General features: G+C 43.5%; 2 protein-coding genes and 5 pseudogenes across 10 annotated transcripts; 2 read left to right on the top strand and 5 right to left on the bottom strand.

Annotated features, from left to right (window-relative positions):
* Nucleotides 1-4,299: 4,299 nt before the first annotated feature.
* Nucleotides 4,300-4,917, bottom strand: LOC119038177 (60S ribosomal protein L11-like; annotated as a pseudogene).
* A 41,209-nt stretch (nt 4,918-46,126) lies between these two features.
* On the bottom strand, nt 46,127-100,765 carry LOC119038178 (acidic leucine-rich nuclear phosphoprotein 32 family member B-like; annotated as a pseudogene).
* Nucleotides 100,766-106,107: 5,342 nt separating this feature from the next.
* Nucleotides 106,108-107,514, bottom strand: LOC119038179 (keratin, type I cytoskeletal 19-like; annotated as a pseudogene).
* Nucleotides 107,515-127,814: 20,300 nt separating this feature from the next.
* On the top strand, nt 127,815-862,844 carry KCNMA1 (potassium calcium-activated channel subfamily M alpha 1). 9 transcript variants are annotated; one of them, XM_053663955.1, is made up of 32 exons: nt 127,815-128,324; nt 344,017-344,178; nt 509,185-509,246; nt 567,926-568,019; nt 568,849-568,960; nt 624,717-624,792; nt 635,483-635,558; nt 637,638-637,808; nt 639,334-639,425; nt 656,672-656,782; nt 659,358-659,463; nt 661,163-661,245; nt 665,856-665,925; nt 671,549-671,704; nt 705,525-705,634; nt 717,502-717,570; nt 727,012-727,098; nt 733,216-733,292; nt 736,647-736,655; nt 743,310-743,483; nt 772,835-772,928; nt 786,210-786,333; nt 790,989-791,213; nt 794,605-794,797; nt 826,427-826,540; nt 827,327-827,407; nt 831,366-831,496; nt 849,431-849,625; nt 851,463-851,581; nt 853,129-853,353; nt 855,634-855,662; nt 862,459-862,844. In XM_053663955.1, exons 1-32 carry the CDS (start codon nt 127,953-127,955, stop codon nt 862,611-862,613), a joined length of 3,954 nt encoding a protein of 1,317 aa, XP_053519930.1. In that variant the 5' UTR covers nt 127,815-127,952; the 3' UTR covers nt 862,614-862,844. The 9 variants fall into 9 exon arrangements, with proteins under 9 accessions (XP_053519930.1, XP_053519931.1, XP_053519932.1 ...); XM_053663956.1 differs by lacking the exons at nt 736,647-736,655; nt 743,310-743,483 and having other exon boundaries at nt 862,462-862,844; XM_053663957.1 differs by lacking the exons at nt 736,647-736,655; nt 743,310-743,483; nt 827,327-827,407 and having other exon boundaries at nt 862,462-862,844.
* On the top strand, nt 252,280-254,172 carry LOC119038125 (peptidylprolyl isomerase domain and WD repeat-containing protein 1-like; annotated as a pseudogene).
* Nucleotides 549,192-549,467, bottom strand: LOC128627187 (small EDRK-rich factor 2-like). The gene has a single exon (XM_053663960.1). It carries the CDS (start codon nt 549,452-549,454, stop codon nt 549,275-549,277), a length of 180 nt encoding a protein of 59 aa, XP_053519935.1. The 5' UTR covers nt 549,455-549,467; the 3' UTR covers nt 549,192-549,274.
* Nucleotides 862,845-903,260: 40,416 nt separating the features above from the next.
* LOC119038180 (60S ribosomal protein L4-like) lies at nt 903,261-904,551 on the bottom strand (annotated as a pseudogene).
* Between the last annotated feature and the right edge of the window lie 176,789 nt (nt 904,552-1,081,340).

The raw sequence follows: 1,081,340 nt of genomic DNA, 5'->3' as shown, positions 1-1,081,340 counted from the left end.
GAATCGAACCACGACCCTTTAGTTCGCAGCCCACGCTCAAGCCACTGAGCTACACCAGCCAGGGAGATGCTGTGTATCTTTTTAAAAATTGAAGTGAAAATCCTATAAGACTCAGTATTTTAGTGTTAGAATTCAGCAGCATTTATTATAGTCATAATGTGAGTGATCATCCCCCTCTGTCTAGTTCCCAAACATCCTCATGACCCTTCAGTAGCCACTTCCTATTCCCCCTCCAACGAATCCGGTTTTTATCTCTTATGTATTTACCCATTCTGGATATTTCATATGGCATTTCGTGTGCTACTTCTTTTTTTAAAAATTAATTTATTTATCTTTAGAGGCTAAGGGAAGGAGAGAGGGAGAGAAATATCAATGTATGGTTGCCTCTTGTTCACCCCTTGCTGGGAACTGGCCTGCAACCCAGGAATGTGCCCTGACTGGGAATCGAACCACGATCCTCTGGTTCGCAGCCCTGCGCTCAGTCCACTGAGCTACACCAGCCAGGGCACGTGTGCTACTTCTTTAAGTTAGCATGATGTCTTTAGGGTTTATCCACGTTGTAACATCTGTTGTCTTTCATTCCTTTTATGGCCAAATAATATTCCATGAATACGCTGGGTATTATGTTTTTTCGCTCTTTTCTCTTTGTATTTTAATTTAGATCATTTCTATTGACCTGTTCTTTGAGCACATTCTTTCCTCAGCTCTCAAAGTAATTTTTCATCTCTGATACCATGTTTGTTGTAGCTAGCATTTCCATTTGACTCTTTTACAGTTTCCCTATCCTTGTTGAAGTTTCCCATCTGTTCAGGAAGGTCATCTACCTTTGATATGGGATCATTTAACATAATCAGAGCTATTTTAAGATCTCTGAGAGTTCTAAGATCTGGATTATCTCTGAGTATGGCTCTGATGATTACTTCATTTTTTGAAAATAGGTTGCTTTATCTTGCTTTTTAAATATCTTGACATTTTAAACAATGCTGGTCTCCATTTTAGGAGAATAGAAGAGATTAGATTTATAGTATTTATGCCCCAAAATGGGCATGCCTCCCCTTGTCCCGGTATTGGTATTGAGGATGGAGTCCAACTATTCATTTAGATGAGCTGGGTTTTGATTTCTTTGGTGATGTTGTTAACCCAGTGACTCAGACTTCAGATTCCTTTAGCAGTGGGCTGCTGTTACCTTTTGAGTGGGGTCGTGGTGCCAATGGGGCCTGAGGTTATTAGATGGTTCAGCGCACCATCAGCTTTCAGAAGTCCTTGAGTAACCTTGCCTCAGAGAGGGTATCTCTCCATTCCCTTGCCTGTCCTCCAGCAGGGGATGGCTGCTGCTTATTCCTTGATGCCAGGCCCACTCCCTGCATTTAGAATGTCTTTTTTCCCCCTTTTCTCTGCTGAACATAAGGGATTGTTCCAACTTATGGATTTTCCTGCTATCCTGTTTATCCTGGACATGAGACAAGGACCCAAGGACCAGGTGGCTGATACAGTCAGATCCCTGAGTGGTTCTGGGCTGAGGGTCTGCTGCAAGATGAGCTCACAATCAGAAGATGGGGTGGGAAGCTCCCAGAACAAAGTGTCAACATGAGCAAGTGTGGCCACCCATCTCACAAAGCAAGCCCCTCTTTGCCAGCAACATTTGCAGTGGTGGGTGCTATGGAAGTGGGGAGAATGCAGGAATGGGATAAGATGGTGAGCTCCTTGGCTGGGGAAAGAGATGGCTGTGAGTTGGGCAAGTCTTGGGTCAAAAGATAATCACCCGTCCTTAACATGAATCACCTTCAAAAACATATTTAATGTAGCATCTTCATTGTAAAATAACTCAGGAGGCTAAGAGCCCAAAGGCCCAGCCCATCCAGATTCTCTGCAAAAAGCTGATGTCAAATTCTTGACTCTAAATGTACCCTTGCACTTCAGAAGACATCAGCTGTAGGGTTTGAAAACTACCTACACCTTCACACCACCCTACAAAAGAGAAAAAGAGTTTAGGAGTCAGCCTTTGGTGTTGTCTTGGGGTATTTTAGTTGGCAAACAATATTTTAAGGACAAAGAAGTGGATTTATTGTAAGGAAAGATTTTCTAATGGAAATGTTTAAAAATGGAGCAGGATTCCTTAAGAGGTACTGAGTTTCTATCCCTGTAGATTTAGATGGGGGTTCAAACACTGCATGGGAAGAGTAGGGCAATTAATGATTTTCTATGAGCTTTCCTGACCTTAGCTCTCAAATTAAAGTACAGTATACAGCCTCCAGAGGGCACTCTAATTCTCCCACTATTAGAAAGGATTTCTTTTCAGGATTGTGCTTTGGGAGTAAACACATAAATTGAGGAAAGGAAGAATTCTCTACCTGACACACAGGAGAGTTCTTTTTCCCCTCATATTAAAATATACTAACTTATTTTTAAAAAGAAGTATCTTACAGACAATGCTGAGAAACCAATATTACAAAATAAAATTTGCAGGTGGTCTCAGGCAGGATGATAGTTCTTATTTTTAGAGTTACTTCCTAAAATAACTAGTGGGGAGTATTTGCTCACCTAGTAAAGTGATATCCTTATCAACTAATATTTATGAATGAGAAGTGCCATGCTTGCTGTTACACAGAAAGGAATACCTGCTTTCTAGAAACTTGTGTTGTAAAACAGACTCTTTCCAAAATGAAAAAGCTTCAAATATTTTTTAAATTCAGAAGTTTACTAGAGAATCAGCAAGTCCCAACCAAGATGTCCAAGTCTTCACAGAGCTGCACAGGCAGATCACCATCAATCACAAAGTCAAGATCAACAGACCCCCATCAGAGGGGTCCACTGAATGATCCAGCATACAGAGATCCACATGCATTCTTGGAGGATATAACACAAGGAGAGTTGACCCAAACTCTATCCCTGGATGTTGCAGAGACAGAAACAAGGATGGAGGCACTGTCAACTGATGAGCTGACTACACATAGCAAGAGTGAAAAGAAAGACGTGTAGAGCTGGCTGGAAGCAAGGCAAGTGAAGAGACCAATGATGCATTAACTGAAACACAAGAAATTGGAGGTGAGATAATGAAGATTGACTCCATTCTAGAAGCAATCAGCAATGTGGCCAAGTCAACAGAGGCCAAATTTAGATTACTGGAAGCAGAAATGGATAAACTGGAGACTGACGTGTCCTTTCAATGCAAAGTATCCCTCCAACTGGGACATACTCAAGTATTCTTCTAGATGAAGCCAATCCTCCATCAGCCATCACCATTTCTTTGGCTCCCTCTTCTCATGCACAAAGCAAGACCCTTGAGAGATGAGATTGCTGGTAATTATTCAACAAGTGTGGTAAACTAAAATGTTCTACAAGCAAGATGCAGAGCGTTTTTACCTCAACCAGGCAGAGCTGTGCCCTGAGAGCACATTGCTATTGCACATCATGTGCAATGCCACTGTCATGATCTATAATAAATTTTAAAAGTGTACTAGAGAGCTACTTTTGGACTTAGGCTACCGAAAGATTGAGCTTGCCTTCACAGATGTGGGTGAAGTGTTCAGAGCCTCCCATTTTTTTTTTCTGGCTACTTCCTGCCTTGAGTATGGACTCACAGAGAAGGGGATTTGCAGATTATACTGGGGTGGGGAAGCGGGTGTCACTCATTGCCTCTGAACTGACCCTGCTGAGTGGCCCAGGTAACACATCATCCAATAGATTTTTGATGGAGCATTGACAGTGTGCCAGATTCTTTTCTGAGTGCTCAGGATACAAGGGCATTGAATCAGAAGTGGATCCTGATCTAGAGATGCTGACAGCTGTCTACTGATGCCGACACTAGGAGGGTCCATCTCCTTCACACATAGTCATGGGGAACATTTAGCCTCTGTTGACATTAGAATGTGCGTTTTGTAAAGTGCACATAACACTCTTTTATTTATGCTATTCTCTTCACCCCAGTCCTCCCACTACCCCTGGAAACCCTGGGGTTTTTAGCTTTGGGGTGATTTAGAGTTCCACATGTGCCTTTCCTCCCCATGAATGTAATTCTCCACAATTCTCTACAGAAACCATGGCTCTAGTGGACAGTCAAGTGATAGTTATCCATTTAGAGATTATCTGTCTTTGGAATTAGTCATAGTTTTAAAAATACACTGACTTCTCAGGTGCTTCCTCTCAAATATTGTTGGTGTATTCTCAGAGAAGTGAGACTAATTATAATATTGAAAATATTGGCAGTAAGAAAGCAGCAAAAGCAGTGAAATGTAAGAAGAAGGCACCCAGGAGTCAGTGAACCTGTATTCTAGTCTTCATTCTGTTATCATCTGGCATTCAGGCCTTTGTACAGAGCGTCATCTTTTTTTCTTTCACTTCAATCATTTTATAGGCCTTTCGGATAGAAACGGGAATTTTTTTGCCAGGGGAGATGATCCCATCATACTTTTGCTAAGACCAGTGCATGGCCTTCTCTTTGCTGATTCTGCATTTGGCCTCAGTGCATTTTGTCCGGCACTTCTTGTCTGTGATGCTGAAACCTAGCCCGCCCAGCACCACGTAGAAGTCCATTCTATATACACCAATGCTTGGGTCGAAATTGATACCCAGATAGATGTGTTTCTGGGTCCCCAAACTGAAGCTTTCAGTGTCTGACAAGTTATCTTTTCATGACTCATACTCTCACAGCTTCAGACCTTCCTTCAGCGTATCTTCTGCCTTGGCTCCATGACTGTGCAGTGACGGCCATCTGTTCATTTCTCTTAATGCTCAAGGATCTGATGGTGTATCTGGCTTTGGAGAACATGGGAGTCTGGCCAGACCTGTGAGCCACTCCAGGACTTTGGCTGCTGGTGTCAGTCTATCTCTACTCTCCCCGACACAGATGTCGAGGCACAGCTTGCAGATGCAGAGCTCCTGCATGGGGTTCTCCTTTTCACCTCCATCCTGCACCATGGTGACAAACAGGAATAGAAGCTGAGCATCATGTTACCATCAATAAGCTTCAGGTGACAAACAAATGTAGATGTTATTTATGGAATCACTCAGTGTAGTTTAAATATAAAGTGATGCATTAGAATTATCGAGAATTTCATGGTTACTCTCCAGGAGGGAAGGAATAGAGTAGGGGAGGGGTCCAGCTGTTTCATGCATGGGAGGAGCAGTTGGTATTATACAGCAGGGGTATCTTCTACTTGAAAAGAGTAGGTGGATTATTTTTTTTTACAGTATTTCATGGGAACAGTTTATTTTACCAATATCCTTGGGAAAACTATGGGTAAAGAGCAAGAACTTTAGAAAGATATTTGTTCCATTGGGCATACTCACGGCACAATAGTCTTGCCATGAGGGTGGTGCAGACGGCTGCTGTAGCACACTGACCAGGGCCTTTTTCAGCACAGGAATGCTGCTCTCACTGAGGAAGCCTCTAGAACGAACACTTCCTCCTTCCGTATTCTATCCCATAGGATACCTCGATTCCAAACTGGTAAATTAAAATCACAATAAATAACGAGTTGTCCATCTCCCTTGAACTCCCTCTGGCAGATTCTGCTAGAGATACACACAGCCTCATTGGATAACCCATCTCAATTTGCAAGACCGCACGAGCAGAGATCTGCCTCTGAAAGGTGGACAGAGAGAAGGAAATCTCTGGGACGAAAAATTCTTCAACCAAGTCCAAAAAAGAATCAGTATGAAGAACGGAAAACAACAATTGTGCTCTGGAAACATGCTTCCGTAAAATAGAAGGTAGGATCTTAGAAAATCTTTATTCTCAGCAAGACACAAGATGATGCTAGAGGACACCAAGCACAAAAAGGGAATTTATGACATCAGGAAAAATGCGTCAAAAGGGAAAACGTGATTGTAAAATTTTTAAAAATTTTTATTTAGTTATTTTTCAAGTACAGTTTTTTGTCTATTTCTCCCATCCCAGCCCCCCCCTACCCCGTGCTCCCCACCTCCCTCCCATTTCCTCCCCCCCCAGTCCTCATCCCTGTGTCTTTCATACTTGTTCCTTAAAATCCCTCCCCTTTTTTTTCCCTTAAATTCCCTTCCCTCTCCCCTCTGGTCACTGCCCACTTGTTCTCTATTTCAGTGTCTTTGTTTTTATTTTCTGTTTTCTTGTTTGTTTTGTTGTTTAGCTTCCTGTTAAAGGTGAGATCATATGGTATTTGTCTTTCAATGCCTGGCCTATTTCACTCAGCATAATGCTTTGCAGTTCCATCCATGTTGTTGCAAAGGGTAGGAGCTCCTTCTTTCTCTCTGCTGCATAGAATTACATTGTGTATGTGTACCACAATTTTTTGATCCATTCATTTACTGACGGGCACCTAGGTTGCTTCCAACTCTTGGCTATTGTAAATTGTGCTGCTATGAACATTGTGGTACATAGGTTCTTCGAAATTGATGTTTTAGGATTCTTGGGATATAATCCTAGCAGTGGAATTGCTGGGTCAAAAGGCAGGTTGATTTTTGTTTTTCTGAGAAAATTCCATACTGTTTTCCATAATGGTTGTACCAGTCTGCAATTGTAGGTGGATTATTTTTATTATGTCCTGGACTTCATGAGTTTATCTTCAGCGGGATTGTTTTTTTTGGTCTGTGGGATGCCTGTAAAGCATGGCTTATGGTTTGGTCCTAATACAGAAGAGAGGCATGACAATTATATAAGTGAAATGAAGTCAAAGTCAAGTCAGGGGCCTTCCACAATGCTGCCTGACATGGAACTCAGTTGACCCGAGATGCAAGCAGACCATGAAGAGCCATTGGACAAAGAAAATTTCTGCAGAGATTGATTAATAGCTACTCACTCATACCTTATCATTTACCCATACCATGAATGGAAAACACAAGGCCACAAAATATACCTTGTAAAGGTTAAAGTTAATCTCAATTTTTCTACTGTTTATTTCCTCGTGCCAGCAATATTTCATAGAAACTACAAACAGATATAAGTTCAACTTCTAGAAATGGTTGAGGTCTCTCTTCTCTCATCAGGAGAGTTCACTCATCTGTCTGTAAAGTGCCTTCTCTTGCTTGTCCTTTCTGCTCAATTAAACCTGCTTTTCCACTTTAATCCCTTGTATGGTTTGGCCTTGAATTCGTTCCTGCACTGAGCCAAGAACCCTCATGACTCAGGGCTCGAGTGCCCAATGAGGACTTGTTCCTCTGGTGTCAGTCCTGTATAGAGGTCCTTCATTTGTTTATGCCAGGTAATCTAGGGAGATCATTGGCACAGTGGCAATTTTTTTTTAGTTCCTGAAATATGTGGATAGTGTATATTTAAACTCAAAATCCTGAGTCCTAGACCTTAGTTAAGAATTCTCTAAGGATGTTACTGTAGGTAGTTAGCTAATTATTAATTAGAAAGACACCAAAAGGGATTAGACATTAAGCTTAATAAACTGGAGGGGCATAAGCCTGCTTGCTTAGCCAGAAACCTATAGCATTTACAAACTCACTCACATACTCCAGAGAACTGCTGTGAAGGAGACCTAATCCTAGGAGTACAGGAAATCTCCCCCATAGCACTGTTCACCCTGTGGTACTAGATTGTTGTGGGAGGGTACGGGGGGCGGTGCTTGGCCATAGAGGCCTGTCAGTCTAACTAGAGGCTTGACCCACCAGAAGCCTGTGAAATCTTAGGAAGCTGATTAGTTATTTTGAGAAAGATCCTGGCTATACTGCCAGGGGAAGAAAGAAACTCTATGAAACTCTCTCTCTCTCTCTGACCAGCATTCACCTCTTTGTTTGTGTAGGAACATGTGACCATGAGGGGCTAGCAGCCACCTGGGGCCTGCAGCAGACCATGTGGGCTTTAAGGGGCTAAACTTTAATATGTAACAAACTCTGGACACTGGCCTTTAAAACAAAGGCCATGTTCTTCAAAGCCGGATACACAATCAGTTCCTTGAGCATCTGGAGAAATGACCTTGCTGAAGACACAGTTGGACTTTTCCTTAATGGGATAGATAGAGATGGAACATTGGGAACACAAGGGTAGCCTTCCACCCAAATAAACCCTGCCAAACCACAATCTTTCATGCTCTGGTCCATGAAATATTTTCTTTGCAATCCCATAGAATAACCTGATTTCTACTGGCAACATTTGGTGAGCCGAGCAGGAGAGGGAGGTGTGATTCATGTTGAGAACTGGAATCCCAGCTTCCTAGGCTGGAGTTCTAGTCTTCATTTCTCTCTCTCTCTCTCTGCTACTACTGCCTATGTGGGCTTTTTGCTTCCTTTAGTCTGTCCTCCATCACTGCTGGTTCAGACTCAGATCCAGAATTCCTCAGCCCCAACTTCATGGGTGTGGGCCCAGCAGCTATCCATGACCTGGTGTACAGTAAGGGTAGGGCCCACTTTTTGTCAGCCAGTTCAGGGGTTCCATTTAATAGCTATGGTCCAGCCTAAGAGAAGCAAAGCAGCCACCTTTTGTTCTTACCACTACTGCCACAAATGGCCCCAGCATTTTAGATCCCTGTGAGGGACAAGAGGCTAATTGGCACCGGAGAAAACAGAATGTGGAAAATGTGCATGTGCCCATTGACACTGTTGTGGGAACACAGCTTCAACTCCCTTTCACTCCTCACCTCCATCCTAGCTTGCTTGCTTCCAGGAGCAGCAGCTGGTAGTCATATGCTGCTAACCACAGAGGTTTAGGGTGTGGCTACAGCCCAGAAGCTGCAGAGTGCATCTTGAAGATTCATCCACCACTTCATCTCTACTACCTCCCTTGCTCTCCTCTACCCTCCACCCTCACCCTGGTGGCACCCTTGCCTCTGTGCAGCCCAGGGCCTGGCACCATGGGGTGGTGAGCAGCAGAGTAAGCCACTGACCAAAGCTGCTTTCCTTCTGCAAGCATAGGTTGGCCACCTCGGGCCCCTCACCTTTGGCCTGTGTTCCCTTAGCAACCATGCATTGCTCTTTGGCCAGAGTGCCCACCTGGGGCTCACAGCCACTGCTATACTTTTGTCTGATGCAAACACAGCTGCTTGTTTGTTTTTCTAGGGCATCAAATTTTTAGTCCTCACTAATGCTTCTGTAGGCAACAATAAACAAAAGCCTAGGATATAAATGCTCCCCAAAATCGAAGGTTTATATTGACTAATCTGGAGAGTAGTTGAATGCTTCTTACTCCCTAGAGAAGGCCAACAGGATTCACCCAAGGGTCCGGTATTATGGTGATCAGTGATGTGGCTTGTGAAAGAATTTACAAGGAGAAAGGGAAATACGAAGAGTAAAGTTTACTCAGTTTTCAAGGGAGGAAAGGGGCTAGGCATGGAGAGATGCACCTGCCCTAAGAGGTGAGAGCTTTGAGTTTTTATTAGGTTATAAAGGGAAAGAGTGTTGTAGCTAATCAGGGCAGGTAATCGGGGCAGCTGTAGAGCAAGAGGTCTCAGTTGGTCTTGCATGGCTGCACCCTGTTTTGATGTTCTCTTTGGGTGCAAGGTCTGGGCTTTGTGGCCTGGAATGTCCTGTTTTGTAAGATCTTGAAACCTCTGTGCCTTTAGGGCACTTCCAGTAATTTTCTAGTCCTGAGGTTAGAGGCTCATAAAATAAGAGTCAGTCATGCTTTATGGGTGCCTGACTAATTTGCAAGCTAGCTCAGGCAAAGAGGGCCTAAAAAGGGGGTTTTATCCGTTTACCCAAGGTGTTCATCTCTGTCTGGCCAGCTTCACTAATTCTCAGGATGGTTTGACAGGGACATTTTCTCCCCTAGTGAGGGAACGCTGCCTGACTTTACTAAGTCTATTTAAGGACCGAGGCTATTGGGAATATGAAAGACAGGAAAACAGGTCACTTGCCCAACTACTAAGGACAGCTATAGAATGAGTTTTTCTATCCAAGGCAGCAAAGGTACTAGATTCCCTCCCTACAAGCACACACGAGGGTGGGAACCTCTGATAAAGCTAGTTAAGGCCAGAGGTCATCAGAATTGTTTGTGTGCCTGATTAGCACTGACTGTTGCTAAAACTTCACACCTGAACAGATTGTATTAACATGTTCACAATGGTCTCTGCCCCAGTGTGGGAGATGCAGCCCTCATGCTATGGAAGCTGGCAGTAGGTGTTGGGTGCCAATCCCAGGCTCTAGTAACACAACAGTGGAACTAGGAAAATTTGAGGACACCCGTATTTTCCCTCAGCTACCCAATATCTTCTCTTTTATGAGGATGAAAGATTATTTTATCCCTCTATTATGGATGAAGGATTTTTCTCCTTCTTAAATGAGGATGAAGTGCTTTCTCTCCTCAAAGATAATAGGCAATACAATCTCCATTCACAATGCCTCAAAAAGTCCTTTTGGGGTGTATACTTGCTAACTGGTAGGAATTTAACTTGATTTCTCAAGGACAGTGCTTTTATACATAGTTGCCATTATGAAAGCAAAGTCTGCCTTTGAAAATGCAAATATCTGGTCTCTAAGAACTCTCATCTGAGCCATCTTTTAAAATGCAAACTTCTGGAAGGAAGATCTTATCAAGGAAGAAAAAAAAAACTTGGCTGAGCAAATCAATTTAACTAACTTCAGCTGTTCCAGATCAGTAAGTTTTACTACACAATACCTGTTCTAGCTCATGGATATCTGTCTGTCAAAAGTGCGTGTTTGGCAATCAAGGATCCTATGTGTCTAAAGTTATGGAATGTGTTTGCCAATCTCAGGAATGCTAATTGCTTACCTTTTAGCTGTCTAATGAAGAGTTGGAGTTTGGTCTTTTTTACTCTCTTAAAGGAACAAAGATTTTCTTTTTGCTTTATATGCTTCTCCCTACTTGACCCTCCAGAATTAGGTAATTCTTAGAATCATGGCGATATGGGTTTTTTTGCATGAATTCAATATGACCAGTACCTTATTGGGGTTTTATTAACCAAGACTTTGACTGGAATGTCATACCTGAGAGAAATGTGCTTGTGTTAGGGGCCTCAAGAATTGGAAAATTTTAGTTTAAGATAAATAGTTAATAAGCCTAGTAGGCAACCCATTTGTTAAAACTATTGTTTCAGAAATTGCAGATAAGACCCATTCTGGCTCCCGGTAGAGACAGCCGACCTCTTGGGGTACCATTAAAGGTTACCGTCTGGGGACAAGTGGAGGCAATTGGACTGTTGTGTTCCAGGGAGACACAGGCCACCTGCTGCTGGGAACAGCTAACTTCCCTTGAATATAGGCAATAAACATCTACTGTTTCAGATCAGGGTGAGGGAGTTTTAGCAAGAACAAACCATAACAGTCTGTATGCATTTTCTACAACCGATTCCCACGAGAAAACCCAGTTTGAAGATCTGGCTCCTGCCCACCACTTTGCTTCTGTAGGTTTTCCATATAGAGCTAAGTCACATTTGTCAGACTGAAACAAATTGGTTCCCTACAATACTGCTTTCCTGGACATTTAGTAGAGCCAGTCATGAAGCATTTGCATGAGGCCATACACTATGGAAGAGACTCATTAACCACCTATGTCAAACTGTGGCGCACAGGCCCTGGAATTTCTAAAGCCATATGAAAAGCAATTGCTGGATGTGTTGTGTGCCAGAAGAATAACCCCCAGACAGATCCCCATCAAAGGAGAGAAAGAAAGCAATACCAGGGACGGTGCCCACTTAAGGCCTGGCAAATAGACTTTATTCAGATGCCAGGTGTCTAAGTGGAAGTATTTGTTAGTCTTTGTTAACATCTTTTTCAGAATGGGTAGAAGCTTATCTTACTACAATGGAGAAATGCTTGAGGCATTAAAAGCCTTACTGAAAGAAATAATCCCTCACTTTGGCCTCCCTGGCAGCATCCAGAGTGCTGGAATGCACTTTTGTTTCAGAAATTACACAGGAGGTTTGTAAATTTAGGAATCAAGAGAAGACCTCACACGACATGGAGACCTCGGGCTTCAGGAAAGATAGAGAAGATGAATCACACCTTGAAGAAAAATATAGCCAAGCTGTGTCAAGAAACTCATCTTCCTTGGCATTCAAGCTTTGCCTGTTGCTCTGCTGAGGATGAGGGTGGCTCCTTGAAGTGGGATTCAATTGGGTCCTTATGAAATTGTATACAGGTGACCATTTCAGGCTATGATTAGGGTGGGAGATATGTATATAGATCAAGAAGTGAAGGCAAAAAATATGTACAACATTTAACTCAAACCTGTAATTAATGACCTTGCCTATATTAGAGACCTCTTCCCCACAGGTTTGCTTCATTCCTTTGAGCCTGCAGATAAGGTGCTACTCAAGACATGGATGACAGCATCTCCAGAAAGCCAACTAGAAGAAAGTGGACTGGACCTTGAGACATACTCCTCACCACCATCACCATGGTGAAGCTGGCAGGACTAAAACCTTGGATTCATCACACCAGAATAAAGCAAGCACTTGGAGGAGTAATGGACCACTGAACCTCAAGAAGACCTGAAAGTCATCTTTCAAAAACAATATTTATGTTCTTTTCATTAGCTCTTGTTTAACCCCTTGTTATATACAACTTATTCCTTTCAAATGGGATGAAAGTATTTGGGTATATTTACCAAAAATGTTCTGAATATTTCTGACTTTTGTGTTGCAGGAGGAACTTATGATGGACAAACTTTCACTTCATGTCTTGTAGGTGTTTGTACTCCCTTAGAAAGCCTTAGAAATTATACTGTGTTTGACCTACTCTGATGTTTATAATTGGGGACCAGTGGTAACTATAAAAGACAGGGAAATGTTTCCCTTGAAGGTCGCTAATGTAGCCCCAGCTAGAGAGTGTGCAACTTTCGTCAACTGCATCGAAAACTGTTTTGTGCTCTCAGCAGGTGGAAAGATGAATTGCACCACCACCACTGATGTATCTTAAGCTTATGCTCACGTTAGATTGCCCACAGGATGGTTTCTAATGTGTGGAAGGGCTCTGCTGTTTCAAACTAACTGATTTTATAGAAATAAGATATTTTATGCCAACAGTGAGGGAATGATAGAAGACTCAAGAACTGGAAAATTTTAGTTTGAGGTAAATAGTTAATAAGCCTAGTAGGTAATGCATATGTTAAAGCTATTGTTTCAGAAACTGCAGATAAGACCCATTCTGGCTTCCGGTAAAGACAGACGACCTCTTGGGGCACCACTAAAGGTTACCACCTGGGGACAAGTGGAGGCATCTGGGCCATTGTGTTCCTGAGAGAGACAGACCACTGCCCGACTCTGGAAACAGCTAACTTCCCAGGAAATACTGCAGTTTTTTTGTTTTGTTCTATTTTTTAAATCTAATTTTCCCTGAATGTCAAAACCCCTCACTGCACTTTGTTCTCTGTTATAAAAAAGCTGGCTTGGAAGGAAATATAAGGTGGTCCATCAGGGTATGGACCTGCCATCTTCTCAGATCACCAGCCATCTGAATAAAGCACCCATAAAGATTCAATCCTTGTCTCTGCTTATTGGGTTCAGTATGTGACAGGCAGCATGAATGCCTGTTCTTTTCTGGTTCCATCTGGACTCTGGATGTCACCAGAAAGCCTTGAGAAATTGAGATTGACTTTCAAAGCAAATAGGAGCCCACTAAAGAAATAGCCTGGTATACCTTGTTTGGCTACATGGTACATGGCAGTCCTTCCAGATAAGGAATGAAAGTTGCTTTCCTGAGAGATGGTGACAAAGGAACCTCAAGACACTTTGAAGGACCTCAGTAACTTGAGAAATTTACCCAAACCAATAGGCACTGTAGTCAAAGCCTGATGGCAACTGTGTGGCTTGGCTTTTGTGCCCTGAGGGGTGACTAAAGCTCAATCTGAAAATTCCTTGCGAAATTCCAACAAAGCAGATTTTAAAAGCACATGTAATTGCTATTCTTGTTGTGCTGATGCAGATAATCAGGCCAAATTAAACCTGGACTTAATGCAGTCTCTTTGACAAAAATGAGGGTGACTTAGGGAGAGAAATTGTGTTTCCATGAAATCACAATGCTCAGTTGTGGATACTGACTCAAGTACAGTTAATGCTCTTCAAAGTTTTGTTTTCACTTGTAAGCTGAACTGGTTCCTGAATTGTTCTAGTTTTCTTTAACCCTTTAAGCTAACATTTCATTTTTCCTCCCATCCCTGGACTGGGAATTATTGGGAACTAATTTTTTTTTAAGGCTTGATATACACTTTCTCTAAGTGTCGATATACTCCATATGGAATTTACCTCAGCATCTGATGAAGTCACCAGGGACATTCAAACTGTAGACGAGGAGGATCTGTCCAACTGTTTAGGAGGTGCATCACCACCTCCTGAAATGAGACTCAAGGTTTGGCTGGATTGACTTGTTGTTAGGACTGCACGGTTGAGTTGTGAAGTACAGCGTGGTCTATTGCTTTCCCTTAAAATTCATTTCTCTTTCCTGACCAAATGGTTCAGACAGAAAAGGCCCAAAGGTCTTCAGGGGGAAATCTTAGAATGTTGCTTTCGGCCTAATTTGAGTTAAGTATGGTAAACAAGAGGGTTTCAGACAGGTGTAACACCTTCCTGAGACAGTATAGTGAGAAGCTGGAAGAATTCGTTGGCAAGTCGACTAAGCAAACTGAGACAGACAGCTGAACACAATGGCAAAACAATTTACAGCCAGGTGCAGATGGTCCCCAGAGTGCCTGGCAGGGGGCAACACTGGGAAAGGAAGGACCTCTCCCCCAGGGTAACTTCTTCTCTGGCCTTTCCTCCCCGGAGATAACATCTAGGCCTCAGTTACATTTCAGCTCCAGGTCCAGAAAAACAGCAAAACCGGGTAGATAACAACAAGACCAACTGTAATGACTAAAGACTCCCTACACACACTGTCCTGTCGTGGAACAATCAGTGGAGACCACAACCCTAAAGGAGCACACTCGGGAAACTGATAAATGTTCTGCTAAAACCCTACCCCAAGATGGACCCTAAGATCCCTGCCTGTAAGAGAGGGATAAAAGCCTCAGGACCAAGGACCCACTGTACACACTCCCCCTGAGGAGCTATGCACTATTTCCTTATCTCCCCCCACATCTTTCCCCACGGGCATACGTCTCCTAAACTCTAAGGCAATAGGCAGATGGCAGTTTGTCCCAGGATAATCCCCTCAACCGGTCCCCAAATCCCCCTTTTCTCTGACTTCCCAGTGAGCTAAGGGCAGCCCAGCCAAGGCTCTCATGTTGCTTCTTCTATGGTAAGCCCTTCCTTGTTTCACTGTCCCCAGCTTTAATAAATGTATCCTCATAGTCACCTGGACTCGCACTGTGAAATCCTTCCTACATAAAGTCAGGAGCTCACACAGTACAGCTGGCCCTCAGAGACCAGCTCAGAGCCAGACCCTTGTCCGGTAACCTCCAGGGAAGCCATTCCTCCAACCTAATCTGCGACTCCATAAAGTTAGTACCTCCCCGTCACCTGGTTTTTACCTCTCACCAGACCTTTACTTGTTATTTAATTCTCATTTTTTTTTACAAATCCTTGTCAAATCTGTCACCTCTAGAATAAAACAAGGATGCCAGCTTGTCCAACATTGTCATCCTCTAGACATTGCCTATGCTGTTTTCCAGAGACAGCCAACTGACTTGGACCTTGCAAAATCTCTCTTCCCTGCTTTAAGACTCCCCTTCCCTTTTGATCTTTTCTTCTTTTAAGATAGAAAGACCCTCTGGGCCTGGGGATAGGCAGGAATATGCCTTTTGACAGCAAGAAGCAGTTACAGAAGATGAGACCTTCATCCATTTACCTTCATAAGATTACAAAGATGAAGGTAGTTAGGGGTGAATGTCACCATAGTTAGGTGATTACTGTATGAATAAGAAAGGGAGAAAAGGGAATTAGACACTGAGCTTAATAAACTTGGGAGCATAAGCCTGCTTGCTTAGCCAGGAAACTATAGCAATACAGTCATGCACACTCTCTGGGGACTGCAACTCCGAAGGAGACTTAACTCTAGGGGCACACAAATCTTTCAAGCAGCACTGTCTGCCCTATGGTACTGGGTCGTTGGTGGGACATGGGGGAGCTGCTTGACCATAGAGTCCTGTCAGTTTAACTAAGCAGTTGACCCATCAAAAGCCTGTGAAAGCTTGGGAAGTTGATTGGTTATTTTTGAAAAAGCTCCTGGTTATAACCCCAGGGAAACAAAGAAGCTCTTTGAAGCCCCCCGCCCCTCTCTCTCTCCACCCCTCTCTCCCAATAACCCACACTTGCCCTGTTCATTCATGCAGGAACATATGAGCATGAGGGTGTGGCAACCAACTAGGGCCTGCAGCAGACTGCATAGGCTCCAAAGGACTAAGCTTTAATATGAAACAGAACCTCTGGACACTGGCCTATGTTTTGACCTTGCTGAAGACAAGGTTGTACACCACAATGGGAGCATGTGTGGGTTCATGAAGTGCTTTTCTCATGATCCCATGGAAGATCCTGATTTCCACCAGCAAGAGGGATACTTTTCTACTCAGCACCTAGACTAAGAGACAGATTCTTTTCTTCCTGTGTGAACTTTCCTAATTTTCCCTTTCACAATATTGCTTTTGGAGAGTCTCAGCTTTATGTGCCTTAGTTGAAACACCCTCTGGTGGGTCAAAGTCTTCTGTCTCCCTGTGTGGTCACTGAAGGCCACGCTTCGTAAAGCAAGCCCCATCATTCCAAACCCTTCTACCTTAGGGCAGCTATAGCAGCTGCTTATGCTTGCTTAATGCTCTGGAGTTCCATTCCCTTTGTGTTCTGGCCCCTGGGAGTTTCCCTTACTTTCTTGTAAGCCCAGCTAGGCATTAAACATATGATTTATCAATTGTACTCAATATTTTCTAGACATTTTATTTCAGGACACTCTCAGGTTATCCTATCTGCCCTAATGTCAGAACAGAAGCCTCACAGGCACCAGCAGCATTTGAATTTTTTTTAAAGATCTGAACAGGAAGAGTAAAATAGTAGAGTTTGATAGAGCTAGGTAAGGAGTACATGCATATTCATCCTCAGTATTTTTCAGTTTGTTGAAATATTTTATAATCAATAAAATTCAGAAACTAAGGGGTCCTACTTCATATCTAAGGTCCCTTTCTGTTTCCAACTTGGAGTAGCTCTACTTGTTTGAGCAAGTTTCTCTTGGTAGCAGAGAGGGTAGGGTTCTTTGGTGTATATTTTTCAGGGATTAGCACAAACAATTTAGCTCTGTGTACAGTGGGTAATAGAAGTTCCAGGCAAAGCCCCTGAGGCTTTGGAACCTTATCTCAGGCCTTGTGAGCTTATTCAGCACTTAGCTAGTCAGTCTCAGTGATCAAGAAGTGACCAGGTCTCCTTGCCAGGCAGGCTATCTGTCCACTAATATAAGCTGTGACTATTTATAGAAAAGGCCAAAAACCCTTGTCCTACCACAGCCCCAGCATCATATTGTACCCCGATGACTGAGTGGGAATCAGCGGCAAAATTAGATTGCTACTTCTTCCTTCTCAAAATTAAAAAAATGACACTTGACATACAATAATATTTTTCTTTCTTCTCCTGATTCTTTGTCTTCACTTTATTTGTGGTAGGTAATGAAAACTCCTAAAGAGTCAAAAGGCAGCCAAAGAGACACAAAGCCAGGACAGTTCAGAAATAGCATCTCTGAGAGTACCATCGTTTCTCAAGTATGTTTTGAAGGAGTATGCAGTGAATAGTTTTTTCTTAAGAGTGTGAGGACACACTTGTTGGTGGGCAATTAAGAGGAAAATCAAGCCCTATGCATTTCAGATTGCCCTCAATGACTGCTGTTTTGATTTGAAATGCTTACATTCTGTATATGTATTACCGGTATACATATTCACATAAAAAGTTCAAGAAAGGATATTTTGAAGCAAGGAAATTGAAACACACACTTCAGTTTCTAAAAACCCACCATGCATGAGATTACCTCTGTACATTTTAAGGTACCAAAAAACTGTAAGTTAGTTCGCTACCAAGAAAAGCTCTTCAAGTTAGAAGTTGGTGGTTTAGAATTACTTGGGTGTCTTGGGTTACTTCACTTGGGTGAAGAACTGTGGTTTATCTTCCCTGGACCCTGTAGCCCCTTCTGTCTGCCCACCCCATTCCCATCTCCTCATTTCCCCTTCTTGCACTTCTAATGCTTGCTTCTTGGTGAACCCATTCCAGGTGGAAGGAGCAGCACAAGAAAAGTGCCGCACAGAGGAACTTCCCCTTGGGGTTACATTTTAGGGCACATGTCCCTGTTTTAATGCAGCTGCTATTGGGAAGGCTGCTTCTCTTAGTAGCTGAGGTTTCATGGGTGGGAGGATTTGCCCAATGTCATGTGGTTTCTAGTGGATGAAGTTTGGCTGTTCTATCTTCGGGCCAGGTCTGCCTTCCCCTCTCACTCTTCTTATGCAGGCCCCTCAATCATTTTAGGTCCAGATGCAGTCCCATCTCCTCCAAGATCCAGGAGCTTTGCCTCCTGTCCCTCCTCTCATGGGGATGGCTCCATTCTGTGAGCTGGCACCACTTCTTCTATGTCCTTCATTTCACTCCAAGGCCCTTCATCACAGCACAGTTGTGGTCTCTGGGAGGATCATCTTCCTCAGACAAGCCTGCTGTCCTGAGAAGGACACGAGTGGAGTGAGAAGTAAAGGGACCACCACATGGTGGCAGGTTGAGACAAATACTTTCTGGGAAACAACAGGGTGACAGATATCACAGCCAACTCTCCCACTTCTGAACTGCTCATTCTACATCCAACAGACCCTGCCTAACTCATCCAGTCACACCTCTCTCTCTCTCTTCTTCTGATAAAGTTAATTTTTCCAAGGGAGGGGACACTAATTTTTTTACATCCATTGGACAACTAACACAGGCTGTGTGAGCCAGAGGTTACCAATAAGTGCACGCTGAATGAATGAATGAACGAATGAGTGAGTGAGTGAGTGCTCTGATTACTAGATAAGACTGCTCAGGATCCACAGTTCTCCACCAGCTCAAGTTCAAAAGGTCTAAAATCCTCATTTTTCCTTCATATCTACCCTTTTTGACCTTCCCATTTCTTTTAATGGTACAGTCCTTCAGTACTCAGCAGAAACCAGAATCATCCTGACATGTTTGTCCTCTCAGTCTGTGACTCACTAAAGCCCACTGAATTGAGTATTCCCTTCCTCCTCACAACACAGCTAGAACCTAGGTTCAGGTCCTTATTACTCAGGCCAGGACTTGTGTAAAAAGCCTCCTGCTCCATTGCCTTGTACAATAATACCAGGCTAATCTTTGTACAGCATTTCTCTATTCAAGTCACTCGATGCCATTTAAAAAAATGGTTTCTGCAAGCAGTGAAATACCATGCAGACACCTTAGGCTGCACTAGGGACTCCCCAGTCCCTAGCTGATTCCTCACCTTCCTCTCTCTGCCTGTACTTTGCAAAGTTCCTGTCCAGGTGGACTGGTTTGCTCACTGGCTCCCCAGCAAGGCTCTGGCATTCTTAAATCCAATCCTCCTACCACACAGTCCTTCTTGTTTTGTCTTTCCAAATCTTGCCTGTTCTTCAAGGCTCACCAAGCTCAAATCACTCTGACACCTTCTGCACAGTTACTTGCAAAGACCACAGGCTATTTACTCTTGAAGGTCTTGAAGCTTAACTTTCAGAACCTCACACTCCCAAGCTCTGGGCCTTGATTTGTATTTATAATTTCAAATTAATTTTCTTAGATCTCCCAATTTTATAACTTCCAGCCCACGTAAAACCTGCACCCCGCTCTGCTTTTGACCATTGGTAACTCATTAAGCTATTTAACTTATCAGTCTGTGGGGGTGAGTTTGCCTACAAGTGTCTTGTTATAATATAACTGGAAACATGCTCAGAGCTCACACTCAGTCTACTTCCTTTACTTCTGTTTGAATCAAATCCCCAAGAGTATGTTGATGTGTATATGTGCACAACATAAGAGCTTCTGGATGGAGCAGAGTCAGGGAAGATATTTCCTGGCATAAAGGAACATAGTGTTGAGAGGATTAAGCATAAATAGCTGTGAAAGGAGGTGGCCAAAGTAAGTACAGTAAGGGAAGTACAAAGTGCTCCTGGGCCTGGCATTTACCCACAGTGTCCCCACACCCCAGCAGAGCATCCTGGCTGTGCTGGGAGGGAGAGAACAGCAGCTGGGCCTCAAGACAGTAAGTTGGCTGGGGCAGGGGAGGCTGAGCTTCTCCGTGGTGCCTGGCATGCAGCTGATGAGGTGGTCATTCCCTGTGTTCCCAATGCCCCCAGCCAGGTCCTTCCTTTCCAGCAACCTGTGGCCTGAACAAAGGCGCAAGCGCTTCCCAGGCTGACTTCCCAGCATGCAGCTCTTTAAAAGCACTCACCAGTTTTGCTTTTGTTTCTAAATCTCTAACTGTATTCATAAGTTGATTTGAATTTGTAAGCATCGATGAAAGCGAAAAACCCAAATCTATACTGTTTGCCCTGGATGGACAGAAAAAGGGGAAAGAAGTCAAGGAGAGGCTTTTTGAGGGTGGGGTCCTGAAGTTAGGTTTTATTAGCTTCAAGGCAATAGTTTCTGGTCAACCTCTCTCTTCTTTTTGGGCCAAACTGTTCCTCATTCTTTGTTTCAGAATCTCTTACTATCATCTCTTTGAGGTCAGAGTTCCCCTTTCTATGGATGCTGAAAAATAAGCGGTGGCTTGCTGCCGTGCTCCTGAACTACTGGTAGTGATACCTTGTCTCCTAAGCAGAGTCTAAAGTCACCCATCTCTTCCCTCGCTGCCAAGAAGCTCAGAGCTACACTTTTTGCCATTAGTTACTCCAGCCTCCTGAGGTTTGGGGGGATTTTATTTCTCTACTCCCTCTTCACTACCTGACTCCCACCTCCTTTTTTGTTAACAAGCTTTAGTTCTATTATATTTTAATATATTTACACAGGTCAGTTTCGAGCTTTTGCTGAATCCGCATCTCACCATTCCCCATCTTTTCTTTCTATGGAAAACCTGTGCCCGTCCCCAACCATGGGGACCCAGGGTGGTATAGCTTTCTTCCCTCAGGACTGAGCAGAATTTCTCTTTGCTCCCAGGTCTGGCAGCAGCTCTGAGGCCTCCTTCGACCCAGTTTCTGAAAGACAGCTTCAGGAGGCTCCTGCGTTTATGGGACCCTGGCTCTGGAAACCCTTGAAGAAACTGCCCATTTCCATTTTTGCCCGTTTCCAAGCCCCTTTCCTGCCTCAGGAAAGGGAACAGTACTCCTGAGGGCTTCTTTATGAGGTCTTCTCCTCTGCCGTCCTATCTTGACAGGACCGGGCAGCAACTGTCCCGTAAGCCTCAGCAAGCCTGTTGCCCTAGCGACGTGGGTGGGGCTTAGCCTATCAGCTGCGTGACTGTTATTCAAGAACTTTCAGTTGAATTTCACCAACTAGAAAGGTGGACCAGGCAGCTACAGTTTAACTGAATTCCCTGAAGGTTGACCAGTGTGGCTTGATCAGTGACATTTAAACTGGCATTGAAACCTCAATATCCTTTCTGTGAACCCACATCACACTACCTGCCACTAAGAGCGGCAATTCCACTTCCAGCCATCTCAGACTTTTTACCAGATAGACAAACATGGCCTGATTCTGGTCCAGCAGAAAAAATCTTATAGGGCACATATCCCAAAGTGTAGTCTAGGGGTGTCTGAGTCAGAATCGTCTAAGAGGATTCTTTCAAACGCCGAGTGCCAGGCACCTACCTACAACGGAGGACAGGTCTGGGAAGATGAGTTTTGTTTCGTTTTTTTAATCTTTATATGGGTGCTTCTTTCCGATAGCCTGCGATGTGAGAAGACAACAGGTTTGCACCCTAACAGACCGTCTTACATTTCCTTTCAAGCCAGCCTTTTTATAACCAAGGACAAACTTTTGAAGTTCGGGGAAAATTAGATTTAAAGAAAACTGCAGCGTTCTTGCCCCGGGGTGGTCAGCTGCTCCCTGCATCTCCTGTCTCTCCCTGGACCACAATGGCTCTGATGTCTCTAGCTGTGCCCCAGGAGGTCATCTGCCTCTTGGGGGAGTCAGGGTGGGCTCTACCTGCCGTTCCTGAAACAATAGCTTTTCACATGCGTTAACACTCTTGAGTTCCCCATCACTCCCCACTGTTAATTTCAAACTATCTTATTTCTATGAGCTCAATTCCACATGGAAGTATTCACTTTGCTGTTGAGCTTGTAACAGCATTGGACTATCTGCTAAGGGGTTTAGGGATATACAGACCTGCTCTCTGTACAACCAGTTAGCTTTGCCTTCCTTAGAGCTTCACATCAATAGATTACACAGTATGTCCTCTTTTGTGTCTGGCTTCTTTTCCCAGCACAACATTTTTGATATTCATTCATGTTGTTGCATTTATCAGTAATTCTTTCCCTTTTATTGCTGAACAATATTCCATCATTTGGACATATAAAACTATGTTTTTCCTTGTTTCTGAATAAAATGTTCACTTGTTTTGGTTTGAGATACTTCCAGATTTGTAGTACTATGAATAAAGTTGTTATAAGCATTCTACCATCCATCCAAAGTTGGCTTCTGTGTATGCTGTGAGTTAAGAGTTGAGATTCATTTTTTGAACCTAACTAGATGTGGATATTTAGTTATTCCAGCACCATTTATTGAAAAGAGTCTCCTTTTCCCCATTGAATTATTTGGCACCTTTGCTGGAAGTCAACCAGTCATATATGGAGTCCATTTCTGGACTTCATATTCCATCAGTCTTTGTGGTTATTCTTAAGCCAATTCCACACTCTGCTAATAACTACAGTTTTATGGGAAAACTTAAAATCAGGTAGTTAGTATAAGTCCTCCAAATTTTATTATAGGTTCTTTGCATTTCCATATAAATTTTAGAGTAAGCTTATCAATTTCTACAAAAGGCTTGCTGAGATTTTGATGGCGATTACATTGATTCTATAGATAATTCTGGAAATATTGACATCTTAAAAATATTGAATCTTTTAGTCCAGTTCTAACCAAACAATGGGTTTGGCTGGCTGCTGCAACAAAAGCCAAACTCATGAGACAGGTGCTTGTGCAAAAGGAAGGAGGTTTGTTCAGGTTCTGTGCCCTGGACGAATGGCGGACTCCTGTCTCAAAGACCTTCTCAGTCTTCCTGCTCACTCCATGACAGGGATGAGGAGGGGAGGGCTTTGTTTCCCTATCTAATTATCTTACTAATTTTTTTAAATAAAGATTTTATGTATTATTTTTAGAGAAGGGAAGGAAGGGAGAAAAAGAGAAAGAGAGAGGAATATCCATGTATGGTTGCCTCTCACATGGCCTGCTGGGGACCTGGCCTGCAACCCCAGTCATGTGCCCTGACTGGGAATTGAACCAGCGACCCATTGCTTTGCAGTCTGCGCTCTATCCACTGAGCTACACCAGCCAGGGCTCTTACTCGGTTTTGACATGCTTGGGCCCTAGCCCTTTATCTTTCTAGCCTTTGCATGTCTCTAATGGCCAGTGATGTTGAGCATTTTTTCATATGTCTGTGGGCCATCTGTATATCCTCCTTGGAGAAGGGTCTATTCAGGCACTTTGCCCATTTTTTAATTAGATTGCTTGTCTCCTGGTGTTGAGTCATATGAGTTCTTTATATATTTTGGACATCAAACCCTTGTCTGATGTATCATTGGCAAATATATTCTCCCAAACAGTGGTTTTTCTTTTCATTTTGGTGATGGTTTCTTTAGCTGTGCAGAGCTTTTTAATTTCATGTAGTCCCATTTGTTTATTCTGTCCTTTGTTTCTGTTGCCAAGGGAGATGTATCAGCAAAAATGTTGCTACACAAAATATCTGAAATTTTGCTGCCTATGTTTTCCTCGAGGATTTTTATGGTATTGTGACTTATATTAGTCTTTTTATCCATTTTGAGTTTATTCTGGTGGTATGGTGTAAGATGGTGGTCTAGTTTCATTTTTTACACCATTTATCGAATAGAGTATCTTTACTCCATTGTATATTTTTGCTCCTCTTCCAAACATTAATTGACCTTAGAGACATGGGTTTGTTTCTGGGCTCTCTATGTCGTTTCATTGATCTATGGGCCTGTTCTTATGCCAATGCCAGACTGTTTGATTATAGTGGACTTGTAGTATAATTCGATGTCAGATATTGGGATTCCTCCAAATTTGCTCATCTTTTTCAAGATTGCTATTCAGGGTCTTTTTTGGTTCCATATAATTTTTTGGAATATTTGTTCTAGATCTGTGAACTATACCATTGGTGTTATAATAGACATGACATTGAATCTATAGCTTGCTTTGGCTAGTATGGACATTTTAATGGTGTTAATTCTTGTGTTATGGGAGAAACTCCTAGAAATTTGGTTCTTCTCACTGATGCAGTAAAGAATTACACATCCGTGAGCCTACTAGCATTTAAGCAAAGTTTATTAGTGCTAACAATGAATAAACTTTATTTAAAAATAAAAGCAAAAGCAAGGGTGGCTAGAGCAGGGGTGGCAAAAGCAGGGTGGCCAGGGGCCAGGTGGTCAGGGAACCCCCATGAGGCAAAAAGAGCCAAGAGGGCCGAGAGCCATGAGAGAGACCTTTGTTCTGAGGACTTACACAGTTGGCAGGATGGAGGTGAAGAAGTTACGTATTGATTGACAGGTAAAGGCGGTGCCAGCTTTTCTGGGGAGACGTGACTACCCAAATGTAGGTATGGGTGGGGGTCTGTTAGCCCAAATCCTTATTTTGCTCCAGACTCTATTTGTTAATTTTGGATACGTTTCGGCAGGCAGGTGGTTAATCAAAGTTGTTTTATGGACTTTTCTTTACTGTAGTCCCCCTCCTGATCCAGGCCTTGGGGTGAATACAGTCTCAAGGGTTTCCTTTTCCCAGCTAGTAGAGATGACACACACAGACTTTCAAGGACTACCCCCTGGTACACCATCATAGTTTACTTCTGTTGTTTGGAATGCCTGGTAGCCTTATCAGACCAGGCGCAGAATTACTGGGTCTTTGTTAGATTGTAATCATGAGGGCCCTGCCTTTATTTCCTCTCTGGCTACTCATTCTACTATAACATTCCCCTTCAATAGGAACCCAAATCTTTGGGGACTTTGGGCTCAGGAACGAATGGGTGAGACATGTCTCCCTCCTCCTCCCTGCCTTGGTTTGCTGCCTATCCTACCTAACATTCCCTCCTCAAGCATTCAGAACCCAAATTTGGGGAGCTTTGGGGTGACAACCGCTCTACCTGCATCCCCTGCTGTAAAAGGGATGTTGAGCCTTCAGGTTCCGTCGGCTCGCTAACTTACCAGTCCAAGGAGGTGGAGTGGTGTCCTTCCATCAACTTGTGTTATATGTCTGGAGCCTGAAGTCCCAGAGATTGATAGTTGTTCGTCACAATCATCTGTAGCCTTATAACCTCTATTGTAGAAGAGCTACATTTAGTAAGTTGCTAAATAGGAACATCACTATTATAATTAATAACTGCTGTGCTGTGGATCCAGGGCTTGATTCCTATCAGCTCTAGGGAAGAATGCATTGTCAACAGGATGTCATAAGGACCAATCTATTGTTCAGCCAGCTGCTGTTCAAGGGCCTTGAGTCTTCCAGGTCTTTATGACTCCGTCCCTTTGCCAGAATGGGTGTAGGGGTTCATCAGGTGGATAAACAAACCTGCAATGAGCAAACTTGTGCAAAATAGTTAATTCACACAATAATCCACAAACTGGTCTCTGGGTCTGTGAGACTGTCTTTTGGGAAGACATCTTGTTGCAAGGCCTTTGCTGGAATGACATTTAACAGTGGCAATTCGTCAAGATTCATGCCTGCAAAGTGAGCATCTTTGATGGTGTTATAAACTCAGTTTTAACTTCCAAATGAAAACAAACTTTGAAGACAGCTAGCTGCACTAGTCTCATGTCCACCACTGAGCACTGTGATTTTCTTTCAATCATGATTTTTCTCCCTAAGAGCACCTTCATTGTCATTAAAGGGACTGTATTAAGTCTAGTTTTAATATTGAATGTTTGTTTGCATAAACCCAACGAAAGCAGAAATTGATCTCTGAGTCTGCTTTGCTGGAACTCACACAAACAACCTTTAGATTGAGTCTTTAGTCCACTGAGACACACATCTGTCATCTGACCTTGCCTGTAGCACCCACTTCTCTCAACTCCTTAAGGTTTCTACTGTGCCTTGAGTTTCCTGTCAGTACAGCTGGTGACCTGTTATGAGGCTCCCAGTGCCAGGACATGGGGCACTGGCTATAGCACCAATTCAGTTATTCTTTAAAGTCCTATAAATCCTTGTCATGTTTAAAGGCATGATTTGAAAATTTATTCTTAGAAACAAATTTTGGAGGAAAGGGATTAAAATTGTACATTGTGGAAGAATTTGGCATTCAACTGACAAGATGGGGGGTGTGTCCTAAAATTTTCTTCAACCCCCCCATAGTATTACTTGATTTAGAGGCAAGAATATACAGCATGAAAGTTGAGGACAGAGTAAGTGGCCTCAGTATCAACAAGAAAATTAATTTTTTTACCTGCCACATCAAGCATCACCCAGGGTTCTTAAGTAGAGATTGAGAGGCTGGTCCCCAGGCACCCTCCATCCTCAAGTGCTGCCATGGTCTTTGGTGATGACCCCTTTCTGCTCTGGGAATGAAGGCAGTCTGTCTTCCACCAGGGATCAGAGCTTGTACCTTTGCACATGGGACATGGCCCTGGGGGGGCCTAGTGCCTTCCCTTGCCCAATGCCCAGGGAGTTTGCACCTAAAGTAGGTTTGATTCTTGTGCCTTTCATGCCTTGAGCTACCTCAAGGTGGCTGGCTATAGCCAACATTGCCACTAATAGCTAGTGCAGGTGGCTTGCTCTGTCCCCCCTTTAAATCGCGATTGATAAAGACTGAGAAGGTGACATCCATCAGTTGTGCCAAAGGAGCTTGGTGTCCCCTTTGTAATTTTTAAAGCTTTTTATGGATATCAGGGGCTGACTGAGTGATAAAGTGTTGCCCTATTAACACTTGGCCTTCTGGAGAGGATGAGTCTATATCAGTGTATTTCTGAAAGGCCTCCACCAGTCTGTTGTAGAAGAGCACAGTATTCTCCTTCTCTCCTTATGTTATTTCCTTACTTCATTATAATTCACTTTGGTAGACCCTGAGATGGATGTTTCTTCACTCAGATCAAAGAGATGGAGCATGAGATAATACAAAAAAGATTGCACATAGAGAAGCTCTAACCACTCGCCTGGCCTCTGACGGAATGGATGTAATTGGAGTACAATGCTGTAACTGATACTCCCATGTTCAGGACATATTTTCTTATTTTCTAACTTATACTGAGGCCAGGCTCTATTACATAAGAAAATTAGCCTCTTTTTCTTGAGACTTGCAGGGTCAAACTTATCCCAGTTCCTAAGAATGCATCCCAGTGGAGATCCTGGGGCATAGAGGGTATATTTGCTATCTGGTCCATGGTGCACCTAGGAAATCCTGGGCTCCTAATAGGGGTCCTCCTTGACTGGCCAAGAAACCTAGTGAGTTGTAGGGTGTACCCTGTCTTCCCATCACAAAGCTACCAGATGTCTCTTGTGACACAAGCTAAGCTTGCCACAGACTATTCCCCTTTGCTACTGGTGAAGTTGACAGCTTTGATTAAACTGGACCCTTTCTGCAGATCTCATAGCCTTTTATAAGTTTGGCTCCTTGCCCATGAAGAGTTGGAGAGAAGGGATGGCACTAGTCATTTGGTATAGTTCCTGAAGGACTAGAGGCCAATGTAATATTGTTCAACACAATAAGAGAGGTGCCTGTTGTGGTGAAGTATTTGCCACCTATGTGGCCCTGGGTCACTCTAGTCATAGGGGTCTATTGTATTAAAACACAGGAGGTGTCTAAGGGAGAGAGGCAAGGCTATCTCTGTAAAATACTGGGTGGGAGAAGTGAGCTGGGAGCATAGAGTGCCTTCCCCACCCTGCTCTGAGGCTAAAGAAAGAGGAAAAAAATTCTTAGTGATTACTGCATTTTTTTAGTGTGCTCAGAAGTGGGCTGTTTCATTGTCTAGTGACCTTGACAACTTTTACAGAAGCTAGAGAAGAGGCAGGGGAGATATCCAGCTTGTCACAGCTCGTTCCTGGGACCACAGCTCCTGGGCCTCCGGAAGGAGAATTCAGAGCATTTAAAAGATTTATTTTGTCCTCCTGAGTTTTACTGTCTACCTAATGGGCTCTCTGATGGAATCAAAACTGAGCCACTCCTTTTTGTAACAGAAACACAAATGACAAAGGCAGAGTTTCAAGGAGGGTCTGGGATACCAGCCTTCAAATCTTATACCGACTAGTATTGACAGGCTGTAGAGAGAGTGTCAGAAATATGGCAAAGACAATTATATTCAGGACTGATTGTTGTGTTACTTATCTGTAACAAGTTTTTGTTTTTTTGAAGAGAAGCTGGAGGTCCTTGAAGGATTCATAAGCATATGTCTCAGGCTGTGCTTCCTGTGGGGACTTATAAGAAACAGGTTTGATCTGAGATAGATGGACCCAACTGGCTCTCCCTGTGAGCTTCAGTGTAGTTGGGGGTATAGTAGGACCTGAAGTGAACCCTTCTAGGTTTTTTGATAGACCATGTCCCCTGATTTGACTTGTTTATGTTGGTGGTCTTAAGTTTGTTTCTATGCCCCTGTAATGCTTGTCCAAATAAATGAGGACTGCCCCTAAATTCCTGGGGGTGGACAGTTCTCGGTTGTAGGTTTTCCTATTACTCCTAGGACTGTGAGGAGAGGGATCTGAAGAAGAAAGTAAAGACAGAGTAGGTGGCCCCTGTGTAAAGGTTATTGTCCCACCTGCCACATTCATGTGTACCCTAGGCTCCAGCCCAGTGATGGTGACCTCGTGAGGCTGGACTGACTGGATCGGGCAGCTTTAGTGGGATATTCCTTTGTCTAATGCCTCTTCTTGCAGCACATATGACACAGTCTCTTTGGAGCAGGCTGTACAGGGCCTGTGGGATGTGACTGTGAATGTCCCGCAAGCACGGCTAGAACTTGGGCATTTCTAGTCTCCTTCCATTCCTTTTCCTGAGCCGAGGCCTCCCTCTCCTTATTGTAGAGCAGGAGTGTGAATGGGAAGATGCCTATTAGATAGCATTGTGGTAGGATATAGCTTACATCTGTAGCATAGGTCTCCCCTGCCCTTTAAATGAAAGAATGTCTATATGGGATTTCTTACTACCTGCCCAGGCATTTGTAAAAGTTATTAAGATGGAATATGGTATATGGTATTGTGATTTAAGCTCCCATATATTGGCCAAGTTTCCCCATTAGCTAACTGATGGCCAAGCAGTGTTGCAAAAAAAAATATTAGTCTTTCCTTCTTTAGAGTTTTGGGGTCAAATGCAACCATTTGGAAAGGGTACAGCTTAATGAGGTTCTGTCTGAGTTAAACTCCTGATTTCCCATCTGGAAGGAAGAAATATCTTCCTTCAAACCAATGGGAGGAGTAACCAGACACAGCTCTTACCTGCTTAAAACTGTAACTGACAGGTGAGCCTTTGTTTCTGTTCTGTTGTGGTTTTGCTCTTCCTTTGCCCTATCTTGATTGTTAAAAATACTGATGTCTATTTCTATCAGTTGCTTTGTGGGCGAATGTATTTTTAGAAGTGCTTGACCCTTAGTAGACTTAGGATTAATGTTTATATTTTGTAAAGCTACAGTTAGTTGCCCCTGAAAATGTAGGATTTTATTCTTCCCTTGTCCTTCATTTGTCCTAGTTCAATAGAGTTAGTTGGTGTCCTAATGTAGGATTGTAATTCCCCCTGGTTGATGTGTACCGTTAAATATGATGGCTAAAAATGCCTGTATGTAGGAGATTTTTGACTTCTTTTTCCCCCCAGTCTGGGCATTTGCAAAAAGACTTGAGTTGTAGAATTGTATTATAATTTAGGGTTCTTTATGGTGGCCAAACCTCCTCGTCCCCTAGTTGATATGGGGGCTAGGCGTGTTACAAAAAAGATTAGGTGGTCTTTCTTTAAGTTTTGAGTATCAAACTGTGAACAGTTAGAAAGGATAAATGTTGAGAGGGTACCAGCAGGAACGGACTCTTGATTCCCCATCTAGAAGAGGGAAAAACACCATACCACACACAGGCAGTGGCAAGACTGTGTGGCCTTTCTTCTAGGGTGTGCAGAGAGTCTTAGTAGTTCCTATGTCCTTCTAAGAACAAAAAACTTAGTGGGGAGTTGAGGGTTAAACAGTGGCAGCTATTACCTGGGTGTAAGCTGGAAAGCAGTTTGTCCCATCCTTAGAGTGGCCTTTCCCCAATTCTGCTGTGGTTGGGAATCCAGAGAAAAAACAGCTGAGATATCAGGCTAGGCTGAAAAAATGGCTTGAGTTTTAGAGTGTTACATTTTCCCCTGTGTTGGAAAGACAAGCACCCTGCCATTTCTGCAACCTGTAATGAGTTTGAGTAATTTTCAGTGTTTCAAAGACTTACACATCCATTTTACTTCTTTAAGACACAGCATTCTAAAATAATAATAGTAAGTCCCTAAAACTTGAGCCTGATTAGCTTGCTTCCTTTGAATTACCCTATTGTTCTCAGGACCTCATAGCTCCTAGGCTTAGAATTTTAGTGTTTCAAAAACTTCTGCATTTGCTCTTCCTTATTTTTTTAAAGATTTTATTTACTTATTTTTTAGAGAGAGGAGGAGGGAAGGAGAAAGAGAGGGAGAGAAACATCAATGTGTGGTTGCCTCTCACATGCCCAGTGGGTTGCCTCCCACTGGGGACCAGGCCTGCAACCCAGGCAAGTGTCCTGACGGGGAATCAAAACAGTGATCCTTTGGTTCGCAGCTCAGGCTCAATCCACTGAACTACAACAGCCAGGCTTACTTTTCCTTATTTCTTTTCTACTTTCAATGTCCATCCTTCCCATGCTACCCACGGATGTGGCATATATCTCTTTCCTTTATTCCTTCTTACTTTGTTCCTTCACAATTCTTCACTTTCTTAACTCCTTCTTTTCCCCTATTCAATCTCCCTTCAACTTGCACAGACAATCTATGACTTACTTGAATCTTCTGCAATATACGTATCCAATATTCTACAGTAAGCAAACAAGTCTTTCAAAAAGATGGAGGCATAGGTAGATACACTTTGTCTCCTCACACAACTAAAAGAAGAATGACAACAAATTTAAAAACAAGAAATAATCAGAACTATCAGAAAATCAAACTGTATGGAAGTCCAACATCCAAGAAATTGAAGAAGAAACATTAATGAAGACCCCACAGGAGGGGCAGAGACAGGCAGCTGGGGCAGAGAAGCTGCATGGTAAGGCCTCAGCTGGTGGACTGGGTGAGGTGGCAGCTGGTAGAGTGGCAGGTCCCACATATGCCAGCAGATAAACCTGGAGGAACAACTGGGGAGTGAGACAGACTGTACAACCCAAGGTTCCAGTGTGGGGAAATAAATCCTCAAAATCTCTGACTGAAAACACCTGTGGGGGTTGAGGTGGCAGTGAGAGAAACTCCCAGACTCACAGGAGAGTTGTTGTGAAGACCCAAGGGTCCTAGAAGGTACACAAAACCACTCACCCAGGAGTTAGTACCAGAAGGGTCGAATTTGCTTGTGGGTAGTGAGGGAAGTGACTCAAAGCCAGTGTAAAGCCAAGCAAGTGGCATTGTTCTCTCTGGGTCCCCGCCCCCCACCACACAGCACCACAATGCAGCCAAGTGGGCTGCCCTGCCCTGGTGAACACCTAAGACTCCACCCCTTACTACATTACAGGTGCACTGAGACAAAAAATATGGTCCAAAAGAAAGAACAGTTCAAAGCTCAAGAAAAAAGACAACTAAGTGATAAAAGAGGTAGCCAACCTATCAGATGCACAGTACAAAACACTGGTAATCAAGATGCTCACAGAATTGGTTGAATATGGTTGCAAAATAGAGGAAGAAGTGAAAGCTATGAAAATTAAAATAATAGAAGATGTAGAACAGGCATGTGGAACTCATCTTCACCACGGTCAGCATCAGCCTCAAGGTTGCCTTCAAAGGACCGAATGTAATTTCAACTCATTAGCAGTTAAGGAGTAGTTACATTTATTCAGACCCAAAATTATTTTGGCCCTTTGAAGGCAACCGTGAGGCTGATGGGGCCCCTGGTGAAAATCAGTTTGACATTCCCTCTGATGTAGAGGGAATCAGCAGTAAATGGAAAAAAACCAGGACTCAATTAAACAATTTGGACCAGAAGGAAGAAATAAACATTCAACCAGAACAAAATGAAGAAACAAGAATTCAAAAAAATTGAGAAGAGGCTTAGGAACCTCTGGGACAGCTATAAATGACCCAACATCTGAATCATGGGGGTGCCAGAAGGAGAATAGAAAGAGCAAGAAATTAAAAACTTATTTGAAAAAACAATGGTGGAAAAATTCTCCAATCTGGCAAAGGAAATAGACTTCCAGAAAGCCCAGGAAGCTCAGAGAGTCCCAAAGAAGTTGGACCCAAGGAAGAACACACCAAAGTACATCACAATTAAATTGCACAAGATTAAAGATAAGAGAATCTGCCCTGGCTGGTGTAGCTCAGTGGATTGAGCACAGGCCTGTGAACTAAACAATCACAGTTTGATTCCCAGTCAGGGCACATGCCTGGGTTGCAGGCCAGTTCCCAGCAGGGGACGCACCAGAGGCAACCATACATTGATATTTCTCTCCCTCTCTCCTTCCCTTCCCCTCTAAAAAGATAAATAAAGAAAGATCTTAAAATTAAAAAAATAATAATAAAGGTAAGAGAATCTTAGAAGCAGCAAGAAAAAAGAAGACAGTGACCTACAAAGGAGTTCCCATAAGACTATCAGTTGTAGTCAAAAGGGGCTAGAAAGAAGTATTCCAAGTCATGAAATTCAAGGACCTACATCCAAGATTGCTCTATCCAGCAAAGCTATCGTTTAGAATGGAAGGGCAGACAAAGTGCTTCCCAGATGAGGTCAAGTTAATGGAGTTCATCATCACCAAGCCCTTATTATAGGAAATGTCAAAAGGACTTATCTAAGAAAAAGAAGAAGATCAAAACTATGAATAGTAAGATGACAACAAACTTACAACTATCAACAACTGAACCTAAAAAAAGTAGGGTAATAATATAGATTTAATAATTTATGGTTTTAATCTGAATATTTTGCCCAAAGTGTTGTATGGTATGCTTCAGTGTGATATTGTCCTATTACAGAATTGCATACTTATAATTGTGCAATAAAAGATTTTATTAAAAAAAGGGGCATTATTTGTGCTGTACCCTGTGTATATTCTTCTTTTTATTTTGTGCCTTTGCTGTGCAGAAGCTTCTAAGTTGGATGTAGTCTCAATTGTTTATTTTTGTGTTTGTTGCCATTGGTTTTGGTTCCATATCAAACCAAGACCAATGTGTTTGTGTATGTTTAAGAGTTTTATTTTAGATCTTACATTGAGGTTTTAATCTATGTTGAGTTAAATTTTATATATGATTTGAGATAAGAGCGCAGTTTAATTCTCTTATATATGGATATTCAGTTCTTCCACCATCACTTATTGAAGGGATTATCCTTTCCTCATTCTGTGTGTTTGGCACTTTGTCAGAAGTTACTTGATCATAAGTGATTGTATTTATATCTGGGTACTTACTCTGTTCCATAGGATTGTTTTTTCTATACCTAAAAAAATGCCAGTGGAATGTTGGTATGTATTGCACTGAATCAGTAGGTTGCATTGGGTATTATGCAATTTTAACAATATTAATTTTTCCAATCCATGAACATGGGATACCTTTTCATTTACTTGTGTCTTTCTCAGTTTCTTGCATTATTACCTCATTATTTTTAGTGTACAGAGCTTTCATTTCTTTGGTTAAATGTGTTCATCTGCACTTTATTTTTTAATGCTATTGTAAACAGGATTAGTTTTTTATTTTTATATTTTTATTTAAATATTTTTTTATTGATTATGCCATTACATTTGTTCTATTTCCCCCTTCATTCCCCTCCACCCTGCACACCCCTCCCCCACCAGTCCCCCCTTTAGTTCATGAACACGTGTCTCAAGTTCTTTAGATTCTGTATTTCCTCTACTATTCTTACCGTCCCTCCTATCTATTTTTTTTAATTTATTTTTTATTGATTATGCCATTACATTTGCTCTATTCCCCCCTCCCTTCCCCTCCACCCTGCATACCCCTCCCCCACCATTTCCCCCTTTAGTTCATGAACATGTGTCTCAAATTCTTTAGATTCTGTATTTCCCCTACTATTCTTACCCTCCCCCCTATCTATTTTCTATCTACTGTCTATACTACTTATTTTCTGTACCTTCTCCCCCCTTCCCCTCCTCCCACTCCCCTGTTGCTAACCCTCCCTGTGATCTTCATTTCTATGGTTCTGCTCCTGATCTAGCTATCCTCTTAGTTTGCTTTTGTTTTAGGTGTGGTTCTTAATAACTGTGAGTTTGCTGTCCTTTCACTGTTCATCTTTTTTATCTTCTTTTTCTTAGGTAAGTCCCTTTAACATTTCATATAGTAAGGGCTTGGTGCTGATGAACTCCTTGAATTTGACCTTATCTGAGAAGCACTTTATCTGTCCTTCCATTCTAAATGAAAGTTTTGCTGGGTAGAGCAATCTTGGTTGTAGATCTTTGGTTTTCATGACTTGGAATACCTCTGTCCAGCCCCTTCTTGCCTGTAAGGTCTCTTTTGAGAAATCAGCTGACAGTCTGATGGGAACTCCTTTGTAGGTGACTGTCCCCTTAGCTCTTGCTGCTTCTAGGATTCTCTCCTTCATTTTAATCTTGGCTAATGTAATTATGATGTGCCTTGGTGTGTTCCTTCCCGGGTCCAACTTCCTCGGGACTCTCCGAGCTTCCTGGATCTCTCGGAAGTCTATTTCCTTTGCCATCTTGGGGAAATTCTCCTTTATTATTTGTTCAAATAATTTTTCAACTGGTGGTTGTGCCTTTCCCCCTTCTGGTACCCCTATAATTCGGATGTTGGAACGTTAAAGATGTCCTGGAGTTTCCCAAGCCTCTCCTCATTTTTCTGAATTCTTATTTCTTCATTGCTTTCTGCTTGATCATCTTTTTCTTCTGTCTGGTCCTCTCCCTTGATTTGAGTCCCAATTTTCCTTCCATCACTATTGGTATCTTTTGTATCAGCATTCATTTCAATTAATTTAGCTTCCATATGTTTCTCTAATTTGTGACTAAAATCCACCAGTTCTGTAAGGATCTTTATAACCAGTGTTTTGAACTGTGCATCTGAAAGACTGGCTATTTCTTCATCACTTAGGTCTATCGGTTCTGGGGCTCTGAGTTGTTCTAGAGCCATTTTTGGTTTATTCGTGCTGTTTAGTGAGCGGAGCGAAGCCTTAGTTGTTTACCAGGACGGGGCGACCCAGGTCGCTGGTTTGTGACGCTGTGTGTGGGGGCGGGGTCAGAGAGGGAGTGATGGCATTCCTCTCCGGTAGTCCAGCAGCATCCAGTCACTCAAACGCCTCGGGCTTGCTTATCCGATCCTAATTTTGCGAGCCTGCTGCACCGCGCGGGTTTCCCTTCTCACTGGTTTCTCCGCACGTAAATGCGCGTGACTGAGCGACCCACCACGCCTATTCCCTGTGCGCTCCGGCAGCCAGCTCGCTGGCGATCAGCCCTCGGTTTCCTGCGCGCCCTGCGCACCGCCCCGGGAATTTTTTCTTGCTAACCTGCTCTGCTTCTGGCCTCGCTCCTCGTACCGGTCCAGCCGAGTATCTAGTTGTCCTTTGGACTCCGTATTGTCGATTTTCCGTGTGGCTTGGTTGTGACTGCTGTTAAAAATAGTTGTTCTTAGATTTGGTTGTGCACAGAGGCGAGGTGGACCCTCCACCTACTTCTCCATCTTGGCGGAAGTCCCCTCCTATCTATTTTCTATCTACTGTCTATGCTACTTATTTTCTGTACCTTCTCCCCCCTTCTCCTTCTCCAACTCCCCTGTTGCTAATCCTCCACGTGATCTTAATTTCTATGGTTCTGCTCCTGATCTAGCTGTCCTCTTAATTTGCTTTTGTTTTAGGTGTGATTGTTGATAACTGTGAATTTGCTGTCCTTTCACTGTTCATCTTTTTTATCTTCTTTTTCTTAGGTAAGTCCCTTTAACATTTCATATAATAAGGGCTTGGTGATGATGAACTCCTTGAACTTGACCTTATCTGAGAAGCATTTTATCTGCCCTTTCATTCTAAATAAAAGCTTTGCTGGGTAGAGCAATCTTGGATGTAGGTCTTTGGATATCATAACTTGGAATACTTCTCTCCAGCCCCTTCTTGCCTGTAAGGTCTCTTTTGAGAAATCCACTGACAGTCTGATGGGAACTCCTTTGTAGGTGACCATCCCCTTATCTCTTGCTGCTTCTAGGATTCTCTCCTTCATTTTAATCTTGGCTAATGTAATAATGATGTGCCTTGGTGTGTTCCTTCTTGGGTCCAACTTCTTTTGGACTCTCTGAGCTTCCTGGATTTCCTGGAAGTCTATTTCCTTTTCCAGAATGAGGAAGTTCTCTTTTATTATTTGTTCATTCATTTAAATTAGTTTAGCTTTCATATGTTTCTCTAATTTGTGACTAAAATCAACCAGTTCTGTGAGCATTCTGATCACCAGTGTTTTGAACTGTGCATCTGAAAGTTTGGCTATTTCTTCATCACTTAGATTTATTGGCTCTGGGGCTCTGAGTTGTTCTTGAGCCATTTTTGGTCTGTTCGCATCCATTAAGTATGAGGAGCGGAGCCTTAGTTGTTTACGAGGGTCGGGCCACCCAGGTCTCTGGTTTGTGATGCTGTATGTGGGGGTGGGGTCAGAGAGGGAGCAATGATGATCCTCTCTACTTGCCCAGTCTGTCCCACCACTCGCCCTGCCCTGTTTATCCGAGGGGAAATGTGCAAGCCCGCCGCCCTGCACCATGCGGTCTCAATGCTCGCCTCTTCACTGGTTTATCTGCACACAAATGCTCGACCGACTGCAGACAGCCAGCTGCGCCTCTTCCCTGTGTCCGCCCGTAGCTAGCCCGCACCTGGGATCCACACCTTCAGCTGCTTGCGCACCACCTAGTCGGGGATCTTTTTGGCCAACCTACTCCGCTACTGGCTTTGCCCCTCTTACCAGTTTAGCTGAGCATTTCGTTGTTTTCAGACTCCATATTGTCGATTTTCTGTGTGGTTTGGTTGCGTTTATTATTGTTAAAACTTTGTTGTTTTTAGATTTGGTTGTGCGCGGATGCAAGGTATTTCCACCTATGCCTCCATCTTGGCGGAAGTCCTTAGTTTTTTTTTTTATAATAGTTCATTGTTAGTTTGTAGAAATGCAACTGATCTTCTATATTGATTTTGTGAATTTGTTTTACTGTGAATTAGGCAATTTTACTGAATTTGTTTATTCTAACAGTTTTTGGTGGCTTCTTTAGGTTTTTTTATGAGGTCATTTTATCTGCAAACAGAGATGATTCTAATTCTTTCTTTCTGATTTGAAAAATTTTTACTTCTTTTCCTTGCCTAATTGCTCTGGCTAGGAGTTCCAGTACTGTGTTGAATAGGGGTGGTGAGAGTGAGCATCCTTATCATGTTCCTGGTCTTAGAGGAAAAGCTTTAAGATTTTTCATTGTTGAGTATGATGTTAGTTGTAGGCTTGTCAGATATAACCTTTATTACGTTGAGGTACATTCCTTCTATACCTAATTCACTGAGGGTTTTTATCAGGAAATGATGTTGAGTTTTGTCAAAATGCTCAATTTTGTTTGAGCAGTTGTCAAATGCTCTTCCTGCATCTATTGAGATTATCATGATTGTTATCCTTTATTCTGCTAGTGTGGTGTAGCACATTTATTTTATTTTTTAAGGATTTTATTTATTCATTTTTGGACAGAGGGGAAGGAAGGGAGGGAGAAAAACATCGATGTGTGGTTGTGTCTTGCACTCCCCTCACTGGGGACGTGGCCTGTCCAGCAACCCAGGCATGTGCCCGGACTGGGAATCGAACCAGCCACCATTTGGTTCGCAGGCCTGTGCTCAATCTACTGAGCCACACCAGCCAGAACCACATTCATTGATTTGCATATGTTAAGCCATCCTGGCATTTCAGGAATAAATTCAGCTTGATCATGGTGTATAATTTTTTTTAATGTGCTGTTGAATTCTATTTGCTAGTATTTTGTTGAGGGTTTTTGATCTATATTCATCAGGGACTCTGGCCTGTAATTTTCTTTTCTTATTGTGCCAATGTCTGGTTTTGGTATGAGGGTAGTACTGGCTTCATAAAGTGAGTCAGGAAGTGTTCCCAGTAGATATTCTTCATTAAGTTAAGAAAGTTCTACTCTATTCTTAGACTTATGAGAGTTTTTATTATTAATAAGTAATGAATATTGTCAAAAGCTTTTTTACATCAGATGATATGATCATGTGATTTTTATTCTTTAGCCTGTCAATATGGTAGATAACATTGACTGATTTTTAAATATTGGACCAGCTTTTCATCTCTGGAATAAACCCTACTTATTTATGTTGCATAATACTTTTAATATATTATTGAATTCTCTTGGCTAGTTTTTGTTAATGGATTTTTGAGAGATAATGAGCTGCAGTATTTTGGAATGTAATTATCTGGTTTTGGCATCATGGTAATACTGGTTTTATAAAATGAGTTGTACCTCAAAGAGATATTTGCTTGTCTCTGTTTGCAGCAGCATTATGCACAATAGCCAAGATATGGAAACAACCTACAAGTCTAATGATAAATGAATAGATAAACAAAATATGATCTATACACATACATACAAGCCATATTATTAAGCCATAAAAATGGAGGATATCCTGTCATTTCCAACAATATGGATGAAGCTAGAGGGTGTTATAAGTGAAATAATTCAGAAACAAAAAGGTGAATACTACATGATCTCACTTACATGTTGCATCTAAAAGATAAAAAAACTCATAGAAGCAGAGAGTTGAACAGTGTTTCCCAGGAGCTGGGGGTTGGGAGAAATAGGGAAGTGTTGGTCAAGGGCACAGACTTCCACTTATGAGTGAATTTGGGGCTGTAATGTGTGGCACAGTGACTGCCGTTAACACTGCATGGTATATTGAAATTTGCTGAAAGAGTACATATTAAATATTCTCATCACACACACAAAATGGGAACCATGTGAACTGATGGACATGTTAATTAACTTGATTGTGGTCATCATTTCATAATGTATCATATATCAAATTACCATGTTGTATACTTTAAAATAGAAAGTATTTTATATTTTAGATATATAAAGTTATATATAATTAGTACACCTTAAATATATATTCATGTATAATTTACATATATATTTGTTAATTATATACCTCAATAAAACTAGAAAAAAGAATTGACAGGTGTTTCCTCATCTTCCATTTTTTGCAAAAAAAGAGATTGTATAAAACTTGTGTTAATTCTCCTTTAGGGGTTTGGTAGAATTCAGTGGTGAGGACATCTGTGCCTCCATATTTTGGGGGAGAATGTCAAAATAATGAGTTCAATTTCCTTAATAGTTATAGAGCTATTCAAATTGTCTGTACTATATTGGGTGACACATAGTTTGTGCTTTTCAAAGAAGTGGTTCATTTCATCTAAGTTGTAAAATTTTACGTGTGTAGAGTTGTTTTTAGTATTCCTTATTATTCTTGGCTGCAAGGTATGTAGTTACATGTCTGTTTCATTTCTGATATTGTAATTTGTGCTTTTTCTTTTTTTTTAATTTATCAGTATTGCTAGAAGTTTGTCAATTTTACCAACTTTTCAAAGAGCCAGTTTTTGTTTCATTGATTTTCTTCTGTACTGCTTTTTTGTTTGTTTTCAATTTCATTTGTTTCTGCTATTGACATGGTTGTTTCCTTCCTCCTGCTGTGTTTGGTTTCTTTTACTCTTCGATTTCTAGTTTTTAGTATGGGACATTAGACTATTGACATGAGGCTTTCTTTTTTTTTCCTTCCCAGCACTGCTTTAGCTGTCTCACACAAATTTGATTATGTTGTGTTTTCACCGTTATTCACTCTAGATGTCCATCTTCTGGACCAGAGATCAGGAAGCCTTCTCAGTATAGGGTAGGCTTTGTGGGACACATAAGGCCTGTATCATTCCTCCTCTTCCTTATAAAATTTTAAAAACATTTTATTTTTTAGAGCAGTTTAGCTTCACAGCAAAGTTGAGAAGAAAGAAGACATTTTCTCGTGCTCCTTGCACACCCACACATGCATAGCTTTCCCCATTATCAACATTCTTTACCAGAGTGGTGCATTTGTTACAACTGATGCACTTACATTGACACATCATAATTACCCAAAATCCGTAGTGTACATTGCGGTTCACTCTAGGCATTGTACAATCCATATCCACCATTATGTTACTGAACAGAGTACTTTCCTGCCCTAAAAATCCTCTGTGCTTTACCTGTTTATCCTGCCTCCCCTCTAACTCCTAGCAACCACAGATCTTTTTCACTGTGTCTGAAGTTTGCCTACCTTCATATAGTTGGAATTGTACAGTATGTACCCTTTTCAGATTGGCTTATTTCACTTAATAGTATATATTTAAGATTCTTTCAAATTGGTTCTTGGTTTGATAGCTCATTTCTGCTTAGGGCTGTGTAATATTCTGTTCCCTGGATGTACCGCAGTTTATTCATACATTCACCTACTGAAAGACATCTTCATTGTTTTCAAGATCTGGCAATTATGCACAGTTCCTGTAAATATCTGTTTGCAGGTTTTTGTGTGGACATAAGTTTTCAACTCCCTTGGCATAGGAGTGCAACTGCTGAATCCTATATTAAAAGTGTGTTCAGCTTTGTTAGAAACCAACAAATTGTGTTCCAAAGCGACTCTACCATTTTGCATTTCTATTAGCAATGGGTGAGTGTCCCTGTTGCTCTACATTCTTTTCAGCATTTAGCATTGTCAGTATTCTTGATTTTAGCCATTCTAATAGGCAAAGAGCATTTTAAAAGTGTTAAACCAGCCTTAGCTTGCATGCTATAGGACAACTGGCTTGTTAGGTCTGTGTTTGCCAACTGCTGCTTTCAACCCATTTCTCATCTTCTAAATTCTGAGTGTGTGTCTCTAACCTGACATGGCACATGTCCTGGGTGAGCTTTTCTATTGAGCAGACACACACACACACACACACACACACACACACACACACACACACACCCTTTCTTTTTTTTTCAATTTCTCCACAACCTTCTCTTTTTCCAGGACACATTTCAATTTTTCCCACCACTTCCGTGAAATTTGTTCTACCTGATTCACTCTAAACCCATCTCTCATTTAGAAAACTCACGGCATGTAATTGTGTAACATTGCTTTGTGTTGAGCTCACACTGCCACAATTTCCTATGTGGGTAACTGTTTTATGTATTTTAATTTATTTATGCAACCGATTGTAAGTTCCTGGATAGCTGGGATTTATCTTAACAACTACAATGATAACAAAGCTTTGCCTAAAAAAACACTCATTCTGTGTTACACAGTGTTTCCTGGGCTTTTTTCTTTTTCTTTCATCATGACAACCATCTGAAGCATCCTGGGCAAGGAATTTTCCTCTAGTTGACAAATGAAGAAAATGAGGCTCAGAGAGTTAACATGGACCAAGGCTCCATGACTAGTAAATGACCAAATCAGGCCTAGACTCCCAGTGCTGGCCCAGTGCTTCAGCACCTTGTGACTCATTGGCAGACAAGCACGCTGAGTGGCCTTGGTCCAGCCTTTTGAATGAATGAACGATGCTGAGAGTGTGAGTGTGGACTTCTCTGGCCATGTCATCCAGTCCCCCACATCCATACCTCCACTTCCTCCCCACCTTTTGGAGTGTCTGCTGCTGTGCACTATTATCTTAGTCAGAATGATTAGCAAGGTCTTGGGTTGCCACCTTTTAAGAAGAGATACCCCGGCTAGCATAGCTCAGTGGATTGAGCGCGGGCCTGCGAACCAGAGTGTCGCGGTTCGATTCCCAGTCAGGGCACATGCCTGGGTTGCAGGCCAGTTCCCAGCAGGGGACTCACGAGAGGCAACCACACATTGATGTTTCTCTCCCACTCTTTCTCCTTCCCTTCCCCTCTCTCTAAAAATAAATAAATAAAATATTTAAAAAAAAAGAAGAGATACCCCAACTAGGAACCTCAATCCTTTTACATTCAGAAAATCTCCAGAGAAAGGTGACTGAGCCTGAAAACATGCTCATTTCCTGTCTTGGCAGGTAGGGCCACATTCAGGGGAGGTATTAGTATACAGGGACTTGACAACTGTCCTAAGGAAGGACCATGCCCCACCACTACCAGGTCCTCCATGGGAGTACACAGGGGCGGAGCCCAGTCCTGCTGGGTTCTGGTGCAGGAAACTGCCTCTTTTGTAGTGTGGTCTCTGCCTTAAGATACATGATGTTGGTGGAGAAACTTTCCACAGCTGCAGCAGGTAACTTGGCAAACATGGGAGCAAATGCAGGCCCGCTCATTTCTGCTGTGCAGCAAACCCGCTGTACCTGTACCATAGTGAGGCCAGTGCCCTCAGACTTTGAGGAAGGTCTTCAGTCTGCACCTAGAATGTCCTCTCTAGACAGCCCAAGCCCAAGCCTGGACCCTGATTGGCATGTGTTGGCTGGTAGCATTGCTCTCTCCACAAGGGCAAGGCTCCCCCAGGCTCACCCACCTATACCCCAACCCAGAGCTGGAAGACTTCCAAAGGTGTGACTTTAAAGAGGAGAAGCTTGGCTGGACTCAGGCAAGGAGGCTTCCTGGAGCACGTCACAGGGAAACCCAAGTCCCCAGAGGGTCCTTTCTGTGGAGCTCAACACTCACTAATTCAAAGATAACAGCCATCTTGCTTGGGGGGAACTTGTTTTCCTTTAAGGTCCCACCCCTTGTCCAATCCTCTACAGTCATTAGTTTTTTTCACCCATGGAAGTCTTTGGGAGTATTTCCTCCCAGGAAGTCCAAGGCTTGGATACTTCTGGGAGGATAAATAATTGATTAGATTATTTCAGCACCAAGTACAGAGCAGGCTCTGTTGTAGATGTTCCTCTTTGTAGGTAACTGTCTCCTTTTCTCTTTCTGCTTTTAAGATTCTCTCCTTGTCTTTAATCTTGGGTAGTGTAATTATGATGTATTTTGGTGTGTTTCTCCTTGGGTCCAACTTCTTTGGGACTTTCTGAGCTTCCTGAACTTCCTAGAAGTCTATTTCCTTTGCCAGATTGGGGAAGTTCTCCTTTATTATTTGTTTGAAGAAGTTTTCAATTTCTTGCTCTTTCTCTTCTCCTTCTGGCATCCCTATGATTTGGATGTTGGAACATTTAAAGTTGTCCTGGAGGTTCCTAAGCCTCTCCTCATTTTCTTGAATTCTTGTTTCTTCATTCTGTTCTTGTTGAATGTTTATTTCTTCCTTCTGGTTCATACATTTTTCTTTAATTCACTTTTCATAGCCTTCACTGTTTTTTTTTATTTTGCCACCATTTTCAGCCATTTCTGTGAGCATCTGATTACCAGTGTTTTGAACTGTGCATCTGGTAGGTTGGGTATCTCTTCATTGCTTAGTTGTGTTTTTTTCTGGAGCTTTGATCTGTTCTTTCATTTGGGCCATTTTTTTTTTGTCTTGGCATGGCTGTTGCATATTAGGAGTGGAGCCTTAGGTATTTGCCAGTGTGAGGCAACCCAGGTCACTGTGTTGTGATGCTGTATGTGGGAGAAGTGTCTTGGAGGGATAATGTCACTTACTGGGTTCTTGGCAGGCTTTCAGTTACTTCCTCCACTCCCCACAAGCAAATTGGGCTCTTCTGGTGCTGCTACCCAGGTGCGTGGGTTTGCATACATTCTATGACCCTATGGATCTCTCCAACAAACTCCTGTGAGGCTGGGAGTTTCTCCCACAGAAGTTCCCACAGGTTTTTCAGTTAGAGGTTTTTAGGGTTTATTTCCCCCACACTGGAACCCTGGGTTTCTTGGTCTCTCTTGTCCCCCAGTTGTTCCTCCTGGTTTATCCACATGCCAATGTGGGAGTGCCTAGTTTGCTAGCTACCACCTCGCCTGGTCTGCAAGCTGCCTTGACCACCCAGGCTCTCCAGCCACAGTCTGGCCATACATTCTCTCCACCCCAGCTGCCCATCTCCATTCCTCCTACCGTCTGGCTGAATGTTTTTTCTTTAATTCCTTGGTTGTCAGATTTCCATACAGTTAGATTTTCTGTACATTCTGGTTGTTTTTTGTTTGTTTGTTTTTAAATTCGTCATTGTCCTTCTTTTGGTTTTTCGAGGAGGCACAGTGTATCTACCTATGCCTCCATGTTGGCCAGAAGTCCCATTTCTAGGGTTTTTTTTTTTTCTCAAAAGGTTTAAATTGGCTTTTATCTACTTGAACATAGTAAACCTATTTACTTTATAACTTCAGTGGACAATACCACTGTTTGAAGTCTCTGTGGGTCTGCGGGTCTCTTTTTTTCCTGTATATTCTCATTCATAGTATCTTATTTTCACATCTGCCTCATTTTCTTACACTTTGTATTAGGCAATGCGTTGGGAAAACTAATTTAAAGCCCAGGATGTGCCCTCATCTTCTGGAAGTGGGGTTTTTACTGCTTCTACCAGGCCACTGGGAGTACTACTAATCCAGGATCCCCTAGTTCAGGCCTTGTTATTTCCTTAGTCACACAAATAATCTAAAGCCAGGTTTTTACCTGTGTGAGGGACTAGTTTATTTCTGGTTACCCTTATTTCTAGTGTGAAGCCTTTGGGGTGAGAGCCCAGAGTCAGAGGTCATTATTAGGACCCACATTTGGAGGGCCCTTGACTTTAACATTTTTCCCTATAGTCCTTTGAGGCCCCCCAAAACCCAAGGGTACCTCAGTTTAGGGCAATTGAGACAAAAGTATCTCATTAATTTCCTCAGATTCCAGGCCTCTCTGGGATCTTGGTTACACAATTTTTTGGAGATTGACACCCAAACAACTCAGCAATACTTGTGAGGGCTCCCATTTTTTAAATTGGATTGTTTGTTGTTTGGTATTGAGTTTCTTAAGTTCTTCATAAATTTCAGATATTAACCCCTTAGATGTGTTGGTGAATATGGTCTCCCATTCTGTGGGTAGTCTTTTCATTTTGTTGATGATTTCTTTTGCTGTGTGAAAACTTAGTTTGATGTAGTCCCATTTGTTTATTTTTGCTGTTTCTCTTGCCCAAGGAGATATATTAGAAAAGATATTGCTATGAAAAGTGTCCAAGATTTTAATGACTATGTTTTCTTCCAGAATTTTTATGGTTTTGAATCTAACATTTAAATCTTTAATCAATTTTGAGTTTATTCTTGTGTGTGGCCTAAGAAGATGGTCTGGTTTCCTTTCTTACACTTACCTGTCCAATTTTTCCAACACCATTTATTGAATAAACTATCTGTATGTAGCCCACTGTATGTTTCTGCCTCTTCTGTCAAATATTAGTTGACTATAAATGTGTGGGTTTATTTATGGGCTCTTTGTTACATCCCATTGTTCTATACATCTGTTTTTATGCCAATACCATACTGTTTTAATTACTGTGGGCTTATAGTATAGTTTAATATTAGGCAGCATGATTCCTCCAATTTCATTTTTCCTTCTCAAAATCACTGTTCCTCTTCAGGGTCTTTTGTGGTTCCATATAAATTTTTGAAATATTTGTTCTAGTTCTGTGAAATATGTCATTAGTATCTTCATAGGAATTGTATTGAATCTCTAGATTGCTTTGGGTAGTATGGGCATTTTAATAATGTTAATTTTTCCTATCCACAAACGCAGTATGTGCTTTCACTTATTTGTATCTTCTTCAATTTCTTTCTTCTGTATCTTATAATTTTCTTTCCTTTTAAAAAAATTTTTAAAACTTATTTTATTTATTTATTTTTACAGAGGGGAAAAGAAGGGAGAAAGAGAGGGAGAGAAACATCAATGTATAGTTGCCTCTTATACATCTTCAGCTGGGGACCTGCCTTGCATCCCAGGCCTGTGCCCTGACTGGGAATCAAACTGGGAACACTTTGGTTTGCAGGCCTGCATTCAATCTACTGAGACACACCAGCCAGGGCTGTGTCTCATAATTTTCTGAGTACAAGTCTTTTACATTCTTGGTTAAATTTATTCCTCAGTATCTTATTCTTTTTGAAGCATGTGAATAGCATTGTTTTCTTAATTTCTGTTTCTAATGGTTCATTATTGGCATGTAAAAATACAAAAACCAAGCTACCAAATCTGAAAAAGCAGTCCAAATGAAAAAGCAGCAGTATGGTTGAACAGTTCTTTACTTGCAGATTATTTGGGGTCTTACTCATCTTCTTCTTTATCATGTTTCTCTTCCTCTTTTTACCTTTCTCAGTCTCTTCCTCTTCATCCTCATCCTTACCATCTTCAACTTCATCAGCTTCTCCATCACGTCCAAATTCTTCTTTCTCCCCGCTGACTTCATCTGTATCCTTTGTCTTCTATATCTTTGTCATCATCTTCATCTTTTTCATCATCAAACTCTTCCTTCCCACCATCCTCAGCCTCCTCATTCTCTTCGTCTTCTCCTTTTTCACCCTTCTCTTCTTTGCCCTCAACATGTGTTCAGCCTCTGAGTCAGGGGCTCTCACTGCTCTCAGGTACAGCGCCCAGGTAGGCCCGCTGGGGCAGGAGCTGGAAGACTCTCTGGGTGGTTATTCAGGTTAGTAACCTCACAGGTAAACAGATCTGGGCTTTTCAGAAATTTCAGCTTTTTGAATGGTTCGAAGGTGCTAATATCTTAAGCTTATTTCCACTTAAGTTTAGATTTGAAAGTGTTTCTTTTTTTTTTCCTACATGTCCAGACCTCCATAGAGTAATAGACAATAGGTCACTGAGCTAAAGTTTTTCAATTTAGGTAGTTTGGGGAGATTTGAAACTGAAATCAAGCCTACACTTATTAAACTGAATAACTTTAAGTTCACACATTCAGCTGTTAAGTCCTCAATTTCCCCCTCATTTCTTTTTGCAATTGTCCAGGACAAGTTGTTGAACCTGAGAAGAGGGTCTGGCAGAGGCATGGCCCGCCCACACGGGAATGGGGGACTGTGGCTCCCACCCTGTCGGGGGGAAGCCATTCTCGTTCTGCCATGTGCCTGCATTTTTAATTCCTCAGCTAGTCCCAGTGTGTAGTCTGGTTTAAGAACCACTGTTTCAGAGAAAAGAAAGTTTGGTTAGTGTTAGTAGCCAATTGAATTTTAACTGAAGTTAAATACCTCGACTTTGCCTTCTTAGGAATTTGATTTGCTTCTGATTGTGATTATACTTTATATGGATAAAATATAGGATTCTCAGTTAAATTTGAATTTTAGATAAATAATCAATAAATAAGTCATTACATTTAAAAACAATTTATTATTTATATAAATAATCTAAATAATAATAGATATTAAAATAATAATTATTATTTATCTTAATATTATTTAGCTAAATAATTTATCTGATAATCAATATAAATAATTGGTTGATTGATTATCAATTTGATAATTAATAATTAGATAAAGTTTTGTCCTAAATATTGCAGGTGACATGCTTATCCTAAACATTATTGGTGGTTTTTCTGAAATTCAAATTTAGTTGAGTATCTTATGTTTTCTTCGTTAAACCTGGCTGACTTATTTTGTTATAGTGTAGGATATTCTGATTTTCTGAAGCATTCCCCTGCTGTTGCTGTCGGTTAATCTTGTATTTATAGTAGATTTCAGCCTCAGATTCTCTCTGCCCAGGAGAGAAAACTGCAGTCATCAGCCTTCTGAAATGAGTGCACAAAGGAAATTTTACAACACTCCATCAGGTCTTGGCGGCCCTTTGGCCTGCCCTAACTGTAACAGGGTGTAGCCAAAAGGGGGCCCCAAATAGGTATTTTAATGGGGTGCAGAACTCAAGGTGTCCAGAGCATATTAGAAAAATATACAGGATGTTCTCACCCACCCCCACTCCACAAGGCTAGGCTGGGGGATGGGACAGATGGAGCAGGGCCTTTGGGAGCTGTGTTGTCTGGCAACAGCCTGCAGCTAACATCTGGCATGGTCATTTAACGTATCTGTAACCTTTAACCGGTTTCATAGATATGTTAAATAGCTGTGGCCATGCTTTGAGCCAGGGGATGGAAGTGACTTCCACCCAAAATGTAACTGGGAAGCAGCTCCCCCTGGTTACAGTGCCTGCATGAGAGCTTGGAGAAGATTGGCTCCACACCTGTCCAGACTTACGGTGGCAGCCCAGTAAAGCTGGAAGAATACAGGAATGCTGGCAGGTGTAACTGATTGTAGGAGGAGTCAGAAACGGGGCTGCAGAGGAAGATTGGCGCAGGGATTTAAACCCAGGCACAGCAGTCCTTAGAGAGAGTACCACATGGCTTTGCCAGAGTGGGGACCCCACAGCTTTAGTGAGAGTGAGGACCATATGGTTTTGGTGTGCTCCCTTTTGCCACATGGCTTAGGAAGCAGGAGAGACTTTACAGGGAAGAAAAGGGGTGAAAGGACTCCTACTGGTGGGCCACATGGCTTTGGATTGACTGGAGATCGTGGTGGTAACACAGCTCATGGTGCCAGGAATCCGAATCATGGACGTCTACTTTTTTTCCTGAGAAACAGTCCCCAGATTAGGGCAGAGGGAGAAGGAAGGACTGTGTGCATCTGTGGGTATCCTAAAGGGCTTTAATAGTTTAATGAAGTCATTAGGTCACTACTTTAAGTCTGTATAGCTTTAAATAAATAATTCCTTTTCTTTTCACAAAACTGTAGCATTGAGAGACATCTTTCCTCTGGAGGCGGGTATAGTGAACCTAGTGGGGGGTCCTTTCGGTAATAGTATATCATACAACCCCCTCTTGGGTCTGTTCTGTAACATAACTTCTGTTGTGGGAAGCTTTTAGTTCTGGCCACAAAGTATGTAATAGCCTCTTTAGGCACAGAGAGAGAAGCTTCTAGCACTTTGATATGTCAGGGAACTGAACCGCACGCTCTGCAGTAGACTTTTGTTCAGACAGTAGTCACTTGTGCCCCGTTAGCTGTGCATAGGCAGGGGAGATTAACACTCATTATCCTGAAGGAAAAAAAGATACAACAGGGCATCTTGTTGGGGGTTTTTCGTGTGCATGTGTGTGTTTAGAAAATGCCATTTCTCCCTTTAGTTGTCAGACTCAGTGAGGGTGAGCCAATTTGTACAAGTTGCCCGGTGAGGGTTACTTGTATGTAAACACATTTTGACCACAGGTTCAGTTGCTCCTTGAAACTTGCTTAGGTGCAACTAGTGAGATCAATTGGCATAGCTCTGCCCATGGCATTATGGGAGGAAAGAACCCCCAGGAATCCAAAAAAGGCCTACCAGGAAAAAAACAGTTTGGTTGCTCAGAACCAATAAGGCCAGAGAGGAAACAGTTTGGTTGTTCAGGACCAATAAGGTGTTAGAATCCCCATTAGATTGAAAGACCCCCCTTCTAATCCCTCCCACCCCCCACACACACTCCCAGCGTGCTCTGAGGAATAATATCAAAGCACATGGGTGAGAATCTGGAAGAAATGAAGCCTTAGGGCCCCAGTGTGGGACCCCACTGTAACTTGGACAGGAATCTGAACCAGTAAGGGCTTCCCAACAGACCACCTGAACCAACCTTGTAGGATTGGCTTTCAATACTGACATCTTGTGGCAGCATCTGGCAATGACAGCAGAGAGCTGAGATTGTTCTTTGTCCACCTGGTGCTAGGAAGCAGGACTGAAAGAGTAAGATTCTTGGACAGCACAGGGGAGGATGGAGAACTCAGGAGGGAGAGCCTGGACATCCTGTACATAAGGGTAGGAGGATGCTGAGGCAGTTATGAGGTGGCTCTCCTGACTTCACATCATTGTTCTGCCCCTTTCTGTGAGAAGTTGGCAAATTACATCTTTTTTTGCCTCTGTTTCTTTATTGGCAGAATGATAATAACGATAGTATTTATCCCCTAAGGTTGTTGTGAGGATTAAGTGAGTTAATGCTTGTTAGAATGGTGCCTGGCACAAAGTAAGTGCTCAGTAAGTGGTGGGGGCTGATGTTCTAGAAAAGATAAAGTGTGATGAGGCTATACTGGCACTCAGGTGAGTGGATGCCACAACAAGCTCCGAGGCAGGTACCATGATTCTCACTTTGCAAACGATGTGACTGAGTTTCAGAGAATGGAAATGACTTGCTCCATGCAGACAGACGTGATTTGAAATCTGGTCTTCAGATCTGACTTGCGTTTCCTGGAAGCTTGGAATTACTTAACCTAAACCAGGGACTCTGCGACACTTCAGCCATGATCATAGACAGATGCAAAGTTATTTTTATGGCAAATAAATCTGAAGCTGCATGTTACCCCATGGGAGAAAAAGGGCCCTGCCCTGGCTGGCTGGCTCTGTTAGCTAGAGCATCAGCCCATACACTAAACAGTTGTGGGTTTGGTCCCCGGGCGGGGCATGTATGGGAGACAACCGATCCGTTTCTCTCTCACATCGATGTTTCTCTCTCTCTTTCTCTCCCCCACCATCTCTCTCTCTCTCATCAATAAAACATAGCCTCTCAGGTGGGGATTTAAAAAAAGCCCTATTTATGTCACCTCTGATTTTTTTCCCCCTTGAATCCATTGTTTCTTTTCCATCTTCAGTGCCTCTGCCTTGGTTTAACTCTCAACACTTGCCTGGACTCTAACCGACCCTATTCACTGCTGACCTCCCCTCCATGCATCTAGAAGGGTGATCTTTCTAAGCTGTACCCAAACCTTGAGCCTTCAGTGTCTCCCCATCTCCTATGAGACTATCCAGGCTGTTTAGCTGTGTATAGTCAGTCCTCAGTCCCTGCTGAGCTGTTTTTCCTGCTACTGTGCCAAGAGAGAGCTAGGTTCTCTTTCTTTCTGTTCCCAAAGCATTTGGACACTTCTATGGCACCCCTCACTGTGTTGTAGTGTAACTGTTGTTAACACTCAGTCATTTCAGGAGACTTAATTCACTGGGGGCAGAGACTGTATCTAATCTACTGGGGTTCCCTTAGTGACTAGCATGGCAGCAGGCTAGGAAGCATTGATGAAAGGGGCAGATCACCTTTGGGGCTCATTTAGGACACAAAGGGGGATACTCCTTGAGTTTAGGGTTAAATGCAATTTCTCGTTGGATCATAGGTAGTATGAAACAGATGAGGAGAAAATAAATGGCCCAGTACACACTATACTGATATGCCAATTCTTTATCTTTTAAGAAACCTAAACATTGCAAAAGAATATTATTGCCAGAATTTATTGAGGTGCTTAGTGGTGATATGGGTGAGCAACAACTCAAGCCAGAAAGTTTATGCAGGTTCCAAGTGGCTGGTCAGAAGCCAGAACACTGGGGTACTCTGAAGATTTATATGGGCATGTTGGGGGCATCAGCAGCAACGCACAAATTCTTCTGCTCAATGGTGGTACAATAGAGAGGTTAGACGCTGCTAACCAGATTATCTCAGTACAGTCCTAGCTTAGTTGCATTACCTGGGTGACCTTGGCCAACCTCTGCAGCCTCTCTGTGACAGAGTTTACTCATAACTAAATTGGGGTAGCAATGGAATGACTCACAGTGTTGTTGTACAGGCTTAACACCTACAATGTGCAGAGAGCAGTGTCCGGCAAGCCATGAGTGCTATGCATGTGTTAGCTCTTGTTATCACCAAGCAGAAAGCTCAGTTCTATTCTGGAAACTTGCCACCATTAAATCAGGTGCTCCAGAGGACAAGGGTCTTCCTTTAATTCACCCACGCAGATGCCCCGCACCTTTGTACACCATCCCTACAGTTCTTTCACACACATCAGGAGTGGCCCTGGCTCTGAAAAGAGGCAGTCCTCCTTTCCTTTTCCTGTAGAGCAGGTAACCAAGCCGTATTTTCTGTCAGAGTAATTGAATCTGGACCATCTGACCAATAGATCATCGTAATGCATTCGGCCCCAGTACCCTGTCTCCCCTGTTTCACCCCTCGGCACAGCAAGTTTAAAAACAAAGCTTTCTGAGCTTTGAGTTATGTCGACTTGCTATTTCTGTTGCTCAGCCGCACTGAAGAATGTTTCTTCTTAGGCTCTTTCATTGTAGGCACTGAAGGCTTTTTTCCTGATATATTGCTTAAATTGCATCAATTGCTTAATGATATATAGAGTGCATTTCCTAGCACTTTTCCATTAATGTCTCCTGAGAGGACTAGCTCAGGAGCAGAATGTGTTCTATTTTCTCTTTCTATGCCTTGCCTTACCCACCTCTGATTCTGATGGTAAATAGAGAGAGCACTGGGTTTCATGGCAGGAGGGGACTGGGGCTCTGGATTCTCATTCTATTTTCTTTCTTTCTATTTTTTAAAAAAGATTTACTTATTTGCTTATTTTTAGAAAGAGGGGAAAGAGAGAGGGAGGGAAACACCAATATGTGAGGGAAAACACCAATTGATTGCCTTTAGCCAGCCCCAGACGAGGGACCTGGCCTGCAACCCAGGCATGCGCCCTGGCTGTAAATCAAACCAGTGACCTCTCAGTTAGTGGAGAGATGCCCAACCCACTGAGCCACACCAGTCGTGAATGGATCCCAATTTTCTTTAAAAAAATTTTAGTAGTACATTTTCCCTGACTTTTTAACCCCCTATACACCCCTTCTCCCTTGCAATCACCACACTGTTGTCCACGTTCATGAGTCCTTTTACCTTTTTGCTCAATCCCTCACCCCTTAACCTCCCCCCAAACAATAGTTGTCAGCCTGCTCTTTATCTATGAGTCTGTCTCTATTTTGCTTATCGGTTCAGTTTGTTCACTAGATTCCACATATGTGTGAAATCATGTGGTATTTGTCTTTTCCTGGCTGGCTTATTTCACTTAATATAAGGTTCTCCATGTCCATCCAGGCTGCTGCAAAGGGTAAAATTTTCTTCTTTTTTATGGCCAAGTAGTATTCCAATGTGTAAATGTACCATAATTGTTTTATCTACTCATCTCCTGATGGACACTTGGGCTGCTTCCATATCTTGGTGATTGTAAATAATGCTGCATTGAACATAGGGGTGTATATGTTCTAAAAAGTTTTTGCATGGCAAAGAAGAGCATCAACAAAATAAAAAGACAGCCCACCGAATGGGAGAACATATTTGCCAATGCATCTGGTAAGGGGTTAATTCATATCCAAATTATAAAACTCAATACCAAAAAACAAACAACCCAGTTAAAAAATGAGCAAAGGACCTGAATAGACACTTCTACAAAGAGGACATACAGATGGCCAGTAGACAAGATGCTCGACATCAGTAATCATCAGGGAAGCAAATTAAAAGCACAATGAGATATCACCTCATACTGGTCAGAATGGCCATCATCAATAAATTAATAATTTCTGGTAAGGTTGTAGAGAAAAAGGAGCTCTTTTGCACTGTCAGTGGGAATACATACTGGTGCAACCACTGTGGAAAGCAGTATGGAGATACCTCAAAAAATTAAAAATGCATGTGCAGGACTTCCCCCAAGATGGAGGCGTATGTGGAAACACTTTGCTTCCTCAACAACCAAATCTAAAAACAACAAAGTTTTAACAACAACAAACGCAATCAAAGCACAGAAAATTGAACAATACGGAGACTGAAAACAACAAGCCTCTCAGCTAAACCTGTGAGAGGGGCGAAGCAAGCAGCAGAGAGGGTTGGGCAAAAAAGATCCCCCAACCCCGGCGGTGTGCAGGCAGCCCAGGCAGCCGAGGGAGTGGATCCCAGGTGCAGGGTAGCTATGGGCCGACTCAGGGAAGGTGCCGCTGGCTGTCTGCAGTCATAGATTTGCGCACAGATAAACAGGCGGGGGCGAGCGGTGAAGCAGACCAGGTGAGCAGAGAGGACTGCCATTGCTCCCTCTCTGACCCTGCCCCCATATACAGTGTCACAAACCAGCGACCTGGGTGGCCCTGCCATAATGAACACCTAAGGCGCCTCTCCTCATATGTAACAGGCACGAACAGATCAAAACATGGCTCAAGAACAACTCAGAGCCCCAGAGCCGATGAATCTAACTGATTAAAAAACAGCCAAACTTTCAGATGCACAGTTCAAAACACTGATGATCAGGATGCTCACAGAACTGGTTGGTTTTTGTCACAAATTAGAGGAACATATGAAGGCTAAACTAATTGAAATGAAGGGAAATGCACAGGAAACCAATAGTGATGGAAAGGAAAATGGGACTCAAATCAAGGGAGTGGACCAGAAGGAAGAAAAAAATGAACAAACAGAAAAATATGAAGAAACAAGAATTCAAAAAAATGAGGAGAGGCTTAGGAACCTCCAGGACATCTTTAAATGCTCCAATATCCAAATTACAGGGGTACCAGAAGGGGAAAAGAAAGAACAAGTGGAAAACTTATTTTAATAAATAATAAAGAAGAACTTCCCCAATCTGGCAAAGGAAATAGACTTCCAGGAAATCCAGGAAGCTCAGAGAGTCCAAAAGAAGTTGGACCCAAGAAGGAACACACCAAGACACATCATCATTACATTACCCAAGATAAAAATGAAGGAGAGAATCCTAGAAGCAGCAAGAGATAAGGGGACGGTCACCTACAAAGGAGTTCCCATCAGACTGTCAGCGGATTTCTCAAAAGACACCTTACAGGCAAGAAGGGGCTGGAAAGAAGTATTCCAAGTCATGAAATCTAAAGACCTATATCCAAGATTACTCTATCCAGCAAAGCTTTCATTTAGAATGGAAGGACAGATAAAGTGCTTCTCAGATAAGATCAAATTCAAGGAGTTCATCATCACCAAGTCCTTATTATATGAAATGTTAAAGGGACTTACCTAAGAAAAAGAAGATAAAAAAGATGAACAGTGAAAGGACAGCAAACTCACAGTTATTAACAACCACACCTAAAACAAAAGCAAATTAAGAGGACAGCTAGATCAGGAGTGAACCATAGAAATGAAGGTCACATGGAGGGTTAGCAACAGGGGAGTGGGAAGAGGAGGAGGGGGGAGAAGGTACAGAAAATAAGTAGCATAGATGGTAGGTAGAAAATTGATAGGGGGGAGGGTAAGAATAGTAGAGGAAATATAGAATCTAAAGAATTTGAGACACGTGTTCATGAACTAAAGGGGGGAATGGTGGGGGAGGGGTGTGCAGGGTGGAGGGGAATGAAGGGGGGAAATAGAACAAATGTAGTGCATAATCAATAAAATAAAAATATATTTAAAAAATGCATGTGCCTTTTGATCCAGTGATCCCACTTCTGGGAATATATCTGAAGGAACCCAAAACACTAATCTGATTCTCATCTATCAACTGCATGAACATTTCTTTTATCTTTGGGGGCCCAAGGTCTTTCATTAAAGCTGATGTCTTATTGCTAAGGATACTTCCAGCTCAAGATTCTTTGATGCATCAGCTCTTCTCCCCACTCTTGACTCAGAGCTGACTATTCATAAGCCTCTTAAAGAGGGTGGCAGGGAGAGCCCTCCATCTGCTGCAGTAGAGGGAGACTCAAGAGTGCCAGGTAGAGATATGATGCCAGATTGCTCAGTCTGTTGGTCTTCCTTCCCCAAGATGGACTCTGCTGATGCAAAGGATCTAAGTGTTCCTAATGGGATAGAGAATGATTACTTCTTGTATAAACAGTTTGGGATCCAGAGATCTTAGCTGGTTGGCAGTTAATCAGTATTTCAGTGAGACTAATGGTAGCTCGTGCACCACTGTGATGTGCAGCGTAGGGTTGGGTGCACTGCAAATGTTTACTAAATATTTTTTAATAATGTGATAAATCAGTGGTATGATATGGCTCTGAGAAACCTAGTGCCACTTCGTTAGGCTGCTTTAACAGAAGCATGTTACTAGAATGAGGGAGGTGATGGCCTCACTGTTGCATACTCTAGAAACTGCATCTAGAAGTAAGTTTCACATTGATTAGCCACTAAAGCTCCATGAGACTTGGGATAGTGCCTTTTTTTTTTTTTTTTTTGGCTACTGTATGACCAGTAAAAGCATTGTCAGATACCAGGCTTGCAATAAACATGTTGCCTGCCTGAAATCTTTTTCTCCTCCAGAATTGCAAGAAGGGCCATCAGTGCACCTCGTGAAGAGTAGCAGATGTAACTGGGGGATATTTATTGCACCAACCCAGTGAAGCCTGAGAGTCTTCCCCAAATATCTGAATAATACTGTTTAAAAAAATGTAAGTCAACAAAGTAAATTTTAAAGACCTTATTAATTTATGCAATGATTCATATATCAGACAGCATCCTATCTAACTAATAGAAAGGAGCTCCCAAGAGCTGTATGAAATAACAAGACTTTTATAGGCAGAAGAGGGCAGGGTGAGGAAGTTACTAGCAAAGACTGGATTGTTTCAGGCAAGGTTACCTTCTTGTGCAGAACAGCAATGGTCTACCCAGCAGACTACCTCTCTAGTGGAGACAAGGTAATTCCAGACTGGTTAAAATTCCCCTCGTCGGCGAGGTTGAAACTGTAGTTAAGTGAAGTTTTTAGTCTTGGTTTGGTGACATGGGCTAAGCACAGAGACTCCATATGGGCCTGTTGTCACTTTTTAAAATAGTGTCTGTGTTTTCTCCTGCCTGACTGCCATCCATCCCCACTCTTAGTCACAGTATCCTGGTTTGTTTTGGAAGCCCCATGAAGTACAGTTCTGTGGGACTTGCTGATCCCATTTAGTGCAGCCTTGGTGGGACTATTTCTCAAGGTGCTTCAGGCTTCCTGGCTAAGAGAGGGACATGAACCAAGCTAGCTTTCTCTAGAGTGGTGGCCCTCGAAGTATGGACACCACCATACTTTGCGCAGGCAACACCAGCATTGCCCGGGAACTTGTCAGAAATGTGAAAGTCTGTAGTCCTACTTCAGAATGAGGAATTTGGGTGTGGGTCCCAGAAATCTGTGTTTTAGAAAGCCTTCCAGGGCATTCTGATGTTAAATGGTATCTCGGCATTATCTGAGAGTTTCACTTTTGATTTTACCAAAATACTGAGAGCATTTGACACCTAACTGTCTGCTGGCAGAGGTAGGGGTGTGAAGAATGCAGGGATGGGGGGCGTGACCCTTCAAGAGACTACCCAGGGGTTCTTGGAACCAAGATCCCTGGATCTAAGTCTTCAATTTTTCTTCAATTCGATGAGCTTCTCCATCTTCTCCAAATAAATTAACAGGACCGAGATGGAAGCTACACTAACCTCCTCTCAAAACCAATCTGTAATTAAAACTAAATTGTGGAGAAATCATCCTGAATAACCAACTGAACACTAGCTGGAGAGAAGCTCTATAAAGCTCTATGAAGTACATACAGGAGAAACCACTTCACCACAACAAGACTGGAAGGGAGTGTGGAGGAGGCTGGAGATGACTAGCAGGACACCCACAGGTGGCAGCTGAAATATTCTGGAGGGATATTTCAGTGACTGGGTCTTCCTCCTGAGAAGTGTGAGGTCTAAACCCTAAGATGGGCTCCCCACCTACAGAGCCAAAGCCAGAAAGGAGCCCAGATAACACTCAGCTGTGAAAAGCAGTGTGGTTTCTGTCTGCCAGGGAGAGATGGGTAGAGACACAGTGAGCCTCTTAAAGGGCCAAACACACAAAATTTCATTTGCAGCCACTCACTTTGGGCTCCAGCCAAGGGGAGGGCACAGTGCACCAGAAATGCTTGAGGAGAGTCTGGGGTTGGTAGCTCTGGAGAGAGCTGAAGGAACAGCCACCAGAATCCCTGTGCCACATCATTCCCCACACTGCAGGAAGCATCTTTCTCAGGCAGAGCTCCTGTCTCCAAGTGGCATCAGCTTGAGGGGAAGCAATAGCTCCACCTACAGGAATCACTGTACTCCACCTTGTGGAGCTTAAGCTGTGGGCTGCTGATTACAGCTTAAGGCTATATCATTTATTACTTTAATAACTAAGGTGGAAAATACAAAGAAGCAGCCAAAATGTGAAGACAAAGAAACAGACCCCAACAAGAATGAAATTAGGGAAGAAATCAAAAAGTTTCTGGAAACAAATGAAAACAAACTCACAACAACCCCAAACTTATGGGACACAGTGAAGGCTGTCCTGAGAGGGATGTTCATAGCAATACAGGCCTACCTAAAGAAGATAGAAACATTTCACACAAACAACCTAACCCTACGGCTGCAAGAACTCAAGGAACAACAACAAAGACAGCCCAGAGCAAGCAGAAGGAAGGAAATAACCAAGATCGAAGCAGAACTAAATGACATAGAGACTAAAAGCACAATCCTAAGGATCAATGAATCCAGGAGTTGGTTCTTTGAAAAGATAAACAAAATAGACAAGCCTTTAAGTAGGGTCATCAAGAAAAGAAGAGAGAGGACTCAAATAAACACAATCAGAAATGAAAGAGGAGAGATTACAACTGGTACCACAGAAATAGAAAGGATTGTAAGAAATTACTATGAAGAACTATATGCCAAGAAATTTGAAAACCTAGGGGAAATGGACGCATTTCTAGAAGAATATAATCTTCAAAAACTCAATGAAAAAGAAGCAGGAAATCTTAACACATCAATAACAGCAAAAGAAATTGAAGCAGTAATAATAAAAAAAAAACTCCCATCACACAAAAGCTCTGGACCAGATGGTTTTACAGGAGAATTCCACAAAGCATTTAAGGAAGAGCTAACCCCTATTCTTCACAGACTATTCCAAAAAATCCAGAAGGATGAAAAACTCCCAAATTCTTTTTATGAAGCCAGCATCATCCTAATTCCAAAACCAGATAGGGACACAACAAAGAAAGAGAGCTTCAGGCCAATATCGCTGATGAACATAGATGCTAAAATTTTCAACAAAATATTGGCAAATTGCATCCAACAATATATCAAAAAAAAGGTCATACACCATTACCAAGTGGGATTCATCCCAGGGAGGCAAGGATGGTTCAATATTTGCAAATCAGTAAATGTAATACATCACATAAACAAAAGCAAAGACAAAAATCACATGATATCAATAGATGCAGAAGAGGCTTTGATAAGGTACAACACCCATGTATGATAAAAACACTTAGCAAAGTGCAAATACAGGGAGCATTCCTCAACATAATAAAGTCCATATATAAGAGACCTACAGCCAACATCATACTCAATGGGAAAAAACTAAAAGTTTTTCCACTAAGATCAGGAACAAGACAAGGTTGTCCACTTTCACCACTTCTATTCAACATAATATTGGAAGGTGTAGCCACAGTGATCAGACAAGAAAAGGAAATAATGAACTTCTGCCAAGATGGAGGCGTAGGTGGAAGCACTGCGCCTTCTCACACAACCAAATTTAAAGACAACAAAGTTTTAGTAACAAAAACACAGCCAAACCACAGATAATTGAACCACACAGAAGTCTGACAACAATGAACCTTTCAGCCAAACTGGTAAGAGGGGCAGAGCCAGCAGCAGAGCGGGGTCAGGCAGGAAAGATCCATCAGACCAACCTGGGCACATGACCCAGGAGCGCCAGCAGCCGTGGGCGGATCCCAGGTGTGGAGAAGCAGGCGGACCCACTGAGGGTGCATGGTGGTGGACCCACTGAGGGTGGAACATGGTCACACATTCACGTGCAAATAAACTGGTGAAGGAGCTAGCAGTGGTAAGTCAGACCATGAAGGCCCTAGCGGCAGAGGGAACCACCATTGTCCCTCTCTGAACCCGCTCCCACAGACAGCATCACAAAACTGGCAACCTGGGTAGTCCTGCCCTGGTGAACACCTAAGCCTCTGCTCCTCATACCTAACAGGCATGAACAGATCAAAACATGGCTCAAGAACAACTCAGAGCCCTAGAGCCGATAAATCTAACTGATGAAGAAATAGCCAAACTTTCAGATGCACAGTTCAAAACACTGGTGATCAGGATGCTCACAGAACTGGTTGGTTTTTGTCACAAATTAGAGGAACATATGAAGGCTAAAATAATTGAAATGGATGGAAATACACAGGAAACCAATAGTAATGGAAAAGAAACTGGGACTCAAATCAAAGGAGTGGACCAGAAGAAAGAAAAAAATGAACAAACAGAAAAATATAAAGAAACAAGAATTCAAAAAATGAGAAGAGGCTTAGGAACCTTCAGGACATCTTTAAATGCTCCAATATCTGAATTATAGGGGTACCAGAATGGGAAGAGGAAGAGCAACAAGTGGAAATCTTATTTGAACAAATAATAAAGAAGAACTTCCCCAATCTGGCAAAGGAAATAGACTTCCAGGAAATCCAGGAAGCTCAGAGAGTCCAAAAGAAGTTGGACCCGAGAAGGAACACACCAAGGCACATCATCATTACATTAGCCAAAATTAAAATGAAGGAGAGAATCCTAGAAGCAGCAAGAGATAAGGGAACAGTCGCCTACAAAGGAGTTCCCATCAGACCGTCAGCGGATTTCTCAAAAGACACCTTACAGGCAAGAAGGGGCTGGAAAGAAATATTCCAAGTCATGAAATCTAAAGACCTGTATCCAAGATTGCTCTATCCACCAAAGCTTTCATTTAGAATGGAAGGACAGATAAAGTGCTTCTCAGATAAGATCAAATTCAAGGAGTTCATCATCACCAAGCCCTTATTATATGAAATGTTAAAGGGACTTATCTAAGAAAAAGAAGATAAAAAAGATGAACAGTGAAAGGACAGCAAACTCACAGTTATTAACAATCACACCTAAAACAAAAGCAAATTAAGAGGACAGCTAGATCAGGAGTAGAACCATAGAAATGAAGATCACATGGAGGGTTAGCAACAGGGGAGTGGGAGGAGGAGAAGGGAGGAAAAGGTACAGAAAATAAGTAGCATAGATGGTAGGTAGAAAATAGATAGGGGGGAGGGTAAGAATAGTAGGGGAAATATAGAATCTAAAGAACTTGGGACGCGTGGTGATAAACTAAAGGGGGAATGGTGGGGGAGGGGTGTACAGGGTGGAGGGGAATGAAGGGGGGAAAAAGAACAAATATAATGGCATAATCAATGAAATATATATTTTTAAAAAGTGGACATCCCTGGCTTGTTTCCAATCTCAAGGGGAACGCTTGTAGTTTTTGCCCATTGAGTATGATGCTAGCAGTGGGTTTGTCATGTAGGGCTTTTATTATGTTTAGGCATGCTACATCAAACACCGCTTTGCTGAGAGTTTTATAAGAGGGTGCTGGATGTTATCAAATGCTTTTTCTGCATCTATTGATATGATCATGTGGTTTTTATCCTTCATTTTATGTGGTGGATCACATTTATTGATTTGTGAATGTTGTACAAACCTTGCCTTCCTGAAACAAATCCCACTTGGTCATGGTGTATGATCTTTTAAATGCATTGCTGTATTCAGTTTGCTAATATTTTGTTGAGAATTTTAGTATCTATGTTCATCAGGGATATTGGCCTATAATTTTCTTTCTTTGTAGTGTCTTTATCTGCTTTTGGAATTAGGATAATGCTGGTCTCATAAAATAAGTTTAGGAGCCTTCCCTTCTCTTGAATTTTATAAAATAGTTTGAGAAAGAGGGGCATTAATTCTTCTTGGAATATTTAGTAAATTCACCTTTGAAGCCATCTGGCTCACAGCTTTTGTTTGTTGGGAGTTTTTAATTACTACTTCAATTTCACTAGGTGTAATCTGTCTATTTTGATTCTCTAATTCTTGATTTAGTTGTGGAAGATTGTATATTCCTAGGACTTTATTCATTCGTCCAGGTAGTCCAGTTTATTGGCATATAGTTGTCCATAATATTTTTCTTACAATCCTTTTTATTTCTTTGGTGTCAGTTGTTATTTCTCCTCTTTCATTTCTGATTTATTTATTTGGGTCCTTTTTTCCTTGATGAGGCTGGTTAAAGGTTTGTTAACCTTGTTTATCTTTTCAGAGAATCAGCTCTTGGATTCATTGATCTTAACGTATTGCTTTTTCAGACTCTATTTCATTTATTTCTGCTCTGATCTTTATTATTTCCTTCCTTCTACTCACTTTGGGCTTTGTTGTTCTTTTTCATGTTCCTTTAAGAGTAAAGTTAGATTGCTTATTTGTGCTTTTTCTTATTTTCTGTGATAGGAGTATAATGCTATAAATTTCCCTCTTAGGATTGCTTTCTCTGTGTCCCACAGATTTGAGATTGTTGTGTCCTCATTTTCATTTGTTTCAAAGTATCTTTTTATTTCTTCCTCAATCTTGTTTTTTACCTATTCTTTGGTTAATAACATGTTATTTAGCTTCCATATCATTGTATGTTTTTATGTTCTTCTTGTGATTGATTTCTAGTTTCATAACATTATTGTCAGAGAAGATGCTTGATATGATTTCAATCTTCTTTTTTAAAACTGATTGAAACCTTATTTTATTTTATTTTAATTGTTGTTCAAGTACAGTTTTCTGTTTTTTACTCCCATCCCAGCTCCCCTCCAGCCCTCCCCACCTCCTTCCCATTTCCACCCCCTGCCCCTAGGTTTTGTCCGTGTGTCCTTTATACTTGTTCCTGTAAACCCCTCACCTTTTCCTCTAAAATCTCCTCCCCTCTCCCCTCTGGTCACTGCCAGCCTGTTCTCTATTTCAGTGGCTTTGGTTATATTTTGCTTGTTTGTTTGTTTTGTTATTTAGGTTCCTGTTAAAGGTGAGATCATATGGTATTTGTCTTTCACCACCTGGCTTATTTCACTTAGCATATTGCTTTCCAGTTCCATCCATGCTGTTGCAAAGGGTAGGAGCTCCTTCTTTCTTTCTGCTGCATAGAATTCCATTGTGTAAATGTACCACAGTTTTTGGATCCACTCATTTACTGATGGGCACCTAGGTTGCTTCCAACTCTTGGCTATTGTAAAATGTGCTGCTATGAACATTGGGGTGCATATGTTCTTTTGGATTGGTGTTTCAGGGTTCTTAGGATATAATCCTAGCAGTGGAATTGCTGGGTAAAAGGGCAGGTCGATTTTAATTTTTCTGAGGAAATTCCATACTGTTTTCCATAGTGGTTGTACCAGTAAGTAATCCCACCAACGGTGAAGTAGAGTCTCCTTTTCTCCACAACCTCTCCAACACTTGTTGTTTGTTCCTTTGTTTATGATGGCCATTTTGACTGGTATGAAGTGGTAACTCACTGTGGTTTTAATTTGCATCTCTCTGATAGCTAGTGATACTGAGCATCTTTTCATGTGCCTCTGGATCCTCTGTATGTCGTCCTTGGAGAAGTGTCTGTTCAAGTCCTTTTCCCATTTTTTAATTGGGTTGCTTGTCTTGGAGTGGAGTGGTGTGAGTTATTTATATACTTTGGAGATTAAACCCTTGTCTGAGGTATCATTGGAAAATATGTTTTCCCATATGTTTGGTTATCTTTTTATATTAATACTGTTTTCTTTAGCCATGCAGAGGCTTTTAATTTTGATGAGATCCCATTTGTTTATTCTTTCCTTTATATTCCTTGCTCTAGGGGACATATCAGTAAAAATGTTGCTGCATGAAATATCTGAAATTTTCCTGCCAATGTTCTCCTCTAGGACTTTAATGGTATGATGGCTTATATTTAAGTCTTTTATCCACCTTGAATTTATTTTGGTGTATGGTGTAAGTTGGTGCTTGAGTTTCATTTTTTTGCATGTAGCTGTCCAGTTCTCCCAACACCATTTGTTGAAGAGGCTATATTTGCTCCATTTTATGTTGCTGCCCCCTTTATTGAATATTAATTGACCATAGAGACTTGGGTTTATTTCTGGGCTCTCTGTTCTGTTCCATTGGTCTATGTGCCTGTTTTTATGCCAGTACCAGGCTGTTTTGATTACTATGGCCTTGTAATACAGTTTGGTATAAGGTATTGTGATCCATCCTACTTTGTTCCTCTTTCTCAAAATTGCAGCTGCTATTCGGGGTCATTTATGGTTCCATATACATTTTTGAAGTGTTTGTTCTATGTCTGTGAAATATGCCACTGGTACTTTAATAGGTATTGCAGTAAATTGCTTTGGGTAGTATGAACATTTTGATGATGTTAATTCTTCCAATCCATGAACACGGTTTTATGTTTCCATTTGTTTGTATCTTCCTTGATTTATTTCTTCAGTGTTGTGTAGTTTTCTGTATAGGGGTCTTTTACCTCCTTGGTTAGGTTTATTCCTAGGTACCTTATTTTTCTTTTTGCTATATCAAATGGGATTTTTTAAAATTTCTGCTTCTGCTGTTTCATTGTTGCTATACAAAAATGCCTTTGATTCCTGGATATTGATTTTGTATTCTGCTGTTTTGCCAAATTCATTTATTAGGTCAAGCAGTACTTTGGCTGAGTCTATAGGATTTTCTAGGTATACTATCATGTCATCTGCAAATAATGACGGTTTTGTTTCCTCCTTTCAGATTTGGATGCCTTTTATTTCCTTTTCTTTTTTAAATACATTTTATTAATTATTCCATTACAGTTCTTCTATTTCCCCCCTTCATTCCCCTCCACCCTGTACACCCCTCCCCCACCATTCTCCTCCCATTACTTTATGACCATCTGTCTCAAGTTCTTTAGGTTCTATATTTCCCCTACTATTCTTGCCCTCCCCCCATCTATTTTCTACCTACCATCTATGCTACTTATTTTCTGTACCTTCTCCCCCCTTCTCCTCCTCCCACTCCCCTGTTGCTAACCCTCCATGTGATCTTCATTTCTATGGTTCTACTCCTGATCTAGCTGTCCTCTTAGTTTGCTTTTGTTTTAGGTGTGGTTCTTAATAACTGTGAGTTTGCTGTCCTTTCACTGTTCATCTTTTTTATCTTCTTTTTCTTAGGTAAGTCCCTTTAACATTTCATATAATAAGGACTTGGTGATGATGAACTCCTTGAATTTGATCTTATCTGAGAAGCACCTTATCTGTCCTTCCATTCTAAATGAAAGCTTTGGTGGATAGAGCAATCTTGGATATAGGTCTTTAGATTTCATGACTTGGAATACTTCTTTCCAGCCCCTTCTTGCCTGTAAGGTGTCTTTTGAGAAATCTGCTGACAGTCTGATGGGAACTCCTTTGTAGGTGACTCTCCCCTTATCTCTTGCTGCTTCTAGAATTCTCTCCTTCATTTTAATCTTGGCTAATGTAATGATGATGTGCCTTGGTGTGTTTCTTCTTGAGTCCAACTTCTTTTGGACTCTCTGAGCTTCCTGGATTTCCTGGAAGTCTATTTCCTTTGCCAGATTGGGGAAGTTCTTCTTTATTATTTATTAAAATAAGTTTTCCACTTGTTCTTTCTTTTCCCCTTCTGGTACCCCTGTAATTCGGATATTGGAGCATTTAAAGATGTCCTGGAGGTTCCTAAGCCTCTCATCATTTTTTTAAAATTCTTGTTTCTTCATATTTTTCTGTTTGGTCATTTTTTTCCTCCTTCTGGTCCACTCCTTTGGTTTGAGTCCCAGTTTCCTTTCCATTACTATTGGTTTCCTGTGTATTTCCATTCATTTCAATTATTTTAGCCTTCATATGTTCCTCTCATTTGTGACTAAAACCAACCAGTTCTGTGAGCATCCTGATCACCAGTGTTTTGAACTGTGCATCTGATAGGTTGGCTATTTCTTGATTGCTTAGAGTTATTGGCTCTAGGGCTTTGAGTTCTTCTTGAGCCATGTTTTGGTCTGTTCATGCCTGTTAGGTATGCGGAGCGGAGGCTTAGGTGTTCACCAAGGCGGGGCCACCCAGGTTGCTGGTTTTGTGATGCTGTATGTGGGGGAGGGGTCAAAGAGTGACAATAGCGGGCCCTTGTGTTGCTTCCCACCACTGGGGCCTGCGCGGTCTGTCTCACTGCTCCCTCCTTCACTGGTTTATCTGCACGCAAATGTGTGACCGTGGTCAGCCTGCCACCTTGCACCCTCACTGGGTTCACCTGTTGCTACCCCATGCCTGGTATCCACCCACAGCTGCCTGTGCACCTGGGTCGGTCCGGGGGATCTTTCCTGCCCGACCCTGCTCCGCTGCTGGCTCTGACCCTCTTATTGGTCTGGCTGAACGGTTCATTGTTGTCGGACTTCTGTTATAGTTCAATTTTCTGTGTTTTGGCTGTGTTTTTGTTACTGAAACTTTGTTGTCTTTAAATTTGGTTGTGTGAGAAGGCACAGTGTTTCCACCTACGCCTCCAACTTGGTGGAAGTCCTGGATGTCTAGGGATGTCCACTTTTACCTTATTCAACATAGTACTGGATGTCCTAGCCACAGCAATCAGAAAAGAAGCAGAAATAAAAGGCATCCAAACTGGAAAGGAAAAAGTAAAACCATTATTATTTGCAGATGACATGATACTGTACGTAGAAAATCCCAAAGATCCTACCAAGAAACTACTAGCACTGATAAATGAATTCAGCAGAGTAGGAAGACATAAAATATTCAGAAATCAGTTGCATTTGTATATGCCAATAACAAACAGAAAGGGAAATTAAGAAAACAATCACATTCACAATTGCTTCAAAAAGAACAAAATAACTAGGAAACCTAACCAAGGTTATAAAAGACCTGTACATGGAAAATTAGAAGACACTGAACTAGGAATTAAAGAACATACCAATAAGTGGAGGCACATAATGTGTTCATGGATAGGAAGAATTAATATAATTAAAATGTCTATACTACCCAAAGCAAATAGATAGGTTCAATGCAATTCCTATCAAGATTCCAGCAATGTATTTCACAGAACTAGAACAAATATTTAAAAAATTTATATGGAACCACGAAAGGCCCTGCATAGCAACTATGATGCTGTGCAAGAAGAACAAGGTTGGAGGAATCATGCAAGCTGATATCAAAAATATACTATAAGATTGTTGTAATCAAAACAGCAAGGTGCCAGCATAAAAACAGACTCATAGATCACTGGAACAGAATAGCCCAGAAATAAACCCACACATTTATAGTCAATATTCAACAGAGGAAGCAAGTACATACAATGGGCTAAAGATAGTTTATTCAATAAATGGCGTTGGAAAATTAGATAGATACATGCAGTAAAATGAAAGTAGTCCACTTTCTTACACCACAAACAAGAATAAATACAAAATGGATCAAAGACTTAAATATTAGACCTAAAACCATAAAAATCATAGAAGAAAACAGGCAGCAAAATCTTAGACATTGCTCACAGCAATATTATCCAATGTATCTTCTCAGGCAAGGGAAATAAAAGAAGAAAAATAAACAAATGTGACTACATCAAACTAAAAAGGTTTAGCACAGGAAGTGAAATTATTAATAAAATAAAAAGACAACCCACAGAATGGGAGAACATATTTGCTGATAGATCTAATAAGGGGTTAATATCCAAAATTTATAAAGAACTTACAAAACTCAACACCAACACATCAAATGATCCAATTAAAAATGGGCAAAGGACCTGAATAGACACTTCTACAAAGAGGACAAAGAGGCAAACAGACACATGAAAAGATGCTTGATGTCACTAAGCATCAGATAAATGCACAATGAGATAGATGTGCATCAGATAGATGCACCATCTCACACCTGTCAGAATGACTATCATCAATAAATCAACAAACAACAAGGGCTGATGAAGGTGTGGAGAAAGAGGAACATTTTGTACCATTGGTGGGGATGCAGACTGGTGCAGTCACTGTGGAAAGCAGTGTGGAGATACCTCAAAAGATAAAAAATGGATCTTCCTTTTGATCCAGTGATCCCACTTCTGGGAATATGTCTGAAAGAACCCAAAACACTAATTTGAAAGAACATAAGTACCCCTTTGTTTGTTGCAGTGTTATTTATAATCACTAAGACATGGAAGCAGCCCGGTGTCCATCAGTACATGAGTGGGTAAAACAACAAAGGGACATTTACACAATGGAATACTACTTGCCTGTAAAAAACAGAAAATTTTACCCTTTGTGACAGCATGGATGGACCTGGAGAACATTATGCTCATTGTAATAAGCCAGTCAGAGAAAGACAAACACCATATAATTTCACTCATATGTGGAATCTAATGAACGAATTGAAGTAACAGTGAAAATGGGGACGGACTCAGAGAGCAGAAAGACAGCTAGTGATGGAGGGAGGTGAGGGGGTGGATGGATTGAGCAAAAAAGGAACTCATGGACCTGAGGGGACTAAATGATAATGGGAAAATACAATAAACATTAAATAAAAACCAAACATATTAAAACCTTTTTTTTTGCTTCACTTAGGTAGAGTCAATTTTTTTTCTGGGAATCAAAGAGCCTAATGGACAGTGCATGGGAAGGGTTTGGTGAATGAATGAGTCAATAAATGCCTGATTGACAGAGTTAAATCCGATCTCTTCTAGTTTGAGCTCTGAGAGAAAGTCAAATTCGGGCAGGGGAGAAGAAGAAGGTGAGGAATGTGAATGATACTGATTCCAGGGTGACTAGAGTTCTGCCTGGACCAAGATTAGAATGAGCACTAGGAAACCTGTTCCCAGAGAGACCTCTGTTGACTGGCAGGGTGACCTTAGGGACATCATGTAACCTCCCTGGATCCCATTTTCCTCTCGGGAGAGGAGGATTATTCTGTATTCTTTTCTCATTCCTCTCCTGTAGTTAAATTAAAATGCACTCATGACTAACAGCAGCCTTTAGGTGGCTTGCACAGAGTGCTGCCTATTGGCTTCAGAGCAATTTGATGAAGAAGTCTTCATCTGAGTAATTTGGACCAGATGCTTCAGCACAGACCCTGCTGACTCACACCAGCCCTGCCTTCCTGAGGGCTGGGCTGGGGGTCAGCTCTGAGCTAATACCATCTGCCTTCCCAGAAGTACCCTACTGGGGTGATGTGGTGGAGTGGGGGTGCGGAGGAACAGACATTTAGGATGGGGAGTTTGTGCAGCTGGTATGAGGATATACTGGAAGCGAATCTTTTCTAAGGAAGAATTGGTATAAATGAGTGTCTGCACATGAAATTCGGAAGGCTGTGAAACTCACATGCATTTGGAAGAGGAAATGTTCCACAGCACCAGTTCACTGTTTCTTGACTGTTGGGGTCAGTCTGGGAGCAGGAGAACCAAGCCCAGGAATTAGACAGTGCTGGGGGTCTGGGAGGTTGGGACAAAGTATCTCTCTAGCTCTGAGTCCCTGGTGCTCTGTCGTCCTCCCTCACCTCCTCTTTGCCTTTCTCTGAGCCTTCCTGGTCCTCTAGGCTTCTGGGCTTCAGCTTGCTGTTTCTGCATGCTGCCTTCTTTGCAAGAACTCACTGTGATCGCGAGTGACTGATACGCAGCTCATAACAACTAGAGGACACATGGAGACCTTATTGGCTTATGGATCAAATCCCGAATTTAAACAAGATCTTTGAAAAGGAAGAGTGAGAGACTTTAGGAACGATCTGAACCAGGGCTTGAATCTGCTCACAGAATTTCATCTTTGCTTTTCTCTGTGTGGAGTTTCACTGTCTATCACCGTAGACCACACTCGGCCACGGGGTGGAAAATCTGGCTGCCAGCAGGGCCCTCTGGTCACCTTTTGCAATTCCCACTACAGGAGAGTGCTGGATTTTACTTTCTGGGTCCCAAGCTGAATTAAAGAGAAAACTCAAGTGACTAAAAATCACAGCCCCAAATCACAACTATTCTAGCTCTGCCAATGTCTTGCAACATGACCTTGCACAATCATTTTCTCCCTGAACAGTCATTTTCTCTTCTGAGGAATGGCCATGAACAAACAGGTGGTTCCCAGATCGGAGAGGCAGGTATTGTCTGCAGGTTGGGAGCAGAGGCTCTGGGAGCAGTTGACCCTGGGCTGGTCCCCCAATCTTTGACTGTTCCAGCTTCCTCATCTCTGAACTACGGCTAATAATAGCACTGCTCATAAGGTGTTGTGAGGATTAAATGAGTTGGTAGGCCTGTCGAACACAGAACGATGAATGCATCTCCCAGGCCATCAGCGCTAGCATTTATTCCTGCTATCCCCACAGCTCTACTGGGTCTCTCTCTCTCTCTCCATCGCTGATGCTTAGGTAAAACAGACAGTGAACTGTGGGCCATCCCTTCGGCTGGTGGCCACTCCTTTCTCTGAGTAAGAACTGAGAGGGATGTTCATATAGGAATAAACCTTAATCAGTTTTAATTTATATTGTTAAAGAGTTATTATTCTAGAGCCTGGGATCCCCATTATTAATGGATTTATTTTAAGAATGTCCTATCCTGAGCACTATGTCAAGTGCTTCACACCTATTGTTTAATTTAATCATCACAACAGCGCAGCAGCGCAAGTGTTTCCAGAGATGACACACCTGGCTTACCCAGCAGCTGAGCCTCAGAACCAGCTTGTCCAGCTCTAAAGCCCATGTGCCGAATTCCTGCCTTCCAGGCACCTTGTGCTAGAAGCTGAGCCTGGGTTGAGCCCTGGGTACCCTGGAGACTTCAGCCAGGCCTTCCCTCCAGTTTCTCTCTCCCTTCCTCCCTGAAGCAGGTAGGCCGGTTTGCATATAAGTTTATCCACTACTGGCTGGTGTTTTGGCTTGTTTACCTTTGCGCTCCTTTGCGCTGATGCATTTCCCCAAATAGATGATAAACTCTGTGTGGTGTCCCCTTCACATCCCTCCCGGAGGCCAGGAAACACAGCCAGTGCTCTGGAAAGGCCCCATGACTGGAGATTTGGGTGGAGAAGACGGGTGAAAAGGAGAGCGTCAGTCCCGCTCACCACCAGGCGATGGCGCCAGTCCGCAGGTCAGGCCTGGCTGCTGCAGTGGTTGTATGTAATTTGGAGCCCGCAGCACAGCCTCATCTTTTTAGAACAGGAGAAGCACCAGTTATGGGCATTATCTGTGGTGCGAGTGATAAGGAGAGAGGGCCAGGGGAGCAATAAGGTTGTAGCAGACAGTATTGTCATTCACAAGCCCACCACGTAGCCCACGGAGCCCTCAGGGTTTCTGCCTTCTTGGGGACAGCCACGATGGCCCTGCAGAACTTACAGAGCTGGGCCACCACCGTCATGACTTTTCTGAGCCTGAGAGACTCTGAGCCAAGCCTGTACCCTGACTGTGGATGGTAAGAAATAATAGCTGAGGCCTGTCACGGCCTGGGGCTGGGGACAAGATCTGACTCCCCAAGGGACCGAAATCCCACTGATCCTCTTCGACAATGGTTCTCAGCCCCAAGAAGAGTGTGGAGCTCAGTGGTGGTGACTCAGAAGCAGAGGAGCACACTGCCCCCATTAGTGGAGGGGATGATCTACCTCCGGGAGTCAGCCATAGTATCAGGGGCAATAAAAGTAAACTTGGCCTCAAGCTCTGTGAAAGCCCCAGAAGGACTCTCAGATTCAATAAAAAAGCCTCATTAAATACCTCGGCAGCCCAAGCCTTGGTCTGGTGGCCATTTACCCAGTGTTTGCAATGTTATTATTAATGTTCACGAAATGCCCATGTAATTCTCCCTACTCACAATTCACTTTCCTTCTCTTCGCAATATTTCCCACCTCCCGCCCTTCTCCCTGACCCAAGACAGGTGAAAATAAGCCACTTAAAGAGCACCCACTATGCTCCAGGTTCTGTGTTAAGTCCTCTTTGTGTATCTTCTCATAGCCAAGAGGTGTCCCTATTGTCATCTTCTTTGCATAAAGGAAGAATCTGAAACACAGGGAGTTTAAGTACTTGTCTGAGGTCACACTCAGGGAGTGACAGAGCCCAGATGCAAAACCAGGGCTGTTAGTTAGACCGCATTGCAGGGATACTTTGGCCTTTTATTGTCCCTTGTATTGATCCAACATGACCAGTGCTGTTCACCTGACTTCGGGTTGCTGGTGATGTCCTCCCTGGGAGACTGGACAGCTCACATTTTGTTTCTCCTGCTCCTGCCCTTCTCCTAATGAAACTTGGAAAACCTTAGTGTCCCCAAGAGAGCCATTAACAAATGGCTCGTGGCCTACACCTTTGGCAGAAGGCCAGCCCCTCCTGATCACAGCAAGATTCAGCTCACCCAGCCCCAGACCCTGACACCAAAGCAGACACTGGGATGAAAGAGACTCAGAGAACAATGAGTGGAAATGGAAATGTTTCTTCCTGTTGGCATTTTCTTTTCTGGGTGGTGGAGAGGAACAAGGAGGGGACGGAGTAATTCCTTGTAGCATCGGACTAGTTTAGTGAGCTTGTTTGCCACGTCTCCAGGACAGTGGTAATGGCCTGTACCTGGTCAGGGAAGCGGGTGGCCCAGAATAGCCAGACAGCAGGGTTCCCAATGCTGTGGAGACATGACCCTTCCATTTGGGGAGCCTTCCTATCTTGCTCAAGTCTCTCAGGAAAAGAGTAATAACCCAGTCATCACAATAAAGAATAACTGACTATTCGGTGCTTAATCTAGTTCACTGCTCCCCAGGGGTGGTGAGTTGCATTTCCACTGCAGTTAGTGGGATGGCCTGTACTGGTAGAATATCAAATATCAGTGAGTGTCTGTGGGGATGGTGTCCTGAGGCTGCACGCTGCTGCTGCTGGTGTTCTCATACATTTTTTATTATATATTTTTATTTTTTAGCTTTTAAGCTTAATTTACAAATGTCTCTCTTCAGGCCCATACTCAGTGGATTCTTACTAGATTCATTGCCAATTTTCTTGATCCCTGTCCTCTGGGACCCCTGTGCTCTAGAAACACTTCCTTGGCTCCTTCAGGAGCCTCTCCATTAGAAGCAGGATCCCCATTCAAATCCCCATTGTTGGGGGCCACCCCACCTTAGATCACAAGCTTGATAGGGACAGAGGGGGTTGCCTTGGGGAGACCATGGTCACCCTCTTTGATGTGATCCCCAAAGCCTTGGTTGCGTCTCGCATAGAACATCTACAGTGTGGACAACTGCTGTGAGTTGACGGAACACCTTCTGTGTGGAGATCCACCCAAGTAGCGTGGTCCAGGGGCAAGAGCAAGGGTCTCGGAGCAGGGAAATCTAGGTTTGAGTCCCATCACTGTCTGTCGTTTTTCTATCCTGTGACCTTGAGAGACTCATTTTACATTTCTAGCTCTCAATTTCCTCATCTACTACAGCAGGTCCTTGAATAAAGTTTTGTTCAATGTCGTTTTGTTACAACATTGATTAGATGCTGTAGGAACCTAACTATTTTTTTAGCTTAAAAAATTTTTTATTTATTTATTCATTTTTGGAGAGAGGTGAAGAGGAGGAGAATGAGAGGGAGAGGATTATCAATGCGTGATTGCCTCTTGAGCACCCTGTACCAGGGACCTGGCCCATAACCCAGGCATTGCCCTGACTGGGAATTGAACTGGCAATCCTTTGGCTCCTAGCCCATACTCAATCCACTGAGCTACACCAGCCAGGGTGGAACCTATTTTTTATATCAATTAGTTTATGGCAAAATTAGTTTCATTATACATCATTTTTCCCAAAGTTGTCACACTTATTGACAACATTAAGTGAGGACTCACTGTTTAACTCTTGACTACTTTGAGAGGATAAAATGAGATAGTATAAGTAAGAGTACTTTTAAATTGTATAGAAATTGTGTCTACTAGAATGTTTTTAGTAAACAAGTAGAAGAAAACAAAGCCCAAACTGGCTTAATTAATAAAGGAGACATATCAGTCCCTATCACTGGAAAATCCGAAGATGGGGCAAGCATAGGCAACCCGGTTTGTCGGCTTCTCCCAGCTCTGTCCTCCCCCAGTGCCAGCTTCCCATCCTGAGACTTGTGCTGATGTGGCTGCAGGAGTCACATGCTCTGGTTACATCCACAGGAGAGGAGATTCTTGAGAAAGAGGGAAAAATTTCTCCAAATCGTCCACCAAATCTTCCCTTGTATCCCATAGGTCTGAATTGGGCTGTAGATCTATTTTGGCCCCCCAAAGTCTCACTCCTTGTTTCTATCTGAGTTATAAGAGTCAAATATCACATGTGGGATATTCCTGATACTGTGGGAGGCTGTGACCTAGGGTAAGAACACAGAACTGTAAGTCAGGACACCCCACTCATCCAGTGGAGCTGTCCCACTACAGGAAACCTGCCATGTCAGTAAATCTCCCAGCATGAGGGGCAAACAAGACTGTGTGACCGCTGCGGGTAGCTTCCTCCTAAGAAGAATCAGGTGGGCTGCACTGAGGATGCTGGTTTCTTCTTCCCTGATTTCCGTTTAGATGGATTACTTTGCCTCTCCCGGGGTGAGGTGAGTAAAGGGTAGAAAGAGTTCAGAAAACACATTAACCCGTGAAATCCCCACTCTATAACCATCCACATGATCAGGAGAATAGCATGCACCAGTCAGCTGAGGTCTGGTTTAGCTGAACTAATCAGTATGGCAAAGGAAGTGGAATCCCCTCAGCTGGACTAGAACAATATAGGGTCAGTCAGAAGCCGTAATTGCACTAACTTCTTCCCTCTTTGTAATTCTGTGGCTACTAGATAATGGAAGAATAGGAGAAGAGATATTGAAAAGATAACTACACTGTCCACTTCAATAATATATAAAAATAATATATAAAAAGTGAATTCAGTTACAACTATGATTTGTTTAATGTTTGTTATAGTCAAGCACCATGATGAGCTGCTTTAATCTCAAAAATCAAATAAACTGAGACTTCTACTTCTGGCCATGATGGAGTGATTATGCTAGATTAACCCTCTGCCACAAATAACTACAAAACCAGGAAAAAATATATGAAATAACTGTCTTCAGATATTGGACAACAGGCAGTGGGGGACTATGATCCCTGAGAGAGAAGCCCAAGGGGTGCCTTGGCTGTCTGTGCAGAGGGACTCCCCAGATCCCAGCAGAGAGGGTGGGCAGTATCTAAGCAGAAAGCAGCAATCTCACTGAGTTGGGGAAAGAGGGTCTCAAGTTCAGGAAGGTTAACGTTCCTGGAATTTGTGGGGCAGAATATCAGAAAGGAGAGAACTGTGTTGATACAGTGCTTCAGAAATCTGCAAAAGGATTCCCTTGCAGTGATGAAAATAATCTCAAATTAGATTTGCTGATAGTTGCACAGCTGTGTGCAGGGCATACTTCAGTGGACACAAGAATGCATTGAATTATACCCTTCAAAAGGGTAGATTATGTGATATGTGGATTGATCTCAATAAAAAACAAAGTGGGGAGGGGGCAAAAGGATCCTCTCAAGTCTCTGGCTGGACACAAAGCAGCCCATATATAGGGTGAGACCCCAGAAGGCCAGACAAAGAACAAGTACTGGAAAATCAACAACAACCAGGGAGCTGAATAAAGACCAGAATGGAGGAGCAGGTGGAAACACTGTGCCTCCTCCAAAAACCAAGTTTAAAGACAACAAAGTTTTAGTAACAAAAAAGCAGCCAAAACACAGAAAATTGAACTATACGGAAGTCCGACAATAATGAACCTTTCAGCCAGACCAGTAAGAGGGGAGGTGCCAGCAGCAGAACAGGGTTGGGAAGAAAAGAGCCCCCGGACCGACCCAGGTGCACAGGCAGCCGTGGGTGGATCCCAGGTGTTGGGTAGCAACGGGCAGACCCAGTGAGGGCTGACTGAGGTCACACATTCCCGCGCAGATAAACCAGGCGAAGGCAAGCAGTGAGACAGACCATGCAGGCCCCAGTGGTGGGAAGCAGCAGAGGGGACCACTATTGCCCCTCTTTGACCCTGCCCCCACATACGGCATCACAACCCAGTGATTGAGTTGCCCCGCCTTGGTGAATACCTAGGGCTCCGCTCCTCATATGTAACAGGTGTGAACAGACCAAAACATGGCTCAAGAAAAACTCAAAGCCCCAGACCCAATAACTCTAAGTGATCAAGAAATAGCCAACCTGTCAGATGCTCAGTTCAAAACACTGGTGATCAGGATGCTCACAGAACTGGTTGATTTTAGTCACAAATTAGAGGAACATATGAAGGCTAAAATAAGTGAAATGAAGGAAATGCACAGGAAACCAATAATAGTGGAAAGGAAACTGGAACTCAAATCAAGGGAGTAGACCAGAAGAAAGAAAAAAAACGACCAAACAGAAAAGGATGAAGAAACAAGAATTCAAAAAAAGGAGGAGAGGCTTAGGAACCTCCAGGACATCTTTAAACGTTCCAACATCCGAATTATAGGGGTACCAGAAGGGGAAGAGGAAGAGTGACAAGTGGAAATCTTATTTGAACAAGTAATAAAGAAGAACTTCCCCAATCTGGCAAAGGAAATAGACTTCCAGAAAATCCAAGAAGCTCAGAGAGTCCCAAAGAAGTTGGACCCAAGAAGGAACACACCAAGGCACATCATAATTATATTAACCAAAATTAAAATGAAGGAGAGAATCCTAGAAGCAGCAAGAGAGAAGGGGACAGCCACCTACAAAGGAGTTCCCATCAGACCGTCAGCTGATTTCTAAAAAGACACCTTACAGGCAAGAAGGGGCTGGAAAGAGGTATTCCAAGTCATGAAAGACAAGGACCTACATCCAAGATTGATCTATCCAGCAAAGCTTTCATTTAGAATGGAAGGACAGATAAAGTGCTTCTCAGATAAGACCAAATGCAAGGAGTTCATCATCACCAAGCCCTTATTATATGAAATGTTAAAGGGACTTATCTAAGAAAAAGAAGATAAAAAAGATAAACAGTGAAAGGACAGCAAACTCACAGTTATTAAGAACCACACCTAAAACGAAAGCAAACTAAGAGGACAGCTAGATCAGGAGTGGAACCATAGAAATGAAGATCACAGGGAGGGTTAGCAACAGGGGAATGGGAGGAGAAGAAGGGGGAGAAGGTACAGAGAATAAGTAGCATAGACAGTAGGTAGAAAATAGACAGGGAGGAGGGCAAGAATAGTGTGGGAAATGTAGAATCTAAAGAACTTGAGACACATGGACATAAACTAAAGGGGGGGGAATGATGGGGGAGGGGTGTGCAGGGTGGAGGGGAATGAAGGGGGGCAATGGGACAACTATAATGGCATGATCAATAAAATATATTAAAAAAGAACTTAATGGGAAATGTGAACTTAATAAAGAAGGTGGAAACTATAAAAATAACAAAATGGAACTTTTACAGTGAAAAATAAAATATTTGAAATTAAAATTTTCCTGGGTAGACATAACAACAGTTTAGATACTGCAGAAGTGAGGATCAGTGAATTTCAAAACAAGGAATATAAACTATATCAATGGGAGCATAGAGAGAAGAAAAACATTGAAAAACTGAGCAGAACCTCAGTGACCCATGGGACAATATTAGCTGATCTATCATATATGCAATTGGTTCACTAGAAAAATGATGGGGGAAGAAAAAATACTTAAAGAAATAAGAACTGAAATTTTTACAAAAGAATGAAAAAAATAAATATACAAATGTGAGAATTTCAACCAAATACATACAGAATAAACATGAAGAAAAACACACCAATGACATCAGAGAATTATTGAAAATTAGTGATAAAAAGAAATATTTTAAAAGCAGCTAGGGGAAAAATTACATATAATAGAATGAAGATAAGAATGACTGGACTTCCCATCAGCAACAATGCAAGCTAGAAGATAAGGGAAGGATCTAACCAATCTTCCTTTTGTAGGCAAGGAAATTGTGGCTCATAGCGATGAAGATGTACGAAGTCTGTCCAGAAGATATTCAGCTATGCAATATGAGAAATAGAGACATTTATTGAAGAAGATGCAAGATACAAGAAACATTGGACATAAGACATTGATGCCTCAGTCTCCTTCAAAGTAGGCACTTTGGGACCTCACACAGTTCTCCCAATTGTCATCAGCTGCCCTGTCTTTTTTTCCGAATCTCACTGATGATCTGAAATCTCTTCTCTAAAATCACAAAGGTGATTTTAGTTTTGGGAAAAGCCAGAAGTTGCAGGGCACCAAATCTGGTCTGTAGAAGGGCTACAGGGCCACTAGTTGAGTCACCTGGGTGATTTGATGTTTTTCCAAAAAACTCTGCATGAGATGTGATGCTGGAACAGGCACATTATTGTGATGAAGCTGCCAGTCACCAGCTGTCCATAGCTGTGGCCTTCTGAATCATCCCAACAGTTTCCACGGAGGAATTTTCAAGCTTAACACAAAATCTGATGCAGATTCATTCCTCTACTTGCTCAGTCATTTTGAATGAGACAGCCACGAAGTACATGTGCTCACTCAATGGCATCTACCACCCCCCACTGACTGGGACAGTGAAGTTGTCATTGTTCACACGTACAAATTCCTGTCCACTCTCCTTGGCTGCCAGGTTATGTGGATGTTGTGCAAATCATCCTCATTATACTAACAATGGCTGGACTTCACCTGTACAGACCTCATAGACCCCCAGTCATGCTGCAGAGTGGAATTTAAACCCAGATCTGTTGACTCTAAAGTCTTGGAGTTTTTTTTTCTGGTTCCCAATTTGACCCTTTTAAATTAATGAGAATATCATCTTTTTGTAAGAATTGCAATGTTTATTGCAAAAAAATTCAATATATGGAAGTGCTAAGAAGTAAGTAAAAATAACCTGATACTCCCCTACCAGTGATCAATCATTAATATACTGATAAATAACCTTCCAGGCAAAATAAGGCATAAATTTACATGTATGTATACAGTTTAATGGGCATGGGGTCATACTCTAGGTAACTAAGACTACTGATTGTATACCAGATATATATTCTCATCTTTTCCCTTGGTAACAGGACTCTGGGCAATATGCCCAGTTGAAAAACTCCCTTTTCCAGGCCATCTTCCTATCTCTGGAAGATAGGCATGGTCAGCAAATGTGGCTGGGTAGGGCTCCTGGGGAAGCTGTTGTGGCCCTTCCCTGAGATTCCTAGATCCTGGGAAATGATGTCTGATCTCCAATAGTTGTACTGTGGCTTTGAGGGCAGAAGGTGCCTTTCAAGGATGGCAGGATCCTGAGCCTCTGACAATTTCAAGGAACTGCCTCATCAACTACGACAACCTCTGACTTCTTTTCTGTAGGAGCATAAACCACTAGTTAGTTTAAGCTGTTGGGCTTAAAAATCTTTGTATCCCTGTGTGCATTTTTAAGCTGACATTCAAAATTTTTTATAACTTTAAATAGTTGCGGAGTGTAGTTCAGACTCATTGAAGCTGCTAACATTCTAAAACTGTCATATCACTTTAAAATATATTTAAGGAAATATGAAGTTCATAGTAATTTGATAGTTACCATCATCTATTTAAAAATACATGAACAAAATCTTTAACAGTCAAATTTTAGGTCACTCATTTTTAATTTTGAGTTCTTATTTCCATTCCAAGTATCTTACAGAATTTCATCCTAACATCTTTTTGTGGTTCAAGGTGTTTTACAGATTCCTTTATCTGGTGTCTCTGGAGTAAAATCACATGCATATGTGTACATATACATACACTGAAAAATTTTCATTTCTTGTGACCATATATGTCTCCAAAGATTGAAAATTTATCTGGGATTGAGCTATATTACAACCTTAATGAATATACAATTGAAGAAAACAATGTAAGTAAATTAAGTTTTTATAAACATGAAACATAAAAGTAAAAAAAAGATTGGATATCTGTTTTTAATAACATGGATTCAGCAGTTTATATTTTTATTAAATTTAAAATTTTTAGAAATAATAACTGAAAATTTTTCAGTCTTTTTTGTTTTAGAGTTTACCTATTTTTAGAGAAAGAGGAAGGGAAGGGGAAAGAAACTGATGTGAGAGGGGAACATCGATCAACTGCCTTTCCTGCACGCCCTGTCCAGAGGTGGAACCTGCAACCTAGCATGTGCCCTGACCGGGAATCAAAACAGCCACAGCGGTCAGGTCTGAATTGAGCAATTTAAAAAAATTAATTAGCTTGTTTAGCCATGGTGCACTATTACTTATTGCAGGCATGAGACACAGTACAGCTCATTTCTCTTCTTATCGATTATTTTCATGGAGGTAAGCACAAGGAGACCTTGCTCACATAGATGAATAAAGAGGAATGGAACATGTTTTGTTATAGCATTATCACATAATTCTTTGAACATTTCATGAGTTACATGCTACAAAAATCACACGACAATATATCTCTAAAGCCATTTTTAACATTCTATCAGTTAGCAGTTTGGGTAAATCCCTTTTAGTTTTGTTGAAAGGAAAGAATGAGAAACCAGTGATTTGCAAAGGATTTGCTACCCAACCATTAGAGCAATTCACATTCTCAATTTCTGGGAAGTTTATCAAAAAAGCTATGTACCAAGACCTATCAAATGACTTAATTATCCTCTCAATCCTATACAGAGAGACATTTTTTAAACTGATAGGCACAAAAAGAGTTGGGAAAAATCCAAACACAAATTTCAATGGACACTTACCAATATAATATTTTTTTATGAAATTCTTTTGTCTCAGTGCAAGCTTTAAACATATTTTCATAGAAAATGTCCACCGTTATTCTAGATGGCAAAGCTTGTTCTCAGTGCCAAATCAGTTAGCCAAGTCAAGATGACTTATTTTGAAATATGACACACATTCAGAAAAGTTTACTACACAAACCCTTGGGGGGGGTCAATAAAAACTAAAAGAGTGAACACACATGTAACTGTCCCTTTGTGCTGGCCTCCCAGGAACCCCAGTAACACCCCTTCTTCTCTTCCCTCTCCCTCCCTTTTCCTGGAGGATGCTGGTCTTTTGACATTTATGGTAATCATGCTTCCCTCTTTATAATTTTGCATTGTATCTTCTCATCCCTAAACAATACAATTTGCCTTAATTTTGAATTGTTATAGATTCTTACTGTGTATGTCATTTTGAAATGTGTGTCTTGTTTGAAATCATGCGTGTGCTTGTAAGTAGAGGTAGTAAGCTACATTTTCCTTTTGGCATAGTTGTTCATTTTATGAAATTACCACAATGTATTTAGCCAGTTCGGAACTATAAGAATCATGTTGCTATGAATATGCATTTTGTTACAACCTGAAGTAGAATTGCTAAATTCTAGGGTATGCCTCTCTTCCATTATAGTAGAGTGCCAATAATGTGTTTTCCAAAGTAGTCCAACCAAGGTTACATTCCTACACTCAACATGAGGTCCTGTAGCTTCCGTCCTCACCCACACTTGCATTCATCAGCCAAGCAGTACATATTTGTATGTTTTTGTAACTCCTGTATATTTGTCAGTCTTTGTCCTTTTGTACTTCTTGTACTTTCTGTGGGTATATAGGAATATCTGACTGTGATTTTAATGTGCATTTCCCTGATAATGAATGGGGCTGAGTTCCTCCTGTGAGTTGTTTGTTCAAAGCTTTTGCTTCTTTTCTATTGAAATGTTTGTTCCTTGCTGTTTTGTAGGAGTTTTTCATACTTGGAAGTGATCCCATCATCAGTTGCAAAGATCTCCCAGTTTGTGGTTTGTCTTCCCAACCCTTACGTGGTTGTTTTTAATTATCAGAAAGTTCTTAATTTAATGGGGTCCTTACTGGTTAGTGTTTCTTGTGTCCAGATTAGGAGGCATTCTTTTTCTAAATTGGAGCCATCAAGATAGTTTCCCACATTATCTTCAAGGAGCTTATTGTTTTCTTTTACATTCAGGTTTATAATATGCCAGGAATTGATTTTGCTGCAAAGTATGAAGTAGATGTTGCTTCATTTCCCCCTCAAACAGATATCCTTTCAGCTTTGTTTGTTAAAATATTATCTCTTTCCCACTCTCTTTTACTAATAGTATATAAATGTATTAATAATAAATTAGCAATATATTAATTATTGAATGCAGTTGGTGATATACTTGAATTTAAATTTGCAATTTCTACTAGGCTCTTTCTATCTGTCCTGCCCATTCTAGTTCCCTTTCCTCTTTTCTTGCTCTTTGGATTTATTATGTTATTATTAATTTCATACTCTCCATTATCTATGGTCTTGGAAGTTATACATATTGTAATAACCTTTGGCTGTTCACCCTAGACATTACCACCTTCATTCTTGATTAGGAAAATGATCATCTTTATGGACAATGGAAGACTGTTAGAAAACTTTAATTCTATTTATCCCCTTCTTGACTTATATTGTTGACATACATTTAAATTTTAAAAAATATTTTAAATTCAATGATATATTATTATTATTCTTGTTGACACAGTTTGTGGTCACTTACAGTTACCCACATTTTTATAATTTTTGTTGTTCTTTATTCCTTCCTGTATCTCCAACCTTCAATTCAGAATCACTGTTCTTCTGTTAGAGAAATGCACTTTTGTGGTTTGCTGGTGAAAAATTACCTCAGATTATCTGAAAATGTCCTTATTTTGTCTTCATTTTGAAGGATATTTTTTGCTGTGCACTGAAGCCCAGTTCTTTTCTCCAGTTCTTTAAATGTATCATTCCATTGACTTGCAGTTTTGTTTCTTTTGAGAAGTCAGTTGTTTGTCTAATTGCTGTTTCTTCTAAGGTAATCTTTTTGGTTCTTTTCCACTTACCTGCTTTTGAGATTTTCTCTTTGTTCTTCATTCTCTGCACTTTTACTGTGATGTGCCAATACAGCCGGCTTGCTGTGGGATTACAGGGATTCTTAGATCTGTGACCTGATGTCTTTCATCAATATGGCAGCTTCTCAGTCATTGTGAGTTTAAATATTTCTGTTGTTCTATTCCCTTACTTCACTGTTCTTGGGGCTCTACTTGCAAAAATGTTGGAACTTCTTGGTGTTTCATCTGTCTCTAAACTTTTTTTTTGTATTTTCTGTATATTTTTTCTCTGTTTCATTCTGGGCAATTTTTTCTAACAAAATTTTCCAATTCACTAGTTCTCTGTTTAGGCATATTGATTCTTCCTTTGAGTTATTACTTTTAGTCACTGTATTTTTCAGTTGTAGAATTTCTATTTGTTTACTTTTCAAATATATGTCTTTTTTGTACAGTTTCTAGTTCTTTGCCCTTGTTGGTGTTGTTTTCTTTCATTGCCTAAATGGAGTAAACATAGATTTTTTTTAGAGCAGGGCCTTGTATAAGATGAACATGAATATACACTTTATTAGCTGCCTAACCCTCACAAGTCATTTGTCTCTCTGAACCTCAGCTTCCTCATGTGTAAAATTCAGAGTGTAATAGAACCTGTCTTCTAAAGTTGTTGCGTGGACCAAATTAGATAAGGCAGGAATGGTGCCTGCCACTTAGCTGGTGATAGAGTTACCTGTGGTGTCAGCTCTGTGGCGCTGGGCATGCAGGGGTTCTAGATCTTATTTGACAGATGGAACTACGCTGCAAGGAGCTGAAGTGACTACTCCAGGTCACACAACTGCTAAAGGACACAGTCCTGTTTCCCAGTGCCTTCCACTCTAGGTAATACTTCCTGGGCACAGGCTGATGTCCAGCCTCGGAGCTCTCTGAACTGGTCATAAAATGGACAAATGGAGTTCAGTACTTGGAGGGCAGCCTGGGACTCCTATGGACATGGATAGAGAAGGATTCGGTTTATTTGATTTGCATCACCACTGTGGACAAAAACGTGGTCAAAATCTTTTGTTGGGGGTAGACAGGGGATTAGTAAACTTAAGGAAGAGAAATTTTATTTACACCTTTGTGGCTAAAGCTAATCCTATGATTTGCCTATTGATTTGCTTTTAATGAGATGTTCCACTTGTGTACTGCCTCTGAAAATGCACTGAAGTCTTCATGTATGTGTCAGATGTGCACAGGCTCAGGAAAAGGTCTTTTACAGTGTGAGACCCACACTAACAGTTCAGCATAAGGCTCTGGAATCAAACTGCCTGGGTTCAAATCCCAGCTCCACTACTTAGGAGATGAGCTGGGTGGTGATGATGATAACCATATTTATTTCATGAGGTATCTGTCAATTAAAATGAAACTTAGTGAAGGTTGTGCTATATGAGAGCGTTAGCACAGGGCATGGCAAACAAGAGTTGTTCCATAATAATAGCTATTGCTACTGTAATTAAGATGCAGAATCTCACACTTACAAAGCATTATGTTTGCAACCAAAATATCAGCGAATTGTTCTCCCTGCTGTGGACATGAATGATAGCTCAGTCTGGAGCCCTGGTGTCTGAGCTCCTAGGTGTCTGTTACTTTGGCACTGCCAGCCTCTGCGTCTCGGGCATCTCTATAGCCCCCAGCAATGCTTAGCACAATGAGGCTCTCCATAATGGTCTGCCCACTAGAATTGAATAGGCCATTCATCAACCGGGGAAGTTGTCCCAGCGGCGTGGCACAGTGGCGATGCCTGGCTATGGAGCTGAGGAAAATGAAGTCAGGAGGACCCTGTTGGGAAGACTCCCATCTGTGACTTCAGTGACGCTATTTCTGACTGAAGGTGGTGCTTTCAGGGAAATTTCCAGACATGTACTGACTGATGGGAGGCTGGTAACACACACCAAGATTTAACACAGTTGATCCTGGGTAAGTCATTTCATCCCTCTCTAACTCGATTCTCATCTCAAAGAATAGGAACAAAAAATATCTGTCCTCCCAGAATTTTACAAGGATCAAATTAGTTCATAAGTGTGATGTTCTATAAATGTAAGATCTTCCTCTCTCTCTCTCTCTCTCTCTCTCTCTCTCTCTCTCGCACACACATATACACACATATACTAGTTGTGTTGACTAGTGATTAGTTTTTCTATCTTCCCACCCTGATAGCTGGTGGGGAGCTGGGAGAGCCCAGAAGTCCCTTTCCCAACATGAATTTTAACCTGTGAAGTTCTCCTCTTGGCCGCAACCTCCAGAGAGAAGGGGCCAGCATGCTCCTTGCTGGACAGCAGATGAATCATGAAGAAATATGGTGGTGATGAGCCTAGTGATTCATCACTTAGTCAGCACAGGAGGGGAACATTTTTCAGGTGGGGGATTCAGGAACAAAGAGTCATCCCTCCCTAAGGGCAAACACCTGAGAGCCGAGTGCAGCAAGAAGCTCAGGCGTTTGCCCTGGGTGAGGAGAGCTCGCTGATAACGTCTTCCTCCCTTCCTGTGAGCCTGCACTACTCCAGCCAGCCTTCACTGTCAGGGCTCTGAGCCTCTCTGGCCTTCTCAACTGGCCCCTGGCCTCAGCTCATCTGGTCTCCCATTGTCATTGATGATGCTCAATACATATTAATAATAATAAGCTTTACAGAAATTATTTCACTTAATTCTCATGACTTGCCAGCTAGGTAAATACTATTATTATTCCTGTCTTACAAGCTGGGAAACTGAGCCATAGAGAGGTTAAAATGTACCATTTTACTAAGTCATATACCTGGTGGATGGGAATGCAAACCCAGTTTGACTACAGAGTTCATATTTTTACCACCACTTGGATAGCAGGGATGGTAGGAAAGAAAAAACAGAGGGGATGGGAGGAAGGGTAGAGGAAGGAAGGGAGGAAGGAGGATAGTTTCAAAGTTGGGAGGGGGGATGAGACACTGCATGTGTGAAAGTTCTGTGTAACATTTAAGGAGTAAAGATGGACTAGTATTGTCATAGTCAGACCGAGGTTGTCCTTCAGGAAGGACAACTTCAGGAAGTTGTCCAAGACAGACCAAGGTTGTCACTTCAGGAAGAAGTGTGTCCTCTGTAAGCTGGGACTCTGGGCTTTTCCATAAGGGTGCTCTCCCTACCCCCAGCCCCAAGGCGAGTCTCTCTCTGGACCTGGAGGGGAACAAGGGACAACAGTAGAACCCAGAGCCTCAGAACCCCAGAGACATGGTACTTTCTGCCCTTGGCTGTCTGTGGCCTTGGGTAAGGCCCCTTCACCATAAGCTGTACCCTGGAGTCCACCTTTGTCTCCATGGAGACAACGCCCTGCCCTGTGGACCTGTGAGGGCCTGTGTGTCACAGCCCCAGCTTCAGCAGTCAGATTTCAAGCGTTGCACAGCCACAGTGACCAGAGGGGACTGTACTGGGCAACACTGACACAGAAAATGTCCATCCCCACCGAATGCTCTGTGGGTGAGCACTGTTCCATATTCATTTACGGGCCTTTTTCTTTTGCAGTAAAGCTTACATACAATAAATCTTATTACCCCAGAAAGTTCCCCCATGCCATCCCAGTCAGTCTCTGCCCTTGCTCCAGAAGTAATTGCTGTTTGGATCATTTTTAAAACCATTAAGTTAATCCTGCCTGTCTATGAAAGAATCTGATTGGTTTTGCCAAGGGTCCCCTGAAAGCGTGCATCATTTTCCACTTCTCTCAAAAAAAATGAGAGGGTTTTGCAAGTAGTTCTTTCCCTCTTCTCTCCTCCTCACACCGCCGGCTCCTATGTGCCTGACAAGCAGTGTGGACTGAAGCTGGTCCTTGGGGCTGTGGCCTGCTTCAGGGAGCCTGTGCCATTCCAGCTGCCCCTGCTGAGATTTGACCCCTGGGGACTGGGTGGACATAGTTCCCACTGTGTCCCTTTCTAGGAATGTCTGATCAGTGTTCCCAATGCAGGCTTTGTGCCAGGTGGATGGGAGAGTGGCCAAGGAGAGCAGAGGCTGCCACCTTCTAAGGATCATCAGGGCAGGGGTGGGTCCAGAGGTCTGATCCAGGCCATACTGCCTGGACTGGTTGGTCACTGGTGGCTCTGATCCTGTATGGGGCACTACGGGACAATTGAGTCAAGTCTGAACTGGAAAGTAGGAGCTATAAATCACTTTTGGGTAAAAATTCTGGGGAAGGTGTAAAGAACACATGTTACCTTATTGCTTTAGGTCAGTTAAAAAAGGCTCAAGAAAGAAAAACCAAATTCAACACTTGGCATGGACTTCCTCACCAAGGCCTGGAAGGCTCCCAGGAGCTCACAGCTGCCCCCAGGCTGGCTTCTCCCTGTGCCTGCGTCCCCAGGGGGTGACCAAAGGCATCTTGGTGCTGAGGGCCAGCAAGAAGGATAGAAACTGTGATTTCATGGACCCCTGAGCTGGCATAGAATGACCTTCACAGAAGGAAAAGGCCTGCTGGGGTGAGATAGGAGGAGGGTGCAGCATGATCCATCACAACTGGGCCATCAACGGGTCTGGGGGCTGGCTCCAGTGCCCAGCAGGAGGGACCTCCATACAAGGCCTGGAGACTATCACCTCCTGCGGTCTGTTGGTTGTGATCATTTCAATATGTATGAATGGCAGCTAGATCAGAAAGGGGCCTGGTGGCCTGAACCACACTAGGAGGGAAGAGAGGGCAGCAGAGGACTCTGAGGCTGGGGAGGAAAGAAGTCAGGAAGGATGTGGCTGGGAGCTGCCCCGAGGAGTTGCTGGAGGTGGCATATCTCTGAAGCTGATGGGAAGGGAGCAGGCCTAGAATGGCGAGGTGCTTAGGGACTCGCTCAGTAGCAGGAAGGCCACAGGTAACCCTGAAACTGCATGGTGGCCAGGCCAGAAAATGATGAGCCAAGAGTCATATGTGGAAGGGGAGACCTTTTTGTACGTTGGGCAGGGCCCGATAGGTCAGTGACTGTGTATGTGTGTGGCTGGTTGGAGGGTGGCAGTGCCAACTGCGGAGGCTGATCCAGGGGTTTCATGGGGGCCCTGTATCAGAAGCTTCCACAGACTTTTAGGAAGTCCTGGAGATCAATGTTCAGGGGGGCCCCAGTCTCTCATTCCTGCCCCCTCTGTACCCCAGAATTCACAGCATACAGGCAGGTTGCTGCCTGCAATTCCTGTCCATACAGAAGGCCAGGTGGCCTGCCTTGCCCTTTCCTGTCCCTCCACCCAAATACATACTTAGAGAGGGAGAAAAACCTCTTTGCCTCCAGCTGGCACCTCAGTGTTATCAATGACCTGTCACCAAAGTCAGCTTTGAAACCTGTATTGTGTACCGATGACCCACAGAACTTGGCCCGAGATAGGCCTGGCAAGGAGACCAGATCCTACTCATTCAACAAGGGGCAGGAGCAGGGCCAGAGGTGGGGGATGAGGGTTGTTGTTGCTGAGAAACATTAAATAAACACTTTGTTATCTTGAGTAGTTGGAGCTGTCCAGCCACAGCTTGGCAGAAACTCACTTGAAATATAGTAAGCTCTCCATCACTGGTGGTATCCAAGACGATTCTGGATAAACACTTGGCAGGGATTGTGTGTGTGTGTGTGCATGTGTGTATGTTTTAGACTATGGGCATATCTGTGACCCATTTCTTCTTTAGATAATTCATTCTCTTGGACATACACCAATATGTGTTAAAAGAAAACTTGAAATTGATACCATACAGGAAAGACAGAATCACATGTTATAAATAGAGGATAACCCTTAAAGTCACTTCCACCACCACTGCCACCATCACAGGCTAATCAGATCCTCGCAGGACACTGTTGCCTGCCTTGTTGTCTGGGCCAAAATGGAGGCAGCAGGTGTCAGAGGGATGTTGAAGGGAGATTCGCTCCCACTCCCTATGAGGCTCTCTCCTCGTGCTCAACAGGAGCATTGGAAAGGAGACAGGTCCTGCCAGGTCATTCCTCCAGTGCTGCTCAGCACCACTCCTAGCTGCCCCTTGGGGTAGCTTCTCCCTGCAGCCACACTCCCCTGTCCTCTCTTCTGTAAAATGAGGCGTTTGGAGAGTAAGTTTGACGCTCTAGCAATTCTTCCAGCTTCAGACTTACAGTATTCTTCCGGTCCAGTATGATCTTTCAGGGTGGGCTTTCATGGGGTCAGGGCTGTGTTGACCCCTTCCCTGGCTCCCCCATGAGTCCCTGCTAGCCCAGCAGGAAGGGCATGCTCTGCTGGTAGGCTTCTGTCTCCTCAGAGACAAAACCTGTCCTCAGAACCTCTCTGTTCCCCCACCCCAATCCCCTCTGCTTCAAGTCTGGCCACACTGAGAGCTTCACATGAGCTGAATATTGGTTTAAAAACTAAGATCCTGTTAAAAAGATTATTGTCTGCCTTCTTCTGCAAGCCTCTGAGATGGAGCCTATCCTTATTTGATTTGAGTTCAGGGGCACTTTCAAAAGAAGTGGTGGGGTGGGGGTTGGGGGAGCCTGTTTCTCCCTGAGAGCGAGACAGAGAAGCATGCTTCATTTATGGCTTTGTTCAGAACTTGGAAAAGAGTTTTGAAATATTCCCACCGGCAGGTGGTCAGGGTTTAACAGGGTAGTGCCCTGTTAAACATAGTACTTATGCAAGAAGACAGCAACACCTAGCTTGGAGCAAGTCCACGATGTGAAAATTAATGAGTAATTATGCACTTTACCCAGGAAGGGTTGCTCTAAGGAACCCTTTAAATAGACAATCCCTGGTAACCTTTACGTAAAATTCTATTTCTTCCCAGAGTGTGGTAAGGACTTAATAAGATGACCATGTTTCAATGAGATGCATTTTGGGATGGATTTCCTCCCAGAAACCACTAATCTCCTTTATTTCTGTATTGATTTTCTTATTCTGAGCATTTCACGAAGATGGAATCATATACTATGTGGCCTTTAGTGTCTGGCCCTTTCACTTAGCATAATGTTTTCAAGGTCCACCCATGTGTGAGAACCTCATTCCTTGGGGAAGTGCTATCTCCCTGTGGTTTTGATGTATATTACCCTGATGCACACCTGGGATTTGAGCCCAAGTTTCTCAGTTTCCAAATCACTGCTTAGTCTACTGCAGCAAAGGACAAAGACAAGGAGAAATGTTTGTGGGGAAGGAAATACTTTTCTTCCACCATTTTTTCCTATGGTGTCTAGAGGACATGGATTAGTCCAGGCCCCCGTATGAAAACTATATTGAACACAAGAGGATGGGATAGTATGTTTTAGATGATGCAAAAAGCTCAAACCACAATAGCCTTAAGAAGCCAAGAGCAGAGAGGACTCCATGGATGAAGAACCGGCTTATTTAAGATGTAATAGCAAAAAACAAGACAAAAACAGCAATTTTTTGTCTTGAAAAGAGACATTCATATTACCAACAGAGTGAGCATGGCGCCTGCCTCGCACCCCCTCCCTCCACCCTCCCTGGAGGCTCCCCAACCACCTCTGCCTGGGCTGGGTCTGGTTCCTCCAGATGCTAGGCTCGTGGCTGACCTTTCATGGAGTAATGCGCTTCATCACTCTACAAGTGCATACCAGTCAGTTTAAGCCTTTTTCAAAGGTCAATTACCATAGTTTTTAACCTTTGAATCCTCAGTGCCTGGTATATAATAGGTTTTCGATAAATGTTTGTTGAATTCATCCATTTAGCTATTCAACAAATGTTTGTTCAGCATCTACTTTGTGCCAGATGCTGTTCTTGGCTTCAAGGATAAAGTAATGAATACAACAATTAAAAATTCTCTGCTCTCATGAAGCATACTTTCTAGTGGATAAATGAATATAGTTTACAAATATGTGTTTGAGATAATAAATATGATGGGAATTTGTAAGCTTACATGCTCCATAAAATAAAAAATTGTATTCCCCCCAAATAAAAATAATACTAGCATCACGAGTTAAGTGGAGCATTGACTAAATGGAGTTTTATGCATTTATACACACACACACACACACACACACACACACACACACACACACACACAGTTCTGTCCAGAAAGTATCCAGCCACATACTATGGAAAAAACATTTATTGAAGAAAATACAAGATATAAGAAGAATTGTACATAAAATAATTAAAAAATAAAGTACAATACAGAAGAAAAAAGAAACATTGTACATAGGACAATGGCACCTCAGTCCCCTTCAAAGTGGGCACCTTGGGACCTCACACAGTTCTTCCAATCATCATCGGCTGCCCCGTTGTATTTTCCCATATCTCAACGGTATGAAGTCTCTTTCCTTTCAAAGTTGATTTTAGTTTTGGAAAAAGCCAGGAGTAACAGGGCACCAAATCTGGACTGTTAGGGGGGCTGAGTCACCTGGGTGATTTGATGGTTCACCAAAAAGCTCTGCACAAGATGTGATGATGCACAAGTAGGTGTGTTGTTGTGATAAATATGCCAATCACCCGTTGCCCATAGCTGCAGCCTTCTAAATAATCTGAATAGTTAATGCGGAGGAATGTTCAAGCCTAACACAAAATTTGGTGTAGATTTGTTGCTCTACTCACTCAGTCATTTTAGTGTGATAGCCACCAGTACACACACTAACTCAATGGTGTCTACCGCCCCCACTGACTAGTACAGTGAAGTCATCATTGTTCAAGCATGTGCATTCCAGTCCACTGTCCTTGGCTGCCAGGTTACATCGATGTTGTACACACTGTTCTTGTTGTTTTAACAATGGCCAGACTTTTTCTGGACAGACCTCATATATACACACATATATGTAAAATCCTTTCATTTATTTATTTAATTATTTGTTATTGTTATTCTTTCACAGTTGTCCCAGTTTCTTCCCCTTTGTCCTTCTTCACCCAGCCCACCCCTGCTCCCACAGTCAGTCCCACACTGTTGTCTGTGTCTGCAGGTCTTCCATACATGTTCTTTTTCTAGTCCCTTCCCCACAACAACCCCATGTAGAAGATACAAGATATTATCATCATTTCCACTTTATAGGCAAGGAAACTGAAGCACACAGCGATTAAATAACTTGCCCAGGATCCCATGGTGATTAGGCAAGAAAGCCAGAATGGGAACCTGGGACTATGGCCCCAGCACTTGTGTGCTTCACCACTATGCTGTGGCCCTTCCCAAGACAGAAAGCAGACATGAACTTGGCCTGAGCTGTGTTCTGAGTCCTGGCTGTCACAGCTTTTATTTATTAGGTCCACTCTGCTTGGCGTGGGCCTGGGATATTTGGGTTGGCTGACAGGCCCTCAGAGCAAAGGCAAGAATGTCCTTCAGGATCCATTTTATCACTCTGTCTGTCCCCACAGGGCTATGCTCAGCCTTAATCGCCCATGGCCTTGAACCTGACCCTCCCAGAGTATATTCCTTCCAGCCCTCTTGCTGCCCTTCTCCTAAGTGATTTTGTGGGAACCTGCACCTATTGCTGGAAGCTACTGAGTGACCTCATGGCTGTGGCAAGTGCTCCTGAGTCAGGAGCCTTCCTTCTTGTGCCTGCCAGGCCAGTGCCCCCCAGGTGAGGCAGAGAGCCCCCGAGGAGCTCCAGGAGGGAGAGGGGAAGAGCCAGGCAACTCACTGGGTTTGGTCACATTTGCTCCCTGATCTGGGTGTGGACAAAAATGGGGCCATATCCTAACCCTGGCAAGCTCAGGGGAGGCCTAGAGGGCAGACTTTACAAACTCAGAGAAGTGACAACAAAGGATTGTCTGCACCTGAAACTTCTAACTAAAAATGAATCATAGTGGATAGTCTTGTCCTCAGCCTGTAGCTTCCTTGGCAAAGGTTAGTTTTTACCTTAACTGAGCCTATCTATTGTCTTTGTGTATCTAAGATAACATACCTTTGGAATGTCAGAGTAATCTCTTTCCAGACCCTTCAAGGCACAGCCTTCCACCAGAGCACAAGACCACTGAACCCCTCACTGTTATCTTGTTCCCCAGATACTATCTCTGTGCTGTAGACGTTAACTACCCTGTACCCACCAATGTAAAAGTATGTGTCTTCTTGTTTTACTTTTTATCCAATCCCAGAGCTTTTCCCACCTTGCTTTCTACCACCTCTCTGTAATCTACCACCAATAGATTTTATGTAACCCTCCCTTTAGTCTCTCATCCTTTGATTATAAGGTATAAAATAAGTTGTAAAACTGTCATTCTCCGGAGCATTTTCTCAATCCACTGAGATTTTGTTTCCCAGCACTTGTCATCAATTTGGCTCAGATAAACACTTACAAGACTCTTTCTTAGGCTGGATGTTCTTTTGTCAACATAGGTGAGCTGTGAATGTCCTCTGGTTTCTCCCCGTAGAGGGTGGGTGGTCCATCAAAGGCTGATCTCAACATCTTGGTTCTGTCTGTGCTTAACAGACACTGGAAGTGCCTCTGAGCAGGAGTTGGAGGGTAGAAAAACACGCCATGAACCTTCAGATTCCAAGAAGCTAGGCTGCCGAGCTTTCTGATTTGCAGCAGGTGAATAGGACCTGCCCAGTCTCATTCATGGCTGTACTCCAATGCCTAGGCCAGGTGGGCACACAGTAGGCACTTGGGGAGTATCTGTTGAATGACAAGCCTATAAAGGAAAGTTAAATCCTATCTAGTTCAACCCTCTCATTGAACTGGCAGGAAACTGAGGCCCAATAAGGGGAAGTGGCTCAGCTAAGCCATTATTTATAGCCAACAGATGGGAGAACCAGAAAACAAGGCCAGGTCTCCGGCTGTGTACTTTAGAAGAGATGTTCTTTCCAACACACCAGGTGGTCAAGATCTGCAGGATGCCTCTCCTAGAGGGAGCCCAAGCACAGAGTCCCTGCTTCTCTTCTCCCACTCCCTCTGATCTCCAGGAACATCTGCTCATTAGCAGCCCAAATCGAATAGACAGGAGGCCTGGAGGAACAAGTTAACCTTTGCAGTTTAAAGTGCTTTCACCAGAGGAGGGGAGGGAAGAGAAGGAATAGGAAAAGGGAATAATGACAATAATAGTGGTGGCTATGACTTATTGAAGACCTACTGGGGGCCAGGCACTGGGGATGGCCCTCTTTACATGCATTATTTTTAATTCTTTAACATTCCTAAAACATATTGTCTGTCCATGGTCAAAGAATCCTGGTTACTGCTTAAAACAAAGCAAATAATGGAAACTTTATAAACAGAATGGAAAAAAATATGGGTGGGCCCAGGTACCCGGACAAGTGTTCAGGGGTCTAGTGCTCAGCCCAGCAGAGGGGTTGTAACAGATTGCAGCCAACAGGGGAGCCCCAAATAAGGATTTGTAATGGGGTCCAGGAAATATTAGGAAAAAATATATAGGATGTTCTCACCCCCACAAGTCTGAGCTGGGGGATGGGACTCATATAGCAGGGTCATTGAGAGTTGTTTTGAATAGCAATGGTTTTGCAGATAACCTCTAGAACAGTCATTTAACATATCCATAACCTTTAACTGGTTTCATAGATATGTTAACTAGCTGTGGCCTTGCTTTGAGCCAGCGGGATGGGAGTGACTTCAACCCATGATATACCTGGGAGGCAATGCTCCCTGGTTACAGAGCTTGTACAAGAGCTTGGAGGTGATTAGCTCTGCACCACAGGGCCACACCTGCCTGGACTTACTATGGCAGCCCAGTAAAGCTGGAAAAATACAGGAATGCTGACAGCTGTGGCCGATTCTGTAACAGGGTCAGCAAAGCTCTCCCTGCCTTGATTGTGGGCTGCTGTGGTCCTGGAGTTTGCAGCCACAGAATGAGCTATGCAGCCACAAGGTATGGGGTTCTAATGCCAGCCCCACCAAATGCAACCAAGTAGTCCCCTTGCTCATTCTTCAAGTAAATGGCTAAGAATATCTACCTCTTAGCATTGTAGAGAGGATGAAATATATGTGACAAGAAGGATTTTGAGTCCATAGTAGGTACATAGTAGGCATTTGGCAATTGTTAGTTCTCTCTTCTACCTGTAAACCAGTGTCTACTTCCAAGAAAGATGAGCCTTGCATCCTCTGTCCCCAAGGAATCAGTATTTTAATCAATGATTCTTAGAAATCACAGAATGGAGGATCAAAAAATGCATTTCAAAAGGTAATTGGGGACATAATAAAAACCACTGACATGCCAACTCAAGAGAAATTGAAATGTCCTGACATTTTCTACCTGATACATGAACAAAATTTGAGAGGGTTTTCCCAAATTTGGTAAAAATTCTGAAGATATACATGATGTTACCAATAATAAGATGTAAACCTGAAAATAACTTTTGTAAACAATCAATGGTAAAAATGTAAAATTTAAAAAAAAAAGTAATTGAGAGACATGTAGCGGCAGAGGGACTTCCTTTTCCCTAATGCTCTCACTGCTGGTTAAATAGTAGGTTAAGAGACAATTATAAAATTTATATATACATTCTTTAAACACTTTATTGTAATTTAAAATACACAAGCATATATTAATTTGGCATTTTAAAAACTTTTATATTATGGAAAATTTTAAACATATATAAAACAGGTAGACCAATGTTTCATGTGTGGCATGACATCACCCAGCTTCAGAAATTATCGAATTGTGGCAAGTTTGTTTCATATGTATCTGCCCCCGCAAAACGCTATGACTTTGAAGACAATTCTAAATGTTATTTTATTTAATTTCTACTATTTCAGTCTGTATCTGCTATGGACAAAACTGTGTCCCTCCAGAATTCCTATGTTGAAGCCCTTGTCCCCATTAGGATGGTATTTGGAGATGGGGACTTTGGAGGGTAGTTAGGTTGGGGGAGGCCATGACAGGATTAATGCCCTTCCAAGAAGAGACAGCACAGAGCTGTGTCTCTCCACCCACATGTACACAGGAAAGGCTGTGTGAGGACAGAGGAGGAAGGCATCCATCCATCTGTAACCCAAGGAGAGAGCTCTCACCCAGGCACTGATATTTCAGGCACCTTGATCTTGGACTTCCAGTTTCCCAAACCGTAAGAAGTAAATTCCTGTTGTTTAAGTCACCCAATCTATGATATTTTGTTATGGCAGCCCACACTTACTAATGTAGCATCTCCAAAAGATAAAGATTCTTCAAAACAAACAAACATAACAGCAATAACATTACCACACCTACAAAATAGATCATCGGATATCAGAGGTGAACTTATGATGTGAGGCTAAGGCTCTTCTCCTGAGTGTGCCCCAACTAACTGGGTCCTATATTGCTTTAAAGCAAAAGCCACAACTGTCAAGCACGGTTTCAGATTTTTAATGTGGAATGAGAATTTAAAGATATTGGATATGAGAACAGAACTCTCACCCACCATCTTTCACAGTTATCTCACTCACATTTTTGACATTGTTTTGTTTTTAGAAACTCACTTTTATTGAGCATTTTCAAAGCATTCACCTTAGCTTCCACAGAAACGACTCTCATTTCTATACTCATATTTAGGTTTTTTGTATTTAGTTATGAATTAGCAATAATAAGTACAACTGGCACAAATAGGTTTGGAAACAAACATAGTTGATTCTTTCTAAGCATCCCACTCAGCTTGTAGGAGAAGGACCTGGGAATGCTGAAGCGTGGTCCATGGTCTTTGCACAGTGCTTTACAGAGGAACTAAGAGCACCAAATGATTTGGTAAGCCTGTTAGGTAAAGACTGAATACATGTGCTTCTTCTGCATATTTTGGAGATTTTTTTATGTTACCACAAATGGTTTCATACCAGTCTTCTTGTATATTGGATAGTATCCATTATACCACATGCCTTAACCCATGCATTTCTTATTGGTGGACACAGAAACAGTTTATTTTTTGTCTCTTCATTTTGCTTCTTTGCTAATATATAAACTGCTTCAATGAGCCTCCTTATTCACATAACTTGCTTGATGTACTTTAACCCCTATATCTACAAGATACATTTCATAGTGTGAAATTGCTGACAAATTAAAATATATATATTTAAATTTTTCATTGATATTGCCAACTTGTTCTCCAAAAATGTTATATTAATTTATACTCCCACCAACAGTATTTAGAAATGTGTATTGCACACCCATTCAGCAACTATTACTCAACTTTTTTATTTTGTACCTGTTCAATAAATAAAAAGTGGTATCTTACTGTTTTTATTTTAATTTATTTAATTTTGAGCGATCTAGAGCATTTTTCATGTGTTTTATGGGTATTCATGCTAAGTTTTCTATGAACCATGAGTTCATATTCTTTGTTCTCCTTGTCTTGTTAAATACTTTTGTGAAACGCAATTTAATTTGATAATATATTTTTTAAATTTTTATTTTATTGATTATGCCATTACAGTTGTTCTATTCCCCCCTTCATTCCCCTACACCCTGCACCCCCACCCTTAACATTCCCTCCCTTTAGTTTATGACCATGTGTCTCAAGTTCTTTGGATTCTATATTTCCCCTACTATTCTTGCCCTCCCCCTATCTATTTTCTACCTACCGTCTATACTACTTATTTTCTGTACCTTCCCCCCCTTCTCCTCCCACTCCCCTGTTGCTAACCCTCCATGAGATTTTCATTTCTATGGTTCTGCTCCTGATCTAGCTGTCCTTTTAGCTTGCTTTTGTTTTAGGTGTGGTTGTTAATAACTGTGAGTTTGCTGTCCTTTCACTGTTCATCTTTTTTATCTTCTTTTTCTTAGATAAGTCCCTTAAACATTTCATATAATAAAGGCTTGGTAATGATGAATTCCTTGAATTTGATCTTATCTGAGGAGCACTTTATCTGTCCTTCCATTCTAAATGAAAGCTTTGCTGGATACAGCAGTCTTGGTTGTAGGTCTTTGGATTTCATGACTTGGAATACCTCTTTCCAGCCCCTTCTTGCCTGTAAGGTCTCTTTTGAGAAATCTGCTGACAGTGTGATGGGAACTCCTTTGTAGGTGACTGTCCCCTTATCTCTTGCTGCTTCTAGGATTCTCTCCTTCATTTTAATCTTGGCTAATGTAATTATGATGTGCCTTGGTGTGTTTCTTCTTGGGTCCAACTTCTTTGGGACTTTCTGAGTTCCTGGATTTCCTGGAAGTCTATTTCCTTTGCCAGATTGGGGAAATTCTCCTTTATTATTTGTTCAAATAAGTTTTCCCCTGGTGGCTATTCCTTTCCCCCTTCTGGTACCCCTATAATTCGGATGTTGGAGCGTTTAAAGATGTCCTGGAGGTTCCTAAGCCTCTCCTCATTTTTTAAAATTCTTGTTTCTTCATATTTTTCTGTTTGGTCATTTTTTCCTTCCTTCTGGTCTGCTCCCTTGATTTGAGTCCCAGTTTCCTTTCCATTACTATTGGTTTCCTGTGCATTTCCCTTCATTTCAATTAGTTTAGCCTTCATATGTTCCTCTAATTTGTGACTAAAATCAACCAGTTCTGTGAGCATCCTGATCACCAGTGTTTTGAACTGTGCATCTGAAAGTTTTGCTATTTCTTCGTCACTTAGATTTATGGGCTCTGGGGCTTTGAGATCTTCTTGAGCCATTTTTGGTCTGTTTTCACCCATTAAGTATGAGAAGTGGAGCCTTAGGGGCGGGGCAGGGCCTCCAGGGGGTAGTCGCTGGGTTGTGACAGTGCATGTGGGGGTGGGGTCAGAGCCGGGAAATGGTGGCCATCTCTGCTTCCTCCTGTCTCTGGGACCAGCTATGTCTTGTCTCACTGCCCACTCCCTCGCCGGTCTATCCGTGCAGGAATGCGCCAGCACAGTCAACCCACCGCCCTCCACCCTCACCGGATCCGCTGGTCGCTCACTGGGTCACGCTCACTAGGTCACTCACTGGGTGGGCCCTTTGCAACCCCATGCCTGGGATCCACATGCCTGAGTCCGTCTGAGTTTTTCTGTGCAACCCCGCTCCGCCAGCTGCTGGTTTCACCCCTCTTACCGGTCAGGCTGAAGAATTCGTTGTTATCAGACTTCCGAAAAGTTCAATTTTCTGTGTTCTGGCTGTTTTCTGTTGCTAATATTTTGTTGTCTCTAAACTTGGTTGTGTGAGAAAGCACGATGTCTCCACCTATGCCTCCATCTAGGCGGAAGTCCTTAATTTGGTAATATTTTTCCAACGACTTTCTATGTGTTACAAAAATTCACAGTGAGGCCAACAGAGCTGAATGTTCATCAGAAATGAGTGCTTTCCCTTCCCTTGTGCGGCCTTTCCCCTGGGAGGAGTTTGCCTCTAGGGGCTCCATTTCCCTGACACTCACTTTAAAGTAGGTGAGACCATGTGACAGAGTTCTAGCCAGTGGGCTACAAGCATGGATGATTTGTTTTAAGATAATTTCCATGTTACTTACTTTTAACCATATAGATTAAAATGTTTTAATGGTCATTTAAAAAATGAATTTTGGGTTTTGTGTTATGCTTGGAGAGACTCTCCCTATCCCAAGATTATTTTAAAAAGCATATTCATATATATATAAAGTTTATGTTTCTATTAATTTTTTATCTGTGATTTATTTCAGTGTGAGGTGAAAAAATGGGTTTCCATCTTTGTTGTTACTTCCCCTGTAAATGGTTAGGCAGTCATTTCCATTCCATTTATTGAACGATCTATTTTTTAATCACTGACTTCAACTACATCTATATCATCTACCAAATTTCAACTTGCATTTGGGTTTTATATGCAGACTCTCTCCTGTTTTGTGAATTTGTCTATCTATTAATGCATCGTACCAAAGTGTTTTAATTATTGTAGATTTACAATAAATACTTTAAAAACATCTGGTGAGGAAGTCTATCTCCCCTTTCCCCCATTATTTTCCTGGCTATTCTCATACATTTGTTTTTCCAGATAAACTTTAGAATAAATTTGTCTGGTCAAAAGAAATTATATCAGTACTTTAACTGGGATTGCTTTAAATGAAGAAAACAAATTTTTACAACACTGAAATTTTTTTAATTTAATAATATCGTTTAATTTATTCAAATGTTATTAAAATATCTCATTGGAGGTTTAAAACTTTTTTCATATAGATCCTGCACAGTTATAATTAAATATATTCTTAGGTATTTTATCTTTTTTCTTCTTATTAAAAAAGGGGTCATTTCCTACACTGTATTTTTAGATATGCTTTATTGATATGCTATTAGAGTTGTCTCAATTTTCCCTCCTCCACTCAATACCACCCATTCCTTCTGGCATTCCCCCTGCTTAGTCTGTGTCCATGGGTCATGCATATAGGTTCTTTGGCTTCTCTATTTTCTATATTGTTCTTAACAAACCCCTATCTATTCTGCACTTATCAGTTTGTACTTCTTAATCCCTGAGGCTTCTTCTCCATTCTCCCCTTCCCCCTCCCAATCAATACCCTTCCAAATGACCTCCATATTTATGATTCTGATTATTTTCTGCTTGTTTGCTTAGTTTATTTTTTAGATTCAAATTGTCGACAGTTGTGAATTTATTGCCATTTTAATGTTCATAGTTTTGATCTTTATATAATAACAGCTTGTATAATATATACAAGCTGTTAATATATGGTCTGTCCCTGGTGATGATGAACTGCTTTAGCTTTACCTTGTCTGGTAAGCACTTTATCTGCCCTTCAATTTCAAATTATAGCTTTGCTGGATAGAGTAACCTAGGTTGTAGGTCCTTGCTTTTCATCATTTTAATAACTCATGCCAGTCCCTTCTAGCCTGCAAAGTTTATTTTGCAGCTGACAGTCTTATAAGAACTTCTTTGTAGGAAACTATCTACTTTTCTCTTGCACCTTTTAAGATTCTCTCTTTATCTTTAACCTTTGTCATTTTGATTATCATGTGTCCTAGAGTGAATATCTTTGCATCCATCTTGTTAGGGACTCTCTGCACTTCCTGGACTTGTATGTCTATTTCTTTCACCAAATTAGGCAAGATTTCTTTCATTATTTTTTTTGAATAAGTTTTCAATTTCTTGTTCTTCCTCTTCTCCTTCCAGTACCCCTATGGTTCCAATGTTGATTCGTTAGAAGTTGTCCCAGAGGCTCCACTTATCCTCATTTTTTAAAATTCTTTTTCCTTCTTGCTGTTCTGATTGAAAGTGTTTTTATTCCTTATGTTCCAGATCACTGATTTGATTCTCTGCTTCATCCACTCTACTCTTTATTCCCTTTAATTTTTTTTTTTATTTCACTTAGTGCAACTTACATTTCTGCCTGGGTCTTTTTTATGCTCAAGTACCTAATGAGTTCCTTGAGCATACTAATAACCAGTGTTTTGAACTCGGTATTAAACAGACTGCTTATCTCTATTTTGTTTAGTTCTTTTTCTGGAATTTTGTTCTGTTCTTTTCTTTGGATCATATTTGTTTTCTCCTCATTTCTCCCTCTATTTGTTTCTATGTATTAGGTTAAAATGCTTTGACTCTATGTCTTAGTAGTGTGGCTTATTGTAGACAAGTGCACCAGTAAGTTGGATAGGGCACAGCCTTAGGTAATTACCAGGGCAGGGCAACCCATGTGAACCAAGTTGATGAAGCCTCAGATATGGTGTTGCTGCTCTGTGGCTCTGTGTTGGGGAGGGCTCAGAAAAGGTACAATGACCTCTGCCTGGCCTCCAGAGTTTTGTCTGGGAGAAGGCTGCCCATCTGCACTCACCCTGATGCCAGACACTTCAGATGCTCCCCCCATGCCACTAGTGCACTTTCAGCAACTGCCCCAGTGCTGGAGCCCAGAGAGAGTGAATCCTAAGTCTGTTGCAGGCCATTTAAGAGGAGATGCCTGAGAATCCCAGTTTCTTCTACCCCAACCTCCCAGTGGTTTTTTAGCCAGAAGTTATGGGGTCATATCTTCTTGGCACTGGGACCCTAGGCTAGGTGGTCTGGTGTGGGGCTGGAATCCCTCACTCCTGAGGTATCCCTCCAGATTTTTATCTATCACACATGGCTGTGGGACCACTCATTCAATGTCTGCCCCTTCTACCCTTCTGAATAAATGTGACTTCTTTATTTCCTTGGTTGTCAGACTTCCATACAGCTTGATTCTCTGACAATTCTGGGTGATCGTTGTTTTGTAGTTTAGTTGTAATTTTTGCTGTGGTTGTGTTACATATACCTCCGTCTTGACCAAAAGCCTCTCAATAATATTGAATGAACAACTGGTGTTCTACCCTTCATGTTCACTCATGCTGCAGTGTATTTTCTAACTGGCTGTTGTTTGTATAAGAAGAGACCACCCAGCTCAATTCTGGTTTTTTTCTTAAAGTTTTTCAGTTGACTTGGATGCACTGTATAATCATATTATCTGAATATCATGGTAAATCTGCTTCTTCTTTGGTAATATATTTATCTATATTTTTCCTTATTCAATTGTATTGGCTTGCACTTCTAGAACAATGTTTAACAACGATGGTGGCAGAGTCCTACTCCTGAAGATCCTATGAAGGGGTCCTCTGCCATCTATCTGTTGGCTACTATCAACCTCTTTCAGAGGAAGGAGGGGGAATTGGTTATGGGAGGCCTCTGAGAATGTGTAGCCCTTGCTTGAAAGGCCACCTGAGCACCCCGACCTGTTCCACCCCTGTAACACTGACCACACAGCTCAGGATACCTTCACTGTCTGTCCCTCCCCTCCCCCATGAGAATGGGAGCTCTTCCATGGCAGAAACAGGTTCTTTGGTTCACTGCTGTTTCCCTCCAGCCTAGTGACCTGCCTGTCATATAAGAAATATACAATCAATATATGGTCAATGGAATGACATAATCAGATGGACTTTTGCTGTCTTCTATTAAAAATGCCTTTCCTAATAACTGCCACTCACATTTTTACAACCTTTATGGTAAAAAGCCCTTTCATATACATCATCTTGCTTTACTCTCTCATTGAAAACTCTGCAAAATTTTCTGTCTTAATTCTTCTTTTTCAGGTAAGGAAAAAGGTTCAGAGAAGTTAAGTGACCAATTTAAGATGGATCAGCTAATAAATGGCAGAGTGAGATTCAGTCATGCTTTCTGGTTCTGTCCATTGGACTGTGGCTGCTCTGTTGACCATCTCTTGGAAAGCAGCTCTGAAGACTTTCCATCTTGGTAATAAAATGTGACTTTCTAAAAAGATGTCAGCTGAGGGGAAGAAGGGAGTGAGTGAGGAAAATTGTGCCCCTCAGAAGTTGCCACTGATTTTGTCCCTGTGAGCAAAGGGTAGGTCTGAGTGAGAGTCTGGGTAGGTGGTGTATGGCTCCAGGTGGTGGGGGTGAGGATGGCAATGTGGATGTTCCTCTACTCACTATTCAGATGAAAAGGCTTAACCTCTTCTGTCTTGGAGCCTTAGGAACAGAGATGTAATGTTGGGCCCTTGGAGCTGAGTCTGGTGGTCCTATGAAAGGTAATGCAGGGTACCTCTGGGCACTGGACACTGGGTACTGGGAACCCTTCCTGTACACACAGTTCTATTCCAGCCACTTTGGGATGTCTCAGAGGAGAGAACAAGAGCACTCAGTCTTTCCCCTCAGGGTCCTGTGTTCCAAAGGGAGAGAAGTAATTTGTCATCTAGTACATGCCAGGCCAGATGCTGGCCAACTCATATGCACATTTCACTTCCTTCTCACAACAACTCAATGATGTAATGATGTCCATGAACAGGTCTCTTCCTGTCCATTTCACTTCCTTCTCACAACAACTCAATGATGTAATGATGTCCATGAACAGGTCTCATAGATTGAGAGTCACAAGGTCCCTGCAGTCATCAGTATCTGAGCTGGAATTTCAACCTGGGGGCCTGTGGCACTCTCCCATAGTAATGAGTGGTCTAATGCATATGAAGTGCAGGTTGGCCATGCTGGGTGCTGGGTCCCATCAGGGTATAAAATCAGGGAGGCTGCCTGGAAGGTGAGTTGGAGGAGACGGTATAAATGGCCCCAGGGGAAGTTGGCAGGAGGACACAACAGCTCTGAGAGGGATGGGTAAGCAGTTTAGTCTGGCAGTAAGGAGAGATGAGAGGGATTAAACCTAGGCCCTGTGTTAAAAGGGTAACTTCTCAGTCAGCAATACTGAAGGCCATGCTCCCTGAATGGACAACCTTGGTGAAATGGTAATAAAGTTTATCTCCTTTTTCACCGCCCCCACCCCCCCAGCCCAGACTGATTTCTGATCCTAAGAGGTCTTTCAATCAGTCAAGGGTCAACTCTCTGCACCTCACCTACATCCCACCTTCCCCCAAGGCATCTCCTGTGCCTCTCTGGATATTTGTACCACTTAAGGGGCTCTCAGGGACTGGAAAGCCTCTCTGTGGAGAAGGAATTGGTACTGTAGGCATGTGGGTGGTATACAGGCTGGTAGGAAGGCCTCCCAGAACCCCTGACTGTCTGGGGGTCACCTTCTATCTGCTCCCAAATCTGCAAGGTGATCTGCAGGTTCAGGAAGTTGGGGAGTTCAGTGGATGTCCTTTTCCACCTTGATGGTGACTCAGAGAGAGCACTGCGGGTGGCTTTTCCCATCTCTGGCCCTGGGACAAGTCCTTCCAGTGTCACTGACTCCCCCCTCAACAAGCAAAGTGGAGCAGTAACCCCAAGTGGCTGCCTGCCATGGGGCGACTCGATTTCACTATCAGGGTGGAAAATCTTCAGGGGTTATTATTTTCCAAAGAGCTGGCCACCTCCCACCCATCTCCATTAGTGCCTCCATAAGAGGCAATCCAATATCCTAGTGAATATCCCTTTGAAACCAAATCTGGTGTCTCCTGACTTGTCTTAATCCCTGTAAACCTCCTGCCCGTGGCTCGAGGCTGACCCAGCACAGGCCCCCTGCAGCTAGATCCTAAAATGACTTGGCTTGGGAGGCGGGATGGAATGAAAGTGGTAGCTCTTACTTATGGATGGACAGTGAGGAACTAAATCTGAAGCCACAGCTCATAGGCATTTGCGCCCCCTTCTCTCCTCAGAATGACGGGTACATTCAGAATGTGAGTATACCCTCCTTGCTTCCTGCTGAGGAGTAAACCCTCCTTAGCTCCTTGTTCTGGGGGCACTGAACCTTCCTTCCTAACTGGATTACAAACTCCATAAGGACAAATGTTCTCTTGCTCTGTTACACCCTGTGCCTACCTACTGTGGGCCTGGCACATACTAGGCCTTCAGGAAATATTAAATAATTGAGAATTTTGGTTTCTCATCTTGAAGAGTAATTCTTACTTGCTTAAAAAATGCTGAAGTAAGCAAACTAGGAGAACTATAATTAGGAAATAGGATATTTTTCACAAGATGGTCTACAAGTGCTCGCTTGTATGTGCATGTGTGTGTGCATGGGCGTGCCTGCCCTTAGAGATAAACACGTGGTACTTTGGATCCAAGGCAAAGTTAGGTTCGTTATAAGAAGATACTTGCTGACTACCTGTACATGGGTGCATCCCCACTGTCCTAAAATTTAAGATGCTTTTTCCTTCTCACATTGTGACAAGCCAACAGTAATGACGGGGAGCTCAGGCTGGAATGCCTAACGACCTGTGCATTAAGAAATGATGTGATAGCATCTTGCAGATTATAAGTAACACATGGCCTCTATTATGCTCTATCAGAGTTGTATCTTCTTGCTGATAACTAATTCCCCAAAATAATCATTTGTTTTTCAACATTTTCTTGTGATGACTAATTGTGAAGAGTCCCTGTCTAGAAAGGCCACACAGAGCATTTTGGGGACAATTACATGGAACCGACAGCTGCTGGGCACAATTACCTGGACTTGAATATGTGGTCAGTGAGACCAAGTGAGGGGAATGAGGCTTTGGCCAAGCATTCAGATAGCATCTGCTTATGGCTGCTGGTTTTTTATAATGGGTTTTATAAAGAACTAACACGTTGCCCTAGAGTAGAAGAATAAATCACCCAACAGGAGTATTTGAAAGGACTTGAATAATTTTTCCTAAATATTGCTTGCTAGTCATGATTATCTGTAGGAAAATTAGAAAATATAGATACACAACAAAACTATTACCGGTATCTTGTTATAATGTTAGTCCATCATTATCACCACCATGACCATGACCATCATCAGCATCATCAATATCACTATCACTGTCATCAACAACATTATCACCAATACCACCATCACCACCACCACCAGTATCATCATCAAAATTTCTACCATTTAGGAGCTTATACTCATTCCACATACTTGCTAGGTACTTTAAATTTGTTACCTCTACATCTAACAAAAATCTTAACAGGTGGGTAACTATAGTTCCCTTTTATAGATGAGAACACTGAGACTCACACCTGCCTCAGTTCACCCAAAGCAATAGCTATCAAAGGTGGAATTTCAGTTTGGGTCTGTGTATCCGAAATCTGCACATATGCTGCCCTGCCTGTTTCTCTCCTCATCTTTAAGATGGGGTGATGATCCTTTCTCTCCTGGCTGCCATAAAAGTCTGCAGTGAGACTTGAATAAGATATTAGAGGTGAAAGCTTTGCAAACAGTAAAGTCCAGTATAGAGTGAGGGCTTGTTAGGCAGTGCTTGGCATCCACCCAGATAACATGCTCAGCTGCCAAGTAAGTGAGCAATAGTCACTGAATGGTGTTTAATTGGGTTTCATTGAGAAGCTGAGCTTGGGAGGATGTGTGCCATTTTCTCCCAGGCAAGAGGAAGGAAGGGAGAGGCACAAAGCTAGGAGTGTAGGCATGGCCATGAATTGATGGGAAAGAGAATACCTTGACATATTAGAACAGATTTTGTTCTGAGGTATGGGAATACCCTGATTCTTCCCATCAGTTACTCCAATTAAATCTTTTTTTAAAAAAAGATTTTATTTATTTATCTTTAGAGGGGAAGGGAAGGAGAGAGGGAGAGAAATATCTATGTATGGTTGCCTCTCGTGAGTCCCTCGCTGGGAACTGGCCTGCAACCCAGGCATGTGCCCTGACTGGAAATCGAACTGTGATCCTTTGGTTAGCAGGCCCATGCTCGATCCACTGAGCTACACCAGCCAGGGCCAATTAAATCTTTAGTCAAAATCAAAATGGTGTGCTTAATATGCAACTACCATGTCAAAAGAAGTTCCGTAGCCCCTCTTCCAACCAGATTGTCAGCTTCTTTTTTTCCCCCTTGGGCTATAAAATTTTATTGACAGATCAGAGGAGAGCCAGAGGTAAAGGTCCCACCCCTCCCATTTGCCTACCCAGAAGCATCCATCCCTTTGCTGGAAGCAGGAAGCCAGGGAGGCTGCTGGACTCAGGTCTGAGCAGTGGGGAAGGTTATTGTAATAGGCATCCTGGCCCTCATGCAGGCTGCAGTAGGTGGTGATCTCCTGCTCCAGCATCATGACACCAGCAGCTCATGGACACCAGCATCTTGGTGTCCATGAGCTGCTGGTACTACAGGTTCTGCCACTTGATGTCAGCATAAACATCACTCAGCTGGGCTTCAATACTGCTGATCAGCATCTGGATCTGTGCCAGCTGGGTTCCAAAGTGGGACTCTGTTTCCACCAGTCTTCCAGGTCAGCTTTCATGCTGAACTGAGACTGCAGCTGGATCTCCAGACCCTGGAGAGTAAGGTGCAGGTCAGTGACCTCTGTCTTGCTGGTCTGCAGTTACTTCATGTGGCCAGCAACCTCCTGGTTCATCACCTCAGTCTGGATGATGAACTGGGCTTCAGCATCCTTCCAGTTCTTCTCAGCCATGACCTCATACTGGCTTCTCATATCACTCAGGATCTTGGCTACGTCAATGCCAGGAGCGGAATCTACCTCCACACTGACTTGGTCACTCATCTGGCTCCTTAGGATACTGATTTCCTCCTTGTGGTTCTTCTTCAGGTAGGCCAGCTCTTCCTTCAGGCCTTCAGTCTGCACCTCCAGCTCAGCTCTGGCCAGGGTCTGCTCGTCCAGCACCTTGCACAGGCCATTGATGTCAGCCTCCACTTTCATGTGCAGGGCCTGCTCCATCTCAAACTTGGTTTGGAAGTCATCTACAGCCAGATGGGCATCGTCAATCTGCAGGACAATCTTAGAGATCTCAATGGTGGCACAGAGAATCTTGTCCCACAGCCCCCCGATGGTCTGGTAGTAGTGACTATAGTCGCAGGTGGGCTGGGCCCTTGCTTCTGGTACCGGTCATGGATCTTCACCTCCAGGTCTCTGTTGGCTGCCTCCAGGGCACGCACCTTCTCCAGAAAGGAGGCCAGGCAGTTGTTAAGGTTCTGCATGCTCAACTTCTTGTTGTCCACCAGAAGCCCTTTGGACCAACCACGGTGCCCACATAGCTGCTGTGGTAGCCCCCAGAGCAGGACGAGGACCCAAAGCAAGCAGATGACACCAACACATCATGATCGCCTGAGTCTCCATGGATGCTGAGCGTGCAGTAGGAGACTCCCCCTCCAAAGCGCATGTTGCTGCCGCCCATGCCCATGAAGGACTAGGAGGCAGGTGACTGGCAATAGCTGTAGGAAGTCATGGTGAAAGAGAAAGCAGAGACACTAGTCAATGGAGCTGTGGTCAGAGGGAGGAGAATTTTATATAAAAATTCTAGAGCCATTGTGGATGCTGGAGAAGAGGATAGTGTGAGTTTGAAGTTGTGGGGTGAGCTCAGTTAAGGGTCTGAGTGTGAGAGAAGGACCAAGCCATATGTGAAACAGTGTTCTCTCAGATTCTGCACTTTGCCTCTCAGCTTTCAATCTGCTTCTGCATCTGCCTGCCTCACTGCCTTTTTTGCCTGCTTTTCATTCTGACTCTTGGCTTTAGGGAACACATAGAAGTCAAATGCTCTGTCCCTCCCATGTGTGTGTGAGTGTTGAAATCAGGAACCGGTTTTCATGTTGAAAGGCAGAGGTAAAGAGGCCCCAACATCCTGAATGTCCACATAGGGCACCAGCCAAATGCTCAGCCAGCCTTGGACGCTGAGCTCCTCTCCCATGTTGGAAGTCCTGATGGAAACCTGAGAAATTAATTGAAGTTCTGTTGGGCAGCTTTCCATGAGGGCACCTCTCCAGCCCCCTGTGGCTTCTGCATTTGTCATTTGTCTTGGAAGATCACCAAGCCAGGGGTAGAGTTTAACCAAAAGTAGGTGGAATTGACTCATAAGAGCCAACTCAGACAGTTGCTACCATCCAAAAAAGAAAAGAAAAGGTGGATTAGGGCAGAATGAATGAAGATGGTATTTTGCTGGGAGGGGACAAGGTTGGCTGTGTGCAGTCACACATGTCCTCTAGCTGGGGTCAAGGCAAGAAATAGAGCCCGAACTTGACTTTCACATCCACACACTGTGTTGAATTCTTCCAGGCCCCAACTGCCCTGGCATGCAGAAATAACCAAGCTGATGATATAATGGGGGACTATTTGCACTGATCAGGTATCTTGCCTCTGGCTGCCTGGCCTTGTGATCAGTGGACTGGGAGAAGTAGAGAGCCAGTGACTACTATTCTTTTCATAGTTGTGTGGTGACAGCCTTAGAGGGGGACACTTGTGGCCATGAACTTTCTTGGTGTTTTGTTCAGTGTATCAAAGGCTGCTTCTGCCTTCATTCTTGAGATTGCTGCTGAGCTCAGTGGAGAAGAGTATATTGATGTGCTCTGGGGAGGTTTTTTGAAGTAAAGAGTGATATGGGGAGCATAGGTAATGGATGGAGGAGATATTTTTGGTGGAAAAGAATGAAGGTTTAGGAAATAAAGCAAGTTGCAACAGTGAGCAAGTAGTTGGATAATTTGAGCTGAAAAATCACATAGGTAAAAAAAATGTGCACATTATCTAATTTGAGTTCAACATTAGCCTACGAACCACTATCTATTAGTAGGTCTTGATGCTGAAGTCGTTGCTCCCTCACAGGCTCCGGAGTTCACAGAGATTTCCAGGGGAAGTGAGTACCACTGCTCTCAGTGCATCCTCCCTATTCTTTGGCAGGCTGACTCTCCACTCTGTCCTGTACTGTGGCCACATGATCATGGGGGTGTGAGAGACAGCTCTGGTGGGATGTGGCCCCTGGAATGTGTTGTTCAAAGTCTTCATATCACATCTAAACTCTGCCCCTACAAATAGCACAGGTGACTTTGAAAGGGCATTGTGAGCTTCGTTACTTGGATGGGCTCACATGGTGAATCTCAGAAATACTGATCAAAGAGCAGACTCCCCAGAGATTCAGCTGTGGAGCCCTATCAAGTTCTGGCATCCTTTGGCCCAGGGCTAACCCAGCTGATAGTTCCGTATTTGTGCCCTCATGGATCTCCACCCTGGAGTGAGAACTGGGAAATCCTTTCCTTTAGCCTGTGACCCCAGGAATCACTTCTTTTTCACCCTATTCTCTGTCTGTGTGTCCATCAAATTCAATCTGCCCTCGGCTGAGTTCCTTCTCCTTTCATTGCACAGGAAATGCTCTCTCCTTGCCTCCCTTGTTTTAGACTGTACATGCTTGTTGAAGTTCTAGAAACCAAGTTTTATGAAGAATATCTGAGGAGTGGTGGTACTGGGTGAGAGGAGATCCTGGGAAGAAACATTATTGCTCTCTTCAACATACGATGTATGTCTACATCTGGAAGAGCAATCAGATAAGGGCAGCTCAAGAGATAGCATTAAGATCCATGAATGAGAGCCGGAGGGTGACAGACTCAGATCCATTGAAAGAAATTTGAAGCTCTATACTTAGAAGCTGAACACCCATTCAAGCAGCTGATCCTGCAGAAAATTTATCCATTATCATCTTTTCTTTATCCTTACCTGAGGATATGTTTATTGGTTTGAGAGAGAGAGAGAGAAACATCAATTGGTTGCCTCTTATACATGTCCTGACCAGGGATCAAACCCTCAACCTAGGTATGTGCCCTGAATGGCAATCAAACCTGCAATGCTTTGGTGTGTGGGACAATGCTCCAACCAACTAAGCCACCTGGCCAGGGCTCCATTATCATCATCTTCATCATTAGCACCACCATCACCATTTACTAAGAATTACTGGGAGCCAGGTCCTCTGCTCAGCACCTTACCTGCATGATCAGTCAATACCCCTTCTACTTATTTCCACTTTCTTTTCTCTTGCAGGCTTATTATCCCTATCTCCCAACCCCCCCCCCCCCAAGCTTTTGGTTCTCATGAGGTTTGGATTTGGAACATGGGACAAGGCTGGAGAGTCTGGGGAGAGGGCAGTCCTTATAAGAAGGTGCCTACAGAACTTCAGGGCTTAGAAAAGAAAGTACTTCCTTGATGCAAAAATAAATTTACTCTTGTGTATCTGACAACTAGGCCTCATCCTTAGATAAGTAGGCAGATAAAGATGTCACTTGGCCCACCCTTTCCTTTCTGTACCCCTGAACCCCATACACCATAACGTAGATCATCGCCCTCACCTCCCTCCCCACATGGAAAGCTGGATAGAGAAATGAGTTATTCACAAGTTTATGTGAAATTTAAGGATTTTGGTTTACTTTTCCAGAGCATTTTTTAAGTAGAAGGCTGATCTCTCATAATGTAATGAAAGTCTTTCCCCCTTATTATATTAAAAGACTATTGTGGTCTGAAAGCAAGTGGAGGTATTTCAGGCAACTTGGCAGGAATCTTGATTCCTTCAACCCATGCTAAATGGATGGAGAAGGATGGCTAGACAGGGCAGGGGAGCTATTTTTTAATGGATGCAGAGCTTCTGTTCACGATGATGAAAGTGTTCTGGAGCTGGATAGTGGTAGTGGTTGCACAACATTGTAAATGTAACCAGTTCCATTAAATTGCACACAAAAATGGTTTCCATGGTCAAAGAACAGAAAAGAAACAGTGGCTAGGCATCACAGTGGGAGATATGGTGAGGAACCAGCAGAAGGAATGACAAAAAGAGCTCCGAGGGGTTGCTCTCTCTGTATGGTGCTTGAGGGGGTGCACCAGGGCACAGCCCTGATGGGGAGCAATTGGCAATATGGGTCAGGATCACAGATGCTCATGCCCTGAGTCAGTGATCTCACTCCAGGAGTTCATCCCAGGGGTGTGCCTGCTTCTGCACAAAATTATGACGGACCACAGGAGGCTGGCCTTGGAAACAGCCCATGTGTGCCCCAGAGGGGGCTGGTTAAAGAAACTAAGATAGAGCTACCTCGTGTGTGTGTGTGTGTGTGTGTGTGTGTGTGTGTGTGTGTGTGTGACAGAAAGAGAGAGAGAGAGAGAGAGAGAGAGAGAGAGAGAGAGAGAGATACTATTGTGAAAGACTCCATGGGATCTGTCCACAGTGAAAACTTAGAGGAAGGTAAAAGCATCAAAGAGCAGAATGGTGTAAACAGAATGCTACCTTTGTGTAAGAAAAGAGGGAAAATCTGAATATACATGTACTGTATATGCATAAAAGAACACTGGAGGATACATAAGAAACTAAATGGCTGCCTGTAGGGGCAGCTGTGAGAAAGGGGGCCAGTGGACAGACACAGGCTGGGAGCTAGACTTCCATTGTATATTTGTATATTGTTTTGTTTTGATATTTGTATCCACATGAATAATTTACCTAGTCATATTTTCTTTAAAAAATGGCTATGAATGCCCTTTGCAAACTCTAATGCACTATATAGCTATGAAGAATCAATAATGAGAAAACAACTATTCTCTAATACCTACCATTTATCAAGTGTTTACTTGGTGCTGTATGCTCACTAAATACTTTATATCTATGATCTTCTTTGGACATACTACACAACTTTATGGGCATGATGATCTTCATATTTCATAGACGGGTAAACTAGCAATCAGAGGAGTTAAGTAGGTTGTGCAAGGCCACAATTCTAGAAAGGCACAGAGCTGAGATTTGAACCCAGCACTGTCTGCTTTCATGCTTCCCTCCAGGCCATTGCCCTGTGGTAGATGTGATAGATGGGAGCTTTCTTTATTTTCCACACTGCCAGCGTGACTCTGGCTGGCATCAATGCGGATGTTTTCCAAGGAAAGCACAACATGTTAGTCATCTTTTTTTTTTTGGTGCCATTCTTGGGAAAAACCAACTCTCCTTGACACTATCACTCTGCCTCAGGCCTTCTGGTCATTCCATTTTCAGAGGCATTTTGGGTTGCCATTTTCCTGCCCTACCCAGACCAGTGCCATGATTAGACATAATGCTTCCTTGTGGTTGCTCCTAGCTTTCCTGAAATGTCCATCCAGGACCTCCAAGGTGGTGGAAGTCCTGGATGGATATTTATGAAACACAACTTTAAACTGGTTGATGAGTTAGGAATAACTTGGCAATGGCAGCAATATGTATGCACATACATAGCACATGTAAGCACAAGAGAACCTTTTCCTGTTGTTCAGACCATATCAGAGCTCAAATGAAAATTTGGTTGTAAAAATAATTAGATCACAGGATATTTAAAAACAGGGTCCAGAGGTAGAGCTGCAGGCTCCATCCTCATTTTACTTCAAAGAAGGGACCCCAAGTTGAGAGTAAGTTGAGAAGGAAAAGTGCTGGCATTTGGCAGATTGAAATTTCAGGCTACATTTCCTAGGGCACATGTCTGCTGCCAGGATCCCCAGATGGGAGGAGAAGCCTTTTCAAAAGATTCCATTGAGGAAGTTCATAGCTTGCAAGTGCCCACTGTAAGTGGAGCCCAAACCACCCTTGCCCAGCCCCGATATTATTTGTCTCTCCCACAACAGTTTAGGTTTTTAAGTTAATGGTGCTCTGTGTCCAGAGAGCAAGGCAACTGACGTGCAAGTTCTTCCCAGGAGGGGTGAGTTGTAGGATGTGTTGCGGAAACTGAAGGACCAGTTTGTTTCGGGATAAATGACCTTATTGTGTTCTGTTTTATTTATTTATTTTTTAATCTCAGATGAGTTCCCACAGTCAGCCTAATGTGTCTGGATGGAGCATTGGAGTGAGAAGAAGAAAAAGTTGTGATTTTTTTTTTGGCATGACCAGTAGCTAAGGTATCTCAGAATATCGTCTCCCCTCAGGCCAACTCTTTACCCAGGCTCTGAGCACGAGGCCACACTTCGAGTCTCCCTGGCTAAATCAAGTCCCCTCTCAGAGTTTGATAAGGACATGGCTTTTCCTCCCAGCAGTGGATATGTTGAAAACCGATGATGCTTTCTACAGTAACGTCAAGAGCAACACGTCATGATGGATGAAGAGGACTCTGGTAATCCAGCCCCTGGAACTAGAAATGCTGTCTGACCATCTCAACAGGGGTTTCCACCAGAAGCCTCAGGAGCACTGTCTCCTGTGCAGGTCTCAGAGGCTGCTCAGCTGTGGGGTGGCAGCAAGGCCTGAGGTCTCCCTGGTTAGCGACACATTCGTAGTGGTTCTCCCATTGGCCTATGCTGCGCCTGGAGCAACCTTCAGGAAACCTGCCAGTGAGAAGCTGCTCCTGTGGATTTTGTGGATCTTGCATATAGAGTTTGCAGCCTGCTTCCTGGCAGCTCTTTGAAGGAATTTCTTTCATGTTCCTAGAGTTGAGAGGTCACTCTAGAGGCACAGCTACATACAAATGTTCTTACTCTCCCCGCAAATGTTTCCAGGATCATGGAAAGAATTCCCCTGTCTGGAGGGTTGTGTTTGACCTCAGGTGGCCCTTGATAACAGCCACAGGTTCTCCTTCCTCTGCCCCACTGTGGGCTAACCAGGCAAGCCGAAGCCCATGGATCACCTGCTGCTCCCTGGGATGGGCTGCAAATCACCCCCAACAGGACCCCAGGTTACTGTCACTTGGGGTCAGACACAGAAGAGTCCTATTCAACATGCACAGCTGACATACGAGCAGAGATGTTGAACTGGCTCTAAGGATTTATTCATGTTTCACTGAACAGAGGGTAGAGCTTTCCCACTCTTTTCTTCCACTGAAGCAGCGCAGGTCTGTGCCTCTGCTTTAGGAAAGGCGTGTCTGATGGCAGCAGCTCCACAGAATCAGGAATATTGGCTTCCCACAAAGGCAAGCACTCCCTCATACCCACTGATCCTCTAATGCAGGCTTCCCCAACACTATTGGCACTTTGGACCAGACAATTCTTTGTTGTCAGAGGTTGTTCTGCGCATTCAATATGATTATCAGCAGTCCTAGCTTCTATCCACTAGATGCCAGTAGCATTGCCCACCAATGTAACAATAACAAATGTGTCTAGGCATTGCCAGAAATCCCTGGCAAAGTCGCCCTGGTTGAAAACCACTGCTCTACCAACCTGTGTAGCGTTCTCTGCACCTGTCACTCCATACACATTTGGGTCTTTGTTCATGTTCCACCATCAGGGATGCTTTCCTCCTCCCTAGTTCTTTGTTAGAAAACATCAAATCTTTCTACTGAGACTGTCTCTCTTGGGAAACCTCCCCTTACTTCCCTGTCTTGCTGGTGCTCCCACAAGAACTCTGCATGGCTCTGCTGTGGCTTTGGCCATGTTGGAGTGGTCATTGCTTGTGCATCTCTCTTATAGAAATCCAAGAAATCTAAGACAGAGTGTTACTTTAGCTTGCCTCCCCTGTGACCAGCAGAGTACCTGGTATATAGCAGGCACTGAACTAAGCAGGGTCCCTGTAGCCATTAGCAGACTATGGGGTATATCCTCTCCTGAGGGTTGATACATTGTGGCCACTTAGGATGGTCACACATGAGCTGGCCCGAATGTTTTCAAGTTGATTGAATAGCATGCCAGTACTATCTCTTGGGGGTAAGAAGTTCTCCTCTACTCTCACTGAGGCTGTTCTTAAACCCCAGAGATTCATGGATGCACTTCAGGGGGTCTGCAGAGTTACTGAAAGTTTTGTGTACACATAAAAACAGGCATTGATGTCTCCCACCTCCCCACCACACCCCAGTGGTGAAACTCCACAGGTTTCATCAGTTTTCCAAATGGCTCCATGATTCAAAAACTATTAAAGTTAAAAAGCTTCTACATGGGTAAAGAAACCATATGGGAAAATATATTTGCCAATGATACCTTGGACAAGGATTTGATCTCCAAGATATAAAAAGAACTCACATGACTCTACACCAAGAAGACAAACAATCCAATTGAAAAATGGGCAAAGGACCTGAACAGACAGTTCTCCAAGGAGGACATACAGAGGGCCCAGAGACATATGAAAACATGTTCAACATCACTAGCCATCAGCGAGATGCAAATTAAAACCACAATGAGACACCACTTCACACTGGCCAGAATGGCCATCATGAATAAAACAACAACAAAACAAGTTCTGGTGAGGATACAGAGGAAAAGGAACCCTAGTGCACTGTTGGTGGGAATGTAGATTGGTGTAGCCACTGTGGAAAACACTATGGAATTTCCTCGAAAAGCTAAAATTAGAATTGCATTTTGATCCAGCAATTCCACTTCTGGGATTATACCCATAGAATCCTGAAACACCAATTCAAAAGAACCTATGCACCCCAGTGTTCATAGCAGCACAATTTACAATAGTCAAGTGCTGGAAACAGCCTTCAGTAAAGTTTAAGTGCCCATCAATAAACAAGTGGATCAAAGGCCTGTGGTACATTTACACGATGGAGTGCTATGCAGCAGAAAGAAAGAAGGAGCTCCTACCTTTCATGACTGCAAGGATGGAACCAGAGAGTATTATGCTAAATGAAATACTCCAGGAGGTGAAAGACAAATACCATATGGTATCACCTATAAGAGGGACCTAATAAAACAAACAAATGAGCAAAATAGAACCAGAGACGTGGAAACAAGGAAGAAACTGACAGCAACCACATGGGGGGGAATAAGTGGAGGAAAGAAGGGAAAGGGTCTAGTCAAGGAACAGGTATAAAACAACTAAACTGCTTTCTCTTGATTAGAATTTTTCTGGTGCATCTTTCCCCAGTCCTTTACTTTGAACTTTTCTGGATTCTTAAATTGTAGATGTGCTTCTGAGAGATAGCACATTCCTAAACAATTTAAAATCAACAATATAATTGTTTTTTTAATAGATGGGCTGAATCTATTTTTTACTGTATTTTTAGATATATTTGAATACAATCTACCATTTTTTATTATTTCTGTTTACCCTATTTTTCTGTGCCCCTTTTCTGCCTTCTTTATGTCTCTTTTCATTCTTCTTTAACTTGGGAGCTATCAGTTTCATTTTTGTTATTTCACTGGTTACTCCTAAGATTTTACCATGTTTCTTGACTTAACCTTAAGATAATTTATAACTCTGCCCTCTTACAAACAGTCCAAGAATCTTGATATGCTTTACCCTGCCATACTGTCTTTGTCTAACATGTCATGGTATCTAGTATTTTAGTTACATCTTGTTTGGTAACACCCAAATTTATCATTACTGTTACCGTTGTTTTAGGAATCAATGCTTGTTCGGTATTACCTATGTGGTAATCAGTATCTTCATCCATCAAAGTTGCTTCTTCATTGTTCCCTTCTGAGTTCAGTGTCTTGCCCCCTGAAGTTTATCCTTGAGACATTCTTTCAGGAAGAGTTTGTTGGTGATGGATTCTTTCAGTATCCACTCATCTAAAAGCATTTCATTTCATCCCCATAACTGAGTCACAGTGTAGTTCAGCATAGGACTCTAGGTTGACAGTTCTTGTCATTTGAAAATATTGTTCTGTCCCTGGTTTCAGTTTTATTGTTGAGAAGGGTGTTGATTGACATTCCTCTGTAGGTTTTGCCTTTAGTATTTTACTCTTCGAGTTTGGTGAATTATACTTTCTCTACGAGGCATCTTAGGAGGGTTTTTATTTACCTTGCTTAGAACTTGTGCGTCCTGAATTCTTGTTTTCCATCATTCTCAGCCACTACCTCTTTGAGTATCACCTCTCCCCATTCTCCGTCATTTTTTCTGGAACTCTCCTTAGAAATACTGTATGATACACGGTCTCATCTATCTGTTGTGCCTGCCATGCTGGTACTCTTATTTCTATCTCTTTATTTTTGTGTAGTGCATTCTGTGTATATTGCTCACGTCTGTTTTTATTTGCCTAATTCTTATAGTCTAACTGATCTACTATTAATACTACTCATTTTGAGTTAAAAATTTTTTTTACTGTAAGTTTTTTTAGGTTCTTTCCTAAATCTGCCTGTTTTTTTGTTCCATCATGTCCCTTAGCTATTTTTCTATTTCCTTCCTTTATACCTTTAATAATTTAAAGTTACTAATTTTATGTTTTTTTCATATTATTCATTTACCTGAAGTTCTTGGCAGTCTTTTTTTTAGCATAATCAATAAAATATATTAAAATTTTTTATTTTATTTTTTTTATAATTAATTTTATTTAGTTATTTTTCAAGTACAGTTTTTTGTCTATTTTTCCCATCCCTTGGCAGTCTTATCTGAGCTGGCTTTCCTTCCATCTACTGATGTACGCTCACGATGTCATTCTTTTTTCACGGGTTTTGAAATTTTGGATTGTGAGTTTGTGTTCAGTGAAGTTTCATCTTTGGGAATCCTTCCCATTTGAGTTGAAGGCCTGTATCTACATCTCAGTCTCTCATGTGTATCATCTTTAACAATTGTTTGTGTTCTCAGTAATCACCACACTTCCATGTGCAGGTTAGATGCCCACCAGACTTGTGTCTTTGCTGATGATATTAACAACCTGTAAAAATAGTTAAATCTCCTTATTCCTGTTTTGGGAAGGGGACCTATTTCTCTATCACATTCCCTCTAAGCATTTTTTGCTTATGAGTCTGTGAGGTTTTCTTGTTGAGACAAGAAACATTCTTGGGACAAGAGACTGTATGGCCTCAGGGGAAGAAATGAATAAAAATTCTGGAAAGTGGGAAGAAGGGATGTAACATCCCCAGTCACAGGAGGAAGAGGAGAAGGAGAAGAAGGAAGAGGAGGAGGAGGAGGAGAGACAACACTGAGCAGCAAGCAAAGATGAGTGAACAAGATATAAAAAACACATGGACAAAAAACGAGGGGGAGTGGAATTGGGAGGAAGGTGGGGAGGGCTGGAGAGTGGGCGGGGGGGGAGTAAAAGACAGAAAACTGTCCTTGAACAACAATTAAAATTAAAAAAAAGATGAGTGTACAAGAGTGTGGGTTGAGATAGGGAAGCAAAGACAAGGATAACATGATGATGGACCACAGGGGAGGAGGGAGGCATCTTACACGCTGCAGGGGACGGAGACTCTGATAGGGTGGGAATAGGTTTATATAATCACTTTTCTGCTCTTATCAATAATAATAAAGGACAGTAGCAGGCCAAGACTTACCATGTACAGATACTGTGTTAAGAGTTTTATCTGGGTTCCTTTGTTCTATTCTCCTAAAACCTCGTTGAGGAGGTACTTTTATTCTCCCTAATATTCAGATCAGGAAATTGAAATTCAAGAAGCTAAGAAACTTAACCCACACCAGGGGCCAGAGAGGAGCAGAGCTGAAACCTTAACCCAGTGTGCTGCACTCCAGAGCAGGGACATGTAGTCGCTTCAGGCTGAACTAGCACTTGCATGGGTTAGGGTGTCAACTCCTTTCACATGCATGGCAGCTCCAGGGACCCCTCACCTGGAGGTGGGGTGGGAGAGCTGCTGTGGGTGGGGACACCCTGCTTATTAAAACTGTCAATAGCACTGAGCACCTGGCAACCGGCAGGTGCTTAACAAATATTGGCCTAATAAATAAATAATGTTTTTTCCTTTGTAGGGTTGAGAAGCTGGTCCCTGGAGAAGGGAATAGGGCATGTTAGATTGAAATGTCTTCTCTTTAGCTTCTCCCTTGGCTTTAATGTCCTGTGTAGTCGGCTGGAGAGACCAGCATCCCAGTCACTGTCCAGGCAAGGAGGCTGGGCTGGGTGGGGTTCTTGACCAGCAGGTCATACTGCGGGCTGATAACGGTGTTGAGGAGGCACCACTTGCCTCTCTGGGCTCTCTCCTGGCTGGGTGGCAGTTTCTAGAGATTGCTCCTCCTGAGTTCTATTAATATCAGTCCTCATCTTGGTCATAAGCATAGAACACACAGTGAAGGGATTCCTCCCCGTCCCACCTCTTGCACATGCAGCCCAGGCTCACCCCCGACAGTGCAAACACCGAGGCTTTATAGGACTGGAATGTCCCTGCTGTGGGGTGACCTGGGCCGTGTTGTGCAGGCAGACCCGGGTCTCAAGCAGCTATTCTCCCGGGAAAGGAGGCAGCCTGCAGTGACAGGAGGTTGCAGAATGGAGCGGGTGGAAGGTTGGCCTGCCAGGAACTTGCCTCCAGGAGTCTGTGTCTTTCCTTCTGAAGCACCAGAAGCCCTTCGTGTGGTAGCTGCAGCCTGTCTGCTTCGCCAGGGATGGGCAGCTCCCGGAGGAGACCCCCACCTGGGGCTGCCCTGTGTCCTGTGTCTTCCTGTCTCTCTGGTCTCCTTGCCTCTCTCTGTCACTCCCCCACTCCTACTTCTTTCCTTGACTTTTCATCTTGTTCCTTCCCTGTGCTTCCTCGCTCACCCAGTTTCTCTCCAGTGCCTCACACTTGTTTCCTCGAACCTTCCCATAGCTCTGCCCACCTCCCAACACCTTCCTGCTCTCAAAGGCACAGCATGGCACCCAGTCCTGCCATTCTTCCTTACCCCACCAGGCCTTGAAAAGGTCCTGGCTTGTTCACAACCCCCAGGGCTCACCTCACAGAGGTTCTTCAAAGCTCCCATGTGGGCCTCAGGCTGGGCGCAGGTTCCGGGGAAAGGTTGGGAGCTGGGCTGCCAGAAGCCTGCTGAGTTTAAAGCCCTCCACTGGTGAGGCACTCCCTGACCAGCTGGGACACCGGTCCACGCAGGGTGCACAGGAACCCAGATGCTATGGAGGTGAGACCCCTGGTGCTTGCCGTCAACTGGGGAACTTCTGAGATCACCCAGTGGTAGGGTCACAATGGGGGCCCCATGGGGCTCAGAGACCTAGATGAACACTTTAAAGAAAGGTCAACAAGAAAGGGTTTCTGAGACCTGCCAGGAGCAGAAGGCATGCCAGTGAGAAAAGTCCACCACCCCTGAGCCCGTGATGGGCCCATCTGCTGACCAGGTGGCATCTGAGAGAAGAAAAGCCACCAGACAAGGAAGGGGGAGAGTTGGATTCTAACTTCAGCTTAGACAGTGGGGACAGTTTGGTCATGTTACTTAATATCTCTACAGCCTCACTTGTCTGCCCCCTCAAAAGAAAGCGTTAGACAAAATGATCCTTAAAGTCCTTCCAGCTCTAGAGTTATAATGGCCCAGGGACAGGGGCAGAGGCTGGGTGACCAGAGAGGGTGCTTTTGCCCCTGAATGCGTGAAAAGGCCTCGGAACAAACACCAGCTCTTTTGTAACGTTTGCCAATGTCTCCAGTGAGCAAAGGGAGTCCAGCCCTCAGGCTCTGAGTGGACAGCCCCAGCTCTGATTTGTTACATCGTTTTTACTCATTATGTCTATTTCTACACTTGCCTTCTACTCATTGTTTATTTATATACACTTAATCATATTTATCCATTTTAATTTGGTTTATTATCATCTATTTACCTTCTATTTATGGCCCTGCTGGTTCCATAATTTCTCTTTGAAATAAATTTAAGTAAATAAGTCAATAGGAGACTAATATTGCACAAGTAATGCTGAAGGCATTGTGAGGATGATAAAAATGGTGAGGGCGGTCTAAGAACTGGGGAAGTGCTTGCATTCAACTTGGGGCCACGTACAGTGCCCCCGGAGGTCCCAGACTTCGTCAGCAGGTACCCATGACTGTTACTGCACTCATGCTGCTCCTCTGCCTGTCACTTCAGCTCCTCACCAGCGCTGAGGACACCGGCCTCCCTGGAATTCCCACGGGTGGGCCAGCAGAGTGCGCCCTCGGGCCAGCAGACCTGGGCATGCGTTCTGCTCAGTCTTTAGATTTGCTCTTACTCCAACGGTCTTCCCCATTGCATTTATCGAGAAGTCATTTGAATGGGCCACCAGACTATGAACCATGGAATTTCTGCGCTAATGATAAAGGGGCTGGAATTCCCATCTGAGCCATTGTGCTTTGGACAGATTATATGTTACCTTCTGAAATAAAAGCCACTTATGCGTATCAACTAATCTGTCTCAGTATAGGGTCACCAAGACAGATGTTGATTGAAGGGCAAGAACAAATCAAATAAAAAGCTTTATTTGATCATCCAGGGAGTTCCCAGGGATGCTAGGGAAGCTTGTGGGTGACTTTGTTCAACTTACACCTTTCAATTTTGTTATGAGGAGGGAGGAACAGAATGAGATTTACAGGTAACCGAAATGAGGTTTTGTGCACGCCTCCGATCCAGCATAGCACCTTGCAGAAAATGCATTTAGCGTGATGTTCTGGGGCTCCCGGAGACTTTCTGAAAGCAAAGACTCAGCCATGTGCCTGAGTGTGTCTGTCTCCAACAGTCTGCTCTGGCCAGCTGTGCATGCCAGGTATATTTCTCAAAGTTTCTAAAGCTTGTGCTCACAGAAGCTCATGGAAGAGGTGCCCAGGGTGGGAGAGAGGATGAGGCACTCATTGTATGCTCCCAAACATCAGTGGCTTCAGCACCTGGAGGAAGCAGAGATCATTTCTCTATGCGTTTGAACCTGCTAGAATAGCCAGGCGATTGTCACAACTCTCCCCTGGACTTGGATGGCCACGCAAAGTCCACTGGGAAAAATCCCTTTGGCAGCAGACTCAGGGACTCAGGTCCTGCCCAGGGGTAGGGAGCTACCTGTCTTTGTCATCAGGTGGTATTCCCAGGTGGTATTTGTACATTCTGGAACTTTATCAGTGTTCTTCTGGCGAAACATGGCAAGCCCTTTCTGTAAAGACTTTGAATAAACTTTCTTTTTGAACTCTACAGCCAGATTACTGGACTGTGTTTCCTTTACAGCTTATTCTTCTGCAACTCCAAGGGCATTGCTAGATTGGGTTTTCATCTTGTTTTGAAAAAATATTGCAAAAGCAGGATTTCTTGGTTTCACACAGATAACTTTACCTCTCATAATTTTTTAAACCACTTGTCTTTTAAACCAACTTAATTTTTTAAATTATCTTGTCTTTGGGAAGCATAAGGGCTGGGAATTGTGGAAAGGCAGTAAAACTGAAGGTCTGCAACTTCAAGGGAGGCCAGCTGTCCGTGGGAAGGGAAGGCGCCCTGCGTTGGAGGACATAATGCCGAAGCAGCCATCAAGGGAGCAAGTCGGAATTAGGAGCCAAAGAAACCCCCCAGAGATGTCTGATTTTGGACTTGTCTCCTCTTATTATCGAGAGGGTTTATAAGTGGGGAAAGATGGTCTCAGCATTGTCCTTATTTGCAAATGTGGCAAAAGCTACTAGGCAGAGGCAGGCTTAAGCGCCTTAACTCATCTGCACAGGTGCCTTTGTGTAGTCATTGAGTGCTCTGCTGCCCAGCTCTCAAACCAGAGTTTTTGCAAAAATGAAGTCAGGGACCCTCTAAGAAAAGAATTAGGAAGTCTGTTGGCCTGGAAATCAGACCAAGTTGTATAGTACTGAGGAAGAGCTCCTTCCTCTTTGGTTTCTTCTTTGCCCCAGGGAGAATGGGTGGCTAAGTTTTGCCCTGCCTGCCTCCCGGAGGCGAGGCCTGCAGTACTGGTGTTCTGGTCAGGTGACACTGATCACAGAGATGAGAGGGAGGAGTTATTCTGGAAGTCCTGTGGGATGCCCGTGGAATTGAACTCCACCCCGGGGATGTCGTCGAGGAGCATAAAGACCATGCTCTTGCAAGTTCATCAGCCCTGGGGATAAGGACCGAGGAAGGTCGGTGGGGCCACAGACACCATTTTCCCCAAAGGCACTGGCTTCCATGGGTTAGAAAAAGGGAGAATTTTCTGGTGGTGCCGCGTCCTGGTCCTGGCCAGCGTGTCTTCGCTAGGAGCTGGTGGACGCCAGGCCGGCGTTTTGCAGCAGGACTCGGAGGTGTCCCAGGGCCAGGCTGGCTCTCACATGTACCCTCTGTGGAAAACAGGCCCGGGACTAGTGCGTCAGGGCACCAGTGCCAACCTTCTGCAGGACATGCTCTCCACTGTTAATCACTTACACAGACGTTTAGGATTGATTTAAAAGGACGTTAAATTTCGGAATAACCTAGATGTCAGCAGTACGCTATCTAATGGAATACTCACGTATTTTTAAACAAGTGTTCTCCATGATATTTAATGACACGGAGAAACATGTTTACCATTTAACGTTAAAGGAAAATAGGATAAAAATTTTGCAAAGATGCACACCCAAGACGAAAGTGTGAAAGAAATACATAAAAATATCAGTGATTATTATCTGTGGGTGATGGGATTCTACAGAATTTTTACATTATTTTATGAAACTTTTACTTTCCAAATTCATTATGAGTCTGTATTATTCTCATGGGCAGAAATAATATGAAGTAAATATTTATAAGTCCCTCAAAGCTTGCTCTGTGAGTCCCTCTCTCCATCCTAGGAACCAAGCATCCCCGCAGCATTTGCAGGCTTTGAGCTTGGTTTGAGGGGCCGGCCACTGCACTGTTCCCTCGTCACTGTGAATCACAGAGTAACAAGCTGCTCCAAATTGCAGGCACTGTTGTCACGCCAAGAAGCTAGACAGACCCGAGCCTCAGGTTCTCGACACATAAAACGGAAGAATAGCGACTGCTCTTTCTCATATCCCAGAGAGGTTATAAAGACAAAAGAAAGTAAAAAAGCGAAGAGATCTCTTAGCCATTTAGAAGATAACACAATGGTAATTGAAGGAGTGCGAGGTTATCAACGGTAGTTACAGCTCAGGAGATGGGACAGTAAATCGTGGTAACAACATTAGCTGTTAGCTGCCTTGATCACAACAGTTTATATGCTGGTGGGACTGAAAAATGGATAATTAATATTATTGTGGGTTCAGTTTTTACAGCAGGAGTTTCCTCTTTGGAATTTTCATATCAAATTTCCAATTTAACTCCTTTTTCATTCACATATTAATGTGCCAGAGAGAGTCACCAGAGGGCGCTACATGACTTAGAGTCCATTTGGCTCTTCAACAGCAAAATCACCAAGATTTATGTCAGGAGAGTCAGAACTGGGTCCAGGCCCCAGATAAATGAAATCCGGTGTACATTAATTATGATGCTGCACTGACATTTAATTAAATAAGCTTATTTGTTCCCTTGGCTATTACTTTAATGACTCTGCTTTTTTAGTTTGTATGTTTATAGACTTTTATTTCTTTCTTTTAAATGGGTAGAGATTGTTCAGGTTAGAATTCTTCAGAAACCGAAAGCCCTGGTTTGTTCTGAAAGCTGCCACAGGCACATGTTCACATGATAAAGAGGCTGACCTCCTCTCCGAGACATTTATAAATGTAGCTAGAAATAAATAAGTGGCCTGTATTGTTTTCAGAACAGAGGGGGTTGAAATCTCTGCTTTAGTTTAGGCCTTCATTTTCGTGTGCCATGACCCTTAATTCCCAGTCTGCAGACACACTTACAAGGTTGAAATGCACTGGGCTGTTCACAGGTGCTTCTCCATACTTTTCACATGTCCAAGGCTGTCCCAGGCAGTGGGAAGGCAACGGGTGTGCTAGTGAGTCTGGGTTCGGAGGGCCCATTCAGCTGGGGTGGCTGCGGGCCACCGCGGAGGCTGTCCATGCTTGGCTGTGTGTGGGGCCTTGTGTTATGGCTGCAGCAGAGGGCAGAGTGACTGACCTCAGTTCTCCCTGCAGTGGGGGCCTCTGGGGGATGCAGAACAGCAGGTGGGGACAGGGAGTGACAACTCTGCCTGCATGCATTCCCCCCCACGCCCCAGGGTGTAATGTACACACACACAAGGGCTGGCTTGTGGATGGGAAGATCTGGTCCGAGTTTGCCTCTCTGTGCTTGGGTCGCAGTAGTTACAAACAAAATCTGTGTTTTCCTTTTTAACCCTTACAAATGACCCTTGAGGTCCGTGGGGGAGTGCCTGTTTTTATTCTGATGTACAAACGTGGAAACACACAGAATAGAAGGTACTTAGGTTCCTTCTAAGTCTGAAGTTCTATCTTGCCTGTGCAGAAACTCTTCCTCAGCTGGTGAGGCCAGAGGCCGGGTTTCCTGAACCTGGTGCAGAAGTTTGTGGATGAGAAGCAAGTAGCAGGAGAGAGCTGGGCAAAGGCCCGATGAAGTCTATTCTCTGGTGGGTGGTGGTAGATTGTGAGCGTCTCATTTGATGCCTACCAGTGAGGCCATGTGGGAGGTGGTGAAGGACTGGGGATCATAGGACCCGTAGGACATTGATTTTGATGGCGAGGGTCTCTGATGAATATGAGCTAAGCTTAGGCTTTCATAACACAGAAGTTGCTAACAGCTTTAGTCAGCCCAGGCAGGGGTGATAAAGAGAGCAGTGTGTCTAGAGGCCTCCCAGCACTCTCTGGAAGGATGAGGAGATGGAGGTGGTGGCAGAGGAGGAAACACAGCTGGGGATTCAGCATTTAGGTGGTGGAATCACGGCAATCAATGGCCTGTTGCTCACAGCCCCAGATGGGAATGTGAAGGGAGCCTGGGCTGTGGGGGCAGTCCAGGAAAGCCTAGAAGGAATTTTTTGGTTTGTAAAGCTCAATTTTTGGGGGGAGAGAATCCATTATGGGGGTTTTACAACACCCTAGGCAAACTGTCCTGTCTTTCGCTGCTCTCTTTATGTTACTGGTGTTTTGTTTTTAAATTTCAAACCTTGGACTTGATTTAAGGGAAGTCCTCAATTTTTCTGACATATATGGAGTCCCAAAGGCAGCAAAATACAGACATTTAGCAGGCTAATAAATCAAGGAACATCAAGGCCACAGTTATCTTCTTGCACAACCCACAGCGCTTCTAGATATGACCCCCGCCCCCACCCAGTGCTGGACAGACCCAGGGCCTTTGCACACACGGTCTGATTTGGCAGGGATGCCTCCAAGAGGTGCTGCTTAGCATGGAAGACAAGGACGGAGGTGCCAAGCGAATGATAATTTTACTTTCTGGAAAATACTGTCTGTGGCTCTGTTTTACATACCGCTTTAGAGTAATGCTCGAGAACTCTCTCTCATTCCGTTTTGTCCTTTGACGTTGACTCTTTTCTGATGGATGTGTGTCCCGAACCCAATATGTTAATGAAGTAGAAGAGGCTGCAAAACTCCCCTTCAGCTTCTCTGTCCAGCTCAGCTTTCCTCCCGGGTGGTCTCCTGCATCCCAGGGCCTCCAAGGGCGAGGGGAGGGGCTGAGCTCTGGCTCAGGCAAACAGCAGTGAGTGAAGGATGCTACCTTGGCCCTCATCACTGGAAGGGCTGAAGGGAACTTGAGAATTCCAATTGGGCTTAAACTAATGAGCTGGAATTTTGGGGGGGGGACCACTGTGGGCAATGAGGGGACAGTGTGATCATCTTCCTTTTACTTAGGACTGGAAAAGCCTGTGGCTCACCACTTCCGAGAATACTAGAAAGGGGATTCCTTTGGTGGTAGAGGGATAAAGGCTGGTGAACAAACCCAGACTCCTTTAAGGGGGAAAGGTGGGCTTGAATGGAGCCTGGAGCCAACTCTTTCGCTAGCTGCCCTCCTCACACAGTGGAATCTGAAGCTGGATAAAAGAAAGCGACTTTAGGGAACTCTACTGCCTATCAGACCTGCACCACCCGTGAGGCCAGGTCCCCCACTGCCCCTCTCAGTCTACTTTCTTAAGCAGCCTCCGTCGTTTCAGGAGGAAAAGGCAGAAAAACCACCTGCTGGTATCAAGGCCAAAGACCACTCGTCAGAGCACAGGAAGAAGGAAAGGAGGAGCGAACGCAGGATCGGTAGGGGATGAACTAGGGTGCATATCTTGAAGTGTCTTGAAGTGTCCTTCGCTCCAGAGGCTCAAGGATCTTGAGGTGTCAGGCCTGTGGAATCGAGTCCACAGCTGGTCACTCTTCCCTTCCCCGAGGGGTCACCTTTGGGAAAAATGGCCTGCCATGAAGGTCCTGCCATCCTCTTCGGGACCCTCAGGGAGCTCTGCTGGGGGCGCGGCACATTGGAGAGTTGAGAGGTTCTGTGCCTATGTTTAGGGCGCTCTGCCTCACCCTCAGGGGGGTCAGGGCGTGCCAGGCCGCCGCGGAAGGGTCTGCCTCCCTCCTGCCCAGCCCTGAGTCTAGGCGAGCCAGCGCTGTGAGCCTCCTTCCCTCCCGCCTGGGGTGGCCTGAGCCCGCGCCCGCTCCAGTTGCTGCAGCTGCTGCTGTTGGCGACCGCGGGGAGCGCGGGGCGCGCGCCGAAGAGGACCGGGCGGCGAGAACGGGGACGAGGAGGAGCCCGAGAAGGCGAGGAGGAATACCGCGCGGAGGCCGAGGAGGCTCACCGGCGTGGCGACGCGCTCAGGCAGCGGGGGTAGCGGCTGCGGAGCTCGGGGACTGGACGTGGTGAACCTGCCGCGGCCCAGCGCGCACAGGGGCGGGAGACAGACAGGTCGAGCGCATCCAGGGGAGAAGGGCTGGCGCGGGGGCTTCCGGGCGGAGGGTACTGATTATACATTATTAACGAGTTGCCTCCTAATAAGCCAAAAGCGGCTCGTCAGCAGCGCGAGCTGCGCGTGGGGAGGAGGTCCCGGGCCAGAGCGCAGCGCACAAGCGTGTCGCACGGCGGGCGGCGCCTCGCCGAGCGGAGGGCACCCGGGCCCGCGGACAGAGCCAAGGCGGGCCCGGGGGCGGTGCAGACCCCGGGCGCGGGTGGCCCGCGGCGCCCCCTGACTCTCCGTGTTCCGGGCCAGCGCGGCTCCGGGCGAGCGGCGGGTGGAGTAGAGGGAGCTGCCCCCGCGCTCCATCCCCCTCCCCCCCGGGCGGGCGGGCGGGCCGGCGGCCGGGGGGAGGGCGGACGGCGCGGCGCGGTTGGCTGTATATATCTCCGCGCACCCCGCCAGGTCGCGCACAGCGCCCCGAGCCCAGGAAGCCTCCCCGCCCCCTCCCCGCGCCCCGCGGCGGCGGCGGCAGCAGGAGCAGCAACATGGCTGTGGATGGGTGCTCGGGGCGGCGCTGGCGGCGGGAGGAGCTCCCCCGAGCCCCTGCGCTGGCTGCCCGTTGCTAGCTATGGCAAATGGTGGCGGCAGCGGCGGTGGCAGCACCAGCGGCGGCGGCGGAGGCGGAGGCAGCAGTCTTAGAATGAGTAGCAATATCCACGCGAACCATCTCAGCCTAGACGCGTCCTCCTCCTCCTCTTCCTCCTCCTCCTCTTCATCCTCCTCCTCTTCCTCCTCGTCCTCGGTCCACGAGCCCAAGATGGATGCGCTCATCATCCCGGTGACCATGGAGGTGCCGTGCGACAGCCGGGGCCAACGCATGTGGTGGGCTTTCCTGGCCTCCTCCATGGTGACTTTCTTCGGGGGCCTCTTCATCATCCTGCTCTGGCGGACGCTCAAGTACCTGTGGACCGTTTGCTGCCACTGCGGGGGCAAGACGAAGGTAAGGTGCGCCCTGGACGCCCGCCCCCTGCGCCAGCCCCTTCGCTTCTCCGTGGCTTCCCCAGCAGCCCACCTCCTCCCTTCATCCCCGCCCGCCTTCCCCTCGCCTCTTTCCTTTCCCTTCGCTCTCCCAGCGCCCTCGGATTGGGGCAGCGGGCGACCCGCCGGAGGTGAGGAGTTGCCCCCGACCGGTGCGCTCCGGGACGCGGCCGCCCAATCCCGTTCCGTTGTTTATTATAGGGTTGTTTTCGGTTGCGGCCGGAGTGGGGGACGCGCGCCGCTCGGGCGCTGTGGTGCGGGGTAGGGAGAGCCAACCCCGCGGGCATCGAGGAAGCTGGGGGCCGCCGGGTGCGCGTTCCGCGCGGCCCACCTGCCGAGGCTCGGTTCCTCTCGGTGGGCGACTGGGAGCACAGCGGCCCGCACTTTAGAAACCTGTTGGGGAGACGAGTTCGTGGAGTCAGAAAAAAGGGAAAATCCTTTGGGCAAAGGAGGAAACCTTTCAGACTAGGGACTCCCTTGGGGAGGAACATGGCCAGAGGAAGTGGGGGCACGAGAGAAAGTTGGGGAGATGCACCCCAGTTTTGGAGGTAACCCGGGGAGGTTGCCACTTCAGGTGTGTGGCGAGGTGATGTGATGTCACCTCCCTCTTCATCCTTCAGCTATTCTTGTGTAACAAACACCCTCCCCCCAAGTTATGGGGCATCTGTATTTTCGCCCCCAGGCCACCCCATGTAGGTCCCCGGAAATGCCACCCGCAGCAGCGTGGAGGCCGAAGCGGCAGGTCCGCCTGAGAACCGGCCGAGGCCGCGGTTTCTCGCCGAGCCTCCTCTCCGACGCTTTTGAGGCGGCTGGATGCTGGGTTGAGCTATTCCTGGCGCAGAGACGCCCACCAGCACCCAGGCTCACTACACTTTATGTATGGTTGCTAGGCTAACTTCCTGGTCTGTCGCTGAGTCGCCACAGATGTCCTCCTTGTCCCCCCATTGGCTGAAGGCGGGGGGGGGGCATAGAAAACTGCACAATATAAAAGAAAGGACTAAAAAAAAAGGAGAGCGACCCAATATGCCTTCCGTTTGAATAGTTCCCATACGAGGGGACTTCCTAGTGCCAACATTTTCAGGTGGAGGGGAGATCATGGAGGGGAGGGGAACAGTGCAAGGTAGAGGCAGACTCCTTTGGAATGTACACGCCTTTTCTGGGAAAGCTAGTCTGAGGTCCCCTCAAACTTCCACAGGGCGCTGCAACTTGTCGCAGGCTCCTCAGCTGCTATAGGAAGAAGTAGGGACACCAGGGGCTGTGGGCGGCACACAGGGGAGAACTGCACCTCGCTCTCCTGGCCATTAATTATGCATCCTGCTGGGTGCTGGAGCTCAGCTGTGTTTGGGGCAGCAGGTTTGTGTTTTGGAAAATGCTGGTGTGTTGGAAAACGGGGGAGAAAAATAAAAGCCGCCACTCTGGCCCTCTCCTCCCACTTCTCCAGAAGCCTCCAGATGTTGGGCCAGCCTGGTTTGTTTGGAGTTTCCTTCTCAGGAGAAGTTTCTCCTTACTTGTCAAGGTGGGCAGCCTTCCCTGGTCCAGAGCAGCCATCAGATGAAGCAGAATCCTGAGCATGGAGCCCCTGAGACCATGTCCCCAGCATTTAACAACCACCTACTCATAGTGCGTCCTTATCCACCCATTTCCTTTCCTCCACCTCCACGGAGCCTTCAGCCCTGAAGTTTATTTTTCCTTGCTGAGGTTCAGTGTCTGGGGCCGAGAGAGCTAACGGTTGTGCACATCTCAGATGTCCTCTAGATGGAATGGTTTTGGTGAACTTTTTAACAGTTTATCCATAAGGAACTGGACAATCCTGATTATAACGATAACTTTCTTTTTGCAACGAATCAAAATAAGTTTTGATGTTTTTGTGATCCTGATGTTTTTAAACAGTCTCTAAGGTCGTTTGACTCCAGGGGCTTACCTCAAAGCCACTGCAGTGCCCGTGATGAAATGCTGATTCCATCATTCCCAGAAAGAATCTCTTTCTTGAATGATGAGCAAGCATAACTTCTGACTTTTTCCTTCAAGAAAATAGGTTTTTGGCAATGATCACTAGAAAAATAAAACAATCCCTGTATTAGGCTGTATTTTGTAGCTTCAAGAGCTAAGTTGACATAACTGGAAGTTTCGACAAAAAAAAATCAGAGATGCTTCCAGTTGGTGGGGGAGATGGGAGGTGATACAGGACAAGATCAGGTCACTTTGGTACCATTAGAGTTCATTTTAAATCATGCCCAGATCTCTTAGTATCTGCCCCTTGATTTGCTCAATGAAGCCTAGTGTAGCCAGCCAGCTCTTTATGACCAATGGTAATGACTTAGGTCTTTTACAAGCTATTCTTTCTGCCCTTGATGTCTGTTGCAGTCATGCTTTTTCTGCCCTTCACTCTTTCTGATTTCCACCTACTGGTAGTTGTCGAGATGCTGTGCAAAAGAATGCATTCAGCTTGAACTTGGGTTATTGCTGGGTTATTTTACTGCTGGGTTTCCCAAGCAAACCCTGGCTGCTTTTCCGCAGAACTCTGCCGGCCCTCAGGTGTGTTCACCGTCACTTTCGTTCAGACCCGAGACAGTTTGATCAGGAGCCGGGGGCCAGTGGGAGGCTGGTCTCTTCAGCATCAGAAATTCCATGGGAGATGAGTTTCAGCAGGGAGTTCTGGAATCACAAGCGCTGGGCCTCCGGGACTGCACCATCCTCTCTGATCAAAGGAACCTGGGATCGTGGGTGCATCTTTAGAACCTTTGGCCTCTGAATCCCAAACGGTGAATGACTCTATTATTTGGCAAAGAATCGTATGTGGGATTTTCTTTTTAGGAAATAAAGAAGAAAACGAATCACATTTCCCCCCTGTTGAGGACTTGGACACGGTCACTCAGGACTGTGTTCTCTGCTGCACTCTGTCACATTGTTTTGTGTCTGCTGAGTTTCATCAGAGCTCTCTTCACGAGGCTGTGACAGTTTGAGGTCCAACCTGGTAGCAGACTGTAGTGAACAGGGAGCTGCTCTGGCCTCCCGAATAAGGCCGTGACCTTGAAGAAGTCATTTAACCTCTCTGGTCTCTCTTCTTGTGTTTAAAATGTGGAGGTTGAATTCTGTGTGTTCTCCTGGCCCTTCTGCTGTCTGATTCCAGGTCAGGGAGTGGAAGGAGTTGAGAGACTGGGTAAACTTTCTAGCTCAGAATGTATTTTGCAATGGTGCAGCGATTCCTTTAGGAATTCAGCTTCTGAGGGCTTATGTGTCTTTTTTTCCATCTCCTGCTCCTCATTCAGCACAACAGTTTTCTTTTTTTCCATTAGTCCTGGGAAGCTGAGGCTGACTCCCTGTGGGGCTGTGGTTTGCCGAGGGGCCTGCACGGGCGGGCACAGACTCAGGCCTGCTCTGAGTTAGAGCTGTCCTCCCTGTAGAAGTTTGGGCTTGACCGAGGCTGGTCTGCATGTAATGAATTATTGAGGTGTGATCTCCATGGCTGTGTCTGAAAAAACAACATGTTTTCTCTGCCAGGCTCGTGACTAATATAAATATCAGATCCCATTACAGCTTGGTAATTACCCAGGGTCTGGCCTGATGCATCCAGTCAGGGCTGGAGCTTCAGGGCCTCTGAATTCTTGGTGCCACATTGGCCCTTGTGCCTCATCTCGTCCTGGGGATCAGCCACACTGCATGACCTTCAGATACTGCTTTTTGGTGAGATTGCTTCGGCCTCGGAGAAGGTCTCAGGTCCCACTCCAGCTGACCTTCCCTGATCCAGACAGCTTTTGCTTCTCATGCCTCACTCTCTTTATGGAAATATACACACACGGAGACTCTGCAATGAGACCCAAGTGCAGATCGTGACCTCACATTTATTAGCTGGGCATCTTTGTCTGGCAACTATGTCAAGCCTTGATTTCTTCTTCTGTAAAAAGAGCCTAATGGTGCTTACTTTGTAAGACTCTTATAAGGAGTGGCAGTAATGGGCACCTAGCACCTAGCAGATGCCCGGCATTCAGCAGGTCTTTTGTAAATGGGAGCTACTCTGTAGCTCCACAAGGTGGTGAGTTTATTTTCTCTTGATTCCTTAACTTTTGGCCCTTGTAGGGCACACACTGCAACGAATAGAACTTTCGGAGAGCCTGAAGTTGACTGGCCAACAATCAGAGCCAGACTGAGATCTGGGCTCACGGCTTTCTGCTGCTGCGGGGCTGCAAGAGTGGGGAGAGACAGCCGGGAAGGGCTCTGTGGATGAGAGTCTGGGAGGATGGCTGGTGCTTTATGGTGCGGATGTCCTTGGACGAGCATTGACATTGTGGGGCTCCCCGGGCTGTCGGTCTCTCAGAAGTGAAAGCTTTGTTGCTCAGATGTGGCTGTCCCCCATTCCTTGAGAAGGAACAGATTCCATCCCTGTATCCCTAGTCTGGAGCTCACAGATCTGTTTCCCCAGTAAAGTAACAGTGTCTTAAAGAGGATGTTCTCTTTCTGTATCAGTTTTAGTGTTCTGTGGAGCACTTGCCCTTGAAGTTACCTTGTGAGGGATTGAGAGGCGTGGCATCCTGGGTGGCCCTTTGGGGAGCCCCCGGCTCTGGGGAATCCCGCGGCAGGGAAATGGGTTAGATGGCTGTGGACTGTGCTGACTTAGCCTGGATGTCCAGCCTGCTGTGCAGCACTCAGCTGTCAGCTCGTGACCTTGCTGTCAGCTTGTGACCTTGGGCAAAGACTCCACTGCTTTGTGCCTCGGTTTCCTCATCTGCACACTGGGGATTATAATAGAGCACAGCCCTAGTAGGTAGGTGCTCTCCATAACCCCATTTTGTAGCACTTCCTAGGAGGACATAGTGACTGCAAGCCATGGCCTGACCCTGCTTCCAGGTGCCCAAGGGCCTTGTCCAAATGTACATCAGGAGGAAAGGAAGAGCTTCTCTAGCATCTGGCCTAGGGGAGTAGGGATTCCAAGGGCCAAGCCAGGTGGGTCCCTTCCTTGCCTTACCACTGTCTTCTTTCCTGAACGGGGCATTCACTGGGTGCCTGGTAGCAGGAGTAAATGTTTGCTTTGTTGCTTTCTTTCTGTCCCCTCCCCCCTCACCAGGGCAAGAGAAGCCTCTGCTGAGACAGTTAGGTTGGCATTGGGTGGCAGTGCCAAGACCCTCCTTCCCAACCTGGGCAGCAGGGGTGTCCCAGCTCGCAGTGGCAGTGGCTGTGCTAGCCTGTGAATTACAGCAGGCAGCAGCACCTTCCTGGGACGCCAGAGCTCCGGAGCCCCTGGAGGGCCGCCCCTGCGGTTCCCGTGGAAAGAGCTGTGTGTGTGCTGTGCGGCCACAGCTCCTGGGGCCCAGCTGAGAACTCTGGTCTTCGTGGAGTCGTGCCTGAGGGTAGGCGAGACCAAGCCTCCTCCTGCGGGACCCCTGCAGTCCCACAGCCATTCTATATGCAGTAGGGAACAAAGTGTGTCTCCTTTGTTGAAATGCACCTTGAGTGGGTGGAATTCTGGCCTTGGGCAGGTGGAGAAAGAAGCTCAGGGGCCCCACCCTTAGAGGCAGGGGTCCCAGCATTCTGGATAGAAGGCCTAAGGAATACACTGGCGTATCAGATCTCTGCCTGCAGGGCTGGATAGAGCATCTAGTCCACCTGACCCTGGGGCCTCTCACACCCTAATGTGCACAGGAGTCACCTGAGGAGTATTAAAATTCAGATTCAGACTCAGAAAGTCCAGAGTGGGCCCTGAGGCTCTGCCTTCCCGACAAGGCCTGGCCCTGCAGACGACTGCAGGGGCAGCGAGGATCTGGTCCATTTCTCAGTCTCCAGGGGGTTCCTCCCAAAACACAGGCCTATTTTTAAATATGGAAATTCCCCACTCTTCAGAGTGGGAAGTGATGAGAAGAGGAAGGTCCACTGTGACAAGATAGTCAGGTCTCAGAACCACTGCTCGGGTTCTCTGAGTGGCTGTAGACCGGCCTGGGCCCCTACTGCTCAAGCTGATTGCCCGGCGCCTGTTCCCAGGGAACCTGCAGTGCTGTTGGCCTGGGGCTGGGTTGTGTTGGCCACCGCAGCATCCTACAGATGTGCAGGGTGTGGTCCGTATGTCACCTGTGGTCTCTCTCTCATGCCAGTTGGTCACACTGCAAAGGGAGAGGCTTTCTGAAGTTCAGAATGGCAACCTAACCAAACCACCTTCTTGCAAAATTAAAGGCTGGTGGTGTAGCCAGGGCCGTGCTGTGGTGATGCTCTGGGAAGTCAGGGGCCAGCCACCCCCTCTGGTGTGTTTGAAGTCAGCCTGATTTTCTGTAGGGACCTGGGTGGGCCTTCCCAACAAAGGTGTAGCGTGAAAGGTTGGGCCTCCAGCCCTGGTCCCTGGGGGCGGGGGGCTGCACTATGCTCTGCAGGCCTCCAGAGGCTCTGCTCCAGGGTTCCAGCCGATGGAACTGAAATTGGCCCTTTCTCTCCCCGCAGCAAAGTTTGTCACAGCTCATGGCGTTAAGGACTTTTTCCCTGAGATGTGCTTTTTGTGTTGTTCCATTGTCCAAGGGGAGAACCTGGGGTAAACTTGAACCACGAGCATCTCCAGGTGTCCAAATAAAGAAGGCCTTAGTTTGACACCCAACACAGAATAGGTTCTCAAATCTTACGGTCATTATGGTTGCTATTTTTACTTTTATGGCATAGTAGGTGCACACTGTGTACTGAGCTGCATGCTCAGGGAAATGGAGGGCCCCGTTCTGAGTTCTCGTTGACAGGGTGGGAGGGAAAAAAAGCAGTTATCTTCTCATGGGGCATGCATGTGCCTGGTGTGTAAGTTGCCTGCAGACCCCCCGAGGGCAGGAAGTGAGTCATAGAAATGCAGGCTTGTATGTGTGTTGGGAGGGCCCTTTCCACAGTGGTTAGCTGGTGTAGTAGGTAAAAACATGTTGTGCTGTGTGTGTGCGTGTGTCTGTGTGTTGGGGGGTGATTTGATACATGCCATGGAGAAGCTTTGTGTGAATGGGGTGGGTTGATTTGGTGACAGAATGATGTCGGAGTCATTCCTGGATTCGAATGATTCATTCTGCCCGGTGGGTCTTGACCAGTGGGTAATAAGGGTGCAGTTTATGATGAGCAGTTGTCTACAAGGCTCATGAGTCAGGCAGGGGATGGAAGGGCAGCTTCAGAAGAATGGCTGCTTCCAGATGGAATTTGCTTTGCTTTTGGAGTGATTAGGTGATTGTTTTAGGGACATTATGTCTAATTGCCAATTTGGAAATGTGATTGGCACTCTAGGTCCAGACCGGGCCCACCTAACGTCTCAAGCCGAGCCTCCAACTCCTCTCTGTGCGAGATCTCATTACCTGTATGACTAACGGTTCTTTCCATGGCCCAAAGCCAAGTTACTATAAACATCTCAGTTGCTTTGTATCCTTTCTTCTGTTTCCCTGCCCCCCTGCCAGGTTTCCTCAGGGGCCCGGCTCCACCTCACTGTGGGTACTTCAAAGGTAATCAACAGGAAAGCCTGCACGTCTTCCTTCTGCTCTTCATCCTTTCCTTTCTTCTCCTGCTTCCCTGGTGATTCCCCCCACGCCCAGGAGCAGAGGGACTGAAGTTCGGAAGCTGGTGGAATTATGAAGTCATAGTGGTGGCAGGGGGCTTTGGGACCCAGGCCCTGCATCTTCCCCTGTACCCGGGCCGGAAGCCCTCTGCTCCTTCGCCAGAGCAGACGAGGATCTCCTGAAGCCACTATTCCCTGGGGCACGCCCCCAAATGAATGGAAAGATCTTTATCCTCGCATTAGCCCCTCTTTGCTTTGGTTCATTTCCAGGACATGAGGAAAAAGGCTTTGTGGGTGCTAGATTTCCGATTCTAAATCCAGCCCAGGAAAGCCCAGCGCCGGGAGATGTTCAGGCTTCAGCGGTGGTGGTGAGACATGGGACACCCTTAACTCGTGCTGCTCCTGTGCTGGGCACTTCCTTTTTCTCTCTCACAACTCCCAGTGTCCTTTTTCTCTGAGGTATCCATTTGCTTCATTCTTTAAGGTTTGCAGAAATGGTCCATTCTGGCTGTTGGCTTCTGTAGTTTGCCTTTTGAAATCTTTCTGGTCTTGTCAGAAGCTGTGGGTGGAGGTTTTGGCTGCCCCATGGCCATGAAATTGCCTCTTTATACCTGGCACATGCCCTGTGTTTCCCAAGTTTATCTTCCTTTACAGTTTAGTGCTGGGCTTGGCGGAGAGCAGATACAATCTTGGAGCCATGCCAAGAATCCAGATGGAGCTTGTGGATCCTTTGTTAAGAAGCCCGAGTTGGGCTCTGCTGTTCGGGTGTTGTCTCTTCCTAAAGGAGATGGAACGGACAGCAGACTCGAGTCTGTGCTGCATCGTTTAAACATAGGTGCCACCTGGAACTGGAGATGTTACTGCCCAGCTGCTGGTGGTGAGGAGGGCACCAGGTGCGAGAACGGCACCAGGTGTCAGACCCTGGAGTCAGGCTGGCCCTTGGCTCAGCAGCCTCGGTCCTGGCTGAGAAAGAATTCAGACCCAAGACTTGAACTATAGGAGAAAGTTTATTTAGAAAGTTGTGGAGGTAGAAGAAAAGAGCCGTAGAAGAAATGGGCTCAGGAAACTAGTCGTAGAGACAAACAAAGGAGCTTGGGAGAAAGAAGGGGAAAGGTAATGGCCGGGGAGTGGGGAGGAGGGGAAGGTCCCAGGGGAGGCTCTCACTAGGACATTCATCGGCTTTTCAGGTGTGTCCTTTCAGGGTCATGGTCTCCACTGATTGGTCGGCATCAGGGCGGGGAGTTATTAGTCAATGCAGCTGGGCCTGAGGTCAACCCACGCAGTCAGTTGTCTGGTTTTGCTGCTTTTCTCGGCCTGGAGCTGAAACACAGCTGAGGCCTAGATGTTATCCCTGGGGGTTAGTGCTGAAGGGAGTGGTCGTGCAAGGGCCTGCATGGGACTCACACGATGCCACTCTTCAGCCCTTTGTCGCTCCAGTAAGAAGTCTACCACGTGACTAGGGACATGCAAGGAGAGGAAAGGTCAGGGGAGGGTCCTGACGTCATGACCAGTGATATGAAAGGTCAGGGGGTCTAAACCACATGGCCAGTGACATGCCAGGGGAGGAAAGGTTACCCTGGGGATAAGCTCCTCGTTTTCCCAGTTTTGCCTGTTGCTAGGCACCCAGGGCTCTCCCTGCTGACCTTCTGCTCTTGATCCATGGCTTTAGTCTGCTGATGTCCGTCTAACTGCCTACCACACAACTGCTCATCTTATCTCTTCTCTTGGGCTTCTAGATGCTACTGCTGCCATTTCCCCTGTTGTGCTGAACAGAACAAAACCCGGAAGGAAAGAGGACGTACGAGAGGAGAAGGCGAGGGAAGGCAGGGGTCGAGGGAGATGCTCACACAAAGAAAACTAGAACTTCTCTTCTAGTTTTTTTTTTACACATTTACTGAACTTCTCTTCCAGAGGTTGGGTAAGTGTAGAATTGGATAGATTTTGTTTTTAGTCGCCAAGGAGTGAAGCGTTACATAAAGACCAGTGGAAAGAGTGTTTCACTTTTGGGAGACCGTTAGCTTTTTTAGAGAGAAGTTCCATCCAGGCACTTGTTCCTGTGGGGCCTGCTGCCCTGTGGCCCTGACACGAGGGGTCTAAGGCTCCTGGGATATTCTTTGTGGGCTTGTTATAGGAGAGCAGAATTTCACTCCCCTTTGCGAGAAGTTGCAGCTTGAACTCGTGACTTTGGAAAGTGGACCCCCTGTGGCCCTGGAAGGTGAAACAGTGGACATCTGGCAATAATCTAATGGAGAACTCAGATAAGGGCTCTAAAGCTTGGAGGAAAGATTTGGAAGAAGAGAGGGTTTGTCCAAATGCTGGCGATGTTCATTATCAACTTATACATTGTAACAACTGGCAAGGACTTGATGCATGATACATTGTTTTTCTTCTTTGTGCACGTGAGAGCACTTTCCTCACAGTACTTGCAGGAATTCTCTTAGTTGCCCATGAATTATGGCCATTTCTCCAGTGGATTGTGGCAGCCACCACTTATCAAGTGGGAGGATTCTACAAGAGTATGGTGCTGGTGTCGCTAGCTGAACCCACAAGAGAAGTCACTGGTTTGCCTCAGTCTTAAAAAAAGAAATCCTTTTCTTAAGTTTGTATGCAGCCCTATTTCCCCCATAAGGTTTCTTTTTCAACTTCAGTGTTCTACACATTCATCCTCAATCCTAAATGCACAGTATACTCATTGTAGAAAATGTAGGCAGTGCAGAGAGGCCTTTTTATTTTTAAAGGACACCTCATACCCACTAGCATGGCTACTGTATCAAATCCCAGAAAATAACAAGTGTTGGGGAGGATGTGGAGGTTTGGACACATTGTGCACTGTTGGTGGAAATGTAAAATGATGCAGCGACTCTGGAAAACAGTATGGTAGTTCCTCAAAAAAAAATTAAAAATAGAATTACCACCCAGAAGTTCCACTCTGGGCACATATCCCAAAGAAGATATTTGTACACCTACGTTCACAGCAGCGTTATTCACGATAGCTCAAGGGTGGACGCAACCCAAGTGTCCATTGGTGGATGTGGCGTGTACGTGCAATGGAATATTATTCAGGTTGCAAAAGGAAGAAGATACTGGCACAACATGGATGGACCTGGGAAACATTAAACTCAGTGAAAATAAACCAGCCACAAAGGGACAGATACTGTATGATTCCAGCTGGGTGAGGAATCCAGGGTAGTCACATTCATAGAGACAGAAAGTAGAATGCCGATGGCCAGGGCTGTGGGGGCGGGGGGGGGAGTTGTTGTTTAAAGGGTGGAGAGTATCCGTGTTGAAAATGAAAAAATTCTGCATAGCATTGCAGATAGTCTTAATACTGCTGAACTGCACCCACACTTAAAACTGGTTAAGATGGTAAACTTTATGTCTATTTTACCACAATTTAAAAAAAAAGGAAAAAAAACCCATCCCTTGAAGGCCCACCTCCTAGCGATGACCATCTTTTTCACTGGGCACATTTCCCTCCCACATACATTTTCCACCACGGGGGTCCCATTTGTCGGTGGGGCAGATAATACTCCTCTAGCAGGGCTGTCAAACTCATGTTCACCGGGGGCCACATCAGCCTCGTGGTTGCCTTCAAAGGGAAAAATGTGATTTTAGGATCATAAATGTCACTGCTCCGTAACTGCTGCCGAGTCGAAACAAGGTGCCAGGCCGGGTAAATTCGGCCCCCGGGCCTTGCGTTCCCCACCTGTGCTCTAAGGGTTGGCGAGTGGCAGTGCCGGGAGAAGTGCCCAGGTCGGCCTTGCTTGACTTTGATGGTGAACATGCTGGAAGAAGAGCAGGGGAGCCCTCTCTCTGCCCATAGACTCTGGTTTGATGGTGTTTATTCTCCGAGTGCAGGGAAAGGACTTTTATTTTGGTGTATGGGCAGCTCTCGTGTCCCGGGCGGTCACTGTCCTTGGGCCCAGCCTTCTCACATGTAATATGCTCTGTGACTCAGTGATTGTCACACCCAGCCATTTCTTAGATCAGACTTCAAAGTTATCGTTTTTACCGAATAAGGAGCCCAAGAGTAAATTACGCAAGGCAGTGGGCTCAGGGAGCAGTTCTGGGTCCACTATAAATCACAAGTGTGACGTTTGATGGACGTGTTCCCCAGAACTTCATTGCTGACTTTGACGAGGTGGCGTATTTAAGAATTGCCATCTGGGGATGCAGACCATTGGAAATACCACTGGACTTGTCATTACGGAGCGTCTCGGAACTAGGTTTCTGTGACTATGCTATTACTTCTAAGGATATAGCCACACTGTCACTGAGGTTTAAATTTAAATTTTTGGTGTGGAGGAAAAGTTGAAAACGCCTTCAATTATAGACTGTAAAGAGTATGCTGGGGTTGGCTGGCTTCGTTGGGTTTGGGCATGAAAAGGAACATCTGATTAAAGAGCAGGTCATGTAAATGAACTTACTTTGATGCTCTTCCCTTGCCCGCCCTGGAAGCAGCCCAGAATGAGCACAGTCCTCAGGCCCTGGTGTGCAGAGCGTTCCAGCTGCAGGGGCGATCTCCACGTGTTCAGTAACTTCTGAAACGGTCCTGCCATGGAATCACGGGAACTCACCGAATAGTCTCCTGGGTTACATAACAACAATCAGGTTATGCTGCTGGGCCCCTGTACTAAGTTTGAGCTGGTCACAGATACATCACAGGGACCCTTCCCAGATCCGCAGAGTACCAGGAAGCTTTGGGGCGCGATTGAGTGAGCTGGTGATTGTGTAGGACTTGAGGAAGCTCAGCCATGTACACTCCTTGGCTTTTTCTATCTTGGAGTTTAACTCTTCTGGAGGGAGCAGACATCCTACAAGAATTTCCAGGAAACCACCTAAAAATTCAGACAGTAGTAAATGCATCTGAGGTGCTGAATGGTTGGTTCATTTATGGCCATGAACCAGATATGCCAGAGAGTTTGAAAACTCTGGGAACCTTTTCATTTTCCAGTGACAAGCACGCAAGCTTGCTGTTTTTAATTGGCCTCTTCTTTAACTCAGGAGCTCGAATGTTATCGTGCAGATCTCTCCTGAGTTGCATGGAAACTAATAAAATCACGAAGGCTTCTATTTGTACGCTATGAACACAGACTGTAATGAAACTGAAACAGCTATCTCCAGGGATGGTGCTATTTAAATGCTAGGCAGGGCTTTGCAACGGTTTTAATGGTGAAGAGAGAGGCTGGCAAATGAGACGTTGCCGTTCTTCCCTCCCTACCTCACCAGCGCCTTGCTCACTGTGCTCCTCTGTACTTCCTGACCTCAGAGAGAATTAACTGAAAACAGAGAGCTCTTGTCTAATATCTCCTGTCACCCGCTTTAGGAAACAGCAGTTGATTCGCAAACATTCTCTCTTAGCTTTCTTGTCTTCCTCCTTAGACATTACTGGTGTTTTATTTTGGTAAGTCTTTCTATGTGGACTGGAGTTTTTTCTTTGGAAAAAACGATAAAATTTTCCAGTAGTCGTAATGCATCAAGCATTGTATTAAGTTCCTATGTTTATTATGTTATTTAAACCCCAGGATGTGAGATTCCATGGGCGAACACTTGTGTAATCCCCATTTCACAGATTGGAAGACTGAGGCATAGAGAATACAAGTATTTTATTTTATTTTTGCATAACAAGTGTTGAATGTTTGCTATGTGTCTGGTGGTTTCTGAGCGCTTTATATGTATTATTTAGTCCTCCCAACAGCCCAGGAAGTAGATGATGTTACCATTCTCACTTTACAGATTGGGAAACTGAGGCATGGTCAGGGCGAGTAGTTTCTGTGCCTTGGGTCACACACTAGAGAGGGGCAGAGCCAGCTTGAAATCCGGGCAGGCGGGGAGTGGAGCCCATGCGTCCAGCCCCTGCACTGGTACCAGAATTCTGCCCCCTGCAGTGGTAGGTTGGCTCTGCTCAGCTCGGCCTGCGCGGAGTGAGAGGCACGGAGGACACAGGACTGAGGAGTCGGGCACCACCCACAGATGACATGTGAGATTCCATGGGCGGAAGTCAGAGAAGTCTGTGCTGTCAGGATAAGAACAGACCTTAAAGGTTATCTGGTCCTTTTACTCTAAGTCTTGGTTTCCTTGCTGGGAAATGGGAATTCCCTCTTCCCTACCTGATAGGCGGGTGTGGTGGGTGCAGCTGTGCAGGTTGCTCACCGCACGGCCCTGGGGCTGCTATGAGATTCCCATCAGATGATCCATAATTACACCTTGTGAACTCTGTGCCCTATCCCTGGGGAGTACGTGGAGGCACAGAATAAATATTGGGGCATTTCTCTGAGTGTTGGCCTTCCTTGATAAAAACACCATTTTTAATATTAACACATACGTGGAAGGTATGAAGAATAGGATGCAGAATTCGGGCATATTTTTGAAAGCTCGAGAGAAGAGTGTGTGTGGGCGCACACGCCGCGGAGCCTGGAGAACGGGAAGAGTTTGACGCCCGCCAGCTGATACCCCGTGACCCTCACTGTCCTGACGGAGACTGATGCCTTAGTTTTTCCACATGCCGTTTGCCCATATCCCAAACTCTGTTATTAAAAGAATGGGGATTCTGTGAAAAGCAAATAAATCTATCTGAATTACCTGATTTTGTTATAAAGTGCATTTTAGATGTTGGTGGGGCAGAGAATTTAATCTCACACACTCAGACAAAGGTAGTGGTGGTGGTAACTCATTCAGTGGTTGTGAATCTTCCCTTGCCTTAGAAAGATTGATTTTTTGCCCTTCTCCACCTCCGTGGCCTGGAAATACATTATTGCATCACAATATGGATTTCTTTCTAGACCACTGGGCACTGGGGCCTTATGCCTGCCAAACCCAATGCATAGCATATTTGGAGGCAGGAGATGAATTGATCAGTCCACGAGCCCTTGTTAGCATAGCTGTCCTCTTCCCAGGGCGATAGGCTGTGTGAGATGTGGTTTCTTCTCTGGCGACGGCAGTGGCCACATTGCCCGGTTCCAGGTGCACCGTTCACGCCGTGGTCCTGAACGAGTCCCCTGGAATTGTGCAGTGCACTGCGCACGTCCGCACGCGTGGCTTTTCTAGGTGTCTGGCTGGGTTGATACACTCACACGAGAAATTAAAAGTAGTGTGAGGCCCATAATTCTTTATGGCCAAACAAGTAAGAGAAACATCAGTAACTTGAGATTCAGAGAAGTTAGAAAACACAGAGAAGTGGTTGGTGAGGGGATGGCCAGAGAGAGCCTGTTGGGAATATGGGGGTGCGAAGGGGCACCCAGCTTGCCCACTCTTAAGCCCAGCCCCTGAGACAAGCTGTTTCTGACTTCTGACTTCATGTAGGAGGCCTCCCGCCCTCCCCCCCAGGCCTGTTCTTAGTGTGAGTCTTTGAGAAGGAAGGCTGCCCGGGTGCCAACACGCATGTGTCTCCAGGGCCCATGGATGAACAATAACAGGACCCGAGGATTTAGGAAAGTCCTCTTTGCTGCCAGTTGTGCCATTTTTAGCTCCCTCCCATGGCCCCCGCTGTCCCCAGGACTTTGTCAGCAGGGCGTCTTGCGTCCGAATGGAAAATGGCAGTCGGGCCACGGCAGCCTCACTACCAGGCCTGGCAGGCTGCTGCGAGGGTGGTTGCGTAACTGGCCTTTCTGCCTGTCATGGTCCCTGCTGGTTCTGGGTGAGGAGGTCGCGCCAGAGCAAACAGACCCACAATCCACTGCTCCTTCCCAAGCTCTGGGGTGTTGGACTGGCTCACGGGCCGGTGACGGCCTGGCACAGTCAGGAGCTGTTTTTCCTCTGGACCTGCCTGATCGTCACCGCAGGGTGCCCAGGCCTGAGTGCCAGGTCTGGCCCCCCCACCTGAGTTAGGTCTTGCTCTCTCTCTGATACTCCCCACTCTGTCCTCTCTGTCCCACGTGAGCACCATTCGTCTGATGCTCCTTGTAGATGGGGCTGGTCGTTTTCCTTCTTTGGTCTCAGTTGCCTCCTCCAGGTGATGCTAGAGACTGGGTAGTAGGGGATCAATAGCAGCATGGTCGCGAGTGTTCAGAGATGCTCTCAGTGAACCATGATGCCTGGTATTTATGCTCTTGGGCAGTTCCCCCTTGGAGTCAGGGCCATGACTTGCTCATAACCAGTAGAATGTGGTTAAGGATGCGGTGATTTCTGAGCCTAGGTCAGAAGAGCCCTTGCAGCTTCCCGCTTGGTCTCTTGGAACATTGGCTTTTGAGAAGCCAACCACCATATATAAGAAGTCTGGCCACATGGAGAATGAGATGCCACGTGGAGAGAGAGAGTGCTGTGTGCAGTTGCTTAGAGGCCTTGGCTTTTTACACCTGTGGACCCGCCTTCTTCTAGGGGGCCCTGAAGGTCTCTGCTACATCCTCTGCTTCCCGCTGACACACTGGGAATGCCAGGTAAGGATCATGAGGTGTGGTTTTGTAGAGGTAATCCTGGAAGTCATTCATATCACTTCTGCCCACATAGTCCTTTGACTGGAACTCAGTGATGTGGTACTTGAGCTGCAAAGGATCCTGGGGAGTGTAGCAGGGCACGCAGGAGGAGGAGTAGGAAATGGATTCGGAGAGCGCCCCGAGTGCAGAAAGGGCTCCACGCTAGGGGAGACTCGGCTGAGGGCTTCTGCTGTCCGCTGCTGTCCGTGTTATCATTACCACGACCGCGTGATAACACGGTGTTTACTGGGTGCTGGTAGGTGTCACACGTGGTGTCAAGCTCTCTCCATGCTTTGTCTCACTTAATTCCCTCAAAGAGCCTGGGCGGTAGATCCTCCTCCTGTTATCTCTGTTTTCAGTGAGCTGAAGCTGAGGACAAGGCTTGCAGTGGCTATGGCGTTTGCCCGCATTAATAAGTGGCGGAGCTGCAGTCGAACCCAGGATTTTCGGGCTCCAGGTGTTACCACTTAGCCACTTCTATGCCGCTCTGGGCTTCAACTCTTCCCCTCTCTTGTCCCTGCCTTCAGCTTGACTCTGCTTCTTAAACAGCTTCAGGAACAAAGGGACTAAGGAGCTTAATTGCTTCCCTTTTCCACATTCCAAAGAGAAAAGGCACCTTGGTTATTGCCAGATAACATGGTCTGTTTTTCTCCGCCATGGTAACGAGGAGTGGTGAATGGACCGGGGTCCCTGTGCCCCTCGGGGGCTCTCTCCTGCTTTGAATGTTACCTGCGGTGGCTCTTGGCCCAGTACGTTCAGAGCACAAGGCGGAGGGACGGTGGAGGGGGTCCCAGCTCCCTCGTCTTCTTCCCTGTGGTGCAGCGCCTCGCCCTTCGAAATGCCACGTTCGCCCATTCTTCCCAGTTCGGAGACCGTGTTTTAGCGGGCTGAGTTCGAGAGGTCACTGCTGAGACAACAGGGGACTGAACCTAAGTCACAACATGAGTGATGTGGCTGCCTTTCCAAAGCCCAGTGGACCGGAACCCACACGTCCAAATGAGTAGCGTCCCTCCAGTTAGTGCAGTGCAGTCGTCAAGAGCATGTCCTCTGGAGCCAGACTGCTTGGGTTCAAGTCATAGTTCTGCGACTTGTAGACTTTGCAAGTTGCTTAACCTCTCTGTGCCTCAGTTTACTCACCTGGAGGGTGGGCCTAATAAGAGTAACCACTTCATGGTGGTGTTGGGAGGATGATGTGTATTATTGCTTAGGGTAGCACCTGATACTTACAAAGTGCGATATAAGTGTTTGTTGTTTGTTATTTCACTTTGGTCACCTTTGGGAGATGGCCTCTCTTGCTGACATGGACCGTAGACCATGATTCTCCCTAACACGAAGGGCCATCTCCAGGGTAGTCACTCTGTTTTCCAGAGCTCTTCACGCTAGTCCTCCCAGCTTCCAGAGGGGTGGCTGGGATGCCTGCCCCCTGCTGGAACGTGGTGTTCCTGCAGCCTGGGGCTGTCCATTTTTTGCATCTGTTGTGCTGGGGGCAGTTGAGGTCCTCTGCAGAATTGCCTGAAATGTTGTCCCTGTGTTGAGGGCTCCAAGAGGACAGGGACCTTTGTATGTTTATCTCTGTCAACCTACACAGCAGTGTCCGGCATCACAAAATGTCTTTTGAATAAATGCAGATTGAAAGCATGAATCGTTTCATCCTTACTTGGAAAGTGAGGGTCTGTCTTGGGAACAGGCTTGTGACAGCATCAGTGTGTTCTTCTGAATGTCGCTGGGGTGACATCTCTCGGCGTTTGGAAGTTAGTTTGGTTTTAGGAAACGTCCTGAGGTAGTTTGCAGGCAAGTGCAATGAATAAGAGAGGAAGCCAGTGAGAATCAGGCATTTCTGGTCCCCTAAATGTGTAATTATGATTGATGCACATAAACCGAATTCTGGGTGACGTGTAAATTACCTTTGCGGGCGATTTCCAAAGAAACTTCCAGAAATGCTTTGAGTTTTGGCGGTCTTGGAGTGGACGTGTAATTCCCCTCCCCAGCCCCACCTCGGAGGGGCAGCACTCATTGAAATGCTGGCTTTGGTCTCTCCAGTTCAGGCTTGTGAACTTTATAACCTACCTTGGAGTTGGATACAGGCAAGCTTGAATCCCAGCTCTACCTGGCACTAGCTCAGTGGCTTTGGACAATTCACTTCACTTCACCATGCTCACTATCTTCATGGGTAAAATGTGCCTACAGAAACATACCTGCACAGTAGGTCGATGTGTGGGTTAAATGCGGTGATCTCTCTGAGCACTCAGAGCCTCTTAGGGGCTCCGTAGATGGCTCCTGTTATGTGAGGTTGACTGTTATTTTAGACGCCTCTCTCCATCAGCAGCTGTGGCAAGGATGCCCTGAGATGAGGGGGATGCAGCACGGTAGCCTGGGGTGCCACGAAGGGGCCATACCGGGGCGGTGACTCCTCCCTGGGACACTACATAAGGAGGCATGGCTTAGGGTAAAAGAAATGTGGGGTCAGAAGTGCCCCCTCTTCTGTACCTCCATACACCCTCCTCCTCCTGCGGGAAGGAGGATGGGGGGAGAAAACAGAGGGGAAGGGAGGAGAAAGGGAGAATTTTGTAGTACCAGTGACCTCACTCTATTTAAAATGGTTCATTCTGAAGGGCCTGAGTTTGTCCACTGAAAAATGAGGTTTGGATGAATTGATTCTGAGGGTCTTTGGCTCCAACGATCCTGTTTTTGTAAGAGCTTGGATTTTGCCCCTGAATGGTCTGCCCTGCATCACCCCCCTTCCACAACCTCAGGCAGAGGGAGACAATAGCAGAGCAAACAAAAGATATGGGGAGAGATGGGAGGCCTGGACAGTGCTTCTCCCAGAAGGCCGAGAGTGTCTGTGAAGAGGCTTTTGAGTCTGGTGGGCCCTTCTGTCTTCTGTCCCAGCCAGCCCTCCTGCCCTGGGAATTGTCCGCTGGGGCCTGCTGAGCTGTGACTAGACCAGAGGACCTTTTGAGCTGGAAAAGCCAGAACAAGGGCCTTCTCAAACCTCAGCCCCGCTATGTGGGTTGGCTTGTTTCTTATTGACAGTTTCTGCCATTTAGGGTTACGTGCTGCTCTGGTACTCTGAGGCGGACCAGGTGCCTGTTTTAAGGTTTACATAACACCTGGTGTTTGTCCCCAGATGTTTTCCTCCAGTGGGGATTATGTGTTGTCAGGCAGCAGAAACATCTGCTCACTGAACTCTTCCAGGAGACTTCTGGATCATCTTTCTTTCCCACTTCTGACCTCTTCTTATCTCGGGTTTATTCTGCCACATTTACTCAGTTAAGCAAATCTTTTGCTCATAGGCAACTCATGGCCCACTGTGCCAGGCTGTGAAGGGTACCCTGGGGTCACCGGTCATGGGGGTGTGTCCTGGGGGGAGCTCATGGTTGAGTTGGGGCTGAGTGAGGGAGAGATGTGAGTGCTCCTTCCTCTCTTTGCATGGCGATTTGGGAGGAGGGTAGGACTTGGGGCCCAAGGACCCGAACTTCGCTCTTGCCTGCTCCACGGATGGGCTGTGTGGTCTTGGGAAAGGTGTCTGTCCTCCCCAAGCCTCACCTTCCCTTGCCTGGAGGATGCAGAACATAGAGATCTAGTGTCTGAGAGGCACTCAGCAGATAGTGGCCACCATTTGTATTGTGAATCCAGGTGGAATGATGCCATTTGCTTCAAGTCCACTGTTGAGCTCACTTTACCCTAAGTTCTGTGTTACATGGGGGTAGGAACAAGCTCTGGAGAATTCCACGTCGCCTCACTTGCCCCCCTCTCTGGCTAGATTGTAAGCTCCTGACCCTAGATCCTCCAGGATTCGGCACACTCTGGACTGCGGGCTTCATTTACCTTTGTGTCCCCAGAGCCACAGCATGTGGTGTGACCCAGGGTGAGCACGTTGTGGACACTGGGCAAATAAATGAATGGACAAATGGGCATTTGACAAACTCTTCCTGATGAACTGAGTAATACCCTGCACTGGTTAGATTTATATTTTGGACACTGAATCTTTCTTGTCTGCAGCTGAGGTTGAGCCTGGCAAGCCATCTTCACCAATTCCCAGGCTCTCAGCAAATGAGACACACCCGTCCAGGCCTGGGCAGTGGTGGGGTGTGCATGCCTGGGGGTGGCCTGCAAAGGCAGCCTCGCCCCACTGCGTTTCCCAGTGGGTTGGCATGGAGTCCTGAAGCATCTCATGCCCAGCTTCTCCAGAAGAGAGAGTGTTTTGTCTGCTCTGTGTAAGTGTTGGACAGCAGCTCCCCATCTTCAGACAGTCTTCACCGCGGTTTGATGAAATGACAGACTCGCTCTTTTTCTCTCTACCCCACCCATATCCTTCTTTCATTCCTGTGTGAAGGTGCCTTTGTCAGGCTAGCCAGCAGCCGTCATGAGAGGAGTCAAGTTCCTTATCATACCATGCTGAACCGAATCGCTGCAAATGGGACAGAAGAGGCAGTTTTAGCTCAAATGCATGCATCTGGTCAAAGAACACAGGGTTTACAGTTTTTGCTGCACACAGAGATAGGCACAGAGGTGGATCGTAGCATCTGCTCACTACTAATTAACCCCTTGGTGTGCACTCACACTGTGTTTGGGCCGGCCTGCGGCCTGAATCGCCTCCTCTCAGGGAGAGGTGGCTTTGAGTTCTTTAACGGAGTGCAGAGTGTATTGGAGAGAGGCACAGAGAACCCAGGGGTGGGGCAGGTTAGTTCTAGTCAACCAAGGCTTATTGGGCTCCTGGGAAGCTTTTTAAAAATTACATTTTATTGATTATGCTATTACAGTTGTCCCATTCCCCCCCCCCCCTTTATTCTCCTCTGCCCTGCACACCCCCTCCCACCCACATCCCGCCCCCTTTAGTTCATGTCCATGGGTCATACATGTAAGTTTTTTGGCTTCTACATTTCCTACACTATTCTTACTCTCCCCCTTTCTATTTTCTACCTACCATCTATGCTACTTAGTCTCTGTACCTTTTCTCCCTCTCTCCTACTCCTCTGTTGCTAACCCTCCATGTGATCTCCATGTCATGGTTCTGTTCCTGTTCTAGTTGTTTGCTTTTGTTTTTATTTTATTTTAGGGGTGGTGGTTAATAACTGTGACTTTGCTGTCATTTTACTATTCATATTTTTGATTTTCTTTTTCTAGGTAAATTCCTTTAACATTTCATATAATAAGGGCTTGGTGATAATGAACTCCTTTGACTTAACCTTATCTGAGAAGCACTTTATCTGTCCTTCCATTCTAAATGAAAGCTCTGCTGAATAGAGTAATTTTGGATGTAGGTCCTTGCCTTTCATAACTTGGAATACTTCTTTCCAGCCCCTTCTTGCCTGTAAGGTCTCTTTTGAGACATCAGCGGACAGTCTTATGGGAACTCCTTTATAGATAACTGTCTCCTTATCTCTTTCCTTATCTCTTGCTACTTCTAAGATTCTCTCCTTATGTTTAATCTTGGGTAATGTAATTATGATGTGCTATAGTGGGTTCCTTCTTGGGTCCAACTTCTTTGGGACTCTCTGAGCTTCCTGGACTTCCTGAAAGTATTTCCTTCAGATTGGAAAAGTTCTCCTTCATTATTTGTTTTAAAAAGTTTTCAATTTATTGCTCTTCCTCTTCTCCTTCTGGTACCCCTATAATTCGGATGTTGGAATGCTCAAAGATGTCCTGGAGATTCCTAAGCCTCTCCTCATTTTTTTGAATTCTTGTTTCTTATTCTTTTCTGGTTGAATGTTTCTTCCTTCTGGTCCACAGCATTGATTAGAGTCCCAGTTTCCTTCCCATAACTATTGGTTCCCTGTGCATTTTCCTTTGTACAGGCATAGCCTTCATTTTTCATCTAATTTGTGACCAAATTTAACCAATTCTGTGAGCATGCTGATCACCAGTGCTTTGAACTGTGCATCTGATAGGTTGACTTTCTTCATCGCTTAATTGTATTTTTTATGGAGCTTTCATCTGTTCTTTCATTTGGGCCTCTTTTTTTTTTTTGGTCTTCGTGTGCCTCCTAGTATAAGGGGCAGAGCCTTAGGTGTTCACCGGGGTGGGGCAACCCATGTCACTGCTTTGTGATGCTGTATGTGGGCAAGGGGTCCAGAGAGAGCAATGGCACTTGCTCTACTCTCTGCCAGATTTCAGTCACTTCCCCTGCTACCTGCACGCACAGTGGGCCCTTCTGGTGCTGGTTCTCAGGTGGGTTGGCTTGTGTATGTCCTAGGACTCTGTGGGTCTCTCCAGTGAAGTCTCCTGTGAGGCTGGGAGTTTCTCCCACTGGCTCCTCAACCCCCACAGGTGTTTTCAATTGGTGGTTTGGGGCTTTATTTCCCTGAGCTGGGACTTCGGGTTGTGAGGTCTGTCTCGCTCCCCAGGTGTTCCTCCCAGTTTATCCGCACATGAATGTGGGAGCGCCCGTTCCACCAGCCGCTGCCTTGCTGGTCTGCCAGGTGCTGCCTTGCCTGCCCCCGTCCTCCATCACCACTTTTCTGTGAGTCCTCTCTGCCTGGCTGCCCATCTCTGCCCCTCCTCCTGGTCTGGATGGATGTTTCTTCTTTAACTCCTTGGTTGTCGGACTTCCATACAGTTAGATTTTCTGTCAGTTCTGGTTGTTTTTAATTGTTGTTGTCCTTCTTTTGGTTGTGCGAGGAGGCACAGTGTGTCTACCTACACCTCCATCTTGGCTGGAAATTTTATACCCTGTGCTGTGACTAGAGGAAGGTTGGGGCAGGCAGGGGAGCTGTCATTTACTGAGAGCTTACAATGTGTCGTAGTCGAGCTGGCCACTTTGCATCTATGCTGGTAAAATTCTCACAGCAATCCTGAAGGGCAGCTGGTGTCCAGGAGCTAAGACTCAGAGAGGTTAAGTAATCACCTCAGGGTCACAGAGACATGCCAGGAGTTGGAAGGCACAGACTTACTGTGTGGTTAGGAGTTTCAAACCATTTGTAATTTATTCTCACATTAAACAATTAGTTGAGCACCTATTGTGTGCCTCTGCACAGTGCAGAGGATCCAGGCTGAATGAGTGCCAGCTTTGTCTTCCTGGGAGCAAATGACCTCAGTGAGAGGGTCTCTTCATGCATATTGTTTTCTTTTGGGGCCGGGAGGGTGTCAGGGATGTGTGGGTGGCAAGAGTGTCACATTTGAAACACGCCTTGAAGGATGAGAAGGAACCTGCCAGTCTTTTGACTTTTATTTATTTTGTTATTCTTACCCAAGGATATGCTTATTGTTTTAGGCAAGAGAGAGAGAGGGAGAGACAGACAGACATTGATGTGAGAGAGAAACATCAATTGGCTGCCTCCTGTACACACCCTGACCAGGAATCAAACCTGAAACCTATGTGTGTGCCCTGACTGGCCCTGACCCATGACCTGTTTTTGTGTAGGGAACGTTGCTCCAACCAACTGAGCCACCTGGCCAGGGCGTGGCTTTCAGTTTTTTAAGTTGAGGTCTAAACAGAGCATGCACAGATCTTCAGTGTATAGGCTGGTGAATTGTTGTTACCTATGTACCAAGAACTGACAGTTCTTGGAGGCAAGAGCCCACGAGGGTGTTCTGTGCTCAGGCAGAATGAAGAGATGCGGACCATGAGCCCTCGGAGGAACTCAGAGGAAATGGAGCTCAATGAACTCTCCACAAATCTGGTTCCATCACAAGGGAATGAAAAGATGAATATTTATGTATCTCGATCTCTTTTTGCATCATTTACATTTAGCTTTCTCTGGATTGGAGAAATCCTCACCTGCCCCTGGGTTCTGAAGAGTAATCGTTTCATGCATCACATCCCTAGTGCACAAAAGAGGGGAGAAGGAAAGAAACTGGGGAAAGAGAAATTGGCTGGATTCCTTGAGTAATTGAGCCATCTCCATGTGCAGGACTAGATTACGTCTGGGTCTCTGGCCACATAGCTGGAGCGTGTATGCTGTCTCTGGGGTTGGTGGGAGGAGGCCTGGTGCTGGGCTCCAGAATGCTTTCCCTCAACGCAGTCTTGGATGTGTGGATCTGGATAGGCCCCCGGGTGGGAACAGAGGGAGCCTGGAGAAACCAGAAGGCCACCAGGATTCCCATGTTTTTCTTCCTTGAACTCTTTCAGCTTTGGCTGTTGAGTTGCTTAAATCATGTAACGAGGCAAATACATGCCTTACTGTTTGTGGACCTTGAGCTTGGCTTCCAGATTAGATTATAAACTCCTCTGTTGGTTTGTAAATCACAGTGTCTTTTTCTTGTCCGATGCTCTTTCCCCTCCCTCCCTAGTCTTGTCTGAGCACACAGTACATCTCCCCAGGCGTGCTTGTCGTGTGCACTGATTGTAGGGCCTTTGATGAAGTTGGCGCAGGTACAGGGGTTTGGGTTATAAGGTTATAAGCCAGTAGAGTTCATCTCTAGACATCTCGGGGAACACTGACCCCGGTGAATAGCATAGAAGTTGGAAAAGAAATCTCAATAGCTCACATTTTGAGAACTCACTGTGTGCCAGGGAGGACTCCATAGAGCTCAATCAGTTGTGATACTTTGGGTTGTAAGTAGTAGAAAAATGCTGATGATAGTAATTGGCTTAAACATTAAAGAGCCGTCATTGGCTCAGATGATTGAAAAGGTGGGTACCTTCAGCTGAGACTTACTACCGTACTGGCTCAGTGATGTCTCTTAAGGACTCAAGTTTCTTTCTGTCCCTCCAATCTACTTTCCTTACAGGTGGCATCGTCCTGAGGTTGCTCAGCCTCGGAGGTCCAAGGTGGCTGCCACAGTTCTAGATGGCACCTACTGTTAGTTCATGCTTGGAGGAAATAAAGCACCTTTGTTCAAGCATTCCTTGTCTAGGTCTTGAGAATCTAACTGGACACATTGAAGCCATGATCAGTGTACTCAGAACCTCAAAGATCCCCAAATGAAAACAGGGTCTGCAAGGAAGGGGAACGGTGGAAGTTTCCAAAGTGGTCAGCCCCCTGGTGAGGTTGGCACAGTTATGACCCCCATTTACAGGTAGGAACATGGGGATATAGAGGGGCCAAGTAATGTGCCTGAGTTTACACGGAGAGTCTGCCTCAAGAGCCTGAAAATCTGACTATTCCATGGCATTTTTCAATGATCTTTCCTCTTATTAATTGACATAAAATTTATTCTTTTAAGCTGTACAATCTAGTGGTTTTCAGTATATTCACAAAGTTGCGCAACCATCACCACTGCCTAAATCCAGAACATTTTCGTCACTCCCGAAGGAAGCCTTATACCCATTAAGTGGTCCCCACTTCCCCTCCTCCCAGCCTCTGAACAATCTGCTTTCTATCTCTGTGGATGTTTCATATCAGTGGAATCATGCAGTTTGGCCTTTTGTGTCTGGTGGCTTCCACTCAGCCAGAGAGCTATTTTTTACTGGGATCTGCTGTACTTGACCTTAAGGATTCTGCATTCTCATCTCTCTCATCTTGAAATGGACAGTGCTGCTGGTGGGCTGGGGAAGAAAAAGACTGTGTGTGTGTGCAGGGGGCAGGCACACATGCTACAGATGAGCTCTGTGAGGGCAGGGCTGGGCCTTTGTCTCCGTACCCCAGTGTCTTCCAGATATGCACAGTGAGGGTTCATTCTGCATTCTTGGGCATCCCATGTGCCAGGCACTGTTTGAAGCTCTGGAGGAACAGCAGGGAGAAGGGCAGGATCGCGATCAGGGGTGTGGGTGCAGTAGATAATCAGCAATTAAAAAATTTTTTTTATTGTTGTTCAAGTATAGTTGTCTGCATTTACCACCCTCCTACACACGCCTCTCCCCCTGCACCACAGCCATCCCTAACTCTCTCCCCTGATTTCACCCCCACCCCTTGGTTTTGTCCATGAGTCCTTTATAGTTGTTCCTGAAAACCCTCCCCACCTTCCCCCCATTATTCAGATTATTCTTAATTTCAACATCCCTGGTTATATTTTGCATGCTTATTTGTTTTGTTGATTAGGTTCCACTTACAGGTGAGATCATATGGTATTTGTCTTTCACCACCCGACTTATTTCACTTAGCACAATGCTCTCCAGTTTCATCCATGTTGTTGCAAAGGGTAGGAGCTCCTTTAGTTTTTTCTGATCCATTCATTTGCTGATGGGCCCTTAGGTTGCTTCCAGCACTTGGCTATTGTAAATTGTGCTACTATGAACATTGGGGTGCATAGGTTCTTACAAATTGGTGTTTGAGGGTTCTTAGGATATTATCCCAGCAGTGGAATTGCTGGGTCAAAAGGCAGTTCCATTTTTAGTTTTCTGAGGAAATCCCATACTGTTTTCCACAGTGGCTGCACTAGGCTGTATTCCTACCAACAGTGCACTAGGGTTCCCTTTTCTCCACATCCTCTCCAGCACTTGTTTTTTGTTGATTTGTTTATGATGGCTATTCTCACCAGTGTGAAGTGGTGTCTCATTGTGGTTTTAATCGGCATCTCTGATGGCTAGTGATGAATAATCAACAATTGATCAATACATGAATGAGATAATTTCTGGTGGTACAATGAAGAAACTGAAGAGGTGGTGAGATCAGGGGTGTTTGAGGGGCAACCTTGGTGGGTGGGTGGCCAGGAAAGACCTTTCTGAGGAGGTGCTCAGGCAGGTTTGGGGGCAGCGTGTGGGGCTTCAGGATGGAAACTGGGTGGTGTTTGGGCTCATTGGAGCTGATGGGGATTGCCACTGTGTTTCTGCTTTCCCCAAATGGTTCTTTGCTCATCTGGCTGTTCTCTTACCTTCAGCCTCTACCCTGGAAGGGTTTGGATGTGGCCTAATGGTTGTGGGGAGATTCATCCTTGGAGGCTTTGGAATGTGTTTGGGGCTTTATCTTCTTCTGTGTTTTGGAAATTTGAGCTCAGACTTCCCCTTGGTTCTGACTCAGGCCTGAAGTTGCCGATCAGCTGTCTTTTTTTTTTTTTTAAGAGAAATTTGATTATTCAGAGATCTTCATGCTTTTTCTCTTTAAACGTTGTCAGCCAGACTCCAGGGACGGAGGCCTAGTCCACACGAACACCTGACGTCGCTGGTGTTTGCTGAGTCCGCTCCATTGGGGAGTGCAGGTGAATGGGGGGCGCGGTTCTTGCTTCCAGGGAGTTTCTGTAGTTGAAAGACCTAGCACACACCATGCAACCAACACCACAGCAGCAATGGAATGGCGTGGCTTGTTTTGGGAGAGATGCTGAATCCAGCCGTACCAGGCAGAGGGGATCAAAGAAGTATCTACCATGGGGTGGGCATGAATTCAGAGTGAACAGACATTTGCCACCCCTGCCTTCAGGGCCAACTGATCCCACTGTCAGGGCCTAGACTGAGCAGATGATCTCATTCTTACGCACACAAGGACGTCTAGAGTGTGGTGAAAGACTATGGAATGTGGAAGGGGTCTGTCTTCATCTGCTGGAGGGCTTAGGAAAGGCCTGGGTAGGAGGAGAATGTGCAGTGGGATCAGTGTGTTTGAAGTCTCGGACAGCACAGCGAAGCTTCTTGGAGGGAGTGGGCTGAATACTGAAGGATGCTCAGGACCTAGAGAGGCAGATGGCAGTACGTTCTGGGTCACAGGGACCCTCGAAGAGAAGACAGAGGAGGAGGGAGAGTAACTGTGAGCTCTAGCAGGGCAGGAATGGGTTTCTTTGGTTCATCATGTAACCCCTAGTGGCTAGCAGGTAGCAGGGTGCTGAGCTTGGAGAAAGCACCTCGACTGCTCCTTTGGACTGAGTGTATTAGTTTTCTGTCACTGCTGTGACAAATTACCACAAACTTAGTAGCTCAAGACCCTGCAAATTATTCTCCTAAAGCCCGAAGGTCGGAGGTCTGTGCCGTGTTTTGCCACATGCCCATGTTTTCGTGTGCATTGTACATGGGATTACTATGCCCATTGTTATACCCATTGTGTATAATCATTATACCCATGTATAATGTACATCCTTATTTTTCCCTCAAAAATTTGGGCAGAAGTGCACATTATGAATAGCACAATATGGGTTGTTAGTTTCACCGGGCTGAAGTCAAGGCATCTGCAGGGCTGGTTTCTTCTGGAGGCTCTGAGCAGAGAATCCTTGCCTTGTCTTTGGCAGCTTTTAGTGCTGCCTGTGTTCCTCATCTGTTGTCCTTCCTTCGTCTTGAGAGCACATCGCTGCAGTCTGCTTTCCCACCGTCACATCTCATACGTATTCATTCCTCTGTAGTCACATCTACTCTGCCTTCCCAGTGAAGACTGTTGGGATCACGTTTGGGGGAATCCAGGAGACTTCCCATCTTAAGATCCTTCACTTAATCACGTGTGCAGAGCCCCTTTGCCATTTAGGAGACTCTCAGGGGTTCTGGGGATCAGGATGTAAACACTGTAAGGGGCCATGCTTCAGCTGACCACTGTGTGTCAGTGAGTGACATTTTTAAGGGGGAGTGAGGGTAGGAGAGTCAAAGGAGCACGCTCAGCAGGGGAACAGCACCTTGCAAACAGAAGAAAGGAAGACCAGTCCTTCACGTGGTGCTGGCCCCACTCCTCAGCTCTGCCTCTAACCTCCCCCTTCTCACTGCTGAGGGACACAAGGCCATTTCCCCAGAGTCTCTGAAGCACCCTCTCACTCCGTTTCCTGACAGGCAGCTCCTTCTTTGCTGTCTTGCTTTCCTTTTTTTCTGATAAATCCCGGTATTGGCCAAAAGGTCGCCTGAAGATCATGCCTAAAGGCATCCCAAGTCCAGTATCACACAACCTCATTCCTGCCTGGTCAGGTTAGTGAGTCAGAATTCTCTGGAATTCTGGTTACAGCTGCTGCCGTTGTCTAGGGCTGCAGTGGGTGGGGCCAGGGTCTTTGATGATCAGCTTCTCCAGAGGACATGTAGGGTCTTCCCCATGGTCAAGGTGCCCAAGGAGGCATGGAATGACCAAGAAGTCAGGCTGCCTGCTGGTTTCCCTCAGCTCAGGAAGGTGTTAGGGGGTGGGTGGCGAGCAGAAAGGGAATTGCCAGGTGCAGACATGTCTTTCTTGACTCTAAGGAGTTGCTCTTTCAGTGATTGTTGGGTCTGGGTGTTTCTCTGGAGGAGGTGCTTATATTGTGCTTAATTGTCCCATCCCCTCCTTCTAGACAAGTGGGGGAGGGCTGGGTGACCTTAAACTTAGGGCCAGCCTGGCCTTTCAGCAGCTTTATCAACAAAGGGCATGGGGCAGAGGGGGCCAGGGGAGGCCAGGGGGTCTTGAGTGAATGATAGAAGGTGGAGCCTGAGTGTACCCAGGCCACAGCCATTACAGTGTGGCTGGGGGTGTCTCTGAGACTTGGGGTGGTGTTCAGTCCCAGCTTTGCCATTACAACTGCTTGACCTTGGACAAGTTGTGTATCTTCCATAACTCTTAGTTCTCTGTAAAATGGGCACATTCCTCATAGAGTGTTTGTGCCAGTGCGGTGAGCTAATGTGGGTAAATACCTGGCATTTAGAAAGCACCTACTGAGCATGAGCCACTTCCGTTATCATTACAATGGGCTGGGGCATGGAAAAGGGTTCCAGAAAGAGCAGTAGGAGATGGTGGCCACCCCTCCCCCAGCCACGGCTTGGCATGTGGGGAGGCTGCTCTGGTCCACTCCCTTGAGATGACACTGAGGACTGTCCCAGCAGATGGGGGAGGCTGTCCTGGAAGCTGCCATGCCCTGTGTTGGGGAGGCACTTTGCAGAGGGCTGAGAGCCTGCCAAGTTCCATCTAGCACCCCTGATGGCCTGTCTCTCAAGGAGCAAGTGAGAAAGAGGGAGACAGGCAAAGCCCATGTCTGGAGACAGATCTGCTGTGAAGCCCAGTGCAGTCACTTTCTAGTAGTGCTACTTCTCAGAGACTCAGTTTCCCCACCTGAAAGATAGGAATCACGCCCAACTTGCTGGGGCACTTTTCGGCTTAGGAGAGAGAAATGAAGGGTGATATTCACGGAACCCTTCCCTGCGGCAGGCAGGGTGCCAGCTCTTTCCTGTGGTGTGCACTTGACCTCCTTTGAGAAGGGCATGGTGCAGTCCGTGCCAGCTGGTGCGCGCTCAGTGAGGCACCTCTTCTTCCACGTGACCTCTGAGGACACTGCGGCCCTGTGTCTCTGGGCTGCAGCTGGGTGGGCGTCTGGGGAGGATACACCCTCTGTGGTTCACAGGAGCCAGCAAGCTGCAGGATTTTATGGCTGTTCCGTCATGCTCAGCCTGCAAGCTGTTTTATGGCCACTGTATTCTTGGAGCCACACCTCAGATGGGGCTAGGCCTTTGAGATACCCAGAGCCTCTATGGTCACAGTGGCATGTGGCGGGCACCCTGAGCTGCCAGTGGAAGGGAGGGGGTGGGCAAAAGCTGGGTTGTGAGGCCAGTACCTAGAGTTTCCTGGGATCTGGACGCCCTCAGAGAAAGGGGTTGGTTTTCCAGTTGCCACTTGTGATGAACACAGTGTGCCAGCCATTAGGAAGGGAACGATAGCCAGGTGTCTGTCCATGCCTGGAATTTGGTGACTTCAAGGCTAATAAACGCCACTGCTCTGACACAGGCTCATCTCAAGGGACCTAAAGAGGAATTTGGTGACTTCCAGGCTAATAAACGCCACGCCTGCTGATTGCTACCTTTCAGTTCCTGTCTCCCCATCCTGAATGTGAAAGGCTCTCTTGTGCCCACTGGCTTTACATCAGGCAGTTTGGTGGTTCAAAGCACATGCTTAGGGTCATGCAAATCTTCAGATTCTGTCCTCACCACGAAACCATTTTGACCGTCCCCTGGACTGGAGGAGCTGAGAGCGCCCGCTTCCCTGAGGTCAGAAAGAGTCCCATCCTGTCACGGGTGGGGCTGCCCGGCCCCCAGTGCCGGTAGCTTCCCTGGAGAGACATTGTTACTGGGTCCCCAGTGATATCTGGTACCCACTGCACACCTTTGGGTGTCAGGCCCTGTTGTAAAAGCTTTGCATTAAGCTGGGGGGGGGGGTAGGAAAGGTTATTACTGTTTATTTTGGAGATGGAGAAATGAGGTGAAGTAACCTGCCCAAGGTCAGTGTTAGTCAGTGGTAGAGCCGGGATTGGAATGCAGGGAGCTGATGCAGGGTATGCACTTGTGATCACCATATATTGCTCCTGAGTCTCTTCTCCTGGCACGACTATGGTTCTGCACAAGTACTGGGCTGCCCTGGGGGTGGGAGTCTGTGGAAGGAGCCAGGTGTTGCTTCCTGCTGTGGAATGGGGGTGGGTGGGTGTGAGCGCAGGCTGACAGATTGCCCCAGCAGTTCCCCCTGCCCTCACCTTTGACTCTTTCCCCTAAACACCCACCAGGAAACCCAGAGGGTGGAAGGTGGGGTGTCCCATTATTGAATGGATCCATACCCCCACCCCACACTCACATAGAGGCTCACACCCTGTTCTCCCGAATGGACGCACATGTTTGGTTCTCAAGCCCTGGATTACATCCTCGAAGTGGAACATCTGAAGGAAATCGGCCCCAGCTTCACAGTCTGTGGAAACACTTCTCTCAGTCCTGGACTCCTTGCTGCCCCCTCAGGCTATGGAAATCCGTGCTGAGGTGGTGGAGAAAGGGGAGGAAGGAAACTCGCAGGAAGCCCAGAGCAAGGCTGGCCTTGCAGGACTCCTGAGAACGCTGGCATCACAAATACCAGGGCCTGGCTTTATTTTTAGCGGTATGAGGGGCCCTGAGGGCAGCTGGGGGATGTGGGAATCCTATTTTTTGCTCTGTCTTGCTGATGGAACCTCTAGCAGTTTTTAAGCCCGATTTGTCTTCCTTTGAAGTCGGTCATGCCTGTGGTCCCAAACTGTACTTTTTCCCTTTGAACAAGAAGGAAGGTGGCCGCCTGGTTTCACGTCCTCGCCCATCCTGGACGTGGGGAAAGGCAGCCAGCTTTCGTCCCAGACGAGTGAGTACTCCCAGAGGTGTTTCCTGGGAATACTCTGAGAATGTTCCCAGGCCTGCCTTGGTCACTTAGAGCCCCCGAGTCCATGGGAGCCAGGCGGGCAGTCGCTGGCAGGAGGGGCCTGCCGAGGTCTGGGCAATTGAAAGACAGCCCGTGAGGTGCTGGCTCACCTCTGTAGGACCACCAGGAGCGCCGAGGGTACGAGGACCCAGTGCAGGGATGACAAACGGTCAGGTGGGGGCAGGGAAGCTCCTTCTCACGTGGTACAGTCGTATTCTCTCTCTACCATCAAAATATAAACAAAACCCAGATTTATTGAGATGTCACTCACATACCATAAAGCTTGCCCCCTTTAAAATAGTTTTTAGTGTAGTCACTGAGTTGTGCAGCATGATCACCTAATTACAGAACAGTTCAGCACCCCCAAAAGAAACCCTTGACCCCTCTGAGTGGTTACTCGCAGCCCTGACAACCACTAGACTGCTCTTGGTCGCTGCGATTTGCCTGTTCTGGCCATTTCCTATAAATGGCATCATACCGTGTGTGGCCTCCGTGTCATGTTTGAAGGGTGAGCCTCTGTACTTTTTGTCTGAGCCCCTTTGTGTAAAATAGACGCAACCGTCATCAGAACCCGAAAAGTTGCCACCATGAAGGCATCTCTCGGTCTTCCAACCGAGGCTTCAGTGCCAAGGTGGAGATGGGAGACCTGGGATGTCTGCTGTCAAATTTTTGCTGTCAAAAATTGGTGAGTTTCACGTGCTTTGCGATTTGGAATAAATCCAGAGGTCTCCTGCCAGCAATGGGGATGGTGAAATGTATGCAGGATGACCTCATTCTCGGTGCCCTTTGGTGTAGCACACTTTTGGTAAGAAGCAGGGTTCGTTTCTTAGGTGGCATGTATCTTCTCATAAACAAAGGAGCGAGGGCTAAGCATCTGCTTACATCGCTTGCTGGAGCCCAGCACTGCCTGGACCTAAACATTAGCATCGTCGGTGCTTCCTGCTTTGGCTCTTGGTCCAAATAATTTGCTACAGCCCTTGACCAGGTTGACTTCAGGTATGTCCTTGAGGTCCACATGGTTTCTGGTTGATTCCCTGGTAAATAAGTTGGCCTTGCTGCTTATCAGGACCTGGGGGGAGAGGAGACACCATGGTGAGGACCTCTGATGATAACCAGACCATTAGAAGCAGACTGTGAGCCCCAGAGGTCTGCTGCTTTCTGTGTTGCAACCAAGTGCAGAAGCTGCTTCATCCTGGGATGGTGGGAGTGAGCTGCCAGAAGATATTTTGGTTCCTAGATTATGAAAGGAGAGCAAAGGTGTGCTCCAAGGGTATAAAGGTCATATGGCCCAAATCTGAGGCGATGGCATTGTTTGTGCTGCAGTGGCCAAGTCATGGGCTCACTGCTTCCTCATTCATGTCACCAAACAGTGACGGAGTGCATGCCAGGCACTAATGCACATCACAAATTTGGATTTGAACATAGGTTTAATTGTAGCTCTGCCTTTGAATGAAATTTTTGAGATTGTCCTTTCTTTTCAGCTGTGAGGCTTTGGTTGAGACGAAAATAATACTGATGGTCCCTGGTAAGCCTGGACACGAGTGTGCTAGTCCAGCCCTGGGACCTCGGGCAGACCCTTCGCAGGCGAGCCCCCGGGACCCTGTCTGTCAAGTCCTTGCCTGTCAGGTGCGTGCAGCTGAGATGAGATCATGTTTCTGAACGTGCAGTGGGCTCTCTGTGTCCTCCTTCCACGCCTGGGGATTCAACTCATCACAAATCAGAAACATTCCAAAAAAGTTGCCTTCTTTGTATGTATTATGTACTACAGACTTTTCTTGTCATTATTCCTTAAGCAATGCAGTATAGCAACTATTTACATAGCAGTATTATAAGTAATCTAGAGATGACTTAAAGTATGTATACAGGAGGATGGGCCTAGGTTAGATGCACGTACTATGCTATTTTACATACGGGGACTTGAACATCCTTGAATTTCGGTGGGGAGGGGGTCCTGGAACGAACCCCTGGGGAAGCCCGGGGACAGCTGTGTTTGGAAAGGTGGAGAGGGCGGTAAAGCCATGCAGTCAGACCTTCCTGTGCACGAAAGGCCAGAATGAAGTCTCCTTTATTTCACAGATGAGAAAATGGCTTTTGCTCAGCGGGAGAGACCTTCAACCATCTCAGTCTGGGGAGATTCATTAAGTGCCTATTACGTGGCCGTTGCTGTGTTAGGCAGTTTAATGAGCAGTTAATGCCCTGTGGCAGAGGGCAGAGTGGTGTAGTGGGGGCAGGGTGGACACAGGCCTGGAGCAGAGGCCCTGGGTACATTCCTGGGCTCTGTCGTCTGCTGACTCTGTTACCTTGAACAATGTGTGTGTTTGCTGTGTGTGAGTTTGTGTGTGTGTGTGTGTGTGTATATTTCACAGTAACTTCTCGATGGGCCCTAATACCTAAAGGGGCTGTTGTGAGGACTAAGTGAGCAAATGTGTATAAAGTGCTTGGGAAAGCTCATAATCCTGCTTCCTGCTTGTCCCTCTGAGCTGCCCCTCTGCCTTCTCCTGTGGTCCGTCTGTCCCCTTCATTCTGCTGATGAGGCGATGGGGCCACTCACTCTTCCTCTCACGCAGAGACACCCTCTGTAACAGCATCAGAGTGGCGTTCCCGCTTCTGTTTAAATACCCTGGCGGTGGGGAGCTCACTGTCTCAGGAGTATCCAGTTCCATTTTGGAATCGCTTCACGTGAGCCTTTGACTCTGCGGAGGTGGATGGTGAAGTATGTGCATTACAATGATGAGCTATTTGTCTTGAGAAAGTGATACGTTCAGCCCACATCCCACAGTGCAGACTTGGGATGATTTCTTATGCTGCGGACATGGGTTGGCCGTGAACTTTCTCATGACGTGATGTCCCCTTCATATGGGTGAAGGCCCATGACATTTAAGGGACTTGTGAATGTTTGGGATGGGGTGGCAATTAGCCCAGGGAGATGTAGGGTTGAAGGAGAGGTGTGACCATCAGGAGAGCTCTGGCGACTGAGGTAGGAAGACATCACTATGCCCAGGGTCACGGACCTTGCTGTGCCTGACCTTGAAAGCCAGTACTGGGCCAGGGGCGTCCAGTGCTGTGCAGTCGTCTATGAGAACAGATTCGGGGGCAACCGTGGTGTTGTGATCTCTCTAATTGTGGCAAAAGCATTCCATATAATCCACTTGGCACCTGATGAAAAACACCGCACACTTGGCACAGAAGGGGACTTTAATTTGGTGATAGATAGCTGCTAGAATCTATAGCAAACACTGTTCTTAATAGCTAAACGTGAGACATTCCTTTCAAGTTCGGAATGAGACAGGAATGCCCACTGTCACCTTTTACTCTGCGTTGAACTGTGGGCTGGAGGCAGCACAGTAAGACGAGAGAAAGGTAAGAGAGATGTAGCAATGGCCAGAAGAGATAAAAATGGCATTTTATTTTTTTTGCTGATGATCTGATCATCTGGCTAGAGGAAATCCTAGATTCTAAATCTATAAATATTAGAAACAATGGAGTTCAGCCAGGTGGTCAAAGGTCAAGTACAAAAAAATCTATGGTTTTCAGTAAGAAAAGATACATCTTTTTAAGTTGGAAACACACATGCACCCCCTGTGATCACTGCAGCATTACTCACAACAGCATTATTTACAAGTTGTGGAAACAACCTAAGCGTCCATTGACAGACAGACGATGGATAGAGAAGATGTGGTATTTACATACAATGCAACACTATTCAGCCATAAGAAAAGGCCTCGGCCAGCTGGCTCAGTTGGTTGGAACGTCGTCCCACGCACCAAAAGGTTTCGGTTTGATTCCAGGTCAGGGCACATCCGAGAAGTGACTGATTGATGTTTCTGTCTCACGTTGATGTTTCTCTCTGTCTGTCTCTTTCTCTAAAAATCGGTAAAAACATATCCTCTGGTGAGGATTAGAAACAAAGAAGGAAATCTTGCCGTTTGCAACATTCTGGATGGACCACGCTAAGTGAAATGAATCAAGAGGGAGAAGGACAAGTACTGTGTTCTTTCACTCCTAGGTGCAAGCTAAAAACACGAAACAAAAAAGAATAAATAAAACAAACCAAAAACAGACTTACAGATAGAGAGAGCACGTCAGAGGTACAAGTGGGGAAGGGAGTTGGGGCGGGTGAAATGTGTGAGGGGGAGCAGCTGTGCACAGGTGTCCAATTATAATGCTCTATAGTAATTCTACCTCAATTTAAAAAAATATGGCTTCTGATAGGCCAACAGCGACTGACTAGCAGTTGAAGTCAAGGCTCTTCACAGTACGGAGTTTTGACCTTGTCCCCTGTAGTCCACGGTGGCTCTTGTGTCCTAACTTGTGTTTGTGTAGTGAGATCAAGGGCTGTCACATACGTCCGGCCCACTAGGACAAGGCATATTTTTTAAAAGAACTTTACATTCTATTTTTCAATTACAGTTTACACTCAGTGTTATTTTGTCTCAGTTTCAGGTGCATGCTGTAGTGCTTAGACAGTTATGTAATTTGCAAAGTGACCCTCCGACATTTCCGGTGCCCACCTGGCACAGCACATCGTCACTGCAGTGTTACCGATTGTATTCCCTGTGCCGTATGTACTTTCCATCCCCACGACTGTACTTTTTCGTAACTACCAATCTGTACTGCTTATTCCCTTCAACTTTTTCACCCAGTCTCCCAAACCCCTCCCCTCTGGCAACCACCAGTCCACTCTGTGTCTGTGAGTGAGACAGATATTGTCTAATGTTGAATTTTACAGAGGAGGAACCTGTGGCTCAGAGAGGTTAGAGTCCCCTTGCCCAGGGTCACTACATGAAAAGGAGGCAAGAGCTGGGACCTGGCCTCTCAGGTCAATGCCCCCTCCTCTCTGCTACTCCCCACTGCTCTTCTTCAGACCTTACTATCCCCAGCAATTCGTGTTGCCCACCCTTTGTTATCCATGTCCAACAGAGCAGTGGCAGAGCTCGGCGGGACAGATGGTGCAGAAGCATTCACATTTGGGTTAGAATGGACTCTGACTTCTTTTATAAGCAACAGCTTATCCGGTCTGATATGCTTGTGTGTGTTGCCTGGGAGGGGTTGTTTTCTTCTGCAGAGGCCATCCTGAGGTACGAGGTGGGAGGAGAGGATCCTGTGGTTGGTGGACACAGTCTGGATTCTCTCGCTCGGCATTTGGCTTGCGTGCCCTCCACTCTGCCTCCTCTAAGTCCCAATTGAAAAATCTTTGCTTTTCAATTCTATTAAATGCCTCTTCAACAATTACAACAGTAACATGTTCACAGCAGTTGGTAGAACAATAATACATTTGACCCTTGAACAACACAGGTTTGAGCTGTGTGGGTCCAATTATAGGTGGATCTAAAACATAGATAGAAGGAAAGAATGCATAGGAGAAAACATAGCCTTCTTTAGCAGCTCTCTGCTGCCGTACTTCTCTCCTGGGGCTTCACCAGCCTGTGCTAAGGGTCCAGTGTACATTCTTTCACCCACTTCTCCGGCCTGTGCCAAGAGGTGCAAACAGGTTGTCTATTCACTTGGTGGGGATTTATAGGCACTGTGCTAACTGTTGGGGCACCACAGTGAACAAGAGACAGAAATTCCTCATGGAGCTTACAGTCTAGGAAGGGTGTCCAACCTTTTGGCGTGTCTGGGCCACGCTGGAAGAAGAGTTGTTGGGGGCCACACATTAAATACACAAGCGGTAACAAAAGCTGATGAGCAAAAAGGAGTTTTTAAGTAAATTTATGATTTTGTGTTGGGCCACATTCATAGCCATCTTGGGCTTTGTGTGGCCTGTGGGCTGCAGGTTGGAATATGGAATCATGGAGTGTCAGGCCATGACAGTTCTGTGGAGAAAAACCAAGCAGGAAAAGCCTTCCCCTCTCTTTGTGGTTTTGAATGAGGAGATTGGGGTAGAATTTACTGAGAAGGAGAATTTTGTACAGAGACCACCTAAAGGACCTGTGAGAGAAAGCAATGAAAGTGTCTGGGGAGGAGTACTGAGGCTGATGGTAAGTGCAAAGGCCCTGGGGCCAGGTGGTGTCTGGTAATGAGCTTCGTCACATAGGGCAGAGCCAGTGACAGGAAAAGAGGTAGGAAATGGCTTCACAGAGGGAATGGGAGGAAGGAGAGGAGGAGGAAAGGTTGTATAGGGCCTTGTGAACAGTGTATAGAACTTCCTGGTCATTTAATGAAAGTGGGATCTTTGCTTTTTTTCCTCGCAGCTTCCAGTTCTTACTGAATTATATCTTATGAGCACCCCTCCAGGCCCATGGGTAGAAATCTCTTTTCCTGTATATTTATGTGCCATAATGGATTCAGCCCTTCTCTTTTGGAGGACTTTTACGTTGTGGTCAGGTTGTTCCTTTCCCCTGCCGTTCTGATGCCTTTATTCCGTGTGTTGGAGTGTGGGATGTCTAGGTCAAGGGTTGTGTGTGTACTTAATGTTAATAGATACTGTTGGATTTTCTCACGAAAGGTAGCTGCTTTTTAGCATAGATTATTCTTACGTCTCACGTGGTTTGTTTTGTCCCAAGTTGCTAAATAGCTTGTCTGCAAAAGAGCAAAATCACACCTGCACACAAGGCTAGCTCTGGAATCCTTCAGTGGGTGGGAAGGTACGTGGCTTTCTGGAGTGTGCTTCTGGGAACAACATCATTTGCTCTTTTTTGGAGCTTGTTTGATGGTTGTGATGTTGAGAGAGGCACAAGGTAAAAAAAAAAAGAAAACAGCTGTTGCTGTGTTGTTTGCATTATGGCTAATTTTGCATATGTCTAAAATAAGCACAGCAGCGAGGAGTTATAGGAACACAGATTCACACCTTGTCAAATATTGACTCGTGTTCCTGTAGCATCTTAAGGGCAGCACTCCCTCTGAGTAGCCTGCTCCGTGAGCTCGGGAATGCTGGTAGAACAGCGATGGGTGTGTACTTGCTTGTCCTTCCTCTCCCCGTGATGTTCCCGGGTGGAGCAGGATCTTGTAAACTTAGAAGCAGATGCCTCATCTATTTAATAGCCTCATGCACTTGTGTGATTTGTGCTGTTTCCCATCTGTCACAATTCAAACAATGAATAATCTTGTGTCCGAGTCTTTTCGCACATGTGTATAAGGATATCTGTTGGGTAGATTTCTAGAATTAGAACTGCTGAATCGAAAGGGATTTGCTGTCCACATCTTGAGAGATATTACTTGAATTGACCTCCCTCAGGAAGAAACTGTCCCGTCCATGGGCCATGAAAGAAAGTGTCTTCTTCCCAAACCCTGTGCAACACAGGGTCTTGTCACCTTTGATTTTTGCCACCTGATGGGTGAGATGTTGTATCTCATTTCTATTTTATTTTGTGTTTATTTCTCCTGAGCAAGGACAAACACCTCTTCAGATGTTCAAGAGTTGTTTCTGGTTTATGTTGGTGGACTGTCTTCCTGATCCTTTGCTTGTTTTCATTTCCCTGGTGGATTAGCAGTTCCTTTCCTGGCCCCTTCGAGCATGGTCTGTGCACATTATGAGGACATTTGACCCTGTGATCAGATAACTTAACCTGTCTCACTAGTTACAAGTCAAGCCACAGCATCTTGATCGTCAGCAGTGAACATCGAGGTGTTGGAGTAAGAAGTACAACCCAACACAAGACTAGATCATGGTGGCATTTTGACAAGGGTGCTGATGCTCGGCTCTCGGACCCTGGAGTCCATCAGCCTAGCGTCAGATTTTGTGGGGTCTCACTTTTAGCCCATCCCTGGTTTGAGGAAACATGAGGAAACTTGGCTGTTTGCTACTGTAAGTTCTGTTACAACCTGTTGTGAGAGTTTTGGAAGCAGTGGCTCCGCTGGTCATCATGCTAGTCCAGGTCGCCTAACCGCTGTCTCCAACAGTCCCCAACCTTGGCAACTTAACATGATAAAAGGGTATTTCTCACAGCCATGGCATTTATGATCAACATCAACATGGGTATACCCAGTGGAGCAGCTCCCCGAGTGTCTGGTCAAGAATTCGGGTTCCTTCTGTTTGTGGCTCTGCCTTCCTAGGTCCCCGGAGGCCTCCCTTGGGTTCTCTGCTGGCAGAGGGCAAAGGAGAGAAGAGGGTGATGTGTGTGGTGGGGGGTGGGGGTTTCATGGGCCTGCCACTCTGCCCTCACTCCACTGGCCAGAGCTTAGTCTTGCGCCCAGTCTGACTGGAGGGAGGCTGACACTTTTGATCCTAGGTACGTGGCGTGCCGTGGTCTCTGAGTGCTGTGTAGGACTTCTAACTTTTCAAAGTGTCTTCTCAAGTGTGATCTCTTGCTGCCTTCAACGGTTCTGTGAAGGGGAGGTAAGATGAAGGCTTTTAACCCCCATTTGGAGCCAAGTACGCTGAGGCCCAGGGAGGTATGCATCCTACACAAGGCGAGACTCTATGTCACGGACACAAGGTGTGTGTGAAGCAGGCTGGAGAACAGGTTCTCACTTGGCTGGCCCATTCTAACGACACACAAACACAGTCACCCACCCTGGGCGTGCCTAGGCCCACCTCTGCACGTGGAGAATGGGGCTGTGTGCTGAGGGGACCATGGAGGTTGGCTTGGTGTGTATCCTCTACCCTGGCGAGCGGTGAGAAGTGACAGTGTCTCTTGCCTGTTGTAAATAGCAGCCAAATGGCCATGGGTGACGGCACTGCTAAGGGTAGGAAGGCTCAGCAAGGTGTCCCATGTGAGACAGAACTACTATAAAGTGGGTGCCTCCGGGAATGGTCCTTTACCTTGACTTTGGCCATTGTCTTTTTTGTCATTTGCATGGACACTAGCATTGAGATTGGGGCTTTTCTTCTTTATGCTCCCATGCCCTGTATCTAATTACTCTGAAACATCTGATGCTGCAGTGAGATCAACACGTGAGCTGTGATAACTCCTCTGCTCTCTTTTGAGCATCAGGGAAGAAAGGTGGGATGCTGTTGCCACCCTTCTGGGTAAGGACTGTGCCTCCAAAAGCCCATTGGATGCACGGAGCCAAGGCTGTGCTGGGCACACGTTGGATGCTTTCCCCTCTGTTTCCTTAAATGTGATTGAATGCCTTGAACTAACCTGGTCAGAGCTTATCGAGACAGGATCATAGGTGGTTGCATGGAGTGTGGTGGTCACAGTGATGGTATCAAGCAACAGACAAGACATCAAAAGGCCGGTGTGCAGGGCTTAGCACTCTCGCTCTTCATTGAATGGCCACCGGACTTGGTTTTCTCATCTGTGCAAAAGATGTAACATCTTTCCTACCTCTCTCACTGGGTCATTATGAGGATCACACAAGATAATGCATATAGGACTGCTTTATAAATGGAAATGTACTCTGCAGTATAAGGTATTATTTTATTAATAGTAACAAGTGCCATTTGCAGTCCTTGTGATTCATTTGGGGTAGAGCCGATCACTGCTACCATTACTACACACATTCTCCTCCAAAGCTGCAATTACTGTGTGCAATTTCGCTTGCTATTTTATGATCATGGAATATTAGTACTGGAAAGAATCTTGGAGATTAACTAATTCAAATGCACCACTTTAAAGATGGTGAAACTAATGCCTGGAGGGGAGAGGCTTGTCTGAGGCCCCTGGAACCTGGGACTTCAGACTCTCAGAATGGGCTGCTTTGCTTTTTGAGTTGTGATGCCCTGTCCTTTGTGGAGAGGCTGGAAACCAGGAAGTTTGGTCCTTAGTCATGAGGTGGAGGCGCAGCTGTGACTCATGTCTGCCTGATCACACTGACCCCACTCTGAGCTCCTGTGCTTGAGGTTCCGGTCAAATTTGGACAGGGCCCAGGGGAGAAGCTTCAGTGCTTGGGTACAGGGTCTGAGAGAAGGGAGTAGGAACTGAAGTATTTGTGACAAGAGAAGGAGAACAGGACAATTCCAGACAAGGAAGGTGGAGGTACCCTTGCTCTGACCTTGGTCCTTGCCTGGTTCCACTCCCCCTATTCCCTCTCTCTGACTGCCTTCTCCATGGCTGCTGGCTTCCAGGACACACTCAGGAGGCACAGCTGCAGGACTGCGGGGCTCCCTCTGGAGAGAAGGCTAAGGGGACCCAGCGATGCTTTCAGTATTCAGAGGGCAGTCAGGCTTAGTCTGGATAGAAGATAAGGACTAGTGGGTAAAAGTGCTGGAAAGACGGATTTTTGCCTCCTTTTCATTCACAAGCCTCCTTGGTTGGCTCCTTCATGCCTCCAGGTCTTGCTCACCTGTCACCTAGATGAGGCCTGCAGGAACCCCTGGATAACCTTGTGGTTGGCACCCTCTTTCTGGACTGGATTCTCCATCCAAAATAGACAGCAAAGTTGCAAATTAGTGGGGTGCTCCCCTCTGCCCCTCACCCAGCCTCCCCTCGTGTTCACACTTAGATGACCACGTCACAGAGCACTGCCGGCGCCCAGGAACCTAGCACTGATTTACTGCCCTTCCCTAAACTGCAGACCTTCACAGGTCACCAGTTTTCCCACTAATCCCTGTTTCTTTTGCAGGATCCAATCCAGCATCCCACATTGTGTTTATCTGTCACGTCTCCTTAGTCTCTTTTAATCTGTGACATGACTTGACCTTTCCTGACTTTGACATTTGAGAAGAGCACAGTTTTGTTATTGGTGTAGCATGTCCTCTAATTGGGGTTTGCCTGATCTCTTTTTACGGTTGGTATGTATTGATTTCATTTACTGTTCATTGGGTCTCTCCCCGACCTGAACCGCCGGCTCCCTCAGAGCAAGCGTCATCCCGTGTCTGGTTTGCTCGTGTACCCTCGTCCCCACCAGAGTGCCTGGCACCTGTGCTCGGTCATTATTTGCCCAGTGACCAGGTGAGGCGTTGAACGTCCCAACGTTGGCAGAGCATGTGACCAGAAGGGAGGGAAATCCGGAGCAGAGCAGCCGGGTACTGGCAGAGCCTTGGTGGGCAGCTGGGCTGGATGGGCTCTGAAGCCCCTTTGAGCATTCAGATTCTGCGATTTTATAACATGATGGTGGTAAGTGAGCTCAAGTTCATTAAATTCCACAGATATTAGCTGAACACATTAACTTGCTATGGAACCCTATGCTGGGCAAGGTGGGGCCACTGATGGACACCCGAGATCCAGGCTCTGAAAAATTGACATTCCCTGTGGACCAAAAGCCCAGGGAAATACATGGGGAAGGCCAGTGTCCATGCTACAGACACTTAGTGGTCTAGAACCTGTCCTCTAGGTCGTCGGTTCCTGGAGTCCAGCCTGCTTCAGAATCACCCAGCAGACTTGCTTATAACGCAGACTGCTGGGTCTCACCTGCACAATTTCTGATTCACCTGGTCTACGGGTGAGGCATGAGAATTTGTATTTTCAACAAGTTCCCAGGTGATGCTGCTGGTCCAGGGATCCCATCTTGAGAACCACTGCTCTAGATGGTCAGGAGAAACAGGCCACTGCCAATTGGCAAAAGCCCGGAAAGCTTCATGGAGGAGGAGGTCAGGCTTGAGTGGGGTCAGATTTACGCAGGTGGGAGTGGGGCTTGAATCACACACAGCCATTTTGCCGCCTCTGAATGTAATCTGTGGGTGACTTTTGTCTGCCTTTGCCCAGTCGGCCTCTGGCCTCGCTGTGGCCTTGTCCCTCCTTCTCAGTGCCATGACCGGTCCTGGCCAGAGGAGTCTGAGACCCCAGAAGAGGAGGCTGAGTAAGACTTTTACAGGAGTTGACCTTGGCTGGCTCGGACGAAGTCACTCTGAGTCCTGGACGCGTCCCGTATTGCGCAGGCTGTCTAAATGTGTTTATTTGCCTGGGCCTCGCCTGCTGCCTGTTGGCACCGTTCGAGGTGTTGCTGTTGGGCTCCGTGGCTCTATTTCTGTTTTCCCGTCTGGCACCAGCTCAGCGGGGGCAGGTGAGGTGTGTGGCCACCCTTGCTGTCTTCCTGGCTCCATGTTCTTCTTGAGGCCAGCACTTGGTCAGATAGAACATTTGAGTCTCACTAGAGTCTGTGCTGTGGAAGCAGATGGGTTCTTTTCAAGGGGGAGGAAGTATGTGGAGGAAGGAGAAGGCCTTCAGGGAGATGAATTATTAACTTATGTTTGGACTTAACACACAGTGATGGTAAGACTGTTTACACATGTACATGTGTGTTTACACTTCCAGAATCGTTTAGGAATTTTTATTTCTTTAAGTGGCATTCAAAAACTGATGTTAGAGGTTGGGGGCAGGCATCAGAGAGCTTGAGAAAGACCATGTTGTTTGTGCAGCTGGGAGAGTCTGAGCAGGAGGACAATGTGTCATCAAAATCATACAATGTCGGAACGAGAGGGCTGTCTTTGTGCTTCTGCTTTCCCCTGTCATTTCAACTGAGACCTAGCATGGCTAAGTGACTCACCCTGCTTAAATGGCACCGCCTCACCTCTCCCTGGCCAGAGCAGATCGGTCTGTCTTCCCTCTGCTCCAAAGTTGTTTTATTAATAATATACCTCTCTTGTTTTGTATGTAGTCATGTACAGGTTTATTTCACCTACTTAGATCAGGGGCCAGCAAATTAGCCCTGAGGTCCAGTCCTCCATTGCCTGTTTTTGTAAATAAAGTTTTATTGGAACACAGCTGCACCGTTTATGTACTGTCCATGCTGCCTGTGCGTTAGCACGGCAGAGGTCATTAGTTGCTAGAGACCCAATGGCCTGCACAGCCTAAAGTGTTGACTGTCTATCTGGTCCTTTACAGAAAAAGTTTGCCAGTCCCTGCATGAGAAAGCGAGTTCCTTGGAGGCAAGAATGGAATTTTCATTTTACTTTGCGACTTGGGGGTCCTTGCTCATGGTAAATGCTCTGAAGTGTATTTTGCTACCCAATCCCTGGATCATGAAGAAAGCAGACAACTTTTGTAGTGGAAGATCTTCTATAATGAGAAGTAGCGTACTTTATAAGGAATTAAAAATTGTCCTTGTTAAAAATGTGTATTGACAGGGCTTGAGATGCCGTGGGTGGATTTGTTGAAGATTGAGCGTGCAGGGCTGGAGTTACTAGCCAGCTATCCTGGCCTTTTCTTCCCACTGCTGGACAATTCTGTGCCCCAGTTTTCTCTCTGTAGAAAGAAGATAATATTGCCTGCCTTGCTGAGTTCATTGATCTTCAATGAGGAGAGAACAGAATATTAAAATATCTTACTACCACTGAAGGCCTACCGACTGGTTTTCCTGATGATTCTGACCCACCAGAGCACGGCACTTATCTCTCTGAGACTCTCTTGCTCCCCTGCCCCCACCCTCTGACAGGCTCCCTTTTTTCTACAGGCTAAAGAACACACTGGGCCTGTGGTTCCTGACCTTCCTCACTGTGATCCCACCCTACCTGCCTGTCTTGGCCTTTCACTGCTCCAGTGCAACCGTCTGTCGTGTCCAGAATCTTCTGCGTGATGTTGCCTACGTATTTATCACACCTTTGCCTGGGATGCTACCCCCAACCCAGCTTGCCCTCTTCCTGCTTCTCTGCTGTCCACTCTCATAGGTCTCCCTTGTGCTGACCCTGCTGGAGTACTCTGACCTTGGACAGCATGAATGAATGTCTTCTTTGCCACCCACTCTACTGTTTTGTTGTTATTTTTTAATCCTTGTGAATGCTTGTTAAATAAACTAAGGACAAGACCTCAGAACCATGGAAGTAGAATCTCCAAGGGCCTCTTTGTTTTTTAACCAGCTCTTCAGGTCTAGTTACGACTCTGACCACAGTTTGAGGAACACAAAGTTAAACTAGAGTGCTTTGCAGTAGTATTTCTTTTTTTATGGGACACTTTCTTGTCTATTTAAATGAACTGGAAACATCCTAAGGGCAGATCAGGGTCTCATTATTTTTTTTTCAGAGTAACACACACATCGATGAAGATTAGGGCTGTGAGATGATTTGTTGGTGAGATTACCTCCTGCAGCCGGCCCTGCATCAGGTAGACACTCAGTAAATGTTTGCTTATTGATCGATACAGATATCAAAGTGCTGGGGAAGGCAGAACAGGTTCTGCAAAGCAGGGGATTACTGTTGGGAACGGGCTGGTGTGTGCCTTCCACTGATTCTGCTGAAGAAGTCCTCAGATTTCTGGAACCCAGGCAGCCCAGACACAGAGAGTCAGCCCCCGGAGGAAACTCACCTGGCCCAGTCCTGGGGGCTTCTCTAGCTCTGTCCTTTTTACTTTCATCTCCGTGTGCTTATGTGAAATGCCTCCCTTTGTCTCCCCCTTTGGCTCATCCCAATAGTGCAAAGCCATAGAAGTGTGTGCTGCTGGGAAGGTTTGTTTGGACACTGAAGGGTGTAGAAGAGGGTGTAGCTTGTAGAATGAGTTTTGCTTCCCATTTAAAATGCTTGGAGAGATGTGCAAATGCTTCATCTCTGCCTGACGAGCTGTAGGGCTTGTTTACACGAGCTCGGGCTCTGTGGCTCCGGAGAGAGAGGGGCTTCTCGCCTTCCCCAGGGTGTGATGGCCAACCTTGGTGTTGCATCTCCAAGCTGACACGGTGCTCAGGCCTCGTGTCTTCCTTCCAGTTAGGGGGCAGGAAGTTTATATTTCAGAAACACCAGTTTCAAACAGGGCTTTGTTTAGAACCATGTGCAAAGTTACCGAGAACACGAGGATGCTGCAGTCTTTTTATTGTGTGAGTTCCGGAGAGTGGTGTGTAGACTGCCCATCAAAGTTGTGAGTCTGGGTGCTGGTCAGGGCTCCCTCGAACTGGAGTAGAAAATTCTGAGTCTGTCAGGAAAGAGATAAAACAATAAAAACCGATAAAATAAAACAAGATCTGGGGGTCGGTCAGTGGTGAGGGCTGATTTAGGGGAACTTCATTTCCAGGCTTTGTCATTTGCGGTCATCTGAACGTCTGGGTGAACCTCAGCTTTGACAGATCAGTGCTCCGATGTTACGTGGATAAAAACTTCTTTTAACGATGGTTTCATTATTATTAGCACATTCTATATGGGGAAAAACGTAGGTTCTAAAACTCCTTCCTCACAGTTTTACTCATTAATATGAAGCTTAACTATTCAATTCATTATATTGGAGGTTTATTGCTTAATTTAAAAATTGAATGGATTATTAGCTTTTTAATAAACAATAACGTTGACTATGTATTGATGAGGACTCGAGTCATTTAACTTATTACTGTGTCTCCCTGTGTTTTGTTCGTGAAATGGAACAAAAACTATTACTTATCAGAAAGTGGACTTGTTCACTGTGCTCCTAGGAGTGTGGACGGTGGGGGGTGGCCCGTGGGATGTGTTTCAGATGAAGCATGAAAAGGGCCGCCAAACATGAGGTGATGCATCTGTGTCTGATGCTAGAGTCAGTTTTCCTCCATCACCCCCAGAACCGAGAGCATAGGTGGGTAAGCTCAGTACAGTGCCCATGTGGGTCCATGTCACAAATGAAGGCAAAATCTGGTGTAGAGTCTCTCAGTGCTGCCTGTGGCACTGACTGGTTTCACCTTGAAGGGGTGAGTGTTATATACTGATTTCAGGAAAATCAGTATATGGTGAACAAAAATCGGGGCCCTTTGTTCTATGGAAGAGATAGAAAACATGTGCTGATAAACACATTGTTTGGTGTGGATATTGGATTTCAGTGCTATATAATGTGTGCTTTGTCAACTTGGCTTCTACTTTTGATAAAGAATGAGGTTCCGGATGTCCCTTCTGGCTCATGTGCTTATGACAAAGCAGTTTCAGGAAGGATTCTGCTGTGTCCCCCCTTGGAAATAGCACAGCTGTCGTCATTCTGCCATTAGAGACTTGGCACTGAAGAAGAAAAGCCTGAATGAACTCAGTCTCTGTCCTCGAGGAGCCTGTAGTCTGTTGGGGGCTCACAGCACACCTGCACAGGAGGGGTTACTGAAGGTGGGGTGCACCTGTGTTCTTGGATGCCGAACAGACGCCAAAACGGCAGGATAGCCGCTCATCTGGGAACTCATGAAGCACTGAAGCCCACCTCACAGGTGGCATCCGAACCCACTTTTGATCATGTATTTATAAATAAACAGAGATGCAAGAGATAAAGGGAACAGAGCAAGATGCTAATGTACAGAGCGTGTTCAAGCCAGGTTAGCGAATATTTGTTGAGAGTCTGCTATCTGCATAGTGCTCCATTCTGTGAAAGGAATCAGAGAAGAGCTTGGTACAAAACCACACTATATTCCTTGTATGTATCTTCTTCACTTCTTACAGAAATGATGGAGTGTAATAAATGTTGTCTTTAATTGATTGCATTGATGGATTTAACCATTGACAGCAATCTGAGAAGTAAGAACCATGATCGTTCTCAGATTCTAGAAAAGGAAACCAAGATGCTAGCAGTGAAGTGACTTGCTTAAGTTCACGCAGCTAGTTTGTCATGGAGACAAGAGCCCGCCTGTCTGGCCCAAGCATGGGCTCTTGGCTGACTGTGGTCCCAGCTCGCTCTGGTGCAGTGATTCATGTCCCTGCTCATCTCCTGCAGTGGGATGTGAGCTGCTTGAGAGCGGGAATGTGTTTCTCTTCTCTGAGTCCCCTGTCATTCACCAAACTGCCTGTTGTGAGGTCTGAGCTCACTGCAATGACTTTGAGTTCAAAAGATTTGCTATGGAGATTGAAGGAGGGAGCAGTCATATCTTCTGGGTTTTGGGGGGCAGCTTAGAGAAGGTTATGGAGGGCATTTCAGGGTGAAATGGCACAGGGCTGGAGTGCGTAAGTGAGGGGACTGGGCAGGGAATGAAGGATCCTGGGGTCCCTTGGGCAGGAGTGTGGGGTCCATATAGGGAACTGGAGGTGATACTAGGAGGGGAGGTAGAGGCCATGCTGTGGTGGGCTTCTCTGTGGAACTTCTCAGGGTCTGAAGGATTGGGTTTGACCTCTGACCTCTCAGGCAATGTCAGATGACCATTCCCTCTACCAACTGCACTTTTGGTATCTCTGTGCAGGATGGAGTCTGGGGTTGAATGAGTGAGGGAGCATTTCCTTGGTGAAACAAATTTATTGAACAACTTCACTGTGCCAGCTCTGGGCTTGAGAGGCATATAAGGGTCACTCACAGGCTCATGCACTTATTTGCATGTTGGATTGTTGGTGTTTGTTACTGGGGAAGAATAGGTGGGTGGTGGGCACCAAAGCCTGGCCCCAGGTGGTCAGGGGTTATAGAAGAACAGCTCTGTGGGCAAACAGCGTTTCACTGACCCCGTGTTGCTGCCTGGCAGGGTACCCAAGTCTTGCTCTCTGGGGTTTTTTAACTGAGCTAAACAAGTGAACAAATCAGCAAATTGTCACCAAATGATATCCTTGATAAAGTATGATAAAGCATTACATATAAAAGAGGAAACAAAGTTTAATCATCCTACCTCATTAATCAAGTCCCCCACAATGCATGTCATTTATGAATGAAAATACTTTTCAGAAATGGAAAAATGTTTTAAAATGTACATGGGGTTATGCCTGCTCAGTGTCTCCTGCCTGGGCGTGGTCAGGACTCTGCGCTGAAGACCAGGGCCTTTGGAAGTGGGGTTGGATGTGTCGGCCCCTCCTGTGGGGCCAGTACTGTGGCTGAGCTGGGAAGATGGGGTTCTTGGGAGAAGTCCAAAGAATAAAGTGTCAGCACCCATCCCCTTCCCCTTTGTTCTGCCACAAAACCAAGAAGGTGACCACCAAACCCAGGACTAACCTTGATCTTGTTCTGTCTGTGTGGAAAGTTAAGTCATTCATCAAAGAAGGATGGACCAGTTTCCCTCTAGCATGGACTTTTGGTCATGCAGCTGATTATTGTATTACTTAGATTTCAGATCTTAGAAACTCGTATCAGCGTAGGCTCCAAAGGTCAAACACTTTACAGTGATTTATTCTTGGGATTAGACTCTCTAGGTGTTAGACTGGCCCTGGGGATACTGTCTTCTGGACTGGCGTTCCTGTGTGAGGAGCGATACCCACCCAGGCTCCGTCACGCTGGTGTTGGCCAGGACGTGAATTCCAGTGGCCAGTTGTGTCCCCATTCATCCTTCTGTGAAACTGGGCCACTGATATGTTGACTTGATTTCTGATGATCTGCTACTGCTCAGAGTGGAATCAGCTGTGGTCAGGCCAGGATTGGGGCTGACCAGGAAGAAGCCCAGCCTGGGAACTCAGGGAGCGGAAGTGAAGGGTCAGGACCCAGGAGGAACATTCAGAACCACGAGGCCAGGCTCTGAGTAGTCAGAGTCAGCAAGAAGAGCCATGGTTGTGTGTTTGGCATCCCGGTGCTGAGTGCCATGATAATCCTGGACCCACGAATGATAGAGATTTGTAGCCAAAAATGGTTGGAGACCCACTGTGCTGCTGACTGAAGCAGGAGGGGATGGAAATGCTGGGATTATCTCACCTCTCCAGACTCAACTTTGCTGTGCAAACTTGACAAATCACACAGGAAGTGGGGCTTCCCTGGCTGACTGCTTGTCCCATGCTTTGGGGCCTTGCCCATAGTGAAGCAGTCACATGTCTATTAAATAAAGTTGGCGAATGTTTCATCTGAAAGCTAATATGGAACCAAACACGTGGGTGTCTGCCAAGGCCTTAACAGCTCAGGTCAGGAGGGCCCCCAAAGGGGCATGGCTCTGTGAGCTGCTCTTGCAAGTGTCTTGGCGGAGGCAGGTGCTTCCTTGCAGTTTAGTTAAGAGAGGACAACACCGCTTGCTTGTCTTGGGAGTGAGTACCAGAGAGCAGAGATTTAGGGCATGGCAAAGCAGAGGCTGCTTCCTGGTAAGTAAGCTTTTCTTCAGGTTTTTAAATTCCAGCTTGAAATTGATGCTATTAATACTAATTGTGAGCAATTGTTAAGCTCTTCTTCCACTTACATTAACACAGCAATGCCTCAAAACAAAGGTGTATTGCAGGCATTGTTATTTTGTTTCACGGAGGAAGAAGCTGAGAGACTAGGACCTTAAGTAACTTGCCAAGGCCAGTAAGCCAGTGAAGTCAGGGCCGAGGATCCAACCCCGGGCCAACCAGCTCAGAGCTCAGAGCTGCGCAATGGGCTTGGAGATGGATTTGCTTTTGCCCTGGTGGGGCTGGGTACAGATGTGTTTGATCTTGCTGGAGAAATTGCCAGTCTTTTCAACCCTTGGAAAATTTGCAAAGTGGAACCTCAGAGCTGTATCCTGAGGGCATCTCACCTGGTTTGCTAAATTTAAAACAAGAAGTTTTACTTTCTTTTTGTATGGCCAGCTTTTGTGCCTAGATATGGAAGATTTATGATAGCTTGTGGGGACAGCTTTTGTCCTGCCCTTTTCTCAACCTTCTGTACCTGAGATGCTCTGTAAAGTCCTTCCTTTCCCTGTCCAGGGACGTGTGCATCTGGAGTCAGAGCCAGAGAGCAGGGCCAGGCTCTGGGCAGCCCTCAGGTACCCTGTGTGGCATCCCAGTCATCGGCCCACGTTGCTAGGGAGTAAATGAGGACGGCCGTGTGAGGATGAACACCTGTTCCTAAGGGAGGTAGAAGGTGGTGGGAGGAGACACACTGGGCTCAGGGGCTGATTGGCCCAGGCCACTGAGTCTTTGTTCTGCCTGGGTTAGAAGTCCAGACTTGAGTGTCAAACAGGTCCTGGTGTCTGTCCTGGCGTTGCCTTTTAGGAGGCTAGAATCAAGTAGGCACTTCACAAATGTGATTTCTAGCTGTGCTGTAGTTGGGCTGGCAGGCGCCTGGGTCTGATGGCCTGGTTTCACTGGCAAACGGACTGACCTGAGCCACTGTACTCTAAGCAGGACTGGCCGAGCCGGTGCCAACTGAAAATGCAAGGTTCCTTGTTCAAAAAATATTAGGAATTTTAGGATGGTGACAAAGAGCACTAAACCAAGCCTGGGGCCGTTCTAAGTGCGGGGACCGGTGTGACTGCACACATTGTACTCTAAGCCTCAGTTTCCTCACCTGCAGACTGGGTGTAGTAGTAGTATATCTGTCACTGGCTTGTTGTGAGGTTTGAAGAAGATGATAGCGCGCGCACAACATTAGGTACCTGGCGAGGGCTTGGTAAATGCTAGCTTTGATGAGTGCAATGTCAGAGATCCACAGCCTCTTTCTGGGCCATTGGCAAAGAGTGGGGCGAGTGAAGGGACCCTCAGTCTTTCTCAGTTTAAAGAACAGTTCTGGGCCTTGTTCTCTGCCCGTACCTGCTTGGGGCTTGGGACTCGCGCCTCCTTTGCAAAGCACCGATGCCTCCTCTGAGGGAGCAGGGGGCTTCTTGCATGCTTGCCTGGGCCCAGGCTGGGTCCTGCATTTCTCAAGCCGTGGACTGGAAGAGGGCCTGGAGAGATGCATGCCGGTTTTGCTGCCTTCGTTTTTTATTTGCCAAAATATTTCAAGTCACTTACTAACATCACAGAATTTCACCCCTAAGGATTTTACTCTGCCTCTCTAAAAAAAGACTTTTCTGTAAGTGCAGTAACATTATGGACTTTTTTTCATTTTTAAAATAGTACTTTGTGAAAAGTTTGGGTAGGTGTAGGTGGGGAAGTTATGAGTGATTAGTGCGAATTGGCTTTACTAGGATGAAGGGCTATAGTTGTCCAATCCAGACGGTGTAAGCTTGTTTGCTTTTAGTTTAATTGCCATTCACAGAAGGCGGTGCCTCATAATTGGTCAGAAAGACCCCGGGACACCTGCCTCCTTGTCCCAATGGGTTACAGTGGAAACCCATTTCCAGGACGAGCCTGTCTGTCTCATCTACTTTGCTGAGGTCTCTGTTATCTTTCACCTAAAATATCCCAAGAGTATCCTGAAGGGGCTTCTGTTCTGCCCTTTGGAATAACACCCAGAATGGTCCATCCTCCGTCAACCACCAGAGAGGAGGTTGAGAAAGTCACCTGGGCCTGGTTATTCCCTTAATTAAAACCTTTCAATGGCTTATAGCAGAGGTTGGCCGGCCACCTCTATCCGCATGGCCCATTAGCCAAGGATGGCTTATACACCTTACAGTGGTTGGAAAAACACCAAAAGAATAATATTTTTTGACACGTGAAAATTATGAGAAACTCAAATTTCAATGTCCATAAAGCGGGTTCACGTATGTGCCTTCTGTGGCTGCTTTCATGTTGCAGTGGCCGAGTTGTGCAGTTGCAGGGATCATGATGGAACAGTTCACCCACACCCGAGCTGTGGGGGAAAATTCATGCTTCTCGGCAAGACATCTAATGCCCTTTGCCACTGTCACCTGCCTGCCTCGCCAACCCCACCAGCTTCTTTTGCCCCTTATGCTCGTAGGAACTCCCAACTGCATTGGTCTGCATGGGCCATTTTCACCTCTGTACTTTCTCTTCTTTCCAACCTTGGCTAGACATCACTGACCCATCCTCGCAGAAATCACCTCCTCCAGGAGGCTCTCCCAACTTGCCTATCTGATTTGGTGGCTCCGTACTTTGCATGGAGACTAAATGTTTAGGCAGGAAAGATAAGGAGAAGCCCTGAGGCTCTGAGAGCTCAGGAGCAAGGAGCTCAGTGAGGAGGAAGCAGAGTCTGCGTGGAAATGGCTGACTCGGGCAGCAGGTGCGGGTGGAGTAGCTGGCACGCACCGTGCACTCTCGAGGTGGCAATGGCAGGCCTGGGCCCTGTCCCTGTGGGGCCGGCTTCCTAGTGTGGGAGACATTTAGGCACATGTTAATACACACGTGAGAGTTTCTTAGTGCTCTGCAGAGGGATGGGAGTGATGGAGGGCTGGGTTGTCTACATAGGGTGGCCTCCAAGGAAGTGATGTTGAAAGTCCTGAGTGAGGCAGGGCAGCAGGCAGCCGACCACTGTGGAGAGGGAAAGATGAGACGCCTTCCCATCTCCTCCTCAGCCCGGAGGAGACGGTGAGAGGAGTGCTTCTTCTCCTCTCAGGCCCACAGGCCAGCAGCAGCCCGAGAAGTTACACCGGGCTCTCCAGTCAGAGCCCTCCCTTGTGGTGGGTGTGGGGGGTGCTGCACTGTCCCTGAGGCCCCTCTCTAGAGCCAGCAGCCCCTTTGTGAGGTCTGTGAAGTGGTTGGGAGGCACTTCAGCAATGGACCTGGCTGACCTCTTCATTTCAAGAGGCAAGACTGAAACCCAGGGAAGTTCAGACCCTTTGTTACTGGGCTAATCAGAGGCAGAGCCAGGACCGGAATCTTGGCCTCTTAATCCTTGTAGTGAAGGGGATCATTCCTATTTTTTTACTTTTACTGGGGGATGCTAGGAGAAGTCGGTTCCCAGAATTGAGAGAAGGCCAGTAGAAGCCACTGGGAAACGCTTTGGCTCAACGTGCCACCCAAGAGAAAGGCCCCTGGCTGGGACTCCTGTGTGTCACCGGTGCTCTTTGCTGGGGGTGTCCAGAAGCACACGGTCCCAAGCTGCTGGCCTCTAATCCTGCCGGTTTAGTTTAGCTCCAGTCCTGAGGGAGGCTATGCTAATTATAGCCAGCCAGCCATTCTGGGAGCTATAAATAGGGTTAGAGGCACCTGTTTGGTCATTAGTAGGCATTTATTAAGGTACCCACAAAGGATTCGGCCACTGGGCTGGGCATGGGGTGGGCACAGAGAGCGCCTAGATGCCTTGAACTGTGCTCTTAAGTTATAGTTGAGTCAGAGGAAGCCAGTGTGAACAGCGGAGCGGGGTCAAGAGCATGACTTGGGAACTTGGCTGTCTCTTCCACCTGTGAGACCTGAGACAGTTACTCAAAGTCCCTGTCCTTCAGTTTTCTTACCTGTAAAAGTCTTAATGACATCTACGTAAAAGGGTGTTAGATTAAATGAGTGCTTATATCATGTTTTTTTGCACATAGATTTATGTATTGTAATTAATGATCATATATAATTATTTATAGATAATACATCATTATGGATATTATAATCATAAGATTATGGGTGATCATATACAAATAATTTATATGTATGTATCATTTAGAATAGCCTGATATCTAAAGTGTAATGAAATTCCTGTATGAAATGGCATGTGGACAGCTCCAGACACAGCCAGCCCGGGAATGACCCTTTGGTACGGGAGCCTTGATCTTGGAAGAGTGCTGAGCCGGGGCTCCTCCCAGCCTTTGATGAGACAGTGCTGTCTGGCAGGAAACTGTGTAGGTTTTTCTATCTGGGGTGAAATTTCAGCTCTGTTATATCCTGTTACTTCATATTCTTTTCCATCTGTAAGCCTCCATTCTATTCAATAAAATGGGGCACGACAGTAATGAGCATTTCTTGGGGTTCTGATAGAATTCAATAAGTCAATACCTGTATGGCACTTAACATGACACCTGGCACCTAGTAACTGCTGAACAGTGAAAGTCGTTATCATGAATGCCTTTTCACCTGATTCTGGCAGGTCATGCAGCATCTCTGGGCTGACTCAGTTATGTCATCTGGAGAATGGGACCATTGCTTTACCCGGTGCCTCAGAGCAAGGACATGGGAATGGAAATGTCCAGGAGGCAGATCTCTGTTAGGGGAGGGACGAGTTGCCTGGTCCCAGGCCTGCTCGAAGTGGGAAGTGAGGGAAGAACGCGGACCTGGGAGTTAGGCATGTGGGCCGAGGCCTTGCTACTGAGAGCAGGGTTAGAGGACCGGCAGGACGGGTCCCACCCCAGATCTACGGTGCCCTCGTTTGAATACTAAGGTCCCCAGAGGTGCACGTGGAAGTCTGAGGTGAGGAGCACTGCGCTAGACCAGAGCTTCTAAAGCCAGGACTTATTCTTCCCAGTTCACCGCTGAGAAAACAGAGGCTGTTCCATGGGCCTTGAGCACTGGTTCTGAGTTCTGCTTTTCTCCCTGGAACCCCAGGGAGCACTAGTCCTTCCCCTGGACCAGCAGCGTCAGCCTCACCTGCAGAGTTGGTTAGAAATGGAAATTCTCAGGCCCCAGCCCAGAGCCAGTGAATCAGAATGTTGGGGGGGGGGTAGGGAGGTGGGGCTGGGGCAGGGCTCTGTTTGAACCCACCTTTCAGATTGCTCTGCAGCACTGGCCAGGCTGATAACCGTGAGCCAGAGCACTGGTCCTCAAGCCCCAGCTGCATGTTGGGATCACTGGGGAAGATCAACAGAGGAAATGCCTGCGTCACCAAAGAGCATCTGGGTGTGGCAGGGACACTGTGAATGTCAGAAGCTTCCCAGGTGATTCCAGTGTGCAGCCAGGATTGAGAACCAGTGCTTTAGGCTTATGAAATAAACCTCAGTTTTCTCAGCTGCAAATTGGGTAGCATAACCTGTTTGCCTGCTAACGATGTGAGAGTGCCCTGGGGAACCTAAGGACCTGGAGAAGTGTGCAGGGAGGCAGGCTGACATCCGGTTAGGAAAGGTGTAGCTGGGATTCCTCTTTAGGGGCAGGTGGGATTGGATACCCACCATGGCCTCAGGGGTGGAATTGTAACATGGTTGCTAGCTGATCCAAGTATTAGGTGTTGCAGAGACACGTAATCTCGTTCTTTGAGAGCCCAGAGCAGGCGTTCTCTTCCTTCTGGGCTGCCCACCCTTGCCACTAGCGTCTAATTCTCAGGTTTGCCTTTAGTGGGGTTCTCTGCTCTCTGCTGGGGAGATGACGAAGTCTGCTTCATCCTAGAATCTCTTGAATTAGAATGGTGGGGCTGTTGGGGAGCTGGGCCCCCTCTCTCTGAGTACTGGTGGTGGCAAGAATGAGGTTTAAAGAAATATTTACTCAGAGTAATCCCTCTGCTATGCCACTGCCTGTCTCCCAGGTAGCTGGGTAACAAACACAGAGTTCTGGTTGTAATTTATTGAGTGATCAGCTGAGCCTTCCAAGGGTGAGGACAGGGCAGGAGAACGGGTGGCGGTTAAGGTCTCCAGTCCCAGGTCCTCCTGCAGTGACCAGAGCCTAGGAGCTCTTGAAAGGAGCCATGAATTCTCACTGTAGAGGAACAAGTGCATATGCATCATAAATGTGGATTCGGAATTGTCATGAAACACCAGATGTGGAAATTAATCATAATCTAATCTTCAAAATGAAATTACATGGTGCTTACCAGGGTGCCCAGAAGCACTATTCTGCGTATTACATATGTGATCCTCGTGCCCACCCCATGAGCCACATGTCATCATTTCTCCCATTCGACATGAGCAGTTGCTCTGGGGTCCGGTGGTCAACCTCTGCATTTCACAAATGGGGAAACTGAGGACCAAGGGGTCATAGTGATTGAGCAGTAGAGACAAAATTAGAAGTCAGGGTCCAGTCATTAAGGGTTTAATGAGGACTCTTCTTGATTTTCAGTCTGGGATGACTTTAATACAGGGTGCCTGGGTTATTTAACACCAGCCAAAGGAATTCACAGGATATTTGTTCTGAAAAGAAAATCAGCTTAGCACAGTAAACTTAAAAATTTTTAGATCATGTTCCACAATAAGAAACAGCTGTCCATTGTATACATTTGTATATATCTGTGTATTATATATACACACACCCATATATACAAGGTCTGTCTGGAAAAAGTCCAGTCATTGTTAACGTGTATAATGAGGATGATGTCACAACATCATTGTAACCTGACAGCCAAGGACAGTGGACTGGAGTGCGCATGCGTGAATGATGATGACTTTGCTGTACTGGTCACTGTGGGGGGGGCGCATGGTAGATGCCGTTAAGTGAGAGTGTGTACTGTGTGGCCATTGCATTCACAATGACTAAGCAGTAGAGCAATGAATCTGCATCAGATCTTGTGTTAAGCTTGAACATCCCTCCATGGATGATTCAGAAGGCCACAGCTGTGGGCAGCTGGAGATTGGCAGCTTCATCAGGACAATGTGCTCGCTCATGAATCATGTGTTGCACAGAACTTTTTGGCAAAACGTCAGATCTCCCAGGTGACTCAGCCCAGGTTTAGCGCCCTGTGACTTCTGGCTTTTCCCAAAACTAAAATCACTTTGGAAAGGGAAGGGATTTCACACCATCAATGAGATTCAGGAAAATATGACGGGGAAGCTTACAGCGATTGGGAGAACTGTGTGAGGTCCCATGGTGCCTGCTTTGAAGGGGACTGAGAGCTCAGTGTCCTGTGTACAATGTTTCTTGTATCTTCTTCAATGAATGTCTCTATTTTTCATATTACATAGCTGGATACCTTCTGGACGGACCTCATCTATACATGTGTACATATATGTACTGTATTAGGTATATATGTGTGTGTGTATATGTATCTGTATACCTGTTACCTGTTTATATATATATAAATATATGTATATCTCTCTCTATATATACATAAGGCACAGTAACAAAAGTTAACGAAATAATGGCTGTTCTTGGCACGTGAGCCAACTTGGTATTTTCTGTTCTATTCTATTTTAAAATGTTGCTCATAGTCCATAAAGTAGATCTGGTGATCAACCAGTGGGCTAAATGCCGCCATTTGCCAATACCGGTGCTGTCTGTCTTTTGCACATGACGACAGCAGGGAAGCTGAAGCTTTGCCGCAGGTTACATCTGTCTCAGCGCCAAGTCTGAGACTAGAATCCGGCCTCACTGATTGCCACCCCCATCCTGCGCTGACCCTGCCATTGCCCCTGAAACTTGGCTAGGAACCTTTCAGTGCCATTCGCCAACACGTCCTGGGGTTTTATGTCCACATTTCCCTGCTCTCATGAATATACTGCAAACCCCAGGCTCTCTGGGCCCCGCCCATCCCAGTGCATCACTCCGCTCCTGGTCACTGTTCTCTCCCTCCTGTGGTTATCTTCTGAAAAGCAGAGCATGGATTCTGAGACCTAGTCCCAACAGTTTGGGGTTGGTGGATGCCAGTGTGAGGTGCTTTGAGAGCAGGCTCATTTATCCTGGCCTACAACCTTTTGCTCACAATTCTGAAATCCCGAATGTTCTGAAAATTGAGGGTTTTTACACAGTTTATGGGGGGTGGGGGACAAACCTGCCCTAAACTGCTGGAAGGCTGTGGGTCGTCTTTACTCACCCAGCGGAGTCCCAGCAGTCATGTGTGTGGCTGTAGCAGGTTAATTTTCTGAAGTCTAGAACACGTGGAATTCTGAAACGCACCTGGCGCCAGGTTTGGGGTAAGGGACTGTGGAGCCGTGGATTTATTTGACGTGTGTGTGAGTGTGTTACCGATTGATCGGAGAATGTTGTTTTTGAGAGAAAAGAGTGGTAGATGGTGGCTAATGCGCAGGGCCTGTTATCGGAAGGTTGACTGTCAGCAGCTGTGATAGGAACCTTGGAGGAATTTTGAGAGGTTGAAGTGAGCAATGGCTATGCAGACACTTTGGAAACTGTAGTGAGCTGTACCTGTATAAAGTGTTTAACGTGGTCTGGTTTCTTCAGAAAACGGAATTTTGGTGCCCTCACTCCAACTTTAACAGAGGCTCACATTGCGTGTGTGCGCACCTGTGTGTGTGCTGGAAAGGTGCCGCTTCTATTTCACAGGTGAGGAGTAACCCAGCAAAGAAAAAGGCAGAGGCGTGTCTCTGCATTTTTTGTAGATTCCTTTTTTTCACATCTGCTGTGTTCTTCTAATTTCCTCTCTTCCTTCTTTATAATGTTTCAGGTTCCCCTCAGTCGAGACCACTGACTGCTCACTGGCACACACTTTTCTTCATTACATTATCCTTGTAGGTCATTAAACCTTGAGACAGCTGCTGCTTTGTTTCTTTTTCAGTAAAGACCCCGACATTTCCAAGTTCTAAAAGCTTCTGCCTTACAGGCCCTGGAAACTCTGGGCTCCTGAGACTAGAGGACGGCATATCCAGCGTCCAGTGTGGGGACAGGAAAGGACACAGACCCAGGCCCAGAGAGGTGCTGTGATGTGTCTCAAAGAAATCCGGCCAGCGGAGCTTCAGATTTTAAACCAGGATGGAGAGTGTGGTCTTTATGAAGGCCCAGGGGACCAGACCTTGGGCCCTTGCTGGGAAGCTGGAAATGAGATTTCTGCATAAATCCAGCCCCTTCAGGGGGTCTGCCTCCCCAGGAGCAGGTGGTCCACCAAACATCTGCCAGAAGACAAAGGGAGCAGACAAGGAGACAGACCCTGTTTGGACTTCGCCTTGGTGCTGGCAGGATGTAACAGTGCCTTCTGTGAGAATCTGTAATCACAGATGCCTTCATGCAGGATCAGGTTTGAATTTATACTGCCTGCGTGACCCAGGAAACCCCAAGCTGAGAAATTAATCTGATGCAGTTTTGAGTTGGGAGCACCGTATAGTGTCTGTTAGAATCAAATGAAAATTTGATTCTAGCATTGGAAGATCTCTGTAGGTAAAACCCAGTCAGTCAAACATGAGCTTTTACCTCGATGTGACGAAACAGAGGAGGAGACAGTCACCATCAGTGGAAGTCAGCGGAAACAATTCATACAAGGGTCAGACCCCCTCCCCCTGAAGTTTCTGATGTAAGGCCTATTGGATATACAGTGTATTTAAAATGTTATAAAATAAAAAAAGTTGTGGAAAAAATGAACAAGAAGCACTATTAATTTAAAATAATTTATGGATATTTGAAGAAAAACAAATAGAACGTCCAGAAATGAAAAACATAACTGAAGTTGAACATATGATCTTTAGCGCTAGGCATGTATGTGTATAGGTTTTTTTTTATTAGAAACATTAAAATAGCAATTCTGAATAAGGATGCATCAAAGGTAACATTAAAAAACTAACTTGCACATTTTGTGGCATTGAAGGCATGGTAACATATTAGAAAGAGGTGGTGCCCAGGCAGGGTTTTATTTGGCTGTGTGACCTTGGGTTACTTCTTAACCTCTCGGATTCTCAGTTTCCTCTTGTGCAATCTGACCCCACAGGCTTGCTCTATCAGTTAACTTCGAAAGGGTCTTGATTTTCCTTTTCCCTTCGCTTCTCTTGATTCTGGAGATTACTTAGTCTTCCCCAGCTCCTCCCCCCACCCCCGCCCAGGGAGGGGTTGTGCAATTTCTCATTACATTAAATCGAATTCGCTCCTCAGATGAGTAAGGGGACTGTATATAATTGCTGATAGCTGCTCTGGGGACTTGTATATTACTCAAGAGTTACACATACTCATCCGGAAGCTAATGGGGGGAGACTGGCAAGCCATCGGGACAAGGCCAGTGTGGCAGAAAGGCAGGGTGCCAGCCAGAGGGGTCAGTCCCAGCTAGCGAGGCTTCGGCCTGGTCTCCTATCCTAGGGTGGTGATGGATGGCGGGGTTCTGAATTTGAGAGGGGCCTGGGTGTGTTTCCTATGGTGACAGATGCGGATCTTGGTCAAGCACAGCCTGCAAATCCTGTCCCCAATTAATCTAATCCCAACCCTTAGGAAATCTGAACTTTGCTTGAACACTGCTTTAGGGCTCAGGCCCAGCCTGTTACATTGCCCTGCAGGCGTCTTGCGTCCTGTATTCTTGGTCGGCTCTTCTGGAGGACAGGACCTGCCAGGACAGTCCCAGGGCTGGCAGCGGCCGGGTAGGGGTGGTCAGCTGGCAAGCCCAGCCTCAGGCCCAGACCTTCCTCCCTTCATTCACTCTCCTTTCTCCCCCCTTCCCTTCTTTCTTCTCTTTTCTCTTTCTTCCCACCCAGTCTTCTTTTTTACATTTTCTTCCTTTTTTATTGCCCCTTTTATCTCCCTTACTTTCTTTCCCTCTTTTGTGGAGGAATGAAAGAGCATTCTTTGTCATTCTGGGAAATGAATACAGCGAGAATTTGGGGGTAGGTGTCATCTGGGCTTGCCTGGACACTGGACAATGCTCGGCACATAGTAAGATTTTAGAAGCTATCAGATGGGGTTGTCCTGGACCTTGGAACAGCTTCTAGATCTTTCCTGGTGCGTGCCCAAGTCATGACAATGGAATTCTACCCAGGAGGGGAAGCAGGGAACCTGAGCAGTGCTGGCTCTGGGAGGAAATGGCTGGTCCCCCCTCCCCAGTGACATGGGCCCAGCCCAGCCTTGGAAGTCAGCAGGGTCAGGCCTGCGGGTGACGTCACTGGCCTTCCGTGGGACAGCTGCAGCCAGCAGCAGGACACTCCAGAGATGCCAGCGGTAATTGGAAACTTTATTTTCAAATGTTTCCCACAGCATTCATGCATGGTGAGAAGTGCTCCTGGTGGGGGCTTTTCAGGTGGCTGCCCGGAGCGGGACCTGTGGGGACCAGGGAGACCTGAAGTCAACCTCCACCTTCCCTGGAGCTGGGTTTCGGGGGGAGGTGGGATGTGGGGACAGTCCCCAGGGGACTGCAGCCCCCAGTCAATGGGGCTCCATGTGACTAGGCCTCCTGAGCCCACAGTCTCTATTCTCAGCAATAATTTTCAAGGTCCTTTTTGCTATTTCCTTTAAAAAATATTTTCTTCTTATTTATCTATCTCTGCTGCCTAATCTCTGTGGGGAGAGAAACACAAAGGTTTTAGAGAGAGAATATTTTGTGGAGATGCAGCAGCTGCCTTCCCCTCTCAATGTCTGTAATGGCAAAGGGGCATCAGCTTGTGCTGTGTGTCTCCTGGTAAGAGAATTAGGGCTGTGGGAGGCCCCTTTCATCTTGGGGTGCCAGTGGGGGTGGGGGGCTCCCACCTGCACACCTGCCGTGGGGCAGCTGTGGGCAGGGCACTGGCTCAGTAGCCTCAGGAGACAACCTCAAGCACAGGGCCCTTAACAGCTACTGGTTGCCACTTATCAGTCATAGGCTGGGTGCTGAGTGCTGTACTGACGAAGTTAGAAACTTCCTCAGGGCTGCCCTGCTGGGTGGGAGCTCTCATCAACTCACAGTGAGTCCAGTTGCCCAGGATCACAGGCTAGTAAGTGGCAGGGGCCCACCTGGAATCAAGTCCGACATCAGAGCTTCCCTCCCCACATCTCAGGACCACCAGGGTTTGCTTCCCAACATGCTTTCAATGCGGGTCGAACCTACCAGGCTTTCCTTTCACACTTTTTTCTCTGCCTTGGTTCTGTCATAATTTTAACTGTCATATTTGTGTATTACCTTATAAAATTGTTGAGAAGATCCCACTTTGGGAAAATGTGCTCAGCCCTGACAGCTCTCTCCCCGCCCCCTGCCCCACCATTGTTTATCTCCTGTAAGGGCGAGCGGGCTAAGGAGCTGCCATCTAAAAGTGGACGGGCTCTGCTCCGGAGGGATTCAGGAGGGGAAACTGGTGCTGGGTGTAGGGCAGGAGGACGCGAGGACACTTGAGGTCCACTCTGATGAGGACAGTCGCCAGGGTGGCCCTCGATGAGCCCCCGTGGAGGCAGAGGTGGGCGCTGCCAGAGCGCGCTTGGGCGGCCGGGGAGGCAGTGACGCCCCGGCGCTCGCACCAGTGGCCCGGGCTGTGCAGTTGCCTCCTGCCCCTCTGCCAGGTTCGCTTTGCTCCCTTCTGCACGCAGCTGCCAGACTAATCTCCCCAAATGCTGACTTCATGATGTCACTCTGAGCTCCCTTTGCTCTCTGCGCTCGGATGCCTGAACTGCTGGCCCCCAAACTCAGGGCCTGCCCTGCCTTGTTTTTCCAGCCCCCCTTTCTTGTCCGCCCTCCATGAATCCCACTCCACCTGGACTGGACAGGTCTGCAGTGTGGCCCGAATCAACCCTCATGACATACTTGTTTTTATCCGGGATTCCCTCCTCCTCCCTTGAGCATTCAGATTTCTGTTAATTCAGGGCTTTCTTCATTCCCTTAACACTCACCTACTGTGAGGCAGCAGCTCGGTGCCAGGAGGAGGTTAGGAGAACTGAGCATACGAGACAGGCCCCTGCCTTGAAGAGCTCTCAGTCTGGGATAGGGGCGTGTAGGAAAGCACCTTTGGTCAATATAGTGAGAGCCACTCCAGGCCAGGCACAAAGCCTCCTCTTCCAGGAAGCCTTCGCCGATTGCTCTGTCACCGTGAAACGCCCTTGGCTGGAGCCCTGTAGATCCCAGTCTCTTTCTTCTCTTAGTGCCTTGTTTTCTGCCTGGTGCTGTTCACTTTCTTTTACTGCCTGTACCTCTTGGACTTTATCCTAAAGGAACGTACCTCACTGTGCTGCACCATGTGCCTGTTACTAGGAACATGTGTTTGTGCTGAGGTCTGGATACAAAGCACGTTCACACCATGATTCTCCGGATGATTGTGACAACACAAGGGCAGAGCTGGGACAGACGTGACCAGCCCTAGTTTACAGGGTGGTCAGCCGCTTGTGCCCAGGCACACAGTGAATAAGCTGCAGAGCCACGACTGGGGCCTGGGTTGTGCCACGTGTCTGCCACACAGCCCCGTGGAAGGGCGGGTGGACGCGGTCCCATCACTGGGCTCTCCCCTGGGCCTGCCGTGTGGGCCAGGGTGCACGCTCAGGGAGGACGAGAGGGTGCGGAGGAGAATCCTGGGGCTGAAGTCCAGGGGATTCTTTAAGGACCCGGGAGGCGCGGGGGTGACCAGGGCTGGTTATATAAAGGGGGATTTGTATTCTTTTTTAAAATACTTTTATTGTTTAAAAGATTTTATTTATTTTATTTTTAGAGAGAGGGGGGAAGGGAGGGAGAAAGAGGGAGAGAAACATCACTGTGTGGTTGCCTCTCATGCGCCCCCTGCCAGGGACCCAGCAGACAACTCAGGCATGTGCCCCAACTGGGAATCAAACCAGCGACCCTTGGGTTTGCAGGCCTGAGCTCAATCCACTGGGCTACACCAGCTGGGTTTTTCTTCTTTATTAATGTTTATTTAAATGATTTTTCTTTTCCAGTTACATTTTTTCTTTTTTTTTATTGTTCAAGTATGTTGTCTCCATTTTCCCTCCACCACTCCCCCCAACCCCAGCCATCTCCACCCCCACCCTCGACCCTACCCGCCTTTGGCTTTCTCCATCTGTCCTTTATGCATGTTCCTTGAGGACCCTTACCCTTTCCCCCCTTGTTATCCCCTCCCCTCCGTAATTTATATTCTTAGTGCTTCTTATTCAGGCACTTCGCTCTTCTTTGTTCCTGTTGGGCTTGGGACTAGTGAGATGAAGGGGGAATAGAAGGAACAGATGTGGGCGGTGGGGCCAGAGGTGGGTAGGATGAATGAGTGAAGAGCAGGTGAATAGAGGTCGGGGCAGTCAGCTGGCCTATCACTTCTCCCTGTAGGATGAGCCCCCCAGTTTCCTTATCACCTAGAGATGAGGAGACGTATCAGGCCCCACGACGCAGCTTAAAAATGTCAGAATTGTATGCATTTAAAAAAGTATTTAGTAGACCTTGGGACAAAGTTTACAGAAAGTGGAATCCCAGCTCCTTCTCATCCTGGCTGTTGACTTTTTTGGTCTTGCACTTACGGCAAAGGTGTTGGGACTGTGAACAGGAGCTAGTGAGAATGCTTGGGTTTTTGAAGCTCAGTGGTCGGAGCTATGTACGTGTTAAAAAAAAATGGTACCTTTTTAACAAGAACAAAGTGTGTTTCTTTAGCCCAGGCCTGAATCAAAAATAGTTGAACTTCTTTTTTTCTCTTGCTCAAGTTTAAAAATAAAAAAGTTACCTTTGGGCTGAGATCAAGAATGGAAAATTTCAGGGCATAAGAGTAATTTTTTTCATCTGTTCTGGCAGCGGACGAGAGGGTGTGTTGGTGGAAGGTTGTGTGTAAGCATCGATTGTGGGTCCCAGTACATTACTGCTTTGCGGTGTCTACTTGCTTAATATGTCTCGGTCAGAGGCCCCCTCCACCTCCTGGCACAGCTGCGTACGCAGAGCACAGGAAAGACGTGGAATTGACTACAGTAGGCAGAGGAGAAGGTGGTGAAAATTCATAGCAACTTTAGCTTCTACAAGGGGGTGCTATCACCTAAAGTACAGGTTAGAAGCCCAAATCATCAATTGCTAAAGCTCTAGTTTGGGTGGCGAAAGGGTCTGAGTTAACTGTCAGGCTCAGGGAATTGCTTTGGAGCGTGAGGATAAGGATGGGGACACTTTTGAATTTTCATCAAAGGAAAATCTGGACAGGAAAAATCTGGACAACCCTAGACCATTGTAGTTAATGTGGAAGTTGTTATGGTTAAAGCTTAGTTTGAGACACTCTGTTTTTACAGTTCAGTATTATTAAGGTATGAAGATACTCTTTTATGTATGTCAATTTCACTGTTTCTGACAACATCTTCCGAGGAAGTATACATTTGTGCAACAGACAGCCTCGGATGTTAATGGTAAATTTAGAAGCCGCCTCCACGGATGCTGAAATCAGCCACAAAATTCAGGGGCTTACTCAAAAAATCTGAATACCCACGAGGCTGGCACATTTTCTGGTGGAAATTTGGGCAGCAGCAGATCCTCTGTTAGGGTCCCAGGACTGTCAGGGTGTGGCGTCCCAGCTGTGGCCTGGGCTCTAGACGTGTGCATCTACAGATACTCACTGAGCAGCATCAGCATGGGTGGAGAAAAGACAAACCGCTGTGGACAAACCTTCAAAGCATCATCCAGGCCCCTGGGTTTCATCTTGGCTCTGTTATTCACCAGCTGTGTGGCCTTGGGCCTGAGGCTTCACATAGCAACCTAGGTTTCCTCACTGGTAAAACAAGGTTATTGAATCAGATATGCTCCGGGATCCTTTCCAGATCCCCAGCCCTGTAATTAACAAACCACATTCAAAGATTCAAGGAGGGGCTTTAGCTCTCTTTTATCTGGGCTGTTTTTAGTGCTCAGAATTGATCACATATTGAAAACCTTCCCTTCTGGTTACAATAGCCATGGTCTGAACCTCTCTGAGTGTCTCTATCCCTCTGGCTCCTTCCCTGAAAGCCTCTGGACCTCTGCACAAGGCAGCTACTAAAGGCTCAAGGTCAAGGACTGCAGGGGGTCTTCAGCCTCAGCCCATGTTCATCCTGATGGTTGTTCAATATAGTGACCATTCCCCTGGCTTACGAGTGCAGTCTGGGTGGAGTCGACTCAAACGATATAACCTTTCCGGGTCTCTGTTTCTGCACCTGAAAATAGAACTAAGCACAGGGTGGGTTCTGAAGCTGGACTGCTTGTGTTCAGGTCTGGGCTCTGCTGCATGGTTTTGGGCAGGTCATGTAGACTTTCTTACCTTAGTTCATTCTTTCAAAATGGGGATGAGCACCTGCTTTATTGAACTGTTGGTGAGATTGGATAATATGTACAAAATGCTTAGAATTGAAAAACATGGTAGAAGTGGTAGCTCTTGGTATGGGTGATGTTAATATATGTGCCTGTGCCACCGGGCTTTATATGTCCAGTGAGATAATGTTATCAGGAGGAGCCTTTCACCTGTGCCAGCTCTCACGAAGCACAAAGTCTCCTCGTTTTCCCAGGGGCCCCAGCTGGGCCACCTGTGGGAGTCAAAGCACTCTAGTTCCTTACTGGAGACTGAGCTCAAGGAAGCCCCCCCCTTGGGCCAGGGGTCCCCAGAGATTTCTGGTGGGTCTTTGGAGGTGGCAGAAGAGGGTACTGGAGGTGGAGGCTGGGCCCAAACTGCGCCACACTAAGCTTCACTGTGGACGGGGGCCCCACACAAGTGGGTCTCTCTCAGGCCCTCCTGGCCAGGGTCAGGAGGTCAGGTGCTAAGGTCAGTCTTCTGGTAGAAGTCACAGCCACTGCAGAGACCACTTAAGTGCAGCACTTGGAGGATGAAGAACCAGCTACTTAGTATTCAGGAAACCGGATACCTGTGTCCAGAGCTAGAGCTTCTAGAAGAGAAATGAGGGTGGCAGGTCACATGGACTGCAAACCACCTCCAGGCTCCATGCTCTCTGGGGGCCTTGCCCAGATCTCACGGCTTTTCTTGCCTCCGTGTTGTCATCAGTGATAGGGTGGAATTAGCTGGATCGGGGCTTTCAAACTGTATAGCTTTCCTGGAGGCCCACAGTAAGAGGCCCATTTTCCCTTTGAACCCAGTACGCACATCCATGTATACGATTAAGGCATTCATGCAGCAGCACCTTCCTGTATGCAATGCTCCCCATTTTCTAGGCTCTGTTGCTCCCTATTTCGACTGAAATATTTGTGAACTATTGAACCGGTGCAGTGAGCTGTGCCTGGGTCACTCCGAGCCTGCATTTTGAATGCTCCAGGCTGTGTGACAGTTGAGAGTCCTGAGTGCTATTTGCTGGTTCTCGTGGGACAGTGGTGGATGGAGCCGTGGCTGGCTTCTCTGTGTTCGGGCATAGAATTTTTGAAATACTTAATTGTTAACACCAACCAGATTTTTAACTCTAGCATTGTGGCCAGGAGCTGCTGCTTCTGTTACTGCTTTTCCTTGAAGACAAGTGGATATTTCCAGAGGCTCAAAGGTATGGAGACAGCATATGTAGGAATGTGGTTCCTTTTCCAGTGTTCCCTAGTCCCAGAGGAGTCCCTTCAGAATGAAGGAGGGTCCCTCGATGAAGAGGAGAGCTGGGGGAGGAGAGCTGGGGGTGACCCCCTCTTGCCCTGTGGAGAACAGTACATGGTGTGGTCCCAGCGCATTCTGAGAAAAGCTGGGTCTGTTCACCTTTCTGCCAGTGGGGTGCTGTGGCTCAGGCTGCAACACCATGGACTGGGTGCTCTCAGGAAAGGTGTGCACACCATTTCACAGTACATGGCTTGGACACCAATGCAGTCCCCAGGAGCGTCCAACTACTGCACCAGGCGCTGACTCTTTAGCTGCTGGATCATGGGGGAAATCAGGGGTCACAGGAGAGGGGTCAGGGTGATGGTGGGCACCCAGGAGTTTGTGGGAAGCAGCTACTTACTAACATGTAAAGAGCATTTTAATACTTTAACACTGGTGGAGCTGCACTGGTGCATCTGTCTCAATTTCAGCCCTAGGCATATGCCCTGCTGCCTAGGTTGTCCCTAAGAGACCACCAGTAGACCCCACTTCTGTGGACCAGCTGGGGGTAGTCTGAACTCCTGCTGAGTGTTGACGGGCTGGGCTCACCAAGGGCCCGGAGAGTGACTAGCCTCCTGGGGCTGAAGCCTCCAGGCAACAATAACCCATCAGGCCGTTTTACGCAGGTGGCCAGAGGTCATTCGCTCCCATTTCCAGTGCGGCATCGGCGCCTAAATGTACATGGCTGTGTTTTGGTGAAGTTGTATCAGTGGCTTGCCCCTTAAGGCTCATGGGTGGCTTATGACCAATTTAAAGCAAGAAAGACTCATTGGCAAATGTATTTCTTGGGGAGGCCCTGAAGCCCAGCAAACGGGAACTGTGTCAGGGGTTTTATCAGGACACCTGGCTTGACGCTTACTTCCAAGCCTCCACTTGGGTCTATTTTGTGCCTTCTTCTGTGTGGATGGGCAGAGATCTTTTTTGGAATTTCAGAACTGCCACTGAGGCCTCTTTGGAGATGCAGCAGTGTTCCTGACTGGCAGGGACATGCCTGTGGGCAAAAGGGTGCACATCGATACCTTTTTCGTAGGAACTTATCTCCTTGGAACCAGCCGGAAGCCTGGCCCCTTCTCCCTTAGGACACCAGTCATTTAAAGCCCTTCTTGGCACTGCATTTATGCTGGGGAACCATGGGTCAGAGTTCTCAGTTGCTCCCCTCTGGAGTCTTCATTGTCCCCAGTATCTGCTGCCACAGTATCATGGTGAGCAAATGGAGCTGGTGAAATAGCTGCCTGCTCACAGTTGGAGGAGCGTGGTGGTTCTCACATCCCTCTGCAAGGCTGCACTCCGACGGAGCTGCTGCTTGGCATTGCCTGCCTCATGAGGCATGTCCACCATTTGTGTTCTAATTTTGTAAAACTAGAAATACGAACCTTCCAGGAGTCAACTGTAGTCTGGAGAGGTGAGAACCCACTTTCTGAGTCCTTTTCTTGTCCTTACAAGGTGGGTAAGGGTACCCATTCCACATGTTGTGAAAACCAAATGAGAGAGAGAACTTGAGAAAGCCTTGCAAGTTACTCATGTTAGGGTGAAAGAAAAGAGTTTATTGTTATTAATTAGTATTGCTATTATTGAGCATTTCTTATAATTTGTACACCCAAATATCTTACTTGACTAGTGCAATCTTTATATAGTTTCATGCTGGGACGTTAACTTACTCTTTTAGAGAATGGTGTAAAGACAAAATTCATTCTCAGGCAGTCTGAAGTTCTTAACCTGGGCAAACAGCTTAAATTTTTTTGAAAACGTGGGGGAGGGGATCTGGAATCCCTCATCCCCTCCTCTAATAGCACGTTATTACTGTGCTCCCCACGTCTCCTATTCATCTCTGGAAAGCCTAAAGAGGATGAGAATTGTATTCTTTGTCACTGCCCGAGTCTCCCCTGAACCACATAAACAGTATTGAATTGCACACTTGTTTCTCATAAACTCAATTGGGCTAATATTATAGATGTGTTTCTGTCACCTCTGGCTGGCTGAGTATTTGTGTTTGTCCACACATCCTTCATGCTCAGGGTGCTTGCTGTGTAGGAGGAGCTTGTGCCCTCCCAGCTGGAGAACGCCCGTAACTCATGGACTCAGCATTGAAGGGCTGACTGTGGGCCTTGATTCATAGGGCTCCTGAAAGCTTTGGGGCAGGATTGAAGTGCCTTTTGGCGGTGATTGACAGCTGCCATGATTGAAATAATGAGCCCAGAGCCCCTGATTCCCTGCGAACCTCTCTGGAGTTAATTTCCTTGCGTAGCTCTCCCTACCTTTCAAATACCTGCCTTTTGAGCTGCTCTCCACTCAGAATGTCACATCCATCTTCTGCTCTTTTGCCGGACTTAATTGCCAGAATTATCTGAGTGAGTTATTTATATTAGTCTCCAACCAACCAGCTATCGCAGTGAGAAGACCCTCACGTAGAACACATGCTTTATTGTCTGGGTGGCTTCCAGACTTGGCCTCGTCCGTGAAAGATGAGCTCAAGATACTGTGGTGTGATTGTGCCTGTGATCGATGGGCTGGAGGCTGGAGCTGGGGAAATGGCCAGTGACTGTGTTTTCTGAGGGGTTTTTGACTCGCAAGTGTGCATCGTTGCAGCGTGATGATTGGGAGTTGATGGAAGATGGTGCCTTGGTGTTCGGCATGAGGCACTGGGCTGAGTGTGTTCATGACCTGGGGCTCAGCTGGATCCTCAGCTCTGGATGCGTCTAGTCCATATCTCTAGGATGCTGGGTTCTGCCTGGTGCAGCAGGGTCATGGCTTTGCTGGGTGAGGAGTGACCTTATTGTATCACTGTCTTCATTAGCAGCAGCAGCAACATGGACACTTCTGAGGAGCACTTTAGAGGTGACAGAGGTCTGTCACCTGAATTACGACTTTCAGTTCCTCCCAGTCCGTTTGAGAACTACAGCTCCATTTTAAGTGTGAGAACACAGGCACTGTGAGGTGGGGGGACTTGCCCAAAGCCCCCCAGGTGGTAGGTTGTAGAAAGTGGCTTAGAACCTTGAGTAGAAAAGCCCAGGCTCTTTCTCTTTGATCATGCTACGCATCCACTCTGGACCCTTGTCCAGTCCTTTCTGAGAGGAGTTCAGGATGCTTTTGAAAACCTGCATTAAAAAAATAAACGTACACTTAAAGATGAAACAAGCAACAACAAAAAGAAAACCTGCATTTTGGTATCGCTCCTCAATGGAATGCCAGTGTTTGTCTAACTTAGTTCTTTGGAATGGTGATCAAGACTGTACTAGTTCCTTGGGATTTGCCTAGCTGATTCCAGCATGGAACCAGAGGCCCCCAAATCCAACCAAGGATTCCTGGCTCTGGCGTGAATTTCATGTCCAGATGCATCATCCCCGTGAGGCATATGTGTGTGCAAGGGGCGTGGGGAAGCTAGTTTGGACCTCTGTACTGTTCCCTTTTCATCTCTTTAGTGTAACCTCCAAAGGCTTGTGTCACATTCTCCGCACCAAATGGGAAATGATGTTTTTATGTTGCCTCATACATCATTCTTAACTCCAGTGTGGGGGTTGGGATCTTGGGACACTTCAAGACACTCGGCACAGGGCTCTGCCGAAAGCTGCAAAGTGCTCTTAGGGTTGGTTGTTGTGAAGTTGGCTGAATGTACAGTTTTATAGCTTTTTTTTATGTTTGGTTCAGAAAGACAATCTTAAAAAAACAGGTGACTGTGAAGTGTCATTTTGGTAAGCATATTAGTTTTTTTTTTCCATTAAAAGGGAGATAGGTGATTCCTTGATTCTAATTTCCAGGTTGTTTCTTCAAGATCTCCATTTCTGAGATTTTTTTCCTGGCCCGTGGGGTCTTCACTCCTGGTTACTCACTTTTTATAATCATCAGAAATGACCTTTGTCCCACAGAGTTTTATTTGGGCTCAAATCAAGCCCTAAGGAGCACCAAAGGCCTTGTGACTTTGTCATATAGTCACCTGGCCTGTGTGGAAGTCTCCAAGGTGCATCAACCTCACCTCACCGTCTCTGTTCTCCCAGCCACCAGCTCTCTTCCATAGAATGAAAGCCCCTTCTTCTCAATCTGGAGATTTTTTTTTATCTGATAGGTGTACCTGTGGTACGCCCCGTGTGTATCTGTGAATGTTTGTATGTGTGTGCAAATGTGTGTGTCCGAGGGAAGAGATGGTGAGGGGAGGGGAGGAGTATTGTAGGTAGACTTCTCACTAGGGAATGGCTGTTCTCAGAGGAGAAATCACTTTTGCAGGCTGGGAGAAGCTAGTGCTGGGAGACATCAGTGCTGCCCCACCCTACCCGCTTTGTGATGGACTGCACCTGCCTCTTCCTTGCTTTCCACCTTCCCCAAGTTGCCCAGGACCTGTCTGGTCCAGGAGTAAGCTCAGAGGTGGCAGACTCTATGGGCTTGGGACCATGACCACGATGTCAGAGCCTTTCAAGTGCAAGGTGCCTTTGTGGATCGCAACACTTCCAGGAATAGGAGGGCTTTGGAAAAATATGTGGGCTCATTAGTTGGAGGCAAAGGTTCTTTTGGATGCTTTCTTGGTCTTTGTTTCCAAATTGCAAAAATGATTTCTGTGGAGTCTTTCTCATCTCATCAGAGAGGACTTTGTTTCGTGGGAACATCTTGAGCGAGCCTTGGACAGTCTCTCTGCTGGACCCTGTTATAGTCTGGGCTTTCAAAGGGTTCAAGAAATGGCAGACTTGCCCCCAGATGTGGAAAAGCTGACTTTGACCTGGCTCAAGGAAATTGTTCGTCTGGCTTTGAAGAGCTTATGTTAACCCTTTTAGTCCTCCCTCCACCCCTGTGAGGGATGTACACAGTGGTTGTCCCTGCTTTTGGAAGAGGAAACAGACCCAGAGAATGAGGAAACCTGATTAAGGTCACACAGCTGGCAAACAGAGGAGTCAGGGTTCCCACCTGGGCAGATGTTCTCTGGAGGTTTGGGGTTTAGCCAGTGCACGTGCTGCCTTTTCCCGAAGCGAAGGGGCGGCTCGCTGGGCTCAGAGCTGCCCCACTCCGCGGGATACCCTGTGCTCTCCTGCCCCTCCGCACTGCCAGGGCTCTCCCACGCAGGGCGTGGCCCACTTCCTTCTTTGCATCAGTCTTCCCAACCTGTATTCAAACCCTGTCCTTTCATCTCCATGTTTCAGAAACACCTGAAAATTGCCAATTTGTCCAGGGAGGGTTTTCCCACTGTGGCTCCGGGAGGCCTGAGCCTCTAGCACTGACATTCTACCTCCTCTTGCCACAGCCAGCCTTTCAGAGGGGCTGGGATATGTAGGCATCTGTCGCCTGAGATCCATAGTGTCCCCTTTGTGGAATCAGCTATACAGCTGTCCTCTTAGTGACGGCTGGAGTAGATTTGCCGGCCAGGGTCCCAGTCCTCTCGGTGCTCCACACACAGGTGCTTGGGAGGGAGGGCTTTCCTTGGAGGATACAGTCTGCAGCATCCGCTGACCCCTGGCTAGGATCTCCAAGCATCACTGTACGCAGGATTATTTAATTAAGGGTGTATGCAGTAGTGTGCTATCCAGGCATGGGGCAGGACGAATTAAATTGGAAATAGTTCCCGGCCTCTTGGGGGACCCCCTGAGGTTGGAGGATACTTTTCTGGGAAGAATATTGATCATGAGGCTCAGGGGCTGACGATCCAGTTTGCTTCTGCTCTTCTCTTCCTCTGCGTCTCAGTTTTCTTGTCTGTAAAATGAAGCCATTGGGAACTTGGTGCACAGGGTGACGCTGTTAACTTGCACAATGTCCTCTATCGATTACGTTGCAGCAAAGCTGGAAAGCAAAGAAATTTAGCGCTGAACTTTTGTGCTAAATTTTCTACTGAAGTTCTTGAAGGGCAGAGAAGCGTGCAGGTGAATGAGCTCTTCCTCTGTCCCTCTGGAGCATGACCCAAAGTCACTCGCACAGGTTCTTCCTGCCGCTTCATGATGTGCGTTTCATTTAGTATGAACATGGTGTTTTCTCTACACCTTTAAATCAAGTTTCTAGTCTGTGAGGGTGTTCCCCGAGGGGCTTTGTATGCCTCTGACCCCGGAACCTTGACTGGGGCCTCAGTTTTGGGAGGCTGAGCTTGGGGAGCGGGACCTGTGCCAGGCTTGGGTTGGGAGGCGCTGTGTGAAGCTGGTGCCCCACGAGGACTGCCCTTTCTGCTGGTCGCAGGGCCTTCTTCTCACGGTGCTTTAGCATCTTTCCTCCACAGACTAATGGCCATATCAAGATCCACCTTTAGAAATCTTCACTTCTGAAAATGTGCTCAGAAGGAGCACGTGCAGCCCTTGCCTCTCCCTAGCCTTGCTTGCTTCTGCCCGGCTACAGCCCCGTTCCCTAGAGGAGAAGTTTGCCTGAATCCGAGATGCTTTCTGGGCACTGCTTTCCAAGGCTTCTTCCAGCCCTTCGGTTCCGTGGGTCTACATGACGTCACAAAGCCAAGACAGGCATGCTGACAAATGTGTAGACTTAGTAATATGTGAATCCCAGAGACAGAAAGGAAGGTGAGGCAGGAGAGAACAGTGGGAAGTCCCAGAGGGACCTTGCATTGCTTCCAGCTGCGGAATGAAGAGAGCCCTGGGTGCCGTGGCACCTCTCGGGGCCAAACACGCACAACTCTACCCTGCAGGCACTGAGAGGGAGGCGGCCCTGCCAGAACCGGTATCAGATAGGAGCCTCTGGGGAGAGATGGCCGATCTGGCTGGCGCAGGGGAAGTCTCCTGCCTTCCTCCACACCCCACCCTCCTAAACAGTAGTGCCGGGGCTTCTCCAAAAGGCCTTCTTTTCCTTTCTCCTTTGCTCAGCCCCGGCTCTGGTGCTGAGCAGACCAGACACCAACATCTGCCCGGTTGTGAGAGTCTCTTTCATGGCTTGCATGGGGGTCCCTGCACGACCCCCGAATCTTCATCCTTTGCTCCACACTCCATTTCCTCTCCGCTCTCAGCGTTCTCCTCTTCGGTAAGGGAAGCCGTTCCATTCCCCTATAAAGTAGCACTTCCGTCCTTCAACAGTGGCAAGGGCACAACATACTCCATGTGGCCCAGAGGTGGCTGTATGTCCCCGACTCTCTGCAGTTTTACCTTTCTGTTGGGGATTTCTCGCTTGTTAATACTACTGTCAAGATACTAGTATTTTGGGGGGTGGGGGCGTGCCCTTCTCCTTGAACCATGGTGATTCAAGCTTGTATGTGTGGCTTCCCAGCCTTTTCCTTAATTTCTTATGTTGTGTTGGGCACCGGGCCTGCCATTTACATATACTTTACTGAAAACTTGGGGATAGCAAGAGGGAAGTAAAAGGAGGGTAACGTGGCCACATAACTGCCTTAGAGGGCATAACATCCCTCTTAGCTCACAAGTTTCCTGCCAGAGACAGAGCTTTGGCCCGCCTCCATGGGTCAGGGTCCCTGCTCACTGCCCACAACTACACATGTGCCCTTCTGGAGATCCCTAGCTAGGAGTGTGTGACCCCGAGAGGGAGCTGCAGGGGCCCCTGGTTGGTTTAAGGCCTGGGGTCCAGCTCTCCTGTTAGAAGCCGTTTTCTTCTCCGGTAACTGAAATAGTGAAGGAGAGCTTCCTTTCCCCTTCCTGGGACACTTTTTCCTAGCGCGGAGGGTCGTGGCCTTCCACCTCAAGGTCATGATGGAAGAATTCACAGTAAGCTCGGCACCTCCAGCCAGCAGAGGAGGTACCAGAAGGGGCAGGACACTTACATTTCCTTCTCCATAGAGGCAGAATTGGGGCCTGGTTAAATGTGTGTCCAAGCATCAGAATGCTTGTTTTTTTAAAATTGTATTTATTGAAAGAGAGAGACAGAGACAGGAAAGAAAGAAACATTGATTTGCTGTTCCACTTATTTATATATTCCTTAGTTGATCTTGTATGCAGCCTGACTGGGAATTGAACCTGCAACCTTGGCGTAAGCAGGACGACACTCTAGCCAATTGAGCTACCTGGCCAGGGCCCAGAATGTCTGTGTTTTAATCCTCTCTTTCCCTTTAGTAGTTGCATCAGCCTGGGAAAGCAGCTCGACTGCTCTGGGCCCCAGCTTACTTGTTTGTAGAGTGTGTGTTTTTATGGTGCCTTCCTCAGAGCTGGGTGCCGCTGGTGATTGTAGGTTAATACATACAAGGCGTCCAGAACTGTTGCACGTCTATGACTGTTGTCAGCAATGTATTCCTAGTAGGCCTGTTCTGTGTGTGAATCCTGTCTATAAATGGCCTGGCGTGGGAAGAAAGTATTACCGTCCGTGATGCGAGTGTAGCACATTATGGTTTTTCAAAGTGTTCCTGCAGGCACTCCTTATTAGGTCCCATTCCAGCCTTGGAGTGTAAGCTCCATGAGGCAAGACTTTTGCCAGTCTTGTTTTTTGCTCTACCTCAAGTGCTGGAACAATGTCTGGCTCAGAGTAGATGCTCAACAATTGTTGAATGGCCGAGTTTTGTGAGTTAGGTGAAGCAGGTAGTATTAACCAATTTGATAGAAGGAAAAGGCTGAGGCCCAAAGACGTGAAGTGAATCTCCTAAGGTTGGGTGAGCAGTCAGCAGCAGAGCTGGGATGAGACCCCAGTCCATCCTGAGTCCTGGTCCAGTGCCTCTGCCCCAACACGTTCTTGACACTCTCAAGAATCATGCCATAGGGAGGCTGGAGCAGAGGCTACATAAAAGGTGGCAGCTATCCGGTCAGCATCCAGACCCCATGCACCCTGCTGCCCTGTGCCGATCTGTTTGTGTGCTGGGAGTTGGAGACTGCAGAGCTGTGGACCGGTGGTATCAGTGGCGTGAGATCCTGCCAGGGCACAGCTTCAGGGCACGCTTCTTCTGCTCCTGAGCCAAGTGGGTGGTGTAGATGACCGCTGGGCCTCCTGAAGCAGACACTTTCCACATTAAGCTTCCAGGTACTACAAGTGGGTGCAGGATCAGGCTGCATGGTTGCACCAGGGGTGTTGGTTTGGTCTCCCAAAGACGGTGCACAGATTGCCCTTCCGTAAATGTGTTGTCATCTGAAGCTCTGGGTGCCAGGTATCCTGCCCATTTTAATTGGCTTCCTGCGGGGCTAAAAATGGACCTCCTGGGCCATTTTTTCCTATCCTTTTCCTTCCAAACAAGACTGTGCCAGATATATGCTGGAAATATTATTTACCCTTTAAAAAAGCTCAAGAAACCCACCCAACCACTTCTGAAAGTTTTGCTAAATGGAAGGCAGCATTTTTTAAAAATGAAGACCAGAGAGTGCGTATTTTATGCTGGCGGGCCATGCTGTTGTAGCAGCTCGGCCATACGGTTGCAGCACGGACTCAGCTGTAGACAATACAGTACAGATGAGCATGGCTGCGTGCCAATAAAACTTTATTTACAAAAACAAATGGGCCACATTTGATCCAGGGACCATTGGTTTGCCCACCTTTGTTGTAAATGATCATCTTTGGGGTCAGTCCATTTCCTTTGGTCTTTTTGGTTCTGGGTACTACCCGAGTCAGATAATCCAAGAGAAAGACAATTTCAGGTCAACTTCTCAGCCTCTGCTGTAAAACCGTTCCTGCTGTAAAACCGTTCTCAGAGAATTCCGAGGGCCTGGGAGGCAAGAAGTCTTACTGTGTGTGGAAAGGCTGGCTTTCACCCCAAATTCTGGGTGATCTGGAAAAGCCATACAGAGGTGGTCCTAAAGGGGGCAGCCCTGTTTGGGGTTAGGCTGGATTACTGTAAATGCTCACATACTTGGGTTCTTAGCTTGAGTTCCTCTCCCTGCCTTCCTAAAGCCAAGACAAATGAAAGGCAGGGGCTGTTGGAGCCTGGGCATACTATTTAAGGTTTAGTGGGTAGAATAAAATATAATTGACCTGTTCTGTTCTTTCAGCCAGGCCCACATGATTTCTTAATAACTCATGGTGGGATTGCAGGGTGGTGGGGAAGCAGTGGGGCTCTTGAGCAGGCTTGGGAGAGATGTCTGGATTCCAGGAGGTACCAGCTTCTAGGGCAGATTCGGTCTGATTTTTTTTCAGCTCCTCTTCACACAAGGAGATTTTTTATGGAAATTTGAACACTCCCAGCTAAACACCCTTGCTGTTAGCATCTTTCGTTTTGACAGAGGAGCTTTCTTCCTCTGCTCTGATGGATGGGCCAGGCTGGGCTGGGTTCCTACATGGAGTCATAGGCACTCTTTAGGGAAACCATGTGTGTGGTGGAAGATCATGGTTTCCGGGGCTACACGTATGTCTGGCTGTGCATCATGACTTGTGATGACCTCAGGCAAGTTCCTCAACGTTTTTGAGCTCCAGACCTCGCTGTGCAAGGGGGTGATGATACCATCTCCACAGTTGTTGGAGGACCTTGAGAAGGCTGGTGAGCAAGGCACTGAGAGAGTACCTGGCACATAGTAGGTGCTCAACAAAGGAAAACAAAATTTCAGTTGTAACATTCAGGATCAGTTCAGCATCTTTTTTTTACATTTTAAATCCTTACTTGAGGACATATCTATTGATTTTAGAAAGAGAGGAAGGGAGAGAGAAATTGATGTGAGACAGACATGTCATTGGGTTGCCTTCCATATGCAGTCCGACCAGAGATCAAACCCACAACCTTTTGGTGTATGCAGCAATGCTCCAGGCGCCTGAGCCACCCTGCCTGGGCTCTGGTTCAACATCTCTGAGGTTGTCAGTGTGCTTACCTGAGCAGTAACCACCCAGCAGTAATGTTTTAAAATGTGAAGAAGCCTGAAAGGACAGGCTACTGAACAGGTATTTCTGAGAGTCAGCTGGTCCCGTCTTGCCCCGTTGGAAACATTAGCCAGTACAGGGCCAGGCAGTGCCAGGGAGAAGGGGCACATGTCTGAGGGTCTTCGGGGATACCTTCTTGTGCAAGCCTTTTCAGAAGAAGCCTGGGACTCTGGATATTTCCAGTTACCTGCTTTGAAGAGCTTGTCTTGCCTCTCTGCTTGGACTGGGGTTTTGGTAGATTCTTGGAGTCTGAAATGTTACCTTATTGTTCCCCTACATAAAATGTTCCTTTATGGTTCTTTTCTTCTGCTGCTTCCTGAGTCCTGCACAGCTGTTCAGGGTAGTGGCAATGTTTACCTTTTCCTGGCAGGCTGGCAGACCAGAGCTCTTTGCAGGTTCTTCATGAAGCTAGGAGCCAGTGGGAGGCCCTAAGCTGGGGATGCATGGGGGAGGTGGCCTTGACAGCACGGAGAGGGGGCAGGATGAGGAGAAGGAAGAGGAAGAGAAGGAGGCAGTTGAGAGCTCGCTCCCTTAAGGCGGAGGGTGTGTGATCACAGCCAGCCCCACACAGACTTCCCTCCAAATGAGAAGGGAGTGAGAAATGTAATTTTAGTGTCTGGCTTTTGACTGATTCTGTGCCGAGGTTTCTTCTGGGCTGTGGTGTTGGGTGTCTCCCCTCTGTTGCAAGGGACAGACCTGCCAGGATAAGTGAGTTCAGATATCGTCTGGGGAATGGCCCTGGGGAGGAAGTGGAGAGCGACACGTGTGCCCTGGAGCTTTTGTTCTGGGACTTGGAGGTGACCTGAAGGACACTGTAGAGGATTTAGGGACAAGGTAGTGGGGTCATCAGCCCAACTGGGCTGAGCTATATCGGGTCTCTGTTCCTGTGCCGAGAAATGAAGCCATGTTTTCCAGGCCCCATTCCATGGCCTCGCTGCCAACACAGGTTTGCATTTTGGTGGAGGCCTGCCTGGCTCTGTGCAACACCAAGCCAGTGGAATCTTTCCTCGGAATAAGACCCTGCTGAGAAGTGCTCAGTCCTGGGAAAATGTGTTCCAGGCAAGGCCTGTGGCTCCAGTGCCCAGCTGCCTGGGGCTCCTGGCACGGGGATGCCAGCCACTAGACTCTGCGGGCCGGACAGGCTATTGCGTCTGTATGTGAAAATCAGACGTGGGGAGGTTATAAAGCAAAGAGAGCCCCCACCACCACCCTAAGTCCCCCACCCAGCCAGAGAGCTGTCAGTGATGGTGCAGGGAAGATTCACACTGAGTGGGCAATATGCATAATGTTTTCATCCTATTTTCCCTCTCCTCACTACCAGTCAGTGTGTTAGGGGAGTAGAAACTCATTTAAATATGAGTCTCTGAAAAACTATAACTAGGAGGATAAATGGGAAAATACATGTGATACACCTCTGTGCCAGATATCCATGATTTTATCCATGCCAGTACACCCATCCATTAACCCGGGGGGCTAGCAGTTGTCCGTGGCATGACACACTCTTGGGAGATTTTTCCAGGGAATGCAACTGTGAGGAACTCCTTAAAAGCAGAGGATACATGTATAGACAGCCTCGTGGAAAATGTGCAATTTCATTTAAATTCATCAGTCAGTGACTTTGTCGCAGGGCAGGGAAAATGCAATCTCTTTGTCCGTTTCTTTCGCGCCTGGTGTGGGATGACTGGGAGGAAGGAGGTTGGGCAGGTGAGCGGCATCTGATCTCTGTCTCCCTGTGTCACCAGGCCAGGACACGTGGAAAGCAGTTCAACTGTCCAGCGTTTCCTGACAGCAGAGCCCGTGCCACAGGCTAGAAGTTATACAAAGGAGGATCTTGGATCACTGCAGGGAATCACTTTCTGGCAAAGCATTTTTAGTGGAAAGCATGGACTTTAGAATCCATCAGAATGTGGGTTGAAGCTTAGATCTGCTACCCACTAGCTGTGGCCCTCGGGGAATCCACTTCTCTGGGTGTCAGTCTCTCCAACAGGAAAATGGGGGAATGATGTGACGAAGCCTTGTAACCTGGTAGAGTTGTTCTGAGGATTAAAGGATTAGTCATGGTTAGGGCAATTCCATAAAAAAGTATTAGTGCTAGAAGATACAACAGCAAGGAAAGCAGCAGTGAGAGAATTAGCTGCCCTGCAGTGGGATGGGCCACTTGGGTTACAGTGGGTGCCTCATCTTCCCCGGGTGGGCAGCTTCTTCTCAGAGGTGCTGCGTGGGATTTCCAGGTGAGGTTGAGGGGTCCTCCAGCTTGCCTGTGAGCATCTCAGTCCCTGGCGAGTTTTTCCTCTTAAAAACAGTAATCGCTTTTGAAATATTTGTTACATATAATCCAGGCAACAGCAATGTTCAGAGAGAAGTTTGAAAAATAATTCAAAATTTCCCTATCCCAAAATAACCGTCTTGAACAGTAGGAGAGAATCATGAACGAATCTTTCTGTGGATATGTGCAGTCGGAAGGATGTAGAGGCCATAGGTTGATAGGGGTACTCTCAAAATGATAGGATCCCACTCTACGTCGAATTGTAACAAAGAATATGAGCCCGCTTTGCTTAATTTCTAAGAAGACACATCTGCTGAGCTGTGGATAAATATTTCTTCATTGAAACGGATATTTTCTAAAAGATCTCATTAAGGTTATAAAAAATATGAGGTTGAAGTCATTCCTTTTTGTTAACAAGTACTTTTAATATTGGACTTTGAGTCCATGCTATGAAAGATGAAGAGGTTAGCGTTCACATTCTTCTTCCTACCCCCTTCCTGCCTCATTGTAGTAATAGCATTGTTTTCTACATTGCTAAGGTTGGCAATATTTAATAAGTTCCAGGGCTGTTTAGTCTCAAGCCTTTCCCCAATGCGGGAATTCAGTTTGCACATGTAGTTTTTCTGTTTTCAAATTATTCAGCAATCTGAAATGGTTGCTATTTTCACCTTCAGTTTGTTTTCTTTGCTCCAGCTTTCTTGTATTACTGAACATATACAAAGGGGACACAAGAAAACCCAGGATTTATTTATAAAAAGTTGTGTACTTATTTTTATAGGGGTAAACTTCGGTTACCTTCAAAGTACTGTCCATTTGATGCAATACATCTGTTGAGACTTTTTTCCCCACTTCTTGAAACGGTTTTTGAACTCGTTGATTTTGATGCCTTTTAGTGCCATTTTTTGTTTCACCTTTTCCATTGTTGGCAAAATGTTTCCCTTTGAGGGCTTTTCTTTATCTGGAGAAACAAACAAACAAAATGGATATATGGGAAGGATGGGGTGTGGGAGTCATGTTGTTTTTGGTCAAAAACTGCTGAACACTCCACACTGTGTGGGCAGGTGCACTTGTTAATCACCCGTCATGAAATGGGCAAATGTATTAAAGAATCCTCAGAAAAATTCACTGAAGCTGAATGCAGCCTCTCACAACAGCACCAGCTGGTACTGGTACAAATGGGTCCCTAGAACACTGACCTAGTGGGGAAGCCTGTACTACAAGGTGCTTGCCCTCCAGAAGATAATTCTGTTTTTTTGGGGGGGTCCTCTCTCATCTTCTGCTTAATTCTTCCTATAGCTTTAAAGTACTTGTAGGAAATTTCCTCTGTTTCTCTGGTTTTGTTTTCTTCCAGACGGGGGCTCTTCATTCTGCGTGCTGTGTTCTTTTTTTCTCCCCTGTAGTATCTGTCACGTGCCATAATCTTGTTATCTCGCATATGCTGAACATGGTAGCTTTGTCCGGTCCTTCTAAATTCTCTAATACCGTGGGAAAGTGCTTTGTGACTCTCTTCATAACTTACCTAAAACCTGTGTCTTGGTATCTGAGCAGCAGTTTGAGAGGATTTCTGATGCCTGGAGTGTTACAGGGAATGTGGGGGATGAAGGAGGGTGAGAGCTCAGAGCTGTGTGTTCTCTGCTCAGAGCAGGGACACAGTGCATGTTGTTAAATGTCCTGTTCCAAGGTTCATCTTACTTATGGGGGACACACTGTCCTTCATGAGGGATGCCCTTGATCACCTCAGTTAAGCATTGAGCTCTGGACCCTCTGCTTCTATGACAGAGATTTGTTCATACCACCGTTTTACAGCCCACGTCCCAGTAGTTTCTAATTTGTTCCTATCAAGTCAGAAAAGGGGGAAAATAACAACAGAAGCACCGTTTGCTTCTCTCCTAATGTGCAGTAATTAGTGAAAAGTCTCAGGATTTTGGCATCGCTGGTAATGCTTCCGGGAAGTGGGGGTGGACTAGGGACAGGAACATCCCGAGTCTTGACACACCCTGTTCCCCCGTCCCCACCCCAGGTCTCCACATTTAGATGTTGATGGCCTTCCTTCTGTGATCACTTTCTTCTTCTTATTTTTTAAAATAATTTTGTTTTTGCCTCATTATGTATTGCAACATGGAGTTGCTGTGATCTGGCTCCACTCTGCTATCTCCCTTCAAAGGCCTGTTTTGAGTATGTTCTAAAAAATGTTTTCCAGGCTCGAGTCAGATATGTATCAGATTTCCCTGGGGATAGGACACAGTATTTTTACAGCATTCTGAGGTGTTTGTAACAGTCAGCCGGGTCTAGGATGCATTCTAAGTTTCCTGTAACAGTCTCCCCGCCCCAAGATTCTGTGATTCTATTCTCTTCAGGAACCGGGGAGGGGGTCTTACCTCAGGGTCTCCATCAGCCCCTTTCTCAGGTATGATGTGGTTTCCCCTCACTCAGTGGTGCAAGAGGTCCCATATCTCTCTTTATTCTAATTATTTCTTTTTGAATTGCAGGTAGAAGGGCTGATGTTGGAAGGTCATCTAACTTATGCTTTCACAATGACCTAAAAGTACCCTCTATCTTTTAGCAGACTTGCCCTCGATAATCGGCTACTCTCCATGCTGCCTGTCTGCTAGAGTCACTTTGGAAGCTTTTAAAATACTGATGTCTGGGCCTCCCCGCTGGAGGTGCTGTGTTCGTTGGTCCGGGACTGGCCCTTTCTCAGAGCGCTCCTTAAGTGTTTTCACTAATCTTCCTTCAGGATTAAGAACTGGCAGATTTCTCCTTCTTCTTCAGTGACTCATGACTCTCTCTCCCATTTCCCTTATTCATACTCCAACCCTTGATTATGGAACATGTATTTTCCACCCTCTAAATATTTCCCCAAGTAATATAATTTGGAACAATGGAGTGTTTGGGTTGGAAGCATGGGGTATGGAGTAATAGGAGTCTGAGCACTCATCTCCTTTCTGCCCCAGCTGCCGGCGGGGCCTTTGGCAAGTAACCTGAGCTCTTTTTTTCTCAGTCTCCTTAGACAAAATTGGAATTTCAGATGTACCTTTCACTGTTTTAAGGGTTGTTTTGAGGACCCAAATTAGTTTAGAATGATGTTAGTTACTCCGGTTTTATTTTGGTTAGTCTTGGCCCACCATGTTCTTTTCTTTCTCTTTATTTTCAGCCTTTCAGTAAGTTTCTTTTAGCCACATTTCTTGTGACCATCACGTAATTGAATTTTGTTCAAATTTTTAATCGAGTCTGATAATCTCTGTCTTTTAATAGGTAAATTTAACCCATTTATACTTATTGTAGTCACTGACAGAGTTCCTGAGTTTTTCCCTAGTGATTTATTTTGGGTTTCTGTCTACAGTCCTTTTCGTTGCTTCTCTCTTCTTTTTCCTGTTTCATGTTGATGAATAGTTTCACATCCCCTTCCTCATTCCTTTGCTGGTTCACAAGCTATAGATCATATTCTCTTCTCTTTGTGATTACACTGGAATTTTTAACATATGTCCTTAACCAAAGTTTTCTAGGAACCTTGAAAGTGATACAGGATTATTAATAAAATACTGTAAGTCAAGTGTCCAGCATAGTGCTTGATAGTCATTAAAATGTGTAATAATTTCCATTTGTTAGTAGTGCTCTCACTACTACCAAAAATGCAATTAATATAATCAGTTTACTCAAAGAACCGCTATTTTTACCCATGAGTACATTATCAAGGAGGTGAACATTATGAAAGCTATGGAGGAGAAATTCTGGTCAGAATAGTGACAGTTTTTCCCAAAGGAGGGCCTGTTGGGAAAGATAGCACAGTGTCCTGGTTCACTTTGTCCCTGGGCTTTGACAACATCCTTTGACATGAGTTTTCTCATTTGTAAAATGTTGCCCTGAGTATTCAATGAGGTAAATCTTGCAAAGCCCTTAGCACATACTTGGTAGCTGTTATATGGATACCAAGCTGAACTTCCCTTTTCAAACATCCCAGCCTTGACCCATTACTTTGCCCCATGCCCCCCCAAAAGCCAGTTCTTGGAGTCTGTCCCTCTGGCTCTGACCCCCTGCCCCAAAGCTTCCGCGGGCTGACTGTGGATGTGACTGCTTAGCTTCCCCTGGCTGGGGCATTAGCTGCTGGCCGGGAGGCAACCCAGCATGTAAAATCAATGATGATGATTTTGGGAGGAATTGCTGATGAATTAGTGAAACGCTAGGAGGGACAGTCCAGATGGAGGTAGGTGTAAAGTAGAGCTTTGCTGGATGGTGTTGTTTTTACACAACATATTGACATCCTTGGGGTGAGAGAAAAAAGAAACAGCAGCTCCTTGCCACTCTCCGGAGTGGTGGGTGGGAGAGGACAGGTGGGAGTCTGTGGGCCCCTCAGCTGGCTTTTTTTAGATGTACCATCAGCTACTGCAGCTGTATTCCCACCGCTCCCCCGGCAATGCAAAGGGCAGATTACTAAGCAGGGCTGGGCTGGCAGCGAACACTGCTCTGTTTTCCCTCAGCAGGCACGGCATTCCTGGATGGAGGTGGTGCAGATACTCTGAGAGGGGGCGATGCCCATGCCCAGTGCCCACAGACTGCGTACAGAACAGAGACGTCTGGCTGGGCACCCATCCCTTGGCTCCCCAGTGCCCAGGCTGCCCACCTCTTCAAAGGCTGGGCTGCTCTATAAGAAGGTCCCTCCTCTCACTGAACTGCAACGTGTTTCCGTTGTGCCCCCCAGTCAGAGTCCTGTAGTAGGGTGAGAGAGGATGTCTGGGGATGAGGGACCCTGCCAGAGCGGGGTCCCACTTAGGTGTGTAGAGTTAGAATTCCAGGTATTGTAGTGGATTAGGGGTCAGGAGATGAAGCCTAGGTTTTAATTTCAGTTTCTTCACTGTGTGATCTCAGACAAGCCTCTGACTTGGGTGCTTCACCATCTGTAAATGGAAAAAAACCAGGCCTGCCCTGCAGGGAGGTTGAGAAGGGTAAATGAGAGAATCAGCTTGCAGGCTCTGGACGGGGAGAGAGTCAAAGAGAAGAGGGTTCCTTGGGGACATCTGCTTTTTACCTAGGGTTGGGGGAGTAGGTATATGCATGGTATAATCTCAGAGTCCCCAGCCTCTTCCCAGGGGTATTCCTGGCCCAACCACCCTGTGTGGGAATCTGTTCAGTCCCTTAGATAAATGTAGGACCATGGCTGGTGGCACCATGGAGACAGGTCACTGTTCAGTGGGAGGAGGGACCGACTTTCTTGTAGCGCAGTCCGGCCTTTCCGATAACTTGTACCAAGCAGGGACTGCGAGCAGGGCCTGTGATAACCACTTCCCGTGCAGTATCCCACTTAATCAGTGTCTTAACAACCATCCCCCACACAGGCAGGGACCAACTGGATTACATGCTTTTGTGGAGCTAGAACAAGATCCTAGAGGCCACCTGTTTGGTCAGGTTTTAACCCTTTAGTCATTAGCTTGTGGGAAGATCTAAGGGGATTCATGGAGGAGGGAGAGGGTGGGGGGCACTTGTGAGTTCATAGATATGGGACTCGTGATCAAGCTGCTGAGCAACTGGCTTCGCGTTACCTAGGGAGGCTGGTACTGGCGGTCTCCAAGATGCACATGAGGAAATGAAGGTTCAGGAAGGTTAAGTGATGTTCTGAGGCCACACAGCTAGTAAGCTGGGATCTGGGCTCAAATCGGGCTAAGAAGTCCAGGGATGACGGCTGTAGAGTTGGAAGGGGCCGTAGGAAAGGGTGCACAAGAGTGTGTAGAGTATGTGAGTGTGTGTAGCATGAGGAGTGTGTGTATGTATAGTATGTGAGTATATGAGTGTGTGTATAAAGTGCCTCCCCAGAGCCCCACTCTGCGAGCCGCGTGCACGTCTGTTGTAACAGAAGCCCGTTCCACTCCAGCTGGGCCCCACCGACAAGTGAGAATGAGGGGAAGCCACAAAGAGTGTGCAGCTCAGGTGGAGCGGGCAGTGCTGTTCGGCCTGAGTGGCTCCTGGCGACGATGTGGCCAGAGTCCCAGGGCCAGAGTTGCCGCTGAGACTCTCACTGGCTCTGTCGGAGCTGTTACAGTCTTTGTAACAGGTTTGTCCCCAGTCTCTCAGTGCTAGGTGAGGTTTAAAGAAAATTTATTTCTTTTAAAAGCAGAATAAGAGAAAGAAGGGGAGATGGAGAGCAAGAGAGATGGAGAGATTTTAGGTATTATCAAGTGAATTCTGAAATTCTAAGTCAAAAGCAAGCTAATTCTGAGTGAGTTATATTTTATTTTTATCCTTACCTAAGGACAGTTTTTCCATTGCTTTCAGAGAGAGAGGAAGGGTGAGAAAGAGAAGCATTGATGTGAGAAACAAGCACTGATTGGTTGCCCTCTTGTACACGCCCCAACTGGGGATCAAACCTGAAACCTGGGTATGTGCCTTGACTGGGAATTGAACCCATGACACTTTGGTCTATGGGATGACACTTCAACCAACTGAGCCACACCACCCAAGGCTGGAAGATACTTTCTAAACGAGCTCAGACTATGGAAAATTTCTTCTCAGGCACCAGTCTGGTGCTTGGGTGTGGTTTGGGGAAGGTGGGCCAGTGGGAATCTAGAGAGGATAAGATTTCTCCCATAGTCTGGGTGGGGCCCGGAAGACAACTGGATTCTGCTTGTGGCAGAAGAGTATGTCCCTTGAGTTGCCGTCTGGTGAGGCATGGCGTAAGGCGGACCAAAAGGAGGGAATTTCTTGCCGCTGAAATGAAAAGTGAAGGGGGAAGGTGATAGAGAAGCTTGTTTTTTTTTAAAGGGGAATTTAAAGATCTTGCATGTGTTGGAGTTAGGTGACATGGTTCTGTGTATTCCACTGGAGATTTCAGAATTGGTGATACAAGTGTGACTGGGAAGTAAACATGAACATAAAATAACAAGGGGCATCTTTGAAGGGAATTAATGAGTTTAAGTTTTTTTTAAATTTTATTTTCTGCTCTCTGCTAGGCATTATAGTAGGTTATGCAAATTACTCAGAAATGACTCAGACACAGCCTTTGCCACTAATACCTCAGCTGTGAGTTTTATTTTGTGTTTCCCGGTCAGTGGCTTGTGCACCCTCCCTGTTTCCAACAAGAAACATTGTCAAGACGGCTATTGAGAGAAAGGTGCAGGGCTTGGCTGTGTTGCCAGGAAACTGGTAATACTGCCATTTACTGAGGTTTTATCATGGTGTTTTACATAGCTGACTTTTAAAGTCCAGGTAGTGACCCTGTCAAATGGGCATTTCCCTCCCCCACCAACTGACGGATGTATCTGAGTGTGATGGTAACAGCACGGAGGTAGAGTGCCGGGTTTCAGTGCAGCCTGAGCGCCAGCTAGCTGTCGGACTGTGAGCAAGCCACCCATGTCTCTGTGCACTCACCACATCACGTCTAAAACGGGAGCGGTGGGAGTAGTACGCACTGCTACCCTCGTAACAGGGCCATTGCAAGGAATAGATTGCAAGGAATAGATGAGTTATTAGATGTAAGGCCCTTAGCTTTGGTATCTAGCACATTCTAAAGGCTAAAATATTATTGTACTGTTAGGAATGAGGAGATCGAAGCCTGGTGTGATGAGGTAACTTGCTTTTGGTCACCAGTAGCTGGTGGAGCTGAAATTCAAATCCAGCTTCAGAGGGAGGTGGAGAGTCAAGGTTGCACCCCAGCCGTGGCCTCAACCTCTTCTGCTCTTACCACCTAGGTAGGAGAGGAGAGCTCTTGGCTTTGGAGGTGGCCTCTTGCAGAGAGAGGGGAGGCCCTTTGTCGTAGGGGACTCTCAGTCTCGGGAGCAGTATCTTCAGTGCATTCTGATCAACACTGGGAAGAAAGACCACAGCAGGATGTGAGCCTTTGGGAAAGCCGTGCCCTCTGATTTTAGTAAGAAAGGGCACTGTCTTCCTTCTGCTTCTAGATGCCATCTACTCTGCTCTGGCCCTAGGGGCAGTTCCTTTTATTACATTTATTTGTCATGTACAGTTGCCATAGAACATTATGTTAGTTTCAGGTGTACAACACAGTGATTAGACATTTGCATACCTATGAAGTGTAGCACCCTCCTGACCCTGTGCATGGTTATTACGGTGCTACTGACCGCACTCCCCGAGCCGCACTTCACACGGGGAACAGCGCTGAATCGCTATCTCCAGACAAAGAGGAGTGGCCAGGCCACGTAACTGCCCAAAATGCGCTTGCCAGTATGTTTTCCTTTGTCTTTTTTAGTAAAAAAAAATATACCGAATTAAATTTCTTCTATCTGTATTTTCCAAAGGAAGGTTATGAGCTTCTGGAAACAAACCTGATAGGGCATGAGAAGGGAGAGGCAGATAAACAGGAGTCACGTGGTGACTATTTTGACTTTTGAACCCTGAAAGGAATGTTCTGGTAAATTAGTGTTTTCTTCTAGAATCAAGACCCATCTAGTGAATGGATGCGCTCTTGATATTGCGGTGTGCACGTGTGTGCAGACCTCTAGAGATCGTAAGAACTCAATGCCTCGCCTTTATGTACCATCTTCATATGAAGATGCCACTTGGTGATCCCCACCACCCTATGGCACCCCTGTGGGTTGTAGGAATAGGTGTAGTTTGTCGCTGTAAGTTATAGGTGTGGGTGTAGTTTGTAAGTATAGTTCTTAGTTACAGGTGGTAGCTCTAGGTTGGAGGTGTAGATTATAGTTATAGGGTTATAGGTTATATAAGAGATGTAGGTTGTAGGTCTCGGTTGCAGTTTTGAGTGTGGGTTTAGTTTGTAGTTGTAGGTATAGGTTATAAGTTGTTGATGTGGGTTGTAGGTATAGGTGGCAGTTTGTAGGCATAGGTTATGGGGGGAAATAGAAACAAAGGACTTTTCACTTTTCAAGGTCACATGCCTTTATGAACGGACAGATCTGAACCTAGAACCCAGAACTTTTGATTCCAAGATTCCTGATCTTTCTGAGATTGTTCCTCTATGAAAAGGAAATGCTCATAGTTTCCTCTTATAAATATATGTAAATGTAGATAGAGGAGGGATCTCCTCTCTGGTCTCTCTACCTAGAGACACTGTTGGCTACCTTTTGATGCATTTTCTTTAAGCCTCTTTGTACAGCTTTTCATACTATTGGAATTTCCTTAGCTGTGATTGTACTCTTTATCCAATCTTGTATGCTGCCTCCCTACCCCCGTTACTATATAACACATATCTTCTGTGCTGTTAGAAGTCTGTAAACATTTTTTATGACTGGATGCTATTCATGAGGGCTGTTGAACCCCGAAAGGAATGCCCCGCCCTGGTGAACAGCTAAAGGGTTAGGCCCACTAGTTTTGGGACTTCCTCTAGTATGGGATGTCTAGGCTGTTGTAGCATTTGGCTTTATAACTAAGATAACAAGGATCATCTTTGAGGTAAGTTTTCTTGCATATGCTATCTTTAGGTTTCCAGGGGAACTGTGAGGCTGGGGATAAGCTACACCCAGGAGAGTCTGGGGAAGGCCTGGTACCTTCCTGATGGGAAATCTGGCCTGAGGTTACATAGTCACCTGGCTCAAGTGTGCCCTTGTCAGGGGCTGCTGGCCCAGAGGCCAGTGTGCAGCAGCCTAGTGGCCCATCCCTGGGATAGATGGAGCAGTAGAGGGTTCTGCCTCCTTTAGACAGAAGTAGGGCATTCAGAAATAGAGGTAGGGAAGAAATATGGGTGCCTTTCAGAGATTTGGATCTGTAGAGCCAGTAGAGGAAGGAGTGGGGTGGAAAGAAACGGTCATGCATTTATAACCGCCCCACAATTTGACCCTCTGGCATTTCTGTTCTGAGTTGTCAAAAAAGCAACAGGCAGTTCTCTCCCACAACCAAAGCCTAAGCTGGGACAGTCCACCCTCCTTTGTAGGGCTTGGAAAACCCTAGTTGGTGCTCATCAAGAGGGTTTTTGAAGGTCAGTGGCTGGTGGAGTGACCCCTTCATAGGGTTGAGTGAATCAGGGAGCATGGAGGAGAGGAGAATGGGTGGCAGACCCTGGCACAGAGAGGGGCGAGGGGTGCAGTATGCAACAAAGACTGGTCCCTGCACTCAAGGAAGTTATTGATGCTCAGGAGCCCTTCCAGCCCTGGATGTTCCCGCTCTGGGGATGCTCTTTCTCCTTTTGTTTGGCTTATGTTTGCAAATGAAACAGTCAATTCCTGCAGAAGTTATTTGTTCCAAGTCATGCAGCCATTGAATGGGGATGGGGAACTAGACCAGAGAGCTCCAGTGTCCCCAGTGCCCTTTGTGTTGTGTCATAGAGCCTCTGACATGTGTTGGCTTATCTCCTTCTAGGCTGTCTGCTCCTTGGGGGTCAGGGTTGTGACTTACCTGGTTGAATCCCCCACATACATGACATGACCCTGTTAGGACATGATGGGCATAGTAGCAGCCCTGGGCAGTTTCCCTGGGTGAGGGAGGCAAGGGCCTGTCATGGTGTGGATGTTCAGTTTGTGTTTGGTGAGTGCAGGAGTGTTCATTCAGCAGAAACACACATGCATTCATTCTAAAAATATTTTTAAGCACTTGCTATGTCTGTCCTGAGCTTGACAGTAGAGCTTCTATCTTTGCCGAGGAGAAAGCCATCAACAAAAGTTATAGAATTAATTATTACAGACTTCTGGCCCAGATGGAGGTGTAGGTAGACACACTGTGCCTCCTCAAACAACCAAAATAAGGACAACAACAATTCAGAAACAAAGTAACAACCAAAACTGAAAGAAAATTGAACTGTATGGAAGTTCAACAACCAGGGAGTTAAAATAGACACATTTCATCCAGACCAGCTGGCGGGCCCCAGTCTGGGGGGGTGAGTGGAGAGGGGTCGCAGCACAGGAAGCGGTGACACCAGGCACGCAAGGCACCTCAGGTGTGCAAGGTGGCACCGGGCAGACCCTGGGCACCCAGGCAGCAGCTGGCAGACCCTGGGTGTGGGGTGGCAATGGGCAGACCCAGTGAGGTGGCAATTGAGAAGCAGGGCACCGTGCACAAGGTGGCTGGCTGACTGGGCAGTGGTCCCACATTTGCACGCAGATAACTGGGGAGTGAGACAGATCACGCAACCCAGGGTCCTAGCGCCAAGAGATATAGCCTCAAAACACGGATTAAAAACACTTGTGGGGGTTGAGGCGCAGGGAGAGACTCCCACCCTCACAGGAAAGTTCGTCGGAGAAACCCACAGGGTCCTAGAATGCACACAAGCCCACCCACACAGGAATCAGCACCAGAAAGGCCCAGTTTGCTTGGGGAAAGCGGCAGAAGGGACCAAGGTGCAACAGAGAGCAGAGCAAAGCGCCATATTTTTCCTTCTCTGACCCCACCCCCATATATAGCGTCACACCCAGTGACTTAAGTTGCCTCACCCTGGTGAACACCTAAGGCCCCGCCCCTCATACACAATAGGTGCGAACTGACCAAAACATTATGGCTCAAGCAGAAAAACAGCTCAAAGCCCCAGAGCCAATACTTCTAAGTGACAAAGAGATAGCCAACCTATCAGATGCATAGTTCGAAACACTGGTAATGAGGATGCTCACAGAACTGGTCGAGTTTAGTCACAAACTAGATGAACAAATGAAGGCTAAACTAAGTGAAATAAAGGGAAATGCACAGGGAACCAATAGTGATGGAAAGAAAACTGGGACTCAAATCAATAGAGTGGACTAGAAGGAAGAAAGAAACAACCAAACAGAAAAGAATGAAGAAACAAGAATTCAAAAAAATGAGGAGAGGCTTAGGAACCTCCAGGACATCTTTAAATGTTCCAACATCCGAATTATAGGGGTACCAGAAGGGGAAGAGGAACAGCCATGAGCTGAAAACTTATTTGAACAAATAATAAAGGAGAACTTTCCCAGTGTGGCAAAGGAAATAGACTTCCAGGAAGTCCAGGAAACTCAGAGAGTCCCAAAGAAGTTGGACCCAAGGAGGAACACACCAAGGCACATCATCACTACATTAGCCAAGATTAAAATGAAGGAGAGAATCCTAGAAGCAGCAAGAGCTAAGGGGACAGTCACCTACAAAGGAGTTCCCATCAGACTGTCAGCAGATTTCTCAAAAGAGACCTTACAGGCAAGAAGGGGCTGGAAAGAAGTATTCCAAGTCATGAAAGACAAGGACTACATCCAAGATTGCTCTATCTAGCAAAGCTTTAATTTAGAATGGAAGGGCAGATAAAATGCTTCTCAGGTAACGTCAAGTTGAAGGAGTTCATCATCACCAAGCCCTTATTTTATGAAATGTTAAAGGGACTTATCTAAGAAAAAGAAGATAAAAAACATGTATACTAAAATGACAGCAAACTCACAATTACTAACAACCACACCTAAAATAAAAACAAGTAAGCAAAACAACTAGAACAGGAACAGAACCACAGAAATAGAGATCACATGGAGGGTTAGCAACAGGGGAGTGGGAGGAGGAGAAGGGGGGAGAAGGTACAGAGAATAAGTAGCATAGATGGTAGGTAGAAAATAGGGGGGAGGGTAAGAATAGTATGAGAAATGTAAAAGCTAAAGAACTTAAGACATATGGACATGAACTAAAGGGGGGAATGGTGGGGGAGGGGTGTGCAAGGTGGAGGGGAATGAAGGGGGGAAATGGGACAACTATAATAACATAATAAAATATATTTAAAAAATAATTACAGATAGTGGAGGAGCCAAGAAGAGAGTGATTTCAGGTTGCCTAGGGAGTGTATGCAGAGGGGCACGGCAGAGTTTGGTGGCACCTTTCAGGATCTTCTAGATGTCCTGGGCCTAAAAGTCAGGGTCTCATACTGCCACAGGGAGGCTTTCATTAAGATAAGTAGATTTTCTATGTGGACTGTGGTTTTGGCTTTACTATTGACCTGCTGGGATACTGCTAAAATGTTTGCTTCTTTGTGTCATCTTTGCTTTAGCTGTAAGCAAGAGATTGCATAAATGAAGAAATTGTAAAATCCTGTTATAAATAATTTACCCCATCACCTCACATCCCACCAGCGCCATGGTGGAAACACGCTGAGGAAATTCTAATCCTGCCTTTAAAATGACTGTACATGCAATATTTTAGTGTTTGGGTTTTCTCTTTTGATTGGGAGTTTGGTCATTTGCTGGATTCTCATGGTTAAGATTTGGACAGAGGTATTTTCCAGGCTTAAATGAGAAAGAAAAGACCTAGGAAGAAATAGAGCGACCCTGGCTCCTTCCCAGCCAGTAAGCGTGCGTTTGCATGGGCATACCTCTCTTTCCGCTTGCTGGTCAGCCTCTCATCTGCTCCCAGCCTCTTGTCCTACTCATTTGGTCAGATGGTCCAGAGAGCCAGTGCCCTGCAGGGGAGAATCTGCCCCTTTTGCACATGTCGTGGGAAGGTCCAAAGGCATCTTGTTGGAGTCAAATGACTTGTTAGCACATGCCTGCTTTGGGATCCTTCTGCAGTTGACATATTGCGTGACACACGGGGTTTTGCCTCGTGCTGAAAGGCATGGCAAGCCTCTTCTCTCTCTGAGCACCAGTTCAGTGCATTTCCCCCCAATTGCTCCTTCTTGAAGGAGGTTATTTCTGATGCATATTGACTTGTTACAGAAAAATGGTTCAGAGGGATAACGAGTAGTTATAATGGGTAGTTTTCCCATTCCTTTTCGTGTTCTTGTTGTTGTTGAATTTGTATGGGTAACTGGGCTCTCCACTTCCACTTTATTGGTTCCTGAATTTAGGGAATGGCTCTGTAATAGAAAACTTCCTCCACCAGAAAGGACTGTACCTGTGGTTGCTGTTGTTGTTGGAAGCTGTATGATTCCAGGGCCAAGGTTTTTGCCTGAGATGGGCACTCTGTCTGGCCCTGGCCTGACACATCTGAGCGCCCTTCAGCGAGTCCCTTGCTACCCTTCTCCTGGCTGTGTTTTTCCCTTGCTGTCCTACCAGGAGTCAGACCACATGACATTGGGTGCTGGACCTCCCAGTTTTCACATTTTCCAGGCTGGATGGAAGCCCTTTCTTTTGCTGGCTTGGTGTGTGAAAGTCTGGGGCATTCCTACATTTATGGATGACACCGCCGATCCCACATGCATTCACCATTGTTTTCCCAGGAGGCCTGACCATGTTTGCTGAGTCACACATATGCACAGCCAGAGTCCCTTGTGACTAAGCTGTGTGCTTTTGAGAGGGTTGACAGGGCAGTGGTGCAGCCTGTGGGACAGCTTGAACCCAGCATTACTTGATGGGAAATAAACCGTTACCTTGCCAATGTGGGTGAAGGGTCTCGTCCATGGAGCTAACCCATCTGGGGTCATGAAGTGCTCGCCTCTCCATTCTGGTATTCTGCCTGTCATCTTTGCTTATGCATAAGATGGATTACTCTTGCTTCAGATAATCATGGAAAATCTTACTGTCAAGTTCTTAGGACAGGATTAAGTAGAATAGGTGATAAAGGTCGTCAGCACTATTTTCAATCTCAACTTTTATTTACCCCTGTAGCCTGTAGACAAGCCGGATGCTTACTCAAGTGGCAAAGACTGGGGATTCGGAGTCAGGCACACTCAGATTTGAAGTCTGGCCACAGTGCTCCTTGGCCGCATCACCTTAAACACTAAACTCCCTGAGCCTCAGTTCTCCTTCTCTAAAATGGTAGAAAACGGCATTGACCTAAGAAGTTTGCTGGTGGAGACTAAGTGAGTGAACACTGTGTTTTGCAGCATCCCAATACTTGTAGGATGCTTATAGGTGGGACACAGATGAGTTTCTTATTATAGTTGTGTATTTGAATGCGCTCGTGCAAAAATAGAACTAGTACATCAGAGCTCGTGATTTCACAGATATTATTGCTCAGGACAATGCTAATTTAAAATAAAGTGAGATAACGTGGATGTAAAGAATGATGTGCAGTGAATTTCAGTGCAGGGTATGCAGACGTGGCAGGAATCAAGAAGGTGGGTGAGCAGGACAGAATTATCTCATATAGGATACGTGGTAGGAGGAGAGTTCGTGTGCCTTTGCTTTCTTGTCTGCTCCCGGTGCAGAGAAGGTGTAGGGCGCTCCTGTAAGAAGCTCAAAGAGAAAAGTTGCTGCTGGCTCAGCCTCGCGCCTTGCATCAGCCTGGCACGACGCTGTGCGCTCCCAGCTGTGAGTTCTGTTAAGTGATTTTGAACAAATGGCCTCTTTTCCTCATCCTTCCAGGGCAAGTGTTAATCATTATAGAATTAGCCCTGGAGCTAGGAGAGGACTTGGAGACAGTCTATTCCATTTTGTATTATTTATATGACTTAAAAATTATTTTATATGAAGAATGGACCCAGAGAGATAGAGACGTACTCCAAGACACACAAACAGTGGAGTGGCTGGCACAAACTTTCACATGTCTTTCCCTGAAGATCTTTCTTCCTTCTGTCCTGCTTGCCATCACAGGCAGTGGCTTCACTGTGTGCAGTGTGTTCCTAAACAGGACCCACCTGGACTGGGGTCTGTAAGCCCCACACCACGGAGATCTCTTCTGCGGTGTTGCCTGGGTTTCTCCTGTTGGTGAGAGGAGTGGAGAGCCAACTGTTTAGACTCTATGGGAAGAAGAGGAAATGAATTTTAAAATCACAAGTTTTAGCTGTGTGACCTGCCGCTGGCCTCCCAGAGCCTGCACTTCCCCCTCTGTAAGATGGTTTGACCTCTGCACGTTTGAGTCACATGAAAGGTGGGGCAGGCCGAGTGCCTGGCTCCCTTGGTCAGTGTGGAGACTGAGCTGGGTCCTGGGGCATGAAGGGAGTTAGGCAGGGGGCACTCCTGGTGGAGGAAAAACACAAGGCAGGCTCAGAGAGGACAGGCACATGGCATCTGTGAGAATCTGTGGTGCGGTGCGGGGAGCGAGGGGACAGGAGCGCAGGAGTGGAACTCAGCAGGTAGCAGCTGCCACCCTGCCCCGCAAACCCCCATCAGGTAAAAGGTCTCAGGGGAGAAGGGTTTGTGTGCTGCACCTTTCCTGGGTTATTATTATTTTTTTTGGTGTGTGGTGAAGTATATAACACACAATGTACCATTTAAACCATTACGAAATATACAAGCCCAGTGTTGTGTGACCGTCACTGTGAACTAGTTGCAGAACGTTTCGTCGCCCCAGGTGGAAGCCCCATGCCCATTCCCAGTCATTCCCATTCCCCCTCTGCCTCCCCCTCCCCCTGGAACCACAGGTCTGCCTGCTGCTTCTGTGGACTGGCCTATTTTGGATATTTCATATAAATGGAATTACACAACAGGCGGTCATTAGTATCTGGCTACTTTCATGTAGCAAATGCTTCCAGGGTGTTGTAGCGTGTTAGTACTTCATTCTTTCGCTCATACTTCACTGGATGGATGTACCACATTTTGGTGTGTTCATCTGTTGATGGACATTTGGCTACTGTGAACGGTGCTACTGTGAACATTTGTGCGCAAGTTTTTGTTTAAACACCTGTTTTTAGTTCTTCTGTGTATTCTTTTTGGGCCTTGGAATGAGATTGCGGGTTATAATGGCAGTTCTGTGTTTAACGTATTGAGGGAATTGCTGGATTCTTGAGTGTACATTTCAGCTCCACCATCTGCTCAGAGCTGTTCCCCATTAGGTACCAAGCTCTGAGAAATGGACTGAGTAATTATCATGTGCGAGGCATGATTTTGCATCTTCTCTAGCAACCCCAGGGTGTGGGTGCTGTATTTGTCCCCAGTTTCCAGGTGAGGAAACTGAGGCACAGAGTGGTTAAATATCATCCCCAAGGTCATGCAGCTTGCGAGTAGTGGATCTGGGATTTGGACCCGGATAGATTGTCCCCAGAGCCTTTCCTGACACAGCACACGATGCCTCAGAGATGGGTGTGTCGAGGTGTACGGCTGAGGTCACGAGATGAACCTGGGAGGACTGTTGACTTGCAGTGGGAGGCTGTGTGTGTAGCATGAGTGAGCCCCTGGGTTTGACGGCTGCCTTGGGACCCACTCAGCTGTACCCTCACCCTTCTACCCTTTTCTTCCTTTTTTACCTTGACTCCTCCTCCCCAACACCCCCTCCCTGTGTCCCCTCTTCCCCTGCAGCCGCCCTCACATCTCTTTCTTTTCATACATGAAAATGGGTTACGGTCTCTCCTAGAAATAATACCAAAGAAAGACCCTCCAGTTAATGGGGGTGGGAGGGAGACAGAGAGCAAGTGCTTTCAGCAAGTCTGCGGAGGACCCATGGGACCCCAGCTCTGGATATTTGTGGCTCTTTCAGGCCCACTGGAGAGGTGACCCAGAGTTGGGCTTGGGCTCTGGTGTCTGAGGGCACCACTCCCGCACCCGACCTGACCTTGTGGCTGTTCACAGGACACTCTGCTTCATCTGCTGCACCCAAGGAAGACACTCCACACTGGGGCCATTAATTGCTCATTGAAGAGCCCCTGTGGCTTCCTGTGGCTGAGGCTGAGGTTGGGGAGCCCAGGGGAAGGGGTGGCCTGGCCTCGGGGAGCTAGGGGGAAGGCCCTTCTGGAACCTGAAGAGGAACCCCAAATCAGTTTGTCCTGTGGGAGCTGGCCCATATTATGGTTTACAATGCAAATTTGGGAGCTTGCCAGGACCATATTAATACTGCATGAAGCAGTAAGGGGACCGCAGGCTTGAAACTGGAGCTGTGGCCTAGAATGGAACTGAATAGTGGACCTTGTCTTAAAGGGATGTGACGTGCTCCTTGGAGTTATGTGCGGCATTATTTCCCTCTAATGCTGTTTACTAGATCTGCACACAATGCCCCTAGGGGTATAAAAAGGAAACCCCTTTTCGACAGTGTAAGATGAGACTCATTTTTATTGCACATGGTAGCACAATTTTACTGTTCATTGACTTAATTACTGTTTTTTTTTTGTTACCTTGGTGAGAGGAGAGGGGGAACAGAGGAGGAAACCTGTGTCTCTCCCTGATATTTTGCTGACATGTGTCTTAGCTAGTAAGCAGACCGAGAGATGTGGGACTCATTCACAGGTAGAACAAAATGAGTAACGAGAGCTCGGAACCACAACACAGACTTAGAATTCTGCCTTCTGATTCTTCTGCTCTTGTAATTGAGTTCATGGCCAGGGCCTTTGTTTCCATGGAGGAGGCAAGTCGGTGCTGTTCCTTGTTGGAATTTTCAGGTCACTCTTCATTTGTCTAGAAACTAGGCAGCCACTCAAAGTGTAAATTAATAAAAGAAATATAAATAAGTGCTATTGGCTTATGAGAAAGGAAGGGAAGGATGGCAGGGATTTGTTTGAAAGAGTAACCTCCGTCCAGATTGCATCCTAGAACATTTTCCAGCGTTGAAGGGAAATCTGGCTGCGTATGTATAGCGTAGTTCTAGTGTTAAGCATGTTTCAGAATGCTTTCACTCTTTCCACATTGGTGATACACTATAGCAGTTAGGATGTTTTTGGCCTCAAGTAATGGGAAACACTGACTCAAATTGGCTTAAACAGTAAGGAAGTGTATCTTCCGTAAGTAGAACTGAGGTTGCTGGAGTTGTGGGAGGGGCACTCTCTGCTGTGAGTTGCTCGGTGGCTAAGTCATGTGTGAAGTTCTAGATGCTTCTGTTTCTCTACTCTGCTCCTTGGTGACGACTTCATTCTAAATCTGGTTCCTCTCATGGCTGAAAAACGGCTGCAGTGGTTCCAGGCATCACATCCCAACATGGCAGTGTCCAGAGGCTGGGTGGAGACCATCTCTGCTGGTGAGGGCTCTATAGAGAGAAGAAATCTTTCCTGGAACCTTCACCCTCCATCAAGTTCTCCATCTGTCTCATTGACCAGAACTAGGCCAATTGCTCATTCCTAACTTTGTCAGTGACAAGTGGAATGGGAATGCTTACTGATAGAGACTAGACAGGGCCCAGCAGCTGACAAGGGAATGGGCTCAGCTTACCTGAGGCCCAGAGCAGTGTAGGGAAGGGGTGGGAACCTGACCAAAATGGGGCCATGCTAGGAAAGGGGAGGGGGCTGATGTCTAGCCGTCTCTTAACATTCATGAGTAGCAAAAGGCAGCACGTATTTACCTGGATGCACAAGGCATCACTGAATACTAGAACTTGGAAGGGAAATTTGAGATGATCTATTCCCATTCCTTCATTTTACAGTGGAAGAAACTGGGCTCCAGGAGTGGGGGTGACTTGCCCAAGGTCACTTGATCTACTCTGGAACCCAGGCTCCAACTGTGCAGGTACGGTGGGCATCGGGGCTATTCTGGCCGATGTTACACAGCTTGAGGGGGAGTACCAGAATGCAGCGTGGGAGAATGTTGGGAGGGCTTCCAGAAACTATTTGTAGGGCCTGTCATTTTCATTAGTAAATTTATTGATTAGCCGCTGAGTCTTTTACCCCGCACTCTCTGGGTGTTATGAGAAGTGCAATAAAGAAGCCTCAAGAGAACTAATCCCGACCCATAAGGGCATGGTCAGAGCTGGATATATCTTCTCTTCTTGGGAGAATTCTCATTTTCCATATTCCCATTACCTGATTCCGAGGGTTTTCAACAGTGCCCGGAACACCACTGGTACTCTATAAATGCATGTCAAATTGCATCAGATAAAATTGCAGGAGGCCCAGAAAATGTTGATTTCATCTTATTTTAACCTGTACAATGTAGTTATAAAATTTAGTCATGATAATGATTATGTAGACAAGATTATTCAACAGCAACAAAAAATTAGCTACCCACCCCACCCCGCCTTCCTGAGGGCAAATCTGTCTGGCCCACTGGGGACTGTGGTCTTGGTGGCTGGGCATTGACTTGGTGAGGGAGTCCAGTAGTGATGGAGACACAGCCCGCTGGTGCTGAGGGAGGCTGGAGCTCCTGTCCATGCAGCTCTTCCATGACTGCCCTTGACCCCTGTGTCTGGAGAGAGTGTGCCCTCCTCTTGCCTCCTGCATAACCCTCAGAGCACTGGTCAGAGCCTCCTCTCACTGTCAGGGGGGTCTCTGGTGTCCACTGTGGTCTGATGTGAACTGCAGAAAATGTGGGTGGGGAGTGGTTCATGGATAGCTAGCGCCAGATCCCTCAGTTCCTGGGGGCCACCCTAAATAAGGCAAAACAGCAACTCACAGCTGCATCAGTGTGCCTGACATTTTTTTTTCTCCTCTAGCACTGAGTCACCGGGGCTGTAAATCATTCAGAACTCAGAGCACTGCACACCATGCCATGCTGAGGTTCCGTATGCTCTGTAATCTTGAGAGTGTCAGAAACTCCAAAACATTTGAAGATTCCCAGAGGAGAATCTTCTGAGGGAGTGTAGTTTGCACATCTTTGGCTGCCTCAGCAGTTGGGTGCTTGAGCTGGGTCGGTCTGGGGATGAAGAACAAAGTCCATCCAAGTGTCTCCTCTTGTCGGGCTGATGGAAAGTTCTCAGTGTCTGTTTTATTACTCAAGCGTTCCACATTCCCTCTGGACATCTCACATCCTCCTGCTACTTGCCTTCCCGTGCTGGAGACTTAGCTCACTTTGTAGGTGGTAGCATCTGAGTTCTATGTAGAGCAAATTTGTGTAAAACAAATCCTACTCTCACTGACTTCGTTTGGACAGTGAAGATAAGTGTCCGTGGAGGAAATATTGTTTAATCATTTCCTTTTTCTCTTTAAATTGAACTACCATTTCAGACTGAAAGGTGAGCATACCATAAAGTCTCTGCATCTGTGAAACTGAACAAACCATTGTAACCTCCGCCTAAATCAAGAAAGAGAACCTACATAATTTCTTGAAGTAAACACTCAACCAGAGATACGAGGCCCAGGTTTGCTCTTACAGTAGCATTTCCGTGCTCTGGCATCTCCCATCTCACCTGCCCATCATCCAACAGTGGGAATTTCTCTCTCACACGGGGGCTGTCTGGCTTGCATTTCCTGTCTTAGCTTCTGCCTTCCATATACCTCCACGTTAGGCAAATTCAACAGGTGAAAAGCCATACTTACCAATGAGACTAATTGGGGGCCGTGTTGTTTCCTTCTTTACTGTTCCTTCAACTGGACGAGCTCCTCTCTTGCTTTTAGATGGTCATTCACCTTAACAATCCATAACTATTAAGCACCGACTGTGTGCCGAACATTCTGGCAGATACTGCATGTGTGCTTATCTGTGGTGTGAGTACAGTTGGAGGCAAGATCCAAATTTGAGTGAGACATGGTTTCCCTCCTCAAGGAGGCCAGGTGGAGACAAGGTGTGCACTAGCTTGACCGTGATCATGCTACATAAGTGAGATACGGGAGATGAGATGTGACAGAGGTGGGAGAGGAACCCCCCTTCTGGTCTGAGGGAGGGGGTTTCAGGAAGACCGTGTGAAGGAGGGGGTGTTGGAGATTGTGACTCACCCCTTACATGTATGATGTGAACGACAGAGAAAGGAGTCTTACACGCTGAAAGCATGTGCTGCTATTTAATGCATGCAGCTTACTCAAAGGGCAGATTTGGGGTTTATTAAAGGAAGCGAGAGCGCTCTGTGTTAGCCGTTCTGTAAGTTCACAATGTGATCCACCGGGTCTGCTTACACACTTGTTTTCCCTGAGACCCGTCTCTTGTGCATTTGGCAGCTTGGCGGAGTGTGAATCTTTGGAGGTCACCCTCCGGAGGCAGAGGCCAGAAGCAGGCTCTAAGCGAGGCCCCCAAACTCTACTCCCTACATATTCCACTCCCTGCCAGCTTGCTCAAGCCCTGCTCCTGGGCCGCGACAGCTGTGAGGTGTGGGTGAGGGGCCGTTGCTAAGAAAACGGTCCCAGATTGCCTTGTCTGACGTGTATGTTTAAATTAGCATCTTTAAATGCAATTCCCAGCAGTTATTTCGATTTTGAAACTACCGAGGATTTGGGGGCAGGTGGGGGGGTTGAGGGGGAGGGAAGGCGATTTTAAAAGGCACAACATTTGGGGGTGGTTTTTAAAAAGTTAAATAAAGGAAAGCCTGTCAGATGGGGGAATGCAAATCTCAGGCAAGACTGCAGAACCGCCCCTCCCCGTGGGCTCCCAGAGCCCTTACTCTGCACCAGCACGCTGTAGGCAGCCCCGCGGAGCCAGCTGAATGCAGCACATGGAACGTATGGGAAGCCCCGAGCCCTCTTAGGGTCACCCCAAATCACTGTATTGAGTGAGGACTCGGAATGGGCACATCTGACTGATAAGTTGACTGATAACTAGCCCACAGTAGGAGGGGCCTGGTGTTTTGGACTGTGGATGAGGTGCCTGGGTGGGTGTCATTCATCTGCCAATCATCACCCCTCGGGCTGGGTGGAGATGGGGAATCTAATGACAAAAGTGATGGTGCTTAACATAGAAATGATAATGCTCTCGTCTATTGGGTACCTTCTGTGTGTCAGGGACTGAGCTAAGAGGTGCATGTCCTTAACTTGTCTACTCCTGGCAGTAGCTCACAGAATTGCTCCTGTTATCCATGATTGACAGATGAGTGAGCTGAAGCCCAGAGAGGGTAAGTAACCTCCTTCAATCACTGAAGCAGTGAGTGGCGGAGCTGGGGTTGAAATCCCTGCTTCTTCACACTGTGTGCCTGCATCTAACCTTGCACTTCGCTGCCACCAGGAATTAGGACAGAAACTGAAGAAATCAGATGAGAGTGAAAAATCAGATGTGGAAGTGGAAGACAGGAGATGGGGCCCAGGGAGATTTGCTGAGTTGCCGATGGTGCCTCCTGCGGCCTTTGAAAGGTTGCCGTTGGATGAGGGTGACACAAAGGTGTCAGTCTGTCTTGGACATTATCTGCCCCTAGAATCCCATCCACAGAGAACATGCCAAGCTGTTGCATACCTCAGGGCCTTTACACATGCTGTTTGGGTGGCTGGAATCGTTGTTCTGCCTGCTTTGTATATGCTGGCTCCTGCTCATCTGTCATGTCTTAGCTTAAAGCCACTGGAGCAGAAAAACCTTTCTGATCGTCCAGCAACACACCTTCAACAAACATTTATTATGCATCCATACACATTATTCTACGTACATGGCATATAGTAGTGAACAGATGCAAATCTGTGTCCTTATAGAGCTAAATTCTAAGGTGAAGACAGAAAGTACCCAAGAAACACAACCTGTAAGTAGAATTTTGTAGTGTGCGATTCTGTTATTTACTTCAGCACCCCATTTGCTTCTCTCAAAGCTCTGACCACGGCTTGTAATTATTTCTTGTTCACTTGATCCCCGCCCGGCAACCTTCCATGGTAAGCCCCATCGTGTGTGCAGGAGTCTTAGCTGTCTCGGTCACTGTGGAATCCCAAATGCCCAGCGTGGAGCCTGGCACACAGTAGATGCTCAGTAACTGTTTGTTGAATGATGAGTGAGAAGTAAAGCTCTTGGACTTTTGGGGAATAACCATACTGAGAAGTTTGGAAGGATTTTCTGCACCTGAGTCTTCTGGGAGTTCGATGCTTTCCAAAGCAGAGTTGTTGAGGAAACGTTGCCCACGCCGGCACTGGCCCTCATCTGGGCTCTTTCTTGGTCGCGTCACAGGCTGTTTCTTTGTAATGGGGCTGGCGGTGCCCTCTTCTTGGGGACAGGAGGGAGGGAGAGGCAGCAGGCTTGGGTGCGCTGGCCCCCAGAGCAAGTGGTGCTGGAGGGTGAGTGGCCTCCGTGGGGGGGGGTGTGTACCTGGGGCAGGCCGAGGGATCTGGTCCCCACCCCAGGGTGGGCGCAGGGACCAAAGAGGTCACATCTTTGTCCTGAGGTTTATCCTGACAACTATTGTAATGGAAGCACATTCAGGGGGTGCTGCTTCGTACCATCACGTCGCCAAGCCCTTTAAGCGCGTGCTGGCGTTGAGTCCCCACTTGTCCCTGTGTGACGTGGGAACCTGCCAGGTAAAGTGACCTGCCCGAGGTCACACAGCTGTGGAGCCGGGGCCCCAACCCCCGCCAGCCGGGCCCTCACACTCGCTCCCTCGAGCAAAGCCCTCTTCCCCTTTTTAGTGTCATCCAGCAACAGGCACCTACATGGTCAGGTCACTGGCCTGAAACAGAAATAAACCTTCCATTTTGTATTTCACCGAGGAAGGACTTCTCTGTTGAGGTAAGGGCAGAATTCACTTTATAAACACTCACGTTATTCGTTCTTCTTGCTATTATTAATAAAAGCCACAATGACTCAGTGTTTGGGTCAGGGAGGCAGTGGAAGGGAGCTGAGTGACCTTGGTTAGGATGTTAATACTCGTTTTCAGTCTCCTCTCAATTATCCAGGCTAATGGCATGGGAACCAGTGCCCACAAACAACCAAGAAGCCCCCAAACCAATTCTCTGCTCACTGGGGTGCTGGCCGACAAGGAGGTACCACGCCATCCATGAGGCTGGCCTTCCAACGCGACTTCCCCCTCTGGTGATCTTTAAGAAGGTGTGAGGTGGGGGTAACCCGTGCCCTTTGAGTCAGCAAGGAGGAGCAGCAGCGTCTGCCCGGCCTCTCATCTTGGGACAGGGAGGGCGTGTGGGTCATGTCAGCAGCCAAGGTGGCGCTGGTGCTGCTTTTTCCTTCCCTGAAGCAGCTTGGGTGATGGAGCAAGTTGTCTTACTCCCCCGTGAGCATTTTGCTGGCTGGTGTGGCCGCATGGAAAATGTTAGTGTGCTGGTCCCAGCCAGGTGTGGCTCAGGGCCCTGTGGGGCTGACGTGGCCTGGGGCCTGAAGGGAATGGAAAGGTCAGAAAGGCCTGGGACAAGGGAGTAGATGGAGCCAAAGGCACTGCCCGGTAATGTTATATGGAAGATGAAATTGTAGCGTGGAGCTGAGAGATGCCGGGCTGGGGAAAGAGACCTCAGCATTTTCCATGATTAACTTTCTAATAGTGACCGTGTGTGTACTGCCGGTGCTTAGCAACCAGGAGACGATCTTCACTGAGTGAAGCTGTATTACAAGTGCCTGTGGCCTCCCACCAGGGTTGGGTTCTCCCTGTTTTGTTTCTGTCACCATCCCACCCGTGGTCACTGGGAGATTGGACCGCAAGCCTGTCGTCCTTGATGGCAAAGTGGGAGACAGTTAAATTTGCCTCCTCTCCCGATTGATCCCCAGCCCCCACCCTCCAAGCCTTATTTGTCCACCAAATCCCTTTCAGCAGTGTCACCAAGAAACGGAAGATTAGCCAGGTTACCCGGAATTTGAGGACAGAATTGGGACCACCATGCAGGTCTCCTCCCCTCCAGTCCTGTGCTGGGGACAACAGTCCTGTGCTTTCTTTCTTCGTCACACAGGGGGAGGAGAAGAGGCTGAGAACACCTCTTAGGTATTTGTCTCCTTGTCTCGTGCCCTGCCGGGAGGTCCTGGCAGGGATCAGGCCTCCACGCCCTGCGAGCCCCAGCTCAGCAGAAAGACCGGCAGGTGGTCACACCTCTGAGCCTTGCCGCTCCCCCAGGCTGGGATGTTCATTAGATACGTAGCTAACAATGAAGTGTCCACTTCCGCACTAATAATGCCTTTTGCTTTGTGGAATCTCCGGGGAATCCAGACCTCTGTGTTCATCGGGTGCAGAATCAGTGGGAGCCCGGGCCCCTCCTGAGGGACGGTGGTGACCCAGCCCAGGGAGCCCGAGGCTCCCGTGCCGTCAGCGTTGGCCTGTGTACTCTGGGGGCTGCTCTGACTGCCTGCTTGTGGCTGTGTAATTATGGCCTTCTGGTCCTTTGATGGAGGAGGCCTGGCTTCCCCTGACACAGTTTCCTTCCCGTATAAGTTGACTTAGGTCAGGGAGCAGGAGAGAGGGAGTTCTTCCTGAGGACCCCAGGGCAGCGCCCTCCGGTCCCCACTTCTGTCTCTCTACCTGGAGTCCGCACCAGGGAGAGGACGCGCCAGCACCTTCTCCCAGCAACACAGCTTCCCCGCATTCACACATGTGTGCACACTGGCCACATGCTTGTCTTCTTCCCCTTCCTCTCACCTTTTTAACGCACGGGCTATGTCCACAGGTGCCCTGCCCTCACCCACTCACTGGTGCCCACTCACATCAATTCCCTGATCAGGCACATTGGCTCCCACACCTGTAGCTCCCTAGACACACCTCTGTGGACAAAGGGCCTCTTCACCCTTCACCCCTTTGTCCACCCCTACAATGTGGACACCCCATACCTGCGCCCTTCACATGGACACCCCCATCATACCCTCTTACACAGAGGGGTTCCTGACCGGCTGTGTAGCACCAGAGCCGAGGCATGACAGGTGGAAAGTTCTGCGGTGTCCTGCTCCCTGATAGCAAAGGAGGAAGAGAAGGAGGCAGAGTTAAGGGGTCCCAGTTGCTTCTTGGGAATGCAGGGGGTTCAGAGGCTTTGGCTTCCTGCAGTGATTTTTGTAAGGATCTTAGTTTGTCCTCAAATTCATTCATTTATGTGTGAGGCCCTGGGGAGATGGGACGTGGACGCAGGCCCTGCTCTCACAGGTTTCTGTGTCAGTGGAGGCACAGACTATAAACCGGATAACTAAAGAAATAGGGTGAGTCAGACACTGATAGGTGCAAACGGGCAGATAAGGAGGGAAGGGAACACAGTGCTGTGGAGGGCACCGTTTTATCCACGGTGCTGAGGGAAGCAATGGTGAGGTGAGCTCAGAGCACTGGGACTTAGAGCAGGTGGGGGAAGGAACAGCAGGTGCAGTAGTGTGGGGACACCTGGGAGGGCGGAGCAGAGAGAGGCCAGGGGAGTCTCTTTGATGGGGGATTCTTAAACATCTGTCATCCCCAAAGGATTCTGGTCCCTTGAAGCCCTTGGGTACTTGGGACTCATCTCAGTGGCCTGCGTATGCCTCACATGTCACCTGGTATGAATTGATGCTCAGAACTTTTGCTCCTTGACACTTTGCCTAGTTCAGCTCCACACAGACCCTCTTCTCTGCCCGGGGCTATCTGGGCTGGCTGCCAGGGATAGCGGCTGGAAAGACCCAGGCCTTCCGTTGACGAGATCCTGGCTAGGGGGACGGCCAGCTGGAAGTGTGAGTATTGTGAATGTCCTGGGAGGGGTGGGCAGGGCTGCTGGGCCCAGGGGCTGGCTGGAGGGCGCGATGCTAGTGACTGATCTTTGGAGGAGCTGCTGTTGGAGCACAGTCTTCAGGAAGGAGAAGCATTAGCCTTGAGGGAGATGGAGGAAGAGGAAAGAGGCAGAGGGGTGGTCCACAGGGATTTGAGAAATGACACCTGCATGGTGGGCAGTAGAGGTCCCAGCAGCTGGGGGCTCCGGGGTGCTGTCTACTCTTGGTTCCAGCTCTGTTTGTGCTGGGCAAAGAAAAGAGCAAGGTAGGTCCCAAATACTTCACCTGTCGTGGGGACAGGCCCTGTGGTTCCCTGCCCCCACCCGGCCCCCAATCCCTGTTGCTGGGAACACCTGAGCCATGTCATCCCTGTCCCTCCTGGTCATCATCCTCGTTCCCTCCTCCAAGTGGAGGAAGCCACATTTCCTGACTCCTGGGTCAGGCCTTGCCCTCTGGCCTCTGCTTCAGTTTGAGAGGTGGGCCAGGAAGGCTTCCCTGGGGAGAAGCAGAGAAGGATGGGGGCTTCCGAACAGCACGTGCTCTGCTCCCCAGAATCCAGTCACCCATCCTCGCTTTCAGAGGGAACAGGCTGGTGGTCTGCAGGTGTGTTTGATTGGGCCCCCACAGTTGCATAGTGTTTTGTTTTATTCATTTTTTGCATTATTTTTTTACATTTATGAAGTAGGAGGTTTTGAATTAAAAACTGGGTTTCTAGCTTTTCTCGGGGAAAAAAAAGATAGAAGATGGACATTTGTGGGCCAGGCAGAACAGTCGAGGCCCCTCCCGTGCAGGGTTCCTTATTCGCCATTGCACTGCTGCCTGGCTCCCATGGGCATGTAAACTTGCACCCCCTCTTTTTTTTTTATTAGGGAAACAAACAGGTAGGATCATACTGCTGCAGTTTCTCGGGGATGGCTCTTGAACCCTTTAACACTTCCAGGTCATTCTAATTTCTCAACTGGAAGCCAGCGGGAACCCCCTCTCTGTTTTTATTTGCTCCAGAGTAGTTGGGTTTTGCTGTATATCAGAGATAATGGGCAGAGGGAGTGGGTGTGGGCTGGGCACTACAGACTTGTGTAAAAATGACATCTAGACAGAAGTGCCGAGGTAGGGGGTCAAAGGTCTTGGAAACCTCAAGGGTTGGGCCCAGGGCTCATGCGTGCAGTGGGCAGGGGCAGAGCCAGGACCTCCTTTTCTCCTTTCTTGTGCCTCAGGCCCTCAGTGAATCTTCACAGAAAGGGGGAAGACATGATTGGTAGGGTAAGGGGTTATTGAGATGGTAACGCCTTCCTCACACCCCGTAGCAGGGGCTCCTTTTAGCTACTGGAGTTCTTGCGTGGACATCTCCAGGAAGTGGGGAGCCTGGGGGCCGGCTGGGAGGAGGAGGCACCGCACCGGGAACCTGCCTCTGGAGTCTGTACTGAAGGCCGGAGCTGTGCTCTGGCCTCTCAGCTCTGGTTCGGCTCTGAGCAGGAGACCGAACTCACACCTGCTGGGCAAGCTGCTTTGATGTGACCACACGTGGATTAGGTGTCAGATGGCCACCTGGGGAACATGCCAGTTGGGCAGCCAGGACACAGCGATTTGCTTCTCTCTTGCCAGTACTTTCCAAGGTCTGGTGTTTGCCTGCAGCTTCTGGTGAGGCCTGGCCAAACTGAGTGAGGGCAGACCACCTGTGGGTGCAGAAGGCTATGAGGTGGCTCTGCCAGGCCCTCTGGACCCTGAGCAAAGCTTGATGCACCAGGGCCGGTGGGGGAAGGCCAGCAGTGATGTTAGTGGGGAGGCGCCAGGCTCGGGGCAAATTGCTTTTTCAGCCTGCAGAACTTCTAAAGATAGGCTCGAGTGGCGCTCTGCTGGCACTGGGCATGACCGGCCATCTGTGACTCAGAGCCCCACCCGATTCGGGCGGGCAGGCCCCAGGCGGGCAGTGCTGCAGTGAGAAGGGCCCAGATGAGGGAGGGGACGGGTGAGTCAGCCCTGCCCCGAGGCTAGGATCCCCGCCCAGGCCACCCCTAAGGAGGGGGTTCTGTAGCCGGCTCTGGGAGGACTGTGGCCACCTGTAATTTGTGTGGTTCCTATAGCCGGGTGGAGCAGATGAAGCCTGGATAGAGTAGAGGGATCATCAGTGTCGTTTGTGCTTCTCAGGCCTGTAAGCTTCACATATTAAAAAAAATATATAAGTTGCTTGGTTTATTTCTTATATCACTATTTGAAGACCCTCCACATCCATCCTGAATTGTCCATCCTCCTTTTTTCTTTTTCTCCCATTTTCTCCTGAATTACTTGGTTGGCTCTTTTGGGTACTTGTGACACTCACATTTATGCAGCACTTTGTAGTTTTCAGAGCACTTGCAGGCAACACGTGCTTACTGAGCTCTTCTAGGCACTGGACCAATGCTGGGGAAGCAGCAGTGGATAGGCAGACACGGTGCTTGCTCTCAGTGAGGGGATAATGAGCATTGCTAATGATCAGGAACACAATAGCCTGAAATGATAGTGAGTGTCTCTTTATCATGGGTGGGGGAGGCCTCTCTGAGGAGCAGACATTTGATCTAAGATGAAGCCAGGCAGGTTGAAATTTTGGGGAAAGCATTTCAGGTAGTAGGAAAAGCTTGTGCAAAGGTCCTGGGGTAGGAATAAGCTGGCTTGTTTCAGAAACAGCAAAAAGCAACTCTGAAGAGTTTAGGGTCAGGGGGAAGTGCTACAGAAGGGGGTTGGTGGGAGACGTTTCTCAGGGCATTGTGGGCAATGGTTCGGGATCTGGATTTCCTTCTCAGTGTGGAGGGGCATTGCTGGAGGGGTTTATGTAGCCATGCATGTGATCTGATTAGCATTTTTATTTATTTTATTTTATTTTTATTTTTAAGATTTTATTTATTCATCTTTAGAGGGGAAGGGAAGGAGAGAGGGAGAGAAACATCAATGTATGGTTGCCTTTCATGCGTCCCCTGCTGGGAATTGGCCTGCAGGGAACTGGCCTGCAACCCAGGCATGTGCCCTGACTGGGAATCGAACTGCGATTGTCTGGTTCGCAAGCCCGCGCTCAATCCACTGAGCTACACCAGCCAGGGCTTGATTAGCATTTTTAAAGGCTTGCTCTTGCAGCAGGGAGGCCAGGGAGTAAGGGCAGGAGCAGAAGCAGAAGGACCTGCTTAGAGGCTACTGTACCTACCCTGGTGAGAGTTAATGGTGCAACTGTGGCTTGGACTCTGAGGCTCAATTCCAATATACTGTCTCAATCCTTATAGCAGCCCCATTAGAGAAAGAGGAAGAAACAGAGGTTCAAAGAGTACCAATGACTTGTCGCTTTGCCAGTAAACAGCAGGGCCAAAAATTGCAACCAGAGCCCCAGCTGTGGTGTTTCTCGATGTGATGTTGGGTCATGAGCTGAGGGTGATCCTTGTGAGCCCTGTATTAGGGTGTTAGAGCTGCCATGATAAATACCGCTGACTGGGTGGCTGTTAGTTCGCAGGCTGGCACCTGGGCAAGGAGGGCAAGGAGAGATTGGAGAAAGAGGCAGGCCACTCCAGCTTGGTAGGTGGTGGGTTTAATAAGCAAGAGAACTTACTTACTAGGCTTGTCTTGGCAGGATGAGTAGATCTCAGCACTTGCTCACCAGAATCTTAAAGTTCATAGAGGGGCCTTCACTGGGTTCACTCATGTACATCATCCAGATGGTCTCCACAGCATCTTCCTCGGTCCAGCCCATGCATTGAAGACGGCTCCCACTGTGCGAACGGTGGGCAGAATGTACAGTCCAAGGACGGGGAGGGGTAAGGAGCCTCTGATGGCGCGGGTCCAGTTCACAGGTCAACCAGCGGTCACATCCTCTTAATTACCTCCTGCAACACTGGCTTAAACAACAGATTTTTTTTTCTCATGATTCTGGAGGCTGGAAGTCTGAGGTCAAGGTGTCATCAGGGTTGGTTCCTTCCGAAGCCTGTCTCCTTGGCTTGTGGATGGCTGCTTTTCCTCCTGTGTGTTCACAGGGTCTTCCCCCTGTACGAGTCTGTGTTCTCATCTCTTCTTCTGAGGACGCCAGTCAGATTGCATCAGGGCTCATTGTCTTGACCTCGTTTTAACCTAATTACTTCTTTAAAAACCTTGTCTCCACAGATAGTCCTGTTCTGAAGTACTATGTTGAATTCCTATTCAACATAGGAGTTTGGGGGGACACAGCTTAGCCCTCAGCTCCTTTTCTCATTGATCGGGCTGGGCTGACAGCACGGAGACCACATGTGATTCTGCTGTCTTTTGAGCACTCTGGGCCCACACTGGTTTTCCCCAGGATGCTGACCAGCCAGCACTACCAGATCCTTTGTGGGCATCCACGTGCAAGAATCCAGCCCCGATGCCACAGGTGTGGGAGGGTGGGTGGGTTCTGCGACGAGAGCAGGTTTGCTTTGTGTGAGGCAGTGGGTGGGAGGAGTGAACCACGTCTCTCTTGGCCACTGGCTTTATAAAGGATCACCACCTGACAGCACGCAGATCCGTTTGCCGTATCAGGCAGTTAGATAACAAAGTTTTCGAGAAGAATAACCAGTATTTGTGGGGCATTTAGTAAGTGCCGGGCACTTTTCCCAGCATCCTGCATGCTTTATTTTGACATCATAGAAATTCCATGAGCTGCATGTTGTTACTGTTATCATCCCTGCTTTAGAGAGGAGGAAACTGTGGCTTGGAAAGCTTTACTTAGCAGCTTCTCTGTGCTCCCCCGGACAGGCAGTGGTGGAGTTGGGTTTTGCACGTGTGTTCTTTTTTGATTCAGAGTCCACTTCTCAAACTATTATGAAATGCTTCCTTTAAGAACTTAATGACAAGTCCCAGGAGAGGAAGGATGCGTCAGGTTCTGGAATAGAGTTGATTTCTCTGGTGTTGCGGAAAGTAGATTGCGTCTGTGTTGTGTGTTGAACTTGTATGCGAGGAGTTTTTACTGTCTGCATCGGTGGTTCTCAAACCGGGGTCGCCCGAGAATTTGTCAGAAACGCAGATTACGAGGCCCTGTTCCAGATCTACTGGATCAGAAACTGAGGCTAGGATCGACCCAGCACTTGGTGGTTCAACATCCCCCTCCCCAGCCCAGTGATTCTCATGCTTGCTAGGTTTCGAGGTCCACATCAAGCCCAGCAGACTGCGGGAGTTTGCATTTGGACAGCCAAGGCGTCAATGGGTTGGGCACCAGAGCCGCGTCCATTAAGCAGTAACTAGTGGGTGTGCCGCCTTCCTTCCTGTCACAGAAGCCATGACCGGTTCCAGAATTGAACAGGGGTCAGTATTTATCAGACCTCTACAGTAGGCAGAGTGCAAGGCCCTGCAATCTTAAGGGGTTGATATCACCTGCCTCACGTAGCGGATGAGAAAGCTGAGGCTCAGAAAGATGACACTGCTGTCTTACAGCTGGTAGGTGGTGGAGCTGGGCTTATACTCCAGGACGGTATGAACCCTAAATCTTTCCTCCTCCTCTTTCTGTATCACCTCATGGAAAAGGGCAGGGAGACGGGAGCCACACTCGTGGAACGGGGAACCACAGCCCCGGGGGCAGCTGCGCGATGGGGCTGTGCAGTGCCGGGGGCAGGAGGAGGCTCCAGGTAGCCTGGCTGCGCTGACAGAGGAGGGGGCATTCGATGAGTCCCCTCTGCACAGGTTTTAGATTCTCTTATTTTTCAGTTACAGTTGACACATAATATTCTGTTAATTTCAGGTTTACAACACAGTGATTAGACATCTTTATAACTTGAAAAGTGATCACCCCATAAGTCTAGTAGCCATCTGACAGCATACACAGTTATTAAAATATTATCGCCTACATTCCCAATGCCCAGCACAGTTTTAAAAACAACATGAATTATCTTTCTGATTATAAACATAACACATGTTCCTGGTAAGAAATTCTGAAAATACATAAAAGTTTAAAAAAATGTCTAGCCACTTAGATGGCTGTTATGAACCCCCCCATCCCCCGAAAATAACAAGTGTTGTCAAGGATGTAGAGAAAGTGGAACCTTTGAGCATCGCTGGTGGGAATGTAACGTGGTGTCGCTGCTGTGGAAAACAGTGTGGCAGCTGGTCCAGCATTAAACAGAATTGTCATACCATGCCACAGTTCGGTATATACCCCAAAGAAACGCATGAGCAAGGACTTCACCACACATTTGTGCGCCCACGTTCATAATAGCATTTATTCAGGACAGCCGAAAGGTGGAAGCAACCCAAGTGTCCACTGACAGAAGAATGGATAAACACGGTGTGATATATACATACACTGGAATATTATTCAACTTAAAAAAAGGAAGTTGTGACACATGCTATCCCATGGCAGGACCTGGAAGATACTACGCCAAGTGAAATAAGGCAGTTATAAAAGCAGGAATATTGTGATTCCACTTACAAGGGACAGCTGGAGTAGTCAGAGGGATAGAGACGGACAGTAGCAAGGCCGTGGCCTGGGCTGGGGGTCAGGGGAAGTTGTTGTTTAGTGTGCACAGGGCACAGTTGGGGAAGATGGGCAAGTCCCGGAGGTGGGTGGTGGCGATGGCCGCACGCCAGTGTGAGTGAGTGTACCTACTCACAGTGCTGCACACGTCCAAACAGCGCAACGGGTAAGTTTTATGTTGTGCATATTTTAATACCATTTTTAGAAAGTATGAAAATGAAAGTAACTACTACAGTGCAGAGATGATCGCTATTAACTTTTAGATATATTTTATGACAATCTTATTTTAAGGTATTTAGATACATATACTCTATTACTACTGCATCAACAATTTTTTGAAATACAGTTTTTAATGATGCATATTAGTTTCTCAAGGGGTTGCACTGTAATTTAATGAAATGCTACATGGTGTTCATCGCTTTAACCATCTCACTGTTGTTAGTCTCATAAACTAGCTTCAGTTTTCTGCTGTTTTAGGCTGTGTGCTGTAGTTAAGGTCTGTGTGTGTCCATTTTTATTCACATTGTTTCCTTGTAGCAGACTCTTAGAAGTGGATTGCTGGGTCTGAATGTGCGTGTGGGCTTTGAAGATGCTCTATCCAGATTCTCTATCCAGTTGCCCAGTCGCTTTCCAGAAAGGTCACGTAGCTTTCACGCGGTCTCACCAGAACTGTGTGAGAAAGGGCGTGTCTTTTCCCATTAGCTTCCCCACTTCCGGAAAGAGAACCAGAGGATGCAGAGGGAGAGAGAGAAAGGCGTCCCGGGCCCCTCAGGTCTCAGAGCTGGGTCTCGGCCTGTGCAGTTTTCTCCTGGGCAGGGAGTGGGTGCCTGCTTATCGAGCCAGCACAGGGATGGTTCGCTGTCTGAATGGCCAGCGGTCTGGAGCCTGCCTTTGGAAAGAACAGCCAGTTCAGGGATAATCCCTTGATATCGACGCCATGGCTTTACTCTAGAGATTTTAATCAGGGCCGCCTGCCAGTCCAGCCCTGGGCTGCTGCAGGGCTGGGTGTGCGGAGCTGGTCAGGCAGGGTTCACTGAGCCTCCAGATTTGGCCTTTACTGTTGGGAACCACTCTGCCTGGTTTCAGGAGTTGTAACTGCCCCCCGTGGCTAAGACTGAGTGAGTGACCTCCAGTCTGTGAGCCACTAAGGAGACAAAGCTTGTCTCTGGTAGCAAACGCTGCTTCTGCTTCATCCTCCTGCCCCCAGTACATAGTTCGTTAGTCAGAGATGGGTAAGACTCGTCAAAGGAGGGACAACTTAAGCCAGACACAAGCACTTTGGAGGCCATCATGGAAGGACTGGGGGGCTGTAACAAAGAGGGAGTGATGGACCCTCGCCCCACCCCACCCCTGGCTATTCTGACATAGCCTGAGTCCCCATGTCCTCTGGGAGAAGTGCTTCCTGGCCCTAATCCACTTAAGCCTGAAAACCTGTGGTGGGGGAGGCAGCGCAGCCCCTTGACAGCTAGAGCAGGATCCAGGGTGATCGGGCATAAGAAAGAATTCCTAAATGTCCTGTGAAGCCTGCTTTGCTAAGAATGCTTTCATTCATATGTTAAGGGTCCGAGCAGGAAATAAGTATGTCTCCCAAAGTTTCTGCAACCCCCTTTCCTGACAGACACTGACTCAGACTAAGCCCTCAGATTTCTTTGAAATGTTATCTACTGTTTGATCCTTTCCGCCCTGTATTCCTGTGTATTACAACCCAATAAAAGCCGTTGAGGAAGGGGCTCTTGGCCTTTCTTGAGAGATTGGCCACCTCTCCTCCCCAAGCAGATCATGTCTTGGTAGTTTCACTTTCATCCATGGTGGATGTGGGGACTTGCGGGCAAAGGTGCCCCCACACCTTACATCTCATTTTGGGGGACAGGGAACATTGGAAAGCTGTGTTCATGATGCTCTTCTCTAATATACCCTGCTGTAGCATTCAAAGGAGTGAGAAAGCAGTGCCTGCGTTCTTTCCGATGGACATGCTTCTATTCAACAGGGAACTAAGTTTCAGGAATATATATCTTCCTATGATATTTCATGTAGCCAGTTACCTTTTCAATGAAAAATAATTAATTTAGAGGCTGCAAAGCATTTTCTGTTTTTTAACTTAAAAGTTTCTTTTTGTGGATTACAGAAACAAATGTTTGCCTGCCCCGGCCCATTGGGGAAGTGGCACACTGCTCTTTATTCTGGGCCGGCAGCATAAACATAGGTCTGGAACGAATGGCCTGTTCCTCTGGAATTAAGCTCTGTGATGGACGGTGGGAGGGGCCTAGGCGCTGAGCCTGGGAGATGGCTGGGAGCCGAAGGCTTCAGAGGAAAAGCTTGTTCCCTCTTTCTCTTTCCCTTTTTCTCTCCATATTTAAAAGCCACCCCCGGCCCCCGATCACACACACATTTGGCTATTGGGAGCATCAGCTCTGACTATGCCCTTGATTTCTCTCTGGGTACAGGAATCCTTAACAGAGCTCCCTGAAAATCCCCTTTGATTTCGGATTGCTCTTGAAGGACACATTTCCTGGCAGTGACCAGACACAGACAGTAGGGCTCCCTTGAGCTGCACCTCTTGGATGTGGAGATGGTGTGAGGAAGCAGGATGAGCCAACCGAGCCACGGGCCAGATGATCAGGGTCTGTTCAACCTTGGTGGTTTCAGAACTTGCAGAAGAAAAGTCGAATTAGCTTTTTAACTCCACACAAGCCAGTGGGATTCAGTTCACCAAAGAGGGACAGGGGAGTCACACTGTATTTCCCTGTGAGACCAGGGGAAAAAGAGTTTCTCTCTCCTGAGCAGCATGGTTTTCCGGGACCGAATTTCCCTTGTACTTTTTCTAGTCTGTTGCCAAATTCTAGTGGGTGTCCCTCAGTCATTCCTTGAGTGCATTTCTCCTGTCTCTTGCTGCTTGCTGGGACTGGTGCAGTAGTCTTCCAGCCCCATGACTCTTGTTTTTGATCATTCACACCCAATTATACTTTCTAAGTGTTAGCCGATTCATCAAACAGTCTTTCAAGGCCCCTCATTAGCCAAAGGAAAACAAAAAGTACAAACATCTTTTCTTGGTGTTCAAAGATCTCCATGATTCTTCCATTTGTCCCTCCTATTTATGTTCCTGGCTGCCAGCCTACATCACTCCTTCCTGTCCTCGAATCTCTCTTTTCTGCCTTGTGTGGTAGTTTATTCTGTCCTTCCTGCTACTTTGTCTGTCCTCTCTAAGTCCCACTAACTTTTCTTAGCCTGGGGCCAAAACCAGCTCTTCCAGGATGCTTGTGTTTTGGGTGCTTAAGTTGGAAGTAATCTCTCCCTCCCCTGACCAGCACTCTCCTCCCCCATTCCCTTTCTTACAGCACTAAACTTCTGTGCATTCTCGTAGAGTTATCCGAATAGTAGGCTTACTTCCTCGAGCTTTGTAGAGCTCTGACTCATCGTGGCCAGGGTACAGTGCCTAGTACGTGTCAAGGACGCAGTACTGTTTGATGAATAAATGAACAAATGGCTGAGGGTGTCCAGTGGTGATCAACCTTTCTTTTCACTCTGCACTGTTTGCACTATTTTCCAAATTTCACTATTTGCCCTGCCCTCACTTGGACTGGTTCCTGCTGGTGGCAACTTGCTGCAAGGTACCACTTCACTTAAGCAGGCTTGTGTATTTCCAGGCACACAGCAAGGGGCAGCGAGTTAGTGATTCATGAGTAGGTGGAGGAGGCGATTGCCTTGAGCACTGCTGACTCAGCTGCCAGCCACTAGCCTGGGGCTCCTCTGGGCTATGAATCAATGAGCGGATGGTATGAATGAACAGATGGTCGTGGAATCTCAGGGGACCTGGGTCTCCTGGATCTGTACTTCCTAGTTTTAGAAATATACAGCCCAGGGCCTCACGGGGAATGCTACAAGCCTCAGTATAAACTGGGCACATTTTCCTGGACACGCAGTTCCTGAAGGTTTGGGAATATATATTCTTTAGCATTCAGTCATATTTATCATGAGGAGGAATGCAAACATGCATACGTTTCAACAGATAAAATGTAACACTTTATAGAAGCTAACTACCTGTGGGAGGCTTCTTTCGGCTTCCAACCCAGGCTTCCCAAGGGAGGGGTTCAGTGTTCTTGCCTTCAGAACTGTGACAAAAAAGTTTGCAAGGACTGGATAAGTTCTGCCCTGCCTGCCTGCCCTGCCCCTCAGGTGCTAGTGCCCATATCACCGCCTCCGCACCCCATGGCCAGTCTCCTGCAGTGAGTGGACGGTGCAGTCACTGACTGTAGAGGAGAGGTTAGACTTGCAGACTGTGTAAAGCTGGCTCCGAATCCCTCCTGATGCACCAGCACCATATCTGGAAGACAGCGGGGGAGGGGGCACTCGTGCTGTCTTTCTAGAGGAGAAACATGCATGCTGGGAATATGAGAACACTATGAAAAGTACACCCAGAATATATTATATAGTCAGTGAAGGGTAAGCCCTTGCAGATTGGTGTGAGAAGCACACAGCTGGGAGTACTTCAGCTGGTGATGCTGCTCTGCAGTACCCCTTGGGAGGAAGCCTTCCAGGGGCATATCCCAGAGGCCTGTGCTCCTGCCCCTCCCCGCACCCTTTCCTCCTTTCATTTATGCTGACCATCACCTAGCTGTCTCCCTCAGTGCCTGATTTATTAAATGAGAAAATAGATGCTACTTGATACCTTGTAACTAATTTGCATGGGCCCCTCCCTGCACTAGAGAATCCCACAACACCTTCAGCATTTCACACATGCGAATGGACCCCATCGGCTCTCTTGGGTTTCTGGAGAAACGGTTCAATGCCAGCTCCATGGGGGCAGGGACTTTTCTAATTCAACGTCATATCCCTACCTGCCTGGCGCATAGTAGGTGCTGGACTAGTATTAAATGGCTGGATGCAGGAAGTAGTTCTGCTAACACAGGTGCGTAGCCAGACACAGAGGACGTGCTCAGATTTTCTGAGAAAGTTATTTGCTAAAATGTTGGGAAGTTAGTGACCTCTTCAATTTGAAATAAGCTACCAGGCTTTTCTGGATCTTTCTAGGAGCTTAGAACTAGGCTCTGGCTATCATGGCATGCCCCCTCTGAGTGGATGGGTAGGAGTGCCCATGTATGGTTGTGTCTAGAATATAAGTAGACTGACCTTTCTCTCCAAGCCCCTGGTACTTGGGGGAGCGGTGAGAGCCTGATCTCTCTTCAAGGGATTGAACTAACTCTCTGAGCCTTGCAAGAAAGAAAAAAACCCTTGACATGTATTAAAACAGCGTTTGAAGGGATCAAGAAATCCGTCTTTGGGAAGGCTGCCATGATTCTTCTCCAGGTAGACTGCTGTAGCTGGGCTAGTGTTTTCTCTTAGGTACGAGGTCAGCTATTTACAGTGGTCCCTCCTGATCCCTGGTTTCACTTTCTGTGGCTTCGGTTACGTGTGGTCAGCTGTAGTCTGAAGATATTAAATGGAAAATTCCAGAAAGAAGCAACTCACAAGTTTTAAACTGCATGTTGTCCTGAGTAGGGTGGTGACGTCTTGCTGCCCTGCTCCTGCTACCTTGGCTGGGACTCACCCCTTTGTCCGGTGTCTCCATGCTGCCTGTGTTCCCGCCCTTAGTCACAGTAGCCATCTCAACGGTCAGATCTCTGTCCCAGTATTTCAGTGCTTGTGTTCAAGTAACCCTTATTTTACCTAATGATGGTGCAAGAGTAGTGATGCTGGCAATTCAGATATGCCACAGGGAGGCCATAATGTGTTTCCTTTAAGTGAAAAGGTATGTTTGGATATATAGGAAAAAGCAGTATATACACTGTACGCTTCAGTGTATAAAGAGTTCAGTGCTATCTGCGGCATTTACTGGGGGTCTCGGCACACATCCCCTGCGGATAAGGGGGAACTAGTAGATTGCTGCCGCAGTCAGTTATATACTGATGTGATTTTCTTGTGTAGGTTGGGCCTCCTTCTCCAACAGACGTAACAGACCTGGGTGGAATGAGGCTCTTCTCCCTTTGCGTTCTCCGTGTATTCATCAATAACCCCGCCCCCCGGAACAGAGACCTCCAGGATTGAAGAGGTCCATAATTTCACCCGTGAACTACCCCTTCCGTACTTCCCCAAGATTCTTGAGGTGGCTAAATTCATTTCTGTTAGGAAGATGGATTTTATTATCACATTTTAAAGCCAAGAAGTCTGTTACTGTACCATCTCCTTCCCTGACATAGAGGGTTTGGAATTGATGTATTTGCAACCAAAAAAGGTTGCAGCCAAAAATTGGCTGCAAAAATTGTAGCCAAAAAAAGGTCTTACCTGTCTATATTTCTTTGATAGAGGTGCCAAGTGGTCTTGGACAGATCAAACAAAATCGAAAAGTATGTATCATACACCAATGCTATTTACTATTACCATTGTCATTTTTATTATAGTGACTTCAGTATCTGTTAGAGTGCTTGGAGCTTTACAGTACAATCTCATTTAATCCTCACAGCAACCTAGAAGGAAGGTACCATTGCCATTTTCTAGGTGGGAGAACTGAGGCTTAGAGCGTTTAAGTGGCTTGCTCAGTCACAAAGGGTGGGTAAGTGATAGAGGTGACATTTGAACTTGGGGAGCTGAGAGTTCAGGCTTTGCCATCAGACAGACCAAGTCCTTTTCTTGATGTCCATGGGGTGTCAGAGATGTAGAGGGTCTGCTCTCTCCCTTCAAAGCAGACACAGCCTGAAGTCTGGGGACAAGCCGGATGGTAGATGGTCCACTCTAAGCTCTGATTCCTCTGGGCCGTCTGGGCAAGATGGAGCTTGCCCAGAGGGCTTCCTGGAGGAGAGGCTCTGTAAGGATCTGAAATATGGAAGATTTGGGACAGGTAGGAGGAGTGGCAGGCATTTTGAATGGAGGAATTAAGCTGAGGAAGGATTCAGAGATAGCTGCTCAAGTGTTCTGGCCATAGTCTCCCCATCTTCCTAGGCATGTTTAACTCTTGAGTGAAGCACTACAGGAGACGTTTTGTCCATGTCAGGAAAGCACTGCAAAGAAAAGGCATTTCCTGTGTCAGGAGCACGACTGTCGTCGGTGGGTGACTTCTGTCTCCCCAGGTGCTGCAGCTGTTGCCTTGCACGGCAACCTGGTGTGGAGGAAAGAAGCTTCTTTTGGATTTCTCAGATGTGTGTGTTAGTCCTCGCTGTTAGATGTTCCTGCTGTGTGGCCTTGGGGCTGCCCGGGAGCTTCTCTGTGCTTCATATGTCTCACCTGCCAGAGGGTTGATTTCCTTGGGCAGTTGTAGCTCTAAAATGCATAAGCATATGATCTAATCATGATGACACACAGCAGCAGTGAAATCCCTGCCACGTCTCAAATTTGAATTACATTTTTATGAGTAGAAAAAAATGTCTCGTTTCTCCCGGGACATTTTCATTTAACTAGGACACACCTGACTCTGGTCTGCTTAAGGACCCTGAATTTGCATCATAATGAGGCCTTTGCCTGCCCCTGCTCCCTCCCCTCACTGGTAGCATGACCTGCAGCGTCATGGGACATGCCTGGGGCTCCCCTAGGTGCTGCAGATACCAGGGCCGGGGTCTGGGTTTGCCTATTCCCAGCTCTGCGGACTTGACAGAAGGAGGAGGAGTGGGGCTAGGAGGCAGGGATAGAAGGCAGTGTGGGTGGGCAGGGGAAGGAGTCCTGAAATGACAAGCCCGATGAGTCACTCAGCAGCACTCCAGCTGGAGAGAGTCAGAGAGGGGTCTGTGACACTACCTCATGCAGCAGGCGAGGAACCAAGCATGAGCTGGCATCCATTCATTGTCGGGGGCGGCACTTCCTCCCTGGGCCCAGGCATGGAGGAGTGGGAGCAGAAAAAGTTCACTGAACTGGGAGGCGGGAGAGCAGTGGGTTGGAGGCAGGCTCTGCTCTGCATCCCTGAAATGGAGTTAAAGCTGTCAGTGAGTGCTCACTCTGCAGGTACCATGAATGCCTCACAGAAGTGATCTCATGCCATGCCCACAGCCATACCAAGAGGGAGGCACCGTTACTCTTCTCAGCTGGTGGATTATGGACCTGAGACTCAGAGAGGTTAAGCATCTTGTCTGAAGTCACCCAGCAATGACTAAACAGGGGGTCGGGGGCTGGATTGCTCTTGGCCTCGGGAGCCTGTGGGCTAAATCACTCCATCAGTGATTCTCACTCAGCCTTGAACCTGCATCAGAACTACCTGAAGGGCTTTCTGTAATAAGTTTTCAGGTGATGCTGATGCTGTGGACCAGGGACAACACTCTGAGAACCACTCTTGTCCATTCTACTCATCTTCCCTGTCACAGTCTCCTCACTTGTGACACGCATGAGAGGGTCGGAGTCTCCTGCCACAAATGCCATCTTTCTGCTCCACAAAATTGTGTTCTATTTTGGCCAATTTAATTTATGAAAGAGCAATAGCAGTTTGATAGACTGTAGTGCGGCTACTGTGTTTCTGTCACTTGTTTCCTTTTATTTTCGACAATTTGCTGTTTTACGTTTTGGTGCTTTCTTAGCGCATAAATTCCTTGACTTTTAGATATTCACTTTGGATTATAGTCTTCATTAGTAGAAAGCCTCTTGCACTGTCTAATTTAATGTTTTTTTATTTTTTGTCTTGAAAATGTTCTCATTTGGATGTCAGTGCCTCCCTCCCGGCACCACTGCTTTTACTTGATTTTTACTGACATATTTTCATCTGTTTCTTTAATTTACCACTTTGTTTAGGGTATATTTCTTACAAAAACATGTAATTGTATATATTTATTCACCTTATGTTATATATATATTTGATATACATGGGTATGTAAATATTTTTAAATTTTTTATTCTAAATGTGAATATATTTTGGCTTTCTGATTTTCTTCTGTTTTTAACGTCTTATTGTAACAAACCATTTAAAATTTTATTTTATATTTTTCTCCAGTAAATTGAAATGTTAGCTTTACCTTTGTTGCCTCTCAGATATTTACATTTTTCTTCAACCGTAGTTTGTTAATGGTTCATGTACAGAATGAAACAGCATCTTTTGACTTCGTACTATGTAAGGTAATAACAGTTTTTCCTTTTTTTCATTCCCCTACCCTTATAAGGTTACATTCATGCTTTTATTGTATATTTGGAGATTTTAAATATCTGTTGTATTATTATTACATTTTACTTTTTCACGTTTTTTCTCTTCTCTTGAAAAAAGTTCTATTTTACTTCTTATTTTGTTTTGCGATATATCACAGCTATGACAATTCTTTAGACCTAATGGATCTCAGCGCTCATTGCTAGATCTTTATTACCGTTGGCGTCCCTATTATTGACTTCCTTATTTTGATTACTTTCTTTGTCATAAATATGAAAAGCTTAACATCCAAACAACCTTCCTGAAAAATTCATTCTGATTTATTGCACTTTGTTTCTTCCAGCATAAATGACAAGTTGAGCCCGTTGTTGAGTTTTGCAGGGCAGAAGTCACATACTGGCCTGAGTTTTCCCCCTATTTTAGGTAACCTGCCACCCTCTGTGTGGCTGCTTCTACTTCATTGTGACATAAATAAACGAACTATGGGAAAATGGAACTCAAAGACGAGAGCTGCCAGTGGCAGCAGCCGTGGCCCAAGAGGACCACTGGGTTGGTTGAAAAATGAAAAGCACTGGGTTGGGCCTTTACCTGTCCAGGCAGCGTTGGCCAAGAAGAGGAAAGTTCTAGCGTTTGAGAGTCCATCTCAATAATCTCCCCAGTGCACCCATGTATGAGCACAGTTACATGCATAGAGGTGTTATCATCCGTGTGGTCTGCACCAAGACAGACTTTATTATTCCTGCCAGTTGTGATGGACATACCAAGTTGTGGAGAAAAAATAGAAGGGGGAATTGAATTTGTTAAACATTTTTGCAGTCACCCGGAAGTTAGAGTATTGCAGTTAGCTCTGAAGGAGCATTGTTCTGTTCTGTGGGTGACGATAAAGCAATGAAGGTGTTTGATGTAGTGAACTTGGACATGATCAATATGCTGAAGCTTGGCTATTTTCCTGAATAATGTGAGTGGATCTCTTGGCCAGAAGATGCTATATCATCAGTTGCTGCTTCTGATGAGAAGAACACAGGAAAATTTTTTATTTATGATCGTCGAAGAGATAACCAGCTACTTCATGTTTTTCAACAAACTCCATACGTTACCTCTTACTCAGATATGGCTACACTCAGTTTACAAAGCAGTAGTGTCTTCTGACAAATCTGGAGTGATTGAATATTGGACTGGGCCTCCTCATGAACATAAATTCCTCAAAAATGTGAACTGGGAATATAAAACTGACACAGATTTATATGAATCTGTGCAAGGCTTATTCAACCAACATATGTTTTTCAGCTGACAGGAAGAAAATAGCTACAATTGGTTCTGATAGAAAAGTTAGAATTTTCAGATTTTTAACTGGAAAACTCTTGAGAGTCTTTGATGAATCACTAAGTAGTAGATGAGGCAACAGCTACCAGACATGGATTTGGCCAACGAGTGGCTGTAGAATGTGAGCTGGAGAAGGTGCATGCAGTGAGATTAATATCGTTTTCTGAAAGATTTTTATTTATTTTAATTTTTAGAGAGGGGGAAGGAGAGAGAGGGAGAGAAACCTCAATGTGTGGTTGTCTCTCGCACGCCCCCTACTGGGGACCTGGCCTGCAACTCAGCCATATGCCCTGACTGGGAATCAAACCAGCAACCCTTTAATTCACAGGTTGGCGCTCAACCACTGAGCCACACCAGCCAGGGCTAATTAATTTAGTTTTTCACAAAACTGGACACTTTGTGCTGTATGAAACAATGCTGGGCATTAAAAGTCTACATTATAAGTGTAGAAACAAACCGGTGTGTGCGGACCTTAGGCAAAAAAGAAAATATTAGGGTGATGCAGCTGGCTTTGTTCCAGGGAACAGCCAAAGAACATCATGCTGCAACTACTTGAGAAATGAAAGCTTCTGAAAACCCTGTTCTTCAAAATGTTCAAGTTGACCCAACAATAGTCTGTACGTCTTTCAAAAAGAATAGGTTTTAGTATATGTTCACCACACGAGAACCAGAAGATACAAAAGTGCAGATTCTGACCAAGATGTTTTTAATGAGAAACCTTCCAAAGAAGAAGTCATGCAGCTACTCAGGCTCAAGGACCCAGACGTGTCTCAGATGGCGCCGTTACCCCACAGGCGTGGGAGACGTTCACACCAGACTTGCTCTGCTGAACAAGTGCCCTAAGATAGTGGGAAACGTCTGTGTTCACAGCAGGAATGGTTATTATAATGGACATACATTTCACTGTATGATTAAGGGCTTTGTGATTCAGACAGGAGATCCAACAGGTACTGGTATGGGAGGAGAAAGTGTATGGGCAGGGGAATTTGAACATGAATTTCATTCAGCATTATGACAGGACAGACCATATACACTGAGCCTGGCTAATGATGGATTGAATATGAATGGGTCTCAGTTTTTCATAACAGTTCCAATGCCTTGGCTTGATAATAAGCACGTGGTATTCGGACGAGTGACGAAAGGAATGGAAGTTGTACAAAGGATCTTCAATGTCAAAGTCAATTCCAGAACAGATAAGTCCTACGAGGATGTCAGCATCATAAATATTACTGTCAAGTGATATTTGGGAATACCTTAAGACTTCCTGAATGTACAACTCATGTTTTAGGGATTGCCATATTGTATTTTTCTATTTTTCATTAAAGGGCATTTAAAAAAATATACCTAGTAATCAGTGTGCCTTTTAACCTTCAGACCCAGGTCTGGCTTAAGAGTTGGAAAATTTTCTTGTATTTTCATAGTTTTTCAATTCAGTTCATTCTGAATTGGCTGCCTGTCCTCTATCTCTATCATCTTTTTGTATAACCTGCCACCTTAGACCTCACACTATTTCTGCTTATCTCTTTCTTTGTCTTCATTTTGGGGGTGCTTTTAAAATTTGTCCTTCATAACACATCTTTTTTCAAGGGTAAGTCCTCTTGATTTTTATTGCAGACATAGAATAGATTGTTTATTGATGCTTCCATTGTTATAAAATTATCATTCACTGAGCACTTAATATGCTCTAGGCACTGTGCTAAGCAATTTGCTTGCATTACCCCATTATAATCCTTAGAACAAGTGTGAGAGGCATGTGCATTGAGTTTCCTCACTCTATAGACTGCAAACAGATGCTTACAGAGGTCGAACTTTCTCAGCCTCACCTAGGTGGTGCTTGCTGGGGCCAGGGTTCAGGGCTAGCCAGTGTAACCACAGAGCCTGTGCTCTTGGCCATGATGACATAATGCCTTTCTAACCAGTGATTCTTTTCGAGTGCTATGCTGTCTGCTTTTTGTGTTTAAGAAAGGCTTTGACAGGTCTGGTGGGAGGTTTTTGTGTTTTTCATTATTGAATGCAGACGGTGTTTGCCTGTAAGAGCTTCTCGGCTCTTACAGTGGAGCACTGGTTGATGAAATGAAGGCTTACATGATCCAGCAAACTGGAAGGCGGGGCGGGCGAGCTTGAGCCATGAGAAGTTCCAGAAGGGAAACTTAATCCCCGTGATATTTCTTCCTTGCATTTGGTGAACCCATTATACTGTGAGCCAACTGTTTGCATCTGGCTTGCTGTTTGACCTGGCCATCGTGCCAGGTACAAACTGTGCTTGAACTTGTCCTCTTACTGGATCTACCACCTGCCCCCAGCTAGTTGTCTCCTTGGTGTGCCTGTCATGTGATTCCTGGGCTTTCCAGGGCTGCCAATGATCCATGTTGCTGTGGATCCTCACCAACAAGAGGGGGACTGGTGAATGCAGCCTCCCTGCCCCATGCTTGGCTCTCCATCCTGCTTAGTGCCCCCCATCCCATCTCGGCAGCTCAGATGTACTTCAGTGACCTCTACTCTCGTTGCATAACCATTCTGCCACTTCTCACAAAGCAAGGCTTGCCAAGGGGCCTCACTATCTTTTCCCTTTCTTTATCTTGTTTTTTGTTTTTTTTTTAAGAGATTCTCTTAGGTTCTGGCACAGAGATAGCACTATTCCTAGGTTTTACTTGAGCTGTGGCACGTTTTCCAGGCTTGCTGTGCTCGTTTGGTTATGTCAATAGAAATCTGGGCAGGGAGGCATTGCAAACCTGTGCTCATGTTGCCATGGTGATTCATAAATGGACAGTTCCCTCCAAAGCCTTTTTCCCCCAACTGCCCGTGCTCATGAGCATGGGGATGGGAGACAAGTTCCTGCTTCCTCCTGACTTCTCCTCTGCTCACCTACTACTTGCATCTTCCTCTCTCCCTTTCTCCCTACCTCAGATCTCAGGCCTTGCCAGGAGGAGACTATAGTCTCTGGACTGGACACTGAGTGGGACAAGGCTCTCGACACCTCAGATTTGGTAGCTGTGTGGTAGTGGTCCTGGTAGTCTAGGTCAGGGTAAATTATGCCGTCTTTTAGGAGATCAAGAGACTTTATGATAAAGAGGCATTCTTCTGAAAGCTCTCTTGTACAGTCCCATGCTGAGAACTTAGGTTTTAGAAGCCTGTCCAGGGTTTTCTGGAACCCAGGTAGGGATGGGTGCAGTCATCGATTCCTGTGGCTTTGATTCATTGTCAGGAGGTGAGAGAAGCAGTGTCAGGAATACACTGAGTGTGTCTCATTCATCCTCAAGGGTCACGAACTTGGTGTATTGCTTCCATCTGTCTGTGTCTGGCACTAGACACAGCCACATCCTTGAGGTTTAGTTGATGGACAGTCATTTCTTCCACTCCAGAGCCTGACACTCCAGAGCCATCAAATGTGATATGCAAATGGCCTTCATTCTCAGGCTAGGAAAGGATGATCTTTCTCTGTTGGACTCGATTATTCATAAATGACACTTGATAATAAAGCACTTGCTGCTTCAGAAAATTCGCTGAACGAGGTTGCAGGATTTCCCCAACTGAGAGGACAGAAAACCAAGAGGAGACCCGTACAGATCAGTAATTGACTCCCCAGGTGAATTTGAGGTTTTCTCTCTGAGATGTCGCTCGCTGCCATGCTTTGGCCTCTGCAAAGACCTTTTGTTCTCCTTGCCAGCAGAGTAGCTGGTAATGGCCTCATGAGGAGAAAGAATATAGGAAGGGCAAGGGCAGGGAGTGGGGGCTGGTGAGGAGGAGAGCAGGAAACCTAAGGCGGGGAAGGCAGTGAGTTTAACTTAGGAGTCACTGGCTTCGAGGTACCCGTGGGACACCGGGTGAGACAGCCAATAGACAGCAGGAATAGGGGAAAGATGTCCGTGGTGGTGCAGAGGGTGGCTTTGGGCTCCTGTTTGCCTTTGTGTTTTGTGAGACTCCCTTAATGGTTTTGAACTTCAGTTACCTTGCCTGTAAAATGGGAGAGTTCACAGCACCTCACAGTGCTGTCGTGAAATTATGTCAGTCAGTAGACAGGGTGTTGTGTTGGGTGCCTCCTGGCCTGACATAGTGTCCCAAATCTTTTCCTTGAGGGGTGCTTTCTTCTGGAATATTCTTTATAACAGCCATGAGGCACTTACATATGTGGAATGCCTGTCCCTTGGTGAGGAGGATTGGTAAGGCTTTGTTGGCACTGAGGTGGTAGAGAAGAGTCTGGGGTCCAAGTGGTGCTGAGGTCTGGCCAGGCCGTGGGGTCAGGGGATGATCCCGGGGCCCTGGGCCAGGGGATGATCCTGGGGCCCTGGGCCAGGGGAGAAGAGGTAGGTGAGACTAAGTGCCATCCAAGACTGTGTACATCCAGGTGAGCCCTCTACCTCTTTCTGAGGCTGGGCTTCCAAGGCAGGATCTACTTCTTCATCAAACTGACGCTTGCTGAAAGCCTCGGCAGATGGTCTCAACCAGCCCTCCTGCCAGCAGCTTCCCAGACAGGAAGATTTCCAGAGACCGGCAGCCTTCTGCGGGAACCCACAGGGGACGAGGCAGAGGAGACTCAGGAGCCCTCGGCTTTTTCTCCAGGGAAAGGGGATGTCTGTCTCTAGTACGAGGGCCTCTTCTCCCCTTCTGCATACCGTGGGGTCACTTTCCTCATTTGTTTACCCCGTGGGCTGGGGCCAGTGCACAAGCACATGAGTCTGCCTGTGTCTGCCTGACCTGGGCTGCTAGTGTGCTTCCTCGCTGCTGTCTCAGGGAACAACCTGGGAATGGACCCACGGAGAGCTAGCTCCTTCTCCCTTTCATAAATAAGGAAACAGGGCCTGAGAAATCAAGGACACTTGTTGGTTAATGTTCTTGTTGGTGCATATCATCAGAGGTAGAGAAGGTAATGTGAAGGCCACATTCTGTCCTCTAGGCAATGGGCAGCCATCTGGGGGCTGTAGAACAGGACAGTAGAATGACTAAGGTGGGACTTGATGGTAAGAGTCAAGGTCAAGAATAAGAGTCGAGGTCAAGAGTCAAGAGTCTAGCAGCGTGATGCTAGAGGGCATCAAAGGGAGACAGACCAAAAGTCAGGGCATCTGGCATGGAATCCATCACAGCGGTGCAGACGTGAAGCCAGAGAGGCCAGTCTGGGCTAGAGCCAGGGAGTCCTTCCATATGTCTGGCCCGCTTCTCAGCATTCTGCCCCAGTGTATGAGTAATGTTTGGAGTTCCACGTGCCTTTTTTTAAAACTGTTTTTCTTTGGGAAACCAAATATTACAGGTCGAAATATGTCCCCCCGCAAAAAAATGTTGGGGTCCTAGCCCCCAGTATCTGTCAATGTGGCCTTATTTGGAAGTGATCGAGTTAATATGTCATCATCGGGGTGGGCCCTGATTCAGTATGACTGGTGTCCTTCTGGAAAAGGGAAATTTGGACACAGACATGCTTTGGGGAGGCTGTGTGAAGATGAGAGAGGAGATCTGGTGATTGCTGTATAAGTCAAGGAAGGCTCAAAACTGCCAGCTCTCCACCAGGAGCCGGGGGAGGCAGAGACGGATTGTCCCTCCCAGCCTGCAGCAGCGTCCGGCCCCGCAGACACCTTGATCTGAGACTTGTGGCCCCCAGAACTATGGGACAGTACATTTCTGTTGTGCATGCCGCCCAGTTAGGAGCATTTTGTTATGGTAACCCTTGACAGTGGCGTACACCAAACTTTGCAGATTCCATTTTTCTACTTCCTGAAAATGCTTCTACTGATGTCGAAGGATCACATGTGACCTCCTGACCCCGAGGAGTTCACTGGTGGTAAGTCTTCTGCATCTGGGTGGCAGAAGCTGCTCTCTGGGCTGCGGAGAATCCAGGTAGCTCCTGTGGGCAGCGGCTGCCAGGTCACGACCATTTTCCGGGGACTTTGCTTCCCATTTCCTGCCCGTGTACCTGCCTGACCAGCGGAAGCCTGGGGAAACCGCTGTGGGGTCCGGTGAAGAGTGGAGCAGCGGCCTCTGCGAAGGAATGTGTGTGCAGACCTGGTCAGGCAGCCGGGCCAGCCTCCTTCTGCAGGGCCCTTCTGAGTCACTCCCTCAGCACCTAACCTGCCCTGACCCCAAGCTCAACAGGGGCTAGGTAATGAAGACTGGGACCTTGTTGGCGGTGAGCTCACAGTCGGGTTGGTGACATACCAAAACTGAGCAGAGGTTGCCTTTGAAAGTCAGATGCAGTGTGGTGAGTTTCTTTGGAATTCCAAATCCTCCCATTCTGTCAGTTGGGTATTTAATCCACCAGCCCTTTGTTGTGCTTATTGTCTTTTCAACATTTGATTTCATCCCCTTTATATACTCACAAGCTCCCAGAGGGCAGACACCTTCTGCCTTGTTCTCCCTCGCGTGGGGTAAGGCACCATTTGCGCGGGGCTTATCTTCTGCTTCATTCAGCAGGCCTGTAGGATGTTGTATCAATATCCTCATCATGTGAGAGGGAAACCTAGACTCTGGGCAGAGTGATTTGCTCAATGTTTCACAAGCAGAGCTAGACACAGGGATCCCTGGGTACATAGTAGGTTCACAAAAAATGTAGTGCCTCAGTTGGCACCATATCAGAATTCTGTGTTTGATGGTGCCTTCAGCGTTTCATGGTTGTCAACCTTGTGTCCTTGGCTAAGACCATGCGCCACTGGGAACAGGGATAACCTCTTCAATGCCCCCCCCCCCCCCCCCGGCTCCCGGCCCCTACTTGGTGCACATTCCCCTTCTGCACTGATGACCGACGTGGTGTTAAACATGTGACCTTTCACTGGCAACTCTAGGAGGGTGATGAGCTTTATAAATCTTCCTGGTGCCTGAAATCAAACCACACACATAATTCACTCACATGTGCTTGCTCAGTTGGGCTTGCATTCTCTCCGTCATCCTGTCTCCAGCTCACACTGGACGCCTTACAGTTCTGGACTTCTCCAGCCCACGGCGGCATGTTTGGTCTATCCCAAATTCCTGACCTTTAGGCTTTGGGTCCCCATGGGCAGCTTGTTGCCATTCAGACACCAGGTCCTGGCCCTCAGTGAGGCTGCATCAAGTGTTCTGCCTCCTTCCTTCTGCTTTCGAAGCACTGTGCCCGCCTGGGTGTGGGTGGAGAAGGGGGTGATAAGCCAGGAGCACCCTGGGAGGTGGCAGGGCTCTGGATCTGCAGCCAGCCCCTTACCCCCATTTGCAAAGCCTTGCCAAAAACCTAGAGTTGTTATTGAGTTTGTTTAAAGGGCCTGACCCCATGCCAGGAACTGAGGGGAATGTGGAGAAAAAGAATCATTGTCTTCAGAGATACAAGTCAGCCAACAGAGGTTCTAGTTAAAACTAAACTTGTGTTTAACTAAGGTTCAAATCCCCATCCACTAGCTTTGACCTTAGGTGAAAGATTCCACTTCTCTTAACTGAGTTTCTTGGTAAACTTTTATAAAGTTTTTTTGTGAGCATTAATGTAGCACATAGTAATACATTGTTGGCACCTGGTGAGTATTAGGTTGAGACACTCTGGCCCCTCACCTCCACTGCATGCTAAGAACTGACCCATAGACAATACCTGCTGGGTACCAGGCATCTTAAAGGGGCTTTGCAGATATTCACCCCTTTCATCCCATGGGCACCCAGGGAAAGATTGAGGCACAGAGTGATATAAGGAATTGTCCAAGGTTCCAAGGTGTGGAGCTGGGTTTTGGCACAGACAGTCTGGCCCCCAAGTACCTTTAAACGTCACACCGCGGGGCCTTGCTTAGACCAGCCTATGTGATCTTGGACAATGTCCCTATGCCTTAGTTTCCTCATTTTTAAAGTCGGGATGAGGGTGCCAACTAGGACCCTTAGGAGAATTTCTTGAGCTCTGCAAAGGGCACGGTAGGATGCCTGGCTCATCTTAAGCACGCAGTGAATGGCGGCAGCTCTTCCCACGAGGGACACGTGCACAAGGGACCACACGTGGAAGCTGTCAGTGTGGCATTGCTCCAACCAAAGTATCCCAGCTTTTATTGTAGGTGTTTGCAGACTAAGCTCATTGTGGGCTGCGTTAGGGGATATGGGAGGGGGCACTCGGGTAAGGGGGTGAGGGCATCATCTTGGTCAGTGGGGAGAGCGAGGAGGCCAGGGTGCCAGGAGCAGAGTCTCGGTAGGGATGCTGGGTTTGGGGAGTTAGGTCGGAAGCTTCGGGTGTGGATCGTGACCTGTGGGCTGTGAGGAGATACTGAGGAGGGTAATGCCCACAGGGATCATTTCAGAGTCTTCTGGCCCGTGGGCAGTTTGGCTGTTACAGACTTCTCATTCATTCAGTTCCTGGCGTCCTTCCCTGGTGAACTGAGCACTTGTCACAAAGCAGGGCACAGGATGCTTGCCTGTCCCTCCGTCTGCTTTCCCAAGGGGCCGCCCCTGGGCCCTGGATACATCCAAGGCTTTGAGTTTACTGCCTTTCAGCTGCTGTTTGTGTCACAAATGCCTGTCCCACAAGGGGCATTAAAAATAACCCAGTGGGTAATAGCATTTCTCAAAATAACTGCTTGTAAAGTGCTTTGCTGGGGTGATTGGCTACTAAAATTAGACTCCCTGGAGTGTGTGTGGGGGGGTGTGTGTATGAGAGTTTTATACCCACTTCCCCCAGGACGAGACCCACAGCTGGTGTCTTTTTGTTCTGTGGTTCCTTCTGTCGTTGCTGCGTGTCCCAGAGACGTGATTACCCACTCACCCCACGATGCCCTCTTCTGTCCTCCATTCCTTGATAAACTGGAGCGCTTGCTGCCCTACATTGCCTGGTTGTCCTACCCCAAGGAGCAGAATTTTGAAGACTCTTTGGGGGCGGGGTGGCCTCATTGTAGCAGTGGCCTCATTCCTCGGTGTGCCAGGTAATAATATCACACCATGGGGGCGTCTCACTCAGCCTGCTGTCCAAGGGGGAAACTGGGCCACAGAACAGCAAGGCAGCCCCACTCAAGGTGCCCTAGTAACTGAGGGCACGGACATGCCTGTGCAGGGCTCTCGCTCAGGGCCGAGGCTCTGGAATTCTTCAGTGGTCTCCTGGGCCAGTTCTTTGGGCCACCAGGCAGCTCAAACCCAGTCATTTCTTCATTCGCTAATAATACAAAAGGGAAAGTGGGGGTACCCTTAGAGGAAGTTACAAAACAAAGGGAATCAGCACTGGGGGAAGTTTTGGTGCAGGACAAGCAGAATCTGGGGGCCAGAGGCTGGCTCGTTTCCTTTTAGATAATGACTAGCCTTGAAGGAAGTGAGCGGCCTCAGTATCCCTGTGTTTGAAACACAGGAACATTTGGTAATTCATTTAGCAAGCACACACACACACACACACACACACACACATACACACATACCTATATATGTATATATGTATATTATGGGCAGGCACTGGAGTTACAGAGTGGCTCACAGTGAAAACAAGGTCAGGAACACATTTACAAGCCAGTGCGCTATACGTATGCACCTCCGTAAGGCCTGGGTTTCTGCATGGTCCAGGGAGAGAAATGCATCCTTGACGCCCAGGCTGCATCGCTATGTCTGCTGGCCTGGGATGGCCCCTAGAGATCTGAGTCCTGGAGAGGAAAGCCTGTGAGGGTTTTACCCTAAATGGAAGCCCAGGGAGCAGTGAATTTCCAGTTCCCCGTGGGAATTTCTACAGTGGAAAGAGCATAGACTATGGAGTCAGGTGGACTCTGCGACCATAGGTATATTGTTTAACCTCTTTGAACCTGTGTTTTCAACTGCTAAATGTGAGTAAGCATAGCATTGACCTCCAAGGGCTCCTGTGAGGATTAAATCACACAATGTATCCAAGTGTTCCACGTGGTCCTGATATATAGTAGGCACTCCACATTTATAGAGATTTGTAGTGGTTGTATTAGTGTTAAACTAATAAAAACTGTCTGCCTGAGAAGTCCCAGTAATCCTCGCTTTTAACCAGTGTGATGATAATTTCATTTTGGGGTATTATCAAGTCCTTGCTGTCTGTAAGACCATCAGAAAGCTGGGGTCACTTACTGGAAACTGGTCCATTTCTGAATGCTGGAGTTGGGGTGAGGTGGGTACATTTACAAAAATTTAGATCACATCCTATATTAGATGCATTATGGGAGCTGGATATTTAAGAGGAATCTTCCCTACAAATCCACATGTACAGCCAAAAAATGTTGATTGCTAAAGTGAGTAGGGACCTTAGACATCAAGACATATGGTCCTTTAACCCAGTAATTGTTGATCGGGCGTATTGCCCCCCCCCCCCCCCAACTCCCACTATGGGACATTTGGTGTAACTGGGCTGGCAAGTTACTGGTATCTAGTGGACAGAGGCCAGAATGCTGCCAAGCATCCTACGATGATAGGACAACCCCTGAAGGACAGTCAGCTGGCCATGCCTCAGCATGGTGGCCTTTCTTCATGTTGACTGAGGACAACATTGGAAGGTCTTCTAGGGTAACTGCTTAGGGGATTTACCACCTTGCTTGCTATCTTGTGGACACCCTTGGGCCACCTGAGGACCAATGGATACACTGGCCTTTGCTGTGTTGGTGCTTGATCAGTGCGTGTTGAGCACATACATGAAAGAGAGCACAGCACCTGCGTATGGCACAAGGTGGCTGATGATAAAGGCTGAGGTTACTGCCTCTTAGACTTGAGCAGCATCAGCATCACCTGGCAGCTTACTGCTAACACAGACCAGCTCCATCCTCAGGATTCCTGGCCCTGTAGGGCTGGGGTGGGAACCAAGACTGCGTTTCTCACAGGTTTCTGGGTGATGTTGCTGGTGAGGGCTTAAATTATTGTCCTTGTCAAATAACTTGCATTTTAACTTTACTTTTACTGTGTTTTAGTCCTGGGGATGTAGTAGGCAATAACAACAACAAACAACATATTGCTCAAGAAAATATGTTAGAATCAAAGAAGTAAATTCCTAATGGTGGAATTTCAGGCCCAGGTGTTACTGATTTAGATGACTGATTTAGATTCTGTTATATATGCCTACTTTTAGGGCTGACCTGAATGGAGACCAGCTCAAGCAGTAAGGCGCCCTCCCTAATGCTGCTGACATTTCACCTGCAGGGATTCTTGAAACCTGCCATGCTCTTAGGAAGCTCATTTCTAAGAACCTCAAGAGGCCCTGAGCACAGGCTTGGACTTGTCATGGCCTGAGGGAACACACCCTCCCAGCAGGGGGCAGAGGCCTGAATACTCTTCTTCAGAACCAGAGGAGGGAGACTGCTCAGGGCTATCTGTGAGTTCCAACTTGAAATCAAAGGAAGGGTGCTGTTTTGTTTGAACAGGGCCAGGAGAAGCCCTCCAGCTTTGCCCGGGGCCAAGGCTGGCTTCCCTGCGACTTCTCCACACACCCCTGCTCCCGTCTTCTTGAGCTTCAGGAGAGGCAGACAGGAGCAGACCTAGGCCTGCTAGCCCGGCGTTTACAACAGCAGAATTTACAATAGTTCATACTTGCAGAGCACTTACTATGTGTGGAGCACTGTTGGTAAACATGCCTGAGATTCACATCAGGCCAAAAAGGGTCAGGAAAGATTAGGAATAGTCAATATTGGTGGAATACGTGTCCTGAAACAATTCCCAGGCACTCTGTGTACATTACTTTATTCAGTCTTTAAAACATCCCTCAGAAGTGGGGGTATGATTGAACCCATTTAAAAGAAAAGAATATGGAGGCTGTGGAAATTTGAGTAACTATCTCAAGATCTCTCAAAAAATAAAAGGGTAGCGTGAGGTTTGGATTCAGTAATATTCCAGAGCCTGGTTTTTCTCTGTTGTCTTGTGCCAGAGTGTGGTGGTGAGGGGAGGGGGGGAGATGCAGGTGAGGGAGAGGAAAGGGCGTGTTTGATTTGTGCTCAATCTGCCAGCTCCTAGACCTTGGTTTCCTCCATAGAGTCTGTCCTGGCTACTGCAGCCTACATTAGCTCCTCTTTCCAACCTCTATTCTGACCTGATCCGGGTATTTAATTTGGTTTGGCTGATGATGATGATGATGATGATGATGATTAACTCCATCTTGTAGAACTGCAAGGCCCTTGACAACAGAGATTATCCTCAGGCTCCCTCCTGCTCTCCTGGGATGCCTTATAGAAGAGGTCAGGGTGGCGGTGATAAACACCCAGGCTCACCCAGAATTAGTACCTGGCTCACACCTGGGGTGACAAACCACTGCAGTTTGTGTGGGACTGATTTTAGCACTGCAAGTCTGAATTCTGGGAAACCCCTTAGTAAAACCAGAAAACCAGGTCGCAGTGGGTTACTCTGTACCTCATTTTCTAGGTAAGGACATCGTTGTCTGCAGACATACAGTGAGCTCTAGGCCTCATCCATGGTTATTGGTGGAGGCTGACCCCTGGGCCTGCTTCCTAACGCCTGATCCAGTCCTCTCTCCTTCCAGTGCCCCTGCAAGTGAGGCTCAGTGGTCTCCTGCTCTCTGCCTTTAAGATACTGACTTTATAGGCAGCTGCTGTCTTGTCTCAAGGCTCCTTGCTGCTTTCATCTTCTTTCAGAGAAATGACCCCCAAATTGAGAAGCTGTGGCTGAAACATGCTTACAGGACACTTGTGATGGGCTGGGGGCTCATCGGGGTTACTCTCTGAGGGGCAGTGTGCACCCTAACAGCTTGTTGTTAGCAACACGGAACTCACTTGTCCTGAACCACAGAGCGTAACAGTTCTTTAGCAGGGACCAGGGGCCATCAACTGTTCCCACGGTGGATCCTGGAGCTGAGAACTGACTTAATGTGAAGATAGAACACCAAGTTCTAGACCAGCAGTTTCCAAAGTGACATGCACAAAACTGTCCTTTGGAAAATGGGAAGAAAATATTAAAACATCAATTTCTGTTGACTTTCATTATCCTTAAAAATGACTGTTTCTCTGTGTTAATAATGTATGTAACTTTGGGCATCTGGTGAGCATACAGACGCACGCATGTTGGGGTGTGACTGCGGGGGGCTGCTCACACCCCCCAGCAGTGCTCTCTGTGCTGCTGAAGAAGGGCGTATTTTAACAGTCATGAGAGCTCTTGGCTGGAGAATAGATGTTAGGACTCCTTTCAGCCAGGGGAGGTCCAGATGAGGAACAGAGTGAGTTTGAGTGTAAATTGGCTTAGAACATCTCTCAGTTGATGTTTAACTGATGCAGATGGTGCTTAAGCGTCTCTGTGGCTGATGTGTGCTCTATTTATGGTAACAAGTCTCAGGAGAGCGGTTCTGTGCACAGGGAAGTAGCTTCCCGCAGTCATGCTCTGCACACCTTGTTTCATCACATCTCCGACAGGAAGACTTGTTAGCTGATGGGTGACGGGAGGCAGCGTTCCATAGATCAGTGGTTTTCTCAGTGGAGTCCCTAGGCCAGCTGCATGAGGATCACCTGGGAACTTTTGGAAATGCAAATTCTCAGGCCCTGTCCTTGACCCCAGAACCACAGATTGGGGGTGGTGCCCAACATGTCTTGTCACCAGCCCCTCAGGTGATTGTGATGACAGGCAAAATGGTGAACCCCTGAGATACACTGGCGGGATTTGGGTTTGAGTCCTGGTTCTTCTCCTGTTGGTCCTGTGGCCTTGGGTAAGTGAGTAGTGGCCCAGGGTCTTGGTTTTCTCATCCGACTAATGAGGGCTGTAACGCTTCTCCCAACTTACGTATGAGGATTAAATTGAAGATAATTGATGTGAAGTGCTTAGCACTGTGCAGAGCACATAGAAGGTGCTCCGTGTCTGGAGGGTGGTGATGACTGTCCAGCATGTCCTTTTTGTCATCATGATAATGGCTTGCGTGGCCGTGCCAAGACATCAGATAAATTGCCTATTCCCCTTAAATGTCACAGCGCTATTTTTGCAAACGAGTTGTCCCTGTGCAGAGATAAGCTTTGCTCATAATTTCACCAGATTCTTAAATGAAGAAAATGGGCAAACAGTTTTCCCTTTCCCACATACTCCCATTTTTTTGTGTGACAGAGTCCAATGACAACACATCCATCACCAGACAGGCCTGGAGCTGGCCAGTACAGGTTGCCGGAAGGTTCCTGTCTTCCCCAGAGAGTACGGTGGGACCGTGAGGGTGTCTGCAGAGCAGAGATAGAGCCTGAGATCCCTGGGACAGAGAGCCCCGCGCCCTCGTGCTTACCATCAGGAGGCCATCGCTCTTCTCTCTGGGAGGAGTGGCACCTCACTTTCCTCCTTGTCGCCTGCCTCAATGAGCCACATGGTGACAAAGTGAGAACTGTGTCACCGCCATGACTCCTCATTAGGCTGATGGTGGATAGGGACAGCAGGAAAATGAGTTGAACTCTGCTGTGGCATTTCTCTACTTTTCCAGCAAACTGCCAAGATATCCTTCTCCCGTAGGGGTGGAAGGGAATGGTGGAGAGGAGGAGGGCTGGAATGGAGAGATTTCTGATATGCTGTTAGTGGCACAGCCAATTAAAAGAGATTAAAACAGAAATCTCTGCTGGCTGCTGGAATGTCACAGTTTCTTCTCCTGGCCACCCCTCTACACCACTGAAGAAATTAATTGCATGGATGTTGACCAGGTAGCAGCTGAATGCTTAGATAGCAGCTCTTTCTCTGGTGGGTAGAAAGGAAGAGAGGGGTGGGGGGGGGTTGTAGAGGAGGGAGGGAAGGGGGGTGAGAAGACTGGGGGGCATGAGAGTGATTAGGGGGCAGTTCAGGGATCGAAAGGGGGCTGCATGAGATCTGAGCATTTTCAGGTGGATAAGACAAGATCTGCTGGAGTTTCATCTTGAAGATAATCAAAGGACTGGGAGAGAGACTTTCTATCCCTGTTTGAGGCTGTGAGGCACTCTTGCCTTCAAATTCTTCTTTCTCCATAGACCCTGAAGCCTCATGAGGGCCAAGATGAGCTGTAAGGAGGACGTTGGGACTGTGGAAGGTCAAGAACGGTCCCATGGTGCTATTAAATAGTTGGCAGGAAGATGAACAGGGTGCCTTTGCCCTTATGCTTTGTCATACATTTGTCCAGAAGCTTCGGCCAATGTGTGGTCAGGTGACCTGCAAAAGAGACAGAAGGAGGAGACTGTCTCCCCTTTCTGAGACCTAAACATTTGGGTTCCTCCATGACCTTGTGAGGCCCTCAGCTTGCCTTCCCCACGACCTCTCGTTTTGATTAGCTTCTCTTGAAGGACTTGGAGAACAGCAGCTGTGGGTCTTTGGCCCAGGGATCCAGAAGGAGTGTCTCATTGTGGTCAGGGCAGGGGAGCGGGCGTGGAGTAGTGCCCCATCATGCCTCTGCCTCTGCCGCGTCGGCCAGCTGCTGCTCGGGTCAGCTGCTCCGCCATCCCAGGGACAGTGGTGACCTCCCCGGGAGCAGTTCCTGGCACACACTGAGCCATAAAAAATTAAACTGCAGGGTTATCAAATATTTAATCTGCCTGATGAGTGAATGTTTGCAGGTTCTTATGAATTCTTTGCTTTGATTAAATAAAATTGAAGGATGGGAACTGTCTTCTCAGCACTTGAGCAAAAGGCAAGTCAGGGCAGTTACTTTCTGCCTGGGATCTGGTCCTGGGGACAGCTTGAGTCCTGCAGAACCTGCCTGCTTCATGTGTGAGCCCCAACTCTCTGTGCCTTAGGGTTCTGGATTTTGCCCAGGGTGTGGTCAGCAAGGGCAGTTCTAAGACCAGCAGCCCTTTACAGTTTATGAGGCATTATCCCAACAGATCCCAAGTCCAATATTCTCACCCTTGGGTGGCCTCTGATCTTCATTGTCCTAACCTGTAAAATGGGAATAATATCTTCTGTATACAGTTACTGTGTGAGATATATATCAAATGCTCCTTACCGAGTGACTAGTAGAAATGACTATTTTCTAAGTAGAAATTACTAAGTAAGTAATTCTAAAAAATTACTACTTTCAATATTATTACTTCACTTCTATAACGTGATTGAGTTGAGTATGTCCTTGGATTTGGAAAGGTGTGATTTGAAGGAGGATGTTCCTATATTGGCTGTTGCCCATAGTTCCTTAGAGTTGTCAGCTGACCAGTCCATTAATAAGCCTGTGTGTTCATTTATTTATTAGTTCAAGACTTTTGGGTTCATTCTTCAGCTGGATGCAGAAGGTGTGACTGGACCCCTGCACCTCAGGAAAATATGCTTTCATTGGGAAAGTAACATGTATACACTATGTATGTATGTATGTATGTGTGTGTCTTGGTATGTTCATCATACTGGGAGAAGAGAGGTTCATGAAATGTGGGGTTACTGTGTGTAGGTTGACCAGGGAGGGCGTCAGTGAAGGGCAGCGTGTGCAGGCCAGGGTGCGGGGCCAGCAGTCCCTGTGCTTTCAAAAGAATTCAGAGCAGGAGCTGTAGCCCATGTCTCTGCCTGTGGAGCATCTCTGGGACAAGTTTAGGCTTTAAAGGATGCAATTGTAAGTTAGAGTCTTCCCCCTTAGGCCTTCCTTTGCTGAATGTCCTGCTCCCAGACAGGGGGGACTGCTTCTGTATTTGTCTGGGTGCTCTAATAGTGCAGTGAGAGTAAACATGCCCATCTGAGTGCCTTCAGCTCAGCTGGAAGGAGATCCACTCTGCTGCAGTTTAGGAGGGGGCCTGGTGGGTCGGATCGAATCAGACCAGAGTTTTATGACTGGGATTTGCCGGCTGGAGGCCTGGGTCACTGTGCCAGACCCAGCTGCAGGTCGGAAACTGGAATTGGATCCTTCTGGCCAGATGGAAGGCGGGCAGGGCCAGCCCTTCCCTGTCACTGGCTTGTAGCCAACCCAGGTCTTGTGAGAAGTGAGGGACACATCCTGATGTCTGAGTGCCTTGTGATTTATTGGCTGGTAGCTCGGCCCTGCTGGGGACAAATGCCAGTATCACAGTTGACATACATTGGCATCCTGGTTGGCGAGGACTGTGGTTCCTGAAGGAGTACATCTGGCTTCTGGGTTGGACAAAGGCCAAGATTCTCCGGGGGCCATTCTCCTCTTTAACCTATTCAATCAGTCAATCGATGGGCAAGTGTTTTCTGAGATCTGAGGTGTCAATTATTGAAAAAATCTCTAGGCTTAGCTCTATAGGTACAAGGACTTATAAGGCAGGACCTTCTCCTCTGCCCAAGGAGCCCTAGTTCATTTGAGGGAAGCAAGAGGGAGGTACACAGGAAAGGTTAAACAATTTGTATAGCCTCAAAGACAAGACACGTGGGCACCAGTTTTTAAGGCAGCATGTGCTCAGCACTACAAACGTCCAGAGCGGGAATGGCCAGCTGGGCACAGGAGGAGTGTCTGCCTCCTTGCTCAGCATCTGTGTCTTTTTGTTTCATCAACTTCTCTACATGAAAAGAGATATATTCTGTCTCTTTTCAACTCCCAACAAGGACGAATCACATCTGTGGACATTCTTTTCCACTTCTCAGTCCCCTCCCACTGTGTATGAAAGTCCTACAGGCACACTGCAAAATATTTACAAAGAACAGAAGTGTGCAAAGAAACAGAAATAAAATCACCTGTAATCACATCGGAAACATCTACTATTCACATTTTGCTTTATCTTTTCTTAACAATATTACTGTGCTTTAGGCTTTATCATGTCAAGATCATAGAGTATGCAATTTAGTGTTCTGCTTTTTTCCTTAACATCATCTTATTACCAGCATTTCCACACGTCGTTGAGACTCTATAAACACAATTTAAAATGACTAATATCATGTGTTATAGATACACACCACTTTTCCTCATATTTCCCCTTTACTTCTTTTTTTGCTATTATAAATAGAATTGCATTGAACATCTTTCTGCAGAATTATATACATCACTTCATTTGCTCTTTTATTTAAACACCTTTTAGTATCAGCAGTGTTTAAGACAGCATGCCTTTAGTCCTGAGAGAGAGGGGATTTTCAGATGTAGAGTGGGCAGTGAGAACATTACAGGAAGACTTGGGAGGAAACCCGCTGGAGCAGCAAAAAGGCACCTGTATAAAATGCTTTAGAACATGCACTTTTGTGATCCTGTTATCTCTAGTCATTATCCCTGGATTGTACTAGGACTATGGGCAGATTAATTTTGGGGGGCCCCAGTTTCCACATATGCAGCCCCTAGACAGGTTCTAAGCTGCCCCCCATGTCAGCAGTCTGTGTTCCAACAGCAAATACAAGATTGTCCAAGGGCCCGTCTTCCATGGTGACTGACTCACTGAGGCTCTTTGTGTTTGGAGTATTCCTGGTGCACAGATGCTACTGCTGCTGGGCCTGGACCAGCCTGTTCTCTTCTGGTCTCAGTCATGATCACAGTGCTCATTTGCTCGACTCTCCTTTGCCTAAGTAGTCAGGCCTTGACTGCAGCCCAGCTCTGTGTGAAGTCAGCACAGACACATAGAGGTTTATAAAATGTGAGCAGAGCAACCAAGAGAGAAAGACTTCACCAAAAGTAGACATGCCAAGAGAGAGGTCCCCTTTAAAATTTGAGCAGGGTAAATTTTTGACAAATGGGAGGAATTCTCATGACATTAAGCCCATGATAGTGTATTTATTTTCCTGGGAAGTGTTGAAGGCAGAGCGTTGCAAAGACTTTTACAACATGCTATAGCATTAAAGGCCAGAGGTGCCTGGTCTCTGCAGGGTATTGCAGCTGGGTGATTTTGATGTGGCAGTGCCCAAGTTTCACAGATCCCAGGTATGGCACCCAGACATGTGAGACAGTGCTCTCATTTATAAAAACACGATCAAGACATGCTAGCACTGAGAGAATAGCTCATTTGTTAAGGGTAACAGTTTCTCCCTGAGATCGTGCCTTTGGCTTTGCTGGCTGAGAGAGCTTAATTTCAACAATTCACAGAGAAGAATTAGAGTCATAAGAATTAGATAAAAATTCAGCTAACTCTTGAATGACTGGAGGATACAACTATACATGCATACAATGAGTGTGGTTGAGTGGGAATATCTTCTGCCTAAGTCATAAATGACAAAGTGCTACCTCCTATCCCTTATTCTTAACAGACATTATTAATCTATCAGGATACTTATTCCAGCTAAGCTGAGATGCAGGCTCAGCATCCTTCTTAACACAGTGCTCCAAGCAGCTGATACCAAACAAATGGAGTTCACATACTCCTGGAGCAAAACCTTCTTATCGTTTCTATGCATGAATGCATTCTTTCTTCTATGGGCAACAGTATATGGGAAAATACATCAATGTCTAGGAGATTCCTTAGTAAGCACAGACATATGGTGATGGCCCAATAAAGTGTTTGTCCAAGGAATGTGGTGCCATCTTGAATAAGACCAGGGAATGTGGAAAAACAAAGATATTCTTTTTATTATCAGGTGTCAGAGTGAAGATTGGTTCATGCCATGATAACGAGTTACTATGTTATAGGCATTTCCCAAAGGACTTGTCACTATGTTTTGTCATGTGTTCTCCAAGGCAATGCCTGTGGGGTAAGCAAGGTAGGGAATATCGCCCTAGAGGGATGGAGGCCTCTATTCCATCCTCTATTCCAAATGACCTGCATGAGGCAAGTTACACAGCTGGGGGCTTTTCCTGGAAGCCAGGTGTCCCTGTGTACAGGTGCCAGTTCTCTTGGTATTCCTTTAAAATTTCTATTTTAACTTGTCAAATTTGCACTAATGTGAATTCCTCAGGGTTGTGTATTATTATTTCTGTATGTTTGATTGCTTTCCCCTCGCAATCTCGAATACTGTGAGGAAAACCCAGGAAGTGCTCAAGAAAATATTTATGGCATGTAAGTCAGCAGCCAATTCAGCATTCATTCATTCATGCACGTAAGAAACAAGGAGGTGCCCCTTGCCTTTCATGCTGGTTTTGCCCAGTCCCGTTTCGGGGGGAGGGTAGCGCCCAGAATTTAATTGCAAGAGCAGCTCTGGCTGTGAGAAGCCACACGGGCATGTGTACCTGTGCAGCAGATAAGTGACATTATCAGTCCATTGGAGGCTTTCTTCCCCACTAAGAGGCTGGTCCTTCAACCTTTATTTGCAGCTCCTGGAAGCAGGAGTGACAGGCCTCTAATCAGCTCAAGACTTGGGGTTAGGGTTGCTTGGGTCCTGAATAGAGGGATCCCTGTGCAGAATGACTTCCAGGAGAGTGGCAGCGCCTCTGGTACAAAGGGCGGAGGGCTCTTGGGAGAGAGGCCCCATGCCAGGTAGGCGCTAGGGCAAGACAGCAGGGGAGAGGACAGCACTTCCCAGGAGCAACTGGGGATTCGGGGCTGATGGGAGGGGTGGGAGGCCAAGCAGCCCAGCTCCTCAGTCCCTCCCTGGACTGTCTTTGTTTCCTAATTTATAATCCATCTCCTTTGGGGATGACCTTTTGACATGTGCTAATTATAAATTGTCCTTCCGTGCATTCGGAGAGTTCTAATAATTAGAATTTCTAATTCCAGTCCTCTGAGCTTCTCCCAGCAGCTTTATTCTGCCAGAGGAGCACTCGAGAAATTTGTTTTTCAGCTCAAAGTCACTGTAGGAGGCCGGCAGGGCGCAGGCTGGCGGAAGGACCCAGGCTTGGGGAGTAGGAGTAGAAACTTCTCTTCAGTACCACAACACACGTGTCCTGGAGAACCTGCTCTTTGTGGTTTGCTCATTTGTACAGAGGAATATTTTCAGGGCAAATGGCCAGGGCAGGGTGGCTTAAGGAATAGATCCTGGGCTCTGCTTCTAGCCTGGCCAGAGCCTCACTATGAGACCCTGGCCAAGGGACTCTTCTCACCTCAGTTTTCTTGCCTGTAGACCAAGGGAGTCAGATCTGTGGTGCCCCAGGGCCCTTCCAGATCTGAAATGATTTGAATCTATGAAGTGTGGTAATAGAGCATTCCGAGTTGAAGGCTTTAGATCACATAGTGACTCTGCTAGAGCTAGCTATGTGACTTCCTTTGCATGCAGTTGGATAAGATGTTAAATGACTTGTTCAAGGTCAAGGTATGATGCCAAGCCTTGTGGTTTTGTTTTTTTTTCCCCATCCTCCCCTCTGTCTGGCTTCACTTCTCCTAGCCTCAGTTTATACATCCAAAAAGTGGGAAGGATGATGTTGGGGGATAGTCTCAGTGAGGCACACACACATAAAGGATCTTCGTACTGTCCATCTCGTCTTGTACGACCCTTCGGAGGGGGCCTGTTACTGTTTCTTCACTGCCTTGTCTCACCCAGGGCCACGTGCACAAAGCATTGTTAGGGCCCTGCAGCAGTTTGGTGTCCAGGATCATGGTGGAGAGAGGGGCATTCCAGCTCCACCCCTGACGGAAGACTTATGCTGCCTTGCTGGGGGGTCGCCTTGTGGGGGCACTGATAGATGTGGACGTCAGTCCTAGAAATTGCTAGGTGCCCACCCTTCCTTCTTGTCAGTGAGTAAGGGTGAGCCTGCCTGATGTGTTTGGCTGTTTTACTGGTACACTCACGGACACTCCTACTGTCTCCTTTGTGGGTGTCACCTGTGGCTGTGGGTGTCAGTGGGGGGAGTGACCAAGGCTGTGCAGCCTGTAAACCCAGGAACAAAGCAGGGCAGATATAAACTGAAGCCTCCAGCTCCAAGAAACTGCCCACCAGCTTTACTCCTTAACTGCCTACTCTGCCCTGACGTCTGTGTGCTTCAGAGGTTGCCCTGCTCTGTCCTCCAGGGCCTCTCCCACTTGGGCTTGCGCCCCAAAGCTGCCCCTTGCCAGCTGTGATCCTCAGGTCTTAGAACTTGAAGGACTGTCAGTGCTAGAAGGACCTTTAGATGTTATTTGGTCCAACAGTTTTAGTTAACTGATGATGGAATGGGGACTAAGATGATTCATGACCGCAGAGCTGGTTAAAACAGCCTGCGACGAGCAGCCCTCCTGACCGGGGGACCGGGGCCCTTTCTCCTACCCTCCCACACACCCTGTTGCCCTTCTTTCCTTTAAGTTCCTTTTGGGAGTCATACACTGGTGAAAGCGAGGTCCGGCTCTCTGTTTTCTTTGGCTGGGCTAGTCTTAAAAAAAGAGGGAAAAATAAGAATTTAAAGCCTCCAGATAGGACATGCACCGAACTCCCTGTGCAGGCTGCTGTAACAAAACCCAAGACTGGGTGGCTAGACAAGACATCCTTGTTTCAGTTCTAGGGGCTGGAAGTCTGAGATGAAGGTGTCAGTAGGGTTGGTTTCTTCTGAGCCCTACCTCCTTGGCTTATAGGTGGCCATCTTCTCCCTGTGTCCTCACATGGTCCTTCCTCTGTACTAATCTTCTTTTTTTATCAGGATGCCTGCTGTCTTGGCTGAAGGCCTACCCACCCTAAGGACCTCCTTGTATTAATCACCTATTTAAAGACCCTGTCTCCAAATCTAGTCACATTCTCAGGTGCTACAGGTTAGAGTTCTAAAATATGAACTTGGGGTGGACAGTGCAGCCTCTAACACTCCCTCTCATGTTACTTTGTGTGCGATTTACACTTTTGCTGTTTGGCTGCTGTGAGCACTTGTGTTTTCAAACCTGTCCTCTGTTGGGGGAGAGGGTTGGGAGGCTTGGTGAATGATCAGGAGAGATCCCCAGAGTGCAATGAGTGCCCCAGGGATGCCAGAGAGGGGCAAGCAGAAGGGGCTGCCTGTGGCTGCCTTCACCTTCATCTCGCTTGGAGGCGAAGGTGGACCTGCTTGGAGTGAGGATGGAGGTCGAGCCTGCTTAGATCACAGTCAGGGCTGAGGAGGGAGCTGGCAGTCCTTGTAGGGAGTGCAGCTGATTAAAATAATCATATTAACTAGCCCTCAATGAGACATATTTATAGCCATAGTGACATGTTATTAAGGATCTAATTTGGATCAGGACTCTGGGAATTCTAATTTTAGGCCCAGAGGAGAGCCCTGCAGGTAGGTGACCAGGAGGTCTCCAGTGACTTCATGTTCAGCTTGCTGAATTATGGACTCTAAAAGTTCCAAAAAATTACAGAAGTTCTATCAACCCATTTTCCCACCTGCGGCTTGTATCACTGCTCCAGTGTCCCCAACTGAGGGACCACCCAACCTCCTCTTCAATGCCTCCAGTGCCAGGGAGCGCTTTTCACTCAAGGAAGTCCGTCCTGTCCTCAGAAGGTCAAAAGGAACTACTGGTTCTGGCTGCACCCTCGGTGTAGAGAGAGGACTCTACAAATCAGGGATCTTGAAGACGGAGCTAATGGTCTTCTTGGTCTTCACGGCCCTAGGCCACGAGCCCCTGTGTGTCCTGCAGCTCCTCCTCTTCGGATGGAGTTCCATCCTGTTTTCTGCGGGATGTGAATGTTCTTTTCCAGTGTCCAGGACCTCCTTCCATGCCTGCCTCATGGGGACTGCTGCAGTTCTGTGTGCAAATGAAATGTTGCCTGCTGTAGTAAACTGACCTTTGCTGAGGAATGTTGGGGAAGACAGGCTACTTCCAAAAAAGAAATCTCTCCTGCCCTGACTGTTGTGGGTCCGTGGATTGAGTGCCAGCCTTCGAACCAAAGGGTCACTGGTTTGATTCCCAGTCTGGGTTGTGGGCCAGGTCCCCAGTAGGGAGCACTCAAGAGGCAACCAAACATTAATGTTTCTTGCCCTCTCTTCCTCCCATCCCCTCTCTCTAAAAATAAATAAAATCTTTAGAAAAAAAGAAATCACTCCTTAGGCACCTGTGCTATAGGTACAGCAAGGAGAAAGGTAGAGGTTGAGAATTGGTAGGGGGGGTGCTACCCCATGTGAAGGGCAACAGCATACCCCCGGGGGACCCAGGCCAGGCTGTGACTGGGGAAAATAAGCTAGAGCACCATGATGGGGGCTCCCTCTGGGAACTGAGCTTTTGGGCAGCTTTGGGTTGCTCTCCATCTCCCACACCCCACCCCACACACAGCCTGAAAATGGTGGAGTCCTTTTAGCCCCACCCACAGGGGCTCCTGACAGGGGGAGCCCGAGGTGCATCTTGTGCAAGGCAGTGTCCCAGGGCTCAGGGTGGGCACGCCCTCAGTGTCTCTGAATGGATCATGTGCATTTAGGACCCAGCTTTGAGCCTGAACTGGTCCTTGTGAGACCTTGAATGAGTGCCCCCTCTTGTTCTAAGGATGAAGTGGGCTGATGCCTGTGAACACACCCAAGAGCCTAAATTCTCTACCGATGTCACAAGTGAAAGATTTGGAAGCTGCCTTTCTATGCTCAGATATTTATACTTTAGTGCCTAACAACAACAGAACAAAAAGAAATGAGTTAGTTTTCAGATGTTGGAAAAATTCGATTTTAGATGGTATTTCGTAGGAGACCATAGTTAGGATTGGGCTAATTGTCCAAGCATCATTTTTTTCTGTTTACTTTTTAAATTCTCTATTTTGTATGAAAAGCAAGAAATCAAACTGTGTGTATGTATATGTAGTGTGTGGATATGTGTGTGTGTGATGTGTCTGTAGGTATGAAATATATATATGTAGTGCATGCCTGTGTGCATATAAGATGTGTGAAGTGTATTTATTTTTTGGACACTCCAGGGCTGTTCCTTTGTGGGCAGGAAAGCCCTTTATCCCCTCCCCATCCCCACCCAATCTCACCCTCTCACCTCCTCAGCTGGCAAGGCAGTGCTCACCTCACCTAAAGGAACACAACAGGGCAATCCAAGTTTCAGGAAAAACAAATGCCTAGAAATTTTACTTCTTGGGAAATAGCTTTTAGTGGCTCTTTAGGAGAAGTCCTTGTTGCTTGAAATAAGATGAGAATTTTCCAAGTTGGATCCCAGCAGATCCTGTGGGCAAGCTTTAAAAATGATTCAATTACTTGTTCAGTATGTTCAAGATTATAGTCAAGTGGCTTATTTCTACTCTTCTGCTTGTCTTGAAGATAAAGATACAATCCAGACATTAGATTTTCCTTTCTTTGTCCTCACCAAAGAGCATCCTCTGTGAGCACTGACACTTTTCAAAGGGCAGTCCCCGCTCAGAGGCCTTGTGTGTTGCTGAGTCTCAGGGGCTCTGGATGCTCAGGATGAGGTGTGTGGCCTCTGGTTTGTGTTTCTGTGGTGAAGTTCTTCTTCTGATAGTCCCTTCTTCCAGGTGGGAACTTCATCTGGGTTACTGTTATGCAATTCTGACACCAATCCTAATTTTTTAAGAGATTCTATCTATCTATCTATCTAGGGAAGGGAGGGAAAAAGAGAGGAACAGAAACATTGATGTGTGAGAGAAACATTGATCGGTTGCCTCTAGCACATGCCCAACAGAGGACTGGTCCCAAAACCCAGGCGTGTGCCCAGACCAGGAATTGAACTGGTGACCTTTCACTTTGTGGGATGATGCCCAACACACTGAGCCACACTGGTCAGAGCCTAATGCTAGTTCTAATCACCCATCAGCTGGGTGTCCTACAATTCAACTAAATTTTTACACTCTTTACTTGGAGACAGCATCAGGTCCTACAGGTTAAGGGCTTAGTCCCAGAAGACTCCTCCGTGACCTTAGACACCAGTTGTAAGTACAAGTCATCTTACCCTGTGCTTCTGACCCACAGGTAATAGATTGGAGGTTTCACTGACCCCTCCTTGGGTTCTATTAATTTGCTAGAATGGCTTGTAGAACCAACAAACATTTCACTTACTAGATTACTTCTTTCTTATAAAAAGGTACGATTTAGGAACAGCCAGATGCATACGGCCGGGCATGGGGAAAGGGCGCAGAGCTCCCATGCTGTATAGAGCAAGAGCAGAGTGGATGCTTTGGACAGCCTTTGACAATCTAATATGGAGTCACCTTAGGCCGTGACAGTTATGTCAAGTAGCATGAAGCCCAGAAATGAGGTAATGGGGTGTAATGGGAATGCCCTTGGGAGGGGCCTGAGACATTCAAAACCATGTCTGGACAGTTGGATAAGGACTCCATCTGGATACCAATATGAGTGGGACCACTGCCCTATATTGAGTTTTAAGAACTAAGAGCTCCGACCCTTTGATGCTCGGGCTTGGCTGTACCACAGGTCGCGATGCTCGGAGACCTGTGGGACCATGCCACAAGATGCATGCAGCCACTGTAGCCATTGGCTTGAGATCGACACCCACCTCTCTACCTGCAGATGCCACCAGTGACCAGGACTTTGCACCACATGCTTGCCCTGATGGCTTCTATTGCTTGAGATTCCCCTCCATGTGTGTAAATTTAATGTGACTCTTTTGCTCATTGGGGAGGTCTCCCCGAATAAGCCTGGCATTGTGGAATGACACAAATGTGTGTGAGGGACTCCTTTCAGGGATGCTCCCTTGCTCACAACATACACTCTCTCCCAGTGTACCACTCTTCTCCAATTTCCACATGTTTAACAACCTGGATGCTCTTGGATCCTGTCCTTTTGGGTTTTATGGAGACTTCATTACACAGGCAGGATTATTAAATCATTGGCCACTGGCGATTAAACTTAATTTCCATCCCCAGTCCTGAGGTGGGGGATGGGGGGACTGAAATTTCTAATCCTCTAATTAGAAGGGTTGGTTTCCTCTGGCAGCCAGCCCCATCCTTAGGTGACATAGGCAGTCCAAAGGTCATCTCACTGACATAACCAAAGAAAACTTGATCTGGTGCTCAGCATTTAGGAACTTCCAAGTGTCTAGGACGCCTGTGCCAGGGCTCAAGGGCCAAATATATATTTCTTGTTATAAATCACAATATAAAACATCCTAAATCTTTCCTTTGCAGCAACCAGTGTGGAACTTGAATGACAGATTTGTGTTATCACCTCTTTGGCTTGCAGAACCAGGGTCATTCCTAGACTGTAAACTTGATAAGGGCAGAGACTGGGTCCTTCATAGTCTTCTCTGTAGCCGTGGCAATGTAGGCAGTCCATTATCATTTGTGGCATAAATGAATATATTTCCATTTTTAATGCCCTCCGCAGAATTGGCACAGGGAATAGAGAATTCCATCTGCTACTCTTTCTCAGATCCCTCTAAACAGTTGGTGGCCAGAGGAGAAGATGGCCCTGGGGTTTCTGCCCCAGGTCCCAACTCCCGTGTCCCTCCTAAAGAGGCTCAGAGGGCCAGAGGCATAAGGGGGCATCTGACCTTTGCCTCCTTGCTCACTGTGACCGATGGAATTAATATAATCTTGGCAGCATCCTTAGGTCTTCATCTGCTGATTAATATTCAGAAAAAAAATCTGTACCCCCAGAAGCCTATTGTTGATGCAGTTGAAGAAAGAGAATATATCAACTACTTCCTGGCTTATGTGGCCCCTATATTTGACCACAAACCCATTCTGAATTGTTCTCTCTTCCCCAACCATCAGCAGGAAAATCCATTAACAAATGGAAGTCCCCTCCAGAGTCAGAGGGCTTTAAGTTTTTGAGTTTCCAGATGGCCTTAATTGTCATCACCAACACCATACAGGTTTGGAAGCAGCTGCAGTCACCGAATCCCTTGTTACCTGCTGAGGCAGCAAAAGGCTGTGGGCTTTGGCCAGGAGCTTTCTTGGGTTCATGGTGATCCCTCCCGAAGCCTTGTTGGTTTTTTCCGAGGATCTTTGTGCCCCTGTCTTCATTGGCCTGGTCTAAGCAGTTCTCAGTTAGCTTTTGAAAAGTTCACATACCCTTTGAAAGTTTTCTGTCACCTCCAGTTATTTTGTTCTAGGCTCTGTGGATGAAAAAGGTGCCACATACTAAACCTGACAAGCTCAGGGGAGGTGGGCCCCATAAATCCAGAGACCAAAGTAACCAACTGCACAGGGCGGTCTGAACCTAAAAATCACTAAACGTGGGTTATGGTACATAACTGTATCTTAGGCCTGTAGCTTTCTTGACAAAGGTCAGTCTTTAACTTTGAAATTATCTATTGTCTTTTTGCATCTAAGATAACATACCTTTGGAATGTCAGAATAATCTCCTTCTCTAGACCCTTCAGGGCACAGCCTCCCACCAGAGCATGAGACTACTGCACCCCTCGTTGTTATCTTGTTCCCCAAATACCGTCTCTCTGTGCTGTAGACGTTAACTGCCCTGTACCCACCAATGTAAAACTATGTGTCTCCTCGTTCTACTTTTTATCCAGTCCCAGAGATTTGCCTGCCTTGCTTTCTCCCACCTCTTTAGTCCACCACCAGTGCAGTTCATGTAACCCCCTCATATCCCATCTTTTGGTTCTAATGTATAAAACAAGCAGCAAAACTGCTATTCTCCAGAACACTATCTCAGACTGTTGAGATTTTGCTTCCCAGCAATTATCGTCAGTTTAGCTGAAATAAATTCTTAAAAGACTTTTTCTTAGGCTGGATGTTCTGTTGTTAACAACCTCCATGAGTCCCCTCTGGTGACTCTTTTGTTCAGGGGCCTTTTGCAAGACAAACTGAAACAGATGCAATTGTCAAGCTGCCACCAACAGGCTACCTTGTGCTTGGGTGGTCAGGAGCACTGTCCAGAGCTGTGTCACTTGCCATCACTCGCCAGCCCAGTTCATGTGTCTTGACCAGAAATCTCCCCTCCCCACGAGCTTTAAGAGGAGGCTTCTGATTTCCGTGATTTGGGGATACAGTGGGCCTGGAGCTGCAGCCTGTGTTGTCTGACTTCGATAAACTGGAGGGGAGTCAGGCTTCCTGTCTGGGCCTGGCACAGTGCTGGGTGGGGAGGAGGTGGGGGGTGGCAGGCGGGCCCTAAAGCAGGGGTCAGTGGGAGAGACAGCTGGACAGGTGGGAGGGCAGGTCTGGGAAGTCACACTGTTTTTCTCTGAGGTACTTGGGGTGAAGGGGTCCTTGGGAGGGAAGAAGGGTGAGGGGTTTGGGCTTGCCTGAAACATTTACTGTCCTCCGTTTTATTTGTAAGCCTCTTTGTTCACACCAGAAAAGTGAGATAAAAGTTTGCCAAGACCAGGTTGGCTTAAGGTGGCTTGCTAATGATAAGTGTGAGAAACATTCGCTGGGCACTTACTAAACGCCAGGAACTGGGCCAGGACTCTGTGAGGAAGGGACTATTACTGTCTGTGTTTTCCCGAGGAGGAGCGCGAGGCTCTGTATCAGTTTACTAGGTTGTCATAACAAATACCACACACTGTGGGGCTTAAACCACAGAATTGGTTTTCTCACAATTCTGGGGGCCAGAACTCTGAGACTGAGGTGTTGGCAGGGTTGGCTCTGCTTCAGGCCCCTCTCCTTGGCTTGTAGATGCCGACTTCTCCCGGGGTCTTCATTGCATCGTCCCTACTGTGTGCGTCCAGATTCCCTCTTCTGAGAAGGTCGTCCGTCATTTTGCTGAGAGCCCACTCTAATGGCCTCATTTTAATAGAATCATCTCCTTAAAGACCTTCTCTCCAAACACGGGTCACATTCTGACATACTGAATGGAGGTTAGGACTTCAACATGAAATGTTTTGAGGGAGACACAATTTCTCCCAGAATAAGCACAGAGAGGCCAGATAACTTCCTGAGGTCGCACAGTTATAGGGCTGTAAGTCAGGCATTGCTAATGCCTGACTCCAGAACCCCCAGGTTCTGTACATATTCAAAGAAATAAAAATGAAGAAATGCCAAAAGAGGGCTATGCAAATGGTAGTCTATTTTAAATGTTTAAATGAATTAAACATTTAGAAGGTCTTTAAAAAAATCAATCAATTGCAATTTATGTTATTCAAAGGACAATTGCTTAATATGTAAACGAATTAGTAGATCCTGTTGCAATGCCAGGGATGAGGCCCAGCTTGCTGAGCAGTGGTGCCTTCCCCCACTCCATGAGCTCGTCTCCTTGGGATAGCTTTGAGGGCTAAATTTGAGGCCTCTGTGATTGTACAGTGAGCTAGTGGTCTCTTGTACCTTCCTGTCCCCTTGGGGCAGCCTTTCCGAGACTTCAGACTTTCAGTCTCTGGTCTTGGACCATTGTGCTCTACTTCCTCCCATGTCTGGAAACTTGGTTACTGGCCTCAACTCTTCCAGGAGGCAGTGATGACCTTGGGAAGGTCAAATGCTTTCAGCTTACCTTTCCTTTCTGCAAATGGAGGCGTTAGAGTAAAAGGTGACTTTTATGGTCTCCAGCAGCTCTAAATGTCCTTACAACTTCGCTGCTGTGACCTAGAGCACTGCTATCCAATTCTATGGCTGAATATTAAGCCAAACTAAACTGTAATGTCTGAAGCTCTATTGGATTGTCCCCAATGGCACCCAGAACCCCTTGCAGTCTTCTAATTGCCTAGCATTACATCTGCTGCTCAGCCAGAGTGCGGCATGGTGACAGACTCTCCATCATGAAAAAGATGCAGTCACTAAAGAGGGGTTGATTAAAGTGTTGTTGTTTGGTGTGAAGCCTGCCCTGTCCTATCAACAACGTAGCGGTGGCCTCTGCCATGTAAAATTTGTTTCAGCGGATGGGTATGTAGGGCCACAGGCTGCGGGAGGGGAGGATACACGTCAGATGGAAGTGGCGATAGCTTTGTACCACGGTGTCCTCTGCAGGCAGGCCCAGAGGTCATCCTGAGGCCTTGGGAGAGGCTCTGTGTTCTTCCAGCTGGGTTTTTCCTGGCATGGGTTTCCATCTTTTATATTTTCTCTCCTCTTTTTACTTGTTTTCTTTCATCTTCTCATCCTTTTCTTTTTGTTTCCTCCTTCTCTTTCTCCCTTCTTCCTCTTTTTTTCTTTTAAGTTCTGTTTATGTGATTCAGGCTTTGTTTTTTTCCAGGGCTTTCAGATCAAAGGTAATACCTTGCTTCCCTGTGGGCACACCATTCCATATGACTTAACATGCATGGCCTCAGTTCTGTGTGTGGACATCAAAGTGTACACGAGCCTCTTGCACAGAAGGGTTGTCTGCTCATATTCTCCTGGCTCTCTTACCTTTCTGGCCCTTTACTATTTTGCTAGAGCTGTCTTCAGCCTGTCTTCAAGCATGACTCTTTCTGGGATGATTCAAGCCTTCTTGAAGGTTGTCACAGTTTAAGACATAATGATATGTCTAATAAGTTTGTGTGCTTGACTGGTCTTTGTCTCTCACCACACTATAAGCCCTTCGAGGACAGGGATCCTGTCTGCCTTCCTCACTATTGCCCTCCCAGAGTTTTCCACGACCTGTGGCTCACAGTAGGTTTTCGATGCACACTGGTTGACCCAGTAGATACAGAGTGGGCTCATGGGGCTTTTTAACCACCCTGGGAGGTGGGTGAGTAGGTGAAGGTAAGTCAGTCTTCCTTTGGAAGCTGCAGAGACAGGTTCAGGTGGTTAAAAACAGCTAGGTGGCTCACCCAAAGCAGAGGATGCAGACCTCGGCTTTCTCATTTCACTTGGTTTAAGGGGCCACAGTGACCCTGGTCACTTCCTTGCTCACGGGGAACTTACTATCTAGTGGGGAGACCAGGGGGAGGCGGGGAGAGCTGTGAGAGGAGCCTGTGCTAGGTAGGCAGTGCGAGGTCTGGACAGCCAGGCGTCAGAGGGGCAGGGAATTGTGGGCTGAGGCCGGGCGGGTCAGCCCTGGGCCACACAGCCCGTCTTTGCCCCTGCTTTTAGCAGCTGTGGTTGGTCCCTGATGCTCCTGCCAAGGGTGTGCCTTTCCTGGGCTTCCCACCTCCTGCCCTGAGCCCCTGCTTGGAGTACATTCTGGGGTGATTCCATTCCCTGTCAGGATAGATTTGGGTCTGTCCTTTCTCTCCCAGCATCACGGACATCTCCATAGGCTGAGGCAGGGTGTGGACTGCTCAGCCTGTGGGAGTGGGGGCGGGGGGATGTGTATAAAGACCAGGATGTGGGCAGCGCGCTCTGCAGTTGTACAGTGGAGCAAGCTTGGCCTGAGCAATGGAACAAGGAATGTGGCAGGGACTGGCCCCCTTTCTTAATATAACGTATGAGGGAAGAGATTGATTCCAGGAGGGGCCTACTTTGAACGGTTTTTGTTTGTTTTACGTGGGAGGAGGGAGCCAACACTCATGAGATGCCTACTGCTTGCCAGGCTCCAGTGAGGTGCTTTGTGTATGGTATCTTATTTAATCCTTTATATAGCCCTCTGAGGCTGATCCTATCCCCTAGTCAGTATTCCCATTTTACAGGTGAGGAGGCTGAGGATCATTGTGTTTACATGGCTCATCCAAGGTGGGCACAGCTAGTAGGTAGCACGGTCCAGGTTGAAACTCAGGCTTCTCCAGCTCTACCTTTTTAAGTGTTTTCATGATACCACAGTGCCTTCTCAGGTATGGGGAAATCCAGGCAGCTCCAGAGATGAGGAGAAGCCTCTGGAGATAGGAGGTACTGTCCTGGAGCTGCTAGGATGGGCCCATCACAGATGCCTTTCCATGTGCAGTCAAGTGGTCTGAAGCTGCAGATGGCCTGGTGCTCCTGGGTCAGCACTGCCAGCTCTGCACTTACTGGAATCTTCAGCCGGAAGAGCCCTTCCAAGAGCCTGCAAAGGCTAAGCAGATTGCCGTTAGCACTCTTGGAAACCAGCTGTGGGTGAGGAGCACTGCTTCTGCTGAGGTCTCCTTGCTATCCTCAGCATCATTTAGAGACTGTGTTTGGTGCCCAGGCTGGGGCCCAGAGGGACTCAGGCCTGGCCTTTTCAGAGCTTAACGTCTGAATTATGAATGTGTGTGTTCCATTGTGGGTGTGCCCAAGTCTCTGGTCTGTTTTTGGTTTGGCATTCGGACCGTATTCCTTTGTTCCTTACCCAGGTACATTTATACCCAACTACACAGTCTTGTGTCAAAGACAGGTACTCAGTCCTTTCAGCACCTAGAGCTAATGGAGGGAGGCGATGAATTTGATGAAACAAGATAAGCAATAATTTAGAAACGTTCTATCTAAGCTCTGTGGTGTAATTTCCTCCCATGGCAGATTTATCTTCTCAATTCTGTTTAACTCAGAACAAATTTAGAACGGCTTTTTCTTTCCCATCCACACACTAGTCTGGGTTGGCTGACAAGACCATGGCTACCCCGAAGTCTGTAAGAGTGTTTGCTTTAGAAGGCAGGGAGCCCAGATTCTCATGCTTGCCCTTCCTCTCACTGGCTGGGTGACCTTGACCCTCTCACTTAACCTCTCTAAGCCTTGAAAGCCTATTTGTTAAATGGGAATTTAGCATCGATACCTGAACTTCTTGAAAGCAAAGGACGGTGCCAGACCTGGGATTTCCAGATGGAATACTCTGCCTTACTTAGCATGTCTCAGATGCTGCTGCCCCATTAACAATGCTGTCTCTCCTCCTCTTCCTCCTTCTCCTTCTCTTCTTCCTTTTTCTCCTCCCTCTCCTCCCCGTCCCTCTCTTCTCTCTCTTCCCTCTCATCCTCCTCCTCTTCTTTCTTCTCCTTTTTTGTATTTAACTGAGAGCCATTAAGGTTTAAAATGAAATCAGAAGGCCATCTTCCTGGCCTCTGTGTGGCTTTCAAGGATTATCTCCCTGCCCTCCTCTCAGGGCATTAATGACATAAGAAGTGGGAAGGGAGCACCTGGTGGGAATGGAGTCATTTCATTGCAAGGGCCTTCCCACTTCTCCAGGGGCTTGCAGGTGGAGGATCTGACTTGAGCCCCCTGGGACCCGGGAGAGAGAAACAAGGCTCACTTGCACCATAGCCCCGATGAGGAGACTCCGGCACCCAGAGAGGTCACGGGATTCACACACAATCACACAGCAATTTGAAGGAGACAGCTGGGCCTTTGAGACAGAAATCAGGGACTTTGAGTCCTCATCCAGTGCCTCTCGAACTTGAACGTGCACAGGAATGTCCTGGGGATCTTGTGAAAATGTGAATTTGGGGTCTACCTACAGTGGGTTGCTTGCAGTTCTTTATTCCAGACAAGGGCCTGGGTGATGCTGATGCTGCTGGCCATGGGAACTTCATTTGGAGTAGCAAGGGGGCTCGCTAAAGCTCAGAGACTGGGTCTTTCTTGCAGCCCGATCAAGTGGGAGTGAGAACCCTGCCTTGTGGGGGACCTCCCCCACCTCCTTAATGATTGGCGTACCCCCACTCTTTCTGGAGCTTTCTTTCCTTTGTGCTGCGAAGGCCAGGTCTGTGGCCCCTGTGCTTCCCTGGCCCGTTTTCTTCGGTTCCATCTTGCTCGAGGGTTGAAGTAAACGTCACATCTCACCCACTTTCTGCAAGGTCCCCTGACTCATGAGCTTGCTGCTTTAGGCACGCGGTCCCCATCCCATGGAGATCCGAGTGCCTGAATTAACTTTCTCTTGGAGCAATAAACCACCCTGAGTGCCAACCTAGTTTGTATTTTTAGACCGAGCTCCATCAATTACTTAACTTGCAGAGCGGCTCCTCTCTGCTCGTGGGGGTGGGGTGGCAGTAAGGATCATTCCTCCTTAGACTTTGTTTGGTGAGGTGCCCCCACCTTGCTCCCATCTCTCACGAGCTGAGTCCTTTCTCCTTGGCACTGTATCCTCAGCATTCAGAGTGGAGCGATTACTCACCCCATTTGGTAGATGAAGCAGAAACACTGAGGCCCAGAGCGGGTGACAGGACAGGCTCTGGCAGTGCAGTGTGACAGTGCCCAGGAGCAGGAGCCCTTCACCTCCCTACTGGGGAGAGGTCATGAAAAGAGGACATTTTTCTGGGCCAAGGAGGGCCCAGGACTCTGTCTCTGAGCCACTGGTTTGCATGATGGTGGTCTGAATGGAAACCAGGTGGGAGCCATGTTCCCTGACACCCTTAGGGGGACTGAGCTCCTGGCCCTGGTTGTTATTTGTAGAGTTCACCTGGAAAACCCACATTCTGGGAACAGGTTGCCAGGACCACTTTAGCCAGAGGTTTCTGCCACGCCCTCCCCACCCCAGGGAGACCTTTGACTGTAGCCCTAGACGAGTCTTGCCAAATGGCTTGATTTGGGTTTCATCAGGGTTTCTCCCACCTCTGGCAGAGGTGTGAATGGGCAATGCTCCACCTGGAGGCTGGCAAGTGGGAGACTGGCTTCCAAGCTGGGCTGAGCTAGGTTGGTGAGGGCTCCTCTGGGTGGCAGGGAGAGAGTGGCTTTCAAACTCAGGTGTGGTATGTGGTCAGGGGCCAGCACTTCTTAACCATGCACGTGAGAACTTCATTCACTGTCCCAGCAATGAAGCATGAGTACCAGCTGTGTTCCAGGCACCAGGCAGGATACTATGGGTGTTAACGGCTCTTCAGTGGAGAGAGGAGTGAAGAGGATGCAGTTGCTTTCTCAGGGACATTAGACATCTTTCTAATGGGAAAGCACTCTATGTCTGTCTGTAAAAGTCAAAGCTAAAAACATTGGGCACTGTGTGCATGTGTGTGCTCATGAACATGTGTGCATATGGGTCTCTGAGTATGTAGGCTTGCTTAGGTGTATGTGTGAGCACACACAGGCTCATGTGTTACCATGCATGTGTACATGTGTTTATATCTGTGGATGCACATGTTTGTGTATGCTTACATACCTGCACGTGTTCATTATGTTTGCGTACCTGTGTGCTCACATGTTATGTGTCAGTGTCAGCGTGTGTTTCAATGCACATGCTTGTGTGTTTGTGCCAATGTGTGCACATGTCTTTCTAGTGCATACATGTGTAGGCATGTACATATGTGTGAGTGTGTATGTGACCATGCATGCACATGTTTGTGTGTCTGTGGCTGTGCTTTGGACTGGGACTCTTTGAAGTCCACCCTCAGCGGTGGGCGCCCCAACAGTTCCCGGTCCAGGCTCCTCTGGAGTCTGTCTCTGATGCTCTGGATAGTGGATGGGACAGGGACAGTTTTTCCATGGACTGTCTCTAGGTCTGTCCTGTACATCTGTCTCCTCTACATGAATGATAGAAGGTAGTACTCTCAAGTGAAAGCAAAGGAAGAAAAAGCAAACAGGATCAACTCCACTCCATTCAGCATGTGCCTGGTTCCACACTGGATGCGTGATAGACTCAAAAGTGAGCCTGACTTGCTTAGTACAGGGGACAAGCCTCATACATGCTGTGCCCAGAGAGAAACTGAGGCAGCAAGTAAGGAGGCTCTGAGAAGGGGGGGGCATAGCCCAGCCAAGCCCTAGATCCAGGCTAGAATGGCCCCTGGAAATGGATAGTATGTAGTTGTCAGTGAAGTGTCCACTGCTGGGCAGTCTGTAACTCCTCCCTTCCAGTACTGTAGCCTCATTAAGTCAAAGACTACACTGAATTGAGACTCAGGACACCCAGCGTTTGGTCCGGACCCTCACTGTACATCATCTCTTCATCTACTGGAACCATTAAATTCTACAGCTGAATAAATCATTCCACAAATGGCAGTTTGGGACAAGTGTCATGATAGAAGAGCAAGCATAGTGCTCAGGGGATGTTCCTGAGAAAAGAGGGAGGGTCTGGGAAGGCTTCTTGAGTTTGGCCTTGAAAAATAGGTGGAGAGAGAAGCAGAGGAAACAATGCAAGAAGAATCAGAGAGGCAGTGGGGCACAACATATTTTCATTATTCATTTAACAAACATTCCTATAGCACTTACTATAGAGCAGATATGGTTCTGAGACGGAGGTTGGCATTATTGTAAGATATGGCCTGCAGGGAGATCTGGCCCACCCCTTGACTTTATAAATAAAGTTTTATTGGAATGTCCACATCTATTCATTTACATATTGCCTGTGGCACTTTGGGCTCCAGGGCACGGTTGAGAAATTGTTACAGAGACCATATGGCCCACAAAGCCTAAACTATTTACTACCTGGCTCTTCACTAAACAAATTTATTACTCTGTTTTAAGTTTAAGTTCTTTGCAAATATGGACTCATTTAATCCTAATAACAGCCCTATTGAGAAGTTATTATTATTGTGTTCACTTTACAGATGAGGAAACTCAAATTGTGTCCTAGCTGTGTTCTGTAAATCATCAACACCTGGAAGGCCTGGGTTGTATCTTTCCCGGTATATTTATTGTCCAGGGCAGAATGGCTTCTCATCCAGCCAGAGGATTTCAGGACCATAGTCCTATGGGGAAGGAGCTGTAAAAATGCCCGAACCAGAGGGGGCTTCGGCAGGAGTGGAGAGTTATGCGGGGGGCACTGGTGGCTGTAGTGGACACTGTGAGTGCCCTGCCCATGTCCCTAGCACTCTCCATTCCCACCCCACCCAGCTGTTCCTTCTGCCAGCAGCCTCCCCCACTCCCTTGCTTCCTGGATAGCTGGGATACCCAGACTCAGCACCCCCAGTGACATCCCCAGTAACAGGCCCCGGTGAGAGTACGAGTAGCCCGGATTGCAGCCCCTCCGGGGGCACCATTCTGAGACATGTTCTATACTAGCACTGCCCTCGCAGAATTTTCTGTGCGGACAGAAATGGTCTGCATCTATGCTGCGCAATATGGTAGCCACCAGCCACATGTGGCTGTTGAGCACTTAAAATGTGGCTGGTAAGTAAGACTGAGGCATTGCATTTTTTCTTTTGGGCGATGACGTGGCTGGCACCTGCCAGGCTGACCAGGGCACTTTGCCCTGCCTTTCAGTGGTCCCCCACTGGGCTGAGCCTCAGTTGTCTGTAGCAGTGTCCTGATGGTCAACCACCATTCCCTGTTGATTTTTCCCCAGAATCACCACCCAAACTACTCATTCAAGCTACATAAAATGGCTGGTTTTTTTTTAAGTCAAAAAATGGTTGAATATCATTACTTCCATATGATTCAGTTTACACTGAAATGTCCACCTAGGGTCTGCCTCCGGGGAAACCCGAACTCACAGGGTGTTTAGGAGTGTGTGTGCAAGTCATAGTTGGGTGGGGAAGTCATTCCCTGCCTGGCCAGCTTCTGATCCTGGCTCTTCCTCAAAGTGGCTGTGTGGCCTGGGGCAAGCCACCGAACCTCTCTGTGCCTCAGTTTTTGCTGAGGATGATTGTTTCCACTCCCCGCTGAGTGCCTACCTTACTTGCCTTGCAGAATGGTTGGAAGAAATAAGGGAGCATAGGGAGGTCTAGTCATTAAAAAAAAAGTGAGCACAGTGAGAAGGTGCCATTGCAGGGTTCAGTGGCCCAGCTGCATGCTGTTCCTGGGTGGAAGGGTACCTCCTGCCTCACTGCTGACCGAATCCAGACCGCATGTGTCCTTGGCGCTGCACGACGAGTTTCCGGCTGCCCCGGGCTCCTGGAGGTGAATACCCTGGAGCAGTCTTGCATACTTCTGTCTTTTTGGCAGGACACACTTAGCCCCTAGCATGAGCTCCTGAGCAGGAACGGTGGGAAAACTCACCCTGGCTGCCATTTGATCAGAGCATGATTTATCAGATGGCTGCTCAGGGCTGTACCTTTGCTGCCCTCATCCAGGAAAGGCAGTGAACAGTTTTAACTAGGTGGTGTTGTGAAGGTTTCCATTTTTAGCTTTATCTTGGAATGGAACTTGGACAGGATAGGGGCATTGCCCTGGAAGGCAAAGTGGGTTTTCCTAGTCACCTCCATCTTGTTGACCTTCTTAGGGGTTTGCTTCTTCAGGTCAGACTGGCCTTTCTTAGAAGCTCGGGACCTCCCAGAATGTCCATGCTGGAAGGAGACTGATCTGCCCAAGACCATACAGGAAACCAGAATGCAGTAGGAGTTCATGGCGGGGAGATAGGTATAGAGGTGTTGGAGAATGTCAAAAGCAAGCAGGAAACAGAGAAGCAGCCCTGAGAGTAGCAGTAGCAGGAAGTTGCTAGCATCCCTAAGGCTGGAGGAACAGAGGGAGCTGGGACAGCAGAATTTGGGGATACTAGAACTTTAGAAGACCTGCTGGGTGGGGCAAGACCACAGCAGAAGGGCCTCTTTGGGGAGAGCTGGAGACCCAAAGGTAGAAGAGGCACTGTGGAGACATCACCTAGAGTAGAAATTGGTGGGAGATGTACCCTGGTTTCTTTCCTTCTCTTGCCCTCTAGTCTTCTCCTGTATCCTCCTAGTCTGACCTGTGAGAAGGCAGACAAAGGGAGCGGGGGAGTGTAGTCTGTAGAGGAGGGGTCAGGACTGGGTCTGAGGCAAATGATCAACTTGGGGGCCAGGCCTAAGAGAGCCTTTAGGGGTGACATTCTCATCCTGGGGCCCGTGGATGAGCTTTAGGGAGGCCACACAACGCTAGGTAATGTAGGCACTATTTTGTCTGTTTGTATGTATGTGCATTTCACTAGAAAAAGGATCAGTATCTTTCTTCAGATTCTTAAGTTGCTCTGGACTCACCAAAAAATTCAATGTAATAAGTAATGTAACCACCAATCCCAGGGCTCAAAGAAACACCTAGAGGGGGCTATACTATGGGTCCTGGGTCCTTCCTGCAAACTGGCCATTGTCATTCAATAGTCCTGGCTGAGCAAGCCTCTTGGGAAAGTTCCCTTGATGTTCTCCACCTTTCCAGGACCAGCTGTGTGTTTCATTCTTCTGGGCAACCTTCCTGATCTCAAGCACCTGCTCCCTCCAGTGGGATCTTGTACCTGTGGCAGCCAAGCCACTGAACTGGGTCCTCACACAGTGTGCAAGGCAGGCAGAGCTGGCACCAGACATAGGGCCCTGTTCTCCATGTGGTTTCTTTCCTTTACTGAATGTTGACCTTGCACCTACCAGGTGCCAGGCATTTTTGCTAACTGCTGGGGAAACAGTGCTGATCAAGATAAACAATACTGCTGCTGTCATGGAGGTAGAGGTAGAATCAGAAAATAAACAAAAGAACAGATACACAAACAACATTGTTTCTGATTGTGCCAAGAAGATAACAGAACAAGGTAATGGGATAGACTGATGAGGGTGGAGTATGGGAGCTACTTTTGATGGGGAAGCTCTCTTCTGAGAGGTCATGTTTAAGCTGCAATGTAAGGGATGAGGAGTTAGCTTTCCAATATTCAGAGAGAGAGCATTTTAGATGGGGATCAGAGCCTGTGCAAAGGCCCTGGGGTGGAAATGAGGACAAATCCCCCACAAAATGGGCCTATGTGGCCAAAGCAAGTGAGAGCTCCTGCTTCACAGTGTCCGACTCTTCTGACTGACCTTGTAGTGCCTCATACAGGCTCCTCTTGCTTTAGTGGCTGGATGGGTGGCAAGCTCTTTCTCCTTAGCCATGCTCCATTCTTAGCAGAGTGTCTGGCAGGTGGCAAGCTGGCTTTCTGCCTCCCAAAGCAGTAGCTGAATTTTTTTTGCATGCATGTTTCCGAGATTCTAGGAGGATGGCAGATTATTTCTGTTCTGTCCATCAGTTGCACAAAAGCCCTGAGATCAAAGGGCATGGGCTTAATTTATTTTGTTTATTTTGTAGAGGAAATAGCATTTCCTTGGACTGGAGGCTCTGAAGACTAAAAGCTGAATGGAGAGGGGGAGTTTGGATTAAATGAATGGGTTGGCCAGCTCTGACCCAGTTTCTACCCAGCACAGCAGTGATGGGGGAGGAAATTGCATTCCGCCTCTCTGCACTGGCCCAGGGGCCAGTCACTTCTTCAGCCTGCCCTCCCATGGGGGCCGGGCCTTCTGTGCAAGTCAGGCCTGATGGAAATGTCCTTGAAGGTAGCTCATGAGGAGGGGAGGAGGGTCACAGCATGCAGTGGCCTTGTGCCCTGCCTGAGTTTTTCTTGGATACTTGAGGGCTGTCTGATGTTACCCCATCATCTTAGCAGAGAAGGCAGGTAGAGATCAGGTGAAGGTCACTTTAATTTTTGTGTGACCTCATCTACTGTGAATGAACTGGGAGAAAAAATTACTGCTCCTCTGAATTGCAAAGGAACACTCAAAATGGGGAGGTCTAGTACAGGCTGGAGCGGGGAGGGGCGGGAGACGTTGCAACTGATCGCTGTAGCCAGTTCAGTGCTGTGATTGCAGTGAACAGGATGTGTCCGTGGGAGGGTTGGTGTAGGGGTCCTTGGGTTCACCTTCCTGGCTGCATGTTTCATTCAATGTGTGACCTTGAGCAGGTTACTTTAGTCTCTTCTAGCGGCCTCAGCTTTCTCATCTCTAAAATGGGGGTAATGATTTCTGTCTGCCCTGTAGCTCAGGATTGATGTGAGGGCCCAGTAGGATGCAGGGTTTAAGAGTGTTGCAAGGCATGTAGTAGGGACTCAATAAATACTTGTTTGCTTAAATGAAGGAACGCATGAATAACTGGATGAGACCAATGCTGATGTATTATTCCAGAACTTTAGGACAATAAGGAACAAGGGTTAATATGGCAGTGAGAGAGTGACGCTTGGCCAACTCTTCCAGGTGCCCTCATTACAGAAAGCTCAGTCTCTGGACAAGTTGCCAATTGTCCTGCTCACAGAGGGTGGGTAACTGTGAAGCACGACCCTGGGGTGCTTGGGTCTGTTTGTGGATTTCTTGTTCCTCTAGTTTGCTTTGGACAGCGGTTGATGGGAGGACCTTAAAGGGGAACAGAGATTGAAGTCTCTAAGCGTGACATTTTATGTATGTGCCACTCATTAGACAGCTGCATCATTGACCCCCAAGTGAAGGAGGAATGGGCAAAAGCATCAAAGAGAGCAAACCCATTCAAATGCAGTGAGTACTGACAAACTCTGATTTTAATAGACCCTTCTAAAGGAGGAATGAAGGATTATCAAATTTACGGCCAATCGAAAGGTTCAGGGAGGCTGAAACACAGGATGAACTAAAACTGGTAAAAACAGCTAAAGATAGCCACAGACCTTTGTGAGATAACAGGCCCAGAGTTAGAAGAATGCTACCGGGAAGGTGACACTGTTAGCAGACCGAGAAACAGGACAAAATAGTGTTTTCTCTCTGTCGTTTTCACCAAAAATGACCATCTTCAGAATGAAAAAGATAGAGCAAGTCTCAAGCAGACACACAGAGAACCATTTTAAAATGCATTTCTGGGCCCAGGCGGGTTCTGTGTCAGGGCGGATATGATCGCAGAATTGCGTGGGGCGTCTTTTGATTTTTCTCTTTGTTACGGGTTGTATTTTTCCTGCTTCTTTGCCTTCATGCCTGATATTTGTGACTGGATGTCGCGGACACAGTCAGTTTTGCCTTGTTGGGTGCTGGATATTTTAGTACTCTGTAAATATTCTTGAACTTTGTTCTGGGGCACAGTTAAGTTACATGGAAACTTTGATCCTTATGGGCCTTGCTTTTTCAGCTTTTTTAGGTGGGACTTGCTGCCTTAATCTAGGGCTGATTTCTCCCCACTGCAGAGGCAGGGCCATTCCGATTGTCCGCGTTAGTCTATGAGGGCTGCCATAACAAAATGCCACAGACTGGGTGGCTTAACAGCAGGTGTTTATTCCTCACAGTTCCGGAGGCCGGAAGTTGAAGGCAGGTGCTGTTAGGGGTATTTCTTCTGAGGCCTGTCTCCTTAGCTCCTTTGTGTCCTCACATGGTCATTCTCTGCCTGTGTTGTCTGATCCTTACATCCTCTTACAAGGACATCAGTCCTATTGGAATAGGGCCCACCCCAATGATCCCATTTTGATTTAATTATCTTGTTAAAGACTCCATCTCCAAATACAGTCACATTCAGAGGCACTGGGGGTTAGGACTTCAACACAGGGATTTTGCGGAGACACAGTTCAGCCCATAACAGTTCTCTACCTAGTGGCCCATGAATTTTGAGGTTTTATGCTCTGGCTGGCAGGCACGACCTATTCCTAGCCCATTGTGAGCTCCAAGGGTATTCTCTGTGCTCCTTCTCCCACCTTGGGCAGTTTCCTGACAGGTGAAGGCCCAAGGGGCCCCTCCGCTGGTTCCTGCAGTGCTCTCCGGGCAGCTGCCCTGCCCTGGGAACTTAACTGCCTTGGCCTCTCTGGAATTCTAGCTCCATCTCCCAAGTCAGAGAGACTGCTGGGCTCTGCTTGGTTTCCCCTTCTCTGTGCTGTGGTCTGTACACTTTTTAGGCTAGAGACTGGCTCGGTGGTGGGCCCCCCTCACTTGTTTCTCAGGGGCATTGTCTTGCTCTGCCTGAGCTCCAGTGGCTGCACACCCTTGCTTCAGATGTCCTGTCTGACATTTTAGTTGTTTCAGAAGGAGGAGTAAATCCAGTCCCTGCTGCTTCCTTCAGAGAGTCTTTGGGTAGTGGGGAACAGCCTGGTGTTCTGGAACTTCTCATTCTTGCTAGCATTTCTCAGTGGGTGTTAGAAGATGGATTTGGAATCTCCATTCTGGCGATGCTGTGGCTTGTCCCTGGGAATAAGTTTTTTTTTTTTTTAAGATGGGAATAAGGATTTTTAAAAAAGATTTATTTATTTTTTTTTAGATAATTTTTTTTTTTGAGAGAAGGGAAGGGAAGGAGAAAGAGAGGGAGGGAAACGTCCACATGTGGTTGCCTCTCACATGGCCCCCACTGGGGACCTGGCCCACAACCCAGGCAATGTTCCCTGACTTGGAATCGAAGTGGCAACCCATTGGTTTGCAGGCTGACACTTGTGGGGGCGACTACTTTCTCGAGGTCCCCCCGGTGCCACAGACACGCGTGAGTGAATAAATATGGCTGAGACAAGATGAGATCTGTTTGGGGATGGAGGAGTGGGCTGTGGCCAGTTTCTCAGGGGAGACAGAGGCCAGCAGTGGCCAGTTTGTCTGAGGAGTAAAAGGCCTCGAGCGCCTTTCTCCATAGCCTTTTATTGGGTTGTAATACACAGGAATACAGGGTGGCAAGGATCAAACAGTAGATAACATTACAAAGAGGTCTGAGGGCTTAGTCTGAGTCAGTGTCTGTCAGGCAGAGAGTTGCAGAAACTTTGGGAGACATACTCATTTCCTCTTGGACCCTTATCATATGAATGAAAGCACTCTTAGCAGAGCAGACTTCACAGGTTTATCAGCAAGTCTTTGTGGTGCCAGATTTTTCCCCAGGGCACCCTCTGGCCAGGCAAGGAGCTGCACCTCTCCCCAACAGATATCAGGCTTAAGGGGATTAGAGCCAGGAAGCGCTTCTCCCAGAGAACATGGGGACTCTGGCTATGTTAAAGCCAGAAGGCAAGAGTCCATTGCTCTCTGTTGCAGGTCCCCCCCCCCCCAAGTCCTTCCATGAAGGCCTCCCAAGTGATCCAGTCTGGCTTAGGTTGCCCCCCACTGTGAGGGGTCTTACCCATCATTGACTTCCGACCAAGCTCTGGGGGCAGGGAGAGGAACTGAGGCAGCGTTTGCTACCAGAGACAGGCTTTGTCTCCTGCGGCTGGCATTCCAGAGGTCGCCTCTCGCCCTTGGCTACAAGGGGTAGAGATACAATTCCTAAAACTAGGCAGAGCGGTCTACTATAAACACTCAATCCACTGAGCTACACCAGCCAGGGCTCTGGGAATAAGTTTTGACTGGATTGTTAAGGTGAGTGCTGTGAGCCCTTGGAGAGTCAAGTGGTGGTCACAGGAGCCAACCTGGACCTGATATAAACAGATCAAGTTGGAACCACCAGTCACTGAGGAACTGATGTCAACCTACAAGGCTTCCTTTACCATGACTTAGCCTAAAGTCGTGGGAGTAAGTTTTTACTACGTACCAGGGTTTCCTCTGTTCCGGCTTTTGTCCACACAGCGAGCCTGTTAGGTGGGTGCCATCACCCAAGATTTCCAGGTAAGGAAACTACAGAGAGATTACAGAAATTCCCCAAATCTAGGGGTGGAGCTCAGGCCTGCTGGCCCTTAACTGAGATGCCACATTGTCCCATATCTTTATCAGCATCTTGACTGGGGAGGGTCCAAGAGCTGGAACTTCAACTCAAACCAGCAAAACAAAAACAGATCGGATGTAAGACAGAGGATCCTTCTTTGTCCCTGTATTGAGAAAAGAAGCCATGCTCAAAAACTAAGGGAGGGGAAATACTTATTCCTGGAAAAGAACTCATTTTTAGAAGGGAACTCAGATTATGCAGTCCCCAGTTTACAGGTGGGGTAGGTGGCGGTCAAGGGCCAATAACTCTGCGGCAGTGTCACACCTGAGGGCAGACTGGAAGCTTCCCCGGCAGAATTTTCCCTCAGTGGACCCGGTCTCCATTGTGTGAATGTGCTTTTTGTTGCACATTTTTAGTGGATAGTTATCCCACTAGCTGGGTGGATACCACTTGTTTGATTACAAATAAATCATCATCTTGCCTCCTCATCACCATCAAAATGTCTTTCACACTCTAGTCACATCAGCCCACCTACTTCATTCTCTGATAAACTTTTACAAAACTTATCCCTCATCCCCCACTCGACTTCCTCTAGAGACGAACCCTGGTTAGGTGTCAACCATGCTGTGCTCTCCTGGGTGCCCACCTTACTCTCCCCTCTGAGTGTAGCTCCCTACATGTGATCATCACCTTTGATTTGCGGTCCCTGGTGTGGTCTGGGTGACCACATGAGGCATGACCAGCCTTGCTCCACTGTGCAGGTGACCCTCCCAAATGGGGGCAGGGGCAGGAGGGGAAGAGATCAGAGTCTGGGCACTTCCTTCTTCTAGTGGCCAGGCAGAGGGGGTGGGGAGAGAGCGAGAGTCTTGCTGTCTTTTATTAAGAGAGCACTTTGTTGTCTTGGAATACCAGCTCTTGTCCCAGAGCAGCGAACAAGTACAGGAGCTGTGCTTTCATTTTCGCTGCTGTTAGCAAAGTTTTGGTGAATGGGAGTCATGGAGTGGGAATTTAGCCAGAGCCAGGGTGTTTCACAGAAAATACTCATTAAGTCTAGTGTCCTGTGTTGAAAAGACTATGAACTTCAAACACATTTTGTGGATATCCATAAACTTGTTTATAGTAGATTTGTGATTAAGCTATATGCCCTAGAGCACAGGTGGCAAACACAAGGCCCGAGGGCCGAATCCGGGCCTCCACCTTGTTTTATCTGGCCTGGCACCTTGATTCTACCCAGTGGCAGGGCTCCTTTCCCCTGGTTAAGGAGTAGTTACATGTATACAGTCCTAAAATTACATTTGGCCCTTTGAAGGCAACCTCCAGGCTGATGTGGCCCCTGGTGAAAATGAGTTTGACACTCTTGCCCTAGGGTGATAAAAAAGGCACACAGGTCTTTGGACATGTAGGTGCCTCGACATGGTGATGGCTGGCAGCCTTGCCCATATGTAGGAAGGGCAGTCACTAGAACATGTGGTCCACACACTGCAGACGGCCCTCACCTGGGTACGTGAACACCTGGCCTATATTTGAGTAGGCCCAGACTTCTTTTTCTTCTTCTTTTAAAAAAAAATATTTTATTTATATATTTTTAGAGAGAGGGGAGGAGGGAGAAAGAGAGGGAGAGATACTTCGATGTGTGGTCGCCTCTTGCGTGTCCCCTGCTGGAGGCCTGGTTCGCAACCCAGGCTTGTGCCTTGATTGGAAATCAAACCAGCGACGGTTTGGTTCACAGACTGGCACTCAGTCCACTGAGCCGTACCAGCCAGGGATGAATATGCCCAGACTTCTAACCCAGAGTCCATACCACCGCTTTTGGAAGCGATTCTTGTGCCCCAGACTGCAAGTGAACTTCCTTCTCCTGAGCCCAGTTGCCCTGTGTCCATATCTGGGCTGTTAGGGTTCTGGTTTCTTTCTGCCTAGGGTTTGAATTGGTTCCACACCTTCTCACCTCCTTCCCTGGACTGTACCCTCCTCTGAGGGCTGGGTCCAAGTCAGGGCCATCTTTTGATCCCTTCAGTGCTTTGCACAGAGATGATGTGACTTCTCATTGGTGGACAGTTCACCTTCAGGTTGGAGAGGTTCCTTTTTGAAATCTGGTTAATGTCCTCCAGCCACTGTATTGCTCAGGGTGAAAATAGGAGAAAGATTCTTTACTGTTTAATTCTGGGGTACCTCTGTAACAGGTGCCCTGGGCTGATGAGGACTGGCTTCAGCTGGGATTTGAGGCTAAGCCTGCATGAGTTTGGGCCTATTGTGTTAGCTGGCTTTTTGTAAGGGGTCTCACAGGGCCCCTTTTCTTCCCCTGGACTCAGGACAGTGCAGCCCTTTGGGTGGGTCTGAGACTTGTCAGACGGGTGCAAACCTAAAAATTTTAAGGTTTTTAGTAGTAGTCTATCCTCTTTAACTAATAGGATATTTTAAAGTTTAAAGAAGAGCCGTCTTATGATAAAGTTTGTGTTTATGGTAGAAAGTACAAAAATTATAAAAAAGCAATCAGCAATAATTCTGCAGTGCAACGGTCATATTTTGATGTATTATAACAAAATGTTATCTGGAAACATGATTGGATCATAATATATGTAAAGCTTTAAAATAAAAGTAACATGCGGTAAAGATATACAATAAAACGGAAAAGTTGTCTGCCCACCCACCCACCTTAATCCCTGAAAACCTCTCTTTAAAGTTATCTGCTCTTCAAAGGTATCTGCTCTTCAAAGGTTCTTTTGTATCCCTTCATGGTGTGTGGGAGGGATGCATTATATTAGCTTTTAAGAGCATTAGTAGTGTCGGGGGAAGCCCCAGAAGTCTAAATGTAGGGTCAATTCTTAAGAACTGACACTTGGCCTTATTCAAATTCAGGAGTAGTAGAAACTTACACACCTGGTCCAAGCAGCTGCTCCCAGTGCTGGCCGGAGGGAAGAATCCACTCCCCTCCCAGGACAGGGCCCTTTTTAAAAAATAGGTGGTTAACAATAAAATCCTAGGGTGGGTAGTCCTGTAGACCACCAGAGAGAACAATGTATTCCTAAATTAACAGATAACTCAGGTGGTTATCACACTCTGTGCATTCATTGACCTCCTTCCTGGGGGCACGGTGTGTATCTTTGGGCTGCATTCTGCTTTCCTGGGTAGTCAGCCAAGCCTGAGGCTACAGAGTTAAAGGGAGTCAACATTTCCCTGAGGCCTTTGCTGCTGGAGCCACATTGCATCTCTAAGCGACTCCCCTACAAGTTGTCTTTGTTACTCGCAAACCTAGAAATATGTAATGAGCATTTCTTTCTGTTGCGGCTGCTATTTCAGGGATATTTTTAATGGCACCACCGCAGTCCATCACGAGGGTGACCAGTCCTCTCTGTTGTTGGACGTTTAGTTTCTTTCTGGTTATTAAAAGTAACACTTAATAATAATAACATTTTAAACATATAATTTTGTCTGCCTCTGCCTAATTTTTCAGGATAGATTTCCAGAAATGGAATTATTGTCGCGAAGGACAGAAACGTTTATGGCCGTTGGTAGACACTGTCAAATTGTGATACATTTTTTCTATAGAAGTAGGACTATTTCTCTTGGCTGCAAATTCTTTTTATTTTTTTTGGCCCTTGCATGAGGATATGTTTATTGATTTTAGAGAGAAAGGAACAGAAAGAGAGAGAGAGAGAGAGGGAGGGAGGGAGGAAGGGAGGGAGAGGTAGATGTGAGAATCAGTTGCCTCCCTTATGTACCCCAACCAGGGATTGAACCTGAAACCTAGGTATGTGCCCTGACCGGGATTGAATCCTCCACCTTTTGATGTATAGGATATCATTCCCACCAACTGGGCCACCTGGCCAGGGATGCCCATAAATTCTTTTTGATGTTTGGAATATTTAAAAAGTAATAGAAGACTTGCTATTTATAACAAATTTAAACAGTACAGAAGTACATGGAATGAAAAATAAAAGGTGCCCCTCCTCAACCTGCCTCCTCTGCCCAGAGATCAGGCCTGTGTGAGCCAAACCATTCGTTGCTGCCAATTAGCTGGGTGGTGGTGGATTAGTTATGTGTCAGTGGGCCTTGGTTTCTTTATCTGTAAAATGGGTATGCTAGCAATCACTTTGTTGGATTGTGTGAGGATGAAATGGGTGTGTGCCAAGCACCTGGCCCATGGAAGGCACTATTACAATGATCGTCTTTGTTGAATGACTGGTTTCTAGTTTCTGTGTGGTGTGTAATCTACAGACTCAGGCTGAAATCCTGAGCATCCCCTCATTCTGATGAATGCTGGCGCTTCTCTGCAAGCTTGCTTGCAATGTCAGCTGATAGAATCACAATGCTTTGAGCTTCCCAAGCAGGAAATAGTGTTTCCAGCAGCTTGGGGAGCAGCAGCTGCCCCCCACCCTACCCCGGCTTTGTTCTGGTGTGGTCGTCCAGTCCTTTGAGTAGTAGGATACCACTGCCCCTTTCTTAGGATGGACACACCCTGGATTACTATTCCTGAGAGTGTTGACATTAAAATGAGGCAAGAGAAGTCCTAGCTTGGATGGGCAGTCACTGAATGTCCCCTTGGTATGTCATCCTGCTCAAAATTGTAGGCATGACACTATAAACCCTGCTATTTATATTGCATTAAACTCGGTGAATATCTTTAGTAACATGAAGCCCTGGGTTGTTCGAACAGCATCTCTGGCTGTAACCTTTTAAACACTTACAGCACTGTCAGGCCATTCTGACTCAAGTGCCTGGTGGGCTAGGCTGTGCCTAGTGGCGGCATTGCTGATGAGAAGGTGCCACCTTCCAGGAGAAGGTGAACCGTCAGTTAGAATGCTGAGGACCCCATGAGCCACTGGTCTGGATTCCAGGATCCAAACATCCCGCATGTGCTGTGTGATTGCGAGGGGGCCAGAGGAGGGTGTGTCCCTGCAGTGGCGCTCCCTTCCTGGGCCCGTCGTCATTTAGTCTCCCTGACGGACAGCTGCTCTGAGTGTGCCTGGAAGAGGGGCAGGCTCCGTGAGAGCTTGGTCCACAAGAGGAAATATTCAATTATTCCAACTGACTGTCAGACATTTATTGAGCAACTTCTGTGGGAGAAGCCCAGATTGCAATAATAATGGCCAACCATTGGCCACGGAATGGGATGGGCAGTGGTGCAACTTGGGTTCTCCGGAAATGGGCACTGTGTTTGGGCACAGGATGTTTAATAAGGATCAATGCCAGTGAAAGGAGGGACGGAGGCAGGAGGGGCAGAGAGGCAGGTGGAGGGGTGATGCAGACCCCACCCCATCCTGGGCTTCAGCCAGCCCAGCAGGAGCCCCAGGTGAACATTGCCCAACAGTATTGATCTCTTTGGTCCGGAAGGGCTGGGCTTCTCTACCTTCACCTGGATTAGTCACCAGGACCGTCCCAGGAAGGGTGTAAGCTTGGGTGAAACCCTTTTCTGTAGCCAGGGCTGACCTGATGGAGCCGCAGGGGGGAGCGTGTCTGCAGCAGCTGGACAACATGGTCCTCCTTGAAAGGGGCAGGCCCTGGCATCTCTGCAGGCGGGGTTAGCTTGATGAAGGAGCTGGAGGATACTTCAGAGGAGCAGGCAGAGCTCCCAGGAGAGCGGAACAGCGTGAGTGAAGGTACGGAGGCAGGAAAATAGCATACCGCAGCCAGAGCCAGTATGAAAGGCTCTGCAGTGTGGATATACAGGCACAGGCCCTGCCACCACTGAGAAACAGCGCAGGGGCCTGTGTGTGTGACCTTCCCAGTTCTTTACTTTGTAGCCATCTTCAGAAACCTGTTTTCCCCGTCACCTTAAAGGAAGCCAAGCCAACCCGGTGGTGTGTCTTCCCAAGTGACCTGGAGTGAACTGCACTCTGTGTCCTCCAGCCAGTTTGCCTTGGGCAGCTGGGGAGATTATCTGCTTCTTCCTGCTCAGAGCCTGGATTTTCTAGGCTCATCCTTGACGAAGGTGGAGGTGACTTCTCAGGCAGCTGTCCAGGGCCTTGAGAACCCTCTGGAGCCCGGTCACCTGTTTCAGTTCACAGGCTCTTCTGAGTGGGGGCAGGGCATCCGCTAGAGCTCCCAACTCCCACCGTGGGGGGGCCAGCCTCCTGCTGCCACTGGCATTTCGGGGAGGCTGGGCATCTTTTTTTTTTTTTTTTGTATGACACAAAGGAAAGATTGTTTTATTTTTTAAGGTTTTAAAAATAGAATTAGCTTTTTTTTAAAATAATAGTGTATTTATTTTTTTTAGAATAAAGTAAACTAAGAATAAGAAAACCCAATTCCCCCCACATAATATTTGCTAAATTAAATACTAGTAATAGCAGTAATAACAACAATAGTACACATAAATACCTGTGAGTATGTATGTGCATATGTTCAAATTGTACTTGATATTATAGAATTAAAAGTTGAGTATTTCTTCCCAATTTCTTTCTTTTTTAAAAATTTTGTTTAGTTATTGTTCAAGTAGTTTTCTGTGTTTTACTCCCATCCCAGCCCCCCCCCCCCCCGCCCCATGCTCCCCACCTCCCTCCCATTTCCACCCCCCTTAGTTCTCTCCCTGTGTCCTTCCTATTTGTTCCTCCAAATCCCTGGGGGAGGCTGGGCATCTTGAAGCCCCCCAGATGAAGACAGGCTGCTCTCTAGCCTGACAGCCTGTTTTGATTCTTCACATAGCCCTGAGCAAAGAAAGATTTTCACAGGCAGTTACTCTGTTTAGCTTCACTGGTGGTCCGGGGTCTCCTTAGCAGGCGCCTGGTGCAGTGGGGCTCCGTGAGAGGAACGTGGAAGTGGAAGTGTCATCCTGGCACCTGCCTTCCCACTTAGCATCTTCCTCTCACATGCTCCTGTTTTTCTCCCAGCCTCCTGCCATCCTCTGGCTCATTAGCCAGTTTCTGTCGCTTGGCTTCGAGGGCCATACCTCGAGTCCCTGTTCCATGAAGTTAGATTTCCTCTCAAGTGTTCTCAGAAGCCCTGGCTTGGGTGTCATGGTATTTTGGGATTTGATGAAGGAGCAGAGATGGAGTGGCCTTGTGGGCTCTTTGTGGCTAACCTCCCTTGGCCTTGACTAATGACTATGGTGACATCTGTGGACAGTAAGCAGGTCCCTGGTGCAATCCCGTGTGATTAAGTTTCCTGAGTTATTCCATATCAGATCGCTGGCTGCTAATTGTAAACCTTGAACCTGGTGTGGACTTGGGCTTTCAAGTCTTCCCTTTCTCCCTGTCTCCCTCCCTCCGAACTCAATGCTGAGTTCTGTTAGGAAATACTGCGCAGTTCAAGTAACAATTATGCTACAGGTGTAGTAATAGAAGTATCTGAAGGTAATGTTGAAATTGGTCATTCAATGCTATTTTTCTGATCTACCGATGTACCATAGGGACCTGGAAATATTTTTATTTTCCCATTTGTGTTTGCATTATGTGAGCATGAAAGAGAGAGGCAGACAAGAGACAGAGAGGAGTGAAGAATCTTTTTACAAAAGATTGAGGGGTGGGTTGTTTTCCTTTAAAATCCCAGCAAAGCTCAGCTAATCCTGGGACCTTCATCAGTTCAGTACACAGGATATTCTTGGAGCTTGCCTAAAGCTGATATAGTAGCCACATTTTTTTTTCCTCCTGTGGCCTCCCTGGGCTTTTCTGAAACTGAGTTTAAAAAAGCTTGTTTTCCATCTCTAGGTACTGCTGGTGGTCTCTGCTGTTGGGAATTCCAGTACTCTGGGCCTGTCTGGTACAGGCCTTGGGCATCTGATAGCTGCTTGTGCAGCTGCAGTTGGGTTACTATGGAAACCAAATCTCACCGTGTGGCCTGGGGCCTGTTTATAGTGCGTCATGTCTTGCTCCTGACCTGGCAAGTAATGGTGATGGTGACACTTTTGCTCATGACCCAAGTTGGGAATTCCCTGCACCATCCAGTAAGGCTTTTCAAGGCCCTGACCATGGCACCCACAGCAGGGAGTCGGTAACTCTTGGGAGGGATGTATTTCCCTTTGCTCAGAGGAAGCCTTCACCTTTGGATTGGTGCCCAGCTATTGTTCCTGCAGGCTCAGCAGTGCTCACCAGGGCAGGGAGTCCTTGGCCCATTAGAACTACCTGGGAAGCCACCCAGGATCGCCTCTGGAGTGGTTGGGAATACTGGGGTGGACATGCACCCAGGGACAGCCTCCACCTCTTAGCATGGAGACAGCAGAGGCATTCTGCATGGCATTGTACATCTGATGAACCAGCTGATAGGAGAGAAAATATAACTGCCATGTGGCAAATTAAGGTGGCTCCAAATCAGCTCACAGAGGCCATTTCACTGTTAATTCCAGTCAAAGACATTAGTTGCTATTTAAGGATCTAGCAGCTAGATTCTAGCTGCGTGGCCACCTATACCACTCGTTATCCAGCTACCTGCAGCTTTTGAAGGAAAGAGAAAAAAGGTCTCTTTCTTCTCCCTGCTGCTCATTCTTAGAAAATTTACTTTGGTGAAACATTGGGTGATTTTCAGGACTAAGTGTCTTCACAGAGTAGAGGAGTCTGGATAAGCCACCACAATAATTCTGCATCCTGGCTAATCTCAGCCTGGTTAAGCAAGCTCCTACTATGTGCTTGTCACCTTTCTAAATTATATCCTTGTATTCTCCAAACAGCCCCTTGTGGAAGGCATTTTTTTCATTCCCATTTCTCAGCTGGGGAGATGGAGACTCCGAGAGGTTAAAGGGATTAGCAGCATTCACCTAGCTAGGAAGTGGCACAGCTAAGATTTGACCCTGACCTCTGATTGCAAAGCCTGATTTATTCATGTTCCACTTGGGAGCCAATGCAGGGCCAGGCAGTCCTGATTCCTCATGTACTAAGGTCTGTGCACTTGACAAGGGCTGTCAGCCTCACCGAGGGCAGACATCTCACCCCATTCTCTGGCCCTCATGAAGTCCAGCCTAGATAAACTCCCCTGAGAAGAATTTTCAGCCATAACAACAACCCATATATGGCACTAAAAATGCCTGAAAGGGAACTTAGTGCTGGATCCGAAGGAGGTAGGTGATTGTGACAGACTCCATGAACACAAGGGCTTCATGACCAAGAGAAGATGAGCCTCTGTAGGCAAGAGTGACCCAGAAGCCTACTGTGACCACTGAGAAGACCTATTCTTTTGGAAAACATGCATGTGGCAATAGTCTGACCTCAGTGGGGGACTGGGGCACCTGGGGTGTCTCCCTCTTTCCTGGTTGCCTATCTCTGTGTGTGTACCCAACCACTCCTGGATCCGAGAGATCCCTGGCTGCTACCATGGCATCTGTGTCACTGCGTAAACACATTATCTGAAAAGCAGACGCATGCTAGGAAGGAGGGCTCTCCCTGCACTTTGGCTACCCATTTGATCGCAGAGTGTGATCTGTGAGCCAGGACAGGAGGAAGGACAGTGACAAAGGGTATACAGCAGGCATTGATATCAGGTTCAGATTCACACTTGACTCAGGAGTCCCAGGGACAGAACTCCATTGTGCCACCTGGCTTCCACTGGGGTGTGAAGGGGGAGAGGAGAGGGGTAAGTAAACCAGCCATCATAGAACGTGCGCTGAGTCCTGTGTGTTCATGGGGTGGGGACCGGATATCGAGGAAAGCTGCCAGTGACACTCCTTAGGGCCATTGCCCCATGCCAGGCTCCAGGAGAAACCCTTATGTGCTCTCTCTGTCTGGTCCTCATAAGCATCCTGGGAGGTCAGAACCATTATTGGGCCCAAGATACAGTTGAGGGAACTGAGGCGCTGACAAGCAAGCCATGTGCCCAAGGTCTTACAACTAGTAAAGCAGCAGATCCAGAAGGCAAGGCCAGGCTCATCTGCCTGCAAACCTGGGTCCACTCTGGGGTTTCAGGGGCTGGAAGGAGAACCTTGGAGCTGGGGCAACAGAGGGCTAAGGAGCACTGTGCAGAGAGCCCATCTCGGAGGGTGAGGAGACGAGTGCGGCAAGAGGGATGGCTGGTGATGGAGTTGGAGGAATGGCACAGGTCCAGGTGGCGCGGGAAAAGGAGGTCCTGGGTGCCAGGCTTCCCCTTGTGGGCACCAGGAGCCTAGGACAGGTGTTTCTGCCCTTGAATGTTTACTCAGCTCACTTCCAGGTGAGGAATCGGCAGCTCAGGGCTGTGTTATAGCCTGGGAGTGAGGCGGGGCTGGAGTGATGCAGTGATGGCTGGACATGGGCACAGTGGATGGTGAGGTGGGAAAGGCCTTGGGTGACCAGAGCCAGAGCTTAACCCTATGGGTGAGGAGACACCTCAGAGCAAATGGACCTTTCCAGTCTCCTGGGTGATCTATTTCTGACCCCCAGCCCCCCTTTGAGAACTATGAATGGCCAAGCAGTCTCCACTGCAGGCTCAGCTGGGAGAGCAGAGGCCCCAGCCGACCTAGGGCATTTCTGAAGCTGCCTTAGGCTTTGTAGCTCCCCTGGGGGGAAAATGACCTGGATGGGCTGAACAGAACCCCCCATGCTCCTCATTCTGCCAATTGGGACCCTGTCTTTGTTTGCAAGACAGAAGAAAGAATCGGAGCCTATTGTTCAGCCTTGCTATTTACAGCCGTCAAATAATTAAGCAGATGAACCTGTCCAGGATCAGAAGGGGCTGCCCGGCTGGTGGGCCATATGGTGAGTCTGCAGGGTCTCTGGGTGGCTAATAGGAAGAGAGGAAAGTTTGGAGAGCCTTTTATTAATGTTCACACTTCATTTCTTCCCAGTGTGTTTTTGGTCAGGAGGATAAAATGAGCATTTAAGAAAGTTGTATTCACTAGATGTGACCCTAGAGGATGGTTTTATTTTATTTGTTTTTAGAGAGAAGGGAAGGAAGGAAGAAAGAGAGGGAGGGAAGCATTGAAGTGAGAGAAAAACATTGATTGGTTGCCTGTCACACAACACTTTACCAGGGACTGAACGTACCACCCAGGCATGTGTCCTCACCAGGAATTGAAAGGGTGACTTTTTCGCTTTGCAGGACGACGCCCAGCCAACTGAGCCCTAGCAGTCAGGGTGCTGGGGGCTCTCTGGATCAAATTTTTGTTTACTTTTCTGATGACATAGAATGCTAAATTCTAAACTGCCCTAGGAAGAAGCCCAGTGGAAGATTTCAGGTCTCCGCCTCCCTAGTTGGTCTCGGAGGCATATCATAACCTTAATGTCCTGCTTCCCTTTGGCAAGACCCAAGGGCTCCTTGACCACCACCTCTAATAATTCATCAGGTTCCCCCCTTGCCACCCTTAATGTATCCAGTATATCACCTTCAGACGTGGTCACGATACTTCTCTACCCTCACTCCAACTCCTCTGTGGCTCCCTACTACCTGCAGGGTAAAGTTCAGGCACTTTGGCCTGGCTTAGTCCAAGTTACCCTGAGGCCTGCCTTCAGCCCACCTTTTCAGCTCTATACCTTGCTCTCCTAAGCACCTTCAGTCATTCGGGGTCTCCCACTTCTTCAAATATGGGGTTCCATCTTTGAATTTGGCTTCTTATTAGAATGCTATCTCACTTCTTTGCCTGTTCAAGTCCTGCTCACCCTGCAAAAGCCAGTTCCTATGCAGTCTGCTGAACTTCCTACAATCTCAGAAAGATCTCACATCTCTTTCCCCAGACCTTTAGAGAAAGTCTGCCTTGTTGGTCTCATTTGGCAATTAATCATGTTCTGCCAGGTGGTTATCTTCCCCACTATTATCTCAAAGAGTTATTTAAATATTTCATCAACATTTAAGTGTTCACATTCATCCTGCCACCTCAGTTGGGCTGTCTTGTTGGAGGGCACAGAGGTCCTAGGCTTCACCGCCTGGTAGCACTGTGTGGTGGTGGCCATGTGGACTCTGGAGGCTTCTGCTGCATGTCAGCCTCACTCTGCCGTTTACTAACCGTGGAACCGTAGGAAAGTTCGAGCTTCTCTGTGCCTCGTTTCCTCATCTATAAAATATGGATAACAATTGCACCCACCTCGCAGAGTTGCTGTAAGGATTCAACGAGTTAACATGTGCGAAGGGCAGGGCTTAGGACAGGGCTGCATGCGGTAAGCTAAGATCCTTAGTGTGCCTGCTTCCCCTTTTCCCAGCCCCCGGCTGCTGCCTCGGCACAGTGCACAGGCCAGATGTGCTCGTTCTTTTCATTTGGTGTTGTGTCATTGGTACAGATAAGAAAGCTAGGATACACAGTAGCCAGGAGGGTTTCTGAAGGCCATGCAGCAGCCAGCAGTACAGAGCCTAAGGTGGTGACTCCTGCAACCTGGCCCCAGGGCCTTTCTTTTTATACACAGCCCCACTGAGGGTCTTCCCTTTGCAAGAGGCATGGAGAGAACACTGGTTTTTTTAGTGGTTGGACACCTTTTCCGTGGAGCACATGGGCTGGGGTTGGCCAGGATGCCACCAGTCTGCAGGATTCCAGGGGACCCATTCCTGTAGTCTTCTGTGGAAATGATATCCCCTTGAGGCACATCATGAGGTCTTGGGATGAGAAATATTCCTGACAGTCCTCCCATCTCATTCATGGGCCTGGTGATTGACCCCAAGGCCTCCTGCACCTGAACAACATGAAAGCATTGGAGCCGAGCGGTGCCGAGAAAATCCCACTTGACCGGGTTGAGGGCCTCTGAAGGTGGGCACAGCTGCCTTTGCCCATGTGCTGTCCCACCTGCTGTCCCCTGGCCACTTGCTGAGAGACCCCATGTGTTTGGAAATGGCAAGCTATTCCCAAGTACCTTCCCTCCCTGCCTTGTGCCAGGGGAAATCAGAGTTCGGTTGGGACAAGTGGTGTGATGATGCACACAGGTGTTCCAAGGTCAACTATCCCCTTCTCGCCTGCCCTGCCTCCACCCCCAGCCATGGAGGGAATGGCAGGGGTGGGTATCAGAAGATGCCAGATGACTTCTAATTCAGAAATGTAGTGTCTGAGATAAGCCTTGAAATTGTTTACCAGGCTGCCTTTCAAACAGAACCAAAGGGGACAACCTTTGGATAGATTTGTCATGAAGCGGTACAGTCAAATGTAATAATGTTCATGGTAGACTCTAGGTGGTAACTATTTAGTTGTTCTCTGTGGAATTCTTTCAACCTTGTTGTATGTTTGAAATTTTTCATAATAAAATGTTAGCTGGAGGAGTGAGGACTTCATAGCTGACTGCTTCGGTAGTCAGTCTCGGCTTTGTCCAGCTGTGTGACTTTGGACAAGTTACTTAACTTTTCTGAACCTCACAGTTTTCTCATTTGTAAAAGTGGAGCTTATTTTGGAACATCATAGGAACATAGCACAGAAGTACATTCAAATGCATTTGGTGTGTTTCTTGGGCAAGGACTTGAGACAGAGTCTGGTGTACTCAATATCCAGTTGAGAAATATCAGTCATTATTATTATTAGTCAGAGAGCTTTGTTTGGATAAGATATTAGAAGAAGACATTGAATCAGTCAATTAGAATGTTATTAGTAACTTGAAAGCATAATTCCCGGACTGTGGTTTGGTAGGAAGGAAAAGCCACATGAAGCGGTTTAGACAGAGTTGGTGGGTGGAGAAGTCAGGGCAGCAAGCATGGACTCCACTTTCAGAGGCCTTGTTAGAAATAGGGAAGAAAACTGGCTGAAGACCTTGAGATGGAAAGGAATTTGGGGGATAGAGAAGACTCGTGTGGGGGGCAAGGTCCTCTGATCGCAGGCTTGGAAAGGCCTTGCCAGGCTCCAGCAGGAAGCTCAGATGTCCGTCTCACAGGCCGAGTCAGGAGGCAGAGTCAAATGGGCCCGGCAGGCACGTTGCCACCTTCCCCTGGGGCCCCTTTTGGACCTTTGCAGAAGCTCTTTCTTGTTCTAGCAATAGATAGGGTTAGTTCCACGCAGAACTTTTTTGTTGCTCTTTCTCCGGTGAGTGTCCTCCGACACAACTGGTACCTTGGGGGAGCCCTGGGGCCAGCGGTCCTGCACTGTGTGTAATAAAGCAGGAGGCAGCTGGCAGGCCGGCTTGATACCTTACACTCTTAGGGGATTTCTGGAATGTCTGATCCAGAGAACACATCCTGAGTCTATCTCACCTCTGGGAGCTTACATTTAGAAAAAATATTAGATGGCTACGGAAAAATGAAGAGAGCCCACATGAAGGTATAGTTATAGTTTATGTAAAGTTTCTCTTGACAAAATATCTGATTGGGCAGCCTGGGACCCAGCAGTTACCTGGGTTTGAGTGGCAGCTGCCTTCGTGACCTTGGTATCCTAGGTCACCAGAGGCTCTGGTCGCCCCTTTAGTCCCGTGTCCGGGGCCTAACTCTTCAAAGCATTTGAGTTTGTCACCCTTGTCCTAATATAACCTCTTACTTTAAGGGGTGGACACTGGCCAGCCAGGTTAGGGGACTTGCCTGAGGCCTTCCATTTTGGAAGACCCCCTTCTCCATACTCCATGGCCCCTCTGCCTGTGGGTATCTAGATGCTGTCATTAGAAACCCATCAAGCTCTACGAAGTCCTTCAAGCCTGTGGGCCCTGGTTCTGGCTCCCAGGGGGTGCCAGGAGGGTATGCAAGGAGCTGTGTGTAATACTGCTTTCTACAATTATCACAAACCAAATTCCCCTTGGTGAGTTGCTCTGAATTTTCTACCCATGAATGCTCTTACACCTTTTCAGTCTAGAATTTTACCTATTGTAAAAACGATATAATAGTAACTTTGAAAGGCATTTAAAAAACGAATCATAATCTCACTAGCATAGCACAGCAGCTGTCTCTATCTTTTATTTATAAAAATGCTTTAAATTACTGAAAAAACTCTTCTTATTTTTTTCTTGTGTTTTGGGAAGTATATTTTTACTGCATTTCTGCCTTCCATGATCCCTCTCTCCCTCCCCTCCCAGTCTTTTCCTTTCCCTTGCCTTCCATCTTTGCTGCACCTGATAACCACTGACTGGGTAACCAATGACTCCACCCTACATCCAGTGTTCATCTCTGGCGGGAGGGTGCAGTCACGGTCCTGCTCAGGAAGCAGCCCGGCTTATTCCTGGTAATGGAGCTCTCTGCTCTGCCCACAGGCTTGCCAGATAAGTTCCAGATCCCAGGAGGCAGAGCGGGCAAGCTGGGCATCAGAGGAAAGCCGGAAATACCTCCCTTGTCCTCGCTTTTCAATCTACTCACATAGGACACGTGGGCTGAATGATTGTGTGTGCGAATGTATGTAAAGAACTAGGACTGGAATGATAGGGTGTTAGGCATCAGGAATCCCTTCCCTTTTTAGCCTGGTATAGTCAGATAATATTCTTTTGATGCCTTGGACCCATAAAAGTTTTTAATGAGTTTTAAGCTCCACCTCGTCATCTTTACTGTGTATGGCATGCTTAGCATTTATTTATGCTCATTCCAAACAGCTATGGAATTGTGCGCCAGCAGGGCCTGTTTCTCTGCATTGTGATGACGGAATGCAATGGGCACTTCCCTGGGAAGGCCATGGTGTGCGCTGCTGGAAATAGTGTGCTTTTTATGTTGGTAGCTGTGTGACCTTGGGTAAGGCACTGTGCTTCTCTGTGCTCAGTTTCCTTTTTCATAAAGTGGAGATGATCACTCCTGACCTGGCTGGGAGGATTAACTACCTGAGGTACTGTATGTAAAGCACTTCGCGGAAAGCCTGGCACACGGACCAGCAGGATTCCAGTTCCCTCCCCCTTCCTTTCCCTGCAAGTTTTCTTTGGAGCTTGAGAACCTGCCAGGGAGTTAATAATCTGTTAACAAACACTTAAATGTTGGGGACGTTTTTTGTGATGTAAACAGTCAACTCCAATTTTGGTAAGCCTACTTTCACCTGGTAAGTTTCTTCTACCCAGTTCTGCCTGGGATTGAGGAACTCTGTCCCGGTTGGGTCTGGATTGAGAAGCAGGGCCCAAGCGTGTGGGCTGTGAGACCCCTCCTGGCTGCCGTCTTCCTGATTTCCGTAGGAACCAATGGGCTTTGGTGTTTTGGGTCGGGCCTGTGAACAGCCTTGTCCCTCCAATAGTGCTTAAGGACACCTGGGGACCTGGTTCAGTCTTCCCTTCCAGATTCAGACACATTCTGCACCTGCCAACACTGATTCCCTGCCTTCATGTCTTGGGGGGGTCACTTGGCTGAATTCTACTGAGCCAGGTGGTCTAAGACTTGGAATGAAAGTGTTTGAAAATCCCTCCCCTACTCAGGATTCTGGGTTCCATGGTGAAATTGAAGAGCGAGAATTCTTCACCCTGTCCCTGCCAGCTGGGTGAACTGGGCACATTCTCTCCCCTCTCTGGTCTTTTTTGTCCTCATTGTAACCCGAAGGTTGTAGGATGTGTTTACGGGAGGTAGCAGGGAGGGAAGACAGAAACTTTAGAAACCTAGTTCAGCCAGCAGCCCAGTGTCGTTTGGATATTTTCTGCCTTCCTTGTGCCTGATTTCGTCAACATTAAGTCTTATACTCAGGTGTTACAGGATCTTGACATTGACATAAACTTGAGAGTTTGCTTAGGCCTTGGAGTTTCCCCAAGTTCAGCAAGCACAGGACGGCTAGTGAACGTGCCAGAGACAAGGACAAGCCCTTGAGTCACCGGGGGGTGGGGAGAGAGACAAGCCCTTTGCACTTTTTTTTCATTTCTGATCATCTCTAGGAGAAAGCCTCAGTTGGATGTGTTGGACGCCACAGTGCTTGCCCAGGTCCCTTTTGAACAAAGACACAGCTGCTGAGGCCGAGAGCTTTTGCCAGTGGTGGCATCTGCTGGAATGTCATGTTCTGCTTTTGTTTTGCATTGTGCCTACTTTGAAGGTTATCCTCTCTTTTTTTTTTCACAAGTAAGCTCACTGTTTCATATATGGTAGTCTTACAAAGTTTCATTGAAATTTATTTATGTAATTGAAAAATATGAGTTCACTTAAAGAAGGTTCAGCATAGTCTGTAGTTCGGGCCACATGCAGCTGGGGCAGGAGTTGTAACAGGGCTGTGTGACTAGACAGGGAGAACTGACTCATTCTGGGGTCGTCTCAACTCCAGTGACTCTGACTCCATGTGTGACCTCACCTTTGACAAAAAACATTGGGGCCACTTCCACCAGCCAAAAAGTTCCTCAAAGGCAAGGTGGCACCTTTTTCCTTCTGCACAAGACCCATGTCCATTATTATTCATCTACTAAACACGAACATTCATGGGCTCCAGGCTTTTCAGCAGCCTTTTGTCGGACCTAGGGGTCCAGGAGTCAGAGCCACCATGCCCAGGCTCTGGGGGCTCTGAGGATACTGGTGGGTGCTGAGGACTGTGGTAGGTTCTGATGCCCCAAACACATTGCACACAGACAGGCGGCCTCACGCTGAGTGGGCGGTTGAGCTGGCATCTCGAGGCTGCCTTGGAGGTATGCATGGGGAAGGCAGTTCTTGGTACTGCTTGTTTCTCCGGAGCCCAGTATCTCCCAGTTTCGGTTGCCTCCAACTCTGTTCCACACTGTCCAGAACCAGAATCCTTGCCCAGGAGCCCACCATTCTTCCCTGGAGTGGCAGGAAGGCTAATTGTCCTGGTGCGTCTGACTTCCTGGCAGTAGGATTTTCCATGGGGAACATATCCTGGAAGGTGGGAGACAGACCCTGCCCAGGTGTCAGAGAATGTGCTTAGGGCACCCCATCCCAGGGCTCCCACGGCTCTGAGGCTGCTAGTCTTTTGTGTTACTTCCAAGGGGCAGGTAGGTCGTAGGCTGGGTGAGGGAGGTCACCTGTGAGGTGGTGGCATGGTGGTGCCATAAACTATTTAGCTGAGCTTCCCAAGGGGAAGGCTTTCTGTGGCCAGATGCAGCTCGGACTGTATCACAGTTACCTTTGTAGCCTAGATCCTGGCTTGGGACAATCAGGACATTGTGCTCCACTCAGGTTTGATGCCACTGTGTGGATTAAGGATATCAAAATAATTTGTCACAAACTGAAATCAGCCCTGGCCGGCGTGGCTCGGTGGATTGAGTCCCGGCCTGCAAACCAGAAGGTCGCCAGTTCAATTCCAGGTCAGGGCACATGCCTGAGTTGTGGGACAGGTCCCCAGTTTCTCTTGCACGTTAATATTTCTCTCCCTTTCTTTCCCTCTCTCTAAAAATAAACAAATAAATAAAATCTTTTAAAAAAAACCTCTGAAATCACTTTTTTAGAAAAGTTAAAGCAGACGTTATGATCATAGCCTGATTCTTGAGCCCCTGACCTTCCTCAGTTTTGAAATATTAGGTTGGTGCTTCTTTCTTATTACAGACAGACCTCATGGATCTTACCCCCAATTCCAGTCTATCCCTGACCTTGACCTCTCCCTGACCCTCACTCAATCCCTTACCTCACACCATTCTTGACCCCCACTCTCATCCCCATTGCACCTGTGGCCCTTCTAGAAGTCTTTCCTACCCAAGTATAGGATGAAAAGTCTGTTTCGCAACTTGCCTGATCATTGAAAACAATGTTGAAAGTTTGATAGTTTGTTTTTTAAGTTATACTGAAAGGTCCAGCTTTAAAATGACAGTGTAGACAAAAAGTTGGGTTGCAGGTGGGGGGTCTTATGGGTTCTCTTGTCTTCTGGGCCTGACTTGGCCACCACCTCTCCACGTGATGCTACCTGGGCCTGTCAGTTTCCCAGGAATGTGTTTTCTCATTGGTCATTGGAGGGATTTGGGTCAGATGAATGGGTTCCTTTATTTCTGGATGTCAGTCTGCTCCTTGGAGTGACGGTGACACCAAAGCCCCTTCCCATTTTAAAATTCCCCGAGTCTGACAGTAGATGTCTATACTTGGGGTCCACAGTTGTGAAATGAGGAAGTAAAATCAGGACGGCCACTGTTTTAGATGGGTTTTATGAAGAAGGCACCATAATAGAAGAAGATCAGCAAGTGAGAAGGCCTTCTCTGTCTTGTTTGGCACCATATGCTTAGCACCTAGAATAGTGCCAATAAAAACAGGATGATCAAGTGAAAGAACACTAGGTGTTTGTGGCAGTTTTGTGCAAAGCAATAAAGAAGCTTACAGAGGCAGTCTCTTTGGCTTATCTTTAAGCATGACCTTATCCCAGTAACTTAAAGGTGCCAGCAAAGGGAAAGGGAAGGAGAAAGGGAGAGTGAAACTGGGGGTCTGAGTCTGGAATCCTGCGAGTGTGAGAGGCGTGTGGTGTGCTTTTCCCGGGCAGAAGGGCCCAGCCTCCAAGTCTTTTGCTGTCAGTTGTCTAATGGCACAGACTCCAGGGGGAAGCTGCAAATGTCCAGCAGTTGCTGCTGGATTTCACATTGCAGCTGTTGAGACACCCGCTGGCTGCAGCTGCCCTGGGGCTGAGCCCTCAGCCTCCCCTGCAGTCACCTCTGTATCCTTCATACTAGCTGGAGCCTTGATAAACTAGGCTGGGAGCCCCAGGCCTGCCTTCCACTTAGACCCTTCCCCATTCCCTGTCTCTATACCCTTCTGTTTGACAAATCACAACTGGCCAAAGCAGCTCCTGGGATCCCCTTAGGCTCCCTGGAGCTGAAAGAATATTGGCACCAGAGGCTCTGAGGTATGATTATATTTCAGTCCCCATGCAGAATTGTAGAATGTCACACCATCAACAGTTTTCCCCTCTACATTATTTTTGTTTGTTTTACAATCTGGAATGGGGATACCCCCATCTGTGGCCCCTGTAGTGCTTGGTCTTGGCAACCGAGACCATTGGGAGAATGATCAGTCATTACATGTGGCCTGGCTCAGTCACAGGAAACTGGGACCTTGACATGCTGCCTTCAGAAGGGTCACTGGGCCAGCTGATCTGAGCTGGAAATTAACTTGTTGTCACTTGGAACCCGTGAAAATGAGGAAGATGGACAGTGGGCACTTCAGTGGAGGAACAGCTACCATCCCCCAAAAGTGCAATCATTTGCAACATGGAAAAGCCGTGGTAGAATATGACCCGTGAAAATCAGGAAGAGACAGAGAAGGGAGGGGAGACTTTATTGCGTTATTGATGATCTATGAATTTTAGTCAAGGCCTCGGTGGCCAAGGCCTTGGCTGTCTTTGGCTAACATTTCTTCCAGCAAACTTAATAGAGGCCCACTCTGTACCAGCCAGAATACAAAGGTGCATTGCATCAGTACAAAGATGAGTTAGGTTGATTGACTGTGGTGGGAACTGCACTTTGCATGCATGGATGGGACATTGAGTGGATGGCACCTCCCTGCATCCTCCCGCAGTTTCAGTGATCACCACTGTGAGGCCCCCCTCGGCTCTTTCCTGACCAATAGCCATACTGATGTTTCATCAGCGCTAGCTTCCCAGGTGCATGCTCTGGATGGTGTTGGTAGAACCAGATTGTAACATGGCCAAGGAAGGATAGATCCCTGTGTCTTGTGGATAATATCCAAGTCACTTGTGCAGGTGGAGGTGAGCTGGGAATCAGGGCTCCAGGCTTGCAGACGTGGCACTGCCACTCATCTGTTAATAAGACTTGGGAACACACGGCCGGCTTATTGCTTTAGTTTCTCTGGTCAGTGGGGGGATTGGGTGCCTGGTGTACTGCACACACACACACATGCCCATACACATGTAAAAATCTCACAGTATGTTCTTTGGAACATTAGCTCTGAAAGATGTAAGTAGATAATAAAGGGGTTTGGTTTGAGAACGGTTGAAAAATACTAAGTTAAAATATAAGCTTAAACAGTATTAAATTAGCTTCTTCTCGCAGAACTTTTAGGGTCTTTTTTTTTTTTTTTTAGCTCTCAGAAAATGTAGCTGTTTTATTGTAGTTGCAGTCTTTTTTTTTAACTTTTTTTTATTGATTATGCCATTACATTTGCTCTATTCCCCCCTCCATTCCCCTCCACCCTGCATACCCCTCCCCCACCATTTCCCCCTTTAGTTCATGAACACGTGTCTCAAATTCCTTAGATTCTGTATCCCCTACTATTCTTACCCTCCCCCCATCTATTTTCTATCTACTGTCTATGCTACTTATTTTCTGTACCTTCTCCCCCCTTCCCCTCCTCCCACTCCCCTGTTGCTAACCCTCCATGAGATCTTCATTTCTATGGTTCTGCTCCTGATCTAGCTGTCCTCTTAGTTTGCTTTTGTTTTAGGTGTGGTTCTTAATAACTGTGAGTTTGCTGTCATTTCACTGTTCATCTTTTTTATCTTCTTTTTCTTAGGTAAGTCCCTTTAACATTTCATATAATAAGGACTTGGTGATGATGAACTCCTTGAATTTGGTCTTATCTGAGAAGCACTTTATCTGTCCTTCCATTCTAAATGAAAGTTTTGCTGGGTAGAGCAATCTTGGTTGTAGATCTTTGGTTTTCATGACTTGGAATACCTCTTTCCAGCCCCTTCTTGCCTGTAAGGTCTCTTTTGAGAAATCAGCTGACAGTCTGATGGGGACTCCTTTGTAGGTGACTGTCCCCTTAGCTCTTGCTGCTTCTAGGATTCTCTCCTTCATTTTAATCTTGGCTAAGGTAATTATGATGTGCCTTGGTGTGTTCCTTCTTGAGTCCAACTTCTTTGGGACTCTCTGAGCTTCCTGGATTTCTTGGAAGTCTATTTCCTTTGCCATCTTGGGGAAATTCTCCTTTATTATTTGTTCAAATGAGTTTTCCACTCGTGGCTGTTCCTCTTCCCCTTCTGGTACCCCTATAATTCGGATATTGGAACGTTTAAAGATGTCCTGGAGGTTCCTAAGCTTCTCCTCATTTTTCTGAATTCTTATTTCTACATTCCTTTCTGTTTGATCATTTTTTTTCTTCCTTCTGGTCCACTCCCTTGATTTGAGTCCCAATTTTCTTTCCATTACTATTGGCATCCTTTGTATCACCATTTATTTCAATTAGTTTAGCTTCCATATGTTTCTCTAATTTGTGACTAAAATCAACCAGTTCTGTAAGAATCCTGATAACCAGTGTTTTGAACTGTGCATCTGAAAGACTGGCTATTTCTTCATCACTTAGCTCTATCGGTTCTGGGGCTCTGAGTTGTCCTAGAGCCATTTTTGGTCTATTCGTGCTGTTAAGTCAGCGGAGCGAAGCCTTAGTTGTTTACCAGGACGGGGAGACCCAGGTCGCTGGTTTGTGACGCTGTGTGTGGGGGCGTGGTCAGAGAGGGAGCAATGGCGGTCCTCTCCGCTAGCCCAGCGCATGGGGCTTGTTTATCCGATTGGAATTGTGCGAGCCTGCTGCTCCGTGCCGGCTTCCCTTCTCACGGTTTCTCCGCACGTAGATGTGCGCGCCCGACGGACCGACCCGCTGTGCGCTCCGGCAGCCAGCTCGCTCGCGATCAACACCCTCGGTTGCCTGCGCGCACCACCCCAGGAATTTTTTCTTGCTAACCTGCTCCGCTGCTGGCCTCGCTCCTCGTAGCGGTCCAGCTGAGTATCTAGTTGTCCTTTGGACTCCGTATTGTCGATTTTCCGTGTGGCTTGGTTGTGACTGCCCCTCCAGGTCCTGGTGTGGCCACCTGTTTGGGGTCTTTAATATACTAATATGGGGAATAGCTAAAGGGGGTGCAGTAATTAACGATTCCCAAACTTAGTTGACCATGGCATACTTGTGTTATAGAGGAGCTTACTGAGCTTGTGTTCCTTGGAACCTACTTTGGGAATCACTAGTCTAGATCAGTGGTTCTCAGCGGGTGGTGATGTTGTCCTTTAGGGGACATTGGCAGTGTCTGATGACATTTTGTTGTCTAAACTGGGGACAACTGGGAAGAGGAGCAGTGCTACTGGAATCCAGTGGATAGAGGTGGGGAATGCTGCTAAACATCCTACAACCCAGGGCAGATACCCATGACAAAGGTTTATCTGGCCAGAATGTCAGTAGTGCCAGGGTCGAAAAACCCTGTACTGTGTGGTCCCTAAAGCCCCCACCCGCTCCCAGCTCAAACACTTGGCGGGGTAGGTAAACACCAATTTACCCTGAAGGCTCTCTGGCCCTTACATGTCATTACTCTCTGGAAGGCAGGAGAGGTGAGGCCATCCATTCTGCCTCCTCCTTGTGGATGCTTGCATACTCCTGGCTCAAGGCTCCCTATGTTCACATATCCATATATTCAGTAAGCATGGTCTAGCATTCATGGCAGCTCATGGACTGGTGTCTAGGTGAGAAGAACATGAAGTCTCCCTTTTCTGGGTATTGTTTCCAGCCTCAGTGGTCAAGCTGGGGCAGCTTACTTTGCTCTGTGACCTGAGAAGTTTGGATTTCAAAGCCTATGGTCTGCCAGACACTGTTCCCGCAGATGGAGCCAAAGGTCCAAGAAGAATCTCCAGCTCACAGACATTCATCATCCTTTTGAAGTTTTAAAGTCACATGTGGTTTTTATGGATACTCAAGGTATTCCAGCTTTTCATGCTTTCCTTTAACTCAATTCTCCCAACACACATTTTTCTTCAGTAACCAATCACAGATTCCATCCTGGGCTGACCCAGAAGCTCAGATGGGACTGGCACAACAATAGTCGAAGCAAGGCACTGTCATGACTAAATCGCTTCTCACAAAGACACGTTTTCCTGCAGACAGCTTCAGGGAAATCAGCTGGCTGTGTCTTGGGGTACACTTAGGGAGCTTCCCTTCCTTCTCCAGGCTTCAGAAGTATGCTTTGTCTAAGGATGCTCTGCCACCACTGAGCCACACGAAGTGTCACACCCAAGGTGGAAATGTACTTCCTGCCTGTCCTCCACCCCATCAGTCATGTGGTTATTCTCATCACAGGGGCCTTGCTATCCTCAGGCCCATGAGCCATTCACTGAGAAGCTTGCTTCTCCCTTGAAAGGCAGCACAGGCACTGATGAGCGGGCTGGTAGTCCAGCTGTCACGGACAGAGACTTTAGGAGGGCCCTAGGGAAACCATGCTGGGAGTTGTCACCTCCATCCTCCCCATGTAGAAGAGGCAGCATCCTGTGTCCAGAGATACCAGATGAGACTGAATGAGTGAAATTTGTGTAACAAAGTTTATTGGCCACTGGCTGGCCAATGAACATTGACACTCAGTGATGGATGACTTAATGGGTGAAGCCCTGGGCCCTTGCTTAGTTGGTTCAGCCACTTGAGTGTTAGCCATGTGCTAGGGAGTGCTGCTGTTTCTTCTGAATGTTGCAGGGTCTGTAAATATGGAGACACAGAGAAGGGTGGGAAGTCCCTTGTAAGGTATTGGTCAGACTTAAGAGGGGCTACAAAGACCTCCCAGCACCACCAGTCAGCACCAATTCAGTATTACGAGCCCTGGCATTTTTCTGGGTGCTTTCTGCCCCTCAGCTAATCCACACAGCCACCCTCAAGGGTGGATATGAAGAACCTCATTTCCAGGAGAGGGAACTGAAGCTCAGGGGAGGTTAAGAACCCACCCAAGTTAGTAACTAGCAGAGCCAGGATTGGAAGTCATTTTCAGCAGACTCTGAGGCCATGCTCTTAATTCTGTGTTGGCTTGAATACAGTTGTTAGCTCCCAGTTTACATCCAGTCTCCATGGCCTCAGGACTCCAGCCAGGTTCAGCAGGGCTCTGGGGGAGGGACCTGGGGACCATCCAGGCTGCGGCAGCACCATGGTGCTCTCACACAGTAGGCAGGGCTGTCTAGCTCTTCTTTTGGGAAGAAGTGCTGTGCACTGCAGTAAGAAATTGCATGTGCCTCAAGTTAGAAATGAACTTCCCTAAGAAGAATTTTTTAAGTCATGGCCACAGCCCATAAGTGGATTATAAAACAATTTAGTGGGTTGCAACCAATGCTACAAAAAAAAAAGAAGAAGGTATGAAAGTACAGGTCTTGTAATTAGGTTAGGTATTACTTCATGGGTCCTCTGTTGGCAATGACTCATATACTAGATGTGTATGGATCACGACGTAAAACCTATTTCTTACTTTGGGTAGAGGTCACAGTTTGAAAGCACTGGGCCTGCAGCAAATGCTCCAGTGAGAGGTTGCAGGATTTCCTCTTTGTTTCTCTGCTAGGGGATGGGTGGAAGGAGGCAAGGGGCACAGCAAGTCTTGGCAGGTCGGTTGGCAAGGGTTGGCTATGCATCTGCTATGAACTGGGCTCTGTTAGATACTTTGGGGGCTTCAGAAATATTAGAGAGAAGGCTCTTATTGGTCCTCAAGGTTCTTCCTTTTCAGTCAGAGAACCCAGGTCTGCCCAACAAGACAAGAGGATATAACAACATCTGTAGAATAATAATGGAAGCAGAGCAATGTAGCCATGATTAAGAGAGTGGATTCCAGAGCAACCTAAGTTTAAATCTCAATTCCATTCTCCTTCTTAAACTTTTGTGCCTTGGGTAGATCACCTAACCTCTCCGCACCTCAGTTTCTTCATCTGTATAATGGGCACAATAATGGTATACACCACATGAAGTGGTTATGAGGATTAAGTTAGTGTTTACAGAATGGTGAGGACAATGCCTGGCACAGGGCCACCATAGACACTTGTTTGCTCTAGAAAAATGAGTCATTTGAACTTTATTTGAATGCCTAACAGAAAGGTTTACCAAGGCAAGACTAGAAGCAGGCCTTGAAAATTACTCCATTTAATATTCTTCTTCTCCTCTTGATTGTTAACAACTACTATTTTTCTTAATATATTCCAGCCATGATGGGGTCTTCTGTATATGTCCTACAATGCAGTGAAGTGGGAAACATGCCCATTTTATAGATGGGGAAATAAATATGAAAGGAGGGGTCCAGCCAGGCCCCAGGCCCAGGCTGGTCTGGCTAAAGCCTATGCTCTTGAACCAGAGGACACATTCTGTCCTTGGCCTGTTGCCACTGATTATGTCGAAGATATGGCTGTGTAGGTCCTTTTCTGGTCCTGAGGAAGGGCCTGTTCTCCCCACGGGGCAGAGGGAGGGTTTTAAAGCATACTGTCTCTGTGGAGCAGGCCCCCCAGGGCATGACTGAGATGTCCACTCTGAGGACCTGGTTTCCTAATGGCTCCTGCAGGCCTGGACTGTCGAGCTGAGGTCTGAGATGTGTCAGCAGCCTGCTCTGCCCCATATCTGGCTCATCTTCTCTCAGGTTCAGAAGCCAAGGCCCTGCCTGGACAGGGAGCCCGTGACAAATGCAGGCCCCTCTTTGAAATGCTGTGTGAAAGAGGCTCCTGAGAGGGCTTCATGGCTTAGCAGAGACCCATGCATTTTTAAATGCTCTTCTGCCTTTGGTGGAAGTTTCTTGAAAATGGTAGGAATCACTAGGGCTCTCAGTCATCCAGCTTCACTCAGGGAAATTAAGGATTTCAGCTTTGTTCACCACAGGAGAAGTCCTGGGTGTGGGCAAGCCTTGGGGGCAGCCCTCGCTGCTGTGCCAGGGGACCCACGCTAGACCCATGCTTCTGAGGGGTGGGGGTTGTGGGCTGATTAGCAGTTGACCAAGGGGAGCAGTTGAGGGCAGTGAGAAGGCAGGCCTCTCCATAGACTTGCACTCAGTGTCCCCTGGATGCCCATGTCTCTCTCCTACAAGCACTGCGGACAAACATGATGGAGGAGCCTGGCTGGGGAGATACCCATACACAGGAACCTGGACACAAGTAACATAGGAATCGGGAGGAAGGGTTAGGGGGAGTGGTCGTAAAAGGCTTCCCACAGGGGAGAAATCTCAGGTGAGTGTACCAAGGATTTGGAATTACTACAGTGGTAGACCTGGGCATTATCTCTGCATTAACAGTTACTCCTTCAGGAAGCAACTGCCAAGCCTCCAACATTGCCTGCCTGCCTTCCTTCCTTCCACACATACTTGCCATGTATGCACTTGGACTCAGGCCCAGTTCGAGGCCCTAGGTGTGTACAGTAACGTGAACACGGTAGCATGCTGCCTGTCCTCCTGTGCTCATGGTCTAGTGAGGAACACCAGAATGAAACAAATAAATCCCCCAGTATCTGTGAGATGAAAACTGCGTGAGTCCGGTAAAGGAAACAAGTGGGTTATGGTGAGAAAGAAGAACAAAGGGGCCGTAATTTAGATTGAGCCATGCTGTGTGCATCTGTTGAAACTGTGCCCATCCTTCAGAGCTCAGTAGAAATCCTGCCTCCTCTATGAAATCAGCCTGTTCCACAATGACTGTCTCCTGCATTTTAATAGCTTCCACCATGCTCTGTCTTCCTGTACCAGGTCTTATCCTACCTTTATTTAGTTTTGGGCACTTGTCTTATTCGCCCTGATAGATTTTCAGCTCCTGGAAGGAGAGGTTGTATTTTATTGTCTGAGAGCCTACTGTGAGCACTCCCTTTCTGAGAAGCACAGAGGGACATTGTTGAATGAATGAATGAATGCATGCATCAGTGAATGAATGTGAGCCTTGATTCCTAACTCCAGAGACCCCTCTACAGGGATGGAGCCAACTTCTTTGAGAGCACAGGTTCCATGACCAATCTGCCTAGGCTCAGCTTGTCAGCTTTCAAGCTCTGTGACCAGGGGCAGGTGCCTTGACTTCTCAGTGCCTCTGAGTCCTCATCTGCAGAATCGGAGATGTTAGGTAATAGCTATTACAAGGATGAAAAGGGTCATGTATTACTAATTAGTGCATTAGTGCATGTGCATTACTGAGATTTGTACTTGGCCACCATAAATGATTTATGAGTTAGTAGTAATGTATCAGTCACATCCAACATCTCACAAAATCCTCACAAAATCCTGAAAAGGGTTTACTAACATGCCACAGTTTGCACAGCAAATTTGATTTCAATACAAAAGAAAACAAACATAAAATGAGACAAATCTGCAAACCCAGGACCGTCTGTCTCCCATGACATTCCTCTGGCCAGATTAATTCTCTCAACTCCATAGTCAAGGCTGAGATGTCCATTTGGAAGTCTACTCTCCTGGGCAAAGGCTAACATTCTATTCATGGGTCAAATAGACATTTGAAATCAGATGCTGTCCTGGAAGGGATGAGGGAGGCAATTTTTAAGTTCCGGGGGGTTGGTGGGATCTGGTCTGTCCATCTCAAAAAATGAGACACCCCTTATTTTTTGAGGACTTTGGAGTGGGAGATGGCATCCTGAAAAATCTCATGATCTGCTGCAGCAGAAAACATGGCCTTGGCCCACCTACAAGTCATCTGAAGGATTCCAAGTTCACACCAACTTTGCGTGAGCAGCCGGCCCTGGGTTGGCAAAGATTGGAGAGGCAAGGAAGGTGTTGGTTGGTTCTGATTTTTCCTTCTGTGGCTTCTGAGCTTGGGAATACAGAATCCCCCCTTCCTGGTGTCTCCTTTCCCTCCCTGAACAATGACAAGCTGTGTCCACACTCCCTTCCTGGCTCCTCCTTGAGGTATCGGGCGTGTAACTATGTGTGTCTGTTTTGAGAGTAAAAATTATGTCCTTTATATTTACAAAAGGAGAGGGGTATAATTTTTGTGGCTAAAACCAGGGTACTCAGACTGTGAAAATATTTACTGCTAAGCTGTTTTCATATCAGTGAGAGAAGGCATTTTTAGCTCAGACCAGAGAAGTAGAAACTCTTTTCATGTGACTGAGAAACCCCTTGCAAGTGTCCTCTTGTGAGAAATAGGACCACTGGAGCCAGGATGGGGAAAAGCAAAGTCTCTTTAATTTATTCATTGACTCCTTTTTTAGACTAAAAAGTAATCGCATGCTTTCTGCCAAAACCAGCCCCTGGGCAGGAGTCCAGCAGAACATCATCCTAGTTAGGTAATCTAATTTCCAAAGGGAGACCCCAGCTCCGACACCCACCAGCTGGCTGAGACCCAGAGATGACACAAAGAGCAGAGACACGCACCAAAGTTAAGGCTGGCCCTCTGTGTGTGTGACTGTGACGATGACGGAAACCCTGTCTGGGGGAAAGGGTGCTACAAACTGGGTGGCTTAAAACTCCAGAAATTTATTCTTCCACAGCCTGGAGGCCAGAAGTCAAAAATCAAGAACTTGCGAGGCCCTGCTGCCTCTGCAGCCTGTGTGGGAGAATCCCTTTGGGCCTCTTCCTAGCTTCTGGTGGGGGCAGTCGATCCTTGGCATTCCTTAGCTTGCAGCTGCGTCACATTAGTCCCTTTCTCTGCTGTCACTTGGCCCTCTTCCTTTGTCTCTGTCTCCGCGTGGTGTTCTCCTCCCCATGCACCTCTCCTCCTCTTGTGAGGACATCAGTGATGTTGGATTAAAGACTCACTTGAGTGTGTCTGCAAAGATTCTGTGTCCAATTAAAGGCACCTTCACAGATACGGGGGATTAAAACTGAAATGTAATTTTGGGGGGGACACGTTGCATCCTATCACCTTGCCTTGCCCTAGTGCTGCAGAGATGGGTCAGGGTGTCTTCTGCTGGTGTGAGGAAGCGGATAGTTGGGGTTCTCCCGGGAATCAAGTCCTTGGAAGGAGGAGGAATCCTCAGGTGGAGGGCTTAGGCCTTGAAGGTCCTTTTTCCAGATCAAAGTGGGGTCCCCAGACTATCTGCCTAGGCTTGTGAGAAATGTCATTTCTTCGGCCACACCCTGGGCCTACTGAATCAGCACCTGTGGGGCGGGGCCCAGCAATCTGTTCTGACAGGTCTTCCGGGTCATTCTGATGTGCACTAGAGTTTGAGAACTGTTTTAAGTTCTTGGCTTTTGTCCTCATAGCAACACATTCTAATGGGGCTGCCTGTAGGTACTGGTAGAAATTTTGGGTTAAAGTAGAAGTTGTTTTATCAAATGAGTTTGAGAAGCATGTGTTGGTCTAAATCAAATGAGTTCCTGACTGAAGGATAGTTCTGAGCTTTCAGTATACTTTATGTACCAAGTGTTGAGAATTTCCAGGAAGGAAACAGTAACATTTCCAAATTTCATTGATGAAAGAGCTGTTCTGTTTCTGTGGAGTATCCCTTTGGACTGGCGTTCTGCAGAGAGCACACTGGGAAATACTGCTCCTGTCCACATATTAAGGCATCCAGTAAATTTTTATGAATCACCCTCTGGTAGTAGGGGAATACATCAGTGAACAAGACACGGTTTCTCTCTCCGTGGAACTCAGAGCCTCGTGCAGGAGCCGGCAAACTCCAGGCCGCAGGCCAAGTCTGGCCCTGCCATCTGTTTTTGTATAGCCTGTGAGCTAAAATTGGTTTTTACGTTTTTTAAATAGTTGAAAACAATTTAAAGGAAAGATATTTCATGAAATGTGAAACTCACATAAAATTCAAATTTCAGCATCCATAAATAAAATTTTAGTGGAACACAACCACTCTCATTTGTTTACATATTGTCTCTGGCCACTTTTGCTTTACGACCAAATTGAGTTGTTGCGATAGAGACCATCTGGCCTGTAGGCCACAGAGCCTAAAATATTTTTTTTCTCTGACCCTTTACAGAAACAGTTTGCCAGGTGTAGTGAAGTGAAGAGGGGCTGAACAAATATTTGCAGGTGCCTTGAGTGTTATGAAGGAGGAGTGCAAGGACCCCAGGACCGAGGCCTTTACTCACCCATGGTAGTGGTAGTGGCAGAGGGGGAGAGGTGGGGGCATTAGGGCCTTCTGGAGAAGGATGTCCAGGATGACTAAAAAGTCTGGAATATGGCTGGGTAGAGAAGGTTGTTACAGGTGAAGGAGATAGTACATGTAATCCTTGGGTCAGGAAGAAGACCACTCATGGAAGGGACGGAACAAAGTCCAGTATGGCTGGAGCATAAGGAAGGTGAGGCCTGGAGTTGTCGCACATGTGGCCAGATGCCAAGCAGAGGGCGGGTATGCAGGAGCACCTGGCCATGCAGGTATGCAGGAGCACGAGGAAGGCCATGAGGAGGATTTCGAACTTGACCCTAAGAGCAATGGGCAGTCATGGAAGAATTTAGGCACAGGAATGATATGAGTGATCTGAATTTTGTGAGGCTGTGCTGTCAGTGGAGAATGGGTTGGGGCTGGAGCCAGAGTGGATACAATAAAAAAATTGGGAGAGTCAGGTGTGGCTTTGAGATGTAAAGGCTCTCTGTGACACTCATCCTCCCTCCATGCAGGCCCTCTGTGTGCCTTGGCAACCCAGGTGCTAAGCCTGCATCCTACTGGACTCTGATTCATTAATAAATGTTGATTGCTTATTGCACACCTACTGCATGTCCACTGAGCAAAGTGTTAGATGTAGATATTAGAATATGTATACATATATATATTCTAATATATATGTATACATATATATACATGTATATGAGGTCTGTCCACAAGTTATCCAGGCATGTAATATGAAAAATAGAGACATTTATTGAAGAAGATAAACGATACAGGAAACATTGTACATAGGACAGTGACACCTCAGTTCCCTTCAAAGTAGGCATCTTGGGACCTCATACAGTTCTCCCAATCACCATCAGCTGTCCTGTCATATTTTCCTGAATCTCATCCATGGTCTGAAATTTATTCCCTTTCAAAGGTGATTTTAGTTTTTGGAAAAGCCAGAAGTCTCAGGCACTAAATCTGGGCTGTAGGGGGGCTGAGTCCCCTGGGTGATTTGATGTTTTGCCAAAAAACTAAATGAGATGTGATGCATGAACAGGCACATTGTCATGATGAAGCCACCAATCACTAGTTGCCCACAGCTGCAACCTTCTGAAATCATCTGATTAGTTTTGTGGAGGAATGGTCAAGCTTAAGGCAAAATTTGATGCAGATTTGCTGCTCTGCTAGCTCAGTCATTTTGAATGTGACAGCCACACAGTACACACACTCACTCAATGGTGTCTGCTGCCCTCACTGACTAGTACAGTGAAGTCGTCATTGTTCACACACACACACATTCCAGTCCACTCTCCTTGGTTGCCAAGTTACATTGATGTTGTGCAAACCATTGTCGTTATTTTAACAATGGTTGGACTTTTTCCAGACAGATCTCATATTCTATAGATACGAAAACTACTAAGATCTAGTTTTTGAGCTCAAGATGATTAGCTGGGGAAGAGATGAATGTATCCACAGTGCTAAGGGCTGATAACTAGAGGAACAAATAATACTCTGAGGGACAGAGGAAGTGCTGAGTGAACACCATTGGGAAATATTTGTCCTCATTAAGAAATCTTTAGCGGCTTCTTGGTGGAGGTGGCTTTTAAACTGCATCTTGAAGGACATGTAGCATTTGGAAAGGAGGGGAGAGGGAACTGATCCAGTCTGAAGAAAGGAGGGACTTGCGGCAGTGTGAGTGTGTGAAGGAGGGGTGAAGGGGGGGCGGTGTGGTTGGAATGAATGGTAAGTGGAGCTTTTGGAGGCTGAAGAGGTGGTCCCAGGCTCCTGAGCTGGTTTGGAAACCTGACTTGGACTCCTGATTGCTTAATGAGCCTGACACCTTAACCCAGGCTGCGTCGAGACCATGAGTAGCTCCTCAGCAGTGGAAGGCTCACTGTTTCTCTGATGGCCAGGGCTCTGCCTACCTCATTTCATGATTGCTCAATGAACAAGTACTCTTTGGTTTTCTAGCCCATTGATCCTTTGACTATTTTTAATTGCTTGTAAGTTCTGCTTCAACTTCTGGCTGGTGCCTGCTCCTGGTTTATGCCTGGAGACTAATAACTTACAATGAGTTTTTTTCTGGTTCTTGGTCCTGTTGTTCAGGGCTGCGACAGAGGGTTATTTTGGTTGTCCTGTGTCAGAAGATACTTAATAAATGTGAGCAGTGATGATGGATTCCTTAAGAACGGTTTGGCGGATTCATTTTTTAAAGTTTTTTTAATAAAATAGTGAAATAAAACAAATATACTGAAAAGCATATACATATAAAAGTACAAAATAGTGACTAATCATAAGGAAATTCATGCAACTACCCATTGGGTCAAGAAACAGAACATGCCAGGACCCCCTGGAGCTTCCCATCTGTCCCTTCTTCGTGGCCTGTTCCTCACACTGATGGTCGCTAAGAAATCTTAGTAAAGACTATCTCTGTCCAGCTTCTGGTCACTGGTTAGAAAAGCAGCTGCAGAAGATGAAGAAATACAAAAACCGGGGAATCAGGCAACAATCTGACCTTTTTTAGTCTAGAGCTGCTCGCACAAAGGAGACTCCATCTCTATGAGTGCTTGGGGGCAGACTGATAGGTGTTGGGGAGGCGAGGTGCGTACCGGCGACTGGCTCAGGTGACGGCCGCAGTGTGCAGACAGGGGCCCTTGTCCTGCCGGGTTCTTCTCTCACTGCGGTTATTAGATGCTCATAACCAGAGACTTCTGAGATTTAAAAGTTTCCTTCCTCCCGGTCCCCACCTGGTGTGGCACCCCTCCTCAGCCCAAGAGAGGGAGCACTAATGAAGGGAGAAAATCTTTATTTTGGTCCAGGGGAGATTGTGTGTCCTCAGGCAAGGATGTGGCCGAGTTGTTACAACACATCAGTGATAATTCATTAGTAATCTTGACATTCAACTTGTAGACATTTTTGAAAACTGCGTTTTCTAACAACGATCTCTGGTTAGAAGTGTGTATTTGTGGAAAGAGGCTAGTCTGAACAGGCATAAGGGGAGAAATAATCTGCTTCGGAAGAGAAGGCTGAAAGGCTTTGCCTTCTCCTGCAGAGGGGTGTGTGCCTTCCAACATTTCCACTGTTGCTTTTCCATTATTGGTGCATCGTAACGATTTGAAAATTCAGAAAACCGGGGGTGCAGAGAGGCATGCTGTAGGGAGGGAAGCCCCTGTAATGCAAGTGTGTGCACCTTTGACGTCCTGTTGGCTTGTTTTTCTCTACGTGACTTCATCTTTGGGCTGGACCAGCCACTTTGTCAAGGGGGCCCTCCTGACCAAGGTCTGGAGACGGGGAAAGGGTGTGGGTGCCCCAGAGGTAGCGAGCCAACGTGTCCAGACACTCGGTGTGCTCTGTCTGGGTGGAAAACCTCACTGGAAGCCAGACTGAATCACACCAGTTTCTAAGACATTCCTCAACCATGTTAGGCAAAAGAGTCCCCTGCTGACGAGCTGGGGTAGAAGGAAACCTGATATAATTTTGGAAAAACCTTCTTTGAGAAAGAAGTTTCTCACAGCTGCTTAGATTCTCCCCAACATCCAGCGTTGGAGGGGTCCCAGGCCACGTGGAGGAGATTGATGGGTTCAGGGGTTGAGGCTTTGCAGTACTGGGGGGCTCGCCATTCCTAACTCCCCTCAGGGATCTAGAAGAAGTAGAAGCAGTCATCTGAACTGGATAGAAATAGAAGTCCCTTCCTCTCTCCCCAGGCTATTTGTTGAATTAGTTATTATTTCACATTAACAGTCAGCCCAGACTCTCTTGTATTTGGCTGCTGTGTTGGAAACTGAAATACAGACTAGAGTGGTAGGAACTCAGGCGCGCAGGAAACTGCTGAGGTTTCCGAGCTGAGCCTGGCCTCCAAGGGGGCAAGTGCAGAATCTGAGCACAGGGAGTTAGGCAGTCCTGTGGAGCCCCTGAAATCGGAGCCTGGGCCCCCACATTGGGCAGCCCAGCCACTGACACTGCTCCTTCTGAGTGCATCAGAATGCCTGGTAACCTGGCCATCTTTCTACCTCCCGAGGTCTCTCTGACTTGCTAGGCATTGCTTTCCTGAATGGGGGTTGCTGGGAAAGGCAGGGGGCGAGATCTAGTTTCAACAGCTCTTTTGACCTGAAGCCAAACTCATCTAAGTTCAATTGGTGAGGTTTATAGGTGCTCACTGGATTAGGTCCTAAATTATGGTGGAAATTTTCTTGGAATGGGACAAATCCTTTTGTAAACAAGAACATTCGTCTTTTTTGGACTGATGTGCCTGGTGAAGCATGTGCCCCTCAGAAGCCCCAGGACATCTGATCTTGTTTGGGATTTGGTGTTTGCATTTGAACATGTGCACTGAGAAACCGGTTTGGGAGCCAGAGCTCAGTTCAAGCTTCAAGTCATGAAAACCTGCCAGGTTTAGCCGGGATATCAGCAGCACTCAGGAAAGGGTTATTTTTCCAGTGCCTAGTGAACAGAAGTTCGATTTAATCAGTCACTACATATCTATTAGTCACTTGCTGGATGCCAAACATTCTGGGTATCAAAAAAATGGGCCATTGTCTTTAAGGGGCTTTCGGGCTAATTGGGGCAATATGACCGCATGGATAAAGACAATGAAGGCTGCCTGCCGGTGCCTGTCCAGTACTGAGTGAGGGGAACAGATTGAGGGCGCTGGAGTCAGGGCAGGGAGAGCACTTCAGTGGCCCCCTGGGATTTGATTAAGGAGACGAAGATGGGTGGAGAACAATGGAGAGGGCGTCCCAGGAATAATAGGGAAAGCTGGCACCAAGGTGTGGAGTACCAGTCACATCAGAGGACTCTGGTGGGAGAGCAGGCTCTGAGGGAAGGGGCAGGGGAGACTGAAGGCCTGAAGATCAGGTCTGGAGGAGTTTGAGTTCTGTGCTGTGGACGATGGGGAATGGGGAACATTCTGATTCCAGAAAATAGGAACAGAGTGAAAGAAAGCACCCCACCCCAAACCCAGCAACCATTCTTTAACGCCCTCTGAAGTCCCCACTATGTGCTGGGCCCTGTTCTAAGCTCTGAGGGTATGCAGCGAACAAATGGGCCAAATGCCTCTGCTGGAGCTTACATGATGCTCCAGGGGAGACTGGTGAATAAGCACACCCAGGTGTAAGGCCGGGGAGTGGTAAGCATGATGAGGAAATCACAACCATGAGAGATGAAAGTGACCTGTTTCATTTGGGGCATTGGGCTGTACCTTATATTGTTCACAAGTCACCTTTTTACTCCATGTTGCTTCTGTCTTTTGACTTGGAGGACAATGTTCAACCACAAGCAATTCATCCCATCTGTTGTCTGCCGGTAAATTCTCTCTCCTCACTTGCCCCTGAATGATGGTTTGGGGCTATGGCAACAATTTCACTATTTCCAGGGAGAGGGTGCAGGTTCTGTGCATTTCCTGCTCTGGTGGCAGTGAGGGCTTCAGGACCCAAAGCGAGGCTGAGTTGGACCCTTTGGGATGGGCTTCAGGGTTTCGAGCCCTGAAAACTGATGCATTCCTTTCCTCCTGCTCTCTGGGGCAGTGCTTGCTGAGCTGCTGGAGTCCTGGGGGCCTTGTCTTTGTCGCTCTAACCTTCCTGGCCCCGAGGCTGTCTGTGATTGGTGTGACAGACACACCCTGGAGTCCATGTAGAGGGGCCTGGCCACTACGAACATGGCCTCTCTGGGCCTTAATTTCCCTTCTGTGGAGAGAGGACTAGGTGAGTGGTTCCTAGACTTTCTATGAAATACTCAATTAAACTTTTAAAAACCTAGAGACTAACACAGGATTGCCAGCTTTTTATTTTGACAAGCATGGGCATAAAGAAGAAGCTGTCAAATGCCAGCTCTATCATCATTGTCATTTCATTAAAAGGGCATATTCTTACCCAACAAAGGAGTGATGACATAATGTCAAAGAAAAGGACAGTTTTTCCCCAGAGAGGCATGCTGGCCATCTTTCACTGACACACATACATTATGTTGCGCTGCTGCTTTTCTTTCCAAACTCCATTCTGGAGCAGTGCCGCTCCAAGGCCCCAAACTCAGGGGACCACAGGACCAGAGGGCTGGTGAGCCATCCTCCCAGCATCCTTTGCTATGGAGAGTGAGACACCACTTGGACCAGATCCTCTTCCCAATTTTCCCAGGTAGCAAATGGGCTTCCTTCCTTCTTCTGCTCCTTCCCTCTTGACCCTTCCACGGTTTCTCTCTTAGCAATTGCTTTCTGGAAGTGAGGACACTCCCAAATTATCCTGGGCTGTTTTTCAGGAGCTGGGAGAAGGGGGGAAAGAGGAAGAGTCCATCATCTTTGACCAGCTGAGCTCCTCCTTCAAGCATCTCAACTCCTCATCTTTAGGTAGCATTCAGTTGTTCCTCAACCATTTTACATTCTTGTTTTGATTCAGTTTGCCCTTTTCTCTACTAACTTGAACCATAAAAGTTAACTTGGCCGTGGCATGGCCAAGTTTCTGCTTTCTCTTATGAAAAGGAGGGTTTGGGATTTCCTGTAGGTCTTAGTTATCCATGTCTAGTCTGTCTTGACCAGAAAGCAGATTAGGCCTCCACTTTGGTGAAGTGAACAGAGATCAAATTTGCTGTTTGGAAAATATGGATTTGCCTCCTGATCAGTTCTTTATCAGCTGGGGACCTTGGGCAGGTCGTTGTTCAAGGCCGTGTAAGTGCATAGTCTGGCACTTGGCTCAAAGTAGTTGCTATTTACTGGGCCCTCACCAAAGGGCTTTGCATTCATCATCATGGTTGATTCTCACAAATATTCTTGGAGGAAGGTGTTTGTAAGCCTACTTTTCCAATGAGAAAACTGAGTTTAGGATACAATGGAGTGGCTTCCTTCCCACTCTCCTCATGCCATCTCCCAGCCTCATGGGGCTCTACAGTCCCTTGTATGAACAAGCCGTGTTTCTACCCTCCTGTGACCCTACACCCTTCCTTTCTGGAGGAAGGGAGTTCAATCACACAAGTTCCAAGGTCACTTGCAGATCTCACCTCAACAGCTCTGTGACTCAGATTCTAAAAGACAACATTATTTGAAGGGGTTTGAGTGTTCTCCTTGAGACCAAAAAAATGATGGTAAATTACCTTTCCATAAAACGTAAGATTCCTCCTAAAGCAAAGGGGCTGATATTGAGCTCATGGGCCCTCAGTGAAACTTGTTAAGGCCTCTGTGCTGACCTCAGATCTTCAGCCAGCTCAGTGCCTCAGTTGTTCATCTTCAAAATGGTGACGGTAGTGCCTCACTGGCAGTATTGTTAACAGGATGAACCAAGATAACATAAGGCATTCAGAAAATTACATCCATTATTAATCCATCTGAATTTCTGGCCCTGCCCTAGACTTGCCTGGTATGATTACAAGTGATTCCTTAACTGGGAAACAAATGTTAACTTTTTGTCTTCTGCCTGGGCCACTGCGCTGGTGTTCTCATGTGGATGGGTCCGGAGCTGTTCTCTGCGAGCCAGTCAGACCAGCAGCAAAGCCACTGGGTGAGCAGGCTGACAAGGACCTGGCCCAGGTCGCTCTGGCTGCGGAAGGAGAGCTGAGATCTCTGCCACTTTTAGGTTTCCATTTTATTAAGCTCATCGAGGGCAAAGGAAGTGGTTATTTTGCAGATGTGATGTATTGACCAAGATGTGTGCATTAGTCCTGAAAGTGCGGGGGATTGATTTATTAATTTTAAGCAGCAGATGTGGCCATTTGAAAACACATCTCACTGCACTTCCATGCATAATGCTCACCCACGTTTTTGGCCCAAACTTTCAGGAAAGAAAATCTTTTGTTTTAATTTTTTAATTTAATTTTTATTTATATTTAAATACTTGTTTTCTGTATTATAAAGAAATTTTAGCATTTATTTTTGAACATATTATATTGTTGTTGCTTCTAGAGTTACATTTTTAACACACATATAAACAAAAGAATTAAAAACGTTTATATAGATATGGAATTAGTACTACCCATGTATAATATGCAACCTTATTTTCCCTAAAAAATTTGGGCAAAATAGTGCACATTATACACAGCAAAATACGGTATGTCTGGTGGGTCATTCAGTTCCCAGGTGAAACCCCCTGCATTTCTCCAACTCCCTGTCCATTCCTGGTTAACCAGATTAGATGTCTATACTACAAAGTTCTGTTATTTAAAAGCCCATAGGGTGTATGATGATTGTTTCAGTGGTAGTCAAGCAGCATTTCATAAGGAGACTCCATCTCTTTGTACTTTCTGTCTATCCCAAGGCAGTAAGGGATAGAAGAAAAACATGGCCTTTGGTCTTAGAATAGATTGGATTTAAATTTCAGCTCTGCTGCTTACAAGATGAGTGATGTTGGAAATTGCCCAACCTCTGTGGGCCTCATAATGTTGCTACGTTGCAGACTTGTGAGGATTAAGCAAGATGGTGTAAAACCACCAAGAAAAGGTCATGGCCCTTGGTGCACTGTCCTCCCCAAGCATTTCACGCCACCAGACATTTGTTAGTGAGGGACTCACAATCCAGACCTCAGGGTCAGGCAGGACAGAACCTGGGTGGGGGGGTTGTTTGCATAGCTCCTTTGCAGTAGAGACAAGGAAACCTGAGCCACCATGATGGTAGGCGACTTGTTAAAGGTCAGCTGGCCTGCTTCTGCTGTCACCTTTTTCCTCCCACCAAAGACTGATGAAAAGCAATTGTTCTCACACAGGCCAGGGAGCTCCTAGCAGTAGGAACCTCATGCAGCCTGTGGTGGTGAAGTATCTTATGAGGCCCAATAAACTCAGATGGTGTCCAGCATCCCAGAGTAAATGGCTTTGTCTGAGTTCCTTTTTAAGATCTTGTGGCCTGAATCTGTGAACATTGTGCCCCTTTCCTGGGGGCGCAGCCTGTGGTTAGCAGACAGGGTAGCTGCTGGGTGAGTTCATCTGGCACAAATGTAGTGGTGTGCCCTCCGAACATGGACTCCTGGGAGATTGATGGGGGGGCGCTGTAAGGTGTGGGGGAGGCTCTGCCCTGCCCAGGCTGGATGACCAAAACTTTCCAAGGGCGGAGGCCAACTCTGCCACTCCCTCCCACCAGCTGTGTGTGGGGCCTGCCTCTGCTGCCCCTTTCCCCTGCCCCCAGTGTACCACCTCCTCTCTCCTCTCTCTTTGCAGAACTCGCACATGAAAATCCCCACTGGTGGTGCCCACATTATGCTTTATTTGCTTGAGCCGCTTAAGGTAATCGGCCTAATCCCTAATACACAGGATTATCAGTACCTGGGAGGATCCTATGACTGGGCCACTGGTCCAGGACGTGCAACGGGCTGCCAGGGGGGTTTCCTCTTGGCCTGTTTGGCAGGAGTGGGGGTGGCTGGAAGACCGTTCCTCAGCAGTTAGGTCCAGTGAAGACCCAGGGCAGAGGGACCAGGACAGTGGCCCTGCATGGAAGCACTGGAAGCTCAATGGGTTTGTAGGTATTGAAATTCAGGCATTTCTAGGTCTTAGGCCAAATTGTGCCAAAGAATGTCATAATCACTGCCATGAAATAAAGCATCTTCTAAAAGCTGAAATGGGCCTATAGGCTCTTACTCAGTGGATTTCAAACTATTTTTTCCCCACAAGAAACCCCTTCAAGCAGAAGCAGTCTCACACAAAACCTATAATAGGTGGAGACTGTACAATGTAGAGATGCTTTGATTTCATGGGGATTAGGAACCTTGTCTCCTCTGCCCTCTCTTGGTAACCTCTAAGACATAGAACACACACTAGGCTCCTAGGGGAAAAAAACGTGGGTTTAACCCACCATGCCCTCTCATTTTCCAGATGAGGACTTGGCTCAGAGAGGTTCAGTAACTGGCCAAGGCCACACAGCCTGTTTGTTCCTGGCAGAGCCAGGGCTAGAGTGCAGGCCCTGCCTTTCGTCCCAGAGTTCTTCCCCCTGTCACCATTCCTCTAATAGGAGGGAAAGGTTCCTTCTGCTCTGCAGTGGAGCAGCCACATGCAGGGCTGCTGGGTCAATTTTGACAGATGCAAGGGGTCAGGGAGAGGAGGTGGGGGCTGTTGGGGGATGGAGTGGGGGGTGATAGGCAGATAGAAGGAAGAACTGAGAAGCAGAATCCGTCAATGTAGGCTCAGAGGAAATGGCCTTCTGATGCTGACCAGGGAAATTTGAGGACAAAGTGGGCCTGTGAGACACAAGGACAGGACAGATGGAGATTTGCTGGGTCCTTTCTTCTCCCACAGCCTTCTGGCTGTCAGGAAGTATTCCATGATGCCAGTGCTCTGGGCAGAGGGTTCAGGCATGGACTTCCAAAGATGAAAGTGTTCCTGGTCCCTGCTCTATTCCAGAGGGATTAGGGGAGGTCATTCCTTTCAGACCCTCAGGGTTGCTGGGCAGAGAGGGCAGGCCTCACAGCCGCCTGAGGATGTGGCCAGCACCCAGGGAGGCTGGGTCTTCTTCACTGGCAACTGCATGGAGAGCCTCGGTGCTCAGCAGTTCTTCACAGCCACGCTCATGTCCATTTGGATGCTCTGCTCCATGAATGATGATTATGGTTCTGAGTTTGTTCTTGGCTGAGAAAGGAACTGTGTTCCTCTGTCCTTCACTTAACCACCCTCTCAAGGCACGGTGACCTTGAAGAGGGGCCTTTGTGGTACATGCAGTACCCAGATCGTATGGAGTGAATGGAGTGCTTAAGATGGTAATAAACCTTTCACGGGCACTTTAGAGCCACCCATCATCCTTCCACACACATTATCCCATTTGGTCCTCATGCTGTCCCTGAGAGAACGTCAGGTCAGATACTTGTCTCTCTTTGGTGTCAGACAGCTGGGTTTAAATTCTCACTGAGTTTTCCTGGGCCAGCTACTTACCTCCTCCTCTGTAGATGAGCATGCTCGTATCTGCCTTATAGAGGTACTATGATGATGCTCGAAATGGTAGCCAATGCTATTGTCATTATTGTTTATTAATAATCATATCTAGGTGTTGTGCATGCCAAGAATTGACTTCCCATTTGCTGCAGCTGCCCTTCTTCTCCCTCTTGCTCCCTCCTTTCCTACCTGCCTTTTCACTAAGGTGTTTCAAGTGCTTACTCTGTGCTCATAATGTGCCAATGTTGAGGATACAGCAGTGAGCAAGAAATGACAGTTTTTCTCTCATGGAGCCTGCAGGCATTAAATGATGGTTGAAGTATGCAGGCTTCCAGGTGGTGGTATGAATGCTCTAAGGAGGCACAGAGCGTAGATGGGGAGTGATCAGGGTGGGGTGGCTGGCATTTCCAGTGGGGTGGGCAGGGAAGCGCTCACTAATAAGGCATCGATGACCTGAGCAAGGCTAGGGAGCAGCCATGTGGCCATCTGGACAGGAGGAACAGCCAGTGCAATCAGCCCTGAGGCGTTCTGGCAGCATGAGGCGGCTGATGTGGCTGGAGTGAGTGGGAGAGTGGGAGACTCAGGATAATGGCAGGCGTGGGACAGATTGGGTGGGTTGCACTGTGTGAAGTCTGTGACGTCCTGTGAGTGGGATGAGAAGCCACAGGGGGTGAGGACATGGTAGTCACATGATCTGATTTACATTTTTAATCGTAGTTTTCCTCCCAGATGCTCACTGTGTAAGCAGCTTCCCAGATCTGGGATGAGGAGACAGTGTTCAGAGGACTGAGACATAATTAAACCAGAGACAGCCTTGTTATCTGAGGGCAGCCTCTACTGGGAGCAGCGAGGGGACTCTGCGATCCTCCCGGTGGCTGGCCCCCACCCCCGCCGCAGTCACACAACAGGTGTGCTGTTCTGGGTGGCCTTGGCTCCTGGCGTGGCCTGGCAGGTGTCGATGGGAGCCTGCTTAGGCTGAGTGAGCCTAGCTGGGCAGGAGCAGGTGTGGTGGCTGCTCACAGGGAGGGCATGGGCTGCACGGCGGGCCACCTGGCAGGACTTGGCAATCTCAACATCTTGCTGGGGCACAGGGAGGTAACCGGAGCCCTGCTCTGCAAAGGTATGGCAGGGTGAGGCTCTGAGAGTTGAACCACATGTTCTGTGAGGCCTGCCTCTGGGGTTCTGGAGCCCTTTCTTCAGAGCAGCACTGCTTCTTGCTCACAACCAGAGGGCAGCCACGCCATTGTTGCCCACCTTCCTTAGGCAGTGGGTACGTTCAGCAAGTGCTGGGTTCCACCTTACCAGATCACAAGGTCGCACTCATCACTGTCTGCAGAAGAGGCTTGGGGAAGTGAAGTGACTTGTCCAAGGACATTCAGAAAAGTTGGACCTGGATTTGGGTATCCTTCCATCCTCACAGATCTGCCTCAAACACCACAAACTTGAAGTTTCCCTCATAATGGGTCTAATTTGGGAAGGATGGAGACAGACACAGACCATACGTGAAGGTTGGGGGCTGTGGGGTTCTGGATTAGAATGGACTTGCTCTTCAGGGCTGGGTCAGGGCTGCTTGTACTGCTAGGAGAAGCTAACCCTTTGAAGACGAGAAAGGCTGCTCCCCACCGTGGCCCCCACACCCAACTCTGGGAGCGGGCCAGGTGGCTTCTGCCAGTTTTGGGAATCCCCAGATGCTGGGTTGCCGCAGAGGGAACTGCTTGGGAGTGGTGGGTTCTCTTGTCTAGGTTTGGAGGAGTCGTCCCATTGGGGAAGGAAAAAGAGATGTGGGAAGTAGAGTGAGCTGGCAGTTTATGTCTTGGCTTGGGGTTGCCTGGCTGGGCAGGGGTAGCTTTAGCCCACCCCCCCAGCCCTGATTCACTTGGGACCAGTGTCCCTCTCAGGGCCAGCAGTCAATGCAGTGGTGCAGCTTTAAGTTTAGAGGCAACCAGTTCCATCAACGTGCACTCTGTCACAGCAGCTGTTATTGCTCGTGCACCACGACAAATGCTGGGCATTGCTTGTCTCACGTAAGCTTCATCACCACCTTGATGGGTCCACATGCCTGTCCTCGTTCTTCATGGAGGATGTCAAGGCTCTGGAGCCAGTGTGCTCACAGTAGTCAGCGTGTCAGGGGTAGGGGGGGTCTGCGGAGCAGACCTATGCCTAGGTGGGCTCTCTGCCTCCATGCTGAGCTCACAGGCTCTGTGCCTTCCCCTGAAATACCTGCCCTCAGTTGCCCTGTATGTAGAATGGGGATAATTCCACCTGCCTGTTGGATTTATTATAAGCTGGAATTGAAATCACGTATAGGAAGCACCTAATTTGTAGTTGCTGATATCCAGTTCTTGCTTGATAAGTGGTGGCCAATCACTGTTACAGTGGGCCTTGCCCCTTACCGTTGGTCCCCTGGGTATCCCAGCAAGGCCACTTCCCCTCTCTGGGCCTCTGCTGCCTGGTCCCTGTTCCAGATAAAGGATGCTTCAGCTCCAGTGAGGTCAGAAGTGGCAAGGGCCTTTCCCTCCAGTCAGAAGGGCCCCCCTGGCCTGTGGTATCAGGCTGCGTAGAGCTCCAGCCCCCTCCTCTCCCTACCACCTCCCCAGTTCTGCCTCCCACATGTGTAATTAAGCTCAAAAACATCCAGTGTAAGCAAATAATAACAAGGGCATTATCTCCCTTTTGTCTGTGTTTTTCTTTGCCTATCATAAAGTAATTAAAATAATGAATGCCTTGTAAAACAATAGGTAAGAGTGCTGGCAAGAGAGCATTATCTGCCGTATACTGCTTGTGCTGTGAATTATTAATGCATTGAAACCACTGTGACTGGAGAGGATTCCTGCCTCCAGCCCTGTCATGCCCATTCCCTCCGCCTGGGTCTGCCAGGTGGCTGCAACCCTGAGCTCCAGGAGTGGGGGAGCAGAGAGCTGGCCCTTCACACACCCCTGGTCATGGCCCTGGACCAGTTCAGAAATGTCCCAGGGACACGCTGCTCAAGAGGAAACATTAAAGCCTCTGATTCGAGGGCCTTTTCCCTGCCCCATCTCTTCCCTGTCCACTCCACGTCCTTTAGTTCTGGAAGAAGCAGGCAGTTCTGGACCTGGATGAAGGGAGGGGCTAGGAAAGGGCTGGGTGTTAAGATCTATGTCCCATTTCAGATAATAGCCTGGATGATCAAGCCATGACAGGATCATTAGGAGCAGTGGTTCTAAAAGTGGGGTTGCCAGACCAGCAGCTTCAGTATCACCTGGGAACTTGTTAGAAATACACGTGGTGGGGGTGGGGGCAGCACCCTGGGTTAACAAGCCCTACAGGTGGTTCTGATGGCCCTTCAAGTTTGAGGTCCACTGCTGGAGTGTCGGTGGCTGGAGGAGAAGTGGGAGACTATGGGGCTTATTATATTGGACATGTATTAAGTGTTCTGGGATGGTTTTAATCCGCACCATGGTTGTGGGCAGGCAGTGCTGCTCCATCTGGCAGGGCAGGTCCCATGGAGGCAGGAGAGCTGGCTCTACACCTTCAGATACTAAGGTTGACCCTGGATCAGGGTCTTCTCTTCCAAGACATGCAACTATGCAGAGTCTTTACCTGGCTGAGGCATGGGGTCCTACCAGGACACTGAGACTGGCCTTAGGTGTCTCAGGCAGCTGGCTCCACAGATGTCAGCAGGTCGCCCTCAAATATACCCACCCTGGGCCAAGCCCTCACCCCACCCCCACTCCCTGCTTCCTCTTGGACTGCACTAGCTCTGTGGGGCCCAACACCCTTGGAAATAAAACATGAGCACCCCGTGTTGCTGGTACTGCTTCTCTCTTCCCAGCTCCCCTGAGCCTGGGGTGGCTGGAGGGAGAGAACCAGGCATCAGGAGCAGCTTCCTGCCAGCCTGCACGTTCCCTAGAGCAGCAGTCCCCAACCGTTCTGGCACCAGGGACCAGTTTTGGGGAAGACAGTTTTCCAGGGACTGGGGTGGGGGCATGGTTTCAAGATGATTCAAGTGCATTACATTCAAACTCACCTCCTGCCGTGCGGAGGTGAGTTTCCTAACAGGTCCGGACTGGTACTGGTCTGGTCCCAGGCCCAGAGGCTGGGGACCCTAGCCTGGAGGATGACTTACCCAGACTCCGAGCCCTCTTTTCCTCATTCTGCCCCTCCCTCCTTCACTGCAAAGATTTTTACCTCTGCCCTTGGTTTTTCCCCCTTACTCCAAGTCACAATGATCCACAGCGTCAGTTTGCTTTGGAAATTAATTCTAGTGTTTTAAATGATGAACGTAATTGTGCTGGCATCTTTTAAGACATCTATAGATCTGCAAAAAAAACAAAAACAAAAAACCCCCTCAGTGCGTATTTGAGTAAAGGGCTCAGTTAAACTTAAATTTTAGATAAATAATGGATACATTTTTAGTATAAGTATGTTCCATGTCATATTTGGGGGCATACATATGCTAAAAATTTATTTGTTGTTTATCTGAAGTTTAAATTTCCCTGGCTGTCTCGTATTTTATTTGACAACCTTAAGCTCAGGTTCCATAGTCAGTGAGGGGCTGATACTCATACTTATATTTGTTCGTTCTTCATTCATTTATTCATGTTTATTGAGCCAACTGTATTCCAGGTACTCATTTAGGCACTTAGGATACAGCAGTTGGGGTGGGGACAGAGAGTAAATGAAATAAGTGAATTTTAGAGTATATGAGAGATTTTAAATGCTTTGGAGAAAAATAAAGCAGAAAGGCTATTTTGTCAGAAGGCAGGGTTGCAATTTAAAAAGGGTAGCCAGAGAAGACTTCATTGAAATAGTAATATTTAAGCAAAGACTCGAGGGTAGTGAGGGACCAAGCCGTGAGACCCTTTGTGGGAGAAAAGTATTTGTGGGAAGCGAGGGTACATTGTATGCAGATAAGTTCAGGTTAAGGCCCAATGTGGGGCTCAGTTATCTGATGATGTCAGCCTTGTTTCTTCATGCACATTTGAGGCCATGATAGGTAATTTATTATCTCCTATAACTGAAAAGGGCCAGGTTGGATTTCAGGCATAGCTGGATTCAGATATTCAAATGATGACATCAGCATTTCATCACTTCTCCTACTTTTCTCTGTGCTGCCTTCATTCTCAGGGAAGGGTTACCTTCCCTACGCTTTCCAGCAAAAGTTTCGAGCTTAAGTTGTATTGCATTGGTTGTATATCTTGTGATCACCGGTGGCACAGTCACAATTGCCAGGGGGATGGAATGACATGATTTAGCAGTCCCCATTCCTGGAGCCAGCGTGGGCCTGCCAGTCCCTTTGGAACCACACGGAGGAGTGAGGAGGTGGGGATTTCCTTATGGAGACTCCCATGAGAAGGCAATGAAGGCTGGGGAGGGAAGACCCCAGGCAAGACACTTTTCCTCCTGAGCTTTGTGATTTCTTCTTAAAAATGGGAAGAGGAGAATCTCATTAAAGGTATTTTAAGAAGAAATAAAGAAAAGATTCTTTTTTTTATAAGATTTTAAAAACTGATCAAAGCCATAACCCATTCAGTCTTTCCTAACTCTTCAAGCCAGTTCCTACCTTAGCTGAGGACTCCTTGATTTTGTGGGGTAGGTTGTATTTTTAAAATGCACTTGGTCCCTATGTCTCAATCCTTATTCTCTCTGTTGCCAGGAGGCCCAGAAGATTAACAATGGCTCAAGCCAGGCTGATGGCACTCTCAAGCCAGTGGATGAAAAAGAGGAGGCGGTGGCAGCTGAGGTCGGCTGGATGACCTCTGTGAAGGACTGGGCGGGGGTGATGATATCTGCCCAGACACTGACCGGCAGAGTCCTGGTGAGTCCTCAACTTCCTCCTCACATCAGGAGGCCTGCTTCTGGTCCACCGTTGCTTTGTTTATGGAGATGCGATGTTTCACAGGGTCTTCGACAGGCCACTGGCTGTTGGGAAGTGCAGCTAACAGGGAGCGCTTGTGTATGGTCATGGACAGGCTGGGTTCATGAACATCTAAGCTAAGGTTTGCAGAGTGGGCTATTGTTTGGGGCACAGAGGGACCAGGGAGTTCTAAGAGAGAGAGAGAGAGAGAGAGAGAGAGAGTGTGTGTGTGTGTGTGTGTGTGTGTGTATGTTTGCTGGCCTTCTAGGGATGCTACTGTTGTCCTCTGACTGCTAAGCAGAGAGCCCCTTTGGTAAATTTCCTAACCTCCTGCCCTGTGTGATCTGGATCCTGCCCACAGTGGACATCCTTAGTTATGTTGGGTGAAACTCATTGGCAGCCCACCCAAGGCTATCTGGGCCTTGCTTGGAGCCACATTATTTCTGATGAGGCTGTTTCCTGCTCCATCTGCAGCCAGGGCTCATCCTGTCTCTTCTCTGGCATTGCCTGCTTTCTCTCTGATCTGCTTGTATGGAGCTTGGCTTCACTGACTGGTCTCATGGTCTTCTGGTTCTTGGCAAGGATCATAGATGAATCAAGCCTGTAGTGACCAATCATGCCAGCTTGCCTGGGACTGAGGGGTACCTTGGACATGGGTCTTTCAGTGAGAAGAGAGAAGTCCTTAGACAAACAAGCACAAATTGGTCACTGGCCAGGGCATGCTCCTGTGGATCCTTTCTTTGGGGTAGCCCCGCCCCCTGGCTTTCTTGGGTCTATTCTAGGTCAGGAATATTCCTGAGGAGGGTTTGCATTCCAAATAATTTCTTCTTATAATTCTGGAAGCTGTTTTGTATGGGCTACCCTTCCTGGGCCTGAAGCTGGGGCTTGGTCAAAAGTCATTTGGCTCATAGATAGTAAATGGGGATGTCCTGATGGCTGAGTGGATCAAAAATGAGGCAGGGATACTGGAAAGTAGATATTATCACCCTTGACATTCCATGGCAAAAATTCAGTGAGGTGGTGACTGCAAATACAGGGAGGCGGTGAAAATTTTATCCATCACAGTCCTTCTTGGGGAGAACTGTACCTCGTGTTTGGGAAAAACATCTTACAAAACAGCTTAAAGGAAGAAGTAAGACACTGAATGCCATGCTTTGGTTATAAAGTTGGTGACCAAAGAGCATTCAAGAAGGACAGAGTTCTATTATCTGAAGGACTCATCATGAGCTGAGCCTTCTGAGAGTCTGGTTATAAAGCCGTGGCTGATGTTAATTGATAGCAAAATAGAAAGGGGAGAGATTTAAAGTTGAGATTTTGGAGGAGGAAAGAGGGGAGGGGATGATCCAGGTTGGTAGGATCCAGGTTGCTGCCCAGGAAAAACTGGGCAGCACTGGGGATCAGATGAGGTAGGGAAGGCAGCATTGCTGTGGGCTGTGCTGTGTAACCACCATCCTTGTCTCTCCTGCCTCCTGCCCGCCCAGGTGTCCAGTAGAATCTGCATTGTTCTTCTGTGCTTGTTTCCGAGTGGATTCCACATGTGAAACTTAAAGGGGTTGAATTCTGGGTCTGGGCATTCATGTAGGATAAATGGAGGCAGTGCCTTCTGTATGTATGGTGGTGGTGGTGGATGAGGAGCAGCAGATAGTTTGGTTACACAGATGTGCAGTCCCCACAGCTTCTATGTGTCCCCTACAGACAGTTCTGATTATTCTCAGCAGCATCAGACAAGAGTTACTGAGCACCAACTCTAGGCCAGGTGTTCTTTTCAGCCCCATGATTCCATTGCACCATGGAAGTCATTGAAGGATTGTCTGGAGAAATGCTATTAGTATAAGCATTGTGTGGCTGTGTGTTTGGGTGGGGGAGCTGAATATGGAGAATTTGGGTGGGGGATCAAGAAAGCCATCATAGGGACAGAAGCTTTTGAACTGAAACTTCCATTTCAAGGTGGACCGAGCATACACTTGTGATATAAAAAACGAAAATGTACTTGAGCTTGAAAACAAGAGAGGGACCACTTAATGGCCCAGATGCTGAATACCTAATAAGACAGACAGCATTTGAATTGAGCTTTGAAATGTGAGTTAGGATCTTGAGCATCAAAGCAGAGGAAATCCTTTCAGAGTGAGGAGCAGTAGGAGCAGGGAATGGCCACGACACTGATGAACCAAGGCCCTGGCTGTGAACACAGTGGCGCCCAAGGAGAAGTGAGCCTGGGAAGGTGGGCTGGAGACAGCTGATCCCCTCTTCAGATGCCAAGCAAAAGAACTTGGGTGGAATTTTGAGGGAAAGGGGATTTTGAGGGAAGGGTATGATGATTGGTGGTTGTGCAGAGAGAGCTGGTGGACAAATGGAGACCAAAGTGGTGAGGTGGGGAGCTTGGCGGTACTAGGATCAGTTAGGATAGCGAGCTCCTAGCACCTGCGACAGGACTTGGGGGACTGCAGCAGTGGACCTGGTGAGGCAAGGCCTGAACTAACACCAAGCTGTGGAAGCAGGTAGGTGGATGTGGGTAACATTATGTAAGTGGAATCAATCACAGGCCAAGTGCATCCAGCATCCACCTTGATACTACTGCTGGCAATAATACTATTGAAAGCCTCCTGTGGGCCGGGCACTATGCTAGACCCTGCATGTTAGGATTAGATCAAAGGGTAAGGACCATGTGGAATTTTTTTGTATCTTCCATTTTGCTGTGGTGTTGTAGGGATTCATTACAAGGAAACAAGCAAGGCAGTTGTATCAATGAATGTGTTTCCATTTTATAGTAAAAAAAAACAAAACCCCAAAGCATAAGAAGGGGAGTGACTTGCATAAGAATATGCTGCCTCCAGGTTAGTCCCTGCAGGCTCTGGACTCCCCATCTAGTGCTCTTTCTGTGTCATTACTTCCAAGTGGAAGATAACGCCTCTTCTTTTCTAAGCCACTGCCAGCTGTCACTTTGGCTGTGAGACTTTGACTTTATTGTCTCTGAGCCATTAGGTCCTAAGGCTTCTTGGCTGGATTCTTTTAACATTTGCGTGGAGAAGCAGTCTGCCCAGGCCTGTTTGCCGAAGCAGCCAGCTGCTCTCTGAAGTCTCCTTGGAGAAAATCCTGCCCGCACTGCTCTGGTACCCTCCGAGCAGAGCAGGTCCCACAGCACAGAGAGCAGGCTTCCCTGAGTTCCAGAACAGGCCTCTGCTCTAGGAGAAGGCACGTCCTTGCTCTGAGCAAGGAACAGATTTCACATTGAAGTCTCAGTGTCTGCTCAGAACCCAGAGCTGTGTTTGTCTTGAGCTGTCCCCATGTTTAGCCTTCCAACAGTGGGACTAAAAGCAAGACTAGACACCTGGCTGTTCAGAGTTTCCCTTTTCAGTTTTTAATTTGTCCTCCTTGATCCATGGCTCAGGAGCTTAGCCTCCACATCTGGGTACTCCCTTCACCTGTCTCATTGTCACAGGCGAGAGAGTCTCAAAGCTGGGGCGTTGTGGATAAGGCTCAGCTGGGGCAGGATGCGCCAGGACAGCCCAGGCATAGCTGTGGACTCCCCTTCTGTCCGGGCTCTCTCAGAGGGGCCCATCGTTCATTTGTACTTGTTTCTCACCTGCACCAGACACTATTCTAGGCACTGGGCATAAAGCAGGGAGCAACAGAGATCCGGGGTGTGAATTATTTATAATGATAAATTAGATACAGTGTTGTAGAGCTCAGTGTAAAAATGACTAATGATTGTCACTACTGATCAGTGCTTTTTATAGTGAACACCTGGAGCTTTATCATCACAGTGATAATTCCTTGACCAGGTCTCCAGACAGCCGGTCCTTGCCTTGTGTCTCACCTTGGCACTCATGCTTTAGCCTCACAAAAACAGCAAGGCTGGGCAGAGCCTTCTCTTGGAGCACATGGCCGAGGGAGTCCACCTCCAAGTGAACACCAAGCTGTCAAGGGTTACTGCTTCCTTTAATTAAAAATATTTATTTAAAAATGTTTTCTGATTATAAAATTTTGGAACACAGTGGAAGTATTGCTGATAAACTCCACTTTGGGAATACCTCCCAGCTGCTGTTTGGGCATCGTCGGGGACGTTGTTCACTGCGTGTCGCCCTATCTGCTCTGTGCACAGACTCAGGGGATTAGCGGTTCTCTGTGCCAGGGTTTGCTGTGGCCCTCCTGGCGAACCGCTAGTCAACACCATAAATTGGGAGAGGGAGCATGGCTCTCTTTGTGTTGTGGCTGCTTGGAGCCACGTTGGTGGCCTATATAAAATACAGTTTTGGGATTTGCATTCTGTGTGTTCACATACCTGTGGCTTCATCTCTGTGTCTCTCCTCACTTTTTCTCTTTGTCCTTATTTCCTCACTCTTCTCTTGAACTTTCCGTTGTATGGGTTATGTGCTCCACACAGTTTCTCGAGCAAATTAAAGTCCTTCTAAGAGTAAGGCAATGCATATAGATAAAGAAGGCAAGATACACACTGAGCCAGCTTTCGTGTTGTTTGGTTGTACTTTATGGAAACATAAGCCAAAATCAATATTGGTGATAGTCTAGTTCAGGGGTGGTAACTTTTTCTGTAAAGAGCGAGCCAGGTAGTAAGTGTTTTAGGCTTTGCAGACCATAGGCACTCACACAGCTATTCAACTCTGCCTTTATAGTTTGAAAGCAGCTACCAATAATACATGGGCATGGCTGTGTTCCATTTAAAATTTATTTACAAAAACAGGTGGTGAGCCAGAGTTATTTCATGTGTCATAGTTTACTGACTTTTGGTCTGGCTCATCTCCTTATTTTATAAATAAAGAAATTGAAAGTCAACAATTGAAAGCAATCCCTTAGGAAAGCATTCTCTGAGATAATATGGCATAAGAGTGACAGCATCAGAGAACCCATTCATAATGGGGGATGTTGCAGACACAGACACACACACTCACACCACCTACGTCAGGACCTTATTTCTGAGTACTCACATTAATTTCCCCCTTGATCTCAGAGTGTCTGTGTCCCTAGGGAAACCATGGCTTGTGACCCAGCATGACTTCAGCTCCAAGTGTAAGCAGTGTCTACACTGCCTGGGCTGTACCCGAACCCCGTTCATTACGAGTCAGTTGCTTCCCCTTGAAGACTGGTCTTGCTAATACAGCTGTCAGCTACTTAAGCAAAGATAGAGTCTTTAGAATTACTCTTTTGATTATTTTCCCCATATTCTCATGGTCCTATACTACATTTAAATATTGCTCCAGGATACATCCATCTTTAACCCATGAACTGAAAATATATGCTATTTGCTTGAATGTCTGGGGGATGATCAGTCAAAGTAAAGAGAAAGGAAAATGTTGGTCTTTTCCTTATTGTCCTAAATATATTGCATGTGTGGCATTCTACCTTCACATTATATACATAGTCTGCCCATTCTATCCTTATCTCCCGGGGCCCAAGAGAAAGTATGTGTCAAATGCAACTTTCAGATAGAAATAATCCTGTTGGTTTCACAGAGTTGAATAGATGTGCTCACTGCTGGACTATTTGCCCATGAAATTGGAGCAGTTGAACAAAATGGAGGCGCACGCGGGCATATGCTCAATCAAATGCGTGGCATTCGTTGCCATCCTTTCTCCCTTCCCTCATGAGCCATGAGGTGGCTCATGGTGCTGGCGACATTTCTCATGGTGCCTGGTGGCAAATTCACACACTGCTCACATTTTCATCTTTCTTTACCTCTCATCTGTGCTCCACTCATTGTTTTTTTTTACATTTTAGGCAAATCTACATGACATTTTTATGTCACCTACAAATGCCCTATGTAGCAGAAAGACCAGAGGTTTCACAGGCATGTATTTTTACTAAGAATGTCCCCATATCGAACATGTAAATCCTGCTCTCTATGAATTGGGAGTAAATTGAGATTTTATTTGAGGTTTTTTTTAAATCCCCCTGAGACTTCTTTTAATGGAAACACTAATTCTCCTTTAGTACTTAATAGTAGTTCCTCATTTTGTCCTGTGCATAATTAGAGTTTATATTTTGGGTATGAATCAGTAAGTCAAAGAAGGTATGCTTTCTTTTTTTAAAATATATTTTATTGATTATGCTGTTATAGTCCCATTTTCCCCCCTTCATTCCCCTCCCCCCTGCACACCCCTCCCCCCACCTTCCCCCCTTTAATTCATGTCCATGTGTCACAAGTTCTTTAGCTTCTACATTTCCCACACTACTCTTGCCCTCCCCCTGTTTATTTTCTCCCCACTGTCTATGCTACTTACTCTCCGCACCTTTTTTCCCCTTCTCCTCCCATTTCCCTGTTGCTAACCCTCCATGTGATCTCCATTTCTATGGTTCTGCTCCTGATCTAGCTGTCTGCTTAGTTTGCTCTTGTTTTAGGTGTGGTTGTTAATAACTGTGAGTTTGCTGTTCTTTTACTGTTCATATTTTTTAACTCCTTTTTCTTAGATAAGTCCCTTTAACATTTCATATAAGAAGGGCTTGGTGATGATGAACTCCTTGAACTTGACCTTATCTGAGAAGCACTTTATCTGCCCTTCCATTCTAAATGAAAGCTTAGCTGGATAGAGCAATCTTGGATGTAGGTCCTCACATTTCATGACTTGGAATACTTCTTTCCAGCCCCTTCTCGCCTGTAAGGTCTCTTTTGAGAACTCAGTTGACAGTCTGATGGGAACTCCTTTGTAGGTGACTGTCCCCTTATCTCTTGTTGCTTCTAGGATTCTCTCCTTCATTTTAATCTTGGCTAATGTAATTGTGATGTGCCTTAGTGTGTTCCTCCTTGGGTCCAACTTCTTTGGGACTCTCTGAGCTTCCTGAACTTCCTGGAAGTCTATTTTCCTTTGCCACATTGGGGAAGTTCTCCTTTATTATTTGTTCAAATAAGTTTTCCATTTGTTGCTCTTCCTCTTCCCCTTCTGATACCCCTATAATTTAGATGTTGGAGTGTTTAAAGATGTCCTGGAGGTTCCTAAGCCTCTCCTCATTTTTTAAAATTCTTGTTTCTTCCTTCTTTTCTGTTTGGTTGTTTCTTTCTTCCTTCTGGTCTACTCTACTGATTTGAGTCCCTGTTTCCTTTTCATCACTATTGGTTCCCTGTGTGGTTTCCTTCATTTCACTTAGTGTAGCCTTCATTCTTTCATCTAATTTGTGACCAAAATCCACCAGTTCTGTGAGCATCCTGATCACCAGTGTTTCGAACTGTGCATCTGATAGGTTAGCTGTCTCTTGGTTGCTTAGAAGTATTGACTCTGGGGCTTTGATCTGTTTTTGTTTGAGCCATAATGTTTTGGTCTTGTCACACCTGTGACATATGAGGGGCAGAGCCTTAGGTGTTCACCAGGGTGGGGGCAACCCAGTCACTGGGTGGGGTCGGAGAGGGAGCAATGGTGGTTGTTCTGCTCTCTCTCGGATTTTGGTCCCCTCTGCTGCTTCCCATGAGCAAATTGGGCCTTTCTGGTGCTGGTTCCTGGATGGGTGGGCTTGTGTGTGTTCTAGGACCCTGTGGGTCTCTCCAATGAACTCTCCTGTGAGGCTGGGAGCCTCTCCCAGCACCTCAATCCCCAAAAGTTTTTCCAGTTGGTGCTTTTTTAGGCTTTATTTCCCATCCCTGGGGCCCTAGGTTGCACAGTCTGACTCACTGCCCCCCCCCCCTTTTTTTTGCCTGGTTTATCTGCATGGAAATGTGTGTCGTTGGTCAGCCAATTGCCTTGTGTGCCTTGTTTTTTCCCTGAACCTGATTCTGCTCACTACCGCCTTTTCCTGCCAGGACTCCTCTCTTCTGTCTGCGGACTCCGCCCCTCTTACTGGTCTGGATGAATGGTTCATTGTTGTCGGACTTTGGTACAGTTCTGTTTTCTGTTTGTTCTGGTTGTGTTTTTGTTTCTAAATCTTCGTTGTCCTTAAATTTTGTTGTGTGAGGAGGTACAGTGTTTCCACCTACACCTCCATCTTGGTTAGAAGTCCTGGTTTCTTTATAAAATTATTAAATATGAGATTTTTTTGTCTTCATCTGATGAATGATTCACTAAATTTATTACTCGTGAGCCAGCATCTCTGGGTGAAAAAACATGAGTTGGAGAAGTCCCTGCATCCAGCAGGCAGACAGATAGGTGAGGAGCTGCCTGTTCCTGGAGCTGCCTGTCCCTGGAGCTGCCTGTGCGTGTCATAGAGAGGCATGATCACCTGGGTGGCACTGTTGTTGACCGTTGGCCAGACTTCCTCCTTAGTGCTCCATGAGGTTCCACAGAAAACGAGACCCAGGAGATGTTCCCGGATAAAAGTGGTTCCCTGGAATGTGGATAGCCTCTTTCTCATCCCCTTTTTGAGATTGCCAGTGTGCATCAGCATGTAAGAATCAAAGAAACCTACAGTAAGAAAGCAAAAAGACTTTTTTCTAGCATTTCCCATGCCTGTCACACCATGGAACTCTTTTCTCATGAAGCACCATGGGTATCACCGAGAACACAGTTCGGGAAACACTGAACTTAACCCAGGGATCGGCAAACTGTGGCCCATGGGCCAAATCTGGCTGACTGCCTGTTTGGTATGGCCTGAAAGCAAGGATGATTTTTACATTTTTAAAAAATTTATTTTAATTGTTGTTCAGATACAGTTTCCTGTTTTTTACTCCCATCTCAGCCCACCTCCCCAGTGCTCCCCACCTTCCTCCCATTTCCACCCCCCCTTACTTTTTGTCCATGTGTGGTTTTTAGATTTTTAAATCATCTTAAAAGAAGCAAAAGAAGAATATTTTGTGACATGTGAAAATTATATGAAATTCAAATTTCAGTGTTCATAAACAGAGTTTTATTGGGATGCAGCCATGCTCACTCATTTACATATTTTTATGGCTGTTTTTTTGCAATGCACCACAACAGCAGAATTGAGTAGCATCCACAGAGTCTGAAATATCCACCAGCCTGAAACAGTTATTGTCTGGCCCTGGACAGAAGAAGCTTGCCAACCCCCGAACTAAGTCACCAAGTTCTCCTGCTCTGTGACTGCCACTGTCCCTCTCTAAGTGGTCAATGGGACTGCTCTGCACAAGGTAATGGCCACGATGTGCCATCTGTTCCCTTTTTGTAGAGACATTCTTCATTTACCTCCATAAGCTCAACTAAATGATGTGAAGAGATGGGGAGACAGAGGCCAGAGCTGGGAGCTTCCAAGTTCCATGGTAGGTTCTCTGCTGGCTCAGCATGAGATTTCACCTTCCCACGTGAGTGGAACGTATGTGAAAATTCTGTAACAGGGTCTCTCCCTAAGTCACCCCCTCTACTGCCTGCATGCTCTGCTGTCACTGCACCCCAAACCCCACCTGGCAGCCCAGAGTCTGGTCCCTATGACAGACAGCTCCCCTGGTTCTGGCCTGTAGGCTGGTACCTCAGCTGCACTGGCTGCTGGTCTGCGTTGCTGGCCTGCAGGTCACATGCTCTGTGTGCAGCCTCTCCAGAGTATTTTGTAAGGAGCAGCTGTTAAGGTTCCTAGCGGGTGTGTTGGCTTCTCTGACTTACCCCGTGAAAATGAAGGAGAGCTCCAAAAATCAATCCTCAGTAGCTCTGGAAAAAGGAAGAGCCTCTGTTGCCTTCCTTCTCTGAGGTTTCGGTGTGGGGGAGAGGGGGGTGGGGAGTGATGCCTGCTTTGTTCTTCCACCTCATCCTCCTGTCTGTGCATCCATTTATATCTATTCACCCGTCTAGCCAATCCTCATACTTTTGTTGGTGTTCCCCATGCATAGAATTGAATGTAGCACCCAGTCAGTGGTCGCCTAATAAATAAGGCAGGGCACTTTGGTATCTGCAGCAAGCAGGCTGAGCCAGCCTTCCCTTGCCAGTCATCTTGCCTCTGTTCTCTCTATTTTAGCTTCTCTGCTGGGGCTGGGAGATAGGAGCCCTGCCCCTCTGCTGATCCAGCCCTATCTGAATGGGGGCTCCTATTCTCTTTTGATCTCCATCTGCTTTTTATGTCTCTTTCTTGTTTTATTGGAACCCCAAGAAGGATGGATAGAGTACTTAGCATCCCCAAATCTCCAGCTTCTGCCTTTCCTCTCTCCCTGGGACACGCTGTGGCCTTGAAATGTGGAGGGCCACTATGTGTGGAGCAGTAGGGCAGTTTGAATCCAGCTCTATAGTCATCCTGTTCTACCACTGACTTGGGCTTTTACCGTGGGTTAGTTGCTTCCTATTTTGGTGCCTCACTTCCCTTATCTGTTCAATGGACATAATGATAGTCCTTGCCGCTTGGTGTTGTTTTGAGGATTTGATGCATCAATGAATATAAAATGTTTAGAATAGCGCCTCTTTCATGGTTGGTGCTGAGTAAGCATTAGCTATTATTATTTTGTTATTGTGTGACCTAAGTGACCATGTTATGGAGGAGATGGGTGGTCTAAAGATACAGAATCAAGTGGAGAATAAATCCTTCTCTGTGACAGACATGGAGTAGCCCTCGGACCACACCACACTCGGACATCCTCACGGAGTGCTGAGCTAGCTCTGGGCACAGCCGTTTGAAAGGGGTCTGAGTACTCCAGGCAGAGTTTGGTTTGGGTCCAACCAGCTGATGCTCTTTGCTCCATACACACGATTCAGGACCTATCATTTCTGAAGCTGGCTCTTACCAGCCAGCCTCACCATTATCAAGTCAGCTGGGAAATCCTCACTTCATATGGCCTCCCAAGCTGACGGGTGTGTGGTGCAGAGGGAGGGCTGGCTCTCCCTGGGAGCTGTGCATTGTAGGCAAGTGTCACAGGAAATGCCTTGGCAGAATGACAGATGAGTGTTGTGGAAAGAGGGTCAAGTGTGCTCACTGTGGTCCCCATGTCCTGCCCTTCCTGGAAGGGGGGCGGGGCCGACAGATACAGGGCTGATTTCAGAGCGCTTGTCATCCTGGCATGTGGAGAGGTGTCTTTAACATTCATTTTGGCTGGCAGCAACCTCAAATCCATTGGATGGATACAGGAAAATGTGTCAAGTCACCAAAAGATAAGGGTACAGATTCTACTGTACGTGCAAGGTGTCTCCTCTGAGCTGTTCATTCATTCCTTCAGACATTCCTGAGCTGCCTACTAGGTGTCAGACACTATTCAAGGTATTGGACACATGTTAGTCCTTCCAGTGAATCTGCAAAGTGAAATCATTCAAAGAGTTGACAGCCAGAATGTTATGCCTGTGTTTTGTTACAATGCTTTTGGGTGGCAACAGTTTTGATAAATCAGAACCCGTGCCCTATCCCTCAGTCCTTGGATGGGGCTGGGAGCCGACTTTTCCAATCCTGATCTCACATTCTGGACCCAAGGGATCTAGGCAAATGTGTTTATATGACTAATGTTAAAATCCGTCCTCCCTCTCTCCTTCCCTCCCTGCCTTCCCAACTAGTAAAAGCTTGCTCCCCCTGGAGGCTCTGTAGAAAATGGAACCTGCCATATTGGGCCGGGAGAGATTTCCCCCACAGCCTTGCATGGATGCCAGTGGTTTAGCAGCCCCTATTTGCCAGAATAATAGCCTAGGTGGACTGCAACTCTCCTCAGAGCCACCATTTCAGCTGCAAGAAAGTTTAGCAGGGAGACTCAAACATAGAGCTGATGATGATGATGATGATGCGACCCCGACAATGACGATGAAGTCACTAGCCATTGTCTTTATTGTGGAGCACGTGTTTGGAAAGTTATGCTTGGGAACACATGCAAGCTGATGCTTCCAAGTTTAGTTTCGTAGGCTATGTTTAGGAGCAGGCAGGCTGGTGCCTGGAGCCCCAAACCTCTGAGTTTGGTGCACTAGGAGCCCCACTGAAAAATGTGGGTCCGGAAAGAGGCTCCTTTTTTCCTTCTTCAGAAGAACAACTACTTCAGGGGAACGACAACAATGGAGATCCACCGTTGGCCCTAAACATTTTATTGAAAATAAAAATGTTCTCTAGCATTCGAGCAGTGAGGAAACTAGGACAGGACTGTTGCTTCTCTGCCTCTCTTAAGGAATTAGGGCACTTGAAAACTCAATTAAATGCACTCGGGCCTCTTAAGCACCAGGGCTATCTCTTCGTTCATCTAGTTAATTTTAGTGCAGAAATTGGCCTGGTGCTAACATGGAAGCACGACAAAACTGGGAAGGCAGGGACCTAAGTGGAAGCTTGGTACCCAGTAGACAAGCCTGCGGGGACATGGATCCTTCTCTAGGGCACCAGTTACCCTTACACTGCATGTGCCTTCTCCTTGGGCAAGCAGACATCCGGGCCTTCCCTGCTTACTGGAGGTGGGTTAACCCAGAAAGTACATGGGCTGGGCATACTGGTTCCTTGCACCTGGGAAGAATCCAGGATCCAGCAGATTAATCCGAAGGGCTGAGAACCCATCACCTTCCTAGAACTGTTCTAGGGAGAATTCTGACCTTTTCTCCATTTCTCTTTGCAATCTTCCCCCCCACCCCCAATTTTCTTTTTGTGGCTGTTGGTGAAGTGACTGTCCTAAGGGAAATGGGGAATAACTCACTGAAAAGGAGAGAGGAAGAAAAGACCCTGTTTTCAAACCACCCTCCCTCAAATTTGAGCTTTGCTTACACTAAAAATAGCTTGAGACAGAGGCTGAATCACAAAAGGGCAGCCTTTCAGAGGGCACAGGCTGCTGGCTCCCTGGCTGCTGCACGAGCCCGTTGGGCTGGTTCGCCTCTGGGCCCCCAATTCGCATGGGAAGGCGTGGGGTTTGGAATCGTGTCAGGAGGCGTCCAGACCATTTTACTTGTGTGGCATGCTGGATCTTTCTGGAGTTAATTATATCAGCTGGGCACTCACAGAGCTGGCTGCCTGGGTTTATGCCCCAGGGATGAAAAATAACTTCCTGCAAAGGAAAGCTGTTGTTTTCAGGAGCTGCCTAATCTCACAGGCACCTGTGTGGGCCCCTGGGGCAGCTGCCATGAGGTTATTGTCTCCCTCTGAGCCATGAGGTGGGCACCTTGGTTTAGACCTCTCCGGGATGAAAGCTTAGATCACCAGAAAGAAGGTAAACAAACAGTTTACTCAGCCAGGTCCACGTCATGTGTCTCTCTGGGCCTTGGGGATTGGTGACGGCATTTGGGACCAACTGGGGTATGAGAATGGAGATGACAGTCACTGTCATCTGAGGAATGGTGGCCATCAGAAAACTGAGTTCTAATCATGGTTCTGCCATAACCTCTCTGGTGACCTTGGACAAGTCAATTTCCTTTCAAGGACCTTGTGCCACCACGGATAAAATGAGGAGCTAGCAGTAGTCTCACAGTCGTTTGTTTCTTTGCAGCCCCAAATGTTTCCATGTTTTCTTATTCATTGTACTGACCTTCTGTCAGCAAAAGCAGCAAGGGGTTACCTTGGACCTACTGTGCACTTAGCACTGTGCTAGACACTAAAAGAGCTGCAAAAGGAGAAAGAACAATAGTCTTTTTTTCAGCTGAGGGAGAAGCTGGAGATAAGCAGGATAGAGTCCAGGGCTGTCCATGCGTTGGCCTCCCATAGCTTAGCATTCTATTTGGAATATAGTCTCAAACTTTTCCTGCTTGGTTGGGCCCCTGCCTTTCACTCACCTCCTATGATTCTTTTCTCTCCAGACTCATTCCCAGGTAGATCTGAGTCTGTGGAGAAGGGAGGCATTGGGTAATTGGAGCAGGGTCTGTGACTGTGGAGTTGGGAGGGAGGAAGGATGCCTGGGGCGGAAGGGTCACATACCGAGGGGTCACATCCCAATGGGCCAGGTCCTCCCTGGAGGAGATGGTTTCTTGTAAATCATGTCAGTCTTGAGTTTCCCTCCTCTAGCCATCTTCAAACATTTGGGACCCACTGAAGGGGTCACTTTCCAACTTGGCAACCACAGTAGCGCCAATATTAATCTTAAGAGTTAACCTTTATGGTCCAGCAGCCTCTACTTGGTGCCACTCTGGGTGAGATATACCCCACCCTTTGCTATTTGCATTGATTTGTCAGAACAGCTACAGAAGCAAGTTGTTTTCTTCCTAAAAGCCCATGTTCTTATGGAGGCAGAAGCATCTTCTTCTCCTTGTACCTGTAAACATTTCATAAGAGGCACATTTATTTAAAATAATGACTGGCAGAAGCACCTAGGAGGGTCTGAGGAGAAGGAAACACTCCTGTGATGAAAGCTATTTTTTGTTTCTGGAGCATGGTACCCAGGAAGGGTGGTAGGAGCTGCAAAGAGAACCCCAAATTTACAGCAAAGGTGTGAACACTGTGGGTGACGAGTGGGTTTGGCACTGCAGAAGTTCCTCCTGTTCTTGCTTGTGGAAACCATGTACTTTCATGGAGTCCCAAGGAAAGCATTCCAAGACTCTCGAGCATTGGAGGTCGTGCTGTGGTAAGGCAGAAGGTTGTCCCCAGGTTTTCAATGTCCCATCTCCACTCATCCCACCATGAAAAAGTACAATTTTGTCTTCATGAGGATCTGAAATAGGGCCAATGTCCACAAATTCTGTACCATATTAAAGTTTAGTCTTGTGGAGCCTGTGCAGTTTGCTGTAGGGCTCAGGTGGCTGCTAGATCCACGTGGCTGGTACAGAATGCATAAGCATGTAGGTGAGTACGTGTTGCAGAGAGAGGGGGAAAGGGAGGGAGAGGCCGAATGGGAGGGGGGAGAGAGAGAGAGAGAAGCTGTTTATTAGCTTGGGACAGACTGGGCAATTCTTCAAACTAACCAATCAACAGTCTTTCACAATCTCCTTATGGGTCCTCCCCATATTTAATCTATTTCTTAGATCATCTGAAGTTGTGTCTCTTACCCAATCCAATCCTTTCCCCAGGCTAGATGGACAGGCCTCTGTGGTAGCCATTGGCTCCTATTGAGCATGTGCTCACCTCCCCACTTAGTCTAGGCAGGTGGACCAGGGAGATTGAAGATCCAGTCCTTCCTCCCTGTGTGGAGGAGGGAGGGCTGTTAATCTCCTTTGCTGCCCAGTGCTGTGATCCCCAGGGGTTTGCGGAGCTGTAGCTTCCTGGTTAAGCAGGCTTATGCTCCCTAGTTGATTATGCTTAATAATGTCTGATCTCCTTTGCTCCTTTCCTTTCTTTATTAATATTTAGCTACCTGGGCTAACAAAACGACATTTCATTTTAGGTGAACTTATATGAACTTTAAAAAACAACCACAACAGACCTTCACCTGGCTGACTATTTCAAGTATTTTCAATTTAATTAACATTATTTAAGGAAAGACTGTCCAAACCATTGAGAGTAAGGATTGAGCCTTTCCCTGGACACTAAATTGCAAAACATCACTGTTCATCTGAACTGTACCCACTTTGCAAACAAATGGAGTTATCTGGTAGTTTTTCCCAGAAAGTTTCAGCATTGAAGTATGTGTCCATATAGTGCCCTGGCCCAGGGCATTTGATGTGTTGGGGGCTCAGGGTCACCTCCAGCAAACAGGCCAGAAGCGGTTCCAGTCTTTCAGTCTTTCCTGAAAGACAACCTTCTGCTTCCCCTGTAGTGATGGACAGATCTAGATAGAACAGAATAAATAAGTAGCCAGATTCTCTTTCATTTTACTCTCTTCCAGACATAGCCTCTGGTGCTAATTATTTCTGCTGTAGATTTTGTCAGACCTTGATTCCCAATCCTTTTGCCATAGGTATATTTTAGAGGTGCAAAATGACATGAAAAACCATCCACCTTCCTGAAAGATAATTTTGTGTACATTAAACAGACACATAAAGCCATTTACAAGCGAGCTGTTTGTTCTCAGAGATCTAGAGGAAATCTGAATTTCTAATTTTGGGCTCTTTAATAATTTTCAAAAGAACTGAGGGTCAAATTAAATGTCTTTGAAATTCCTCAGGCTGTCTTTTATTCCCTGGTCTTAAAACATTTGAAAAGGAATAAAATTCTCTACCGTGATGAATTCCTTAGGAGGTTAGAGGGGACATCCACCCCAGAAGGAACTTTTTGGCAGGATGGGGGAACCTAAGATAAAGAGGCTCAGGGAAAGTGTACAAAGTCACTTGCAAAGCTTCAGACTCAGTTGAATGAAGGGTCTTCAAATTGGTTTTTTGTTTTGTTTTGTTTTGTTTTGTTTTTATACCCCCAGCTGATAAGACTTGGAAAAAAGGCCGAAGAGAAGAGAGGTGGAGTGTTGTTAAGGGTATTTGTAATGAGAATACATGTCACACGTAGCACTTGATAGCTTTGGTGTTCAAGGATTAGCAGGGATCTAGTCCAGGGATAGTGAACAAGTTTCATCTTCTGGGCCCATTCTGATGAATTAGTCAGTCGTGCTTACCCAGAATGCTTTGCTGAAGATTCAAGGCTTAGCAACAAAGACTAACTGTGGCTCTGCTCTCCAGAATGCTCTGAGTGATTAGTGATTTTGTCCATAAGTGATGGATTGGAGGGTGGCAGGGCCGGTGTTATTTATGCCTTATTATGCCTTAGTTAGCTCCGTGGTAGATCATTTCCCCTAAAGTTTATGTGTGATTAAAACAAGGATTGTCCAAGGTCACCCAGTCAGTCCCAAGCAGCATATGGACAAGAACCCATGTTTCCTGACTCTGTCTGATATTTGATACGCCAGCACCACAGGTTAGATCTCAGAGGAGTAGGAAGTTGTCAACTTCCTGTATGAACCTTTTTTTCCTCTGCTTTTTCTTTTCTCATCTTGTAGCCTGATTTCAGATTTCTCCACTTGGAGATTTTCTTCAGTGTTTGGAGAAGCAGAGGGGGTGGATTTCGGATCTGCAGAGATTCTAGACAAACAGAAACACAAGCACATTTCTTATTTGTTAGGTCTGCTCTCATACCTCTTGACCCAGAGCACACACTGTTCACTGTCCCCCCCACTGCACAGCTCTCTCATCAGCCCACTCCCAGTTCCACTCTCCCAATCTCTGCAGATGCCTTTCCCTGCACACTACTCCCCCCTCCGCCCCCCGCACTGTAAAAAGCTTTCAGTGGGGGTTGATGCGTCAGCATTTTCTCTCTTGCTTCAGAAGCCTCACCTTGTATTTCTTCCTGTTTTCTCTCTTAATGTTTTATCTCTTCAGGTATTCATGCTCACATCTTAATGGTTGTGCTTACACAGATAAATACATTTTGCCCCTGACCAAAAGCAGTTTCTTCCCTGACTTGAATTTAAAAGTCTGCAAGGGTTGCAGGGCGGGAGCCGGGAAGAGTCCTCAGCTTCATCCCGGGAGCCATAAAAGTTGCGAAGACTTTATTGCCTCCATCAAGATGAAAGTGGAATTCTAAGACTTCAAATATGATAAGTAAGAAAAACTTTAGTTTTGGTCAAGGGAAAGTTTTTTCTCTTTCATTTTATGTGTTTGCCTAATGTGTCCACATCCTAGTGTCTATTTCATTCTGATGTCAGACAGAACCTTCTCAGGAATTTATGCAAAAGGGGGGCTGGGTAAGGATTTCAAACAATCAGTAGGGCTTGGAAGAAGGCTGACAAATCATGTTCTTGGGCCATAACTCACTCCCAAACTCATTGTCCACTCCTCAATTCTTTCTCCTCCCCTTCTAGTGCAATGGGAATCAGAATAGAAAGTGCCATTATCTGTAAGACCCAGGCTGGATGTGGATTCTGGGGCTGTGATTCATAGGGCAATAGAACTGACAGTACTGTAGTTTGCTGTGTACCAGGCTGTCTTTCACGTTTGAGGTGGCCTGATTCGTTGTCCGGGTTGAACTTGCCATCTCTGCTTCACTAACCAGCCACCCATAACAGGGAAAGGCTCAGTCTGCATTTCCATGCACAGCTCAAGAGAGCCCCTTGTTTTACCTTCTTAGGAAACCAGTGCTGTAGGGAGCCTATGTGTCACACTGGGTGGCCAAGAAAGTACCCAGGGGGTGACTCTGGAGCTTGTTTCTGATTTGAATGATTTGGTGGGAAACTGATGCAGACATCTGATATCCTGGCATTAGCCTGTGGATGCCAGCCTTGTTATCCCCCTTGGCTCCGTTGTGCTGGTTTCGATCCTGTGACCTCTTCCTTCATCCGTTATAGCAGCTGCTATCCCACTCCCCACATTTGTCCCATCTTCTTCCTTTAGTCCACTTTGCATGCCACTGCCAGGTGGACTGTCCCCCAAATCAGCTTTGCTTAAGTTCTTCCATGGCTCAGGGCCCTTGAGTAGCTTCCAGTGGCCTAAACCCAAACTCATGCAGATGGTCAGGGCACATCCTCATCTGGCCCCACCCTCTCTCCAGGCAGCCTTTCCTCTCTTCTCTCCCATACTCTCTGCGTGTTCAAATTCTACTCAACTTGGAGATGCAGTGTGGGGTCGGGCCCTCCTCTATAAGTCGTCACTCTTGTACACTGTTCACATACACTTGTGCAGGCGATGTATGTGCCCTATTGAAGGCAGTGGCTGAGTGGTTAGGAGCACTGGCTGTAGAGCCAGCCTGGCTAAATTGAACGTTTGCTCTGCCATGTACTAGTATGACCTTGGGACAGTGACAGCAGACAACAACAGTGCCTCCCCGGTAGGGTTATTATGGGGATTAAATAAGCTGATATTTATAAAGTGCTTACAACAGTAGCTGGCACAGACTAAATATTATGTAAATCATTTCTAAAAAACAAACTGTTCATTAAATGAATATAGTAAACTGTAAACTTCTTGAAAAATAGGAATTATACACTTTAATGTTATAATCCCTTTGTCTGGTACTGGGTTAAAATAATCCTGAGCCTGATTGCTACGAGAGTGAAATTTAAAAAGAAATAAGGAGCAAGAGAGGGAGAGGGAGGATGGGAATACATGTGAAAGCACTTTGTTATTTCTTCGTTCAACTGATGTTATTCAGTTGAATGAATATCTGGAAATACCAGACTTTCTGCTCGGTAGTTGTGAATGATCAAAATGGAAGGAGTTATGGTTCTGGTGTTCAAAGAACTCATAGTCTAGGGGAAAAGACAGAAACGTATGTCAGTATCTAAATATATTGAGTATAACTGTTTGGAAGACAAACATCATTCTGTTCTCAAGTCCATGTTACAGATGATAAAACCAAGGCTCAGAGATTTTTTAATAACCTAGGTAAGACTGTATATCCAGTAGACAGCAGGACTGGGGTTGAAACCTGGCTTCTTGTCACTTGATGGCTCAAGCTCTTTCTGCTGTGCTGTGGTGCTTCTCGTTCAAGATGGAGTGAAGGAATGAATGAAGGTGTGAAAGACTGAATTGAAAGATCCCAAAGACACGTAGCTCCAGGAAGAAAAGATCAAACCAGGGATCTGTTGTAGAGGAAATAGCACTTCTAAGTCAGGTTGGGCAGGTAGTAAACCTTGGAAGGCATAACCATTTGTCCAGTCAGACATTTACTATGGTGGACATTTGGGGCAGTGTCTTTCCTGTCCTTTTAGGGGCCACCTCACCGCTGTTGTCATACCTTGATGCCCTCTAGTCATTTCTCTCTGAAGCAAGGGTGGTTTTATTTTCTTCTCATTTGGGTAATAGCAAGGACAAAAAGTGGAAGTGAGGATGGATGGAAAAGGTATGTAACTGTTTCCTCTTTGATCTACTTTTATCATAATGGGCCCATTTGGAAGGTTTCCATAGGTACAGGGACAATGCCTCTCCACTGGGCTTCATCAGCTACCAAATGATCAAGGCAGCTGGGAAAAGTCTGGAGTGAGGTTGGTTAGTTTCCATGGCAACCATTACTTGTCTCGACCCTGTGCATATACTTCTCTCTTTCCATGTAGGCATGTGTTTTGTTTATTATTGTCTCGACCTGAGTATGGCTGAGAAGCTACGTAGGTACTGCCTCTGCCTCTACCTGCTGAGTTCACTCTTTCATTTTGGAGATGGACCCACAGAAGGGTAGCCAGAGGCACAAGATTTGCCCCACCAGGAAACGCTCTCTTTAGAGTCAGATACTGTGTGGGGATCTGCAGTGAATCACAGACTGCCCGGGAGAGCTGATGGTGACGCACATACCTTTCATAAACAGATTGCCTGCCGCTCTCTCCTGGGAATCTCCAGGATCTAGGTGGGTGTGCCTGGGCCTGGGCAGCTCTCGACCTGGGCTGTCCAATGGGAGCCACTAACCCCAGGTGGCTATTGAGCATTGGAAATATGGCCTGTCCAAATTAGGATGTCCGGTAAGTGTAAAATGTAGTACAGAGGCTCCAAAATATTATTAATGCTCATGAACAACTGTTCTATTTATTCTATCTCAAAATGATAATTTTTGGGGAAAACCTATCCAGAATCCAATCTAGGTTTAATGATTATTTCAAAATTAATTTCACCTGTTTCTTCTTAAAATTGTGCCTCCTAGATGGATAGTGGTGGTAGTTGTACAACAATGTGATGTACTTAATGTCACAGAACTGTTCCTTTCGAATGGTTAAATGATCGATCTTTTTATTATGTGTATTTTACAACAATTGAAAGAAAGTGAAAAGAAAAATAAGGGGCGATGAGAAAGGAACCATCTCTTCTAGGCCTCCTTCTGAGATAGGAGTCTAGACCACTTTCCCAGAAGCCCCCAGGATACCTTTCCGGCCCAGACTACCTAGGTCTACCCAGGAATGAGGCCAGGGTCCCTGAGTAAAACTGGGCTCTCTGAAGAAGGAAGGGGGTGGGGTGGCTGTTAGGGAGGTAGCCAACACTCAAACTTAAAGGAAAACATGCAAGAAAGTCAATGCATATGAGTTTCAGGTGAAAGCAATTTGAAAACTTCTTTCTCTCACTTGGAATATTACTTGTCTTTAAATCTTTCTGTAGAGTTGTTAAATAAAGCAATTAAGTGTCCAGAAAAATGTGTCTCCTAGAAAATTCAAAATTATATATGTGGCTTGTATTATATAGTTTACCCTTGAACAACACAGGCTTGAACTGCATGGGCCTATATATGCAGATTTTTAAAAAAAATTATGGTATCTACATATGGTACAGTACTGTCAGTGTATTTTCTTTTCCTTGCAAGAATACAGTACATAGTACATATAACACAGAAACTATGTGTTAATCAACTGCCTGTGTCATCGGTAAGGCTTCTGGTCAGGGGTATAGGCTATCAGTAGTTAGGTTTGGGGGAGTCAGAAGTTGTATGTGGATTTTGGACTGTGCAGGGGGTTGGGGCCCCTGACTCCCGAGTTAGTTGTTCAAAGGTCAACTGTATTTTCTTTGACCTTTCTGCCTTCTAGCATTCATGGTTAAACACAAGGCTATTCTGGGCCATTCTTTCTTGTTTACAAACTCTGTAACCTTGGACAGCCTGCTTTACCCGTTTGCCTCCTTTGTAAGATGGGAATAATTGTGACACCTACTTTCCTCAGGTGGTAAGTTCATTCATGTAGAGAACTCAGAAGTGTGTTTGGCACACTGAGTGAACAGAACAAAGCCCAGCTCTCACCAGGGACTGTGAAGGGGCCAGCGGCTGTTCCCAGAGTCTCCAGGCCCTAACGCTGACTCCCAGATGCAGAAAATCACCCCAAGGGGAGCTTTTAATCAGATGAGGATGAGTGCTTGATGGATGGCTTGCCTTTGCTGGATGGTCCCAAGATGACTATTCCTAGATGAAGGGCCTCCTTCTGAGCATTGTATCAGCTTCCTCGGAAGTAAAGAGGGGAACAAAAGATCCACAGAGAAGATCTGCTGGGTGCCACCTCATCAGGGCAGGTGTGAGTTAACTGAACTCCAGCCTGCCGTGCCTGCTTGCATGGCTCTAGGACAAGTGGGTGTTTGAAGCCTGGTTACCCAGTGTCCTTGCTTTCAGAGTCCCACTTTATGACCTTTTTAGGGGTCTAGCCTATCAGGAGGGTTTGTTGAGGTGCCTGAGGGGAAAAAGGGCCTGTGTTTAAAGTTGTCTAAGTCAACAATTAAGAAAATAACAAGTGTTTTTTATTATATTGTCCACATGATTACTTGAGACCAGTGGCAGATAGAGGATTTGTTGGGACCTCCATGGAATGTGGGGATGTTCTTTAGGAACCTTAGACCACAGTCGTTAGATGTGGACAAGTTCTAGTCTCAACTCAGATTGCTATCTGTTGCTTAGAGAAATAGAGTTACAGTGCAAGGAGGTACTGTAGAGAGTACTGCAGGGAAGGAAACCAAGGCCTGGCGGGAGCAAGGGGCGTGCTCATGTTTACACAACAAATGAGTGTCAGGTGTCACATTGTGCTGAGGTTTCCTTATATTTTCTCTAACATTCAGTTACTTTTATTTCCCATCCTTCATATTTTTCATTTTTTCTTGATAACACTTATAAGTCTACAATATAGTAGATAATCTGCTCACTTATTTGTCATCTATTGTCTCTTGCTGCCACTAGAATCCATACTAGCCTCATAAAAGGAGGGATTTTTGTCTGTTGGGGTCACTGCTATATCATTAGCATCTAGTTCCTGGGATATATGGGTGAATGCGTCTGCTGAATGAATGGAGGAGAGCCTAAGGGGTCTTGTGGACCCCTTTAATTCAGGGCCCCTGGAAAGAAATAGGAAAGCCTTTTCCACCCTAATGGCACTCTAAGGTCAGAAGACAAACAATTAGTTGCCCGTGATTAAGCTATAAATATTGACCTTCTAAGCCAGGGATGTCAAGCTCATTTTTACTGGGGGCCACATCAACTTTGAGGTTTCCACCAAAGGGCTGAATGTAATTTTAGGACTGTCTAAATGTAAACTACTCCTTAACAATTAAGTGAGAGCTTGGTGCTGCCACTGGGTAGAAATAAGGTGCGAGGCCGGATTCGGCCCACAGGCCTTGTGTTTGCCACCTGTGTTCTAAGAGGTCGTAAGTTTTGGGACGTTTACTTTCTCTTTGAAGTAAAAGTCATTTCACATCATTGTGCCCACCATGCTGCTTGAAGTCAACAGCAGATAGTGTGGGCACTCGGGCGTCATTTCTTCAAATGGACGGCATCTTTCCCATGAAGTACCAGCTGGGTTTGAGTAGGTTAGGGGGAGGGGAGCAGGGGTTCCAAAGGAAGGAACGGCCAGGAACAAAGGGGTGAAAGCAGATATGAGCCTTCAGTGAGCAGACATTCATCTGAGCACCTACTGTGTGCCGGCCTCTGAGCTGGATGTGGGTCTGTGGTTTGTTGATAGGTGCATTTGAGGGAATAAGGATTCATGGCTAGAACAGAGGGAGGGAAGGATTAACGTGGAGGAGAGCCTATGTTCCTGAAATGTGCCTTCCTTCTTCTCTAAGGCAGGCTGAGCAAGAAAGCAATGCAGGAAGAGAGTCTCTTCAAAGAGCTTTGCTAGGGACTCTAGATTAAAGGATTCGTTTGTGAGGAAGATGAAGGAAGGAAACCAAAGTGCCTCAAGTGTGGTTGAACTACAGTGAAGGAAGACCCGAAATAAAGGAGATGCCTCTCAAACCTCAAGCCCGGGCTGGGATTCTTAAAGAATACTCGTGGGCCGGGGGACCCACCAAGCTGAGCTGGAGGGCTCAGGGCAGAAACCCAGGAACAATAAAGAGATGCAGTGTGTCTTTGGTTGAAACTGAAGAATGTTCTTCCTGCTGGGGGTGGGAGGAGTATGATGCCTTCAGCCTAATAAAGCAAACACTTTCAGCTGATGATAGAAGAGTGCCAAAATATTTTGTGTTTAATCTGTGCACACACGTTCATTCTTTTCCCCCTTTGAGATGAACTATAACCCCAGCTAAAAACAAACGCTGGTATTTGTTAAGGATTTACTAAATGCCACAGGTGATGCCAGGTGCTTTGTCTATGTTATCTGTTTAATCTTCAATCCCTGTTACGAGGTGGGTACGATGTTCATCCCCATCCTGTGGTCCCTGTAGTTGAGAAAACCGTGGCATGCGGCGGCTAAGTTAAGTGCCTTGCCTTAGTCAGCGGCAGCCCTGAAGGAAATGTGGGCCCATGGAGACATTCCGTGTTTTATACTGAAAGATAATATAGCTTGGCGTTATGGGGCGGGGGTGAGGAGCTGCTGGCCCGAGATGTAGTCTTGATGTGATCTTATCTCATTATGGAAGCAGCGAAAGGTTACATACTCTTTAACTCCTGTAACTATACGTCTATAACATAGCTTTCAAAGCTTTTAGTGGTAATCTTCCAAAATTAGAGGCTGCCTTGTGAAAGTTTCTCTTTACTTCTTATTTTATTCTTGTTGTTGGGTTGGCTGATGCTTTTCTTTTCTCTCACGTGTGTCCAATTTACTCCTTCCGCCTGCTTCCCTGAGGCCTTTCTCAATCAATTCTGTTTGTTTTCTATCACTCTTGTTTTCTCTTCCTAGATATTTATCCAACTGTTTATTTTTCCTTTTCCTCTGTTTACCTCTTAGTATTCCTTAAATGCCTGTCAAAAAGAATTCAAATATGTTCTTATTGCTTGTTGAGTAGAAGAGAGTTTTATGCTTTAAGTAAAAAAACTGTTGATGATTTAAATGCCTCTCTTTTTAAAATATAATAACATTCTGTTGCTTTCTATTCAAATAGTATCAGAAAAATATTTTGATTCCCTGTTGGACAGTGGTCTTTGATGGGGCGAGTGCTTCCGATTCTCTGTTAGTAAGTTATGTCCAGAAGTTTTAGTTTGGTCTATTGTTTTTTGTGGTTATTTATTGCTCAATTTAACATCAAAATCTTTAAACAGACACCATTTCCTACACTGTCAGGGGAATGCCTGGTTATTCCTGAAACATCAAACAAAACAATGCTCATGAACCAAGAACTTCTGAATAGAAACCAGACAATTACTAAGAGTGTTATCAGCATCTCACCTTGGTGTCTGTAATTGAACAATGAAAACCAGTGTACATGGAGGGGCTATGGAACAAAGCTTTTAATTTGTATCAGAGAATGGGGCAAAGAGCTGTCGCTTACAGCGTTACACAAATAGTCCTCCAATGAATAATTCTGTGTGGCAATTACTTCCTTACATTCTTCCTGCCAAGTGATCACCATAGATTAGTTGGCTTGTGAAGATAATAGTGTTTTGTATTTGCACACAGTGCTTTTCACTTGTCAAGGTGCTGTCTCCTACGCTGTCTTATTTGACATTTGAACAACTCGAATGTCCTGAAAGGAATGAGACCTGGAATTAAGATCTCTCTTTACGAAGTGGAAGCTGGGGATCAAAGAACTTTATGTCACTTGTCTTATGATGTACATCAAGCCAGTAATGACAGTTGACCTAATCCAGGTTTCCAGACTCCAGAGCCAGGATTTTTACCTGGATATATGTGGAGGGAGAGAGACATCATACTCCCCATTGCACTGTGAAGCTGGAGAGAAAGGAGACTTTGGCAGAGGCAGTGCACCAGCTTAGAAAGATAGATTCTCCTTCCTCTCCCTGGCTGGGTAGCTCATCCTGATATACCCAGGTTGCCCCATTTGGGACATAGGCAGGGGTCGACTAGTGAATGCATAGATGGGCGGAGCAATGGATCCACTCTCTCCCTTACTCCCCCTCACTTGTGAGATGGTATGGGCAATAAGGAGGTGCACGCAAACACAGGCTCCGCAGTAAAGTGGCATTCTCACCACTTTGCTTGGTTTCTACAAAACCCTTTGACCTGGAGGGGTGGGTCAAAGGCTTTTATTTTCACAACCCATTGACTCTAGGGGCACCCTGTGGCTGGGGCTGGGGCTTGTGATGACCAGTATAGCTGCAGGTGGATGAAGGCAGAGGATTTTCAGAACTACGCCTTATTTTTTCAGGTTTTAAGCAATTTAAATGCTGGGGCATTTAAATGCCTAAAACCTGAAATTTAAAAGGCCCCATTTAAATGCTGGGGCCTTTTTTGAACTCAGTAAAAGAAATGAAGCCCTGTGACTAGAGTTAGAAGCTCATTTTTGACTCCAGGCACTGAAAAGGGCCAATGCTCACTTAAAGAAAATATCATGTGCCCCACTGGCTTCTCGTATTTATAGGGGACTCACTATGAGCCGGGCACAGAATGGAGCACTTACTGGGACTTACCTCGTTTAATCATCACACCCAGAGCAGGATGTGGGCATGTTATACTCACTGTTACATGAGAGGGGCCTTGGGCTCGGAGTACTTGAGGGACTTGCTGAGGGTGGCACCGCCACTAACTGGTCTGACATATGGCCTTTGCCCCCCGGGATCTCCTGGGAGCTCTTCTAAGGCAGTGGCTTTCACACTCTTAAAAAGCCCAGGACACTCAGTAAACTGACAACAATCTAGCTTCTTTGGTTATGGGGTTGGGAGGAGACTGGAGCTCCACCCATGTCCCCCACAGGCCTTGCAGGAGTTCTGTGAAACCCTCAGGGTGTCCCACTGAGTAGTGTGTTCATGATCTGATGCATACCTACCTTCTCCTCAAACCCATTGAAGATGAGGTCAGTTCCACCACGCCCCGGAGGGACCGTCTCATGAAGCTGCCTGTCAGACCTCCATGTCCTCCTGTAAAATCTGAGCTGCTTTCCCGTAGGCAGGGAAGACTCAGCAGGTGTTTTTCCTTGGCCTGCCTCTTTCTTTTGTGAACCCACCAGCAGGAATGACAGAGGGACATCTTTTTCTTGGGAGTGAGAAAGGGAGCAGGCCCCCTTTGTGAGGACTTAGATGTGAGTCCTGGAGAGGGGGTCCTTCTCAGCAAGCCCCTTGCTTCAGGAGAAAGCATAGGTGGGGAGGGCTGACGTCGAACATGCTATTCACTCGTGGTGGCTGCAGGGTAGTGACAGGTGAGCTGGGACTTGTAAGGCCAGCTGGTTCCAACAGGAGATGAGCCCAGGAGGCTGGTCTGGTGTGTGCTGGAGCCCAGCTCTCACTAGTGCCCCCTTTGTTTTCAGCTGCCCCATCTGTGCCAGGTGACTCTGACCAGGCCCCTCTTCCTCACCTCTCCATTGGTATTTTGTATCTAAATGCTCCAATTGTTCTTTTAAGAAGTGAACTGTTTCACATTTCTTTGAATTAAAAACTTACATGGCAGTCGATAAAAGAATTATTTTGCAATTAGCCATTTGTGTTATAGGAAAAAAATGTTTTTGGTTCTTCCGATGTTGCTTCTCCCTCAGGGTAACTTTTCCCGCAGTGGCCTCAGATAACCATTATTCACATGTATGTTTTCCTGAGTCATCCTGGGATAAGGAAGTGGGCGCCGTTCCATTGCAGAGTTCTCTCAGTGCGTCCCATGCTTCATTTATCTCTCGCCCGGACTGGCGCACCCAGCTATGTGGGGAAATGGAACCTCGCAGCTTCTGTGGCTGAGAATGTCTGCAGAGCCCAGACTCTACCTGAAACTTTTCAGCCCCTGTTGTAAAGCAACCTGTGTGCCTGATTTTCCTGGAGGGGGTGGTGGGGGAAGGATTACCTGTGGGGAAGGGTGGCCCTTGCGGTTGTCACAGCACCGCCACATGCCATTTTCCTTACCCTGGACTCTTGGCAATGCCAGTGGCAAGAACACCTATGATCTAGAGGGGTCAGTTATAAGGCAGACCACAGTGTGGCTGGGCACGTGGGGTCTGGATTTAGTAGGCAAGGTGTCTTGTTTCTGACACTTATTCAATCAACAAGTGCAGGGCTTGTCACAGACAAGAGTTGCATATGCAGGATGTTTACCTGGGAGCGTCAGTGGGACCAATGCCTGTGGGAGGAGGGGAAAGAGGACACAGTGCCGTGAGGTTAGGTGTGCTGTGGGCCTGCTATAGCTTCAGCCAACCCCATGGAGAGAGCTGGAGCCAAGATGACTGGCCAGCATTGTCCTGGGCTGACGTGGGCCTCTATTCCCTCACCCCAGTCAGTCATAGGAGGGAGGCTGTCCTGAAGGGCGTGACCTTGGGCCCGGTAGCCCTGTGCAACTGAGCAAGCCCCAAAGAGGCTGCCAACAGCCCTCTAGCACCTGGGCGGCAAGTCCTCCCTGGGAGGGGATCTGTGCCCATTGTGGTTTTCTCATGGCTGAGGCACTGGGTTAAGGTACCGCAGCTCGAGTTGAAAGGGTTGGTCTGTGTTTAAAGTGCTGGGAGTCATGTGGCCCAGACCCCAACATGGTAGATGCTGGCACAGAGTGCTGGACCAGGTGCTGCTCAGTAACCCCAGCCTGGCCCTCCCATCTGCAGCCCTGTAGATGCCGTTTTACTGATGAGGACAGTGAGGCCCTAAGGTGTTAACTTGCAGGGGTCACCCAGCCAGTAGGAGAAGGCACCAGGATTTAAACTCAGGTCCAGCTCCAAAGGCTGTATGTTTTCCTTTATTCAAAATTGCCTCTGAAATCAGAGGCAGGGCCAACGGAAAAGCTGTGACTGTGGGAGATCAGTGGCCTCCTCTTTGCTGGCCCTGCCCAGCCCGGGCTCACTGCTGTGCCTTTGTGCCACTTGTGCCCTTGCCTGTGACGCCATTTCTCCACGCTTCCTCCACGAAGCCTTCCCATCTCTTCAGCCCATGTGGCTCCCTCCTCACCTAGGCTTTTCTCAGCAGGTCACAGTTATGTTCTCTAGCAGCTGCACTGGAAAAGCCCCACTAGTCCTAGGAGACGGAACACTTGTAAAGGGCAGGAGTATTTGTGTGCGCTGATTTAGGCTTTGTGTGAGAGTCATGTGTCACAGTCTAGGAAGTTTGGTATGGCAGCTTCCTTCCTAATAGAGATACTTCTTTAACTGACCTCTCTGGGAATCAGGGTGCCGTGAAGTGCTGGCACCCACTCAGCCCTAGGGGTCATGAGGAAACCCACTGGCTTGTCCACGAGAGGCCCAGCTGATAAAATGTCCTCATGTCTGTGCCTTCCTCAGAGGTCCGCACTTCCCTCCCTCATGTACCTATGGGAAGAGGTGTAGGGCAGATCAAGGCACCAGCACGTCAGTGACCCTGTGTTTATTGAAGGTGAGGCTGGCATGGATGCCATTAGAAAGCAGGTTTGGACAAAACCCAAAGGTTCCAAGGCCTTGACGTCCATCCCCTGTGACCTACCACTTAATCAAGTGGCCAAGGACGTGTTAGAAAGGAGAAGTATGTAAATGTTTAAGGATAGTGAGTTGAGAGCTGTAAATGGCACTGGGATGTTTATAAGAAATGTGCAGACCAGAACAGAACCCCCGATAGCTCTTCTTTTTTTCTTGGATAGAATTACCAAACTGATGGATGGAGGGAGTGTCCTGGTTGTTAAATATTTGGGCCTCGGGAGTCTTTTGATGTAGTGCCTTGTGACAAGTGCTTGCAAAGTGAGCTCAGACTAGCTTAAATTAGCTCAGGACCACGTGTTGGGAAAGGGAGGCTAGATGTTGGAGTAGATTCCTTCCATGATTGTTGTTACTCTACTGTGTAAGAGTTCAGGACATTGGTAGTTGAGTGCCCAGACTTAGCCTGATCATGACCCAGGAAAGGGTTGGTGTCTGCTAATTTACCAATACATGTGGTACTCAAGGTCAGGGTGAGTGTGGAGAAGTATCAGATCAAGGAAACTGATCATGATTCTCAGTGAGGTATTGACATACATAACGAGCAGTCAATCTCTCCCCATCTTTATCGGCCTCCATCCGCCCTTCACACACCCTTCTCAGTGGCCTACCACAGCTGCTCACTGGTCATTGCGCATGTCCCCTTCTCCTGCCTCCAGTCCTTTCTGCCACCTGCAGCCTTTGGCTGAGGATGCTTCTGTAACCTCTCTCTAAACCTGCTTGAACCTTTAGGGGCAAGCAGATGGAGTCTCTTTCTGGACCCACCAGCTAGAAGTAGTCACTACAACTCTTTCAAATGCCATTTCAGTCAAGTTGATACATCAGAAGGGAAAGTGACAACCATCTCTGTTTTGTATTAGCTGGATGGATGGATGGAAAGACAGATGAGTAGACAAGTGAAGAAATAAATGGAAAACAAAACGTTTGTGGAAGGATAAATGTAGTTTTCCCTGGTTGAAGAACACTGTTTCGGCTTTTGTAACCTCATCTGAAAATGGGACTAGTAATGGTAGTATCTACCTCATTATGGGAGAATTAAATGGGATAGAACTTGATACCTGGGGCTGGATAAGTGTCAGCTATTGTTACTGTTATTGTTACTTTGGCACTAACTCCATAAGATGTTCAACTCTATGAAGCAATTATTGTTTTTAAGATTCTATATTAAAATCAGCAATTCCTAAAACTCTTACTACCCCATGTAGACCCATCCTCTCCTGTTATGCTGAGGAAACAGTCCAGAAGAGTTGGTGCTAGACACTCTCAGAGTTGGTGGCAGGTTTGGTGTCAAAGTACAATTTTCAAAAAGCTAAAAACATGACTCATATAAACATAGAATGTGCACATGTAAAAAATTGCTTTCAGCTCCTTAATAAGGGATAAGCAAGATAGCAAAATGGAGTTACGTCGGTGCTAGAAAAAGAACATTGGAATAAGACTGCTAGACTCGATACAAAACTAGTTAATGTCTTACAAGGCAGTAAAATGATAAACTTTGGGATTATCTTTTCCACTGAACAGAAATCACTTGTATTTCTACAGGGTAAAGCCCTACACATGAACATGCAAGCTCACAGACTCTGAGCCTTTAATTGATAGTAAACAGCAAGTCAAACATAGGTGTCTTTCCCTAGATAAGGAAATATTCCTTGGCTGGGTGGTTACACCTGCTACCCTTCCTGTGCCTCACTCCTGGTAAAAGAATCAAGTCTTCTCACTGAAGCCTTGCCTTCCTCTTTCTGCTCTCCCCATTCATGCATGGAGCCTGGATTCTTGCTTCCATTTCCTCATTGGGAAAATGAGGATTATAGTACCTCCCTGGTGGGCTGGTTATGGTCATTTATGGCTCAGCACTGGACAGGAACATGGAAGGAGTGTACACAGTCCTGGCACTGGAAGAACTTGACATCCATGGAAGAGGCAAGACTGAACAAACAACCACCCTATCATTTGGTGATGGCTATGACAGGTAACAGCCAAGTACACAGGAGCCTAAAGTGAGGGGCACTTGGCACAGTAAGGGAATAGAAAAGGACCAAGACAGGAACATTAGATACTAGATTTCCAAGCCTCACAGATGTGGGTGGTTGCTGAGAAGGAAGGACATGCTTGGCCAGGTAAATAGCACATGCAAATGTATATGGAATAAAAAGTAAGGTGCTTTTTATTTCAAATGTATTTGTTGAGCTTCTGTAATGTGCGAAGTTCTGTGTTTGACCCTGAGGTGTGGGTAGGGGGAGGAGGAGGGAGGGACACTCAGTGGTGAAACAGAGAACAAGTCCTAGTCCTTTTGGAGTGCTTTCAGGAGATTGGGGTTCTAAGTGCATGTGGAGGAGTAAATAGAGACAGTGTGGAGTGGAGACACATGAGGCTGGAGCAGGGTGGAGGGCCCGGCCTGCACCTGAGCAATGATATGGGTGGTAACAGTCAACTAAACAGTTCATCTGGAGGAGACCCAAGGTGGTTGAGGGGTAGGTGGAAGTATACTCACCTCCTCCCGGGACCAAACTAGAATTAAAACTAAATTATAGAAAAATCATCCTGCGTAACCATCTGAATACTGGCTGGAGAGAAGCCTCATAAACAAGGACTTACAGAAGAAACCACATCACCACATGGAGACTGTGTACAATTCAGTGGGTTTTAGTACATTTACAAAGTTGTGTAGCCATCACCACAATCTAACTTTAGATCATTTTTGTCATCCCCAAAAGAAACTTGTACTGCTGTTTTAATAACAAGCCTTGTAGAACTATTTTACTCATTAAACCATAATAAAATAATAAAATAAAATAAAATAAAATAAATAAAATAAATTCATGTTTGTCCAGAACCTTCTTATGCAAAGCTTGTAGCTGCCCTCTGGCCTGGCCAGCTGCTCAGGAAGTTTTCAGTTTAGCCAGGGAAACAGGATACACTTGTAGGAAGAGCTGATAGTGTGCCATGATGGGTAAGGTAACTTCTCAAAGCTTTGGAGGAAGGAGAGCTCTTTGTGGCTTGGGCAGTCGGGAAGAATTTCTGGAGAGGAGATAGTACTGATTGGGTTGAATAAACAATAGAACAGAGGGCATTCTAAGCAGGGGGATAGCTCCCAGTGGAGGCCTGGAAGCAGGGAGATTTTCTAGGGATTCTGGGAGAAGAGTTTGAATTGGTGCAGTGTGCCAGGTGGTGAAGCTGAGTGTCCAGCTGAGGAACTGGAAGTCCATATTGTGTCAGGTATTAGAAACTTGGATGCTCAGAAGGTCATGTACCGAGGGAAGAGGGCCTGGTGGGGGCCTTGATCAGTAGAGCGAGAGTCTTCCCAGCTGAGGGAGCAGCTGCCTCAGAGCCCTGGCCAACTGTGCCCATTTGGCCAGTTCGTGATATTTCAAGGGAAGTCAAAAATCTACATGTTTATGAAATCTTTTTTTAAATATTTTTTTCAACTAAGTAAAAAAATTAATATCACTCCATGGGTCAAGAAATAGGTAAGTGACCTGTGAGGCCCTGGTCTGTGACTTCTCTGTAGACAGTGGTTGTTGAAGGTCCTTCCAGGTTTAGGTGACAAGTTGCAGAGATGGGGATGCTAACCTGGAGAACTGATCTAGGAGCTGGCAGCATCAGAGTCAGGGCCATGTGCAGTTATGGCTAGGGGTCACAATTAATACTGAGTGGGACTCACCCTACCCAAGAATCACAGACTCAGAATAGAAGGGTAAGTAAAGGAAAGGGAGTAAGTGTCTGGTTCAGGGTAGGGTGGACAGTGTGAATCCAGTTTTTTTCCCTGGTTGTTTTAAGGAAGCCTGGTAGTGCTGGCCTGTACTTGTGAGGGTGGCAGAGGGTTTAACCCTTAACCCAAGCAGGCTTTTTGGAAGGTCTCAGGGTATTCATATGGTGGGATTGTGGAAAGATCACTGGATTTGGAGTTGGAAGTTCAGGGTTGTAGAAGTTACTGCTGTCCAGTAAGTAGCCACTGTGTGTCAGGTCTTTCATGCATATTCTCACTCTAATTCTTCTAATTTTCCAAGGTACAATGTGAAGTAGAGAGCATTATAATTCTACTCGTTTGAGGTCGAGGTCAGGGTCACAGAGGTGATCAATGGCAAGTCTGGTATTGGAACCCAAGTTGGTAGGACGCCAAAGGCCATGTGCTTTCTTATGGACCCCACTACTGTTTGGTTCATACTGAATCCCTCCTTGTGCTGTATATCCAACTCACTGTGTGACCTTGGACAGGGCACTTCTACCTTCTCACAGAACAGTGAGGGAGGACACCTCAAGGCTTGCTTGGTGCAAATGCAGCATGTCATGGTTCTGCAATTGAGGCACTTATTTGAATGTTGGGATTTTATGACTCTAAAGCTCTTTGAATGTTTAGCTTCAAACAAAGAACTAGAAATCAGAGATATGTCATCCTCAGGCAGTGGCAGCAGTTTTGAGAATGAACTTGGCAGCCCTGCAGGAAAGGATGTGTTCTCCTCATTCTTGGAAGAGCTTTTAATAGGAAATAGGTGCATGGATGTCTAAAAAGTAGGCATGCCAGCTTGGCTGTCACAGAGGCCCCACTCTGGAGGCCTAGGATGTAGCTTTTGCATTTTCATATCTTTCTGTCCTTCTGTCCTCTATGAGTGTTTACAAACCCCCCAAAGGACCTGCAGCTTCAGAAAGAAATATTGTTGATGTGTCGGTCTATTTTTGGCTGGCTGGGGTTGGTGCATATCCGAAAGGAAGCATTAAGTCTTACATCCATTTTTATCTGCATCGGCTCTCTCTCCCAAATTTATTAAAGGATAACTGAAGCAAAGCTCATTTCAGACAACAATCAATGGGTTTATATTTTGGGGGGCAGTATATCATGCCCTCCATCTTGCCACAGCTGAGATGTGCATTTAACATTTCTAAGGAGCCACAGGAAAAAAACACAAGAAAACTTCCCTTTGTCCTTAGAGATTAGAGAAGGATTTTTCTCTTAAATATGGAGTTGTTTCTCTGACTCAGCATAAGAAGGAGGTGGATTTGAAAGCCAGAGATGTTCCCTTGCTATGAAGAAAGTCACAGATTTTAGGTCACAGATCTTATTGATTAGACTTTGTAGTTGGACACTTCTCTTGCATATGCACACTTCCTCTCTCTCTCTTCTGTCTCCTGTGGCCTCATTAACTTCCAGGGAGACATCTGAAGACAGGAGGCAGCCAGAAGATGGGATTCTGGAATGTTACTCCATTTCCTGGGTTGGGTGGGGAAAGGTAGTCCTCAGGTATAGGAGATGTGTTAGACCAACAGAGGGAGTTTGTCAGTCTACCAACTGTAATTCTTCCTTAAAAATTCTCAATGAATTAACATCACTGTCCCCGGGTTACCATGGCAATTGGATTGAGAGAAAATGAATTGATGGCCTTAATCAGACTGGTTTAATAAACATGGGGCCAGAACCATAGGAGCCCAGGTTCTCCTAAGTCCTTGTCTGAGTCTAGAGTGGGAGTTCAAACCTGGCTGCTGCTTGGAATCACCAGGAGAACTTAGGAAAATTCCAGTGCCTAAGCCCACTTTCAGAGATTCCTATTCTGTTGGTCTGGGTAGGACCCAGGCATCCATATGTAGTCTCTCTTCCCAGATGACTTCATTGTGATTCCAACTCTAGAGCAATGTGCTTCTTAAACTCTGACGTGCAGAGGAGTTACCTGGGGACCTTGTTAGAATGAAGATTCTGAATCCCTAAATAAATGGCAAGATATACCATGTTCATGGACCAGAAGCCTCATCAGTAAAGATGTCACTTCTTCCCTAAATTCTATAGAGATTTAACACAATTGCAATAAAAATCTAAGCAAGAACTTCAGTAGATATAAATAAGCCAATTCTAATTTTTTTATACTCACCTCAGGACATACTTACTGATTTTAGAGATAGAGGATGGAAGAAAGGGAGGCAGGGATGGAGAAAGAAAGAAAAAGAGAGAGAGAGAGAGAAAAAGACAGAAACATCAAATTGAGAGAGTTACCTCTTGTATGTGCCCGACCAGGGACCAAACCTGCAATCTAGTCATATGCCCCTACTGGGAATTGAACCTACAACCTTTCTTCAATTTCTGCAACAATGTTCCAACCAATCGAGCCACACTGGCCAGGGCCAATTTCTAAAATTTATGTGGAAAGGCAAAATAACTAGAATAGCTAAATCATTTTGAAAAAGAATATGTTTAGAGGACTCACACATAAAATCTTACCTCATTTTAAGACTGATTATAAATCTACAGTAATCAAGACAATGTGGTCTTAGCAAAGGGAAAGACTCATAGGTCAGTGGAACGACAGAGAGTCCAGAAATAGACCCACAACAAATATGGCCAAATTGTTTTTGACAGAGGTGGGAATACAATCCAATGGGGAAAGTCTTTTCTAGAAATGGAATTGAAACAGTTGGATATCCAAAGGTGAAAAAACAAAACTTGACCTAAGCTCTACACTCATACAAAAATTTCCTAAAATGTATAGCAGATATAAGTATAAAACTGAACTTTTAGGAGAAAATCTTTGTGATCTGTAGTTGGGCAAAAGGTTCCAAAAGTGATGACAAAAAGATGATCAATCAAAGAAAAATTAATTAATTGGACTTCATTAGAATTGACACCTTTTGTTTTGTGAAAGACACTGTTTTGAGAATGAAAAAGACAAGCTACATTGTGTGAGATCACACAGCTCATAGAGGACTTGGTATAGCATGGATATATAAAGAACTCTCAAAATTTAACAGCAAGAAAGCTGTCCCATGGAAAAATGGGCAAAAGACTTGATGGAACGCTTCATCAGTTGTCACTGACAACTTGCAACTGCTTGCTTGGAACTAATCCCTACAAGTTAGGAGGTCCTAAGGAAGATACGTTGACTTCTTTGTCTCTGCACAATCTGTCAGAGTTTTATTCTTTTCCCAAAGCACTTACATATTATTTTCTTTAGATATTCTATATTTATGTGAGATCTTAGGCAGGGATTCTTCTCTCCATCTTGCAGGTGAGATCACTGAGACCCTGGGGGTTAAGGTTATAGAGTTTGTTAGTGAAAAAGCAAGGAAGCTGGCTTCTTATGCACCAGAGTTCCAAGATCGACATGAGAGGCGCATTGAGTGGCCTGAGCTGTCATGAAGCCCAAAGCTCAGGAAGATGCTCAGGCTACTTCTGGGGAGTTGACTGCAAGCTCACATACTAGGGTGAAGATAGCACTCTGAAAGGCAGGGTGGAGGTAAAGAGCAAGGGGAGGGGGAGGAAGAGAGGAAACAAAATGTGGCTGTCAAGTGCATGTTCGAACACATTGTGAAGGACTGAAAGGTGCATCCTTGAGAAGTGGTGAGTCTGCGGGAAGCCATTCTGTCGCCTACTTCTAGTTACCTTTGCTCCGTCCCCAGACAGAGGAGGTTGCGTAGGGAAGTTCTGCTGAGTGAGAGGCTCTTTAGAGTCAGAACATCCAGGCTTCAGCCCTGCTTCAGCTGCCTTTTTGAGGGATCTTGAATGAGCCAGTTAAAGCCTCATCTCTGGAAGGTCCATGAAAAGGGTATCTGGGTTGTTCAAGGATTGGGAGTGGAAAATATTCATGAATTTCTGTTGCCTGCCCTGGGTGAATTGAGGGAGGCAGCGAGAGGAGCCAGGAGGCCTCTAGGACAAGGTGCATCTATTTCCTACGTTGGGTGTGAAGTTGTGATGCCTCTGTCATTTGCTCCAAGTGCCCCTGCCCTCAGTTTGCTTCGGTTAATAACCTTAGTTGATCCTTCTACGCTGATGGCTCTCACACCTCAAATTTCCGGGCACAGTACCTCCTCGATAATACCTTTCGTGCAGTATACAACCTCAATTAATCCTTAGTTAAAATGCCTCGGAGACAGAAAGGCTTTTTTTCCTTTGTTCCCTTTTTTCTCTGGAGCAGATTGGATTTTGTGCAGCTTCACTGGAAAAGGAGTCAGCTTTGAAAGCAGGTTCAGATTCTAGCCCAGTTCCTGTTTATTTATAGTGCAAGTTATTTCAGCAACTGCTGTCAAGTAAAAACTCTATTTAATCAGAGGCAGGTAAATATGCCGATTCCGTTTCGTTGCTGCCCCAGCAGCCTCCCTGCTGTGGTGCAGGGTGATGCCACTTGGGGTCTTCTGCTGCTGGTGGGGTGGGGACCAACACAGTAAGACTTGCTCGCCATTCAGACTTGGACATTCACATTACTGTCTCTTATGTCATTGAGTGGGAAAAACAAGATGTCATGAGCCAGAGCTTCTGATTCTGGTTTGGCCACTTGCTGGCTCCATGACTTACAAAGGTTACTTAGTTTCAGGAGTCAGTATTTATTCATTAAAAAAATGGCAGCATTACTAACTACAAGTATAAATGAGCTAATGTCAACCTCCAGGACAAATGATCAGTAGACAGTGGTTTCATAATTCATGGTTTTTGGACACTCTTTGAATGAGTGAAGTCAGACTTTGCAGTAATGAGTGAATAAATCTTCAGCAAAGACTTGTTGAGAATCTGCTGGGTATTAGGCATTCTGCAGGCACTGAAACTCAGATATTGTTCTTAGTCTCACAGCACTTATGACGTGTTGGGGAAGGAGAAGACAATGAACAAGAAGTATGTAATCATGCATATTGATAGGTCTGTGTTTAAAAGACTCAAAGGAAAGAGGAAGTTGGTCTTGCTTTGGGGAGTAGTCAGGGAAGTTGTCTTTGAGGCATTTGAACTGAGACCAGAGAGGGGGACAGGAATTAGCTGGACAGAGGAGGAGGAACACACATCTAGTCCTGAGATAAGAAATGGCTGTATACTACTGGGGGACCCCCCCCAAAATTCAGAATTATCTTCTGGAGGGTGGACCCCTTGTAATTCATGCTTCCCCTGCTAGGTGAGTGTTCTAAGAACCCATCTGTATCAGTGTGCCAGCCGGCATTGTGGTCAGAGGCTGAATTTGATTTCAGTGAATTTTGTCTGAAGACTCAACATGTTTGCCCATTTCATGACGGGTGATTTACGAGCTCACCTGCCCATACTGTGCTGAGTGTTCAGCAGTTTTTGACCACAAACAGCATGACCCCCCATACCACACCCTCCCTATTTACCCCATCTTGCCCTGAGGATCTGTTTTTCTTCCCGGACGAAAAAAGTTCTCAAAGGGAAATGTTTTGCCGATGTGGAAGATGTGAAACAAAAAATAGCAGAAGCACTAAGAGGCATTAAAATCAGTGAGTTCAAAACTGTTTTGAGCAGTGGAAAAAACATGTTGGTAAGTGTATTGCATCAAACGGACAGTACTTTGAAGGTGACTGAAGTTTAAACATGTAAGAATAAATAAACAATTTTTAAAAAGTTTTTATTTATTTATTTTTAGAGAGAGGGGGTGGAAGGGAGAAAGAGAGGGAGAGAAACATCACTGTGTGGTTGTGTCTTACGCTTCCCACGCTAGGGACCTGGCCTGCAACCCAGGCATGTGCCCTGACTGAGAATTTAACCAGCAGCCTTTCGGTTCCCAGGCTGGTGCTCAGTCTACTGAGCCACACCAGTCAAGGCTTTTCTTTCTTTCTATTTAAAAAAAAAAATTAAATTAATTTATTTTTAAAGCCAGGGGGAAGGGAGGGAGAAAGAGAGGGAGGAAATAAATGCAGTTTTTTTACAAATAAATTTTTGGCCCCCCCCCCCATATATGTATATTTGAGGAAGGAGGAATCAGGCCAGGGAGACTGAGTATGGTGAGCAAGGAGGAGCCTGGCTGAAAGGAGCTGGAGAGAAGGACAAGAGCACATGTTGACCTTAAAGTCCATGGGAAGTGTTTTGCATTTATCCTGGGCACCACTGGAAGCCATAGAAATGTTTTGAGCAAGGAAGTAATTAATTCTATTTATTAGGACCAGATAAAGTTGAATAAAAGCTTACTAAGAATACAGATGCTGTTTTTATGGGATGAGCTTGTGCACCCAGCCCAGCAAACTGGCATAAAAGGTAAGGGTGGCCTTGCTGATCATCTTGGTTCTTCCTGACTCTGGTCCCTGCTAGGGCGCTGAGGACAGGTTCATAGATGCTGCAGCCTTGATCTGAGGGGTCATACTGGTGTGAAGCCATCGACTTTCCCATCATGCCTTTGGGTATGAAAAACCCTAGGAGTGGGAATTGGAAAAGTATCGGCTGAGAGGCCTGGACTGGAATCCCAAACTGATGATTTGATTCTACTATTGACTGGAAGAGGAACAGTGAGGCTGTGCTGTCAGCTGGAACAAACTGGACTGAGGAAGCCTCACAGTGTATTGTTTAGAAAACAAATCCTAAGAAACTCATATGACTCTCAATATCATGAGTCACCTTGACTCATGATAAGGATTAGAACTGTCTGCCTTTCAGCCTCGTGATCCTGATGCTTCTCGGTCCCATCCGTACCTAGAGATCCTTCATGCTAAGCCAGCTGTGCATCTCTCTCACCTGCAGGAAGGACCTAATCACTTTGAAAGGGGACATCTGCCTCCCATCCCCACTCCAGCCCCGACTGTAAAATGGCTTAGCCTAGAGAGCAGCAGCACTCTTTGCAGTGGTCCTCGTCTTTAATAACGAGTAGCCCTGGAGAGATTTGTCAGGTGCCCATCTTCTTATAGGCTAACTATCCAGCTGAAGAAGAGGGGTGGTGGCAGAGAAAGATGAGGGATGCTTAGGGAGTCTGGCTGCAGCTCTGGTGTCTGGCAAGGCAGAGGCTGCCCTGTGAGTTGGGTGGCCAGGTCTGAGGTGGCATGTCAGGCAAGGTCCATCCACAGACTGTCCTGAGAGTCTGCTGTCTTTGGGGCTCTGCCCTTTTCTCATGCTGCCCCCATTTATCCTTCACAGTGATGCTCCATGGTAAAGGGGAGCAAATGAGGCTCCAAGTGGTTACATGCAGTGCCAAAAGGCACGTGGGCAATAAGGGATTGATAGAGACCAAATGTGTATGTCCCTCCTAAATTTCGTATGTTGCAACCTAATGCCTGAGTTGATGCTATTAGTATTAGGAGGTGATACCTTTGGGAGGTGGTTGGGTCATGAGGACAGAACACTCATGGGATTAGTGCCCTCAGAAAAGAGGCCCCAGAAAGCCTCCTTGTCCTTTCCACCATGTGAAGACACAGAGAGAAGATGGCTATCTGTGAACTAGGCATGAAATGTGTTTGTGCCTTGACCTTGGACTTCTCAGCCTCCAGAAATGGGAGAAATAAATGTGCATTGTTTAAGCCACCCAGTCTGTGGTGTTTTGTTATTGCTCCCTGAAGGAACTAAGACATGGGTAGGACTGGATTTGAACACAAAGCTTTCTAGATCTTCTCATGTTGTCTCACAGCCTGTCCCAACTTCCTGTGCATGTGGGGTAGAGGGTTGGCCATGCCCTCCTCCCAAGCATGTGTCCTGGTGCTAAGTAATTGTCCTGGGAGGCACCGGGAGGGTCCTGCTGCTGCCTCTAGCTTGTCAGTGGGCCATCATTTTCTTCTGTGATGCAGGGTCAGTGTGCCTTCCTCACTGGCCTGCCCTCTGCCAGCCTGCTGGGAGCCGGTGTGATATAATGGATGTAAAAAGTGTCTGGGGCGGAGAGAGCACAGGGGAGGAGGCTGAGGTGCTAATGGGCAGCCAGGACTGCCAGAAGCCTGCTGACAGAGACCCAGGGCCTTGCTCAGTATGAGTGGGCTCAACTCCAGGGGCATGAAGAATTGGGCCGGCCCGGGCTGGGCCAGAAACAGCATTTCCTGAGCCCGTATTACCATTTAACATTTGTACAGTGGAAGAAGTGCCTGGGAGTCCTGCCTGGTTGTACGTGCAGGCTCTCTCATCCCTGCTGCGGAGAGCCCAGTGTTAGCCAGAGACAGCTCTCGGCCCACAGGATGGACTATGCAGGCTAGCCATGGGAAGTGGCTACCCTGTTCTGCCCGGCCACAGAAAGTCCCTTGAGCCATGCCCAGCTGGCTAGTGTTTTTGTTGACTGCCAGTGACTGACCACCAGCCCCTCCCGCCCTCCTCTGACTGTTCTCACTTCCTCCCTGCAATTCCCGTGCAGTTGCAGTGTGAGGTGGTGGAGCAATTAGGTGGAGACACCCCTCCTGCTGCCTCTCATCACTGAGCGCTCGGAATCTCATCTGTCCTTGTGCTCCCCTGTCACCCTTCCTGGCCTGTGCTGCAAGTAAACCTGGGGGCTGGCAGGTCACCCAGCTTCTGGGCGAGATGGACCCCCGACAGGTGGTGCAGGGCCTCCCTGGGAGGCAGGTCTCATGTTTGGGAGGACACACTGGGGCTCCTTGAGGCCTGTTCTACCTTTTCATTCTTGTTCTACAGACCAAAGGACTCTGGATTCAGAGTCAGGAGGCCTAGGGTTCAGTCTGATGATGATGATGATATGATGGTAGTAACACTAAGAACAGTTAAAATACTGCCGTTTACCAATGACACTTAATCTTAATGACATCCGTGCAACACAGGCATTATCATCACTTTATAGATGAGAGATTTAATGCTCAGAGAGGGTGAGTGAGTTGCTCAGAGTCAAACAGCTGGAAGGTTACTGAGCTGAGATTTGTGCCCACATCTCTGTGACTCTGACCCCAGCTGTGTTCACCAAGATGCCCAGACACATGACTTCAGAGAGCTCCAGGGCCACTCAGAGGTCCCCCAAGCTGGTGGGCCCAATGTCATTCCAGCTCCTTCACCCTGGCAGTCAGGAGGCTTAGGCCCCTGCTGCTCCCAGACTCTGTGTGCCTTCAGAGAGGGGACTCTTTGAGGTTGCCCTTGCTGGGCTGGGTGTTTTGCAAAAGGGAAGACTGAAGGCCTCAGGTGTACAGAGGGTGCTCGTCTCCCCAGGTACTCAGGGAAATGTCTATCTTCAGAGTGACCTGGAGGGAGAGTGCCCACCCTAGCACTGTACAAGTCAAGGTGTAGTGAGACGCTGCTAGCCTTAACTCTTTACTTTCCTGAGACAACAACCACAGGCCACAATGAGGAGGGCTTCTACAGCCTGGATATATCCTTACGCTCCACAGGGGCTGGGCCACCACCTCTCTGGGAGGGCCCACAGAGGGGCCAGTTCTTGGAAGCTGTCCTCTCTGTCTGCATGGCCCATCCTGCTTCTCCTCAATCTCCTACCCTCCTTCCAAGGCCCATTCACTGTCACCTCCTCTGGGAAACCTTCCATGGCTGCCCCAGAGTCATGGCTTCAGACCTTATTCTAGAATATCTATCACGTTATACTTTTCTTACTATTTTATATAAGTTTCTTCCTTTTCTCTAAGACAAGACCTGAATTCTTTTAAGCCTGGCATGGTTTCTTCTATGTATAGTCAGTTCCAAGACATATTTAAAATATCACTGGCATAATTTATACATTCACTGTGAGTTTATGCTCTTGTGTATTTTAGAGCATTTTCCCTTTCTTTGTAGTTGATATTATTAATCATTCTTATTTTCACATTGCCCTGCCTCATTGTTTCCGTTTTACAGCTTTGCTTCCCACTGTCTTTCCCTGTTTATTTGTTTAAACAAAGAAGTCAGCAAATAGCTGTTGAGCACCTACTATGTGTCAGACACTGTTTTCAGGGCTAGGAGTGCAGAAGTGAACAAAAGATGTATTGGCTTATGTAACTGAAAAGCACAGAATTAGGGTTGACTTAGGATGAGGCTCTAGCCGTTGGCCCAACACTACCCCTGCTGGAGCTGATAGCCCCAGGGGAGCTCACTTTGTGGGCTGAGTATTTAGGGGACTTCCTGAAAGCCCCTGAAGTCTTTCTTGAATGAGTAGCTTATCTGGTAATGAATTGAGGCTAGCCAGGCTCACACACACTTATTCCTGGAGTGAAGCTACCTAAGGTTTTATCGTGAGAACATACTTCTTTTAGGGGAGCAGGTATGTGGTAGAGCTGGACTCCTACGCAGCTGTCTTCTGATTATTCCCGAGAGCTATCTCTTTGATCTGGTTTGGCTAAGCCTGTTTCTGTCACCCCCATGGGGTGGTGGTGTTTGTTCCTGGAGCGGAGAGACATCGATATTCCTCGCTGAGCCTTGACAGATACCACATTCAAATAAGCAGCACCCGTTTAAACACACACAGCAGCAGCAGCTCGACACTGCACCCTCATTTTCTGGTCCTGTGACCCGCCCTTCCTCCAACTGGGTGCTCCTTCCCATACCTCCCTGCCAGCCTGCTCTCCCACACTGCAGGTACAGTACCTGTGTGCGCTCTCATACCCAGCAGACCTGAGCAAGTCAGTCGGAGAGCAGGGTCTCACTGCAGAATTGCAGCTTGTAAGCACCTGCTGGGCGATGAGGCCATCTCAGCCTCTCTGGGCTGGAACGGGATTTGGATGGTTGATCGTGAACACAATGGAGAAGCAGACAGGACATCACCTCCTCTGGGTTATGGACGAGAATTCCTGTAGGAATGCTTCACTTAGTCCCATTATCATCAGCAGTGACAGCTCAGAGATATGGTGTGGCACATACAAAAAATGGGGCTGACTTTTAGTATTCAGGGGAAACTGAAAATGCTGCACCCGTATTCTAAGAGAGTGAAGGCTTGACTGAGGATGGCTCCTAAAACAAGACATAGAGGGATGAACAGAAGGCTGGAGATGGCGCAATGAGAAGAGAAAGAGCCAGGCCCAGCCCATGTCTAGTTGTATGAAGACCTTGCAACTAACAACTTTACTTGGATGTAGAACGTTTCCTCTTGCTTTATACAATCATCATAGTATTTGACACTTTATCATTTCTTCCCTGTGGGTCCTACTGTCACAATCCTGCAGATTGTTTGTGGCCTTGTTTTGGAGAAGGCTGGGTTGAGTGTAGGGGTCTTTGGGAATACCCTCCTCCTTGGTGGGCTCCTGGCAGGAGAGGGTGGCCTGGGGGAAGGTGCTGGAAGCACAGGTTCCTGGGATTTCTTGGGGAGAAAGGAAGTGGTGAGGCCAGCAGTGTCCTAAGAGCTAGGAGGACAGTCAGTTGTTAGGTTCTAGGCAATAGCTTAGGTGCTATGTCTCAGAGAGGAGGGTAGGGAGATACTGGCTTGTAGATAGCATCCCTCTGTGGCGGTTGGGCATGGAGAGTGGGGAGGGAGACTGGTAAATATGTTCAACCAGATCTACTGCAGACAGGCCAATAGGATAGGTCCTACTTTTTACCGAGTGTGCTCACAAAGGACCATGAGTTAAAAAAGACTGGTCTAATCCTGAAAGCTTCCTGGAAGGATTTCTGATTAGTGTAGCCACAGCTAAGCTAGTTGCACAGCTCCGGATGATGGGGAACAGCACGGAGGGAGGGCCAGTTCCATTGCTGCCAGCTGGGCTGCGGGGAGTCCTGGGGTGGGGGGTTTCCAGTGATCCTCAAGCCTCCTCCTTAAACAACCCCTTCTTTGAAAGAGCCCTTCTATTTATATATTTTTTCTATATTGTGCTTGTGCTTAAATATTTCATTTCGAAAAAGGCATCAGAACTAAAACATTTCTTACTATTCTGAACCTAATCGGCTGCAAGCTCCCTCTGACCCCATGCTGATTGTGAGGCTTGGTGTTCCAGACCCCCAGCCTGCCTACCTCTTCATGCTTTTAACTTTTAAGCTACTCTTTCTTACACTGACATTTCAGTTCCTAGGCTGCTCTTTCTGCATTTCCGCAGACCATTTTTGTGACTAATCCTTCTCATGTTGTTTTAAGTAACAAAGAGAATATGAACCTAAAGCTGAATGCCTACTTCCCAACTGTTCCTGGAATCTATAAAATACCAGTCTGTTTACAGGAAACTGAAGTTTAAGAAATACTAGCTTTTTCCTTAATTTAAAGGATTGCATCTCATGGGAAATTTAATTTTTAAAATAAATCACATATCGCAATAAAGAAGAAGCCTGCTACATAAACAATGAAGATATTTGCTAAAAAAAAAAATGCTTCTTTATTCAGCCAGAGAAGAACCAGGGGAATCGAGTACTGGATGGAATGTATCAGACCAGATTTTGAAAACAAGCTGAAATTTATCATCTCTCCTTTTCAGTGGGCTCTGTGTGAGCAGAGCTAAGCAGAACCCCTCCTGAGGATACCTGTTCTGGTTCTAGCATCACCAGAGGATGGGGCGAGAATGACTATCTCCAAGTCCAAGGTGTCAGGGGGTAGAGCCAGGATCTGTTAGAAGCCTCCCCAGGGTGACTGCATGTATCCTCCAGGATTTTTTCCATGCAAGTGAGAGAAATCAAGTTCAAGTGCTTAAGCAAAAATAAAATGTGTGTGTGTGTGTGTGTGTTTCCAGTAACTTGAAAGCCCAGAGGTTGGGTTTGGTTTCAGAGTTAGCCGATGTCAGACACTCACATGATGTCCTTAGGTCTCTTGCTCTCACTCTTTCCCTCCATTTCTGCTTCATCTCACGCCTCTGCTTTCTTCTCTGTTGGTTTTATACTCAGGGCAGGCTTCTTCCTTCATGGATTCACAGGATTCACCATGGATTCACCATGGATCCTGGAGCCACAGAATCCAATGCATGTAACATTCATTTCTTACCTTTAGCTCTCAGTGGAAAGACAACTTCTCTTTTTCATACAGAAGTTCCACTGAAAGTTCCAGAACTGACTCTCATTGGAACAAGTTGGTTCACACGGCCAGGAAGGTCAGTGAGCTGCTCTTCCTGGGCCAGCCTGGTGCATACCCACTCCTGGAGCTGGAGGGTGGAGGTGGGGCCCTTCCTGAACCCCGAGGACTGAGTCAAGGAGAATGTCATTAGCAGGAAGGGCAATAGGTGAGGGGCAGGTAAAGACAGCAACTGGTTACTATGATATGGTTTGGTGAGGCGGATTTGAGGGACCCGTCCTGGGGTACCCTATGTTTGTAAGCTGATCTTCTCAGGTGATTTCTTCTTGTTTGTTTCCTGTGAAGTACTTCAGCTGTTGGCATGGTCCTCCTGCCATCTTGCTCCTGTACATTGGAAGGGTATGCAGAGCCTGGTTTACCAACTTGGACCTGATCTGGGAGGCAGGGCAAGCCTGGTGCCCACACTTCTGCAGCTCAGTCACTTCTACTCTCTTGCCTCCATCTTCTTTTTTAATTTTTTATTTTATTGATTATGCCATTACAGTTGTTCTATTCCCCCCTTCATTCTCCTCCACCTTGCACCCTCCACCCCCACCATTCCCCCCCTTTAGTTTATGACCATGTGTCTCAAGTTCTTTAGGTTCTATATTTCCCCTACAATTCTTGCCCTGCCCCTATCTATTTTCTACCTATGGTCTATGCTACTTATTTTCTGTACCTTCTTCCCCCTTCTCCTCCTCCCTCTCCCCTGTTGCTAACACTCCATGAGATCTTCATTTCTATGTTTCCGCTCCTGATCTAGCTGTCCTCTTAGTTTGCTTTTGTTTTAGGTGTGGTTGTTAATATCTGTGAGTTTGCTGTCCTTTCACTGTTCATCTTTTTTATCTTCTTTTTCTTAGGTAAGTCCCTTTAACATTTCATATAATAAGGGCTTGGTGATGATGAACTCCTTGAATTTGATCTTATCTGAGAAGCACTTTATCTGTCCTTCCATTCTAAATGAAAGTTTTGCTGGATAGAGTAATCTTGATTGTAGGTCTTTGGATTTCATGACTTGGAATACCTCTTTCCAGCCCCTTCTTGCTTGTAAGGTCTCTTGAGAAATCCACTGACAGTCTGATGGGAACTCCTTTGTAGGTGACTGTCCCCTTATCTCTTGCTGCTTCTAGGATTCTGTCCTTCATTTTAATCTTGGCTAATGTAATGATGATGTGCCTTGGTGTGTTCCTTCTTGGGCCCAACTTCTTTGGGACTCTCTGAGCTTCCTGGATTTCCTGGAAGTCCATTGCCTTTGCCAGATTGGGGAAGTTCTCCTTTATTATTTGTTCAAATAAGTTTTCCACTGGTGGCTGTTCCTTTCCCCCTTCTGGTATCCCTATAATTTGGATGTTGGAATGTTTAAAGATGTCCTGGAGGTTCCTAAGTCTCTCCTCATTTTTTGAATTCTTGTTTCTTTCCTATTTGGTCATTTTTTCCTTCCTTCTGGTTCACTCCCTTGATTTGAGCCCCAGTTTCCTTTTCATTGCTATTGGTTTCCTGTGCAATTCCCTTCATTTCAATTAGTTTAGCCTCCATATGTTCCTCTAATTTGTGACTAAAATCTACCAGTTCTGTGAGCATCCTGATCACCAGTGTTTTGAACTGTGCATCTGAAAGTTTTGCTATTTTTTCATCGCTTAGAGTTATGGTCTCTGGGGCTTTGAGATCTTCCTGAGCCATTTTTGGTCTGTCCACGCCCATTAAGTATGAGGAGCAGAGCCTTAGGTGTTCACCAGGGCAGGGCTACCCAGGTCCCTAGGTTGTGATACTGTATGTGGGGGCGGGGTCAGAATGGGGAAATAGCAGCCCCCTCTCCTGCTTCCCGCTGCTGGGTGAGGAGCAGAGCCTTAGATGTTCACCAGGGTAGGGTGGCTCAGGTCGCTGGGTTGTGATGCTGTATGTGGCGGCGGAGTCAGAGCCAGGAAATGGAGGCCTCCTCTGCTGCCTCCCACCACTGGGGCCTGCTCAGTCCCATCTCACAGCCCACTCCCTCGCCAGTCTATCTGCGCAGGAATGACCCGCCACCCTGCGCCCTCGCTGGGTCGCCAGTTGCTCACTGGGTCGCTCACTGGGTCCACCCGTTGCAACCCCATGTGTGGGATCCGAGAGCCTGAGTCCGTCTGACCAAGTTTTCCTGTGCAACCCCACTCCGCCAGCTGCTGAGTTCACCCCTCTTACCGGTCAGGCTGAAGAATTCATTGTTATTAGACTTCCAAAAAGTTCAATTCTCTGTGTTCTGGCTGTGTTTTCTGTTGCTAATATTTTGTTGTCTTTAAACTTGGTTGTGTGAGAAAGCACAGCGTCTCCACCTATGACTCCATCTTGGCGGAAGTTCTCTTGCCTTCATCTTAACTATTGGCCAGCAATTGAGAGCTGATAGCTATGGAAAATTTTTAAAAGTATCCATCATCTACCTATCTAATTTTACTGTATGAACTATTTACTTTATTAATTAAACAAGTTTTATGAAATACCACATACCAAGCAGTTACATCTTTATAAATATTAATTCATATGTTGATAACCCTGTAAGATATATGATTAGCCTTATTTTACATGAGAAAACAGCATCAGTGTTATGTGACCTGTCAGAGGTCAGACAGCCTACAGCTTCCAGCATGTTACGTAGGTGCTTAGGCTGAGTTTGATGCATATAGGAATGCAGAAGTCAAGTTCTCTGCCTTTGAGCACTATGTAGTTGATGTGTGCTTAACAATTACATAAAAGAATGAGCAGTGTGCTTGTATAGGAATAAAAAATAAAGCAGAAGGAAGTGATTAATTTTGTCTGAGTGTAGTCTAGGAGGCAGGGAGGGGCATTTGAGCTAGGCCTTGACGAGTGAGTAGGAGTTTCCTATGTGGGTATGGTACAGAGGGACTTTGTTCTTTTAACTGAATAATAACATGAGTTTTGTAAGAGATGGAGCTGGCAGTTTCAGGGGATCTGATATCACCTTGGAATCCACCTTCTCACATTACGGGATGGCCAAAGTGATACATTTGTATTGTTTGGGATGCTTTCATTGCAAAGACCAGAAACCACAATACAAATTGGCTTAAACAATAAAGGGGATTTATTGCTTCATTTGATTGAAAAGCACAGAATTAGGGCTGGTTTAGGGTGAGGCTTAATCCATTGGCTCAATAGTATCATCGAGGGTCTGGTTTCTTTCCCTCTCTTTTTCTTCTCTCTTATGCAATGGTGTTTACAGCAAAAGCCTGATGTTGTCTGACAAAGCTCCCAGAGCTATATGCTTTCTTTATTATGCCCATTTGGGAGCAAAGGTGGCTTTATTTGAACATTCCCAGCCAAAAACCCGAGAGTCGCTCTGATTAGGTCCCATTGTTGCCAAGGGACCAAGTACATGGATGGAGTCAGTTCCCCTGCAACCACCTGGATCCCCAGTCACCTGGACAGTGGATGCTGGGAAGGCATCAAAGAAATGTTCACTACAGCATTTAAGCTTGTGCTCTCTCTCTCTTTTGATCTGTAAAGGTGGCACATACCTATTGTACCACACGTAATGGCACCTCAAACTCTAGGCTTGATCTTGGGCACCCTGCCATTAAACTACCATTTTTGTCTGTGTTGTCTCTTCCTAACTTATCCTCTGGACAACTTACTTTGACTTTGCCTGAGGAAACCCACTCTTCATTAGTATGTAGTGAGTTTTGCTGACAAACCAGGCTGCTCTGGCCATGATGGCATAAGAACCACACAAGGTAGTCTAGACAGGGATGTCCAACCTTTTGGTGTCTCTGGGCCACACTGGAAGAAGAAGAGTTGCCTTGGGCCACACAGTAAATACACAAACAATAATGAAAACTGATGAGCAAAAAAAGTTTTAAATACATTTACGATTTTGTGTTGGGCCACATTCCTAGTCATCCTGGGCTGCATGCGGCCCAGGGACCACAGGTTGGATGCCCTGAACTTTATAGCAATGACTCTCTTAGGTCTTTTACAGAGCTGCCTTTTTCAAAGAGAGTAAAAATCTGACAGCATTTTCTAAAACTCTTAATGAACTCCAAGGCCACCCCTTCCTCCTTCCTACTGAAGTAGCTGAGTTTCTTCTCAGTCATGGAATGGCAAAACAAAAAAAAAGGTGACTTTCATTTCTTTTTCATTCCTTCTTTTTCTTTTTAACACGGATGAGAGGAAGAAGTATTCAAGGCCATTAGCCAGAGCTGGCAAATCGTGTGTGGGTATCCCAGAGGTAGGCTGGCTGTAGGAAGGAGTCGTTGGAGGTGGGTAGGCCTGGGGTTCAAGTCCTGCTGGTGTCACTTGATAAAAGGCCGTGTGCCTGGGGAAGAACACAGGTTGTAGTCAGGCTGCCTATGGCTAAATCCCGGCTCTACTGTCTGCAGGCTGTGCCTGGGTTCACAACCCAGATCTATCATGTACTAGCTACAGACGAGAAAATAACCACGTCATTCTAACCTGCCTCTCAGGGGGCTGTTTCCTGACATTTCCTCTTGTCATTGGCCTTCCCATTGGTTGGGAGGGTGATTACTGTTACTCAACTTCTTTGGCCTCCTTTGTTTCATCTGTGAAATACAGGTAGGAATAATGTCCACACTGTAGGGTTGTTGTGAGGATGAAGAGAGTTAATGTTATAGCAGACACTTAACACAGTCTCTAGTAAGCACTAACAGTATGAATGACTAGATATGTCTTGTAGGGTTGCTGTCCCTTTAAGACATTGCATATATATATATATATATATATATATATATATATATATATATATATATATTTTCTGGCATGTAGCAGACACTTGATAAATGTTGGCCATTATTAATAATAATTATGCTGATTGAATTACTTACTAATAATGCGAGTCATTTGAGTAGAGCTCTATCATTTCTGGGGTGCTGGCAGCCAGTAGTGTCTCTCCTGGACCTCACAGCTACTCAGTGATGGGGCTCCTTCCCCTGTCCAGATTATCTCAGAGGAGGGTTGAATGCCTTCCCAGGGGGTCCTGGCCAGGTGGTCACTATCAGGACCAGGGCAGGACCCATGGCAGAGGTTCGCAGTCCAGGGCTCATTCCACACTCACTCGCCTTCCCATCCTGGAGGCTTCCCAGTCATTCCTCACAGCCTTGTTTTAAATGTACGTGTTTCTCATCCGTAATATCCTGATTGTCTCATTAATCTCTTTTAAGCTTCATGAAAAATACAAAGGGCTAGATCAGGAAATAGTTACCAAGTTCTAATTTTGCATTCAGGGGATTGTTTTCCATGGACGTGAAGAGACTGATGTTTCCCATTTGACATTTGGTTTCCCAGCTAAGTCGGGGAGAGCTGTTGCCTTCTGAATTACCAACCAGTTTGTTTACAAGGTTGCACCTACATTTTGCCTCTAATGTTTCTGTACCTTTTGTCGCTGCTTTATCTGCATGTGCTTTTCTTCCTAGTGGATGTTGAACTGCCTAAAGGGAGTATGAAGACATTTCTTTTGATAAGACCTTAGAGCAACAAGAAGTCTAGAGCTTCTAGTAACCCCTTTGTGCATATTCCTTAGCCCCTGACCACAGAACAGTTTCTACTATGGAAAGAGCAGTGTCTGTTTCCTCTCTACCTCTCTGTAATACGGTAGCCACCAGCCAGGTGTAGCTATTGGCATTTAATTGAAATTACAAATTCAGCTCCTTAGTCACTTAGGCTGCCTTTCAAGTGCTCAGTAGCCACGTATAGCTAGTGACTCCCGTATTAGACAGCACAGATTGAGAATATTTCTGTTAGCGTAGAAGGTTGTGCTGGATAGCATTTAGCATATAGAAATAGAGGGAATGGGATATGAGTATTAGCATTAGCTACATAGTGCCACAGACAAACAAATAATAAATATTTTTGTTTCTTAACTCTCTGCATGTATTTTGCCTGCAATTTCCAAGTCCCTGTACACCAGGGGAAATGAGAGACCATTGTTCCCTGATCTAACATGAGTATTCAATGAAAAATTTTCAATCATATAAAGAAATATGAATGCCTATTTCATTATCTAATATAAACAATGAACTTGGACAGCACGTTATATGTGGTTCCTTCCACTGGTGATCGGTATGGGTGTGGCCAGGAAGCCAGTGTAGAACTTTGTTTATCTTAGAGAGAGAAGGTTCAGGAAGACTATCCATGGACGTTACCTGGCAGGCCAAGCGTCACACACTTTTAAATATTCTTGTCCAATCTGAGCTTTAGCATTTCTGGCTGTGGACCACTCTGGTGGGCAAATCTACATCTGAACAACCTGGTCTACTAATTTATCTCCCCAAAGCAGGCATCAGAAATGCTGGAGAAACAGATTTGCTTTCGATAGTATGAGGATGGTGTTTGCTGTTTGTTTTGTTGCTAAGTATCAATAGATTACTCAGTTGTACCAGATGCAAAGAGATGAACATTGTTGCACAAATTTTGCCAAAGTATTTGTGGACCTTCTGGGGACCCTCTAGAACTAGTTTTGAGAATACCTAATTTTAATCAGTTTGCAGAGTTTCATTCACATGCTTGAACAAGGGTTCTGAGTCCTTCTGCCCTTGGGAGGAAGGAAAAGTCAAGGGTGGCATTGGATGTCTGGAAAAGCCAAGGGTGGCATTTGCTAATAGGAAAGCAGCGGAGGGAGGGTCTATGGCTGCCTCTGAGTTCTGAGATCTGAGTGCTAGAGCCGGTGCAGATCTGAGATCAGTGCTAGAGCCGATCTAGAGAGAGCTGATGTGCCTTGTGAGATGGGCTTATTCAGCAGTGCTCAGAGCCTCTGGTGAGTACTGGGGTCTTTGTGTTCCAGATTGTTCCAATTAGTTCCAAATTGTCTATGGCCAGCTTACTAAATAGGTGAGAGTCTGGTGGAGAATATCTGCAGGATTTTCCAGAGACCAGAAGTCTCAAGACAAGAGGATAATCTCCAAATAGCCCTGTAGTCTTCAGTTAACTGTGATTTACTAGGAATTTCAGCCCATGTTAGGGCTCATCTTTTTGGTGCTCCTTGACCTTTAGGTCCCTTAGAGATGACTGGTGATATTAAGATGAACATTTTTCGACTCTTGTCACTGACAAAATTCTTGAAAAACTTGCAATACTTTAAATATATCACATTAATGAATATAGTATCTCTGTACATTTTCAGCCTTTTGAATAAAACCCCTAGAACATGATCCTAGTGGGTTGCAAACTTTTCTTTTTATCTTTCAAAATCTTTGTTCAAGTGACACCTTGAATAGGACCCAAAATACAGTAGAGATAAAAGTGGAGTTGTGACTGAAAGGAACAGGTGGAGTCCAGATCACTGAACCTCTGCCGCCTGCAACCCTCCCCTAACCTTTGAGTCAGCCCCTGAGTCTCTGCTTAGTGACTCAGAACGTCACCCACTGTGCCTCACAGGTGCCAGGGAGGGTATCGAGTGCCCTGGGCATCATGGTGACTCGGGACTGCTCCTGGAATTAAGGAGGCACCTTAAGTAGAGAGCGTGGCCCTCACACAGCTTGGCTCCGTTCGAGGATTCAAGGAAGGTTTGTAGTGACAGGAGTGCAGAGGAAGGGACTTGTCTACGGTCCCAGGTGGATTCTTCATAGGCTCTCTTCTAGAGTAGAGCATGTCCTACTAGAACTGGTCTCATGGATTTTGAAACAAAATTAGAGTTTTTGAGCATTGGCCTCCATGTCACCTGTTCTCGAAGTGGCTGTGTGCTCCACTTGGGATTCTGCTGTGAAGACCTCTAGGAGACTTTTCAGCTGACCTTGAACTCAAGGTTAACACAGTTCCTCTTGCTTTGCAAACTCAGGTATGAGCAGCTGGAAGCTCCTCCTGTGGTCTTCACTTAAGGTTCATGAGACTCTTCATGCTCATTCGACCTCTCACGCTGTTACTTAAAATAAAACACCGCATGTACAGTGTCAGCAGATACATTTGGTTCTTGCACAAGGATGAACAAAAGGCTGTCCTCCAGGAACTTCTGACTCTGTAGCATGTCATGTGCCCAGTGCCTCAGTATCCTTGCCTGTGAAATGGGCATGTAAATAAATCTACGTAAGACTCACTGGAAGATTAAAGCTCTTTAAAGTTTTTGGTTAACAGTGAATTTTTCCAAGTAAAGGTTGATTTTAGGCCCAGAGAGTTGAAATGGCTGGCCTCCAGCTCAGGGAACATCACCACCATGCACACACACAAAAAATGTCACTGCCGTTCTTGTTCTGAACCTGAAATCAAAGAGCCCAAAGCTGTGGCTTCTTGTCTAACCTTTGCGAACAATTTTCAGATTGATTCTATATGCAAGAGAACTGCCGATCTATTTCTTATAGGGGAAAGCAGATGACAGGGAGGAAAGGAACTGAACTAATTTTCTGAACTCAGTTCCTCTACTAACTCACCTACAGGGTTGGGAGCAACTTTCTGAGTCTCCATATGCAGCCCGGACATGGAACCCACTGAGGGCGTAGGGGAGAATTCCAAGGGTGGCATTAAGAAAGTGAGTCGCAGAGCAAAGGAACTCCTCCTCAAAGGCCAATGCAATCTTAGTAATCTTATGAAAAAGCCTTCCTGGTTTTAAAATTAGCTCCAAGGAATTTGGCACCAGATTTTAGATTTGTATAGAGAGCAAGCATGAGGGAAGGAGAGGCTGCTTTTGTCTGGAATTTCAGCGCCTTCCTTTGCAGGGCTAGCAATGCAGAGATACACACTCTGAAAAACAGTGGCAGCCTATCCTTGGAACAGAAGCACTTAATTTGGTTTAATTGTGGCAATTTCTAGGAGTCACTGGGAAATCCAGCAGCTAATGAATGAGCTCTTGCTCTGTCAGATCCCTATAGAAATAATCAATGTTCTTTTTTTGTACTTGTAAGCTATATGGAAATATATTTTCAGAACCTGCTGGGGATAAGAGCAGGGATATAAAAACCTCCCTCCATCTCACCAGATGGGTCCCAACAGCCCAGGTGAATGTCACACCTGTGTTAAAAAGGCCACTGATTCTGAGCAGGCTCTGACAACAGCGTCTGCTTCCCAGGTCTGTGCCAGGCTGACCTCCTTTCCCAGTCCCACCTCTTGCTGGGGCCTCCGTGGGCCTTTCATTCATTCAGACTGTGGCTTCCGAGTGTCCAGGTCTCAGACAGACACACTTCTGTGGATCTAGACCAGAGGACAAGACCAGAGGATGAAGGACATTGGGCTGTTTACTCTTCTCTTCTCTGTCCTTTCGTCTGTACCTAATTTTCCAACAGCCAAAGCGAGGCTGTTCTATGTAGAGGAAATGACTCAGATGTGGTATTTCTGGAAAGATATTTCAGGACAGGCCGGTGCTCCTCAGGGTCTGGGGAAGGCTGCATACTATCTCCCTTTTGATGTTTCCATGCACATTTACACATTAAAGACCACAGAGGTCCTGTAGTCAAGTGACCTGACCAGCTTGCCTCTGTTTATCCCCGTGGTTCCCAGTGAGACCAGGACTCTGGTGATGTGCAGGGCACAGTGTAGACTCACCTGGGCCAACTCACCCTTTGAGTAAAGTTTAAATGCAAGTTCAATAGCAAGCCTGTAAGTTTTTAGCGTCTGGTTTGGTGCCGTTGAACAAGTTACGTGTTACATGCCTCAGTTTCCTCATCTGTAAAAAGGGATAATAAAAAGTACCTATTTCATAGCTCTGAGTGCAACTCCTGAAATATAATATGTCCTATACGTGTTAGCGATGATTATTATTATCATTCATTGTTATTTACTGAAAGCTTTTGCCACAGTGCTAAGTGTTGTTAATGCCTTCTCTTGGTGTCGCAGAACATGGGAAGGTACAAGAATCCTGCCTCGGGTAAAAGATTGCAAAGCACCCTTGTTTTATTTTATTTTATTTTAATTTTTTTATTGATTATGCTGTTACAGTTGTTCTATTCCCCCTTTCATTCCCCTCCACCATACCCCCCCATCCGCACCATTACCCCCCCTTTAGTTTACGGCCATGTGTCTCAAGTCCTTCAGATTCTATATTTCCCATGCTATTCTTGCCCCCCCCATCTATTTTCTATCTACTGTCTATGCTACTTATTTTCTGTACCTTCTCCCCCCTTCTCCTCCTCCCACTCCCCTGTTGCTAACCCTCCTTGAGATCTTCATTTCTATGTTTCCACTCCTGATCTAGCTGTCCTTTTAGTTTGCTTTTGTTTTAGGTGTGGTTGTTAATGCACCCTTGTTTTATTTAAGCCTCACAACAGACTTATAAGGAAGTTGCAGTTGTTCCAGTTTTATGGTAGAGGAAGGTAAGCTTACTTATGTGGTAAAGAGACTAACTAGTTCCAGGTCACACAACACAAAGAGGACTCAGAGTCAGGCCTGCTGTCACCAAGCCCAGGATCTCCATAGAGCTGCTTGCCAACCAGCTTCTGATGGGGACCCGGAGACATGGGCCTGCTGTCAGCTCTGGTAGGAGCCACCTTCTACTCGGATGCTGGGTTCAAATCCTAATTCTGCCCATCCCTAGCTACTTGTCTTTATGCAGGTTGCTTGACTTCTCTGGTCTTCATTTTTCTCTGGTATAAATAGAAATGGCAGTACCCATGTCTCGTGGGTGCAGTGAGGCTAATGGCAGTGTATGTGAGGGTCAAGCACAGGTGCTCAGTAAGTCTTAGCTCACAATGATACTCTGTATTGGGATTTGTGCTAGGCTGCTTTACATGGGTGTGCTCATGTAATCCTTACAATACCACCAGGAGACCTATACTCTTCATTTTTTAGATTGGGAAACAGAAGCTCTGTGCAATTCGGGGACTCGCCCAAGGCATAAAGCCACAGACTTTGAAGTTCAGGTTTAGACCCTGGCAGCCTGACTCCATGGAAATACCATTCCCATTCCTCTAATACAGAGCCATGTGCTGGGATGCAGGCAGGGTTTGTGCTTGACCATGTTCTTTGTTCAACAGGGCAGTTCAGCAGTGGACATTTTAATCATTTTTGCATGGGACAGTACTGTCATTTGGGCTTGAGAATACAGTTTATGAGCCAGGAGATTAAGGCAGAAATTTAGTGCTGTTTTGGCAGGAGGGACACACCAGCATCATTCTTGGGTCCAGCAGTTCTGTCAGAGATGATGGGCCATTTGTACATGCCTATGTGGCTGGGGCGAGAGATTGTGCCAAGGACGGGACCCAGAAACCAATGAGTCTGTCTACCTATGGAGCAGTGCAGGTGCCCAGAAGAGACACACGTTCCTGCAAGATGAACTGAAGAAGTGCTGGGCCAGTCTTGCAGCTGACTGGGGCAAGCAACCCCATGCACTGCAGGATGAGGAATGCGTTCCTAATCTGAATTCTCCAGATAAAGTCCAGTTAACAATTTGAAAACTGTAGATGCCCTTCAGCCTGAGGGACAACAGCAAAACAAGTGACCCAAGGCTCCAGATGCAAAGATACGGATAGTGGGGAGGGAAGGAAAGCCAGGGAGAGCCAAGTTTACTGCCAGGCCTCTTGTACTCTGCTGGCTTTCAGAGTCAGAGTCAGAGTCAGAAACAAGGTGAGTTATTAGAGGAGCATTGATTTGGGTGTGCTGAGCAGTTAGAATGTGTTTGCTTCCCAGACATGAAAGCTCACTTAGTTTGCTTGATTGGGTTTTGAATTGTGCAACAGCGCCTCCCTTGGTGCTGCCCTGAGTCTGTGAAGTCCCCAGTTCTGGGAGTAGCTGCAGCATTTTTGCATTTCAGGGTGGGTCATGGGGAATAGCAAGTTTTACTGCATAATTAAAACACCTTTCTCCAGGATAGCCCTATTTTATCTTCCTTGGCTCAGGGTCCTGCAAGCACCCTGCTGGGGAGGGGAGTACATATCCAAGGTTGCTCAGTACGTGACTGTGTCTAAGACTTAGGTCCAAGGGGTAGTGGGGGTGGGGGATGAGGCAGGGCTGAGGCCGGACAGGGGTGGACCCTTCATTCACTCATCCAGTCAGCATTTACTGTGTGCCAGGCGTTATTCAGGGCATGGACATACAGTATGAGGTCCGGCAGAGCCACGCAGTCACGTCACAGACAGAGAGAGCCATGGGAGCAGCGTAGGGGAGGGGGCAGTGCTTGGGAGAATGTCAGAGACCCGTGTTATAGAATGACTCTTCCTTATAATGCATTTGGTTCTTCTCCCCTCTCCGAGACCATTTAGTAGAAAAAGCAGTTCACTTTTGACCTCCCCTCCCTTCCATCTTAGCGTCTAATAATTGGCTCTCCAGGCTGTTTATTATGTATTTGTTCCTTTGGTTGGAAGGTTGGGCACAGGCATGAAACCCATAGCTTCTCCCTGGAATTCAGTTTCTGGACAGAGGCAGGGGGTCTTCTGGATCCATGAGGTCAGCCACTTGCTTCTCAGGGGATGTGCCCCGCCTTGAATTTTTTTTTTCCCTGAAGGAACTGAGTCCATGATTTCAGACCGAGCTAGCACCACCTGGCAAAGAGGAGCTGGGAGACTCGAGCTGGACAGTGAGGTGCGGTTCTGAGTACCAGACGTGGGAGGAGCCAGGGAGAGCAGGCTGGATGTGGGTTTCAACTGAATAATGTGTGTAGAGAATTTGGGACCATGCCTGACACCTAGAAGGTTCAGCAAAAGCTGAAAACAAATAACTCTGGGAAGGCAGGCAGGAAGGCAGCTATTCATTCAATGGCCATTTGTCCAACCTACAAATATTTCTGAAATACCTAAGTAAAAATAGAATAGATTCTAGAGCAGACTGCCTAGGTTCAAATCCTGGCTATTTTACTTAATTATCTTTGTAAGTTTGAGAAACTTAATGATTCTTTGTGCCTTAGTTTCTTTATTTGTAACTGGGAATAATTGGTAACAATAAATGGATGTTCTTATGAGAACTAGAAAAGATTAAGATGTGTTCATAAGTATCTTTTGTTAATTTATTCAATGACAATTCATTGGTCAGGTGTTAGGATCTAGCCAGTGGATACAGGCAAAGGTCCCTGCTTTACCCAACTTACATTTCATTGGAAAAACCAGATTATCAGAAAAAAAGCCAATAAACCCATAAATAATACATTTTAAGACAGTGATAAGTGCTGCGAAGGGAACAAAAGAGAATCCTGGGAAGTGGGTGATTACATGAGGATCAGTCATACATAAAGGAACATGGGAGGGGGAAATAGGCAGTCCACACAACGATGATTCTGAAATAAGCAAGTCTTTGGAATTTGCCCAAAAAAAAAAAAAAAAGGCGGGGGAGAGAGAGAGAGAGAGAACTCTGAGTTTCTGAGAGAGGCAAGCAGGATGAGCAGCCAAAAATAAATAGTTGAATAAAGATTGACTCTGGGGCCAAACAAGTTTCAAGATAATTATTTTTCCCGGTAGTGAATTATTATGGCTCACAAATGAATTCATCTTTTGATGTTTTCAGTACCAAAGGTCCTTGATAGATGGATTAATCCTCCCTTTCACCTGACTTCTTTCACCTGATCCCCTCACATCGTTGAATTGAAATTAAAGGGCCATTCATTTGGAAAACTTATTAACTCCCTGCTCCTAGAGGCTCCTTTTCCACTCAGCCTGGCTGGGCTCTATCTCTCTGGGGCTTGAGCCTTCTTGCACCTCTGCTCTCTCCACCAGTGTCCCCAGGCTGGGGTAGGAAGGCTCACCAAATATTCCAGTTGCACCTGTACATTTCCTGGCTCCTATGTTTAGGTAGGATATGGAATGTAGGAGACAGGCCTCACTTCTGGGCTGAGGCAGATGGTCCCCATGTGGGGTGCTCCAGTAGCTGCCTTTCCCTAGAATGGCACCCAGGAAGGTTGGGTGCTGCTGAGGGAGCTATGCAGGAGAGCAGAGCTTCCCTCAGTCTGAGCGTGGAGTGGGTGGGTGGAGCCGAGGCCCGCTCCCTTTGTCTTCCTGGGTTTCTACCTTCCGGTTTCTTTTTTTTTCACAAGTCAATAAATTTATTTTTTTAATTTATTTTTTTATTGATTATGCCATTACAGTTGTTCTATTCCCCCCCTTCATTCCCCTCCACCCTATCCCCCCATCCCCACCATTACCCCCCCTTTAGTTTATGACCATGTGTCTCAAGTCCTTTGGATTCTATATTTCCCACACTATTCTTGCCCCCCCCATCTATTTTCTATCTACTGTCTTTGCTACTTATTTTCTGTACCTTCTCCCCCTTTCTCTTCCTCCCACTCCCCTGTTGCTAACCCTCCTTGAGATCTTCATTTCTGTGTTTCCACTCCTGATCTAGCTGTCCTTTTAGTTTGCTTTTGTTTTAGGTGTGGTTGCTAATAACTGTGAGTTTGTTGTCCTTTCACTGTTCATGTTTTTTTTTAACTTCTTTTTCTTAGATAAGTCCCTTTAACATTTCATATAATAAGGTCTTGGTGATGATGAACTCCTTGAATTTGATCTGATCTGAGAAGCACTTTATCTGTCCTTTCATTCTAAATGAAAGTTTTGCTAGATAGAGCAATCTTGGTTGTAGGTCTTTCAAAGCCCCAGAGCCTATAAATCTAAGCAATGAAGAAATAGCAAAACTCTCAGACGCACAGTTTAAAACACTGGTGATCAGGATCCTCACAGAACTGGTTGATTATAGCCACAAATTAGACAAACATATGAAGGTGAAACTAATTGAAGTGAATGGAATTGCACAGGAAACCAATAGTGATGAAAAGGAAACTGGGACTCAAATCAATGGAGTGGACCAGAAGAAAGCAAATAATGGCCAAACAGAAAAGAGTGAAGAAGCAAGAATTCAAAAAAATGAGGAGAGTCTTAGGAACCTCCAGGACATCTTTAAATGCTCCAACATCCGAATTATAGGGGTACCAGAAGGGGAAGAGGAACAGCCACCAATGGAAAACTTATTTGAACAAATAATAAAGGAGAATTTCCCCAATCTGGCAAAGGAAATAGACTACCTTCTGGTTTCTTAAGGACCTTGAGGACTGCTTACTCCCTTTATTATGTAGGCATTTGAAAGCTTCTGCCAAGTGAATTCTTCAGCCTTGGCTGGGCCTGCTTCTATTAAAGTTAACATTCTCCCTCTCTAGAATAACTTCTGTACCTTCTCCTGTTTTAGTCACTTTGGCTTTCCTGTTTTGTTTTCTTTATTCTATTTGCCATTCTATGATGTTATTTATTATCTGTGTCCTCTTACTGGGCTATAGTCTCTCGTCTGTTTATACTCCACCGAATCTCAGTGCCTAGAACAGTACCTGGTACAAAGAAGGTGCCTGATGACAATGTGAGTGAATGAATGAAAGCCAGTTGCCAGGGAGGCACCTCCCCTCTGACCCAGTCACTTCTCCCATCCCCTCTCCCCTGCTTCAGGGCTTGGCTGAGAGTCCACTTGTTGAGGCACCAAGATGCATGGAGGCTACATGGGCTTAAAGACCATATACTACCTGTGAGAACTTGGACAGGGTTATCTGTGCCTTAGTTTTCTCATCTGTAAAATCCAGATGGTAGCAGTTCTAGTGTGTTGGATTGTTGTTCAGATTAAATGAGCTGTTAGATGGAAAACACTCAGAGAAGTGCCTAGTTCACGGTGAAGGGAATGTAAGATTACTGTTGGTATCAATTGTAAGGGGAGGAGAAGGGCCTGTGCCCTATCTGGCTCCTAGGTACCCTTTTCAGTAACCTGGGGACCTGTGCTCAATGCTCACCTGGGGTCCCTCTGGGGTCCACTTAGTAAGTAGGTACAGCCACATCAAACTTCAGTCCTTATGTATAGGAGGCATAAACCTACCCAGCCTAGAGGAGGTGTCCCTGAGAAAAAGGGAGGACAGATGGTCCTTTCCTCAAGGTTGAAGCTCGCCAAGGCTCGGGAAGGCCCCTCCCTGAAGGCTCTGTCCTCTCCTCAGTCCTTCAGCACATTTCCATAATGTTATTAACACCCGGTGTTGCTGGCCCCATGAGTGACACTTCCCTGTGATGGGGCTTTGCTTTGCTCCTCTGGGCACGGAGAACTTGTTCAATTATGTGCCACCCCTGTGATGGGCCCAATCACAGCCACACACGCTAGCTTTTGATTACACCCTTGTTGAGTTTCTCTTGACAGGAAGAAAATGAATTTACCTCATGTCACCTCTGTAGTTTGCAAGCAGCCTTGACTTCTGTGATAATAGCGCCTTTCACATTCTGTGAGACCAAGGAGGAAAGGTTCGTTGGGTGGTCAGTCCCTAACGGTCCATCTGTTTAAGCCTGGAGAGGCTGGAGCTGACTCCTCAAGGGTATGTTATCTCTGGGGCTTGTCCCCACCAAGGCTTGCAGGGAGGTGGTGCTGCAGGCAGCAGAGTCCTGAATTCACAGTCTTCAGATCTGGGACCCTCCAGACCTGAATCAAATCACCACTGATGAAATCACCGACTCTCCATGGGCCTCCACTTCCATTTGTAAAACAGGGGTAGAAATAACAGAAGTTATCTCATGCCATTGATGTGAGGTGAAATGACCTAGTCTATGTAAAGCACTTACTGTAGTGCTCGGCATACAGTAAATATTACATATGGTTTTTTAAAAATTTTATTTAGTTATTTTTCAAGTACAGTTTTTTGTCTATTTCTCCCATCCCAGGCCCCCCTGCCCCGTGCTCCCCACCTCCCTCCCATTTCCTCCCCGCCCCAGTCCTCATTACTGTGTCTTTCATACTTGTTCCTCAAAATCCCTCCCCATTTTCCCCCTTAAATTCCCTTCCCTCTCCCCTCTGGTCGCTGCCCACTTGTTCTCTATTTCAGTGCCTTTGTTTTTATTCTGTTTGCTTGTTTGTTTTGTTGTTAACTTCCTGTTAAATGTGAGATCATATGGTATTTGTCTTTCAATGCATAGGGGTTTTTTAAATCAAAAATTTATTTTCAATATATGTTTGCTATGTTATTATTGACGTTGTTATGAAAGAGGCAGACCCTAGGTTTCAAACATGTCTCTGCCATTTTGTAGCTGTGTGACTTTGGGCATATCACTTATCCCATGGGCCTTTGTCTCCCTGTTTGTAAAGTGAAGAAAGAGGAGTGGTCTGTCAGTGTTGCTGGGAGGATTTCAGTGGTTAGTACACGAGAAGCATTCTGAACAAGTAGCCTGTGCTTAGTGAATGTTAGCTATTGCTCATTATTATTGGTGAGTTGCCTCCTTCACCAAAGGGAGAATTTGGTGTGCTGTGGAAGCTGAGAGAAGGGAGGGGAGATAGGAGTGCCTGCATGGGGGGGAGGGATGTATTATGTACACACACAGATATTGCTTTCCATTGGGCAGTAAGGTTTTTGAAAGAAAGAATTGTCCCCAGCCATGCTGGGGGAGTTCTGCTGAGGAGCCTGGGGCAGCCAGAGAAACAAGTGCGAATGGAGTCTGTGGGTCCTGTGATTCCTCCCAAAGCCCTCCCTCCGGCTGGTAAATGTAGCTTTGGAGGCAAAGTGATTCCTGTGAGGGGCAGCATTGCCCTTTCTCTCTGACCCGTCCCCTCTCCACTGAAACCTCTGACTCATCAGCAACCTGTCCCTGCAGGAAGCCACCCCTCCCCACCAGTCTCCCTCACAGTCACTAAGGAACATCTTTTCGAAGGAACTATGACTGCGAGCCTGGAAAGGGCTTTCCTTTGACCTGAGAGAGGACAGGATTCCATGAACATGTCTTCTGAAAAATCAGCAAACCCACCTTTCCTGGACCATTTCTTTGGAGATGTTTGCTGCTTGATCTTTAAAGTCTATGCATTTCCTGTCCCCAGTGAGTCCCCAGTGATAGTGGCAAGTTGTCTGGGAGAGCCCCTGAGTGGATAGGCTGTGCTGTCAAAGAAGGCACTGGCATTTTGATCTGATCGGAGGTTCAGAGGCTGAGCAGGGCCCATTCTGGACCTTCAGGGCTGCCCTTTATTGGGCCTCTCAGGACATGAGGCATATCTGGAAAGCTCGATTTTCAAGGGAGGCCATGTGAAGGTTTGGAGCTCAAGGTTCATGGATTCCACTAGTCCCCTGAGCCCACAGCCTTAGCAGACCCAGTAGCTGCAATAAGAACCCCTGTTTTCAGAGAAACCAGGCTTGTTGTGTACAGTCCCTGGTGCTGGGCCTGCAAGGGAGCTCTTTAGAAATTTGGGAAAACTAGACAAATTTCTATGTCCCTCCATAGTGAAAATGAGGGGGAATGGGGGGAAAGGGAGAAAAACCTGTAGAGAGATGGAGAGGAGAGAATTAGAGCGAGACCAGAAATGAGAAAACTCATAGGAAAAAAAGTTAAGAAATGAGACAGAAATTCACAATAATGCAGACTCACAAAGGGAGGAGAGAAGATCATCAGGATAGCTATCAAGTGCAGACAAATAGTATGTACCAGGCACTGAGGTAGCACTGTGCACATTATATTTCATTTAGTCTTTGAAATGTTTCTATGATGTAGGTATTAGTCCCAGCCTCACTTTATAGTAAAAACAATGGACATTCAGGAAGGTCAGGTATCTGATCTTGGGTCACCCAGTCTTTTTTGGGGAGTCAGGTCCTAGAACCCAGGTCCGCTTGACTATAGAAACCCTGTGAACTCAGGAGTGTGGGTCAGTGTGGCAGAGTCTCCCTGACCCCTCCTGCGTGGCTGGGACATTGAGAGGCATTGGCATTCTGTTGTATAGTAGATATGTTTGTAAGGAGGGAAGGCAGGTTGGTGAGTATTATGCATTTTATCCTTGACCCCTGTGTTATTTAGAATGCTTTTAGGTAACAACAGAGAAAAGCATTTTTCTACACAAAAGGAATCCTAGACATAGACAGCTGCTGGTATTGGTGCAGCTGCTGTGTCATGTCAGGGTCAACCTCTCTAGGATATTAAGATTCTTTTGGCTTTGCCCTCAAGGTTGCAAGACAAATGGACAGCTTTAGCATTTGTGTTTTAAGCTAGGAAGAAAAGGGGAAGATATCATCAGATTAAGCTGTTCCCACCTCCTTTTTATGAGACAGACTTCCACCTATGCAGAGTATTTGAGATGACCATCCATAGCTGCAAGAGAGGCAAGAAGGGGGTTATTTAGCTGTCTAGCTCCTCAGACAGATTTGAGTATCCACCTTGGGAAAGCCAAAAGACACAGTGGCTATTATGTTCCAACAAGCCAGACAAAACCCAAACCCACCAGTAACCCTCCCCCACCCCATGGGGGAGGGCTCATTTTGTTTCCCTGAAATTGCAGGCAATCCTTGACTTGCACTGTTCTGAGTGGAGCTGGGTGGTGGGAATGGAGAGTGGGTGGGAAGGGTGGGGGTTTGGGGCAGGGGCTGGGCACTCAGCTCAGCTCCTTCCTGCCTTGCTGCTGCTGGAGGTGACTGGGCACAATCACGTCTGTTGTGTCTGGAAAACCAAGACTGGAGTCTCTCAGCTCTCCCGTGCCTGCTTTCTCTGCAGCCAGCTGCAAAGCTCACATCCCGGGAGAGGCAGCAGATTAGATCAGTGAAGTTGCAGAGGGTGGGAAAGGGGTTTAGGAGGAATGAATGTAGATTTGACAGAATTTTTAAAAATATCTTCTTATTGATTTGGAAGAGACATGAGAGAGGAAATGTAAGAGACAGTTGATAAGAGGCTCAGCTGAGACGGGCATCAGAGAGGCTGCCTGTGTTCTGATAGGCGGTAGCATCAGACCAGTGTTTCCCAACTGATTTATTACTGCCTGTTTATGGAGCCTTGTAAAACCCTTTTTCCACCTAATCATCCACCCAATTAAATTTTAATATTGTGGATGTACTGTATTATCTGCTTAGGTTCTGTATGTGTACCTGTGCTTGCTTATACATAAAAGGAGTAGGATTTCTTATACCCCCCCCCAAATATTAATTTTTGCCCCCTTGGAGGAGATGTGGCCCTCATTGAGAATACATGCATTAGACATGTCTCGGGGGGCACATCTGGGTTTCCCTGGGGAGAGGAAGAACTGGCTCTACCCTCTAAACTCAGACCTCCTTGTACTGAAGGGGAGCTGATGAGAGTCTCATAATTCTCGAGCACCTGGTGTACCCCAAGGACCAAGACAGGTGCTTTAGATACATTGTCTCACCTGATGGGCAGTCAGACTTGTGACCCCATTTTACGAGTGAAGGCATCAAGGTTCAGAAGTTCACTCCTCCTTTGAAGAGACTAAACTTGCCCGGATGGATAAGGTAACACTATTCCTAGGACAGGATAGAGATATATAGCTCTGTCAAATGTGGTTGGAGCTGGTGGAGTGAGGAGAATGGAATGGACTGGAGTCTGTGGTGGCACCTTCTGGAGGAGATGGATGGGAACAGCCTTTGAAGCCCCAGAAGTGATGAGGCAGCAGTTTGGGCAGTGGGAACAGCAAGAGCTTAGGAGGCTGAGAGTCTGTGTGAGAGACCCTGACTGAAGCTCTGGGGAGCTGAGGGAGACTACGGGGGAGCCATCCAGAAAACAAGAAGCCACGGGGAGATTGGCTTCCCTTACAGGCTCTAGTTAGGATGGTATTGAGCCAGGGATCTAGCCCCAGTACTCAATGGCACAATTGCCATTAAGCCCAAGGGCATATTCTTCAGCAGGTAGGGCAGGAGATGAAGGCATACCAGGCAGAAATCTAGGGTTCCTAGCTCAGAGGCTTTTGGAAATTGAGTGGTCTTTTCAGAATGTCTTGGTGCTGAAAATTTCTGAAGGAAAGGAGCTGACTATGTGACTGAAGAGATACTAGAGTCTCATTTCCTTTTCACTCCAAAGACCATAACAGCTCATCCACCTGCCCCATTCAGGCCCTTTTGCAGAGCTCTTATGGCCTTGACTGTATCAGTGAGATAGGTTTCTGGAACAAAATACCCCAGATCTCAGTAGGGCAGTGTGACAAAGGGGTGTTTCCCACTCATGCTTCATGCTTTGCATGGGTTATACTGGAGCTAAGGCTCTAGAGCCTATGTTTCCCCCCAGAACATTCCTCTGTCACTGTAGTGGAGGCAGAGAACATGGAAAATTGTGCTCAGCTCCTAAAGGTTCTTCCAGGATGTGACTCATGCCACCTCCATGGACATTTCATTGGCCACTGGAGGTTACATATGGCCTAACTTCAAAGGGAGCAGGGAAATGTCATTCTGCCATGTGCCCCGATGTGAAAAGTGGGAGAGATTTGTGAACAGCACTAAATATGATCACAATGATAGTAATGAAGTATGAAGATACTCAATTGATTTTCAAGGTCAAGTAGAAGAGTTTATTTTTTCCCTGTTCTCTGTGTAGCACTCTGATTATCTTTTCATTAGTACTTGCATTATGCTGTTTGGTAAATATGTATTTGTTGCTCCAACTAAAGTAAAAATGCCTAAGAGCGAGGAGTATGTTGAGTGAGAGTCTTATAGATACTTGAGGACTCATATACTACATGTGTGGCACAGTGCTGGTCCACAGGATAAAATCCGTGTCTCAGCGTGGTAGGTCTACTGAAGGTGACAGGTGAGTTGCCTCAGACTTCACTAACACCCTGGGCATGCCTCTGTCCTAGCACTGACTCGTTCCATGGCTTATTGATTGACTAAGTTAGAAATAGGATGTGTGGTGGAGGAAATTTCCAGAAGGAGATGACCTCTGAACCAGTGACCTAGCACAGGTCCCACACAAGGCATTCTTGGTCCTCATCGTACTTTGCTTTTGACAGTGGTTCTTTCATCCTCTTATTCCACTTGATCCTTTTGGTGGGACAGTACTAATCCCATTTGAATGATGGGTAAATAGTCTCCGAGGTGGATCATTAGCCTGGTCAGCTTGTGCCTTGAGGATGAGAGCTCCTCTCCTCTGGCTGTGTCACTTGAGCGGAGCCTGCCAATTTCAGGTTTCCCATCACTCAGCTCCCAACACCATCAATCAAATGTTCTTAAATTGGTGGAGCTTAAAAATGACAGCCATTTGAAATTGAGTAGAATTCAGTATTATTAAAATAGCATTCTAAATTTTAATCTTGTGCATTGACTTTTTAATAGCTTCTACTTTCACTGAAAATTATGAACCATGCTCACAGACATTCAATTTAAATACTGTCAGGCAAGACTGATTTCTCTTCCATTATTACCAGATCCTCTCTCTCCGTCACTGTCTCTCACTTCCTCTCTCTCTCACTTTCTGCCCCCCCTTTTAAGTATTGAATTAATTTTTTACTACATGGTCATTTTATAGGGTAAGAGCTCTAAGAAAGAGGGCATATCTTTATTTGCATCCCTTTTATTTTTTTGGCCTGTTCTTTGGCCTTCTTTCCAGTCTATCCATGGATGAGTGAGTACAGGTTTCCCTGTGGAAGCTGGATGGTGGCTATTTTTTTCTGGGGCATCTTTTCTCATTACCACCTCATTCTCATCACTCCCAAACAAGTTTTGTGACCAATATTGGTGCCTTTCCCCATGTGCTCTTACAATGCCTATTCTCTTCAGTGCTTTCAAAAGTCTCCCAGCAAATGCTGGTCCTTTATGAAGCCTCTTCCTTCCTGATGCATCCACTATTATTCTTTTTCCCAACTCTCCCCTGAACCCCTACCTGCCTGGTTATCACCTTCTTCTCATTCCCATCCTAGTTTCTCACCTTGAACCAAGATTGGGGTGGGCAAGCTGGGGGGTAGGATTGACAATGAGGGACAAGGGCTCTGATAAGGAGGAATGAGTATGGGTTTCAGAGTCAGACCTGGTTTGAATTGCTTTGCTAGTTGCTAACTGTGTGACCCTGAAAAAGTCACTTTGTCTCAAGAGTCTCAGTTTTGTTACCTGTTAAATGGGGTTGGTGACAGATCTCTCACAGGGTTATAGTGAAAAAAACGAAAGTGCAAAAATGTACATATAGCACAATGCTTGGCACCATGGATAATGGCATCCATAGTTAACAGGCCAATCTTTCCCCTCCTCCACATGGCAGCTCCCACCGCCCAGCCCAGCAGTTCTCAGTTCTAGACACACATTAGCATCACCTGGGTGCCTTTAAAAGGTGCCAGATTCCCCAGGCTTTAGTCCAGCCCCATGAAATCAGAATCTGGGGGTGTATGCTATCTCTCCTTTATGAACTCTTTCCAGGTAATTCTGATGCAAGCAAGGGTTGAGAACAACTCTGTCTCTAGTGTTGCCTAAGGCCTGAATATACTTTTATTTTGAGATCAGAGGAGTCTTATTTTAGTGCTCTGGGCAAGGACCCAGATCTCTCATTAGCACTGGAGTGGGATTTTACCTCATCTGACTGCACCTTAGAAGGTGAAGAGAAGAGAGGGGTGGAGCAGGAGGTCTCAGATGGGACCTCTTTGTCAGAGTGAGGCACCTTTTTGTTTTATTCTTGGGATAGCTATGCTTCTCTGTGACCATCACACTTGCTTCTAGAGGGCAGACGGGGGTGGGGAGGGGAAGGAAAGAGGAAGAGGAAAGGACAGAGGAGTAGTGACTCTCATGGGGCCTTTTCCAGACTCCCCTGCCCACCAACATGTTCCTCTCCTCTACACTCTGAAAACCCTTTGGTTTGACCTTGAGCTGTCCAGGATGGTGGCTACTAGTCACAGATGGTTATTAGACACTTGAAATCTGGCTGCTCTGAATTGAGATGTGCTGTGTCATGTACATAGGCAAAGATTAAGCGTAAAAAAATACATGTAAAATATTTCATTGGCAAATTTTTTAAAATGTGCACATGTTGAAATGATAATATTTTGGATATATTAGGTTGTGTAAAACATTACTAAAATTTATTTCATCTGTTTCTTTTTACTTTTTACTATATCTAGGAGAAATATTCAATTACCTACGTAGCTTGCATTATTATATTTCCATTAGCACTGATTTAACTTTGCATTGGACGCTCAGTGTATGTTTCTTATGTAAGTATATCTTAATGCTTCCATCAAACAGGCAGTTTGAGGACAGGTACCTCAGCGTCCTATTCATTTTTTGTCCCCCAAATACCTATTATCAACACATTGTATTCCACAGGTAGTGGTCAGTGTTTTCTATAATTGTTGTTGATGGTGGTGATGAAGAAAATGATGAAGATGTAATGAAGCTCAAATGGTATATTGAAGAAAAGTTGCAAAGATTTTTGAAAAACCATGGAAGATGAAATGGTAACAATCTTAGGATAAGAGTCGTCCAGTACATCTTAATTGCTTGAGTAGTTTACACTGTAAACATCCTTGGTACATGGAACAGAAATATTTTTAGTCACTTGTATTTAGAGATACGACATTTTTTAAAAAGACTTATGATTAAGACTCTCCTAAAATGTTTAGTGAGCTTTAACTAAGGGCCAGTCCTTGGTAATGGGGATATAGCAGTGAAAGAGCTAAATATCACTACAATTTGAATCTGACACAGTGAGTGGACATAAGCACATTTTCAAGTACAGTGTTTACAGGTCAGATGGTCAATAAGCAGTCTGAAAAAGAGAAAACAAGGGAAAGGAAAAGGGGTGTGTTGGGGTCAGGGAGTGACGTGGGGCCAGGGAGTGACATGGGGCTTGGGGCCTCGAGGAAATGACAGTTGACCACATATCTGCAGGTGAGTCAATCTCTGGGGGCTCATTTTCTCTTACTGGTTCTGGAACTCACCTACTATTAGGTTTCTCTCATTCATTTATTCCTTCAACAAACACACGTATTGAAATCCTTTTATGTGTTTCCGGCAGTGGTGAGACCAGGAAGTGGGCTTTACCTCCCAAGGAGCTCACCGCTTAGTCTCAGAAGCATGAAAAATGCACCAATTATACAGCACACTCACATCCTCTGTAAAGTAGATCCTCAATTAGGCAACACTTCAGCAGCTGCAGAGTCAGTTAGTCTCCGCTAACACAAGTGCATCTCATCGGAAATATTCTCCAGTACAAGCTCTACTGGAGTGGTTGCCTGGAGGGAGACCTCTCAAGGAGCTTGGGTCCTGAAAGCAAATGCCAGGAGATGCTCGTTATGGTTTTGAGCCCAAAATGAGTTGAGGGCTAACAATGCTGCACTTTCGTATTAGTGTGGTAGTTTGAATTTAGGCACAAACATTATCTTAAATTGTAAGAATGGGACTGATTTGTAGTGCTGTGGTTTGACAGGACTGTGAGTTATTTTCCAGGCTGTTGTTGATACAAGCTCTGTCTCACTCATGTAGTCCATCAAGACAGGAGCCAGCAGCCCTCCTGTCCAGGGCAGTCTAGACTCACATCCTGTTTTATACTGTCTATGCCATTGCAGCTTTATCTTCTGGAATTGGCTGGCAGAATCAGGGGCAGAATCAAGACCCACCTTGACCATCTGAGGCCATCCTAGAGCTAGCTCCCAGGCAGGAAGCTGAATGAGAACTTGTGTTTTTACTCACAGCTAATGAGTCTGCGTTCTCTGTGTAAGGGCCCACTTGGCTAAAGAGGGAAGAATCTCCTTTTTTGTTAATTTCAGCTTTGAAACTAGGAAAGCTGCCTTTAACCAGGCTCACTGCTAAGTGAGTGCAGTATCTTTCAAGTTTGTCTGAAATTCGGAAGTGGGATGGGGCTGATTAAATGGCTTTCTTTTGAGAGCCTTGTGCTTCTGTGGTTCCCATTTCTTGTTCTGTCCTTAACCTGTCTTTTCCCACCTTCCTTGCAGCTGTCTCTCAGGTGTGTTCACAGTTTGCTGTTGCTCGAAAACTCTCCTGGCTCTGCCTGGTGACCCCGCAAATCCCCAGTGTCCCGTATCTGGTGTTCTGGAGAGGCAAGCAGATGGCAGGGCTGGCCATTCTGCCCCCCAGGGAGGCAGGTGGAGGGGCGGTTAGGGTTATAGTAGTAGGTGGGGAGGTGGGGTTCAGGGCTGAGCCTGAAGGAGATGCCCAATCACCTGCAACCCCTGGGCAGAACAGTTCACCTGGAACCCACACTTTGGGCAGAAAGTGGCAGCAGCTGGGGGCTGTTTCAGGCCTTGAGCAAGCAAATGTTGGGTGGGTGACTGAGAGTTGCCACCTTTGTGGGCTACCGCTTGCTGCTTACCACTTCACAGCTTTGCATTGGCTGCCCCGGGGCCCCAAATTCTGTGACAAAATGTTTTTTGCCCAAGTATTTCCTTGACACAGGGCAACTTCCTCTCATATCTCCCATCTCCTCCCCTGGCCAACTTCTCCGTACTTTTTAGGTCTCAGCTGTGAGCTAAATGTCCCGAGTTCAGGGAGGGTACTCCTCCTCCATGCTCCCCAGCTGGGAGCACTTGGACCACCACACTGCTTTGTAATTGCCTCTCTAACCCTTCTCCCACACTGGGTGGTGACTTCCTTGGTGGCTGGGGCTATGCCATGTCTCTCATTGTATTTTTAGGGCCCTGAAAAGTATACCTGTGGCTGTGAATATTTGTAGCCTGTAGTGGATCCCATGTATGTACATTGAATCATTTGATTAATTACATATATCTCCTGATTATCCACTAAATGAAAGGAAGCAGCAGCCTGGAAAACCCAGAAGAACAGATAATCCAAAATTTTATTCTTTAAGGCTCTGCAATGCTCCATAGGGTAGTTTTGTGGAAGGGGGCAGATTATCTTCTTGATCATTGTCATATTTATTAAGTAAAAATGAGGGTTTTGATGGTGTTTGAATATCAATAATTATAAAATGCCTTTCACTGCCTACCTCTTCAGCATTGTTTCATCCTTATTGGTTTTTCCTAGTCAAAACAAGAAGGAATGTTTATGGAAATGGATTGTTTCATTGATCCATTGTTGCCACAGTGACATATATTATAAAGTGCTATTGTATAAATTGAACCTAAGGATGAACAGAGTTTTCTAGGATATTAGCTACTACACTCCTCATGGTCAGACCTGCTGCCAGTCAGTCAGGAGCCTGGGAGTATGCCACCTGGGTTGAGCCAAGCCAGTATGGGATTTTAAAAGTTTCCCAGATAAGCCACATTGGATAACTGAGCTCTCTGTAGATTTGACATATGACTGACAGGTACATCAGAGTGGGTGGAGGGGAAGGAGATAGTAGGACAGTGGCATTTGTTTGAAGAGAGTGTATGCTATTGCCTCCCTTAATATAGAGTCTGTGTGGCTTTACACATTGGAAAGAGGGCTGGGCTGTAGTAACAATGACAATGATGACAATAGTATCTTCTTGTGCAGTCCCACCTCTGTGCCAGACAATAGGTTTAGTTCTCTGTCCACATTATTGTTCACTCTCCAACATCTTGAATGGAAGATACTGTTTCCACTTTATAAATGAGAAACTGACTCCTCATAGGTTAAGTCACTTTCCCAAAGTCGTGCAGCCAGTAACAGCAAGTATCAGAACTGGGATTCAGACAGAGTTCTCCCTGGCTGCTATTCCATGCTTTTTTCCACTAAATCTTGCTGCCTGATGAGCCAGCCTGGGCTTTCCTGAATTTGGCATTCACTGGTAGCCTTGTGACTTTAGCAAGTCACATCAATCTCTGGGCTTCAGCTACCTTTTCTGAATGATGGGGATGGCACTAACTGCCTGCCTTGGAGGGATGCTAAGAAGATTGGGGGACTATGATGCATGGCAGTGTTTAGGAAAGTACTGTGGGCTCTAGATCAGATGGGGTCATTATCATCGCTTGTTTGCCATCCTGACTGCTGGAGTTTCTGGGTCATGGGCTGGAAACATTGAGCTACATTGGAACGTTCTTCAAAGGAGCCAATCACTTGGAACCTTGGCTTTGGTGACCTGCATGACCTAGGCCAGCCTTGCGAGCCTGCTGGGCTCTGCTAGAGGCTGACAGAGTGATGGGGAAGCAAGTGGGGGGGGGGTGGCCTCAAGCGTGGCTGAGCAGAGTGAAGAATGGCTCTGTTGTGATGTGGCCTGAGGGCACTTAGGTTCTTCACAGCTTCCAGGGGAACTATAGCCTTTGAGTTTTTACTCTCTCTCATGTGAAGAAATTTCTGAATTTACTTTCTGTTAGGTTTAGTGGGTGGGTGAGTAAATAAACCTTTCTCATTTCTTACTAGACAGACCTGTATCCACATCATGCTCAGGAGGGCGATAGAAGAGAGCATGCAGTAAAAGCAGAGAGAAGGAATGCATCTGTAAAGACAATTATAATGTTAATGAGGGTATATTTGTACTTACTGTGTTCTTACTATGATGCATGCTCTTTCTAAGTGAGGTAGGCTCATTATCTTATTTAATTTTTAAAATAACACGAGCTGAGTACTGTTTTTATGATCATTTTTGTAGATGAATGAACTGAGAGATGATGGAACTTGACCAAAGTTTTGTCTTGATAAGTGAGGAGTTAGCATGGAATCCAAGCAGTTTGACTCCAGAGCCTCACTCTTAATAAGTATTCTCCGCCACTTCTTTGCAGTAGGTCAATTAGAGAATAGGAGAATTAACTTATTTCAGGATAGGAGATTCATGTTTTTCAATTTCTTATTATCCAGGCCAACAGAGGGGAGCCAATGATTCTCGAAGTAAATTATGTTAGTTCTGGTATGCATTATGAGGTTTTATTTTTGGTGACAAGTTTAGAATCAGGAGCACAATAGAAGGGGATGCCAATTTACTAAGCCAAACACATTTATTCTCAATAATTGTGTTTATTTGAACATGATTTTAAAGAGTCTCTCTCTTTTGTATTTAGCAGTCTCTCAGGCATTGTGACTTCCTATCGGCCTTTGTCCATATCTCTTTTCAGGACCACGGACAGGGTCCTGGGTGCTAGAGTGGTTGAACATTGTACTTAGGCTATGCCTGAGGTTTTTTCCTAAGCCTTGCAGACAATCACATTAGCATTGCCTGGGCACACACATGGTGATAGCAGAGTGTATAATGCTTTAAACATTTTCCAAGAATAAGCTGCAGAGTTGGCAAATGATCCTTTTCTACCTTCTCTGAACTTGACAGGTTTGACCTTTTGCCTTACAGTATAACTTGCTTCCCTGAGATTTTGGTACCTTAGTGTGGTTGTTGTCAAAATAAGAAAAGGAATAAGCATTTATCTTTTATTCAGTATCATTATATGATGTTGATGACAATATATATTGAGGATGTATTGTGAGCCAGACACTGCTCTGACTGCTTTGCATGTATTATTTTATTTAATCAGCACAACCACAACAATACTAGGGGATGTGGATAATCGTTGCAGTTTTATAGATGCAGAAAATGAGACAGAGAGAGAGATAAAGTAAATTGTGCAAGGTAACCCAGTTTGGTCAAAGTAGTAGAAGAGAGCTCACACTCTGAACCTCAAGGTCATCCTGTGTCCACTCTCAGGGTCCTCAGGGTGGAAAGGGGGAGAAAATATTTTTTAATCAGAGATGTCAGAGATGTGGTTGGTGTTTTATAGGATTTTACATTCAGTACCATGTTCTGTTTGTGATCCAGTCTTGTCCAGATAAGAGCTACGGTAGTGATACTCTAGAAGCCAAGGATGGCAGGTGAAGTGGCCTCAAGAATCATACAGCATGGGTCCAGAAGCAGAAATGGGTGTGCAAGGCAGAAGGGTGAATAGAACCTCCGGTGTGGATCATTTTGCTCAGTATTTGCTTTGTACCCACTGTTCAGAGAGGTAATGTCAACCATGATGCTGCCTGGAGTAACCTTTAAAATGGGAAACACTTGCAGTGAGAACCGATGTCCTGGGCTGACATATATCTCAGTTCCTGCCACTTCTTCAATGGCATGCTTGCACTTGTGTGCCCAGGCTTATTCAGTAGGAATTGGCCCATCAGGATGGAGTATAGGCTCACTTTGGTGTCAACTAGTCTCATTAATAACCACAGAACTGCAATGTCATCACTGGATGGAACCTCAGGGCCTTCTAGAAAACTCACTCATTTGCAGCACAGGGATCTAAGGCCCACAGTGGGAAAGTCAACATTGGACCCCCACCTCCATTCTTTTCATGACTCTAAGCTGTCAAACCTGCAGGCGTCATTAATATCAATAACATAAAGTATCATCAGTGTTATTAATATTATCAATAATGTTTCTACTGGGAGTAAAGCATTGTGCTATATGGTTTGAAGCTTGCTAAGACAAACTAAGCAGTGGTTGTTTCCCTCAAAAAGGGAATTGTAATTTGGGGTTTGAAATATTAAATAAAGGGGTATCATTGTCATCCTATCATCCCTGTCTTTGTCATCATTATTAAAGATCACTCTATTGAGCCCTTACTATGTGCCAGGCACTGTGCTATGTACTTTATTTTGCTATATCTTAATTTAAAACTTGTGGCAAACATGCTGTGCTATGTACTTTATTTTATTGTGTCTTTATTTACAACTTATGGCAAACCTGTTATTAACCATGAGTACAGATTAGTTTCAGAGGCATTAAGTAACTACTACAAAGCCCTCCATTATGAAACTCTACATGGTGGGTGAAAGTTAATCAGGTGCAATAGCAGCTTAGGAAAAAAAAACAGAACAGTGTAGAGGCTTTGTGGAGAACGTGAGACTTGCAGGGGGTCTTGAACTAAACTGTGACAATGAAAACAAACAGGATGGGGAGGACACTCTAGAGGGGAGTGAGTACCCGAATGGTTTTTGGAATGAAGAGAACAGAAGGTTAGACCAGGGAACAATGTGGACAGTGGTCTGAGATATGAATGAATTACCTTCCAAATGATACTGAGTATATTCCGTTCCAGGCCCTGTGCAAGGTGGCACTGGGCATGCAGAGGTCAGAGATACAGACCCTGCACTAAGGAGTGGGGGAAAGACTCAAATAAAGAACAAGCAACCTGGGTGGTAAGAGGTGGGCAGTGGTCAAACTCAAGGGACTATATAAGTTCAGAGGAATAGGATTCAACCTCATTTCTCAATGGCTGGCTAAGTTGGATTTTGTATTGAAAACTAGCAGGAGTGATCTGGGCAAGTCATGCATTTTGGGAGACACTGCTGATATGGTGGCCAGGATGACCTCAAGACAGGGAGACCTGTCAGTGTAGTGTAGGTGAGCACAAGGTCCCCGTTGGTAACTGGCCTTGAAGGTTGGTAGTTCTCTCTCCTTGCCTGCCTGTCCCCTGCCTGTGTACAGCCCGGGGAGAACTTCTGTTAGTACCACTCTGGCTTGGTCAGCTGCCTGAGCTTGGGGCTATCAAAGGATATCACTCCACACAAAGGCTGTTCCCTCTGAGGCTGGACTCAGTGTGTTTGTGCTTCCGGTGCCAGCCACTCCTCCTCTCCTCAATTCCCAGGGTTCAGACTGGGCAGCTGTCCAGGGGGAGGCTTCTGGGAGGCCAGGCTCACCATGGGGGAAGGAGGGGAGGGACACAGCTGGTGCCAAGAGAAATATTAACTTGACATTTAGCAAAAGGGTGAATTCATTTATTGCACTGCAAAAATGAGGTGTTTGCATCCTGAGTTACCTTCTGTTTTTCTATTGTCTTTCCTCACCAATGGTTTGACCAGGCTGCAGTCTTGGCAGTTTCAATCAGCATGGTAATGAAGGGAAGGCTCCGATTCAGTTCACAGTCAATTTCTCTGTCTTTCTTTCTCAATTCTCTCTCTGTCTCCATCTTTTACACATACACATGTACAGAGTCCCCTGAGCTATACTGACTTTGAGAGGCCTGCTTCTCCCTGGTTCCTTCCTTGGTAACCCTGTAGTTGCAGCTTCAGAGCCCAGGCAACCTGGATGCTCTGAAATGCCTCCATCTTGGCCTAGCTTTCCAGCTACTAACAAACACCCTTTCCAGGTGGGATGGAACATGGATTGGACTTCTGCAGTATACATCAGGACTGCTGAGGACATGACAGAAATTACTAACGATGCCACCCAAGGACTTTTATAGTCTCAGGGCTTTTGCCTTTTATCATATCCCAGTGGCTCAGTGAGATGGGCAGGGCAGGTGCTGTTCTAGGTGAGGAAGCTAAGGCCCAGGGCTCTTGGATTCTTATGATGTTCCAGGCTTGGGACTGTGTATTGGGTTTATTCATTGCATTGTATTATATCATTTAGTTCTCACCAGAACCTGGTGGTATTGGTCTAGTTGTCCCATTTTATAGATGAGGAAACTGGAAGAGTTTGAGAATTTTCTCAGCCAAGAAATGGCAGACAGGGAAAATGCCACACCTAGCTGACCCTAAGGCCACTGCAGTGCTGGAGAGTGGACAGTGTCCAGAGGGTGCAATACTGTCTTCATCTACTCCAGTAGTCTGCTGTGGCCCACGGTGGAGCTGTGGCTGTTCTCCCTCCTGGAGAAGGAGGAAATGTTTCTTTTGCTTCAATGCCTACTTTGTCATCAGAATCCTCAGAAAAGACATTGCTCCTTACCCTGTTGCCTTGCCAAGACTGGATCTGGTAACTCAACATCTGAATGTCAACCTCAGTACAACTCAGAAGCTTATAGAATTTTCTCCCCAGAAAATGGTTCCAGGCCTCACCCATGACAGTCCTAGGCCAACTAGTGGATCTACAGCTTCGAGCCCAGTCTCAACTCTGACAAACACCTACCTTGAGTCCCCATGCCACAGGCCTTTTAATCTACAGCAAGAGGGAGCCCTATAGGTCTGACATGATACCTGACCTCTAACGTTTAACAGTGATATACGAGGCATGAGAGAGAAGTGGAAAACATATAAATATATGTACTATACATTATGCAGCTTTTCTTCAATTACTAAATAGTACTCTCAGCTCTCCCAAGATATCTACATATTCATGTTATCTCTCTCACAACTCAGGTATCTCTCTTGCCACAAAATTATGCTCATGTGAAATGATAGGCCTGATCATAATTAAGGAGGGCAAACCTACAAATTCAGACCAAAGTCTTACTTTTCTAGACCAATCCATGTGCCTATGTCCTGGTGGGTTCCTGAACTGGCAAGAGATGCAAAGGCCAGTGCTTACCATTGACAGTGGCTTTGCTTATTAGAATTCATCTCCTCTTCAAACCCATTCATGCAAGCCTTCAAACATCTTTCTAGAGAGTTTCACATGTCACTAAAAAGAAAAACCCAACTCTGGAAGCTTGGTTTTCAAGTGTTGGAGTCAGTAATTTCTTTGATTTGCCAATATTTTCTCAATATGAAGACCTGCCTGAGCCCCTTTGACCTTCATCAGATGTTGGTGGAATCCCAGTAATCTGCTGCTCTTGGTTTGGTCCACATTAATTACTTGGTCTTGGCTCTCATTTTAAGACTGAGTCAGTCCTAGTACTAGTGGGGACCTTGTATTTTCCTCCAGTGCAATGGCTGCCAACTATAGATGTTTACCAGGATTACCTGGGTTGCTTATTAATATGTAGATTTCTGGTCATCACACTGGATAGACTGAATTAGAATTCCTAAAGTCTGTGTATGTTTTTAACAATCAGTCCTCCTTCCAGTGTTTGGAGACACTGATCTTATTTATCTTCCAGCTCCCAGGCAGAGAAAAATTTGCAATGAAATCCTCCCAGTGTGGGTGATCTTGGCCAATTCTTACTCCCTCCTCTACCCTAACAACTTCTATTCTGCTTTTGAGGATCAGGGCTCTTGTCAAAACCTCAAGGTGACCCTCCTTGGGTCCATTATTCTCTTCTCAAAACACAGGAAGTAGTTCCATCTGGCACTCCCAAGAGTTCAGAGGACAAAGAGAAGAAACATTTGGGTTCTAATAAACACACCTCTGCCACATTGCTGATGAGCTATGTGCAGTATTCTTGATTTGCTTGTTACCTTGTGATGATTTATGATGAATTTGGAGCATAAACTTCCAGGGCTGGAATTCAAGAGTTGCTAAGTAGATAACATCATAAAATGTTCCAACACATTTTATGATGTGTTGGGGACCGGTGTGGACAGTCATTTAACCATGACCAAATAACCAAGGGCTTTCCACTCTTCCAAGGCCCCTTGCAGTTGGGTGCACTATGAACATAAATGACATGTGTCTCTTGTAGCCTGAGTCAGTGAAAAGCCCCTGCATGCTTCCCCATGCTCCTCCTTGCCCTCCTATGGTGATCATAGAGGTTGTGTGTTATGATGGTAGAACTATGAGATAAAACCAGCCTGGACCCTGGGTCATCTCTTTAAAAGAAGTGACCTTGGAGAACTACCAGACCCGGAGTGCGTAAGAGGGAAATGAATGATGAAATGTTAAGTCTTTGAAGTTCTAGGGGTCCTTTGTTACCATAGTGTGACCTTGCCTGTCCTTATCTGTGTGGTGGCTGTTGTCCTGAGGCAGTCTTCCTTCTGTATACAGCTTCTGTCACAGTTCTTGGCATTTGTAGGTTGCTTCTCCTCCTAAAGACTGAATGCAACTAGAACTTTCTAGGAGTTCTTTCAAGCTTAAGTAATGATTTAGTGAAGCAGAAAGAACATGGTTATATCAAGCCACAGAAGAAAACAAAACAAAACGAAACAAAATGAAACAAAATGAAACAAACTTAGGACTGTCGTCTTCCTCCCAGGAAGGAATTGAAAAATAGTGGCATATGGAGAGGGTCTAAAATAACAGCACTGCCTGATCTGGCATGGATGTGTTCTTGAGTATTAACTACACACTCATGCCATTTAAAAATACTAATTTAAATGCATGTGGCTTGTCAGTCTCTTCTTGTTACTTTTGCTGGATGACTTGGGATAAAGCTAGCTGAGAATTAATTGATTAATAACAAGCTATGGCTTGTGTGTTCTCACTGACAATGTCCTCAAGACTTGGGCTTCTTAGAGCCGCTTTTCTGTCTGTGGGAGTAGTTCTGTCTTTAGGGCAGCTTTACCACTCAGCAGAGTTAACTAAATTTGATCCTTTCTCCTCTGGCAATGGCAAAGTCACACATTTGAGAGTGGATGCTAATGTGGTATTTTGGGGGTTGTGTGAAAGAGGCTTGCTTGGCGTATGTGACATACAGAATGACATATAAGGTGAGGTTCTCAGGAAAGGTCTTTTGTCCTTCTTGACATCAAAGGGCCTTCTGTCTATCGTTATCCATTGCATACCCAAAAAGTCCTCCGTGAGCTCTGGCTGGTGTGGCTCAGTGGATTGAGCACTGGCCTGTGAACCAAAGGGTTGCTGGTTCGATTCCCAGTCAGGGCACATGCCTGGGTTGTGGGCTGTGGTCCCCAGTATGGGGTACGTCAGAGACAACCACATATTGTTTCTCTCCCTGCATTCCCCTCTCTCTAAAAATAAATAAATGAAATATTTTAAAAAAATTTCTCTGAGAGTAACACATGTCTTTATGCTCCCAGAAGTGGTTTGATGAAATATAAATACCTTCCTGGGGAGGGTAAAATAGTAGGTCATTAGCAGCAAAAATTTGAAATTTCCTTAGGAAATCCCTAAAGAAATGGGGCATAAGTCAGATGTGAAATGAGGAGATGGGCCACCGAAGACAGATGAGCAGGGTGCTGTAGTGGAGGGCTCGGGTGGTGCGAGAGTGCCAGCTCTTGGTGTGGACAACCGAGAGGGTTTGGGTGCTGAAAGGCCCAGATTTATTCAGGGCAGGCTGTGAGAAGCCTGCCTGGATGGGTCATAAAGGGCCCATGGGGTTGACTTCTTTCATGTTAAACACAGACTTCCTGAACATTTCTGAACTCTGTTCAGGTTTTTTCTGTAACTCTTGGGTGGGAGTCATGTCATTATCAAGAGTAGATCAAGTTATCTGTCTGCTGTTCTCAGATGTGGTGGGGTTGGTGGGTAAGAAGTAGGGGCAGGGTCCAAGTCAGGAAGTACCTACTTTTGTCTGTCCTGGCCTGTGTGGTTGGCTGGGAGGTAGGCTGGCATGGGCGGGTCGAGCAGGGCTTTGGCACTCTTATGGCAAGAAGGGTTTGGCCTGGTGATACAGAGTGCTGAAAGCCACTTCATCCTTCTTCATGTTTGCTTTGGGGCCCCAACCTCAGCTTTGGAATATTCAGAGCCACAGTCAAATTTTATTCTTAGGGAATGGTTGCCTTCCTTTCTTACAGAAAAGCCTTCGTGAAGGTTTGGGGGTTATCACCTCTCTTTTGAAGCCATCCAAATTAATAGCCAAATTAATTCTACTACTTCTTATGTCTGCATTGTGTTGGCAGTCACCTGTCTCATGGCACTTACAAGAGCATATTTCTTTTGTGTCAGTTAGAAGTTTCTTCTACAGAATTTCTCTTAAAGTCTTTAAAATTTTGTTTAGAAAAAAAATACGCTAATTAGTCTCTTGAGGCCAACAGGTGAGACTTCAAGGAGAATGTTCAACTATCACAATATTCTGGCTTTTGCAGAATGTGGATTCTGTGATCTAGAGGATTTTTGTTTGTTTGGTGAGTGCCAGAATTAGCTGAATGTTGCAGTTTGCCTGCAGATTGGGGCAGAATTGAATTGTTCTACATCAGAGAGGCTGTATCTGTCAGGGTAGGCCGTGCTCTGCTCCAGTAACAAACAGCCCCAATAGTGGTATAACATAAGAAAGGTTTATTCTATGCTCCATACAAGTACATCAGCCATAGAAGGAAGGGGGAGGGAAGGGGGAAGCTCCTCGGTAAAGTCACTCAGTGAACCAAACTGATGGAAGTTCCATTTTGACATTTGCTTCCAACATCGTCCTGGCCCAAGACAGTGGTGTACCACTTGGCTGAAAGCTTCCATCCAAAAATGGCGCCGATCAATTTGCTTAGGATTCACTGGCCAGAGCAAACCACTTGGCTGTACTTAACTTCAGAGGAGACTGGAAAGGACCTTACCAATTACTCAGAAAGAGGAAAGAATTGGAATATTTTGAATATCCCTAATGACATCCATAGGAGTGAAGCCTGCTGTAGTGGGAGGGTGAGGGTCAAGGGGCTTTAGAGGGGGAGTAAGGGACTTAGGCTTCTCAGGGCCACATTTCTACCTGGAAGGGTAGGTTTCTATCTGTGTGGGGAAGGGTCAGGGAAGGAATCCTTGGTTGTGTTTTGGCCTAGAAGGAACTGGAGTGAACACATAATCTCCTGTTAGATCCACTTGCCATGAGGTGTGAGATTTAAATTCCTCTCTACCCTATTTGTGACATTCTCAGCTGTAGGTGTTTTTCCTGATGGCCTGTTTGGGAGCATAGGGTGGGGGTGGGAGGCAGGAGGGAGGGTCTCAGATGAGTGCCACATTCAGGCCAGAAATGATTTAGGGTGAAACCAGAGCCTGTACACATGGGCGCAGCCACTGGAGAAGCCAGAGATGGTTGACACCAGAATTATGGGCCTCCTGTTTGTTTGCTTGTTTATAAAAATTGTTTTGGTCCTTATCTGAGGCTATGTTTACTGATTTTAGAGAGACAGAGGAAGGGGTAGAGGAGATATGAGAGAGAAACAGTGATTGATTGCCTCTTACACGTCTGTACATGCCCTAAATAGGGAGTGAACCTGCAGCCTATGCATCTGCCCTGACCAGGAATTGGACCTGCAATCTTTTGGTGTACAGGATGATGTTTCAAACAACAGAGCCACCTGGCTAGGGTGGTACCTGTTATTTTGGGCCCCGAGTCATAAGTTTCTTGAGGTCAAGGACTGTTTCTTATTTATCTGTATGTCCCCTGCAAAGCACAGAACTGCTGCAGGCACAGTAGGTGCTCAGTTACTGGAAGCACATCTGTGGGTGAATGAATAAATGAGTGACTGCACTTCTGCCTTTTTCCCTTGGGCTGTGGACTGGCAGCCAGGGAAGGACCAGAGCTCTCCTGGCTCAGAAAAGTAACTGTCCTCAGTTCTCATCCAGCCTTGACTTTTAAACCTGTAAAGGAACAAAGCCTCTCTGTTCTTGAAGTGGGATATACAAAGCTTCCTCGAAGGTCTTGACTGGGCTTCTGATGTGCTGAGAGGTGGGCGGCAGCATTTGAGCCCTGGAGCAGGACATAGTAGGGGAGTGAAACACCCGTGAAGAGTGGGGAGTGGGTATTGTGGGTAGTGAACGGGAGCATTTGTTTATGATTGCATTCATCCCCTCTACCATCCACAATGATAAAGTTGGATAGTGCATACAGAGCTCTGGTACGATGCCTGGCACAGTGAGTGTCAAGGAAATGTGTTTGCTCATTCACTCATCAGCAATATATTTCAAGTGCCTGTTTTGTACCAGGCTCTTCACCAGACCCTGGGGCAAGGCAGAGAATGAACAGGCAGATAAAGGTCTCTGCTGTCTTGGAACTTACATTCATGTGCATGGGTGGGTGTTGTTATTACTTTGAAGTATTTACGATGTTCTGGGAATCCATAGAAGTTGGCAATATGGTTTCACTCCTCAGGAAGATTAAAAACTAGTGAGAGACAAGACTGCACATGTGGAACATCAAACACAATGAGGCAGCCTACGTGGGGCCCACGGGCACACCTGGAGTGAGGGAATGCTCAGCCGGGGCTTTCCGCTCTGGCAGGACAGAGAGGTCTGGGAAGGCTCTGGGGGGTGATGGGTGGACGGGGATGGGTTGTGACTGCCGACTGCTCTACCTCTTACCAGCTTTGTGACTGTGGGCAAGTTCCCTGACCCTTCCGTGCTCCTTTTCCTCCTCTGTAAAACCTCATAAGGCTGGCATGAATAAATATTTTGTGAAGCTCTTGGAGCATTACCAGGACCAAATAACCACTACACACGAGTCTGGTATGTCAGTACATGATACATGAATCAAAGAGGGGGATTGGAGAAGGAAGGGGTGATTGGCCATATACAGGAGGTCCCTGAATTGCTCCAAAAAATCATGGGCAGACAGGAGCCCACTTGGTGCCCTTCTCCAAGGAGACATTTAGTTTCCTCCATTCATTCCTGTCCTTCTTCCTCTTCCCTCTGCCTTCTTTTTTACTTTCTCCCTGGCTCTGTGCAGTATCTGATTCACCACCACAGTCCTAGAGCCTAGCACAGAACCAGGGAGACAGATGGTGTGTAAATACTGTTCAACGAACCAATGAATATTCTTTCCTCGGTGGCACTGGACTTAATGCAGTTCTCTTCCAGAACAGAGCTCTAACTTCTGGGTCCCACGTGGGGATGTAAGGAGGCCAACAGCCTAGAAATCCTTATGTTCCCCTAGGTTTCTCACTGACTACATGCCATCCCATTCCTGACCAGACACCTGGGAGGCAGGTCTGTCCTCAGCAGGATACCCTTGGACTCATTGCAGACGGTGGCAGGAGGCTGAGCTGCTGGGAGAGGAGGGACATTGCCTTCACTGTCCTGGATGGTCCAGCCTCTCTTTTCTCCCTCCTGAGGTTAGTAGTAGTAACAGTGATCATCGTCATCATTGTTGTGAGAGTAAGCAGCACTGAATTTATTTACTTATTTAACATTTTTAAAATTTTTGTTCAAGTAGTTTTCTGCCTTTATAATGTGTCCTTTATAATTGTTCCTACAAACCCTTCACCCTTTCCCCCAGTAATCCCCTCCCCTCTACCCTCTGGTCACTGTCAGCCTGATCTCAATTTCAGTGTCTTTGGTTATATTTTGCTTGCTTGTTCATTTTGACGATTAGGTTCCTGTTAAAGGTGAGATCATATGGTATTTGGAATTGTATGCAGCAGAAAATAAAAGAAAGCGCCTCCTGCCCTTTGTGACAGCATGGATGAAAGTGGAGAACATTATGCTAAGTGAAATAGGCTAGGTGGTGAAAGCAATTAGTGCTTCAGATGGGCTGTTTTCAGTTACCAGGCACTGTTCTAACCAAGCACTTTATCTGTACTGAAGCAGTGTTGCTAGGGCCCCGCCCATATTCCCATTGCCAATCCCAGCAGTCTCTTTAAGGTGAACTTGAAGATGGACCTCCTCCACACATGGCTTCCTACATTTCTTGCCCAAGGATGTTCTCTCTCTGTGAGGGGCATGTCTGAAGTGCCAGGGCGTTAACACCTTAGCAGTGACCTCTAGCAATGATGGGTAGGTCAGTGGAATAGATAAACCACTTCCTCTGCTTCAGTGGGCCACCTGCTCAATGGGACACCCCTCTCAGTGGGACACCCCTCTTAGTGAGACACCTTCTTGGAGAGCCCATTGGGGTTGCCCACTGCAGGAACACACCCTTGCCAGTGTGTTTGGTATTATTCCTCCTCCTGTTGTCTCACTTCCTCACCCCTCATGGTGTTTCCCTGGTCCATCTTCAAAACAAATGACTGGCACCCAGTCTTGGGCTTCGGGGCTGCTTTTAGGAAGAACTCAGCTGAAGACCCATATTATCATCCCCCTGTCATATGTGCAGAGGAGAAAGTAACTGGCCAGGGTGACACGGTTGGTAATAGTGCTGCCAGGACTGAATCTGGTCTGGGTCTGGAGCCCCTTTCTAATGACTGTCCCTCTGACTGTGACTTTCCAGTCAGGTGCTGCAGGCTCTTCTCTCCAAGTTTGGGGTCCTGAAAGCAGCCCTGAATTGTCCCCATGTCCCTACCTGCATATCCTTGGGAACAGTTTGGGCAGTAACACTGGGCCTGGTCCAGGCAGAAGCTTCACTTCCTCCTTCTTTGTTAAGGAGCTGCCAGCCCCCTCCCCCCACTCAGTGTTTGTTGGCAAGACACAGTAAAAGTGTTCCTGAATTATAGGCACAGTGAAATGACACTTGAATTCTCAGGGGAACAATTCCTCAATGATGGATAAACATGTTAATTACTGAGAATTTAACCTCCAGCTGCTGCCTTGCGCAGCTTTCTCCTCTCAGCCTGAGCTTGAGACCTGGTGTCGTGGACTCTCGAGGAGCTCTGACCCCAGAGAACCTCTGGTCCCTGTGCACAGCCAGTGCCTGGGAGGCAGTGAGCTGAGAGACCTGTGCTAGATGGCTTGGGTTCAAATACAGCTCTACCACCTATAACTCACAGTCCTCATTGCTTTGCCTATTTTTTTTTACCTGTAAAATGGGTTGCTGTGAAGATTAAATGAGTTAATGTTTGTGAAGGACTTAAGGACTTAGACCTGTCCCCGCTGTGTAAGGAAGTATTTGCTGTTATCATTATATGTTGCACGCTGATGCCAGCCTGAGTGCCTAGCTGTTCCCTTTGCAGAATTTACTGGGATCTTTTTTCTTTAGTGACCCCACTGCTTTGCTCCAAACTCTCAGGGATATCTGAACTCACTTTTTGATGTGCCAATTTTAGCTTTCCCAAAGGAACGTGGAGTGAGACATATTTGTAAAGTCTTCCAGGATGTGAGTGGGGCCTTCCTGTCACTTCATTTATGTATCAAGCATTTAAAGAGCTCTATACGGAAAGCTGGGGCTTCTACCTCCAGTGAGACATGGCCCATGACTAAATGCATGCCGCTTTCTTATGGGGAGGTGGAACCACAGGTGAACCCTGTGTCATAGCATGGGGAGGGGCCCCTTCAGTACTATCCCCTACAACACCCTGGGAGTGAGGGCAGCACCTCACAGCATGGGCTGTGGAACCCAACAGACACTGATTTTAATGTGGGCTAAGCATCATTGCTGTGTAACCTCCAGCAACGGATTTAACCTCTCTAAGCCTCAAGTTCCAACCCCCAAATGGGGATGGTATTAGTGCTTAACTGAAGGGATTGTTGTGAAAATGCAGGTAAAATCCTAAGCTCCATCACCCAGAAAGTACTCAGTAAGTGATAGCCAATGTGATGATGCCATTATTGCTGATGGATAACTTTTCCAATGTGGAGTATCCTTGCCTAAAAATAGTGCCTCCCTCCCTGAGCTTGTAATAATTAAATGAGGTGATTGGTACAAAACACTTAACACTGTCTGGTTACAAAACAGTGATGGGTGATTTACTCAGGGCTCCTCTTGTCAGTGCCCCTCCTCCCTCAGCACCTGGCTCCTCAGAGGCCTGAGGGAGCTCCCGCACTGTTGGAGCCTCAGTTGGAATCCAGATTCCCCAAGGAGTTTCCAGCCTTCAGGTCGTCTTCCACAGAATCGTCAACTCTGGGCTCCCCTGGCTGGGAATGGCCTGCTGCTGATGGGATCACTGAGAGTGCCAGCCAGATCTGATCTCCGCGTTTGCAGGTTTACTAATATCACCTCAAATGTATCCTCCTTGATGGGGAAATTTTGCCAACATCTGATGAAAGCAAAACACACAGCAGCCTTGTGCCAGCCAGAGCCCTTTCCCTGTCATCAGCTGTTAGCAGAAAGCTACGCAGGGGACTGCAGTGGAGCTGATGAATATACGGGGGAGGCCATGAGTTTTGTGTTTTTAGTGCGGAATTTTGACTTCAGACCTCCTCCAAAGGCCCCCCACCCCCAAACTGGCTCTGAGAGTCTGTATCCCAGTACCCATCCAGCACAACACTGCCAAGAAGCCATACCTGTGCCTCCAAACACTTCCATGAATTCCGCTTATCTTCCAGTCTAGAGTGTGACTGCAGAAGAATATAAATGAGTGGCATGAGTGGAGCTGGTTACAAATGAGATAAAAAATATTGTGGCAGCATCTGTAGGGCTTCAGCAAGAAGGATCCAGTTTGACCTGCTAAGGAAGTGCATTTTGCAGCCTATGTTAGCTAAATCAGGTGGGATTAGCCAAAGGGGAGGACTCCCTGGGGCAAAGGAATCAGGCCATGATTTCAAGGCAGTCTTAAGTTGTTTTGCTGTAGACCTGGCAGTGGGAAGTCTAAGGTGATAGGGAATGTTTGGGAGGCTGAACTAATGTATGGTGCTGAATGATAGGTGAAGGAGCAAAGGACTCTGGAAGCTTCTGGCTCAAAGTCACCCTCAGCCCATTATAAAATGTCCAGTCCCGTATTTTACTAATAAGGGAGGACATGAAGCAGAGAGAGGGCTTGCCCAGGATCACACAGCAATGGTGGCAGGGCTAGAACTAGAATGGATGTGTGGCTTTCCTGTCCAGCGGTCTTTCCACCAGCGCATATTCCTACCTTTCTTCCTTATGTGGTTAACTTTGAGTGCTTTCTACCTGCCAAGTACCTTGCTAAGCAATGGATGTTCTCTCTTGACCTTCACAACAACTTTGGGAAAAATTCGCCTTGGTGCCTTCATTTGACACGTGGCATCATGGCGCTGGGAGAGTGCAAAGGACTTGCCTAAAATTACAGACCAGTAAGTGGTGGGTTCAGGGCTCCAACCTAGACAGCTGGATTCAGTCTTGCCTGTAATCAGCAGTCGAAACTAGTGCTTCTCAAAGTGAGGTGCCTGGAGGAGCAGCATCAACCTGGGAACTTGTGAGAGATGCAAATTCCTGAGTCAGAAGCTCTGGGGGTGGGGCTAGCCATGCCCTCTTTGTTTGGATAAATGTAGTTGGTCTAAACATTTAAGCCATAAATCTGCCAGTTTTATAATGTCTTCCTGCCCATGCTTTGTAAACCAAATGACTGACTTCTCATGTCTCAGGAAGTGTACAAGGTCATTGCTACCTCTCAGCAGCCCAGCTTCTGGTGGCCTCTTTTTTTAACAGTGGCATTCTTCAGGAAGTCTGAGATTGGCACAGGTCACCTACCACCCAGAGGGGTTAAGTGTGCCTCTGAGCTTGAAGACGGCAAAATTGGCATTGCTGAACCTTCTGTTGGCCAGTGGGGATTTTGAGAGTCCTGTCTGCTTTCTGGCAAACTTGGACAATTTGGTTCAGTCAAGTGGAAAATGAACAAACTGGAAGAGTAGGGGGCACAATTTGAGAGCAAATGTTCATTGCGAGCAGGGTGCTGTGAGATGTTTCCTCACGAAGCCCTTAAGAATCCCATACTGGAGATGTTTTCCTCTGGATTCCATGGACTTTTATTTTATGCCCACCAAATGCCAGGTGCTTTGCTCAGGACTGGAAAGAAAACGATGTAGCGTGTGGTCCGTGTCCACAGGGAGCCTGCAGTCTTGTGTGATTACATAGTGATGGGATTCTCCATTGGGGAAAATGCAAAGGCTTTTAGTAGATGCAATTGATGATGTCTAGTTAATGGAGTGTCATAAAAATAAATCCCCTGATGACTACAGTGGTGCCCAGTGGCACTGCATGCTAATGAAGGCAGCACTTCTTCAATGGTGCAGGCTGAAAGAATCGCAGCCCAGTGAAGGAGAGTGATGAAGACTTCATTATTTAATGAACCATGTCGTTGTGAACAGCTGTGGTGTAAACCAGCCAGGACAATTATGCAAGTTGGATTATTTCTCTAGTAAATTGATTCTACTTTATTTGATTAGGTTGGCTCTCCAAAGACACCTTCCATGTTGGGTTGAGGATTAAAAAAATCACCATTTAAACTTTGCTTCTCACTTTTAATCTTCAAAGTGCTTTTGCTTTCAAACCTTAAGAGGAAACACATGATGGTGACTATGTTCTCAGCAAGAGAAGCAAGAGTAATCCTGTATTTGTAGTAGCTATTAGTGTGCTCTATGCAAGACTCCCCATCTTCTCTCAATGAGCTGGCCCAGGGTGGCAATACAGACAGGCAGGAGACTGTGACCACTCCTTTTTGAATCCAAATCCAGCTCAGCAGGTGGTTGTCTTCCTTTGCACACAGCCAAATGTAGACATGCAGCTGAACATAATGAAAAGAAATGGATTGCTATGCAATTCTTCCCAGAACCTCCCCCTGCCATTGTTAGAGTACCATCTAGTCCAGTGCATTAGACACCATCTGAAGCTCTTTCATAGGTCATCACCACATCCTTAAAAATGAAATAGAGTAAAATATTATAATGTATGTCCTTATACATAGTAAATATTGCTTCATGAAGCCATATTTTGCTTCGTGTGTGTGTGTGTATGTGTATGTGTGTGTCTTTGTGACACGGCATATTCAGAACCATGTAATGCCCGCAGTCTGTCAGTTGAGCAGGTTGCTTCTGGATGAAAATTCATTTTCTATAACAATAGGAGCCCCCCAAAAGCTGGAAAATCACTGTTCCAGATGTGGGCTTTGGAGTAGTGAAATCAATGGCTTTTGGACTTACTAAGACAGGGTACACCTGGTACACACACCCAGTACCCCACAAATACAGGCCTGGCTTATTTACGCTTACCATTACTACATGTGATACATTCTGATTCCCTCCCCTCCCCTCCTGTTCATTCTCCATTTCATTTATAAAATGATGGTCAGGAGTCATTAGATAGATCAGTGTCATGATCTATTAATAGGTTGCAGTAAAAAAAATAGATTAGGTTAATTCAAATGTCCTATCTACCCCCAAATTTTATGAATCCAATATAAATCACCACTGTAGTATTAGGGGTACAAAACTCTATGTGTAGCTATCTCCCAGATAAAGTTTGTTGGCTGACTGAAAATGATGTTATTAATCACTCATTGATTAACTAGACTGTTTGTTCCATTCCTTACTTTTGATGTAGTAGGTACTGCACCAGGCTGTGGTTATGTAATGTGTATAAACTAAATAAAATGCAGCCCCTATCCTCAAGGAGTTTGTAGATAGAGGGATATAGATTAGATCTTTCCTTGAGTTGTAAGGGTCCCAGCAGCTGCTTGCCCTGGGTTCCCCTTGGAAGGAAGGAGGACCCTTGAACTTCATCTCCAGCATGTTCTCCGTGATGTTCTTGGGTATTTGGCCCTAAAGTCTTGGTCCAATCACAGAGAGTTTAACGTGCTAATAAAAACCAGACTCAAAAATGTGCATGTGGCAGAACACAAAGGCTCTCAGAACTGTGGAGGCCTTGCCCCGCCTTGGGTCCTCACACAGGCATCAGGAGCCCTCGTTAGTTCCCTACATAGAGCACTCATCCTGTGGGCTGACTTACAGGGACTAAAAAATGAGGTTACTCAGTGTTGAGAACTAATCATATTTCTTATGTTTAGACCAGCTTTTTGCTAAGGGTTAAGGAAGCTCCTGACTTATAGCCTGAAAATGCCCTGTTTAACCATTCCTCAGATGCATTAGAGGTGTACTGGGCCTAGGGGCCTGGATTGGGGCTGGATGTTCCTTAAGGCTCCCCTACAGCGAGAATCATTTCCTCAGATGTCCCATTCCTCGTTGACCCTTTCAGAGCTTCTGGACTCCTGAGAGCAGTTGGGAGGGCAGAATCACGTGTTAATTTTTACACCATTCATTATTTTATTGCCCAGTGAGATTATGTACTCCTGGAAAGAAGCAACTGGCTGACTAGGTACAGTCACTCTTTGGCCCCCAGTTGCTCCTTCTTTGTGTGTATAAAATGGGAACAGTATGCCCTCAGCAGGCTCATGGGGAAGACTAAGTGACTACTTGCCCTCAATAAGGGCCATTACCCTCTCCCCCCAGTGCCTGTACCATTTCCCAGAAAGCCAACACTGGGAACATAGCTTGTGCTTCCAATTCACAAACTACCTTTTCTCTCTCAAAGCAGCCCTGGAAATACCATCATGTCAGTAAACCTCTCGATAGTCTTGAATCACATTTCTGCCTTTCCTCTCTACCGTCGTCTCATGCTGCATCTCTCATTCCACTTTAGACCAATCAGCCACAATGACAAATACTTTCCCCAACCTGAGGGACTGTTGGCATCCACAGCTCCTGCTTTTGCTCAGGATTTACCCTTTGCCTGGGGAGCATCTCTCACAATCCCCACAGCTGTCTCACCCAGCACTTTCCACATGGAGTAGAATAGCCTCTTTTGGTGTTTCTCTCTTGGGTTTTTTCAGTTGAGCAGTCACAATAAGGGCCAGTTTTTGGAAGGCTGTGAACACTGGAATTTGAGTGTTGAACCCAAATGACTTCATCGAGGTAGAAGGTACAGTGCTGTGGGGTAGCATGGCATTTCAGCTCACTTGCCATACTGTAGCTTAGCTTGAGTGAACCCCAGGAGACCTGGACACTCTAGGAATGTGTGTGATACGCCTACTGAGATGATCTCCTCAAGAACAGACCATTGTAGGGCTCGGGGGATGAATCAGGCTCAGGCCTCTGAGTGAGGCCAATAGACCAGTGCTGTGGAGTTCTGTGCTTATTGACATCTTTTATACTGAGGGCTGCAGGACAAGGCAAGGCCATTCCTAGTCATTGGTCTGGTTAGGCAAGCTGTGGGATCCTGGGACTTTGGAGCTGGAAGGGTTTTGCTGGATCAACTCTAGTCTAGCTCTCTCCTTTTACACACAAACAAGTGAAGGTCCAGAGCTGGGGCCTGACTTACCCAAGGTCAGTGAAAGCTGTCACTGGCAACCTGTGGGAGGCAGCTGTCTGGGCTGCAAGGGGAGGGAGCTTGTTGCAACTTTTCCTCCCATCATTGCCACTGTCTTCTCTTGGGTGTCCTTGTTTTCTCCTGGAGCCATGAGACAGGGAGGAAGGAGCTCTATTGCCATGGAAACCAGAGACCTGGCTCCTCTCCCCACCCACTATCTCCTCCAGTGGGGTGCTGTTGGTTCTGAGGCTGGGCCCTGATGGGGGTGCTGGGACCAGTCGCCACATTTCCAGAAGGGGAAGCTGGAGCGGTAACCGACTTCTCCAGAAATTACACAGGCTCAGCAAAGTGGTCCTGAGTGTGCACGGTGGCCGTTCTTTTTGCTTTCTTACACCAGTTCCTCCTCTGGAACCCCCAGCAGGACTTAAGAACCTTTTTTAGAAAGAGATCTGCCTTGAGACGACTCTGGTTTTTAGATGCCAGCGCTAAAGTTTTGAACTGACAGTGACTCTGGCTGAAAAGATTCTGTTTGTCAAACCTACCAGAAGGAAATCTGAAATGAGGAGCTAGAATTGAAGGAATGAGGAAATTTATTTTGCCTTCAGACATATTTAAGTCTCTTAAGTCTTCCAGGAGTTAAATTTGGCCTTAGAAATCAACTTGCCCTGACTGGTATGGGTCAGTGGATTGGACATCATCCCATAAACCGAAAGGTTGCCAGTTGGGTTCCTGGTCAGGGCACATGCCTGGGTTGCAGGCTAGATCCCTGACCGGGGTGTGTGAGAGGCAACCACACATTGATGTTTCTCTCCCTCTTTTTCTCCCTCCCTTCCCCTTTCTCTAAAATAAATAAATTCCTTAAATCTTTTTAAAAAACCTCAACAGGCTTTCTGTTTATATAGGACCAAAGAGTTCGGGGGTTGGGAAAGGTCTTATTGTTAGGCATCTCATCTGTCCCTCTGCCTCAGGACCCATTCCAGATTCTGTTGTTTATAAAACTCTCTGGTGAAGGCGATTTCATAAACTCCCACAATAATTTGTTCCAGTGTCTCACAAGTCTTGATCTTAAAACCATCTTCCTTGTAGCAGGGCCAAAATCCTCCTGCTGCCTCCAAGTCTTGTCTGTGTATGGGCCAGAACTGCTTAGAGGCAGCTAGAATTTTATGAAAAGAGCATGCACTTAAGCCATAATCAGGGTTCAAGTCTTCCTATTTCCACTCATAAGCAAATTCACCTTGGACAAGTCACTTAATGATTCCAAAATCCAGTCTCTTAATCTGAAGAGGTTAGTGTGAAGTTTATAGGAAGTAGCACATGTAAATATGTCTAATAGGGTACTTGACATTTGGTAATGCTCCACAGATGGTCCATGTTGTGCTCTGGGTTGGCCTGGGGGCACCGTGGTATGGGCAGCCTTTGGACCTGGACCTCAGGGATTAACCTTTTGGTTGTTGGGTCTTGGGGTTGATGGGGCAGGTGGGGGACTGGAGCAGCAGGGGCAGGTGAGGGAGCACTCATGGGGCCTGGCCATTGGCTGTCTGCCAAACAGATGAAAAAGTTTCTCTATTTTGGGGACCAGTTTGGCTGCAGCAGTGCATACTATCTGAAGTATCAGCCCTGGTAGTTCCTTCAGAAGTGTCAGGCACATGCCTACCTTCACATCTTTGCTCATGCCACCCATGCCACCATGCCCTTAGTGACTCTTTGAATCCACCCATCATTGAAGAACCAGCTCAAATCCAATGTCATACATGAGTGTGACTCAGCTCCAAACCCATAAACCTCATGTCTTGTGTCCTTTCTCTAGTAAGGAAGAAAGAGGGGGAAAGGTTGTTTCTGTATGGCCAGTTGAGCTATTGTTTGAATTGACCTGTCAGAGAACATTCAGACAAGAAATGTAGGTGCAGAAACTGAGGCTAAAGAGGGACAGGGTCTCACCCCAGGCCATCCCAGTGATCAGCAATGGGTCAAGAACCTCAGACTCTTAACTCACTGCCTGGGATTCTTGTCTGGTACCATGACTAAGGCTGCTCCTTAAGCCTGGAAATAGAGCAGCTCCAACCCTGCACAGCACCCCTCCTACCCTCCCTGTATAGGCTGGCTGAGTCACTTAGAGGAGAGGCAGGTAGGGGGGAAACACACCTGTTTTTGGAGGCTGCATGCACTTGTTGGGAAAACTGAAGCTGGGCAGTCAGTGCAGATGAGGTCTGCCATCCAGGCACCCACTCCAGCCTCACACCAGGGCTGTGTACTGGGGAAATGGAAAGCATTGGTGTATTTCTTACCCACCTGGAAAGCGGGTCTGACTTTAAGCCTCATGCCAGGAGGCTGGCAGTTTTATTGTTGATTGGATATCTTGACTTGGTTTAGCTTTTGTAGAACTTGCCTTTAAATGGAAAGTCCTTAGATGTGTCAGGAAGGTACTGCCAGCTGCTGAAGCACCTGGGTTATAGGAACATCTGGAGGGTGTTACTCAGGCCAAGAGGCTGTAAGATAGAAGTTTGGGAGAGCGGGTGTGTCTGTGATCCCCTTTGTTGGCTGCACATTTTGTCATTGCATCATGGAAAAATCCTTCCTTAGGAAGGTAGCAGATGCAAAGGTGCTGATGTTAGAGCTACTGAGGAAACACAATTTTGGTCATAAAAAAGATATTTATGCACTGGGTTGGTATGTGGTTGGCCCAGATGGGGAAATACTATTGAAATGGTCAGGCTCCTTGGCATAAGGGACAGAGAGTGGCTGCCAGAGCAGCAGGGACACTGCAGGATAGGGAAGCATGGTGCTTTGGAGCTCACAGGGCCAGAGTTCAAATCCTGCTTCCCTGCCTTCTAGATGAGAGGCCTTAAGCAGCACTCCAACATGTGAGGCTGCTTTGTGGGTAGGAGCTCAGTGTAAATTCTTGGTTCCTTCCCATGACCTTTAAGGATAAAAACGGCCGGGAATTTTAGGGGGAAATGGCCCATAGTTTTGAGCCTTCCAGCCTTAGACAGGAGAATGGATTCAGGGCAGGAAAAAAGTATGTATGGTGGTGGAGAGCCCCATGTAGGAAGTAACCCGTTGGGCTGCCGTTTTAGCCCAGGTCAGTGTTTGGACCCTGCCAGCTGGCTCACTTCATCTTTGAATTCTGCCCAGGCAGCAGCTGCAGTTGTCTTCCTTGCTGGTGTCTGGAACAGCTGCTGGATTTAATAGTGCACTTAAAGGAATTACCTGGAATCACAGCAGGCACTAAGAAATGAGAATGCATTTCTGTAAGCCAAGCTAATGTCTAGGAGTAAGAGAGCAGGGTATTTTATTCCATAGTGGATGAGACACAGAAAGGACTGGCCAGCGATTGTGCTGTAAATACAAGTGGTGATGTCATCTGGGTTGTACTCAGCATGGAACTCAAGTTACATAGCGTATGGAAATGAATGGCAGGGTCTGACTGGGGGACTTCCTTTTAGATCAAATGCTCAAAGAAGCCACCATCCCTAGGTTCTTGGGGAGGGGCAAACATCTTGGCTAATGCTTGAGGACAGCTGTGGACAGCACAGGGCCCTGAATCCATCCATCCCCCCACTCACTTTTCCCTGTTTATCTGGCAGCACCATAGTCCCATTGGTATCTCCCTCTCTTCCAAGTTCAGATGTTCTCTCAAGTCAGCCAACTCCATTTTCTGATATTTAATTTGCACTCCCCTGTGGCACCACACTGCGAAGTATGCTGTGCTGTGCTTCTAGTGAGTTAAAGTCTTCTTGGGAAATGTGATTAATGAACATGCAATTCTTAGACAACAATGAAGATAGTACAGATTATGGTTACAAATTGGATCTAAGCAGGATAAGGCAGATAGGAAAATGTCCTAGGAGTGTAAAAGGAAAAACTTCTGAAGGCTGGCAGAGATTAGCTGATGAGCCATATGAAAGTAGAGCCCTACGCAGTCTTTTGGGGAATGCACTAGTTGCAGGGGCCCTGCCTCCTCTGCTGACCCTGCATTAGATGAACTTGGAGCCTGAAGCAATAGCAGGGCCTGGGGTAAATAGAAGGGAGGAGGTTCTGCCTCCTGCATCCTTTGCAAGCTGAGAGTTCATCTGGCTTGGGGACTGTGTGGGGTTGCCATAGATGTTGTACAGTGGCCTAGCTAGGTGGTCACTTGACTTAGTACCAACACTGGCTGCTTCTTGGCTTCCAACTGTGAACCTGGCTAATGAGATTTGATTCAGTGCTGAGTCAGTGAGTAACCACCTTTTAGTTCTTGCATCTCTCAGTGCCCTGCTCTTAGTTGTGCTGTTTACCAACAAAACCCATAGGTGTCATTGTGGCCCGTGCATTTCTCACCTAGTTCAGGCCACCATCATTTTGTTGAGTAGGCAACTGATATTGCACCTGAAAAATCTGCTCACCTTCCCTCCTAGGTGCCCCCATTCCTATCAAATCCATTGTTCCAACAGTGGCCAGGGAGTCTTTTAAAAAATGCTTTTCTGGTTATGTTCTCTTCTAAAAACTCTTGTCTCCATTGTACTTAGAAGATAATCCAATTTCATGGGTTGTCTGCTCCTGAACTTTTCTTATTCTCTATGCGCTTCTCATAAAGTAACTTAAACACAAAAAAACAACTGTTTTTTACCCATGTGGATCCCTCTGGTGGGAATGTGCTTCTGCCCCACTTCATGTCCCCCACTTTTTGCCTTATTCCCTCCTATTCTTCCTTCCTGGGATCATCATCTCTTAGCAGACCAGAATTGCTGCTCCCATTCCACACCTTAGCTGTCTGTTTTTCCTTATGAATTACCACATGCTATCTGTTTAGGTTTTGTGGTGGTTGCTTGATGTTTAATGTCTATCTTTCCTTTTCTCTGCTCCTTCCAACCACTCACCATGTCCATAGGAGGAACCATCTCAATCTTGTCGGCTACTGCTCAAGACCTACCACTGAGCCTACAGCTCAGCAGCAATCAGAACATGTTGGTAGAAGTTGTGGGCCCCCCAGTTTTCCAGAGCTTCCTCACAGATTTCTGCTGTGTCCCACTGACTGCTGGGGAAGAAATGAGCTGCAGGCAACTCAGCCAGATGTTTCCAGCTTTAGATGGGCTCTATGCCCAGGCACATAGCAGCAGAAGAAAGTATTTTGACTTATAAACTGAGCAAATTTATAGTGGAAATCAGTGGGAGAGAATAAATATCAATCCCCATGATGTCATTTTATAGGCTATAATCATTTTATAGCCTATAGATTTAGCCTATAGACTATATTTTTATAGATTATAATCATCCATTTAGAGTTTACAGGCTATTAATTTGGTTTTCAGAAAGCCAGGACTCTTGGGGACAGAATTTACAGACAGGGCTGCGGTGTCTAACACACGGATCTGGGCTTTCACACCCTAAAAGGTTTGGGGAAGAGAAGCTTTGCTGCTAGCTATCCTCCTGAACATAATTTTGAAAATATTTTAAAAAATATTTGTTCACTGTTCTGTTATTGTAATTCTACCCTAGACTTCAGGCCTTGCCTTCCTGAAAGCTAAACAATGTGTGAGCTTTGCATTTAAGAGTTGGTAAAGAGAGTTCCCTTCTGAGAGCTGAAGGGGCCTAAGTTGGACAAAACTGTGAACTCCAAGTCTACCTTGTGGTCTTGAGCCAATTGTTGCTATTGTTAATTATTTGACTTTCCCTTCCTTCTTCTATAAATCATGACCACTGCCCCCAACCTCAAAGGGCAAATATAAAGATAAAGGAGATGAAATAGGAAAGGCACTTGGCACTCAGAAAGAGTTGTGGGTAATGAAGTGATTGTGATTGCTGTTTTAAAGCAAGCCTGGTATAGTGGGAACAAAGTAAAAATTAGGAGTCATGACACATGTCCCAAGTCTGTAACTGACATGCTGGGGCACCTTGGCAAATTAATCAGCCTCTATGGTCAGAGATGCTGGATTAGCAAAATGAGGGTTTGGCTCAAAAGATCTCAAAGATGGTACTACTCAGAGTGTGGTCTGTGGAGCAATATCACCTAGGGAATTTATTAGAAATTCAGATTCCCAGGCTTGTCCCCAGTTTCTTTTGCTCAGAAGTCCTCTGTGTTTTAACTGGTTCTCCAGCTGGCTGGTGGACACGGAGAAGTCAGGGAAGCATTACTCTGTGATAACTTCCAGTGCTAACACATCATGTCCAATGAGGGCTCCCCTAGCAGCAGTCATCCCTGGAGCCTTCCTTTGTGGGGTCTTGGACCACAGTGGCCTTTGGAGAGAGGGGAACAGTTGAGGATGAGAAATAGCATGGGATCCTAAATCAAGACCCTGGGAGGATTTGAACCCAGGTAGCTTGAGGCAGCATCTGTGTGATTGGCCACTTCTTGATTCCCTCTCACTGGTAAGGGCTTTGTGTCTTCCTTGTCTTGTTACTCAAACACTTTTCCTCATCTGGAATATGGGGAGGAGTCCAGTACCGATATGGTAGGGTTATTGTGGGGATTACATGAGTTATATGAGAACAGTGCCCACAGGGCCCACACATAAGCAGTGCTGAATGTGTTAGCTGCTAATTATCACCATGAATGTCTTTCTCCTCTCATTCATCATGGCTCCAAGAATATAACTTCATAGAATCAAGTTTCCTGATTTGCTCTGTTTCCATTTAATGGGTTAACATTTTCCTCATTTCTAAATGGGAATGTTTACTTTTTAACTAGTATTTATTGAGTAACATGGGCGAGGCCCCACAGGTGCTGTCTGAAGAAGGCAGCTGCAGTCCCTCACTCTGCCCACTTTCTCACAGCCCTGGGTCCTTGTGGGAATTGAGAGATAATAAATGAGAAAGCCTATTGTGGCTTTCATTTGACCACCATAGATGCAAAGTATGTCATGGAGTTACTCATCATTTGACCACCATAGATGCAAAGTATGTCATGGAGTTAAACGCCCTTGATTGTTCTTGCGCTGAATGGTTCAGAGATTTATTCCTGGAGTCATGCTCTGATAGGCCCATTAGAGAGATGAGGAAGAAAAGGCCTTGCCTGGACACTAGGTGCCCAAGGGTAGATATCCCTGCTTCCTGCTAGCCCAACAGACTGCTGTGCTCCCCAATTAGATGGCTTTCCCTCTGAGTTTGTGGAAGTCATTAAAGGTATCCCTGAAAACGCTGATTTGGAGGTGACCTCTTGCTTTCCCAGCTCTGTTTTGAAGTCTTCATCCTCTGCCTGCATATTTTCTACTTGGAGGTTTCTTTGGAGCCTCGATTAGGTGCATCTGTAGTCTTTGCATCAGGCCCAAGGTTGGAACTGCAGAGGGGGAAGGGAAGGGCGGGCAGGTCTTTCAGGGTGGTGGTGGTCAGATTTGTCTTTGAGAAGCTGCATTAAGGATCTACTGTGGGAATTGCACTTGCCCTTGCCCTCAACCTGACTAGATGCAGATGGTGGCTGTGGTTTAGCACCCTGGGCAGTCAGAGAAGGCTACACCACTTTCCCTAATGCCATATTTGAGTTGCAGCAACACTACCAGTCTCTGGATCCCCAGGCCCAGGGAAAGAAAAGTGACCGTCAGAGCTGCCCTGCCCCAGCTCACTTCCAAAGAGCATGTTCTGAGTTTGAGTCTGGGCTCTGAGCAGTGGTCTGTTCCTTCTGTCGGCCTAAAGCTCAGTGAGCACCTGCTGTGGGCCCAACCCTCTGTGAGGCAAAGGGGTGATACAGTGATGTCATGGGCTCTGCCTTTCATGACTTCGATATCTAATTGGTGAGGCAAATCTAAGTCAGAAGAAAAAAATGCCACAAGATGGAATGTAATTTAGGATTTGAGTGGCATAGGTGGAAGTGAGAGGAAGAGAGAGCCTTGCAATCTGGGGGGATAAGGGAGAGCTTTGTGGAACACTTGTCACTGTAGCTGGACCTGAAGGATGGAAAGACAAAGAGGTGGGCTTTTTGCATGAAAACAGCACCCCATGAAAGAGCCAGGCAGATGTGGGGTGGTTGGTGGGTTCTTAACCAGAGCACCTGTGGTGGTTGGCTCACTTCACAAACATGTGTGCAAACAGTATCACCTCTGTTTTTTAATCTTCTTATCAACTGTACTCTGACTACAAATTCTCCTCTACATGTTTATTGGGGATATTTCCCCTGCTCAGAGCTATGCATAGCTGTTGGGTCTAAGAAAGCCCCCAGTGACAGGTTTTTGGCCACTAATGATATGGGCACCTGGTCCCTGCTGAGGTGCTGGTCATGGCTTCCGAGTCCATTTGGTTTGGGGCGCTCCTATATGTATGATGCACACAGAGCCTGGGAGCCCCTGGGCAGGCAGGAACCTGGACTAGTGGTGTGTTCTCCCCAGGGCACTGTGCAGCCACCCCCTCTGAGGTCTTGCTCTCTCACTGCCCCCAGGAAGATGTGAATCTCTTGTTCCCCCCAGTCTGCCTACTTCTCTTCAGTCTGGAGAAGGTTTCTCTCTCTCTCCTCTACTTGGCTCCAGGGTCCCTCCCTAGCACCCGACTCTTCCATGAACCCCTTTGCATGAACCAGAAGAGGAGCACTTGTCATCAAGCCACCTGTTTCCCAGCTGCAAAAATCTGCTCAGTAAGACTACCTGCTGCTTATGAACAGCCTACATGGAGCACAAATGTCAGTTGGTATTTCTGGAAATTATCTTGCCATACATTTTGGAGACAGAAGAGCAGGAGTAGTATCTTTAAGTAGCAAAAGTTAATCCTACCCTTGGGGCAAATACTGTCTAGTTGAATTCAAGTACTGAGTTACTCAGGAGCCAGGTTACATAGGAAGGACCAAGATCAGTTAGTTGACAACCATGAGCCACCTCTGTGTGATTTAAGATAAAAATAAATATTTCTCTGATGATTTACTTCAAAATGCTCTCCCCAAGTCATTTTACTATCTTGGCCCGTGTTGGCCCCGCCTGGAAGACCCATTCTCCAGAACCAAGCGAACAAGAAACGAGTCCTTCTCTAGTTGGCTGTCAAAGTTCCCTGCTGCTGGCCTGAAGGACCAGGGCAGAGGGCATGGAGATCTGGTACACAGGGCCTCTCCTCTGTGGAGGTGAATGTAGGAAGTGTCACTCACAGAGGATGGGGGACTTGAGTGGGATCATCTCTGGAGACCTCAGAGTGATGCTGATGGGCTATTGCTAAGCAATCACAGATGGCAAGATAATATTATTTTTCCAATCCCATGTTAGTAACATTTTATCTTTCTTAAATACTTCCCTAGTTGAGGAAGATACGTGCATGGTGAAGACAGGGGCCTCGTTCTTTCTTTTTCCCAGTTTCCTTTCTTCCCTTTTTCTTTGTATGTTTCTGGAGAGTGAGGTAGTCCAGCTCCGTGAGCAGGAAAGTTGGGCAGCAGAGATGTGATTTTAGGGGCTTGTATGGCCCCATGGCCCATCAGCGTGTCCCATTGATTCCTTAGCATTGGTCTGATATGTCCATGTTTATTACTCCTTTGAGTCAAGGAATGAAGACATCTGTCCCACTGCCAGTCTTTTCTGATATCAGGATGATAAACTAATTTAATATGAAAAGCTAACAATGTTTTAAAGCCAATAGATGGGTATATTGCAATGAATGTAACCCTCAATTTTATTGCTGATAAAGAGAAACAGTATAGTAATGGTTAGAAGCACAGACCCTGGCACAAGATTTTATGGGTTCAGCACATAGAATTTACTAGATTGGACAAGTTGCTTAGCTTCTTTTTCTTTAGTGATTTTAGATATAAAATGTGACCAATGATAGTACTTACATCTTAGGGTTGTTAATAGATAAAACTTGTAGGTTGACATGTACTTAGAATGGTTCCTGGAATAGGGTAGGTACTTCGTAAGTGTTTGCTAAAATCCTTACTACCTGAGATTACACTGCTTGTCTCTGAAGACCGAAAACTGGAACTGTGCTTTTCCCTGGACCCAGTGGATTTTGAGAAGCCAGTCACTTAGATGTAGGGGAGTGTGACCAAGACTTTTTGACATGGTGCTAAGGACCAACGAGAAAGGTCTTTATCAGTGCATATTAGAACACTTGGAACTTTTAAAAATTCCTATGTGTGGGTTATCTTCCCTGCTCTATCCATTAAATCAGAATCTTTGGGAATGGGGTCTGTTTCTTAGCATTTTTTAAATCTCCCTGGGATGATTCTAATGTGCAGTTAGGGTGTCGAACTAGTAGTCTACAGCCTTGCAGGTCTTACAAAAGTTACCTTGTAATCATGTTAAAGTCGCTTCTTTATCTCAGCCCCAGCTATTGTGATGCCCTAGGTTGGGGCCCAAGATTGGCATTTCTAGTTAGCTCCTACGGGGTGCTGATGCTGCTGGTCTGCAGGCCACACTGAGGGGCAGGGTTAGAGCATGGCGTGGAGGCATTGTGCTACCTTTGGGCCATGCTACAAGGGTGGGAGGCTCAGGGGCAACATGGGATTTAGCCTTAACCTCACTTAGGGATTTTTCTAGAATGGAGGTTACAGGTGGGGAAGTAGATGTCAAGGTTAAGTGGTAGAAGTTTGTCAGAAGTCCTTTTGGTTTAGGAAAGGGCCCTCAGTAGTCTTCAGAATCCATTATGTCACTGTGATCGTTAAGTACCTGCAGTGGGCCAAGTTCAGAGCAGGTAAAAGAAGGACAAGATTTTTCCTGAAGGGCATTATAAGACACACATCCTTGAAACTGTGAAACTGGAGAGAATATTAGTAATGGTGAGAATGAAAAGTCAACTCTTGTTCACTCTTCTTTTTTTATTTTTATTTTTTATTTTATTGATTATGCCATTACAGTTGTTCTATTCCCCCCTTCATTCCCCTCCACCCTGTACCCCCCACCCCCACCATTCCCCCCCTTTAGTTTATGACCATGTGTCTCAAGTTCTTTAGATTCTATATTTCCCATACTATTCTTGCCCCCCCATCTATTTTCTACCTACCGTCTATGCTACTTATTTTCTGTACCTTCTCCCCCCTTCTCCTCCTCCCACTCCCCTGTTGCTAACCCTCCATGTGATCTTCATTTCTATGTTTCTGCTCCTGATCTAGCTGTCTGCTTAGTTTGCTTTTGTTTTAGGTGTGGGTATTAATATCTGTGAGTTTGCAGTCCTTTCACTGTTCATCTTTTTTATCTTCTTTTTCTTAGATAAGTCCCTTTAACATTTCATATAATAAGGGCTTGATGATGATGAATTCCTTGAATTTGATCTTATCTGAGGAGCACTTTATCTGTCCTTCCATTCTAAATGAAAGCTTAGCTGGATAGAGCAATCTTGGATGTAGGTCCTCACATTTCATGACTTGGAATACTTCTTTCCAGCCCCTTCTTGCCTGTAATGTCTCTTTTGAGAACTCAGCTGACAGTCTGATGGGACCTCCTTTGTAGGTGACTATCCCCTTAGCTCTTACTGCTTCTAGGATTCTCTCTTTCATTTTAATCTTGGCTAATGTAATGATGATGTGCCTTGGTGTGTTCCTCCTTGGGTCCAACTTCTTTGGGACTCTCTGAGCTTCCTGGATTTCCTGGAAGTCTATTTCCTTTGCCAGATTGGGGAAATTCTCCTTTATTATTTGTTCAAATAAGTTTTCCACTGGTGGCTGTTCCTTTCCCCCTTCTGGTACCCCTATAATTTGGATGTTAGAGCATTTAAAGATGTCCTGGAGGTTCCTAAGTCTCTCCTCACTTTTTTGAATTCTTATTTCTTCATATTTTCCTATTTGGTCATTTTTTTCCTTCCTTCTGGTTCACTCCCTTGATTTGAGTCCCAGTTTCCTTTTCATCACTATTGGTTTCCTGTGCAATTCCCTTCATTTCAATTAGTTTCGCCTTCATATGTTCCTCTAATTTGTGAGTAAAATCTGCCAGTTCTGTGAGCATCCTGATCACCAGCGTTTTGAACTGTGCATCTGAAAGTTTTGCTATTTCTTCATCACTTAGAGTTATGGTCTCTGGGGCTTTGAGGTCTTCTTGAGCCATTTTTGGTCTGTTCAGGCCCGTTAAGTATGAGGAGCGGAGCCTTAGATCTTCACCAGGGCAGGGCCGCCCAGGTTGTTGGGTTGTGACGCTGTATGTGGGGGCAGGGTCAGAGTGGGGAAAAGGCGGCCCCCTCTGCTGCCTCCTGCCCCTGGGGCCTGCTTGGTCCCGTCTCACTGCCCACTCCCTTGCTGGTCTATCTGTGCACGAATGCGCGACCACAGTCAACCTGCCACCCTTCGCCCTCGCTGGGTCTGCCGGTCACTCACTGGGTCCGCCCGTTGCAACCCCACGCCTGGGATCCGTGTGCCTGAGTCCATCTGACCGAATTTTCCTGTGTAACCCTGCTCCGCCAGCTGCTGCCTTTGCCCCTCTTACCAGTCAGGCTGAAGAATTTGTTGTTATCAGACTTCCGAAAAGTTCAATTTTCTGTGCTCTGGCTGTGTTTTCTGTTGCTAATATTTTGTTGTCTCTCAACTTGGTTGTGTGAGAAAGCACGGCGTCTCCACCTATGCCTCCATCTTGGCGGAAGTCCCCTTGTTCACTCTTCTGTACACCATCACAAGTGAACTCATGTCATGTTCATGACATAGTGGGTATTATTCCGTCTGAAATGTGAAAAAACTGAGGCCAGATAGGGTAGGTAGCCTGCCCAAGTCTACATAGCTCACAGGTAGTGCAATGGGGATTTAAAAGCAGGGTTGGTCCCGGGACAGCATTAAGGAAGTGCTTCAGGAGCAGTGGAGGGGGGAGCAACACAAAGATGCCAAAAATGAGAATTCTTGACTAAGAGCATGTGGAATTCAGAGAAGCACCTCATTCCTCTGGTTGGGAGCAAGTTGCTCTGCCTTTTGTTGTGAATTGGCTAGGAAATCAGGGGGACCCAGGCCTGTTGTTTATTTTCTCCGTTACCTTTTGAAAGCCTGAATACAATCCTGTCTCCTGGTGACTGTGGGAAGGAATGAGAGGGCACATGTAGAGGGCCTGGCCCAACTCCTGGCATACCGGGTGCCCTCAGCACTTGGTAGCCTCTTTCTACTTGGCTCATTGCCACTATGCTCCCACCCTGGAGTCTGGGACCAGAGGTCATGGAGTAGGGGAGCTTTAATTGGCTTGAATTTGCCACCATGCTCCCCAGATTCTCAGGGACTCTGTGGTCAGATGGCTTAAACACATTAACCCTTTCTAAGATGTTCCCCTTACTATGATTTAATAACATCTTGGATGCCTAGTATAGCTTTTGCCAATTTCTCAGAGAATTAAACATTTAGTGCCCAATCAGATGGTTTTGATTGCTAAATACATGTGGAAATATATGCGCATCCCCTCTAGGGGGTCAATTAAAGTACAGTTGAAGCCAACTCACACTAATTCTCCAATGCGGGGTAGTGTCCGTGTGGTTGGTGAAATGAGTAATGTTTGTAATTTGCCGGAGTGTAGCTCTGAAAGGAGAAGATGGAGGGGAAACAAGGTCTGCAATAAAGAGAAAAGCTCGGCATGGATGCAAGAGGAAAATGAAGGGAGAAGAAATTCCTCAAAAGTGAATCTGTTTCACCTATAAGCAGATTTTTCTACTGTGGTAGAAGAAATTTGCTCCTGATGATGCCCTTTACTGTTCTCCATGTCTTAGGGAATCAAGCCAGCATAAAAGTTATCTCACGTTCTCAGCGTGGTGGGCTCAGAGAATTACATCATTTGTAAGTCAAAAGATGTCTGCAAAATTCAAAATAGGTTACTGTCCAGGTATCTGAGCTTAGCTGGCTAGGAAGAAGGGGTCATTTTTAAGGTAGGTTTCTTCATTTTCCAGCTTAAAATCACCTTCGAGGTCTTATCCCCATCTCAAAACAACGAAGGCCCTGCCTGAGGAAGAACCTCTCTTTTTTATGGTGTTTGTGACCTAAGTTACTGACATCTGCAATTTCCCTGGAATTTAAGAGGAGGCTGCCAGCCACTTGTTAGCTGCGGGTCTTGAGGGGAATTCAGACAGGAGGAGGAGAGGGCATGAGGGCATGCTACAGTCCCTCTGGAAAGCTTTTAAAAATCCCACCCAGGCACTGCTCCTACTAATTAAATCAGAACTTGGGATGGCTCAGCTGCCTGGGATCGCAGGGGGTAGTCACGGCTGCGAAGCACTGGGCTGCATGCTCCCTCGGGGTCCCAGCAGGGATCCTTAGAGCCTGGGTTTGAGAGCACCAGGATGGGTCCAAAGGTGCTGGGGAGAGGAGATGCTGGCTTGGGTGGCACCTCCGCTCCCCTCCCCCCAGGGGTGTTAGTAGAAACCACACTGCAGAATTCCCAAGAAGAAGGAAGACTCTGGCACTGCATCTGTTGGTATGCATGAAATAGTGATTAAAAGATTATATCTCCTCAGTTCTAAAATCCATCAGTTAGTAAGATGCACCATTGAATTTAATAACTGCCTTTTTGGAAGGTAGGGGTAGGAGAAAACTCTATATTGTATGTATTAAAATGTGCATTGATATTATAAACTATATCTTAGTCTCACAGTCATTATGTGGTAAAGAATGTGACTCTTGGAATGGATTTAATAACATTATGACATAGTGCTTTGCAAAAATGTGCTCATTTAATCCTTACAACCACATTATCAAACAAGTGCTGTTATCATCCCTGTTTTATGAGGTGTAGGGGATTATGGCACAGAGAAATTAAATAATTTGCCCAAAGTCACAGAGCTGGTCAGTGATGGAAATGGTATTTGGTATAAAAAGTTTGGTTTTCAGAGGTAGCCTAGAAAATATAATGAGAGCTAAGGCTTCAGTTCCTCAGCTTCCTCCCTCCCCCAGAGCCTGTGGAGATGGCTTTCCCCTAAACCGGGCCCTGAGTCCCCCCTAAGCCAGGATGTCCCAGACAGTTGCTCCTCTTGTGCCCTGTACAAGGGTGCCTGGCCGAGGAAATGAGTGGAGCTGGAATCCTACTCGAGCTCCCTCACTAGGTCCTGCACTCAAGTGAGAGGAGTCAACACGGCTGGGCCAGAGAGCATGCGTGCACTGAGCAGTGGGCGGGCCTTCCCACCACCTTCTGGTGAAGCACCTTCTGGTGCTTCTTTCACGTGTGGTCCACAGGGTCATGAATAATCATTGTCACAGACTTGTTTGATGGCAGAGAACTAGGGAGATGAAATCTGAGGTCCTTCTAGCTCTGGGGCCTTTGGTGCTGTGCTTTCAAAAGTCTCTGCTTGCCAGGGCACATTGCTCCAACATCCTGGCGGGAGTGGAAGAGGGGCTGATAGGCTGACTGGGAGCTGCAGGAGCCCACAGTGCAGAGTTCCTGCCCCCTGTCCTTCTTGTGCAGGTTTCGCTTCCTTTGTTTCCCCTTTTCTCAAGCTCCTTGATGGGAAGGGGAAGGCGAGCTGCGCCTCTTAGGAGCTGCATTCCAGAGCAACCTGAGTAATGGAAAGTACAAATAACAATTTAAGTTTGTTTCCAAAGCTTGATGGCTTACACTGACTTCTCAGAAAGAGGCCATTTGGACCCAGATTCTGAAATAACATTTCACAGGTCGTTGGAGATCCAGGCATGGGCCAGATGTGAAATCCAGATCACTGGCTTGGTTGGTGAGGTCCTTTTTGCTGCTCTTTTGGACTGTCAAAGCAACAGCTTTCGTAGGACCCTTACCACATGCTTAAGATGTTTCATGGGGAAATTTTTAGGTTGGAGGGAATGTTTAATCAATATATGCAGCATTTAGCTTGCATTAGACTGATGGTTGTTTAAAAGAGGGACATGGGGTAGCAGCAGTAAGTCAGGGGTGGGGTGTGGCGGCTCCATCTCAGCATTCTCAATTGACATAGTTTGCTGGCTCTGCAAATATATGTCGAGAAAGTCCCCAAGCTCCCTTCTGCAGTAAGACTTCGTGACTGTGGAGCCAGAGCTGGAGAACATTAATACAACAGAAATAACACCGACAAAGTGAGTTGTTCCAGTTTGGCTTACAGTTCCTTAAATTGGGAGGCCCTTCTGACAGTCTGGATGCAGATTCCTCGGGTGCTGCAGTGGGGGTATCCAGGATCAGCCCTACCCCAGCTGTCCACTGTGAAGACTTCCCTTCCACCCTGCTTGCTGTGGGAGCCCAGTCAGGCGGTATGTTCAGTGGCCATCACTCCAGTGGGCACTGTGAGGACCACTGCATATGGAGGGCCATTCCTCTCCACCCTTGCTCGCTATTGGGCAGGAGTGGCAGGGAGCCTTAAATGAGGAGACCTTTGGGAGGTCACTTGACATGGTAGGGCCCAAACTCATCTGCATATTAGAATCAGCTGGGGATTTTTAAATTCAGTAAACTACTACCTCTTTCCTCTGTCCGTTAGAGCAGAGATGTCAAACTCGTTTTCACTTGGGGCCACGTCAGCCTCCTGATTGCCTTCAAAATGTGGAAATAATTTTAGGACTGTATAAATGTAACTACTCCTTAACTGTTAAGGAGTTGAAATTACATTTGGCCCTTTGAAGGCAACCGTGAGGCTGATGTGGCCCCCAGTGAAAATGAGTTTGATACTCCTGCCTTAGAGGGACATTTGTGGGCACTCAGTTGTCTTTAGCAAGCTTTCTCTGGTTTAGCAAGGCATACTAGGTTACAATTGTTGTTGAGTTTTTGATACAATTCATGAAGCTGGTTTGGATATATAGATAGAAGTTGCTTGTTTCTTGACAAGTTCAAGGGTCTGCCGCAGGAGCAGATGGTGAGCTGAAGGCCTTTGGGATAAACAGCATTTGCTTCCCTGAGCATTACTCAGCACTGTTTGGTGTCACTGGTGTCACTACTGGGACTCCTTTGGGCACCCATTTGGGGGCCAGTTAATGCACAGATCTCTTCATGTGATTTCCCTCTTGGAATCCAGGCAGGCGAAATTGAGCAGAGAGGAAGAGCATCTTCCTTTCTTCGCGCCTGTGATCTTCAGATCTTGGGAATAAAGAGGCTGAGGTTTGGGAGAGCAGGTAAACCTGGCTGAAGAAGGAAGTATATTTTATTCCCCCCCCCCACTCTTCCTCTCATAGGTAAAGACTGCCTATTATGTACCATCTGTCTTAGAGCCCAGCCAAATTGTGTGTATATTTAGAGCTTCACTGGCCTTGCCACCAGACACGTGCCTTGTAGTTTACAAAGTAGGTACACACACCAATCTCCTATAACTTAATGAAATGATGATTCAATGGGTTATAAATCACCAAAGCAGCACCATGCACCATGCATGACAACCAGGGATCTTGGGTGAAGCTGTCACCTGAGTGAAAGGACACGATAAAGGCTGCGTTCCCAAGCCGAAGAAGAATATAGCTGTAAAGTTGCCACTGAGGTTCTCACTATTATATTTTTAACTCTTTAATAATTTCATGTTTAAGAAACCTAAGACTTTTGGCAAGAACATCCTGTAGGTGAAATGTGGGTTGCGACAATTGATTGGGCTTCACTTTGTATGATGTTGGGTGGGATAGGGCCACCCGGTTTGGCTCTGTTCTTGGGACAAGAGACAATGGGACTCTGTCTTGGTTATGTAGTCCTCTGGAAGCTGGAGGAAGGCTATGACTACCAAGCTTGCCTCTCACAGTTTCCTCAGTAGCTCAGCAAATTCCTCTTCACAGAAATTAAGCCCTCAGTCTTCACAGTGGGGGTGGTCTTAACTTCTGGAGCAATGAGCCTTGTCTATGTTTTCATTAGATGTCTTGTGTATAATTAGGTGCATGGCTCAAAGACAGAGAGAGATATTCAGGGTCATGATGGGCTTTTCTAAATCACCAGGAACAACTTTATTTCTCTCCACATTAGCCCCCAGACATTCCTCTGACGTTTCATAATCCCCATTAAGCATGTTGGCAGGTAGGACCTCTCATCTGTTCCTTCCTATTGCCGTGTCACCTGCCTGACAAATGGGACCAACACATGCAAGAATAGAGGTGCCATTCTGTAGAGAGACTAGCAGTTAAGCTAGATGTGATGTGGACTCCAGCCCTCAAAGCCAGTGTGTTGTGGCTGCGAGAGACAAATTCACACGGACTACAGAAGCCCTGTGGAGAAAAAGGGACAGCATGGCCGCTGTCTAAGTGAGAGAGAGGGCCCCGACCCCTGCCTGGACAGGCTTTTATTGCTTTTCTAGGTACATTATATTGAGGATGGTCCTCATTTACTATGCACAGGTTCCCTTTAGGTGGTTACCTTTTACAGAGATAGCAAAGGAAAGAATGTTGCTAATTGCTTCAAAGAGAAGGATATTACAGCTCAAGGGGAAAAGTGGTTGAACCGGTTACACTCCATACTTGCGAGGTTTAGCACAGACTTTAGGAAGTTACTTTAGAGATATGCAGTAAACATTTTCTGCCTCGATTTAGGGTGAGGGAGTTTTAGCAAAAGCAAATCTCATAGCAGCCTAGGCACAATGCAGGCCTGATTCCTCACGGGAAAACCTATCCTTGGGCATGGATCCTGTGTGCCAGACCTTGTTCTCCACTGGTCTTTCTGAGTGGGGGCTGGGCTACATTTCCCGTGCCATGTGGAATGGTCCCCTCTGCAGATGTATACTGAGTTCCCCCCAGTGTGGGTTTGGGGATGGCAGCTGCATCATGCTAAGGAAGGGGTTTGTCATTCACCAGACGTTAGTTTAGCTGATAGCATTGTGGATAACTTATTGTGTCTCCAGCAGAAGGATCGGTCAGTGCTGATGAGCCAGTGGTTTGGGGCAAGCCTGTCTGTTTGCCCCCCTTCTGATGCATGAATTAGACTGTTTAAAGGTATTCCTATATTAGTTTCCAATTGTTGCTATAACGAATTATCACACATTAAGTTTTGTAAAACAGTACAAATTTATTATCTTACTGTTCTGGAAGTCTCACTGGGTTAAAGTCAAGGTATCAGCAGGACTAGGAGCTCTAGGGGAGGATCTGCTTCCTGGACTTTTCCAGCTTCTAGAGGCTGCCTGCATTTCTGGACTCAGCCCCTGCCTTACATCACTCCAACCTCTGCCTCCACTGCCACATCCACTCTGACTCTGACCCTCCTGCCTCCCTCTTATAAGGGCCATGGGATTACATTTATCATCCAGCTGGATAATCCAAGGTAATCTCCCCATCAGGAGATCCTCAACATAATCATACCAGCAAAGTTCCTTTTGCCAGGTAAGGTAACATTCATAGGTTCTGGGGATTAAGATGTGCACATCTTCAGGGGACCATTATTCTGTCTACGACAACCCTCAGTCTGGTTTCTCTGTTTTATCCACCAGAGCCTTAGGGAACACTATATTTGCTCTTTTAAAAGATGAAATATGTACTTGTGAAAGAAAAAGAAAGGAAGGGAGGGAAGGAGGGAGGAAGGAAAATAAACCATACAAAAACAGATATACTTAAAATATCTTTATTCATCCCTGGTTTCTTCCACTCCATTTCTGCTTCTCAGAGGTGAGAGCTGGGCTCATTAACAATTTCTGTTGTATCCTTCCAGTAAGAATACATGCATATACAAGCATTTATACTCACATCCATGTGGGTATATGTGTAACTGTCCCATGTTTTAAAAACACTGATAGCTCATTTTCACACTACTATATTTCTTAGAGATGAGGATTTATATACCTGCTCTTTTTAACAGGTACATAGTTTTCCATTACATCTGTGTATCAGAATATATGTGATGAGCCCTTTGTTCAGAGACCTCATGGTTGTTTCTAATTTTTGTAATAAAAAACAATGTAACAGCAAATGCCTTCTTTTATTTGTCTTTGCACATGTGTGCCAGTATACCTGTGGGCTAAACTCCTATGAGTGGTATTGTTGGGTGCCAGGTTACACACATCTTCAACTTTGATAGTTACTGCCTCATCGCCTCCCAAGAGAACCTGGTGCCTGGTGTAGACAAATACCATGCTCAGCAGGGCCCTGACGTGTCACTCACTGATCACCCTGGGGCACCTCATCATAGCTCTTCTCTGACCATGTCTGCCTTTACTACATGGGGGTTAAGCCCAGGATTTATAAGGCCCTACACTGGTGAACCACTGCTGACCTGGACCTGAAGCTGCAACCAGGACGGACATGCGCATTCCATGAGATAATGTCAACTGCTGGGTGCACAGCCCTGTGTCTCCTTGAAAGCCAGTTCCTTTAGTCTCTCCAATTGCTGGAGCCAAACAGTGTTGAGACTCCGACTTGGGCAGGCTGCTTTAGGAGGAACAGACCTGAAAGCGCTCTGCATTTGCCCAAGATTGCAGCCGTGCTGGCTGCAGCCAGAGTGCTTGGTTGTGACACAGCTATTGTTTGTTCAAGAGATTTGATGCTTCATTAGAGAAAAACTGTGTACAGAAACCCGGCAGAGTTTTCTTAATGGCATTCTGATGAAAGGAGCAAACAACCTAAATGCCAGATTAGTAGCATTTCAGGGAAAAATGGGTAGTGGGGACTGTAGTTCTGTCCTCCTCTTTTGTTCAGCCTTGTTTGGCAGTGGACATTTGTCAGTTTGAGAAAATGAGAAAGAATCTGGCTAATGTAACAGAGAAAGACTGGAAGTGAAGCGAAATATGGAAACTTGAAGCTGTCTGGTAGCCCATAGAGGCAGGCGAGAGATTCTGAGCTCAGGAGTCCTGAAGTCTGGACGGCCCACTGGACCACCTTACAGTGAGAAGCTGTGCTGGTGTGCACCAGGAACCTTTCAGGATGGTGGAGGAGGGGACCACTCATGTCTTTGAGTCTGTCCTGCACACAAGTAGTTACCTCTCTTCTTTGGCCTCAGAGTATGATGGAGCACCCCAAACCATGCTTCAAGAGCTGTGGTTGTCCCTTTTGTCCCTCTTCGTGCAAGTTGATTAGGGGGATGGTCAGATGTCTCTTAGATGGGGTAATATACCTGGATAGGCAAGCAATTTGGGGGAGGGGGATTAAAAATCTCTTTCTCTCTCTCTCTCTCTCTCTCTCTCTCTCTCTCTCTTTCTCTCTCTCTCAGATTGGTAAATGTATCCTTGGGTGAGGATTAAAAAAGAACCTTTCTCTCTCTATGCACAATAAGGAAAGTCGCCTGTACCTTGGCCAAAGCGACTCTGGCACTTTCAGCACACCAAGCTAGTTTCTGCACCATGACCATTCTCCTGCTGTTTTCTCTGTCTGCATGCTTTTCAGCCTTGCATGGATGAGGGAGCTGTCCCCTTGCCACCTGATGCAGCCTGTGTCCCTGGCTCCTGCTACCCTGCTCCTAATTTCCTTCATAATCCTTAACACAACCAAGAACTATCAGTTTTTGGTTTATTTGATTGTTTTCTTGCTCTTTTGATTTCTCCCCACTAGAGTGTAAATTCTAAGAGGGCAGGGATCTGGTTGGTCATCTTTAACTTCTGTAGGAGTCAGAGTCCACTCAGGAAAACAGGGTGGCTCAAGAGAGGGGATATAGTGTGGGGAACTGGGGCCAAGCAGAGGTTAGAAGGAGAGGGGACCTTGGGCCTGGAGGACAATGGGAGGGGGTGGTGATATGCAGGAGGACCCAGCACTGCTGGAGGCTCCTCCTGAGGAAGACAGGGAGGAAGAAGAAGACAAAGGAGTAGGTCCACTCCAGCCTCTCCCTTCCTTCCATCCACCAGGCTCCCCAGTCCTCCACTGTCTGAACTCAGCATTGACCCTGTTGTCAAGTGTGCCCCCAAGGAAGCGTGCTCTTTGGGGGTAGGGGTTAGCCTCTGCAACCTGGAACAGAGCAGAGAAAGTTGGGGAGTTGGGGTGAGAATAGCAAATGACTGGTGCCTTGCTCTATGCCTAGCATCCTGGAGGTTCTTGGCACACTAAGGGCCTCAATAAGTCATTGTTGAGCCCATGAATAAATGGAATTCACCATTCCATACGAATCAGTTCTAATGGCACCAATTCCTGTTAAAACGCCAGAGCCTCACAGGGAGGAGCTCTGAGGCTTAGCCATGACAGTCATTCTCTGTGGCCCTGACACGTCCTGAGCCTGGCGTGTCTTCTGTCAGCTGCTCTAGCCTGGGGAAGAGAGAAAGATTATTCCCAGAAACAACACTCTTTCATGAGCCCTTTAGTCTGAGCCCACTCACACTTTCGTACATGTCCTACTATCTTACTTGAGGAATTCCCTTGAAGACCATTTAAATGTTCATTCCTTTGTTCAGTTTTAAAATTTGTAACTCTTCCAGACCCCTGGGTTTGTTCATGGCCTCAGGGTGTTCAGGGACTGGAGCTGAATTCCACCTCTATCTGGTGACTCTGGGGAACTGATTCTTGTATTGGAACCTCTGTCCACCTTGGAGTCCCTATTTGCCCATGAGGTGGAATGAAGAACACCTTGGACGGAATGTGAACTAGTGAACTACTGTACAGCCTAAGTACAGTACTGGCACATATGAAGCGCCTGATGTCTTGATTCCTGTCCCATTCCCCTTCTCAAACATTGACAGGTGGCTTAGGTGTGTGTCCTATTCCAGGTCCCACCCATGGCTCATCCCAGCCTCTGCGTTGGTGGCCACTGATTAATATACCTCCTCGTTGTGACATTTTTGCCCTGCTTAAAGAGTAATTGTGGGTTTTCCCATGAATTTTGTTTAAGGGTTTTCTGCATTACAAAGGAGACCTGTAGTCTGCCTAAATTGATTTATGTGGGTAATTTACAGAGTGCATGCTCTTTTTCCTCCTTTCCTCTTTCTTTGTGCTGATGGGGCCTTTGCTGCCTGATCCCTGGAGTTTTGCACGAGGGTTGAATTTTGAGTTGCAACAGTTATTCCCGTTCAAACGTGAAGGTGGACCGGTGCTTTATCAAAGCTCTGTAAGTACTTTTTAGTATGGAAATCTCAGCAGGTTCGAATGCAGGGGCTTTTATTTAAACCTCTAATGTAGCAAGGACACTGACCTGTGATTAAGGCATTTCTGGAAGTTACTTTAATTGAGTTGCAGCAGAGAAGGTAACAGCCCATGGGGGCTGGTGCTGAATTCATGGGAAAGAAAGGCATAGGGGGCTGTGGTGCAGGAGGGCTGTGGTATGGAGTGTTTGTGCCTGCGACTTGCCCAGGTTTCTGTCTGCGTGATGATTGTGACAGTAGGTGAAGGGCCCCCTTTAGAGAGCACCGTGCACTGGTGAACATCCTGCACACTGAACCTCCCGGTCTCCTCTCCACTGCCACTCAGAGTCAGCCCCCCAGGACCCCGATGAAAAGCAGGCTGCTAAAAAAAAAAAAAAAGAAAAGAAAAGAAAAGAAAAGCAGGCTGCTGCTTTCCAAACAGTTAACCTCTCCCCTGACCCTCCACAGAACTGGGTTTAGACAACCTTGTGGTGACACAAAATTTTACTTGCTTTGAAAAGTGCTAGTTAAGTCTTTTCGTCCCCTGCTCTGCAAAAGTAGGCACTGGGTTTTTCCTTTTCAGAGGCATGCGTCAGGGATGTCAGAAAGTGGAATTTCCCACAAGACCAGAATTTCATCAGCCTTCATTCTTGACCTTAGGTTTCAGTGTTGAAGGACAAACTTGCCCTATTTTTGAGTGTTGAAGGAAAACATCCAACTCCCAGTGACGGCTATGTGCACTTAAGTAATTGGGTGGTAGAATTTAAGTGCATGAAGGAACAGTCCCCCTCAGGTGCCCTTTTTTCCCCACACAAGGAAAGTGAAGTTCTAAGGGGCAGTGGCCAAGGGCAACAGGGGTAGGGGGACACAGGCCCTGGTACCCTCAGCTAGTGGGACGTCCTAAGGCCTAATCTGACTTCTTTCTCCAAGCGCTACCACTCTGTGACTTAATCCCTGTCCTTTTAATTTTAAAAGCACTTTAATATGTGTGTCACTTAATCTCCACTGCCAGCTATGCCCATTAAAGGTTTTTATTAGATAATCAGTAGTATTTTAAATATGATTCAGTTTTTTAAAATAGGAGGAAAACTTATTTTCTGGGAAAAACTATTCATTGGCCTTTTTAAACACTTTTATTTCATTAATTATCATACAGCGAAATGGATTTTTTTTATTGTGTACAGTTCTGTAAGGTTTAGTAGGTACATTAGCCACCATCATAACCAGGATACAGACCGTCCCTTTACTCCACAAAGCTCCTGTCCACCACCCATAACCCTTGGCAACTGCTGGTCTGCTTCCCATCGCTGTCATTTTGTCCTTCCGAGAACGTCAGATCAGGAGAACGCGCAGCAGGTGGCCTCTGCGACTGCCTTCTCTTCTGGGCCTCTTTTGATTGAAACAGATACCGTTTGGGTCCTCTGTATCATTTCATTATTTACTCCTTTTGTGCAAGCTTGGGAGAGTTTGATGGTTGCTTAAAACAGAACTTAGTGGGGAAATTGGCGACAGGGACGAAGGGCGGCTTTGAGACCTTTATTTCTGTCCCAGACACTGACACCTAGTGGAGCCTTGGGAATTTCTGGCTGCTGTGCGTTTCTCTTACATAAGTACAGGTGTAGGCTGTGTGTCTGAAGGGAGCCGGCTAGGATTCCAGATGCCTGCTGGTGATTAGAGTATTATCCATTTAGCCAAATGTGCTGGCGCCGTGAGGCGGCTCAAACGTGGATGGCACACGGTTGCGGTGGTGGCAGGCATTACATGAATGCCCTAGGGAGCCCTGTGCCTCTGGGGGTGGGCTCTGCCAGGAAAATGGGGATGTCTGCGTGGGGGCAGGAGGATGCTGGGTTGGAGGTGGAAAAGGAGCTGCTCTAGTGTGGTGGCCTGCCAAGGAGGTAATTGGGAAAATTAGTTTGGTGATTTTGGTCTGACAACCAGTAAGAGGCTTCCCCGGGAGCTGGAGGAGAGAAGCCTGTCAGGGTCCTCCCTGCTGGTTTAGGCTCAGGGTTGTCGCAGCTGAAAGGCAGGACTTTGCCTTCCCAGGAAGGGAGTGAGTCGTCGCAGCTCAAAGCACCGAGCATCACAGACCCTCGTGACTAAGCTGGAGGGAGCTCACCATGTCATCTGCTTAGCAGATAGATGCCTGTCAGCCTTTCTTCTGGTTTAGACAATGGGTTCACTTTTGAGAGACAAACTTCAGGTTATGCTATGTAATTCCATCTTTCTGTCTCTTTCAAAAAGAGCAAAAATCATATTGAAATGGGGTCAGAAGAGCCTCTTATTTTGAGTCTCATATCTCCTGCAATTGACAGTATGTCAATCAATTGACTATAATTGATGGCTGCTCTTAACCTTAAAAAAATACATTATTTATTTATCTTTAGAGGGGAAGGGAAGGAGAGAGGGAGAGAAATATTGATGTATGGTTGCTTCTAGTGCGCCCCCTGTTGGGAACTGGCCTGCAACCCAGGCATGTGCCCTGACTGGGAATTGAACCACAGTCCTCTGGTTTGCAGGCCCACCCTCTATCCACTGAGCTACACCAGCCAGGGCTGCTCTTAACCTTTATTGAGAGAGATAATGATGGAGTAATTAAGAGCAGGGCTCTGGAGCCAGACCACATGGTTTCCAAGTCCCATCTTGGCCTTGCTGGCTGGGCGACCCTTGGGCAAGTTGTCAATCTTTGTGAACTGTGATTTCCTCATCTGTAAAATGGGGATAAGAAGATTCACAAGAGGACTGGTATAAAGATTGCATTAATCAATACATCCTTGTGTAAAGCAACTACCAAATAACAGCCTTTCGTTATAAGTCAATTCTGAGGACTCCTTATCTGGACTACTCCACTAGTGTGTTTCCACGTTCAAGTTGAGAACTGCCGGTCAGTGTAATAGTCTCACTTCACAAAGAAGAAAGCTCAGGTTTATGAAAGCTTGGTGATGTGTCCAGTGGCAGAAGCAGGATTGGACATGTTCCTTGGTTCTTAATAATTTTTGTCGCACTACAAAGCAGAAACCCAATACTCTGAATGTACTTTCGCTAATGGCCATGTTATTAACTGGAAGTCTCTAATAACTCAGACTCTCACACCTTTTCAAGACAGTAGTGAGTAACTTTTAGATCAACAAACCCAAGTTGCTGGGGGAAGATGTTACTAACTTCTGCAGAGGTTTAGTGTTAAGCATATTTTTATGGTGCTTATTTATCTGCATAATGATCACCATATATGGTACACGGAGTAGTTCATAGTGAACTGGAATGTTTGCTTAGCAAGAACTTTTCATTTGCTGAGTAGCAGAGATAACAGTTAATTGCCACTTGATCCCCTCAGCCAGCCCATCTGGGTCAGCTTGTTTGTCTCTGGTGTTCTCTCTTTCCATCAAATTGTTCCAGTGACTAACAACCGGGTTTAGTGATGACAAGTTTGTTAATAGTAGAGCTCAAGATAAGGCAGCATTAACTCCCTTTGCCCTGAGAGTGTGCTGCCTGCCTGTTGAGTGATCCAGGGACTTGTCAGCCCTTTGAGTTGCCGCGGGAGGTGCTGGGAGTAGGGAAGAGCATTGGGTGTGCTTTCAGCCTGTGCAGTCTCTGGCTCAGCTCTCAGCCTGCCAGGACTCCACCCCCTTCCAGGAAACCTCACTCTTCCCTTGCAGACCATATTCGTGCCAACTCCCATCTAAAAAAATAAATGCCTTTGACTTAGAAATACATTTTCTTAGACACACAGGTGTTCAGAGTGTTAGCTTTTGCTCAGTCAGTCCACAAATCGGATAACTTCTCCATCCACGTGAATGATCTGTATTGAAGTTTAGGACCCCAGATTGGGATTTCCTGTCACTGATCAAGTTTCCAAAGCAGACACATCATCTAACACTGCTAAAGCGGATGTGACAGGCAGGAGAGGAGGAGCAAACATCCATTCAGAGCCTCTCTGTGCAGGTGTGTAGTCTCTGCTTTCGTGAGTGTGAGGACTGTTTGAGGGGTGCCTCTGGATGATCTGTGTAATATGTTTGCCCCTTTGAGTGTGGAGAAGCAGAAGCTGATTGTACATACAAGGAAGGACCTCCATCCACGTGCATGTCTTTGCCTTTCCATTCATCTTTTTAGAGTGGTGCAAACCCCCAAGTGTGAATTAACTGGGTCTGTGGCTGAAGGAGTTTGGATTTGCTGAGTAGGCTGATTCAGGACACCATCCTCAATTCCCCTGCTGTTTACACTGTGCAGACACCCTTCCTAAGTGAACGTGGCATTTGTATTAGATGAAGGCCGTAGTTCAGTATGAAACGTGATTACATGTCGACTCTAATCCTCAACAGGCAATGCTTTCCACTTAGGGCCTTTTAAAGGACATGTGTACGGTAGACTCACATGATATTTAGGTCAAAGGCATTTATAGACAGAGATGACAGGTATGAACCATCAGCTTAGAAACCTAACCTCAGGAGAGATGAGGGTCTGCCTGAGGGTGCATAGTTTAAGTAGCCCCCCTCATACATAGACACACACAGCACCCCCAGTCCGATTTGCAAAAATTTACTGATAAGCCAGTAACATCACTGCTCTCCAGGGGAGTGTACGGCTCTACATTTTATGAATTCTAATGCCTCACTCTGCAATTTTAGAAATGAATGGGCTAGAATTAATTGGGATCATTCCTTCCAAGGGGTATTGGAAGTATTCTTTGCTGCCACGGAGCGCTGTTTGTTTATCCACAAACCCCTGCACACTGCGATGGAGGTCACGCTAGGTGACGTTGTGAGAGGTGGACATTACCAGGATTTTAGATGATGTGCTGACCCAGAGCCAGATGACACAGGCTCATGTGTTCCATTTACCACAGGGAGAAGGTTTTTGCAGTCTGTCGACTGCAGAGAGAAGGCCTCCCCTTGGCCCTGTTGTGTCATTCAGGGCTCTCTACACTTTGGTGGTCCACCTCAGGCCTCAGGCTCTGAGTCTTCATTGGGGTAATAGTATCATGGTACAGTCTACATTACCTGGGGTCTCTTTTTGCTATATATTAAAGGCTTCTTTTTAGTTATGGCAAGTGAGATGAGCTTTCCATTTCTGGTAGTCACATGAAGTTCAATTTAAGAAGTAAATTTAGAAGAATGCAGGTTAAAGAAAAACCTTCTTTAGAATTCATTGTACAGGTGGAACCCAGTTGTAACATGCTGTCTGTCAGGACAGGACGTGAGTGACCGAGGTTAGGAGACCCTGGCTTTGGGGACGACGAGCACTCTGTTTATGAGGGGGTGGTGGGAATGGGCTTCCGCTCCTCGCAGGCACCGCCATCATTTCCAGCAGAGGAACGGTGGTGGCTGACCTGTACAGAAGCTACGCAGGGGCCTTTCAGACGTTTCACTTAATCATCCAAACAGCTCTGTGAGATGTTGTCTGGGGGCTCTGGATGATTACAGTCCCATTGTTTTAAAGACGTAGAAGCTGGGGCTTAGAGGTGGTGAGGGACGTTTACAAGGACACATGGCCAGTGAGGGGCAGAAGCAGCCTTTGAACACGGGCGATTGCACTCCAAAGCCTGGCCTCCACTCTCCTGCTGCATCCATTTCTCACTTAAATAACACTCCCAGGCAAGTGACCAGGGAAAGAGAAGGCAGAACTGTAGTCATTTGAGTTTACTGCCTATCGGCAAGTTTAATCTGTAGTGAGCAAAACGAAACACCCATTGAGAAAGAGAGAGAAAACACCCTAAATTTAGAGGGTTGAGACCCATATGTAATCTCCATGTGACATCTTCCTTTTCATGTCTATTCTACTGTCTGTTCCTTGTTTTATGCCAGTGGATGTTCAAAGATCCATGGATTTTCTTGAACCTCTACTTTAGTTATTAATGATTAGATTTCATGGTTTTTTTCTCTCACAGTGATATGAAGGGTTCGTTAAACTTTAAAGGAGGGATCCTTTTGCAACTAGACGTGATTTAGAGTTTGTCAGTAGTGTTTTTCCATATTCAGTATGACCATTGTAGAAGAATGTATGCTGTCTATAAATATATATTATGTTTGGCTCAGCTGAAAGCATTTACTCCTTAAGTCTTCCGGATTAATTTTAAGACCATCAGGATATTACTTAAATTGGTAGATGTTATTAAACCTCCGAGAAAATAATTAACTCATTTTACAAATTGTTAATGCTTATTAAAACTCATGATAAATAAGACCACTTAAAACTATTTTTTGAGAAAACACAAAGAGGCATTTTGTTAATGCCGGCCCCATTCTCTGATATTGTGAGAAATAATGAATGTTTATCATTAGCTGTTACATCCTTAATTTGAGAGTCTTTAAAAGGCAATTACATACATTTACAGAGAAATAATGCTGCCATTTAGTTCAGTGTTTTCAGTTTAACAGAGTCTTCCCTGAAAGACTGCAAAGCAGAGCCATGTTAGAGTTGGTTCTGCTCTAACATTTTACTCTGCCTATATTTCAGAAATATATATATATATATATGTATATGTATATATGTGTGTATATACATATACACACTAAGCCTGCTTGTCAGAAGCAGGGCTTAGTTAGCATGTTTTATGTTCGAGTTAACAAATTTAGGTTGTGACAAGATAGAGGATAAAATTATAGATATTTTCTAATTTATGGGTTTGTTCCCATAAGAAAACATGCTCCTGCTTTGCATTCAGAGATTTACAGCTCTACCATGAGCCATGAGGGAAATTCTCAACCTCCAGCCTCTCCGCCTCTCCACTAGCTTTCTTCTGAGTTCTAACATCTCTTGCTGTTTCCATCTGTTTCTGACTTTTGGGTAGAGCATTTATTTCTAAGGTTGGATTGGTGTTAAGCAATAATTTTCACAAAAAAAGGGTGAAATCCTGACTGTCAGACATCAAAATAAATCTGTGTTAAAGTTTTTATTTTATTTCTTCATCAATGAGGGAACCAGGCAGATATTGTCACCAGTTGAAAAGAGCAGACGCATTTCCAGATCAGGAACATTAGAATGTATGTGCCCGTGGAGGCAAAGCTGTTTTTTCCACCGGGGAAGAGAGAAGTCATATGAGCCTCTCTTGGAAAGGACAGAATTTACATGTCCATAGATAAGACTTATTTGCATTGCTATCATTTATCTACAATTTACAGAATTGTAAAATAGCTTCCACCTAATCAGACAGTGAAGACCCAAAGGGGTATGTATTCTCTTGTCTGACAATGCATCTTTTTCCGCGAAACCAAACATTTTCCCCTGCGCTGGTGATATGTGGTGTATCTAGCACATTGACTGAATTTAGATAAGCTTTTGTTGTTCCAGTTGAGACTGGAAGATGAGGACAAGACTTCCTACAGTTTCCAAATGGTCTGTGGTATTCGATGTTCTGTGTTGGAGGAGCAAGGATCTGGATGTTTGCAAAGATACCCCTGTAGGTGGTTGAAGGAGCCAGAGTGTTATACACTGGGGAGCTTGGAGGGAGGAACCCATTGGACCAGAGACTGGGGAATGAGGTTTGATTTTATTCTTAAAATCATTACACACTTCCTCTGTGACCTTTGGGCTTGCCATTTATCTCCCTGCCTATTTGTGACAGGAAAATAAGTATTATTTGTAAAGTGCATTGAAGTTCCTTGATGAAAGGTACCAGTTAACTGCAAAGTGGTATTATTAATTTGTACATCCTTGCCCTTTGTATTCCTGCTCTGGGTAGATTTGTCTTCCATCTCCTGTCTCTTCCCACCATTAATTTCCATGGCAGCAGGTGGGGGCCCAAACACAGGATAAAGTATTTCCAATAGCTGCTTTGGAATTTGCTCTTGAAAAATTTGTTATAAAAAAAGCCTAAAACAGCCATCCCAGTTTCTTTCCTTTCCTTGAAAATGTTTAAGTAAATAGTTGATGGAATAATTATTCTAAGTGTAGTAGAGTATCACGTTGCCTTAAAGCTTGCTATACATTCAAAATTAGTCTTGTCAGAGCTTAATGGAATTCTTCTGCTCTGCCAGGCACAGTTCTGTTGGCTCGGTGCTGAAGGTGGTACAAAGAAAATGCTGGAACTCCAAAGAAAAAAGTGTAGAAATGTTTTCGAGATCTGTGTCTAGCAATCGCTTCCTTCTCGTTAATCACCAGGGGTCTTCAGGTGTATCTTCCTCTATGCAAAAAGGCCATTTATATAGGAGTGTCTATAATATCTGCAGTGTAGTAAGTTATGGGGTAACTCAGCTTCACTTCACAACACTGACTAGCAGTGAGATGCCAAATAGTGTCTGGAAAGTGTATTTGTTTTAAGCTGTGACACTTCAATGACTTTACTCTCCCTCGGTTTTTGCCCTGGGCTGAGGTAGTGTTCTTCTATAAATTAAGTCATGTGATTATTAACGTTTGCCCTACCAAATCCTGTATATCTCACTTCAGTTGTTAAGTTGCTTTGAGTGACCCAGTATGGCAGAGAAAACTATTTTTGTCTTCACTGTCATGACCAGTTTCCATGATGCATGGGTGCGTCTGAATTTTGGAGACTGCTTTATTGTTTCCGGACAAATGCTGGAGTGAGTGTTCTTTCCAGACAAATGCAGGAGTGAGGGGCAGCTGCAGCATTTCAATCTAGTGCACTAAACATTGTTGCTTTTTGGGAAGTTGGGCTAGCACTCAATTATTCCACACATTTACCAATTTACCTACTTTGAATAGATTATTTCCACAGTCACTTCAGCCACATTGATTATCTGCTTCTCAATTTCTAAGATTTTTTAATTCTCTCTCCTACTGATGGTTCCATGTAACTATACATAGTCTGATGCAATTGCCAGTGTATTTGTTGGGTAGTCATTTTGTCTCTCCATGGAACATGTATATTTGATAAGAGAGAGAATATTTTATATTTCTCTGTTGTTCTGTAAAGCACCCAGAGGTAGCTAGAGTCACCATAATTGTTGAGCACATTAGTTCCAGTTTCCTAAATGCAAGTGCCATTGGCTAGACTTGCATGAAGTTATGTACCGTGCCACAAAGGTCTACAACAGAGCACACTGATTATATACATGCGATCAGCAGGACTGACTTGAGAAATAAGCCTGGCTCATTTTTTAATGGCATGGGCATGTTACGGTTTAGCTGAATGGGCAGCTCCTGACATTGATGACTGGAAGGGTATAATAACCCTTTAATTGTTTGGGTGGAAAGGAAATATCTCTATCATTTTTTCCCTTGGATGAACTATTAGAAACTGAAATATTTCAATAACACATATCCATGGGTATAACTGTAAATGTCTCAGGCAGCTTTGCAAATTGGCACCCTCCCATTGATCTCTGGTGCTTGGGGTCAAGTGTAGAAGCAGGGAAACCAGTTAGGAGAATAGTGTAAGAATCTGGTAAAAGATGATGGTGCCTTGGAGTTGGTTTGGTTTGCTGGGACTGGTGAGACCTGTGATCTGCTAAACTATTTAGAAGGTAGAGCCAGTTAAATGGATAAATTACCATGGCACTTTCAATGACTCCAGGGAATCAAATCCTGGGAATGAGGCCCAGAAGGGATGCCACTCTCAGTTTGGAGACACTCCCTGCCCCTGGAGTGAGTCATCAGGGGAAGATCTTGGGTGCTGGTGTCTGTGCTGTGGGCAGTCCCAGCTTCTCTGATGGGTTGGCATGTGGATCATGCAATCCTCTCAGCCAATTCCTCTCCCTCGGGAGTCAACATCAATCATTCAGAAGCTTTAAAAAATGCATCAGCTCACTGGACAGTTCCCATATCCTGGGCCCAGCCACATCATGGAAAAGCTCTCAGGGTACAGCCTCTGCATTTTGCATTAGTTGACCTCTTTATTGAGAGAGGCCTGGAATCTGAGCTCGGAGAGGTGGTGGTTTAGAGGGTGTTACCTCTTGTTAGGATCTGGCCTGCAGCATGCTGAGCAAATGCTGCCAGTGGGTGGGATGGGCCAAATTACCAGCAATTCAGTTCTGCCTCTTCTCCACAGAGGGGAGAGGGCTTTTCCCAGGGGAAGGCAAAGCTCTCTGTAAGGCAAGGACAACTTTTTGGAGCACAACTCAGCAGTACCCAGAGCAGAGACTACCAAGAGAAGGGATGAAACTTACAGCTGGCAGACATCTCAGAAAGGAGTGGTGGTTATAAGAATCCCAGCTCTGTACCATTTGCTACTGCAGGATGTTGGGCAAATGACCCTATGGCCCCAGGCCTCAGTTTACCTAGCTATAAATGAGGATGATGATAATAATAGTACCTATCTCCTAGAATGTTTTGTGGGGGTTAAATGAGTTAATATAGGTAAAACATTTAGAATAGTGCCTGGCAGAAAATACGTACCACGTACATTTGCTGCCGTTAATATGATATTATTAATTTATTATATGTGATACATTATTGTTACTGTGTTATTAGTATACTCCCAAGCCAGGCCCAGTCACTTGCCTTTTGATACCTACTCTCTATGGATTTGATTCAGGTTAGTTACTGGATCAATCTGTGTGAATCCAGCATAGACTTAACTTGTTTTTTAAAAAAATTATTGATGAGAGAGAAAGACTTCGATTTGTTATTCTACTTATTTATGCATTCATTGGTTGATTCTAATATGTGCCCTGACTGGAGATTAAATCTGCAACGTGGCTTATGGGGACAATGTTCTAACCAACTGAACTGCCCAACCAGGGCCAGATCCCACTCTTAATACAAACACTTCGAATTGAGTACCTACTAAGCCTGGATTTGCATGGGAAACTTCACACCTATGAGCCACAAACCTGTACTGTCTGTTTTAGAGGTTAACAAACCAAAGCCCAAAAGGTTAAGAAATTTCCACAGGGCCACACAGATAGGGTTAAACTCAGGTCCCCTGCTTCCACACCCAGTCCCCTTTCCATGAACAGTGTTTACAGTGCCTGGTCAACAAGTGTCCCTCCCTACCCACCCTCTCTGCCCGGTGCTGTGCAGTTATTCATGACCTGGATCAAGATTCTGAGGTTGCAAGTCTGGGGTTAGGCCTAGTTCTCTGCATGTTCACAGGGGCCTCTGGGAGCTTCCAGTGCAGGTGGCCTCAGGAATACTCCAGGGACATTAGTGGAAGGTACACAAAGGATGGCCTCAGCTCTTTAGGCCTATTATGGAGGCTTCAGCTCCATAAGACCTATTATGGAGGTGATCATCAAGTTAAACAAAAGTGCCTGTCAGGCACAAATGCTATGTATGTCTGCTGTGCCTGGTCTGGGATGCAGCCGGTTCGCTGGTGAGGTCCGTGATACATGCACGCGTCCATGTTCAGAGAAGGACGGTGTGGGTGGGGGGGTCAAGAGTGGCAGCAGAAACTTCATGGATGGAGCTTCATAGACTGGTAGGATTTGTGAATGTAGAGAAGAAGGGTGAGGGGAAAGCGCACAGGGCACCACTGGAAGACTCAGAGGTGAAAGGAATATGGCTTGTGACAGGCATAGCAAGGACTCCCACAGGCACAGTTCCTCACTTTCTCTAGTGAACTGAAGACCTTTCTGCAACATCAGTGGCTATTTCACATTGCCTCCTCTCTTTGCACCAAGGAGACCCTTGGAGGAGAGAAGGAAGGTGGCATAAGCTCACCATTGGGTAAGACAAATGGAAGAAAGGGGGTTGCATAGATGGTAGGACTCGGCCAGTGCTGAGCTCCCTTTGCCGTTGTCTTCTTCCTGGCCATAGGGCTGCACGCTCCTTGTATCCTTCTGCTGAATGTTGAGGTAGACCAGGGTAGCCTGCTCAGGACTTCCTGCAGAAGCGAACGATGTCCATCTGTGTTGTGGGTTGTGATGTGCTTTTGTAAGTCTGGTGTTTGTGAGTGGCTTGGCCAAGCATGCCCTCTCTGGGGGAACAAAACACTAGGACTACGGAAAATTGAAAGAAGACCCACTGGGCTTTTCCCTTTTCATCCACCTAATTTTGCTTTTGCCTCTGGCTCACAGTGGACCTTGGACAAGTCAATTCCTCACTGGGTCTCAGTTTTATCTGTTAAAATGCTGGCCCAAGGCAGGATGACCTTGACAATTCCTTTTCAGTGTTACTTTTCAAAGTAACACTTAATGACTCTTTTGAATCCTCAGAACCATTCTTGGTGTTCAGGTCTCCTTGACAAAACTTCCTCCTTCACTATTTGGTAGCTGAGCTAGTCAAGAAGTCAAGAAGGGAATCCCATCACCCCTCAAACCTTTGCTTGTGAACTTTCCATTGGTAAAAGCTCTTGGAGGTCAAAGCCATTCAAATAGGAAGAATCTGCTATCCATGACCTCCAGTGACCATCCATGAAAGAGATTCTTAGGCAATAAGCCCCTCCATGCACAAGATAATCATCGCCAAGGTTCTTCACTGAAGCACAAATCTGAGTGGGCACATACTTATTAATTGGATGTGAACTGCAAGGGAAGTAACAAGCATCAGTCTCCATTAGATGGAGAAAATATCCTGGGATGGCAGACACCATGGGAAGCTGAGCCGTGCCCCATTTCCATCTTCATCAGTTCCTGTCTCAGCTTTTCTTCCTCCAAAGCCCATCAGGAGATCACCCATGGCAGTGAGGTTTATCATCCAATACAAAGGAAACCCAAGGGCAGTTAGCTAACAGACCAGACTTACTCCATTTCCTCTGACTGTCCCTTGCATTCCCCCCAAAAGCCATACACCTGCCTCCTTCCGTGTCTCTGGGACAGCAAATGGAGCCATGATTAGCCAGCCAAGGTTGTGCTGCCTGGTGTGCTCATGTTTGTTTTTTTTGGCTCAGGCTGCCTTTGCTAGGATGAAATAGTGAGCTTTCCACTAGGCATGGCTGAGCAGCTCTGCTTGTGTCTGTGCTTTATTGGGCAATAAATTAATACAGAGCACTGCCAAGGAAAGAGATAAATGGAGAGGATGGCAAATACATTTTTAACAAGGAAAATGGCTTTGTTTCTCAGTAGCATCATTTAAATGATTAGCTCAGTAATTGTGTAGGTTCCTTGATTGGGGTGGGGGAGGGGATCCTGATTAAACACATCTCTGGGAGGAACTGTGTGGGCATACTCTCTGCCTCTGTGGATTTGGGGAAGAAGAGCTTGGTTTAGGATCCTGGGTTTTGGGAGAAGCTTATATTTTTGTCATGGATGATACAAATTCTGACTGGGTTTTAAGCCTATAAACAGCATGAGGTTCACAGCTAGCTGTACCTGCAGGCTACAAGGAGGATAGTCACACTTGAAGGAGTTAGGAGGAATCTTTGATGATGTGTCATGGCCATTAACAGTATCACATGGTTAATCATGGTGAGAGAGAAGGAGAAAGGAAAAGAGAGACTCTCTAAGAGAAAGCCCTTATTTGCAAACACACATGCCACAAAGCCCAGAGAAATTCTAGATATCATCATAAAGGAACACCTTCAAAACTCAGGAGAAAGGTGACAGAAAAAAATCAACCCCTCCCTTTCCTGCACATGTAAACTTCAGGTTGTACATGTCTTGTCACAGCTAATTTCTAGAAAGGGTCCTCTCCCCACTAGAATATCAGCTACATAAGGGGCTTTCGTCCCTTGGTGTCTGCAATATTCCTTGTGCTGGGAATGTTGCCCAGCGTATAGTAGGAGATGGTGTGTGAGTCACTGAGATTATAAGCAGACTGTGTTCCACCCTTCACATTCTACCCACTATTTCTTTACAGCCTAACTACACTTCCTCCAGTCCCTCCCCGACTGCTCCCACCTGAATGACTATTCTCTCTCTGCTCACCTGATCAACTCTTTTTTTTTTTTAAATTAGCAATTAAGTTCTTTCTTTGGATCATCTTCTCTATTGTCTCCATTTGCCATTTAAATCTTAGAGTATTGATCTTTATTCTTTTATTCCTTCCACAAACTGTTTCAGGTTGTTATAAAATTTTTATCTGCATTTCCTTAGGAATAGATGAGTTGCATAAATGTAAATACATCTTGTAAGTATGGCAGTTTTCATAATAGACCCTTCATGTAATAAGTACATCAGAAAATAATTTAGCCTTTATGCATTCTCCTCCTCACTATCCCCCCCACACATATCCTGCTAAGAACTTAGCTTCTATAGAAATTGAATTTATTTTTGCATGTGACCAATCTCCTGATTTTTGTTTTAGAAAGACAGAAAAGAAGAATGGGCAGACAGAAGGAGGAGAATAAAAGAAAGTAAGAAAATATGGATGGATATTCATGTACATAGCTTACTATATTATAAGCTATGAGGACTTATTTACAGTTCTTTTTTAGAAAATATTTACAAAAAGTTAAGTGTCATAGGATTTGAAATGGCAGATCAGGGTAGACAAATTGATGCTGATGTCTTAAGGAATGTTTCTTGGTGACTTCTGCTAACAGGGACTTTTCAAGCCTTCTCATCTCTGGTGCTCATGGCTCCAGGTATTTCTTCTTGGTAAGGGGTTTAGAAGAAATGGCAGGTTTTATACAAGGAACAGGTTTTATACAAGGAATAACTTTATTGGAACAAATCATTTGTAATAGAAATGTGTTTACTGAGATAAGTGCCATTTTAAATGTAGTGTCCTGTACCCCTGGCAAAGAATCTTAAAGATGACTCAAAGCTTTTTAAAGCACTTGCCATAATTAAAGAAAACTGATTTCAGGATCTAACATTAACATTATTCTTTACAGTTTTACTCTTGGACTGGAACATTGTTTCAAAAAATGGCTTCGTTCAATTAGAATGATAAATATAACATATATATATGTTTTATATATGTAACATGTATTTCATTTAAAAATTATTATTTGTGGAAAGAGTCCTCTATGTGTGACCAAGAAAATTAATTTAGGGAGGCTGCCTCATACTTCCCATTTATTCACCAACAAGTGTTTGTTTGTTGAGGATGTGCCTTGTGCTGGGTATTTAAGGCCACACGAGGAATGAATGTAACATTCAGGACACAACCTCAAGGGACTTGTAGTCTTGTTGGGGAGATAAGACATGTGAGTATACACAAAAGTAGTTAACCATGTACATGAAATAGCATGGAATGGTTTCTTCTCAAAATGTGAAAAATGAGATGTGCTTTGGAGTATCAAGCAACGAGAAGCTGAGGAATCTATATAGGAGGGGATTTGTTCATTCATTCATTTACTCATTCCATAATTCTATATAAACCACCTATTCTGGTGCAGCCTCTGATCTGGGTGTTGGGGTTACAGTGAGGACAAAACAGACCAGGTCTCTGTCCTTACAGAGTTTCTCTCTCTTGAGGTTAAATAAGAATTGAACAAGATGATTTCAGGGAGTGATAAGCTAAGAGGAAATGAAATAGTGTTGGGGAACAGGCCAGTGCAGTGTGCCCCTGTTATGTGCCTGTGTGCATGCGTGTGATCGCTCACACTCATGATGAATCTTTAGAAAGCATAGTAAGGAAAGGCCTCTTTGGGCAGGTGGCCTGAGCTCAGGCCTGATAAGAGAAAGAACCTGCAGGAGGGGTAGTGTTATAGCCTTGTCTTCGTGGACCAGGAAGGTATGGTTTGGAGAATGGGAAAGGGAGAGAAATTCTGGAACATCTCAGACAACCTGAGCTTCTTTTCCCCCAAGGCTTGAGGTCACAGTACATTGCATAAGGTAATAAGTCAGTAAATATTTCTTGAGTCAATGACACTGGCAACCAGAAGGTTGGTAGCTGTTTTCGGGTAAGAGATTGTTTTGCATCTTCCAATAAGATCATTCTGGGATGAAAGATACTGGTATGCTCAGTGCTCAAGTGGTAGCCATTGTCCTGGAAGTTTACCTATTCAACATTTTCCTGTAGAGCACTTAAGGTATGGTAGACACTGTCTTGAGTGCCTCACAAATAGTAACTCATTTAATCTTTATAACTCTTTGAGGTAGATTGTATTCCTTTCCTCTGACAGACGTGGGAACCAAGGCACAGAGAACCACCTATTCCAGGTTTCATGGCTGGTCAGTGTCTGGGTGCTTCCTTTCCATGAGAGGAGTGAGCACCCACGTCACTCAGGACATTTCTGAGTGTCCTCATCCTGGACTGGTGGAAAGAGAATAGGGATCTTTTCAACTGCTTAAGGGGTCCAGGGCTGTGTTCCCCAAAAGAACTTTGTGCAAGGATAGGAAACTTCTCTCTCTGTTGTCCAATAAAAATGCACTAATGTGTCTGTCAAGCACTTGAAGTGTGGCTGCTGGGGCTGAGGAAGTGAGTTTTCAAATATTATTCCATTTTAATTTCTGTATAACTTCAAAATGGAAGCAATACGTTTTTCTGTTAAGCACAACTTTGTTGTTCCACAGGACTGATTTTTATTAAATGCAACAGCAGCTGCATCACACTGCTGTGTTGTGGTAGGTGTGTTGGGTGTGTAATGATGTTTATGATATCATTGATAATTTTCAATATTAACTACATGTTGAAGTAAAAACATGTTGTATGTATTGGGTTAAATATAAAATCTTTTTAATATTGCTCTTTTAAAGTATTTTTTATTGATTATGCTATTACAGTTTTCCCAGTTTTTCCCCTTTATCCCCCCTCTGCCCTGCACCCCCAACCCTTCAGCATTCCCCTTCCCTTAGTTCATGTCCATGGGTTGTACATATAAGTTCTTTGAGTCCTCTGTTTCCTATCCCATTTTTATCTCTCCCCATCTATTTTATGGCTACTAATTATGCTGCTTCTTTCCTGTACCTTTCCCCAGTATTCCTCCCTTCCTCCTCCCCACTGAACTCCCTGTGTGTGATGTCCATTTCTCTGGTTTTGTTCCTGGTCTGGTTGTTTGCTTAGTTTTTGTTTTCATTGTTTTTCTTTTCTTTTAGGTTCCTTTGTTAAGAGTTGTGACTTTGTTGTCATTTTACTGTTCATATTTTTTATCTTCTTTTTCTTAGGTAAGTCCCTTTAATGTTTCATATAATAAGGGCTTGGTGATGATGAACTCCTTGAACTTGACCTTATCTGGGAAGCACTTTATCTGCCCTTCCATTCTAAATGAAAGCTTTGCTGGATAAAGTAATCTTGGATGTAGTTCTTTGCCTTTCATGACTTCAGATACTTCTTTCCAGCCCAAGAAGGGGCAGGAAACCTTCTTGCCTTCAATGTTTCATTTGAGAAATCAGCAGATAGCCTTATGGGAACTCCTTTGTAAATAACTGTCTTCTTATCTCTTGCTGATTTTAGGATTTCCTCGTTGTTATTAATCTTGGGTAACTTAATGATGATGTGCCTTGGTGTGTTCCTCTTTGGGTCCAACTTCTTTGGGACTCTCTGGGCTTCCTAGAAGTCTGTTTTCTTCATCAGATTGGGGAAGTTTTCCTTCATTATTTGTTCAAATAAGTTTTCAATTTCTTGCTGTTGTTCTTCTCCTTCTGGCACCCCTATAATTCATATATTGGAATGTTTCACGTTGTCCCAGAGATTCCTCAGCCTCTTTTCATTGTTTTGGATTCTTGTTTCTTCATTCTGATCCAGTTGGATGTTTATTTCTTCCTTATGTTCCAAATTGTTGCTTTGAATCCTGGTTTCCTTCTTGTCACTGTTGGTTCCCTGAATATTTTGTTTTATTTCATTTTGGGTATCTTTCATTTGTTCTTTCATTTTTCAGCCAAGCTCAATCAATTCTGTGAGCATTTTGATGACCAGGGTTCTAAATTCTCCATCAGATAGGTTGGCGATCTCCTCATCACTTAGTTGTCTTTCTGAGGTTATGCTCTATTCTTTCATTTGGGCCCGATTTCTTTGTCTTGGTGCAGCTGATAGGTTGTAAGGGGGCAGGGCCTTAGGTATTCACCCAGACAGGGCAGCCCTCTTTGCTGTGCTGCCTGTGTGTAGGGGTCCAGAGAGGAAACAATGCAGCTTGCCTGCTGTCTGTAGTGCACTTTCCAACAGACTCTCATGTTGGACTGGAAGTATTTCTCATCGGGCCAACCTCAGCCTTAGCCCACAGTCAGCTCTGAGTCTCAGTTTTCCATTAAGTCAGTCCCTCCAGCACAGCTCTACTGAGCTTGACAGTCAGCCCTGACCCCACCCCCCCCGCCCCGCCACACTGCCTCCCCAGAGTTTTTCTGAGTTGGCCTACATGGTCCATCTTACCGGTCTGGTTGTTCTGGTTGATTTTTTCTTTAATTCTTTGGTTGTCAAAGTTCCATGCAGTTTGATTTTCTAGCAATTTTGGTTGTTTATTAATTTTAGATTGGTTGTTATCCTCCTTTTGGTCGTGCGAGGAAGTGAAGGGTTGCTACCTATGCCTCCATCTTGGCTGGAACTCTTGATGAATATTGCTTTTAAACTTTCACTTTTTAAAACATGCCTACCAGAAAATTTAAAATGACAAGTGTGGCTTGAATTCTATTACTGTTGGACAGTGCTGGCCTCAAGGTCATGCTCACCCACTGGAAAGGAAGCTTGAACAAACAGAAAATGCCTGTTGGGTTTTGGTGGATATCATGCTGTCATCCTGATGACCAGTGCTCCATGGTCCTCACCATTCCCATTCCAGTGCCCAGTTCCCAGGGGCCAACATGTGCTGTTGTTACTTAGGTTTTGCAGATATAGTGCCACGAGATAGAGGTTTACAGAAACTCACACATGTACATGACCCCCACCCCAGCTTTTGCTTGAAAAGATGTGGATTTGGTTGGAGTTGGGGGATCTTGAACCAGATCCTACTTAGTCCTCTGTCCTTACTTGTTTCTTGGCAAGGACTGAGGCCTGCATTGCTACTGGCAGGAGGCAGCTGTCCACTCATTCCCTGCTTTAGGGCCAAGCCCTGCACCTGGACTCAGAGGTGCCAAGGAACAGGGGGTGAGATGCCTGAGCTTGCTGGAGGGACCCCACAGAGCCAGGGAACAACCTGCCAAACAACGCAGGCTACTGAAATTCATGAGGCAGCAAACAGCCCAGTCAATTCCAAGCTCTGGCTCAGTCCTTAACCTTCACATGTCATCTGTTTCCCCCCCAGAGCTCCAGCATGCTGCATTCTCCCTGTGGACCTTGGTTTCAAAGAGTGGTGTGGGTACACATGGAGAGGCAAGGCTCCTCCATGACTGAGTTAACTGGGGACCACTCTTCCAGGGCCACTCCAATGGAGATATGGGAGAACCATGGAGTCCCTGCTTTGCCAGTGCAGAGCCCTGACTCTGTATTGGGATTTCTTTTACACAAGCCTTTGACTGTCACTGCAAATTCCACTTCTCTCTGCCTTAAGGTTCCTACCAATCACTGCTCAGGTGAGCACGGTTTTCAGAGCCATGTAATTTGTAATTCTTAGCCCAGGTTGCACATTGGAATTATATGGAAGCTTTAATTCTAATACATCAGAAAAATACCAATGCCTGCTCTTCCCCCCAGAGATGCTGTCACTGCTCTGGGGTGTGACTTAGTGATCTGGATTTTAAAAACTCTCAAGGTCTCATTCCCATAGAGGAACTGATATGTTAAATAGTCCTTTCTGAGATCTGTGTCACAATTCCAGGGAATGGGGGTATGTTGTGCCTGTTGGACATTCAAATTTCTGAGTTCTTTCTCAGAAGCCTGGCACCTTTGGAATTACAAAATTTGGACATGCATTTTTAACAAACAGCCTCAGAAGATCATAGACACACTATGGTTTCAGCATTACTGTAGTGAATCATTTAGAACGTATATGGGTTCTTTTGTCATCCCTTGTGCCCATGAAGAAAGTCAAAAAAGACAGTTAATGTAAGACTCAAAGTAAGTAATCTCTAGTAAAATTTCAGAGTCTTAAATAGAGAGTATTTGGGGGACGATGGGGAGGGGTATTTCAGAAGACCCTGAAGTGATGATGTGGAGGTGACTGCCATTCCTCAAGTCAAAACTGAGGCAGGTTTCAGCTAGTCATTCAGGGACCCTGCCTCTGCCCACTGGTAAAGCAGTCATGTTGCTGAGTGACCAAGCCTCCTTAGGTCATTCTCTTCTTCCAAGGCTGAGGATTGCTGGGAGCTTCAGCCATGAAGTGCTTGGGTTGTGTTTTTCTGCATTGGCGCAGTGTCTCCTGGGGATCGCTGTATGTTATTACTGCGGCTTGTGTTCCGTGAATCACTTTGTATACATGGCGGCAAACCAGAGCCACTCTCTCTGCCAAAACTGAGTCAGCCATGTGTAGCCTTATGTTCTAGCCCATCCTATACAATCTAGTGTTTTCCTTAGAAATAGTACCCATAGGTTAATATGCTTTGCTAGTATTTTGTTGAGGATTTCTGCATCTGTGTTCCTTAGGGAGACTGCCCTGTAGTTTTCTTTTCTTGAAGTGTCTTTTAAAATTTATTTATTTATTTATTTATTTATTTATTTATTTATTTATTTGAGAGAGAGGGGAAGGGAGAAAGAAAGAAAAGGAGAAAAAGATCGATGTGAGAGAGAAACATTGATTGGTTGCCTCTTGTATATGCCCCAATCAGGGACTGAACCTGCAACCCAGGCATGTGCCCTGCCCAAGAATTGAACTGGTGACCTTTTGGGTTGTGGGACAATACCCAACCAACTGAGCCACACCAATCAGGGCCTCTTGTAGTGTCCTTATCTCAATTTGCTACAAGGGCAATGCCAGCCTCATAAAATTAATTTGGAAGTATTCCCTCCTTTTCAAGTTTTTGGAAGAGTTTTAGAAGATGAGTGTTAATTGTTCTTTAAATATTTGATAGAATTCACCCATGAAGCCATCTGGTCCTGGGCTTTTTGGGGGGAGAGATTTTTTATTTTGATTGAGTCTCCTTACTTGTTTGTTATGTGTCTTTTGAGATTTTCTATCTCTGTATGATTCAGTCTTGGGAAATTGTATGTTTCTAGGAATTTATCCATTTCTTCTAGGTTATCCACTTTGTTAGTGTGTAATTGTTCATAGTAGTCTCTTCTGATCCTGTGTATTTTTGCATTATTTGTAATGTTTCCTATTTTATTTATAAATTTATTTGCGTTTTCCCTCTTTTTTTCTGGGTTAGTCTACTATGGTTTGTCAATTTTGTTTATTTAAAAAGGAACTCAGTTTCTTTTTTAATCATCATTAACATGTAATACTATATTAGTTTCAGGGTACAACATGGTGATTAGACATTTATATAGCTCACAAAGTGGTCTCCCCTGTAAGTCTAGTTCCCATCTGATGTCATACACTATTATTACAATATTGTAATACAATATTATTGACTATATTTTCTCTTCTGTATTTTACATCCCCATGACTTTTTTATAACTGGCAATTTGTACATCTTAATCCATCTCTTTTTTACCCATCCCTTCATGTCCCTCATATCTGGTAACCTTCAAAATGTTCTCTGTATCTGTGAGTTTGTTTCTGGTTTGCTTGTTTGTTTATTTTGTTTTTTAGATTCCCCATATAAGAGAAATCATATGGTATTTGTCTTTCTCTGTTTGAGATATTTCACTTAGTATAATACCCCCTAGGTCCTTCCATGTTGTTGTAAATGGTAAGATTTCATTCTTTTTTAATTTCACGCAGCAACTTTTTTACTGATATGTCCCCTAGAGCAAGGAATGTAAAGGAAAGAATAAACAAATGGGATCTCATCAAAATAAAAAGCTTCTGCGTGGCTAAAGAAAGCAGTATTAAATTAGCAAGACAACCAACTGTATGGGAAAACATATTTGCCAATGATACCTCAGACAAAGGTTTAATCTCCAAAATATACAAAGAACTTACACAACTCCACTCTAAGAAGACACCAAACCCAATTAAAAAATGGGAAAAGGACTTGAACAAACACTTCTCCAAGGAGGACATACAGAACATTCAGAGACACATGAAGAGATGCTCAATATCGTTAGCTATCAGAAAGATGCAAATTAAAACCACAATGAGATACCACTTTACACCAGTCAGGATGGCTATCATAAACAAAGCAACAAACAACAAATGTTGGAGAGGTTGTGGGGAAAAGGGGTCCTTAGTCCACTGTTGGTGGGATTGTAGAGTGGTACAACCATTATGGAAAAAAGTATGGAATTTTCTCAGAAAAATAAAAATCGACCTGCCTTTTGACCTAGCAATTCCACTGCTGGGAGTATATCCTAAGAATCCTAAAACATCACTTTTTTTTCCAAAATAAATAAAAAAAAAAAAAAAAAAAAAATATCAAAGAACCTATGCACCACGATGTTCATAGCAGCACAATTTACAATAGCCAAGAGTTGGAAGCAACCTAGGTGCCCATCAGTAAATGAATGGATCAAAAAATTGTGGTACATATACACAATGGAATTCTATGCTGCAGAGAGAAAGAAGGAGCTACTACCTTTTGCAACAACATGGATGGAACTGGAAAGCATTATGCTGAGTGAAATAGGCCAGGTGCTGAAAGACAAATACCATATGATCTCACCTTTAACAGGAAGCTAAACAACAAAACAAATAAGCAAGCAGAAAAAAAAAAAAAGCAAAGACACTGAAATAGAGAACAAGGGGACAGTGACCAGAGGGGAGGAGGAAGGGAAGTTAAGGGGAAAAAGGGGGAGGGATTTGGAGGAACAAATAGGAAGGACACAGGGACGAGAACTAAGGGGGGTGGAAATGGGAGGGAGGTGGGGAGCAAGGGGCGGGGGAGGCTGGGATGGGAAAAATAGACAAAAAACTGTACTTGAAAAATAACTAAATAAAATTAATTAAAAATTTTCATTCTTTTTTATGGCCTAGTAATATCCCATTGTATACAAGCACCACATCTTCTTTATCCATTCGTCTATCAATGGACACTTAGTTGGTTTTATACTGTGGCCATTGTAAATAATGTTGCAATTAACATAGGGGTGCATATGTTTTCTCAAATTAGTGTTTTGAGGTTTTTTGAATAAATACACAGAAGTGGAATTGCTGGGCCATGTGTTATTTCTAGTTTTATTATTATTATTTTTTGAGAAACCTCTGTACTGTTTTTTATGTGGCTACACCAATTTACAATCTCATCAACAGGACATGAGGGTCCCCTTTGCTCCATATCTTTGTCAACACTTGCTGTTTGCTGATTTATTGATGACAGCCATTCCGACAGGTGTGAGGTGATATCTCACTGGAATTAATTTTCATTTTCCTGATGATTAGTGCTGTTAAGCATCATTTCATATGTCTATTGGTGATCTGTATATTCTCTTTGGAGAAATATTTATTGAGTCTCTGCCCATTTTTAAATTGGATTTTTTATTGGTGTTAAGTTGTATGAGTTCCTTATGTATTTTGGGTATTATCCCTTGATCAGATGGATTATTTGAGGACATTTTCTCTCATTCATTGGGTTGTCTTTTTGTTTTGTTGATGGTTTTATTCACTGTGCAAAACTTTTAGTTTGATGTAGTTTTGTTTGTATTTTCTTTTTCTTCCCATGCCCAAGAAGACATATCCAAAAAAATATTGCTAAGAGCAATGTCACAGAGTTCACTGCTTGTTTTCCTCAATGAGTTTATGGTTTTAGGTCTTACATTTAAATCTTTAATCTATTTTGAATTTATTGTTGTACTTGGCGTAAGAAAGTGATAAGTCTCTCCAGTTTTCCCAATATTATTTATTATTTATTTAATTTTTTAATTGATTATGCCATTCCAGTTGTTCTATTCCCCCCTTCATTCCCCTCCACCCTACCCCCCATCCCCACCATTACCCCCCTTTAGTTTATGACCATGTGTCTCAAGTTCTTTAGATTCTATATTTCCCATACTATTCTTGCCCCCCCATCTATTTTCTATGTACTGTCTATGCTACTTATTTTCTGTACCGTCTCCCTCCTTCTCCTCCTTCCACTCCCTTGTTGCTAACCCTTCTCGTGATCTTTGTTTCTATTTTTCCACTCCTGATCTAGCTGTCCTTTTAGTTTGCTTTTGTTTTAGGTGTGGTTGTTAATAACTGTGAGTTTGCTGTCCTTTCACTGTTCATGTTTTTTTAACTTCTTTTTCTTAGATAAGTCCCTCTAACATTTCATATAATAAGGGCTTGGTGATGATGAACTCCTTGAATTTGACCTTATCTGAGTAGCACTTTATCTGTCCTTCCATTCTAAATAAAAGTTTTGCTGGATAGAGCAATCTTGGTTGTAGGTCTTTGGATTTCATGACTTGGAATACCTCTTTCCAGCCCCTTCTTGCCTGGAAGGTCTCTTTTGAGAAATCAGTTTACTGTCTGATGGGAACTCCTTTGTAGGTGACTGTCCCCTTATCTCTTGCTGCTTCTAGGATTCTCTCCTTCATTTTAATCTTGACTAATGTAATGATGGTGTGCCTTGGTGTGTTTCTTCTTGGGTCCAACTTCTTTGGGACTCTCTGAGCTTCCTGTATTTCCTTGAAGTCTATTGCCTTTGCCAGATTGGGAAAATTCTTCTTTATTATTTGTTCAAATAAGTTTTCCAGTGGTGGCTGTTCCTTTCCCCCTTCTGGTACCCCTATAATTCGGATGTTGAAGCGTTTAAAGATGTCCTGGAGGTCCTAAGCCTCTCCTCATTTTTTTGAATTCTTGCTTCTTCACTCTTTTCTGTTTGGCCATTATTTGCTTTCTTCTGGTACACTCCATTGATTTGAGTCCCAGTTTCCTTTTCATCGCTGTTGGTTTCCTGTGCAATTCCATTCATTTCAATTAGTTTCGCCTTCATATGTTTGTCTAATTTGTGGCTATAATCAACCAGTTCTGTGAGGATCCTGATCACAAGTGTTTTAAACTGTGCGCCTGAGAGTTTTGCTATTTCTTCATCACTTAGATTTATAGGCTCTGGGGCTTTGAGATCTCCTTGAGCCATTTTTGGTCTGTTCACACCCGTTAAGTATGAGGAGCGGAGCCTTGGACTCCCAGGTTGCTGGGTTGTGATGCTGTATGTGGGGGCAGGGTCAGATGGTGGCCCCGTCTGCTGTTTCTGGCTGCTGGGTGAGGAGCAGAGCCTTAGGTGGTTCACCAAGGCTGGGCCACTCAGAGTCGCTGGGTTATGACGCTGTATGTGGAGGCGGGGTCAGACTGGGGAAATGGCAGCGCCCTCTGCCGCTGCTCGCGTGGGGACCCACTGGGTCTCGTCCAATCGCCCACTTCCTCACTTGTCTATCCGCGCACGAATGCGCCACCACAGTCAACCCGCAGCCCTGCTCTCTTGCTGTTTCCCCGCGGTCGCTGGCTGGGTCTCTCACTAGGTCCAACCCTGCGTCTGGATTCCGTGCACCTGAGTCCATCTGACCGAGTTTTCCTGTGGTATCCTGCTCCACCAGCTGCTGGTTTCGCCTCTCTTACTGGTCAGGCTGAAGAATTTGTTGTTAACAGACTTCCAAAAAGTTCAATTTTCTGTGTTCTGGCTGTGTTTTCTGTTGCTAATATTTAGTTGTCTCTAAACTTGGTTGTGTGAGAAAGCACAGCGTCTCCACCTATGCCTCCATCTTGGCGGAAGTCCCCAATATTATTTATTGATGAGCCTGTCTTTACTCCATTGTATATTCTTGCCTTCTTCGTCATAGATTAATTGACTGTATGGACATGGGCTTATTTTTGGATTCTTTGTTCTGTGAATCTGTGTGACCTGTGTGTCTGTTTTTATGTCAGTCACTTTCTGTTTTAATAGTCTGTTATCAGGTAGCATGATACCTCCAAGTTTGTTCTGCTTTCTCAAGACTGTTTTGGCTATTCAGGGTCTTTTGTGGTTCTATATAAGTTTCAGGTTTATTTGTGTTAGTTCTGTGAGAAATGTCACTGTTATTTTGATAGAGATTACATCAAATCTACAGATTGCTTTGAGGAGTATGCACACTTAACAATGTTAATTCTTTCTATCTATGAGCACAATATATTTGTATCTTTTATAATTTCTTGCTTCAGTGTCATAGTTTTTCAAGTAGAGGTATTTTACCTCTTTGGTTAAATTTATTTCCAGATATTTATTCTTTTCTGAGGCCATTGTGAGATTGTTTTCTTAATTTTTTTCTGATAGCTTGTTATTGGTGTATAATAATGCAATCAATTTCTGAATATTAATTTTGTATCCTGCTACTTTACTGAGTTTATTTATTAGTTGTTATATTTTTTGATGGAATCTTTAGGGTTCTCTCTATATAAGTGTGTCATCTGCAAAAATGTCAGTTTCACTTTTTTCTTTCCAATTTGGATGCCTTTTATTTCTTTTTCTTATCTGATTGCTGTGGCTAGCACTTTCAAAACTCTATTCAATAAAAGTGGTGAAAGTGACATCCTTGTCATGTTCCTGGTCTTAAGGTGAATGCTTTTAGCTCTTCATCATTAAGTTAGCTGTGGTCTTCATTATGTTGATGTATGTCCTCTCTATTCCCTCTCTGTTCAGAGTTTTTTTTTATCACAAATCAGTGCTGGATTTTGTAAAATGCTGTTAATGCATTTACTGATACAGCCTCATAATTTTCATCCTTCAATTTGTTTATGTGGTGTGTCATGTTAATTGATCTGTGTACATTGAACTTTGCATACGAGGAGTAGATTTCACCTGATCATGGCATATGGTCTTTTTACTATATTGCTGGGCTTGGTTTGCTAATATTTTGTTGAAATGCTTGCATGTATGTTCATCAGGGGTATATTGGTCTATAATTTTTTGTAATATTTTTGTTTGGTTTTGGCAGAAGTGTAATGTTGGCTTCATAAAATGAACTTGGGAGCCTTCTCTTCTTTTCTGTTTTTTGGAATAATTTGAGAAGGATAAGTGATAATTATTTGAATGTGTGGTAATTTGCAAAGTCATCTGGTACAGGAGTTTTGTTTGTTGGAAGTTTTTTTTAATATATATACTGATTTGATTTTATTAGTACTTAATGGTCTGTTCAAATTTTTGGTTTCTCTTTCATTCAGCCTTGGGAGATTGTATATTTCCAGAAGTTTATCCATTCATTCCAGATTGTCTAATTTTTTGACATATGATTATTAATAGTATTTTCTTATAATCTGTTGTGTTTCTGTGGTGTCAGTTGTCACTTCTCATGTTTCATTTCTGATTTTACTTTTTTGGATTCACTTTTTTTCTTGATGAGTCTGGTTGAAGGTTTATCAATTTTGTTTACCTTTTTGGAGAACCAGCTCTTAATGTTATTGGTTTTTAAAGATGAGTTTATTTTTGCTCTGATATTTATTTCTCTTGTCTGTTGTTTTGTTTGTTTTGCTTTTTTTGTTTGTTTTTCTCTAGTTCCTTTAGATGTAAAACTAAATTGTTTTATTTGAGATTTTTCTTATTTCTTGTGGTAGACCTGAATTGCTATGAGTTTCCCTCTCATAAGTGATCTGGCTGTGTCCAATAATTTTTGACTCATGTTTTCATTTTATTTGTCTCCAGATACCTTTTAATGTCCTCCTTACTCTCATATATAACCCATTCATTGTTTATCATCATGTTAGATAACTTCTACCTGCATCTGTGGTTTTCATTTTTTTCTCATAGTTGATTTTTAGTTTCGTACCATTATGATCAGAGAAGATGCTTGATATGATTTTAATCACCTTAAATTTGTTGAGACTTCTTTTGTGACCTAACATGTGGTCTATACTGGAAAATATTCTATGTCTGCTCAAAAAGAATGTACATTCTGCTTCTTTGAGGTAAAATATCAGTTAAATCCTTCTGGACTAATGTGTCATTTAAGGCCACTGTCTCCTATTCAGTTTCTCTCTGGATCATCTACTGATTGATGTCAATGGGGTATTAAGTGAACTACTGTGACTATATTACTGTCCATCTTTCCCTTTATGTCTGTCAACATTTTATTTTTATATTTAGGTGCTGCTATCTTGGGTGCAAAAATGTTCACAAGCGTTGTATTCTCTGATTAGCTTGATCTCTTTATTATTAAGAAATGTTCTCCTTTATCTTTTGTTATAGCTTGTTTTAAAGTCTTTTTTGGTTGATGTAAGTATTACTACGTTATCTTTTGCTGTTTCCATTTAAATGAAATATCTTTTTTTTATTCATTTGCTTTCAGTCTGTGTGTCTCTTGATCTTAGGTTGGTTTCTTGCAGACAGTTTATGTGCAGGTCATGTTTTCTTATCCTTTCAGCCACCCTAAGTCTGTTGGTTGGAGCATTTAATCCATTTACATTTAAAGTAATTATTGATAGGTATGTAATTATTGCCATTTTATTATTCATATTTTTTGTTTTCCTTCTTAAAGAAGTCCCTTTAACATTTTTATAACACTGGTTTTGTGGTTATGAACTCCTTTAGCTTTTTCTTGTTCTGGAAGCTCTTTATCTCTTCGTCAATTCTAAATGATAGCCTTGTTGGGTAAAATAATCTTGGTTGTAGGTCCTTGCTTTTTATCACTTCAAATTATTTCATGCCAATTCCTTTTGGCCTGCTAAGTTTCAGTTAAGAAATCAGTTGACATTCTTATGTGAACTTTCTTGTAGGTAAAGGTAACTAACTGCTTTTTTCTTGCTTCTTTTAAGATTGTCTCTTTAACCTTTGGTATTTTAGTTGTAATATGTCTTGCTGTGAGCCTCTGGGTTTATCTTGCTTGGGACTCTCTGCACTTCCTGGATTTCTATTTCCTGTGCCAGGTTAGGAAAGTTTTTCATTGTTATGAAACACTATTTCTTTACATAGGTTTTCAGTCTTTTGCTCTCTTCTCTTTCTGGTCCTGCTGTGATGCAAATGTTGGTATACTTAATGTTGTCTTAAAGATCCCTTAAACTGTCCTCTTTGTTAAAAAAATTTTTTTCTCTTCTGATTTGGGTGTTTCCATTACCTTGTCCTTCTAATCACTGATTTGATTCTCTGCTTTTTTTTTTAATATATATTTTTTAAATTTTATTTAGTTATTTTTCAAGTACAGTTTTTTTTTTTTTCCCATCCCAGCCTCCCCTGCCCCTTGCCCTTTCTCCCCGCCGTTCTCGTCCCTGTGTCTTTATTTGTTCCTCCAAATCCCTCCCCCTTTTTCCCCTTCTTCCCTTCCTTCTCCCCTCTGGTTCCTTGTTCTCTTTCATGTCTTTGTTTTTTGGGGTTTTTTTTTTCTTGTTTGTTTTGTTTGCTTCTGTTAGGTGAGATATATGGTATTTGTCTTTAGGTTAATTCTCATGTTGTTGCAAAGGGTAGTAGCTCCTTCTTTCTCTCTGCAGCATAGAATTCCATTGTGTATATGTACCACAAAATGATTCTCTGCTTTAACTAATCTATTGATTCCCTCTAATGTATTCTTCATTTCAGTTATTGTATTCTGCATATGTGACTGGTTCTTTTTTATGATTTTTGTTCCCATTTTCATGTTTTTTAAATTTCTTTGTTAGAGTTCTCACTGAGTTCATGTACTTTTCCTCTAAGTTCATTGGGTATCCATATTACCATTGTTTTAAACTCTGCATCTGGCAGATCACTCATCTTCATTTTATTTAGTTTTTTTTCTGGAGTTTTCCCCTATGCTTTCATTTGGGACATGTTCCTTTGTCCCCTCATTTTGGCTGACTCCTTCTGTGTTACATAGATCTCCTATGCCTCCCCTTGTTGGCAGAGTGGCCTTATGTAATAGGTATCCGATGGAATAATCTTTCTGGTCACCTGAGCTGGATGCTTCATGGATGTTCCTGTGTGGTTGATGTATGCTTTACTGTTGGCACATCAGTGTGGAGGGATTGACCCTCAGGTTGACTCTCTGTGAGGAATGGCCATGACTGCAGTGGATGAAGTGTTGTGCTAGAGCAGACTTTACAATGTGGGATTTGCTTTCAGGGCTCTGGTTCCTGCTGAGTCTGTCCTTTGGGTCTATTGCTTGTAGACCTTGTTCCCTGGTCTTCTGCTGTGTTGTGAAGCCAGCCACTAGATGTCTTGGTTCTGGGCCTCTTGGGAGAGGCATTCATGCAGGCTGAGGTCAGCCACTCTCTGTTCTCGGCCTAGAGCCACTTGGTAGGAATACAAAACAATCTGCAGATGATTGCTGCCTCTGTTGGGGTTGGAGGTGACTGGGAGAGGCTGTGAACTAAGATTAGTTGCCAGTAGTGCTGGGTTTGGGGTTGTTTAGCAAGAGGTATGGGCACATCAAGGCCAGATGCTGCTCATTTGGGGTTTGTGAACCATTGAGAGATTTTAAGAAAGTTTGTTCCATGAGTCAAGACAGGGAATGTGTGAGGAACAGCCACTGGAAGACGTTCAGGCTGGGTGCTCGACTTGGGTCAGGTGGGATGTCAGGGAATCACCAGGACAGTGATAGTCATATTAATGGAGACTCAGATTTGGGGCCTGGCTGTGCCTGTCAGCTGGATTTGTGGAGGGCTCAACCAAGGAACACTGGTGTCTGCTAGCACTTTGGTCCCACGAGTGAACTGCTGTAAATTGTGCCCCTCCAGCTTTTGCTCTGAAGCTAGTCAGTTCAGCTTCTTCTCCTATGTCCCTGGTGCCTTTCAAGCTGCTGCCCCAGCTCTGGAGCTTAGAGTGAGTAAGTCTATCAATGAGTAAATTCATGCCTGAGCTCTTTAAGAGGAATGCCTGGAATCCAGAAGGCTGCATCTTACTGAGCCCTAATCCCTGCTGGTTTTCACAGCTAGAAGTTATGATGGCTTCTCTTTATGACCCTAGGACCCCAGCCTGGGTGTCCTACTGTGGGTCTGGGACCTTTTGCTCCTCATGGGGGGCCTTCACCAATGACATTTTCTTCTCATTTCTTAACCACCTCACCATGGGTGTGGAGCCTGCCCATTCTGCGACTCTGTCTCTTCACCAGTCTTCATGTGGCTTCTTTTTTTTATATTCTTAGTTGTAAGAGTTCTGTCCAGCTGGCCTTCAGGTGGTTCCCTAGGGGGGTGGTTCTCTAATTTAGTTGTAATTTTGATGTGATACTGTGAGGAGGGGAACATAGCATTTACCGTCTCCGTCACTTTGAGCAGAAGTCCTCAAAGAAACTCAGTTTCATTCATCTGTTGTATTTTCTTTATAGACTCTATATCATTTATTTTTCACTCTAATCTTTATTATTTTTCTTCCTTCTTCTAACTTGGGTCTTAGTTTGTTTTTCTTTTTCCAGTTTCACTTTGTGGGTTGATGCCCAGCGAACTGAGCCACACCAGTCAGAGCTGTCTCAAGATATTCTTTTTTTATTTTTTTGACCCATTAGTTGTTCATGAGGTGTTGTTGAATTTACATACATTTATGAGCTTTTCAATTGTTCCTCATGGATTTTTAGTAGGAAAAGATACTTGATATGATTTCAATCTTCTTAAATTTGATAAGACTTCTTTGTGGCTCAGTATATGAAACCCTAGTGTACTGTTGGTGGGATTATAAATTGGTATAGCCACAGTAGAAAACAATATGGAGAGTTCTCAAAAAATTAAAAATAGTACTACCGTATGTTCCAGAAATACCACTTCTGGGTATATATCCAAAGGAAATGTAATAGTATTTCAAAGACATATCTGCACTTCAATATTCATTGCAGAATTGTTCATGACCAAAACATGGAAACAATTTAAGTGTCCATGTATGGAGGAATGGATAAAGAAAACGTAATATGTATGTGATTCAGCCATAAAGACAAGGGGAGTTTTTTCACTTATGACTACATGATGAACCTGGAAAACATTGTGATGAATGAAATAAACCAGACACATAAAGACATACTGTTTATCTCACTGATACATGGAACCTAAAAATGTTGAACTAAGAAAAACAAAGAGTAAAACAGTGGTTGCCAGAGGCTGAGAGGAGGAAGAAGTGGAAAGCTCTTGGTCAAAGGGCACTAACTTGCAGTTATATAACGAATAGGTTCTGGAAACCCAATGTACAGTGTGGTGACTATAGTTGATAATACTGTATTGTAGCCCTGTCCAGGTGGCTCAGTTGGTTGGAGCATCATTACGTACACTGAAAATGTTGCAGGTTTGGTCCCTGGTCAGGGCACATACCTAGGCTGTGGTTTTGATCCCTGGTTGGAGCATGTGTGGAAGGCAACTGATCAATGTTTCTCTTTCACATTGGTTGCATTCTCTGTATCTCTAAAACCAATAAAAACATATCCTTGAGTGAAGGTCTAAAAAGTAGTACATTTTGTACTTGAAATTTGCTGAGAAAAGTCCTGTGTTCTCACAGTCCATGGAAATGGTAAGTATGTGAAGTGATGATTGTGTTAATTAGTTTGATTAAGGTAATCATTTGAGTGTGTATACACACACACATACATACATACATACAGGGGTGGGTAAAACTGTTTACAGTTGTTTGTATGGAGAAAGACATGCTGGTTATGATTATTACAACAGCTTTACTAACTCAAAAGAATGTCACAGTGACACAGTGCACTTAGGTACAGTCTCCTAAGTGCTCCCTTTGCAGTCTTCATTATTTACACATTCTTGTAGTCTATTTGCTATATACAAGCATGCTTCAGCATAGAGTTTTTTATTGTCATCAACTTCTTGACATGCTTCTCTTACTCAGTGAATCATACCAGTCTGGAGGTACATGTTTTTCATGAAACGATTTTATCTTTGACAATACTCCAAAAGAAGAAGTCAGTTGGGGTGAGGTCTGGTGATCATGGTGGCCATTTCACTGGCTCTTGTCAACCTACTTATCCACCTGTTGAGTAATTGTCATCAAGAAACTCACACACTGTTATGGCACAATGTGGAGGAGCTCTGTCTTGCTGAAAGAAGTCATCATTATCATGTTGTCTCTAACTGTGGTAAAATGGTGTCCCTCCGCATGTTAAGATACAAGTCATGTATAACAGTTGTATGGAAAACATAGGTCCAAGTACCCCATTATATGAAAGACCCACCCAGACTCTAATCCCTGGCTGATTCAACTGTCCTTCCATTGTTATATGGGGATTTTCTCTTGAAAAGTAGACACAGTTGTACCAATTCACAACACCTGAAAGTTTAAAATGAGCTTCGTTAGAGCATGTAATTTTATCAGTGATGCCATTGAATTATTTTTCTTCATTCAGAACTGCTTACCAGAATTGTAAATGGTGATCCATGTCATCTTCTAATAACCCGGGAAGCAATCTTGACTGATACATATTCAAACCTAAACATTGTATTAGATGACTCAAAGATCTACAGGAAATGCCTAACTCTATGGAAGCCCTTTGTTTTGATTTGGGGGGGGCTCTTTGTAAATGTCTGACTCACTGTTTCATTTTCCTGCTTGGCGATATCCACTGGCCAACCACTTTATGGAGCACCGCAGATGGATCCAATTTCATCAGATTTATTGTGTATTCTGTAAATTGTTTGCTTGCTGATGGTGTATCAAATTCTTCAGCCCATTGCCACTGAGCCTTTTTAGCAGTCTCTGTCGTCTGGTATTGTTTAAGTATCCACTTTTTTTGGTCACTGGTTAAATTACCAGCCATCATTACCTCAAAGATAAATCATAAGTAAGGTTATGAAATAATAACAAGGCAAATAATATAAATAATACAATAATGAATAAATAATAATACAAGAATAAACTCTGTGTTTCACATATCACAACTGTAGATTTACTTTTGCCAAACCCTATATATATGAAATCATCATGTTGTACACCTTAAATATGGACACTTTTTATTTGTCAAATAAGCCTTAGCAAAGCTTAAGAAACAAATAAACAAAATAGTAGCCATGAGGAATTCATTTCCACCATTCCCTACTTAATTATTTTAGGTACAGAAAGTATATGACCCAGCTCAAACCACCCATGATAGGAGTTCAGTGTGGGATCAGAAGCTGGATTGTTCTTTTCACTAAGAACCAATTTTGAGAGCTTGTTGTTTTGGACACCCCTGCCCATGGCCTCAAGAACTAATGGGCCGCTTTGGGTCTGAAATCTCAAGATTTATCTCCCCCCTTCTCAGGATCTAATGATTCAATTGCATGAGTCCCCATCATCTTCAACAGTTTATTAGTCATGTTCATCTCTGACCAAGACCTTAAACAACAACACTCATTCATTAAGGTACCACCAGAGTCATGGAAAAGCTAACCAGCTCCTGTCAGAGAATCTTCTAATCTATGTAAACTATGTGTGTGTGTGTGGGGGGGGGAGGGCAGGAGAGAGAGAGAGAGAGAGAATATTTGTAAGAAATTATAGAATTTTAAGCATTGTCATTCATATCCTGGTATGTCAGGTACATGGGTTATTAAGCACAGAACAGGAAGTTCTCCTGAGGTTGCTATAGGAACACTATACATTTTAAACCATTCTTTGTTATCATCATCTGGATTTTTAGCAGCCTCTGGTTCAGGATGTATTAGGCCTCTCCAAGGGTCCAAGTATGTCTTATATTGGATGGCCAAATTTTTCATCATGTACACAGAACATGTCTGAGGGTGAAAAGTGGTGCTTTTAATAATTGTTCCAGGACATTAGGAAAACTGGGAAATACAGTCGCCATAAGCATATAGGCATACCACAGTCCATTGTCAAGAAGCTTCCAATTTTGGCTTATTAAGGTGCATCAGAAGCTGATATAATAAATGAATTCCTTCTATGGTATTCCTGGTTGGTGATATCCTGAATCTATTTGAATATCCCTGGGACAGAGAGCTTAGTACCACCTGTAGTAGGCCATTCTGCTGTTGGATGGTCCTCCCTATTAGATTGGGATTTTGTAGAAGAATTTTTTAATATAGGGTACAAGACTGAAAAATACACACATACAATAAAGCAGCAGGCATATGGGAGAGAGGATTGCTTGTAGTTTGCAGGGGAACTGGGGTTCAGTGCCTACCCTTTGTGTCTTCATTTGGGTCATGCCATGATGACCATTCCAGAAAACCTTCCAGCCTTGATGCTTCTTCACTAGGGAACTCAGAGAAAGCTGGTGGAAGGCCACAGAGTTTTAAAAGGGGAACATGATGGGAATGGTTTCCTGGGACACTGGAGGCCTTATAACCCCAAATTTAGGGAATAGCTTTGGAGTCACAAATGAAAAGAACAGAGAGTCAAACCTGGATTTGAGGCCCAATCTGCCTATTGCACAGACATTTAAGCTCCCCCTGCCTCAGTTTCTTCACTTTCAGAATGGGGATATCCCTTTCTTCTTGGGCACAGTGAGTCCTCATTCAATTCAGTTTAGTCAGTTTCACCCTGTCCTGTTATGATGAGAGCACGGTGCCATCTTGGTCCCTTTGTTCACTTAGCACATATGAATGGGACAGTGGTAAGAAACTTTGGAGGTGCTGTGCTGTTTTCTGTGTAAAATGCTTGCCTTACACTAGTTAACTCCTTCTCATCCTCTTCCTCAGTGAAGTCTCCTTGGACCCCAAAGTCCACTAAGCTCTCCTCTCCTCCCATTCAGAGTCCTCCTACCATATGTAATTTTTACTCATATGTGTGACCTTTGGTTGTGTGTCCGTCTTTCCTCTATGACTATAAGGTTCATGAGGGCAGGGGCCCTCTTTGGTTCTTTATTGTACATGTAGGCCTAGCACAAAGCTTGGTATCCAGTAGTCACTCAATAAATGTTAGCAGAAAGAATAGTGAACAGACATGAATGACATACTTTCTACCTCCAAGGAAATCACAGGCAAGAGACTAAGAAAACTGGGGACTACAGTAGAGAAGGTGCCAAGTACTTTGATTAAAGTCTGCTATGGGTCTTTCTGGAGGCCCCTCAGCAGAGGAGCACATGAGTGGTAAACGAGGGAAGGTGAAGCGTTGTCACCCCGTCTGTGTCTGAATGGCTTGATTTTTCAATAGAAGCAACAACAACAACAAAAAAAGATAAGACTTACATCCAGCGACCCTGTGTAGTTGAAATAGCATTTAAAACAAATTTTAGGACGGCAACTTGATATGATAGACGTGGCTGCTACTGGAGAGAACATGCCGAGCAGACCTGCGTTCCTTCTGAAGGTCTGAGAGCACAGAGCTCACCTGCATTTGGAAGCCAAGTGACCACTAGAGGTTCTCGCAGGGGTGGAGCCTGAACCCAGGGTCTCTGCCTTCCTTCTGTCCTAGACACATGGGGGAAAACCCACAGAGGCTTTACTTTTGGTTCTTTGTTTTTGGAAATCACGTGGGCAACTATTCTTTTTTAACAACGTTTCTTTGCAAAAATAAAGGAAATAGTTTATTTATTTATTTAGAAATATTTTATTGATTATGCTATTATAGTTGTCCCATTTTCCCTCCTTCACTCCCCTCTACCCTGCACACCCCCTCCCACCTACATTTCCCTGCTTTAGTTCATGTCCATGGGTCGTACATATAATTTCTCTGGCTTCTACATTTCCTATACTATTCTTACCCTCCCCATTTCTATTTTCTACCTACTTATTCTCTGTACCTTTTCCCCCTCTCTCTCCCTCCCACTCCCCTGTTGATAACCCTCCATGTGATCTCCATTTCTATGGTTCTGTTCCTGTTCTAGTTGTTTGCTTAGTTTGCTTTTGTTTTTGTTTTTGTTTTAGGTGTGGATGTTAATGATTATGAGTTTGCTGTTATTTTACTGCTCATATTTTTTATCTTCTTTTTCTTAGATAAATCCCTTTAACATTTCATATAATACGGGCTTGGTGATGATGAACTCCTTGAACTTGACCTTATCTGAGAAGCACTTTATCTGCCCTTTCATTCTAAATGAAAGCTTTGCTGGATAGAGCAATCTTGGATATAGGTCCTTGCCTTTCATGACTTGGAATACTTCTTTCCAGCCCCTTCTTGCCTGGAAGGTCTCTTTTGAGAAATCAGCTGACAGTCTTATGGGAACTCCTTTGTAGGTAACTGTCTTCTTTTCTCTTGCTGCTTCTAAGATTCTCTCCTTATCTTTAATCTTGGCTAAGGTAATTATGATGTGCCTTGGTGTGTTCCTTCTTGTGTCCAACTTCTTTGGGACTTTCTGAGCTTCTTAGACTTCCTAGAAATCTATTTCCTTTGCCAAATTGTGGAAGTTCTCCTTGATTATTTGTTCCAATAACTTTTCCTCTTTCTGTTCTTCCTCTTCTTCATCTGGTACCCCTATAATTTGGATGTTGGAATGTTTAAAGATGTCCTGGATGTTCCTAAGCCTCTCCTCATTATTTTGAATTCTTTTTTCTTCATTCTTTTTTGGTTGGATGTTTCTTTCTTCCTTCTGGTCCACACCATTGATTTGAGTTCAGTTTTCTTCCCATCACTTTTGGTTCCCTGTGCATTTTTTTAATTTCATTTAGTGTAGCCTTCATTTTTTCATCTAATTTGCAACCAAATTCAACCAATTCTGTGAGCATCTTGATTACCAATGCTTTGAACTGTGCATGTGATAGGTTGGCTACCTCTTCGTTGCCTAGTTGTATTTTTTCTGGAGCTTTGATCTGTTCTTTCATTTGGGCCATTTTTTGTCTTGACATGCCTGTTACATAGTGAGGGGCAGAGTATTAGGTATTCACCCCATTGGGGTAACCCACATTGCTGCGTTGTGATGCTGTATGTGGGGGAGGGGTCTGAGAGGGAACAGTGCACTTGCTCTGATCTCTGCCGGATTTCTGTCACTTTCTCCACTTCCCCCAAGCAAATTGAGCCCTTCTGGTGCTGATTTCCAGGTGGGTGGGTTTGTGTACGTTCTAGGACCCCGTGTGTTTTTCTAACGAACTCTCTTGTGAGACTGGGAGTTTCTCCCCTTGCTGCCTCAACCCCCATTGGTGTTTTCGGTCAGTGGTTTGAACAGCTTTATTTCCCTGTACTGGAGCCCTGGGTTGTGTGATCTGTCTCACTCCCAAGGTATTCATTCCGGTTTATCTGCATGCAGATGTGGGATCACCCAGTCAAAATCCACTGCCTCACTGGCCCTATCCACTGCTGCCTTGCTGGCCAGCTGTAGCCTTGTGCATCCTGCTCCACAGTCTGCCTCACTGGGTCCGCCAGTAGCCGCCTTGCCATGAGTTCTCTCTGCCCATCCTACCTGTCTGAATGAATATGTCTTCTTTAATTCCTTGGTTGTCAGACTTACGTACAGTTTGATTTTCTGACATTTCTGGTTGTTTTTTGTTTTTAAATTGTTGTTGTCCTTCTTTTGGTTGTGCAAGGAGGCACAGTGTGTCTACTTATATCTTCATCTTGGTTGGAATCTTCAGGAAGTAGCTCATTGATGAGATCCCATTCTCCATTTGTGATACTTTCTGATTACTTTCTTTGGAAACCAAGTCTCCTCAGTTACACACCTTTATAAGTCTTATAATCCTAGGTAGAGGCATGGCTTCCAAAATCTAGGCCTATTGGAAGTAGTGGTTCAAATAGTTTTATTAGTATCAGTGACATCATATTTATATTTACAGTTTGGAAGCTTTCTATGGGGAAAATCTATCAACTTAATTAAAAACAAAAAGTTTCTGGGATTGTCTAGCCCAGTGATTTTCAGTGTGCCACAGAATTTTAGTAACTAGTTTATGTGTGCCATGAGATAGAAAAGGTTGAAAATCAGTAGTCTAGCCCATTGAACTAGAGTATGAAACTGATTTGGAATAACATTTCAAGATAAAGAATTCTAGACAATTTTCTTCTATCAGATGCCTTTGAAGTATCTTCTTATAAACATTTAGAGGGAATTTTGTCCAAATAGTACATATCTTAAATAACTACTTTAAACTGATTTTACATCCATATTCAAAAAAGTAATATCTGGAAAGGATAAATTTTCATTTTATGATGGTGTAAAGCATTGGTTCTCATAATATGGTCTCTGAACCTTCAGTATCACCCTCACCTGAGATACAAATTTGAAGGCTCCCCCGATTTCTGGAATTGGAATCTCTGGGATGGGTTCAGCATCATGTTTTAACACACCCTAGAGATAATTCTGATGCAAACTAAAACCACTGTTAGGCTAGGGCATAAATGTCTTGAAAGCTTTTTGATGCTAGGGACCTCATTTTGGACTCCATTATCCTGGTTTACGCAAGGATGAAAACAAGAGTTTAAGTTCTGTAAAGCAGGGGCATTCTTCTATAATTTGTTTTCCTTGCCAGCTAACCCTGAGTCCATAGTGGACGCTCAGCAGTGGCATGGAATGAATGACTGTGGAATGATGTGGGGAGTTCATAGGAGTGAATTGTTGTGCATAAAGGTCTTTTAATGGCGTGGATGTGGAGACGAGTGGGTGACCAGGCTGAGCTGTGATGAAATGCATGGATGGATTATGATAACACAGCCCCCAAACTTTGAAAAGGTGATGGTTGTCTCCCACCTAGAAATTAAAAATCTGGAAAATTTATACAAAAATTTTAAGGACATCTGCCCTATTTCTGATTTCTCTTTGATTACTATGTTGGAGCTCTTAAAAATAATAAATATGAAGTTCTTCCTACATTTCCTGGCCCTTTCCCTGCTGCAGTGCTAACCATGTGCCTGGTCTGCCTGTCAGAGATGCTAAAGTATGAAGCTGACCTGAACATCAGACACACACTCTTCATCTTTGTGAATGACTTTGAAAGGACAAGTAGTATTCCACAGACAGTCCTCTTTTCTCCTCTCATGTTTCCAAAGTAAGGCTTGCAGAGGCAGGAAACTTGTGTGCCCCGATCATGCTCACCCCCTTCTCTCAACATGTACCCATGAAAATGGAGCTGTGGTTTTCTAACTGGAGGTCTCCACTTGTCAGAACTCCTGTTACCCTGTCTGGCATCATCAGCATCTGATCCTCACTGGGCCACAGGGAAATCTGTGACGTGGCACAGACATCTCAAGAGTAGGTGACAGCTGCGGTTGTTGTCCAGCCTTTCCAAATTAGCAGTGATACGTTACTTGGTCGGGCATCGTAGCTCTTGTTTAGGGAAATGTTTTGAGGTTTGTGCTGCTGATCAACCCTGCCTTCTGCTTGTCCAGGCTGTGGGAGTGGGAATTTGTGAACACAATGAATGGTATCTCTTAAAGCTTTCTCCTTCCTTCAGGAAGGGCAGCTTATCTGTGAGGATTCCGAAGTATATACTAATAAACAAACCTATTATTTCCTGGGGTGAGGGAAGAGAGAGAGATGTCACCTAGCTTTTTCTACTTGGAGACCTGGATTTCAATCCACTGTAAACCTTAACAAAAAGGGCCTGCTAGTTTTATTCTTTTCCCAGCTGGTGTTTGCCAAGACCGACCCCCTTGTTGTGGTCATTGATTGGTTCTACAAAGGAGAAAGTGGAGTGTGATGCTTTGGGAACAGAGCATGTGAGCAAGCACATCCACTGTCAAGCCCAACATGGGGCAGATGCCTGGGTCCGAAGCCTGGTCAGTGGTGGTGTCAATGTTGTGTTGTCAGGTGATTGGCTTTATCATCTTTGCCAGTTTCCTTGCTGCTCAGGGGCTCTGGTGGCACTGCTTTCTTGGGTTCATTGATGATCCTTTCTAAAAGCAACATCTTTGGAAGCAAAATCATTAATGTAGAAGATGGAAATTTTAAGTTGTTTCTAGGGGTGACTTTAAGGTCCCACCAACCCACTGAGGGGCTATAGCAAAGTCATTACTGCAGCTTGGCCTTGATGTTTAGACTTGGAGGCCAAATGCCCTGTGTCTCTTTTATTACCTTCTGCAGGAAATTGTTCTGTTTACAGTGGTCATAAGCAAGGGCATACTCTTTAAATTTTTTTTTTACTTTTTATTTTATTGTGGTAAAGAATACTCTCTTTTAAAACCCCCAGTCATATCTGGGACTTGAGCCACAGTTGCCAAAAGATAAAGTAGTTTCTGGCTGCAGTTAGAATCCCTGATCCCTCAGAAATATATAGCTCACTTTCTGCATCAGTAATAGATGAGGATGGGAGCGGGAGGGGAAGGTGGGGACCCATGTAAAGTCTCTGGCTAAATGGAGGTAGATTCTGGAAACTAAAAAAAAGAAATTCTAGCTAAGTAAGGGTATAAGATCTAATATCTAAGGGACAAGAGGCACTTATATGTGACACAGCCTTTGGGGAGGTACCCACTGCCTTTGAAAGGAGAGGCACCAGTATCCCTCTGGGAAGGTGATTATGTTTGAGTTTTGAAATGTTAATATCTGGCTGGATTCTACCTGCAGGTTTCAATTTTTTTTCAGTTTTTATTGTGATAAAATACACATAAGATTTACTGTTTTAGCATTTTTAAGTGTACAATTCAGTGGCTTAAGTACATTCACAGTGTTGTACAACTGTCACCACGATGCCTTTCCAGACCTTTTTCATTAACTCCAACAGAAACTCTGCACATTGAACAACAACTCCCCCTCTCCCCCAGTGACCACTATTCTGCTTTCTACGTTTATGAGTTTGTCTAATCCAGGTGCCTCATATAAGTGGAATCATATAATACCTGTTTTTTCATCTGGCCTATTTCACTTAGCGTACTATCGTCAAGGTTCATCCATGTTAGAGCAAGTGTAAGAATTCCCTTTCTTTTTAAGGCTGAATAATATTTCATTGGATATATATGCACCACATTTTGTTTATTCTTCTGTGAATGGATCTTTGTGCTTCTTCTACTTTTTGGCCGTTGTGAACAAAGCTGTTATGAATTTGGGTGCACAAGTATCTATTTGCATCTCTGTTTTCAATTCCATCTTTCCCTTTAATATACTATAAAAACTGTCAGAGTTTGAGAAGCAGGACAAAGAGAGCCATAAATTTAGTCCTTGGTGACAGTAAGTGGCAGCTGGCAGCCTGACAGTGCTGTAGAAGTTTCTCATCCCACAAACCTAATTAAATTAAACACCCAGTTGGCCAACCCTATTGCATTTCAGCCAGACAATTTTTCCAAAAGCTCATTAGCTGCAAACTGGGGAGCTTTACCAGCAGATGGAACTTTTTCCCTTAGATTTTTAGTAATTAGACAAGAAAGGCCTTTCAAACTTTAGACCTCAAATGGAAGATTTTATCTTACTTACCAATGCGTCGGTTTTATTGCCCTTGGTGAAAATATACAGAAATCAACATTTTCAATTTTATGATGCAATGATGTAAGATTTCAGTGTCATTAAACTGTGACTCTCAGGAGGGACACTGGGTTTAGGGAAACTAGCTTTTCTTTTTTCCTGTTTCTTATTTCAGATATAAAAAGTTGAGGCATTGGAGGAGCACATTTGATTCCCCTATATTTTGTAGGTTGTACAAAACGAGATGAGCATGGTCAGTAATGTCTAGGATATAAGATAGGTGACACGCCTGTGACAATTAGGAAACACTGTCCTGCAGAAGTACACACAGCCTGTGCCCTAGAGTTATGTCATCATGGGCCTGGAAGAGCCTGTGACTTATGCTGCAGATTCTTCTATGGGGGAACACATTACAAATAAGACTTCAGACCCCTATAGCTGTCTTTATTAGTTACAGTCTCCTCTTCCCTTTCCAAAAAGGCCATTATTGCACTTCATTTTGTCTGTATTCCAGCAGATGTGTGATTTATAATAATCTTGTTCTTTGTAGCTTACACTCAGAAGGAGCTCTATTATTTTCCAGGACTTCCTTTTTATCTATAGTCATTTTGAAATTACCTAGTTTGATAATGGACAGCGATACATTGCTGGGAATGTAGTTGGTTAATAAATATGAACAGAGAGACCAATTTGTGATTGATCAGTGTTGTATTATTTTATTATGTCTGTGTGCAGCCTGTGTGTATGTATATATATTATGCGTGCATATATGTTCATGTGTTATTTTACATTTTTCCACCTTTTCAGGACATGTGTTTTGCTGTGTTTCCACAGATTCCTCGTCCTGATCCCAATCTAAATTCTCTACATCTTCACCTAACACTCCTGATGTTTATTACCTTCATTGAACCCATTTCTTCTAGAGAGGAAGTTTCCCTCAGTTTTCTCAGTGGAGACTATTTGTTTCTTCATAGTCCAGGGACCGTTGGCCACTCTGGCCCTCCAACCCCCCTGCTGTCCTGGTGTGAGACCTTTATGCTTGAGGCTCCTGCCATCCACTGAATCCTCATTCTGCCTACTCTCCTGATGCTGCCATCTGTCTACCTGCTCCCGCCCCACTATTCAGGATGACTTCCATCCTTGACTCTTTCTGCTCTCCGCCTCAGCTCCTGCCATCGCCTTGAGTCTGCACCCTCAACTATCTCAGATCCTTGACCTTTTCAACTGCAATGCACTGCAGCTGGGAGTGTCTTGGATTGCACCTTCACATGGAACTTCTCACCTCTGTCAGGTTTTACATTCCAAACTTTCCCTCCCTGAGGGCCCATATCCTTCCAGTTCTCTTCTGCCTTCACTTCAACTAGTCTCTAAATTCACTCTTCAGCCTTTTCTCCAAATATTCATTTAACAAATACAGACACTGCTAACTCTGGGAATTTAGTGGTGAGTGAAAAAGGACATGTACTCTGTGTTCATAGAACTTTCAGTCCAGCAGAGGATAGAGGAATTAATCAAATGACTGCACAATGAAATACTATAAAATGTCTGCTGTACTAAGTGCTACAAAAGTACTGACTGTGCTCACAGGGGACCTTTCTGAATTAGGTGGGTGGGGAAGTGACAATAGAGCCGAAGTCTGAAGAATGAACAGTTCATGAGAGGAGGCAAGTCTTCCAGGAGGAAGGACTTGCTCATGCAAAGGCCCTATGGTAGGATTTTTTTTTTTTTTTTTTTTTTTTTGGTGCAGGGCACATGGTGAGTTAGAACTGAAAGATCCATTCACTGGAGTCTAGATAGGGAGGGTGTAAGATAAAGCCAGAAGGGAAGAAAAGGGCCAGCTTTTCAGGGTTTTGTAAAACATGTCAAGGATTTATTTTTTCATACCAGAAGACATGGAAGTCATTTGAAGTCATTGAAGGGAGCTGCCTCCAGTTTATGTCCGGTGCCCTAAAACTTAAGTTCAGTCTACACTAACTAGTATTGCATTTCATACTATTGCACTTTTAGAAGGACCAGATTTAAATGCCCATAAATTCATAGGCATTTACCTAGGCTTCCTTACATATTTTCACTCTTATTTGGAAGTCTCATATATTTTATTTTAGTGCTGTAATTCTAAATATTGATGACTGGAAACATTCTTTATTTTTCCTTTATTTCATCTTGAGTACATCTGTACTTACAATGTTGTTTGGAGTCTTGGTTCCCAGTGAATCCATTTATAGCATTTTTGTGTAAGCACTTGCACAAGTCAAATGAAGTGCGCCAGAATGTTAGGTTGGAAACTTAGGGCACTTTTAGATGTTTAAATGGCACTGTCAAAATATTGGTTTTATACTTTACAAATCTTTTGTTATTTACGATGGAAAAATACCCTTTTTTGGTAGCAATATTATATCTGCTGTTGAGAACCACTAAGGGTTCAGGGATGAGAAAAACACATTACTATACTTGCCAGTTTGTGAAGAAGAAAATCCTTCCCTTTTTCCCTTAAGAAACCACTGAGACTGGGAGTATGAGCTTTTGGGGTAAAACCTACAGAAATGTGGGCTTTTCAGAGAATCACAGAGGCAGGAGGTGAGGGGGCTGGGTCACACCCTCCACTCATTTTTCTGTAGCCGTGGCCAAGCTGAGGCACAGCCCTGGGAGAGAGCTGCTTGTGTGGAATGACAACCTGCGTGAGTAGTTGACTGCCTACTGGACACATAGATGAGTCTGAGTGTCCATGGAGTTCTCACTTGTGGTTTTGTGAGAGAAACAAGCCTCTCCAACATAGATTAGTGACACTTTGTTTCAAGATGAAGTAAATTCATACTGAATTATAATTATGCACAAATGGCATACAGTTGGCATAAAGGAAGACTATCTTTATAAGCCAAAATTTTTTAGTTCTTTTACAGTATGCAAGGTCCCCACTGAGGGATTGGAACAGATAACCAGATGGAATCCAGATGGTTATCTTTCCTAATCCCACCATTTCAGAATGGGAGACAGAGCCTTAGAGACATTAAGTGATGTGCTCAAGAGCATACTGCTTATTGGGGCAGAGTTGAGACTCAAACCCAGGCAGGCCTCCTGATGGGAGTCCTGTGCTCCCTCTGCCACATGTCAGCCCTCAGATGCACCTGGTGTCTTTTCCTCCCTGGAACATCCCAGCGGACCTGGATGGTCAGGAACTCTTCTGTCCTCTTTCTTGGTTTTCCCTTCTCCCTTTCCTTTTCTACTTTGGGAGTCTGCAGTGGTGGCAGGGTTACTTTTCTGTCCCCTTCTTCCTTACACATCCCAGAGGTATCTGTTTATGTGTGTGCATAGCATTTGCTAAATTGACAAGGGACTTCTGAATAATTTAAACTTCTCTGCTTCCATGCTTGCTGAAGGCAAAGATTAAGCCTGAGTTAGCTATTTTTAGCTATTTCAGTTTTATGTTTCCCTCTCTGTTCGTACATAGAAGGTCAATAAATGTTCGCTGGGGTTGTTAAATTCACCAGACCGAACATTATAATTTGTATGTTGGAATGATGTTGTCTCCCCAAAACAAAACGTTGCCAGATTATTTTGCCTTGGGAGCTCTCTCTCATGTCTATTTTTTTTAAAACAATGAATTTTATCGTATGTAAATCACCCCTCAATAAAAAGGTCATGTGCCTTCAGGATTATATATAGAAAGTTGTCCACATTCTAAGGGGTTGTGGCTGCCAGTAGCTGGCTAGGCAGCCCCAGTCAAACATGCAGAATCATTAATTAGGGTCATTTGTTCCGCTGGGAGCTCAGCAGAATGTGTAAAACCTGCTCAGGAGAGAATTAATTCATCTTCCTCTCTGTACTTTTTCGAGTACCCCTAGCATGATTCTCAAAGCCTGCAGGCCTCATGCATATGTTCTAATGGGCTAATTGCTAAGGAGACATTTGTGAATTAATCTCTGACTTGAGCTAAGTGGTTTCCATTAATGGCTTTAATTCAGTGACTCCCATTCTTGGCCACACATCAGATTCACCAGAGGAGCTTGTTAAAAATAAGAGATGTTCGACTTCGCCCTCTCCCCAAGCTCAAGATTTTCTGGTCTCAGGGCAGACGAGGGTGTCTCTGTTTTTCAAGGAAAGCTCTCGAGGTGATTGTATCTGGTGGTAGTCACCTTTGTGAGCCCCTGCTTTAAATTCATGTCTGAAGGCCCACATAGCCTCATGTTTATTGAAAACATTTGAGCCCAGACCTGACGACCTGAAACCCAGTTCTAGACAGACAGCATCTCTGCAGTCAACTTTCCTGGTTCATTCATTTCCACATTCTCATTTCTGAACCTGTCCTTTCCTTGAACAGCCACAGTGGCCCAAGGGTGGGCGTTCTGTGCTTTGCCATGCTGTTTCCCACTTTTACGAACTTTCTGAGACATTTGGAAAATCCTCAGAGCCTATTGAATTTCCATCGTGAAGATGACTGTGAATATTCTCTCTCTACCCTCCAGTTATCAACAGTCTCCCGGCAGCAGGTGTTAGGGGACAGGCATTCTTTCAGTACACTGTGTGAGTGTGTGTTCTTGGCATTCTTCTGTGCAAACACATCATGTTTGCTCTTGGAGTTTTGAAAATAGATGAGTCATAAGCATCATTGTTTCAATGACATTTATCAATTAATTTTGTTTTTAGGAATCTGTAACTCTGTAAACATCACTCAGTACTGACTATTACCACACAGCCTGTGTGTGTTTTCAATAAACAGAAGAATATGACAGTCAGTGCCATGCAAAGTAGCCAAGGTAACTGAGACTATGAAAAGTTAGAAAGGCTGGACAGGCTCTAGTGAAGGTCAGTGCAAGATGTACCCTGAGAGGGCATACTCACATTATCCCCTTGGTCAGACTACATTCACAAGCTCTTGTTTCAGAGAGTACTTTATAAGGTGCTTTGTCATTGTAAGGGGTACTCTGTGACTCAGCTGCTAAAGGGTGTTTTCCTGTCTCAGATTTTCCGCTTTTCTTGGCCTCATCTTATTGTGTCCCTGGGGTCTCAGTGTTCCTTATCCTTTGGACCATGGAAACACTTGGATGGACTCCCCATGGCCATCCTCCTGCTGAAGGGTTATGAGAGGAGACACAACATATAGGAAGAAGGGACACTGTGAGGAGGATATTGGGACAAGAGCCCCTGCCCCTACCATTCCTAGCTTCTCCATTCAGGTATGTTACACTGAATCAATAGCTTATATATTGATTAGACCAATATCACACAACTGAGCACTGATTAGATACTAGCATAGGATTCATCTATGTAAGGATTACTCTAGAAAGGATTATATTTCATGACTCCAAGTGAACATTTTTGTTTTGTTTTTTCCTAGGGCTTGATGCATTGCAGATGTGGAATAAATACTTAGATGATTATTTAGGGGTGCTGTATAGCATTACTATTACCATGTTTGATTAAAGTAAAAAATCATTTTGTAGAGTAAAACTGACTTTTTTTTTGAAGATGAGAGAAAGAGAGAACACATCCTTTGCTAGGACTCGTAGAAGATGAATCTCTGTTGGATTCCTGTTTTCATGGCCAAACCCAAAGGACTGATTTATTTTCCGTAGCACTTGGATCCAGGCTGACAGTGTAATCAAGCCTGACATGATAAAGAGGCATTTAGCAAGTTTAAAAATCACATGCACAGTTGTTTCAGTATGGAGAAACGTATCTTCTGCCCATTGATCATTTCATGCCTGGAGGCAGGTGGGTAGGTGGGAGAAGTCTGAGCAACCTGTACCTCCTTGAGAGAAGGCCTTCCAGCTGAAGATTAGGACCCAAGCAGAGGCCCACTTAGCAGAATCTCCAGTTGCTGGGGATTTGGAGGTATCTGCCTCCTGCATGTCTTGCCTCCTTGGCCTTACCAGAGAGATGCTGATAGTTGAGTTTGCATCTTAAGAGGATAGCGAGATTCCTTCCCTCCTGTCACTGGCTGATTTGTTTAAGTAAGCTGCACGCTATTTTCTATCACAGGGACCAGTGGGAGGCACTGGGAGAAACTCGTGTTAGCTTCTTTGGCCGTTCCCAAGGCTGGAAAGTCATTACCACTGCAGGAGAGCATGGATTTTGAACTCATTTCAGAATGATGTGGATGCCATTTGCAAGGACTTCTTTCCTTCTTCTCCTCTCCTCTCGCCATGCATTTCCCCCTCCCCCTTGCCTTTCTCCTCCTTTCCACTCCAGCCTTTAATGGAATAATAAGCCTGTGTCTGCAGTTTGACCGAGGCCCAGCATTCATATACACACATGAACACATGCACGCAGCCAAATTGACAGAGATTAGTTTTGAATCATCTGTTTATGAATGAAGAGGAAGTCTTTCCCCTCTGTTCTGGCCAAACCCCTTCGCAACATTTTGAGAATGAGATCAGGGCCAGAATCTAACTGCTTGTCTCAGAAATAGCAAAGATCAGAATTAATCTTAAGCTATGTGTTTTACTGCCTCATTCAGATAATAAAGGGAAAAGCAGAGGACTGTTTGTGTTTTTTTTTGTTGGGGGGGGTTCATGCATAACTTTGCAAGGAATGAATGAATGGATGAGTGTGTGTGCAGTGAGAGGCTGAGATGAGCTGCCCGTGGTTTTGGTCTCGATTCATGGTAATTACTGACAGAAAGCAGGAGTTTCCTTGGATTCAAGTGGGGCACATTTTAGAATTGAATAAAATTAAAGAATAAAATAGGCCTGAGTGGTGTCCTAACACTTCCTCTCATACGGATGATTTACCAGGTGCTGTGGAACTACATAATCCTTTCACAGTGTCCAGTTGCTTTACCTGTCAGCTTTTAATGTGCAGCTCACCATCCCTCCCTTGTAGCTCCACAGAGTTTTGCATTGTTCAAAATGAATGTGCAGATTTCATTCTCTGGTAGCCACTGTGGTGCAGACACAAGTACAGGTATGTGAGAGTGACCCACCCACATGCACGCACGCAGCTAATTTTACCTGATCTGGAATTTATCCACTAACCAGTGCCAGAGAGGTATTAACAGATACTCTGAGGAGACTGACACTTCTGACCCCTTTCAACCTCCAGTCTCTTTTGGAAATTAGCAGGTCTGACAGGTATTTGTGGCCCTCTGGCACTGTGTGTGGTGGTGGTGTTTACTTTTTGTTCTCAAGGTTAATAATCATCAACTCTTAGCGTCTCTTTTATATTTGAACATCCTATGAGCTGGACCACTAGTCTCCTCTGTGAAAGATTAAATAAACAAATTAGAATGTTGAGCAAGCAGAGCGGTGTCAGGATCAGCCCGGTCTGCTATGTATTCATTTGATGGACTTCGTGGGACAGGTGTTCTCTGAAGGAGATGCCCACCTGTCCTTTCTCTCAAAGGTGATTACGTTTGAGTGAAGAGTGTGAAGGAGAATGAGGATTGCCATATAGCTGGCCTCATGTATTTCCTTGTTTGGTGTTCTTCACCTTAGTGGTTTCGAAAATACTTAGAACTGTCCCCCACGCCAGCACATGGATGTTTGTAGAAGCACCAGATTTGTGCTTTTCTTTTCCCCCCTATATTTTACTATAAGTCTATTGAAACAAATACAACTTGAGATCAACATTATAAGACCATCTCTATCTAAAGGACTTACTCATTTGCCTGGATGAACTGTTAGGTGCTGAATGAACAAAATTGTAGCCAGATGTTCCTGGCTTCCAGAAATCAGTGGGAAAGAGGAGATGTGCTTGGTCCTAGAAATCATAGGACCTTTTAAAAGAATCTTTATTAAAATTTGGGGGTGACATTGTTTCATAGAATTATACAGGTTTGAGGTATACAGCTCTCTAATACATCATCTGTACACTGTGTGTTCAGCATGCAAAGTCCAGTCTAAAGTTGCGCTTTTCGACGGATATTTTTCACATAGAAACAAAGTGAATTAGTGGCTGTCTGGGGCAGGGGTGGGAATGGGGATTACCTGTTGATGGGCACACGGGATGTTTCTGACAGGATGAAAATGTTCCGAAGTGCCAGCACGGTGGTGGCTGCACAACTCAGTAAAGTCATTCAAAGTCATTGATTGGACTGCACATTTAAAATGGGTGAATTTTATGGTATGTAAATTACACCTCGTTAAGGCTGTTAAAAATCGGTATTCCTGTATTTGAGTGCCCTTGGGGCCTAGATTGCATACAATATGAAAAATGGTATCACTCCAAAATTCTATCTGCTCTTTACCAACTAAAGTGTGTTAACTTTAGTTGTGGAGAAGCTTCACCCCGAGGTGACAGGGCCAGATGAAGAGCTGCAGCCAGGATGTAGGGGGCTGCCCCAACCCCTGTGGGCCAGCAGGGAGGTTGCTGCCTACCGCAGGGCAAGGAGCCCACACCAGGGGACAAGGGCGTGAGATTTCCAGGCAGGCCCTGGGAGGCAGTTGGCACCAGGTTTCCGAGCTGTGGCTACATGTGTCATAAAGTTAAAAAGATAAACATCCCAGTGTTGTTCAGCCCTTAAGTGATGGCATTTTTCTCTTGTTTTGCAGGTTGTCTTAGTCTTTGCTCTCAGCATTGGTGCACTTGTAATATACTTCATAGATTCGTCAAAGTGAGTATTCAAATCCATTGTCATGCCCTCTGTTTCTAACACAGTCGTGAACCTTTACATCGATCAATGGTTTACTTTAACACTGAGCTTCGTGAGAACCTGCTGAGTGTGGAAGACCTTTAGAGGAAGGCAGGGCTGTTTGTGCCGATTTTCTGAATGGGAAAGCAAGGTCTCAGAAGGAAGGATTCTGCTATGAGAGGGAGGGAAGGGTATCTGAGTTCAAGCCGTTTTGCTGGGTACTATTCATTTTTAAATAGCTATTTCCTGTTGAAGCATTTGCACTGAAGATGTCAAGAGGTTTGGATGTGCATTTGCAACCTCTGAAAAGTTATAGTGTCCAACAGGTGAGGGGCTGAGCCATTCTTGCCAAGGTGTGAGGGTTCTTCTCTTTTTAAGAGTTTCCAATGCTTTAATCTTATTTGAGGTCAGTTAGAAAGTGCTATACTATCCTACCAACCAAATATTTAGCTGAAGCATTGCCTGCTGGTGCGTCTTGGCTTGGGAAGGTAAGAAGATGGGGCAGAGGAGTTCATGATGACTCCCAGAGGTGGAGGATCATGGCCATCTGAGAATTTCTGGAGTGGACACTCATGAAGATCTTTGGGTGCCAGCAGGGTGAACTGCTCCTTTAGGGTGGGCTTGCGATGGGGTCCGTGTGACAGATGGTAAAGGGCGTGTAGGAGGCAGAAGTCACTGAGCAGAGCCGCTAGGTGTGGCCAGTCCTGCCCTTGTTCCTGCAGGCATCACCGCTGGGGGCATCATTCCTTCCAATTATTCTATAGCAATTTTGAAGCTGACAGCACTTGGGAAACTGGAACTGTGATGGCCCCACTGGCCTTTCTGTGGTGACGTGAACTTGACACTGGACAGTGGTCTTGAGCTCTTTGTCTTCACTGTTCACTATGAGAGTGTTTCTTACTCCTTGAGCTCTGTCCCTGGTATGGCTGGATGCTAGAGTCAGACCCCAGGAAACCCCCTGATGTTCCTATTGGCACAGGCCCTGATGCGTCTACATTCTGAGCTTGCGTTCTTTTTCTGTGGCTCAGGATGGTAATACTTTCATACACACCTAAACTCTGAATTTCTCAGAGGCATCTCATCAGCAGCCAAAGGATTTTGTGCACACGGATGCCAAGGCCAAAATGTCATGTTAGGGAAGATAAAGAAAATATCAGCACCAATTACTTGTCTCTGGGAATCAGCCACGTCCCAGACTCTCGGGTCCTTCAGTCTGTCCCCACACGCAAGGCTGGGCTGCCCTCACCCATCTCAGGTGGAGGGGCCTTTAAAAGTTCTCCAGGAGATGAGATGCCTCACACTTCTCCATCAGCTCTTCCTGGCCAAGAAAGAGAAGAAGAGCTTTTTCAATTTGGAAAACTCAACAAGTGGGATATCATTGAAGGTAAGCCCCTTTTAATTATCTACGCTTAATAATTTCGATCCTACTTGAATAGAAGCAAAGATCTTTTAAAGCCCCCCAGTCTTATTTCTCCATTCTCTCTCCAGGCGTGAGCGGTGTTCTCATATTTCTTGGGGTGCAGCCCTGCCAACTTCTGTGCCAGGGCTCAGGACATGGGTTTGGGCATGTGGTCTGTATGCCCCAGATTGAGCAGACCTTAAGTGGAGGTGAGTGTGTCTCTTGTTTAGGACAGATGCCTCAGCACCTTCTTTTCTTTGCCCTTCTTCCCGCTCCTCTGTATTTCTCAGTTAAAATAAAATACTCTTGTTGGATGGGTCTGAGTTGTGTCCTTCTTTATAGCGTCTACTGTGAGGCAGCGGTGCACTTCGATCCTGGCGGACTTCCACGGGCAAAACCCTTTTCCTCGGATGCCCTGCACTTCTGCAGTGCCTTTTGGATTTTGTTCTGATTGAGCCTTGGGAAGCCGGCATTGTGGGTCCTCTCTGGTTCAGGTTCTTGTATGGACTTGCAGCAAGTTTACTCCAAGGATGCACCTTCCATTCTGTTCTCAGCTTTTCCCAGCAAAAGTGCGAGTAGTCTTAGAACCAAGACTGTCCTCACTCCCCCTGGGGACTGGCCTAGCCTCATCCTAAACTTGGCCTTTCTTCTTTGTCACAAGATTGTGTGGTTTGGCATAAAGAGACTTCGTACATAAGAAAAACTTATGTGTTTTTCTGTAGCCCCTTCTGCTTTTCATTTGCATTACTTTTGGTTCTGAAATCATACACCACAGTGCTGTCCTGTAGGTGACCTGATGGGCAGAGTCAATACCAAGAAGTCTGCTGTCTTTCTGGGGACAACCAGCAAGTGTGTTTAAGTAAGGGGAAGAATTAAAGTGGAATCTATAAAGTGACCTTTATGATAAGTCTACAGAGTCCCAGTAATAAAAAAGTAAAAATAATCTTTTAGGCAAACTATAGGCAAAGCGAACAAGATAAAATGAAGTTCTATCCACACATAAAATGCAAATGAAAATCAGGGAAGAAAGCAGGCTGTTAATTCTTAAAAATCATCTTTTTTAATTCAAAACTGTTATGGTTTTACACACGACTGGTTTTGCTGGCCACTTGGAAAGAAATGGGCATCTTGGAAAGAAAGCTTTAAACTTCTTGGAATTTATATGAAATCATCATTCTGGAAAAAAGTACCCCCCCCCCATTCTTCCATTGAAGTTTAATTAGTATTTATACCCTTCAAATTAATAAGTAACTTAAAACACAATCCATAGACTTTCCCTTGTGTGGGCCTCATTGGGCAGACATTGCCTATGAAATGGCTTGTTTCGATAACTTTTAACCAGAGCTGGCTGCCCCTAGATGGTGGGGAATGATACCCCAGCAGCAGAAGTTCAAGGTGTGATACTCTGCAGGTTCAGTGTCAAAACAGGCCAGTTCAGGTTGTGCAAGAGGACAGGTGGTCTGGGTGGTCATTCTCCTTGTGTGGGGCAGCAGATGAGGAAGGCACTTCAGATAAGTGTCGTAAGTAGTGGGTGTACAGTCTTTTTAACCCTTCCTGCTTGCTTTACTATCGAGAGTCTGTGGCTAGGTTATTTCCAAATATGTTCTCAGCTCCACGTGTTCTCCTGTCTGTTGTCAGGCCGAGGTGGTCCCTGGGCAGTATTGGTCTGACAGGGCCTTCTTTGGGTCTTCATTTTCCCAGAGTGATCCCCACAGAAGAACCACTTGTGCAGCATCGAGTGATTACTGTCTAGCTGAGATGGATTGTTCTCACAATTTCTGGAGTTGAAAGCCAAAGAGAAGTACATTAAATTGTCTTAAAATTGTGCTTCATCATCGCAGTGGTAGACTCTCTAAAAACACCCAAGCAGAGGAAAGCTGTTCCACCAAGTCGTTGGCTGGACGTCAATGCCAATTCCTTAACAGACGCAGAGATGCATTAAGCCTGCCACACACAGTAATCCCAGCCCCCAGGAGGGCCCCTTAAGTTAGCCTCATGAGATAGTTATTGTCCAAAAGAAAAGAACTCCATTTCTTTTTCATTCATTTTAAAGGCTCTGTGCCCAATTTAAGGCATACCTCACTCCAACTCCTAATTCCTGTGTCTCCCAGTGCTTACTTATACCAACCAACCCTTTCTTTTCACTCTGATAACTCTGAGAAGCAAAGATTTTAAAAAAATGTACAACTAAGTCAAAAGTTATTTAGATGTTTTGTGGGTGATGATGTCCCTGTGACTGGTTCCCTTCCTTCCTGTCTTCTCTCTTTGACAAAGGAGCAATAATTCTTCTCTAATAGATGAGAAAAAAAGCCCCAAGATGTCAGTGTGAGGGCAGCCTTCATGGATTGCATTATGCAGCAGTTCCTGCTGCTTCTAGAACTTCAAGAGAAAGTTGGGAAAGAGAGAAGCTCAGGACCCTGGGTATTTCCACTTTTTCCAGGGGCATTCTGGGAAAGGATGACTCACCTGTGTGAAGATACTCATTCCTTTGATTCATGTTTACAGTCTGCTACTTCTTAGGCTATAGTTACATGAATGATGAATATTTAATCCTGCATATACTGAAAATGAAGGTCAAGTCCTGTATTGAAGTCACTAGTGATAGTGACTTCAATACAGATTCCTGTCTCTGAAGGGCAAGCTACCTGCTGTTAGCAGAGTAAAGCTGAAAGGTGATACATTGTTGAAATTTTCCTTAATGAGTTTATTTGCTCCAAAATGGCTGGGACGCAGTTGGGGGTGCCTGCTGCTTTCTCTTGGCTCCTGGTATCAGCAGTGCTTTGGGGCATGTGCACATTAAGAAGGAGGGGGAAACAGCAGCACACGTTTTGGAGAGACATCCAATTTGAGGGCTGGATTCCAGGGTAACAGTGTGGTTTCACTAGGAAAACGGCCTTGCCCTAGTCTTTAAAATTTGAACTTTGCATTGAGTAATTCATTCATTTTGTGTCTCTTCATTCATTTGAAACATCTTCGGTGCGATAATGCTGAGTGAGTGTTTTTCACATGGTAAAATTGCTATGGTTAGTTATGGTCAAGGAAAACTGTTTTTAAGATTGCAATAGAAATTGACCAGACTGTTATCGTGGTCTCTGATAAAGAAACTGGCGGAAGGGATACCCAGGGCTTTAGCAGAAATGGCCACTCAACTAATTTACCTGCCCCTGTCTTCTCACGCCAGGCCTCTCTCTCTTCCCCAGCCTAGACATTCTCCTCAAAAAGAGAGGGGCAGGGGGTTGGAGGGAACTAGTATTCACCGATCATGTGCTTTTTGTGAAGTGTAGTGCTAAGCACTTTAAAATAAATAACATATACAGTCCCACAGAAGTCTTCTAACAACTTGATGGAGTAGACATGACAACATTCCCACTTTACAGAACAGGAAGCCAGAGCTGCAACAGTGGCCCCAAACCACGTAGCTGATAAACTGTGAAACCAGGATTTGAATCCAGCATATCTCAAGGCGTCATCTCCCTTCCAGATGTCAAGGACTGAGATCCCAGACTGAGGAAGTGATTAAATGGGTTTGACGAGAAGTTGCAAGACTGAGAGGTCCCTCTGCCTCCTCCTGCCGACTCTCTTGTCTTGGTTTCCCTTTTGTTCTCCATCTCCTCATTTCTCACCTGGGGGACCAAGTTTGAAAGTCAGCAGTGCTTATAAGGGTCCTGTCACAGTTTTCTCCCTATGACATGGGACATATGCCATCTGACATATCTTTGGACTTTGATTCATTTCTCCTGAATTTGCCTTAATAATACTGTATTTTTTTTTTATCTCAGGGGAGAAGCAGTATTTTGTGACAGGGTCAAATTATTAAAGACAATGGGGAGATGCTTGTTTCTCAAGGGCTCTTCCCACTGAAGGGATTCTTTCCAGATGGAAAGGCCCTTTTCGCTCCCATCTTTACCTAGCTCTCTGTACTTGTTATCTGGCACATTAACATATTGGGTTGGCCAAAAAGTCCGTTACGCTATTTTCCATGAGATAAAAGCCACATTTTTCATTTTTACTGGTAACTTTATTGGTGTGGATATTTTGAGTATGTCTGCTGTCTCCTGCTATTGGGTTCTAGTGGGAAGAGGCAAGGAATACTGCTAAACATCTCCCAGTGCATATGGGAGCCCCACAGCAAAAAATCACTTGGCTAAAGTGTCAATAGTGCCAAAAACTTAACAAACCACTTTGACATGTTGGATCAGTCATAACACCTTCTCCATATGCTGCACAGATCTTTTTTTTTTTTGCATTTCAGTTGTTTTTACCTTTCTTGAAAATAATAAAGCATAATACACTAAATATGTTGCTTGTTTTCTTCCATCTTCAATATTAAAATGGCTGCCCCCAAATTCACCAATTTTAAGAGGTTTTTTTTAAAATGCATGCTGATAGGACAGTGGTCACAATACAAGCTAACAAAATTGTTTTGAGGGAAGTTGAAGACAGCTAAGTACTACTAGAGCCATGTATGGAAAAAATGTAACGTACTTTTTGGCCAACACACTAGCTAATGACAAGAGTCCCTGCCTCCCTTTAGAAGGAGTCTTTCATGTCTTTGGAGAGTTGCAGAATTAAATTGTGGTTCTTCATTGTGTGCCTAGGAAGTTAGTATTACCAAAGCAATGGGCTCCAGGAAAATTTGGTCCCAAAGACATTTCAGTGGAGGCCTTTAAAATGATTTTAATATATCCGGCTTCCTCCTCTGGTCTTGTCTGTAGTAACTGTGCACACAGGTGTTGACACAGTGTCTCCCACAAGCCCAGCCTCCTGGCAGGCACCTGGCAGAGCTGTGAGGTCAGCAGAGATCACCTCCGTGACAATACACTGTAAACTGTAAAATACAGTGAGTGCTACTGTAACTACCACGATTACCATACGCCTGGCCATGCATCATGAACAGTGAGGCAGCTCAAGGCAGAAAAAAGGAGGCTGTCTCATTCTGTGCCCTGTTTCTTTAGGGAACAGTGTCTTTCGAGGTAGGATTCTGAGAATTTGCTCCCACTCTCTGCTTTTGGGTCTTTTTTGAGAAGTCATGCCATGTACTTAACCTGTGTTGAGGAAGTCAACACAAATCACTGTGTGTGTAAAGCATCTCCCTATTCTTTTCTTTCCCTCTTAAATACTCCCCCCAGTTTTCTTCATCCCTCTCTGACACTTTTATTGCCAGGCTTGGTTTGGAAAATTATGGGTAGGGAAAGTTCAAGGGCAGGATGTTTAGAGCAGCTCTGCACATCTGTGAAGGGAATACAACAGGAGAGCCAGCAGCTGTTGAAAGAATGGAAGGTCAGGTGGTGGAGTTGCTGAGCCCACTGGAGGTGGGGGAGCGGGAGCCCCTCAGGGGCTAAGGGGCTGTAAATAACTCCCAGTGGGAGGTCCTTGTTTCCTTTCAGAATCTAACCTTTCATGGTAACACTTGGTCCTCTGATTTGGAAGAGACCCTAACTCAAACATTTCACCTCATCTAGTTTTCTGAATTGCCATTCTCTCATCAATTAGGTATAAACCTGAAGAGAAGAAGGGTGGAGAATATGCCAAGTCAGTGGGCGCCCTCCCCCCACCCCCACCCCCTTGAGGGGGGGGGTCTCTGCTTCCTTGCTTATTTCTCATTGTGCAGGTGATACATAGGTAGCACATACAGCAGCATCTAGAAGGAAACTGCTTATCTTTGACATTTCCTTGAAAAAATCAGGGACTATGTTAGGAATGGGAGGGAAAATGGTGCTAGACCTTCCAGGTTGGCTGCAAAAGACTAGGATAAAATGTTAGAATTTGAAGAGGTGCCAGAGTTCAATTGGTGCCACTGTTCCCTGCGCCTCAGCATCCTGTCCTGCAGAATGAGGGCTAAGTGACCTGCTCAAGGTCACCCAAGCAGCCAGGTGCAGAACTAGAGCCGGAAGCCAGAGAGCCCTTGCCTCTCAGTCCAGGCCCTTGTCTACTTGATCTCATGGTTTTTTTCTAAGAAATAAATCATGATAAAAAATGTGATCGTGAGTATTATTTGTTGAATGCTGAAGCAAATCATGACTTTTTATGCTAGTTCTAGAGTTTTAGGTTGTCATCATGGGAGGAACTTTAGGACAGAGATGATCTCAGGTGGAGAGAATCAAACCCAGCCAGGTGGCTTCTTGGGCTAGCTTCAGTTCATCCTCCTTGGCAAGTGGCCTTACATTTCTAGGTTTCGTGATCCTGCTACTCTTTTATTTCCATGTACTATTTCAGAAATGGAAGTAAGAGTTCATCTGTGTTGTAGAAGGTTAACAAGACTGAACTCATTTGTTTGGTCTGTTTGGAATTTATTTACTGTAGAGGACGTTTGCCCAATTGCTCAGTTGTGTCTCTTGTAAAAACACTATCTGATAACTGTCTATAAGTCATATTTGCTCTGTCTTCGAAAATCAGAATGAATTATTTCTTGTCTTCTCATCATCCCCAGAATTTAAAAAGAAAACTAAATTATCCGAGACCATCTTAGCCTTCTTGCTTCTTAAAAAAAATGATTATTTCAGGGCAAATGAAGAAAGTGCAGCCCCTTCTGGGCCCAGTCAGTGAGTTATGTCTTCTGAAAGAGCATGTGCTTATACCACGAGACGGCTGGGTCTCCTCCCCCTTGCACAGCACCAGTCCTTCACCTGAAGTCACCACTGGCGTGCCATCAGCATCTGCTGGGAGAGCAGGGTGAGAGCCAACTGGAGGGACAGGTTAGAGCACAGAACAGTTTAGTGAAAACACAAGGGTAGAGCTCATGCTGAACACAGCCATGGTTGTGCTGAGGTATGGGTCAACTATTAGGGCTTCAGCACTGGATTTATGGGCTGCAGACAGGAATGGAGATGTGACCCCTGTCTTTGCTTTCATTCCCTTCCTTCTTCTTGACAGCTTGACAAGTTACAGCTTTGGGGAGACCCTAGTCGGTTATGAGTCATTTGTGGTTTAAAAATAGAGTTTCTTGCAGTAAGGATCACAGTAAAAAGCACTTGGGACTTTTTAATGCATATGTTACTGTTTCCAGAATTTGGGAGAAGGAAATGTAAGTGTATGTGTGTATAGGGGGAAATCATGTCTCACCTATACACCAGTGGGACAGATAGCATGAGGAGATTAGCAAGCAATCTCATCGTAATAACAAGGATGACACTGAGAACCATGGATCTCTATGAAGTACTGACCGTGTCCAAGACATTTTGCTAGGTATTGGGGAATATCATATACTATGTCTAAAAATGTGTCTTTTCCATTAAGATTATCTCTATCTATAGCTCTATCTCTTCCTGATATCTATGTATCAGGAAGTCCAGCCAAAAATATAGGGAAGATAAGGTAACAAAACAAGGTAAGAAGTGAAATATCACTGGGTAGTATCTCATCAGGTACTAATATGAGCATTGCTGATGGTTAAGCTGAAGGGTGAGAAGGTGAAAAGATGTTGATGGAGTGTTTTGGCTGTGGGTAGGCTTTGAACTGAGGAGACAGAAAACTTTGTCTCCCCTCTGACTCCAGGACCCCACAGAGGGGCTGTTGGGATGGCCTGCACTTTGGTCTGTTAGCTTTATTTCCAGTGTCCGCTGAGCCCAGTGAAGCCCCACCTTGAAATCAACTACTGGGATTCAGGATTGAGAATGCTTCAAGAATAGCATAATAGAATCAGACAGGCAAACTGTCTTGGGTGACGAAATACCTGTTCTCCCTATGCACATGATCAAAACCTTTGGAAACTTTGATTTGGAAATTTCCAGAAGTGGCTGAGTGAATCAAATCTATTCCATCTTTTTGAAACCTAGGTCAGAGGCAATATGCCTTTAAGAGGACTTGCTTATGAACTTGACACATGCAGAATATCCAGGGATGTGGTGGGGAGGAAAGTCATGGCTGGGTGAGGCCGTGCTGTCGGCCTGGTGGCTGCAGCCCACCCACAGATGTTGTCTGGAGACCGGCATTTGCCTGGAGGGCCAGGCTGGGATTTTCATGACCTCTACTGCTTGTTCCTTTCCCCATAAAGAATATTAATAGTTATATCTTATGACTGTGTTTGTATAAAGATGAATATTATCCAGGCTGGAGTCATTATTACATATTCATTATATTGTAGTTACTTTTTTTTCTTCTGAATTTAAACAAAGTAAAAGTAAGACATCTTCATTGGTCCCTAGAAGTCTGGTGGGCCCCGGGCAGGGTGTCTGCCTTGCCTGACGGAGGAGTTGGCCCTGTTTCCTCCCGTCCTGTCGGCCCCACTCGTCTGGGAGTTCTTGCAGACGAGAAAGCATGCCAGAGACAGACCCCTTGGGCCACACCCCTCTCAGTGCCGTCTCATGAAAATAAAAATAAAGATAAAGATAAACATTTCATTTTAAACCATGTCTTATGCCTTGGCTTTAGGAAATAGTCACTTCAGCAACCCAGCATTTTAAATGATGGGTATATGGATATGTAAACAATTTTAAAAAACTAAAAATATTGCTTTTCTGCTGAGTTTTGGAAAAACATGTGTTTTGTTCATCTTTTTTAAAAAAATCCTCAACTGAGGATATGTTTATTGATTTGGGCGAGGGAGAGAAACATCGATGTGAGAGAGAAACATTGATTGGCTGCCTCTTGTATACACTCCAACTGGGGATTGAACCTGCAACCTAGGTACGTGCCCTGATTGGGAATCAAACCCACAACCCTTTGGTGTATAGTACACCCCAACCAACTGAGAGCTACGGGCCAGGACTGTTTTGTCCATTCTGATATATGAAAATTCATCTTGTTCTAGGAGCTCGGTTTCCTGAGAGTACCACGGTAAAGATAACGTCTCCTGTTTCTGAGGTTTGCAAGCTCAAGTAAGCAGGAGCAGGCAGATGTGGAGGCAGATCTGGGGAGAACTGGGGTGAGCTGAGAGCTCAAGTGTCCCCTGAAATGGCTTCCCAGCCCCAGCTTATTGTCGCCAAGCAGTAATGCAGACTCTTGGAGCTAGATCTTCCCATGTTCCGAAGAGAAGAAAGGAAGCTGAGCTTTTATGTCAAATCTCCAGTTTAAAAATATTACCCAGGACGCCAAAACTTTGAAAGTACTCTGCAGGCCAAACACAACACCTCTGCAGTCCAGATTTGGGCCTCCCCTTGCCATCTCTGTTCTAAATTGTGTTGCTTCCTGGTCTCGAATTAGCACTGCTCCCTGGGTGCCAAAAAAGGTACTTAACTCTTGGTCTTCTGTCTCCCCCAAAAGGGCCCCTTCTTTCCCCAGGATGAGGAGACCTGGCCTCAAGTTGCTCTGGCTTGCTTCCCATCTAACCATTTTCAAATGCGGCTTAAGCCAGTGTCCACTTTTCTCTGGGCAAATACTGTATGTCACAGCAATAAATCACCCGCAACTTACTGTAAAACCCCAAAGCTACATATCACTAGGTTTATGTCATCCCTGAAAATAACGTCGTTAGGACCTCATAAACATACACTCTGTTTGTTTAAGAACTGCAAGAGCTTTTCAAACATGGTTGCTAAGTCACAAGAGTGTATTTTCCAGGACATAAATGGAAGCGAACATAACCCCCTAAAGTTGTCCGATTCTTTATAAGAAAAGAGGCCCAAATCTGTGTGTTCTGCCGGTGTGTTAACTTGACCACAACAGAGTTGATTACACTAAGCGTGCAAGTGCTGATAATTGCTCACGACTGTCTTAGGACTTACTTGGCTGTATGGCACATTATATGAAACTTGGTTTAATTTCTAGCTTGTGTGTCTGTGAAAGCATGGGTTAACGTAGATAAATCCTGGCTGGTAGTTTTCATCAACCTTCAAGTTTGCAATGTGCTGAGCATTAGGGTCAGCTTTACTGATTACATTTTCATGCTGTGGCCCCTTCAGAAATAAAATCGGAAGCATCTATGTACCTCTCTTCCCAGATGTGGTCCGAAGTCTGCACCCCACCTCCTCCTCCTCCTGACCTTTCCCTTTCTATGTGGAAAGCTGGTAGTTAATGTTTGGGTAGCAGTAAGCTCTACTTGAATACGGAGTCTACAGCTCAGGTATTTTCAGAGTTGGGGAAAAGCTGATCACTTCATTATCATAACCCAGATTCCAGCTGTTCATCTTCTGATTTCCAAATGGAAAACACTCCCGCCACCCACCTTTCACCTGTCAAGATTCTCTCAGGAAGGAATTGTAGGTATGGCTCTAGGGCCTGCCTGTTAGTTGTTGGAATCAACTGGAAGACACATGTCCTCTGTCCCATGTTCCTATTTATACTCGGACAGAAAGCCCCCATCACTTCCCTAGAGAGGGGGTGTTTCCACCTCTCCTCCCCACCCTCACTGAAGATTCAGAAAATGAACCTGTGGCCCTGTTTGAGATCCACTGGATGTTGATGCCCTAGAGGGAATAGGGGAGACAGGATGTAGAGAAAGGTGAAGAATGTGTAGGCTCTCAGATGACTCTACCTAACACATGCTTTTTCCTTTAGCAGCAGGAGGGAGTGGGTGAGGCATGCAATAAGGATTTTTCCCTCTTCATAATAGTATGAACAGGAGTAATAAGGCAGGTCTGAAGGAGCCATATGGGTAACTGAGATGTGGTCTGGGCAGCCATGCAGCTTGTCAGTGCCTTGGACCACAGTCTGTTTTCAAGTATGTGGTGAGGCTGGGGAGCAGAAAAGGAGGGGCTCTTGCTGGCTGTGTGTGCATGGACACTTGGAGAAGGCAGGGATGAGTCAGAATTAGAAGGTGCAGAAAATCATTGAAGGTGGTGTATGTAGATTACTACAGTTAGTGGTGCTGCTTCTTTTGTGGGACAAGCACCCTTTTGGGAATTTGATAAAGGCTATAGGAATTTTGCTTGCCAGGCAGCCTAATACCAGTCTGTGGATCCCATGCTAAGGCTTCCTGCTCTATTCATTTGGTTTATCTGCTCACTCCTGTTTCTTCTGCCACGAAGATGACGTGGCCGACAGAGGGCATCCTCATGTGATCCGGAGCCGTCTCCCTCCTGGCACACAAAACACTCAAAGCAGGAGTCTGTCTGCAGTGTTCTCTCTTGAGCAGGTCTTGAGCATGTGGGGGCAATGCTGATGAACTAGGGAAGGAACTAGGGAGCTGTTCCTTTTTTACCAGGCGGCACTGAAAGTAGCCTTTGAGGTGAGATGGGTGTGTAGGGCAGAGCTGGAACACTCTTTGTTTGCTGCTGTTTCTATACATGATGGGTTAGCACCTGTTTTTCAGGGAAGGTTTCCTCCTTAGGCTGCAGATCAGGGATGCACATAATCTCCCTGCAATTCCATCTGAGACCCAGTTCTGGGGCACCAGCCTGGTGCTGCCCTAACAGATGCGAGCAGCTGCCACTTCCCCAGAAGGCTGGTCTCTTCCCCACAGCTGCAGAGTCTCTGGGGGCTGCTGTGGGCTGGTTCTACCCATCTTCAGACCAGTTTGACAGACTACAAAAGAGTGGCTTCAAAAGAAGCCCCAATTCCTCTGAAAGGCATTTTTTCCTTCAGATTTTCTCGTCCCCACCTGTCTCTAAGCCAGTCAACTGTGACAGTTTAATTGGTGTGTGGAAGGCAGGGTGGGGAGAAGCAGGCCGGGGTGACTGGCCTTCTGGAAGAAGCAGACTCCCCTGAGATGAGTGAGGAGGACCATGACAGACAGGCCCGAGAGGCTCTCCCAGGCAGAAGGTCATGGGCCCTGGCTTGGAAAGAGCTCTGGCTGAGGAGAAACCGTTTTCCAGGTGCCTCCTCCCCAGGCCGCCCAGGCCAGTGTGTGCATTTCTGTGTGTTGTCAGCCCCGTGCACTGAGGGCCTGAGAGGCAGGCTGCAGGCCAAGAAGGCCTGGACTGAGGGTGGATGCAAAGGAAAGGTGGTGCCACCCGGCATTGAGCAGGAGCGTTTGGAATCTGACCGTCACCAAACACTTTACAGCTGGGTGCCCTTGGGCAAGCTACTTAGCCTTTCCAAATCGTAGTGTCTTTGTGACAAGGGATGCAAATGGTGATGAGGGTCAAGGATAAACCCTCCTAGTGTGTGGAAAGGAGTAGATAATGTATGCGAAAACTCCTAGTGCAGTGCCCGGCACGGAAGTGGCCAAGATGTTGTTGTCCTTTGGGGGTTTGATGTGAAGCTTTTAAATGGGTCTTTAGAGACACAATATGTAAACATACTAAAGTTAAGAAATAAAACAAGATGAATTGCAAGGCAGTGATTAATTATCGAGGTAGTGGACAAGACCTGAGATTCTTAAAACTGCAAATCTTAACTCATTAGTGGTTTGTGAAAGTAATAGAGTGTGGGTCGCAGCAAGCATTTGATTTATTTTTTTGGCACCTGATCAGTGTATTTGCTTGTCTTTATATAATTAAATTTTTTCAATTAGTTTACATTCAGTGTTATTTTGTATTAGTTTCAGGTGTATAGCATAGTGGTTAGACAGTCATACTTCACAAAATGTTCACCCTGACAGTTCCAGTACCCACCTGGCACCATATATAGTTATTACAGTATTATCGACTGTAGTTCCTATGCTGTACAGAAAGCATACTAAAAAGATGAGATCAAACAGCCTTAGATAACTATATTGCTCCAGAAGGTCAATGTGATTATGTGAAACTTTTACTTCCATTAATATATACAGATCTGTATATTCTGTATAGACATATGTGTGTGCTGGTTTATGATATAAAATATACAAGGTGGGGCAAGGGTAGGTTTCTAGTGAATACATGAAATGCAGAGTTTATCATATTATTTTCCCTAGGAACAAATGTCAACCTAAACCTACTTTTGCCCCACCTGTATTTCTTACTGTGGGTTTTGCTAAAAAGTAGTTCGAGCCCAGGAGGGAGTGTGCTCTCTGGGCCACAGCAGCTTAGGGCTGCATTGGAGAGGAAGAGGCACTGGAGCTGGGTCCCCAGGCACGGGCAGGATTTAGGTAATACGGAAGGAGGGGGTGAGCCGTCCACAAGACCACCCTCACTGCTATCACCAAGTGCACGTGCAGGGATTCCCTGAACCACCCTCAGCTTTGACGATTTGCTGAAGGGACCACAGAGCTCACTGAAAGCTGTCATGTTCACCGAGGATCTGGGACAGGGAAAGGAAGCAGATGAAAATCAGCCCAGGGAAGAGGCACAGAGGGCAGATCTGGGAGGGTAGCGAGCCGGAGTTTCCATGTCCTCTCCTTGGGGAGTCCTGGGCAGTGCTGCTTCTCCAGCAGGGCCATGTGACAACGTGCAAGCAGTGCTGCCAAGCAGGGAAGCCCACTGAGCCCCAGTGTTGAGTTCTTCCTGGGGCTCAGTCACATAAACTTGAGTGATTGACCTCAGTTTCTAGTCGTTTTGGAGGTTGACTGATACTACGTGACCCCACACCCCTCACTGTGTGTCTATCACGTTGGTAGACTTTCTGGTGTGGTTCACCACCACCCTCCCCCATTCACATTATTACTACTTCCCTGACCCAAGATACCCAGGCAAAAACTTTTATCAGGCACGACATCCCAAGCTTGCTTTCCAGAAGCTGAGGGCCAAGGTCAGACCTCTCTCTGGGCCAGATTGACATCTTTACAGCAGGGGCAGCAAGGGGACTGGGCTGGCTGGAGGAGGGTCTTTTCTGGAGAGGACTTGGTGTGGGTCCTCTGAGCCCATGCATGAATAGCAGAGGTTGGAAATGTTCCTTCACAAAGGCCAGTGTTTCTAGGGTCTGTCCACGTCAGCAGAATCACCATTGAAAACAACACGATTTATCCATCTCCTCAGCCACTGCGTATGCCCAAAATGAATAGCTTGTTGGGTGAGCCAGCAGTTGGCAAAATGAAACCGAGCACCAGATACAGGGAAAAGGCCACCTGGATGCCTGCTCCCCATGTGGTAAGCCGCCCTGGGCGCATCGGCCTTTGATGTGATCCCATTTACTTCCATCTCCAGGTGACCTGGACTCTTCCTGGGCTCTGTTCCTTTGCAGACCAGATAGATCAGCCTACAGGTGCCCTTGGCAGCTTTGAGAAGGAGAACATCTGTCTCCCTGCCCCAATTTAGCTTCCCTACTGGAAGGTTTGATGAGGTCAAACCCAGAAAACACTGAGAACTCAAGCTGGGGACAAAATGTAGATCCGGCATGTCGTCAGGCCATGCTGCCCCCAAGCCACCTGACAAATGAGGCAAACCCCAGCCAGGGACAGTTTGTAATTGTGCAATCAAATTAACTTAGATTTCAGCTTAATGAAGTGCTTAATGTCCTGAATGAGGCTGAGCCCTAATATTTAGAGAAACAAGCTGGACCCCAGGAAAGATGAGAACAGGCTTCAGTTAATGCCTGTTAGTATTAACTGTGCTTGCAAATTAAACCTTTTCAGAAATCCATCCTTTATGTGAAGCAATATGTTAGCACCCAGTCCTGCTGTGTCTTTGCTGTGGGGTTTTCCTGCTGGGGCTCAGAAACAGAAGAGTGGAAAGAACATTTTTCTGGAAATTTCTGCTGATCTCCACATCGTAGGAGGTATTTTGTAACTTCACAGCATCTTTTCTCAGTTAAGAGTAAGACACATCTTCCTCGTTTTCTTTGAAATTTCTCTTTTCTTCCCTAGATGGGACTATTTATTTTTATTTTTTAGTGGAAATTGGTATCTGGAGGCAGGTTGACCTGGTTGCAAATCTTCCATCTGTTACTTACTAGCTGTGTGAACTTGGGAAGAAATCAGCCTCTCTGAGCCTTAGTTCCCACAAATGTAAATATGGAGAATAATAATTCCTGCTCCTTAGTATTGAGAACAGTCATTGAGATATTGTATATAAAGCACTTAGTACAGGACATAGGACATATTAGTACTTATTAAATCTGATTGATGATATAAATGTGAAATTATTTTCAGTATGAATTATACATCACTAAGTTCATATCACTAGTTTTTATTTTCATTAAGTTGATGATTTAGTTCCTCCTGTTTAGAAAATGACTGATGATTCAGCAATTAACTCAATAAGTAAATATTTATCAAATGGCTGTTACGTGCCTGGTACTATGTTAAGCACTAGGCACTTCCAATGGCAGTGTCAGAGGGAGACACATTGACAAATAAATAAGATAATTTCAGTTGATGATCAGTACTGGGAAGAAAACTAAAACAGTAATGGAAAAAGCAGGGTTTTTTAACCTTTTAGTGCTGAGAATACTTTTGGTAGTCTAGTGAAGACCACAACTCTTTTTTCAGAATATTTATAAATGCATAATATAAAAACATCAAATTACAAGAAAACCAGTTATAGGGGAATGCAGTTATGAGAATATATAAAACAAATTTATGGTAGAGTATGTATACTAATTTACTAATTCATTATCATCAAGATCAAGTACAACAGCTGTAATACAACCCCAAAATAGGGTTAGTATATATAATATTTTGAGATATCTACATTGATGATACTCTTATATGTACATATTTGGGATTTTTGTTACTGACAAAGTCAGAGGTATCATTAATACTATTCTAGTTTCTTGCCCACATTTACAAAGATTTTATTTATTTTTAGAGAGAGGAGAAGGGAGGGAGAAGGAGAAGGAGGGAAACACTGATGTGAGAGACAAACCTTGATTGGTCGCCTCTCCTATGCACCCTCACTGGGGATCAAACCTGCAACCCAGTCATGTGCCCTGACCTAGAATCAAACTAGCAACATTTCGTTTTTGCAGGATGATGCCCAGCCAAATGAGCCACACCGGTCAGGGTATTTTTTGTGCACATTATAATTAAAGAAAATGCTAAATTCGAGTTAGAGGTTAACGAAAATAAAGATGTGATTTTTCTTATACCAGTTCATTGACTCTTTGAATGTTATCCAAGGACCTCTTGGGAGTCTGTGGTCCCCAGGTGGGAACTCTTGGAAAAGACAATGACTTTTGATGGGGGTTGAGCTGTTTTTCAGAGACATGAATAATATGGTTTCTGCTTTTAAAAAGCCATTCTGAATATAGAGATTGGTAGAATGGAATTGAAAGTCCAGAAATAAGCCCATACATCTATAGTTGACTGATTTTTGACAAGGGTGCCAAAATCATTCAACTGGGGAAAGAATAGTGTTTTCAAACAATGGTGCTGAGACAAAAGAATAGCCACAAGCAAGGGAATGAGGTTGGACCCCTTACCTCAACCACATAGAAATTAACTCAAAATGGATCAAAGACCTAAATGTAAAAGCAGAAACTTATAAACTTGTAGGGAAAAAAACATAGGCAGAAACCTGTGTGATGCTGGATTTGGCAATTACTTCTTAGTGTGATACAAAAGCACGAGCAACAAAAGAAACAGCAGATAAATTGAACCTCATTAAAATTTAAAACTGTGTGTTTCAGAGAACACTACCAAAGAAGTGAAGAGAAAACCTACAGAATGGGAGAAAATGTTTGCACATGATAAGAGACATATCTAGAATATATAAATAACTCTTACAACTCAGTATAAAAAGATAACCAAGTAAAAATGAGCAAAGGATAAATATTCATCAACACTTTGGCTATGAGGAGAGCCCAAATAAAAACTACAATGAAATACCATTTCACACCGACTAGTATGGCTATAATAAAAATGACAGCTCATAATTGTTGGTGGGGATGAAGAAGTGGACTAATGGTAACCCTTGTACGTTGCTAGTGGGAATGTAAAAATAATGCAACAGCCTTAGGAGGCTGTCTGACAACTCAGAAAGTTAAACACAGAGTCACCATGGACACAGCTATTCCACTCCTAAGTATATACCTAAGAGAAAGGAAAGCATACATCCACTTAAAACTTGTATTCAAATGTTCATAGCAGCATCATTCACAATAGCCAAAAAGTAGAAAGAGTGGACAGTTGGATTAACAAAATGTGATATATTCACACAGTGGAATATTATTTGGTTAAGAGAAGGAATGAAAAACTAATACATGCCACAACATTTAGGAACCTTGAACATTTTTTCTAAGTTAAAGTAGCAAATCGCACCAAAATACATTACTTTATTGGCCCTGGCTGGCGTAGCGCAGTGGATTGAGCAGGGGCCTGTGAACCAGAGTATCGTGGTTTGATTCCCAGTCAGGGCACATGCCTGGGTTGTAGGCCAGTTCCCAGCAGGGCACGCATAAGAGGCAATCATACATTGATGTTTCTCTCCCACTCTTTCTCCTTCCCTTCCCTTGTCTTGAAAAATAAATAAATAAAATATTTTAAAATTAAAAAAATACATTACTTTATTTATATGAAATGTCCAGAATAGGCAAATAGACACAGAATAGATTAGGGTGGGAAGATTGGGGATTGAGAGCTACAGGGTTTAGGGTTGCTTTTTGAGGTGATAAAAATGTTCTAAAATTGATTAACATGATGGTTGCACAATCCTGTGAATGTACTAAAAACCATTGAATTGTACACTTTCAGTGGCTAGATTGAATGGTATATGAAGTATACTTCAATAAAGATGTTACCCAAAAAGTCATTCTGACTGTGATGTGGAGAATCTAGTGTGGGTTGCAAGATAAAAGCCAGGATAATATTTAGGAGGCTGTTTCTTTAGTCTCCATTTAGAGGGTGATGCCTCGGGCTAGGATGGAGGCGGTGAGCACACGTGGGAGGTAAAATGGACAGAATGTGCTGTTTAGCTGAAAATAGAGGGACTTCTAGGTTGTTGACCTTAATAATAGGTCTTTTCCTCTTAGAAGACCTGAATTTCAGTTACAATATGTAAAAATGTTGAGAGGATTAGCAGTAGACCCAAACACTACAGACTTTTTGGAGAATTGGAGTGCCAGGTGGTGTCAGTTTCATTGTGCCTTTTAAGGAGGAAAAACATTATACACACACTCATCACACCTTCACATGTATCCTCATGCATGCAAAGCAACAACCCCAAACCACACCCTTCAGAAAACCAAGCCAGGGAAGAAACAATGAACACTTAGCTTCATGACTTCTCCTGTTGACGCTGAATTTGTTCGGTGAAAATAGATCAGTGATCAGAGTAAGTAGGAAAGGATCTGTTCAAGAATTTGTGTATCTTAAACATGTCCATCAAGCCTAATTTTCTTCCAGTCACATGTATGAATAGTGAAGGAGGGGAAAATGTCATTTAAGAGAGTTAGTTATTACCGGGTTTTGATTAAGTCAGCAAAATAATGGCTACAGTGATCATTATTTCTGTAGTCACTTGGTCCCAGCTAAAGCCCTGGCTAAGAAAATTGTCGGTCCAGGCGTGTTAAAATCTGAGTTACTTCTCTGGAAATAGCATGGCTCTCCTGATGACCAATGTGTTGATGAATCTTTATCCTTTTCTCATTTTTAATTAGTTGTGTTTTATACTGAGTTGTAAGAGTTATTTACATATTCTAGATGTGTCTATTATCAGGGACTCTATATGATATGTAACTTTATGTGATATGTAAACATTTTCTCCCATTCTGTATGAGGTCTTCTTTTCACTTCTTTGGTAGTGTTCTTTGAAACACAAAAAAAGGTTTTAAATTTTGGTGAGGTCTAATTTATCTATTGTTTTTTTTGTTGCGTGTGCTTTTGTATCACACTAAGAAATAATTGCCAAATCCATCAATTTACTTCTATGTTTTCTCCTAAAAGTTTGTTTCTTCTCTTACATTTAGGTCTTTAATCCCACTGTAGTTCAACTAAGGGGGGTTGTTCCACTTACCATAACAGCTCTAGGGGTGGGTTAACAGAGCAGTGTTGGAAGACCACAGACCTTGGGCTCAGAGTTGGGATTCACACGCTGGTCTGTCTCTTTCTAGGAGTGTAACCTTGGGCAAGTTATAATCTCTATAGTTTTGGTCATTTCATCTGTATAATGGCCATGCTACCACCTACCTTCACCTTGGAGTAGAGATCTGTATAACTTTATAGCACATGCCTGGCAGATAGTAGGCTGCATAAATGCTTTCCCTTCTCAGTGATGAATACCAGGAGGGGAAAGAGATGGATTTTAAACAATGTGCCTGAAAATTTTGCATATTATTTTTTGACCTTATCATAGACTGTTTTCTTTGCAGTGGATTTTCTGCCAAATCATGCTTGATTGAATTAATATGGAAAATTTAATATATTTATTCTGCTTGTGTATACCAGGGGTGAGGGAGATGAAGTGTATGACAAAATTGGGAGGATAACCTGGGCTTACTCATGATCTTGAGATTCCTCAGGTGCATGACCCACCTTTGTTTACTTTCCATTATGTCCGTGGTCTGGGTGGACTTGGAGTTGTTATTGATCTCCCTGTTCCTTCCAGAACATGGCCTTCTTATCATTCTTTAAAAAAATACATAAAAAGGAAAAGTTGCTGATCACAAACTGTTTCATTAACTTTGGAAGAGTCAACAACTATTTATATTGCTATGATATAAACATGTATTCCTACCTAAAAATTTCAACCACCTCTCCCAAATAACACTCACTGATAAGTCCCAGTGAATCAGTGCATATGGTGGATTGGTCTCAAGCACTGTAGGTCCCGATGCAGTGAGCGCTCAGGGCTACTCCTCCCTTTGAGCTTGGCTGTGGTGGTGGTAAGGGTTTCAGATTGGTGCCTCCTGAGGAGGGAGGCAGCACATGACTGCAGGTGGCTTGAGCTGGAGTTTCTGATCCCTGGAGGTGGTTGAATAATGGGAGAGAATGAGAAGATCAGTGAGAGTGTTTAGGTCCAGTGCTCAGTTAGCTCAGAGTGTGGTAGACCAAGGAGATGCCTGCACTGATAATTTTGCATGCCTTCACATTGTTACCCTTTACATATTTGTTAAACATTCATTTAGTAGAGAGACTGAGCTTTGTGAGGGGGAAGAGAAGGAGGAGGAAGAAAACTATTACAAAGGTGTATCAGAGGTCTTAGCCAGCCGCCTTAGCTAGTCAGAGATCCTCTGTTGGTCTTTGAATTTTTCCCTATGGAGTCTTACCTCCTCACAAGTGGCTTTCTAAGTACATAGTCTTCCTAATCATGTATAGTTGGTACTCTTGCTGAAAATCCCATTCTTTCATCTTGTTATCTTTCCAGTAATTTCTTGGGAACCTTATACATTGCCTCCCCCTAACCCCCAATGAAATTGACCAGTTGACCCATCCCCTAATTCATCTCTGGCTGAGAGTTTTCTAAAAAATATTTAATTTAATGCTTATTTTGTCCCAGGCAATGTGCTCAGCCTATTGTAAGTATTACCTCACTTCATCCTCCCAACAGCCTATAAGGTAGGTAGCAATATTATCCTTATTTTATGGTTAAGGAAACCAAGGCTCAGAGAGGTCAGAGTGGCTTGCTTAAAGTGACAGCTAGAAAGTGGCACAAAGAGGGTTTGAGTCCAATCTTTAACTTCAGTTCCTACATTTGTCTTGGGCAAAATCATGTGTTATTTCTTTCAAAGTCAGGATTTTGGACCCATTGACAGCAAATGAAAGTAGCTTGTGGATAATTTGATTCTAAAATGTCATATGTACCACACTTAGTAATTTATTATAGAATCAAAATTATTAAAATCATGAAGTATAATTAGCCATCATGTAAATCTTTTTGAGAACTGGTGGGAGCTACCTTACGGTAAATGTGGTTCTGTTTTAATTTGATTCCTAGGAGATAGAGTATTTATGTCATAATTTGCCTTTGGCAGTAACTTCCAAGCCATTGCCTGACCAAAGCTTTAGAATGATGGGACTCTGCAGTTCACAGGCACCTTCTGAGGCCTGGCGAACCTCAGAACCAGAACCTGGGTTTAGTCAGATGCTCTATAAAGAAAATGATGTATTGTTCTTTCTATCCCTACCTAGTTGCAAAATTTTAAAAAATGAAGTGAAATAAAGGCCAGGAACTTAGGGAAAATTTTTCACCTTCTGCTCTTCTCTGTGGACCTCAAATTGCTTGATATTCTGGCTGTTTCCAGGGCATTGACGTCAGTGGAAACAGCACATGCAGAACGATCATCTATTATGCTATAAACTTCATGCTGTGGTCTGGCAAAGGAAAAGTGCCCCAGGCAAAGAGGGGGCTGCATTATATGAAAAAACAATAAGGCTTTTCCTTAATTACTCCCAAGAAGAGTTCTGGCTTTTCAGGTGAACTAAAGGTATGAAAGAGCAGATTGTATAATGAGGGAGGTCCACCTGTCTCTTAGAATACTGAAATTATCCTTCTGGACATTGACCGTGAGTAAAATGGAGACCATAAGGAGTGTCCAGTTACACACCCAGGAGTGTGTGGCCATCCAGATAGCCCCTCTGTTTTCTCTGCAGCCCTTCCTTACGGGGGTGAACAGGTTTCCTCAGAGCCGTTATGATTTATTCCTCTTCTTTTCCCAAAGCATCCAGTCCTGGGCTGGGCAAGGGAAAGATAAATGAGTCCCAGTGGCCAAGTCGTAGATTACTTAGTGCCAGTTGTCAGTTCTTTTCTCTCTGGGAAGGGTTTGAAATGAGATTGCGTTCGACAGACTGTCCATGATAAATGATTTTCTGGGTAAGAAACTGCTATCCTGCTGATCTTCACCAAATCACCCTGACAAATGTTTGTGGTCGCAGGGGGCCTTCCCAGTGCTGTCTCCTGCTGGGGAGTGTGGCCAGCCTGGAGCTCACGCCAGGGTGGGTGAAACTGGGTGCTTCTTGGATGAAGACAAAGAGGGACAGGGATCTTTGTTCCTGGACTGTACGTTTCTGCTGTTACAAAAAAACCTTTAAGCAGTGACCGAAAATCCAGAATGTTCCAGATCTGAGAGAGGAAGGTAGGTTAAAGAGAAGTATACATCTGTTAGTTCTGGATTATGATGTTGTTTCCATGTAAACTGTTAGGAGTGAGGTGACTAATGTCAGTTATAAATAGAACAGTGATGTGTACACACAGCAGGGCAAAAGCCTCTAGGCAGTGTTCTCAACCTCTTATTAGTCCTTGACCCTTCCTGAAAATTCATAAAAATAGCATGCTCTTCTTCAGTGTTATTTAGCATTTGAAAAAGACTAAACACCATGTCTAAAAACACAAAGGACAGTTAGAGCATGACTTTGCTAGCTGTGCAGAGCCCCCTTTTCCTCTCCTAGATCTGGAAGAATAGAGGTCTGCATGACAATAATATTGATTGGTGAGAGGCCCCCAGGGCATTGGCAGGAAGCTACCTCCTGACAAGAATCTGGGGTCTCAGCCTGTGGTGTTCTGGGGTTGTTTAGTCAGGGCCCAGGTGAGATAACTTTGCTAGGGTGGCCCACAGCACTCTCCATGCTGTAAATGGGACCTCGGCAGATGAAACCTCAGCAGTTTCCGTTCAAAGGGTGTTGTCTCTGTCCTCCATTTGGTCCTGTTGCCTCCATGACCCCTTAGCTGCCTGCCAGGTCTCAGCCCTTTCCTTCTCCTGATGCCACAGGGAGAAGGCCACAAATGTCTCTCCAATGAGAGTTACACAGTGGCCAATGTCCCAGGCCAGCTCTGGGAGCTTTCTGTGGCTGGCTACATGGGTCCAGAGAGGCATGGGGAGATGCGGCACCCCCAGATCTATGCTAATGGGGGCCTGGCTCCCAGGTGGGTGGCAAGCACCAGTGCACCCTGTACAATTGCTGGGAATATCAACTGGCTTCTGCTGACACTTCAGAAGCAGAGCTTATTGAGAGCTTGCTGGTTTTTCTAGTCATGGTGGAGTGTCTCGGGTGGAGAAGGTTGGGTCATGCTCCCTCTCCCCACCTTGTTCTTCCTGAAGTGATCCTCCATCTTCCCACCAGTTTCAGCCTCTGCTGAGATGTACAAATGGATGGACTGGGGCCCGAGAGGAAATGTAGGTGCCCGGGAACAGCCAATTGGTCAACTTCAATGCCAGTCTGTTTTGCTGCAACATCTATTTCCCTTTGTCAATCTTTGCTCCGATCCTCTCTGTCTGGTTTGCCCAGTTATCCAGATATTCTGTCTGGTTTGCCCAGCATACTGCAGGGAAGGACTCAGTAAGGCAATCACTGCTTAGTAAAGCCAGTTGTTAATGGCCTAGCACTGTTCATGTGATTGGCATTATTCATTCATCCATCAGACATTTATGGAGCCTTATTTTGCATCATGTTTTGTGCTGGGTGCTGGGGTCACAGAAGGGAATAGAAAACGGTTCCTACCCTTCAGGGGCTCATACACTGATATGGAATCCGACAACCAGTGGTACTGGCAACAACAACAGCGAAAGTGTATTGAGTACTTACTATGTTCTAAGCATTTTCTTTTTATTAACTCATCTGAGCCTTACCAGAAGCTCATGAGGTGGGTGCCATCATCACTCTCATTTTATAGATAAGAAAACAGGGGTTCAGAGAAGCAAAGGAGCTCCCTAGCATCACATAGGTAATGGGCAGCACCACCAAAATCTGAATCCCAAGAACTCCAGCTCTAGGTTTCGATGTTCTTCAGTAGCCTACAGTGGAGGTGGGTCTAGGGCAGGGTGGACATGAGGGAAGGGAGTAGTCAGCACTTCACCAGGGTTTGAGGAAGCAGTGCCAGGGAGCTCATGCTTGAGCTGGGTTCTGCCTCTTCCCACGGTGTTGTGGTCTTCAGTGTTGATGGGAAGCAGCCCTGTGTTCCTGATTTTCTGGACTAGGGCTGTAGGTACTGCGATTACCCCACAGCCCTTTCCTATAGTACGAGGACCTTCCCAAAGGAGATGGGTTCAATGTTCTCCATTTGGATTCAAGGATTCCAAAATGGGAGCTGTGTGCAAAGGAAGATATGTCTGTCTATGGGCTCAGATCCATCTTCAGAACATGACTTTCAAAATCACAGTCGCGTGGGGTTGAAAGCCGTTCAGGACCTGCTAAAAAGGAAGGTATCTTCTCTCCCAGTCTGGGGTTATGTGCCATGGGCCTATGCCATGCCTTGTTGGTTAGAGCAGAAATTCTGTTTTGGGAACAGACACATCTATGGCTAATTAGATCAGCTGAACCCCAGGTGTGTCTGGGTCCGTGGAACGGTAACATCCCAGATAGTCAGTAAATATGGCCAAAGGAGAGAGACAGGCAGAGACAGAGACTGACTGAGTCATGGGAAGCACCCCTGTCCCCGTGCCCTAGCTTCAACAGCAGGTCAGTAGCAGAGGCATGGGCGGAAATCAGTCTAAACCCCTCTGTAGCCAGCAGTTCATGCTGGGAGTGGCACAGTTGGCTTGTTCCTGCTCTCATCTATTCTGGAACTTCTCTGATGTCAGGCGAATCTCCAAGGAGTAAGGACTCCCACTCACTTGCTTACTGACCTAGATCTCTGTCTCATTGGGCTGTTAAGTTCTGCACACGAGCCAGCACCACCAAGACTTCCTCCCTCCTTCTTCACTTTGCCCCGGACCTCTGCCAGGTGACCACGACTATGGCCTAAGAGTGCTCATGGAGACTGTGCTTTCTGAAACTGTACTGCCTAGAGGAGTGATTCTGTTAAGAGATCACCGCCCATAACTGAGGGAAACAGGCATGGCAACCAGTCAGAGCACAGAGAGGGCAGAACACCTGCATTTGAGAAAGGCGCTGATGGCCTAGTGAGCTTTGTTAGCCCTGCCGTGGCTGTTAGAGCCTTTGGCCCGATTCTCTTGCCTTCTGGGTTTTCTGCCACCATGTCTGCATGGTGAATTAAAAAGATATCCAAAGAGGCCACCACTCTTGTGCAGTTCTCATTTTTGGTTCATCCTTGACACATTCTAACTTACCTGTACCTTCTTTTAAGTTTCTGAGGACAGACAGCTTCTCCAGCTGGAGAGTGAGGCTGATAATAAGGATTCTAAAGATGATGGATGATACAGATGGGCAAGGATCACCTGAGTCATGCCAAGATGAGCAAATGGCTGGGTCAATGTCATCTGAAAAACCAACACATACTTTGCTATGCATGGTCTGATGGGAACGACCATGACCACTATGTCTTCCAAATTATAGTTTTTTACAGCCAAAGAAAAAGGGTGTAATTATTTAAGTACAGTTTAACTCTGTATTAGCATACCCTACAATCCGATTCATAAAGTAAACTCAGATATCCAGAGAATGGTAATCAGCTCTAATCCCCACCTTAATCTTAGCTAATTAGGCTAAAGTTTTTGTTTGTGCCTTTGTTTGTTTTTCTGAGTGGCAGGGCAACCTTGCCTTGGGGGAGCAGAAATGCTGAGGTTGGAATTCTTTTGTGTCTTGTTTTCTTGTCCCTGTCCCCCTGGAATCTGGAATCTGGCCAATAAAACAGGAGCTGGCTAATCAGGATGTTCCTGGAATCATTGCTGCTGTTCTGGAAGCTTCAGCAGCCAAAGGATCTAGACTCTTTCCACTGGTGTTTATCCTGGAGCGGCCAACCAGCTCAGTAGAACTAGGCTGTCCCCGGGATGGGGAAGATGTGGACCTCAAAGCAGGACCCCTGGTGGCTGGTTGTGTGGGCTCCCTCAGGTCATTTTAGAATCCTCATAGGGATGCGAGTTCACATTTTACTTGACTGAAATATTTAGACCTTTCTTAAATTATGTTGAGGGAAGGGGTTAGTGGGTAGAGAGGTAGCAGAAGATTGGAGTTTAGTGTAATTCAGGTTGGGAATTTCACTATGACAGCCATAAAAAGCATCATAATCTAATATGATGCTCAAAAAAGAGTGCTCCCACTATTTCCCAGGGACCATGGGAACCCAATTGCCTTTGTGGAACAGTGACATTCATCTGTAGCAAAGCCTGAGATTCACTCCCAAAGGCAGGAGAGCAAGTTCACTGCTAACAGCCTAGATCTACCTTCTTCTCTTTACTGCAGAGAGGGTTTTCATTTTGCCCCTTCTGTATATGAATGCTACATGCTTTCATGTATTATTTTGTTTAATCACCCGATAATTCTGTAATGAAGTTATTAGTGATCATTATTTTATGAATGAGGACTTGGGGGCTCAGAGACGTCAGGACATTTTTTACTGCTTGTAAGTGACAGAGCTGGGACTTGAACCTGAGTTTATTTGACTTCAAAATCCAAGCTTTCCTACTCTGCATCATACATGTCCTATGTTGCAGTGGTTAGGTAGTTCTTTAATGCTTTTTTTTTTAGGGGAGGTTAGCAGGAGATAATCTTTCTTAAGAATTTCATGAAAACTGTGGGCCTCTGGGCGTCCAGGGAGTCAGGAAACACCCAACCCCACAATTCCAAACACAATTTCTGGGAGTCCACTGGGCCCTTGACCTTGTCTGTGGATTATTTAGGCCTAGGAAGTTCCTGGGATCTCAGGTTAAGCTAATTAGGATCGTGAGAAAATTTGTTAAAATTAAAAGATTTATGAACATTTTTTAAGGAAAAAGATTGGATGAATGGAAGGCCATTTCTAGAAATTTCCTTTTGGCTCCTCAGGAATAAAGAGCAGGGGTGTGGAGAGAAGAAGATGGAGAGGAAATGAGTGAAGGGCAGAGGAAGCAGAATGGACGGTATTAAGGAATTATCCAGCAAGCAGTGAAAGCAATTTGCATTGTGAATAATGAGGGCTGTTCAGACCCTACGGACTTGGCTGAAGCACCATTCACAAGCACTTTCTTTTCAGGTTAAAATTAATTAGAGTGTTGGTTTATTTATCTTTTCCCATGGTGAACCCAATGGCTCATCCTGGTTTATAAACCTCCTACCTATCCAGTCTCTGTTACGATCAGTCCAGTCAGTCCAGTTGGGGTGAACAATAGGTGACTTTTCATTCCCCAGGGCCATTGTTTGTAGAGCCCAGATGCTGGTGGCCCAGTCAGTGACTGCTAGAAACTCCTCAGAGTCCCAGAATCTCTAGTTTTTATGGAAAGAGGAAACCCCTTGAGTTTGAGTGTCATTTGTGTCTTCAGGCAGACTTTTCAGCAGAAACCGAAATATGTGACTAAGGGGTAAGGAGGATGAGATTCCAGAGCTTGCTTGGGAATTTTTAGATTTCAAACCCAGCTGGAGTTTCCAACCCACCAGGAGGGGTATCTGGTGCCAGCTCCTGTTCCTTGTGTTTAGAGAAGACCCCTCAAAAACGCTGTTAACAGTGGTTTCTTGACATACATCATACTTACCCAGGATTTCTTCATATGGCTTCTCACCTCTGCTCTAAGTTTCCAGTCTCCTGAGATTTCAGAAATAAATAAGATATCATTTTTTTCCAGCCTAGCTCTGGGGAAGGTAAACATTTCAACCTAGGCCCTGTGGGCCAGTCTTTGGAGATGCTGCAGAGGAGACCTGTCTCTTCTGATCTAGAGACTGCAGACCATGTGGCTGCTCCCATGGCTGTAGATTCTGACCACGTGGGACAGACTTTTAGCTCAGGCCCTGACCACTGGTATGACCTTCATAAGTCAGCCTAGAGGTTAAAGCACATCTTTGGTGTCAAACTGCCTGAAATTAAATTCTACATGATTGCTTGCTGTCTAGGTGAACTTGGGCATGTTACTTGACCTCCTCTCTGTGCCTCAGTTTCTGCTTCTGTAATATGAGTATAATAACATAAATCATAACACAAATAAGGTTGTTATGAGGAGTAATCGAATCAGCATATGAAAACACGTAGAACAGTGGGTGACAGGTTTAGAAGGTTAGAACAGCGCTCTTAAGGAATTTTAGTTATTGTTATTATTTAAACTTTCTAAGTTTTTGAAGTAGCTGATGATAATGGAGTTGTCATGAGGATAATGAGAAAATGTAGTGAATGTGCTCAGAACAGTGCTGGGCAGAGCACTTATGCTCAATCAGTGTTTGGCAGCAGTGGGCCATAACTCTAGTGACAAGAGACAGATGAAGAGGATCTTGACAGTTTCCTTACAAATTAAGAGATGAGGATGCCGAGAAACCTTGTCGGGGGTCAGAGCCCTTACTATATCTAACTTTAGTCAGTGAAGCCAGTGCAGCATACTCCTTGGCACCCAAGAAGCCAGGCCTGCCTGGGTATGGGATTTGCACCTTTATCCCCCACTCCCCAGTTTGAGCCCAGTGATCCTGAGTGCTTGTGCCCTTGTGTATTAAGTTTCTGGTGCCGACTTGGAAGAAATGACTGTGTTAATGTTCTTAGAATGACTTGGAGATTGTTTTATGTGGGTGGAAAGCAGAAAAAACGATCAGTGCTCCTCTCTGGGCCCTGTGGTCTACAAGAGTAAAATTAATTTGTTACTCACGTCTGCGAGGCATTAGGTCTGGAGGCGTAACTCCAGTGCTGACTCTGGTGACAGCAGGGACACTGACTAATGATGCTACTAGATGCAGAAGCCCAGGTAGGCACTTGAAGAGCAAAGGAGCTGAAAGATTTGGGGATGGATTTAAAAAAAAGAAATGCATTAAAAAAAAGAAAAGAAAAAGGGGTCTCATAAAGGTTGAAATCTGAGCTACAGTAGGGTTAGGACATTGTTAGGATTACGGGTGTCTGTGGGCTGTTGATGGACATGGTAAGCTGCACTGCCTGTCATGGAAGTGGTAGAAGCACATGGTTTAGCTCTGAAGGGCCTTCTTCTGGGGTTAAAGAGAAAATGCCCACAGGAGTCAATTGAACGTCATGTACGAAGGAGTTGTGGGGCCTGGGGAGACCTGTCTACAGGGGTCACCTACTCAACTCTAGTGGACTATTCCCCACAGAGCAGGACTTTCAGGTCTCCTGTGTATTCACGTGTTTCTGGACATCCAGTAGCTGTTGTTTTTAATGTAACACTTCTGATTTTAAAAAACTGTGTGAGCAGCCCTTTTATGACTTCTGACTACAGAAGAAGACCAGAGAGCTGGTTCCTTTGTAAGTGCAAGGAGGCCACAGGGGTCATCTGGGAATAGGGAGCTGGACTCCTTCAACTCTGGCCACCCTCTCAGCTATCAAGAGAGAGGGGCTCACAGCTTTTGGGGACCAGGGAGATACTCTTCTCTTCCTTCATCCCCTACCTCCAGAGGTGGTCCTGGGATTCATTTTCAGGGTTTACATTCCTCATCTTCTTCCAATAAACATCCTTTCTGCCTTCCCATTTTGGGGAGAAGATTTGAATTGCCTGGGTCCATTTGTACTTCGATTTTTTCTATAAATGCTATAAATATGTTTTCTCTTCTTTATGATTTTCTTAATAATACTTTCTTTTCTCTAGCTTACTTTGTTGTAAAAATACAGTATATGACACATATAACATACAAAATATGTGTTAATTGGCTGTTTATGTTATCAGTAAGGCTCTGGTCAACAATAGACTATTAAAAGTTACATTTGGGACAGTCAAAAGTTATACATAGATTTTTGACTGTGCAGGAGGTTGGTGCCTCTAACCCCCATGTTGTTCAAGAACCAACTGTGTATTTAAAACATTATGGAAATGACTGTTATAAATAGAGTAGGTAGCTACATTTAAAGTATTTCAAAAATCTATGGGTCTCATGACAGTCCTTCCCACCCACCAAGAGCCCAAGGGAGTTATGGAATGTTCATAGATAGGTAGGCACCACTTGAAAAGAAAAAAAAAAGAAAAGAAGAATTCAAAACTGAGATTGAGAATGAACTATTCTGAGCACAAATGAATTTTTCTCATTATTAAATTTTCTATCACAAGGTTTCATCACAGTGTTCTTGTTGAATTTACAATAGGATTAGTTTATAAATCAGTTTGATCTACACATAACTTTCAGTAAAACATTTCCAGCATAAATTGAGGTGCACCTGTACTTCATACCACATTTTTTCTCATTTAGTTTTTTTTTTTTTTAATTATTGTTCAAGTACAGTTGTCTCCATTTTCCCGCCACCACTTTCCCCCACTCCACCCATCCCCCCTCCCACCCTCAGTCCTTTCCCTCTTTGGCTTTGTCCTTGTGTCCTTTATATATGTTCCTTGACAACTCTTCTCCCTTCTTTCCCTCATTACTTCCTCCTCCCCCTCTGGTTACTGTCAGTTTGTTCTTTATTTCAATGCCTGTGGTTATATTTTGCTTCCTTGTTTGTTTTGTTGATTAGGTTCCACTTATAGGGGAGATCATATGATATTTGTCCTTCACCACCTGGCTTACTTTACTTAGCATAACGCTCTCCAGTTCCATCCATGCTGTTGCATAAAATTCTGAAACACCAATTCGAAGGAAGCTATGCACCCCAGTGTTCATAGCAGCACAATTTACAACAATCATTTTGTTTTTCTTTTTCCATTTTGTTCTGTCCATGTCATATTTCAGTGCCTCCATATGTTCATTGTTGCAGCTCTTGGAGACTTCATAGCAAACCCACATCCAGAAGGCAGGGAGCTCAAGGATGGCCAAAACCACTCTTGATGTTTTTGGATGATAAACCCATTTTTTTTAATGTAGATGAGTTGATGTTGGGAGGAGGTGACCAAGGAGAAAGAGGGATAAGTGGTGGGGGCTGACCTGGCTTCTACAGCTCTGTGGCTAATACAAGAACAGGTAGTGTTTATTAGAAAAGCTAATGAAGGCCCTCTGCCCACAAGGCTTACTCGTTTGAACTTTTCATTCATAATGTTGTGACACAGTGCAGACTAAGAGACATGGCTTCAAAGCCTGGCTCTGCCATGCACTGACTATTCACCTTTGAGCGGCCTAGTTCCTTGTCTATAAAACAGGAACATAACACTTACCTTGAAGGATTGTTGGTGAGGATTCAAAGAGTGATGTACTCAAAGTTAAAGTCACATGCAAAGCTAATGTTCAACTGATAGTGCTCTTTTGATAAATGTTAGTTCCTTTTTTCATGAGTTAGTGGTTAATGAATGCATGAGTTAGTGGTTAATGAATTCCCCCTAAAGAAGTTATTTCTATTTAGGAAACTTTAGGAGCTGATGCCTAGAATTGAAGAGAGATACCACATTTTATTAATTTTAATGTACAGTTTTTCATACTTTAACATGTTCAAAACAAGAAATGGTTTTACAGTTAATGGCTTCTTAAGGCTACAATTGGCAGACATTTTTCTTCTTAGTGGTACACAAAATAGTGACCCATCTTCTTGATGGCAACTTAGAGTCAATGAAATCAAGTATTGATATTTTAAAGGTGAACATATAGTTATACATGTACTATGTATAGCCTTGTCCTCCTATTCCTCCTTCTGCTTTTTCTTTTTTTTTTTTAAATGATCAGTATTTATTACATACCAGAACAGTTTAAGGACATAAAATTTTTGTGAAATTTCTTTTTTTTTCTCCATGTGCTAAATCTTTTTATTTATTTATTAATTAATTTTATTTAGTTATTTTTCAAGTACAGTTTTTTGTCTATTTTTCCCATCCCAGCCTCCCCCGCCCCTTGCACCCCACCTCCCTCCCATTTCCACCCCCCTTAGTTCTTGTCCTTGTGTCCTTCATACTTGTTCCTCCAAATCCCTCTCCTTTTTTCCCCCTTAACTTTCCTTCCTTCTCCCCTCTGGTCACTGTCCCCTTGTTCTCTATTTCAGTGTCTTTGGTTTTTTTTTTTTCTGCTTGCTTGTTTTGCTTTTTCTTTTTTTAACTACTTTTTTGAGGTATATCTCATATATTGTAAAATGTACCCATTTAAAACAGTTTATTGATTTTCAGTATATTCACAGAGTTGTACAACTATCACCGCAATCTAATTCTAGAACATTTTCAATACCCCCAAAAGACAGCCTGTATCCTTCATTAGTCACTCTCCTCATTCCCTGCCCCTAATCTTTCCTACCCCTGGGAACCACAGGCCTATGTTCTGACTGTATGGATCTACCCGTTCTGGACATTTCACACAAGTGGAATCTTTAATACATGGCCTTTTGTGACTGGTTTCTTTCACGTAACATTATGTTTTTAATGTTCATCCACATTATAGGAGGTATTAGTACCTCATCCAAACAATATTCCATTGTGTAGATATACTAAATTTTGCTTCTCTCTCAACTGATGAACACTTAGGTTGATTTCACTTTTTGTCTATTACAAACAATGCTAGTATGAACATTTATGTACAGGTTTTTGCATAGATATATATTTTCATTTCTTTTGAATATATGCCTAAGAGTAGAATTACTAGTCACATGGTATCTTAGCTTGACATATCATAACAAAACACCTCATACTGTACTGGGTGGCTTAACAAGAGAGCTTTATTATTTATAGTTCTGGAGTCTTGGTGTCAGCATGATGGGTTTCTGGCAAGAGACCTCTTCTTGGCTTGCAGATTGCCACCTTGTCCCTGTGTCCACACACAGCACAGAGAGGAAAGAACAAGAGGGAGGAAGGGATGCAGGGACAGAGAGAGCTCTGCGCAGCCAGCCTCCTCTGGTGTCTTTTCTTCCAAGAGCACCGGTCCATCATAATGGTCCCACCCTCATGGTCTCATCTAAACCTAGTTATCTCCCAAAGGCCCTCTCTGCAAATACCATCACATTGGGGTTTAGGGCTTCAATGTATACATTTTGGGGAGACACATTTTGTATGGTATCTCTTAGCAGGTGGTATCTCTGTGTTTAACTTTTTGAAGAACTTTAGCTTTTCTTTATCTCTGTTCTGTCCCCAGCTTTTGTAGTGACCCTTATAAGTTCACTACGAGGCTCATATGCTACAGCTTACCAATGTCAGCACCATGGTCCTTCATTTATTCATTCAGTGGAAGTCTGATCTGATCTGTGCTGGATGTTGTGAACCAGCAAACCAGTAGACATAATCGAGGACCATTTATAATCTAGTGGGAGACAGGCGGGAGAAAAAAACAATAAAATAGACAAATATAAAAAAATTACAATCTGTAATCATGTTCTGGAGATTAAACAGGAGACCAGTCAACAGAAGATGGCTGTGGAGGTGATAAAGTAAGGACGTTAAAGAGGAGGAAGACATTTTGGAGAGAATATACTGGGTTGGGTATGGAGTGAATGAAAGGAGGGATCAGTGGTCCTTCTTGGTGTTTGGTTTGAATAACAAGTGAAAGTGGTGCCATTTACTGAGGAGGGAAGAGCTGCGTTGTGGGGGGGTAAATTGTTTGGGGACAAATTAGGACTTCTATGATGACTATGTTGAGTTTGAGAACTCTGAAACATGGAGGAGGTAATGTCAAGTAGGAAGTTAAAATGAGAGTCCAGAGCTTGGAAGAAAGCCTGGGCTGGAGTTGAACTTTGAGGAATGTAGAGAAGATTTTGAATAGATGGGATCATCTAGGGAAAGAAGTGAAAGTGGCCCAGGGTGGAGAAAGGAGTGCCCCCAGCATTTAGAGTCTGGGTAAAACACAGCAGCCTTCCTGGGAAACTGAAAAATATCCAAAACTGGAAGGGTAGGATCGCGGAGGCCCGTGGAAGGGAGTGTTTCAAGGAGGAGGAAGTGGTCTACTGCCAAATGTGGCTGAGACATCAGGGAGGACAAGAGCCCTGAGTCATCTGTAAATTTGCTACGTGGGCACTGTTGGTGTTCTTGACAAGTGCTGACAGCAAGTGGTGGTGATGGGGCCAGGGTAGGGTAGACTGAGTCATGGAGCTTTTGGAAATTTGGCTGGTGGTAAAGACAATGAGAGTCTGATATGTAAGTGACTGTAAGATCACTGACTGTAAGATCAAGAAAGGTTTTGTTTCATGCAATGGGAGGTAGCCGAGCAAGTTTCTATTTTGGTGTTAGCACTCCAGTAGTGAGGGAGAGGTGGCTAGAGCATCACAGACTTCCATCACAAAGCTGAAACAATGGCCTTTATGGGGGCTGGTCTTCTGCAGGGCGAAGGAAACTCGCTCCACTCAACAGGGAGGCAAACAGGAGGGACTGGGTATGTGGAAGCACAGGCTTGGAGGGCTGAGAGTGGGAAGAACAGTGAAACTTGATCTGATTTTGCTTATTATTTTTAATGACACTATGCAGTGAGGCCATCAGCTGAGCATGATGGTGCAGAAAGGGACATGATGGGAGGTTGGAGGAGAAAAGAGAAACTATAAAATAGTGGTCTTGGGAAATTGGAAAGCAAACCAATTCAGAATAATAGCAGTTTGGAGTCAGTGTAGGGTGTCAATTGTAGTGTGAGAGCTTGAGTTTAGAGGGAAAGCAGTTATTTCAGCTGCGCGATTTCATCCAGGGATTTGCAGATGCTCAGGCATATGTGTGGAGCAGAGGATAAGTTAAGTCCATTGTCGGAAAGGACTTTTGTTAGGGATGGAGAATGGCTACATAGCTGTGGTGGTAATGCAGGACTACAGAAATTAGGCTGGACAAGGAGGGCCATGAGGTGTGGCAGGGAGCAAATGATTGGCCTGGGGGTTGGGGATTTGGAGATTTCTCTAAGGTTGAAGAAAAACACCAGTGTGTAATTCCTGAGCCTAAGGGTTAAGCAGCTGTGGTGGAAGAGTGGGGTGTTTTGGGGTCAAGAGTTCAGCTATGTTGCCATTGTTCCTAATGGCCAGGTCCAGATAATGACCATGGGAGTGGGTGGGGCATACAGGGAAGGGAAAGTTCACAGACCAGAGGCCAGCATTTCCATGGTCACAGTCATCAAAAGATGACAGGAAGTGGGGTTGATGGAAAGACTGTGAGCCAGGAGCTGTGTCCCCAGTCTTAAGCATCAGGCCAATGTGTAATCGTGTACGTGGTTTTGAAGCATTTGCCACCCTGTTTCTTGTGCCGATTACAATTTTGAATTAAAAATTAACAAGCAGGAATGCAAGTTTCAGAAATTCAGGTTCATCCCTTGCAGATCCTGCTTTATATTTTAAGGATGGTTGTGGTGGTGACCTGGCCCATAGACATGTGGGTGTTTGTGCCCTCACCAGTACCTTCTTCAGGCTTCCTCTGCTGTTGCCTTAGATTTACGCAGAGCCTAGACATTGAAGATTAGATTAATGAGACAAAGATAGGATAAGGAAGTCCAGGTCTGGATGCTGAGAGCTACTTTTCAGGTCTTTGACCTTAGCTGCACTCTACCCATGAGGGACTAACACTGTTTTCGTTCTTTGCAGGGTTCCTTGTAAATTATACCACATTGTTACACATCATAATTGTATCATTGCACGTCATGACAATGGGATTTCAACAGTTATTATTGCACATTCTAATTATGTGATTACTCAGTCTTTCACCAATTATGTGATTAGATTTAATTACACCAATCGCACAAATAAATGATAGTCAACTACAAATTACTTAAAATAAAATTCAGAACTGCATACGTTGGCAGTTGCCTGGAAAAACCAGAATAGGCAACAGGAAAAGGCAAAAGGCTCATGAAACCAGTAAGCAAGTGGTGGGGATGATTTGATCTGGGCAGATCTGTAACGGTCGTGGCGGGGAATCACCTTGTCTAGAAGTTCTTGTCATTTTTTCTGCCACAGAGTGTGGCATTAAGAATTGTGGATGTTGAAGTCAAGAATACGCTCTGGCTCTGCCATGCCTTGGAGAGCATGTTGCTGTTATTTCCGTAAAAGAAAGGGGGAAGGAGAGAGAGCAAGAGCGAGGAGTGAGATTGATGAGAAGGAGGGAGGGGAAGAGAGGAGGAGGTCGGGGAGAGGGAGGAGAGAGGAAGACTATGACAAGTTTGACACTTAGTCATTGAAAACAGTACAGTATGATTTAATGTGGAGCACAGAATCAGTGCTAAGACCATACAAATTTAGTATCTGAACTTCAATCCTCACCTAGTCTACTGCAGTCTTTTTTACTTTCTTTTTTCTCTTTTAGTTCACAAAACTCCTTCTGAGGTTGTTCTCTGAAGCTAGGATTTTAAGGCCAGGAGCCTGTCATGTTTTATAGCAAGACTACATTTGTGAGACCAAAAATTAATAGGAGAGAAACCCTGTATTTGGTACACAAAATAATTGTAGTACTCATTATCATTTTTCATTTCAATGGTCTCTGTTGTTGGATAGTTTTAAACTAGAAACCTGTGAAAAACTTGAAAATTTCGGGCTATATCATAGGTGACCATGCTGTTTCTGTGGAGAGATCTCAGTGGGGTGGTCTTGTCTTGAGAGTAGGTTTTCTCTGGCTGGAGTCTCAGAGCTGGAACGGAGGACAGTAGTAACTGCCCTTGTCAGCCTTCTCAGCTTCTTCCGTGCCAGGAAGGACCAAAGAACCTGGAGAAGGGCTGCCCCAGTGCTCCTCAGGGGAGGGGCAGAGCGTGCTCTGTGGAGGTGGGAACGGGAGCACATCTGGAGAGTGGGCCTGCCACAGTTGCACTCTCAAAGAGATATAATTGGTAGGTGCCGTTTAAGCACATATATACTTAGGGAAAATTACCTACTGGGGTTAACCGAGTACTGCATAACCACTGAGCACCAGGGTTGCTCAGCATCTGCCCTGGGCTCTTAACAGCAGTTGACAGGATGAGAATTACTTCAAAGTATACATAATGGCTAGTGCGTTAGTATAAAAATACGTCTTGATGCTATTGAGGGTCAGATTGGGGTTTCAGTGTACTTGGTTAGCTCTTGCCTCTATGTTAAAACTGAACAAGCTGCATAGCTACAATAATACAAATGAGAGGAGAGAATGATTTCAAATCTGAAACAAAGGCTTATTAATGCAGTGGGTTTATCTATGGAAGCCCTTGTTATCTGCAGCAGAAGCTAAGGGACCTCGATTGAGACTTATTCATCTGTCCTGAGATTTTTCCAAAGCCCTGGGATTGTGTTCCAGTTACTGCTCTGCTGTGGACAGGCGTTCCTGTTGAGGTCAACCTGCAGCTCATGAAGGTGGCTTCCAGGAGAGGGAACTACAGTTGTGGTGGAAATTTGAGCAAGCCAGTCCAGTGACATTGGAACTAAGAGAGGGGAGTTGAGCTGGACTTTTGAAGCCCCTATATCTTTCCTTATTTCCAAAAAGCTACCAGATCAAATAAGGTTAAGATAATGCTTGTCAGCAAGTTTGCAAAAGTGTGGCAGTCCACTTTTCGATTTCCTTGTCAGAAATGAGGAGCGTGTAAAACAGATGTGCTGATATTAAGCAGCCAAAGCTCTTTCCTAAATGAGAGCAGAAGAAGCATAAGCAGTTTATACAAACAAGTCAACTTGCTGAGCTGTTATAAGCTGCATTCTAGATTCTCAGCCCAGAGCTGGTCACTTCTGGTTGGCTCTTCTAAACAGCAATGCCAGTGCCAATATAAAAGTGCAGTATATTGGAGCATGAAGGCATGCGCAGGGACTAGCATCAGAGTTTCATGGAGGCACTTCCCTCATTAAACATCTATGGGATGCTTAATAGGCTCCAATAGGCTCAAGGAAAGAGATTCCACAAAATACTTCACATAAGTGTAGGTACCACCACACAACCTGAACAGATAGCACCAAAGAAGGGAGGGGAGGGCTACTTCCTGGCCAGTTGCCCGGAACCAGCCATTCATCCAGCCACTGTTTACTGAGCGTTCATGAGGTCACACACTGGCTTAGCTAACTGTCATCAGGCATTGTGACTTTAGTTCCAATTTGCTTTCTCCAGGCCTATAAGCAGTTTCCATATTTATTGAGAACTTACTATATGCAAAGATAAGCCCTATACAAACATACCCTATTACTCTGCTCAGTAGTACTACCATGATTTTCTCCATTGGATTGATGGAGAAAGGGAGGTTCAGAAAGGCTAAATATCTTCCATGGGGTCACGTGGTTACTAACTGGGGCTAGAATTTGAGTCCCTCGTCTGAATCCAGAGTCCTTTTTCATAACTCTACTTTTATACACCCTGTTGCATGCCAAAATCTGATGATCCCTGGACAATTTCCTCATTGTAAGCACACTTTAAAAGTGGGAGAATTGCATAGGTGGGCTCACTTTTATTTAGGAACACACCTTTATTAATGCACACGAGAAGAAGAGCTTTGGATTAACATGGGGAAGGCTGTCAGTTTCTGTTTTACATAGTCTAGAAAGGCAATTGACAAGGTCATGTTCTGTTTTGTCTTCAAGTGAGATTCAAAGTATGTGTAAGTGTAAGTCAAAAAATTAGATGTTAAACATCTTTCCAGGTGCATGTGTTATAGAATATTAAATTCTCAAGCAACTCTTTATGTGGGAATAAGAGAGATGAAAATCCTTCGATGTGGAGACAGTCCTGTGTACATAGGAACTGAGGTGGGTGCAACCTCATGCTGATAATCATAGTTTGGCAGGGGAAACACTAGCACAAACTATTATTGACCATAGACTTAATCTTAGCAAGGTTCAGCTAGGACTTAAAAAAAATTATTTATTCTTAGAGAGAGGGGAAGGGAGGGAGAAAGAGAGAGAAACATCAATGTGTGGTTGCATCTCACATACCCCCTACTGGGGACCTAGCCCTCAACCCAGGCATGTGCCCTGACTGGGAATCGAACCAGCAACCCTGTGGTTCACAGGCCAGCACTCAATCCAGTGAGCCACACCAGCCAGGGTGACATTAAATTATTTTTTGTTTCAGTTTCAAACACTGATGGTGCTGTTCTAACTTGTCTTAGTACTAGCGGATAGTTTTTTTTTTAACTGAAGAAAACTATTTTATTTTATTTTATTTATTTATTTATTTATTTATTTATTTATTTATTTATTTATTTACAAAGCTACTTTTAATACTTTGGGGTGAGCCCCACAGGAATAAAAACACTGGGAAGGGGTAACCTGCTCACCCCCAGGAGTGGCCCAGGGGGAGAGAGGCCACCTGAGGGGAAGAAAGCATAAAAGGGACCCGCTGCAGACTCAGGGCAATGGGAATGCCATCAGTGCTGGGACCTGTGAGCACTACAGGAGGAAACGCGAGCATGGTGGGACTGGCTCCAGGCACACAGGCGAAGGGCAAGAGGGTTGGACACGAAGCCACAAAGCTACTTGGGTTCCTCCTTCTTCTTGTTTGCCTTTTTCTGCTTCTGCTGCATGATCTCCGAGTCCCTCTGCTTGCGGGCGGCAGCAGAAAGCCCATCATCTCGGCGCTTTCCCTTAACCGAGTCGCTCTGCTTTTTCATATTCTTCTGGCGGGCGAGCTCGCGCTGGTTACCACCGGTCATGGCGACGGCAGCGACTACCCTATTTTATATTTAATGGCATCGTTTTTAAGCTATAAGTGGAACAAGAGTTCTTTCTTCTCATGGTAGAACTGGCTCCTTTGCCAATGGGTCCATCAAATGGCTTTATTTTGCTTTGTTCACACTATGATACCGTGTCGTTCATAGATTCAGCTGAGCAAGAGGAGTGTTTTGATTAACACAGTTTTGTTATTGCTTATACTAGATGGATACTACTACATCTTTGCTTCTCTGCTATTAGCTCACACCTAATATGGATAGTCTTTAGAACTGCTTATACAGAACATGGTGTTTCAGGAGCTAGTGACTTTAAACATTTTTACAGTTAACTACTGTTTAAGAAAATAATCCTTATTTTTTAATCCATTTAATATTTAGGGAGAGTGACAAATTAAAGGAAAAGTCACTATTAAATGATTTGAATGCTTGATTCAGAATTGGCTCTTCCTGGATATTCATTTGCTGAGGATTTGGTTCAGGAGATTTCACTCTTTGCTTATTTCTTCATTTTTCTTTTGTTTCTGTTAAAGGAAGTTTCTCAAAAATAAATAAATAAATAAAATGGCCAACATGTTTCTTGCCATTCTAAGTCTCCATCTTTACTTCTTCTTTTTGGCCTTGACTTTGCTTCCAATGGAATTGCCTAGGACAAGCATTATTTTAGTAGGTACAGTGGATGGCCACCCTTGGGTGATTGGGGGATTGTTTCAAAGACTACCCTGTACTCCAAAATATCTCTCCTTCTAACTTGCAATTAACTTAAAATTCTGTAATTGTACATTCATTCTTGAAGTCATTTTGGTTGTTTTTTAAAAAATTAAGTACTTCTTATCAGCTCATACCTTAATTAAGCCAGCATCAGTAATTGGCTTTTTAGTATGACAAGTATTGAGCTCTGGGAAGGGCAAGAAAGAGGCTGAAAAAACAAGCTGAAGGATAGCTTAGCCTAGAACCAGCTTTATGCTCAGTAAGGAGGTCATTATAGCATCATTCAACAACACATCTTGTGACCTGGCCACTGCTCACCTGAGGAGATTACTGTGGTTCATTCTACAAGCTTACCTGTCACCTAAATGACCTGTATTTATTGACACTTGATTCTGTCTTGAGAGACTATGAGAATTTGCATATTAGATAAGTCGACACCTTTGCCTCTATTAGTATTCCCCTGAGAGAGGGAGTAAGATAGTTATTATTGATTGGTATTGCCAGTCTAACTTATACCTCTTTTGTATCTTTTTGAATTGACCATGTTGCTATAAAAGGTGCCGAATGAATGCCTTTTAAAGAAATCAGTTTGTAAAACTTTTGAGGCTTATATCTAAGCAGGCAGAATAATTGACTGTTTTGTTATAACTTTATTTAGTAGTGTAAGAATCACAAGAAGGTGCAAAAAAAGTTTCTGTGTACCCTTCCTTCAGTGTTAGCACCGTATGTCACGAAGCCATAGTATGTTGTCAAAACCGGGAAAGTGACATTGGCACGAAACTGTAGGTACAGACCTTTTTTGGGTTTTTGCCAGTTTTTAAGCACCTTTTTTGGTATAGTTTGAGGGCATTTTATCATTTGTAGATTTGGGTTTTTTCTGCTCTCCAGAGTATAGAACTCCTCCATTAGCATAAAAGAAACTCCCTTGTGAGACACTAAATTTTTAAAAGAAACAACTATATTGAAAAATAGACACCAACATTTTTATAAGGTCACATTAATGAATTTTAGAATAGTATTGATTACAAAATGACTTTGGGGTTTAAAAATCAACTAAAAAACGATTTTTATTCAGTCGATTACCTGCAAATGCAGTGTCGGTTTAAAAGGAATTACCAGTTTCCTTTCTTTTTGGCTGGTTCTGTTGATCAAACTGCAGACCTTCTACCTGCTCTCTGCAGTCACACACAGATGCGTGCATGTGAAGGCACACTGTCACTGCTGCTTCCTGGCAGGAGCACAGGTTCTGGCAGGAGCAGGTGAACCTACTTACGGAGTTGCTGGGGAAGATGGGCAGGAGCTCTTAGCCCTTGTTATTTCCCAGTTGGTTTCCATCCAAAAGTACCAGCAGAGTGACCTGGGGAGGGTCAGGAGGCCCTGGTGCTACTTCATAGTGTTACCCCTTGGACTTCTGTGAGTCGTGTTTATTCACCAACCGGGGGCAGCAGTTGGGAGACAAGTGCTCTTGTTGGGTGTCCATCTTTCTACCCAGGTGGGAGAGAAAGAGGGAGGCATTACATTTTTCCCCAGCAGGAGAGAATTACCCCTTCCTCCATTCTTTGGAGATAACAGCCGCCTGGACTGGATCTTTTTTATTCAGCGTTAGTTAAGATCTTTTATACTCTCCTTTGAAATGAGGCCACAAGCCAGCGGCTGCCCCACAAAGATGCTGTCCTGCTGAGCCTGACCATTTCCTTGAGTGCCTGCTAGCAGTCACCTTAGAGCATCCCCCCAGCCTGTGTTCCTACTATGAGTTCAGTTCATCATGTGTTCTTCTTCACAACCCCGAGTGCAGAGTGATCATTATTCCCCCGGTCAGCATTTGTACTCTTGCCCTGGCTCCACGGAAACTCCAAATTAGAGTGGACTTGGAACAAATGAAACTGTCATCAAACATTGTGAAACTGCTCACAATAATACGTCAACAAAACTTTCCTGTTTCTGCTTCATCAGCTGAGGGATCAGAGTTCCTGCCACACTTCTACTTGGAAATTGAGCTAAGTGAGCATTGAACACACTTGGAACTTTTAAAATGAAAACACATGATCAAAAATGGCATTTGCCCTCTTGCTGTTCTGACTCTAACCAAAAGAACACTACAGCCCCCAGGATTCATGTTTTCAGGTACCCTCTGGGATCTGAGGATGCCTGAACCCCTAAAGTACAAGACTCTGAAAGATTGCCAGTTCATTATGTCCACAGAAGGGTAGATGGACGTAGGATTTGATAAGCAGTTCAAAGGCAGCTTAGTTCGATGGCTTGGTGGCATTCCTAACCAAGTCCCTTAGCAAATGAACAGAGAAAGTAGAGGCAGAGAAGAAAGTATCAGCTATCACTCTTCTACCTGACTATATGTGTTCATATGTAATTTCTCTATAATCGTTGCCATGTGTCTGTACATATGTACAGTGCCCTCCATTTGAGGTATTGAAATTTGTTCCTAATATGTAGATTCTAACTATAATTTAGACTCTGCTCTCTAAATAATGGAGAGAAAGGCTTTGTAACAGGCTGGGTCCTTTCAAAAGTGAGGGAAGATACTTCTGGACACAAAGATAATGGATATGGAGGGCTGCAGTAGGAGAAATAACCATGAGGTTTCGGTAGCTGCTTCAGTGATGAAGTGGGTCTAATCCATCTCCCTAAAGAAGCCCTGGCAGCATCCTGCTGTGAAGGAGGGCCATGTTCCAGGAGATTAGGATACTTCGCACTGCAATAACACGTTTCATCTTAGTATTTGCAGAGGTGACTTTTTCCCTTTGGAAGTTAATTTGACTAATTGACCTCTTTGCCTCCACGTTCTCCTGCTTCCGGTTCCCTCTCCATAGCATCACCAGAGTTAACTTTCTACAAAATGAAGATAATGGCATCATTGTCTTTCATATAAACTTGTATCAATTCCTTGTTTCCTATAGGATAGAGACTAGACAGGCTACCAGGGTACACAGAGGCTCCACAGTCTCCTGTGTGGTTATATTTCTTGCCAGTCCACTGGTTCTCTTAGGCTCCAGGCCTGTGGTACCTCCTTCACTCCCAGAATGCACTGTGTCTTCTGTGCCTCTAAGTCTCTGCCCACACTTCTCCCTCTGCTTTGGTACCTTGTCCTTCCTTCCTCCCTTCCCTGACAGATTTCCACTCATCACTCAAGACCTCAGCAGTTGGGCAGAGCCCATCTTCTGCTTCCGGAACCCTGTGTTTCTTATGTGTATTTGAGTGCTAATGACTATTATGGCTAAAGTTACATGTATTTACCATTTGCCAGCCCCTAATGAAACAACAGTTAATAACTCATTTATTCTTCTCAACAACCTGAGGAGGTAGGTATTTGCATTTTATATATGAGGAGACTGAGGTACAGGGAGATTAAGTAACATGCCCAAGGTCATACAGGGTAGCTAGTAGAATTTTGAAGCAGGGCACTCTCGCATTATGCCTTCAAAAATTAAAATCCAGGCAGGCTTCTCTACTCGATGGAAAACTACTGAAGAGCAGGGAACCATATTTGATTGAATGTTATGCCCTGGAAACCAGTATCGTGCCTGTCACAGAAGAAGAACCTTGGAGATATTCGTTGAATGAATGTACAGACTATTATATTTTCATTTGAAACTATAATTGTTTTGAAAATGTGTCATTCATCTTACACCTCTAAGTTTTTAATCGATAAGAGGGAATAAATTGTGGTCAAGTGAAAACAGCTGCGTGTGGAGGCATGTGGAGGCGGTGCTGGGAGGAATCCTGTGTGTCAGTCCTGCCTGCATTCATCCACACATCCTTGTGGTGCTGGAGTCTGGTGGTGTTCAGCTCCTGCTGGGCATGTAAGGTAGCGTCCTGCTGATGCACACTGGCCTGAGCTCCCTCTCAAAACTGTAATCGCACGTACAGGGGATAAGAAGGCTGGGCTCTAGGAGAACAGAGAATGCCCACTTTCCTCTCACTATTGTCCGTCAGAGCCAGGAGGGGAAAATTGTGAGTTAGGGCTAGACTACACCATCTTTGAGTCGGGCTCAATGTGTCAGGGATCACAAAAGGCGGAGAGGGGACGTGGAACGTGGGAGGAAACAATTGCTGTGTAAGTGGGCAGTTCGCAGGCAAGCAGTTCTCAGATATTACATGTGGCCTTGATAGCAGAGGGCAGATTGATGGCCCCCTACTCAATCAGTATTTTTTATCCCATTAAGAACATCAGAGCTCTATTTTTTCTGATTAATCGATTTTGATGAAAATACCTTTGGGGAATCTCAGCTGTAACTAAGCTTCCATGAAATGCTCAGGGTATACATGGCAAATTCAATGGCGACGTGTCTTTCGTGCTGAGATGAAGAAAAGATGGCTTCCTCGGGAGTGAGTTTAACTTCAGTGTCGTATGTGGCTTTCGGGGGTTTTAGTTGCTTAGCATTACCTACCCTTGTACCACCCCAAGCTTCTGTGACCGTTGGGTTCCTTCAATGCCATGTGGTGCTTCGGGAGTCACCATGAACTCTGTAACCAAAGTGTTCAGGATGTTGGCACCTAACTGTCTCTCATTTATTTGACCAGCTCAGCTCTGCTTCTCTAATGAACGGTAACCACAGGAAATCATGGTGTGTATGTTTATGTAACCGATGCCTTAGAAATTGCAGTTGATATTAAAGACTCTGATGAGGTTACTGGTTGAAGCTGTGTACATTATAAAAACGTGTGTATTTAAGGATGGCCAGGGAAACCATCTCATCGGACAACGGCCAGTTCTGTCCTCACCTTGCCTCTTGCGTCTCTCCCTCCTTGTCCCTGAGCTGCCTCTTCCCATGTGTAATGCCAGCACTCTGTACAGTGTTCTGTTTATAGTGGTTTGAACGTTTTTCTGCCCGTGTCTTTCATTGCTGAAGTAACTCACCTCTCTCATATCGACTCTTACCCAGGAGCCGCACTGCAGACTCTTTGATGTAGGTCTTTTCTGCATGGCAGCGAGGCCCAGCTGTGGTTCTCATTGCATGATGCAACCTCACCCCTGCGGTTGTCGCCTCCAGGTTCACCGGAGCCTTTTCCTGCACTGCCCATGCATGTCGCGTGCTTTCCTCCAGGGCCCGGACCTGAACGTCGTGAGCACCGGGCGCATGCATGGAACTGACGTGGCGAGCATTCTGATACGCTGAGACTGAGGGTTCTATTTGGACATCCTTGCGGGGCCCCCCATTTTGCTGTGATACCACAAAGGCCGCCTTTGAGTTTCCCCTTGAAAACTCAAGACTAGAATGTTGGGAAGGAGAGACACACATCTCCTGTTTTTAGGCGTGTGCTGAGCAGAGGCTAACACTAAGGGATTTAGAAGTGAAGGGCGGTTTTCCAAGTAACCAGGGACCTGATGATCAGTCCTACAAATTCCCAGTGCTGCGTGGATGTGCCCAAAGTCACCGGTGTTACGGTACTTTTCACATCTTTCTGAACAGTGTTACCTAGTTTGGTTTTGTTTAGATCTAATACATGTTCTAACGTTTAACTTTAAAAAGCACCTCTTAAGGTAATGCCCTGGGAAATAATAAGCATTGGGCCTTGTCTTAGTGTATTGTGTAAACAGAAGTGTCATCGATTCAACTTTAAAATACATCAAACGGTGGTGCTGCAGCGAGATGCCATAGTCCCGTCGAAGCATGTTGGTATTGCATTCAACATTATTGATTAGGAATTGTGACCATTTTCTCTCATTAAAATGTATTTTTGCCATAGGGCTGTGTAATGACTTCGTTTAAAGCTGCTTTTTAAAAAACATGTGTTTTATTCCTTCTTTTATTGGCAGAATGTACTTTTATAAACAGGATGACCAGGGTCTGTTTTCTTCATTTTTTGTTATTTCGCATGATGAGATGCTTTACATTTTGGACATGCCTTGGCTGTAAACGGAACCCTGATCACCCCAGGGCAGGAATCAGAGTTCCTGGAGAATTCCTGGTGGTGCTGGCTTGCCGGCACCCCTCAGATTGAAGCTATGCAGTAAGCAGTCTTCATGACACAAAATTGAAGGCTTCCTACCTTGTTTTGATTTTTTTTCCCATGAATCATGTTTTTCTTATATTAGGAGGATTTAGTAGATTGAAGCTTTTTCCAGATACCCCTTTTCCCTGTTCTATTAAACATACCCTGTTAGCCCTATAGAAACAATTTGCTTAGAGTTCCTTAGCATGCTCTTTGGCAAGCATCATGGTCCTTTGAATGGAAGCATTTCTCTTTTGAGAGGAGCTTGGATGAATTATGGTGCAGAGTGGGTGATCCCGACCAGCATGCTGAAATGCTCTCACTGGGAAGGAGCTTTCAGCTGGGGGTTTGCTGAGGAAAACAACTGATTCTCCTTTGTGAGATTCTTCAGTAAAGAGGACCCATTCCTCTTTCTCAAAAGAACACACTGCTTCCAGATAGAGTGAGAGAATTTCTGAAATCCAACCTAGAGTGGGGGTAAGTGGATCCATACATAGAGACAAAGGAAAAAATCGTAAGAAATCAGCCTCCTAGGGACATCCCTCATCCCTCACAGAGATGTTTTCGCAGTGATGGGGAAAATAAACTCTAGAGAAAATCAAAGATATGGCACCAGAATTGAAAAGGGGAGCTGCAGGAGGAAGGAAGGAAAAAGAAACTTCACCCCAATGAGTATTAATTATTGATGTTTCTTTCTAAATTTGGACCCAGAAGTTAAGTGGATACCACTGACAGGGTGGGAAGAGCTCACATTGCTACAGAAGGAGCAGGACAATTTTCGCGAATAAGTGATTTCCAATGCTAATCAGAAGTAAGTGGGAAAGAAAAAAAATGCAGGAAGAGAAATGTTCCAGGAGATAAGAAGTTATTTTCATGAAGTAGTTGAGAAGGAAATTAAGAGTGTATACTTGAAGACATGATTGTATAATCATAGGATTTAAGAAGCCCTTACCATTTTCCCTGTTACCGATGACAGTTTGTTTGTAAGAGAACTCTCCACATCTGATTGCTGCGGGGCTGCTGGTCTCCACTGCCAGGGCCTTTGCTGGCGTTGCCTAAGAGTGACGCCTGCTTTGTACTCGGCAGACTCAGGACTTCCAGTCAGCACCATCAGGGGCTCTCTGTTTTTGGCTGAGAGGCTGCTGGGCTCTCGACAGAACTCCTAAATAGGAATACTTACACAGATTTCATGCCTCAGCTGTCAGCCAGAGACAGAGCTAAGAAACAGCGATTTTATTCCCTTGGGTAGGGAAGGTTTAGTTGTTTTCTATGCCAGTTGTCAGAAGGACTTGTACCAGGTCTTTCTCTGTGTCTTCATAAAACAAAACAAAACACAAAAACACCTCAGGATGTCAGAAACAAAGCTATCTTAATTATCCTTTAGCATCAGATTTAAATTCATGTGTAAGTTTTAACTAATGGCAGTGTCCTCATGGTGAGTATATACGTATGTTTTGTGACCATGTTTTCTATTCTTCAAAGTGAAGCAGCAGATGAATGGCACAACTGTTTCTTTACATAGTTATTGTTTCCCACATGCTCTTGGGCCTCCTAGAATCAATACCAGGCAGGTCTTCAGTGTTACCATTGTTTGTAAGTGTAGCTATTTGAATTCGACCACTGATGGGACCATGTGCCATTCCAGTTGGGTCCAGCTATGGCTGGGAGAGCAAAGTTGAAACTGTGTAGGTCTTGTAGGCTGCTGGCCGAATTTTGGAGTCCATTGGAGAGGATAAGAAAGGGATCTGTCTCAGGCACCTTCTTTACTCCCCATCCAATTAGCCTGCCAGTCTGGGACCCAGAACATGCTGGGCCTGATAGTGGAGTCAGTAGTTTTGGCCTCTCCACTGTAAGTCCTTGCAGGTTGACCCATAGCAAAAAAGGCATGGTTAAGGCCAGGTTGTCAAGGTGTGTATAGATTACGTCAAAGTCAAGGAGGATGATAGGAATGGAAGTGTAGGGAGACTAATGAGTGAGCAGGGAATGCCTAAGAGAGGCCAAGGCAAACTTTTGAAGAAGGCTCAGAGAGAAGAATTTTGAAGTCTATACCCAGTAAGAGCCCAAAGAGGTCCTGCAATGATTTGAACCTGTTAGGCTGTGGGAATCGCAATACACATACTCACATGCTCAACCTTGCTCTGATTGTAATCCATTGGGGATAGATGGCTCATGCTTCTTAGGAGCCTCTGCCATTCTCTGTGCCACTAAGAGAGCTTCTCACAGGGGAAGGCTCAACGTAGAGGTGCCTTGAAACGTCACCCCAGGCTGCTTCCTCAAGGTTGCTCTCTCCTTAGGATATGAGGACAGCAGACAGTTGCTCCCCAGTGTCTGGGAGCTGACTGTTGGTTATTGCTGGTGAGAGACTATTGTTCATGGGCTTCTTAACACATGCGTGATAACATTTACTGTCCAGAAGAAAGGCACTGGAAGCAGAAGGCAGCAGCAGGCTGAGTCTGCCACACTGTTTCTCCAGGTGTGAGTTTTTGTAGGCGTGAGACGAGGGTGGCTCCAGGGCCCAGAGGTCTTCTCCCCAGGCTGGGCACCATGTCTGGCTTCCTTGCTTTCCCTTCAGACCTGGGACTTCTCTTTTCCCATGCTCCCTTCCATTCTAATCACCTCGCCCAGGCTGTCCCATTTTGTGGGTGGTCCCTGAGGAAGGTTGGGGTTTGGCAGAGAGCACATATTTGAGCAAGAGGGCTATGGATTGTGCACGTGTACATGTGTGTGTGTGCCCACCCACACGTACCACCCCATGCCTGTACATGGCTGTTTGACCCTGCACTTGAAGAACTGTCAGTCTGTTTTGTAGTCTGTGTTTGAGTGTGTGTACATTCGTAATTATTTGGACCATCTACTTTGTCATGTCTTAGTCAACAAGCATTACTAGAGAAGAGATGGCTAGCATCAGTGGAAGCAGGGAAATGAGGGAGTAAGAGTCAGTCAGTCATGACTCTTCACACAGTTTAGTCTGCAAACCAAAGCAGCACTCATGTGGCAACACTCTGTTTTATGTAGTAGCTTAACTCTGATTTATCACATAAAAGTTACTGGCAAATGTGAACACTAATTCTGCTCTGGTAACAACTGTGATTGAAGTAATTGTAGTCTGTAGACAAGCTGGAGAAAACAAGCATTAGTGGGAAGGTTGTTTTGGACATCATTCTAAGAGTCCAACAGAGAAGAAATACATAATCTTATGGACGTAGAATTAAAAGAGATGTTTAGAAGACATGTGACTGGGTCTTCCCCCTGCCTCCTCTGCAGATCCATGCTAAGCCAACCAGGCAAGTGCAACTCTCCTCTGCTAAAAATCAGGGAAAAGGAGAATAGACAACCTCCTGCGGCTTCTCATTAAAGTGACTCATGGCTTTTTCTGTCAGGAAATTTTGGTTAATTACTTAATATTTATGAGACAGTGTGGCTGCCCTCATGAGAGATAATTTTCCTGTTTTTTCTTCTTTAATATTACCCAAAGTTAGTGCTCTAATGCACATAAGCACACCAGATGTTAGCTCACTGCACATCCAATTGGGCATTTGAATTATATTGCAGTGCCCAGTAAGGAGGTGATAAAGCAAATACAAAGGGAAAAAGAAAATGTGAAATGACTGGTTCCTCTATCAGGTTTTGTTCACTTGTAGATTGTGTTTTTTTGGCATTTTTCTGCAAACAGTTATAATCACTATCACTGTTAACTTAGTTTTGTAAAAATAACTATCATTTGTTCAGTGTTTGGTTTTTCACTCATAATCTGATTTCATCCTCACAACAGCCGTTAAGGTTTTATCTTTACTTCCAATTTACAGATAGGAAAACCAAGGCTTGGAGAAGTCAAATTATTTATAACCAATGAGTTGGGTTTTTAACTCTTCCATCGACATCCCAAACCACCTAACTGCTAATTACTCTTGACGTCAGCTTATAACACCCGCATTTTGCTTTTGATTTACTTATTTGGGTGCATCAATGGATGAAAAGATGTGGAATAAAGATGAGAAGTCTTGTGACAAAATTTAGAAGAGCTCTATGAGAAAGTGGCAGAAGATTTCACCATCTGAGTTTCAAAAAAGAAATGGTCTGTGTGTTTCATTGAGAAATCCAGAGCATAAGGAACTGACATCTTTGTTCTCTCCATCGGTCATCTGTGTAATTTTCTTTGTTCTCTTAGAAGAATACTTAATTGTTAGGACTAAGTATTCAGGTAGACACCCTGAGCCATACATACAGCTGCTCAGAAGCCTATTGCTGCTGTTGTTCCAGGAGTCTCCGTATCACTCAAAGCCCAAGAAGACAGAGTAAGTGTATAGGATTTAGAAGAGTGGTGAGGGTCTATATACCAGCTATTCTTTTTTTCCAATTAATGTCAACATGACCCTAATGAGGCATATATTGTAGCTATTAGATCACATCAGTTGAGCAGAGGCATAATTAGAAGCCTGGTGTTGTCAGAAGGATTAACAGAACTACTGATACAAACCCATAGGTGAAAATTTCCCAACAGAGCCACTTCAACCTTCTGGGTTGGGATGATGATAAGTCAATACTGCAAGTGACACAAAGTATTTTCTACTCATGGTAGAATCATTAAAAGATCTAATGAAAGTGTTTCAAGATAAAACCAAGGGCTCACTTTGCTGTTGTTATTATTAGCATTGATTAATGATCGAATACAAACTGAACCACCGATGACAACATCTTAGACAATAACTATTCCAAGATGTTCTGAGACAAAGTCACAATGGTGATCAACAGAAGACGCTTCTTCTGTTTGGTAAATTTAGTAAAACCTACACAACTTACTGAGCACTGGCCTCATCCAGTGTGAACACCAGAAGCACCAACGCCAAAAAGACATGCCTTGAAGTACACAGCTCTGTCGAGGTAATTTAAATGGGGGCACTGACAGAAGCAAAAAGACAAAGCTTTCAACTTTGGTCCATTCAAGACCTGGACAGTCCTTGGGTACTGTCTAGTTTAGAAGACAATGTTTTATAGGAGATGATTGCCTTCTCAGTGACTAATTAATGTCCTGTCATTCACACTGAATTCACTATTGTTGCTAGCTTGTAAGATTTCTCTGGGACTTAAAATTATATGAATAAAAATTGATTTCTAATTTGGAGTACAGTTGACTCTTGAACAAAAGAGAGGTTAAGGGCACTGACCCCCATACACTCCAAAATCTGCATATAACTTTTGACTCCCCAAACCTTAGCAACTAAGAGCCTGCTATAAACTGGAAGCCTGACTGATAACATAAACACTCAGTTAACACACGTATTGTATGTTACATGTATTATATATTTCATGCTTGCAATAAAGTAAGCTAGAGAAGAGAAAATGTTATTGAGACAAGCTTAAGGAAGAGAACACACATTTGCAGTACTGTGTGTATTTATTGAAAAAGATCCACACATAAGTGGGCCCATGCAGTTCAAAGTCTTGTTGTTCAAGGGTCAGCTGTACATTGCAAAGACTTGCTTCCATTTTAAAATTTCTTGGTCTCACAGTATTCTGATTAGTTAGATGCCCTTATTCCTATTTTGTAGGTAGCAAAACTGAAGCACTTTATTTATTCAATAAATCCAGATATTATTAAACCTCAAAATTACTAACACCTCCAGTTACTGCAATTTCATCTCTTTGTTGCATAGATTTCATAGTATTCATGACTAAATGATATCACTTTTAAAATTTGGATGGAATGGAGTGGTATACAAAGCTTATTGATTGTCTAGTCAATAATTAGAAATGTTCAAAGTATCTAAATATTACCATTCATTGCTATGTTTTTTCTCATTCTTCTAGGATAAGAGAGGGTGAGAGAAATTTGGGGCATCTCGAGGGTCATCTGTCTTTAAGCAGATGGATGACTGGGAATTATTTCTCTTTAAGCAGAGGAGCTTGCCCTCAGCTGATGGGGTCAGGCTCCATGATGCTATGATAGGATCCTGCCACTCAGGGTCCCAGCATGGACTTCTGAGGATTAGCGATGTCCCACGTGACAGTCTTAACAGAGCAGCAGGGTTAGGTGTAAATTGGATAGGTCAGCTTCCTCTGAATATTCCCAGACCATTCATCAAATGCATGACTTTTTCTAGGACAATTTGACCACCTCCTTAAATCAGAACATCCCCACTGTTTTTGTATAAGCTCAATACCAAGCTCTGTGGATAGTAGATACTATGTCTTATGTTCTTTTTTCTTCCCAAGGATGTTGCATCTCCTCTGCAGAAGTAAAGGGGTATGGCAGAAAGGAAATTGGGTCTCTGTCCCAACTCCACCACTCAGCTACATGATCTTGGGTAGGATTCTGAGCCTCTGCTTCTCTCTGGTTGTAAAATGGAGATTATAAAACAATAATGTACCTTATTTTGCCAAGTTATGAGGACCAAATACAATGGTATATGTAAACTGTATGTAATTGCCAGGTATTATTATATTGAGTTGAATAATAATCAATAGTATAAGACTGTTTAGAATTTCTTGCTCCTAATGCTATAGGAATTCAGCGATGGGAGAGGTCAGTGAGGGCATGAGTAACATGCCAAGCCACGCTTTCAGATGGCCTTGAAAGCTGCCTAAGGTTTGAACACAAGAGGGAGGAACATCTGAAGAGGCCATCGCAAAAGCATGGCTTTGGAATTAGGAATATGCAGGTCATATTCATGAAATAATGAAGGTAACAGCTCATGGTAGCAAAGGGTTTGGCTGGAGCATAGCAGAATAAAACATTTTTTAAAAAGGATATAAACTGGGGGATGTACAGAGAGGCTGGGTTTTCACAGCCAGGCTTAGAGTAGATGTGTGAGGCAGGAGGGAGCCATGATGGTGGATGAATGGCATATTTTAATTAAATTAATCTGGCAATATTGCAGAGGTGAGACTAGCAGAAGAATCTGGAATCACTGGGCTTTTTTTTTATTGATTCATGTCTGTGGTGCTGTGGACCTGAACTCTGGTGGTCCATTATCCTGGTGGGAATTGAACAGGCTCCATCCAATTTTAAAAGGGACTAGCTGCAAGAGTGAGGAGAATTTAAATTTGGGAAATTATTTCTAAAAGTGCTGTTTTGTTTCTCAGCTAGTGGTTATTCCCTCTCATGGTTATATCCTTCCCTCTCATGTGGTTATTTCTTAAATCATCTTGGTTGTTTGCTGCTGTTGTTGTGCCTAACTGAATTAACATTTCATTTTTGTGTAAGTGATGGTCTTTATAACCTCCCTCCATCTATACTTGATCATTTTTCCTTTAAATATTAAACTAAAAATGTGCTGCTTGGGCACTGTCCAGTTGTTAATTGGAATGTCATTGGTGAAGCTTGCATAGCTGTATTGTAATTACTTCCCTGTATTGTCTTAATTTGTTCCCCTATGTTCACATCTGAAACCGAAAATACCTGTTCAGCCTCTTGATCTCAGCAATTAGTTAAGTGGGATGCGTGCAGCTGGTTCCCCAGGGGCTGTCTCAGATGCCTACTCGCCTCCGTTCAGGTCCGAATGGAGATCTCCTCAAGCAGCAATGCCAGTAGTTAGTGTGTAGTTGTAAGAAAGTTCTTTTGGAGCGGTGGTTCTCCAAGTGTGGCCCCTGGATGAGCAGCAGCATCTTGGGAAGTCATTAGAAATGCAAACTCTCAGGGCCTTACCCCAGTATTATTAAATCAGAAACTCTGGGGGGTAGGCCCCACCAAAGTTTCCAAAACCCTTCCACGTAAATGCCAAAGCTGGAGAACTACGGTCCCGAAGAAATCTTCACAGTGCTGGACAGCCAGACTCAGGCAGGGAAAACAGGCTTCAGAAAACCACAGGGAAGTTCAGAGGCTGAGTACAGGGGGCAACTATGACCTTCTTGGAGATGATGCAGACATGCAGAGGAATAGCTGCTAGAAGTGAGATTTTTGTCTTTAGCCCTTTGCCATTTGAAAGGAAACCTGGGTAGCTACAGCTTCCCTTATGCTTTAGAAAGACGTGTTCTTAATCAGTCTTCAGGAAGGACTGTTGAATTTTCCTACTCATGGGTCTTCACTGGATACTATGTTGTTAAATTGATGAAGAAAGATATGTTTCCCACTTTGCTTGGATCTTATTTGCCTCTAGAGAGAGAGCTAAATAGAGGTATGCTTACTTTGAGGGTTAAGAGGGAATAAGAGTTTATATTTCAACTCTTTCTAATACTGAATGTTTATCCCATTAGAAGCAGAAGTGAAGTCCTTATGAAGGTGCCCGATTACAGAGTGCTGGCCAAAACACTAAATGTGTCTAAGGTTTTAGTATTAATCTTGATCCATGGACTTTGGAGCAGGGGAATGAATAGTTCATCAGTTTGCCTTATCTAGTGTCCTCTGATTACTAAGTCATTAATTAACCAAGAACAATGTAGGGAAAGTAAGTTTTCTGCTATAGGATTAGTACTAGTGACCTTATTTCTGTTCTTAAAACGCCATTCTTTTTTTTTGCCACATATGTCCATAAAAAAGCCTATTCTGATGTGGGTATGTTTCATCAGGATGACAATTTAAACTTAAGTGTGTAATCCAGAGTCAGTTTTCTTTATAGTTAAAAAAAAGTGATTGTTTTTTTCTTGCTCTTGACATTTCTGTGTACCTAGACAAGAAATTCTCCTACTTCGCCCAAGAAGGAAGAGGAGTCTGTGTTCCATTTTCCCATCCATCCTACCATGAGCACTAATCATTAAGATAAAGTCTCTGTGGGAAGAAAATAAATCCTGAATGATATGGCCAACCTTTTTGTTTGTTAAATTATGTATTTCCTTTCTATAAGATGAGTGAACTTCTCCATGGGTCATTTCCACATGAGGAATGAAAGGATGGGGCTTTAGAATTTCCACTCCATGGGCTCTAATTGTGTGAGTCCATGGACTACAAGACTTAGAGGATTTATCTCAAAGGGGGTCCTGATAAATAGTCTATTGCCACTTGAGAAAATTAGGTAGGATGTTTCTCCTTGGGCTGGCAAGGCAAGTTAAAGAGCTAACAGGGTTGGAAAACAGACTCTGATTACTCTGGTCCTACCTGGGCCCCAGGGGCTGGCCCTCCTTGGTGGCTGAATTTCCTCTCCTCCCTCTTCATCTCCGCAGTTCCTCCTGTCGGTTGTGAGCTCCAGCCAGAGGAAAAGCTGCCAGTACCAGCAGCATAATTTACTCCCTCGATTATTTCACCTCAAAGTCTAGGGTTCAAGGAATGATATGAAACAAAGATGAAATCTGCTGTAAATTTAATTTTTTAAAAAAGGTCTATTATGGTTTCAACATTGTCCTCTGTAAATCAGGGGTGCTGCTGAGATGTATTTTTCAGCACTGTGCCTTTTAGCACCTGGCTTTCCCACTGTTGCCCTTAGGAGTGGGCAATATAGGAGGGAGCCGCAGAGATGACAAGGAAGGCCAGGAACAATGGAAAGAAGTTGCTACAGCCTGATTCCTTATACTTCATTGAACATCTGCTTCCATTTATGTTGAACCCAAAAGTCCTCAGCGGCATCGAGCTAACATCTCTTTCCCACACTATTCTAACCTCTTCCACAGCATAACAAGTGTGTTCTCTACAGGATGTATTTCAAGGTAACTACCAAACTAACCACAGAGGCCATGGAATTAATAGGTGCTAGGGAACTCACGGGGTCCCAAATATGCCATCGGTAACTTCACCAGTGAGAGCAATAGTAAGGTTATCATTTGGCCCGGTGACGTGACAGTGGGTTTTTCATAGTAGACTTGGGAACCAAGATTTTCTCTCTGTTCTGTTGTCTGAATACACATCCATCTTGATGACTGTGAATTTATAATGCACAGCTAAGTCACTGGTGGCGCACATGAGGATGTGAGTGCAGTGTCTGCTAACAGAGCTCCCAGTCCTCACTCTCTCTCTCACACACAACGCCCCTTTAACTTTTAGTAGCACATCGTACCAGTGGCTCATATAGCACAGAGATGCATGGTCTTTCTCTGAATCCCTTGGGATCTCTAGTGGAATACTGGTCAACCTAGTTCAGGTACTTTTTTTTCAGTATAGCTAGAGTAGCTAAGAACTCTGGCAACTATGAACCATGAGGGTCTTGTTCTTGAATTAAAACAAAATGCCATCATGGCTTGGGAATTGCAGAAATGTCACTTATTCACTCTAGGTCTGGATTTTCCTTTTCTCACTTAAATGAATACCTGTATAGGAGAGCCTGCAAGGAGCAGTGGTAGGCTGTGATGTTTAGCTTTTTCTCCTGTCTCCTTTCAGCACTGGACTAAGCAAATTCATGCTGGTTTTCCTCCAATTTCCCTACCTTATTGAAAACCTAGGAGTTGCCATTTCCTTTATAAAAGAACTGTTTTTCAGTGTTTGTTTTTTGTACACTTCGCTGAATTTGTAAATGCAAATGTAGATTACTGTTAATGATTTTCTGGAAGATTTTCCTCCTATTTGTGATTTGGGAGATGACAAAGGGCATGTTTGACTTGTAATAGAGACAAAGAATGGTTAAATCCAGTGCATGTTATGTGATTGGAGAGTGCCACGGACTAACCCACCATGGCTCTGGGTGGGCCCTGCATTCCCATGCTGCACAGATTCCTGCCTGTTGAGCAACTTAGCCTTGTCCTTACAGAAGTACAACTATACTAACTGGTATTGCACACAGTGATTTTCAAAGTGGCAAAGCTCTGAAATCCAAAATCCCGTGTCCCGCACTTCTCACGCTAACCCTCTCCTGGCCTGGAGGTCCATGTATGTGGCTTTCTATCTGGGGAAAATTTTTTGCTTTTCCCCATACTCCCCTTTTTTCCTCTTCACCTTCTGTATGTTCCTGGCCTGAGTGTTACCATTTGCTTACTGATAACAATACACTATGAATTTTCTTTCACAGCTTTGAGATGCTTATGAGGCTTTCCTGCTTCCCACCCAGCCCCAAACTTGGGACTTGTCACACACTGATCCTCTGATCGGTTTGACGTGGGAAAGCGCCAGGAAGCCATGTACCAGTTTGTATAGTAGTACCCTTTAGAACTGCCTACTCTTGAACAAAGTAGAGTGTGCTGGGGTTCGCACTGGCTGCTTGACACACACGAAACCAATTAATCTGCATGCCAAAGAATAATAATAAAATTAACCCTTAGAGTACTGCTTCAACATTTTAGTTTAATGGCCTTGAATTTTACCAGTTGGGCAATGCTTCTTTCCCTCGATCTGAATGTTGCACGTGAAGTCCATACGTAGTCTAGCCAGAACATCCACCAGGATCCTCTCCTTCATGGCTTTCCTGAGATGCTCCTGGGTCCTTTATTGTTCATCAACTGATGGCTTTTAAAAGGTTCAAAACATGCCTCTGTGTTTAATTGAAAATGGGCTCCGCTTCCAATAAGCTGGAGTGTGTGAGGAACTGTTTTTTAGCCTTGTGATGTGTCCTCTACAAGGAAGAAGTCAGTTCTTTAAGGGTTAATGTGAAATTAAGGAATTTGGTAGTGTCTCTTGCTTGTCCTTCCTCCAAGGTGTGTGCATGATCTTTCAATTTTTTTTAGCTCAACTGGTGAATGATGATAAAAATTATATATATACACATATATATGTATTTAAAATGACAGAAAGAAATAAAAGAACAAAAGACTGAATGGTTGAATGGAAAGACCCCTTGGCAATGCTTGCTTGATTATCACAGGGGTAAAAAGACCAAATGTTTTATTTCATGAGTATTCATTATGACCTCTCCTCCGAGCACCACCGCTGCACAGCATGTGGGAGACTTGGTGATGCTTTTCATTTACCCTTTGCTTTTTCTTCTTCCTGTCTAATAGCCCAATAGAATCCTGCCAGAATTTCTACAAAGATTTCACATTACAGATCGACATGGCTTTCAACGTGTTCTTCCTCCTCTACTTTGGCTTGCGGGTGAGTTGGAGCAACACTGCTCAGTGTGACGATGGGGGTGCAAGTCTTGTTCCCAGGGGCCTTGCTCCACCAGTGCCTGCCCTCGCAGGCAGACAATGCCCAGTGTTCCCAGGGAGGACAGCAGACCTGCGTTCTGATTTCCAGGCTGTGAGAGAGCCCTGTCCTCAGCCCACAGTTTTCTGAAGTACCTGTTAATTGTGTTCACAGGGGGAGACATAGGGATTCAAATAGCTATTATACCTCCTCCAGCCAACTTCCTCTTCCCTCTATTCAAACAGGAGGACATTGTTCCCTTAACAGAACTGAAAAAAAGTTTTTTGACCTTAAATTTATGTTTATCCATGCTCATTTTGCTGAATCCAGGGAGAATAGTAGAATCAGGGGATAGAGCAGCAGATTTGGGGGTAGGAGGGTGTTCTACTACACCCTGTTAATGACAGGAGCTGTACAGAGGTGAGTTACAGAGATATGTGTGTGTGTGCACGTGTGTGTGTGTGTGAATGAATGCATCCATATGTGCTTTATTTGCAGTTATGTTTACATTAGACAGTCTAGTAAAGGTGAGATTGCTTAACTTTACCTCTGATGCAGTTGAAAACCATAGAAAGATACACTTCCTGAGCTTTCTCCAAAGCTAACATAGTCATTCTTTAGAAAACACTATCTGAATTCTAAGACAAAAATAGCGTGTAATTGGTATAGATATGAAAAGAAAAGAACATCTCATTCCAGACCCCCAACAAAAACTCAAATGTAACCTTTGGCAAGAGTATATTTTGAATGCTGGCACCATGCTTCTCATTCTTTTTCTCTCTTTTCTTTCCCCCAGTTTATTGCAGCCAACGATAAGCTGTGGTTCTGGCTGGAAGTGAACTCTGTAGTGGATTTCTTCACGGTCCCCCCAGTGTTTGTGTCTGTGTACTTAAACAGAAGTTGGCTTGGTAAGTCAGTCTCTCTGCCTTTCTTCTTGCTGGTTCCTGAGCCGTGGCTGGAATATAGACTCTGGGGCTGGGCTGTTTCAGACTGTTGTGTATTAATATAAACAGTTCTTGGAGTTTTAGAAGTTGATGTTGACAGTTGTCTTTGGAGCACTAGACCACCAGGATTTGCACAGTTACTGCTTCCGGTAATGCAGTTTCATCATTGTGGAAGCCTAGTGGTCATCACTGTCACAGCCAGGACCTCTGCATTCACTGGCCTGCCACTTTTCATTCAACCTGGAGTCAGCTCATTCAACAAATGAGCCTATGAAGTCAGGGCCAGCTTTCCAGGTAGCTGGTTCAGGTGTCCCAGAAGGCTGTCTGCTAAAGTTGGCTTCTAGATGCTTCTTAGTTTTATAAAGACTAGATCCTGCATGGATATTTATAGTTACGAGTTCTTTTGTGGAGCAGGATAAGGTAAAGTATATTGCGTCACCCCTCACCTTGAAGAAGATTGAGCTCCCTTCCTGTGATAAAGGAAGAGCTTTGGCAGCTGCTGGGTTCACGTCTCACTTCCCATCTCTGCTCAACACATCGCTTCCTGTATCAGGACGAGGACAGTTTGGTGGGAAACGTAACGAGCTCAGAGGATGACTGTGGCAGGGCGTAGAGAAAAAGCTTCGAGGTTCTCTTTGCTGCACTTCACAATTTTCTCAGAGTATTTCTGCTGCCCCGGGTCCACAGGGGAAGGAGGGGCCTGAAGCAGGACTCAGAGGAATATTCGTGGGTTCCAGCTGTCTTTATCTTCAGAATTTTTTGTCTTAACATGATTTTAAAATATATATATATATGTATATATATGTATATATATGTATATATATATGTATATAATAGTCTATATAAACCTTCAAAGATGTATATGTAAAGAAAACAGTAATCATCTCTTCGCCCTGCATCCATTGCTGCCTGCTCTCTGGGATGCTCAGTGTTCATACACTTCCACAACTTTCCTTCATACTCATTTCCCAACAAAAAGTATGTCACATATAATAGTGTTTCAGAGATGGTGGTTTCTGTACAACATAATTGTATCAAGCACATTGTACTGCAATTTGGTTTTCCTACTAATGAATGACGGACATCCCTTCAGCACCAAGTTCCATAAGTCGTTGTACCGCAGTTTATTCAGCCATGACCCTCCCTGATGATGAACCACCTGATTGTTTTCTTTTCCTGCTATAAATAGTGGCCTAATCCACATACTTGTACAATTCTATTTCTATAGATAGTTTCAGGTTCCTGGAGGACTTGCTGGATCAAAGAACATGTATATTTTAGTTTGTATAGATATTGATGGATAACATTTCAAAAGTATTGTGTCAAGCAATGTGTTATGATGTTCTTGCTAGCACTGTTAATTTTTTTACATACACAGTAGCAGATATTTAAGAAATAAGCATCTTTTATATATAGTGTATGTAATAATCACGTACACACGTGTGTGTATGTGCTATGGCTCTATTTCCCCAATTTCCACAGTAGAATCGTATTCACTTCCTTGAAGGAAGAATCTTCATCATTGATTTGAGACATGTTTGCTTAGGTTGGGTTTTCGAGTCGGTACGATGAGACCATTTGGGCTGCACACAAATCTGAGAAGTGTCCTCAGTTCGGTCAAGGTGTGCTCTGTGGCCAAGGGTCCCGGGTGCCTCAGCTTTGCTGTTAGGTGGCTTTGGGACCCGGGACTCACTTTTTATTACTTTCCTGTTGTTTCTTTTTTTTTTTTTCAAAGTTTTTTTAAAAGATTTATTTATTTATTTATCTTTTAGAGGGGAAGGAGAGAGGGAGAGAAACATCAGTGTATGGTTGCCTTTCATGCATCCCCTGCTGGGAACTGGCCTGCAGGGAACCGGCCTGCAACCCTGGCATGTGCCCTGACTGGGAATCGAACCGCCATCCTCTGGTTCGCAGGCCTGTGCTCAATCCACTGAGCTACACCAGTCAGGGCCAACTTGCCTGTTGCTTCTTATCTGTAAAATAAAGGTTGGCCTAAGTGATCTCCAGGGTTTTTTTGCTTTTGTTTTTGTTTATCTCAGGAAGTCTCTAAGATGCTTGTATTATTAACGGCAGTTGAGGAAAAATGGAAAGTTAGTGAAATTAAATCACCAACATTGCCGAGTCGAAATTATGCGTGGGCTGCTAACCAGGGCTTTTTCTAAACCATCCCCTTGTGAAGAGTATACACACACACACACACACACACACACACACACCCCTTAAACAAAGAGGTGAGGCGCGAAGGACGAGAGAGAAGGAAGAAGGTATGAAGGGGAGAAAGAGGGAGAAAGGAAGGAGGAAGGAGAGGAAGCGGGTCAGAAGGGACAAAGCAGTGCGCCTTCTGTTCCTGGCTGCGCTCTAAGGACTGTGCGGTTGAACAGCCACTTTCCTTTCCTGGACTCTCAGTTTTCCCATCTAAACAATGGGAGATTTGGATTGAATGACCTTTCGGGCCTCATACTTCATGAACCCTAATTTTGCGTGAGGGTCCATTGTGCCCCGGTCCCTGTGGTCCTAGATGATTGAGGCCCCTCGTGACGGTGATGGAGACGTTCCCCCTCTGTCTCACCCCACGTTAAGAGTGTGAGGCTGAGTCTCCTCCTGTGGTCACCCAGGAGGACACTCACATTTCACAATGTGCCTGGGAAGGTCTTAGTGTAAGGGCAACTTGGGTATTCTACGAATCCATGCCTTCCTGTGGATCGTTTAATCCTGATTTTTGGAGTTGTGTTCCAGTATGGTGAAAATCAAACAGAAAAAGGGAGAGAAAAAGGAAAAGGAAGAAAATGAGATACATTTCCATCCGTTGTGGCTGTTCCTTAAAAAATGCTCTAAAATGTGCTTCAATTTGTTCGTTAATTGAACAGTATTTACTAAGCACCTCCTGCGTGTCTGGTACTTTTTCAAATCATTGGGAAACAATAGTGAATAAAATAGACGGCATCCTGCCCTTTAACCTGCAGTGGGGCGAGAACAGGAAAATAGAAGCCTAATAAATAAGTATATTATATAGGGTGTTAGGAAGCAAAAATGCTATTGAAATTGAAAAAACATAGACCCATGACCTTTTGAGCTCTGTAGAAGAAAACACTTTAAATAGCATACTTTTTGTTCTTTGGTAACTAAGCCCTTTGGGTGAGATTCAAAACTGGTCTGGCTGTTAGGAAAGGGAATTCAGTATAATAATATTTCAAGGAGGTTCCGTGTCTGATTTAATACATGGGTTATTACACCGTGAAACAATTATTGAACCAGCAAGCTGCCAGAGACAAAATGAACATTCCCACGAGGTATGGAATATAAAGTAGAAGGAATAATCTCATTAAATAAGGCAATTCAGGAAGTGCTGCTGTCCTCTCTGAGGTTTAGGGGAAGTTGCAGGAAACTGAAGGCTCCCCTCGTTCTCCTGCACTCGCTGCGCGAGGCCCGCCCTGCCGAGGACAGAGGGCTGGGCTGTCCTGGCACTTTGGTGGGTAAAAAACGGTGAAGGCCATGACCCCTGCCCTTACCTTTCCCACAGCATAACCCACACCATGTTTGATTATTTATTATTACTGTATGGTTGCATATTATATAGTTCAGTATTTACTTAACTTTTTGTGGATATTAATTATCTTAGTGCATTTGATAGTGTCTTACTAATAACAGCTAGTACTTATTCTGGTTCTGCTGTGTTCTGGGCACTCTGATGAGCTCCTTACATACATGAACTCAATCCTCAGCAAACCTATGAGCTAGGAATTATTTCCCCCGTTTTTCAGATAAGAAAACGGGCTCGGAGAGATTGTCTTATCCAAGGTCCCATTGCCTGGAAGTGGCAAAAGGGGTGATTTGTCCCAGATGTGGTCTGACTTTATGTCCACACCCCGGCTGCGCTCCTCTCTCTCTGTCCTTACCCTTGAAAGATTTGGGGTTCTGAGGACTAGGTGGGGGTGACTGAGCTGATTTTGCTGCTTATGTCGGCACTGCTCCATCTCTACTTACTCACAGAGGGCTTCACTTCAGGCTGGCAAGCAGGGAAGAGATCTTAGTGAAGAACACCCCCATGTCTTCTTCCCACTCCTCCTTTCCCACGTCCACTTTCTGGAGTTGCCACTAGGACCAGGGAAACACAGGCGTATCCTGAGCCCCAGGTGCCTTAGCCCCTTGAGGAGGAAATCTGCTTCACCTGAGAGAGAGGGAGAGCGAGAGCGGGAGGAAGGGAGGGAGAGAGAGAGAGAGAGGGCTGCCATCCATCCTTGGTCAATAGGGCAGAGTGGATCAAAGCCAGTGGATCTGGGCTCCACCCCCTTAGTTCACGTCTTGACCCAGCTGTTTTCTGATGGGTCACTTTGGGCAAGGTCATTCACGTGTCTGAAACTCAGTTTTCTTACTGCACAATAGGGATATTAATAGTACTCACCTCATAAAGTTGGCGTGGAGATTCAATGAGGTAATGTGAGTACAGTACCAGATACACAGGACGAGTTTAGTGATCACCATGGGCCCCTCTTTCTGACCTACCTATCGTACTTTAAAGTGCTAGGGAAGAAAACAAACCAGATGGAGCCAAAAATAAGCGGCGGGACGTGAGGACCTCCATGTGGGCAGGCGGCTGGTCGCTTGCTTATTTTAATTCCTCGTCCCACACACCAGCTTATTCATTTTTGTTTCACAAAATTTTTATCCTACCTCACTAAAATAAATGTACCTTGAAATGAGAGATGTATCTTATTTTAAGACTTGAATAACATGCTCTGGGGAGAACTCTTTTTTCTGTGTGTCTCATTCTTTTGGGAACTGTATCCCCAAGGTAGGTCAGTGGGCTGTGTCTCCTTTGTGCGTTTACATAGTTTTGTTGACCGTCATCTTGTGTGAGAAAAAATACTAATGCACTCACTGGCCAGCCATTGAACCTGTTTTCATGAGCACCTACTACGTGCTCAGTGCTGGGATGAGAGGAACATGCTTGGCCACACTCTTTCCTTGTTTTGTTGTGACTCTTAAATTAACATCCTCCGTCCAGTCCTCTCTGACTGATGAAATCAGGGGCAGGTAAGGAGCCACCAGCATTGAACTGTGGTCAAAAAACTGAGCCTGGTTCTCTAGCTCATATTAGACCTGGCCTTGGACCTTAGACTTCAGAACCTTCCACAAACTCTGCTAGAAAATAGAAAACTCTGCTAAAAATAATAGAAAAATGAGTTAATACCCAGTCACAGGGCAATTTAAATGATTTAGGCTATCTACTTATAAATATATGCCTGGGCAGTCCTTTTTTTATGTCAAAAGGTGATAAAAACAGGCTCATAAAAAAAAAAGCACAGGTTCTTAAAAACAACAACAACAACAACAGGATAAAACATAGTTCCTGCTTGAGACCAAGGTTTTAATCTAGTTTTGGAACCAAAATAAACTCATGCAGCAACAGGAGGTAACACTACCCGCTATGTAATTAAGTCCCGCGTTGCGAGGTGCAGACTGCAGGGCCTGGGAGTTCAGAGGAGAAAGAGCTTACGTGGGTGGAGGGATGCAAGGAGCCTTCTGGGAGGAGCAGGGTCCCGCTGAGGCTGTGGCCGTGGGTGGGCGGGCAGAGTGGGAAACAGCACGACTTTTCCATGGGGAGGATAGCAAGTGCCCCTGGATGGTAGTACCATCCTAGATGAGAAGTGTCCTCGCCGTGTGCCAGCCATCAGCCTCACAGCCCTGCAGAGAGATGTGTTGGTTTCTTCTCGTTGCAGTAACAACTGGCTACAAACTTAGGGTCTTAAAACAACACAAATTTATTACCTGGTAATTCTGTAGGTTAGAAGTTAACATAGGTCTCTCTGGGCTAAGATAAAAATATCTTCAGGGCCGTGCTCCCTTATGGGTGCTCTAAGGAATATTCCACTTCCTTTTCCAGCTTCCGGAAGCCGTCCACACTCCTTGGCTCACAGCCACTTCCTCCATCTTCAAAGCCGGCAACGGCGGGCTGAGTCCTTTGCACATGGCGTCTCTCTATTTTGCTCTCTGCCACCTCCCTCTGACTGTCTTTTATGCCTTCCTCTTCTACTCTTAAGGACCCTTGTGATTACACTGGGAGATAACCTAGGGTAGTCTCATTTTAAGGTCAGCTGATAGCAATCTTAATTGATCTGCTACTTTGATTGCCTTTCTCCATGTACTGGTAAGTTACTATATTCATAGGTTCCAAGGATTAACATGAAACATTTTGGGGAGCCATTATTCTGCCTACCAAAAGGGGTATTATTATTCTTCCCACTTTGCCAAAGAGGAAACTGAAATTCAGAGGGGTTAAGTAACTTGCCTGAAGTCGTGGCGCCAGGAAGGCTTAGAGCTGCGACCCATCCTGCGGTTCACCTGCCAGTGGTCTGCACAGTCCTTGGCGTCCAGATGCTCTGCAGGCGCCCGGGGCCCCCTGCACCCTCACCTCATTGTACTTTCTCCGCCTTTTCTGTGAGGAGACCCTCAGGGAGATTCTGTTTGGAGCCTGAGACCTTCCCGATATACTCACTTACATGTAGTGGGTTTTTGTTCATTTGATTGATTTTTAATTTTCTTGGGAACAGGCAAATTACTTTACAAGCTGCAACGAGGTCTGGGTGCCCCTCCCTGTACGACTGCAAAAACTGAGGGCAGCGTGTTAGATCTACATACCCCTGCTTAAAACCCCTCTCTCTTTAGAACTCATGCTTTCTTATCTTTTTGAGTTTAGTTAAAAGAGTAGCAAGAAACCAGCATTTTAGAGTGCCAAACGAGGTTTAGTGGCATGTCACCATTTTCCCAAGGAAGGCAACGTGTGGGGTCAGAACACCACTTCCCCTTCAGTGGCCATTTTTCAGGGGCTCATCGCGGTCTCAGGAGTCCCACTGCTGGTCGTCCCCTTCAGAAGGCTGTCACTCCAGGGCCCCTTCCGTGCTTCATGAGCCCCATCCCAGGTGAAGTGAGCTTAGTGTCTGGACCTGACATTGACCAGCTCTGCATTTGGTAAGAATAATCAAGAGGGAAAGTGTTGACTGGCTGTTTTCTGACGCCAGTTACTGTCAGTGTGTTGAGATTTAGAAAACAGAACAGAATCAGAGAGTGGAGGCAGCCCCTTTGGGGTGCCCCAGACACGCACACCTGACCGCCCGCCGCCCTTCGCCCTCAATTTCCTGGCCCGGCTGTATCCGGCTGCTGAGCCAGGAGGGAGGTTCTGCCCGCCTCTCTGGTTGCAGCCCCTTTCTAACGCCACCTCCTGTGTGAAGCTCTCCTGTTCTCCCACTTGGAATGAATTCCTCCCTGACCTTTGTTTCCTCTGCTTTTACGATCAGTGCTCCAGCGCAGTGCAGTCAGTCTGTTGCTGTTGTCCACTAGGATGGGGGCCATGACTGCAGGGTGGCAGGGCCTTGACCGCCTTGTTCTTTGCTGCGTCTCCGGTGTCTTGTACAGTGCCTGACATGTAATTTGTGCTTGTTGAGTGCATCAAGGAATGAATAAGTGTTGTTACAACAGTGACAATAGTGAACAATTGTTGATTGCTTATTAAGAGCAGACACTGGGACCCTGGTTGGGTGGGTAGTTCACTTAGTTAGACATCATCCTGATATGCCAAGAGAGCAGGTTCAATTCCCGGTCAGGACACATAAAGAATCAACCAATAAGTAAATGAAACAACAAATCGATATTTCTTTCTCTCTGTCCCTTCCGCTCAAAATCAATCAATAAAAAACTTTTTTTAAAAAAGAGCAGACACTGGCCTGAGCATTTCCTAGCCATTATCTGTTAACATTCACAGCAACCCTGTGAGTAAATACTGGGTTGGCCAAAAAATCCATACGGTTTTCTTACCTTAAAATAAAATGCACATTTTTCATTTTCACCAGTAACTACTGGTGATTTGGATATTTTGAGTATGTCTCCTGTCTCCTGCATGGTATAACTTGAGTGTTCTCAGTTAATGTCTCAATTTGATCACTATCAACTTCAGCTGGTCCACCCGACGGTGGAGCATCGTCCAGCGAGAAATCTCCAGCGCAAAACTTGGCAAACCACTGTTGACACGTTCGATCAGTCACAGCACCTTCTCCATACACTGTACAAATCTTTTATTTTTGCATTTCATTTGCATTTTTACCTTTCTTGAAATAATAAAGCATAATATGCTGAAAATGTTGCATATTTTCTTCCATCTTTGATACTAAAATGGCTGCACAAAACTTCACCAATTTTGATAAGTTTTTATAAATGCATGCTGATATGACAGCTGTCACACTACAACCTAACAAAATTGTTTTAAATGAAGTTAAAGACACCTAAGTCTTTAACTACAAGAGCCATCTTATGGAAAAATGAAATAAAGTAACTTTTTTGGCCAACTCGATACTGTCAGTCTGAGTTTACAGTTTAGGGAACTAGGTTTGGGGGTAGGCAGCTTTCCCAGGTAGTAAATGGATCCAGGACTCAGCCCAGATCAGCCTCATTCTGCAGCCCATACTTTAAAAACCACAGGCCAGTGGTTCTCGAAGTAATTGCCAGACCAGCAGCACCGGCTTCACTGGAACACTTGTTAGAAATGCAGATTCTTAGCACCCAGCCCAGACCTAGTTAATCAGGGGCCGTCTGTGTCTGACCACACAGTTTGCCTTTTACAGCCTCCCTGGTGACCCTGGTGCTCGCCAGTTTTCAGCACCACCGCCCTGCACTGGGCTGGGATGGTTCCAAATTTGGCTGTCTGTGAAAATCCCCTAGGGAGCTTTGAACACTCATGGTGTTTAGGCCAAACCTCCACCAGTTAAACTGAAGTCTCTGGGTTGGGGGGCAGTGACCTTGACTCAGCATTTTTTAATGCTCCCCAGTTGCATTTGAAGTGCAGTAAGGGTGAGAAGGGCTCCTACCCGTGAACGCTGAATTAATTTCTCCCTAGCAGAGTACTTCCAGACTTCAGTGGGCATATGAAGCACCAGGAGGTCTTGTTAGAACGCGATTTCTGATTTAGGAGGTGTGCGATGGGGGCGGAGATTCTGCATTTCTGTAAGCTCCCCGGTGATGCCAGTACGTTTGGTCTGGGGACCGTACTTTAAGCAGCAAGGCTTTTCATTGTGGACTGTGCTGTGCAACGTGGTAAACACTAGCCACATTTAGCTATTCGAATGTAGATTAATTAAAAGTAAATAAAAGCTCAGTCTCTCAGTCATACTATCCACCTTTCAAGAACTGGATGATCTCACCTTTAACAGGAAGCTAAACAACAAAACAAACAAGCAAGCAGAATAAAAACAAAAGACACTAAAATAGAGAACAGGGGGACAGTGACCAGAGGGGAGAGGGGAGGGAATTTAAGGGGAAAAAAGGGGAGGGATTTGGAGGAACAAATAGGAAGGACACAGCGATGAGAACTAAGGAGGGTGGAAATGGGAGGGAGGTGGGGAGCACGGGGGGGGGGGGGGGAGGCGGGGAGGGAGAAATAGACAAAAAAACTGTACTTGAAAAATAACTAAATAAAAAAAAAAAGAACTGGATAGCACCATGTGGCTAATGGCTGTGTTTCATAGATCATTTCATTATTATGGAAAGGTCTGCTGGACCACACTGCTCTGGAATGTGAGTCTTGTGATAGAAGTCACCATGAATTTTTACTTTTTGTACGTCCAGGACAGTCTTTCAACACTGGTAACTTAACACGTTTCCTGAAGTGATTTTTATTGAAAAGGCCAATGGTAAATGTCTATACCCGAAAGAAGTAAATACCTTTCTGGAGCGGATGTAGAGAAATCCTTAGCACACCATCAAAATGAAACTCCCCCAACCCTAGCCAAGTTAAATTGCTGATGGCCTCTGTAGGGACGGGGTTGGGGTGGGCAGTGAAGAAGCTTTAATAGAAGCCAGGGCCCCTTCCAGTCCCAGTTTCTTCCTCAGAACGTACTGCTGCTGAGGTGGCCTTTTGGGCTCTGAAAGCAAAGGCCTCTGGTTCCCCCTACAGGACTGTCCTGGAGTTTGCTGGATCACCGTGAGATCAGGAAGGTCGGAGGAGGGACACAAACTGGCTCAAACTCACATGGCAGTTGGTGCTTGGCAGAGGTCACATGTCAGCCTGCTTTGCACGCCCATGGGGTATGGGGCATCTGATGACTTGGCCCAACCACGGCAACCACGAGTGTCCCAATTCCTCCCCTCAAGGGGGTTCCTGGTCCCAGGGCCCAGGGTCTGCAAGGAAGGGCCTTTGAGAGCCCCCAGAGGTCATGTGCTCCATAACTTCAGGCACGTGGACATCAAGATTCTGTGAAGTCCCTGAGTAAGCCCCTCCCTATAGTCAGTGGTTTTATTTAAAATAATAAATGGAATTTTTTTTGTAAGTATGGCTTTTCTTTTGGGAGTCAGATATCTTTGGGGGTAGTGAGAGGGAGAGAGCAAACACAGTAAAAGAGAGGAAAGTGCTTCTGTAACCAGAGCAGTGTTGCATGTGTTCATATTATATGTATATGTGTACGTGGTATATATGTATATGTGTGCGTCCACATATACAATCTATAATTGTCCTAGGTAATGTTCCAAACAATACTATGAAATCGGGGTCATTTTTAATTTGTTTCTTTCTTTTTAGAGAGAGGGGAAGGGAGGGAGCGAGGGAAAGAAACATCCATCAGTTGCCTCTGCTATGCTTCCTGACTGGGGACCAAATCCGCAACCTAGGTATATGCCCTGATGGGGAATTGAACATGCCCTCTTGCTTTGTGGGACAATGCCCAGCCAACTGGGTCACGCCAGTCAGGGTGAAATTGGGGTCATTTTAAAATCCATTTTAGAGATGGGGAAACTGAGGTTCAGATGGTGGTTCAGGCACTTGCTGAGAGTCATATAGTAAGTAAGCGGCAGAAGGCTTGGGACCCAGGAGGTCTGCCTCCAAGGTCTCTGCTTCTCAGTCCTTTATGATGCTGACGCTCAGGCTACAAAATTAACTGGCCCTAAGAGTTACACTTAAAAAAATTGTCTAACAGTCTTGTTCAGTCAGATCAGATGCTGAGGGCAGCTTCCTCCTTGTCCTGACAGAAAACAGACTTCCTAACAGAATTTCTTTGGCACTCCCAGGTGATAAAGGAAATCGAGAAGAAAAGGAATTCAGTCCATTTTTTAAAAATTGTGTTAATACAGTTTTTGTAATTCACCAGCCTCCAAACTACTTTTTTTAACCTTCCCCTTTTACCAGTCTCCTCTTCTGAACTTCTTAGTTTATTGTATACAAGCAGCAAAATAAATAAAAACAATCCATGTCACTACAGTTAGTGCATCTTGAAGCAGCATATCAGAGATCACATTACTCTTTGCCTGGGCTTGCTTGCTTGTTTGTCTGTTTTGGAGGAAGGAAACTCAATAGCACCACGCATCTTGGGAATCACATTAAGATGGATTGCCATAGGGTGACCAGAGAAACTAATTCATTTGGTTCTGTCCTATGACTGGCCTCTGAGTGAAGACAGCCCCTGCAAAGCTGCATGCTCAAAGTTCAGTTATTTTCTAGGGAGGTGATTGCTGTCTGGTTGCTGCTGTAGCTGAAACTGCTTCTAGAGAAATTATTTCCCGGTAAGAGATTTCCAGTTCTGTTCTCTCGATGTTGCTTTCTCAGGGACATGCTTTAAATAAGATGCCCGCTGTAGGCAGCAGAGCCTCTAAATCCTCACTGAGCGGCACAGCTCTGCTATGTGCTAAATTGGAAATAGCATTCTAAAAGGAATGTCTTCAAGGAACAAATTCAGCGGTAGGTTTTCGTAAATGCCAGAACCTCTCCAGATGGCTGTGCTTCATCTGGGACGTGACTGGAACAGCTTCCTTGAGCAATCTAAGTCTCTAGGACCGGAAGACTGTTTACCTTCACATCATGTCCAAAAACAGTGCCTTGGTTCTTCTCGGTGAACTCAGGGCCACCGTGGAGTGACCTGGGTGGCCCATCAGCTGGGAAGAAAATGAACACTGGGAAGCAGCTCTGAGACACTACTGCCCTGTTCAACTGAATGCCTACTGTGTGCAAGCCAGTGACTCCTGGGAGGGGCTCACAGGTGGGGAAAACAAAAGTCCTGCCCTTCAGATGTTGATAATTTAACTGAATGGGTCATTTATAAGGAACAATAATGAATGGATAGGAATTCACAGGAGGAACAGAGGGAGGCAAGTTGCCCATCCCAACCCAAAGAAGATTTCAATTATCTGAAATCTGAAAAGTAAGCGTATTCCTCCAAGAGCAAAGCCACTAAGGTGCGCTGTGCGGGCCAGCACAATCAATGAAAATTCTTGGGTCCAGGCCCGGACCTATAAACTCCTTGGGAGTTGGTTCAGTAAATAATCTGTGTGTTTCTTGCTCACACTCCAGTGTATGTTAGATACACGAATATCTTACAGTCGCCTGGGGAGCTTTGGAACTCCCCCTTCTCCCAGCCAGATTAACTCCTCAGAATCGCTGGGGTGGAACTCAGCCCTCAGAAGGTTTTAAAGTTCCCTGGGTACTTCTGACGTGCAGCTAGGGTTGAGAAGCTCTCTGCACAGGGACGGCTCTTAAATCAGGAACACGCCTGAATACCTGAGGAAAAAGAAACAACCCAGAAAACATGTGAACTCTTTTCCAGGTCTGTTGAGCCAGACTCTCTGTTCATGATCAAGGAGAGTCCATGGTCACTACATGTTTGAGATAGATCAGGGGTTCTCAAACTTTAGCCTACCTCGGGAAATCGCCTGGAGGCTGGTGGAAGCACAGGTTGCTGGACCCCATCCCCAGAGTTTCCGATTCAGAAGTTGTGGGGTGCGGCCCGAGCATTCGCATTGCTATCAAGTTCCCAACTGGTAGCTGCTGCCTGGTCTGGGGCCACACGTTGAGAACCAGTGGTCTAACCCTGGCCTGAGCCTGAACCTCCTCTCTCCCCCAGGACTGAGTCCTCGGCCTCCTCCCCCAGGGAAGGATTCGCATAAGGCCTGACCCCTCTCAACTCCCAGGATAATTTATTTTAACAAACATTCTTTTCTAGCATCTTACTTGGAGACACTGGACTCGCTTGCAAAAGTAAGGGCAGGTCATGGGTGATGAGAACAGCCCCATTTCTGATGAAACACATCATCAGATTACTCAGAGTAAATACTGAACACCATTATGGAGCCACTTCACTCCCACATCACTAAATGCATCTTCTCTCTTTGAGGCTAAGTAAGAATTTAGCAGCCCACCTCACAAAGGGATTCACCTGGGTGGATCACCAAACTTCCCTCGACCCGATTTGGGGCCCTAGGAAACTCCTGTTTGGGGAAATCTCCGTCTCACATTCTGTGTCCTTCATAGTCTCCCTCAGCCTTCCTTTCTTCTACTTCTGTTGTCTGCCTGTCTGTGAAGTTCTCCCCTTTTTCCTCCAACCAGCCTGCTTACCAGCTACTTCGCCGCCAGCACAAATATATTCCATCTCCATGACTTTGGTGGGTCCCTGGTCTCACCCATTCTCTCTCCTCACCTCAACTCAGCCAGTTATGAGTTTGCGTCTTTGAAAACCATTATCATCTCAGTCACGTGGGTGGTCTTCTGATGTTGGCTATTTTTTTCAAAATCAGTAATGTATACATGTTCTGGCTCATCAGTCAGAGCAGGAATGGGCACATCTGGCCCACTGCCTGTTTTCGTGAGTGATATTTTACTAGAACACAGCTACAACCCAGTCATTGAGGTGTGGTCTGTCACAGTGAGACAGAGCCGTGGCCTGTAAATCCTAATATCGTCATACCGGGCTGTTCACAGGAGTTTGTGATCTGATCCCTGCTCTAGGTTGGCGGCTACATTTTAGTACATTCCTTGAACTTCCTCTCAATATCTGGCAGTGTTTTACACATAATAGCCATTAATCAGTTTTGATAAACTGGGCATGAATGGACTTTCCTCGGAAAGCAGTTACAAACTAAGGGTGATAAAGTAAAATCTCCTTTTTGCTGTTACGTCATCGTTTCTGCATGTTTCGTGGCCGGTTTTAAATTAAGCCCTTTGTATGCCTGTCTCGTTTGATCCTCTTAACAGCTGCGTAAGATAGAAAACCCTGGAGAGAGAGGAAGGATCTCATTGGCCCTGTGACTGCAGCCAGTGACACAGTGAGGTTTTGAACTCAAGTCTTCGGGATCTCAGAGCCTGAGCTTTCAATGACTGCTAGGCACTTACTCTTCAGTACCAGCTCTTTTATGTGATGAGAGACAGAAATCTTCAAAAACCTGACAGTGAGGCAAGGCCCATAAACAAAACAGGCAGACGGTACCCAGGGACCTGGGAGGAGGCCGTGTCCTGAGAGCAAGTGGCGCCCCCTTCAGTGCGGCTGCTCCTCGTGCACCTCCCTCACCTTGCCCTGATTGCAGAAGCTCTGTTCAATATTGCCCGTGTTATTGTGATTGTCTTCATTTATTCATTCACTCAGCAAACCTTAAAATAAGTGTAATGTGTTGGTTGCCGCGCTGGGCTGGGAGTTGGAGCTGTAAATGAGATCTCTCTCTCCAACTGTGGGAAAGACAAGTGTGTAAACCCCAGACTGCAAACCCAGACATGTACGTGAACGGGAAGACAGCAGCTGAATGAAGCCTGTCAGGTGAAGGCTGGCCGTAGCTGGACGTGAATGCCCCTCTTAAAGGGCAACTGTTGATGACAACCTTTGGCTATTCTTGCCATATTGACTCCTCATTTTCTTGTGGTGCCTTCTTCCCTCCTTTCTCTGCCCCTCCTTCCCCTCCTCTTCTTCCTCCCCTGACTGCCAGCCACAGTGACTTGCCCTTTGGAGACCGGTGTAGGTTGCAGCATTATTTCTGTTTAGGACACAGGAAGTTCTGGTCTCTTCTCTATGGGAAACAGTCACCTTAGACTGTTTTCATTCCTACCACCTCTGTGTATCATTACAAGTCCTATAACTTGGTGTCTGTGGATAACACTAAACAGGTAACAGAACACAAACAAAAATTCTCAACATGGTAGGTGAATATCTTAGGAAACTTAAAACATTATATCTTGGATTTGCAAATTGGGTCAGGAATCTTTTTTCAAATATTAAGGCATGTGGAGCAAAATGTACATTGAAGATTTTGTTCTTTCAATTTTTAAAAATTGAGGCAGTGTAGGCAGTAGGCTTTGGGTGCCTCCCACCAGTAAAAATACTTCTAGTCTGGGGAAGAGGAAGGACGCAGAACTCATTTTAAGCACAAAGGGGACCTTGGGAAGTGCTGGCCTTCCCTTGGGATGATCTGCCCCCAGTGTCTGTCTTTTTCCCAGAGCCCTCAGGGTCTCTTCAGCACACTCTCTGGTCCATGCCACTGTCCTGAACGATTTGTTGTGCAGTTCTGCCACCTAGTGGGGAAAGTAGGCATGAAAACCATGGAAGCTGTTCTCAGGATTCTCCCTGAATCCTGGCTACTTAGCGTCCTATGAAATAGGCCCTAAGTTTTTACTCTTAGAAGATAACCTGTCCCTCAAAAGGCCGCCAGGCTTTGTATAACATCTGGGAGAAGTTGAATGTCAGGCCATTACCTAGGATTCTGCAAAGTGGACTTCCAGGTTCGCTCTCAGAGAAGAGGAAGGTTAGTCTGCTCCCAGAGTGAAACCTTACCGGCTTCACTCAAAGGAAGGGCTGTCTTCGATGGTTACCTAATCTTTTTAAGCCCAGTAGATACTTTCCTTCTGTCTTTGGACTAAATTGACTTTAGATTTGAAAGAAATATTGAAGGGTCTGTCACTTGCTTTTTTGCATATCAAACTGTTTGTTAGCTTTTAAAAATGAAAAACTATACAGATTCTGAATAGATGTTTGTCAAACCTAAACAGAAACAGCAACCTTTTTATTTATTTATGTTATTTTTTTTTGTCCTTAACCAAGGACATTTTTAAATAGCTTTTAGAGAGAGAAGTGGAGAGAAGGATGGGAAGGAGGGACAGAGAGAGAGGGAGAGATTGAGAGAGAGAGAAATATTGATGTGAGAGACAAACATTGATCTGTTGCCTCTTGTACACACCCCACCCCCAACCAGTAGTCCAGCCTGCAACCTGGATATGTGCCCTGACCAGGAATCGAACTGCGACCCTTCAGTCTATGGGGTGATGCTCTAACCAACTGAGCCACACTGGCCAGGGTGAGAAACTTTTTTAATCCACTTGAGTGTGGTCCTATTATGAGTACCCCAATAAAGCAGCCCTGGTATAAGAACCAGAACGACAGTTTTAAATGAGGACTGCACTGTGTTAATGCTATTATCTCATTCTTTCCTTCTGGGAGGTGAGTTAGCATAATGTAGCCATCGACTACCACCGGGTGGGTCCCAAAGGTCATTTCTGTGGCAGTAACAGCAGTTTTCAATTGATACACTTTCAGCCGCATAGTAGATGCAGAAGAATATGAAAAGAGGCCCCCAAAAGCAGTGAATATTTTTATCTTCAGTTGTCTTTCCTTATATCAATTCATTTTTAGGAAAGAGAGAGCCTATTTTTTACTTTTTATGACATTTCTGTCATTTTCTTTGATTTTTTGGCTGGACTTCATCTCAGCAAATTTAAAAATACATATTCCAGATGAAAAAAAAAAAGAGACTGGAAGAGAGGGGAGAGCCATGACAGGGAGAAAGAGAACTCCGGATGCCCTGTTGCCCTGTGGGCAGTTTAGGGCTTTTCAGGAGGAAATACGTTCGTCCGAAGGTTCTGTTTTCCTAGGGCTAACAGGAATCCTGGAAGTGTCTGTGGTTGGTCCAGGAGCGCTCCGACCGTCTGGCTGCCGGAGCTGTAGAACCAGGCAGTTAACAGAGCAAAATTAACAAATGACTATGGGTGCAAATTACTGTTGTCCAAGCTATATGCATCGATCTAGACACCAGAGGAAAGCAACTGCTTCCAGGGCAGACAAGAACTATGAGATAATCAAGGATTCGGGTTTTCAGAGCTGCCCATGTCCCAGGATCTTTAGAAAACTACCAGTAACTTGTATATGGGGCGGAGGCAACCAAGGGGTGACTTGGGTGCTGTTTGACCTTGCCCTCCATCTGGAAGTTGCTATTTAAAAATGGGTGTGCAAAGAAAACCTCTATGACCCTGAGCTCTAATGGGCTAGTTTATGAAGTCACTGTCATCTCTTTTCTCCACTGTTGTGTGTTCAGACCTTGAGCAGACCTTGACTGAAACCCCAAGGTATACTTCCTGTCCGCTGTCAGCAGTGATCTGCAGAATGGATTGGTGTTGGCTGTGTGGCCTTGGGCAGGGTTCATGTGTCATTCGGGAGTGACGCGCTGCAGAAGCAGAGAGAGGCTGCCTTATGTCCACAGAAATGAGTGAATCAGAAAGCCAGATGGGGGCCAGCTCTGAGGACGTGAAGAACTGCAGAGTGCAGAACTGGAAGGACTTGGGAACAGATTGTCCCTCATTTCACTTGTGAGAAAACTGAGTCTCGGGGATGCCAAGGAATTTGCCCACATATCTTCTGCTGATGAATTCTTTCATATATTCGACAGTGATACCCAAGTGTCTCCTGTATGCCTGGCTTTGGTCTAGGTGCTGGGGTTATAAAGAGAGTGAGTGTCACACAGGGAGCAAGGGCTTGTCACAGTCAATCTAAAGGAGGGACCCAATTGAGAGTCAAGGGTCTCAGGGTAGAAAAAGAGGGAAAGGGGAAGAGAGCCACTTTAGCGTCATACAGTTTGGGCAGTGATTTGACCATCTTTAGCCACTGTAGTAACTCTCAGTGTATCATGGAAGATTACGCTACCATTTCTTTGCACCCATCAGAGCGGTAATTGCAAAGGTACTTACTTGTAAGACTGTCTCATTAGTCTCTTTCTCCTACTGCAGACCCCCACTGTGAATTTGTCATGCAGGTTCCTTTCCTAGCTCTGCGTTTTAGCCCCACAAGGGGCAGAACACGTGACATGTGGCAGATACTTAGTAAATATCCACTTTGTGAACAGTGGCATGAGTGACAAAATGATAGCAGTGCTCACATTCCACTCGATAGGGTAGGCACCTGAAAACTTCAGTAGAGGGCCAGACCCTGAATGATTTAGGCTTTGGGGACCATCCAGACTCTCTGGCAACTATTCAGCTTTGCCTTTGTAGCAGGAAGGCACCCACAGACAATACGTGAAAGAATGGGTATGGCTATTTCAGTAAGACTTTATTCACGGACTCTGACATTTTACTTTCGTAAGTTTTCATTTTCCATGAAATATTATATTTTTCATCTATTTAAAATTGTAATAAAAACATTTTCAGCTTGCAGGCTTTACGGAAAGAGGTACTGGGCCAGGTTAGGCCCACAGGCTGTAGTTTACCAATCCTCGCTATAGGAGTAGGTTAATGGTTAGAGTAAAGGCTTTATGGAAATGTTAATTGATTGATTCATTCATCAGTGCAAGTATTTATTGAGTACCTGCTCTGTGCCGGGATTTCTACCAGGCACTGGACATACAATAGAAACCAGACACAGTGTCTGTCCTTAGATGGTTTAGTGTTTAATTCAAGAAGACACTTGTGAAAAAATAAGTGTAATAAAAATATAGTGAAGTGACGTGAACTTGGTGGAGGGAGGGAGTAGTCGGTTGTATTCTAGGACAGCAGAGCCTCTTAGAGATGCGTTGCCTGCGTCAAAGTCTGAATGGTGAATGAGCAATGGACTGGAGTGGACGGAGAGGGAGCCACGTTAGGAAAGGCTCAGAAGCAGTCACAGGGGACCTGAATGTGGCGGGACAAGGCTCTGGAAAGGCAGCCCCAGAGACCTGGGGCCGTATTTGCCAGAAATTGATTATGTGAAGGAGTTTGAATTGTGTAAGTCTGATTATAAAAGTATCTCCCTGGAAATCCTCTAGGGTCCTGTGGTCCACGGTAGCAGTCCCCAACCTTTTTGGCACCAGGGACCGGTGTCATGGAAGACACAGTTTTTCCATGGACTGGGAAGCGGGGAGGGAGACAGGAGGTGGAGCTGTGGTGGTAATTGGAGCTGTACCCAGGGATGGGGAGGAGGGCGGTTGAGGATCCCTGGTCTATAGGAAGGAGTGTGGAGACCACCCTGTGGGAAAGAACGGAGAGGGGATTAGGCTGGAGGCAGTGGGCTACTTGAGACCAATTTAGAACCTAGGGAAGAAGTGCTCAGGGCTTCATTAGAGCAGGAGCAGGAATCATGGAGAGGAGAGGAAAATCAAGAGAAATATTAGGCAGGAAGAACCTGAAAGACCATGGCTAATGGCTATGTGGAGTATGAGGGAGAAGGAAAAATCTAGAATGACTGGTTTTTGGCTTGGAATCTCCCCATTAACGGAACCATGATTCACACAGAAAATAGTGAAGGAGAGCCCGTTTTAAGCGAGGGTATTAGGATACTTGGTATTTCTCCCTTTGGTGATTTTTAAAGATTTCTTTGCATGAGGCTTAATTACTATGTTTGTAAAACAGGAATCATTAATTCTGTATTTCTTTTGGGAGATAGAACTGGTGTGGCCAGACTCTCTTGGCAGTCACAGTGATAATTAGTCACTGGTATAAAGACACAATCATTGTCCTCAGCAGGTCAGGTCTTTGAAAGATGAGTCATGACTGTGTAGTAAATAAGAACCCCACAGTCCATTTAATCAATGTATACCAAGCACTCTAACGCTCCCTGGTGGTCTAGCAGTTAGGATCCGGCAGTCACACCAAGCACTCTAAAATTAATTGGAGATTTCTAGGCTACACCCTCCAAACATCACCAGCATCTTTCGAATGTTCCATATTTACAGATTGGAAAGTACATGTAGGTAGTGTGAGCTTCCCACTATCTCTAAGTCCGTTTGCTTGTCTATTGCTCAGAAATTTTCTGCTGGCTCTCTCGCTCATTCTTTGCCCATTGTAGAGTGCTGGTGGATCCTTTGATAACTTGCCTAGAAATTACAGAGAAAGATTTAGAAAGAAAAAAAAGTCCCCAGCTCCTCTCACTTAGCTGGTATCTTCCCAGTCTTCATCTTGATCAAAACCAGAGGCAAGGATGTTATCTCTACATTGTAGTCAGAAAATAATAAAACTCCCTCTCTGTTTTATTTCCTGACGATGGAAAGTGGTCCAGGAAAATAGTAGCAAAAATAGAAGTGAGGCAGGATTGATGGTTTAGTTTTGTATACTTTTCTTATTTGTCTGTTTCTGGCTCGTATTAATGCAGCAATCTATTATACTCCAGCTAGTAGTTTATTCCTTCACCACCAACAATTTTGCAATCTTTCAGAATACTTTTGGGGATTTTAGAGCAAATGTCCTTGAAGAACAACTTAATTGTCTGAGGAAGTTTATTTGCTTATTAGAAGTGTTGAGTCCACAGCATTATCTGCATGAAGAAATAATTCCCTTAGCTGCAGTCAGTCTCACAGTTCCATGCTCCTCGGGTAGTTCTTTTTACATAAAAGGATACCTGGAACAGGGCCACCCAGACTGCCAATTTTGGGTGCTTTTAACTGGGCCCAAAGTAATAACAATTTGAGTCAGTGTGCGTATTGAGGCCTGGAAAAAAAGGCAAGAGAGAGAAAAGCACAGGATTTGGGGATAAAGTTTAAGATGAATAAATGAGTCATTAACAGATTGATCACAGCACTGTTCTTGTCATGGGGGGCATACTGTGAAGTATAAGACACTGTTTCAGCCTAGAGGAGCTTAATCAACAATAGTTATAGATATGGGAACTCAAAATATCTGGTCTACCATGGGAGTTTAAAGTCTTTCATGAGTAAACGTAACAGGAATGAATAAACAGTTAAATAATACTACAAAAGTGAACATGAGAAGATATACATTGAAATGCACACTAGTGCAGTTGTTACTGGATATAATTCACACTTAATCTATGTGTTGATCACATGAGATACACGCATATCTGTATGCACACATAATTGAGTTCAATGTAGTAGGATAGTAATTGAATGATAGAATCTAGTGTTCTTGACTTTCTCAGATAAGTACCTTATTGGCACAATGCAGTAACTAATATTAAAACCAGTGGACTATGCTCTTGAGTCCAAATGGAAAATCCTTCCTGTCCTGCTCCCTTTGCCCTGAATGAATGAATACAGGCATCAGCAAAAAAAAACAAACAAACATCTGTTTATTTCCTTGCCGCACATCTGTCCTTGAAGGCTGTTACATGAGCAAGGACCATAGGGTGTGCAGACAGTGTTTCCATCAACAGGCAAGTTCAGGCCAAGCCAGGGGTTGACTACACTGAGCAGATAAACGCACCTGGGAGGGACTGGGCCTCCTAAAAAAATAGGCTTCAAAGTCCAGAGTGGGGTTTCATTCCCCATGTGTATCTCATGGTGAGAGTGAAAGTAGACCTAATTTAGGTGTTGTTGAATCTTCTTCTGTTTGAAAGTTCAATTCTTGGATTGAAAGGAAGCTCAGTGCCAAGGGAGTTTGACATAGGAAGGGAATGGCCTCGGGGACTAACAGAAGCTGGGGTCTGTAGGAACTGCATGAGTTTATGTACATACGAGACATAGGACGTTTCAATAGCTACTAGTTTTGTAAAAGCATTTTGTGAACAATGTTTTATTTAATCGACTAGTGGGTAGGTGTTGGTTCCCCCAGCTTGGCAGATGTGGACAGCAGTGTTCCAAGAGGCCAGTGGCTGGCCCAGCGTCCTACAACTAGTAAGTGGCTGGGCCAGGGCCAGAGTTAGGGGCCTCTCGCCGGCCTCATTCCTACTGTGATAGGAGAGCCATAGCATACCACTGCCTCCTCGGTGCTGACCAGTTCGGTGTATGTTCAGATGGGGGCAAATGCCCTGTAGTTATGAGCCACAAGTGTGGTTCACACAGTGCAGTGAGTAGAGAGCAGGGAGGTGTTGTCTGTTCATTGGACCCTGGCTGGGGGAATGGGACTAGAGTGGAGACTTAAAAGCTTGGGTAGAGTTTGACTAAATGCAGTGGAAGGGAAAGGGCATTTCAGACAAGATAGAAAGATAAGCAGGGGGAGGAATCTGCCTTCTGCCTTGGGAGCCAGTGAGTAGACTAGCCTGGATATTTCAGAGTGTGTGTTTGTGTGGTGGGGGCAGGGGTAGGCGATGAATCAGCAATCGTGGTAAAAGTAAGGAGTGGATTTGCTCCTAGCGAGGCAGGGGTGGAAGCCCTGTGAGGAAGATTGGGGAACTGGTGGAGAGCCTTCTCTGTTAGCTGATCAGGATCCTTCTGTTTGACTGCCTCCTACAGGTCCATAGTAGGTGGAATTCATCCACCTACCCATCTACCCATTTCTTCATTTCCCTTCATTTTGTTTCATTCAACAGACAGTTAGTATGCATTTACTTTGTGTTGAGTCTTTGTGAAGGTACAGTGTTTGGTGAATTAATGCATAAATGAATGGATAAAAGAAGTGGAGTGCAGGCTGGTGAGTGCATTTGTGGGGAGAGAGGAGGAAATAAAGAACTCCAGTGCGTTGACTGGACTGAGTATAGCCCTGTAGTGCTCTGGGAACTGACAGAAGAGGTAACTCAAAGTGCCAGGGAAAGTCTTCCATAAGAAGTGGCATTTTGTTTGACTCTTGGAGTCTGAAGTTAGACTTTGCTAGCTAGAGAAGGGGAAGATAGGCAAGTCAGAGTGAAGGTTAGTGTTTGCAAATGAACATAGGCTTGAAGCTGGGTGGGGAGAGGCATGGAAGTAGGTATAATTCAAGCTGAAGAAGAAGGAAAGTAATAGTAGAAGATTCAGGAAAAACGTTTTGATGTCAGGTCTAACAGGACTACCTAGTTCAAGGTCATGTCTACATCTCCTTCCCAGGCACAAATGTTACTTCTTTGGAGAGTTTTCCAATTCAAAGCCCAACACTAAGCTCATCTTTCTCTTAAGAAGGCTGAGTGAGCATCTCTCTAAGGCTAGATGCCCAATAATTTAAGAAGAGATGAGACAGTGATATAGCATAGAAAAGAAAGGAGGGGGTGATGATACTGGACATTTACCCCCCTAAAACAAAAGTAAGCAATGAAGTATCTTTTTAAAAAATAATTTGTCTTATTTTTAATTACAGTTGACATACAATATTACATTAGTTTCAGGTATACCACATAGTGATTAGACATTTATTTAATTTATGAGTGATCACCCAATAAACCAAGTATGCATTTGACACCATACCTAGTTATTACAATATTATAGACTATATTCCCTATGGTGTGGTTTAAATCCTGATGACTATTTTGTAACTACTAATTTTTACTTCTTAATTTTTTTTACCTTTTGTACCTGTCCTCCACCCCTTCTCATCTGGAAGCCATCAAAATGTTCTCTGTATCTCTGAGTCTGTTTCTGGTCCGCTTGTTTACTTATTTTGATGTTTAGTTTATACATAGAGGTGAAACCATATGGTGTTTGTCTTTCTCTGACTTATTTCACTCAGTGCAATACCCTCTTGGTCCATCCATGTTGTCACAAATGATAAGATTTTATTCTTTTTTTTTACAGTCCAGTAATATGCCATTGTATATGTGCACCACTTTTTTATCCATTGATCTACTCCTGGGTCCTTCTTTGTCTTTTATTAGAAGTCTTTGCTTTAAAGTCTATTTTGTCTGGTATAATTATTGCTATCCCAGGTTTTTCTTGTTTCCATTTTTTCTTCTCTTTACTTTTATTGTATGTGTGTGTTTTGATCTGAGGTCTCTAGTAGGCAGCATATGTAAAGGTTTTGTTTTCTTATCCCTTCAGCCACCCTGTGTCTTTTGATTGGAGCATTTAGTCCATTAACATTTAAAGTAAGTGTTGATAGAGATTTATTTATTGCCATTTTATTTTTATATTTTGATCTTTTTATTTCTTCTTAAAGAAGTCACTTTAACCTCTCCTGTAATACTGGCTTGGTGGTAAGGAACTCCTTTAGTTTTTTTGGGGGGGGATTAGAATAATCTTATTTGTAAGTTATTATTTTTCATCACTTTGAATATTTCTGACCTATAAAGTTTCTGTTGAGAAATCAGCTGACAGTCTTATGGGAGTGCCCTTGTAGGTAACTAACTCTTTTTGTCTTGTTGCTTTTAAGATTCTCTCTTTAACCTTTGGCGTTTTAGTTGTGATGTGTCTTGATGCAGGCCTCTTTGGGTTTATCTTGCTTGGGTCTCTCTGTGCTTCCTGAGCATAAATGTCTATTTTCTTCACCAGGTTAGGTAAGTTTTCCATTGTTATTTCTTCAAACAGGTTTTTAATTCCTTTCTCTCTCTTCTAATTCTGGTATCCCTATGATGGAAATAAATGTTGGTATGCTTGGTTTTGTCCTAGAGGCTCCTTACACTGTCCTCATTTTTTTATTTATTCTTTTTTCTTTTTGCTGCTCTGATTGGGTGTTTTCTAATACCTAGCTTCCAAACTGCTGTTTCAAGCCTCTGCTTCATCTAGTCTACTGTTGATTCCCTGTCAAATAGTATCCATTTCAGCTATGGTATTTTTCATTTCAAACTGATTCTTTTTTATGTTTTTATCTCCATTTTTGTGTTTTCTATCTCTTTAGTTGAAGTTCTCAATGAGCATCCTGATAACCAATGTTTTGAACTCTGCATCTGGTAGATTGCCTGTCTACATTTTGTTTAGATTTTTTTCTCGAGTTTTATTCTGTGCTTTCATTTGGGATGTGTTTCTTTGTCTCCTTGTTTTGACTGCTTCCCTGTGTTTGTTTCTATGTATTAGGTAGAGCTGCTGTGTCTCACAGTTTTGGTAGAGTAATGAAATATCTTTTAATAGCTGGCCTAGGATGCCATTCTGGAGGCTTAGAAAAAACTCAAAATATATTAGAGTTCTTTTCAGACCTTGGATGGTTTATGGCAGCATCTGCAATTGCTGGTAAAATTACAACCTTGTAATTCACAGCTGTGTCATATACTCACCAGCACACATTGTGATTTATATACAAGCCAGTTGCCTTGAAAAAGAATGCGAGGAAAAACTCGCACAACAGAAAGTTTACAAAGTGTGGTTATTTTTAATACATAATGTTTTTTCCCAAAGCTATACTCATAGGATAGGTGGTATGCTGTTCATCAAGGTTATTAGCACAGTACTTTCAGGGCAGGGTGGGGTATGAGGATCGCTTATACTTACGCATTGGCTGGCCAGGCTGTAATGTTCAGAATATACAATCTCCCTATTTCCCTTACCCAAAAAAGAGCTGTCACCGTGAACCAATTTTTCCCTTGAAATTATACCTGGGCATCTATGACCTTGACCTGCATTAAACCTGAGCGAAAAATCTAACCTCCCCTGAGACTCCTTCCTTCCTAGGAAATGATGAGGGTATGCAGGACAGCTTGTTAGAAAGCCATACATGGGATTTCACTGAATTTTTCCAGTAAGCTTGGCTTTGACTCCTGTTATGGAGCCAGAGAGAGAAGGAGCTGGGAGCAGGGTAGGACCTGAGGAAGACGGGCTGTGGAGAATATCAGATTCATACAGAGTTTACTTCCATGAGAAGTGGTGGGAGAGAGAGAGGAGACCGCACAGCTCAGTGATCTGGTAACAAAAGTCACAGATGTGAATCTAGAGACTTGGGCTGTGGTCCAGGCTGAAGCCCTGCCAGTTCAGTTGACCTTGAGCAACTCATCTATAAAAAAGAGGTGAGTTCCTGCCTTTGGCTACCAAGGGAGTTATTATGAAGATCGAAGGAAATATATCTTTTAATTCTAAACCAATATCTAGGGTCACTATTTTCCTCTTGTCTGCCTGTTTCATTTTTATTATTTCCCCATTACATCCAGCCTTTTCACCTCAAAGAAGATTCTTGAGGTACCAACTTCCTTCTCTGTCAATGATATTCTTTTGTTTGGTCTTATGACAGTTATTCCTGATTATTTTCTCTGAGCCTGTTAGAAATCGGATCACTTCCCCACATAGGACCTGTATATACTTTTTCTTGACATGACCACATGCTTCTCTAGATCAGACCTTACTTTCTCTGGCTCGTTTCCTGCCTGCCCCTGACCCACAGAGTACTGGAAGCAACAAGAACAGAGGCAGCTCATAGCTGAGCAGAAGGCCCTTTGCTGGAGTATTTGTGATGCAGGTGACCAGAGCCCAGAGTTCACTGCATTGGTCCCAGAGAAAGTGCCAGGATTCTGTTCCCATTAAAGGCACTGGGGCTTAGAGGACACTGCAGCTTTGTGCTCAGAACCTCCCAGACTTTGCCCTTACTGAAGAACTTGGCTTAGCTGACGGCAGAACAAGGGGCTTTATTTTTTATTTGGTACCTGGTATCCCAGAAACCATAAAACTGTTTCTAATCCTTCCAAGATAAAGAAGCTCTTATTTTATTCCAACATGAAGATTTTATTTTATGGGATTGATTCAAAGAAGTCTGGACATCTTAATGATATATTTTCAAAGTAATTCTTTTATAATTTTTTTAGAGTATTTTACTATTTTCTTATTTTATTTTATTTATTTATCTTTAGAGGGGAAGGGAAGGAGAGAGGGAGAGAAACATCAGTGTATGGTTGCCTTTTGTGTGTCCCCTGCTGGGAACTGGCCTGCAACCCAGGCATGTGCCCTGACTGGGAATCAAACCGCAATTGTCTGGTTCACAGGCCCACGCTCAATCCACTGAGCTACGCCAGCCAGGGCTCAAAGTAATTCTTTCATAATTTTTATAAAAATGATACATTATCATTTAGAAGAAATGGAAGCAACACAGAAAATACGAGGAAGAATATGTCAACTAAATTAAAACAACATAAAATTTTTTATCATAGCAGGCAAAAATAATTTTAGATGTCTTTCTATACAGTAGAGAAATAAATGTTAGACAAATTTATATAAAATGAGTTCAAATTATACATGCTGTTTTAAAAATTAGAATGTTAAATTTAAGCTTATTTGAACATAGGAAAAAGGGAAGGAAAATAGAAGAATTGTTAAACTTTGGTAACTTTTGGTTCCAAAGACATGCTAGTATTACAAGAAAGCAATTTGGAAAAATAATGAAGGTGGAGTCATGTTTTCTTCTAACTCTGTTTTTAATTTGATGTAATAGGGATGAGCTTTCTGCTATGAAAGGGGAGAAAATTACCACATTTACATTTCCTTCCACATCCTTTCAGCTCACTAATTAGTTACATTATTTTCATTTTGTCAAGGTTTTATAACATTCTCCTCTGGAACTAGAGTTCCCATTTTTATTCAGTCTTAGTTAAGCCTTTAGGAGTGTGAAGTCCTCACCCCAGAGCCTTCCTTTGCACAGCTTCCTCACACAGCTTCAGTTCAGAGACTGCCTCCCTGCAGCTGGGAAGCCCTGCTCATTGCCTGATTGCCGGGTGAGTTCGGACAAGCCCCTTGACCTCTCCGCGCCTCAGTTGCTGCATTTGTAGAATGGGGACAACTACAGCCAGCTCTTAGTGGGTTTCGTGGGGATGAAATGAGTTATTTCAAAGTAACTCATTAGAAAGGTTGCCCTTTCTGGGCAACCTGGAATGGCTCAGGTGGTTGGGCATCATCCCCCAAACCAAAAGGTCACAGATTTGATTCCTGTTCAGGGCACATGCCTAGCTTGTGAGTTCGGTTCCTGGTCAGGGTGTGCAGGAAAGGCAACCGACAGATGTTTCTCTCCCTCATTGCTGTTTCTCTCCTTCTCTTTCTCCCTCCTTCCCCCTCTAAATAAATGCATACATAGATACATACGTCCCTGGTCCACTGTGTTTGCTATTATGAGATCACGCATTTTGGACAGCAGGAAGTCAAGTGTGCTCCGAGAATCTCACCCCTGTCCAATAATTGTTGGCAGGGACATTTTCAATCCCATCAAGCCATTCACCTGCTGTAAGCTCTTTCATGCCTTTCCTTGTTCTTAGTCTAAATCCCAGTCTCCTCCTTAAGGCCTACAAGGCCTACCTCAGGGGGTGCCTGCCTTGTCCCGCAGCTTCCCGCAGGCCTCCCCCGTGCCCGGTTGCAGCCGACTCCATCCTCACCCTTCCCCGAAGGCCACACGTGCTGCCCCTGTGTTGGATGGCACTTGCTCCCCCTTCAGTGTGGATCGCAGTTCTCACCTTCAGTTTTTAGCTGGTCTGACACCTCAGTAGAAGGGCCTGGCCTGGCCACACCCTCTGAAGTGTACCCCAGGGAAGTCTGTTTACTTTGGGATTACTGCTAACAGTTTGTAACTGTTTGTTTGATTATTTATTTGCCTGGCTGCCCTTCTAGCCTATACCTCCTTGAAACCTGGGATCATGTCTGCCTCATTCAGGACTGTATTCTCAGTACAAAGTACTATGTTTGGCACTGTAAATATTTATAATTATCTATCGATGGATCTGTATACTGGTAGCTATACAGGGCTGCCTCCCTCTCTGTCTCCCTTCCTCTCTCCCTTCCTCTTCCTCTCTCTCCACCTCTCTGTACAGCTACCTATCTCTAGATACACAGATAGGTAAAAACATACACACACAGGTTGTGGAGATCAGACAGTAGCAGACAGACTTTACACAGATATAGGTATAGACATGCACTGAGTATCTGGAACTATTCAGGCAACATTCCTACCCTCTCATCCTTCCATTTTCTCTTCACAGAACAATTATCTAAGACGACAGTGATGGGAATTAGGATTCTTGTGGGAGTGGATAGAGGAGGAGACTTGAAAGTTTGACCGGCAGGTGACATTCACTGACTGTCAGCCGAGTGCCGCACAGTGCTGGGTGCTTTGTGCTGGGTTTTACTCAGTCTTTACAGCAAGCTGCGAACTAGGCTTGTGTTCCCATTTTACAATACAAATGATGCTAGGGAAGTTATTTAATTCCTTAAAGGTGATAAGTGGCATAGCTGGGACTGGAGACCCCCCCCATCCACTAGGTAAAGCCACCGGTTAAAGGGGTGTGGCATGAGCACTGCCAACGCACTTCACGCAGATTGCGGGGAGCATCTTCTTCGGAGGTATGAGCAGTGCACATGGGTCTCAGAAGGAGTCATCTCAAATTACAAGGTAATGCCAGCATGAGCCTGAGAAGTGAAAAGTAAGGGAATCATCAGTGTGCGTTGGAGTTCATCAAAACAGGAGGTGAAATCAGAAGATTCCAGTAGCAACAGAAATATATTTGTCAACCGCACTTGGGGATGAGTTGAAAATAATAGAATACTGTCCTGGGTAGAATGCACCAGTCTTAGATCTTCTTTTCTTGAAATGTCCTTCACGGAATTTTGGATTAGTGAGAAAGTTGGTAGGCATTATGGGAAGAAAGTTCTGTGGTCAAGTAAGTTCAGGAAATCCAACTTTAATTAGAGAGTCCCTTAACTGCAAGAATTCTCAGAGCCTTTATATGCTGGCGCACACTGTCAGTTCCCAAGGCAGGGCTGTGGCATGTCTCTGGACCTATCGTGACTTCAGACACACCTGGGACAGTGTTTTTCTCCCTGACATGGCCTCCCAGCAGTGAGCCCTCAGTAAAGAGTCACAATGCAGTGGACAGTAATGATAAGTCCTTCCCAGATACTGTTTCATTTAAGCCTCACAACAACCTAAGAGATAGGTTTTCTCATTCCCATGAGGCAGGCCCTGCCCGATGCTCCACCCACGTGCCTTTGTCCTTCCCTCTGTGCAGGTGGCTGGGTTTTGCCTCAGCATTTCTTTGCCTGGGGGTTTTCTCTGGTCTCTGAGGACACATACTTGGCCTGTGTCCAAGTCACAAGCACTTGGGAATTACTTCTCCCTCCAACCAGTGTGGACGATGGGGAGATGGACCAGTGCTTCCGGTCCTCACCACTCAGTGAGAGAATTCTGCTCGAACCTTCCACACGGGCTGCCCAGGCCCCCCCAGTGGGCTTCTACTGCAGTTTTCCAGCAAAACGTGCTTGATAAACTTTTTACTGTGGACTTCTTTCCCATCCCTTTCTCATATCTGCACTCCCCATTGGAAATCTCACTCCCTGAGATTTCCCAAATAAACGATTCACAATTGAATTCTCCACTCAGGTTCTGCTGCTGGGGAGCCCAAGCTGAAATATCTCATTTTTTTAAAAAAGCAAAACACTAAAAAAGCCCCAGAGTCTCCAAGAGGTTACAGAATGTACCCTATATCACAGTTTATCAGTGGTAAAGCCAGTATTTAAATTTAATCGACACATTTACTGAGCACCCACTGTGCGCCTGGCACTGTCCTACGTGCTGATATGACAAGAGGAAAAAGCACTCTCTCTTTTTGAACAATCGCCAGAAATAAATTAGCCCAGGCTGTCTTCAAAGTCGCTGCCCTTTACCACAGTGTTCCACGAATTCTCTGAGGGTGGACTCCTAACCCCTTCGAAACCGGGAGATCCTTTCCTTTCCAGACCCGTCATGACCTCTGAGTCAGCAGTGGTGACATTCAGCTCCCATACTGCCCTCTAGGTCACACAGAAGTGCACCACCTCCAGGATTTGGGTTTGTGAAAAGTGCTTCGCAGCAAGATTTGCCAACTCAGTGATTTTCCTGCCCAGTCTAACATCTCTCTTAATTAATGAGTTGCAATTAGCATTAATAAAAAGAGATCATTCCACAAGGTGAGGCCACTGAGATAACATTTTGTTCCAAAGCTGTCCTCCCGGTGCGCGTGGGATCATTCAGAAGATGGGCGTCTGATGAGCCTTGTGCTGCATCACTCACGCGCGCCTGGCCCCCTGGGCAGCGGGGCCTGAAGCAGCACAGGCCTTCACGGAGCGAGGCGCTGCTCCGCAACAGTAGCACTCGTTTGTGGTTACAGAGCAGCTGTCGAAGTTGCAGGTTCGTAAGAATGATTTTTATTCTTCTTTGGGCTACCTTTTTAAAAAATTACTTACTGATTTTGGAGAGAGAGACGCTGATTTCTCTCTCTTTTGGAGAGAGAGAAACACATACAGGCCTCTTGTACGTGCCCTGACTGAGGACCAAAACTGTCATCTAGCTATGTGCCCTGACAGGGAGTCGAGCCCACGAAGTTTTCAGTGCGGGACAATGCTCCACCCAAACAACCCACCCAGCCAAGGCTCCCTGGGCTATTTTCAAAATATTATTATTATTTTTTGTTTATAAGTGATCTCTAGAAGCATAGAGAAACAATTATAGATTTGATTTAAAAGGGAAATTAGAAATGATCTATTATTAATACCGCCCTTGCTCACCCTTCCTCCCTTCCCTCCTTTCCGTGAGAAACCTAAATCACTAAGAGGGAAAATGATGTGTTAAAGCAAATGCGGAGCACTCCTGAAACTGGAACCCACTTGGTTCTTCAGACTATTATTATACGGATGTTCTTTCCTTGTCCACAAGAAACCTTTTTGTTACTATGTTCTGTCTCTCTCAGCAGTTCTGACATAAGAATTATCATAGAAGGAAGTCTAATTTGCTAGCCAATGTAAAGCTTGGCATTGACCATGGATTTGTGTCTCCTGGGCCTTGCTTGCTCTCCTCACTCTCAGGATAGTCATAGTCTGTTCCAGTAAGTGATTATGATAATTTATTTGCTGTTTTTCACTTTTGCCTTTATTTGTTTATTTATTTTTTGGTTATCGTTTCTGCTTGTTTAGAGTCGAGATCATGTTTTATAGTGTCTCTGGCCCTAACAGCTCCCCCAAAAGGACCGCACATGCAGCGGGGGCATAGTCACTTACTGCCGATGAACTCATTCCTTTTACCCATATTTTTCCTCTCTATTTACTGGGCTTGCAACTGGTGCCCATTCAGTTCTTCTCTTGTGCCCTCATGCAGTCAGTGAAATGGCCACAAGGAAGGTGTTTGATGGAAGAAGAGGAAAAGGGTGGTCTCCCTAACCCCTGAGCACTCCATCTAGAGTAACGAGGGCTTGATTTTACCTGCAGACCATGCCTCAGGCAGTGGTAGAGAGAACAATGTAAGCAGCCACAAGAGTGTGTTGATCATTTACATGTTTGGTTAGTCTGTGGCAGCAAGAAAGAATCCACTTATTGCTAATGATAAAGCAGTGACTGACCTTGTTTATTTTCACATAAATCATGTCTCAGCAGGCATTTTCAGCGTCTGAGGCCAACTTGCTGTGGTTTGTCTGATCTATGAGAGTGTTCCTGTTGCGTATGAGCTATTTCATAGAGATCAAGAATCACTGCTTAAGTGTAATCCATCTTCATCAGTGAAGGGATATGCTGTAAGGACTTTCTAGACGTTATCTGTCACTGCGTGGCCATCAAGTAGATGGTTTGTGTGCCTCCCACACGGGTTCTGTGATAGGATGGAGATTTCCGTCCACATCCCCTGTCACTCAGAGTCAATAAGTAGAATCCAGTGAGACCGGTGGAACCGGCAGCTCAGTGAGGCCTGCCATTCAAACTCAGATTTAGTGACCTCCTTGTACTCAGGGACAAACTGGAGTGAGGGGTGCAGGCTGAGATTGGAGACAGATGATTTCACTAGGTGGTGCTAGATGTGGGTCGGAACTAGGTGGCCACACAGCACAAATTCTTGCCTAACAGAGCATTGTAACTGCCTGGACCAGTTGGCAAAGGCCATTAGTACAACAAAAGGTTGATGAGATAATCCCAGCTTATACTCATTTCCTCATTCCTTCAACACATATTTATTGAATGCTACATATGCTGGACGTTCGGGATGTGAACAAAAGGAAACTGAAGTTACATAGCCATTTATTTATAGGAAAATGCTGAAATGAGCACATGAGCCAGGGACTTTGGTGTCACAAAGAGGGACTTGCTGACTTGTGTTTGATCAGAACAAGGTTTATGACTTAGTGTAGCTTTGTTCAGGAGTTCCTAGAAGCACATGTGCAGGGGCGGTGGAGGGTGACAGTGCAACCTTCTGAAGAGACTTTCTGTCCTCTTAGGCTAAAAAAATCTCCACATCCTCCCATGTTAAAACCAAAGCTGTGACTCGCTGGCAGTCAGTAAGGGAAAACCATGATTTTAATGGCTTAAGGGCGGTGTCAGGCTTTCCAGAATATAGACGAAGACGGACGAAGACCCTGACGTCAAGGAGTTCATTGTCAGAAATGATTTAGAAATACCTGCATTAAGCTAGGAAAATACAAAAGTGCTGTAAGATCAGGTGCTACAAGGAGTGTTACAGGGATCAGAACCAACCACTGATTGTTGCTACCTTGCAAAAGCACCTGTTGGCAAATTAACCTTTCCTTTCTCACTCCAAAATGTCAGTAAATCTGAGGTAATTAAGCAATAGCCAGCAGGTTGAATCTGGTATACTATTTTTGGAAATAAAGTTATATTGACACAAAAAAGCAAATGACACAGCCAGGGTCATTTGCTTAGATATTGTCTATTGCTGTTTTTTTAAGATTTTTTTTAATTTAAGATTTTAAAAAATTTATTTATTTTTAGAGGGGAAGGGAAGGAGAAAGGGAGAGAAACATCAATGTATGGTTGCCTCTCGTGAGTCCCCTGCTGGGAACTGGCCTGCAACCCAGGCATGTGCCCTGACTGGGAATCGAACTGTGATCCTCTGATTCGCAGAGGATCTCAATCTGCTGAGCTCGTAGCTCAATCTGCTCAGCTACACCAGCCAGGGCTCTATTGCCAGTTTTAATACTGTGATGGCCAAAGTGAAGAATTTCAACATACTGTATGGCTTGCAAAGCCTTTGGCCCTTTTACAGAAAAAAATTGCTGATCCCTGATTTTGATTATCCAAGTTTATGCTGGTATTAATATAGAGCATCAGAACAAAACATAGCAGAGAAAACCCACACTTTGTTTTCATCCTCTGAGTTGACCTTAAATTAATTTTGGGCATCCGAATTAAACAGAGCTAAATCCTGTGGCACCTGAGGCCCTTGTGAAAATCTTCACTGACATAAGATGCAGCGCTCTGCTTTCTGCCTTTATAGAGAGCTAAATCAAGAGGGCCCATTTGGGAAGGATGGCCTTTATTCTTTGTAAACTATAATTGAAGATATAATTCACTGTGTTCCTCAGTCTCTATTCAAAGCTGCTGGCACAAAAATTCTGCTTGAATTTAATTTTAGTATAATGTTGGACTCTGAATTGACTTTATAGATTTTTCCCTGTTTACAACAATCATAACCTAGTGTGTTTGTCTCTTGCCATAGGTGACAGAAAATGCAGAGGCAATTTCAGAGGTGAACTTAATAGTAGACCTATTGCAGGTGCCAGGGCTGGCACTAGTGAAGGCAAGAGAAAGGTATAGGGCACACCATTTAAGGAGGAACTCAGTCTGGGGGTATTGCAAATGTAAGGTTGGCCTTGAGTGGATGCCTCCTTGAATTTGGTGCCTCAGCAGGTGCCCCTCTCTTGTCCTGATGCTAACAGATGCCTCATAATACCCACTGGCTCTACTTCCAGATGGTGGGGGCCCTCTCCTAGTTTATTCCAGTGTAATATATGGGGTTTTGTTTTTCTTTTTCCTTTGGACATTGTAAACTGATTCAGTTCCTCCCTGCAGTAGATCAGGATACAAATCTCAGACTAAAACCTGTGGGCACTTGAGTGACCAGAGACTGCCATCTGTCCCCTTTGGGTCCAAATGTCAGGCAGGAGGGAAGCTCAGGGCCATGTGTCAGCTTCCCAGCGGGGGCTCAGCATGGGAAGGAGGATTAGGGAGGATTAGGCCAGTGCTCTTCATTGAGCTCAGGTTTTCTTTTTGTGGAAGAGGAGGGAATACTGGACAAAGTTGGATTCGTTGGTCTCCAGTATCACATGTGCTGTTGCCAGAACAGATGGAGGCTATTACTCTGGAAATGAGAGGAAACTGCAGGGACCAAGAAGTTGGTGGCATTCAGTGCAGTGCTAGCTGCTGATGATGGGGAGGTTGGGAAGGGAGGGTGGGCTGAATTACAGACTGCTCTGCTTTTCCCATGGTTAGTGCTTAGGAGGAAGGGAGGAAAAAAAGGACAGAAGGAAGGCTAATGGGAGGGAGGAAGGAGGATGGGGTGGGTGAGGAGAGGGTAGATTAATTTAGAGATGAGGCAAAATTTTCTTGAATAGTCAAACCAGGGACCAAAGCAAAACATGCATTTCCCTTGTAATCTGAGGCAGGATGATCAAACACCACAGGCTTTTCTGGTCTCCAGTTTCCAGAAGAGTAAGAATATGTGTGGAGAAGCACTTGATTCAAATGGTCTAGGATGTGGGGAATAAATAGTAGTACAGTTTTATGGGCCTGGTCATAGATTCACCTTGACTTTGTTTTCCCGGTTACAAATAACATACGTGGGATGACTTCTTTGTCAGCTAAAAATAGGGCCATCACTTGCCAACAAGTGATGTTGGTTTTAGTTCACAATTCACTTCACAATTTGCCCCTTCCTACTCCATTGTTAACTCCTTGAGGACAGATTTATAGCTAATCGTGTTTGTATTCCTAGTGCGCCTAACTTAGTATATTAGTAATAATAAGAGCGATCCCTCATTAACACTTCAGATGTGCCAAGGACAGTGTTAACTGTCGTAGGTCATTGATTTATCCCTTAAAATCACCACTGTTACTGTTGATGAGGCAGGCCACTGTTACGGTTCCCATTTCATAGTTGGAGAAATTGCCAATGTTTATTTCCAGGTAATGGGAGAGTTGGGATTTGAATCCCATCATTCTGGGTCCAGAATCCTGCCTGTCTTCTAAGTACATGCGTAATTAAAGTTTATAGTTGAATAAATGTGCCATCAATTTGTACAGGATCTAGGGAATTGGGTGTTGATTTCACTGAAGGGGCAGTGTGTCGGTTATTTGCTTGGTCTGTATCTTTAAAAGAATGGATTAATAGTCACTTGTTCTTCTGTCCTGACCAACCCCGACTGAGCAGCAAGCCTGATGGGAGGAGAAGGAGCAGGGCGTTGCCACACAGTGACCACAGGTGGAGGCAACACTGGCCTTCGGAGCATGTAAAACCCTCATTGGGTTCCCGAGGGCGGAGCAGAGGGCAGCCGTTGTGGGGTGCGCTGAGGGAGGTGGGGTGTGAGGACACAGTTCGGGACAGTTTTTGTAATGCACAGATGTCCAGAGAGATGAGCCCCAGATCATTTGAAGTGTGCATATTTTTATAGACTTCTCTTTACATTTAAAAAGTGATTATAAATGCCCCTTTTTTGGGTGACATGTTTACCTTGCTAAGTTTTTCCCATTTTAAGAGTCAGGGACTTGAGGCAGGTTTGAAACACCTTCCCGAGAGCATGGGCCTTATCGGTGGGGAGCCTGGGATCCCAGTCTCAGCAGTCTGGCTCCAGGGGCCCTGTCCCTCATGATCACACTTACCGGGTCCGATGGAGAAGCTGGTGGGCCTGCTCTGTGGACACAGGAAGGGTTGTGGTTATTGATGCTAGGAGTCCAGGTTACCGGTTAACGATGGGACAGTCCATGAGCAGAAGGTAAATCGCTCTGGCTGGGTCCCAGAACTCTGGTCGATTGATAAGGAGAGAATTTGCTGAGGATAATCTTGTGTTAGCCCCTGTTGTAGGATTTCGCAAGCATTATTTAATCTGGATAGTCATCTATGAAATAGTTATTAAAATCTCTGTGACTTTTCATGTTCTTAATTGTTTTTTGATGAATGTTTAATTTTAATGATATTGATCTGTTTTTTGGAGGAGAGGTCAATGCCTTTGTGTCAGAAGAAATTTTTACCCACCCCAATGTCCCTGATGTTTCTTTTCAGAGGCTTTATATTTACCTTTTACATTTCAGGCTGTGATCCATCTCAAACTAATTCTGCACATAGTGTTAGTCTGGAGTGTAATTCTGTATATAGTGTTAGGTAAGAGTTGCGATGACTTCCCTTCCCTTTATAAACATCCAGTTCTTCTAGAATCACTCATTGGGAGAGTTTCCTTTCCACATGGAATTGTATTGGTGCTTTTGCTGTAAATCAACTGACTGTATATTTGTGGGTTTGTTTCTGAACTCCAGTTTCATTATTCAACTTGTCTTTGTCTAGGCCATAATACACTGTATTACCATACTTAACACATGAAGCTTTATCATTTTTTTTTATAAAATGGGTGTTATATTTTGTCAGATTTTTTCTGACATCTCTTAAAATGGTCATATGATTTTTCTCTTGATTTGTTAATGTGGTGAATCACATTGGTTTTCATTTGTTAAACTGATCTTGTTGTCTTGGTGAGATAAACTCCACTTGTCTAGGATGTGTATCATCCTTTTAATGCACTTTGGATTTATTTTATTGGTATGTATTTAAGGATCATTTTGCCCATGTTAATGAAGTGCATTGATCTGTCATTTCTACCTCCTCCTCTTCCCCCTCCTCCTTTTCCTCCTCCTTTTCTTCTCCTTCTAGTGACCGTCTCAGGTTTTGGTGTTATGATTATTCTGACATCATAAAACAAATTGGGAAATGTTTCCTCTTCCTCTATTCTCTAGAAGAATTTGTGTAATATTAATATTATTTACTTTTGAAATGTTTAAATGTTTGTTAGAATTCTCCATTTCCAGTGCAAATCATATAGACCTCAAATTTTCTTTGTAAAGATGCTTTTAATGGAAGTTTAAATATCTTTAATGGATATATGACTGCCTAGATTTTCTACTTCTTCTTGTGTCATTTTGAAAAAGTATTTTTAAATACTTTTATTTAACTAGTTTATTCAGTTTTCAAATTTGTAAGCATTGCATTATTCATAATATTATTTAATTATCCTCTCAATGTCTGTAGGACCTGTAGTTATATCTATTATATCCAAGAACTGTAGGTGTTAAAAAGTCAGTGTCCCATCTATTTCATTTTAGACACATTGAGTTCCTTTATAATTAGGAATAGGCCCTTTCCTTCCCTCTTTAAAATATTTGTCATGCTTTCTCTTAGCCTAAAAAAATCCCCCTAACCAAAACCTGTATTTTCACCTGGATGTCTGCTACTCAACTGTTAGGATTCAGAATAAATGTGAAATCTGTACCGATAGCCACATCACAGCATTTTCCATGCATATTCAAATCCAGGTACACATGTAGGTACTATACACATATACACATACAGAGCTATTTAATGTTCTTATTTTGTAGCACTTTACCAAATTATTAATTCATTGAAATTATTATAGAACATTTATATTGCTTCTCTCTTTTATTGGACTATAAAATCCATCAAGGCTGGTCTTGTATTGTTCCTGTTGATTGCTGAATACCCAGTGCTTGGCACATCAGAGATGCTCAATGCACCATGGTTGGGCAAATGAACTTATCTACATTATTCTTTACAAGGAGAAATAATGTGTTGTCTGTGGAAAGTCTCTTAATTAATTTTAGCCTTGCTAGAAGGCAGTGTGAAGGCTGGAAAAATTGGTAGGGGCTAGATTAGGAAGAGTCTTGACTAACAATTGACAGAACCCAGGCATTTTTCTGTTTATATTTTAATATTTTTCTCTCTCTGTTCCTGGTATGTTTTTGTTCACACTCAGTGCCTGGGGGGCAGAGGGCACTGGCATTGGTAATGAGAGGAGATGCTGAGAACTACGGGGCAGGGGAGTGTGTGGGGAGAGGAGCTCTAACCGAAGTCCCTCCTTCACTTCAGTCCTTCATAGGATTAGCAGAGGATTTGTGTACTGGGGTTATGTTGGTGGTGGGAGGGGGAACAGGAGGAGTGGAGCCATTCACTTTTTTTTCTCTAGTTGGGTATCACTTCCTATAAAAGAGTCCTTCCTACGAATCTTCGCTCTTTAGACAGATCACTACAATAAAAGAAATGGTCTAATGGGCCCTAAACTTCAGCCTTCTCTACACTCTATTCTGTGCCCCCTGATTTGTGGAATTATAGCCTTTTCTCTTTCCATCCCTTAAACCATGTTCAAAGGAGCTTATGTGGTAAATTCCAGAGTGAAGCTGATTGATCAGCTTGTAGGACATAATGGATCAGAGGGCTGCCCCCTCCCTTTCCAGCTGCTTTCCTGATGTGCTTCCTGCAGCTGACGCCCAGAGCATGCAGGGGCTCTTGCACATGGGCTGGTGGGTGCAGGAGGAGAGAGTCTCTGTTTGCTCCACCAGGATATAGATGCTGGTGAGTCTCACTGTGCCAGAGAGGAGGCCCTGTCTGCAGCACGGATCAGAGGAAGACAGGCTCCTCCAAGTCCTTGCAGAGCATCCACTTGTGCAAGAGGTGAATTGAAGGAACTGGGAGCCTAGCCAGCTCTCTGCCTCTGCCATGATCCCCAGTAAGATTCTGGTCTACCATCACCCACCCGACAGCACCAGCGCAGAGCTTTACAGGCCCACCAGACGTCGCAAAAAGTCTCTGGGCGATTTGTTCCATAAAGGCTACCGGGTGAGGTCTGGGCCCGCCACCCCTGAGAAGGAGGAACCACAGAACTTTTGGCAGTCGTTGGTGTCTTGCTGCAGGGTTTGCGCTTCTTGGGGTAAGGTCCCTCCAAACCTCAGCACTTATCTCCCCCAAGTGTCCCATGTTTCTGGAGGCCGCCCTAGAAAGACATGGGGTCCCTACCGGCTGGAGGTAGGGTAATGTCCAGGGGACAGGTGATAGCCTTCTCTGTTGCCTTTGTTTAGCATGCACCCTGAACTCAGAGGTACTGGGCCAGGCAGAAATCCTCTCCTTCCTTTTTGGATGAGTGTGACTACTCTCTAGGGTTCCTAAATGTTTTTGAGATATTAAAGAATATATTTCAGAAATGTTGGAGAAAGCTAGACAAATGATGGAAACAGCTTCCGTATTTATTAAGTGGTAACAATTTCCAGTGAGTCAGTGTTTTCAGAAGAGGCATTTAGAACTAGCACAGCGCGCGCACACACACACACACACACACACACACACACACACACACACACACAATGTCAGAGACAGCATCCCTTTTCGGTTTGCTTTCTTCTGTCTTCACGTTGGGCCATGAAAATGTTGCCCAGCCTGTCCTGTGTGGTGCTTCATTAGTCTCACCCAACAAGGATTATGAGACATCCTCAAGGAAGCTTCTCTTGTCTCAGCTGCTTTGTGGTAGGTGTTTGTTTTTATTTGGACACCCGTAATTTATAGGAATTTGAGATAATTGACTTACATGTACATTTCTGGACCCAAATCCCCAGTCTTAGGAAGTTTTATTTCCAGAAAGGGTAATGGCAGCCCTGGCTTCTTTCAGATGAAGTGGAATTGTGTTAGAAGGCAGTTTAGGACTTTGGTGTGGACAGGCTCCGCTGCCACAGTGCCTGCGCATTCTCTGCTCCTGTACAGCAAGGTGGTGTGTAACAACTAGTGGGTGAATCCTAGTCGATCTTTTCCATTAGGACTGACATGAAAGGCTTCCTTGGGCTGAAATGTCTTCAAGGACTTCGTCTGGAATTTGAATATTCACGCCCCATGTCTGTGACCTTAGATCTGTTGATCATATTGTAATATTTCCTCTTTCTTCACTTCAACAAGGAGCTGCTTTGTGCTTTATGACATCCAGCATTGCCTGGGGTGGGCGGGGGTGGGGGGGCAGCTGTTAAAGCAGTGGGAGAGAGGAGCACAAACAATGGGATTGCTAAGCTAAGAGAAAGACCATTTTTGGAGAAAGAGCTGAGCAACGGACTAAAACCACAAGTTTAACTTATTGTACAGTTTTTCTTCCTTACATTTCCTTTGAGAGGGTTTTTCTCCTACATCCATTTATCACCTGCCGTAGCGAGTGCCAGCGTCACTGGTCTAGAGCATGATGGACACAGTGGTGAGTGGGGGGAAGTGCTTGCTGCAGTGGAGCTGACCTGCCGAGGGAGACAGGCAGCAGTCATCTGAACAAGCACAGAAGACCACTGTAGGTGTAATAAAGTGTAATAAATAGTGTAAAGGAGAACAGGGGCACGGGTGGCCTGAGGACATCTGTCCGAGCTCATGTCAGTTGAGACAGCCTTGCAAGAATCCAGGGGAAGACCATTCCAGAAAGGAGTGGAAGGGAAAGGCCTGAGCTGGAAAGGAATTGGGGAGTGTTTGAGGTGCAGGGGCACAGTGCAGAGGGCGGGAGGCCCAGGAGAGGAGAAGTAAAGTGAATAGACAATAAATCATGTAAAGTCTCCAGAGCAAGGCGAGGAATATGAACTTTTTTTCAGTGTGATGGCAGCAACCTGAGGGCTTTTAAGATTTTATTTATTTTTAGAGACAGGGTAATGGAGGGAAAGAAACATTGATCGATCACCTCTTGCTCGCCCCCAGTTGGGGAGCTGGCCCACAGTCCAGGTGTGTGCCTTGACTGGGAATTGAACCAGTGACCTTGGTTTGTAGGATGACACCCAATCCACTGAGTGGAGAGGGAAAAGATGAGTTATTGCATATATATTTAAGAGATAAAAATCAATAAAAATTTATTTCCCTACTTCATGGTTCTCTTATTCATCTCACTGCACCAGCGTGTCACATGTATGAATGAATGAATGAACGAATGAGTCACAATCCTACTTTGAATATCCACTGATGTTCAGTGTCTATCAGACAGAAAGCGGATTGGAATAAAGTGGGGGAGAAATGGGGAGGCCCCAGTGCACTCTGTGCTGGGTCTGAGAAGCCTGTCAGTGGCTGGGCTGGGCACAGGAGGTGGGGTCCTGTGATGGCAGCTGGGTGCAGGGCACAGTCTGGAGATGCCCCCCTGTGCAGTGTCTGTCTCCTGTCTTCGGTTTGGGCTCAGGCTGTAAGGCCAGATGACCATGACCTTGTCAGCCATCACAACAATAATTGCTCCTCAGGATTTGTGTAGGCATGGAAAGATTGGAAATGACAGAGGTTTATTTGAACCTTTCAGCTTTTTGGATTTAAAGATTAAGGAGTTAGAGAAAATGAAAAACAGCAAATTGGAAAATCCTGGCAGGCTTCCCACCATGGACGGGGATATGTTAGCTTTTGTGTTTTCTCGGTCTTCACTGGGACTCCGCTGCTCTCAGGTGTCTGCTGAGTCCTTTCTGTGCTGGGATAAGGGGACCCCGAGTAGTGAATGATTTACCATTTACCTGTGCATCTCTCTGTGTCCGTCAGTAGGACAATTCTGCTTCTATCTGAGGAGTTCCCAAGTCCCTTAGCCTGTCCAGTGCCACAGCTACGATTTCATGATATTAGTTCGCAGAGTGACCCTAACCTGATTACTCAGGTCCCAGGTGCCAAGTTTGACCCTCTGAAGGGACAGAAGTGGCTGGGACCCTCCCTGCCTGGAGCTGCTGGCTTCAGGTTACTGAATCTTTGCTGTGGGCACAGGATATGCACTCAGTCCTGACTTTATAACAACAGCAACCGAAAATTATAAACATAAGTAGAAGTTTTGATGTAAATATGATGGAAAAAAATTAAAACTGGAGAAAATTAAAGAAATCCAGCCTTCACAACACAACCACTTTTAACATTTTATCCTCTTCTTGTAGTTTTATTTTTTCATATACCTACTTTTTAATAGTTTAATCAGGGAGAGCATGAACTTTATATCCAACTTGTTTTTTTCAGTGTTTCAATTTGAGTGTTTTTTTTGTGATTTAAAAAACATAACATAAACTTTTTCATGTTAACCACTTGTAAGTGCTCAGTTCGTCAGCGTGCAGTGCGTTCAGAGTCAGGAGGCAGCTCCAGAGCGCGCAGTCCCAAGGGTCCGAAGCTCTGTGCCCACTGAGTAACCTCCTTTGCCCCCGCTTCTCAGCCTCTGATAAACATAGTTCTACTTTGTATCTTTTCTTTAACTTAACTTTTGATCCTAAGCATTTCTCATTGTTACATCATTTTTCAAACTTGTATAATATCCCATAAAGAAGATGGACTGTATATAAGAGACATTTTTTTTTAGATTATGAAGCTGTTTTTTATTTTTCTTGTTTAATGAATAATTTTGCAATAAACATCTTTGTTCCTGTAGCATTTTAAAAAATATTTTGTCATATTTTCTTAGGCTACATTCCCAGAAATGGGATTAATTTGATTTATAATGTGGAATTACTTTTTGAAAATACTGTAGAAACTCACAATTCCACTATCAGATTATAAGACCGTTGCATTGCAGAGTCAGCTCTAGTAAGAAGAAGTCAAATACATTGCTAGTTAAGTAGAATAAATATATCGTTACTGTGATTTTGTTTAATATGCATTTATTTATTTCATTCAAGTATAATACTTTTTAATGGCCGTTCACTAGTTACTTTTCCTATTTCATGATGTGTCTGTTTGTGATTTTTGTGACTATTTATGAACTAGGGATGTGATATTGTATATACATGTTTTTGACATTACAAATAATTTATCCTAATTATATATTTAATTAAATTATTCTCTATTATCTTCATTACTTTTTTGATATGTAGAGTTTAAAGATTTTTATGATGTCTGATCTGATATTTAAAGTTTTTATGATTCCTTTCACCTCTGAGTTTAGAAATTCTTCTCTTCAACCCTGGCTAGTATAGCTCAGTGGATTGAGCACTGGCCTGTGAACCAAAGGGTCACCAGTTCGAGTCCCAGTCAGGGCACATGCCTGGATTGCAGGCCAGGTCCCCAGTAGGAGGCACATGAGAGGCAACCACACGTTGATGTTTCTCTCCCTCTTTTTCTCCCTCCCTTCCCCCTCAAGAAATAAATAAAATCTTTAAAAAAATTCTCTTCAGAAGGCAAATAAATATATAATTACATTTTCTTCAGTTTGTCTCTGGTATATTATTTATATTTAATTTTAGTTCATCTCAATTTAATTTCAATTATGGTATGAAGTGACTGTTTAAATTGATACCATTGTTAATCATCCACTCCATCATTACATAATGCTTGTTTCCCTTTTAATTTAGATGACTTCTTTTATTGTGTATTAAAGTCTTCCCCACATAATAACAATTGATTTTGTAACTTTCTTATTCTATTGTCTTGTGGTAAATGTGGCCTATATGACTTGTACATTTTGGAATTTGATGAAGTATTTTTATGGCCTACTACATAGTTTTTGTGACTGTTCAATAGTTGTTATTAAAATTATTAAAGACTAATATTAAACTAGTGTTCCTAGTTTACTAATATATGTGTTTATCTGTCCATTCAGATAGATATCTATAAATTTATCCTAGGGAATTAAATGCTATGCAAATATTCTATATATGTGCTTATATTTTGCCTAGTTTCTGGAAAATGAACATTAGAGTCTCTCACTATGTGTGACATTATCAAGTTTTTGTTTCCCTGCATTCTTGTCAGATTTTGTTTTATATATATCTCAAAGGTATATTCTTAGGTATATAGAATTTTTTCACTGTTGCATTTTCTTGGTGGATTGTTTCTTTATCAATATGAAGTATGACATTTTTGTGATAAATTTTTGTTGGAGCTGCTACTTTATTTGATACTGTTATTGCCTTGTTTGCCTTTTATGCTAAACATTTTTCTGGCATGTATTTTCCAGTCTTGCATTTGTAACTTTCCTTTGTGTTTTGCTTTCATTGTATGTCTCCAACAGCAGGCATCTGAAGCGTGTCATTGCTGTTTATATCCTATCTGAGAGTCTTTGTCTCTTAGTAGATGAATTTAGCCCATTCAGTGTTGTTGTGTTTACTAGTGTATTGGGGCTCTTTTAGCAGTTGCAATAATGTTTTCTAATTAATATGCTTTTGGCTATTTCTTGCCACAAGTCTTTTCCTTTAGTTGGTTGATAATTTTTTAATCACTTTTCCCCTTCTTCAATTTGGAATTTGTATTTCCAAATATATTCTTGAGTTTTTATACACATACTTAAACTTTTCTGTTAATATGTATAATTAATAGTATCTTTCCCTGAAGCAAGACAAGAACTTTAGCACATTTTTCAGACCTCCAATGCCTTCTCCCCTTCATACCTTTATTTTCTCTCTAGTATCATCTAGAGATTTTTAGATCATTCTTATTATTTATTTTTATAATATTTTGCTAACACATAAACTAATCAGTTACTTTTACTCTTTTCCTACTTTGCTTCTTCTATCTTACCATTTAGGTATTTATTTTTCTTCCACCTGGCAAAGTATGTATTTCCTCATTCAAAATAATTTCCCCCGGGGATGATGGAGCTGTCCTTCCTTTGTTTTCTTGCATTCAGTGCATCTAAGAGAATTTTGACAGTAATTTGATTCTCATTGCTTTGAGTGTTTTATATCATCACACTGATTTCCTGAGACGTCATCAGTTAAATTTTAAAAGACCTATATTTCATCTAGGCATATCTGAGAATGCAGGTTACCCTTTTGTTCTAGGAAACTTTCTTCTAATGTTACTGAAAAATTTTCAGGCTTTCTATTGCATTTATTTCCTTCTCCTGGAAACTCAATTACATAAACGTTGAAAATTCTACTCCTCTCTTTCATGTCTCTTAATTTTACTCTTATACTTTTTTTTGTGGTTCCAGTATTTTATTTAGTTTCTTTTTTTAATACATTTTTTATTTTATTGATTATGCCATTACATTTGTTCTATTCCCCCCTTCATTCCCCTCCACCCTACACACCCCTCCCTACCATTCCCCCCCTTTAGTTCATGAATGCATGTCTCAAGTTCTTTAGATTCTATATTTCCCCTACTATTCTTACCCTCCCTCCTATCTGTTTTCTATCTACTGTCTATGCTACTTATTTTCTGTACCTTCTCCCCCCTTCTCCTTCTCCCACTCCCCTGTTGCTAACCCTTCTTGAGATCTTCATTTCTATGGTTCACTCCTGATCTAGCTGTCCTCTTAATTTGCTTTTGTTTTAGGTGTGGTTGTTAATAACTGTGAGTTTGCTGTCCTTTCACTGTTCATCTTTTTTTATCTTCTTTTTCTTAGGTAAGTCCCTTTAACATTTCATATAATAAGGGCCTGGTGATGACGAACTCCTTGAATTTGATCTTATCTGAGAAGCACTTTATCTGTCCTTCCATTCTAAATGAAAACTTTGCTGGATAAAGCAATCTTGGATGTAGGTCTTTGGATTTCATGACTCAGAATACCTCTTTCCAGCCCCTTCTTGCCTGTAAGGTCTCTTTTGAGAACTCAGCTGACAGTCTGATGGGAACTCCTTTGTAGGTGACTGTCCCCTTATTTCTTGCTGCTTCTAGGATTCTCTCCTTCATTTGAATCTTGGCTGATGTAATGATGATGTGCCTTGGTGTGTTCCTTGTTGGGTCCAACTTCTTTGGGACTCTCTGAGCTTCCTGGATTTCCTGGAAGTCTACTGCCTTTGCCAGAATGGGGAAGTTCTCTTTTATTATTTGTTCTAATAAGGTTTCCACTCGTGACTGTTCTTCTTCCTCTTCTGGTACTCCTATAATTTGGATTTTGGAGCATTTAAAGATGTCCTGGAGGTTCCTAAGCCTCTCCTCATTTTTTTGAATTCTTGTTTCTTCATATTTTTCTCTTTGGTCATTTTTTCCTTCCTTCTGGTCTACTCCCTTGATTTGAGTCCCAGTTTCCTTTCCATCACTATTGGTTTCCTGTGCATTTGCATTCATTTCAATTAGTTTAGTCTTCATATGTTCCTCTAATTTGTGACTAAAATCAACCAGTTCTGTGAGCATCCTGATCACCAGTGTTTTGAACTGTGCATCTGAAAGTTTGGCTGTTTCTTGATTGCTTAGATTTATCAGCTCTGGGGCTCTGAGTTGTTCTTGAGCCATATTTTGATCTGTTTGTGCCTGTTACATATGAGGAGAGGTGCCTTAGGTGTTCACCAGGGCGGGGCCACCAAGGTTGCTGGTTTGTGAAGCTGTATGTGGGGGCGGGGTCAAAGAGGGAGCAATGGTGGTCCTCTCCACTCGCCCAGTCCGCTTCACTGCTCGCCTCAGCCTGTTTATCTGAGTGCAAATGTGTGAGTCCGCCCTCCTGAGCCAGGGCCTGCGTGATCTGTCTCAATGCTGGTCTTTTCACTGGTTTATCAGCGCACAAATTTGATACCACAGCCAGCCAGCCACACTGTGCCTTCCCTGCATCCACCCGTAGCTACCCCGCACTTGGTATCCGCCCCTCAGCCGCCTGCGCGCTACCCAAGTGGGGGGATCTTTTTTGCCGGACCCACTCCGCTGCTGGCTTCACCCCTCTCACCGGTTTAGCTGAGCGGTTCGTTGTTTTTGGAATCCATATAGTTCAATTTTCTGTGGTTTGGTTGCATGTATTGTTGTTAAAACTTTGTTATTTTTAGATTTGGTTGTGCGAGGAAGCAAAGTGTTTCCACCTACGCCTCCATCTCGGCAGAAGTCTTATTCTTATACTTTTTAATTCCTCTGTTTCTTTGTGAAGGGATCTCTGTGAACCCAACCTTCTAGTTTGTTTGTAGCTATGTCCATTCTTCTTTTAGTTGGTCTTTTAAGATTTTGATGTTTAGAGTTTTACATTCTAAAATATTTCATTGAGTTTTGTTGAGTTGACCTCTTTTCTCACAAATGCTTTATCAATTAAACTTTTTCTAAAATCATTGCTTTGTTAATGTCGTATCCTCAACTGTCAGTTTGGTAGAATATGTATCTGCCTTCAAAGAAAGTTTGACTTTCCTCAGATGTGTGGTGATTTTTGATATTGTGCTTTTCTTTGAATTTGGGATTTTCTGTTAGGTTATATGCAGGTGCCACCTTTGCTTATCTGGGGAGTTCCTGGGGGTGTGTAGAGCATTTTGGTCCAATAGCTGGTCTTGTGGCTGTGGACACAGGACTTCCAGTTCACTCAGGGTGTTGCTTTACCCACTAAAATGCCCACACTTACTGTGTCACACCGAGTGATCTTGTTTGGCACCCCAGTGGGTCAGTCAGAGTCCCAGCCTCCCACTTTCCCATGCCAGTCACCTTTCATCTTTTGGACATTTGTTTTCTTCTTCATTAGATCTCCTGACCACACTACCCCCACCAACCTCAATCTTTGTGGAATTTCTCATCGGAATTTATTGACTGAGGACATTTCTGATATTCTGTTGTTATTATCATGGAAATATAGATATATTTAGATATGTATATAAATACACATGTATTTATATGTATTCTTACTCTGTGTGTTGTACAAATGCAAAGTTAGGTTTCTCTGCTCTGCCAAGTTCATTTCTGACAGGATATTCACTTTTTATCTACAACATGTGGTTTTCTCTTATGTGCTGTAGCTTCCTCCTCCATTTTTTTTGTCCTCATGGGGTTTTATTGATTTTCCCCCCCTTTAGTATTACTTTAGAAAGGTTTTGAGAGGTGGCAGAGATAAACCATTCTGTTCAATCTGCTATGCTTAATCAGAATGCTCCAAATAATTACTTTAATTAACTGGTGAATTATAAATGTTGGTATTTTACGTAGAATTTTAGCATCTCTAATCCTGTGAGATTATTTTTCCTTTGCGTGTTGAGAGTCAGTTTTTGGTGCCAGGTTTATGTTTATTTTGTAATACAAGTATAGCATCTTTCCATCTTTTTTGCATCATGATGGTTTGACATTTCAAAAATATGTATGTGTTTTAAAAAATTTAATAATAAATCATATGGGTGCAAAGTCTTTGAGGGGAAGCTACTGATAAATTTTTCAATTTATATTTCAGTTATTATTCTGTAATGGTTTTATGTGTGTATTAACTTTCAGAGTTTACATTTTTCAGAAAGTTGTTCCTACTCACTGTGTTTTTCAGGTCTTATTGCTATGTATTTTGCCTGACTTTTTTTCTATTTTTTTTAATGGGATCTGCCCATTCTTCATCTTATTTTGTTTGTTTTCTGTATTGTTGTTGTTTTTACCTCCACAAAGTGATTTGGAACTTTTTATCAATTATAAACTCTGATATAGCAATCATATTTTCCCTAGTGTTGTTAAAAGTACTTTTTCACTAAAATCTTAAGGTGACTGCATTATTTCATAAGCAGTTTCTCAATATACCTTTGATTTCTTCTTATAGTTAGGTAGCATGTTTTTAAAAATTAATTTAATCATAGTAAAGAGCCAGTTTCAGGTTACTCAGGTAATTATACTCAGGTAGAGAGAAATTTGCTATCTGGGGAAAATATTTAAACTTGGTCTCTTTGGCACACTACTAGCCATAATAAACAAATATATCAAGACAAATTAACAAGTTAGATGTTAAAAAAAGAAAAGACACCCCAAACCAGTAGTTCCGAAATGTGGCTGCCCAATGGCATCATTTGGGAAGCTATGAAAAATTCCCACACCCAGGCTGCATCATAGACCAGTTAAATCAGAGTGTCTGGGGGTGGGACACATCAGTCTTACAATGCTCCGGTAGGTGTCTGCAGTGGCCTCAAAGGCTGGGACCACTGTCCTGCAGCCTTGTGATTTCAGTGTGGTCTCTGTACAAGAGCGACACCTAGAGGTGTTTGGAAATCAGAGTATCAGGCCCCATCTCAGAACCACAGTCGTCATCTGAATGGTAACACATCCCAGTGATTCCTGTGCACATGCACTTTGAAAGTGGGTTTCTACAGCGGGTGGAGAAAACTAGGCCCCACACTCTGTTGGTCTGAATAAAATTTTACCGGACTACATCCATACACATTTGTTCACATATCTTTTCCAGCGGAGTGGTAGTTGTGACGCAACCTAAAATATGTGCTGTCTGCTCACTTACAGAAAACCTCTGCAATGCTTTTCACCCTCGATGGCTCATTACATCATACCACAGCTCTCACACCCTCTGCCTGCCAGGAGCCCAGGCCCATTAAGTCAGAATGGGGGAGGCTAAAGTGAGGCCCAGGCATTAGTAATTCTTAGAGCATCCCAGGTGATTTAAATGTAAAGCCAAGGTTTAGAACCACTACCCTCAATGTACATAGAGAAGATGTAGATGCATTTTCTTAAAAATCTATTTTTTTGTTGGCAGCAGCCATTTTTGAATATTGAAAATAATAAAACAGTGATGGAAAGACATACATTTGACCATATAACAAAATTTAAAAATCAAAAAGGAAGACTCACATTAAGCAAAATTTTAGACTTAGAAAAAAACTAAGCAAAATTAAAAGGAGAATGACAAACTGTGGGAGTTAATATATAACATAAAATATCCTTGTTATAAAAGAGATCAAACATATGAATAAGAAAAGATGAACACACAGAAGCCAGTTTATTTAAAGCAGAAAATAAAATGACTTAATAATTATATGAAAAAATAATTAACTTTATTAACATAGAAAAGCAAAATGAAGTAGTGATAAGCCACTGTTTGGAGTTGGAGCTTGTCAGACTGGGACTCTTCATCCCCCCTCCCCCCCAGTCCTTCCTTTTTTTAAAACCACAATACTTAATACAGCGGGAATATTGGTAAAAGAGCGTTTTTATATTGACAGAAATGCAGATTGTTAGAATTTGGCAATGTGGTCACAGTGTCCAAAGTGCTTACTTGAGTTGAAAGTGCTTGGTGTTTAAAATTTGGCCAAGGTCTGTGCCAGGGCAGTGGTTATGAGCTGGGGTTTTGTAGAGCTAGACAAATTTGGGCTGAAATATGGCTCTGTTGCTTACAAATTGTGTGCTGGACATTCTATCCGTTCATCCTTAACTATTTTCTTCTGTTTAACAGATTAAATAAGATATCGTTAAAGGTTTTGGAATGTGGGTAGTAATTAAAAATAGTAGACTTGGGCAGTAATTGATTTACAACATTGTCAACATCATCATTTCACCAGTAATTTAAAATAATGGTAACACTATATACCGTGTGTGTGAGTGTGTTTCTGTTTGTCTTGTTTGCTTTTCTGTGGGGTTGTATACCACCCTGTGTAATTGTTGTAATTGTGTAGCTTCACACAATGAAATGACCATTTATTTACTGAGAGCACAGTGCACCTAATGCACTGTCAGACTACCTAGTCTTCTAGTGCGCCCAGGCAGGTTCGAATGGCGCCTGTGTCTGTGAGAGAAGGGAAGTTCTCCGTGTAGAACTCCAGCTGCACCAGTGGCCTCCATCCATCCCATGGGGAACTCTGCAGCTGGGTGGCCCTTCAGAGCTGTCCTAAAAGTTGAGACAAGGCAGCAGGACTTTGTCCCCACGTTACGAGTTTTGTGAGCCAACTCCGGCCGGGGTGCACCCTTGGGCTAGACCACTCTTTAAGAGCTGGGACAGGTAAAGATACCTGCAGAAGGGATCTGGATTGCTCTCCACACCCTCCACCACAGTTCCTGAGTGTTACTCATCTAATATGTTCTTGCGTGTGATCTGATATGCTGGTATTTTATTTGGGATTCTTATATTTAGTCATTAGTGTACTGAGCATGCCTTTTTCTTTGAATGTGTGGACAACCTGTGTTCAGCCAATGCCAGCTTTCTAAACCAATACGGAGTATGGAAAAAAAGAAAGGTTTTTATTACTCTGTCATAAAAATTGACTATAGAATCAAAGACTGGGGAAATTTACTATTTCTTGATAGTTTGGAAGAACTCACTTATAAAACCATCTGGACCTGGTACCTTTTGGGGAAGGGCATAATTCATGTTTTTCTGGTACGTACACATTTTGTTGACAAATCTGTTATGGCCATTTTCTATTTCCCTAGAAGGTCATTTTATTACAGCTATGTTGAATTATATGGGGTAAGTAATAAGAATATAGGATTATAAAGCAGAGAAGATGAATACTTTGTTACTTAGGCACTGACCATCCTACCGCTCTCTTGTCTTGGCCTCCTTTACTTAATCTGAGTTGCTGTCTGTACTCCTCTGGGCCCTCTCTGGGGACAGCAGAGTGAGCAGTGGTTAAGGCAGCTCTCCGGTGGGGCTGCTTTGTATTTCCTAAGAGCGTTGGCCCTGACCTCAGAGCTCTTGGCTTTTCCCTTCAGTAAGTACTATGTAGTTCCCAGTGCACAGTATCTGACCTTTAGTTCTCTGTTATCTAATTCATTCTCAAGTCTGATGTATTCCTTCAGTTCGAGCAGGTGTTTATTGGGCATCCACCTTATGCCAGGCACTAACTTAGGTCTATCAAATACGGCCATGAGCAAAACAAATGTGAGTCCTTCCCCTCACAGAACTGATGGGGTAGCTAAGTAGAAAGAAAGCAAATTACATAAATAAGATGCATGTGCTTTATACTGAGGAGAAAAGAAAAGCAGGCAAGGGAAATAAAAAAACGGGGGTGTTATCGGAGGAAATGGACTCTTGTGGTGTCGTGGAAAAAGAATTTCAGGGACACTCACGCAGGAGGAGGGTTTATTTAGAGTGAAGGGTGACAAGTGACAGTACATTCTCAGAGAGGGACAGAGAGCAGGCAGGCTATGTCCCCATATATTTCCGTGGGTTTGCGAAAGAGCAGGCCTACTTTCAAACTAGGCAGTCTCTTTCCTGGATTGTCCAGGGCCTCTCCAGTCTGATCCTTTCCCCAGACTTTCCCAGGCTAGTGCCTCCCCCTTTCACAGTCTCCATTGTGCCTTCTACTGCATAGGCGCTTAGTAAAATGGAATTTCCCTTCGGGGCGCTCATCCCTCCCCCGTTAACCCAGCTGGCTGACACCAGCTCCCCCTCAGGGTGGATGTAAAGCAGGATGTTGTACAGAAAGATGCTGGGGTGACTGTGAGGCTGCTGTTTCCTAAGTTAATGAGGCTTAGTTTGCTCCCTTCTCTTTCATTAATAACTAGCCGCCTACTCTGACAGGGGCAGAGTGAAGGCAGACTTTCAGTTTTGGATAGAATAACCAGGGAACGTCTCACTGAGACAGTGACACTGCGTAAATACCTGAAGGAGGTGAGGCTAGGGAAGCATGTGGACATCTGGGCCAGAGTGTGCAGGCAGAGAGAATGGCGTGTGCAAAGGCCCTGAGGCAGGAGCATGCCTTCCCAGTCCAGATCACTGAAGAAAGACAGATCCAAGGGAAAGTAGTACGAGGAGGAGGAGGAGGCCGAAAGGACACGAGGGTGGCCTTGCTTTCGGTCCTTGAAGGACTTTGACTTTGAATGAAATGGGAGCATTAGAGGACTCTGAGCAGAAGAGTGACAGGATCCGTTTTACCTTTTAACAGGCCCACTCTAGCCGCTGTGCTGAAAATAGACCATAATGGGTCCAGGGCAGAAAGCAGTTAGGGAGCTGTTGTGAACTCTGGCCTGAAGGATGTATGCTTCAGACCACCATTTCTCTAGATAGTCTGGCATGATCCCCAGATAAACGTAGACTGATTTTTTAACCCATGTCGAACTTTGTTAACTCATCGTGTTCGTGAAACCCAAAGCCACGAGAAGGACCAGCACAAGGCTGTCAGATAAACGGAGCTCGCCATTGTTCCACCCATGAGAATGCTGCTTCTGCATCACTGGGTCCCTGTTGCAGGGGCATTTCCCTCGGTTTCCACCCTGGGATGACTGTTCTCCTGAGAGCCAGCTTGTTTTTCTCTGTCGTACATTATTAACTTACTGTGTCTTCCTGCCTTCTTTTGTCAGAAAGCTGCTCAGAGATAGACTGTGGTTTACCTCTAGCAAGAGTGCAGGACCTGTGGCTGCTGCATCCATTTTTTTCCTACCCTTATTTTCATATACCTCGATTATAAGAGAAGCTTTTGTTCTGTGTTAAGTTTATGAGTCACTTTAAAGAGTGGTGAGCTACAAACAAATGATATAAGGATGCAAGCAACATTACTTAAAGATAAAAAGAAGGAAATACAGCTTGAAGTTTAGGTCATTTGCATTCTGCTTTTTGTTTCCATAAGTGAAAAAGAAATATACATACCTATGTGTATACACACACACACATACACACACACACACACGCACACACTGGATTTTCAGGATGAAGCCATTACTAGAGAATCCTCGTGTCCCTGACGGCTGGCTTCAGTGTTGCCAGTCTGTCTCTGCCCGGGTTCCTATGTGTGCTGCTCTGTCTCCCACAGCGTGTGACAGTGGCGCTGGAGTGAGGTCAGCCCTCTCCGTCAATGCTTAGGACCAACAGTAGAATTTGTTCAGCATATACTTTCCAGCCCCTGCCACTCATTCGGATTGAATAAGACCTGCAAAGGTCTTTGAAAACACTTTTGCACAAACAGTGTATTTTCTGCGACCTTGGATATTGGAAGATATTTTTTGCCTTCTTTGCTGTGGAACAACCACCTGGCTGGGCACACAGATCTGGGCCTGACTCTCCTTGTCCTAACATTCCAAGTGTTGCTGCTCAGCTGTCCTGCAGAACTCACTGTTACACTGACTGGCATGTGATGTTAGTTGCATTAGTGGTAACTCTCTCCCTACCCTGACACTTTATTTTTATTTTTAAGTTTAATACTTGATGCTTACAGGAAGAAAAGCCGTATGCTTCATGGCATTGGTTTCTAAGCGCTGGCCGTCCATTTTACCTTTTACTCTCGAGTCACTTTTTCGTATCTAGCAAGTTCATTCCTAGTATGTCCTGGCTGTACTTGTGGTCTCATCGGTACCTCCCTTTGCAACACATTTTATTCATAGGCTGGAGCTTTGTGATTTTCTCTCCTTTTACATTTTCTTAAGCGTCCTCTTTTTTTCTGTCCCTTTTCTGTACTTTCTGTTTTCTGAGATGATGTCTCAGTTTCGTCCCCTCCATCAAGGCTGGTTTTCAGCGGTGTAAGTCAGCCTTTCATCATTTGGGCTAGGACTCTGTTTTGGACTCTCGGATCTTTTCATTTCATCAACATCCTTTCTCATCGCTACACTTTCTATTTTAATAAAAGTAACATAAACATCATTTAAAATAGAAGGCACATGTTTTCTGAAGAGCACTTTTGGTTCATGAAGGTAAATCCTGTTCAGAGAGAAATTTCCCTTTTGAGCCATTATCCTTCCTTCCCTCCCTGTGCAGTGCCATCCCTCCCTGCCCTGCGGGCTTTAAATGAGCTCTCCCTGTACCTTAGGCTTGAACAAGGAGTAACCTGACGGGGCCTGATGTGGAGCTGTTTAGGGAAACATCTGGTCTGCCTGCTTCCCTCGATTCATCCTGGGATGTCTAGCAAATTGCCACCACTGCTTCCCACCATTATGCATTAGATGACCCCTCACATACGGGGTCAGAATAGTCTGGCTACTGTCAACAGCTTAGCCCACTGGGGCTCAGCAGCCCACAGCACATGGGACACTGAGCAAAATGCTTTAGGAAAATCTGCAAAAGGAAATCCCTTTGAGAGCGGACATGATATCCAAAGTGTCTTGAAGCTGCAGTCATTGGTGAGCAAGTCTGTGGCACAGCAGCCCAGCGTTAAGTCCCATGAGTGACTCAGGGTGTTTTACCACTCACAGATTTGCTATCGACAGAAACAGATTTTGGCTATTAAAGCACAGCAGTCATCTGAATTATCTTTGATCCTTGCTTGTGTGTTTTTTGTCTCCGTCTTACTCTCTCTTCTGCCACCTAGAGACACTGGCTCTTGTTCTCCATTCAAGAGAGGTTGCTGATTTAGAAAAGAGAAACATTTATGTGGACACTTTGTGAAAGTGGGATTATGCAAATTTTGAGTCCTGAAGTTATGGGTGTGAGAATTTAGAAAATAAATAATGCTGTCGGGCTGTGGGCCCTGCTCTTCATTTAATCAGGACTGAAGATAAGATTTTATAAATCCATCCAAGACCTCAGATTATCCGACTTGTTCCTAATCTTCTCTTAGCATAAAGGTTACCCTGAGCTATTCCCAGTAATTTTCAGAGACAAATCCTCTCAGAACAGGAGGTAACTTTTTAGTGGGTTAGATTGGAGATAGACACAGGAGAGGCCTCGTTCAAGAGGGCTGTCCCCACCAGACCTTCCTTCACTGTGGCTCCAGACAGGCTTCCTCTGATGAGATTCAGCTTAGCAGCTGAGCTTAAACCAGTGGAGAATCAGGATGAAGGACTATGTGCCAGGTACTGATGGTTTCATCTTCTACGAGAACTCCATCTTCCTTCAACCCCGGCAGCTGTAAATCACACACCAGAGTGCAGACATTAACACCACACACTGAAAATAATGCGTCTCTTTTTCATTTTTCTTTCCAGGTTTGAGATTTTTAAGAGCCCTCAGACTGATCCAGTTTTCAGAGATTTTGCAGTTTCTGAATATCCTTAAAACAAGGTAGGATGTTCTTTCTCTCTCTTTTTCTTTCTCTCATTCCGGTCCCAGTGCCAATTTGTAAATATTAGGTGTGTTTCACTTTCATCACAATAAAGTTAAAGTTCCATTATTCACAGAAAGAGTGATGCACCCCAGAGATCTGAAAAAAAAAAAAAAAAATCCAGAGCAGGATTGGGGCTCTCTCTTTGGCAGGGCTGGGGACTCTGTGGTAAAGAGAGATAACAGCTGTGCCCGTGTCCCCAGTTTGGGGGACTATGCGCGTTGCCTGGAAATCAGGAAATGAGCTCAGCGTCCTGGGGAGAGGTGCACAGCAGATGAGGGATACATCTGCTCATTGATTCGGAAGTCCTTGCTCTCAGTTCTAAATCACTCCTTTATTACATCACTAAATAAGAAATTGAACCTGGCTGTAAAAGCAATAGAAGCAATGCTTTTTGAGAGGCAATCACAAACCTCATATGGCAAACAGAAAATCATTTCATTTCGAAGTACATTTTAGATGTTCACTTTATAGCCAGTGTAGCCCCTGGGGCTTGCTCTGTGAATTGCCTTTTGGGGAATACCGAAAAGCCTCCTGCCGAACGCACCATGACTGCTTCTGTCGACTGTGTTATGATCTGGAAAACTCTACTGGACCAGCGGGAAAAATCCCCTGGAGATCCCTGTTTTGATGACCCGTGGGTGTGTGGAGCTGGCCTGAACCTAGGGCTGCCTTGATGAATAAACTAATAAAAGAAGTGAGATGTACTCTAATGGAGATCAAGTTCAGGCCATAAATTTCTCTTATAGGAAATTACACTTTAAGAAGCTCACTGCTAACGTTCCATTTCCTCTTAACGTGTTTGATAAATGATTAAAAACAGGGCACCTCTGTTTTGTGATGTATAATTAACACGCCTGCATTTGGGGGGCCTTGGATTCAGCCCTGTTTTCCCAGAAACCGAGGCTGGGACCCAGCTTCCTGAATCTGTCACATCCAAAAAATGTCCCAGGCTACTGGCTCTTTTTTGGGGGGGTCTTCTCTGGGGCTTTCGTTTGTTTATTTTGATTTGTTTAAGTCCAGATGGATGTCCCCTCCCTACCTACTCATCTGTGTGAACTCGAGGTAAATTCATTTTCTAGTAACCTAGTTGAAGAGAGTGAGCGTCTCATGCCAGAGAAGTCTGCTGGGTGCGTCCCTCCACCCCCCACTCTCACGTCCTGGGGTCGGCATGTACCAGCCCTCTACTTAATAGTATCTGATATTACTGATTTACAGTGGATATTGCTAATCTTCGTAATTCCTCTGAGCGACAGTTACCTGGATTTCCACCTCCTTATGGCTGCTCTTCTATGCAAGGGACTCCTTTGACTCTTGAAGTTAAAAGGATTAACAAATCTAGCGGTTCCCACTGTTTACTGATACCATATTTGCTCCACTAGACTGAATTTTTTAGGGTGGAACCTGTATTTTTTCATGCTGATCCCAGGGGCTGCATACCTGTGACAGTTGTTTAGACAGCTGTTCATTGTGGCAGGGACGGTGTTGTATGGAGCCATCCACACGGTCTATGCAGCCTGGGGCCCTTCTCTCCTTGTTTTGTGATTACCTTGTAGGTTTCAGTGATTTCAATCCTCTGACATCAGCATTTTAAGAAGGTGCCATTACTCCAAGGAATAACGTAGAGAGAACAGTGTTCTTACCTTTCTGTATTCCACGTGATTTCTTTATTGGACTTGGGCGAATGATGAGCCATTTGGATAAAATACCTCTTTCTGGACTTTTGCCAAGAGCCTCCCACCCCCCAGTTTCCCATTCCTTAGAGAAGATTCCATTCCTTTGGCTATGGGCAATAGGATTAGCATCCTTGGGGAACAGTCAGCCCGATAACTCTGCACGTATGAGTGGTTTGTTGTCTTCCTTCATACGGGAGAGAGTGAAAGAGCCAGCGAGGGAGAGAGGAGACTATAAATCTGGACAGAACGGCTCCAGGGGGGCATCCTAAGGTGGCAGGCTGCTGGGGTGTGCCGTGCTGAGCACAAAGCCGCGTCTCCCCACAACCCCACTCCCCGCTGAACTACACTTCTACTGTCAGGGCCGCCTGTCGTCCCAGCTCCTGCTGCTTCTGGTGACAACGAGGTGACTGAGTCATTTCCGTAAACCCCAGTCGAGCACCGTTTGTACTAAGGAAGTGTGCAAGGCAAAGGGGTGTCTACAGAAGCCTTGTGGAAAGCTAGGTGTCATCCTGGTGGGGCTGGAGATTAGGTGCGGGAGAGGTGGGGAGGGTGGGGCTGGCTTCCAATCCAGGAAGCTGCAGGAAGTGCGCAGGTGGGAGATCGTGGTCCATGGAGGAACCTTGCGGAACTCTGTGCTCCTGGAGACTTTCAGGGGGTTCTGTGGTGGAAAAAAAAGAAAGCGGAGATTAGGAGGGCAGGCCGAGATCAGGTCACCAGGCACAGATAAAAGCTTCATTTAATTGTAAGAACTCTAGGGACTTTAGAGCAACCCTCTGAGCCTCTTCTCCCTCCAGGTGCCTGGCTTATCCCAGCTCCTTGGATCTGTGTACTCCAGGCACAGATGTCACAGAGAAGTGGAAGCCTTGGTTTTTTTAGGGCTTTGGACTTTGAGCCATTTTTCTGGTGACACCTCTGTCCTCTGCTGCTGTCATGGGAACCTGGGGACCTTCCAGGAGGGGGGAGCTGGGGGCCCATAATCATCTTTAGGGAGATTTTGTCTGGCTTTCTCTGGTGGCAAATCCCTGCCAATCTGTGGCATTAGGTGGGATTGGGCACATTGCAGATGTGATTTGGAACAATGATTTGAAGTTGCCATTTCATTTTCTGTTTGAGTGCCTTGTTAGGCCAAGAACGGGAAGAAACAGGGAAGAGGGAATTAATGTGGGACAAGGTGGGGCAGGAAGAGAGGGAGGGATGGAGAGAGACAGAGTAGGGGAGAGACAGAGAGAGAGATAGGGAATTAAGAGGGCAGCAAAGGAAACCAGAGTGAACAGGATGACAGAGAGAGAAGCACAGGTGAAAGAAGCAAATCAGTTATGTGACAGCATCAGGGCCACTCCCCAAACTGCTGGCCAGTAGAAGAAGCCGAAATGCTCCCCGCACTGAAAATGAGCTGTGGAAGGGGACAGTGGGAGTCCCCACGTCATTGCCTGACCTTCTGGCCATTGCCCAGTTGCCCTGCAAACCCTCGAGCAGATGCAGGCGAGAGGACACTTGCTCAGCAGTCTGAGCCGACTTGGCAGCTCTGTTTGAGGCTGTCATTCTGCACCTCATCTAATGCAGTAGATATTGATGACTTACACATGGGTCACACTGCAAATAATGACTTTCTGCAGAGAAAGCCCAAGAGAACATAAACACAAAGTGTTAGACTTCACAGATTTAGCAGGGTTCAAAGTCCAAAAATCAATTGCATCCTATACATTGACAACAAACATTTATACAATGTAATTTTAAAGGTTATATTTAAAATCAGAACAAAACTATGTAAATATCAGAAATTCATCACTACTCCTGCAGCCTTTGTAAAGAAAATTATATATTAAAAGAAACAAGAAGTCTCATGTGTTATTTGTTGCTCAGTGATGAGTGACCCTAAAACTCAGTGGCCCAAAGTAACTATCACTTTTTAAAATTTCTCCCAGCTGGTGTGACTCAGTGGATTGAGTGCCAGCCTGCAAGCCAAAAGGTTACTGGTTTAATCCCTGGTCAGGACACACGCCTAGGTTGTGGGCCAAGTCCTGGGTTGCGGGCTTGAGCAAAGCAACTGATCCATGTTTCTCTTGCACATCAATGTTTCCCTCCCTCTCTTCCCTTCTCTCTAAAAATGCACAACTAAAAATATTTTTAAAATAAATAAAATAAAATTTCTGAGGATTCTCTGGGTCAGCTGGGCAGCTCTATGCTAGCCTGACCTGACAGATTGGTCTCTGTAGTCAGCGGATGCATGCAGGACAGAAAAACACTTCTCCCTCCTGGGCCTCGCCTTGCAAGTGAAAGTCAGAATTTCAGGGCCTCGATCATACACTCAAAGTCGGGCCAGTCTTTGTTCTGGGGGCTGTGTCCTCTCACCGGCCCTGCCTGCCCGTCTCCCACAGCCCAGAGCAGCCCACAGAAAGCCGACTGAGGGTGAGGGAAAGGCAGCAGAGAGAAGAAAGTATGGCAGGGCAGCAATGATTTAACATTTAAAAATATCCCATTAAATTTGTGACGTAACCCGAGTTATGTGATATTCACACACTCACCAAAAGAACTCCATGACCCTGTAGTAAAGATACAGACAGATGAGGGAAGTTCAACTCAGTGGACTTCAGGAACTTGCCATGGGACAGCGTGCAGATGGTGGGGCTGGAGACGGAACCTTGTCTATTGCCTTTAAGGACGGGACACACGCACAAAAACACAGTCGCCTAGCAATTTTTAAAAGAAGGAGAACTGCTCATTCCCTCTAAGTAATGTATGCTTATTGTAAATATCTTGACAACACAGAAAAGCATAAAGGATAAAGTTAACTTTCCCCAGCACCACCAATGGTTGAGGTAGTGTTGCTGCTATTCTACCAGATCACTTTTATTTCCTACATGGCATTCCATGTTATGGATGTACCATCATTTACCTAAAAACACAATTTCCAGGGATAGTTTGGGAATTGAAATCACTGTACTACATACAGGACCTCAGAAATAAGCTCCAAGGTTAAGTTAAAAAAAAAAAAAGAATTTGCTAGGGAGAGCCTGAGGAGCTGTACAGGTGGGGCCACATCGTGGATGTCAGGGGTCTCACTCGGGGAGTGTCAGAGAGCTACTGCGTGGTCTGAAGCAGAAGAACGGCCTGATTTCTGTTTTAGAAACATCTGCTGTTCCACCAGTTGTATGAAGAGAGGGTTTGAAGCATCTAAGACCATAGAGAATGAGGCCAGTGTGGAGCACTTGTCCAGCAAGCATGTCAGGCAGTGGCCCTAGCAAGTCAGGTGGAGCAGAGGAGGGGAATCTAGAGATATTGGAGGGGTAGAATTGATGTAGCTTGATTTCGCTTCATTCCTTGTTCAGAGCACGCATCTCAGAGTGGTACGGTCCAGTTGGTGTTTCAGGGGTGGGTGTTATACCTCTGTCCGCCAGAGGAAACAATAAAACAAAGGAAGGGTCCTGGCACCTGGCTGTACCCTCAGCCAGAAATGGAGAGGAAGATAATGGACAGGCAGAACACGGACAAATTTGGGCTTTTGTATGGAAATGGGATGGCACTTTCAGTGTTAACCCAAAACACATCTTCTTACATACACTGATGGCAAAGATGGCCCCAGACAGCTCTGGGTTTACAGTGATAATCTCGAAGAAACAGACTGCCACTTTAGCATCTGTGGAGACAGACTCTCCCTCCTAGTGTCTGTAGAGTCCTGGAGAAGGTCTCCTAGTGTCTGTGACATCCTGAAGAAGGTCTCTGGTCTACAAGAGCAGAAAGGTCTCTTCCGCATGCTCTTGGTTTGCTGTAGCTGCCAATGGAATTTCTTTAATGGCTAGTGAGAACTTGTGAGATCCAGAAATGGTAATGGAAAACCCAGAAAAATATTTTTTTCTTTTTTAAAAAGAGAATTTATTTATTTATTTTTAGAGAGGGGAAAGAAGGGATAAAGAGAGGGAGAGAAACATCAGTGTATGGTTGCGTCTCATGTGCCCCCTACTGGGAACTGGGCTCACAAACCAGGCATGTGCCCTGACTGGGGGGGTCAAACCGGTGGTGACCCTTTGGTTTATAGGCTGGCACTCAATCCACTGAGCCATACCAACCAGGGCCCAGAAAAAGATTTTCTTTAGATGAGTTAGGTTGTCATAATAAGGTCACCATCCATCCTTCCCTCAAGGCATGGAAAGTGGTCTAGAATCACTCTAACCTCTGGGCTTGGCTGTGAAGTCTGTGACTCACCAGTGGCCTCTTTTGCCATGCAGAGCACACAGCCCCGCCTCCCAAGGAGCCCTGGGCTACCTGGTGAGACCCCGATTACAGAGTATGAAGAACACCCACCAAGAGTTAACCTTGTATCTTTTGCACAGAGCTTGTAGATGATTGCCTGGTTGTAGAGTTCAATTTGGAAAGCAAATGCCGGAGACCAGGAATCTGTAATGATGCTGACACCATAAACATAATCAGATTTCAGTGCTGAATGTGGCCTCTTTCAGCAACAATGATTAAATGTTCCACACACAGCAAGAGCTCCCTTAAGCACTATTAATATTACTGTGACTAATCATTTAAAGATTAATAATCACCACATTTAGGTCATTTTTTCCCCAAAGCACCAGGAAGCTGAGAGACTCCAATAGCTTTAATATCTCAAGAGGTTCCACATGGTTATTGGTGGGACACTGCTTTGTTCAGGCCCTAAGGATCTGGGAGTCTGTAAGTGAATCAACTTGGTACTTAATTATCCTCTGAGAAAATGAATAATATGTGCTTCCCTGCGATCTCTCCCTTTGCCTCATCTGCTTCTTGGTCTCCGCTGTCAGAGTGACCCGAGAGGGCCTGGGAGGCAGAGGCAGAGGCAGAGGCAGGGGAGGGTTCTCCGCTGTCTTGGCTTCCCTTGGAGAAACTGGCCGGGGACAGGTTGCGGGGGGACCCAGCTGCAGCAGTGCTCAGCTCCGTGAGTGCCAGGGTCCCTTCACTTGACATGATTGTCCAGTAGATGCCTTAGGTCTGTTTGCCTCCTTTCCACTCTGTAGGTGTCTGGGGCGGGGCTGAGGGACTGTTCTTCCGGAGGGAGAGGACTCTGCAGGGCCCACGAGTGAGGCTCCGGGGCTGGCTGGCTGCTCTGGGGAACAGAGAGGCAAGGGAGTGACGGATCTCTCAGCTCGAAGAAGAGGCTTAGGTGGGAGATTTTAAACATTGTAATGGCCAGCTGGTGATCTTCATTCACAGCTATAGCAACTACTTAGAGGGGAGGCATGACCCATAGTCGTCAGAGTCTGGGAAAAACAACAGAGGCCAGGATTTGGCAGATCTGTGATAGATTCACACCAGAACTTCCAGGCCACAGAACTAACTGGCGAGCAGACTCGTGAGTGGTACAGGATCCGCCCTCTTTCCTCAGGCCTACTTTACAGATCTGATCAATTCGGGGTCCTCCGAGAACGTTTTGGATATTGCCCCCTTCTGTTGTACACAGAAGGCTTTTAATTGCCAGCGACAGAGCCCACCTTGAACTAGCCTTGTGATGACTGTGAGTCCAAGAGGGAACTGGGCCTGTCTGACTGAGGGGTTCAGGTTGCTTTATCAGGGTCCTGCCCCTCTCTCCGCCTCCTTTGGACTTCCCTCTCAGACAGTGGCAGTGGTCTTCTAGAGCTCCGGGCTTACGTTTTTTAAACCCAAATCTCAGAAGGAAAATGATTCTCTCCCCTTTATTTCCTGAAAAACGCCTCTACTCGTCTACCTCATATCTCTTTAGAGCTAGGAGTCCCCTCCATTGGTCAGCCTGGCTTGGGCCACTCAGGTGGAGGGACAGGTAGGGCCTTTGCTAGGTCTACCTAACCATCCACAGGACTGCCACAGAAGAAGAGATGTAGGGCAAAGCAAAGTGTCATGGAAACAGAGGTCCGCTCGGCTTCTTTGTGCTGCCTGTCCAGGTTATTGAGGTCGGCAAGCTTCGGGTCAGACAGTCAGCTTCAGGTCTGAATACTGACCCAGCACTTACTAACCACGTTTCTTCAGACAAACTGCTGCTGAAGCTCACTGAGCCTCAGCTTCCTTCTGTGGTTCGTGGGAACAACAATGGTGCCTGTATCAAAGGGTCAGTGGGACACTACAGAGAAAATGAAGAACTCAACACAGTGCCTAGCACATAACAAAGGTTCTGTACACGTTGGCCATTATTGTAGGCCACTGTTGTAATCTGGCACTCTAGAAATGACCAACAAAGACAGAGTGGACTTCTTTGTTGGCTTTCTCGTCTGTTTTTGAACCATAAGGAAGTCGTTGCACACATTCCAAAGGATTCATCTTACCCCCAAAGTGGGACTATCTGCTTATGCTTTCCTGAACCGTCAGAACCAACTCTAGAAAGCCAAGACCATGGGTTCCTCTGCTCAGTTGTGTAAGAGGAAAGAGACCAAAGGAAGGGGAAAGCTGGGCTCTGGCAATCATGCCTGTCCTGGCACCACTGACCCCGCCCTCCACTGGGGGCTGCCCCTTTAACCCTGGCTACCCCCTGGACTGCCACCTCACACTGCCCTCCTTCCCGCGGTGGTTCCAGCAGAGATGTAGTCATCAGAATTTTTCCTTTCCATCCTTTTCTGTGGCAGTTCTAGGGGTTCATCCATATGTCAATAATGTCTCTCTCCTCCTCGGGGTGGCAGGACTCTCTGACCCTTTCTCATATGCTGTGCACAGAGTGTCAGGAAGGCATAGCTTTGTTTAGCAATCAGGGAAGACTTTCTGATGATCTCCTGTCCGTGACCGCTGTTCTGTAGTGTGGTGTCCAGGAGGGCAGGCCCTGGGGCCAACCTGCCTGGGCTCAGATTCCAACTCTGCTGCTTACTCTGTGAACCCGGGTCAGCTTCTTAACTTCTGGATGACCTCCTAGAATCACTAGGGAGAGTAGATGAGTTAATATTATGTGAAGCACTTAGAATGATGGGTCGCATAACAAAAATGTTAGCCATTACTATTTCTATGATCTTAAAATCTTAGAATTAAAATCATTGGTTCCCCTTGAGAGAGAGGCAGGAGAAGGCAGAGACCAATGCGTGGAGAATGATGGGCTGAACCACCCCTGTGGGAGGTGTTGGATCACCACGGGGAGACTGGAAGAGAAAATAGAGTTGTTCTCTGCAGATGCAGTTAGGTATAGGAGTCAAGTAGCCATCTGAAGTGACATTACAAAAGATGTCTTAAGGCAGTGGGATCAATTACCAGTGAGTAGTTGGAGGTATGGGCCAGGAGGAGGAGTCTCCTTCTGTTGCAGAGGGGGTTGTGGCTTGGACCAGGCTTTGAAGAGAACAAAAAACTTGGATAGATGGGAAGCGCTTCCCCCCTGGGTAGTAAACACAGACGTGGTAAGGAGGTTGGGCTGTGATGAGCATTCCAAGAGTTTATGTAGAAGAAGAGCAGGAGGAGAGCCAAACTTCAGACAGTGTTGGAAATGGAAGGAGAGTTTGGACGTAACATTTGACTGCACAGGGAGCCTTTGGACAGGGAAGTGACCCGCCGACAACAGCGTTGGAGGAACTCTGCCCCCCTGGGAGCGAGCAAGGGGAAGCTTAGTGGGGAGATTGCAGAGGAAGGGACCAGTGCACTCAGCACATACTCACAGAAGCCCTACTGTGCACCAGGGACACACTGCTTCCAAGATCTGGACAGCCAAGGCCTCTTCTTCCAGGGAACTTAAAATTTAGGGAGTTCCAGCCGATGCTCTCAAAGAATACTGGTGGTGCTGAAATGATTAGGTCTGAGGTTTCTGGGAAACAGGATTTTCTTATGGTCTTAGAGTCTCACCACATAGAAGGCAGGTAGATGAATTACCGAAGAGATATGGGTGCCTTTCGGGAGGTCTGGCATTTCCATGGTAACCAAGTGACTACCCCGGTGTGACTGAGGTGGGATTTCCTGAGATGCCATACTTACTGTGAAACCAGCAGATATTCTTAAGAGAACTTAAATATGACTAAATCATGGGGAACCAATCAGACAAATCCACAATATGGGACATTCTACAAGACAGCTGATCTGGGTGCACAGAAAATTAAATATTAAAAACAAACCAAAGGGGGTAGATTGTAGGTTGAAGGAGAATTAAGCAGGGATTGGCAAACTACAAAGCCCATGGCCACCCACTGCCCACTTCGTAAATAAAGTCTTACTGGTGCACAGCCACATCCATTCCTTTACATGTCGTGTGAGGCTGTTTCATCCTGCAGTGGCAGCTCTGAGGAGTCGTGACAGGGACTCCATGGCCCACAGCACCTCACATGTTCACTGACGGGCCCTTTACAGATGGGTTTCTGACCCCTGGATTACAGCAACGTTATAACCGAACTCGTGCATGAGCGTGGGTCAGCTCCTGGATCAGGGCGAAGAAAATGAAAACGTCAGTAAACATAATTTGTGGGCAACTGGAGAAATTTGAATATGGAGTGCATGCTCAGGGCGTTGCTGACTTCCGGTCAGCTCCCTGAGGCACGGCAATTGTGCTGTGACTGTGTTGCAGTGTCCTTCTGCAGTGCTGAATGCTGAAGCATTTAGGGGTGTGTGTCATGGTATCTGCAGTCTGTTGTGAATGGTTCAACCAACAAATAGATACATACATAAGTAGAAAGAAAGAAAAAGAGTAGAGATAAAGCCAACGAGGTGATAAACTGTTGATTGGTCAATCTTGGTGAAGGGCATACAAGAGTTCATCACACTGTTCTTTGATTATTTCTGTAGATTTAAAGACTTTCAAAATAAAGTTAAATTTCAGAAAAACTTGAACACAACTGGGGACGTGAATTTAGGGACTGTTTAAGTAGCCATTATGTCACCTTCCCATGTGCCCTGGCTGGGCTGACTTCCGCCCCTTCTGGGGGGTTGGGTGCCCTTCACAGTCAGAGATGCACTGGGGTGTCAGAGGTGAGCTTCCTGTCACTCTGGCAGGTGGCTCAGGAGCCCCCCAGACAGGGGCTTCTTTTGTAACTTGGGGATTTTGCTTGTTGTCTCTTTTGTGCAGTAATTCCATCAAGCTGGTGAATCTGCTCTCCATATTTATCAGCACGTGGCTGACAGCAGCTGGGTTCATCCACTTGGTAAGTGTCCTTGAAGATGCTTTAGCTCTGGCTTTCCTGGAGCGAGGCTGAGTCATTTTAGCACCTGAACTTTTTCTTACTGGTGAGAAACTTAAGCCCAGCTGTAGAACGTAGGAAAAGAAACAGCAGCTGTACCATTGTCAGGGTTTCCAACCCTTTACCTCAAACTGGTTCCAAATGGTTAGTAATGTTCTCACTGCTATTCTGCGTTTTTCAGCTCCCCAGTAGTGCTCTGAAGCTTTGGTACGTTTTTTTTCATTCTGTGTGCAATACCCTCAACGAGCCACAAGATGGCAATGCTTCCTCAGCAACTGCACAAAAACGTCTTGCGGGCAAAGTTGGAAGTTTGACCCACATCTCTTCTAAACAACAAATTCAGATCTCTGGACTTCTTTTTTACTTCCCCCTTCCAAAGAACCACCTTGATTCTCTTGCCTGATGACTTGTCAAGTTATTTCGTATCTCAAAAATGTTAATTCATTTAAATTAATGACTCTTTGAAAGGCTTATATTATGAAGTCAAGCTGTCCTCACCTCTTCCCGGCAGACTTTTTCTCCTGCTTTTAGGGAACACAGCTATTGTGGGGAGCCTGTTTGATACAAATACAAACTGTCACACCTGGAAAGAACCTCACGTGACTCTGAAGCTTTGAGTAAAGGTGCCCTTCCCCGATGGGCTCTCTGCAGAAGGGTGGAAGCGTGCATTTAGCCACCCACTGTTTGGATTTACATCATTTTCATCCAGTGGAGCTCAACCTGATTGGAAGCCCAGGCCCTCATTCAGTCACTAGACCTGATGGGTTCCCCACCCACCTCTTTATGCTGATGGGATTCCTGGCTGAAATGGACCTTAGATAATCACCCTAATTCTGCCAGCTGCCTACATCACAGATATATATATGGTGGTTCGTCATTTTCAGTAGGCCAGTGACCTCACTTTTCTAGTACATCAAGTACTTTCTGGTTCACCGGGAAACCTCCATAGAAATGGTATGTTGAGGACAGGTGTGGATGTGTGGAAGAGGTCAGCTTGTGGCAGCCTTCCGTGGCGGCTGAGTTGGAGGTCTGGGGGCCTGCCCCCGCATCGGCCTTGCTGACAGGTCACAGGCACTGGTCACAGAGACCCAGCCCCATCTCTCCCAGTCTCCTGAGGGAATCTAAAGTACCTCTCTCTCCTCCCTCACTGTTTTGTTGGCAGATCAAATTTGATAAAAGGACTGAAAGTGCTTTGTTAAATTTAAAGCAGAGACCTGGGGCCACAGGTCTCCAAATGTGACCATGCTTCCTCAGTTTCGGTGTCGCCTCTGGCTGATCTTGCCTACAAGTGCAGAGTTGAGTCGTTCCTACAGAGATCAGACATTGCATAGCCTGCAAAGTGGAAAACCTTTGCTATCTGGCCCTCTACAGAAAAAGCTTGCTAGCCTTGGGTCTAGAGTGTTGTGCAAAAGCAAATTGTTCTCATGAGCTCACTTTCTGTGCTCCCGGGGAACTTCCTGCAGTTTGCAGGGCAGAGCCTTCGCTGACATTCTGCAAAGCAGAGAGATCAGAGGCAGACTCCAAGAGATGCTGTTTGGGATTTGGACATAAGATCTGGAGGAGCAAGGCCCCTGGCCAAATAATGAAAGGAGGAGGCCCCCTGTGGGAGGGTCTAGAATTTCTCTGGGAGCGTGTGAGTTGGGCCCTCTGGGGCTGAGCAGGAGCTCACTGAGAAGAGGTCAGGCCAGGGCTCTCTGGCTTTTCCCTTGATGGGAACGCCGTAAAATGCGGCCAGAGCGATGCCCGAAAATTCAGCTGACTTCAAATCTTTAACAATGAGAAGGAAGGTAGACTAGGGATATCGGTTTCTGTTCCTCCCCCTCTTAGCCCCAGTCGGTAAGGAAGGCATGGCTGTGTTCTTACCATTCTGCTTCTCTGGTCCCTGCTCAGCCGTCACTTACAGAAGTTGGCCGAGGGCAGAACACACCTTGTGTGGAGGGGGCTGCGCCTCCAGAATCGTCCTGCTGGAGCTTTCGTGTTCCTGGTTCGTCATGTGTGTACAGCATAACGTTTTCCTTTTTCTCCCCTGTCCCCTTGTTCTAGGTGGAGAATTCAGGGGACCCATGGGAAAATTTCCAAAACAACCAGGCTCTTACATACTGGGAATGTGTCTATTTACTCATGGTTACCATGTCCACGGTTGGCTATGGGGATGTTTATGCAAAAACCACACTTGGACGCCTCTTCATGGTCTTCTTCATCCTCGGGGGATTGGTAAAAACTCTTTATTATGGTGTTGATTTTTATGGTTATTAATATTTCCTGTTATCCATTTCCTTAAAGCTTTGTATTTTGATGCTGTGTTTCTGCATTAGAAGCAAGTGGCTGCCTTAGTGTTACCATCAGGCTGAGTCCCAGCGTGAGGGTGACTTCTCTGCATATTTCTTTGGTGTATTACATTTGTTTCCCAGACACCCGAGCGTGTTGCCCTTGTCAGGGTCAGCCATTTAGCCGGGAGCAAACCTAATTGTCTTAAGAAAGTGATGCTCACTTATTAAGTGAGAGTGTCTGTCCCTTTGTAATGTAATTCAGCATCTGACATTCTGCAAGGACAGTTGCTGTCACCTGGCCCTGGTAGATGCTGTCGATACTCTAAAGACAGTTTGCGGTTTCAAGAGCTCCCCCACCCCTTTAGGGTCCTCCCCAAACCTCCAACAAACACTGTGGCTGGGGCCTGCCCTAAAGAGTAGGGTGCTGCCCGGGTGGACGTCACCCTGTGAGTTGTGCGTTGGTTTTATAAATGGCCAACTAACTCTATTACGTGCGACACCTGGGATATTTTTCCTCCTTCTTTGTAAGTCAGAGGGTTTTCCTGTTTGCTTTTCTGGTCCATGCAGATCATCACAGTCAGTGGTGATGTCAGTTTCAAGGGGCACTTCTGGCGACCCATAGGCGGTGGCTGCATTTTGTCTTTCAAAGCAGCTCACTTTAAGTTTAGATTTTTACTTTGTATGAGGTAAGTGATTAAAACCCTGCTTCACACACAGCTTTCACACATGTACACAGCACACACATTTACATGATGCATACACATCTGTCTGTTTGTATGCATATGACATATGCATTTTAAAATGTATATGAATGTACATGTGCGTGTCCTCACAGCACCTGCAAGGCCCCTGCAGACAGGGAGACGCGGAGCTGGCCCCAAGCACAGTGTTTGCTGGACAAAACATGGCAGATTTGTGTTTCCCCTTGCTGTCCTTTCCTCCCGTGTCATTCCCTAAATTTGTCTTGTGTGTGTTTTAGTGATAGCTGTTAAATGGAAACATTCATATTTTTTAATCTTCCTTTAGTATTCGTTGTCTTCAGTCACTCAGAAAGGCATCGACTCCCCTTAGAATTTTAACTGGAGAGAAAGGTCTCCTCTCGCAGTCGTTTGCGGGTGTGAGCCTGTGAGTGTGTAGCTTCCCCAGCTCGCGCCCCCTTTACTTAATTTCTCTTCAGGAAGAAGAGCTAGATGTCAATTTATTTATTCCTGTCTCCTTTGTATTTTTCTCAACTGTGATTTTTTTTTTTTTAATTTGTCTGGGTTGCCTAATGTTTGTTTTGTCCTGTGTATTTTCAGGAGCTTGCCCTTTTTGTGCCTTTTAAGAAATAACCCAAAATATCAGTATATACCTCCACAGGTCTAACCCTTTTGTGTTTTCAGATCTTAGTGTCCCCCTTTCTGAAAAGGTTACCCCCTTTCTTTGGCCTGTCTTTTTAGTCTCTCTTCTGTCTCCTATCTTTTCCTCAGGCCATGTTTGCCAGCTACGTCCCTGAAATCATAGAGTTAATAGGAAACCGCAAGAAATACGGGGGCTCCTATAGTGCGGTTAGTGGAAGAAAGTAAGTATGCCCAGAGGTTTTGCTGCCTCCGCTGCGGTAGTATCCTCTCTGCATGCCATTTTTTTTTTGGCTCTTGTTTCTTTGTTTCATGCATGTAGGCAATGTTTGCCCGCTACGTGCCCGAAATTGCTGCTCTCATCCTGAATCGGAATAAATTCGGCGGGACTTTTAACAAACATGGAGGCAGAAAGTAAGTCAGTTGCATCAGATAAGATGTGGTTGAGTGACTTCTGAGAGTCCCCATGGCGGTGGCCCCTGAATCCTGCCCCTCTCCTACCCCACCCGGGTGCCTCTGTGAGGGAAGGGCCACCTTCTGTGTGGGGTGCGACATCAGAGGTCACCCAGGTTGTCACACTGGGACTGACCACCTAGCTCCGTTCTTATTCACAACTTTCTTCCCTGCACTTTTTCCCAAGAGACATGGATTTATCCTGGAAGGGGTCCACCTGTAACTGGGCCCATGTTTTCTGTCCCGATCCCTAACAAGTGAACCAAGATCATTCATTCTCTAGGCCAGCTGGCTTGGTGCTTACACTCTGGTCCCTCACACTAAGGTGATGCTGTCCTGTGGGGGGTTTTTTGCAGCAAGAACATGAGAGCATACTCCAGCTAGGAACTCTTAGGGAGGACAAGATCAAGGTCACCTTGCCTACCGTAAGGTGTGTGGCCACCAGGCAACCAGTTCTGTTTAGCCAGAGACACGGGGCTCATCCTCAGGGGGGTCCGTTACTCGGCTGAAATTTCTTTTGGGCAACAGATATGTTCACGGCATGTCAGGGCACTGTGTGCTGTGGCTGATGAGCCTTTTGTTTGGCTTCCCAGGCACAGATGCTTTCCACATGGGGTCTCTTTCGATTTGTGCTCGGATCCCTTTATCAGTGTCAGTATCAGGGTGCGGGGCCACCGTCAACCAGAGGCTTTTCTCCGGAGCGCAGGGCGGGACCTCGCCACCCTGTCCCCTGCTGGCCACCGTCTCTCACGGAGAATGTCGGGCTGGCAGCAACCTTTCTTCACTATTTAAATATTTTTTCTTGGGCACACAGCTTTGTTTCTGAGGTTTTGTTTTTGAGTTTTTGTTCTTATTTTAACTTCTCTAGGGTAAGACGCACACTTCTTTATTGTGCAGCTCAGCAAATATGTACCTCTGTGCATGCCCAGCCCTGGATGCAGAATATTTTCCTCACTCTTGCCCCTTCCCTGTTGTAGAAGCTCCTGCATCCGAACGAGTTTTGTTTTCTGCTCTTTTTTTTAATCCTTGTTCAGGTCAGCTCTGAAAAAGCCTGTTTTGTTTTTTAAGAGAAAATTGCCCCGTTGGCACGGCACCCCTTCCATCATCGCTCCTCCTGGCCCGGCTGCCATGTGCGGGAGCCAGTCCCTCTCCTGCGGTGACTCCGGCCCATCCTGAGCTCAGGTGTCCGGTCCTCCCTCCAGAAAAGGAGGAGGTGGGGAGAGGGCTCATTTTCTTGAACGACCCACAGGACACCCGTTCCCTTGCTGAGGAACAGAGGACAGTGGGGGAGAGGAAGCCAGTTGGCGCCGTTTCGGTGGAGGCAGCACATTGCTGCGCCTTCCCGCTGATGGGACCCTCCCCTTCCTATTATTGTAACTGCCCTGGATGAGATGAGAACCAAGCTGTTCTGGTTTCTGGGCCACTGGTTGGATCCAAAAGGCCAAATACCTCTAAAGATTCCCACTGGTCGTTTGTCCCACGCCAAGAGGAAAACAGCTTCTCTTCTCGTTTTGCCTCGAAGGTGTGCACAGGTTGCCATAAAACAGAACGCATTCCAAGGCCCCATCTCTCTGTAGCCTCCCCACCCACTGTCCCAGCCAGCTTTTCCAACCGCCACCCCCAAAGGGGTCAATAAAATCAACTGCCCCAAAGTCTTTGTTGAACTTACTTCTGGACTCTCACTCCAGGTAAATTTCACCCTCCCCCCCCCCCCAATATAGCTCCCCAAGTCCAATGTGGGTGGGCCTGGCAGGCAGCTTTGGTTGACAAGTGACCCAGACCAGGCGCTCAGACCAGTGCTCGCTCACCGGCCTGGTCAGATGGGTCATTTGTTGTCGTGGCAACAAGTGGCATTTCCACTCAGACCCCTGCGTGGTGACGACTTCAGATCACAGACTCCCCGTAGCCTTTGTTCTGCCTCCATCGCCATAATCTTTTATCACTGCTGTTAGCCTGTCTCCCCCTCCTCTCTTTTTCCTATGCCCTTTATGAAAATGAGCACTTTGCTTTTAATGTTCTCTCTGGGTCTCCAGTGTTCCCCAGCCCGGCGGACAAAGAGCAGGTCTGTCATCAACACTGGGACTGTTCACTTTACTTTGCGCATTGTTTCCTGGTTCAAAAGCTAATTACTAAGTAGTTTAAAGAAGCCCTTTGGTCACTTAGATCTTTCATCAGAAAATATAAGCTTGGGAAAGGAGTGGTAATAAAGGGCCATTAGCACCCTTTGTTTGATGTTGTTTTTCCAGTCAGTAGAACAAGATTGATGAAATGTTATGTTTGGCCAAAATTTGAGTTTTCATTTGGAATTCAGCGTTGAGAGAATGGGCTGTCAGAATCAATAAGTTTTCTTGCGCTGGGGATATGGGCATGTGGTAGTAATTAGCAATATAAGGTCTTTAGTTGAGCAACCAAGCATGGGTTCTGGCAGCAAACATAATGAGAAACTACAGTTGTTCTATTTCTAACGTCAAAAAGTTTCCAGATAAAATTAAATGCATTTGCAAGAGGAAAGCAGCTAAACTTTGTTGAAAGACAGAGTTCAGACTCTTAAAACAGTGCGCTCGGCCCCATGTTTTGTGTGTGCACAAGGAAATGTACGTGCTGCATTCATGGACTACACACTTGCACACACACTGCTCCCGAGGACTTGACCAAGTGAGTGCCTGGAAAGTGATTCAAACATGGACACAGTTAAGGGATTGGTTTATGTTTGCGTATTTTACTCAGGAGTAACCTCCCTAAAAATGCATGGACTTCTCAGAGAACTCGAGGTAACTCGCAACCCAAAGCTATGGAGACACACAACTTTGAAATCCAAAGATTATTCGGAGTAAAAGAAAATTAGACAGAGGAGCTCAGGGGTTTGTTTATGTAGCACCCACTTTTAGGATATAGGAGAATATGCAGATTTCGTTGGCACCTCATTTCCAGGGCATGTTTGGCATCACATAAACACTTCACATGGTGTCCCCAGAAGGTCTTCACCACCAGCACGGTGTCAAGGGTGTCTGTGGCTTACTGCAACGTTCTCTTCAATATTCCACACCTGACCTCCCACGGGACGTCAGAGCCAGCATGGGTGTGGGGCAGCATGGGTCTGTGTGTTCTTTTCTCTAATTTATCTTGTTATGATGTACTGGGCCTCCTAAGAACAGGGACTTGTGTATCAACAACCAAGGGCTCCAGGAGTGGCTGAGGAAGGAAGTCTTTCCAGGTTGGAGGTCTTGGGGACAGTTAGCCCCTTGGGCTGAGTCCCCAAATTTTATTCAGAAGAGCAGCCTGCCTACAGCCCGGCCTTCCTCCTGAGGCCGCTGCCTCCTCCTTTTTGCTTCCGTGTAATGGCAAAGCTGCTCGGAGGTGGGGGAGCGCAGGGGTGAGGCTCCCATGGCCTTCGGGACCCCAGCTCGCTCCCCTTCCTCCCACAGCTCCCGCCATTTCCCCCAGAGGTTTCCTCTCTGTGTGTGACTCAGCCCACTCCTGGTTAATTTATGAGAACTGACAGATCATGGTCCGAGGTCACATGGCCAAGGGCCATGGAAAATAATCGGCCACAGAGAAGAATCTGTCTGCTCAAACCTGCTTATTAGAGGAGGCCTTCTATTTCCCATGCTGGGCTTCTGGGGCCGAAACTGGGGCAGCCTCAGGCCAGGTGTTTGGGACAGAGGAGAAAGGGACGGGTTTGTATTATTCTACTGGTTCCTGGGAGCCAAATACTGAGAAGACACATGGAAAGAGGAATGAATAACAGGACAAGGAGTAGACAAAAGGGAACAGGAAAGCAAATGTAATTTACTTGGAGGAAATATTCCAGTTGGATGAGGAAGCTAAGTCTCCGTTCTGGTTGGGGGGAATAGTTGTCACAGACTAACCAGGTCTAGCTCCAATTCATGAAGACTGTCTGTGAAACTTAAATGCTAATGGTTTCTCTTAGAACATTTGCTTATATCCTTCCGGAAGTGAGAATGTGAATCAATGTAGTGCAAAGCCCTAGGACCGCCTTCTATAACAGTAATAAGAACCACGAATACTTGTATCTTTCCTTATTTTCACAGCAACCTGTGAGGAAGGTATTATTATCTTCTCTATTTGCAATGGGTGAGGAAACTGAGGAACAGAAAGGTTACATGACTCGCCTAACGTCACACAGCTAGTGGGGGGGCAGGTCTGGCATTTGATGGGGGCAGCGTGTTCCACTGGGACATGTTAATTCTCCAGATCATCTCCTGAGACCCTGGTCTGCTCTCAGTGATCTTGTCATAGTCTATTTTCTCCACCTCTGTCCTCCGGTGAGGCCAGGACACTTCATGTGATGGAGAGGAAGAAATGCATGAGTATCACTGGGTCTGTCACCTCTTTCTGATCATTTATTACCTCTAAGGGTCTTGGCCCCACAGTCCAGGATGAAAAGTTGGAGAGGGGATGAAACAGTTTTTATTTTGGGATTTTGTTCATTTTGTTAGACAAGAAATGTATTCAGCTCTTGAACACTTCTAACAATGAGGGGCTTTCAAGGATGGACAGACAGATCATTGATCAAATTGAGATCAGTGTGTTATTTGTGGGTTTCAACACTTTCAGCCCCTTCACTGGCTCCATCCTTCCTGGGGAGTTCATTTTCTAGGTTAGGCCATGGTAGATTGCAGTGACCTGCCAGGTTTGGGTGCCCTCCTGGGTCAGGCCCACCTGCTTTTTGTCTTAAGGAGAGCCTTCTCTGCCCTGGTGGTCATATCTACCTGTTGCCTTCAGTTCCTTGGTGGTTCTGCAGCACAGCTTAGAGCGCATCCCTGGTTCTGGTTTTTTAACTCTCCGTGAGAATTAGAGTAGCAGGAGCTCCTCCCAGAACATCCTCTGCAAGGCACATTTTCTGGGTTTATTTCCGAGCTTTGAGCGGGGATAGCTGCATCCTTCTGGAGAAAGTGAGGGCAGTCCACCTTCAACCTCAGGTGTGTCCTCAGGGTTGGAAAGACCCCCAGAGCCATAGAGGTGGGCAGACTCTATCGTGCTTGTCCATTTAAAAATGAAAACAGAGTGCTTTTAAATGTTCTTTCATGTACGTGCTTATATTTTGAAGAATATTCAGTAATTTGGAACAAAATGTCAAGAACTGAGAACTGTTCGAGCATAGTTAGTTTCCTGCCTCACTGTCCAGTCCCAGTATTATCTCTGCTGGTTCATTCATTCAGTGCAAGATGCTCTCCGGGTACCTCTGTGCCTAGCACAAGGCTGGGTTGCATTGGCACCATCGGCTGCCAGGGATGCAGCAGTTCCCAGGGATGAGCAGGCTGCCCCTGGACCCTGTCCTCGTGGAGGTTGCAGTCTCCAGGAGGTTATAGGCCATGAGCCAAGGGGGATGAAAGAAGTTACCAGGCATAAATTTTAATATTTGCAGCAAAGAACAGAGACAAAACCAAAGATTCTGTTATAGAGCAAAACAGGGATTATTTATCTTCAGTAAAGGGGTCCAGGGAATTGACACCTCGGAGATGTTACAGCATGTTCAGTGACTACTTAACCCAGCTTTCATTACCCCTGAAAGAAGTTAACACTCTAGGTTTTAAAATTCATGTTTTGTGAACCCCTCTTGCCACCATGAGTCTTGTCTTCTACTCCGTGGGACTGAATCCTAAAGTCTTTCTCTCTGGGGCTCTGGATTGCTCTTCCACCAACCCACCAGGTGAGGCATCCACATACCTTCCCTGGTTCTTTATTTGACTCTTTCTTTCCTCTTATCAAAAATACGTTCGTATCTCCTTCTGCGTCCTTTGATCACTTCTAATTACACTTCCTAGTCCCTCCTTCGTGGCTGCCTTGTGTCAACATGAAATTGAAATTTTACTTTACTTTCTTCACCACACTCAGGTTTTGCTCCACAGTGCTTCTAGACCTTTTTTTTTTTTAAGAATTAGAATTTTAAATGATCTGCTGTGGAAGAACAGGGATTATTTCTTTACAAACAGTCATTTAACTTACTCCTGATAGGGCCCCCACCTAACAGAGAACCACCATGAGTTATGCCTTCATCCTCATTCATCCCACATGTGTCTGTTGAGTGCTCACTACATGCCAGGCACTGGGGCAATGGGTTTCTACCTACCCATAAAACTCTCTAAATGTGCCACGTCGACCGTGAGCAGCACATTATGTATTGTTTGACCACCACTGTGGTTGGGGAGTTCAAACTCAGAGCCTATGTAAGCTTCCCCTATCGGTTCCTGGAGGTGGCACTGACTCCACAACATTTCCACTGCTGCTGTTCCTGAGAACGCCTGGCCCTAGCCCTTGGGACCAGGATGCAGGTTACTTCACGTGGTGTTGTCTCGGGCCCAGTAACTCGGGCCTTCCCTTCCTTTCCTGTCTATGTGGAACACGGGCAACACTCACTCTTGCTTCTCCACAGTCTGCATCGGGGGCTGCTCCTGGGAGTGGTGCTCCCTCTGAGATGTCATTTGTGATTTCGTTTCTCAGGCATCATTCTGGTTGAAATGTGACTGAAGCTTTGCATTGTACACGAACTCCCATCCCTTGACAAGTAAGCCATTCAGCCCTCTCCTCGCAACGCCCACGCGAGCCCCAGCCTGAACTCCCCGGCAATGTCTTCAGATTCCTAGTTTTTAAAACCGTAAATTAGCAAATCATCAGCATATCACTGAGAAGGATCATCTGGTAGCCATTCGAGTCAAAAGGAGACACAGGCCCCAATAACCGATCTTCACAAAGATATGAAGAACTGTAGACAGACAGATACAGTAAATAGGAAGACAAACAGATAATTCAAGTTGACAGGCCATCTTGGACTGATTAGGCATTCTGCTTTGATTAACATTAAACTTTTAGGGGAGGTAAAAAATGAGATTGCCCTAATACTTTGGAACAATGACCCCTTGACTACTTCTGAAATTCAGTACCGAGGGACAGATACCAAAAGCAAGTGTCAATTAGATGCTGGGTCGTATAATGTAATATGCCAGATATTTCTTTCCGATGAGAGGGGTCTTAGTGGGTGTGGATGTGGGCGCTTCTTTCTTTGCATCTGCTTTGGATTCTTATAAGCCACATCTTCAGTCCCTTTCAAACTTGATGCTCTATTTAAAGAGACTTGGTTGCATATTAAATCAATTTCCTGATAATACTAATGGAATGAAAGCTCCCCCCTCCCTGACACTTTCCTGCTGTCTCTCTTCTCTTCCACACACTTATCAAAATGTTCCAGCTATTGTTCTGCAAACAAGAATAGAAATGTAGGTGGGAGATGAACTATGTGCCTAAAAGAATAAAAAATCACATTCAAGCCTAGATTTTGCTCTCCAATGTTCTTTCGTCCATTAAAAAAAGAATTCTGAATATGACTTTTCTAATTATGATCCTCGAAGATTCTTTCTCTTCAACCTCACGTTTGATTGGATGAATCCTTCCTGGGTCAATTTCAAATCCAGAGAAGGAATGAAACCCTCCGGGACTGAGTTGCAGTGTTTTCGGTCCCTGGCTGTGCCATTTATTCTGATGGACGTCATTCCAGAGCTGCACAAAGCAGTTCTTAGTACAATGGGTTTGGGGTTCATCCCACAGCCGCTGCCATCATACACTGAAAATAAACCAGGAAACTTTCTAACTGGCCAAGCCCAGTGTCTCTGTTTATGAAAGATCTATGGGGGCTAATACAATGTGAAACTCATGGAAACCTGCTTGTGTGACTCTCAGGACCCAGCCTCCTCATCTAGCACTAGTGTCACATAACGGTGATGGCTGGTTCCTGTCCCCAGAACCACAGGGGCTGCTCCAAATGTGGGTACCAACTGTCAGTAAAAGCAATCTGATATCCCCTCCCTGTACCTTCCCAATAAGGGGATGTGGAGGCGATTCAGGGATACATGCACGCCATCTCTGTGAGAGGCGTTATGACCTTGGCTGCTGATGACAAAGGCCAGTGTCAGCTAGCATACAGAGCAGATTTAGGAAAGCTCTCATTCAACATATTTGCTCGACTAGAAGTTATTTGAGTCCCTGCCATGTTCCAGGCACTGTGCTATCTATGTGCTGTGTTTAAAAGCATGAGCTAGAAGCTGTGGTTCTTGCTACCCTGGAGTGTACCTGAGACATTGACCAACCAGAATCATTCAAGAAGTCAGTGGCAGCTAAATAGAAGCTTGATTATGTAGGAGCATTATCACAGTGAAATGCTTTTTTGGTAAGAATTTTATTCGATAAAATTATGAAGATATAAAGCAACATGAAGGCTGCTAGCATTTTAGAAGGGTGCTCCTAAAAGCATTTGATAATCTCCATTGTTAAATGCACCCATTGGAGTAGTTGAGGGAAAAGGTAACAGCTGGTGATTTGTGCCTCCAAAACCTGTGGGTCTAATGACAGACCCAGTGAAAGAGGGGTGCAGAGAAATTTGGGAGGGTGGGGAGCTGCCAATGCTACCCTGAGTTCCACTCCATTGCAGACCTTCCCCCCTGGGGAGCACTAAGTCTCGCCCAGCTCTGGCAGCTGTGGACAGCTCCCAGTTCTTCTGTGTGCAATAGAGGCTAGAGGCTCTGGGGCCTATGCCAGTGTGTTGCCTCTACTCAGCCTGGTGAGCTAGCAGAGTGTGCTACCTGGGGTCACACCCACACTGGGGAAGCAGGCCAGGATGTGTCAACTTGATTGTTATTATGAGAGGGTCAATTCCAAGGGCATATGCTCTAGGGCCATGAGGCATGGTTTAGCAGGGGTGTTAGGGAGGGCTTGATTTGCAAATCCAAGCTGGCATGTTTCCCCCTCCATGGCAAAATTGAGAACCATTTCTTTGCTTGGACCCATTCTCTCTTCATTTCACCTTCATTCCCAAAGGGGTAGCTGACTTTTGCCTTAATCTTCTCTTTTCTTGGTCCCTTCTGTTCAGAAACAGCATTAGCGAATGAAGAGAGGCAAATCTGCTTTGACCTGAATGGAGGAAAGTGCCCTTCAGTGCCCTGCAGTGCCCTGATCCCTCTATGAGAGCAGAGAACTGTCTAGGATTGGAAGGGAAAACTGGCTTACTTAAACATGGCCAGAGGCCATTAAGTCTGCAGCAATGGGATAAATAAAATGCAAAATGAGTGAGGGGATGAGGAGAGAGACAAGAAAGAACCCATGCAATTTGTGCGAGTTGGGCGGTTACAGCATTGCTTACTTAAGAAGGCTCCGTAATTCCTCTTGTAGGAAGGAAGGAAAGGAGCAGAAAGAAACCAAAACAGTGGTGATAATATTTGCATCCTGTGTTATTGTGAGAATTGAATGAAAACTAAAGGCAAAAAAGTTTACCAGTTATAATAGTTTGGTTACAGGCAACAGAAACTGAGTCTTGCTGACTTAAGCAAAACAAGATTTAAAAATTTTTTTGTAAAGGTTGGAGTACTTCATGAAATAAGAGAAAGATGAAGAAAGGACAGAAAGGACAGATCCAAGAAAGGACAGAAATGACCCTGAGAAGCAGCTCTGGGATCTGGCAGGAGGAACACAGGCTGTCACTGCAGGGTCTTTCCATCAGGATGACTCAGCCCCCAGGGTGCACTCAAGGTCATCCCATTCAAGATCGAAAGCACCACTGATTGGCTGAGCTTGGGCAGGGAACCTTGATTACAGGGCCCAGAACTGCACCTGGCTGGGGAGGAGTGATTCTCCAAACTAAAAATGAGGGGTTGTTGACAAGAGGGAGGGTACATGCTAAATAGCCAATGTTTCCTATGTTGAAGTTCCCAGAATTTAGTTTTGAGACTTAAACTGAAATGCCCTTTGGGCAACCAGCTACAGAAGATGCGGGATCATTCCTTGTGCACAGTCTGATCATGGAGGTGCAGACACCGATCCTGCTAGGGGCCGATCCTTCAGGTCCTGGCCATCTATCTGCATGTGGTAAGATGCACCCCCTTCATGCAGAAGGTTCTGGTCTGGTCAGGACACCTTAGTGTTTTCCACTGGGGCTACCAGTAGTCTATCCTCTGACCTTGGGGCTGTTTTCCAGGGGTGCCTTTGCCTCACTCATGGGGTCTATTTGTTCAACCTTCTGCCCCCCAGTTAGCAAAACAGCCTGTCTCTTCCAGAACAACTCTGTTGACAGCTGGATCAGATGATTACCTCATCTCCTCCTCACTAGGAGGGAGAAGACATTTCCTCCCTTTGTGATTAGCAAGTACTGCAGTAGAAGTACCCTTAGGTAGGAAATGATCTTCCAACTTCCTTGGGGTTTTTTGTTTTTGTTTTTGTTGTTGTTTGTGTGCTTCTTTTAAAATTTGTTTCAACAGGAAATAGTTAAAACAGGGTTTGGGATGATGTGCTCTCAGAGTTGTTTTGATTTCATTTTGGTCCTTTTTACGTGTACTTTTCTCTCATACACTTGAAATGTGGTGGTGGATCTGAGGTGGCAAGTCAGTCAGTGCTCTGACAGGCTTACAGTTAACTGTTAAGTTTCTTCTGTGCTGACTGTGGCACGGGGTCACCTAGCTACGTCCGCTCAAGCAACCAGTCCATCGGTCAACAGATAGATCTGGAAAGCCCAGCCAGTTTCGGAGTCCAGGATGGGGCCCACCCGCCTGGATTTCCCTTTGTTTACAGAAGATGATTCCCATGTGGAAATCCTTTGGGGCAGTCCTTCGGGATGGGCCATTGGCACAGCAGGAAGTGGGAAGGCAGGAGTTGGTGTAGCCTTCCTCCTTTTGGGCAGTGCTTTGAGTACTGACCACTGTGTGATGTGATGTGGGTTGTGGGCTCTCTTGCTGCCCCACCCTGCTATCTATATGATAAAACACTGCTGAATTTTTTTGACAAGTCTTTAAAATGCATTCCCATCAAGTCAGCAGCTACCAGTGGTGGGAGGCATTGGGGGAGGTGAGACGAGGAAAACATGATTAGAAGGCTCAGCAGAAAGACAAGAGATTCTAGCATATGTATTTGATATAAATATTATAGTTTTACAGAGACATCGAGATCAATATATGCCACATTTCATCTACCTCCTTGACAAAGTGAGCACAATGTATTCAGGAAAAGCTGTATAGGATTTTCAATTTACTCTGTATGATTTATTGTGACAGGATAGCTATGGGTTTTTCAAGTTCTTTATACTTGTTCCAGTAAAAATGGATATAGTATCTTTAAAAATAAACAGCCCAGAGCTGTGCATTTTACATTGTCTTCCTACAGCGAGGCCCTGCTAAAGAGAGATGTAAGACCCCTTGTGAGACCTGATGCAGTCGGATTAGCCTCTTTCCTCACTCTTTAGCATTGGGTGGGGAGCATAACCAGGTAACTGAATTAGGAAGCTGTTGCACAGGTCTAGACAAGATAGGCTGATGGCATGAACTGAGGTGGGGCCAGAGACCTGGAGCCCTGTGGGAGGATTCATCAGTGTCGGCGGCACAGCCCAGTCAGTCTGGGCCTCTTCGTTTTATAGTGACTTGTCCTTGGTTGCACCGGACTGGAGCTCCTTGAGCACACCAATTGCTTCCTCTGTTTAGAAGGCATCAAACCACAGTGGTAGGTCTGCCGTTGCTCTGGCATTCACTTGGCACTGAATCTCTGGACCTCAGTTTCCACATCAGAATGATGCAGGCACTAGACTCTATTAACTTGGCAAGGGCAATTCTGACACAGAGATTCATGTGAGAACATGCAAGGGAGCCCATCAGTGTCACAGTCCCTTTTTCAAAGGCCGCCGGCTCTCTGCAACACTACCTGAGTGTTTTTAAAAAGTATGTAGACTTTTGGTCTCATTAAACTAAGCTCAGTCTCAGGGGCTATGGATGATCCATTCCCTGTAGCTTTGATAAGCTTTGTCTGGGGCCCCCCCCCCCCCATGTTCCTCTAATGCCTCCAGCCCTAAGTCAGTGCCCCTAAGCTGCCCATTCTGAAAGGCACCAGTGGCACTGAGTTCTAAAACTGGGGTTCCAACGCCACAGGGGCCTTCCCACTTCCTGACCCATTTCCAAGAAGGGAGTGGAGTGATTGTAGAGAATGTGCAGGATTTTGTTCTGGAGATAAAGATGCTTAATAACACCGATATGTATTTAGTGAAGAGGCACCCATGAAATAAGCAGTTGGTCGTTTTCTGGTGAGCCCTGACAGCTTCCATAATAGTCAAGCATGGTTCTTGTTCTGAGTAAGTCACACTCAACCCCTTGATGCCATGCTTGTGCCCTGATCTGCCAGTGTTTCCCACCTCTAATTCAGCCCTGCCCAGGATTATGGCACCCTTACCCCAAACCAGGTATGCTTGCTTCCACTGGATGAGTAAATCCCTTCCACAAAATCCATCTGCTACCATTTTTCCATTACATGCTTCCTTGTGCATCTGAGATGGATCTTTTAATCCTAGACATTAACATTAGTTTGTCCTGAGAAAGATTTTTTTCACAGAACTAAACAAAGCTTTAAAAACCAAAAAGTACATCTGATGACAAATGGTTATTGATTTAGGTTTGTTGGCCACCTTCACAGACCAGGTGGCCAGGCCCACTGGAAATCAGTCGTGATCACCAGTGGTCTAAAAATGTTCAAACCTGGAGCTCCAGATGGCGGCAGCATTTGCTACCTTTAAGTGTAACTTTCCTAAATGTTCTCCATTGTCAACAAAGCATCTAGATTTCGGTTACCCTTGGATTCTTGGGCTGGTGAGGAAGTCCTAAGCTGGACATGGCCGATAATATCTAAAACGAATACTTGCACCACTTTGCCGCCCTGGGTTTGCCCATTGTGGCTTAATTTGAAAGTTGGTTTAGAGTTTCTGCTGCAATTCAGCCTTCTCCGCCTTGAGCCTCCTGTCCTGACTGACCAGGTGCCACCAGAATCTAGTGATACTGTGTCTCTGTGATGCTTTAAGTGAGGTTTATCTCCGTCCACTCTAGCCCCTACACTAAGCCTCTCCCCTGGCCTAGGAGGAATGCTCACATACCCCTCCACCGTGTGCTCAGGAGGATCTCCTGTTGGTCCAGAGGGAGCAGAAGCTGAAATACTGAAGCCTGTGTCCTTTCTACATCATATCTTTCTTAGTGAGAGTGAAAGTCAGAGACCTGGGTCACGACCTGGGAGAGTCACTTTTACTTGCTGTGGGATCCCAGGTATATCACCTAAGGAAATCGAGGTTCAGAGAGGTTGTCTGAAAAGATGCAGGTAACAGACAGGGTTGTCTGAGGACTAGGTGAGATTAAATGGGACACAGAGTATTATTTTGTATCTGCTACATATTGATTTACAGGTGTTACGTGAATCCTAGCATTTAATGCTAACCATGAGCCAGACCCTTTACTAGGCCATCACATGTATTACCTATTCAATTAAATCCTCCAGCCCCTCAGAGATTCTGACTTTAAAATTATAAAATGCAGAATTGGTACCTTGCCCAAGACTGTTTAGTGGTTTAGTCTCTGAGTCACCACGGGGCTATCAGAGTAGCAGTCTCACACGGTAGATTTGTAGGTGTCACAGAACCTGGCGGAGATCATTTTGGATGAGGATCTTTTTGGCATTCTTCAGATCCCACACTGCTAACAACCATCACTCTGCTCCTGAGGACAGCGCACCCTGCTCTCAATCTTAGAGCATTTTCAATTGTTGAAGATTCAAGAAACTCTGTTTCTCTTCTCCCCTCAGTAACATCCTTCCCAAAACTACTGCCTCTAGAATGTTCCACTCCTGAAAATATTTCTGAGAAATAAACATTTCCTCTTTCACCGTCCATCCCTTGCACTCCTTGCACGGCCCTTGGGGTGTCCTCAGATGAGGGCTAGTGGGAGCAGACCTTCTAATGCAGATGCTGAGTTAGAAGGGCAGCCTTTCCCCATCCATCAATTCTAACTGCATTCAAACATTTTCAATATGTGGGTTCCTTGATAACTTTCACTGTATGGAAAACAAAATAGAGGGAAATGATTATTGGCACAAAAGGGGGAAGCCGTAAATCTCCAAATCAGATATAGGACAGATTGGAACAATATGGGTTCCCCAAGGTTGCCATGATAATGCGTCTAATAACTCTCCTTGGGCAAAGAGGCAATCTGCTTTCAATCAATCTCTCTTTCTCTGAGCAGAAATACCAATTATGTTGACGGAAGATTTCTTTACCTCCCTTTTTGATAAAGACTGATCTCTACCCCAGAAATCATGCTGTAGCTAAAAGATATATATTTTTAAATTGTCTAGAATGGTATTGGACAGCTAACACCAAATGAGAAAAGTCAATTTTTTTTCTCCTTTCTTCTGCCAGCATTTGTCTACTTCTTGAGAGAAGTGAAAGCTAATTAAAGGCTTAAGGGATAATATTGATTGCATTGGAATATATTTTATATGTACCCAGCACATTTTCAACTAAGAGAACCCTGACTCTTTCTAAGGCTACATAAATCAGCGGGCTGGGTCTTTGATTCAAGGGTGAGAGGGCGAACTTGTCTCCTTCCCCTCCGCGTCTCACACATCTGTCCTCGAGATGAACGATTTTAAAAGAGGAAGAGGGACTGCTGGCAGATAGTCATTCAGCTCTTTGCATACAGGAGAGGAAGGATGAATGTCGAGGCATTTCTCTGGCTCTCTCATTGATTTGAGTCCAGCTTTGAATAATAGCTGGGCTTATGCTGGTGTAGAATTATGAGCTTTGTAGTGCCTGGGGCAGGAGGCTGGCTGGGGGTTTCAACATTTCAGTTCCCTCATGCATTGAATGACGGAAGAAGCTTGCCCAGGATCACACACATCCTTGGTGGCAGAGCGTGAAATCAAATACAACATACTTTCACATCCAGGTGGAACCAAGGTCAGTCCTGTGGAGGTACCCTTACCTTGGATCATAGCTGGTCTGTTCATTCATTCACTCGTTTTTAGTCCTTACCCTAGGATATGTTGATTGATTTTAGAGAAAGAGGAAGGGAGAGAGAGAGAGAGAGAAACATCAATGTGAGAGAGAAACATCCACTGGTTGTCCCCCGTACATGCCCCTACTGGGAATTGAACCCACAATCTAGGTGTGTGCCTTGACCAGAAATCGAGCCTGCAACCTTTTGGTGTATGGGGCGATGTTCCAACCACCTGAGCCACCTGGCAAGGGTGCTGGTCTTCCAAATCATGGAAATTAGTGGGCAGAAAGTATTAGAATTGCCCTGAGCAACCCCACCGTCATTTGTGAAGTGGTCAGGAGGAAGGTCCTGTTTCTTAGTCAATTTCTGAACAAACTTGGCAAATTCAAAACCAGAAATCTTGCTCAGATCATGCAAATTCATGCGCAGCCTGTTTTGTCTATACAAATACACATGTGCCACAAGCAACATTTTAAGGTATGATTCGATAAAAATGTATATAATCCAGGTGTTTAATTTACATCATGTATTCTATTCACCATGTATTTTAGGAAGGTGTCAGTCATACGGATTTTGAGCATAAAATTTGAATGGGTGGCCAAGGGATCTCTCTTAACCTAGCAGCTACCAGCTAGAGAGCACAGCGATCATGTTCAAGTGTCTCGTCTGAGGGAGCTGTGGACACTCTCCCCTCCCTGTGACGCCCTCCGCTTGCCCGATCACTAAGTACAGCTCCGTAACAATAACAGTTCATAATGGTGATGTTATTAACTGCAATGTGCGTATTATTGATTTACTCTTTGTTCTGCATCATTATCCTTTCACCAGTGAGTTTACTGCATTATTCTCACATACTTAGTCAAGCACCAAATTACAACGAAAGGGCAGGCTCTTGTAATGGCATCTAATGGAACATTGCATAAGTGATCATCACTGCCTCCTATTATGAGCTGCCTCCAGCCATGCGCTTTCTGCCTTATTGGAATGTGCACCAAGCAATTACCAAGTGCAAGGGACCTGGCCATTTTGAAATTTCCCACAGAATTACTGGGCTTCATGTTTGCCACCTGCCCATGCCTCACAGTCCAGCCAGGTATTCAGCCTTTGTCACTCTCAGCCCGAGGGGCACAGGGACCTGGGCTGCACCCCTTGCTACAACCTCTTTACTGTAAGCCAGCAGGTTTCATGTGCAGTCAGTCCCTGACTTTTGGTCCTGGGGCTAACTCTTACACCAAAGTACTTAGTCCTGAACAAGCATCATGTAATGAATGTAAGTGGCCACAGTATAGCCTGGTGTTAAAGTCAGATTCACCCAGAAGCCCACGGATGTAGGGGGGATGCTTGTTCCAATAGTTCTGGCAGAGGGGCTCCTTTCCTCAGGGGGCGCCACCATCTCCAAAATTGGAAGTCCAGTCTACCCTGGAACAATGGCAATAATGCCAGCCTCATCTCCTCCTAGTGTCTCCCCATCTTGAGGTCAGTTCCTTCGGCTCTCAGAGAAATCTCTGCCACCCTAAGGAAGCAGCTGTCTGGGGACACACAGATCTGCGGCCTGATCTACGATTCCACAGCCGTCCTGTCCCCATTTAGCCCTGAGTGATGCTCACTTACTGTAAAGTGTTACATGCCCCCATTGTCGGAGGAGTTATGGCAGAAAAATGCAAAATTTTCCTTTTTACTGCTTATGGCCAGCAGAGCCCATAACGTGTCAAGCTGCACATTAGCCACCCTGATAAAAGTTCGCTTTCTTACACACAAAATCATCGTTTCAGCAAGATTTGTTATCTCATTACCTGATAAGCTCTATGTCATAAACCAAGACTCATTCAGTAAATCTCCCGGGAGGACGCTTTGTGGGCAGAAAGGGAGAGATATGAATCTGCAAGGGACTTGATAATGCAGCATTTAAGCGCAGGTATAATGTCACTTATTGTTAAATGCATAAAACCACTTGGCCAAACGGTTGGGCTTTTAATAGGATTTTGTGCAGCATCAGGTGAGAAGCCATATGCCTTTTCTGTCGAGGAGTCACTGAGCACCTGCCAGCACCGCTGCTTTGCCTCACAGGCCTCTGGGGACAGGAGCTGGGCTTTTGTTGAGGCCGGGGAGGGGGTGATGAACGCTTTCCTGCAGCTGCGCGCTTCCTCTGTCCTGCTGGGAGTGGGTGCCTGGGTCATTGCCCGGCCGGCCTCTTCTAACTGGCCTCTCCCATTCAGGCACATTGTGGTCTGTGGACACATCACTCTGGAGAGTGTTTCCAATTTCCTGAAGGACTTTCTGCACAAGGACCGGGATGATGTCAACGTGGAGATCGTCTTTCTTCACAAGTAAGAGGCCCCCATTTTTTCAAGACCCTCCACCCAACAAGACACCACGAGGGGGACACCCTGAGTGTCTGCAGGAGTGAAGGTCTGGGGGTGGCACTGGGGGAGCAGAGCAGAGGTGAGTGAGTCACAGTCCCTTCTGGCTTCACTGGAGAGGACAGTGTAAACCAGTGGATGTGGAAACAGCACACTAAGTCGGTGGTGAGAGCAGCACATGCCTCTGTGAAGGCAATTCTGAAGTTTAGTATGGGTCACACACATCATCACTGTCCCCTCAGCTGTCTGGATCTCTGTGATCCAGATGTGCCTGCAGTGTGTGGTGTGGGATGATTAACGGTATGCTGTGGATGCTTTATGAGTGCTGGAGTGACACAGTGACCAAAGAAGGCACAGGCCTAACAGGAAGCAGGGTGTAAGGTGATGATAATAGCAACGACAACTGTGGGTCCTAGAAACCTTCAGTGGGGGACCCTAGTGTTGATCACGGCATATACAGTCTCTCCTGTGATCAACAGGAGTTAAGTAGGTGCTCTGGACTCAGAACATCTGATCTGAATCTTGACTCAACCAATTACTTGTTGAACAAGTTAACTTACCTTCTCTGGGCCTCAGTTTCCACATCCATAAGACCAGGAGATCATCATGGTTCCTACCAGCCTCCTTGGGCTATTGTGAGAATGAAAAGAAGTAACTCTTGTAAAATATGCAGAGCAGAGTCAGGCGTGAAGTAACTGCTCAATCAATGTGAGCCTGTACTGTGAAAGATAAGATATATTAGGTCACATAATCAATTTAGAAGTTGGGTCTTATATGTTTGTTTTATAGATGAGGAAGGCAAAATAGCTCCCCTCTGCTCAGTGCCGTTGACTTTTTAAGCTTTGTCATATTCTCTTTTACGTAAAAAGTAGTCTGCTCCAAGGATGAAAGGTTTGGGGGGGCACGGCTACAGTCTGCTGACATGGGTTGCACTGACTTCTTTTATGGACGTGTGGCTGTGAAGGGGCCAGCCCTAGCCTTCAGTTGCTGGAGGGACAAAGCTTACATGTTGGTGTTGGCTTGATACAGCGTTGACCACCCGGGACTCAGTCCTCCTCCGGGATTTCCCTGCAAGCTCCCATTGTGTTCATCCCCTTCCTGTGGGCATTTCACCAAACTGGCCACCATGTTTGAGCACTGGCATTTTTCTCCTCAGCACTGACTTCTTCAAGTTCTGAAAAGCCTGGCCAGGTCATGGGCCTCAGAGCAGAACCCACAGATGGATTTGGTGCTTAGCCGCTGACTATCAGCTGTGGGGCCTGACTTCTGCTGAGCATTTTAGAAGGTGCAAGAGAAGCGTAGTATGTAGGTTCTGCCCTCATGTTGGTTGAACATTTGAAGCGTAACACATGTGTGACATTAGATAGAGCACAACATTGACACTGAATTAACTTACTGAAGTCAGTTTAATCAAGCGGCAGAATGGCCAGGGGCCCGTGTACCAGGGAGGGACCTCCACTTCTTTATTACTAAGGCAGGAGTCAGGAAAGAAGCACAGTTTGTGTAAGATCTGGAAGACTGGTCAGATATATACAGGCAGCTACTCTTCTCTCACCCATGGCTTTGGTCTGAATCAACAAGTCGGCTTCTTGTGCTTCCGTTGCTAGGACTCACCCTGTCTCCTCTGCATCTATTAGTGTCAGCATGACAGTCGGTGGCCCAAGTTAGTTCATCTCTTGAAGCTTTGCGTTAATACCATACCTTCCTCTAGGGTTGTTTTGAGATTGAAGTGAGTTCCTACTGGTCAAGTGTTTAGAATCATATTTGCTATGTAGTAAATGCTGAAAACACTAAAATTTATTTTTACTAGGTACTTAATAAATGTTAGCCAAGTGTTGATTAATACAGTTCTTGGCGCCTAGTAGGTTTTAACTATCTCCCAGTGCCTAGTATCATACCACGTGGTAAGCAGGTATTTTTCATCCCTCCAGAACTGATAAATGAATAAATAGTTATCATAACGATTGTTATCACTGATTTAATTTTTATCCCCCAGTGGGAAAGATGTCTTTATAGCTCAGCCGTAAGAACGATGGATACTGTACACAGGTGGGAACCAAGAACAGCACTGAGAGTAAATGAACTCTGTGTGCGGCTGGTCAGAGGTGACATTTTTTGATTCAGTCCCTGTGGGATGAGAAGTCGAGGGACTGGAGAAACAGGGAAAAGGCTTCTGATAGAAGCAGGGAGTCTTGCCAGGGGGCCTTTGGCTAATCACTGATCTGACAGCCTCAGTTTCTCTACTCATCAAATAGGGACTCGACTCCTAATGAAGCCGAAGACATTTTGCCCCATGCTCATTAGGCTTTGCAGAAAGCCGTGAGCCTGTTGCTTTCACCTTGGTATTGGTTTTGCTTTGCAGTTGGGCTGGGGTTTTGACTCTCTTGAATGTGAACCTTTTATTTATGATAAGCACAGGGGCTGCTTTGGAGGTGAAAGCCTTTACTCAAGTCTTCCTCTGTGGAAGTCAAGAGAGGAGGCTGTGGAGGCTGAAATTCCTGAGTCTGTCATGCTAATGGCTGTGTTTTCTCCCCCTGCACAGCATTTCTCCTAATCTGGAGCTCGAAGCTCTATTCAAACGACATTTTACTCAGGTGGAATTTTATCAGGGTTCAGTCCTCAATCCACATGATCTTGCAAGAGTCAAGGTAAGGAGAAAGAAGTGACTTCTGCTTTTACTCCATCTCAAGAGGGGGGTGATGCCTGACTCTGGTGAGGGACATACGCCTCAGGATGGCTAAGAGTCACCTCTCAACCCCTAATAGGTCAGAAACCACCAATCTTGACATCACCCTGCCTTTGGCCTCAGGACTTCGTTCTGCTGGCACCTGGTAGCTCACCTGTAAACAGTCTACACTTGAACTAGTCCTAACATGAAATTTATTTTGCTAGTCCCCTCAGTGTCAGCACTGCTAGAGGAAGTAGACTAGTCTCATTCACAACATAATAATCAAGTTTTTCCCATCTTGAATACTTAAATTGGTCTCACCATAGCTCTGAAATTCATTATTTTTATCAGAAAGGAGCATTAACTATAAAATGTAAAATAAAATTTTAGCGAGCCGTGAAACATTTTTAGCTTCCTTTTTATCTCCACCAAAGATTAAGGTGCAAAGCTAGACATACAGGTAGCCAGTACCAGTTGGTAATGGGCTCGTTCTTCTTTCCAGAATGTGCTAACGTGGATCCCTCTTATAAGGGAATGGGGTACAGCAAAGTGGCATCTGCTACTTTACTCATTTTGTATCAGTTTTGTAAGCACACTCGATATTTGCATGGCAGTGAGTGTAGATTAAAATTTACATGTCAATGAATCCAAGAGACAGTAAATTATGTGGCCACCACATAATTAAGTACATAATGTCATTGGCAAACATGAATAAACCAATAGGATTTGGTAAATGATTTGGATTATTAAGGAAAACTAGAGGCACTTGGGTCACATACCAAAGAGAAAGCCATGCCTTCCCACCAAATGCAGGACTGACATGTTACGTAGAGCGTACCAAGCAGGACAGATTGCAGGGTTGAGCCGGCACGAGAAATCTTATACTTATAGGTCCAGTTAATCTTAGTATCACCCAGACTCGATCCAAGTCAGGGCTAATGCAAAAGCTTATGAAAACTTAGAGAAAACAGTTATTGTCCTTAGACCTAATTTAGATGTAAGTAATTATTGGCGCAGCTCACAGTAATAAATTATTTTTGGCTCATGTGCAGATAAGTCAGTAGTTTATAGTTGGAGATAGCCTGTAAACATTATTTTACTCATACAGATTTGTTGTCTTTTGAATATCTGAATGCCAACTGAATACTGAGCTAGTATTGGATTCAGGGCTCTCATTTCCTCTTACTCCCCAGTTAAGGTTTAAGAAAGGTTAAAGGAAGCATTTTGGAGTCTAAATTACTGAATCCCCAACTACTCAGTCAACTTGGTAACCTGAGAGGAGGGGGTAGTCCACCTAACTCCATTTCTCACCTAGAAAAGTTTGGGTGATGGTGCAGACAGTGGAGCTAGGGGTTGGGGGGTGGGTGGACCGAAAAACTTAGTTAACAGTTATTTAAAGAAATCTGGAAAGTTCACATGTAAGAGACTATTAGAAAGGAACAGTGTAATTGCCAAGGTACATGTTGTGCCCTTCGAGAGAAATAAGATGAATTGTTTGTATCATAACAAGAACTTGCAACCTACACTTTTGACAAAAAGTATAATCTCTCAGGACTCTTTTTTAAAAAATTTCCTTGCAAAGTGTCAGGGTTCCCCAAGAGCTGCTAAAAGAGAGAGTCTTCCACCAAGCATGGCTATTTATATGTTTGTGTTCTGTGATTTTCCTTTTGGTGTCTTAGATAGAGTCAGCAGATGCGTGCCTCATCCTTGCCAATAAGTACTGCGCTGACCCCGATGCTGAAGATGCCTCCAACATCATGAGGTAAACTCGGGGAGCCTGGAGTAGGCTCTGGGCTTGGTGCTCTTTTGGGTCCGCTGCAGAACACCGTCTCCCCCATAAGCAACCCACAACTTGCATGTGCCTGGGGGGGAGCTGAAGCTGTGGCAGGTGTGGAGGGCAGTGCCACAGGCATTGTCAACAGGAAGTTCATTCTTAGAAGATGAAAGCTCTGGGGTCTTGAGTTTGAGATCCTTTAGACAGGACTAGGAAAGGAGAGATAAATTTCGGTGGGCATAGGCCTGAAATAAAGTACCATGTTTCCCAAGGGAGAATGGATCTGAGATACCTTAACTGGGAGTGCTTTTGTCTCTTGGGACATTTTGAAACACCTGGAGATGTTCTTGGTTGTCATAACTAGGGGAGAGTCTTGCTCTTGTCTGGTGTGTAGAGACCAGTAAAGCTGCTCATCATCTTACAATGCAAAAGACAGCTCCCCACAGCAGAGAATCATCTGGCCAGAATGTGAATAGGGCCCAGGGTGAGAAGCCCCATGTTAGAGCTTTCCAAGTGTGTCTATAGCACAGTGATTAATGTCACCCACAAAGAGGAGTTCATTTACCAGAGTTTGTTTCAACCAGTTTCCCCAAGTCAAATAATTTTGTTCACTGAATATTTTCTCATTGCTTTTAGTACTAATATGAATTTTTAAGACAATGTGCTATAGAGAGTTTTCAAAACTATTTGACTCTAAGCCCCACCCCCATTTTTAAAGAACATCCACTGGGGGTGGGGAGCTGTCTTTGGAGAACCCTTCCCAGTAACTTCCTGCAAATGGGCAGAGCCTGTCTAAGGCCGCTCCCTGCCCAGCTCCTACTCTTTAGTATTTCAGAAAAAAAAAACAACTGCTCCATGTTTGTTCTTTCACAGACCCAAATTCCAGACATCTTGTGTCTATGAAATATCTCAAAAGTTAAGCGATTTTGCTCCAGATAGTTAAAGCCCTTTTGAATTCTTCTTTCCTACAGCAGAGTGGTTAAGAGAGCTGGGAGGGAATAATAAGGAGAACCTTCTGGAGAAGAGATGAACTAAGAGAAAACATTTCACTCCGACTATATTCCCAGGGACTCTTGCCTAATTGCAAACAGCCATCTTTGGGGTCTAGACAAAGATTCCGTTCTCCCTGCAGCTTGGTTTACTGTGTCTTGGGATTTCACCGAGGTACAGGGTTGGGAAGTTGTCTTTGCATCGTCACAGTGCTCCCATCTCCTTTGTTTGCCTTTAATCAGTGGCCCCAAGTGACATGAGCCTCCCCATCAGTGAGGTGGGGGAATTCCTTTCTGCGTTTCGGGTGAGCAAGTCCTCCCCTCAGCATCTGGTCCTTGTGTCTGGCAAGCGACATCTGGCGCGATGTTCCCTTTGCACTCACTTTTCTTTGGCAATACGATTAGTGCAGTCGTTCTGAGAAAGTCAATGCCTGAAGTCTTGTAAGCACTGGACTTGCCGGGCTGCAGGGAGATGGGTCCACCCCTTAACTAGTCACAGCTGGAAAGTGACTACATCAGCCTCAGCTGAAGGTGGGTCAGTCTGCCCTTTCCTTGAACTAGGATTTCCATTCTTCACTATGTTTTTGTATCATTGGAAGTGATAAAAATGTGGTCTTTAAGGAACCAGGCCTCATTATCTTCAAAATTTCATCCAAAAAAAAAAATCAAAAGAAGATGAAGCTTAATGTGTTGACCCCACAAAAAAGTTTGAGGCTGGTACTGCCTCCTCCCCCACCCCATTCAAAAGTGACTAATTGAAATGATAATAGCTTTGAAATGGGCATTTCTCTTAATCACAATATTTTATATAAGCCCTAACTGTGATAGGGTTAATGTGAAGACATCTAGGTTACCAGGGTGAGAGGCATGATGCCAAGGTATAAAGATTCCTGAACAAAGTACTGTAGTATCAGAAATGTAACTAAGCCCTCTATTAACCAGAATGAGAACTAAGGCCTGGGCAGCAAAAGGAAATGGGAGATCCAGGGTTAAAAATGGGCTTTGTCTTTCCCTTATTTGTATAAGCCTCCTTCCTCCTTAATATAATGAGACCAATCTGCCCCTTTTGAAATTAAAATGTCAAAGATCCATTTGAAATGAGCTAATGCAGAAAACTGGCTGATGCTGTGAACTGAATTCAGAGGCCTGACAAAGGCTCAAAGTCCTTGAGTTATAAGCGTGGGCCAAAGCAACACTTTTTCAAAAATAAAATGAAATCCTTCAAGTGCAAAAGCCCAGGGTGAATTTGTGCACGAGGGACTTATGTGTGATCTGTTGCCTAAATTCACAAGTTGTAGCTTTTCAGACAAAGCTGTTTCCTGGCTGCCTTTTCCCCATCTTTGCACACACACAAAAAAGAGCAGAGACTTTCTTGGTGGGAAGTTTGTGGGGTGGTCATAATAAATGCACTTGCATTTCTGAGTAGGCTTAGGAGGTGGCCTTTCTGCGGATTCCATTCATTAGCCTTCCTTGTCACAGAAGGAAATGTACAATGTCACCTCTGACAGAGTCGGTAATGACAAAAACCATAACTTACACGTGGAGAGAGCTTTTAATGATTTCAAAGCATTTTCACATCTGGTCTCTCATTTTGCTTTTCATACCAACCCTGTGAAATAAATAAAGCAGGTACTGTTGCCCCCAGTGTCCAGATGAGGGAACAGTCACAGAGGACCAGGATTTCCGGAAGGTCACCCGGTTCGTTAGTACAATAGCGGGGACTGGAGTCCAGGTGTTTCAGTTTCTCTGCTCCTGGCCCCTCCCCTTTCCGCACAGGGATTGTCAAACAAATCAAAGGGGAGGGGTGGGCAGTGGTTAATCCTGAGTTGGCCTGAGGGCATTTTGGAGAGATTTTCCGCCAAATCAGGATTTCTGGAAGGCCTTGCCTTCCATCTCTAACTGTTACCGAACAAGAGGTCCGAGGGAGGGGCAATACAATATTTGCCCCACCTAGGGATGCCCAAAACTGCTATACAACAGGGGCCCCTCCCAAGGACAAAATACTAATATCTACTGGGCTCTTCTGTCCGCCGCTAATTGGAAAGACATCTCTTAATGCCAGAGATTTGTGAAAAGGAAACAAAATGTTTATTTAATGCTATTCAGGCCTAATGCCACCACTAAAATATCAAAGTCCTTTAGGGTATACACCTACACCCACACAGCGCTCCCTTCTCCCACTGTCCCAACTCCGGATACCGTAAATCAGGAAAAGAGCACACGTCTGTATTGCAGGCTGCTGGCACTGTCAGCTGTGTCACTGTGCAGGATCTTGAGTTAATCCAAAGTACTGTGCTACCTCTCACGGTCCACTGGCAAGAGTCCTTTGTACCCAGTTCCAGTCAAAGTCTCTCTTGCTTTCCAGGCCACGTGGCCAAATGGGCACCCCAAAGCCTCATGGGCCTCTTCTACCAGCTGCAGGGGTTCGCACTCCACCAAAAGCATGTGGCTTTCTTCTTCACCTGGCTGCAGGGATCTCCATTCTGTCCCGGAGCCAGTCTTTTCCAAGCTCCCACACACCGGCCCTTCCACTCAGGGGCGCAGCCCTTAGTTACATCCTGAGTCCAAGCCCTTCTCACTCAGGAGAGCAGCCCCTAGTTCCCATCTTGAGTCCCCGAACCCTTCTCACTCAGGAGTACAGACCTTAGTTACCATTCTGAGTCCAAGCCCTTCTCACTCCGGAGAGCAGCCCCTCATTACATCCTCCTGAGTCCAAGCCCTTCTCACTCAGGAGTGCAGCCCCTTGTTACATCCTCCTGAGTCCCAGCTCACTACCTTCTCCTTGACTCCAAACTTGGCCACTCCTATTTAACATATCTATGAAACCAGTTAAAGGTTATAGATATGTTAAATAACCATTCCAGAGGTTAGCTGCAAAACTGTTGCTATGCAAAATTCTTCCCCCTGGGGGGAGGTGTGAGGACATCTTATATGTCTCTCTAATATTCTTATACACTTTGAATTCTGGACACCATTCCAAATCTTTTTTTGGGGGCCCCCCTGGCTGCACCCTGTATCATAACCACCACTGAAGTCATCATTCAGGTAGTTATTAGTTATGGAAACCTGAGCCATCGATCTTATCTTAAGGGCCCTGCTTAGAGATCATTTTTGTGAGTGGCCACGTGTACAACAATTAGAATCATTTGGTTTGTCATTGTTGTCTCAAATTATTAACTCAGGGAATTGGACTCCTAGCAAATTGTTTCTAGGCTCTCTTCCCCAGGGCATGAGATTGCAAACCTCCCTTGGCCCCATGAATTGGGCTTGCTTTCTTTAGTTGCCTATGTAGGCAACGAACCCTGACCCTTGTTCTGGAACCCCCACCCCCAGTACACATACACTCACCATCCATCGCCAAGATACCACAAGGCCTCTCTCCTCTTTTGTGCCCAGGACACAGTCTGTGACAGTTGTGTGGTTTCTTTGTCACACTACCACAGGGTATGGTGGTGGAAACAGCTTAACTTGGCCCAGTGCCTGCAACCCCTCAGGATGGCTCTGGCTGCTGGCATCACACTCAATGCATTTAATTATAATCAAATTAATTTTATCCGACTCCGAGGGTGAGGCAAACCCTGCTTCAGCTTTGGTTTTTTTCTTTTTCAGAGTAATCTCCATAAAGAACTACCATCCGAAGATAAGAATCATCACTCAGATGCTGCAGTATCACAACAAGGTAGGACAGTGAGAGCCCCTCCCAGGCTGAGAGATGCACACGTGGGTCCAGCCTCTCCTCCCTCACCATACAGCCCAACACGTGTGCGTGCACACACAGCAAAGGCCTGGGTAGAGAGCGTGGTGGGGAAAAACCTCCCTGGGACATTTCTTCAGTCCTTGTTTGTAGTTGATCACGGGAAGCAAGTACCTTCAGTACTGATTCTTTCATTTAGGAAGCCTTGGTTGTTGGTCCTCTAGGTTCAGAAATACTGATGCATTCTTAGATCTCCTTCCAACAACTTCCATGTTTATGTGTTGCACTAATTTCTTTAGCTGGTAATTACAGATCACCTACTAGGCGGTCCACATTCTTAGCCTGGGCTCCTAACCCCACATAGATATAATGAAGAAGTCCTGTTTTGTGCCCTCAAGGATTCAGCACTCCATGTGTGAGAGTGTCTCCAATCGGACTTTCCTACCTGAGACCAGGTGAATGTGGGGGAAGGAAATATGGTTGGGTGGAGAATGCGGAGCATGGCATGCTCAAATTCAAGATGAATTGCATGGTTGAATTCAGGAAAACAGTTGGCTAGCTAGAGATTAAGCAAGAAGGAATTGTCCTAGTGTTACTGCTGACAAGGGGGTTGGAAAGTCTGTGCTGTTTCCTGGAGCCCAGTCGCATTCAGAGGCAGCGCTCCTTCACCCAGACGGTCATTACACTCCGAGGAAAACAGCTTTGGGGGAGGGAAGGTGGCACTTTTTTCTGCTTGCTACGGAACCAGTCACTCCCTTAATGAGGCTTAGAAACCAGAGGCTTCTCAGTACCTGGAACCAGGTGTCCTGTCTGAACAGAATAACTCCCTGCTGGGTTTTGACTGAGCTCGTGTCCCATCTTATAGGCCACATTCCCTATGAAATAGGCCGTCAGGTGACCCAGAGAAGACCTACTCTGCCAAATGCGCCAATGCCACGCCATTATTTCTTAATTGTTGGCAAGTGCTGCCCCATTTTGCAGAGTGGAGGGCCATCAGCGGCTGTTGTTGAGTGGAGCCTGCTGTCAGTGACTGGCCTGCCACGCAGGTCTGTTGCCCAGTGCCGACTGTTGCCCAGCCCTGGGCAGGTGGTTCCATGGCAGACAGTGTTGCTCCGCAGCCAGTGGGCTTGGTGATGGGCACCCAAGGTCACGTTGTCCTATGTGTCTCTGGAAAACCCAAGGACACTAAAGAGAGAAAGTGAGGACATTGGTAACTCACCAGCACTGATTTGGAGAGGTTTTTTTGATAGCAGCCCCTGCAGGTGGAGGAGGAGCTGTGGTGGGTGACAGCTCCTGAAGCAACTAACTTTTCTTCTTTCATTTGTGATTTGAAATTTTCTTTCACGTGGGAGTGCTTTAAGCCGTTGTTTAGATTTTTGGCTGAATTTAGATTGAATAGGAAAACTAATATGGTATGTTTACAAAGGGATTTCAGTTTCTTCCTTTCTGCTTCCAATGAGTGCTGATGTAGCATCTTCAAGAAATTAAGGAGGATTTCAGCTACGGGATTCTCGTCAAACTCAATGTAGCTTGGCGGGCCTAGGATCCAGATGGCACCTGGTCAGTGTTCACATGCTCGCAGCAGGCTGAATGTCTTCCACAAACCTCCGTGTCATAACTATTCAGAAACAATAATGAAGACACCAACTGTTCCATGATTATTTGCTTAAAGACACATTTTATTTTAAACCACTCCAAGCTACATGGGTTTTAGAATTGGGCAAAAATCACCTATGAGACTTTCCCCCTGGGAGTTTAATGTGGGTGCAAGGGACAAAGTGACTTTGACACAGGGCCTTTTTCTCTCCCATTTCATTTCTATCTTCTAGAGAAAGAACAGAAAGTCCACTGGTCATTATTTGTTATCTTATTTCTTGTATAGTTGCAACTAGACATTCTACACCTTGCTTTACAGTTTTGCTCTGCTCCCTAAGGTCTTCCTGTACCTACCTTTTCATTGTGTTTTTCTTCACCTTCCATGCAATATTATTATTTTTCTTCCTTTCTTGGCACTTTCTCTTCACCAGACATCTTCACCCATTAAAACTTGCTTTCAGGAAAGAACCTGGTATGTGTGTGTAAACTTACGTCACTGTCAACATAGTCCAAGGGATAGTTAATCCCATCATTGGATACCATATATGAAATACAGAGAATTTCAGTCCCCTGTGACCATTATTTAGGGCCTCGAGACATGTATGGAAGCTGCCGGCTTGCTTTCCATAAACTCTCATAAAACTGGTCCTGGTTTGTCAGCATAATAATCTCAGACATTTGTGTCATATTTTATGGTTTCAAAAGAGCTTTGACATCCATTATCTCATTTAGTCCTCTTCTGACCATCTGTGCACTTTAGCATCCCACTGTGTCTTCGGGGCTCTAAGCTCTGTCTCAGACAGAGCAGCTCTGGTCAGCACAAGTCATGATCATCGGCAGCCAGTGAGCTAAGAGAACTGCCAACTACCACCTTCTCTTTGAACAGAGCCATAGTCCACTGAACCAAACTGTGGTTCCTCGGAGTTAGGCCTCATAGAAAGATTGGTATTCTCTAAAGTGGATGTGTTTAACATCACTAGAGTCTGTGGAAATGTTCGCAGCCTACTCAATTTCAAACAAGGAAAGAATATAGCCTAGGGAGTTTTCCGATTTGATTGCAGATGACTTGAATCTCTTCAAGAGAATGGAAAGAATGGTTTGTGATATCTTGGAAAAGTGTTGGTTCTGATGATTTAGCTATTACTGGACTTTTTCCTTCAAGCAGATTGTAGTGAAAGAGGCCTTTTTCTCTGACCTGGAAGCCAAGTCCTAATGGCCCAGTCTTTTTGACTTGCTACTACAAACTTACACTTGGGTGTTGAAAGTATTTTCTGTAACGCAACCTTCTTTGTTCTTCATGGGGGCCTCCCCACAGTTTTGTGCATGGTGAGAAGTGGAGCTGGGGCTGGAATTCATCTCTCCTGGTTTCCCAGGACAAACTGTCTCACATTCCTCCTTCCTGAGATGAGCAGTGACTCAGCAGCAGAAACCGGGCACCCTTGCCTGCTCCACCCTGCTCAGCAGGTCTGCTTCTTCAGGTTACTCCCATGCAGTAATGCTGGCATTTTCACTGGACCTACACTTCTGTCAGTGAAAAAGGACAGAGTTGCCAGAAACAAAGAATTTCAGTTCCTGGGTCACCTTCCTCATTTTGTTTCATGCACACAGACGTCCCTAGTCCTGGGCTTGGGCGCATCCCTCGCGGCTCCCTCCCTGTGATTGCAGAAGCTTTGGGGGCCAAGAAAGGAAGCCTGAGAAACAAAAACAAGTGCCTTTCTTGTGTACTAACACATAGAATATGTCTAAGGAACTCAAACCAGATGAGCACAGGAGGGACCCAAGGCCTAAAAGCCTGGACTTCATACCCTGGATGGCACATGCAGACATGAGAGTCCTCTTGAAAATGTTTTGTTTGTTTGTTTGAAGATGCCTGTCTGGGGCTTGGACCACCCATATCTTTCACACTTGATGGTTTTATTTTTCATTACTTAGATTCAGTGTCTCCTGATTCTTCTCAGATGGTGTTAATGCAAATGAACATTTCTTCACTGAGACTGATTGATATATTATTCTCTATGGTGCCAAGGAACTGGAGGGGAAAGTGGCCTCCATAAGCCAGTGGAGAGTAAGGAGAGAAATGGGACAAAGGGCAGGGCTCCTTGCTGCACTGAGGATTCAAAGTGTGGAAGGTCTCTGGTACTCAGCCGGACAGACACTGCCATCAGCTACGGCCCACACACGGGACTATTTGAACAGTGCTGTCATCAGGAAGGATAGAGTCACCTCTCCCAGGAGTAGACTCCGTTGGGTCAGGACGCACGAGATTGTCACAGAACTGGATTTTGCAAGAAGGAGTTTCTCAAGAGTGGTTATTTCTGAAAGCAGAGCGGGGATCTTTGGACCTGCCCTTTGTTTCCCCAAGGAGTCTTGTATCTCCTAGTACAACTGTGTAAATGGGAGCCTCCGTGGTGCCCCTCGGGTTTGGAAAGACATAGTAACCTCAGGGCTGTAGAGACTTGGCACTGGCAGGCCCCAGAGGGTTCTCTTCTCTACAGAGCCAGGGGTCTTTGTGCTGCGACCTGGATACTTGCTGAGTTTTAGGAGCAAAGACTTTGCATTTTTGGATGCGGCCTTCTCGACTTATTAGACAAATGGCATCCTTAGGGAGTTCCTTTATAAGATAAGCCAAAAATAACTCCCTTCTTGTAGTATACCCTAGTCAATCTCAGTTCTGGCCCCTGGAACACAGCAAGATGAGACTAGCCTCATCTCTCTTCACCACTGCAGCACCTGGGTATTCAGAGGTTGCCCTTCTGTCTCCGTGAAGGCATGGCCCTACTTCAGGCCAAACACTGCTGGCTCTCTTAATTGTTGTTCTAAAGGCGTTTTCCAGAACTCACGCCTCTCTTTGTGCTTATCATTTTTTCTCTGTAAGTGATTCAAACAGCCGGTTTCCCTTCCAACATCTGACTGGTAAAACTGGATCAGGAACTCTGGAACTAGCCTGACCAGTTCACATGAGAATGGAACATTCATTGACATTCATTTCCCTTGATCTGGAGACCATTTCTAACTAGCAAACATTGGCTTGCTCTGTAATTTGTCACACGGTTGGCCTCTCATGGGTTTTAGTTACGCACACATTTAAGGTTTTTGTTTTTTTTTTCTTTTTTCTCCTGTCTGCTGCCAAGTTAGGTCTCCTCATTTTAAATTTATATAATTGTTTTTTCTTAGTCTAAATGCTGTACTTGACACTAAGACCTTTTAAATCTTTTCTGGTTGTTTTTTTTTCTGCCCATTTTTTCAACTCTGGAGAACTTTTTGAATTTTGATTCTTTCATCCAGTGTATCATCTGTGACTTAGCTTCATGCCACTTGAAAGTAATTGGCTGAGCATGGCTCTGGGCCCTGATCTTAGCGTCTGACCTAACTGTTGAATAGGATCAGTCCATCTGCAACAGATTGTAACATGTATACACTGTGATTTGCCTGATGATTTAGGGCAGTGCTTCTTAAAGTGTGGTCCCCAGCCCAGCAGCTCAGCATGGCCTTGACCTTCTTAGAAATGCAAATTGTCCAGGCTCACCCCACACTCAATGAATCAGCAACTGTGGAGGAAGGGCAAGCAATGTTGTTGTTCAGACCCTCCAGGTGACTCTAATACTAGCTCAAGCCTGGAGTAGTGGGAAGGTAGGTAAAAAAGAAATCTCAAGTACCCAGGCACCTGGCAGCATTAGAGTCTGTTCGAGGGGCCAGTTTATGGACAACCTAGCTAGACATACTAGTAGCATGGGCCAATGTCACAAGAAGAATTTCCATTGGACTTTACTTGGCTAAGGTCAAACCTGAGGGGAGGTCTTGGGCTTGGTAGGTACAAAAAGCAATATTCTGGAGAAACTGAAGTCTGATGAAGAGAAGGATTGAGTAAAACCCCAAGCAGCAGACACGGGCATGGGCAAGAAAGGACAAGTCTGACCCAGAGCAATTGAGCAATGCTGCACTGCCCAGAGGAGATTTTAAACAATCAAACATTTAACAAAGTAAGGTCTCATAACTGTTTTTCTTTCCACAGGCCCATCTGCTAAACATCCCAAGCTGGAATTGGAAAGAAGGTGATGATGCAATCTGCCTTGCAGAGCTGAAGCTGGGGTTCATAGCCCAGAGCTGCCTGGCCCAGGGCCTCTCCACCATGCTCGCCAACCTCTTCTCCATGAGGTCATTCATAAAGGTAACGTCGTGTCCTATTAGAGCACATTAGCCCCCGATTCAATTTGTCGTGGGGTTGAGTAGAGAGCACAGCTTAAACTCAAAACAGATCGACGGGCTTTAACCACTCTGGTTGAGGAGAAATTCCTTGTTACAGATTTGGGCAAGAGGCCAACTTCTTTCAAAATTATGTTTTTATTTTTATTTGGCACATCCACGGCCATTAAATGATTGTTCAAAGCACAATCCACTCTTTTTTTTTAGATAAACCACATGTTTATCTATCAACAAAGCCTCCGCTGTTAAAACAAAAATATGATTTATATACATTCCATATGGCACCAGAGCGCCTAAAGAAAAGAATTATCATTTTGCTCTTTTACATCAAGTGGCTGGTGGACCTCTCACTGTGCGGATAAATGCAGACCATGTGTTTGTGCTGAAGCCCAAACCCCAACAACATAATTCATTTATTTATTTCTGCACAATCAAGGAGGCCAGCAGGGTTGACATGCCACGGGTATTTGAATGGAGAGTGAAACGATGAACTGAGTCCTCGTCAGTGGCGCCCTTTACACCATGAGGCGCATGGTCTGGATTTGCTCATCGCCTTGTCAGCCGGCTCACCCCAGCGGGGCCCTGCCTGCTGGACCAGCTCAGGCAAAGAAAGACCCAAATCTGTCCTCACAGGCCAGGCCAGGCGTGTTCCCAGGACGTTGGGTTGAGGGTCCAGGCTCCTACTGAGAGGGCCCTTGGAGCTCAGGAGAATGATAAACCAGTCCTTATCCTTGGATTGTTCTCAGCCTCAGCGGTCAAGGTGGCAAATCAGTGTAATAAAAACTGTCTAGGTTGGGTCTCTCTGATTAGGCACTGGTGGCCATTAATTCAAGATCTGGGCTTACATTCCCCTCCCAGTTATTCATTTATTCACCTTCCCCTTCCTGACTTAGTTGTGGTTGAAGTGAAAAGTCAGTGAGTCACCAGGGGGTTCTGCAAAGGGGGTCCATACCTTTGAAATCAAAGGTGTGAGGTCTCCAGGCTTTTGCTGTCATTGCTGCTATATCTACTGCCAGGGGTGAGGCCTTTGGTGAGTTGAGGACATGGCCCTGGTTGCGATGAGAGGGATGGGCTGGAGGATGGAGATGCAGGTGATGTAATAACTTTATGTCAGTGCTGATCCTGGGCCTCCGGAACTTGTCTGACTTAGAATAGGATATTTTTCTAGGTCCTTACTTACTGTACCCACCTAATTTACACTATGTAGTCAATTTATACTTAACATTCCTCTGTAAAAGAACAAATTGTTTTGGAGTCCCTTCAATCATCACTTTAGCAATGGATGCTTGGATGAAAAAATTCTTCTAGTCACTGTGTGCCTACAGACCTTGACTTCACTGAACCCGTGCCTCAGACCCAGCTCACAGAGAGGGACATTGCTTTCCTTTAAGTGGCTTCTTCAGTCCAGGCTGCAAGTGCCCTGACTGGCTGAAACAGAGTGCAGGCAAAGGGGAGGTGGCAGGATGATCCGTGTGGCCAGGTGTAGAGACAAGCCCAAAAGCCGGATGGAAGCTTGTGTCTCCTCGACCCAGGATAAAGAGCTGTCACCAGGAGGGCTCCTTGGGCTCGTTCAGCCAAGCTCTGGTGGTTCTGTCCACTGGGGAATTGTCTGCAGGACCAGGCACATGGTCTGGGACCCTGGACTCTGCTTTCTTGTGTTGATGTAACAGGGCCTTGGCAGGGTCCCACTGCCTATGGGGCACTTGACATGCGTATGTTTTGATTTTGTGGTGCCTGCATGGAAACTAGAGCCACCTGTCAGGAAAACTAATAAAATGGATATGACACTGATTCTTCAGTGTTATTACCAGCAGGGAGAGAGAACTTCTGTCCAATCTCCCTCAAGACCTCTGCAGCCAAGGCCGTTCCCTCCAGCCCAACGAATCCCACTGCCAAGTTCCTATTTAGGAAGAGCCTGTGGGAGAGGCCTGGCCAGGCCCTGGTGTAACTAAAAACACATTTCCGTCCCAGGGTTATGTTACTGTGTTGTTTTTGTCCAGGCCAGCTCCTTGGTGTTTGGGGCTAGTTCTCTGCATGTGGCCATATGACACTCAGGCGGTCTTTGCGTTGGGATTCACTAGGCGTGTGACCTGACCTGGAAATAACAACACTTCCCTTCACTGATTTTTTTTCAATTTAAAATAGGGACAGTCTTAAGCATATGTTCCCCATTCTTTAATGTCATCTCTGTGCACTTACCCTCCAAATCCCAGGTCCTTGTCTGTTTTAAACACCACAGTGATGCTTTCCTTGGAAAGTTTTATATATTTTCTCCCATTCCAAGGATCACAAAGCCTTCACTCATTTTTATTTGGGGGCAGATGGAGAAGGAAATCTATAAATGGATTGTTGTTTACAGAAATTGCTTCCTTCCCCAGTGTCCCCTGTGTCCTATGCAGAGAATTCATCAGCACTTAGTCCTATCAGGATGGAGGGAGACTAGATGGGCCTTTGGCAACCTTTGATCCTTTGAGAACACATATCATTTCTGGAAGCCAGAGGTGGAGTGTGAGCTCCTCCTCCCCCTCGCCCTGGGCAGGTACCCTGTGTGTTTCTTGGTTTGGTAGAATACACTGTACTCGGTCCCTCCTGAAAGAAGAAGAAAGAGGAACAACACTGAAACTGTGATGATATATCACAGGCAGAAGCACAGTGATTAGCTCCCGGGCTTTTAGAGCCAAGACTGAAAGTGAGGCTAAGAAAGCTCAACAAAAGAGAGAGGGGCTACTGGTATGTAGCTGGTACCAGATACATACAAAAGAGTCCTAGCCCAGAGGCACCAGGAAATATGGGGAAGTACTTACTGACCTTCTCCTAGGTTACTTTCAAAGATCCTCACCCTAGAGCCCCAAGTCATTGCCCCTGAAACTCTAGCTCCCATATTGGACACATTATCTCAGATGGATCTAAATTTTGGGACTCTATTTATATTTTTAGCTGACATCTTTTGGGTAATGAAATTTTAAAGTTTGCCTTTAATTTGTTCCACTTAACCTTCAAAGCATGAGTTCTACTGTTTCTGGTGTGCTGGGATTTAACAAGCCATGCTAACTTTATGAAAGAGGCTCAGGTTGGCCATTGTGGGGGGGTCCTCTGGCCCAGGCCTTTTGCCAATGTCAGGTTAAGCATTTTGTCCAGCAGTACCCAGTTTTGACCCACAGTCCCTCTAACGAGTGAAGGTGAATGTTCTGGTTACTGTGACTTACCAACATCCATATTATCAAACAGGCCTGGAACATCTTGTTCATTTACTGCTATCTGATCTCCTACCATCTGCCTGGTTCAAGTGAGCATCTTCCTAATGTCTTCTGTAAAGACCAAGACAATGAACTTATTTAGCCTATCTGCCATCTGCCTCATCCCTGAATAAGTGGCCACACTTATATCCTCTACTTGGATTCCTCACTTGGATGTAATTTAAGATTCATTGATTTTTTAATTATTATTTTAGAGTCTTACTATGTAATACTTAACTTTCTCTCCAACAAATCTGGTTTTCAGTTGGGGCTTGACCTGCTATTTTTGTAAATTGTTCTGTTAGTCTTGCCAGGATTGGCTGTTCTTAGACATGGTAAATTGTATGCATGGGTATTGTGCATGTTTAGAGGGTGATCAATTCTTAAAATTTATTTTCATTCTACAGTAAGTCTTCAAACTGAGCACATTTAAATTGTCCTCAGCATCGCCAACTATTTTAACTCTACTAGCCTACCTTTTTGTACACACACGTGCACACTCTCACACAGCCTAGAATACGGTATGCATTATGAGTTTATGAAAATACGTGATACACTTTAAAAGTTTTCCCCTATTTTATAAGATTTGGAATTGTAGGTGAAATTTACATAATATTGATCAGAGCACAGTCTCCTCCATCACATTTTCTATTTGTGAAGAGGAAGCACTAGGGAGATCAGACCCATGTTATTCAGACTGTATCTTGGCTGAGTGGACTTTTCTGGATAGAAAAACCATTTGTTCATTATTGTTACTACCGTGTTGAGATAAACTCTCAGCAATACGTAACCTTAGCAACAATTGTGGCCAAGGGAATAATTTTTAATACTTTTGTTTTGGGTTATGTTTATATGCATATGTGTGTTCGAGTATATGTGTATATAACAACATGGTTTAGAATCCGGAAACATAAATCAAGAATCTATAATAATACCTGAAATATACTAGTTACTAACTATATGCCAAGCCTTATGCTGTGCTTTATACAAATTACGTCATTTAATTCTCACAAAGACACTACCCAAACTTGGCACTATTACTAACCCCACTTTACAGTGGAAGGCACTGTGGATTAAGACAAGTTCAGCAACCTGCATGAGGACATAAAGTTGGAATGACAAACTCAGTTGTTTAAACCCAGACAAATTGATTCCAGGTCCATCCTTGGATATACCAAGAGAAAATAGGATCAGCAATAAGAGGAATCCTTAGCCAGTGTGCCATCATCTTAGCACAAATCTTAGCTTTCTGTAGCTTATTTTATGGAAACTATTGATTCAATAGGGATTCCCTGGTCACCTACCATGTTCTAGGCAGTGTGCTAATGAGACTGTCATCTTTATGGCTAGCAGGCACTGATCAGCTTCTGTTCAGATGGGCATGGAGGAGCATGTGTTTGCACAGCTCCATTCTGTGGGTCTTGTTGGCCTTTCTCTGTGGCCATCTCTGCAAGGGCAGAGGCCACTGTATCAAGTCAGATGAGGGGTTAGGCTAGTCTGGGATGAGTCAGGGAGGGAAATGAGTTAGAGTCCCAAGAAGGAGCTGACCTCCTGCACTGCTGTATTTGGAATGGGGGAGGGGTAAAGCTAATTGGCTTAGGTAGATGCTTTTGGGAGATAACAAGCAATTTTTATTGGCTGGTAGATACAAGCTCTGTGGGCCAGAGGTGTTTATCCAGGTGAGGGAGGCATACTAGAGGCAGGGTTGGACTCTCTCTGGAGTGGGGGAGCTGGTGAAAGGATCTCTGAAATGGAATCAGGGATCCAACTGATAAGACTGGGATCAAAGTGGTTTTCTACATCTGATGCCAAAATAGAGGGTTTGTCTGGCAAAGTAAATGCACGTGGCATGAGTTAGATAGTGAGATGCAAGCTGTAGCTTATTTCATACACACGGACGGTGTTCCCCTATCAGCACACAGATGGTGCCCTGACCGTGGACCTCTGCAGATATCCCTGATCAGTGGAGAGTGGCTCCTGACACAAGTATTCCCCCTTCCTTCATAATCTTATTCATTCTCATCGCTTCTAGATAAATAGATGCCCACGTTTATATCTCTACCCAGAACCTCTCCCTTGAACCCAGTGTCATCCATTTACCTGCTACTCAACATCTCTATTTAAAAGTCTCGTCTCATCTCAGACTTAACATATCCACAGTAGAATTCCTGTATTTTTCATTTGTTTGTTTTTTACTATAAATCTGTTTTTTTTCCCATGACACTGTTGGCTATGCCATCCTTCCTATTACTCAGACTAAAAACTTTGGAATCATCCTTGACTCCTTTCTTTTTCTTGTGTACACATTCAAATCAGCAGGAAATCCTCTTGATTTAACTTTTAAAATATGCCCAGAATATGAGCACTTCTCACCACCTCCATTCTTTCTGTCAGCTCCAAACCACCATTCTCTGTCTCCTAGAATGTTAACCAGCCTTCTAACTGGTCTCCACAGGCTGACCTTATCCTTCCCTGCCCTTCAGTCTCTCTCCAATATGGCACTGAGAATAAGCGTTTGAAAGCATGAATAAAATCCTGCCACCCCCTGTATACATCTCTTCACAGCATCCCATATTACTAGATAAAATCCTTACAGAGGTCTGTAGGTGCTAAGCTGTCAGGTTTCTGAGACCTCACTGGCCTCATGCAGCAAGTTCCCTCCTGTTCCCTACATTAGCCACACTCCCTTTGGCTGGTCTAGGGGTTTTGTGTTGGCTCTTTCCTCTGGCTGGAGAGCTCTTCCCCTAGGTAGCTGCGTGGCTTCTCTCCATCAAATGGTCATGTCTTTTTGTTCAGTGTAAAGTCCTTGGTGAGACCTCTCTCTAAAACAGAATTGCATTTTTTAAAGGAATTAAAAACAAATTTTAATTGACATATAAATACAAATAAAAAGTGTGCATCTAGTAAGTGGAGAGCTCGTTAAACAGTCACAAAGCCGGCACTCTCTCTGAACCGGGATGCAGATGAAGTTACAGTATGTCGCCCAGACCCCAGAAGCTTCATTTTTATGTAGGGTGCCAATGTATGTGTGGGTCTGTGTCTGGGCTCTCTTGGAGAGAACCAACATCTCCACAATGTTGAGTTTATGAAGCTGGTGGATCTCTAATAATGGTGTGCTGTGGGTGATCCAACAGTTTCCCTGGCAAGTGCAAAAAATTCAAGAAGAATGTCATTTAGCTCATCAATTTCTCCACGGCTTCTGAGGGCCCCTACAAGGAGTAAATGTACTAATCCACATTTTCTGGGAAGGATCTAGATGTTCTTCTGTTTCATGGGATGAGTGAAGTTTCCATGTGAAAACATATCAGACCAGTTTCTTAAAAATTTGCATTACTCACCCCTTCACACCACATATATCCACATCTATTCTCCCAGAGGCTATTATATCTTTCTTGGCATTTGTTGTCATTGCTTCTTTTCCCTGAGGCAGTGTAAACACCGTGAAGCCTTGGGCTGTTTGCAGAATCCCCAGTGCCTAGAACGTCACCTGACTTCTAACAGGGCCTCCTAAAATGCATGTTGAATAAAGGAGTAAGTTGGTCTCAGCCTAGCTTGGCCTGTCTTTCATACCGACAGCTGGGTGGGGCCAGAACCAGCAACTTACAATTTCGGGTGACTTAGGTACTGAAAACACCTTTTGCTACTAGACGTGGTTCCCTTGGCAAGTGAAGAACTCTGACTCTGCTTAGAAACTTGAAATTCGAAGTTCGGTAATCCTTGGTGAGGATGCACGGGGAACAGTTAGATTTGGTTATACGCCATTCTGACCCACAGAAAATTCAGTCGGTGTGTTGTTTAAATTCACAAATAATAAAAGCCCATATGTTGCAACGAATTCGCTAAACCTCAGCATCCCATTCCGGTCAACATCACTGTGTATCATGTTTTTCTTCCTACTTGAATCTCCTTTGCTCAGCGGCTCTGCCTGCCTCCCCCAGTGCTGCCTGCTCCGCCTGAGACGACTAATGTTCACCTGAAGGGCAAGCAACTTTCCTGACAGTTTCAAATGAAGAGAGAATTAATCCATGAACTATTAACAGGGATTCCATTCCCTTCTCGCCCTGGTAATTTCTAGAACATTGAATTAAAGAGTTCTCAGACCTTTACAAATTCTCAAGGCAAACATTATTAGCAAAGAGAAGCCCATACCCCGTGTTAGAAGGTTGCCAGAAAATGTCAATGGAATTTCGGAATAAAATGCTAAAGGTTGAAATGCCTCTTCCGCATCTTTTCCCCTTCTCCCTCCCCATCTCTGTCTAACATGATTAGAAAGTCATTTCATGTGTCTTATGTGTTTGGTCAATCAAAGGCAAACGTACATGATCGATGGTGACAGGGAACACATTTAACTCATTATTCTTTACTTTGCAGCAAAATGATTTGTGTAAACTGTCTGCCTAGCATTAAAGGTAAAACAAACTTAGAAACCCCAAAATGTTATATATTTGTCTAATATTTTCCTTTTGGTTTTAGAGTTGTAATCACATATGGATTCTTTTATTTGGCACTTGGCATGGACTGAACAAAGGGAAAGGCAGCCCAGAAAGATTACATAACACACACACACACACACACACACACACACACACACACACACAGCCTGTTCCCGGTGAGACAGAGACGTTGCAATGACCAGGACTCACTGTGAAATCTGCAGAAGCTGCCCTGTACCCTCCCCTTATCACCTGGCAGGATGTTGTCACTGGTGTGAAGTGAAGCCCTCTTGACCAAGCCTCTGGTCAAACATGAAAATGAGCTCTTTCAGAGATTATTGGCCTTTAACTAGTTGTGTGCATTTCCGAGTACACCTGGACATCCATGGGCTGAGCTCTCCTGGCCTCCCCTACTTCCAATTTTCTAACTTAGATTTTATGGGCCCCACCCACTGCCTGTGATTTTTCAAGCACAAAATTTCAAAATGCTATTAAACCATTAGGAATAAAATATGAGAATCCCTTATGTTATCTACTGCTGGTTATCATAGCTCTAAAGGATGCCTAGTGTGAGCCTGAACCCACGAAAATGATGAGGGACCTTTGAGTTCTTTTGAGGTGATTATTCTACATTTATCTAGTGAAGGCAGAGCAAATAACCACCACTGATTTAACCCAGTGGGTATTTTGTCAAGAACTTTAAAATTATGATAGTACCCTAAGTTTGCTTATCACTTTATAGTTTATACCATACCCTTTTTTTTTTTTTACTTAAATGACTTTTATTTGACCCCCTACACAATCATTTTATTGAATATCATCTGGGAAATGTACCTAATGCAAAGTAGCTGGTGTTTCTACCTTCCTCACCTGTAGATGAGAAGAAATAGGAGAAGGGGAAGCAGGAAGATGACCGACTTCTGGTTGCACAGCTGCGTGGGAAAAGGGAGCGTGGGGCCAGAACTCCACCAGGTCACTGGGTTCTCAGCTCAGTGCTTTCCCCACTATTACAGATTGCTTCCCCTAGAGAAATGTCTCAAATAGAAATACTGCTTGGTTTTGTATTTAAATCAGTAGCTTCTAAGAATAGCAATCACTTTGCAATACCTGTAAATGTGATATCCTAGGTTTACCCAACCAGAGCAAACTACATGCTATAAAAATTAAGATAAATTGCATGGTAGAAGATACATATGTTTAGCCCATTCCCTTCATGGTGCCTTAGTTTGAAAAGCACCGAGGCAGTGCCATCTTCCCTAGACCATAAAGTCCTGCATGTGGAAGAATTTGCTTTTCCAGTCAATGCTTCAGCTGAGCAGGGAGGGAGATGATGACCTGTTTGTTGAAGGTGAATGTAAGAAAGCTAAAAACAAACAAAACTTAGTTTCAACCATCTGAAAAAAAGGAATGAGTGGGTCAGAAGGCAGGTTGGTGGGTTTCCAACAGAGGGAGGTATCAGTAAAGAAGGCGTGAGATCCAGAAGGGTGAAACTGCTGTAGAGAAGAAGAAAGGAACGCTTCTGAGGGGGAAAGTGTAGCTAGCCTTTATCCTTGTAGGCCCCTTCTGATCCTCATAAAGTGTTATAGTAACTCAAACTACTTGGGCGCAGGTTACGGTAGGCCTTTGAATTGTTGTCCTCGAGATTAGTAGAAAAATCCAGTTCTATTCACATAGCATTTCTTCTGGCCATTTTCCTTTGTAGGAAAATGCTTCAAGTATATGGTCCCATGGAGATTCAGAAGTAATTTTGGTTGTCCAGGTAGTTCCTTTTTTTACTTTAAAAAATTAACCTATAGTACAGTTGATTTGTGTGTGTAGAAAGTTTTATACATTTTAACACATATGTAGGGTCATTCAACCAATATTAGAATCAGGGCACAGGACAGTTTCAATACCCCCCAAATTCTCTCACATTCTCACTTTGCAGTCATACTTTCACTTCCCATGCCCTGACAATCACTGATTTGTTCTATCTCAATAGAGTTTTGTCTTTTTGAGATTGTCTTGCAAATGGAATCCACAATATGTGATCTTTAAGACTGGCTTTTTTCATTCTGTATTTTGCCTTGAGATCCCTCCAGGTCATTGTGTGTATCACTATTTCACTCCATTCTATTGTGGAAAATTATGGCACTTTATGTGTATGTCTTGGTTTGTTTTCCATTCATACATTTAATGGCATTTAGGTTGCTTTCAGTTTGAGGTGATTATGAATAGAGCTGATAAAAACATTTGAATAGAAGTTTATATGGATATAAGTTTTCTCTGGGTCAGATACCTAGAAGTGGTGTTGTTGCACTGTAGGGTAATTGTATGTTTCACTTTAAAAGAAACATAGGCTTTGTGCCTGTTTCAGAAGCGTCTTTCAGAATGGTACCATTTATCATTCTCACCAGCAATGTTTGAGAGTTCTTGTTGCTCTGCATCCTTGTCAACATTTAGCATTGTCGGTATTTTTAATTTTAGTCATTCTAATGGGTGTGTAGTGGTATCAGATTTTGGTTTTAATTTGTATTTCCATGATAACTAACAATGTTGAAATCCCATCTTATGCAAATTTGTCATCTGTGTATCCTTTTGGGAAGTGTATGGCCCAAAGCACTTTTAGGTCCTCAGGAAAGCTGAATGGAGGTACAGAGATTTCCCATATAGCCCCTGCCCCCACACCTGCATAGCTTCCCCCACTATCAACATCTTCCACCAGAGTTCATTTCTTACAATTGATGAACCCTCTTCCCTCCAATCCATCTTACTGTCTCCTTAAGTTATGTCTTTTTCAAAGTGTCATATAGTTGGATTGTCTATTATATACAGCCTTTTTAGATTGGTTTCTTTCACTTAGTAATATGTTTCTCGTGTTCTTCTGTGTCTTTTCATGCTTGATAGTTCATTTCTTTTTTACACTCAATAATATTCCATTGCCTGGGTGTACCCTAAATTTTTAAATCTCTTCACCTATTGAAGAACATAGAGAATCTGAGTTGCTTCCACATTTGAGCAATTATTAATAAAGCTGCTACAAACCTCCACCTGTAGGTTTTTGTGTGGGCACAAAGTTTCGGATATTTGGGGTAAATAACAGGGAGTTTGATTGTGGGACCATATGGTAAAAGTATGTTTAGTTTTTTAAGAAATCACCAAACTGTCTTCCTAAGTGTCTGTACTGACTTGCAGTTCCATCAACAATGAATGAGTTCCTCTTGCTCCTCATCCTCACCAGCACTTAGTGTGATCAGTGTTGGCCCATTTTTTAATGGACTGTTTGGTTTTTAATTTTGAGTTTAGAAGTTTCTTATACATTCTGGATATTTTATTGGATGTGGGATTTGTACATACCTTCTCCCAGTCTGTAGCCTGTGTTTTTATTTCCTTGATACTGTCTTTCCTGAATCAAAATTCTTAATTTTGAAAATTTTGGAGGTTTTCTCAAAATATTAAATATAAAGTATCTGTAGGACCCAACAATTCCACTCATAGGTATCTGCCCAAGAGAAATGAAAGCATATGTATAAGTGTCCCATGGCTGCCGTAACATATTACTAAACTCAGTTGCTTGAAACAACACACTTTTTTTCTCTTCCTTTCCTGGAAATTAAATGTCTGAAATCAGTTTCACTGGACTAAAGCGAAGGTGTTGGCAGGGCTGATTCCTTCTGGAGGTTCTGTTTTCTTGCATTTTCTAGCTTCTGGAGGCTTCCTGCATTCCTTGCTCATGACTCCCTCCTCACATCACTCTGACTTCTGCTTCCAGTGTCCCATCTCTCATTTCCTCTTAGTTTGTCCCATCTCTACCTGCCTCCTTGTAAGAATACTTGAGATTACAGTTAGGGCCTTCTTGGATAGTACTGGCTGACCTCAGAGATGTTTTGCAGGTTTGGTTCCAGACCACCATAATCAAACGAGTGCTACAGTAAAGTGAGCCCTTCTCTTCTTGCTGGTGGATGATCTTGCCTTCCACTTGTAAAAAATGCAACACCTGTGAAAAGCGATAAAGCAAAGCACAATAAAACAATATATGCTGTACATAATAATCTCACACCCCGAAATCCTTAAATTAAACCACACCTGCAAAAAATATCTTTTGTCATGCCAGGTAACATTCATGGGTTCCAGGGATTAGGGTGTGGTTATCTTTGGGGTCATTATTTAGTCTACCATAGGCTGTTTTTTCCCCCTCAAAGATCTATATTGATCCCACATGCAAAATGCATTCATCCTATCCTCATGACCTCAAAGGTCTGAATCCTACAGCACCAATTCAAGTTAAAAATCTCATCTAAATATCAACTCAAAACCCCAAATTTCATCATCTAAATCACATATGGATGAGACTCTGGGCATAATGTATGGTGGGGCAAAATTCCTTCCATCTGTGGATGTGTAAAAGCAGAAAACGTGTTCAGCCTCCAAAACATCATGGTAGGACAGCCGTGGGTTAACAGTGATAAGTATTCCTATTCCAAAGGGAAAAAAACGGGAAGCAAGAAAGGAGCTACAGGCACCAAGAACCTTCAAAATTTAATCAGACAAATTTTATTAGGTTTCAAGATCTTGAAATAACCCTTTGTGACTTAAAATTGACATTAGGTAATGTGATTCTTCCAAATGTACTCTTTCTCAAATTGCTTTGGATAGTTTAGTGTGTTTTTGCACTTTCATATAAATTTTAGGATCAGCTTGTTAATATGTGCAAAAAATCCTACTGGTATTTTGATTTGAATTCTGTTAAATGTATAGACTAATCTGGGGGAGCATTGTATCCAATGGATTCCAATCTATGAACATGGTCTATTTATTTAGATAATCTTTTTTTTTTACAGAATAGTTCTTATTTATTTACATATAATGGACAAAAATAACAAGCAAGAAAATGTGTTACCTATAATAGATAATCTTGAACTTCTTTCATCAGTGTTTCATAGTTTTCAGGAAACAGATTCTGCGTATTTTTGCTATATTTATACATAAGTATTACTTTCAGGGGTGAGCTACTGTTGGTGACATCTTTTAAAAATTCAGTTTCCAATAGTTCATGGGTGGTATGTAGAAATAAATTTTTCATTATTGACTTTGTATACTGCAATCACATTGCACTGGCTTGCACTTCTTGCAGGATGTTGAATAGAAGGAGAGAAGGAGTATGTCTTTAATTTGTCTTCACTCTTAAAAGGGGGCAAATTCAGTGTCTCACCATTAAGTATAATGTTAGCTATAGGCATATAAAGTTAGCCCTTCTTTTGAGGTTGAGGAAGTTCTTTCCTATTAATTGGACAAGAGTTTTATCATGAATGGATCTCGAATTTTACTAAATGCTTTTTGTGCATCAGTTGATATATTCACATTTTTATTCTTTAGACTGTTAATGTAGTAAATTGCATTGTCTGATTTGAAAGTATTGAAGCAGTCACTGTGCATTCCAGGATAAACCCCTGTTGCTTACAGCATGATACACACATATAAATTAATATATATGTATATATATGGATGGATTTTATTTGCTAATATTTTATTAAGATTTTTTTTGTATATCTTTGTGAGTAGATATTTTTCTATAGATTTCTTATACCATTAGGGAAGTCTTTTCCCTTCTGTTCTCTGGAAGGGATTGTGCAGAAGTGGTCTTATTTTTTTTTAAGTGTTTAATATAATTCAGTAATGAAACCATCTGGACCTAAATTTATTTTTTAAAGGATTTTAAAGACTAATTCAGTTTCTTTAATAGTTACGGGTTTATGTGTGTTATTTATGTAATCTTGGTGAGTTGTGGCAGTTTAAGGTTTGAAGAATTATTTTATTTTAACCAAGTGGCTTAATTTATGTACATAAAATTGTTCACAATTTTCCATTATTGTCCATTTAATGTCTGCATGGTGTGTAGTGATAACCTCTCTCTCATTCCCAATTTTGTAATTTGTTTCTTCTTGTGTCTTTTCTCTTTTATTTGTCAGTCTTATTACATGTACATTTTGCTGATTTATTCAGATGAAGTTTAGGTTATTGATTTGAGTCTTCCTTTTTAGTATAAGCATTTAATGCTATAATTTTATTCTAAGAACTGCTTTAGCTGCATCCCACAAGTTTTGGTATGTTGTACTTTCATTCAGAACAAATCTTTTGAGACTTCTTCTTTGACCTATGGATTATTTAGATGTGTATTGCTTAATTCCCAAGTATTTGGAGATACTCTTCTTTTTATTATTGACTTGTAGTCTGATTTTATTATTGTTAAAGAACCTACTTTGTATTATTTCAGTTCTTTTAACAGTTGAAGTGTGTTTTATATGATTTCTCTTGGTGAATGTTCCATGTGAGCTTAAAAAGAATTTTTATTCTGCTATTGTTGGGTTGAATGCTTTATAAATGCCAATTACATCTAGTTGGCGATGGTGTTGTTCAGTTCTTCTAGACCCTTGCCAACATTTATGTCTACTAGTTGTACTCATGAAAACGAGAAGAGTGCTGAAGTTTGCAAGTATAATTTGGGTTTGTTATTTTAGTTGTCAGGTTTTTCTTTGCGTATTTTGAAATTGTGTTAAGTATATATACATTTGGATTATTGCACTTTCTTGGTGAATTGACCTTTTTATTTTATTCTTAAATTAAATGTATTGGTGTGACATTGGTTAATAAGCTTATATAGGCTTCAAATGTACATAATTATGATACATAATGTGTATATTGCATTGTATGCCCACCACCCAAAGGCAAATCATTTTGACACCATATATTTGGTCCCCTTTACCTTCTCCTACTACCCCTCATTCCCCTTCACTCTGGTAACCACCATGCTGTTGTCTGTGTCTATGAGTGTCTGTTTTATATGCTACATATGAGTGAGTTCATGTGGTTTCTTAGGTTTTTCTGACTGACTTTGTTTAGTATGATGTTGTCATGTTTTCGCAAGTGGCCATGTTTTATCTTTTCTGATGGCTGAGTAGTATTACCAATTTGAACACGCTAATTTCATCTTATCTTGGAAGCCCTTTCTATTATTATGTTATTCTTAATGTCCTTCATAATTTTCTTTGTTCTGAAGTCCTGTAGACCTGAGGTCTAATGTAAATAGACCCATTCAAGATTTTTTTATTAATGCTTTCATAGAAAAATATTTAAAAAAATTTTTTTGGAAGATTTTATTTATTTATCTTTTAGAGGGGAAAGGAAGGGGAGAGGGAGAGAAATATCATTGTATGGTTGCCTCTCACGCATCCCCTGCAGGGAACTGGCCTGCAACCCAGGTATGTGCCCTGACTGGGAATCGAACCGCAATTGTCTGGTTCACAGGCCACGCTCAATCCACTGAGCTACACCACCCAGGGCTCATAGAAAAATATTTATATTTTCTTATTATTTTTTGTTTGAGCCACTCTATATCTTTTAAATTTTAAGTGATTTTCTTATAGACAACTTATAATAGGATTATTTTTATTTTTTATTTTCAAAGTTTTCTTATTTGATTTTTATCACATTTTATTGATTATGCCATTACAGTTGCTTCCATTTTCCCAAACTCTTAGCCCCCCTCTATCCAGAATCTTCCACTCCCTCAGACAATTCCTCTACCATTGTTCGTGTCCATGGGTCATGTGTATAAGTTCTTTGGCTACCCCATTTCCTATAATGTGCTTTACATCCCCATGGCTCCTCTGTAGTTATCTATTTGTTTGTCTTAATCACCTCACTTCTTTACCCATTTCCTCACAACCCCTCCAATCTGGCAACCATCAAAACACTGTCATATCCATGATTCTGTGTACATTCTTCTTCTTTGCTTAGTTTGTTTTTTAGGCTCAATTGTTGATGTATTTGTATTTTTTGCTATCTTATTGTTCATAGTTTTGACTTCTTTTCCTAAGTCCCTTTAATATTTCATATAATAATGGTTTGGTGATGATAAACTCCTTTAGTTTTTTTCTTGTCTGGGAAGCTCTTTATCTGCCCTTTGATTCTAAATGATAGCTTTGCTGGGTAGAGCAATCTTGGCTGTAGGTCCCTGCTTTTCATGACTTTCAGTATTTCTTGCCAATCCCTTGTAGCCTACAAAGTTTCTTTTGAGAAATCAGCTGACAGTCTTAATGGGAACTCTCCTGTAGGTAACTACTTTTCTCTTGCTGTTTTTAATATTCTTTCTATCCCTTTAACCTTTGGCATTTTAATTATGATGTATCTTGAAGTGGGCCTCTTTGCATGCATCCTGTTTGGGACTCTGTGCTTCCTGGACTTGCATGTCTATTTCCTTCATCAAATTAGGGAAGTTTTCTTTCATTATTTTTTCAAATAGATTTCCAATTTTTTTCTCTTTCTCTTCTTTTTCTGGCACCCCTACGATGCAAATGTTGGACTTCTTGAAGTTATCTCAGGGATTGCTTATACTATCCTCATTTTTTTGTGTTCTTTTTTTTTCTTGTTGTTCTGATTGGTTGTTTTTATTTTATTTTATTTTATTTATTTATCTTTAGAGGGAAAGGGAAGGAGAGAGGGAGAGAAACATCAATGTACGGTTGCCTTTCATGCATCCCCTGCTGGGAACTGGCCTGCAGGGAACCAGCCTGCAACCCAGGAATGTGCCCTGACTGGGAATCGAACCGCGATTGTCTGGTTCACAGGCCCGCGCTCTGATTGGTTGTTTTTTGATGCCTTATGCTCCATATCATTGATTTAATTCTCAGCTTCATCTACTCTATTGTTGTAACCCTGTACATCGTTCCTTATTTCAATTAGTGTGTCCTTCGTCTCTGACTGGATGTTTTTTATGCTGTTGAGGTCCTCACTAGGTTCCTTCAGCAACCTTATTACCCATGTTTTGAACTCTGCATCTGATAGATTATCTCCATTTCATTTAGCACTTTTTCTGGAGTTCTGATATATTCTTTCATTTGGGCCATGTTTCTTTGTCTCCTCATTTTAACAGCCTCCCTGTGTTTGTTTCTATGTATTAGGTAGAGCTGCCTTGACTTTGTGTCTTCGTAGTGTGATCTAATGCAGTAGGTGTCCTGTAGGGTCCAGGGGCACAGCCTCCCCTATCACCCAAGCTGGATATTTGAGGTGTGCCCTTCCTGTGTGCTGACTACACCCTCCTCTTGTAGTTGAACCTTGGTTGCTGTTGACAGATCAATGGGAGTGATTTATCCAGGCTTATTAGCTCCAAGGATTGTCTGTGATCATTTCCACTAACTTCCACTGTCTGTGAAAGATCAGCTATGCAGGGGCAGGGTGGTGTTACTCCTATGTGGTTCATAGCTACCCACTGTGTGCTGGCCCTGAGGTTTCCCAGGTGGTGCAGGCCAAGGTCACCTTGTACCTGTGTTTTTCCTAGGGCCACCGGCCTGGCTTAAAAGCAATCTGAAATGGCTGCTACTTGTGCTTGGCTTGGAGATTCCCAGGTGAAGCCAAGCTGTGAATCTAGGCTGGCTGCTAATAGTGCCGGACCTGGGGCTCACTGAGGCCAGCTGTTGCTCCTTTGAGAGGATTGAGGAAATTGTGAAGCTTGAGCCAAGACCAGCCATTCATACGGAAAAGCAGTGGTAGTTCTGTAAGTTGGGTGGGGCAGAGCCTCTGGGGCTCTCCAAGGCAGCTTAAAATAAACAGTGTTAGCCAGGTCTTGCCAGCTCTGTGGGAGGAGGGTTTAAAAAAATGACAGTTGCCTCTGCTCACCTTGATGCCAGACACTTTTGTTTCTCCCTGTGTACCACTGATACCTTTCAAGCTGCTACCCCAGCGCTGGAGCTCAGAGGGAGTGAGTCTGAATACATGAGTCTGTGTGTGGGTTCTTTAAGAGGAACTGGTTGGGGCTCCAGAAGTTTCTTCCATGAACTCAATCCCTGCTGATTTTTGTAGCCAGAAGTCATGGGGTCTTATCTTCCTGGCACTGGAACCCTGGGCTATGGTGTCTGGTGTGGGGCTGGGACTCCTTGCTCCCAAGATCTCCCTTCCAAATTTGAATCCACCTAACGAGGGTGAGGGACCATCCCATTCCACACCTGTCCCTCTCCTACCAGTCTGGATGGATGTGGTTTCTTTAATTGCGTAGTTGTTAGACTTCCATTCAACTTGATTTCTGATGGTTCTGGGTGATGGTTGTTCTATATTTCAGTTGTAATTTTAATGTAGTTGTGCAAAGAGGTGAGCCATGTCTGTCTCTGCCTCCATCTGGACCAGAAGTCCCTGGTTTACTTTTTAAAAATTTATTCTATGTACCTCTATTAAAGGGTGTATTAAATTATCTATAATGTAATTATTGGTATATTTGGATTTAGGTGTAATATTTTGTTAATTTGTTTTCTGTCTATTTCATCTGTTTTAGTTCTCTCCTTTCTTCTGTTTGGTTATTTTGAACATTTTTAGTATTTAATTTTTTTCATTGTGTTTATTATATGTCTTCATATAGTTTTTTAACTGACTGCCTTTGGCATTGTAATGTACATATTTAATTTTTCAAGTCTATTTAGATAAAAAATTTACCCCTTTTGAAGTAGCATAAAGAGACCTTACCAACCTACATGTCTCTTTACTCTTCCCATTTTTCTGTTGGTTTTCCATTTTTTTATGCATTATTACATCTGTATACACTGAAAACCCCATCAGACAATATTATAACTTTTGCTTTCAACCATCAAACATATTTTTAAAGAACTCAACCAAAGTGTAGTATTTTATATCTATCCTGATATTTCCTATTTCTGTTGTTCTGTCTTCATTCCTGATGTTCCAACTTCCCCTTTGGTATCATTTCTCCTCTTGTCTAAACAATTTTTTTTAGTGATTCCTTGAGAGCAGTCTTCTGGTAACAAATACTATTTTCCTTCATCTGAGAATGTCTTTATTTCACCATTTTTCCTGAAGGACATTTCTGGTAGTTTGACAAATCTTTTTGTTTCAGTGTTTTAAAATTGTTGACTTCCTTCTTGCTTTCATTGTTTCTGATGAGAAATCCATAGTCATTTGAATTGTTGTTAACCTAATGAGTCACTTTTCTCTCATTGCTTTCAATATTTTCTTCTTGTCTTTAGTTTTCTTTCATCTGATTATTCGAGCATTATTTCTTTGGGTTTATTCTGTTAGGGCTAAGTGAGTTTCTTGAATGTCTAGATGTGTCTTTTATGGAATTTGGGAAATGGTCATTCTTTATTTCTTCAAATGTTTATTCTATGCCATCCTCTTTCTGCTTTCTCTCTGGTTTTTCTATAACACAAATACTGGGCCTTTAAAAAAATACCACAGGACCTTAAGGCTCTATTTATTTCTTGAACCTTCTTTCTGTTGTTCAAATTGCACAATTTATGTTGACCTGAATTGATTTTTTTCTCTGTTATCTCCATTCTATTATTGATCCCATCTAGATTATGTGTTAGTTATTGTACTCTTCAATTCTAGAATTTTTATATGGTTCTTCTTTTTATCTTGTTTCTGTCTTTCAATTCTTTATAAAAAGTGTCCTTGCTAAATTATTGGAACATTTTGGTAATAGCAGCTTTAAAGTCCTTATCAGATCATTCTAATACCTGTGCCATCTAAGCATGGGAGGCAAGTTGAGATTTTTCTGGTTATTCATGGGCCAAGTAATTTTTTATTGTATCCTGGACATCTTGATTATTTTATGATGCAACTCTGAATCTTGTAGAAATATTACAAAAATGTTGATACTTTTATTTTGGCACAAAATTTACCTGCTTGATTTTAGGCTGCAAGTTCTGACTAGGGCGTCTATTGCCTCTAAAGCACTGCCATTACTGTCATGTCCTGTTAGCGTTTTAACAATTATTCTCTTTGGGATGAGATTGAGGTAATCCACCTTTACGTCAGAGGCTAGTAATGTGGCAAGCTGCTTTACAGTGGAACCCAGCACATCTCCTGGTAGAACAAAGCGAGGTGGTTGTGTCAACTTCAGACTCATTTGGCTAATTTAGAGAAACTTTGGGACACCAGTAAAGTGACACTGAGATCAATGTAGGCATCCATCTTCCATCTTGAAAAATGGCATGAAATAAAACCTTTCAACTGGGTATAACTCTTAAAATTTTTATCATTAACTGCCACATGTACTCCATGGTAACAAGAGTGATGCAGTCCCACTGAAAAGGGTTTCAAGTTCAAAGAAATACAGGTGCCCTGCCTTGACACTGTGCTTTGTATACATGAGGGGATGGGGAGTAGGGTGGAGGTGGATGGTATTAATTGACATGTGAGTGAGAGATATCATTACTTCCTCCCTTACTCCATGCTGTGTCAGTAGGTAGGGTCTGCCCACTGAGAAGTAACATATATCTCTGACCTTGGTTTGCAAAAGCTCTTTTGCTGTCTGACAATAGAAGTCTGTATTTAATCCGAGGCTTCATGTTTATGGCATTGCTTTTAGGATGATAGATTTATTCAGGTTCTCCTTTTTATAGAATGAAAAAATAAGTATAATTTCTTAAGGCAATTCTGTTGATTTCTTGTTTTAGCTAAAGTTTGGTAGTGGGATGGCCATTTCTTTCAGTGGTTCACTATTTTTTCTTCTTGAATTGTCTAGTGAGGAAAGAACAAGTGAAGGAAGACTATTTGGTGTTCTTTTCAGAATGCAGATTAGTTATTAGACCTGATCATCCAAAGATCTCAAAAGGTATTTCCATATCCATACCCTAGACCACTGTGTTACCCAAATTTGCCCACACAGCCCACACCCTCCCTGTCCTCCCTTCTTTGTAAAGTGTGAGGACAACTATGTAGCTGTGCAGTGGGGAAAGGAGTGGGGAAAGAGAAGAGTTGTAAGACTCTGATTTAGGACATGATTTGTTGTAAGACCTTGGACTGATCACTCAACCTTTCTGAGTTTTGTATTCATCCACTATAAAAAGTGGAAGAACCTAGAGGACTGTTAGAGACATTATCAGTGTGTGAATACACCTAACCCCCTTCTTCCTTCTTCGAAGTGACTGGTACTGTTTGGGTTTCTATTTGTTATGAGACTTGGAACTGGGTTTGAATTGGGTCATTAATGAGAAAAGAAAGAGGGGTGAACCTAATATAATACTATGCTTTAGGGCAGTATAAAAGCATCCCTCCCTATATTGCTTAAAATTTTGTGTTGCCAACATGTTTGTAAATGACTAATGTGGGGGAAGGTCCCTGGAACCCTTTTATGGTGAGGTAGAGTTAGCAGAATTTTCTGCTTGAATCCATTTTCTAGGGCAGCAGCATTTGTTTATCAGCTTTAATGACACTGGTTTCTTCAACTCCTTCAACATTCTGTCAAAAACCCAGCCACCACCTCGTAGGCTAGAAGGTTTTATCTACATGTACAAGTGAAAGCTGGGTGCATCGATCTGTTTTTTCCCAGGCCTCTGCAGTGAATGGAGATGCTCTGACTATTCTTTCTGATATGTAAGGAAAGCCCACCTAGCAGTGCAGTCTTGCCCAGGAGAGCCCTGCGGTGCAGGGATTGGAAGGAGGAGGGCTATGTGCTGGGGTGAGTTACCTGTGGGGAGCTCAGAGAGGTAGAAATCTCCTGGGTCCTGCCTGGAGGATGAGACTTGCTTATGGGACCAGTGAACATGGGCCAGAGAGGCCTCTTCCTGACCAAACAAGATCATTATAAATTCTTTTTTCTCTTCATCTTATACCAACTGCAAGATGAGGGCCAGCCTGGCAGTTTTCTGGGGATATTGAACTTTTATGAGTGCTAAACTGTTCCGAGAAATGCAACAAGAAGGAGAAAAGTGTGCCCTCAGAACTCTTCTCAGGAGACATAAAGTGTGGTTGGAAGGGAGGCTTTGGTGAACTCTTTGGGGGAGGAGGGATGGGACCCCTTCTCCTACAAAGCATGCCCAGGGAACCATAGATATTTTCTAACCTGCCTTTTAAAAAGGATGACCCCTGTTAACCACAGGCTTTTCTTTGGGTGTGGCAGTATGTAAAATTGGGGCCCGGTCTGAACTGTTGAGGGCAGTAGAAGCTGAGAGCTGTTACCAGTGGTCATTCTTTCTTAGCTCCCCACCTAGTACTCCGCCTCTCCTCCAAATACAAGTTGAACAAGTATTTTTTAAAAATATGTTTGAACAGCCCTGGCTGGTGTAGCTCAGTGGATTGAGCATGGGTCTGTGAAGCAAAGGATCACTGGTTCGATTCCCAGTCAGGACACATGCCTGGGTTGCAGGCCAGGTTCCCCATAGGGGACACATGAGAGGCAACCACACATTGATGTTTCTCTTCCACTCTTTCTCCTTTCCCTCCCCTATCTCTAAAACAAACAAATAAATAAATAAAATATTAAAAAATATGTTTGAACAAACTCTAATTTATTATCATGTCTATCATGTGGACTCAGGATGTTCCAGGTATAAAAATCAGTCTGGGAGGTGAGGCAGGAAACAAGGAGCAAAGCTATTTGCTAGGAAGGAGGATGAGAGATAAGAGTATAGAGAGTCCCCAGTTGAAGGATGTGGGCCAGAGTCAAGTGCAAGACCCAGAAGGAGCTAATCCAGTCTACCCATCAGGACCGTGCTGGCCTGGGACCACTTTCAGAAAGCCAGGCTGAATCTCCCTACGTCATCTTCAAGTTGCTGTCCACACATGACCCTTCTTCTATTTTGAGAGACCATTGTTTCTTCCAAATGCCTAACCCATCTCTTCTCATCATATGTGCTCTGAGTGAGCTTGCTGGCCACAGAAAAGGCAGAGGGCAGGGAGGACCTCCAAAGAACACTGCTTTCCTTTGGGGACAAACTCAAGTTACTTTGTTTTTCCCTTCAGTCCAGAGGATCATTTGATGATCAGTGATATTTCAGGCTTTTATAGCAACAGCTAAACACTAACTGATGATGGGTCACAAGCCCAACATCTAACTGGCCTGTGTTCCTTTATGTGAGCAGTGGAGATGTCTTCATCATCGCCATCACCATCCTCACCACTTTTACCATCATCATCATCATCATCACCAGCATTATCGCTCGTTACTTAAAATGATAACTGACGTATTTAGAACATCTACAGAGTGCACACTCAATGAGTGCCATCTTTTAGAATGATTAAACATCGAGAGCACTTGGCATCTGACACTGTTTTACGCACTTCACATGCTTTACATCATTTCACCTGCCTTCCTTGGAGGTAGGTACTACTGGTGCTCTCATTTTGAAGGTGAGGGGATGGAGGCTTAATACAGTTTGGCCCAGGAATGGTCAGTGAGGGTTGGGTTTGAAGCCCAAATCTGAATGTGCTGTGGTACTTCCCACATTACTAGTGCACTAAGGATCCGGGTCCCCCTTAAAAGGAAACTGCTAGGCCCAGCTAAATACCTTAGCAATTTATAGGCTGCCCACTTTCAGTTTCTGAACCAAATGTCTTTTTGATGAGGCTTCCAATCTACTCTAGGATGCAGCAGAGGGGAATTTCTGAAGTCATTTCTAACTTCCTGTGAAAATATTCTCTGACTGGCAAGAGATCTCCCAGATAACAATGAATACACAATAAAGCGGGTGCCTCTGCCTTGGACATCTGGCTCACAAATAACCCATTTGGCTTCCCAATCACCCTGATACCTAAAGCTAGCAGAATTTATGCCCGCGGCTGGAATGCCTCTGTTCAGCCAGAAAGTGAAAGTTTACGGCCGAACCCCTTGCTCTGAAATGAAATCTAGTCTCTTTGGCTCGCCTTTATTAGGCCGTATTGTACCGCGATAGGAGACATAAGTATTCAGAATCTGCTGTCACTAAAACAGGACTGAGTTGGTGAGCACTCTTGTCCTCACACTCAACACTGTGTCCTAAAATGGGAAAGTTGAATAGAAATTAGGGCTACAAACCAGGGCCATTTTCTGAAACTTCATTTTTAATTGAATTAAATATAGCCACACTGTTGTTCTCTCTTTGCACAGCCCACAGTGCAATGTGGGACTAAGCTACCATAGGGGTCATTGGATCAATGGAGAGAGACTAAGCAGATAAATCTGGATCCTTGAAATATTGTTTTGACCAATTACCACAGCAACCCAAATACTTGGATACCCATCTTGTACTTAATTAGCTACAAGCTCTCTCTGTAACTGCTCCAGCATTTAGTGATGCTCATGGAAAACTTTCTTTTTGATCTCTAACTCAAATCTTTTGGCTCCAATTGATTCTCCTTAATCTTTGGTCCATAAAGGCATGATGGAGAAAACTTGTTCTCTGTTCTTCACTGTCTTTGGGATTAGGTCCTTGTTACTCACTGTGTTTGGGGAGATCAGTGTTGTCTGGGAGCTTGTCAGAAATGCAGTTTTGGACCCCACCCCAGGCCCACAGCATCAGAAACTGCACTTTTCTGAGACCCATGGGGGATTCACATGCATAAGCTCAGGACTCAGAGCCTCAGAAGACTTCGTTACATAAGCCCTCAGATGTGCCCACTGGGGAGAAATTATCTGGGGAGTTAACATCATTGGATGCAGTGGGGTTCTCACCAAATGTCTAAAGTACTGAAGATTCTACAAAAGCATAGCTCTTGTAGTGGCTTGTCTCATCAAAAGTGAGCTTATCATTCTTGTGCTGATTCAAATGCTTTTCTAACCACATTGATCTTCTTCCAGTTCTAAATATGTAAGTAAATAACTAACCAACCATTGTTTTGGGCCTCAACTTTAGACTTTAGAAGTAATGAAATTGCCAAATATAGTCTTTGATGGGCTCGGTCATGTTGCTGTTGCATTGTTGTTTGATTCCAATGCTGATGCATTGGAACCATTGGACTCTAAAAAGTGAGACCAAGGAGAAGACAGAGGGTGAAGTCCCACTAGGAAGTTGTGAGAAAAGGGGGCTTGTTTCTGCAGGGATGGTGGTGGGCTGCTGGCTCGCGGGAGGAAGGACTTCAGTTAGATTGTTAGTGATGCACCAGTTCTTGTGAGTCTCTTCTTTCCAACCCAAGTCTTCATATCATTGGGTTTTGAATTAAGAAAATCATCAGCAACTTCTGAGTAGCCCAAGATGTTCTGGGATGACAAAATTTCCCAGAAAAATATTGCTCATAGGGAGATGTTTTCCGGGAAGTGTGAAAAGGGCCCAATTATGCATGCTCTCTATTTGGTCCCAAGAAGGAAGAATTTTTCAGCATTTGGAGGTAAAATGGGTTCATCTCATGGTCCAGCACTAAATACTATGAAGCTGTCAGTGCTTACCTGTGATTAGATGCCTGGGAAAATGGTGGTTGTTACTTTGTGTTTTTTTCCAGTTTTGTCTTCCTTAGTTCAGTTCAACAGATACTAATTAAGCACCTCTTATCATGTGTGGATCATCTCTTTCAGTCCTGCCAGCATCGCTGGAGGTGGGCACAGCACGCTGGGAAAATGCAGAAAGGCCTCACCAATGAGGTGCACACAATGTGAATTTTTAAAAAGTTGGATTTTGACAACTGAAAATGGCCGCAGAGATCTAATTCTAGCCCTGCCCATCTCTGCCAGCTGCTCCTTAAAATTGAGGAGGTTCTGGTACTAAATACCATGTTCCCCCCTTAGAGATTTACAATTCATATTAATGTGTTAAATATTCTAATTGCCCCCCAAAATCTCATCTGACTTTGTTAAGTCCCTTGCTTTCCAAATTTGTTTCACCCATTTATCAAGTATTATTGAGCTACCACTATGGTCTGTGCACTGTTCCAGGTACTGGGGATTCAGGTAAAATTTTCTGCCTTCGAATGGCCACCAATTTCATGGGGGAGACCCTGGAGCCCCCCGCTTCACTCCCTTATGTTCAAGGTGATGTCTATGAGTAACTTCCATTGAGCTTACTTTGGAGAATGTTATTTGAGGGTGACTCTCCTTTACTGACACTTGGGGGTAATGTGGGAAGGAAGGTTTGTGAGACAGACAGAGTGTGAGCAGTGCAACCAACCGCAGGAGTGGCTCACGGCTGTGTCCTGCGGCCTGCATGCCGCTGGCCCACCAAGGGAGAAGTAAGAGAAGGGAAGTGACTGCTTTGAAACTTTTAACGCAATTGGCAGATCGATTTTATATCTGTTGAATCGCATGTACTTTGCACGTTCTCGTCTTTTCGTTTCTTTCTCCTTTTTTCCTGTTTTGGAATTCATTATTTCTGTTAGAGTTTGCTGAAATTTGAGTTGGCAAAAGAGTGGATATTAGAAATAAAACTAAAACCCTGGGCTCTCACCTCAAGTGGGTTGAGAGGCTCTGTTCTGGAAAGTCCTGTGTGCGGGGGGCCAAGCTGCCCTCCTGAGGACTGCCCGGCTGCTGGCTGGAGAACACTGGGCACTTCTTGCTCATTCTGCCCTGATTAGAGTTATTCTAGGGATGTTTTAAGAACCTTATTATTTGATGCGCAAATGAAGATGTTTTTAACTATTAGCAAGATTGCAAAACCAAAGTCCTATTTGAATAGATAGAAAACAGGCCAATATTTGAAAAGATCTGATATCTCTTAAGTATAAATACCTTTGCTACATTGGAGATAAAAATAAGGAGAGAGTAGAAAAACCCTCTATTTGAAAAAAATTGAAAAAAACTACCAGTTTCCTATCTAATGGAAAAAAGTGTTACCTATGTAACACATGATTTCTAAATAATTCTTTTTAAAAGTCCTCATGTCTCTCTTTCTGCTAACCCTCCTTTTTCCCAGTCCCTCTATGACACTCTTTCTGTCTTCAGAATCAATCTGGGCTGCGGTAACACATTGGGAAAATGCCATACACTCTGATGCTTTGGTGGAGTGGTCTGTTAATTTTTCTCTAAATATCTCATATAGGCTGATTTTTAAAAACATTTTTATTCATTTTTAGAGAGAAGGAAAGGGAGAGAGAAAGGAAGGGAAGCATCTATGTGAGAGAGAAACATTGGCTGCCTCTCTCACGATCCCAAATAGGGATCTGGCTCACATCCGAGGCATGTGCCCTGACTGGGAATCGAACTGGCAACATTTTGGCTTACAGGCCAGCACTCCATCTGCCAGCCAGGACTGATTTTTTTTTCATGCGGTCTGAGGGAAGAAATCTTATTTGATAGTTTGCAGCCCGCTAGTCGGGAAATAAGAGATCTGGCTCAAGTCCACCTTGAAATTTATCTCTAGAGTTGTTTATTTATTCATTTAGTGCTGAAGCAACCAGTTATCTGGCATTCCATCAAATTCCAAATAATTTTTTAAAAATTGACATTGTCCTGAAGCCTTTGGAAAAAGCAGAGATCCTTTCATCCTATCCTCACTGGATAACGCAGTCTGAAATAGGCTATGATTGTGCAATGCCAAATGGTTCCGGAGTCCCTGAAGTGCAATGCTGCTCTCAGAAGGGCAGCTGACCTGAGTCCACATCCTAGAAGTACAGCATCGATGGGCAACTTGGCACAAGAAAGAATTGTATTCTGAAAAGGTGCAAAGTACCATTCGTTCCCCATCTCTTGTATATCTTGCCTTTGGTTTCAACTGTTTCACCCATTTCCTCCACCCCAGAAGGCTATGGAGTGAGGCATTCTCCCTCCATATGGAGTGAGGACCTAAGCTAGCAAGATTTAGGCATTCTGTTCTGTAATTCTGTTCTGTAATTCTGTGACTTGATTTTAGGTTCTGTGATCATACTGAAGAATGTCGAGGCTAGGAAGGGAGAAAGAAAGGAGATAGCCACATGCCTGTGGATAAAAACTGGGGCACAATTGTTAACATGGGAACTTAGAAGGAAACAAAGGAGAAGAGAACCCAGGGCGCCCGATGATAAAGTCTTCTCAACACTCAGTTGTCCTAACATCATTCTCTCCAGCAAGGGATCCTTGGGTGCACTCGAGCTCAGATGTTCCCCAGTGACAGAGCCTGCAGCTGGAGGCTGGCACGAGTGACTCCAGTCTGCTCAGGCACCAGCCCGCAGCCCATGGATGTTGATTCCAGATTGTAATTGTTGACAAAGGCCTGACACATCCTGTGGGCTCGCTTTTTTGTAAGAATAAGTACAGTTTTATGGGATCAGAGATGCTTCGGCCAGTTCATGTCACTGCAGTGTTTTAGACCGTCTCATTGTGAATAACAGTGAGACATGTATAATTTATATGTACAAATATTCGTTCACAAGTGGCTAATGAGTTCTTATTAAGTACTTTTATGATTTAAAACTGTGAATGATTTAGAGGAAGAATATTAACTGAGAATTCAGATAGATTTTTAAAAAAATAATAAATGTAAAAATGACCTATTAGACTAGCCTCCTACTCCCTATTTTGGGCAATGCTAGTGTGTATGTTACGACTCACCTCTTCTTACTGCAGCTATTAAAATAATGGTCATTGGCTTTTATAATTTCCTTTCAGTTCATTGTTTTTCGTGTGCACAATGTAAGATATATTTGGATTAAAACAGTGTACTCGTTTTCAATTAAATAAGGATTGGTACATGATAATCTTTGGAATTATTTACATGACTCTGGAGGTGGGGATAGACTTTTGCAAAATTATTTGGCTGCAATCAACATGATTATTCTGACTCACTGTTGGGAACAGAAACCATGGCGGTTGTAACGAAGCCCAGCCAGGATGGTTGATTTTTTACATTCACTGGGCTGTTAGCATTAGGGAAACATAGTTTCGCTCTAATCAGAGAAAGCATAAAATATAAAAGGTGTCATTATCAACCAGTCATTAGTAACACATGCAGAATTGGAATCAAGAGGGTGTTACTTCCCCCAGAGCCAAGGCTGAATGGTTCCAGTTGGAAGGTCCCTTTGATGATGGAGCCATTGGCCCATAGCGGGGTATACAACATTTACTTGGGGGGCTTGAACTAGACTGGGTGAAAAATTAGATAGTGAAGGGGAGTAAATAAGCCCATGAGAAGCGCAGACGAGCTGGCCCAGTGGCACAGTTCCTTTTTCTCCCTGAGGATTCTGTGAGTGGTCCATGCCCATCACCTGTACATCTGTGCGAGGTGCTTCTCTGAAGCAGCGGGAGTTTGATGTGACAGTCAACGGAGAAATTGCTGCCTCAGGAAATACTCTGCCTTTGACTGATTGCTGAATGGCTGGCAAATTAATTTTGGCACCTTTCCCTAAGTCATTTTCATCCCGTTCCTTCATTTTTCTGCTGGGAAGTGTGTATTCACATTACAGTTAAAAATACGTTGACAACACAAATGTGGAGAACAGCATGTACTATTTTAAGAAAGAAGCTGTAGGCTGAGATGGTTCCACTTTATAGAATAGAAAGGATGTCGTCATGCTCTGAGAGGAGGCCTGAAGTCTCTTTCAGCTTGACTCAAAGTCAGGGTTACTCCTCCTGACCTCTCCCCGAGTCATGGGCTCTAGGGTTTAAGGTTTTGAGTCTCTGAGGATCTTCTGATCCGATATTTCACACTTAGGTGCTCATATAGAGCAAACCTTTCCTGTCCATGCCCCCTGAATTTTATCATCACTACTTCCATATGTCTACCCTGTCATCTTTAGCAAGAGCTAGTCTGTAGGTGATTAAGAACACGAACTCTGAATCTTGTTTGTACCACCTATTGGCTTTGTGACCATCAGTGGGTTCCTTAACCTCTCTGTGCCTCAGTTTTGTCATCTGTTAAGGTCGCGAATCACAGTGACCATAACTCGCTCCACCCTCTGTAGGTCTCTTTGTACACTGTCGTTTTCTCTGTGTCAAGCACAGTGTTTTAAGCTGAATGTATTTTACACTTAATTTTTCCTTTTCTAAGAATACATTTCATTCCTGCTGACAAAGATAAAAGGAATGTGCACTTTTGATTTTGATTTTCCAAAATGGGTCAAAGATACCATGCTTGAGACAGAAAGGGAAGCCTGCCTAAGAAATTATCATTTAGACAAACCCATGCTTCTGACTGAAGACTGAGGTTCTGTTGCCTGAGCTGTGACACACCGCAGTGCCGTCAGGCTGGGTGCTCGCTCCCTGACTCTGCTGACAGGACTGTCCTGGTTCTGTCACAGCTGGTCATTCCTGCCCTTCAGGATTAAAGCATCTCTGCAGAAATCAATTACTGATTCTTATGCTCTTATATTGCATATGTTTTTTTAATGAAATGTAATTGTGATAAGTATACAGAACATAAAGTTTACCATCTTATCATTTTGAAGTATTTTTTGGTTGTTTCTTTGGTGTGTGTGGAACATTTATCAGAAACTGAAAAACATGTTGACTTATCTTTATGGAAACAGTGTTAAAGATGCAGGCATCTTAAAGGGTTATGAGAGCAAATTTGAACTCCTCAGCACTTCTACAGTCCATTCAGTGCTCCCACATACAGCATTGTAGACACGGTCTGAGGGTCTGCATATGTGTGTGGAAGAGGCATTTTGCTTTCCAGGAAAGTTCCATACATTTTTCCCCCAGCATTTGACTTTTGATTCTCAAGCATTTCAAATCAGCCACAAAGGCAAACTTGCAGGAAAAGCCATGTTGGAAAAATCAGTAAAAGTCAGATGTATCTGGTCAGATAAATCATAACCAGGTATACCTCGTACTTTTTCCAGCAAAGAGAAAAGTATGTGGAAATAAATACCAGCTCAAGTAGGATTTGATAAGTAACTAGAACAGGTCCTAAGGTACGCAATGTGCTCCCTAAGTATTTACTGAATGACTAAATCAGCAAAACAACTTTTGCTAAGTTCAGAACAAACACAGATAATACAGTTATTCTATAAAGAATCTATTTTATAAGTTTAGTGATTAACTTACAATCAAATTTGGTCTAAAGAGTAGCCCTCATAGAGGCATGAAAACACTGACTGTAACTAAAAGAGTCATTTTAAAGCCACATTAATTGAGAAATACCACCAATAGTAAAAACAAATTGAAATAAAGGTTAGTACTTTCATTGTTCTTGAAAATGAAGTGTAATATTTAAATTAGCAACATAAGGAACACATTGTAAAATGAATATCTCTGCTCAAAGAACCGGGTGAAATCTTACACTTCAAGAATACAATTTGTTCACAAAGCTTTACTATGAGGACTTACAATTAGTGATCCCTCATATAGCATCCTATTTACCAATAAAATAAATTATGATCATATAATGCCCAAATATTCCATATTTCAAATTTTTGCTAATGCAGACTAGGCTTTCAATATATTAGTTGGAATTAATGACCTCTGCTTATAGAGTCCAGCATGTCTTTTATTTGGAAAAAGAAAAGTTGAAATTGTATGATGTGAGGAAGTGAAGAAGTTCATGCTTAGGCTGAACACAGTGCGGTTCATTTTTTGAATCAGACCATTTAGCAGTGGAAATGTTTGAGTGCCTTTTTCTTTAAAGACCTCACTCTGGGGAAGCCCAATTTGTAGGTAAACAACCCATACCCAGCAGCATTGCGTAGCTAATGTGGAGTGTGGGGGGCAGGCTAGAAGCAGCCCAAGGTAATGAGGTTAGCCAACGTGATCTAATCAACCCAGCCTGAGCACAAAGCAGGCAAATAGCATAGAATCGGGGAGTATTCAGTTTATTTCTGAATTATTTTTGGTTTTTGTATTTTAGAGTGTCACCAAGTAGAGAGTAGATGTGTATATTCCACTGCGTCAAAGTCTCTTTCAATTTCCAGAATTGTAATTCCCCTGCCAAATTACTGTTGAGCCATAGGCAAGATGTCTTTTAATTCAACATCAGCCCAGGGAATGACTAAGACCCTTTTCCTGTTGGCTACGAAGCTCGCCCCCATCCTTCCCCCTTCCCAAACCTCTTGTGGAAATGAACCTGAGGCAGAGCTCACAGGCATCCAGGCACTGCACAGGCCGGCCTGCCTGCCTGCCATGGGACTCAGTCCCCAAGCTCCCAGATGGGCTAGGCGTTCTTGTTGTTACTCACTTTATAATTTTTAAAGATTGATTCCATTTTTTTACCAGAGACATGGAAATGAAGAACAAACTGACAGTGACTAGAGGGGAGGGGGAAGGTGGACAACAAAGGAAAGAAGGGGAGGGGTCAAGTCAAGGACAAAGTATAAAGGACCCATGGATGCGGACAGTGGAGGGGAAGGATTGAATGTGGGAAAGAGAGCGGGAGGGCAGGGGAGAGGAATGGGGGGAATGGGGACAACTTTAATTGAGCAGCAATAAAAAATTTAAAAAATAAAGATTGATTCCAAGGTAAAAACCTTTTCAGAAATTCCTAGCATGAAGAAGATTGTTGAGAAAGTCTGTCAAACTCGATTAATTAGGGAAAACCCCTACATTTTAATGAAAATTGGGGTAAGACTGCTCTGGAACTACATTTTACTTCTTGTGATATTCAAGATGGGGTTGGAAAAATCTTTTTTTTTAAGTAGAAATAGATGTATTGTTTCATTGTAATATGAGGACTGCCTGGAAAAAGTCCGCCCATTGTTATAACAAAAACATTTTGCACAACATCGATGTAACGTGGCAGCCAAGGAGAGTGGACTGGAATGCACATGTGTGAACAGTGATGACTTCACTGTACTAGTCCGTGGGGGACGTAGATGCTGTGGAGTGAGCATGTGTACTATGTGGTCATCATATTAAAAATTACTGAGTGAGTAGAGCAACGAATCTGCATCCAATTTTGTGTTAAGCTTGAACATGCTTCTGCAGAAACTGTTTGAATGATTCCGAAGGCTGCAGCTACGGGCAACTGGGGATTGGCAGCTTCATTATGACAATGCAACCACTTACGTGTCACATCTCATGCAGATTTTGGTGAAACATCAAATTATCCAGGTGGTTCGGGCTCACTTCATCCAAGATTTGGCACCATGAGACTTCTGCCTTTCCCAAAACTAAAATCACCTTCGAAAGGGAAGACATTTTAGACCATTGATGAGATTCAGAAAAATATCCCTGGGCAGCTGATGGTGATTGGGAGAAGTGTATGAAGACGTCCCTTCATACACTTCATAGGCAGCAAAGAAGGTGCCTACTTTGAAAGAGACTGAGGCATCATTGTCCTTTGTACAATGTTTCTTGTATCTTCTTCAATAAATGTCTGTTTTTCGTCTTCCATGGCCAGATACCTTCTAGATAGAACATACATATTTTCTCTGTAAAAGCCTTCAGACAATAGAGAAATCTATAGAGAAGAAGTGTTATTTTACATCTCAGACATAACAACTGTTAGTGTTTTGCTATAAAGCTTTCTAGATTTTTCCATGGCTTTACAAACATTCAGATAATTATAGGGTATGTAATAAAACAGGATCAGACTATACACACTATTTAGTAATATGCGTTTTTACATAATTTCTATATTAACATATTTTCGCATAATTTTTCATTGCTTCTTTGTATTCTATTGCATAAATGGATAAGCTGTGCTTTTCCCCTCAGTGTTTCATGAATAGGAAGGATGTTCTTATACATATGTCTTTACATACCTGTATTTTAGGACTATAAGATGCAATTGAACATAAGATGCACCTTAGGTTTTAGAGGAGGAAAAAAAGGGAAAAAATTGAAGCAAAAAATGTGGTAAAATACTTAATAATATAAATAACATACCCCCCCCCCCGTGAGCCAGGTAAGCTACATTCGGACTATAAGACACACACCCCCTTCCCTTCCAAATTTGCGGGGGGAGCGTGTCTTATATTCAGAAAAATATGGTACTTGTCTACTTGTTTCTTTGCTATCAGTACTTAAAAATGGAATTGTGTAAAAGAGTATGGATTTCTATAAATTTTTGTAACAATTATAAAATTGCTCTCCAAGAAAACTACGTCGATTTACCTGCTTACCAATATTGCAGTGAGTGTCCATGCCCCCACATCCTTGGAAGTCATACAGATTTAAATAGAAGTAGCCCTGGCTGGGTGGCTCAGCTAGCTGGCTGGAGTGCTGACCCATACACCAAAGAGCTGTGGGTTCGATCCCCGGTCTGGGCGTGTATTGGGTGGGACAACAGGTCGACATTTCTGTTTCTCACACCGGTGTTTCTCTCTTGCTCTCTCCTCTCCCACGTCGATAAACACATCCTCGGGTGAGGCTTAATTAAAAAGAAGTGGTGCTTTAGAGGGGTCGTACTCCTAGCCGGTGGATTTAGGGTGGGGGAAAGCTTTAAGCGGATGATACACTCATGTTCCTGGTTTCCGGTGCAGGTCACCATCACACACAGCCAGTGCGTTCATTGGTCTGCAAGATGGTAGAACTCAAGTTTTCCTTACATAGCCTAGTCTCGTTATCTTAAACCTTCTTCTTGTTCTTCTCCTTTAGATTGAGGAAGACACATGGCAGAAATACTACTTGGAAGGAGTCTCGAATGAAATGTACACAGAATATCTTTCCAGTGCCTTCGTGGGTCTGTCCTTCCCTACTGTTTGTGAGTAAGTGACCACCGACCATACGGTCCCTGGCTGCCAGGGGTATTTAATGTGCCCCTCACAGAGGAGATCCCTCACCTCTGCCCAGCACAGTTGGGACACGTGAGGGTTACAGACTGTGCCCCGTGTGCTCAGCCTTTGTGTGATGAACTCGAGGTGGGTGCTGGCGTGGTCTCTGCCTTGGTCATTTCTGCTGGCCCTACTTTTCCTCCAGACCTGAGAATCCCAGGCGTGGATCCATCATTTGTACTAAATCAGGAACTCACTTCAGCTGCAGGTCTTCAGTTATGCTCCTGGGATGTCGATGCAGTTGTAGACGGGGCTGTGAACCCATGTCTTTCTGATTTTACTAGCAAATCTCACTAGCCCCTTGATGAAAGGAACTTTAATTTCTCTTTCAATAAGTCATAACATGGAGTTATCAGAGAAGCCACTGTTCAAAGTGTGTTTATGATTTGCTGAGGAAATGCAGAATCACATGATCCAGAAGGAGACCTGGGAAAAGTCCCTGACATGGGCAACCGTGATGTAACAATAAGGACTCAGCTTCTTCTGACACTGGCTTAGCAAGGTGGATTTGAGCAAGGGCAGCCCCAGGCGGCTGTAGACCCTCAAGGCAGAATAGGTGATCACATCAGGGGTATGACCTAAGGAGTGTCAGGTGTCCTTGACCCTCAGAAACTTCCACCAGGACAGTGCCTCAGCTTCCCCACTTAGAATCTCTGGTGTTGGTTTAAGTCAAAGAGGGGCTTTGTTTTCTATGAAAACACAAGCTCGGGCTGAAACGTTCAGCCTGACCTGTCGACACCTTAGAAAGGATCTGAGAAACTCAGTCTCTCACTGATACCAACCGGGAAGAAGTGGAGGAATCTGGGAAACCACTGGGTTGAGGAAGAAGAGCTGTTCCCTTGTGCTATCTGTCCGCCTAGAAACAGAACTGAACTTTTGGAAAGGAACGTCCAAGGAGGACGATCCTGGGGACTGTCGGGTTCCCCTCACTCACAGTTTTCTGTTCTGTGCGCGCTGTGGAGAGGGGCTGGAGCGCCTGGTAGCTTGGGGTTTACCTGGAGGTGCCTGCCAGTGAACACAGCAGGTGCACTCAGCCCGTCCCTGCGTCCAGACCACAAGTGATACAAAACAGAACGGTTTGGCTGTTTACTGAAATTTCTCACTCTGTCTCTAAGTGAAACTTTAAATGCTAAATGGATTGGAAAAGTGAATAGGTAATTGATTCGGAAGAAGTTATTTTCTGAAAACGGATGGCCAGTTGTAACTCCCATGTGTTCCTGTCTCTGAAAGCGATTTCTCCTTCTGCCAAGAGAGGAGTTAACTATCCATAGGCACTGGGTCCTGGAACACAGAGGCTGCGCCTGGGGATTTTTTCCACTTTGGAGGTTGGCCAGCCCTAGGATAGAAAGCTTGGGAGAATTCAGGTCTTACATTAAAAAACTGATTCTATAAAAAGGCGACTGTGGTCTCCTCTACCTAATGAAGAGGTGGTGAGAGCCCTGAGGGCTTCCATGCTAATGCAGGGAGTGTGTGAGGCCACCTCCCTTGGTTGTTGGTTTCCTCCGGCTTGACCAGTGTTTACATATCATGGGTGCTCTCCCGGAAGCCTGCTTTCCCACTGCTTCTCTTCTGCTCCTGGGAACCAAATCAATGCATAGGAGTGGTAACCTGTAAGGTTAGGATGGCTGTCCCTGAAAGTCGCAACTGGGCAAATTTACCACAGGGTAAATTTAACTCACAAATTTGCCCTCCACGGTATTTCATTTCTTAAAAGTTAGTTGCCAGTATTTCAAAATAGCAGTATTTCACATCAAGAATGGATTTCTGGCCTCTCCTGAAAATCTGAGGAGCCAGCACGGTACTTGCATTTCTGGTGAATGCTAACTGGCTCCAGTGTGCTGTAAGGGAGGGCTTCGTGCAGCTCTCTCCTCCCTTAAACCAGGCCAGATCAGCATGTCCGGCCCAGGCCCAGCTCTGTGGACACGTGAGCTTGCCAACTCCGACACATAGGTTAATGTGACACTCCACTGCCCTACAGAGCCAGCTCAAGAGCTGGTCACTAGTGACTGCTGTAAATATTTCCTTTGATTGATTTTCAAGTTCAGAACATGTCCCAAGCAGGACCAGATCCCTCAGACACACCTCGTTGTGAGAATTTAGTATTGGTTCAGCACAGCTTCCGGCATGCAATAAAACAAAACAACCTTCTGATGTGAATGAGAATGTGTGCAACTTAGTGCTATTATTCGTTTAACACAATGATACAGCAGAGGTAGAAATAATCAATAAAGAAAGGACATTTAATGAGATTTAGGAACATCCCAAAACATTGAAGCTCTCCTCAAGCATTTGATTATCTGGAGGCTTAATTATCTGTGTTTTCTACTTTAAATTAAAGAAAAGCCATAATTCAAAGTTACCAGCAGTTTAATGATAACACTCTTCAATTCAGGTTAATTAAAGCACAGCCGTAATTAGAGTGTAGTGTTGTATATCACTGGGCTGGCACATAAGTATTTTCATTACAGTAAGAATTGGCTATTTAATTTCAGAGTGACATAAAAGATGCCAAAATATATTTTAAGCTGCTTCATGTAGACAAGAAAGAATTGGGGGATATTCTGGGTGTAATAAAGCACAGATAAAATATACAGATTTTCAGAGCAGTTTCTATAATTATGCACTGCATTAAAACAGTGTGCAGCACCTAACATCTTAAAGCATAAAAGAAAGAAATTTGCTCTTCCCCTAGGCTGGCAGAAAGCCCCTCTGCAGGGTAGGGTCAAAATACAGGAGAGTTTGGTGTTATCTTAGAAGCTGAGAGACTCCTTCTGTGAAGATGAGGGGGAAGGATGGATTGGTGAAATTTGAGGTCTTTTTCCAGAACAGAATGAGGGAGGGCCAGAGGCAGGAGAGGCAGAAGCCGTTCCCCACCCCCAACCCAGTGCAAGTTTTTAAAAAATTTCAAGTAGTGAGATGCTCTCTCTCTTGTCCTAGTGAGGTGCCCATCAGCTATATACTTTGATTTCTTTGCATCAACTTTTTTGCTTCACTACATTTCTTGCTGGAAGGATCAGCTTTGTTCCAAAAATAGTAGCTCATTTAGATAAAATGCAATATCCTTTCTAAATATTTTGTTTACGTTTTATTATTTAATTGTAAGAATTCTGTGATGTTTAGATTAGTGTCACTGTCCCTGGTTTACCAACGGGGACACAGAGCTTGGGGCCACTTCCCCAGCTGCCCAGCAGACAAATTAGAGAACCAGCATTCCGACGCTGGGCCTTGTGCAGTTGGGAGCAGCTTGGAGTCACTGCTTGGTGAAGGCTGGCTAATTAACAATCGCCTGGGGAGCTTATTAAATGGAGAGGCTACATCTTCAGATTTTAGTATCTGGGGTTAAGGCCCCCAAATTTGCATTTTTTACAAACAAGTCAGGTGATTCTGATTCAGAGTTTGAGGACTGAGAATCCTCATGGACCACATCCCTCTATACCATAGACCGGAATAACCTGTCTCATTCTTCACTTTGGACTCAGACACTGGAATTTGTTTCTCTCTGATTTTAGCCAAATCATAGATGTGTAGGTTGGCCACATCTTGCAAACTAAGATTTGGGCCTCTGTGTGAGCTTCCTGGTCATTATCCCTTCTCCACGTGGGTATTCTGCAATGTCCAGGGACACAGGAAGTGGTTACCACACCAGGCGAATCACTGACTGCTCCCCCCACTCCCCACACCTAATCCAGAACAGTACAGGAAAAAGATGTGGGGTAAGGAACTCGTTAATACTCTTGGTTATGTTTCCACCAGGGATCATAAAAGTAGCTTCAGGCTGGGAAGAAGAGATACATACTAAATGTGGAGAAGTCCAGAGGAAACAAGGAAGTTCAGGGTACAACACTTAATGCCACCTGTTGGTCTTGTTGGAGGTCCTAGTGGGCGTGTTTTCTCCTTCCCTGGGATGCTCTCTGGAATGGGTGTTCCTTTTAAGGGCCAGCAGCTCCTGAGTACTTCTCCTTGGTTCTGCAAAGCTGGTGTGCCCCTGGGCCTGTGTGGCAGTGAGGTCAAGGAAAAGGAGCATTGGGATCTGTAGGAGAGGGTGCCATCTGTGGTTCTCCGAGCACCAGAAAACCGCCTGCTCCCTTGCCCTCCCACTCCCCACCTTCCTCAGCAGGTAACTCTGGAGGGTGCAGACAGCCAGCACCAAGCCAGCAGGAAGCAAGGGGTGGTTATGCTTCCCACTGAAGTGTGTTGCTCTTGAGCAGTTTATATACTAAGATGCTATGTGATGTCATGGAGTGTGAGCTGTGGAGTCTCAAAGGCCAGAGGCCATACGTCCAGATGGGCCACTTGCTGGATATGTGGTTTGGGACAAAATATTTGATTTCCGAATACCGAAACCTTGGACTTGGTACTTAAGGTTCCTTATCTCTGAAATAGGAATGACATTACTTATCTCTCAGAGCAGGCTGATGTCCTGTTCCTCTTTTCCACCTCTCTGTGTCCTCCCACTGCTCCATCCTGCCCAATAAATATGATGTAAGCACATGGGAAGAAAGAAATCCACTGTGGCATTTCAGGTTATAGTTACTTTTACCTTTTAGAAAATTCTGCCAACACTCACCAGTGGGTCCGTTGAATAGATAGTTCATGAATGTGGGATGTTAGTGCCAGGGTGCCAGGCATGGTGTCATCTCTGGAGGAACCTGCAATTAGATTCGATCACAGATATGCACAGTAAAAGATTAATAATAATACTTACAAATGTCAAGTAAAAGATTCTGTTTCCCTCCAGCAGCTGCCTCCTAAGAGTTTGCAATCTGGCTAAGGAAAGTAATCCGTGTTGTCAGGGAGAGCGGAGCACCTATCTGTAAGTGTTTGTTCGATGGGTATACACAACGGAGGACAGATGCTGAGCGTTACAGGAAGACGGAGCTTCCTGTAGGCTGGGGAGTGACCAGGAGACTCTTCCTGGAAGAGATGGCACTTGCTGTGGGCCTTATGAGGAGGTCGGACTCAGAGAGAGAATAAAGAGAGAAAAGGGGTTGTTGCTAAGAGGCAAGGAATCAGGAGCCACACAGAACCACACAGAACTCTCTCAATGCGCCGGTCTCTGAGAGACTTGGCAATGAGAGCAAATTGGTCTCTACTTTAGATGGCAGGAGGAGACAAAGCAGGTATCTTTTGACAAGTGATATTTTCAGGGGGAATCCTCGATAATGTTTTTATCACGAGAACTAGCAAATGAGGATACACACCCCTGCCTCCAGGTAGGAGAGTGAAGGCCCAGCGGAGAGGAGGGAGGTGGGGAAGGAAGGAGGGGCCAGAGGGAGCCATGGGTTCACAGGTTCGGCCACAAGAACACCACGTTCTCGGTTCTGAACTGGGAGCCTATTAGTCATTCATGACTTACAAAATATAAAACCTTAATTATATCAGATTTTATAGCTCAGAGGGGATTAGGACAAAAGACTTATTTAAAATATAGTGTGTCCCTCTCTGTCCCACTGCAGCTGGCAGAGCTGTTAAAATTCAGATTTGATGTGGAGAATTTAATGCCCGGGCAACTTGGGGAACCGTGACAGATCTTTGCGGTGCTAATGGGCAGGAGTTCTGCCCTCCAGCCCAGGCTCTGGCGTGGATGCTTCTTTGCAGGTTTAAGACAGTTTCGGGGCTAGGGAGGATTCTTCATTTCCTCACCCACCTGCATTCAGGGTCCTAAGCATTCAGAAAATCATGCTGTTTTCCTATGTTGTTTTGTGTGGGTAGATCTTTCCGGTGAGGCTACTTGAGGAAACTTAAAATTGAAAGCTGCCCAGAGAAAGCTGCGTCTCCTGCCCAGTGAAAACTACAGCTAGTTCAGCTTGAGCTCTGTGACATCATCAGTCTTTCGAGACAGACATCCAAATTTGAACATGGAGCAGAAAGAAGCTGGCAGACCTGATTGTTTTGTGATAGATTTATTTAGCCAGATTGTGGAAACGAACATTTTATGAGAGTTTATGGAAAGGCTCAAGTCTCAGCTTTCAAAATTATTTTCCTCAAAGAACTGGTCCTATTCATCTAATTATCTGGACTAAACATATATGAACATAGATAGGAATACAGTATTTATGAGTTTTTCCACTACAGGGGCCCAGAAGCTGTGCAGTGACCCGTGTGCATGCTAGTGAACAAACCAGCAAAGGCCACCCAGGCAGTGGCAGGTCGAGGGTTCTCTGCAGGCAGGGTCAGGGGTGCAGTCCCGCTGGGAATGGGATGGGTGCCACATGGTTGCCTCCATGCTGGTACTCACAGCAAACACGCAGTCTACATTTTGTTTCTGATTAACAATAATAGCAAAGCTTTCTAAAATTCATGTATTCACCTTTTAGACAAAGGCTAATTGTCCGTATCAAAGACGTGATTATGTTTATGTTTAAGGGTCCCAGGTATGCTAGTGGGGGGATAGTGAGTGTGTGCAGTTGTGAGGGCTGGCTGTTCTAAAGCCCCCGTACTCCACCCCATTAAAGCTGTTGGGAAACGGAATCTGGATAACAGCTCATGAGCATTTTAAAATCACAAATCACTTCCATTTTCTTGATGCTGAGTCTTATGAATCCTGCCGTTTCAATTTTTTTCAAACTAGCTGTTTCCATTTTGAGAGTCTATTATTTAAAATCAAAGCTCGTAAGTAAGAATCTTTGTCATTCTAGCCCCTGGATCCCGAAGATCTGGTTTCCCAAAGCCCAGTATTGACATCCACATCTACTCCGAGTGCATGTGTCAGCCTGGCATTCCCCGGGTCCCTCCGAATAAAGGAGGAGGAGCTGGCGCTGTGGGCGGAGCGGGTTTGGAGGGCACACTGAGAACTGCGTCTTTGGGGGCTTCGCCCAACTCACTCCTGGCCCCAAGCTGCGTATTCTTCTGAGCACATTAGAAGGTGCATATTCTATGACAGGTTTCTATGCTTAATTCACACTAGCAAGCAATCTTTCTAGTCAAGGGAGCTGATTTAATGGCAAGAATAATTTATGTCCCTCTGGGTAGGTAGAAACAGTTAGACTCTAATTCTTAAGAGCCTTTACTCAGGAACATCTGGGTTGAAACTACTATAGTTAACAGATGATGCTGGCCATAAAACAAAGGCTTTGTATAATGTCATTGTCAAATTGAGTAGACCTCTACTTAATAATTATCAAGAAAGCAATCTAACTTGTTATTACAACAGTTTTATTGCAGATTGCTGGTTTAAGACCTTTTTGTGACAGTAGCATTTTTTTTCCTTGGAAAAAAAAAAAGAAGTCATTTCTATTCCCCTGTAATTATTTTTGCAGCTAGCGACAACTTCCTGCATTGGGCATATTGGGACATTTTATTTTAGAAACCAAGAATTAAATTCTTGCTAATATATGACTGATTTCATTCTGTTTATCACATTGTGAAATTTCTTTCTTCTTTATTATACCTTGTCTCACCCCAGGCCTCCCTTCTTCCCCCACCCAGCCCTGTATACATTTAAATGCAGTAGCCTGAGTCAAGCCACAGAATGACTATACGGACTGGATGAGCAAAGCCCATTTTGCTTAAAAAAGAAAAAAAAAAGGTGTTGAATGATGCAAGTAAATGTTCAATCTCAGGACATCAATTTTGGGTAATCTGAAGGCACATTCTTGGGGGCATGCTTCTTGTAACAAGATTTGTAGACGGTCTCAAGGAGAAATTAATGTCTGTATCTTAGATTTGTGCTTACATTGTGGCATAGTGGATTGAAGGCACAAATTAAATTCCCAGAGCACATCACTGCTATTATTTCCTTCTACACCTTTCCTATCCCCCCAATCTGTGTGCTTTTACAGAACAAGAGACATTCTGTTTCATGATTCTATATGCACTTCCAAGCCTTCTCTGTCTAAACTAGATACTCCCAGTTACCACTTTATCTCTTCTGTATATTTCCAGCAACTTCTGAGGTTCCGCTCCCCATTCTTTCATACATTTATTTAATCAGTATTTATTGAAATCTTATGCTTTGCACTTTCCAAAATGCCAGGGAGAGAAAGAATGCGTATTGCATGAAGAGGCTCAGTCTAGAGGGCAGAGAGATGAATAAATAAAGGATTGCCACACAAAACCATACCCCCTCCCTTGTCTACTCGCCTGGATCTGTTTTTCCCCACTGGATCCCCAACAGGAACTGCACCTGTGCTTCAGCCTTAAGCTTAGTACCCTAACATTGGCCAACTGTCTGTGACAGGATCTAATGAAAACCTACTTATGAGGAGAGACAAAGTTCTGCTACCAGTGTAAATAGTAAACTACTAAAGATTGATATTTTGCAAACATCCAGATGATGCTCTTAGAGTAGAGATTAAAAACATAGATACCTGTAGGAGATAGTTAATAACAAAGAGTGAAGAGTGAGGTCTGAGACAACAGGGAGTGGTGGGGACTGTGGCATATTGGAGAGCACATGCCTCATCTAAAGGGGCAAATGCTTTGAAGCCCCAATCTCTGTTAGCTTCAGTGTGGCCATATCTGATCTGTCCAGGAAATCTGGAAAACTAGTTTTTATATGACACCACCTATTGTTATCTGATGTCAGTTTTAAAAAAAAAGGACAAAACACTGACCAGACAGAACCTGTCTGCACATTGGGCTTCTGGCCACCATGCTTTTATGAGAAACATCTGTGTAGCACTGCATTGAGACTTGATTTCCACTTTTGACATTTCTGTAAAAATGGAAATCTTGCTTACCCTTGAACAAGTTGCCTAATTTCCACTTCTGGCTTTTCTATGGAAAGGCCCTTTGACCTTGAGCAAGTTGCTTCCCCATCTTTGGAACTCAGTTTGGCATCTGCCTGAGAAGAGCAGGGTCAGCCAGGCTTGAAGGGCCTGAGCGAAAAATCTGTGGTTGTGGCACCGTTGGTATATAATCCCTTTGTTTGCATCACCCTGTCCCGCTCTTGTTTGTCTCTTTGGCCAGTGATCAAAGGCATGGTTTGGGTCAAACAGCTTCTTAGAAAGAAGTTTCTATAGAGTAGTGTAGCATTATCTTAGAAAGAGACTTGAAAGGCATGAAAGAGGACTCAGAGATCTGCTGGTGTACTTCCTGCTAGGTTATGAATGTGCATAGGCTATGTAGATTTTATCGACTTTCCTGCATTAGAAAGCTGCTTTCTTTTTCTGTCCAGTTGGAAAACAGTTTTGAAGTAGCCTAGGAGGACATTATTATTACTGTGAACTGTTTCTTCCCTTCTCACCTGTAGGATCAGGTTGTTAAAGCAATTAAGAGCCTGGATCCCATGAACTACGAGAGTCCCAAATCAGAGTGGTCATTGCTCATAGAATCAGCAACTTGGCCTCTTCATGATCCTTGCTAAGTTAAGATCACACTTTTTGAGTTTTTGGCATTTAGTTGCTAGTTACTTTAAAAAGTGGTTACTTAATCTTAGTCATTTGGTTCAACAAATATTGCATAAGCCATCTGATATTTTAAACATTTTAAGCTCCAGAAGTAACAGCCCCATAAAAGGTGTGTGTTAGCGGTGCTCTATGGGACGTAAATTAAGAAGAACATTTTTCCAGCTGTAGTTGGATTGGTGTTTCAGCAAACTGTGTAATCAGCATAAAGCCCAGGTCATTAGAGTTTGCTGGCAGAAATCAGAAAACCTGCAAATCACCCAAGAGCCCCAATACACTTGCATGGAAATGGTCCTTTGGAATCTGACTGTTTGTTGAAAGCAATATGGAGGACCATGACCTCAGAGGCATGAATGAGCAATTGGTCTTATTCCCAACAAGTACTTTACCTGTAAGTAACACATCCTCAAGCCCAGCACATCTGATTATGGTGCTTTGCTATTTAAAGCAAACCAAAGTTTCCCATTCTGCTAAGAATAAGCAGCAGACACCTTGCTGTGGCCAGCAAAATCTTCTGATCTGCCTCCCACCCAGCTCCCCAACCCAGTCATTATCACAGTTGTTATTGCTGGTCCTGAAATACCCAACATTCCTTCCAGCCTCAGGGCCCTTGCACTTGCTGTTTCTGTTCCCTGGGATGCTCTTTCCCCACATCCTCTCATTGCCTGCTTCTCCATCATCCTCCGTTGCTTGGTGCTCTATGTCACTTCTTCAGAATGGTCCTCCTGGACCATTGCAGATAACACGGTTTTTCAGTTACTCTTTATTCTCTTAGGGGTTTTAGTTTCTACATAGTCTTGTGTTCTTATTACTTATTCTTTGTATAGTCACTTATTACCTATCTCTACCAATACAAAATAGACTTCACCGGGGATGAAGATGTTGTATATCTCGCTAAATAGTAGCTGGGACCTTGGCAAGTCACACAAGCTTTCTGAGCCTAAGTTTCATCACCTGAAAAATTGAGATAGTAGCAGAAGTCTGAATAACTAGGATAACATTTTACCTCTCAGGGATATGGTGGGGATTAAATCAAAGCACCAAGAAAGGCCTTGACCTGTGACCTAAAATATCCTCCCCCTTACAATGCTGGAGCTAAATAACCATCAACTCACTTCTCTGTCTATTAATAAACCATTGCTTTGTTATCCAAGAGACTTTGGGCCATAAGTGATAATGCCCATTATAGAAACACAATTATAAGTTATTATATATATATTATTTATATGAGCTTTTATTTCTATGAGTATATAAATATATTTTTTACATAATTGTATCATTATTTATATATTTTATCTATATAATGTTTTTTGTTGATCTTATACCTTAAAACAGTCTTCAAAATGTCATTTGTGAATGCTAATACATACCATATAGAACCATACTTCAACTGCGTTGCCTTATTACTGAACATTTAGGTTGTTTCCTTTTTTTTAACTCTGTATAAATATTACTACCTTGAATACCTTTATGCAGAAAGTATTTTCCAGAACCTGTTATGATTTTTTTAGAATCGAACGTCAGTAGTGGAAATGATTTCTTGAGTTTGTCTGTATCAGTGGTTCCATGCACAGTACTATGGGGAATTTCAAACCAGTCTAAAGCTCTTAAGGAAGTTACACTGGTTGAGGAGACAGAATTCAGACACATGAAACCACAGCCAATGTTAGACTGACTAAAGGCTAGAAGATGTGGTTGCAGACAAGGTGCTGGAGGAGTTCTGAGAGTGGAAAGGAAATCCGAGGGCAGCGGTTGCTGCAGAAGACCCACACAGAAGGTTAAGTTTGATATGGGCCTGGGGAGGGTGTCAGGAAGAAAGGAGATGTTCCGGGGGCAGGGTGTGTGTCAGTGAAGGAATGGAGGCAGGACCCAGTCTGCCTCGAAGCAGCCTGGGCTGTGGGCAAGAGTGGCAGGCAGATAAGGTGAGGCAGCTTGGCTGGAGCCAGGAATGACAGCTCTGCAGTCAAGTGCTGGGCAGTTACATGGAGGCTAAGGATTATTACCATCATTCTGAGCACACAGGGGTCTGCTCGGAACAACAATATGAGCCATTTGTACAAAAGACCAAAGCGGAATCCAAATAACAGGTCCAGCTGCTCCAAAAACCTCCCTCCCCCTGCAGTTAACATTTTACTACCCAACGGAGAAACTAATGAATCTGGCCCAGTATAAATCCCCAGGCACCAATTCCTGCTTGGGGTCTGTGTCTAGACATCTAGACCTGAGTGCAATTTGCACTTTGAACATTCAGCGCCTTATCGCTTGTGAGAAATCAGCCTTAATGGGGATGCTGGGAGGTGTCGCTCGCAGCCCCATCCGTTTGGCACAGCCACTGTAGAATGAGGGTCCCTTGGATAACTGCTGGATTAGGAGATGAAAAGGTCATAATAGTGTTTGCTAAGTGGCTCTGGTCCTCAGAAGCACTGACTGGGAGTTTTCTCCATCTCTTTGCAGGCTGTGTTTTGTGAAGCTCAAGCTCCTAATGATAGCCATTGAGTACAAGTCTGCCAACCGCGAGAGCCGGTAAGTCTGCTGTGTCTCAGCAGCCAGCTGACGTTTATGATGGTGAGAGTGCACTCTGGGAATGTTCGGTCCACTTTTTCTTTATTAGGCATTGTTTATGTGCTTGGAACCCTGATGCAACACCTCTCTGATCCTGGGACCCATTTTGAGGCATGTTCAGCCAGACACGGGTGTTCCTCTCCTGGACCCACCTGGCATCTCCAGCCCCACTGGGCGTTGAGAGTGTCTCTCCAGGGAATGGGACACTCAGCTCTCCATTTGGTCATGCCAACTTTCACTTTCCACCCTTTCAGCATAAAAGCAGGGGCAGACACTGTCCTCTTACCCCTTTTTACTGTTGTGAGCACAAAGCAGGTGGACCCTGGCCCCCATCCCAGCAGGCAGGGCAGAGCCGTGATGGGAGATACGAGCTCTCTTGATAGCCAAATTACAAGCAGCCTATTGTGGACCATATGTGCTTCTCCCGATGCAGCTGAAATCCAGGTGGCAGAATAACAGCTTCATGTAAATTAGCCAGGAGATCAAGGCTCAGAGGCAGGAGCCCTCTTTATTTATTTATTTTGTACTTAATTATGTGCAAATCAGGCTGATGAGGGACTGGGTCTGGTTGAAACAGATAACACCCCCGTCGATATACGAGTTCACATTGGAAGAAGGAAGTATCACATTAAAGAGGAATTTTGTTGAGGAAATACTGTACGTATTACAAATAAAATAGAGATGATTTTTGCCACCCCTACCCCCATTCTTATCCATAGTTTTGAAAGAAAGATAAGTCATTGAGAAATGTTCAGGCTTTTGTCCTCTGGAACGACAGCGTGGGTTGTTCCCGACTCTGGTCGGTTAGTCCTCTGTAGCGGGCAGGTGCTCTCTGACGAGAGTGCAGGGCGAGACTAGAGGTTCCTGCTATCATCGTTTAAGGAGTTTTCATTGTTTGGATGAATGACTCAATAAAGCTAGACTTCCAAATGTGCAGTCTGTGTCTCTATATCAAAACAACAACAACAACACTGGATTATCAGCAAATTAATCCAATGTTCTCTGTTACCTTAACCCCTGGATCAGATTGCTCATAAAGTCAATCTGATCAAACTTTCGTCTCTTATGAAAATCCAAATCAACCAAGAGGAAGAAAAAATGGTAGATTTGGTAGACACATGTAGAACATGGATGTAGCAGTTAACAAATATGTATGTAGATACACATTTTTCTTTTCTGTGTTGGCAAAGTGAAGAATATTATTTGCAAAAAAAAACCCAAAGCACTAAGAGTCCTGGCTATTTGCTGTTCAGCAGATAACATGGGTGTTTCTGGGACTACTGCTTGCCCATGTCACCAATACTCACCAGCACCTGTGTAGGGGGCTTTGCAAATGATATCTTCTATGTTGCCAAGTCAGTAAATCTTTGTGCAATTCAGTGTTCTCTCTTTATTTTTTGTGCATCTCTCAAAAAAGTGTCATGATGTGGGTGATGCCAAATAGTGTTTCTCAACCATTCTGGAAAAATTTTTATAGCTGGAGACTGTACTCTGAACCTTGACCAGTCATCTCTCACCTGCCACTTTTTGGTCACAAGGAGGGACAGAAGAAGTGTGTTGATGGTTCAGTGTGAATACATTGACCGCACTCTGAGGAAAAGAAATCAGAGGTTTTCCTGAACAGAGAGAGTCTTTTCTTTGATGGACTCTCCAAGTAATTCACATATCAGAGGTGTTTTCAACAAAGCCAAATGTACAGATAGAGTTCTTTAGATTTTTCTTTTTCTTTTTTTTTAAGAAAAGGGAGAAGAGATTTGTTTGGCTTTGTTTTGGCTTTCTGTGTGCCTTTGCCAGCTTTAACCCTCACATGTGGCTTGGTCTCAATGTGGAAGCTCATTGGTTCTTGTGGAAAAAGGTGTATCTGAGGGAATGTGGATCATATCTCTGAGAAAACACAGGACTTAATAAACACAGTATCTATGTTTCAAAGAATCAAGTGTTTGACCCTCCCTGAGATAATAATCTTAGGTTTTTTCCAGCATTCAGAATGTCCCATTTCCTTCCCTCTCACCTGCTCTAAGTGCCCTGGTGTCAAAACTCGGAGAACCCTCCTTCTCCCTCCCACCCCTTGCCTCCAGCCTATGTTGAGCGACCTCCTCTGTTGTTTCATACCGTGATACTGTGCCCATGCTTTGCTGAGAAACCTTGTTTTCACATGCATCCTTCAAATAATTTGAAACAAAGGTTTTATTCCTTCTTTTCCTTTTGGTGTCAGTCAATTTATTATCACGTTGTTTGATTTAAATTCTTTTCTTGTCGTTTTGCAGAAGCCGAAAGCGGTATGCACTCTTCGTTAACTTTCCTCCCAACCTCCACCCTCTATCTTCACTTCTCACTACAGGACTATTTGCCAAGAATTCAGGAAGATAGGGAATATATATATATATATATTTGTGTACATGTATATATAATCTCATTCCCTTGTCTGTTGTATATGTATATATTTATAAATGTATATTTATACATAAATCCCTCTCAAACTAGTGTACATAAAAACTTTAAGTAGCCTATTGCTTTTCTTGTTTGATTTGTTGATTCTTTTGGATGATGCACTAACTTCTTTGCAGGAAACCAAAACAAACAAAAACTACTATGAAAGACACAATTCTGTTCTCAGTTATGACACCAATGATGGGAACAAATGCTGTTCAAGTTGCAAAGGAGGACGCTTCTGTCCAGCCCGCGGTGTCTGTTTCTGTCCCGTCCTGGTGTGTCTTGGTGTCCACCAGACTCTGTGGTGCCATTTGTCTACATAACACATCCACATTCCCCGTGACCTCCCCCCCCCATGTCTACTTCCAGCGTGTGTCCTTTTATCCACAAAACAGAGACCAAGCCCTTGCATTTACCTCTTTCCTTATGCCTAGTTGGGTGATAATGTTTTGCTCATTTTGTTTCTCGTGCAGTACTCAGTGCAGAGTTAGGACACTGCTACTAAATTGCCAGATTATCACGTTTGATTTACTGGATGAGTTACTGTTTCTTGAGGTCGCCTTACAGCTTTCTGTTCTTCCTCGTGTCTTTGGACATATTTCTTAACATGAAGTATTGTAGCTTTCACCATGTGACCTCCCCTTGTTTGCTGCTCTTACATGTTGCATGAAGCATGACCAAATTTTTATATAGCTTTTTTCATTTAACTTTTTGGGTTAATAGTTCCAGTGTAGCTTTTCAGATGTTTTCTCTGTGTAAAGAAGTATTGTGGAAGACATTCCATTGAGATGCCTACTTGTTCATCTTCTCAAGCTGTTTTTCTCAGTGGCTGTGATCACTGTCCCATCTTTGTGTTTGTGATTCCGTGTGTGTGCGTGCATTTGTCTAGAACTCTTTCCAAAGTCAGACTGTGCTGTGAGTTTTTGAGTAGATGTGTGAAAATGGACGTGGCTTCCTGTCAGTTTGGTATTGTTGATATGATCCAACTGCGAGAAGTTACTGCAACACTTTGCCTCCTCCAAGGCCCACGGCGGTTGCACCTCTGCCGTGGGCTTTTGGCTTTTGAGTCTCTTTACCGTGTGGTGAAGGCATGTTGTGATGTAGGCATGATGTGTCTAAAGTGCACCAAAAAGTGACTCAGCTTGTTCCCAGAACCAAATTCCCAGCATTGTCCTTTCCAAATGAATTACCTCTTTTCCTTCCCATGTGGCTACTGTTTTTCTTGCGTGCAAAATCTATTTAAAAATGCTACTTCTAAAATGACTGAGATGGAATCAGGATGAACATATCATTGGTTGACCACAGTGGTGGCCATTTGGGTCTGACCAACTGGGAGCAATCTTTATCATGCTGTCTCTGTGTAAGTGACCTGGGTTCAAGTATACTAAAGCATGGAATACATACTGTGAAAAAGTGTATGTGTCTAGTTGTGTGGGACTCCAGCTGCATATATTTGAATGCCCGGAAGAAATGAAAAGTTCCAGAAAGGCAGTAAGATTTGAGATTTGCGGTTTCTGTAGGCTGTGTGCTAACACAGCCCCTAAACTGCAAGGCAGTTGTAGTTGTATTTCCTGAAATGGGAACCAGTTGGTTCAAAGAAAGTCCCACCCAATAGTAATCACATTTGACCTCGTATCATCAGAGAGGCCACTTTCAGTGGCCTGATCCCCCTGGGCACAGCATGAATGGAAGCCCTAGATTGTTCTTATTCTTTTGCTCTAGGTAATGAAGTCCCATTAGCTTTCTAGACATTGATATAATTACCATGTTATCGAATACAAACTATGTTCTCATGCAAGTGATATTTTTGTAATTGCTCAGGGAATGGTACATCACACCTACCAGAAATTGAGCGGGAAGAAAAGAGATATACACCTGTCATATTTATCCATAGTGGATAAAAGTTTCCATTAAAAAAATTATTTCAGTTGAATTACTAATCACTGTTTTTTTCTAAAAGCAGCAAACAAATAAAGTTTATGATAATTGGAGGAGAAGGAGCTAGATGTTTCCCAGTTAATGCATAAGTGGTAAAGAAAGGGAATACCTCGTTTTGCCCCAATTGTCTACCCTGACCAAAATTCAGCAAGAGATACACAGTGAAAATACACAGATAACTCACTGCAGCCTGAGACCTGGAGCTCCCCTCCCAGAGGGACCTGGCAGGGATGTTTCCCTGGGGGACTGAGCCCTGCTAGCCAGTTTCATGTGATGTGTTTTGGGATCAGGAACACATATATCAGTTCTCAGTGAGTGGTGTTTTCAGTATTGAAATCAGTTGCTTCAGCTCTCCACATGGGTGGCTATTCCACTGCACCCTAGAAGAGGTGTGATTGCTCCCCTGGTCGGCCTGACTGATAAGAACTGCAGCTTGGTCTCGGAAGAACAGCTCTGACTCCCTTTCTCCTTAGCAGACAGAGAAGGAGCGGTTTTGGAACTGAGACCCATGACTTTTGTTTTTCACTCATTCAACCAATAGTTGCAAAGTGCCTCTTCCATGCCGCTGGCTACATGAGAAAGGAATTTATAAAAGTAAATAAAATATGGTCATGCTTTCCACTCCTTTACTCAACTATAAGTTCCCCACAAATATATATATATATTTGCTCCTATAGTGCGTGAGGAGCCGAAGAATAAGTCTAGATACAAAACTAGTCTGAGAGCAAAAGAAAGAGAGAACGAGAATGCTTGGCGAAGAGACAATGGCAGGCCTTTGCCTCCGGTTATCTCTGAATGTTTTCAGTTGGAATTAACAAGGTCATAGTGGAAAGAGGATAATTTATAGGTTTCTTGAACCGAGGGAAGGCCCACCCCTGCCAAGAAGATGTCCTTATTGGAATTCTGCTAATTGATGTATGGACTTTTTTTAAAATAGATTTTCTTGATTCTTCACATGACATCTTGAAGTTTATCTTTGTCTGATAAGCTAGTGAATTAGACAGAATTGGGAGACAGAGACTGATTTAAAGTGCTACACATGGCAGGAGGCTTTTGGCAGTCATGAAAACAAACAAACTAAACATAGGGTATTTTAAGAGATGAAAGATCTTTGGAGAAGTTTACATATTTCCATTAGGAGGACAGTAACAGATTTTAAGGATAGTTGATACTTTGTGGGAACAAAAAAGTTACTTCTGTCCAGGATCTTTACCATTTTACGTTTTCAAAAAATGAGGATCAAAACTTTAAACTTCATAGATTTGAAGTACGTATAAAAGACTTAATGTCTAAAATATCAAAAAGGGTAACATATTTCCTCCAAGAGTCTTTGAGACCGTGTGCCCACACAGGGAGTGTTGTGTGCAGGGCTCCCTGGAGTCTGGCATGTGTGTTTGTATACCGAACCCTCAGATACACGAGGGTAGTCCAGCCCAGTGAGCATCTTTATATATCTAGATGTGTTTCCTTCACTATTCTCCAGAGCTGGGCTCATCCTTCTCATTCCCACCCAGAAGGCTGCCTTAGTCCGATCTGGACCCCGGCAAGTGATACAGCCTCACACAGCATGCAGAAGTGATTTAAAGCCTCTGAGCCTTGTCCAGAAGACAACAAGAGGACATTCTGGGATTACATGGTCGCTGACGTTCTTGTAGGTTCTTAGTGCCTTTTACACTCAGCCATAAAGCTTAAGGAACAGAGTTACTCCACTGTGCAGCCAAAAGCCCGTCCAGATTAGCCCATCCCCTGATACTGTGCAAGAATCAAGTTACCAACCACAGATACTGTGGTCAGTAAAAAGGTCTTTCAAGTGCCACTAGGGTACCTCCTGGGTAGTTTCTCAGCACCAAGGACAAAATGGGGAGTGTGATGCTATGAGAGATTATTTACTTCTCATGTACTTGTTACAATTACCATGTATACTATTTATAGCAGCCATGTATTGAAGACCTACTATGTTTCAGTTGCTTGGCACATAGTATGTACTTTAATTCAGCAACACTATAAGCTAGTGATTATTCACCCCATTTCACTGACAAGGAGTGAGAGGCTCAGCAGCCCCACGTGCTCCAGTCCAGGACCTGAAGCTGCGGGCCCGACACATGCACCTGTGTGCTTAACCAAGCGCAGCAGCAGAGCGGAGACTGGGGCAAAAGATCTGCCTTACATCCCTGCCCAGATCTTTTCCTCTGCACCCTCAAACTTGGCTGAAGCAAGCTTGAGGGCTGTAATAAATTATCTCAACCTGCAGTCTCTGGAGTGACAATCCCAAATTCTTACGGTAGGCCAGTTCTTCCTTGCTGCTGATAAAGAACAGAGGAAATGAAAAGAGACTTTTCATTGATAGGAACCTTGCTGTCACCACCATGGCACAGTGGGATCCATCACTGCAGTGCAGTTACCGAAGCACGTAATGTAAAAAAGGGGAAGTGGATTCTGCGCGAGGCTTGTTTTGTGCATATATGTCACCAAGACATTGATGAGTGTCAAATTTCCCCTTTTGAATTGCGTTGCTGAAATCATGATAGGATTTTTTCCCCACTCAGGAAGCTCTTTTATACTCTTAAATGAATGCATGTCAACAGGTAGAATTTTTCAATTTTAAGGAATTAGCTCCTTTAATCTCCAGAAGTTACCCCGAATTTTTCATAGGTCCTTGCCCATTGTTCTTAAGTGTACAGTTCCTCACCCTGTAACTTTAATTATGGCCAGGATGTTTCTTAAGCCCTGCATTCCATTTTTTGGGGCCAGCTAAGGGAAATCTGATAATTCCGTTAAGAATGATGGAATTATTATTCCATCATTCTTACCATACCCTTTTGGCTTTTGTTTTTTGCAATAATAAATAATAAATGAAACAATAACCGATAGACGTCAAGCCTTCTGTCAATTATCTCACTTGACTTTCTGAAGAAACTATGATTATCATCGTCTTGTGGGTGAGGAAATTGAGTTCTAGAGAGGTTCAGAAACTTGACCAAAGTCAGACAGCTACTAAATGGCTGTGCTGGCATTTGGAATCGCAGAGCCAGGGCATGTAAGAGCTGCCTTACAGGAACAGGAGTAGAAAGTGTGCAGAATCCAGGATGCTGCCTTTCTAAAACATTGCACTTAATTGGCTTTGAGAGTAGAGTCATCTGAACTGCAGAAGCTTCGACCCTTTTCTCCTCGTGATCATGAGAAGTCAGAGGGCTGGTTGATGAATGTGCAGAACTGGTGGTTACCATATTTTGCCGTGTGTAGTGTGCACCCATGTTTCTGGCCCAAACTTTCGGGGAAAAAAAAATCTTTCATTTTAATTTTTTAATTCAATGTTTTATTTATATGTATTTGAAAACAAAACCAATGATCGTATTCCAGGGTATTATTTTGCATACAGATATCGTCATTGCTTCCTAGAGTTACACTTTTAATGCATAGGCATAAATAAAGGAATTAAAAACCTTTATATAGATACAGAATTAGTAAAGCCCGTGTACAATGCACATCCTTATTTTCCCCTCAAAAATGTGGGCAGAAAAGTGCACATTATACAAGCAAACTGTGGGTCAGTGGGGGGTTCCTCGAGGCACTGCCCTTGGCAGGCTGCACTGTTGGTCGTGGTGCTGCCTCCTGATTTGTGAGGGGTCCCTGTGTTGTCTGTGGTTCTAGGGCAGAACAGCCAAATCTTCATGAACTCTTGTTATTATTTAGTGTTAATAATAGCAGTGACACAGGATTGGTGTCCTCCCGTCAGGCCTTATTATGGGTAATCGTAGATGTTCTTATGACCACAAACAATTGTTCTGCAATAATTATCTACTCCATTCTCTCAACAGAACAAAAGTTCACCTGGGTCCTTCCTGTATTGCTCTGTTGGTCACTGCACTTTTCTGAAATGGCTTTAGCAGCAGAAAGGGATTACATGTTAATTGCCATCCTCCGTTTTGATTATTTTAAGCAGTTAAAGACTTCCTTTTGCCTGATTCCAAACATCCATTACATGAAACACCCAATTTTCAGATCAAAGACTCCTTCTGTTGTATCTATTGCTGAATTTAGAGTCTGTAAATTCCATATCCATTCAGCCGAAAGCCTCATCTCACTTTCTAAGTGTATGGCGTTCCCGGATTCTGCTTTTGATCTGCAGAAAATTAGACTTGTTTGTTTCATCCATTTATTAGATTAGGATACACTTATCTCTCTGTCAGTCCAAACACAACTTGGTCTCCTAATCTATTTATACCACTTTGAAATAGGACAGTGTATATTTAGGTTGATACTTCCCTGCAAGGGAAGTTTTTTTAAGCAGTAATTTGCATTTGTTTTCTAATTACAGTTTGCCCCAATCAGGATGTGCTAGACACACACCTTATTCAAAGAACTCCCTTACATCTTTGTAAACAACATGCTGGAATCATTAAGTATTTCCAATTGCTGGCATTTTCCTTTTTCACTGTTCTGGTAGACCTAATTCTTTCTACATAGACTGCACATGGAACCTACTTCCATGTCCTCATCAGTGTCATGCAGAGGTTCTGTTTGCTTCTGCATCAGTTTGAGGTGTCTTGTACCGTTCCCTGCAGTAGAATGTGGTGTGTATATGTGTATGTTTCTGTATGCATATAGGGGTCCCATTAATGCTCTGTCATCTAATGGAAAATTGGTATAGCAGTAACTTTATTAGACTAATAACACTCAGTGTTGACCATCAACAGTATTGTCCAAAGGGGCACATTATTGGGGATTTTGCTTCAGATCAGAAGCCCGTGTTTGCAACCCCATTATAAAAACCTGGCCCCGCAGCCCCGATTTGCTTTGATTTTTGCAATGGGCAGTATGCCAGCCTGGGGACTGAGTGGCTGAGCTTTATGATGGCATTATCCAAATAAATGTGTGGGACGGTGGACTTCAAGCTCTGGACAAAATCTTTGAGGAAAGCATTAGACTAGTGGGCCCCCTATACGATTGAACAGTGTGGCGTAGCCTTTGAGGTTTTACTCAGAACATGACCTCACAAATGTGTCTTCTTTGTTTTTGTTCACTGAGCAGTATATTAATTAATCCTGGAAACCATCTTAAGATCCAAGAAGGTACTTTAGGATTTTTCATCGCAAGTGATGCCAAAGAAGTTAAAAGGTAAGAGCTTATTTTCACCTGCCTTCCTTTCTGTTGCAGCCATAGACATCTTGACCCGCTGCGGTGGGCGTGCTCTGTATGTATCGGGCCGTAGCCCCCAACTTCATAGCCTGTCTCTGGGCATCAAGTGGTGCCAGATCTCAGGAAAAAGGGATTGTGCTTTCAGATGCTTCCATGGGCTCCTCCTCACGTGCGCAATCAGCTCCACATCTCCGGATTAGAGCAATAACACTTTAGAGGTAGGAGAGCCTTGTTACCTCCGCCTTCATTTCCCAAGGAGGAAAACAGAGTTCCAGAGAGCTGAGTTGATTGTCTAAGGTCCCCCTGATGCTCAAGACCCAGAACAACATAGCACAGGACCACTGACTCCTCATCTACAGCTCTTTACATAATGTCGTTACTCAGGCAAAGTTACTTGAGGATTATCAATTCTTTACTTTCAGCATCAAATGGAATCTCAAAAGGTTTGGATTGACTTCAGATGAAATATTAAACTGGCTATATTTCTATGTATGGCCATCTAGCAAAGTGGCTGCGGTTGTCAGGTTCAGTTCTGAAGCCTCTGTAGGTATAGCCCTGGGCTTCACTGGCCTCCGTGTTTTATGATAACTTTATTAGTATCCTTAAACCTGTTCAAGCAGCCTAGGAAATTATAGGACTCTGTGCAGAACACCATGGAACATTGTCGTATTGGATTCTATCCTATGAACTAGAAAAGATTTACTAGCAGAAAAATGGGACTCACTGCCTGCGCAGGTTGCTCAGCTCATCAATAACATTACCTAAAATGTTTTCATTAATCATGAAGGTCTGTAATTTATTGAAGCCCATCTTCTTCACGTAATGGGTTCCTATGCAAAGCCAGGCCCGTGCTAGGTGTCTACATTTTTATATTGTTCCTCCTCAGAAAAGAATCTGTTAAGGCACATCTTCAAAGCACCCAGGCTTTGGTCTCCTCCTCTGTGAAGTTGAGGGGAATGATTCGTCCAGGCCACACGGCACATAAGCAAGTGGCAGAGCCTGGGCAGGGACTTGTCTTTCCTTTCCTCAACCCCACCGGGTCTACCAGAGGTGGTAATGTGAGCAAATTCTTACGTAGAGTTTCCCGTGTGGCGGCACTCTTCTAAATACCAGGTGCCAGGTATTGATGAGCTCCCCTAATCCACTCAGCAACCTGACGAGATAGACAGCATTGTTAGTACTACTTTACAAACGAGGAAACTGAGGCACAGGTCGGTTCACTAACTTGCCCAAAGTCACACTGTTGGTTCAAAGCCAGGGGTTAAAACCAGGAAGTCTTCTGTTCTTCATTATTTGCCGAGAGGGAGACCTGACCTGCTGAGCGCAGAATGATGATATTTGGTGGCTGATGCTTATTATTATCTTCCTCATCATCCACTGTTGCAAACTAGTCATACCAGTTATAAAGCTTTCAGGTAAGAAAAGGAGGGTGGAAAAGGGAAACAAATCTTTAAAACGGAGCTATCTGATGACACATCTGCTTCCTCAAAATTACCATTATTCAGGTGTTGGAGAGGGAAACCTCACTATCCAGGTCCTTACAGGTTTGTAGGTCCTTACTGTTCTTTAAGAGTACCCTGAGAGCCGGGTTCACCCGAGAGAGCGCAAAGGTGGGGTGGGAGGAATGGGACTGAACGCCCACCTCCCAGGGCCCCTGGAGGAGAAGGGCAAGGGCGTGCTCGCATCCAGACCGAGACACAAAAGCTGGAAGCAGCGTCTCAGCACCGTGAGTGGGGGCAGGGGAGCAGAGTGGCACCGTAGATCTCGTGTGCCTCCCACACAGCAAATATAACATGAAGCTCCCATTTGTGTAATTCTATTTCCTATTGCATCTCTCACTAATGAATGTCACAAATACCAGGCAGTCCAAGAAACAAATTACCTCCTATATTAGGGAGTGCAGGATGTCTCATTTCAGTGCTTTATGGTATTCACAAATACATGCTGACACAATCAGCTGCAACACCAGCCTGTAATTTTCCGTGGTGTGTGATGTGTCAGAGCAAATGCTGTCAGTTAGGGGATTTCAAATAGATGAAGACTGCAGAAAACCTCAGAAAGGACATTGGAGATTTGAATGAAACTAAACAAGTTTTGTAAAAATGGAAAAGTAGATTACGATGCTCTCGTATTGAGTCCGCACCCTGTGCTGCAAAAAACAACAAAAGAAGTTAATGGATCCGGCTCATAGAAACTTTCTGATGCTGTGTGTTAGGGAAAAAAGAGGAGCAAAGCCATCCAACTCCGGTCTTAATAAGGTCACTTTGAGATAAGCATTTGGGCTCTTGCCCTGTACTCCTTGCCACGAAATATTCTGCTTCTTCAATAACCTTCACATAGCATTGAACGTAGGTGTCACAAAATGGTGCTTCATCAGCTCTGTTTGGCTTGCAGGCATGGTTCATTTGAATCACAATTAAAAAATAGTTGCCAAAGTGGAGAAGTCCTAATATTTTACATAAAAATTTCTATTACTGATTTCTCCTGAGACTTGCAGGTCCAACATCATGGCGCGGCATTCAGTCATTCATTCATCCAACACGTGCAGGTCGCTCCCTTTTTAGGACACTGTACTAGGTGCCAGGGAAATGGCGGAGACAGTGCCGAGGAGTCCCTGCTCTCTCGGGCTCACGTTCCCTGGAGGAGAGAATCGCAGTTGTGTGTAGTCGTGGCGCCAAGCATGAGCACGGCTGGGTCACTGAGTTAGGTTGGGTGTAGGTGAAGGTTTCTCAGAGGGAGTGAGCCTGAGCAGACGGTGAGGTGATGGGAAAGAATCCATGAGACAGAGACCTGAGGGAAGAGGGGACACGTCTGTCATGGTCAGGGAACCACAGGGAAAAGAGGACGTTTGGGGAAGCGGAGTGGCGAGGGGAGGGCAGAAAGAGCAGTCGGGCCAGTTCCCGAGGGGCTTCGTACAGAGGTTGGGTCTGTTAGAAAATGGAGTCAGGGTGGTTGAGGCTGGCAGTGATGTCACCTGGTTCACATTATTAAAAGGCCTTTCTGCGCTGTAGAGAATCAGATGCAGGGGAAGCGGAGAGGAGCCAGGAGACTCTGCAGAAATTAGGTGGGAGGCCATGGCTTGGGCTCAGCTGGGGGTGGGGGTGGTGAGACTAAGACCAGTTCAGAATATCTTTTGGAGAGTTCGTAGGGCCCAACTGGACATAAGAGGAGAGGAATCGAGAATGGAGGTGAGATCTGATGATGACTCCATCTCCCTGAGATGGGGAAAGTGGGAAGAGGAGCAAGACTGGGGTGGAGGGAATTTAAGACTCATAACTGGGTTGTGTTAAACAGGATATATGCATTAAGTGTACACATGGTGATGCCATGAAGGCAGCTGGAGCTAAGATTCTTAGGACAAAGGAGAGGGCTGGAGGTGTAAATTTGGGCGCTTCCCAGTGAGGGTCCTGGTAAGAAACAGATAACACACTTACATGGGAAAAAAGAGGAGAGTTCTGTGAAGAGAATCTATAAAGCTGGGGGCACAGAGTTAAGGAAAACCTACAAGGAATGGCAGAGCACCGCAGAGTTGGCAACAGAGGGAGCCACTCTCAGCCCTGGGTTTGGAGAGTCCGGGGGAAGCAGGGCTGTTAGAACTAGACGGGGAGGGTGGGCTGTGGGAAGGGCTACCTCGCGGGAGCTGTGTCCTTCTGCAGAGAACGGTGAGCTGCCAGGAGAGGACTCATCTCTTCTTTCCCTCCTGTCTCTTGCTGTCTCCCCACATTAGACAGACACAATGAGAAACCAGAAAACAAGGAGACCCTAAATGCCAGCCTTTCAGGGCACAGATATGGTCTTCTTGACGACCTGTGTGGCAGGGTCAGCAGCTGAAGGGTAGGTGGGGAGGGTGTGGCCAAGTGGGAGAGGGAGTGGAGAAGAGACCAGAGAACCTGGAGGTGGGAGGAGGAGATAGTGTCGATCCTGAGGTGTGCGAAACAGCCCCCGGAGACCAGGGCGGCGGGTTTAAAGTGAAATCAGTCAGCAACACTCAGCTGCTCAGGTGCAGGTATGCAGCAAGGTAGGGGCTTTGCCAGGTGAGCAAGAGGGAGGCAGAGGTAGGTGGGGAGTAGAACAGTGCTGGCAGAGAAGTGCCACTTGGCAAGACTCGGATGGAGTTTAAATACTCTGCCCTCTCCAGTCAGGGGATATGCCTCCGGGTTGCCACAGACCCACCCCCCCCCACCCCCCGTCTCACTCATTAACTTTCCCTGTCTGGCTCCCGTGGGTGTTTTACTTTCAGAATCAGCTTTAATTCATGAGGTAATTATATTTTACTTTTCAACAGTCTATTCAGGCTCATCATCATGTCATCATCTCCTTAGTAGAGGTGTGTTTAAGACCTTGGGCACTGGGACTAGATTATGTGGATTTGAATCCTGGTTGTGCCATTTAGCTGTGTGACCTTGGGAAGGCACTTAACCTCTCTGATTTTTAGTTTTCTGTAAAACAGATACTAATCAGACTTCCATCAAAGGATTGTTTGAGAGTAAAATATGTTAATACTTATTAAATGCTTAGAACAGTACCTGGTCTATAATCTATGCTCTGTAAATGTTAGCTACTAGTATTAATACATTTAGGAACATCAAATGTGGGGAAAAATGGGCAAAGGAAGTGAAAACAAAATTGCTTCCTTCTTTCTTGCACTTCCTTTTTAAGGCAGGTCGTCACTGATTGGGTTCCTAGCCACATTGTCACTGAGGACAAACAGTCAGCTACCTTTTATGGTTCGGGCAAGATCGATGAAAACTGGCATTTAAAGCAATAGTGGATGAGCTGCCAGGGTGGAAGGAGCATGGGGCCTGAATCTAGAAGTCCTGGGGCTGGCCAGGTGCCTGCACAGGATGACAGTGGACAGTTATGCCTGCCTCTTCCATTTACAGATGAGGACACTTGGGTCCCAGGGCTTTTGGCTGCAAGATCTCAGCTATCTTTCAGATCAAAAGTCTTAACATTGGTTTCCAAAAGTCCCAGATCTATGAAAAAACATAAAAAGAAACCTAGGAATAAAATGGTCAAGAATTGTGTTTATTTCTTTATAGCACTGGTCAAGGACAGACCATGTTTATCCCTGGCATTCGGCTTCCTGTTAGGAGTGGCGAAGGTGTTAAGCCAGGGATTTTGTGAGTCCCTCTACTCAGAAGGCTGTGAGGTTGTTCAGTGAATTTTATCACCTCCCCAGTACTGATTGGACACAGGCCTCTGGTGCTGTTTTTCTAGGCCCCGAGCCTTTTAAATAGCGCTTGAATGGTCTTACTTTGTTTCATCCAGAATATCTTTGACATGGCCAGTGCTCTTTGTCATCACATTGACACTTAAGTAAGATGAGGGGATTTTCCTGTTGATTGATTGCTTTCTCTGGGTCGTTTTCTACTCACCCCAACCCTATAATGCCCGCTGCCCACCCCATTCCACTGGCCAGCGGAGCTGTTCTATGTAGTGAGAAGAAAACCTTCACTTATTACATGATCTCAAGGCTGGAGAGTATGGGAGTTGGTCCAGCCAGCTTTGCAGTGAATGTGGATGATGGAAACCCAGAAGGAATTTGACAGAGGAACCCCTTGATTCATCACTTTTGATTTTCCTTCTCTAATCTCCTCCTCAGCCTCTCTCTTCGGCTGAAATGGAAAGATGCTTTCAGAGTGACAAGGCGAATATTTTTGTTTGCTCGAGGAACGTCCTCCTTGTGCCCCTTTAATACACAGTTACCCAGCCCGAGGATCTCGGCGGTGTGTTTAACTTCCCACCCAGGGCCCGGGGCTGCTTGCCCACGTGCTCTGAGGAGCCGCACGGACGCTGTCCTCGAGCGAAAGACAGCGGATGACCCTGTGGGTCACACCGGCAACCTTTGCCCCAGTTCCTTTTCAAGGGAAAGTTTATTAAAAGAAGCACTAACTCAAATCACAGAGACCTGTGTTTGAAATAAACGGTCTTGCAACAAACATTTCCGTCTGTCAGCGTCTAAACCTTTCAGAAGATTAAAGGAAATTAGTGCTGGCGTGTTTCATTAATTTGGCACCGCAGCGGAGGCAATGTGGTGCTCATTTCATTGGGTGGATTATGAAACGTGTCAGTTTTTCCATTCTCTTTCTCCAGGGCATTTTTTTACTGCAAGGCCTGTCACGATGACATCACAGATCCCAAAAGAATAAAAAAGTGCGGCTGCAAACGGCGTAAGTAGTGTTTCTTACCCCCGTTGCTCCTTCTCTCCTTCCTTTTCCCCAAATTCATTTCCCTTCTCCTTTTCCTTTTGAAGAAACACTAAACATCAAGAGCTTTCTTGAATATGTTTATGTTTCACCCAGCAGTTTAAAGAGACATGACATAAATACCTGTCCTCACTTTATTAGAGCAGAGGTTGAAAATCATCACCACCGGCACCTAGGACTAAAAACCTAGTGCCTAATCCCGCTTCTTGACTCTAAAGGGATGACTAGCTAGCGGTGCCCAGTTGAACACAGTAAGTACAGGGTGTGAAGAGGAGGACAGCTAAGGCCACGGAGGAGGGAGTGTTTTGTAAAGTGCTTTCTTGTGGCTGTGGGGATGCCAGGGGTACAGATGGCTGTCCTAAGGCAGGGGGGGGCACTGAGTGTGAGGACTCTCTTTCCACTTGGGATTGCGGCAGATTTGGTAGCAAAGGCCAGTGTTTCCAGCTGTGATACTTGCAGACTGTCCCAAGAAAAGAACTTGGCCATCACCAGTGGATTTTATCATTGTCCCAGAAACCAACCTCAAATACCACTGCTCTTTGGGGTAGACAAACTTGGGCTTGGTAGCTAATGGCATATCCCGTCTCCAACCCCTTCCAAAGCAGCTTGCCAATGGGGCCTCTTGAGAAAGACATGGGAAGTCAGGAATGTTGGATTGTGAGTTCCTGAGAAACCGGGGCTTTAAAGTAGGCTTTGCCTTGAGAAGGTCATGCCTTTGGCAATGATCATGTGGCATTCATTGTCTAATAGAAATTGTTCACAACCCTAGAGAAAATGCTAATAAGGACGCCTTCCTTCCTATGGCAATTTAGTTTTTCCAAAGCTCCTTATGATCATTATTTCCTTTGATCCCTACCATAATCCCACATAATTGGCAGGAGATGTTATTTACCCCATCTTACAAAAAGAAGTTAAGGCTTCAAGTTCAATGACAGGATGAGATTGCTGAGACCCCATAGACAGGTTCAGGCTTACCTGAAGAGCTCTCCTGATGCCCTCCCTGATCTGGTTTTTTTTTTTTTTCCAGGAGAAAGGGCAAAGTGGGTGGCATTGGGTCTGATGAATAAGAACAGTTATAAAATATCGTCCCATAAAGTACTTTTTCACAAGCAGGAATCACACAGATGAACACCATTCCTGGGATATGCTGAACTATACAGGGCTTCATTCACTGCACCACTAAAGGGGCACAGTAAATGTAAACCAGTAAGATATAAGTACCGCTCTGCCGGAGCATGGAAAAGACTCTTGGTCTAGAGTAATTTCTGTGGAAATCCACTCAGGCTGTGCCCCAAGTCTAGGACACTTTGAGTGCACTCTTTTCTCCCCCTTCTTCACTGACCTAACACACAGAGTCCCCTCCTCTCAACTCTGACACCCCACCAAGATGGATATGAGTGGAAATCTCAGAACAAGAGCCTCTAACTTCTCGGGGCCTAAGAATTCTCCTAGTCTGACAGCCTGTCAGGACGAGTGTGTAAAGGCAGGTAAGGCACAGAACAAACCCACTCCCAAGTCTGAGACTCTGAAGGCCCTTCTCAGCAGGTGGTGCGCGCCAGCTCGCTTTGCTTTGTGAGTGCCCTTGTTTTGTGCAAGGCACTGCTCTTGATGCTAAAGATGGCGTGGCGTACAGCATAACGTCCCTGCCCCACTCCCCCAAGCCTTTACTCCACTGGAGGGTCATGGAACAATGATCATAGAAACAATTAAATACATTCAGATAGACACAAGGGCTATGAAGAGATTGGATACTGCCTGAGGGTGTGAGGAGCATTTTCAGAGATGCTGCTTTAGTGAGGAGCAGAAAAGAGTTTGCAGTGTTTGAGGGGAGGAAGGGCAGCCAGGGGAGCTGGCGGGGTTGGAGGGAGAGGGGAATGAGACAGATCATGGGGGAAGGTGGGCACCATGGTAAAAAACTTGGGCTTTATTCTCACAATAAATATAGCTGTTTTCAAGCAAGGAAATTATATCACCAATTCCTGTCAATCTCCCTGGTGACTGGACAGAGAGCAGAGTCTAGGGAGGCAGGGGTGGAATGGAAGGATAGAGAGTAAGCATCTCAGACTCCTGCTGAGCTGGAACCCAGCAGATGGGCTTTTTTTAAGTTCCCAGAAATGAGGATTTGATCTCAAAGGGCATTTTCCATTTTGGTTCTAGGCAAGCAAATGGCAGTAGTCTTTAATATTATCCTGGAGGGAAAGGCACATAATTGTTTGAAATAATATTATTCTCTTCATTTGCGCTGAAGTTGGTTCCGCTGGTGAAGCGTGCGGTCTCCCATCATGCACAGCCGAGTGCTGCAGGAGGGCCACCTCTGCGGAGCGGAGCCAGTGTGACCGGGTCTCGCTGACTCCTCTCTGCATCCTCCCCCCACGGGCTGCTCCCCTCATAGAGGCCTGGGCCGTGAGGCCGATGTTTGATAACAATCAGAATTGTCCAAATATTGTTCTTCCTAATGACACGGCCATAACAGCCACTGTTCCAGCGGGCAGGATGCAGATGTGTATGTGCGAGTGGCAGTTAGAATAAATTAGTTATTAAGCCCAAGGCATACCAGGCAAGTTAGAAAATTGGGGAAGCTAAGTTTTGGTTACAAAGAAACTTTCATTACAAGGAGCAGAATTGTTAACAGGGTACCGAGTGCACACTGCCCCATGCCTGAAGTGGAAGAGGGCAGCTGCCGTGTAGGCATTTGTCCAAACCAGGCTGGTCAGGTGTTAGTAATCCACCCTGGAATGGCACATCTCCATGTGGGCAGAGCTGGCCACAGTCACTGGTCCCTATTCACAGCTCCCTAGCCCCCCTCTCCCAGCTTAGCTCTTCCCCGTTCACCCCCATTCACCCCCGTTCACTCCCGTTCACTCCCGTTCACTCCCACCTCCACCTCTTCGTTCACTTGTGTTCAGTGACTTGAACGTTTTGTGTCTTACTATCTGGAGAAGTACGGAGTGTGGACATTCCATGCCTGGAAATTCTGTGGTAGTATAGTTTAACTTTTGCATTTCTTTCCATTTCTTCATAGCTCTCCATCAAGGAAGAGGGTCAAACTCAGCGTCTGGCCAAGCAGCAAGCTCTCAGAATCTATTTACCCATTTTCTTTTTCTGTATAACGAACTTGGTCTAATGATTGATATTTTCTCCCTCTGCCTCTGAAACTTTGCCAAAGCATAGACTCCTAGGGGAAAAGTCGTGTCTAAATTGATGTGTTTGAAGGAATTCTCTTGAACTTCTAATCATTGACATATTTTTGATTTATTTTTTTTTCTCTTTGCTGCCTCGGAATACGGCCCCTACTCTATTTTAACCGCACCCTGGTAGTGATATATTGTGAGTAAAACGGGTTCCCAGCAGCCCGGACTCCAGTTCCCCCTGTGTTTCTCTAGAAAAGATACTTCTTTTATTTTCTGTACAGTTTCAGTTTCTTTTTTTCCTTTGGTATTTATGTTGCATGTAGCAGTGACATCACGCCCCTGCTCCCTCATCCACACAGTCTGCTGAGTGGCCGGGTGCTGGAGAACCCTGACCGCAGGTCCCCTCCCCAGCCCCCACCCTGTGCATCCACCCACCCTGTAGCTTTTGGCTAGCTTCGGGCGCTGTCTTATTTTTCTGTTTGAAAATAAGACCTTGACAACAGTGTTTCTCTTGAAGGCCTTGTCTCAGGACCTTGGAGGGACACTGAGTAGGCTGAGGTAACTACCACGATAGCTCTAGACACTTCATCCACTAGGGGCCATTGTCATGCTGGCCGTTCATAAATTGTACTTGGTCTCCTCGACCACTGAGCTTGAATTCCTATCTTGAAGGAAACACATATGCTACATATATATTCCTGTGTCATGATACATATATTACATGTCTTAGTACTTTATATGTAAAAATGTACATTTTTATGTATAAGCATAGAGATATTTTATAGAGAGCGCGAAGTGTTTATTACAACATATGTGCCTCTCTATATGAGAAAGTACTTGCTGGAGGATTAATTGGACACCCAACTTTGGGACTGTAAGTATCTAACCTGCCTTACTGGAGACAAGTATTTCCACTGTGGTCATTATTTCCCAACAGTGCGTGAAATCCCCTTGCTTTAAAATAAGGTTTCTCCTTCAATCAGTACCCAGTAGGACATGCCCAGTTCCTCCAGGAATGTTAGTCGGGCATCTTGGAAGATGTTGGCTTGTTTAGTAAACATTTACTTGTTTAGGGTGGAAAAGATGGCCCGAGGAGAGTGTTCTGCCCCGCTGACGAGCCCTGCAGAAGTCTGAACAAGTAAATGCAAGTCTACAAGCCCCTCACTCACTTAGTGAACGTGTAGGACCGCTCTCACCCAACAAGACATATTAGTTGAGGAGGAGCTTTTAGGACCAGTATTTCTATGTGTGACTTAGAGCAGCGCTGCATTCAGTTGTGCCTGAACCGAGCATGGGACCTTTACTCCTGTACGTAAACCCACTGAACGCGAGGCCCAGCCTGCAGAGCAGTTCAGTCCAGTGGTCCCAGAACTTGGAGGTGTCTTGGCACTGGGCCCCCTCATTCTCCTCTGCAGCAGAAGAGAGAGACAAGTTGGTCACCTGGTTTTGCTGGGCTTCGGAGCTGGAGGGCGCAGAGTGCTCAGTGTACGCAGAAAACAAAGCAATACCCTTCCTCCACCATTCTGCCCAAACTGACTCTGCAGCTTCCCTTATCTGCAGAACACCTTCAAGGATGGCTTGAGGGCAGGAGCTACTTTTTATACCTGCAGAGCTGCCTACAGAATCTAATGACCCTTCAGAATCAGTGGGAAATCTTGATGTCAATCAGCAAACAACTCTAATGCCAAATTCATCTGCCTTCTCTAGCCACAACGTGGTCTTGAGGGCGGAATCAACAAGCCGGGTAGGCTCTGGGCTGCTGACGATCACTAGCTTTTCCTTCTCCCTCTTTCCATCTTGGGAAAACCACCTGGAAGATCTTTCTTCTCTTTCCAGAAACTAATAGGAGAATTTTGGTAAGCGAAGACATCATTGCTCATTTTTAGGACTTGAAAGAATGCTCCCTGATCCCCAGTATCACATCAGACAAATGCCTCACCTTACACCTCGGCAGACGTTTTCTGCCATGGATTTGTACCTGTGATCTCCGTTGCCGGGAGCATGTGAACAGCAGCTCCTGGGGTCAGGCTTGGAAATAATCCTTCCTGCGTTGGATTGGTTTTAAACACGAGGTTGTGATCTGACAAGTGTCTGTGAATCGAATGGCAGCTTTTTTTTTTTTTTCGGCCACCCAAGTCTTCCCTTGAATCGCTCCATTTGAAATCTGAAATATTTTTGCCCTGGCAGTTGGAAAACTCCATCTGAGCCTTTCGGTCCAGCACTGCTTCTCTTGCCCCTTCCAACACGCCCTGGAAATTAAGATCGTGCAATTGGAAACTGGCTGACAATTTGGTTGCTGATGCAGGAGGCAGATGGTGCTGAGAACAGGCTGGACTCCAACTCCCTCTTCCATTCCAGGCTTGGCTGGGAAGGGCTCACCAGCAGCGAACCTGCGTTTGACAGCTGATTGTCAGTTTGACGCAAGGAAAGAGCAGTAACTAAACTACACCTACAGCAGCTACTGCTCCACAGGTTTCCTTTCTCACGATTGAGGCCTTTGAAAACATAGCAAATGTTGTCCAAGAGCACGTCTTCCAGTTTTAAACACTCACGAGTGAAGAGTAAACCTTTGATGATGCCCATTAGGGAAATACTTTTATGTTGTCTCTATAAATAGCACTAGGAAGTCATAATGGAAATATTGGATGACTATTCACTTCATTGTGGTGAAGGAAAGCACATAAAAGCTTTTTCTCAAACTGTAAAACCGTTAGGACAGAGTTCTTAGGGGGAAGGTGAGACCCGGGGCCTAATTCTTGGCAACCACATAACCTCTTTGAATCTGTGGCGCCAGTCCAAGAACAAGAAACTTACGATGTGGGCCAAAAAGAAAACCAGCTCCCCAGAGGCTTGTATTTCTGTTCTCCCAGAGTGAAGCTGGCCTTACGGGGGCAATCAATAGAGCATAAAGATCTAAGAGCCCTAAGATGGAATGACAAGTAGCTACAGTATGTACATCTACCGGAGACACTCTCTGGTCTGTTCCCTGTCTCAGGACGCTATGTCAGAGCTTTGAGGAGACCCAACCGGCCGGTGCTGAAGTGGTTCTACTCTGCTGTCCGTGGCTGTGGGGGCAATGTACCAGTTGCCACTTTTGACCACTCTCAGACCATCTTCTAGAACCTCCACCCCTTTGACCCTGCTGCCTCCTAAACATCTGTTGTGGATTGGGAGAAGCAACTAAATTAAAATGACACTGCACAGGCATTTCAGTTGTTACAGGTGCACAGGGTCCTCTTCTCTGCTTACTTACAGAGATAGTCAGCTAGATCAGGTCTGTGAACTAGCTGCTCTTCCACATAGATCCACTAGATGTCCTCATCGATCTACTTTGTATTACTGGTGAAATGCTGGGGAAAACTCCCTTCTTTGAGGCTTGTGATTTGGGAAGAGAACATTGGGTGACTACGTAATAAAGACAGTCAGCAAACACCGAAGCAGAGAGGGAACCTTTTGTGGCTAGACCGTAGATATGAAATTTACTTCTGTTTTAAATAAATACTGAAACTTTCAAAGTTGCTCTTTGAAACCTAATCTTGGTAGTTTTAAATGGCACTCTGTTATCTGAAATTAACCTTCGAACCTACATCAGCTCTAAAAAGGAAACACAGAAATGGAAGTAAAATACCAGTGATTTGGCATCTCCATGATTCGCTGAAACAAAACCAAAGGATTAGGAAGCCAGAGAGAGTTGACAGAGTTGCGGGGTAGTGTTTTTCAAATTAGGAGGTCCTTGACTTAATTTCGAAGTGATTTTATTTTACAACTGGAGAGTATAATCTTACACACAGACTGTCTATATCTTCTGGAAGAGCCGCCACCGGGGAGACATATCCTCACCCGTTTTTAGTTAAAGAGCTCGTACAGTGGCCCAGAGGAAGGCTCTTCCCGCCGGAACACACATCCCTCAAGCCTGGGGGATCACTCCACCAGATGCGAGGTCAGAACGGGCCTCGCCTTTTAAGAAAGCGGACCTGGGAAGATCTAGGTGAACACACCAGATGGGGCTGGGGAGGTCAAGGCGAACGGACTCTCCAGAAATAGAGCAGAAGAGCCGCCCTTCCAGTGGGGGGCGCCTCGGTCTAGGGGTCGTAATTGATGAAGGTTTGTCAAGGTGTGGGGCTCAGCCATGTTTCACTGTTTCCATCTTGTCCTGGAGCCTCTCACGAGTCGTTCTTGCTGATTTCTTTGTGGTGGTGCTTGTTTGTCTGCTGAGGTTTCTATTTTGTATTTGGTGTGAGTGTGAAAGTGATGACTGAGAAGCAATGACGAGTAATAGCATGTTTTCCTTTTTATGCATATGCTGCTTTGGAATGTGACTGCTTATAATTAACATTTAATCTTCTTATAGCAAATGGTTTTTCGCTGCTTTGATTACCAGTTTCAGCCTGTTCCTGCATGCTAGCAATATGAAATTTTAGAACAATGCATGGTCTCCAGAAGAGCCAACAGTAACAGTTGCAAACAGTCCCTGAGAGGCGCTTGTTTAAAGATGTGTTTCCTCCCGAACCCTTATCAAGCAGGAGTTTAAATCACCCCTTATGATGGGCTCACCCTGTCAAAGCCATTTCAGAACTTATTCCACCCCCATCCACCCTTCCCTTGTCCTTAAAGATGGTATATGTATGTATGTGTATGTGTATATATATATATATATATATATATATATATATATACACACACACGCACATATATATGTGAACTTTCTTTCCCTATAAATGTGTCAGATTCTATTACTATATATGAACCCAAAATGGCAGGATGAAAATGAAAACCAGGGACTGTTGCTAATGAGAAGCATAGTATTTCAGAGTTTGATGGGCTTCTTTTCTGCTACAGCATTTGATTAAATTTTTTTTCAAAACAATTTATCTACAGTGAAACAAAAAATCATCTTCGTTTCCCTCTTCTGTGTAAATAACAAATCAATATTTCCAGTAAAAGAACTAGCAAAGAAAAAACAAGCAAGTGGTCTCCAAGTTGTACACCAGATCTGGATTTAAAGCAACCTTATTTTCATGTCTTCAGCTGAAGACGTTTTCTCTTTTCTCGATTTCAGCGGCTGCTCTTTGGGGGTGTCTGGGCATCCATGCCATGCTTCCTAAACTCTTCTGATCTGAATGCTATAGTAGAATTCTCCCTCTAGAAGCTCAGTTCCAGAGTGATGTAGCGCACGTGGACCAGGGCCCGGGTTGCATGATGTGAGCCACTGGCCGGCAAGGATGCTAAAAGAACCTGTCACTAAAAAATGCGAGCCAAGTTTACAGGAACGGAGTTGCTGCTGAAGAGATCTCTCATTCATCTCCCCCAGTGCCTGTTCTTCACAATCATAACGTTACCCCTGCTTGACAAATATACTGTATGGCAAGTCATAAAGGTCTTAGAACAGGACTTGACCCATTTGAGAGATTTAAACCCTTCTTCCTGGTGACTGTAACATTCAAAGAGGGCAAAACCACAAGCCATATTTTAAACTAAGGGTGCAACCATTCTCCACAAAGGAAAAGAAAGGGGGGAAATATGACTTTCGAAATGGAAGGTGTGGGCACAGGGAATAACACTTTTCTTTAGTTCAGATTACTTTTTGGCTCTGATGTTTGGAATTCTCCCGTCCTGCGAGAGAAGCATGCCATGAAGGCTTGATAAGCAAGTATCTTTGCCTATTGTAGCATCAGACTGTGGGTACAAAAAGCTTCTCATTGAACTCAACTGGAAATTGGCTTGCAGGGTAGAGGGGAAGGGCATTGAGAGCCCCCCGCAGTGACGTTTGGCCCCTTTTTTGTAGGCCTGTGCTTGAGCAGGGTCCCCAGGCAGCACAGAACCCACAGGACTAGCCTCAGAAGCACCATCAGTGCTGCAAGCAAGTCTCAGTGTTTTACACATGGTCTATTCTTTTATTTCATGTTTTGTAACTTTTAATCTCTTTTGGCCAGATTTTTCTGTAGAAGTAAAAATTATGATTCTCCAGTAGCCTGGTTGCTTTCTGAATTTTGGGTGGTCAGGGAGAGAAAGGGAGATGGGATTTTCAGATTCTCTCAGCTTCGAGCAGAAAATACACCCAAGAGTAGCTAAATGCATTGCAGTAGACCAACATCTCGTATGCTTTGGGTGATTTTTATATTTCTGAACTTCCTTTAATGTCAAACACGCAGTGTTAGCCTTGAGTAGCTGCATTTCTTATATGGACAGATTTGGATATTTGTTCTGTCAAGAGTAAATTTAAATTCCTGTAGGCATCATGTAAACTCACTCTGGGGAAGTTCAGCAGAGGCATCCTCAGATTCTATATTAACATGTAATCGTTTCGCATCGAATTTGATGAAAGCTTGTCTCGGGCTCTGCCTAATGCCCAGAAATGGATGGAAATTAGAAAGCCTATGTATTAGCTATATTTGCATCTTGCAAAAAACCGTTTATTGTACCAAGTCAGCAATTCGTTGATTGGCTGTGTGTATATTTTTGTATTTTGCCCTCCTGTATTCATGGTGCCCGGGGAAAAATGCCGGTTACGTTTTTGCTGTCGATAAAATATTCTTCCTCTCATCCCAGACTGCGATTGTTACCAGCCATGCCCTTTTCCCGTAGTCTCCCGCGTTACCTAGGGGAGAAAAGTCGTACACAGCAGCCTTGGGGATTATAAAGGCAATTTATATCTTTGCTGCTTTTTTTTGGACGTGCAACCCAACTGTTACCAACAGTCACTCTGTATTTTTTTTTCTGGGTCAAGACTGTTAATGTGAACTAAGACCTGTGTTAAATCCCCTCAGCTCCCTTCCAGCCACCTTGCTGTGCGTGACCTTGCCATTAACTACCGCTCTTCCTCTCCTCTCACCCAACCACATGGTGATAGCCGAGATGTCCATCTACAAGAGAATGAGACGGGCATGTTGTTTTGGTTGCGGACGTTCTGAGCGTGCCTGCTCGTGCATGTCAGACCGTGTGCGTGGTGCCATGGACACCCTTGAGAGAGCCTTCCCACTTTCTTCTGTCTCTGTTAACGATTGCTCCACCAGTTTCCGTGCCTGTAAGTTTAACTCGGCTCCCGCAGTTCCATGTCCGTGCCGTCTGTGCATCATCCCCGTCTCGTGTCGTCCCCTGTGGTCCTGTGAGTCAGTCACGCTGGTGTTTCCTTCCCCGTGTGACCTTGTATGTGGTGCTGTGTGGCCCCAGCTTCCTGTGTCACTGCGTACATGGCGGGGGAGGCGTACTTCTCGGGATGGCCTGCGGCTCTGTGACGTTGCTGTGTGGGGATAGTCTCGCTCCTTTAAACAACTACAAGTGGAAATTGATATGACAACAAGTCAAATATGTTATAAATGCAGATGTGTGTGGAAATATATACCTTAATATTGGGGGGAGCTTAGACGTTGGATTGGGTCACAGGGAGGAGGGAAAAAGGTACAGGGAGAACAGACCGGCTCTAGCTTTAAATTCTTTTTAGTGAGCTGAGATAGTTTCTGAAATACAACAGGGTTTTGATGGAGATGAATTTTTTTCCTCTGTCTCCCTAATCTGCATCTCATTCCTCCAGCCCAAGATTGGGTCCTATGTTCTGAAGGAAAAAATGCTCTAAGTCTGCCAACCTATATGAACTGGCAGATTCGAGACTCCTCCTCAAAAAGATGGCTGATTCAAAGGATCGTTTCATTTAATATCTTTTATTTTTCCAATAATACAGCCCCCTGAGCCCCTGTTTAAGCTATCTTGTAGTCATTGTCATTTCAAGTAACCAAAACTATAAGCATCAAACCTCGAAGTCTGTTGCACAGACCTTTAGGTCAATCTGCTTTGTTACCTGCAAGCTCAGGGGTGTTATAGAAACTGCCAAGGTCTTGAGCTGGTAGCTGCCAAAGCTGAGATAGGCCAGATTCCTGAGACATCTGTCATCGTTGTCTTCAGCATGAGCTTTGCTGGGTTTTACTGACACAATTGAGAGGTGATATTACTGAAAGCTCCAGTTTGCACACAAAGACAGTGGGATATGGCTTCTCTTCTAAGGGCAGAAGAGGTTGTGGTTCTGTGTGAGGCCTTGGGTGCCTTAAAGGGTAGCTGTAATCTTATTTTCACACTTTTGGTAGCATGGGAGGCAAAAGACAGTCCTTTCTTCTGTGCTTCATCTTTTTTAAAAGCACCCAACACATATTTTGGTGACCATATTGCCATCTACTTTCTCCCTTAAATGCATAGAGCTGGTTGAATTAAAGTTCCACGAGCAGGGGTTAATTCACACTGGCAACGAGGATGAAGAGCACTTTGCTCTTGAGCATTTACCATCATGGAAAAGTCGCCCCATTCACCTGCGCCGACGTTGAAGGTGGTCCCGGCATGCCGTGCTTGTGTGTCAGTGATCCACAGAGGCTCCGAGGGCTGCGAGAGTCCTGACCTCACCATGTGGGGTTGAGCAATGTGCCCAGGCCGATGCTGGTGTTTGTCCCTGCAGTTCAGGTCTGAGGCGTGATCCGTGCATTGAGCTGCCTTAGAGTCATCTGCCAAAGTTAGATCTAGGACCGTGAATCATCCTCTCAGATTCATGATTCACTGTCTCTCCAGGACAGTGCCAAGGGACAAGATTCATTGTGATAGTGATGGCTATTGAGAGGGATTTGGGACTGTCTAAATCTTGTCTTGACGTTGATCTGAAATGGAACTTGTTAGATAGAAAGTTTCCTTTAAGTGTTTCTTACAGGTGCCACAGTATGAATTCTTACCACTTATTCTCATTGTAAGAGTTTTCTCTGATCATATGACACTACCAAGGTCTAGTAGGCCACAACCACACAGGGAGTTTGTGTGTCTGTGAAGTGTGGCAAGACACCAGCTTCAGAGACAGGAGCTGGGGAGCATGAGCAATGGGGTGAGCTGTGACCACATCACTTTGATTGACTGTAGAGAATGTAACCTCAACCATTGGGTTACCCTCCCACCTAAGGCACAACTTCTGTTTCCAGATAATTACTGGGCTCTAAATCCTTGGCCCGAGAGTCAGTAGAGAAAAGGAAGGAGCCACTTGGGCTCTAAACTGGGGCTTTGTGGTCATGTCTTGACTCTGGTCGTCCATACCAATCACAGCAAAACCTGTGTGAGGCCCATGATACCTGGTGTGTGTAATTTCTATTTTATCCAGGAGAAACCATAATTGGAGGGATTTCTCAGCTCTGCAATTGAATCTAAGTGTTGGTGGGGGCCAGGAGAAGAAAAACGTGGGGTGGGATTGCCCATCCTCTCAGAAATATCCTGTGCATGAGATCATTGTCCTTCCCGCCCCTCCGAAATCAGCCCCACCATGGAAAACATGGGCCTTTGGGCTGGACATTGAAGTTCTAACTGGTACTGACAGCCTGGGAGGTGAGGGGGGTGCTGCCCCTGTTTCATCGTCTTTCTGCCGTCATCACTCCATCAAACAAAAGCAGATTTCATCCATCCCTGTGTGAGACCACTCACCTTTGACCGTTAATAAGAAGTTAGGAAAATCCATTCCAATTTGAGCCCCTTTATGTGCCCACATAAGCCCTTCATCTCCAATTAAAAAAATGTCTGTCTCTACATGGAATTCTACTGGCAGAGCTCCAGCAGCAATCCCTGGCCTTCCCTCGCTGGTGGTGGGGCTGGGTGGTGCCCATTTGACAGAGCTGGTTGACTCAAAGAGCGGTGGTGAGAGTGGGCTTTTCATTAAATATGAGCAGATGTGAAATGTAGAGGGTTCGACAATTAGAAATGGCAGGAGAAGGGCCCTTGAATCAAAGTGAGGTCAGATGGGCGGGTCAGATTACTTCTCTTACATTCTTTAGTTGTTCTGAAAATCATTTTGAATTAGTGTCAGCAGAGCCATGATGGGTTTTGCCCTTTGTCTTTTATGCTGGGGCTGTATTGTTTCCCAAGACACTCATTAAAGGTCATTATATTATTACGGAGCTGCTTTGGTCGCCGTTTCCCAGTTGAGCCAGTGTGCTTTGGAGGCTGCCTGATTCGTTTCTCTCTTGCCTTTCGTCTCCCTCCTTACTATTTTTTTCTTATAAGGGGAAAGATTTCCGTTTTCAAGGGACATTAAATTGAAACACAAAGTCCCATTATGTGCTTTCTGAAGTGGGAAGAGAAGTAGCCGGTTCCCAGGGGAGTGGTAATGTATTAAAAGTGTTCACACAGTTTTAGAAATCTGCCTTCTCCCAGCAGGACCTGCCTGCTCAGCTCACCTCTGCTTGGAGGTGTGGCCCATTACCGTCTATCGGTTTTTGTTAAGTCACTGGCTGCTCTCACCGTTGTCTCCTTCTATTGAACTCACAAGAGATGTAAGGCCAGACTGCGCTGACAAAAAGATCTGCTGAGAAGGCGTCCTTTACAGGAGACTTAAAAAACAGTGTCATAGAAGTAAGGCAGAGACCAGTGAGGATTCATCACAAGACATGGCTCAATGTTCAGCATGGTGGGTTAGGATGTGGGTGTCCGCATACCGTCATTGTCTGGTTATTCCGATTTCATTCCCACTTCAGGTGATTCTGGGCAGGAGTACCAGCTCTCTTAAAAGACACCCAGATGGTATGGGCCCCAGACTTTTTGTAGGTAGCTATATTCTAGTACTATCAAATATAAAAATGCATGTCTAATAACATACATACATGCATGCATATAAATATAGATTTAGGGTGTAATCATTCCGTGTGCTCTCAATATAATTTTGTAAAATAGTCTTTTTTCTCTGTTCAGAATTTATTCTTATTATTAGTCTTGCCTGCTATCTGATCGCGAAGTCTAACAGGAAGGGACAATTAAAATTACGATGCAGTGACAACATAGGGCCCGATTGATTCAAACCTGCTGAGACCTGCCTGACGGGATGCTGGCCACAGCTGTCAGTTACTGTGGCATGAACAAATTAATCATGTGCTAGAAGAGAAACAGATTTTTTTAGACTTGCGCTTGGAAATACTTTTAGTTAAAGTACATGTGTGATCACTCACACCAACCTTTCAATTTACTAATAGTTTAAACCTGTACTATTGCATACACCCTTTTCCAAACTACTGTAGCTAATTTTAAATTGTGCATGACTTTTATTTGGGGTATAAATATAATACGAGGAGACATTCCACGCCCACGGTGAGGTCGAGATGAGAAGTCCACTACAATTAGGTTGAAGGGAGACATGCCAAAGTCAGTGCAGTGTAATCTTGAGTCTTGTCAGATAATAAACAAAAATCAGCTTATCCTGAGTAGCCTTTGGTTTGTAAGATAGAGAATTAACATTGTCACTAGAACTAAAGTCACTCGGTGAATGAACGGTATTTCGAAGTACATAAAATCAGGGACTGGGGCAGGGGGTGGAAATTGCTGGAGGAGAGTGTCTGTAACCGGGCACACCCGATGCTGACAGTCACCAACGCCTGTTAAAGGAAGATTGAATTCAGTGAGTCGCATTTAAAAATCAACAGTCTGTCATTATCTCATTCCTTTTATGCATAGTTTTGGGTGACCTCCTGAAGCTCCCTCTCCAAATTTTATTTGTGTATTTTACTTCTAGACTCTCCCCTTGCCTCCCTTCCTCCATCTCTCCCTCTGTCTCTCTCCCTCTATGGTACCGAACAGTAAAGCAGCCTCTGGGTCTCTAGCTCTTTAGCTAGCTCGGGCCATGCTTCCTTATTTTCCCGTCTGTAGCCTGTTGCAGGAAGTGAACACAGAAGGCGAATCGGCCTACCAAGCCAGGTAATCATTCCATGAGACTCATAATGCACCTGGGAGGGCCTCTGAGGGCACTTCTGTTGGTAGCAGACAAGGCTTCAAAGCCAGTGCCGCTCACTTGATGTTGCAGTGGCCACGTTTAGCAGTGAGTTGACTGGAAACATGGCTTCCTATGTGCTTAGTCAGCAGTCGGCTCTTTAAGTCAGCATAAGGCAACAATCATGCTCGGGCAAAATTTCCTGTGAAAAGAATCCCTTAAATCGCCCATCTCTAAAGAGCTCCAAACAAGCCAGGTTGTCATTCTTAATAAATAGCTCAGTTGTTCTTTTTTTTTCCTTTCAGTTTAGCACCCGGTTATGTAGTTGACTTCCATTTTGGGACCTCATTCGGCTCCCAAACAGTATTGTGGAATTCTTTAAGATAAATCTGCTGTGAAAGGGTACCACATCTAGATGAAAGAGAAAGGGAACAGTGGGCAAACAGAAAAACTGTCAGCCAGTTTTTCAAAAGAAATCTTTTGAAATGGAGTTGGAAGACAAGAAGTAGAAAGGTCAAAGTGAAGAAAGACTGAAGGGTCCTTTGCATGTACCCGGTCACTTGGACAACCAGGGAAGCACTTCAATAGTGCACTGAGCTTTTCAAGGACAAACTAGAAAAGACGTTGGCGTGCCACAAGTAAGCTGAGCAGAGGTCCTTGTGCAAGGTGACGTGGAAATTATGTTTGCATTTCTATTTAGGACAGTGGCCAGTTGTCCCAGCACTCACCCTGACAGCTGCTACCACCAGGCAGCGGATTCTCTGTCTTACCTCTGTGATGGGGGACAGAGGTGGCCAGTTAGCTCTTTGTCTTCCCTCTCCTCCACTATCTTGGGTGACAGATGCCAGGGCCAGCCCGCCTTTCACTTGCACTTTCTTGTCAAGGCTCTGCCTTGAGCCCAAATCCTGACCTTTACTGTATGAAATAAAGTACTGATGAACAAGCAGAGGTTTGAATTAGAGCAGTTTGAAGCAAATGTCAGGTCCATCTCTGCTCCTTCCTCCACCTGTACCGGGAGCCTGGGCTAGACCCAGTCTGGAGTCTGCAGTGCCTTAGGCTTTATGGGTCTGGGGAGACATAACTTATTAACAAAGAGTTATTAAATTTTTATCAATTTTACAACACAATGTAAATGCCTCCTATGAATCTACATTGTATTCATTATCATTTAAAACGTTAATTAAGTCAAAGTTGCATTTAATTTCTCTCTAAATGGGCCTCTGGGAAGAGGCTTTTAGAAACATCTGTGGGATTATACAGCTCCAGAGACAGGGAATCCCCCAGCCCGCACTCAGGATAGCCCCCGAGTTGATTGCAATCGTGTGTCTGTGGCTAATTTGATGTGACGCGACTGGGCATTGTCTCAAATTAGCATCAGACCCAGGGTGGTGTAGAAACATGGGAGAGAGGCTGGCGGGGCGGCAACCCAGGCTTCCCTGCTTCCGGCCTCCCAGTGCCTTCCAGACTGAGATGGGAAGTTCATCCAGGACACCTCTGGTCTCAGCCCTGCCTCGGTTTCTCCCTTCTCACATGGGGCCTGTCATGTTTGGTGGACACGTCCTTCATCTGACATGGACATTTATCCTCTGGCTCGAGCAATTCACAGCATGTGCCAGTATGCTTGTGGGGAAGATCTTGGAGTTTGAGGTCTTGGACTTGCATTTAAACCTGGAAACAATGAGCTTTATGCAACTTAATGAATTGAGGACCCTTTTCAGACAGAGTAGATGTGAAGATTAAAAACTGATCATGTTGTTGGGTGAGGAGAGAGGAAGAGTGAGGACTACTAAGATCTGCTGCAAACTGCTTTCCCCCTTTGAGGCGAGGTCGGTGTTGTTGCCTCATTTGAAAATGTGCAGGCTACCCTCTGGACAGTTCTGTTATTTTTGCAAATGCATTCCATCTCCCTGGAGCAGAGGTGTGTTAATGTCGGGGTACAAGGAAATGGCTAATTGTTCAACTTGGATTCAAGTTAAGAGTGGACTCAGTGGATTTTCTGCTCTTACCCCATGGAAGGCACTCTGCCAACACAGCGTGTGTGTGTACATGTGTAAACACATCCATGTGTGCATATTAAGTTTAACACATAGTGTTTGCTGCATTGAAGGTGCTATTTAGGTCCTTGACCAATGTGAACTTAATTCTTATCAAGACCCAGTAACTGTTATTTGCCATCAAGGCACCTGTATTGTGCTGTTTACAGATGAGGCATCTAAGGCACAGAGAGGTTCAATGACCTGCCAAGGGCCACGCAGCAAGTCAGTGGCAGGGCTGAGATTCAAAAACGAACTGGTAGCTCCACGGCCTGTGGAGTAAGTTGAGTGTCTCAGTCACATAGTTGAGGATGATCCATCGGTCTGTCTACCTCCAAGGAAGGAGAAAAAATGAGGATTTCGGTAATGAAGACTCAAGACAGTGTGGGGAGTGCTATGAGAGAGAGGTGCAAAGGCCCAGAAGTCACCTCCTCTTGGTCGGCCAAGGAAAGATCCTATAGGTTGTATCATTGCAGATGTGCCTTGGAGGACAAGAGAAAAAGGGTGTTCTGCCTGGCAGCATGAGGGAGGTCGGGAGCCTCCTGCCAAACAGCCAGTCACCCAGTTTGGTTAGAGCTTAGGTCCTACACAGCAGGCTGCAGGGAGAGGAGCCCTGAAGGGTAGGTAGGGCCTGTATTGACAGGGGCTCAGCCACGAGGATTTTGTTCTTCATCTGAAATACAACAGAGTTTAAGATATTTGCTCAGGGGCGTGATGTGAGAGGCTTTGTTCTGGGAAGGCTTCTGTGGCAGCTGTGGAAGAAGGGCTTGGGTGCAGGGGGCAGCTGGGAGGCCTGCGAGGGTGATGAGCTGCAGAGGGGCGCTGTGCTGGGAGGAGGTGGCGCCCAGCCGCTCTGAGAAGCCCCAGGAAAGAGGGCCCAGGCAGGATCGCCAGACTCTAGGACTCGGCAGCAGAAGCGTGTTAACCAAAGGTGACGCCAAGAAGTGAAGGTCTTATTAAAGAATGTTTAGTGAATAGTTGGGAAGCAGTTGAATTCTGTCCATTAAATTTCTTGAGCACAGTTCTCCCCAGTCGACCTGATGGTCATCACAATTCCTGCTTGGGCTCAGTGGGGTTTTCTTCTTCTTGGAAGAGAATTTACTCAAGTCTTGGCGGGGACCGGAGGCCTGCAGGGCTCTGTCTGCTGCCCCAGGTCCCGCGGTATCTATTCCATCCAGTTCCTGTCCGAAACTAGTGTTTCTTCTTCCTCCCTCACCATTCTTCCCATTTCCAATAAGATGTACATCTTGAGTGTGTTGAAGGTGAGCGGGGCAGGCAGCTCTCAGTAGGTGGCATGAATGTCATTGGTCCAGGGTGGGCTGCAGAAGCAAAGCAGGTGGGGGCCACCAGCTGGGATATGTGACCAGCCTTGAGGGTCTTGGCTCAAGTTGCATGTGGTTTCTTCAATTAGAGTTCATGGGAATTACTTTTTAAGTCCCTGTGTGTGGCAATGAGACTCTTCCTCTCATCTTTCTCAGAGAGATAGCATGTCTCCTTACATCTAGGGAGGGAAAAAATACAGTACTTCTCATCCCATTCACTGCAAATCCATTGTAGTTTCCTACTGCTTACCCTTGTATGATGGAAATATGAAACATCTCATCTGAGGTGCTGCTACACAGAATCTGGGGAAGGCATGTGGCATTTCTGAGGACCACAGCACAATTCTTTTTCCTTTTCACTTCTCTGTGCATGAGGCCTTTGTCTTTGTTCATGGTGTCTCTATGTCAGCATCCATGGCTGTAGGATTTGTACATACCATCAACCCAAAGGGTTGTTAAAGCAGCACAGAAAACTGTTTGAGTCCTTTGTCCCCTTCCAGTGGTGGGGCATGCAAGCTAAGGATGCCACCTTTGGGAAGTGGATGATGCAGAATGCATTGCTGTGCAGGTTGGGTGTTGTCCTTCCTCACTTGGGGGCTTTCTCCCAAACCAGCATGTCAAATTACCTAGGTGCTCAGGGAAGCTGCCATCCCTGCAGAGTTCAGTTTCCCCAGGAGGACTCTACATGAACAGAAAGAAGTGCAGTGTTGTCAGACCCACACGGTTGACACCTCAGCATCAAAAGGATCTTTTTGTCCTTTCACACAGCTAGGAGCACAACTAGACAGTGTGCCTCATGCAGAGATAGGGTCTGGACATGCCCACAGACTCTTGTTGTGAGGGGATGTTCTTATGTCGGTCCCACTCAGATGAGCTGGGTGAAACAATGGGAGGTTTTACAGTGGCCCCTCTGCTCTGCACAGCTCATCCAGTCCTGCTCATGAGGGGCTCTCCTCCTGCAGCCAAGGAAACAGGAAAGGAAACACTCCCCTGGCCTCTCCAGTAATCCTGAAAGCCCCCACTCCATCTGCTTCACTATGATGGTGTGACTACACCACGTCTTCCTGGAATTATGGGTAAAACCTGTGCAAGCTGAGAGTGGAAGCTGCTAAGATGCATCTGCATCAGATGACCAGCTACACTGAGGGACTTAAATGAAGTGAGAAAGACTGCTCCTCAGAGCTGGAGCCACACCACATGGATGGGCAGTGCAGAGAGTGGCGTGTGTGCCAAAATGCAGGCCATCTCCGGGGAGTGGAGCTGAGGGCTGGCATTAAGGCACCTCCATTCAGCCAGTGTCTGCTTTCTGTTGGATTGCACCCAAGCAAGAAAGGACCTATAGGTGGCCTTCCTTCCCTCCCTCCAAGGTCAGAAATGTAGCATGCTCGCATCCTTGGTTGGGCTTCAAGTGTTGGCAAGAATACTTGAATAGGAAAGGGCCTGCAGGTTCCAGTTCAGTAAATATTTGATGAGTAAAAGGATGAATAAATGAAGGGGTTCCCAACTATCAGTTAAAGGAATATCAGTGTACTGGAAGCAGGATGGTCCTGGATCTGTGAAGTTTAAAACTCTCTAAGAAGCTTACAATACAATTATATATATATGTGTGTATATATATATATATATATATATATATATATATATATGTAATTTATATAACTGGATAGAAGATGAAGGGGAAATGTAGCAAGAAAATCAAGGATTTAAGTGAAGGATTTTGAAAATTAGCAGCTAGTAGGTATAGTTGGTATTCTATGTGAAGGTTAAATAGTGGGAAAGAAGATACAGAAACAAAAACAAAAAAATCACAGGCAAAAATCTACCAACGTTTCAAGTTTCAAAAGATATGTGTGTAAGAGCATTTGTCCTAGAAAATCGAGGGATGGTGACATTTGCGTTCAGTTTCACTCATTTTGATGAGCTGGATAGTGTTTCTGTGAGTCGGGGTGGCGCAGGGAGGGGAAAGCATGGGGTAAAGCCAGTGTGAGCAGAGAGGCCCATTTGTCGAGAGCGGTGACCACCAGCAGGCGCCACGTCAGGCTGTTTCACTGTGGAGAGACATTGAAGGCCACTCCTGACTCTTAGGATCATTGACGGTGACTTGGTGCAGGCCGATCAAATCCAGCAGCACCCGTGTGACAATTCCTCTCACCTAGGATATCCAAAAAGGCTAAGTGGGCCATGGCTATTTTCTGTTAAGAGCCAATATTCTGTGTGTTCTGCTTGAGACGAGTGGCAGAGAGCTCTCTGGGTTGCTCAGAGATCTCAGGCGGCACCAGGCATTCGCTTACTTTTGAGTTGCTTCGAATTGCTCTCTGCGTTTTGTCAAGGTTGATCTGGGTTCTTTTTCAGTGCAGATGAGTCAGTTTCCACATACGGCCTGTAACACATCCAACTGAGAGAACACGTCCAGCAGGGATGCTTCAAAACCCTAAACAGGCGTTATTGCAAAAGGAGGCACGATAAGCTGCAGAGAGGAGAGGTGCACAGTGCAAACAACAGGATGAAACCTGCCGGGAAGGCAGAGACTGGCCTGGAAGGTCGGGGTGAGGGGGGAGGTATGCAAGGGGCTGGTGCAGGAAGGGCCACTTCACAGAGCTCCTCTGTTAAGGTGCAGTCAGGTATCTGTTAGACATTCCTGTCTTTTCTCCGATAAAAATTAGGGGATTCTCAAGCCATTCCCCTCACTGTGCAGTGAGCTAAGCGATATCCTTGGCAAATAAAGCCTGAAGTTCCAGGAGACCTCACAGCATGGAGAGGGAGAGTTTAGAGGTGGGAGCTGAGTGTTTTCTAGGGACTCTGGAAGTCATTCCTGGCACTGCCTTGGTGTGCTCACCACATGGGTGCTCAGGGAGTGCCGAGTGCTGTAGTGCAAGTAATGTCTTAGCCACATGTGAACCTCATATGTCTCAAGGCACTGACATCCCATTTCATCTAGGCAAGCCCAGAATCGGCATCATGCCTTACTACCACAGGACTTGGACCATGTTTGAGAAGTTCTCTGTTCCTTAGTTTCCTTGTCTGTAAAATGGAGATAATAACTTGACCCGTCTCACAGAGTGGTTGCAACGGTGACTTTGGGTCTCAGTTGTCATCTTGCTGACACTGCCTGTGTGCCTTCTCCACCTCACGAATGGGCGTGGAGATAGATACAGTGAATTTCGTGTGTTCTTGGAACACGGCAGGAAGTGTGTGGAACACGCAAGAGGGGAGCAGATGGTGGGGAGAGAGGACATTTAAAATTCTGTTAAAATTTATTTTGTTGATGATGGCCTCCATATCTTTGAGGTCTGGTTAGTGTTGGGAGTCATAGGTGGATAGAAAAAGCTTGTTGGAGTTAGAAGCGTATTGCAGACCTGGGAGGTGATGAGGTCACTGGGGGAGTGGTGGGACAATGGGTTAGCCACGCGTCCCCAATGTGCTCCTCTCCCTGCCCAGACTCAGGTGCCCCATGACCTGTGGAAGGGGATACATCAGCATCCAAACCCTGTGCCTGTCAGCAGAAGCAGTGACAGAAATGTGTTGCCTTCTAAAGCAGCAGTCGTCAATCCCAGATCATGAATGATGGACTTCCCATCATCGCCTTTCCTAAACTGCTGTGTGAAGAGTTGGGATCTGCTTTTTGCTGATTTTCTCATTAATGAGATTAGTGCTGGGCACTGGGCCGAGCCCTTCACCCGTTCTGCTGTTGCCCCTAGACCTGATGTGAGGACAGTGTAGAGATGGGCTGAGTATTGATGCACATTTTGAAATCTGAAGGATTCTGTGTTTCTGCTCCCTTTTCTACCCTGCTGAGGGCCAAGTAACTGGATCACTGGGTTACCTTTCCAACCTTCTGTTCATATTCTCAGTGGCACTGCCAAGTTCAGGCACTCCTCTTTTCTCACCAGTCTACCACCATTACCCACCCACGAGTTGGTCTCTCATGCCACCATACCACCACTTGATCACAGTAGCATCCCGTTCTAGAGAGGAAAAGCAACTTCTGATGGCTCCTTGTTTTCACTAGGACAGCATCCAGCCTTCTTAACGTGGCATTCAAAGGCCTTCACAGTTTGGCCTCAACTTAGTTTTCTAGTTCCATTTCCCACGTGAATATCCATCCAGTGAGTCTCTAAAAATGTCTTTTGTCTTGTTATTTAATGTAGTTCTATAACTCTTCCCTGGGTCCGAGAGTCTGCTGCTCTCTTCTTCGCATTGGTGGAAGCTTACCCTTCTTTTAAAGCAGGGCTCTGCAAACTGACCCAGGGAGCAAACCTGGCTCACGGCCTGTCTTGGCAAATAAAGTTTTATTATAACACAGCCATGGCCACTTATTTGCATATTGTCCGTAGCTGCTTTCAAGTGAAAACAGCTATATTGAATAGTTGTAACATAGAGACATATGGTTCACAGAACCCAAGACCTGATGTTTATGGAAGTTTGCTGACTCCTGCTTTAAACACAGCTCAGATATTGTCCTCTTGATGAAGACTTCTTCACTGCTCTAGCCCCCCACTTAGATCAGATTTAATGGGTCTCTTCTCTGTAATCCTATAACACTTATAAACTGTGCATTCAGCGCAGTTTCCATATTGAACTTTTAGAAGTCAGAAACAGACAACTCTCGATGGTCTTTGAGTCCTCAGTGCATTGTCCCCAGCTGCTGAGGCACACTACAGGAATTCAGTGGGTGCTGAATAACAAAAACCATGTTGAGAATGTGCTCCCATAGTTTATTAGCCATGTGTCTTGGGAGAAAAGAGGTCTTGGAGTCCAGAGAGCTTGCTTCTTCTTTGCTTCGACCATCTTGAACACAGCACTGGTTTCTGAACAGCTGCTTCCTTTGACTGTTGGATAGCTCAATCGAGGATTGATGACTGCTTCTTTAGAAGGCAACGCATTTCCTCCACTGCTTCTGCTGATGTACCCCCTTCCACAGGTCATGGGGCATTTGGGTCTGGGTGGGGAGAGGAGCACTTGGGGACGCATGGCTAACCCATTGTCCCACCACTCCCCCAGTGACCTCATCACCTCCCAGGTCTGCAATACACTTCTAACTCAAGCCCTTTTGCATCACCTATGATTCCCCATCAGTTTGAATCTACTTCAGCTGCTCTTGGAAGCCAGTCTTGCACCTTTAATCACTCCGGCCCCAGATAGCTTCAGGGACCTTCTCTCTCTGTGCTAATGGACCAGCTGACACGCTGGGAGTTAGGTCAGGCAGGGTAAGCCCTCAGCTCAAGTCTTAACAGCCCTAAGTTCCACCAGATTCCCCCAAACCCTCCCCACATGCCCAGAATTGCTCCTGGCAACTCTGTCCACAGCCAGTGGTAACCAGTGGAAGTGGGAGGTGAGCTGCTGCCTGCCTGTGCAGGGGAGCCATCTAGTCTAGTTTCTGATGGTAGATAACTGGAGACTCTGGGCTCAAAGGGAGCATTTCAACATTTGATTGAATTCATACACATGCCTTACACAACTTAGACATGCAAAAGCTGAATGTAAAGGGGTTCCGCCATTTCCATCGGAAATAACAAAACCGTGTGTGTGTGTGTGTGTGTGTGTGTGTGTGTGTGTGTGTGTGTGTTTAAGGAATACCCTTTGATTGCAATGTGAGCAATCTTTATTGTTGTTAGAGATTAAATCTCAATAACTTTTTGAAATTAGAGTAGGCCTCCCATCAGCCGAACAGGCAGTAGCACTCGCCCTTCCCAAACCTTCCTGCTCTAGAGTGTTATCAGCACGGTAGTTTTGCTTGAGATCAAATCAGGGCAACGTAGGAACTGTCATTTTTCATTTACTGGGGCCCTTTGATCCCATTCAAGGTTTATTTGTTTCAAGTGAAAAATATGAGCCTGCTTGCATACATCTATCCTGTAGAGTAGTTTTTTTTATTTTTTTTCTCTTAGAGATCAAATCAGAGCTGTAAGTAGTGTGGTCATTAGTTATCACCACCAGACTTCACAGCCTGCACTTTATTTCTGTTCTTACAAAATCACCAGCTTGCTCTGTTGCATAACGATCACTCCAGTGAAGCTATACGATATGCCTTTCGCGGGCACTTGGGTGTTAATTTATTTCACAGTTTCCTTTACAGATACAATCAGAGTCACCTATCACATTCCTGTTTTTTCCTTTTATTGTGTTTCTTCGCTATCTCATTTGTGTGATCTTTTTCTGCGAGATGACAGGTAGTGTCTCTCTGCTCACTGTTCCAGTGACTTATATTTTCCAGGACTCTCTATTGCCATTTTAAAAGCGTAGCATTTTATATATGTAATATTAGTTATTTATAACTCAAGTTTTGTTATATATAAACACTTCCCAAATGACACCTTGGTTAAAGTACATTTTTTAAAGAAAGGAAAAAATGTTCTTTGTAAAAATATTTTTCTCAACATTGTAGATGAAGTAAAAGCTCTCAGCATGATTATAATGCATTTTTCTGATTTCTTAGTACAATGAAATATATGAATGTTATTTTCATGTAAGTGATCAAGTTGTGGTATTTAATAACATGTTGTTAGCAGAAAAAGAGCGATCCATTTTGATTTATTTGGATATTTACTGGTTGATTTACAGTGCTTTACATATTAGAATTGGTTTGTCAACAATTAACATTCTAGGTTTTTATGTAACCCATACTTCAGGTAATAGAGGATTATTAAACTGCAACCAGTGTGTTGGAAATCTGCCGACTGGTAATAAAATTCTTATGTATAACAGCAGCTGAGAAATACTGCTATATATTTATGCATAGATTGTAAGACAGATGATGGCCGGCAAACCAGAGGGGCTTGAAATTCAGGCCGCCAGCAGGTGGTGCTGCTCTTCTATAAATGAGCCCTCTACCTGGCTGTAGTGTTGGCACCACCACCACTGCCCGGCTTTCTGCCTTTTCTTTTCCAGATGCGCTGTCCTTTCTTTCTTGAAGATGAATGTCTAAAACTGAGTTTGTTTATTTTTGTGAGGAGGTATGCCTCCGTTAAGACACTTCTCAATTGCTAAGATTCTTGAAATCCAACTTGCTTCCCTTAATACTCTTTTGGAACAAGTCTCAGTTAAATAAATGTTACTGTTTTTAAAAGGGAGCCACACAGTACGAGATTCTCATCTCTAAGACTGGATTACCTCCACCGTCTGAATATCATGTGGAAAGTTCCCATTTTTATCTAATATTTATGTACACAAGTTAATTTCCTAGGCTTTGTTCTACACCAGGATAACAAGGGGCATTTTTATAAAGGTGGCTTATATACTGAATTAATGTGCTATATAAAATAACTTTAATATGATGCTCTTTCATCAAGAATTATTTTAGAATCCAAGTTAACCGAAGAATGGTGCTTTTCTCCCTGGGCCAACACTAAATTTCTGAGAAGCAGGATCAGACTACTTTGGGCTTATTGTTTGTTTGTTTGTTTTCTGGTGTCTAAATAAGGTTGCCCACACAAAGGTTAATCAGATTATCAATTTGGGCATCAGTGAAGGAAAAACCCTATATTTTTGGTTCTTTCTCATACAGCCTCTTTTAAAATTCTTTTTATTTGATTATTTAAAGCCACAGCTATGCCATTTTACTAACTTATTTTTATAAAACCTACATTGCTCCTTTTCTGTTGGGTGTTAGGCTGTAAACTCAAGCCTGTCCTGGTACCACAGACCTATTAAGGGAAGGGAAGGGGAGAGTTAAAATACATCCCAAATGACTCACTTATTTATTTTCTTTATTAAGTGTTACCTATCAGATTGTAAAGAATTTTGAATGCAAATATCTTACATTTTGTAACTTAAAATTTTGGAGCCATTTTGAGAATCTAATTGGGATTTTAGCTTTTGAATTTTTAAACTATTTTTTTAGACATACTAGGCCTAGAGGGTGTAGGTCAAGGATGCAGATGTTATTAAGTACATCCTCATTTTATTCACATACACTTTTGACAGAGAAAACCCTGAAGTGTTATTGATTAGGTAAAACAAAGGAGTGGAGGATTGGGGAAACATTTCCTTTTCAGTGAGTTCACTCCAAAGCCCTCGTTTTGATTGCAATCAGTTTTCTTGTTCAGGTCAAACCCTGATGGCTTTCCTTCCAGCTTCCTTCACAGGGGGAGGGGATCCACTCGAGTAGTTGACAGCAGGAAATACCCGTCCCAAAGTTTGGATTTACCTGGCTGATCCTGTGAGGCAGCAACCTTGTGAATTTCACAGGACCCATTTCCAAGGCATTAAATAACTTTATTTTCCTGTCAGATACACTCTCCAGAGTACAAGCGAGACCTCCAATGGAACTGGACCACTGCCAGGGGCCTCCTCGTGTTTAGCTTCACGCACATATGTGTGTCTTATCTTGGACCTTTATAACTTCTAAGTGGCCAAAAAGTCAGTAGGCTGGCTTGGGGGTGGAGGTTGGGAGGGTGATAAACTTAGCCAAGATGCAAACCAACCAGTGCCCTCTTTGAATTTGGGTATTTAAACCTTAAAAAAAAAACCACCAAACCTTTCAGAGGACTCAGATTACTACCCAATATTATCCACATTCTGTCACTGTGAATTTAAAGCCTTTCACTGACTGCCCTTATTCTCCCATCTACACCCTTAAATAAATCTTTCTGCCCCAGTCAAGCTGAATTTCTTAAAGTTCCCTAGATTAGTGCCTCCTCACCTCCTTGCTTTTGTTCAGGCTGCTCTCCCCACCTAGCTTGCCCTTTCCTGCTTGAGTCAGCCTCATGGCCGGGGTTCCCCACTGTATCAGGCCCCGTGTTTGATTCACCAGAATCAAAGGTAAGCAAGGCGGACAGCACTGTCCATCCGATCCTTGTTCCAAGTCACAGCTTTTCCCTGACCACCCTGGACCTTCTAGCCCTTACTAAAGCAGTTCGTTTATCCTTCATCTGGTGCTATCATGTCATCCCTTCTGAGCTGTTATTTCACTTAACTTGTGAATTACTATGTATTTAATGCAGTTATCTCATTTCTACAGCTAGACTTGTGGTTCTTTCTTACTGTCTTTTTAAAGTGTTTTTTTTTTTTTTTTTTAAGAAAAGAAAAAAGCAAAAGCATTGCACAGCCCTCACCCTCACCCTCGAGGTGTTTGCTGAGTGGGTCTGGGGTGAGATCCAAGCACTGGTGTCTGTAAAGTTCTCCAGTTCCTTGTACTGAAAGGCAGGCTCGAGACCCTCTGTGCTAGACCACACTCTCCTTGGATCAGCAATCCTGCTCTCTCATTTGGCAGTGCTTTCTGGGCTAGAGTCTGGTAGGAAATGTTAGAAAACTGTATGTGGCTGCTGAGTTATGAGGCCTTCGGTTCATGGCTGGCTCCTGTGATAGCCGTCAAGTAACAGAAAAGATTGTTAAGCCCACAAGCATTACAAATCGGAGCTGAAAAGGTCCTTATACATAATTAATGCCAATCCTTTGGGAGGGGAAGTGTCTTGCCAAGACCACACAGTTGAGCCAAGCCAGGACTAGAACCCAGGCTCCTCAGCACTGGGCTACGCTCCCCCCTCTGTAACATTGCCTCTCTGGAAACTAGGAGATATTTATTCAGAACATTACCATGCTGGCTCAGCATGATGAGATATTCAGAGATTTGAAAACTACCAGGGAGGACCTTATAAGTCTAGTTGAGAAGTGAGATGCATGAAACGGAAAACAAACTTTAATGCAAAGACACAAAGATGTCAGAGGAGTGTGAGAAGAGATTGAAGAAAGGAGGGATTCTACCTTATTACAGTCATCCGGGAAGGCTTCCCAGAGGAGGCAGGCTAAGCTACTTCCTGAAGGGTGGGTAGAGTAAGTAGGTGAAAGGAAGGGTAAGAGGGGACAGTAGAGGAGTCGATGTCCCCTTTTTCCCTGCCGGTCCCACCACCCCCCATGTGCAGGCCCCAATGCCACGGCCTCCCACCAGAAATTCAAGGGAAAGAGCCCATCACAAGCAGGCAGTGTGAATTTCCTGTAATTTAGAGGGAACAGTGGGGTTTCTCCACATTTCCATCTGATTTTCATTTGTTATCGCCCTGAATGGTCCCAGCCTTCTCCAATTGAGACCCATTTAAATATTTTCTGGCTTTTCTTGTTTTTATGACACTTGGCATAGCCCAATTATTTTGACCTGAGCAGTTCACTGGGGCCATGTGAAGTATGGGACACAGGTGACAGTTGAACAAGATGCAGCAGATGGGGGTGGAAATGGTGCATTTTACCCTGTTCTGGTGGTTGGATCCAAGATGAGCTGTTGGGAGCAGTGGAGAGAGTGTTAGTGCATTTGGGTAGAACAGAGTCAGGAGAAAGCAGACTGACACTGTGGCAAAGGACCCAGCGGCCGAGAACTCTAGTTACTTTGATTTCTCAAAGCCAAGGTGATAATGACGGGTAACATTTATCAAGAGCTTGCTGAAAAAACTCTTCTAAGCACTTGCCATGTTTTCAGTGCGTGCTCACAACGGCCCTCGGAAGAAAGTACTCTTATTTCCATTTTACAGGTGAGAAAGCTGAAGTTAGGTAATTTGCCCAATAGCTGTGCTTGGACCCTGCAGTGTAGCCCTGGGGCCCGTGCACTTAAATGTTACCTCCTTCTAGCTCATTGTAAGTTGATCATTGTAGAGGGCTCTCCCACATAGTGGAATCCTTCTCTCATTGAGTGTTGCTGGAGCTGGGGCCAGGGATGTGAGAGGGGTGCCTACCCAATGGCTGGGGTATAGTAAACCGTGCTGGGGAATTTGACCAGCTGGTGAGCTCATGCCCCGTGAGACAGATCCCTGAAATGGAAGCCCAGTTTTCTGCATGACTTTGAAACAGAAACTAGAAATCCATAATTTACGGACATCTTCAGACAAAGATTGTCCCACGTATACGACCCTGGGAGCCAGCAGGGCGGTGCCGAGCGCGGCACCCAGGACTGTGCTCAGGCTGCCGGGGTGTGGTCTCTGGTTGTCTTGTTTGGCCCCGCAGCAGTTCCAGATTGGTGTGTCCTCATCTGTCCCGTGGGGGTAACAACAGATCTTGGGACATTACAGAGCTGAGCGACTTATCTGAGGTCAAAATTCTAGTGAGGGTCAGAGGGACTTGGAAGGGTGGCCTGGATCCAGGACATGTAGTCCTATGAGCAGAAGTCTGACAGCGAGGGGCCTGTGTGAGAAGTCAGCAGACTGGGGCCCTCGTTTTAGGTCTGCCTATTTGTGTCACTTTAGTGTGGCCCTAAGAGGGTGAGGCTGGGACAGCCCTAAACCTTCCGGCCCCTGTTCCTGCTTTCCACACCTTGTTTTCTAACAGTGTGGAGCAGAAAGGGACCCACCATGCACTAGCATTTTAAAATGTTGCATGGGTTGTGTCTGAGGATAAATTATAGTGGGATACAGATAATGATTTCATAGTTCAAGAACATCTTTAGAAGGTGACTGTGCCCTTAAGAAATATACTAAATGCTGTGTTTAGTGTAAAATCACAATCTGGGACTGGTCTTACCTCCCAAGGTTAAAAGCATACAGTATTTCCTAAAGTGTTCTGGCAGAACATTCTTCATCGGGCCATGTGGTGTACCTGGGTTGTACTAAAAACCCATGCATTTTGCTTTTATCTGAGTTTCAGAGAAAGTACTGGTGCAACCATCTGGAATACATAATAGAATTCTCGGGGGCTTTTAATACAACTGGCTCAGTGGAAAATACGGTGTTTATGGATGAGATGATAATGATAATGATATTAATAATAATAGTGGTTCTTACCTGTATAACATCTTCTGGTTTAGAAAATAATTTCACATATATACAATTAGATTCTATGCTGGTCTTCAAATAGAATCGTTGGGGCAAGCACTAATTTAAAAAATGTATATAATAAAGTGAAAATGGAAATGAAAATATGATTGACATTTTCTGCCAGTCATGTTTACTGGAAGCTGTTTAAGGGGAGGAAAAGCAAAAAGAGAAGAAAGGTAGTATCTGAGTCAAAACATATAAGCAAATAAAAAGTTGCACCTCCAAGTGGTGATGTGAATCCAAACCGTGTTGACCAGGAGAGTCTGACGGAAGCGTGAACAGAGTCCACCAGAGACCTGCCTCTTTCTCTCTTTCCTGCTTCTCACCCTGGCAGGTGCCATAGCTCACACTTCTGAGGCAGCTCGATCTTTTCTCCACTCCTTTGGATGTCGGACAATTCATAAATTCAGAAGGAAGCCTTTCCTGTAAGGGTCTTCCTTAACAATCTCATGCAAACACCATGAAGTGATCAAAAGAATAACACTTGTTTTATGCTCGCCTTGACCAGTCTTGACCAAGGGAGCCTGGAGGCACGTGGGCAGACACAGAGCATGAGCACTTCGTTGTGAGGATGGGCAGGGCGGCAGAACCCACGTGGAGACCACCCTTGGGAGGTGGACAGGGCGGGGCCAGGACTGGAGTGAGGCATTGACCTTGGGGACCAAACCTAAGGGGGCACCAAAAACCGCAGCGATGAAGGTAAATGATAACAATGCAGTATTGTTTAAAGAAATCAAAATGCAAAAAAAAAAATCCATGATGAGTAAAATGTCTGAATTTTAAGTAAAGAGGATGAACAGCGATTTTCACACTGGCATTGAAGTACTGGAGTTGGCAAGTCAGCAGGGTTTAGAACAGGCAGCTGTTCCCTCTCACAGGGACACACCCCGTAGGCCCGGAGCAGTGCTCTGTAACTTAGCCGTTCTGTCCTGATGCCTTGCAGAGGGACCCTGCTCGTCCTTCAGTAAATCCAAATCTGTTTGATAATAAACCGCATTAGAAAAAGAATTCTCTTACAGGCTCCATAAATTCCATTACAGTCCATTTTGTCTTTGTTAAACGTATGAGTTGAAAATTACAATCCCTTTATTCACAATGATCGTTTCAGACACACAGCTCAAAAAGATCAGCATTAACTTAAAAAAAATATATTAGCATGCTTGTATCTATTAAGCACTATTGCTTTGTAGGCTCCAGCTGATGATTTTATTAAGTATACTGCAAGAGGGGAAAAATCAAGGATAATTATAAATTCATAAATACATAATTCATTGGCATAAAGTGATTTTAATGGGATGGGTGCAAATTATCTACTTCCTCATGAAAATAACAGAGATGTTCTGATTAAGCCCATAATCTAGTCTATGTGAAATTCTAGCCAAACCAATGGGACACGCTTTCTGAAACTACCTTTGATAAGAAACGCATTACAAACTCATCAGTTTGGCTTCCTGTTAACAAAGAGACAGCAGCCGTCTGGATCATTCTGGATTCACAGGGAAACTGCCACCCCACGTATCCTCCAACTAAAGCTGTGCAAGTTTGACAAGGGGCAGATGAATGCAGGAGTTATTGTGCAGGGGTTTAAATCTGTGCGGCAGCTGACGGTTGAAATAATCATCTGTATATCGCTCTGAGCTAGCTGGGGAAAGGTTGAAGCTGCATATTTTCAACCTATCTAGTCTAATGGTTAATCTGTTGTCTTGTCCAGCTCTTTGCAGGGTGGACCTGCAGCCGACACTGACAGCTTCAGGGAATTGCTCATGGAGACGAGGTTCGCCTTGATTCTCAAAGTGCAGGGTGGATGGCTCTCACTTAGCTTGAGCTGGAAAAGGGGAAACGCACCTACCTGGTTTCCTCAGATGCAAAGGGACCTGCAGAACTAATAGTAGGTTGGATGGTAGGGACATTGTGGGCACTAAACTGCCTCTCTTCCTCCTGGCTTTGCCCAGTTTCTTCCCTTGAAGTGGGCTTCATGCATGTTTCTTTCCATTTGGTTATCTTGGCAGATTGGAAAAACATTGTCCTTTTTGAAAAGAGGACATTGAAAAAAAATGCAAGAAGAGCAGGGACTAGCAAACTTTTTCTAGCAAGGGCCAGCAAATAAGTATCGTAGGCTCTGCCAGCCGTACAGTCTCCATTGCAACTACTTGACTCTCTGGTTGTGAAGGGGAAGCACCTACAGACAACAGGTAAACAAGGGCTGTGGCCGTGTCCTAGTAAGATTTTATTTATAGCTACTACTTTGAATTTCATATAATTTTAATGTGTTAATACGTATTTTTCTTCTTAGGTGTTGTTGCCCAACCATTTAAAAATGCAAAAACCATTTTAGTATGTGGCCATACAAAAACATGTTGCAGACTACAGGTTACTAACCAACCCCTGAACTTGAGAGATCTAAGAAGGAAGAAGGCAGCTCTTGGTGCTGGGGACTTGGCAGATTTCACCTCTTTTCTGAAGCCCTAACCTTGGCAAATAGGCCCTGCCCATGCCAAGGCCACATAAACGAGTCTTGTATACTTTTTGGTGGCAGAGCCTTCACCAGCTTGTTGATGTTGGGAGAGGGGAGAGAAGGAAAGTTGAAAAGGGGCTGTTTTTGTTGGACTCCTGTACCTTTTCCCCAGTTTCATTCAAAGTAACAGTTATCTTTCATTCACTACCTTCCCAGTCTCCAAGTTCCATAGCAATACTTAAAGGAAGTTCTTGCATTTGTCATTTCGGTTGTGTATCTATTTGCCCTTCGACTTTCAGTGCTCATCTCTGCCTTGTCTCTGAGACGCTAATACCTACTGATCTTTGCGTGAGACTTTTCTTTGCCCTTGAGGTGATGGAGATAGCCTGTTCCAAGAAAAAAAGAAGGAAAAGAGCAAAAGGCAACTAGATCTCCAAAAGGAATTTTTTTTACCAAATACTAAGTGGAACAGAGTATCGGGGAAGTTATTACAGCAGGTCAAGTTTTTAGTGAGGATGTATGAGCTGAGATTCTAGATACAGGGACATTGATAAATGTTGGACTCTTACCAAGATACATACAGATCAGGCTTCTGGTTTGAGATGGAATGGAGGGGGGCGGGTATGGTAGGTACATCAAATCTACCTCGTTTGACTGTAGAAGATTCGTTAGGCCCGCAGTGTTTCTGTAGAAAACATTGCAATGCAGGTCATATAGAATCTGTTCATAATTTATATACTGTTTTTCCTCCCATGTACGAGCTGAATTCTTTCATTACTCTGTGTTGATGAACTCAAACTTACACAATTCAGGTTTCCTAGGCAGTGAATAAAGCCAGAAATATACCCTGTGATTAACTTCTACATAACCTATTGTTCCTTAAAGTCTCCCTCTCCGTTCTCCTATTAGCTCCACAAAAGCCAGAAATGAAAAAGCCCCAGTCAGCCCCCCTTGCCTGCCGCTCAGCCTGTGGCAGGGCGGGTGGGCCCCTTGGAGATACTGTCCATTCTCATTTTATGTAATGGCAGGGTTTTTGTTTCCTTTAACTTATGCCCTCTAGGTTTTCCAAATAAATGTACACTTTCTTTCTCAGCTAGAAGTTGTGAAATTATCCTGCCTGATAATGTGAATGATAAAGCAATTGCCCAATTGTAGAGAGTAATGTGTATGTTGGAGGTGTTATTATTGTTGGCATTGCTTTTGAGAGTCAGTGTCTTGTGTCTTATCATTATCTGTATCTTACTATTCACCATGGTCTTTCAAAAATAGCTTTATGGATGGATCTTATCAATAATACTGCAAAGTGTTTGGCAAACTTCTTGGTGGTACATGTTATCCCAAGGTTGTCAGAGCAGAAACTCTCGTTCCAAGGATATCGCCCACTTAACTCCCATGTTCCGATATCAAGCTGCCCACTGATCCTCCAGGCATAAGACATGGCTGTCTTAGCTCCTAGCTGTGCTCAGCTGCCCAGCCTCACTGATGGGCACATGGCCTTCCCCACCAGGGGAACGCATCCTGAAACAGCAGTCAGGTGCTCCTTTACGGGAATGACAGGAACAAACTCGCCCTGTGGGTTATTTATCTGGCACTTGTGTTTCTTGTTGTGGTTGATTTCCCTTCATTGCTAAAGGAAACATCCTCACCCTCTCACTGGCCTGGCGTGTGTGCCAGGCAGCCAGGGTTCTGGTAGTCTATTACCGTGAGACAGGAAATGTCTCTCCGTGACGCAGGTGCCATCCTGTGCTCCAGTGCCGGACTGCTTTTACGTAGCCACACTCTGAGACCCCCAAGTTAAGTACCCCAGACTTTCTGGTGAAAGTCTTAGGCATCCATATTAGAGGGAGGTTGGGTCGGCTTGGGAGTTTTGTCCATTGTGAATTATATATTGCGAAATGACTATATTAGTAGGACTGGTGAGATTTTTCTGGCGGAGGAAGTTTTCTAAACCCACAGAAATCAAGAAGCACACTGCTCAATGTCTAGTCCAGTAGTCTTCCCCTCTCTTTACCCTCAGTTTTAATAAAGCGGCATTCACATCCTGAAAGACTAACAACACAATCCACATTTCATTGATGTCACTCATGATACAAGGATATACGTACTACATATTCCCCTTTCTCAGGAGTAGCAAACCTATGGCACTTTATGCAAGTTAGGCAGCCACGTTGCAGCCAAGGGGCTGACCTAGCCAGTGGTTTGAGATGGAAATGGTAGGTTAACATCACAGGTTGATGACTTGGAATATAGGTAGTGGGATGCATTTCTGCAGACTTCGGGAGATAAGGGGTCTCGTCTTGCTGCTAAACTCAGTTTTCTATGTCTGTGTAGGTTGTAATGGAGAAGGGAACTCTGTATGTTTTTGGAAATTACTGCACGAACAACACTGTTGTCTAATATATTATCCCCTCTGACGTTGATGACAGTAACACGGCAAAAAGAATTTTAAGAAGTCACTAGGGTAAAAGAAAAGAAAAAACTCTCAGTGTGGCTGTGAGGAAGAAACTTTCATGTTAATTTAAAGCTATAATTCTATTCCATTTTAAAACTGGTTTGCAATTTTTCTAATGAAAAATTTCACAAAGGATTAATTTACATTTTCTTTTCTCATTATTGTTTGGCAGTCAAGGTTGAAGCTAGATCACGCTATTCCAAAGACCCATTTGAGTTCAAGAACACAACTCACAATTCTCGGCTTGTGACCAAGCCAGGTGAAAGAATCCTGGAACCCATCCCAGTTTTTGATAACTGCCCTGCACCCCTCGATGCTCTACCTTAACATGCTGAGCTCAGTTGAAGAAGGCAGATGCACTACTGTGGATTTCAGCATGCATTTAGCTTGTAATGGGCAGCAAAATACCAAAGAGAAAAACCGTAAAGAACAATAAATAATAATTAAAACTACCATACTCGCAAACTAGCAGCTTGCTCAAGACTTCAGTCGGAAGCCCTGTTAGCTAGATGCCTTTTACGTTCAAGCCACTTTGCATGCCTCTGACTCTGAGTGATTCCAGTGTGAATATGACATTACTAATGACCTGCTAAGTGTGTGCAGATGTGAGTTTCTCCAGATGTGGTGATTAATAACGTAATGGAGATAGCCAGTCAACTCATGTTTATGGGTCGTTTGCCTTTTATTACGTTTCTGAGTTTATTTGCTTTGAACTATTTCTTAACTCCAGCCAACAAACTCACCTTTAAGTCTCAAAGGGCATCATCCCGCTAAACCCTGTTGAGGAAACAGGGAAAAAAGAATGTGCCCCAGGCTGGAGCTGAGCAAGGAGTTCATCCTGTGTCAGGGCAATGGATGATTTGGGGAAGCTGAAAGTTGAAATTATTGCCCATTTTGCTCAAAGGGCCCACAAAGAGTTGTTGGTGAACCTTGGTACACTGTTCGCAAGCTGGCTAGGCCAGTAAAGAAAAGTTTTGTGTTTTATTTTTTTAACTCAGTAAAATATATGGTCATCTTGAAGTAAGCACCGAGTTCTGGCTGGTGTTTCTGGAAGACGTTGCCTTGCTTTTGCTCGAAAACAGAATGATGATGAAAAGTCAAGTAAAATGTCATTACAGATGTTCGACTCTGCATTAAGGCTGTTGGAATTACCACCACATCTTAAATCAATTCCCAGAACATTGTCTGGAGGTTATGTCATCGAAATAACGAATCCTCTTTAGTCAAGTAGAAGCAAACATGTTAAAACGTCGTTGTAACTTTAAATTAAACTCTAGCGCCAACCAAGGGATCTGAAGCCTCATTAGACTTGCCTGACATTTTTCTAGTGCTGAGTCTTCCCAAACTGTAAAACTGTTCCATTCAGTGCCTATTAGACAAGTGAGCACTGGGAAGTTACAATAGCACATTAAGTGTTATACTTAGGGATGTGCAAAAACAAGCCCTTGAATTTTATGAGTACTTGGAGACTGGATGGGGTTCAGCCCCTATAAAATTCTACATTGGATTCCTGAACTTGTTTGTGTTTTAAAGAAGCTGGTAAGTCAGGCTCCTTTAGCAGATTGTATTTTCCTGAGGTTTCCACAGCGTGATGTGAGTGAGGATGCTAGAGACAGAGATGCACTGTAATTATCCAAAAAGCAGGCAGAACATGAACCCGTGAATGTGCGTCAGCATTGGGGGCTTGCCCATTCCTTCAATACATTTCTCTTAGCTGACAGGATGTGAATTTAAGTCTCCCTTTTAATTCAATTTTTATTCCTCTCATGCAGTCACAGAAGCCATAAAGTGAAAATTATACTTTATAGCTTAACTAAAAGTTTTTCTAGATTTGCTTCCTTTAAATATGCTGAAATTGATAGAATCTATATAGAGGGTAATAATTAAATATGGTTTATATCCTACTTATGGGAAAGAAGTTATCACTGCTTCTCTTGTGGGACCCAAGCCATACGTCACAGGCTCCACTCCACAGCATCCATATTTCTAAGCGGGAGACATTCTCCCCATCTCTTCAGGGAACAGATCTGCATCTCCAGGCTGAGAGTGCAGGAGGAAATCTTTGAACACGAGTTTCATTTCAGAGAACAAATCCCAGTTTAAATGCACTATGATTGTGATGGATGATCTTTCTGACTTGCAATGAAAATAAATAGTTTCCTTGCATAGAAGGAGGCATACCTTTAGCACCAGAACAAGGTGTCCCCCAGGACCTGGCTAACAGGTATTAACTTGAAAGTCTTCCATCTGAACATCACTGCAGGTAAACAGACGGCAACACGGTGCAAGGATATTGGGCTTTTAACCAAAGAGGGTTATTTATTGTGGACCCAGTGCAAATGGGAAAACAAGTTAAGCAAAAGAATCCAGTGAAAGTACCAGTGAGTGTGGCTTTTTTTCAGGTCCTAATTAATATAGACACAACCATGGCAACATCTGGCAACCCTGAATAAATATAAAGTTAGCCATAGGAGACTAGGTAAAAGACCCTTCTGGATATTTCATTCTAACCATTAAAAAGTTTCTGTGATGGAGAAGAAAAGAACTTTCACCCCCACTACACACACTCCCACAGACATGCCATTTAGTCCGGCATGCGACTCGGCCAATCTAGGTCACCCTGAACATGTGAGAACGGCAAGTGCTGCACATTAGAGTGGCCTTGTGACATGGGGGCATCAGTGCGAGATTTTCTACCCCATCTGAAGATGACAAATGTGCCCGAGTTACTCTCTCACACACACACATGCTCCTTCACTCTCAGCCTCACTGCCTCTCTACCCCGTTATTGCCTGGTCCCCTGTCCTGTGGAAGGAAGATGAATTCGGGTCAAGCTCAGAGTGCCTGTTTGCTTGCTGAGAGATGCATATCAGCTCTAAGTGACTTTTTTCAATACCATTTATGTGGCTTGTATTTATTTCCTTTAATCTTTTAAGTGCTGTTTAGTTTCAGTGTGATCTGCTGTGGATCCTCATTTCTGATAAGATGCACTATCCTCCCAGACACATAGTTCTGCCTGGAGCCCTGAGTGGCTGACACAGTCACAGCCTGAGCGTGGGCCTCTGGAGGAGGCCAGGTGCCGGTGGTAGGGTTAGTGGGCTCTGGGCATTTACAGGTGCTTTCTTGCCTTCATTCTTTCTGGAACAGCTCTTACCTTGAACCACATTCTTGTTCCCTTTCCCTGTGTCAGCCCGAATTTAAGCAACCTCACACTGACAGTAGATTGGCGGGAGTGGGGGTTGCTAAGTGTGAGACTTTGACACAGGTGCAGAGAGTTCTTGGGTTACCATAATCCCTTTGGAACCATGTATCATAGCATTCTAAATTTATTCAGGGTTTTCAGGGAAGCACCATGTAATGCGTGTGCTGATATGAGTCTTTTGGATGATATCAAGTAGCTGAGATGACATTTTCTCCCCAACCTAAGACTCGTACACCATTAACATAAATGTCAAGCATCTTTTGATGTCGTCACTGCTAATATTTTTCTTCTTAACCTTAAAGGTAACTTCTGTGCATTCTGGGTTTCAGTGGTGCTTCCTCCCAGTGTGTGTTGCAGTCAACTATAAGAATCCGAGGATCCTATTTTTTCCTTTTTGACATTACAGCTTTAGCCTGCATTGTGGGGGTGGGGAGAGAAGGACTAGAATTTTGCCGCCGATGCCCTTGGGTGACAGGCTGGGTACGCATCTACTAATTATCAGGCAACTCTCTTAAAAGGAAGCATGATGCAGGCTAATACATCTACAAAGCTTATTAGTGGGTGTCTTGGGGCAAAGGCAGTGGAGTATGCTGAGTTGTGCGTGAGCGAAGCTTCACATTGCTTAGCGACCTGTTTAGTGTAGACATTGGAAAACAGCCTTTGGTTTCCAATCCCCTGTGCCGCCCCCTCTCCCTCCCCTCACCACCTCATCAGAGATACCATTCAGTGGCAGCCTCCTCCTTCCTTCGGGTGCTCTTCTCCTGCCAGGTTCTCCAACCTCACAGCCCGGTCCTCCTGTCCTACTAAGTTAAGAAAAGACCCCACGTGCCCGTGCCCAACCCTCCTTCTTTGAAGGTGGGGGGACAAGAGCCGAGTTGGGCCGGGGATTCTTGGGCCAGCATGCTTTGATGTTCCCAGTCCTGAGTGATTGAAACATTGGCTGTCAAGGCCTCAAGTCCTTGCCTCTCTCCCAGGCTCTTCGTCTGGTGCACAGGGATTAGGAATCAGCTAAGCTGATTCATTTGCTGAAGCAGCAGGCTGTCAGCTATCGTGCTGCTGTTTCAAATACAACTTTATTTCTGATCTTGACTATGAGAAAACCCTTTGGATTACCCACCCAAAAGAAGTAACCAAAATTATCTCTAAGAATAATGATTGCGTGTTCCCCTATAAATAGTTTCTGTATTCAGATAAATCACTTTCTTCTACGGCAGGGTGTTTACAAACTGTTGTAGTCTGTTTGAATTGCATGTTCAAACGCTGGAGTGTAGAGAGGTGATGCTTTCGCCTTTCCTAAGCCAGCTTCTCGGACTAACACATTTGGTCTTTGTCATTGGGTCCTAAAAGGCAGTCATGAGTTCCTAGTGAGTGACTGAGCCGTGAGTGTGTGTCCTTCGATATCTTGCCTGTAGTTTTCAGTCTGCCCTCAAACTGTTTGTAATCTCATGAGCTGCCTGTATTTCCAGTTGAAGATGAGCAGCCCTCAACGCTGTCACCAAAAAAAAAGCAACGGAACGGAGGCATGCGGAACTCCCCCAGCTCCTCGCCCAAGCTGATGAGGTAAGGAGGGGGGCTCGGCCAAGGGGGTTCCCCTCTTCTCTTCCCTTTCTCACCCTCCCCACCCTGCCCAGGCCCAGGGTCTCCCCTCTCTAGCAAGCGGGAGGCAGAGGGGTGGGGATGGGATCGTTAGATGGCTTCTTAAAGGCTGGAGTATTTATTCTGTCAGCTTGTCAGCAGTTAATGATAGAGCTGAAAAAATTCTGTCATGAAAAACAGTTTGAAAAGCTGTTTGAAAAATACATAGGCTTTAAAGTCTTAGCTGTCACCGTGTCCTGTCTGTGTGTAGTTCCTAAACAGCAGTGGCACTAATGATGGTGGCAGCCAATCAGAGGAACTCGTGTGGTTAGTTCGCCTCTGGCTGTTCTCTTTCTGCCGGAGTCCCTCCGAGGACTGTTGTCTGTACTTAAGGCCATATGTGAGATGTATCATCACAATCAAAAACGAACCTGAAGATTACCTTCCTTTTATCCTGTCCATTGAAATCAAATTTCTGTTAATTGATTTCGACTGATAGGAAAAAAATCTAATAATCTGTGGACCTGCCAAAGCAAAGTTCAAAAGTAATACAGATCTGCTCAGGCTAAAAGCAGTATTAATTATGGAATACGGGGCAGTCTCTCTCTCGCTCCTCCCTGCTCTTCCTCTCCCTCTCTCTCCTTCTCTCCCTCTTCCCCTCCTTCCCCTCTTTTTATCTTGACTATGGCTTCCTCTAAGAAATAGAAAGTGAAACCAAGTTTCAGCAGAGTTCTGCCAGTTCCCCTCATTGGGCTTCTTTATCTTTCGTCTTCCCGTTTTTGTCCTTGATTCATCTGCCCATCCCAGCACCTCTTCCTTCCCACACCCTAAAACTCTCTGTCACCTCCGTGAAGGGCGGCCGGGCACTGCTCTCTCTGAAATGGTCGCTGCCGTGGAGACACCTGCCATCTTGATGTTACTTTTCCCTTTGCCTCTGCATTGACCACTCTTCTGCCTTTCGTTGTTGAAATACAACGATGGCGATTTTTCCCTCCGTCACCCCTCACCCCACACATGCACATCTTCCTGGCCGTCCTCAAGGTCCTTTCCGGGATGGAGATGGACAGTCTTTCCCCCTGCAGCTGAAAACACAGGTTCCTGGGGAAGACTCACCCAGCCCCACATCCATTTCCACTCTAACCGTCTCTTCCTGTTAAATGTTTCCTTAACAGTTCTCTGCCTTCCCCTTTGCTCAGTCTCGCTGGGGTCTCGCTGATTTACATGCTTGTTTACAGTTTACGAGGAGGAATAAAATGCGCCGACTGCCAAGTTTCTCATTCTCATGAAGCCAGTTGTCATGCCAGCGTGCATTTCCTATTTACTCACCTTTAGGTAATCGCCTTATCTAATGCTAATAGTTTTACCCATTTAAAGTAGAGAAAAGCATTTTCTTCTGCCTAAATTTAGAGGAGCAACTAAATAAATAAAGAGAAGTCTGAAAAATCTGAAACCTTTGGAGCCAAATTCCCTGTCCCTGTTTGCTATGTAAAGTATGGCTCATTTCTTTGATCTTGAGTAATAATAATTCTGAGGAGTTACACTGTTTTCATATGCTTCAAAGCTGTGTCAAAGTTTTGCTGCTTAAGGGTACTTCTTTATTCTGTTGGCTCTTGGGTACCAAGATGACAGTTCTTCTGTACGTGGTGGAAGCTTTTTTAAGTCGTAGCCTTCAGCAAAACATCAAATTACCAAATCCAGGGTAACATACTTCTACACAAATGCCTTTCCTGTAGATATATTATACCATATATATTAAATACTTTAGTGTTACACGCTACATTTTATGTGCAATAGAAAGTGATGGTTTGAGGTAGCCTTGAGGGGACTTTTTTTCCACAAGCAGAAAAAGCTAGTGTATACCGTATCAAGTATGGTTTTTACAGGACTTTCTGCCTGAAGGCCTTTGTAAATAAGTAATGATCAACAGATTGGCTGTGGGTTTTTTGAAAAGCATGCCTATGTCAGTTTGCATGATGGGGGAGAATTTTCAAAGTGGGTCTAGCTTTCATTGCCTGTTGAAGAGGGGCTGAGGGAGGCGGGCGACCCAGGCTGGAGCTGTCTGCTCCGTGGTACATCAGAATTGCTAAACCTGGGCCAGGCGGTGCGCTGAGACTGGCCAAGCTACAGAACTTGCACTTCTGGTGTTGCCGCCTTTGAGCTGCTGCTGTGGCCACAGCTTCTGTCACCAGGATACTTTATCCCGCCCGCCACAAGGGTCTCTCGGCTGGAACAGGCTGTTTTGTGACAGGTCAGAAGGTCTCAGGCACTTCTCCATTACTTTCTGCGTCCCAGGTGTTCTCCATGCTTTGATGTATGTGGCAGCACAGACAGTGTGTTAAGCCCACTCTGTTCCCCTTCCCTTCCAGAGTGTGAATAGAGAACCATGGGCTTGTTGGGTTTGATTCTGGCACTGGCCCTGAGGTTCCCAGGGCCATTTTTTTTTTTCAAAATCCCTCCCGTTGATTGAAAGAAAGCAGAGGGGCTCATGCAGTACCTTGTGGTTTCTCCAGGTCCATCTGCCTCTTCAAACACTCCCTTTCTACTCTACAGAAGATACGACTCCCAGGTTCTATTCCTTATGACCTGAAACATCCATAAAGGAAGCTAATGACGTATTTGAAGTGGTTTTTCGACATGAGTTTGTGGCTTGCTGTTTGAACAGAATCAATCATTCTGAATGTGGGCAGGTTTAGTGGCCTATGGGGCAGTGATAGGAATAGCTCCAAGAGAAACAGGACAGCCCAGAATGGGCGAAGATGGGCTTTAATTTACCACTGTGGCTTCTGCAAATAAAACAGGCTCCTACAAGAGGGTTCCTTGCAAACTATCTGCCAGCACACAGTGCTGCTGGGACTCAGCGCTAATGGGTCTCTGTCTCCCTTTTGTTCTGGCATCAGGCTTACCCCGATTTTTAAGTGTCATTTAACTCTCTGTGCAATCATTAGGTGAACAGCCTTGTTTTGAGTGTCTGGATACCGACAGTATGTTTTTTAGTCACTCTGACAGAAAACAGCTCTTGCAGTCAGACTGAGCTAAATAGTGAATGTCTGTGCTCTAAGCCAGGGATTCCTGTGTCTTACTAGATGACCTTGAACTTCACAGCCCCTGGGGAGGAGTGGGCCATAGAGGTTCCCAGTGCCCTGTTATTTGCCTCCTTGTTGGTCTCTTCACGGAGAATGATTCAGGAGCCTCTCCCAGCTTCCTCCATACTTACCAAGCACCCAAGGCTCTGTTCTCCTTAGTTGGCGGTTTGTGCCTTGTAAGGATAGCTGTGTCTTCCCTCAGTTGTAAGGCCCTTCAAGGCAAGAACTTTGTCTGTAAATAACGAAATCAAGGGTTCTTAATTTGGGAGGTGGTTCTCACAGACCCTATTGAATATCCAATGAAAACTCTTTAGGAAGTCCCCATAGGGGGAAAAAAATACAGTTGACACCATTTTTACTAGATTCGTGGATTCCCTACATTGTGCCCAGGTTACAATCACATTCAGTTCTTTCCTCGGCCACTTTCCAGTTGTTTTATTCTCCAATGCATTTTGGCTGCTGAGACTGTCCCTCAGGTGGATAGGCGGTGCGGAGGCAATGTCTGGGCTCTCACACTGCGTCCTCTGGTGGAGCCCACCAGGTCTGTGCATTTCAGGGGTCTGCTTCTCTTCCTTTCTCAGATGAGTTTGCATCCAGCATATGTTTAGTGAAAGCCTCTGGCATGCACGTGTTGTAGAAGATCTCTGAGGGGTATAAGGTAACACAGATTAGAGGAGGTGTCTGTCTTCAAAACACTCACACTTTAATTAATGTAGGAGTCAGCAAAATAGAGTGGGAACAGTTAGGGTATCTACTAGCATGGGAACAGAGTGGGCTGACATCGCCTCTGGTTTGGAAGGCTGAACCCGTGTGAGAAGAAGGTTTCAGTGAACCTAGCCTTGTGTGATGAGAATTCTCTGTGCTAATATTACTCACCCTGTTCATTGCTTACTGAGTGTCAGGCGTCATTCCAAGAGTGTTGTGCCTGAATCCTAGGATCTCTCTGAATCCTAACTACAACTGCAGGAGTAGGAATTACTCTTTCCCCACTTTATAGATGAAGAAGCTGAGTCACAGCTGTAAAGTCTAGTAAATCCAGTAAGTCTTACCTAACTAGGAAAATCTGAACTCAGATGGCTTAGCTTCCAAGCCCATATTATTAACTCCTTCACTATTCGGCCCAATGTGGGAAATAGGGAATGTGCCCAGGCCATAGGAAGTGACTTGGTGTGGCTGAAGCACGGGGTCCTATCACCCACCCATGTCCCCTGGCCCCCACCCAGGCATCCTTTTCTGTCATAGGCATCAGGGGACCCTGGCAGGTTTTTTGGAGGCAGTGCCCTAACTGGTGTTTGGGAGGGCCACTGGTGGCACAATATGACAGGATTTAGAGACCTCCATTGGGGTCTCCAGAGACACATGTTACATAAGTACAGAGGTGTGAAGAGAGGGCCCAGCCCACCCAGGCCTCTGCCAAGGCACTCTGGGTGCCAACCAGCCAGGATCTGCTGTGCATAGTGTACCGGAAGGGGGCTACGCAGTCTTCCCAAGAAGGACACACAGCATTCTTGACATCAGTCCACGTTACACCCATTGTTCCAGCAGCTCAGGGAACCTGGAGTAAGGTTGAGAAGCATGGGCCGTGAGGATTTACACAGGATGTGGCAGGTAGACAATTTGCCAAAGACACAACCCCCAGCTGGGCTAGCAAGGATAATTGACGATACCAAAAACAGAAAAATTAAACACTGTGAGCAGAACTTCATGTCATGAAACTGAGAAAATATTTGACATTTGTTGTCTGAATGGGAGGAGACACATGATTTGAGGAAAACAGATTATCCTCTTGGGCATTTACTGATCATTAAGTGAAATAAATTCATCTGCTTGTTAAGTCCCCTTCTCTCTCCTATGACTCTCTCATGGGGTCTTTTTGTTAGGACTGTCAGCTTAAAAGGTCCTAGTAATAGAAGATGGCAACCTGGCCTGAGCCCAGGCAGAGTCGGGGGCAGAAGGCTGCTCTCACAATTCCTTCCACTGGGCAGAATAAAGGAGGAAAGCAGAGGCAGCTTAGCTAAGTACATTTACCTCCTAATGCACAGACAGACAGGGAATGGCAGGCCCCATGGGACTGGAGGAGACAGAAATAGTGGGTCTCATCACACCAGGACTTGGATGGACTTGACACTGTTTTGGGGCTGTAGCGCGCTCAGCAGAGCAGGGGAAGTCCCCTGGCTTCCAGAGCATCTCGTACACTCTCTTCTAGGACTGAAGACCATGTCATTTCTCCCAGATGTCCCCCAAACATAAAAGCAGGCATTGCCTTCTTCCTCTGAGAATGGTGGCTGCCTAACAACAAATGACATATTAGGTGGCAGTAGTTCTTGACTGTATTCCTGTTAGGCAGCGAAAGAAAATGTAATAGGTAGTTACAGAGAAGTGGAAAAGGACACTAGTTCTGGCAGAGTGGCGAAAGCCTGGCCTGAAGGTGTTTTTCAAGGCGACTCCATAGATGGCCATCGGGTGGGAGATGAGGGCAGTCATGTCTCAGGAGACATGACTGAAAAATGAGCTAAGAGAGCAGCCAGAATCCCAGAGTTAGGACCCTTACAACCCACAGCAAATACTGTACACCCAGAAATAAAATGCAGCCAGAATGAGGCACATCATTTACAGTGTGGAAAACCCGATGTGAGCCCTCGGGAGGTGACCACCTGAGACCCTCTCCAGTCTCCTGTGGCCAGCACAGCCAGAGACCCATTCGCATGGCCTGAGACTCATGAACGTTGCACTCAAGGACTCAGTTACCAACTGCCGTGCTGTCTTCTGTGGGGTGGGAGAGGAGAAGGGGAGCTAGGAGGGTAGAAAAGAAGAAGTACTGCACTTTACCAGAACTAATACTTTGTTTGCTTTTTTGTGTTTATTTGCTGATTGGCTCATAGATAGAGAGGTCAGCAAGTCATTAGTGTGGTGTCCTGGTTAGGAATCCCCATAAAGTGTTGACACAAACTTTCAAGTTCTGGAGAGTCACGGGGAAGGCAACCTGGGTGTTTTGGTCACTAGTCCTATCATTTGCCATTTGAATAGGAGCGTCAGGACTGGGGTAAGGCTTGTGTAGCACCTCCTTAAATTTTGCACCCAGGCCCTCACTTGCTTCACTTCAGTGCTGGTCTTAATGAATAGGACCACAGACTTCTAGTCTGTATTTCGCCAACAGTTGCTGACTTTGGTAGGATTGATTCACCACATAGTTTCTCCATGTGGGCAAACCTTGATTGCACTTGTCTCAAACTTTGCCATGTATTGGAATCATCTGGAGCACCTTGTTAAACAAGAGCTTGATTCAGTAGGTCAGGGCAGGGCTGGAGAAGCTGCATTTCTCTCCAGCTCAGCAGTGCTGCTGTTGCTCACCTTGAGAACAACTGCTTAGACGTGTCAGGATAGTGAGAGCAGCGTGATGTGTCGGGGGCCCCCTCTCAGAAGTGCCCATGGTCGGTGCTGGAGTACTCAGTAGTTGCTTAATTAAGAACATCTGCCTGACTACCCTTGGCCATCAGACACGAGTCCTCCCTGCTGATCAGCTGCAGCCGCTGGCTCCAGGCACACTCCAGGCAGGCTGACTTGTTACAGACGTATTTCGGAGTCTCCCTTCAGATCACGATGCCCTACTTCAAATACAGACTCTGTAAAGTAGAAAATAGTGCAAGAGCCTTAGTTTTTCTCAGAAAGAACTGTCACAAGGTATCAGGGGTGAGTGGGCTCTCACTGGATACATTTTCTCATCTCCATAAAAGGTTGGATGGGTTTCCATGGACTCACTGAAAAGTGTTCAGAGACTAGAAATCATTGATTAGCTCCTCATGTTAGTTGGTTATTTATTGAACACCTACTGTGTCCTCTGCTGGGCTCTGGAGATACACTGAAGAGTGAAATAGGAGTTTCCTAACCTCAAGAAGCTCACCAGCTAATAGGTGAGGCAGAGATGCACACTTACCTCTGAAAGATGATCTCTCACTTTTGTAGGAGCTCCTGGTAGGAAGGGAAACAACTAGGAGGGCAGCTTCAGGCAGAACATTTGAAGTGAACTTTGAGGCCTCAGAAATGTCCTGATAGCTGCTGGAGTGCCTGACATGATACCCACTCAATAAAACTAATATTTGCCACAGGATGAAAAATCTGCAGGGAGATGAGAAATTTGCCCACAGTTTCCCAAGCCTGACAGTAACGACAGAAAGTGATTACTGTGTGATGAGAAATGAGGTCTTAAAAATCAAGTGAGGGAAAGGATAGAATTTTAAAGCTATTTTGTTACATTTTTTCCTTTCATAACTTTTTTTTAATTTGGGTTCCTGGTACTTTAATGTAAAATTTCTGAAGTCCAGCACTGAACCTACTGCCACAGAAAAAAACTCGGTTTTGTTTTATTTGCCTGCAAGGGGAACCCTGGTCTTTAAAATATAATAGCTTCCTCACAGCAGGTTTGCTAGAAAAGGGATTTGTGGTTTTGCTCTAGGCTGTTGTCTTCCAGGCAGGCTTTTTGTGTTTCTGCTGTAGCAGGGCATTTAGTTCACTTCCTGAGATTAATTGATGGCAAGTGGCATTCCTTCCTCTGCAAACCCTCAGAACAATAATCTCTTATTCTTTATTTGAAGTCAGGCATGCTTAATTTCTAGCTGTGGACTTTGGTGGTATCAGTTGAGATTCAAGAATAGATATGAAAAATTTAACTCACTGGGGCTCCTTGTTTGGTATAAAAATGTGGGTATTCCTAAAGGGAGCCTTCAGATACTCGGACATGCAGAAGCTCACCAAGCCCCAACTGATGATTGAGGCTCTCCTGAGCACACTGTCCTGACAGGGGATTATGGGGCCATTCTCCACTGGTTATTCACACAAGTGGTGCCTTTAATAAATTCTTATTATGCTGGTCTTTGCAGCTTAGGGCACAGTGGCTCGGGGCACTGCAAAGGAGAGTAACCAAGACCCAGCTGCCTCCTGCAAGTGGGAGGGGGTGGGCTGGGGGCCAGGCAGCACTGGCTTTCAGTCAGGAAGGCCTCTCTGTCCCAAGCCTTGCCCCTCCGCTCTCTAGCTGTGCCACCTTCACCATGTCACTTCTCCACTGTGTCCCGTGCTTCCAAACGTGTGTAACAGGTCTTGACTTGTAGAATCCTCAAACTGAATCTGGTACGTCATGACAATGATTAGCACTCCCATTTTACAGATGAAGAAACTGAGGCAAAACACACTGTAGCAAGTAGTAGATGAGCCAAGACCTAAATACAGACATTTTGGCCCTGGAACCACTATGCTATATTGCCACTAAGGAAATAGGTGTTTTCCTGTCCTCCACGATCTCTACCCCCAAAACACTTTCTTTGGAGTCAGACTTTTGTTTCCACTGAACAAATTAACTGGCAAGAGTCTGGGTGTCCTCTTTTGGTCGGGTTGGGCTGTCAGAGGTACTGCTCCTCAAATGCAGGTGTAAGTTAAAGACCACAGAGAAGTTCCCACTCACGTAGGGTAGATCTAATTGTGTATGTATGTTGGGAATAGTGGATTATGATGGGGAGGAGAGGGGTGTCGGCTGAAGCTCTCTGACTGAGATTTTGTGTATTTCTGGTGTACTTCCATTTGTAAACTGATGGCAGGATGCTCCTCTCCCTTAACTGAACAGATGAGACTAAGGTGCAAGAAGCGTCACCAGGGGTGTTGATGAACTCATGTTTGAGACAATGCCTGTTTTTCTTTAAGCTGGATTATTGTATTGGTTTCGCGGGACTGTCCTAATAAAGTATCACAGATTGGGTACCACAACAGAAACTTATTTTCTGGTAGTTCTAAAGTCTGGAAGTCCTAGATCATGTTGGCTGTGTTGGTTCCTTCAGGCTATGACAAAAGGACCTGTACCAGGCCTCTGTCCTCGGCTTGTAGACAGCTGTCTTCTACCTGTGTCTTCACATCAGCTTCCTTTTGTAGATGTCTGTGTCCAAATTTCTTCTTCTTATAAGGACACCAGTTATGTTGAATTAGGGCCTAGTCTGATAACCTCATTTTCATGTAATTATCTCCTTAAAGAACCCATCTCAAAATTTGGTCACACTGTGTGGTACTAGGGATTAGGACTCTAACATACAGATCTTGTGAGGGACACAATTTAGCCCTTAACAACTATACAGCAGCAGATATGCCTCCCCTCATAGAATTTCTCTTGCCCTAATGCAAAGCATATTCATTGGCTGAGTGGTAAGTGACAAATGAGTTATGAATTAATTCTGATGCATTATAAGGGGGTTGGGATTATCTTGTGAGTTGAGAAAATACATAAATAATTAAGATGTGAAAAGCAATATCTATTACTGGCCTTGGGTTCCAACCAAGGGGTCTTCGAGGAGTTGTCTGAGAGCCTGTGGAAGTCATTCTTTTCGTCATTCTGTTAACTGATGTTGCTGGATGCTTTGTTTAGGGAGGCTTCTGTTGGTCCTCTTTCCCATGTGCAACAAACGACCTGATTCTTCTCCTGGTCCTGGCCACAGCAGTGTTGGTTGTGCTCGGTGGCAAATGCTTAGACTTGCTTCTATTAGAATCAATGTCCAAAACCTCAATTTAGATATACAAGTTCCTGTGCACAGCTGACTCTTCCCTCTTCACCATGTCACAGATCTCTCCACCGCATAAGCTGATTGAAGGCACTTGCAGTTGCTATAGGAAAGACATGGCAAAGAACTTTATCCTGTTTGGACCAAAGTTTCAGCTTCTTGTGCTGTTAGAATGAATAACATTCCCAGTTTCCTCCCAGACAGTGGACTTCAGTGAATGAGGAACAGTTGTAGCTGTAATGCAACTCTAAAAGTTATCAGTCTCTCATGCTTCTTACTGCCTATGCTTGCTCCAATAGCTTTTCTTCACTTGCTCAGCCCTTTGGTTTATTGATGCCCAGCAGTAGTTCAATATTTCTCAACTTCTTCTAGGCACCTGTTTTCCTAATAAGAGCACACTGCTTCAAATCTTAAAGGTATTCAAGGTTTACCCAACATCTATAATAAAACACCCTTTATATCTCCAGCTCCTCTGTAATGTCAAATGATGAGAAATCCATTGCCTTGGGAAACATGTCTTTTCATTTTTGAAGAAACTTTATTTTTTATAGCATTTATTTTGTTTTGTTTTTGAAACTTGATGTTTATTCTACCTCAGTATCATGCATTGCTCCTGGTCTGCTCTCGGTCAGTCATACTCAGTCAGTTGAATCCGTCTCCCACTTGACCGCCATTGCACATGTGAGGACAGGTAGTGTGTCCGGCCTGAGTCTTCTGTACCCCAGGTTAGGTCGTACTGTAACTGCCACCTGCCACCATGGTTTTAGGTGCCATTCTCTGGCTCTTTTTGGGGGGCCTCAGTTCTCTGAGATGGTCCTAATGGTTGCTAATGGATTAAAAATGAAAACATGCTGAGAGTCCTTTGCACCTTTCAGGGCTTAGATCAAATGTTACCTTCTCTGTGAGGTCTTCCTTGATCTTACTCAAATGCCAGACAATTAACAGCTGTGTTTTTAGTGTTCTCATACCACCCTGTACGTTACTTTGCTATAACACTTAGCACAGTGTGTCACAAATATTGATTGACATTTTCTCTGTCTGTTATATTTTGACCCTGTCTTTGATGAGGGACTATATCTTGCTCATTACAGTATCTTCTGTTCCTGGCTCAGAATAAAGGATGTTATTCTGATGTTAATTGGCTGCTTTGCTGATTGAAGAAACCAAAGTTCAAATTCCAGATAACATGGCTGGTCAAAAGGAAATTTGGGGTGGTTCTCAGACCAGACCCTTTGAGGAAAATCCTGGATGCATATACTGGAATGAGCTAGGCTGGACTGAAAGACTCGTGGGGAATGGATGGTGCAGCCTGGCCCACTGCTGAGACTACCCCAGAGGTTTCAGGATGCTCCAGCGCCAACCATGGCTTGCAGCCCTAGTGTCAAGTTATACCTGGTGTCCCTAACCCTCACTCCAGTTAATGAGGCTGTCTTTTTCCCTCTTGAGTAATTGATTATCAGGGTTGTTTTTTTCTACAGTGTACTTTTCTAAGATGAGGGTGGAGGCCAGCATTATCAAGGAATGATTTCTTCCCAGAAAGAGAAGAAACCAAAATGTATGTCCTCTTAGTGAAGACACATTGTCTAAGAGATTTTGGTCAGCTTGCTATATCATTTGCTTATGTGCTGATGTTACACAAACACTGTCCTGGGTATCTTTTAGTTCCTGAATGTACTGGGGGCAGGCCTCAGACCTTCTTGAGATAATCCTCTTTCTCCAACCAATAAACATGGCTCTTTATCTTTTGGTCAACTTTATTAAGATCCTCTTGCAACTAAAATATGTTCTGTTAGGCTGGGAAGGGCTCATTCTATTCATTTTCTCAAGCCTCTTCTCTGTGGTGGTCCTTATTCACTCACTTATCCCAGAGGGTAGATGGAGACCTATAAAACTGTTACCTATTCTTCAAGGACAAAAAATCCAAACTTTGCTCTTGCCCTAATCTGTGACTAGTTTTATCAGCAACTGCCTTTTTATTTTATCATTTTTGAATGAGTTCAATATGTGAAAGATAACCTGGTAGTTAATAACACCACAAGATTTCCCAACAATCCAGCTACTGAGGTACAAGGCGGGGGGGGGGGGGGTTGGGATAGTCTCCTATAAGACCTGATATGACAGTTCCTATCATGATCTAGCATGTTTATTGAAGATAGCTTTGCAGGATTGCCTCACATGGTATTCAGTATTTGGCACAGCTTAAAAGCAAATTCTCAGAAATAAATAAATACAGAGTTTTCCCATCTAAAGTGGGGTGGAAGGCTTATTGGGATGCATGGCGGATACCGTGAAAGCTTCATTCTAGGCCCGTGGACCACGTGGGAGGGACTACTGCTGCTCTCTCTGTGCTCTGAACATATAGATGAGAAGTATTCGAAAACTTTCAGAGGGAGAAACACCAAAAATTAAATAAAGATCACCTTTGATGCTTGAAGTTGAATTATTAAAAAGCAAAATCACTTTATAATAAATATTTGGAATTGAAACCTACTTATATTTTCAATCTTGAAAATATAAATAGGTTTATGGAGAGTATTATTCAGGAAAAATTGCTACACGGCACGGACAGCTAACTATGCCTGGGATCTGGTTCTAGTTATGTGTGGTCCTTGTTGTAGAAGCCCAAATGACCTACCTCAAACCTGGGGTACAGAATCACTGTTGAAGATAGAATCTGGACATGGATGTGGCCCAGGATATGAGGGTGTATTTCTTGTGCTCTAAGCTTGTAGGACCTCATTGTATTGTAATGCTTAAGGGTGTTGGTGAGGCTCTGCCATTCCACAGGAGGGGAGGACTGGATATAAGCATCTTCCTTTTCCACTAGTAAACAAGGTAAAAGAGGGTGAATGCAGCCTTAAGAATTCAAGACACGTTTATTAAGATGCATCTGAGCTTGAGGCTGTCCTGCAAGGAAAGCTGCATTCGGAGGCGAAGGTGGGGTGGGGAGCAGCATTGGTGGACAGTTGCAGTTGCAAATGCAGTTGTCAAGGCAAGGAGAGAGGCGGTTGCTTAGTATTGAAATCATGTATTCCAGATGTGGGCATTTGGTAGTCAATCTGCTCTGAAGTGACATGCTGCTGAATCTTTAAAGGGCTTCAGCTGGGAAGAGCAAAATCTGATTGGGCAAATTGCTAAAATATTTAAAGTGCAGCCTGTTAAAGCTTTTACTGCGAAGAAAATCATGTCAGAAGTTGTAGTCAGAAAGAGCAGGTAATTGGCTTTCCATCCTCATGCCAGTCAGTCGGCATGAGACTCTATCCCTATTCCTTCCTCTTCATTGCCAATGCTAATAATAACTGTGTGGGGGGGGGAGGGGGTGCTGAGAGATTGTATAGCTGGAAAATGAGAGGGGGAGAAAGAGTGAGGTCTTCATAAAAAGGGAGATCAATCCACAAAACAACGTGGAGGCCATTTTAGAAAAAGGGGACTAGGAGAGAATGGCAGGATTATTACCTGACAGAGGTCACCTGTACTTCCAAGTGGTGGTGGTTCGGGGCAGCTGTCTTTCAAGCATAAGAATGGCCTTCAGTAACAGCCACTTCCCCTGCGTGTTTCAGTCTCCTCTGAGATGTAACTCAGGGGGTACTTTTCATTTATCATTTATCACATTTTCCACTTAGATTTTCCTCTCCTTTTCTCCCCAGGCATGACCCCTTGTTAATTCCTGGCAACGATCAGATCGACAACATGGACTCCAACGTGAAGAAGTATGACTCTACTGGGATGTTTCACTGGTGCGCACCCAAGGAAATAGAGAAAGTCATCCTGGTGAGTGACAGACAGCGTAATCGATGCCATCCACTCAGGTCCCAAACTATGTCGTTTGCTAGGAATGTGGTTTTCCAAACCAGGTAGTGGTATTGTACAGTCCTAGGTCCTAATTACTTTTGTTAAAATTCAGAACATATATTGAAGTAACTGGAACTCTCATCCGAACATGAACCAAGAGTAGAATTTTCCATCTCTGAGTATTTGTTGGTGCGTTACCATAGGGTCACATGCTGTGTGAAAGGCATCAAGGGAGGCCATATGTGCCATAAGTTCTGTGGATGTGGCTCTGGGGCCAGGGCCTGCCTGTGCCATTTAGTAGCTGCACCGCCTTGGGCAATGCACATGACCTTACACTTCAGTTCTCTTGTTTGTAAGAAAAATGAGGTGAGAATGACCCTAACTTATAGGGTTGTGGTGAAAATTAAAATTCAACTTATGACTGAATAAAGTTTCCTATTATCATAATTATGACTGGTAAATTTCATGAAGAAATCTGAACACCGCCTATATTATTATGTGTTTATAACATTTTCTTGTATTCATCTAGATAATGGTTTTGCATATTTGTGATCCTTCTTAGCACAAAATGTAGACAAGTAAAGTGCTAATGATAACAATGGTGAACCAGGGGTCATCTTGGGAAGGCAGGAGCTCCTAGCCCTTTTTCTTGGTTGGCTCATCTCTGTAGCAGCTATGGGCTTTTCTAGTTTGTCTCAGGCATGTCAGCATAGATAACAATCCATTCTACTCTGTAGAGTTGCCTTATTAACAGCCTAGGGTTTTAATGCCTACATGAGCCTTCCCACAGCTTACTCTCTTGCTTATTATCCATAGAAAATGATCAGATTAATGATCAGAAAGGTCAGATGAAAGGGTTCTTTCTCCCTTGTGCCTCTAATTCCCAGATTGCTGTGGCCTGCTCCCTTATAGGAGCCAGGAAAATCTGATCACTTCTGATGATGTCATGGCCACCTTTCCTAAAAAAGAACTGTGCCAGTTCCTCTAAGTGGCCTTGTGCTCCAACCCACTAGAATTTTTCCTGTATTTTATCTGAATGAGTATGTTATCTCAGTGTAATTGTAATCAAGTATTACAAGCCAAGATAGCACTGTGTCACAGCATTGTGTTGGAGACTGTCTCAGAGGTGTGAATGTTGTAGACAAACACACACACAGTCAGAATTCTCAGGAAACAGCCATTGTCCAACTTACCCGGAGTACGAATGGTTCTTACGCATTTACAGAGGTGCTTTTGCATTTACATCCTGGTGTTGCGCCCACTGCATTTTTGCTGTGGTGATCAAAACTCAGTCTCATGTTACCCACCCCTAGCAGGTCAAAGGCCGAGTGCCAAAGCTGGGATCCAGGGTTTGGGTCTTCTATCTTCATATATGCTGGGGTATTGTTGGCTGTTCGTTCTGTTCCTCCGTAGATCAGCTAGGTTTTTTTCCTATGTGTAGGGGAAAGTAGAATCCCGCTCCCTCCTACCTCATTGCCATGTTCAGTCTCTCTGGGATCCGGGGTTTTAATAAATAACAGACATCCAGTCAGAGTTCCCTACTATCAGGAAAGAGTTTAGGGAAATGAGTTACTACTTTTCCCATCTGAAAAAACATCATTTACTAAAATTTTATGACAATCTTTTATGTGCTAGGCATGGCTGTTGTTGCTGGAGTGGAGCCTCTGACCTCTGCTCTCATAGAGTTTGTCTTCCAGTGGGGGCTAAGAGAAGATCTTCAGGTGGACAAATGAATACGCAACATGTCAGACATAGATAAAGTGCTATGAAGAAAATAAAGCAAGGTCATGGGCTAGAAAGGAACAGGAGGATGCTACTTATTTATTTAATCCTCACCCAAGAAAAAAATCTACTCATCTTGGAGAGAGAGAGAGGGAAAGAGAGAAACATTGATTTGAGAGAGAAATATGGATCGGTTATCCCCGTATGTGTCCTAACAGGGAACTAAATGAACAACCTAGGTATGTGCCCTGACCAAGAATCAAATCTGTGAACTTTTGGTGCACAGGACAATGCTCCAACCAACTGAACCACACCAGCCAGGGCTAGAGAGATGCCATTTAGACATTGGGGTCCAAGAGGCCTTCTGTAAAGTCACACTGGAGCAGAGATGAGGATGCTTAGAAGATGCTCTGTGGTGTGGGTACCCTAACTGCTTTGGTTTAGGACACTAAACGGCTTTAGGGGTTAGAAATTATGTGATGGCCTCAATGTCAAGGAAGTGATCATCTAACTGAAGAGAAAATATACAATACAACCGTGAAACAATACATTTAACACTTCATGTTAAGAGGCACGAAGTAGTAGTCACATCTAAGGGAGAAGACTGGCATGCATCTAAGTGACCAGGAAGCCTTATTGGAGACAAACAAATTGTGCTTCAAAGGGTTTGAGGTCATTAAGGCCCAGCTTGGGGTAGGCCTTGGAGCATGTGTGGGAGACACAGGACGTACGTGTGAGTAGTTTTTCTTGTGGGTCTTAAACCTGGCACAATCAGATTCTCTAGGGCTGAGGTCCAGGAACTGAAGTCTTTACAAGGTTCTCTAGGTAATTTGTGGTGGCTAATCTGAGGATTGGTGTCTTGGTCCCTGTATCTGTTTCCAAGGTCGGCATCTGTGCCTCTGCCTTCCCCACCTCCATATTCTAGACTCCTTGCCTCTCCTCTGGACCCAGTTTGGATTCCTCATGCTTATTGAAGGGAGCTAGCTACCAGGTGATCTGGCCAATTCAAAATAATTAGGGGCCCCATCACATCACATTACAGACTAGTTGACCCTCTGTTGGTGGTACCCAGGCACACACACTTCGTGCAGCCAAGATAACTAACTCCAGGTCTACTACTCCACGAAATGGTGATGTGGGTTGTGACTCCCCACTTGGTCCTCCTTGGTATCAGTTTATAAAACATTTCTTACAGCCTGTGTCTTTGGTGTTTCTGTGCTCTTTCAGGGGGAAACCAGTAATGGTGACAGCCCCTGTTTTATTCTAATGCTCGGGGAGTAAAAGCTTCTTCCTCTCTTTGGGGGTTACTGTAATAACCCTGGCATTGTTGTGAATGGCAATATTGGCATTTAAACAATCAATACACGGGCCGATTCTAGGGATTAAATGGAGCAGAGTTTGATATGTGCAGTGGACATTAATGTGCCTCTCCAAAAGCACTGTAAGCCGCACAGGGCTATCCAGGCATTCAGTGGGTGGACAGGGAAGAAAGAAGGCAAGAGGGGAGGTATTGGACCAGAAGGAGAGGCAGACAGAGGCCCACAGCTGGCCTTCTTGTGTTGTTCTCTCCACCAACTCAGTGAGCAAAACAACCAGCAGTGGCTCACATTTCCATTTCCTGGGAAGCTGGTGTCCACCTCTAATGGAGTGATTTGATTCTTTCGTTTGTCTCCTTTGTAGATACAGGCCTAGGGCTGTGGAAAGACATGATCTGTTCTTGCTCTTGCTGATCTTGCCCTAGATCTTTTTCATTATTTTTTTGAAACCTCTCTTTGGTAACATGTGCAGGTGAGCCACTCTAGGCATATGCTCCTGGAGAGCCCAAGGCAGCAGTGGACAGGGGTCAGCACACTTTCTGTACAGGGTCATATAATACATTATTTAGGTTTTGTTGGGCATACTGTCTCTGTCACAGTTAATCACTCTGCCATTATAGGTAAAAGCAATCATAGGCAATACCTAAATGAATGAGATTGGCTGTTACAATATAATTTCATTGGAATTTGAATACCATATAATTTCCACATATTGTGAAGTACTCTTCTTTTTGTTTTTTTCCCAACAATTTAAAAATGTATAAATCAATCTTAGCTGCCAGCCATGGCTGTACAAACTATGGTCTGAGGACCATCGTTTGCCAATGCCTGGTATAGGATATCGTGGTCTACCTACGGATGCGATGACTTACTTATCATCTCACAGATGAATCTAGAACTCAAAACTCAAATTTCTTGAGCTGAGACCAACATAAAATCTGGTCAGTCTATCCTCATCTCAGCAAGAGAAGCAGAAAACATGGTTCATTTTATAAATAATTTAATAGAAACTTAGTCTTCCCTTTCCAAATAACATTGCTATTCCCTCTGATTTTCCCTCTGAAAATTGTTATGAAAGAAATCCTGCTCATATGCATGTATGGCATATCTTTTCAGAAATTTTTTATCAAAAAGGTAGTGATATGTATAGATATATGTTTCAGTATATTTATTACACCAGTATAATATATGAGTATACACACATACTGTATTTTTCAGACTATAACATGCACCCCCTCCCCCCCAATTTGGGAGGAATAATGGTTGTTAATGTGGCTGTTAAGTTCTGTTTACATTTACATTTGGTGAAATATTATGTTAGTTATGTTATAAATATTTTACCACATTTTTTGATTAAAAAATTTTTTTTCCTATTTTCCTCCCTCAAAACTTAGGTGCATCTTATGGTCCAAAAAATATGGTGCTGAAATTGTAATTCTATATAACACCGTTGAAATAAATATAATAGCATATAATAGCACGTAGTAAACACTCAATAAATGTTTACTCAATGCTTCACACTCATGATTTTCTTAGTTCTAACCACAGCCCTGTGAGGTCATCTCTCCAATGCTCACGCACTTCTCCCTGTTGCAGACGCGAAGTGAAGCAGCCATGACCGTCCTGAGTGGCCACGTAGTGGTCTGCATCTTCGGCGATGTCAGCTCAGCCCTGATTGGCCTCCGGAACCTGGTGATGCCACTCCGTGCCAGCAACTTTCATTACCATGAGCTCAAGCACATTGTGTTCGTGGGCTCCATTGAGTACCTCAAACGGGAATGGGAGACGCTTCATAACTTTCCCAAAGTGTCCATATTGCCTGTAAGTCCATGGTCACATTATTGATGGATTTTTTCCCCATCCTTTCATTCACAAAAGAAAATCCCATATGGATGTAATAGTTATAGCAATTTGATCATGCCTCCGCTTCTTTATCTGGTTGTGGGCCTGAGGACTCAGCTCTTCTCTGTGCTCTCCATCTAGGAATATCTAAACCCTGGGGACTTTATTAGAGAGATCTGCAGCTCTACTCAGTTGCTCATCAGACATGAAGTTTAGCTGGTATCAAATGTACTAACCACATCAATGTCTGAACACTCTCTTACCTATCCAAACCCAGTGTCATGGGATGTTATGATGTCTAGAGCAGAATTTCCTTATGGGACTATTTATTTCATTTTATTTATGATATTATTCATGCTTGGGGAAACCTTGATTGAACCACATTCTGTTTTGAACTAAGTGCGTGTGATAAAGCCCTTGGTTTACTTTTGCTGTACAGAAGGCCGACCCCTTGTGCTGGTCAGCCTTTGCCTCTAATTCATTTAGAAGCCCAGCAGTGTTTGTGTGGGTTTCTGTATGGGCCTGCAATGTGTGTGCCTGTGATATTACTCAGTGCAAAACACTGCTACCCAAATCTAAAAGGAAGTAGTCCTCACACTACTGTCCAATGTAGTGTGAGGACATGGGATGCATGACCTGGGAGTCATGTAACTAACTACATCCTCGTTATCGATCAATATATTTGCCATTAATGTTCAAAAATTATATTGCACATGTCAATATTTTATGTAATTCTCTATGTCACAAATCCAGGCAAATATCACTCATTCTTTACATATTTTTTTTGGAAGTTCACATCCCTAAGACTGAGGAACATGAATTTGAAACTACATTTCTAGAGGGCTGGGTTTTTCCCCACTTACAGAGCTGAAATTCATTATTTCTACTATCAGCTTTCAGAACCTCAGAAGTGGACAAAATAGTAAAGTAATATAATTCACTAACAACACATAAGACTCTAGCTACAAGTAATACATATTAGTAGGAGCCATTTATTCTTATGCATGCCTGGCACAATAGGTGTTCAATAAATTTTTAAAGACTTGAGAAAAATGTAGACAGACATCTCTTGGTTTCTGGGCCCAAAACTCACTGACTTAATAAACACATGTAATTGACAATACGCACCTACAAAAAATAAAGAGTTTAAACAGATATGTGCCTTGCTAATTTCAGACATCATCTATTTAACCTTGTTTTCCCATGATCATCTTCCTACGTGTGATCTTGCACTTAGTCACCTGGGAGTACATGGACGGGGGTCTAAAAGTATTTTGTGAAGAGCTTATTGTTTTGCTGGGTTACATGAGTCTGTGTGTATGTGGGATGTTTGGTGTGTGTGCGTGTTTCCTTCTGCACGCCCATGTACATATCCACTCACATGCCTGCATTATATGAATGAGCTTTTCTATTTGCAGGTCCCTTCCAAACACTCCAAAATTTAGCACACTCAAGTACAACTTATTTGTACAAAGCGGGCCTTCTCTGTCTTCACATATTTCATTGTTTAAACAGTGCCTCACAGATAGGGCGAGCTCCGAGAAACACAAGGTATTTCTATGTATGTCATTTATATTTCTTGAGTTTTGAAATCACGTGGATACAACTGTGCAAGGATCGTCTTATATCATAATTACTGCTGGAGTCCCTACAAGATGAAAATTAAAAGAATATGGATGTAGGCAGTGGAGGCTTATGCACTGCTCAGTGATTCAGGGAGTTGGTCAAACTTAATTTGTGCCAAAAGATCCCAGGAAGAGAGGGGATTCTTCTCTTCTCAAAAGATAATGCTTCAGAGTCTGGAACGAGTCGCTTCTCAGCCCTATAGTACTAAATGCCTCTTCCTCTTTCATTCCACTTTGTGGCAGTATTCTGGTGGCTGAGAATAGACTCATGACTGCCACTGAGCCATAAAAGAGGGTCGATGGCCTCGACCTCTGCAGCAAATGGAACCTTCTCAAATCCCCTTTTCCAGGAAGGAGAATCACAAAAAGGTATTCACAGATGTAAGGCAGTAGGCAAACCCTCTCCCTATACAGTCAGTGAGGGACAACTTCACAAAGGTGAAAGCTACTGGAGTCTCCATGCAGGCAAAGCAGAAGCTGGATTCAGGCTGGAGGACCAAGGAGGCAGGGGGCTGGATGCAAACTCTAAGGGACATTCCTGGGGAGCTCGGCCATGGGCTAGCCTGATGAGTTCTGCCGTGGTGCCTCCTGAGGACACAGAGCATGTGATGTATATGCCCCTCACCTCTAGGATGAACCCTCACACTTCACCTGTGGTTGCCTTCCTGGCCTCTTTTTCTTTACCTCCTTGATCTGTATCCCCCCCCCAATATTTTGTTGTTTTAGGATTTTTAAAAACCTGTTTACTGGCTTATTTACTTTTAATTATACCAGTAACATACAAACACATTCTGGTTACAAAATATTCAAACAATACAGAAGTATGTAGAGTCAAAACAAGCTTTTTTACTTTACCCCCAATCTTATTCTCTTCCCCTGAGGTGATTACTGTTATGAGTTTAGTGTAAATTTTTTCTAACTTCCTCTCTGAGTGTACGTACATTCATAAATACACTCATAAATATATAGTTTCATTTTAAAGAGTCTTCCAAGGCAACGCTTGCACCGAGAGCTGGTTCAGTCCCTTTACCAGCTGCGGAGACTCCCATTGTATATATGTCCCATGGTGTGTTTAAGCACTCCTATGTTGTTGGACAATTAGGCGATTTCCTTATTTTTTTCCTTACTGAGAATATGCAGTAAAATTATATGACCTGAAGCTTAATTCCTTTCCCTGTCTCCTTGGCAAGATGCACATTAATTGCACTGCCTGCCACATCCTCCACTGGAGCAGTGTTTCAGCCCCACCTCATCCCACCACGCTCACTGCTGTTTCCGCTTAGCTGCATCGGAGATTCTACTTGAAGCTACTGTCTTTTGCTTGAGACAGAAGTGACCTGCTCTTAAATAAACAGGCATTTGAAACCCACCCCCTCGTTACATTCTGAAAGCCAGAGGTTGCCACAGGACAGTTACTTAAATCAAGACAATTTCCAGGCAGGAAGAAGATGTAGAACCCTGGCATTATTCCTCTCCCTCGTTTGTTAGTAATAGCTTGATTGAGTATTGAGAGCTAGCCCAAAATGCTGCCATCAGCACCGACTACCCTTTAGATTAGCACACAGCTCCTATTCCCTTGAATGTAGTTAGGCCAGCTTAATGTCAAGGCATAAAAAAGATACTTGTTAAAAAGTTTCCCAAAGCTCCAGCACAATCTTTAATTTGTTTTTATTTTTTCCTCCTTCCCTCTAGTTCCTCAGTCGCACTTTTGTGTCTCTTTTTTTTTTCTTTCCTCTCTGCCGAAGGGTACGCCATTAAGTCGGGCTGATTTAAGGGCCGTCAACATCAACCTCTGTGACATGTGCGTTATCCTGTCAGCCAATCAGAATAATATTGATGATACTTCGCTGCAGGACAAGGAATGCATCTTGGCGTCACTCAACATCAAATCTATGCAGTTTGATGACAGCATCGGGGTCTTGCAGGCCAATTCCCAAGGTAAGGGCAGCCTGTAATACTCCTCTCCTGTGCCTACAGGGGACAGGGGCTGGCAAGAGGGATATCCTTCACTCAGTAATTCAGAGGGGCTCTCATCGGCCTGCCTGGCAGTGGAACTCGTGGTCAGTGTGATGGCATTCAGAGGGGCACCTGCTGCCTCTTCTCACCGTCCCTGGGTGCAGGCTTGAAGACGCACATTCGGAACAGGCTGCCTTCCCAGGCAGTGAAACAGCCTTTCCATCGCCACCGGCTCAGCCTTTTTCAAACAGGGGCTTTATGACCAGGGTCACCAACTAAATGTCAGAGCACTGAAAAGATGCTGGCTGAACAATTCCCAATGTTTCTCCCCAGAATATATCTTTGCCATTGACCTGTTCTAGCCTTGCTATTGTTATAGCTTCAAGGGTGTTTTAAGCTTAAATTATTTTATGCTGGCCAAGGGATGGTGACCCCGGGGGAAAGGGGACTATGTGGGCACTAAAAGTCATTTAGCAAGGGATGGTGGTCGTCAGCCCAGCCATTCTCTGTAAGAGGCACAGCAGCGCTAAATGACACATATCTGCCATCTCTGCTCTGCCCCAGTCTTCCCTGTTATTTTCTCCAGGATCTTGGGGAGATAGCTACACATAAAGATGTCATCTAGGAGTTTCGGAGAGACAGCATGGGAAAACCCCCTCGACAAACAACCTCTCTAATCAGGGCCTTAGCAGGATTGGATCTGAAGCATTTTCCCCGAAAACACATCTCTGTGTAGGCATGCACTAACTGTAGGATTGTTGTCCTGTCTGGCCTTCGGGATGGATGGCATTCCAGGACCAAAGGGAGAGGGAGCACAGCCCATGAGAACTATAGCTGCTGGAACATAAACACCGTCATACTGATGGGATAAAGCGTGGCTTCCTGCAGTCTAGACCTGTGTGCTAGGTTATCTTTTGTCAACTTGGTATCACCACCATCTCCTTTTAACATCTCTTTAACATTGCTGCAAAGCTGGCAACAGTAGTCCCTAGAATCCTTTTCCTTGCATGGTTCTGGGCTGGGATCTGCCAATGAGAGGGGCCCTGGGAGAAATCTGGAAACTGGAGAAAAGGTGGCAGCTGCTGCTAGATCCTGAGCAGATGTGAGGTTCAAAGCGGGTCTTGAGAGCCTTCTTTTTTTTTTTTTTGTATTTTGTTTTCTTTTTTTTTTAAATTTTATTTAGTTATTTTTCAAGTACAGTTTTTTGTCTATTTTTCCCATCCCAGCCTCCCCTGCCCCTTGCTCCCCACCTCCCTCCCATTTCCTCCCCCCCTTAGTTCTCGTCCCTGTGTCCTTCCTATTTGTTCCTCCAAATCCCTCCCCCTTTTTCCCCTTAACTTCCCTTCCTTCTCCCCTCTGGTCACTATCCCCTTGTTCTCTATTTCAGTGTCTTTGTTTTTTGGGGTTTTTTTTTTTCTGCTTACTTGTTTGTTTTGTTGTTTAGCTTCCTGTTAAAGGTGAGATCATATGGTATTTGTCTTTCAGCACCTGGCCTATTTCACTCAGCATAATGCTTTCCAGTTCCATCCATGTTGTTGCAAAGGGTAGTAGCTCCTTCTTTCTCTCTGCAGCATAGAATTCCATTGTGTATATGTACCACAATTTTTGGATCCATTCATTTACTGATGGGCACCTAGGTTGCTTCCAACTCTTGGCTATTGTAAATTGTGCTGCTATGAACATTGTGGTGCATAGGTTCTTTGATATTGATGTTTTAGGATTCTTAGGATATAATCCTAGCAGTGGGATTGCTGGGTCAAAAGGCAGGTCGACTTTTATTTTTCTGAGAAAAATCCATACTGTTTTCCATAATGGTTGTACCAGTCTGCACTCCCACCAACAGTGAACTAAGGACCCCGTTTCCCCACAACCCCTCCAACATTTGTTGTTTGTTGCTTTGTTTATGATAGCCATCCTGACTGGTATAAAGTGGTATCTCATTGTGGTTTTAATTTGCATCTCTCTGATAGCTAATGATATTGAGCATCTCTTCATGTGTCTCTGAATGTTCTGTATGTCCTCCTTGGAACCAGTAGCTTTGGTGCTGGGGATTGAGAGAAGGGGTGAGGGCTTCTCTGGGGGTCTGAGATTCATAGCGTCTTAGGCTGAAGCTCAGGAGAACCTTCCATTTGGTGTTGCAAGTGAAATGGCTAACAGGGGCCTATTGGACTTGCTCCTACAGCCTTTCCAATGGTTGTGTCAGCTTCTTCATACTTGGAATAGAAAGGCTTCTGTTCTTAACATAACCCTGCGGGATACAGCCAGAGGCCCAGTTTTGACCTCTCCACTCCTCTGCCTCTCCTGCAAATTGAAATCTTGGTATCCACTTTCTCATCTGTACCCATGGGCAGAGAAACGTGTCAAAGCTCTAAGGGAGAGCTCTTAGCCACCCCATTGCATACTGAGAGGCAGGGAGCAGAGGTGTCAAAGGATGTGAGGAGACAGTAAGCTGACCCAGAAGGTAGAAGAGGCAAGCTAGAATTTAGTTCTGCCCTTAAGTGCTTGTTCTTTAATGTGGGTCTTCCCACTCCAGGATGGGCATCACCAGGACCTTGTTAGAAATGCAGAATCTCATGCCCACCCAGACCTACTGGGTCGGAAGCTGAATTCTAACAAGCTCCCCAGGTGTGCACGGCTTTAAAGTACAATAATCTATCTTCACACTAACAAAACAAGGTCCAGTGAACATGTTGACCAACCCATTCAGACCCACCTCTTCTCCAGGCAGAAATCAGCAAGGAGAGTGGGAAGAAGTGGAAAGAAGTGGGAGAGAACTGAGCTCCCTGTGGGTTGAGATGGGATTGAGCAAGAGAGACAGGAAAACACCCTTTCCCAGCATGCCTATTTCCATCCAATTCAAAACTTGTGATTTTAGAGGTCCATGAATCAAAATCTTAATGTATAATTTAGGTACATAGTTGACTCTTGAACAGCAGAGGTTTGAACTGCATGGGTTCACTTATATACAAATTTTTAAAAATAACTGTATAGTACTATAAATATATTTTCCTTATGATTTTCTTAGTAACATATCTTTTCTCTAGCTCATTTTATTTTAAGAATATAGTATATAATATACATAACATGCATAATATGTTTTCATTGACTGTTCATGTACGGGTAAGGCTTCCAGTCAATACCAGGCTATATTAATAGTTAAGTTTTGGGGGGAGTCAATAGTTATATGTGGCTTTGGTGGGATGGCTCAGTTGATTGGAGCATTATCCCATGCACCAGAAGGTTGTGGGTTCAATTCCCAGTCAGGGCACGTACCTAGGTCACGGGTTTGATTCCCAGTCACAGTGCATACAAGGGGCAACCAGTGTTTCCCTCTCACATTGATGGTTCTCTCTCTTTCTCACCCCACTCCTCTAAAAATCGTTAAACATATTCCTGGGTGAGAATTAGAAAAAGTTATGTGCGGGTTTTCAACTGCATGGGAGGTCAGCACCCCTAACCCCTGCATTGTTCAAGGTTCAACTGCATATATGTTTAACATGGGTGTTCCAACATGGGAGCTCTTGTCAGCCAACCACAGCCTCTTAGACCCTCTCTGATGGCCAAACTGGTAAAAAAAAAAAAAAAACCCACCCCCTCAGCTTCTCAGATACTCACCCAAAGCTCAAAAGCCTTCTTTACTGTGTTTAGCACAGAAGCAAGTGAGAAAAATAGGTTTTAGTGGGAGATAAGGAAGAAATGGGGAGAGTTCATTCTTCCCACAAGAAAAAGAGAGAGGGGACTCCTTTTGTACATATGCACACGCACGGACACACACGAGGCAGAGCATGTGCTCTGTGGTGATTTTCTTAGATTCTTGGTTGGCAATAGAATGGAGCGTGTGCCCACCAGTAACCGGCAAGCAGTCTGCTCTGCTCTCAGTGAGAGTCTGTGGGAGCTGGAGGCCCACCAAGACCGTATTTCCCTCCTTTTCTTGCTGTGTCTGCTCTTCTCTTGTCCTTGGTTTCTAACATTCTTTTCTGGCAACACTCTGACTTTCCAAAAGGCAGTGGCTTGGCAGTGGTTGTCAACATGGGATCTGACTTCATCCCCCACGGGTAGGCTTCGTAAGTTCACCTTTGGCTGCTCCCTGTGCAGCCCACTCCTCCGGTTCGTCCCAGCCTGTGCATCAGGTGGATGAGCTGAGTTCTCTGATACTCTCGCTCCCTGAGACCCTTTTGACCGACTGGAGTGCTCACTGAACTCGGATACTTTCATTACCCTTCACCTGGGTATTTGGCATGCTTCAACTGGATTGGAATTACAAAGTACAAAATGGGTTTCATATTACTCTAAGTGATAACTACATAGATTCCTGCCCACTGCCCACCAGTTGTACTCATTGTTTATTCTGTAGTCCTTGTGAAACCCCATAGTTCATTTTGTTCTGAGAGCTACATTATGATCTCTCTAGCAGGACAGAAATGTGGATGTGGACAGGTGTGTGTGCTCTTGGACCACTTATTCATGCATCCTTATGGAAAGTTTTTCTACTGTGATACAATGTAATATGAAAAATGTGTCTTAACATTGCAGAGGTAGAGACCTCATTGGGATTTGTATTCAGATGCTTGACCCTGTATGTTACTTGATTTCCTAGACTAACAAAACTTACCTTCTTTCCTTTCACGTCTTCTTTGGTGTCACTATTCTAGTTCACATGGTGTGAGAATTGACCCAGCCTAGGGATTTTGGACCATACACTTTCTAAAATGATCTGAGATGTGATGGCTGGTTGTCAAAAACAATTATAGAGTGAGGTGGCATACCCCAGGCTGATGGTATATCCAATGTGACAGTTGGGTCTATGAGATGCAGTTTTAATATACAGTAGGCAGGACTGCAGTGACAATTATATAAAGCAGGTGAAGCCGCTTCTCGCTGGTCAGCAAACAGCAGCTGAGAACCACTTTATAGCTCTTTACCAGCAACTAAGTGCCCTTATTTACAGAGCTCCTGTCACTTCCCTTTGGCTGGAGAGCTGGTGTATTATTTAGCACACATTTATCTGGGGAAAACATTTCAATTTAAATCAGCTGGTACAACAGTGGCTCTTGCCAGACTGTTTCCCTGTGGTTCTAAAAGATAGGAGTTGAGTCGGATCTTGGAAGGGAGGGTGAGCCCTGGAGGAAGGTCCATTCTCAGAGAGCTGCTTGAGTCAGTAGCTGAAAAGAGGGAACATATGACTGAATCTCCCATCATGCTTTCATACCATTATGAAATGAGCATTTTACAGTTTCTTCCTGCTTAACCTTAACTCTTAAGGGAAAGAAAGAGGAATAAATGAGTGCCCACTATGTGTCAAGCATTATAAAAGCTCAGGAGACAAAGATGACATGGATTCAACCACTCACTGCCTTTGGGGGGCTCGGGTGAGTGGAGGAGGTGCCCCCATAAACAGGTATAGCCCAATGAGACAAGGACTGGGCTAGAAATACAGGAGCTGAAAGGGCTCCTTGTTTGACACATTTCAAACATGTGAAAAGACTTCTGAGAAAAACTGAGGCTTTTTGATAAGTTGAATATGTGTGGCTATTGAGCATTTGACATGCGGCTAGTTTGTTTTAATAAACTTGAATTTAAATAGTGGCATTAGGCTTGTAGCTGCCTTATTGGACATTGCAGGTCTAGAGCATAGGCTTGCTGCTTTGCTAAGAGTGTCAGTTTACAGGAAGATGAGGATTAAATTCATCTTTTAAAAAGATAACAGGCAAAAATACGAGCAATGTCCAATGGCTTAGAGATGGAAAGAGATGGTGGCATGAGCTGTGCAAGAAGACTACTGCTATGAACTATGGGGATAGGCGACGGCACAGCTCTAGTGATGTCAGCAAGGAGGGCAAGACCGTGATTGAGATGGAACTGAAACAGAAGAGATAGGCACTAAGGACCAGGTAGATGGTAAGGAGGTGGGGATGAGCAAGGGTGAGATATTAGGAACAGGTTTGCTTTAAGGTTGGCTAGGGCATAGATGTGAAAGTAATTAAGCAAACAGAGAACCCAGAAAGAGAAACAGGATGGGGGAAGAAGGTAAAGAATTTGGTCCTGGCCCATTTGAGTTGGAAGTATCTATTGACTATCCAACAAAAAATTAGAATATGAGACTATAAAGATAAAGTTAGTTTTGAAGTCTTTGGTAATGGACAGTGGAGAGGCCTTGAGGGTGAATATTTCCCAGGGAGGTAGACCAACTCATTAACCAGGGACAAACATGGAACCCTGGGAAACATCAACTTGGAAAGGACAAACAGAGGGAGAGAATCCAGTGAAAGGGGCTAGGGGTAAAGACTTAGAGGAGCATTAAAGTGCATGGCATAAAAGGTAAAGGAGATTAGCAATCTAGAATGTTTCTCAATGTGTATGTTTTCTTGAGTAGGCTATGGGTCCTTTAAGAGGTGAGAGCTTCTCTTCATCTTGTTCATCTTCAGGTCCCTAGTTCCTCTAGCAGAGTATCTGACAGAGACGGCATGCAGTAAGAATTTGTTGGGCTACACTGATTTGAGAATAAATGGTGTTTAGCACTGTCAGATACTGTGGGAATGTGCAGTCAGTGAGGGCTTGCCTAAAAAAGGCAGTGGTGCACTTGACCCTCAGGAGCTGTTGACCTTAGCAAGAACAGGTGAGTAGCCTGTTGCCAGTAGAAGCCAGCATTCAGGGGGGGTCTGAAGGGTCATTCAGATGAAGTGAGAATTGGAGATTATAGATGGCTTTTTAAGTGCTTATGGAGAAAGAAATAGGACATTTCAAAGCATTATGCTGAGTGAAATAGGCCAGGCATTGAAGGACAAATACCATATGATCTCACCTTTGACAGGAAGCTAAAGAATAAAACAAACAAGCAAACAGAATAAAAACAAAGACACTGAAATAGAGAACAAGTGGGCAGTGACCAGAGGGGAGAGGGAAGGGAACTTAAGGGGAAAAAAGGGGGAGGGATTTTGAGGAACAAGTATGAAAGACACAGAGATGAGGACTGGGGGGGGGGGGGAATGGGAGGGAGGGGGTAGACCGGGCGGGGGGGTGGGGTGGGATGGGAGAAATAGATAAAAAAAAAATGTACTTGAAAAGTAACTAAATAAAATTTAATATTAAAAAAAAAGAAATAGGACATTTCAGAAGATCTTGTCGAAGAAAAGATTTCTTTTTTTGTTTTTAGAATGGGGAGAAACATAGCATATTTCTTGGCTGCAGTAGACTGAAGTGAGTTAACTCTCAAAGAGGGAAAGTTTGAAGCTCTGGGGGGAAGTTGCTAAATGACGATGAGAGGGACAGAGAGAGGCAGGAGAAGATGATGAGGCCTACAAAAGGAGGCAGCCGGATGGGACAGATGAAATGAGAGGAGGTCCAGTCTTCTGGTTTCTTCATGGAACAGCCACTTCAGTTTTCCTTCAGGAGTTAAGGGAGTGGGGCAGCTGAAACAGGGAACTGAAGGGGATAAAGGCTGGGAGCAGACATCATGGGGAACATGTCAGAGAGAGAGCTGGAGGCAGGTGACAGTTCAGTGAGCATCGGTGAGGACCAGCTGAGGTTGGAATGGTGAAGGCACGATTTTCTGTGCAGTGCTTGGCAGAAAGAGCAGAGAAAGGAGAAATTGGCTCTTGCTTGGGATGGAGGTGCAGAGGAGGCAACAGATTTCACAGTGCTGGTGAGAGAATATTAAAATGAGTGGCACCTAGACCAAAATGGTAGAGGGAGAAATCAAACCGAACTCACAGGCCAAAAATGAAGCAAGAAATATACTCACGTGAGGTCAAAGAACAGGGTTGCAGGGTCAGGGAGTGGGAGGGCTGGAGGGCAGGAGGTTTGAAAGAGAAGTATGATGGCCTCAGAGGATGAAATGCTCAAGCAGAGCTGGAGCAGAGCTTGGTGATATTACACTGAAAACAGTTCCTCCCCCATGAAAACTCTGAGCCCAAAGCAGAGCCCGTCTGAACACCACAAGTGCCACCACCACCATCACTGCCACCACCACCACCAACTGCAGTAATAACACTTCCTGGATGTTTGCTGCTATGATGTCGTAGACATTTTGGCAACCAAGACATCAAGCATTTCCTAGGTCATTAATTTTCACACTGGCACATTGTACTCACCTGAGAAATCTTAAAAAATATTGATGCCTGGGTTGCACCTCAGCAATTGTCTTCGTTGATCTGGGTACAACCTGGACATTGGGAGTCTTTGAGCTCTGAGGCAAGTCCCCTGTGCGGCCAGAGCCAAGAACCGCTGCCCCAGGTGCCCTCATAGGAAGTATACTGAGTAAGGAGTTACCATTTTGATTTCAAAGAGGTGGAAACTGAGACATAGAGAGATTAAGTAATGATTTTAACCTGGGTCTCCCAAATTGTAAACCATTTTGCTGCTTTAGGACAATTCTGTTGGTTCAACTTATTGGTCTGCCTTCTTTCTTTCATATTTTTGGATAGCCTTTACATTGTTTAAGGCTGAAAAAGCTTAAGAGAAAAAAGATGGGGAAAGCGGCAGAAACCCCATGCTCTGTTTTCTGCCTAACTGTCTGTATTTGTCAGACTTGTCTCTGTTGTATGTCTCAAGGTGATAAGGATACTAGTTGCCTGGTGCACAGGCCTGCTTCCCGACCAGAGCTTTTGAAAGGTGGTGGAGCTGAGGTCCCATAGTGTACTGCTATTAAACTGCAGCAATGCTACCCCCACAGCCACCATGTTCTCCCCCAAAAGCTGCTGTGTGCTCCCCTCAGACCCCGGATCTCTTTAAGATAAAGCATGTGTATTTCAGCATCTATGCTAAATTTGGATGTTGGTGTTTGGGTTTCTCTGTTTTTCCTTTCCTATGTTCTGCATCCATCTGATTCACACAACCTGTCCTGAAGGTATCAGTCCAATTCCACAAACACTTAGTAAGCACCTGTTGTGTGCTCAGACTGTGCATGGCAGGCATCGTTGGGGAGACAGCGTCATAAAGGACATTCCTGGTCCTTGCAACCTACTATGCAAACGTATAACTCTGCTTTGGAGTGATGGTTTATTACTGTGAGAGAATTACAATCTATGGAGGCTAACGTGGACAGGGAGAAAAAGACAGAGGGTTTGAGAGACACTGAAAAACTGCATAGGATTTCAGCAGGTGGAAACAAATAGATCTGGCGACAGTCAGAGAGAATAGAAGTCAGGGGGCAGAGGTACCTGGGGACTGTTTGAAGGACAGCAATGAATATAATTTGGCTGGAATACCGTATGTGCATAAGACAGCAGGGACACATGAGGCTGAAATGTGGGCTGGGCACTGGGGATTTTTTTCTTTTTTGAGTTAGGAAGCTGTAAATAATTTTTATGAATTTCTGACTTAGGAAGCTGTAAATAATTCAGTAGGCACTGGGGAGCTATGGAAGGTTTCAAAGCAAGAGAGTGATGGGATGGAGCTGAGCTTCAGGGAGATTGATCTGGCAGCCCTATGAAGAACTGTCTGGGGTAGGAAAGAAGAGGGTGCAAGGACAGTGGGTGAGGACTGTGGTTATCCAGAAGGAGAGCAGGAACCCTGACTGGAGAGAGAGTGTGAGGTTCTCGTGTGAGGTGTGGCAGGTGTCAAACAGACTGTGAATGTGAGCTTCCTTCTCAGTGATGTGTGACAGGGACAGTGACGGGGACACCAATCACAGGAAGAGAGAGGCCTGCCCAGTGGAAGGACTGGCGGAGGGAGAAAGTAGTGTCGGTAGTGCTTAGTTTTAGCCATCGTTCATTTCCATGCAGACTTGATGGAAAATGGAGGTGGGCGTTAGAAGCAGATGGCTGGAAACGAAGTCCTGATTCCAGGAGAGGGTCCGAGCTATAGATCCGGAAGCAGGGCAGAGCCCCGGGGAGAATGGAAGGGCGGAAGTCTGAGGAACATCTTGGAAAAGGTCAGAGGGAACCATTGGTAGAAGCTGGGACCCATGAGCTGAGCCGTATGTCCCAATGTGGTTTTCCTTCCTCCCTAAGTCTGTTTTTCTATATTCTATGCCTAATTATTCCCACCAAGATAAAAATATTGATAGTGGCCTACACACACACCGCAATGGGCACACAAGCGTGATGATGTCTGCATGTAAATGATGATCCCGTTTGTTGGCACTGCCACTAAGGTTAAAAGCCTCAGGCAGGAGTGGCGTTTTCCTTGGAAGTCTGGCTGTGGTAGCTACAGCAGTAGCATCAGTTGGGACACCCTAAAGTCTGAGGCAGTTTGTTCTGTTCCAGAGGAGAATGCGACTTTTAGTTTATCTCTGGAGAAGACCATGTGGATTAGACTCTCTAAATTACTGGATCACAGAAATCAGGATTGAACAGGCCCTTCCTAAACTGTAACTTTGGAACAAAACCGGTAGAACAGAATGTAATGAAGACCACTGAGCATTAAGTTTCAGATAATCACTAAAGACAGGCTGCATAAACCTCACTGATGGAAGTATAATTTATTTTGAGAAGTGATTGTTTCATCCTGGTAGGTCTGAGAGGGAGTGTGTCAAGAGCTATGAAGATTTCGGGGAGGAATTGACAAACATGAGAATGTTGCCAAAGGGATGACCAGAATGGGGAAATTCTTGGGCAACATGCCACTTGCCAAGCAGTTAAGAAAACTGGGCTTGAGGGCTAAAAGGGCCATTTTATCTTCTGCTCCATTGGACAAACTGGGACTAATGGCTGATGATTAAGGAGAACCAGATTTTAGAGCCACAAAGGAAGGCATTTCCAGAACAGAATGGGCTGCCTGAAAATGCACTGAGGTTCCTATCACCATGGATCCATTTGCCAAAGGAAAGATACTAATACGATCTCTGTGATTGGAGGGAATTGGATGAGTACTGTGGTCCTTTATAACTGTGAGAGTCTCTGGTATTTTCTTGACTTTTATTACATACGGATCTGTGTTTTAGATGATCTACATTCTCACTCCATTGGGAGAGCTGTGGTGTTTGCTGGGGATGGGGTCATAGTGGGTCTTTTAGTTTGGAAGCTTTCACATCCTTCTCAAATGGTACTGTTTTTGTGTCTACGGTGGGGAGTGGCCTGCGTTGGGGTGAGCAGCTGCACATCTGGCTTTGCCATTAATTAGGCAGACCACCCCCATCTTCACCTCCCATGTCACCCTTCAACACCTGCCCTTCCCAGTTTTCTTCCCTCTTCCACCCACCAAGCCTCACTTCCTGTATACCGAGTCTCTTGCCAACATACCTATACACATATCCTCACACACATTCTCCCTCCCTGAAATCAGAGAAGCGCTCTTTCAGCTGCTCTCATGTAACATTTCATTACCACAATATTCTTTCTCAATTCCGAAACGGTGGTGGGGGAGAAGCCATTTCTCTTTATACCCACCGAATGAACAAAAGCTCAGCGCTAAAATATTTTTCTTCACTTGTAACTGAAACTGCTGTTGGCTTCAGTCCCAAAAACCAGAAAGACAATTATACTTAACTGTTTAGAGATTTATAAATACTGCACTGGAGTAGCCTCTAGGTAGTAACTTTAGATACCCAGCCCAATAATTTTCTTTTATTGGTTTGTGATTTAGATCTTATTTTGAGTCCTCTATAATAAGAGTAGTACATTTCATTAAAAGAGCTTACTAAACAATAAAGAAAATCTGGCTTAGAGCTCCAAGCAGGTCTCAAGTACCGAAAGGGGCCTGCCCTGTTCCATTTCTTCTGTGGACATCACGAGACGAGTCTCAGCACAGTGCTGAAAATGTATTTCTGCAAAGCAGCCATTGCAGCTGTTTTCTAAATGACTTCAACTTTTTCCTACACAGCATATTTCACCACATGAGAGATGTTTCTAAGACAGCCATTTACTATTCTGGTGATAGAAGGAAACGTCAAAAAACAATAGCAATGACAACAATAGCTGTAACGAGATTGAGAAACCTGTGGCAGTTTTGAGGCCCTCCATGCATGAAGGTCTTCCTTAGGGAGTGGAAGTGGGGAAGAAAAAGTGAAAACAGAGAAAATAACTGTTTCTTTCCAACTGCATGCAGAACAGAGTCACTTCCCCACTCAGGGTGTGACCAGCTTGGGACAACTGCAGTGAAAGGAAATCTTAGCTTCAGAGACAGAAAACAGATGTGGCGTGGTGTTGGGGTTAGGCTGAACTTCTAACATCAGGCTTTCGTGAGCTGCTTTACTGTCAAAATTTGTGTGGCTGGTTAATACTCCTTTTAAAAAATTATACTTCCTTTTGTTGTCCAGGTGAGTCATGCACAAGGCATGTTCATATACAATGTCTCATTGAATCTTCCTGATAACCTGCTGAGACAGAAGTTTTGCAGATGAGAAAACTAAGGCTCAGGAAAATTCGGCAGCTTGCCCAAAGTCTCGTAGCTAGTCAAGGGGATATTAAGTTGATCTGCAAACCGGTTCCAAAGCCTTTGCTTTTCTTACCACATCAGTCTGCCTCATAAAAGAGAACAAGTGTTATTGCGATGAGAACAGGTCATCAGAGGATCCTGGGGACAAATATCCAGGGACATGAAAGCATTCAAATCATGCCATTTCAGCTCCTGAACTGTTCCTTTCACCAAGGGCTGAAGTTTGTTTTGAATGTCCTCATCTCTGTACACCACCATTTTGTGGGTCCCTGCCCCCTGAATTCCAATAAGCAGAGACAGTAGGGTTTTTGTGATCCTAGTCTTCCTCACCACAGCACCTAGACAAACAGAGTAGAGTTGAGAGAAGCAGGAAGGGTTCTGCATAGCTTGCTTATCCAAACAGGGTAGTAGTTCAAGGTTTGCATCCCTGTTAATATAGATTTGATTTTGGAGCTGTCCAAAAGATGGTAGAAAGTTTGAAACTCAGATATTGCACCTTTTTTTTTTGTCCAGAAACTTACAAAATATTGCCTGGCTTACTCTCTTAACCCATTCTCCAGGTGGAAGTTTCCATGGAAGGCAGTAGATAAGAATAAACACACCACTCTAGCCTCAAAGCCTAGGATTGCAGGTGGTATGTTATGCTCAGAAAATTGCCCAGAAAAATTGTCCCAGAGGAGGAAAGTGCTGTTGTAAAGGAGGTCTTGTAATCCCACAGACACTTCAAGATCCCTGATGAGATTCCAGATAAGGATGGATTGATAAAGAGTTCTTTTCCCGGGTACCAGTTTTGTTCACACCCTATGCCTGAGATTGGTGTCTGTGTTTGTTCCATGGTCTATGCCTTCATGATGCTAATGGCATGTATAGGCAGGCATGACTGACATTTAAAATCAGTAGCATGACACTACTTGAATGCACATGTTTAACAGTTTGAGTTTGGGAACATTCCAGAGTACTGCATAAAATGCATGATGTGAATCATTTGTAATTTTGGCGTCATGAATTTAATTCACATGCTGTGAAGATAGTACACATGCTTCAAGCTGGCAAATGAGCCTAGTCAGCTATCTGGTGCATGTTTGTCTTTACCCATTCTTTCATAGGCAAAAACCCATGTGAACTCCAAAGCTCTTACTTCTTTTCTTAAAAAATGGCCCTGCAAATAAGCCAACTGCTTATTTTTTTAACTAAAAAAATTTTAATCCTTACCTGAGAATGTGTTTATTGATTTTAGAGAGGAAGAGAGGGAGAGAGAAGAACAAAGAGAGAGAGAGAGAAATTGATCAGTTGCCTCTCATATGCACCCCGACCGGGGATCAAACCCCAAACCTAGGTATGTGCCCTGATCAGGGATCCAACTCATAACATTTTGGTTCCTGGCACAATGCTCCAACCAACTGAGCCACTCAGCCAGGGTGCCAATGGATTTATGAATGACTTTAGTTCTAGATTTATACAATACTAAAGATATGAAGGATCCTACGTACTTCATTGGGATATTCTGGAAGAAGTTATTCTCTGAATTCCAGAAGATCAGTATCTCAGTTATTGAGCATCCCGTTATATATCTCTAGTAAGATTTTCTCCCAGATATTGTGTCACATGGATGTCACCACAGAATGTGTTATAAGAAAACAGAGGTTGCTTTGGGCTAGGGATGGTGTGCAGGGGAAGCTCCAGAGTAGGTGGAGTTGAATTTGAAAATAGCTATGATTATCCTGAGTAAAGGGGCAGACGGAAGGGGCCAAGGTGAGTGAGAGAAGGAAAGGCCAAGTGTACTCATGGTGGGGTACTCAGCTATGTATCTACTAATAATATAACTGAGAGGCTTGAGACTCTTGGGATGTCAAAAAATGATTAGAGGTGAAGTCACCGTTAACTTGGATAGGCCCTTAAAATAATGGCCTGTTCTATATCTTACTGACTTTCCCCGACAATAGTCAGGAATCTATTTAAATACTTAGCACACCACTTCACACCCAGTGAGCAAATAAATGGTTTAATCCTGATGTCTGTTGTCTGCAGCCTTCTCTGTCTCAGTTTACCTTCAAATGAGATAAAGCAGCTTTATTAAATATATCTTTATTAAATAGCACATCCTTTCCTGCCAGGCTTCATTCACTCTCCATTGACTTGACAGCTGGGCCCTGGGCAAGTGTTATGAAGACTGAAGACATTAAACTTGTGGTCAGATTGTCCTAAGTGTTCTCTAGTGTAACTCATCTCATTCCTTTAGCCTTTACTGATAGCTCTGATCTCAGCCTTTTACTGGCCTCATTGCAGGGCCTGTCACATAGTACCAGCCCAGGACCTGAGGGTGCTGTAGGATCGAGACCTACAATAGTTCAAGAATGAGCAGAAAACATCTCTACTTTCTGGTCCAGGGACTTTGAATGGTTCCTGAGAGGTTTCCTGGCCATGTGGAGGCGCACCCTCTGCTCAGCAGCAGACTGGTGAATGGCGCTCTCACTCCCGGGCAGGAGGCTTTCGCTGGACGGCTTGTGTTGCGCTAGTTGTCATGGCGAATCACAACAGGGCTCACAGAGTGACACCACAATCGTGTGGGGTCAAGGAACCAGGTTTTAAATCCCACTTTTGTCAAGTTGTGTGTTATTTGACTTGGGATAAACACTCTACAACTTTACTTCTTCATCTATAAAGCAGTGCTTGTTACAGTGCCCCGACCTCAACACACTGAGGGATTGTGTGTAAATCCAGAGATGATGGCCACAGATGGGTGGATAAAACGTCCAGGGCTGTAGAGTTAGCCCTTCAGTCAAGTTTAATCATGGCACATGTGGGCTCTGGAACTGACAGCCTGGGGGGTCTGGTGCCCACCATGCTACCTCCTAGGCCTAAGACAACTATTTAACCTCTATGCCCCTCAGAGATGTCAGTGAGAGTATTGGCTGCACCTGGCTCATCACAGTGCTCTGAGAAATACATGAGATATAGTGCATTCTCTGATCCATACTGTACCATACTTTACGTGAGTCAGAAAAAGTCACTTCTTTCTTGACACTTTTCTTCCATCTGTTGACAGATTCTCATCATACAATATATTGATTATGTTTGAGCAATATACTTTTTCTGCCATCCTCTAGGAAGAAACATTGTAATAAACATACAAATATTTTTTATGCCCGTGATATGGGTGGTGCCCACTCTGATGAGCCCTTGTCCACTGCCCAGCTCTTATTAGCATGCATGCCATTTCTGAATGAACAGATTAGAAAGCTGTCAGTACCTAGGATGTACTTAGATCAAACAACATGAACTATTTGTGTTATTTTTATTATTGGATAGTTTTACCATTTTCTTTTATTTGGTTCCCCAAAATAACAAATAGCAAGGTAGGGTTATCCATTTGTACTGAGCAGCCAGAATTACAATAGATATGCACAGAAAATAGGTAATGGCGGGAACCAAGACACCCTTGGGAGGCAAGCAGTCCAGGTGGGGTAAACAAAAGCCTGCAGAAGGCTGAGGAAGACCCAGGACAGATGAACAGTGACCACTGGGATTTTCCCTCCGTAGACATGCAAGTGCGGCACCACACAATGGCGCTGCTCTCTGAAGCAGAGAGGCTAGGCCACGGACAACCCAGACACAGAGAGCTCATTCACACCTGCTCTGTGACAACTGGTTATGGCATGAACCCTGACTTTTGGAGAAATGACACCAATCCAGAGTTGCTGTCTCTGCTACAGCATAGTAGGGTTGATGCTGGTCCAACTAGATTACAGATGGCACCTGGCCTCCCACTTTTGCCTCAAAAAAATGCTTTTGGTCCTCAGGAGACCTAGGCATTATTAGTTCTTAATTGGGGGAGGCATCTTAGAACCCTTTAAATATCTGATAAAATTATGAGTCTTCTCTCTGACCCTCCCCCATCCCCTTCAGATTTTTGCAGAAGTATGCCTAGCCCACCTTAGGTGTTTTTCCACCTTACGTGCACATTATAATCAGCAAAGAACTTTTAAATATCCCCAAGCCTAGGCCACATCCCAGAGCAATTAAATCATACTCTGAGAACAGGATGCAGGCATCAGAGATTCCAACCTGCAGTCCAAAGTGAGAAAGAGTCACAGCTTAGCTTCATTAATGCAAGGCCACCACCTGTGATCCTGTGATTATATTGCAGCTACTGGTTCACTAAGTGTTAATCTCCATAGAAATGGTGGTATCCTAACGGTGATTGTCAGGGAGTTTGGAAGGCATAACATGGGCATTGTGAAAATGCATGGCATCTGAAAAGTGAACTTCAACTCATGAGCTTCCAGGTGGTTCCCAGTCTTATACCATCCTGATCAAGAAGGAGTAGGGAAAGTAAACCAGGGGAGGGTACATAGGACGAATGAAGGCAGGTGGGAACAGGTAGTTGTGTGAATGCCCCATGGGTGGAGGAAATGGAAGAGTTCTGAAAACCAGCCAGAACCTAGGTCTAAGGACAAGCAAGGATGGTAAATAATGAGCATGTCAGGGTAGAAGTTTCACACTCAATCTATAAGCCTACTCTTAGTAGGCCCCAGGTGATTCTAAATTCATGGTGGCTTTGTAGTTATTGGGGCTATCTGAGGTCATTCCACATTTCACAAAGCAGTCCAGGTATGTCTCTTTCTTTCTTTCTTATTTATTTATTTATTTATTTATTTGCATTAAGGATACTGAGGAATTTTAAAAGGAAACCCTCTCTTTTTTATGAGCATTAATTATACACCATGCAAGGGAGCAATGGCCTCTGTGTTATGAAATATTAAATCAAAATGCTTCCCACTCCCAGATGTCCCAGAGATAAATACAGCCATATTTTGAAGCCCCTCTTGGAGCTGTTTTGCCTGCAAATTTATTGTTTTGTCTCCATTTTCCGAAAGCTCTGTTTTCTGTGAAGTATAGCACTCTAGGTAGTTTTTAAGGCACAAAGTCCTCTGGAGTTGCCTGTGTCGGCAACAACTCTTATGTAGATGGCACACGAGGGATGGCGCGTTGATCGGCTCCTTTAAGATGACAAATGGACAGAGAGTGTTATTGTCTTTGATTGCATGCCTTACATCATCTGTATGTAGGAATAAGAGGGCCATACTTTATCTTTAGCCATTTTATAAATATTTAAGTCCTTATAGTTGCCTAAAGATATTAAAGCATATTTTACAGTAGTCGGAATATAAATATTATATATAGCGCAAGATACCAAAGTAGTTTAATGAATTCATAATTTTCTGTTCACATTTATTGGAATGTGTTTTATGTTCCAAAAGTTCCATTTAAAGAATAAGATACCATTCTGCTTCCTGACAACACACCAAGTGTTGGCTGGCGTTTCAGGCGGGGTCTCAGTTCGAATGTCTGTGGAAGCTTTCATTAGGAGGCAGGGAGGCAAGAAGTCAGAGCCCTGGGATCTATTTCCTCAATCACTACATTTAAATATATATATATATAAATAACTTTTGAATAAACAGTTCTGGTGCTTATTTAAATCATAAAGTGTTCCAAAGAGAAAACTTTTTATAGCTCCTTTCCTGTATTTCAAGCAGATTAATTCAGAAAAGCCTGAGTAGGTACAATAGAGATGCAGTGTATAATTTTCCTGTCCTCCCCCTTTTGTAAACAAGGACACAGACCCTGTTGGCCAGTATGCAGCCTAACGCGAGGCATTGATTTGGACAGTGACTTCCCAATGCATTTGTATAGTTCTCCCTAAGACAAAGAGTTCCAACTTCTTCTTCCATTTTCTGAAATGCAAGGGAGTGACAGGGAGAATATTACCGCACCTCTTTGCAATTTTTCAGTGAAATATAAAGACTTTCCTCTTTAATATTTCACAAAGTTTCTCCAGCTCCCAGCAGGAGTCCATGCTGGGTAATGTTTGCTAATTACCAACAACAGAACTAGACATACAACGCTGGTAAATTACCTGACCCTTTCCATTTTAATGAGGCAACGAGGATTTTGCGAAGTGATGTTGTTTCACTGGTTAATGGTGTCAGCAATGTTGTAATTGTGGGTTGAGACACATTAGCTGAACAACCACATGTAGAAAAGGGCTTTCTCTCCACAAGCCCTTTGGAGACTAGAACCATATTATCATTAAGCCTTTGTCATTTGCATGCTGCTAATCACTTACTTTATTATCCTACATATCCATTGTCTTTCTTTAATTGCTCTTTAAATTAAAATTAAAAATAGTTCTGAAGCCCACAATGGCTGGGATAACATCTTGATTATGAAGATAACTTCAAGAAAATGGAACAACTGGTAATGTACTGCCAGGATTATGAGAGAGTCCCACTGTTATGTACGTGCCTACTGGTCCCAGGGGCCCAATTGAAGCGGTTTCTCTTCCTTTAGCCCACACTGTTTGTTTAATACATGGTTATTTATGGCCTTTTTGGTCATTATAGCAACTTTGGAGAAAGTACATCCTTCTGATTGGTTTGAGCACTGAAATTTCATTCTCTGGGCAAAGGTATAAAATTCAATGGGAAGGCTGGGTCCATGCGCGAGCCTTTGAAGAGACCCTCTGGATTCTCCTTGCTAGTTTATTCTGTACCAGCTTACTTTTAAAATTTGGGGTCATGAGAGACACAGAAATTTCAGAGCTGAAATGGACCTTGGCATCATCCTCATGTTATAGATGAAGAAACTGAGGACCAGAGCAGGTGCCAGGGCTGAAGATGAACCTGGATTGTCTGTCAGTGTGTGGAGTGGATGAGGACCCCTGGAGGGAGGATTGCATGTTGCGGGCTGCTCCCGAGAGTGGATGTGACATCATGCCTTGAGCTGTGATATGCACGCTGCATGGTTGTCACGGGGCAGGGCATTTAGTGTGTATCTCCTGTATGCACGTATCCCTGTGTTTGTTGATGCAGACTGTATGCCTGATGCAGGATGATAGGGCTGTTGTCTTCCACTGCTTTCAAAAAACAACCCTACAGGTGACTGTGCAGTTGTTCCTGAATGCTGAGTGATTAAATCAGAGTTATCATGGTTTTGATACTGTGTATGGTGCCCTAGAACCGGGATGATAGATTTCCCAGATCCAGGAGGCAATGTGGCATCGCCTTGTCCACCTCAGTTTTACAAATGAGAAAACCGAGTTTGGATAAGACATTGAGCCCCTCTTAATGGGGAGTTAGGGCTAAGACCCATGTCTTTTGATATCGGTTTATATCTCTGTCAGCATTGCAAGTGTATTGTTATCAACATCATCTTCATCATCGTTGTCGTTAGCACTGTAAGTAAGTTACCCAATGCCTGAATGCCAGGCATTGTGGTGAGCAGGTTACTTGTATTGTTACGCTCATTTAATCTTCATGACAGGTCAGTCTCCTATTTTACAGGTAAGGAGACTGAGACACCAGACTTAATTTCCCCAGATCACAACATCAGAAGCTAAACAAAGCGACACTCAAACTCTGGGAGTCTAGCTCCAGAATTCAAGTTCTTAACCATGATGCTATGGCTCATTTCAGGCTGTGGTCCACAGATATGGATCTTGGTGTAAACAGAGTTGCTCAAAATCAAACTAGCACCACTCAACCTCTTCTTTAATGAAGGGGGGTGTATGTGAACACCTGACCCCCAAGATCCAAGATCCTAGTTATATAGTCAAGTGCCAGCATACACATATGCAGGAAGCCTTTAAAACATAAGAGAAAAAATGGACAGTGCTTGAGTTTTAAAGCACTATCAAATGTTTGGAACCTCGTCTGCTGTCTCAGGCGAGGTGCTGGCTGAATATTGTCGGTGGTGGGACTCTGCGTTTCCTGAACTACCTGGCAATGCCTCAGATCACTTGGCAAATCCATCTTTTGCAAGTACTTAATTTTCTGTGCACTTAAGATACGGATGTTTCAGTTTGCTTCTGATTTCATAGCTCTTGTTTTTGTTGCACTGGCCATTGGTTTATACTAAACCGAACAACTGGGTCCCATTTGGCATTTGGTGTTTTAGATGTACAAGGACATTTGAACTACATGACAAATGCTGGAAAACAAAGCCCATGTCACTGAGAACAGAAAGAAACTGTTTATAATGTAAAGGTGGTTACATTTTCAGTCAATCTATCACTTTAATGAGCTCTTTGCATTTCTTTGATTAATGCTCACAAAAGGGGGAGAAAAAATTGATGTAATGGAAACAGAATGGTATACAGACTTGGCAGCATGAGGGAGGTTTCTCTGTGTTTTATTAGGATCCACCTCATATCACTGTCTTGCAATGTATATGTCTACCTGTTCCCTGGCAGGGTATGGCTCTGGTTTACTGGAAATGTGATCCAGCGTAAAGGAGGAGATCCTGTATTACAGGCAAAACAGCCTTTGTCCTCTTGTGATGGCAGCAAAGAGGGAGGGTCTAGAACAAGAATTAATAATTAAAATAATAACAATAATAAGAATTATATACTCTATGCCATATTGAAATTAAGGATCCAATAGGCACAATAGGTATGAAGATTTTAAGAGAACATTAAACATGCTTTAAAAACATTAAAATTGGTATGTAATAATTATTGCATAATTAGTACTAGTGTGCACAGTACAAAATAGTGAATAAAGGGAATGGGAAAAGTGCAGAGGAAGACATCTGCATGAAGTAACTAAATGGGAGAAGAGGAGATAGTCAAGGTGGTCTTCCTGGAGGAGGTGAAGAAGGAGAAAGAGCTGGGTTGAGAGGGAAGGGAGCAGACAGAGAGGGGAAGAGTGGGTATGTAAAATTGAAAGTCATTTGATTCATATAATCAAAGTATTTTTTATTTTTAAGTTGTAAGGTGAATTAGGAGGGGATAAAAAGCAATTGAGAATTGGAAAATTCACCCTGACATCATGGTGAAGACATTAGACCAGGTGAATTTTAGTTTTGTTTCCAAATTTTTTTGTCTTCATTGTGTTTTTAAGTTGTCACTGCCTTTGTTCTTTCCTTCCTCCCATCATCCCTTCCTCCTTCCTTCCTTATTTTCTTCCACTGACCCTCTCTGAGAGACCAATAAAAATAATGAGCTCTGTAAGCTGTGGTAAGAAAAGAGTGTCTGCTTGGAGACTTGCAAATATATTTGTTTTGTGTGTGAGGCTTGTTTAAGTGCTGAATGTATCTTATGGAATCTAATGGGCAAATAGTTATAAAGAACTTTGTTTGCTTTAATTCAAACCCAAAAAGCAAACTCTAAAAAAGGTGAGGTACTTTAATTAGTAGGTAGAGCCAGCTTTCCAAGGCATTCTTCAAATACAGTTTCTAGAGAAAAGGACTGTTAAAAATATCATTGTTACTTATGATAAATAGAAGAAATGGAAGGTTGGGGTATTGACCCACATCTTATCCCTAGTCACTGGAAGTGGACAAAAAACATCGAGTGAAGATACAGTCAGTCAGTCACTTGTTTCAACAGAAAATCAGATATGAGTGAGCCATTTCATCAAGAACGGAGATTTTTCTCACTGTACTGGGGCATTTTGGTTGCAGATAGAAATCCAACTCAAAAAGGCTTAAATAAAAAGGGAGTCATTTACCCGGGGTGCCTACAGCTTTAGGCACATGTGGGTGGGCCCAGAAGCGTGATCTGTCCCATCCTCTTCCCCACAGGGATCACTTGTGCCATTGGTTAGATGGTCACCAGCAGCCCCATTCTCGCATCCTTCTGTCCTTGCATCCAGCACATCTTTAACTTCTTCTATATAATGTCCTGGGGACAACACAGATTGGCCCCAGCTTGGGGGACAGGCCCATCTCTAAAGGAGCCATGTAGCCAGGATACTGGGGACCATCTTGCTGACTCTGTGAAGTCAGGCTGTCTGGCTTACCATTCTGTGGCCAGGGTGGGGACAGGGTTGTACCCCAGCACCAGCACCAAATGCTGGAATGAGTCCCTCATGTGGAGAGGGAGTTGAAGGGAAGCGGATAATAACCGATAAAAACCATCCGGGGTCTGCCACCAACTGGTTCTGTGATATTAGATACAATAGCTTCTCTGCTTTTGAGCCTCAGTTTTTTCATCTGTAAAATGGAGGTGCTGATTCCAGGATTTCCAAATATCTTCTATCCCTAACATCAGTGATTGGTACAGAGGCAAGAGAGACCCAATGGTGTGTTTAGGTTGCTCAGAATTATTTATATATATATGTTTTCCAAGCTCTGTTTTTAGGCTCTGGGCAGAGGACAGTTGTCAGCTCCAGGCACAGGACTTTTTTGAATGTAGCAAATAACACTGAAATTGGCAGAGGGGTTCTCCCTTCTTCCCTCCCTAACACTGACCTCCACTACCCTGTTGGGGGCGGGCCCTGAGTGGAAAGTGTTTAGTTGGGCAGTGTTAGGAGAAGCTGCTTCCTTGGTGAATAATCATTTTTTTATTGAGTCAGCACTGGTCAGCTGCCTGACCTTCATGACTTCAGGTCTCCAAATTTGTGCAATGCCACTGAAAGCTATGAAGAAAATATTACAAGGTTAAATTGAGGTTTTCACTTGTAATATTTCCCTTGTAATATTCTCTTGCAAAAGGCCAGATTTCTCTTGCAGACCTTTCCACAAATCTATTTCCCGAACCAAGCCTGTGCAGGTGGATTTCCCACCCACTCCCCACCTACGAGTTAGAAAGCAAGTATACTTGTATACATGGAATTTTCTCCACTTCAGCTGCTGAAGAATTTGTTGGAATACATACTGCAAAATGACTGCTGTGGCTATTACTGTACTTGCTCAGGGGAGCTATTCAAATGCCTCATTTATTGGAGCTTAATAGATTAAAAGTCCAAATTGAGTCTCATGATATAAGCCTAATCAAGTTCTAATCTGCATAATTTTCCCATAAGCAGCAATGGGAAATTTAGATAATTTATGTTTTAACAGTTGCCAATCATGTGTTAAATAGCATTGTTGCATTTACTTATCAAAATATTTTTATTGATCTTTATATCATCTGACATTTGGCTTTGGGATTTTTCCTCCCACATTAACAGGAAATTTAATTCATCTCCTAGATGATGTAATATGAGATGTTTCTCTTGATTTTAATATGTCATTATAGATCATTTTAACGGTGATCTTTCCCTTTTACAACTTCATATTGAATACCTGTCTCAGCAAACGTAGATGACTCGGCCTAATTTATTTCCCTAGTTTAACATAGCATATGGATTTCTAACCACCATTTATATGCACACAATAAAAGATAATTTGGCCCACCATTTGAGCCAATTCCTTTATGTAAAATCTGTGGGGGTCGGGAGGCGCTTACCTTCATTTCTCCATCTATTCTAAGGGAGATGATTGATAAGAATGTTCATCTCCCTCTCTCCCTGGAAAGGCTTGGGGATTTAACTAATGAAGATTTAGAAAGTACTTTGTGTTTTCCTCCATGGGAAGGTACTGTAATAAAGCATTTATTATATGTACTGGGTTGTGCCTGCTATACCATACGGAAGCAAGTTAAGCGTAACTATAATGGGTCCCCATTGTTCTCTGCTGTTGTTTAAAAGTGAAAGCAATGTAAGAGTAAGACTAGTTTTGGCCTCACACTTGCCTGTCAGCATGGAGGGAGAGACCATCACACACGGAGGGCAGGGAGCAGGCGGCACCGGTTCCGTGGGCTCCGACCTCAGGCTGCCTGGCTGCAGCTCCCAGACCTGCTACTTACCGACTGGGTGTGCTTGAGGAAATTATTGGGCTGCTCTGAATTTCATATTCCCTATCTGTAAAATGGGGGTAATTTCAGTCCCTACACTCACAGGGTTGTTATAAGGAATAAATGAGGAGAGCCCATGAAAAATCTCTCAGTACTGCTCTGCCGCTTACAAAGAAGGAATATTGGCTTGATGGTTTAGAGGAGACTCCAGAGTCAATTTGCCTGGGGTTAAGTCTGAGATCTGCTGATCCCCAGTTGTATGCCCCAAAGCAAATTGCTGACCTTCTCTATGCTTCAGTTTTCTTGTCTGTAAAATAATATTGTCTACATAGGATGGTTTTGTGAACTGAAGTTATTATGTGAGCAGAATTTGGTACATAGAAATCACTCAATACATGCTAGCTTTTTTTCCTTGAGCTTCTATTTAAGCCCACCTTCTTCATTCTCACTTATCTTCATCAGCCTATATCTAGAATATCCTTGCCTTTCCATGACTTTGAGTCTTTCTTATATCTAATGCACTCATGTCTGCATTGCCCTGAACCTGTGTGGGGCATTCTTCAGTAACGCTTCTCTGAGTCACAGCCTTTTTGGCTTACAACCACACGGTGCCTCGTTGATGCAGTGCATGTATGTATGCACACAGTAGGTACCCAAAATAATTAATTAAAAAATAATAAAACCATGGTGATTTCCTTGTTATTCCAGTGTCTCTTCTCCATGCATTTCTTAGGGACAGAGGCAAGTGTTTATATTAAATTCTTAAGTTCAAAAGCATCCTAAAACTCTCTTGTCTAATTTAACTAAAGGTCATTTAACCTCCCAGTAATTTCCCTGGCAGAGGCTGAGTTCCTCCTGTTCCCTGGAGTAACCCATGTCATGGAAATGACATCAGACACTGCTACTTTTATTCACCTGAACCCAACAGCAGCACACGTAGTCAAGAACACTAATGCTGAATGCTGGAAAAGAATGTAGAGAGTATGAAAACCATTTTAGGAAGCGTATACCCCTGAATTATTAAGGAAAGCAGAGGATTAGATCTAGAATAGAAGACTCCAGAGAGATTCTCAGCTGCTATAAGGAATTAAGAACTTTTTATACATGAAGACTGGCCACCAGTTTTTCAACATACCTAAAGAAATCCTAGCGATCCCCATATCTGAAATCCTCCTTTCTTACATATTTTGGGCTGTGTTTTTTATCACTGGCTTTATCTCATTATTTATACTAAAATATATCCACCTTGCTCATTGCCTTTCCATTAATTTCCCATGATTTTCTCTCTGAAAATTCCTTTAAAAAATCTACCAAAAGATACCTCAGTTCTTTGTCCATAGAACAGAGGTGGTGATGGATGCTGTGCCTGTCCACTAGTACTTACTGTGTCCCCAGTAAAATATTAACACAGGCGGTCAGCATTTTTGAGTGCCTGCTTCATACCAGGCATTTTATCAAATGTTTTGAATATACTATTTAATGTTTTCTTTACAACTACCCTATGTAGGAGATACTTTTAGTCTATAGACAGAGAATCAAAGACTTGGAAAAAGTTTGTACTGTGCTCATGGTCATGTGGCTAATATAGTGGATGAGCCAGAGTTTGAACCCAAGGCATCTGACTGTTAACTATGCTGTTTGCTATTCCACTCCATTTCTTCTCTGTGGGCCAGGAGTTCTATAGACAGTAGGGGAAGTTTAAAGAAATAGAAAACAGTCTCTGGCCTAAAGTTCTCATACAGAATATAGAACGACCATGCGGGGAAAGGCGTCATCTTGGGCCCATTTATGCCTGATACCAAAGGAGCAGAACAGATAATGTAAGCCCATCACTTCTTCCCTGAGGACTGGAATGTGGAGCAACCTTCAATTTAAGGAGAGCAGGTAGTCTTAGGAAGTCCTTTTTAGCCCAAAGCTTGCTTCCCAAGTCCATGCCCAACAGAGGACGATGGAGACACATTAAAAAAAAAAAAAAAGCAGGAGGCTATCTCTGGAAGAAGCTTGAACTTGAGTCTTTTCCTGATTGAGAACTTTTCACTTCATCTTTCTCATGTCAGCATTTTCACTCAACTATTCAGTCAAAATAAGTGCTTCTCTCTAAAATTAATGTCCCAAGTGTTGGTTTAACTAATGAAGGGAGCATTTCCCAGCTTCTCTATTCTCTAGGTTATTCTCTTGTAGGTTAGGATACCTAGTGTATCCCATGTCTGTTCATATGGTGTGCAGTACAGTGTATTCACACACAGAACTGGGGTGCTGTTTCATGGCTTGAGAACTAAAGTTCAACCAAAGGTGTGTCCACTACAGCAAACAATAATGGTGTGGGGAGGAAGACCACCAGAGACAGGACACATTTAGACCTGTCCCTTTATGAACTGCTGCTGTGATGAATGGGGTGGGGGCCATCAAATGGCATCAAAGGCAGGATTGCGTCAGCCCTGCCATTTCCAACCACAATTTTTCCATATTCAAATGTCTAAGAAAGAAAACACGGTAGTCATATCCTAGGCTGGTATCTTCCTTGACAAAGGACAATTTTTACCCTGAGTCTCTCTATTGTCTTTTTGCATTTAAGATAACATATCTTTGGAACGTCTAAGTAATCTCTTTTTCCAAACCCTTAGCGTACAATCTGTCCTCTGAGCACAAGGCCACTGGACCCCTTGTTGTTATATCTTGTTCCCCCACATACCTTCATTATGTGCTATAAATGTTATCTGTTAACTATCCTCTATGCACCAGTGTAAAAGAAGTATGCGTTTGTCTCCTCATTTTACTCTTTATCCAGTCCCAGAGATTTTCCTGCTTCCCTTATCTATCACCAATCAACTTCATGTAACTCCCTGTGCTTCTTCCTTTGATTTTTTTTTATTCTTTTTTTTTATTGATTATGCCATTACATTTGCTCTATTCCCCCCTCCTTTCCCCTCCACCCTGCATACCCCTCCCCCACCATTTCCCCCTTTAGTTCATGAACATGTGTCTCAAATTCTTTAGATTCTGTATTTCCCCTACTATTCTTACCCTCCCCCTATCTATTTTCTATCTACTGTCTATACTACTTATTTTCTGTACCTTCTCCCCCTTTCCCCTCCTCCCACTCCCCTGTTGGTAACCCTCCATGAGATCTTCATTTCTATGGTTCTGCTCCTGATCTAGCTATCCTCTTAGTTTGCTTTTGTTTTAGGTGTGGTTCTTAATAACTGTGAGTTTGCTGTCCTTTCACTGTTCATCTTTTTTATCTTCTTTTTCTTAGGTAAGTCCCTTTAACATTTCATATAGTAAGGGCTTGGTGATGATGAACTCCTTGAATTTGGTCTTATCTGAGAAGCACTTTATCTGTCCTTCCATTCTAAATGAAAGTTTTGCTGGGTAGAGCAATCTTGGTTGTAGATCTTTGGTTTTCATGACTTGGAATACCTCTGTCCAGCCCCTTCTTGCCTGTAAGGTCTCTTTTGAGAAATCAGCTGACAGTCTGATGGGAACTCCTTTGTAGGTGACTGTCCCCTTAGCCCTTGCTGCTTCTAGGATTCTCTCCTTCATTTTAATCTTGGCTAATGTAATTATGATGTGCCTTGGTGTGTTCCTTCTTGGGTCCAACTTCTTTGGGACTCTCTGAGCTTCCTGGATTTCTCGGAAGTCTATTTCCTTTGCCATCTTGGGGAAATTCTCCTTTATTATTTGTTCAAATAATTTTTCAACTGGTGGTTGTGCCTTTCCCCCTTCTGGTACCCCTATAATTCGGATGTTGGAACGTTTAAAGATGTCCTGGAGGTTCCTAAGCTTCTCCTCATTTTTCTGAATTCTTATTTCTTCATTCCTTTCTGTTTGATCATTTTTTTCTTCCGTCTGGTCCTCTCCCTTGATTTGAATCCCAATTTTCTTTCCATTACTATTGGTATCTTTTGTATCAGCATTCATTTCAATTAATTTAGCTTCCATATGTTTCTCTAATTTGTGACTAAAATCCACCAGTTCTGTAAGGATCTTTATAACCAGTGTTTTGAACTGTGCATCTGAAAGACTGGCTATTTCTTCATCACTTAGGTCTATCGGTTCTGGGGCTCTGAGTTGTCCTAGAGCCATTTTTGGTCTATTCGTGCTGTTAAGTGAGCGGAGCGAAGCCTTAGTTGTTTACCAGGACGGGGCGACCCAGGTCGCTGGTTTGTGACGCTGTGTGTGTGTGGGCGGGGTCAGAGAGGGAGCAATGGCGTTCCTCTCCGCTAGCCCAGCGCATCCAGTCACTCAAACGCCTCGGGCTTGCTTATCCGATCCTAATTTTGCGAGCCTGCTGCACCGCGCGGGTTTCCCTTCTCACTGGTTTCTCTGCACGTAAATGCGCGCGACCGACCGAGCCACCGCGCCTCTTCCCTGTGCGCTCCGGCAGCCAGCTCGCTGGCGATCAGGGCCCTCGGTTGCCTGCGCGCACCGCGCACCGCCCCGGGAATTTTTTCTTGCTAACCTGCTCCGCTGCTGGCCTCGCTCCTTGTACCGGTCCAGCCGAGTATCTAGTTGTCCTTTGGACTCCGTATTGTTGATTTTCCGTGTGGCTTGGTTGTGACTGCTGTTAAAAATAGTTGTTCTTAGATTTGGTTGTGCACAGAGGTGAGGTGGAACCTCCACCTACTTCTCCATCTTGGCGGAAGTCTCTTCCTTTGATTGAAGTCTATAAAATAAGGTGCAAAACTGCCATTCTCTGGAGCATTTCCTCATTCCCTTGAGATTTTTCTTCCTGGAAATTGTCCTCAGTTTGGTTCAAATTAACTCATAAAAGTTCTTTAAAAATGAAAATAAATTCTGTTCATCTTTAACAGCCCTCTACACCAGAGGGGAAAAAGATAGAGTTTATTTCTTCAGTCTTTCTTTTTGCCTTTAAAAAATGTGTGACTAGATAAGTATCAAAAGGGAAAGAGACATTATAGTTGCTGAAGTTTTCTTGCCAACAAAAGCACCCTGTTCTTGGGGTCACGTATAGGAGAGAGAAGGACCTTTAATGGAGCGATGTCCTTGGACACCCACTACAGTTTGTCAGTTTGCAGATGCTAATGGAGTCAGGCTTGGTGACTGGAAGGGAAAATGGAATATGAAAGCAAAATAAAAGAGGCCTCTGAAGCAAGCATGTCATTTCTAAATGAAGGTTTCATGCAAAGGAATTGAGACTTTTCACAGCTGAAAATGGAATTTTTAAATAAGATAAAATAAAAGGACACTTTGGCTTGTTGCAGGTTCTGTAATGAAATACAGTTTTCCTAATACCGTGTGACCTGCATTTCTCCCTGTTTTATGGGTGCTATTCCTTGACGTACAAACCCATATTTTCTCAAGTCAGCATTTGATGATGGATGTCAAAATACAGGCCATGTATTATGCATATAGCATTACCGATTTAAGGTGTTTACTTGTCAAGTCGAAGAAATTCAAAAACGTCACTTCCACTGAATCTGCTCAGCTGTCACTTGCAGTTTTTCATGCTTTTGAATGAAACTTCTGATGAAAACAGTTTGGTCTTCCCCTTCACTAGTCTAGGGGAAGAAAACAGCTAGCATTTAAAATGCGTGTTCTTATACCTATTATGTGGTTGGCTGAAAAGCACACATTCCAAAGTTTGAAAAGAGGGACACTACACTGTCACTGAAAAATACTCACTCTGCACACAGTATGGCAATATAAAGAGTAAAATTAAGTGCATTCAGGGAATGAAAAGTAAATAAAACTTTTTTTTCTTTCTGAGAATATGGCACACAATAGTATGAAAATTATACATAGAAAAGCAGAAAATAGGCAAATCCTTTTTATATTTCTCTGGCATTTTATGCATTATGCACCTCCAAAACAACAGGCAATTACGGAGCGCCTGTCATTGCAGCATTCCTGGGAAAGCACACACGCCATAATGCCAGATTCATCCCAGTCTTGTCACATCACTGGAGAGTAAATGAGGAAACTGGTCACACAATCTATTTGGAATTTTGTCCTTGGAAACTTAACAAGAGACTTTGTATCTCTAAGTCATAACTCATGAATAAGTCCACCTAGCAGTCCATCAAGGGCAAAGAAGAGAAACCAAAGTGAAGGCGTCTGCCTGTTTTCTGCAATAGAGGAGCAAATTGGGCCTTGTAACCAGCACAGAGCTGATGGTACCACTTGCCATGTACTTCACTTGGTCAAATTAATTGTCACTGTGTGAATGTGTGACATAAATAAATGTCTCATGTCTGTATGTTTCTATGCATATCCTTAGAGAGGCAGCTGCTTAGCCTAGCTGGAATGATTTCTCATCCTCAGAGATCTTGAGGTTAGGGCTGGGTCAAGCTCATTCTAATAGGCACTTGGGATTTGGATCTGAGACCCAAAGAAGCCCAGATGCAAAAAGTCATAAACCAAATACGCTGCTTTCCAACTTACTCCACCCACATCTGTGTTAAGATGGGTTCGGAACACTGGGAATTCAGGGCTCCACTGTGAGCTGGCCACACATGTCTCAGTCAGGATGATTTTAGTCACACATATTGTTTTTAATAAGATTAATTCTGGCTTAAACAAAAGGAAAATATATAAAGATATAATTGTGTGTATATGTAGTATATATATGTATATAAAACCATGTTACCTCAGGATTTTTTCCATAAGAAATGTTATATGTATAAAATTTATATATAAAATACATAAAATTTATCTGTATAAGATATACAGAAATATTATTGTATACATATCATCTTATTTATATGTCTATATAAAATATTATGTAAGAAGAAATCCTGAGGTCAGTTGATTTTGGTTCTAGGGCTGGTGAATTCAGGAACTCAAGGAACATTCTTTCTGTCATTCAGTTAGGCCAATATCGGTAAGATGACTTTGTCCTCAGCTGGTGCCCAACCTGGTTATGAGATGGCTGCCACAGTTCCTGACATGAAAGCAATGCCCAGTAGATTGAGCAGGAATGTCTCTTCCTGTGATTCTTTTTAACAGCACTCCCTAACACCACCCCCTTCCACAAGCAGTTCTCTCTTACTTCCTCCCCTTGGTCAGAACTGTGTCAAAGACCCAGGTAAGCCTCACCGGCAGGAGCATAAGCAATGAAGTGGTTTCAGATAGCAATATAGGTTAGGTTATGCTGTGGTAACAACAACAACGAACCCAAATCTCAGGGACTTCAGGCAACACAGATTGCTTTTTCACTTACTCCAGGCCTGGGCTACTGCCCAGTCTTCTCCACAGTGACCCATGTTCCCATGGTTGCCATAGTCTGGGAGGACAGGCGGTGGGTCAAATGCTTGTGCCGGAAGTGATGATAGGCATGGTTCTGTTCATGTTTCATGGGCTAGAACATTTCCTACATTGCATTGATATATCTCACTTCAAGGAGGCACTTAGGTATAATTCTCAGGTGTGCCCACATGGAGAAGGGAACAAAAATCTGAGTGCGATCAAGGTCAATCATTGTTACAGAGACCAGTTTTTAGGAAACTATCAAAGTGGGTTAGAATTATTTATAATAGTCTCCTACTTTCTTCTTTCAAAACAACAGCTCATCAGAGTTTATCCTGGAAGTGCTAATTGTTGATCTGTAAATAATGCATAAGCTTTTTTTTTGGCTTCTGTATATACCCTGAACTCTCATTATTTCCAAATTGTCCACACTTATGATTTTTCTCCCTTCTCTTTTTACTTCCCACTAGGGTTCACACCTCCAGGAATGGACAGATCCTCTCCAGATAACAGCCCAGTACACGGGATGTTACGTCAGCCATCCATCACGACTGGGGTCAACATCCCCATCATCACTGAATTAGGTAGGGGTGAATGTTGGCTTTGGGCAGATTTTTTGGTTCTCTTTTCCAATCATGTCGGATATGAGGAAGTTGGCCTGTTTTTTTAGCTCCTTTAGCATAGTAAACTCTAGTAGGGTTTGATTGGAAGGAGAGTGAAGAAAGGCATGCACAGAAATATCAGATTACCAAAGGGAAAACTGATCTAGCTTTCCTCTGAGATGAATAGATAGTTCCTTCATGCTGGTCACTGCTTCCAAGGAATATGAGATGATGGATTCAAAATTGGGGCATAAATTAGGGAAGGGGGAGGAAGGGAGGAAAGGCATAGTCCAAGAACACTTGGTAATTTTCACTGAAGCACCTCTGGACAGCTCCTAAAATCAGAACCCTCCACTGAGGTGAAAAGCTTCAGCTCTCACTCAGCCAACCTCATTTTGAGAACTGGAGAGAAGCATTGAGCTAGTAACTCTACATTTAATCTACCCTAAGAGAACTGCTGAGACAAAGGCCATTTTCAGTGAATGCTACCTGGGCCCCCCAAAAATGATGGGGTTTTGAGGACCATGATTGTTGGAACTGAACTTTTAACCTGGCAGTGACACCCCCTGCTTCTACTTAATGAATTTGCACAACTGCCAAGTGGTCACCACCACCACCACCCCCCCCAAGACAAATATTACCTACCTGAGATCCAGGTCTTGGGTGCCTTTACTTTAGAATGTTTCCTCTGTTATTCCCTCACTCTTTTCTTTTTCTGTACTTTCCTCCACTCCCTTTCCCTAACCCTTAAATGCTGTATCCAATTAGCTAAACCTGGCAAGTTGCCTTTGGTATCAGTCAATCAGGAAAAAAACAGTGGGACGCACATTCTAATGATAACTGAACTGGGTAAGAAGCACTGTTTTCCTTCACATCAGTGTCTCCTTTTGTTCTCTTGTTGGTGTTTCCAACCATCATCAGCTTGTTTTTTATTTCACTGGCTGTAACAGAACGGCTACCCCATGGCACTGCTTTGAATGTGTTTTATTTGTGGCTCTGGTTGGAATCGACTGTCTTGTTCTGGCCTTTCTTAATGATTTTTTTTCCCCCACACAGCATCAGTAAACCTTTGATCACACCCATCTGACCTGGCAGTTGTTTTCAAAGCATCTTTTCTCTAATTCATTTTCTTTGGCCTGGGCCCCCCCTTTTTTTTTCCTTTTCCATGTGTTCCCCTGCCCTCCCGCCTTCTCCCTTATATTCCTCTTCCAACATACTGTCAGTTTGACTGACATGTCTTCGCAACTCTCAGAGGAAGTCAAAGGAGAAATATAAAAATTTTAAGATAAGAAACCTAAGACGGTGCCTTCCCTCCAGCTGTTTATTTTCCTTTATTCTGACTTTATTTGCCTTATTTTTTTGGTACTAGGCCCTTTTCTCAGAAGCTCTGGTTCTGAAGCCATAAAAGCACCCAGCTCCTAGAGGACCTTTTCTTTCCAAAGTCAGATTTCAGGAATGGTGCCAAGGATGAGGTTAGCAGCCACTGGGGCACATCTCTGAGCTCTGACCCCCGCCCTACTGGCCCAGAGCCTTCTTGAGGACATTCGGAGTAGACTCAATCAGGAAGATGAAGGGCTTGGTCATGACTGCATTTGTCAAGACCTTCCACAATTCTTCACAACTTGGTTAATAACTCCATGAAAGGCACCCATCAGCGGCAGGTCTCAGACCCAGGGATTGATCTTCTAAATAGAGACAGTGAGAGTGCTGCTTGGCAGAGGGGTGGATAGAGAAGTAGGAAGCACCTGCCTTCGAATGACTTACAAATGAAACTAACATGCCATTTTCTAGGCCCCAAAATATATTTCAAAATAAGAGAGCAGCTTTTAACACAGTAATCTTGCTTGCGAGGTGTCTAGAAACTAAGGAATAAATTGTCCACCACTCAGCACTGCATTATTGTAGACCTAGCTATTTATCAGGACAGATTCACTCAGGTCAAGGAGTATTACACTATTTTTTGTTTCCAGCAGTAGAAGAGGTGGGTTTTTTTCATGTTTAGGGAAGTTGGCTAAAAGCCTAGGTTTCGGGACTGCTCTCCTCAGAACCTTAGTGTTGTAGGAGACCCCGGGAGCTTATGCAGCCCAGACCTATGCTTGAAAAATCCATTCTAATGTCTCCATCTCAGGAATGTTCAGGAGCATTTCAGAATCATCAGTGCCAGGGATTTCTTTTTCTGTCTGGGATTCATGTGCTGCCCGCTAGCTAAGATATCTTGATTAGTAGAAGAGAAAAGAACAGGCTTGGAGCCCCAAATCAGACCCAACAGTTCAGGCATTTGATGAGCATCCTTGAATCTCTTGAAGTTTCTGTCTCTCACCAGAGGGTCATGTCTCCAATTATGGAAGCTAATGTCTTCCATTAGCTCAGAGAACCTTCCATGTTCCCGTGTGTTCCCATCACCTTTACCTTCTGTCTTAAGTCCATTTTTTCTAGAGGTCAGACCCTCTTTGGCAATCATACCATTGTCCTCTGACTGCATCCCCTCTCTGCGTCCCCACAATATTTACTATTTACCTACTGCATGTTCCGAGATGTATTCTGTGTTATGCCAAGTGAATAAGATGCCTTTTGAAAAGTCACAGAGGATGCTGAGGTCAAATAGGTCTTTTAAACTGTTTAGTATATTCTAGTCTTCATCTATTTGGAGAGTCCCAATGGATGTCTGTGGGTCAAAGACCCCTAGAAGTCCCATAAGAAGAAAAATCTTTAAAGGTGTTCAACCTGCCTGTTTCCCAGTTATATTTGACCTCATACATATTGGGGTGATTGTTTTAATCACCTCTTAGCACCCAATAATGACTGCTCTTTGAAGTAGGATTAGAGTAACACTGGCTGCTGTCCTTCTGAGACTGAATGACCCCACACAGCACACAACACACAGGATCTTCACTGAACCCTGGCTTATGCCCTGGAGTTTGTTCCCAGTGACTCAGACCGATCCCTAGCTCACTGAAAATCTAGAATTATCTCTCCCTACTTGGGGCTACTTCCCCTTGAAGTCTAGCACCAACCCTTCCTCATCATCTTGAAAAGGGGTAACAGATGCTTCTCATTTTGGAATGCCAATGCACAGGGCTTCCTCGGCTATTACAGATGATTAAAACCACATCCTCTACATGCTGTTCTGGCTCACAAAGCAGGAAGACTAAACTGTGGCCCACGGCATGGTTTTGCATAAGTGGATGGAGGAGGGAAAAGATACAAGTTGACGCTAGTAGGATCCCCGAGGAAGGCTTTATGGGCCTCAGAGAGGGGTGGAAGGAGGCTGGGAATTACTATAATATAGTGGGTGCACAGAACATTTAATGTCAGAAAGGCAATCCTGAGAGCAGCTAGCATCAAGTTCAGGGTCAGGCTCACCAAGAACAATCTCATAGGAGTGTCCTGACAACCTCACAAGAGCTGCTTTTCTCTCCCCCATCCTGCAGAGAGGGAGAAACTAAGGTGTGCAGTGGAGAAGTGCTTTGCCCTAGGGCGTTAGTGTCATATCCTGCATTTTGCACTTTCGCCCCCCAGCCTGTGATGCAAGTGCTGCTGGGACAGTGGCGGGGACCCAGACATGATCAACTTTGGGAGAATAAAGATTCCTCCCCATTTGAATCTTTCTCTAGGGAAAGTGTCATTTAAAAATAATTCCAGGTCTAGCTTTTTATCCTACTATCATTTATTCTGCCTCACATAATAAACAAGCAAAAGTTAGAAAAAGCATCATCCAAAAAGTTACTTTTGGAAAAAAAATTAAAACACTAACTCCAAGAAAGAGAATTCGCTGCTGATACATCTAGAAAGGGATCAGGAAAAAAGGGAACTTCATCTATTCTTTTTCTAAAAGCATGATAATTATTCCAGAAATCATGAGCACTTATTTCTCCCCAGCCACACACTTCCCCCACCCATTACTTGCTCTGCAAAGCTGATCATTTCTGAAGTCAAGAGCAGAATGGAAATTAATTTGTCATTTAATTTTTAATAAGTTAAAGACATCTCAGTGATACAATCAGTCTGCACATGTGTGCCAGAGGCGTCCATTGAGGAATCCTCAGATGGAAACAAGCACAGCATCAAATGTTGCATCTGCTTAAGGTGAAGCATAGAGAAGACTGAGCTATTCAGAAGAGGAAGGGGAGAACGTGGACATCCCCATGCACCTTGGGATGCAGAGCAAGTCTTTGTCAGCAAACAGCTGGAGACAGCCCGGAAGACATCCCACATGGGGTCACCTTTCTAATAACCAGGGCCTGTTGGTGTGGGCCCAGAATTAGGGCTGGGGACCCCACCACTCCCCAGGCCAATCCCCAGGCAGGGTGTGGGCTGTGCCTGTGGGTGAATTCCTTGCTCTTTGCCTCTGCTGTGCTCCCAGTCAGTTGCTCTTCACTCTCGATAAATTGCTTTCTTTTCCTTGTGGCTAAACCAGCATGGCTAATTGTGGCTACTCATCCTTGAAATATGTCTCTCTCAAAGGACTTGGCTACCAAAAAAACACTTTAAGGTGTTTTTCAGGGTCATGATTCTAAAACTATACCAAAGGACTGACCAGCACTGTCTCCTAGTCCTCCCGTGGCCTGCCATGGGGCAAGCCTGCTTGAAGTTATTGCACTCTGGGTCTTGGAAACTTGAATAATCACATAGGAGCAGTCCATTGAGTCCCACTGGCCCCCACCCCCAGACCCATCCCTGGCTTCTCCCATGCTTTTCTCTCCTTTTCAGTGACTTCAGTGTTTCTAAACCAGCAGCCTGCTCTTTCTCTGGCTTCGCTGCCTGTGTTTGGTATTTTGAGCTAATTCTTATTTTATGCTTTTTCTAGTGAACGATACTAATGTTCAGTTTTTGGACCAAGACGATGACGATGACCCCGACACAGAACTGTACCTCACGCAGCCGTTTGCATGCGGGACAGCATTTGCCGTCAGCGTCCTGGACTCACTCATGAGCGCGGTGAGTGGGTGCAGGATGGGGAGTGGAGCTCCTCCAGCCTCCCACGGGAGAGGCATATGGGGCTGGAGCTTGAGCTACAGTGGGGGGCGTGACCAGGCAAAGCTCACAGTCTGGAGGGGGATACCAATGTGCATCAAACTATCACACAAATAAACATTGGATTATAAATTCTTAAAGGTGCAAGGAAGGCTGTGAATAAATATAGGTGAGCACTTGACCTGGTCCCCAGATCAGAGGGAGATTCCATAAAAACATCATACACATTAAATGTAAAAACCTGAGCACTAAAGAGGGCAGATTTTGTGGAGAAAAGCATCCCTGGAAGAAGGAAAGCAAATAAAAAAGGCCTGTGGAAGGGGTGGAACCTGACAGTCTGAAGGAAGCTGGACAAAGCCTGTGGGCCTGGGCCTGAGTGACGGAGGGAAGAGCGGGGAGGAGCAAGGTCGGACCGAAAGGCCTCCAACACATTTTCATGGTTTTGCTCTTTTTCTTTAGAGTAATGAGGAGGCATTGAAGCGTTTTGAGCTGGAAAGTGTTGTGATCAGGTTTATGTTCTAGGAGCGCCTTGGCTGGGGTGTGAAGGTCGGTTTCCGGAGGCAAGAGGACAGCCAGAAGTCTGAGTAAGAGGCTCTCTAGCTCAGACTAGGAGAGAGCTGCACAGGGGGTGGGAGGTGGGTGGATTTGTGTGGTGTTTGCCAGTAAAATTGAAAGGACTTGGAAATAGACTGTGTATGAGCCGAAGGTGAAAGAGAATGAAGTGTCAAAGGTAATTCTAGGTCACTGCCAGTCACTGAGACATGGGTCCTGGGAGAGGACCAGGCATGAGGGCCAGGCCTGGCCTGTTCTTTGCTGCAGGGGAGGATTTGAGTGGTAGCCAAAGGATCAAAAGCATCTTTGATTTCTTCTGTAACTTGATGTGCATTTCTTTTTCACTTTTGAGACCCAAAACAAAGAGCAATTAAAAAGTAGCTCCCAGTTTAAAGGAGCCATCCTGAACTATAAAAGGCAAAAGCAGATACTAGAATGGGTCATAACCAGGGCACTGTGATGTGTGCTTACTGAGTGTCTTTATTTGTTGTGTAGAAAAGCCTCTTCAATTTGGAATTCTCAAGTTCACAGCTTTTGAAAATACAGACATAGGCTGGATAAATACTGACTTTTGGAGAATCCATGGAAAAGAGTTTTATTGACCACATTAAAATCATAAACATAGCTCAGAGAGTTTTATACATGTACATTTCTTAAAGAGCTTCAGAAGGCTATTCTCCTGAATGTGTTAAACAACAATTGATATGCTAATTATGCATTATTCTCATCTATTCATTAAGTAAAATCCCAAAAGGAATTCTATTTGAAGAAAGAAAAAACATAAAGCTTTTAAAGACTAATTTAGGTTATTCCATATTTCTGAATGTGGTCCAACTGCAAGTATATCTTAGTTAAAAATCAGGATTATGGATTTAAAAATAATTAGGAAACAACATTCATCTTAATTAAGGCTAACTGGGCTCCACGCCATAACCATTTCTTCCCAAGCCAAGAAGGAAAGTCAGTGGTCCCTAAGGAAGGCTCCTTTTGGTTTCCCGGGTCTTGTGATCTTCCTGATGGCCCGAGGATGCTAGAGAGGGAGGGCTCAGTTTGGGCAAACTCCTTAACGAGGCTGAAAGGAATGATAGAAGCTAGAGGATATACTTGTTATCCTGACATATTTTTTTAAAATGGCCCTCAGAGTCTCCAAATATAGTTTCCAACAGAGTTCTGTAATTCATCTCTTTAAAAATTTCACTTTACTTCTGGTCCGAATCAGAGAGGTTACAGAAGGCTCTCCTCACTAAGAGATATTAAACTGTTTATAATCTAGTTTTCAATATTGCAAATACATTATTAAATTTTAACTGAAATTTATAAAATTATTTATGTTTGCACAATATCAGGCATTCAGCATATTCCAGGCAGGGACCAGCTACATAATTTTAGGGCCACTTTTTCATAAATTACAGAGAATTTTGAAAGGGTGGCAACTGAGCATGTGAGGGGTCCAAGTGAGGGGTCCTCCTGAGCATGGGCCTTGGGCGACTTGGCACAGGGCAGAGACCCACAAAGCCAGCCCTGGTTCCAAGGAATAAAACTGGTTTTGAGCACCAGAGAATGTCAGCTCTCTATGGCCAATGGGATGCATGGTGGCCATGAGGGGAAGACTGGGAGGGCACATCTGGATTCGAGTTGCACGGTTATCTGTCTGCAGTAGCATGAGGGAGTCAGCTCTTGGAAACTCGGATGAGAAATCAGACTGAGTTGGTTTGAATTTTTTAAAGCCATCTCTCATCTCCTTTGAAATGTAACCAAAATGTTTGGGACAGGATAGCTAAGGTGTGTGCGAATACAGGTCTGTGTGCAGCTTTTCTTCTGAATTCCAGCCTGGGAGAAAAGAGTGTCAGGAATCTAGTGACCGTCATTATGATTATCAGCAGCAGCAGCATTGATTAGGGGCCTGGAACTGTGAGAGGCTCTTCAGCTATAGTATCTGATCTTTTGGGCAATAACGTGAATAAACTCAGTCTAAGTGTTGAAGCAAGACACATATTTAACTGATCCACTGATAGTAACTTTTCAAATCTTTAACCAAAATGCTTATCCAATTCCAGGCCTCGTTATCATTGCCTAGGATGAGCAGCTCTCACAGTGAGGTCTTGAACTGGGTCTGGTTCAACAGATCCAATTGAATCTATACCTTCTGGTAAAATCTTACATGTGATTTCTTTGCAATCCCCAATCCTACATGTATTTAATAAAAAAGGAGGTAGTCAAGGACCAAGGCAGTAATTAGGAGGAACTAAAAGAGGGGGCAGAAATATAAACTGAGAAAGTGAGACCCCCCCCCCCAAGCAGCGGGAGCCAATGGGGAGCTTCCATCTCAGGCCTTCACTCACAAGCAACATCACTACATCCACACATACACACACCTCCTTAGATGTTGATGATCTCCTCTTTCTAGCACTCCTCCCTGAATTGCCATTTAGTCACATGTCTAAACATTCCCTGAACATTGTCCTTTATAATTCAACTCCTGCTGCTTACTGCTTCATCTGTTAAAAAAAATAATGTTTTGATTCATCACAGGCAATCCTGGAACAGATAGAGATGTTCCTGGCATGGCCTCATGGCTTTCTCCTGCAAATCAACAGCAGAAACACGTGACAAGAGGGAATAATTGTACTTATGGGTATATACCTCTAAGGCGATCACAACTAAACAATGTGTTTTGAAGAATACCAGCTTGCTGCTCACACACATACACCAATGAAAAAAGCCTGTCTGTAGTTAGAGCTGAAACAGGCACCTGAGGATTCAGATTTTTGGCCACACACCTATCATATTCCCCTACCCTCACCTTCAATTTAAGTTCCACCAGGACCCTCCCTAGCAAGAGCAGGCATGGACTCAAGGGCCAAACTGCTTGGATGCAAATCCCAGCATCCCCATTTACTGTCTCTATTACCTTATCCTCTCTGTGCCTTGGTCTTTAAAATGAGGTCATGATAGTACCTACGTCATAGGATCATTGAGATGACTAAATGAGTTAAGATTGTAAAGCGATTAGTGCAGAACTTAGCACATGACAAGCTCTATATGTACTTATTGATATTAATCAATATATTTTGGGGCACTTACTAAATGCCAGGCACTATTTTCCATACTGGGGATTTGGCAGTGAAGAAGACAGATGGAGACCCTGCCCTCGTGTTGTTTGAACCTTCATTCTAGTGGGCAGTAGCTATGTCAGTAACAGTAACTATGTAAGTGAATGAGGACTGCCAGGTGGGGATAGCTGATCGGAAGCATGTGAAGTACTGTGAATGGGTATGGAGACCTGTCATAGCCAAAGTGATCAGAGTCAAGCTGTCTGAGGCAGTAACTTTGAAACTGACACTGAAAAATCAGAAGAAGAGTGAGGGTGACTACCTTTCCCAGACAAAAGAAAGAGCAAGGGCTGGAAAGTAGTGCTGAACTAGGTTTGGTGAGGAAGTAGATGAAGACGATCATGGTTGGAACATGATAGACATGGGAGAGGGACGTACAAGAAGCAGTCAGCCGGGCAAGGCCATCAGCCACACCATGTATCCGTGTTCAAAGACCACATCTGGTCAAGTTTTAAGTCTAGGCTTAGACATTTCAGTCTTGCTTAGAGGATGCACCTTCTTTTGGACACTGCCAGCATCCTTATGATGACATTGGCAAATGTGACCTTGGGAAGATGGACGAACATGATCTACCCTCTTAGTTGTCTTTGCATAAAAGGCCAAACCCCTGCACTGTGTTATGGAGGAAACCAAGTTCTCGGTTAGCCCATGCGAAGCCAGTGCCATGTGAAGTAAGGTAATAAACACATCATTCCTCCATCCCAAGCACAGAGCCACGTTGGCATCAGCATGGCACTCAGTGCTGTGTTCTGTGGGGCTCAGAATATGCCACTGCTGGGACATCCGGCCTGGCAGGCCCAGCGTGGAAAAAAATCAAATAGGTCTCATCCCTCATGGAAGAAAATACTAAAAATAAAAATCTACACCATGAAAACTAGGAAATATAAAAAATGGCAGCTATGACATGGAAAATGACAATTTTAGAGCAATTATAAACGAAAGGCAAAGTGCCATTAAAGTTAAGGCAATGTTATTAAAAGATGTGTTAATTTTCAGTTAAATTTTCTATAAAAGACCAATTAGTTTAAAAGGCTTGACAGCATTAACTGTGAAACATAAGCTCTGGTAATTATACTTTAAAAAAATAAAAAGAGGGAGACTCTCCAGAGTGCTGGAGACAAACCGTGCAGAGGGGTGTCCGTAGCGTGGACTAGATGGCGCTGCAGACTCGGATTTCCTGTTGCCGTTAGTTGGTCCTTTCCCAGCGTTTTTTGGTTTCCTCAGTGCCTCTTGCTCTATGTACAGGATCAGAGAATCATGAAAATTCGGAGGCCAAGGGGGTCCCATGTGTGATGTGGGCAAGCTCTCTGGTATTGGAGATGAAAACACACAGGCACAGGGAAAAGGGAATTTTCTAAATTGGTTGCATTGCTAGTCGGTTGCTCTTTTCATAAGCTACCATTTATTGAGTATTCATCATGCATCTGAAGTTACCCAACATATCTCCTTTAATTCTATCCCATAAGATGGGTTTGGTATCATGGGGGGGGGGTCTGGTTTTTTAATATTCCTGTTATATGGAGGGAGAGTCCAAGGCACAGAAAAAAGAAAAACGAAAAGGCAACTTTCCCATTGTTATAGCTATTGAACGACAAAGCAGGGATTTAAAACCATCCTACCTGAATTCTGAAGTCTGTACATCAGGGGTGCCATGTTGCCTTCTTAGAAAAAAAGGCTTCCCTGAGATGGGGTGTGCAAGGTGGAGGAGAATGAAGGGGGGAAATAGAACAACTGTAATGGCATAATTAATAAAATATATTTTAAAAAAGAAAAAAGGCTCCCCTGACCAGGTGTGGAACCCTGACCTTGCTGGTGGGAAGAGGGGCGCCCATGCTTCTTAGACTACTCAGGTCTTCTGATTCCGGGCACTCAGTTTTTTCTGATTCCAGGCACTTCTGATTCTGAACTCAGTTTTCATAAGCTCCTCAATGTCCATTTGACACAGCAAGTGCCAGAGCAAAGGGCTTTGCCCAAAGTATCCCTGGAGACTAGTCTTGCCAGGGTTGGAGGTTTCATTCAAGAGCCCCTCACGAGGCTTCTCGCACAGGTGTGGTGAACATGCCATGGGAAGGTCCAGAGAAGACAACCAGTGCAAACGCATAGGAGGTGAAGGATCACACACACATATTACAGTCCTCCCTTTAGAATTTTTTTTCAATTCTAGCATTTCTGTTAACCTAGAAAAGAGACTTCTAGACAAGTTGTTTTAGCTGGCACACAATCCACATGAATCAATAGTCTTTGACAATTGGCATTTGAAGTCCCAGCACTAGATTCACTGCATGATTCTGAAACGGCCACTTCCTGTGCAGAAAGCCCTGGATTTAGTGCTTAATTTCAGGCCACTGTGTGCTCTGTGAGTGACAATGTAAAATAATTTGTGACCTCCAATGTGACCAACTGGACATCCTTTTTCAGGGAAATCACTGTCTTTCTACCAAGGTACTTAGATCACAAAGAGACCTTCACATATGCTCAGAGCACACCCATGTGCAATGTTCAAAGTACATCTCTGCAGACGAATACTGAGGCATCAGAACAGGAGCCAGAGTGCTCTGCAGACAGAAAGGCAGAATTATTCCCTCCCGCAGCAGATGGTGCTGCCCACAGCGCTGCACTTTGATGCCCCCACAGAGACCTGGAGGAGCAAGGTCTGGAATACAAACAGTGCCAGCAAAGAGGACAGAAAATTGGGCCCAGAGTTGTGTGCAGATATACAGACACCTGTGAAACCCTGCAGCCCACCCTGAAATTATCCTTATTAAAGACAATTTTGAAAGTGACAGTTTTTGAATAGCACCCATTACAAGCCAAACCAAGACCCAGGGATTAGTAGGTGCTCAATAAATGTCAGTGACTGATTGATCAAAACAATTACACTTTTTTCAGTGTAACTGATTTCAAAGCAGGAGGGAAAACATGTTAAGGTCAAATTCTAAAGATCTGACAAAACAATAACCTTTCATGTTGACCTTCTAGACTTACCATTGCAAAGTAGAACTTACATTGTTCTTTGTTTAAATATCATTGACCCCTTTTTCATTAGAGCAGTTATTCATATTCGTGTGGAAAACTTGGAAAACAGAGAAGCACAGAAAGAAGAAAATTTAAGTGAACCATATTCCCAACATCCAAAGACAAGCATGGTTAATATTTGGGTATATTTTCTTCCATTTGAGTAGATAAATCTGGAATCATTTAGCTTTATATTTTGGTTTTCTCATTTATTTGCACAGTTAGTATTTAATTCAGAGCATTTAATCATGTCATATTTTCGGTTCTCAGGATTTGCAAAGCCTCCACAGGACTTCATGAGACACCAACATACAGATGTTCTAGAATCTACTTAACCATTATCTTTGTGGGGTACTTCACTTGTCAATTTTTTATTGTTACAATAATTAACCCCCATGATAAACATTATTGTGCATAAGTCTCTGAACAAGAAGCAACTTGCTGTCTTGAGGTAAACTTGCTGTGTTTTTACCATTTTTCCAGCTCTTGGGACACACTGCCAGGTCATGTCCAAGAAACAGTTGTACGAGTCGCACAACCACTAGTGGTGCGCCCATACCAACTCACAACGCTCTGACTGTCATTTTCCCTAGGGTGCTCTTTAACTGGGTCTGTGACAGTTTTGAAGTATCTCAAATTTTAATTTGTGTGTAATCATGTATACCTGTTTTCTTTTGTGAATTCATCAATAGTTTTTATGCTTAAAAAGTGCTCTCCGAACAAGAGAACTATCAGTATCCTGAAATCAGTTAAATATTCAGCTCTATTTTTGAGGCTGTTTGTGACTATACTTTCTCCCCTATTTATAACATTTATTTCCCTTTCCCCTCAACTTTACTGAGACATAATTGACTTACAACTTTATGTAAGTTTACAGTATACAAAATAATCATTCGATATAGGTACATATTGCAGAATGATTATTACAATAAAATTAATTCACATATCCATCACCTCACATAATGAGTGTTTTTTGAGGGGTGAGAAATTTAAAAATCTACTCTTTTAGCAGCTTTCACACGTATGGTGCAGTGTCGTTAACTATACCCACCACACTGTGCCTTACGTCCCCAGACTTGACCCGCATCACAGCTGACAGTTTGTGTCTTTTAACCACCTTCACCCATTTCCCTGACTCCACCTCCCACTCCTGCGACCACTGATCTGCTCTGTTTCTGAGATCAAGTTTTTTAGATTCATGTGTAAGTGAAATTAAAATGTTGTATTTCTCTGACTTACTTTACTTAGTATAATGCTCTCAGGATTCACCCGTGTTGTTGCAAATGCAGAGTTTCCTCGGTTGAGTAATATTCCATGCTGTTTATATACCACATTTTCTTTATCCATTTATGTGTTGATGGACACTTAGGTTGTTTTCCCTGTCTTGGCTATTGTAAATAATGCTGCAGTGAACACTGAGGTGCAGAAAATAACTCTTCAGGATAGTGATTTCATTTCCTTAGGACATACACGTAAGTGGGAATGCTAGATCCTATGGGAGTTCGGCTACAAGCAATTTTTGAGGCCTCCCGTGTTATTTTCCATAGTGGCCGTACGGAATGGCGTGCCCACCAACAGTGTACAAAGTTTTCCTTTTCTCCACACACTCACCAACACTGGTCATTTCTTATCTTTTTGAAAGTAGTCATACTGACAGGTGTGAGGTGACATTGTGATTGTGATTTGTATGTCCCTGATGATTAGTGGTGCTTGAACATGTTTTCCTGTACCTGTTGACCATCTCTATGTCTTCTTTGGAAAAGTGATTGTTCAGTTTGTTGGCACAATTTTTAATCAGATTTATTTTGTACTGAGTTGTATATAAATTTCGTTTTCCTTTTTTAGAAATTTAAAATAAGTATTTTTCCACAGTAAAAAATACATAAAATAAATTGAATTTTAGGAAAGAATAAGAATCAGTCAGGATTCTATCATCAAGTAAAACTTTGGAGTACTGAGTACAGTTGAGGTCTGTACTATTTTTATTTTATTTTATTTATTTATCTTTAGAAGGGAAGGGAAGGGAAGGAGAGAAGAAGAGAAGTATCAGTGTATGGTTACTTCTGGTGCATCCCCTGCTGGGAACTGGCCCCTGCTGGGAACTGGCCTGCAATCCAGGCATGTGCCCTGACGGGGAATCGAACTGCAATCTTTTGGTTCACAGGCCCGTGCTCAATCCACTGAGCTACACCTGCCAGGGTGCGGTCTGTACTATTGATGTGAATCTTAGATCACCTTTTTGGGATCCTGCTTTTTTGAATATTTTAATATTATATCATATAATTGTTCCCATGCCAGTTAATAGTCTCTGGAAGCATAAAATAAATATCTGTATGATGTAAGTCATGTCAGCCTATCTTTATTTCTTTAATCATTGCTATAATGTTGAAAAATCTTTTCCAGATAGCCAGTTTCCCTTAAATAGTATGTTGAATAAATATTCCTTCCCCATGGTGTGTGATGCTGTTATTAGAAATGGATCAGCAAACTTTAAAAAAAACAGATGATGAATATTTCAGGCTTTTGAGAGCCATACAGACTCCCTCAAAACTACTCAACTCTGCTATTATAGCACAAATGCTTGTTAGTAAACAAATGGGCATGTCTAGGTCCCACCAAAACTTTATTCGAAAAAACAAGGGACAGATTAGGTTTGGCCCAAGGGGTGAATTTGCCATCTTCTGTTGTAAGACTGGTATCATGACTGCTAGGCTACGGTTGTCATTAATCCATTCTGGTTGACTGACCTTCTAATTGTTAATATTGTCTATAATGTTTAATTGGAAATCTTTAATGTTTATTATAATACCTGGAAGGATAATTTCATAAACTGTTTCCATGGGAAATGCAGCATGATTGTATCAAGTTTTTAAAAAGTTCAGCTGCATCTACAATTAGGCATTTATCATACTTCAAAATTTTACTAGAAAAAATCAGACATTATAATGTTCAGTTTGTGTTAGGGAACATGGAAGTTCTTTCTCTTTTTTTCCCAAATGATCTTCTCCGTCTCTCTGTAGAGTATCACCATCTTGCTTTCTGCTGAAAAGCAGTACCTATTCTTCCCTTCCTCATGTCCAGTGACTGAGGTATTGAACACAGCTTCCAGAATAGTAGTGTTATTCTCAACGTATGTGACACTATACTCTCTTTCTTATTTCAAATTTTATTTCTTTTTTGTCACAGTTATATTTGTCATAGGTTTGTTTAATTTTTTCAAAGAATGATTTCTTGTGTCTATCAATTCACAAAATATCCTCTTGCTGTTTCATTAGTTGATGCTTTATTATTTCATCCTTCTGCTCTTCTTAAATAAAAGGAATAATAAAAATTCATTTAATGCTTAACATTATTGTATTTTTTTCATATTTAATAATAAAAACATGGAAGGCTCTGAATTTCTCTCTGTGGCTATGGCTTTAGCCTATGACATTTTAATAAATTATTTTCAAAGGTCTTCTAATTTTAAATACTCTATATTCTAAGTTTGATTTCCACCTTGATCTACAGTTATTTAGGACACTTAAAAAAACTTGGTAGTGTTGGGATAGTTATTAAGTTTTATTTTAAAACGTGTACTGTGCAGCTTAACTATATCATATATATTGAGGTTTCATATATTGGGCCTTTTGGTCATTTTTTCATATTGTTTGGAAGCTATCCAAAAATGTGATAAAATTTAACACAAGTCTGCTAAATCATGCTTATGATATCCTTAATTTTTAAAAAATATTTTGGTCTAAATAGATTTTAGATTTTGTGAAACCCAGATTTGTGAAACCTAGAGGCACAGTGATATTTCCCATATCACTTTCAAATATCATACTCACTCTATATTTATTAGACTGAAATTGTTTTCTATATTTCAGTTATATTATTTTGTCCATGAAGAAGTGACCAGAGGGGAGAGGGGAGACGGGAGGGAATTTCAGGGGAAAAGGGAAGGGTTTGCAGGAACAAGTATAAAGGACACAGGGGCAAAAACAAGGAGGGGGGTGAAAATGGGGAGGAGGTGGGGAGCACGGGGTGGGGTGGGCTGGGATGGGACAAAAAGGCAGAAAACTGTTCTTGAATAACAATTAAAATAAAAAAGAAGTTATATCTTTATCGTAAATTTTAACCATCAATATAAAGTTAACTCAATGTGATATTTAAAAAGTTTTCCTTGAAATATACTTTTCTGTGCCTTTTGTTTGTTTATGTGTTTGTTGTTCCTGCTTGTCTCTTATGGTAACATTATTTGACTTGATTTTGGCTTTTGAACAAGTCTGAGACTCTTTGCCACATCATCATGTGGGTCATTTATGTTTAGTTATATCGCATACAGTGCTGTAATTTTGCATTGTGCCTTATGTGTGCTTCTGTAAGTAATTGTATTTTATTATTCATCTTTGGGTATATGAACTATATTTTAATTTCTTTCTTGGCATGTAAACTACCTGTTCTAATTTTTACTGTAGTTAGTGGTTACCAGTCTATAAATATAATTGAAATTATAATTTCTAAATGTCAATACATAGAAAAATATAGTAGCTCTTAATTTCTTCTCCTAAAGGGAAGGAGGAATTTACATGTTTTTATATCCACTTTGCTCTATTCTGTCTCATTTTTATGACTTTAAAAAACAATTTAATATTGGCCTTAGCTGGTGTAGCTCAGTGGATTGAGTGTGGGCCTGCGAACCAGAAGATCGCAGTTCAATTCCCAGTCAGGGCACATGCCTGGGTTGCAGGCCAGTTCCCAGCAGGGGACCCACGAGAGGCAACCACACATTGATATTTCTCTCCCACTCTCCTTCCCTTTCCCTCTAAAGATAAATAAATAAAATCTTTAAAAATAATTTAATATTAATGTATTAACAGATAATTTATGTTGCTTTTTTCTTTCAAGAATTGCTTCTGACATTTTTATTCATTCAGTTAACAGTTTTTTAAATTTCAAGTTTCAATATACTTCACTAATACTAGTAACCAGAAAGCTGATTTTTGTTTCTGAATAAAGTAAATCAGTAAATGCTTAGGTACTCAGAAATTGAAAAAATATTTCTATTGCCTTCACAGATGATTAACAATTTAACTGCACTTAGAATTTTTGAAATAATTATGTCCTTTCAAAACTCCATTGACATTGATCTTACATTTTCTAGAGAAGGCTCTGGCTAATCTGATCTTGCATTTTAAGGAAATACAGCATTGTATCAGGTTACTTTTTTCTTCTTTGTACTATATATGTTGAAAGTTGTTAAAAGGGTATATTTTTAGCTCTGGCTGGTGTGGTAGCTCAGTGGATTGAGCATGGGCCTGGAAACCAAAGGGACACCAGTTTGATTCCCAGTCAGGACACATGCCTGGGTTGTAGGCCAGGTCCCCAGTAGGGGGTATGAGAGAGGCAACCACACATTGATGTTTCTCCTTCCCTTCCCCTCTCCCTAAAAGTAAATAAATAAAATATTTCTAAAAAAAGAGTGACTAAAAAACCACAACAATCAAATATAGTGCACAAGGCTTGATTGCATTCTTGTTCAAAGCGAACAGTTATAGATATTTGAGAGACAATGGGAGAAATTTAAAAATATAAAAATACAGCATTGTATCAGGTTATTCTTTTTTTATTTAATAATCTAAATCCAATATTTACCTCATACATTATAGGTGTAAGTATTAGCCTGAACTACTTTGCTCCTTAAACTTATTTATTGTGTACTCATTTTTATTTGCTTGCTCATTTTTACCTGCTTGAATTTTGTTTATAACTTTAATTTTTGAATACTTGCCATTTATCAATATAACATCTGAAAAAATAAAAAATATCTACACACTTTTCTATGTAGTTTCAGTGAACTTAGTTTTACTTCCATATCACTAATTTTGTGTGTGTGTGTGTGTGTGTGAATTTCAATTCTACAACATACTGCTTTTTGTTTTAGTTTTTTTAAAAAGATTTTATTCATTTATTTTTAGAGGGGAAGGGAAGGAGAGAGGAAGAGAAATATCAATGTATGGTTGACTCTCATGCGTCCCCTGCTGGGTACTGGCCTGCAACCCTGGCATGTGCCCTGACTGGGAATTGAACTGCGATTCTCTGGTTTGCAGGCCCGTGCTCAATCCACTGAGCTACACCGGCCAGGGATGCTTTTTTATTTATTATGATAAGAACATTTTTATGAGATCTACCCACTTAAATTTTTCAGTGTGCAGCACAGTATTGTTAATTACTGCTTGTTAACAGATAAATATTGGGCCATTACAAGTTTAGTTACCTTTTAACTATTTTTTAACATCTTCATTGAAATATAATTAACATCATGCATTTCACCCATTTAAATGCACAATGTAGTGGCTTTTACCACAATCACAGATATGTACAGCTATCACCACAGCCAATTTTAGAACATTTTCTTTGCTTTAAAAAGAAGCCCATGCCCTTTAGCTCTCCCCCACTCTCCCCTGTCCCAACTCTAAGCCATGAATCTACTATCTAGCTCTATACATTTGCCTTTTGGGATATTTTATATAAATGGAATCATATACTATATATTATATGGAGAAGGGGAGTGATATTATAAGACTGACTTCATTCACTTAGCATAATGTTTTCAAGGTTCATCTGTGTTGAAGCATATATCAGTATTTCACCCCCTTTTACGGCCAAATAATATTCATGTGTGGACATATACTTTGATGGTGCTTTCACTAATTGATGGATAATTTTCACTTTTTGGCCATTATGGATGATGGATATAAACATCCATGAACAAGTTTCATGTGGACGCATGTTTTCGCTTCTCTTGGGTATATGTAGAGGGGTGAAATTGGTGGGTTATATGGTAACTCTATGTTTAACCATACGAGTAATTTCCAGACTGCTTTCCAAAAGGGCTGCATCACGTTACATTCCCCGCAGCAGTCCATTAGTGTTCCAGTTTCTCCACAGCCACACCAACTCTTAATATCATCTGTCTCTTTGACTATAGTCAGCCTAGTGGGTGTGGAATGATATGTCATGTTTTTAATTTGAATTTGACTAGTGACTAGTGATGGTGAGCATCTTTTCATTTGTTCGTTTATGATTTGCATATCTTTTTTTGAGAAATCCTTATTTAAGTTTGTGTCCATTTAAAAAAGGAGGAGATTTGTCTTCATGTTCTTGAATTGGAAGATTTTTTAAAGTATGTTCTGGGTACTAGACCCTAATCAGATGTATGATTCAGGAATATTTTCTCTCATTCTGTATGTTTTCCTTTCACCCTCTGGAGAGTGTCCTTAGATGCATGACCTACTTTTAATTTTGAATTTCAATTTATCTGGAGTTTTTTTTTTTTTTTTGCTTGTGTTTTAGGTGTCATATCAAAGAATCCATTTCCAAATGAAAGGTGATAAAGATTAACTCTTCTGTTTTTTTCTAAGTGCCTTATAGTTTGACTGTTATGTTTAGGTGTGCGATCTATTCTGAGTTAATTTTTGCACATAGTGTGAGGTCGAAATCCAGCTTTATTCTTCTGCACCAGTTGTTGTAGCACTGTTTGTTTCACAGGCTACCATCTTTCTGCAGAATGGCCTTGGTACCCTGGTTCAAAATCAGTTGACCACAAGGTATGAATTCATTTCTGGATTCTCAATTCTATTCCAATGATGCAGATGCTAACCGTATGCCAATATCACACTGTCTTGATTAAGTAACTTTGTAGTGTGTTTTAAAATTAGGAATGTGAGGCCTCCACCTTTTTTTTCAACATTGTCTTAGCTTTGTGGTTACTTGAAATTTTATATGAATTTTAGAATCAGCTTATCCATTTCTACAAAAAATGGTCTTTGAGATTTTGATAGAGATTGCCTTGAATATTTAGTTCATTTTCAGGCATATTGCCATTGTAAATATATTAAGTCCTTTCCATTTACTTATATCTTCTTCAATTATTTACAACAATATTGTACTTTTCTGAGTACCAGTCTTGGACCTCCTTGGTTAATACTTACTGAATATTTTATTCTTTGTATTACTTTTCTAATTGGGGTTGTTTTCTTAATTTCATTCTTGTTTTATCATTGAAGGTACACAGATACACAAATGATTTTTGTATATTGATTCTGTATCTTGCAAAGTTGCTGAATTTATTCATTACCTATAATAGCATTTTAGCAGATTCCCTAGGATTTATATCCAAGGTGGGGGGGAAGGAGTAAGTTTACAGTTGTTTGTATAAAAAAAGACATGCAGATTAGATTATTATAATAGCTCTATTAATTCTGTGTTCTGAGTATTCACAACTGTGAACCTACTTTAGCCCCACCCTGTGTATTTAAGATTATGTTCTCAGAGAACAGGGACAGTTTTACGTATTCCTTTCTGATATGGATGTCTTTTATTTCCTTCTTGCCTGGCTGGAACCTCCAGTGCCACATTAAATAGAAGTGATGAAGGCCAGTATTTCCCTCTTGTTTCTGATCTCAAGGGGAAAGCATCCAGGGTTTCAACAAGAAATTTGATGTTAGCTGCGTGTTTTTTGTGTGTGCCCTGTATCAGGTTGAGGAAGTGCCCTTCTGTTCCCAGTTTGTTCAGTGTGTTTGTCATGGAAGGGTATTGCACTCTTTTAACTACTTCTTACCACATCCATTTTAATTTCAATATTGTACATAACAATTAGATAAATTTTATAAAGTAAGCTTTCTTATCATCTAATCTTTGACTTGTTAAAGATACTCTATATTTTTAAAAAATGTATTATGATTCCAAAATAAATTTTTCTTTAACTTTTAATTTTGACTGATTTCCTTTACATTGTAAACACTGTGGTACTCTTTTGAAAAATGCTTACATTGGCTCTTTGGCTTTCTTTTCACCCCTCTACATTTCAGCAGGGAGAGGTCTGCTTTTCAGTGTACGAAGTCCTGGGTGTTCTGCTGTCCTTCCTGTGTGCTCTTATACTTCCCCATCGGTCTTGATCTAGAGGGGTGATTTCAATGCAGACTCTTGCCAAAGTTCTGTGTCCAGCGCTCACTCATTTAATATGCTGTGGGGCCCAGGAGTGGTCTCCAGCTTCTAATAATAAGCTCTCTGATGGTGGGGAAGAGCATTTACCTTGGAAAACTTTGGGAATGTTTGTATATGTGCCGGGAGCCTACTGCAAAGTGCCTCTGGTGACCTGCCTCAGTGCTGCAGCCGCATCCCAGGATGTGGTGGTCCCCCATGACCCTCACAGAGCCATTCCTGAGTCTCAGTGGGGCATTAGATTGGAGGCAGACTGACAGGTGCAGACTCAAGGATGAAATGAATGGCCTTGCTTTCCACCCTCTTCCCCACAAAAAATGTAAAAGATTTAAGCCCTGGCTGGTGTAGTTCAGTGGATTGAGTGCCGGCCTGGGAACCAAAGGATTGCGGTTCAATTCCCAGTCAGTGCACATTCCTGGGTTGCAGGCCGGTTCCCAGCAGGGACGCACAAAAGGCAACCATACATTGATGTTTCTCTCCCTCTCTCCGTCCCTTCCCCTCTAAAGATAAATAAATAAAATATTTAAAAAAATGTAAAAGATTTATATAAAGGGAAGGTTGGGAATGAGCTGACTGCTCCTGTCATCATCAAAAGACCAAGTCTCTGATGTTAGGTCGACAATGTTTATCAGTGCTTCCTGTGCAAACTTGTCTAAGTGCCTCACATGTATTAGTTATACAGTCCTTATAACCACTGTATTAGTGCACTTCACAGGTCATGAAATTGAGACAGAAAAGTGATAATAACTTTCTAAGGTCATGCAGCTACTAAGTGTGAGAGCAGCATTAAACCCACAGCCTGAACCTTGTCCTTTAACTACTCTATATCTATCATCTATCTATCTATCTACCCAGTCAGATAATAGATATAAATACATACCATTATGTGTACACGCACACACACACACACACACCAGCAACATTTCCTCTACTTGTCCTTGTTCTGCCTCTGCCCTGCATAGCTGTGCTCTGGTAGAGTACATATACGCTGTCTTATGGTCATACTGGCTCTGAATAACACTTGTAGTTTCCTTGCTCTTAGAATTCTGTATCACTTAAGTATTTTTTGAATATTTTAATGAGGAAATGAACTCTGCCCCACTAGCTCTCATATGAACTGGGAAGTTATCATGGAATTCTTTGCATATAAACTTGATCTTAATGACTGTGCTGAGTTTACTGACAAAAAAATCAAAGGCCAGAGTGATGAGGCAACTTCCCCAAGACATAGAATAGCAATGTCCAAGCAAGATGAGAACCTAACCTTACCTGATTTGTTCCCCACTCAATTTAGCCAGCTAAACTGTCTTAGAAACTGCTGAAGTAAAAATGATGCTGTTTTTGCTAACCTGCTCCCAAAGGTCCATACATCCTCAAAAGCCACAGGCAATATTTGGTTGGATTTTAGCTTGTTTGATTTCTTCTTACATGGGAGAACAGAATGCAGACCCTTAACTGAGATTTTTTCCAAGTTAGGCTGGGTTACAGATGTCTTCTTGAGCTCTTTCACTGGACATCCTATTAATTTTTTTTAAACTCCCATTATTTTACTCTTATCAGACCTGTTATATGTCAGGTGTGAGACAAATATACACATAGAGGAAGCTTCCCTAATAAGCTAGGTTTGCCTCAGACTCCTGAGGTTATATAAAAAACAAAACCCAAAGTGTGCACACCAGAATGTGCACCTCATCATAAATTTCTCTGGCATATGTAATTGACTTCTGGGTGGGACAGTATAAAAGCCTGTGTGATAAGTTGTGGAGCCTGTGGCCTTAATGCTGCCCTTGGCATCTCTTTTCATGAAGCACAGTTTTGCCATTGAGGGGAGGTGGCTTCCAGGCACATGGGTGACGGGGCCTCAGAGGTGGCCCAGCCTGGCTCAGGAGCCTGGAAAGGCTACATTTTATTACACATGTAAGCAATATGTACATCCTGGGTAACATTAATTATGGTAAACACCAGCAATTTGGACTTTAGCCCTTTAATAAAAATCCTCTGAAATGGGTTTTAAAAGTCAGGCTCTTGTGGCAAAACCAAGTAGGAGAGAAAAGAATGGAATAATTGGAGGCTGCTGTCTTTTTACTTCCCACATCAATTTTTTTTGAAGAGACAGACCAGGACTTTAAACAGGAATACCAAGAAAAGTTGTAATTTGGATGTTGGTTGTCATGACTTTAGGATGTGTGCTTAAAGGACTCCCCCCATCTCTCTCTCTGTCTCTTCCCAGACATACTTCAATGACAATATCCTTACCCTGATACGGACCCTGGTGACCGGAGGAGCCACACCGGAGCTCGAGGCTCTGATTGCCGAGGAGAATGCTCTTCGCGGGGGTTACAGCACCCCCCAGACGCTGGCCAATAGGGACCGCTGCCGAGTGGCCCAGTTAGCACTGCTGGATGGGCCCTTTGCAGACTTGGGGGTGAGTGCACTGCACAGAGGTCACCTGAGCCTGCTGTTTGGTCCAAATGAACTAGGTGCCAGACAACGACAAACTAAGCATCTGTTTTTTCTACCTTCTGAAGTAAATAACTGTAACAACTAGTATTTACAGCTTACTGTATATCAGGTACATGCTCTGCATATGATCATTCATTTTGATGCTATGGCAGTCCTTTGCTGTAGGTTCTATTTTCAGACACTCTAAGGAAACTGAGGCTCAGAGAGACTGAAGACCGGCTCTGTCAGGAATTGCACCAGGAGCCCTGGCTTCCGAGCCTGTGGCTTACTCCCCTTGGGTATCTTCTACCAAGAGATAGAAGACAGCAAGTGATTCCAACATGCGGTCAAATCTGGGAACATTTTCTACAGGGTCTTAGCATTGCTCAGGGGTTCTACTTAACCCCAAATGCACATTGATGGCCCATGAGGAGCTTTTGTAATTCACTGATGGCCATGTGTAGTCCCAAGTTTCTGAGTTTTTGTGTCTGGACAGGACCCAGGCACTGGTGGTTTTCAAAACACCACCAGTAAGTGTTGCATCCACTACCACTGGCCAAACAATAACATCTTGTACAGATCCTTTAATGTCTCTCATTCCTGATCCAGGTCTTTTAATTTCTGAGGCTGGAATTAGTCACTCTCCTCCAAGCCTCCCTGCCACAGAGGTGACCAATGCCTCCCTTTGAATTCCATGCAGCAGCCTGATTCAAGCATTTTGGCAGACGTGTGCAGTCTTGACCCTTATTCCCAGCCCTACGCCAGGGATGAGTTCAAGGGATGGAGCCACAAGTCTTAGGATCCAATAAACCCATTGCACAAATGATAATATTGCTCAAGGAAAGGGGTACTTTCTCCACTTCTTCTGAAGCTGTAATAATAACTTGCTCCATATTTTAGTTTGGTTATGGGCAAAGACATTTGTTAGACTGGACTTTTTTTTGAAAGTCAGCTCCTGTAACTAGCGGCTCTTTTAACTATCACTTAATACATCATTTTAAGGACCAAGACTTGAAACAATGGTAAAATTTGGCTCTGCTTGTATTCTCTAATATGATGCCTGCATGGAAATCCCAAAGATAGGACAGACAAATGCAGTCACTTTATTCCCAGTGAAATCCTTCTTCAGTGCCCTTCCTATAACACCTACCTGAATTCAGCATTTCCAAGTGAATGAATTTGCTTTCACATTCCACATCAGGCTCCAGACCCTTGGAAGGTGGTGGTGAACTGATTAGAACTGTGAATTCATTATTCAGCCTGCAGACCTCCAGCTCCTGGGAAAACATTTTCTCTTCCGCTCTTGCCATCTTTGAGGTCTGTAAATTGTGCTTTTCACACAGTTCTTACCTGAAAGAATCTGTCACCATAGTACCTGGTGGGGTCTTTTCTTCTTGCAGTGATTTTAATTATCACTCAAAGCAGTTTTGACAACACAGTTGGATCACAGTGATTACAGCCAAGTTGGGGCTAAACATAAGCACCATTTTGCAGAGCCGGTTTCTTCTGAACGCGCATCTGAGACCTTCAAGCTTTACACTTTCACTTAAAGTGAGGGAGAGGTGCAGTCTCCTCAGAGCTCTCACTGCTACAGATGGAAAGCTAGAGAGAACCAGGGGGAAACCTCATTATTATTTGATTCCAAAAACTATTGGGCAGAGGCTGTTAGCCACACTGACTTTTTCAGCCACAGTCCTTTCCAGATCCTCCAGCTCAAGAGATACCAAAACAAGCCTTTGGAAAAGGCCCATTTCTTCCTGGACCTCTACTTCCAAGCCAATAAAAATGATGTTTCTTTCTGTCCTTTTGTTATCTCCTAGGATGGTGGTTGTTATGGTGATCTGTTCTGCAAAGCTCTGAAAACGTATAATATGCTTTGTTTTGGAATTTACCGGCTGAGAGATGCTCACCTTAGCACCCCCAGCCAATGCACGAAGAGGTATGTTTCCATTCTGCTCTCCCACTGAAATGCAGCGATGTAAATGACCCTTTTGTCCCCCACGGTGAAGGCAGAGGCCCATACACATGTTATCAACATGCAAATTACTCTGCTCACATTCAGTTCAACTTTGAGTTATAGGAAGCTTTCGTTCTTTAATTACTAGTAGCAGATATAAAGACATTGTGGGAAGAATTCAAGTTTTGTAGGATAGTTCTATCGCCTAATTACAAATGTTTGGATACATGCATCTCCACCAAACTCCAGCTACTGGGATAATTCTGTTGGTACCTAATATAGAGATATTTCATATTGCTGGTATTTAAGATATATGATTCCTTTGCTGTATCTTAGATGCTTATATTTTTACCTAATACATTTTTAATTGACTCATTTACTTCAATATATTTATTTAAGAAAATATATATTGGCACCTAAAGCAGAAATGATAACAGTTCATGTTGGCTAGTTGTATTGTGCTAATATGCATCAAGATAAATCCATAGCAGCCCCAAATTAATAGTACATCTTAGAACCGTTGAAGTCAGTGTGTGTACATATACCCCAGGTAATAATGCTACAGAGTTGAGTGTTTCTCAACCCTGCTTGAATATTAGAATTGCTGGGGGTACTTTTACAAAACACCCTGGTTAGTCTGACTCAACTGGTCTGGAACGGAAATAAAATGTTTTAATGTGCAGAGACCGCAGTGTATAGTCAGAGTTGAGAATAATTGCTGTAGACCAGTGGGTTCTTGAAGTTTAGTGAACATGAGGGTCACCCACAAAGCTTGTTAAAACACAAACTGCTGGACCTCATGCCAAAAGTATCTGATTCCATACCTTTGGTGTAGGGTTGCTTAAGAATTTGCATTTTTAAGAAGTTTCCAGTGATGCTGAGATCTCTGGTCTAAGCACCATACTTCTGAGATCCACTGCTGTTGATGAAACTGATTTTTTTTAAGTCATGTCTGTTAATCAGAGAAAGCCTGATCAAATTGAGAACAGTTAAAGCAGGACCAATTCATAAGCAAGAAGTCGTTTTATGTTCTTCCATTAGTAAAATCCCCACCAAAGTTGAGTTTTAAAAGGTAAAGAGTGAGGAAGGACTAAGAAGATGCTAGATTATGGTAAACAAAGATCTTGTGGTGTATGTGTAGGATTGTCAGAGCATTCTAGAATGAAAGACAACACAGCGCAGTCCATGAAACCCTGCATGCACTGGGCTACTCAGGATCAGAACTGAACTTGACATTGTATTGAAAGGGTCATGTAGATCATAGACAACAGTTTGGTTTTCCCATTACCTGGCACTGATCAGCATCTGGGATGTCAGGGCTCATGGCTGGTCTCCTCTGTTGAACTAAATGGAAGAAGATTTCATTCAACTTGCAAAGTAATTCTTAACACCATGGCCCAGCATGGTATGTCCACCTTCCAGATCTTCTAGTAGACCTGAGGAACACACAAGTTCCTTTTGATTCAGAGAGAGGTGAAACTTCTGCACGGCCATCCTCATTCTGTGACCTCTTCATTGTCCCCCTCCAGGTATGTCATCACCAACCCCCCATACGAATTTGAGCTCGTGCCGACGGACCTGATCTTCTGCTTAATGCAGTTTGACCACAACGCCGGCCAGTCCCGGGCCAGCCTCTCCCATTCCTCCCACTCGTCCCAGTCCTCCAGCAAGAAGAGCTCCTCTGTTCACTCCATCCCATCCACAGCAAACCGTCCGAACCGGCCCAAGTCCCGGGAGTCCCGAGACAAACAGAAGTACGTGCAGGAAGAGCGTCTCTGATATGTGTATCCACTGCCACCATGTGTGAAACTGTATCTGCCACTCATTTCCCAGTGGGTGTTTCCAACAGTAACTTTCCCTGTTTTCCCCTGTAGTCCCCCCTTTTTTACACATATTTGCATATGTATGATAGTGTGCATGTGGTTGTCATTTTTATTTCACCACCATAAAACCCTTGAGCACAACAGCAACTAAGCAGAAGGACCAAAAGTTATTTATGATTATAGGGGGAAAGTAACCCAAAGGCATGCTCCGGACATAAATAGCTCACTGTGGGAATGAGGTTGCAGATTAGCAGAGGCTCGTGACCCACATCAGTTAGGCAAAGCAAGCTGACCTCGTTAATTTAGTTGATGTAGGAGAAAAGTTCATTCTGATTTTTCAGGATTATCAGGGTGCTTCGGGTTTTGATTTTGTTGTTGTTTTTCTTTCTTTTTTATATACACACAGTAATATATACACATGTTTATTTGAAACAAAGAACCAAAAAGGAACAAAAACATATCAAATGTTCCCGCTCTCTGGGCTGAAGGATCACGAAGCTATTGAAAGCTTTTGCCATTTGTATAGATGATGATTCAACACCTGTTCGGCTGTAAGAGAACAACCGAGGTTTTTTTTTTAGCTGCTAACCAAGGGCTATAGTCCCAGAGCTGGCTTCCTTTGGGAGTTTAGGGGAACATTTCTACCCTTACTGTGGGAGAAAAAATAGTATTCCATTCATGGATATATCAAATTCTAGTCATTTAATTTAAGAGCAAAGAGGTTTGATTGCATATTAAATTGTTATTCTGTCTCCTTATGCTGCCATATGAATAGCTATTTTTTTTCTTTCACTTTTGACATTTGGGATGAAAAGCCATATGTATCATAAATATCAGATGTAAGTCGTTAAAAACTGCCTTCCTGGGACTTTTACATCTTTTAAAAGGTGAATTACTTACCTTATGTACAGAATAAATAATGCTCAGGAAAGAGCAAGTATTTTTCCACACATTCTCAGGGGACCTTTTTACTCCCCTCTGTTTGATTAGCTAGGGCCCCCATGACAGGGAGGAGCAAGGGCTGGGCCATGGTGCAGTGAGAGGAAGATAAACCCAGCAGCAGAGCCTCTTTTGTTTTTAGGAGCTGACATGATAAATTGATCAGAATGTGGGGGGATCAAGCCATAGTTAACCCAACAAAGACAGAAGCCAGCTACCACCTTAAACTGTTGGTCCCCAAACAGAAAGCTGGTGGGAGAATCCCTCCTCATCAATTCTTGTATCACAGCCAGTTCACTTAGGCAGGTAGAGGACAGTCCTAGGGAGTCGCTCCTTGTCATTTTGTGATGGGAAAGAGGAGAGAGTATAACAGTGAGCCAAACATATTTTGGTATAATTTTTTTGTTTTTTTTCTTTTTATCAGTTAGTGAGCATGAGAGGGAAGGTAGAAAAATATCCTTTTTTCAGTATACAATGGTCAGATGTTTTATGCATGCAAATCATGCTTTAGACAGTATAGTAGTTGTTAAAAATAGGCCCATTCCACCTTAACCAAATTCTTATATAAATGGACTAGCCCTGAGCTGGTATATGCATATTTGAAATGTTTACTTTAAAAATTCCATCCAACAGACCAGGGGTGGAAGGGAGGAGGAAAATGTCACAGCTGTAGCATCTCTAAAAAGGTGTTTTTATGGTGAATGGTTTGGGTTTAGATTTTGGACCCCCTGTCCCGCCCCCCCCCCCCAAGCATGACAGTTTTGAAGATTTGCTTGCTGTGTGAATTGACAAGCACTTTTACTGACAAAACGGTGAGGCTTAATCAGAACCTCTGCGCCCGCACCAAAGACATGGCCTGCAGTATTCAAACCAGTGAAGGGGTGGGGAATAACTGTATACATGTACACTAAAAAGCCCTATGAGTAGAAGTTCTTTTCAGATTATTTTTGTCCCTATATATTGATTTATATATTATGTATAACTATCTTTTTATATATAACTATATAACTATCTCTCTCTATATACACACATATACATTTACTTGTATACATGTGTATGTGTGTGTATATATATATATATATGTATATGCACACACACATCCCTAGTTTTGGACCATGAAGAGCTCTTCATGCATTCTTTGCAAAGGAGGTTATAAAGTTATGCCCTCAGAACATTTATAACTATAAGAATGTGCCAGTTAAAGTGCTCAACAGGAAATATGACAGTTTAAAAGCATTGTAAAACTCACATAGCTTACTTCTCTCTCTAAAGTGCAACAAGGATGAATAGAATGGGCCAAGGTATGACAATTAATGGTTCTGCATGACCTAGCCACTGCTGGGGGTTTTCTTCTATAACGTTGTCCTTGTGAAAACTTTTGTGAAATTAAAAAAAAAGGAGTTACAAATTTTATTCTGTTATTGGTTTGTTTGTTTTTATTTATATTGTTCTGTTTGTGGTTTTATTTCTTTTGTTTTGCTTTTTTTCCCACCCCATTCCCCCTCCTTCCCCCTTCCTTCTCCTCCTTCCTCCACTTTCTAAATTGCTCAGCGCGATGAGGCTGTGCTGCTGCTACTGCTAGATCCCTTAGAGTTTGTTTTGGTGTTCTCGGGTTTGGGGTTGGGTAATTGGGGGGTGACTTCTCTCCATCTGGCTTGCCTTTCAGTCTGCACGTGGCCTCCCTGCCCACCTTGGTACCTTGCTCCAAGTTCAAAAGCATTTTCCCATCAAGATACCCAGCTTCCTCCACTCCTCCCCCCATTACCAGAACCCCAACTGAGTCCCCCATCAGTCTGTCCACATCTCTGTGTTTATCTTGGCAAGACCTACTAAATCAAGTGATGACACCAGGTGATAAACTTTTCTGGAAAATATTTGCAGCTATTCGATTTGGCAAACCTGCTTTTCAATATTTTACCCTCCTTTCTATTGAAATCAGGAGGGTTATTATTAAAAGAATGGGTCTCCTTTATATTTGATCAGTATGACCCCAAATTAAAACTTTTCAGCTCTGTGTATCAACTCAGTAGCTCATACCCAGTTATCTGGGGGCTAAGAATTAAGTCTCTCTTACCCAGGTCTCTCCTGCCACCTGTGAAATCCCAACCAGAGATTGGGCAGATAGAGAGAAGTAAATCCAAAATGCGTTTTATATACAATCTGTTAGCAGCTCTGATGAGATGATATTGTGATGGGAATGGAGTGGGACCAGACTGTGACATGAGATGAAATGTTGGGATTTTTTCCTGAAGTTTGGGGATTGAGAGTTGACTATACTTGGGTAATGATATATTCAATGATGAAAGAGGTATTATTATTACTTCTATTTTATTAGCCAAAACTACTATATTATACTTTCTTCAGTAGAACAAAAGTCTATTTCATTGTTTTCTGTGTGAAGTCCAACTTCCCCTTCCTCTTTCAGGTTGTCCTGGCGGGGGGGGGGGGGGGGGGCGCATACAAATTTTATGTCTTTCCTCTTTTCCTCTCCCCACCAAAAAAAGAAACCAGTAGGTAAGGATAGAAAGTAAAAGAGTTATTTGAAGACAACATATGTGCATTTTAAAACAACAGCTAGAAACTCAATTCTTGGCAACAGTCTAGAAAAGAAATTATTTTTAAGCCATTCAGTCCAATTTTCTTCAGGCTTCAAAAGTGGTAAACCTTAAAAAGTGAATAGACCAGGAGGCTCAAACCTCCTTCGCCTCAAACCACTGATGGTAATGAAGTCATCATCATCCCTAATGACTGCCATTCAGGGTCCTTCCTGAAGCCACTTCAAATAGCCAGTGAGAAAGCTGGACCCCTGTACGTATATTTAGATTTATCCCACAGTTAGGAAAAGTTTCAGATTATGTTATAAATACTAAAGGTTGTGACCCAGAACTTTGCTCACAACAGGGGCTCAATACATACTTTGAAATAAATCAACCCTAAATATTTTTATTTCTTTCATCAATTTATAAAGTATCTCTACACCCTTGGCTTATCTTTACAAAAATACAACAAATGCCTGTAGGTGCTTCACGATGCTGCTCTTCTGTTGGCTCTGTCCAGAGCTGGGTTTACAGCTTCTGAGAAAGGGGAACAACTGTCCTGTAGCTCAGTGAGCAGAGAGACTGACTGTGCCTCCTGCCAGTGTTGTCAAGGTCCCAGGTGACCAGAAAAACCTTTTGACTGGATCTTTCTCAGCAGGGGAAAAGCTGAAAGGTGTTTGCATCCCAATAGAGACAATTAAATCAACCTGCCAGGTTCCTATAGCAACAGGCTCCTGAAGGAGAAAGAGGAGAGTACAGAAACTTCAGGGCCTGTGGAACTCAAGACAGGGCAAAATCAATGTCTCGGTCAGCTTCTTTCAGCCCATCCCTGCTTTGTCATAACATGAGAAAGAAGTAGCTGTGGGCACCTGTCACTGTCCTGGTTGCATGTCTTCCAGCAGGAGGTTGCACATTCATTGCAGAGGGAAGTGATAGGGATTATCTCTGCCACCTGCCACCTGTCACCTGAAAGGGAAGTGTGCAAATGCTGCCCTCCAGGTGTTGAGGCCCAGGAGGGGGAAGTTGGTTCTGCCCAATGAATGGCAGCATTAGGCTGTCTGTTAATGGAGGCAAATGCAATCATAGTGAACAATTGCAAAGAAGTGAGATAGTTTTCATAAACAAAAACTGCTGTCATTCTGGTACAAGTGATTTTCATTTCTATAAAATAGCCACAATTTGCCCATGGAGAGGAAAGGAGGTAGCATGCGTGGGGGCCCGCTGGGAGTCCAGGGGTCTACGGGACAGAAGGCAAATGCCAGGCTGCCGCTCAGAAGTGTGAGATGTGAAGCCACACAGCATTACCTTCTGAAGGCTGAGCTCCTCGTTAGCTGTTACTGTCCTCAACTGTTTTCTCTATCCAGATGGAATCTTTTCCTTTCAATCCCTTTCTCACTAAACCTCGGCTTGTGGTACAGTGAGAAGAGGGCCAATTATTCCAAATGTCTTTGCTGATCCATCGTCTCCCCTTTAATGCATTCTCCTCTAGGGAGCAGTTATGTGAAAAGGCTAAATCCCATAGCACTGACAACCCACAGAGCCGACGAAGAGACTCAATTTTCACAATGCAGTCTTGTTTCTCTGCTTCTGGGTCCCCAGCCGTTACGTTGGCCCAGATCTGGGACCTTCTCCACCATTGCTTAATATTCTGGGATTGTATGTGGCTGGAGGAAATGCTGACCCTTATTTTGGACCCTTCAATCTCAGTGATGACAGTAACAGTGAAAGATGGAGATGATTTGCAGGTGGGGTAGGGGTCTTTGGAGTGAAAGCCGGCATTTCAAAGACACAGGTACCACAGGAGGGTAGCAGCCCTGATCTCCTCAGACAGAACACCAGGTCACTCCTTCTCACCTTCCAAGTGAAGACTACCCCACTAAATCCTCCTCTGTCATCTCCACTGCCACAGTCCCCCTTCTTCAGGTAATCACCCCTCCCCCAATGAATAAACCTTAGTTCTTACTCCCAGCTCTTTTGCAGTCATACTGAAAGATCCTAACCATCCTTATGTGCTGACCTTATACTCAAAGCCAACACCTTAATAACTACCACGGGCCAGACACTCTTCTAAGCACTTTCCTTATATTAACTCATTCAATCCTTGAGACATCCTCAGATACAGATGCTGTTGGAATCTTGGTGTGAAACATGCAGAATCTGAGGGATAGATTTGTTCAAAGTTACCTAGCCAGGAATGAGCAGAGTGGAATTTAAAACTGAAGTCTATGATAATTTTACCTTTATGATAGAATGCTTGCTTGCTGCTATTACTAATAATTACTAATAGTCTTCACAGCTCACATTGACTTACCATGTAACTGGACCTGTGGTAAGTGATTCATGGAAACCAGCCCCTTTTATCCAAACTGCATTAGGAAAGTCCTATCACTAACCCCATTTTATAGAAGAGAAGCTAAAGCTAAGATACATTTCATAGTGACTTGCTCAGAGCCATGCAACTAGTATGTGAGAGAGCCAGATCCATTTGAGCTTAACCCATTCCCCTACGACATCTCCTTGGCCTACACCTCATTGCTTGTCCATGCTGGACACATCGTGGCATGTCTTGATAGGTGGTATCTGCCAACGGCAGCGTCAGTTTTCTTACCAGCACCTCTCTGCAGTTATTTCCCAGGTTTTATCTTGTCCTAACCCACTTCCACAGACTGTATGCAATGCTACTCCCTTCCTATGCTCACAGTAACGACAGCATGCATATCTCATCCTTAAGAAGTTTATGAACAAATGGGGCTCTTTTTCTCTGCCCATGAGAAGGACCTCACAGTCTGGCCTATTGGTCTTCTCACCTTAGGGATGCAATAAAGTTCCCAGAAACCTTTCTGGCACGTGCAACGAGGCAAGGAGAGGAGATACAGTCAGGGATTTGAATTTATCCTAGACTCTTTGGCATTGCTTCTGTGAGCACCCTTTATAATGGCCAATTTTGGAGGCACAGTTTCTTTTTTGGAAGGCAAGATTTGATAAACCACATGTCATTGTCATACCCGAAATACTCTCCATTGAAGCAGAGTGACTGGTGATCATTACATGTGTATTCCCGTGAAGCCCGTTGGGAAAATCTCTCCATAAAATACCTTTGCCCCCAGACATTTTAGTACAATGCTCAGAGCATTAGTATATTTCCACTTCCTCAACATTCTATCTAACCAAGTATCCAACAACACCTATACTTTATCTTACAAGCCACTCAAATTAAAAAACCTGTCTGTCAGGCATAATGAAAACCTCAGCTCATCACCAGGATTTGACCCGTGAAAGGTCAAAATGCCCACTTTGAATTGAACTGTAAAGACTAACTCCTGAATAATTATTGTCCTCAACAGTTGTAAAAATTTCAACAGATTGCAACTGTTTTAGGTCTTTCACCCAAAAGACCTGCTCATTTTTGCAAGCAGAGTTCACTCTCCCTCCCAGGCTGGCATGTTCAGCCTAGCACTAAATCCCTTTGCAAAATCCGTCCGAGGATGCCATGGCCAAAACCAAGGGTGGCTCAGGCAAACAACACAGGTGCTAGGTTCAGCGCTCCTAAAACTCATTTTTACACATAAACCGTTGGAAAAAGTCATACTTTGAAATTGTTTCAGCGGCCTGGCAATGCTTTTAAAACATGATAACCATCACACTTTACTCCTCTCTGAAAGGTTAGCTTAATCGTAGATCACAAAAAATTGGTTTCCACAAATGCATAATGGTTCATCTATGTCACACTTGAACTAAATGGTTTTTTAAATGGAGCTGAAATTATTTTGATGTGTACACAGTCCCCGGTTTCTATACAACCTTTTTTAACCAGCCCATCAGGAACCTTGCCTCTAAAGCCTCATTAATAATTCAGATGTGCTGATGACTTTAAAAGATCTATGGAATTGAAGCTTGGGAAAAAAAAACTCTGCTTGACAAAAAGATAAATGAATGTAGAAAGAAGCTGTAGGAGTCTGGCAAGCTGTAGATCATCTCAGAACAGATTGTAACTTTATCATTCTGTCAGGGGGAATAATTTAAAGCACTTAATCAGTTAGCTTCACTGTGAGGATGTAGCATTATGAATTCCTATCGTCCAATCTGTTCAAATCAAAGTGAACTTAATTATAATAGGTGAGAGAGCCAAAGCAGCAGAGGGGGGGTACAGAATAATCCAAGAGGTAGGAAGTTTTCTGGGGGTAAACCGAGCTGCTGAACAAAGGATAGTGAGTAAGCTTTCACCAAGACGCACCCCAACTCCGCTGACAGAGCATTTACACTGAGGGCTCAGGGTACTACTGGACACAGCTCTAGACCAAGGAGAGAGAAGCCAAGTGGTCATGAGCTAAGCATAGATGCTGAATTTATAAATCACCAGGCAAATGGGGACACACACCATACTCTTTTCTGTCACTCCAGATAAGCAACTTTTGTTGACATGTGAGTCCAGGGCCACTGAGAAGGCAAGCATGAATTGTTCTGGTGGACAGAAAGATGGCTCGAGAGGTGATGGTATCTATAGCAGTGGGTGTGCTTGGAAGCTTTCTCCTTTTCTTTTTCTAAGCCACTAAACAAGGCATATGATTCTCAACTTAGAATGTCCTATTCACCCAATCTCTTCATATCTATACACATGGACTATTTTCCAGAAAAATTTCAGTCCGAGAAAGAGGTGAGGATGAGGGTTAAGTCTTACAACATAACACTGAACTGCTAAGAGGATGCTAGGCCATTTGGATTCTCACCCCAACGCCCAAATGCTGTGACTCATCACTCTTCCTCAGCCATCTCTGCGTTTAGGGGGGAAATGAAGTGCCAAGACTTCGTGGAGCTCCCTTGTTAACAGCTTCGGTTATTATCTTATACTCAGTTAAGATAGTGCCACTAGGTATTCTCTTTAGAACCTCATACTAGCCCAGAGTTTTCTTTCTTGAATTGAAAGTCATCTCGGAATCCTCTGAAACCATTGATTGCTGTTCTGGTTTTTAGTTTCATTGGCCTGCAAAATTTGTGAATTTACTTTAAGACACTCAAAACTGGCTTGCAAAAGAACTAGCAGATTGAAATGGTTGAGATATAACTTGAACTATGGTTTTTACAAGCAAAGCTAAGTGAAGGCTGGGAGGAGACCCCACATAAGATTCTAGATTACTCACTCTGCGGCAGAGATGGTCCCCCTTACGTTCCACCCAAATCAGTGGTACACAAATCTCTCCTCAGGTGCAATGTCTATATCTAGTATTTGATATATTTAGCATCTCCTTCCCACCAAAGCTTTTTAGGCCACTAAAGGAACACCAGAGAACATTGCCAGAGTTTGTTTTCCAACCCCTCTTTATTCTCTGAGGTTCACTCATGGTGCCTCAAGTCCTAAATGGCCCATTGGTCATCATTTGCTATGGCAACAGAGGTATGTTTCTGGGGTTCTGCCTACATTGCACTGTTTCTTTTAGCGATGACTCACTGTCAGCTTCTATTACCTTTTTGCATTTTTCAATGAACTTTCCAAAGGCTTTACTCTAGGACTAATTAAGCTTCTCATTTCTCCTTCTTGTTCTCTATCCATTTTGCCCTTTAGCAGAAAAGAAATGGTTTACAGATGAACCGGATAATGCCTATCCCAGAAACATTCAAATCAAGCCCATGAGTACGCACATGGCTAACCAGATCAACCAATACAAATCCACAAGCAGCTTGATCCCACCAATCAGAGAAGTTGAAGATGAATGTTGACTCCCAGGAGACCAGAACTATTTTTTTAAAGCCTGACAAACTTCATAAATGGTGATGTGACTTTTCTTCCTCTTACATGCTGAATCACTGGTGGAAATGTTAGGCTAAGCGAGATTGGCAAGAAAATAAAGTAGACAGATCTTTCTCTTTGTCTGCCTTGAATATTGCTTCCATGTATTTTGGAAAAGAAAATGATTTCATTTATAAATGAACATACTTAAATAGTCATGTATAGCCTCTAGCATTTTAAATTATTTTTATTTATTAGAAAGAAAATATATTTTTCCTTTGTTTTCACTGTCAAATACCTTCCCTATATCTAAACAATGCAAAATCAAAATGAATATGTGGCCAGACTCCTTAACATGTATTTCTCTTCTTTGTCTTTTTCTTTGAGGAGAATGATGGTCACCACCACAATTAATTGTAATGAAAGGAAATGGATTATCAGGAAAAATTTTTAAGTGGTTCAAAGATGTAAACGTATTTTAGTACATTCAAAAAAGAAGACAAAAGGGGGCAGGTGAATTTCCTGGATGGGTGTGCGTTTGGCTGCACTGACACCAGCTCTTAATAAATGGAAACATTTATTTTCACAGTCGAAAGTCATATTTTTGTAGTTTTAGTTTTTGTTCTGTATTTCTTATCCCTTTGTTCATATACTTAAAGGGGAGACCTTCTTGCAGCTTTTCTACAATTGCCAGATCAGGTTTACCCAGCCAACTAACAATAATACCAGGAGAGTTGTGAGCACGCCTGGGAATGTGGAAACTGAGGACCAGATGCACAGGAGACATTGCTCTGTCTGTTGTTCTAGTGGTGGGAACTCCACACACTGTTGTGCTTCTCATTTCATAGCTCCGAACTTCCCATGCAAGTATTCCAACTATGAAAGGGTCTGGTGGGCTTTTCCCGCTCCCCAAGTCTCAGAGATTTTAGCCTGAAAGTTTATAATAAACATTAATGAATAGTTTTGCTTCACAATAGGATATGATAATACATTCATTCTTTTCACTGAATTTTGCTGAAAAGCCAAAATTTTTCTATAATCAAGGATTATATCACTTTTGCCCAGATCTTTGCTTTTCAGGCTTTCCTTTAGTCACTGGGACAAACAAAACCCACAAACTTTCTACAACAATATAAAAAATAACAACAAAAGAAAAGCAACAAATGCACTTAAACTGTTGGAAAAGGCCTTGGAAAATTACCAGCAGGGAAATCCAATGTATCAGCCACTTCAAACTGTGGTCAAAAGATTTGTTTAGCCACCAGACAATTACCGCGTCTCACAGCTCTGCTGCCACTTGCATGCTCCGTGTACGGTCGTCCCAGCAGCTGTTACGTTCCAAATGAGTCAGCAAGTCTTCTAACTTTGAAATGATCAATCTTTGATATAATTATCAGGGTCTCTGGAGAAGCATGGATATGACAGTGATTTTTATGTTCTTAAAAATGTGAACGGTGGACACTTGAAGAAACCAAACTTACCAAAATATCCCCCAAAGTCCCATAATATCTATTCCATTGATTCTTTAGGCCATGACCCTGCGGTACCTAGTGTGTTAGCGCACATCAGGTCAGAGGCAAGCAACAGAGTCACCATGAAAACACATGTCCACTAAGTGCTCCAATTACAGTGTAGGCGAAACGCGCTTCCACCTCCGTCCCTGTGGAGCCAGCGTCCTTGTGCTTCCACCGTGTAGGCACCATCCTGAAGTGACTTGTCAGACTGTGTTGTCACATTTTGTAGAATTAGTTCTATAAAAGTATTGTGATTATAACGTATGTCCAATTGGGTTGTTTAAAAACTACTTATAACCAATTGCTAGCCTACTCAGCAGACTAAAATGATGTCAGCAGTTTATATTCAGGCTTATAAACATTTCCTGGTTTCCAACAGAAGTAATGTTGGTTTGTGGGGTGGATCTCTTGCTAGGATTTTACACCTTTCTTGAAAGCCAGGCCTTCTCTTACACGATGATTTTGCACTGGGGTCACCTTAGCACATTCACGTCAATCCACACTCTTCTTTCCTTCATGAACCCTGGGGGACTCTTCTTCACCCTTGTTCCTACAGCCATTTCTGAATTTGTCCTAACTATTTGGTCTCCTCTGGCAGGTGATGGTGGCCACCTAAATGATCTTAGATGGACTTAGGCCACAGAGTCCCATGCCTGCTCCCCTCTCTTTCCCCTTGCTCCACACCAAGCCAGTCTGGAGACAGACATGTAAACTCCAGGCCCATCAATGCTCGAGATCTGAATCTGAACTTTAAACAAATATGGCTGAGATGGTTCTCTACAACAAAGGTATTCCCCGTACCCCCCAAAAAACCTAATTAGTGGAAATCCATTTTCTTCTAAGTTGGAACAGGAAGCTCATGCTCTTTTACCTTTGTAATAATGAATTGTTGGGGACCAGAAAATAAAATCAGGCATGCTTTTAAAGAAGTGTGCAAAAGTGATTGGTTGGTGGATCCTTTGGTGAAAGCTGATTCCTGGTAGCTTGAAAGTGAAATGAAAAGAGAAACAAGGTTGTACAATCACTGAGGGGTTTGTTGAGCTCTCTGGCCCTGAGGAAGTGCTCATCGCCACCCCCACCAGGACAGACTCATCATTTTGGATAAACTCAGTATAGACCAGTGATGGCCATCTTTGGTACAGTGTGGTAAGGTCCTGCTCTCCTACCCCAGTTCGGGGTTCAGGAAAGCCTTTTTCCCAAACTAAAATTTTTTGGGTGCATTGGGTATCAAAGGCTCACCAAAAGGCTATTTAAAAAACAGAAAGCACCTACTTATAAATGCATCATCACTGTCACCATCTTTTTATATTTTTACTTTCACTAGAGAAATTATATATTTTAAAATACCACCTTGAACCAATATAATACACCATAAACAAAAATTATTGTAAGTAAGACATGTTGGGGAACACCCAGAAACTCTTTCCCTTGATGGGTTGAGACAGCTTTTGTACAAAATGTAGTTGAAGGCTTTAAATATAGTGAGAATTCTTTTTGTTTGTTTAGGATTGGAAAGGGGGGAAATGAAAACGCTTAAGAAAATTGGGGATATTTTCATGTGAAAAGGTGAGAGTCTCACTGTCCTACTAATGGTTTCATTGAAGGTTCTAGAACTACATGTGCAAATAACTAGCTATATATTTTGAAAATGTCCTTTCAACTCTCTGAGTCCCCGTGACCTCTTTGTAAGTGAGAGGGATTCAACTAGATGACTCTAAGCTCCCTTTAAGTTCTGAGAGGGCGTGGCCTGGGTTGAGAGTGGGAGCTTGGGAACCGGCCCTTGGAGACAATCTTGTCCTGCGCTAGACTGATGGTTCTCCTAGCCGTTCCACTCAGGCAGTGCTCCAAAGGGCCATGTGTGTTTTCTGCTCTGGACACAAGGCAGTTAGTTTCATTTTTCTACTTTATAGTTTGGAATCTCTTTAGGTTCAAAACACAAATTTCAAAATTCATATTGTCCTGAACCACACTGATTAGATTTTTCTGTGTGTTCCTGGGGTTTTCTTTGCAATCTCATTCCTGCCTGCCCTTTTTCTTGGTTCAACATTCAGTTTTGGTCAATCCCTTCACCTCTGACCCATATCTCCAATTTCCATTATGTAGTTTGAGGCTTATGAATACTAGATTCCTGAAGTTTGCATCATTTTTTAATTTCTGCATGCACATCTGGGCTTTAGGAAGTAATCGGTCTTATATCTCACTTTATTCCATATTCTGTGTTTATTTGATTTTTTTCTTTCAGTTGTAAACTATCTCTTTGCTACTTACATTCATAAGTCTAGTTTTGATCATTTTTTATTGTTGAAGAGAACCTCAGTAAAATAAGCAAGGGAGGAAGATATAAAAGGAAGAAGAGATGTAGAAAGAAAGAGGAAAAAAGAATATCAAACCAACTGACCCGTGAGCCTCCTTATTCATAGAAGACTAAGCAAATCCCTTCAACTTGGACATGGAGTTCTAGTGCAGAATCTGTATACTTTCTATTCTGTCTCTGCAGTCTGCCTATTTCTATTCTGTTCCTATTTGCTACCTTTGGAGTGGCGGTAAAATCACCAGTTACCATGGTCCATGAAAAGGCCTTCACTAGTTAGAGCTTTACTTATCATCTTTTAAAAACAGAAGGAACTGAGAATTCATTAAAACTAACCTGGTTAATCACCTTTCTGCCCTGCCTCTATTCATCCCATGTTCCTGAAGGGCAGTTATTTTTTCTATTTAGAACAGATGATTTAAAATTTAAATTCCATGTTTATTTGAGGAGGTGAAGTGGTCCTTTGGATTTCTTTATGAGAGAATAGAAATTAGAAATTATTTCCAGCCAGTTTGTGTTAATGTGACTATATTGGTGTTTAAGTGAAGTCTATTTTGATTGATTGTTGCCCAAGCAATAACAGTTGTTAATATTTTCAAAATTGCCACACAACAATTCAAATACTTTAGGAAATACAGAGCCTAATTTGCCATTCCTATTGTAAGTTTGCTGGGAACACACACACACAGAGAAAATGGCATGTGTGCTTAATGCGGAAGGCCCCCACATCAGTGGGAGGGTCCATGATGCCATGGCCTCGTGTGGTTAGACTAGGAAGCAATTTTAAGTGAGGCTCTCTGTACCAGACCTTCCTTTTTGTGCCTTGTTTTCTTTAGCAAGAAAGGGGGACTGAGACTTCTGTATCTAAAGATGGGCTAAACTCAGGACACTTGTCAAGGAACTGGGAAGAAACAAAAACAAAAGGCTATAAACAGCATTTTAAAGCACCATCAGCCAGGAGCATGTGTGTCATGGCAGGAGTTAGCACTTTGGGTTGAAATGAGGGAGAGGTTGCATTGACCTCTACAGGTTGGGAAAAATACAAAGGAACATAATGCTTGATGGATTTGGGAGGTATTTCAATAGGCAATAAGTGACTGGAGAAATGTGGAGCATGAGAGTTTTCCAGGGAGAGGAGGTTTAATAGGCCATAGCTCATTGGTAAGAATGTGATTTCAAGACATAGACCATTTTGTCTACGAGGTTGAGGTCACATAGGAGAGCTGAGGAGAACTAAGATGAGAATTCCTGGAAGGGGCTGCTAGAAAGCAAATAGTTTTAAGAGCCAAGCTAAGAGGTTGAGACTCGATTTAAAAAGTCATGGAAAGCCACTAAAAGTTTTATACAGAGTGATGAATACCAATGCCTGTGCATTTGTCAGATTGAAAGTTTTGAGATGTCAGTTTCTCCTGGAAGTCATTGTGAGAGTGTGCACAAGGATGAATGCTTTCTCAGTAGCAATGCGTTCTCAGAGATGCACACTCCAAGTCAACGCTCAGCATTCTGAAGCTCCTGTCTTCCTCTAATATGTGCTAGGGATCATGATAACTGTAGCAGCTTACTTGGAGTTGTAGAGGCTGATGTATGGGCCGGGAGTTGGGACAGTGACTATAATTCTGAAGGTTTTTTGTGAAAGGAACGCTGAATGCGGACCTCAAGGGAAGAAACATGTGGAGGGATAGAAAGGAAGACAGAAAGGGAAGCCAGCAAGTACAGGCAGCTAAGAAATGTATTGGATTCACCCAGAGTGCAAGAAGCTGAGAGCTGTAAGTAAAAGAAGGCCTCACAGGCACAAGGAGTGAGAAAAGTAGTATGGAAGAGAGGGTTACAGCAGACCTTGTGAATTTGCAAACCAGGCCCACCGAAGTACTTGTAAAGTGGGGAGCACGGCTGAATTCTCTAAGGGAGGAAGTGCAGGCATGAAAAATCAGCTGTCCAAAAACTGTTAGGGGGCTACAACCATATTTTTAGGAGCTAAAAGGAGTAGAATAAGTAGACACTCTTGGCATAGAGGACCTAGGGTACTCCAGAATCAGGAAAATGGGAAACTTTAAGACAGAAAGGGTGGCTTAGTGGCTTATCTATGAGGATAGAGATGAAGGGTATTAGATACCATGACTCAGAAGTAAAATAACTCATCTGATTAGGCCAGAAAATGTGTCTATGTGTCCAGAGGCCTGGCTTGGCATGGGCAGTCATCAGCCAGTGTGTGTTACTTTGGACACTGTGGGCAATGGAGGTTGGGGAACTCTCCTAGGTCCCTGGCCTTCTTCCTGGAGAAGGATTCAGAAGAGAGGGCCTCTCCTTCCACTTTCCTGTTCATGTCACTCTGTGGTCTCTCACCCCCCAACTCAGGCACACGTGTCTGAGCTTTGGTTTCAGGCCTCTTCAGTGCTATGATCATTTTCCTCTGGTGGCTTCTCCTGACAGGAGCATGAGGAGAGGGTCTTTTCTGGCCTGGTGAAAACTGAGCTTCATTTCTAGGTAGATTTTAGACTTTAAAAGTTTCATTTGGTCTGTTTATCCCCTTGAAGAATTCTATATTTCTTCTCCTCCACACAACTCTTCAGCACAACAGGGACAAAGTGACACCAAAGCTATCCAATGTGTTGGGCAGCAATGCTGGGCCCGTGGCTCAGAATCTCAGCAATGTGGACATGGCACTGACCCATACCTGCCAGAGGAAACCAGAGATTCAGGACCCATTTGAGAAGGCAGCCAGCAGGGTGGACAGACCCCCAGTTCCACACTGCCCACCCCAGACAGGCCCACTCCCCTTCTCTTCTTAGCGCAGCCTGAGACACGTTTGACCAGAAGTGGATCATTTTGAACATAAACCAAGATCGGCCCGGAAATCCTAATTTAAAATGTTCCATTCCTAGGTGGCACAATCACTTCCTGCCTACACCTTCTGGCCCACTCCCCACCTCCCAGAGGCTGTAAAGGAACTTCCCCCACTTAACACCAACACCTGCACTCCACATTTCTTCAGGGGACAAAGAAAAAAATACACATACCCAGAGGTCAGCCTACATGTTCATTAAGGAAGAAGAGTGTGGCTTACTCATCTGTGTTTTCAACCTTTGATTGTCGGCATTCTGATTGTGATTATAAATCAGTGAGCGGGACTGACCGGGAACTGGAGAGAACACATGCTGGTGCTCTGAAATGACCTACCCAACTCTGTCATCTGTAACAACCAGTGATAACTCTCTTGTCTTGTAAAAAGGGTTTGTACATAACTTGTACATGGTTTCATTTTGTATTTTTCGCAGATTAAAAATTTATGTATTTGTGTTCTAAAATGAGTGTGTCCTGTGTCTCTGTAGCTCCCACACGGCCATGGGGTGATGGGGGTCGGGCTGAAAATGGCAAAATCCCTGAGTTCCCAGCAGGCTTCTTTGCTTTCTTTGATGAAGGCAAAGTTATGGACTGACAGGATCCACGGGCTTGCCTTTCTAGCTTTGGTTACAAGTACATCCCCACCTCTCCAAGAACTCGGTCAGCGGGTGCCAGCCCGAGACCGTGATGGTCAGTGGGGAAAAGGGAGAGCCACTGTCATTACATGCAATGCTTGAGCATCCGGCGTGCAGGCCTCTAAAAAACGGGCAAGCCTTCTGCTAGGCTCTTGAAAAGCTGACACTTTTCTCTGCTCAGCCACCTGCTTCCAACCTAGTTACCCTTTCTCCACATTGGCAGAATGAAGCAACATTCCTCTCCCCTGTGTTTAGCTTATTAAAACTCAGGACAACCTGCTAAAGGTTTGACTCATCCTGCCCCACACTCATCCCAACAGAGTGATAGACAAACTGCATCTCAAGGCAAAAAGCAGAACAAAACAAAAAAACTCTTCAAAATTACTGTTGCTGTTTCAGGGCCATAATTTAGATCTTAATCAGAGTCCTATGAATTTGAACTTTTTCAGGGAGGCTGGACTCCCAAGGTTAAGGCTGGTCTATTCTGGAGGAAAGGAGAAAAGCCTTCCAAGTGTATGTATGTATATGTATGTAATGTATATAATACAGTGACATTAATGTATTCTAGAGATTCTCATTCGTTCACCAGCCAGGTGTTTATTGAGTAGCTATTACAGTTTATTGAGTAGCTATTACATTGACATTCATCTACCAGGATCTGGGAACACAACAGTGAGTAACACCATGACCCCTATTTCCAATCTGGGGAGGAGCGCAACCAACAAATAAACAGATTATTGTCATGTATTAAAAATCTGTCTGTGGGTTAAGTACAGTGTGCAGTTGGGAACACATTAAGAGGCACTTAGCCATTTGAAGAACAATCTGCCAATTGATTGATACTTTCAAAAACAAGCCCCTATTTCCCCTAGGCCAATACCAGCCCAAACCAGAAGAGGGATCATCAAAATCAGGTTTACCTGTCAGAATGTGCCAATTCCTGACAGTCCTTGCACTCCAGACTCTCAACTTGCCTTCTCCAATATTTGCTAACAAATCTGAATGTTGTTGGGGAATGTAATTGCAGAGCATATGGTCCCCATTAGTTAGGCAAACTCCACTGCCAAATTCAGCTCCAAGGAAGGAGTCTGCATAAAGGATGAAGTATTAGCCAAAGATCGACAGTGACAGAGAAAGCAAATAAAAGAGATGAGACACCGAGTTGCAAAATAGCAGGCTCGGCATCTGCAGCACAATGAATGTGGAACATATTTTTCTATTTGTTGAGAAAACAATATATGTGAATTTGTGCTAAAATCTCCCTGTAGCAAAAATCAAAGTAGACCATTCACCAGAATCAATGTTAACTGCTTTGCAATGTCAGATAAGATAGATTCTGCCTGGGAGAAAAACTGGGGGGAACAGAATAGACAGTGTGCAAAGGAAATAAAGCAGGAGCAACATCAACATGTAAATATGGGCTTACCACTATTTTAAATGGTAATGGGCCAGGCCTTTGAGAGAAGAAACAGAGTCTGAAAGTATAGGCTAAACCTCAGGGATGCAAGGTATCTGGAAAGAGACAAAGACCTGGAAACAATGGCTGGGCAAGGTGCGAGCATGGGGTGTCCCGAAGCTGAAGGCAGTTTCCCTGTCCAGTGCAGCCTCTGAAACTTGTGGAGGAAGCAGGGCAGTGCCTGCACCCTAACCCGCGCTTGCACCCCAGACTGCTCGTCTAAGGAGCTCAGGTGGGGTCACACCCACTGTTCACCCAGGGCTCTTCAGTTTCAGTCTATTATAATTATATCACCCATACCTAATCTGACAGATTAAAAAAAAACAATTTACCATAATTTGGTCTTTGCAAAAATCATCAACATTGTAGAATCAACAATCTCTTTCTTGCACTTTCATTTTCATTTAATTAAGTTGCATACTATAATAACAAGTACAAATGCTTGGACAAGCTTGGGATGGCTGGTACCATCAGGTGGTGAAAGCACAAGGAGGCAGGTGGAGTCAGGAGCAGTCTACAGGGCGTTAAAAGGTAGTGCACCGTGGAAAGCAGTGAAGCAGTGAAGCAGTGAGCACATCCACAGAGGATACAGAGAGAACATCAGCTCAGCAGCTAACTGGTAGGTAATGCTTGATGAAGAGGGCTTCTAAAGGAAATGATTGGAGATATCTACTGATAGGGGGTGAGTTAAGTAAATGTATGCATCCATTCAGTGGAGTACTAGGCACCCAGGTAAATGGATGAGGTAGATTTATGTGTATCAGGGGTTGACACACCATGTCTCATAGGCTAAATGTGACCTGCTGCCTGCTTTAAGGAAAGTTTTGTTGGAACACAGCTATGCCCATTCATTATGTATCACATATAGCTGATTTCATGCTATAATAGCAGAGATGGGTAATTGCAACAGAGACTATATGACAGGTAAAGCCTAAAATATTTACTATCTTACCATTCACAGAGAAAGTTTGCTGACTCCTGTGCTATACTGCATACAGGTAGAAAATATAATGTATAGTAGGATCCTGTTTCTGTTAAGTGATTGAGTGTATTTATGCATTTATTAAAATTTGGAAGGGAGTACGATCAAGCCATAAACGTAGATTGCCAAGTTAAGGTAGGAGGCAGAGGGGAAAAATTAAGAAACATATGAAGGGCTTGTGCTTTTCAATTTATACATTTCTGTTTAAGTGTATGTAGATTAAACATGTGTAATTATCATCAGAAAAAGCACTTAAGATATTTCTTTTCATAACATGTAAATAAATAAGGCCCCAAGGCCACAAAGGACATAAACAGCTTTACCAGAATGGGAGAGAAGTCCTGCTCACTCTGTAGCCATTCCGGGGCTCTGCATCTCATAGTCCCCTGTTTCCAGGTGTTCTGTACACAGCAGGCAAGCATGAGACATGGGGACATTTTCTCTATGGTCCTGTTTGTTGCAGTTGAGCTCTGTACCTGTCAGGCCAACAAGCATATGTCTCATAACACCACGGGCTGTTCTTCCTGCAGTTGTGTACCCAGCACCAACACAGCGCCCTCCCCAGACTGCAGGAGGCACCTGCAGTTCTGGACTGCTGAACTCCAAGTTCCAAAGCTGCACCTTCCCACAGGCCTCAATGGGGCATCACCCACCTTATTCTGTTTTGCAGTCTGTTTTATCAAGGGACCTTCCCAAGAAAGGATGTGCCTCTCAAAAATCTTCATTTATTCATTCATTCATTAAAACAAAACTAAATTAATTAAGCTGGATCATGCACACCAGTCACACACATTTAAACAGCATAAATGAAGTAAACAGTGAATGTGAGTCTCCTTCCTATTCTGAGTCACTTAGCTTCTCTCCTATGGACAATCATGTCTGATGTTCTTTTTCACCCTGCCAGAAATAGGCTACACATATTCGAGTGTGATGCAAGCATGGGATGCTATGCACTTTATATATACTTTACATGCTTTTTAAAAAGCAATATCATGTTCATATTATTTTATTCATCCATCATCACTCTTCATAAGGGCTGCATAGTATTTCATATAAAAAGGAATCTATTTAGACTTTCTCCTACCTACTAACATTTAGATTGTTTTCAGTCTTCTTGTGTTTTACCCACAGCCTCAGCAAACATCCCGTGCATATATCTTTGTGCACAGATGTGAGCATAACTCCAGGATAAATTCTCAGAACTGAAGTTGTTCTGTCACTTAAAAAAAACATTTTAATTGTATTTGATACTGCCAAATTACCCTTCCAAGAGAGTGTCTTAAATCATAATTCTACCACCTATCACAGAATGCCCAACTAAATGTGCTAAGGCATTGCATGTCTGTCATCTGATAAAATGAGAAGTCCAGAGCAGAGTTAGGCACAGGGCTGGTTGATACAGGAATGGGCCACCTCCACGAGAGTTTCAGTACTTTCCATTTTCATGCCTTGTGGCCTTCAGCACGTTCATGTCTGTGCTTGTGGGCAAACAATGACTGCAGTTGTCTCTGCAGCCACAAAAGTCACAACACTGCCCTGTGAAGAAGAAAAGGGCATTTTATTTCATGGGATCTTTTTATTATAGAGGAAACATTTTCTGAGGCACCTAGTAAACTTCCCTTCAGTCTCATTGACCAGGTGGGGTCTGACACCCATCTCCCCCCAAAAACAACTAGAAAAGGGTCTGAAAATTATGTGTTTGACTTAGACTTTGAGCAATCATGGTTTGCCCATGTTAGACAGGAGGTGGGACCACCTCTTTCATTAGGTGAGATGGAGATCAAGCAAATAACAAAAGAAGTGGTCATAGAGCAGCCACCAAATAGGGGGCCAACCTGAGAGTCAAAAAGTAGATTTTTACTGTCCTTGAATTTGTAAACTATGAACAAAGTTAGGCATCTTTTCATATTTTTATTGTCAAATTTTCCATTTGCTTTTTTCCCTTGTTTACCTTCCTATACAATTTACCTTAAAGTTAATAGATTTCTATAATTTGTTCATTAAATTTTGCTTTAAAATTCCCAAAGTAGCACGTGCTCACCACAGACAATGACAAGAGAATGAAGTAACTTCTTCATACCTCCCTTATCTTCTCAATTCCTCATTGTGAAATTAATGTTAAGATATGCAAATAAATAAAGGTATGTGAAGAAATGTTTAACAATATTTTTGCAAAACAAGGCTCATACTATAAATATGAATATGCAACCTGCTTTTCTTAATTAAAATATATATATATATATTCCCTTAGAATTAATAGATATACATTTAACTTAGCCTTCTAAATATTAAATTATAATGACAAAAGATACAGGGTATTACTATTCCGTATTATGCATCAGCCAAAGTTCAAAAGTCGCCCACTTTTTAGGACATTAAACTTGTTTCCTTTTTTCCCCAGTTCTGGCATTTCCTGCTCTCAGAGAGCCCCATGCTGCTGTCCTGAGGAGACATCACTGAGAAAGTGGGTGGAATCAAGAGTGAGGTCAGAACTAAGATTTGTAAGGATTGTGATAGATGAGAGTTTTCCCCTTGCTCACGAAAACCCAGATGAGCCTTAACTATATCAAAGTGGAAAATGCTGTCAAAAGATAACCATTATATGCATTCTGAAATTTCATAAGTGAAACACTACAAGCAGCAAAGCAAGTATAGGTGTATTGTGAAAGATTAACTTTAAAGAGACAGCACAAAATAAAAGAAAATAAGATAGCAAATTTAAGACTGAACATAATACATACATAAATAAAATGCTGGTGACTTTATTTTTAAAAAGATACTTATGATGGAAAAGTGAAACCTATCAGTACATTGTATAAAAACGTTAACAAAAAAGGAATAGAATAGTTGAAAGTAAAAGCATGTGCAAAGGTATTATGGGCAATTTAGATTTTTTTTAAACAGAGGGTAGTAGATTCTTAGTACCAGACAATGTTTAATTTAACATCAGAAAAAATACCATTAAATGAAAAAACACCATAGTACTTTTTATAATAATGGTGCAATGAGATCACACAAATTCACCAAGAGATATCAGACTTGAATATCATATCATCAAATTTCATGAAGCAAAAACACATAAAAAGTAAGAATAAATATTTAGAAACAAATTAGTAGGAGCTGTTAATTCATTTCTCTCACTCTATGAATTATCTAGTGGACAAAAATAAGCAAGGCTATAAGAGACTTAATGAATAATATTAATAAAATATACCCTATATGCAAATTTCACATATATGTATAGATATGTGCATATGTATATGTACACACACATATATACTAAAAAGAGAGAATACATTTCTTTTTCATATCTCATGAAACATTCAAAAAATTATAGCACATACAGGCTCTGACTGAAGTAACGCCATTGAGTGTGGTTGGCAGGATACGTAAATGTCTCACATGAGATGGACAGCAATTTGAACGTTTCACCTAAAATGTCATATGGTGTGCTTGGGTGTGCTATTGTTATGTTACAGAATTACATGCTTATGTTTTTGTACTAAAAGTTTTTTATGTAATAAAAAGGGGTGCTATTTGTGCCAGACCCTATATTATTCCACACACACAAAACAGTAAGTGCCATAAATAGAAGTTATGTACATTATTTATTGCAAGATTGTTAATAGCCAGTAACACCAGAAAGGACAAATAAACCTACCAATTAAAAATTAAATAATTTTTAAGCCAAAAATTACAACCAAATTAAGAAGTAGCTGTAAAATGATATCTGAAGGATGCTGCTTAAACACTCCTCAAAGGAAAGATCAGACCCTTAAAACATATCTATGTAAGAAATGAAATAAACAAACCCAGCATACAGTTCAAAGATAAAGAAAATAAATGAAATCAAACTTGGAGAAGTAAAAGAACCTGAATTTAAAAGCATTCCAACAGACATTAATGAATCACACAACAAAAATCTGTGGGACTAACGATGTGAAGGGGCAATGCTGTGGAAACGAGAAATGACAACATAACTAAGGGAAACCGCAAAATAAAACTATGAACAGAGTGATAACTACAAGTACAAATACTATTATTCTCGAGTGTGTTGAACTCTGTTACAGTAAATTTTAAAATTAAGATGAAATGGAAATCTTAGAAAAATATAAGAAACTATAAGAGATATAAATAGAAATCAATTTCTATCCAAAATTAAAGAACAGACGTTTTCAATGCTATTTCAGGGCATAGAAAAAGAATTAATACCTCTTCCCTGGCCAGTGTGGCTCAGTTCATTGGAGTGTTGTCCCGTAAACTGAAAGGTCATGGGTTTGATTCCTGGTCAGGGAACATGCTTATGCTGCATGTTTGTCCCCTGTTGCCATGTGTAAGACAGAGGCAGCCAATCTATGCTTCTCTCTCACATCAATGTTTCTCTCCCTTTCTCTAAGATCAATAAACATGCCCTGGTTGGTGTGGCTTAGTGGACTGATCACTGGCCTGTGAACCAAAGGGTCATTGGTTCGATTCCCAGTGAGGGTACATGTCCGTGCTGTGGGCCAGGACCCCAACAGGGGGCATGTGAGAGGCAACCACACATTAATGTTTCTCTCCCATTCTTTCTCCCTCTGTTCCCTCTCTGAAAGTAAATAAATAAAATCTTTTAAAAAATCAGTAAACAAGTCCTCAAGTTAGAATAAAAATTAATATTTTCAATTATTTTATAAAATGTTCAAATAACCACTTATAAAACATGCCAATTATATAAAAATGTATGGAACAATTTCACTTGCTTCAAATACACTAAACATTATAAAAATAAACCCTGTAGTATATATACAAACACATGTTTTAATATTAGGAGTTTTAATAATGTAATTCTCCATAGCAATGAGTTTGATGCAAAAAAACCCCATATTTCCATATACAATAAAAGAGATTTGATAAAATCCACTATTTTTATGAAAACATAATAAATTAGATGTCAATTATTATTTTTGCAAGAACCGTGATGTCATACTATGTGTCTCAACTCCAATGTACATTTCACTCTACATAAGAAGATTGATTGATTTAAGATAAAAGAAGTTCTGACCCAAAGCCTCTTGATGTTTTAACAAGCTACTACATAAGTTAAATTCCATTTAAGAACTAGCATTACACATAATGAGGAGATACTAGAAGTCTTCCATTCAAGAAACAATTCAAGAAAGAAAGTCTAATAATATTTAACTTTGTTTATTATATCTAGTTTATTTTATAAGACAACATGCCCTGGCTGGTGTAGCTCAGTGGATTGAGCATAGGCCTGTGAAGCAAAGGATCATGGTTTGATTCCCAGTCGGGGCACATGCCTGGGTTGCAGGCCAGGTCCCCAGTAGGGGGCACATGAGAGGCAACCACACAATGATATTTCTCTTCCTCTCTCCTTCCCTTCCCCTCTCTCTGAAAATAAATAAATAAAATATTTTTAAAAGACAACAAAAATAAGTGAAATGCCCTCAAATTTGAAATGGAAGTAAGGCTTTTATAATTTTCAGACTCTGATTATATCTATTCAAAGCCCCCCCCCCAAATCAACTGAAAAACACTGACAAATTATAAAAGAATTAAATAAGGTAGCTGAACAAAAAGTTAAACTACAGGAGTCAATAGCTGTCCTAAATATAATTACAAAATATATGCACATCAAAATGTAATGTAAAATATTAAAAAAAGAAAATGCCCCATGTATAGAAATAATTAGAAATAAAATATTCATAATAAGCTTTAAAATATTCAATAAAGCAATGTTCACTCAGTATCACTAGCCATCATAGAAAGGCACATTAACACTACAATGGGGCACCAGTTTTCTGCTACTAGGATGGCTAGAATTTAAAGGACGGACAATGCCATGGCTCTGAAGATGAGGAGCAGCTAAAAATGCACATTGCTGGTGAGAATGCTCTTCTAGAAAAGTTTGGCAATGCCCACCAAAGCCACACACGCACTTTCAGTAAAATCCAGCCATCCTATTTCTAAAAAGAAAAACATATATTCATAGCGGCTTTATTCATCATAACCCCAAACTTGGAAAAACTCCGTCAACAGGTGAATGTGTAAAAGAATTTTTATACATCCATAGTACACAACAATGAAATGGGATGAACCCATGATGAATGCAAGAAAATAGATGGCTTCAAAAATATTGTGCTGAACCAAAGAAGCAACACAAAAAAGATATATATGTATGATTTCGCTTATATGAAAATCCAGAAAAAAACACATCTGCCCTGACTGGTGTGGCTCAGTTGGTTGAGTGTCATCCTGCAAGGTGAAAGGCTGTAAGTTTGATTCCCGGTCGGGGCATATGACTTGGTTTTTGGTTTGGTCCCGGATCAGGATGTGTGTGAGAAGCAACTGACCGATGTTTCTCTTTCACATGACATTTCTCTTCTTCTCTTTCTTCCTTCCTTCCCCTCTCTCTGAAAACAAACAAAGAAAACTACCATGACAGAAAGCATGTATGTACTTGCTTGGGGACAGGATAGGGGGAGAGGATTGACTGGGATGCAATATGAGGGAAATCTGGGAACGACAGAAATGTTCTGTACCTGAATCGTGATGGTTATGAGGTTTTATAAATTCATCACAATTAATGGAATAAACAGTTAAAATTAGTGTAGTTTATGATATGTAGACTATGCCTCTATAAAGTTGATTAAGAAAACAGGGCAAATTATAAACTGACAATAATCAAAACTGTTGTATTGATGCATAACTTAACAGACCAATTAAAGAAATTGAATAGAGAGACTAGAAATTTCCCCCACATATTTGTTAATTTAGAATATAACAAAGACAAGCCCTGGCTGGTGTAGCTCAGTGATTGAGCATGGGCCTGCGAACCAGGCGATGGCAGTTCGATTCCCAGTCAGGGCACAAACCTGGGTTGCAGGCCAGTTCCCAGCGGGGGACTCACGAGAGGCAACCACACCTTGATGTTTCTCTCCTTCTCTCCTTCCCTTTCCCTCTAAAAATAAATAAATAAAATCTTTAAAAAAAAGAATATAACAAAGACAGCATTTCTTATTACTGGAAAAAAGGTGGGTGATTCAAATGATAGTGAGAAAACAGAGTAGTCATGGGGAGAAAATAAAACTTCATGCCTGTTACAAGTTAAATTGTGTCTGCACAAAAGAAATGTTGCAGTCCTAACCCCAACACCTCAGCATGTGACCTTATGTGGAAGTGTCATTGCAGACATAATTCATTATGATGAGGTCACACTGGAGTAGAGTGGACCCCTCTCCAATATGACTGGTGGCCTTATAAAAAGATGTAGAGACACAGAAGCAAGAAGGCCATGTGATGGAGGGAGAGATTGGGATGATGAAACAGAAGATGCAAGGAATCCTGCAGGTGCTTGGCCAGCACCAGAAGCTAGGAAGAGGCAAGAGAGGATTTTCCCCAGAGTCTTGGAGGGAGGCTGGTCTTGCTGATCCCATGATTTAGGAGTTCTAGCCTTCAGAACTGTGAGAAAACAAGCCCTTGTTGTTTAAGTCACCAATTAGTGTTATCTTTTTTATGGCCCTGGGAGACTAATACAAAGACTACTGCTACTTAACTCTTTATGTAGAAAATAAATTATTTGCAATATGAATAAGTTCTAGATTTGCTGTACAACATTGTGCCTATAGTTAACAATACTGTATTGTATTATAAACTTAAACATCTGTTAAAGGGTAAATCTCGTGTGAACTTTTTAAATCACAATAAAATTAACTAAGTAGCTAAATGATTAAAAAGAGGAAGTAATACAAGTAACAAAACATACCAGATATGAAGAGTAAGTTCAGATTGGGAAGGGTATTTTTAACTATGACACAATATTCAGAAGACATAAATTAAAACATTGCTGTAAAAAAACTAAATATTTTAAACACATTTACATCAAAAATAAAATTTAATGTATACTATCATAAACCCATTTGTCAAAAGACAGAGATGCTATTTTTATTTCTGATAATCACAAACAGGTAAATTGTTCCAAATGTCCCACTGAGATAAACTAAGAAAAATTTAAAAATCTGTTTTAAAGAAGACGAAAGAAGAAGAAAAATCTGTTTTAAAGAAGACTTAAAGAAGACAAAATAACTGTTCAAGGCATTAGTGAACTACAAAGGGAGTGAAGAGTTAAAAGGTTAAGGCTATCTCCCTTTGTGTATTTTACATACACAATTATGTATGCCAGTAATTGCAGTATTATTTTTATTTTTAATTATTTTATTTCTATTTATTTATATTTTTGCTAAGACCTCTCTTGGTATCACATTCGGCATTTTAGGTTTCATTAATTGTACCCCGGTTGGCCTATTGTTTTCTTATAATACCCTGGAGTTTAAATTGCTTTATAGTTTGACCTAAATAAATTAAGTCTTCTTTGTAGGAATCACTTTTGAGGCAGGTTGTTGAGGTTTGTTAACTTAACTTAAGGGAGGCTATTCTTAGCTTCCCATCTCCCTGGATCTTTCTAGTAAACTAGCTGCCCTACAGTTTGGCTGATACTCTCAGAGATACCAGCCTTTTTTTAACACCATGAGAACCTCCATTGTTTTCATGAATGTTCTTAGTCTTAAACTTTCCTGCACTCTGTTCCAAATAAAGTTCCCTTGTGGAGAGCTTTGGGACTAGCTGTTTTTATAATCTGTTTCTTCTGAGCAAAATTTCTGGGACACTGTTGTAGAGTTGGGAATGGGGACAGTGGTATGCTTCTCTTGAGTGAAACACCTACTGTATGAGCATGGTGCTCGGTGGAGCAGTGCATCGCTTCTCCAGGCATGGACATTTGCCTCACAGTCAAGTTGAGACAAGGGCAAGCAGGGCCTCACATTCTTGTAGCAGGAAAGATGCTTAGACAAGCCCTGACAAGCCAGAAGGACACAGTCCCTTTGCTGAGCCACTAAGATAAAGAAGGGTGAGCAACTAAGTAATTAAGAAGTAAGAACAAAAGAACATTGTATGACCCTATCAGCAGCCCTGGTTTCTCAGCAGCCCTGTTTTCTTGCTTCTGTAAACTTGCTTCTGCCACATAGGCTTAGTAAAATCGCTCCTGCATGCCACACTATATAAACAAGCCCCTGCCCGAGCTCGGGGTCCAGAATTTGGAGACCGTCTCCTCTGGGTCCACGCATGTAAATAAAGTTCCACTCCGTACACCTGAAAGCGGCTGAGTGGTTTTCTGTAACATTCTTAGCACACTGCACATGATCTAGAGCCCCTGCCCTAAAGTTGGGCCTGGTTGGAGGAAGGGAACCCTAAACTCTTGGCCATAGTCACCTGGAATGTAGCCTCTGCTACATGGAACTAGGAGGGGGCTGAAAAATGCTGGCGACCTGCCTCTGGAGAAGCCTTTGTCTGAGAACAGGTTGGAGAGGAAGGTGCATCTTCTTGACCAGACCCAATCAGAGTAGTGCTTCCCTCATGCTGAGCTGGGAAAGGGAAGAGAGTGGGTCATGGCTTTAGGACCACAGACTCTCACTGCTTTTAGCCAAAATTTGGTAGCCTTTCTAAAATAAATGGTTTTCATTTACCATGTGCCCCTAGAAAAATGTCTAAAGAGTTTAAGTGTTTTCTTTTCAGTGATTTTTGCTAGTTACAGTTATTTCTCTCAGGGGAGGTTCTGCATAATTCCTCACACCACCATTTTGGACAATGTCTTCCGCAAGGTCTTTGATCAGACACAAAAATGTATACACTACAAGGGAAAATAAAATATACATTTAATTACCTTAAAATTAAGAAATTATTTTGCCCTGGCTGGTGTGGCTCAGTGTATTGAGCCCTGGCCTGCAAACCAAAGGGTTGCCAGTTCTATCCTTGGTCAGGGCACATGCCTGGGTTGCAGGCCAGGTTCCCATTTGGGGGCCTGTGATAGGGAACCAGGCAATGTATCTCATACACATCGGTGTTTCTCTCCTTCTCTTTCTCCCTCCCTTCCCCTTCTCTAAAAATAATACATTTTAAAAAATAAAATAAAATTTAAGAAATTATCTTCATTGAAAAAAGTATAGCAACAGTAAAAAATATAGGCAACATATTCAGAGAAGTTTTTGGAAATAAATACAATCAACAAGAACAGGTATGTAGAATATATAAAGACTTTCCACCAAATCAGTAAGAGAGACCACAATCCAATAAAAGAAAATAGGACTTCCGCCAAGATGGAGAAGTAGGTGGAGGGTCCACCTCGCCTCTGTGCACAACCAAATCTAAGAACAACTATTTTTAACAGCAGTCACAACCAAGCCACACGGAAAATCGACAATACGGAGTCCAAAGGACAACTAGATACTCGGCTGGACCGGTACGAGGAGCCAGGCCAGCAGCGGAGCAGGTTAGCAAGAAAAATTCCCGGGGCGGTGCGCGGTTCGCGCAGGGAACCGAGGGCGCGATTGCGAGCGAGCTGGCTGCCGGAGCGCACAAAGAAGGGGCGCGGTGGGTCGCTCAGTCGCGCGCATTTACGTGCGGAGAAGCCAGTGAGAAGGGAAGCCGGCGCAATACCGATCGGATAAACCCCATGCGTGCGGAGTGACTGGAAACGCTGGGCTAGCGGAGGGGACCGCCATTGCTCCCTCTCTGACCCCGCCCCCACACACAGCGTCACAAACCAGCGACCTGGGTCGCCCCGTCCTGGTAAACAACTAAGGCTTCGCTCCGCTCACTTAACAGCGTGAACAGACCAAAAATGGCTCTAGGACAACTCAGAGCCCCAGAACCGATAGATCTAAGCGATGAAGAAATAGCCAGTCTTTCAGATGCACAGTTCAAAACACTGGTTATAAAGATCCTTACAGAACTGGTTGACTTTAGCCACAAATTAGAGAAACATATGGAAGCTAAATTAATTGAAATGAATGGGGATACAAAAGATTCCAATAGTAATGGAAAGAAAATTGGGACTCAAATCAAGGGAGAGAACCAGAAGGAAGAAAAAAATGGTCAAACAGAAAGGAATGAAGAAATAAGAATTCAGAAAAATGAGGAGAAGATTAGGAACCTCCAGGACATCTTTAAACGTTCCAACATCCGAATTATAGGGGTACCAGAAGGGGGAAAGGCACAACCACCAGTTGAAAAATTATTTGAACAAATAATAAAGGAGAATTTCCCCAAGATGGCAAAGGAAATAGACTTCCGAGAAATCCAGGAAGCTCAGAGAGTCCCAAAGAAGTTGGACTCAAGAAGGAACACACCAAGGCACATCATAATTACATTAGCCAAGATTAAAATGAAGGAGAGAATCTTAGAAGCAGCAAGAGCTAAGGGGACAGTCACCTACAAAGGAGTTCCCATCAGACTGTCAGCTGATTTCTCAAAAGAGACCTTACAGGCAAGAAGGGGCTGGAAAGAGGTATTCCAAGTTATGAAATCCAAAGACCTACATCCAAGATTGCTCTATCCAGCAAAACTTTCATTTAGAATGGAAGGACAGATAAAGTGCTTCTCAGATAAGACCAAATTCAAGGAGTTCATCATCACCAAACCCTTATTATATGAAATGTTAAAGGGACTTACCTAAGAAAAAAGAAGATAAAAAAGACGAACAGTGAAAGGACAGCAAACTCACAGTTATTAAGAACCACACCTAAAACAAAAGCAAACTAAGAGGATAGCTAGATCAGGAGCAGAACCAGAGAAATGAAGATCTCAGGGAGGGTTAGCAATAGGGGAGTGGGAGGAGGGGAAGGGGGGAGAAGGTACAGAAAATAAGTAGCATAGATAGTAGATAGAAAATACATAGGGGGAGGGTAAGAATAGTAGGGGAAATACAGAATCTAAAGAAATTGAGACACATGTTCATGAACTAAAGGGGGAAATGGTGGGGGGAGGGGTATGCAGGGTGGAGGGGAAGGGAGGGGGGAATAGAGCAAATGTAATGGCATAATCAATAAAAAAATTATATTAGAAAAAAAAAAAAGAAAATAAACAACAGACATGAATCTAAATTTTATGAAAGTAGAAATCTAATGGTCAAAATACGTATGCAAACATTCAATTTAAGTAATTGTCTAGGTAATGCAAATGAAACCCACAGCAGGGTTTTCACCTCATCATCTCGAGGATATTTGAAGATCTACGTAATGTACAACCAACTATTTTTCCCCTGCATATGTACTACACAGGAACCCGCCCAGACGTGCACAAAAAGGCAGGCAAAATATTTTCAGAGAAGCATATTTTTGCTTGTGGAAAAAAAGAAGTAACCTAGATGTCCATCAACAGAAAAACAGATTGTGGTATATTCATCAAATGTATTTCAATAGAGCAGTAAAAGTTAATGAACTATAGCTACATAAATCAACTTGGATGACTCACATAGGCACAGTCCTGAGGTAAAAGCATATTTTAGAATCCATACATGTTTATATCAAGTTTTAAACCTATTTAACAATGTTATGCCCAGATACAGAAGAATTACTATAGATAGTGTGAAATTATAATATGCAAACGATGGCAGATGCCAAATTCTGGGTAGAAGGCACCTGCAGAGAAGGGAGGAAACATGTTTTGGAAAGGATAGAAAACGGGCTTCAAATATGTTGGTAATACATTAACTGTGATGTTCAGTTATATATGTTTTTCAAATGTTTACTTTAATTTTTTAATATTAGTTTTTATGTCTGCAGTTTCACAAATTTTAATAGCCAAAGTGTGTGAAGGAAAAAAAATAGAGGCTATGAGTATGGTGTTCTGTTTGTACAAAAGAAGGAATGTGGACCCACCGCATCAGTCACAGGAGCTCCACAGTGAGAGGGTACTGCTACTGAGTCTTGAAGGATAAAAATGAATGGATATTTTCTTCTTAGAGACAAAGACAGAAATGTCTTTCATAGTAAAATGTGTCTTTTTGTTGCTCTTGTTGTTGGGTCTCCAGGCCAAACAGAAGTAGCTGACTTGTTTTTGTAGTCAGGGAGCTAAGGATAGTTTTTGCATTTTAAAATGGCTACATTTTAAATGCTAACATACATAATTTCTCAGTTTTGCCTCTTGGTCCACAAAGCCTAAAATATTTATTCTCTGGCACTTTAAGTTTACATGTTTGTTTCCTAGCAATGCTGTGTATTTTCTTGATACTGAGAGAAACAAAATATACTTGTAGTTATAACACTGATTATGGCCTCAAAGGAGTAAATGCTTTTTTATACTAGTCAGTTGCAACAGACAGAAACATAAGTAAAATTAACTTAAGTAAAAGCGGTGAATTACTTATTTTTAAGTCTGGAAGCCCAAAATGATGGCTTCAGGTAAAACACGATCTAGGTGCTCAAATGACATAAGAATTTTATCTCTGTGTCTCTACAAGGGATGTCCAACCTTCTGGCATTTCTGGGCCACACTAGAAGAAGAGTTGCCTGGGGCCACATATTAAATACATTGCAACATATAATCACAAAAAAACTCATAGTTTTATATAAATCTACAATTTTGTGTGGGGCTGAATTCATAGCCATTCTGGGTCACATGTGGCCTGTGGGCTGTTGATCAGACACCCCTGTGACTCTGCCTTCCTCTGTGTTGGCTTCATTCTCAGGCAAGCCCTCCCATTGTGATGGAGGAGATGGCCAAGAGTGGCTCCAGGCTTATAACTGAGCAGCTAGGCATCTGCCATTTATAATTGTTTTAGGAAAAGTCTGAGGATATATATTTCTTATCCTGGATCAACTGTCCACCCCTGAATATGGGGGTGGGCATTATACCTCCTTGGAAAACATGTCCCCAAAATATGAAAGGTAGTTTTCCCAGAGGAAAAATACAAGACAACAAGACATGAGGAAGAATGGACACAAATGTCCCCTCAGCAATTGATGGCAGACACTGTTTCTGTGTACAAACAGCTATTTTATCTTTACTCCCATCCCTGCCTCAAGATCCCAAGGCTGATAAACTGACTCTCCTGTTGGGTGTAACATATTCTTCTCTGCTTTCTATTTAGTCTGCTCCCTTGTGGCGGCACCAAATGTTTGCTCTCCCACTTTTTTGGTGTCAGTATATAGCTTTGAATTCACATTTGCCATCTCCTTATAACTTAATGGTTTCTTTTCTTTGGTTTGTTAATAAAACTTTTGAAAATTCAGCTCTTTAGATACCCCCTTTTCAAATCCATATCTGAAATTAGTGGGGCTCTGACTGGTGTGGCTAAGTGAGCTGGGCATCATCCAGCAAACCAAGAGGTTGCCAGTTTGGTTCCTGGTCAGGGCACATGCCTAGGTTGCAGGTCAGGCCCCTAGTTGGGTGGCTGTGACTGATCAATGTTTTTCTCGCACATCAATGTTTTTCTTCCTCTATTTCTTTTCCCCTCCCCTCTCTGTAAAAATAAATGAATAAAATCTTTTAAAAATTAATGGGAATCTTGGAACATGATTAAAACCAACAATTAACTGACATCTGAAACATCTATAAGAAGAAATAAACCTTTGCTTTACCCTATTTTCAACATAATTAAAACATTTTAGGATGATAAGCTACTTCTTTAGCTACTTCTACCAAAGCCCATTTTCCACCTAGGAGTAGAGATGGGAAAAAAGAAAGAGGAGCATGAGGGAGTAATAACATTCTGTCACATTTATAGTGAAAAGCTGGCTAAACACATACTTCCTTAATTCTAGATAACAGAAAACTGTTTAGCCTTAGTTACTATCATCCATATGCCATCTGATTAGACCACACAAAGTCTTTAAGTTGTGCTCGAGTATCAGACATGGGTACAACTTTCAGGTCCTGGTATCTGGAGCTATCTTAAAGTAGGAAGTGTACCTAAACAAAAAAAATTTGTGGGGAAAAGTAGAAAATATACACAGAAGTGGACTACCCAGGCAAATATTTCTGACCTCAAATTTGGAGACAGAGATGTAGGGAATTTTAGAAAACATTCCCCTTTGAACTGAGCCAGACTAAAGTCAGGGCTACAGAACCAGCCATTGAGCAGCCAGCTCCAAAGACTGTCTCCTGGCAACAATCTTCCCAGCCCCTGGCACAACTGCCCCAATCCTCACCTCATACCCACCATGTCCCGTAGACTCTCAGTTGCATAAACTCAGTTATATGTGGGCTAATACTCCATCATTGGCATTAGAACTACCTCCCCATCAATGGGTGTATTAGTCCCACCCATGCACAATTTTCTAACCAAGAGCTAGTTGGCCTAGTACTGGCTGCAGTGGCCCCAAACCCAGAAGGTCTTGTGTGATTGGAAGTCACTATTCAAGTAGCCAGGGTGCTGGTGTTAGATACTTGAGACACCTATCCCAACAGAACAAGCACTGAGGGACAAATCTCAGTGCAAACCTTGCAACGCCTAACTCCATTCCTTCTAACTCATCACTGTACACCACCCTCCCCCAAAACCACCCCCAACAACACTAATGCCAAAGAAAGAAAGAAAGAAAGAAAGAAAGAAAGAAAGAAAGAAAGAAAGGAAGGAAGGAAGGAAGGAAGGAAGGAAGGAAGGAAGGAAGGAAGGAAGGAAGGAAGGAAGGAAGGAAGGAAGGAAGGAAGGAAGAGAGAGTAGACAGAAGTCCCTAGTTGTAGCTACTGAGATACTTCTTGGAGGAAGGTGGCCAAATTTTTATCAGACGTGTCACTCCATGAAATAATTGCCGGCAATAGTGGTGCTAAAGCAGGCTGCTCAGAGTACTATTTATCCATGTCTGTTCTATCTTTCAACTTCAAAGTGCCCACCGCCTCACAGAGCACATCAAAATGACACCATTGTTGTTAATGACAGTGGTCTAAATGCAACACACAGAAGTCAAGTGATTCCTCTAGATAGGAAAAGTAATAATGATAATAATTCTTTCATGGAGAAGCAAGGCTTGTGTGTATGCACATCTGGATGCCCCATTTTAACTCACAGATTGGGAGCTGGAACTGGGTGCAGATTTATTCATCTTCAGGAAACTCCAGACTTTGAGGAAGGTGAGGGGAGATGAGATACACAGGAATAAAGACAATAAAGACATCATAGGAAGGGGATTCTTTTCAGTTTCCCAGTGGTTTGTGTTCATATTGCTGGAGAACAGACCTAGTGATACCAGAAAATGCATAGAATCAATTGTGAGTAAGAGGACAAAGATGTCCACTGTCTTTTATCTCCCCTTCAACGATTACTTATCCTACCACACTTTCATCTGAGCATTTCTCTTTCCATCTCTCCCGTTAGTATCTGCGAGCAAGTGGCATCTAGACACCATGGCATCAATCCTCTTCATCCTAAGATCATTTACACCCTATCCATGTGGTTAACAGGGCTTAATCAAATCGACCACACTCTTTTAGACTCCATTTCATCTTCTTGACTTTTTGCTCATGTATCTTTCAAATTTCATGTATTTTACATGAACACATCCCACCCTTCTCTTTGAATCTATCTCCAAGCCGGCCATCAAGAGCTCATGCCGAGAATCTGATAAGCAGGATGATGGGCTTTATATACACATGATTTCCAACCTCACTTGGGTCCGTATTTCTCCATAATCCATTTCCTCATCTCTGGCTAACTGCTTTTCATATTTCTGGGAAGAAGGAATACACAGCCTTCATAACAGCCTACCATGAGGTCCAGTGCACATAATAGCTAATTTGGGGTCTATTAAAACACATATATCTGGGCCCTATTTCAAGAGATTCTAATTAATAGATCTGGGTGGAGCCTAAAAATATGTAGATCTAACAAGCTTGCAGTGATATTAGTGATATTGGTCCATGGGCTGTACTTTCAGTAGCACTAACATACAGCTTCTGACATTTAGTAAATTTCCATTATATAAATGCTTTAAAAACCTTAGTTCTTTTCTCTCTTCACTTTAGCAGACCTCTTCTATGTGGCAACAACAACAAAAAATACTGGAAAATACAAACTCTTTTAACATTCTGCTGCCTTCAACTTACATGTTTACCCAACTGCAACCCTTTCCTTTGTTAGTGAAAGGATTAAGTATTGACTTCACTGCTAACTTACTGAAGTAGGTGGGACAATGGGAGGTTTTCAGATGAAGACCCTGGTCTGGTCTTCAGCTGACTTACTCCATCACCTTCCCTAAGCACTATGGTGAAAATGTAGGACAGGTTAGAGATGCTCTCCTAGTCAACTCCTAAAGTCTAACACAGATGACCATTTTCTTCTTGACGCTAGAAAATAGGGATGCACAGTACAAATGGAAAAGCAGCAAGAATGAGGATTCTGGAGCTAGGCAGACCCAACTTTGCATACAATTCCATCCCTGCCTACCTGCATGTCCGTGGGAAATTACATTGACCTGTTCTCTTCCAACCAGTTTTACTGATTATTGTAGATATGAATATTTAATCACAAGTTTAGCAATGCAAGAAATATAACTTCCTTTATTTTTCTCCAAATGTTTGAAGCCCTCATTCAGCTACTGAGCAGATACTCAATCTCAATCCTTTTAAGGGCTTCTCTTTTCCCAAGTTACTTTTTGTTCTCAGGGACTTAGTGTTATAGTCTGGGTTGAGGACTTATAATTTTGGATCAGTCAGGATCCATCCATACTGATATCTGCTGAGATGCCAGTTTCCGTGTGGTGTTTTGTTGTCAATTCATTCAGGTTGCCCCCTAAGTCATGCCTCATTCCTGAACCCATGGCTTTGCCAGCTCTTCCTCTATCTGAATGAGCTTCATGCCCTTTCTGGGTGTACTAAAGTCAGTCTGCTGATTCCTGCCTTCTTCAGGCTATACAAAACTTGAAGCTTGACGGGGTCCTCATAGCCATGCCACTCTCAGCTTGAATTCATCTTCTGCTCTCACACCTTGCTAGGACTTGAACTCTGAGGTTGCCTGTGGCTTATCACCCTGGACATACCCATGTGCCATTTGTACCCTAAGCCTTCTTCCTTCCCAGGGTTCTACCTGAGAATCAGAGACACAACTCTTTTGGAGTTCAAGTTCTCTAAAGCTATTTACTTTTGAAAATTAAAAGAGTGTGTTCTTTAAAATCAAAAGCCTTTTCTTCCTACTTTCTTTTGTAACAGTAATCCTATGAGTCTATGGATCAATGGGTGCCACATGGGAAAAGGATAATGGGTTCAAAGAAATTGCAGGAAAAATGTCAGTTAATATTTCAAAACATCTCAACCACATGCAAAGTGGGATGAGATTATTTTTAGGTTTTACTGTGAGAATTCAATGTCATCACACAGGTTAAGTTCATAGCAGTCTCTGATTTGAAACAGATATTAGATAAATATTAGTTCCCTCTCCTTAGTTTCTCCTACTTTTCTGACCATTTGTCTTTTCCTCAATGGCTTTTCCTCCCCTGTCTTTTCTTTAAAATTTAGTAGTTCTTTACTTGTCATGTATTCATCTCTCAAAATTTCCTATCTTTGATAATCCTACCGAACACCCACAGACAACTTGCACTCTTCTTGTGGAGAACAGCACCCAGTGTTATCTCCCCAAATGTCTCCTTCTTCTTAGATTTTCTTTGGCCAATCTCGACAATATTCTATTTCTAGTAGTTACATGTGATCATGTCCTTACTCCAGTTTAAGTATTTATAATGGTGCTCCCTTCCCTATAAGTAATGACCCTTAAAGGTATTGGCTATCTAGTGTCAATCTTCATGTCCATCATTAACCCTCAATTTTTCTCTTCTCCATCCTTCACCCACATCCAAAATCAGTGCTCAGCATGGGTGTTATAAAAATAAACTTGAGGGGTGACCAATTGTGATGTGTCCCAACAACTTTATTACTACTAAAAAATTACCTCAAGCCTTTCCTTTCCCATTTCAGTTGATCCTTTCTACTTGGCAACAACTTTCTTGTATATGTATAACAGTATGTATTATATATATATAGTAGTGAATTCCAATAATAGTATTGCATTCACTATAGAAAAACTGAGAAAAAGAAAAAAGGAAAGGCCTATTCACATCATCATGGTATTTATTGTATAGTCCAGTGCCTGGAACATAGTGGATTCTCAGTAGATGTTCCTGAGTAATGAATGTGGCTGTGGAGACATTGCTGCTGTTGCTCTTCTCTTCACCTGGCTGGGACCCTCCTGATGGCTGAAGGTCACATGATGCCACTTCCTTAGGCACGCTGTGGCTGGGACTGCCCCTTTCTCACACGAGCTGCTTTGTTCTCCATGTAGCACCATCAAACTCATTTTTCAAGCTTAGCTTAATTATCAGCTTCTCTTTCAAGCCTTTCTTGACACTGTAGATCACCTGTCCCTTCCCAGAGAAATTAATCATTCCCTTCTTTGTACTTCCACACCATTTGCTGAATGCAGTTCTAAGTGCTTTAGCATTACAGACTTCTTATTTGGTATATGTATTATACCTGATTCTCCAATTACAAAGTAAACTCCTTGAGAAGCCTGTTTTCTTCTTTGAATTCTAGCATGATCATGCACATGGTCTGTGTTTTCTGTTTGGTTTCATTTGGTAGAAAACTTGAAAACCAGAAGATTAAGAACTGTTGGCTCAACCACACACACTAATCAAGTATGTCTGGGTTTTATTTTTAAGCAAAAACCACTGTTTTTCTGGGGTGTTAGAATCACCTTTACCTATACTGCTTTCTCCTGTTGTTTCATCTGACCTACACAAAACCAAAATCCAGGTCTTTGTTCCCTCAGAGCTCCTGAGAAGACAGTAGACTACAAATCCATGGGGTTTTTGGCCTCCAAAACTTCCAATGCTGCAGTGAAAAAACATGCACTTGAAGACTTTCTGCACAAATCAAAGCAGTGATGGAGAGAGCAAGTAGCAGGAATATGAGAGATGAGCCAAAACAGGCCTAGGGAATCTCGTCGCTGTGGCACACAGAGCTGGTGAGTACAGTGGGATGCCCACTCTGCAGCCCTTCCCAAGCACACCCATTTAGTTACAGTGTGCTGTAGTTACTGAGACACAACACCTGTTCCTTGTCCCAATGAATGGCAGAAACATATGGTCCAATTTTTTTAAGGTAAACACATTTCAACATCTTTCACACAAGGTTTTGGCAAAGACAAACTCTTTGCACTAGCAAATATTGTACTTCTATTTAGAGTTCATCCTTTGAGTTCACTATAAATGTATTTTCCATTTATGTCCTTTAAGAAAAAAAGACACTCCAGAAATTCTTAAAATCAATATCTCAAGTTATTTGCACTAAGAGACTCAAATAAAAATTGTTCTAGCATCTCTAAGGGACTCTAGCCCCCAAAAGATCACTATCCACAGTCCGGCTAATCATTAAAGCCATACCCTTCTCAATTTAAGATCTTCTAACCAATAGCTAGAAGCTGGGCCATCACTTTACACCTGCCGTAGAGTTAATCAGTTGGAGAAAAAAACATTTTTATGTCGATCAAGAAATCCTTGGGGAGGTTGTAACCTGTTATGATGCATTACCCTTTGATCACTGTGACTTAAAGTCTTCGGCCTTAAAGAGCATGTGCCAGAAGTAATTAGAAGCTAATCTTGATTGTACTCACATATAAATGAAGCAGTTAGCACTGAGTGGGCCCAGCAGTTATACTGTCTGGGCAAGAAATCTGGGGAGTCCATTTTCCCTGGTGCCACCATCAGCATTGCCATTAATCAAATGTAGTGGGTTGAGATTCAAAGCTATTGCCCTAATGCTGTGAATATTTAACACCAATGCGACTACTATTATCCTATATTAATGTCCTGCCACTAGTGTTAACAAGACCAGTATAGCAAACTGACTAATTCTCAATGCCCCTAGCATCCTGTGATGAAAGAGATGGATTTTCCAGGAAACAGCCATTGTGGAAAACAGCAATATATAGGGCTGAGGCTGGCCTTATACATTTTAGTGGTTACAAAAATGTCTCCCCCTACCCTTTGTGAGTTACAGCGCACCAAGGTATGACACTGAATCACCTTATCTCTTCCAGTAACTGCTCTGTTGTGCCTGGCTCAAGGGTATTCATCTGAATGACACCAACCTCAAAATCGAAATTTGGGCTCTAAATCTTGAGCATGGGATATTTTTCTTTATGGGCAAGATTTCAGAGAAGAGAGAGAATCACCAACACACACCTGGCTTGCACTTGTTCACAACTCATCTTGGCCACTGCAACATCCTGTCCTTAGAATGACCTTACAGAACGGAAGAGCTAACGCGAATAGCTACAAAAATGAGAATGACTGAGGAGTAAATAAAACAACAGGAAGGCAAGCAGGGACCATGGGGCCCAGACTGAACCAGAATAAAACAAATTCATTATACTGTAAATTGCTCACACTATATAGGAGTCTCTTACCAGGAGTTTGTGAGAACTAGGGAAGGGAGGTAGACTCCTACTACATTCAGAGCCCATCGATCACTCCAAAATCCCCAGAGCTAGAGAAATCTAACTCCTGATGGATTGTTTATGGTTGTAGAGGGTGAGTAGAGAGAAGGTAAATTAAACCCCCAGATAGCCCTATCCGTGGTGTGAAGTACATTATAGGTCTTTCTTCTGCAATTGGGCTGTGGACACTTGAGGATAATTTGCCATCCTGAAGGCCCAACACAGGGTCAGCCAGGTGTCTAGTACTCAGTATATTTCTGTTGACTTCAAGAAGATTGTACTGAAGTGTTAAAGCACTTTGCACATAGTAAACAATCAGTAAATATGAGTGATTCTGTAGCTGCACAATCACTTTCTCCATTCAAGTTTCCTCCCAACCATGGATGTATAATCCACATTACAAGATATGTGAACCTTCTTTTTCTCACATCACTGTTTTATTCACTCATTCATTCATGCGTGCATTTATGCATTCACTCATTTAACAAATATCAATAGAGCAGTTATTATCCTCTAGGCATTATTGATCACATGTTCTGGAGTCTGGTAATAGCTCTGATATCAGATAGACCTGGGCTAAAGTCCTGGCTCTGTGATATTGAGTAAAGTTCCTTAATACTTCTGAGCTTCAGTCTCCTCATGCACTAAGTGAACATAATAATAATACTTCCCTTGGGTTATCATGAGGGTTAAATAGCTTGAATAATGAGCTATTTAACAGAACTTAACACATGGTAAACTCCATAAATGTAATGGCTTCAAGGCCCCACCTAAATCCAGGCAACACTGTGACTCTACCCTAACTTACCCAGCCCTTGTTATATTTGTCTTTGCCTGAACTTAATTAGTAAAATTATTATCTGTTCTATCAAGTTCAGTTCTTGAGTTTTTCATTGGCTTTCTAATCTTTCTTCGTTGGCCTCTGATTCCATGACTTTTTGCCTTTGGCTTGTTCCATGGAGAAATACAATTGCAAAGTAGCCCAGCTTATAAGAAAACTATGTGTTGGGAACAGGTTCCATACGAAGATCAGTGCAGGAAAAAGCTCATCTTTACAAAGGTAGAGTGAGGCTTAAGGGAAGATGAACAGAGTCCTTGTAGAAAAAAGCATGACACAGCACAGAAAAAAGAATGGTTGAGTATCTGGTGGCTATCTCAAAGACAGCAGGGCATATTCTGTAGTGTGGGAAGTCCCCTAGAGCATAGGAATTCCATGGGGAAGTCATGTGAGGATGGTTGCTTACAATATCTGGAGGGGTTTCAGGAGATTTCTCATGTAAATTGTAAGGCAATCAGCATAGTAGGGGGGGCTTTAATAGTCATGTTTACCCTATTTCTTCATCTTTGATCTTTAACTCTTATTGACTGTAAGCAATGTCAGTCTTATTGGTAGTCTCAGTGTTAGTTCCACAATGACTTTACTGTTGTACTTCCTGAGCCCCTTTGCATGTCTGGATGTCCAGTTATTGGCTGGGATTCAAGAACATAGTTTTAAAGAATAGAATAATAAATAGCAAAAAGGTGAGAAAGAGGCAGATTGGCCCCTGAATCTCAGTGCTCTTACTTTTAAAGTAGGGGTCTTAACTTCCTGAAATTGTGAGCAAAGTTCTATGAATGTGTGCTCACGGGTTTTTTTTCCTACTAAAAAAGGGGTCAGTAGATTCCATAAGATGTTCAAAGAGGGCTGAAAATTGTTCCTGTCCTGCTTTGCTCAGAGGAATGACATGGGGGAGTCTATGCTCCCTTGACATCCACTGAACATTATCAGTGGCTGCCACAAGGGGCAGTAGAAGAGGACTGAGAATGTAGGGTCAAATTCCCCTCCCCACTTCCCACTCTAGTAAGTACAGTGATTTATTTTCTCACAGAGTAGTTTTACTCCATTAAAAAGTTAGAAAAATAAACATGAAAAATTAAGAGTAAGATTATCTGTCTGAACTAGTCCCATAGCTTTTATATCCATTTTCATCATTGTGGCAAGGCATCTTATGTAGGGTGACGGGTGTCTAAAAGGTGTTTGTGGCTTCAGCCCTGAACTGGAACCACACAACATATTTTATCTTTTTTTAATTTTTTAAATTTAATTATTGTTCAAGTATAATTTTCTGTCTTTTACTCCCATCCCAGCCCACCCCCCCCAGTGCTCCCCACCTCTCTCCCATTTCCACCCCCCTTAGTTGTTGTCCATGTGTCCTTTGTACTAGTTCCTGTAAACCCTTCCCCCTTTCCCCCTGAAATTCCCTCCCCTCTCCCCTCTGGTCACTGTCTCCCTGTTCTGTATTTCAGTGTCTTTGGTTATATTTTGCTTGCTTGTTTGTTTTGTTGTTTAGCTTCCTGTTAAAAGTGAGATCATATGGTATTTGTCTTTCAACGTCTGACTTATTTCACTCAGCATAATGCTTTCCATTTCCATCCATGCTGTTGCAAAGGGTAGGAGCTCCTTCTTTCTTTCTGCTGCACAGAATTTCATTGTGTAAATGTACCATAATTTTTTGATCCATTCATTTACTGATGGGCACCTAGGTTGCTTCCAACTCTTGGCTATTGTAAATTGTGCTGCTATGAACATTGGAGTGTATAGGTTCTTTTGAATTGGTGTGTTAGTGTTCTTAGGATATAATCCCAGCACTGGAATTGCTGGGTTAAAGGCAGGTCCATTTTTAGTTTTCTGAGAAAATTCCATACTGTTTTCCACAGTGGCCACTCCAGTCTGCATTCCCACCAACAGTGCACTAGGGTTCCCTTTTCTCCACGACCTCTCCAACACATGTTGTTTGCTGCTTTGTTTATGGTGGCCATTCTGACTGGTGTAAAGTGGTATCTCATTGTGTTTTTAATTTGTATCTCTCTGATAGCTAGTGATATTCAGCATCTTTTCATGTGTCTCTGTGTATGTCCTCCTTGGAGAAATGTCTGTTCAAGTCCTTTGCCCACTTTTTAATTGGGTTGCTTGTCTTCTTACAGTGGAGTTGTGTAAGTTCTTTGTATATTTTGGAGATTAAACCCTTGTCTGAGGTACCATTGACAAGTATGCTTTCCCACAGTTAGTTCTCTTTTTATTTTAATACTTTTTTTTGAGCCTTGTAAAAGCTTTTAATTTTGATGAGATCTCATTTGTTTATTCTTTCCTTTATGTCCATTGCTCTAGGGAACATATCAGTAAAAAAGTTGCTGCATGAAATATCTGAGATTTTTTTGCCAATGTTATCCTCTAGGACTTTAATGGTGTCATGGCTTATATTTAAGTCTTTTATCTACCTTGAATTTATTTTGATGTATGGTGTATTTTTTTGCATGTAGCTGTCCAGTTCTCCCAACATTTGTTGAAGAGGCTGTTATTAGTTCATTTTGTGTTGCTGCCCCCTTTGTTGAATAGTAATTGGCCATAGAGATTTGGGTTAATTTCTGGGCTCTCTGTTCTGTTCCATTGGTCTATGTGCCTGTTTTTATGCCAGTACCAGGCTGTTTTGATAACAGTGGCCTTGTAATACAGTTTGGTATCAGGTATTGTGATCCCTCCTACTTTGTTCTTCTTTCTCAAAATTGCAGCTGTTATTTGGGGTCATTTATTGTTCCATATAAATTTTTGAAGTGATTATTCTATGTCTGTGAAGTATGTCATTGGTACTTTAACAGGTATTGCATTGAATCTGTAAATTGCTTTGGGTAGTATGGACATATTGATGATGTTAATTCTTGCAATCCATAAATATGGTATATGTTTCCATTTGTTTGTGTCTTCCTTGATTTCTTTCTTCAGTGTTGTGAAGCTAAATACACATTCTTTTCAAATGTTCATGGAACATTTTCAAAGATAGACCACATGATAGGGCACAAAACAAGCTTCAACAAACTCAAGAAAATTGAAATCATCCCGAGCATTTTCTCTGATCACAAAGGAATGAAACTGAAAACCAACCCCCCCCAAAAAAAACCCCAAACACCCAAAATTATGGAGACTGAATGGCATGCTATTAAACAACAAATGGGTCAAGAATGAAATTATGGAAGAAATAAAAAAGTTTCTGGAAACAAATGAAAAGGAGCACACAACAACCCAAAACTTATGAGACATAGTGAAGGCAGTCCTGAGAGGGAAATTCGTAGCAATACAGGCCTACCTAAAGAAGATAGAAACATTTCAAACAAACAACCTGACCCTATGCCTGCAAGAACTCAAGGAACAACAACAAAGACAGCCCAGAGCAAGTAGAAGGAAGGAAATAACCAAGATCAGAGGAGAATTAAATGACATAGAAACTAAAAGCACAATTCTAAGGATCAACAAATTTAGGAGCTTGTTTTTTTTAAAGATAACAAAGTAGACAACCCTTAAAGCAGGTTCATCAAGAAAAGAAGAGAGAGGACCCAAATAAACACAAACAGAAATGGAAGAGGAGAGATTAAAATTGATACCACAGAAATAGAAGGGATTGTAAGAAATTACTATGAAGAACTGTATGCCAAGAAATTTGAAAACCCAGGTGAAATGGACAAATTTCTAGAAAAATATCATCTTCCAAAACTCAATGAAGAAGAAGCACAAAGCCTGAACAGACCAATAACAGCAGATGAAATTAAAGCAGTAATCAAAAAACTCCCATCACACAAAAGCCCTGGACCAGATGGTTTCACAGGAGAATTCTACAAAGCATTTAAGGAAGAGCTAACCCGTATTTTTCACAGGCTATTCCAAAGAATCCAAAATGATGGAAGACTCCCAAATTCTTTTTATGAAGCCAGCATTATCCTAATCCCAAACCAGATAAAGACAAAACAAAGAAAGAGAACTTCAGGCCAATATCACTGATGAACATAGATGCTAAAATTCTCAACAAAATATTGGCAGACTGCATCCAACAATACATTAAAAAGATCATTCACCATGACCAAGTGGGATTCATCCCAGGGACGCAAGGATGGTTCAGTATTCACAAATCAGTAAGTGTAATACATCATATAAACAAAAGCAAAGACAAAAATCACATGATCATATCAATAGATGTGGGAAAAGCTTCTGATAAGGTACAACACCCATTTATGATAAAAACACTCAGCAAAGTGGGAATAGAGGGAGCATTCCTCAATATAATAAAGGCCATATATGAGAGACCTACAGCCAACATCATAATCAGTGGGGAAAAACTAAAATCTTTTTCACTAAGATGAGGAACAAGACAAGTTGTCCACTTTCACCACTTCTATTCAATATAGTATTGGAAGTTTTGGCCACAGCAATCAGACAAGAAAAGGAAATGAAAGGCATCCAAATTGGAAAGGAGGAAACAAAACTGTCACTGTTTGCAGATGACCTGATAGTATACATGGAAAATCCTATAGACTCTACCAAAAAACTGCTCAAACTAATTAATGAATTTGGCAAAACAGCAGGATACAAAGTCAATATCCAGAAATCAAAGGCATTTTTGTATACCAACAATGAAACAGCAGAAGCAGAAATCAAGAAAAAAAATCCCAGTAGATATAGCAAAAAGAAAAATAAAATATCTAGGAATAAACCTAATCAAGAAGGTAAAAGACCTGTATATTTTATCTTTTTTTGATTTCCCACTTCTCATTTTCCTGTTTCTATGTTTGCTACATTCATATTTTTTCATTTATTTAACTTTTGGCAGCCATCTTGACTCTTCTCAAGCATAGCTCTTTTCTCCACACCAGCTGTGCTGCCCTGGATCTCCTTAGGTAACACTTTTTTCATTTCAGTCCAGTCCCAGATCTCTCCAGGCCTGACTCCTATCATACAGGTGGACTGTCCATTCAGCTCACCTGGGCACTGGACCCCACAGTCTGATTTGGATATCCATCACACTTTAGAAAATTTAAGCACTGCATAAATAGGAGCCCTTCAAACTCCACACCCATTCGTGTTTTCTGAAGCCCAGAGGGCATTCAAATCAGTGCCCACCCAAAGACCCAACCACAATTGCAGCTCACCATAATGCTCAACTGCCTATAGTGCTTCATTCCTCAAATTTTAAAACAGTCTATGAAAATAGTCTATATTCACAACAACAGGAAAATGGTCAAATATACTTGGTATCTTCATTCAATGTAATAGTATGTGGACAATCTAACTGATACTTTTGAAAAATATTTGTGATGAAATCCTAAATGGAAAAAGTTCAATTATACAAAAACTTCTTGTTAAGTGATGGATTATATGCAAATTATTTGAGAGGTTGCAGATCTTTATGATTTTCCTGGTTCTATGTGATGGCTACAAGATGGCAGCTGCAGCAGGCACACACTGAGAGGCATCAAGAAAAAGGGATATCATCTAAGTCATGGAACAGATGCTTCCCAGAAACCCCATGGAACAGTTATGCTTATTTCCCACTGAGCAGTACTTTGGCCAGGCCTGGTGTCAAACTAGACGAGATAAGGAGTTTGGAAATGGGGATTGAATCAGCCAGTCAATGAATGCCCCAGCTGGTAACTGAAAAGTTACCCTAACTTCTGGGCTTGAGTAGTCTACCACAGTAACCACTGATTTAGTAAGACCAGAATATAAAGAGAAATTTCCTTCCTTTTTTCCTTCCATCCTTTCTTCTTCCTTTCCTTCTTTCCCTTCTTTTCTCCTTGGTATTGTAAGACTTAAGCTTCCAAGTGCTGCCTTGACAGTTTTTAGTCTCACAGTCCCTGGTCCCTAAGGAGCTAGCTGTAGGTTCTCCTGTTCTTGCCAAAATGTCCCTCTCCTGGCAGCTGGGGCAGCCGCACCGTGCCTGGTCTTCAACCTAATGAGTTTCTCCTCTCTGTTGGATTGTGAAATTATTTTAAAAAGTCAATCACATCCTCCCATGTGATCTCATGGTTTCCTTACCCTCTGTCACCACCAAAGTGTGATTCTCACAGCTTCTGCTGGTTTACTCCCACATGCAGTTTCTGTGTTGCCCTGTGGGGCCTGAGGTATCCTCTTCCTCTGGGTTGTGAGTATTTATGGCTAATAAACTGTTGTCTATTTTATCTGTCTGCTTGTGTTTAGTTATCTACTATTTAAGGTGGAGGATCCCTCCCATAACATAGTGAATAGAAGGTGATCAAAATATTCTTCAATCATCCTTCTTTCCTTCTAAGCCTATGCGCCAGGCACTTCTCTAGACACTGGCATTAGAACGCTGAACAAGACATACTTAGGTCTTGCCCTGAGGGGACTAACCATCTAGTCAAAAAGATACAGGTCTGTATCGTGTTTGCTTCTCCAAGTACTGGAGTAGAGTGCTGCGAGGAGACATGACAGGAACAAGAAATCTAGAGTGGAGGGTGAGTGGGTGTGTGTATGTGTGTACACTTACAACAGAGAAGTCTGCTGAGAGAGGGTTATCCAGGAAGGATTAGATAGTGAACGAGAAGATTTTTGTTTGATGTGACTATAGCTAAGAGTTTGAGGGGCTGAGAACAATGTAGAGGGGCAGCACAACAAAGAAACTGGTTGAGAGAAGTTGGAGAGGAACACAGGGGCCAAATCATGGAAGGCCATCTCAACAGAGTGAGTAAGTTCAGGCTTCCATGGATGAGTCCTGGAGCGTTGCTTTTAGCAGGAATATATCAATGGACATTTGCTTTGGGAAAGACTCCTGTGGCCAGTGTGGAGAGTGAAAGGGCACCACACCACATGGGAGCAGAAAACAATCAGGAAGGCCGTGGCAGTGATCCAGGCAGAAGAGCATCACACCTGAGCCCCCAACATGGCAAAGCTACAAGAGATGTGGAGGGAGTGTCTATGAAGCCACGGGCCAATAGATGGAGAGAAATGTGTGGCTTCTAAGTGACTTCACACTTGAGGATTTGTGTGTCTACCATCCTTATAAGGGTCGGGGAAGTTACCTGCTCACTTAGGACAATGGTTCAATTGTCTGTGGCCCAGGTTTCATATCAGAATTTTCTGCATCTGCAAGTGAAAGAAAATATACCTTGAGCAGCCAGCATACACAAATCTGAACCTATTTCTCACAGAGAGAGGTGGTTGATTCAAAGATGTCAGAGCATATACAACTCTGATGTGTCCCTCACTGTCACAAGATTAGTGCTGTAGTTCCATCCATTATGTACTCAAGACAGTAGAAAGAGTAAGTGGGAAAGTCTGTACCATCATTATGTGTCCTTATATCAGGAAAAAGAAATATTTAGTAAATGACCTCTCCCAGAAGACTTATGCTGATTCCTAGTGGACACTGGCTACCTCTACATGCATGAAAGCTGGGATGGCAAGTATTGCTGTTCTGGACTCTATAGAAGGAGGCAGAAAGGGAGAAGGGGGCTGGGAATGGCCATTCAGCATCCAATCAACAGTGCTTGCTACGAGTGCATTATAAGCCTGGGTTATATTTGAGGGGGCAAGGGAAGCTGTGAAGGAAAGCACGTAGCAGAGGTCAGTCACAGTCATGAATTTTATGAAAGGTTCTCTGGGAAACTACTTTTAAGAAAATATATATGGTGACTATGATTCCCCCGACAGCACGACTGAGTGATTTGCAATGTAGTTGCAATTCATGGCCCTCGTTCCAAGAACTGTCATTCGCTCTCGTCAGACACTTGAGTTGTTTCAAAATCACCAGGCTGGCCCGCTATTAAATTACATACACTTGCACACACAGAGATGTTTTAGAAGCCCCTAGTGTATGCTGGGAAGTGTGCTTGCTCTTCTGATAGCTGTGGCATCAACATTATTGATTTGTTTGGGCAAATGCTCCTTTGCAAGACTGGAACTCCAGGAAGATTAAAACTGCCCTCTGCTCCAGGTCTCTTGCCAAAGGTCTGGAGTCTAAAAGCAGTTTTACACCCATGTTATTGTCTGATTCTCACGGCAATCCTGCAATGCAGTCTCTGCTCAGCATTTTAGAAGACAAAACTGACCTGAAGAAATGAAATGACTTGCTTATGATCACTCAGTAGAGTGTGGGAGATCAGTAGCCATGCTCTAAAGGAAAACTTTTGAGTTCAAATCCCAGCTCCTTCTAAAGCTGGATGACTCAAAGGACTTTCAGGGTAGGAGCAAAGCAAGGCCATGGAGAAATAAAGGAAGACCAGTATTGATGAACAAACTATAATTCTAGTTTAGGAAAACGTGAGAAGAAGCTGTTCTGATTCTCTAGGTACGAATAAAAGACATCCCAAAATTTAGTCCCGTAGAACACCAACTATTTTATTATGCTTGTGGATTCTGTGGTTTAAGAATTCAGATCATAGAGGGGATGGTTTGTCTGCTCCATAATTTCTGGGGTCTCAGCTGGGAAGAGTTAAATGGCTGTGGGATACACCATGGCTGAGGCCTGGAATTGTTTGAGGGCTTTCACTCATGTTTGGCTCATGGGCTAAGATAACTTCAAAACTGTACTCAGAAGAGACTATTGGTGGAAGCACCTATGCTTGGCCTCTCCACATGGTTTGGGTGTCCTTACACCATGACGGCCTCAGGGTAATTAGAGTTTTTTATATGGCTGCTCAGAGTTCTTTTAAGAGATTGTGTTCCAGTGAACAAGGCACAAGCTGAGTGACCCTTTGTAAGCACATATTGTCACTTTTCTTTGCCATGTTTTTCACTGCCTTTGATTAGTTTTTTATTCTAAATTAGCTGTAAACAGTGATTTGAATTTTGTGGAATAAATAAATTTAAGTTTATGCCACAGGTATACTTTTTTCTGTGGTGAGTTTCTTTTCTGGGCTTCTTCTCAGCTGTTGCTTTCTTGGTAGCTGTAGACTCTTCTCTCCTGAAAGCTTTCTTCTGCTTCCTAATGCCGACAGTCTTCTTCCCTACCACAGGCTTATTGCCTGGAACCCTGTTCTCACCTGATTTGGCTTCTAGTGCTGCTGCTGCTCTACTCACTGGGAGCCTGTGCTTCTCAGCCTGGAGAAGAATGGTGTTCTGGTGCATGGCCATTGCATATGGGTTTGGCTTCAACGTGATTCTCAGGTTTTTCAGTCGATTCTTCTTCAGGACTCTGTGATGAATCTTCTTGCCTGGTTCTTGGAGGGCTTTTTGGATCTCTGGGCTTTTTGAGATTCTGCTAATGTCTGTGTTGAGCATGATGCACACGGGAAGATTGTAGTTACTCTTGAGGAAGGCAGCTTTATGTCAGGTGCTATACAGATCATCTACCTTGTCGATGGACTATCTTTCAGTCCAAATGCAGAAATGGCCCAAATGCCCACCAGGAGCATGTTTTAGAATGCTCAGTTTGGTTACATTAACCAGGTAATTCCAGGGATATCTCTGAAGGCTTTGATGATACCATTGTCCTCATTATAGGTGATGCAAGGCCCCCTGCACTGGATATAATGACGGTTTCTCATTTTGCTCTGTAGGTCACATTCACTGAGAGGCAAGCGGCATAACCTTTTTTGACATCATTCCAAGCCTTACGTTTCTTAAGAAGCAAAACAGCACCTTGGTTTTCTTTTAGTCTTCAACTTTATCTTCAAACACTAAAGGACATTCAGGAACCTCCTCAGCACAGTGACCTTTAGACATGATCAGTGCTGGCAAGGCTGAAGCAGACAGGGCAGAGCAGATGGCATATTGCTTTTGTTGTCACCGTGTGGTGCCAGTGACACCAGGTTTTTGTTGGTGCAAACATAAGGCCCCTTCAACACGTATTTCCAAAAGCACCCTGGCCAGACCAATGAGTCTCACCACCTTGAATCTGGGAATTTGAGCTACAGCTCTGCCAGCACACCAAGACTCAGCACTGGTTAGATGACCTGGCTAGTCCCTGACAACCTAGGGCTGTCTTTTGTTTTTTTCCAAGTTGGTGTGAACAAAGTCCACAATATCTGGTCAAATGGGAGCCTTGAACACAGTAGGCAAAGTGACATTTTTGCCAGACGAGTCCCCCTTTCTGGAGCACACTGATATCAGTGGACAAGCACACACCATGCTGTGGAGAGAAGGCCACACTCCTCTCAACCCTGTGGCTCCCACAGGAAAAGGCCACAGACTGTCACATCACCACATTCTCCTTCTTGTTTGAAGTAGTCTCAAATCCACCTAGATTGAGGAGAAGAAAATTCCTCCTGATGAGACATGCATTGGAGTATTTGCAGCCATATTTTAAAACTGGTGCAAAAGCCAATCTATTAAATATATCAGTTTCAATAACTTTCTTTTCTGAAGTTTTTAATCTCTAAATGTATTTTTCTGGCCTTAATACCATCACTTGTTAAGTATGTGAGCATGATATCTTACCTAGTGTCTCTGAATTCCCAGTTTTCATGTCTTTAAAATAGAATACCTCATTTATTATACATTATAATAAATACCTACCTCACTGGGCTTCTGTGAGAAGAAAATGAGGCAGTCTATGCAAAGTGCTTAGAAGGACCTACTCCATGTTTACTCAACACATATATCCAGCAGTTTTGTGCCAAGATTTGTTCTAAGTGTTTTACAAAGATTGTCTCATTTAATCCTCAATTACCCCTACCAGATAGACACTGTTATTATCCCTATTCTTATGATGAGGAAACAGAAGTGGGGAGAGGGCAGTGACTTGTTCATGGTCACACATCACATACATGGAAGACCCAGACTTGGACAGAAAATCTGGCTCTAGAGTCCATACTTTTAACCATACTGATGTGTGGCCTTTTGGTAGATAGTACAGATGTGAAAATGCACATGCATGTATAATTTCTTGAGCTTCCACAAGTAGCAGTGTGAGCCCAGGATTCTGGTTTGTGCCAAGACTGTTCATCTAGACCAGGGATCTGCAAATTATGACTGTGGTCCAAGGAGGGGCCACTGTCATTCATTGTGTATTACCCATGGCTGCTGTGTTCATGTCATACTAGCAGCACTGAATAGTTGTGACAGAGACATTATGACCTACAAAGCTGAAATATTTATTATCTGGCTTTTTACAGAAAAAAGTTAGCCAACCCTGTTTTAGATCTTTCTTGCAACAACACTTTATCCTGGATTTCTTGGAATTTCAAGCATGTTGAACCTGGTCTTGATTAATCCCTTCATTTAACAAGTGTTTATTGAGGACCTAACATATGGCAGCTAACAGGGGAGGTAGCTCACCCTCTTCTGCAATAGTTGAAACAGGGGAAATAGGGAGGACTTAACAAGGGAGGAAAAAGAGGGTGAAAGGGGGATAAATGGTGATGGAAGGAGACTTCACTTGAGGTGGTGAACACGGAATACAATATACAGATGATGTACTGTAGAATTGTATACCTGAAATCTATATGATTTGATTAACCAATGTCACCCCAATAAATTCAACTTAAAAAAATAAAAACTAAAAATACCCTTTATCAGACATACACACACAAAAAGTATGTAGAGAAGAGATATAGATTTGTTATATCTGATAGAGGAATTGAAAGCTTTCTAGGAACTGCTATAAAGATGGCTGTTCAGTGCAGAGAACCTACCTCTGGATGTGATAGTGAAAGTCAAGCTGGTTGGCTTGATAGTATGATTTTTCTCTTCTGCAATATGAAATAACTTGGATGCAGACAAAGGGGAAGCAGAGAGTGAGTTCAACAAAAGTTGAGGTTTTAGAGGAGAGCAATAAATGGAAGTAAGGCAAGAGGTAAATGGACAAATTTAGCCTGGAGACAGATTTTCTTTGGCTCACATGTTGTATTAGAACTACTTGAATGCCTTTAGATAGAGCACAGTTTGGTTCATCACTTCCCTATGGTTTCTTGTTGTGTTCTGTCCTGCCTGTTTGTCTTGTTTATGTTTCCTGCCTGACCCTATAAGCTTTTGAGATTGCAAGACTGAATTATAGTAATATATGACAAACTCTTACCCACATAAGGAGAAACTAGAAACAGAGAGAAAAAGGATTATGAAAGAGGTATTTATGACTTGGATACAGAAGTTTTGATGAGGTCTGATAAAAGCTAAGGACTATTAAAACCTGGAAATATAGGAAGTCCTCTTTAAAATGGAGTATTAGAAATCAATACTCTTCAGATGACTGACATTTGTAAGTTAAAAAGTGTGACACTGGTAATGGATAGCTGAGGTAGGGAGAAGCCATATGGTATATATGAAACATGTGTGCATATAGCCTATACATATAGACATACATAAATCTATACACACATGCTTTGAAGTATGTGCTAAGAGACTAACTAGCATTCACATTTAAGACAATGTCTCCACATAATGAAGATGTACTTTTTATGATTTTTCTAGATACCCAATGACAAGAGTCATTAGGAAATGGCCAAAATACAATCAACCAAGGGCAAGCCAAGGCTAGAATACAAGAATCCTTATTCTGATAAAACAACTTTTCTTTTTCCTGTAAAAAAAAAGTACAATTGAATTATTAAAAATATCTGTAAGGTTTCCAGGGAGCCAAATACAATAACTGCTACCTAGGCCACTGCTTCCCCATAAATCTGGGTATATCTTTCCCCCTCCTCCCTTCTCCTGTGCCTTTTCCTCCTTCCCTTTTTTCTTCTCTCTCTCTCTTTCTCTTTTCCCTCCCCCAAACCATACCTCTGCATAAACAGAACAGAGAGAATACTCAAACTTCAAAGCAGTTTCAATTTAAAAAAAAAGAAAACAAGAAATACCAGTGAGTAGTGTTTCACACTGCCATCTCATGCCTTCCAGGTCAGCAGGAGTGATCTAAAAATACGAAGAGAGGAGAGAAGAGATAATTCAGAACCTGGTCTAAAGTTGCTCTAAAAGAACCACCAAAATGAGAAACCACCCTAAGTATGAAAATGTTAAAACATTTCCTGCTAAATGAGAGCACTAACTAGAGGGGAAGAGTTTAAAATGTGTGTAATTAATAGATTCAGATTTTGAAAGGCATAACTTTTGGAGAACAAAAAATAAAAAGAAAGGCAAAAGTTATTTTTGATGGTGGTAAAAATTTACAATCCTAAAGACAAAAAAATAAAATAAATAAATTTCAAAATTATCACAACACACACAAACCTCCTTCATAAATAGCCATTCACAGAGTAAACTGAGCTTTAGTGTACTAAGAGAATGACATTGAACTAAGGGTGTTATAATCTACCCCAAAACCATACAACAAACTGAAGAATAAAGACAACGAGTCTGTGAGAAGTTAGTACAAAAAATATATAAATCAGGAATTCATCACTTAAAGTGAGGAAACTGCCTCCCCAAAGGAAAAACCTGTAAGACACAAAAAGTTTGACCAGTGCTCCATATCATTTAAACAATATTAAATAAACATTTGGAATGTAAATAAGCACAGTGACTCAGAAACTGAATAACTAAGAATAGAAATGGACAAAAATTGGAAGAAATAAATTGATTACATTTAAAAAAGAAATGGAAGAAAAAGGAAAAAAAGATCTCAGAAATGAACACTAAATTACAAGATATTCAAAGGAACCTATAAAAATTTATTAGGCATTAAGAAGATTCAGGAAACTAATTAAGGAAGTAAAAGTGACATAAAGAAGGAAAGAAAAGGCCAGAGGAAAGTGATGAAAATAAAAGACAGGAAATGAAGGAATAATGTGTGTGTAATTGGGGTCTGGGAGACAAAACAAAACAATGTAACATAAATAATATCTAAAATTATAATCCAAGAAAACATTCAGAAAAAATTGTGTTTACATTTTGAAAGGTTACCTGTGGTACCTGGGAAAATGAACCTGGCTAAATCACTTCAAAATACAACCCAGTAAAACTATTAGGTTTCAAAGATAAGAATAATTCTCAAGGACTCCTGGAAAAAAGGTAAAACAAATTATAATAGTAAAATATTAAACTGGCATCATACTTCTCAAACACAGCATAAAAAGCAAGGCCTAAATAGAGCAGTGGTCCCCAAAACAAAACTCAGGAAAATTAAGTCTGAATGAAGAATTTTCAAGCTATCTATGAAGTATCAAAATTTATATAAATTATTTCTGGCCATGATGGAGGTGTTAGGTGGTAACACTGTACCTCCTCGCACAACCAAGTTTAAAGATGACAAAGTTTGAGTAAAAAAATGCAGCCAAAACACAGAAAATTGAACTTCACGGAAATTCGATAACAATGAACCATTCATGCAGACCGGTAAGAAGGGCAGAGTCAGCAGTGGAGCAGGGTCGGGCAGGAGGGATCAGGCAGACTGACCCAGGAGCTCAGGGGTGCATGGGGGGAAGGAGCGCAGGAGCACAGGAGTGCAGGCAGCCGTTGGCGGATCCCAGGATCCCAGGTATGGAGTGGCAACAGGCAGACCCATTGAGGGTGCAAGACAGCTGGCTGACTGTGGTCACACATTCACATGCAGATAAACCAAGTGAAGGAGCCAGCAGTGAGACAGACAGCTCAGGCCAGGGCCCCAGCAACAGGAATTAGAGCCTGAAAGCACCAATTGGAAAGACTTTCAGGGTCGAGGTGCTGGGAGGAGCTCCCAGGCTCACAAAGAGTACATTGGAGAGACCCACAGGGTCCTGGAAGGTGCACACCTGGGAACCAGCACCAGAGGGGCCCAATTTGTTTGTGGGAAGCGGCAGAGGGGAGAGAAATCTGAGAGAGAGTGGAACAAACACCATTGCCCCCCTCTGACCACCCCCCTACATACAACGTCACAACCCAGCAACTGGGTTGCCCCACCCCGGTGAATACCTAAGGCTCTGCCCCTCATATGTAACAGGCGTGACCTGACCAAAACATTGTGGCTCAAGCAGAAAAGGAGCTCAAAGCTCCAGAGCCAATAACTCTAAATGACCAAGAGATAGCTAACCTTTCAGATGCACAGTTCAAAACACTGGGGATCAGGATGCTCACAGAACTGGTTGATTTCAGCCACAAATTAGAGAAACATATGAAAGCTAAACTAATTAAAATGAAGGGAAATGCACAGGAAACCAATAGTGATGGAAAGGAAACTGGGACTCAAATCAATCAAGTGGACCAGAAGAAAGAAAAAAATGACCAAACAGAAAAGAATGAAGAAACAAGAATTCAAAAAAAATGAGGAGAGGCTTAGGAACCTCCAGGACATCTTTAAATGTTCCAACATCCAAATTATAGGGGTACCAGAAGAGGAAGAGAAACAGCCACCAGTGGAAAACTTATTTGAACAAATCATAAAGGAGAACTTCCCCAATCTGGCAAAGTAAATAGACTTCCAGGAAATCCAGGAAGCTCAGAGAGTCCCAAAGAAGTTGGACCCAAGAAGGAACACACCAAGGCACATCATCATTACATTAGCCAGGATCAAAATGAAGGAGAGAATTCTAGAAGCAGCAAGAGATAAGGGGACAGTCACCTACAAAGGAGTTCCCATCAGACTATCAGCGGATTTCTCAAAAGAGACCTTACAGGCAAGAAGGGGCCGGAAAGAAGTATTCCAGGTCATGAAATCCAAAGATCGACATCCAAGATTGATCTATCCAGCAAAGCTTTCATTTAAAATGGAAGGGCAGATAAAGTGCTTCTCAGATAAGATCAAATTTAAAGAGATCATCATCACCAATCCCTTATTATATGAAATGTTAAAGGGACTTATCTAAGAAAAAGAAGATAAAAATTATGAACAGTGAAAAGAGAGCAAACTCACAGTTATTAAGAACCACACCTAAGCCCTGGCTGGTGTAGCTCAGTGGATTGAGCACGGGCCCGCGAACCAGACAATCACGGTTTGATTCCCGGTCAGGGCACATTCCTGGGTTGCAGGCCAGTTCCCTGCAGGCCAATTCCCAGCAGGGGATGCATGAAAGGCAACCATACATTGATGTTTCTCTCCCTCTCTCCTTCCCTTTCCCTCTAAAGATAAATAAATAAAATCTTAAAAAAAAAAAAAGAACCACACCTAAAACAAAAGCAAACTAAGAGGACAGCTAGATCAGGAGCGGAAACATAGAAATGGAGATCTCAAGGAGGGTTAGCAACAGAGCAGTGGGAGGAGGAGAAGGGGGGAGAAGGTACAGAAAATAAGTAGCATAGACAACAGGTAGAAAATAGATAGGGGGAGGGAAAGAATAGTAGGGGAAATATAGAATCTAAAGAACTTGTGATACATGGACATAAACTAAAGGGGGGAATGGTGGGGAAGGGGGTGTGCAGGGTGGAGGGGAATGAAAGGGGAAATGGGACAACTGTAATGGCATAATCAATAAAATATATTTTTAAAAATTATATAAAATATCTGAAACATACCAACACTTAGAATTCTACACCAGTGATTTTCAACCTGTTTCATCTCACAACACATATAAACTAATTAGTAAAATTCTGTGGCATGCCAAAAATATATTATAGTTTTTGCTGATCTGACTAAAAAATAAGTTTAATTTTGATTAAGTCACAGCAGACAGATATTGTTCTCGCAGCTGCCATCATTTTTCTTTCACAGTCTAAGGGAAAAGAGGTGACTGCCCCTAACTAGTCAGGTATTGCAGGTTTTAAAAATTCTTGAGGCATACCATTTGGGAAAAGTTATTTAAAAAGGACTGATAGTGAACACTTCATTAAATAAATACACATGTTCATAAGTACTACATATAAACATATATATAGTAGATTAAAATTAATATAAAGGTTGAACTGAGGTAAAGACTAATGTGCAAATGCTACATATTTTCACAAAGCTGAAATATGAAATTAAAAATGGAGTGAAAGGGAGAGGGAATGGGGATACGGGATAACCTCACTGTACACACCATAGTTAGGCATTGAAGGGCATCATGATAAACTGACAACTGTTGTAAAGCTACCAAAGAGAAAACACGGAACTAGAGGCATTTCAACACAAATGATGAGTACAAAGGTAAGACAAGAATATGAGCCTTGTTAAGTATTAACAGAAATTTTTTAAATTGAAGAATACATATCAAATAAATAAAGAAATTTAGTAAATAGAATACATACAACTGGGCAAAATATATCAACCACAATGATAAGTTAAAAAGGCTTTTTACTCACTTAATAAAAGAAAAACATTTTAAATTTGCCTTACAATACCCAACTAACTACATGTTGTACACTAGAGACATACCTAAATGAAAGTTATTTCAAATGCATTTAAAAAGGTATGGGTGGACAAAAGTATAGAGTTGGGATTATAAAGAAAGTAGGTAAAATAAAAACATCTTTATAGCAAATGAAGTAGAATTTAAATTAAAAAAATAAATGAAGTACAGAAAGACTAAATGCCACAACTTGCAAAAAGGCATTTTATAGATATTAGTGCACTAAATAACATAGCAATCATTTTTAAGAAGCAAAATCTATAGGAAATGAAAGGATGCATCCTAATGAGGATGTAAAGACATTATTCTCAATACAAGAGATACCAATGGACAAAAAGAGTAAATAAGAATATAGAAGACCTAAATTTTTTTATAAAGTTAAACTTATGAATATATATTAAATTTTATAGCCCATTATGGGTTGAATTATGTCAGCCCACATATATATTATGTTAGAATATATATATATATGTTGTGTGTGTGTATGTGTATATATATATATATATATATATATATATATATATATATATAACCCCCACGCCTCAGAATGTGTTCATTGGAAAAAGGTAACACTATTTCAATTTGCAAATGATATGATAATATACATGGAAATGAATAACCAAGCTAACTTGAAGATAAAACAATTCAGGAAGGTTACAGGATATAAAATTAACATGTTGAAACCAGTGGACCTTGGTTTCAACACAAGTAATAACCAGTTAGAGGACAATGGTAGGGAGACACCATTTACAATAGCAACAAGGAAGATGTAATAGTTAAGAGTAAGCTTAACAAGAAATGTGCAAAGCTTCTATAAGAAAATGTCTACAAAAACTTTTGAGAGAGACAAAGTAAACTTGAACACATGGAAAGATGTTCCCTGTTCTTGGACATACTTAGTTTTATGCAAATATCAGCACTTTCTAAACTAATTTATAAAGTTAACACAATCTCAACTAAAATAACACATTTTATATGAAACTAGATGAGTTTGTCCTAAAGTTAATGTGGAAAATCAGATGTGGCAGAATAATAATTTTAAAAAAACAAAGAAAAAGAACAATACGTGTGTGTGTCAGAGGGGTGAAGTATGGAGGAAACAAATAGCCTTACTAGTGTTAAAATATAGCCTAAGTCTTCTGTGATTAAAAGAATGCCAGACAAGCTCATGAACAGACAAATAGGCTGGTGGACTAGAATAGAAAACTGAAAAACAGATCCAAGAACACATGGACCTTTCGAGTGTGCTAAAGGTAGTGTTCCAAATGAATTGGGTTAAAATGGGCTTTTAACAAATGGTGCTGGGACAAGTGGGTAACCAATTTAAAGAAAGAACGAATGTGATTCACATTTCACATATATGAAAATAAATAAATTCCCACACATCTATCTGTATCAAAAATTTAGATCCAAATAATTTCTACATTATGTTATCTTCTCTATAAGAAATGAGACAAAGTAACAAAATATATATGTTAAGCACAGGAAGCTTAGGAAAGATAAGTCAGAAACTTGTTTACAAGGTAAAGAATAAGACATGAATTCACTAATCCATATTATTATAACACTGGATCAAATAAATTTAAAACAAGAAGGAGATATTCTTCCTTACACTTGAATTCCAAAATAATAAACACAGAAGGGATGGTGAAAACAGAAAATCACTGCAGTAATGCTCATTTCTAGTAAGTATCATCAATGAATATTAAAATGGATGGGGACAAAAGTGGGATGAGAAACAGGATTTTTATGTAGTCTCAAAGTAATTTCTTGGAAGCTACAATGGAAGAGAAAAAGTAGAAACAACTGGCAACATCTCTCCCGAAGTGATCAAAGTTAATATTACCCAACTGTGGGGCAAACGGGCCACTAGGGATCGGAGCAGAAGAGGTGAGGTTTCTGAGTTACGCACGACAAGGACACATCATCATTTTTGTGGTGCTCTTGCCCACAATGTGTAACTTCAATTTAACCCCGAAGAAATCTGAGGCAAAGCTATACTGAGAAACAGTCTCGATAATAGTGGACCAGTGTCCTTTAGACATGACAGGTTGTGAAAAATAAAGACTGAGGAACTGTTGGTAATTAGTGGTTATTGAGGAGACATAATAATTAAATGTAGTGTGTAATAGTAGATTGGATTCTGGACTGGAAAATGGATATTAGTGGGCCAATCGATAGTTTAGATAATAATATTATGTCCATATTAATTTATTAATTATACTTATATCCTTTTTGAAAAGATTTTATTTATTTTTATGAGAGATGGGAAAGGAGGGAGAAAGAGAGGGGGAGAAACATCGACGTGAGAGAGAAATGCTCCATCGCTTTTCTCACACCCTCAACCGGTATCTGGCCCGCAACCCAGGCAGGGACCCTGACCAGGAATCAAACCTGCGGCCTTTTATTTTAATTTGCAGAATGGCACCCAACCCACTGAGTGACATGGTCAGCGTGACAGTTATATTCTTGACATTTGGACAATCTGAGTGAAGTTCATACAGACGTTCTTTGCACTGTTTTTACAACACTTTTACAAGTCTGAATTATTTTGAAATAAAAAATTAAAGAAAAAAACAAATCCAGTAATCTAATTTCTCTTTTGTGTATTGTGGCATATGCTTAATTGATATTCACAGTTACATTTTTTCCTGTGTAATTATGCAAGAAACAAACAGATCTGCTCACTGGTTCCTTCAATATTCTTTGGATACGCAGCAGTTAGAAAAAGAAACAAAAAGTTCCCTGCGGATATTCAGCTCTCCAAGCTGAATACCCTGTTCTTATCCTCCATCCAGGATAAATTTCAGCCATTTACTGATCTCCCCCACAATTTATTAATGAAATAAACATTATTCTTAACTGGAGAATCTTTTAACTGTAATCTCATTGATGTTCCCAGACAGAAAAAAAATGAGTAAGGGCTTAAGATACCACCAGAAAGCTTTTCTTAGTTTTTGTGGATTGAACAAGGCAAATACATGATTTCCTTCAAAAGCAAAAAAAGGAATCTGGAGCTTTCTGTTGATACCTTTGTCTGAGTGAATAAAAAGGTCATAATTAACTAAACTTCTGTTGTTAGCAAACATTTCTTCTTAGACACAGGCAGTTGTTATATTTGCTGCAAGAGACAAACAAGCAGCTCATCGGCTGGACTGGAAATTCCAAACTGTGTGTTTAAAGAAAGATTCACCTGCTCAAACCACCGAGTTCTCGGAGCACTGGCTTGGCCCCTCCTGTGCGTGATCTGCGCGGGAGCTCTCCAGCCCATCACCACAGTTCGATCAATAGTTGTGCTGCATATAAAGCTATGTCTTACAGGATGTCAATATTAACCTTTCAAGTGTGCGTTTTTAAAGATTTATTCCCCAATAGCACTACTAAATATATTTCATATGCTGCAAGCACTTATTTTTTACCGGGAAAGGAACCTGACGTTTCAAAGCTAACTACCCTCCCTCCACCAGGACACTCTGTCTTCCGGAATCAGGGAGGCATCTCGGTAACTGGGCTGACAATGGTTGGCTCAGTGCTTATCCATGGAAGGTCTAAGTCTTCCTGGCAACCTCCTCAAGGGTAGATATGTTTAAACCCATCGCAGCATCTCAGATTGTTTTGAACAGTGAATAATTGCTCAATAAACGCTTCCAAATTGACTCCATCATGCATCTAAAGGTCACCAATTTAGTCACTGGTTATTTAACTCTTAACTATTTAATGGCTATACCTTTAAAATAGGTTTCTGCATAGCAGGTGCTGACTAAAAATTTTCCAAATTTAAAATAATTTAATTTAATCATCAGATGTTAAAGATAAATAACGTTACCTTTTTAAAAAATAAATAAGAATAGGTAACTTCCCCAAAGTTGCTTGGCTACTACAAAGGGGAGAGTTGGTATTTGCAGCCGGGTATAACACCACTGTGATGCTTAATCTTTATGCAATGTGTAGTAGTACCACCCATGGGGGAGCAGAACTTAGAATTCAGGAGGCCTCCAAGTACATCAAGTCTGTCCTGGAGCTGGAAGCAATATGTGCTCTTAATCTAACTATTCCAGTAGTTCAGTTTTCTAGGGGAATCTTGCACCTGGGTAAAAAGAGATACAATTTGAAATTTTGCCTGAGGCACCAAAGTATCTGTATTAGCTTCCTATTGATAACAGTAACAGATAGCCACAATCCTTGTGGCTTAAAATAACACAAATTTATTTTTGCGGAATTCTGGGGATCAGAAATCCACAATCAATTTCACTGCACTAAAGACACAGTGTTGGCAGGGCTGATTCCTTCCAAGGACCGAGGGAAGAATTCATTTCCTTGCCCTTTTCAGTTTCCAGAGGCTACCTGCATTCCTCAGCCCACAGCCCCTTCTCCATGGCATTGCAACCTCTTGCTTCTGTGACCACATCTCTTCCTGCTGACTCGGACCCTTCTACCCCTGTTATAAGGACCCCAGTGATCACTTTGGGCCCTCCCAGAAGTCTCCCCCTCTCAAGATCCTTACTTAATCACACTGGCAAAGTCCCTTTTATTATGTAAGGTAACACATTAAAACATTCTGGGGATTTGAATGAAGACATATTTGAAGGGCCATTATTCAGCTTGCCATAATATCACAGGTAAAATTTCAAAGTAAATTGACACATCAAAATGCAAATTTTCTAAGCAAGTAATTGAGCTGATTTCATTATTTTTGAAATCCCTTAACCACCTGAAGAGCTTAAAATTGTCAAGAGTGGATCATGAAAGGGGGAGTTCTTTGGTGAAACCTAACTTATGAATCCTTTTTAATAGGCAAAGAGAGGCAATATCTACTCCCTCAGTTAATGTTTTGCAGGAAACCACTTGGGGAACTGATATATATATCCCCTGAAGTTTGACCACTGTTAGACCATGTCTGAGGAATCTCAGAGAACAGGGCCAGGGCTGAAAACCTGAGAAGCAGGACTGAGGGAAAAGTAAAGGTCTGCATCTGAAACTAACCCTGCACCCACCTAAGCATGGTGCTGTGTGTTCTCTATGTACCAAAGGTACGTCCTATAGGAGAAAGAGTGAGCCTGGAGCCATCCCAGAATTCTACTCCCAAGTACTACCTGGAGGGATGATGATGGGATTCTTACAGAGGTCTGGAAGAGGAGTTCCGCAACAAAGTAAGGTTGGGAAAAGGCTTGGAGAAAGATGTATACTTTTCACACTATAGAATTATAGTCAGAGGAGCCAAAAGAAAAACATAAGAAAAATTATGGTGTTACTAAAAATATTTATTACTGTTCAACTACAGTTGTCCCCATTTTCCCCACATTACTCTCCCATCTTGCACGTTCAAACCTCCCTCCCGCCCATTGTCTTTGTCCATGAGTCCTTTACACATGTTTCTTGACATGACCCTTCCCCTCCCCCTTCCACTCTGGTCACTGTCAGTTTGTTCTCTTTTTCCATGTCTCTGGTTCTATTTTATTTGTTTTGTTGATTAGGTTCCACTTATAGGTGAGGTCATATGGTATTTGTCTTTTACTGCCTGGATTTTTTCACTTAGCATAATACTCTCCAGTTTCATCAGAAAGAAAGAACTCTTACCCTTCATGACAGCATGGATAGAACTGGAAAAATTATAGCTTTAAACTCCAGTCTACCTGGAAGCAATTAGTGCTATTACCGAACAACAAGAGGAGGTCTGAGGGAGGGGCAATACAATATTTGGCCCACCTAGGGATGCCCAAAACTGCTATACAACAGGGGCCCCTCCCGAAAACAAAATACTAATATCTACTGGGCCCTTCTGTCCACCGCCAATTGGAAAGACATCTCTTAAAGCCAGAGATTTGTGAAAAGGAAACAAAATGTTTATTTAATGCTATTCAGGCCTAATGCCTCCACTAAAATATCAAAGTCCTTTAGGTTGTACACCTACACCCACACAGCGCTCCCTTCTCCCACTGTCCCAACTCCGGGTACCGTAAATCAGGAAAAGAGCACACGTCCCTTTTTCAGGCCACTGGCACCGTCAGCTGTGTCACTGTGCAGGCAGGATCTCGAGTTAATCCAAAGTACTGTGGTACCCTCTCACGGTCCACTGGCAAGAGTCCTTTGTACCCAGTTCCAGTCAAAGTCTCTGTTGCTTTTCAGGCCCTGTGGCCAAGGGGGGGGCACCCCAAAGCCGCGTGGGCCTCTTCTACCAAAGCTGCAGGAGTCCACACTCCACCAAAAGCATGTGGCTTTCTTCTTTCACCTCACCAAGAGGGAGTCCTCACTCTGCTGAAACCGCGTGGCTCTCTCTCATCTGGCCAAGCGGGGACCCTTCATGTCCTGGAGCCAGTCTTTTCCAAGCTCCCACACAGGCCTTCTCACTCCGGAGCCCAGACCCTAGTTTCCATCTTGAGTTCCCCAAGTTCCATCCTCAGTCCCTAAGCCCTTCTCACTCAGGAGTCCAGACTTTAGTTACATCCTCCTGAGTCCCAGTCCACTCACTCAGGAAAGAGCCCTTAGTTACATTCTGAGTCTCTGCTAGTTCCTTCTCTCTGGCCTCAAACTTGGCCACTGCTATTTAACATATCTATGAAACCAGTTAAAGGTTATAGATATGTTAAATAACCATTCCTCCAGAGGTTAGCTCCAAAACTGTTGCTATGCAAAATAGCTCTCAATGGCCTGGCTCCATTCATCCCTTCCCCCCTGCGGGGGGGGGGCGGTGAGGACATCTTATATGTCTCTCCAATATTTCTATACACTTTGAATTCTGGACACCTTTCCAAATCTTTTTTTTTGGGGGGGGCCCCCTGGCTGCACCCTGTATCAGTACCAGCTTGCATCTGTACACGTTTAGTTACATATTTATAAGATAGTTAGAACCAATGACCATATAAAAAGGTGCTCAATATCATCAGTCATCAGAGAGATGAGAAATAAAACTATTATGAGATATTATTATGTACCCATGAGAATGGATGAAGTTACTGATAATATCAGATGTTGGAGAGGATATGGAATTAAGATATCTTATGTCTGGGGATTCCCTAAAGGTATTGACTGAAGTTTGGTTTGTTTGTACTTGTACAAAACAAGATTATTTGAAGGTTTCTAAAGGCCAAGTTCTATGGAGATGAGAATAAAGTATTTGGTTCTCTGCCTTCCAATCATCGTTTATTCCTCACCGAAAATTATAGATTACTAAAAATTATTATTATGTATGTTTTAATATTTTAAGAATGGAAATACATTCTAAATTAGTTTTATATCTTTCTTCTAACGTGGAAGAATATGATCATGCTTTAACTGCCCACTACTATATTCACCTACTCACCTCCCCTCAAACTCTATTTGAGCAAATAGAACTCTAAGGCACAAAAAGAAAAGCTCAACATATCTAAAATTAATCATTTAAGCTTTTCTAATGACACTAAAATAAAATTAGGTATAGAAACTGAAAGACAATAAAGAATAAATGTGAGACTGGAAATGAGCATTCCTATCTTTAACATTTGAATTAGAGAAGAAATCACAAAGAAATTTATGACTTTAGAATCCCAGCAGAAATGTTGCATGTAAAAACTCATGAGATGCAGCTAAAGTATTACTCACAGGTAAAAGCATGTCTATATGTAAAGATATTTTAAAATAAAAAGATACTAAAAAAAGAAAATAAGAGGTAATCCTGTATCTATGTAAGAAATGACAAAAACAAAACAAATTATGAGTGTACATCAAAGTGAAGAACAAAATAAGTTAGAAGTGGGGACTAAAATAAAGAATAAATAACTGACAATAAGCACAACAAACTGAAATGCTTTAAAAAAACCCAGATTGATAAAATAAAATTTAGGTTACATAGATCAGGAAGACAAAATTAAATAAGCAATATTAGTTTAAAAGAAGAAAGCTGAAATCTAGATACTCTGAAAATAAAAGATTATTTAAAAGTTTGATGAATAATTATGACAATAAATCTGAAAAATGTAGATGAAATGTACAACAGACTAGCACATTACAGATTGCTATAATTGTTTTAAGAAAACTGGAAAACCCAAATAAACCATCAAAAATTGAATCACTTTTTTCTCCAAACAACAGCAAAATAAATAGTTGTATAGAAAATTTGCTAAAAAGAAAAGTATGTCTTATAATTTTTTAGATAATAAAAGAGGGCACAACATCCTGCTTACTCTCTAAGGCTGGTGTAACTTGGATAATATAATCAGACAAAGATAGGCAAAGAAAATAAAATGATAGACCACTTTTATCTATAAATATAGCTGCAAGAAACATATGATTCATTGTTGTCAGTATTGTATTAAATATGTATAATATGAAGTATGTATAATATTATAATTAAATACCGAGGTATAAATATATTTATATAGAATATATGTATAGATTTAATCTATGATGTCTATCAGTGGTCCCCAACTTTTAGGGGCGGTTTCCTGGAAGACAATTTTTCCATGGACAGGGGCTGGGGGTTGCCAGAGGAGATGGGGCAGAGCTCAGGCAGTAATTCAAGCAAAGCTTTGCTTACTGGCCTTCCACTCACCTCCTCCAGTGCAGCCCAGTTACTAACAGGCCATGGGCCAATACTGGTCCAAGGCCCTGGGATTGGGGACCCCTGATGTCTATGGTTTATTAATTACAAAAACTATGCAAACCTAGTTAATTATTAAGAAAATCCTACATAGCCCTGGCTGGTGTAGCTCAGTGGATTGAGTGTGAACCTGCAAACCAAAGCATCACTGGTTCAGTTCCCAGTCAGGGCACATGTCTGGGTTGCAGGCCAGGTCCCCAGTTGGGGGTGCACGAGAGGCAATCACACGTTGTTTTTCTCCCTCTTTTTCTCCCTCCCGTCCCCCTCTCTAAAAATAAATAAATAAATAAATAAAATGTTTTTAAAATCCTATGTATTCTATCATAGTACTGTGGAATATATTATCTAAATATTATATATAGATATTAAATTTATAATAAATGCTGCCATATTTATTAAATAAAATCAATACATATATTAAAACATTTATATCTATATCATAAATATTAAACAAAGCAAAGATTATTTTATATAGCAAATATCTCTATGTAGGTCATGTCATCAGATTAAAAGAGTAAAGAGAAGGAAATATGGTCATTTTCCTAAGTACAGAAAAGGAATTTAATACAATTTAACACTACTGTGGATTTTAAATGGAAACTGATGGTTGCTGGTACTAATTCAATGCCAACAGGAATTCCCAATTTGTGGTGTGATGAAGAAGAAAATTTTATTCAGGGCAAAACACATTAATTGTGATATAGCACAGCTGTGAAAACAGCATGGCTGTGAGGCAGCCCTAGGGCCAAGTGGCCCTGGGGACAGGTTCCCCTCCAACTACATAACTCGGCTCTCTGCTCCTTGCTGGTCTTCTTTGCCTTGCACTGGTCTGCTCCACTCTGCTCCAGTCTGCTCTGCTCCATGCCAGTCTGCTCTGACCTGAGCTGGTCTGCTTTGTTCTGCTCCAGTAAGACAGCTTTGATGTTTCAGCTCCAGGCAAGGAAACACAGTTTTAAGTGGAAAGGGAAAGTGAGCCCCCAGAGCCAGAGGAAGCTCACTTGTATAGAGACAAGTCCCCACCCCTTGCTCTGATTGGTTCATCCTCATGCAATTGAGGACTCTAAGTCTTCACAGTATGATTGGCCCATAAGGCATTGTCCTGATAAGTGAGAATAAGCAGCTCTATTCTGTTTGGTTGGTGAAGAAGCTGATTGATGGGGAAAAGTCTCACCATTCAATGAATGAGATTTAGTTAATTGGTTAGTCACATGGACACAAATAAAAATTCATCTTCTTACCTCAGACTTTATATTTTTTCCCAAAGATTAAATGTGCGAAAATCAAAACTTTTTAGTAAAGGTATAAAAGAGTATCTTTATAGGACCATCATAGGGTCCCCTTAAAAAGACACAAACAATACAGATCATAAACAAAAAGATCAAGGGACTTCTGGTCAAGATGGAGGGACTTTGCCTTCTTGCACAACCAAAAGAAGGACAACAACAATTAAAAACAAAAACAACCAGAACTTTCAGAAAATCAAACTGTATGGAAGTCTGACAAACAAGGAGTTAAAGAAAAAACATTCTTCCAGACTTGTAGGAGGGGTGGAGATGGTCAGCTGGGGCAAAGAGGACTCATGGTAAGGCAGTGGCTGGAGGACCTGGTAGTCCCACATGTGTGTGTAGACAAATCGGAAGAAACAACTGAGGAGTGAGACAGACAATGCAACCCAGGGTTTCAGTGCAGGGAAAGCCTCAAAACCTTTGACTGAGAAAACCAGTGGGGGTTGTGGCAGCAGGAACTTCTAGCCTCACAGGAGAGTTTGCTGGAGAGACCTGCAGGGTCCTAGAATGTACACAAAATCACCCAACTGGAATCAATACCACATGGGCCCAATTTGGTTGTGGATAGTGAGGGAAGTAACTGAAAGCTGGCCAAGAGCTGAGCTAGCAGCATTGTTCTCTCTTGGATGCCTCTCCCACATGCAGTGCCCCAACGCAGTGATGTGGGTTGCCCCACCCTGGTGAATACCTAAGGTTCCACCCCATACTATGTTACAGGCACACTGAGACTAAAAAATATGGCCCAAATAAAAGGTCAGATCAAATCTCCAGAAAAAAATACAAAAATTGATGAAGAGATAGCCAACCTATCAAATGCAGAGTTAAAAACACTACACTGTTAATCAGGATGCTCACAGAAATGGTTGAGTATGGTTGCAATATAGAGAAAAAGATGAAGGCTATGCAAAGTGAAAGAAAGGAAAGTGTACAGGGAAATAACAGTGACAGGAAGGAAAATGGAACTCATATCAACAGTTTGGAGCAGAAGGAGGAAATAAGCATTCAACCAGAACAGAATGAAGAAACAAGAATTCAGAAAAAATGAGGAGAGGCTTAGGAACCTCTCAGACAACTTTAGACATTCCAACATCTGAATCATAGGGGTTCCAGAAGGAGAAAAGAAAGAGAAAGAAACTGAAAACTTATTTAAAAACATAATGAAGGAGAACTTCCCCAATCTGGCAAAGGAAATAGACTTCCAGGAAGTCCAGGAAGCTCAGAGAGTTCCAAAGAAGTTGGACCCAAGGAAGCACACACCTAGGCACTTCATAATTACATTACCCAAGATTAAAGATAAGGAGAGAATCCTAGAAGCAAAAAGAGAAAAGGGGACAGTTACCTATAAAGGAGCGCCCATAAGTCTATCAGCTGACTTCTCAAAAGAAACCTTGCAGGCAAGAAGGGGCTAGAAAGAAGTATTCCTTGTCAGGAAAGGCAAGGGCCTACATCCAAGATTGCTCTATCCAGCAAAGCTTTCATTTAGAATGGAAGGACAGATAAAGTGCTTCCCAGATAAGGTCAAGTTAAAGGAATTCATCAGCACCAAGCCCTTATTATATGAAATGTTAAAGGGACTTATCTAAGAAAAAGAAGATCAAAACTAAGAACAGTAAAATGACAACAAACTCACAGCTGTCAACAACCAAACCTAAAAAAAAACCAAAAACAAACTAAGCAAACAACTAGAACAGGAACAGAACCACAGAAATGGAGATCACATGGAGGGTTATCAATAAGGGAGTGGGAGGGGGAGAATGAGGGAAAAGGTACAGGGAATAAGAAGCATAAATTGTAGGTACAAAATAGTCAGGGGGAGGGTAAGAATAGTATGGAAAATGGAGAAGCCAAAGAACTTATATGTATGATGCATGAACATGAACTAAGTTGGGAGAATGTTGGTGGGAGGGGAGTTATAGGGCAGAGGGGAATAAAGGGGAAAAAAAGAGACAACAATAATAGCATAATCAATAAAATAAATTGAAACAAAAAGAAAAAGATCGATACCTTTGACTACATTAAAATCTTCTTGCTTGACCAAAATCTCCATACAAATGTGAAAATACACCCTGGCCAGGTGTCTTAGTTGGTTGGAGTGTCAGCCCATACCCTAATAAAGTGTGGTTTTGATCCCCAGTAAGGTTGTACATGCCTTGGTTGTAAGTTTGATCCCCAGTTGGGGCACATATGGGAAACAACTGGTCAATGGTTCTCTCTTATCTCCCTTCCTCTCTCTCTAAAATCAATAAAAAACATAATACAAGCCACAAATAGAAAGAAAATATTTCCAACATACATATCTGACAAAGTTTTAGAATTCAGAATATACACAGGGCTCTTAACACATCAACAAGTAAAAGCTATTCAACCCTTTGCGGTGACAATGGACAGTTTTAAAAAGGAGGAAACAAGGTAACTAATACCTGTGGAAAGATAGGCAACTTTATGAATATTCAGAAAAATGTATATTAAAATTGAGACATTTCATAATTATCAGACCTGAAAGTTTGACAAAATGAAATGTCGGCAAGAAGAAATAGGTGATTCATGTACAATGTTAGTGAAATCCAAATCAGTTTAATGACTTTGAAAAGTATTTTGGCAATTTCACTTGTAAATATACTCACCAAACTCCTATGTACATGGAGACATGTTCAAAAATTATTCTTGAAGTATCATTTGTAGTAACAACAAATTAAAGAGTATGTCAGCAAGTAAATAAAAATAAACTTGGTATATCCCTCCATGGAACATTGCCCACAGATGAAATAAATCAGCTACAGCCAAAAGTGTCAATATGGATAAATTGTAAAAGTGGGTACTCAAAAACTAGGTTACAGAAATATCTATACAGTGGGATGACATTAATATAAAATTTTGAAACATATAAAACAATAGTATGAATTTTATGGATTCACATATATGTATTAAGTTTTCAAAAATATACACGGGACAGATAGACAAAATTTCCCAACAGTGTAATTGCCTGGTTGAGAAAGAGGGACTAGGATTTGGTTGGAGAACCAAAGGAGTTTCAATTGTATTGGATTGTTTTATTCCCTCAAGAAAGATTTAAAGCAAAGTCAACAACCTGTTAAGATTCGTTACATCTTGACAGTAGGTACACAAATGTTCCTTATGTTTTTTGGATGTTTGAAATTTGTATAATAAAAAATGAAAAAAATAACCTGCAAATGATATACTCAGATTCTCTTTTGTTTAAAGTTTTAAGTGTTTCCCTGTGTGTATATGCACATGTATGTACTAGTTTGGAAGGGCTGTCCAAATAAATACCACTGAGGGAGTAGCTTCAACTACAGAAATTCATTTTCACACAGCTCTGGAAGCGAGAGGTCTGGGTTCAAGATGTTAGCAGAGTGTTTTTCTTCTGAGGCCTCTGTCCTTGACTTGCAGGGGGGGCATCTCCCTGTGTTTTCATATAGTCTTTGCTGCATGTCTGTGCTCTAAGCTCCTCTTCTTATAAGGAAACCAGTCATATTGGATTAGAGTGCATCCTAATAACCTTATTTAACCTAATCACTCTTTTTAAAATTTTTATTTATTTATTTTTAATTGTTCAGGTACACTTTTCTGCCTTTTCCTCTTACCCAGCCCAGCCCGCCAGCCCTCCCCACCTCCCTCTTGTTTCCACCTCCACCCCCTTATTATCCATCTGTCCTTAATAATTGTTCTAATTACTTCTTTAAAGGCCTTATCTTCAAATACAGCCATTGTCTGAGGTGCTGGAGATTAGAACTTCAACATATGATTTTGGGAGAGACACATTTCAGTCCATAACTGTGTGTGTGTGTGTAACAATATTTTCCCCCCTTCTCATCTTCCCCTTTCCTATTTGGGTCTCAGGCTTGATGCAAAAATCATCAGCTCAAGCTTGCCTTGTGTCTTCCCCCGACAAAGCCAGGTCATACACAAGTGGGTAACCACCCCCCCCCCCCAGAATTATCTTCTGGAGGGCAAATCCCTTGTACTACACTATTCCCTTACATGGTGAGTGTTCTAGGAACCAAATGTACCAGTGCATATCAGCTGGCATTGTCGTGAGAGGGTGTGTGCAGCTTCAGTGAATCTTTTTGAAGATTCAACAGGTTTGACTATTTCATGATGGGTGGTTTACAACGCACCTGCCCACATGGCAGACTGTTGTATCAGTTTTTGACCAAAAAGGGCATGACCTCTGTGATCCACCCTCTCTATTCACTAGATGTTGCCCCCAAGTGACTTTTTTTTTTGGTTCCCTGGATAAAACGAGTCCTTAAAGGGAAACATTTTGCTGATGTGGAAGAGGTGAAACAAAAAATGGTGGAAGCACTTAAAAGGCATCAAAATCCATGAATTCAAAAACTGATTTGAGCAATGTAAAAAAAAAATCTCAATGGGTGCATTGCATCAAATGGAGAGAACTTTGAAGGTGACTGAAGTTGAAACATGGGAGAATAAATACACAATTTTTAATAAATAATTCCACCTTTGGGTGGTCCCCCTTGTATCCACGGCATCCCCTTTGAGCATCACATGTCTTTCCCCATATGAACACTGAACACCTCTGGTTCATGGCTGGAACCTCCTCATAATTTCAGAACCTTTTTTTAAAAAAAATATACCTTATTGATTATGCTATTACAGTTGTCTTATTTTCCCCTCTTCACTCCCCTCCACCCTGCACACCCTCTCCCACTCACATTCCCCCCCTTTAGTTCATGTTAATGGGTCATTCTTATAAGTTCTTTAGCTTCAACATTTCCTATACTATTCTTAACCTCCTCCAGTCCATTTTCTATCTACCATCTATACTACTTATTCTCTGTACATTTTCCCCCCTCTCCCCTTCCCACTCTCCTGTTGCTAATCCTCCATGTGATCTCCAGTTCTGTGGTTCTGTACCCCTTTTAGTTGTTTGCTTATTTTGTTTTTGTTTTTTTAGGTTTGGTTGTTAATAATTGTGAATTTGCTGTCATTTTACCACACATGTTTTTATTTTCTTTTTCTTAAAGATAAGTCCCTTTAACATTTCATGTAATAAGTGCTTGGTGATGATGAATTCCTTTAACTTGACCTTATCTGGGAAGCACTTTATCTGCCCTTCCATTCTAAATGAAAGCTTTGTTGAGTAGAACAATCTTGGATGTAGGCCCTTGGCTTTCATGACTTGGAATACTTCTTTCCAGCCCCTTCTTGTCTGTAAAGTCTCTTTTGAGAAGTCAGCTGACAGTTTTAATGGAACTCCTTTGTAGGTAAATCTCTCCTTTTGTCTTGCTGCCTTTAGATTCTCTCCTTAACTTTAATCTTGGGTAATGTAATTATGAAGTGCCTAGGTGTGTGCTTCCTTGGGTCCAACTTCTTTGGGACTCTCTGAGCTTCCTGGACTTCCCGGAAGTCTATTTCCTTTGCCAGATTGGGGAAGTTCTCCTTTATTATTAGTTCAAATAACTTTTCCACTTGTTGCTCTTCCTCTTCTCTTTCTGGTACCCCTATTATTTAGGTGTTGGAATGTCTAAAGTTGTCTTAGAGGTTCCTAAGCCTCTCCTTATTTTTTTGAATTCTTGTTTCTTCATTCTTTTCTGATTGGATGTTTCTTTCTTTTTTCTGATCCTCTCCATTGATTTGAGTCCCAGTTTCCTTCCCATCACTACTGGTTCCCTGTACATTTTCCTTTATTTTACTTAGCATAGCCTTCACTTTTTTATCTAATTTGCAACCAAATTCAACCAATTCTGTGAGCATCCTGATACCCAGTGCTTTGAACTGTGCATCTGATAGGTTGACTACCTCTTTATCGCTTAGTTGTTTTTTTTTCTGGAGCTTTGATCTGTTCTTCTGTTTGAGTCATTTTTTTGTCTTGATGTGCCTGTTACATAATGTGAAGTGGAGCCTTAAGTGTTCACCAGGGTAAGGCCACCAACGTGGCTGCGTTGTGACACTGTATGTAGGGGAAAGGTCTGAGAATAAACAATGGCGCTTGGTCTGCTATCTGCCAGATTTCAGTCACTTCCCCCGCTTCCCACAAGCAAATTGGGCCCTTCTGGTGCTGATTCCCGGTTGGTGGGTTTGTGTGCATTGTAGGACCCTGCAGGTCTCTCCAAGGAATTATCCTGTGAGGCTAGGAGTTTCTCCCAGCGCCTCAACCCCCACAGGTGTTTTCAGTCAGTAGTTTGAGGCTTTATTTTCCCGAGCTGGGGCCCTGGGTTGTATGGTCTGCTCTGCTACCCAGTTTTGCTTGGTTTATCTGTGCACCAGTGTGGAACTGCCTGGTCTACCATTCGTCTTGCCGGCTGCACCTCGCTCCACAATCCACTGCTTCACTGGGTCTGCCAGCCACTGTTTTGCTGTGAGCCCTCTCTGCCCCAGCTGCCCAACTCCACCCCTCCTACTGGTCTGAATGAATGTGTCTTCTTTAACTCCTTGGTTGTCAGACTTCCATACAGTTCGATTTTCTGTCAGCTCTGGTTGTTTTTGTTTTTAATTATTGTTGTCCTTCTTTTGGTTGTGCAAGGAGGCACAGTGTGTCTACCTACACCTCCTCCATCTTGGCCGGAAGTCCAGAACTTTTTTCCCTGTTTTGCAACATGAACTTAAAACACCTCAGACTGAATGCCACAAAAATCAACCATGCCATGTGCACAGTATAGAAAACAATGGGTTGTACTACTAGTTTACTCCATATTTTTTCTTATCTGAATCTTCTTATAAGATTTTTATTTTTTGTCTCAGTCTTTATGCCTAAAGAAAGCAAACAAATAATCATTAGTTTGTAATAATTAGGAATGTAAAACTTATAAACATGAACAATTTCACTTTTCTAAAAAGTCATTAAAAATTATCCTATCACAATACCAAAAATATTGTAAGTAAGAAAATCTTTCTTTCAATCTAGCTGCAAACTTTTCTATTCTACCTCAACTCAGTGTTTGTTTTTGTTTTTTTATATTCAGCACCATTCTGCATTGGAAATAAAAACAAATTTATGCCCTTGAACTGAAATTGTAGACAATCACTTAGGGAATGAGCACATTATTAGAGGTGAGGACTGAGTGGTTTAAACCACTCAGTGGTTTAAACAGTGGTTTAAAAATGAGCTCTACCTGTGTTTCATATGTATAAACTCAAATGGTTATAACAGAGTTGACCCCATTTTGGGCAAGACTTATTACTGTATAGATCTGGAGATAACTCAGGCCAAATTATGTTCCCTGACATCGAACTACTTAGAAACAGATCATCCCTGTGTTTCTTGCTAGAGTAACACAAAGTTCTAATCTTCAGGAAGAAACAAGGGTTTGGGGGTCAGAAAGTGGATTTTGACTTGAAATTTCTAATCCCAGCTATTGAAAATCCATTTCATTAGTAGTTATTCTGTGAGTATAGATAAGGTACAAATCTTTGATGCTTGGGGGTATGTTTGATGACTTAGGGAAGAGTGGAACAGTATGTAACAAGCATTTATGCAACCACCCTCAGCTGTCTTCCAGGATTATTAAGTACCCAGCACTGTAAACTCCTACTTGTTTCTTTAGAAATTGTTAAAGTGGAAATGCCAGCATGTCAATAGCAAAGTAATATCTAAATCATATATTATTCCTTCCAAGAGGCTGGAAAAAGGCGATGTGCATCCCCCAATGAGGACAAGACTAATCGCAGAGCCAGTGCCAAGCCTGTGGAGATTTCCCCGGGGAGCTCATCATTTTATCACATGTCACAGCTTCTCTCAGTCTCAACGTGCTCTTTGGAGCAGACTCCCTTCTCTCCACGGGCACCACCATTATGGGAAAAAGAAGTTTCTATAAAATCTACCTGGGATAGGGCTGGCTTGGTTCAGGGGTCATTGGTGGTATATAGTACACTAACAAAACACATCTAGCCTTGGCCAGTGTGGCTCATTTGATTAGAGCATCATCCAATAACCAAAAGGTTTTGGGTTCAATTCCTGGTCATGGTGCATGTCTGGTTTATGGGTTTGATCCTCAGTCCAGGTGCATACACTCCCAGGTACAGCTGTGTACAGGAGGCAGCCTATCAGTGTTTTTCTCTCTCTCCTTTCCTCTCTCTCTCTAAAAGCAATGAAAACAAAATGTCCTTGGATGAAGATAAAATTTTTAAAAGAAAATACATCCAGTGATACAGAAGCCTTCCCCTCATCCTGAGTGCAGTGGCTTGACTCATCCTGGTATTCAGTTAGCAATTGGTAATTACTGATGATTAGTTAATTTGGGTATTTCTGAAAATCAATACTTGCTGTCAACAGCCAAAGTACCATTCCTCCTTTCACTGCTTTTGGTCTTCTTCATCCCTCCATATGCATAGCTATGATGGCTTTGGAAACATGAGCATGCTTACTAGCACACACAAGCACATAGAGACAAATTTAGAAGTTGTCAATATAGTTTGCCAATCAGCTGTTGAAATCCTGCTTAGCTAGAGTTGGATGAAAAACACATAATCATGGAAGGCTGCAAGATTTTGCATTACTGCCTTTTTCGTCCACCCAGATTGTTCAAGAAGTATTAATCCAGTCACTTCCCCATCATCTATACAACAAAATATCCTCTCAGTTTTTCTCATTTTGACCTGGTCCTGCAAGTCTAGAGAAATGTATTCATTCAGGATAGGTACAATTAAGTCTCATGATGGTGGGCAACATCAAGCAGTGCCAGGATGCAAAGTACTGAGAAATCACAGCAGCACGTTCGTTGACCTGCCTGGAGGTTATCAGAAACCACTAGCTTCCTTTCGTTCCCAAGACCTCAGGCAGATAGAATGATGGAGAGCAGAGCTCACATAGAGCCCAGTGTGTGCCACAGGATCAAAGAATTCCAGGGTTCTTCAGCATTCCTAGGGGTGGGTAGAACTCTTACTAGCTCTGAAACTCCCTGGTGTGACTCAGACTTGCATCAGTCTTGCTAGCCAAAAAAATAACAATTTAAGTGTTCTCTGAGGTGATATTGAATTGACCTGGCCAGAGATTAAAATGTTCTTTGTATCCTTTATTCTCCCCAGTTACACTGAATTCTCAGCCCACACTTCTGAGAGAGCCACGATGGACACCAAGGTACTGTTAAATGTCTTGCTGACAATATATAGGAATAAAGAGATTGTCAGCAAAGAATTCTGTGAAGGTTGCAGGGACAGGAGAGGGCAATTGTTTTCTGAAGTACAGTTGTCACTCTGTGTTAATAACTGCATCTGACCTTTCTGTGACAAAGGTTCTTTGCTTGGTTCCACATTGAGCGGCCAGAATGATTTAAAATTTAAGCACTAACAACAGGGGACAGTCTATTCGAGTGAGCAAAGCATGGCACTTTGTTTCCTTCAAAGCCTTTGCCTGTCATGGAAGCTCTGGGGAAGGTGAAAAAAAAAAAAAAAAAGGTGAGAAATAATACCATGGCCACTCCCTAGGGCATGCTAGGCTGGTAACAAAGAGCTTCAGGCTTAAAGGTAAAATTCAAGTACTTAAAAAAAATCACCAACTAAAGCACCAGTTCTTTTGCCTTGGGGGTAAGTGACTCAAAAAGACTAATAAATATCTGTGAATCCCTTTCCACCACTAGACTTAGCCTAATCTCCCACTATAGACTCCCCCTTCATTGAAACTCATCTTCCTATTCAACTTTTTCTGAACTGATGTCTTGGTCCAATTCTTGTTTCATATTCCTCCTACCAGCTTTCCCACTGCCTCATGTGCACTGAGAACCCAGTATTCCCTGAGCTACTGGCACTCATTATGAGCTCTCTAGAGAACTTTATAGTATATTATCCTCAGCTGTTATTTTGCTAGGATCTATTTGTGCCTGAATTCATCAAACTTGTCTTGTCTCTAGAAGTAATAAAAATTCAGTAGCAAAGTGTTGATTTAATATGGGGACCATATTTAATACAGTCAAAGGCACTGTATTAGGTCTTAGGGAAATGCAGTGAAGGGTCAACTGTAAGCTTGACCTTCACGACACTTCCAGTTTAGAGGCTAATGGACAACCAAGGTTGGAGCTGGTGGAAAAGGCCATTCAAGCCTTGAGGAGACAGCTTCCAAACTGAGGTCAGCAGGAGACTAGGATCTAAGATCAAAGGATTCCTAATGCTGAAACCCATTCAATTTATATATGTCCGAACTGAGGCCCCAAACAATTTGCTATTGGCAAGGATGGGCAGAGTGAGGATGCAAGGGACTGATAATAATGAACTACAAATGTTTCAGGAGCACTTATTAAGAGTAAGTTTCTGTGCTAAGAAATTGAGAGATGAAGCGACGTTTCCAAGGTCCCACAGTTAGAGAGCCATGCTGAGAATCCAGGGCTCTGCCACCATTGTTTGTGCTCCTTTAGCCCTCTATTTTTAGTCTGACTTCTTTCAAATAAGAAGAAAAATAAAGAAATTGAAATTAAAACTCTTTATCTGGGCCCATGATTCCCATGCTCTCTGAAACTTGACACCTAGTTCAAAGCTCCAGGTGTCGTTAAAATAATCAGTCCTAGACTTGATGTTTCACCAGAGGGCCTAGGTCACATTACTTACAAAATAAGAGGGTCAGACCAGATAATCTCAGAGGTCCCTTCTGGTTCTTACAGTCTATGATTCTATACTTCTGAACAAATATTGCCATCTTCAAAGACTAAATTTCAACTCTGTTCACAAGCCCTAAAGAGGAAGGAAAGGATAGGAGAATTGATTGCATGCTTGTGCAAATTTAAGTAATAGAGAATAGAGATGCTACCCTTGTGAATTCCTGGGTGATGTGCATGACTTGGAAAAAGAAGAAAAGTATTTCATGCAATACCATAGGGCACCCTTAGCTCAGCCTTTCTTCCTGAAATAAAAATACAAGTGAGTTTTTCAAGTTAGTTGGTTGATGTATCACCCTGTTCCCTTCATCATTCTCATATGAATCAACAAACATTAGAGAGAAATTTTTCTGCTTAAATTCCTTCCTGCAACAGAAGTAAATATCTTACTTTTATAAAATACATTTCTTAAAGATAAAATACAGTTCTACAATGCAGTTTCAGATAGATTTGCCATAATTCAGGTACCCTCGTTCAAATAATGGACTATGAGCATAATCCATCTTGGAGAGTCAGGAAGTACAGAACTTGGTCTTATTAAGGTGCTCCGTTATGAGGCCCAGTCACTGACACAATGAATTGTTTTTCAACGGGGCTGTGGCTGCCACCATAAGTCTTCGGCTTGAATGAAAAGGCAATTAAGAAAGGAAGTTGTAACAAGAAACTCAAACTAAATACTCTTCTTTTTCCAGTGCTAACATAATTAAAATGGTGTTTAACTGCCAGTTGGCTAAAACTAAATAAAAATGTCCAATTAAGGACACCGGTGAGACCAACTATACCTCAAAAAATCCCCTCTTCTACTAGTGCCACTTGATCCTTACTTTTCTTTCTTGCAGAATTTTCTTCTAAGTTGCACTAAACCCTGCATGTGAACAGTGGAAAGGTTGCATATTCTAATGGGGACATTTTACACCCCTCTACTCTAGAGATGGTTGGCCTTAAAGACATAAGACACTTCTTGTCACTTTGTACAGGGCTGTTAATCTGAGAATATTCAAAACCCACAGTCCGGTTTACTGTCTTATGTGGCCATGGTAAGAAAGTCTTAATCTCCCCAAAAAGCAAAATATTGTACACTATCAAGAACTGTATTAACAATCTATTACTGTGTAACAAAGTGGCACAAAATATTGTGGCTGAAAAGAATAGAGAATTATCTCACAGATTTTTTAAAAAACATTTTTTTTGTTTATTGGTTTTAGAGAGAGAGGGGAAGGGAGAGAAAAAGAGAGAGAGAGAAACATTGATTTGTTGCTCCACTTATTGATGCCTTCATCAGTTGATTCTTGTATGTGCCCTGACCCAGGATCAAACCTGCAACTTTGCTGTATTGGGATGATGCTCTAACCAACTGAGCTACTCAGCCAGGGATCACAGATTTTTGGGTCAAGAATATGGGCTTGGCTTAGTTAGGTAATTAACTGGAGGGTCTCTCACAACACTGCAATCAGGGGTGTACTTAAATAGGATCTGCTTCCTAGTTCTTTCAATGGTTGTTGTCAGTCTTTAGTGTCTTAAAAATTTTTGGACCAAGGGCTCCAAGGTTCTTGCTGGCTGTTGGCTGTAGGCTACCTTAAGTTCTTTGTCACATGGCCTCTCCAAATGGCAGCCTGTTTTACCCAGGCCAGCCAGACAGAGTGTCTGCTAGCAAGACAAAGTCACATCTTTTGTAATATTAATCATGGAGTTGACATCACATCACCTTATCACATTCCATCAGTTAGACATAAGACACCAAGTTAATCTGTTGACACTCAAGGGGAGATTTTTCAAGGGTATAAATACTAGGCCACAGGGATAACTGACGCCCCCATGGGGGTCATTTTAGAAGTCATGCACTACAGGACAGTAGGGTCTAAGACTTAACCAATCCCCATATGATAATTAGAGATCAGAGTGTAATCAAGTATCCTTCCCTGATATATACAGCAAAAGTATCATCTCATAAAGAATATGATCATTAGTTGTAGGTGCCCCCGTCACTTCTATTACTACCTACCCATGTGTGATTTCATTGTTACTACTTAAAAACAGACTCTTTCCTGTATAATCATTAAAATTACACTGTTGTATTATTTCTCTCAGAATTTACTATCATAACTCTGATAGTTTAGTTGATAAACTAAGTTATGTTGATGCTGATTCGACCTAAGTATATAAAACTGTACTGAATTTACCTATGAATCCCTGTGGCAACTTGGGTAAATAAATTCCCCACATTGGGTCCGAATTTCCTTACCTGTGGAACAAGAAGTTTTCATTAGATGGGGACTAAGCTCCCTACCCTTAGTTTTTATATAGTTTTATGTTGAGTTCCTCAAAAGAAGTACTAATTAACACCCACTGGATTTCTTTTAATCAATATGGCCAGGTGATTGTATCTGGCTTATATCCATCAGGGCTCTCTGTGACAAGCAACAGAAACTGACTCTGCCTAGATCAAACTCAGAACAATAGTGTGAGGAAGAAGGGAATTGGTAGAAGAATAATGGGACTCACAAACTCAGAGGAAGAGGAAAATAACTGGGTAACTGGAAGAGAAGGGTCCAAGGCTCAGGACACAGCTACAGGGCCTGTGGCAGTGGTTTTGTCCTTTTGGGGCCCTTCCACACTGCATCATGGCACCAAGTACCTTACATTCCCTTGCGTCTTCTCTGATTAAGCCAATTGTCAAATTTATAGGAGAGATTCTGATTAGCTTCATTTAAATTATCATCTTACCCCTGTAGTCAGAGAAAAGAGTCTTAGGATTGACAGTCCCACAAGAACCACGTGTGATGTGGGAGGGGCATTTTCCTGAATAGGTGATGCTGATGCTGAGTAGATTAAAATAATTAACATCACTACTTTCAGCTAAAATGATGGCTGTGACGATGGACATTGATAGGAGGTAATTTAAAAATATGTTACCCACCTCAGTTCTCCAGCCTTATTTATGCCACATAAAATACCAAGGTTAGTCCAACTAGCTTTGCTCTAAGAATGCCTTCCTCAACCAGCAATACTTAATAGTAGCCACATCTGCTCTCCTGGAATGTAAGCCCCATGAGGGCTGAAATTTTTGGTTTACCAATACGTATATCACAAGTGCCTAGAACAGGGCATGACACATAATCGACTTATTCAATAAATAGACAATAAATACTGGCTTCATAAATGTATTAAATATACATTGTTGGCACAAATGTACATTGGTACAAGTGAAGCATATTTCACACAAAGATTAGACTTTAACATCAGTTTGTTAGGGGGAACTGTGTGACTAAAAAGGTACCATATGATTAATATCATGGGGGACTTTGTAAGCCACCCTGGGCTTTGACAGTTTAGACCATTTTTCTACATAACTCAAACAGGGTTGTTCCCTTCTGAAGTTTCTTTGGTTAAACACCATAAAAAGTGACTCCTTGGCATTTAGGGGTCACGTTGCAAATGGGTCATTATACCATATCATGACACATATATACAAATGTGTCATTAACCATATCATGACAGACCTCAGGTACTGAGAAGGACTAAGCATAGTTAGGTTTATCTGCCCTGTCTGTGGTTCCTCTAGGATATACACTTGCATCTATGCTGCTTTTTTGGAAGGTATGAAGACCCTTAAAGATGTTCACACCATTGGATCCCACATGATTGAAGTTTAGAAATCATCCTAGGAAAATAACAGAGCTATTAGAGATATATAATGCATTGTTATTTTTATAATAAAATTCAAAGCTATTAAAATGTAAAATAGTCAGAGAAAGGTTAAATAAGCACTTTATGGATACGTAATTAAATACTCTGAAGCCTTTAAAACTCTAGTAAAATGTTATTGCACCCATTTCACCAGTGGGGAAGCTAATGTTAGAGAAATTCAGTTCATTATACAATGTTAAAGTGTTACATAATCTCTGTGCTGGAAAGATGACTTCTGATCAGTTAGTCCAACACCAGTTTAATGTGAGAGTCTTTCCCGTGCTGCTCCAGTGGGTGCTCTGACATGTTTGCCATCTGCAGTGGATGGTGAGATAGGTAAAGGCCCCTCAAATATGTCCACATGTTAATCCACTGAACCTGTGAATATGTTATTTGACATAGCAAAGAGGAATTAACGTTAAAGATGGGATTGTGTTTGCTAATCAGCTGGCCTTAAAATAGAGAGATTTTCCTAGATTTTCTGGGTGGGTTCAATGAAATCATAAGGGTCCTTAAAAGTGGATGAGAGAAAAAGAAAAAACCAGAACTATGGTTATGAAAAATTGTCAGAGACATGGGACATTACTGACTTTGAAGATGAAGGGAAGGGGCCACGAGCCAAGGAATGTAGAGGGGCTGTAGAAGTTACAAAAGGTGAGACGCTCTTTCTCAGAGCCTTCAGATGAACGCGGACCTGCTGACACTGATTTTAACCCAGTGAGACCCATTTTGGACTTCTGACTTCCATAATGCTAGGACAATCATCTTGCATCTTAATGGCTTAAACTTGCATTGTTTAAGCCATTAAGTTTGTAGCAATTGGTCAGAGCAACAACAGCATATTAACACAGATGGGTAGCTAGCCACTTTTCAAAACCATGCCCGCATTTTAAATCTTTTAGGACAATGTGGAAGAATGGACTAAATTTTGTAGAGTAGGATAAACCTGAACGATTTTGGAATAATACACTTCTATTGTCTCATCTCAAATATTTACTCAAAAACACATTCTGATTCATTAAAATTATGTTATATAACACTTCTTGGCACATTGTCTTGCAATTACCTGCTGCTTTTTTCTCCTTCAGTTTGGTTTACCTCTCACATGCAGTGGTATTCAGTGCCTTGAATTTCTCTGCTTCCTTAAATTTGTTAGACATAAACATGGTGATTAATTAAATTGCCTTCAATAAGTGAATAGACTATAGTAATAGATGAAGTTGAAGACCTACTCAGAGGCTGAGTCATAAGCTATAGCTTAGGATCCTCAGTAGAAGTTAATAAAGAATGTTCTCCTATTATACAGTTTACCAGCCTTAAATGTTAGAAAGGAAATAAAGGAGTCATCAAGTTATATGGTTACATATTAATCATTAGATTTCAGAGTTGGCAGTTATGTTATTTATGACCATTTTATGCATCAAGTGCAATATTCTACAACATAGAGATAGTTACATGTATTTAGGGGCTTATAACTTAGAAAGAAGGGTTTGGTTTCTCTGTGTGCCCTTTGTTTACTTGCATGAACCATAAGATGCATTTCTAATTAAGTTGGGACATCATCCAAAGATGTGACTGTTGTTAAAAGAGCACAAATTAAATGGCAAGAACTGAAGGCAACCCGGAGTTTTTTGAGAGCAATCTTAGAGCTTGGAGAATTCATAAACCAAGTAAACCTTCTGACATAACTATAAAATGTGGTATAAACCCTAGAAAAAAATGGCCATCTTGAAAGGGTAACAGCACTTTTATGAGAATTCCAACTGCACCATGGCAACATCAACCCGTCAAAGCAAATGAAGGGTAGTAAAAGTAAAATTAAACATGATGAAGGGGACACCAGCTTGCTAACAGCTTTCCAAGCAGTAAAGCTTTCAAATGTTATCTCTTCATTGGTCTGTTCAATCACACATGCCTGCTACCAAGCTTTATCATATTATGTATCTTTCTCATCACCGCAGCCTGCCACTGGTTTGATGGACTTGTCTTTATATTCACAAAAGAGGAACAGAGAGCGCTCCCCTTCCCCCCACTGTAGCCCCTACCCTGTGTGCCCTCATCCCTCATCTGTAATTCTTCTCTCCCCCATCCTCGTCCTCTCTTGCCCTTGGTTGGTGACCAACATGAGTCTCTCTGGCACAGTAGAGGTTGCTGTGCAGCTCTGAGCTTTGGGGACTAAATAGATCAAACCCCCATCCTACTTTCTGTCATCCAAAAGATAGATTCCAACGTGCATCTGACTTTGTCCTCTCTCTTTGCTTCCAAAAATAATCATCTTTCTCTTCTCATTGTTCTTTTCCCCCTCAATTAATCCCTCTTCCCTATCCTTCCTCCAACTTCCTGCTGGAAAAATTATGGAGGCATTTTCAATGTGTTAACTAATAGCTTAGCTAATCCTCTGGTCTGAATACCTTTGCTCTGTTCACAGGGACCTAGAATTATCAAGGTTACGTTTATTCTCTGACCTGCTTAGCCACCAGGGAGTCGACAAATTCTGGTCTTTTCAGTACTCTAAACCTCTTCCTGACTTGATTTCCCCTTTCTCAACAAGTTCCCATTTATTGTGTGTGCGGCGTTTGCCAAAACTCCTCAGCTTGCAGACCATATGAGTTATTCAACTGTATGCAAAAGAAAAAGAAAAAATAAATGATTAATCAGGCAACTTAGACTTTCCATAGCCCACTGTGACAAGGATGTTTAGGAAAAAAGAAAAAAGCTGGATTCCATGCTGTGGTGCTTACAAACAGCTAATAGGGGGTAGAAAGGGAAAGGAGAAACCGAGAAAAGAAAAGGCCAAGTAGCTGCAGCCAAGTGTCTCATAAAATTGCCATGTTTTAGCCTGAGTTTATTGTCTGTTAGTGTTGGTAATTAAATTGCTTTCTCTACTGTGGGCAAGTATGTGAACCCATGTCCTTTTTCTACGATCAACATTAAAGTGTGTTCCCAGTTAAATCAGCTCCTTTGATTCATTCATGCATTCAATATATACTTATTGAGTCCCAACAGCTCGGAGAGCAGGACTCAGAATGCATTTGAAGTCTGAGAAAGGGCAGCACAGAACTTAGGAGTGAGCGCTTAGGGGAGAAGATCCCTATATGTGTTTTGATGGCTCCCACCATTTCTTTCTTTGCATGTTTCTCTCCACATTTGCCTCCTATGAGTCCAGCCTTTGGCATTTGGTTGTCCTACCCCTAGCTTCCAGCCAAGAACCCAGATGTCTGCCTTTGCCAATTTTCCATCTTTTTTTTTTTTTCATTCTTATAGAGTTACCATATCCTCCCCCACTTTCTGTGTAGAGTTCCTGCTTAAAGCACAGACATTTATTGGAAGAAAATAGTAAAGGTATGAATGAGGTCATGCTTCCAAAAAGAGCCTGTGAGGATTCCAATTGATTTAATCACGTTGTGTGACTGTGTGCATGCACAAACATGTACATTCAAGCATGTTTCTGAGTATGTGCACACACACATACGCACTTATTATTCTATTCTAAGAAGATGAAGGTAAGGCCTGAAATGTTAGATAACCACCCAGAGTATAGGGACGCCATGCCTTAATTCTCTGACAAAACCCTACTCACTCAGCCTCAGACAGACTTGCTCCTGTCTTGTGTTTATACTGCTTACTGCGATCAGTTACAGCCCATGCCCAGAACAGGAATCTCCATTGCCAATGCAGGCAGACAGTAGCCAAGCAACAGTGAGTAGTATTTGGAGCCTGATACTGTATTACTATAACTAAGACCACCCAAGGCCTGGGGAGGGGGGAAGTTGGCCTGGAGTCACAATAAACATTTGCATGGTTCCATCACACCCCCAGTGTTATTCTCATCTTTTTACCTTGGTCACAATCCTCATAAAAACCATTATGTGGGCTACAATTATTTAAATCATTTTTCAAATAGGGTAAAGCAGAGGTCTGGATAGTTGGAGTAATTTGCCCCTGCTCACAGAGCTAGTAAGTGGCCAGCTGGGGCTTGAACCCAAAGCTAAATTTAGCAGCTGGGCGCTTAATTCCTTTATCAGTACCGATGTTTCAACACACGTACTTGCCTTCTTAAATCCTGTTCCACCTCAGTTGCCAAGTCCTCAACAATCCACAGTTCCTTCTAACCATGTTATTTTGTAACCATTACCTTATGTAAGTTTCATTACCATAACTGTCTCCCCAGTGACTCCAAACAGGTTCTCCCATCTGTGCCTCCACAAGCCCCCACTGAAATCAATGGGCCACAGGCATTCACCTGCTTTCCTGAGCAGTCCAAATCTGCTCCTCCCCACTGCTCTAACTGCTCCCTGAGTTTTGCCTTCTGATGCAGGGTTTACAAGGGAGTCATCATGACACAATTACCTTGAACCATGCAGTGCTGATAATGCAATCATCTGTCAGCAAATGAGTCGAGCTGTGCCTGCATGAGGCTGTCTGGACCATATTTGGCAAAATCAGGTTGTTACCTTCATGCCTTCAAACCAAACACAAACAATAGAGCTCTCTAGGACCAAGAATGGGAGCAGTTCTCCCCAGCTTTCCTGCCCGCATATTGAGATTCAGATAGAAACCACAAAGGTAACAGGGAACGATCTCAACACAAAATGCCTTTGTTCCATCTCTTTAGCTGAAAAAGAGTTGAATGTGTTTAGCACAAGTCTCTTGGAAACCAATTATAATATTCCTTGCACATCTTTTCACTGAGGAGTGTTCCTGGCAGGTTTGTCTTCTGGATAGTCAAAATGTAATCATTGTATCTAGTCAATGGGTAGGGCAAAGACTGAGTTAGAGACTCAGGGGACACTTAGGACGCAAAGCCTCTGTGTACTATTAATGCTGAACAGGTAAGGTAGACCCTTTATCTCATCACTCTCCCCCCCCACCTCACATTCAACATTGTATTATGAAAAATTCCTAACATATGGAAAAGTTGAAAGGATTATACAATGAACTAACTACCTTCCTACACTTACTTAGATTTTATTATAATTGCTTTATGCCCTATCTGTCAATCTGTCTATTCTTTCATTCCATTATTGATTCATTTTATTTTTCAGTGCATTTTATTTATTTTTCTTTTTTATAAGTATATATATATTTTTAAATTTTACTTATTTATCTTTAGAAGGGAAGGGAAGGAGAGAATGAGAGAAATATCAGTGTATGGTTGCTTCTGGTGCATCATCCCCTGCTGGGAACTGGCCCCTGCTGGGAACTGGCCTGCAACCCAGGCATGTGTCCTGATGGGGAATTGAACTACAATCTTTTGCTTTGCAGGTTATAAGTATATTTTATTGATTGTTATTACAGTTGTCCCAATTTTTTCTCCCCATTGTCCCCCTCCTCTTGGCACACTGTCCCCACCCTATAGCATTTCTCCCTCCCCCTTAGTTCATGTTCATGGGTTGTACCTTTAAGTTCTTTGGCTTCTCCATTTCCTATACTATTCTTAAACTCCACCTGTCTATTTTGTGCCTACGTATTATGTTTATTTTCTGTACCTTTTCTCCCCATTCTCCCTCTCTGTCCCCCCACTGATAACCCTCCATGTGATGTCCACTTCTGTGATTCTGTTCCTGTTCTAGTTGTTTGCTTAGTTTTGGGGGTTTTTAGGTTCAGTTGTTGATAGCTGTGAGTCATTTGTTGTCATTTTACTATTCAGAGTTTTTTATCTTATTTTTCTTATATAAGTCCCTTCAACATTTCATATAATAAGGGCTTGGTGACGATGAACTCCTTGAACTCGACCTTATCTGGGAAGCACTTTATCTGCCCTTCCATTGTAAATGAAAGCTTTGCTGGATAGAGCAATCTTGGATGTAGGTCCTTGCCTTTTCTGACATGGAATACTTCTTTCCAAGCCCATCTTGCCTGTAAGGTTTCTCTTGAAAAATCAGCTGATAAACATATGGGCACTTCTTTGTAGGTAACTAACTGTCTCCTTTTCTCCTGGTGCTTTTAAGATTCTCTCCTTATCTTTAATCTCCAGTAACTTAATTACGATGCGCCTTGGTGTGTTCCTTTTTGGGTCAAATTTTTGGGGGCTCTCTGGGATTCCTGGACTTCTTGAAATTCTATTTCCTTTGCCAGATGGGGAAGTTTTCTTTTATTATTTGTTAAAAAAAGTTTTCAATTCTAGCTCTTTATCTTCTCCTTCTGGCACCCCTATGATTCAGATGTTGGAACATTTGAAGTTGTCCCAGAGGTTCCTAAGCCTCTCATTTTTTTGAATTCTTGTTTTATCATTCTGTTCTAGTTAGATATTTGTTTCTTACTTTAGGTCCAAATTGTTGATTTGAGTCCTGGTTGGTTGTGGACTGCTCTGCCTGGTTTTGGAAATTGTAACTACCTCCCATGGCTAAGGATGAGCGAGCAACCTCCAGAATGTGAGCCACAGGAGACAAAGCTTGTCTCTGGTAGCAAACGCTGCCTCAGTTTCCTCCCTGCCCCCAAAGCATGGTCAGAAGTCCATGATGAGTAAGACCCCTCACAACAGGGAGCAACCTAAGCCAGACTCAATCACATGGAAAGCCATCATGGAAAGACTCAGGAGGCTGCAACAAAGAGCGAGCAATAGACCCATGCCTACAGGCTATGTGACAGAGCCTGAGTCCCCAAGTCCTCTGGGAGAAGTGCTTCCTGGCTCTAATCCACTTAAGCCTGAATACCTGATGGGGAGGGGTGCAGCTCTTTGCCTTGCCAGAGTGGATCCTGTGGGAAAAATCTGGCATCACAAAGAATTTCTGAAAAACCTGTGAAATCTGCTCTGCTAAGAGTGCTTTCATTCATATGTTAAGGGTCCAAGCAGGAAACCCTAAAAGTTTCTGCAAAACTCCTTCCCTGACAGACTCTGACTCAGACTAAGCCCTCAGATTTCTTTGAAATGCTATCTACTCTTTGATCCTTGCTGCCCTCTATTCCTGTGTATTATAACCCAATGAAAGCTCTTGGAGGAAGGGGCTCAAGGCCTTTTTCCCCTGAGAAACTGGCCACCTCTCTTCCTCATGCAGATCACGTCTTGTCTTGTTCATTTTCATCTGTGGCAGATGGGGGAACTTGCGGGAAAAGTCTCCCCTACACTGGTTTCCTTCACTTCACTGTTGGTTCCCTGTATATTGTCTTTTATTTCATTTTGCATAGCCTTCATTTCTTCCTTCATTTTGCTACTGAGCTCAATCAGTTCTGTGAGCATCATGATTACCAGTGTTTTGAACTCTGCATCTGATAGGTTGGCTATCTCCTTGTCGCTTTGCTCTTTTTCTGGAGTTTTGATCTGTTCTTTCATTTGGGCCCTATTTCTTTGTCTCGGTGCATCTGTTACATGGTAAGGGGTGGAGCCTTAGGTACTGGCCAGGACAAGGCAACCCACTTTGCTGCCTTGGGATGCTATCTGTGGGGTAGGGTCAGAAAGGGAACAATGATACTTGGTCCCCGCTTGTCCCACTTTTCACCAGTTATCTCCCAACCCATAATCGAATTGTCGATTTTCAGGGGATGATTTGTAGGTGGATGGGTTTGTGTACATTTCAGGACCCTGTGGGCCTCTCCAATGGACTCTCCTATGAGACTGGGAGTTTCTCCTGCCACCAAAAGCCCTACAGATTTTTTTATAGCCAGGGGTTTTCAGTCTTTAGTTTCCCTGCACTGAAACTCTGGGTTTCATGGTGTGTCTCATTCCTCATGGCTTATCTGTGTGCAAATATGGGATTGCCTGTGCAGTCTGCCCTTTGCCCTGCAGCAGGTCCCGGCTGCTCTTCTCCACCCGTCCTACTGGTCTGGATGAATGTTTCTTTAACTCCTTGGCTTTTGAACTTCCATGCAAACAATTTCCTGACAGTTCTGTTTGTCTTTTTTTTTTGTTGTTTTTAGTTTGGTTGTTATTCTTCTTTTGGTGGTGTGAGGAAGCAAAGCATTTCTTCCTATACCTTCATCTTGGCCAGAACCCTTCTGTCTCTTTAAGTGCATTTTAAAGTAAATTACAGATCTTGATACATACTTCACCCCAAATAATTAAGCAAATATATTATTAATAAAATGTAGTATCTATAATTCTCTCTCTTTAGCTTTGATGGAAAGCTTGCATACAATATAATGTAGAAATATTTAGTGAACCCTTGACTAAACATTGACATACGTATACACCTAAGCAATCTGAACCCCTGTCAAGTTACACAACATGAACATCACTCCAAAAAATTCTCCCAAACCACATTCCAGTCAATCCTTAACATCATTTTCCCAGAGACAGGCACTATCATGACTGCTTCTCCCCAATATAGGTCAGCTTTATTGCTCTAAAACGTCATACGCAAGAAATCATAGACTAGGTACTCTTTTGTGTAAGCTTCCTTCCCTCAGGATTTTGAGATTTGCCCATTTTCATTATTAGTAATTTATTCCTTTTTATCGCTGAGTAGCATCCCCTATGCATGGGTATACCACACTTTGTTTTTCCATTTACCAGTTGATGAACACCTGGGCTGTTTCCAGATTTTGACTATTGTGGATAAAGCTGCTATGAATATTTGTGTAAAAGTCTTTGTGTGGATAAATTTTTTTTCATTTCTCTCAGAAAAATATATGAGTAGAGTTGTTGGTGAAGGTATACATTTAATTTTTATAAGAAATTACAAATCTTTTTTTTCTGAAGTATTTATCTCATTTTACATATTTGCTAATGTTTGAAAGTTCATTTTGCTTTACATCATCACTGACATTGGGTGTTGTTGGTCTTTTAATTTTAGTGATTCTGGCGGAGGGGAAGTACCTTGCTGAGGTTTTAATTTACATTTCCAAGATGATAAATGATTTTGAGCACTTACTTTTTCGTGTGCTTATGGTCATCCATCTATATATCTTCTTTTGCAAAGTGTCCATTTGAATCTATGGCCATGTAAAATAATTTTTAAAATTGAATTTTAGAGAGAGAGAGAGGAAATGGGAAAGAGAGAGAGAAAGAGTGAGAACAAGAGAGAAACATGGATTTGTTGTTTGTGCACTTATTTGTGCATTCATTGGTTGTTTCTTGTATGTGCTGTGATTAGGGATTGAACCCACAATATTGGCATGTGGGGATAATACTCTAACCAACTGAGCTACCCAGCCAGGGACATTTGCCCATTTTTTTTACAACGGAGGGCCTGGTCCCACATTGGCCTCCTTCCCAGGGGCAGAGCGACAGCCTTGTGCACACGCTGCACTAGGAAACCCCATCCCATCCCTACTTCACTCCCTGCCCGGGCTCAAATGAACCTGAAAAGATAATTTTTGAATAAATGTTGGTTGCACTCCTCATTTACTGGGTACTGCCAACAGGCAGCAGGAACTGACGGCTTGTTAGCGATGCTTGGCCCCTTTGTGAGATGTATTCAGAATGATTGATTTACAATAAAGTGGTTCCCGGTGGGTGCATGCAGGTGGAACTGATGCGGATCGATTCCAGTGGCGCTAACTAATCAGCTGTTTAAACTGGCAGAGGGGAGTGCTCAGTGACAGACACAGTGTGACCATCATTTTCCCCCTAAGATTACAAATTAACTTGTTGGGGTTTGCTGAGGTGTGTGACAACCTGGAGCCCAGCCTCAGAGCAGCAGGGGTGTCTGTGCCCTCAGGGAGGGCCCTCTGGGATCTGCCTTTCCCATCCAGCTGGACCGGGGCAAATGGCACTCTGGCTGGTGGAGAAGGCACCTCAGAAAGTGTGGGGATTTTCTTCCTCACTAAAATCCATCTTCTCCTTCCCCCGCAGGGAGGGGGAGCTGGAATTTAAAGGGTCTACTCCTGTTTCTCTGTTTTATTTATTTTACCTCTTTGGCCCCAAGGCCCACCCATCTCTCTTCCTTTCTTTACTTATGATGAACATACAGGGAATCAACCTCATTTTTCTCTTTCTGCTCTTGAAGAAAACTCAAGATGCCCTAATCTAAGGTTTTGGGGGATGAGGAAGTCTATTATTTTGTCTTGTTTGTTTTTAAGGCTCTTGGCTTGTAGCAGGATTTAACTGCGGTATTCTCTAAGCATTGAGTTATTTGCTTTCACTATATTAATGACAAATCATGACCCTGAAAATTGGGTAGTTTTAGGCTGAAGAGGCCAGGTAAGGTGTGGAGGGCAATGATGATAAAGTGGGAGGGGTGTTTAACTGTGGCCTAGTCTATGGCCACCCACAGGAAGGTCTAACCTAGCTCCAGACTCTAGGATCAAGCTTGGCCTCTTGCCCACAAAACTTTTTCATTCATATCTTATTTCTGAGATAAGGTAATGGGGTGTGCAGGAACCACTGTTTTATATTTGAGAAAGCAGCAATCAAAAATCTTCAAGTAGATGCTGAGAGAGGTGAAATGTGACCTCAAATAAGAACTTCGAAATTTAGTAGTTTCAGTTACAGTTCTTGAAGCCCAAATTAGCAAGTTAAATACTTTATATGGTGTACAAAGTGTCTAGGGTTGCATTCCAATATTAGAAGGCAAATCTGTTAACACAATCCAAATCAACACTTCAAAAGTTTTGTTTCTTCAGAAATTGATACTGTTATTCTAAAGGAATACGTAGGTAAGAACTGAAACAGTCTGCCACTGGATATTAAAACTTAGTGTAAAGGTCTGATAATTAAATCAGTATGGTCTAAGGATAGAAAGACAAATAAAATGGAATAGGTGGCTTTGTAACAGATTCTAGTATTTGAAAAAGTAAAATATAATAAAAGAGGTATTGAACTGTAGAGCAAGAATGGGAAAGAATAGTCAATTTTTGCAAATGGCCCTGCAAAATTTGTTTTTAATTATTAAGAAGAAAAAGTATATTTAGATCCTGTGCTCCAAAATAATTACTCAATATTTCAATATTTAACTATAGAAATCCAAATCACAACATTCTTCAAGACATTTAGGTGATTATTTAAGTCTTTGGGATTAGGAAAGGCTCTAAGCAGAAAAATAGAGCAGAAATCACAAATCAAAATATTTGTGGCATTAATTCACAAAAATAAAGTTCGTTACCTACAAAACAACACAAAGATTAAAAGCCAACAATAAAGTAGGACTATTTATAAAAATTATGCTGAAGGACTAGTATCAGTTAATATACAATATCTTGTTCAAATTGATAAGAAAATAGGAGTCTCGATGAGTACATAGAGGCCAAGAATATAAAGAGATAAGTTATAATGAAGGAAATAAAACATTAAATTGCCTTTTCTTCTTTTTTTTTTTTTTTTTTTTTGTGCTTTTTCTTTTTTATTTTTTTTTTTGTTTTTGTTGTTATTCCCCCTTCTCCCCCTCCCATTCCCCTGTTGCTACTCCCCACCCTCCTTGAGATCTTCATTTCTATGTTTCCACTCCTGCTCTAGCTGTCCTTTTAGTTTGCTTTCGTTTTAGGTGTGGTTGTTAATAACTGTGGGTTTGTTGTCCTTTCACTGTTCATGTTTCTTTATCTTCTTTTTCTTAGATAAGTCCCTTTAACATTTCATATAATAAGGGCTTGGTGATGATGAACTCCTTGAATTTGGTCTTATCTGAGAAGCACCTTATCTGTCCTTCCGTTCTAAATGAAAGTTTTGCTGGGTAGAGCAATCTTGGTTGTAGGTCTTTAGATTTCATGACTTGGAATATTTCTTTCCAGCCCCTTCTTGCCTGTAAGGTCTCTTTTGAGAAATCTGCTGACAGCCTGATGGGGACTCCTTTGTAGGTGATTGTCCCCTTAGCTCTTGCTGCTTCCAGGATTCTTTCCTTCATTTTAATTTTGGCTAATGTAATTATAATATGCCTTGGTGTGTTTCTTCTTGAGTCCAACTTTTTTGGTACTCTCTGGGCTTCTTGGATTTCTTGGAAGTCTATTTCCTTTGCCAGATTGGGGAAATTTTCTTTTATTATTTGTTCAAATAGTTTTTCCACTGGTGGTTGTGTCTTTCCCCCTTCTGGTACCCCTATAATTCGGATATTGGAGCGTTTAAAGATGTCCTGGAGGTTCCTAAGACTCTCCTCATTTCTTTGAATTCTTGCTCCTTGACTCTTTTCTGCTTGTCCATTATTTGCTTTCTTCTGGACCACTGCATTGATTTGAGTCCCAGTTTCCTTTTCATCTCTATGGGATTCCTGTGGAATTCCATTCATTTCCCTTAATTTAGCCTCCATATGTTTCTCTAATTTGTGGCTGTAATCCACCAAATCTGTGAGGAAGGTGATGACCAGTGTTTTAAACTGTGCGTCTGAGAGTTTTGCTATTTCTTCGTCATTTAGATTTATCTCTGGGGCTTTTGAGTTCTGCCTGCGACATTTTTGGTCTGTTCTGGCCCTTTTTTCTTCTTAAATTCAGTAAACAAAGGATTAAAAATGGAACTAATGGAATATTTTCATCTATCCAATTAACAGAGATGAAAACATAGTGATAATGTTAGCAATACTATGATAAAACAGATACCCTCATATGCTAATGATAAAGGTTAAATTGCACATCTTTTCTGGCCATTATTCCAATATTCTGCCCTTATGGACCTCTTTACCTTATCTCATCTCTTATTGCTTCTCCTTTGCTCTCTGTTGCAAGATAAGGGAATTGTTTTTTCAGTTGTCATACAGATTTTCCACATGCCTAGAAAACTCTCAGACTTCCCCTCTTCTTCACTCCCTCTCAATTCCTTTGCCTCCTTTTCATTCCCCTCCTCTTCTCTCTTTTCTCCTTCCCCTTCCACTCTTCCTCAGCTCCTTCCCTCTCCATTTTTATTGCTCCAATGCTTCTTCCATATTTATTCCTTTCCATCCTTTCTTTTTCTTCCTCTTTCCCTTTCTTACCATTTTCTTCTCAATGTCTGCCTGGGCAAGGCATCCTTAAAATAGCAAATCAAACATTACTCAATGCAGCCTCTTTATACTCCCTAAAAGTGTCACATTATCTGGTTGTTTGTGCTCACATCACCTTGTAACTTTACCTTATAACACAATCACAATCTAAATTTATGTATCTATAGTTATTTCATTAATATGTTTCTCCCTCACAGAATTACATGAACTGTGTCACCTTTAGTGACCATTAAATCCTTAGTATATACAGCAAGGTGCCAGAAAATAAGTGTGTTGTTAGCTATGGAGTTGGATATTTTGACTGCCCATTTCCCAAAAGACCACTAGAAAAACTGTGGCCTAAGCAAGGCTAAATTTATCAAACTTACTAAAGTAAGGGAAAACCGACCTTGATGGGAAAAGAATTAAAAAATATTATACCTGGACTTTTTTTTTTATGATATTTGATCAAATCCTCAAACTATCTTGGTAGAAAAAATATGGGGTTGAAGTAATCAATAAGGTGGCTAGTACTTTGCTAAAGATCTATACCTGAAGGGTATGAATTAATATATTAATTTTTACCTGCATTAACATATTGGTTTGAATTTATGGATGTTTAGAATAACTATGAACCAGCTGGGGTCAGGCACAGTATAATAAAAGCTTACATTAGCCAGTGCTTATACCCCAATGGCCCAAGTCATATTCAGGGTCAGTTAAAACTCTGTGCCCTGCAACAGAAAATCAAAATGCCTCCTGTACAAAAAATCATGAGATTTGATGTTTTAATGATGATGATGGTTATAATGATGATGATGGTAATTTCTACCTGACTTACCTGAAGTAAACAGCTCCTATATGAAAATACATACTTTCACTGAGTTATCCAAATAGAGTGTAGAATTTATTTTCCTAGTCCTCATCCAAGTCAAATCTATTTTAGTGAATGATTGTTAACTTCAACAACAAGTGTAGGGGACCAGTTTGTTTAAGTCTGGCAAATGTGACTCAGCTCTGTATGGAAAACCTACAGATGTGAAGTGGTGGGCAGGAGCCAGACCTTCAAACCAAGTTTTCCTGTGGGAATCAGGCCTAGAAAATGCTTACAGATTGTTATGGCTTGCTCTTGCTGAAACTCCCTCACCCCAGTCTAAAGCAACAGATAGATGTATATTGCCTATCTTCAAGGTAATTTCTGAAGCCTGTGTGAGTTCTCCCAAGGATAGAGCTAATCAACTCATTGCCATCCCCCTCCACATGTTATTTTTATTTCCTTGATTGTACCTAGAATGTAGACAATAATATTCTATGTAATAAATAATAAATCTTTCTTTGATATAAGATCCCAGGAAAACAATAAAAGCCCCTCTAGGCAAGTGTCTGGGCACTCCCCTCTTGGGGGAGTGGCCAAGGCACCCATAGGTGCTCTCCCCTTGAGAGAGTAGCCATGCTGTTCCCTTTGCCTCCTCAGAATTGTTGTTGCCTGTGTATTGATTCTCATCATAAGCTACAACAGGCAGACTCTGCTGGACAGGGTCTGCTACAAACAAGCTAAAAAAACTCCATAATAATTAAAATAAATAGATGAGGAGAGCTAATTATAAAACAATTAGTCAAAGTCTATGAAAATAAGAAATATATAAATAGTGTATTGCTACATCTCATTAAAAGAGTCATTCACTTAGCATATGTCATTGTGTTTATATCACTTCAGTGAACAGCTAGATGATGTTAGGAAGTCTGGCTATTGACAAATAGATAATGCCATAAACAATAAGGTTGTGGATGTCAATTACTTTGTACTTACACATAATGTAAATATCATAATGTATGTGGTAATGAGATAGAACACAGGATATTATTTTAAATACCATATTATATGTTCTATGAAAGTTATGGGGAAATATCTTTTAATCCAATGAAGAGGTGATCTTTGAATTGATTCCTGAAGTACTAGGCAAAATTGGCCAGCCATGTGAGGATGGGAGCAGAAAGTTGTAGGCAGAGGGAGGGAAAAGGAAAAAATCCTAAATGGGAATGAGCATGATATATTTAAGGAACCAAAGAAGTCTTTCCTTGCTAGAGTGAAGAGAGGGCATTAGAGGGAATCTGGTTGAGGTTGAGAGGTAGGCAAATGCCAGTTCATGTAGTGACTTGTGGTCCAAGGACAAGAAGTTGGATTTCAGTCTAAGCAAAATGGGAAGCCACTGGAGGGGTTTAGGGAATGAAGCAACATTACCTGATTTGTTTTTAAAAGCACCCCTCTTGGCTGTTGAGGGGAATTATAGAATATAAATGAGTAATAATAGAAACAGGGAGGCCAGTTAGAAAACTATTACATCAGTCTAGAAAGAAATGATATTGGCTTGCACTAGGGAGGAAGCTGACATTAAGGGAACTAGAGGCATTCAGCATATGTTTTGAAGGTTGAGCTAAGAGGATTTGAAGGTGGGGTGTAAAGGTAAATGATGAATCATGACACCTCCTAATTTGAAAGCTTGAGTGAAATTAGTGAATGGTTATACTGTTAAATATGTATTAAAAATATGTATTGGACATGTACTCTGTGGAGGACACTTTTGGCAAGATATATTTTTCTAACTTCTAAAACAGAGTACTAACAGATTGTGGATGCAAACTACATTAAAAGTTGTCATCAATATTTCCATTTTATTTCAAGCAAATATTCTTTTTTAAATAATTTTATTTAGTTATTTTTCAAGTACAGTTTTTTGTCTATTTCTCCCATCCCAGCCCCCCCCCCCCCGCCTTGTGCTCCCCACCTCCCTCCCATTTCCACCCCCCCCTTAGTTCTCATCCCTGTGTCCTTCACACTTGTTCCTCCAAATTCCTCCCCCTTTCCCCCTTAAATTCTCTTCCCTGTCCCATCTGGTCACTGTCCCCTTGTTCTCTATTTCAGTGTCTTTGTTTTTATTCTGCTTGCTTGTTTGTTTTGTTGTTTAGCTTTCTGTTAAAGCAACAAACAACAAATGTTGGAGAGGTTATGGGGAAAAGGGGACCTTAGTTCACTGTTGGTGGGATTGCAGACTGGTACAACTATTATGGAAAACAGTATGGAATTTTCTCAGAAAAATAAAAATCGACCTGCCTTTTGACCCAGCAATTCCACTGCTAGGATTATTTCCTAAGAATCCTAAAACATCAATTTCAAAGAACCTATGCACCACAATGTTCATAGCAGCACAATTTACAATAGCCAGGAGTTGGAAGCAACCTAGGTGCCCATCAGTAAATGAATGGATCAAAAAATTGTGGTATATATACACAATGGAATTCTATGCAGCAGAGAGAAAGAAGGAGCTACTACCATTTGCAACAACATGGATGGAACTGGAAAGCATTATGCTGAGTGAAACAGGCCAAGTGTTGAAAGACAAATACCATATGATCTCACTTTTAACAGGAAGCTAAACAACAAAATCAAGCAAATATTCTAAGTAAGCATTTTTTCTTTCTCATTGTCTTTGTTATTGTAAGAAGAATCAGGAGCTGGCCAAAATTTTCTGAAAAGAGCCAAATAGTAATTATTTTAAGCTTGGCAGTCTATAGGAACTCCGTTGCAACTACTTAACCCTGATGTTGTAATGAGAAAACAACTATACATAATTTATTAAGAAATGAGTGTTTCATTAGTAAAGAGGGGATAGAGGGAGCATTCCTCAACATAACAAAAACCATATATGAGAGACCTATAGTCAACAACATACTCAATGGGCAAAAACCTAGAGCTTCCCCACTAAAATCAGGAGCAAGAGAAGAATGCTCGCTTTCACCACTCCTATTCAACATAGTACTGGCAGTTCTATCCATAGCAATTAGACAAGAGAAAGAAATAAAAAGCATCCAAATTGGAAGGAGGAAGTAAAATTGTCATTGTTTGCAGGTGACATGATAATGCACATTGAAAATCCTATAGACTCCACCAAAAAACTACTCAACCTAATAAGTGAATTTGGCAAAACAGTGGGATACAAGTCAATATTCAGAAATCAAAGGCATTTTTATACACCAACAATGAAATATCAGAAAAGATATCAGGGAAAAAATCCCATTTGATATAGCAACAAGAAAAATAAAATACCTAGGAATAAACCTAACCAAGGAGGTAAAAGACATGTGCAGAAAACTATATAACACTTAAGAAAGAAATTAAGGAAGATACAAACAAATGGAAGCAGGTGCCATGCTCATGGATTTAGAATAATTAACTTCATCAAAATGGCCATACTACCCAAAGTGATTTGTAGATTCAATGCAATCCCTATTAAAGTACCAATGACATATTTGATGGATATAGAACAAAGACTTGAAAAATGTATATGGAACCATAAATGAACTCAAATAGCTGCAACAATTTTGACAAAGAACAAAGCAGGAGGGATCACAATACCTGATATCAAGACCATTGTAATCAAAACAGCCTAGTACTAGCATAAAAATAGGCACATAGACCATGGAACAGAACAGAGAGACCAGAAATAAACCCAAGTTGCTATGGTCAATTAATATTTGACAAAGGGGGAAGAAGCATAAAATGAAGTAAAAATAGCCTCTTCCACAAATGGTTTGGTAGATCTGAACAGCTACATGCAAAAAAATGAAACTCAATCACCAATGGACTCAATACACCAAAATAAATTCAAGGTGGATAAAAAACTTAAATATAAGTCATGACATCATAAAAGTCCTAGAGAAAAACATCAGCAGGAAAACCTCAGACATTCAAAGCAGCAACATCTTTACTGCTATGTCCCCTAAAGCAAGGTACATAAAGAAAAGAATAAACAAATTAGACCTCGTCAAATAAAAAAGCTTCTGCATGGCTAAAGAAAATGGCATTAAAGTGAAAAAAGAACCAACTGTATGGGAAAACATATTTGCCAATATACCTCAGACAAAGGTTTGATCTCCAAAATATATGAAGAACTCACATGACTCCACTCCAGGAAGACAAAAAAACAAATTAAAAAATGGGCAAAAGATTTGAACAGACACTTCTCCAAAGAGGACATACAGAGGGCCCAGAGATATATGAAAAGATGCTTAGTATCACTAGTCATCAGAGAGATGCAAATTAAAACCAGAATGAGATACCACCTCACACTGGTCAGAATGACCATCATAAACAAATCAACAAACAAGTGTTGAAGAGAAAAGGGAACCCCAGTGCACTATTGCTGGGAATCCAGACTTGTGCAGCCATTGTAGAAAACAGTATGGAATTTTCTCAGAAAACTAAAAATGGCACTGCCTCTTGACTCAGCAATTCCATTGCTGGGATTATAGCCTAAGAGCCCTGAAACACCAATCCAAAAGAACCTATGCACCCCAATGTTCATAGCAACACAACTTACAATAGCTAAGTGCTGGAAGCAACCTAAGTGTCCATCAGTAAATGAATGGATCAAAGAACTATGGTACATTTACACAATGGAATTCTATACAGCAGAAAGAAAGAAGGAGCTCCTACCCTTTGCAACAGCATAGATGGAACTGGAGAGGATTGCTAAGTGCAATAAGCTAGGCAGTGAGGAACAGATACCATATGATCTCACCTTTAACTGGAACATAATCAACAAAAGAATAAAAGCAAACAAAATATAACCAGGACATTGAAATTAAGAACAATTTAACAATAGCTAGAGGGGAGGGAGGAAGGGACAGTGGGGAGAAGGACTTTCAGGAACTACTTTAAAGGACACATGGACAAAACCAAAGGGGAAGGTGGAAGCAAGGGAGGGAGGTGGGTTTGTCTAGGGTGGTGCAGGGGGGAGCGGTGGGGGGAAAATGCAGACAACAGTAATTGAACAACAATAAAATTATTTTAAAAAAGAAATGAGTGTTTCAATAAAACCTTACTTACAAAACAGTGGGCCAAATTTGGCCTGTGAGCTTTATTTTGCAGATCCTTAAATAAAACAATTTAAATGGAGGAAAAAGAAAAATCTGGTTATGAAAAAAGCTAAATACTTATTTGTTTTTGATTTTTAAAGATTTTATTTACTTATTTTTAGAGAGAGGAGAGGGAGGGAGAAAGAGAGAGAGAAACATCAATGTGTGGTTGCCTCTCACGTGGCCCCTACTGGGGACCTGGCCCTGCAACTCAGGCATGTGCCCTGACTGGGAATCAAACTGGCGACCCCTTGGTTCACAGCCCATGCTCAATCCACTGAGCTACACCAACCAGGGATACTTATTTGTTTATTGAAAACAATGCATAGTGGAATCTAAAATTTTTATTTACTTAATTATAATTGTTTCACTTCAGTATTATTTTGAATAGTAATTCTTCTGATTTCTTCAGGATCTTACACATTGTATAATCCTGATAAGAATATAAATCATGGTACTTTGCTCTCTGCCACAGTTGGTAGGTCCTAATCCAGATTAGCCAAACCGGGTAGTCCTCTTACCTATAGTCACTGTTGATTGGGTTAGAGATGGGCACATGGTTCAAGCAAGGAAAATTAGATTCTTTCCTGAACTTGATATATGGATAGTAGGGAACAGTTTTCTTGGCTGAGGGAATGCTAAGAGAGGGAGCTGAAAAACCTTTAACTTAAACTGGCTATTTTGCCCAGCATTTGTTCAGCGCTTATGTTCAGAAAAACTACAAGCAGAGCTAGAATCAAGAGCCGCAGCAGCATTGTTTGGAAGCTTAATCCAGCTATGTCTAAAGCCAGAGACATGCCAGGACTTCCCAGTTATGTGAGTCAGTAAATTTGCTTTCTGCTTAAGCTAGTTTCAGTTGAGTTTTGATCAGTTGCAGACAAGAGATTATAGACAAAACTATTACTTTATTGAATCTGAAAGTAGAAGACAATTAACTTTTGAATTCTTTGAATACCAAACATAATACATACTAATCTTAGTTAAACTTAAAATAGCTTATGTTTAAGGTTGAAAGAACAAGGACTCAGAGGTAAGTGATTTGCCTGAAGTTTCATACATTTTTGGTAATCATTTGACTGGTGATGTTTCTGACTCCAGAGGCATGCTATTTATATAATATACTAAGGGAGCACAGAACATAAATGGGATAATAATAAAATATAATTTGGGGATTTCTCTTTCTTTATTTCTTTTAAACTAGTTTATTCCAAGGCTCCAAAACTGAGGGAGATAATAATGATGATTCTTTCAGCATCAGAAAGATAACTGAGTCTCTAAGAAATTTAAGTAGAGGCAAAATATGTGCTGTTTATCCATCAATCATGGATGGAATTTCACAGCTGCTTTGAATCTTAAAGTGAAATGTTTCTAGCCTAATTGCCCATTGGCTAAAGCTGGAAAATGCTATACATTTTCACCCCCCTGCTTACAGAGACCAGATTCCATATATATGCAGGAAGTGTGGAGCCTGGGATACTGTTCATTTCCATATCTCTAAGTGGCTGTGTGAGCTTCAGGAAGGAGGGCAGGTAAGGGATGTAAAATCATGATCAAAGATTCATGCCCGGGAAACTTTTCTTGAGAGCTATATAGAGATAGGAATCCAAGAGGGGTTTCTTTTTAGGTGGAAAGAGGTGATAATTAAACATAATTTGTAGAAGAAAATTAATAGTGATGGACTTGAATCCTTTATAGCAAATGTAAATTTCAAAGCAAGTTTGTGTGGAGATGTAAAAAGCTATAATATATGGCTGAGTAGTATATGCTGACAGTAATGGTCCTCTTGTGCAGTGAGTTATTAAAGACTTTCATCTCATAGTTTTCAATAATGAAAAGGGAGGCAGTTTGGGGGCATTTTCTGAGATATGTCCCTTGTGTTGATTTAGCCTGTATGATCGCTAGGTTATCTTTACAGCTGTATGGAAAAGATTAAATTTGCTAAGGAGGTAAAAGACTAAAATAAGCATTTTATTTTAGAGAGATGTATTAGTTCCTTCTGGAGTCTAACAAAAACTATGACCTTAGGAAAGTCATTTAATCTCTCTGGGGCTTGGTCTTCACATCTTGTCTATAGCTTTTTCTTGTCCATAGCTTTTTCTAACTTCAACAATCCATTGATTCTGTCTTATGATAAAAATATCCTCTTGAAAATGAGCTTTTCTACCCCTCTTTTGGGAGTTTGCTGTGATGAAAACTCCAGGACATTTTGCTTGGAGTCATTTCTCTTTTTCCTTATTTTTCACATGGGTTCTGGAATCAGCTCCAGGACTGCATCTCTTTTGTTAACCAAGATACAGAGAGATATAGTGAAGGACCAGAGCCATGCCACAAAGCTAAGCACTAGAGCTTTCACAAAGATCTATAGCAGGAAACTTGGTCTAATTACCAATAGCACAGCTTAACCAGTCCTGATACAAATGACTATGTGTTAGGGGTGTTTTTGAATAGTCTTGGTCTGTGAAGATTGGACCATGAGGAAATGAGAAATAGGAGTCTGAAAGAAACAAGAGACCAAATATTTTTTCATAGTTTACTGCATTTATTAAATTTCTGAGGGTTTGAATATGGGGTCTTTTTAAAAAAGATTTTATTTATTTATCTTTAGAGGGGAAGGGAAGGAGAGAAGGAGAGAAATATCAATGTATGGTTGCCTCTCATGTGTCCCATGCTGGGAACTGGCCTGCAACCCAGGCATATGCCCCAACTGGGAATCAAACCGGGATCTCTTGGTTTGCAGGTCCATGCTCAATCCACTGAGCTACACCAGCCAGGGCCTGAATATGGGGTCTTAATGTTAATGTATCATGGATTGTATAGACCTTAGTAAATAGTTTATGTTCTAGAGCAGAGATAACTTTAACATTAGTATATTTGTCAAAACTAATTAATCAATAGTTTGATTAATTACTTTTTGACAGCTTTGACACTTTACAAGAGTTCTGGTCAGGTACTGAGTAGCATGTTTCTCAGTTTGGGTTTGTCTGGTGTTTTTTTTTCTCATAATTAAATTGGAATTATGGGTTTATCAGACTACAGAGTTTGTAAAGTACCCTTCTTATCACACCATATCAAGTGCACATACTATATGATAGGACTTTGCATTGAAGATGTTAAACTCGATCACATGGCTGAGGTAGTGTTTGTTGTTTTTCCACTGTACAATTATTCCCGCCTTCCCACACTATTCCCTTTTGAGGGAAGTCAGTCCCTCCCACACTAATGTGAGTGGGGGATTATGATCTGCCTCTTTGAGGGGAGAATAACTACATGCACTACATGTATAAACTACATGTTTATAATTCTACTATATAGGAGATGTTCATGCTTCTTAATTTATTCATTCAATTTTTATATCAATATAGACTCATAAACATTTAGAGTTATACACTGGGTTATATTCTAATACGTTATTTATTTTGTTGCTCAAATTGTTCAGCTTTGGCCGTTGGAAGCTCTTTACTTGGCTTCTGTATCCCTCTGACATAATAACCCTATTGGTTTATTTTGTTTTGTTTTAACACTTCCTTACTTTCTGATACTACAAGATGCTTTAGGCTCATCCTGTATATCCTTGCCTAAGACCTTAAATTTGCCACATATCTCAGAATCCCTAATTTCTCTGATTGGAGAATGGTATTTGAGGAAGGGAGGAATGGAAGTTATGTTTTAATTTATTTTTATTGTATTTTATCCATTAGCATTTCTCCCCTTCCATTCACCACACTGTTGTCCATGTCCATGAGTCCTTTTTCCTTTTTGTGCAAACCCTCCACTCCCAAATTCCCTGCCCTCAGCTGTCATTCTGCTCCCTATGAGTCTGTTTTTGTTTTACTTGTCAGTTTAGTATGTTCGTTAGATTCCATGTATGAGTGAAAACATATAGTATTTGTCTTTCTTTGACTGGCTTAATTTGTTTAGCATAATATTCTCCAGGTTCACCCATGCTGTTGCAAAAGGTAAAATTTTATTCTTCTTTATGGTCACATAGTATTCCATTCTGTAAATGTCCCATATTTGTTTTATTCACTCATCTACTGATGGACACTTGAGTGGCTTCCATATTTTGGCAATTATGAATAATGCTGCAATGTACATAGGGGTGCTTATGTTCTTTCAAAGTAGTGTTTCAAGTTCCTTTGGATATATTCTCAGAAGTGGGAACACAGGGTTAAAAGGCAGATTCATTTTTAATTTTCTGAAGTGTCTACACTCTGCTCTCCACAGTGGCTGCACCAGTCTGCATTCCTCCCAATAGTGCAAAAGGATTTCCCTTTCTCCACATCCTCACCAGCACTTGTTTCTTGATTTATTGATGATAGCCATTTTGACAGGTGTGAGATAGTGTCTTATTGTGGTTTTAATATGCATTTCTCTGATGATTAGTGACTGAGCATCTTTTCATATATCTACTGGTTGTATGGCTTCTTTGGAGAAGTGTCTATTCAAGTCCTTTGCCCATTTTTTAATTGGAAATGTTGTGTTTTATAAATTCTTTATAAATTTTATATATTAACCCCTTATAAAATGTATTGGTGACTATTTTCTCTGATTCACTGGGTTTTCTTTTTATTTTGTTATGGATTCTTTTGCTGTGCAAAAACTTTTTGGTTTACTGTAGTCCCATTTGTTAATTTTTTCTTTTGTTTTCCTTGACTGAGGAGACATATTAGGTAAAATTTGCTATGAGCAACATCCGAGATTTTATTGCCTATGTTTTCTTCTAGGATTTTTATAGTTTCTGCTCTAACATTTAAGTCTTTAATCCATTTTGAATTTATTCTTGTGTATGGCATAAGAAGGAGATATAGTTTTGTTTTTCTGCATGTACCTGTCCAATTTTCCCAACACCATTTATTGAATGAACTATCTTCAGCACATTTTATGGTGTCAAATATTAATTGACTGTAAATGTATGGACTTATTTTTAGGTTCTGTATTCTGTTCCATTGATCTGTGTGTATGCTTTTATGCCAGTCCTATGCCTTTTGATTATTATGACCTTATAGTACAGTTTGATATCAGGTAGCATGATTCCTTCAATTTTGTTCTTTCTCAGGATTGTTGTTGCTACTTGGGGTCTTTTGCATTTCCATATAAGTTTTTGAAATATTTGTTCTAGTTCTGTGAAATATGTCATTGGTATCTTGCTGGGAATTGTGTTGAATGTATAGATTGCTTTGGGTATTATGGACATTTTAATGATGTTAACTTATCCTATCATGAACACATTATGTGGTTCCAATTATTTGTATCTTCTTCAATTTTTCTTCAGTGTATTATAATTTTACAATTTTTACATCTTGGTTATATTTACTCCTAGGTACTTTATTCTTTTTGAAACAATTGTGAATGGGATTTTTTCTTAATTTCCCTTTCTGGTAGTTCATTATTGGCATATAAAACTACAACTCATTTCTGGATATTAATTTTATATCCTACCACTTTTCTAAAGTTATTTATCAGATCTAGTAGTTTCTTAGTGGATCTTTAGTTTCTCTATGCACAATATACCATCTGCAAATAAAGACATTTTTACTTCTTTCCAATTTGGATGCTTTTCATTTTTTCTTCTTGTCTGATTGCTATGCCTAAGCCTTCCATTACCATGTTGAATAAGAGAGGTAAAATTGAACATCCCTGTCTTGCTCCCAGTCTTAATGAAAATGCTTATAGTCTTTTTTTATTGAGCGTAATGCTAGCAGTGGTTTTGTCATATATGGCCTTTATTATGTTTAGGTATGTTCCCTCTATTCCCACTTTGCTGAGAGTTTTTATTATAAGTGGGTGCTTGATTTTATCAAATGTGTGTTCTGCATATGTTGATATAATCACGTTTTTATCCATGAATAAAATGAAGTTTTTATCCTTCATTTTATTCATGCATTTTTTTAATGTTCATTAGGGATATTGGCCTATTATTTTTTATAGTATCTTTATCTGGTTTTGGAATTAAGGTAATGCTGACCTTGTAAAATGAGCTTGGGAGTCTTCTGTCCTCTCGAATTTTTGAAATAGTTTGAGAAGGAGATGCATTAGTTCTTCCTAGAATGTTTTATAAAATTCATATATGAAGCCATCTGGTTCAGGGCTTTTGTTTATGGGGAGTATTTTTTATCACTGCCTTAATTTTACTAGGTGTAATCTGTCTATTCAGATTCTCTGATTCTTTCTGACTTAGTTTTGGAAGATTGTATGTTTCCAAGCATATATTATTTTGTCCAAGTTCCCAATTTGTTGACATATACTTCTTCGTAATGTTTTCCTTCAATCCTTTGTATTTTTTTGTGTGTGTCAGCTCTAAGTTCTCTTCTTTCATTTCTGATTTTATTTATGTGGGTTTTCTCTCTTTTTTCTTGATGAGTCTGGTTAAGATTTTGTCAATCTTGTTTATCTTTCCAAAGAACTAGCTTTTGGATCTTTTGTATTTTCTTAAGAGTCTATTTTGTTTATTTCTGCTCTGATCTTTATTATTTCCTTGCTTCTTTTTATTTTGGAATTTGTTTTTATTTTTCAAGTTCCTTTAAGTGTAAAGTTAGATTGTTTGAGCTTTTTCTTGTTTATTGAGATAGGCCTGTAGTGCTATGAATTTTCCTCTTAGGATTGTTTTCCTTGTATCCCACAGATTTTGCATTGTTGTGTTCTCATTTGCATTTGTTTTCTCCTTGATCTCATTGTTGACCCATTCATTGTTTATTAACATATTATTTCACTTTCATGGTTTTGTGTATTTTCCAGTTTTCTCTTGTGATTGATTTCTAGTTTCCTAGAATTGTGATCAGAGAAGATGCTTGATATGATTTCAATCATTTTACATTTATTGAAACTTATTTTTTGTCCTAATATGTGGTCTGTCCTAGAAAATGTTTCATGAACACTTGAAAAGCATGTATATTCTCCTGCTTTGGGGTGAAATGCTCTGTAGATACCAATTAAATCAAATTGATCTAGTATGTCATATAAGGCCACTGTTTCCTTGTTGACTTTTTTTTGTAGAATATTTATCCATTGGAGTCAATAGACTGTTAAAATCCCTTGCTATGACTGTATTTCTGTTGATCTTTCCCTTTATGTGCATCAGGATTTGCTTCCCATATTTAGATATGCTTATGTTAAGTGTATAAATGTTTACTTTTATGTTTTACTTATATTATATATATAGGGCTATATCCTCTTGTTGGATTATTCCCTTTATTATTATGTAGTATCCTTATGTCTCTTCCTATAACCTTGGTTTTAAAGTCTATTTTCTCAGATATAAGTTTAAGACAGGTTTTCACATCTGCTACCTTAAATTTTTTCTCCTTTCAATTTGCATAAAACATCCTTTTCCATCTATTTACTTTTATTCTGTGTATATCTTTTGCTCTGAGGTAGAGGATATTTCAGAGATCAAGCCTAACAGAAAGCCTGTAGGCAGAGATGGATCTCTAGGAGTGCTGAGAATTTAGCCGACCCTCCCCTAGGCCCAGTGCTGGTAAAAGCCTGCACTGGTGTGCAGCTTTGTTCTTTTTGCACATACGCAGGCCCAGAAGAGGGAACCAGAAACTGTGGATTGCTGAAAGCTTCAAAAGGGTTACTGAGGTCCAGTCACAGGTGGTGTCTGACATAGGTCTGCAGTGAACTCTTTGCAGGTCTACCTAATACATATAAACAAACACAATGAGGCAGCCAAAATGGTAAAACAAATAAAAACAAACAAACAAACAAACAAGGCCCCAAATGAAAGAACAAGAGCATTCTCCAGAAAAAGAACTAAATGAAATTGAGGCAAACAATTTCTCAGGTATAGAGTTTAGAGTAATGATAATAAGAATACTCAAAAGCATCAAAAAAGACCTAGATACCATAAAAAAGAACTTGTCAGAAGAATGCAATATCTGAAATAAATATAACCTGAAAACAATAAGCAGAAGATTACATGAAGCAGAAGACTGAATCAGTGATTTTGAAGACAAGGTAGAAAACACACCAAATCAGAGCAGCAAAAAGGAAAAAGAATTTAAAAAATGTGGACATTTTAAGAAACCTTTGGGATAACATGAAGTGCAACAACATCTGCATCATGGAAATACTAGAAGGAGATGACAGTGAGCAAGGGACTGAGAACCTATTTGAAGAAATAATGAGTGAAATCTTCCCTGACCTGGTAAAAGAAAAAGACACATAAGCCCAGGAAGTGCAGAGTCCCAAACAAGATGGACCCAAAGAGGTCCACACCAAGACACATCATAATTAAAATATCAAAGCTTAAAGGCAAGGAGAGGATCTTAAAAGCTGGAAGAGAAAAGCAGTTATTTACCTGCAAGGGAGCTCCCATTAGACTGTCAACAGGAACATTTCAGGCCAGAAGGAATTGGCATGAAATATCCAAGGTGATGAAAAGCAAGGACCTACAAACAACTAAAGTTAGTTTATTCAGCAAGGCTATCATTTAAAATTGAAGAAGAAATAAGAAGCTTCACAGACAAGAAAAAGCTAAATGAGTTTGTGAACACCAAATCAACATTGAAACAGATATTAAAGGGCTTGCTTTAAGAAGAAAAAGAATGAAGAGGCAGAGAATAAGAAGAGGAGAAGGAGAAGAGGAAAAATTTAAAAAAGAGGAAAGTATTTAAAAAATAAGATGGCAATCAATATGTATCTATCAATTATCACTTCAAATGTAAATGGCTTAAATGCTCCAATCAAAAGACATAGAGTAGCTGAATGAATAAGAAAACAAGGCCGTATCTATGCTGTCTCCAGTAGGAGTTATTTTTCATGGATACACAGTAATAGTTTGGGATAATGAAAAAACTTGTGAGATGGATGGTGGTGATGGGTGCACAATAATATGAATGTACTGAGTTTATGCCATTGAACAATACACTTGAAATGGTTAAAATGGTAAATCTTGTTATGTATATTTTAGCAAAATTTAAAATTTTTTAAAATATTTAAAAACACCAAAATTACCAAATTGTTTCCAAAATGGTCATACCATTTTGCATTCCCATCAATCATGAATGAGAGCTCCTATTGCTCCACATTCTCACCAGCATTCTGTTCTCAGGTTTTTTTTAGCTATCCTAACAGTTGTGTAGTGATATCTCATTGTTGTTTTAATAGTGATGTTATTGTCATTTTAATTTCCATTTCCCAAATAATATGAATTTGGGCATTATCTAATATGCTCATTTGTCATCTGCATATTTCTTTGCTGATGAGTTTGGTATTATGCTCCTTTTTAATTGAGTTGTTTGCTTTCTTACTGCTGAGTTTTAAGAGTTCTTTGTATATTCTTTATATAATTCTTTTATCATGTATGTGATTTGCAAATATTTCTCCCCATCTGACTTTTAATTTTCCTAACTATATATTTCATAGAGCAAGTTTTAAATTTTAATAATCTCTAATTTATTCATTTTTCCATTCATGGGTGATAATTCTGGCTTTATATCTAAAAGATCATCATCAAAAATCAATATTATACAAGTTTTCTTCTAGAAGTTTTATAGTTTTGCATTTAACACTTAAGTCTGTTTCCATTTGGAGTTAATTTTTGTGTCAGTTGTGATGTTTGTGTCACAGACTATCCATGACTTCTTGGGATGAACCCTACTTTTGATTCTTGTATATGTATATTGCTGGAGTCAATTTAACTTGTATTTTGTTAAAAATCTTTTGTCTAAGTTTATGAGCTATATTGGCTTGTAGTTTCCTTTCTTGTAATATCTTTACCTGGTTTTTATATTAGGGTAGTGCTGGCCTCATAAAGTGAGTTAGAGAATTGGCATTATTTTTCTCATAAAGTTATCAATAAAACCACCAGCACCTGGTGATTGCATTTTTTGGAACTTTAAATAATGAGCTCAATTTATTTAATAGTTTCAGTAGTATTCAGATTATCTAATTCTTCTTAAGTGAGATATAATAGTTTATGTAATTCAAGACATTGGTTCATTTCATCTAAGATATCAAGTTTGTATACATAGAGCTATTCATAATTCTTTCTTATTATCTTTTTAATGTCTTTGGGAATAATTGTCATGATTCCTCTCTTATTCCTGATATTTATAATTTGTTTCTTCTTTATCTTTTATAGATTTAAATTGTCTAGGCTCTTACCAATCTTTATTAATCTTTTCAAAAAAGTACATTTTGGTTTTATTTTCTGTACTATTTTCCTGGTTTAAATTTTGTTAAATTCTGTTCTAGTGTTTATAGTTTTCTTTCCATTTAGGTATAATGTGTTTTTCTCTACGTTTGTTAGATTGTCAACTTTAAATCTTTATTCTTTTCTAATACATGTATTTAACACATTAATTTTCTGTCTATGCACTGTTTTTGTTGTATCCTGCATTTTGCTGTTATATTTTCATTTAGCTTAAAGTATTTTACAATTTTTTGAAAACTGCTTATTTTATCTACTGGTTATTTAGAAGTATGTTGTTTACTGTGTAAATTTTGGGCATTTTTCAACTATCTTTCTGTTATTTACTACCAGTTTAATTCTGTGGTAATTTGAGAGCACATTTTGTATAATATGATTCCTATTCTTTTAAATAATTTGAGATGTATTTTATGACCTAGATATTATCTAATTTTGTGAATATTCTGTATGTATTTAGGAAATATGTGTATTCTGCTATTCTTTGATGGAGTGTTCTATATATGTCAATTTGATCAAATTAATTAATGGTGCTGTTCAGGTCATTTATCTTTACTGTTTTTGGTCTGCTTGATCTATCAATTACTGACAGAGATATATTGAAGCCTCCCAATATGATAGTATATTTGTCTATTCTTCTTTCTATTATATTAGTTATTGCCTCATATACTTTGGTGCTATTTTGTTAGGTATATACATGTTTATGAATTTTTGTTCTTGAAAAATTGACCTCCCTCTATTATTATGTAATACTTCTTTTAATCCCTAATAATCTTTTCTGTTATGCAGTTTGCTTTGTCTGAAATTAAGTCATTCCAGATTTATTTTGATTAATATTAGCATGTTATATCATTTCCCATATCTTTACTTTAGTCAAAACATTTATGTCTAAAGTGGCTTTCTTCTATATGGCACATAATTTTGTTTCTTTCTCCATTTAACAATCTCTGACTTAACAACTGTTGTGCTTGCATCATTTATATTTAAAGGGATTATTGATATAATTGGATTAAAATATACCATCTTTGTAACTTTTGTAAAAAAATTGTACTTGTTTTTTTGTTTCTTTTTATCTCCTGTTTCTCTGTCATCTCTGTTTTTTTGGGGGGGACGATTATAATATTTTTTTTTTACTTTTTTTATTGTTGTTCAAATATAATTGTCTTCATTTTTCTCCCAGCACTCCCCCCACCTCAGCCATCTACTTCTTACCCTTGAGCCTACCCATCTTTGTCATCTCTGGTTTTCATTGAGCACTTTATGAGTATTGATGCAGACCCTGGCTCATGGGGTCCGCAACATTGTGGATTGGGGAGAGACATTCACAGGTACTACTGACTCCTGCGAAGGAAAAGGGCGAGCATGGCTTTTCTCTCAAGGGGAGCAAAAGTGGGGAGGCCCTTGCCATGACTGGCCTTTATTAGGTTTCTCAGCACATTACATGATGGTCCTCATTTACTATGCACAGGTTTGCTTTAGGTGGTTACCTTTTACAGAAAATGAAGGAGCCAATGCCACTAATCACATCGCAAAAGAGGAATATTTGCAAATGAAAAAGGAAAAGTAGTTGACTGGTTACACTCATCCTTAGAAGGTTTAGCATGGATTTTAGGAAGTTATTTTGCAGTAAATGTTTGCTCTAAATCAGGGTGAGGGTTTTTTTAGCAGAAGCAAGACTCAAAGTGGCCTAGGCATATTGCAGGCCTGATTACCCACAGGAGAACATATCTGTGGGCGTGGGTCCTGTGCATCTCTGAGTAGGAGCTGGGCCCATGCCACACAGAATGGTCTCCTACAGAGTCTCATTTATTCTCACTCAACATGTCATTTATACTTCATATAAAAATGTTTTTAGTGATTGCCTTAGGGTTCACAATACATAGCTTAAAAACAATCTAAATGAACTTTAAAGTAATACTATACTACTTTATAGATAAAGCACATATCTTATAACAGAATATTCCCAATTCCTCCATCTGTACCTTGTAAAACTTGTGTAGTATATTTCACTAGTCCATATGCTATAATTATCCAATACATTGTTATCTTATTTCTTTGAACAAACAGGTGTCCTTAGATGAATTAGAAGTAATAAAATAAAATATTTATTTTTACTTTAGTTTTCTTTTTCTGACACTCTTCCTCTGTTTATGTAGATCCAAGTTTCTAATCTGCATGATTTTCATCTTCCTAGAGAACTTCTTTTAAGTTTTTAATCAAATTGTTCTGCTATTAAAAAATTATCTTAGTTTTTGTTTGTCTGAGAAAGTCTATTTTTCTTTTACCTTTAAGGAGTAACTTTACTGGTTATAGAATTCTATGTTGGCATTTCTTTTTCTTTCAACACTTTCAATATTTTACTGCGTTTCTTTTTGCTTGCGTGGATTATGATGAGAAGTCTGTTGTGCTCTTATCCTTGTTCCTATAAAGGTAAGGTTTTCTTCCCACTCTAGTTTATTTTAAAATTTTCTCTTTGTCTTTGGTTTTCTACAGTTGAACATAATATGGTTAGGTTTCTGGTGTGTTTTTTTGGGGGGGGGGCATTTATCTTGTTTGGTGTTATCTGAGCTGATAAAACTTGTGGTTTGGTGTCTTTCAGTAGTTTTAGCAACAACTGTTGCTAAACTGTTTCAGCAACTGTTACTTCAATCATTTCTTCTACCCCATTTTGTCATTTTTTCTTTTAAACATTGCAATTATGCATATGTTTTACCCCAAAAGTTCTTAGATATTCTAATCTGTTTTTATTTTTATTTGTGTTTCAGTTTGGGAAGTTTCTACTGGTGTATCATTATTTCCTTGCTGTGTCAAGCCTGCTGAAGGCATTATTTCTGTGTTTTTAATTTCTAAAACCTTCTTTAATTTTTAAAAAATAGTTTCTTTTACTCGGATGACATACCCATTTGCTCTTTTCTGTTGCCTACTTTTTATGAGAACCCTTAACACATTAATCTTGGTTAGATTTCTTATCTGTTAATTCACATCTGAACGTAGTTTAACAGATGATTGCTTTGTCTCCTCAAATTGTGTTTTTTTCCTTGCCTTTGACTTGCCTTTTAATTTTTTATTGAATGTCAACGTGTTGTACCCATAAACAGCTACTTGTGTAAATAGACCTTTCTGGGGAGGATTTATGTGAATCTGGGTATGAATTGGGCTGTGTTTAATGTTTGCTGTAGAGATATGTGGAATAGAATCCCTAATACTGTTTTTGTTTACTCTCTTGGCTTTAGGGCTTCCCTTTGTGCTGCTTCTCAGAGTCTATGTCTTACAGCTATTTTTGCTGTAATTTGGTTATATTGAAAGCTTATTGGTATGGTGGTTTGGTGTGGGGGAGGGGGAGCCTTAGTCTTCTGGGGCACTTCTCTTTCTGTGTGTGGCCCTCACAAGTGTTTGTTTCCCCTGGAGACTTGTAGCTCCCTCCCCCTTCCCTCTACCAAGTTCCTAGTGAGTTTTTTTGAAGTTCTGTCCCCTTAACTTTTTCTCTTCCCACTTAGGTGAAACAAATGCTAGCAGGAACTGCAAAGGGGAAGAAATCTCTTTTCCCAGGTGAGATAAAGTTTCCGTTTCACTCCATGGCAAAGTATTTCTGCTTGGAGATTAAATAAGCCCTTGCCACGGAGAAGGAAATGAGGGGGCTACTCTTGATGCATTTCCCTTCTCCTTGTCAGAGCCATGGGAGAGTTTTCTGGGACCCTCACTGTGAGAACCTGTGGGGTTCTTGGAAGGAAAACCCAAGAAAGTGTGAGAACTCTCCTTTCATTGCAGCCCCCAGAAATTTGTCATTATCAAGCTAGTTAGCACTTAGAGTACAACAATTTGTCATACTTACCAGTAGAAGTGGTTTTACAACTTTTGGCTTCTGGTGCCTTAGCTCTAATTAAACAAACCTCTAGTATGCTATCTCTGGCTGTGTCAGTCTCTCCAGGTTTTGGAGTGGCAGTTTTCTCTGTTACTTCAGTTCTCTGGTGGGTTCAAGGACAGTTGTGGATTTTCACTTTGCCTAGCATTTCTTGTAATAACAAAAGTGATGACTTGAAAGCTCCTTACATGTCAGAGCTGAAATGGATAAGCCCACGTCTATTAACTTTAATGGAAAAAATTGTATGTGTTCCATTTCAGCCCTAGAGACACACACATCTTACACAAGTAGAGAGACATGTAAATTGAACAATTAAATAACTTTATATAAGATACAAGCAATAATTTAAAAACCAATTGATACATAATATATACAGATTTATTGTAGTTACCATAGATGAAAAGCAAATTTTGGAGTGGGTACTGGTCTGGGGAGGGGAATTGCAAGGGGTCACTCTTTGGAAGCTGCACTCATTGTTCTGTACCTTTTGTTAACATTTTGGGGTTCATGTTTTATCTTGCACTCAAACTTTTGTAAATAAAATGGAAGAATAGAAAAACATCTAAGAAAATATAGGCTAAACTCAACAGCATGCTGAAACATATGGAAAAAATACATATACCCAACAGACTGCAGAGATGAAGAAGAAGTTCCTTCTCATGTGGTGTATATTCACAAATACAAATGAATAAAAAATGTTTTGGCTCACTGAACCATGACCTACAGTTTAAATTTGTTCCATACGATAGTCTCTGACTAGAAAGTGTGTCTAGTAAATTGGTAAATTTACTATTCAATACTGTCTTCGCTTGAAAATATAACTTTGGAATGGAACACCACATTTTAAGAGTGTATTTACTTAGTGCATTTTTAGCTGAAAAGTCTTTATACCAAAAAAGAAAAAGAAAAAAAGGGTTGTGTCCAAAAAAATTGTATACTTTTTCAAGAGTTGTTATGGCAAAACATCATTAATTGAGCAGTCCCTGTATAAGGTTATTCTATAATTTATATTCTTAAAAAATTTACAATTAGTTAATTGATGGCTACATTCCCACCAGAGCAATGCAAAAAATCACTGCAAACTTTTATTTTCTTCAGTTTTTCTCCTTCACCTCCACCAATGACCATGTGGAAAATGCCTGGAATTTTAGTTAAGGTTATTGTTAGAATTATTTTCTTTTCTTAGTAAATACTTATTTACACATAACCACAAGAGGTTCTCACTTCTCTGTTAAATAGACCTTTACACATAGTTCTGCTTCTTTCTGGATTAATCTTTGTTTCTGATGTAGTTCATTTTCTAATAAATAGTTATTTTTAGGCATAGTCTAGAAGTTATAGACTCACCCTTAAATGACAGTATGTGTGGGTATAAAATTCTAGAATCCAAGTATATTTTTCTCTGTACTTTCAAGTGCTCCACTATCTTTTCTATTCAATACTGTTAATGACAAATCTAGTGTTACTCGAACTCTTAAAGCAGGTTCCGAGGCAAATGTGCAGGTTCCGAGAATAAGCTGATCATGAATTTACTGTTACTGCTCAGTTTATTTACAACGTGTCAATAGAGCATCGGTGCTGTTGTTGTAGTGTGCATCTTAGTCCGGCTCGGTCATCCCTTTCAATCTAAGGATACATGTCTTTCTTTAATTCTAAGAAATTATCAGTTATTTCTGGAATATTTTTTCATTTGTCCTCTCTATTCTTTCCTCCAAAACACCTATTACACATATGTTGGGACTTCTATCAATATAATAATGGTCAAAAATATTTATAATTGGATTGTTTCTTTTTTTATTGTTGCTCAAGTGCTGGCGTCTGCATTTCCCTGCCAATACTCCCCACCCACCCCCCAACCCCCCACCCCCACTTCCCACCTTCGATCCTACTCCCCTTTTGGCTTTGTCCATGGGGTCCTTTATACTTGTTTCTTGATAGTAAAGTATTTGGAATTCTTTGTACATTCTGCATTCACTTCCTTTATCAGATATGTGTTTTGTAAATCACAATCTGGGGCTCGTCTGTTCATTCTCTCTTTTTTTAAAAAATAATTTTATGTATTTATTTATTTTAGATTTTATTTATTTATCTTTAGAAGGGAAGAAAAGGAGAGAGGGAGAGAAATATCAACGTAGGTTGCTTCTCGTGTGACCCCTCCTGGGAACTGTCCCCTGCTGGGAGCTGGCCTGCAACCCAGGCATGTGCCCTGACTGGGAATTGAACCTCGATCTTTTGGTTCACAGGCCGTGCTCAATCCACTGAGCTACACCAGCCAGGGCTTTCATTCTCTTAATAGTATTATTCAAAGAGCAGAAGACCTTAATTTGGATAAAGGCCAATGTATCATTTTTTATGGTTTCTCTTTTTACTATTTTATTTAAGAAAGCATTTCTCCTATATTTTCTACTAGATGGTTTATAGTTTTAGGTGTTATATTTAGGTACATAATCTGTGTTAGAGCTAATTTTTGTAAATATTGCAAGAATGAATTCAGCACAATTTTTGAAATGGCTATTCTTTACCAAATAACTTTTCTTCTTCTTTGAATGTCAAGTAACTATGTCTGTGGGAATCTATTTCTAGTTTCTCTATTCTGTTTCATTGTGTATCTCACTTGACTCTTGTATTATTCTTTTTTGATTACTATAGTTTTATTATACATTTTGAAGTGAGATAGTATAATTTCTCCAAGTTTTTAAACATTTTCAAAGTTATTTTTAGCATTTCTAAGTCTTTCACATTTCCACAGAGATTTTAGAAACAACTATTCAATATCTACCAAAAACTTTTGGAAATTTGATTGGACTTCCATTGAATATATTATTCTATTTGGAAAGAAGTGATATGTAAATAACAGCAAGTCTTCAGAGCCATGAATATAATATCAGTCTCCAATTACATATGTCTTTTTAAATTTTTCTAAGTTGTAGGAAAGATAATTTCTTAACTTGATAAAAAACCTGAAGTTGATATCACCCATAGATGGAATAGCTTATGCCTGTGATAGGAAACAAGCAAAAATGTCTGCTATTACCATCTCTATTTAATGTTGTGTGGAAGATCTGATCTAGTGCAAGGCAAGAAAAAGCATTAAAAGTGAACAGATTTAAGAAGAACAGGAGCACTATACTTATATGCACACACTATAATCACCTAAGTAGAAAAACCCAAGAAATGTGCAAAAAATTATGAAAATTAGTGAGTGATTTCAGTAAGATGGCAGGATACAAGGTCAGTGCACAGACCCCTGTGCACTATCAACTGACAAATGGACATTGCAATGAAAAATGATACATTTGCAAAATGATAAACATGAAATATTTACATATAAGTGTAAGACATTCTGTATAAGAGCTGCATGTTGAAAACTGCAAAATCACTGCAAGAAATATATAATGTTATAAGTTTGGAGATTGAATAATGTTTTAATGTCAAATTTTATAAAATTAACCTAGGGATTCAATGCAATCTCAATTTCAACCAAAGTCCCAATAGGATTTTTAGATATTGATAATTTGATTCTAAATTTTATTGAAATGCAAAGGCCAGAATGGTCAAGACCATTTTAAAAGTGAAGATTATTGGATCATTGGAGTATGTAACCTGTTAGCAAGACTTGCCATTAATCTACAGTAATTAAAACAGTATGGTAGACATATAATTTAATTAAATAGAATAGCCAGTTTAGAAACATTTTCATACCTCTATGATTAATTTAATTTCAACAATCCTACCAAGATAATTCAGTGGGAGAAAGCCCACTTTATTTTTTCAACAAATGGTGCTGGACCTCGTCGTGAAAAAATGAACCCTTATTTCACACCATATATAATGAACTTATCATGGACCATAAAACTATGATTAAGAGGTAAAATAATATTGAGGTCTGTCCGAAAAGTATCCATCCATTTAATATTAAGAAATAGAGACATTTATTGGAGACGATACAAGATACAAGAAACATTCCACATAGGATAATGATGCCTCAATCCCCTTCAAAGTAGGTACCTTGGGACCTCACACAATTCTCCCCATCACCAGCAGCTCCCCTGTCCTATTTTCCTGAATCACATCAATGGTATGAAATCTCTTCCCTTTCAAAGGTAATTTTAGGTTTGGGAAAAGCCAGATGTCACAGGGCACCAAATCTAGGTTGTAGGGAGCTGAGTTACCTGGGTGATATGATGTTTTGAAAAAAAAAAAACCTCTGGACGAGACGCGATACATGAGTTGGCATGTTGTGATGATGAAGCTGCCAGTCACCAGTTGTCCAGAGCTGCAGCCTTCTGAATCATCCAAATAGTTCCCATGAAGGAATGTTCAGGCTTAACATAAAATTTGATGCAGATTTGTTACTCTACTCACTCAGTCATTTTAAATGCATGGCTACCCATGCTCACTCAATGATGTCTGCTTCCTCCACTGACTAGTACAGTGAGGTCATCATTGTGCACACATACACATTCTAGGCCACTCTCTTTGTCTCCCAGGTTATATCAATGTCATGCAAATCATTCTAGTTATGTTAACAATGGTCAGAATTTTTCCAGATAGACCTTGAACTATTTCTAGAAAAATGTAATGGAGAAAACCTTTGTGATCTTGAGTTAAAAAAACTTTGTTAAGATTCACAAAAAAAGTATACACATTATTAATAAAAATAAATGAAGTTGTTTATCAAAATTAAGAAATATACTGTTTTGAAAATAAAAAGCAAATCACATACTGTCAGAAAATTTATAAAACATGTCTGATAAAGGACTTGTATTCAGAATAAAGAACTCTTACAATGAAATATTAAGAAAAAAATGCTTTTAAAAAAGGGCCAATGATTTGAACAGATATTTTAGCAGAGAGTGTATATGACTAGATAAGAAATATCTTTTCAATAGATGTTAAGAAGAGATAGATGTTAACAGCTCTACAAAATATAAATGGAAATTAAAGCCAGATGAAAAACTATTGCACATCCAGTAGAATGTCTAAAATAAAAAGACCATCAGCCTAAACATTGGTGAGGATGTCAAGTTCCTCTCATGTATTGCTGGTGTGAATACAAAGTTATACAGCCACTTTAAAAAATATGTTGGCAGTTTCTAATAAAGTTAAAAAGAACTTTATCATTCAACTCAACATTTCCTTAGTATTTATTCAAGGAAAATTAAAACATATTTGTTGAAACATTTGTAATCAGCTGTTTATACCAACTTTATTCTAAATAGCTAAAAATTGGTAAAAACCTGTAGGTATATTCATTGGTGAAATGAAAAACATATTTTGGCATAACCATTCAAGGAATACTCCTCAGTGTCATGAAAGTGCAAACTACTGAAATAATCAACTACATAATGAATCTTAAAAGCATTATGCTAAGTAAAATAGACCTGGTACAAAAGGCTGCATATTTCATAATTCCATTCGAAAAAATTTTAGAAAAGACAAATACAGTAAGATTAAGCAACTCAGTGGTTGCCTATGGCTGGCATAAGAGGGGATTAAAGAGGCAGAGGGGACCCTGTGGTTGATGATGGGATTATTCTGTATCTTGATTGTTGTTGTCATTACATGGCTTTATATGTGTGTGCCCAAGTCATAAAATTGTCATTTTAAAATTCATGGGTTTCTTTGTATATAAAACTCACCTCAAGAAAACTGATAATAAAAAAGATAGGCTCAGGCCCTGGCTGGGTTGCTAAGTTGGTTGGAGTGTTGTCCTGTACACCAAAAGGTTTCAGGTTCCATTTCTGGTCACGACACATACCTAGATTGTGGGTTTGATTCTGGGTTGGGGAGCATAGAGGAGGCAACTAACTGATGTTTCTCTCTCACACTTCTCTCTCTCTCAAATCAATCAATAAATCCTCAGATGAGGATTTTTTAAAAAGCCCATAAATGACAGAGAAAATAAAGAACAATTTTTTATTGGAAAGGAAAACATGAGGATAGCAGTCCATTTAGAATACTTTCATTACATCACATTCAGAAGTTGCTCTACCAGAGAACTCTCCTAAGGAGTCTAGCTGTGTTCTTTGCTCCATACCAAAGTTTTTCTTATTTTTGGTTGGTGTCTTTTGTTTTATTTTCCTTGAAAATAAAGATTAATTGTTCTTATATTGGCAAAGATCTTTCAAAATGTCAGGTGACATGGATCCCGGCTCCTGGGGTCCATGGTGTCGTGGATGAGACACAAGACAAATTCATATGGACTACCAAGTCCTATGGTGGAAAAGGGTCGGCTCGGCCACTCTCTCAAGGGGAGAGTACCCGACCCTGCCTTGAGAAGCTTTTATTGGGTTCAATTTGCACAGGAATAAAGCTCATTGGTCATTGTCAAACAGAAATGATTAAATAATAGATAACATTAAAAGAACTCTGAGGGCTTATTCTGAGTCAGGGTCAGATTGTTAAAGGGCCATAAAACTTTGGGGAACAAACTCACTTCCTTCTTGGTCCCTTATTATTTAAATTGAGGGTATTAGCAAAATAGGTTTCATAGGATTTTATGCATTCTTTCTCAGGCCTGATTGCCCCAGGGAACCTTCCCTTCCCAGCACAGGGCAGCACCCACCTCCAGCATTGTTTCAGGCTTAAGTCAGGCTGGGGAAGTAAGGCAGCCAAGAGATTAGGAGACTTCTTGCAGACAGAATGAGGACTCAGGCTATGTCTAAGCTGAAGGGCAAGGGTCCATCACCCCCTTTTTCTATACCCCCAAGTCCTTCCCTGGGGCCCCATGATTGTGCCTCTTAGGTCATCCCTCCCTTGAGGACTCTTACCTGCCATTGGCTAACAGATCAAGCACTGGGGGCCAGGCAGGGTGAAGTAAAAGAAGCAGAGGCAGTTCCCCTGCCAGGGAGATAAACTTTGTCTCCCCAGTGGCTTATGGTCCCAAGGTCGCTCGCTCAGCCTCAGCCATGGGGGGGTTATAGCTTCTGAAACTAGGCAGCTCAGTTCCCAACAGTCAGGTTTAATTTGAAAAGGACAAACAAATGGAAGTATTCCTGTTTCCACATTTCTTTGAGGAGATAGTATGGTGGGGGGAGAGTTTGTGACTGGGCTAGTAAAGTCCGGCTCCGGTCTCCTCTCCCCTTGCTCCTGCCCACACACACAGGGGGGCTTGCTGCCTCTAGCTCTAAGACTGACTGCAGAACCCTTTGCCCTGGCTATTAGACTGGGTTCAGACATGAGCCTACAGAATGAAGAGCTCTGTGAATCTTTCCTTCATTTGCCTTAACAGCTGCTCAAGCCTAAAAGCCATCTTCCTATACAAGTTTTGTAATAGATCAAGCATTGTAGACTCAAGATAGTTCTAACTATGATTTTTTTTTAAAGAGAGAGAAACAATAATTTTCAGCCATTCTTATTAGCTGGCCAAGCACATATCAGTGGCTTCGTTACCAACACAGTCACACGGAAGTATTTAAAAGTTTACTGCTATTTGGAGCAGCTTTATTCCACAATTTTTATGACTTTCTCATTTTCCATAAATGTCATCTTCAACATTTGTAGCCCTTCTCAAGAGAGAAAAAGAAATATATGTTGTGTATATGATATATGATGACTCAACCATGTTTTTATCGCTCACAGGAGAGATGAAGAATCATCAGGTATTAGTTATCCCGCCCTCCCTCGTTCAGAGATAAAAACATAGACATGCCATTTGAACATTTTGGCATGATATAGATACTAGAAATGGCAGAGAACAATAAATTGTCCCAGTAACTTCTGTATTCTTTTATAATAAAATGGTAGGATTGAGGGCAGCCATGGAAGCTTTTGAAATAAAGCTACTATTTCACCAAATTCAATCTTTATATTTATTTCAACAAAAAAGTTTCCCAGCGTTTTGGGTGTTCCAACAGTTATAGGGGTCAGAGAGTCTCTAAATACATCTACCTGTGTGTGGAATGAGCAGATTCAAGTAGATAGTTCACTGGTTTAAGAACTAGATTTGGTTGTGGGATTTAGGGAATCCCTAAAACACTGTGAACTTTCTAAGCAATAACCCTAAAAAGAACTTCGAGTTTGTAGCTTTGAAGTCATTGTTTATCTTTCTCAGCACAAATGTATATTCTATAACATACACCAATACAATGATCTGTTTTCCCATATTGCAACTTTGTATGTTTGGAGCTCCAAAAAACATAACGATTCTGGTCTTTGTATGAGATAATTAGTGTTCCATTAAAGTTGACCCCCCCAAGTAGCAATTTGACAGGAATTTGCAAAGTGGGGGTATTAGCCTATAGGATGTATGCACAGTAATCGAATGATATTTACTGTTCAATACATAGTTCTCTCCAGCAACATATAGAGCTTGTAAAGAAATAATCATAAAATATTGAACATTTTTTAAACTTTCTTGTATGTACTATGCTATATGTCATCCTTGCAAAGCAGCATGGGAACTTTTAAAAAAATTTGAAATACTATTCCGGAAATATTTTACATGTGGACCCTTGTTTGTGGGAAAACCATCTTTCATTGAATAGTGAGACTATTGGAACTGCACAGGAACCTTAAGGACTGTTAAGATGATTAAAAGCCACATTTAATAGCTGCTCCAGTAGCATCTTTTTTTTTCTTTTTCAAATGTGCTACAGTAGCATCTTGACAAACATTTTAATTTTATATCTCTCAAGTAAATCCATAAAACAGCATGATCTAAAAATTCTTAACAAATACATTAATAAAAATTTATACATGCTTGTGTTACTTATGCTGTTTTTATGTTAATTACATTAATATTGCCTTGTATCAACTTTAATGAGATTAAATATTGATCAGTGCACTTTTCATTGGTATTTCATTAACACAATAATTGTCTTGTTATATCCAGATGTAACTTTAAATTAATTAGAGTCTGGCTGGAAATGAAAAGTTTTTTAAAGATATACAAAGCAAACTCTTTTAAATATAAATAGGGTTGGAAAACTCAACCTATGAATTAAGGCAGAGAAGAAAAATTAAAATCTACCTATTTTAAGGGTTTAAAGTAATTAGATCTAAGAACAACAATGCGTAATTTTTTCCATAGGATGTCAGCTCTAATATTTGACAAGGTTCACCTATCTATCACTCTGTATTAAGGAAGAGGTTATGAAATATGATAATTATTACTGAGGATTATGGTCTTTGTTTATTTCAAAAAGAACCTAGATTAAGATTTCTTAGGATGTGATTAACGTTGTTTATTTTATGCTGATGAACTGAGAGCTGCTTCAATGGGGAGATGCTGTAATTTTCCCATGATATAGAAAATAATTCATTGGCACTTTTTATGTTGTCATTACTGTCACATCTCCTGAGTTAAATATGAGCCCTGTCACTTGGAAGTCAGAAAGTGGCTCCTAAATTTCTCAATTTTATTAGCAATTGATTCAAATCATTTCCCGAAAATAGTCTGAATTGACATATGAATTGTAGTGGTTCATCATCTTGGTGATTAATTAATCAAGCCATCAGGTTCACATTAAACTATTTATCAATCTTATGATTTCCTGCTTTTCAGAAAAATTAAAAAAGTGCTCCAGTGATATTTTATGAGTTTTGAGAAAAATTAAAAAGGGATCAAAAAAGTAATCTGTCTCTCCTAATTCAGAAGCTCTGTGGTGTCAATTTCTGTAAGCCAGGACACTACAGGGAGGAGATGGGTTGCAATCTCTACCCCAGGGAAGCCAAGTGGGTCATTTCTACAGGCCTCAGTTTCTTCATCTATAAAGTAAGAAAGTTGAACTAAATAATCTCTCATGTTTTGTTCACTTTTAAAATTGTCTATAGTCAATCAAGATGTCATATGATTGTTATTGTTACTTTTATTTTATTATTTTAAAGTGTGCCAGTGTCTTTACACACAACTTGTGGTTATTGATGGAGCCACAAAAACTTCAAGTTAAAATTGTGATCGACATTCTTGGAGCAGCATTGGACACTGTTGTTCAATTTGCATTTGAAATACTATGTTCCACTAAAAGCCACATTAGTCTGTATGTTTTCTTTTTTTAATATTTCTTTTTTTTTAAAATTTATTTATTTTTTTTAATTGATTATGCTGTTACAGTTGTTCTATTCCCCCCTTCATTCCCCTCCACCCTGCCCCCCCAACCCCACCATTACCCCCCTTTAGTTTATGTCCATGTGTCTCAAGTCCTTTAGGTTCTATATTTCCCATGCTATTCTTGCCCCCCCCATCTATTTTCTATCTACTGTCTATGCTACTTATTTTCTGTACCTTCTCCCCCCATCTCCTCCTACCACTCCCCTGTTGCTAACCCTCCTTGAGATCTTCATTTCTATATTTTCACTCCTGATCTAGCTGTTCTTTTAGTTTGCTTTCGTTTTAGGTGTGGTTGTTAATAACTGTGAGCTTGTTGTTCTTTCACTGTTCATGTTTCTTTAACTTCTTTTTCTTAGATAAGTCCCTTTAACATTTCATATAATAAGGGCTTGGTGATGATGAACTCCTTGAATTTGGTCTTATCTGAGAAGCACCTTATCTGTCCTTCCGTTCTAAATGAAAGTTTTGCTGGATAGAGCAATCTTGGTTGTAGGTCTTTAGATTTCATGACTTGGAATATTTCTTTCCAGCCCCTTCTTGCCTGTAAGGTCTCTTTTGAGAAATCTGCTGACAGTCTGATGGGGACTCCTTTGTAGGTGGTTGTCCCCTTAGCTCTTGCTGCTTCTAGGATTCTCTCCTTCATTTTAATTTTGGCTAATGTAATTATGATATGCCTTGGTGTGTTTCTTCTTGAGTCCAACTTTTTTGGTACTCTCTGGGCTTCTTGGATTTCTTGGAAGTCTATTTCCTTTGCCAGATTGGGGAAATTTTCTTTTATTATTTGTTCAAATAGTTTTTCCACTGGTGGTTGTGTCTTTCCCCCTTCTGGTACCCCTATAATTCGGATATTGGAGCGTTTAAAGATGTCCTGGAGGTTCCTAAGACTCTCCTCATTTCTTTGAATTATTGCTCCTTGACTCTTTTCTGTTTGGCCATTATTTGGTTACTTCTGGTCCACTCCATTGATTTGAGTCCCAGTTTCCTTTTCATCTCTATGGGTTTCCTGTGGAATTCCATTCATTTCCCTTAATTTAGCCTTCATATGTTTCTCTAATTTGTGGCTATAATCAACCAGATCTGTGAGGAAGCTGATGACCAGTGTTTTAAACTGTGCGTCTGAGAGTTTTGCTATTTCTTCGTCGCTTAGATTTATCTCTGGGGCTTTGAGGTCTTCCTGCGACATTTTTGGTCTGTTCTGGCCCTTTAAATGTGAGAAACTGCGCCTTGGAGTCCCAGGTCGCTGGGTTGTGACGCTGTATGTGGGGGCGTGGTCAGAACGGGGAAATGGCGGCACCCTCTATCGCCGCAGGTCCAACCGCCCACTCCCTCGCTCGCGCGCAATTAGGCAACCGCAGTCAACTCGCTGCACCGCCTCCCCACTGTCTCCTCTGCAGTCGCTCACCCGGTGGGTTGCTCGGTCGCTCACTAGGTCCAATCCTGGGTTTGGAACCTGTGCGTCTGGATTCGCGCGTCTGGATTCCGCGCCCGGGTCCGACCGAGCCCTCCTTTGCAACTCCTCACCAGACGCCGGTTTCGCCCCTTACCGGTCGGGCCGAAGAATTTGTTGTTAGCAGACTTCCGAAAAGTTCAGTTTTCTGTCTTCTGGTTGTGTTTTCTGATGCTAATATTTAGTTGTCCCTAAACTTGGTTGTGTGAGGAGGCAGGGCACATCCACCTAAAACTCCATCTTGGCGGAAGTCCCTGTATGTTTTCTATCGGGCTATTTTAAGAAGGGACAACAATCCTTTGCTTTCAGCCAGAATGACAGTATCAACCTTTCTAAGATTGGGCCACACCAAAGCTATTTGTGAGCTGAGAAAACTCTGGCAAAGCATCAAGTTGTTTGCCTATTTAATTTCATTCAAACTTGGCTGAATTCAGTTAAGAGCCAGTTCTTTTCAGAGTAAATGACTAGCCAACCAAATTCAGCCCCTTTGCTTTCACATTTGCTGTGTGTATAACTACAAAATGAATGTCTCATTCTAAACAAATACCTCTGGTGTTATTTCCAAAGAACTAAGGATTTTTTTCTTCTACAGTTAATCCCATTTTAAGTGCTCAGGTACCTCTAGTGTCCTGGAACAGAGAGCACAAGCCGCACAGAGAAGACCTTACACATGCAGCCAGGGTGGACTCCATCTCTGACTGGTGTGTGAGGACAAGGCCAGAGGCATAGTGTTTAAAATGGCAGAGACAGTTGGCATTCTTAATCCTTCAGCCACTCCTTGCTCAGGAAGGTCAGGGAGATTCATAAAAATTGAATGTCTATTTCCTCCATTTCTTCTCACCCTCAGGACGAGCGGTGGCTGGTTTGCCCTGCACAGTGCAAACTGAAGAGGAGGAGCCTTGGACAGGGAAAGGACCATAGAGAATCTGGACCATAGAAAAACCACCCCAAGAGCAGTTCTCCTGGAGGCTGGGTGAGGCTGCTGTTCTCTTTGAAAGTAGCTAGAGGGTCTCTCATTCAGGAGAAATGGACCAGAGGTGTCTGGGCTTAGGGTCTCATTTTGGACCATTGTGGCTCTGAGAATCCTCCGCCTTAACCTCTGCCACAGACACATAGTTTATAGTTTATAGATGAGTCCAAAAAGAACATGCCCTGTGGGAGAGTGGGGTGATAATGGGAAAGCAGAGAGGCTATTTTACTCACAGACCCACAGAGGATCTCACATTTAGATTTTATCTCCAAATGAGGTTATGCATACAATTGCTGAGATATATAACCAAATTTGGGGGGAAAATGTTATCACACAACTAGAAACTTGTGTTCCACTATTGAAAAATACTATCCATAACCCCTGTTTTATCAATTCTGTGATTATCTTACATGTAGTTCAATAATATTGCGTTTTTTAACTTAAATAGTTAATTTGTTCAGCGTAACAATGAAAACTATAACATGATTATTTAGTCCTATTTCAATTTCTTTAAAAAAAAATACATCAGGAACCTCAAAAAAATGAAGAAGCCCAGGCTTCTTTCAGCCTGTCTGAGGCTTTGCATGGGTGTCCTGGGCATCCTTCATTTTTGGTCCCCACAGTGCCAGGGTCCCACTCCATGCAGACAAAGCCATGTAGTAGAAAGAAAGTAACATATGGGAGAGGCACATTACAAGTGCCAAATGAATAACCTAAGCCTGTAACAGCCTTGGTGCATTGCCAGAAGACACCTCCAATTACATTACTAAAGAGAAGGAGAATCCTCACCTCTAGATTACATCCTACTCCTGCTATTTTATTATAATGCACTTGTAATGCATAACTATCCCAAGCCCTTTCTGGAATATGCTATGCTTTCAAACTCCTGCGTTAGCATCACAAGGATGGAAAGGCTTTGCATTTGCACATGTCAGTCTACCTCATCCATCTCCCCTCATTCAAACAATATGCATTCGAGGTTCAGCAATCGGAGTTATATATTTTTCCTTAATGTTGTTGTAAGGTAATGGTTCTCTTATCTGAAATTCATCAGCCTGCTATAAATTTAAACTCCATTACTGCCAATAGAGAGAAGCTAAGCACAAAACCACTTTCAATAAATTTGCACTTATGCAATTGAACTGATACGGCCTCAGAGGAAAAGGTGAAACTCATCTTGAGATATTTAAGTTCGTCTGAGTCACTGCTTCGTCTAGTGTTAAATTGGATCCGTTGAGAAATGTAGGGCAGCACTCATCAGCCCTGAGTTATAAGAAGAGATTTGGGGCTGAAAAAAATTCTGTCTCCAACATTCATTATTAGACAGCATAATTCTAAGAAACCACTGGCTGGCTCTGTTATTTGGCACAACTAAATGCTACAAATGGAAACCCTGATAGATGTATGTTTTTGTGGACATTAATCAGACTCGGGTCAGCCCAAGTCCTGAAGGTTTGTTATATCCTGTCATGAAGCTGTGAGTATGTCTAGATGATCAACGTAAAGAAAGTACTTACAAAATGTTTGTACAAGGCTTCAGGATTAACAGATAACAATACTTATGGTCTACACACCCACCGGGGACACAATTGTTATTTACCATCTTCTATTTTTGAGGAATTATTTTCAGAGGAAACTGAAGCTCAGAGAGGAAACAACCTTTCTTGGGTGCATGAAAGCAGTGACTTGGTAACGTCTTCCTGGCTCTGAGTTTTTGGCAGTGGTAGGTGGAGAACACACCCAATTCAGCAACCTCAGAAGGCTGCCAGGATCTCTTCTTGGTGAAGAAAGACTTCTTTATCAGGAGCCAAAAGGATAAAATGAGCTACCCCCAGGGTCACATCTGTAGCTTCCTTGAAGAGGAGGTCTCCTGAGGCTGACTTTCTGAAGCAGTTTAGAGCAGAGTCTGCTGATCAATTAGAGTTGATGGTTTTATGAGAGGAGGACAGCATGACCAGGCAACAGCTCCCGGGCTATTACAAATTGGAGTTTTAGAAACTTAAGATGACTTCCATTTATGGTTGGGAAAAAAACCCACATCTCTTTGTGGACTTGAGCTGTGAAATTTAACTCCCAGGATGTAATGAGCATGCTACACATTGTAGGGACTTAGCTGTCAGACATACACACACACAAACCACTCACTCTCCCCACCCCTTTTCCCATCCTCACAGCTTCAGTGCCTATTCTAAGGCCAAAACTGGCATCACATACCAGTTGCAAGAACTGAAAATCTTTTGCACTTAATTGGACGATATACATTATTCATGAGCCTTGAGTCTGATGATTTTGGCATTCATTAGGGGGGAAAAACGGGACATTAGTTTTCTTGGTACAAAACATTTCATATTAAACTTCATTTGCAATCCACTTTTCAATGTAAGGAATTAGAAATGCTTTTAAGCAAAGTTGGGAACTATGAAATAACTGGGAAATGAGCATCAGCAACTTCTAAAGATGGCAAAGAAAGGAGTGAGAGCTGAGATTTTCAGATCTCTCAACACTCAGAGCTCTGAGTAGAGGGGAGGGAGAGTCAGCTTAAAATTCAAGCACATTAATTCAAATTACAATGATAGTAATCATAAATGCTTATATGCTATATATGACTTATATACATATACACCATCTATTTTGTGTAAATAATCTATATTTTATATTTGAATATGTGCCTATATTTTCAAAATTTATTTCAAAGCAATGAATGAGTTTCTTTTTCTCCTATCTCTACTTTTCCAAAGTAAAAGGCATCATCTCCTGCGAGTTAAGTGAGGCCTAGTTCAGAGTTCTATCCTGCCCTTCTCTAGTCTGTTTAAAATAAAGACTTCAATACCTACTGGAAGCTTCCGTAGAATGAGATTGAATATGCTTAATTTCTCTTTTCACAAGTGTATCTAGAATCTCAGGATTGAAATACCCTATGTCAGTTCCTTTATTTTGCAAATAAAAAACTGAAGCACAGTGAGAGATCTGGGATCTCTAGTGCTCAGAGGATGAGAGGTGGAGTAAATTTGGCCTTCTTGACCATTTTCATGACACCCACTCCCTGAATGGCCACAGCTCCCTGGGAAAGCCTCTTAGTGAGGGGCTTTGAAGTCAAACAAATCTGGGTGCAAACACCATCAGACCTTGGGCAAGCCTCTCATCTTGTTACACCTCAGTTCTTTAATTATAAATTGCAGATAAATTTTGGATGTTTGTTAGGAAGTTTAGAAGCAATAACTATGGGTAAAGCCCTGGGGACAGCATCTGGCATATGCTCCATAAAGGTTGGCTGCGATTACCTTGTATTATTATAAAGTGTGAAAACACAGCCTATCTGGACATTCTTGCTGTCACTTGCCAATTGTCCCAGTTTGGTGACATTTGTCTAATTTTTCCAGTTAGACATGAAATTCCTTAGAGTAGAATCATCTTTTAGTCTCACTCAGCATTGCCTTATGCCTGACCTTAATTCAAGTAGCAGGTGCTCAATAATGATAAAAATTGTGTTTTACATGGTGAGACAATTTATAACATGCAGTCTTTTCACATGCCCTCTGCCTTCAGAAATCACTGCTGAATTGGTGCTTTAATGCTGCAGAAAAATCTCACTTACCAGAATGCTGACAAACAAAGCTTTCCTCTTTGTCTCAGTTAATGCACATCAGGACCAGGATTGGCAGATACCACCATCCCCATTTAATGGAGGAGGGGAGCGGGGTGTGTGGAGAAAGAAGCTCTGTGCCTGAAGTGCTACAACAGAATCATGGCCTGGAAAATCATCAGGTATCCCATCCTCCATTCAGCCCAGTTCCACCAACTCCATCTACCAGTGCAGACTCACTGTCTGCTATTGTGGGTTGAACTTAACAAAGTAAAGTCCATATTTAAGGATGCTGCTTTCAAAAGAATAGGATGACTAGGTTGGCTTGTTTCTAAAAGTATTTTATTTGAGAAGGTCCCAAAGCCAGAGTAAAGTGATTGCCTGTCAACCAGTGTCTGGAGCACTGCCCCAAGAAGCTCATCACAAGAAATTTCTTTGAAGTTTCCCATTAAAATTCACATCCATTTGAGTCAATCCCAATTAAAAATATATGTGTTTATTTTAATACACAGTTGCTCCTTAAATATTGAAGTAAAGTAGGCATTCCATTAAAATGCACCATTTTTTCCTATGGTTCATGACATCCATGTCCTGCAGTTGTACACTGAGATTCAGAAGAATGGTTGGCAGGCCCTCTCTCTCTAATTCCCAAATCTCAGCCCAAGCCCAAGCCCAAATGTGTGATAACCCCATTGCCCACAGTTCATTGTCATCAGGGGACAGCTAATGAGCCTCAGTGAGGGCTGACCCACCCGTTAATTTGTCTTAAGGAGCCATGAAGGTATTTGCCTTCCCACAAAAGTCCTAAGAGCAGCTGAACTTGTTTCTCTTCTGTCCATGTGTATTAATTCCTGTTTCTATAATGAGATACGGAAGAGAAAAAGGGGGAGAGGACTGATGTGGAATCAGATTGGGTTTGATGAGTTATGGAGCCTGCCTTCTCATCAACGATGTACAACAGCCTGGGCTCTATTTACTGCCACTGTCAGCAGGATCAATAAATAACATTTTCGGCGACATGAAGAGGGAATACGTGAGTTCACTGAAATGAAGGAGAGCCAGAGGTAGAAGCAGACACTGTTCCTTTTCCTCTTCTTGCCCTGGCAGGAGTCACTTGTTTGGCTGGAGGAAGTGGGGATGCAATTTGGTTTGGCTTTTAAGGAGAAAGGAGGAGGCATTCTTGGAGGAACAGAGGGCTTCTCTGCTGAGAGGCAAGTCAAGGAAGGGCATGGTCCATTGTCACCATATCTTCCCTCATAAGTCAAGTCACACACCCATCTGAACCTGTAAGTCACTGTCAACAGGCCTGAGTGGGCAGTGCCCCCATCTTCTTGGCCATGTCAGAGGAGGGATTTGTCTTAATTAGTTCTCAAGAAAGATTACAGGCTATGGTGAAATCCAGAAAAGGCGTGCTTTTTCTGCCCAAAGGCAGAAAGGATGCTGACCAATTAGAAAGCCTTCTGTGGTTAGAGAGGTTAGGTGAGATGACTTAAAGTACAACAGATTTCAGGTTCCCTTGAACAAGAATTTGGAGTCAAGAGTTAACACAATCATAGAATTTCCACTTTGAAGGAATTTCTTAAGTCATCTTGTCCAGCCTCCTCTCAAGGTCCTTCCCTCCCATCAGGACCTGGGAGGGGCTGAGCCAGCCTCCAGGCAGAGGAAGTCACCAGCTCTTTCTATGAAGGCCCCTGAATACTGCAAGGAGGGTGGAGCATCTGGCATAAGCAGCAGCACAGCTATCTGCAGTCTGCTTTGCACACACATGAGATTGGCATTCTGCTAACAGGCTGGAGCATCATAAACTCCAAAGACTGCCCCTGGGCAGCCTCTCCAACTTCTGCTTTATAGACAGCTTCATAACAAAATTCCTTCAACTGAGAGCAAGCAAGAAGCTCAGTTTAAGGTTTGCTGAACAAAATAATGTTGAGGGTTTCATTTGCACTAATTTTTCTTTTTTCCCTCAACAGTTTCCTAGCATTTTTATTTGGGCTGAACACTGTGGCAGTTGAGAGTCATTTCGAGCCCTGGCTAGGTGGCTCAATTGGTTGGAGCATCAGATACCCAAGCATCAAAAGTTGGCAGGTTCAATCCCTGGTCAGGTCACATACCTAGGTTGTGGGTTTGATCCCTGGTTGGGTGCCAACAGGAGGCAACCAATCAATGCTTCTCCCTCACATCGGTTTCTCTCTCTCTTTCTCTCACTCATCAATAAATATATCGTTGGGTGAGTACTTTTAAAAAAGGCATTTCTAAATCTTGGCTATCTCAGACTCTGTGTGGCAGAAAGTTGAGATAGCTCAAGAAGCATCTAGGGGAGAGAGAGGAAGAGACAGGAGGAAGTCATTAGTGTGGGAGTGGAGAGGATAGTGGGCAGAGAGAGGAGAGGGATAGACAAGAAATAAAAGAGAGGGAAGAGAGAAATGATAACTAGGGGAAAGAGAAGGAAGAAGAGAAGGTTGAGCAAAATGAGAGGTGAGAAGAGGAGTGAGAGACTGTTCAGCAAATCCCTGCTCACATCAACTCAGCTGCAAATTTATAAATGTTACTAAACAAATAGACAGAAATGAGTAGAAACAAGAAGCCACAGAAGGTCACCAGGGTGGAAAGCTCTAGGTGCCTAGCATGGAACCTCACCCCAGGGTGAACTATTTTCCCCTAGCATGTAGTTTAGACTTCCTGACCTTTTATATAGATGGTCATGTGGTTCAAGACCCTCCCTGACCTTTCTTCCCTTGGCATGTTACTAGTGTGATAGACCTCCTTCGAGGAGGAACAAAGCATGCTGGAGAATAGCCTCTTATGACCCCCATACAAATCCTTGCATGACCACTGCCTTAAGCATTAAGTCCTCAGGACAATGAGGTTCTGAACTACATGAAATAACCTTAGGAACAAAGCCTTAGATCTGTTGACCCCAGACAGAGTTTTGGTCAAACTGGAGAAAACACGCAGTCCTCAGTTGTGTTTCAGCTCTAGGCCCAGAAAATCAGAAAAATCAGGGTGATGTAGTGGCTGACATCAGGACCAACTGCACTAATGGTCTTCTGCCCTAGTGCAGACCAATTAGTGGTAACTACAACACTGAAAGAACACACCTGGAAAGCTGTCGACTATTCTATTGAGATCCTTCCCTGAGATGTCCCCTAAAATCCAGACCTTTGGGAACAGATGAAGCCCCTAGAGACAAGAGGTGGCTCACTCTCTGGAGCACACCTGCACCTTTCCTCCCTCTTTCTTCCCTCAAGGAGAGTGCCTTTGCTTTCATTCTCCTAAGCTCCAAGGGTGCTTCTTTTGCCTCTGTAACTTGTTCTCTGAGTTCATGCAGCTTGGCTGGCTCATTTCTTCTATGACTCACTTCCTCTACCTCTGTGGCTTTTTAAATAAACTTTTGTTTGTACTTGAATCTTGACTCTGAATTCCTTTTTAGCCAAAACTCAAGGACCAAAGTTTAACATTCTGGTGCTGTTTGCCATTAACATTTACATTGTTAATTGGGTAGAAAACATCACAAAAAGAAGCTCTTCTCCAGACATTATGTTGAAAAGTGCCAACAAACAATATAAAATCAAGGTATACTTTAGAATTTAATTCCAAGTATTCTTTAAGGAAATCCAATGAAATCCTCTGGCAAAATGGATACGTCAGAATTAAAGTTCTTTTTAATACTCCTAATAATGAGTGCTTACTGGATACTATGAATTCATTGCTCAGAGTACTGTGCCCATATTAATCTATGGAACTGACACACCAAGCATTCAAACCTGGGGCCATTACCAGGCCTGTTTTGCCAGGAAGTGTAGAGACTAACTATCTAGGGCCATACATCCAGGAGTATAGGAGCCAAGATGTGATTTTTATTTCAGTCAGCCTGGCTCCAGAGCCTGGCACCTGATCACCTTATAATTCTGCCTCTCATTTATTTTCAATCATTCAATCATTCAGTTGATATTTATTGAGCTGGAAACTTCCTCCAGTAACACCACCTGGGCACAAAGGATGTAAGTGAGAAGAGGCACAGTCTCTGCTCTGATGAATAAGACCTGTTAAAGAACAAAATTTAATCCAGTCAATCTGAATATATAATTGGCTTTATTAAAGAGATTTATGAACCGGGCAGCAATCCCAGCTAGGAGTTTGAAGAGTGCTCTGAGAGGTTGTGCAAAATGGAAGGTTTTTATAGGAAGAAGGGTGGTGTAAAGGAGATATTAATGAAAGGAGAAAAAGGATTATTTTTAGACCAGGACATCTCTTAAGAAGCAAGGAAGAGTAAGCATTTTTATCATGAATATTTCCTCTTTTTCTATGGGGGGTGGGGAATGGAGAAGGATCATGTGACAGATTACCTGTACCTCTTTGGTGCTGACTGGAAGATTCCAGACTGGTTAATCAAAATTATGTTTCTGGGAGAATTTCAAACAACAGCTGTTTGAGGTGTTAAATATAGGTTTGGTATCATGGGCCTTATCACAAGTGATGCCATATTAGGCCTGGGGTTTTCTATTTAACAGTCCTCATAATAAATGATAACTGCTCACTTATTTGTCCCCATGTCCTGAAAGGGATAAGCAAGATGGGGGCACAGAATCTGCATTTCTAATGCTCTCCCACAGAATGTCAATGTTGCTGCTCTGGGGACCACACTTTGAGGACCACTGGGTCATAGACAGTGTTGCAAACAGAACTACAGAAACTGAGAGACCCAGAATATCACTGAGAGGTTTCCAAGTAAACAGGCTGGAGGAGAGACTGTCAGAGACCTGGAGAAAATAGGCAGATGCCACTTTGGCAACTGAAGTTAATGGCTGGGACCTGAAGTATAAAGCTAGTGAGGGAAAAGAGAAGAGGCAACTCAGACAAGTAAAGTTAACAGAGCTCTCTTTTCCGCAGTGCAGGGGGGAGTCACACCACTAAAAATCCCACTGAGTTACCACACAGGGTTGTGTCCAAAACATAAAGTCATCTTTTGATGTGAAAGGCATGTCAGGCTTCCATCTGCCCTTCCTGTATCTTCTCTTGGAGAAGTTGCTCCAGGCTGGACTGACCTCTTGTTTCGATTGCTGCTTGAGAACAATACACATGCACAAGCCGATGGCCAGGCTTTGCTGATGATAGAACCTAGCTCCTGATGATGATTGTGTAGGTGACTGCTTCTGCAGATGGTTTTGAGAGGAACTGCAAGTTCACACGGGCTGCTTAAAAGCTTCCAAATCCCACTCTTGTAGCATTCCTATTAATCTATGGGATCACCTGGAGTCTCTTATTAATGTGCAAATATGTATTTAGGAAAGGTATATATTTATTACTTTCATAATTCTCATGAATACACTCCTAGAGAACAGTTTATAAGGGTTCTCTATAAGAACTTGTTTTCTGGCCTGGGTTAGTGTTGGGGGTAGAGGAGTCTATCTCAGTATTTCCTAATAGACATCTCCACCCGAAGACAAATCACTGCTCTTTGCGATCTAGTGCTCTTTACGATCACCAGACTATGTGCATAAACAGCTGTGACCAGAATCATCTACACACATGTTTAATTTGATATTCACTGACCACTTCATTTCAGTCCATGTGATAGTTGCCTCAGGGCTCAAAGAGATAGATATATATATTCTCTCCAGAACTTTTTTATGGCCCCAACCACAAAACAACAGCAGCAGCAGCAGCAGCAGCAACAACAACAACAAAATATTAGAAGCCTAATCTTCAGGGTAAAATAAAAGCATGGGTACCTAAGTGGGTGGTATTAGCAATAAGTAAGAATACAGCACAAAGAAAAAGAGAATGGCAAAGTAAACTCAAAGTGGTATGTGAGAGAAAGAATAGAGAGGACAATTGATGGGGTAGCACAGAAGTACCAAATACAAAACTCCTTTCTGCCAGGCTCATGGCTAAAGATTCTCTGGGGGAAGGAGTGGGCTGAACCTACATGGGTCAGTGAGCTTGGCTGTGGGCCCAGCAAAGCCATAATATTACTATCCTGCTCTCTAAATGATATTGAATTCTGTTCTGGAACAGTGGAGTAGCACAAATTTTCAGGATAGAAACTAAAACAATAACAAACATCAGTTAAACTCTGAAACATGAATTATGGTTTGAATTTTTTTTCTTCTGCCAAGAGGTGTGTTTCAGTGATTATTTTAAGGCTCTGGCAGTTATCCTGGGATGACACCCATAGGGAGATGGCATGAGGAGGTGTGTACATAAGGAGTTGTAATCCTCCCAATCAGTGCAACCTCCACTAATACAAAAATGGGACTCTTCCATTTAGGTACAGGTTAGCAAGACCCAATGATCTTTTTTCTTCAGCCTCATCAGATGTTGATCAGCAGGACTGTTAATGTTTCTCTTTCTCTCTCTTTCAAAACCTGATATATGTCAGGTCCCCGGCTTGTTAACTGCTGATTTGGCAATCATTAGTTCCTGCTTCAGATGACTGCCCTATTTATCTTGGCTTAATACATTACCATGCCAACATATGATGGTCTATGGGTATTATTTTATTATGCTCAAGTAGCATATTGAAGCATGCTTCAATTTAAAGTGACACACAAATCTAACTTTCCTCATCCTTTCATTTGACTCAGTGGTAACACAATATGGGCATAACAGACAATGCACAGTCTATTAGCAATTTTATAGTGAATCACTGCTAGGAACTGTCATCTTAGGATTTATGTAACTGAGTCTCATATGATCTAGTTGAACATTTCCCCTATGCCTTCATTTTGCTTCCTGACAATGTGTGTAGACAGCACATCTAGCATGGCATGTGGGTATGTGTGTGTCCATTCAATGGAGACATTTATAAATATATGATGTTAAGAGTGAAAAACAAACAAGGGTCACATAATAGATTCTGCTGTAGTGTGCACAGCTATTATTGAATTTTTAGACTCATTAAAGAAAACAGTCTGAAGAAGGAGCTTTAAGAACTATAGACACTGCATCAGCTTTGTATTTCTGAGGCTATTCCTCAAAGAAATAGGTGAGTTTTCAGTTAGCCACCTGTTAGCAGAAAAAAATTCATCGACCTTTCTATGATTGTGATGGGAACCTTTCCCTGCTATTCACTGCTTTAGAAAATGAGGGAATAAAGGACCTTTGAGAAAAATTCAAATTTGTCTGCAAGCTCTACTAAGTAAATCACAACATCAGTTAAATAGATCCGAAAAATAATAGTATATACACATACACAAATATGTATGAGTATACGTATCCATAAGAGAATACAGGATAGTTGCATGTGTGTACATGTGTGTATACCAATGTATGTGTGTGTTATATATATGTAATTCACTGTGTGAAGAAAAGTTATAAAGTCATCTTCCATGGAAAGTCATCTTCCATGTTCTTAAACTCAATTTTCAACCATTCTTCTTAACTCATTCCCTATTTGTTCTTCAAACAGTCTTAAATAAAGGCCATATGTTCCTTTAAACTTTTCAGCTGGCTATCTCTTGGTTTACTTAGCAATGGTGCTTCATTCTTTGGCTCTTGTTTTGTTTAACCTAGTTTGAAGTGGGTTATAGGATACATAGCTTTATATATAGCTTTGGGTTCAGGTGCTCAAATGACGTTGTCAGGGTTCTGGCTATCTTGCCATGTCTGGATTCACTTCCCACAGTGTGTGTCATTCTCAGACAAGCTCCAGGTGGTGAGGAAGATGGTTGCTGGCATCCTCAGGCCTTTATATTAATTGCTCATGGCCTAAAACGAAGATAAACCTTTTTTGCACTACCAAAATGCAGAATCTCAGGGAGGTTCCTGACTGGTTCTATTTGGATCACATCTCCAATTACTGGACTAATCACTGGACCTGTTTACACTTTGGATCTAGCTTGGTGACTCAAGTCCAGCTTAGGACCTAGGGGCTAAATGGAGCTCTAATATCAGCAGCCCCAGCAGAACCACATGGAATAGTGTATGTGCTAGGGATGAAGTAGGGAGCAGCTCCCATAGAAAAGGTTAATTAGAAGTAGAAACTACCTCTTGTTACCTACCAGATGCCTTGACTCAGATCACCTCAGATAATCACCTCCCCCTTTTTTACCACTCTTGGGACTCTCTAATTCCTTACTTTCAATGCAGGCCTCAAGCACCTTTTCCTAAGCGTCCTCTAAATCACACCTGAAGTTTCCCAGGAAAGTCTGAAGTCAACAAGAGCCCAAGAGATAAAACACTTCTTTGGCCAATAAGCCTTAAAATAGGCAGTGAAATATGGGCAGATAATCTCCATTCAAAAGTCTTGGAAAAGCAGCCAGATGTTTTGTACATGCTTAATAAACATCAAACAAATCACAGACACTCACAAAGATGGGTTCTGTTCATGGCCATTGTTAGATCCCTGGAATAAGAAAACGTATTCTCAATCATGCTTCCTAGCCCAGTTCCTCTTTCCATCCCCAAATTATTGCTATCTTGCCATTGAATTTAAGCCTTCCCTAGAATGACTTGTGGTATAATACATGGTGCTACAATTCTGGAGTAAGATAGACTTGTGACAATGAGGGCAAATTACCTAGTCTCTGTAAGCTTGGCTTATCTTTTATCTGTACTCTGGGAATAAGAATATTGATTTCATGTGATAATTCAGTCAGCCTCTTCAATCTTCAATTTCAGGGTCCATACAGTGGGCATATAGTAATACCTTGCTCATAGGGTAAGTCAGAGTTGCCACACAATATTCACTCTGCTCTTCCTTGGTAGCCTAACTCCAGCTTTGGTAGGTGTGGCAATATGCCATGATTTAAAAAAGACACAGCCTTCCTTCCAGATAGTGGTAGTCAATGAGTCATAAGTGAAAATTGTCAAGAATGACACAGAGGAATCCTTTCAAAAGAGGATGAGTGCTATATTCTATTACCTTTATTTCTTCTTTTTATCTGCAATTAGGGTGTGATGTCCTCAGATTCAGCAGCTATCTTGGGTCCATGAGGAAAAAACAAAGAATTGCTGAGACTTTGGCTATCATATCCCTGAATTGCTGAAACAATGCCAGCAAACTCTTAATTTAGACTTTTTGTTATTTGAGAAAAAATAAATCCTTTTGTGTTCAGTCCTCTGCAAGCATGTCTGTGCTACTTGTGGCTCAATGCAATGTGCAATTGTACAAGATTTTTTAAGGATTTAAGGAAGTAATCTGTACAAACCATTTATTATAAAAATTTTCAATACAGAATCGAAGGCATTCTGATGCTGTTGTTGTTTTTTGTTGTTGTTTTGCTGATGAAATGCTTTCTAACTATGTCACAACTGTCACCTGGCTGGCAACATGTATACTGGGACTGATTTATAAGATGTACATGATTTCAGAAATGTTAAGATGGGCAAATTGCATATCAGAGAATCAATGAAATATAATAATAATAACATTTACAGAGCAATTCTTATTCATAAATGTAACAGTGGTAACACATTGCTAGTTACATGGCAGGTGCTCAAATTGTCGTTTTCTTTCCTTACATTTTTCTCCCTTTTTTAAATACAAGAGTGTATTTGCTCAGAAAGAGTCAGCCTTTTTCAATAATATGTAAATAGTAATAATTTCCAGGTGTACTCATACTCAGGAGGCGATCACATTAAACAGAGCTTTCTTACTACTGAATACAAAGAAAACCCAAACATGAATTTGGGGAAAGTTAATGTGTTTTGTAACAAATTGTCTTTATAGGGGACCTGACAAGGCTGGTCCCTAATTCTAGTTGGCTCTTCAAAGTAGGTCTGATTAATGGGCTGGAATTAGCACTACCGGGAAAGACCCGTTCATTGAAATATTTAGCCTCCTATCACCATCACCCTCCATCCAGGCCTGGTGGAGAGCAGCCTCCACCATCAGTGTTTCCATGACGATGCAGTACATTTAGTCAGCAGCACCACCCGAGTAAACAGTAATCCTTCAGAAAAACAAGAAGGTCATTACGGCAACTTGTCAAATCAATGCAGAGGGTGTCGAGGCCGATTAAGGCATCTTCTCTCGCAGCTGACACAGTGTCAATAGTACTGGGCCACTACTGCTCAGGCAGATGATTGAAGTGAAGTGCCCATCAGTCAGGGCGTTGAGGTGGACTAACGATTCCCCGAGCTGCCTATTAGAGCTACATGACAACTCAATCCTGTTTGCTGGCAAAGCAAGAGGAAAGTGAGAGAGAGAGAGGGAGAGAGAGAGGGAGAGAGAGAGAGAGAGGGAGAGAGACGAAAAATAGCGACCTTGTTGCTTTGTTTGAAGCAGAATTAAATTGACAAGAGCAGCTAATCTTTACCTAGGGCGATTAACAGAATTAAAGACCACAGCAAAGGCACCTGAGGTTTTAACATCTATGCAAGGGCTCAGGGATGTTTATGATGTAGGAAACTCTCCTTTGGTATTCAGGTCCAATCCAGATATTTATTCTGAGCCAAGCCTTCCCCAAATGAAGCGTAGGTAATCCCATTAACATCCTACCAAGGCAACGTGTAAGGACACAAGGTGTTCACTGGATATACCTCTTTCCTCATCAGCTTGAAAGCTGACTCTTCCCAGTGGAGCTGGCTGATTATTTTAGACTTATGAATCTGGGCTGGAGAAAGCCATAAATACACAGAGTTTTTAATATATTTCCCTGGTGAAATATTTTGCCTTATTTTCAATCTTCTAAGCCCATGATTTCACAGTAATATTTTCCAAACCTTCCAATGGTTCAACAAAATAAGAGAAGTGCCTCATGGTGGGAAAACAGAACTCTCAAAAAAGGTAATGAAGAGTTTGAGAGATTTTTGGACAGAAACTTTTTTATCACTTACTGGAACATTCTATTCTTGATAAAATTAAAGATGTGAGATCTAGCATGAACAAATTAATATAAATTGGAACAATAATATCAAGGGTAAAATTTCACATCATACACATGATTACATGCAACATTTACTAAGGATAATCTTCAATGGCCAAAAGTAAGGAACATCAAATTTAAGGGCCAAATAGTAAATATTTTAGGCTTTGTGGACCTTATAGTTTATGTTGCAACTACTGAACTCTACTATTGTAGCATGGATAAGTCATAGACAATATATAAATGAGTAGAAGTGGTTGTGTGCTCTTTATTTACAATAATAGGCAGTGGACCAAATTTGGCCTGTTGACTGCAGTTTGCAGACCACTGATCAAAAGATTGTAGTAATTCCATTCAACCAACTAATATTAAAAAATGTTTTCTATTTGTCAGGCACAGAGCTAGCAGTTAGGGAAAAAAATGATGGAACAGACATGGTCCCTGCATTTGAAGAACCTGTGGTGTAATGGGGAAGACAGGTATTTACAAGCACGAATACAATACAATACATTTGGTACTGTAGTTAAAGAAACACAAATTAAAGTGATAAATTCTTCCTACAGCAGAAGATGTCAGTGAAAATTACAGAAAACATGAGGCTTTTGGGATACATATTTAAGAAATTCTAGGTGGTAAGGTGGGTAAGGGCATTATAGATTCAGTGTGGTCGAGGAGAGGAGAGGAGGGGAGGGGAGGGGAGGGGAGGGGTGGGGAGGGGAGGAGAGGGGAGGGGAGGGGAGGGGGGGAGGGGAGGGGAGGAGAGGAGGGGAGGAGGAGGAGAGGAGAGGAGAGGAGAGGAGAGGAGAGGAGAGGAGAGGAGAGGAGAGGAGAAGAGAAGAGAAGAGGAAGAGAAGAGAAGAGAAGAGAAGAGAAGAGAAGAGAAGAGAAGAGAAGAGAAGAGAAGAGAAGAGAAGAGAAGAGAAGAGAAAAATGATAAGACAGAGAAATGAGGGAGGCTAGGAACAGAAGAAAGACTTGGGGGGATCAATTAGCTTCAGAAAAGACTAGAAAAGTACATGGGGAACAGGTGAAGGGATTCATTCATCTATAGAAAATAAAAGGCAATAACTTTAAGCAGGGAAGTAATGTAGTCGAATGGCTGTGTAGAGACAGGGAACATCTAAGCAGAGACTATTATAATAGTTCCAAGCAAACAGAATAAAATCTTGAATTAGGGTTGCACAAGGAATAGAGAGAAGGACAAAAAGTATGAGAAATTTATAAGTAGACTTTATCAAGTGCCTCCTCTTACAGATAGGGCAAATATGGCTGAAGAGTTATTACTGTGCCATTTGTTTCGAGAAAGTTGGTCTTAGGGGAATGTAGGACCTTGAGAGGAGTTTTAGTGGTGACAACTAAGGCAGCACAACAAAGGGAGAAAGGTAGTTTAAGAGGATAGCCAAGAATATCACCATGGAAACAGTCTATAAGCATCAAGTATAGAAGATAATCCAAAGGTAAGGGTGAGGTATTGGATTGTTGAGGTATGAAGCTCATGAGAGTTGGCATAGGTCAGAATGCAGAACTGGGAGTATGGTTGGGGCAAATTATTCAGGGCTGAGGTGAGCTGGAAGATGATTTCCCACTTTGCTGAGGTGCCAGTATAGGGAGATTTAATAATATATGGACACTTATAGACACAGATACAATAAACAACACCAGAAATTATTCCAAGAATTCTAGATGGGCAATTCAAATGGGCACACAAGGTGATGTTTATAGAGGTAGTGAAGACAGATGATGTAGGCTGAGTGATATTGAGTTTACTTCAGCAATGATGAATTGGAAACACTGCATGCTAATAGGTGGCTTGTTGAGTGCAATAATGTATGGCTTAGAACTGGAGATAGAATTTTGAGACTAATCAGTATTCAGCTTTATGCAGTTGAAGCCATGGAATGAATGAGAACACCTAAAAAGAATGTGTCTGAAGAGAATAGGGAGACAAAGAGAGTCCTATAAAAAACACTTATTGAGAAGCTGGAGAAAGCTTACTTACTGAAAGAGAGAAACTGGTGAGAGAAGTAGAAAGAAAATCAAGGGAGAATATCTCTGGAGTGAGGATGAGGGTAGGAATGGAAATGGTTAACAGCAAATGCTACAGGGAAATGAAGTTAGTTAAAGCCAAACAAAACATAGCAGAGCTCACATTCTTTTCAAATACACATTGGAACATTTTCTAGGATAGACCACATGTTAGAACACAAAACAAGTCAGTAATTTAAAGAAGATTAAAATTACATCAATCATTTTTTCTGACGACAATTGTACGAAACTAGAAATCAGTCACCAAAAAAAACCAAAAACCAAAAACCAAACCAAAAAAGGTTTTGTTATGTTACTAACAAACAAATGGGTTAACAATGAGATCAAGAAAGATATAAAAAACAAACCCAAACTGAAATGGTTTTTTGTTATGTTACTAAACGACAAATGGGTTAATAATGAGATCAAGAAAGAAATAAAAAAGTTACCTTGAGACAAATGAAAATGAACAAACAACAACCCCAAATCCACGAGACACAGCCAAAGCAGTCCTAAAAGAAAAATTTATAGCATTACCTCAAGAAGTAAGAAAAATCTCACATAAAGAATCTAATCCTATACATAAAAGAACTAGAAAGCAACAACAAACAAAGGCTAAAGTAAGTAGAAGAAAGTTAATGATAAAGATTAGAATGGAAATAAATGGTATAGAGACTAAAAGAAAAAAGATCAATGAAACCAAAAGTTGCTTCTTTGAAAAGATAATATTGACAAAACTTTAATCAGATTTATAAGGAAAAAAGAAAAAGGACCCAAATAAAATCAGAAATGAAAGAGGAGAAATAACAACTGACACCACCACCAACAAAAAAGAACTATAAGAATATATCACAAACAATTATATGATAACAAATTGGACAACCTGGGTAAATAGATAAATTCCTAGAAGCATTCAATCTTGTGAAACTGCATCAAGAAAAATAAAAAAATCTGAATAGACCAATTAAAATGAATGAAATCAAAGCAGTAATAAAAACTCCCAACAGATGAAAGTCCTAGACTAGATGGCTTCACAGGTGAATTTTACCAAACATTCAAAGGAAAACTAGCACCTATTTTTTCAAAGTATTCCAAAAAATTAAACAATAGGGAAAACTTCCAAGCTTATTTTATGAGGCCATCATATCCCAATTCCAAAACCATATAAAGACACTATGAGGAAAGAAAATTATAGACCAATATCTCTGATGAACATAGACATTAAAATCCTCAACAAAATATAAACAAACTGAATGAATACAGCAATATATAAAAGGATCATACACCATGATCAAGTGGGTTTTATTCTGGTAATGCAAAGTTGGCACAACATTTAAAAATCAAAAAATGTGATTCGCCACATGAAATGAAGGATAAAAAACCACTTGATCAGGTCAACAGAAAAAGCATTTGATAAAATCTAGCAACATTTATGACTAAAACTCTCAGCGAAGTGGGAATACAGGCAACATACTTCAACATAATAAAGACCATATTTGAGAAACCTACAATCAACATTATATTCAATGGGCAAAAGCTGAAAGGTTTCTCCTTAAGATCAGGAAGAAGACAGGATGTCCACTTTCACTATTCTTATTAAACACAGTACTAGAAGGAATAGCCACAGTAGTCAGACAAGAAGAAGGAATAACAGGCATCCAAATTGGAAAAGAAGTAAAGCTGTCATTATTTGCAGGTGACATGAAATTGGCCATAGAGAATTCAAAAAATTTCACCAAAAAACTACTAGAACTGTTAAGTGAATTCAGTAAAATCACAGGATACAAAATAAATATCCAGATCAGTTGTGTTGTTAGACGCCAGTAATGAACTATCACAGAAACTAAAAAAAACAGCCCCATTTACAATTGCATCAGAAAATACCTAGGAAAAAATTTAACCAAGCATGCAGATGACGTGCTATAGAGCTGTATACCTGTATGGTTTTATTGATCAGTGTCACCTCAATAGATTCAATAAAAAATTAAAAAGAAAACAGAACAGAAAATACTTTGGGCTAATTGTTGGAAATCCTGGACTAAATGGTGTTGGGAAAATAGGGCTAGAATTGTAGTGTGGATAAAAAAAATAAATAGGTAAAAAAGAGAAAGTTGATTATCTTGGGGTCAGGACTGAATGGGAACCATTGTCAAGACTTTTGATGATAAAGAGATATGGTGGTAACTTAAAGAAGATATATAGCAGGGGGAACATGATTTAATAATGAGAAATATTTAAAGATATTTGAGGTCTGCCCTGGCCACTGTGGTTCAGTTGGTCAGAGCATCGTCCCCAAGACAGGTTTGATTCCTGGTCACAGCACACATGTAGGTTGCAAGTTAGGTCTCTGTTGGGCAAGAGGCAACTAATCGATGTTTCTCCATTTCTCTCTCCCTCTCTTTTCCTCTCTAAAATTAATAAGCATGTCTTCAAGTGAGGATTAAAAAAAAAGATATTTGAGTTCAGAAAACAACCTGACAGAGTGTGAAAATATCAAAGAGGAAACACAAAGAAATCCAGGATATTATTTCCCAAATTAATCTGTAAGCAAAAATTACCTGTGGTACTTTTCAAATATATTGCTGGGCTCTAACCCAGACATTCTAATTTAATTTTTGTTTTCTATCAGAGGAACTTGGGAATCTCAATGTATAATAAATGTTTCAGGTAATCTTATAATCATGTAGATTTGGGAGGTTACTTTGGGAATATTTGAGATTAGAGCAGTGTTCTAGAAACTTGCTTGGTTATTGGAATTAACTAAGGAGCTTTAAAAAATTATCAGTGCCTGGATCCCACCCCTAGAGATGCTGGTTTGTTTTAGAGTTCTGCTTAGGTACTGGAAATTTTATAATTTTTTAATGGGATTCTAAAATGCAGCTAAGTTTGAGGTTTATATATGGGAAGGTGATAATAAGTGAATATGTTTGGAGAAAGAAGGGAGAAAAATATGTTTGCTTCACACTTCCATGGCCTCTATTATATTGAAGAAGTAAAAGGCTCCATAATCCACTGAAATTGAAGAAGCAGAAGTACAGTTTTGGACTTAGGGAAAAGGTAAGGAATATGAGATTTAAGAACACTCAGTGTGTTCCTGAAACTGTGCCCATTTTCAGCAGAGGGCAACTATTCAGAAATTTAAGCTGGGCAAGTCTCTATCTAATGCTGGGGCTGGCAGGAAAAGGCAGCAGTGTCATCGGAGAAAATAGAATTGAGGGAATTGAAGAGAACCGTACTAGCATCGTTCAACAAGTGGGCAGCGACCAGAGGGGAGAGGGAAGGGAACTTAAGAGGAAAAAGGGGGAGGGATTTTGAGGAACAAGTATGAAAGACACAGAGATGAGGACTGGGGGGGGGGGGGGGGATGGGAGGGAGGGGGGAGACCGGGTGGGGGGGTGGGGTGGGATGGGAGAAATAGATAAAAAAAAAAATGTACTTGAAAAGTAACTAAATAAAATTAAAAAAAAAAAAGAAGGAAACATGGTTACCCAGGGAATGTTGTGATTAACATGGCATGATCATGTTTATAATCTTGGAGTCTTAAGCCCACCAAGTCTAGCCATAGAAATGACTTTCCCAGGGGAAGTAAAAAGAAATATCTTTATAGTAAAATTTCTTCAGGAACTATAAAGTTTGAATTTTGGGACGCAGAATTGCCTGTGGGATTAAAGGGCATGAATTCTGGATCTTTTAAACCTGTCTCTTTGATTTACTAACTGTGTAATCTTGGGCAAGTTATTCAACCCATGGAAGCCTGGGTATCTTCATTTGTAAAATCAAGATAGTAATACTTAATAGAAAATTTCATGAACAAAAGAATGGCCAACAATGGCGAAGGCTTTATAGTAAAGGGCCAATATGATAAATAAACAGAAGGCTTTGAATTGGTCAATAAGATGATTATTGGTGATAAGTTTAAATAGAATGATGAGGGCAGAAGCCAAATTCTAATGTCTTTAAAGGAAAGTCACTAAGTAGAAACTCTTTCAAAAGTTTGGTGAAGAGAAAGAAATATTTTATGGTAAATTTAGGAAAAAGCATGGAATACTTAGAGAATTTTTATAGTGATTAAGTTAATAATGAACACAAAGCATTTAACCCTGTGGGCTTAATACTTAGTACTCAGTAAAGCTGTCTATCATTATTATTATTATTACTACTTGAATTAACAATACCAAAATTATTGATGATAATCACTGATTTGGGGAAATGAGAATGTCATATCATATATTTTATTGGTTTGGTGATTGTGTGAGTAAATAAAAAATTTATGACCTATGGCATGAAGTGGTGAAGAATATTTTATTTGAAATCAGGGTGTTATAGCAGGCATGGCAGATAAGGTAGTTCTACAGATAACAAGTCTACCAGACAATGTTCTGACCATTTTGTTGTCAGGTTTGCCACTAAAATGAGGCTCCATGACAAGTTTACTTATAACTATTTTTAAAACTTGAGGCAATTCTAAACTTGATGAAAGCTGCCTTTTTTATTTGTATCATGTTTCCATGTACTGTATCAGTTTACATTACTGACCTTCTCAATCAAATAGAATAAAACGCTACCAGGAATGGGCAGAATGAGAGTGAGAGTGAAAGAATCCACTCCAAAAAAAGTCTTAAAAATTTTTTAAAAATCAGAGAAAATAAGAAATAATTGCTTTGATTACTAGTCCTGAGCCCTGCTGGGCACATGTTTATATCCTCTAAATAGACAATACATTCTAGCATCCAGAAAAAGAAATCACTGACACAATGCTCTCCTAGACAGCAGGAATGGATTCTAGAGAAGATATAAAATGGGCATTTCAGAGTGGGATCTGGTATGCCAGGGAAACACATTCTACAATCTATCATAGTGACAATCATGCAAACAAAGAAGAACCAACCATCAAAATAATGAAGTCTCCAGAGTTGGTGAAGAAAGATAATGGAACAACTGGTTTCAAATAACAACTCCAGTGAGCCAGACCTATTTCTGAAACCTTCAGAGTACAGGGAAGTATAATTATTATAATGACTTTTAGTTGGCAAGACTGGATTTAGTGGATGAAATTTGAAGTGAGGTAGAAGTCAGGTTAACATAAGAAAATGTGTCTGTGCAACCACAGAAGTCAAACAAACAAGCAAACTCTGCTTCTGCAATACAGCTGACTCTTGAACAATGCAGGTTTGAACTGCATGGATCCACTTACACATAAACTTTTTCAATTGACCCACTCAATTCCACTGACCATCAAAGTTCAATTGACCTGTGCAGTTCAAACTAGTGTTGTTCAAAGACGAACTTGCTACTGGGAATCTACAGATGTAGAAGGCTCAATAAAATTTTATGCAGATTTTCAACGGCACTGGTGGTCGATGCTCCTAACATCTACATTGCCCAAGGGTCAACTGTGGTAATTTTTTTGTTTGCAATTGAATACCCATAAAATGAAATGAATAATTGATTGCTGGGGATCTTGTGGAGAGGATAAAGTATCCAATGAGACATAAGACACTCGAGTTCTGTTTAGACTCTGAGACATTACTTATGATGTTTTGAAATATCAGGGTCACCAACTCTTTTTTTGAGTCATCCAGGACTAGGTTGCTCAAAGTTCTTTCTGATTAGATAGGTAGCATGATATTGTAGAACTCTGGGAAAATTTTGTAAAGAGAATTTTTGGGGGGGGTGAGAGAGGGGCTTTCATTTGTGTCTACTGAGACATATCATGTTAAAGAATGTACTACAAACTTAAAGTTTATCTCATTTAATTTCACTAAAAAACCATGAAGTAAGTACTATAATCCCTTTTTCCTAGATGAAGATATGGAGGAGTTAGAGCAGTTAAATGAGTCATGCATAATCTCATAGATAGAAAACTAGTATTTAAATAAGTCATACATAATCTCACAGCTGGAAAAACATTTATCTTATCTTACTGTTTGGGCTCTTACTGCTACACTCCAGTGTTCTCAGTTTATGTCAATGACTAGCTGCATGATTTTGGGTATACTATCCTACAGCCTTGACAATTTTATGCTTGATTACAGTGGTATGTGGAGGACTTCTGGGTAGCTGGAAACAATGGCAACAACTTAGGTCTATACTTTCCATATATCTTGTAAAAATATCATAATAGAGAACAACAAGAGGATGGGTTAAACCACACAAAATGACAGTTTCAGCATAACTAGAACATAGGAATTACCAAATTTTAAAATAACTTCAGAAATAAAATTACCAGTTTTTAGTGGGCTGTCTCTCATTCTCCTTGAAAAAAATGTTCAAGATGAACAGGGCAATTTGAGAGGAGTTATGAGAAAATGAGAAGATGGGAGCTAAAGGTGGACATAATTTCTCTAAATCCACAGCCAGAAAAAGAAAGTTCACTTTAGGTGTGAAAGTCCTAAAAAAATCTATTGACCAATTTGATCATTGATGACAAGAAATTTGCTTTCAAGTACACATAATTTGTAATGGCAGTTTTGAAAAGGATGGCTTCAGGAAGAGAAACCAGTGAAAAGGAAGGGAGAGGATTCCTTTGACAATTGAATAACAAAGGATAAAAGAAGTAGAATAAAAAATTTTAAGGTTGTATGAAAAAGAACAAACAAAAGAACTAACAAACAAAAGAACAAAAATACAAGAAACAGAACATCTCTCCCATCCCTCTTTCTCTCTCTCTCTCTCCTTACACACACACACACACACACACACACACACACACACACTCTACTAAGGAATAGACTTTGCAACACTGGCAGAAGAGGGCAGCATTGAATTAGAAATATAAATATCAACAAATCTTTAAAAAATCAATATGATAGTTAAAACATCCATTTAAAGTTGTAAAAAATAGGAAAACTAGTCAACACATTTCATAAAATTTCTCCCTTCAAAATAACTAGAAAGTAGAAATAACTTGAAAGGCAACATTGCAAAGTTAATTAAATGTATGGTATGTGAGCAAGACATTGGAAATATAAAAAATCACCTGGCATCAGAAATTCAAAAGAAAAAATATTTTAAAATGGAATAAAATGAAAAATAATTTATAGAACCAAGAAAATAAAAATAAAAAATAATAAAAATTATTTCGGGAGGAAATAGATTCAAATGAAAATTTAATAAATAATTTTGAATAAAGATAATAAATAGGCAAGATATTGGAAATGAAGTAAAGAAAAAGAAAAGGCAGAGAAAAATGTTAGTAGACAGGCAAGGAAGAAATAACATACATATAATTGAAGGCCAGAACTAAAAGTAAAATAATTGGACATATCTAATATTTAAAACTTTAATTCAATACTATTTTCCAGAAACACACAGAAGAAAGTGCCTTCAGAAATTAACACTGAAATAACCAATGCTGAGACACATCATATAAAACTATTAAACTTCAAAGATAAAGAAAAAATCCTGAGGCTTCAAAAATACACACAGACTCACAACAGAAAACATGAAATTTGTCTTCTTCTAAATACTTGTGGGTCATCACAAAATTGATTCTATATTAAGTCACAAAGAAATTATCTGTCTCATAAAGTAGAAATATTATAAATAATACTATATCTTGTCATTATGCAAAAATAAACACTTAGGTATCATTAAAAAATTTTAAAAAATCCCAAAGTCTCTCTACCTAGAATTAAAAAATAATAATTTTATGTAAAGACCAGAGGGGAGAAGGAAGGGAAGTTAAGGGGAAAAAGGGGGAGGGATTTGGAGGAACAAATAGGAAGGACACAGGGACGAGAACTAAGGGGGGGGGAGGAAATGGGAGGGAGGTGGGGAGCAAGGGGCAGGGGAGGCTGGGATGGGAAAAATAGACAAAAAACTGTACTTGAAAAATAACTAAAGAAAAAAAAAAGAAAAAAAAAAGAACAATACAAATGGAAACTATAGAATCATAAAAATTCATGATAATGAAATCAGAATCTATGGATACATTTCAAGCAATGATTGGAAGAAAGCACAAAGCCAAAAATACTAATAAATAATGGAATACCATGCAGTAGAGAGAAATAAGGAGCTCCAACCCTTTGCGACAGCATAGATGGAACTGGAGAGCATTATGCTAAGTGAAATAAGCCATGCGGTGAGGGACCAATACCATATGATCTCACATATAAGTGAAACCTAATCAACAAAACAAACAAGTAAGCAAAATATAACCAAAGACATTGAAATTAAGAACACTTTGACAGTAACCATAAGGGAGGTAGGAGGGGATAATGGGGCAGAGGAAGGAGGGAAGTGTTTTCAGGAACAACTATAAAGGACACATGGACAAAACCAAGGTAGGGTGGAATCAGGGGAGCAAGGTGGGAATGTCTGGGATGGGGGGAAGACATGGGGGTAAATGCAGACAACTGTACTTGAACAATGATAAAATAATTAACTTTAAAAATACTCATAAATAAAAATGAGACAAAGAAAATTAAATAATTAGCTTAACAAAATTTAAGAAGTATAAGAAGATAAAGTATTAAATATACACAAAGAAGAGAATAACAAGTAGAAGAAAAGAAGTTACCGAAGTAGAGATTGGGTAAGAGCATAGAGAGAAACCACCCTGGCACAGATGCATGGGGAAGGCTGACAGTTGAGGGTGGAGCAGAAGCATTGAGAAACACTATTCTAAGCCAGAGACCCGAAACTAAACACAAGATAATGCTAAGAAATTTAAAGCCAGTGTACATTATGGGTAACATTAGAACCAGTAAAACCTAAACCCAACTTCAGCCCTAACTAGATCAACTAAACATTCACTCTAATGGTCTAAGAGAAAGAATGTGCCTATTTTTGGCATAAATATTATTTAGCTCAGCTGCTATTGTTCTGCACACAATGTCTGTCACTCCGTTAAAAATGACAAGGTGCTAAAAGGTGAGAAAATAAATCCACTAGTAAGAGACAAAATAATCAGCAGAATCAGCCTCGAAGGTGAACCAGATGTTGGAAACAGACAGGAACTTAAATACGACTATGGTAAATATGTTCAAGACTTCAGTAAAAATGGTGGACAACATTCATAAACGGTAAATAGGTGTGATATTTTTGGAGAAAGAAAGAAATTATTAAGATCCATATGGAAATCCTAGAAATAAAAATCTCTGGTAACAAGTATGAATAGGGCTCTTCATGAGCTCATCAGTACATTCTAAACAGCTGGGGAAATAATCAGTGAATGTGCAGATTGGTCAATAGAAATTATCTAAACTGAAACACAAGGAGAAATACGATGGGAGAAGGAAGGGGGCACAGACAACACAGCATTCTGAAGCTGTGAGGCAATAGAAAATGATCTAATATCAAGAAAAGGGGAAATATCTAATTTACTAATTCTATTTTTCAAAAATATACATCCCACAGCTTTGAGCAAGAAATAAAAATGGAACATGTTACAAAGACATAGAAGCCAACATGAAAAGGCTCCCAATGGCTGAATCTGGAAAATTTTGAATAATAAAATCAATCAGTTATAACCCATATATTAAAAATAAGAATCCATCACTTTATATAGATATAAACTTATATATTGCTACTAATATAAATGTATACTTATAAAATGATATGAATGAGACAGCATTTATTTACAGAATATTTCTAACTGTGTATGTAGAAGGGAGTGTGAAAATAGAAAGTCACCATTTGAGAAACGTCACAGTAACAGTTGTGGCACACAAGAATTATCAGTAGAGGCTGAAATTAGTGGGTGGCAGTATGATGAGAAACAAGGTATTTATATGATTTTAAAATATCTCCACACAATATACTTCTTAATTACAGATAGAAAAAAAACATTAACCATGTAAAGACACCTTGCACATAGCCCTTTAATGAAGTGATGTTAATCATTAGTAATGGCACAAATTCACAGGAGCCTCATGATATGTCCTTAGAGAGAGACACAATACCAATTTTTCAGTGTTTTTGCCAGAAATTTAAATTAGAATGTAGTCATGTGGAGACATTAGACAAACTCAAACTGAGGATCAGTTTACAAAATAAATGGCCAATGTTCTTTGAAAAGTGCTGAGGCCATGAAAAACAAAAGCTGACTGAGGAACTGTTCCACGCTGGAGGGCATACTAACTAATGGCATATTAACTAAATTACAGCATGGAATCCCGTACTGAATCCTGGACAAAAAAATATCAGTAATAGGATAATTGATGATATTTCAATAAGGTTTGTAGGTTAGATAATAGCGTAGCAATAGTGCTGTATCAATTATGCTAAGATTTAATTGTTGGGAATTCCATGTGAAGGATATTTGAAAAGTTCTTTTGCACCTTTTTTGTAAGCCTGAAATTATTTTTAAATGAAAAGTTGTTTACTTGGATATTAAAACAGGGGAAAAATAATCTTTGGCCCGGGCCTAAAGCAACATTGTGCCCCAAAGAACTGTTTGCAAAGATAACAAGAAAGCAGATATTATGACTACCAGACTGATGGCTATTGGACTGAAAACAAAACATTCTTTATGATGTTAATTCACTTAACATGTGAATTAACACGTGTTAGCTTATCTGCACCGATAGAAGTAAATGCCTTCCTGCTCTTGCTATAATTTTCCCCTTCCCTTTCTCACAAATACCTATTGTGTCTGTCTACTAATTGGGAAACTATTCAAGTTTCTGCATGAATGAGTGCTTCTCATATAGATATTCTTATTGTCTCAATAAATGCTGTTGCCTATCCCCTAAAAAAAGTTGTTTAAAATTTTAACATTAAAAAAAGTGACATGAAACAACCTGCTGCCTGTGGACAAGAATGTCAGTGGGCTTTCTAAAGCACAAATCTCACCAGTTCCCTTCCATCTTGAAAATCTTCTAAGCCTCTGGACTCCCTCACCTGGTCCCTGCCCACCTCATTCAGCTTTGTCATGACCAACACCTATGCTCCCAACATCCTAAACTTTAAGGATCATTGGGCTCTCTGAAGCCCATGGGCATCAGGGGCATCTTTCTCTGAACCACAGCACTGGGGCTGGAATTAGTGTATGGGACATTCAGAGCAGATTGTTTTTTAACAGTTCCCTTGTTTAACAGATAAAATTATTTTTCGTTGAGATCACATAATAATTAATAATAATAATTCTTATTTGCTCACTAGTTTAAAAAATTTGAGTTTCAAATGTCAATTTAAAACATATTTGCAATATCTGTAAAGTTTTTTATTTATGAATTAAGGAGTCTTTCTACCTGTAACAAAATTACCACATCTTGTAGTTTGTACTATTTCCCTATTTTTAAATATATTTTATTGATTATGCTATTACAATTGTCCCATTTTTTCTCCCTTTTATTCCCATCCACCCTGCACCCCCTCTTCCACCAGCATTTCCCCACTTTTAGTTCATGTTCATGGGTTGTACATGTAAGTTCTTTGGTTTCTCCATTTCCCATAATATTTTTAACCTCCCCCTGTCTATTTTGTATCTACCATTTATGTTTCTTATTCCCTGTACCTTCCCCTGCCATTCTCCCCCTCTCTCTCCCCATTGATAACCCTCCATGTGATCTCCATTTGTACCATTCTGTACCTGTTCTAGTTGTTTGCTTAGTTTTAGTTTTTGTTTTTTTAGGTTCAGTTGCTGATAGTTGTGAGTTTGTTGTCATTTTACTGTTGATATTTTTTATCTTCTTCTATTTCTTAGATAAGTCTCTTTAACATTTCATATAATAAGGGCTTGGTGATGATGAACAACTCCTTTAACTTGACCTTATCTGGGAAGCACTTTATCTGCCCTTCCATTGTAAATGAAAGCTTTGCTGAGTAGAGCAATCTTGGATGTAGGTCCTTGCCTTTCATGACTGAATACTTCCTTTAGCCTTCTTGCCTGCAAGGTTTCTTTGGAAAAATCAGCTGATAGCGTTATGGGAACTCCTTTGTAGGTAACTGTCTCCTTTTCCCTCGCTGTTCTTAAGACTCTCTTTTTATTCTTAATCATGAGTAACTTAATTATGCTATGCCTTTGTTGTTGTTGTTGTTGTTGTTATTATTATTTTGGATTGAACTTCTTTGGGACTCTCTGAGCTTCTTGGACTTCCTGGAATTCTATTTCCTTCACCAGATTGGGGAATTTTTCCTTCATTATTTGTTCAAATAATGATTTGGATGTTGGAATGTTTAAAGTTTTTCTGGGTTCCTAAGCTTCCCCTCATTTTGTTTTTTGAATTCTTATTTCTTCATTCTATTCTGTTTGAATGTTTATTTCTTCCTTCTGGTCTAAAATCATTGATTTGAGTCCCAGTTTCCTTCTCTTCACTAATTGTTCCGTATACATTTTCCTTTATTTCACTTTCCATAGCCTTCACTTTTTCCTCTATTTTCGACCATACTCAGCCATTTCTGTGAGCATCCTGATTATCAGGGTTTTGAACTTTGCATCTGATAGGTTGGCTATCTCTTCATCACTTAGTTCTATTTTTGGAGCTTTGATTTGTTTTTTCATTTGGGCCATATTTTTTTGTCTTGGGGTGCCTGTTACATGGTAGGGGGTGAAACATTAGGTATTGGCCAGGGCAAAGCAACCTGCTTTTGCTCTGTTGTGGCACTGTATGTTGGGGAGGGGTCTGAGAGGGAACAATGCCTCTTGCTCAGCTTTTGGCTGGCTTTCAGTTACTTCTTCTGCTACCCATACGCAAATGGGACCTTCTGGTGTTGATTCCTAGGTGGGTGGTTTTGTGTATGTTCTAGGGACTGTGGGTCTCTCCAGTGAACTCTCATACAATGCTGAAAGTTTCTCCCACTGCCACTGCAACCCCCACAGGTTTTTACAGTGAGAGGTTTTGAGGCTTTATTCCCTCCCTGCCTGCACTGGTATCCTGGCTTTTATGGTCTGCCTCACTCCTCAGTTGTTAATCCTGGTTTATCTGCACACAAATGTGGGACTGCCCATCTGCCAGCCACCACCTTGCCTAAATCTCCAGCCACTACCTTCTCTCCATCCCAGCTGCCCATCTCTGCCCCTCCTACAAGTCTGGATGAATGTTTATTCTTTAACTTCTTGGTTGTCAGACTTCTATACAGTTCAATTTCTGGCAGTTCTGGTTATTTTTTTAAGTTGTTGTTGTCCTTTTGGTTGTGTGAGGAGACAAAGTTTATTTACCTATGCCTCCACCTTGGCCAGAAGTCCTATTTTCATATTTTTAACTTTATTTTTATTTATACTATTACAGATGTCCCCAGTTTTTTCCCTTTGCCCACCTTCTACTTTAAAAAAAAAGCAATAATAGGTCACTTTCCATCAAGTAACTTAAGTTCTGTCATCTTTCTAACCATGTGCTATCATTGTTTATTTTGAATCTATGATTTAATTCAGGAATATGTTGTACTACAGACAGTGGAGACAATGACTATTTCTGAAATAACCTGAGTGTACCACTGCGAACGTACTCTGGTAACAAATGAGTATAGTCAGGTCTGGATGTGTAGGGACCTGGATGTATAACTGAGAGTTTTATGACTTCTACTCAGAAAGCAATGTTTCTTAAAGAATGGGGGACAAAAATGTTCTAATTTTCTGTTTATGTATATACTATTCAAACTCAACAGTAATTCCAATTATTTAGAATTTAGTCCAAAAAATGATTGTCAGGGAAAGAAGAATTTTATCACAGATATTGCTTGAATTTATTAACCCACGGTAATAACAAAAAGGGCTAACTTTTAGTTGATTCTACTATTGTTTTTAATTTCTCTACAATGCATCCTCTCATTGCCTGTTTCTGGCTGATCCATACCACCTCACCTTTGGAACACTGTTGCATAGCATCCTAAGTTTTCTTCTCTCATTATATCTGCTATCCTGCTTTCTAGGAGTTTGCTGATATATCTATCATAAATAGGATATTATGAGCTGTTTGAGTAGAACCTATGCTTCATTTGTTCATCTCTATTATTCCCAACACTTGATGTATAATAATTTCTCAATAACTGGCTTTTTTTAAAAGCAGAATAGTTCAATGAATACATATATACAAGAGTGGACCAAGTTCAGATTATATATCTGTGTTTATATAGTATATGTGTGTATATATGTTTATACATATATACGTGTGTGTATATATCCTTGCCATATATAAGGCAAAGGTAAAAACCCTTCAATTTTAACACTGTTGAAAGTCTTAGGACTTCTCAACTTGAGTCTGGGTGGACTTTTGATGAAGCAGAGTAGGTGGTTGCAGTCCAAGGTCCAAGTTTTCTTATGTGTATAGCAAACAAGGCAGGAGTGCAAGGTTGTGAAGAACTTGAAATGGGTGTCAGACAATGATGAGCTCGTCTCTCACCTCTGCCACTTCAGTGGCAGCTTTTGAAATGTTTACAAAAGTGCTTGAATTCACCAAGACTCAGTTTCCTCATCAGTCACAGTGGACATAATCCCCACATAACATAGGGTTCTTGTGACATTTAAATGAAAGGTCTTTGCCATCATGTCTCTGGCACAGAGTCACCTTAGCACAACTCAGTACCAATACAGTTAGCAGTGGTATCCCAGCAACCATCGTTAATGGGATAAATGATGGTTGCTATCCCATTCATGCTTTTTCTCTGACAACTAATGCTTAAACACACTCCAAATTTATCTCTATTATATTTATAAAACCCAAAGGACATTTTCTATGTACCATAACATTTCTTTTAAGGTAGGAAGGATACATTACCACTTGGGGATGTGGCAGTTGTAAATATTTTTTCATCAATTACAAGAAGATTCAGTTTTGAAACTCCAGGCTTCCCTTGATACTGTCAGGACCATCCAGGGTACCCTGTAGGTGGCTGACAGAGGAACTGGAGAATTGTTTCTTAAAACCCAGCTGGAAGTCTGCATAATAACAGCTGAGGACCATGGAGTCCGCAAGCCAGAATGAACCAGCATCATGTTCTCTTCTTTCGACAGATATTTTACTGGTGTCTGTTAATCAACCCAACTGGCTTCTAATAATGACAACTTTTCCAACCTGCCAGGGCATGCTTAGAGGAAGAAACAAGGAGAGCACACAGGGTGGTAGGTGTGACAATGTATAGATAATCAACATTTTTAATTGAATTTCATTTTTAAGCTTAAGCCTCTCATTGAAGATTCTATATTGGATGTATCATTAGCAGAATAATTCTATTATTTTTTCTCATTATTTTAAATTGACCAGCAAAAGAAAAGTGTGATGTCTGAGCACATTTGTTTCTTGGGAAAATTAACTGAAATGATGGAAACAATAGTGCAATCCAATGATACCTAATAGAACTTCCTGCAATGTTGAAGTTGTTCTAACCTGCTCTATGTAATATGATAGCTATTTAGCCACATGATTATCGAGCAGTTGAACTGTGCATAGTCCAAGTGAGAAACTAAATTTTAAATTTTATTTAATTTTAATTTAAATATAAATATCTACATATGGCTAGTGAGTACTGTAATGGGTAGCACAGATAAGAGAGCACAGTAGAGCAAAGTCCATTGCATGTCACTGTGCTCTCAGCATATTAGTGTTTAGGCTGCACTGCTTTAAGTGATACTTGCCTCTATGCTTAACACTCTCTGCATGCTCTGGTCCAGCTTGTGCTCCTCCAAGTAACCTTTAAACAGCTTTTGCTGATCTCTATATATTGTTTATCCAATGTTGCTTCATAAGCTGCACTTGCCTGGTTTTCTGAGGCCTCTATAGTTGGTTTCTCTTACCGTTTTATACTCTGCACCCACTTCCTTTTAATAGCTTCCCAGTTTTCTTTGGAGAACCATTTCTTCTCTTCCCCTGCACTCAATTCAAGTGGTTTGGGAACAGCTGACTCCTTTCTGGACCTCTAGGAATGCTCACTGTGAACAGGCCACCGAAACCCTGCATCCTTCTTGCCTCAGTACTACAGAGAGTGACACATAGCACACGTGTATTCCATGCAGCCCCCAAAGAGTCATTTGCTGGGGTCATGATAAAAGTGAGGCTCCCTTCCATTGGGATTGCTCAGTTGATAGAATGGAAATGTGGATTGCTGGTGACCATTTGACACCATGGAAAAATGAGTTCAATATAGCAGAGAATACAATTAAAATTGGAGGACATTTCTGATCAGGTTGAATGCGTGTATCTAGGCATGCCTGAAGATGTGCACACTAATGAATTCTTTTCTCCTCCTTCCCTCCCTTTCTTCCTCTTTTTACTTACTCTCCCTTCCTGCACACCCCACCATTTTATTTTGGCTTAAGCAAGTTGGAATTGGGGGTTCCAGAAATTTTGTATAAATAGGATTTTGACTAATATATAGTTTCTATAATCTATAAATTTGACACCTTAATAAATCTCCTTCTATTTCTCAGTGGTACTGTAAATGTACCCTCTGTCAGAATCAAGCACATCTCCCCACTCACCTTCTCTGTGTCATTGATTTTTATATCTTTTCCATGCCTAGTATAACATTCTTTTTATCTTACTTTTAAATATTCTGTTGGGTTCATAATCCAGGTAAAAGCCCATCTCCCTTTGACTTCTTCAGCTCACTCCTCTCACTCTCCTCTGAACTCTTGCATTGCACTTCAATCACACTCACTCTCCTGTGTTCACTGTGCTTTGTGACATTGTCTTTGTGCACCAATAAGACTTTGAGCCTCCCTGTGGGCAAACACCATATGGAATTAATTTTTATCTCTTGCATATAACCTCTCTCAGGGTTTAGCCCAGTAGTGCTCAACAATTCTGATTGAATGATTGATTGTTTGACAGAAAGCACAGAACTCACAAATACTGCTTTCTGGATGTCTAGAAAAGAAGATAGAGTGAGAAGCAGCCTTAATAAGAAAACTACTAAAACTCATTAAAAATGAATATGAAACACCTTTTTTTGTTTACTTTTACATTTTTTTGTGAAAAATTCATTCACACTCTCAATCTAGGGCTGTGTTCTTTGTTCAGAATTGGCTTATGTCTTTATCCAACTCTAAAGTTAGTAAAAAAAAAAAGAGAATTGATTATAGCTGATATCCAAGGAGTTGACCATCAAAGCCTGAAGCAATAAAAGTTTAGAAGAACCTACAGTCCATTTGTTTGTTAATGATACTATCACCAAACAGAATGTGTTTACAAAAAGACCACTTAGTACCTCCAAATAAAAGCAATGGAGGCTAGGAAAAAGAGGCATTATCTTCACTCTCAGGGCATCCTCACCTCCTTATATGAACAGGTTAACATTTCTGAGATAACAATGACCAAGACAAGGCAATATATAATGAACTCTATGGGGGTACACCAATAGTGTAGAATTTAAGAGATGTGGAATATCACTGAAGACAGAAGTCACTGAAATTGTCTTACAGGAAGTAATAGGCTGGATTTTGAAGAATAGATAAGAGTTTAATGAACAGAGATAATATATAACTGGGTGTTAAAAAAGAAAATGTAAAGAAATTAAATGTAGGGCTTTACATTTAATTTTTGTATTTATCTATATTTTGGAGAGAGAGGAAGAGAGACAGAGCAAGAGAGAAAGACAAATACTGATTTGCTGTTGCATTATTTATGCATTCATTAGATTCTTCTTTCTTTAAATATATTTTATTGATTATGCTATTACAGTTGTCCCATTTTCCCCTTTCATTTCCCTCTACCCTGCACAACCTCTCCCACTCACATTCCCCTTTAGTTCATGTCCATGTGTCATAAGTTCTTTAGCTTCTACATGTCTCATATATTCTTGCCTTCTCCCTGTCCATTTTCTAACTACCATCTATGCTATTTATTCTCTGTATCTTCTCCCCTTCTCTCCCCTTCCCACTCCCCTGTTGCTAACTCTCCATGTGATCTCCATTTCTGTGGTTTTGTTCCTGTTCTAGTTGTTGAACAACAACAGCTTAGGTTGTTTTTATTTTAGGTGTGGTTGTTAATAATTGTGAGTTTGCTGTCCTTTCACTGTTCATATTTTTATCTTCTACTTCTTAGATAAGTCCCTTTAACATTTCATATAATAAGGGCTTAGTGATGATGAACTCCTTTAACCTGACCTTATTGGGAAGCACTTTATCTGCCCTTCCATTCTAAATGAAAGCTTTGCTGGATAGAGCAATCTTGGAGGTAAGTTCTTGACTTTCATGGCTTGGAATACTTCTTTCAGCCCCTTCTTGCCTGCAAGGTTTCCTTTGAGAAATCAGCTGGCAGTCTGATGGGGACTTCTTCGTAGGTAACTATCTCCTTATCTCTTGCTGCTTCTAGGATTCTCTCCTTCATTTTAATGTTGGCTAATATAATTATGATGTGCCTTAGTGTGTTCCTTCTTGGGTCCAAATTCTTTGGAACTCTCCAAGCTTCCTGGACTTCTTGGAAGTCTATTTTCTTTGCCAGATCGGGAAAGTTCTCCTTTATGATTTGTTCAAACAACTTTCCACTTGTTGCTTTTCCTCTTCCCCTTCTGGTACCCCTATAATTTGGATGTTGGATTGTTTAAAGATGTCCTGGAGGTTTCTAAGCCTCTCCTGATTTTTTCTGAACTCTTGTTTCTTCATTTTTTTTCTGTTTGGTTGTTTCTTTCTTCCCCCTGGCCCACTCCATTGATTCGAGTCCCAGTCTCCTTCCCATCACTATTGGTTCCCTGTACATTTTCCTTTATTTCACATAGTGTAGCCTTCATTTTTTTCATCTAATTTGCAACCAAATTCAACCAATTCTGTGAGCATCCTGATCGCCAGTGCTTGGAACTGTGCATCTGGTACGTTGGCTATCTCTTTGTCACTTAGTTGTATTTGTTCTAGAGCTTCCATCTATTCTTCCATTTGAGCCTTTTTTTTTGGGGGGGGGGGTCTTGAGGTGCCTGTTATGTATGAGGGTAGAGTCTTAGGTGTTCACCAAGGTGGATCAACCCAGTTGCTGTGTTGTGACACTGTATGTGGGCAGGGGTCAGAGAGGAAACAATGGCGCTTGCTCTTCTCTCTGTCAGATTTCAGTTCCTTCCACCACTTCCCTCAAGCAAACTGGGCCCTTCTGATGCTGATCCCCATGTGAGTGGATTTGTGTACATTCTAGGACCCTGTGAACTCTGCAATGAAATCTCCTGTGAGGCTGGGAGTCTCTCCCAGCACCTCAACCCCCATAGGTGTTTTCATTCAGTGTTTTGAGGCTTTATTTTCCTGCGCTGGAGCCCTGGGTTTCACTGTCTGTCTTGCTCCCCAGTTTTGCTTGGTTTATCTGTGGGCAAATGTGGGACCACCAGTCAGCCAGCCACCTTGCATGCTGTACCCCTCCACAATCCACACCTTGCTGGTTCTGCCTGCTTCCACCCCATACTTAGGTCTTCCAGCCACTACCTGGCGCGCCCAGGGTCCACCCACTGCCTTCTTGCATGCCTGGGGTCTGCAAGCCACTGCTTTTTTTTTGCCGCAACCCCTCTCTGCTTGGCTGCTTGACTCTGCCCCTCCTACTGGTCTGGATGAATGTGTCTATTTTAACTCCTTGGTTGTTAGACTTCTGTACAGTTCAATTTTCTGTCAGTTCTGGTTGTTTCTTTGTTTCTAAATTTTTGTTGTCCTTATTTTGGTTGTGCGAGGAGGTACAGTGTATCTACCTATGCCTCCATCTTGGCTGGAAACTTCGGAATCCTCGTTAGATTCTTCTTGTAGGTGCTCTTACTAGAGATTGAACCCACAACCTTGCCAAAATGGGATGATGTTCTAACCAACTAAGCTACATAGTGGACAAGATTCAGAGGTCTACCATTTTATAATTTTGATTGAGAATCACTTTACATGTTTTAATCAATGAGAGGCAAGTGTTTCCAGTTCAGATGTAATGCTGTGTATGCATTTCTAAGAGGGCTCCATTCATAGTTTAAGCATCATAGATGTAGATATATTACATCTACATTTCCTTGCAGATGGTAGTAAAGTAACTTACTCTCACAAAATTACTATGCTAATATATGAGAAGTAGAATTAAATTTCTTAAGGAAGAAATGTTGTTTCTTATTCTTTCAAAGTCACCTTTGAGAATCAGAGGCAGGAAAGACAAGTCTTCATTGTGGGCATTCAGGGATTCTCTCGTCTCTGACTTTACTCTCAAAGGTCTCAGGAAATTCTCAGGAAAAAAGAAATGACATCAATTCCCAGGTTGTTTTAGATCCCACAAGGATTTTTACTTGGTCTTTTTTTTAAAGTCCAGGTTACAAAACAATCTGAAAAAAGTTAAAACAAAATAAAGGTTTGGTTTTAAAGGGTGAGGTAGGTAATAAATACTACAAAAGTTTGGTGTGAAGAGAACTCCCTGTGAATTAGTGGAGGGACAATTGAGTATCTCAAACGATCAGTAAGATTTTCATAATTATTCGTAGGTGGGGAGGAAATTTCCAGTAGAAGAGAAGGTACAGAAGTAGAAAAATTAATGCATATAGGCAGCAAATGGAGTGTGGGGAGCATCAATATTATTTATTTTCAATACTATTTATGAAATTGACTTCTAGTTTATGATTCAACATGTAAAAATCTTGGAAGCTGTCACTCCCATCCTTATAACAACAACAACAAATCTACTAAAATAAAAATTAACAATTCTTCTTGGTTATCAGATAATTGAGGTCATAGGGTATACCATTTCCTTTACAGATGGTGAGAGGTGAATATAGATAATGAATTTACTGAGAACAGAAGCTCAGAAGCAGACACTGCCATTGGAGCTAGTTCTGATTAAATTGGAACTGAAAAATTTCAGAGGTTTGGTGTAGTCTAGTTTGAGAGACAGTCTTAGAAGAGACCTTGTACCTTACAAAGCTTTACCTCCAGGGGCCTCACTATGTTTTCAAGGTATTCGTTAGAAAATAAATTCCCGTGTGGTTTTGGTAGGGGCTGAATAGAGTGGGGAAGTGACTATTTTGAAATGTACCTGAAATATTTCATTCTCTTTAAAAAAGAACTTCATGCAAAAAAAATTTTATGTATCTCTGCAAATGGTGATACATAGAAACCACTATGTGTGTTTACAGATAGTTAAAACTAGACTTACTGTGATGATGATTTTGCAATACAAACAAACAAAATTATTATGTTAAACACCTCAAGGTGATATACTGTTATATATCAATTATACCTCAAGGAAATAAATAAGTTAAGTAAGTAAGTAAATAAATAAATAAAATGTTTTAAAAAAGAAAAAAATGGAACCATTTGACTAGAGCCTAGTGACTTGGCTTTTAACAGATACCAACTGACATGGAAAAAGAAAAACACTCCCCCACATGTACTACCACACCAATCAGTCTTCAGTATAATAACATTGCTTTATGGGGAAAAGTACTTCAAGACTGAGACACTAGCTAAGAAATTCCTCGTGAAACCTAAAGACAATATAGGAGGCAAAAACAAATATACTACAGGATATTTTACCTTCTGATAATGACAGCTACAACAAACAATAAATGCAGCCTAACTTTTAGAAAACATGAAAAGCCATAGCAAAGGGTTATTTACCTAGGTTTTAAAAATTCAATATATCACATTTGACTTTCACAAAAATCTACAGGCATGCTAAAAGGTGAATGTAAGCATTGAAACAAAACCTAGCTATTGCAGAATTTTAGAATTTTCAGACCAGAAATTTAAAATAATTTTGATTAACATGGTATAGCTCAAATGGAACAAGTGAACTACAAAGAAGATAGCTAACATAAGTAGAAAGATGGAAACTCTCAGAAAACAATGAAAAGAAAAATACGAGAATTTAAAAACACTGTAACAAAAATTAAGAATTCCTTTGAAAGGCTCATTTGTGGTATGAACACAGCTGAAGAATCAGCGAACTTGATGATATAACCATAGAAACCTCCCAAACTGAAAGTAAAGAGGAAAATACATGAAGGTGAAATGGAATAGAATATCCAAGAACTGTGGGACCATTACAAAATGTATAAAATCAGTAAAATAGGAATACCAAAAAAAGAAGTGGGTGGAAAAGGAAATTTTGAAAATTAATGATAGACACAAACTCAGATCCAGAAAGTTTAGAGAACACCAAATATGATAAATACTAAGAAACCTACATCAGGTATATCATATTCAAATATAAGCTGCAAAAAGAAAAGGTGAAATCTTGAAAAAAGATACAGGCAGGGTAGGAGCAACTTACATGTGAAGGAAAAAGGCTTAAAATTACACAAGCCATGTAAGCAAGAAAAGACTGAAGTAAAATTTTGAACTGTTGAAAGAAAAAAAAACCCACTAACATAGAATTCTTTATTCTGCAAAGTAATCCTTCAAAAAAGTGAAGAACAGCTAAAGACTTTCTCAGATAAACAAAATTGAGGGAATTTACTTCCAATAAATCTACTTTGAAATAACTGTTAAAAGAAGTTCTCTAGAGAAAAATAAAATGATATAGGGGAGGAAGTCAAATCTTCATACAGAAAGGAAGTGTTACAGAAAAACATAAATGAGAGTAAAATTAAAATTTTAATTGCCCTAACATTTTAACTGACCTAATAGAAGGTATTTTTTTAAAAATAATTATAATAACAATCTATTCAGTGTAATTAAGTAAAATGAATGACAACAATATTCTAAAGAATGGAAGGAAGGAAATGAGAAAACTCTGTTATAAGGACCTGCACTAGCCACGAAGTACTTAAGTGTCATTTGAAAGTGGACTTGGATTAGTTGCAAATTTATATTGAAAACTATGTTGAAACCACTATAATTTTTGAAGGAAATTATACTCAATATGCTAAGAGTGGAAAGAAAAATGCAATCATATTAAACGTTCAGTTAAAATCTAGAAAACAGAAAAAGAGTAGAAGACAAAATTGAGAAAGAAACAAAGGGCAAAAGCAACAGACTGAAAATATTAAAGTATGGTAGATATTAAGCCAATTTTACCAATATGCAAATGGTCTAAATACACCAATTAAAAGATAGAATGTGAGAGTGTATTTAAAAATCAAGTACAAACTGTGTGTTGTCTACAAGAAACCTACTAAGGGACGAGTACAGATATACAATGCTAAAACTATTCAAAGCTCGAGTAGCTATATTAATTTCACGCAAAGGTATAGAGGCATTACATAGTGATAAATAGATCAATTTTCCAAGAAGATTCAACAATCTTTACCCTATGTATGTGTCTAAGAACAGAACATCTACACACATGTGACAAAACCTGAGAGACCTACAAGGAGAAACAAATTCACTACTATACTTGGAGATTTCAACACCCATCCCTCAAACAGTAATTGACAGATCTAGCACTAAACTACATTAAAATAAATTTGAACAGAACAGTACCACTAATCAACTGAATCCAGCTGACATTTATAGAATATTTCATCTAACAACAGCAGAATACATACTTTTCTCAAGCACACATGCAACATTAACTAAGATGGACCACATTCTAAGCCATAAAACTTACCATCACATACTTAAAAGAATAAAAATTATAGACCATCATCTCTTACACCACAATAGAATTAAACCAGAAATCAATAAAAAAAGAGTTGAAAAACCCTGAAGTACACATTGGAAATTGAACAATATACATCTAAATAACACATGTATCAAAGAAGTATCAAGAAAAATTGTAAAGTGTCTTGAACCAAATGAAAATAAAAATACAACTTACCACAATGTGTTGGATGCAACAAAAGCAGTACTTGGAGGGAAATTTTTAGCAATAGGTGTACATATTAGAAAAGAAGACAGATCAAAATCAATGATCAAAGATTTCACCTTAGGAAAATAGAAAAAAAGCAAATTAAGTCTGCAGTAAGAAGAAGGAAAAATAACAAAAATTGGAGCAGAAATCAATGACTTTGAAATAAGAAAAATCAGTAAGACCAAAATTAATGAAAACACAAGTTAGTACTTTGTAATCAATAATAAACATTTATCTAGGCTAACCAAGAAAAAGTGAGAGAAATCCCAAATTACTAACTATCAGAGATCAGAAAAGCACCATCACTACTGTTCCAATGGAAATTAAGAGGAAAAAAAGATTATTACTAATCACTCTAGTCCCACAAGTTTGATAAAGTAAGGTGAGATTGACCAACTCCTGAAATGACACAAATCTACTAATCACACTCCCAGGAATTCACCCAAATGAGCTGAAAATTTGCAACCACAGAAAAATCTGCACATGAATGTTTACAGAAGATAAGTTATAATTAACAAATTTTGGAAGTACCAAGATATTCTTCCAAAGGTGAATGGGATCAACCAACTGTGGTATATTCATATAATAAAATATTATTAAGTAGTTAAAAGAAATGAAATGCTAAGTAGTGAGTGACTTAAAGGAACCTTAAATTTACATTGCTAATTCAAAGAAGTTAATCATCAAAGGTTATGTACTGTGTGACACCAACCATGTGACATTCTGGAAAGGTAGCTGCCAGGGGTTTGGGAATAAATAGAGAGGGATTAGTAATTGGAGCACAGGGGACGTTTAAAGCAATGCAACCATTCTCTATAATACTGTCGTAGTAAATACATGATATTCTGCATTGATCAAAAGCCATAGAACTGTGCAACATAAAAAGTTAACCCTGATATAAACTATGAGCTACCATCAATAACAATATGTCAATATTGGTTCATCAATTGTAACAAAAGTACCACAGCAATGCACGATGTTAATAGGAAAAACTGTTTTGGGGAATGGGAATAAGGGAGTATATTGGAATCATCAGTACTTTCCACTCAACTTCTCTATAAACCTGCTTTAAAAATTTTTTTAAAGCACATACAATTTTGCAATATAATTTAAATACACCTTTTAAAATTATTTATTTATTTATTGTTGTTCAGTTACAGCTGTCCTGCCTTTTTCCCCATTGCTCTCCCCTCCTCCGTGCCCCCAGCTCCCACAGTCACTTCCCCCCATGAAGCCACAGGAAAACCAAAATATTAGTTTTCCAAAGTCAAGAAGGAGCCACCAGATATAACCCCATGAGTCACAGTACCTTCACATATGTTATTTATTGCATGCTTAAGAGCATAATGCAAGTGCAAGAAGCTGATGCCATTAGAAAGAGTCAAGAATATGAACATCATATGAAAAGGCACAAAAGTGTTTCTATCAGAGATTCTCTATTTTAAAAATAGTAAAATCATTACACGGGCAGTGTCATTTCACTTCCCCAAATTAACTCCCATGATGCAGTCACACTTCTCTCAATATTTATGAAGTCAGTGTAGCATTGTGGGTCAAAGCAAAAACTGGAGTCAGATGGCCTGGGTTTAATTTCTGATTATACTACCTATTTGCTGAGTGACTCTGGGAAAGAAAGTTATGTCTTTGTGCCCCCGACTTTTCCATTTGCAAAGTGAAGGTAATAATACCTACTTCATGAAACTGTGAGGATTAAAATAAGTTAATTCATATGAAGTATCTAGAACATTGTCCTTTTGGAACATCTCCTTTTCAGAGATGCACAAAGTACACAAAAGCATTAAAGGCTCTGGTAAGTTCTGTAATAAAAATGTTCTGAACTTTAGATTTTGTAAATTCATTTGATTAAATAATCTATTTTTCAACTGATAGCTATTAATATTCTGTAGAATGAATGTTAACTGGCAAATACTTTGAGCAATGCCAGACTCAACATCAGCCTCCTCTGCCCTTTGTTTACCTCCTTGCCCCTTTCTCATCATTGCTCACATGACCAAAATAAACATCATGACCTCTTTCCAATGACCTCTGTATTATGGGACTAACTTTTCTCTTAAAGAAAAAGATTTTTGGAAGAGAATCACCCTCTGTGTTATCCTCTAGTAGATAAACTTTCCTTCTATTGTTTGTGATATTCTTATTATCAGAAACCCAAAACAAAAGAACTGTAAATTGCTGGGTAGGTGCTCAGTCCAATGTGGGTCTGGTCTGTGTCATGTACTGAAGGCTGACAGCCTGTAAATATTTGATAGCAATAGGTACCAACTACCGTGTGAAACCATAGAGGAGTTTCCTGACAAGAATGCTTGGCAGTGGGGGTGGGAACAGCTAGTACTAGGACACTTGGTTGGGAAATAAAGAAAGTGGAGAGGAAACTAACATTTCTAGAGCTGCTTCACTCCCCTTTCTGCTTAGAATATCCAATCACAAAATGGCCAGGTTCCAAGCAAATTATACCTGAGAAACACAGCAAATGAGTATTGGCAGAGCAACATGATTCATGAAGAAAAGTGAATAGTCATCATTTGTGTGTTAGCTCATAGGGTGGCCTTTCTAAAAGGAAGTCCTGTTTTGAAGGATTAGATCCTGTTTCCAGAGCTAGGAAATATATACCAGACACAGCACACCCATGAACTGTCAGAAGGAATTAGAGCCACTCTGAACTGGGAAAAGGCACTTCTCTTGGTGGCAGGAAGACTTATCTTGCTCAATGGCCTGTCATATGTGGTAACATTGTCTTACGTTCTACAGATGAAAGACATTATCCCACCCAGGGAGATAGCAGTTACTCCCCCAAATAAATCAGAGGATGTCATCCTCATATGGACACCATTTGTGGAGTGTTTATATGAAAACTATGAAATTTAATAGGCTGAAGAAAATAATAAAAAATAAACAAAAAAAGAAAAGTAGAGAAAAAATACAAAATGTTTATGATTGCCTCCAGGATCAGTCTTAGGAATGTCATTATTTTTCAAACTGTATCCTAGGAGCACCTGCATTGAACGAGAAGGTCTTAGAAGAAAATGTTCTATGGTCCAATTGGCTCAGAATAGTCTCTGCTCTATAGTCCTTGTTGGTAAAATGACAACTTTAAGGACTTTGAAAGTCCTAGAGTAAAATTTAAGAAATTCACCTTGTTTTATTTTGATTTATCCCAGTTTTCTCTAAATGTATATGAGCATGTAGCCATTTCATTTAAAACTTCTATCAAACTCATTATAGTTTAGTCCATAGTAATGGTAATCTTTAGCTATCAAGCTCTGTTCACCTTTAAACTAGGTCATATGACAAAGCTAACAATATCTGCCCCTCCTGATGCAATGGGCCAAGAATTGCCATTGGTATGAGTATTTTGAGAGGCTTAGAATGTTTGTACAAATGCATCTCATGTACCCCGTTGCTGAAGTTTTGCAGAGGTAAGCCTTGACAACTAATTGGCAAGGCTAATTAGTTGAATGAATCTAGTTATATGCCTCTGTTTGTTAGGATTTCCCACAATAAAAGATTTTTCTCCCTGAACAAAATGCAACATAGAACAAAAGATGATAAATGCTGTGGTTCATTTGAAGGGGGAAACAACAAACTCAACAAGCTTAGGCAAAGCAGATTTCCAACAATTAACTCATCTATTCAACAAATGTTTATCAACCCTGTATAGTTAGGATTCTCTCTGTGATGAGTGATAGAAAGTCTAGACCAGACTGACTTATGGCACACTGAATTTCCCAGGAATGGCCACAGTCATATTTCCAGTCCCACTCACTCTTGTAGAACAATGCCCTACCCCTACTCCTGAACTTGAGTTGTTTTGTGAGTGCTCCAACCATTTAAGGATGGCAGAAGTGATGCTGAGTGACTTTGAAAAAAAAAAAGGGATATAATTTCTAGCTTGCTCTCTTTCTTTTATTGGGGGTAGAATTGGGATGCTCACTTGGAGAAAAACTGGCACCATGAGGTGAGGAAGCCCAGATAGCCCATGAGGAAGGACCGCCTGAAGAGACCCATATGAAGAGGAACCACTGCCTCTTGCTGACAATTGGCATCTATCACCAAACCTTCAGATGACAGCAACACTAGCCCTTAGGCCACCACTTTTGACATCTGGTGGAGGAGAAGCAAGCTGTCACTGCTGAACTCGGCCCAAAGTGCAGATTTGTGAGCAAAATACATTTTGCCATTGTTTTAAGCCACTAAATTGAAGAGTGATGCAGCAATCATCAGGGGAACAGGGCTCATAAAAGGAGATGTTCAGGAGTATTGCTGGTTCCTCCCATTGATTAGGAGCTCATACAATGTCATCAGAGATCAAGTTTTTCCTGCTATATCCCTTGGTACAGTTCTCTTCCTTGTGGACTTTCTTCTCGGATAAGCTCTGCCCTCCAAGAATGAGACAGCTGGAGCAGTGACTCAAAGAGTTCCAGATTTAGTCAAGTATGGAAAGGGCATTCTCCTTTATTTCAGGCATCTCAACAAAAGTTTCACATTTTCTTCCTGGCTATAATGAGGTCATGTATCCATCTCTGACCTCATCCTGCTACCAGAGAAATCCTTGGCTAGACCTGATTCACAAGCCCACTGTACTGATAAGGAAAGAATGTAGTTCTGGAAAAACTATAGAGACTAAAATTTAAAATTTAGGGTGAGATGAACTCCACAGCAGTAATCAAGGGTTACTACTGGTAAAAGATTGCTTAAACATTAAACAATCAGAGGACAACTTCTTATTTATTTACTTATTTTTTATTTCTCTTTAATGAACTTTTTGGGTTATTAATATGATTAAATAGGTTTCAAGTATACAGTTCTATGATACATGATCTGTACATTACATTGTGTGCCCAAAGTTCAATCTTCTTCCATCACCATGTATTTAACTCCCTTTATTAATCACACCACCCTCTTTCCCTCTGGTAAACACCACATTGTCTGTGTCTATGACTTTTTTGTTTTTGTTTTTGCTCATTTGTTGCTTTCAGTTTTATATCCCACAAATATGAATAAAAACAACAGACACTGAAATAGAGAATAGGGGGACAGTGACCAGAGGGGAGAGGGGAGAGAATTTAAGGGGAAAAAAGGGGAGGGATTTGGAGGAACAGACATGAAGGACACAGGGACAGGAACTGGGGGGGGGTGGAGATGGGAGGGAGGTGGGGAGCACGGGGCAGGATGGGCTGGGATGGGAGAAATAGACAGAAAACTGTACTTGAAAAATAACTAAATAAAATTTTTAAAAAAGAAAATTTCATGAATTTTTATCCCCCCCAAAACTGGGAAGTAAAGGCAAAAAATGAATGGGACTATATCAAACTAAAAACCCTCTGCACAGCAAAAGAAACCAACAACAAAGCAAAAAGGCAACCAGCCAAATGGGAAAAGACATTTGCAAACAACATGCTTCAACAAGGGGTTAATGTCCAAAATGTATAAATCACTCGTACAACTCAACACCAAACAAACAATACAATTAAAAATGGGCAGAAGACCTAAACAGATACTTCTCCCAAGAAGGTATATGAATGGCCAACAGATATATGAAAAGATGTTCAACTTCACTAGCTATTAAGGAAATGCAAATCACAACCAGAATAATATGGCACCTCACACCTTTTAGAATGCTATTATCAACAAACCAAATAACACCAAATGTTGAAGAGGTTGTGGAAAAAAATACTTTTAAAGACTTTATTTATTTATTTTTTAGAGAGAGGGGAAAGGAGGAAGAGAGAGAGGGAGAGAAACATCAGTGTGTGATTGCTTCTCACACACCTCTGCTGGGGACCTAACCTACAGCCCAGGCATGTGCCCTGACTGGGGATCGAACCTGCAAACCTTTAGTTATCAGGCTGGCACTCAATCCTCTAAGCCAAACCAGCCAGGGCAGAAAAATACATTTTTTTAAAGAATTTTTAAACTTTATTTTTATTGTTTATAGTATTATAGATGTCCCCATTCCCCCCACCCCCACTTTGCCCTTCTTTGCCCACCCTGGACCCCTTTCTTTGTGTCTATGGGCTATGGGTATATGTTCTTTGGCTAACCCTTTCACCTTCTTTCATCCATCTCCCCCTTTCCACTCCCCTCTGACAGCTGCCAGTCTGTTCCATGTATCCATGCCTCTGTTTTTATCTTGTTAGTCAGTTTATTTTTTAAGTGTCAACTTTAAGCATTATTCTAAATAAAAAATAAAAGCGAATGTTTATTGAGTGCTTAATTTACAGAAGCAGAGTTCTAAGTGCTTTATATGTCTTCATTAAAGCCTTTACAACTACTACAACATGGATATATTAATAACACCATTTTACAAAAATGAAAGGAAGACACAAGGTTAGAAATTGACCAAGTCTGCATGGTTAGCAAATAGCAGAGGCAGAATTCAAACCAAGGTAGTCTGGCTCTAGAAACAACATTTTTGTCACTGTGCTACAATGACATAGCAATTTAAATATATGCTAGAGGCTAGAAATGAACAAACGGTGTGTCACCTTAGAAAAACCTTTTTACTAATGGAGGACAAAAGTATGTAACTACATAATTGCAATGCAATTTGTGCCTTTCTCTAATAAAAGTGCTGTGAGGGCTAGGAAGAGAGAATAATACCTACACTTAGAGTGGGGATTATACAAAAATGCTGAAGAGGTGACATTGAACTGATCCTTGAAATATAAGTGGGACTTTGCCTGGGGAAGGGGTGAAGGCAGGATGTGGATTTTAGGCAATGTATGTAAGGAGAGATGATGTATTTTCCTAAAAATTATCCAACATTATTCATTCTTCCAAAATGTATTTATTGAGTATCTACTATGTAACAGGCATCCTCTTAGGGACTTAGAGTATGTCAATAAATAAAACAGGCAAGGATTGCTGTCCTTGTGGAACTTAAGTGCTATCAGCATTAACAAGGATGGTGCCCAGGCATCAGCAAGAAAATTGAATGGCCATGTCTTCATGTCCTTTTACGCAAGCTAGGACGGCCCTCTCACCCAAGACAGATAGCTTAGATGTGTTCCATGTTTCACTAGATTTCCCAAAGAAGAGAACTTTATTTCAGTGGTTGCTAACTGTGGAGAGCAAGAAGGCCAACAGGAAGAGCCTATAGGGGCAAAGAAATGAAAACGCTTCTCCTTTAGCCAAGTGTTGGCCCAGGCTGGCACAGAGCAGATTGGCATGTGTGCATGTGCACATGTGTGTGTGCTTGGCTCCACATGTGTGGTGAGTTCCAGGAGGAGGGAAGGCAATGGGGCTTTGTCACTCACTGGTGTTTGGCTGTCCACAGGTTGGAGAGGCTGCACAGGCATTAATAATGCAAGAAAGAGGGTGGCATTTTAGTTTTTAGTAAATGACAAACTTTATTAGGGAAAAAGAACAAATCAGACATATCCTGTTCCGTCCCAGAGTTCCTCACGGGGCAGGCAGAGTTCAGTGAAAGACTGAAGGAGACAAGAACAAACATCCCTTTTCCAGGGATAATTGAAGTGGTCTGCACTATTTAACTAGAAAAAATATCTACCTCTCAGCTGGCATCTCTAAAATTATGCACTGATAATTTCCAAAGAAAACTCACACTACCTAATGTGAATTTGAAAGATGATTATTCCTGTCATCTGTTTTGGAATCTGAGTTCTGGGATTTGATTCAAAACTTGAGTGCCCCCCCCCAATAACACTGTGTCTATTGGCTTTCCTCACCTGAACCCTGAACAGTCACACTCATCACTCTTTTTAAAAAATTCCTACTTGTCACACAGTAATTCATTCATTCAACCATTCATCCATCCCTCCATCTACCCTTTCATTCATTCATTCATTCACTTTTTCCATATTTGTTTTTAGTCCCTGCTATTTTCAGCCCCATGCTGGTCAACAAAACTACAGGATGATGCAATAGACTTGATCCTGTGCTCACGGAGCTCAAACTAGCTCATGACTTACCTCTGTATCTCATTTGCTCTAAAATCTCAAGAAGTACCTTCCTTATTTGTGTCTTGTTTTCCTTACAAGCAAAAGGAAGAGACTAAACATCCTATAACGTTGTGATTCTCTCATTAATATGAATGAAACACTAGTAAATAAATACAACACTCACAGAATCCAATGCCTAAATTGGATGATCCCCACAACCTTTTCCCCATCTCCCTCAAGAGCTTCTAATCAGAAATTGAGGGTGGGTGGGGATGAATAACAATGGGCTAGCAAACAGAGAGAGACAGACAGACACACAGACAGACATGGATGTGAAAGAGAAACATGGATTGCTTGCCTCCTGTGTGTGCCCTGACCTGGGATCAAATCTGAAACATTTTGGTGTATAGGATGATGGTCTAGCCAAACCACCTGGCCAGGGCCAAGTGGAATGTTTTAAAGCAGTAGGCATAGGTACCAAAAAAAAAAAACCTCATGCTGGAAATAAATAAAATCACTTTGTATTTTAATTCTTAGGCAATTCAACAGAACTTCATGAAACATCTACTGTGTACCTATCTCAGATGTTTGGCTCAAATAAGACATGGATCTTTACAAAGATAAAACAAAGAGCAGTGCAATTTGGGATAAAGTACAATTTGGGAAACAAAGAGAATGGTATACAAATACTAAGATATTAGAAATCTTAAATACTCTTTCTGCGTTTGTAAAAGTCCACGTTGTTTTATTCAGTGGCAGTTGCTTTCAGGACAGAAAAGAAACAAATTTACAGTAATTTCCATTGCACTCATTTGTTTCAAAGCCACCTTTTTATTGGCCCTTAATATGCCAAGCTATACAAGTTAAAATACATGTATCTGCTCAGATTGGTTATGAAGGTGTTGGCTTGCCTCTGATTTTAGTGAATGTCAAATTCTTATTATTTCATGTCTTGATGGGCTCAGGCCTGGCTCAAACTAGAGAAATAAGTAGATTCAGTGCTGGGGATCAAAGACTGCTGTAGCCATAAACCAAGGTGCTTCATACAGGGAGTTACAGCTAAGAACAGATGGTGAATATTTCATCAGGTAGGGTGCATCCCCCCACCACAATCATTCTCTCCTCTCCTCTCTGGCAGTAAAAAGCTGGACAGGACTCTAATGGCTGGCTAATGAGCATGATTAAAACCTGATAATGACTCATCCTAGGAGAAAATGTTCAACCCTGCAGAATACATTCTGCTTTATTATCTGTGAAGCTCTTGCTGATGTGGACTGGAGATTGACGGGCTTCCATTATGTGGAGGGTGCAAGGTTTGCCGGAAATGGAAAGTACTTTCAAATTGTCACGGCTTATGATGCTCTTCTGTTGATGGGAGGGCCCCTACCAAGGATGTGCAAAAAAGCACCTTTTCCCACTTAAGCCCCAGATCCTCTTATCTGGCAAGAAGAGCAGTCGTTGATTTTAAACAGAATGTGTTGTTTTCTGTGTAGATTTGATTAACACTGTGCTGTTGAATCTTTATGGTCAGGCCAGATTATATTACAGTCATGACAAGTAGTTAATGAATTTACATTGACTAATCCATACAATGCTAAAGATTTTTCTGTCAGGATTAATATCCAAAATGTGCAGGACACTGTCTGATGTGTGGCTCTGCTCTTTGCACCAACATGACCTGTGATTGGTGTTTAATGTCCCATGATCAGAGCTAAGTGACAGATAGGATCTGGACACTGAGGTTCAGAACTGTTTGGAAAATTTTTAGAATAAACAAGGATGATCTTATTCCTGGTTCCTTATCCTCTAATTGGGTATCTTATATCTCCAACAATAGGTGCTTGTTCTGAGCAAGTACCTTTGAGAATCCTTGTAGGATGCATGGCACCTCTAGAAAAGGCAGAATGGTTTTCTTGCCCTTGTCTGGCTCCCTATCTTATTATCACTGCTTGCTCTGGTCTTTTGTTACCTCTGCTGTGTCAGTTCAGCATGATTCTCACCTCTTATCTTATTTGGACCTTAGGTACCTGCCATTCTATTTGTGCCCAACTTAACACACTCCATACTACTCACCTCTTCCAGAATCATGGCTCCACCCTAACCATGACCTCACCAGCACCTGTAGGCTGCCTTAGTTCTAGCCACAGCATCCTTTTACAAACACAAGACCTGTGGATGGACATGACTTCTTGGACTTGTGTAAAAAAGGCCCCTGTTGGAAAAAGGCCCCTGTTGTACCCATCTAGACGCAAACACCAAACTATAACAGGCATCATAATCAACTGGGGAACATGTCAGGCATGTGAATTCATTGCCCTCTCCATTAGGTCTGCAGCAAGTCACATAAATCTGCTTTTTGTCAAGTAGAACAAGCAATTCTTCATGCTTGATAAAAAGTTGTGCATGGTCCACACTTCAAAAATCAAGGATGCCCCTTTGCAGGTGCCTCCCTGTTTTTTGCCAGCAAAGTGGGCACTAGTACATTTATTAACAAGGTGATGTGGGTAGAGGCAACCAATGTGGAATCAGCTCTCTGAGAGTAGACTCTTCCAGTGTCATAAAAATTCTTGTCTTTTTTGATCTAAGCCTATAAAACCCCAAAGTTTTGGCTCCCAGTGGCTTTCTTTACCCTCATATTTGGGTTGTTAGAGCTGGTGAAAATGTATTATGTTGACTAAGTAAAATTGCTTTCTGGAGAGAATATCTGCAGAAGACCCTGTAGGCAATTGGTAAGGGAGAGAATGAGGAGGTGGACTAATGGCCCTAGTGGCTATACCCTCCATGTGGTCATTTGCAGCTCAATTATCTATAAGTCCAAGGTTTACATTAACTTACACAAGTCCAAGAAGTTTGGCTTATACTTGAAAAAAATGAAAGTTATAGTATAAAGTATGGAAATATCATAGATTGAGGATCATTAGGGGTAGCGTGAACTAGGTCAAGAGTCAGAATTCTGCAACAAGTTACCACTTGTAGTGAGGACCTGATAGGTTCATGGGGTTCATGAAGCATCACAATTTCCTTTCTTTACAATAACCATTTTGGTAGATAAAACTGTTCCCATTTCCAAGTTGAGGAAATTCAGGGTCGGAGAATCTAAGTTAGCCTGTCCCAGGTCACACATGTAGCATTGGCAGACCAAGAATTTAAACTCAGGTCAGACTGACTATCCAACTACAAAATATTATGTCTTGAAGATGTAGATGTTAATTTGACCCCAAGCCAAGGAAGCTTTCTGTTTGAAAAACAATGTCGCCACCCTTAACTCTCATCTTCATATCTTTTCTTCATGGGGATGATATGGTGTTTATCAGGCCTCAGCTGCCTCCCCCAAAGTTGCTAAAACAAGACTATGGAGATATATCAGACAAGCAGTGTACTGCATTACATGATTATCAAAGACCAAGGTCTTTAGTGTATAAAGGTTTTCTTCCAAATAAATCTGAGCACTGCATTTATCTAATCATGTGTATATTTATTCTCAGAGCCTCTGAAGGTTGGGTGGAGCACGTACTGTCTATTTCCCTCTCTCATGATTGTATTTGCATCTTGGTTCTAACACCTTCTTCTCTTCCATGAACCCTTCTGGGTTTGTATAATTGAAATTTGCACCCTTTCTTCTGTGTCCTCCATTGATCTTTGTATACTCATCATAATGTCCTGCCATTGCAATTGCTTGGGTCCATATCCATCACCCCTATCTAGACTCTACCCACTTAATGAAAAATAATTTAGTTTTATTCATTTCATTCAAAGTGAATGTTAAATGATCAAATTCACAAGTGGAGAATAAGTCATATTGCTCAATGGAGTCTTCGCCCAAGGCATCATGCTTAATATGGGACACAAAATCCTGGGCTTCTAGACTCTGAGAACTCAAGTACTCAAAAATATGCCTTCCAAAGCATTGATGGAGAGCCCAGTGTTGGCATCTCAGCCCAGGGCCAGTTAAGTCTTACTTGGCCCAGATCTAAAAGGGCAGATCTGGGCAGCTGCAAAGCTGAATTCCCCTCATTTCTCTTCACCACAAGAGGCCCATTGTTCCTCATTGTAGTTAGTCAGTACGCACCTTTTTTCTTATTTCATGCTTGTCCTTCCTCAGGAGGTGTCTGGCCCATGGCAGCACTCTCATACTGACTTCTCTAAACTGCTCCCCACCAGTTCAGTGGCATTTCCCAGTTTTCAGAGGCTGAGCCATGGCCTGAATGTGCATCTCAGTTCATGTCAAAAGTTCATTCCTGCTTTGAATCCCAGCCGTGGGGCTGGAGCACCACAAACTTCCAGGAAGGCTCACAAAGGGCCCACTTGTAACACTGGTTCTCCTTTGTAAGACATTCTTTGTGTCTCAATTGGTTTTGGCTGAGGAGATGTTGGCCAAGAACAAGGAGGCAGACACATTTCTAAAATGTAGCCCCAGGGACCAAGGCACTGCAGGAAACTCAGAGGGAGACCTCCCTAAGGCTTCCCCAAGGGGAATTTCTTAAGCTCCTTAGAACTCCTGGCACAGTCACTGTTTAATGTCATCTTATTTGGAGGCTTTGTGAGGTTTGTTTCAATGCTTGGGGCTGTTTCTCCCAGGTTCCAAAACTCTTTTTTGAAGGCAGATTCTATTTAGAGTGAAAAATTTTGTATTCTCCTTCAAGTAGAGGTGTTGAAAGGTTTTGCTTGTCCAGTGAGTACCTTCAACAAGAGGAGAAAAGCACATGAAAACATGATTTTTCTTTAGGCTTGGGGTGGTTGGAAAAATGTTAGTCTTGAGTCTAACTTTGGAATCAGTCTTTCAGCATTTACTCATTTGGCTTGAAGTTATTAAACACCCTTATATTTGGCATTGTAGTAGGTACCACTGTGCTGGAAAAAAAATGAGATTCCTACTCTTGGGGAGAGTCCAGACAAATTGCAGAAGCAAAATCTTCACCTTAGAAATAGCAGGAGCAAAACTGTCAAGCAACAGAGGCTACTCTACATCTTGGTTATTTTTTGTAGAATCCAGGAATTCCAGGGTCCAACCATGAGTGAGATTCTGTATGTATCAATGCATGAATTAAGTTCATGTATATGGATGAGGTATTTACACGTGCAAAAATACATATATACATATGTATACATGGCACACGTATATCCATGTATAACTATATATATGAAGATACATCTATATATATCCATAATAAACTATGGACATATATATATTCCATAACATATACGTGTGTGTATACGCCCATAGTTTACTGAGATCCTTAAATGTTCCTCAAAAATAAACTCCATGTATTAGAAATAACTACCCTGTTAGATGTTGCTGCTCTGTTCCCATATCTGGCTCTCCAAGTTAACATATACCTAAGTGAACAAATTTATCCTGTCTTTCTTCTTATTTTTAACCTTCCCCCTTAGATTCTGACCAGGAGGTTGTGTGTACCAGATTGCACTTGCTCAAGTCTTATCAACCTGTATTTTAAAAGGCATATATTTAAATGAGGAAAGACAAACTCTTTCACGTTTCATGACTATGATTTGGTTAGTAAGCATAATTTCTCTCCAAACAAACTGCAGTATCATTGGTAAACTCTCTCTTTCCTGCCTTGGCCAGATTAAGAAAACATTTCATTTCAAATGAGATAATATGCAATGCACTACCTGTGCAACTGTGATGGCATTGACTCATAACCATGCCCTACATCTTAATTTAGTCCTCTCCCTCAGAAAAAATGTTAAGTTCCCAAAAGGGGAAAAAAAGCTATGTCTTCAAATGTTTTAGCAATCCAATAGCTCTGGGCTAAAGAGAGCCAACATTTAATCTAATCTTCACAACTCTGTGATCTCACAGCTTCCACTGGGCCATTGCTGGTGATAAGGGGCATGTAGTAACTTCAATTATTTCTATGCTGGTCAAGGATGCTGCAGCACAAAACCCCAATGTTCATGACACTTCCCGGAATTATGCAACATGGTGGCCCTGACATGGCTGAAATGAAATTCTTCCTTACCCCACCTGCAGTGTCCTCACATGCTGGACCTGGGTTCTGTCATCTAGGACTTCCTAGAATTGGTTGGATCTGTTTTATGAAAGGATTTCTTCCAGCAGTAGGAGTTTCAGCTTGGAGTCTATAGCACAAAGGAGAACTGAATGAGCACATCAATAAAAGAATGAAGGAGTTTATAATTGATCCTGTGGTGGAAATAGAGATTCCATGGGGGAATGACCATAATCAGAGCAACCCAGAGCTTGTCAGTTAATCTCATGGCTGCTGAGAAACTACTTTTAGTTCCTTTCCTTTTACCTCTGATCTCTGGTGGCTAGTTCTATGGCTGGTTAGCTTAGTGGTTATGGTACAGCACCAATAAAAACAAGGTCTCAGATGTAAAGCCTCCTCGGATGCACATGCTATTGTTAATCATTTCCCTGGCCAGAGCAGCACTCTTATTGTTATAATCAGACAGATTTTCCCCTCTCTCTTTAATACACAGGCATACAATGACTACTCTTAAAAGTTTTTAAAACAGAGTATAAAGTACTGAAAATGGGAGCACAGGACCTATAATTTGAAAGTAAAGTTATGAGTCATTCAATTTCATCTGTGATCTAATCCCCTAGGTCCATCTATAATGGACCAAATAGTAACAACAAATAAAAATGAATAACATTGGTCTAGAATTAAGTATACACCAGCTACTGTTTAAGGTGCCTCACATGAATTAACTCTTTTCATTTTCACACCAACCCTAGAGGTACATACATGTCTTGTTCCCAAGTCACAGAAGAGGAAAGCGAGGTTCTGAGAGGTGAAAGAATTTGCCTGAAGTCATTTGTATAGCTCAACTTCAACAGGTTTTCTCTGGAAGCCACACTTACCCTGTCACAGTGTTTTAGCTCAGAAAGGATGGTTCCAAGGTCTGTTTTTCACCAGTGGAGGGCCCTTCCTTCTCAGCACAGTGCTTTCTGAGAGCTTCCCTTGCCTTCCTGGGTTCACAGAGCAGGCTGCCTTGGCTCATGACAAACATTCCCTAGCTCAGTAGCTCTTAGCCCCCACTCTCTGTGTTTCATACTCAAACCCCTCCCAAAGCCCATTTCTGCATTCCAAACCCTGGTTTTTCCTCTGCTTCTGAAGGCACAGTGCACCTTATCTGAAAGAGCATCTTCATTTTCTTCCTCAAATTTTGAACTAAGAAAGAAAAATACAAAAATACTTCTCCTTTAGTAACCCAGCCTCACAAGGGAAGTTGGGCATAATTAGCAAGCATTGAGCTTCTAAAAATATGTATTTCTGAAAACATCAAGTATTTTAAAGAAATTAAACCACACCCATTTTTTTAGAATCTGCCACAAGTGCTACTTAAAAATCATTAGCTAACATTTACTAGTCTTGTCATTCTTTATAAAAGCATATTTTTGGAACTCCTATTACACATGAGCAGAATTTTCTTCCCAAAGACAAAAACTATGCAAACTTTACAATCCTTATTCACAATTTAAAGATGATTCTTTTTTCTGAACATGTATAATTTATGTTTGTGCATTAATCCTGTAATTAATGGTGATAAAGTACATCAAATATGTAAAGTGCTGCATAAGTGCTTAATTAAAATAAAAACAAAAAAGTGATGATAATTAATTGTTCATCCCAAAGGCTAGACAGTATTATAGTTCCCAGTGACTATCAATTAATATTGCTATTGTTAATAATAAGCTAGAGTTTTTATGTAAAATATAACACATTAAAATTTTCTGATTAAACATAGAGTAAAAAGAAAAAAGTTTCTTAAAAATATTTTCATCATTATAAAGCCTTTGTGGGAAAACAGCTTTGAAATTTTTCATTTTAAATCCTTAGTTGAATTCAGCTTCATTATGCATTTTTTGACTTCAAGTTATACTATTATAATATCACACTTTTCAAATTCCTATTTATCACCAGGAAACCCTGAAAATGCAGCCAAACCCAAGGAGAGTGATCTTCATTATAAATATAGGTTCATTATTGTTTGAAAGGGCTAATATGAAATAAGGCACCTACTAAGTGGGAAGAAGTGTTAAAAGTGCTTTGGAAGAATTTTTTTTTGTTCACTTGACAAATTTAGTGAGTACTTACTCTGTGCTAGACACTGTGGTAGGGACCAGAAATACCACAGGGAATGAAAGTACATTCATGCTCAACCTCCATGGTGCACAGCATCCAGGAAGGATAGACATAAAAAAAGAATTGCAACCAGGATGAGTACTGCAGGGAGCGAGCACTCCTAGCTAGCAAGAGATTTGGTTATGCAGACAAGACGATTGCTGATATAAGGTGGTAAACAACTAAATATTGTCATGTAGTCTCTCCTACTTTGTTTTTCTAGGTCAGATTTTTTGAGGTTCCCAGCTTTTAAAAATGGCATCTTCATAAATAATCCATCTATTTTGACTTCATTAACAAAGATTAGATGAGTAAATCTAATGGATATTATTTTACTTACTTTACTCAGAGGATTACATTACTGAAAATAAACCAACTAATATGCATTTATGGGGAGCTATACATTCACCAGGTAGCCTTACAAGTTCATTGGCATTGCTCAAGTTTCCTTTGTCAACTGCACACAGCAGCATTATTGGCTATTCACTGGGCCTGCCCACCTTTTCCTTGGCTGGAGGAGGTTGGGGGACTTCTGCCTACAGAAGTCATGTTTCTTAAAAACCAGCTCTGCCACTTAATCTGTAGGCTTAACTCCCTCTCATTGCTTCTGTCCTCTCCAGAAGCAGCAGAACCTTAAAGAGAGGCAAATAATTTCATTTTAAAAAGTAAAATATATCTTCCTGTCACTATGCTAATGAAGCAATAAAGTTAGAATTCATAAAGTCTTGTATTTAATGAAAATACCGCCAAGATAGAATTTTAGTTTGGTACATTCTAGAACAGTCACCCACACAGAGCTCCTTTTGTGTATACTTTGCCACTAGATCTTTTATGCTTTTTGATCTCAAGACTTAACCCTATGATAGAAAAATCTCTGCTCTCAGTAGATTAGCATATCTTATACTTGGAGCACCCTACTGGACTGGGCATGTGTCCTTCTCTCTACAAGAGTGCCACCCCTTAGTCAGCCACCCTGAAATTCTTGGCTAGAAATTTTAATTTGAGTTCCACAGATGGATGTCAAAGGATTAATCAAATAGAGACATAAGTATATTTTACATACCATGGGTTAGTTTTGGGAGGAATAGCATTTCTTCTAAATTTAACTCTCAAAGTAATCTATTTTATTATTATTATTTAAATCTACACCCAAGGACAATTTTTCATTGCTTTAAGAGAGAGAAGAAGGGAGAAAGGAAAAGAGAGAGAGAGAGAGAGAGAAATATCAGTGTGAGAGAGAACCATTGATTGGTTGCCTTCCATACATGCCCTGAAATGGGATCGTATGTGCCTGGGTCAGACATCGAACCTGCAACCTTTTGGCTGATGCTCCAACTTAGCCACACCAGCTGGCCAGGGTGATCTATTGATTTTTTTTAAATGTTTTAAAAATTTTGCTCTTTTCAGATGGTGGATTCCATTAATGACTCAAATTCTTTATCTTCCCTCTCTCCACATATTATCATGTGACCATGCAGTTCTTACTGTGAAAGAAGTGGAGTCTATGTTCCTACTTATTGAGTTTGAGCTCAGCCCTGTGACTTGCTTTCTCATCAATGGAATGAGGAAGAGATTCAGTTCCAAGTTTAGGACTGAGGAGATCTTGTGTTTTTCTGCTTTGTTTATTTAGCTTCTGCCATCACCATAGGAAGGGTGCCTGGACCAGACTGCTGATTCCAAGAAGAGGATGAAGCATCCTGAGCTGCCACAATCAAGGTTCCTCAACTAAGCTCTGCTCAGAGAAAATACCCCAGATGAACAAGCCCAAAACACACACATAAGCAAGCCCAACTAAATGGAAGCAAACCTAGTCTTCATCAGGAACACCCAGCTGACCCACAGATATGCAAGTTATAAAATGATTATTGTTTTAAGCCACTGAATTTTGGGTAGCTTGTTACATAGCAATAGCTAAATAATCTATCTCCCAATACTTGAGAGATTCCTGGCCTGCTCTAGAATCTCTGGAAAGTTTAATAGGATCTGCTATTCTTATCAATTCAGTCATGGTCTTAATTCCAATCTTCCATAAATGTTCTCTATGTCTGTCCCCTACACACAGATCTTGGGGATAACTCCATAAATTCTTCCTTCAGAATTATGTAAGCTTCCTGTGCCAAGCTTACCTGGTCTGTTTTGCTCCACATCCAAAGACCACTGTTGATAAATTACTGTAGGTAGAATTCATGGGAAGTAAAGCCTTAACTCAGGTTAATATCAGGAGAGAACATTAGTAGAATGAAAGAGAGATAGTAATAAAAGTACTATTGAGTTACTAAGACCTAAAAGAGGAGCAGGCATACTAGCTATACTTAATGGGATAGTAAATGCTTTGATATCTATAAATTCCCAGTTTAAACTCTTATTAAGATCTTTTATTGTCTTAAAAGCAAACTCTCTCTAGTAACAAGGTTCTATGGACACAATTCATTGTGTAACTCTTTCATCTACAGGGTCAATTTTCTCTTCCCCTCTATAGCAGAAATAGCTGAAGGAGGGTCAGCTTGATTTTCCATTGTCTGCTTGCTTTCCAGCATTGCCTATAGACCACATTCCAACCCAAATAAAAACTATAGAATATCTAAAACACCTCACACACTTTCACGCCCCCAATAATCTTCTATATTTTAGCCATGTGACCTTGAACAAATCTCATCATTTTCTGGATCCAGGTTTCTATGTTTGCAAACCTAGGGAACTGGAAATAAGATGATCTTGATGGCTTGGAATTGTGAAATTCTCTGATTAGTCTTATTTACTCAACTAAATTCATAGAAACATCAACTTTAAACTTTGGAAGAAATGTTAAAAATTATCCAGCCCCACTACTTTCATTTATGAAACTGCAAACAGCCCCAGATGGAGGAAGTGGATTGTCTGGGCCCACCCAGCAAGTTAACAGCAGAGCTGAGATGAGAACCTCTTTCCTTTTCAACATTGTCCCTCATCCCACTTCCTTGAGGATGGGGGGTAATTTCAAATTCATCTTTTATCTTCAGCCACACAATCCAAAAATTGCAACCAACACTCAATAAATCTCAATAAATACTTGTTGACTTGAATTGGGAATGAGTAAGCATTGGTTACACAGCCAAGAATAAAATTTTTGAGCCTGTTCATCCAAGAGATGCAACTGCCACATTCCCTGGAGGTCTTCTCTCATGTGGGGGAGAAATATGAATATGTGTAACTACTTTCTTAAGTTACATTTTGATCAAAGAGCCAAAACAGCTCCTTATCCAGCTCTGGGTTGACATCACTAGGTCTTCAAACACCAGCATTGCTCACCATGAAGGTGTAATGGGCAATTTACACATCATTTCTCACTCACAGTTTAGATTTTGAGAGAAAAGATAATCTGTGGGCAAGGACATGATGGATTGGACTTCAGCAGACAGCCTCTAAAAGTGCTTATTATTTCAGAATGAACTAATGTTTCTCTGAATAAAAAATAATTTATACTCACAAGGAAGGTAAAGCAAAAGAGTCAAGTACTGAGAACAACCTGGCTTGGGCTATTTGTCATAGTTCCAAATATCCTCCTCTCCCATTTTTTGAGGAAGTACACAGTTGAACTTGGTCCCCTTCTGGGTGGCATTGCTGTGGAAATGAGGAGACACAGAACCACACATCATTCTGGCTCACTCTCTTGGGAAACCACATTAATAAAGCTCAGCTGACTCTCGAATCAGGTACTTACAGCATATTCCAAGGGCACTGGTTCTGCATATTAATGAAGGCCCCGTAGAAAGAAAGTCCTGTCCACAAACACATTTGAGAAATTTTGGGTTAAAGTGTTTTTTAACTTTATTTTCTTTTTAAAACATATGTAAATAAATATATGATATTAGATACATAAAAATAATTTGTGGTATATATAATCTATGAAGCTTCATAGTAAAATAAATATCCATAAATCCCCAATCAACTGATAAATGAAAACATTGCCAATATTTCTGAACCTATTTGTGAATTCCTCACTGCTCTTCACCTGCCCTTCCAAATATGTGTGTATATATATGAATATATATTGTTAGATATTATATAATTTTGCTTTTATGTAATTTTATAAAAATTGAATCATACTGTACATTGTCTTAAACTATTATTTTTTTCATTCATCATTGTACATTAAGATTCATTCACATTGTTTTATATAACTGTAGATCATGGAATTGTTAATGTTCCATGATGTGAAAATCCTACTATTTATTTATCTGTACTGTTGTAGTGGGACATGTTAGTTGTTTCCAGTTTTTAGCTATGGTGAATAATGATGGAATGAATAGCCTCATAAATAACTCCAATGATAAATATGCAAAAAATTGTCCAATATGTACATCTAGGAATAGGACTCCAGAGTCATAAGTAATATGTGTATTGAACTTGACAAGATAAAAACAAATTGTTTCCCAAAGTGATTATATTGATTCATTTTCTACCAGTAGTATATAGAAACAGTGCTGCCTTTATACCTAGGCAAGAAGGCTCTGCCCAGGCCTATACCATAGGTGACTGTGTACTTTGTGCTGCCTTCCTGAGAAGTTTCTGTATTTGCCTCCAGTGTCTAAGACTGGCTTAGATCAATTGTGGGTAGGGCATTTTAGGACTTGTGTAGCTTCTTTAGGATTCCCTCTGACCCCCACAACCCCTACTCCACCCTACCTGCCCTATTCACACATGAGAAGTTAGTTCCCAGACTCCCATCTATGAGGTTATTATGGCCTTCCAGGTAGGATCTCTGTTCCAGGGGTTTGCTTGGCTAACACATTGCTTCTGCTGGTTGAGGCATGTTTCTTCTGTAGGACTATGTGAGCCTGGGCTCCAGAATAGTGCATACAAGCTGATATGGGGTGATTCTTATTGTTTTTACTGACACAGTTTCTGAAAAATATATGCATTTTTTTAGAAGCCCACACTCCCTAGGAGTGGTTTTGTGTAAGAGTTCTCAGCATTCCACAACCCCATAAGCATTTAGTACTGTCAAACTTGCTAATTTTTCAACCTATCAGGTGTGAAATTGTATCTCATTGTGGTGGTAATTTGTACATCCCCAATTACTAGTTAGTTTAATCATTTTTGTATTTTTATTTGCCATTATAATAACTTTTCTGTGAAATGCCTTTTTCAAGTCCTTAAGACATTTTTTTAAATTATGGTAAAATACACATAACAGAATATTTACTATCTTAAACATTTTTAAGTGCATCATTCAGTAGTGACAGATATATTCATATCCTTAGTTGTACAACCAATATCAGGAATTGTTTACTCTTGGAAAATTGTAACTCTTTGCCCAATAAATAAATTTACATTCCCCTATTCCCATAGCCCTGGCAGCTACCATTCCACTTTCTTTTAATTTGAATTCAACTACTCTGTATGTCTCACATAAGTGAAATCATAGAGTATTTGTATTTTTGTGACTAACTTATTTCAGTTAGCATAATGTCCTCAAAGTTCATCCACACTGTAAACATGTGTCAGAACTTTTTTCCCTTTTTAACACCAAATAATATTCCATTGTTTTATTTATTTATCCATGTGTCAATTCACATTTGGGTATTGTAAATAATGCTACCATAAACATGGTATGCAAATATCTCTTCAAGACCTTGCTTTTGATTTTTTAAATTGAATTATTGTTCAAGCACAGTTTTCTGTCTTTTACTCCCATCCCAGCACACCTCCCAGTGCTCCCCACCTCCCTCCCATTTCCACCCCCTTAGTTTTTGTCCATGAGTTCTTTATACTTGTTCCTGTAAATCCTTCCCCTTTTCCCCCTGAAATTCCCTCCCCTCTCTCCTCTGGTCACTGTCTCCCTGTTCTCTATTTCAGTCTCTTTGGTTTTATTCTGCTTGCTTGTTTATTTTGTTGTTTAGCTTCCTGTTAAAGGTGAGATCATATGGTATTTGTCTTTCAACACCTGACTTATTTCACTCAGCATAATGCTTTCCATTTCCATCCATGCTGTTGCAAAGGGTAGGAGCTCCTTCTTTCTTTCTGCTGCATAGAATTCCATTGTGTAAATGTACCATAATTTTTTAATCCATTCATTTACTGCTGGGCACCTAGGTTGCTTCCAATTCTTGGCTGTTGTAAATTGTGCTGCTATGAACATTGGGGTGCATAGGTTCTTTTGGACTGGTGTTTCAGTGTTCTTAGGATATATTGCTAGCAGTGGAATTACTGGGTCAAAAGGCAGATTTGTTTTTAGTTTTCTGAGAAAATTCCATACTGTTTTCCATAGTGGTTGTACCAGTGTGCAATCCCACCAACAGTGAACTAGGGTCCCCTTTTCCCCACAACCTCTCCAACACTTGTTCTTTTTTGCTTTGTTTATGGTGGCCATTCTGACCAGTGTGAAGTGGTATCTCATTGTGGTTTTAATTTGCATCTCTCTGATAGATAGCTAGTGATATTGAGCATCTTTTCATGTGTCTCTGGGTCTTCTGTATGGCCTCCTTGGAGAAGTGTCTGTTCAAGTCCTTTGCTCACTTTTTAATTGGGTTGTTTGTCTTCTTAGAGTGAAGTCATGTAAGTTCTTTGTATATTTTGGAGATTAAACCCTGGTCTGAGGTATCATTAGCAAATATGTTTTCCCATACAGTTGGTTTTCTTTTTATTTTAATACTGTTTTTATTAGCTGTGCAGAAGCCTTTTATTTTGATGAGATCGATCCCATTTGTTTATTCTTTCCTTTATGTCCCTTGCTCTAGGGACATACTGGTAAAAATGTTGCTGCATGAACTATCTGAGATTTTCCTGCCAATATTCTCCTCTAGAACTTTAATGGTGTCATGGCTTATATTTAAGTCTTTTATCCACCTTGAATTTATTTTGGTGTATGGTGTAAGTTGGTGCTAGAGTTTCTTTTTTTTTGCATGTAGCTTGCTTTTGATTTTTTGAAGACATACCCAGAAGTATAATTTCTGAATCATATGGTAACTCTATTTTAAATATTTTTCAGAAACCATCATACTATTTTTCATAGTAGATGCAGCATTTTTACATTCCCACCAAAAGGACACAAGTGTTCCAATTTCTTCAAGTTATTTCCAAGTTATTATTTTTTTAGTAATTACCATTCTAATAGATGTGAGATAATATCTCAATGTGATTTGTTTTTCATTACCCTAATGATTATTCATGTTGAGCATCTTTTATATGTTTGTTGACCAACGTATATCTTATTTGAAGAAATCTTTATTTAAAAATTTTGACCATTTAAAAATCTGATTATTTATTGTTACTGTTGAAGCTGGAGGAGTTCTTTTTATATTCTGAATGTTAACCTTCACCAGATATGTGATGCACAAATATTTTCTCCCACTCTATAGACTGCTTTTGCATTCTGTTGATTATGTCCTTTGACACACAGAAAGTTTTAATTTAGATGTAGTCAAATATAACTATTTATTTTTCTTCCCTGTGACTTTTGTGTCATAATCAAGAAATTGTTGCTGAATCCAATGTCATGAAATTTTTTTATGTTTGCTTCTAAAAGTTTTATTGTTTCTGGTCTTTCTTTAATCCATTTTGTGTTAATCTTCATATATAGTGTAGAGTAAGGACCCTGTTTCGCTCTTTTGGATATGCATATTCAGTTTTCTCAACTGGACTTGTGGAAAAGACAAACAATAGTCTTGAAAACCATTGTGTTCTTTCCCCAGTGAATGGCCTTGTCACCCTTGTTGAAAACAAGGGAGGACTTGCAGTAGGACTGTTTATCCTACTCCATTGGTCTATATGTCTGTCTTTATGCCAGTACCACACTTTGTTGATTGTGGTAGCTTTTAAATCAGTTTTGAAATTAGAAAGTGTGAGACCCAACTTCATTCTTTTTTTTCAAAATTGCTTTGTGTATTTGGGGTCCCTTGAGATTCCATCTAAATTTTAGGGTGGATTTTTCTATTTTTGCAAAAAATGCCAGTGTGATTTTGATAGAATTGCACTAAAACTGTATATCACTTTAGGTAGTATTGACATACTCTATTAAGCATTTTGATCCATGAACATGATATCTTCCCATTTATTTGTGTTGTCTTAATGTCTTTTAGCAATGTTTGGTAGTTTTTAATGTCTTTTTACTCCGTGGTAGTTTTCAAGCCTTTTGCATTCTTTGTTAATTTTATTAGTAAGTATTTTAGTCTTTTTGATCATATTGTAAATGGAATTGTTTTCTCTGTTTCTTTTTCAGAGTGCGTGTTATTAGTGTATAAAAAGACAACTGATTTTTCATTTTTGATTTTGTATCTTGCCACTCTGTGTTCTGAAACTTTGATGAATTTGTTTCTTAGTTTTAACAGTCCTATTTTTCATGGAATCATTGGGGTTTAATTTCACCATTTAAAAGAAGTATATTTACCTTTTAAATTTGGAGTTCATTATGTTTTTCAGATATCAATCCTTTGTTGGTAACACGTAACACAAATACTGTTCCCTGTATATGGCTTGTCTTTCATTCTCTTTATGCGTCCTTGGAGGAACAAAGCACTTACTTTAATGTAGTTGAATGTAGGTCTTTTGGTTGGCATTTTTGGAGTTTTGTTTAAGAAGTGATTTCCTAGTTCAATTTTATGAATGTATTCTCATATATTCTTCCAAATTTTAATTGTTTTATACTTATAGTTAAGAATTGAATTCATCTGGAATTGGTATGATTCCCGATTGCATAGTATGAGATAAGTGTATACTCTTATTTCATTTTTTCACAAGTAGAGCCTTCTGTTGCCATACTAATTATTTACTAGTCCCTTAGTGATGTGACATGTTTCCTCTGGTATAATCAAGTATTCATTTATGTATAAGATTCTATCTGAACTCTTTATTTTGCTATAAATTAACTTTCTGTTCACAATAATGAAAGTACCTGAATTATTTGGCTTTAAAATGAGTCCTGATATTTGCTAGGGACTGTCCTTTCATCCTATTTAGGTATGTCTTGGCTATTTGGGGGCATTTATTCTTTTGTATACATTTTAGAAACAGCTTAATAAGTTCCTTAAAATTCTCAGTTGGGATTTTTATTAGAATTGTATTAAATCTTCAAATCAATTTAGAAAAACTGAATCTTTAAGAATTTTGAGTTTTTTAATTCATTGATAATGAATACTCTACATTTAAGATCTTTAATTTCTTTTATTATATCTTTTTAATGTTTCTACATCAAAGAATCACAGAGCTTTTGTTACATTTATTGATAGTTATTTTTGTTGCAATTACAAATAATGCATTTTTATTTAAATTATATCTTTCAAATATTTTCATATAGGACATGTAATTTTTTGGATGTTATATCTACCCACCTTGGAAAGCTCTCATTAATTTTTATAATTTACCTTTAGATTCTTTTGAGTTTTCAGTGAAGTCAATTATACATCCATGTCAATATTATTTCTTAATTTGCATTTCTGTATTGTTCATTTCCTGCCCTTTTCTTTTTGTACCAGCTAGGATCTCCACTGTGAAATGGTGATATTGGACCTATTTTCCTCTCCAACTTTTAAAGAATAATTTTAGCTTTACTATTTAGAATTATATGTGCTCTAAAGAAAACATTAGCAAAATGAAAAGGGAACCAGCCATACAGGAAAATATATTTGCAAATGGTACCTTGGACAAGGATTTGATCTCCAAAATATGTAAAGAACTCAAATGACTCTACTCGAGACAAAGAACCCAATTAAAAAATGGGCAGAGGACCAGAACAGACACTTCTCCAAGGAGGAAATACAGAGAGGGTCCATAGATATATGAAAGGATGCTCAGTATCACTAGCCATCAAAGAGATGCAAATTAAAACCACAATGAGGTATCACTTCACACTGGTCAGAATGGCCATCATAAACAAATCAACAAACAAGAAGTGCTGAGGAGGTTGTGGAGAAAAGGTAACGCTGGTGTACTGTTGGTGGGAATGCAGATTGGTTCAGACATTGTGGAAAACAATATGGAATTTCTTCAAAAAATTAAAAATGAAACTGCCTTTTGACCTAGCAATTCCACTGCTAGGATTATAGCCTAAGAACCATGAAACACCAATCCAAAAAGAACCTATGCACCCCAATGCTCGTAGCAGCACAATTTACAGGTACTGGAAGCACCTAAGTGCCTATCAGTAAATGATTGGATCAAAAAAGTATGGTACATTTACGCAATGGAACAGTATGCATCAGAATGAAAGAAGGAGCTCCTTTCCTTTGCAACAACACGGTTGGATCTGGAAAGCATCATGCTAAGTGAAATAAGCCAGGCGGTTAAAGACAAATACCATATGATTTCACCTATAAGCAGAACCTAATCAACAAAACAAGCAAGCAAGCCAAAGATAGAATATATATATATATATCGTGTAGTTTTTTAAAAAATATCTTCTGTAAAGTTTAGAAAAGACACTTCTATTCCAAAGATTTTAAAAACATTTTATTTATTTATTTGTAGAGAGAGGAGAAGGGAAGAAAAAAGAGAGGGGGAGAAACATCAATAAGTGGTTGCCTCTCACATGCCTTCCATCAGGGATCTGGCCTGCAACCCAGGCATGTGCCTAACTGGGAATCAAACCAGCAACTCTTTGGCTCACAGGCCTGCATGCAATCCACTGAGCTACACACCAACCAGGGCCAAAGATTTTTTGTTTGTTAATTTAGTTTCCTTTGTGTTAACAGTTGTTTAATTTTATCAAATGACATTTCTGTAAATATCCATTGAATTAAGTATTATCTATTTAATCTTTAATGTAATTAACAGATATAAGTACATAATACATGCCATTAAAGTCAGGCAACCCACACAAACACGTAACAATAACAAAAATAATTAATATTAATAAATTTGTATCACACAAAAGACAAAATATTTGAAAATGACAAGAGAGAAAAATCAGATACTTAAAAATGATATGACATAAAGCAAGAGAAATAATTGAAGGCAAAACATGATGGATAATACTTATAAAATGCTAAATTATACAATCAGAAATACCATCTTTCTAAAATAAAAAAATCAAAAAGAGAGAGATTTCTAGAAAATTTCCATCAACAAGTTCCTTCCATCACTCAAAGAACTGGCAGTTCTGAAAGAGTTAAACAGAGACTTATCAGATGGCCCAGCAATTCTATTCTTAGCTATATACCCCAAAGAACTGAAGACAGGTACCCATACCAATACTTGCTCATAACAACACTATTCACAATAACCAAAGGGTGGAAACAGCTCTAGCACTAAGTGAAAGAAACCAGACACAAAAAGTCACTTGTGTAATTTCCTTCAGTTGAAATATCTAGAACAGTTAAACCTGTAAGGACATACTAAAGTACACTGACACGTTCCAACTAAGAGAACAAACAGGACTCTGGAGAGTGAGAGTGGTATTAGGAATTCTGATTTTACAGAGAGGCCAGAGAGTGGTATAATATAGTAGTAGCAGTAGTGCTGGTATGGTGGCATCTGTTGTTATGGTAGTAATGGATAATATGGGTTCAGTCTAATACTTGGACTACCCACCAACCAATATTCCAAAGTTCCCTTAAGGCAAATGTTCGCAGCAAGTCAGAAGCCCTGAGCAGGAATAAACACTGACAGAAAGAGAAAAGCAGCTGAAAAACCATGGAAACACTCCCATTGAAGCTCTGCCAGGGAGTTATGCATATGGGTTGTAGATTTCTGACCCCTACATTCTTCTCTGAGTATTCGCTCTTCTCCTTGCAGAAGAAGTCCTTCTTCTAGAGCCCAACTTCTTTTTTGTTCCTTTTTGCCCCAATTCAGTTCAATGGACTCCTCCAGCTCTTAATTATGGTCACATGTATAATCTCTAAGGTACCTATGATCTAAGGTACCTATATAACCTATAACATAACTTTAAGGTATAGGAGCCCCGAGATAACACTTTGGAGGGAGGATAATACATGCTTCTGTGTTTCTTTAAGGTTCAGGGTGCATTCCACAGTGTTAATTCAGAATGGGCATTGGTACCAGGAAGGGAGGTAGACTTGGGATTGAATGATTTTCCTCCTGTTTCTACCTGGAGCCTGCTCCTCAGCTTCCCTCTCCATGGGCTCCCATCACCCTCGGTGCCATCCATCACGGCTGCAGCTCAGCCTGGTGATGTATTACACTAACATATCATTAGTGCAACAGCAGAGCAAGGAGCTTTGATGATGTATTGGGGCCATACATCATCAGAATGAGTCACTCTGATGATGTATAACTCAAAAGATGGTACTATCCAGGGAAATGTGGACATACCATAAATCAGGGACAATGTTAAAGAAGAAAACCCAGGACAGCCTCGAAGGGAAATAAAAGTTCAGGGGTCTCCCTCAGTAGGGGTTGAAAGACAAAACTAGTAAATTCTTAACGGCTCAAATTGAAGCTTTCTGTTAGCTGTGGCATTCTTAATGACTAAACCAGATCATTGGCATCCCAGGGTGACACTCAGATTTCCTTTCCATCTGGAATTCAGTTTGGCTTCTCCTTTCCTGCAAAGCCCCCTTGTCCTGGCGGAGATGTGGAGTCCATCAGATCAAACGTAAAATGCTGCAGGTCTGTGCTCCATCTGGGTCCTCTTGCATTCATCAAACATAGAATAGATTGTGGGGGCTTTTCCACGTATGAGGGTTCAAGTTCATCCTCTCTCAGAAGTTCTCCGCCTTTAACCATTGATTACTGAAATTCCTTAGATTAATGAAGAGTCTAAGGAGTGATATTTGAAATTAAACTGTAAAAATAAAGCTGAGGGCCCCTTGCTTGGCTGTAGAAGTTATGAACTTTTAGAACATAGTTGAGGATTTCTATTTGTCAATAGGCTAGATCTTGGTGAAATTTTCTTTGCTTTTCTTTCTACAAAGTAGCAACAGAAAAGGGAGGGCCATATGTAATATGTAGTTCAATGCACACAAAATCCCCAAATTATACTTTTATGTTGTCAACTATTCAGTTGGACTAGAAATGTTGACACATGAGTATGAGACCTCTGTTGAAGTCCCTTTCCTGCCATCCCCATATCTTTTCCAGTTTTGTTCCATTCATAGGGAGATAAATTATGGAAAGTGTCAGCCTCCCTTCAGTATCCTCAGATTAAAGGGGAGTGAGTGACAGTACTATAGTCAAGAGCACATACCTCTTCATAATGTTTTTTAAACTGATAGATAAAAAAAGTCTTAAAGAAAGGGAGTTGAGAACCATAGGGCAGAGGGGAAGTAAGACCACACGCAGACATCGTGAAAAAAATTGACACGTATGTAATGTTTTATTTAGTGCTGAACTGTCAGCTTGAGATCTGAAGCCCATGCATACGGATTCTATCCCTCCACCCACCCAAAGTAAAATAAAAATCAAAGCCTAGGTGCTTTGGGACTGGAGAATATCAGAACTCAGCCCTTGGCATATGGGATCCATTATAGGCAAGAAGTCTTCCTCTGAAGGTTCCTTCATCTGGTCCCCACCCACACTCTCACAGGGGAGGGGACTGCAAGCAAAGACTCTTCCAGTCAACCCTGGTCAAGTTGCTGTGACTTATTGTCTTTGTTTATTGTAAACTCTGCTGTGAATTGTGTCCTGGAGGGTAGCACAGTTGAAGGGGGTGAGGAAAGGGGTGCAGGAGAAAGGCCTGAGTCAACCATAAAACACAGTGGGTCCTCCCTATCCTCCCTATGTGAGGAACAAGTGGGGCTTTACCACCTGAGTAGCAGTTAAGAAACAAAAGGTTTTTTTCTTAGTGTTCTCAAATAACCATGCCTTCAAAGACTTTTAAAAGTTGAAGCAAAACAGATCTTGTCTCTGTTCTTTATTTATTCATTTTGGTGGGAAGAAAGAAAAAAAGAATGAGGGAGTTGATTAAGCCAGCATATTGTGGGGGTCATTTATAAAAGAGTAGGCAACAAAAGGGTCCCACAATGCCTTAAGGACCCTCTTGCTATTGAATGGAATCACAGTTACCTGCATTTGTGTGTAAGGTTCCCTTCTGCCTATGCGGAGAAGAGCTGTGAGGCACAGAGTATCGGGGGCCTGGGATGCATGTTCAGATGGGAAAGCCAGGGGGATAGCTACAGACAATACCAAGGGGAAGGTTGGGGGAGCAGCTTGGACCCCCAGGACAATACAACTCAGTGGTCAACATGGGCGCAAGAGAGAACATAGAGAATTTGCTAGAAACAATTGGATTCGCTCAAGAGTGACTTGGAACAAGCTGCATTGTGGTATAGCCATTGACCGACCCAGTAGATTTGCACCTTTGGGCCTACAGCTCAGTTCATTGCTATGCATCATCTTGTCAGACCTGAAAGATTCTGTGAGTGTCAATAGTCAGAGTAGCAGCAGCAATAACAACAGGCACCATAATTGCACATACTTATTGTATATCAGCACTGTGTTAAGCACTTGTCTTATATCTCAATCATCACATTAACTAGAAGGGGTAGTTTTATGCACTTCATTTTCAGATGAGGAAACTGAGGCTAGCACCATAGTATATCTTTCCTTGGTCATATGACTAGCAAATGATACAGTAAGATTTCAACTCAATTTCCCTTGGCTTCTAAGCTTCCACTTGTCATGTGACCTGCAACACAAGGGCAGACCTGCAATGTCACATAATCAGGCTTTGAATCTCACTCTTAATTCATCATCCCCTTCTCAAACTGCCTGCCTTGAGGGACACTTCAGAATTCCATTCTAAAACCCATAGTCAGCCTCTCTAAAACTTAAAGAATTATTACATCTCAAAGCCTCTTTTGTTTTGTGTCTGAATTAAAGAGAACAAAAATGGTTCTAGAAACCAAAGCCCATTTGCCTAATGGCACAACCTAGAGGAAGAAAACAGTTGGGTCCAATGGGTCTACCTGGGGAGCTGCTTTTCGCTTGACAGAGGGGTTGGGGCCTACCACAAGCTTGAGTTTCCATCATCAGCCCAAGAACTGGTCTCAAAACTGTGTTTTGATCCTTTGAAAACATGTTTACCTCTTCCCCAGCTTTTAGAGACAGTTTGCCCAGAGTTCAGAAAGCAGCAGAACTACACACAGATAAAACAATTCAACTTTTCCTAAATTATTTGAATCTCCAGAATAAATAATAATAATAACAATAATAGTAAAAACACCTTTGCTATGTTACTTTATGCATCCTCCCCCACACCAACTTCAACATAATAATGCATAGTTTTACAAGATAGAAGTGCAAGAACTAATAAAATATATGGTTTAATTAACTAAACTTATGCTGTAGTCCACATTAGAAGACCATGATTTAGTGTACACTCTCATCCTCAGGACAGAATAATGCAAACAGCATAATTAAAAGTTGATGAGAAGTATATTTATTAGGCACAGAGAAAGAAGAGACACCCAGATTTATGATACATAAAGTAAACCTTTAGTTTACAATATAATTAATATTTTAAACATTGCAGTGTGCATATAATGCAGTCGAGGAGTCTGCCTTGGTGGAAGGATAATTTCTGTGGTGCTGATCTTGGCCCCATTTAATAGTAAATTATATTCCCGAGCATATACAAATATAACATGATCTATTATGATCTAGAGATGATGCTCATTGAGATGTCTGCAGCTGTGATAGATCTTGGTTGCATGTCTCTGAAGACATGGAAGATGGCTGAAGGGCCAATTATTTATCTGTGGCATGAATTCCGAGGCTATTAGTCACACACGGTGACGTAAAATGAGGGTATGCCACTACATTTTAATCAATCTCAGCTCCGGAAAACCTCTCGGCAGCACAGAGCTGAGGACATTAGAAATTTGCAGGGGAAGAGAAGAGCTTTAGAAAAGCAAGAGGGGTGGATGAGAGGGGCAGTTCAAATCAAAAGAAAGCACACAAACATCCTCAGTGGCTCTGAGGACCCACCGACATTCTGGTCTCAGGTCACAGGTTTCATCTCATGTAATACTCATAATGAACACATATAATGGTTTCTATTTTATTGTGCCTGTTGTGCAGATGAGGAAACTGAGGCCCTGAGAAGTCAGCATGCCAGTAAAAGCAGAATAAGTGTTCCCATACAGATGGTACAATTCATTCTGCTTTACTCAGGGCTTCCATAAAGGACACAGAAAGCTGAGTAATATTTCTCTAACATTCAGTCCACACTTCTCCTTAGAGTCCAGGAGCTCAGGGATCCTCCTCCTACACAGATTCTGTTTCTCCTTTCAGACTTACCCTCAAACTGCCTCTCCTGGGAGGCAAGTCTCTGCCTCCATTCGTCCCCTTTCCTTTCATACTCATTCCAGTGCCACTAGTAATCACTTAACACTGCAGAGCCTCCAGGAATCTTGTCCTTGATCTCAACCTAGAAGGTATTCCAAATGAGGTCATGCTTGTCGCCATATAATAGATGTATTTTTCTTTTAAACAAATGTCCTGATGAGTTTCCTTCCCTCTCTCTCTTCTAATCTTTCTGCCTTCATTCTTCCTCCCTACCTTTATGTCTTTTTAAACCCGAGAACTGGGTTTTAAAATATAGTTGTATTTTATTTTTTACTGAAACAGATATACTACATACTTGAAAAAAACCACATAAGATGGCTTTTGTGCATATTTTCTACACCCCATGCAGTCTAAATTCCCTGGGCTGATTTGTCTACCTCACTCCATGAGTTATAAGGAATGTAGGCACAATATTCATTAGAATATGACTTTTTCAGTTACATGTTTACATTTCTGGTCTGATATCCTGGGTCATTGTTATAGGACTCACTGAAGGATGTAAAGAAGGAATACCTGGCTAATTTCTCTACCCAGTCTATAGGCTCCCTAGGCCATGGGATAGTTATAAGCATCCTATAGAGAATGGAATGGATGAGTGATGCTTAGTCACAGGGCAGAACTCCCGGAAGCCTGGAATGCCTGGACTTTGGGCTTTGGATTCCATTGCTTTAGCCAGATCCTAGTCTGGGCTCTTGCATGCAACTATGATAACAACAGACAAGAAAAAGTATAGTATGGGCCACACTTTACACTGCGACTGTATCCCACACATGAACTGGAAATCAGCATGGCTTGCGTAGACCCAGAAGGGGCCCATTTGGCTTGAGGCTTGAGAGGAAATTCACCAGAGCCTGACAGACATCATGTTCCCAAAGGGGCACTGTGTCATGAGCATGAGCTTTGAAGTCCTGTCTTGGATACTCAGGACAGGAGTCCATCTACCTTGCAAATGGGATTTGTACTAGTTTTCAGTGGAACTAAAGGAAATATTTACCTAGAATCCTAATGTTGTTGGAAACACTCTCAGGGAAGAGGCATGCAAAGGGAACATGCAAAATAAATTAAGTACAAAGTAGATAAAGAAAATAATATGAGTTCTTCATTATTTGGTTCGTTACACTTTTTAGTGCTTATTAAAATTGTTTTTAAATGATTTAATTTTGTTTTGGAAAAAAGTGGATGAAGGGACTAAGACATTAAGGAGATAAACTGCTGAGCTTTCCATTTTGGAGCTGGTTACAAATAAGGGTACAATAAGAAAATAAATGTGTAGTTCTCTCTAGGGGAGCAGTCAACACCAGCCACCACAACACACAATTTGCCTTACTTTTTTTTTTTTTTTTTTTGCTTAATTGGCGTGGCTTTCTCAAGGGAGAGTACAACCTAAGCTGACTAAGAAGATAAATCATGTTTAGTGTGGCCCCATTTGGGTCACAGATAATTTTTCTGACAGTCATGTCAGATCAGGATGCTAATATATCACCTAGCACCTCTGTATCCCAGCACTGAGGGTATAATTTCCTTCCTATTAAAACACATGCACACAAACACACTCCCCAGGGGGGTTTAGTGAAGGTCCCAGTACTGACTTGGGGAAGAAGAGCTGTGACAGCACCTAGAATATGCAAGGCCAGGATAGATAGCAATTTTTGCTTCTAGAATTAAATTTCCACTTTTAAGAGGGCTTTTTCATCCTATCATGGGGTTAATATCTTCCAGTTGGCCCAGATGCCACAAGACACATGTGTGCAATCTGGTACATTTGTGGTGGTGGCAGCTGTCCCATAGAGGTTTTCAAGACAAATAACATTAGAACATATTGTCTTTACCAGGTAAATTATTTGGAGTTTAACATGTATACCTTTAGGGTACCATGCCTGAACTCAGACAAATAATACAAATTGGAGAAATACTGAGTTTTAAGATATAGAAAAGTATTTCAGGAAGGAGGAGACTTTAGACCACAGATAACCTATTACGTAACTCTTCTAACTACAGTATAGATTGGGTTGGCTTCAGATGCCAGAGGGGCCAAGTTTGATCTCATGAAGCGTTTCTTCAGAAATGGATCCTATTGGGACTCTAGGTTCAGTAACTCCTGGTGATCCCAGGAGTTACTGAGCAGTTCTAGGCAAAGATCTAAAATGCCCATGACCTTCTAGCCCATGACCTTAATCTACTTTCCAGTCTCGCCTCAACTGAGATTACCCTTTCATCCTAAGTAACAGTCATACCAAACTATTTGACATTCCCTGTATGCATGTTCATTTTTATATACCCTCTGTTCCCTGAGACAGAGAGAATGCTCCCTTCCCTATGTGTGTGCTGATTTATCACAGCACTCATCCCAGTAAATGAACACTGCTCATTCATGTAATACCCTTCCTCACCAGGTGGTGAGCATCATAAGGGTAGGTACCATTGTCTATATGAACGTTGTAGTTATCATGGGGCCTGGTACATGGTAGGTCCTCAAGTGGTTCGAAGATGATGTGAGAAAGTTTTACCTCAATGGAAAGCAGAGGAGATAGGAGATTATACCAATAGTTTCAAGGCTAGGTAGAAAGTAACATCCTTGTTAACAGAGTGCATGTCTTAAACTTATGGCAGTTTGGTGGAAACTGAGAAGTGTGTTACCTCAAAGAGACTCCCTTGGCTCCAGACATGTATGATTCTGAGATGCAGAGATACTGTCACCATGGGCGAGAGCTGGGGCAGGTTCGTGAGCCCTGCATAATAGTTCACAAATGAACTCCTGGGGTCAAAAGCATCTCCACTTTGAGTTCTAGAAATTGAATTTTGCCTTTCTTTTCCAAATCTGCCTCTCCAACATTAGTCTCTCCTATAATATCAATCTACCCTTTCCCACCTACTGGGAAGAAATTCAGGAGCCCAGCCAGTAGAAAAGTGGCACCTATCAGACAGCCATGAGTGCTGAGGCAGACAGCAATGACTCCTAATGGAGAAAAGTGCCATACCTCTGCTGTCTCTGACAATGGAGAGCATCTCGTCAGGCAGATTGGGTTCCCAAAAAGTCCATGGCAATGAGGATGTAACATTATCCCCAAAGGTTGTCCTTCCCAAGCTCACTGGCTGTCCCTATTAGGTGCAGTGAATTTTCCATGTCCTCTGCTGGAGATAAACTGTGCAGCTATTCCCATCTTTTCTGTTGCCTAGAGACTTCCACTTACCACTCAGGGTGACCAACATCATTAATCAGAGAAAAAAACAAGGGAGGGAGCTGACACTGACCATCAGTGGAACCCGAGGAAGCTCTGGCCTGGGAGGGTGCCAGGGATGAGCCAAGTAAAATCTTTCCTTTATCCTGATGCTTCCATCCCAGGAGCCTTTGATTTCCATTACTAAATCTTCCACAAACTGCAGTGAGGTTGAAAGCAAGCCTCTGCCTTTGATAATGGATTTGGGCATAAATGAGGATTGTTCCTAGTTAACTCACCCTGCCCTACTTTTTCCCACCTGCTTTCTAAAATAGTCAACCAGAGAGCAAATAGAGTTGGACTTTCAAAGCCAGAGATTTAAAACAGAAAAATCCTCCCCTCCCTGGCACCTATACTTACAAATATGTATTCCATATTTATACAGCATATTAAAACCCAAAACCTACACTAATGCAACATTAAAGTCAAAAATGCAAAACTGAAGTTTATGGCATTGTTAGCTTGCCCACATTGTGCATTCTGCATAACGAACCTCACCTTGAAATTCAAGCCATATACCATGTGATGGAGTTCACCCCACCAAGCGAACTTTAAACCTTTTGCATTCTGTGAATTTCATTACCTCAAATTGCAATATTAATAAATGCAATGTGCAGCCAAGAAAATGCTAATTTTCTGCTTTTCTTTTCATTTTTTCTTTCATCTATTTCACCTCTAATTAAAAAAGTGGGGATGGTAAAGAAATAAAGAGAAAGGAAGGAGATGATACCAATGAGAAGGAAATTCACTAGGTAGACAATTTATAGTAGGGAAACTGAGGCTCAGAAGGAGATGTCATGGTTACTCAGTCTAATGGGGACCTCAAGTAATTTTCCCACTGTAAATTCAATGCTCTTTGGCTTCATTTCCCTTCCAGTTCTTTGAATGAGGCCCCCAATCCAAATGGGGAAATGGATCCAATAGCAAGTCAATGAAACAAAATTTCTGCAAGCAGTTAGAACTACTTTTCTTTCATTTACTATACCTGGTTTATCATCACTTAGCATAGCTCTGATTTCAAGGGGTACAGAACGACTTTTAATTACTGGCATTCAAAAAAGACGCATGTTTCAAACAATAAAAAGAATGCATTCTCTTTCTGATTATATAATTCCCAAGGAGAAGAACATATCATCACAAAACAGTCATCATGGACAGACCCCCACAAAACAACAATATCCCTTCAACCTAATGAACTGGCACCTGTGCAGGGACAGTTGCCACCCATGTCTCATGGAGAAACAAACACAGAGTCTGAGATGGGAAGCCTGTTGACAGGCCTTGCTTCCTCTTGAGCAGCCTGTTGACTGGACAAACTGGGGTCATCTGGAAAAAAGAAATGGTCAATTTCTTTGCATTTCAATGAATTGGGGGCCAGAACTGCCTTGGCACTTGAGATGCTCACAAAATTAGCAAAACAAAAAGGGGGAATGAGTTTTTATTCCAAAAAATGTAACCATAGAACTTGCTTTTGTCTGTTTCTTGGCTGGAATGCATCTGAAGGCAATGCCAACTTGGCAAATGTTGGCCCCACTGAAAGAAGGAGGAGAGAGAGGAGAGAAAAGCAAACACATGTCCATAACCCCAGGAAGAGATGACACAATGGGCTGGGGTAAGCACTTTTGGATTCAATAAACTGAACAATAAAGGGTAAGCCCCTTCTGACCAGGATTGATGGGGGTTCCCTACAAGAGGAACTTTTCACTGTAGACCTCACGTACCACACACCTTGGTGATCTGGTAGTCACTTTTCTATTTTGTGAAATTGATTGGAATTGCAGTGAGTTATTCTGTGCCAAAAGGCTGAAGGCCTTTCAGCTTGGGACCTCCCTCTACAGAGATGTTTGTGAGAAGGCACAGAACTTCAAGCAGTGGTCTAGCTGCCATTCCTGCCTACAGGACAACAAAAACCAAGTGTTGCTAGTAGAGGGTGGAGGGAGGAGAGGTAGGGCCCCAAGAAGATTTTGCTTAGTTAGATGACTCCTTTATAAATGACCCTGTGACCCAGTGGGTACAGTGGAAACAGATTTAATGTGGCAAAAGATGAGGAAAAAAGGAAACACGGAAGGCTGGCAGATCAAAGCCAGAAACTGATGTCCATCAAAGAGGAAATGAAAGGAAAAGGGGTTTTCCTTACTCCATCAATCCTGCTTAGAGGTGGCTTACCCTTTCTTGGTCAGTTTATTAAATCCAAAAGGTGCTTACCCCAGCCAGCACCGGTGAGCTCTCCTTTCTCCCACATCTCTCCTCTAATCCCTGCTGTTCTCTTCCTAACAGATGGTAGCACACATGAGCATTTTTTCTTGCTTCTGATGCTAAACATGATTTACAGGCTTGAGTTATTATTTATCATTATTCATTTTCTGTCAGCAGTGCATTGAAGGTTAATAGAAATGCCAGCATGCTCTCTGATTTACTTAGTAAAATATTTGTTCCAAGGTTTAGGTCATATGATTGGTGTCTGAGTGAGTTTCAGGTTTATGCATTATGAAAAGCAAGATGACTCGACCTTCAGCCACCAACACTAGCACCATATATTACTTTGGTGAGTGACCTTCAGAGACCTCAGATGCAGTAGATGTATTCAACACATGTTAGCTTTGTCCATATTGCTGGCATTGTATACATACCAGCAGAGTTTACGCAATGTAAGCTGAGACCCAGAGCCCATTTAATGAATGGGAGGCAGATGAGATGTAAACTCAGGCTAAACCAGATCCTCTTCTTAAGATAATAAACTGGCTTTGCAGCCCAGCTGCACTGAGCTTGTGTGTATACATGGAGACCAATTGTTTCACATTGCCCCTTGGATTTCTTGCAGTTTGACAAAGGTAAGGAGGTAGACAAAAGGACAACTCTGAAGTAAACTGGTTTTGGATGAGCAACTAGTCAGGGTCCAAAGGGGACAGTGGGCTTGAAGACACCTACCATGCTAGTATCAGCGTGCCGTGTGCACAGGCTAGTAGTGGTGACAAAAGAGGGAGGTAGTAAGAGGGATGGGGCATGTCACTTGGTCTCTAGGAGCTTAGGGCAAAAAAAAAACAACCCTAAATAACACTACGATGATACAGAAATAAAAACTATGTGAAAAGCAAACAATTTAAAATAATTATTTCTAAAGGGCTAGTTCTGTTACTGTAGAGATAGTGCAGTATAGTGCAGTAGGTTCAAGTCATGTGCCCAGATGCAGTATGAATGAGTTTGCGTCTCAGCTACACAGGGCAAGTGGACTTAACCTCTTTAATCCTCAGCTTTCTCATTTTTTAAACGAAGGTAATAAGCGTAGCTTCCTCCTGCGGCAGTTGAGAGGGTGAACTGATTGAGGAAGTACATACAGTGTGCCTAGCACTGAGGCTGGTGCTCTCACCAAGTGCTCATCACTATTGTAAGTTTTGTGAATAGATGGTGAAGAGATTGCTGAGAACAGCTGGCAAATCTTCATGTTTAAAAAAGGACTTGACATGGGAGTAAAAAAGGAAAAAGGAATGGTTCAGGTTGGTAGAGAAACAGAGTCGTGAAAACACAGAAAGCAGCTGGCTGTCAGAAACATGTCACAACCTGGAGCCAGAGATGAAAATTGGAATGTCTGCAAGTCTGCTTTGTTGTCTCTTTCCAAACGGTGCTCCTTTAAAAGGGCTATCAATGGCCCGTTAGCAAAAGTTCACTAAATATCACTTACTTTGAAATGCAAAGACATTTCTCTAAGTCTTTAGAATTGCCTTGCCCTTGGTCAGCTGACAAGCAGACTTCCCAGTCACTCCTGTAATCTGTCCTTGTTTCCCTCCTTGTTGCTGCCATAGTCCATTACCACCTAAACTTTCCACCTCACAGGTAGTAGTACATTTTATGTTTAAGGCCATTCACTCAGATTTAACTCACCTGGCCTATCTCAACTCTTCATGCCAATAGGAGGGGACAGGTGTTTTGTTCCTTAAAATATTAACTTTAATGTCTACACAGGTTGTTTTAATACTCCTCTGCCCTTTCCATTTATAAAAGTAGCATGAATCCTCTTTCCCACATGTTATAAGGCTAAAATAATGGCTCATGTGAATAAGGGTAGGTGGCTTAACATCCAGTGGAACCCCCCCTCCCAAAATAAGAACTAAACACAAGTCAGTTTTCTTTAGAAAAGCAAACATTGGAAATGGATTCAGTGATTCCCCATACATTAGCCTAAAGGAGAAGGCAATATTGTAGTTGAAATAAGAAAATTTATCCCTCGTTGCAAACATTTCAGTGAACTAGATTTAATCCACCAAGAATGGAAGACTGCCCATTGGTCATTCATTCATGCATTAATTCTAGATATAATTTTTGCTGGGGGTGGAGGACAGGAAAGGAGTTCCTGCATTGAGGGCATTCCCTCAGTCTAGCAGCTAAACTCATGCAGGTCAAGGCCATGACTGGGACTCTGTTCTTCCTCCCAATCATTTATAATAGAATTGCAGAGTGTTAGCACTACACAAGATCTGAGAGGTGATTGATTCTAATCTTTTCCCTTTGCCAGTGAGAATTCTGAAGCCCAGATTTGCTGATCTGTAATTGATAGTGGTAGAAACAGGCCTAGAACAAACCTCCTGGCTTCTGGGGGTTCTCTTGGATCCTCTCCACATTTGCCTCCAGTCCAAAAAGTCCTCCAAAACTAACCCTAGAAATAAGCTGATGATGGGGCTCCAGCTTCCCAGACTACATGACCACTCTCAAAAAAGCCACCTTCTCTCCCCTTGAACAAGAATGAGAATGCCAGGAAACCCATGGTGTGTCAGAAATGTTGATGGCTAAATATTGCAATGTAATAACAAAGGCAACCTTCAGAGGAATAATGAAACAAAGCAATTTAAATCTCATTTAAATAATTTTCCTCTTCCCCCTATTTTCACCCTACACTGTTCAATGAGCCCATCTGAATTCTGAGGGCATGTTCATCCTCCCACAATACGGGCTGAGTGCTGGAAATGTCCTTTCATTTAATTTCCAGTACTAGCTAAATTATCTATTGCCATGATCTGTGATTGATTTAGTTTTTATTGCTCTTGGCTGTGACAATCTATAAGGACCCAGATGATTTCCCCTTTTTGGGTTTTAGGCTTTATTGCTGTCATTTTAATGATAGTTATTAAACATAGGGAATTCTCAACTGTATTTTCTCCAATAGGCTGAGCTGTATGTTGTATTTGAATGTGAAATTATACCAAGAACTGGTTCTTCCACAGTCTCTTTCTCCTACTTGTTCCATGAAACCATGCCAGGTATCCGTGGCAGTTCTGGAAAAGAACACATATATGTTCAGGCAGATTTCATTATCACAGGTAATGAAATAGAAATATCTAATAAATATTTGATGAATAAACTAATGAATGAAGACTTTATTAACCCTTTGACATGTGGACTTTTCCAGGAATCTGCCATTAATCCTCATTTCCAAATGCTAAGAACCTACTGTGTGCAAGCAAGGAAATTCTGTTAGGTGTAATTCAAAGAAGTATACGATCTTCCTTTCCATGAATTTGTAATGTATTGATAAAAAGCAAGGGTATGCATAAAAAATCAATATTATAAAGTATGAAATAATAAATGAGATTGCAAATGCCCAAAGGGTATAAAAGAGTGAGAAATTCCACTGAGTTGAGCAAGGAAAGAGAAAACAAGTAAGATAGATGATATAAAAGAGCTGTTTGATACTGTTATTTGCTCTTTTTCGGCAACGAGTGACAAAAATACAGTTCAAGTCAATTTATTGGCACAGATGACTGGCTTCAGACACTGCTGGGTTAAGGGTTCATATGACGTCATGAGGAATGTAAAATATATGCACACTACAAAAGTGGAGGAAAATAATTTTGTTCTACCCTGCATATGCACTCTTTTTACAGATTTTTCAACTAAATGGTTCTTTATTTTTCAAACCTGGCTACAGTTTGTTGAGAATAAGAAATAAAAAATTTCTAAGTGTAGTTTTTGAGATGTCTCATATCTTGAAAATACGTGTTCAAATCAGGATGAAATCCAAGAACAGCAGCGTAGTCACATAAGATTGGAAGCCCAGAATTCTGTTTATCAAATAATGGGCTCAGCCCTGGCTGGTGTAGCTCAGTGGATTGAGTGTGGGCCTGCAAATCAGAGGATTACGGTTTGACTCCTAGTCAGGGCATATGCCTGGGTTGCAGGCCAGTTCCCATCAGGGGACACACAAGAGGCACCATACATCGGTATTTCTCCTCCTCTCTCCTTCCCTTCCCCTCTAAAGATAAGTAAAATAAAATCTTAAAAAATAATAATGGGCTCAAAGTGGGGCTGCCTTCCTTCTTTGCCACACACACACATTATGACAAGCATTACTTAATGATATTCTAGCTCCTGTTCTTGGGAGCTGCTCCTGATGGTGTTTTTATTTTTTAATAAATTCAACTTATCACTCTAGGGTGTCCATTTAGAGAGCTGACTGTTAGAAGAGAAGGAAATTTATTTATGCTTGACTATTATAAGATTATTTATGTATAGTGATGTTGAGAAGGGGAAATTTACCATCTAAAATATATAATAATCCCACAGAATTGGATTTTTGCCTAGTTAGAAAACACAGAAAGCATGTCAATATTTATATTTAACATAATTATGTATATAAAAATTATTGTGTTATATCTTAGATGATAGAAAAAATAACTTCATACTGGTTTTGTTTATATTATTTTTCTTGTATGAAGACTTGAATGAAGACAATGAAGTCACCATACTTATCAATGTTACAGATGATTCAAATCTTTAATGAAAGAATCTATATTCAAAGGGATATTGATGTTTTTTTCATTGTCTTCAAAATTCAGAATATATATGACATACAATGTAGGGAAATGAATTTCAAAACAACAAAAGGAAATCAAATATTTATCTTCTCTTTTCCTATTCTTTCTTTCTATTCTTCCAAATAAAGTAGTATTAAGTCAGTCACTGTGCTGAGCTTATAGTAGGCTTAATGGTTAGAGGCACCTGAATTGCTTCTGATAAGAATAGAGGTTGGTGATTTGAGATAATTAAATTTTACCTGAAATTGTACAGGTTGGAGTTTGTTTTCTATTGAAAATTTGGTTTTCTATACTTTGAGAATAGAGGCTTTTTGAGCACCCAAAATTTCAAAGGGCTCTAGTTAAGTCAAAGTTATTCATTCATTCATAAATGTTTACTGAGTAGTTTTCACGTTCCATTCACTCTGTTAGGAGGTAAAGACACATTGACAAACAAAATTGCTAAAAGTTCCTACCCTTCTTGGATTCACAATCAAATGGAATGAAGTGACTTCAGAATACAGCAAGTGATACCTCCTTGACTAGCAGGGGACTTAAGGAAGATGAGGAAAAAGAGAGATACTGGCTGGTGGGAGTGGGCTTCAGAGACTTTCTGAATTACAGAGAAAAAAATGAGTTTGGTAAATGTCCAATATTCTACAGCATCTTTGACCACAGACCTGGAGTTTTTGACCCACTTCTATGCATCTTCAGGGACTCCACAGACAGCATCTCCACCAAACTCATTTTCTAATCCTCCAAGCAGAGAGAGCCAGAAGTTGGCACTGATGTTAAAATTCTATATCTGCCCCCCTACTCTGGAAAAGCCTGGGAACAAGAGAGCACACATAGCATCCAGATGTCTCAAATGAATCCAAAATTCAGTCAGGAGATCAAGGACTGTCATCCAGTTCAAGCAATAAGGAAACAGATTATTGTGTGCCCCGTGCTTCATGCATGTTCTACAGTTTTTTCAAGGGGGATTTAAAGTGAAAATAAACAGATTGGAAATCCAGCTATGATCATTTTAACTGTAACCTGAGTGAGAGTGAAAAATATAATATCTTCTATTATTATTATTATTATTACTATTCTACAACTATTACTTTTACTACTATAACTATTATCATGATTACCTCTTGAATGTTATATAATTCACCCTACAACCTTATGAAGTTGGTATCACTCTACCCATTATACCAAGGAGAACAAACAGGAAAGAAAAAAATAAAAGAAAAAGCAAAACTAAGATCTATTCAAAATTGTATAGCAAACAAGTAGTAGGACTAGAATTTGAACCCAGGTTTGTTCAACTTCAAAACCTATGGCTTATTCAACAATCCATAATGTCTAAAAGTTATGTAAGAATCTAGCTCCTTTAGAGTCAAGGAAATTAAACAAATGGTTGCCCCAAATCCTAAAGAGTAGAAAAAAACTTTTAGCAAAACAAGAAGGCCCACAGAAGCATGGCTCTGAGGCCATCTTAGACACCATCCAAAAAGACTATCCATCAGTCCTGAAGGCTGCTCATATGTCACCTGCTCTTGTTGGCTTAACCACAAATCTTGCCTTGACTCTCAGTGCAAGTCAACCTTTGCTTGGTACAGATCTCTGTTTGACCATCCATCCTCTCAGTTCTGCTGTGGGGATGCATATCTCCAGCAAAGCCCAATTGTCCAGGATATTTACTATTTAAAATATTCAGTCCTACTCTTGCACAAACCACAGAAATATTCTGAAAATCAGGATCTTTATGTGTCCAAAGCCTAAAAGTTTGGACACACAAGGTCAGCAGCAAGCAGGCTCACTTTTATATCTAGAAATAGGTAAAATAAATGTATTGAGTTTATTTTTTGGTGGCAAAATACAGCTGATAGAACAGTGTCTATCTCCAATTCAGCCTGCTTGCTGCTGACCTTGAAGAAGTTTGCTTGGTTCCTGAGTCAAAATAAGGAACTCAGGGCCTGATGTCTTGAAGAGGGGAATAACCACATCCAGAATGCTCCTCAGAGTAACATGAAAATAACAAGAAGGTATTCATATTTATCTGTGTGATGCCATTTGACATCAGATACTCATAAACTCCTTGTGAAGGACAGGAGATGAGAAAGGGAATATACAAAGGAAGTGGCAACGTTTTAGTATCTAGTAGGTAGGTGTTTTGCCCAAGCTGGCTTATTTATTCCTCCTACAGCACTGGTGGATACAGGTGAGTTATTTTCTCTCATTTATAAGTGGTAAAGTTCAAGTTTAGATAGTTGGAGTAATTTGTCCAGAGTTAACACATAGCTGGAATCAGGCTTCCAGCTCTTTCCACAGCTCCACTCTGCCTTTCTTTCCCAGACCGCAGGGCCCCAGGACCCTATTCCTAGCAGTCCACATCAATGGATGCAGGCCCTGTGTCCTTCCTGTAGAGAAGTAAAATATGGGAAGGCCATGGAGGCCTCCATGTTTAGGACCTAGACCATACTGAAAAATTTCCATCCAAAAGGCTAGAGTGTAGTCTCATCCTAGAGGAAGCCCTCACCTACACTCGCAGGGTTAGTGAGGGAGCAAATGTGAGAACTGATTTCCACCCCTTTATTTTTAGGCACAGACATCTCTCCAGGTCTTGTATTCTGTACCCAGGGTTTGTCATTTGGTCATTGCCATCTTTTCCAAGCATAGAAAACTTGGACGTGGCTTTTCCTTCTTCTTTGGGGAAATCAACCTCCAATACAGTTCCCTATTTGGGACAAATGAACTTTTGCCATCATAAAGAATTTTATCAAATTCTTCCTACCACTTTTTTAAAATTGAACCTTCTTTATTGTTCAAGTACAGTTATCTCCGCTTTCCCCCCACAACTGCCCTCACCCCAGCCATCCCCATTCCCTACCCTTGATCCTACCCCCTCCTACTATTATCTATTGTTTTTATCAAACTCTTCTTGTGTGTGCACTTTTTAAAATGTCTATATTTATTTTATCCTTACAATAACCCTAGGAGCTAGATAGTTTTATGTGTACATCTCTTAAAAGGGAGAACTGTGGATTTGAGTTACGTGGGGCTGTTTAATAGGACAATGCCATACTGGGCTTCAAACTCAGGTCCTCTGGTTTGACAGCCTTGTATTTGCAACAGGCTGGTGCCCTTCAGAATAGGCTCCCTTCCAGAGGTTTCAGTGCCAACCTAGGTATTATTGAACTTATCTTCAGGCACTGTTCCATTTCTATTTGGGAGGGAGAGTAAAGAACATTTCTGCAGCTTCAGCTCTTAGAGGGGTAATTTCAGTTTATAAGACTAGAGCTTGATGTCACCTACCTTCTTACTGCCTTATTGTCACTTGCCAAAGTATCAGAAAATTTACCTGGGTTACTGTCATCAAATAACCCAGGTCCCAGGTGAAGGCATATCGAGAGAGTCTATGTCTAGCTTGAAGTGGAAAGGGATAGGTGATGTCTGCAGGGTACCATTCATCATGCCCGACCACCCCTCCACCATTCAGGCCTTGGGTGTGCGTGCTGTGTGTCCAAGCACAAGGAGCAAGAGTACAGAACAGGAGCTATGTGACCTCAGCAGGATCCTTTCCAAAGTGGGCAGTGGAACCCCCTCAGCACCAGATGCTAAGCATAGGCACCCAGTCAGACCCCTTCAAGTGCACAGACCCTTTGTTCTCTTGAAAACATATCCTTGTTGGTGAGGTTGCTATTGTTGTGGTCTTGGGAGGGAGGAAAATGCCGACATTTCCAGTTTTTAATATGGTAAATGTCAGTGTTTATGCCTGCACAGGCTGTCCTAATTATCCCATGTCCTCTAAAACCTTCCCTGTAATTACCACTCACCGCAGTGACACCTACTGCTAAAGGGAGAGCCATCAGCTGCAGGTGCTTAACTCTGGAGCACACTCAGCAAACTGCAAGCGACACCAACAGCTGTTTCTGGTTTCGAAGTGGTGGGAACTTTGTGAGCCATTTTCCTTGGTCCCTCTGGAGTGAACGCCACCATGGTTGAAAAGTTGGAAATTTTTGTCAGGCCCGGAACAAAGCTGTGAATGAATACTGCAATAATTTCTTTTCCCACAATCCCCTCTTTTCTCTCCACCAGCAACAGAAGCAACTGATGAGGCTAGAAAGAAAGTGGGGTGGGAGGGGAGACTATTAGCACCAGCAGTATCTGGTATGTTGTTGCTATTATGAGTATAATAACCTTTGTGTTATCTGCATAGTACTATAATGCAGAGAGAACAAGCTGAAGAGTGGAGACAGCTCAAGAGAATAGCTTTTAAGCAAAAGACTATACTACAGCAACTGATAGTCCTTCTTTTTAAAAAAATGCCCATTAGCACACAGGCAGTATTGAATTGTGTTTGCAGTGTGGAGGGAGTAGCTGGGCCTCACTTCCATGCTTGGCAATTGTACAGAGGAGGAGGGGAAAAGAGGAAGAAGAAGGAGGAGGAGAAGGGGAAAAAGATCAATAAATTCAGTGAAAGCAAAGGCGCAGCAACCTTTAAAATAATAAGACAAATCCATTTATTTCACAAATGTCTTCATTTCCAAATGCCATTGTTTGGGGCACTCTGTTGTCATTGTCCATGACATTTTCGAAAACTTGGCTCTTAATCATTTAGGTGTAGCTGGAGTTCTCCAGCAACAGCCCAGTTAAAAGATTATACATTCACCCCACTGCTCTGGCAGGGAAGATCGACTTTAACAGCCTTGTCCTGTGGGGTGAAGGAGGGAGGCTGGCAGTGGGGGAAGAGGCTGGGAGAAAGACAAGGCTTAAATATGGACAGAAAAGCTCAGCTGTATTGCTGTATACGATGAAAAGTAATTACAGAGAAAAATGAAAGCTGTTTCTTGCTGTTAGCAGGAAGAATAAGAGAATTCTGTACCTTTTTAAAGCTCCGAGTCCATTTTGATGTAATTGGTTCTGGAATTATTTATGACATTAATTGCTGCGCTATCGACTGCCTGTCAGTGGCCCTGGCAGTTAGTCCATCTTTCTTAGCAGAGACAGCCTGCTCAGCCCAAACTAGACTGACAAGCTAATTATACCCATCTTCCCCTTCAATGACAAATGCTGCTCATCGGAAACCTTTCTAGAAATAAGCTCTCATTCTTTTCCCTTTTTCCTGAGCCAGACATAACGGATATCTCAAGGTGCAGATCGCAGCTAAAACTCAGCTCACAGGGCTATTAGCTCTGAACATCTCACTTGAGCCAAAAAACCTAAGCATCTTATGTTATCAAACTGTATGTCATTCCCTGATGCTAGTTTTCAGGGATGAGCAGAGCCTGGCCTGTCAGTCAGATCAGGACGGAGAAAGCCAAACTCAGTGCACTACCCAAGCTTTTCTTAACCATCAGCCGCATCTGCCTCAGGTGATGCTATGGAGGCTGAGGAAATGCCTTCTGCGCTTTGTACAGCTGCCGTAAGGCTCATTCTAGGGATGCTCACTGCAGGGGCCCAATTTAGGGAGGCAGGCTGGATAGTTTCCCTGATCACCCTTTATCCAAAAGTGCCTTTGTGATTTAATCATGTAAATTGTTTTTGTGTTAAGGGTTTATTTTGCATGCAAAATATTTCTGACTCCTCAGGATTATTTCCATCCAGCTGGTGCAAGAATCAAGAACCACAAGAGGAGAAGGGTTTCAGCAAAGGACCCCTCAGCCTGCCTGGGAGCACTGCTGATACATATGTTGGCTTCTCTAGAAGGAATATGTGCTTCTTATTTTCAGTATATAATTTCAGTGGGTCAGAGTTCCCTTTATGAAGTTTTTTTCCCACCAGGAGGAAGGGGACAATTGAGTAGCTAAACTGTGCACATTTTATACTCTCTCTATTTTTTCTTGGTGAACTCTTTGGAAAAACTGACATAATATTAACATGAAGCCTTAAAAACTAGTTCCTTTAAAGCACTCTCTGCCTTTACATTATGTGGTGCTAAGAGGCAGCTTCCTTAGGCAATTTTTTTCACTATATGTGCAGAGCTACTGAAACAGGTAGATGGGGAGGAGGATTATTATGAAGTCCCCACCCTGTGCCCAGTCAGCAACGGTTCATTTCCATGCTTCTCCTTCAAAAGATCCACAAAATGATGATATCTCTAAGGATGTTCTGCTAAACTGATGAGCCCAAGAGCAGAAGAGTGCAAGTCTGCTCCCCTAACTCACGGCATGGAGCCTGGTGCAAAGTGGAAACTCAGGAACTGTCAGTTAAATGGACAAATTAACTTCAAGCCAAGATCTGGTTTGATTTGGTCTCGCTAAAGTGGAAGTTGAGGAGTAGCAAAGAGATTGAGGAAGCATTTAGGGAGAGTAGCGTCCTGACCCTCGGCAAGAAAAATAGGCTCTAGGTCAAGCTGTAGAGGTGGGTGGCCTCCTGAGGCCCTCCAACAGCAAGGTGACCTTGACGCAGGCACCTGCTCTCTGCAGGTAAAAACTTCTAACTGGGAAAATGTCTTTTAAAATAAAAAGTGAAGTTGGCAAACAGTCTTTCAAATCTGTGGCTTAGACTTTCAAATAAACATTTGTAACATGACATAGAAAGGCTTAATTAAACTTAGGCCTGTTGAAGACTGAAATCATCTACCACTTACTCTACCATCCATCCATTTTCTCTTACAGTTAGTAAACAGATCATAGACTCCAAGGTTGTTTTACATGCATTAAATTATCCCATTTAGAATGGCCCAGCTACAAGTTAAGCTCCAATAAGGGCAGGACCCAGGTGTCTTTGGATATCACTGTATTCTCCTCACTTCAGTAAATATTTCTTAATAAATATTTTTAGAATAAATCAGTGACATCAAATAGGATGCTAAGGCTTAGAAATGCCATATTATTTTCCCAATGTCACACAATTAATAAATGGCAGAGCAGTTACATTTTGGCACAGAGAGTTCAGGATATTTTCCAGGGGTGCTCATAACTCAGCTTCTTACCATGGTAGATATACCATCAGCTTCACTGATACAGGGAGTGTTCAAGTTGAAAAATGAAGGACGTTTTAGAAAATAATGAAAAGTACAGAAAAACAACTACCACCTATTAAGAGAGACTATTGTATAAGCTTAGCTTACAAATCAAGAAGAAAATCAGACCTCATTATAGCTTTGTGTTATATTATGGCTTATCGTGCATGCTATATGGATTGTAACAACTTAAAAAAATTGCATTAGATGTCCCAAGCAATAGTTCTCTTTCTTAAACTCCTTTGAATTTTCTGTAAAAGCATCCTTTGATTGAAATTCAGCAGCTGTGCACATAATATGCATAAGTTTTTCATCTTTAAAAATAATATTACTTAGCACCTTATGCATGGTTTCTGAAAATTATCCTCTGGATGCTTCCAAAATGACTTCTGCAGAGGAAATTCCATTCATGACCATTTAGGAGTCTTTAGGATCCCAGGGTAAAGGGACTGTTTTCGCCCATTCAAGGTCAGAAAGGCTGCAGCACTTAACTCCAGGGAAAGCTCTGTATTCAGTAGTGCTTTCTCTTTTTAATTTCTGAACATTAAGGCTTCAGTTGGAGAGAAGAGAAAGATGGGCATCCCCTTTCCTTTTTCTCGATAAGCTCACACATTTCCAGAATTTTGAGACTCATGTAGAATTTTTTTCAGGTGAATTCCACAAGAGATCTAACAGATGATGTATCTGTTTTTGACTTCTAATTAATCAAGATAACGTCTCTCTCAACCATTAGACAGTAAAATCAATATCTCAGGCGGCTGCACCGCCAGTCAGACTTACACACCAATATCTATTATTGGCAAATCAGTGATGTATTTAACCACATTGTACTATATCATTTTATAATATGTGGCCAATGTGACTGTGTTTGGGGTGGGCATAGAGGGTGATTTTTGACCCTGGAACTAGCAATGGGATTTGTGCTACATTCTTAGTCCTGACGGCCTCCCTCCCATGCCCAAAGCTATAGTAATTACTCATTTCCTAAAATGGCATGAAGCCACTCACCATGAGGGAGGTTAAAATCCCAGTTTACAAAAAGGATAGGTAGAGCAATACTTGTAGATAAAAAGGTGGGACAACAACCATAAGAAATGTGGGTGTGTCAAGCTCCATCCATCAACTGGCATTAGTGGCCTGGAATGAGAGGGGCTCTAGTTATTCATTCAGAGGCCTTGCTCTGCAACTGAGAGGGGGGAGTAGGAGGGGAAAGAGGAGAGAAGAAGGGAAGTGAGGTCCTTACTGGAAATAGCATGTAGAAGGTATCTGAGGTGTAGTTGAGAGGGGAGGAAATTTCTGGGGGATTTATTGTAAAACTTGCATTAAGTGGCATCTATCATTGTAAACATTCTTCCAGGCAAACCCATCAAGTCAAGGACCCCATGGTTGGGGCAGGGAGGTTTACTCTTTAAGGTAATCTATTGCCTCCTGACCCAGAGCTAGAACAGTGAGTGCATGATATGTTCCAGCAGTGGGCAAGACACCCAAGATCTTGTGTGACCAACCAAAAAATCCTATAAGACAAGTGACTCTCCTATGGTGCCTACGTAGTCTTGTCAAGTCATTCAAGTCCTGCATCACTACCACTCTTTACTAGGGTACTCGAGGTTTCAGTTTTCATATAATTTACCAGTATTCTGTGAGCAAGACTCTTAAAGGCATAATGAGATCTGAAGAAGGCCCTCTCACTAAGGCAAGGAAGAGGGTGGGAAGTGATAAGGCTTCAGGGGCTGAATAAAGGCACCTGCTGGGACACTGAGGCAAAATGAGCCAGTGCTAACATCAAGATGCTCTTCTGACTAATCCTTTTCCAGAAAGCATTTTCTAATCTCTTGAAGTTTTCCCTTCCACACTCTGGCTGTACTTTAAATCCCCTCTCAACTGCACCACAGTAAGTGACCTGTTTCCTGTCTCTTCCTAGAGTGACTGTGGGCCCTATGAGTCTCATTTCTCTCTGTTCCTTCAGAACAAACCTAGACTTCATCCAAAGCAGGCACTGTGTCAAGGGTGGCTAGTTTGGTGTAAAGATTCAGTTGCCACACAGCACTCAGATGTGAGGGCAGAATACCACCAGTTAGAGCAAAAGAGTTGAGGGACACTGGATCAGTCCCATTTTCTAGAATACTTGCTGAGAGGTGGACCACACTTCTATAGCTCTTATGTTTTAGGCAAGATGATGGCCATAGTAACAACAAAAACAACATCTATCATTATTATGAAAGTAAGTGTGTGGCATTGTGTGTGTCCCCCTGAGGCTGGTGTTAATACCATGTCACATTGATGAGAAAATTGACTCTGAGTGGTAAAATAATACACCCAAAATCACACAGCATTTGAACTTGAGTAGGTCTGACTCTAAAACCTGTGCTCTTTCCACTATACTACATTAACTTTCATATAAAATTCTTAAGTGGTATTTCTACAGTTTTCACTGACTGTTTCCTCAAAATATTCACTGTTTCCTCAAAACTCAGTTCTTTCCCAGATTTCACAATGTTCACAGCCTTGTGTTCTTTTCATTATAAAGTCAACATCTACAGAAAAGTAAAATTTGGGAAATATTACTTTTTTAGGAATGCAACCAGGATCTATTCTTTTGACACCAAGGTGGTGATTCAGTGAATCACATTACCCTGAAGACTTACATGCACAAACCCCAACAAGGTGGAGAAAAACCTGTGACATATGTGTGAGATATAAATAATAAACTTCTGCTGACACTGCTTCTCAATGAAAGGCTTCCATTAGGTGCCCAAATTTATTCCCCAGTAACTTGAGCAGTGGGCTCAGTGAGAGAACCCTTTTTCATTCCTTGCTTTATATCCAAACTGATAGTACTTAAGAGTTTATATGGTCTATAAACTTGGTTAAATTTCTTATCGAAATATTTTGTTTAAACATGTCCTTGGCTGAAAGGCTGAATCTGTAATTTGCAGTACAAGTTTGTGTGAAATGGGGCATAGTGCCTCTGTCCTTCTTCAAGGCACTTCCCTTTTAATGATATTTTCACACTCCCACCTCCTATTGTCTTGGGCTATATATAGTCTGCCACATTTGAATAGAAAGTTTTTGTATCAACTGCAACATGCAGTCCAATGCGTTGCTCATAGGTTTGTGGGAATGAATCAGGGTTTTGATTAATTACCTGGTGTCTTAGCCTTGATGTCAAATCTCACCCTTAATGTATTACCCAGTGAACATGCATTATGGATTGGGAAACCACTCACCCACACAGGAAGTTGTCTGGCTGACATTTAATTTTACTACTTGTCAGCACCATGATATGAGAGATGAGCCATCTTCTGACAGAAAATGCTCTAAATTCTCCTAGGGATTTGTTGGTGATGTACCAACCTCTGCTGTGTATCTCACAATTGTTCTACCAGTCTAGCATTCATGCTTCAAACACTGTTGGTTTGAGCGCCTCAGTATTAATAAGCAAAATCAAAGATGGCTGGTCTTCCATAATGCATCAGCTGGCCAGGGGCATCTCTGACCCACACTCTCTCCTCGTAGCCATTGCACCATGGTCTCTTCCTCTGCAATTCCAGGGGGTGCTTCAGGTGACTGTAATACTGGCCCATCGTCCTCTGGTCCAGACCATGCTGAGACCTGCAATTCTAATCCAACTACCATTGTTAGCCATGTCTGCTTTCTTGCATTAATTATTTATTTTTGTATTCATTTAAGAAATATTAGTTGAGCACCAACTTTATGCCAGGCACCCTGCTACATGCTAAGGATAAAGTTATGATTATGATTGACATGGTCCTTATATTAATAATTGTTAGAGTTTATTGGGGGAGATAGGCTATAATCAAGTATATACAAATAAATGTCATTATAAATCATAATAAATACTAGGAAGAAAAATAAGAACATACTACAAAGAAACGAGTAACATGAGGCCTATTTGAGATGGGTCTGTGAGAGTCAGCCTGTAGATTTCTCATTTCCCTATCAAGGAAATCAGCCTCACCTTCTCTACCCTTGGAGAATGGCCTTTAGCTGAAGAGAGGTGCCACATCCAAGAAAACACATCCTTTCTGAAGCACTTGCATACAATGGACTAGTCCACTTAGGGAAACAAAGGCCTGGCTTCTCGCCTCAGGGCAGGACAACTCTGAAGACTGTCCCGGGTCTATGGCCTGCAATGGGATTGGGTGCAGCTACAGACAGTTCAATTTCTCTCTTTACCAGGTCCTGCTCCCCTTACTCTTACAGAACTTGTTCCAGAGTGTACACCTCAATAATCCTGCATACAGATCTCAGAGTCCCAGAGTTTGGTTCCCCAGGAATGTACCTATGATGCAGCCTATCCCACAAGGGGCCAGCAGTAAGAAAAATGGAGAGACATCTTTCCAGGCAGAGGAAACAGCATGTACTAAGGCCTGCTAGAAGAACAAAGGGGAAGTAATCATAGGCCAGAGGGGCTGCTGCAGTGTGAGGATTCTCCCTCTCACACTGATGGTATAGGGCCTTCAAAGCATGCCCTTGCCTTGCCCATCCATACACCTCCTAATCTACTTTCCCACACCAGCTGTGCAGAGCCAGACCTGGCACCCCCACCTCTGTGGCTCCAATCATGCACTTCTTCCTCCTTTATCATGGGTTATGTCAGGGCCTTCATCTTCTCTTACCAACTGCCATTCTCATTATTTGGCTTTTAAACTTCATTCCAAGCTTATTACTCTTTCTTCTCAACTTCTACAACTTAGCACTTAATTATTAATGATTCTTCTTTATTTATTTGAATTTTTAAAAAATGCTTTGCTTTTGTAACCATTACAGCCCTGATGAGACCAAAAGATGCTTCCTGGAAGGAATTGTTTGGGAATGTCTACAGAATCCTTTTTTGCCTAGCAAGAGGTCTAAGGAAGAGATGAAGTAGGGTACCAGTAAAGGTTGTTAGTTATGGATAGAAAGACACAGTCTAGAGGGTTCAGGAGAGACAGAAATTGATTAGAGGCTATTATGTGACTCACAGAACATCTGGGAGAGCCAGAGAACCAGGGTTGGAGGCTATTTAAGGAAACAGCCTCCTTTATCACAGGCTATGTCAGTGGAGACTTTATGCCATGTGGCCCAGACTTTGGAGCTCACATACATCCCTGATGTGGAGTCAGGACATGTCACTAGAGTCTCAGTCACTGCTGTCCCTAGGACATCTCTCCCCATCCTCTCAGAGGACAGTATGCCTGACATCTGCTGCACCAAGTCTCTAGCTTCTGAATCAGCCTCACACAGGGACACCTGATCATTGGGGCTTAGGTCACTCGCTGCACTGCAAAGGAATCTGGCAAATGGTTTCTGGCATCTACTGTAGTGTGGTATGGACTCACAGATGGTAAAACTGGAAGCTTAGGAAAGGTGTTCAAATGTGATGAACAGCCAAAAATAATCACTAATGAATACTAATATATATGAATTGGGGATGTGGGGTGTGCTGGAGATAAAGCTTTAAGGGCCTCTAACCTCAGTCTAAAAATTTGAACTGTATCTAGGGGTCACCACACACCCCTCTTACCCTCTTCACAACCAATCCTTGAGAAAGCTCTTTGGATTTACTTCTTAATCATCTCTTAAAACTTCTGTCTCTCTTGCCATTATCCTAGTTCAAGGTCAGGAAGCTTTGTGTGAAAGCCAAATGCAGCTCACCTCTTGCTTTTATAAATCAAGTATTGTACCACAGTCATGCCCATTTGTTAACACATCATCTATGAGTGTCTATGGCTATTTTGCGTAGAGTAGTTTTGCTAGAGACTATCTGGCTGACCAAACCTATACTACCTGGTCCTTTATAGAATGGGTTTCCTGACCCCTTACAGTCAAAATTGGGGCCAATAATTCACTGGAGTCTAAGCCAACACCATCTTTTACTAGACTTCTGCAAGAACTTCCTAAAAAAAAAAAAACTGGCCCATGCTTCTTATAAGTACCTATAATCTTATGTCATCCCATAGCCAGAGTACTCACTATGAAACCTACATATAATCATATTGATCCAAAAGAAAATCATTCAATAAATTCCCATTATAGTTAATATAAAGAGCAACATCCTCAAAAAGGCAATATGATCACTCATTTTAACTTGTCTACATAAATGGTTGACCAATGGGACAACACTATTGAGTGCATGACACCAACATACATGGTTAAAGAATGTGACTTTTCTTTGATGATCAAGGTTGAAAGGTGATGTTCAGACAATGAATGAGATGGAGGCTTGACCCTAGGTACCAGATACATGGAGGAACTTCCACTTTTCCAAAATCCCTCTCAGAACAAACAGCTGCTATGGATAATACCCCAAGAAACGAAGACCCAGGCTATAAGAAGACTGTTTTTGACATTCTCTCCTGTTTTTAAAAATGCCTTCCTGCTTTCCCTTCCCCTAACCTACCTGTCTGATATGAATTCTCTGACTCTGGTCCTGCTTGCTCATTGGATGCAAGTGACAAATGTGTTACATCTTAGCATAGTCCTCTTTGCTGCAGGACTATATAAATTAATGGTTAATTTTCCAGGTATGGTGAACTCCAGCAGGCCCATGCTTCAAGCATGCATAAGGCCTATCCTGAAAAATAATCTCTGATCTAAGATTAAATATCCTCATATTATCATTTCAATAGATTTTGTTTCTGTGTTTGGTTGGTTGGTTTGATGTTTTTTGTTTCATTTTCTTGTTTGCTGGTTTGTTATAAAAATATATTTTATAATGAAGCTACACTAATTACAACAGTGGGGTAATGCTCTATGAATTGACAAATTGATGGAATAAAATAAAAGGTACAATAATAAACTCAAATCTAGATAGACATTTCCTATGATAAAGATATCTTCTTTTATGTTGTCCTATTTAGCTTTCTCAACATCTATTTAATATGGGCAGTGTACAATTATCACTTGAACTACACAACAAGAGGGAAGTACATTATATAGCAAACAAATTATTTTATCAATTGAATAATTTGCCCATTTTTGTGAGTATGTTTTATATTTTATCAGTCTCCTTTGAGGGTCAGTAATAGACTTGCAATGTTTCATAGATTAATAATTTTTAATAATTACAGTAATAACTTTTTATTTTATAATACTTACAAAAAGTTACCACAGGGCATCTAGTCATCTTTCTCTTTAGGTTGTCTGCTCTATTACTTTTAACACTCTTCCCAGGAATGGCTGAAGATATTCTTGCTTTTTGCCAAGATTAAATTATTTTCTCCTACGGCAAACATGTAATGTGTATGTATGTATGGGTACATATAAATATATATGTCTGTGTGTATCTATCTATCAATCTATCTCTACCTATTATCTACTATCATCTATCTCTCTGTTGATGTGTTTTTGGTACAATATTAGAAGCCAAAATTTGTTCCAGGACTATATGAGGTAGGCTTGGTTACAGCGGGCATATGAATTCTTTATTTTTTAAAATTTAAAATAAAATTTTACTTATTCCTCATGGCCCATTGTAGTCACTGCCCCTCCAAAGGTAACAACTATTAAGAGAGCTGTCCTATTGTGTCTCCTTTATTCTTATGAGGATACCATTCATATTGGATTAGGGCTCACTTAAAACAGACTTTGGAGGGATACATTTCAATCCATAATAGTAAATTTTAGAGCTCTGTAGTTGGTTGCATACCCAGTTGAGATTGTTATGTCTTTTTGGTAAGTTAATTTTATCCTAAGTGATTTGTTCCCTCCAAAACTCACTTTGCTTGATATTAGTATAAATATTCCAATTGTCTTTTTTTATTATTTATTTATTTATTTATTTATTTTTAAATTATATTTTATTGATTATGCTAATATAGTTCTCCTAATTTTTGCCCCTTTGCCCCCTCCACCCAGCACTCCCCATTCCCTTAGGCAATCCCCACACCATTGTTCATGTCCATGGGTCATGCGTATAAATTCTTGGGCTATTGAACTTCATATTGTACTTTACTGTCTTTTGATTAGAGTTTGCAAGATATATCTTTTTTCACTCTTAACATACATATATGCTACACTTCCAGAGAGTTTCTTTAGTTTCTTTAGTAAATATGATATTTATTTATCATATATTTGTCAGTTCTGATGATGTAAATCTTTTAAGTGGTGTGTTTATACCATTAATATTTAGCGAAATTGAGATGTTTAGTTTTAAACCAACCATTTTATTGTTTTGTCTGTTTTTTGTTCCTCTGTTTCAACTTTCCTGCTTTCTTTTGGGTTATTTGGACATTTTAAATATTTCATTTTAAGGGGCTTTGTTTTTTTCTTATTTGTTTTTAAAAAGTTGCATTGAATCCATTGGGGTGATATTGGTTAACAAAAGTATACAGATTTTACATATAAAATTCTTTCTTTTTTTATTTTTAATTTATTTTTTTAAAATTGATTATGCTGTTACAGTTGTTCTATTCCCCCCTTCATTCCCCTCCACCCTGCCCCCCATCCCCACCATTACCCCCCTTTAGTTTATGTCCATGTGTCTCAAGTCCTTTAGGTTCTATATTTCCCATGCTATTCTTGCCCCCCCCATCTATTTTCTATCTACTGTCTATGCTACTTATTTTCTGTACCTTCTCCCCCCATCTCCTCCTCCCACTCCCCTGTTGCTAACCCTCCTTGAGATCTTCATTTCTATATTTCCACTCCTGATCTAGCTGTTCTTTTAGTTTGCTTTCGTTTTAGGTGTGGTTGTTAATAGCTGTGAGTTTGTTGTTCTTTCACTGTTCATGTTTCTTTAACTTCTTTTTCTTAGATAAGTCCCTTTAACATTTCATATAATAAGGGCTTGGTGATGATGAACTCCTTGAATTTGATCTTATCTGAGAAGCACCTTATCTGTCCTTCCATTCTAAATGAAAGTTTTGCTGGATAGAGCAATCTTGGTTGTAGGTCTTTAGATTTCATGACTTGGAATATTTCTTTCCAGCCCCTTCTTGCCTGTAAGGTCTCTTTTGAGAAATCTGCTGACAGTCTGATGGGGACTCCTTTGTAGGTGATTGTCCCCTTAGCTCTTGCTGCTTCTAGGATTCTCTCCTTCATTTTAATTTTGGCTAATGTAATTATGATATGCCTTGGTGTGTTTCTTCTTGAGTCCAACTTTTTGGTACTCTCTGAGCTTCTTGGATTTCTTGGAAGTCTATTTCCTTTGCCAGATTGGGGAAATTTTCTTTTATTATTTGTTCAAATAGTTTTTCCACTGGTGGTTGTGTCTTTCCCCCCTTCTGGTACCCCTATAATTCGGATATTGGAGCGTTTAAAGATGTCCTGGAGGTTCCTAAGACTCTCCTCATTTCTTTGAATTCTTGCTCCTTGACTCTTTTCTGTTTGGCCATTATTTGCTTTCTTCTGGTCCACTCCATTGATTTGAGTCCCAGTTTCCTTTTCATCTCTATGGGTTTCCTGTGGAATTCCATTCATTTCCCTTAATTTAGCCTTCATATGTTTCTCTAATTTGTGGCTATAATCAACCAGATCTGTGAGGAAGCTGATGACCAGTGTTTTAAACTGTGCGTCTGAGAGTTTTGCTATTTTTTCGTCGCTTAGATTTATCTCTGGGGCTTTGAGGTCTTCCTGCGACATTTTTGGTCTGTTCTGGCCCTTTAAGCGGGAGAAGGGGCGCCTTGGACTCCCAGGTCGCTGGGTTGTGACGCTGTATGTGGGGGCGTGGTCAGAGCGGGGAAATGGCGGCGCCCTCTACTGCCGCTTGCCACGGGGACCGCCGGCCCGGTCCAACCGCCCACTCCCTGGCCTGTCTGCTCGCCCGCAGGTAGGCAACCGCAGTCAACACGCAGCACCGCCTCCCCACTGTCTCCTCAGCAGTCGCTCACCAGGTGGGTTGCTCGGTCGCTCACTAGGTCCAATCCTGGGTTTGGAACCCGTGCGTCTGGATTTGCGCGTCTGGATTCCGCGCCTGGGTCCGTCCGACCGGAGTCCTCCTGTGTAACCCCTCACGAGACGCCGGTTTCACCCCTTACCGGTCGGGCTGAAGAATTTGTTGTTAACGGACTTCCGAAAAGTTCAATTTTCCGTGTTCTGGTTGTGTTTTCTGATGCTAATATTTAGTTGTCCCTAAACTTGGTTGTGTGAGAAGGCATGGCACATCCACCTATACCTCCATCTTGGCGGAAGTCTCCATATAAAATTCTTTAATACATTATCTGCATATTGTATAGTATGTTCACTACCCAAAGTCAAGTCTTTTTTGGACACTGTTTATTTTCATTTTACTTTCTTCTACCTCTTTCTATCCTACTTTTTCCTCTGGTAATCAACATATTGTTATTTGTATCAATGAGTTCTTTCCATTTTTCTTGTTTAATCTCTTCCCCTCTTTCAAGAGTCCCCAACCCCCTTCCTTCTGATACCTGTCACTCTGTTCTCTGTATCTATGAGTCTGTTTCTATTTTGTTTCTTAGTTTATTTTGTTTATTAGGTTCTACATACAAGTTAAATCATATGGTAGTTGTCTTTCTCTGACTTTTTTTTCACTTAGTATAATATTCTTCAGGTCCATTCATGTTGTCACAAAAAGTAGCATTTCCTTCTTTTTTATGGCTGAGTAATAATAGTCCATTGTGTAAATGTACACAGATTTTTAAAATCTATACATCTAATAATAGGTACTTGGGCTGCTTCCAGATTTAGGTTATTATAAATTATGCTGTGGTGAATGTAAGGGTGCATATATTCTTTCAAATCAGTGTTTCAGCTTTCTTCAGATATATTCCCAGAAGTGGTATCACTGGATCAAAAGGCAGGTTCATTTTTAATTGTTTGAGTTATCTCCATATTGCTTTCCACAGTGGCTGCACCAGTCTGCATTCCCATCAAAGTGCACAAGTGTTCCCTTGTCTCTACATCCTCGTCAACACTTGCTGTTTGTTGATTTCTTAAAGTTAGCCATTCCAACAGGTGTGAGATGATATCTCATTGTGGTTTTAATTTGCGTTTTTCTGATGAATTGTGATGTTGACCATGTATTTATTTATGTCTATTGGTCATTTGTGTTTCCTCTTTGGAGAGGTGTCTATTCACGGTGTTGTTATTTTGGTGATGAGTGGATAAGTTCTTCATGAATTTTAGAAATTCATCCCTTATCAGATACATTATTGGTGAATATGTTCTCCCATTCAGTGAGTTGTCCTTCCCTTTTGTTGATGGTTTCAGTCTCATTTGTTAATTTATTCTTTTATTTCCCTTGCCTGAGGAGATATATCAGAAAAACATTGCTATAAGAAATGTCCAAGATTTTATT

Source organism: Artibeus jamaicensis, unplaced genomic scaffold, assembly GCF_021234435.1.
Source record: "Artibeus jamaicensis isolate MK-2021 breed Jamaican fruit bat unplaced genomic scaffold, CSHL_Jam_final contig_332, whole genome shotgun sequence".
Classification (NCBI taxonomy): domain Eukaryota; kingdom Metazoa; phylum Chordata; class Mammalia; order Chiroptera; family Phyllostomidae; genus Artibeus; species Artibeus jamaicensis.
The sequence above is the reverse complement of the archived record's forward strand: the minus strand, read 5'-3'. Positions and strand labels throughout refer to the sequence as shown.

Excerpts from the sequence above, each read along its gene's own strand:
- LOC128627187 (XM_053663960.1), bottom strand. The coding sequence starts at position 549,454 with ATGACCGGTGGTAACCAGCGCGAGCTCGCCCGCCAGAAGAATATGAAA.
- KCNMA1 (XM_053663955.1), top strand. The coding sequence starts at position 127,953 with ATGGCAAATGGTGGCGGCAGCGGCGGTGGCAGCACCAGCGGCGGCGGC. Across the intron at positions 665,926-671,548 it reads TGCTGCAGTATCACAACAAG|GCCCATCTGCTAAACATCCC; the intron begins GTAGGACAGTGA and ends TTCTTTCCACAG. Across the intron at positions 671,705-705,524 it reads CCATGAGGTCATTCATAAAG|ATTGAGGAAGACACATGGCA; the intron begins GTAACGTCGTGT and ends CTTCTCCTTTAG.